The 1,119,052-nt window shown below is 41.5% G+C and overlaps 2 protein-coding genes, 1 long non-coding RNA gene and 1 pseudogene across 3 annotated transcripts; 2 read left to right on the forward strand and 2 right to left on the reverse strand.

Annotated features, from left to right (window-relative positions):
• Positions 1 to 24,634: 24,634 nt before the first annotated feature.
• Positions 24,635 to 185,123, reverse strand: LOC126295031 (uncharacterized). Its single transcript, XM_049987281.1, has 3 exons — positions 184,646 to 185,123; positions 122,208 to 122,325; positions 24,635 to 24,728 (listed from the first exon to the last, which is right to left on the reverse strand). Exons 1-3 carry the CDS (start codon positions 185,121 to 185,123, stop codon positions 24,635 to 24,637), a joined length of 690 nt encoding a protein of 229 aa, XP_049843238.1.
• On the forward strand, positions 124,654 to 124,771 carry LOC126295532 (5S ribosomal RNA; annotated as a pseudogene).
• Positions 185,124 to 251,571: 66,448 nt separating the features above from the next.
• LOC126295427 (uncharacterized) lies at positions 251,572 to 265,611 on the forward strand. The gene is made up of 4 exons (XR_007552489.1): positions 251,572 to 251,650; positions 251,741 to 251,916; positions 256,294 to 256,363; positions 264,827 to 265,611. It is a non-coding gene; the product is annotated as an uncharacterized LOC126295427 (long non-coding RNA).
• An 80,926-nt stretch (positions 265,612 to 346,537) lies between these two features.
• Positions 346,538 to 953,479, reverse strand: LOC126295032 (plasma membrane calcium-transporting ATPase 2-like). Its single transcript, XM_049987282.1, has 21 exons — positions 953,403 to 953,479; positions 917,627 to 917,795; positions 901,660 to 901,848; positions 871,439 to 871,674; positions 834,061 to 834,196; positions 798,381 to 798,560; positions 769,500 to 769,588; positions 735,622 to 735,841; positions 706,113 to 706,315; positions 651,650 to 651,756; positions 651,445 to 651,580; positions 621,180 to 621,421; positions 583,350 to 583,614; positions 510,454 to 510,633; positions 491,030 to 491,224; positions 471,897 to 472,103; positions 436,831 to 437,029; positions 413,093 to 413,295; positions 380,784 to 380,935; positions 352,093 to 352,207; positions 346,538 to 346,672 (listed from the first exon to the last, which is right to left on the reverse strand). Exons 1-21 carry the CDS (start codon positions 953,409 to 953,411, stop codon positions 346,538 to 346,540), a joined length of 3,567 nt encoding a protein of 1,188 aa, XP_049843239.1. The 5' UTR covers positions 953,412 to 953,479.
• Positions 953,480 to 1,119,052: the final 165,573 nt, after the last annotated feature.

The following is a 1,119,052-nucleotide window of genomic DNA, read 5'->3' on the forward strand; positions in this document are numbered from 1 at the left end:
TGGTTTCGATCTAAATGAAAGCTGGAAGCATGAATGGTCAACAAAAACATTGGGAACAAGAGCCCATCACCTCGATCCCACAGAGAAGCCAAAAGGTTTCGACCTACCGAGGAACCTCTGGAGCCGCCTCAACAGGTTAAGGACTGGACACGCTTGCTGCAGCTACTTCAACTACAAATTGGGGTGGATCAGTTCACCAATGTGTGAATGTAATCAGGAATATCAGACAATTGAACACTTAGTCCAACGCTGTCCACTTCATTCATACCGTGGAATTCCCTACGACTTGTTCACCCTCACATCCAGCTTAATTAATTGGTTGAAAAACACAGACTTTAAGGTTTCATTTTGTCTTATATCATATGTATACTGTATAAAATCACTTGTCTTATATCAACTCTATATTCTATAAAAGAAACATTGTTGTTGTTGTTGTTGTTGTGGTCTTCAGTCCTGAGACTGGTTTGATGCAGCTCTCCATGCTCCTCTATCCTGTGCAAGCTTCTTCATCTCCCAGTACCTACTGCAACCTACATCCTTCTGAATCTGCTTAGTGTATTCATCTCTCGGTCTCCCTCTACGATTTTTACCCTCCACGCTGCCATCCAGTGCTAAATTGGTGATCCCTTGATGCCTCAGAACATGTCCTACCAACCGATCCCTTCTTCTAGTGAAGTTGTGCCACAAACTCCTCTTCTCCCCAATCCTATTCAGTACCACCTCATTAGTTATGTTATCTACCCATCTAATCTTCAGCATTCTTTTGTAGCACCACATTTCGAAAGCTTCTGTTCTCTTCTTGTCCAAACTATTTATCGTCCATGTTTCACTTTCTTACATGGCTACATTCCACACAAACACTTTCAGAAACGAATTCCTGACACTTAAATCTATGCTCGATGTTAACAAATTTCTCTTCTTCAGAAGCGGTTTCGATCCGATTTCCAGTCTACATTTCATATCTTCTCTACTTCGACCATCATCGGTTATTTTGCTCCCCAAATAACAAAACTCCTTTACTACTTTAAGTGTCTCACTTCCGAATCCAATTCCCTCAGCATCACCCAACCTAATTCGACTACATTCCATTATTCTCGCTCAATATATAGATTGAATAACACCGGGGAGAGGCTACAACCCTGTCTCACTCCCTTCCCAACCACTGCTTCCCTTTCATGACCCTCGACTCTTGTAACTGCCATCTGGTTTCTGTACAAATTGTAAATAGCCTTTCGCTCCCGGTATTCTACCCCTGCCACCTTTAGAATTTGAAGGAGAGTATTCCAGTCAACATTGTCAAAAGCTTTCTCTAAGTCTACAAATGCTATAAACGTACGTTTGCCTTTTCTCAATCTTTCTTCTAAGATAAGTCGTAAGGTCAGTATTGCCTCACGTGTTCCAACATTTCTACGGAATCCAAACTGATCCTCCCCGAGGTCTGCATCTACCAGTTCTTCCATTCGTCTGTAAAGAATTTGTGTTAGTATTTTGCAGCTGCGGCTCATTAAACTGATAGTTCGGTAATTTTCACATCTGTCAACACCTGCTTTATTCGGGATTTGAATTATTATATTTCAGGTCTTTCAGTGCCCTGTTAAACTCTTCACGCAGTATCGTATATCCTATTTCGTCTTCATCTACATTCTCTTCCATTTCCGTAATATTGTCCTCAAGTGCATCGCCCTTGTATAGACCCTCTATATACTCCTTCCACCTTTCTGCTTTCCCTTCTTTGCTTATAACTTGGGTTCCATCTGAGCTCTTGATATTCATACAAGTGGTTGTCTTTTCTTCGAAGGTCTCTTTAATTTTCCTGTAGGCAGTATCTATCTTACTCCTAGTGAGATAAGCCTCTACATCCATACATTTGTCTTCTAGCCATCCCTATTTAGCCATTTTACACTTCGTCTCGGTCTTATTTTTGAAACGTTTGTATTCCTTTTTGCCTGCTTCATTTACTGCATTTTTATATTTTCTCCTTTCATCAATTAAATTCAATATTTCTTCTGTTACCCAAGGATTTCTACTAGCCTTCGTCTTTTTACCTTACGATTAAATAAACACCATTTAAGGCTAGTTGACCAAACCGCTCATGATCATTCAATTTCTCTATAAAAAAATATGGCAGTAATTCTTGCAGTCATTACGGCCATGCAGTGCACTCTGTATGGATCAGAGCATGCCTCTGAAATATTTTAGCATGTTGCTGATGACGCAGTTGCAGCGCCAAGACGAGGTAACTTGTCCGTAGCGTACAGCAGCATTGCAGAACAGATCTTAGGAGTTGTCAGAGAATATTTTAAAACTCGCAGGCAGATACTTGGGAACTGATTTCTTTATGATTTGTAGGAAGAATAATTAATTTCTGTTTCTTCCTCTTCTCAATCAGAATACTATTATTACTATAGTCGGAAATATTTCCGTATTTCTTTCAGCAAACCCACAGCAATAATTACAAATATACACGAGAATGTGATTTTCACTCGGCAGCGGAGTGTCCGCTGGTATTAAACTTCCCGCAGATTAAAACTGTGTGCCGGACCGAGGCTCGAACTCGGGACCTCTGCCTATCGCGGGCAAGTGCTCTACCAACTGAGCTACCCAAGCACGACTCACGCCCCGTCCTCACAGCTTTACTTCTGCCAGTAGCTCGTCCCCTACCTTCCAAACTTAATAGGAGTTCTCCTGCGAAATTTGCATAACTAGCGCTCCTGAAAGAAAGGATTTTGCTGTAGCTAAGCCACGTCTACATCTACATTTATCCTCCGCAAGCCACCCAACGGTGTGTGGCAGAGGGCACTTTACGTGCCACTGTCATCACCTCCCTTTCCTGTTCCCCTCGCGTATGGTTCGCGGGAAGAACGACTGCCGGAAAGCCTCCGTGCGCGCTCGAATCTCTCTAATTTTACATTCGTGACCTCCTCGGGAGGTATAAGTAGGGGGAAGCAATGTATTCGATAGCTCATCCAGAAACGCACCCTCTCTAAACCTGGACAGCGAGCTACACCGCGACGCAGAGCGCCTCTCTTGCAGAGTCCGCCACTTGAGTTTGCTAAACATCTCCGTAACGCTATCACGGTTACCAAATAACCCTGTGACGAAACGCGCCGCTCTTCTTTGGATCTTCTCTGTCTCCTCCGTCAACCCGATCTGGTACGGATCCCACACTGACGAGCAATACTCAAGTATAGGTCGAACGAGTGTTTTGTAAGCCACCTTTGTTGATGGACTACATTATCTAAGGACTCTCCCAATGAATCTGAACCTGGTACCCGCCTTACCAACAACTAACTTCATATGATCATTCTACTTCAAATCGTTCCGCACGCATACTCCCAGATATTTAACAGAAATAACTGCTACCAGTGTCTGTTCCGCTATCATATAATCATACAATAAAGGATCCTTCTTTCTATGTATTCGCAATACATTACATTTGTCTATGTTAAGGGTCAGTTGCCACTCCCTGCACCAAGTGCCTATCCGCTGCACATCTTCCTGCATTTCGCTACAATTTTCTAATGCTGCAACTTCTCTGTATACTACAGCATCATCGGCGAAAAGCCGCATGGAACTTCCGACACTATCTACTAGATCATTTATATATATTGTGAAAAGCAATGGTCCCATAACATTCCCCTGTGGCACGCCAGAGGTTACTTTAACGTCTGTAGACGTCTCTCCATTGAGAACAACATGCAGTGTTCTGTTTGCTAAAAACTCTTCAATCCAGCCACACAGCTGGTCTGATATTCCATAGGCTCTTACTTTGTTTATCAGGCGATAGTGTGGAACTGTATCGAACGCCTTCCGGAAGTCAAGGAAAATGGCATCTGCCTGTGAGCCTGTATCTAATATTTTCTGGGTCTCATGAACAAATAAAGCGAGTTGGGTCTCACACGATCGCTGTTTCCGGAATCCACGTTGACTCATACATAGTAGATTCTGGGTTTCCAAAAACGACATGATACGCGAGCAAAAAACATGTTCTAAAATTCTCATCAGATCGACGTCAGAGATATAGGTCTATAGTTTTGCACATCTGCTCGACGACCCTTCTTGAAGACTGGGACTCCCTGTGCTCTTTTCCAATCATTTGGAACCTTCCGTTCCTCTAGAGACTTGCGGTACACGGCTGTTAGAAGGGGGACAAGTTCTTTCGCGTACTCTGTGTAGAATCGAAATGGTATCCCGTCAGGTCCAGTGGACTTTCCTCTGTTTCAGTTGCTTTTCTATTCCTTGGACATTTATTTAGATGTCAGCCATTTTTTCGTGAGGCTTTAGAGAAGAAACTGCAGTGCTGTGTTCGTTTGTGAAACAGCTTTGGAAAAAGGTGTTTAGTCTTTCAGCTTTACGCGTGTCATACTCTGTTTCAATGCCATTATCATCGCAGAGTGTCTCGATATGCTGTTTCGATCTACTTAACGTAATATCCTTTCTTTCAGGAGTGCTAGGTGTTAAGGTTCGCTGAAGAGCTTCTGGCAGAAGTAAAGCTGTGAGGACGGGGCGTGAGTCGCGCTTGGGTAGCTCAGATGGTGGAGCACTTGCCCGCGTATGGCAAAGGTCCCGAGTTCGAGTCTCGGTCCGGCGCACAGTTATAACCTGCCAGGACGTTTCAAATACACACGTGTTTAAAAATCGAGAGGACGATCGACACACCAGTGGCGTGTTGACCGCACAATATTCCGAACCAGAGTAGGGCAGCACAGTATCATTGCACACTTTCAAATGGCTCTGAGCACTATGGACTTGACTTCTGAGGTCATCAGTCCCCTAAAACTTAGAACTACTTAAACCTAACTAACCTAAGGACATCACACACATCCATGCCGGAGGCAGGATTCGAAGCTGCGACCGTAGCAGCAGCGCGGTTCCTGGCGGAAGCGCCTAGAACCGCTCGGCCACAGCGGCCGGCATTGCTCACTTTTCTGACAAGGGAACCTCCTCATCGCACCCCTCTCAGATTTACGTATAAGCTAGAACAGTGGATAGGCCTTGTAAAGCTGAACGCAGATCAATCGAGATAACAGGAAGAAGTTGTGTGGAACTATGAAAAAAAATAAGCAAAATATAAAAACTGAAGTAGTCCATGTGCAAGATAGGCAACATCAAGGATAGCGTGAGCTCAGAAGCGCCGTGGTCCCGTGGTTAGAGCGAGAAGCTGCGGAACAAGAGGTCCTTGGTTCAAGTCATCCCTCGAGTGAAAATTTTTATTTTCAGACAATTGTTATCTGTCCATCCGTCCGTCCGATGCGATCACTTTTTTTTATAGTGATAATCACATCCACAAGAAAACCTAAATCGGGCAAGGTAGAAGAATCTTTTTACCCATTCGCCAAGTGTACAAGTTAGGTGGGTAGACAACATATTCCTGTCATGTGACGCACATGCCGTCACCAGTGCCGTATAGCGTATATCAGAAGTGTTTTCCTGTGGAGGAATCGGTTGACCTATGACCTTGCGATCAAATGTTTTCGGTTCCCATTGGAGAGGCACGTCCTTTCGTCTACTGATCACACGGTTTTGCGGTGCGGTAGTAAAGCACAGACACGAAACTCATTACAGTGAATAAAGACGTCAATGAACGAACGGACAGATCATAACTTTGCGAAAATAAAGAAAGTAAACTTTTCACTCGAGGAAAGACATGAAGCAAGGACCTCTCGTTCCGCAGCTGCTCACGCTAACCACGGGACCACGGCGCTCCTGAGCTCACATTATCCTTGATGTTGCTTATATTCCGCCATGGACTACTCAGTTTGTATATTTTGCTTATTTTTTTCATAGTTCCACACTATTTTTTCCTGTTTTCTCGATTGATCTGTGTCCAGTTTTTCAAGGCCTATCCACTGTGGCAACTTATAACTGAATCTAAGGGGGGTGCGATAGGGAGGTTTCCTTGTAAGCAGCGTGGGTAGAACTTCAGTGACTGAGATTCATTGGAAGAATCCTAAGGAAATGCTGTCCGAAAGCAAAGGAGGTAGGTTACAGTACGCTTGTTCGCCCACTGCTCGAATACTGCTCAGCAGTGTGGGATCCGTACCAGAACGGGTTGATAGAAGAGATAGAGAAGATCCAACGGAGAGCAGCGCCCTTCGTTACAGGATCATTTAGTAATCGCGAAAGCGTTACGGAGATGATAGATAAACTCCAGTGGAAGACTCTGCAGGAGAAACGCTCAGTAGCTCGGTAAGGGCTTTCTTTAAAGTTTCGAGGACATACGTTTACCGAGGAGTCAAGCAGTATATTGCTCCCACCTACGTATATCTCGCGAAGAGACCATGAGGATAAAATCAGAGAGATTAGAGCCCACACAGAAGCATACCGACAATCCTTCTTTCCACGAACAATACGAGACTGGAATAGAAGGGAGAACCGATAGAGGTACTCAGGGTACCCTCCGCCACACACCATCAGGTGGCTTGCGGAGTGTGGATGTACATGTAGATGTAGAGGTTGCACGACATTATTGTACTGTAGTATTGACCATATAGGAACCGCTGAAGGCGGGAGTTGGATGATGTGGTGTTAAGGCAACGCACCCCATGCGGCTAGACAAAGGCAGACGTTTTCTTTTCTTTTTTTTTTGTCTCCGACTCCCGGTGAGAAAAATATCCCGCACTCTCGTCAAGACAGCCACGTCTTTCGCGGTACTCGGGTAACTTGAAATGGGCACTTTGCAAAAAACGTGCAATTACGGGCAGAAAGCTCGCCGAGCAGTAAAACTTGGCTGCAGCCATTTAGTCGTGGGACAGCCATTAAACGGACACGTATGCAGCGCCGCTCTTTCAAGGTCAAGAGTTGCGGAGTTAACTCGCGTCGGCAAAGGGGCGGTGGGAACGGAAGGGGGAGAGTAAATGTGGGAGACAGGAGTAGCGCGCGGAAACCAAAGGGACCGCAGCCAAAGCGCGCGAAGGAAGAACAGAGAAGCGCGGTGCCGGCCAAACTAAACGTGCGTTTCCACGCGCCGTATGCTATGGCAGTGTGTGGTCGGCTGTAGTGTTACTGGCGACACGTTGCTGCAATACGTGGCAATATTGGGGTGTGACTGGGCAATATTGCTGATTGGAAATGCTGTTGCAGGTAGTTGCCGAGGTGTTGTCCTTCTCGTCAAGTACGGGTGGAGGATGCTTCGCTTGGCCGAGACAAATGCTTCCCTGTCCGTCACTGTCAGTATTATAGCCTTGCTTCCGCTGCAGTTCAAAGTCACGTAATCTGAGCGGTGAAACAATTTAATTGCCCTTGAGTTCCGAAGTTGGCGCGAGAACGTAGAGGCACTGGATTTCTATGTTGTCCACTAGATCGTAGAAGCGGGTAAACGAGGCAACCATGAATTCTTGTCCAGCATACTTCTTACAGGTTCCGCAACTATAGTATTGGATTTCAGTAAAGCTGCACTTTTCTTTTAGTTTTAAAAACTAGTAACCGTCTCGGCCGCCACTAGAATCTACGTAATATCGAAGAACAAGGTAGAAAGAAATTAGTCAAATAGAGACGAAAGTAACAGTACGAATTCTGTTGTACCGGGTGGTTACAATTAGACATTCCCTATTTAACACGTTATAAAAAATGGTTCCAATGGCTCTGAGCACTATGGGACTTAACTGCTGACGTCATCAGTCCCCTAGAACTTAGAACTACTTAAACCTAACTAACCTAAGGACATGAACACACATCCATGTCCGAGGCAGGATTCGAACCTGCGACCGTAGCCGTCGCGCGGTTCCAGACTGTAGCGCCTAGAACCGGTCGGCCACTCCGGCCGGCTACTAACAGGTTATAACAGGGAAACTAGTTACTGGATGAGTACCAAACTAGGTAGCATTAATGTCCACAGTTTGGGGTGCATGATTTGCACGCGTGAGAACGCCACCGTCCAATTCCAACTATGGACACCAGGTGTCACGACCAGTCATCATAACTGTGATATTTCTGGCCTAGTCAGCCATCATATTAGGCTCCAAGAAGCTGTTCCCAGAGGAGTGGAGATGTGGTGTGGAGTGTCTATGACATATGTTAGATTCGGTACCATTCCCGTGAGAAAGCATAATGCTACTGCTCCATGACTGGCTGCTGTGTTCGGAGGAAGGGTGCCAAAACTTTGAAGTACAGTAGCTGTCATTTTTTGTTGAACTACTCATTGGAATGACTTCACTTTTTAATATAAATATCTCTCAACAGCTCACTTTCAATGAGTCATTTTAGAATTTTTAAAAACAATTAAAATCAAAAACAAAAGACTGACGAAATTGCAGACGAAGCACTTCGAAAGCGTTCGGGTGACGCCTTTTCTGGTACGGGGCGCGAAGTGTTTCGGACTGTTAGTCACTCTGGATTAGGCAGTCGAGAAGAACAGACGTGTCTGTCGTAGGACGTGTTTCCAGTTTTTATTTTAATTATCCGTTCGTCACTCCGGATTAGGCAGTCGAGATGTACAGTCGTGTTGTCTGTGGCAGGATGTGTTCGCCAGTATTCAGTAATAAAAGGTTCGTTCCGGTAGTCATGAGGTACAGACACGTGCCACAAATAGAGTAAAGATACATTGCCGTAAACGTCGTGTTTGACCATTTACTTTGCTCTACCAGAAGGTGTCGTATTAAGATCGTGTAGTCCTCTCGTGTGGCTGCATTAAAATACGCCAGTGGCATCCCAAAGAAATGACATTATTTCAGAACAGAGATACAGAAGCTACGACCTGCGTGATGTTTTCCTCGCTGGGGACATCATCTTGAAGACAGCAGGTTAGCGAACTGTAACAGCACAGTGGGAACAAACAGGCGCCCCGCGGGTACTGCATGCACAGAACAAATGTGCTCTCAGCGACACGTCACCTGCACTAATGCAGAGCAGGTAAAGAAGGATGATCGTTATTAACACCAACACTCAATTCATTAAAACTTCCTGGCAGATTAGAACTGTGTGCCAGACCGAGACTCGAACTCGGGACCTTTGCCTTTCGCGGGCAAGTGCTCTACCATCTGAGCTACCCAAGCACGACTCACGCCCGATACTCACAGCTTTACTTCTGCCAGTATCTCGTCTCCTACCTTCCAAACTTTACAGAAGCTCTCCTGCGAACCTTGCAGAACTAGCACTCCTGAAAGAAAGGATATAGCGGAGACATGGCTTAGCCACAGCCTGGGGGATGTTTCATTCTGGACTCAGTTCATTCTTCCTTCCTTGCCGTTAGCATTAATGTCCACAGTTTGGGGTGTATGATTTCCACGCGTCACGGAGTCACCGTCCAGTTGCAACTATGACCAGCAGGTGTCACGATCAGTCATCCTAACTCACAGTCTCGGTGCACTTTTTGACTTGTGAACATGAGCTTGGACAGAAGGAGCAGGACATTATTCGTGAAGCTCTGTTATCGAAACAACAGTGATGCTGCAGCTGCACTTGGAGAATATCGCCGGCCGAAAGGATTACGGAAGGGTGCTCTTTCTCCACCTGCTGTGTGGAGCATGATGAAGAAGTTCGAATCAACTGGAGAACTTGGCGTCGGTCCGGGAAGAGGCCGACGAGCGTTCTCACCTTGGATGTTGATGAAATCGCTGCCGCTATGGCAGACAGCCATGTTGATGACAGGAGGAAGTACAAAGATGTTCCGAGAAAATCAGGAATACAGAAATACAACTCGCTGAGGAATGAAATAAATAGGAAGTGCAGGGAAGCTAAGACGAAATGGCTGCAGGAAAACTGTGAAGGCATCGAAAAAGATATGACTGTCGGAAGGACAGACTCAGCATACAGGAAAGTCAAAACAACCTTTGGTGACATTAAAAGCAACGGTGGTAACATTAAGAGTGCAACGGGAATTCCACTGTTAAATGCAGAGGAGAGAGCAGGTAGGTGGAAAGAATACATTGAAAGCCTCTATGAGGGTGAAGATTTGTCTGATGTGATAGAAGAACAAACAGGAGTCGATTTAGAAGAGATTGGGTACCCAGTATTAGAATCGGAATTTGAAAGAGCTTTGGACGACATATGGTCAAATAAGGCAGAAGGGATAGATAACATTCCACCAGAATTTCTAAAATCATTAAGGGAAGTGGCAACAAAACGACTATTCACGTTGGTGTGTAGAATATATAAGTTGGCGACATACCATCTGACTTTCGGAAAAGCATCATCCACACAATTCCGAAGACGGCAAGAGTTGACAAGTGTGAGAATTATCGCACAATCAGCTTAACAGCTCATGCATCAAAGCTGCTTACAAGAATAATATACAGAAGAATGGAAAAGAAAATTGAGAATGCGCTAGGTGACGATCAGTTTGGCTTTAGGAAAAGTAAAGACACGAGAGAGGCAGTTCTGACGTTACGGCTAATAATGCAAGCAAGGCTGAAGAAAAATCAAGACACGATCATAGGATTTGTCGACCTGGAAAAAGCGTTCGACAATATAAAATGGTGCAGGCTGTTCGAGATTCTGAAAAAGTAGGGGTAAGCTATAGGGAGAGACGGGTCATATACAATATGTACAACAACCAAGAGGGAATAATAAGAGTGGACGATCAAGAACGAAGTGCTCGTATTAAGAAGGGAGTAACACAAGGCTGTAGCCTTTCGCCCCTACTCTTCAATCTGTACATCGAGGAAGCAATGATGGAAATAAAAGAAAGGTTCAGGAGTGGAATTAAAATACAAGGTGAAAGGATATCAATGATACGATTCGCTGATGACATTGCTATCCTGAGTGAAAGTGAAGAAGAATTAAATGATCTGCTGAACGGAATGAACACTCTAATGAGTACACAGTATGGTTTGAGAGTAAATCGGGGAAAGGCGAAGGTAATGAGAAATAGTAGAAATGAGAAGAGCGAGAAACTTAACATCAGGATTGATGTTCACGAAGTCAATGAAGTTAAGGAATTCTGCTACCTAGGCAGTAAAATAACCAATGGCGGACGGAGCAAGGAGGACATCAAAAGCAGACTCGCTATGGCTACAAAAGGCATTTCTGGCCAAGAGAAGTCTACTAATATCAAATACCGGTCTTAATTTGAGGAAGAAATTTCTGAGGATGTTCGTCTGGAGTACAGCATTGTATGGTAGTGAAACATGGACTGTAGGAATACCGGAACAGAAGAGAATCGAAGCATTGGAGATGTGGTGCTATAGACGAATGTTGAAAATTAGGTGGACTGATAAGGTAAGGAATGAGGAGGTGCTACGCAGAATCGGAGAGGAAAGGAACATGTGGAAAACACTGATAAGGAGAAGGGACAGGATGATAGGACATCTGCTAAGACATGAGGGGATGACTTCCACGGTACTAGAGGGAGCTGCAGAGGGCAAAAACTGTAGAGGAAGACAGAGATTGGAATACGCCAAGCAAATAATTGAGGACGTAGGTTGCAAGTGCTACTCTGAGATGAAGAGGTTAGCACAGGAAAGGAATTCGTGGCGGGCCGCATCAAACCAGTCAGTAGACTGGTGACAAAAAATAATAAAAAATAATATAAAATAAAATAAAAAATAAAAATTGGCGGACAACACTGCGCGCAGCTCCCTAGCCTCAAGCAGTGAGCGTCCTGTGTCACGGCAGTTGAACATCCCGTGGTCCACTGTACGGAAGGCCCTTAGAACTATTCTCAAATGCTATCCGTACGAGATCCGTGCCGTACAGCAGCTTGGAGCACAGGACCCACACCGACGTGTTGACTGCGCTCCCCACCTTCTCGCAAGGATTGAAGTTGAACGCGGCTGGCGCTGGATCATCCTACGGACAGACGAAGCTCATTTGTCTCTCACGGGTGAGCTGACCACACAGTTGCTGAGTGTGCGGATCTTCACCTTCAGTCACTGTGCACAAAGTTGCTCTGTACGGTGGACGAGTCACCGTATGGTGTGGCTTTACGAATGCATCATTGGCCCATTCTTCCTTGAACAGCCTGGCGTTCAATGAGCAAAGACGCGCAGTGCGACTGGACACTATTACCGCGATATGCTTCGCCACCATGCCATACCTGCCCTGTAGCCAGTCATTTCCAAATGCTTGTCCGGCAAGATCACCTTACCTCACTCCAGTTGATTTTTGGTTGTGGGAGTGTCTGAAGGAGAGGGTTTACCAGGGAAACATTCACCCATCACCCATGTGCTGACCTGGAGCGCAATATATCAAGAGACGTAGCCCGCATACCTACGGACATGCTTCGTTTGCTGTGCAGAATACAATCCTGCGCTTTGAGGCTCTTCTGAACACTGATAAGCGCCACATTGAGACCATTTTGTCGCAGTAATGGTACCGGTACATAATGGTATGATGCACCGTAGCAGCACAATAAATCTGTTTCACTTGAATTTTCCTTCCCCCTGTCCTTGACATTAACGCTACCAAGTCTGGTAGCTGTGGCTCCACTGCTTCCGATGTGATCTACATCTACATCTACATGACTACTCTGCAATTCACATTTAAGTGCTTGGCAGAGGGTTCATCGAACCACAATCATACTATCTCTCTACTATTCCACTCCCGAACAGCGAGCGGGAAAAACGAACACCGAAACCTTTCTGTTCGAGCTCTGATTTCTCTTATTTTATTTTGATGATCATTCCTACCTATGTAGGTTGGGCTCAACAAAATATTTTCGCATTCGGAAGAGAAAGTTGGTGACTGAAATTTCGTAAAAAGGTCTCGCCGCGACGAAAAACGTCTATGCTGTAATGACTTCCATCCCAACTCGCGTATCATATCTGCCACACTCTCTCCCCTATAAAGTGATAATACAAAACGAGCTGCCCTTTTTTGCACCCTTTCGATGTCCTCCGTCAATCCCACCTGGTAAGGATCCCACACCGCGCAGCAATATTCTAACAGAGGACGAACGAGTGTAGTGTAAGCTGTCTCTTTAGTGGACTTGTTGCATCTTCTAAGTGTCCTGCCAATGAAACGCAACCTTTGGCTCGCCTTCCCGACAATATTATCTATGTGGTCCTTCCAACTGAAGTTGTTCGTAATTTTAACACCCAGGTACTTAGTTGAATTGACAGCCTTGAGAATTGTACTATTTATCGAGTAATCGAATTCCAACGGATTTCTTTTGGAACTCATGTGGATCATCTCACACTTTTCGTTATTTAGCGTCAACTGCCACCTGACACACCATACAGCAATGTTTTCTAAATCGCTTTGCAGCTGATACTGGTCTTCGGATGACCTTACTAGACGGTAAATTACAGCATCATCTGCGAACAGCCTAAGAGAACTGCTCAGATTGTCACCCAGGTCATTTATATAGATCAGGAACAGTAGAGGTCCCAGGACGCTTCCCTGGGGAACACCTGATATCACTTCAGTTTTACTGATAGAGAGGTGGAAACGTGAAGGGACACCTACAGCACAAAAGCGTATAGGCAGGTCTCGTCTGACTGACAGAGACCGCCGACAGTTGAAGAGGGTCGTAATGTGTAACAGGCAGACATCTATCCAGACCGTCACACAGGAATTCCAAACTGCAACAGGATCCACTGCTACAGTTGGGCGGGAGGTGAGAAAGCTTGGATTTCACGATCGAGGGGCTGCTCATAAGCCACACATCACGCCAGTAAATGCCAACGACCCCTCGCTCGGTGTAAGGAGCGTAAAAAATGGACGATTCAACAGTGGGAAAACGCTGTGTGGAGTGAAGAATCACGGTACAGAATGTGGCGGTCCGATGGCAGGGTGTGGGTATGGAGAATGCCCGGTGAACGTCACCTGCCAGCGTGTGTAGTGCCGACAGTAAAATTCGGAGGCGGTGGTGTTATGGTGTGGTCGTGTTTTTTGTGGAGGGGGCTTGCACCACTTGTTGTTTTGCGTGGCGCTATCACAGCACAGGCCTACATTGATGTTGTAAGGACCTTCTTGGTTCCCACTGCTGAAGAGCAATACGAGGATGGCGATTACATCTTTCAACAAGATCGATCACGTGTTCATAATGCACGGTCTGTGGCGGAGTTGTTACAGGACAGTAAGATCCCCGTAATGGACTGGCCTGTACAGAGTCCTGACCTGAATCCTACAGAACACCTTTGGAATGTTTTGGAACGCCGACTTGGTGCAAGGCCTCACCGACCGACATCGATACCTCTCCTCAGTGCAGCACTCCGTGAAGAATGGGCTGCCATTCCCCAAGAAAGCTTCGAGCACCTCACTGTACGTATGCCTGCGATAGTGGAAGCTGTAATCAAGGCTAAGGGCAGGCCAACAATATATTCAATTCAAGCGCCACCAACTTGTAAGTCATTTTCAGCTAGGTGTAAGGATACTTTTGATCACATAGTGTAGTATAGGTGTTGGGTCAAGGATAAAGGACGGCTGCTGCAAAAAATTGGCAGAGGAAGTTGTGCCAGGGAACGGCTGGCCACTTTAACCGCCGGGCGTTCTACCCGCTCCATCGGCGACGATGAGACGATTGTCATGGACTGCGCGCCTGGTCCCGGCGGAGGTTCGAGTCCTGCCTCGGGCATGGGTGTGTGTGTTTGTCCTTAGGATAATTTAGGTTACGTAGTGTGTAAGCTTAGGCACTGATGACCTTAGCAGTTAAGTCCCACAAGATTTCACACACATTTGAACATATATATATATATATATATATATATTAAGGATAGTCTCGCACTCCTGGTTAACGTAATAACTTGGCGAGCACAGAGCAAGTCGCACTGACGTCACACAACCTCTAATAATCAGCTGCAGGGACAGTCAAGCATCCTGTGTATCGTTGAAGAAACAATCCCCGATAATCGACTGTTACGATTTCCCATATTTCTGTCACTTAGCATACTTGCCTCATTTTATAAGGCCTGACATGGTCGCTAAGATCAGAAATACAGTTACAAAGCGGAACACGTCACATGTTCGTTTCTCTAAAGTGGGAGGCGCATACTGGTAAACAATGGTGATACGCGATTTGCCACAGTATGGGAACTGCATAAAGTAGCAGCCTCTGCCACACACGCACACACACATCCGCCCACACACCTACGCAAACGCACGCACAAAATGAATGTTAATAATACTTCGAAATTGGCGCGCTACCCTCTAAACAAACACACAACGGGACAAGTAAGGATAACACAGCCGCACTAAGACATTGGACGACGACGGAAACATAGCGTGTTTCGTGACGAAATAAATGAAAGTCTGTGTGTGTGTGTGTAACCATCGAAACTTGTGTTTACAAAGACAAGCTGGAGAAGAGCGATGGAGAATGGAAAAACAATAGTATGTGGGAAGACTGGAAAGAGTTTTGTTGTTTGGGGGTGACGGGCTGTAAAAATGTATGGTAAGTATGAATCTAACGGCACGAAGTAACTTCCAGAATGAAACTTTCACTCTACAGCGGAGTGTGCGCTGATATGCAACTCGCTGCCACATCAAAACGAAGCGCAGAATTTATTCTAGGATGGACAGAGATTTTTAAATTTCAAAAAATAAAAAAAACTTAAAAGAAAAACGTGTAAAATGGAAACACAAATAAAGTAGCGTATACTCAAATTACTACTAAGATTAGTTATAAATAAAAACATAAAAATATTAAACCGATTCATATAAATGTAACACATAGTAACGCACCGATACATCTTTTAGTAAAATACACTATGTGATCAAAAGTATCCGGACACCTCGCTGAAAAGGACTTACAAGTTCGCAGCGCTGGAATTCAGTATAATGTTTGCCCACCCTTAGCCTTGATGACACCTTCCACTGTCGCAGACGTACCTTCAATCAGGTGATGGAAGGTTTCTTGGGGAATGGCAGCCCATTCTTCACGGAGTGCTGCACTGAGGAGAGGTATCGATGTCGGTCGGTGAGGCCTTGCACCAAGTCGGCGTTCCAAAACATCCCAAAGGTGTTCTGTAGGATTCAGGTCAGGACTCTGTACAGGCCATTCCATTACGGGGATCTTACTGTCCTGTAACAACTCCGCCACAGACCGTGCATTGTGAACACGTGATCGATCTTGTTGAAAGATGTAATCGCCATCCCCGTATTGCTCTTCAGCAGTGGCAAGCAAGAAGGTCCTTACAACATCAATGTAGGCCTGTGCTGTGATAGCGCCACGCAAAACAACAAGTGGTGCAAGCCCCCTCCACAAAAAACACGACCACACCATAACACCACCGCCTCCGAATTTTACTGTCGGCACTACACACGCTGGCAGATGACGTTCACCGGGCACTCGCCATACCCACACCCTGCCATCGGACCGCCACATTCTGTACCGTGATTCACTCCACACAACGTTTTCCCACTGTTCAATCGTCCGTTTTTTACGCTCCTTACACCGAGCGAGGGGTCGTTTGGCATTTACTGGCGTGATGTGTGGCTTATGAGCAGCCGTTCGATCGTGAAATCCAACTTAATTCTCCCCTCCCACCTAACTGTCGTGATGCAGTTTGGAATTCCTGTGTGACGGCCTGGATAGATGTCTGCCTATTACACATTACGACCCTCTTCAAATGTCGGCGGTCTCTGTCAGTCAACAGACGAGGTCGGCCTGTATGTTTTGTGTTGTTCGTGTCCCTTCACGTTTCCACTTCACTATCACATCGCCAACAGTGGACCTAGGGATGTTAAGGAGTGTGGAAAACTGGCGTACAGACGTATGACACAAGTGACACACTGTCACCTGACGATTTTCGCTTCCGTGAGTTCCGCTGAGCGCCCCATTCTGCTCTCTCACGATGTCTAATGACTACTCAGATCGCTGATATCGAGTGCCTGGCAGTAGGTGTCTAAAGTAGTTTTTAAATTGTTTTAACGTAGTCATGCTTCTTTCGCAAGACGCTGTGGTTGCTGTAATTTCAAGACGCTACGGCAGTAATCTCACAGTCAGAGAAAACGCTTTTTAACGTATTGTTCATAATGGATTTAAGGAGATCCTGAGGCAGTAGACCTTTATTGTTACTGCTGTAAATAAACGTAAGTTCTTGTTTCAGTTTTCTACTGACAAAGAAAGTATTTTTCCAACTTCACGTATCGCAAATTGTTTGGCCTACTACAATCCGACAACTTTTTCTCATTTACAGGTTCTGCAAAATCTGTTTCATGAAAAGTTCTGGAATCTAGTTTCCATTTTTACTGCTATTGTGTGAATTATTTCGAATGCTAATCTTCTCAATTTCTGAACACTTGCTTCTGTTTCGTTAAAATTATTTTCAGATACTCCTGCTGAATTTATACGGCGCTTAGCTTCCACTATGCATTTCAGAATAATTGCGTCACATCATAGTCTTTCACCAGTCTTAACGCAGCTTTTAGTTTCCAACTTACAGCGCCTTATGTCCACAGTTTCACTATGTAAGACGTCAACAAGATCCTTGTATGCTGTAAAATCGAAATACAGTAGGAAAAAAAAAGTCTGATCAGCCAATATGCTCTTAATATTTAGCCCCATGGCTTGATGTATAGAATTATCATCCCACTCTTCATTGTTTTATCACATCATTAAATGCTGCTCTCAGGTCTGTATAGACAAGAATAATGGTTGGAACAATGCGCGATTGATAATTGCACCTTGTTTCAAAAAGAGTTGGTAGTTTAAATGCCCCTTCCCTCAGAAGATCATTTATTTTACTGGAACAGCTAAAGAGTGTGTGAAATCCTGACAGATTTTCCACAAAAATTTTTACTTGTTTCATCTGCTACGAGCATAGAGCACTAGGTTGAACTGGTGTGTGTGGCAGTGGGTAAACACACCACGAGGATACATTTATTCCGTAATAGGATGGACACCATAACTTGTCCCTTCCTTTGCACTGCAGCAGTCATATCTCTCAGATAATAATTTGTTTTTATCAATATTCCAACTGATTAGCACTTGCAACAAAACAGTGGCGACGCCATGTGCACTTCAGTGTTTGGATACGTCATACAATCTTACACGTCTCTCCTGTATTTATTCTGATTCGTTATTTGCAAAACGAAAAATTACCCCCATTTGACTTCTAGTTGTGGCATCCATTGTCGTGTCGGCTTATGATGATATAAAAGGTCTATGTTTAACCTCACTTGAAATTTATTCTGTAACAAACTTCGGTAATAGAAGCTATTAATTTACAGGGTGTTTCAAAAATAACCGGTATATTTGAAACGGCCATACGAGCAGCGATAGAAATACACCGTTTGTTGCAATATGCTTGGGACAACAGTACATTTTCAGGCGGACAAACTTTCGAAATTACAGTAGTTACAATTGTCAACAACAGATGGCGCTGCGGTCTGGGAAACTCTATAGTACGATATTTTCCACATATCCACCATGCGTAGCAATAACATGGCGTAATCTCTGAATGAAATTACTCGAAACCTTTGACAGCGTGTCTGGCGGAATGGCTCCACATGCAGATAAGATGTACTGCTTCAGCTGTTCAATTGTTTCTGGATTCTGGCGGTACACCTGGTCTTTCAAGTGTACCCACAGAAAGAAGTCACAGGGGTTCATGTCTGGCGAATAGGGAGGCCAATCCACGCCGCCTCCTGTATGTTTCGGATAGCCCAAAGCAATCACACCATCATCGAAATATTCATTCAGGAAATTAAAGACATCGGCCGTGCGATGTGGCCGGGCACCATCTTGCATAAACCACGAGGTGTTTGCAGTGTCGTCTAAGGCAGTTTGTACCGCCACAAATTCACGAAGAATGTCCAGATAGCGTGATGCAGTAATCGTTTCGGATCTGAAAAATGGGCCAATGATTCCTTTGGAAGAAATGGCGGCGCAGACCAGTACCTTTTGAGGATGCAGGGACGATGGGACTGCAACATGGGGCTTTTCGGTTCCCCATATGCGCCAGTTCTGTTTATTGACGAAGCCGTCCAGGTAAGAATAAGCTTCGTCAGTAAACCAAATGCTGCCCACATGCATATCGCCGTCATCAATCCTGTGCACTATATCGTTAGCGAATGTCTCTCGTGCAGCAATGGTAGCGGCGCTGAGGGGTTGCCGCGTTTGAATTTTGTACGGTTAGAGGTGTAAACTCTGGCGCATGAGACGATACGTGGACGTTGGCGTCGTTTGGACCGCAGCTGCAACACGGCGAACGGAAACCCGAGGCCGCTGTTGGATCACCTGCTGCACTAGCTGCACGTTGCCCTCTGTGGTTGCCATACGTTCATCTGTCACGTTCCCAGTCCGTTGAAATTTTTCAAACAGATCCTTTATTGTATCGCTTTTCGGTCCTTTGATTACATTAAACCTCCATTGAAAACTTCGTCTTGTTGCAACAACACTGTGTTCAACACCAGAAAAATTCTCTGTTCTAAGGAATAAACGATGTTGCCCACAGCACACTTGCACGTTGTGAACAGCACACGCTTACAGCAGAAAGGCGACGTACAGAATGGCGCACCCACAGACTGCGTTGTCTTCTATATCTTTCGCATCACTTGCAGCGCCATCTGTTGTTGAAAATTGTAACTACTGTAATTTCGAAAGTTTGTCCGCCTGAAAATGTACTGTTGTCCCAAGCATATTGCAACAAACGGTGTATTTCTGTCGCTGCTCGTTTAGTTTTTATTGCCGTTTCAAATATGCCGGTCATTTTTGAAACACCCTGTAAATTGCATGACAGAGGGAGTGCCTTTAAACACTGCATCGGATGCCAGATGATGTTTCATGTATGGTTCTTCTTCTTCTTCCAAAAATCCAAAGTTCTAAATAATTTCCTTTATTTAAGAAGAGCTTACTCAAGCCTTGCTAAAACGCAGATAGTCGAATACAGTTTCTTCATTATACTTCTGTTCCGACCAACCTTCTCGCTATGTTTCAAAGCTTCCAGGTGTGTTGCTTCTGAAAGAGCATGGTCAATTCTTCCTGTGCCTATATGATTCTGTTTAACAGCTGCTGTGGTATGTGAAATGGAACACCAATTTTTTTTTTTTTTTTTAGCTTTCGAAAGGAAATTTGGAGGACTTTCTTCGCCTGCTCTTCACTTACGCCGTCCAAATAATACACAGGAAAGCAAAAGACTTTGTACTTTTCAACGGTGTGAATCACGGTTTTGAATTGCACCATTGCGTTTGGAAACGTCTTACAAATTTTCCGGCTTTCGTTCTGTCACCAGCACTTTACCTTCCAAAGAAAGACGACATAAGACTGCAGGTTTTGTAATTAAAAATTCGAGTGGATCTTGTGATGATATAAACGCGTCCATGGCAATTTGAGGTACTCAGCAGTATTATGAGTTACGAGATAATGATTTAAATATTAGACAACGTACAGTTTTCCTTTCTACAACACAATGACAAGACAAATTGACCATGGCACCTTCACGTGGCAGGGCACACCGAAATATGCTTCAGTAATCAGTTTACCACTACCACTGCTTACTACATTTTAACTACAAAATTCATCTTCCAGGTTTCACCATAAGTATGTCCATTACTAATGATACGAAAACCTAGACACGGGAACACGAACAATGAAAATTACTTAGGCTACTTTCTCTCAAGTTGTAACATCATCCAGTGAAGTATTCACACTTATTTTCTATGAATTATGAATGTCTTCTTGTACTCTGTGTTTTAAATAAACACTGAAATTCAGTGTTAATGGTTTCTCATTCAGCCCGGCTCGGTGCCAGACGTTGCGAAGCAGCGCTGCCTGTTTGGGGACTCCTGACTGAATTGCCTTTCCGCTTAGGCGCGTACTTTGTTAATTATTGCTATTCTGATCAGATGAAGCGCCATCTGTCGGACATTTGTTGAACGTTTGTATTTGTTTGGTTCTAATAAAACCCCATGCCTTTCCAAGCATGTGTGTCAATTTGTACCTCTCTATCTACATTATTGCGTGATTTATTCAGTTTTCAAATTTATACTGACCTTTTGATCACCTGGTATATTTACTGCACATTTTGTTCATAATACACTCAACACAGTGAAGAGGAGTCCTTTTCAGTTGAACGAAGAATTCTTTTTCCCAAACTGAACGACACACTTGTAGACTTCTGTTCCCGCGTGTCCTGCTTTGAATATCTAATTTTCTAGAATGAGATTTTCACTCTGCAGCGGAGTGTGCGCTGATATGAAACTTCCTGGCAGATTAAAACTGTGTGCCCGACCGAGACTCGAACTCGGGACCTTTGCCTTTCGCGGGCAAGTGCTCTACCAACTGAGCTACCCAAGCACGACTCACGCCCCGTCCTCACAGCTTTACTTCTGCCAGTACCTCGTCTCCTACCTTCCAAACTTTACAGAAGCTCTCCTGCGAACCTTACAGAAGTAGCACTCCTGAAAGAAAGGATGCTCAGATGGTAGAGCATTTGCCCGCGAAAGGCAAAGGTCCCGAGTTCGAGTCTCGGTCGGGCACACAGTTTTAATCTGCCAGGAAGTTTCATCTAATTTTCTGATCGTGGGTTTTGCCACAGGCCTATCCATTTTGAACACACTACTTCCACAAAGAAATGAGTTCTAAAACGTAAAATATACGATGGCCTACGACAGAGTGTTGAACCTGTTCCCGAAACGAACGAAACAATGTTTTTGTTGCATGGAGAGTAGAGGTACACCATGTTCACAAAAGGCTGCATTCCAGCAACCACCGCGTCTTGCGGAAGAAGCATGACAAGATCAAAACGCCTTAACAAGCCGCACATGGTCACGCACAGCTCGTGCGACACACACACGTTTTTACATATAGGTGGCAACAGCCTTGCCGCAGTGCATACACCGGTTACCGTGAGATCACCGAAGTTAAGCGCTGTCGGGTGTGGCCGGCACTTGGATGGGTGACCATCCACCTGCCATGCGCTGTTGCCATTTTCCGGGGAGCACTGAGCCTCGTGATGCCAATTGAGGAGCTACTCGACCGAATAGTAGCGGCTCCGGTCAAAGACAACCATCAAAACGACCGGGAGAGCGGTGTGCTGACCACACGCTCCTATCCGCATCCTCCACTGAGGATGACACGGCGGTCGGATGGTCCCGGTGGGCCAATCGTGGCCTGAAGACGGAGTGCTTACATACAGGTATCAATTTATGCCTAAGCAAGGCTCCAATCGGAAATGACAGTTTCATGTTGAGTGTGCTTTTTTGCTCCCATTCTGTATCATAGACAATTCCAAATTGAAAAGGGCCGATAATAAAACTTATATTTTGGCAATAAAAAAAAAACGACGATCATTTCGCAATGGCTGCAACTCAAGGTTCTGTGTCGGCCCGCACAGCTTGGCAGCGATCGACGCGAAACATTAACTGGCCGAAGTCGACCAATGAGCCAGAACTAGCCAGGTTTTGCTGATCTCTTTGTTAAGGGGGGTAGGACGTCAAACGGCCCGTCTTGGAGCAGGAGAGGATTCACAGGACACTTTTACAAGTAAACTCATAAAACTTTGTCAGCATCACCAGGAAGGATTTAGGAATCACACTCACAGCAGTGGAAGTTCGAAAACATAACAAAATAATTTTCTTTTGTTACGTGCGAAATTTCATTATTTTTTTTCACTTACTAATGGCTGCATTTGTTACTGTAGGTACACTTTTCTTCATAAGTTAGAGAGATTCTTCGATCAATTTTGCACAGCACACATACCATACTTACAGGTGTATGCAGCTCTAGAAATCATTTACTTTATGAAAAAAATAAATGAGCTGTTATATTTAAAACTTCATGTTTAATTACCTCAATTTTTACGACAGTTTTTACTATAGATGTCGAAAATTCTGGAGTTTTATACACCTGTAAGTATGGTATGTGTGCTGTGCAAAATTGATCGAAGAATCTCTCTAACTTATGAAGCAAAGTGTACCTACAGTAACAAATGCAGCCATTAGTAAGTGAAAAAAAATAATGAAATTTCGCACGTAACAAAAGAAAATTATTTTGTTATGTTTTCGAACTTCCACTGCTGTGACTGTGAATCCTAAATCCTTCCTGGTGATGCTGAAAAAGTTTTATGAGTTTACTTGTAAAAGTGTCCTGTGAATCCTCTCCTGCTCCAAGACGGCCTGTTTGACTTCCTACCCCCCCCCCCCCTTTCCCCCTTATTAGACGGCACACAGCACACTTCTGCTTCTGACGTCACATCCCTCTGACCCTGAGAGTTTCAAGTCGCATCCCATGCGCACCCTAGCATGCAGAACGTGATCTGCGTCGTAAAATTTGGTACTCGAAGGTTAAAAGCTATGTTACTGTGCCTCATGTTCAAAATCGGTACATTTGTCATGCGGTTATATGGTTGCACCGTACCCGGAACAAAACGGGGAAATTCCGTATCGTTCCGACTACAACCGTACGTTTGGCAACCCAAAGTGTACCGTAGTAACACAGTCTAACATAACAGTCGCGACACTCACTGCTGCAAAAGTATTTGCCGTTTGACAGATGGAGCGACACTAGCGCTCCAAGCGGCAGGTGAGGTGAACGTCGGACGCGTCGTAAGCATAATGTTTGTTTGCATCCATTTCCTACGTAATTTCCGAATTATTCGAGTTATTTTCTTGCCTCCAAGAGTTTGTGTAGCATCAGAAGGCATAAATGATTCTAAAATACGCCTAAGTATGGACAAATACCATGAATAGAGTGGCAAGCTACACAACACATTCGTGAAGAAACACTTGTGAAATGGGACAGAATTGCAGCTTACCACGTTGATATCAAAAGAATATAAACACGCAGATTCACACATAAGAAGCACAGACATGTACCTCTACATGCAAAAGCGTTCTGTAGGCCTACTGTGTGTGTCACTGTCACCTGTTGCCACAAGTACATCCTTCTTCTCTATATTATTCTAAGTGGGACAAGCAACTGCCAAATAGTGGGAGACATATGCTGAAAACATTATAATGAGCTGATTGCATTACATTTCACGAAAAACCAAATATTTGAATAATTTTCAAACAATCTGTCTGTAGGCACTTTCCCTGTCCCGTGATAGTTTCGCTTCTGCGAATTCTGACACTTCACACACTTTTGTAAGACACGAACAGCTGCACTTAACCACTTCATCGCGAAAGCAGGTTTGTGTCATCGCCAAAGCAGGTTTGTGTTGACGATTCACACGAATCTGGCACTGATACATGGAGAGTCGAACTGGCTGCTTCTGTGTCATAGGACTGTTTTACAGCTTTAGATTGACTATCGAATGTTTGTGGCAGTTTCCTCTTCATCGTCAGTTGAGGGGGCTTATTTGGAATGTCAAACAGTGTGGGTACTACATTCCAAACGAGTTTGTTATTGTCTGCGTTTATGAACTGGTTTTGTCGAAATGTAGCGAACACCTAATATTATTATACAGGTAAACTGGGTCTTTCTTCATAAGGTCTTCTCGTCTGGTATTAACTAGCCATTTTCTGCTCCTAAAACGAAACATACATCATTTATACACATATAGTTTGCAAGTGAATCCTGACAATACAGTTTAGTAACATGATGGTATATACCTCACAGGATGTTTAGGAAACCTAAAAAAAGATAGCTGTGGTGTCTTCTTCCTGTTGTTGCTGCAATTTGTTGCGCTACAAACGCTCCCGGTGGTAAAAACCATTGTATAAATCAAAATAAACAATCACTATTTACTTTCACGATCGCGCCGAACTCACAGTTCAACCTACCGGCCGCTTGGGGCGCTGCTGGGAACAAAATAGAGGCGAAGTGTCGTGGCTGCTAATGTTAGACTGTGCTAGTAAGTGGAAGAGAGCGTTACCTGTAAGCGACGGTGTTGTTCGCGGCGGCACCGCATGATGGCGGCGCGGCGCCACCTCCGCCTCGGCTGCCCCGCGCTGCTGACAGGATTCTGCAAAAAGAAAGAAAAAAGAATAACTCACACAATAACTTCAAGGTTTCTTTCCCTAGTGACGCTGCAGCAACTGTGTCGGGAGCTTAACGAGACATAAGTGTGGTTACCGCGACGGTAAAAAAAGAAACGTTCGTATGCCATTGTTGGGCTTCTAACAACCCGACCACAACAAAGGTCAGCATTTTAATAACGATTGTGATGTTGCTTACGCTGCTAAATACTGCATTTTCGGGCAAACAACAGGCATATTATGTGGCAGGTGTCGTTAGAGGACAGTTAATAGTCATTTCAGGTAATAATGAAAAAAACTAGGCACTCATCTTTTTTTGTTTCCCACGCGGTCTCGTCGTAAAATCATGGCTCAATCGTTGAAAATCTAGGTGGTTATGATTCCAAGCCAAGACGCCTAAGTTTTATTCTGCTATATTCAAAAGTTTTGTAGATGCGCTTCACAAACCATTCTTGGAGATTACACTTTTACTGGACAATGGTGATGTAAAAAAATAACCAGCACTCAGAATTTAAGTTACACTTCCTTTTAATTGCAATATCACGTAAACACAAAACATCACTTCACAATACAAAACATACTTGAAAACATCTTCCTCACAGTCACTGTTAAAGTTCACATTTTATAAGCTGACGACAATATTCGTCTTTCCAACATGACGTCCACGATTTGACTTTTTCAAGGTCTGACTCTAACAACTCAACAACTAACTATAACCAAAAAATCACAGTTACAAGTACGTCTATAGTGACAAAAGATAGAACACACATAAGAATAATATCATTGCAATATAAACATATCGATGTATCGGAAATGAATGTTGTCTCAGAAACATGTTACGTAGTTAATAGAAATACAGTAGAATATTACTGGTATCGAGAGGTTCAGGTGAGGTACCATAATGGTTACGCAATTCAAGTACCATTACAGGCTGAATGTCTCATTCGGGTATGGCTGTCAAGTGCAAGTCTTATTTCATTCGGCGCAACATTGGGCGATTTGCGGCCGATGTTAAAGATGATGTCAACACAATACGCAGTCCACAAGTGGAGAAAATCTCCGATGCGGTCGGGAAATCGAACCCGGGTCCAGTGCATGCAAAGCGAGCACGTTACCAACCAGCTAAGCGGGCTGACACCATAGCCGTGCGAACTCATGATAAATATACAGGCTGTTACAAAAAGGTACGGCCAAACTTTCAGGAAACATTCCTCACACACAAAGAAAGAAAATATGTTATGTGGACATGCGTCCGGCAACACTTACTTTCCACGTTAGAGCTCATTTTATTACTTCTCTTCAAATCACATTAATCTTGGAATGGAAACACACAGCAACAGAACGTACCAGCGTGACTTCAAACACTTTGCTACAGGAAATGTTCAAAATGTCCTCCGTTAGCGAGGATACGTGCATCCACCCTCCGTCGCACGGAATCCCTGATACGCTGATGCAGCCCTGGAGAACGGCGTATTGTATCACAGCCGTCCACAATACGAGCACGAAGAGTCTCTACATTTGGTACTGGGGTTGCGTAGACGAGAGCTTCCAGATGCCCCCATAAATGAAAGTCGAGAGGGTTGAGGTGAGGAGAGCGTGGAGGCCACGGAATTGGTCCGCCTCTACCAATCCGTCGGTCACCGAATCTGTTGTTGAGAAGCGTACCAACACTTGGACTGAAATGTGCAGGAGCTCCATGGTGCATGAACCACATGTTGTGTCGTACTTGTATAGGCACATGCTCTAGCAGCACAGGTAGAGTATCCCGTATGAAATCGTGATAACGTGCTCCATTGAGCGTAGGTGGAAAAACGTGGGGCCCAACTGATACATCACCGACAATACCTGCCCAAACGTTCACAGAAAATCTGTGTTGATGACGTGATTGCACAATTGCGTGCGGATTCTCGTCAGCCCACACATGTCGATTGTGAAAATTTAGAATTTGATCACGTTGGAATGAAGCCTCACCCGTAAAGAGAACATTTGCACTGAAATGAGGATTGACACATTGTCGGATGAACCATTCGCAGAAGTGTACCCGTGGAGGCCAATCAGCTGCTGATAGTGCCTGCACACGCTGTACACGGTACGGAAACAACTGGTTCTCCCGTAGCACTCTCCATACAGTGACGTGGCCAACGTTACCTCGTACAGCAGCAACTTCTCTGACGCTGACATTAGGGTTATCGTCAACTGCACGAAGAATTGCCTCGTCCATTGCAGGTGTCCTCGTCGTTCTAGGTCTTCCCCAGTCGCGAGTCACAGGCTGGAATGTTCCGTGCTCCCTAAGACGCCGATCAATTGCTTCGAACGTCTTCCTGTCGGGACACCTCCGTTCTGGAAATCTGTCTCGATACAAACGTACCGCGCCACGGCTATTGCCCCGTGCTAATCCGTACATCAAAGAGGCATCTGCCAACTCCGCATTTGTAAACATTGCACTGACCGCAAAACCACGTTCGCGATGAACACTAACCTGTTGATGCTACGTACTGATGTGCTCGATGCTAGTACTGTAGAGCAATGAGTCGCCTGTCAACACAAGCACCGAAGTCAACATTACCTTCCTTCAATTGGGCCAACTGGCGGTGAGTCGAGGAAGTACAGTACATACTGACGAAACTAAAATGAGCTCTGACATGGAAAGTAAGCGTTTCCGGACACATGTCCACATAACGTCTTTTCTTTGTTTGCGTGTGAGGAACGTTTCCTGAAAGTTTAGCCGTACCTTTTTGTAACACCCTGTATAACAGTTGCAGACTTCGCCGACGGTGCCTGTCCATCGCAGCTGGGGAGAAGTCTGACAAAGTTGGTCTGCCAAATATACAGACTTATTCTGAATGATGGACCCATTTTCAAAACTTCGTATTTATTGAAGTACAAATCCAAGATGAACAACCTTTGTATTAATGAAAAGAGGAACTTTCAATTTTTTTTCATATTGTTTGATATTATTTTAATAATTTGTAATCAATTAGTTTTTAATAATTAGAAATGTGATAAATGTTGTACATGTTCAATGTGGGCACCCTTGGCTGCATGGTAAACATCGACACAGTAGCCAAACTCGTCCCACACATGCGAAAGCGTGTCTCCTGTTAGTAAGTCCATCCGGAGGTCGTTCTGAGTGATTCGCAGGGATGGGGCGTAAACAGCTTCCTTCACGTAACCCCGTAAGAAATAGCCGCAGAGTGTGGGATCAGGAGACCTCGGTGGCCACAACTGCAGAGCCGGGTCCTCCAGTCCACTGCGACCAATCCAGTGCTGAGGCAGGGAGTCGTTCAAAAAGCCTCTTACTCGAACGTGGCTACACTGAGTCACAGCTCCAGAGATTGCGCCAAAGAGTGTTATTCCGCCACCTCCTCTGGCAGTTGTAGTTCAGAAGTTGCCGTAGACTGTAGTAGTTGAGAGGTTGCCGTGGGCAGTGCTTGTTGAGAGCATGTCGTGTGCAGTTGTTCTGTTAGGCGAGACAGCAGATGCTGTCAATATACACTCCTGGAAATTGAAAAAAGAACACCGTGAATTCATTGTCCCAGGAAGGGGAAACTTTATTGACATATTCCTGGGGTCAGATACATCACATGATCACACTGACAGAACCACAGGCACATAGACACAGGCAACAGAGCATGCACAATGTCGGCACTAGTACAGTGTATATCCACGTCTCGCAGCAATGCAGGCTGCTATTCTCCCATGGAGACGATCGTAGAGATGCTGGATGTAGCCCTGTGGAACGGCTTGCCATGCCATTTCCACCTGGCGCCTCAGTTGGACCAGCGTTCGTGCTGGACGTGCAGACCGCGTGAGACGACGCTTCATCCAGTCCCAAACTTGCTCAATGGGGGACAGATCCGGAGATCTTGCTGGCCAGGGTAGTTGACTTACACCTTCTAGAGCACGTTGGGTGGCACGGGATACATGCGGACGTGCATTGTCCTGTTGGAACAGCAAGTTCCCTTGCCGGTCTAGGAATGGTAGAACGATGGATTCGATGACGGTTTGGATGTACCGTGCACTATTCAGTGTCCCCTCGACGATCACCAGAGGTGTACGGCCAGTGTAGGAGATCGCTCCCCACACCACGATGCCGGGAGTTGGCCCTGTGTGCCTCGGTCGTATGCAGTCCTGATTGTGGCGCTCACCTGCACGTCGCCAAACACGCATACGACCATCATTGGCACCGAGGCAGAAGCGACTCTCATCGCTGAAGACGACACGTCTCCATTCGTCCCTCCATTCACGCCTGTCGCGACACCACTGGAGGCGGGCTGCACGATGTTGGGGCGTGAGCGGAAGACGGCCTAACGGTGTGTGGGACCGTAGCCCAGCTTCATGGAGACGGTTGCGAATGGTCCTCGCCGATACCCCAGGAGCAACAGTGTCCCTAATTTGCTGGGAAGTGGCGGTGCGGTCCCCTACGGCACTGCGTAGGATCCTACGGTCTCGGCGTGCGTCCGTGCGTCGCTGCGGTCCGGTCCCAGGTCGACGGGCACGTGCACCTTCCGCCGACCACTGGCGACAACATCGATGTACTGTGGAGACCTCACGCCCCACGTGTTGAGCAATTCGGCGGTACGTCCACCCGGCCTCCCGCATGCCCACTATACGCCCTCGCTCAAAGTCCGTCAACTGCACATACGGTTCACGTCCACGCTGTCGCGGCATGCTAGCAGTGTTAAAGACTGCGATGGAGCTCCGTATGCCACGGCAAACTGGCTGACACTGACGGCGGCGGTGCACAAATGCTGCGCAGCTAGCGCCATTCGACGGCCAACACCGCGGTTCCTGGTGTGTCCGCTGTGCCGTGCGTGTGATCATTGCTTGTACAGCCCTCTCGCAGTGTCCGGAGCAAGTATGGTGGGTCTGACACACCGGTGTCAATGTGTTCTTTTTTCCATTTCCAGGAGTGTATATGAAGGTAACAGAAAATTTTTCATTTCAGATTCCCTAAATAACAATGCCTCTTGGTCACAGGTTCAGTCAACAAAGCATCTGGCTTGTGTTCAAGTATTAGTGTGTAATTCTGGTTTCTATGTGCAATCATACTATTTCTGCTTTCTTTTAATTACTTCATTGTAAATGGCGTTTAAAGCATCTTGTCGTATTGAGGAAGAACCCTGCCAGATGTGTACATTGATTCACATTTCCACACACAGAACAGTTACACTTGTGCTTTGTTGTTTCTTAGCTTTTATAGTTGCTGGGGACTTTATTAATTAATTGTGTTAACGGAAATTTCCTTTCATTCTTTGTTGTTATTCTATGCAGTCAGACTGCGTGCTAATACCACTCAGGGCCAACCGGTTACGAGACTTCGTAACCAGACATACAGCTACTAAAACTAAAAATACTTACATTTTATTTAATTAAGCCCCTGTCCAATACATCACGGTGCCAACGGGGCGAAGCTCCATCCTGTTGGAATATGAAGTCCTGGGAGTGTTCCATAACTGGAGGGGACAGCCACCGTTCCAACATGTCCATGTACGTGATTGCCGTTACACTTCTTTCCGCATAGAAAAAATCGTACGTTCACCATTCTACGGGATGTGACACAGAAGACGTTGATCTTTGGTGAGTCTCTTTCGTGTTACTATGGTCAATGCGGATTTTCCAAACCTTGTATATGGTCTTGTGTCTGTTGGCTGTTCCATTAAGGTGGAACGTCACTTCGTTGCTAAAGATTTCACGCTGTAGAAATGCGTCACCCTCCATCTTCGCTAGCACATAACCACAAAAATGCGAGACGGTTCTCTTTTTCATTGGGGTTGAGAGCCTGCATAGGGTGTAATCGGCAGGGCTTGTACAGCAAACGCCGACTCATATCTCTCCATACCGTTGGTTGGGGTATCCCGAGTTCTCTAGCAAGACTCAAGTTTCACACGGAATTTGCAGTCTCCCCTCCACAACGGCCACAGGCCGGTCACGTGATTCCACCTCCACAAGGACAGGAGGCGGGGCGTGACTGCCAGCGCTCCTGGTTTCACCTGAGTGTACTATTGCCTTTCCCGCCAGAAAACAAACACACTCTCGCGTGCTTTGTGTCTGTAAGCAAAACCAGCAAAGTGCACTACAGCCAGATTGCACAGATTCTTTTCAGGTTTTTACTACAAGTTGTTTAAAAACGTACAGCCCAGAAGATTAAGTGACTTAAAAAAAGTTTGCACTCTTTTTCCGTTTTGTTTCTCAAAGTAAATATTTTTCTTATTAACTTTCGTGTGTAGAGAACATGAGTTTCTACTGTGATGTTTTTATTGGTCAAAATAAAATGTCTGTGACCAAATTGCCGAAGGAGTCGGCTTTAATTTCGTGTACGGCAATTAAAAAGATTAAGTTCGTGAAATTTCCACTTTAACGTGCTGTAACGAGCTGGCTATTTCTTTGTAAATAAACATTTAGCAGATGCAAACAGTTCATTGTTCGTTTCGTTTCTTTATTAAAGTTGCTCTCTGCTGGTGTTCTTGTTAGATATTATTCCGCACACTTCAAGCTCTATGTTCATAATATATCCGTGTCTTAGGCTGATATAACATTTAATGCATAGTTTGGCAATACATGGGATATGACTTTTCAGAGTTTTACAGTCGGCTGAAGAATGAGTTTGCAACATTTTGTCCAGTAGCTGCTCAAATAGGATACAATAATTATTGAACTGTCAGTATTTTCTAGACAGTCGTCCTCAGAAAACTGCTGAATGCTTTTAAAGCTTTGTACAATAACCACATATATTTGCTGCCATCACAAACTCTGTTGCCATTATTATGAATTACCTTATCTACCTACTGCATATCCGACATATGTGTGTGTTATTAGCTTCGGAAACTTGTTCTTTTGAATAACATTGCCCAGAAGGTATGTTTCTAGTACACACTTTTATTTATCTAAATACATTGAAAATGACTTGTAAGCAACATGTTCAAAAGTTGTAGACTTTGACAAGTTTAATTTCAGTTATTAAAGCCCAGGTAAAATAATGACGAAGGCAAATATCATCTGTTTGCAGTAGGTGCGCTGGCAGTCACGGCCCGCCTCCTGTTCGCGTGGAGGTGGAATCACGTGACCGGCCTGTGGCCGTTGTGGAGGGGAGACTGCAAATTCCGTGTGAAACTTGAGTCTTGCGGGTTCTCGACTGCCTCTGTTGGTAGACTAACTGGGTCTGCGCACAAAACTTTCTAGAATCCGTCGGACATTATCCTCGGACACACGCGGCCGACATGTGCTTTTCCCTATGTGCACACTGCCAGTCTCTTCAAATTGCTTAAACCAACGGCTACTGCTTATGTGAGTTGCTGGTTGAATATCGAATTTGGCACGGAATGCACGCTGCACTGCAACTTGAGACTCACTTTTTGCGAACTCACAAAACCTTGTGCTCCACAGTCGCCATCTCGCTCACAACTGACAGTGGAACGGAATGACGGCCCTGCGGCCGCACAAAAACTCGCTTCATTTGTATAAAGCTTGTTCATTTCGCATTTGTACTTCAATACATACGAATTTTTGAAAGTTGGTCCATCATTTAGAGTAACCCTGAATTTGACGTAGTGTAACATTCACCCATTGTCAAATGTTATCTTTGCCCGCATCTCGCGGTGGAGCGGTAGCGTTCTCGCTTCCCACGCCCGGGTTCGATTCCCGACGGGGTCAGGGGTTTTCTCTGCCTCGTGATCGCTGGGTGTTGTGTGTGATGTCCTTAGGTTACTTAGGTTTAAGTAGTTCGAAGTTCTAGGGGCCTGATGACCATAGATGTTAAGTCCCATAGTGCTCAGAGCCATTTGAACCACTTTTGTTATCTTTAGTCAAATTAGTCTGATCAAATCTAGCGCATCGACTTAGATTTGGTGCAAGAAAGCCATCTCCTTGGATTTATAGCGAGGAGAGATCTCGCCTCCGTGCTTTGATCAGAGTCTAAGACGACGAGTCAGAATAGTGCCACAGTTTTTCTGCAACGTCGCTGGCGTGTATAAAGTAAACACACGGCAAAACGATTCCAAAAGCAAGGAATGTCGTCGTATTTCGGAGATTGTTGTGAAGCCATAAATCTAGAAACGCCTTGTGTAGTGTGCCATGAAATACACTGCTGATCATTAAAATTGCTACACCAAGAAGAAATGCAGATGGACAAAATATACTAGAACTGACATGTCATTACATTTTCATTCCTGAGAAATCAGTACCCAGAACAACCACCTCTGGCCGTAATAACGGCCATCATACGCCTGGGCATTGAGTCAAACAGAGCTCGGATGGCGTGTACAGGTACAGCTGCCCATGCAGCTTCAACACGATACCACAGTTCATCAAGAGTAGTGACTGGCGTATTGTGACGAGCCATTTGCTCGGCCACCATTGACCAGACGTTTTCAGTTGGTGACAGATCTGGAGAATGTGCTGGCCAGGGCAGCAGTCGAACATTTTCTGTATCCAGAAAGGACCATACACAACCTGCAAAATGCGGTGGTGCATTATCCTGCTGAAATGTAGGGTTTCGCAACGATCGAATGAAGGATAGAGCCACGGGTCGTAATACACCTGAAATGTAACGTCCACTGTTCAAAGTGCCGTCAATGGGAACAACAGGTGACCGACACGTATAACCGATGGCACCCCGTACCATCACGCCGGGTGATACGCCAGTATGGCGATAACGAATACACGCTTACAATGTGCGTTCACCGCGAATGTCGCCAAGCACGGATACGACCATCACGATGCTGTAAACAGAACCTGGATTCATCCGAAAAAAAAAAGAGTTTTGCCATTCGTGTACCCAGGTTCGTCGTCGAGTACACCATCGCAGGCGCTGCTGTCTGTGATGCAGCGTCAAGGGTAACCGCAGCCACGGTCTCCGAGCTGATAGTCCGTGCTGCTGCAGACGTCGTCGAACTGTTCGTGCAGATGGTTGTTGTCTTGCAAACGTCCCCATCTGTTGACTCAGGGATCGAGACGTGGCTGCACAATCCGTTACAGCCGTGCGGATAAGATGCCTGTCATCTCGCCTGCTAGTGATACGAGGCCGTTGGGATCCAGCACGGCGTTCCGTATTACCCTCCTGAACCCACCGATTCCATATTCTGCTAACAGTCATCGGATCTTGACCGACACGAGCAGCAATGTCGCGATAGGATAAACCGCAATCGTGATAGGCTACAATCCGACCTTTATCAAAGTCGCAAACCTGACAGTACACATTTCTCCTTCTTACGCGAGGCATCACATCAACGTTTCAGCTGGCCACGCCGGTCAACTGCTGTTTATGTATGAGAAATCGGTTGGAAACTTTCCTCATGTCAGCACGTTGTATGTGTCGCCACCGGCGCCAACCTTGTGTGAATGCTCTGAAAAGCTAATCATTTGCATATCACAGCATCATCTTCCTGTCGGTTAAATTTCGGGCCTGTTGCACGTCATCTTCGTGGTGTAGCAATTTTAATGGCCAGTAGTGTATAATACTGTTCCTTTTTGAGACAGAGACATGGAAGTCCGCCGTCTTTTCTTCACATTGAAATAGATTAATCTGCACTGACACATTTGTATTTGAAGTCAGAAACAGGAAAGATGTGCAGCAACTACATTATCACCACTGATATTGATTTGTTAACTGAAAAGTGATTACAGAAGTGTTGTTTGTCAAGGGCAGAAAATTAGCACTACACCAGCATAGACGATCCAGCAGTGGTTGCTTAAACTGAACAGGAATTGAGTTTTTGTGCTAAATGTAATGGAACTTAAGATGTGCATATAAACAATAAAGGGTCACCAAAATGGTTCAAATGATTGTAACCACTATGGGACATGACATCTGAGGTCATCAGTCCCCTAGAGTTAGAATTACTGAAACCTAACTAACCTAACGGCGGCACACAGCAAAGGATTCGAACCTGGGACCGTAGCAGCAGCGCGGTTCCGGACTAAAGCGCCTAGAACCGCTCGGCCACAGCGGCCGGCTAAAGCGTCACAGGCAGAAATGATGGGGTAACGAATGTTGCAGCCGGGAAAGAGGAACTCGTTAGGTACACGTACATGGCAGAAGTGAGGGCAAGGCCGAAAGCCTTTTACAGGAATAAACAGCAGTTTTGTGAGAATAAACAGCAGCTGATGTCGAAGAACATAAAAGTCGTGTCTAGTGCTGCATTCATTACATGGAATTTTACTCTTTTATAGGAATAAACAACAGTTTTGTAGAAATAAACAGCAGCTGATGTCGAAGAACATAACAATAGTGTCTAGTTCTGCATGCATTAAATGGAATTTTAGTATACGCAACTGCAGAGCATACTAACAAATTTTCGTGGGCCATTACGAAGAAGAAAATAAAAAACTTTGTCTGAACAGGCCTCGGAAGGCCCAACGGTACCGACCGGCAGCCGTGTCATCCTCAACCTGCAGGCGTCACCAGATGCGGATGTGGAGGTGCATGTGGTCAGCACACCGCTATCCCGGCCGTTTTGTCGGTTTATGAGACCGAAGCCGCAACTTCTCAGTCAAGTAGCTCCCCAGTTTACCTCAGCGCTCGGCAGACCGGATGGTCACCCACCCAAGTGCTGGCCCGGCCCGACAGCGCTTAACTTTCGTGATCTGACGGGACCCGGTGTTGCCACAGCGGCAAGGCCGTAGGTTGTTCTAAAGTAACTGTCCCGAAATATTTGGTAACGGTGTAATCGTCAAGGGCGGCCACGTCTGAGGTATTGGCCAAAGAAATAAGATGAATATTTGATCAAATATTTTGTCGTGGAGGAAATTTGATACTGTAGTACTGGCCTTAACGAGTTTCTGTGGACTCTGGTCCCTTGCACTAGCAAGGGGAGGCGATGAAGTTGGGATAACGGATTTACTTCAGACTTTGTACACTTCTGGTAGGCCATTGAAACAACACGTGTTGCAAGTAGTTTGGTGCACTAATACGGCAGTTTCGAGGAAGTGGCAAGAGAAGTTTTTTGCGTCTCTTGTGTGGCTTATGTGCCTGTGCGAAAGTGCAGATCGTAAGCAGTGCTTGTGATCACGGAGAGAGAGAGAGAGAGAGAGAGAGAGAGAGAGAGAGAGAGAGAGAGAGAGAGAGAGAGAGAGAGACTGAATAGAGCAAAGACGAACTTTAACAAGTGTTATGGGACGTCCTCCCCCAACAAATGCAAGGAGTAATAACGAAACATACAGGATGTACATAAAGTCCGGGAAAATTTTCAATTATTTATTGCACAAGAACCAAAACAAAAATGGTTCAAATGGTTCTGAGCACTTTGGGACTTAACATCTAAGGTCATCAGTCCCCTAGAACTTAGATCTACTTAAACGTAACTAACCTAAGGACATCACAGACATCCATGCCCGAGGCAGGATTCGCACCTGCGACCGTAGGGGTCGCGTGGTTCCAAACTGAAGCGCCTAGAACCGCTCGGCCACCAAGGCCCGCGGGAACCAAAACCAAACATTGTATAGATATCACACAGTTCTCGTTTTGAAGAGAAACCCTGAAAGTCTTCCTTCATGTATAACCCCCCCCCCCCCCTCCCTCACAGCGTAGTTTGGTAATTTGCCGATAGTCGGCGCTAGTCGCAAACATGGGGACTTCAGGTGGAGAGCACGTTTTCTGTGTGTTGGAGTTCATGAAATGTCCTCCCCGATCACCAGATCTCACTCCGTGTGACTTTTTTCTGTGGGGACACATTAAAGATCTGGTGTATGTACCACGGCCTCTGCCAAGTGATGTAGCAGAGAGTCCGGGAGAGAATACAGGAAGCGAGCAACTGCTGCAGTCGGCGATGCCGTGCTGGGACGGGTGAGGCAAGAAATCGATTACCGTACTGACGTCTGCTGGCTCACTCATGGTTGGCATATCGAATGTTTGGGAAAAAAAGCATTTTCGGAGATTCTCTTCAAAACGCAGTGCAATGTTTAGTATTTGTGCAATAAATAATTGAAAGTGTTCCAGGACTTTATGTACGCCCTGTACGTTAAAGGAAAAAAAAAAAGTGCTTAGCGTTCGCGCTTGTCCGCCGACTATAGCACCACGGTCAAACTCACTCACATCTTGATGACCTGCCATTGTAGCAGCAGTAGCCGACGTAACAACTGCGCCAGACACTTGTCTGAAAAAAGTAGGGGTAAGCTATAGGGAGAGACGGGTCATATGCAATATGTACAACAACCAAGAGGGAATAATAAGAGTGGACGATCAAGAACGAAGTGCCCGTATTAAGAAGGATGTAAGACAAGGCTGTAGACTTTCGCCCCTACTCTTCAATCTGTACATCGAGGAAGCAATGATGGAAATGAAAGAAAGGTTCAGGAGTGGAATTCAAATGCAAGGTGAAAGGATATCAATCATACGATTCGCTGATGACATTGCTATCCTGAGTGAAAGTGAAGAAGAATTAAATGATCTGCTGAACGGAATGAACAGTCTAATGAGTACACAGTACGGTTTGAGAGTAAATCGGAGAAAGACGAAGGTAATGAGAAGTAGTAGAAATGAGAAGAGTGAGAAACTTAACATCAGGATTGATGGTCACGAAGTGAATGAAGTTAAGGAATTCTGCTACCTAGGCAGTAAAATAACCAATGACGGACGGAGCAAGGAGGACATCAAAAGCAGACTCGCTATGGCAAAAAAGGCAGTTCTGGCCAAGAGAAGTCTACTAGTATCAAATACCGGCCTTAATTTGAGGAAGAAATTTCTGAGGATGTACGTCTGGAGTACAGCATTGTATGGTAGTGAAAGATGGACTGTGGGAAAACCGGAACAGAAGAGAATCGAAGCATTTGAGATGTGGTGCTATAGATGAATGTTGAAAATTAGGTGGACTGATAAGGTAAGGAATGAGGAGGTTCTACGCAGAATCGGAGAGGAAAGGAATATGTGGAAAACACTGATAAGAAGAAGGGACAGGATGATAGTACATCTGCTTAGACATGAGGGAATGACTTCCATGGTAATAGAGGGAGCTGTAGAGGGCAAAAACTGTAGAGGAAGACAGAGATTGGAATACGTCAAGCAAATAATTGAGGACGTAGGTTGCAAGTGCTACTCTGAGATGAAGAGGTTAGCACAGGAGAGTAAGTCGTGGCGGGCCGCATCAAACCAGTCAGTAGACTGATGACCTAAAAAAAAAATAGTTCTAGGGGACTGATGACGTCAGAAGTTAAGTCCCATAGTGCTGAGAGCCATTTGAACCTTGATTACGTAAGGCTCTGATAAGGGACTTTAACTCCAAGCGGTGAAGTGTGCATTTTCTCTTACGACCATTTGACGAGTGCGCCGTGAATATCAGGAATCCGGTGAAACATCAAATCTCCGACATCGCTGGAGCCAAAATAAGATCCTGCAAGACTGCCATAACGATAACTGAAGAGAACCGTTCAAAGTGACAGAAGTGCAACCCTTCCGCATATTGCTGCAGATTTCAGTGCTGGGTCATAAACATGTGTCAGCCATGTGCGAGCCATTCAACGGAACGTGATCGATATGGGCTTTCGGAGCCGAAGGCCCACTTGTATGGCCCCAATGACTGCACGACACAAACATTTATGCCTCGCCTGGGTCCGTCAACACTGATATTGGACTTCTGATGACTCGAAACATGTTTCCTGGTCGGACGAGTCTCGAGCGGATGGACGTGTAGGCTATGGAGACCGCCTCATGAATCCACGGACCCTGCATGTCAGCAGAGGACTGTTCAAGCTCGTGTAGGCTCTGTAATGCTTTGGGGCGTGTACAGTTGGAGTGATGAGTAAACCTCTGATACGTTTAGATACGATTGTCACAGGTGGCACATACGTCAGCATCCTGTCTGATTACCTGCATCCATTCGTGACGATTGTGTATTGCGACTTGGGAAATTCCAGTAGGACAATGCGACACTCCCTCACGTCAAAAACTGCCACAGAGTGGCTCCAGGAAACAATTCCGCTGGCCAGCGAACTGCCCACAGATGAACATATTGAGCACTGCAACGTGCTGTTCAGAAGAGATGTCAATCCCCTCGTACTCTTTATGGACAGGCCTAGAGGATTCATGGTCTCAAGCCCCTGCAGCACTACCTAAGACATCAGTCGAGTAGATGGCACGTCGTGATACGGCACTTCTGCGTGTTCGCGGGGGCCCTACGCGATATTAGGCAGGTGTACCAGTTACTTTGGCTCTCCAGTATAGTTTACTTTTAAGCAGTACAAAATCGCGTGAATAACTGCGAAATCCAGAGTCGAGTTTCTGGCCACCTGGGCGGCCATTTCAGAGCAGCTCCGACACCAGCCGTATGCCACGAGAGAGTCGGAATCCCGTTTGGTGGCACAGGCTGCACACGGCAAAGTAAACCACGCGCGGCTGCCGACGCGGGGTTCGAACTGGGACCGGTGGCCCAGTTCCCGCGCCTCGCCCTGCTGAAGGCTCGCGCCCGCTTTGCCGACGTCAGGCAGCGCCGACCCCAGCGGGCGACGAACTCCACAGCAAGGAGAGCGGCACCTGTCGGGCGGTACACACACAGCAAGAGAGGGGCTGGGTAGCGATGCCAGCGCAGCGGGCCCGGTCCAAGTGAGAGGCGGAGAGAGCTTCTGACGGCGCCCTGGGACTTTCGTACGATCCAACAGGGGGAGGTCCCTAGCGGCGGGATCGACTTTTCGAAACTGAGAAAGGTTCTATCTATACGGTGACGTGGATTATGATCCCACTATCACACGTGAGGCAATACTGACCTTACGACTTATCTTAGAAGAAAGATTAAGAAAAGGCAAACCTACGTTTCTAGCATTTGTAGACTTAGAGAAAGCTTTTGACAATGTTGACTGGAATACTCTTTTTCAAATTCTAAAGGTGGCAGGGGTAAAATACAGGGAGCGAAAGGCTATTTACAATTTGTACAGAAACCAGATGGCAGTAATAAGAGTCGAGGGGCATGAAAGGGAAGCAGTGGTTGGGAAAGGAGTGAGACAGGGTTGTAGCCTCTCCCCGATGTTATTCAATCTGTATATTGAGCAAGCAGTAAAGGAAACAAAAGAAAAATTTGGAGTAGGTATTAAAATTCATGGAGACGAAGTAAAAACTTTGAGGTTCGCCGATGACATTGTAATTCTGTCAGAGACGGCAAAGGACTTGGAAGAGCAGTTGAACGGAATGGACAGTGTCTTGAAAGGAGGATATAAGATGAACATTAACAAAAGCAAAACGAGGATAATGGAATGTAGTCAAATTAAATCGGGTGATGCTGAGGGAATTAGATTAGGAAATGAGACACTTAAAGTAGTAAAGGAGTTTTGCTATTTAGGAAGTAAAATAACTGATGATGGTCGAAGTAGAGAGGATATAAAATGTAGACTGGCAATGGCAAGGAAAGCGTTTCTGAAGAAGAGAAATTTGTTAACATCGAATATAGATTTATGTATCAGGAAGTCGTTTCTGAAAGTATTTGTTTGGAGTGTAGCCATGTATGGAAGTGAAACATGGACGATAACTAGTTTGTACAAGAATAGAAGCTTTCGAAATGTGGTGCTACAGAAGAATACTGAAGATAAGGTGGATAGATCACGTAACTAATGAGGAGGTATTGAGTAGGATTGGGGAGAAGAGAAGTTTGTGGCACAACTTGACTAGAAGAAGGGATCGGTTGGTAGGACATGTTTTGAGGCATCAAGGGATCACAAATTTAGCATTGGAGGGCAGCGTGGAGGGTAAAAATCGTAGAGGGAGACCGAGAGATGAGTACACCAAGCAGATTCAGAAGGATGTGGGTTGCAGTAGGTACTGGGAGATGAAGCAGCTTGCACAGGATAGAGTAGCATGGAGAGCTGCATCAAACCAGTCTCAGGACTGAAGACAACAACAACAACATCACACGCTGCAGGTGGTCCGCCGGCCGCGGTGGTCTCGCGGTTCTAGGCGCGCAGTCGGGAACCGTGCGACTGCTACGGTCGCAGGTTCGAATCCTGCCTCGGGCATGGATGTGTGTGATGTCCTTAGGTTAGTTAGGTTTAAGTAGTTCTACGTTCTAGGCGACTGATGACCACAGCAGTTGAGACCCATAGTGCTCAGAGCCATTTGAACCATTTGAACTCAGGTGGTCCCTACATCTACATCCACATCTACATGATTACTCTGCAATTCACATTTAACTGCTTGGCAGAGGGTTCATCGAACCACAATCATACTATCTCTCTAGCATTCCACTCCCGAACAGCGCGCGGGAAGAACGAACACCTAAACCTTTCTGTTCGAGCTCTGATTTCTCTTGTTTTATTTTGATCATCATCCCTACCTATGTAGGTTGGGCTCGACAAAATATTTTCGCATTCGGAAGAGAAAGTTGGTGACTGAAATTTCGCAAATAGAGCTCGCCGAGACGAAAAACGTCTTTGCTTTAATGACTTCCATCCCAATTCGCGTATCATATCTGCCACACACTCTCCCCTATTACGTGATAATACAAAACGAGCTGCCCTTTTTTGCACCCTTTCGATGTCCTTCGTCAATCCCATCCGGTAAGGATCCCACACCGCGCAGCAATATTCTAAAAGAGACGAACGAGTGTAGTGTAAGCTGTCCCTTTGGTGAACTTGTTGCATCTTCTAAGTATCCTGCCAATGAAACGGAACCTTTGGCTCGCCTTCCCCTAGTTTGCGAATAATTGGGGAAAAAACGGAAATTCGGAATTTTCTATCATACTCAGTACCGGTAAAAAAAGTTGCGTTCTATAGTCTAGCTGCGTGGCATGATGCATAGGATAAGAGCTTCACATACAGCTGGTTGTGGGTTCGTATCTCGACAGGTATCTTTCTTTATTTTTATATCTTTATCGAAACTACTTCAATGATTATTTTTATTCAGTTAGTTCATGTAAATGTAATTTTTTGTTTCTATTCCTTTGACACATCATTTAATCGTGCATTAACTTTTTCATTTGTTTCGTTTTTCTTTCATTTAATTCTTTTTGTAGTAGCAATTTTTGTGAATATGAATATAACTGTTTCAATCTATTACAATCATCATATATCTGAGAATTCCGATCTATCAGCTGAAAACCAAAAGGCGAAATAATTTATTTATTATTTGCGCAATAGTGTGAAAATTTGTTTTCGCTACAAGATGTTCATTTTTTTCCATGGCAATCGTCACACAAACATTTAAAACGTAACCTACATACCTATTGCAAGAGGAACAAAATGACGCAGAAGAAAACTTAAATGAAAGACGGTTTTATGAGTAAAACGGAATTCAAGGGAAATGAGAAATAGACATAATAAACGCAATAACAAGAAATTAAATCGAAATTAATACATAAAAGTAATTAAAAACACATGAACTTAGGTCCATCGGTCACCGAATGTGTTGTTGAGAAGAGTACGAACACTTCCACTGAAATGTGCAGGAGCTCCATCGTGCATGAGCCACATGTTGTGTCGTACTTGTAAAGGCACATGTTCTAGCAGAACAGGTAGAGTATCCCGTATGAAATCGTGATAACGTGTTCCATTGAGCGTAGGTGGAAGAACGTGGGGCCCAATCAAGGCCTCACCGACAATGCCTGCCCAAACGTTCACAGAAAATCTGTGTCGATGACGTGATTGCACAATTGCGTGCAGATTCTCGTCAGCCCACACATGTCGATTGTGAAAATTTACAATTTGGTCATGTTGGAATGAAGCCTCGCCCGTAAAGAGAACATTTGCACTGGAATGAGGATTGACACATTGTCGGATGAACCATTCGCAGAAGTGTACCCGTGGAGGCCAATCAGCTGCTGATAGTGCCTGCACACGCTGTACACGGTACGGAAACAACTGGTTCTCCCGTAGCACTCTCCATACAGTGACGTGGTCAACGTTACCTTGTACAGCAGCAACTTGTCTGACGCTGACATTAGGGTTATCGTCAACTGCACGAAGAATTGCCTCGTCCATTGCAGGTGTCCTCGTCGTTCTAGGTCTTCCCCAGTCGCGAGTCATAGGCTGGAATGTTCCGTGCTCCCTAAGACGCCGATCAATTGCTTCGAACGTCATCCTGTCGGGACACCTTCGTTCTGGAAATCTGTCTCGATACAAACGTACCGCGCCACGGCTATTGCCCCGTGCTAATCGATACATCAAATGGGCATCTGTCAACCCGTATTTGTAAACATTGCACTGACTGCAAAACCACGTTCGTGATGAACACTAACCTGTCGATGCTACGTACTGATGTGCTCGATGCTAGTACTGTAGAGCAATGAGTCGCATGTCAACACAAGCACCGAAGTCAACATTACCTTCCTTCAATTGGGCCAACTGGCGGTGAGTCGAGGAAGTACAGTACATACTGACGAAACTAAAATGAGCTCTGACATGGAAAGTAAGCGTTTCCGGACACATGTCCACATAGCATATTTTCTTTGTTTGTGCGTGATGAATGTTTGCTGAAAGTTTGGCCGTACCTTTTTGTAACACCCTGTGTTGGCGTTGCCGACCGCAGCGCAGTATTCTGCCTGTTTACATATCTTTTACTTGAATATACATGCCCATACCAGTTTGTTTGGCGCTTCAGTGTATTTACTCCATTTGCCAAAAAAAGTTACAGGACACGTTATTTTTTGTTTGCAGTATTAAGAAGGAAGAATTGTTGTTTTTGTGTTACCTGGTATGTGTGCGTTTTTGGAATGACATCGGCCATGTTTCCGCACAGAGTCGCTAGGTGGTATGACTGTGCTTTGCGCCTCACTGTTCGGGTTCGTGGCGCATTACAGACGGTGACACAGTGGAAGCTGATTGTGAGCAAGGAGTGAGCATTAAGGTCTGCGTAAAGCTCGGGAAAACCTGGAGTGAAACGTGGAGAACGACTAAGCAAGTTCATACATGCGATGTGCTTTCGAGAAGTAACGTTTTGGAGGGACATAAAACGTCTCGTGGAGGCAGAAATTCAGTGCAAGATGATCCAGGAGCTTGTCGCCCGTGTACAGCACACAGCGACTCAGACGTGGAGCGCGTGAGGCAGCTATTGTAAGATGGCCGGCACGTAACTGTGCGTGCCGTATCAGAAGAACCTGACGCGAATCGTGACGTGTGTCTTAAGATTTTAGGCGAAGATTTAGGGAAATAAGAAGTTAATGCAAAACACGTTCCTCACACACTAACAGACTGTGAGGCAGCGGGTTAATAAGAATAAATAGGAAATATTGATCGCCGTCTTCTACGAGCTCCTGAAATCTGTAGGTTTGCTTATAAGTAAATCTTCTGCTATCAGTGACGATTTCCTTTATTTGCTTTTCACACGACACGTTTCGCGATATGCTTCCCATATTCACGTGCGTCTTTTGTGTGTAGTGTGCCTTCCTACGTGGTGGTGTCGATGTGTGAGTGTCTGCTTCATTTCGTTGACTTTATTGGAATATGCAGGGTGGTCCATTGTTCGTGACCGGGCCAAATATCGCACGAAATGAGCGACAAACGAAAAAACTACAAACAACCGAATTCGTCTAGCTTGAAGGGGGAAACCAGATGGCGGTATGGTTGACCCGCTAGATGTCGCTGCCATAGGTCAAACGGATATCAATAAGTTTTTTAAAAAATAGGAACCCTCATTTTTTATTACATATTCGTGTAGTAGGTGCAGAAATACTTGTAACTGTTGATTTTGACATACATTTGCAGACTCTGATCAATTTTTGGCTTTTAGCTTTATTATTTAGCGCCACTTGTTTTTTTTACTCAAAACGATGGATTTAGGAAAAGACGTTCATCTGATGACTCTCAGACTTGAGCATTTCAGCATTAATATACTGAAGTATAGTTCAAAAAAGTTTCCGTAATTTTTAATTTCGTTCTTAAATTATGTCGCAATACTTGTAAGATACGCACAGACGCATTATGAAGACGTGGCGGTAGTAACAGTGAACTGGGTTAAGTCCCGGCACATTCGCTCGCCTCAGTATCTCTCACAGTGATACAGCGCTCGTTTCGTCACGAGACGAACAGAAAGCGGAAAGACGAGAAATTTCTGACGAACTACTAGATAGAGCCAGACGTGAACGCAGATTTCCGTCCATAATGACTGCTTGGGATGAAAGTTGGTGGTAACAGTCGCTCACACGCAGCGTCAAAGTGCCGAAAGGCGGGAAGTCGTGGATCACCAGCCTCGAGAAATGTCAAACGACAACGTTCGACAACAAACACAGCGGTGATCGCATTCTCTGATAGTAAAGGATTAGCCCACCACGAGTAAGTTGCTCCAGCTCAAACTGTGAACGTTTGCGACAAGGTATTCCACGCCGCCGCCCTCATTGGTGACATTCTCAGAGCTGTTTCTTACTGCACGGCAACGCGAGACCCCGTACTGCTTTATCTGTTACCGAGTATTCTCTCGTTGCCATCCCACACCCGCCGTATTCGCCAGACCTTGGCATTTTTTCTGGTTACCGCGACTGGAAAGGTAAACAGGAAGCAAAGCTTCGGTCAAGACATCCAGCAGTCTGTGACTAATGAGATTACAAGGGTCGCAATTGAAAATTTCCCTGCTTGCCTCCAAGACCTCCACAAACGTTCCCAACTACGTGTTCACAGCCAAGGGGACTACCTAGGTAGCAGCTAACATTATTACTTTGCAAGTGCAATTTTTCATTTTTTTTTAAATCCTGACAAAATACACGGTGACTGAACTGTGTAAAACAAAATCGTCATAACATGTGAACGGTTTGCGTTAGGACGTTCAAAGTGTTCAAATGTGTGTGAAATCTTTTGGGACTTAACTGCTAAGGTCATCAGTTCCTAAGCTTACACACTACTTAACCTAAATTATCCTAAGGACAAACACACACACCCATGCCCGAGGGAGGACTCGAACCTCCGCCGGGACCAGCCGCACAGTCCATGACTGCAGCATCCTAGACCACTCGGCTAATCCCGCGCGGCTAGGACGTTGAAATTGGCCGCGGGGCATGATGCGAATTAGTATGCGGTGTATGGTTTACTTTAGCCAGTTTCATTTGGATGGGTTCGTCAGTAAGGAAAACTGCCTCGCTTGCGCGACTGAGAATCTGCATTTCGCGATCGAGAAGTCTCTTCACCCTCAATGGGTCACGATACGCTGTGCACTGTCCAGCCACGGAATAATCGGTGCGACATTCCTCGATGGCACAGTGACTACCGAACGGTACGTGAAGGCTCTGGAAGATGATTCCATCCCCATTATCCAAAGTGACCCAGATTTGGACAACGTGCGGTTCACGCAAGACCGAGTTGGACCCTATCGAAGCAGGAGAGTGTTTGCTGTCCTGGAGCAGCACTTTGGCGACCGCTTTCTGGCTCTGGGGTACCAGAGGACACTAACATGGACCTCAATTGGCCGCCATATTCTCCGGAACAGAACACAGCTTTTTGTGCAGCTATGTTAAAGGCAAGACGGACAGCAATAACCTCAAAACCATCGCTGGGCTGAAGACACATCCAGGAGGTGTTCGACATAAAAAAAAATGGCTCTGAGCACTATGGGACTCAACTGTTGTGGTCATCAGTCCCCTAGAACTTAGAACTACCTAAACCTAACTAACCTAAGGACATCACACACATCCATGCCCGAGGCAGGATTCGAACCTGCGACCGTAGCAGTCGCACGGTTCCGGACTGCGCGCCTAGAACTGCTCAGCCACTCTGGCCGGCCCGTTCGACATCATCGATGTTGTGTCACTTCAGCGGGTCATGCAGAATTTCGCTATTCTCCTATGCCACATCATCGCCAACGACGGCAGGCATATCGAACACGCCATGACCTAAATCATCATATCTGTTGTCAAGTGTACATCTTGAATAAAGTGTGTGCGCGCCGCAGTTTGTAACCAATTTACCTTATTTTTCATACAGTTCAGTAACTGTCAGCCCGTATGTAGCTCCCATTTTTGACATTAAAAACATCAGCTCCGGACGTACTTGAAAAGAGCCCGATGTAACGGCCGTAATCGATCGTGGACGAACTTGAGTCTTTTAGTAGCAACTATAGCGGGGTCTCAATAACTGAAGGGACTAAAGATGGTGATGCCACACCACTACCACTTGTTTTGGCAACATGAAACGTAGCGCATTGTTGTTCAGTTCGGGCAAGTGATCCCCTCTGTATGGTTCTGTGTCTCTTCGGTGCAGAGCAGAGAGACGAGAGTACCACAGAGAGGAGATACCGCGATCAGAGTGAAGCAAACTGGACAGGCCTACGCCACATTTTCGGTTGTCAAAACAAAGGAGCGTGGTACGTGACAGCGCGTAAGAACAACGTTAATTAAGAATATCACCTGTGGGTATGGCGCACTAACAAGTGTCTTGACACTTTCACTAGCTCTCGGTTGAATACTGTAAGCCGAGATGGCTACTAGAGGAGCATCTACGACTCTGAAAATTTAGCTTAGGGTGCACCCTTTCTACAAAAAGCTTTCCAACATTAACAACCATTTCAGAGGCGAACTTTCAACAGAAGGAGTGCGGTTAATGTCGGTTGTGTGTATTATCAATTTCACAATTACAGCAAAAGCTTTGTTGCACTGAGCTAGGAGACGGCACTCCACGCACCAGATGTTCACGGTGTACCAGAGAGAATCATCCGATTTCGCACGTGTATATTTCTGAAACATAGTTTTTTGTCTTGTTTTTTGTAGCCTCTCCCCGATGTTATTCAATCTGTATATTGAGCAAGCAGTAAAGGAAACAAAAGAAAAATTCGGAGTAGGTATTAAAATCCAGGGAGAAGAAATAAAAACTTTGAGGTTCGCCGATGACATTGTAATCCTGTCAGAGACAGCAAAGGACTTGGAAGAGCAGTTGAACGGAATGGACAGTGTCTTGAAACGAGGATATAAGATGAACATCAACAAAAGCAAAAAGAGAATAATGGAATGTAGTCAAATTAAGTCGGGTGATGCTGAGGGAATTAGATTAGGAAATGAGACACTTAAAGTAGTAAAGGAGTTTTGCTATTTGGGGAGCAAAATAACTGATGATGGTCGAACTAGAGAGGATATAAAATGTAGACTGGCAATGGCAAGGAAAGCGTTTCTGAAGAAGAGGAATTTGTTAACATCGAGTATAGATTTAAGTGTCAGGAAGTCGTTTGTGAAAGTATTTGTACGGAGCGTAGCCATGTTTGGAAGTGAAACATGGATGATAAACAGTTTGGACAAGAAGAGAATAGAAGCTTTCGAAATATGGTGCTACAGAAGAATGCTGAAGATTAGATGGGTAAATCACATAACTAATGAGGAAGTATTGAGTAGGATTGGGGAGAAGAGGAGTTTGTGGCACAACTTGACCAGAAGAAGGGTCCGGTTGGTAGGGCATGGCCTTAGGCATCAACGGATAACCAATTTAGTTTCCCGTTCATCAATGTTGTTGTTGTTGTGGTCTTCAGTCCTGAGACTGGTTTGATGCAGCTCTCCATGCTACTCTATCCTGTGCAAGCTTCTTCATCTCGCAGTACCTACTGCAGCCTACATCCTTCTGAATCTGCTTAATGTATTCATCTCTCGGTCTCACTCTACGATTTTTACCCTCCACGCTGCCCTCCAATACTAAATTGGTGATCCCTTGATGCCTCAGAACATGTCCTACCAACTGATCCTCCCTCCTAGTCAAGTTGTGCCAGAAACTTCTCTTCTCTCCAATTCCATCCAATACCTCCTCATTAGTTATGTGATCTACCCATCTAATCTTGAGCGTTCTTCTGTATCACCACATTTCGAAAGCTTTATTCTCTTCTTGTCCAGACTATTTATCGTCCGCCTTTCACTTCCATACATGGCTACACTCCATACAAATACTTTGAGAAACGACTTCCTGACACTTAAATCAATACTCGATGTTAACTAATTTCTCTTCTTCAGAAACGCTTTCCTTGCCATTGCCAGTCTACATTTTATATCCTCTCTACTTCGACCATCATCAGTTATTTTACTCTCTAAATAGCAAAACTCCTTTACTACTTTGAGCGTCTCATTTCCTAATGTAATTCCCTCAGCATCACCCGATTTAATTCGACTACATTGCATTATCTTCGTTTTACTTTTGTTGATGTTCATCTGATATCCTACTTTCAAGACACTATCCATTCCGTTCAACTGCTCTTCCAAGTCCTTTGCTGTCTCTGACTTAATTACAATGTCATTGGCTAACATCAATGTTTTTATTTTTTCTCCATGGATTTTAATACCTACTCCGATTTTTTTCTTTTGTTTCCTTTACTGCTTGCTCTATATACAGATTGAGTAACATCCAAGAGAGGCTACAACCCTGTCTCACTCCCTTCCAAACCACTGCTTCCCTTTCATGTCCCTCGACTCGTATAACTGCCATCTGGTTTCTGTACAAATTGTAAATAGCCTTTTGCTCCCTTTACTTTACCACTGCCACCTTCAGAATTTGAAAGAGAGTATTTCCAGTCAACATTGTCAAAAGCTTTCTCTAAATCTACAAATGCTAGAAACGTAGGTTTGCCCTTCCTTAATCTAGCTTCTAAGATAAGTCGTAGGGTCAGTATTGCCTTACGTGTTCCAACATTTCTACGGAGTCGAAACTGATCTTCCCTGAGGTCGGCTTCTATCAGTTTTTCCATTCGTCTGTATACAATTCGCGTTAGTGTTTTGCAGATGTGACTTATTAAAATGATTGTTCGGTAATTTTCACATCTGTCAACACCTGCTTTCTTTGGAACTGGAATTATTATATTGTTATTGAAGTCTGAGGGCATTTCGACTGCCTCATACATCTTGCTCGGGAGATGGTAGAGTTTTGTCTCCTAAGGCTGTCAGTAGTTCTAATGCAATGTTGTCTAGTCCCGGGGCCTTGTTTCGACTTGTTTTCCCGTGAAACTGCAGAAAACATATTAAATTTTGGAGAGTCGCTCTGATGTTGTACAGCTTTATGTGGTTGCTCCGTACGCCATATTCTCACATTATGAAGTTTCACCTTTCCGTATAAGTGGAATGTTGCGTCGTCAGTAAACACTAAGAACGAAATTACAGAACTGCACACGTTGATGTTTGTCACCTTAACGAAGAGCTTGCACTAGCTGAATTTCGTACAGTTTCGTGTGTAAACGTCTACGCAACACACGCCCTACGGACATTGGGGCCATGTTGAGCTGTCGGGCTGCGCGGCGAACGGATTTCTGCGGACTCCTTGTGAAACTACGGCGGAAGCGTTCGACGTCTGTCTCTGACACTCTGGGACGGCCCAGCGATTTGCCTTTACACAAACAACCTGTTTCTCGGAACTGTTGCTACCATCATATAATGCTCTCTGCTGTAGCAGGATCCACACCAAAGCTAGTACGAAAGTCACGCTCCACAGTCATTACCGACTCGCTCTGCGCAAAACGTAGAACACGAAAAGCCGTCTGTTGTCGCGACACCATTGTTACTAGAACCGGAGTGGGTGCACACTGCGACACTTGCAACGTGCTCTTCTGAAGAGATCTCCACCCCCTCGTAGAGTTAGGGATTTGTGGGCAGCCCTGCAGGACTGAAGTCGGTAATTCCCTTCAGACACTAGCCGAGTCCACGTCACGTCGTGCTGCGGCGCTTATGGCTGCTCGTGTGGGCCTCCGCTGTATGCTGCCTTTCTCCCGCAGTTCTGTACATCTCCTTCCTGCTTTCTAGCTGAACCTGTGTTGAGTTTCTGATGGGCTATCCACTGGGCCCTGTTACCATTACATGTGAGGGCTCTGCGATGGGCAGTTTCACTTGTTACAACAACTTGGACGAAACGAGCTGTATTACACAGGGAAATAAATAAATCACTGCTCACGAAACGAACCGCAGTTAGAGAACACGATGTCTACAAGTACACTCCTGGAAATTGAAATAAGAACACCGTGAATCCATTGTCCCAGGAAGGGGAAACTTTATTGACACATTCCTGGGGTCAGATACATCACATGATCACACTGACAGAACCACAGGCACATAGACACAGGCAACAGAGCATGCACAATGTCGGCACTAGCACAGTGTATATCCACCTTTCGCAGCAATGCAGGCTGCTATTCTCCCATGGAGACGATCGTAGAGATGCTGGATGTAGTCCTGTGGAACGGCTTGCCATGCCATTTCCACCTGGCGCCTCAGTTGGACCAGCGTTCGTGCTGGACGTGCAGACCGCGTGAGACGAAGCTTCATCCAGTCCCAAACATGCTCAATGGGGGACAGATCCGGAGATCCTGCTGGCCAGGGTAGTTGACTTACACCTTCTAGAGCACGTCGGGTGGCACGGGATACATGCGGACGTGCATTGTCCTGCTGGAACAGCAAGTTCCCTTGCCGGTCTAGGAATGGTAGAACGATGGGTTCGATGACGGTTTGGATGTACCGTGCACTATTCAGTGTCCCCTCGACGATCACCAGAGGTGTACGGCCAGTGTAGGAGATCGCTCCCCACACCATGATGCCGGGTGTTGGCCCTGTGTGCCTCGGTCGTATGCAGTCCTGATTGTGGCGCTCACCTGCACGGCGCCAAACACGCATACGACCATCATTGGCACCAAGGCAGAAGCGACTCTCATCGCTGAAGACGACACGTCTCCATTCGTCCCTCCATTCACGCCTGTCGCGACACCACTGGAGGCGGGCTGCACGATGTTGGCGCGTGAGCGGAAGACGGCCTAACGGTGTGCGGGACCGTAGCCCACCTTCATGGAGACGGTTGCGAATGGTCCTCGCCGATACCCCAGGAGCAACAGTGTCCCTAATTTGCTGGGAAGTGGCGGTGCGGTCCCCTACGGCACTGCGTAGGATCCTACGGTCTCGGCGTGCATCCGTGCGTCGCTGCGGCCCGGTCCCAGGTCGACGGGCACGTGCACTTTCCGCCGACCACTGGCGACAACATCGATGTACTGTGGAGACCTCACGCCCCACGTGTTGAGCAATTCGGCGGTACGTCCACCCGGCCTCCCGCATGCCCACTATACGCCCTCGCTCAAAGTCCGTCAACTGCACATACGGTTCACGTCCACGCTGTCGCGGCATGCTACCAGTGTTAAAGACTGCGATGGAGCTCCGTATGCCACGGCAAACTGGCTGACACTGACGGCGGCGGTGCACAAATGCTGCGCAGCTAGCGCCATTCGACGGCCAACACCGCGGTTCCTGGTGTGTCCGCTGTGCCGTGCGTGTGATCATTGCTTGTACAGCCCTCTCGCAGTGTCCGGAGCAAGTATGGCGGGTCTGACACACCGGTGTCAATGTGTTCTTTTTTCCATTTCCAGGAGTGTATTTACACCAGTCTTGAATCATTCCTCCAGGCATTTGCGAACACTTATACTCTGGGCACATGACAGGCGCGATTCCGAAAAGAAATTCAACAACTGCGCAGCTGACAAAAGCGTAGACGAAGTCTCTAAGCTTCAGTCTGGAACCGCGCCACTGCTACGGTCGCAGGTCGAATCTTGCCTCGGGCATGGATCTGTGTGATGTCCTTAGGTTAGTTAGGTTTAAGTAGTTCTAAGTTCTAGGGGACTGATGACCTGAGATGTTAAGTCCCATAGTGCTCAGAGCCATTTGAACCATTTTTGAACTTTCTAACTTGCAAAACGACCTTCGCGGTTCAATTGGCTTTGAGCACTATGGGACTCAACTTCTGACGTCATCAGTCCCCTACACTTAGCACTACTTAAACCTAACTAACCAAAAGACATCACATACATCCATGCCCGAGGCAGGATTCGAACCTGCGACCGTAGACTGTATACCAATTAGCTTCCTTTTGGGGTATGCTGATGTATTAGCGCCATACTGGACAATCATATACAACCGTTCGCTCGACGAAAGATCAGTACCCAAAGGCCGGAAAGTTGCACAGATCACACCAATATTCAACAAAGGTAGCAGGAGTAACCCACTAAATTACAGGCCCATATCGTTAACGTCGATATCCAACAAGAGTTTACAACATGTATTGTCTTCGAACATTAGGAATTACCTCGAAGAAAACGGTCTATTGACACACAGTCAACATGGGTTTAGAGAACATAGTTCTTGTTAAACACAACTAGCTCTTTATTCGCATAAAGTGCTGAGTGGTATTGACGAGGGATTTTAGATCGATGCCGGCCGTTGTGGCCGAGCGATCGCTACAGTCGCAGGTTCGAATCCTGCCTCGGTCATGTAAGGGTCTGATGTCCTTAGGTACTGAGGTTTAAGTAGTTCTAAGTTCTAGGCGACTCATGACCTCAGATGTTAAGTCCCATAGTGCTGAGAGCCATTTTTCAGATCGATTCAGTGTTTGTGGATTTCCAAAAGGCTTTTGACACTGTACCACACAAGCGGCTCGTAGTGGAATTGCGTGCTTGTGGAATATTGTCTCCGTAATGTGACTGGATCTGTGACTTCCTGTCAGAGGTCACAGTTCGTTGTAATTGACGGAAAGTCATCGAGTAAAACAGAAGTGATTGGAGACAATCTGAGCAGCGGTCTTCGGTTCTTTGCAAATGACGCTGTCGTTTATCGACTAATAAAGTCATCAGAAGAACAAAACAAACTGCGAAACGATTTAGAAATATCTGAATGGTGCGAAAAGTGGTAGTTGACCATAAATAACGAAAAGTGTGAGGTCATCCACATGGGTGCTAAAAGGAACTCATTAAACTTCGGTTACACGATACATCAGTCTAATCTAAAAGTTGTGAATTCAACTAAATACCCAGGTATTACAACTACGAACATGTTAAATTGGAAGGAACACATAGAAAATGGTGTGCAGAAGGCTAACCACAAGCTGCGTTTCATTGGCAGGACACTTAGAAAATGTAACAGACCTACTAAGTAGACTGCCTACACTACGCTTGTCCGTCCTCTTTTAGAATACTGCTGCACGGTGTGGGATCCTTAACAGGTCGGACTGAAGGAGTACATCGAAAAAGTTCAAACAAAGGCAGCACGTTTTGTGGTATCGCGAAATATGGGAGAGCGGGTCACAGAAATGATACCGGATTTGGGCTGGAAATCATTAAAATAAATGCGTTTTTCGTTGCGACAGAATCTTCTCGCGAAATTACGATCACCAACTTTCTCCTCCGAATGCGAAAATATTTTTTTGATACCGACTCAGATAGGAAGGAAGGATCACCAAGATAAAATAAGGGAAATCAGAGCTCGTACTGAAAGATGCAGGTGTTTATTCTTTCCGCGCGCTATACGAGATTGGAATAACAGAGAATTGCGAAGATGGTTCGATTAACCCTCTGCCAGGCACTTAAATGTGATTCTTCCAGTGCGGATGTGGCACAACAGCAAATCAGTGCTTAACAGTATTGGTTAAAAACATTCTTCGTTGCAATATTTTTTGGTCTCGCGATTCTAGGCGCGCAGTCCGGAACCTTGCGACCGCTACGGTCGCAGGTTCGAATCCTGCCTCGAGCATGGATGTGTGTGACGTCCTTAGGTTAGTTAGGTTTAAGTAGTTGTAAGTTCTAGGGGACTGATGACCACAGCAGTTGAGTCCCATAGTGCTCAGAGCCATTTGAACCATTTTTTTTGCAATATTTTTTATTTATTTTTCAACGAAGCGTTTCGCCTCATTTAGGGATCTTCAGGTTATCTACATAGAAAACAGAGAACAAATCCATATATTTAAGAATCGCGATCGCGTTGTGCAGACTTGGATAACCTATAAGCATGTATAAACAGATCACCTATTGAAAATATAAACAGATCAACTACTGAAAAGCAAATACGTTAATTTGGCTACACTGACTAAAGGATTCTTAAGAAATACGAATTTAAGGTATTTACTCTTTCAGTAGGTGATCTGTTTATATTTTCAATAGGTGATCTGTTTATACATGCTTATAGGTTATCCTAGTCTGCATAACGCGATCGCGATTTTTAAATAGATGTTTTTGTTCTCTGTTTTCTATGTAGATAACCTGAAGATGCGTAAATAAGGCGAAACGCGTCGTTGAACAATAAAAAAAAGTAAATTTGGAAGCAAGAGTGTTGCTAACCAATACTTAAATGTGATTTTGCAGAGTGTACATGTAGATGTAGCGGTCGCAGAGCTCGGGACTGAAGCGCCTAGAACCGCTCGGACACAGCGGCCGGCTAACCTTCCCGAACATGGCATCTAGCAGTAGTGTGTGGCTCTAGTGATGGGGAGCTCGTGAATGAGTCGTTCAAATGAACGCTTCACTGCAGTGGAGTGCGAACTAACCACTCAATTTCAATGAACTGGCACTTCAAACTCTTCACAGACAGCACACTCCACACTTGTCTCTACTTCACTCACTCTCTTCCCCTCTACCACTACATCGGCGCTACGTCATTCATCCTCCCTTCACTTTAGCCCTCCCTCAACTGCCTGTCGACGAATCGCGCCGTGTTTGTGGGGAACGATAGGTTTAGCAGGTGTTGGGGCGGTGAGGGGCGAGGGGAAGACAGCGTCAGTTGCTTCCTGCAGTGCTGCCATCATTACCCTTGGCTATTTGTGCAGTTCAGTTCGCGTCTACCGGTAGCGTACCGTTGGCAGCGCTTGCGGACAAATGAATATCACAGATACAAACGGGGTAGCATTCATTCCACGCTAGGTGAGGAGAGCGCTACGTCATAGTGACGTGGTTAGCGTCATCGTGACGTAAATAACCTAAATCGACTTCATGGATACGTATATCGATCTTTGCAGTTGTACCGATAACGTCGAAGGTAAATGCAAATACGATGTGTACAATCGAAGTGACAAGAGTTGTGTGATATGCTTATGCGAGTTGAGTGAATGTCTGAACGAAGGAACCATAACGAAAGTATAAAAATCGTGTGTGCAGAAACGTGTGTGTTTCATGAACATAACGAATGTCTGAAGGAAAGAACCATAACGTAAAAAAAAAAAAAACTTTTTTTTTTAATCCGATGAATCGCGCATAAATCGTGTGGACAGAAACGTGAAATAATTAATTATTAAGCCGCAATCCAAAGAAACTTTATTGTGTTTCACGAACACAACGAATATCTGAATGAAGGAATCTAAACCATAACGAAAGTTAAGAAAAGTGTCTAGTCATCTTTTTGAAATCCGATTAATCGTGCGTAAATGAGGTGGATAAGAAACGTGAAATGGGGAGAAGTTAAAATGTTTCGTATTTTTTATAAAAGCCAGTGAATTGTATACAATTCATGTGAGCAGAAACGTTGTTCAGAAGGACGTTGACGCAAGCAACACCGGACAAGAGGACAATGAAACCACACAAACAAACAGTTGATGTATGCAGCATACACACAACAGTCGATCGGACAACTCGTGAAACTCATGATGACGTGTGCCTACGTCACTATGACGTAGGGCTCTCCTCACCTAGCGTGGAATGAATGCTACCCATAGAAACGAAGAGGCTGGCTGTGTGAGCACGCACAGCCAACATGGAAATAGAAGGTTCGTTAATAACACTGAAACAAGGATTTTACCTGAAATCGTACCAATGACTACAGGTGACAGTTTACGTTTTGAATCTGGAGGGTTATTATTCTCAAAAAGAAAAGAAAATCTACACGAAAACTTCTGAATAATTACTTAAGGTAGGTATATAGACTTTGTGACAGTGGTAAACATACTCCTATTTCGGATTAAATTTTAAAAGGAACATAAAATTGGACTGCATTTCGTTCGTAGCCCTAGCTTTCAGTCCATGGATGCAACAAATAATGTTTAATTTGGCAGATAAAGAGTTTTTTGGGCGCTTCATGAGAAAATTTCGAGCAATATTAAATGTAATAGCTTCTTCATATGTGCCAGGCTTCTCTGTTTATCTTTCCTTTGTCCCTTTCGACCGTGCTCCATTTAAGTTAGACGCTGTAAGAGCCTACAACGCTGCGTGCACGTCACTGCCATCTGTTGGTAAAATTATGAAGTATTACGAAGCTTTGTTGCACGAGCGAGGCGAAGCGAGCGCTGCCGCGGCTGAACGGCGAACTGGGCAACTTCGCCAGGCGTCCGTACTTCACGAGTGAACTACTCCACTGGAAAGCTTCACGGCAAAGAGGGAAATGAATGAAGTAGTTGACGGGAATGAACGAGTTCGACCCATCTCTATGTGGCACAGCCGCGGGCGCCGAGCAACGTATTACACGCCTCTCCGTGCACTGGCTGTCCCGTCGGCAGAGACGGAGGTATCGACCGCCGTCGGCAGGGCGGCTTCACGTGCCAGCGACACGTGCGCCAGCCACGTGCGGGCACGTCCGCCAAGGGGGGAGGGGTGGGGCAGAGTCTGGCGGGCAGCCTCCAGCACAGCTGCTCTTAAATCCTAACTTACACGGATAACAATGTCTCAGAACGTGTTGCAAATATGAAGAGGAAAAAAAATTTTTCCTCCCCCAGCCGTGCACGAACCCGTACTTTTGTATGGGATTCCCACGGACTAACCACTTAGCCACGCCAGACAACAGAAACGTAAAGCTCAATTCTTGGAGAGCAGCGTAGGCTGACTTCGTTGACAAACGGTGCTGCGTAAAGTCATAAATGCGTGATAGTTTCGAAGGTTTCCGATATCAGGCTTCACATTATTGCTTTCCATTGTTACTTGAAACCTTATGACCACACGTTTCGATAATTACTAAGTAACCCATTGTGGGAAAAAGTACACAAAGGCAATAGTAACGTCCGTTCACACTCACGTAACATACGTCAGCAGAGCCGATGTCTTCATATTTAGTGATCTTTAAACTCTTATTTGCATTAAAATAACACGCGTATTGAGAGAATATTGACAGAAAACGTTTTTTTTTTTTTGATGAACCAAACGTAACCATATTTGTAACAAAGGTAAATAGCTACAATTGAAAGAAAAACAGCCCTCGGTCACTATTTTTAACAAATTAGCCTGGTTTAAACACTGCTAGGAGTGTCTTCTTCACAATATAAAACAAAGAATGGTCTATACTCTATATCATGGTCACAGAATAATGACTAAAACCGTATGATAGGGTATGAAGTACGGAATCATCGTAAAAGACTGGCAGTACTTCGGCAATCTGCACAAGGAGACCCGAAGTCAGATATCGAGTAACGGCTTTATACCGCTGAAAAAATTGTTGTTACGTGGCTGTAGGTGTTCGTTAAGGTTGAGGCTCTCATTTCGAGCAAAATGCTTGAAAATCTCTAATTCTTCTAGAAAAAAAAAGGAGGGGGGGGGAAGTCTATTATACTTTCCAACTGCATGCTTCCTCTGGTGATTTTTTAGTAACAGAATCAGTAAATCTAAAGCTAAAACCGCTAAGTACGTTTAAAGTAACAAATTATAGGTGTATATGAACCACAGATCACCGATCCACAGCGCCACACCGAAATCGAAAACCTCTCGGTACAATTGTCTTAAAATCGGTGGGAGAACCGTTCGGTAACGGATGTCAGAAGCTTACTGAATAGGATATTTCGGTAAAGAACCGAAAATGACGTCACTACCGAGACTAACCTGCTACACCGATCGGCACGAACGATAGAGAATAGGGTCCCTGTTCTAGCGCCACGCAAAAGAACAAGGGGTGCAAGCCCGCTCCATCTGAAACGCGACCACACCGTAACACCACCGCCTTTGCGTTTTACTGTTGGCAGCACTGCACACGCCGCCTGCAGTTCTCGCGGCGCCGGCCGGTCCTTAACGTTGCGGCGGCAGGCAATCTCCCGACTTGCCGGCGGGTCCGGAGCCGTAGCTGGAGTCTGGAGCCTCCAGGCTGGCGCGGCGGCCACTGGAGCAGCGCGCTCCCCGCCGCTGCGACCGGAACGCGGGCCCCTCGCCTCGCCCATCACGCTGTCTCTGCAGGCGACTGCCCTTCCCGTCTCGTTTGCCTGCCCTGGCGAGATCCGGGCTCTCACGAGGAGGCCACACGGAAGCCTTTTACACCGAACGGCCGAAGAAGCTGCTACACCTGCCTAATATCGTGTAGAGTCGCGGCGTGCGCGCGGAAGGGCTGCTACACGACGTGGCAGGTACGCCACTAATGTCTGGGGTGGTGCTGGAGCCAACTGACACCATGAACCCTCCAGAGCTATCTGTAACAGTACGAGCGCGTGGAAATCTCTTAACAGCACATTGCAAGGCATCTCGGGTATGCTCGATAATGTTCATGTCTGGGAAATTTGGTGGCCAGCCAAAGTATTTAAACACGGAAGAGTGTTCCCGCAGACACTCTGTAGCATTGGGGTGTCGCATTGTCCTGTTGGAATTGCCCGAGTACATCGGAATGCACAATGGAGACGAATGGGTGCAAGTGATCAGACAGGACGCTTACGTACACTAAGTGGTCAAAAGTATCCGGACACCTGCCTGACAAAGACTTAAAAGTTCGTGCCGCCCTCCATCGGTAATGCTGGCATTCAGTGTGGTGTTGGCCCACCCTTAGCTTTCATGACAGCTTCCACTACGTTGAAGATTAACGTCACTATGAAGTTGGAACATCAGGGCGTGATTTCTTTCGAGATCGTAATTAAACCCTTATGACCATTCTTCTATGTCTCCGTGCTACAATACGTCATCCGCTTCGTCTTTCCGCTCAACATATCACTACAAGCTGCTCAGTTCCGGCCACAAACGCCCTAGTGACACAGAGGGAGAAGCGATGGTAATTTCTGAGAACATTTCCATGGAGAAAAACATCGGTTTGCCTGAAATACTTTAAAAAATTGATTAAAAATAGCAGCCGAGGTTCGTGGAGACACAACACCTGCTCCGTTGACAGCCAACACCTACCATCATCGTAATAATTGATGCTTAGGTGTCTTATTCTACCCGAAACATTCTTTCTTTTTTCTTCATCAGTCTTCTGAGAGGTTTGATGCGGTCCGCCACGAATTCCTTTCCTGTGCTAACCTCTCCATCTCAGAGTAGCACTTGCAACCTAAGTCCTCAATTATTTGCTTGACGTATTCCAATCTACGTCTTCCTCTACAGTTTTTGCCCTCTACAGCTCCCTCTAGTACCATAAAAGTCATTCCCTCATGTCTTAAAATATGTCGTATCATTCTGTCCCCTCTTTTTGTCAGTGTTTTCCACATATTCCTTTGCTCTCCAATTCTGCGCATAACCTCCTCATCCCTTACCTTATCAGTTCACCTAATTTTCAACGTTCGTCTGTAGCACCACATCTCAAATGCTCCAATTTTCTTATGTTCCGGTTTTCCCACTCTCCATCTGCCGCTACCATGCAATGGTGTACTCCAAACGTACTTTCTTTTTCTTCCTCAAACTGAGACCTAACTTTGATACTAGTAGACTTCTCTTGGCCAAGAATGCCCTTTTTGCCAGTGCTTTTGATCACCTCCTTGCTCCGTCTGCCACTGATGATTTCCCTACCTAGGTAGCAGAATTCCTTAACTTCATCTATTTCTTGACAATCAATCCTGATGTTAAGTTTCTCGCTGTTCTAATTTCTGATACTTCTCATAACTTTCATCTATCTTCGATTTATTCTCAATCCATATTATGTACATATTAGACTGTTCATTCCATTTAGCAGATCATGTAATTCTGCATGACTTTCACTGAGAATAGCAATGTGATTACAGAATGTTATCACTGACATGCTTTCATCTTGAACTTTAATTCCACTTTTGAACTTTTCTATTGTATCCGCCATTGCTTCTTCGATGTACACAGAGTGTTGCAAAAAGGTAAGTCCCAAACTTTCAGGAAACATTCCTCACACACAAAGAAAGAAAATATGTTATGTAGAGATGTGTCCGGAAACGCTTACTTTCCATGGTAGAGCTCATTTTATTACTTCTCTTCAAATCACGTTAATCGTGGAATGGAAACACACAGCAATAGAACGTACCGACTTCAAACACTTTGTTACAGGAAATGTTCAAAATGTCCTCCGTTAGCGAGGATACGTGCATCCACCCTCCGTCGCACGAATCCTTGCTACGCTGATGCATCACAGCCGTCCAAAATACGAGCACGAAGAGTCTCTACATTTGGTACCGGGGTTGCGTAGACGAGAGCTTTCAAAAGCCCCCATAAATGAAAGTCAAGAGGGTTGAGGTCAGGAGAGCGTGGAGGCCACAGAATTGGTCCGCCTCTACCAATTCGTCGGTCACCGAATCTGTTGTTGAGAAGCGTACGAACACTTCGACTGAAATGTGCAGGAGCTCCATCGTGCATGAACTACATGTTGTGTCGTACTCGTAAAGGCACATGTTCTAGCAGCACAGGTACAGTATCCCGTATGAAATTATGATAACGTGCTCCATTGAGCGTAGGTGGAAGAACGTGGAGCCCAATCAAGACATCACCGACAACGCCTGCCCAAACGTTCACAGATAATCTGTGTTGATGACATGATTGCACAATTGCGTGCGGATTCTCGTCACCCCACACATGTCGATTGTGAAAATTTACAATTTGATCGCGTTGGAATGAAGCCTCATCCGTAAAGAGAACATTTGCACTGAAATGAGGATTGACGCATTGTCGGATGAACCATTCGCAGAAGTGTACTCGTGGAGGCCAATCAGCTGCTGATAGTGCCAGCACACGCTGTACACGGTACGGAAACAACTGGTTCTCCCGTAGCACTCTCCATACAGTGACGTGGTCAACGTTACCTTGTACAGCAGCAACTTCTCCGACGCTGACATTAGGGTTACCGTCAACTGCACGAAGAATTGCCTCGTCCATTGCAGGTGTCCTCGTCGTTCTAGGTCTTCCCCAGTCGCGAGTCGTAGGCTGGAATGTTCCGTGCTCCATAAGACGCCGATCAATTGCTTCGATGTCTTCCTGTCGGGACACCTTCGTTATGGAAATCTGTCTCGATACAAACGTACCGCGCCACGGCCATTGCCCCGTGCTAATCCGTACATCAAATGGCCATCTGCCAACTCCGCATTTGTAAACATTGCACTGACTGCAAAACCAAGTTCGTGATGAACACTGACCTGTTGATGCTACGTACTGATGTGCTTGATGCTAGCTCTGTAGAGCAATGAGTCGCATGCCAACACAAGCACCGAAGTCAACATTACCTTCCTTCAATTGGGCCAACAGGCGGTGAGTCGAGGAAGTACAGTACATACTGACGAAACTAAAATGAGCTCTAAAATGGAAATTAAGCGTTTCCGGACACGTGTCCACATAACATCTTTTCTTTGTTTGTGTGTGAGGAATGTTTCCTCAAAGTTTGGCCGTACCTTTTTGTAACACCCTGTATATTTAACAGTAGGATCGCAAGACATCCCTATCTTATTACCTTTCAAATCCGAGCACTTCGTTCTTCCTCTTCCACTGTTTTCGTTCCGTTTTTATCTCGTACGTATTGTGTATTATCCGTCTTTCCTAATACCTTACCGCTATTTTCCTCAGAATTTCGACACCTTGCACCATTTTACGATGTCGAACGCTTTCTCGAGGTCGACAAATCCTATGAACCTGTCTCGATTTCTCTTCAGTCCTGCTTCTATTGTCAACGTCAGAGCTGCCTCTCTGGTGCCTTTACGTTTCCTAAAGTTAAGCTGATCGTCATCTAACACATCTTCTGTGCATTATTCTTATCAGCAACTTGCTGTTAAGCCGATTGTACGATAATTGTTGCACTTGTCAGTTCTTGCAATCTGCCGAATGTGCACACGATGTTTCTCCGAAATTCAGATGGTGTAGACCTATTGCCAGACTCATCCATTCTATACACCAACGAGAAAAGGCCTTTTTTTTGCCTCTCCCCCTCCCTATTGTTTTTAGAAATTCTGGTGGCATCTTATCTTTCCCTACTGCCTTTCTCGATCTTAAGTCGTCCACTTCTGATTCTTGTACTAGATCCTCTATCTCTTCTACATCTCTTCTTTCATCACATCATCACACAATCTTCCCCCCTGATCGAGGCCTTTTGCATCTGTCTGCTCTCTCCTCAGGCAACGATTGCCAATAAGTACACTCCTGGAAACAGAAATAAGAACACCGTGAATTCATTGTCCCAGGAAGGGGAAACTTTATTGACACATTCCTGGGGTCAGATACATCACATGATCACACTGACAGAACCACAGGTACATAGACACAGGCAACAGAGCATGCACAATGTCGGCACTAGTACAGTGTATATCCACCTTTCGCAGCAATGCAGGCTGCTATTCTCCCATGGAGACGATCGTAGAGATGCTGGATGTAGTCCTGTGGAACGGCTTGCCATGCCATTTCCACCTGGCGCCTCAGTTGGACCAGCGTTCGTGCTGGACGTGCAGACCGCGTGAGACGACGCTTCATCCAGTCCCAAACATGCTCAATGGGGGACAGATCCGGAGATCTTGCTGGCCAGGGTAGTTGACTTACACCTTCTAGAGCACGTTGGGTGGCACGGGATACATGCGGACGTGCATTGTCCTGTTGGAACAGCAACTTCCCTTGCCGGTCTAGGAATGGTAGAACGATGGGTTCGATGACGGTTTGGATGTACCGTGCACTATTCAGTGTCCCCTCGACGATCACCAGAGGTGTACGGCCAGTGTAGGAGATCGCTCCCCACACCATGATGCCGGGTGTTGGCCCTGTGTGCCTCGGTCGTATGCAGTCCTGATTGTGGCGCTCAGCTGCACGGCGCCAAACACGCATACGACCATCATTGGCACCAAGGCAGAAGCGACTCTCATCGCTGAAGACGACACGTCTCCATTCGTCCCTCCATTCACGCCTGTCGCGACACCACTGGAGGCGGGCTGCACGATGTTGGGTCGTGAGCGGAAGACGGCCTAACGGTGTGCGGGACCGTAGCCCAGCTTCATGGAGACGGTTGCGAATGGTCCTCGCCGACACCCCAGGAGCAACAGTGTCCCTAATTTGCTGGGAAGTGGCGGTGCGGTCCCCTACGGCACTGTGTAGGATCCTACGGTCTCTGCGTGCATCCGTGCGTCGCTGCGGTCCGGTCCCAGGTCGACGGGCACGTGCGCCTTCCGCCGACCACTGGCGACAACATCGATGTACTGTGGAGACCTCACGCCCCACGTGTTGAGCAATTCGGCGGTACGTCCACCCGGCCTCCCGCATGCCCACTATACGCCCTCGCTCAAAGTCCGTCAACGGCACATACGGTTCACGTCCACGCTGTCGCGGCATGCTGCCAGTGTTAAAGACTGCGATGGAGCTCCGTATGCCACGGCAAACTGGCTGACACTGACGGCGGCGGTGCACAAATGCTGCGCAGCTAGCGCCATTCGACGGCCAACACCGCGGTTCCTGGTGTGTCCGCTGTGCCGTGCGTGTGATCATTGCTTGTACAGCCCTCTCGCAGTGTCTGGAGCAAGTATGGCGGGTCTGACACACCGGTGTCAATGTGTTCTTTTTTCCATTTCCAGAAGTGTATTTTATTGTGGTCTGAACTGTTTTAATCCATTCTTAAAGAAGGAACAATATTTTCCGGTGGAGCAGTTATTTAGGTCCTTCCTGACGTCGTGTGAGGCAAGGTGTGCTCCCCTAGTTTCGACAGGGCCGCCGGAGTGATATCGCACGCGCTGACCTCTGCCGGCCGAGTTGGGAACTGCGGCGTGTCGGGCTCTCCCGTTGTAACAAGCGGCGCAGCCCACTGCAGTAATTGGCGGTCGGCGCCCTGCAACCACCTGTGGAGCCCGGAGTCAGCCACTCGGAGCTCATTAGGAGAACGAGGCGCGCATGCGCCGACGTGGCGCGCATGCGCAGACGGTCCGCGCATGCGCAGACTACACCCGTTGCTCCACAGCTGGCTTCCTGGCGTTAGCGCAACGCGGAACGAGGGTTTTTTTCTTTTTCACACTGCAAGTGCGTCTCGCAAGTCAGCGCGCACTGCCGAGAAATGGGATCGTGCAGCAATTGTGATCGGCAGTTCTCAGATTTTTTCCGCGTTCTTGCATTAACGTACATCTTTTTGACACCCACACTGATTACGACCGTTCTTACATCTCTGTACATTATTTTTCCTGTTAATTGGACACAAAACACCTGTTTATTTAGTAGAACCGTGTAATATAATTACTGAAAGTCGTGTCCTTCGGCAGCTAGATCCTTTAGTCAGTTTTCGAGTTGACTCAGAGGTAGAGCCAGTTTCCGAGATCATTTAACAGATGTGAAGCGCTGTTCAGAAAGGCCAGGCTGCATGGACCAGTGGGGTAAAATATCCCACCGACGCCCATCCAGAGTTAGCGTCTCTCGGTTTGCAAAATGTTTTGTGGTGTTGCCTTGAAGCAGAATGAGTTCCGGACATTTTGTCTTTTATGCGATATTGCAGTGTCTGTGTTGTTCTGGTTACAATGCGTACACATCCAGAAGAACAGCCGTTACGAAACGGATCAAATGTATTCGTAATTGCGAAAGTGGATAAGCGTGACCTGTAGCACGGAAGGACAGCAATGATAATTTGTGCCGGGCCGTGACTCTAACCCGAATTTCCTCCTTATAACTAGCGGTAAAATTCATTGTGGTCATTCTCTTCTACGTCTTATCACGGTAGAAGTGTAATACGTATGTGTGTGTTTGTGGCCACTTTATCACGGGATAATTATATATTTTTATGTTTATAATTATATGTTTTATGATTTCGGTTGGGGTGGCTAGCATGAGACTTTTAATTAACTTATACCGCGATAACACTCGTTGGGACATGGGGTGCCCCGAAGTACGTACGATATAATACAGGGTGATTCAAAAAGAATACCACAACTTTAGGAATTTAAAACTCTGCAACGACAAAAGGCAGAGCTAAGCACTATCTGTCGGCGAATTAAGGGAGCTATAAAGTTGCATTTAGTTGTACATTTGTCCGCTTGAGGCGCTGTTGACTAGGCGTCAGCGTCAGTTGATGCTAAGATGGCGACCGCTCAACAGAAAGCTTTTTGTGTTATTGAGTACGGCAGAAGTGAATCGACGACAGTTGTTCAGCGTGCATTTCGAACGAAGTATGGTGTTAAAGCTCCTGATAGGTGGTGTATCAAACGTTGGTATTAACAGTTTACAGAGAATGGGTGTTTGTGCAAAGGGAAAAGTTGTGGACGGCCGAGAACGAGTGATGAAAATGTAGCCCTGATCTTACCCCATGCGATTTTTTCTTATATGGTGTTTCGGCCACCTCTCCCAGCCACCATTGATGATTTGAAACGAGAAATAAGAGCAGCTATCCAAACTGTTACGCCTGATATGCTACAGAGAGTGCGGAACGAGTTGGAGTATCGGGTTGATATTGCTCGAGTGTCTGGAGGGGGCCATATTGAACATCTCTGAACTTGTTTTTGAGTGAAAAAAAAAACCTTTTTAAATACTCTTTGTAATGATGTACAACAGAAGGTTATATCATGTTTCTTTCATTAAATACATATTTTTAAAGTTGTGGTATTCTTTTTGAATCACCCTGTATTTTTGAAACACAGCGCGCGTCTCACCGCCTTCTAGTAAATAGTTTGCGTGAGGAAAGAAAATACGCGAATTCTTCCGCAAGCTGTAATTGTTAATATGCGTCTCAGGGGCTGTTGGTTATTTATGTACCAAACGACATAAAGATTCACGGACTGCAATGATTTTCAATATTTCTTGTTCATTATTTGCAAGGCAAAACTGGAGAGGATCTCATCTGCCGTTGGGCGGCCAAAACGAAACATACTGAACTCATTCAGTGCCGTGAATTTTTGGTAAATCAAATCTATCACTACTGTCTTTAACCTTGAAATTAATGAGTGATCGAAACAGAAGTCTCTCGCATTTACATTTAATATTATGACATCAAATTTTAATTAAATAATGCAGTCAGCGTAATGGCCGACTAAATCGTGCTGGCGGAGAAGAGATCACTGCACTACGAAGTTCTGCAAAAATTTTTGTTAATTATAATTAATGGTTGCGATCACCAGAGGTGACATCTAAGTCAATCATACACACTTTATAATAACAATTTCTATTATATTTTGTAAGTACATGTAAAACGTTAATTATCAGACATAACTACAATGGCGGCCTACCTCTACACAAAACAAAACAGGAGAGCTTTCTACATCTACAACCACATCTACATGGATACGCTGCAAATCACATTTAAGTGCCTGGCAGAGGGTTCATCGAACCACCTTCACAAGTCTCCATTATTCCAATCTCGTACAGCGCGCGGAAAGAATGAACACCTATATCTCTCCCTATAAGCTCTGATTCCCTTATTTTATGACGGTTATCATTCCTCCCTATGTAGGTCGGTGTCAACAGAATATTTTCGCATTCGGAGGAGAACGTTGGTGATTGGAATTTCGTGAGAAGATCCCGTCGCAACGAAAAACGCCTTTCTTTTAATTACGTCCAGCCCAAACCCTGTATGATTTCTGTGACACTCTCTCCCGTATTTCGCGATAGCACAAAACGTGCTGCCTTTCTTTGAACTTCTTCGATGTACTCCTTCAGTCCGAACTGGTAAGGATCCCAAACCGTGCAGCAGTATTCTGAAAGTGGACGGACAAGCGTAGTGTAGGCAGTGTCCTTAGTAGGTCTGTTACATTTTCTAAGTGTCCTGCCGATAAAGCGCAGTCTTTGTTTAGCCTTCCCCAAACTTCCCGACATTTTCCATGTGATCCTTCCAATTTAAGTTGTTCGTAATTGTAATACCTAGCTATTTAGTTGAATTTACGGCTTTTAGATTAGACTGATGTATCGTGTAACCGAAGTTTAACGAGTTCCTTTCAGCACTCGTGTGGATGACCTCACACTTTTCGTTATTTATGGTCAACGCCACTTTTCGCACCATTCAAATATTTTTTACTAAATCGTTTGGCAGTTTGTTTTGATCTTCTGATGACTTTATTAGTCGATAACGGCAGCGTCATCTGCAAAAAAGTGAAGACGGCTGCTCAGATTGCCTCCGACATCGTTTATATAGCTAAGGAACAGCAAAGGGCCTGTGACACTACCTTGGGGAACGCCAGAAATCACTTCTGTCTTGCTCGATGACTTTCCGTCAATTACAACTAACTGTTTATCAAAACTAGACGTGATTGTCTTATTTGGGAGTTCCGCTATCGTTCATTAAATAAAATACGGCGTTTTAATCTTCGATCGCTATTCTGTATTTTCAATCAATTGCCGGTTTTGGGCTAGCTGCCCATCTTCAGATCATATGTTGTAGTTACAGAGTAACTTGTCCGTACAGAACACACGGTTCACTGTCATAAGTAGCCCAAAACCGGTAATTGATTGAAAATTCAGAATAGCGATCGAAGACTGAAACGCCATATTTTACAACGAACTGTAACCTCTCTGACAGGAAATGGCAAATCCAGTCACATAACTGAGACGATATTCCATAAGCAGGCAATTTCACTAAGAGCCGCTTGTGTGGTACAGTGTCAAAAGCCTTCCGGAAATCCAGAAATACGGAATCGATCTGAAATCCCTTGTCAATAGCACTCAGCACTTCATGCGAATAAAAAGCTAGTTGTGTTATCACAACAACGATGTTTTCTAAACCCATGTTGACTGTGTGCCAACAGACCGTTTTCTTCGAGGTAATTCATAATGTTCGAACACAATATACGTTCTAAAATCCTGCTACATATCGACGCTACCGGTATGGGTCTGTAATTTCGTGGATTACTCCTGCTACCTTTCTTGAATATTGGTGTGACCTGTGCAACTTTCCAGTCTTTGGGTACGCATCTTTCGTCGAGCGAACGGTTGTGTATGAATGTTAAGTATGGAGCTAATGTATCAGTATACTCCGAAAGGAACCTAATTGGTGTACAGTCTGGACCAGAAGACTTGCTTTTATTAAGTGATTTGAGTTGCTTCATTTGTCCGAGGATATTTACTTCGACGCAGATTTTAGTAAAGCAATAGTCTCTGGTCACGTTCGTTTTCATTACGCAGATAAAAAGAACGTTCTTTTACTTTTATATCACATCGGTGTTTGTGATTTTTTGGTGGTATTATTTAACTTTTTAAGCCTTTCTTATACATCACGCACACATGTAAGGTGTCAGGCAAATCCAACAGCTTTCATGAAAACCCTGACATAAGCAAATCCAGTAGTATGTCACATAGCTCGGAATAAATCGTGACATTAAATTAACCAAAGTAATACGAGTAACGAGTGAGCAAATGGAATACCACAGACTAACACAAGAATGCCTAAATGCGTGTCGTACCTTCCCACCGTGAGGCAGACGCAGTTCCGAGGGGAGAAACGAGGACAGAAGCCGAGAGCAGAACCGTGTTAAGCTAGATAAGGGAGGGGCTGCGCACCCACGCCGCGAGCCTACCTGTACAACTATACAACCCGCACGTTTTAGTGAGAGGCTTTTTCGCGTCTCAGGTAGGTCAAGGACAACCCCCAGCCCATGTTAAAAGCTAGAGCCCTCCAGAAAAGCAGTATAGATCTTACGATAACACAAAAAGGGCCACTAGCGTGAGACTTTTTCGCGTGTCTGTTACATTAGGATCACTCCCCAGCCCTTGTTAAAAGATAGAGCCCTCCAGAAGAGCATTATAGATCTTACGATAACGCTAAAAGGACCACACCAGCTGCAGGTTTTAGCGTGAGACTTTTTAGCGTCTCTGTTACGTTGCAAACTTTAAAAACATTGCCTCACCACGAAAAGTATAACGTTTCTCATTGGATAGACAGAATTTTTGTAGGCGGAGCTTAAGGTTAACATTGAGACCGTGATTGGTCAGATGAAAACATAGCCAGATAGTTTTCTTTAAACTAACTTCGGTAAATTGTAGCAAGGAGAAGTTAGGACAGAGTTAGTTCCGAGACGGCGGGCTGGATGGCTGGTGCGCCGGCCGCTGCCGCCCTGACGCTGCCTAAACACCGACAAGGTAATGAACGCACGCGATGCCGCATAACAGCGCATAAGGCTTCACTCAGAACTGCAGAAGTCTCATCTGTTACACTCCCTTTTTGCGTAATACTAGTGTCAATCGTAAATTAAAGCTCATGGTGTTCACATTTGCCACTTGAAGAACAGGACTGAAACGCGATGATTTTTCTTTTATATAGTTATTGAGAAGCCACATCAGCCACTGTAATTTACGACAAGTTAGATAAGTTATTAAAGATAATTGACGGTCACTGTAGACCATTTTGATAGTTTTCTCTTTTGTGAAACTTAAATTAAACCTACATTATAGATGTGATATGGCATAGGTCATCCTTCGAACGATTGTAGAACTTGGAAACCCATTTAGGGAATATTCGTTCACATTTTTGTTGAACGCAGTTGGTTTTTACTATCCTGTATTAAAACATTTCCTTTTATCAATAGTGCAATTTATAAACGATGTTTTGTGAGTAGAATAAAATTTCCAGTGGTAAACGTAACTGCTTTTTCGACGTTATTTTACCAGCTAACTAAAAATAGGAAAGCCTTGAACCCCTTCCACTAAATTTAGTTAGTATTAAGATTCTTTTAGAGGCAGTGCAGTGGAGCTGACGCTGAGATCATTTAGTATTTGGTTATATCATCGCTAGTCTCACTGAACTCTTCTGAATTCTACACGTCATGTGTGGTCTGGCGTCTCCTTACCAGCAACAGGTCCCAGGTTCAAACTAGTCAATTCCCCAAAAAAGACGCTCAGAGCGTCGTTGCGCCAAAGTGGTAGGGAGACACGATATAGAACAATCAGACACCACCATGAATGTTTAGACACATATGCACTCGTGAACTTTGCCTTTCTCCAAATCTCCATTTACGTGACGTACCGTCACACTCTGACGGTAGCCATTCGCAATTGCAAACTCGTTTGATGTATTTGCATTTTTTAAGTGATCGACACGGATGAAGTAATTGTGCTTCGTACTTCGAGCATGAAGGATTTGATCCGGTTGAAAGCAGCCCGTGGCTACGGCGCATCGAACAGGACCAATTGTGTCTCCCACCTCCGAATCGCTGTCTCGGAAACGTCGAAGCCAATCTGTGCGAGTTGTTGCCCGCGGAGCGTGTTCTCCGAACGCTTCCTCTAGAAAGCAGATTCACTGAGGTCAGGCGATGTTAGCGGAGAAGTAACGCTTTCGCAGACGGTACAAAAGCCGACGTGTTGAACGCGCTAAATCCATACATTCTTTCTACTCCACTCGAAAGTTACACACAGATCCGAAAGCCCACTGTTTCTAATGTTAGCCAGGTATTACGTCGCTGTGCGCTACGCTGCACTTGTACGAGAGTCACTCCGAAAGAAATGCACACTTTTTTTTTTAAACCCATCTTTTATTCTACACGTCTGAAACTTTTACACTGTGTAGAGACGTCCTTTAGGAACAATATTTTCATTTCTCCGCATAATTTCCATCCCTCTCAACGGCCTTACGCCATCTTGGAACCAGCGCCTGTATAGCCGCACAGTAAAATTCTGGACCGACCTGTTGGAGCCACTGTTTGGCAGCGTGCACGAGGGAGTCATCGTCTTCAAACCTTGTTCCGCCAAGAGAGTCTTTCAGTTTCCCAAAGAGATGATAGTCACATGGAGCCAGGTCAGGACCTTAAGGCGGGTGTTTCAGTGTTGTCCATCCGAGTTTTGTGATCGCTTCCACGGTTTTTTGACTGACACGTGGCCGTGCTTTGTCGCGCAACAGCAAAACATCCTGCTTTTGCCGGTGTGGTCGAACACGACTCAGTCGAGCTGGAAGTTTCTTCAGTGTCGTCACATATGCATCAGAATTTATCGTAGTTCCACTTGGCACGATGTCCACAAGCAAGAGTTCTTCGGAATCGAAAAACACCGCAGCCGTAACTTTTCCAGCACAATGTGTGGTTTTGAATTTTTTTTCTTGGGTGGAATTGCATGATTCCACTCCATTGATTGCCTCTTCGTCTCTGGTGAAAAATGACGGAGCCATGTTTCATCACCTGTCACAATTCTTCCAAAAAATTCATCTCTACCATTCTCGTACTGATCCAAAAGTTTGCTGCATACCGTTGTTCTTGTTTCTTTGTGAGCCACTGCCAACATCCTGGGAACCCACCTGGCACAAACCTTTAACGCCAACACTTCCAGTATTCTGCAAACACTTCCTTCCCCTATCCCAACGTAGCGTTACAATTCGTTCCCTGTGATGCGTCTGTCAGCAGTCACCACTTCGTTACCTCCCTGCACGTTGTCTGGAGTGTGTGCAGTACGAGGCCTGCCGCTGCGAGGGCAATCCTCAATATTGCCGTGCCCGCTTTCGTCACGTAACCTGCTCGCCCACCGACCAACTGTACTGCGATCGTCAGCTGCATCTCCGTACACCTTTTTCAACTTCTTGTGGATGTTCCCCACTGTCTCGTTTTGACAGCACAGGAATTCTATGACAGCGCGTTGCTTCTGACGAACCTCAAGTGTAGCAGCCATCTTGAAGACGTGCTGTGACGGCGCCACTCACGGTAACAGGTTGAACTAAGTTTGAAAACAAGCGGGAAGGATGTATCTACACACTGTAAAACTTTCACACATTCAGAATGAAAAGTGTATTTTTACAAAAAATAGTGTGCATTGATTTTGGAGTGACGTTCGTAGAACTACTGCTCTTGATATACATATCTACTTGTAGATCTACTGCTGCCGTCAACAGCGAAAATTAATTCCGGCTGCCAGTGTCTCTCTACCTCACGGTGTGTGGCGGAAGGTACTTCTGATCCCCGCCTCCAGTGCGAAGAACGAATACCGCCAGACCTTTGTGTTGGCTCTAATTTTTCGAATTTTCTCCTTATGGTAAGGTGGCCGTCCATCCCGTTTTTTTTTTTTTTTGTGTGTCTGTCCCGAATTTTTTCAAAGGTAATTCGGGACACCTGTTTGTCCCGAAATTAACAATCATGACCCATGACCCAGTTTGTTGCGAATTATTAGTTTTAGTTTCGGTGGGAAATTGTTTGACAGGAGGGTACGACAAATTGTGGAAACCGTTATGAAACTGTTTCTACTGTGCAAACACTTGTTGGCCGCAGCTCGAACAGGTAATGGACAGCCAGAGACCACGGCAACTGGGAAAAAGTTGGACTCGAACGCATTCTCGCGGGCGAAACGGTTCTAACCGTAACTCGAACAGAAGGAGGAAGAAATATGCATATTTTCTAATAGCTATGGGAGAGGCAGAGGAGATTTTAGGGCAAACATGCAGGCGAAATACAAAGTAATTCGAACAGACGAACAGCAATATACGCTCTCGCTGACTGCCGTCGCCAACGCAGTGTAAGCTGGTCTCTAGGATACTACAATTTGTCTCCTGTGTGCGCCATATTGTATCAGATTGCATTTCGTATTACATCGTGTTATGGTATATTAAGTTTGATAAGTTTAGTTGCTTTTCCTCGCCAATGACAACAGCAATACGTCTGCGCGAGAATGAGTTCAAAGAAGCGCAAGCGCTCCTTCAATGAAACAATTGCAGAAAGAATTTCCATTCTTCAGTGACATTAGTTCTTCGGACTCAAAAGGAAGAGTGAGGTGCAACACGTGTGCTTCTGGTTTCTCACTAAGTCACAGTGTACGTGGCGATATACAACTACATTTAAAAAGTGAGAAACATAATAGAGCAGTGTGTGCAGCAGCGTCTAGTGCAACATTAAAGTCATTTTTTACATGAGAGAAACTTTCTGGTTAGGAGGAGAGGTTAGTTGCAACTGAGGGCTTTCTTGGGTATCATACAATTCAGCACAATCATAGTTTCAGATCTATGGACTGTACATCGAAGCTTCTTCAAGCGACATTAGAGCCCAAATTTGCTTGTGCACGTACAAAAACAGAGGCGATAATTGCGAATGTGTTAGCTCCTCATGCATTAGATATGCACAGTTCGCTGTAGAAACCATGAAAGCAATGTTAGTAAGTAGAATAAATTCTGATGAAACTTGTGTCGAGTTTATTCATATGTTGTTGAAAAACACAGACTTGATAAAGAAAATTCACAGCACTGATAAATACAGTTGCCCTGATTCTCTTTGTAACAAATTTAATTCATATTTTGTACTTACTACATTTAATTGAAACCTTCTTCTCATATAGTAAATAAATAAATGTAGTTATTTGCAAAATTTTTAATGTGTCTCGGATTTGGGCCTAGGAAATGTGTTAATGTCCCCAATTTGAGTCTAGAAAATATGGTCACCTTATTTGTGGTCATATCGGAAGACACGTATGGGTGGAAGTCGCATGTTGTCAGAGTGTTGCCGGGAAGTTCTCTCTGGAAATGTCAGCAGTACCCTCGTCCGCAATGCACAGAAAATGGCTGCCAGTGGAGTTTGTCGAATCTGTAAAGCTCTCCGGCCGACTACACAATCTAGCGACGAAACGCTCCGCTCTTCGTGGGATTATCTGTTTCGAGACAGAAGGGGTACCAGCAGAGGCTTGCAACACCACGTAACAATAAGTCCTTGGAGAATGCCGTGTTCCTGTGAATACTCCATACGTGCGCAGAACCAGGTGTACCGGTATGAAATGAGCGTTGAGATACAAATGTGTCGATAGCGAACATCTGTTGTGAACGAGCCTTAATTTCTTTTTTGTTTCGTTTGTATGACATCTGTCAAAGATATTTAGTATACATCAAGTCATGGAACACACAACATCATATGCTTTCATCGTGTTAACAATGCCGAACTTTGTACCAGAAACTGATGATGTGCGGAAAGCATTAATTTTTTGTTTTCATTCGAAAAAAAGTGCTGCAGAGTCGCATCGAATGCTTGTCGAGGCATACGGTGATCATTCTCTATCAGAAGCAAAAGATGCTTTCAACGGTTCAGAAATAATGATTTTGATGTGACAAATGAAGAACGTGGAAGACTGCAAAAAAAGTTCGAAGACGCCGAATTGCAAGCAATATCGGATGAAGCAGAAGCAAATGGCAGCAATGCTGAATGTTGCACAAGAAACAATTTATGACCTGAAACTTGAAACTTCCTGGCAGATTGTGTGCCGGATCGACATTCGAACTGGGGACCTTTGCCTTTCGCGGGCAAGTGCTCTACCGACTGAGCTATCCAAGCACGACTCACGCCCCGTCCTCACAGCTTCACTTCCGCCAGTACCCCGTCTCCTACCTTCCAAAGAGCACTTGCCCGCGAAAGGCAAACGTCCCGAGTTCGAATCTCGCTCCGGCACACAGTTTTAGTCTGCCAGGAAGTTTCATATCAGCGCACATTCCGCTGTAGAGTGAAAATTTCATTCTAGAGTTTCTGACCGTTCCAAAGCTATGGGAAAGATCCAAAAGTGTGGAAAATGGGTGCCATACGAATTGAATGAAAGACAGATGCAAACCCGAAAAAAAAAATTTTGTTCGAAGACATGAAAGAAAATCAATTTTGAATCGAATTGTTAGTGGCGATGAAAAATGGATTTATTTTAAGAATCCTAAACGGGAAAAATCGTGGTTTAATCCGGGACAACCGTCAACGTCGACTGCAAAACTAGGTCGATTCGGCAAGAGACAATGCTGCGTGTTTGGCGGTATCAGAAAGGTGTGGTGTATCGTGAGCTTCCAAAACCCGGTGAAACTGTGAGTACTAATCGCTACAGACAACAAATGATCAATTTGAACTATGCATTGATCGAGAAAGGATGGACCAGAAGACACGGCAAAGTAATTTTTTTCACCACAATGCACCTGCACGCGAAGCAAAACTGGTTCAGGATGCAATCAAAACACTTGGCTGGTAGCTGCTAACCGACCCGCCGTATTCACCAGACCTGGCCCCTTCCGAGTACCATTTGTTTTCATCAATGGGACACTTCGATTCCTACGAAGAAGTCGAAAATTGGGTGTCTGATTGGTTTGCTTCAAAAGACGAACATTTCTATTGGCGTGGTGTCCACAAATGGCCAGAAAGGTGGTCAAAATGTATAGAAAGCAATGGTCAGTACTTTGAATGAAATGTTTTTACTTTTCAATTCAAAATTACTGTTTCATTTTCACAAAAAGAACGCTCATTTCATACCGGTACATCTGGTATACTCCGTTCATCGTATGAATAAACCTGATGCAAATAAACACAAACGGGAGAACTGGACAGCAGCCGTAGTAGACGTACACTGGTGTTACAATTTTGGAAGTACGTTGCAGTTATGTAATAGATGTACTATTACTAAGTTATGTTAAAAGGATATTTAAGATACTCAGATGTATTAAGAGCCATCAACGTTCTTCTTAAATCACGCTTTAGCTACGTAGTTCCTATCGAAAAAATCTTCTACACTCACAATCTCTCTGCTGTTGTGTCCCAATTGTCGCGCAGTGTGAGAATGGCACAGGCTGCTTCCCAGTCCGTAGTGTAACACGCGTGTGGAACACGGTTAGAGAAATAGGCTGTTCTTCTCGTTTCTCATAAATTTACAGAAAAAAAGTCGGGTTTGAAATTTTGTCAGGGACTTCTGAGGTCATCAGTCCGCTAGAACGTAGAACTACTTAAACCTAACTAACCTAAGGACGTCACAGACATCCATGCCCGAGGCAGGATTCGAACGTGCGACCGTAGCAGTCGCGCAGTTCCAGACTGTAGCGCCTAGAACCGCTCGGCCACTCCGGCCGGTAGGAGCTCTGTTTCATACAGTTGAGGTACATATGGACGGCGAACATACACATTGTGTTCAATAGTATCTGGACACGTGGCTGAAAATGACTTACAAGTTCGTGGCGCCCTCCATCGGTAATGCTGGAATTCAGTATGGTGTTGGCCCACCCTTAGCCTTGATGACAGCTTCCACTCTCTCAATCATACCTTCAGTCAGGTGCTGGAAGGTTTCTTGGGAAATGCCAGCCCATTCTTCACGGAGTGCTGCACTGAGGAGAGGTATCGATGTCGGTCAGTGAGGGCTGGCACGAAGTCTGTGTTCCAAAACATCCCAAAGGTATTCTGTAGGATTCATGTCAGGACTGTGCAGGCTAGCCCATTAAGGGATGTTATTGTACTGTAACGACTGAGTCACAGGCCGTGTATTATGGCAGGTGCTGTCGATCGTGTTCAAAGATGCAGTTGCCATCCCCGAATTGCGTCTTCAACAGTGTGAAGCAAGAAGGTTCTCTGAAACATCAATGTACGCCTGTGCTGTGATAGTGCCACGGAAAACAGGCAGTGCAAGCCCTCTCCATGAAAAACACGACCACACCATTACACCACCGCCTCCGAATTTTACTGTCGGCACTACACACGCTGGCAGATGACGCTCACCTGGCATTCACCAAACCCACACCCTGCCATCGGATCGCCACATTGTGTACCGTGATTCGTCACTCCACACAACGTTTCTCCACTGTTCAATCGTCCAATGTCTACGCTCCTTCACCGAGCGAGGCGGCGTTTGGCATTTACCGGTGTCATGTGTGGCTTATGAGCTGCCGCTCCACCGGGAAATCCACATTTGATCTCCTCCCGGCTGACTGCCATAGTACCTTTAGTGGATCCTGATGCAGTTTGGAATACCTGTGTGATAGATGTCTGCCTATTACACATAACGAGCCTCTTCAACCGTCAGCGGTCTCTGTCAGTCAACAGACGAGGTCGGACTGTACGCTTTTGTGCTGTACGTGTCCCTTCACGTTTCCACTTCACTATCACATCGGAAACAATGGACCTAGGCCGGCTGCTGTGGCCGAGCGGTTCTGGGCGCTGCAGTCTGGAACTGCGCCACCACTGCAGTCGCAGGTTCGAATCCTGCCTCGGGCATGAATGTGTGTGAAGTCCTTAGGTTAGTTAGGTTTAAGTAGTTGTAACAAGGTAACCTCCCCATTGCACCCCCCCTCAGATTTAGTTATAAGTTGGCACAGTGGATAGGCCTTGAAAAACTGAACACAGATCAATCGAGAAAACAGGAAGAAGTTGTGTGGAACTATGAAAAAAATAAGCAAAATATAGAAACTGAGTAGTCCTTGCACAACATGGGCAACATCAAGGATAGCGTGAGCTCAGGAGCGCCGTGGTCCCGTGGTTAGCGTGAGCAGCTGCTGAGCGAGAGGTCCTTGGTTCAAGTCTTTCCTCGAACGAAAAGTTTACTTTCTATATTTTCGCAAAGTTATAATGTGTCATTCGTTCATTGACGTCTCTGTTCAGTGTAGTGAGTTTAGTGTCTGCGTTTTGCGACCGCAGCGCGAAACCGTGCGTTTAGTGCACGAGAGGACGTGCCTGTCCAATGGGAACCGAAAACATTTGATCGCAAGTTCATAGGTCAACCGATTCATCCACAGGAAAACACGTCTGATATATTCCATACGACACTGGTGACGGCATGTGCGTCACATGACAGGAATATGTTGTCGACCCATCTAACTTTTACATTTGGCGAATGGGTAAAAAGATTCTTCTACCTCGCCCGCTTTAGTTTTTGTTGTGGATGTGGTAATCACTATAAAAAAAAGTGACGAAAATGTAAGAGTTTGTCACATAAACTGCAACAAATGAATGCAACAGTTTCACAGTCGCACAGTTTTGCCTGTGCTCTGTCAAAACAAATGTTTTGTTTCGATGTTTGTTTACGTGTAGCGTCCCTATAGTACGGCGGACGGACGGAGAGATAATAATTGTCTGAAAATAAAAAGTTAAACTTTTCACTGCAGGGAAGACTTGAACCAAGGACCTCTCGTTCCGCAGCTGCTCACGCTAACCACCGAACCACGGCGCTCCTGAGCTCAGATTATCCTTGATGTTGCCTATTTTGCTTATGGACTACTCAGTTTGTATAGTTTGCTTATTTTTTTCATAGTTCCACACAACTACTTCTTGTTTTCTCGATTGATCTGTGTTCAGTTTTTCAAGGCCTATCCACAACATAACTAAATCTGAGGGGGGTGCGATGAGGAGGTTCCCTTGTAAGTTCTATGGGACTGATGAGCTCAAACGTTGTCTCATTAAGTAGTTCTAAGTTCTAGGGTACTGATGACCTCAGATGGGCCGTAGTGCTTAGAGCCATTTGAACCATTTGAAGTGGACGTAGCGATGTTTAGGGGTGTGGAAATCTCGCGTACAGACGTATGACACAAGTCACTCCCACGTTCGAAGCCCGTGAGTTCCACGGAGCGCCCCATTCTGCTCTGTCACGATGTCTGAAGACTGTTCAGGTCGCTGGTATGGAGTACTTGGCAGTAGGTGGCAGCACAGTGCACTAATATGAAAAACGTATGTTTTCGGGGGCGTCCGCATACTTTTGATCACACAGTGTATGTGATTCAGATCTGCAGAAAATTTGATAAAGGTCGGACGCCTGTAATGTTTTGGAGTCTCGATCAGTGTACACTTGGGTGTGTGTGTGTGGGGGGGGGGGGGGGGGAGGGGAGGAGGGGAGGGGGAGAGTAAGAGTCGTATCAGCGCCCGGTGTGGCACTGCGCGACAACCGTATAGGAGAAGATGCCAGCCTAGAAGAAGCGACCTTGCGGGCGGTAAAGAAAAAGCGCGAATGGGTCCGCATCGTACGTCAGCACGGCGAAGAGAGGGGGACGGGAGGGGATAGAAAGTGACTGTGGAGGGGTGTCAGGAAGAGGGGGGGGGGGGGGTACCGAGCAGCTAGGCTGACCGCCAAGGTCGGTCACAGACGGCTGCAGCACTGTGTGTGCTGCATACTGCCGCACTTCTCGGTAACACTCACTTCGCCACGACTCGGGACAGGCGAGGCCAGAGCAGCGCGGAATGACAGCAACTGGCGGGCGAACTGCACGGCTCGGGCCCGTTAATGTCTATTTACTGCTGCCGTGGTCTCCCGTCTTGCAGGCAGCTCTGCGCCATAACCCTTCCTATGCGACCCTCACCTCTACACCTACATCTATACTCCGCAAGCCACCCAACGGTGTGTGGCGGAGGGCACTTTACGTGCCACTGTCATTACCTCCCTTTCCTGTTCCAGTCGCGTACGGTTCGCGGGAAGAACGACTGTCTGAAAGCCTCCGTGCGCGCTCCAATCTCTCTAATTTTACATTCGTGATCTCCTCGGGAGGTATAAGTAGGGGGAAGCAATATATTCGATACCTCATCCAGAAACGCACCCTCTCGAAACCTGGACAGCGAGCTACACCGCGATGCAGAGCGCCTCTCTTGCAGACTCTGCCACTCGAGTTTGCTAAACGTCTCCGTAACGCTATCACAGTTACCAAATAACCCTGGGACGAAACACGCCGCTCTTCTTTGGACCTTCTCTATCTCCTCCGTCAACCCGACCTGGTACGAATCCCACACTGATCAGCAACACTCGAGTATAGGTCGAACGAGTGTTTTGTAAGCCACCTCCTTTGTTGATGGACTACATTTTCTAAGGACTCTCCCAATGAATCTCAACCTGGTACCCGCGTTACCAACAATTAATTTTTTATGATCATTCCACTTCAAATCGTTCCGCACGCATACTCCCAGATGTTTTACAGAAGTAACTGCTACCAGTGTTTGTTCCGCTATCATATAATCATACAATGAAAGATCCTTCTTTCTATGTATTCGCAATACATTACATTTGTCTATGTTAAGGGTCAGTTGCCACTCCTTGCACCAAGTGCCTATCCGCTGCACATCTTCCTGCATTTCGCTACAATTTTGTAATGCTACAACTTCTCTCTATACTACAGCATCATCCACGAAAAGCCGCATGGAACTTCCGACACTATCTACTAGGTCCTTTATACATATTGTGAAAAGCAGTGGTCCCATAACACTCCCCTGTGGCATACCAGAGGTTACTTTAACATATGTAGACGTCTCTCCATTGATAACAACATGCTGTGTTCTGTTTGCTAAAAATTCTTCAATCCAGCCACACAGCTGGTCTGATATTCCGTAGGCTCTTACTTTGTTTATCAGGCGACAGTGCGGAACTGTATCGAACGCCTTCCGGAAGTCAAGGAAAATGGCATCTACCTGTCAGCCTGTATCTAATATTTTCTGGGTCTCACTAACAAATAAAGCGAGTTGGGTCTCTCACGATCGCTGTTTCCGGAATCCGTGTAGATTCCTAGAGAGTAGATTCTGGGTTTCCAAAAACGACATGATACTCGAGCAAAAAACATGTTCTAAAATTCTACAACAGATCGACGTCAGAGATATAGGTCTATAGTTTTGCGGATCTGCTCGACGACCCTTCTTGAAGACTGGGACTACCTGCGCTCTTTTCCAATGATTTGGAACCTTCCGTTCCTCTAGAGACTTGCGGTACACGGCTGTTAGAAGGGGGGCAAGTTCTTCTGTGTACTCTGTGTAGAATCGACTCCCCTGCCAATATCTATGAGGAGCACGTGAGCAGGGGACTGTCCAAGCAGGTGGAGGCTGTGTAACGGTGTGAGGCGTTTGCAGATGGAGTGGTATGGCACCCCTGATACGTCTAGATACGACTCACGCAGGTGAGAGGTAAGTAAGTGTCCTATCTGATCAGGTGCATCCATTGGTGTCCACTGTGCATTCCGGCGGGCTTGGGCAATTCCAGCAGGACAATGCGACACCCCACACATCCAGAAGTGCTACAGAGTCTCTTCTGAGGTTAAACACACCCTCTCGAGAATATCTGGGACGCCTTGCGACGTGCTGTTCGGAAGATATCTGCACGCCGTCGCACTCTTACGAGTTTACGGGCACCGCTGCAGGACCCACGGTGTCAGCTCCACCCAACACTACTTCAGACATTAGTAGAGTCCACTGCACGTCGCGCTGCGCCACTTCTGCGTGTTGGCGGGGCCCCTACACGATACCAGGCGGGTGTACCAGTTTGACTCTTCAATTTAGTCGTCAGCTTTCCGACTGGTTCGCGTCACGTTTTTCTTTCCATCCAGTGTAAGTAAGGCAGTTGTCTCGTGATGTTTCTGACGCCACTACGGCGACTTGCGAGTGAATGAGGATAGAATGCTGATGAAAGACACACGACACCCAGTCGTCTCGAACCAGAGAAAAATCCCTGAACCCGCCGGGAATCGAACCCGGGACCCCGTGCCCGGGAAACGAGAACGCCACCGCAAGACCACGAGTCGCGGACAGTTCAGTTGTGATGTTCAACATCCAAGTACGTGGCAGGATATTCGAGAGAAGCAAGTCAAGTTGACGCGGGCTCTGAAAGCGTACCTTAACAGCTGCGAGCGATTCTTCATCTTCGACACTGTGAAACAAATCTCTTCTATTACAATCTCATTGCTTTCTATATTTTGGGGAATGGTAGTAGGGAAGAAAGTGAGGAAAAAATGTCCAATAAACGTGTGCTCTGAAATGCATACCTTAAAAGTTACGAGCGCTTGTTCGTCAGAAGAGCTGTGTTTCAAAGTAGCGAAGGTGATCGACTGCTCATAGCTGTTAAAAAGGGAGAGGAGGGGATGTATTTTAGAGCACGTATTGACTGGAGTTTTTTTCCTTCCTTTGTTCCATACTACCACTTAGCAAAAGATGGGAAGCAAAGAGCTTGCAGTAGAAGAGATTCGTTTCGTAGTATCGAAGATCAAGAATTGCCTGTAGGTTTTGCGTCCCGGAGCCCACGCTTACGTCACTTTTTCGTTTCAAACGATCGTTCCTGTCATATCCCTGACTATTGACCAACACTTCTGAAACAACCTGTATGTATGAAACTTTTTTTTTTTGCTGACAATAAGTAAGGCCGGTATTACACTATCAAATTTCTTTGTCAAAGAGTTGATCAAAGATGTGATCAAACATTCCGTCAAATATATTTGACAAAGATCTTTGACGTAGCGCTGGATGGGGTATTACACTGTCGTCATATTTCTCGTCAAAGTTCAAGATGGCTGACAACAACAACTTGTTATTAACCGCAGCAGTTGAACGGACCGCAATTTCATTGTGTGCACATGTGTGTGTTGACAGTCTTAAATTCTTGGGATTACAACTTGGTAATAAATTCAGTTGGGAGGAGCACACCACAGAGCTGCAGAAACGCCTTACCAAATCTGTATTTGCAATTCGAGTGTTAGGAGACATAGGCGACATAAAAATGGTAAAGCTAGCATACTTTGCCTACTTTCATTCCATAATGTCATATGGTATAATATTTTGGGGTAAACATTCAAGTCAAACAAAAGTTTTCACAGTCCAAAATCGTGTAATAAGTATTATTTGTGGAGTAAATTCACCGAAGTCCTGCAGGAACCTCTTCAAAGAACCGGGTATACTAACTACTGCCTCTCAGTACATTTATTCCTCAATGAAATTTGTCCTAAATAATATATCTCTTTTTCCAACAAACAACTCAGTTCATACATACAATACCAGAAACAAAACTGATCTGCACAGAGACTTAAAAGCACTTACTTTAGTTCAGAAAGGGGTCCACTACTCAGGAACACTCATCTTCAATAATTTGCCAGCAAACATAAAAAAATTTAGTTACAGATAGAGATCAGTTTAAAAGGAGCCTGAAAGAGTTACTAGTGGCCAACTCCTTGTACTCCATTGACGAAATTTTTATTAGAAACAAATGATGTGTTGTATTTATTGATACTATTAGTATTGTTATTTCAGCTTAAAAAAACTGACATGTTCCACATCCACGAGGATCTCCTCAGCACGGATCTATGGAAGAAAAAGCTAATCTAATCTGGGTGAAGCCGTGGGTTTTACGACGACACGATAAAAGCATTCAACAAAACTTGTTACGTGAGCTTACAGTGCATGACGTCAAGTCTTACATGAATTACTTAAGAATGGATGAGCATACATTTCTGTATGTGCTCAGTGAAGCGTATCGTGATATCGCAAAGCACAATATTCACTTAAGAGCTGCTACATCTGCAAAAGACAGGCTCACTGTAACTCTCCGATTCCTTGCTACAGGAGAGGTTAGGTTAGGTTAGGTTATGTTAGGTTAGGTCAGGTCAGGTCACCAATCTTCATAATGTATTTTTGTATTCAGGGTGCCTCACGTTGTAAACCGCCTCATCAGCTTCATACATCTCTATTAATTTTGTAGTTGTCGGCACACACCAATTGTATTTCCCGGCCATGTTTATAAACACACTACAACGACAGAACGCCGCAGCGGCGCTAGCGCTCCAGGTGGTAACATGTCACATTGCAGTGAACAGAAGACAAGCGACTTCTTTGATCAAATCTACAGCGAGGCCCTACATTTGATCAAATGTTGCACGACGTTTGACAAAGTTTCCCATTACACCATCAAATATCTTTGACAAAGATTTTTGAAAAATATATTGGACAAAAAATATATTTTTCAAACATCTTTGTCAAAGATATTTGATGGTGTAATAGGGAACTTCCCAATGGTACTGCGCGAAGAGTTTGACAGAGCACTGAAAGACCTGAGTCGAAACAAGGCCCCCGGAGTAGACAACATTCCATTGGAACTACTGACGGCCTTGGGAGAGCCAGTCATCACAAAACTCTACCAGCTGGTGAGCAAGATGTACGATCCAAACGACATACCCTCAGAGTTCAAGAAGAATATAATAATTCCAATCCCAAAGAAAGCAGGTGTTGACAGATGTGAAAATTACCGGACTATCAGTTTCATGAGCCACTGCTGCAAAATACTAACGCGAATTCTTTACAGACGAATGGAAAAACTGGTAGAAGCCGACTTCAGCGAAGATCAGTTTGGATTCCGTAGAAATGTTGGAACACGTGAGGCAATACTGACTCTATGACTTATCTTAGAAGAAAGATTAAGGAAAGGCAAACCTACGTTTCTAACATTTGTAGACTTAGAGAAAGCTTTTGACAATGTTGACTGGAATACTCTCTTTCAAATTCTGTAGGTGGCAGGGGTAAAATACAGGGAGCGATTGGCTATATACAATTTGTACAGAAACCAGATGACAGTTATAAGTGTCGAGGGACATCAAAATGAAGCAGGGGTTGGGAAGGGAGTGAGACATGGTTGTAGCCTCTCCCCAATGGTATTCAATCTGTATATTGAGCAAGCAGTGAAGTAAGCAAAAGAAAAATTCGGAGTAGGTATTGAAATCCATGGAGAAGAAATTAAAACTTTGAGGTTCGCCGAAGACATTGTAATTCTGTCAGAGACAGCAAAGGACTTGAAAGAGCAGTTGAACGAAATGGACAGTGTCTTGAAAGGAGGCTATAAGATGAACATCAACAAAAGCAAAACGAGAATCATGGAATGTAGTCGAATTAAGACTGGTGATGCTGAGGGAATTAGATTAGGAAATGGGACACTTAAAGTAGTAAAGGAGTTTTGCTATTTGGGGAGCAAAATAACTGATGATGGTCGGAGAAGAGAGGATATAAAATGTAGACTGGCAGTGGCAAGGAAAGCGTTTCTGAAGAAGAGAAATTTGTTAACATCAAGCTTAGATTTAAGTGTCAGGAAGTCGTTTCTGAAAGTATTTGTATGGAGTGTAGCCATGTATGGAAGTGAAACGTGGACGATAAATAGTTTGGACAAGAAGAGAATAGAAGCTTTCGAAATGTGGTGCTACAGAAGAATGCAGAAGATTAGATGGGTAGATCACATAACTAATGAGGAGGTATTGAATAGGATTGGTGAGACGAGAAGTTTGTGGCACAACTTGACTAGAAGAAGGGACCGGTTGATAGGACATATGTTGAGGCATCAAGGGATTACCAATTTGGTTCAAATGGCTCTGAGCACTATGGGACTTAACATCTGAGGTCATCAGTCCCCTAGAACTTAGAACTACTTAAACGTAACTAATCTAAGAACATCACACCCATCCATGCCCGAGGCAGGATTCGAACCTGCGACCGTAGCGGTTACGCGGATCCAGACTGAAGCGCCTAGAACCTCTCGGCCACACTGGCCGGCAGCAATTTGGTATTGGAGGGCAGTTTGGTGGGTAAAAATCGTAGAGGGAGTCCAAGAGATGAATACGCTAAGCAGATTCAGAAGGATGTAGGTTTGCAGTAGGTACTGGGAGACGAAGAAGCTTGCACAGGATAGAGTAGCATGGAGAGCTGCATCAAACCAGTCTCAGGACTGAAGACGACAACAGCAACAACATATTGGACAAAGAAATTTGATAGTGTAATACCGGCCGGTGCATACGCAGAAGCAGTCGGGCGTGACGCACGAACGTGTTGACGCTGCCTGGAGAGTGCGTGCGTGCGTGCGTGCGTGCGGTGCGTGGTGTGTGTAGCCGCTCCGTCAGCAGCCGTGGGCCACAATGGGCCGTTTTGTCACGAGGCGAGCACAGCGGCCGCCAGATGCTTGTCAAAGCAGGCAGGCGCAGCGAGCTGCCACAGACAGCGCGACCGCCCGCGTTCGTTAGCGTAGGGTGAATATCTCTGCGCACAACAGACTTTGCGTTGTCAACACACCAGAGATGGGCAAACTGAAACACGTAACTGTTTCGAAACAAATGAAACTGTACAATGCAATGTTTCGAAACAGTGAAACAGTTTGTGTTTTGTAATCTAATCAACCTACACATTTTATCATCTTTAACGTCTACTGTATAAGTATGTACATATAAACAAAAATGAGGTGCGAGAGCAGTGTATTGACAGTTACGTATTTCCTGAAACAAATGCGCTGCTTTCGTGTCGTGTGACTTTCATACTTTTCAATTGGCTGAGGACAGCCATAGCTGAAGACAGAAGAGCCAGCACGAACGGACCTGGAGGTGGGAGCGAACTGCAGAAACAATGGATATGCTACTGGGATTCCCGCATTCCGTTAGTACGGGTAATATACCCATCCTGCTAATTTCCATGCACGCAAAGGGAATCATTGTGGATAATAGCCACAGTGACTATAGACTCAGAAATAACGCCAAATAATTCGAATAAATAACAAAATGTAACAGAAAAAAATTGTGTCTTTCAAGGTGTTTCGAACAGTTACTATAAATTCACCATGCTCCCACCGCCCTTCCCGTTCACCATTGCACTATTTTTTTTTTTTTGTCTCATTTTGTTCGCTTTCGTTCGTTGCATCTGCTCGGGGCGGACGTCGTGACATCCGTTTCAACTTCATTGTTGATCGATTAACTCAGTTCCTTTTTGATCACAGAGGGGAACTAACCCTCTAACCGAACACGCTGAGCTACCGTGCCGGTTGCTATAAGTGATATGTCAAACAGGTTGCTTCCAATTATACCTACATCAAATTTATGTATATGTCTAATAACTGTCACTCTACGCCTTTTTTATTATTCAAAATGTTTTAGGCTTACTTGCGTTTCTTAATATGATTACTGTACACGAACAGAGAAGCGTATGCCATAAAAAAAGTGTAATTTAACTTAATGATTTTCACATATTTATTATTTTGAATGTGAATAGTATGCGTTGTTTTTTATTGTTTGGTTAGTGTTTATAAAGCAGATGTTACGCCATTTCGGAATAGGACAGTCAGCTAGAAACGAAGCTTTATTTTCGGATACCTTAAAGTTTATGCTGTTGCCTGTCACTCTTGAGTTTTTCATGAAGTGGTATGTTTGTGTTTCAGCACCTGTGCCGATCCCGAATCTCGTCCGACACGGAGCGGAATGAAACATCACTGTTTCGATACAATTAGTCCGTTCCAAGCACAATTGGACTGAAACCGCCTTACTTTGAAACAACGATACTGTTCCTGTGTTTGGCTCGAGATCGAATCTGGTCCGGTTATCCGGGACAGGGGCGGGATGAAACACCACTGTTTCGAAACAGTGAACCACAGCCGTTCCGAAACACTGAAACAATTCCACGTATCGATACACTGTATCGAAACATAGAAACAGTGGCCGTCTACAACATACATTGCCGGCCTGGTCACGTGTTCTCGGGACGTCGTGTGTTTGTCCGCGTAGCCCTGTATATTTCGAATGTCACTACATCCCTAGTACAGACGGATTCTTTTCGTACCTGTCGTGGATTATTTACGTATGTTGCGCAGACATTTTAACAATATCCATTTGATACCGGGAATAAACCAGCTACGTAAGTTATATTACATTCTGCTTCTTTGCGATAGGTGTCACAGTTCAGATGCACTCGGTTTTCGGTTGTTTTCGGTATGATACAGCACTTTATAGTATTACATAGCCTGACGTACATTTTTGCAGTGATAATCTTCCAAAACGACTTGACAGTACGCTAGTACTTTTGCAAGTGTCCGAAAAACACCGCATTTGCCACTCATTTTCGATTATATCCCTGCTAATTCGTCCTTTTTTCCGCTATTTCTGCGTATTTATTTTCTCCTTTTTGCGACCCAAAGCACAATTTTTCTTACTGGTGACACTTTGAAGTATTTATTTAACGCATTTGACGTACTTTCTCCCAGTTTATTAAATAAATAGCAGACTGAGTAAGAAGGGGGGGAAAAGGCGACCGGAGAATAAATGTACTGTAAAGCAAATACAGTTCATCCTGTAACAGTCAACCCATGTAACACCATTAACGGAAGTCGAAAGAGACACAAATGGAATAGTTTGCGGACATGTTTAGTAATATTTTACGCTTCTTAATCAAATGGTGAAGAAAATAAATTGAAGGTAAAGTACACCAAAGAAGATGAATGTGTACTTTGATTAGCTACCTTCAGCCACACACGTCCAAATTTTTCTCTGTTTAAACATTTCTCTTCAAAGTGTTTTGAACATACTTCGCCGGCCGCGGTGGTCTCGCGGTTCTAGGCGCGTAGTCCGGAACCGTGCGACTGCTACGGTCGCAGGTTCGAATCCTGCCTCGGGCATGGATGTGTGTGATGTCCTTAGGTTAGTTAGGTTTAAGTACTTTTAAGTTCTAGGGGACTGATGACCACAGCAGTTGAGTCCCATAGTTCTCAGAGCCATTTTTTGAACATACTTCGGAATATTTTGTGGGGACAAAATTACTCCTCCTTATGTTCTGGAGCCACATCTTTACTCGTTGTACATCCTTAGGGAAACTAAAATATAAATCACACATAATCATTCTCCATGTTCTAGACACACTTAACATGGTCTCCTACGGTAACTTTATAGTAAACAAAAAGATTTGGACACGCATATTATACGAAGACAATTACACACTCCCAGTCTATTGAATTTATCTGTCTTCCGTCTTTCAAATCTGTCTACATAATCGACAAATCACTGATAAATGCATGGAGGATAGTATTTGCTGGAACAACTAACCATTCCTTTTCCTGTTCCAATAGCAAATTCACGAGAGAAAGCGATTGTTTGTAAGCTTTTGTACAAGCCGTAATATCTATTATATAGTCATAAAATCGTAGAAAAATAGGTCTACACAATCAAGCCTTAATTGTAACACGTCGCGAAATTTTTAAACATATACAGTGTCTCTTACTAATATGCTAACTATAATTACAGCTACATGGTATGTACCCATGAAAAGAAACTATCCTTCCCTTCACATGTTTTTCTTTGCATCAAGCAACAACAGTAATTCACCATCGCTGTTACACTATCAACAAACGCTGAAAACACAACAAAAACTCAATCCGTCTGATATATTAGTTAGTTTTGATGTGGTGGCTTTATCTACAAAGGTTCCCCTTCCAGAATCTCTACAACTTATTGAAAGTTTTGAGAAAGAGATTTCAGCTTTATTTAAACATGTTCTGTCCTCCACATATTTCTTACTTAACAAGGAATTATTTGAACAGACGGGCTGAGTCGCCGTGGGTAGTCCCTTACCCCCTCTGGTGGCCAGTTTATTTATGGATGACTTCGAGGAGAAGGCGTTTGAATGTGCTGACTTGAAACCCACGGTATTCTGGAGGAATGTTGATGACACCTTTGTAGTTTGGCCCCATGGTGAAGACAACTTGCAAGACATCTGAACTCCCTCCACGACCAAATAAAGTTCACAATGGAAACTGAAAAGGAGGGATGCCTTCCATTCTTGGATGTTTTGGTTCGGCGCAGAGAGGATGGCACTTTGGGACATGAAGTGCATAGGAAGCCGACGCACACCGATCTGTATTTACGTGCAAATAGCTGCCACCGTCCTGCCCAGACAATGAGTGTTCTCCGAACTTTGACCCACAGTCTGACGAAAGCAGTCTGCAAGATGAACTTTCCCACTTACAAAGAGTGTCTGAAGACAATGGGTACTCTCCACAACAAATACAGAGGGCACTGAAAATGAAACCGAAAGAGGCCACAAAGAAAGCAGAACAAGATGAAGAAACCTTTAAATCGATGGCCTTCCTGCTATATGTGGGTAGCCTCTCATCACAAATAGGACGCATTCTCGGCAGACACAAAGTGATTTTTCGTCTTCCACCCAAGACAGCTGCACTCGTGGGCTCCGTCAAAGATGATTGGTGCTCCGAAAATCTGGAGTTTACAGAATTCGATGTGAATGTGGCCTTTCTTACATCGGGCAAACAACTCGTACTGTCCAAGAAAGATGTACAGAACACCGGAGGTACACACGACTTTTACAACCTAGCAAGTGGGCAGTGGCAGAGCACTGAATTGATAATGGTCACGGTATGTTGTATGACAACGTCGAAATTTTGTCCTTTTGGGTCTTGATAGTGAAGGAGCCGATTGAAATTCGCTTGACGACGAATTTAATTAAAAGAGATAGTGTAATGTTGTTGCTTTAATTTGTCATGAAAGCGGTGCTGATAGACAATAATAGCGGGTTAAAAGCTGTGGGCTGTCTGGGGAAGTTAACCTTGCATTACTGAGCAACTGTTTCACCAGGTGTCCAGTCTAGCTTACCAAATTCCCAACCAGACTAACATTAATTATAATCTTTTAATAGCCATACGACAACCGGTGATATACATAAATAAAAGAGAACTTAAATAAAAAGAAATAAATCAGTTTATATCTGGAAATTTATTTTAACATTGATCATTGAAATTTCAGCATATTAAACTTGATTCGTAACTAAACTGGTGCCTTATTTAGGATTGTGAAAATGTGAGATGGTAATCTTACGGAACACATCAAATATGGGCCCAAGATTGGGAGACTGCATACAACACTGCATTCATAAAATAACACACGAAGAACGTTGAAACATATGCAAGAGGAAATTAACCACAACCAACTGATTCAATTTTCACCCAATGAAGTAACGTTCGTAGCGCAATCCTGTCCGTCATGTAATTACCACACACTGGTATACTAAATTCATACTACCTCTCTGTGAAATCTTCCCGAAAAGAATAGCTGAGGGCTACTTTGATGATTACACCGCAAGCTTCACGTGGTCAACTTGGTTTACACAAAGAGTGTAAATCCACAATAATTTTGATAATTAAAATATATTAGATCAAAAAGCAATTTACAAAAGAAAAACCTCGAACTGGTTACTATCGTCTTACTATTAACCTGATGGGTCAAACAATTGTATAAGCGCGTGGTACTGGTCTCACAAAGTACAGCCCACGTGGGTTGAGCATAAAGAAAAGTTGCTATGTCGAAAAATATTGTCAAGACGAGACGTTATAATCTCACGCACATTCGCTTTTAAGATTGATAATCTCAGAGTTACTGATCAACACGTGGTTCCACTTTACTCACAAAGTAGTGAGAACGCAACTACTGGAAGATACTCTGAACTTCACACTCGAAATACACTGCGTTGCAATTTAAGATAACATTAGATATTTTAGAGCTAAACCTGAAATAAAGGTGATTAAATTTTCAGTTAGGCTGAACTTAAGAAATCCATTGTCCTAGAGACTTAGCATCCACGCGCTTAGCCGGAGATCTTAGCACTTCAGACGCTCGCCGCGGACAGACTCACATGGGCTCCTACCAAGGGTGCTTCACAAATACAAACGGAAGTGACCAGAGAGGCAGCTCCCTATACCAACATGACAAGGGACGGGACCATACTAAGGATGTTGTTGTTGTTGTTGTTGTTGTTGTTGTTGTTGTTTTCAGTCCTGAGACTGGTTTGATGCAGCTATCCATGCTACTCTATCCTCTGCAAGCTTCTTCATCTCCCAGTACCTACTGCAACCTACATCCTTCTGAATCTGCTTAGTGTATTCATCTCTTGGTCTCCCTCTACGATTTTTACCCTCCACGCTACCCTCCAATACTAAATTGGTGATCCCTTGATGCCTCAGAACACATCCTACCAACCGGTCCCTTCTTCTTGTCAAGTTGTGCCACAAACTTCTCTTCTCCCCAATTCTATTCAATGCCTCATCATTAGTTACGTGATCTACCCATCTAATCTTCAGCATTCTTCTGTAGCACCTCATTTCGAAAGCTTCTATTCTCTTCTTGTCTAAACTATTTATCGTCCACGTTTAACTTCCATACATGTCTACACTCCATACAAATATTTTCAGAAATGCCTTCCTTACACTTAAATCTATATTCGATCTTCATCTCCCAGTACCTACTGCAACCTACATCCTTCTGAATCTGCTTAGTGTATTCATCTCTTTGTCTCCCTCTACGATTTTTACCCTCCACGCTGCCCTCCAATGCTAACTTTGTGATCCCTTGATGCCTCAGAACATGTCCTACCAACCGGTCCCTTCTTCTTGTCAAGGTGTGCCACAAACTTCTCTTCTCCCCAATTCTATTCAATGCCTCATCATTAGTTATGTGATCTACCCAACCAATCTTTAGCATTCTTCTGTAGCACCTCATTTCGAAAGCTTCTATTTTCTTCTTGTCCAAACTATTTATCGTCCACGTTTCACTTCCATACATGTCTACACTCCATACAAATACTTTCAGAAATACCTTCCTGACACTTAAATCTATACTCGACGTTAACAAATTTCTCTTCTTCAGAAACGCTTTCCTTGCCATTGCCAGTCTACATTTTATATCCTCTCTACTTCGACTCCCCCCCATGAACCATGGACCTAGCCGTTGGTGGGGAGGCTTGCGTGCCTCAGTGATACAGATAGCCGTACCGTAGGTTCAACCACAACGGAGGGGTATCTGTTGAGAGGCTAGACAAACGTGTGGTTCCTGAAGAGGGGCAGCAGCCTTTTCAGTAGTTGCAGGGGCAACAGTCTGGATGATTCACTGATCTGGCCTTGTAACATTAACCAAAACGGCGTTGCTGTGCTGGTACTGCGAACGGCTGAAAGCAAGGGGAAACTACAGCCGTAATTTTTCCCGAGGACATGCAGCTTTACTGTATGATTAAATGATGATGGCGTCCTCTTGGGTAAAATATTCCGGAGGTAAAATAGTCCCCCATTCGGGGACTACTCAGGAGGATGTCGTTATCAGGAGAAAGAAAACTGGCGTTCTACGGATCGGAGCGTGGAATGTCAGATCCCTTAATCGGGCAGGTAGGTTAGAAAATTTAAAAAGGGAAATGGATAGGTTAAAGTTAGATATAGTGGGAATTAGTGAAGTTCGGTGGCAGGAGGAACAAGACTTCTGGTCAGGTGATTACAGGGTTATAAACACAAAATCAAATAGGGGTAATGCAGGAGTAGGTTTAATAATGAATAGGAAAATAGGAATGCGGGTAAGCTGCTACAAACAGCATAGTGAACGCATTATTGTGGCCAAGATAGATACGAAGCCCACACCTACTACAGTAGTACAAGTTTATATGCCAACTAGCTCTGCAGATGATGAAGAAATTGAAGAAATGTACGATGAAATAAAAGAAATTATTCAGATAGTGAAGGGAGACGAAAATTTAATAGTAATGGGTGACTGGAATTCGAGTGTAGGAAAAGGGAGAGAAGGAAACATAATAGGTGAATATGGATTGGGGCTAAGAAATGAAAGAGGAAGCCGCCTAGTAGAATTTTGCACAAAGCACAACTTAATCATAGCTAACACTTGGTTTAAGAATCATGAAAGAAGGTTGTATACGTGGAAGAACCCTGGAGATACTAAAAGGTATCAAATAGATTATATAATGGTAAGACAGAGATTTAGGAACCAGGTTTTAAGTTGTAAGACATTTCCAGGGGCAGATGTGGACTCTGACCACAATCTATTGGTTATGACCTGTAGATTAAAACTGAAGAAACTGCAAAAAGGTGGGAAATTAAGGAGATGGGACCTGGATAAACTGAAAGAACCAGATGTTGTACAGAGTTTCAGGGAGAGGGCTGCTAGAAATCCTTGGGTAACAGAAGAAATATTGAATTTAATTGATGAAAGGAGAAAATATAAAAATGCAGTGCAAAATGGCTAAACAGGGATGGCTAGAGGACAAATGTAAGGATGTAGAAGCTTATCTCACTAGGGGTAAGATAGATACTGCCTACAGGAAAATTAAAGAGACCTTTGGAGAGAAGAGAACCACGTGTATGAATATCAAGAGCTCAGATGGCAACCCAGTTCTAAGCAAAGAAGGGAAGGCAGAAAGGTGGAAGGAGTATATAGAAGGTTTATACAAGGGTGATGTACTTGAGGACAATATTATGGAAATGGAAGAGGATGTAGATGAAGACGAAATGGGAGATACGACACTGCGTGAAGAGTTTGACAGAGCACTGAAAGACCTGAGTCGAAACAAGGCCCCCGGAGTAGACAACATTCCATTAGAACTACTGACGGCCTTGGGAGAGCCAGTCATGACAAAACTCTACCAGCTGGTGAGCAAGATGTATGAGACAGGCGAAATACCCTCAGACTTCAAGAAGAATATAATAATTCCAATCCCAAAGAAAGCAGGTGCTGACAGATGTGAAAATTACCGAACTATCAGTTTAATAAGTCACAGCTGCAAAATACTAACGCGAATTCTTTACAGACGAATGGAAAAACTGGTAGATGCGGAACTCGGGGAGGATCAGTTTGGATTCCGTCGAAATGTTGGAACACGTGAGGCAATACTGACCTTACGACTTATCTTAGAAGAAAGATTAAGGAAAGGCAAACCTACGTTTCTAGCATTTGTAGACTTAGAGAAAGCTTTTGACAATGTTGACTCTCTTTTTCAAATTCTGAAGGTGGCAGAGGTAAAATACAGGGAGCGAAAGGCTTTATACAATTTGTACAGAAACCAGATGGCAGTCATAAAAGTCGAGGGGCATGAAAGGGAAGCAGTGGTTGGGAAAGGAGTGAGACAGGGTTGTAGCCTCTCCCCGATGTTATTCAATCTGTATATTGAGCAAGCAGTAAAGGAAACAAAAGAAAAATTTGGAGTAGGTATTAAAATTCATGGAGACGAAGTAAAAACTGAGGTTCGCCGATGACATTGTAATTCTGTCAGAGACGGCAAAGGACTTGGAAGAGCAGTTGAACGGAATGGACAGTGTCTTGAAAGGATGATATAAGATGAACATCAACAAAAGCAAAACGAGGATAATGGAATGTAGTCAAATTAAATCGGGTGATGCTGAGGGAATTAGATTAGGAAATGAGACACTTCAAGTAGTAAAGGAGTTTTGCTATTTAGGAAGTAAAATAACTGATGATGGTCGAAGTAGAGAGGATATAAAATGTAGAGTAGCAATGGCAAGGAAAGCGTTTCTGAAGAAGAGAAATTTGTTAACATCGAATATAGATTTATGTATCAGGAAGTCGTTTCTGAAAGTATTTGTTTGGAGTGTAGCCATGTATGGAAGTGAAACATGGACAATAACTAGTTTGGACAAGAAGAGAACAGAAGCTTTCGAAATGTGGTGCTTCAGAAGAATACTCAAGATAAGGTGGATAGATCACGTAACTAATGAGGAGGTATTGAATAGGATTGGGGAGAAGAGAAGTTTGTGGCACAACTTGACTAGAAGAAGGGATCGGTTGGTAGGACATGTTTTGAGGCATCAAGGGATTACAAATTTAGCATTGGAGGGCAGCGTGGAGGGTAAAAATCGTAGAGGGAGACCGAGAGATAAGTACACTAAGCAGATTCAGAAGGATGTAGGTTGCAGTAGGTACTGGGAGATGAAGCAGCTTGCACAGGATAGAGTAGCATGGAGAGCTGCATCAAACCAGTCTCAGGACTGTAGACAACAACAACAACATACTTCGACTCATTTACTTCTTTAAGTGTCTCATTTCCTAATCTAATTCCCTCAGCATCGCCCGACTTAATTCGACTGCATTCCATTATCCTCGTTTTGCTTTTGTTGATGTTCATCTTATATCCTCCCTTCAATACACTGTCCATTCCGTTCAACTGCTCTTCCAAGTCCTTTGCTGTCTCTGACAGAATTACAACGTCATCGGCGAACCTCAAAGTTTCTATCTCTTCTCCGCGGATTTTAATACCTACTCCGATTTCTTTTCCTTTATTGCTTGCTCATATACAGGCTAGCCGTGAATAAAACCGCTCGTGTCGAGAAACAGGCTTATACCTTCACTCGTGCCTCTCCGTCCGTGTGTGGCAAAGCCAGGCGCCCGGCGAGGCACGCACAGGTGTGAACGCACTTTTACGCAACGCATGGCGTAGAGGGGGACACGTATGCATGTGGTTACGCAGCAGTGGCGTGGCGTAGCGGGTAGCGGTAGCTTGTTGAGGTCGGTGGGCCACGCATACCTGCCCCCGTATTATCCTGCTGCAGGTCGAAAGTTCAGCAGCCCCCCCCCCCCCCGCCCCCCTCTTGCCTCTCGCCCATCGGTGTTTCCCCCTCCCCCCCCCTCCGGCCCCTCTTATAATTTTTTCCCGTTCTCCGCTCAGCGCCTCGTCTTCTTTTTGCCCCACACGTCGCATCTTCTGCTGCCTGCCTTGACCGGCTCCACTGCTACCTGCTTCGTGAGCCACGGCCCGTCCATAAAAAAATAAAATAAAATAAAATAAAAAAAGCAACTGACTGACTCCACCTAAAGAGGTCACCGTGGCTGGTTTTTCCACGTCTCTCAGCTGCTCCAGCTAGTAGACAATTAAGCAGCTGGACAGTTACGATTGTTTCTTTTTATCTACGTGGATCACTCAATAATTAAAGATACAAATTGGTCTGGGGAAGAAACTGTTCGTAGGGTAAGTTTGGTACTTTCGTGGCTTTAACTTAGCATTACTGGCATGAGACCTAATCATCTTGGTATTGAAGCTCTTTTTTTTTCCGTGTTTGCTTTAACAATATATATGTTTTTGGATAGGGTCCGCCTTTAGCAAAACATAGTTTTGTTTTATAACCCAAACATGTTTCACTGCAGTTGCAGCATCCTCAGTGGGCTTTTATTTTCCATCTGTTAAAGATAAAGAACGTTCTTTGTTGTTTTGTATACATGTAGCTATTAGTTTTCAAAAAATGTAATTATAGATATTTGAAGGAACACATAAATAATGAAAATCCATACCTTTTTACCACATGGTGTGGTTTTTCTGACGTCTACTTTAAGGTATAAGTGGTTGCAGATGACAAACTGTCGGTCACTGTAGAAACACAAGACGTCAGAAAAACCACACCATGTGGTAAAAAGGTATGGATTTTCATTATTTATGTGTTTCTTCAAATATCTATAATTACATTTTTTTTTAAACTAATAGCTACATGTATACAAAACAACAAAGAACGTTCTTTATCTTTAACACATGGAAAATAAAAGCCCACTGAGGATGCTGCAACTGCAGTGAAACATGTTTGGGTTATAAAACAAAACTGTGTTTTGCTAAAGACATAAGACCTGATCAGCTGATGTATCTATAGTTTTGTTTATAACCTCAAAATTACATTTCAAGATGGCGAGTCCGCTTGAAACGCGCAGATCAGTTGAACAAACTTCTGTTATTCGTTTCTTACTTGCTGAAGGCGAGAAACCAGTGAATATACGCTGGAGAATGTGTAAAGTTTATGGTGATGGACGTAGGAACCGTGGAAGCTTTTACACGTGGGTAGAGCAGTTTAAAAATGGTCGCGACTTACCTCAAAAGATATTGCTCGCAGTAGGCAACGAAACGTCGGGAAGGACAAGAAGTTTTATATATGGACCACGGCAATTAAGCCCGGAAGTTTTTATTAGTGAAGACGCCGGCCGTGGAAGCTTACAGGTTATGAAATGCTTTTTGCTCCAGACCAGATTTCCTCTTAAAGTATTGAGTGACCCTTGTACTTAACAAGGCAACATTAGGCCATCAGGTCCTGTCTTTCATCTGAACAGGCAGTCTGCTCATTTTATATCACAAATACACTGACTGTGTAGCCACATTAAAGCGAACGCCTGCCAAAAGCCTGAAAAGCCAGCTTTTGCAGTGTGGAGCGCTTCGAGACGTACAGGAAGAGAGTCACTGATGTCCTGGAAGGTACAGATAGGGATGTGGAGCCGTGCAGACTCCAGCTGCGCTAGGTTTCTCGGTCGAGAATCCGTGGAACGAAAAGCCGGCTGGAGACGGCCCCTCAGATTCTCGATCGGGTTTAAATGCGGGGAGTTTGGTGGTGTGGGACACTGCGTACACTGCGAGGTGTGGGACACGTTGCGTAGCTTTCCAGTTTAAGTTCATTTCCACAGATTGTCATTTAGCAATCGCGCGATGATGCAATTTCAAAACGAATCGGTACCATACGGGTGATGAGTCTAGCTGTGCATGTGAATATTCACTAAAAGAGAATTCCAAGTAAATAAAAACTTCATAAAAATAATTAAAAGCATATACAAGCCACTGCACGTCGGCTTGTATCGAAAGCATAGGCCAGGGGTCTATCCCCCATGTGCAATGGCATCTGTTCTTCGAGCCACAGTGTTTGCCGACAAACTTATGTTTTTAAATAAATTAACTTTTTCTGGACACATTTCTTCTGCTGTTGCGATAATGCAGTTCTTAATTAATTCACCGTCGGTAAATGGCTTACACTGTTCCGCTACTAAATGAGCCACACGAAAGCTAGCACGAGTTGCTACACGGTGTTCAGCATTTACTTTCTTAAACAGCGACTGCTGGCGTTTCAGAGGCTCGAACATTTCTAATCGTTCGCATCCTGTAAACTTTAGAGTTATTCTGAGAGTGCTTTGTCTCATAATGGCGTTTTATACTGTATTCCTTGCAGGCTAATATCGCTTCATTGCAAATAATACACATAGGTTTGTTGCTTGACTCCACCACGAAATACTGACATTCCAACTGCTCTTTAAAAATTCTACATTCACTGTCAACCTTTCGTTTCTTTTCCATATTCGTACAGAACTTCACAAAAGATTGTAACCTGAAAATAAAATCGTGTTATTTAATACTAATAAAACTGAACAAAATGCAATGAATTTATTTTTAAGGTACTTTAATTACTAAATCAAATACTCACAATTACACTGTAGTTCCACTAAAAATGTAGTGAAAAAATACTCACGTCGTGCTGTAGGTAATTCGATTTTCAGGTTTTTCCTTGTCTCTTCGAATTCAAACTGTGAATTGTCCCACACTTCCACTTCTACATCTACATCCATACTCCGCAAGCCACCTGACGGTTTGTGGCGGAGGGCACCTTGAGTACCTCTATCGGTTCTCCCTTGTATTCCAGTCTCGTATTGTACGTGGAAAGAAGGACTGTCGGTATGCTTCTGTGTGGGCTCTAATCTCTCTCATTTTATCCTCATGGTCTCTTCGCGAGATATACGTACGAGGGAGAAATATACTGCTTGACTCCTCGATGAAGGTATGTTCTCGAAACTTTATCAAAGCCCGTACCGAGCTACTGAGCGTCTCTCCTGCAGAGCCTTCCACTGGAGTTTATCTATCATCCCCGTAACGCTTTCGCGATTTCTAAATGATCCTGTAACGAAGCGCGCTGCTCTCCGTTGGATCTTCTCTATCTCTTCTATCAACCCTATCTGGTACGGATCCCACACTGCTGAGCAGTATTCGAGAAGTGGGCGAACAAGCGTACTGTAACCTACTTCCTTTGTTTTCGGATTGCATTTCCTTAGGATTCTTCCAATGAATCTGTCTGACTTCTGCTTTACCGACGATCAACTTTACATGATCATTCCATTTTAAATCACTCCTAATGCGTACTCCCAGATAATTTATAGAACTAACTGCTTCCAGTTGCTGACCTGCTATTTTGTAGCTAAATGATAAGGGATCTGTCTTTCTATGTATTCGCATCACTTTACACTTGTCTACATTGATATTCAATTGCCATTCCCTGCACCATGCGTCAATTCGCTTCAGATCCCCCGGCATTTCAGTACAATCTCGATACACCACAGCATCATCTGCAAAAAGCCTCAGTGAACTTCCGATGTCATCTCACCTACTAGCACAGTGCATATAACACTAAGAAACTCGTGAGACACTCGCAACATAGACATAACCACGCAACAAAACTACCAAATATGTGCTCTGGCTCTGCTACTCGCTACAAGACTGCATATCTAAACTTATTGCCGGCCGGTGTGGCAAAGCGGTTCTAGGCACTACAGTCTGGAACTGCGCGACCGCTACGGTTGCAGGTTCGAATCCTGCTTCGGGCATGGATGTGTGAGATGTCCTTAGGTTAGTTAGGCTTACGTAGTTCTAAGTTCTAGAGGACTGATGACCTCAGCAGTTAAGTCCTATAGTGCTCAGAGCCATTTGAACGATTTGAACTGAACTTATTGTTGCGCCGGTTGAAATAACAATGCGTTGACATACTCTACCACTGTTGTGTCTTGCAGTAATAGTGTTGCTAACAATGATTTTGAGATTTCGTTAACTTTGCAGGACGCTTTGTCGGTGAAATTCGCCAGAATAAAATACGCCGGAATTTCGGTCAGGTACGTCCTGCAATCAAAATTATGCAATTAAATAATAATCTTAGTTCTTTTCAGCGCTAGCTATTCCCACAACCTTAGATTTTTGCGATTTCATCTTTCCTTTAGCCTTACATTACAGTGATCATGGAGTGCTTGGGTGCTTTAATCCCACGAGTTAGATCTTGGCCTTTATGACTTCGTGAAGGGGTGTATGTGGCCCACGGACTAAAAAGTTTGGAGACCGCTGGCATAGGCGAACATTAGTTTTTGTCTGTTGTTGGCTAACCACCTCAACATGAATTTCAATTAGGAAAGTATGGGAGCTGCAGATCTTGTAGCGTACGACCCAAGGAAGCGGAAGGAAAAGGATGAAAGGTAGAAAATAGGAAAACATAGACAGAGTAAGAGAAAAAGGAAAAAATGAGAGAGATAGAAAGAAGTACGAGGGCTGTTCAGTAAACAATGATCATAATTTTGTTTTTGACAACCTCCCTTTACTCATCCTCATATTTTTGATGGTCCTTCTCAAAGTAGTCTGCCATGAATGTCCCAGCGTTTCTGCCAGTCTTCAAACACATGCTGGCAACCATTTTTTGTGACCTCCTCCAAAATCGCCTCCGCAGACTTCACCACTGCTTCTAATGACTGATAATGCCTCCCAGGAAGGCGTATCTTCATGTTAGGGAATAGGAAAAAGGTCACACGGGGCTAACTCAGGACTATAGGGAAGGTGGGGGATGCACTTCACGTTGATTTTTGCTACATGTTCAGCAGCCGCGCGGGATTAGCCGAGCGGTCTGAGGCGCTGCAGTCATGGGCTGTGCGGCTGGTCCCGGCGGAGGTTCGAGTCCTCCCCCAGGCATGGGTGTGTGTGTTTGTCCTTACGATAATTTAGATTAAGTAGTGTGTAAGCTTAGGGACTGATGACGTTAGCAGTTAAGTCCCATAAGATTTGGCAGACCCACATTTTCAGCAACAACATTGGCAACAAGGGGCTGCTTCACGGAAGTGTGGTCCTTAGCGCCTGATATGGACTTGCAATGTTTTCAGTACATCCCTGTAGTACTGTCCAGTTACTGGTGTGTGTGCAGGTACAACATGCTGATAAACCACTCTATGAATATCAAAGAATGAGGTGACCATAACTTTCCCAGCAGAAGCAATCACTTTTGCTTTTTTTTGGGGGCATGGTGATGGAGGACATTTCCACACTGAGGAGCCTTCCTGTTTGTTCTCAGGATCAAAATGACGTAGCCAAGTTTCGAAAGAAACTCCGGATCTCCCTATAACATCAACTTTAAGTGCATGCAGACCTGCACGCGAATGTCGGTTTGTTCGGGATTCGAGTCTTGGAACCCAATGCGCAGAAACAAATGTCGTGTGTAATTTTTCTGTCACCGACATTTGGGTGGCACCTAGTGGAATGTTCAGTATTTCAAAAAGAGATCTTAAGGTAAATCGTCGACACTCTCTCACAATCACAGCAGCAGTGTTGATCTTTTCTTCCGTTAGAGCAGTGACTGGAGCACCGGGTCCATCTTCCTTTGAAAGTGATTGTCTCCCCTCCTTAAATATTTTAAATCACCTTCGAGCTGTGCAGTAGGGAAGAAGGCCTCCTGTAACATTGTATAGGCCTCAGCTGAAGATTTGTCGAGACGAAAGGAGAATTTCAAAACCGCATACTGTTCGTCGCGCCTTACCTCCACTGCAGCGTAGGAGATACTGAACAAGTCTGACCTCGCCTGCCTCTCACAGGCGGGAGTCAGGAGTCCCAACAATGAAACTGCTATGGCGTGTTTGTTGCACATTGAACTGAGAGAATATCATAAGATTAAATTTTAGCGCGAGAAATTGTGACCATAAACAATTCTTTATTGAACAGCCCATGTAGAAGGAAACACAGACAAAGAAATGAGGTAGAAATAAATAGAGAATGCGCAAGAAGAATAGAAAGGGAGAGAAGGGTAGAGGAAGAAAGGAAAATGAGGAAGAAAAAGAGTAGAAAGTGAACAGGAGAAAACGGAGCACAGAGAAAACATTAAGAGAGAGAAAGGAAAGAAAATAGAGGAAGAGGTAGAGCATGAGAAGAAAACAGAAAAGAGAGGAGAAGAATATACGACAGAAGAAGAAAAGAAGAGAGTGAATATGGTAATTAAATAGGCGAAGTTCACAGAATTGGGGTACATACCAGAGGCAGTGACACAGTTTTAGTTATAGTCTTGAAAACAATAAAATGACTCAATGAATTTTTTGTTTTTCTGTAGTCGAGGTAAAATTGGAGTTCCCAAGCCACAGTGCCGTGCCAAGCCGCTAGTTACTTACGTAATTTAATAGGTTTGTTTATAAATAAATATATCTTCTGCTACCAGTCACGATTTTTCTTTATTTTACTTTTTGCACGACGTGTTTCGAGAAATAATTCCCAATTTCCAGTGCGTTTTTTGTGTGTATTAAGTAGTTTCTTTTGATGCTGTCAGTGTGTGTGTGTGTGTGTGTCTGATTCATTTCGTTGACTTTTACTGTAATACATAAGAAATTCTTTTTATGAAGCTAGTGGCGAAATTTAGAAGAATTTGTACTTAGTTTTCTAATGATCCATTTTTGCAGAGTCTCACACACACTAAACGTCACACGCAACTTCTACGCCTTAGACATGGAAAATATCTCATATAAACAAACCAGTTACAACGATCTTCTTACAGGTAGTCCACTCACATAACATTGTAGGTCCTCCACAGATTATGATATGCTTTTGTACAGAGGTTATTTACCTTAACAATTTGGCTCATAAATTACTTATATTCATTTTACAATTGTGCTTTTTTCTATGTTTTACTACTTTGATGTAAAATATATTATCGAAACATCTGAAGAAATTCAACGATTCACTTTCAAGTTTTTCATTTAATAATTTATCTTCATATTTTCTGTGATGGAAATATATCTCCAGTTCTTGAAGCTAATCCATTTTATGTCCTTTATGTAGTCGGTGGAGTACTTTAACATTTTGCTGTATTTTTCCAAATGAGTGTCCTGTATTATGAATGTGTGTTGCTATTGCTGATGTAATTCTGTCAGAGACAGCAAAGCACTTGGAAGAGCAGCTGAACGGAATGGATAGTGTCTTGAAAGGAGGATATAAGATGAACATCAACATAAGCAAAACGAGGATAATGGAATGCAGTCGAATTAAGTCGGGTGATACTGAGGGAATTAGATTAGGAAATGAGACACTTAAAGTAGTAAAGGAGTTTTGCTATTTGGGGAGCAAAATAACTGATGATGGTCGAAGTAGAGAGGATATAAAATGTAGACTGGCAATGGCAAGGAAAGTGTTTCTGAAGAAGAGAAATTTGTTAACATCGGGTATAGATTCAAGTGTCAGGAAGTCGTTTCTGAAAGTATTTTTATGGAGTGTAGCCATGTACGGAAGCGAAACATGGACGATAAACAGTTTGGACAAGAAGAGAATAGAAGCTTTCGAAATGTGGTGCTACAGAAGAATGCTGAAGATTAGATGAGTAGATCACATAACTAATGAGGAGGTATTGAATAGGATTGGGGAGAAGAGAAGTTTGTGGCACAACTTGACAAGAAGAAGGGATCGGTTGGTAGGACATGTTCTGAGGCATCGAGGGATCACCAATTTAGTAATGGAGGGCACCGTGGAGGGTAAAAATCGTGGAGACCAAGAGATGAATACACTAAGCAGATTCAGACGGATGTAAGCTGCAGTAGTTACTGAGAGATGAAGAAACTTGCACAGGATAGAGTAGCATGGAGAGCTGCATCAAACCAGTGTCAGGACTGAAGACCACAACAACAACATTGCTGATGTAGTGTGTTCTTGTGTGTGTATGCTCTGTATACCTGGTGTTAAAATTTCGGCCTGTTTGTAGAACTTTGAGCATTCCTGGAATGTTAGCTGGTATATTCCAGAGTCTGAATATGGATCATGATTACACTTTATATTATGTTTTTCGATGAGAAAATTAAAACTTCGCGACTAATCCGGAATGAGATTTTTACTCTGCAGCGGAGTGTGCGCTGATATGAAACTTCCTGGCAGACTAAAACTGTGTGCCCGACCGAGACTCGAACTCGGGACCTTTGCCTTTGGCGGGCAAGTGCACTACCAACTGAGCTACCGAAGCACGACTCACGCCCGGTACTCACAGCTTTACTTCTGCCAGTAGCTTGTCTCCTACCTTCCAAACTTTGCAGAAGCTCTCCCGCGAAACTTGCAGAAATACCACTCCTGAAAGAAAGGTAGAGCACTGGTACGCGAAAGGCAAAGGTCCCGAGTTCGAGTCTCGGTCGCGCACACAGTTTTAATCTGCCAGGTTCAAATGGTTCAAGTCCCATAGTGCTCAGAACCATTTGAACCATTTGAACCTGGCAGATTAAAACTGGTCATCAGTCCCCTAGAACTACTTAAACCTAACTAACCTAAGGACATCACACAACACCCAGCCATCACGAGGCAGAGAAAATCCCTAGTCTGCCAGGAAGCTTCACGACTAATATTTGTAAACAGCTAACATGGAGATACGTCGTGTCGGACAGCCCGACAGCTGTTTACGATCCGCGAGCAGAGACAGCCGGCTGCAGCGAGAGCGACTGAGGACGCCTACACCTCGGCACGGGACGTGAAGCGGGGGCAAATGAAAGCTGGCTGGAACGCCCGCGCAGCTATCCGTGTGGCGTGCGAGGAGAGCGGCTTTCTTAAAAGCGGTGCGCGTCTGCGTTGCGCAACAGTTGCGTCTGCCTCTGTTCGCAAGGTCGCCAGCTTAGCGCCATGGACGCGTGAGTCGGGCGGCCAGCAAAGACCGACTTGGAATTCCTCAAAGGCGTGGACACCTAGAGGCTGAAGAAGCACAGAAAAAAACAAGTACTGATGAACGGGTGGTAATGAAGTTCAGATGCAATACAGGTGCACTCGGTGTCCCACATACAGATGCTACTATTATCTATTCTTTTTTAGTTACTTCGTTGTTACATGAGTGTCGGGCTGTTGGCGTATTGGTTTTATGTGGGCATTCTGAACTACACTACTGGGCATTAAAATTGCTACACCAAGAAGAAATGCAGATGATAAACGGGTATTCATTGGACTATTATACTACAACTGACATGCGCTTACATTTTCACGCAATTTGGGTGCATAGATCCTGAGAAATCAGAACAACCATCTCTGGCCACAGTAACAGCCTTGATACGCCTGGGCATTGAGTCTAACAGAGCTCAGATGGCGTATACAGGTACAGCTACCCATGCAGCTTCAACACGATAGCACACTTCATCAAAAGTAGTGACTGGCGTATTGTGACGAGCCAGTTGCTCGGCCATCATTGACCAGACGTTTTCAATTGGTGAGAGATCTGGAGAATGAACTGGCCACGGCAGAAGTCCAACATTTTCTGTATCCAGAAAGGCCCGTACAGGACCTGCAACATGCGGTCGTGCATTATCCTGCTGAAATGCAAGGTTTCGCAGGGATCAAAATGGTTCAAATGGCTCTGAGCACTATGCGACTTAACATCTGTGGCCATCAGTCGCCTAGAACTTAGAACTAATTAAACCTAACTAACCTAAGGACATCACACACATCCATGCCCGAGGCAGGATTCGAACCTGCGACCGTAGCAGTCGCACGGTTCCGGACTGCGCGCCTAGAACCGCGAGACCACCGCGGCCGGCGCAGGGATAAAATGAAGGGTAGAGCAACGGGTCGTAACACATCTGAAATGTAACGTCCCCTGTTCAAAGTGCCGTCAATATGAACAACAGGTGACCGAGACATGTAACCGATGGCACCCAATACCATCACACAGGGTGATAATCCAGTATGGCGATGACGAATACACGCTTCCAATGTGCGTTCACCGCGATGTCGCCAAACACGGATGCGACCATCGTGATGCTATAAACAGAACCTGGATTCATCCGAAAAAATGACGTTTTTCCATGCGTGCACACAGGTTCGTCGGCGAGTGCACCATCGCAGGCGCATCTGTCTGTGATGCAGCGTCAAGGGTAACCACAGCCACGGTCTCCGAGCTGATAGTCCGTGGTGCTGCAAACTGTTCAAGCAGATGGTTGTTTTTTTGGAAACGTCCCCATCTGTTGACTCAGGGATCGAGACGTGGCTACACGATCCGTTACAGTCATGTGGATAAGATGCCTGTCATCTCGACTGCTAGTGATACGAGGTCGTTGGGATCCAGCACGGCGTTTCGTATTACCCTCATGAACCCACCGATTCCATATTCTGCTAACAGTCATTGGATCTCGAACAACGCGAGCAGCAACGTCGCGATACGATAAACCGCAATCGCGATAGGCTACAACCTCCCTTTATCAAAGTCTGAAACGTGATGGTACGCATTTCTCCTCCTCACACGAGGCATCGCAACAACGTTTCACCAGGCAACGCCGGTTACCGATTGTTTATGAGAAATCGGTTGTAAACTTTCCTCGTGTCAGCAAGTTGTAGGTGTCGCCAGCGGCGCCAACGTTGTGTGAATGCTCTGAAAAGCTAATCATCTTCTTCCTGTGGATTAAATTTCGTGTATGTAGCACGTCATCTTCGTGTTGTTCCAATTTTAATGGCCAGTAGTGTATACCGATTATAGAGCTTACCGAAGATATAATTAGAAGTAAAGAGGGTGAAACTTTTGTTAGTTTCTTAATGAACGGCGAAACAATTTAGAGATTACACAAGTAGTTCTTGGTACACATGCCCCTAGCCACTATCCATTAAATCATAGTGAACTGATAATGTAGGCTAAATCAGTCTCTACCGCAGAGCATAATGCGACCTTAGGTGGTCTGGATGAATTTTTTCTGCGATTTAGGGAGGGGAAGAGGTCGGGTGTGGGTGTTCAAAGGGGGGAGGGGGGCGGGGGGGAGGTTCAAATGGCTCTGAGCACTATGGGACTCAACTGCTGAGGTCATAATTCTCCTAGAACTTAGAACTACTTAAACCTAAGTAACCTAGGGACAACACACACATCCATGCCCGAGGCAGGATTCGAACCTGCGACCGTAGCAGTCGCACGGTTTCAGACTGTAGCGCCAGAACCGCTCTGCCAGCAGCGGTCGGCGGGGTGGTGGGTGGGTGTGTGGGGGGGGGGGGGGGGGAAGCGAGCGTTGCATTCACGGCGTTACCCTCTGTCCTGTGAAAAAAATAGTAAAATATTTGTACTGAAAAAGTTTTCTAATCTGACACATCTTGCATTATTGCTACCTCTCCCCCCCCCCCCCCCCCCAAAAGAAGTATATATAGGCGAAGAAAAGTAATTAAAAAAACAATGAGTATACATTTCATACTCATTGTTTTTCGAATTACTTTTCTGTTACGTATATATACTTTTTCTGGTGGGGGGAGGAGGGGGAAATATTTCGATGAAGGGAGACCAGAGATTTTCGAAAGTCGAATTAAAAGAAGTTGGTCACTGGAGCTAAATAGAACTTGATATCAGAACGAACTTCTAGGTAGTACGAATGCCTGTTAGAGTCTTCACATGATTACTGGTTGTGCATCAGAAGCTGAAAACTGAAAATGTAACGGCGAACTGTTTTGTTACATTATTTTAGTTTCATCAACAAAAAATCGTGTAAAGTCTAAATTGTGACCCCTTCGCTTTGAGCCACACGGAGTAGCATGTCGAAAACAGAGATTCAGCGAATGGGCTCCTCTTGTTTTCATTTTAAAATATACTCCATTCCTGTACTGCTACATAAAGAAAGGTGGTTGTTAGACGTTGCTACTCGAAAAGGTGTTGACCGAATTACTTGAAATTTTTACACGATACTCTACAAACCGTTCAGGTAGACATAAGCGGTATATTCTTAACATATAGGGGAAACAGTGTTAGCGAAAATCGTGCAATACTCATCCAATCTTGGGGGATTTTGCGTTTTTTGTTAATTTTGACGTGCTTTTTTCACTGCTTCTTCGACAGCGATCTGATCCGTCTTGTGTACCACGAGGGATTATACATCAGGTATAGCGCAAAAGCAGGGTGGTTTACGTTCAGAATTATGGTTGGTTTGTTGTAAGCACGATTATGTGGCAGTGAATCAGGGAGGTCCACGTAATGGAGACGCCGCGTGGGGCGACGGCAGCTGGGGCCAGGCCGGGCGGCGCCGTTACCTCTCCTGCTCTTCTGCGGCGCCCCCCCCCCCCCCCCCTCCCCCCAGCTAGCAGGCCGCGGGGCCGGGGTCAAAGCCCGCTGCTGCTGCAGCAGACGGAGAGGAGCCCCGTACGAGAGGCGACGGCGCGCCGCCACCGTTATGCCCTCTCCAGCTGTCTGTACCGTGATGCGGGCATAGCAGCTCCACCCCGGCGACGTCTCGTATGCAAGACATACAACCATCGAGAGCCGAAGAAACACCTGTCCAACACCGTGCAGGACCCCCGCGACCACGCAGAAGTGCCGCAACACGGCGCGGCGTGGACTCGACTCGTGTCCGAAGCAGTGCTGGAGGGAATTCGTTCTTATAATCCGTCTTGGTTACAAAAAATCTTTATTCACATGACCGGTTTCGGTTCCTCCAGAACCATCTTCAGATCTGCAATTTCGGTTACAGGACTAACCCGTCCACACTCAGACGGCTCTACAGAAACCGAAACCGGTCATGTGAATAAACATTTTTGCAATCAAGGCGGGTTATACCTGCTGTACCGACACGAAATGAGCGTTTTTACGTGAAAATGAAACCCTAATTCAGAATTGAAAAGTAAAAACATTTCATTCACAGTACTGACCATTGCTTTCTATACATTTTGACCACCTTTCTGGCAATTTGTGGACACCACGACAATAGAAATGTTCGTCTTTTGAAGGAAACCAATCAGACACCCAATTTTCGACTTCTTCGTAGGAATCGAAGTGTCCCATTGACGGAAACAAATGGTAGCCGGAAGGGGCCAGGTCTGGTGAATACGGCGGGTGGGGTATCAGCTGCCAGCCGAGTGTTTTGATTGCATCCTCAACCAGTTTTGCTTTGTGTGCAGGTGCATTGTCGTGTAAAAAAATTACTTTGCCGTGTCTTCTGGCCTATTCTCGTCTTTTTTTCGATCAATGCATAGTTCAAATTGATCATTTGTTGTCTGTAGCGATTAGTATTCACAGTTTCACCAGGTTTTAGAAGCTCACGATACACCACACCTTTCTGATCCCACCAAACACAGAACATTGTCTTCTTGCCGAATCGACCTAGTTTTGCAGTCGACGTTGACGGTTGTCCCGGATTAACCCACGATTTTTCCCGTTTAGGATTCCTAAAATAAATCCATTTTTCATCGCCACTAACAATTCGATACAAAAATGATTTTCTATCACGTCTTTGAAGCAAAATTTGACAAATGGTTTTTCGGTTTTCCATCTGTCTTTCATTCAACTCGCATAGCACCCATTTTCCACATTTTTGGATCTTTCCCATAGCATTCAAACGGTCAGAAATTGTATGTTGTGCAACATTTCGCCGGCCGGTGTGGCCGTGCGGTTCTAGGCGCTTCAGTTTGCAACCGCTTGAGTGCTACGGTCGCAGGTTCGAATCCTTCCTCGGGCATGGATGTGTGTGATGTCCTTAGGTTAGTTAGGTTCAAGTAGTTCTAAGTTCTAGGGGACTGATGACCTCAGATATTGTCCCATAGTGCTCAGAGCCATTTGAACCATTTTGCAACACTTACCATTGCTGCCATTTGCTTCTGGCTCAAAGTATCATCTTTATCGAATATTGCTTGCAATTCAGCGTCTTCGAACTTTTTTGGTGGTCTTCCACGTTCTTCATTTCTTACATCAAATTCATTATTTCTGAACCGTTGAAAGCATCTTTTGCACGTTGCTTCTGATAGACCATGATCACCATATGCCTCGACAAGCATTCGATGCGACTCTGCAGCACTTTTTTTTCGAATGAAAACAAAAAATTAATGCTTTCCGCACACCATCACTTTCTGGTACAAAATTCGGCATTGTTAACACGATGAAAACATATGATGTTTGTTCCATGACTTGATGTATAGTAAATATCTTTGACAGATGTCATACCAACGAAACAAAAAAGAAATTAAGGCTCGTTCACAACAAATGTTCCCTATCGACACATTTGTATCTTAACGCTCATTTCATACCGCTACACCAGGTAAGTAACAGTGTATAAAAAGTGAATGCGATATCCCTGCAGGCATTATGCCTGTTTTTGCAAAGGAGGAAACTGACACCATGAACCCTCCAGAGCTGTCCATAAATCCGTAAGGAGTATGAGGGGGTGGAGATATCTTCTGAACAGCGCGTTGCAAGGCATCCCAGATATAGTCAACAATGTGCATGTCTGGGGAGTTTGGTGGCCGCCGGAAGTATTTAAATTCAGAACAGTGTTCCTGGAGCTACCCTGTAGTAATTCTGCATGGGATGTTGCATTGTCCTGCTGGAATTGCCCCAGTCCGTAGGATTGCACCGTGGACAGGAATGGCTTTAGGTAACCACACAGGACACTTACGTATGTGCCACCTGCCAGATTCGTATCTAGACGCATCAGGGGTCCCATATCACTACAACTGGACACGCCCCTTCAGAGCGTCCACCAGCTTGAACAGTCCCCTGCTGACATGCAGGGTCCATGGATTCATGAGGCTGTCTCCATACCCGTACTCGTCCATCCGCTAGACTCAATTTGAAACGAGACACGCCCGAGCAGGCAACATGTGTCCAGCCATCAACAGTCCAATGTCGGTGTTGACGGCCCGAGGCGAGGCGTAAAGCTTTGTGTCGTGCAGTTATTGAGGGTACACGAGTGCGCCTTGGACTCCTAAAGCCCGTATTGATGATGTTTCGTTGAATGGTTCGCACGCTGACGCTTCTTGATGTCCCAGCATTGATATCTCCAGCAACTTGCGGAAGAGTTGCACATCTGCCACGTTGACCGATTCTCTTCAGTTGTCGTTGGACCCGTTCTTGCAGGATCTTTTCGATGACGGACAACTGATGTTTTACCGGATTCCTGATATTCACGGTACACTCGTTAAATGGTCGTAAGCCAAAATCCACACTTCATCGCTACCTCTGAGATGCTGTGTCACATCGCTCGTGCGCCGACTAACACCACGTTCAACCTCACTTAAATCTTGATAACCCGCCATTGTAGCAGCAGTAACCGATCTAAGAACTGCCCCAGACTCTTGTTGTCTTCTATACTTATTTCTTCTCCTTCTTCCATTTTACGCCATAGTCCTGCAGTGATCGCAGGGTCGGCTTGCTTACAACAGATTTGTCAAGGTTAGTTTTAGTGCCTTTCCTGCCACCACCCCACACCCCCTGCGATGGAATCAGTGTACCCCAGCTGTCTGCGCCTAGTATAAATCGTGTTTTCAAATGTCTGCGATGCGTGTAATTGAGGAGGAACGTGGGGACCTGCCCGGCATTCACCTAGCGGGATGTGGGAAACCGCCTAAACACCACATCGAGGCTCGCTGGCACACCGGCCCTGCCTGCCCAGCGCGCCTGCCCGAGTCCAGGAAGCAGCGCATTAGCGCTCTCGGCTGCCCTGGCGGGCTCTTCTTGTCTTATATACATGTTGCCGTATTCTGTCTGTTTGCATATCCCTGTATTTGAATACGGTTGCCTATACCAGTTTCTTTGGCACTTAAAAGTATTACAGGCGTTGTAGCGCAATGGTTAGCCACTGAGCATGCTGTTTGGAAGGTTAAGCGTTCCGTTTTTGACGTCAGATCTCGAATTATTTTCAATTTTTAAATATGTGTTTAGCGGATTTGATTATTTTTGCTCAACTGATTGACTGAAACGCGATTTTTTTATAATTTCTAACCTCTTGTCACATCATTTTAATCAAACTATTTAATCATATTTTCGTCTATGTTACTGCATAATCTCTATTCCCCATCTTTCGCATTTATTTATAATCCCTTCTGTAACTCATGAGCTTTGTTTTATTGTCCATTGCGCTACAGCAATTTATATTTTAAATGTCTGTATGACGATAACGCTCCAAAATATATATGTATATCTTGTACGTAACAAAGAATACATCTTTGATGACAATGCACAATCAATATAGACATACTATTTCGATTTTTTAACCGGTACATCGGCATTTTCTAACGGTGAAATATTGGGATCGATAATCAAAGAATTAAAATCACACGGACAAAAATTTCAATTGAAAATATAATTTTAGGAGGAAAACGTAAGAGCAAATGAAAAAGTTTGATTAAAGTGGTGCACTGAAAGATCTTAAACGTAAAAAAATTTATGTCAAGAAGTTAACTGAATGAAAATAATTATCAAAGTTATTTTCATAACTGATTAAAAATAAAATGTTTTCAGAAGCATCTGACAAGATTCGAAGGCATAACATCTTCCACATCATGTTTGCATACTAAACACTTGTCGGCCGCGGTGGCCCGTGCGGTTCTAGGCGCTTCAGTCCGGAATCGCGCGACTGCTACAGGTTCGAATCCTGCCTCGGGCATGGATGTGTGTGATGTCCTTAGTTTAGTTAGGTTTAAGTAGTTCTAAGTTCTAGGGGACTGATGACCACAGCAGTTGAGTCCCATAGTGCTCAGAGCCATTTTGAACCATTTTGAACGTCCGACAAAGCGGTAAAGTGGCGATTTTTCCGTACGATAATTTCACGAGTGTACCGCGAGTGTCAGGAATCCGGCAAGACATCAATTAATCGACATCGCTGCGGCCGGAAAAAGATCCTGGAAGAACGGGACCAACAGCGACTGAAGAGAATCGTTCAACGCCACAGAAGTGCAACCCTTCGCAGATTGCTGGAGATTTCAATGTTGGACCATAGACAAATGTTAGCGTGTGAACCATTCAAGGAAACATTATCGATATGGGGTGGTGGTGGTAAGTTCTTATGGGACCAAACTGCTAAGGTCATCGGTGCCGAGGCTTATTACACACTATGTACTCTAACTTGAAATAACTGACGCCAAGTACAGCAACCTCACACCCATGCCCGAGGGAGCAGTCGAATCTCGGACAGGGGGACCGCGCGAACCGTGGCAAGGCGCCCAAGACCGCGCGGCCGGCGATTTGGACTTTCGGAGCCGAAGGCCCACTCATGTACCCTTGATGACTGCGCGACACAGAGCTTTATGTCTAGCCTGCGCCTATCAACACCGACATTGCGCTGTTCATGACTGGAAACGTCTGGTCGCACATTTCGAATTGTATTGAGTGGATGGACGTGTATACGAGTGTGGAGACAACCACACAAATCCATGGAACCCGCATGTAAATGTCGTGTGAATAGAGCCGTGCGTCGAGTAGACCGTTCGCCGGGTGCAAGTCTTTCGATTTGACGCCAGTTCGGGGAGTTGCGCGTCGATTGGGATGAAACGATGATGATTAGTACAAGACCCCGTCTCTGAGCGGAGAAGCTTTCCGACCCAGCCGGGAATCGAACGCGGGCCCTTAGGATTGAATTTCTCTCGGACTGACCACTCAGCTACCAGGGACGGACATGTCAGCAGGGGACTGTTCAAGCAAGTGGAAGTCCTGTGATGGCGTGGGGTGTGTGCAGGTGGGGTGATATGCGACCCCTGATACGACTCTGACAGGTGACAAAGCATCCTGTCTGACCACCTGCATCCATTCGTGTCCATTGTGCATTCAGACGGACTTGGGCAATTCCAGCAGGACAACGCTACACTCCACAAACGTCCAGAATTGCTGCAGAGTGGATCCTGCAACACTCTTCTTAGTTTAAACACCTACGCTGGCCCCAAACTCGCAGACTTGAGCATTATTGAGCGTATGTGGTGTGCCTTGTAACGTGCTGTTCAGGAGAGATCTCCACCCTCTCGTACTCTCACGGATTTATGGACAGCCCTGCTGGATTCATGGTGTCACTTCCCTCCTGCATTACTTCAGACATCGAGTCCGGTGCGTCGTGTTGCGGCAGCTCGTTCTCGCTTCCCGCGCCCGGGTTCCCGGGTTCGATCCCCGGCGGGGTTAGCGATTTTCTCTGCGTCGTGATGACTGGGTGTTGCGTGATGTCCTTAGGTTAGGTAGGTTTAAGTAGTTCTATGTTCTAGGGGACTGATGACCATAGATGTTGAGTCCCATAGTGCTCAGAGCCATTTGAACCATTTTTTTGAACCGTGGTCGCGGGGGTCTTACACGATGTTAGAGGCAGGTGTACCAGTTTCTTTGGATCTTCAGTGCATCTTAACGGCTGTAGAAGAAATTGTAGATATTACTTACCGAGCGAGCCATGTAAGGCATCACTTTGTATTTCGAATTCTTTTGGTCAGCTTTGCAGTTGTGATGTTGGGGGGAGGTGGGGAGGGGGGAGGTGCGGGATGAGTTGGCTGTGGTGTGAAGATTGGGTAATGATATAGGAAGCTGTTGCCGCCGTCGGTATTTGGACAGGGCGAAGCCGGCTGAGTCAGCAGCTACCGCGGCCTTGGTGGACCTTGTTCTGCGCAGACTGCGCTACGCGGCTAGGAAATAAAGACAGCCCTGCCGGCATTCCTGGGCTACGTGCCAGGGTCGCTCGTACTGCCACTGTGTGTGTGTGTGTGGGCGTGGGCGCTGTGACATAACTCTCACGAATTCGCCGCTCTCAACAGGCTAAAAGCCTCCTCCACATGACCCATGGCTGCTTCCGCAGCACAGACCAGCTTAGCGGTTGCACTGAAGAGCACCTAGCCGGCCGCTGTGGCCGAGCGATTCTAGGCGCTTCAGTCTGGAACCGCGCGACCTCTACGGTCGCAGGTTCGAATACTGCCTCGGGCATGAATGTGTCTGATCTTACTTAGGTTTAAGTATACTACTGGCCGTTAAAATTGCTACACCACGAAGATGACGTGCTACAGGCGCGAAATTTAACCTACAGGAAGAAGATGCTGTGATATCCAAATGATTAGCTTTTCAGAGCATTCACACAAGGTTGGCGCCGGTGGCGACACCTGCAACCATTTCCCATACACAGTCCGCATCTCGTGGTCGTGCGGTAGCGTTCTCGCTTCCCGTGCCAGGGTTCGATTCCCGGCGGGGTCAGGGATTTTCTCTGCCTCGTGATGACTGGGTGTTGTGTGCAGTCCTTAGGTTAGGTTTAAGTAGTTCTAAGTTCTAGGGCACTGATGGCCATAGATGTTAAGTCCCATAGTGCTCAGAGCCATTTTGAACCCATAATGCTCAGAGCCATTTTCTCGTACACAAACAGCAGTTGACCGGCGTTGCCTGGTGAAACGTTGTTGTGATGCCTCGTGTAAGGAGGAGAAATGCGTACCATCACGTTTCAGACTTTGATAAAGTTTCTTTGCAGCCTATCACGACTGCGGTATATCGTATCGCGACATTGCTGCTCGCGTTGTTCGAGATCCAATGACTGTTAGCAGAATATGGAATCTGTGGGTTCAGGAGGGTAATACGGAACGCCGTGCTGGATCCCAACGGCCTCGTATCACTAGCAGTCGAGATGACAGGCATCTTGTCCGCACGGCTGAAACGGATCGTGCAGCCACGTCTCGATCCCTGAGTCAACAGATGGGGACGTTTGCAAGACAACAACCATCTGCACGAACAGTTCGACGACGTTTGCAGCAGCACGGACTATCAGCTCGGAGACCGTGGCTGTGGTTACCCTTGACGCTGCATCACAGACAGGAGCGCCTGCTATGGTGTACTCGACGACGAATCTGGGTGCACGAATGGCATAACGTCACTTTTTCGGATGAATCCAGGTTCTGTTTACAGCATCACGATGGTCGTATCCGTGTTTGGCGACATCGCAGTGAACGCACATTGGAAGCGTGTATTCGTCATCACCATACTGGCGTGTCACCCGGCGTCATGGCATGGGGTGCCATTGGTTACACGTCTCGGTCACCTCTTGTTCGCGTTGACGGCACTTTGAACGGTGGACGTTACATTTCAGATGTGTGACGACCCGTGGCTCTATCCTTCATTCGATCCCTACGAAACCCTACATTTCAGCAGGATAATGCATGACCGCACGTTGCAGGTGCTGCATGGGCCTTTCTGGATACAGAAAATGTTCGACTGCTGTCCTGGCCAGCACGTTCTCCAGATCTCTCACCAATTGAAAACGTCTGGTCGATGGTGGCCGAGCAACTGGCTCGTCACAATACGCCAGTCACTACTCTTGATGAACTGTGGTATCGTGTTGAAGCTGCATGGGCAGCTGTACCTGTACATGCCATCGAAGCTTTGTTTGGCTCAATGCCCAGTCGTATCAAGGCCGTTATTACGGCCAGAGGTGGTTTTTCTGGGTACTGATTTCTGAGGATTTGTGCACCCAGAATGCGTGAAAATGTAATCACACGTCAGTCCTAGTATAATATACCTGTCTAATGAATACACGTTTATCATCTACATGTCTTCTTGGTGTAGCAAGGCAAGGAGGGCGGCCCCGTAATGTGGGTGGAGGGGGGGGGGCTTATACGCCACTGTCATTACGACACACAGTTCAGCAAATACGACATCATAAACACTCAGATACGTGAGGAACAGCGTTTGCTTAAAACCAAGCGAAAATTACCCATAACATACTAATCCAGCTCTAAATACTGAGAAGAAGGAACTTGCCCCCCTTCTTGCAGCGGTGTACCGTAGGTCTCTAGAAGAGCGTAGCTTTCCAAAGGAATGGAAAAGGGCACAGGTCATACACGCGTCGAACAGATGTGCAGAACTATAGACCTATATCTCTAACGTCAATCAGTTGCAGAATTTTGGAACACGTATTATGTTAGAGTATAATGACTTTTCTGGAGACTAGAAATATACTCTGTAGGAATCAGCATGGGTTTCGAAAAAGACGGTCGTGTGAAACCCAGCTCGTGCTATTCGTCCACGAGACTCAGAGGGCCATAGACACGAGTTCACAGGTAGATGCCGTGTTTCTTGACTTCCGCAAGGCGTATGACACAGTTCCCCACAGTCGTTTAATGAAGAAAGTAAGAGCATACGGACTATCAGACACAATTGTGTGATTGGACTGAGGAGTTCCTAGATAACAGAACGCAGCATGTCATTCTCAATGGAGAGAAGTCTTCCGAAGTAAGAGTGATTTCAGGTGTGCCGCAGGGGAGTGTGCTAGGACCGTTGCTATTCACAATATACATAAATGACCTGGTGGATAACATCGGAAGTTCACTGAGGCTTTTTGCAGATAATGCTGTAATATATCGAGAGGTCGTAACAACGGAAAATTTTGCTGAAATGCAGGAGGATCTGCAGCGAATTGACGCATGGTGCAGGGAAATTGAATCTCAATGTAGACAAGTGTAATGTGCTGCGAATACAGACAAAGAAAGATCCTTCATCATTTAGCTACAATATAGCAGGTCAGGAACTGGAAGCAGTTAATTCCATAAATTATCTGGGAGTAGGCATTGGGAGTCATTTAAAATTGAAAGACCATATAAAATTAATCGTCGGTAAATCAGATGCCAGACAGAGATTCATTGGAAGAATCCTAAGGAAATGCAATCCCGAAACGAAGTAGGTCACAGTATGCTTGTTCGCCCACTGCTTGAATACTGCTCAGCAGTATGGGATCCGTACCAGATAGGGTTGATAGAAGAGAGAGAGAACATCCTATGGAGAGCAGCGCGCTTCGTTACAGGATCATTTAGCAAATGCGAAAGCGTTACAGAGACGATACATAAACTCCAGTGGAATACTCTGCAAGAGAGACGCTCAGTAGCTCGGTACGGGCTTTTGTTGAAGTTTCGAGAACATACCTTCACCAAGGAGTCAAGCAGTACAATGCTACCTCCTACGTATATCTCGCGAAGAGACCGTGAGAATAAAATCAGATTAGAGCCCACACAGAGGCATACCGACAATCCTTCTTTCCACGAACAATACGAGACTGGAATAGAAGGGAGAACCGCTAGAGGTACTCAAGGTACCTTCCGCTAAACACCGTCAGGTGGCTTGCGGAGTATGGATGTAGATGGCCGGTCTCAGCCACCGAGCGGTTCTAGGCGCTACAGTCCGGACCGCGGGACCGCTACGGTCTCGGGTTCGAATCCTGCCTCGGGCATGGAAGTGTGTGATGTATTTAGGTTAGTTAGGTTTAAGTAGTTCTACGTTGTAGGAGACTGGTGACCTCAAAGATGTTAAGTCCCATGCTGCTTAGAACCATTTGAACCATCATGTAGGCTCTATATAGACTGAAGCAGCGAGTGAAAATTTTGTAGCAAGGTCGGTAATCGAACCCGGGTCTGCCGCTGGGTATTAGAGGTACCGGTGTGTACAGCAATCTGTACCACCACCTCTGAAGGTCTCGCTGCACGGTGGTACAGCATGCAGTGTGTGGTTTTCGTGAGCAATAAAAAGAGCGGAAGTGAAGTTTATGTTTATCTCTGTGCCAATGTTCTGTACAGGTTCCGCAACTCTCAGAACAGAGGAGATGCAAAACTTTTTGTGTGTGTCTATATTAAAGTGTTTGTGGGTAAATTTGACTCTACCTGTAAAACAGCCCACTGCCAGTGACTGGTTCTGCTTCTGACACGAAAGTTGTGCGCTGTAGTGGTTGTGTGATAGTGGCTGTTGGGGCACATGTATTTAAAGTGGTCCCCATCATATCTTCGTCGTCAGCAAGACACCTTCTGTCTCTATCCTATCAATGTTTTTTTTAAAGGGGATAAAATTCTATATTGTTTTTTCCCCCTACAAATATTCAGGCATATCAACGAATATTCTACAGTATACTAGAATTTCTGTAATGTTGTAAAACACAACTTGAAAACTGCACATATATTGGTCCAGATTCCGGCAAAAATCCTCTTAAGCGATGATTTATGCAACAAAATAATGACACAGGAACAACTATCGAAAAAGTGTATCCATTTATGGAGAAGGACTGAATAAACAAATAATTGTGTGTGAAATGAACAATTATAGCAACAAAAATCGATGTGGTACAACAAACAAATCAACGAATACAGAATACAGCACAAGGGAAAAAAATACACTCCTGGAAATTGAAATAAGAACACCTTGAATTCATTGTCCCAGGAAGGGGAAACTTTATTGACACATTCCTGGGGTCAGATACATCACATGATCACACTGACAGAACCACAGGCACAGACACAGGTAACAGAGCATGAACAATGTCGGCACTAGTACAGTGTATATCCACCTTTCGCAGCAATGCAGGCTGCTATTCTCCCATGGAGACGATCGTAGAGACGCTGGATGTAGTCCGGCTTGCCATGCCATTTCCACCTGGCGCCTCAGTTGGACCAGCGTTCGTGCTGGACGTGCAGACCGCGTGAGACGACGATTCATCCAGTCCCAAACATGCTCAATGGGGGACAGATCCGGAGATCTTGCTGGCCAGGGTAGTTGACTTACACCTTCTAGAGCACGTTGGGTGGCACGGGATACATGCGGACGTGCATTGTCCTGTTGGAACAGCAAGTTCCCTTGCCGGTCTAGGAATGGTAAACAATGGGTTCGATGACGGTTTGGATGTACCGTGCACATTCAGTGTCCCCTCGACGATCAACAGAGGTGTACGGCCAGTGTAGGAGATCGCTCCCCACACCATGATGCCGGGTGTTGGCCCTGTGTGCCTCGGTCGTATGCAGTCCTGATTGTGGCGCTCACCTGCACGGCGCCAAACACGCATACGACCATCATTGGCACCAAGGCAGAAGCGACTCTCATCGCTGAAGACGACACGTCTCCATTCAACCCTCCATTCACGCCTGTCGCGACACCACTGGAAGCGGGCTGCACGATGTTGGGGCGTGAGCGGAAGACGGCCTAACGGTGTGCGGGACCGTAGCCCAGCTTCATGGAGACGGTTGCGAATGGTCCTCGCCGATACCCCAGGAGCAACAGTGTCCCTAATTTGCTGGGAAGTGGCGGTGCGGTCCCCTACGGCACTGCGTAGGATCCTACGGTCTCGGCGTGCATCCGTGCGTCGCTGCGGTCGGGTCCCAGGTCGACGGGCACGTGCACCTTCCGCCGACCACTGGCGACAACATCGATCTACTGTGGAGACCTCACGCCCCACGTGTTGAGCAATTCGGCGGTACGTCCACCCGGCCTCCCGCATGCCCACTATACGCCCTCGCTCAAAGTCCGTCAACTGCACATACGGTTCACGTCCACGCTGTCGCGGCATGCTACCAGTGTTAAAGACTGCGATGGAGCTCCGTATGCCACGGCAAACTGGCTGACACTGACGGCGGCGGTGCACAAATGGTGCGCAGCTAGCGCCATTCGACGGCCAACACCGCGGTTCCTGGTGTGTCCGCTGTGCCGTGCGTGTGATCATTGCTTGTACAGCCCTCTCGCAGTGTCCGGAGCAAGTATGGTGGGTCTGACACACCGGTGTCAATGTGTGTTCTTTTTTCCATTTCCAGGAGTGTATTTAAATCCACTGGTAGAGTGGTGAATCGTGAGAAAAGAGTAAATTTGTCACAGAATTCGTAAATTCACTCTGTGTTCTGGGTATGCCCTCACGAAAAAGCTTGTAAGAAACTCACAGGAGTGGAAATATTAAAGGAAAAGTTACGTCATACGACAAAGGCCACTCGTTTAAACCAACTTACCGTTCAGCTTAAAATGGCGAAAAAAGAAGTGTATTGGTAAGAAGTGTATAGGGGCAAGACAAGGCTGAAACCTGTCTCCACTGTTGTTCATATTATTTATGGATCATATGTTGAAAACAATAGACTGGCTGGGTGAGATTAAGATATGCGAACACAAAATAAGCAGTCTCGCATATGCGGATGACTCAGTTGTGATGGGCGATTTGATTGAAAGTTTGCAAAGAAATATTTCAGAGCTAGATCAGAAATGTAACGACTATGGTATGAAGATTAGCATCTCCAAAACGAAAGTAATGTCGGTGGGAAAGAAATATAAACGGATTGAGTGCCAAATAGGAGGAACAAAGTTAGAACAGGTGCACGGTTTCAAGTACTTAGGATGCATATTCTCACAGGATGGCAACATAGTGAAAGAACTGGAAGCGAGGTGTAGCAAAGCTAATGCAGTGTGCGATCTACTCTCTTCTGTAAGAAGGAAGTCAGTACCAAGACTAAGTTATCTGTGCACCGTTCAATCTTTCGACCAACTTTGTTGTATGGGAGCGAAAGCTGGGTGGATTCAGGTTACCTTATCAACAAGGTTGAGGTTACGGATATGAAAGTAGCTAGGATGATTGCAGGTACTAGTAGATGGGAACAATGGCAGGAGGGTGTCCACAATGAGGAAATCAAAGAAAAACTGGGAATGAAGTCCATAGATGTAGCAGTCAGGGCGAACAGGCTTAGATGGTGGGGTCGTGTTACACGCATGAGAGAAGCAAGGTTACCCAAGAGACTCATGGGTTCAGCAGTAGAGGGTAGGAGGAGTCGGGGCAGACCAAGGAGAAGGTACCTGGATTCGGTTAAGAATGATTTTGAAGTAATAGGCTTAACATCAGAAGAGGCACCAATGTTAGCATTGAATAGGAGAACATGGAGGAATTTTATAAGAGGGCTATGCTCCAGACTGAATGCTGAAAGGCATAATCAGTCTTAAATGAAGATGATGATGATTGGTATTTATGTTGGCTTTAATTTGAGGAAAAAATTTAGGAGAACGTACGTCAGGAGCACAGTATTGTATTGAGCTGTAACATGCACTGTGGAAAAATCAGGATGTTGAAAATTAGATGGAATGATCAGAAATAATATTCTCCACAGAATCAGCGAGAAGAAGAATACGTAGGAAACACTGACAGGAATAAGGGTACAGGGTGATAGGGCACCTGTCAGGGAGCAGTAGATGTAACCTGTAGGGAAAGACAGGTTGGTATATATAAATATAAAAAAAGAAATTCAGGATGTGTGTAAGTGCTACTGTACAGAGAAGGACACTGTGTTGGCTATGATTTTGGGGCTATTGAGAAAAAAGTGGGCAACATACCTGTGACATCAGATTGCAGGCGATGTGAAGACCCATCGATGAGGAACAACTGTCATGTTAGAAATTGGGCTACGTAATGAAGTAACCATATTGTAACGAACAGTGAAGCCATGTGCGAGAACACACAGCAGTCCTATACACGGCTCAGACTTAGTCTGCCACTAGAGTGACTCCGTTCAGCTGCGCTGTGCGAGTGTTGGCAGGCCTGCAGGGTACTTACCCTTTGCCGCTGCCGGACAGCGGGGATCCCCCGGCGGGCGCCCAGCTGGAGGAGCGCCTGCGCTTCAGGCACAGGATGTTCAGGGCCAACATGGCGGCAGGCAAGCTCTCAGCAGCGCCTGCACAAAAACAGTAAAACAACTGAGCGAACACTCTCAACCACGGCTTGTAGAATGCACTGTATGGACATTGTGAAAATATGCTGCGAGCGATGACATCAATGCTTACCTTCTCGTGGCACTGCGGCACAAAAACATGTTTAACACGTACACAGTTGCAAATACAGGGTGCGTCAAAAAAATGTATACACTCTTTGAACTATCATAGACAATTTATTTCCCGTTCTACAAGGTTAAATATCTGTGAGAAAGTAATGTTATGTTTCTTCAACAGGTGGCAGCAGTGGCAAGGAAGTAACTGCAACATGGCGGACGTGCGTTTGAGCTTTGAAGCGCGGAAGCAGACAATTAAGTGGTACTGGACGTTTGAGAATGTAGCTGCGGTTCGAAGACAGTGGAGAAGTGAGTATGGTACAGAACCAACTTCAAGGTTAACAATTACACGTCTACGAGGCAAATTCGAAATTCGTGGAACAGCGTGTGATGTGCATAAGGGTCGATCAGAGCAGCCTCGTACAGCTACAAGTGACGATTCCACAACTGCGATCTCGAAACTGTTTCAGCGTTCGCCTCAAAAATCTTCAAGGCAAGCGGCACGAGAGAGTAATGAAAGTGCTAGTAGTGTGATACGCATTCTGAAGAAATGCAAGTTTCTTGTCTACATCCCGAGGCTGGTGCAACAGCTAAGTGACGATGATCCAGATCGAAGGTTAGAATTTTGTGAATGGGTTCAGGAGATGGTGAGAGGTGAACTGGGATTTATGGGTAGCGTAATTTGGTCGGGTGAAGCCCAATTCAAACTCAATGGAACTGTCAATAGACACAATTGTATGTACTGGACTGAAGATAATCCTCACATTACAGTTGAAAAGGCTGTGAATTCGCCTGGTGTAAATGTGTGGTGTGGTTTGTCTGCAAGGGAACTCATTGGGCCTTTCCGCTTTGAAGGTACTGTTACTGGAGAAACGTACCTAACAGTGCTTGCTGACTACATATTCCCTGCCATTCGTGCATTATACAATAGTGAGGAGTCATAGGGACGTACGAGCATACCTGGGTCACAATGTGCCAGGCCAGCGGGTTGGATGCAGGGAACCGACCGAGTTTCCTGCACGCTCTCCAGACCTCACGCCGCTGGATTTCTTCTTATGGGGCACAGTGAAAGATGAGGTGCACAAACGTAAACCACGTAACCTGGACACACTTTGGAATGAGATTCACGCAGTGAGCGCTCACATTGGACACTTTGGTACGATGTGCGGAATCAGTGGTGACTCGTACTCAAATGTATTGATGCTGAAAGCCACCAGTTTGAGCATTAATCACATTTGCAAAGTATATTTATTTTTTTTCAATTGGACTTTAAGCTGTCCATTTCCAGAAATTTAACATTGTAGAGCGGGAAATAAATTTTGTATGGCGCTTCAAAGTGTGTATACATTTTTTTGATGCACCGCGTACATTCGTTTTTGCATGTTACTGTGTGTTATTATTGTTAGTTAATATAAATTTATTTATTCGTTAAATAAAGAAATAAATTTGCCTTTATTTAAAAGTTTTTCTCTCTATAAAATTTTGCTTCACAAGTTACTCGGAATCCGTCCAGGGATCGCACAGATAGTACTACGAACCTATGGGGATGGCCAAGTGGCATACAGCTAATTTTATTTTCTTCTTCTTCGGCTACTTACTTTATCCCACATTGAGCATGGGGTCAGCAGGATTAAGGACTGATTCAGCACGGTTAATTTTAATGGGTGGCCAAATGGGTTTCCTGTCACCACCTCGTACCCCAACCCCCCCCCCCCCCCCCCCCCCCGAGATGGAATGAGTGTACCCCAACTGTCTGCTTCTAGTGGAAATCATGGAATAATGCGAATTTGTTGCAAACGTTTGTGCATCGTGTAAGTGAGGTGGGACGTGGGGACCAGCCCGATATTCACCTATTGGGATGTGGAAAACGGCCTAAAAACCACATCCAGACAGGCCAGCACTCCGGCCCTCATCGTTAATCCGCCGGGCGCATTCGATGCGGGGCCAGTGCGCCAACCTGAGTCCAGGAAGGAACCTGGCGGTATAGAGCTGATTTTATCTATGGGCTAATATGAAGAGTTTTGATTGAGTTCAGACAACGGCGTTAGGAAACTGACAACCATCACTTTCATAAACAGTCTTCCAGGAGGGATGGTTCAAATTCAAGGAAATGAAAACAGGGGCTCTGAAATGCACGCCTGAAGACCTGAGCACTTCTTGGATACTATGTTACATAGTATCTGTTCTACTGAAAGCTCTTTGCTTTCCGGGTTTTGAAAGGTGTTAATATGGAGCGGCAACGGCCTCGCCGCAGTGGATACACCGGTTCGCGTCAGATCACCGAAGTAAAGCGCTGTCGGGCGTGGCCGGCGCTTGGATGGGTGACCATCCGGGCAGCCATGCGCTGTTGCCATTTTCCGGGGAGCACTCAGCCTCGTGATGCCAATTAAGGAGCTACTCGACAGAACAGTAGCGGCTCCGGTCAAAGAAAACCATCTTAACAACCGGGAGTGCGGTGTGCTGAATTCACACGCCCCTCCTATCCGCATCCTCTGCTAAGAACGACACGGCGGTCGGATGGGCCACTTGTGGCCTCACGACGGAATGATTTTTAATACGGACCAAAACAAGAAAAGATTGTATAGTAAACATGTCCTCTAAAATGCATAACATAAGAGTTATGACTACTTGTCCAGTAAAAGAGATATGTATCACAGTAGTAAAAATGTCCACCCCCCGTAGCTGAGTGGCAGTTGCGTTTCAGCGGCGCTCGCAGGTGGCCGCTGTTAACTTTTGCGCTGCACTTCCGTGTTTACATCGCAGTGCTTGTGCTGTCCGCCCGTTAATCTCCTGTTCCTTTTAATCTGATCGCTCTTTCTGATCTCGCTGCTGTTACTTGGAATTTCGGTTGTTTAACGGAAATTGCTTCGCTGGATGAACCATGGCTACAAACCTCAGGAAGAGTACTCTGGTATTTGCTTTTGGCAAGGAATCCCGTCCTGTTCAGCCGACATCCCTGGAAATAAATGACTGGATTACACAGGTAATTGGTCTAAATTCTGAAACCGTTCATACCTGGCAACTGGATCAGGGAAAATACTGTGTTTTTTGTCAAGTTACATCTACATGACTACTCTGCAATTCACATTTAAGTGCTTGGCAGAGGGTTCATCGAACCACAATCATACTATCTCTCTACTATTCCACTCCCGAACAGCGAGCGGGAAAAACGAACACCTAAACCTTTCTGTTCGAGCTCTGATTTCTCTTGTTTTATTTTGATGATCATTCCTACCTATGTAGGTTGAGCTCAACAAAATATTTTCGCATTCGGAAGAGAAAGTTGGTGACTGAAATTTCGTAAAAAGGTCTCGCCGCAACGAAAAACGTCTATGCTGTAATGACTTCCATCCCAATTCGCGTATCATATCTGCCACACTCTCTCCCCTGTTACGTGATAATACAAAACGAGCTGCCCTTTTTTGCACCCTTTCGATGTCCTCCGTCTATCCCACCTGGTAAGGATCCCACACCGCGCAGCAATATTCTAACAGAGGACGAACGAGTGTAGTGTAAGCTGTCTCTTTCGTGGACTTGTTGCGTCTTCTAAGTGTCCTGACAATGAAACGCAACCTTTGGCTCGCCTTCCCGACAATATTATCTATGTGGTCCTTCCAACTCAAGTTGTTCGTAATTTTAACACCCAGGTACTTAGTTGAATTGACAGCCTTGAGAATTGTACTATTTATCGAGTAATCGAATTCCAACGGATTTCTTTTGGAAGTCATGTGGATCATCTCACACTTTTCGTTATTTAGCGTCAACTGCCACCTGACACACCATACAGCAATCTTTTCTAAATCGCTTTGCAGCTGATACTGGTCTTCGGATGACCTTACGAGACGGTAAATTACAGCATCATCTGCGAACAGTCTAAGAGAACTGCTCAGATTGTCACCCAGGTCATTTATATAGATCAGGAACAGCAGAGGTCCCAGGACGCTTCCCTGGGGAACACCTGATATCACTTCAGTTTTACTGTTAATCAGTGCTGAGACTGTTGATAAAGTGTTACGAAAGTGGGGCTATGAAGTAGATTTTGTGCACAGAAATGGTTATAAAAGTAAGGTTTCCATCTATAGAGCGGACATTCATTACAAAACCGTTCGTGTCTTGAATCTTCCCATTGAAATTGAAAGTGATAAGATTAAGGAAGCTCTTTCAAACTACGGAGACGTTCAATCAATTGCAAATGAAAGATGGTTGCCTCGCTTTAAACTGCAGCGTTTTAACGGGGACCGCTGTGTAGAGATGGACGTTAAGACGAATATTCCATCTCACGTTAACTGTTTGTGGGTATAAGGCACAAATTGTTTATACAGGTCAGGAAGCTACATGTCACGTATGTAACGAAACCGGCCACTTCAGACAGGAATGTCCGCAGCCAGCTGTTGTTCTTTAAAGTAATTTGATACAGCGTCAGAAGCTTACCTTAAATGATCTGTTACCAAAGAATAGCCCGGAACAACTGGTTGAGGATGTTAACGCAGCGGGCCAAGCTGATGTCTCCCTTCACGATAACATTCAATTTCCGCCGTTAGCAACAAAAGGTAACCCTGTTGCCACTACCCGTGAAACTGAAACGCAACCGAAAAAAAGACCTCTGGAGATAACTGATAGTTGTTCAGAGGACGAGCTGTCTTGTCTCACTCCCTCACTTCGCAAGCAAAAACAGTCCGATGAGAAGGCAGAGGAACCTGAAGGCAAAATGCGAATGGAAACTAATGAACAGAAAGATAATACACATACAGTACCAGATAATGAAGGGGGTGTAAGCAGCATTAATTTGCAAGAAACAACTGGAAAGATCAGAATCTGTCTGTTAATAAACAAATTCAGGGAAAGGTTGCAAAGCTGCAGTCTCCATTTGTTTCCCTCGATCAGAAAGTGAGTGAAATTAATAAAGAACGAGGAAGTGGTGGCCAAACTGAAATCACCGAAATTGCGAAAGCGTCTGCTGCTGCTCCAGATAAGCCGCGAAGTAAAATACCGACGCAACCAAATGAGAATGTAGCTCGTAACCAAGGGAAGCGAAAATCCGGTAGGGGCGATCCAAGCCCAAAGAATGTTCAGTCCGAAACGGTCGTACACGAATCACTGGAGGTAAAATCAGACAGTTTACCAGGAAATAAGTCTGTTTGCGGTACAAGAGAAACCACCAGAAGAAGAAAAAAAAACTGGACAGTAACTAATAAACTCAGTGTTATTCCATGTTCAGCCTTCCGAGAAAACTGTTACAGCTTAACTGAACCCTGAACTACAGTAAACTAAATTAGTTCATCAAAACAATTACACAGTGACAGCACAATGACGCAATCTTATTCTGTCACCACTATAAACATAAATAAAATCACGACCGGTTTGAAATTATCGGCCCTTAAGGAATTTTTGTACGAATCCGCGGCTGATATTGCCCTGTTACAAGAAGTTCTAATTTCGGATTTGGTAATTCCCGGTTTTGTCAGTTACATAAATGTGCCTCCCGAAACAAGTGTTGGAACAGCTATTTTGGTGAGGGAATGGATTACCGTAAACGGATATCTATGATGTGACTATCATCAACTTGTACGCCCCTTCAGGAAGTTGTCATCGAGGTGACAGGGCACGTTTCTTCAATGATGACTTGATATACTTGTTAAGGAAATCGCCAAGACAGTTATTACTTGGAGGTGGTTTTAATTGTGTTTTAAATCGAAAAGATCAGATACCTAATTTTAATTTCTCAAGTGAACTAAAACAATTAGTTACTGGTTTAGAATTAAAGGATATATGGGAAATCAAATATCCCTCCACTGTTGAGAGTTCACTTATGTCACGGCAACATCACGTAGCAGGATTGATAGACTATATATTTCTAAAAATTTTGTAACTTCCGTGACAAAAGTAGAAACCACTCCTACGTACTTTTCAGACCATTCACGTGTCTTAGCTTGCATAAATCTAACAAGACAGCCGGTTCGCCGATTCAAGAATCAGTGGAATTTGAACACTTCCTTGTTAGTAAATCATGATTTAGAAGATCTGATTAAAGAAACATGGGCAATATGCCTGCGAGACCGTAGTAGATATGCCACTGCTATTGACTGGTGGGTTAAAATGGCAAAGCCAAAGTTGAGGAAAGTTCTTATTCAATACAGTGCCCAGAGCGCAAGGGAAATGAAATGCACTATAGAGTATTACTATTCCGTTTTGAGAGATCTATATGATCAGGTCTCAGCAGGTTCCTCACTTCGGATAGCAGACATCAAAAAAGTCAAAGCCAAGTTACTTAACATCAAGAGAAGTCAAATGGAAGGGTTGAAAATAAAATCGAAAATTTGAACACTTCCTTGTTAGTAAATCATGATTTAGAAGATCTGATTAAAGAAACATGGGCAATATGCCTGCGAGACCGTAGTAGATATGCCACTGCTATTGACTGGTGGGTTAAAATGGCAAAGCCAAAGTTGAGCAAAGTTCTTATTCAATACAGTGCCCAGAGCGCAAGGGAAATGAAATGCACTATAGAGTATTACTATTCCGCTTTGAGAGATCTATATGATCAAGTCTCAGCAGGTTCCTCACTTCGGATAGCAGACATCAAAAAAGTCAAAGCAAAGTTACTTAACATCAAGAGAAGTCAAATGGAAGGGTTGAAAATAAAATCGAAGGCAAATTCGGTGTCAGCGGATGAAACTACTCACCTATATCATTTATTGAAGCATATGAAAAACGGGAGAAGGACTTTTATTCAAGAAATTCGAACAAAACACGGTACGATTCTCAGAACCCAGCAGGATATCATGGACGAGATTTATCGCTATTATTGCGAGCTATATTCTGTACATCAAAGTAGTGATGTTTCCTTGGAAGAATTCCTTGACATCCTAGCCCCACAGCTGACAGGAGATGACAACGAAAGTGTTCTCGAGGTTGTCAGTGAAGAAGATGTGTATGAGACTCTGTGTGCCTCATCACCAAAAAAATCCCCAGGACCGGATGGTCTGCCAGCAGCGTTTTACACCCGTTACTGGCCAATAGTAGGTGCGGAAATCAAGGACATTGTAAATGAGGTTATTCAGGGTAAAATGATTCCGGCTTAGTTTAAGGAGGGTAAAATTCTTCTGGTGCCAAAAAATAATGGAAACAAAGATTTAAATAATTTTCGTCCAATTATACTGCTGAATTCTGATTATAAATTAATAGCTAGAATAATAAACAAGAGAATTTCATGCCTTACAGGTAAAATTATTAAAATTATTAGCCAACATCAGAAAGTGTGGCCGGCCGCGGTGGTCTAGTGGTTCTAGGCGCGCAGTCCGGAACCGTGCGACTGCTACGGTCGCAGGTTCGAATCCTGCCTCGGAGATGGATGTGTGTGATGTCCTTAGGTTAGTTAGGTTTAAGTAGTTCTAAGTTCTAGGGGACTGATGACCACAGCTGTTAAGTCCCATAGTGCTCAGAGCTATTTGAACCATTTTTGAATACCTTCTACAGACATTGCAGAAAATAGGTTTCAACGATAGGGTTATACAGTTGATTAAGAACATAGCAACTGGAATAAATGCTAGAATAGCAGTGAATTGTCAACAATCCAGACCGATGCAAATACAACGAGGTGTTCCTCAAGGAAGTCCTCTGTCCATCTCGCTTTTCGCAATTTCGCTGGAACCTTTCCTCCGACATGTCCATGCTACACTAAAAGGCTTAACATTATCAGGAAATAAAACGGTTATAAGACCCTGTGCTGACGATATAGGGGTCGTTATAAGGAATAATGACGAGGTAACCACTCTAGCAACAGTGATTGATTCGTACTGTAGAGCATCTGGAGCCAATGCAAACGGAAAAAAAGTAAGACGTTAAATCTCAGAAGTTTTGATAATATCAGCGTCGAGTGGGTAAAATTAGTCCGGCAACATAAAACACTTGGCATCAGCCTGACAGCATGCCCTATGAAAATGACGGCTTTAAATAGGAAAGTTGCAGCAGATAAAGTGCAAGGAGCCATTGTAGAGAATTTAACTCGATATATGAACCAAGTTCAAAGAACACAGCGTATCAACTCATGTATACTTGCTAAGGCTTATTATACTGCCCAGCTGTTTCCAATACCGAGAATGATAGCGAAGAGAATACTGTCCAAAACCACAAACTTTTTGTGGAGAGGTGAAGTGTTCAGAGTACCTGCTAAAGTAGCCACTTTACACCCTAAAAATGGTGGACTAGGATTAGCAGATATAACGGATAATACCTCTGCTCTTTTTATCAAACGGCAAATTAATTTAATAAGAGACTCGCGAGAAAGCATAACCAGCCAACTTTTCGAGATCATTAAACCTCCAAGCCTGCTTCCCCCGATTGACGTGCAGAATATCAACAGTCGGTTACAGCACGTGAGGATTTTCTATGTTCAGTTTAGTTATGTCATTGTCGAACTCAGGCAGTCACGACACTTAACATCGAGAGCCATAATGTGGGAACGAAAGAAAAGCGAAGGAAGAAACAAAATGGAACGACAGTTTCCAAACATTGAGTGGTCTGAGATTTGGAAAAACATTAGTTCTAATGTGCTCACGTCTAATATAAAAACTTCATGGTACAAGACAGTTAACAACATAGTTAGCACCAATGAAAGGCTGCACGCAATCGCACTCTGTGAAAAAAACTTATGTCAACAATGCCATCTAGTTGACACAGTAATTCATAGATATACTTGCAGTGGTCACATGAATAGTTGGAAGTGGATCCGGGAGCAGATAGCTCTGCTTACAAGAACATCCCCTGAGTATATATCGCTGTCATTGATACACAGGCCTGAAGCACGCTATTTCCCAGAAGCAAAAAATAACGCTGTGTACTGGTTGCTGGGAAATTTTGTTAACTACGTCCTTAACAAATTAGGATCCGATAGCATCATAGAGTTCAAGGTACACGTGAGGTGTGAGTTTCACAAAATTAGAAGCTATTCGAATCACAAGAAAAAATTCGGTAATAAACTAAAAATTGTATTTGAAAGAATGGGCATTGGTTAATATAAAAAAAAGACTGTGTTGACAGTGATGTATTGTCGTTACCTTAAGGATACTATTTAAGACATTACAGTATATTTATGATGTGTGCTTTTTCTACTTCAGAGTGTAGTTTTTTGAAATTTATAGGCTAATGTACGGAACTTATGTGACATTGAGATCGTGTGTCTAATAGTGCCAAACACAAAACATTAAAGGTGCATAAATTGGCTTATACTAGAAATTTGGATACAGACAGTTTTTATAGAAATGTCCTTATCGATTGGTTAAAACCATAAGATTCTATCTGATAAATGTAATATTCAATGGCCGGCACATTGCCCTGTTCATTTTTGCAGTGAAAGACTGATTATATAGATCTGATCACTTCAGATACTTAACTTCAATTAATGTCCAGAGTGTGTACTTGGAAGGATAGTCAACTTTCTTATATCTGCTTTCCGCCAATCTCAAGTATTTATGTTTAATTTAGTACTTTCTGGTGATTTAGTCAGTAACACAATCTTCTGTTGTCTTTCCTTAACGTCAGCGCAAACGAAATGATCAAACCGTTTTGTTCAAATAACTTCATGTAGGTATAACTTAGTATGCATTTGGAATGTGTAACATTTTTTTTTATAAAACCTTTATTAAAAAACAAAGTGGTCAGCGCTACAGAACGTCAGTCCTAAGGGCCCGGGTTCGATTCCCTGTTGGGTCGGAAATTTTCTCCGCTCAGGGGCTGGGTGTTGTGTTGTCCTAATCATCATCATTTCATCCCCATCGACGCGCAATTCTCCGAAGTGGCGTCAAATCGAAAGACTTGCACCCGGCAGGAGGCCCTAGTCACACGACATTTATTTATTTACAGTAGTGAAGAACAAGTCCTCATAGGTGTAAAGGTGTGCACTATACAGCCAACGTTTACTGCACTTCGTTTTCTTGTTTTGGTCTGTACTACCTCCTCCCAAGATATGGAAAATGTGGAAAACGAAGAGTTTGCAGTAGAAGTGATTTGTTTCACAGTATCAAAAATAACGGAGCTCTTAAGATACCCATTTTAGCCCTCTATTTACCAGACATTTTAGCTTTGAATGGTCATTCCGGACACATCCCTGAATGTTGGCCATTCGCCCTGGGACGCCTTTGTAACCTAAAAGATTTAGGCCATATATGCAGCAAAAGTTATCGGGAGGCACAGATGTTATCTGTGCCACATTTTTGGCATTTACAGTGATGTCCTAATAATGTCTATTACCAAGGAGTAAAATGCAGGCAAAAAGGAATACAGACGTCTCAAAAATGAGATGGACAGGAAGTGGAAAATGGCTAAGCAGGGATGGCTAGAGGATAAATGTAAGGATGTAAAAGCTTATCTCACTAGGGGTAAGATGGATACTGCCTACCGGAAAATTAAAGAGACCTTTGGAGATAAGAGAACCACTTGTATGAACATGAAGAGCTCAGACGGAAATACAGTTCTAAACAAAGAAGCTAAAGCAGAAAGGTGGAAGGAGTATATAGAGGGTCTATACAAGGGCAACGTACATTAGGACAATATTATGGAAATGGATGTAGATGAAGATGAAATGGGAGATACGATACTGCGTGAAGTGAAAGACCTGAGTCGAAACAGGGTCCCGGGAGTAGACAACATTCCATTAGAACTACTGACGGCCTTGGGAGAACCAATCCTGACAAAACTATACCATTTGGTGAACAGATGTATGAGACAGGCGAAATACCCTCAGATTTCGAGAAGAATGTAATAATTCCAATGCCAAGGAAAGCAGGTGTTGACGTGAAAATTACAGAACTATCAGTTTAATAAGCCACAGCTTTAAAATACTAACGCGAATTCTTTACAGTGGAATGGAAAAACTGGTAGAAGCCAACCTCGGGGAAGATCAGTTTGGATTCCGTATTTGAGTAAGCAGTAAAGGAAACAAAAGAAAAATGCAGAGTAGATATTAAAATCCATGGAGAAGAAATAAAAATTGTGAGGTTTGCCAATGACAATGTAATTCTGTCAGAGACAGCAAAGGACTTGGAAGAGCAGTTGAATGCAATGGACAGTGTCTTGAAAGGAGGGTATAAGATGAACATCAACAAAAGCAAAACGAGGATAATGGAATGTAGTTGAGTTAACTCGGGTTATGCTGAGGGAATTAGATTAGGAAATGGGACACTTGTAGTAAAGGAGTTTTGCTATTTGGGGAGCAAAATAACTGATGATGGTCGAAGTAGAGAGGATATAAAATGTAGACTGGCAAATGGCAAGAAAAGCGTTTCTGAAGAAGAGAAATTTGTTAACATCGAGAATAGATTTAAGTGTCAGGAAGTCGTTTCTGAAAGTATGTGTATGGAGTGTAGCCATGTATGGAAGCGAAACATGGACGATGAACAGTTGGGACAAGAAGAGAATAGAAGCTTTCGAAATGTGGTGCTACAGAAGAATGCTGATGATTAGATGGGTAGGTCACATAACTAATGAGGAGGTATTGAATAGAATTGGGGAGAAGAGGAGTTTGTGGCACAACTTGACTAGAAAATGGGATCGGTTGATAGGACATGTTCTGGGGCATGAAGGGATCACCAATTTAGCACTGGAGGGCAGCGTCAAGGGTACAAATCGTAGAGGGAGACCAAGAGACGAATACACTAAGCAGATTCAGAAGGATTTAAGCTGCAGTAGGTACTGGGGGATGAAGAAGCTTGCACAGGGTAGAGTAGCCACATCAAACAAGTCTCAGGACTGAAGAAAACAACAACAACAACAGTTATGTCTCGTGCGAATGACACGAGCAGCGAACCACTGTGCCTCCTGGTGGACGCAGTACGCTGCCAGTTCAGTGTCAGCTGCAGAACTTGCCAGCTGCTCAACTGCTGTGGTGATACTTCACAGTCCGCCGGACTCCAACGAAGTCAGTGCAGCCTGCAGCTACCTCCCAGCTGCCTGATCCAGTGCAAGTCTGGCACAAGTTACATTTTCTGTACGACCCTTTGTGGATTCTCCTTCACACCCTACATACTCTATTACCAAAAATTTGTCTCATCAGCTTAATATGTGCCATGTCCTGTTCAGAAAGCCACACTGGCTTTCAATCGCACGCCGGAAGAGGTAGCTAGTGGCCTTAAGACTGTCTTCCGTGCCACAAAACTTCATTATGTGATGAGTTTTGCCATTCATCACTAGACAGGAGTGGCATAATTTTCACATCAGTGGAGAGTTCTAATTGGTCATAGTTCAGCCGATTTGCACAAAATATCTACAACACAACCCTTCCCTGTAAATCTGTCTATACACGCACATCAAAAAAAGTTTTGAATCACCCCGGTTCCCTGAACTCCTGAAGACAGACGTTGACTGTGGATGTTGTATCACAGACACAGTGCCTCTGACTCTTCAGAGAGGTCACTAAACCTGCAAAAGATGTAAGCAACCACGCATGAGCAGTGCTTATTAGACAGAGGGGATCTCACAGCCGATCAGTTGTCATTCCACAGCTCCTGTTGTCTACAGTTCCACCTAGCCTAGACGGTCAGTACCGCGGTTCGATCGCGTCCGCATTGTTTCTTTTTGCTAGGAAGGGCTCTCAACAAGAGCAGGCGTCTCGGAGTGAATCACAGCGAAGTTGCTCTGCTAGGGAGGAGATACAGAGAGACAGGAACTGTCGATGACATGCCTCGCTCAGGCCGCCCAAGGGCTACTACTGCAGTGGATGACCGCTACCTACGGATTATGGCTCGGAGGAACCCTGACAGCAACGCCACCATGTCGAATAATGCTTTTCGTGGAGCCACAGGACGTCGTGTTACGATTCAAACTCTGTGCATAGGCTGCATGATACGCAACTTCACTCCCGACGACCATGGCGAGATCCATCTTTGCAAGCACGACACCATCCAGCGCGGTACAGATGGGCCCAACAACATTCCAAATGGACCACTCAGGACTGGGATCACGTTCTCTTCACCGACGAGTGTCGGATATGCGTTCAACCACACAATCGCCGGAGACGAGTCTGGAGGCAACCAGGTCAGGCTGAACGCCTTAGGCACACTTTACAGCGAGTGCAGCAAGGTGGAGGTTCCCTGCTGTTTTGGGGTGGCATTATGTGGGGCCGACGTACACCGCTGGTGGTCACAGAAGGCGCCGTAAAGGCTCTACGATACGTGACTACCATCCTCCTACCGATAGTGCAACCATATCGGCAGCATATCGTCAAGGCATTCGTCTTCATGGACGGAAATTCACGCCCCCATCGTGTACATCTTGTGAAGACTTCCTTCAGAATAACGTCATCGCTCGACTACAGCGGCCAGCATGTTCTGCAGACATGAACCCTATCGAACATGCCTGGGACAGATTGAAAGGGGCTGGATGACGTGACCCACCAAAAACTCTGGGGGATCTACACCGAATCGCCGTGGTGAAGTGGGACCAACAGTGCCTTGATGAACTTGTGGGTAGTATGCCACGACGAATACAGGCATGCCTCAATGCAAGAGGACGTCCTACTGGGTATTAGACATACCAGTGTGTACAGCAATGTGGACCACCACCTATGAAAGTCTCGCTGTATGGTGGTACAACATGGAATGTGTGGTTTTCACGAGCAATAAAAAGGGCTGAAGTGGTGTTTATGTTGATCTCTATTCCTATTTTCCGGAACTTTCAACACCGAGGCAATACAAAACTTTTTTTTAATGTATGTATTAGTATAAACCATACCAAAGTCTCTACAGTAGCTCGTAAGATTAGCCCAAACATAACGACAGAGATAATGGGACGCAATTATAATCTACTTATGGATAGATAGAAGACAGAACGAATATGTGCAGACCTTCCCACATCTTCAGATGAAGAATTAGTACACTTTCCTATCATAACCACTTGCGGTTGACAATCAGCAAAAGAACTCTCAACCACTTTTTGAACATGTTTTATTTTATGTAACTCAGCAGTGTACCGACACCAGCCAGTAAATCTTTATTCCTTTGCTTAAGCGCTTTTGTTACTTTTTCCATGACTTTTGTTGGAACAAACGTGCAACGTCACGTTTACAGCGGTGTTTGTTTTTGTAGTTAACGTTTTCGTCCGTTTGTTGCTCCTTCATTAGTTGATAATGTGTTCACTTCTAATCTCTTCTATTTCTTTGTGGGAACCCCGTCTCTGGCCCAAATTATTCTCTCATAATTAGAATCATCCATATCCATATCCGAATACTGGAAAGTGGAAGATTGGAACAGCATCAATATCTAGCTTTCGTATGGTGAGGTAGATTCAAGAGTTAATTTTTCAGAACCATGCCCAATATCATGCAGGGCTCCTGACAGCACGCGGAAGTGCCGCAACACGACATGGCATGGAGTCGACTAATGTCTGAAGTAGAGCCGGAGGGAACTGACACCGTGAATCCTGCACGGCTGTCCACAAATCTGTAAGAGTATGAGGGTGTGGAGATCTCCTCGAAACAGCACGTTGAAAGGTATCCCAGATATGGTCCATAATGCTCATATCTGGGGAGTTTGGTGCCAAGAGGAAGTGACTGAACTGAGAAGAGTTTTCCTCGAGTCACTCTGTAGCAATTCTGGACGTGTCGCATTGTCCTGCTGGAATTGCCCAAGTCAGTCCGAATGCACAATGGAAAAGAATCGATGCAGGTGATCAGACAGGATGCTTACGATCTGCACGTATCAGGGGTCCCATATCATTCCAACTGCACACACCCCACGCCACTACAGAGCTTCCACCAGCATGACGCGCAGGGACCATGGATTTGTGAGGTTGTCTCCATACCCGTAGATGACCATCCGCTCAATACAATTTGAAACGAGACTCATCACACCAGGCATCGTGTTTCCAAACATAAACAGTCGAATGTAGGTGTTGACGCACCCAGGCGAGGCGTAAAGCTTTGTGATGTGCAGTCACCACGGGTACACGACTGGGCCTTTGGCTCCGAAAGCCCATATCGATGATGTTCCGTTCAATGTTACGCCACACTGAACTTGTTAATGGCCCAGCATTGTAATCTGCAGCAAATTTGCGGAAGGGTTGCACTTCTGTCACGTTGAACGATTCTCTTCAGTCTCCGTTCGTCTCGTTCATTCACGGTGTACTCGTGAAATGGTCGTACGGGAAAATACCCACTTTGTCATTAACCTCGGATGTGCTGTGTCCCATCGCTCGTGTGCGGACTGTAACATTACTTTCAAATTCACTTAAATCTTGATAACCTGCCACTGTAGCAGCAGTAAACAACTGCGCCAGACTGGATGGTCCATTGATAGTGACGGGGCCAAATATCTCTCGAAGTAAGTGTCAAACGAAAAAACTACAAAGAACGAAACTTGTCTAAGGGTAAACCAGATGGCGGTATGGTTGGCCCGCTAGCTGGCGCTGCCGTAGGTCAAACGGATATCGACTGCGTCTTTTTAAACAGGAAACCCCATTTTTTATTACATATTCGTGTAGTAGGTAAAGAAATATGAATGTTTTAGTTGGCCCACTTTATTCGCTTTGTGACAGATGGCGCTGTAATAGTCACAAACATATGGTTCACAATTTTAGACGAACAGTTGGTAACAGGTAGATTTTTTAAATTAAAATACAGAACGAAGATACGTTTGAACATTTTATTTCGGTTGTTCCAAAGTGATAGGTGTACCTTTGTGAACATATCATTTCTGAGAACTCATGCTCTTACAGCGTGATTACCTGTAAATACCACATTAATTCAATAAATGTTCAGAATGATGTCCATCAACCTCAGTGCATTTGGCAATACGTGTAACGACATTCCTCTCAACAGCGAGTAGTACGCCTTCCGTAATGTTCGCACATGCATTGACAATGCGCTGGCGCATGTTGTCAGGCGTTGTCGGTGGATCACGATAGCAAATATCCTTCAAATTTCCCCACAGAATGAAATCGGTGGACGTCAGATCCGGTGAACGTGCGGGCCACGGTATGGTGCTTCGATGATTAATTCACCTGTCACGAAATATGCTGTTCAATACAGCTTCAACGGCACGCGAGCTATGTGCCGGACATCCATCATGTTGGAAGTACATGGCCCTTCTGTCATGCAGTGAAACATCTTGTAGTAACATCGGTAGAACATTACGCAGAAATCAGCATACAGTGCACCATTTAGATTGCCATCGATAAAATGGGGTCAAATTGTCCTTCCTCCCATAATGGCGCTCCATACATTAACCCGCCAAGGTCGTTGACGTTTCACTTGTCGCAGCGATCGTGGATTTTCCGTTGTCCAATAGCGCATATTATGCCGGTTTACGTTACCGCAATTGGTGAATGACGGTTCTTCGCTAAACAGAACCCGTACAAAAAATCTGTTATCGTCCCGTAATTTCTCTTCTGCCCAGTGGCAGAACTGTACACGACGTTCAAAGTCGTCGCCATGCAATTCCTGGTGTATAGAAATATGGTACGGGTGCAATCGATGTTGAGATTCCCTATTCTCCCGCAATTTGTCTGCTTCTGATGTCCGGATTAGCCGCGACAGCAGCTAAAACACCTACTTGGGCATCATCATTTGTTGCAGGTCGTGGATAACGTTTCACATGTGGCTGAACACTTGCTGTTTCCTTCAATAACGTAACTATCCGGCGAACGGTCCGGACACTTGGATGATGTCGTCCAGGATACCGAGCAGCATACATAGCACACGGCCGTTGGGCATTTTGATCAGAATAGCCACACATCGAGACGATACCAACCTTTTCCGCAATTGGTAAACGGCCCATTTTAACACGGGTAATGTATCACGAAGCAAATACCGTCCGAACTGGCGGAATGTTACGTGACACCACGTACTCATACGTTTGTGACTATTACTGCGCCATCTGCCACGAAGCGAAAAAAGTGGTCCAACTAAAACATTCATATTTCTTTACATACTACACGAATATGTAATGAAAATGGGAGTTCCTATTTAACGCAGTCGATATCCGTTTGACGTATGGCAGCGCCATCTAGAGGGCCAACCATAGCGCCACCTGGTTCCCCCCTTCAAGCTAGACAAGTTTCGTTCTTTGTAGTTTTTCCGTTTGACACTTATTTCGTGAGATATTTGGCCCGGTCACGATCAACGGACCATCCTGTAGTGGCGTTGTCGACGGCAGCGCCATATTCTGCCTGTTTACATCTCTCTGCATTTGAATACGCAGGCCTATACCAGTTTCTTTGGCGCGTCAGTGTATGACGCAGTTCCTACATCCAACCAGTTCCGATGCAGCAGTGATAAGTAATGCTTTCACTCTCGGTACTCTTCGTAACGCCACAATTCCCTGTAGTGCGGGATTAGCCGAGCGGTCTGAGGCGCTGCAGTCATGGGCTGTGTGGCTGGTCCCGGCGGAGGTTCGAGTCCTCCCTCGGGCATGGGTGTGTGTGTGTTTGTCCTTAGGATAATTTAGGTTAAGTAGTGTGTAAGCTTAGGGACTGATGACCTTACCTGTTAAGTCCCATAAGATTTCACACACATTTGAACGTTTTGAAAACAATTCCCTTATTTAGATCCCCGTATTAGATCTTTCAGTTTGTGCGCAACACTTTTTCGTCAACCTGCTCATGTGTTTTGAATTGCCAGTGGCGCAAAAAAAAAAAAAAAAAAAAAAAAAATAGTGTTTTCAGATGTGTGATCGAGCAGCAACCGAAACGCTTCTGTTTTTTCCCAGTGAGAGACAGCGTACGAGCCCACAGGGTGCAGGTCAGCAGAGCGTGTGTGAGGGAGAGCGGTTCTCGCGGGGTTTATTGAAGGCTCTGGCAGGCTCCAGAGGCCAGGCCGGCGCTGTCCAGCGGCCGTGTGTGTGTGAGTGCGCACTGGAGAAACCACTTTCACCGGCTGGCCTCGCCTGCAGCCTCCAGACCTCGCTCCAGCACGCGCCGCCTTCGATGCGGCGCCGCTGCAGCTTAGAGACCGACACTGCTATGCTATCGGCGCAATAAAGCTGTGTCTGAACGAAAGTGTGGCCATCCTTTTCCCCTGCGTCTGCCGCCTTCTGCTAGGTTCAGGATTGGCTGACAGCGCGCCACGTGACATTAGGAGCCGTTGTCGGCGCGAGCGCTACGTCTGAAGCGTAGGAAGTGTTGTGCATTTTAGCAGTTTTAAGTAGGGTAATGCCTCGGTGCTGCGCCATTGGCTGTTCGTTTCGAGACGAAAAGGGAGGAAAACTGTACAGCAGGGCTTCCCAACCTTTTCAGCTGGCGGACCCCTTCTTCAGTCGAAAATCCATGGCGGACCGCAAGTCAGTCAAGAGCACAGTAACATTAAATTTCAGAGCGCATCCCATGGTAAAGTCTTTGGTTTAGAGATGAATGAAAACAACTTGAAATTAACGATCCAATTTGAATTCCCACTGTATTCAGACACTTACTAGTGGATTTACACCCTTTGTTCAACACAGTATAGGCTGATTAAAATTACTTGGTAATTGACGTTTCACGTGTCGGAGCTCCCTTCTTCCAAGAGCAGTCAACGTGACGTCCGTTCGCAGTTGAAAGCTGCCGCTTGTGGTCTGTTCATTTCCACTGTATGGCTACTGCTGTGTAAGGAGAATGGATATTTCTTAACAGTCGTGTGTGTGTGTGTGTGTGGTTTTTCGTGAAATCCGAAGAATAACGTTCAAATGTATTTAAACTCTATGGAACTTAACTGCTGAGGTCATCAGACCGCGACCGCATCTCGTGGTCGAGCGGTAGCGTTCTCGCTTCCCGCGCCCGGGTTCGATTCCCGCCGGCGTCAGGGATTTTCTCTGCCTCGTGATGACTGGGTGTTGTGTGGTGTCCTTCGGTTTGTTAGGTTTAAGTAGCTCTAAGTTCTAGGGGACTGATGACCATAGATGTTAAGTCCCATAATACTCACAAGGGAACCTCCCCATCGCTCCCCCCTCAGATTTAGTTGTAAGTTGGAACAGAGGATAGGCCTTGAAAAACTGAACACAGATCAATCGAGAAAACAGGAAGAAGTTGTGTGGAACTATGAAAAAAATAAGCAAAATATACAAACTGAGTAGTCTACGGAAGATAAGCAACATAAAGGATAGTGTGGGGTCAGGGGTGGCGTGGTCCCGTGGTTAGCGTGAGCAGCTGCAGAACAGAAGGTCCTGGGTTCGAGTCTTCCCTCCAGTGAAAAGTTATGTCTTTTATTTTCAGACACTCTGTATATTGAGCAAGCAGTGAAGAAAACAAAAGAAAAATTCGGAGTAGGTATTAAAATCCATGGAGAAGAAATAAATACTTTGAGGTTCGCCAATGACATTGTAATTCTGTCAGAGACAGCAAAGGACCTGGAAGAACAGTTGAACGCAATGCACAGTGTATTGAAGGGAGGATATAAGATGGACATCAACAAAAGCAAAACAAGGATAATGGAATGTAGTCGAATTAAGTCGGGTGATGCTGAGGGAATTAGATTAGGAAATGAGACACTTAAAGTAGTAAAGGAGTTTTGATATTTGGGGAGCAAAATAACTGATGATGGTCGAAGTAGAGAGGATATAAATGTAGACTGGCAACGGGAAGGAAAGTGTTTCTGAAGAAGAGAAATTTATTAACATCGAGTATAAATTTAAGTGTCAGGAAGTCATTTCTGAAAGTATTTGTATGGAGTGTAGCCATGTATGGAAGTGAAACATGGACGATAAATGGTTTGGACAAGAAGAGAATAGAAGCTTTTGAAATGTGGTGCTACAGAAGAATGCTGAAGATTAGATGGGTAGATCACATAAGTAATGAGGAGGTATTGAATAGGATTGGGGAGAAGAGGAGTTTGTGGCACAAGTTGACCAGAAGAAGGGATCGTTTGGTAGGACATGTTCTGAGGCATCAAGGGATCACCAGTTTAGTATTGGAAGGCAGTGTGGAGGGTAAAAATCGTAGAGGGAGACCAAGAGATGAATACACCAAGCAGATTCAGAAGGATGTAGGCTGCAGTAGGTACTGGGAGATGAAGAAGCTTGCACAGGATAGAGTAGCTTGGAGAGCTGCATCAAACCAGTCTCAGGACTGAAGACCACAACAACAACATTATCTGACAAACTCTTATGTTTTCATCACTTTTTTGGCAGTGATTATCACATCCACAAGAAAACCTAAATCGGGCAAGGTAGAAGAATCTTTTTACCCATTCGTCAAGAGTACAATTTAGGTGGGCCAAAAACATATTCCTGTCATGTGACGCAGATGGCATCACCAGTGTCGTATAGAATATATCAGACGTGTTTTCCTGTGGAGGAATCGGTTGATTTATGACCTTGCGATCAAATGTTTTCGGTTCCCATTGGAGAGGCACGTCCTCTCGTCCACTAATGGCACGGTTTCGCGGTGCGCGAAACACAGACACTAAACTTACTACAGTGAACAGAGACGTCAATGAACTAACGGATAGACAATAACTTTGCGAAAAAAAAAAGGAAGTAAACTTTTCACTCGAGGGAAGACTTGAACCAAGGACCTCTCGCTCAGCAGGTGCTCACGCTGGCCACGGGACCACGGCGCTTCTGAACTTACACTCTCCTTGATGTTGCCTATGTTGCTCATGGACTACTCAGTTTGTATATTTTGCTTATTTTTTTCATAGTTCCACACAACTGCTTCCTGTTTTCTCGATTGATCTGTGTTCCGTTTTTCAAGGCCTATCCACTGTGCCATCTTAGAATTAAATCAGAGGGGGGGGGGGGGGGGGGGGGGGAGCACACACACACACACACACACACACACACACACACATCCCCGAGGGAGGACTCGAACCTCCGGCGGGAACGGCCGCTCAATCGACGATGACATAGCGCCTCAGACTGCGCTACCAATCAGCGAGGCTGTGAAGAAAAGAGGCAGACCCATGGTTCGGGATACACCCACATCACGAAAGAAAAGAGGCCAAGGAATTACCTTTAAGGGACTATTGTGACATCTGTTGTGCAATGTGTGGTGTGTGGGAATGCATTCACCCTGTTTCCAAAACCGGATTTCGTAAGCCGATGTCCCACTTCCGCTTCCGGTTCCTCAGGTAAACACTTCAAAATCGATTGTGGAGATCTGCTTCTATAATGCCGTTTTCCAGCTCCACAATCGATTTTCGTGCCAGTGTAAACAGCTCGGAAAGTCTAGTTGTTTTTACGTCTTTGCGTATCTACCGAAAGGCAGTCGTCAGAGAGGCAGCATTATCCGGCACTAAACTGTGTATGCATTCTCACTTCGGAACCGCAAAGTCTGCTTCGGAATACGACCTGAAATAAAAGCACACGTTTTTCACACGAAAAAAAAATAGTAATGAATTTGGTTTTCACATTTTTATTCAGTAACTTTACTCATTATTTTACACGATTTGGTGAAAGGTGGACACGGACCCCCTAGGAAGAGCCGGCGGGCCACACGTTGGGAAGCCCTGGGGCACAGAACTCCTTACGAAGGGAGGGAGGCAACAAGAAGGAGAATACTGACTTGGCAGAAAATCCTAAGAAGTTTTGGTCCTATGTCAAAGCGGCAGGTGGATCAAAACAAAATGTCCACACACTCTGTGACCAAAATGGTACTGAAACAGAGGATGACAGACTAAAGGCCGAAACACTAAATGTCTTTTCCCAAAGCTGTTTCACAGAGGAAGACTGCACTGTAGTTGCCTCTCTAGATTTTCGAACACATGATAACATTTTAGATATCGAAATAGACGACAGAGGGCTAGAGAATGAATTAAAATCGCTCGAAAGGCCCCTGGACCTGATGGGATACCAGTTCAATTTTACACAGAGTACGCGAAGGAACTTGCCCCCATTCTTCCAAGGTCTCTAGAAGAGCGTAAGGTTCCAAGGGAATGGAAAAGGGCACAGGTCATCCCCGTTTTCAAGAAGGGACGTCGAACAGATGTGCAGAACTATAGACCTATATCTCTGACGTCGATCAGTTGTAGAATTTTGGAACACGTATTATGTTCGAGTATAATGTCCTTTCTGGAGACTAGAAATCTACTCTGTAGGAATCAGCATGGGTTTCGAAAGAGACGGTCGTGTGAAACCCAGCTCGCGCTATTCGTCCACGAGACTCAAAGGGCCATAGACACGGGTTCTCAGGTAGATGCCGTGTTTCTTGACTTCCGCAAGGCGTTCGATACAGTTCGTCACAGACGTTTAATGAACAAAGTAAGAGCATATGGACTATCAGACACAATTGTGTGATTGGACTGAGGAGTTCCTAGATAACAGAACGCAGCATGTCATTCTCAATGGAGAGAAGTCTTCCGAAGTAAGAGTGATTTCAGGTGTGCCGCAGGGGAGTGTCATAGGACCGTTGCTATTCACAATATACATAAATGACCTGGTGGATGACATCGGAAGTTCAGTGAGGCTTTTTGCGGATGATGCTGTGGTATATCGAGAGGATGCAACAATGGAAAATTGTACTCAAATGCAGGAGGATCTGCAGCGAATTGACGCACGGTGCAGGGAATGGCAATTGAATCTCAATGTAGACAAGTGTAATGTGATGCGAATACATAGAAAGATAGGTCCCTTATCATTTAGCTACAAAATAGCAGGTCAGCAACTGGAAGCAGTTAATTCCATAAATTATCTGGGAGTACGCATTAGGAGTGATTTAAAATGGAATGATCATATAAAGTTGATCGTCGGTAAAGCAGATGCCAGACTGAGATTGACTGGATGAATCCTAAGGAAATGCAATCCGACAACAAAGGAAATAGGTTACAGTACACTTGTTCGCCCACTGCTCGAATACTGCTCAGCAGTGTGGGATCCGTACCAGATAGGGTCGATAGAAGAGATAGAGAAGATCCAACGGAGAGCAGCGCGCTTCGTTACAGGATCATTTAGTAATCGCGAAAGCGTTACGTAGATGATAGATAAACTCCAGTGGAAGACTCTGCAGGAGAGACGCTCAGTAGCCCGGTACGGGCTTTTGTTGAAGTTTCGAGAACATACCTTCACCGAAGAGTCAAGCAGTATATTGCTCCCTCCTACGTATAACTCGCGAAGAGACCATGAGGATAAAATCAGACAGATTAGAGCCCACACAGAAGCATACCGACAATCCTTCTTTCCACGTACAAGACGAGACTGGAATAGAAGGGAGAACCGATAGAGGTACACAGGGTACCCTCCGCCACACACCGTGAGGTGGCTTGCGGAGTATGGATGTAGATGTAGATGTAGAATATTGGTCGCAATGGGAAAGCTTGCAGGAACTCGACTTAAACCATTCAGTTAATTTTATTCATCTCTGACCTTTTGTCGTTGTCTCCGTTTTACATTTCTGTTAGTTTCCAACCCATTCGTAAAAAAAAAGGGAGAGTTTAATGGTAACTTAATTACAAAACAGAAGTCTTAGAGATAAAAATACCACTGTTAGCACATAAAAAGAAAATCAGAAAGTGTTACCGTACAAAGTTATCATGACTCGAAAAAAAACAATAATTTCACACCATTGACTGTACAGTATGGTTGTAAGTTATATTTACGATTACCACAATAATGAATTGTGCTTTGTTCCACACGGTGTAACCTACAATTTTTTTTTTCACTCTGCAAGTACCGAACCGACGACCTTCCATTCAGCAACCATTAATATTACCAGGACACCAGTTCTACCGTCGCAACACTGCCTCTAATTTACAACGTAACAATAGTAACACAGCTGTTACTGTTTCCTACAGCCTACTTCTAATAGTAGGCGCAGTTTTAGTTTTATTCTAAGACATTTTAAAAACATTGATTTCTGTTCTACTTTCGTTCATGTCATAGAACAATTTGCAGATAGAATTAATCATTCTGCTAATGTCATATAACAGTTTGCAGACAGAATTTTATGCGAAAGATCTGACAAAAATATAAAGCATGCGTAATCATATAGGCACGCTTATCCGTTTTATTTGCTAAGGTACCACGCATATATACACTCCTGGAAATGGAAAAAAGAACACATTGACACCGGTGTGTCAGACCCATCATACTTGCTCCGGACACTGCGAGAGGGCTGTACAGGCAATGATCACACGCACGGCACAGCGGACACACCAGGAACCGCGGTGTTGGCCGTCGAATGGCGCTAGCTGCGCAGCATTCGTGCACCGCCGCCGTCAGTGTCAGCCAGTTTGCCGTGGCATACGGAGCTCCATCGCAGTCTTTAACACTGGTAGCATGCCGCGACAGCGTGGACGTGAACCGTATGTGCAGTTGACGGACTTTGAGCGAGGGCGTATAGTGGGCATGCGGGAGGCCGGGTGGACGTACCGCCGAATTGCTCAACACGTGGGGCGTGAGGTCTCCACAGTACATCGATGTTGTCGCCAGTGGTCGGCGGAAGGTGCACGTGCCCGTCGACCTGGGACCGGACCGCAGCGACGCACGGATGCACGCCAAGACCGTAGGATCCTACGCAGTGCCGTAGGGGACCGCACCGCCACTTCCCAGCAAATTAGGGACACTGTTGCTCCTGGGGTCGCTTCTGCCTTGGTGCCAATGATGGTCGTATGCGTGTTTGGCGCCGTGCAGGTGAGCGCCACAATCAGGACTGCATACGACCGAGGCACACGCGGTCTGCACGTCCAGCACGAACGCTGGTCCAACTGAGGCGCCAGGTGGAAATGGCATGGCAAGCCGTTCCACAGGACTACATCCAGCATCTCTAAGATCGTCTCCATGGGAGAATAGCAGCCTGCATTGCTGCGAAAGGTGGATATACACTGTACTAGTGCCGACATTGTGCATGCTCTGTTTCCTGTGTCTATGTGCCTGTGGTTCTGTCAGTGTGACCATGTGATGTATCTGACCCCAGGAATGTGTCAATAAAGTTTCCCCTTCCTGGGACAATGAATTCACGGTGTTCTTATTTCAATTTCCAGGAGTGTATTTGAATCCAATGATTTGTTTCGTATAACAAAAGAGAAATTCTGCGAATTTTCGAATTAGCGAGTAGGAGGAACAAGAAGTAAGTCTATATAGAGCTTTAAATTAGCGATGGAGTTTTCCTTGCACTTGCGATCTAATATTGGTCCCCCCTTTGTCTTGCTGACTACTGGATAGGGCAAGCTATTTACGAAAACAGGTGTTCGAACTCGATAGCGCAACAAGAACTGCCAGATCTGCTTTCACTATTAATAAAAGTCCGCAGGGAAAAAAGTGTATTTCATGCTCGCCACAACAACTCCTTTTAGACTTATTTATCTTACATTTATTTTCGAGATTATTTTCTTGCTAAATGTCCGACATGTTCCGTTTGAAGCCACTGATTAGTTTTACTAGTGCATTTCATTAATATACACGGCTACATATGCTGGCGAAGTCAATGTGTACTAAGTGATCAAAAGTATCCGGACGCCCGCAAAAACATACGGTTTTCATATAAGGTGCCTTGTGCTACCACCTACTGCCAGGTACTCTATGTCAGTGACCTCACTAGTCATTGGACATCGTGAGAGAGCAGAATGTGGCGCTCCGTGGAACTCACGGACTTCGAACGTGGTCAGGTGATTGGGTGTCACTTGTGTCATACGTCTTTACGCGAGATTTCCACACTCCTAAACATCCCTCGGTCCACTGTTTCGGATGTGATAGCAATGTGGAAACGTGAAGGGACACGTACAGCACAAAAGCGTACAGGCCGGCCTCGTCTGTTGACTGACAGAGACCGCCGCCGTTTGAAGACGGTCGTAATGTGTAATAGGCAGACATTTATCCAGACCGTCACACAGGAATTCCAAACTGCATCAGGATCCGCTGCAGGTAATATGACAGTTAGGTGGGAGGTCAGAAAACTTGGATTTTATGCTCGAGCGGCTGCTCATAAGCCACACATCATCCCGGTAAGAGCCAAAAGAATCCTCGCTCGGTCAGTGAGCGTAAACATTGTGGCGATCCCATGGTAGGGTATGGGTATGGCGAATGCCCGGTGAACGTCATCTGCCAGCGTGTGTAGTGCCAACAGTAAAATTCGGTGGTGGTGGTGTTATGGTGTGGTCGTGTTTTTCATGGAGCAGGCTTGCACCCACTCTTGTCTTGCGTGGCACTATCACAGCACAGGCCTGCACTAATGTTTTAAGCACTTTCTCGCTTCGCATTGTTGAATATCAATTAGGAGACAGCGACTGCACGTTTCAACAGAGTGACCACGTGTACATAATGCACGGCCAGTGTTGGAGTGGTTGCACGACAATAACAACCCTGTAATGGACTGGCCTGCACAGAGTCCTGACGTGAATCCTACAGAACACCTTTGTGGTGTTTTGGAACCCCGACTTCGTGCCAGGCCTCACCGACTGACGTCGACACCTCTCCTCAGTTCCGCACTCCGTGGAGAATGGGCTGCCATTCCCCCCAGAAACCTTCCAGCAGCTGACTGAACGTATGCCTGCGAGAGTGGAAGCTGTCATCAAGGCTAAGGGTGCACCAACCCCATACAAAATTCCATCATTGGCGATGGGAAGCGCCACGAACTTCTCGTTTTCAGTCTGGTGTCCGGATACTTTCGATCACATAAGTGTGTGTGATATGGTGTGGGGAGTAGTTGCAGAGTGCAGCCAGACCAGCAGTTGGCGCGCCTAGGCAAAGTTTTGAGCACTCCTCAATTGATAGAAAACCCTCATCAATTGATAAAAAAAAAATCATCGTGAAAGTTGTTCTATCCAATTTCTGCCAGAAACACATCAAATGCAGAGTAAACATGCAGATGTAGATCGGTCTGTGATTCTTAAGAGATCGGGTTAATAGATCGTTGCGAGACTCTTACGAGTTTGGGTCAGTAGAAGACGAACAAAAGATCCAAAGAGGGAGTGCCCGTTTCGTCAGGGCACCTTTTAGTCGGTGCGAGAATGTTACGCAGCTGCTCAGCATACTCTAGTAACACGTGCTGTAAGAGATGCGCTTTCCAGCAGGGAGAGAGCAACTGCTGAAATTTCAAGACAGACGGTCCAACAAGAGTCGAACAACTTCTTAGTATCCCCCCCCCCCCCCACTTCCGTGTCCCTCGCGTTAAGACCACGACGAAGAAATTCGAGAAAATAAAGCTAACGCACAGCACTTGGCCGCGAAAGGTAAAGGTCCCGAGTTCGAGTCTCGGTCCGGCACACAGTTTTAATTCGCCAGGAAGTTTCATATCAGCGCACACTCCGCTGCAGAGTGAAAATCTCATTTTGGAAACATCCACCAGACTGTGGCTAAGCTAAGCCATGTCTCCGCAATATCCTTTCTTTCAGAAGTGCTAGTTCTGCAAGGTTCGCAGGAGAGCTTCTGTAAAGTTCGGAAGGTAGGATACTGGCAGAAGTAAAGCTGTGAGGACGGGTCGTGAGTCCTGCTTGGGCAGCTCAATCGGTAGAGCACTTGGCCGCGAATGGCAAAGGTCCCGAGTTCGTGTCTCGATCCGGCACACAGTTTTAATTCGCCAGGAAGTTTCATATCAGCGCACACTCCGCTGCAGAGTGAAAATCTCATTCTAGAAACATCCCCCAGGCTGTGGCTAAGCCATGTCTCCGCAATATCCTTTCTTTCAGAAGTGCTAGTTCTGCAAGGTTCGCAGGAGAGCTTCTGTAAAGTTCGGAAGGTAGGAGACGAGGTACTGGAAGAAGTAAAGCTGTGAGGACGGGGCGTGAGTCGTGCTTGGGTAGCTGAGATGGTAGAGCACTCGCCCGCGAAAGGCAAAGATCCCGGCTTCGAGTCTCGATCCGGCACACAGTTTTAATTCGCCCGGAAGTTTCATATCAGCGCACACTCCGCTGCAGAGTGAAAATCTCATTCTGGTAGAGAGGGAAATTTACGGGTAGCTCAGTATGCTCTTCCGTACACAAAAATTTAGCTAGAATACGTGACGAGAAAGAAGAGGTACTTTAGAAACAAGTGCAATCGTTACGGAGCTATAGTAGTCTTGTACTTCAACGCTCCGGTCGCCATCTGCGGACAAATTTACGATGTGCCATAGTATGCGTAGCGAGCGGTAAACACGATCGTGAAGAGCAGTTTTTCTCGCCTGGGCAGTCACATAGGCTGGAACAGGTGGCCAGCTACCGGTGACCTTGGGCCGTCGTCAAGGTCACCCATGCACTCACGCCCTTGCTGTACTCTGTCCAACATAAGAACAGGCCTGATGTAAACATTACGCCGTGTACTCTTCCGCGTTTGCTTCAGTCTCATTGGATTTAATTTGACGTGGAGCGGAATCCAAGCTGTCTCCCGTAAAGTCAAGCACGATCATAAGGATACGTTTCATGCTGTGTTACACGCACAAAGGCTGAGCGATGATGTGCTAGACAACAGCTTTAGCGGCCCATCTAACTTGGATAGCACTGGCGAACCAGCGGCGCAACTAACCTGCAATGATGTGAGCAGTTCAGACGTACAAAGGGACGAGCACAGAAACAATACAGCTTCTAACGTCATTTAATTTTTAAAGAAACTCCAGCACTACCGCGCGCTTCTGAGGTGACCGGACGGAAAGTATAAAATGCACTCTTTCTCACCTGGCATGGTATTCTATCTACGAACAAGAGTGATGAAAACTCAAAACTTACACACAGGGTAATTTTTCTCAGCGAGCTACGTGCGATGCAAAAGCATACTGCAGGGATTTCACCGTACTGCTGAATTCTGAAGCTACTGGAGGTGTTAATTACAGTCAGTCCTCTGGTAATCTCTTAGCTCCTACCTTATCCGAATCCAAGATATATATTTCAGTTCTGGAAGTGTCATCTGCTACGCTGATAACGAGTCGATCGACAAATAATCCACGAAGCCAACCAGGCGCCTCATTTTCTCCGACCTTTGTCAAAGTGCAACTTCAGTTGGCCAGCCCCGAGAATGAACCTCTAAGGTTCGAAACTAGTCGCCTAATGTACCGGGTGATCAAGAAGTCAGTATAAATTTGAAAACTTAATAAACCACGGAATAATGTAGATAGAGAGGTACAAATTGACACACATGCTTGAAATGACGTGGGGTTTTATTAGAACAAAAGAAAAACAATGTTCACAAAATGTCTGATAGATGGCGTTGGACAGCAACACTGCTACCGTGACGGGTGAGAGGTACGCAAATATGTTACAGAATCGCACCATCCCCAGCCTGGCTGATAAACACCTGCTGGAACGTACGATGTTTATGCAGGATGGCGGTCCACCCCATATTGCTAGACACGCGAAAGGTCTCTTGCGCGCGTCGTTTGGTGATGATCGTGTGCTCAGCCGCCACTTTCGTCATGCTTGGCCTCCCAGGTCCCCAGACCTCAGTCCGTGCGATTATTGGCTTTGGGGTTACCTGAAGTCGCAAGTGTGTCGTGATCGACCGACATCTCTAGGGATGCCGAAAGACAGCATCCGACGCCAATGCCTCACCGTAACTTCGGACATGCTTTACAGTGTTGTTCACAACATTATTCCTCGACTACATCTATTGTTCAGGAATGATGGTGGACATATTCAGCATTTCCTGTAAAGAACATCATCTTTGTTTTGTCTTTCTTTGTTATGCTGATTATTGCTATTCGGATCAGATGAAGCGCCATCTGTCGGCCATTTGTTGAATGTTTGTATTTTTCTGCTTCTAATAAAACCCCATGTCATTTCAAGCATGCGTGTCAATTTGTACCTCTCTATCTACATTATTCCGTGATTTATTCAGTTTTCAAATTTATACTGACTTTTTCATCACCCGGTATAATCCGTGAGCGTTCGGCAGTGACGTGTGAAAACTGGAAATTTGTGGTAGGGTCTAATGCGACCAAACTGCTGAGGTCATCGGTCCCTAAGCTTACACACTCCTTAATCTAATTCAAACCAACTTACGCTAAGGACGACACACATGCAAATGCCCGAGGGAGGACTCGAACCTCCGACAGAGACGTGTGACAAACCTGTATGCTTTAGTTCCAGTATGTATGGCAACTTAATGGTCTTGCAATTTCTCAGGCCAAATCCTTGGCTCCAGATCAGTACTATTGGGTTCACAATGTAATAGTACAGTGGCAAACGTAAAAATGCAGCACTTTTATGGCGTGCTCGATGATGTGAAAGTGATTGTTTTTCATGTTTCTACGACAGTTATTCTGGTTTTGCGTGAGACCACGTCTGTGGTATAAGTGAATGGAGGAATAGACGCAGTCCAAATAAGCAATGTTTGGTTTTCCATTGTTGTCCCAACAATTAAATCGTTATGTTTTCATAATCTAAGCAACCTATCGTAGCAATCTTTCATAACTATCGATAATCAAGAATTTATATTTGAAATGAAAACAGGAATTTCGCGTGCAGTATGTAACTGGACAGAAGAATTGCATTATTCATTACAAAATGATGATGAATTTTACAATAATACAGCGTTATTACTCAGGGAACATACACGTTGAAAGCACCAATGATGGCTGTTAATCAGTCGAAGTCGATATGCAAAATTGAATAAAGAAAACATGATCTTGCGATTGGTTGGTGCTTACTTCGTAATTTTACAATAACCACATGTAGGCATTTGAAATTGAACGAAAAAAGATAACTTAGGTTTTTTAATATAATTTTGTTCGTTACGGCTCGTTTCATTTGTTCGGGACCGACATGACATTACATTAATTCAAGTTCTTCGTTGATCGGTTAACTCAATTTTTTTTTTATTACGCACAGAGTTATCGGCCTCCTACATTACCGATTACGCTACACATCCGATGGATATAAATATATTGTCTGTATTCAATACAGTCCTCGGAAAACTACAGAGCCGATATTTTTCTGTCAATTTATGAAAAATATTGAGAACAACCTATTTCTCGGCACTTTCTATCCGTGTCCCACGCGCGCTTTTCACTACGGAGCAAGAAGCGGCGACAGTCATTTTCAAATTGCGTATTAACAGCGCGGCAGTCAGAACGCGACAGTACAGGAAATGTGACTGTACACGATTTTTGAAATAAAAACTGCGTAGCTAAAGCTTGATTGAGAAACACGTTGTCAGCTGTTAATACAGAGTCCGCCAGAAAAATGTATACACTCTTTGTGGGGTTCTATGGAGATATCGACATTGTTGTTCTATTTGAGTTACGATTGTGTTGTAGTATGATCTTTGGATCAACAGATGTCAGTACTTTCAGCTCGGTATTGAGAAAACAAGACGGCTGGAGCACGCTTGACATTCGAGCAACGCAAATGTATTGTGAAGTGTTAGAAGTTTGATGATGCCGCACAAGTGCAACGTCAGTGGAGGCGGGAGTCTGAAACACAGCCGCCAACCCGCCTAACAATTAGACACATCATTGGCAAGTTTGAATTGCACGGGAACGATTTGTGATACACAGAAAGGAAGATCAGGAAGACAACGTACAGCTACAAGCGCTGCTTCCGTCAGCTCTCGTATTGGAAACGTTCGTTGATTATCCACAGAAGTCTGCTACGCAATGTGCACATGACGTGGGGGGCAACAGTACAAGTGTACGAAGGATTCTGAAAGCCGCAAAGTGGAAAGTTTACATTCCACAATTCCTGCACGCGATTGAGGCCGAACCTGATCGCCGGTTGCAATTTTGCGATTGGTATCAGCAAAGAAAGATTAAGGAATGGCAAACCTACGTTTCTGTCATATGTAGACTTAGATAAAGCTTTTGACAATGCTCACTGGAAAAATCTCTTTCAAATTCTAAAGGTATCAGGGGTAAAATACAGGGAGCGAAAGGCCATTTACAATTTTTAAAGAAACCAGATGGCAGTCATAAGAGTCGAGGGACATGAAAGGGAAGCAGTGGTTGGGAAGGGAGTGAGAGAGGGTTGTAGCCTCTCCCCGATGTTATTCAACCTGTATATTGAGGAAGCAGTGAAGGAAACAAAAGAAAAATTCGGAGTAGGTATTAAAATCTGTGGAGAAGAAATAAAAACTTTGAGGTTTGGCAATGACATTTTAATTCTGTCAGAGACAGCAAAGGACTTGGAAGAGCAGTTGGACGGAAAGGTGGATATAAGATGAACATCAACAAAAGCAAAACGTGGATAATGGAATGTAGTCGATTTAAGTCGGGTGATGCTGAGGGAATTAGATTAGGAAATGAGACGCTTAAAGTAGTAAAGGAGTTTTGATATTTGGGGAGCAAGATAACTGATGATGCTGCATGTAAAGAGGATATAAAATGTATACTGCCAATGGCAAGGAAAGCGTTTCTGAAGAAGAGAAATTTGTTAACATCGAGTATAGATTTAAGTGTCAGGAAGTCGTTTCTGAAAGTATTTGTATGGAGTGTAGCCATGTACGGAAGTGAAACATGGACGATAAATAGTTTGGACAAGAAGAGAATAGAAGATTTCGAAATGTGGTGCTACAGAAGAATGCTGAAGATTAGATGGGTAGATCACATAACTAATGAGGAGGTATTGAATAGGATTGGGGAGAAGTTTGCGGCACTTCTTGACCAGAAGGAGGGATCGGTTGGTTGGACATGTTCTGAGGCATTGAGGGATCACAAATTTAGCACTGGAGGGCAGCGTGGAGGGTAAGAATCGTAGAGGGAGACCGTTAGATGAATACACTGACCAGATTCAGAAGGATGTAGGTTGCAGTAGGTACTGGGAGGTGAAGAAGCTTGCACAGGATAGAGTAGCATGGAGAGCTGCATCAAACCAGTCTCAGGACTGAAGACAGCAAAAACAACAACAACAAGTGGTAAGTGATGACGAACAATTTGCGACGACTGTAGTGTGGAGTGACGAGGCACAATGTAAAGATAATGGTACCGTGAATCGGCATAACAGTGTGTACTTGGGACCGGAAAATCCGCTTTTTTATGTGGATAAAGCGCTCAGTGTACCAGGGGTTCATGTGTGGTGTGGACTATGATTTAGGGGCTTAGTAAGACTTTTTCTTTGATGCCACTGTCACTGGAGAATCGTACCAGGAAACGTTAAGCACATCAATTTTTCCAGGTACGTGCACTTTAAGGAGGTGATGCAGAGGTCTTCTACCAACAGGGCGGGCCGCCACCACAGTACCAACCAGCTGTACGAGCTTTCACGGATGACAATTTTCTGGGGGAGCGGATTGGACAAAGGGGTCCCATTGAGTTCCTTCCACGGTCGCCAGATCTAACACCTAAGGACTTTTACTTGAGGGGAACTGTGAAAGCTAACGTCTACCAACGTAAGCCACACATGCTGGAGGAACTTCGCCAGGAGATTACAGCGACAAGTGCAGCGATCTACACTGTAACACTGACTGACGCAGCTGCGGCGACAGCTCGTCGTTCTGTTGTGTGTGTAGCCGCCAACCGTGAACATCTTAAACATTTAAAGTAACCATGTGCTAAACTGAAGGTTGTACAAGATGTGGATCAATTATTAAATGTAAAGTAAACACATGAGTGTTACTTTTGGTTGCTTAAAGTGTATGTACATTTTCCTGGAGGAGTCTGTTCTCCGTTCCGAGAGTTCTGGAACCTGAGAGAAGCATTTCATCGACAGTTCCAGTCTCTCTGTATGTCCTTCATGTCTGAACAACATTGTTTTGGTTCACTCAGAGACGCCTGGACACTTCCCTTGCCGGCCGGAGTGGCCGAGCGGTTCTAGGCGCTACAATCTGGAACCGCGCGACCGCTACAGGTGCAGGTTCGAATCCTGCCTCGGGCATGGATGTGTGTGATGTCCATAGGTTAGCTAGGTTTAAGTTCTAGGGGACTGATGACCTCAGATGTTAAGTCCCGTAGTGGTCAGAGCCATTTGAACCGAAAGCGTCCTTCTTACAAGGTGGCGCGACACTGCTCCTAGAAAACAGGGTTCTATTCTAGAACAAAGACAATGGATAATTTATTTAAAATTTAACTTACATTTTTGCAACTTGGGAATACACTAATCGAAAAAAGGATTGCATCAGCCCAGTTCCCAGAACTGCTGAAGACAGACTTTGGCTGTGGATGTTCTGTCACAGACACAGTCCCTTTGACGGTTCAGAGATGTCGCTAAACCCACCCAAAGATGTAAACAAGCACCCGTGAGCAGCGCCTATTAGACGGAGGGAGTCCGACAGCCGATCATTTCCAGTCATTCCACCAGGAAGGAGGTACACGGCTCATGTTGCCTGTAGTTCAACCATACGCAGACGGTCAATAATGCGGTTCGATCGCGTCCGCATTGTTACTTTGTGCCAGGAAGGTCTCTCAACAAGGGAAGTGTCCAGGTGTCTCGGAGTGAACCAAAGTGATGTTGTTCGGACATGGAGGAGGGACAGAGAGACAGGAACTGTCGATGACATGCCTCGCTCAGGCCACCCAAGCGCTACTACGGCAGTGGATGACCGCTACCTACGGATTATGGCTCGGAGGAACCCTGACAGCAACGCCACCATGTCGAATAACGCTTTTCGTGCAGCCACAGGACGTCGTGTTACGATTCAAACTCTGTGCATAGGGTCCCTGACACGTAACTTCACTCCCGACGACCTTGGCGAGATCCATCTTTACAAGCACGACACCATGCAGCGCGGTAGAGATGGTCCCAACGACATGCCGAATGGACTCAGGTTTGTCATCACGTTCTCTTCACCGACGAGTGTCGCATATGCTTTCAACCACACAATCGCCGGACACGAGTCTGGAGGCAACCAGGTCAGGCTGAACGCCTTAGGCACACTGTCCAGCGAGTGCAGCAAGGTGGAGGTTCCCTGCTGTTTTGGGGTGGCATTATGTGGGGCCGACGTACGCCGCTGGTGGTCACAGAAGGCACCGTAACGGCTGTACGATACGTGAACGCCATCCTCCGACCGATAGTGCTACCATATCGGCAGCATATTGGCGAGGGATTCGTCTTCACGGACGACAATCCGCGGTCCCATCGTCCACATCTTGTGAATGACTTCCTTCAGGATAACGACATCGCTCGACTACAGTGGCCAGCTTGTTCTCCAGACATGAACCCAATCGAAATTGACTGTGATAGACTGAAAAGGGCTGTTTATGGACGACGTGACCCACCAACCACTCTCAGGGATCTACGCCGAATCGCTGTTGATGTGTGGGACAATCTGCACCAACATTGGCTTGATGAACTTGTGGATAGTATGCCACGACGAATACAGGTATGCATCAATGCAAGAGGACGTGCTACTGGGTATTAGAGGTACCGCTGTGTACAGCAATCTGGACAACCACCTCTGAAGGTCTCGCTGTATGGTGGTACAACATGCAATGTGTGGTTTTCATGAGCAATGAAAAGGGCGGAAATCAGGTTTATATTGATCTCAATTCCAATTTTCTGTACTGTTTCCGGAACTCTCGGAACTGGGGTGATGCAAAACTTTTGTCTTGTGTGCACCTATATAGAGGGCGTCTCGTTTTTATCTATTCTGGCCGATATCTCTGGAGAGGCACAATTCTGCTAAAAATGTCTGTAGAAATATTTGTAGGGTTTGAAGCGGGTTAGGGAGTGGTTGCCTCGAAATGACCTTGAACCCGGTTAACTACGTCAAACCAAGTCAAGTTGATTTTTGCAAATGGTAACCCCTATTTTTTTAATTCCACATTGTTCTTCGCGGGAAAATGCGAATTGTTTGTAGGGCACATTTTGTTTCGAAAAAAACAATGGTTTTTCGCCAGGGAGAACTTCATTGCAAGTTTCCCAGGTTACCAGTATCTCGGGAACGAAGCGAGACAGGGAAAAAATTTCAGTGAAAATCTTGTATGGTTTCTGAACTCTGTCCACTGGTGAAATATTCGTGAACTTGAAATGGCCTTGAAATTCTTCAGTAGGCATTAACCGGAAAGTAAATACCGTCGGCATTAGCAGAACCCACTGGCGACCACTTGGAGGGTGCCGAATCAGAAAACAGCATTGAGCTTGTGCCGGCACAGGCAGAGAAGATGGGATTCCAATTTGGTTTTACAGAGAGTACTCTACTGCATTGGCTCCTTACTTAGCCTGTATTTATCGCGAATTTCTTGCTCAACGTAAAGTCCCGAGCGACTGGAAAAAAGCGCAGGTGGTGCCTGTATATAAGAAGGGTGGAAGGACGGATCCTCAAAATTACAGACCAATATCCTTAACATCGGTTTGTTGCAGGATTCTCGAACATATTCTCAGTTCGAATATAATGAATTTCCTTGAGACAGAGAAGTTGCTGTCCATGCATCAGCACGGCTTTAGAAACCATCGCTCCTACGAAACGCAACTCGGCCTTTTTTCACATGATATATTGCGAACCGTGTATGAAGGGTATCAGACAGAGGCCATATTCCTTGACTTCCGGAAAGCGTTTGACTCGGTACCCCACTGCAGAGTCCTAACTAAGGTACGAGCATATGTGATTGGTTCCCAAATATGCGAGTGGCTCGAAGATTTTTTATGTAATGGAACCCAGTACGTTGTCCTCGATGGGAGTGTTCATCGGAGGTGAGGGTATCGTCTGGAGTGCCTCAAGGAAGCGTGGTAGGTCCGCTGTTGTTTCCTATCTACATAAATGATCTTTTGGATAGGGTGGATAGCAATGTGCGGCTGTTTGCTGATTCTGTGGTGTACGGGAAGGTGTCGTCGTTGAATGACTGTAGGAGGATACAAGATGACTTGGACAGGATTTGTATTGGCGTGAAGAATTGCAGCTAGCTCTAAATATAGACAAATGTAAATTAATGCAGATGAATAGGAAAAAGAATCCCGTAATGTTTGAATACTCCATTAGTAGTGTAGCGCTTGACACAGTCACGTCGATTAAATATTTGGGCGTAACATTGCAGAGCGATATCAAGTGGGACGAGCATGTAATGGCAGTTGTGGGGAAGACAGATAGTCGTCTTCGGTTCATTGGTAGAATTTTGGGAAGATGTGGTTCATCTGTAAAGGAGACCGCTTATAAAACACTAATACGACCTATTCTTGAGTACTGCTCGAGCGTTTGGGATCCCTGTCAGGTCGGACTGAGGGAGGACATAGAAGCAATTCAGAGGCGGGCTGCTAGATTTCTTACTGGTAGGTTTGAGTGTTATGGAAATGCTTCAGGAACTCGGGTGGGAGTCTCTGGAGGAAAGGAGGCGTTCTTTTCGTGGATTGCTACTGAGGAAATTTAGTGAACCAGCATTTGGGGCTGACTGCAGTACAATTCTACTGCGCCAACTTACATTTCGCGGAAGGACCACAAAGATAAGATGATGATAGGGCTCGTACAGAGGCATATAGGCAGTCATTTTTCCCTCGTTCTGTTTGGGAGTGGAACAGGGAGAGAAGATGCTAGTTGTGGGTCGAGGTACCCTCCACCACGCACCGTATAGTGAATTGCGGAGTACGTACGTAGATGTAGAAGAGAAGGGTGGAACTTTGAGGCTAACTAAGAATGGTCATATGAAATCATCACTAGGGCTGAGAGAAATTTTACCTTTGGAGACTGAAATTTTCTCGGCTGTGCTCACTAAGAATGATTCTTGAATGGCGTGACTCGTAAATTTTTCTGTTATGGCCTTAGAAAAAATGTGTGTTAAGTGATTTGGAAAAATTCGACCTCTTCGAACTGAGGTGAAATTCGCATCGCGGGACTCTGAACAAGTTGAGCAGCCTAAGGAGCATCTGAGATGCTAGATTTCCAGTGAGAACCATGTTAATCAGCCCTCAGGGCTACCGATGTGATAAGTCCTCTGGGCAACCCTCCACGTGGCGCTCATTGGGTTCCGCTAATGCCGACGGTATTCGCTTTCAGGTTAATCGCTACTGCAGAATACATGGCCATTTCAAGCTCACGAAAATTTCACCAGTTGATGGCGTTCAGAAACCATTTCACAGAAATTTTTTTCCCGACCTCGCTTCGTTCTCGAGATGCTGGTAACCTGGGGAAGTTACAATGGCGACAAACCATAGGCTTTCCGAAAAAAATGTTGCCTACAAGCAATGCGTATTTTGTCGCGTCGAATACGAATATGAAATAAAAAATAGCGGTTACGCTTTGGAAAAACGAACTTAACCATTGTGTGACCTCGAAAACCGGGTTCAAGGTCATTTCGAGGTAAACACTCCGTGACCGCCTTCAAACCTTACAACTTCTACATCTACATCCATACTCCGCAAGCCACCTGACGGTGTGTGGCGGAGGGTACCCTGAGTACCTCTACTAGAGTCTTTTTCTGCAGAACTGTGCCGCTCCAGAGACATCGGCTGGTATAGATTAAAATGGGACACCCTGCATAATACTACACTACTGGCCATTAAAATTGCTACACCAAGAAAGAATGCAGATGATAAACGGGTTTTCATTGGACAAATATATTATACTAGACCTGATATGTGATTACATTTTCACGCACTTTGGGTGCATAGATCCAGAGAAATCAGTACCCAGAACCACCACCTCTGGCCGTAAGAATAGCATTGATACGCCTAGGTATTGAGTCAGACAGAGATCGGATGGCGTGTACAGCTACAGCTGCCCATGCAGCTTCAACACGATACCACAGTTCATCGAGAGTAGTGACTGGCATATTGTGACGAGCCAGTTGCTCGGCCACCATCGACCAGACGTTTTCAGTTGATGAATGTGCTTTCTGTATCCAAAAAGGTCCATACAGGACCTGCAACATGCGGTCGTGCATTATCCTGCTGAAATGTAGGGTTTCGCAAGGAGCCAATGAAGGGTAGAGCCACGGGTCGTAACTCATCTGAAATGTAACGTCCACTGTTCAAAGTGCCATCAATGCAAGCAATAGGTGACCGAGACGTGTAACCAATGGCACCCCATACCATCACGCCGGGTGGCGATGACGAATACACGCTTCCAATGTGCGTTCACCGCGATGTCGCCAAACACGGATGCGACCAACACGATGCTGTAAACAGAACCTGGATTCGTGCGATAAAATGACGTTTTGCCATCCGTCATCGTCGAGTACACCATCGCAGGTGCTCCTGTCTGTGCTGCACCGTCAAGAGTAACCGCAGCCACGGTCTCCGAGCTGATGCAAACGTCGTTGAACTGTTCGTGCAGATGGTTGTTGTCTTGCAAACGTCCCGATCTGTTGACTCATGGATCGAGACGTGGCTGCACGATCCGTTACAGTGGTGAGAATAAGATGCCAGTCATCTCGACAGCTAGTGATACGAGGCCGTAGGGATCCAGCACGGCGTTCCGTATTACCCTCCTGAACCCACCGATTCCATATTCTGCTAGCAGTCATTGGATTTCAACCTACGCGAGCAGCAATGTCGCGATACGATAAACCGCAATCGCGATAGGCTTCAATCCGACCTTTATCAAAGTAGGAAACGTGATGGTACGCATTTCTCCTCCTTACACGAGGCATCACAACAGCGTTGCACCAGGCAACGCCGGTCAACTGCTGTTTGTGTATGAGAAATCGGTCGGAAACTTTCCTCATGTCAGCACGTTGTAGGTGTCGCCACCGGCGCCAACCTTGTGTGAATGCTCTGAAAAGCTGATCATTTGCATATCACAGCATCTTTTTGCTGTCGGTTAAATTTCGCGTGTGTAGCACGTCATCTTCGTGTTGTAGCAATTTTAATGGCTAGTAGTGTAGTATGCACTCCATTGTTTGTTTATTTATTTTTTAATCATTATTGTGCTCATTGAACATTTACCCACTATTTACCCGTTGATTTAGTGATATTTCCGTAGTATCTGTGTTTCTTGTAGTTCGAGATAGCCTAAGCCCCAGTTAGTTCGACTGTATAACGACTTCGCAGCGAAACGTCTCAGTGCAGCAGAAACAACTTTGGCAAAATGTGTGCCTTCCGCACATGTCCTGCATACAACCCCTGTCCCTCCGCATGCGATTTTATTTTTGAAGCCGTTAAGAAAGACATTAGTGGCCACCGATTTGCATAGGGCAAAGCGATACACACCTGTATAACAATCATGGATTGTATCCGACGGCAAACAGTTTTGCACTAGGGCCCTTGTGTTAAGAGCAAAGGCGATTACTTTCGAAATAATAAACAGTTTACTTACTTTCGTTCTCCCTGTTTCGTTTCTATTTGATCGTCACTTTACACACACACTATGTGATCAACATTTTCCGGACGCCCGCAAAAACGTACGGTTTTCATATTAGGTGCACTATGCTACCACCTGCTGCCAGGTACTCTATATGTCAGTGACCTCAGTAGTCACTAGACATTGTGAGAGCAGAATGGGGCGCTGCGCGGAAATCACGGACTTCGAACGTCATCAGGTGATTTGGTGTCACTTGTGTCATACGTCTGTACGCGGGATTTCCACACTCCTAAACATCCCTAGGGCCACTGTTTCCGACGTTATAGTAAAGTGGAAACGTAAAGGGGCACATAGGGAAACGTGAAGGGACACATACAGCACAAAAGCGTACAGGCCGACCTCGTCTGTTGACTGAGAGACTGCCGACAGTTGAAGAAAGTCGTGATGTATAATAGGGAAACCATCACACAGGAATTCGAAACTGCATCAGGATCCACTGCGAGTATTATGACAGTTTGGCGGGAGGTCAGAAAACTTGGATCTCATGGGCGACCGGCTGCTCATAATCTGCACATCATGCCGGTAAATGGCAAACGACGCCTCGCTTGGTGTGAGGAGCGTAAACATTGGACGATTGAACATTGGGAAAGCGTTGTGTGGAGCGACGAATCACGGTACAGAATGTGGCGATTCTATGGCAGGGTGTGGGTATGGCGAATGCCCGGTGAACGTCATCTGCCAGCGTGTGTAGTGCCAACAGTAAAATTCGGAGGCAGTGGTGTTATGGTGCGGTGGTGTTTTTCATGGAGGGGGCTTGCACTATCACAGCACAGGCCTACATTGATGTTTTAAGCACCTTCTTGCTTCCCACTGTTGAAGAGCAATTCGGGGATGGCGATTGCATCTTTCAACACGATCGAGCACTTGTTCATAATGTACAGCCTGTGGCGTTGTGGTTACACGACAATAACATCCCTGTAATGGACTGACCTGCACAGAGTCCTGACCTGAATCCTGTAGAACACCTTTGGAATGTTTTGGAACACTGACTTCGTGCCAGCCCTCACCGACCGACATCGATACCTCTCCTCAGTGCAGCACTCCGTGAAGAATGGGCTGCCATTCCCCAAGAAACCTTCCAGCACCTGACTGAACGTATGCCTGCGAAAGTGGAAGCTGTCATCAAGGCTAAGGGTGGGCAAACATTATACTGAATTCCATCTTTACCGACGGAGGGTGCCTTGAAATTGTAATCATTTTCAGCCAAGTGTCCGGATACTTTTGATCAAATAGTGTAGCAACGTTTCGTGAAATATTTCAGATTCCCTTCAAATCACTAGTGTTGTTTTCTCAATTACTATGACTACTTTAAAGCAAATAAACCTTCTATTTGTATAATTAGACCTCACGCTGGTCAAGTTCATACAGCATTACTCTATTTCCCACTTTTTACTCGGCTGTCGAAATTCAGACGAAAATTCATTGTCTAATTTGTAGGAATTCTTGCTCCCGCTCCACTTAAACACTTTGGACAAAAAGCATCGATACTTTTTTTTTTAACGTCCATCCGAACTGTATTTAACGTCCATCCGTACTGCGCAGTCAACAACCCAGACAAGAGCTGATTTTAGTGTCCGTCGCGAAGCCGGCCGGTGTGGCCGAGCGGTTCTAGGCGCTTCAGTCTCGAACCGCGAGACCGCTACGGTCGCAGGTTCGAATCCTGCCTCGGGCACGGATGTGTGTGCTGTCCTTAAGTTAGTTAGGTTTAAGTAGTTCTAAGTTCTAGGGGACTGATGACCACAGCAGTTGAGTCCCATAGTGCTGTCCGTCGCGAAACACGTTATACAACGCCACGCTGGTAAGAAGTTAACTTGGCGAGGTCGCAGGTGGATATCCTTCGCAAGAGCGGCGCAGACCCGTTCTAAATTTAGCTAATTGCTGGTCGTTATTCAATATCTCTTACGTAAACCGACCAGTTCACAGTCACATTATGCTTGCAGAAAGATTAATTACCACCACCTGCGTAAGAATTCGTCACACGAAGTATAAGAATCTCTGACCGGACAACTTTGGAAAGCGAAGTTGACAGTTCCCTGTCAGACGATAAGCGCAGCGTAATATATATATATATATATGAAACGTCCTCTTTGAACAATTATACACGACTGTGCTTAAACTGACACACAATAGTTTTTAGCGCAACGCAATCTGACTTTCAATAATCCCTACAAGAGAATAGCCCTGACTAACATTAACCTATATGTTTCACAAATCACTTACCTCACAAAAATCTTCGTTACTCGAACTACTGCAATACAGCGAGCGCCACTACTGCCAGCTAAATAAAAGATTCAAACTACGGAAGGCACTAACTACTGATAGGCACAGTTAGCAAATGAAAGAGAACAAACGATGTATTTACCTTAATAGTCATAATATATATATCAGTTCGTGACACCAATTCTTACAAATTTCATAACTCCGCCATCTCTCTCCCCACATCCACCTCTGCTGGCGGCTCACCTCCAACTGCGCAACGCTACGCGCTGTTAGCATCCAGCTGCCGCTGCCCGACACTACAATGGCAGACAACAATGCAAACCAGCCACAGACTGCACACGGCACAGCCAGTGATTTTCATACAGAGCGCTACGTGGCGGCGGCGTTACCAATAAGAAAACTTAAGACAGCCTACTTACAACGTAACACCCCCATTATTCCGGGGGCGATTGCACGTATTCGGCGAATCATAGCCGACTATGGGGCACATACCTTGGTACATGCACAATAATCACAACGTTTATATTGACCGAGATGAGGCAAGTACATGTTTTTGAAATGGGGCGCTATACTTTTTTTTACCATCATTCGAACGCTCTGGAGAAGACACGTATAGTGATGTAACGCATGTTGCCATTGTGATTCAAACTTCGCTTAAAAGACGCTGGGAAATATTGTACGATTGAAGGTCGAGACGGTCGCAAGTGGCTGGAGACGGTAAACACGCCTCGCTCGCCCCGCAGGCCGAGTTGCCGTGCTCTATGCAGCACGCTACGTAGGTAAAGCCTCATCCGCTGTCTTTTAAGCTAAGTTTGAATCACAGTAGCAACATGCGGTTACATCACTATACGTGTCTTCTCCGGAGCGTTCAAATGATGGTAAAAAAAAGTATAGCGTCCCATTTAAAAAACGTGTACTTGCCCCTATATCTCGGTCAATATAAACGTTGTGATTATTGTGTATGTACCAACATATGTGCACCATAGTCGGCTATGATTCGCCGAAAATCGCATGACGATACGTGCAATCGCCCCCGGAATAAATGGGGTGTTCCGTCTTACGCGAATCACCTCTGTCCTTGATAATGGCGTCAATTCGACGAGGAAGGTATTCTACAAGCCTGGACCGACTACGTAGCAATTCTGGACGTGTGGGGTGTCGCATTGTCCTGCTGGAATTGCCCAAGTCCGTCAACATGCACAATGGACACGAATGGAGCCAGGTGATCAAACAGGATGTTCACGTACGTCTCCCCTGTCAGAGTCGTACGTGGACGTCTGAGCAGTCCCATATCACTCCAACAGAACACGTCCCACACCATTACAGAGCCTCCACCAGCTTGAACAGTCCCCTGCTGACAAGCGGGTGCACGGATTCATGCAGTTGTCTCCATACGTCCATCCACTCGATACAATTTGAAACGAGACTCGCCCGAGCAGCCAACATGTGTCCAGTCATCAACAGTCCAGTGTCGGCGTTGACGGGCCCAGGCGAGGCGTAAAGCTTTGTGTCGTGCAGTGGACAAGGGTACACGAGTGAGCCTTCGGCTCCGAAAGCCCATATCGATGATGTTTGGTTGAATGGATCGCACGCTGACACTTTTTGATGGCGCAGCACTGAAATCTGCAGCAATTTGGGGAACAGTTGTACTTCTGTCACGTTGAGCGATTCTCTTCAGTTGTCGTCGGTACCGCTCTTGCAGGATCCTTTTCCAGCCGCAGCGATGTCGGAAATTTGATGTTTTACCAGATTCATTATGTTCACGGTACAGTCGTGAAATAGTTGTACGGGATCGCCACCTCCTCTGTGCTCCGTCCAATCGGTCGTTTGCCGACCGTAATACCAAATTCACTTAAATCCTGATAACCTGCCATTGTAGCAGCAGAAATCACTTAACAACTGCGCCAGACACTTGTTGCGACGTACTCTCTTCGTTTATATACCTTTGTTTTTGATTGCGCAGGCCTACAGCAGTTTCTTTGGCGCTTCGGTGCCGAAGTGGAGCGGTGAAATTCTTTACGTGTCGGAAAAAGTGAACGTCAACGGCTGACAAAGAGCGATGGACGTCGATGGTGAAGATCATCCGACACGCTGGAAAAAAAAAAAAAAATAAAAAAATCGAATGACGTGAAGCCTCGAGCAAGAATCGGACACGCACCCTGCACTCTGGGAATCCGATGCCTTCACCGCGCGGTCGCCGATCACGCTGTAGCTGGCGACTTAAATGGCTGGTACGCTAAACCACAGTGCATGAGAAAACGAAACCGGTAATAACTCGAACATCATTAACTTCGCACGCCATAATATGTTAATACACTACTGGCCATCTCGAAGATGACGTGCTACGGATGCGAAATTTAACCGACAGGAAAAAGATGCTGCGATATGCAAATGATTAGCTTTCCAGAGCATTCACACAAGGTTGGCGCCGGTGGTGACACCTACAACGTGCTGACACGAGGAAAGTTTCCAACCGATTTCTCATACACAAACAGCAGTTGACCGGCGTTCCCTGGTGAAACGTTGTTGTCGTGCCTCGTGTAAGGAGGAGAAATGCGTACCATCACGTTTCAGACTTTGATAAAGGTCGGATTTTAGCCTATCGCGATTGCGGTGTATCGTATCGCGACATTTCTGCTCGCGTTGGTCGACATCCAATGACTGTTAGGAGAATAGGGAATCGGTGGGTTCAGGAGGGTAAGAAACGCAGATGATAAACGGCTATTCATTGGACAGATAAATTATACTAGAACTGACATGTGATTACATTTTCACGCAATTTCGGTGCATAAATCCTGAGAAATGAGTATCCAGAACAACCACCTCTGGCAGTAACAACGGCCTTGATACGCCTGGGCATTGAGTCGAACAGAGCTCGGATGGCGTGTACAGGTACAGCTGCCCATGCAGCTTCAACACGATACCACAGTTCATCAAGAGTAGTGACTGGCGTATTGTGACGAGCCAGTTGCTAGGCCACCATTGACCAGACGTTTTCAGTTGGTGACAGATCTGGAGAATGTTTTGTCAGGGTAGCAGTCGAACATTTTCTGTATCCAGAAAGGCAACTTGCGGTCGTGCATTATCCTGCTGAAATGTAGGGTTTCGCAGGGATCGAATGAAGGGTAGAGCCACGGGTCGTAACACATCCGAAATGTAACGTCCACTGTTCAAAGTGCCGTCAATGCGAACAAGAGTTGACCGAGACGTGTAGGCAATGGCACCCCATACCATCACACCAGGTGATACGGCAGTATGGCGATGATGAATACACGCTTCCAATGTGCGTTCATCGCAATGTCGCCAAACACGGGTGCGGCCATCTTGATGTTGTAAACAGAACCTGGATTCATCCGCAAAAATGACGTTTTGCCTTTCGTGTACCCAGGTTCGTCGTCGAATACACCATCACAGGCGCTCCTGTCTGTGATGCAGCGTCAAGGGTAACCGCAGCCGTGGTCTCCAAGCTGATAGTCCGTGGTGCGGTAAACGTCCTCGAATTGTTTTTGCAGATGGTTGTTGTCTTGCAAACGTCTCCATCTGTTGACTCATGGATCGAGACGTGGCTGCACGATCCGTTACAGCCGTGCGGATAAGATGCCTGTCATCTCGACTGCTAGTGATACGAGGCCGTTGGGATCCAGCACGGCGTTCCGTATTACCCTCCTGAACCCACCGATTCCATATTCTGCTAACAGTCATTGGATCTCAACCAACGCGAGCAGCAATGTGGTGATACGATAAACGGGAATCGTGATAGGCTACGATCCGACCTTTATCAAAGTCGGAAACGTGATGGTACGTGTTTCTACTCCTTAGACGAGGCATCACAACAACGTTTCACCAGGCAACGCCGGTCAACTGCTGTTTGTGTACGAGAAATCGGTTGGAAACTTTGCTGTCAGCACGTTGTAGGTGTCGCCACCGGTGCCAACCTTGTGTGAAAGCTCTGAAAATCTAATCATTTGCATATCACGGCATCTTCTTCCTGTCGATTGAATTTCGGGTCTGTAGCACGTCATGTTCGTGCTGTGGCCAGTAGTGTAATAAACGCGAAACGCGTAAAGCACGAAACACGCGTTTCATTCAGTTGTAGTTAGACGTATCCAAAGAGATAATGATCAACATAATATTACGCGCAACTGAGAACGACGGGACAGAAAAGCTTGGCGCTAACCAATTCGCGGAGGTCGATATATTTTCGCTCGCAGCAGCTGTTCGTGTGGCCTAAAGCACAGCGCGCCACCCGGCGGGGCTGGACTCGCAGGTGTATCGAATTTGCCTGCAGGATCGAAGACCGCGGGCTGCTACTCCGGCCATTCTGAAAACGCTTTTTTAGACGGTTTGCGGCGCTCGTTTAGGCAGATCCCAAAATTTCGCGTCCGCGAGCAATACACGGGGGCAGTTACTATACGATAAAATACATAACATAGTTTAGACGTCTCGCAAACTTGTGTCACACATCAGGTCCGTCCGCTGGGGCCACGTAAACGATCAAACAATTTGTCAAACTACCAGTACTTTGTGAAATTACGAGCGTCTTTCAATAACTAACAGGACAAAATAGTCTTGGGAAAAAAAACTGTTAGTAGGGCAAGTTTGGTCCTTCATGGCTTTAAGTTGTCATCCCTGGGACGAGCCCTGATCACCTGATGTATCGACAATGTTTTGTTTACAACCCCAAAAATACATTTCAAGATGGCGAGTCGGCTTGAAACGTCCACATGAGTTGAACAACTTTCTGCTATTCGTTTTTTACTTGCTGAAGGTGAGAAACCAGTGAATATACAGGGTGTTACAAAAAGGTACGGCCAAACTTTCAGGAAACATTGCTCGTACACGAAGAAAGAAAATATGTTATGTGGACATGTGTCCGGAAACGCTTACTTTCCATGTTAGAGCTCATTTTATTACTTCTCTTCAAATCACATTAATCGTGGAATGGAAACACACAGCAACAGAACGTACCAGCGTGACTTCAAACACTTTGTTACGGGAAATGTTCAAAATGTCCTCCGTTAGCGAGGATACGTGCATCCACCCTCCGTCGCACGGAATCCCTGATGCAGCCCTGGAGAATGGCGTATTGTATCACAGCCGTCCACAATACGAGCACGAAGAGTCTCTACATTTGGTACTGGGGTTGCGTAGACGAGAGCTTCCAGATGCCCCCATAAATGAAAGTCGAGAGGGTTGAGGTCAGGAGAGCGTTGAGGCCACGGAATTGGTCCACCTCTACCTATCCATCGGTCACCGAATCTGTTGTTGAGAAGCGTACCAACACTTGGACTGAAATGTGCAGGAGCTCCATCGTGCATGAACCACATGTTGTGTCGTACTTGTAAAGGCACATGTTCTAGCAGCACAGGTAGAGTATCCCGTATGAAATTATGATAACGTGCTCCATTGAGCGTAGGTGGAAGAACATGCTACGTACTGATGTGCTTGATGCAAGTACTGTAGAGCAATGAGTCGCATGCCAACGCAAGCACCGAAGTCAACATTACCTTCCTTCAATTGGGCCAACTGGCGGTGAATCGAGGAAGTACAGTACATACTGACGAAACTAAAATGAGCTCTAACATGGAAATTAAGCGTTTCCGGACACATGTCCACATAACATCTTTTCTTTGTGTGTGAGGAATGTTTCCTGAAAGTTTGGCCGTACCTTTTTGTAAGACCCTGTAGATCCCTCTGTCTGTAGGGCAGCTTCCTTCCACGCTTACTGATTGCGATAGAAACAGTTTATCGGCATGGGAGCAGCAAGAAAGGAACGATGTAAAGAGAATGAGAAAGTACGCTAATCATTTCTTTTTGATCACTGCATTTGTTCCTACGTTAATTACTACAACTGCATGCCGAAAAGACAATAAGGAAAGAAGAAATGGGTATGTGGATGTTCGAAAAGAAGAACGACATGCTCCATATTAATTTAGTCTCTAAAATGCGATATCCCTTGCGGCGAAACGTTAGTTAATAAAGTGTAGCAGGACAATGTTCAAAACATGCGTTCACTAGGTAGAGATACGAACATCTATGATTGACATGTCATCTAAAGTCGACGTACAGTTTGAAAATGTTAGAAATAAGGAAATGAAGTAATACAGAATCATACGCTTGTAACGTACGTTGTTGTTCTACACTGTTCAGCTCTGGTATTTACAGGGTCACAGAGAAAGCATCCTAGGTTTTGGAGGGAAAAGCCGTAATTGTAATGGTCTGCACTAAAACAGAAACAAGAAGCACAACTTAAGGAAAAATAACGTAATGTGTGTTCCAGCTCACAAGCGACACTGAAGCAGAGAGTTCCTGTGACTTAGTATGGGCAGAGGTTATATTCGACAACCGGAATACATTAATAGCTGGCTCCTTTTACCGATCCACGGTCTCAGATGAAACAGTTGCTGAACAATTCAAAGAAAACTCGAGTCTCATCACAAACAGGTACCCTACTCATATGATTATAGTTGGCAGTGAGTTCAATTTACCTTCCGTATGTTGACGAAAATACATTTTCAGACCCAATTGTAGATAGAAATCAACTTCCGTAATTGCTCTAAATTTATTTTGAATAATTAGTTCACGAGGCCATTCAAACTGTAAATGGTTACGAAAACACACTTGACCTCTTAGCCACAAATAATCCTGAGCAGAACGACGCATACAGGGATAACCAACTTTCGGTTTTTTATTCCTATTAATTCCTGCAATATACGTAGAAATCGAACAAAGATGGAAAAAATTTTGACTCACACAGGTTCAAGATTCGTGGAACCAAAATTTTAAATTAAATAGGAAAATGAAGGAAAACGTTGTCCGTTCACTGTTCGCTAGAAATGTGCTGGGTGGTTGAACACTACAAAAAAAGGCAACAGTATTCTCGTATTGATTCTAATTTTTTGAAACTCTGCTCAAAAAACATGTTGTAATCGGGGATCATACCGCTGTTTAGACATTACGGAAAGTCAGGGCTAAAGGGTGAAAACTGAGGTTGAAGCGCTTTGTTTTCCTGTTTATTTGTCCGCTTCCAAGGGCTACAAACGGATAAGGGCGCAATATGCAGACACAGGCCCCAGATAAGCTACATCCTATTTTTAATGTAAGCCATGAATTAATTGTTGAGTTTTTAATTTATTACTGTTACCATAATTTCCTTCCTCGTTTATTACGTCATAGAAATGGGAGACAAGTCGTAGGTATTTTGACAACCCACCAATATTGTTTGACTGTTGACGTGCATAACTTCCTGAAAGTTGGGGCTCCGTAATCGTCCATCTACGTTATGAAAATATAGTCATAATAAACCTGAAGAGCCGGGCGCGGTGGTCTCGTGGTTCTAGGCGCGCAGTCCGGAACGTGCGACTGCTCCGGTCGCAGGTTCGAATCCTGCCTCGGGCATGGATGTGTGTGATGTCCTTAGGTTAGTTAGGTTTACGTAGTTCTAAGTTCTGGGGGACTGATGACCACGGCTGTTAAGTCCCATATTGCTCAGAGCCATTTTTTTAAACCTGAAGATGTGTCTACAGTTAGGTGAAGCCGGTGTTGCGAATATAGTGCCTCCATACTGCTAAGCGGCTCTGCAAACACCTCATAATTGTTGACTTTTAATTATTATATTTTTTAATGATTCGATTAATGCGTGTTGAGTGTTGCTGTTGTTGTTAACGGACATGTGTCTGTTTTTCAGAATTTATTTCAAGTTCTGTCAAGTGTCTGTAAAGATAACATTTCTCTCTGCACCTCGTAAATCAGTAACATTTCTCCTGTTGTTCCAGTAACTGAGAAAAAGGTGTACAGTAGTGGCCAGGTTGTTTTTGAGACAGACGTTTCTCATTCGCACGCATTTGGCGTCTTTTTAATGGCACGTCTCCGCGCACAGAGCTGAAAGAGGTTACAATCAACGCTGTGACGAAGCTGTCGGCCGATGTTACCAGGCGACCTCTAGCGATCGCGTCTGATGCTCGTTGACGGTGCCAGTCTCAACGAGCAGTGCGTATACATGACACGTGGTACGTACGAATCACATGTTTCGCCGAGCATTTTGAGCGAAAGCGACCTTCTGTTGTTTATCTCGTCGTATGCTCAGTTTCCACATATAATCAAAGCACTACATGTACGAGGGGCGTTTGAAACGTCTGTGCAAAAATAAAAACTACTTACCTGTTTGGGGCAAACATTTTTTTTTTATTTTTCGACATAGTCTCCGTTCGGACTTGTATACATCGTCCAACGCTGTTCTAATTTCTTGATCCCTTTCGAATGATAACAATTGTCCAAGTCTGCAAAATAGCTTTCAGCTGCTGAAATCACCTCCTCGTTTGTCCCGCCAGTCATTTCTTCAAATTGGGGGACACACAGAAGTCCGAGGGAGCCAAGTCTGGAGAATAGAGGGGATGTGAAACGAGCTGGAATCGTATTTCCAAGAATTTTGGGACCGCAACTGCTGAGGTGTGTGCTGGTGCATTGTCGTGATGGAAAAGGACTTTGCGCTCCAGTCGCCGGCGTTTTTCTTGCAGCTCGGTTTTGAAACGGTCTAATAACGATGAATAATACGCACCTGTAATAGTTTTACCCTTTTCCACATAGTCGATGAGGATTATCCCTTGCAAAGCCAAAAAGACAGTCACCATAACCTTTCCGGCCGAAGGAATGGTCTTCGCCTTTTTTGGTGCAGATTCGCCCTTGGTAACCCATTGTTTAGATTGTTGTTTGGTCTCAGGAGTAAAGTTATGTATCCATGTTTCATCCACAGTGACGGAACGACGCTTAGAGTCCTGCAGATTCTTCCTGCAAACCATCCTTGCAACACTTCACACGATTCCGTTTTTGGTCAAGCCTGAGCAATCGCGGAATCCGTCTTGTGGATAGCTTTGTTATGTCCAAATGTTTGTGCAATACTTTATTTACCCGTTCATTCGAGATGCCCACAGCACTAGCAGTCTCACACACCTTAACTCTTCTGTCATCCACCACCATGTCATGGATTTTATCAATGATTTCTGGAGTCGTGACCTCCACTGGGCGTCCAGAACGATCAGCCCACATGGCCACTACCAAAAATTTTGAAACCACTTATTAACTATTCGAAGGTGCAGAGCCACCGCAATGTTTATCAAGCTTCTCTTTAGTCTCCTGAGGCGTTTTGCCTTTCATAAAGTAGTGTTTAATGACCACACGAAATTCCTTTTCGTCCATTTTTTGACAATCACTGGACTTCCTTGATTCACACGAATGCCAAACACAAAGAAATAGACCACTATGGCTGAAACTTTGTGTGCGTTCTTTCCAAAGATGCTAATAATCAAACAAGACCTCGATACGTGTCGGTGTGCCATCTCTCGGACTTTTCAAACGCCCCTCATACAAGCACGAAAGATGATATGCCATTACCGAAATGATAAGAAACATTGCAACTTTTCAATGTATGTATTACTGATGAAGTTGAAGGGGAAAAGTCAGTAGTGTACGCACTACGTATAAGTGGCAGTGTAACAAAATAATATTGTCTTTTAGTAGTTTATTTATTGCTTCACATGTTCCCACAGTGATGTCGGTCAGTGTTCGAAAGCTGCTCCAATTGCCAGACATCTCGAAGTTATAGATAATCGTCCAGAAAATAGAATAAATTGTGCCGTGATTTTGTCACCTTTTTGTATAGGGGTGCCACGTAATTCTCACAAGTAATTAAAAGTTCCTCCCCCCATGAACCATGGACCTTGCCATTGGTGGGGAGGCTTACGTGCCTCAGCGATACAGATGGCCGTACCGTAGGTGCAACCACAACGGAGGGGTATCTGTTGAGAGGCCAGACAAACGTGTGGTTCCTGAAGAGGGGCAGCAGCCTTTTCAGTAGTTGCAGGGGCAACAATCTGGATGATTGACTGATCTGGCCTTGCAACATTAACCAAAACAGCCTTCCTGTTTTGGTACTGCGAGCGGCTGACAGCAAGGGGAAACTACGGCCGTAATTTTTCCCGAGGGCATGCAGCTTTACTGTATGATTAAATGATGATGGCGTCCTCTTGGGTAAAATATTCCGGAGGTAAAATAGTCCCCCATTCGGAACTCAGTCGGGGACTACTCAGGAGGATGTCGTTATCAGGAGAAAGAAAACTGGCGTTCTACGGATCGGAGCGTGGAATGTCTGATCCCTTAATCGGGCAGGTAGGTTAGAAAATTTAAAAAGGGAAATGGATAGGTTAAAGTTAGATATAGTGGGAATTAGTGAAGTTCGGTGGCAGGAGGAACAAGACTTCTGGTCAGGTGACTACAGGGTTATAAATACAAAATCAAATAGGGGTAATGCAGGAGTAGGTTTAATAATGAATAAAAAAATAGGAGTGCCGGTAAGCTACTACAAACAGCATAGTGAACGCATTATTGTGGCCAAGATAGATACGAAGCCCACACCTACTACAGTAGTACAAGTTTATATGCCAACTAGCACTGCAGATGACGAAGAAATTGAAGAAATGTATGATGAAATAAAAGAAATTATTCAGACAGTGAAGGGAGATGAAAATTTAATAGTCATGGGTGACTGGAATTCGGTAGTAGGAGAAGGGAGAGAAGGAAACATAGTAGGTGAATATGGATTGGGGTAAGAAATGAAAGAGGAAGCCGTCTGGTAGAATTTTGCACAGAGCATAACTTAATCGTAGCTAACACTTGGTTCAAGAATCATAAAAGAAGATTGTATACATGGAAGAATACTGGACATACTAAAAGGTATCAGATAGATATAATGGTAAGACAGATTTAGGAACCAGGTTTTAAATTGTAAGACATTTCCAGGGGCAGATGTGGACTCTGACCACAATCTATTGGTTATGACCTGTAGATTAAAACTGAAGAAACTGCAAAAAGGTGGGAAGTTAAGGAGATGGGACATGGATAAACTGAAAGGACCAGACGTTGTACAGGGTTTCAGGGAGAGCAAAAGGGAACAATTGACAGGAATGGGGGAAAGAAATACAGTAGAAGAAGAATCGGTAGCTTTGAGCGATGAAGTAGTGAAGGCAGCAAAGGATCAAGTAGGTAAAAGGACGAGGGCTAGTAGAAATCCTTGGGTAACAGAAGAAATATTGAATTTAATTGATGAAAGGAGAAAATATAAAAATGCAGTAAATGAAGCAGGCAAAAAGCAATACAAAACGTCTCAAACATGAGATCGACAGGAAGTGCAAAATGGCTAAGCAGGGATGGCTAGAGGATAAATGTAAGGATGTAGAGGCTTAGCTCACTAGCGGTAAGATGGATACTGCCTACAGGAAAATTAAAGAGACCTTTGGAGATAAGAGAACCACTTGTATGAATATGAAGAGCTCATATGGAAACCCAGTTCTAAGCAAAGAAGGGAAGGCAGAAAGGTGGAAGGAGTATATAGAAGGTTTATACAAGGGCGATGTACTTGAGGACAATATTGTGGAAATGGAAGAGGATGTAGATGAAGATGAAATGGGAGATACGATACTGCGTGAAGAGTTTGACAGAGCACTGAAAGACCTGAGTCGAAACAAGGCCCCCGGAGTAGACAACATTCCGTTGGAACTACTGACGGCCTTGGGAGAGCCAGTCCTGACAAAACTATACCATCTGGTGAGCAAGATGTATGAAACAGGCGAAATACCGTCAGACTTCAGGAAAAATATAATAATTCCAATCCCAATGGAAGCAGGTGTCGACAGATGTGAAAATTACTGAACTATCACTTTAATAAGTCACGGCTGCAAAATACTAATGCGAATTCTTTACAGACGAATGGAAAAACTGGTAGAAGCCGACCTCGGGGAAGATCAGTTTGGATGACCTGGTGGATGACATCGGAAGTTCAGAGAGGCTTTTTGTAGATGATGCTGTGGTGTATCGAGAGGTTGCAACAATGGAAAACTGTACTGAAATGCAGGAGGATCTGCAGCGAATTGACGCATGGTGCAGGGAATGCCAATTGAATATCAATGTAGACAAGTGTAATGTGCTGCGAATACATAGAAAGATAGGTCCCTTATCATTTAGCTACAAAATAGCAGGTCAGCAACTGGAAGCAGTTAATTCCATAAATTATCTGGGAGTACGCATTAGGAGTGATTTGAAATGGAATGATCATATAAAGTTGATCGTCGGTAAAGCAGATGCCAGACAGATTCATTGGAAGAATCCTAAGGAAATGCAATCCGACGACAAAGGAAGTAGGTTACAGTACGCTTGTTCGCCCACTGCTAGAATACTGCTCAGCAGTGTGGGATCCGTACCAGATAGGGTTGGTGGAAGAGATAGAGAAGATCCAACGGAGAGCAGCGCGCTTCGTTGCAGGATCATTTAGTAATCGCGAAAGCGTTACGGAGATGATAGATAAACTCCGGTGGAAGACTCTGCAGGAGAGACGCTCAGTAGCCCGGTACGGGCTTTTGTTAAAGTTTCGAGAACATACCTTCACCAAAGAGTCAAGCAGTATATTGCTCCCTCCTACGTTTATCTCGCGAAGAGACCGTGAGAATAAAATCAGAGAGATGAGAGCCCACACAGAAGCATACCGACAATCTTTCTCTCCACCAACAATACGAGACTGGAATAGAAGGGAGAACCGATAGAGGTAGTCTGGGTACCCTCCGCCACACACCGTCAGGTGGCTTGCGGAGTATGGATGTAGATGTAGATGTGTAGATTCCGTAGAAATACTGGAACGCGTGGGGCAATACTGACCTTACAACTAATCTTAGAAGAAAGAATAAGGAAAGGCAAATCTACATTTCTAGCATTTGTAGACTTAGAGAAAGCTTTTGACAATGTTGACTGGAATTCTCTCTTTCAAATTCTAAAGGTGTCAGGGGTAAAATACAGGGAGCGAAAGGCTATTTACAATTTGTACAGAAACCAGATGGCAGTTATAAGAGTCGAGGGGCATGAAAGGGAAGCAGCGGTTGGAAAGGGAGTGAGACAGGGTTATAGCCTCTCCCCGATGTTATTCAATATGTATATTGAGCAAGTAGTAAAGGAAACAAACGAAACATTCGGAGTAGGTATTAAAATCCATGGAGAAGAAATAAAAATCTTGAGGTTCGCCGATGACATTGTAATTATGTCAGAGACAGCAAGGGACTTGGAAGAGCAGTTGAACGGAATGGACAGTGTCTTGAAAGGAGGGTATAAGATGAACATAAACAAAAGCAAAACGAGGATAATGGAATGTAGTCGGATTAAGTCGGGTGTTGCTGAGGGAATTAGATTAGGAAATGAGACTCTTAAAGTAGTAAACGAGTTTTGCTATTTGGGGAGCAAAATAACTGATGATGGCTGAATTAGAGAGGATATAAAATGTAGATTGGCAATGGCAAGGAAAGCGTTTCTGAAGAAGAGAAATTTGTTTACATCGAGTTTAGATTTAAGTGTGAGGAAGTCGTTTGTGAAAGTATTTGTATGGAGTGTAGCCATGTATGGAAGTGAAACATGGACGATAAGTAGTTTGGACAAGAAGAGAATAGAAGCTTTAGAAATGTGGTGCTACAGAAGAATGCTGAAGATTTTATGGATAGATCACATAACTAATGGGGAGGTATTGAATAGAATTGGGGAGAAGAGGAGTTTGTGGCACAACTTGACAAGAAGAAGGGACCGGTTGGTAGGGCATGTTCTGAGGCATCAAGGGATCACCAATTTAGTATTGGAGGGCAGCGTGGAGGGTAAAAATCGTAGAGGGAGACCAAGAGACGAATACATCAAGCAGATTCAGAAGGATGTAGGTTGCAGTAGGTACTGGGAGATGAAGCAGCTTGCACAGGATAGAGTAGCATGGAGAGCTGCATTAAACCAGTCTCAGGACTGATGACCACAACAACAATTAAAAGTTTGGCTCTCGGTTCGCAGAAAGTAGAGATGAACATCAGGTGGCCGGCCGTTGTAGCTGATTGGTTCTAGGCGCTTCAGTCCGCAACCGCGCTGCTGCTACGGTCGCAGTTTCGAATCCTGCCTCGGGCATGGATGTGTGCGATGTGCTTAGTTTAGTTAGGTTTAAGTAGTTCTAAGTTCTAGGGGACTGATGACCTCAGATGTTAAGTCCCGTAGTGCTTAGAGCCATTTGAACGATTTTTGAACATCAGGTTCTGGGAGTAAATACGAGACGTACTGGGAAAGGTAAGGTCCGATTAGGCGTAAAATGGAAACCACTGTGAAAATCCGATGGAGCTTTGCACAGATGTGTTGCACAGTGTCTTTAGTGTGTCTGTCGACAGTTTCACGTCGCTCTTTTCAGCTCTGAGAGCAAAGTGATCACGCAGAAGTGCCTGAAACAACAGTATGTGAATCTGGTGAGAGATTCCGCCAGAGGCTATGCAGCACACATGAAATGAATTTCACGCTTTTAATAATTTCCACAGCATAATTCTGTTTCGAAATCTGGCAGAAAACCCAAAGAGATTCTGGTCACACATAAAGGACACCAGTGGCAAGACGTAATCAATACCTTCACTGCGGGGTAACAACGGTGAAGGCACCGATGACGGTGCCACTAAAGCAGGGTTGTTAAACACGGTTTTCCGAAACTCCTTCACCAGAGAAGACCAAGTAAATATTCCTGAATTCCAATCAGGAACAACTGCCAAGATGAGAAACACAGAAGTAGATATCCTCTGTGTAGCAAAGCAGCTTAAATCACTTAATAGAAGCACGTCCAGATTCTGTACCATTCAGGTTCCTCTCAGAGTATGCTGATACAATAACTCCCTATTTAGCAATTATATGCAACCACTTGCTCACAGAAAGATCCGTATCTGAAGACTGCAAAATTGCTCAAGTCACACCAATACCCCTTTCAGACCCTCTGGCTACAATTGAGCACATTAACTTTTGCCGTATTTTAGCTGCAACAGAAGTATTTTTCCCAGTGGAAATAAGAGGTACACATTTGTGAATGCTGAACACTGATGTGTTCTTCGCTATATTGCACTTTATAAATGAACATAGTTATTGTTATTTTGCATGCTAGTTATTGAATGATCATTGTACTATTTACGACAAAAGAGAATATTTCTTAATTAGTTATTTTAATGCATAAAATGAAGCCCAGTCTACAAAGTAAGTTTTGAAAACGGGTGCATATTTTTGTACAAACGTTGCATCTAAAATCATTAAAACATCACCTAACAGGATTACCACATAAAGAAAATTTTTCCCTCTTTCAGAAAAACATTAGGTCTGAATGGGATAACTAAAAAGGGAAGTAGGAGTAATCCGTTGAATTACAGGCCCACATCACTAACGTCGATTTGCAGTAGGGTTTTGGAGCATAGACTGCATTCGTACGTTATGAAGTACTTCGAAGAAAATATCGTTGTTGTAAAACACAACTAGATCTTTATACTCATGAGTTAATGAATGCTATCGACAGGGGATGTCAAATTGATTCCATATTTTTAGATTTCGAGAAGGCGTTCGACACCGTTCCTCACAAGCGCCTTCTAATCAAACTGCGTGCCTAGGAAATATCGCGTCAGTTTTGCGACTGCATTAGTGATTTCCTGTCAGAAAGGTCACAGTTCGTAGTAATAGACGGAAAATCGTCAAGTAAAACAGAAGTAATATCCAGCGTTCCCCAAGGAAGTGCTATAAGCCCTCTATTGTTCCTGATCTATATTAACGACATAGGATACAATGTGAGAAGCCGCCTTAGATTGTATGCAGATGAAGCTGCCATTTACCTTCTTGTAAAGTCATCAGATGACCAAAACGAATTGCGAAATGATTTAGATGAGATATCTGTATGGTCCGAAAAGTGGCAATTGACCCTGAATAAGGAAAAGTGCGAACTTATTCACATTAATACAAAAAGAAATGAGCTAAATTTCGATTACGCGAAAGTCACACAAATCTGAAGGCTGTGAATTCCACTAAATACTTTGGGATTACAATTACAAATAACCTAAATTGGAACGATCACATAGATAATATTGTGGGTAGAGCAAACCAAAGACTGCGATTCACTGGCAGAACACTTAGAAGGTGCAACAGGTCTACTAAAGAGACTGCTTACACCACGCTTGTCCGACCTATTCTGGAGTACTGCTGTGCAGTGTGGGATCCGCATCAGGTGGGACTGACAGGTGACATCGAAAAAGTACAAAGAAGGGCAGCTCGTTTTGTATTATCGCGAAATAGGGGAGATAAGGCCACAGACATGATACGTGAATTGGAGGCGCTTTACGTTGCGACGGGATCTTCTCAAGAAATTTCAATCGCCAGTTTCTCCTCCGCTTGCGAAAACATTCTGTTGGCACCCACCTACATAGCGAGAAATGATCACGATAAAATAATATGAATCAGGGCTCGTACAGAAAAAAATGAAGTGCTCATTTTTCCGCGTGCCGTTCGAAAGTGGAACGGTAGAGACACAGCCTGAAGGCGGTTCATTGAACCCTCTGCCAGGCACTTTGTCGTGAATAGCAGAGTAATCACGTAGATATCGATTTTCTTCCTTCAAGACAATTTTCAGCCGCATTCCTGAGGGGCAATGAACACGCTCCTGCAGCAATTTCGTTGGGAAGTGTTTGATCGCCGAGAATACATCCCTTAATTGGCTCCCTCCGGTGTTCGCTTCGGCTCACATGAGCCGCCGGCTACGGAGACAACGTTTTGGCAGAAACAACGAAAGGCAGACCGGCGTAGAGAATTGGCGGAGAGCACAGGCGGCAGCTTTCTGTAACGAGTGTGCTGGAAAGTTTGTACAACGCCACGACAAACGGCGACTATTTTACAGAGGTAGATGTAAGGTGTGGCTAACTGTAGCGAGTAAATTTTATTTGATTTTCACTGTGGCTTTCATTTCGCGGTAGATCGGACCTTACTTTTCGCATTCGCCTCGTATTTCCTTAAGCAAATTTGCTACATCTACATCGATACTCTTCAAATCACATTTAAATGCCTGGCAGAGGGTTTATCGAACCACCTTCACGATTCTGTATTACTCCAATCTCGTATAGCGCGCGGAAAGAATGAACACCCATATCTTTCCGTACGAGCCCAGATTTCCCCATATTTTATCGTGGTGATCGTTCCTCACTATATATGTCTCTGTCAAGAAAATAATTTCGCATTCGCAGGAGAAATTTGGTGATTGGAATTTCGTGAGAAGATTCCGTCGCAACGAAAAACGCTTTCCTTTAGCGATTTCCAGCCCAAATCCTGTATCATTACTGTGACACTCTCTCCCATATTTCGCGGTATCACAAAACGTGCTGCCTTTCTTTGAACTTTTTCGATTTCTTTGTCAGTGCTACCTGGTAAGGATCCCACACCGCGCAGCAGCATTCTAAAAGCGGACGGACAAGCGTAGTGTAGGCAGTCTCCTTAGTGGGTCTGTTACATTTTCTAAATGTCATGCCAGTAAAACGCAGCCTTTGGTTAGCCTTCTGCACAACATTTTCTGTGTTCCTTCCAATTTAAATTGTTCGTAATTGTAATACCTAGGTATTTAGTTGAATTTACAACTTTTAGATTAGACTGACTTATGGTGTAACCGAAATTTAACGAGTTCCTTTTAGCACTCATGTGGATAACCTCACACTTTTCGTTATTCAGGGTCACCTGCCACTTTTCGCACCATTCAGATATTTTTTCTAAATCGTTTTGCAGTCTGTTTTGATCTTTGTGATGACTTTATTAGTCGATAAACGACAGCGTCATCTGCAAACAACCGAAGACGGCTGCTCAAATTGTCTGCCAAATCATTTTATAGATAATTAACCACAAAGGGCCTATAACACTACCTTGGGGAACGCCAGAAATCACTTCTGTTTTACTCGACGACTTTCCATCAATTACTACTAACTGTGACCTCTCTGACAGGAAATCACAAATCCAGTCACATAACTGAGACGATATTCCATAAGCACGCAATTCCACTACGAACCGCTTGTGCGGTACAGTGTCAAAAGCCTTCCGGAAATCCAGAAATACGGAATCGATCTGAAATCCCTTGTCAATAGCACTCAGGACTTCATGTGAATAAAGAGCTAGTTGTGTTTCACAAGAACGCTGTTTTCTAAACCCATGTTGACTGTGTGCCAACAGACCGTTTTCTTCGAGGTAATTCATAATGTTCGAACACAATATACGTTCTAAAATCCTGCTACATATCGACGTTAACGATATGGGTCTGTAATTTTGTGGATTACTCCTGCTACGTTTCTTGAATATTGGTGTGACCTGTGCAACTTTCCAGTCTTTGGGTACGCATCTTTCGTCGAGCGAACGGTTGAGTATGAATGTTAAGTATGGAGCTAATGCATCAGCACATTCGGAAAGGAACCTAATTGGTGTACAGTCTGGACCAGAAGACTTGCTTTTATGCATATATTTATCTCTCAGACTGAACCATTCGCTGGACCAATCCGTTATTTGCCTTTCCTTCGTTACAGTGCTAAAATCAAATCTATCTGCATCGGCAGCCACTGTCAAAATTCCTTTGCGACACGATACGCACAACTCCTTGAGATCTGAGGTTGAGATTCCCAAACTCGGTTGGTGCGTCTGCGCGCTTGTTTGGCAATCTCGTTTATAGCAAACAGCGAATTTGACAAGCATGGGTTTAGAAAACATCGTTCCTGTGAAACACAACTAGCTCTTTATTCACATGAAGTGCTGAGTGCTATTGACAAGGGATTTCAGATCGATTCCGTATTTCTGGATTTCCGGAAGCCTTTTGACACTGTACCACACAAGCGGTTCGTAGTGGAATTGCGTGCTTATGGAATATCGTCTCAGTTATGTGACTGGATTCGTGATTTCGTGTCAGAGAGGTCACAGTTCGTTCTACTTGACAGGATGTCATCGAGTAAAACAGAAGTGATTTCAAGCGCTCCCCAAGGTAGTGTTACAGGCCCTTTGCTGTTCCTTATCTATATAAACGATGTGGGAGACAATCTGAGCAGCCGTCTTCGGTTGTTTTTACAGACGACGCTCTCGTTTATCGACTAATAAAGTCATCAGAAGATCAAAACAAACTGCAAAACGATTTAGTAAAAAATATCTGAATGGTGCGAAAAGTGGCAGTTGACCTTAAATAACGAAAAGTGTGAAGCCATCCACACGAGTGCTAAAAGGAACTCATTAAACTTCGGTTACACGATACATCAGTCTAATCTAAAAGTTGTAAATTCAACTAAATACCTACGTATTACAATTACGAACATGTTAAATTGGAAGGAACACACAAAAAATGTTGTGCAGAAGGCTAACCAAAGGCTGCGTTTTATTGGGAGGACACTTAGAAACTTTAACAGACCTACTAAGGAGACTGCCTACACTACGCTTGTCCGTCCTCTTTCAGAATGCTGCTGCGCGGTGTGGGATCCTTACCAGGTAGGACTAACGGAGTACATCGAAAAGGTCAAAGAAAGGCAGCACGTTTTGTATTATCGCGCGAAATATGGGCGAGAGTGTCACAGAAATGATACAGGATTTGGGCTGGAAATCGCTAAAGGAAAGCGTTTTTCGTTGCGACGGAATCTTCTCACGAAATTCCAATCACCAAATTTCTCCTGCGAATGCGAAATTATTTTCTTGACAGAGACATATATAGTGAGGAACGATCACCACGATAAAATATGGGGAAATCTGGGCTCGTACGGAAAGATATGGGTGTTCATTCTTTCCGCGCGCTATACGAGATTGGAGTAATACAGAATCGTGAAGGTGGTTCGATAAACCCTCTGCCAGGCATTTAAATGTGATTTGCAGAGTTTCCATGTAGATGTAGCAAATTTGCTTAAGGAAATGTGATTTGCAAGGAATCCATGTAGATGTAGATCGGTTACATACGTGTTTCGGTTACCTCGACGAGTGTTGCGTATGGAATGCCATCCGGGCACAAAATTAAACAATAACAGAGCCTGCCAAACCCCCAGAAATTCGGAACCCGTACTAGGCAGGGCAGACGCGGTCTAGGAGAGAATAAGAGAGAATCAGAAATTGTAGCACTAAGCGTATTCTGTCAAGCTTGGCGCTGGTTGCCGAATGGTGGTCGAGTGCAGAGCATTGTTGTTTGGCGGAGTGCTCACCTGCTGTTTGTCCACGGAGTCTAAAGACGCTGAAATTCTTCACTCCTCGTTTGTGTCCGCCTTCGGTATGCGTGAATTTCCGAAGCACACTTTCTTCATTGTCGGTCCACTGGCCATCTTCACGAGGTTCAACACTTGCTAGGCTCTCGAGGTGGACAGCTACATTCCGGACCACGTACAATATGGTGACTGCCCTGACATGAGAATCACCATAAAGTGTCGGATGGGATGTACGGATTTGGCTGGACCTATTCCGACTGCCTTTCTGCGTCTTCGCGATGACGCCTAGCGCTCGGCAGACGGGATGCGACACTTCCGTGAGGCACGAACCGAAACCGCCGTCGTGAGGGTTGAAGGTGTACTGGGCTGTTGTGTCCGAGGTGCAGACGTCCACCTCTACCCAACTTGGCGCTTGCAGCGCTCTACTGCGGTGGACAGCGTAACCACGTGGGCCGTGCGAGATCACGCAGTTTGCCATCTCGCCTGAGAGAGGCGCTGCGCTGGCTTGATGCCTCATTCACCCCGTTTACACGGGGTTACCAGCGCCGTATTTCGTAAACCGATTTCCCAAAATTCTTCTGGGTGTTCACGCAAACACTTCAAAATCGATTCTAGCTTCCAGTTGCCGATTTTCCAATTCCGCGATCGGTTTTCGCTGCCGTGTAAACGCAACTCGTTTTTAAACGTGCTTGAGCTGTCAGGTTTCGTCTTGTTAAACACTTTCGGCCAATATGGAGTGGCGTTTTGCGCAGTGAAGGGTAAGCAGAAATATTTAGCCTGAAGCTCGCCTAATTGATGAGAAACAACTATTGTGCTGACTAAATCGGAAACTGTAACACTTATTTTCCAGACGCCAAATTTGACTAGCTAGCAAATCTGCTTCAGATTTTAACGTGTAAACACGACAGCGAAAAACGGTTTCCGAAAAATCGGTTTCGTCTTTCGTAATATGCGTCGCATGAAAACTTAGAGATTGTCAGATACGGGGGTCTCCAAAATACGACGAGGGGAAGGGATTTAATTTGGTCTGCGTTCGAGAGACGGGCTTTTTATAGCTAGCGCTCGATTCTTCTCTGTTGCTTAAGACTAACACTAACTAGCAAGTTGAAAACTGGAAGACATATCAACCGCAACAAAAGTAACATTCGAATAGCTAAACGTATGTCATAGGCCGCCATAGCCAAGGATACGCTAAATTAATTTATGGATTACTTTGATTCATCTTAAGGGCGAGCAGAATAGCTGCACAGAGTCTTTAAATTTTCTATTAGGAAGATAAACGTCTTTGCCACGATTGCTAATATTACCCTTTATTTTCGATAATCGGTTTCGATAGTCGATGTTATCATTTTCAGATCTCGATGGTAACGACTATCGAAACTAGATACTGGGAACATAGTGCAAATATCTCTGGAGGGAGCATTCAAATGCGCAGAACAGACTTTATGTTGTCAACATACATTGCCTCCCTGGTCACGTGTTCTCGGGACGTCGTGTGTTTGTCCGCATAGCCCTGTATATTTAGAATGTCACTACATCCCTACTATAGACGCATTCTTTTCGTACGTGTCGTGGATTATTTACGTATGTTGCGCAGACATTTTAACAATATCCATTTGATACCGGGAATAAACCAGCGACGTAACTTCTAAGGGCAAGTTATATTACATTCTGCTTCTTTGCGATAGGTGCACTCGGTTTTTGGTAGTTTTCGGTATGATACGGCACTTTATAGTATTACATAGCCTGACGTACATTTTTGCAGTGATAATCTTCCAAAACGACTTGACAGTACGCTAGTACTTTTGCAAGCGTCCGAAAAACACCAAATTTGCCACACATTAGCGATTATATCCCTGCTAATTCGCCCTTTTTTCTGCTATTTCTGCGAATTCATTTTCTTGTTTTTGCGACCTAAAGCACAATTTTTCTTACTGGTGACACTTTGAAGTATTTATTTCACGCATTTTACGTACTTGCTCCCAATAAATAGTAGACTGAGTAAGAAGGGGGGAAAAAGGCGAACAGAGAATAAATGTACTGTAAAGCAAATACAGTTGGTCACGTAACAGTCAACCCATATAACACCATTAAGGGAAGTGGAAAGTACCACAAATGAAAGACTTTGGGAACAAGTTTACTAATATTTTACGCTCCTCTTGACGTTTTGCACTATAGTCATCACAGGTTGTCAAGGTTTCTGAGTTAAAAGGTGAAACAGACACCCCAGAGTACAAACCTATGCCAAATGATGCAGAAGGAAACGCATTTCTCAGCGAAAGAAAGTAGCAAATATGATAACCACAAGTTATATATATGAACCTGAGATATTTCGTTTTACAGGTGGTTTTTTCGTGTGGGTACTTTTGGTAGTAGGTGCTGTGGAAAATTAAAAATAGTTGATATACCACCTACTTTCAGTCACACACGTCCAGATTTTTCTGTGTCTAAACATTCCTCTTCACAGCGTTTTGAACATACTTCAAAATATTTTGTGGGAACAAAATTACTCCTTATTTTCTGCAGCCACATCATTACTCGCTGTTCATCCTTCGGGAAACTAAAATATAAATCACACATAATCATTCTCCATGTTCTAGACACACTTAACATGGTCTCCTACGGTAACTTTATAGTAAACAAAAAGGTTTGGACACACATATTATACGAAGACAATTACAGACTCCCACTCTATTGAATTTATCTGTCTCCCGTCTTTCAAATCTATCTACATAATCGACAAGTCACTGATAAATGCATGTAGTATAGTATTTGCTGAAACAACTAACCATTCCCTTTCCTGTTCCACTAGCAAATTTACGAGAGGAAGCGATTGTTTGTAAGCTTTTGTACAAGCCGTAATATCTACTATATAGTCATGAAATCGTAGAAAAATAGATCTACAGAATCAAGCTCTAATTATAATGCGTCTCGAAATTTTTAAACATATGCAGTGTCTCTTACTAATATGGTGACTATAGTTAGAGCTACATGGTATGTACCCATGAAAAGTTACTATCCCTCCTTTCGCATATTTTTCTTTGCTTCCGTAGCAACAACAGTAATTCACCATCGCTGTCACACTATCAACAAACAGTGAAAACACAACAAAAACACTTGATATTGTAAACTTCAAACAAAGCACACACCCATAGCGAAGTGCCGAAGAAATGTGACAATCCTGGTTCAATGCTGACAACATGCGCAGAACGCAATGCTCACTCCAGAGAAATTTTGGAACAAAGATTATTATTAGCGATGTTGGCAAGGAAATTTACCTTCTCCAGTGTGTTATCACAGATTGCCCTTGCTTCTCAAAATGATTACATTTAAATTTTAGATCATTTTTCCATGTTAGCATAAACAAAAATGCTCTGCATTTGAAATAATGGTATTAAATGCTGTTTGCAAACATCGAAGAATAATTAAGAACAGCAATTACTTCGTTAGAGATAACACACACCGGTCTGTTATCATGCTCTATATCAGGAACTTGGAAGAGCAGTTGAGCGGAATGGACAGTGTCTTGAAAGGAGGATGTAAGATAAACACCAACAAAAGCAAAAAGAGGATAATGGAATATAGTCGAACTAGATCGGGCGATGCTGAGAAAATTAGATTAGGAAATGAGAGTAGCAGATGAATTTTGCAATTTGGGGAGGGAAATAACTGATGATGGTCGAAGTACAGAGGATATAAAATGTAGACTGGCAATGGCGATGAAAGCGTTTCTAAAGAAGAGAAATTTGTTAACGTCGAGTATAGATTAAAGTGTCAGGAAGTCTTTTCTGAAAGTATTTGTATGGAGTGTAGCCATGTATGGAAGTGAAACATGGACGATAAACAGTCTAGACAGGAAGAGAATAGAAGCTTTCGAAATGTGGTGCTACAGAAGAATGCTGAAGATTAGATGGGTAGATCGCATAACTAATGAGGAAGTGTTGAATAGGATTGGGGAGAAGAGAAGTTTGTGGCACAACTTGACCAGAAGAAGGGATCGGTTGGTAGGACATGTTCTGAGGCATCAAGGGATCACCAATTTAGTATTGGAGGGCAGCGTGGAGGGTAAAAATCGTAGAGGCAGACCAAGAGATGAATACACTGAGCAGATTCAGAAGGATGTAGGTTGCAGTAGGTACTGGGAGATGAAGAAGCTTGCACAGGATAGAGTGGCATGGAGAGCTGCATCAAACCAGTCTCTGGACTAAAGACCAGAATAACGGCAACAATGTGAAGATATGTGTAAGTGAAATGGTCATCGACGGAATGTGCTTTAAGATAAATAAAATTGGAAAGATACCCAACGTAAAATAAATGGCGTTGTGTCTGCTATTGAGCAGTCAAAACCACTTCGGGCTTTGAGACTTCAGTTCTGCGGGCGCCATCGAGGATTTGCCCTGGCACTGGCTTGAAGGCGTGTGTCCACTGCAGCACAACTCCCCAAAAATAACTTCTGCAAGAACTAGCGGTGTGTTGACATCGGAATAAAACCTTAAGTAGTTTTACTTCTGTGAGCCGCTTGGGTGAGCTAATTTTACGAACTTGCTGCAGGTGCTTGCAGGATTGTGTACACTGCAGTTGCGTCGTGAGATAGCCTGGTGGAAGTTTACTGTGCTGTCGTTAAAGAACAGAGGAAACGTTGTTACGCAAACAAAATCTAAGAGGAAAGAAATGTTTGGCTGGAGAAACTTTTTTTCCTCTATTGAGTTTCGACTCGCCTCGAAGGGGGCGGGCTGGCAGCAGTTTAGTACACCGCTCTTCAGCCTACAGACTTTTACGCTGAAGTTCTGACACGTCTCACAGCTCGTGTGACCCGAGTTCGACCGGAGTTGGCAAAAGGGGGCAGGTGGATCCTTCATCACGACAATGCGCCCGCTCACACGTCGGCCGTTGGGCTCGAGTTTTTGGCCGGAACCTCAATCACCGTGACAGACCACCCGCCTTATTCACCCGATTCAGTCCCGCGTGACTTCCTCGTGTTCCCGAAATGCAAAATGGTGCTTCGGGAGCGGCACTTGGCAGATGTGGAAGCCATGAAGGCGGAAACGACACGGCAACTGAACATCACAACTGAAGACTTTCGGCAATCTTATCAACAGTGGAAATGGCGTTGGCAGAAGTGTATCGCGTCTCTGGGCGAGTACTTTGAAGTCTCACCATACTGTAATACCTGAATAATTGTAAAATAAAGTTATTATTCTAGTTTTATACCTACTTTCCGGACAAACCTCGTATATATCAGTTTATGATATCCAGACTTACAAATTTACTGTCTCTGATGGACACACGTCCAGATCATCCGCTTTCAAAACTCCGCCATCTCTCTCGCCACATCCACCACTGCTGGCGGCTCACCTCCAACTGCGCAACGCTACGCGCTGTTCACATCGAACTGCCCAACACTACAATAGCGAATATTCCAACAATGCCACCCAGCCACATATATGTCAGTTTCACACACATCCTCCACAGGATAAACAGAACACCTCTTAAACCGGGGATGTACACCCAGGAACTAAACATAATCAAACAAATTGCTGTTGAAAACGACTGCAAAACAGACATCGTAAACAAACTCAACAACAAGGTAAAACGGAAACATGCAGCACACACAGACAACACATCAGACCACACCATTTCAGAAAAACCAGATAGGTGGTACACACTAACATACAATAACAAAATATCACATAAAATAGGAAACATCTTAAAAAAGCAAAGGATCCCAATAGCATTCAGAACGAACAATACAGTTCAGAAAAGACTAAGACCACTGAGGAAAACCTCAGACAAATTCAGCAACGCTGGAATATATCAACTCACTTGCAACTCTTGTCAGGTCCACTACATAAGACAAACAAGCAGAAATTTCCGAACGAGGTACGTAGAGCACATGAGAGCTCTAAGAAGTGACAGCACACATGCCGCTTTTGCAGAACATCTAATGAACAAAAACCATAACCCCACTAATATCGAAAACGATCTACGCATTCTGAGAAACAGCAACAGTCTATACCGGCAACTAACGATAGAAGAAAATTGCCACATACAAAAGGCTGTAGTCGAAGGGAAAAATGTAATAAATGAAAACACAACACTATGCAACCACACACTTTTTACCGTTCTGACAGAACTGACCAAGGACACAGAACAGAAAGCTCACACAGGCAATCAAGCTGCGTAGCTATGGGGTATCGTCTCAGTTGTGCGACTGGATTCGTGATTTCCTGTCAGGAAGGTCGCAGTTCGTAGTAATAGACGGCAAATCATTGAGTAAAACTGAAGTGATATCAGGTGTTCCCCAGGGAAGCGTCCTGGGACCTCTACTGTTCCTGATCTATATAAATGACCTGGGTGACAATCTGAGCAGTTCTCTTAGACTGTTCGCAGATGATGCTGTAATTTACCGTCTAGTAAGGTCATCCGAAGACCAGTATCAGCTGCAAAGCGATTTAGAAAAGATTGCTGTATGGTGTGTCAGGTGGCAGTTGACGCTAAATAACGAAAAGTGTGAGATGATCCACATGAGTTCCAAAAGAAATCCGTTGGAATTCGATTACTCGATAAACAGTACAATTCTCGAGGCTGTCAATTCAACTAAGTACCTGGGTGTTAAAATTACGAACAACTTCAGTTGGAAGGACCACATAGATAATATTGTCGCGAAGGCGAGCCAAAGGTTGCGTTTCATTGGCAGGACACTTAGAAGATGCAAGTCCACTAAAGAGACAGCTTACACTACACTCGTTCGTCCTCTGTTAGAATATTGCTGCGCGGTGTGGGATCCTTACCAGGTGGGATTGACGGAGGACATCGAAAGGGTGCAAAAAAGGGCAGCTCGTTTTGTATTATCACGTTATAGGGGAGAGAGTGTGGCAGATATGATACACGAGTTGGGATCGAAGTCATTACAGCATAGACGTTTTTCGTCGCGGCGAGACCTTTTTACGAAGTTTCAGTCACCAACTTTCTCTTCCGAATGCGAAAATATTTTGTTGAGCCCAACCTACATAGGTAGGAATGATCATCAAAATAAAATAAGAAAAATCAGAGCTCCAACAGAAAAGTTTAGGTGTTCGTTTTTCCCGCTCGCTGTTCGGGAGTGGAATGGTAGAGAGATAGTATGATTGTGGTTCGATGAACCCTCTGCCAAGCACTTAAATGTGAATTGCAGAGTAGTCATGTAGATGTAGATGAAAAGAGCCACTTCGCGACCACGCACGGAGACATAAATAATGAACAGAACTGATCGTAATTCGCGTTACAGGTTTTCATAGCCTTTGTCGGCACTCGCGATATAGTCCAGTCAAACTGTCAGAAAAAAAGCATGTACCTTGCAAAAGGCGGGGCAGAATTTTTTTTTAACTCGTTCATATTGTTGGAAAGGTTAGAAAACCAAGTTTTGCAAACAAATTTTCGCTTGGGAAAACTTTCTGCAGCCAAAAAACCTGGAAAATTTCGGCCTTTTTTCAGTTTTTCCAAAATATCTCAGTTTCATTTGCTCCTATCGCTTTAACGTCTAATTTCTGTTTTAAAGAACACAAAAGTCCCTACAAATTTGATTCTTACCATTTTTCTACTCTCAGTATCTAAGGCGCTACAGCGCGTCAAAAAAATACCAATTTTTCAAATTTCGAGCAAAGTGGCAAAGTACCTAATTTTTGACCACTGTTATTTAAGTTTCTATTTGTGTCGTATAAACATATTACTCATCATGTTATTCATTGGAATTTGCTGCAGGGCCAGGACAAACAGCATCATATTCAGTAACTACGAACACATTCACGTCGGATTGCGTGAAGTTTATTTGTGTTGCAATATGTAATACGATTGCATGCAGGTGCCGTACATTTTCTACAGCTGATTGACGTTAATGATCGGTTATAAGAAAATAGCCCAAAGCTATGTTTCTTACCTGCAACGTCATTTTGGATCTCCGTTTGCTGTTGTATTTGATGGGTATCTAGGTGAGGGAGACAAATGCAGCACAAAGAGTGCGGAGAGGATTCGTAGGTCCAAAAAACATTCTTGGGTTGACTTTGTGGTTCAATCAGAGATGGTAAACCAAGTCCCTCAGGACAAGTCCTTGCACAACGAACGAAACAAGATGTGTTTGATCACACTTCTTAAAAAGGAATTTCTGGAGTGTAGCGTTGAAGTGCACCAGGCACAAGAAGAATGATTGTAACATCTGCCATTTCAAGAACCAAAGATTTTGGAAGTGTTGTCATTGTAGGAGAAGATGTTGACCTGCTTGTGCTCTTGACCGGTTTGGGGCAACGCACTGAGGACTTATTTTTCTTAAAGCCAGGAAGAGGAAATGCAGAAGACAAGTGGTTTTCCACTGCACCTTACAAGTTTGACAGTGAATGTATGCTGTTCACTCACGCCTTTAGCGGATGTGATACAACATCCGCTTTTTTTTTTGGTCATGGAAAATTAAGTGCTGCAATATTGTTGCGAAAAATGAACACCTAACCTCAGCGCTTTGCACGCTCAATAAACCACATGCTACCCGTGAAGAAATAATAACAGCAGGAGAACAGGCTCCTATCGCATTGTATAGTGGAGGTGTCAGCAGGTCCCACACACTAGACCATTTGCCGTACCAGCTATTCGCCAAGTCGGCCAGAAAAAGCAAACTGAATCTTGCACGGTTGCCACCTACACACGATGTTGCACAACATCATTCGTTGCGGACTTACCAACAAGTCGAAAGTTGGATGGGAAACTGGGAACCTCCTGAGAAACGGCCCAATACCCGTTATAACGAGCCAAGCTCCGGCGCCTGAAGCACTTCTCCACGTTGTTTCATGCCCATGCGAGCTGAACCGTGGCGGAACGTGCTGCTGCAGAAAAGCGGGTTTGGAATGTTCTTCAATTTGCAAGAAATGTACTGAAGTTAACTGTGAAAACGTGCCAAAATTTTTGTATGAAGACAGTGAAGAAGATGTTATGCAGGATGTTGAGGAAACCGCTGGCGAAACCAACTAACTTGCTGCGGCTGACTCGCTGTTTAAAGAAGACGTCAATCTGGGATCAACTCCATGTACAGACCCTGAATCCTAACTCAAGGTATTTCTGGTGACACTGGGGAACCTGGTCCATCGAAACTTTGGAAGTGATGCTCATATCGGTCTCAAGGGCGCTAAAGTGCGATATTACGAGTTTTACACACCCAGAACTGTCAACATTTTTTAGTAACTGACAATGCATTTTGATTGTAATAAAGCTACTTATTTTTAATGTCAACTGTGTGGCCTTTATACACAAGAATAACTACCTACCTAATTAGGTTGCCTATTGCAGGTAATAATAGTTCAGTTTCGTGAGACATTTTATTTTGTGAGCGTGTGTGTTTGGATGTGTGTGTGTGTGTGTGTGTCTTAATGATATATTTTTATATTTATAGTTTTACAAACACCAGGGCTGAGTTGGCCCATAGTGAACTTCAGGTAGTGATGTAAGAGTCACAATAGTTGGGTACCCAGCAATCCTCATGTTGCACACAGAGAAATTGAATACCTAAAAGTGAGGTGGTAAATTCCAACATATAACATCATGTATAATGTATTTATACTACACAAACAGAAACTGAAAAAATAGTGTTAAAAAATAAGGTATCTTGCCACTATGCTCAAAATTTGAAAAATTGGTATCTTTTTGACGCGCTGTAGCGCCTTAGATACTGGGAGTATAAAAAAAATGGCAAGAATCAAATCTGTAGAGAATTTTGTGCGCTTTAAAAAAGAAAATAGACGTTAAAGCGATAGGAGCAAATGAAACTGAGACATTTTGGAAAAGCTGAAAAAAGGCCGAAATTTTCCAAGTTTTTTGACTGCAGAAAGTTTTCCCAAGCGAAATTTTGTTGGCAAAACTCCGTTTTCTAATCTTTCCAACCATATGAACGAGTTGAAAAAATAAACTCTTCTACTCCACCTTATGCTATTTGACTGGACTAATGCGCCTCTCGCGACACACGCGGAACAGCAAGATGGGGTAATACTCTGGATCAGAAACAAAGTGCGAAAGTTTTGTTTTTCTGTGTAAAAAGCAACCGCACACCATCCAACGAACGTGAGTACACGAATAGCTAAGCAACAGCTAAATACACACCAAAATAACTGGTTTGCACAAACACTACCACAACCCCAAGTATATAATGCCACCATACGGAGTTCACCTTTGAGTATTTGTTTACTAACAGCAGCTCACATGGCTGCAGATGACATGATTTCCGCTAAGTAAAAGGACGGCAACAGAAAAAAGAGCTCAGAAAATATATCACAAACAGCGCCAATAATAGCTTAGAACTTGTAGCATACAATAAATAAGGTAGTATGAAAGTATCAATATAAAACTATATTTCAAAAGACGATTTCTAAAAATGTAACAATGATTTACAGTGTTTGTACAACCTTATCATTTTCTGCATGTTTTAGATTAAGAGAAACCCACTGATGATGGTGATATTTGTCGCCGAAACTACTTTGGGATAATAAAGAAATAAACAAATAACACGGCGTTTGCATCAAGGCGGACTCAGTTTTTGATATTACTGTTTTTATGAATTTTGATCTTAAGTTTCTCTCTGTTGTCATTTCTACTACTCGTCATTGCTTTCGTCTCTCTTCGATTTACTCTCAGTCCATACTCTAAACTCATTAGACTGTTAATTCCATTCAGGAGATCATGTAATTCTTCTTCACTTTATCTCAGGATGACAGGTAATCAGCGAATCGCGTCTTTGATATCCTTCGTCTGGAATTTTAACCGCACTCCTGAATCTTTTTTTTTTTTTTTTTTATTTCCATCAATGCTTCTTCCCCCCCATGAACCATGGACCTTGCCGTTGGTGGGGAGGCTTGCGTGCCTCAGCGATACAGATGGCCGTACCGTAGGTGCAACCACAACTGAGGGGTATCTGTTGAGAGGCCAGACAAACGTGTGGTTCCTGAAGAGGGGCAGCAGCCTTTTCAGTAGTTGCAGGGGCAACAGTCTGGATGACTGACAGATCTGGCCTTGTAACAATAACCAAACCGGCCTTGCTGTGCTGGTCCTGCGAACGGCTGAAAGCAAGGGGAAACCACGGCCGTAATTTTTCCCGAGGGCATGCAGCTTTACATGAAAGGGAAGCAGTGGTTGGGAAGGGAGTGAGACAGGGTTGTAGCCTCTCCCGGATGTTATTCAATCTGTATATTGACCAAGCAATAAAGGAAACAAAAAAAAAAAAAAAATTCGGAGACAGCAAAGGAGTTGGAAGAGCAGTTGAACGGAATGGATAGTGTCTTGAAGGGAGGATATAAGATGAACATCAACAAAAGCAAAACGAGGATAGTGGAATGTAGTGGATTAAGTCGGATGATGCTGAGGGAATTAGATTAGGAAATGAGACACTTAAAGTAGTAAAGGAGTTTTACTATTTGGGGAACAAAATAACTTATGATGGTCGAAGTATAGAGGATATAAAATGTACACCGGCAATGGCAAGGAAAGCGTTTCTGAAGAAGAGAAATTTGTTAACATCGAGTATAGATTTAAGTGTCATTAAGTCGTTTCTGAAAGTATTTGTATGGAGTGTAGCCATGTATGAAAGTGACACATGGCCGATAAATATATTGGACAAGAAGAGAATAGAAGCTTTTGAAATGTGCTGCTACCGAAGAATGTTGAAGATTAGATGCGTAGATCACATAACTAATTAGGAGGTGTTGAATAGGATTGGGGAGAAGAGAAGTTTGTGGCACAACTTGACTAGAAGAAGGGATCGATTGGTAGGACATGTTCTGAGGCATCAAGGGATCACAAATTTAGTATTGGAGGGCACCGTGGAGGGTAAAAATTGTAGAGGGAGACCGAGAGATGAATGCACCAAGCAGATTCATAAGGATGTAGGTTGCAGTAGTTACTGGGAGATGAAGAAGCTTGCACAGGATAGAGTAGCATGGAGAGCTGCATCAAATCACACTCTGGACTGAAGACCACAACAACAACAACAACAACAACATTGCTTCTTCGCCGTTCAGATTGAACAGTAGTGTGATGAAGGGTGTAAATTATATGTCAATTCCACTTGACTCAAACGCCTTCATTTCAACACTGGTGTAGCCCTTGCCAAGCTATTTCCTATGGTCTGCGCCAGTAAGCTCATGAACGTGTGGTAAAATTTTGTGCAGCACCTTTTCTTTCCGAAGAGAGATTGAAATACAGTGCATTGTGAGGTCTCACACCAAATACTGGGTGATCAAAAAGTCAGTGTAAATTTGGAAACTGAATAAATCACGGAATAACGTAGATAAAGGGGTGCAAATTGACACGCATGCTTGAAATGACATGGGGTTTTATTAGAACCAAAAAAATACAAATGTTCAATAAATGTCCGACAGATGGCGCTTCATCTGATCAGAATAGCAATAATCAACATAACAAAGTAAGACAAAGCAAAGATGATGTTCTTTACAGGAAACTTTCAATAAGTCCACCATCATTCATCAACAATAGCAGTAGTCGGGGAATAATGTTGTGAACAGCACTGTAAAGCATGGTCGAAGTTACGGTGAGGCATCGGCGTCGGATGTTGTCTTTCGGCATCCCTAGAGATGTCGGTCGATCACGAAACACTTGCGACTTCAGGTAACCACAAAACCAATAATCGCACGGACTGAGGTCTGGGGACCTGGGAGGCCAAGCATGACGAAAGTGGCGGCTGAGCACACGATCATCACCAAACGACGCGCGCAAGAGATCTTTCACGCGTCTAGCAGTATGGGGTGGAGCGCCAACCTGCATCGTACGTTCCAGCAGGTGTTTATCAGCCAGGCTGGGGATGGCGCGATTCTGTGACATATCGGCGTACCTCTCACTCGTCACGGTAGCAGTTACAAAACCAGAATCACGAATTTCCTCGAAGAAAAAAAACCCGATAACGGTAGATGTGGTAAATACAACCCATACCGTGACTTTCTCGTTGTGCAATGGTGTTTCCACGACAGTTCTAGGATTTTCGGTAGCCCAAATTCAGCAGTTGTGGGCGTTGACAGACCCTCGGAGCGTGAAATGAGCTTCGTCGGTGCACAACACGTTACTCATCTTCCACCATATTTTGAAACGGCCACACCGCAAATGCCCTACGCTTCACTAAATCGCCAGGTAACAGTTCACGATGCCGATGGATTTTGTACGGATAGCATCGGAGGGTACGCTTAAGTGACAACCAAACAGTAGTGTATGGAATGCCGGAGCGACGTGCGACTGCACGAGCGCTAAACAACCCGTGGCTTCGAACTTCGAAATCATTCTCGCCACAGCTGCATTTGTCAGCGGACCTTAACCCGTTCGAATCCCCTTCCTATGGCGATAGGATCGTAACGCTGAAGTAGCACATTCCCCATTCTGATAATACAGCTTCACTAAAGCCGCTTTTTCAGGTAACGTCAACATGCTGCGACTGCTGGCGCATCTGATTCTCTCTCTCATTACAGATCCTTTTATACGCGATTGTCATGCGCAGTCACTGACGTTTTGCTGTGCAGCGCCATCTGTCGCAGTTTTTTTTTTTGGTTCTAGTATAACCCCATGTCATTCCAAGCATGTGTCAATTTTTTACCTCTCTATCTACATTATTCCGTAGTTTATTAAGTTTTCAAATGTATGCTGACTTTTTGATCACCCGGTACTTTTAAGTGAATAGAAGGGGGAGCAGGGGGTGGGGGAGGTGGTGGCAATGTGCAGTGGCCACTCAAAGAGAATTCTGTTTTCGTCAAACCCAATGAAACGACTCTGGGAAGCGCTTGTCGAATTCGGTACAACTTATTCACTTCGCTACCTGATTTCAGCTCAGTTCCTGAACTTTTCCAGAAAGACTGAGCACTCAGATAAGGCCTATTGAGTATTATATGTCTGTTTCAATGTGAGGTTTCGGTTTTGTTTCGTGGGAAACGCTGAGATGGTCACCGTCTGCTGAGGGCGGACGATGTTGCTTCTCGTTCGAAGGAGAGCACAGGATGACCAACTTAGGTTTCCAGTACCTGAACAGAGAGGCTTACCCATCTTAGCCGAAGGCTGTTTTTGTGTGTGAGGTTGGTGACGGAGGGCTACCCCTCTGGTAGCTTCCGCTGCACGGGGAGCTAGGTATAATGAAGTGAGAGAAAGCGGCTCTCTTCCGTGAACGCTTGTTGAGTACGGATCGTAGCTCTTAAGGGGGGTTTCAGGTGATAGGAAGCAGGTGGAGTTAGGACTTCGTTATGTTTAACTGCTGAAATAAGAACTTCACCTTAACTCAACCGTGTAAAGCGAGTTATTTTTTAAATGATCTTTAATCTTATATTTTGTGGAAATTGCTTTTGTCTTTGTGTGTCGATTTTGCGCCACGTGTTTGGTAATCAATGGCGCTTCTAGTTCACCACGGCACCGCAGTAGGCTTTATTTTAAACACTTTGCTTATTTAATGAGCTATATTTTCTGCAAGAATGTCTGTTGTTTCGTGCGCTGTCTACAAAGCTGCACAACAGCTTGAGTCGGAATGCATCACGTGCTCTAGTTTGGCCTTTTGCAAGCAGCAGACACAGTTAGTATGTTGAATGATTATCGCAAAACCTCGTGCATTGGTTAAACCTCTGTCCAGTAGAGTGCGCGCGTAGAATCGTAATGCGAATCTCACTGAGATATTTTTATGGTATTAATGCAAAGGGGATGATACTATCATTGTCTCCCACCCCCGTTTTCTGTGTTTCTTCTTGCGGTAGTTAAATTGTGCTGTGTTACATTCTCACGTAATTCTTACTTAAATATTTCTAGTCAGGCAGCAGTTATGTGTAGTTAGGATGTGCAACAAAATACTTAGATACAATAAATAATCTACATCAAAAATAAATTCTCTGGTGTTGGTCTTACCCACTTACTTCGATTTCCAATCCTGAATTAATCACGCTGCTCCATGTAGTGCTATTTATCTGCCTATGTAAAGAAATTTTCACACTTGTAATTAAATTATTGAAGTAGTTAAACTAATAATTTTCCAGTTCCTTTTTCCAAAATGGTTAGGAAGGGCTTTGGCTGGTGGCGACCCTGAACTTCTGAATTTTTTCATCATTTGTGTGAGAGAAGCAGCTAGAAATGCGAGATAACGCATATGTCTCGATGAGAAACGTCGTAAAGATAGTAACACGTTAGAACAAACCATGGTTATTGATAGAATCTTACCACTTACACATTTTGAATCCACGTATTGCTAGGTCTCACGCCCACATCTACACATCTACGTGGATATTCCGCAAATGAACACTCAGATACCTGGCAGAGGGTTCATCGAACCACCTCACAATAACTCTCGGTTACTCCACTCTCGAATAGCGCGTGGAAAAACGAGCACCTATGTCTTTCCGTGCGAGTTCTGGTTTCCCTTTCTTTCGTTATGATGATCGTTTCTCCCTAAGTAAGTTGGCGCCAACAAAACATTTTCGCATGTGGAGGATTACGTTGGTCATCGAAATTTGGTGAGAAGTTTCTGCCGAAAAACGCTTTTGTTTTAATGATGTGTGTATCATGTCAGTGACACTCTCTCCCCTGTTTCGCGATAATACAAAACGTTCTGCTCTTCATCGAACTTTCTCGATGTTCTGCGTTAATCCTGTCTGGTAAGGATCCCCGTAGTAGTGTAGGCAGTCTCTTGGAGATCTGTTAAATTTACTGTGTGTTCTAGCAATAAAATGCAGTTTTTGGTTTGTCTTCCCCACAACATTTTCTATGTTTTCTTTCCAATATAACCCTTCACTCACGAGCTGTGGTCTCTCAGATAGCGCGAAAATTTTCGAACTCGCTCCCTAAGGCCAGTTGTGGTCGTGTTTCTATACTCCCCGTACCCTCCATAAACTGCCAAGCCTACGATGTTTTGTTGTCGGTTGCGTTACCGCCTTCTGTGTTTATTGTTGACACGTGTTACTGACAGGCGTTGGAGTCTCCTGGACCGCGGCTTGTGATCTTCGTACCTGTTTTCTTCAGGGTGCCTATTCTGTATCTTTCCGCCATTGTGCCGATCGTCTTGGTACTCAATAACACCGAATGGTCCAGTACCCGAATTAGAGTCACAGTGCTATTCAGTATGCATTTCAGTATCGATTAAATTGTAGGACATTTCCAGGGGCAGATGTGGACTCTGACCACAATCTATTGGTTATGACCTGTAGGTTAAAACTGAAGAAACTGCAAAAAGGTGGGAACTTAAGGACATGAGATCTGGATAAGCTGAAAGAACCAGAGGTTGTACAGAGTTTCAAGGAGAGCATAAGGGAACAATTGACAGCAATGGGGGAAAGAAATACAGTAGAAGAAGAATGGGTAGCACTGAGGGATGAAGTAGTGAAGGCAGCAGAGGACAAAGTAGGTAAAAAGATGAGGGCTGCTAGAAATCCTTGGGTAACAGAAGAAATATTGAATTTAATTGATGAAAGGAGAAAATATAAAAATACAGTAAATGAAGCAGGCAAAAAGGAATACAAACGTCTCAAAAATGAGATCGACAGGAAGTGCAAAATGGCTAAGCAGGGATGGCTAGAAGACAAATGTAAGGATGTAGAAGCTTATCTCACTAGGGGTAAGATAGATACTGCCTACAGGAAAATTAAAGAGACCTTTGGAGAGGAGAGAACCACGTGTATGAATATCAAGAGCTCAGATGGCAGCCCATTTCTAAGCAAAGAAGGGAAGGCAGAAAGGTGGAAGGAGTATATAGAAGGTTTATACAAGGGCGATGTGCTTGAGGACAATATTATGGAAATGGAAGAGGATGTAATGAAGACGAAATGGGAGATACGATACTGCGTGAAGAGTTTGACAGAGCACTGAAAGACGTGAGTCGAAACAAGGCCCCAGAGTAGACAATATTCCAGTAGAACTACTGACGGCCTTGGGAGAGCCAGTCCTGACAAAACTCTACCAGCTGGTGAGCAAGATGTATGAGACAGGCGAAATACCCTCAGACTTCAAGAAGAATATAATAATTCCAATCCCAAAGAAAGCAGGTGCTGACAGATGTGAAAATTACCGAACTATCAGTTTAATAAGTCACAGCTGCAAAATACTAACGCGAATTCTTTACAGACGACTGGAAAAACTGGTAGATGCGGACCTCGGGGAAGATCAGTTTGGATTCGGTAGAAATATTGGAACACGTGAGGCAATACTGACCCTACGACTTATTTTAGAAGAAAGATTAAGGAAAGGCAAACCTACGTTCCTAACATTTGTAGACTTAGAGAAAGCTTTTGACAATGTTGACTGGAATTCTCTCTTTCAAATTCTGAAGGTGGCAGGGGTAAAATACTGGGAACGAAAGGCTATTTACAATTTGTATAGAAACCAGATGGCAGTTATTAGAGTCGAGGGGCATGTAAGGGAAGCAGTGGTTGGGAAAGGAGTGAGACAGGGTTGTAGCCTCGACCCGATGTTATTCAATCTGTATATTCAGCAAGCACTAAAGGAAACAAAAGAAAAATTTGGAGTAGGTATTAAAATTCGTGGAGGAGAAGTAAAAACTTTGAGGTTCGCCGATGACATTGTAATTCTGTCAGAGACGGCAAAGGACTTGGAAGAGCAGTTGAACGGAATGGACAGTGTCTTGAGAAGAGGATATAAGATGAACATCAACAAAAGCAAAACGAGGATAATGGAATGTAGTCAAATTAAATCGGGTGATGCTGAGGGAATTAGATTAGGAAATGAGACACTTAAAGTAGTAAGGGAGTTTTGCTATTTAGGAAGTAAAATAACTGATGATGGTCGAAGTAGAGAGGATATAAAATATAGACTGGCAATGGCAAAGAAAGCGTTTCTGAAGGAGAGAAATTTGTTAACATCGAATATAGATTTATGTATCAGGAAGTCGTTTCTGAAAGTATTTGTTTGGAGTGTAGCCTTGTATGGAAGTGAAACATGGACGATAAATAGTTTGGACAAGAAGAGAATAGAAGCTTTCGAAATGTGGTGCTACAGAAGAATGCTGAAGATTAGATGGGTAGATCACGTAATTGAACAGGATTAGGGAGAAGAGAAATTTGTGGCACAACTTGACTAGAAGAAGGGAGCGGTTGGTAGGAGATGTTCTGAGGCATCAAGGGATCACAAATTTAGCATTGGAGGGCAGTGTGGAGGGTAAAAATCGTAGAGGGAGACCAAGAGATGAATACACTAAGCACATTCAGAAGGATGTAGGTTGCAGTAGGTAATGGGAGATGAAGCGGCTTGCACAGGATAGAGTAGCATGGAGAGCCGCATCAGACCAGTCTCAGGACTGAAGACCACAACAACAACAACCGTTCGGGTCTAGGCAACCACAGCGCTGTTGTCGGTTCGCGTCGCGCCAAGCCAATCAAAAGCAAGCGGCCGCGGATCCGCGCATGCGCAATGCGACGCCACGAACACAAATCGACTAGTGGACAACACAGGCGCGCTGTTCTTCCGAGTACCGAAAACTGCGTTTACGTCGCCATAACGCATGAAGCCGCATTCCATCGAGCTGACGTGCCCGCCCTCATCGCTCGTTCCTCCTCCTTAACAGTATCAGGCGCAGTATATCCATTTCCATGATTCTCAGCTGAAATGCATAGGAATTTTTCACAGCTTCTCTGACCGCGTGTTTCCATGTACGCATAATAACGATAGCGTATTTGATAGTATTCTGCAGATTGTCGTAAATGCCATGTTATGTCATCTTATTCTCATTCACAGTGCCATCGTGTTTTGGATTTTACGTTTCGGAAAATAAGCTAGGAATAGTGTGTAGTACCGCAATGTACTAATACATCTATAAAAAAATCAACCGAAAAATTGATTCTGAGAGTTTCAGAGAGTAAGAAGATAAACAGAATGTGGTTATAGCTCGCTCCTAGAGATCCAAATGATTAAGCAGCCCACTTCCCTATATGATACGTCAAAGATTTCGGTCTTAAAAACAAAATGAAAAAAAAACAACACATTTTCGAGAGCTCCTGCAGTTCGTTGAAGTTTATAACATGCGTCTCGTGAATGAAAATTTTTCGTATATCGTGCTACAGTCTAAAAATATTACGGCAGAGATCTTTCATCTCTGTCTACTGTTGTCGAGGATTTGATCGCAGATAAACAGTTGTGACAACCAAGATTATGAAGATGACTGCTCCTGGTTACATTCCCAGTAACTGATGTTGTGCTCTTAGCTTCCTGTCTAACCGCATACTCGGAAATCGCCACATATTCGGAAAAATGGTGAATTATTTCTGACAATAAAAGAAAAATACAAACGTCACTGTCGGTTGTTTCACTCACACCAATTTCATCTCCAGCAATTCATGTACAAACCCGTGTCCTTTGGTATCTCATTTCTGCGCGCTAAGCACTTGGCCGCGCCAAACAAGACATGCAACCCTGAATTCTTGTAGTATTGTGTAGAGGAGCGTAGGCTGACTTTGTTGCCAAATCGTGCTGCGTAAGTTATAAATGCGTGATAGTTTGGAAGGTTTCCAATGTAAGGCTTCACATAATGGTTTTCCATTGTTACTTGAAAGTTTCCATAATTACTAATTAACCCACTGTGGGAAAAAGTACACAAAGGCAATACTAATGTCAGTTCAAACTCATGTAATATGCGTCAGCAGAGCCGATGCCTTGATATTTAATGATCTTTAAACTCTTATTTGCAGAAAAATAACACGTATTTTGACAGAATATTGACCGAAAACGTTTTTTTTATGTAATCATTCACAGTAACAACCTAACCTAATTATACAGGGTGATTCAAAAAGAATACCACAACTTTAGGAATTTAAAACTCTGCAACGACAAAAGGCAGAGCTAAGCACTATCTGTCGGCGAATTAAGGGAGCTGTAAAGTTTCATTTAGTTGTACATTTGTCCGCTTGAGGCGCTGTTAACTAGGCGTCAGCGTCAGTTGGTGCTAAGATGGCGACCGCTCAACAGAAAGCTTTTTGTGTTATTGAGTACGGCAGAAGTGAACCGACGACAGTTGTTCAGCGTGCATTTCGAACGAAGTATGGTGTTAAACCTCCTGATAGGTGGTGTGTTAAACGTTGGTATAATCGAATGCCAACGGATTTCTTTTGGAACTCATGTGGATCATCTCACACTTTTCATTATTTAGCGTCAACTGCCACCTGACACACCATACAGCAATCTTTTCTAAATCGCTTTGCAACTGATACTGGTCTTCAGATGACTTTGTTCTGAATAATTTCGTAGGAGACAGCACAACCATAATTCCAAAGTCATTCACATAACCAACTACACCATTATCAATTTCGGGATATTTCTCTGTTTGAGGCGTACAAAAAGATTTGTAGTTTGCCTTTGCAGCTATGAGCTCACTTTTTTGTCTCCGCCAATACCGCACAGTATTAGAATCAAAGGAGAAATGTCTTACTGCAGTTGCTACTCCGTTTATACCGGAGTAAGAGAAAACATTTAATTTATATTTAGCCGTGTAGTTTGAATATTTCGACATTATGACCACTCCTAACAAACGGACCTAGCAATACGTCTGAACTTCGCTCTTCAAATTTACGTTATGTTGTGATAACGGAACGTAAAAGAAACGGGAATAACATGGAAATAGAAAGAGCAGATGGTACTCGAGGGGAAGAACCATAGGACTGTTTTGAACAGATGGCAAGAATATATTGAATGTCTGTATAAGGCGGATGAAATACAAACCGAAATTAAGGTTGAACAGGAGCAATACGTGCCGGAAGATGGAAAGGGATTCACCATCTTGGAAGCACGAGTAGAAAAAGCGCTGAAGGGGATGAAGAATAGGAAGGCATGTGGAATTGAAGATTTGCCAGCAGAACTGTTGAAGAGACTGGTAAACAAGGGCAGAAAAGAAAAAGTCTACCTCTGCAGTGAGATATATGACGAAGGGGAATGGCTTGAGGACTTCCTTGCAACAATTATGGTACCAATAGAGAAGAAGAGAAACACTAAAAACTGTAAGGAGCATAGGACCATCAGTCTAATTTCTCATGCAGCTAAAGTCTTGCTGAGAGTGTTGAATAGAAGGCTATATGGCAAAGTGGAGAGAGAGATTGGAGAGTAGCAGTTCGGATTTAGAAGAGGGAAAGGAACAAGAGGTGCTATTGGACTGTTAAGAACTATAGGGGAAAGATATATTGAAAAAGGTAGAGAAATGTTTGTTGTTTTATGGATTCAGAAAAGGCTTTTGACACAGTTTAGTGGAACAAACTGGTGGTTATTTTGAAGAGCTAAGGAGTAGATTGTAAAGGGAGAAGAATGATACAGAATCTATATTTACACCAGAAAGTAAGGATAAGGATTGTAAATGAAATGTCAGAAGGAAGCAGCATTGGACGAGGTGTTAGATAAGGTTGTTGCCTTTCCCCAATGTTGTTTAACGCATACCTTGAAGAGATTATTACGAAAGGCTTAGATGGGAAAAGAGGAATATGTTTTGGTGGAAAGAGAATAGAATGTATAATATTTGCTGATGACATGGTATTAGTGGCAGAAAGTGGGCGGACAGTGAATAACATGCTGAAAGACCTGAATGAAACTTGTGTGGAATAGGGGATGCAAATAAAGGAAGAGTATCGTCAAAAGTACAATACGAAGACTGTTCAATATTAAAATAGGACAAGCTACCATTAGCGAAGTGCATTTAAATATCTCGGCAGCACAATACCTGAAGACCTGAGATGTCACCAGGAAGTGAAAACTCGCATTGCCATAGCAAAGGGGGTATTCAACAGAAAGAGGAGAGAGTTATGCGGCAAATTAGATAAAGGTCTAAGGAAAGGGCAAATGTTTTGTTTGGAGTGTGGCACTATGTGCGGCAGACACATGGACGCTGAGACGAGAGGATGAAAAAAGGCTAGAAGCAATTGAGATGCGGATGTGGAGGAGAATGGAGAGAATAAGCTGGATGAAAAGAGTAAGTAATGAAAGAGTTTGGGAAAGGATTGGTGAGAGAAGATGTCTGCTGAAGGTTATAAGAGAAAAGAAAAATAACTGGTTGGGACATTCATCGAGAAGGTAGTGCTTGCTGGCAGCTGCTTTGGAAGGACTGGTTTGTGGGAGAAGACTGAGAGGAAGGAGGAGATACAAAATGATGGACGACATAAAGGGAAGAGGAAATTATGGGGACCTGAAGAGGATGGCAGAAGACCATGCGAAAAGCTGCCTTTTGGCAGAACATTAATGGTGGTGACAACGGAATTATTTGTGTCAGGGCAGCAGTCGAACATTTTCCGTATCCAGAAAGGCCCGTACAGGACCTGCAACATGCGGTCGTGCATTATCCTGCTGAAATGCAGGGTGTTGCAGGGATCGAATGAAGGCTAGAGCCGAGGGTCGTAACACATCTGAAATCTAACGTCCACTGTTCAAAGTGCCGTAAATGCAAACAAGAGTTGACCAAGACGTGTAACCAATGGCACCCCATACACCCACGCCGGGTGATAACGCCAGTATGGAGATGACGAATACACGCTTCCAATGTGCGTTCACCACGATATCGCCAAACACGGATGCCACCATCACAATGCTGTAAACAAAACCTGGATTCAACCGAAAAAATGACTTTTCGGCATTCTTGCACCCAGGTTCCTCGTCGAGTACACCATCGCAGGCGCTCCTGTCTGTGATGCAGCGTCAAGGGTAACTGCAGCCACGGTCTCCGAGCTGATAGTCCGTGCTGCTGCAAACGTCGTCGAACTGTTCGTGCAGATGGTTGTTGCCTTGCAAACGTCCCAATCTGTTGACTCAGGGATCGAGACGTGGATGCACGATCCGTTACAGCCATACGGATAAGATGCCTGCCATCTCGACTGCTAGTGATACGAGGCCGATACGATAAACCGCAATCGCGATAGGCTTCAATCCGACCTTTACCAAAGTCGGAAAAGTGATGCTACGCATTTCTCCTCCTTACACGAGGCATCACAACAACGTTTCACCAGGCAACGCCGGGAAGCTGCTGTTTGTGTATGAGAAATCAGTTGGAAACTTTTCTCGTGTCAGCACGTTGTATGTGTCGCCAGCGGCGCCAACTTTGTGTGAATGCTCTGAAAAGCTAATCATTTGCTTATCACAGCGTCTTCTTCCTGTCGGTTAAATGCCCCGTCTGTAGCACGTCATCTTCGTGGTGTAGCAATCTTAATGGCCAATAGTGTATTTTTGCGTTTCACAGTGGTTTTCATTTCGCGACCAATTGGAACTCACTTTCCGATTAACACTCCTATATTAGAATTAACTAGCGCTGTTCAGGGCAAAAAAGTGTGCCACGGCCGTTTCTTCTGTCTTGGTCCCTTTATCAGACTTTCGCCTATCGATCTCTCAATTTACTAGGAGCCTATATAAATTTATTAATTAATGGTTGCAACATGAGATATGATCACAAATGTTTACTAATTGTTTTGAATGTCACTAATTGCATTGCAATTGCATTTATTTTGTTGCATACCAGCTTGGGCGCCCAGCTTCGCTCAGGGAGTTGATACGAGATTGTGTGGTGATTGCAATAAAAGGATAAACTTCGAAGTATAGGCTGATATTTTCATCGCTGGCTTGAGTCTTATCATATTGTGTCGCAATTCTTGATTCTTCAATCCGTTCATTTCGTTGTTCTTTGGTTTCTCTGCTTCTCACGCTGCTCAATTTTCGCAGTTTTGCTTCATGACTGCCAAGATCTCCTCCTCTTTTAGGTTTGGTAAAATATACATCAAATCAATTTTTTTTTATTAAATACAGTAAGTACAGTTTTTAAGTAGGATTTTTAGTTTTTGATGTTGGTTCAAAAACTGGTTCAAATGGCTCTCAGCACTATGGGACTTAACATCCATGGTCATCAGTGCCCTAGAAGTTAGAACTACTTAAACCTAACTAACGTAAGGATATCAGACAACACCCAGTCATCACGAAGCAGAGAAAATCCCTGACCCCGTCGGGAATCGAACCCGGGAACCCGGGCGTGGAAAGCGAGAACGCTACCGCACGACCTCGAGATGCGGGCTTGATGTTTATAACGCCACGTAGCGCTCAGTGGGAAAATCACTGGCTGAGCTGTGTGCAGTCTGCGATGGTTGGACTCATTGCCGGAGTATTCACTTGGCAGAGCAGTTGGAGGTGAGCTGCCAGCAGTGGTGGATGTGGGGAGAGAGATGGCGGAGTTTTGAGAGGTTACTATAAGCAGGCGATCCGGAAGTGTGTCCGATAGAAACAGGAAATTTGTAAAGATGGATGTCATGAATTGATATATATATATATATATATATATATATATATATATATATATATATATATATATATATATAGGGTGATTCAAAAAGAATACCACAACTTTAGGAATTTAAAACTCTGCAACGACAAAAGGCAGAGCTAAGCACTATCTGTCGGCGAATTAAGGGAGCTATAAAGTTTCATTTAGTTGTACATTTGTCCGCTTGAGGCGCTGTTGACTAGGCGTCAGCGTCAGTTGATGCTAAGATGGCGACCGCTCAACAGAAAGCTTTTTGTGTTATTGAGTACGGCAGAAGTGAACCGACGACAGTTGTTCAGCGTGCATTTCGAAGTATGGTGTTAAACCTCTTGATAGGTGGTGTATTAAACGTTGGTATCAACAGTTTTCAGAGAATGGGTGTTTGTGCAAAGGGAAAAGTTCTGGACGGCCGAGAACGAGTGATGAAAATGTAGCACGCATCCAGCAAGCATTTGTTCACAGCCCAGGAAAATCGACTCGCAGAGCTAGCAGAGAGCTGCAAATTCCACAATCAACTGTATAGAGAGTCCTACGAAAAAGGTTAGTTACGAAACCTTATCGTCTGAAATTGCTTCAAGCACTGTCTGCAGCTGATAAGATTAAACGAATCGATTTCTGTGATTTTATCCTTGCTCAAATGGAAACAGATGAATCTTTCGTTTCAAAGATTGTGTTTAGTGATGAAGCAACTTTCCACACTAACGGGAAAGTCAACCGTCACAATGTCTGTATATGGGGCACTGAGAATCCGCGGGAAACAACTCAGTATGGACGTGACTCGCCTAAGGTGAACGTTTTCTGTGCCATTTCAGCCAATAAAGTTTTTGGTCCCTTTTTCTTCGAAGGTGCTACTGTAACTGGACCACAGTATCTGGAGATGTTAGAGAATTGGCTGTTCTCTCAGCTCGAACAAGAAGCACAACAATTCATATTTCAGCAGGATGGAGCGCCACCACATTGGCACTTATCTGTCCGTAACTACATGAACATCAACTACCTGTGACAGAGCACTTCATCACTGGCCTCCAAGAAGCCCTGATCTTACCCCCTGCGATTTTTTCTTATGGGGGTATGTTAAGGATATGGTGTTTCGGCCACCTCTCCCAGCCACCATTGATGATTTGAAACGAGAAATAACAGCAGCTATCCAAACTGTTATGCCTGATATGCTACAGAGAGTGTGGAACGAGTTGGAGTATCGGGTTGACATTGCACGAGTGTCTGGAGGGGGCCATATTGGACATCTCTGAACTTGTTTTGAGTGAAAAAAAACCTTTTTAAATACTCTTTGTAATTATGTATAACAGAAGGTTATATTATGTTTCTTTCATTATATACACTCCTGGAAATGGAAAAAAGAACACATTGACACCGGTGTGTCAGACCCACCATACTTGCTCCGGACACTGCGAGAGGGCTGTACAAGCAATGATCACACGCACGGCACAGCGGACACACCAGGAACCGCGGTGTTGGCCGTCGAATGGCGCTAGCTGCGCAGCATGTGTGCACCGCCGCCGTCAGTGTCAGCCAGTTTGCCGTGGCATACGGAGCTCCGTCGCAGTCTTTAACACTGGTAGCATGCCGCGACAGCGTGGACGTGAACCGTATGTGCAGTTGACGGACTTTGAGCGAGGGCGTATAGTGGGCATGCGGGAGGCCGGGTGGACGTACCGCCGAATTGCTCAACACGTGGGGCGTGAGGTCTCCACAGTACATCGATGTTGTCGCCAGTGGTCGGCGGAAGGTGCACGTGCCAGTCGACCTGGGACCGGACGGCAGCGACGCACGGATGCACGCCAAGACCGTAGGATCCTACGCAGAGCCGTAGGGGACCGCACCGCCACTTCCCAGCAAATTAGGGACACTGTTGTTCCTGGGGTATCGGCGAGGACCATTCGCAACCGTCTCCATGAATCTGGGCTACGGTCCCGCACACCGTTAGGCCGTCTTCCGCTCACGCCCCAACGTCGTGCAGCCCGCCTCCAGTGGTGTCGCGACAGGCGTGAATGGAGGGACGAATGGAGATGTGTCGTCTTCAGCGATGAGAGTCGCTTCTGCCTTCGTGCCAATGATGGTCGTATGCGTGTTTGGCGCCGTGCAGGTGAGCGCCACAATCAGGACTGCATACGACCGAGGCACACAGGTCCAACACCCGGCATCGTGGTGTGGGGAGCGATCTCCTACACTGGCTGTACACCTCTGGTGATCGTCGAGGGAACACTGGATAGTGCACGGTACATCCAAACCATCATCGAACCCATCGTTCTACCATTCCTAGACCGGCAAGGGAACTTGCTGTTCCAACAGGACAATGCACGTCCGCATGTATCCCGTGCCACCCGACGTGCTCTAGAAGGTGTAAGGCAACTACCCTGGCCAGCAAGATCTCCGGATCTGTCCCCCATTGAGCATGTTTGGGACTGGATGAAGCGTCGTCTCAAGCGGTCTGCACGTCCAGCACGAACGCTGGTCCAACTGAGGCGCCAGGTGGAAATGGCACGGCAAGCCGTTCCACAGGACTACATCCAGCATCTCTACGATCGTCTCCATGGGAGAATAGCAGCCTGCATTGCTGCGAAAGGTGGATATACACTGTACTAGTGCCGACATTGTGCATGCTCTGTTGCCTGTGTCTATGTGCCTGTGGTTCTGTCAGTGTGATCATGTGATGTATCTGACCCCAGGAATGTGTCAATAAAGTTTCCCCTTCCTGGGACAATGAATTCACGGTGTTCTTATTTTAATTTCCAGGAGTGTATATATATATATATGACTCTACTGATTTTTTCTTGTAGTTTGTGTAATTAGTGTAGTTCTTCTTTATTGCTAGCGTGTAATTGTAGAGAGAATCTCCTTTGTAGTTGTAGTTTTTCTTTGTTGTACTGTGAAACAATTGTGGTATGTATGTAGATTTGCACCAAATATTTCGCAACTGTGCTTGCAGTTAATTAGATATTATTTTCAGTGCTATGTTAATGTGTTTTCTTATTTTACTCTTCAAATTGTGCTTTTCTTTGTTATCGTGTGAAATATTGTGACAATAATGGCGTGTGAAAAACGTAGTACCAAGCTCCAAAGTAAACTGAGAAATAACAGTGAAGACCAAAGTAGTGTGTTTACGCCACCGTGTAATGGTTCAAATGGCTCTGACCACTATGGGACTTAACTGCTGAGGTCATCTGTCCCCTAGAACTGAGAACTACTTGAACCTAACTAACCTAAGGACAACACACACATCCATGCCCGCGGCAGGATTCGAACCTGCGACCGTAGCTGTTGCGCGGTTCCAGACTGTAGCGCCTAGAACCGCTCTGCCACCCCGGCCGGCACCCTGTAATGAATTAACTAATGTTCATCATAGTAATTTGGTAACTGTGCGTAGGGCAATGGGCCAGGCTATAAATAATCGTGAAGACAGCGCAACAGCTAGCGAACTGGGTAGTATTGTCGATCTATCTGTCGGCAACAGCTCGCCCCAGAACCCGAAATGACAGGACACAGTCTTGAAAATACCGTACATTCAGGTTATGCGCCATTACCCGATTCTCAGTCAAGTCAAGACACATTTTCTGCTTTTCAAAATGCGAATGTTGCGGGTGCAAATGCACTGCCTAAAAGTGCAGAGGAACAAGTTTCAGACACCGGTGCATTGTTATTACACTTAATGCCACAAATGGGACAACAGCTTCAAAAGTTAGACTCAATGGAACAAAATCAGGAACGAACTCAGCAACAGTTACAAAAGTTAAACACAATCGAGGAAATGCTTGAACAAACTCGTGAAGATTTAACTGTTGAGTTACTTAAAATCAAACAGGAATGTCAAAATGTAATAGCGTAAAAACACAAACTTGTGAGCATTTTCAACCCGTTTTTTGACTCAGTTGCATCTACCGATTTGCTTATTTTGTTTACTATCTAGTTTCTAGCTGCACTGCAGCATTGGTTAAAATAAAATTTAATAACAATTTTATGAACTACTTTATTTAAGAAAGGGAGCACAAATAGACCTTTCCCTTTACAAGAATCGCGTACATAATTTTTTCAACGATTTGGTAACTTGTTTGGTAGAGTAAGTTATTGCGATGCATCACTCTAGTGTTAAAATTTGACATAGGTATTAGACATTTCCTATCTTTACTGTAGTATTTTTTATGCTTAAGCTTTGTCATGTTTAGGTATTTGCTGCTGCTGTTTGCCACCCATACTGCTACTGAATTCCACTTTGTATTACCCTGTTAAGCCAGTTTTACTACTGATTTATTTTTCTTGTCGATGTGCATTGTCTCATATTAGTTGTAATGTTGCATTTGCTTTGCTAATTTAGATATACTGCTGCTTGCTTTGGCAATTTGGATTTTTTTTTGTCATTGCTGTTTGTGTTAATTGTTTTGTGCTGCTCCATTGCCTCGTCCCTTAGTTTATGCATCAGGGCTCAGCAGATTTAAGTTAGCTTGAGATGGGGTAGGCTATATAAGAGGATGAGTTGTGATGAATTGGAAGAAATGCATTGAGAAGGTATAAGAAAAAGGTTTGGCCAAAATTAGTGTGTACAATGAAGAATAATTATTTTGAAAGAGGATATGAACAAAAAAGTTGTGTTCAGGAACTACAGGTTTCGGTAGGATTTTCTTGGAAATAAATGATGAGGTAAGATAATGGAAAATAAATAATGAGGTAAGAAATATGTGAACATATAAATACAGAAAGCATGCTTCGATAGGATTTTTTTAAAATGTGGGAACAAATGCTGAAATAAGAGGAAAGGTCAATGGAATGAAGATTTGGGTTGGACTGCAGTACCAAATGTTATACTGAAAACAAACCCCATCCTTTCCTTTTCTGTTATTCCACTATTTGTTTGTGTACCCTTGTGTATTTATGTTCTTCCTGTCTTTAAGTGTTTAGCTGATAAGAGTTATGCTGTAGAATCTGTCTAATACTAAGCTACATTCACTATGACGAGGAATACTGTTCTCAAATATAATTTGCATTAATGATATGTTATTTACTTTGTAAAGATGTTTAGACATTATTTATTCTGTTCTGTTTTAATGCTCGTGTGTGAAGTTAACATTTCGAAAACTATTCTCATTATTTTATTTATTTACTTATGTCATAATTCCTATAACACTGGTGTATATCTTTATTTCTATTCTTTAGTAAAGCCTGTATTACTACAAATGTTATCAGTATTATTATGTTCTTTAATGGTGTTTTTTGTATGGATTATTGAAAGTCATACCCCCCATGAACCATGGACCTTGCCGTTGGTGGGGAGGCTTGCGTGCCTCAGCGATACAGATGGCCGTACCGTAGGTGCAACCACAATGGAGGGGTATCTGTTGAGAGGCCAGACAAACGTGTGGTTCCTGAAGAGGGGCAGCAGCCTTTTCAGTAGTTGCAGGGGCAACAGTCTGGATGATTGACTGATCTGGCCTTGCAACATTAACCAAAACGGCCTTGCTGTGCTGGTACTGCGAGCGGCTGAAAGCAAGGGGAAACTACAGCCGTAATTTTTCCCGAGGACATGCAGCTTTACTGTATGATTAAATGATGATGGCATCCTCTTGGGTAAAATATTCCGGAGGTAAAATAGTCCCCCATTCGGATCTCCGGGCGGGGACTACTCAGGAGGATGTCGTTATCAGGAGAAAGAAAACTGGCGTTCTACGGATCGGAGCGTGGAATGTCAGATCCCTTAATCGGGCAGGTAGGTTAGAAAATTTAAAAAGGGAAATGGATAGGTTAAAGTTAGATATAGTGGGAATTAGTGAAGTTCGGTGGCAGGAGGAACAAGACTTATGGTCAGGTGACTACAGGGTTATAAACACAAAATCAAATAGGGGTAATGCAGGAGTAGGTTTAATTATGAATAGGAAAATAGGAATGCGGGTAAGCTACTACAAACAGCATAGTGAACGCATTATTGTGGCCAAGATAGATACGAAGCCCACACCTACTACAGTAGTACAAGTTTATATGCCAACTAGCTCTGCAGATGATGAAGAAATTGAAGAAATGTACGATGAAATAAAAGAAATTATTCAGATAGTGAAGGGAGACGAAAATTTAATAGTAATGGGTGACTGGAATTCGAGTGTAGGAAAAGGGAGAGAAGGAAACATAGTAGGTGAATATGGATTGGGGCTAAGAAATGAAAGAGGAAGCCGCCTAGTAGAATTTTGCACAGAGCACAACTTAATCATAGCTAACACTTGGTTTAAGAATCATGAAAGAAGGTTGTATACGTGGAAGAACCCTGGAGATACTAAAAGGTATCAGATAGATTATATAATGGTAAGACAGAGATTTAGGAACCAGGTTTTAAGTTGTAAGACATTTCCAGGGGCAGATGTGGACTCTGACCACAATCTATTGGTTATGACCTGTAGATTAAAACTGAAGAAACTGCAAAAATGTGAGAAATTAAAGAGATGGGACCTGGATAAACTGAAAGAACCAGAGGTTGTACAGAGTTTCAGAGAGAGCATAAGGGAACAATTGACAGGAATAGGGGAAAGAAATACAGTAGAAGAAGAATGGGTAGCTCTGAGGGATGTAGTAGTGAAGGCAGCAGAGGATAAAGTAGGTACAAAGACGAGGGCTGCTAGAAATCCTTGGGTAACAGAAGAAATATTGAATTTAATTGATGAAAGGAGAAAATATAAAAATGCAGTAAATGAAGCAGGCAAAAAGGAATACAAACGTCTCAAAAATGAGATCGACAGGAAGTGCAAAATGGCTAAACAGGGATGGCTAGAGGACAAATGTAAGGATGTAGAAGCTTATCTCACTAGGGGTAAGATAGATACTGCCTACAGGAAAATTAAAGAGACCTTTGGAGAGAAGAGAACCACGTGTATGAATATCAAGAGCTCAGATGGCAGCCCAGTTCTAAGCAAAGAAGGGAAGGCAGAAAGGTGGAAGGAGTATATAGAAGGTTTATACAAGGGCGATGTACTTGAGGACAATATTATGGAAATAGAAGAGGATGTAGATGAAGACGAAATGGGAGATACAATACTGCGTGAAGAGTTTGACAGAGCACTGAAAGACCTGAGTCGAAACAAGGCCCCCGGAGTAGACAACATTCCATTAGAACTACTGACGGCCTTGGGAGAGCCAGTCATGACAAAACTCTACCAGCTGGTGAGCAAGATGTTTGAGACAGGCGAAATACCCTCAGACTTCAAGAAGAATATAATAATTCCAATCCCAAAGAAAGCAGGTGCTGACAGATGTGAAAATTACCGAACTATCAGTTTAATAAGCCACGGCTGCAAAATACTAACGCGAATTCTTTACAGACGAATGGAAAAACTGGTAGATGCAGACCTCGGGGAGGATCAGTTTGGATTCCGTCGAAATGTTGGAACACGTGAGGCAATACTGACCTTACGACTTATCTTAGAAGAAAGATTAAGAAAAGGCAAACCTACGTTTCTAGCATTTGTAGACTTAGAGAAAGCTTTTGACAATGTTGACTGGAATACTCTTTTTCAAATTCTAAAGGTGGCAGGGGTAAAATACAGGGAGCGAAAGGCTATTTACAATTTGTACAGAAACCAGATGGCAGTTATTAGAGTCGAGGGGCATGAAAGGGAAGCAGTGGTTGGGAAAGGAGTGAGACAGGGTTGTAGCCTCTCCCCAATGTTATTCAATCTGTATATTGAGCAAGCAGTAAAGGAAACAAAAGAAAAATTTGGAGTAGGTATTAAAATTCATGGAGACGAAGTAAAAACTTTGAGGTTCGCCGATGACATTGTAATTCTGTCAGAGACGGCAAAGGACTTGGAAGAGCAGTTGAACGGAATGGACAGTGTCTTGAAAGGAGGATATAAGATGAACATTAACAAAAGCAAAACGAGGATAATGGAATGTAGTCAAATTAAATCGGGTGATGCTGAGGGAATTAGATTAGGAAATGAGACACTTAAAGTAGTAAAGGAGTTTTGCTATTTAGGAAGTAAAATAACTGATGATGGTCGAAGTAGAGAGGATATAAAATGTAGACTGGCAATGGCAAGGAAAGCGTTTCTGAAGAAGAGAAATTTGTTAACATCAAATATAGATTTATGTATCAGGAAGTCGTTTCTGAAAGTATTTGTTTGGAGTGTAGCCATGTATGGAAGTGAAACATGGACGATAACTAGTTTGGACAAGAAGAGAATAGAAGCTTTCGAAATGTGGTGCTACAGAAGAATACTGAAGATAAGGTGGATAGATCACGTAACTAATGAGGAGGTATTGAATAGGATTGGGGAGAAGAGAAGTTTGTGGCACAACTTGACTAGAAGAAGGGATCGGTTGGTAGGACATGTTTTGAGGCATCAAGGGATCACAAATTTAGCATTGGAGGGCAGCGTGGAGGGTAAAAATCGTAGAGGGAGACCGAGAGATCAGTACACTAAGCAGATTCAGAAGGATGTAGGTTGCAGTAGGTACTGGGAGATGAAGCAGCTTGCACAGGATAGAGTAGCATGGAGAGCTGCATCAAACCAGTCTCAGGACTGAAGACAACAACAACAACAAAAAAAATATTGAGTGTCAGTTTAGTGATGATCAGAATAATTGAAGAGAGAACTGTCTGAGTAGGTTCAGTTTCACTCAACTGCCTCTGTATCAAATAACGTAGAAGTTTACCAGTACAGTAAATCATAATTTTCCAGAGGTGACGTTTCAACCTGACACCTTTCAGTTTCAATTCATATTCTCTCAGTGTATCACTCTGACAACGCACACTTCACTAATTGTTTTATTCACTCACCACACTAATTTTTCAGTTCCTCCCTTCGTTACTACAACTGGTCTTGCTTTATATACTCCAACCAATGGGTAGCCACACCAGTGGCAATTTCCACAACATAGCGCAGAGGCTTCGAATGGTGCACAATGTTCCAGAATATTCCATAACATTCAACAGTGTTCTGGAGTGTTCCACAACGATCTGGGATGTTCCTGACCTTTCTGGAATCTTCCCAAAACTTCCAGACTATTCCCGAACATTCCAGAACTTTCCCGGATCATTGCGGAACAATTCGGGACATTGTGGAATGCTTTCGAATACTCTAGAATATTCTGGAATGTCCTCGAATATTCTCGAATGTTCTGGAAATTTTTAGATAGCGAAATTTCCCAGCCCTTATATCTTCAGAAGCACGCCCTGCAAGTAGAAACTGGAACCCTCTTCACAGATGGAGGATAGAAGGCTGTCACACCATATAACTCCCTTGATTGTAACGGGATTTGTTTCTGAAAACAGCACACACATTCTACACTAACGTTTATAATATATATTGATTACTAGCTACGAACACTTACCACACTCGAAGATGGACGTTTCTAAAACGCACATTCAGTTTACCTGCTTAGCTGTGTGGTAACGGGCGTGCCTCCCATGCAGTGGGCCCTGGTTAGATTCCCGATTGGGTTGGAGATTTTCGCCGCCCGTGGGCTGGGTGTTGTGTTGTCCTCATCATCATTTTGCCCTCATCACCGGTGCGTAAGTCGCTGAATGTGGCGTCGGATGAAATAAGACTTGCACTCGGTGGCTGAACTTCCCCAAATGTGGCCTCCCGGCCGACGATGCCAGACGATTATTTCATTTCACTTCATTCTACGAATCCGTGTTACCTGTGTTTGACATTTATGCCATAGCAGCTAATCGATGCTGCCTGCGTATGCTTTTGAGTCGGCAGCACTGGAAGACAAACAGTAAAATTTTCGCATTCTCAGTACTCTCAACACGCAGTGTCCGCATTGCATATCACTCTACCCCTGACATAAGTGGAAACTTCTCTTAGCTCATGGTCGAACTGACCGACGCCAGTTAAAGTTAAGCTAATTTCTAAATATATGAGGGGGACCCAAAAGTAACCATAATCGTAATGCTGCACATCGTGTACTTGTAGTAGCAGGTTGCGCCGCCAGAGGGTTGCAGTAGCAGCTGTGCTGAGTCATTCTGCCACGCAGCGTCACCCAACAGTGAGACGTGTGCTTTCTTTGGCAGTTCTTCGAGTGTCCGTACAGTGCAGGCGTGATACGAGGAAATCGCTAGTTCTTACGAACAATGTGCGGCAGTGAAGTTTTGTTTCTAGCTCGGCAAGAACGCAGCAGAAGCTGTTGCAATGTTCCAGACAGCCTACAAAGACCATGCTCTTAGTAAAACGCAAGTGTACGAATGATTTAGTCCGTTTAAAAAGGGAGAAATGGTGGTTGAAGATCACTCCCGTTCCGTCGACCTTCAGCTGCTCAAAGTGAAGACAACATAGACAAAATACGTGCTCTGATCAGTGGGGATCGATGGAGGACAATCGACCAACTCGAGAACTCGTCCGTGTTGTCCTGGAGCTCAATTCAGCGCATCCTGACCACCGATTTGGGGATGCGAAGAGTGGCAGCAAAATTCGTGCCAAAGCTTCTTACCCAAGATCAAAGGGATCGTCGTGTTCAAGCCTGTCTCGAAATGAAGGACGCATTCAAAGATAATCCATATTTTTTCAACAAAATGATTACAGGTGATGAGTCAAGGTGCTGTGGGTACGATCCAGAAAGTAAACGATGGAAGTCATCTGGCTCACCTCGACCAAAAAAAAGCTCAACAAGTGAAATCGAACGTGAAAACGATGTTGATCTGTTTTTTGGACATCAAAGGGATTGTATGCTCTGAATGTTTCCCTGACAACCAGACAGTAAACCAACAATTCTATTTGGAGGTTATGAAACATCTTCGCAGAGTTTGTCGCGGAAACGTCCGGCTCTGTGGGAATCTGGCGTGTGGTTCCTGCATCGCGACAACGCTCCCACACGCACACGGCTCTCAGCGTTCGCCAGTTTTTGGCCTCAACGGAGATTACTGCCTTGACCCACGCGCCCTGTTCACCAGATTTAGCACCCTCGGACTTCTTCCTATTCCCGAGGATGAAAAGAAACTTGAGAGGGAAGCGTTTTGCGGATGTGTAAGACGTAAAACGCAATGTCATGAAGGTGCTAGCAGGTATCAAAGAGGACGAATTTAAAAGGTGCTTCGAACACTGGAATGAAGGTTTGGACAAGTGTATAAATGCTAATGGAGAGTACTTCGAAGGAGATTAAGGTTGTATTTGAAAACAATTAAGTATATGCTTCCTAGAAAGAAATTACAGTTATTTTTGGGTCCCCCGTGTAACTGTACCTGTAAGTATTTTTGTTTGTTACTGTCCAAGAAAAATGCACTCTTAAGAAGCTGTTAACGGTTGTTGACGTTTCTGGATTCGGTTGGTGGTTACTGGCAACATTGCCCTCTCTCCATCTCCACGCCCTCCACCTTCTCTTCCTAACACTTCCAGCGCCTACCCCTCCTGGATGATGAGCTTTGCCTTGATCTCCTCCCCTCCTACCAACTATAATCCCACCTTCCCCTCCTCCTCCGCACAGCTCCCCTCCTCTTCCCTTTCCCTGAGCAGTTTTCCTCCCTGCTACGCCCCCCTCCCTTCACCGTGACCCCCTTCTGTGTCCATGCACTCCCTCCTGCATTGCCTTACCTCTTCATACCCCACCCCACCCGTCTCCTTCATCTTGGTGCGCTCCCACCCCCTTTATTTCTTTTTCTTACACCCCTTCCAGCCCCCCCCCCCCATTGCACCTTCCTGTACCCTCTTTTTCCCTCCTCTCCGGCCTCGTGTCCCTCAGATGGTCCCAACCTGCAAGTGCTCCATCACTTACAGTGCTTTTTTAAGTGTCCCTCACTGTGTGTGTTTTTTGGACGTATTTATTTTTATACTGTGGCCGACCTTTAACTAGTGTGTGTGACTTCAGTGTCTTTGAAGCGCCCCATACATTGTCGACTGTATTTTAACTGTGCCCCAACGAACGTCCCTGTGTTAGTGTATATTTCAACTTCCATTATCTCCATTTTCTGTGTTTTATACATCCCCCTATTTTTCTCCTTTACGTTGTTTTAAATGTCTTCCGTTATATACTTCATGTCTTTTGGCTGAAGAGCAGTACCTATGCTGCTGCCACCCCACCCGAGATGGGGAACTGCAGTAGAACAAAGAAAGAAAGAAAAAAAAGCGTCCCCCAGACAGTAGAAGACAGACACTAGCGGAGAGGCCTAGAAGAGCAGTGGCATTAATGACAGCAGTGACTTACGACTGAGTGTGGATAACTTGCATGGACATCGTATTTATCAAAGGACTTTGCTTATTTGCATGTCGCCATTTGCTTGCGACCCAAAGTTGTTGTCGTTGTGTGGTCTTCAGTCCAGAGACTGGTTTGACGCAGCTCTCCATGCTACTCTATCCTGTGCAAGCTTCTTCATTTCCCAGTATTTACTGCAACCTACATCCTTCTGAATTTGCTTAATGTATTCATCTCTTGGTCTCCCTCTACGATTTTTACCCTCCACACTGCCTTCCAATACTAAACTGGTGATCCCTTGATGCCTCAGAACATGTCCTACCAACCGATCCCTTCTTCTGGTCAAGTTGTGCCACAAACTCCTCTTCTCCCCAATTCTATTCAATACCTCCTCATTAGTTATGTGATCTACCCATCTAATCTTCAGCATTCTTCTGTAGCACCACATTTCGAAACCTTCTATTCTCTTGTTGTCCAAACTAGTTATCGTCCATGTTTCACTTCCATACATGGCTACACTCCATACAAATACTTTCAGAAACGACTTCCTGACACTTAAATCTATACTCGATGTTAACAAATTTCTCTTCAGAACTGCTTTCCTTGCCATTGCCAGTCTACATTTTATATCCTCTCTACTTCGACTATCATCAGTTACTTTGCTCTGCAAATAGCAAAACTCCTTTACTACTTTAAGTGTCTCATTTCCTAATCTAATACCCTCAGCATCACTTAATTCGACTATCTTCCATTACCCTCCTTTTGCTTTTGTTGATGTTCATCTTTTATCCTCCTTTCAAGACACTGTCCATTCTTTTCAACTGCTCTTCCAAGTCCTTTGCTGTCCCTGACAGAATTACAGTGTCATCGACGAACCTCAAAGTTTTTATCTAACCCAAAGTTAAGTATTGTCAATACACTTCCTTGTAATAAAAACCGTTAGTGGCAGTTGCTTGAACTGTTGTATAGCCTTCCGAGAAAGCAGCATCCTTTAGGCACCCTATAAGAGACAAGTGGGCAGGGTTCTACAAAAAGGTGTTTGATTTCGTCACATATCGGATTTGTCCAGAACACTTCATTCTGACTTCACTGTTTTTTCATTTCTGCTAACACGAGCACCCTGGCAGTTGTGGTGTCAAAACTGCGTCGTGAAGTTAAATGTTGCAGTTTCTATTGGTAGCGCCGATCGCCGATTACTTCAGCATTTCCCCTCAAACGTCTCCGCCCACCGCAAAGACCAATCCTGTCATTTAGATTTTTGTTAATAATGTTCATCAATTGTTTTTGAAGAATGCCGATTTGAAGTAACAACACATCAAATCACTCAAAATTGTTTTTTACCGCCGCTGGTGTGCCGTTTCTTCGCATCGGAGTCTTGTTGTTCCATTCACACCACCAACCCCTCCCTCCCTCCCGCCTCCCATCAAGATGGCGACTAGCTCAACAATACATACATATACATCCTCCTTCTTTCACGGCTAATCGGCAAGCACTCAATCATTCTTTTCCTAAGAGAAAACATAGATAGCAGAGAAGCTATTCCATGGGGTAAATGGACGCTCCAAGGAATAATTGGGCTTGAAACTACAGGGTGTTTCAAAAATGACCGGTATATTTGAAACGGCAATAAAAACTAAACTAGCAGCGATAGAAATACACCGTTTGTTGCAACATGCTTGGGACAACAGTACATTTTCAGGCGGACAAACTTTCGAAATTACAGTAGTTACAATTTTCAACAACAGATGGCGCTGCAAGTGATGTGAAAGATATAGAAGACAACGCAGTCTGTGGGTGCGCCATTCTGTACGTCGTCTTTCTGCTGTAAGCGTGTGCTGTTCACAACACGCAAGTGTGCTGTGGACAACATGGTTTATTCCTTAGAACAGAGGATTTTTCTGGTGTTGGAGTTCCACCGCCTAGAACACAGTGTTGTTGCAACAAGACCAAGTTTTCAACGGAGGTTTAATGTAACCAAAGGACCGTAAAGCGATAGAATAAAGGATCTGTTTGAAAAATTTCAACGGACTGGGAACGTGACGGATGAACGTGCTGGAAAGGTAGGGCAACCGCGTACGGCAACCACAGAGGGCAACGCGCAGCTAGGGCAGCAGGTGATCCGACAGCGGCCTCGGGTTTCCGTTCGCCGTGTTGCAGCTGTGGTCCAAATGACGCCAACGTCCACGTATCGTCTCATGCGCCAGAGTTTACACCTCTATCCATACAAAATTCAAACGCGGCAACCCCTCAGCGCTGCTACCATTGCTGCACGAGAGACATTCGCTAACGATATAGTGCATAGGATTGATGACGGCGATATGCATGTGGGCAGCATTTGGTTTACTGACGAAGCTTATTTTTACCTGGACGGCTTCGTCAATAAACAGAACTGGCGCATATGGGGAACCGAAAAGCCCCATGTTGCAGTCCCATCGTCCCTGCATCCTCAAAAAGTACTGGTCTGGGCCGCCATTTCTTCCAAAGGAATCATTGGCCCATTTTTCAGATCCGAAACGATTACTGCATCACGCTATCTGGACATTCTTCGTGAATTTGTGGCGGTACAAACTGCCTTAGACGACACTGCGAACACATCGTGGTTTATGCAAGATGGTGCCCTGCCACATCGCACGGCCGACGTCTTTAATTTCCTGAATGAATATTTCGGTGATCGTCTGATTGCTTTGGGCTATCCGACACATACAGGAGGCGGCGTGGATTGGCCTCCCTATTCGCCAGACATGAACCCCTGTGACTTCTTTCTGTGGGGACACTTGAAAGACCAGGTGTACCGCCAGAATCCAGAAACAATTGAACAGCTGAAGCAGTACATCTCATCTGCATGTGAAGCCATTCCGCCAGACACGTTGTCAAATGTTTCGGGTAATTTCATTCAGAGACTACGCCATATTATTGCTACGCATGGTGGATATGTGGCAAATATCGTACTATAGAGTTTCCCAGACCGCAGCGCCATCTGTTGTTGACAATTGTAACTACTGTAATTTCGAAAGTTTGCCTGAAAATGTACTGTTGTCCCAAGCATATTGCAACAAACGGTGTATTTCTATCGCTGCTCGTTTAATTTGTATTGCCGTTTCAAATATACCGGTCATTTTTGAAACACCCTGTACTTTGCATTGATAATCATCGTATATTACAGTTTAGGAATCGGTAAGATAAGAAGAGATATTTCGAAATATGTACCGAGTTATATAATTTATAAAATTTCTGAAAATATCGCGGAGAGACCGCTGCAAGAGACATTACAACTCCTTCACACAGTGAAAGTAAAATTTTGTTAAAAAACTAAAAATCCGCCTCGATTGCGAAAAAAGCACCTAGTATTACGGGTTAACACAGGAGCTCTGGGTCTCAAAGGAATAAAGAGCATATTCCTACTAGAAGCTGTGACGCAACAATATCGAGTTACTTCATGCCGAGGTTAAGGACTTATAACTAGATGTTTTCGAAGAAATGCAGATCTTTAATCATCTGCAACATGTTAAAGACAACACCCTCAGTGACCAACTCCTACTAAGAGATAGAATTTTTTTCGAAGATGTCGCGCCTTTACTTTCTTCTTCACACTTGTAAATCTGATGATTTCGCGCGCTGATTGGCGCGGTTGGTCAATCTGTTCCTCTTCTTTCTCTTTATCCTCATTTTCCTTTTACGATGACGGTGATTTTAGCCCGTTGAACACCTCACGTCTTATCCCTGTATCTTTATTACCACGACGTCTTTAGATTACGTCCCCTCAGCCCCCCCAGGCTAACTACTGGCTTTACGCATAGTTTTCAAGAGTTCCTCCTGTTGTCATAGGTAGCTTCATATGCAGGGTGTTACAAAAAGGTAAGGCCAAACTTTCAGGAAACATTCCTCGCACACAAAGAAAGAAAATATGTTATGTGGACATTTGTCCAGAAACGCTTACTTTCCATGTTAGAGCTCATTTTATTACTTCTCTTAAAATCACATTAATCATGGAATGGAAACACACAGCAACAGAAAGAACCACCGTGACTTCAAACAATTTGTTACAGGAAATGTTCAAAATGTCCTCCGTTAGCGAGGATACGTGCATCCACCCTCCGTCGCACGGAATCCCTGATGCGCTGATGCAGCCCTGGAGAACAGCGTATTGTATCACAGCAGTCTACAATACGAGCACGAAGAGTCTCTACATTTGGTACCGGGGTTGTGTAGACGAGAGCTTTCAAATGCCCCCATAAATGAAAGTCAAGAGGGTTGAGGTCAGGAGAGCGTGGAGTCCTATCGAATTGGTCCGCCTCTACCAATCCATCTGCCACCGAATCTGTTGTTGAGAAGCGTACGAACACTTCGACTGAAATGTGCAGGAGCTCCATCGTGCATGAACCACATGTTGTGTCGTACTGGTAAAGGCACATGTTCCAGCAGCACAGGTAGAGTATCCCGTATGAAATCGTGATAACGTGCTCCATTGAGCGTAGGTGGAAGAACATGGAGCCCAATCAAGACATCACCAACAATGCCTGCCCAAACGTTCACAGAAAATCTGTGTTGATGACGTGATTGCACAATTGCGTGCGGATTCTCGTCAGCCCACACATGTCGATTGTGAAAATTTACAATTTGATCACGTTGGAATGAAGCCTCATCCGTAAAGAGAACATTTGCTCTGAAATGAGGATTGACACATTGTCGGGTGAACCATTCGCAGAAGTGTACCCGTGGAGGCCAATCAGCTGCTGATAGTGCCTGCACACGCTGAACACGGTACGGAAACAACTGGTTCTCCCGTAGCACTCTCCATACAGTGACGTGGTCAGCGTTACCTTGTACAGCAGCAACTTCTCTGACGCTGACAGTAGGGTTATCGTCAACTGCACGAAGAATTGCCTCGTCCATTGCAGGTGTCCTCGTCGTTCTTGGTCTTCCCCAGTCGCGAGTCATAGGCTGGAATGTTCCGTGCTTCCTAAGACGCCGATCAATTGCTTCGAACTTCGTGTCGGGACACCTTCGTTCTGGAAATCTCTCTCGATACAAACGTATCGCGCGACGGCCATTGCCCCGTGCTAATCCGTACATCAAATAGGCATCTGGCAACTCCGCATTTGTAAACATTGCACTGACTGCAAAACCACGTTCGCGACGAACACTGACCTGTTGATGCTACGTACTGATCTGATCGATGCTAGTACTGTAGAGCAATGAGTCGCATGTCAACACAAGCACCGAAGTCAACATTACCTTCCTTCAATTGGGCCACCTGGCGGTGAATCGAGGAAGTACAGTGCATAGTGACGAAACTAAAATGAGCTCTAACATGGAAATTAAGCGTTTCTGGACACATGTCGACGTAAAATGTTTTCTTTATTTGTGTGTGAGGAATGTTTCTCGCAAGTTTGGCCGTACCTGTTTGTAACACCCTGTATACGTTTCTTTACTAGCATAAGCAACCGTGGCCGGCCGCGGTGGTCTCGCGGTTCTAGGCGCGCAGTCCGGAACCGTGCGACCGCTACGGTCGCAGGTTCGAATCCTGCCTCGGGGATGGATGTGTGTGATGTCCTTAGGTTAGTTAGGTTTAAGTAGTTCTAAGTTCTAGGGGACTGATGACCACAGCAGTTGAGTCCCATAGTACTCAGAGCCATCTGAACCATTTTTTTTTTTTTTAAGCAACCGTGTGCGGTTATTTTTAGGTTTCATCTCCTATTTAGCTCGTCTCTTGTTCTATCCATTTTATTTTTTGAAATACGTTGATCCACGGTTGGGGATATATGGGCTACTTAGCGCCGCCCCAGGTATAAACTTCCTCTTATGCGCATTCAAGTCACTTCCCTTGTCTTGCGCGTGTGCATAGATAGCGGGTCTGGCTTGTAAGTGAGCGACGGTTTGTAGCTGCAGTTCATGGCAACACCGACTCGAAGGAAGGCGTCGGCGCTTGTTGGTGACGCCACGTCAGCTGGGCACGGCGAGCGCCACGTCTGTGGCAGGCAGAAACGCCTGGCCGTGCTCATCACTATAAATCTCTTATTTTTGGACAAAATACTTGGTATTGGTTTGGATTCTGCAGTTTTATTTAGATGAAACATTCTCTTACTAAAGCTACAAATGAAGATCATAGTTCTGTATTACTGAATCCTTTCGAAACAAACGTAGATCAATGTGAAAAGACGATTTGCCCCATTGCAAGCTTCGGAAATTTTACATTACTTGATCCATTTTCTCTTCGAAACTTATCCCCCCCCCCTCCCCTACAATGAACTCGTTTCTTTTATTCATTTTCGTTTGACATCGTCACTGGAAATGTGAACTAATTTACATGTGTAAACGTCCAGTTGTTGCCAGTCATTAGATTACAGTCGTTTTCAACGAAAGGAATTCTAAACAGGTAACAAAATAGCTTCATACATCGAAACTACTGCTGAGCTTAAACTTTTTAAAACATGCACATTAGAAAAGATAAAAAAAATTATTTGAAAAAACAAGTATCTCTCTTTTGCCTCTTCTCCTGTCCCCCACCCCCTCCCCAAACGTGTACAATCGCAAGATATTTCATTAACATTCAGTGCTCCTCGCCCAATAGTCAACCAAGATACCTAAAGAAGAGCACCAATATGGTCACAGTTTCCTGTAGAAACAACCCAGTACAAAGGTAACTTCCTCAGATTTACAAATAAGGTAAAGAAGCACGAGTTCTGTTGCTACCGGACCATGAAGTTGTTTCTGTATGTCAGTCCTTAAAACAGGTGGAAATTTAAGTTCAGGAGTACACTATTTGTTAAGAAGTGTTGAAACGTCCTCTTTGAACAATTATAAATGACTGTGCTTAAACTGACACAATGATATTTTAGCGCAACGCAATCTTCCAATAATCCATATAAAAGAATGGCCCTTACTAACGTTAACCTACACCTTTCACAAATCACTTACCTCACCAAAATCTTGTTTACTCGAACTACTGCAATACAGCGAGCGCCACTACTGCCAGCTAACTGAAAGGTTCAAACTACTGAAGGCACTAACTACTGATAGGCACAGCTAGCAAATGAAAGATTTTGATACAGAACAAACAATGTATTTACCTTAATATTGTTCAAAAGTCACAATGTATATAGCAGTTCATGACATACAGTCTTACAAATTTCAAGACTCCGCCATCTCTCTCCCCACGTCCACCACTGCTGGTGGCTCACCTCAAACTGCGCAACGCTACGCGCTGTTAACAGCCAGCTGCCCAACACTACAACGGCAGACAACAATGCAAACCAGCCACAGACTGCACACAGCACAGCCAGTGATTTTCATACAGAGCACTACGTGGCGTTATCAATATAAAAACCTAAACAGCCTACGTAAAGTGTAACGAATTGCACAGTTAATTGATTGCAGAAATCTCTCAGAACAATGTGTGTTGGTCAACTACCGCCAATAGTTCGACATTTTCCTGTGTCAGAGAGGGAGACACCACCATTATGAGTATGCCTGCCACAGACCTGGCGCTCGCCGTGCCTAGCTGACGTGACATCACCAACAAGCGGCGAGGCCTTCCTTTGAGTCGGTGTTGCATCGAGTCGCCTCAGTACGCCGGGCAAAAGGAGGCTCTGAGCACGATGGGACTTAACATCTGAGGCCATCAGTCCTCTTAAACCTAACTAACCTAAGGACATCACACACATCCATGGCCGAGGCAGGATTCGAACCTGCGACCGTAGTGGTCGTGCGGTTCCAGACTGAAGCACCTAGAACCGCTCGGCCACACCGGCCGACAGCAAAAGCAGGTGCGATGCGATGTTAGGAGACATCTTGTGACGTTTTTCACCTCATTGTATTTAACAGTAGCGAAGACGAACAAATGCTCGTACCTCTTAAAGTGTGCATTTTAGAGTCTATGCTTACTGGACATTTTTTTCTTCATTTGGTTCGTAATACCATCTCACAAACCATGGAATTTTTTAACAACCTGAAACTTCCTGGCAGATTAAAACTGTGTGCCGGACCGAGACTCGAACTCGGGACCTTTGCCTTTCGCAGGCAAGTGCTCTACCAACTGAGCTACCCAAGCACGACTCACGCCCCGTCCTCACAGCCTTACTGCTGCCAGTACCTCGTCTCCTACCTTCCAAAGTTAACAGAAGCTCTTCTGCGAACCTAGCACTCCTGAAAGAAAGGAGAGCTTCTGTAAAGTTTGGAAGGTAGGAGACGAGGTACTGGCTGAAGTAAAGCTGTGAGTACCGGGCGTGAGTCGTGCTTCGGTAGCTCAGATGGTTGCCAGCACGGTAGCTCAGCGTGTTCGGTCAGAGGGTTATGCGCCCTCTGTAATAAAAAAAAAACTGAGTCAATCGATCAACAACGAACATAAATGTATGTCTTACGACGTCCGCCCCGAGCAGATGCAACGAACACATGCGAACAAAATGAGATTAAAAAAAAAAAAATGATGGTAGAACACTTGCCCACGAAAGGCAAAGGTCCCGAGTTCGAGTCTCGGTCGGGCACACAGTTTTAATCTGCCAGGAAGTTTTACAGCCACAATAGTTTAGTTAGAGTCGTAAGATTAGCAGTTAAGCTTTACCAGGTAGCCATTGCTATGCGTCAGGCGCTCCGTCCGTATTTATACGGGTACCCTTCCTTTTTCACGTGCTTCGTCTGGTTTGAATCGATTGCTATATTTTGCTTTGAACTGATAAGTGCCGTTCTCTTTGTTACAGGTGTTTACGTGTCACTCTAAGCTGAAACTGCATTATTTTAATTTGTCGTGCATTTTTTGTCGCATTCTGATAATGAGTGTTTACTGCCTGTCACCGCTCGCGGCATGGCTTGCTTTTGTGCGCGCTGCCGCCGCTTACAGTAATAATAATAATAATAAAAGAGTAATCGTCTCATTAGCAAAACAATGACAAGAGGCTGCGATTTGTTGCTACTTACACTGCTGCTCTCTTTGATAATGATCAACAAGAACCAAATAATAGACTGCGTGTGATAGGAGATGTTCTGCACGAGAATTTAGCAAAAGTTTTTCTCCGTTTGAAAATTTTTGCAGACGTCTCTTTAGTACATTACATTTTGCACAGAAATCAGTGTCATCTTAGATTTAAAAATCTAGTCCATTGCCGTGCTTCATTTCTGACTGTGTCACTATTAGGCATAAGAATAATACAAATATAAACATGACATGATATGTCTATTCTTCCACGTTTGCTGTTGTCTCACTCTAGTTTCGTAGTTTATTAGGCAGACAGGATTTAAATGAGATAGCAGCAAACACAAAAGAATACATGGCATTATGTTTACATTTGTATTATTCTTATTGTGAAGAGAATACTGCATGTCATTCACAATTAATAAAAGTTCCTATTAGCAACCATCTCTTCTCACAGGTAGGAAAAAAATTACAACGTAGAGTTGGCCATATTGGCAAACATCCCAAACAGTCTTGGCAGTCGAATTTCCGTACCAGATTTTTCGTGATGACTTCAAATGCAGTGTGTGTTGTTGTCTTCAGTCCGTGCACTGGTTTGATGCACCTCTCCACGCTTCTCTGTCCTGTGCAATGCAGAATAGCAACACTTATAAAATAAGAATGAAAATAAGTTAGAAATTTTACACTGAAATTTTAAACAAAATTTTATTAGGTTTGTAATACATCTTGTTTGTTGATGTTGTTTTCTTCAGTCCTGAGACTGGTTTGATGCAGCTCTCCATGCTACTCTATCCTGTGCAAGCTGCTTCATCTCCCAGTACCTACTGCGACCTACATCCTTCTGAATCTGCTTAGTGTACTCATTTCTCGGTCTCCCTCTACGATTTTTACCCTCCACGTTGCCCTCCAATGCTAAATTTGTGATCCCTTGATGCCTCAAAACATGTCCTACCAACCGATCCCTTCTTCTAGTCAAGTTGTGCCACAAACTTCTCTTCTCCCCAATCCTATTCAATACCTCCTCATTCGTTACGTGATCTATCCACCTTATCTTCAGTATTCTTCTGCAGCACCACATTTCGAAAACTTCTATTCTCTTCTTGTCCAAACTAGTTATCGTCCATGTTTCACTTTCATACATGGCTACACTCCATACAAATACTTTCAGAAACGACTTCCTGACATTTAAATCTATAGTCGATGTTAACAAATTTCTCTTCTTCAGAAACGCTATCCTTGCCATTGCCAGTCTACATTTTATATCCTCTCTACTTCGACCATCATCAGTTATTTTACTTCCTAAATAGCAAAACTCCTTTGATACTTTAAGTGTCTCATTTCCTAATCTGATTCCCTCAGCATCACCCGATTTAATTTGACTACATTCCATTATCCTCGTTTTGCTTTTGTTGGTGTTCATCTTATATCCTCCTTTCAAGACACTGTCCATTCCGTTCAACTGCTCTTCCAAGTCCTTTGCCGTCTCTGACAGAATTACAATGTCATCGGCGAACCTCAAAGTTTTTACTTCTTCTCCATGAATTTTAATACCTACTACACATTTTTCTTTTGTTTCCTTTACTGCTTGCTCAATATACAGATTGAATAACATCGGGGAGAGGCTACAACACTGTCTCACTCCTTTCCCAACCACTGCTTCCCTTTCATGCCCCTCGACTCTTATTACTGCCATCTGGTTTCTGTACAAATTGTAAATAGCCTTTCGCTCCCTGTATTTTACCCCTGCCACCTTTAGAATTTGAAAGAGAGTATTTCAGTCAACATTGTCAAAAGCTTTCTCTAAGTCTACAAATGCTAGAAACGTAGGTTTGCCTTTTCTTAATCTTTCTTCTAAGATAAGTCGTAAGGTCAGTATTGCCTCACGTGTTCCAACATTTCTACGGAATCCTCCCCGAGGTCCGCATCTACCAGTTTTTCCATTCGTCTGTAAACAATTTGCGTTAGTATTTTGCAGCTGTGACTTACTAAACTGATAGTTCGGTAATTTTCACATCAGTCAACACCTGCTTTCTTTGGGATTGGAATTATTATATTCTTCTTGAAGTCTGAGGGTATTTCGCCTGTCTCATACATCTTGCTCACCAGCTGGTAGAGTTTTGTCATGACTGCCTCTCCCAAGGCCGTCAGTAATTCTAATGGAATGTTGTCTACTCTGGGGTCCTTGTTTCGACTCAGGTCTTTCAGTGCTCTGTCAAACTCTTCACGCAGTATCGTATGTCCCATTTCATCTTCATCTACATCCTCTTCCATTTCCACAATATTGTCCTCAAGTACATCGCCCTTGTATAAACCTTCTATATACTCCTTCCACCTTTCTGCCTTCCCTTCTTTGCTTACAACTGGGTTGCCATCTGAGCTCTTGATATTCATACACGTGGTTCTCTTCTCTCCAAAGGTCTCTTTAATTTTCCTGTAGACAGTATCTATCTTACCCCTAGTGAGATAAGCTTCTACATCCTTACATTTGTCCTCTAGCCATCCCTGCTTAGCCATTTTGCACTTCCTGTAGATCTCATTTTTGAGACGTTTGCATTCCTTTTTGCCTGCTACATCTTATACGAAATATTTAAGCCGGCCGGGGTGGGCGAGCGGTTCTAGGCGCTACAGTCTGGAACCACGCGACCGCTACGGTCGCAGGTTGAAATCCTGCCTCGGGCATGGATGTGTGTGATACTTGCGCCTTTTACACGCCCTGTTGGTGTCAGTTGTCTGTCGCTTTTCGAAAGCCAATCATTGTACACGCGGTTAAGCTTGTCCTCAAATGGTTTATTCAAGCAGACGTCAGGTGGTTGCTGAATTGATGTCATCCCGCCTGGAATTACAGCCAAGTTCGTTTTGCTTCGCTCTCATTTTCGTTTACTGCAGGTGTTGTATGGCCTGCGTACGCATCTAATACCAACAGACTGCATAAACCAAGCATTGCGCCAGGACGATGATTCCACACACGCCTAATCCATTCTAGCACCATGTCCTCCGAAAACCACCCAGTTTCGTTTGCTCGTAGAATTACAGTTTTTGGAAACACTTCCGATTTCGGTAAATTCTTTCGCTTGAAAACTATGAATGTCCATCTGCTGTGCAAGCAAGCATGACAGACACCTGCTGTTTTTCACCCCCTGATGTAAGAACACTTATGTCTTTCTTTCCTTTGGTGTCAACCGTATAATTTGACGGCATGTCAAAATCCAGCTGCGACTAGCCTTAAAATTTTCGATTTTTTTGCTCTCTAGCAATTTCATGTGCCTTAATTTTTAAAATTTCGATGTTCACAGGCAGGAAATTCTGACGCTATTCCTTAACAAATTCATTTAAAATCACTTCCGGTGCCTGACTTCGGCCACACTTTGGCCCACTAAAAGCTTTCCTGCTACTTGAACAGTCAAATAATTTGTGTCCCTGCAGTCGTTATCGCCTGACATTGCTCTCATCAATTCCATATCGCAGACCTGCAGCACAATTAGAACTTTGATCTGCAAAAGAAATCACTCCCCTCTTGAATTTGGCACTATACGCTTCCTTATGGGCCACTAACACCAACTAGCAGTTCACAAAATTCCACGAAGAAATAGATGCCGCTATGGGAAATCTTCATGAGCCCCAGCGAATCAACTGCAACAATCCTAAAGCCTTGTGCATTGTTGGTATTTTTATGTAAAGAAATTTATTTTGTTGCTACAAACATTTGAAAGGCTGCTACATTCGGAGATGAACAATACAGAATTTCTATTTACTTCGTTGGACAATGTATGAAATCGCAGTGGTCGAAATTCGCGGCGGAGAGAAAGCTCGTCTTCTACCTCTTTTTAAATTTATTTACTGACGCAGAGGTTTTGGCAACAGTATTTATCTTTGTGCCTGCAAAGGAAGCCTGTGTAGCGCTACATATATTCGATAGCAGAAGTTACTTGTGGCGGCACCTACCAACATTTTTCAGACCTTCCGCTTTCTTTATACTCGATTCTAGGCCGCAGGGTTTTGGATTACAAAAACCGGAGAAAAGTGCGGCTTAGATTTTTGAGTAAATACTGTACCTCAAGCAAAGCCCTAGATACACAGTTCCAAAACCCGATGACACAAATTTCACTTGACCTATATGGCAGCAAAATAGGATTCCCACAGTACCAAAAACCAACACACCCAAATTCTAAAATCGATTATCCACACTTTCACTTACTTCATCGAAAGGGAAGCCCACAGTACAACAAACCAAACCATGCTCACATGACTAATATTAGAAATTTATTCTAACCAGTGATGGTACATCAATAACCATGATACCTACCAATAACAATCCAACACAATTACCAAACACTAACAAGGAAATCCCCAAAATTCAAGAAAACGTGCATTATCACCAATTTCAATATACAGAAACAACCTCGTCCATTGCAAGAAGCAATTGCCTACTCATAAATATATCTGTACCTTATTCACAGCAGAACAAAAAAGAAAAATAATATTAAATCTCTGACCATAAGAAACACACATCACTAATATTTCCAAACTCAAAAATGTATCAGCCACAATATGTAAATTCAAAGTAGCTCACCAGCAAAGCAGCACAAATTCTTCCAATAGCAACCTGACACATTCAGATTATACTAAACAACTCACTAACAAACATCCAGCACAAGAGAATGCCACCAAATACAACAACACACCATGTACAAACAAAAACTGACTCAAAAACATCAAGCCTCACCATGACATCACACACCACATCACAGTTACATCACAGGTCAAAGCATCAACACCTGATCCAGTTTGAATAACCTCACGTTAGCCTCAGGTTGTAAATAGTAATTAGACAATGATTGCCAAATGACAAGAAAACATGACTAAATTATCTAGAATGAAGCTTAATTACTGTTGGAACATTTGTTCAGTGTGTGCTTCTTTTTGGTACAACCCAAAGTCAGTACTGCCTGCTTTGCGCTTATAAATCTTTCTCACTGTACTGTCCCACAAACAGGACAGAAAGCATAATTTTATTCAATCTGTCCTTCAACATTTTCTTTTTAAGCGCAGCGAAGATCTAATAATTGTCCATTTACTCCCTGATGGTACTTATAACTAATAACAAAGAGCGGCTTTGGTACACACTGATTTGATTTACTAATTTTCTTAATGTGAATCTTGACATTCGTTCAAACCCTTACTCGCTACGGCAGCATCAGTTTTGCAAATACAAATTTGCCACGGTATCTCCAGTTTTGCTGGATGTCTTCTTCTGTTTTTAGCGAGTTTTATAGCCTACTTTAGTGACTGAAAATAAAGTTAAGAACTCCATTACTTAATAACTCAAAATGTTTACACGAAAGTTAACTTTGAAGAAGCCTTCCAACAGTCATTTTGCGTTCCGATATTCGTCTCTTAGAAATCAGAATAGCCTGGCCAGACAGAATCCAGCCTGCAGCTGCGACGGCCGGCCGCAGCGACTGTTGAAGCGTCAACTGTTACAGTGTGGAAAGGGCCGAACCCCATTATTGAGCTTGAATGCGTAGCGCGATTGTCTTGGCGTTAGACGATTTGGAATCTTTCCGCGGGACACGTTATCTTTGTGCGAATTCATTTTTTTAATTGCAGAAATGAGTAGCTCGCACTAACGATACTAAATGGCACCAAGAAGAGATGTTGGGTGCACGTCATTAATAGCAAGAGCGAAAGCTTAGGAGAATACCATCGTCTGTGTACTGATCTAGAGGCTGACGAAGATAGGTTCTTCAAATATTTTCGTATGTCGTGAGGATGTTTCGTCTGATAAGAGGTAGCACCGAGAAGTGCACAACGAACTGGAGAAAGGCAGTTAATACAATTCACAGACTAGCCAATTGTTTGACGTAAGTTTTACCGTTTGTGGCCTCTTTGTGCTTCAAATAGAAGTCATATAAATTATTCCATTTCAGTTTTGCTGTATCATATGAAAGGTTCGGCGGAAGAAAGTGTTATCCCGCAACGTCGTTACGAGTTGTGGCGAAATAAATAAAAAAAATTAAATTTATTGGGTTTTTGAAAAGAGGAAAAATTACGGACATGGAACTGTAACTTTAGAATTTTTGAAAAGCTTCTTAAAGGACTGTATTGACCGTACTGAATGCGGACAAATTCAGTGCTGTGTGAAAATTGCCTGTAATATAATTTACCATTTCGATTAATTACATCTTTGAATTCTACGTCTCTGTTGATTTAATCAGAGTTCTCACCTTAGACGTAGAATTAGTCCTTCTGCCACAATATTAATTCATTAGTTGCCATCGATGTTCTTCTCTTTGTTGACCGTGTGTATCTTCCTAAGTCGGCATCGGTTCACTTCACGAAGACGGTGGAAACCAAGGAAATACAATGCTACGTCGCTTTAAATAATTTTTGTAACACTTCGATACTTCTCACTATTATTTATCGACAAGGCAATGAGACTTGCTCTGCTCGTCGCACAAACCATAATTACTAACAATATGGCTGCCTTTCCGCACACTCCAAAATTACGTCCGTCCTCCACAAGGCAACAATCGAAAGTGTCCCTTAGCTCCTTCTTGGAGTATGAAACAAAAGAGAATCCAACGTGAACATTACAAAGACTATAATCTACATGCCTCTCAATTTAATCCTTGGCGCAGCCTTTAAGGTATTGTATGTCTCTGCGTCGGAATGTGTCATTACAGAGTGGAGTAATAAGTTTATCTGCAGTGTTTACGAATACAGCAAACGATAGTAACATCTAGTTCCTTATGTCCCGCTAGAGAGAATTTTCTGCTTAATAGATTGTTTAGTTTCATTGTATTCATAACATTGCCATTGAATTTAAACAAACATATCTTTGGTCGGTAATTTATCCATTCGTTCTGTCGGCATAACAGATTTTAATCTTTTCCAGGTACTTGACTACAGGCGACAGTCACCAGAGCATAGCTTTTTTTTCGGTTAGGACGTTTCAACAGTCGCAGATATTGTGAAACAAGTGTGCCAGTCAATATGGACTGTTCTACAGCCCAAGAATATACCTACTACAAAAAATATATGAAAGAAATCTGAAGAAGGATTTCTAGAACTCTGGGGGTTTCCGGAATGCCTAGGAAGCATAGACGGAAAGCCTAGTCAGATTAAAATGCCCGAAGGATAGTGGATCCCAATTCTTCTGTTACAAACATTTCTTTTAGCTAGTTCTCCTGGAGATCGTTGATCCATACTACGGAGTTTACAGCAGTTGATAATCGAAGTTATGGACGTCACAGTGACAGCACTATTTCTGAGAATTCAGCTTTCTATCAAGAGTATATCGAGGGCAAAAGTATTCTACCTCCAAATCAGGATCGCGTGTATCACACAAAAAGTTGTATTCTCTCACCTCCTCTATAAGCCTTTCTGTGTGCATGCACTACGAGCTGCAAGACAAAAACCGCCTCACGCCGCTGCTTCCAGTGCGACTGCAGAGCAGTTGAATGCGCCAACAGAGGCAGGCAGCCTCTCCGGCTTGCGGCGAATCTGTAATGTGTGACAACCCGGCGGCCGCCGGAGAGGCAGGCCGCACTCTGTGACTGCCGCCATGAGCGATTCAACAGTGAGGCCTGCCCGCTGCGGTTCAAGGCCACAGGCCAGGCCTTAAGTTGCTACAACAGGACAGAGTTACTACAGAAATACCAGACAGCGCCAGACAACGGGTTGTACTGCGCATGCGCAGCTACGATGACGTAGGCAACCCGTGCCTCCTCTGCTCTTAACGCTTTTGTGGTGGACTTTCGTGCGTGCTGCGGCATCACGTGACCATGTGCAGCCCTGCTGCATGTTGTTGAGAGGACATACACAGCTGTACTTAGAGCAATTGTTTTATCATATTTCACCCAGATAAAAGATGCAAATAAGGAAGCAGTTCTTGGCAAAATATCATTTCAAAGTTAGACTCAACAGCTCGAAGTACCACAACAGTTTGCTATGGGGTGACTTTGACACTTTTTTTTTTTCAATTCGTGCTCTGCAATATTATTATGTAGCATTTCCAACAGGTTTACATTTACGCAGGACTGCAAAAAAGCTAGTGGGATGGAATACAAATTCCTTGCAAACAAAAAAAGTTTCTTTTCTAGCTTACACCGGTATAAAGGACAATAAATTTCATGATTATTTCAAAATGTGTAAAAAATTAACAACGTTGTCTGTGAGGCAAAGAAACTGTACAACTGACAGTTTATATTCTACTAAAAGAATCAATATGAAGCCATATGGGGGTGTTAAAACGATAAAACACGGTATGCTGCCAGTCTACATTTTAGCATAGAATGGCATTCTCTAAATTTAAGACGTAAACACAAATGAAGAAATAACTTCAGGACTAGAGGAAGTACTAGGCAAGTGCCTTGTGATCGAAAAACCCTTTCACAGAAGGCAGGTTTGTTAAATTCTGCTACAGCTGTCATTATATTTGAAACAAAGTATTCAGTTCAAAACTACTGACCCAATTTGCCTACTTAGCTTCAAGTAAATGTTTGCGTATGTACGTACATATATAGCGTTAAGAGATCTTAAGCCGCGTACACTCCTAGCACCAAAAGTCGCGGAACACGTGTCTCGAGACAGGTCTCAGGCTAGGCGCAAATTGAGACGAGTATAGCGTGTGTGGCGCGACGCACCGCAGCGCGCGTTTTTGTAACTCCACAGGTCAAATGGGGCCGCGTAAACTGCGACGCGACGCGACTGGGACGCGACTCGCGCCTGCGCCAGGTCGCCCGGCGCTGTGGTTGCGGCACAGTTTCTCGCCTCGCTAGCACGGTGGCAAATTTGAGGAGGGGAGCGGAAAAGTAGCCCGGCCATATTCTCACATCGGAGCGGCGCATATCAGCAGTGGTGGTATTGCCAATACGATAAATTTTGCCTTACTGTGTACTGAATTTTATTGCCTTTGGGTAGTGTTTTGTTTTTCGCCATTTAAACGCTCCAGCTTTCTTCGTTAGCACAACATACTTTTCTGTTATTTATATCTGCACAGGATAGAGTTGCATGGAGAGCTGCATCAAACCAGTCTCAGGACTGGAGACCACAACAACAACATAGTTTTGTTTTGTTTTTCTTCTGTCAAAAAAATATGTATACTTCAGTAAGTGATGAGCCATTGGCCGCTGGAATTATACGATATGCCTCCGCTATGTTTTCAGATCGCAAGAAGGGACAGAGGGTAGTGAATAAGGAAGCAAGGAATACAGGGTGATTCAAAAAGAATACCACAACTTTAGGAATTTAAAACTCTGCAACAACAAAAGGCAGTGCTAAGCACTATCTGTCGGCGAATTAAGGGAGCTATAAAGTTTCATTTAGTTGTACATTTGTTCGCTTGAGGCGCTGTTGACTAGGCGTCAGCGTCAGTTGATGCTACGATGGCGACCGCTCAACAGAAAGCTTTTTGTGTTATTGAGTACGGCACAAGTGAATCGACGACAGTTGTTCAGCATGCATTTTGAACGAAGTATGGTGTTAAACCTCCTGATAGGTGGTGTATTAAACGTTGGTATAAACAGTTTACAGAGAATGGGGGTTTGTGCAAAGGGAAAAGTTCTGGACGGTCGAGAACGAATGATGAAAATGTAGCCCTGATCTTACCCCCTGCGATTTTTTCTTATGGGGGTATGTTAGGGATATGGTGTTTCGGCCACCTCTCCCAGCCACCACTGATGATTTGAAAACAGAAATAACAGCAGCTATCCAAACTGTTACGCCTGATATGCTACAGAGAGTGTGGAACGAGTTGGAGTATCGGGTTTATATTGCTCGAGTGCCTGGAGGGGGCCATATTGAACATCTCTGAACTTGTTTTTGAGTGAAAAAAAACCTTTTTAAATACTCTTTGTAATGATGTATAACAGAAGGTTATAATATGTTTCTTTCATTAAATACACATTTTTAAAGTTGTGGTATTCTTTTTGAATAACCCTGTATTATAAAATCATGTGATTAAGAATCAAGGCAGGAAAGTAAAACAATGGTATCTTCTTGCTGCCTAGTAAGCTAGCGTATCTGTACGATCTGTTGCAAAAATTTAGAAAGGGATAATCTCCACAGGTGTGATCCCTTTGTGCTTGTGGTAAAAAGCGTCCAAGATCTGAAGTATAGAAGTTTCACTGTGATTACTCTGATATGGATGTAATAATGTAATACGACACACTGTACTACATGCATGGGAACATTATATTTCCGCTGCAAGCTAGAAACAGTCGAAAAGCAGTCACCAATAACAATTTTTAATTGGTTGCCCTTGATGAGAAAAAGCATTTCAATTGTTGCATGGACATTATCACCATTAATAAACTAATTATACAACAACAGGCTACACAAATGAAGAAAATAGTCGGTGTTATTACGAAAGTAGGGATATCCTAAAAGAGTGTTATGATTAGATATATACACTCCTGGAAATGGAAAAAAGAACACATTGACACCGGTGTGTCAGACCCACCATACTTGCTCCGGACACTGCGAGAGGGCTGTACAAGCAATGATCACACGCAAAGCACAGCGGACACACCAGGAACCGCGGTGTTGGCAGTCGAATGGCGCTAGCTGCGCAGCATTTGTGCACCGCCACCGTCAGTGTCAGCCAGTTTGCCGTGGCATACGGAGCTCCATCGCAGTCTTTAACACTGGTAGCATGCCGCGACAGCGTGGACGTGAACCGTATCTGCAGTTGACGGACTTTGAGCGAGGGCGTATAGTGGGCATGCGGGAGGCCGGGTGGACGTACCGCCGAATTGCTCAACACGTGGGGCGTGAGGTCTCCACAGTACATCGATGTTGTCGCCAGTGGTCGGCGGAAGGTGCACGTGCCCGTCGACCTGGGACCGGACCGCAGCGACGCACGGATGCACGCCGAGACCGTAGGATCCTACGCAGTGCCGTAGGGGACCGCACCGCCACTTCCCAGCAAATTAGGGACACTGTTGCTCCTGGGGTATCGGCGAGGACCATTCGCAACCGTCTCCATGAAGCTGGGCTACGGTCCCGCACACCGTTAGGCCGTCTTCCGCTCACGCCCCAACATCGTGCAGCCCGCCTCCAGTGGTGTTGCGACAGGCGTGAATGGAGGGACGAATGGAGACGTGTCGTCTTCAGCGATGAGAGTCGCTTCTGCCTTGGTGCCAATGATGGTCGTATGCGTGTTTGGCGCCGTGCAGGTGAGCGCCACAATCAGGACTGCATACGACCGAGGCACACAGGGCCAACACCCGGCATCATGGTGTGGGGAGCGATCTCCTACACTGGCCGTACACCTCTGGTGATCGTCGAGGGGACACTGAATAGTGCACGGTACATCCAAACCGTCATCGAACCCATCGTTCTACCATTCCTAGACCGGCAAGGGAACTTGCTGTTCCAACAGGACAATGCACGTCCACATGTATCCCGTGCCACCCAACGTGCTCTAGAAGGTGTAAGTCAACTACCCTGGCCAGCAAGATCTCCGGATCTGTCCTCCATTGAGCATGTTTGGGACTGGATGAAGCGTCGTCTCACGCGGTCTGCACGTCCAGCACGAACGCTGGTCCAACTGAGGCGCCAGGTGGAAATGGCATGGCAAGCCGTTCCACAGGGCTACATCCAGCATCTCTACGATCGTCTCCATGGGAGAATAGCAGCCTGCATTGCTGGGAAAGGTGGATATACACTGTACTAGTGCCGACATTGTGCATGCTCTGTTGCCTGTGTCTATGTGCCTGTGGTTCTGTCAGTGTGATCATGTGATGTATCTGACCCCAGGAATGTGTCAATAAAGTTTCCCCTTCCTGGGACAATGAATTCACGGTGTTCTTATTTCAATTTCCAGGTGTGTATATTAATTTGTTGAAATGTGCTGCTGACAAAGGCAGATTTACCTTCACGACAACATTTTTCGAACTCCAACTCACAAGGCACACATGGCTAGCTTGTGCATTCCTGTCGCGCGCACTATCCTTCGCTGCTGACAATACACTGACCATTGTGTTGTGCGACAGATCAATTGTTTATTTTTCTCAATAACAACTATTTTATTCGCGATCACGCATTGTCAGTTTGGCAAGCCCTAGGGCCGGCCGCGGTGGCCGAGCGGTTCTAGGCGCTACAGTCCGGAACCGCGCGACTGCTACGGTCGCAGGTTCGAACCTGCGTCGGGCATGGCAGTGTGTGACGTCCTTAAGTTAGTTAGGTTTAAGTAGTTCTAAGTTCTAGGGGACTGATGACCTCAGAATTTAAGTGCCATAGTGCTCAGTGCCATTTGAACCAAGCCCTAGGTGAGAAAACAGTATCTGGCATGTGCCTATCATTCCGCCTGAAGGAACGCTCGTTATTATTTTAATACTGCTCAGATCAACAGAAGGAATAAAATCCGTTGGTAAATTTCCATTCTAGTCGTTCAGTGTTAAAAATACCATGGGTTACGTGGATTCCACCAAAATTCCAACAGAATTGCCAGTCTGTTTTTGTGTGAGTTGTTGACCTTTTCTCATTCGAAGAAGCATCACCATTTTTGAGTATAGGCCACATTTCTCTTGGTGACTGGTTTAATTGTACTGCCTTTGTCACAGTGTAATTTGCCAAACTCATCTCACAGCAGCTACTGAGACAGAATTCCGAAACGGAGTGCCTCATTAAACAAGTAATTGGCAATCACAGAGCTCAATAGCTTACGAAAAACCTTATAGTGTCGGTTTGTAGTAACATAAAAGAAGAAATTTCATGTTTATTTTCATACTAGGAAGCTCTTGTTTCGCTAGCTGTCGATAACTCTTCAAAAATTAGTCACTGGAGTGAAATAAATAAAAAGGGAAGTATAAGTACTGATATATAGCCACAGAAAAGGAAGTTCGGTGTGTTTAAGACTTGGCAAAACACTCTCCTCCTAATGTGCTGTCGTTCGCCAAATTTTCGTTTCGATGTCTCAAGCGGTTTAGGCGATACGAGGGATGTTGCATTTCATTCTTGCGGGCTTCAGATCGGAAGTGAGCAAGCTACATGGGATCCATTTTCTCGAGATCGGAAGCAGATGGAGACCTCCTCCCAAATCTAAACAAAAAGTCAGAATGTTAGCTAAAATTCATACGCAGCAACATGTGGTGTAATACACACCAAACGCAAAATCATGTTGTTGTTGTTGTTGCCTTCAGTCCTGAGACTGGTTTGATGCAGCTCTGCATGCTACTCTATCCTGTGCAAGCTTCTTCATCTCTCAATACCTACTGCAACCTACATATTTTTGAATCTGCTTATTCTATTCATCTCTTGGTCTCCTCTACGATTTTTACCCTCCACGTTGCCCTCCAGTACTAAATTAATGATCCCTTGATGCCTCAGAACATGTCCTACCAACCGATCCCTTCTTCTGGTCAAGATGTGCCACAAACTTCTCTTCTCCCCAATCCGATTCAATACTCTCATTAGTTATGTGATCAACCCATCTAATCTTCGGCATTCTTCTGTAGCACCACATTTCTAAAGCTTCTATTCTCTTCTTGTCCAAACTATTTATCGTCCATGATTCACTTCCATACATGGCTACACTCCATACAAATACTCTCAGAAATGACTTCACGACACTTAAATCTATACTCAATGTTAACAAATTTCTCTTCTTCAGAAACGTTTTCCTTCCCGTTGCAGTCTACATTTTATATCCTCTCTACTTCGACCATCATCAGTTATTTTGCTCCCCAAATAGCAAAATTCCTTTACTATTTTAAGTGTCTCATTTCCTAATCTACTTCCCCCAGCATCACCCGATTTAATTCGACTACATTCCACGTTTTGCTTTTGTTGATGTTCATCTTATATTCTCCTTTCAAGACACTATCCATTCCGTTCAACTGCTCTTCCAAGTCCTTTGCTGTCTCTGACAGAATTACAATGTCATCGGCGAACCTCAAAGTTTTTATTTCTTCTCCATGGATTCTAATACCTATTCTGATTTTTTCTTTTGTTTTCTTTACTGCTTGCTCAATATACAGATTGAATAACATCGGGGATAGGCTACAACCCTGTCTCACTCCCTTCCTAACCACTGCTTCCCTTTCATGCCCCTCGACTCTTATGACTGCCATGTGGTTTCTGTACAAATTGTAAATAGCCTTTCGCTCCCTGTATTTTACCCCTGCCACCTTCAGAATTTGAAAGAGAGTATTCCAGTCAACATTGTCAAAAGCTTTCTCTAAGTCTACAAATGCTAGAAACGTAGGTTTGCCCTTCCTTAATCTAGCTTCTAAGATAAGTCGTAGGATCAGTGTTGCCTCACGTGTTCCAACATTTCTACGGAATCCAAACTGATCTTCCCCAAGGCCAATTCTACTAATTTTTCCATTCGTCTGTAAAGAATTCGCGTTAGTATTTTGCAGCTGTACATTATTAAACTGATAGTTCGGTATTTTTCACATCCGTCAACACCTGCTTTCTTAGGGATTGGAATTATTATATTCTTCTTGAAGTCTGAGGGTATTTCGCCTGTTTCATACATCTTGCTCACCAGATGGTACAGTTTTGTCAGGACTGGCTCTCCCAAGGCCGTCAGTAGTTCCAATGGAATGTTGTCTACTCCGGGGGCCTTGTTTCGACTCAGGTCTTTCAGTGCTCTGTCAAACTCTTCACACAGTATCGTATCTCCCATTTCGTTTTCATCTATATTCTCTTCCATTTCCATAATATTGTCCTCACTTACGTAGCCCTTGTATAGACCCTCTGTATACTCCTTCCACCTTTCTGCTTTCCCTTCTTTGCTTAGAACTGGGTTGCGATCTGAGCTCTTGATGTTCATACAAGTGGTTCTCTTATCTCCAAAGGTCTCTTTAATTTTCCTGTAGGCAGTATCTTCTTATTTTTGAGATGTATGTATTCCTTTCTGCCTGCTTCATTTACTGCATTTTTATATTTTCTCCTTTCATCAATTAAATTCAATATTTCTTCTGTTACCCAAGGATTTCTAGCAGCCCTCGTCTTTTTACCTACTTGATCCTCAGCTGCCTTCACTACTTCATCCCTCAAAGCTACCCATTCTTCTTCTACCGTATTTCTTTCCCCCATTCCTGTCAATTGCTCCCTTATGTTCTCCCTGAAACTCTGTACAACCTCTGGTTCTTTTAGTTTATCCAGGTCCCATCTCCTTAAATTCCCACCTTTTTGCAGTTTCTTCAGTTTTAGTCTACAGGTCATAGCCAATAGATTGTGGTCAGAGTCCACATCTGCCCCTGGAAATGTCTTACAATTTAAAACCTGGTTCCTAAATCTCTGTCTTACCATTATATAATCTGTCTGAAACCTGTCATTATCTCCAGGCTTCTTCCATGTATACAGCCTTCTTTTATGATTCTTGAACCAAGTGTTAGCTATGATTAAGTTGTGCTCTGTGCAAAATTCTACCAGGCAGCTTCCTCTTTCATTTCTTTGTCCCAGTCCATATTCACCTACTACGATTTCCTTCTCTCCGTTTTCCTACTACCGAATTCCAGTCACCCATGACTATTATATTTTCGTCCCCCTTCACTATCTGAATAATTTCTTTTATTTGATCATACATATCTTCAATTTCTTCGTCATCTGCAGAGCTAGTTGGCATATAAACTTGTACTACTGTAGTAGGTGTGGGCTTCGTGTCTATCTTGGCCACAATAACGCGTTCACTATGCTGTTTGTAGTAGCTTACCCGCATTCCTTTTTTCCTATTCATTATTAAACCTACTCCTGCATTACCCCTATTTGATTTTGTATTTATAACCCTGTATTCACCTGACCAAAAGTCTTGTTCCTCCTGCCACCGAACTTCACTAATTCCCACTGTATCTAACTTTAACCTTTCCATTTCCCTTTTTAAATTTTCTAATCTACTTGCCCGATTAAGGGATCTGACACTCCATGCTCCGATCCGTAGAACGCCAGTTTTCTTCCTCCTGATAACGACATCCTCTTGAGTAGTCCCCGCCCGGAGATCCGAATGGGGGACTATTTTACCACCGGAATATTTTACCCAAGAGGACGCCATCATCATTTAATCATACAGTAAAGCTGCATGCCCTCGGGAAAAATTACGGCCGTAGTTTCCCCTTGCTGTCAGCCGCTCGCAGTACCAAAACAGGAAGGCTGTTTTGGTTAATGTTACAAGACCAGATCAGTGAATCATCCAGACTGTTGCCCTTCCAACTACTGAAAAGGCTGCTGCCCCTCTCCAGGAACCACACGTTTGTCTGGCCTCTCAACAGATACCCCTCCGTTGTGGTTGCACCTACGGTACGGCCATGTGTATCGCTGAGGCACGCAAGCCTCCCCACCAATGGCAAGGTCCATTGTTCATGGGGGGAGGCGCAAAATCGTAGCGACCCCTAATTTTCGTTGCAAACTTTTTGAGTTTTGCGTAGTGTCTTACTAAAATGTGTACATCATTAGCGAGGTGATGGGCACGAAGCTGACATATAACGCCACAAGTATGGCAAAAATAATATATTTTCAGTGAATAGTTTCTGTAAAATCGTTTGCGCGCGCTTCGGTTCTAGCAGAGCGTCGCCAGTCGACGCGTGAGATGTACGGTGTACGCGTCGCAATATGCGCTACACCCACGCAGCACGTGCGTGTCGCGCTGTGTCGTGTCACGTCACACGTGCTGTACGCCTAGCCTCACACGTGCTATACCAGTCTCAATTTGCGCCTAGCCTCAGTGTTGTTCCGAGACATTTCCCCGTGTTGCGAGGTTTTCGCTATACAAAAGTCTCGAGTCTCAGGTTCCCCGTCAAAACGGGGAACATGATGTAATGTCGCGCGACATTTCGCAGTCTGTACGTGTACTTTGACGAGCGTGTGTCATTTTGTACCTGGCTTCATTGGAGGCAACAATGAAAATTTTCAAGCTTGCTCTTGTCTTTGGGATGTGGCATGTGGGGAATATAAAACAGATTTGGCTCTGACCACTATGAGACTTAACATATGAGGTCATCAGTCCCTTAGAACTACTTAAACCCAACTAACCTGAGGACATCACACAAATCCATGCCCGAGGCAGGATTCGAACCTGCGACCGTAGCGGTCACGCGGTTCCAGACTGAAGCGCCTAGAACCGCTCGGCCACACCGGCCGGCTAAAACAGAAATATGAGGACGGATGCTATGGAATGTCTATCTATAAACTACCAGATTTCACACCATGAAATGGAGAAAAAATTCCACAATTTAAAATCACAGTTTAGGCTCCAACACAAAAGGTTATCCGAGTAAAAAGTGCAATTGGTTTGGATACATACCATTAATTCTATCAAACTCCCGTCAATGTCTTCTAAATCAAACGATCCTGGAGGAGTATAAAACTTCCTTGATTCAGAATTTCTTCTTAGGAAGTTGTGCAGATAAATACGTGTCGTAACCACAGATTCTACTTTATCGGGATCCAGTGCAATAGGTTTCAGGAGCAGTCTGGATTTGGAACTTAAAATGCCAAATATGTTTTCAATAATGCGTCGAGCTCTACAGAACCTGTACTTGAAAATCCTTTCTGCTGATGTTGAACACAATCGCTGGCCTGGATAAGGTTTCATCACATGGGTGAATAATGCAAACGCATCATCTGCTACAGATACATAAGAAACAGGGGTAGATTTGCCTGGCAATGCTTTATCTGGGGGGATATTTAGTTTCTTCTGCACCATTTTATTGTACAGATATGTAAATATTGAGAGACCACCATCAGATATTCGGCCCTGACATCCCACATCAGCATATACACTCCTGGAAATGGAAAAAGGAACACATTGACACCGGTGTGTGAGATCCACCATACTTGCTCCGGACACTGCGAGAGGGCTGTACAAGCAATGATCACACGCAAAGCACAGCGGACACACCAGGAACCGCGGTGTTGGCAGTCGAATGGCGCTAGCTGCGCAGCATTTGTGCACCGCCACCGTCAGTGTCAGCCAGTTTGCCGTGGCATACGGAGCTCCATCGCAGTCTTTAACACTGGTAGCATGCCGCGACAGCGTGGACGTGAACCGTATCTGCAGTTGACGGACTTTGAGCGAGGGCGTATAGTGGGCATGCGGGAGGCCGGGTGGACGTACCGCCGAATTGCTCAACACGTGGGGCGTGAGGTCTCCACAGTACATCGATGTTGTCGCCAGTGGTCGGCGGAAGGTGCACGTGCCCGTCGACCTGGGACCGGACCGCAGCGACGCACGGATGCACGCCGAGACCGTAGGATCCTACGCAGTGCCGTAGGGGACCGCACCGCCACTTCCCAGCAAATTAGGGACACTGTTGCTCCTGGGCTATCGGCGAGGACCATTCGCAACCGTCTCCATGAAGCTGGGCTACGGTCCCGCACACCGTTAGGCCGTCTTCCGCTCACGCCCCAACATCGTGCAGCCCGCCTCCAGTGGTGTCGCGACAGGCGTGAATGGAGGGACGAATGGAGACGTGTCGTCTTCAGCGATGAGAGTCGCTTCTGCCTCGGTGCCAATGATGGTCGTATGCGTGTTTGGCGCCGTGCAGGTGAGCGCCACAATCAGGACTGCATACGACCAAGGCACACAGGGCCAACACCCGGCATCATGGTGTGGGGAGCGATCTCCTACACTGGCCGTACACCTCTGGTGATCGTCGAGGGGACACTGAATAGTGCACGGTACATCCAAACCGTCATCGAACCCATCGTTCTACCATTCCTAGACCGGCAAGGGAACTTGCTGTTCCAACAGGACAATGCACGTCCGCATGTATCCCGGGCCACCCAAAGTGCTCTAGAAGGTGTAAGTCAACTACCCTGGCCAGCAGGATCTCCGGATCTGTCCCCCATTGAGCATGTTTGGGACTGGATGAAGCGTCGTCTCACGCGGTCTGCACGTCCAGCACGAACGCTGGTCCAACTGAGGCGCCAGGTGGAAATGGCATGGCAAGCCGTTCCACAGGACTACATCCAGCATCTCTACGATCGTCTCCATGGGAGAATAGCAGCCTGCATTGCTGCGAAAAGTGAATATACACTGTACTAGTGCCGACATTGTGCATGCTCTGTTGCCTGTGTCTATGTGCCTGTGGTTCTGTCAGTGTGATCATGTGATGTATCTGACCCCAGGAATGTGTCAATAAAGTTTCCCCTTCCTGGGACAATGAATTCACGGTGTTCTTATTTCAATTTCCAGGAGTGTACAAAGTTATAATTGGCATCACCAGCTCCAAGAAGCACAATACTAAAGTTTCCTTTATAATTGAAATACATGCTGCAACTGTTTCCTGGGACCACTATCTGTATGTGTTTGCCGTCTTTACTACCTACACACTGAGGAAAGTTCCATCCCGTTGCGAATTGCTCTGCTATTGCTGTCCATTCGGAGTTAGATATTGGCATCTGAAATGTTAAGCAAAATACAATAAAGCAATTAAAGCAATAAATACAAGTAACAGCTGTTAAACAAAATAAGTTCAATGAAAAGGTTGATTTTTCCCTAGGAGGATAACGACAACGGAACAGAAGACGAGCGATATGATGAACTACAGTCCACTCTACCAAAAGAAGAATTCAGAAGGCCACCGATACCCAAAAGGAGGAAGAATGCAGATCACAATGTTGATATTGCAAGGGATACAGTAAGCTGCATGAAATCTTTAACAGAGCCGAGATGAATTTGCGGTTTACGGAGAGCATGTTGCTAATAAATTAAGGAACTGCGGTAGAAGTCGCATCGAAATTTCCTTAGCCCAGCGTGAAATTGATGACATATTCTTAAAATTGGAAATGGGAATGTACACGATAGGATATTCACCCCAGGTCAGTTCAAACCATTTAAGCCCACTTCAAACAATTCCACCACCATTCCCTTCTTCACCATCAACATCCCATAGCACAGACGACCAAAACTCATACTCTTCAGTCTGTTCCTTTACACCCTCAACATATTCGCAAGATCTGGAACCTCCTTCTCAAAATGAAGGGACCAGAGAAGATCAAACCATAGAGGTTTTTCTTTTTTTGAAAATTTCAAATCATTGTAATTTTAAAAAATGACAAAATTTTATATCTGTAATTAATTCATTCTTAAAATTAAAAATGTAATAAATAAAAATTGAGTTACTTGTTACCCTTACAAACCCTTTCAGCGAAGTAATTATGGCTTCACAGACTTCTGAAACTATACTTGAAATTGATTGTTTTGACACTCGAAAAGTGTACATCATGCTGGAAATTGACTCGCCGCTAGCAAGGAACCGGAGTGTGATAGCTAGCCTGACTGAGGCTGCAATGGTTTCCCTAAATGTAGTGTTTTCTTTAAAAATCTTTTCTCCAACCATTTGCAGAAGGGTTTCGAAATCGGTAGGTCTCATTCTGACAAAATTTCTGAAGCCAATGCCATCGTCTAGCTTCAGTTTATCAAGAAGATTCAAAGCTGTAGTAACTCCACCAGTACCGTTTAGGTTTACGCTTTTTGCTTCTTAACAACATTAAATTATTTAAACAGAGACGAACAGCACAAACAGCTATTTCTTGTGACATCGCGTTCTGATTTCTGTATCGCAACTGGCTTCGTGCATGTGGACGCGTGACATTGTTTAGCGACAGTCTCGAGACATTGTATCACGACTCCCCATGCAAAGGCCCGCGACTTTGCTGCTAGGTGTGTACGCGGCTTTACAGTGTCATAAAAGGAACAAGACATCAGAGTCTACTCCAGCAGCATCGGAATTTCGTAAACCACACTAAAATGCTTCATTCCGCTCTAATTACACATTTCTATGTCCAGATGCACTCGGAAGTACCCGATATTCAGCTTTACTATGTGGTTTTTGTGATACCTGTTTTCTTGGAGGTACAGTACTGTATTCTCATGTTTGGTTCTTTATTATCGTATGAAGTCATTCGTCCCAGAAACTGAAAATTTGCTCTTGAAACTGAACGAAACTGAGAGTAGACAGTTGTGCGGAATGGAACACTTCGTTTCAAATAAACTAACTGCCTCAGTGGAAAAAATTAATAGAGCAAATTTCTCTACAAAACTGACAGAAATAGCTTCATTAAGACATTAATGGTTGATTGCCAATAACGTGGAAATAGTATAAAATCAGAAAATTAAAACCACGAACTTATTTTGGTCTTTCGTGGTTATGAGAATGTATATTAATTCACTTGATGGCTCCCGGCCACAGAAATCTGTTTTCAGAATGGGATTGCCCGCGAAAGGCAAAGGTCCCGAGTCTCGGTCGAGTACACAGTTTTGATCTGCAAGGAAGTTTCAGAAATCTGTTTCGTTTTCATTTGACGTGGGAGCTGTAAAAGAAGAGACAAGCAGCATCACAAAACACACGGGTCACGTGTAGGACTCCCCCACTATAACTCACCTTGCTCTGCGGCCTGCGCATGCGCGAAACTGGCAGCTTGGACGCGCTGGAAAATTTTTTCCGGTTAGCATCTGGATACTTGCTGCTACTGCTCGTACAGCGAACAGCCACGCTTCAAGTACCCAGAAGCGGGAGGAAGGCACTGCTCATACGCGAATTCAGCTCTGCGCATGCGCACGAGCCCGCTGACAGCTGCTCATACGAACAAACACAGAACTTACGTTTCGTCCTCAAAGATAATACTCACATCGCCTTCAACTTGGATGTGGGATCTTCTGTGAACTACGTCACTTCCAGTATTTCGCACAGTGCTACTGATTTCGCACTTTTGCTGTCGCTGGTGGTCATGGCCGTTGCTTTCTATCGTCACAGATTTTGTAATTGTAGTAATTGTATATTTCTAAGAATATTACTTAATATACTGTTGGTTACGTAATACTATTTTCCTTTCATTTGTGTGTCCGCAGTTGTTCATATTATTTCAAAACCGTCTTGCCAAATATTACGAAGTTTAATCTTTTCCTTTTGGCAAGTTACCCGCCCTGTTCTTTCTTCCACGTTGATTATCATTTATCTGCGAGTGTAGTTGGCTGTTACGGGGAATTGCTGACTGCGTTTGTGGAAATTCGTACATTAACCCCAGGTAATAAATAAACCACTAAAGATATCAAACGTGAACGAAGGAAAGACGAACATTTATTTTGGAACTAAAGTAATACCGAATTTTGATATTATTATAGTTGTTACTGTGTGAAACAGTTTGCCATATGTTCTCATGGTGGCACGGTACCTGTTAAGTAGCACTATTGTGTAGATTTAACCTTATTTCCTAGTATATTAGACAGGGATTATGTTCTACGTTGAACTGGCTGTTGTATCACCGTTGGCGTTTGATTATTCGGATTAGCGTGTGAATTTGTGTAATGTTCCATGTTATTTTGCTCACAGGTTAAACACGTTATTTTCAGTAAGTTTTCGAATTATGAAGTGGGGGTAATTAATCGATAGACATCTATTTTCGAGTACGTTATGTATCTATACTGTTCTTAAATTGAGAGGGACACCAAGTCGGCATGAACATGTAACCTCACGTTGTGTTTTTGTCGGTTTAACGGTTGGTTTGGGGAGTAAATGGACCATACTATGGGGTCACCAGTTCTCAAATTCTCGGTCTGCCAGATAAAATCGCTGCATGTATGTCTCCAGAATTTATAAGAGACGGTTGATATTGTCATGTGTGGTATTATTGGGGTAGTTTGATGTATGTGATCTCGAGACAAAGCAAAAGGGAATGTTGAAAATGCTTCGTGATTGACGAGATATGACGCTTCTTGAAGTTCGTACATGTACTATAAATGGTTATACTGACTTGCATACCCCTCGTTATGTAATAATTTATGCGAAGGAAAAACCAAAAACAAGAAAACGGCTGCTTTTAACTTACGTATAACTCCTGCAGGTCGTTGTGTGAGCAGTTTATCGTAATGTCAATGCTTTTGGTAAGTGCATACAGTTAAATCACCTCGCGGATTTATGTTGGTATGAAAGAAAATTCTGTAGGATTTATTCATTCCGTTGCGTTTTTGTGGGGTGTAAGTATTGGTTTGAGTATTCATGTAGATCGGCCTTTCTGTATGAGTTAACGTTTTTTAAATTGTGCGCTAACTTCTGTTTATAGTAATGTGCGAGTTTAATGTATAAGAATGGTGGCACACCTTTCTGCAAAGATGTAAAAAGCTGTTATTTTGCTAGGAAGAGTTGCAAAATGTAAATTTCAAAGGAATGACACATCAACACAACATTCATCATGAGGACGGTTACCCATTTAACAAAAAGGATGTTCCATATAAAGTAGGGCACACTTAATATTATTGAAAGTTTAATATTTGGTACTTCTTATACACTATTTGAAAAGGCTGGACCCTTTCCCTGTATGGCGACAATGTTACTCATGATTGCTTTCTCTCCATAATTTGTAGCCATTTTTATATGGCCACACGTTTCCATGTGATGGCAGTGTGAATTATTGGAGCTTTTGGACTTTGATTTCAATTAATTGGCAAGTAAGAATTATATTAGTTACATACCCTAATGTAGTGCATAAACAGCAGGTAAATTACAGGTTAGGATAAATAACATGATACAACAGCATTAACTTTCATGTAACATGAGTCACTTTATTGCAATTAAGTTTCTGTATTAAGAGGAATGTCAGACCTAACTTAATCTTGTTCAGTAATTTACTTATTTGTGTGAAGTATGAATAATATCACTTGTAAAAAAAAAATTTCCCGGTTTGAACCAATATTTTTAAAACATAAGATTAAATGTGTAACTTATGTCACGTAATCTGAGTGTTATATTTTTTTAGTCGGTGTATACGACCCGGGAGATCCGGGAAAAACCCGCGAATTTTGTCATCCGGGAGAAAATCGGGATAAACCCGGGAATTTTTCGGAATTCCGGGAATTTTTCATTTATTTAGTTTTCAGTTAAATTTTTGTGATTTTGACGGGTAAGGACCTATACTCCAATAAAGGATATTACTCTATCCCGCTTCTGCAGTATAATACTGCAGCAACAAAACATGAACGGGAGGAAAAAAAAAATAAAACTTAAGTTGCAAAAGAAATACGTCATATACAACAAGAAAACAGAGTGCTCATACAAGCAGTTTGCCAACTGCAAAGTGTGTCAAAGGCTTTGGGAAGACTGTGCAATGCTTGCCAGCAACAAATTGTCTCCGGTGAGCGTGACGTCACAACTGTTTACTTTAGATTCGTTTGACGAGTTGCGGGCCGGCCCTTGTGCGTGCGCAGTTGAGTCACGTATGAGAAGTACCTTTTCCCGCTTCTCGCTAGAGACGTGTGGTTGGGCGCCACTATCCAATATTGCCCCGGTTCGGAAATATCTGAGATCCGGGGCCGATTCACAGAGCAGTCTTGAGTTCTAGTGGGGAGTCTCCACGTGACCCGTGTTTACGTTTAGTGATTTTGGCGTTTCCTCTTCATTTCTTGCTCTCACATTAAACGTAAACAAAACGGATATCTATGGCCGTGAGCTACCAAATGAATTAAAATACGTTCGCATAATTGCGGAAGGCTAAAATATGTTTAGTTTCAGGTTTTATCTCCACACCTTTCTGACAGGCATTAATCGCCTTGCAGAACAATGAAGTTATTTTTGTCGGTTCGCTGAAGAAATTTGGCTTTTATTAACCTTTCCCGGTGGGGCAGTCAATTTATTTGAAACGAAGTGTTTAATTCCATACCATGGGCTAGTTTAAACAGTTCACTGCATTTCAAAAGTGCATGTTTTCATCTTCTAGCAAGTATGGCATTATGCCATAAAAAAAGAACCAAACATGAGAATACAGTACCGGTACTCAAGAAAATTTACGTCCAAGTCTGGACATACAAATGTGCATTTTAAGCAGAATTACGCATTGTAGTATGGTTCACGAAATTCCGATGTTCGTGGAGTATCCTCTGATGTCTTGTTTCTTTTGTGACACAGTGTAAGATCTTTTTGTTTTACACCTACGAACATAAGGACTTCCCCTGCATCATCGTAGCTGCGCAAGTGCGGTGACAACTGTTTCTGGCGCGCTCTGGCAACTACCGAAAAGAACCTATTTCTAACAGGTCACGAGAAAGTATTTCGAATGGTTGTTTGGAAAGCGTTACTTTAAAAGTAAATTTCCTTCTATGCAAGATGAATTATGTGCGAGAATGTACGATGAATTTCTTAAATCACAGAGCGTCTCACTCTCATTTCAAAATCAAGTCTTTGAGGACATACATTTAGAAAAATTTCGAGCTCAGATGATCAGACATTTCTGTCTTTATTCAAAAATGTACTGGTGTATTTGTGTGTTGTACCTTAAAGTGTAACGTGCAAAAAAATCAACATTATATGTGAAAGCTTAGCTTCTCTTGCAGCTTATTAATCTCAGAGACCAATATTGTATGTGTAAGCTTTTCTTTTCTTGTAGTAACGCTGTGTATGTTAATTTAAACCATTACCTTTTGCTATTTGTGTGTACGAGCTACTTAACACTGATATTGCTATTGGCTGACTGCATCACGTATCCTACGCTAGAAGATCCGCTGTCATCTGCTGACGAGATCACGTGACGAGCTATGACTACAACAGTGCATTGCAACCTTGATTTCAATGCTTCAGAAAGTAGCGCACGTCCTGAGGCTCAGGCGTGAACCCCATGCTGGCCGTAATCGCGATGTTCCGAAACGAATAATACGGTCTGCTGCCATCCTCTTGATAAGTATGCAGGTGTGATTACACATGTCAATCACATCGCGATTACGGGCAGCATGGGGTTCCCGCCTGAGCCTCAGGACATGCGCTCGCAGCGCATGTCGGGTGTTTCAAACGTCAACTTCGCGTCTCAATATCTCGGGATGTAATGGAAATATTGCGATGCAATCAACACCATTGTGTATATGCTTTGTCATGCGATGGGCTGCTGGAGAAAAAATATTGGAGGTCCATTAAAAAAAAAAAAACATAAGTTTGTGTTAAAAAACACATTTGCTCTTGTTTTAGAATGTTTCTAAATACGTACATTCATGGGGCCCCAGCCCTACATTGATACCGGTGAAAGTCGTTTTCCAATAGCTGTTGTTGTTAGAGATATTTTGGGTGGACAAGATAGCTGGGACACCCTGTATAATGTATCAGTTACTTTGATAGATGCAAAAAACACACACATAATTATCACCGTAGGGTAGTATACCATAATTCAGTGCTCCAAAAGGACTAAAAACAGTCAAAATTAGTTTCCATTGTATGTGATTTGGAGACTACATTGAGACTCTTCATAATCTGGGAATTTTGAATCATTTCGTCTCATTGTACTCTGTTTCATAGTGAATGTCAGATTTATTGCGTACATGGTGGCTCATTTACATGTCCCCTTAATAAATTGAAAATATTGCCACTGAACTGAATCTCAAAGTAATAGTGGAAATTGTTTATATCTGATTGCTTATTTTTTCAGCATTGGTTCGCAAGGCAACTATCTGGGCAAAAAGGAAACAGACGAGGCAACTACTGATCCAGGCTCCATGGTAAGAGGCCGCCTTGTATTTCTGTGGGCAGAATGCTTTGTGAATAAGCATAGTCATGTTGCTGGAAGCATGGATAATTGTCTAATAAAAGAAATCAAGTAATCTGTAAATGTTGATTAGAACATTTCATAATACTGCATCAATGTTTTGAGTTAAACACCACATAAAGATGAAAAGTTTAAATTTAATGTTTATCAAATGTGCAGAAATCTTGCTGTGCCACTCAGTTATTTAATGTATTGCAGCACTTTAAATGTCACCTTTTATGTACAACGAAAGAATAAAGATGACATTCAAGTGAATGTTAGCAGTGTCGTTAAATTTAAAAATGGAACAGATGCCGGTAGCACATTGATTTATCAGTGATTTAAAATAGTTATTTTGAAAATGTGTTGGAGACATGTACTGTGTTTCCTGGTCTGAGAAGTTAGTTTCGTAGTAATATTTATGCTAACAGCTCGCAGATATACTTAAGATTTTCATGAAAAACTATTTTTTCGTATGTTCTGCCATTTTATGCTATGTGTTTGAACTATGTAGGTGAATTGGAGATAGGGATACTGGCTTTTGTATTTTTGGGGGGGGGGGGGGGGGGCGTGTTGTTGCTCTTGTGGCCCAGGGTTGAGCTGTATAGGTTAACTGTAGATTAGAATATTGTGATAATTTTGTGTGATTTGTTTGAAATTTGTCAGGTGTTTTTTCCAGTGTGTTGCACCTGGAATGGTGTTCTTTTTGTTAAATTTTTAGTTCGGTCCCAGCCAGAACCCACCTTTTACAGCAGTTGTTCCACTAATTTTATTGGGTTTAGTCACTGTGTCAGTTTATGTGTACTTGTATTTTTGTGGTTGTTATAATTGATGTTTTGGTCGTCATGATGGATGTGCTCGAAATGAGGTTTCCCGCAAGGTGTGACATTGGTCAAAGAAGACAGAGGTGGCATCCCAGCGTGTGGTAATCCACAGTTCCCTTTGAATATGTAAACAAAATTTCAGTAGGACTTAGAGCACTAAAGTTGCACTTCAAATGTCATTAAGACGTACACACATCAAAAGTTTTGCATCACCCTGGTTCTCAGAACTCCTGAGGATAGATGTTGACTGTGTATATTGTATCACAGGCACTGTCCCTTTGACTGTTCAGAGATGTCACTAAAGTGCCCAATGCATGATCAGTGCCTATTAGACTGATAGGGTCCGACAGCTGATCAGTTCCAGTCATTCCACCAGGAAGGAGGTACACGGCTCGCATTGTCTGTAGTTCAACCGTGCCTAGACCGTCAATACCACAGTTCCATCATGTCTGCATTGTTACTTTGTGCCAGGAAGAGCTCTCAACAAGGGGAGTGTCCAGGCGTCTCGGAGTAAACCAAAGCGATGTTGCTCGTGCATGGAGGAGGTAGAGAGAGACATGCCTCGCTCAGCCTGCCCAAGAGCTACTACTGCAATGGATGACCTTTACCTATGGATTATGACTGAAAATTTTATGGCTTTCAAGAGTTATTTAGATACATAATCATTGAAAGCCACCTATGTGGCCAAACTTAATAAAACTTTAGTTGGTTTGTACTTTGTGTAGTTAACAGATGGCACACTCCATTCGTCGAATATTCTCTTGTTCCAATCACTCCTCTATCAGTGCTTTTCAGGTGGTCATGTATTATCATCCATAAAAGTGAAGTCAGGGACATGTGCCCTGAAAAGATGAACGTGAGATTAGCAAAGTGTCGTAATAACATTGACGGGTGACTGTACCGTGTTCAGAGTTGTAGGTCAATATGGCCATGCAACATTATGCTCCTCCACATCGTAACATTTGGACCACTAGAACGATTGTTTTTCGATGTTCCTGGGTTTATTGTATGTTCCCCCACCTCTTCTTGCCATATGAGGGTACATTCAGCATTAACAAACTAGATCATTTGGGTGGTCCAAGTGTTATGGTGCAGGGAGGCATAATATTGCATGGTATATGGTACACTCAAAGTTTTATGCGACACTGTACTTCTTCCTTATGAGTGTCTTTTCAAGGGTGCATTCAGCTCTGATGTAATTTCTGTTAATGATGCTGCATGACAGCCTCAAACAGTACAGGTGGAGGAAATCCTGGAACCAGAGGATATGAAGCGAATGCACTGGTCTGCCGACTCCCCTGACCTGACTTCAATCTCATTGACCAGGTGGGGGGTGCATTAGGAAGATGTATTCCAGCTCGTCTGCAGGCATCAACTATCATCCAGCAGGTGTCGAGGGCACTGGTGGGTAATTTGAACACCCTACCACAAGACATCATTACTGACTTTGTGATCTATTTATTTCATTGCGTATTACTTTCAGCTGCCTTCTGTAGTATATTGTAGCTGTTCTTTCTATGTATGGTTAAAGTTTCATTGAGCTGTGATAATTGGCAGTGACATAATATGTCAGATAGTTAAGTCCCAAGTTATGCACTTAAGTGTATTTACACAGCAGCAACTGAGAACATGACATATTATTTCAGAAGTGTCAATATGCTGAAAATTAGTGATGAATTAATATATTATCCACTTCTGTGTAAAAAGTCATGCGGTGTTGAAGCATTTAGATAATTATATTTTTTGAATGGCTTGTACTGTTGATTACATGTTGACTTGTCACATTCCTGTTGTATGGATTCTTCTTGTCGATTGACACTACGTGTAAGCTGTACACTTGTACCTGTAAGCTGTACACTTGTACCTGTAAGCTGTACACTTGTACCTGTAAGCTGTACACTTGTACCTGTAAGCTGTACACTTGTACCTGTAAGCTGTACATTTTGCCACCTCATCTCTTGTATGATCATTGTTGTTATCTAGATTCTTGATATTCTGGCACTTCTTCATAAGGATTTATATACAGTGTTATTTTCCTGCTTTCTTGTATTCTGTATTTTACTTTTGAGCTGACCAATCCACTTCTGCCAATAAGCCCCTAAATATTTAAGTAATTTTTCTTCTCTAAAAAACTATTATTGATGTGTGCTTCAGATCCACTCTCACTATGCACTATCAGCTATTCAGTTTTTGTTGGATTCATCTATAGTCCCCATATGTCATATTACTGATAAAGATGTCACAAGATAGATCACTTTCATCTTGCCATTTGCAGGTACATGTGTGGCACATGTAGGCCCACGAGCTATTGCAGTATCTCCTCCAATGGGCTGCATTCCCTTCCCCATATCCACTCCTTCCCATTTTAACTCCTACCCCTCTGGCGTCCCCCCAACCCTTCCCCTTTCCCGTGCCCATTTTTGTCCCTTGGCATATCCATTTACGATGACATGGATACTCCTGAGCTCTTGCTATTTCTTTACAATCTTGTCTCATGTTTCCACACACTACCTTTTTTTCCAGCTTTTTGTGGTTTTCGTGGTGTTTGATCTCCTTTTCTAAATTGTTTCCTTAGTGTGAGGCACTGGGGAAAGACTCCCTGCCTTCCGTCCCCAACACGGGTTCCTCTCTTCCCCCTCCTTCCCCACGTCCCTCCCTGCTGTAGCCCCCACTCCTCACCCCTTGCTAGGTCACGAACATGGTATCCATCCCTGTCGTGGGGCTGTTACATCCCCCATAGGGATCACACTTCTGCTGCCTGAGCTGTCACTGCCTTGTGTGTGTCTATGAGTGGCTGATTACCTGTTTGGGGCACTGGAACTCCTAACAACTACTGCTGTGCCACTTGATGCGGCTGGGTGACACCCATGGAGTGAGTCCCAGATCAGAATGGGTGGTACCAGGGCAGATGCTCTGCACGTGAAGCATACTAAGTGCCGAGCTTCTGGCTGCTCTGCTGTGGACTTCTCTTCTGATAGGAATGATTCTCTCTTTGCTCTGTTTTGCTTCCTCTGCCTTCCCCTCCTAGGCCACTGGCTTGGGTTGAAACCCTTTCCACATTCTTGGTTTATTCCAGGACAGGAGGAGAGACCTTTCCACTACCAAATAGCCCCCTCCCCCTTTTTTTTGGGGGGGGGGGGGGACACCATGAAGATAAGTTTGAAGTTGACTCCCTTTAGTGAGATGCGACTTGGTTTCCTCCTGATAAAATCGTCTTCTGACAGTCAGTCACATTCTCTTTCCACTTCTAGGCACATAAGAGACATCACACTGAGCGTTACTCCTTACCAGTCCTTAAATACGAACCAGGGCATTATTTTCCACAGGGATTTCCTCCTTCAATCTGATAGTAGCCCACAATTAATATGGCACGGTGGTTTTAGTTTCGTCCAGTGAGTCCGAGGAGGTCCTAAGAACAATAGTGTTGACACTTCGTGATAGTACGTTTGTGGACACTGATAGCTCTCACACTTACTGGGGTGTTGGATGTGTCTTCTTTACTGGCACACACGTTTTTTCGGTATCGTCTTCCAGAACACTGCTCAGTATTTACAGCAGAACTCTTTGCTCTGTATTAGGTGATGCAGTACATCCGGCAACACAGGCTGTTCACTTGTCACCTGCTCCAACTTTCTCAGTGCATTTCAAAGCATCTGTGTGTTCACCGTCCACCCCTTAGTGCTGCAGGTCCAGGAAAGCTGTCACTTGCTTACTCTTGATGGATCCACTGTGACGTTTATGTAGGTTCTTGGTCACATTGGTCTGACTGGAATTGAGGCCGCTGACACTGCTGCCAAGGCTGCAGTACTCGTACCTCGGCCCGCTAGTTCTTCCATTTCTTCTGATCGTCTGCGTTGCCGTCTGTCTGGAGGTGGTGAACCGATCCTCCCTTCATGTGAATAGCTGTGGGGAATTACAGCCTCTCCCAACAGCTTGGACGACCTACTCTCAGCCATCTCGCTAGATTGTGTATTGGGCAATGTCTTCTTAGCCATCACCATTTGTTAACTGGTGCTACTCCTCCACTTTGTGTTCATTGCCCTCAACCTTTTACAGTTTGCCATTTCCTGACGCGATGCCCCTTTTTTAACCACTTACATTCTTATTTATGTTTGCTGTCTGAGTTACTGGTCATTTTAGCGAATGATGCATGGGCTGTCGACCGTGTTTTACTTTTTATCCACTGTAGCAATATGATACAGGACATTTAATCTTCAGTTCAGGGCCTCTGTTTCTCTGTGGCATATTTTATACACCTTTCTCCACAACCCTGTTTTTAGCTGTCTTTCCTTCTGTCGGTTGGGGTTTACGTGTAGTCGTTTTTAACTCCTTTCTTTGTCTTTGTGTTTTTTGGTTCTGACATGGGTGTGTAATACCTAGTTGGTTTTGCACCCTAAAACAAAGCATAGTTGATGGACATCCACAACAAGATTTGTTATTTTTACCAAGTAGAAAACAAAATTTCACAGCAGCACATTGTTCACTTAGACTTGAGATGATAAAAAAAACAAGACAAGAAAATGCAGCACTAGCAAAAACAATCACTGCAGATGAGCAGAACAAGTCAGATCTACAACAGACAGCACTGAACTGGAAATGAGTTGTGCTGTACATGCCTAGTGGCAGAAATGCATACTATGCAGGCTTGGCCCACGGCAGTGTTTAAATACCCACTCGTATACATTGATGCAAGAACGAGTAAAATACTTTTTGTGCTGCGTGATTGATTCAACTGAAGTTGGCTATATATGTTTCAGAAGTGACTATAATGGCAGAGGCAAAGACTGAAGAAGGAAGGTCACAAGTGGCCTGCATGCACTGTGGGAATCGTCAGATGGTGCAGACGTAACTCTGGTGGTCAGTGGCTTCTAGCTGCCAGGACACAGTCAGGTCCTGGGAGCAAGAAGTGCTTTCTCTGTTACTGTGTTGCATTTCTCACTTTTCATTTCGCAACGGCAAAGACAGGGCTCCCAGCTGACACGTTGCAAATTGATGTGCGGCAAACAGCAGCTGTACAGAGGTAACAAATATATGAGAAACTCCCTCGCAGCAAGTATCAACAATTCCTTTACTTACTATATCCTGCATCATAGTTCAGGGACATTGTCGACTGAATAGTCCAAAATTACAGCAAGTACACTGTTACTGTGTTGGTGTTAACTGAAAACTCTGAAGTAAAGTGATTAGTTTCTTTGTTGTTTGTTCACTCGAAATATAAACTAGGACTATACCAGATACAACTTCCTGATAATGAAGCAAAATACATGTAGCAATAAAAGCTCACTACACATTTTTTAAGCACAGTATTCATGTATGAAACACTACATTACACTGTTCAGTACACATCTAAGAACCGTGTGTAAAAAAATTGTCAGTTCTCAACTAGGTATTTATAATAGCACACTTTTGTGATTATTAAAAACTTCATGGTTTTAATGGATTACAGCTAAATGGTAATTTCATATAAAAGGAAAACTAAATATTATAGTCTGTTGGACTGGGTTTTAGAGCTAATAAATCTATATACAAAACTTTGTCTTCTGTTTTGCTATATAAAAGGCAACACATTGTTGTCTTACGTTTATCCGCAAGTTTGTTTCTACAAATTTCTATATAGGTGCCACTTACAAATTGTTGAACAAAGTGTAAAATTTAACCCATCGCCCTTGAAATACAGGGCATGAAAAACAGGAAGAAAACTGATTGTACTTGGAAAACATCGGGCTTCAATATCTTGGGGAGTGATTTTGGAAACATGACATGGTTTAAGGATGAGTGATATCCCTAAATCGTATATCATTGAACTAATGACTTCTGAAATGTATAATTTTGAAAGAAACTAATTACTTTTTGGAATTAGAAAAAACAGTTTACAAAACTGCTTAGATAGCTCTGAACATTCATTTTTGACTTCTTGATGTTTCATAATGTAGAACTTCGAAACAAATTACTTTAATGGAATTGGCAAAAAGCGTGCTACAAAACTGGATAGATGGTTTGTCCTGAATATTTAATTCTGACAGACAGATTTTGCATAGTGGCAATGTGTCTGCGCACACAGTTTCTGATTTTCTCATTCCCATGATTTGAAATAGAGCGAAAATTTCTGTTTAAGATAAAAATTTGATCTAAAGTGAATAGTGGGACAACACAAAACCATCCATCAACAAGTCATCTGTAATTTTTGTGGAAGAACTATGGCATCTTCCTTTTAATATTTGTTTCTACCAAATAGAAAAGTTAAATCTCACAGAACTTTATAGGAAGCTGATACTTGTTAGCATGAACTGAATAAGGACTAATGAAAATATCTGTGGGTGCAATGATTATTTACTTTTTATGAATATGTAGGGACAGTCATATTATCAGTTGTTATCAATTTACATCTGATATGTATTCGAACAGGAGACAAATACACACACAGTGAATTTGGCACTATCAAAAAGAAAAATTGAATTGCAAAGATCCTCAAACGAAAGTTAAGTAAGCATTGTTGATGTTCCTACAGCCGCCTGGTCACTTGATTTGGCCCCACAAACCTAAGTTTTCACAAACTGAAATCTGAAGAGGGCATGCTGAAAAATTATGGCTCCAGATTTTATATGACAACTCTTAAAGCTATTTAAATAAAACACATTATTAACATTCTGCATATTCATTCTTCTAGTAAACACATTTGCAGCCTTCTGCTGCTGCCGGACACAGAATTGTAGCATGCGAGTGCTGCGACATCTAAACAATCCAGACACCTGGGATTCACGGTCATCAATCATCTTCAGTACAGATTTCCATCTGTTTCTGAAACTTGGACACCTTCGAAGACTTCTCTTTAATAGTGATGAAGCAGTGCAAGTGGAAGTGAAGGCTGTGGCTCTGTCGACAAAGTCCAAATTCCAGTGACAATATCAACACTCATTGGGGAAGTGTGTTTGTTTCCATGGTGACTGTGTTAAGAAATAAATATGTAGGCATGAAGAGTAAAGACATATAATGTTAATATCCATTGTTTTATTTAAGAAGCTTTGCAAGTTTTCATGTAAAAAAAAAAAAAAAAAATCGGAGGCATTACTTTCCAGCACACCCTCGTACATCCGCATATATACTCTGCTAAGGACAAATCAATGGGTGGTGATGAGTATCTCTGTCCTGTTGCCATGTCCCTCCTTTGTCTTCCAACAACTTAGGTTTCATTGGAAGGACAACTTTTGCTATGCCTAGACATCATATCTGACTTCATATTTTGCTCTATCTTTTGTGTTGGCTCTACTTCAGAATCTTTACTTAAGTTGCCCTTAGTCTAAATTAGAGAATCACAGGAAGATTGTAGTGAGCAGTCGCCTTAATAATTTCGGCGATCCGTGCATGCTTTATGGCCAGACTCGGACATCAATATGTAGTCATGCATTCGTCACTAACGTGTACTGATAAACTTCCTGTTAATTCCTGTTCAAGGGAGAATGTTAATTCAAAGTTGATAGCACACTCTGCAGTATCGTAAATTACAGAAATGTTTCAATTGTGTGTCAGATGTGTATGCATTGATGGAAGAATGGTCAAATGACTTCCTATGCTGTATGATAGATGCCACAGTTGTTGCATTATGTATGTTTCAGGAGTGATTGTAATTGGAGTCGAAGGCTGAGGGAGGCGGCTTCATAAACGATTGCGTGCACTGCTAAAATCTTCAGCTGGTGCAGACAAGACTGGTTGTTGTCTGCCTGGAGCTGCCAGCACACAGCCAGATCTAGTCAGTGATGAGCCCAGTGTTTGTCGCCATGTTGCGTTTCTTGCATGTCATTTCGTAACATGGCGGCAAACACTGGGCTTCTTACTGACATGTTGCAAATCACCATGCGAGAAGTGTGCATCTACTAGATGGAGGTAAGAGACATGTGAGAAGTTCTCTTACAATAAGTGTGAAAGTTTCTTTCCTTACCATTCCCTGCATCATGCTTGGGTGACATTGTGAACTTAAAAAAGTCCTAAAGACAGTACTTGGAGTAGATAGGGATTTGGTGTTAATGGAAAATGCTGAAGTAAAATAATTACAGCTTCTTGGCAGGTTATTCTTGATTACTCTGTCACAGTATTCGTACATGCAACACAAAGTTACACTCTTCAGTAGTAGTTCACCAGTACATCTAATTAGTACCTATACATCTAAGAAACCTGTCAGGACTATAGAAGCAGTTCTTAACTGTTTTCATTTTTACAACTGCACCCTTTGGTGATAATTAAAAAGTTCATGTGTTTCAGTAGTTATAGTTAAATGGTAATGTGAAAGATAATTTAAGAAACTAAATAGTTTAGTCAGTCACACTATTTTTTAGGGCTAATAAATCTTTGTAGAAAATGATTGTATTGTTTTTTGGGTCTAATAAATCTTTGTACAAAATGATTCTTGCGTTTTTCTGCAAAAAAAAGAAACCACCTTTTAATGTCGTAAGTTCATCCCCAAGTGTATGTTGCAGAATTTGCATACAACTGTAATTTATATATTAGTAAACAAAGGGTAGAATGTAGAGTATTTTCCTTAGAGTACAAAGCATGAGAATAAAAAATTGGTACTCGGGACACTTCATGCTACAATACTATGAAGAGAGATTTCAGAAACATAGCACCGTATAAGAATTGGCGATGTCCAGAAATCATTTAATTAATAACTTCTGAAATCAGTTTCAGGAGAAACTAATCACTTCCTCGCAATTGGCAAAAAGTATGCTAGAAAATTGTATGGATGGTTAGTTCTGAAAATTTAATTTTGACCTCTACATTTTGTGTAGTTTCCGGCATAATAAATCACAATGATCATCTGCTCAACCTAATAAGGTTTATGCAAAAATACAGTAAATGCATCACACATTATGTGAGTGAGAAGATTGTGATCGTAAAGGTGTCTAAGATATTGTAACCAATTAAGAAGTTGACAAATGCGTTTTTAGATGCATATATGAAAAATGAAACAGGAAAACAGGTTGAAGGTTCTTTACACTGCACATTTCAGATGTTGTGTTTCAAATATACACTCAGCACCAAAGCTGGTAAATGTGGTGGCAGAGTTGCTGGCTACTGCCAACAAGTATGGCCTGCCACTGCTTAAAAAGACATGCGAGGAGAAGACGGTGCAGGACGTGAGCGCAGAGAGTGCTGCTGGCTCTGCAGCCCTGGCCGTGCTGCACCACTGCCCAGGACTGAGAGGTAGGGGTGTTGGCATGTGGTTCATAGTAGGCCAGTGACGACTGGGCACAAATGTCTGCGGTGGACATCTACAAGCAGCTGGCAATGGAACTGCCAAGCTCACAATCCACACTGGCATTAGGGAACAGTTTGGGGTAACACTGTGTGTGTGTGTGTGTGTGTGTGTGTGTGTGTGTGTGTGTGTGTGTGTGTGTGTGTGTGTCGCATTGCAGGCATGTGATACGATGAGTGTGTGTGTGTGTGTGTGTGTGTGTGTGTGTGTGTGTGTCTCGCATTGCAGGCATGTGATACGATGAGTGTGTGTGTGTGTGTGTCTCGCATTGCAGGCATGTGATACGATGAGTGTGTGTGTGTGTGTGTGTCTCGCATTGCAGGCATGTGATACGATGAGTGTGTGTGTGTGTGTGTGTGTGTGTGTGTGTGTGTGTGTGTCTCGCATTGCAGGCATGTGATACGATGAGAAAAATATGTAAGTGGAGCAGGTAGAAACACGATCATTTTAGGGGTGATATGGGCTGCAAACGGGGGAAATCTGCTGGTATTTAAACTCTCACAAACAGCACCTTGTTTGGTGTGGCACCTAAGAACAGATGTCTGGAAAATGGTGAACCCGGTCAGCTTATCACATTACTGTTACGAGAATATACACAAAGTGGTTAAAGAATGGTGAAGTGATGAGGTACTGAACATCCATCTCTCATCAGAGAATGTGGAGACTGGATGCTTGTTGCTATGTAAAGCAGGACAGGTGGCAGCCAATGGCATATATGACGACAGACTACAATTGTGATGCAGGTAAAATTGTTTTCTAGCACACCATTCAGTTCACACTTTTGAACATGGGACTTCACAGCAAACTCTAAGCATTCTCTTGTCGATTTTGTCAACTAAGATTTCCAGAATGAGATTTTCACTCTGCAGCGGAGTGTGCGCTGATATGAAACTTCCTGGCAGATTAAAACTGTGCGCCCGACCGGGACTCGAACTCGGGACCTTTGCCTTTCGCGGGCAAGTGCTCTACCATCTGAGCTACCAAAGCACGACTCACGCCCGCGAAAGGCAAAGGTCCCGAGTTCGAGTCTCGGTCGGGCACACAGTTTCAATCTGCCAGGAAGTAACTAAGATTTCGGTAGGCACTGTCTCGTGTAAATAGGATTTTGGATTTGTGGGAACATGTTGCCTGGCCAGATGAATGGCGTTTCTTTTTATCCCAGGTCAGTGTTCCTGTCCATATACACCATCTGCTTCACGGAGGTACATTTATGGGTTTGAGAATATTCACCTGGCCGTCCTTGGGGCCTGTGGCACTGATCAGTGGCACCATGACAACTGTGGACGAGTGGGCATCTTTATCCCTTCATGCTCAATGTCTTTCATAATAGTGATGAAATATTCCAGCAGGAAAACTACCCATATGCCAAGGCCAGAATCCTGATATAGTGGAATGTTAATGAATACACGTTCTCTTGGCCACCAAAATTTGAATAACCAGAACTTGGTGGAAAATATGTGGGATATATTGGATGCCAGGTTCACACCCCCAAATCACTGACCCATACTATATGGGAATCATGTGACCTGTGCATAAACATGATACCTCTGGTGACCTGCCAAGGATTTTCATAGTTTATGCTTCACTAAGCTGCTGCTGGACTGTTTCCACTCTGTTAAGCAGAGGCTAACAATGTTTTGGCTACCTGTCTCCCCCCACAGTGGCCTTGGCCCTACTGCACACCACACCCTGACTCAGGACGTATATATCGCAGTGATTAGAAGGAATCTGATCAGCAATACAAGGGACGTGTTTGTGAAGGTATTAATATCAAAAAGAACAAATTGCATTGCTAAAATCCTGAAAGCGAATGTGTTAAAAGTAAGCATTCTGAACCTGGTACCTATTACTGGTGTTGCCCTGTTGTTGAGATGTTGATTTCCCACATGTTCACTTGATGTGACTCTACATACCCCAATTTTCACAAGCTAATACCTACATACATACATGCTCAGTGGAGGAGGTACCTCTGTCCCGGTATCTATGCCCCTCCTTTGTTTTCCAATGACAAATGGTGCATGGGAAAGTCAGCTTTTGTGTGCCACTTACGTTTGCTTAGGACAGGCATACCAGGTATTTTAGGTTTTACAGATTTTTCTCTTTTTAATTTTTCTGTATGCATCCTCTGAATAACACCAAGGAGCTTACAATGTTATGTGGTGTATCATTTATATATGCCATAATCAGTTGCAGGACTGGGATATAATCTGAGTTATGTACTAGTTTTTCACCTGACGTTTTTGTCCCTTTAAGGATTATATGTGGTAGGAACTTCTGAATCCTGTCACAGCTCTGATATTTCATAAGCAACAGTGTGAAACTGTAACGAATCTCTTCCAGGAGCTAAGGAAAACATGAGTTACACTGTTGTCCTCTGCCCTATGGATTGTGTGGTCTGACAGAGCAAGCTGAGTTCACAAGATAACTGCTTGTGGAATCTGTGCACAAAGCTGTTTCTTCTGTTATCCCTGCAAGTCATTTTACTGTGTTTTGTTTGATTTTCATTGACCTTTCACATGTGATACTGACTCCTTCAGATATGCCTGATTTTCGTACAGGGTCCCGTGTGATGGGCAATAAGTTAGTACATAGTCTTAGTACATTGTCATTACGTAATGTAACTTTTCCTGCCCTGCTATTGATTCTACATAATTCCTGAAGTAATTCAAAGAATTGACATTTACTCAGTATTTTAAATTATGTTAATCAGAATTCTTGCTTTACATTTCATCAAACACTATATCTACATCTCTTCTGCACATTAGAGTGGACAGTTCTTTAGCACACAGTGTCTGAACAGTGAGCAGTGCCGACTCCGTGCGTTCAGTGTATGTAGTGTAACATGTTCATTGAAGTGTCACTTCACAGCAATCAGCGACTGGACAGTACATGAGTGTCTTTCATTTAAACCTGTACTTTGAAAAATGCCCTAAATACATTTTTAGGACATTATCTGGCTTTAACTCTGATTGTGTAGTCCATTAATTTTTTGCAGTCTTATTTATAAACAACAAAAAATACATAGTGTACTCAGCTAAGTCAGGATGATTGGGACCTGAGAAGTTTGCACATGACTAAATGTGCCAACACAGTTCTCACAACTCCTGGAAATTTAGTTGAGACTTTTCAAATGCTTCCCAAGAGCCCATAATAGCACTGATTCTGAATAAACATTAAAACCTCTAGAGATGCAAAGGCTGGAATAGTATTGAGGTACGCTGTTGCAGCTGTGATCACATTTATAATTTTTCATCTATTCATACCATTCTCACCTTGTTAAAAATGCAATTACAGATAATTTTATGTTTTTAAGAGGCATCTTATGACAACCTATTTAATATTGTAATTACAATTTGTTAATACAGAATTCTTTTACAAATTTGACAGCTCTGATACAAATATGTAATCTGTTTTCGTGTGATTACTATATTAATTTTCCTTTAAGTTTCTTATGTAGTATTGTCAATGATTTAACGTCAGCTATAATATGAAATTAGTTTTGCGTTTTATATTAATGTTAAGATATTTGACAAATATAAAATTTACTTTGGATAAACAATAAACTGCCCCACACATTTGTATTTTTATCAATCTTATTAGTTTGAGTGGTTATGATTGATTAAAAAGTGAGGCATAATCCTCACTTTCCTAACCAGAGGTGTCAATTGTCTACTGAGAATTAGGCATTAGTGCCAAAATTGTCTAATGACAAACTACACCTTCAAAAAATGGGACTGTCAGGTTATTTATTACACATTCTGATTGAGTGGTGTATTATAAGCTTTCTAAGGCAGTTACATTTTCCACTAAGTGTTGGCCCAAATGGGGGTTTGGAGGGATTCATAGAAATCATGCACCCCCCCCCCCCCCCCCCCCCGAACATTTCACTAAAGGCTTTTATATTTTGACGTGTATCAATTTCTAGATACCTTGACTAACTTTCAGAGAATATAGTAGTGAGAAAAGCCTCAAAAATGGCAAATATTCTATAGATTGCTAGCTAAGTTCACGCGTGACACTTCCCAGCTGCTTGCCTGTGGGCTGGCAGGTGGAGGCACTACTCACAGGGTGACAGCACCTGCTGACAGTAACAAACCTGACAAGGTTGCTGAGCCTACAGTCGGCACTGGTAGACCACAGCAAGCTGAGTCTGGCAAGACAGCAATGGAAAGACCCTTCCACTAAGGAAAAAAATGTCAAACACTGACTCGAAATGCAGGCAAAAACACGAGAGTGCAGATCTCGCTTTGGTAACATTTTATTTGATGTTCTCAGACATCCAGCCACATGAAAAGGTTAATATTCCTTGCCAAAGTATTCATCGGCCACTATTGAGCAGCACTACTGCTGTGTGTAGGCACATGTTGACTCGACATTCAGTGTGTGTGCTTCAACCTAGAGATCACTACATCCCATGCTACACTCAGCTATAGGTTGCAGTCTCTGTTTAGGACCTTGGCAGTGATTTTTATGTTGCTGGTTTCTTTAATTACACCCTTTCTAAAGTTGTTAGTGCAAACCATGACAGAGATTTTGTCAAATTTGAGCTGATGGCCATTTCCCAGGACATGCTCAATTAAAGCGAATTCGTTGCAGTAGCGCAGTCAATAGAAACTTTCATTGTTGCACTGTATGCATTGTTTGTCCAACATGAGATTTTCCCAGGTCGCAACATTTTTTAGACCCCAGGTATTCTGATATCTTACAAATTTGCTGGTTTTTGGCTTAGATCTGAAGGTAATTTGATTTTATGTCTCTTCAGCAGGGGGCTTTGTCCTTCCTTCTCCTCCTCCTCATCATCATCACCAATCATCATCATCATCATCATCATCAATGCTCTTGTGATTTTTACTTCAAATAACTTTGTTTCTCTGATTGCTGTAGCTGTTGTTCCTGAACTCTCATAAATAGCTTCGTTCATGCATTGATATGGCTGTGGTTTTGTAACAAATGTCATCACAGAGACTCAGAAAGAGAAGTTTGGCTGGCTTTAGCAGCAGCAATGGCACAACTTCCCATCTTTGCCTTGGGGCTTCCCTTTTTGTGAAGTAATTAGTGACATTGGAAAAACAGTCCACAAATGACCCAGTGTTATGGTGGATGAAATAGATTGTGCAAAAACCTGTATATTCACAAAGCCACCAGCACAAAGTGTGGCCAGAGCTAAGCACAATGGCATCTGCACACTAAACTATGAGTGCATTTTCATTTTTGCTGCTGACAGACCACTGCGGAGGATATTACAGAATGTGCGACTACAATACAGAGGTATGGACAGTGCTGGACCAAGTTATTTACTGGAAGCTCCTATATGACTCAGTGTCAAGAATTGTAAAGACGACAGCTTCTTAAGTACTTATTGCTGGAAGAAACTATGGTCTAGAATCTTCTCCCTGAGGTTCAAGATGACCTCATGTTTGTGCTGTGCCAAGATCCACAAGGATGGGACACTCTTATTCCTCAACATATCTATGATTTGTTTGTTGACATAAACATCCCTAAAACGTTTGCCTGGAGTCGCGAACAGAAACTAAGCAAAATTTAGTTAAAAGATTAATTGAAACAGGGACAGGAAATGTTGAGCTGAAGAAATTTCTCATGCTGAGGCACCATCTTTTGTATCTCCATGTCAAAACAGTTTGCCACAAGGGATTGGACCCACTGTGACAACCACCTCTGCCTCTGTCAGTCTTAAAATGCTGACTCTGACCAGACAGGAATATCTTGAGGCTCCAAAACAGGTGGAAATCACTGGGAGTGAGTTGTAGGCTGTAGAACTGTGATCGAACATATGCCATCTAGATGTCGGCAGGAACTCTGTTCTTTGGCCTGTGTGGGTGAGTGTGATGCCAATGCATTGACTGCTGGTTTCTGGGGTATTCTATGCAACTCACATTTAATTGCCTGAGATGATGCAGTCTAGAAAGATCCAGTCCAGAAACTACTCACCATCATGGTTTAGATGTGTAAGTCAAAGTTGCCTGTACATGTTTTGGTTTATGTTCTAGAGCCTGCACCCATGTGGTGCACAACACCTGGAATAACAGATACTTCGTGGCAATTTCGTGCAACAAGGAACAGCACATTTATGTAAACTGACTGCTGAGTTCTGTGATGGTGAAGGAATGATTCTCCATAATCTCTTTCCATATAATCTACACTAGATTGCTGCACCCTACACCATGAGTATTTTGGCAATTTATTGAAAAGTATCTGCTCGATGATGAACAATCTGCTTGCTTATGAAATTAGGCCCATCAGCCAGGCACATCTGATGAGGAGTTTGTTAGTGCTATGTTCTATGCATTCAAAAACTTCATTGTGAATCACAATAAACAAGTTGTGGGAGAAAGAATGCAAGCCTCCATTTTCAACTGCTGCTCCGAAGCTGCTGCAAGGCTTTGGAAAGTTGCGTTAGTGCGAGCACCATGCCACACCATTATTCTGTCACACAAACACAGTCATTTTATGCAACAGAAGGGTATGGATTACTGTGGGGCATTACATGAAGGGTGGGCTTCATACATAGCATCTCCTTGCTCCACATGTGGGGCCACTGTGCACATCATATTAGGAACCGAGCCAATTTTTTCAGTGGAATTAATCATCATCAGGTTAGTAAGGGTTACATAATAGTCAATAGAGATGTTGGGGTGCTGTTAAAGTGCCTATGAAAGACGCCTTGGTCCTAGTAAACCTGTGATTTGAAACTATCTATATATTTAGCCACACTCTTAAGATGTCTTATTTTCTGTACAACAGCCAATATTACTATCAGATGGATGATGATATGGTAAGTCCAGCTGTTGCAAACCTGCTGTATGACAATACTGTCCCAATAAAGCCCAGTAGTTTTAGACACTGTGACATGTTTGTCATTTCACCCCATGGATATGAAAAACTGTATTCTTGCAACATCTCAACAGCATTGTCAGTAACATAAAGTTCACTGCGGAAGTAGCAGGGTTGCCAAAAGTTCTGGAAAAAAATCTCGTTTCGATCTCAGTAGATGAAATGGTTTGTTTACTGATATGTCGTGCATCATCGCTGGCTGGGTGCACCTCAGTATATGTGCTGCTTCCCTACTCCCTCATTTTTACTGCTCCTTCCCTTTCTACCACTCCCCTCAGCATGCAGTCAGTGCTGTCACCACTTCAGGCCACTAGCCTAGTAGCTGCTGACTACAGGCAGGGAGGCATGATGAGTGCTTTGTTTGGATGTGATTCTCAGAGACTGTTGACACAGTGGCTGGAGACATGTGCACGAGTCGATTTGAGTGATTGTGCGAAAGTGTGTCTGCACTCTGGTTTTCTGACAAAGGCTAAATTTGTGGCTAAAAATTTAGTTGCGAGTGTGTGATTGTCTTCCCTATGTGACTGTCTGTGGCTCATCGATCATCTTTACGGTGAGTTGCTACTTATCCTCATTAGTATTGATTCTCAGAGTATTCGTGCAAGTTATCTGTTGCATGGATTGGTCACTGCGGTATTGTTTGCACAACATGGTGTCTCTTGACACTTGAATACTTGGCCACGAGTGGACTTCCTTGATGGGCCAAAACTGCAGGTCATTTCTGTAGGCATCTCAAATGGGTTGGGTCTGCCGATCTGAAGCACATTGTTTCCCACTAATGTGCAGCCCCTGTCCATCTAATTTAGTCTCACCAGTCTGCCTGCAGGTCCGGCCTGTTTGTGTGTGGTGTAATGCGGCAGATTTTTGTGATTTATCCATCGACTAGGACTGCGGTGCACCTCCGCAGGCCAGAGGGCTGTGGACGACAGACTTAGGAATTGCGACTCTCTCACTGCAAGTACATTGTGTGTGCAATGTTTGATAGAAATTTCATTTATTCTAGTATATTTTGTCACTTCCAATGTGGTTTAGATATTAGAAAGTATGGGTGATCAGAAGAAGAAAATTGTGGCAGTTTCTACACTATGTGCTCATGTATTTCTTGAAAGAAAAGAAAATCACACAGTACCTATAAAACTATAGCAAACATTGTAGAACCATCATTTCGTTGGTGGTCACCTGTAGTGTTGGTTTACACAACTCTTCCCTACCAGTTAATACATAAATTTCTCGACTGAAGAGGACTGAAACTGCCCCCAACTCATACATGGAATGGGAAGCATAAGCAGTAGGGCATCTCCCTCCATTTTGCTTCTGCTGCTACCCCAGAGTTGAAAGCATCAGTTTGTACAATAAATTGGAGGTTAAAATTTGACAGCCAGCACTGGGTTTCCATCCACTTCAGTTCCACACCCTTCTGACGTAAGGCACTTAATGGAGCTGCTAGCTGGATATACTTCCAAATAAAATTTTATCATACCAGCAAACCAGGCTATCCCTGCTTGGTTTTTGGAGGTTGGAACCTATGTATTGCCGAGTTCATGAGTGGTCCACATGGACTGCACCAGTAGGAACTAGGTGCCCCAAGAAAGAAAATTCGGGACACACAAGGTTGACCTTCGAGGGCTTTGCCATTAAACCCGCTTCACCCACTACCTGATGGAGGTGCTCCAAATGCTCGGAAAAGGTTTTACTGTATACCACAACATCATTGAAATAACTGTAGACGAACTGGAATTTAAGGTTACCCACAACAGAATCTAGCAACATAGTTAGCATGGCTGCTCTGGTAGGGACCAAAAGGTCTCAAGTTAAATTCGTACAAGTTCCACTCTGTAGTGAACACAGTTGCTGCTTTGGATTCCTCTGCCAGTGGTATCTGGTAATATTCTTCATATAGATCAAGTACTGCATGCCAGTGAACCATGTGAAGCAGTGGTGGTCAGGAAGGTCAGGTTCAAGAACTATCTTAAGATGCAATGCACAATAATCCACCGCCAGACAGAACCCCCCACCATATTTGCCTTTTTGACTAAGTATAGGGCGAAGTCAAAGGATAAATCACTCTGTCTGTTAACATTTTATCAACTTCTGTCTTATGCTCTCATCTGTTGGTTAATGCTCGAGGGAAATCACTAGGTAGTTGTAACACCTGTTGTGCCTCTTCATAAATGACTCAGACTGACTATATTCTGAAAACAGAATAAGCACCTAGATTATGAGTATGATTGCAGAACAAAATCTTTAAAGAGGTGTGAAACTCCCTGTATGTAGTCTAAACACTAACCGAATTTTTCCTATAAAATTGCATCCTGATGAGGCTGGTACACAACCCCTTCACCACAGTGGGGGTTGGGGGAGGGGAGAATTCAGCATTTTTGTTTAAAACCTTTTTAAATTTTAAAATTATTAATACAAATGCAAATTGATAGTATAATTTATAATGATAATGAATTAAAATGATTTTAACACGGGAATCGTTATTTCCTTTGAAAGACTGGTAAACAGAACCATTAAAACTTACAAGGTAGCTAACAGAATTTGGGTGCTGTTCCATGACTTAAGTTTTCTCAAATTTGCCTAATAAGCAGGTTTAGAATTTTGTTGAGGAAAAAAAAAAGAAACGAACAGCAGGAAACTTTATAAACAGCAAAAGATAAAATTACCAAATACGACAGGCAGAAAAAACAAGAAGTGGTGCCTGTGATGTGTGATCATCAACACCATGTCCTAAGACCTGTCGAGTCTCCCAACTGGCCGATCAACCAAAAAAACATTCACAAGAAATACGCAGACATGAGCCAAGGCTGTCACGAGGGACCAGTTTATAACTGATTTCTATAACATGCACCAAAGCTCTTGAAGACAAGCTTGAAAATACATATTACAATACCCCCCTTTTTAATGTAATTAAAAAAGAGGGTGCTTTGAGAGATGTGCTACTTTTAACAAGTTCAAAAATGAAACATCAATATGTGGAGCAAATAGCCAAACATGCTTAAAAAAGCTCACAGAATGTAAACTAGTTGTGAGCATAACATATAAAACCCAATCAACTGCTGAACAACATAAAACAAACGTGTGGCAATAGAAGCAGAAAGCAAAAACAAATTACATTTGAGAGGGAGGCTGAGCATAGCAAGTCTAAACAGGCATATACCCATGAAAGGTGCACTAGATAAGTAATGTGATTACATGTCAAAACAAAGAAGTGATGCACCACAACAGGGTAAACAGAAGACTTCATTTTCCAAATAAACAAGCACCAACAGTGATATCTGGAAAATAGAAGTTGCCACAGGCCACACATCTTCTGGTCGTGGCACATCCCCGATGCAGGAAAGTCCTTTGTATGTTTATGCTGTTTCTCCTTACTTGCCCAGCAAGCTCCAAACAGTGCCCAGTGCCTCGTAGCCACAAAAGACCAGCAACGGCCTCTTTCAACACCGACCACCAGAAATCTCTCTCTGTACTCTCCATGGAAACCAGGGAGACCCTCACATCTCAACACCACAGGTATACTCGCAAGTTGGGCACGAGGTACCGACCTTGCAACACAATTCAGAAGAATCTTAAAATCTACTCGTAGTGTAGTTCTCCTGGAAAACCTGTAGCTATTCTTCTTGCTGCATTGCTGTCGCGAAGACATCTTTGCAGCTTGTTCTGCAGTCAACGGCCAATGCCTGGTGAGACAGGGCAAATGATTGGTTGGATGGACAAGGGTACACAGTACCATATCACAAAATCTACACATGCAAATCCTTTGGCTGGAGAAAGACTGCCCTGGTATATGAGTGATAAAAACATTGTCAAGTGTCTTTGACTGATGCCGAAGTTGATGTCTTGAGAGTGTGGACAACACTGATCTGGGCTGCATCAACAGGTGGTGCACAGCATATTACTAATGCTGTTGATGGCATAATTATGTGTAGATGCAAAAGATATTGGGTGGGGGAGTCACCACTCCATCTGGCTGCAAGACAGGAACGTGTATATGCAGCAGAGGCACTGCTGTGATGACACAGGGAAGACACCTGAAGATGCAGCAAGCAGATGCAAGACCACTATTGAGCACTAATAAATATGATCGATATCTTTTTTTTTTTTCCTTGATTCCACGAAAAACCGCTCATAAATTTTTATACCTTCCTGCTTCAGTTACTGCTTTCAAGCAGGTGTTACTTAAATTGTCATAAATACTTACATGTCGATATGTTGCATATAGTTAAAAGCATGATAAATTCATGTCACCTTTTTTCCAAATCAACGAACATCAGTTATTTTGTAGTACCATGTGAATTCAATGTGGTACATCTTTAGGAGCCTATGTTAAAGTAATTGGAAGTCCAGTTGGTGCAAATGTGAATCATTAAGCAAAATTTACTGCACTATCCTGATATACATTTACTGTGAACTCATTCGCCAATAAACATGCTGCCTCCAAATGCGTAATCCACAGTGTAATTTAATTTGATGAATAAAAGCTTTAGTTACTTAAAAGTACTTTTACACCAAAAACTGCTGCACCTTTTATATCAAAGCCATTTCTTAGTGAAACATGAAAACTAGCTAAAACTTGGCCTCATCATAGGGTAATTTTCAGATTCCACTATCAAATGGCTTCAGTACAAAAGGAGGAACAGGTCGTTGAATATATCTGTCAGTTCAGTACACAGCTGGAGAGGAGCAGCACTCTCCATATGTGGAGCAGTGATGGGATGGCGAGGCGCGGCAACTCGAGCACACCGAGAATTTCTCGAGCCTCTAGTTCTCAAGCAATTCTCGAGAAGCTCACGAGAAATGGCTTGGCGGCATGTGCCGCTGCGCGCCAGTTGGCTGCGACAACACACGCCGAGCCGCTGTTGTTTTATGAATTGAATGCTGCCGCTAGACAAACACGCTCGCTGTGCTCGTAACTAGTATGTCTCAGGTTTCATTCGAGTAAAGTTGTTATTCAAATCAATATGGGCACTCGAAAATGAACGTCATGGTGATGGTAATACTTTACGGAGGATGGAGACAATGTTACTTGCAACATTTGTCGAAAAAATCTCCGTAATGTATCAAAAAATACAACAGGCATGATTAGCCATCTTAAACTGCACAATTTATCGAGCAATAAAACAGCGCCATCATGGATACAGAGGCTTTTTCTTCCAATAGTGCGACGCAGACAAAATATTCAGGTATGTATGTTAGAAAAGCAGGATTCCGTGCAAAAGTTCATATAGTATCCGAAGCGGTTCGCCACGCTTAAAAAACATTGATTTTTTAATCATAGTCCGATAACATACAACATACCCCAAAATGAAGCCTATACTATCCTAGCTTTTGCACAATAGAATATGTAATTTTATTGCACTAGTTGTCGAGCATAATGTATCCCCTCGCAGGAGCACTGATCTAAATCTTACGTTTCTCTTCATAGAGGGAAGTAAACGGCAACAACAGCTAGATGAAGCACTAGTGGCCATGATAACAGACGATTTTCAACCGCTTTCACTCGTCGAGAACACTGGCTTTCGACGTTTTGTTTCACTGTTGGACCCACAATACTCGATAACAAATCGAAAAAAGTTGCGCCTCATGATTGAGGACGATTACCATTAACAGAAAGAGGCTGTAAACTTGGCCGTGGAGGACTCTTCTTGTGTTTCTTTAACGACCGATATTTGAACCTCACCCAATAGTGAGGCATATATTGCTGTAACTGGTCATTTCATAAACATTAATTGGTGCTTGAAAGCTTTAGCTCTCGAGATATTCTGTTTCCCGGAAAAGCATACAGCGCTAAATATTAGTGAGGCTTTAGATAACGTGATTTCAAAATGGGACATTGAAAAGAAAGTAGTAAGCATCACAACTGACAACGCCAGTAACATGACGGCAGTCGTACAACTTATTCACAGTGGCAACATAGATATGCAACATGTGCCTTGTTTAGCACACACCAACAGTTTAGTTGTGAAAAGTTCTTTGAGCAGCAACAGTGAACCCTACATAATGCGGGAAGGCCAGAAAAATTGTTAGCTATTTTAAAACAAGTTGCAATGCTAATGAAAAACTCCATGAGATCCAGGATCTAATGAAAAAACCTGTTCATAAATTGATTCAGGAAACTGAAACCCGCTGGAACAGTATGTTTTATATGCTACAGCGTCTAATGGAGGAAAAGAAATGCATTGCAGCCTGTTTATCAGCTTTGTGGTGAATTTTGAGCGACTGTTTGTGTTCTAGAGCCATTTGAAGTGGTAACAAGTGAAATCTCAACTTAAAACTATACTTCTCTTTCAAAAGCTACTCCAAAAATCAGGCAGCTAATCATAACTGTATGCAATGGGAAGTGGGCTACCACGACAGCGCAAGAGCTACAGCAACATCTGCACAACTCACTTACGGCCCAGCTAGGATGAATAGAAACAAACAAAGTACATGCCGTTGCCACAGTTCTCGACCCAAGATTCAAAACGTTACCATTTACGAATCCCATTCATTCAAAACATGCCGTTGCAAGCCTAATTGCTGAGTGCATAAACGTGGTAGAGACCGTACTCATTCGGCTGCTAACGACTCTAGCCACGAGTACCATTTCGTACAAAACGCCAGTAGTTCACTATGGGCTTCTTTCGATGAAGAGGTTTCCAATAAAAATCTAATGAAAAGCGGTTGTGATAGCATAGACCTGGAGGTACAACGATATTTGGAAGAACCGTATCTACAACGCACGGATAATCCTTTACACTAGAATGAGATTTTCACTCTGCAGCGGAGTGTGCGCTGATATGAAACTTCCTGGCAGATTAAAACTGTGTGCCCGACCGAGACTCGAACTCGGGACCTTTGCCTTTCGCGGGCACACAGTTTTAATCTGCCAGAAGTTTCATATCAGCGCACACTCCGCTGCAGAGTGAAAATCTCATTCTGGACACATCCCCCAGGCTGTGGCTAAGCCATGTCTCCGCAGTATCCTTTCTTTCAGGAGTGCTAGTTCTGCAGGTTCGCAGAAGAGCTTCTGTAAAGTTTGGAAGGTAGGAGACGGATACTGGCAGAAGTAAAGCTGTGAGTACCGGACGTAAGTCGCGCTTCGGTAACTCAGTTGGTAGAGCACTTGCCCGCGAAAGGCAAAGGTCCTGAGTTCGAGTCTCGGTCGGGCACACAGTTTTAATCAGCCAGGTAGTTTCATATCAGCACACACTCTGCTGCAGAGTGAAAATCTCATTCTGGAAACATCCCCCAGGCTGTGGCTAAGCCATGTCTCTGCAGTATCCTTTCTTCAGGAGTGCTAGTTCTGCAGGTTTGCAGAAGAGCTTCTGTAAAGTTTGGAAGGTAGGAGACGGATACTGGCAGAAGTAAAGCTGTGAGTACCGGACGTGAGTCGTGCTTCGGTAGCTCAGTTGGTAGAGCACTTGCCCGCGAAAGGCAAAGGTCCTGAGTTCGAGTCTCGGTCGGGCACACAGTTTTAATCTGCCAGGAAGTTTCAATCCTTTACACTACTGGAAAAAAAAATGAAAACAGTTACCCAGTTGTAGCTGTCGTGGCAAAAAAATATATTGCAATATGTGCAACTTCTGTTCCCAGTGAAAGAATATTTTCGAAAACAGGACTACTTATAAACAAACAAAGAAGCAGACTAAAAGGCCAGTTGGTTAATAAAATCATATCTCTAAACAAAAATCGACGGCAGTGTAGCAATGGGATGTAAAAATGCCTTCTGCTGAACAACTTTTGTTTCCTTTCTTTCTTCAGTAAGTAAACGCATGTACGCAGTCTCTGTATATAAAATGCTATAGCACTTCTCTTTTACGTTTAAGCATGCATGCATACATGTAGAATGTGCAAGGTAATTTCTTTTGTAAGAATAAAGCTTTTTTTTTATGCGAAGTCTGTAATTTATTTTGTATGAATAAAGCTTCTGTTTTATGCGAATTCTGTGCTTTCTTTTAAACAACAATTCTATGATTTTTGTCTTATGAGACATATACTAATACTTCAGTACACATTAATAACGCTAGTACAGTGATATCAATCAAAGAATTTCAAAGTTTTCCGAGCACGTACGTATGACGAGTACGACCGCTGCGGCTCAGTGCTTCGTGTACTGAAGGTTTGTGCAATTTCTCAGAGAGTGTAGCATTGTCAACTTCTCGAGCGTACTCGAGAAATTCTCGAGAAATTGCCTTTGCGTCGCGCGTTTCTCGAGCGCGATCATAGCCCATCCCTAATGTGGAGGAAGTAGTAACTAATTTTGTTGAAAACATTTACTATGCACATTTGGCCAGTTTGTCTGTTGGCGTTGGTCCTGCAATTTGGCTCTGTTGCATTCTGTCACACTGATGTATTTGAGCAGTTGGTAGTAGGAAATTTTGCTGTGCCGTCTTTTAGACAGCCTTTTTATGTGTACACTCCTGAGTTGGAATTTTGCATTTGCAATTGGGAGGTGGTGTGTGGAATGGCATATTAGTGAATTTATATTCTTGGTTGCTCTGTGTTAGTGACTGTGTCACGCTGCTGCTATTGTTCCGTGTTTTTCTGCAACATATGGGTAATGAATAAGAGTGGTAATAAATCATGTTTTGTGAGGTGGGTTAAGACAGCACAGGGGGTGTGCATTGAGCACTGGAGGGAGGGAGGCTACTGTGTACAGATATAGTCATAGGGTGGGAATGTCTATGGAATGAGCATTCAGATGCAGATGCTCACCTAAAAGTTTTATTGCTGATTTACGTACATAGGACTCCAAACATCAGTTGACTCGGTATGGTGTAAGGCTTTTCTGCAAGAGTGCTGCAAGTTTTGAATGTCATCATATCATTAGCACAGACAGGTCCCTCTCCAAAGCACACACATTTCATTTGAATTTTAACAAACTGATATTGATATCTGGTATAAACTTGGATTAATGCTTTGAAGAGGAAAATGCAAGGGTGTTTCAGTTTTGTTTGGCAAGTACCACAGTTTAGAATGTCTCTACTTTTTGTGCTGTAGGGAAAGAAGGGACTACCACCTCTGTCAGTGATGACTGTGCAAAGATTTATGTAGATTCAGTGGATGGACTGACAGCACACTCCAACACTACAAAATGTATCCGGCACTTGTCTCAACATGTGACCATATGTTCACATAAATTGAGCCTGTGACATGAACTCTTTGTAACATTGAATCTGTATTTTTCAGCATACAAAGTGCCACTTCTTAGCATGGTAACCATAACTAGACATTTGGAGTACTACTTATCAAAAGTAAAATTTGCACCTGTAAGAACAACAATTGCTGACCACTTGAAATTCCCTGTCTTGTTAGAGAAAATTACATTAAAAATCTTCCAGTTAAGTGACATTGGAAGATATAAATAACTGAAAAGATTTGTGTATTTAGTAATGTCAAGAAAGCACAATCCAACAGTGATGTATTTGCCATTTTTAGATCTTTTCTGAATATCTCCTGTAAGAAATTTTCATCATATCATATTTTTTTTTATAGATTACTGTTTCTATTCCCCATCACTTTATATATAATCTCGATAATGATTAACAAAAGACCAACATAGAGGTCAAATTATTTTGTCATTGAACAATGCGGTTGCTCTCCTACTGAAGATGGCACACTTCTGTTTCAGTAGAGACATGAAAATAATACATTTCAAATGTTTCTACTGAATAAAATACAGTTACTGAAATTAAATTGGTAATTATTCAGTAAGTAGGCTATATCTCAAACTTAAATTATGCTTCCACACAACGAAATGATGGAGGAGAGTAAATCCCCACAAGACAAGTGAAGAATTATAGCATTTTCTTGTTAAAAATCAAGAATCGTGTTAACAGTGTCGGGAAATCTCTGGTCAGTGAACATTTATAAGTATTTCATGTGTGAGAAGTGTAAATCTTATTCATTTCATGAATTAAAAAGTAATATCATAGTGCTGATAGTAATGAATAATTGTGTAAAAACAGGATAAGTGCATTATTTAAATTTGCTGGCATCTAGCTGAGCACGCTATGCCTATTCCCCAGATAGTTCCACACTATGGCCCATTGCATATGCTCAAGAACAGTGAAAATTGTGTTTTCAGGCAAATATGGCAGCTTTAATTACAACTTTTTCAGACCGGTGAAAATTGTCATAATAGCAGAATTTTTCCTTTTTGAAATAAAAAAAAATCTTGAGATACCACTCCCAAACTTCTGTCACAATCAATCTCATAACTTGAGTTTATGCCCTGTAGAGTCTACATATCTTAAACACTACTGATTAACACCTATTGAAAAATCTCTTTTGATGTGGAGGTCATCCTGAGTAAGTGGGTGCAGCCTCTCAGCTTCATCAAAATGAATTCACACACCATCCAAAATCAACTGGATGTTTGTGGTATCTATTTTACCTGTAACATTCCTGCTGTTAACCGAATTCAGACATATAAACAAATGCCACCACCTGTACATAATGTTTCACTGTTAATGAAATTCGATGGGGACAAATTGTGTGTGACAGCAAATGGCCTGAACGACTAACACAATGAATTGTTGCTGGAATTTATAAAGCTTACTATAGTTGATCCACTGTCACAGAAAGTACTATTTAAGTATACAAAAATCGTGACTTTTGTGGAACTAAACTGTATTTGTATTTTTTGCTTTAAGACTGTCAGAGGTCCAGACAAAACTAGTATTTTTTGGGTGTGTATAATGTGAGAGATGATTTCTGAGGATGAACACTGGTAAAACAGCATGTGGTGAGGCACTCATACTATGAACATATAAGACTATGATAATATATTCACTTTACTATAGTAGAACACTCTGGAAGCGAAGTAAAACAGGTGGGGCAAGACTAAGGATTGCCAAAATAAAAATTTCCTGAGGTAGGTATTTGTTGAGAAGTTGAATTAAATTTGCATTACACAAATTAAATTTGCAGTATATTCTCTGATGTGTAGTACCAATTATTAACAAGGGCTAAGTATTTAGATTTAGCCTCAAAACATTTTGTGGTCTAGTTTTATTTTGGCCACCATATGTCTTCTGAAATTTTAAGCCATAGTACTTTACCAACATTTTACTATTCACTTGTCATGGTCAGACAGTTTGGATGGTCGTTCCTCCTCCCTCCCTCCCTCTCCACATCCCTCTCTTTCTCCCACCATCTCTCCCCCCTCTCTCTCCTCCCCCTCCCTCCCCTCCCCCTCCCTTCTCCCCCCTCCATCTCCCTCGCCCCCTCCCTTCTCTCTCTCTCTCTCTCTCTCTCTTTTTCTCCCCCCTCCATCTCCCTCTCCCCCTCCCCTTTCCCTCTCCTCCTATCCCCTCTCCCCTCCCCTCTCCCCCTCTCCCGCTCTCTGCCCTCTCCCCCCTCTCCCCTCCCCCTCCCCCCTCCCCTCTCTGTCATTGTATTTCAATAACACAGTACTTTCGTTCAATATGAGGAGGTGTCATATCACTCTATAATGTGCAGTTGCCAAATCATAAAAAAACACGACATTCATTTCTTATGTTTTGATGCATCTAGGAAAATGTTTCACACAGAATCCTGTGACCTGCATTGGACAGCAGAAACTATGAACATGTTCCACAGCACTGTGCAATAAGGAAAACGTTGCTTAAAGTCGAACTCCGCCGCAACCTACAATACCCAACATCTGACCTTTCTGTCTTCACTTGAGAGAGTCGCGGAAGGTGATAGGTTCATGTATATCTGGGTGGGGGAGACACTTCCCGTTGAGCCAGCCAATTTTCCTACCCAGTCTACACAAGTGAAGAGGGCAAGTATGCTCATCATTAGGGGCTCCAACATTAGGTTGGTAATGGAGTCCATCAGGAAAATAGCAGGCAAGTTGGGAAAGAAAGTCTGAATGTACTCGGTATGTTTGTCAGGGAGGGGTCTCATTAGAGATGTGGAGGAGACCCTGCTGGCAGCTGTTGAGTGCACTGGATGCAACCTGCTGCAAAAAGTGCCACATGGGGATGAATGACACTTGTTGCTTGTGTTCTGAGGCCATTCTCAGTTGGATGGATGATAGAGTGAAGACAGCTAGCATCACACGTGTGATGCAGGCTAAGTTGACTGTTTGTAGCATCATACCGAGAGTTGATTGCAGTCCTCTGGTTTGCAGCAGAGTGGAAGGTCTAAACCAAATGCTCAGATGATTCTGTAATGGTTTCAGATGCAAATTTCTTAGCCCCCTCTTGCATTACACACAGGAAGTGGCTATTTGGGTAATAAAGTTCACGTGTCTTGCACATGTTTTTTTTTTTTTTTTTTTTTTTTTTTTTTTTTTTTTTTTTTTAAAGTTAAAGGACCCCACCCCACTGGAATCTGAGTTGAACTGACTGCCGAAATAGAAGATATGAGTACATTAGCCACACTATTCTCAAAGAATACTCATCCCCACAGATCTGAAATAGAAAAGATTAATATAAGTAAACCACAGGGTCATCCATGGTGACATCCCAGAATTAGTATCGCTTTTTGAAGGTTATAATGCCTGGATAGTATTACAAACAGAAAGCTGGTTGAAACTGTAAGTGAATAGCAACGAAATCTTAGTCAGACTGGAGTATTTATCACAAGGGAAGGTTAGTCAACAATGGTAAACAAAAAAAACTGTACATGCAAATACAAATTTCAACAAAAAAACTGCATCGCATTATGTTCTGTAGCCAATGTAGTGGAGGTGGAAAGTAATGACCATGTTAATTCAGCAGGCTGGAAAGATACATATAAACAATTCAGATGACTAATATCTGGCTGGAACAAGAGTTCCTGAATTGTGAATTGCTTAATATAGTGAAAATACTTTTACACATTTTTATATTTGATACCACATAGATGCCAAAGAAATCACACCCTTTCTGGGTCCACACTGCACTTTTACATGTTTAGAGCATCCAAAAATTCATTATCTGCTATTTTAACACTTCTTCTTCTTCTTTCTCATTCAAAAGGTAAACTAAATGTCTTTCATGAGAAAATTTTTATTCTGGACATGAAAGAGATACACAAAGTTGCTAATGCACTGGTACACTTAACTTATCCACAGTTATCTAAGTGTCTGTTCCACTGGTAAGCCAACTGGTACAAAAGAAATTGGGAGCCCAAGTGCAGGAACCACTTCATTTCAGCCGCCAGAATGCCACCACCGGTCGTGAAGTGGTGACTGACCTCGGGCTTCTTAAATAATCTGAAAAGAAGAAAATACCACAATGTGAGGCCCAGACTGTGTGGAGGATGTTCCAACACAGTCCTCCAGAAATGGCAGATCAGATCACCTGTATCCGAGGCGTATGTCATTGGGTGTTGTGGAATGCCACAATACCTTTTAAAGGGAGTTTTGGCCATTTTCTCTGAACTGACTTCTGCAATCAATCCATTGTGACACAATAAGTGACAACATTCTCCTTTCCTGCTTAGCAGATGAAAGCAGCCAACAGCACATCCCGCATGTCCTATCAGACTATGGCTGTAAATTGTAACTTTGTTTGTGGATATCACATTTTGAAGTAGTTACGGCAGAGAAGGGGTAGAGGACAGGAACAGGGGAGATGACACGTATCCTTGTGACATTCTTAGGTAATAGATGTCATGTGATGCACTCTCATTTCACACTATGTGGTGATACAGAGCAGGAATGGAACATCCCCACTAGACACTGCATCAAATGCTGGAGAAATAGCCCCATTCACCTGGCTTTATTCCTGTCTGAGAGTTGCTGCAGTAACCAATTAAAACAAGACTTCTACTAGTGTATTGCGCTGTGCACAATAGACACTAGACTGCCAATGGAGAAGTTGAGTTCATGGATGATCTGCCTCACATGAATGCCAGGGTTGACTCAAATCAACCTTCAACAGGGCACACATCATCTGAGGTGGATGTGGTTGGCTGCCCTGCCCTGACCTATGCTCACTTTAGTGCCAGTAATCTTGTAATATATCTATGAACAAGGTGCTAAGCATGTTTGTGAGTAAACAACACTACTTGGGACTTGTGAGCTGATACTGCTAGACCATTTTTTATCAGCCATCTGCCAAGTACAGTATGTTTGTTTTAACGAGCCAACTAAATATCTTGAAAACAACTCCTCATTGTCTGTGCTCAACTGGCCACCTCCTAACCACCCCTCCTGCGGGGATGGGGTAGGGGTCAACTTCGTATCTTCAAATAGAAACCCGCTCACTTTTACTGTATATTCAGATTTTATGCTAAAAAATACATATGGTTTACTCAGTTATTTTTCACTTGTGGTTGATGGTGCTGTAATTGACAAACATCAAGTGTATCTGTTTTTGTAATTAAGAAATGAGACATTTGTTTCTACATTTCATTTATGAAGTAAATCTAAACCTTTGTGTTCTAATGGCTGATAGTTATGTTCGAAGCTTATTTGAGTGTTGCAAATGTGATTGTACAGTAAAACATGATTAGCCATTTCAATATCTGGCTAGAAGCTATGGTTAGCATGATCCAGGAAAAATGATGCTGATGTCATAGTTTTCTGTTCCCATCGGGATGCTCGATATTGTTGTGTCCCCTTGTATCTCACGACTGGTGTTCTCGATTTTGATGAGTCCCCTTGCCTATCACCATCGGTATGCTCGGTTTCGGTGAATATCCGTGGCACGTGCACCTGTCACTGTCACTTCATTGAGATTTTATCTTAGTGCAATGGTTGTACTTTATATTCCACCAGTAACAACATAGCAGCCAGCACAAGAGTTACAGTTGTTGGATAGAAACACACACCAAAATCAGTCACATCAATGGCAGGATTCAAGGGTGGCTACTGAAATCAGCCATTTCTGTGATTTGAGGCTTCACCACAATCAACCCCTTAGAGTACAGAAAATTGCATTACCAGACAAGTAGCTTAATTGCCAAAAATGTCAATGTCTAGCCATATTATCTGTACTGTACAATCAAATTTGCAATATTAAAATAAATTCTGGACATAAATATCAATTGGTAGAACATAAAGGTTTACATTTACATCATAAATGAAATGTAAAATCAAATGCATTGTTTCTTAATTCCACAAACAGGTACACTTGATATTTGTTGATTACAGCATCACCTAACACAAATCAGGAAGAATGGTATGAGTGAACTGCATTTATTTTTTGATGTAGAATTGAATATGCAATAAAAATGGAGGGACCTCATGTGAAGCAGTTATGATTAAGAGGTGGCCAGTTGTACCACACACATATGTCCCCCTTACTAATATTAACTTATCTCGTAGAACAGTTTTTTGATATGATGTGTCTTTTTGAGATATTTAGTTGTCTCAAGTTAAAACAAATACCCTTTATAATGATGAGACATAGTCTATGGCCACAGTCACGGAGAAGTGTAGCCATGGGAGGAATATGTATTGAAGGAATATGTATTGTTTGCTTATTGTAAAAGTTTGACTGTTGCTCTTGGAGGAGCTTTAACATCAGGAGTGCACAATATTAGGCTGAGTAGAGCTCTCAGTATGTCTGCCTATTCAGAGGGAATTCCTACTGTGGGATCTGGTCAAGCACCTTCTCCTCTCCACACTTGGTGGCCTGCAATTTAATCCTGCATACTTCTCTGAATCAAACCAATATCTCTTTATTTCTGTATGTGATTCATTTTATTATAAATTTACCACAGTGTAAATATCACTAGGAAATGCCTAATTCTGGAGAGGGCGACCAAGCTAGAGGGGAAGCAGAAATTGTATTGTGAAGTTTTTCTGAGCTGTGGTTGGAAGCAGTTGTGTTTATAAGCACTCAGACTGCTTGAAAATTTCATTCTGCTGTACAAAGGACAGCAGTTATTTTTCAGGAAAACTTTTACATGAAGGATCATTGGGACCACTGTACAGGCATCTTCCAGAAAGCCCTACAAGCCAAACAAACTTCTTACACCACACTGATGAGCTAAAACATTATGACTATCTGCTTAATAGTCTGCTGAAATGCTGTGTAGCAATGATTTTGCATGGCATATATTTGACAAGTCATTAGTGGATGCCTGGAAGTGTGTGGCACCAGAGGTCTACATACAGGTCTTGCAATTCACATGAATTATGGGCCAGTCATTTGTAGGTGTGGAGCTTGCGACTGGATGCTTTTGAGACGTGTTACATTGAGTTCAAAGGACGTCAATTTGGTCACCGCGACATCAATGTGAGTTCACTAACATGCTCCTCAAACCACATTACCATTATTATTGCCTTTTGAAATGGACAGTTATTCTGCTAGAAAACTTCATCAACACTGGGGGAGACAAATCAGGTGCAGATGGTTTGAAATAATGTTCATGTGGCCCACAGCTTTGATGGTGCCTTCAATTTCTACCACAGGCCTCATGGAAAGCCAGGTGGATTCCTTCATAATATAATACTACCCCAACAGCCTGCATCAATGGTGTGATCTATGTTTCAAGCAGCCATTTTCCTGGATGACAGTGTATCCAAAGATGAATATTGGCCTGCTGTAATAAGAAATGCAAGTCATCTGACAAGGTGACCCGTTTTCAGTTACCCATGGTCCAGTCTCAATGATCCCAAGGCCACTGTATCATAACTGACGATGTCATTGGGTCAGCATGGCAACAAGTAGGGCTGTCTGCTATGCAGCCCTGTTTTCAACAACGTGCACCTAACAGTATGCTCTGAAACATTTGTGCATGTCTTAGCAATGTACTCTGTCATCAGATCTGCCACAGATCACTGGCTGTCTGCTTTACGGAGTGAGCAAACTTCTGCTCTGTGATGAGACAAGGTGTCCAACACTTCGTCACCTACTTGTGGCTTTACTGTCCTGGACCACTTTCCAGTTTCTTGAAGATTACTTTGTTTGGGATAAACTTATGGAGAAAGAGATGAGACTGTTGATACACACCAGAATCTTCACCCACAAAACACTTGGCAAATCTGCAACTGCATTCAAAATATTCACACAAAAATGAGGTGGAATGAACCATTGAAAGCAAATATAAAGAAATACACAGAATTTCCTGAGCAAATTAAAGAAATACAAAATATGATCTTAGTCTAGACGACTCTTAAAATTTACCTTCTAAAGAAGTGCTATTGTAGAGTAATTGAATTGGTTGTTACTTATGCCAGTAATCAAGTACTTTGTGAATTTTTCATGTTTTATTATTAGTAAAAATACATTTTTTGTATTGTGGGGTCTAACATCAAGTGCCTGTTCAATTAACAACATACACCATTAGTTGGTGAATGACGCAATTGGCCACAAATACATATTAAATGATTTATTTTAGTTCCATAACTGGTTTCAGGCAACTGTGCCTATCTTCAGATGGCTGATTTTTTTCCTTATAAAGATGTTTGGCAATTGGAGTGCAATTTGAAGAAACAAAGGAAGGAACTGATGCTTCAACTTTCCAAAATATAAAATGTAGATTTCTCTTCCTCAAGCTCATTGTATAGCGTGTGATATTCCTCTTCTGTACCACATAACAACATTTCTTCAGATCCATGCACTTTTTTGTGTTGTTTTGCACTTCTGTCTCTTTCCTCTAATATATACAAGCTATTCCTGCAAGCTGCAAACCATTTCAATCCAATAAATGCCATTTTTGTACAAATGCGGACTCCTGCATTGACACATACAGGGTGTACGTAAAGTCTGGGAACACTTCAAATTATTTATCACACAAAAACTAAACATTGCACAGATATCATACATATTTGCAATTTGAAGAGAAACTTTGACATTATTTTTTTGCAAACATTCAACATGCAAACCATTAGTGACCTGGGAGACGTCAATATGGTAATCGAATTCTTGCCGTACCTGTCTCAGCATGGCATTGTCGACTGTGGCAGTCACTCCCCGTATTCTCTCCCCACAGAAAAGAGTCACACAGAGTGAGATCTGGTGATCAGGGAGGCCATTTCATGAAACAGCTCGCTCCACACCTGAACTCGCCTTGTTTGTGACTATCGGCAAACTTCCAGACTACGCTTTGGCAGTATACATGGTGGTGGTGGGAGGGGGGAAGAAAAAAAAAAAACCTTTCACGGTTTCTCTTCAAAATGACACGTGATATCTGTACAGTGTTTGGTTCTTGTGCAATAAATATTTGAAAGTTTCCCAGACTTTGTGTACACCCTGTATAAGCAACTGCATTGTGTATGAGCACTTCATGCGTAAAAACAGTTGAAAACCATCTTGTGAAGATCACAATTCCTGTGAAAAGAACAGCTGAGGATAGCAGTACAAGGTGAGATCATGTTACCTGAATTGATTTGACGTGCCATAATGTGATGGAATGCACCTTGACGGACAACTTGAATTGGCCTTCAAATGCATGCCTTCGAAATTAATAGAAAACCATACACTACAGATGTAATTATACATAATTTTTCACGCCGCCCTACACAGCACAAAATGGCTTATTTCAGAGCAATGTTAAACCATATAAATAAAATTCCCCTCAGTTCATTTGCCAAGAGAGAGATCAATATTATCAAAACTGTCTCTGAAGGACAGTAGTTCAAATATCTTTCTACACCAATAACACTGTGCAACATAACATTATACTTGGCTTCAAAACCACCAGCCTATACCTAGAAAAATTAGAAATGTACAACATTGTGTGTGACAATTATTCAAGCTTTTGTCTTGGATAAAATGGCAAAAGCTTCAGTACTTCATGAACAAATGTATGCCTTTAGGCTACAAAAACTTAGATAAATCTATAATAGCCCCTCACATGAGTCAGTATGGACACCCCATTTCTTATATTAATGACAACTCACAAATACTGCTTACCATTAACAAAGGCAAGAAAATGGACCTTTTCAAGGAACTATAAATGTATATTCACACCCTCAGCTTACCTCAATACATTCTAAATGACCAGCTGGAGCTAGCCAATAAACATGTTCTAAATAATTTCATTGGACTGTTCACTGAAACCAAACACAAACTGCATCCCTAACAGCACACCACTGCAGTTTAAGATACCAATATATAAACTATCATGATGAACAAATGTGTTGCTCTCATCCCACTCTTTACCTCTTTAACTTTGTATTTCCCGCAACTAACTTATAAACTGTAACGATAATCAAATATGTGTGTTTACATTTAATGTGTGTTCATGTATGTCTACTTTATAAAGTGCAAACAGTCAGTTTTAAAGTATTTCATCAATAACTTCCACATACAGTTTAAAAAAGCCTACTAAAACCAATTTGTCCTGTGTTTTTTAATAATGAGTTTACTCTCAGAGTTCAAACATTTTTCTGTTATTAACAAGTTACGTTTTGCACATCCCATGCATCATCTTTGTTCTGCTTACATTCTCGGTCAATATTTAATGAATGATAACTTTGTATCTTAATCTTTACACTGTAAACAATAATATCAAATGTATAGCTCATTCATTTTAAGAATACTATGAAGTGTGCCACAGTAATTTATTTACAATATGTGTGTTGTTTGGAATTTAATAACATATACATTGAGCTAGAAAACAACATGGACCACAACAAAACAAATTGCCATCTACTAGAACTTACATGTGTGAACACAACTACCTTATGAAAAGGAAAGTTGCTACACACCATATAGTGGAGACATTGAGTCGCAGATAGGCACAATAAAAAGATCGTCACAAATATAGCTTTCAGCCAGTATGGAATTCATCAAAATTAGACGACAGACCAAATACAACTCACACAAATGGAACTCACACACACATGGCTGCAGTCTCAGGCAACTGAGGCCACACTCTGTTGCCTGCTGTCTAATTCTGACAAAGGCCTTACTGACCGAAAGCTATGTTTGTGACAGTCTTTCTACTGTGCCTATCTGCGACTCAGCATCTCCGCTATATGGTGAGTAGCAACCTTCCATTTCGTAATATTGTTACATTCCATCCTGGATTTTTCATTGTTTGATAAACACAACTACTTTGCATCACATACAGAAATGCAAGCACTTTAGAGCATTTTTATTATTGAAACAGCTTATGAAGTGGTGATAAATATTCAAATATTCTTGTGCTGTGTGGGGCAGATGACACGCTGTTTGTCAAAACATCCGAAGATGGGCATGGTAGTCCAAAACCAGTTATTGCACTTAAGTAAAACATTTAAAAATATTTGTGGCTGGTTGTGTCATTCACCAACTATCATTAATGACAGCAGAGTCCACACGATCCAACATGGATAAAATAACAGCACAAAAGTTGTTAACTGTTGTGAAAATACTTATGTGTTACATCTCTTTACCCTAGAGGTGGAGATTCTTGGCCTTTCTTCAGCTTTCAGTGTTGTCTTTTTGGTCAATGAATAAATTTAATTATAAGCTTTGTGTAACACATTTATTTACTTCACACTTCCAAACTTAAACAGAACATAGGTCTGACACATTTGGTACAATTAACGAGGATTGACGTCAGTCTTGCCAACTTAAAATCTGTTACTCGCAAGTGCGCTTTAAGACTGTCAGAGGTCCAGACAAAACTAGTATTTTTTGGGTGTGTATAATGTGAGAGATGATTTCTGAGGATGAACACTGGTAAAACAGCATGTGGTGAGGCACTCATACTATGAACATATAAGACTATGATAATATATTCACTTTACTATAGTAGAACACTCTGGAAGCGAAGTAAAACAGGTGGGGCAAGACTAAGGATTGCCAAAATAAAAATTTCCTGAGGTAGGTATTTGTTGAGAAGTTGAATTAAATTTGCATTACACAAATTAAATTTGCAGTATATTCTCTGATGTGTAGTACCAATTATTAACAAGGGCTAAGTATTTAGATTTAGCCTCAAAACATTTTGTGGTCTAGTTTTATTTTGGCCACCATATGTCTTCTGAAATTTTAAGCCATAGTACTTTACCAACATTTTACTATTCACTTGTCATGGTCAGACAGTTTGGATGGTCGTTCCTCCTCCCTCCCTCCCTCTCCACATCCCTCTCTTTCTCCCACCATCTCTCCCCCCTCTCTCTCCTCCCCCTCCCTCCCCTCCCCCTCCCTTCTCCCCCCTCCATCTCCCTCGCCCCCTCCCTTCTCTCTCTCTCTCTCTCTCTCTCTTTTTCTCCCCCCTCCATCTCCCTCTCCCCCTCCCCTTTCCCTCTCCTCCTATCCCCTCTCCCCTCCCCTCTCCCCCTCTCCCGCTCTCTGCCCTCTCCCCCCTCTCCCCTCCCCCTCCCCCCTCCCCTCTCTGTCATTGTATTTCAATAACACAGTACTTTCGTTCAATATGAGGAGGTGTCATATCACTCTATAATGTGCAGTTGCCAAATCATAAAAAAACACGACATTCATTTCTTATGTTTTGATGCATCTAGGAAAATGTTTCACACAGAATCCTGTGACCTGCATTGGACAGCAGAAACTATGAACATGTTCCACAGCACTGTGCAATAAGGAAAACGTTGCTTAAAGTCGAACTCCGCCGCAACCTACAATACCCAACATCTGACCTTTCTGTCTTCACTTGAGAGAGTCGCGGAAGGTGATAGGTTCATGTATATCTGGGTGGGGGAGACACTTCCCGTTGAGCCAGCCAATTTTCCTACCCAGTCTACACAAGTGAAGAGGGCAAGTATGCTCATCATTAGGGGCTCCAACATTAGGTTGGTAATGGAGTCCATCAGGAAAATAGCAGGCAAGTTGGGAAAGAAAGTCTGAATGTACTCGGTATGTTTGTCAGGGAGGGGTCTCATTAGAGATGTGGAGGAGACCCTGCTGGCAGCTGTTGAGTGCACTGGATGCAACCTGCTGCAAAAAGTGCCACATGGGGATGAATGACACTTGTTGCTTGTGTTCTGAGGCCATTCTCAGTTGGATGGATGATAGAGTGAAGACAGCTAGCATCACACGTGTGATGCAGGCTAAGTTGACTGTTTGTAGCATCATACCGAGAGTTGATTGCAGTCCTCTGGTTTGCAGCAGAGTGGAAGGTCTAAACCAAATGCTCAGATGATTCTGTAATGGTTTCAGATGCAAATTTCTTAGCCCCCTCTTGCATTACACACAGGAAGTGGCTATTTGGGTAATAAAGTTCACGTGTCTTGCACATGTTTTTTTTTTTTTTTTTTTTTTTTTTTTTTTTTTTTTTTTTTTTTTTAAAGTTAAAGGACCCCACCCCACTGGAATCTGAGTTGAACTGACTGCCGAAATAGAAGATATGAGTACATTAGCCACACTATTCTCAAAGAATACTCATCCCCACAGATCTGAAATAGAAAAGATTAATATAAGTAAACCACAGGGTCATCCATGGTGACATCCCAGAATTAGTATCGCTTTTTGAAGGTTATAATGCCTGGATAGTATTACAAACAGAAAGCTGGTTGAAACTGTAAGTGAATAGCAACGAAATCTTAGTCAGACTGGAGTATTTATCACAAGGGAAGGTTAGTCAACAATGGTAAACAAAAAAAACTGTACATGCAAATACAAATTTCAACAAAAAAACTGCATCGCATTATGTTCTGTAGCCAATGTAGTGGAGGTGGAAAGTAATGACCATGTTAATTCAGCAGGCTGGAAAGATACATATAAACAATTCAGATGACTAATATCTGGCTGGAACAAGAGTTCCTGAATTGTGAATTGCTTAATATAGTGAAAATACTTTTACACATTTTTATATTTGATACCACATAGATGCCAAAGAAATCACACCCTTTCTGGGTCCACACTGCACTTTTACATGTTTAGAGCATCCAAAAATTCATTATCTGCTATTTTAACACTTCTTCTTCTTCTTTCTCATTCAAAAGGTAAACTAAATGTCTTTCATGAGAAAATTTTTATTCTGGACATGAAAGAGATACACAAAGTTGCTAATGCACTGGTACACTTAACTTATCCACAGTTATCTAAGTGTCTGTTCCACTGGTAAGCCAACTGGTACAAAAGAAATTGGGAGCCCAAGTGCAGGAACCACTTCATTTCAGCCGCCAGAATGCCACCACCGGTCGTGAAGTGGTGACTGACCTCGGGCTTCTTAAATAATCTGAAAAGAAGAAAATACCACAATGTGAGGCCCAGACTGTGTGGAGGATGTTCCAACACAGTCCTCCAGAAATGGCAGATCAGATCACCTGTATCCGAGGCGTATGTCATTGGGTGTTGTGGAATGCCACAATACCTTTTAAAGGGAGTTTTGGCCATTTTCTCTGAACTGACTTCTGCAATCAATCCATTGTGACACAATAAGTGACAACATTCTCCTTTCCTGCTTAGCAGATGAAAGCAGCCAACAGCACATCCCGCATGTCCTATCAGACTATGGCTGTAAATTGTAACTTTGTTTGTGGATATCACATTTTGAAGTAGTTACGGCAGAGAAGGGGTAGAGGACAGGAACAGGGGAGATGACACGTATCCTTGTGACATTCTTAGGTAATAGATGTCATGTGATGCACTCTCATTTCACACTATGTGGTGATACAGAGCAGGAATGGAACATCCCCACTAGACACTGCATCAAATGCTGGAGAAATAGCCCCATTCACCTGGCTTTATTCCTGTCTGAGAGTTGCTGCAGTAACCAATTAAAACAAGACTTCTACTAGTGTATTGCGCTGTGCACAATAGACACTAGACTGCCAATGGAGAAGTTGAGTTCATGGATGATCTGCCTCACATGAATGCCAGGGTTGACTCAAATCAACCTTCAACAGGGCACACATCATCTGAGGTGGATGTGGTTGGCTGCCCTGCCCTGACCTATGCTCACTTTAGTGCCAGTAATCTTGTAATATATCTATGAACAAGGTGCTAAGCATGTTTGTGAGTAAACAACACTACTTGGGACTTGTGAGCTGATACTGCTAGACCATTTTTTATCAGCCATCTGCCAAGTACAGTATGTTTGTTTTAACGAGCCAACTAAATATCTTGAAAACAACTCCTCATTGTCTGTGCTCAACTGGCCACCTCCTAACCACCCCTCCTGCGGGGATGGGGTAGGGGTCAACTTCGTATCTTCAAATAGAAACCCGCTCACTTTTACTGTATATTCAGATTTTATGCTAAAAAATACATATGGTTTACTCAGTTATTTTTCACTTGTGGTTGATGGTGCTGTAATTGACAAACATCAAGTGTATCTGTTTTTGTAATTAAGAAATGAGACATTTGTTTCTACATTTCATTTATGAAGTAAATCTAAACCTTTGTGTTCTAATGGCTGATAGTTATGTTCGAAGCTTATTTGAGTGTTGCAAATGTGATTGTACAGTAAAACATGATTAGCCATTTCAATATCTGGCTAGAAGCTATGGTTAGCATGATCCAGGAAAAATGATGCTGATGTCATAGTTTTCTGTTCCCATCGGGATGCTCGATATTGTTGTGTCCCCTTGTATCTCACGACTGGTGTTCTCGATTTTGATGAGTCCCCTTGCCTATCACCATCGGTATGCTCGGTTTCGGTGAATATCCGTGGCACGTGCACCTGTCACTGTCACTTCATTGAGATTTTATCTTAGTGCAATGGTTGTACTTTATATTCCACCAGTAACAACATAGCAGCCAGCACAAGAGTTACAGTTGTTGGATAGAAACACACACCAAAATCAGTCACATCAATGGCAGGATTCAAGGGTGGCTACTGAAATCAGCCATTTCTGTGATTTGAGGCTTCACCACAATCAACCCCTTAGAGTACAGAAAATTGCATTACCAGACAAGTAGCTTAATTGCCAAAAATGTCAATGTCTAGCCATATTATCTGTACTGTACAATCAAATTTGCAATATTAAAATAAATTCTGGACATAAATATCAATTGGTAGAACATAAAGGTTTACATTTACATCATAAATGAAATGTAAAATCAAATGCATTGTTTCTTAATTCCACAAACAGGTACACTTGATATTTGTTGATTACAGCATCACCTAACACAAATCAGGAAGAATGGTATGAGTGAACTGCATTTATTTTTTGATGTAGAATTGAATATGCAATAAAAATGGAGGGACCTCATGTGAAGCAGTTATGATTAAGAGGTGGCCAGTTGTACCACACACATATGTCCCCCTTACTAATATTAACTTATCTCGTAGAACAGTTTTTTGATATGATGTGTCTTTTTGAGATATTTAGTTGTCTCAAGTTAAAACAAATACCCTTTATAATGATGAGACATAGTCTATGGCCACAGTCACGGAGAAGTGTAGCCATGGGAGGAATATGTATTGAAGGAATATGTATTGTTTGCTTATTGTAAAAGTTTGACTGTTGCTCTTGGAGGAGCTTTAACATCAGGAGTGCACAATATTAGGCTGAGTAGAGCTCTCAGTATGTCTGCCTATTCAGAGGGAATTCCTACTGTGGGATCTGGTCAAGCACCTTCTCCTCTCCACACTTGGTGGCCTGCAATTTAATCCTGCATACTTCTCTGAATCAAACCAATATCTCTTTATTTCTGTATGTGATTCATTTTATTATAAATTTACCACAGTGTAAATATCACTAGGAAATGCCTAATTCTGGAGAGGGCGACCAAGCTAGAGGGGAAGCAGAAATTGTATTGTGAAGTTTTTCTGAGCTGTGGTTGGAAGCAGTTGTGTTTATAAGCACTCAGACTGCTTGAAAATTTCATTCTGCTGTACAAAGGACAGCAGTTATTTTTCAGGAAAACTTTTACATGAAGGATCATTGGGACCACTGTACAGGCATCTTCCAGAAAGCCCTACAAGCCAAACAAACTTCTTACACCACACTGATGAGCTAAAACATTATGACTATCTGCTTAATAGTCTGCTGAAATGCTGTGTAGCAATGATTTTGCATGGCATATATTTGACAAGTCATTAGTGGATGCCTGGAAGTGTGTGGCACCAGAGGTCTACATACAGGTCTTGCAATTCACATGAATTATGGGCCAGTCATTTGTAGGTGTGGAGCTTGCGACTGGATGCTTTTGAGACGTGTTACATTGAGTTCAAAGGACGTCAATTTGGTCACCGCGACATCAATGTGAGTTCACTAACATGCTCCTCAAACCACATTACCATTATTATTGCCTTTTGAAATGGACAGTTATTCTGCTAGAAAACTTCATCAACACTGGGGGAGACAAATCAGGTGCAGATGGTTTGAAATAATGTTCATGTGGCCCACAGCTTTGATGGTGCCTTCAATTTCTACCACAGGCCTCATGGAAAGCCAGGTGGATTCCTTCATAATATAATACTACCCCAACAGCCTGCATCAATGGTGTGATCTATGTTTCAAGCAGCCATTTTCCTGGATGACAGTGTATCCAAAGATGAATATTGGCCTGCTGTAATAAGAAATGCAAGTCATCTGACAAGGTGACCCGTTTTCAGTTACCCATGGTCCAGTCTCAATGATCCCAAGGCCACTGTATCATAACTGACGATGTCATTGGGTCAGCATGGCAACAAGTAGGGCTGTCTGCTATGCAGCCCTGTTTTCAACAACGTGCACCTAACAGTATGCTCTGAAACATTTGTGCATGTCTTAGCAATGTACTCTGTCATCAGATCTGCCACAGATCACTGGCTGTCTGCTTTACGGAGTGAGCAAACTTCTGCTCTGTGATGAGACAAGGTGTCCAACACTTCGTCACCTACTTGTGGCTTTACTGTCCTGGACCACTTTCCAGTTTCTTGAAGATTACTTTGTTTGGGATAAACTTATGGAGAAAGAGATGAGACTGTTGATACACACCAGAATCTTCACCCACAAAACACTTGGCAAATCTGCAACTGCATTCAAAATATTCACACAAAAATGAGGTGGAATGAACCATTGAAAGCAAATATAAAGAAATACACAGAATTTCCTGAGCAAATTAAAGAAATACAAAATATGATCTTAGTCTAGACGACTCTTAAAATTTACCTTCTAAAGAAGTGCTATTGTAGAGTAATTGAATTGGTTGTTACTTATGCCAGTAATCAAGTACTTTGTGAATTTTTCATGTTTTATTATTAGTAAAAATACATTTTTTGTATTGTGGGGTCTAACATCAAGTGCCTGTTCAATTAACAACATACACCATTAGTTGGTGAATGACGCAATTGGCCACAAATACATATTAAATGATTTATTTTAGTTCCATAACTGGTTTCAGGCAACTGTGCCTATCTTCAGATGGCTGATTTTTTTCCTTATAAAGATGTTTGGCAATTGGAGTGCAATTTGAAGAAACAAAGGAAGGAACTGATGCTTCAACTTTCCAAAATATAAAATGTAGATTTCTCTTCCTCAAGCTCATTGTATAGCGTGTGATATTCCTCTTCTGTACCACATAACAACATTTCTTCAGATCCATGCACTTTTTTGTGTTGTTTTGCACTTCTGTCTCTTTCCTCTAATATATACAAGCTATTCCTGCAAGCTGCAAACCATTTCAATCCAATAAATGCCATTTTTGTACAAATGCGGACTCCTGCATTGACACATACAGGGTGTACGTAAAGTCTGGGAACACTTCAAATTATTTATCACACAAAAACTAAACATTGCACAGATATCATACATATTTGCAATTTGAAGAGAAACTTTGACATTATTTTTTTGCAAACATTCAACATGCAAACCATTAGTGACCTGGGAGACGTCAATATGGTAATCGAATTCTTGCCGTACCTGTCTCAGCATGGCATTGTCGACTGTGGCAGTCACTCCCCGTATTCTCTCCCCACAGAAAAGAGTCACACAGAGTGAGATCTGGTGATCAGGGAGGCCATTTCATGAAACAGCTCGCTCCACACCTGAACTCGCCTTGTTTGTGACTATCGGCAAACTTCCAGACTACGCTTTGGCAGTATACATGGTGGTGGTGGGAGGGGGGAAGAAAAAAAAAAAACCTTTCACGGTTTCTCTTCAAAATGACACGTGATATCTGTACAGTGTTTGGTTCTTGTGCAATAAATATTTGAAAGTTTCCCAGACTTTGTGTACACCCTGTATAAGCAACTGCATTGTGTATGAGCACTTCATGCGTAAAAACAGTTGAAAACCATCTTGTGAAGATCACAATTCCTGTGAAAAGAACAGCTGAGGATAGCAGTACAAGGTGAGATCATGTTACCTGAATTGATTTGACGTGCCATAATGTGATGGAATGCACCTTGACGGACAACTTGAATTGGCCTTCAAATGCATGCCTTCGAAATTAATAGAAAACCATACACTACAGATGTAATTATACATAATTTTTCACGCCGCCCTACACAGCACAAAATGGCTTATTTCAGAGCAATGTTAAACCATATAAATAAAATTCCCCTCAGTTCATTTGCCAAGAGAGAGATCAATATTATCAAAACTGTCTCTGAAGGACAGTAGTTCAAATATCTTTCTACACCAATAACACTGTGCAACATAACATTATACTTGGCTTCAAAACCACCAGCCTATACCTAGAAAAATTAGAAATGTACAACATTGTGTGTGACAATTATTCAAGCTTTTGTCTTGGATAAAATGGCAAAAGCTTCAGTACTTCATGAACAAATGTATGCCTTTAGGCTACAAAAACTTAGATAAATCTATAATAGCCCCTCACATGAGTCAGTATGGACACCCCATTTCTTATATTAATGACAACTCACAAATACTGCTTACCATTAACAAAGGCAAGAAAATGGACCTTTTCAAGGAACTATAAATGTATATTCACACCCTCAGCTTACCTCAATACATTCTAAATGACCAGCTGGAGCTAGCCAATAAACATGTTCTAAATAATTTCATTGGACTGTTCACTGAAACCAAACACAAACTGCATCCCTAACAGCACACCACTGCAGTTTAAGATACCAATATATAAACTATCATGATGAACAAATGTGTTGCTCTCATCCCACTCTTTACCTCTTTAACTTTGTATTTCCCGCAACTAACTTATAAACTGTAACGATAATCAAATATGTGTGTTTACATTTAATGTGTGTTCATGTATGTCTACTTTATAAAGTGCAAACAGTCAGTTTTAAAGTATTTCATCAATAACTTCCACATACAGTTTAAAAAAGCCTACTAAAACCAATTTGTCCTGTGTTTTTTAATAATGAGTTTACTCTCAGAGTTCAAACATTTTTCTGTTATTAACAAGTTACGTTTTGCACATCCCATGCATCATCTTTGTTCTGCTTACATTCTCGGTCAATATTTAATGAATGATAACTTTGTATCTTAATCTTTACACTGTAAACAATAATATCAAATGTATAGCTCATTCATTTTAAGAATACTATGAAGTGTGCCACAGTAATTTATTTACAATATGTGTGTTGTTTGGAATTTAATAACATATACATTGAGCTAGAAAACAACATGGACCACAACAAAACAAATTGCCATCTACTAGAACTTACATGTGTGAACACAACTACCTTATGAAAAGGAAAGTTGCTACACACCATATAGTGGAGACATTGAGTCGCAGATAGGCACAATAAAAAGATCGTCACAAATATAGCTTTCAGCCAGTATGGAATTCATCAAAATTAGACGACAGACCAAATACAACTCACACAAATGGAACTCACACACACATGGCTGCAGTCTCAGGCAACTGAGGCCACACTCTGTTGCCTGCTGTCTAATTCTGACAAAGGCCTTACTGACCGAAAGCTATGTTTGTGACAGTCTTTCTACTGTGCCTATCTGCGACTCAGCATCTCCGCTATATGGTGAGTAGCAACCTTCCATTTCGTAATATTGTTACATTCCATCCTGGATTTTTCATTGTTTGATAAACACAACTACTTTGCATCACATACAGAAATGCAAGCACTTTAGAGCATTTTTATTATTGAAACAGCTTATGAAGTGGTGATAAATATTCAAATATTCTTGTGCTGTGTGGGGCAGATGACACGCTGTTTGTCAAAACATCCGAAGATGGGCATGGTAGTCCAAAACCAGTTATTGCACTTAAGTAAAACATTTAAAAATATTTGTGGCTGGTTGTGTCATTCACCAACTATCATTAATGACAGCAGAGTCCACACGATCCAACATGGATAAAATAACAGCACAAAAGTTGTTAACTGTTGTGAAAATACTTATGTGTTACATCTCTTTACCCTAGAGGTGGAGATTCTTGGCCTTTCTTCAGCTTTCAGTGTTGTCTTTTTGGTCAATGAATAAATTTAATTATAAGCTTTGTGTAACACATTTATTTACTTCACACTTCCAAACTTAAACAGAACATAGGTCTGACACATTTGGTACAATTAACGAGGATTGACGTCAGTCTTGCCAACTTAAAATCTGTTACTCGCAAGTGCGCGCGCGAGCGCGCACACACACACACACACACACACACACACACACACACACACACACACACAATGCAGTGTATGAACCACACGAGATCTTAATTATTATGTTTACGTCATTGTTAATTTGTCACAAATGCCTTTAGAAAAAGATCGTATTACATCATAATGTCCAATCGATCAGGAATAAAATTCCTATGCTGGAAGTCTCAAATAAATCACAATGTAATATATATTATTGAACATTGGCTGTGTAAAGAAGAAATTCAGTGTGCGTCTATTCCAAGGTACTCACTAACAAGTCACTATTGTAGAGGCAATACACCGCATACCTTGGTACTGCCATCTTTGTTAAAAACCAGATAAAATCCTGTGAGGTACATCTAAATAAATATCTTGCACTATCAGTAGATAAGGACTTCAAGCTTTCTATGATTAAGCTACCTGAACTAAACTATATTATTATAAATGTATATAGAGCACAAGGTAGTAATATACCCATCTTCATGGCCAAATTAGAAGTTCTACTGAATAGTGTCCACTTATTAAATATGAAAATAATACTTTGGGGTGATTTTAACATTGAGGTTTCAAAAAACAGTAATTCTACACATGCTTTTATAAACTCAAGGAAAATTTTTAATATGATCCCCATAATACACTCTCCAACAAGATCAAATGAGCACACAGATTCAGTAATTGACCAACTCTTCATGACTGATACTAGCTTCATATTCACTGGTGGAGTAATGAAAATGGGTTACAGTGACCATTCTGCTGTCCTACTGAGCATTGATATGTGGAAAAAAAGTAAAATCAGACATACAAAAGTAATTCAAAGAAGAACTTTTCTGAGAACAATATTAGGATTTTTAATTTCCTATTAGTCAAGGAAATTGGAAAAATATTTAAGTGCAAACTGCTGTTGATATTATGTTCTAAATATTTAATAACACCTTCCTTTATTAATGCAGCATTGCTTCTTGGAACAAAAATTTCAAGCAATAAAAATCCAAAGTTAGACAAAGTTTCTAGTGAGAGGAACAGATGCAAAAAATACAAAGTCACCCAAGATTTTTCTGACAATTCTAAGACCTACAAAAAAATCTATATTACAGGTATTAGACAGGCAAAACTTTTATGGGATGACAGTTTCATAAGCACCTCATCAAACAAAATGAAAGCCATGGGGGAAGTTATAAAAGAGAAACTTGTAGTTCAACATCTAAAAAAGAGAATATTTCTGTATCACTTAAAGATTCTAAAAGATTCTAAGGTCACACATCCACACACAGTTGTGAACAATGTCAATGAATATTTCACTTCACTAGCCGAAGATCTCAACTGCAAGGTACCATCTACAAGTTCCACCAATATGTCAAACACCACTAACACTTCAATGTTTGTTTATGAAACAAACCCCAATGAAACTAAGAACATAATATAATCGTTGAGCAATAAAACATCTAGTGGGTATGATGAAGTACCTGACTTCATATTAAAAGGGTGTGCTACCCTCATAGTAAAGCCATTATCAACCATCTTCTACCACCCATTAAAAATTTGTATCATCCAGATGCTCTCAAAATATCTAAAGCATCACCATTATTAAAGAAAGGTTCCCCTGATTTAGAATCCAATTACTAACCTTTGTGCATATTCAGCATCTTTTCAAAAACCACTGAATAACTTTTTTATGACAGACATATAAATTTCACAAATAATCAGACACCTTTCAGCATTCAACAATATGGCTTTAAAAAATCTGTGTCCACCCAAACAATAACTTTTGAGCTGTTGGACCACACCAGGAAAAAACAAAAATGTGAACAATCGTCCTGCCAACTCACAGATAAGTCACAGTAACATCTTATTTCTAAACTCACAAGTAAAACAGAAATATGTGAACTTGGCTCTTTTTCATCAAAATGTGCAGTCACTAACTAGAAATATAAGTGAAATCCAAATCCTCTTAGAAAGCTAATTAAAAACTGCCTCATTATTTTGTCTCTCAGAACATTGGCTTGATGAGGACAAGTTACATATTGTGTCCCTTCCTAACTTTGTGCTAGGTTTTATTTCTATAGGAAAATTCTTAAACATGGTGGCAAAAAAAAAGGTTCAAATGGCTCTGAGCACTATAGGACTTAACATCTGTGGTCATCAGTCCCCGAGAGCTACTTAAACCTCACTAATCTAAGGATATCACACACATCGATGCCCGAGGCAGGATTCGAACCTGCGACCAAAGCGGTCATGCGGTTCCAGACTGATGCGCCTAGACCTGCACGGCCACACCGGCCGGCAAACATGGTGACAGTTTCCAGAATGAGATTTTCACTCTGCAGCGGAGTGTGCGCTGATATGAAACTTCCTGACAGATTAAAACTGTGTGCCCGACCGAGACTCGAACTCGGAACCTTTGCCTTTCGCGGGCAAGTGCTCTACCAACTGAGCTACCGAAGCACGACTCACGTCCGGTACTCACAGCTTTACTTCTGCCAGTATCCGTCTCCTACCTTCCAAACTTTACAGAAGCTCTTCTGCGAACCTTGCAGAACTAGCACTCCTGAAAGAAAGGTAGGAGACGGATACTGGCAGAAGTAAAGCTGTGAGTACCGGACGTGAGTCGTGCTTCGGTAGCTCAGTTGGTAGAGCACTTGCCCGCGAAAGGCAAAGGTCCCGAGTTCGAGTCTCGGTCGGGCACACAGTTTTAATCTGTCAGGAAGTTTCATATCAGCGCACACTCCGCTGTAGAGTGAAAATCTCATTCTGGAAACATCCCCCAGGCTGTGGCTAAGCCATGTCTCCGCAATATCCTTTCTTTCAGGAGTGCTAGTTCTGCAAGGTTCGCAGAAGAGCTTGTGTAAAGTTTGGAAGGTAGGAGACGGATACTGGCAGAAGTAAAGCTGTGAGTACCGGACGTGAGTCGTGCTTCGGTAGCTCAGTTGGTAGAGCACTTGCCCGCGAAAGGCAAAGGTCCCGAGTTCGAGTCTCGGTCGGGCACACAGTTTTAATCTGTCAGGAAGTTTCATATCAGCGCACACTCCGCTGCAGAGTGAAAATCTCATTCTGGAAACATCCCCCAGGCTGTGGCTAAGCCATGTCTCCGCAATATCCTTTCTTTCAGGAGTGCTAGTTCTGCAAGGTTCGCAGAAGAGCTTCTGTAAAGTTTGGAAGGTAGGAGACGGATACTGGCAGAAGTAAAGCTGTGAGTACCGGACGTGAGTCGTGCTTCGGTAGCTCAGTTGGTAGAGCACTTGCCTGCGAAAGGCAAAGGTCCCGAGTTCGAGTCTCGGTCGGGCACACAGTTTTAATCTGTCAGGAAGTTTCATATCAGCGCACACTCCGCTGCAGAGTGAAAATCTCATTCTGGAAACATCCCCCAGGCTGTGGCTAAGCCATGTCTCCGCAATATCCTTTCTTTCAGGAGTGCTAGTTCTGCAAGGTTCGCAGAAGAGCTTGTGTAAAGTTTGGAAGGTAGGAGACGGATACTGGCAGAAGTAAAGCTGTGAGTACCGGACGTGAGTCGTGCTTCGGTAGCTCAGTTGGTAGAGCACTTGCCCGCGAAAGGCAAAGGTCCCGAGTTCGAGTCTCGGTCGGGCACACAGTTTTAATCTGTCAGGAAGTTTCATATCAGCGCACACTCCGCTGCAGAGTGAAAATCTCATTCTGGAAACATCCCCCAGGCTGTGGCTAAGCCATGTCTCCGCAATATCCTTTCTTTCAGGAGTGCTAGTTCTGCAAGGTTTGCAGAAGAGCTTGTGTAAAGTTTGGAAGGTAGGAGACGGATACTGGCAGAAGTAAAGCTGTGAGTACCGGACGTGAGTCGTGCTTCGGTAGCTCAGTTGGTAGAGCACTTGCCCGCGAAAGGCAAAGGTCCCGAGTTCGAGTCTTGGTCGGGCACACAGTTTTAATCTGTCAGGAAGTTTCATATCAGCGCACACTCCGCTGCAGAGTGAAAATCTCATTCTGGAAACATCCCCCAGGCTGTGGCTAAGCCATGTCTCCGCAATATCCTTTCTTTCAGGAGTGCTAGTTCTGCAAGGTTCGCGGAAGAGCTTCTGTAAAGTTTGGAAGGTAGGAGACGGATACTGGCAGAAGTAAAGCTGTGAGTACCGGACGTGAGTCGTGCTTCGGTAGCTCAGTTGGTAGAGCACTTGCCTGCGAAAGGCAAAGGTCCCGAGTTCGAGTCTCGGTCGGGCACACAGTTTTAATCTGTCAGGAAGTTTCATATCAGCGCACACTCCGCTGCAGAGTGAAAATCTCATTCTGGAAACATCCCCCAGGCTGTGGCTAAGCCATGTCTCCGCAATATCCTTTCTTTCAGGAGTGCTAGTTCTGCAAGGTTCGCAGAAGAGCTTCTGTAAAGTTTGGAAGGTAGGAGACGGATACTGGCAGAAGTAAAGCTGTGAGTACCGGACGTGAGTCGTGCTTCGGTAGCTCAGTTGGTAGAGCACTTGCCCGCGAAAGGCAAAGGTCCCGAGTTCGAGTCTCGGTCGGGCACACAGTTTTAATCTGTCAGGAAGTTTCATATCAGCGCACACTCCGCTGCAGAGTGAAAATCTCATTCTGGAAACATCCCCCAGGCTGTGGCTAAGCCATGTCTCCGCAATATCCTTTCTTTCAGGAGTGCTAGTTCTGCAAGGTTTGCAGAAGAGCTTGTGTAAAGTTTGGAAGGTAGGAGACGGATACTGGCAGAAGTAAAGCTGTGAGTACCGGACGTGAGTCGTGCTTCGGTAGCTCAGTTGGTAGAGCACTTGCCCGCGAAAGGCAAAGGTCCCGAGTTCGAGTCTCGATCGGGCACACAGTTTTAATCTGTCAGGAAGTTTCATATCAGCGCACACTCCGCTGCAGAGTGAAAATCTCATTCTGGAAACATCCCCCAGGCTGTGGCTAAGCCATGTCTCCGCAATATCCTTTCTTTCAGGAGTGCTAGTTCTGCAAGGTTCGCAGAAGAGCTTCTGTAAAGTTTGGAAGGTAGGAGACAGATACTGGCAGAAGTAAAGCTGTGAGTACCGGACGTGAGTCGTGCTTCGGTAGCTCAGTTGGTAGAGCACTTGCCTGCGAAAGGCAAAGGTCCCGAGTTCGAGTCTCGGTCGGGCACACAGTTTTAATCTGTCAGGAACTTTCATATCAGCGCACACTCCGCTGCAGAGTGAAAATCTCATTCTGGAAACATCCCCCAGGCTGTGGCTAAGCCATGTCTCCGCAATATCCTTTCTTTCAGGAGTGCTAGTTCTGCAAGGTTCGCAGAAGAGCTTCTGTAAAGTTTGGAAGGTAGGAGACGGATACTGGCAGAAGTAAAGCTGTGAGTACCGGACGTGAGTCGTGCTTCGGTAGCTCAGTTGGTAGAGCACTTGCCCGCGAAAGGCAAAGGTCCCGAGTTCGAGTCTCGGTCGGGCACACAGTTTTAATCTGTCAGGAAGTTTCATATCAGCGCACACTCCGCTGCAGAGTGAAAATCTCATTCTGGAAACATCCCCCAGGCTGTGGCTAAGCCATGTCTCCGCAATATCCTTTCTTTCAGGAGTGCTAGTTCTGCAAGGTTCGCAGAAGAGCTTGTGTAAAGTTTGGAAGGTAGGAGACGGATACTGGCAGAAGTAAAGCTGTGAGTACCGGACGTGAGTCGTGCTTCGGTAGCTCAGTTGGTAGAGCACTTGCCCGCGAAAGGCAAAGGTCCCGAGTTCGAGTCTCGGTCGGGCACACAGTTTTAATCTGTCAGGAAGTTTCATATCAGCGCACACTCCGCTGCAGAGTGAAAATCTCATTCTGGAAACATCCCCCAGGCTGTGGCTAAGCCATGTCTCCGCAATATCCTTTCTTTCAGGAGTGCTAGTTCTGCAAGGTTCGCAGAAGAGCTTCTGTAAAGTTTGGAAGGTAGGAGACGGATACTGGCAGAAGTAAAGCTGTGAGTACCGGACGTGAGTCGTGCTTCGGTAGCTCAGTTGGTAGAGCACTTGCCCGCGAAAGGCAAAGGTCCCGAGTTCGAGTCTCGGTCGGGCACACAGTTTTAATCTGTCGGGAAGTTTCATATCAGCGCACACTCCGCTGCAGAGTGAAAATCTCATTCTGGAAACATCCCCCAGGCTGTGGCTAAGCCATGTCTCCGCAATATCCTTTCTTTCAGGAGTGCTAGTTCTGCAAGGTTCGCAGAAGAGCTTCTGTAAAGTTTGGAAGGTAGGAGACGGATACTGGCAGAAGTAAAGCTGTGAGTACCGGACGTGAGTCGTGCTTCGGTAGCTCAGTTGGTAGAGCACTTGCCCGCGAAAGGCAAAGGTCCCGAGTTCGAGTCTCGGTCGGGCACACAGTTTTAATCTGTCAGGAAGTTTCATGGTGACAGTTGTATAATCGTAAGAAATAATTTAAACTTTGTAAATATAAAATTTCCTGTTGAAAATTATTTATTCTCAAGTCAGAAACATAAAAAATTGTGGTTTGTCCTTGTCCACAACCACAGGACCTGTCGTCTGTTAGGAAGCCCCATCTGTTCAGGTTGTCTCTGGATCATCAGACTCCTGATCATATGTTTAAAGATTTCCACACCAGCTAGCTTTCACAGGATCCAGATGGTATTTCTTCAGCTTCTGGCAGCCATCTGTGCAGGTGAGATGTCGACTTCTTCCATAACTCCACCCTTGCCTTCTCTGGTGAAACAGTGAGCTTCTCAGATGTACTCAGGAAGCTCTTTCACGAGCTCCGCCTTTTCTGTGATGGATTATGTCCGTGCAGTGGATGGGCGCTGTCCTGTTCTGCTTCCAGTCTCTCCTTGTTGGCAGCCACTGCTCTGTGTACCCATGGTGGCACTGTTCCCACCAGGTAGTAGAGTTTGTTGAGAGCAGTGTCTACTTGTCTGGTATGAGATGACCTGCACTAAACTGGGGAAGCATATTCGGCAGTAGAAAAGCACAGTGCCATTGCAGAAGAGAGAACAGATTGTGGATGTGAGCCCCACTGTGTCTCGCTAGTTTGCGAATTAGATTGTTTCGAGTGGAGATTTTCATTTTTGTTTTCTTGAAGTGTGTTTTGAATGTCAGAGTTCTATTGAGAGTGAGTCCCAAGTATTTATGGGCGTGATGATGCTGTAATTGCATGCCTGACCATTCGATATGTAGTTCACAGTTAGCTTCCTTGCTCCTTAGCTGAAAGGCACACACTTGTGTCTTCAAAGGGTTTGGTCTGAGTTTATTCCAACTGCAGTAACTTGGACAGTGTTCCAAGTGCAGTTGTCAGGTTTCTTTCCACTATTTCAAAGCATGAGCTCTGTGTCGCAAGGGATGGGGTCATCAGCATATAAGAATCTCCTCATGACCGGAGTCATTCGTCTCGGTGTTTGGTATAAATGTTGAAGAGATGTGGAGCTAAGACGTGTCCGTGAGGTAGAGCATTTTTCTGCACTCTCCAGCGACTGCGTTGTCCTTGAAATTCAACAAAAAATCTGTGGTTTAGGAGGAGGGTGTTGATTAGTCTAACTAGGTGGGCGTTCTTGATCATATTGTATAATTTTCCATGGAGTAACCAACGATGCACAGTATCATATGCTGCTGTGAGATCCATGAAGACCACACCCGTTACTTGTCAGATCTGAAAGCCATCCTCTATAAACTGCGTGCGATTCAAAAGTTGCCCTCGACAGCTTCTGTTTGGTCGAAATTCTGCTTGTTTGGATATGAGAAGAGGGTCTATTACTGGCAGGATTCTATTCAGAATCATATGTTTGAACAGTTTATGAAAGTGGCTCAAAAGGCTGACTGGTCTGAAATTCTTGGGATGATTTGCTTCCTTTTCAGCTTTCAGAAGAGCTATCACCCTCCGTTTTTGCCAAATCTTTGGTATTTGGCACTGGTTCATGAAGTTGTTGAAAACCTGCAGGATCCATTTTCTTGTTGCTGGGCCAAAATTCTTAATTTGCTCCACACGGATGTCATATAAACTGGTGCTTTACCAGTTTCGCTCTCCTTAGTCGCCTTGTTTAATTCAGATATCTAGAAAGGGAGAGTCACATCCCTCATTTGTTCTTGGGCCTCTTGGCAGTTCGAAATAATGAAGGAAAAAGATGTAGAGCTATCAGGAGTTGAGATAGTGGACACTGAACTAGCCATTATTTGTTCACACAGAGCTTCAACTGGTGACAGCTGCAATAAGCACAGAGCTGCATATAAACTCTATGGTTCTTCCTTTCACACCTCCTAAAACATCTATGGATTGCCAGACAGGTACTTGTCGGCACTATTTGTCCGCCACATCTACTTTCTTCCTGTGACTGATTTTAAAGCCATACACACAAACATGTGATGCGCAGTGGGCAGGATTCTACCATCCCACACTTATATCGAGAATATCGTGTGTTCGAGATCGTAGAAGGCTGAGCGGTTCTAGAATTTACACAGAAATTCTTGAATCACTACATATCCGTAACCCCCCCCCCCCCCCCCCCCCCCCCCTCAGATAGAACATGTGATATTTCATACATAATCATTATGCAAATAATATCACTCATAACATAATAACATTTCATATCTTAACAGTATACATTTATTACATATGTTTATATACATATCTTTCCTTTGAATAACAATTCTCTGTTCCCTTTTGAACAATCTTTCGCTTATTGTTTCTCTACTCTTTTTTTCATTTTACTTTGTTAGTAAGACATGAGCATTCACTCATGGTTTTAGTCAGCTTTACTAATATTTAGGAATTTTGAGTACTCTTTTTCTTTTCTTTGTTTGACAATTGTAAACTTCATGTGTTTATGACACATGAGTAATCTATTTTCTATTCTTATCTTTTGTACTACCTTTTTCCTAGTACGTACTATTTTCATTATTTGTAGGTTGGAGGAACTCTGGACGAAATGAAAGTGTTGTTGTGTGGCACTCATTTATTTCCACAAAACATAATAATGCTAGTCATTCATAGAATTCACAATTCCTAGGATAATCCTTATAAAATTTGTGACTTTTGTCACTATACTGTCCCTTTCTTCTAGTATCAGCACCTATTCCTTGCTTGTGGGTTGACCTTATGAGAGAACTTACTCTTTCCATTCTGGTAGGTACACCCCATACGAAACATCCTTATTTTTTATGCCACAGATCACCCTATCTCCACGTAGGTACGCGTGCCCTTTATATTTAGTGAATGCCGGGTATGTCCCCATTATCCTTTCTGAGTAGGCCTCACGGTTCATTACCGTAGTATACATTTCTATGTATACCATAATTAAGTATCTTCTGGTAATGATATAAATCTATCTTACTTCGCGTTCATTGTTTAATATATCATTTACTCCCTAGAGTCCACCTCTACTTATCAAATTCTATATTTTCAATAGATACTATGTCTACATATACTATTTACATACCACTATCCTTCAATTTATCAGAGTATTTATTACACTGATGTTTCTTAATGATCAACATGACTAATTCCTCTCCTACTTTCATTTTCTTTCTTTGCTCATGCCTCTTTCTTATTTATTCATAACTCATTACTACTTTATGGTTGTTCATTATGTAGTATTTTCGTTCCATAAACTTTTATGCTTTTGTCCTTCTTTGCACTTGAGTTCATTCTGCCTATTCTAATCTCTGTTTAGAACTGTCACTGTTCTTTGTTTATGTGTACCTCTTCCTACGTACATTCAATGCAGAACAGTCATAGCTTTCTATATATGTATGTATATTTCCATGTGTACGCACATTTTCCCCTACAACACCTGGCGGTTCTCATATCATGACGAGCTTTGTCTTATGTAATTTAATGTTTGTTTAGAAGTGTATAATTGTGTCTATGTGGATGTGTGTTCATGTAGTTTGAATTTGGCCTTCTTTTCTAAAGATAAAATTTAGGTTTCTAGTAAACACAGAAATAAGGAAAGACTCCAGTGAAAGAAGTTTGTGAATATTATAGGGGGGGGGGGGGGGGGGGGGGAAATAGACAGGTCCTCAAATGAGAAGTAAGAAAAGAAAAAAATAGATGTGGATGCTATGATCAAAGAAGAGAAAGAAGATAGCCCCAAAGACAGGAAACCCTTCCAAACCGTCTTTCCTGGGATCCCTACCTCTCAGGTACTTGAGTGGGATGCTGGAGTAGGTCTGGTGTTAAATAGTCCCCTACAGAACGGACTTGTCCCACTTTCACCCTCTGAGATCCCCAAAGGAAATCCTAGCAAACCTATGGAAATGGCAAATGATGAAAAATCAGGCACACTTGTTTATGAGGGTTGTTTGAAAGGTGTGATGTGTTTTTTGTGTTAGTTATGATTTATCTGTTCTTGTAAATCATGCTTTTAGCTACAATACCTACCCCTTTCAAAATTTATACAAACCCTTCCATCTATATCACATCTCATAAAAGGTATAAAATACTCTAACAAAATAGAAATTCTATACACTACGGCATAACAGTTGTTCAGCTAGTCACATCATATTATATTTTCCACAAATATAATACTCTATTCAGTTTATTTCATCTAGATATCACTGTTTCTGTGATTCTCTTAAGTTCTCTATTTTATAGTCGTATCCAGTTTTCTAAGCAACAGTATTACAGGATAGTTCTAGGAATTCGGTACAGGAAAACTATTTTGGAAGAAACACCAAAGACAACTCGGGATCCGATGGTCGTTACTCTGCCCGTTAACTCAGAATGTTAATGACCCGGGGGGATATATGTTAACGACCCTGGGGGATATACAATTTTACATCCTTTACATTGTATTTCCCCTTCTCTAATCCAGTTATGGGACCTACTGAAAATAACATCTTTGTATGGATCACCGTTTGTACCCGGGACAGCCCCTCATATTTTTGGAAAAACATATGTCTCTTTCTTCAGAGTCGAGCTGTGAAGATGTTGTTTTATAAGAACCAGGTCATTGACTTGGTACTGAGGTTATGTTATGCTTACTTACCCTTTGTAGCATCTTTTCAATTAAATTCTTAGAAACTATTTCCTGATTTACTTCATAATTGAGACTAGGTTATTTAGGCCAATTAAAATTCTTAATTTGAGGTTCTCCTTTAAAAGGTTTGCCTATAACTTCTAAAGATGTCAACCCAGTTGATAAATGGGGTAATTCATTTAGGATAAGTTCAAAGTCCTTAATTTTTGTTGCCCATGAAGTATGTTTTTCATGGCAGTAAGTACGACATAATTTTCCAATTTCCTTCATTATTCATTTATGTGGGTTTGATGACGGGTTATAATTGAATATTAACACCTGTTGAATACTTTCTCATGTTAGGAATTCTCTAAATTCGTTACTTACAAATTGTGGTCTGTTATCTGTAAGCAATCATTTTGGTTTACCTAGTTCTAGAAAGTATTGTTGTAAACAGTGTATAACCATCTGCATATCTGATCTTTTAATGGGATATAGTTTAACATATTTTGACCAGCATTCTATGACAACCAAAATAGATGATACTCTTCCCTGTCCTTGTGGAATTGATTCAAAAAAAATCCACTGCTGTGAGGTCACGTAATTACTTAGGAATAATAGGATACATTTTGTATTTCACGTACATACAATTTTCTTTTAGTTTCTGGCAAGTTTCACAGGTTCTAAACAAAGATGCTATTTTATGATCTAGTTTCTTGAAATAATAAAACTTATTCATGTGGGATGCTCATTTTTTGATTCCAAAGTGTCCATATCTTGTGTGAACATACCACACAAGTTCGTCTTCCATTATCTTTGGAATACATAAGCACCAACACTGTGATGTTACGCTGTCTCTCCAAAACAAGTTATGTTCTATAATTTTCCATTTTCCTGATTGATTAGGAGGTAATGTGTTCTGGATACACACAGAAAATACTTCTGTGAAATAAGGATCATGATGGATATTCCCTGTTGTTCTTTGAGCCATTTCTTTTACAATGATGTTCTGATATTCCACTGACATAAAAGTAATGGTGAAAATAACACCGGGTCCTCCTGTACATTTCAATTCTTCCTCTCCTTTGGGTAGCCTCAATAAAGCATCAGTTGCAATATTTTTTGAACCTTTTACGTATTGTATCTTAATATTGTATTCCTTTTGGAAAAGCATCCATCACATCAACCCACTGTGTAGTAATTGACTACTCTTCAGAAAGGATAAAGCTTGATGATCTGTATAAATATGGATTTCTTATCCCCATAGTAGTGTTTGAAACTTTTGAATACTCCACACAATCACCAATAGTTCCTATTCAGTAGCTGTGTAACTTAGTTCATGCTTATTTAGGCTATGGCTATCAAAAGCTATGGTTCTGTGTTCTACATTATTTGGATCCCATTCTCCTTGGAAAAGTTCGGCAGCAACAGCGTAATCAGATGCATCAGTTGAAAATTTAAACAGTTCATCCATAACTGGATGATGTAATATGGGTGACTCAATAAGCACTCTTTTAACTTTTCAAATGCATCATTTGCACCTTGATCCCAAGTCTACGGTACTCCCTTTCTTAATAAACTTAAAATTCTCAAGTCATTTAATTCTTGCCCTCATACGTACCATCGATAGTATCGGGCCATACCTATAAATCCTTTTAATTGTCTTACATTTCTGGGGTGCGGACTTTATTTGGTAGCTTTTATGCATTCAGGGTTCGGTCTAATTCCCTTTACCCCTATAATATGACCTAAGAACTTAAGTTCTTGGGATGTGAAAAACAATTTAGACAGCTTCATCGCAATACCTTTTTCTTTAAATTTTTTCAGTGTCTTGCACAAAGTTAGACAATGATCCTCGTAAGTAGCTGATATTATTAAGATATTGTCTACGTATATTATCAAATCCTTCAATACATCTCTTGCTATTGCTTCATCTAACACACATATAAATACGGACACAGAGATAATAAGTCCGAATGGCAATACATTGAAATGATAAGATTTTCCATCAAACAAAAAGGCTGTTTACTGTTTGGATTCTGGATGTATTTTTATCTGCTAATATCCCACGGTCAAGTCCATTGTACTAAAGAATCTTGTCTTTTCAAACTTGGATAACAATTCGTCGACATTAATTGGTTGATGTCTCTCCACTTCTATATGTCGATTTAATGTACGAGCATCTAAGACTAATCGTACCCCACCTGTAGCTTTCTTCACCACAACCAGAGGGTTATTCATTACACTGGAACTTTGTTCTATAATATTATTATAAATCATTTTGTTAATTTCATCCCGAACTGCTTCCTTCAAACTCACTGGTATTGGATACAGTCTGCAAATGATTGAAGTGCCATCTTTGATTTTGAACTTACAGGTATAGTAGCTGATGGAAAGCACCACTTCATACTCCATTAAAATTTTATACAAATCTCATCTCTGTTGATTGTTTAATATTAGGGATTCATTAACTTTCTCTTGTATATCAGTTTGATGTGTTACTTGATCCATATTATCGATTTTTGGTGATAATTGTGCTGTAACTGTTAATCGTGACCACTGACATTCAGTTGTTTGTTCCTCAATGTAGATGTTTGTTACAAATGTTGTTCAGCGTCTACTGTCCCCTCTACCACAACAAAGAAGATGTTCATTAAAGTTTAAGGTGACTTTAAACTCTAAAAACCCAATCTAAACCAAACAGTACATCTCTGTTAATATTCTCTAGTATCAATAGCGTTTGATGAAATAATGTATGTCCAATACTACAGTTCACTTGAGTTGCGTGAATTTTCAAGTTTACTTTTTGTTCCTGTTATCCCGATTGTGTATACTCCAGTAACCTTGGAAGTTTCCATTGTCCCTGCTATTATAGGTTGTGGGTTATTAGAAGCTAAGCTTGGTTCTTCAAGCATCAACCATTCCTTTGTGGGTATTTTGTGTGTAAAAACATGTTTATATGGAATAAGGCCTTCTACTGTATCTCCACGACCTGGGCCCCGGCCCTGGATCCAGATTGAACAACATTTTCCTTGTTACTATTAATTATGGGTTGGTTACTGAAATGACCCCCCCATGAACCATGGACCTTGCTGTTGTTGGGGAGGCTTGCATGCCTCAGCGGTACAAATGGCCGTACTGTAGGTGCAACCACAGCGGAGGGGTATCTGTTGAGAGGCCAGACAAACGTGTGGTTCCTGAAGAGGGGCAGCAGCCTTTTCAGTAGTTGCGGGGGCAACAGTCTGGATGATTGACTGATCTGGCCCTGTAACACTAACCAAAACGGTTTGCTGTGCTGTTACTGCGAACAGCTGAAAGCAAGGGGAAACTACAGCTGTAATTATTCCCGAGGGCATGCAGCTTTACTGTATGGTTAAATGATGATGGCATCATCTTGGGTAAAATATTCCGGAGGTAAAATAGTCCCCCATTCGGATCTCCGGGCGGGGACTATTCAGGAGGACGTCGTTATCAGGAGAACGAAAACTGGCATTCTACAGATCGGAGTGTGAAATGTCAGATTCCTTAATGGGGCACGTAGGTTTGAAAATTTAAAAAGGGAAAAGGAATGGTTAAAGTTGGATATAGTGGGAATTAGTGAAGTTCAGTGGCAGGAGGAACAAGACATTTGGTCAGGTGAATACAGGGTTATAAATACAAAATCAAATAGGGGTAACGCTGGAGTAGGTTTAATAATGAATAAAAAAATAGGAGTGTGGGTAAGCTACTACAAACAGCATAGTGAATGCATTATTGTGGCCAAGATAGACACAAAGCCCATGCCTACTCCAGTAGTACAAGTTTATATGCCAAATAGCTCTGCAGATGATGAAGAAATTGATGAAATGTATGATGAGATAAAAGAAATTATTCAGCTAGTGTAGGGAGATGAAAATTTAATAGTCATGGGTGACTGGAATTTGAGAGTAGGAAAAGGGAGAGAAGGAAGCATAGTAGGTGAATATGGATTGGGGCTAAGAAATGAAAGAGGAAGCCGCTTGGTAGAATTTTGCACAGAGCATAGCTAACACTTGGTTCAAGAATCATGAAAGAAGGTTGTATATGTGGAGGAATCCTGGAGATACAAGAAGGTATTAGATAGATTATATAATGGCAAGACAGAGATTTAGGAACCAGGTTTTAAATTGTAAGACATTTCTAGGGGCAGATGTAGACTCTGACCACAATCTATTGGTTATAAATTGTAGATTAAAACTGAAGAAACTGCAAAAAGGTGGGAATTTAAGGAGATTGGGCCTGGATAAACTGACTAAACCAGAGGTTGTAGAGAGTTTCAGGGAGAGCACAAGGGAACGACTGAAAGGAATGGGGGAATGAAGTACAGTAGAAGAAGAATGGGTAGCTCTGAGGGATGAAGTAGTGAAGGCAGCAGAGGATCAAGTAGGTAAAAAGACTAGGGCTAGTAGAAATCCTTGGGTAACAGAAGAAATATTGAATTTAACTGATGAAAGGAAATAAGATAAACATGCAGTAAATGAAGCAGGCAAAAAGGAATACAAATGTCTCAAAAATGAGATCAACAGGAAGTGCAAAATGGCTAAGAAGGGATGGCTACAGGATAAATGTAAGGATGTAGAGGCTTATCTCATGAGGGGTAAGATAGATACTACCTACAGGAAAATTAAAGAGACCTTTGGAGAAAAGAGAACCACTTGTATGAATATCAAGAGCTCAGATGGAAACCCAGTTCTAAGCAAAGAAGGGAAAGCAGAAAGGTGGAAGGAGTATTTACATGGTCTATACAGGGGCGATGTTCTTGAGGACAATATTATGGAAATGGAAGAGAATGTAGTTGAAGATGAAATGGGAGATATGATACTACGTGAAGAGTTTGACAGAGCACTGAAAGACCTGAATCTAAACAAGGCCTCGGGTGTAGACAACATTCCATTAGAACTACTGATGGCCTTGGGAGAGCCAGTCCTGACAAAACTCCACCATATGGTGAGCAAGATGTATGAGACAGGCGAAATACCCTCATACTTCAAGAAGAATATAATAATTCCAATCCCAAAGAAAGCAGGTGTGAAAATTACTGAACTATTAGTATAATAAGTCACAGCTGCAAAATACTAACACAAATTCTTTACAGACGAATGGAAAAACTGGTAGTAGCCGACCTCAGGGGAGATCAGTTTGGATTCCATAGAAATATTGGAACACGTGAGGCAACAATACTGATCCTACGGCTTATCTTAGAAGCTAGATTAAGGAAAGGCAAACCTACGTTTATAGCATTTGTAGACTTAGAGAAAGCTTTTGACAATGTTGACTGGAATACTCTCTTTCAAATGCTAAAGGTGGCAGGGGTAAAATACGGGGAGCGAAAGGCTATTTACAATTTGTACAGAAACCAGATGGCAGTTATAAGAGTCGAGGGGCACAAAAGGGAAGCAGTGGTTGGGAAGGGATTGAGACAGGGTTGTAGCCTCTCCCTGATGTTATTCAATCTGTATACTGAGCAAGCAGTAAAGGAAACAAAAGAAAAATTTGGAGTAGGTATTAAAACCCAAGGAGAAGAAATAAAAACTTAGAGGTTCACTGACGACATTGTAATTCTATCAGAGACAGCAAAGGACTTGGAAGAGCAGTTGAACAGAATGGACAGTGTCTTGAAAGCAGGATATGAGATGAACATCAACAAAAACAAAACAAGGATAATGGAATGTAGTCAAATTAAGACTGGTGATGCTGAGGGAATTAGATTAGGAATTGAGTAAAGGAGTTTTGTTGTTTGGGGAGCAAAATAACTGATGATGGTCGAAGAAGAGAAGATATAAAATGTAGACTGGCAATGGCAAGGAAAGCATTTCTGAAGAAGAGAAATTTGTTAACATCGAGTATAGATTTAAGTGTCAGGAAGTCGTTTCTGAAAGTATTTGTATGGCGTGTAGCCATGTATGGAAGTGAAACATGGACAATCAATAGTTTGGACAAGAAGAGAATAGAAGCTTTAAAAATGTGGTGCTACAGAAGAATGCAGAAGATTAGATGGGTAGATCACATAACTAATGATGAAGTATCGAATAGAATTGGGGGGAAGAGGAGTTTGTGGCAAAACTTGACAAGAAGAAGGGATCGGTTGGTAGGACATGTTCTGAGGCTTCAAGGGATCACAAATTTAGCATTGGAGGGCAGCGTGGAGGGTAAAAATCATAGGGGGAGACCAAGAGATGAATACACTAAGCAGATTCAGAAGGATATACGTTGCAGTAAGTACTGGGAGATGAAGAAGCTTCCACAGGATCGGGTAGCATGGAGAGCTGCATAAAACCAGTCTCAGGACTGAAGACCACAACAACAACAACAACAACAACAATACTGAAACTAGATTCTACATTCCTATTCTGTGTTTTATGGTTACTCGCTATAAATTCTTGAGAATACCAGATCTAAATTTGAAGGAGGCTGCTTCTTTTGATAATTGTCATTTTAACTTTTCTTACTGTACTGGCGTACTTTTGCTAAGTTTGCCTCAAGCTTTTTTAAAATTATTTCTGTTTCATTTATTGTTCGAACTTTAACTTCGGTGTAAAGTTTCGTTGTGGTCTTCATTTATTGCATCAAGTGCATCAACAAAAGACAACAACTCTTCTATTATTTTCCAACCACTACACATGATGTCTATTCTCGCATAGATTGGCAAACGTCTAATTAAAATATGTAGTAATTCTTCTCCTTCCATTGGCTTATCTAAATACTTTGCTTGTGTTAAATGTCAATCAAAATATTTCATTATAGTATCCCAAGTATTATCATAATATTTTGGGTCCCATAGATCTGATATTAACTTTTCTTGGCAGACCAATACTTCTCTTTAAATTTCTTATGAAAGTCTCCCCAAGACAAAAAATTCTCAATATTTACTATTCCCCAGTCTGACGCTTCCCTAGAATGTACCCCCAAAGCAAATTTGATCTTCTTGGAATTTTCCCAATTTTTTGGTATAGTTTGGTTAAATCTTTTGAAATGTGTAGGATGTACATCTCTGTCCAGCTTAAATTTAGGAAATTGTCTAGATAACCCTGAATTAGCTCCCCATAGCAAATCAGTCCCTGCTTCACTGGTTAATACAACATTAAGTGAAGTTACTCTTTTTTTATTTTATCTTTGATAAGCTTTAATTATCTCCACAGGTCATCCATACCCTCCCTGGTATTACTGCGTTCAGAAGAAGGAATAGGCGATACATTGCCAGATGTTATTCTCTCGGTAACCTTTCGATTTATAATTTCTCCATGTTGTTCCTCCAAACTAATTACATTTATATCAGATTTAGCTATTTTCCCTTTGAAATTTCTTTCCGCATTATCTACCCGTGTATTGACACCTGTAATTCGCGATTGAATGACTGGCATTAATTGATTCTGCTTATCTACATTCTCTTTCAAATTATTCAACCCCTGCCTTACATCATTATACTTAACATTGTACATGTTTTAAAAAGATCCTAACTTTTCAGTAAGTTCAGATTCTACATTATTACATTTGTTCTCAATGTTAAGTTCTAAACTTTTTGATAAATGTTGAAAAGTGTTACTCTGTTTCTGACTAAGGCCAGTAAACATATAATTTATATGAGTGGTCAAAGAATTTGTCAACTTGTTCTTTAAATCTAATTTTAAGTCTCTACTTTATTACTTATTGCATCAAACTCAGTCTTTGAAGCACCCATGCATAGATTACTAAATTCTTTGCTTTGAGAGTCGACTTTGGCATTTAACGAACCTAAATTTGTTGTTTGAATATTTAGAGTTTCCTTCTGAGCATTTAAAGCTTCACACTGGGTATTTAACTGAGAATTTACTAAGTCTAGCTCTTTACTTAGAGTCGCACTCTGAGCATTTAATTGTGAATCTAATGAGTTTAACTTAAGACTCTGAGCTTCGATTAAATTTATCAACTCAGCCCAGTCAGGCACTTCTTTGCTAATTTTCATGGCCACAGCTGGGTCTTGAGTTCCCCCAACCTGTTGTATTCCATACTTTTAGATGCCTTAGCTCTTGCAAGTATTTAAAACTAACTTTAAATATGATAATTACACAGTAAAAGTTCACTCAACAGTATCTTCTACAACTCTGTACTAAAGTAATCAAGTTTTGTTTCACGCTCACCCGGTGTAGAATTCGTATTGCATAGGTGAGCCAATGTGGAGGCAGGTCAGCACCGGTGAACAGCAGCTGGTGCCGACGACGTCGGATGTCTGTTGGTTTCCGTGTCTGCATCCCCGCGATGTGTGTGAGAGCTGTATACTCCCCACACTGGATCTTCTTAGCTGAAGCATTCTTCTTCTTAGACAAATATGTCAAAATCTTCTTTGCTGTTTTTATCGTTGTGAATTTTTTATTTCTTCACTTTACTTTTCATCAACTAATCAACTAGCGATGTATTTGACCTCCTTCTACATGAATATGCAAATCCCTGCAAGTCTCTCGTACAGTCAGACTTTAGAAACAATTGAGCTACAGCGGAGACAGTTGGCTTGAATATCATGACCTTTCTTAACATGAATCATAAAATGAGTCTTGCCTCTAACAAGGTTGCTTCAAGAGTCTACAAGAGTACCCTTTTCAACTGTTCTTGTTTTAATAACAATAGTCAATGACCCAATAGGCAGAGAGCTGCATATGAACTCCATGGTTCTTCCTTACACACTCACTAAAATACCTATGGATCGCTCAACAGGTACTCGTTGGTGCCGTATGTCCACCGCATTTCCTTCTTCGTGTGACTGATTTTAAACCTGCATACACAAACATGTAATGCACAGTAGATAGGATTCTTCCATCCCACACTCATATCCAGAATATTGTGTGTTTGAGGCGATAGAAGGCTGAGTGGTTCTAAAATTTACACAGAAATTCTCGAATCACTATAAACTGTTCTCTGTCAGAAGAGGTGTTACAGAAAAATTGAAGAGAGCAAAAGTAAAACCTCTGTTCAAGAAAGGGATAAAAACAGAAGTATCAAACTACAGACCTACTTCGCTACTATCTGGTTTTTCCAAAATAACTGAAGAACTCTATTATAAAGGACTAATCAATTTCTTAGAGAAAAATAATTACTTTTCAAATACACAACATGGATTCCGAAAATCTAAATATACAAACACTGCTATTTTTCCATACCTAAATGAACCATTAAATGCAATAGACAGAAAAGAGCATTTTTCAGCCATATTTCTAGACCTCTCTAAAGTATTTGATGTCATCAATCACAACATCTTGCTTAAGAAACTTGAATCTGTATGTATTAGGCACCCAGCCTATGAATGGATTAAATCATACCTCCAAAATAGAGAGCAAGTAATTGAGCTTGCCATCCAAGATGAGAACAAGATAAAGTCTACTGCTCCGAAAAGCAGAGCATTAAGTATGGCGTACCACAAGGCTTCATTCTAGGACCAATCAATAGATGACAACATTACACAAAGTTCGCAGATGACATCAATGTGATAGTAAAAGGAAGGATCAGAAAAGAATTACTGGATGAGATTAAAAAGCGTACTACCCACATTACAGACTGGTTTTCTGGAAACAATTTACTAATAAACACAGAAAAAACAGTTACAATGCACTTACAGACAGTGCAAAACAAATGCACTCTAACATCAGACAAAGAGTTGTCTATCAGAACCTTTGAAAATGTAAGCTCTAGAAAATTTCTTGGAATGTAGATCCAAGATCTTGGATGGATCCATCATGTAAAATACATTACAAATAAATTGAATACCACTCATTATGCTATCAAAATTCTTACTGGTTGCACATCAAAAGAGACACTAAGGTTGGTGAGCACCATACTAGTATAAATTACTCTTGTAGTAACTCTTACTTCTTTTGTCTGGACTACTTTAGCAAATTACTTCTGAATTAATTGTTGGAGAGCTTAATTTCTATTTACTTCTTTAGTTGTAACTAAAGTAGTAACACCTTTTCACTGAAGAAGTAAGCCATTTCTGCACACTACTGTAATTTTAGAAGCTAGGAACGATTATTAAATAGAATTATTAAAATTGGAAAATCTAAATTCTATTTTACTAATTAATGATAAGATCTGTGTATCTTTAAAAAAATTACTCGTTGAATACAATGGAGAAGCTCTTACACAAAGATCACAAGAGCAGCTTAAAGTAATTTGGAAGGACATGAAAGCAAAAGCAAAGAAAATCAAACTGGTGGTGGAGTATGTGAGATGAAGATCGATGATATAAGCCAAATGTTCATTCATATGATCCCACAAGTTTTCAAAGGGATAGCTGGAGTTACGACAATGACACATATGAAGATAATGTGATACTTTCAAGCAACTTCGATGATGATAACTGCTCTGAAGATAGTAATGAAACTGCTGAAGGTGGAACTTCATCCCATAGCCATGAACCTCAGCCTGCATTCTCTGGTTGGAGATTATCAGAAGATGTGTCCAGCAAAAGAGGGAGAGAAAATGTGGTTGAAGTGAAGAACTGAGAAATGTTGAAGAAAGCAGATGAGCTTCATCCTTTAAAATGCATTTAGTATGAGAGGAATACAATTCAAAAATATTATTAATAGAAAGACAAAGAGAAATTATGGAAGAAGAGCATAACCTTAAAATAGAAGTTACGAATAAGTTCAAGAACATAATGTAGCAAACTTCAGGTTCCAGTTCTTCAGCCAATGTGCTCGAGAAATTTGGGCTTTTGTGAATGAATAAGAAAATAGTCACATTTATAAAACATCTTTTATTTCCTTGATATTTTTTATTGGTACTAATTGTTGTTGAAACCACATTCTAATATTTATCTGAATTTGCAATATTATGAAAGAAATATTTTTTTTAGAAATAATCAAAACACTGTATGAGTTTGTGTACTCAATTAAGAAAAAAATAAGAATGCCAATCCCCCAGAGAGAGAGAGAGAGAGAGAGAGAGAGAGAGAGAGAGAGAGAGAGAGGGGGGGGGGCCATAAAATTACACACAAATAAAATGAGTCACTTTTCACTGCAGTAGTGACAATCCTGTGGCTTATTTATTCATTTAATCATTTAAATGCTTTGGACGTGTTAATGCATGTGTGTGTCTACTTGTAGACACGTACAGAGTACCAGGAAGGAGGACTGGTGGCATGCGTAAACACGTTTAGAGCATATAGGGACAGGTACAAAGGCACGTGTGTTAACTCGTCCAGAACAGTTAAAGGGTTAAGAACAAAAAGTCTTCACACAACTTCTAATTTTACTAGAAAACTAGATACAATTTTAATTACAGTAATTAACTATAATAGACCTTCTGACAGCTTGGCCTGCAGCATCTGCTTCTGGCTGATAGGCATATTGTTCAATGTCATTCACCTCCACAGCATTAGGGTGAAACGCATCTGTAACTTCTATTTCAAAGTTGTGTAGAGCTGCAGCAGCCACAATAATATTTTAACACATGTTTGGTTTAAATCACATTGTTTTAGTGAGAATTCGGAAATGTTTCTTCCAAACACCAAATGCTTGCTCTATTACACATTTGGTAGCAATATGGGCTCTCTTGTAGCACCATTCGGCTACTGTGTGGATCTAGAACACAGGTGTCATACGATGTTTGGAGGGAGCATATCCACAGTCTCCAACAAGCAACCAGTCATATTATCCATTTTCAAATTCTGCCACACCTCTACTATTGCTCAAAATTCTTGCATTATGTGTAGGGCCTGATCAATGGCTTACCACATTCAAAATCTTCATACTGGCATCACAGGTGATTTCTGTGTAGTTCTGCTTGTTCTCCAGAAGGACAAAGTATGGGTTGTTGTTGTTGTTGCTGTTGTTGTTGTTGTCTTCAGTCCTGAGACTGGTTTGATGCAGCTCTCCATGCTACTCTATCCTGTGCAAGCTTCTTCATCTCCCAGTACCTACTGCAACTAACATCCTTCTGAATCTGCTTAGTGTATTCATTTCTTGGTCTCCCTCTACGATTTTTACCCTCCACGCTGCCCTCCAATACTAAATTGGTGATCCCTTGATGCCTCAGAACATGTCCTACCACCGGTCCCTTCTTCTGGTCAAGTTGTGCCAAAAACTCCTCTTCTCCCCAATTCTATTCAATATCTCCTCATTAGTTATGCGATCTACCCATCTAATCTTCGGCATTCTTCTGTAGCATCACATTTTTAAAGCTTCTATTCTCTTCTTGTCCGAACTATTTATTGTTCATGTTTCACTTCCATTTCTTCAGAAATGCTTTCCTTGCCATTGCCAGTCTACATTTTATATCTTCTCTACTTCGACCATCATCAGTTATTTTGCTCCCCAAATAACAAAACTCCTTTACTCAATTCCTAATCTAATTCCCTCAACATCACCAGACTTAATTTGACTACATTCCATTATCCTTGTTTTGCTTTTGTTGATGTTCATCTCATATCCTCCTTTCAAGACACTGTCCATTCTGTTCAACTGCTCTTCCAAGTGCTTTGCTGTCTCTGACAGAATTACAATGTCATCAGCGAACCTCAACGTTTTTATTTCTTCTCCATGGACTTTAATACCTACTAATTTTTCTTTTGTTTCCTTAACTATGAGTACGTGTACACAATCCATGGCACCCATGACATTTGGGAATCCACAAATTTGACAGAATTCCCTTTTGTTCTTTGGTATATTTTCTTGGCTCTGTGGTATGGACACATGCAGTAGCTTTAACACATTTTAGCTGTTTATTACACTGTTAAAAGCTCTTCCAGCAGTAGTATGATGGCTATTAATGAGATCCCCTGCTAAGATGTGATAAGTACCTGTGCGAAAGATTTGGAGTCCACAAAGAAGTTGCAGCCTAGGGGCCAAAGCATTATTCCTGTCAGAATTATGGTGCAGTAACGGCTCCAGCGTACCAAGCAGCAACTTAAAAGAGTCCTTGTGAAACCCTAACTGCTCTTTGAAATCACTGTTGCTATACATCACAAATGGGTCTCTTCTCTCCATCACTGCCCTCATTCTTGGGATGTTCACCTCTTCCTCCATCTCCATATATTCTTCGTGGTTCAGATAATCCATAGAATTTGACACTTAAAACACAGAGTTCAAAGATCGCACTGTGCTCTCTAATTTTACTCCTACTACTACCTAGAAGTAAATTTTGTCCTTATTTCTTCTTTAAGTTACTAACATAGTAGTGTACTCTTCAATGGTGCTCTCCACCACTGATGGAGTAAATAAATTTACTGTGGAAGTAAATGAAAAATTTACTCCTGGAGTACTTACTCCTTTAGTTCAGTACTATAGACTGAAAGTTGCTGATTTCCTTCTCTCTTAGTAGCTTACTACTTTAGTTTCACTTACTCCTGGCTGCCAGCAAAAGTTGTTTTATATGCCATAAGAGAATTGTAAGAGCCATAGAAAATGCTGCAAGCTCTTATTTAAGCAAATTTACATCCTTTCACTACCATGTTTGTATGTCTAACAAATAATAATATTTGTTAGGAAAATCTTTCCACTACCTTGTCTATGTATCTTACAAGTAATAATACTTGTTAGGAAAATCTTGGAAAATGGCAACAGTCTTTTATCGAATAACCAGAGTAACCATCTCTAGAGCACAAGGAGAAGCAGGATATACATATTCAACATGCATACACAACACTAAAACAGAATGGACCACTGCAAACAGGAAACAGACTGTACAATAAGCTACATAATAACGTTAAGACACTTCATAATTTAAAACTGCTGTCCTTAAATATTTATTACGAAAGTGTTGTTATAGTATAGATGAATATCTGGAAACATAAAAATTTGTTCTGTCCGTGTTCTGTACTTTGTATGTAAACCCGAACACCTTAATGCAGAAGTGTGTCACCTTTACTGTTTTACTTTAGTAATGGATTTTTAAATGTATATGGTACTTCTGAATTTCCATGTTATTTGCTTATATATTTCTTTCCCTTAATAATGTGAACTTATTTAGAAATAGTGTGCAATTCTGAATTTTTCACAAGTTATCCACCTATACTCTTTCCTGTTTCTTGGCATTACACATGTATTATATGAATATTTGTACATTATAAGATCACTGTCACAATCATTTTAACCATGTATCATCATCTCATCTCCATTTTTGACTTGCCCTATATGGTCATGTGATTCTCTGCACACAATGTCTGATCTACACAATAAATAAAATTACAATCACAATTACATTAAAATCAGTCAAACAACATAATATAACTACAGGTATCTTATTACATCTCTCTAAAGCTATTGCTGTGCTAGATCATAAAATACTGTTTGGTAAAGAGGAACAATAGGTGTGGCATGTAGCTGGCAATGATTTTACTTACAGAACCACAGACAGAAGGTATTAGTTCAATACAGTATTAATGTACAGCACAGAATCAATAATATGGTTTTCCTCTCTGATGAAAGATCAATAAAATATGGTGTTCCTCAGGGCTCTGTGAACTCACGAGAATATCCTGTTTCCTGATGATACAAGCATAGTGTTGACTGGATCAGTCCTGAAGACCTTCACTCAATGTATGGTATCTCTATGTAAAGACTTTCTGAGTGGTTTAACAAAAATTGGCTAACAGTTAATTGGAAAAAAATGTATGCATCAACTTCCATTTAATTCCCTCATCCTGCTAAAAACTAACCAAGTAAATTTAAATAATGATATAATTGAACATGTAAATACAACAAAATTTTTGGATCTGTAAGTTGAACAGAATTTCAAATGGTTACACATATGAACAACTTATGAAAGAAACTCTCATCTTTGTACTATGGACTAAGAATAGTGAAATCTACTACAAGTAAATCCACAGTAATGCAAGTGTACCATGCACAGTTCTACACCTTCCTCCAATATGGAATGATCAACTCACAGAACAAACATTTAAACTACCAATAAAAGGGCACTGAGGATAACTTATGGTCTCAATAAGATGGAGCCCTGCAAATGTCACTTCATAAAACTTCATGTTCTAAATATCCCATACCTGTGCATACAATATACAATCTTATTCACCAGGTAATATCTCATAAGAACCAGAAAATTAACCCAAAACGAGGATATACACACACATATTATACCAGATGACAATCCAATATTCATAAAATCTTTTCAAGGACTACATCATACCAAAAAACTATAATTCACCTTGTTGTCATATTACACAATAGGATTCCAGAGTAAATGAAACTTGCTCTAGATCCAGTACTGAAAAACAAGTGAAAGACTGTTTAACAAAGCATTACTTTTATTCATTGTAGGAATTCCTAAAAATGAAAAATTAAAAAAGTGGTAATTAAATATTAACAACTAAATGTCAGCTGTGTTGTCAAATATGGAACTTCTGCTTCCTTTGGTAAATACTGTGATTTAGTGTAGAACATTTGGAGGCAAAATAGTAACCTATAACTCTAAAGTATGCAAGTATGTTTCAGTTAGACTTCTCAAATTGTTTTTGGTACTTTTTATGTATGTACACTTTTTATTAGTTGTAAATGTTACTGTCTGTGTATTCTCAATGGTTAATTTCATGTTTCATTTATTTTTAAATGTTATTCTCCTTCCACTGTATTTCCAGTGGTAATTTTCATTATTTCTGTATTTCAGTGAATATTTCTGTAAATTCTTCAGCTGCAGTCAATTTGCCTACATATTTCTTAGTTGCTCATATTCGCTGTTTGGATACCCCGTGTGTTACTATATTCATCAATGAACAAATTTTCGAGTAACAGTACATTACCTACATATTTCTTAGTTGCTCATATTCATTTGCTTGTACACTCTTGTGTGTTACTACAAACATCAATGAGCAATTTTTCTGTTTCCATTCCCAATGTGTAATTTTTTTTTAGAGAGAACCATGTTCTGAAACAGCATATTTCTTAATGAAAAATGACTTGTCTTGTATCATGTGTGCTTTCTGTACAATATGTGATCCACAGGATAAATAAAACATATAAATACAAATAGGCTGAAGTCCAATTCATTGTGTCATTTAGTAACTCATAATATGAAAGGGAGTGCCTCACAGAGTGGCAGTCCTTTTTGCCTAAAAATCACATGTATGTGGTGAACCTAACCCCACCAAAAATATTTTGGAGTTCGTTGAGCAAAATTTCAGAGTTTGTTAAGTACATGCAGGACCTGCTGTCTGGTGGCTCATTGCAGAGTAAGAAAGTAATCATGAAGTACCCAATTTCTTACGCTGATGACCTTTGCTTTTGTGAAAATACCTTCACAACAGTAAAGTATCCTGTAATATGCAACAACCAAAACAATCACACAAAAGAAAAAATAGTGCAACAACTCTCAGACAGGTGCAAAAGTAGCGTCATGTGGTTGCCCTTGCAGTGCAGTGCAGTCATGCTGTTCTCCTGTACCCTCCACTCTTCATCAACAAACCCACCCATACTGCTGTGTATCACTTTTAACACACACCTAACACTGCCAAAAAAATACAAGACAGAATGAAACAGTAAGCTTGAGGGCAAATACTAAAGTGGGCATTACTGTTGCCAACAGCAAATACAGTTCATGCAAACATACTTGGATACCAAAAACAAGTTGTGCAATACAGTTCATGGAAACATACTCGAATGCCAAAAACAAGTTCTCCAATAGTCCCTACTCAGTCGATTGTCAGTGTTGGATGATTTGAGATTATGTCAGGTGATGTGCTTGGCTAGTAAATTCTCTGGGAAAAACACTGGAAATTGAAGATACCACCTGTACAAAGTGAGTTAAATGGCAAACTTCTTCATAGTCAAACCCATGAAGTGTAAAGTCCACCAGTTTGTGAAGAAAGAAGCTGTGCTTGGTGCTCCATTGAAACAAACGTCCACAGTACAATGAGTAGTTGAAACAAATATTGTACCACTTACTTCTGTCTGGTGAATCAAGAGAGAACTAGAAAGGGTACAGACAGGTGGTGAAACCTCAACATTTTCAAACCCTCATAAGGGGTGGCCTGGAAGATCATGGAAGGCCAGTTTAGATCATTTTAATCAGCAAATGATTCACTGTGTGGAGAATAATTTCTACTTTACAGATAAAAGAACACCCACTTTGGACAAAATCTACAACGAATTACAGGGTTTGAAACATTCAGAAGAAAGTATTCTAGGATTCAGGTGGAAGTAGACAGCAAATAATAGAAAACTATCGGGAACAAAGTAGTATAAACATGTAATTAATTCCTTACTTAAAAAGTATCCAAGAGAACAGACACAAATGTCAACAAACTATCTATATGGATGAGAAGTATTTTCACGTGTTTCACATAGCATTGTAAGAGTGGACTGATAATTCACTCCAGGATCTGTTAAAACCTGTTTAGTAAGGAAGTAGAATTATCAACATCCATGCTGGTAGGGAGGACAGTTTTGTACCAAATACCTACAGAAGGTGTAAATCTGGCCAGAAAACAGCGGGTTATCACAACAACATAGATTTCTCAAATTATGAAAAGTGGTTCAAGGAGCTTTTTGTGGATGATGTTGTAGTATACAGAGAAGTTGCAGCATTAGAAAATTGCAGCGAAATGCAGGAAGATCTGCAACCGATAGGCACTTGGTGCAGGGAGTGACAACTGACCCTTAACATAGACAAATGTAATGTATTGCGAATACATAGAAAGAAGGATCTTTTAATGTTTGATTATATGATAGCGGAACAAACACTGGTAGCAATTACTTCTGTAAAATATATGGGAGTTGTGTATGGAACGATTTGAAGAGGAGTGATCATTTAAAATTAATTGTTGGTAAGGTGGGTACCAGGTTGAGATTCATTGGGAGAGTCCTTAGAAAATGTAGTCCATCAACAAAGGAGGTGGCTTACAAAACACTCGTTCGACCTATACTTGAGTATTGCTCATCAGTGTGGGATACATACCAGGTCGGGTTGACAGAGTAGATAGAGAAGATCCAAAGAAGAGTGGCGCATTTTGTCACAGGGTTATTTGGTAAGCGTGATAGCATTACAGAGATGTTTAGCAAACTTGAGTGGCAGACTCTGCAAGATAGGCACTCTGCATCACGGTGTAGCTTGCTGTCCAGGTTTTGAGAGGGTGCATTTCTGGATGAGGTATCAAATATCAAATATATTGTGTCCTGGGGAGATCACGAATGTAACATTAGAGAGATATGAGCATGCACGGAGGTTTTCCGGCAGTCCTTCTTCCTGCGAACCACACACGACTGGAACAGGAAAGGGAGGAAATGACAGTGGCACGTAAAGTACCCTCCGCCACACACCATTGGGTGGCTTGCAGAGTATAAATGTAGATGTAGATGTGGATACTGTATTATGACATCCTCCACCCTGCATTGAGTCCTATAGTGCTGATTTGGGCAAGTGTCAAGATAAGAGTTTCTGAACTTAATGTGACATTCCGAATGGACATGTTATTAAAACCTACAGATAAACAAATCATTTCCATAACAAAAAGAAAACTGGAAGAAATGTTGTGAGCACATAAAGAAAAGTGAAGAGTAGTACATTTCAAGTGAAGGTTTACTGGACCAAGTGCTGTAGATGATCATAAATGTGGAAAGTGGTTCAGACTTGAATAGCAGTAGAGTGCTGGAAGCAATACTTATTCCACAAGCAAAGATGAAAGTAAATCAACAAATCAACCAACACTGCCAGTGGAGGTGAAACAGACATGGCTACAGAAAATAAAGAGGTAGGGTGTGGAGCATTGTTCTTATGTATGGAAATACAATGAATGATACTGAAAGTGCACACGGAGCTAGTACCTCGTCTTACGAATCATGAGAGCCAATACAAAGACTTTGCTGCTGCAAATCATGTGCCGTGAAGAGCAACAGGGAGATCATCAAATTCTGTGTGATGCTGCTGTTTCTGTTACAAAAACCATCCGTCAACATGAATCGCATTATAGTATTCCGAGGAAGGTTGGGATTCTGGCCGATAGTTATGGACGAGAGATTGCTTCTCGTATAAAGGAAGTTGCTGAAACTGTGAAGGTAACAGGGTTCATCAAACCTGGAGCATCTCTCTCTCTGAAATATGTACGTATATACAGCCAGAGGAAATCGGTAAGTTATCATCTGAGGATTTCATTGTACTACTCGGTAGCCCTAATGACGTGTCCCATAATGAAACATCAGTAGCCTGCCAAGAACTAAAGAGGTGCTTGTGTTATCTAGGACACACAAATGTAATATATGTAAACATTTCACATAGGTATGACTTACATCAGTCGTTTTGTGTGAACAGAGAGATCAAATTTGCAGATGAACAGCTTTCAAACGTATGTAAACAGTTTAGAAATGTAAACATTCTAGATGTAAGTGGTGTTTATCGAAGATTCCGTACTTCACATGGGCTTCATTTGAACAGTCGTGGGACAAGGTTCTTAGCACAAAAACTAATTGAAAGAAACACAGGCAATAGTTTTACTACAAATTCAACAGTAATGACAAAATGTGTTACATCGTCAACCACAGAAAAGAAAAAATAGTGATTTTTTCCCACAGCAACACATTTGCAGTAATATTCAACACTCCAATAAGACCTTTTTTGGCTAAAGAACAGAAGATTGCACAGTGTAAATGTTGTACCTTTTGATAATTTAACTCGTGAGTTAACTAACACTAAGGAACCAGTTACAAATACAATTGATATGCTATATTGCTTAAAAATATTTCTTCAAAATATAAGAAGTCTTTTGAATAAAAAAGAAGAGCTGCTGCTTTCTCTGCAAGAAACAGCTGACACAGACAGAATTGTTCCTGATGCGCTCTGCTTAACTGAACATCACTTGGAAGCTACAGAAATGAATCAGCTACATTTAAATAGTTACAAAATTGGTTCTTCCCACTCTTGGAGCAACTTAAGGCAAGGTGGAGTGGCAATTTACACACACAATACTGTTAGGTCAGAAGTTATAGATGTATCTAAATACTGTGTTGAAGATCACTTTGAATGTTGTGCAGTCAAATTAGAGCTTGAAACACTGTTCCTGGTCATAGTAACAGTTTACAGGGCACCTATGGGAAACATTCAAAAATTTCTCTCTCAGCTAGAAACAGTTCTTACTAAACTTTATAGAAACAATACAAACAATAGTAATGTCATCATAAGTGGTGATTTTAACATAAACTTAGTCACAAAAAATAACAGATCAGAAACTATTAGAATCGCTCCCCATGATCTCATTCTTAACAAGTGTATATGGACACAGCAAGACCCTGATTAATAATCCGTTCCTAGATCCCACAAATTACAATGAAGTGATGACATGGGCAGTAACAAATGGTCTGTCTGATCATGATGGTGAATTGACAACCTTAAAACTTGCCAGCAGAAAAACAGCACATGGTCATTATAGCAGAGTTAAACATGTTAGAGCAATAAATGCTGAATCTACTTGCTTATTCAGAAATAGTTTATGCCATGAACAATGGAAGGAAGTATACCAGGCTGATACAGTGAATGAGAAGTTCAACTCCTTCCTGAACTTATTCCTTAAACATTTTGAAGCTTCTTTCCTCCAATGACAGATTAAAATCAAACCAACCTGTAGTAAAGGAAAGAATGTCTAACTAATAGCATAAAAATATCATGTAACAAAAAGAGAGATCTGTATGTACAACAGAGGGCTAGAACAGACCCAGCAGTAAAGTTACATTACAAAAAATACTGTAAAATTCTAACAAGTGTAATCAAGAGGGCCAAACAGTTGCATTATGCACAAAAAATTAGTAACTCAAACAATAAAATACAAACCATATGGCACATCATAAACAGTAAGACAAATAGGAATGTAAAACCTGACAATAGTAACCACAAAGTTGCAGCCCCAGACTTCAACAATTTTTTTCTCAATATAGCTGAAAAAACAGTGAACCACAATAACCAGTCTCACACAGCACCTGTTGAACTACTTAACCACATGCAAACAACAGCTAAAGTAGCACTTCATTTCAGAAGTACAACTCCTAAAGAAATTGAAAAAACCATAAAATTACTCAAAAACTCAGATTCCTGTGGAAACAATGGTATATGAAGTAGGATTTTAAAATCATGTGCAGACTTAATCAATTATATATTGTGCTATTTGTGCAACCAATCTATGGAAATTGGTGTGTTCCCAGATAGATTAAAACATGCAGTAGTGTGCCAATCCACAAAAGTTAGCTAGGTATGAAATATCCAACTATTGGCCCATCTCTCTGCTGCCAGTGTTCTCAAAGGTATTTGAAAGAATAGTGTATGATAGGATTTGTAGTCACACTAAACAAAATGGCTTACTGGATCCTACAGAGTTTGGCTTTCGTAAGAGCTCCTCCACAAAGAGAGCTATATTTAGCCTAATAAATGAAATTTTAGGTGAATTAAATTACAAAAATTATCCAGTGGCGATATTCTGTGACCTTGCCAAGGCATTTGATTGTGTAGGTAACAACGTACTCTTAAAAAAAGCTTCTACATTATGGCATTAAAGACAAATCTTTGACTTGAATAGAATCATACTTACAGAACAGGAAGCAAAGGGTTGTCTTAAGGGGGAGTGGTACAGAATTAAAATCAGACTGGGGAAATATAAAGTGTGGAGTCGTGCAGGGCTTGATTTTTGGGGCACTAATTTTCCTGATCGACAATAATGATGTACCAATCACAATTAATAACAGAACAAAAGAAGTAATGTTTGCCAACGATACAAGTATCCTCGTACAAGGACCCAATTCCACATTGCAGGATACAGCCATGACAGTTTCTAATCAAGTACACAAATGGTTCACTGTGAATAGCATAACCTTAAATCTTTCAAAAACCAATGTGATACAGTTTCTGACAAAAAATTAAAAAGAATGAAGTTCCTGAAATACATGTTAACAGTCACAAAATTAATGTAACCACACATTCAAAATTCCTAGGTATCCAGATAGATAGTCACCTAAGATGGAAAGAACAAATTGATCAGCTGGCCAAGAAACTTAGCTCATCGTGCTTTGCAGTAAGAGCTCTCCATCAGTTAATGGACAGAGAAATAATGTTGTTGTCATAGTTTGCATATTTTCATTCTGTTCTCTCCTATGGCATAATCTTCTGGGGAAATGCTGCAGGTGTTGAAAAAGTCTTCAGAATACAAAAACAAGCAGTGAGACTAATATGTGGGGACCCTAATGGGGCGCCTTGCAGAGGTCTCTTCAAATCTTTCAGGATAGTTACCATCACAAGTCAGTATACAGGGTGTTACAAAAAGGTACGGCCAAATTTTCAAGAAACATTCCTCACACACAAAGAAAGAAAATATGTTATGTGGACATGTGTCCGGAAATGCCTACTTTCCATGTTAGAGCTCATTTTATTACTTCTCTTCAAATCACATTAATCATAGAATGGAAACACACAGCAACAGAACGCACCGGCATTACTTCAAACACTTTGTTACAGGAAATGTTCAAAACGTCCTCCGTTAGCGAGGATACGTGCATCCACCCGCTGTCGAACGGAATCCCTGGTGCACTGATGCAGCCCTGGAGAATGGCGTATTGTATCACAGCCGTCCACAATATGAGCACCAAGAGTCTCTACATTTGGTACCGTGGTTGTGTAGACAAGAGGTTTCAAATGCCGCCATAAATGAAAGTCAAGAGGGTTGAGGTCAGGAGAGCTTGGAGGCCATGGAATTGGTCGGTCTCTACCAATCCATCGGTCGCCAAATCTGTTGTTGAGAAGCGTACGAACACTTCGACTGATATGTGCAGGAGCTCCATCGTGCATGAACCACATGTTGTGTCGTACTTCTAAAGGCACATGTTCTAGCAGCATAGGTTATCCTGTATGAAATCATGGCAGTGAATTGAGAAAGTGCAGTACATACTGACGAAACTAAAATGAGCTCTAACATGGAAATTAAGTGTTTCCGGACACATGTCCACATAACATCTTTTCTTTATTTGTGTGTGAGGAATGTTTCCTGAAAGTTTGGCCATACCTTTTTGTAACACCCTGTATATACTCACTGATGTTATTTGCAGCCAACAACAGGGAACTGTTTCAGAAAGATTGTGACATCCACAACCAGGACATAAGACAGGTGAAAAATTTTCAACAAGGCTCTGCAACTCTCACTAAAGTACATAGAGGAGTTACTGAGTCAGGTATAAAGTCCTTCAATAAGCTCCCTATCAATATAAAAAAGGAAATAAATAATGTACAGGTTTTCAAAAGGAGACTAAAATTATTCCTCAACAAACAAACTTTCAATAAAATGAATGAGTACTTAGAGTTATAAGGTATAAGCGTGGGGGAATCTGCCTAAGAAAAGCACTTCCTCAGAGATAAAGTGTGATTCTATTACTTGTAGTTTAACTGAACTTGTGGTGATAAAATGTCATTTTATCTATGTCATTATGAGACAATGTGAACTCTCATGTTTCCCACACTCTTGAGCATTCACTTAAACCTCTTCTTAATGAGTGCAGTTAAAATTTGTTTTCAACCTGAACCATGACCATGAAGCAAATTTACCTGCTTATATATGTCAGTAGCATAAAAATATGCACTATCACTTATTTTACTATTTTAAACAGTCACTTAAACTGTTTTTGGCATAATGCGGGCTTTAATGTTGCATGAAAGTAATTGTTCTTGGTAAATAAACAAATGTCTGTGTAATGTGATGTATAAATGTTCATGTACTACTGCACTGTATCAATTGACTTGTCCTACATTAATTCTACACTGGTTGTACAATATGTAATCAACAGGACCAAATAAATAAATAATGAAATAAAATAAATAAATAATGTTAAATGATGAACTGTATTAATTGTAATGTGGAATTGTGTCTGTAATTACTTGAAAGATGTGAACATCTTCTTAACAGTGAAGCTACGATTCACGTCCAAACTGTACATTCCCCAAGGCTATGCTTGTACAACAAATAAACATTCATTCTCCTTTGTATGCTAACACTGCCCCTCACCCCTTTTCTCATCTACTATGCTGCAATGTTCTTCCCCTCCATTGCATGTCCTCTCCTGCACATGTGAGCATCCCATGTTTGCATGATCAGTACCGTGAGTGAATGCACAAGTTTGTTTTCAAACAAGACACATAGCACTCATAGTCAGCATCTGCAGTGCTGTGAATGTATTTTCAGTGCAATATAGGCAGACATATAAAAGGGGTAAGAATTCAAACGAAATGCAATTACTCTGTAAGACAATGGAGACCATGGGTCATGGGTCATGGGTCCCTTATACCCAACTAAACAGAAAATATCCCTTACAACAACTGATATCTTGCTGGTGGCATTTGAGTTTACTTTGTGTCAGATACTGATGGCTCTGAGTTGATAAGACAATGGGGGGGGGGGGGGGGAGGCCATGATGTTGTCAAAATAAAATGTCTTTGCAGTGTGTCTAAAAATAAACTGATATATATTAAAAACAAAGATTCCAAGACTTACCAAGCGGGAAAGCGATGGTAGACAGGCACAATAAATAAAACACACACACAGAATTTCTAGCTTTCGCAACCAATGGTTGCTTCTTCAGGAAAGAGGGAAGGAGAGGGAAAGACAAAAGGATGTGTGTTTTAAGGGAGAGGGTAAGGAGTCATTCCAATCCCGGGAACGGAAAGACTTACCTTAGGGAAAAAAAGGACAGGTGTACACTCGCACACACACACACATATCCATCTGCACATACACAGACACAAGCAGACATTTGTAAAGGCACAGAGTTCGGGCAGAGATGTGAGTCGAGGCGGAAGCACAGAGGCAAAGAAGTTGTTGAAAGACAGGTGAGGTATGAGCGGCGGCAACTTGAAATTAGCGGATGTTGAGGCCTGGCGGATATCGAGAAGAGAGGATATACTGAAGGACAAGTTCCCATCTCCGGAGTTCGGATAGGTTGGTGTTGGTGGGAAGTATCCAGATAACCCGGACGGTGTAACACTGTGCCAAGATGTGCTGGCCGTGCACCGAGGCATGTTTAGCCACAGGGTGATCCTCATTACTAACAAACACTGTGTGCCTGTGTCCATTCATGCGAATGGACAGTTTGTTGCCGGTCATTCCCACATAGAAAGCGTCACAGTGTAGGCAGGTCAGTTGGTAAATGACGTGGGTGCTTTCACACGTGGCTCTGCCTTTGATCGTGTACACCTTCCGGATTACAGGACTGGAGTAGGTGGTGGTGGGAGGGTGCATAGGACAGGTTTTACCCCGGGGGCGGTTACAAGGGTAGGAGCCAGAGGGTAGGGAAGGTGCTTTGGGGATTTCATAGGGATGAACCAAGAGGTTACGAAGGTTAGGTGGACTGCAGAAAGACACTCTTGGTGGAGTGGGGAGGATTTCGTGAAGGATGGATCTCATTTCAGGGCAGGATTTTAGGAAGTCGTATCCCTGCTGGAGAGCCACATTCAGAGTCTGATCCAGTCCCGGGAAGTATCCTGTCACTAGTGGGGCACTTTTAGGGTTCTTCTGCGAGAGGTTCTGGGTTTGAGGGGATGAGGAAGTGGCTCTGGTTATTTGCTTCTGTACCAGGTAGGGAGGGTTGTTGCGGGATGCGAAAGCTGTTTTCAGGTTGTTGGTGTAATGGTTCTGGGATTCAGGACTGGAGCAGATTCGTTTGCCACGAAGGCCTAGGCTGTAGGGAAGGGACCGTTTGATATGGAATGGGTGGCAGCTGTCATAATGGAGGTACTGTTGCTTGTTGGTGGGTTTGATGTGGACGGATGTGTGAAGCTGGCCATTGGACGGATGGAGGTCAACGTCAAGGAAAGTGGCATGGGATTTGGAGTAGGACCAGGTGAATCTGATGGAACCAAAGGAGTTGAGGTTGGAGAGGAAATTCAGGAGTTGTTCTTCACTGTGAGTCCAGATCATGAAGATGTCATCAATAAATCTGTACCAAACTTTGGGTTGGCAGGCTTGGGTAACCAGGAAGACTTCCTCTAAGCGACCCATAAATATGTTGGCATATGAGGGGGCCATCGTGGTACCCATGGCTGTTCCCTTTAATTGTTGGTATGTCTGGCCTTCAAAAGTGAAGAAGTTGTGGGTCAGGATGAAGCTGGCTAAGGTGACGAGGAAAGAGGTTTTAGTTAGGGAGGCAGGTGATCGGCGTGAAAGGAAGTGCTCCATTGCAGCGAGGCCCTGGACGTGCAGGATATTTGTATATAGGGAAGTAGCATCAATGGTTACAAGGATGGTTTCCGGGAGTAACAGACTGGGTAAGGATTCCAGGCATTCGAGAAAGTGGTTGGTGTCTTTGATGAAGGATGGGAGACTGCATGTAATGGGTTGAAGGTGTTGATCTACGTAGGCAGAGATATGTTCTGTGGGGGCTTGGTAACCAGCTACAATGTGGCGGCCGGGATGTTTGGGTTTGTGAATTTTAGGAAGTAGGTAGAAGGTAGGAGTGCGAGGTGTCGGTGGGGTCAGGAGTTTGATGGAGTCAGGTGAAAGGTTTTGTAGGGGGCCTAAGGTTCTGAGGATTCCTTGAAGCTCCGCTTGGACATCAGGAATGGGATTACCTTGGCAAACTTTGTATGAAGAGTTGTCTGAAAGCTGACGCAGTCCCTCAGCCACATACTCCCGACGATCAAGTACCACGGTCGTGGAACCCTTGTCAGCCGGAAGAATGACGATGGATCGGTCAGCTTTCAGATCACGGATAGCCTGGGCTTCGGCTGTGGTGATGTTGGGAGTAGGATTAAGGTTTTTCAAGAAAGATTGAGAGGCAAGGTTGGAAGTGAGAAATTCCTGGAAGGTATGGAGAGGGTTATTTTGAGGAAGAGGAGGTGGGTCCCACTGTGATGGAGGACGGAACTGTTCCAGGCAGGGTTCAATTTGGATAGTGTCTTGGGGAGTTGGATCATTAGGAGTGGGATGAGGATTATTTTTCTTCGTGGCAAAGTGATATTTCCAGCAGAGACTACGAGTGTAGGTCAGTAAATCTTTGACAAAGGCAGTTTGGTTGAACCTGGGAGTGGGGCTGAAGGTGAGGCCTTTGGATAGGACAGAGGTTTCGGAATGGGAGAGAGGTTTGGAGGAAAGGTTAACCACTGAATTGGGGTGTTGTGGTTCCAGATTGTGTTGACTAGAATTTTGAGGTGTTGGGGGGAGTGGAGCTGGAAGTGGGAGATTGAGTAGATGGGAAAGACTGGGTCTGTGTGCAATGAGAGGAGGTTGAGGTTTGTTGGAAAGTTTGTGGAGGGTGAGTGAGTTGCCTTTCCGGAGGTGGGAAACCAGGAGATTGGATAGTTTTTTCAGGTGGAGGGTGGCATGCTGTTCTAATTTGCGGTTGGCCTGTAGGAGGATGCTATAAACAGCCGGTGTGGATGTGGGAGAGGAAAGATTGAGGACTTTGATTTGGGATAGGAGTTGACGGGTGTGTTCATTGGCCGAGTCGATGTATAGGTGAAGGATTAGGCGGGTGAGGGCTATGGATTGTGCAGTTTGGAACTAGTATAAGGACTGATGGAAAGAAGGATTGCAGCCAGAGATGGGAACTTTAAGTGTGAGGCCTTTGGGGGTAATGCCAAATGTCAGACAAGCCTGAGTAAATAAAATATGGGAGCGTAATCTGGCTAGGGTGAAGGCATGTTTGCGGAGGGAATGTAAATAAAATTTAATGGGGTCGTTGTAGGGATGTTTTGAGGTAGACATGGTATTAGAAGGTGGTAAGGGTAATATGAGGTTAAAGTGAAAATAAATATAAATACATATAGGGAGAGATAAAGGTGTGAAAAAAGTCGAAAAAGTGTTGGTTTGAGATGAGCTTGCGCTGAACTTTGGTGGGTGAACAACAATGGGTGCAAAGGTTTGGTAGTTGTGTTGTCTCCAAAACATGTTAAAGGGTGGGGAATTTCAGGAAAATGTCGAAAAAAATTTCGAAAAATTTTTTTTGAATAAAATCTCGATAAAAATTTCGAAAAAATGCGTGTAATTGTATTCAAAGGACTGGTTCTGTACTGGCAGGTTATGAAAATGAGGCTAACAATTGCTTGATGAAGAAATAATAACGTTTAAACCTGTGGGAAGCTGCTAAAAAATGATCGGTTATGTGGGAAAAATGGGAATGGAAATAAAACGAAAGTTGTTGGAAATAGCTGAGATGGTTGTTTAATGGGTGAAAGGAACTGAAGCTGTGAAATAGTATTCACGACTTTACACGAAATGTTTGTAAACTTGGAACAGTGGATTTTATAGCAGCAGTAATGCTGAAAGCATTAAAAATTTTTAGGCTATGGTTTGGAAGTAAATTACGTATTATCGAGTATAATTAGGCAGCATAAAATGTATGGTAGATTACAGAGAAAGGGAAGATGAATACAAAGTGAAACTACTTGTACAAACAAAAAGAGAAAGTAAGATGATAGAAAAGATTTTGAAATGCAACAGAGACAATAACAAACGTAATTGTTGGGTTCAAATTAATGATGTAAATAAAATAGAAAGAAACTTCCACATGGGAAAAATATATTAAAAACAAAGATTCCAAAACTTACCAAGCGGGAAAGCACCGGTAGACAGGCACAATAAATAAAACACACAAACACACACACAGAATTTCTAGCTTTCGCAACCGACGGTTGCTTCTTCAGGTAAGAGGGAAGGAGAGGGAATTAAAACCCTCATCCTTTCGTCTTTCCCTCTCTTTCCCTCTTTCCTGTAGAAGCAACCGTCGATTGCAAAAGCTAGAAATTCTGTGTGTGTGTTTGTGTGTTTTATTTATTGTGCCTGTCTACCGTTGCTTTCCGACTTGGTAAGTCTTGGAATCTTTGTTTTTAAATAAAATAGAAAGAAACTTCCACATGGGAAAAATATATTAAAAACAAAATTCCAAGACTTACCAAGTGGGAAAGTGGCGGTAGACAGGCACAATAAAATAATACACAAACACACACACACAAAATTTCTAGCTTTCGTAACCAACGGTTGCTTCTTCAGCAAAGAGGGAAGGAGAGGGAAAGACTAAAGGATGTGGGTTTTAAGGGAGAGGGTAAGGAGTCATTCCAATCCCGGGAGCAGAAAGACTTACCTTACGGGGAAAAAAGGATAGGCATATACTCACACACTCACACACACACACACACACACACATATCCATCCATACATATACAGACACAAGCTGACATATTTAAAGGCAAAGAGTTTGGGCAGAGATGTCAGTCGAGGCGGAAGTGCGGAGGCAAAGATGATGTTGAATGACAGGTGAGGTATGAGTGCCAGCAACTTGAAATTAGCGGAGGTTGAGGCCTGGTGGATAACGAGAAGAGAGAATATATTGAAGAGCAAGTTCCCATCTCCAGAGTTCGGATAGGTTGGTGTTGGTGGGAAGTATCCAGCAGGGATACGACTTCCTCAAATCCTGCCCTGAAATGAGATCCATCCTTCATGAAATCCTCCCCACTCCACCAAGAGTGTCTTTTTGCCATCCACCTAACCTTCGTAACCTCTTAGTTCATCCCTATGAAATTCCCAAACCACCTTCCCTACTCTCTGGCTCCTACCCTTGTAACCGCCCCCGGTGTAAAACCTGTCTTATGCACCCTCCCACCACCACCTACTCCAGTCCTGTAACCCGGAATGTGTACACGATCAAAGGCAGAGCCATGTGTGAAAGCACCCACGTGATTTACCAACTGACCTGCCTACACTGTGAAACTTTCTATGTGGGAATGACCAGCAACAAACTGTCCATTCCAATGAATGGACGCAGGCAGACAGTGTTTGTTGGTAATGAGGATCACCCTGTGGCTAAACATGCCTTGGTGCACGGCCAGCACATCTTGGCACAGTGTTACACCGTCCGGGTTATCTGGATACTTCCCACCAACACCAACCTATCTGAACTCTGGAGATGGGAACTTGCCCTTCAATATATTCTCTCTTCTCGTTATCCACCAGGCCTCAATATCCGCTAATTTCAAGTTGCCGCCACTCATACCTCACCTGTCTTTCAACATCATCTTTGCCTCCGCACTTCCGCCTCGACTGACATCTCTGCCCTTACTCTTTGCCTTTAAATATGTCTGCTTGTGTCTGTGTATGTGCGGATGGATATGTGTGTGTGTGTGTGTGTGCGCGCGCAAGTGTACATCTGTCCTTTTTTTCCCCTAAGGGAAGTCTTTCCGCTCCCGGGATTGGAATGACTCCTTACCCACTTCCTTAAAACCTACATCCTTTCGTCTTTCCCTCTCCTTCCTGAAGAAGCAACCATCGGTTGCGAAAGCTAGCAATTCTGTGTGTGTGTTTGTGTGTTTTGTTCATGTGCCTGTCTGCCGGCACTTTCCCGCTTGGTAAGTCTTGGAATCTTTGTTTTTAATATATTTTTCCCATGTGGAAGTTTCTTTCTATTTTATATATATATTCCAAGACTTACCAAGCGGGAAAGCGCCGGCAGACAGGCACATGAACAAAACACACAACACACACTGAATTACTTGCTTTCGCAACCGATGGTTGCTTCTTCAGGAAGGAGAGGGAAAGACGAAAGGATGTGGGTTTTAAGGGAGAGGGTAAGGACTCATTCCAATCCTGGGAGCGGAAAGACTTCCCTTAGGGGAAAAAAAAAGGACAGGTGTACACTCGCACACACACACACACACACACACACACACACACATATATATATATATATATATATATATATATATATATATATATATATATATATATATATATATATATATATATATACCAAGCGGGAAAGTGCCGGTAGACAGGCACTATTTCTGATGTATATAAGATATATATAAGATAGTTCTGATTGTCAATAACTGGCAGCAACATTAGGCACAACTTACTTTTTTAAAACAAGAGAGAGAGAGAGAGAGAGAGAGAGAGAGAGAGAGAGAGAGAGAGAGAGAGAGGTTGACAACTAACAACATAAATATATGTAAAAATGATCTATTTGAAATGAAGCAAAATATACCAAACAATCTTATATTGCAGCTGAAAGGATGGGTATTGTTAAATCAGAAACAAGTTTTGGTAAGTGAAAATTTAGGATAAAAAGCCAAACAGCTTTATTCAGAAGCAAATGACCACACATCAATCTAACTGATAAGAGCACTTGATGTCTTGTTATCGTGGCCTTCAGTAGTTTGAAGACGGATTTGATGTAGCTCTTCACACTATTCTATCATGTGCAAGCCTCAATAGTTCTGTATAACTACTACAACCTACATCCATTTAAACCTGCTTACCTGCACTCACACCTCAGCCTCCTCCTGTAATTTTTACCCCCCCTACCCCGCTCCCCTCCTTTCGCCCCATTACCAACCTGACAATTCTGTACTGACTCAGGATGTATCCTTCAGATTAATCCCTTCTTTTAGTCATTAAGCAAATTTATGCTTTTTCTGCAATGCTTTTCTTGCTATTGCTAGTCTGTATCTTATATGCTATCTACTTTGGCCATCATCCATTATTTTGGTGTCCAAATAGCGAAACTCATCCACCATTTTTAGTGTCTCATTTCTAATCTAATTCCCTCAATGTTACCTGATTTAATTGGACTACTTTCTGATTTATGGGATTTATAAGAAGCTTTCATGGCAGGAGAAAGAAATGTACTCATATATTTTGCATCATACTACATATAGGACTTCAGTTTAACATATTTTCTCTTTAATTATATAAAAGTTGTACATTTATGCATATTAACTATATAAAAATATATGCTGTCACACATTTGTTTCTGAGTACAAAATACATTGTGTTTGAAGCTGCTAACTCAAACACCGAACCTTCATCAGTCAAACGCTAACAGCTGTCTCAACTTCCACTACCATCACAGAAAATAAACATCTATGTAGCACACTGTTCACTGTCACTGAGTGCCTGATCTGTGATAAATGAAGCTGAGTCTGTCATTAGTGAAATCCAAATGTCATCCATTTGCAGAGTCAGAGAAGCAGACAACTATGGTCTCCATAGGGAAAGACTCATACGAGATGCACAAATCATCGTGACAGGACAACAGCACCTGCAGTGGAACTGTGAGGTCACGTCCCACAGAGCACCACTAGCCACGCTGCTGTTGCCCCACATGCCAACAATTGGCTGGTTGCTCGTGCCCCATTCTGCCGCCCCTATGTGGGCACCGAGAAACTGGCGGACAGTCGCCTCGAGTACGTCGCGTGCTTCTGCAGGGCCTCGATTATTGCGGGGTCTTCCAGGTTCACACGCTTCTCCACTCCTTCGCGGAAAGCGTTCACCACTCTGATCTGCAAATGTGGGGGGAAATGCACCAATTACAGCAATGTTGAGGTTTTACATATACTTCTAGATCTAAATTCTGTAAACCATTTTGAGGTTTATAGCAAAGCATAAATTTTATATCAACGTTACTTGCTGCTCCATTAATGAATTGAGCAGGAGTAGAATACTTGCTCATCCGTGTCTGTGCGAACTGTTATCTGCCGATCTCTTCTGGACAATGGAGAATATTTGTAGTTTCTGCCATGGAAGAGAATTACTTAAGTTTTCCAAAATGTTTCTTTTGATATGTATCATGTCTTTCTCTAAGTCCCAGAAAGTTACAAGTGTTAAACACTTCTATGAGAAGCTATCGTCAGTCAGACAAGCAAATGAACATTTGTGTTGCTCACTTTGTGTAACTACGCTGACAAAACTTTGGACACTGTTCAGGGATATTTTTAAAGTGTTTTCATACAAGGGACCTGTGACCTCAAGAGAAATTGGATCTCAGTTGATTCCTTACAGCCATTTATCTCTCTGTCTGAATTGCATTGAAAATATCTGAATAATAGTGCAACTCTTGACAGAATATCCTGTGTGTCTTGTCTAGAACAAACCTGATCCTTTAATTCACTGTTGCCCACAGCATTGCCCACTTTGCACTAGAGCCTCAAGTCTGCTTGGTTCTGTTTAGGGTTTCTTTTTCCAGCTGTGTTACTTGTTGTGATGCATAGTAGTATGGATAGATTTACTGATGAAGAGTTGGCCACTATGTACTTCCTGTAGGGGCTCTCTGAATGTTATGTGTAATGCTCTAAGAGGTAAAAAAAATTATTTAATTTGGTATTGATCTTTACAATAGTTGTTGCAGTGCACTACTGGTCAATTCATTTTGCCATTTTTGTAACACGGATTTCAGCTATATCCATGGAAATCACTTTTTGAAGAAGCAGTTGTGTAATTCATCCTCGTGATCTGTCACATCCCAACCAATAATGCTATAAATAAATTTTTTTATCACACAGGGAAATTGAAATGTTATAATTCAACTTAATAACTCAGTGTTATGGACTAAAATGGACTAAATTAATTTTTAGGAAAAATAAAAATTACAAGATCCACTTGCAGGGTGTAGGACTTATCAACAGCTTGTAACCATCACAAAACTGTTGTGAAGGAGAACAAAGGATATGTGAAATAAAATATTGTACTTCCCTCTCACTAAATTAACTTTATAATACATGCCACAGTGCACCACTGTCGCACGAAGGGATACAGCAAAAAATCATATATACTTACAAACAGCAGTGTTGTGCTGCACTGTCCCCACAGCAACAGCACCCACGTCACAGTACATCCATTTGTGAATAGGCACCTACAAGAAACTGGATCCTTCGATGTTAAAATGATTGAATATTACAGGCTTTCTCACTGTTGTAAAGGTATTTGCACAGATACGATGGAAATTGGGGTAAAAATGTGAGTAAATCATAGTTACATTATCACTCTTTAATGAGTCACTGGGGACCACAAGTCCCTTGTTCCAGGATGCTCAGAAAATATCCTTGAACAACCTCCAAAATATTACTGGTTGAGATCTGGTACTTCATGTCACGGACAGTATGTTTCGGTATGGATGTGATACACTTGGCAAGGATCTGCATCCGCCATTTCTGTTTTCAAAAATTACAATAAATAGGCAAGATGGGCACAGAACCTAGGTCTGAAACTAAACCCCAAGAAATCCCAGGTCACACTTATATCTCATCCAAAGTTAATCAGCCGGTACTTTCGCGAAACGGTCCCTAAAATACTCCTCAATGGTACCCAACTACCATACCAAAAAACAGTAAAAGACCTTGGAATAATCTTGGATGAACACCTAAACTGGGAAGAACAAACAGTCACAGCTTGCCGGAAATCGCTCTGCTCCCTACATGCAATTCAAAAATTTAGAAAAATATTTCCAACCCATGTTAAACAAAAATTAGTCCAAACACTAGTCTTGCCTAATCTTTACTACTGCGATGTAGTTCAACACGGCACGAATAGTGAAAATTCTAGATGCCTCGAGCTAGTGATGAATGCTTGCGTCAGATACGTGTGCAATATTCGGTTGTATGATCATATCAGTCCTTCATACTCCCAGCTAGGTTGGATACGCCCACATAAGGCACGCGATCTCCACACGATGTGCTTACTTCATCGATTTCTTAGCCACTGGTGCCCTCAATACTTATCTTCTCACATTAAACATCTATCATCATTCCACAATCGCAATACCAGATCGGATACGTCTATCATCTTGGCTGTACCTTTACATAACACAAAATCTTTCTCCGTGTCATTCTCCATCTCAGCCATACGACTATGGAACGCACTCCCCTGTGATCTGCGTCTTATCCAGAACTACTCAACATTCAAGAGGGAACTCAAAACTTACATATTAGGGACGGTATAGCCACCATTGTTGTGCCCCTAACATCTCTTTCTTTCTTCTCTCCATCACAGCTTCGAATTTTACCATTCTTTTTCTCTTCCTCAAACCTATCTACCTCTTATATATCTCTTTCACCCCATTCTATCGTCTTATGTCTCTGCTCGATGAGAATAACTCACAAGCTGCAAGAATATAACGAGAAAATTCCCAACTAACTGACATTCACAAAAGAAATGTATGTTTACTTTCATATACTTAGTCACTATTATTATTATTATTATTATTACTATTATCATTATTATTATCATTATTATCGTTGATTGTTATAATTATTTTTATTGTTATAACTATCATTGTACTACTGTTATAATCTCAATTTTTTTTCGTTTGACATCAATACTGCATAATACGTTAAATGTTCTTAATGTTATTTAGTAACTGTAACTCGTTCAATCTGAGTATGCCTGGTTAGGTGTAAGAGAGGGCCTGAAGGCCCTAATCTTGCCAGGTAAAATAAATGCATAAATAAATAAGAGTAATGTTGCTCTCATGAGCACAGAATAGAGTCAGCTCTGGCTACATACCTAGCCACGCCCTACCCCTCGTAGCCCCTCACCAATATCTCTCCTGTTCTCGCTACTACCCGACCCCTCCCTCTCTTGCCCTGTTAGATACATTTCATATATCTCACTTGTGGGTCATAAGACACATATTCCATTCACCATTTCTATTATTTACACGGATAGTCACATAAGACACTGTTATTTCCAGAATGGTTCAAGATATTGAAACACTTTTAACAGCAGTTTATTCACATATGATTAATTTTTCAGATTTGAAATGTTATAGCTGTGAAAAAAAAATCCTGTATGCAAACACAATGTCCACATATTTAATATAAGACAGTAAGCACTCATCCTTATTACTACAAGGTTGTTCTAACACATTTTGCGGTTTCATCCTGTTTGAAGTACCTAGAGAAACTGGGCAGCAGACAAGCCAATACAGGTCAGATCAGTCTCTTACCACACTACATAAACAGCTGCTCTCCACCACAGGGAAAATTATGCCCCATCAGTGGCATATATTATGTATGTGAAATTTTACCTGAATGAAGCTATGAATTGTTACTACAATTCTAAGTTGTCAAATAACTCTGAAACAATACACAAATTATTTAATTACATGTGTACAGTAAAATAAAATGCAAGATTACTAATGTGAATGTCCAAGCAGAACTTATTAAATGCCTCTCACATTGATTCCAATAAAATATTTTCAACAGAAAAAGTTTTATATGACCTTCCTAAGGAGACCCTGACGGAATTATGCAACAAAAATTACCTTTTTGGTTTCTCATGTGACCATGTCAAAGCTGCCAATTGTGTGTACAACAAAATTGCACTTGGGTTGCCATGCTCTTCAGTGCAAAGACTGATTTGCTGTAGCTCTTCACTTCAGGCTATCCAGTGTACAAAAGCCTCTTCATAGCTGCACAGCTGCTGCATGCTACACTGAAATGAACTTGCTTGCAGTATTCATCCCTCGATCTTACTTAACAATTCTCCTCCTCCCCCCCCCCCCCCCCTCCCCCCGAAACCCCCAAAACACACTAGTATTAAATTCACTCTTGTTGCCTCAGGATGTACCCTGTAAACTATCCCTTCTTTCAGATGAATAATGGCACAAACTTCTTTCTCATGAATTCCATTTAGTACCTCTTCATTAGTTATTTCATCTATGGATGTAATACTCATCAGTGTCCTGTAGCACCACATTTTAAAAGCTTCTGTTCTCTTCTTGCCTGCACTGTTCGTCATCTACGTTTCACTTTTGTACATGGCTACCCTCCAGATAAACGCCTTAAAAAAATATTTCTAACACTTAAATGTATATTCGATGTAAATGAATTTTTATTTTTCAGAAATGATTTTCTTGCTATAGCCAGTGTGCATTTTACATCTTATCTACTTCCATCACTGTCCGTTATTTTGCAGCTCATATAACAAAACTCATTGATTATATATAGTGTCTCATTTTCTAATGCCATCCTTTCATTATTTATTGACTTAATTTGAGTACATTCCATTATTGATTTTCATCTTATATTTTCTTTTCAAGGCACTATTCATTCCATTCCACTCAAGTTCCAAGTATGTTGCTGTCTCTGAGAGAATTACAATGTCATAAAAAGTTTATGCCTGAAATTTAATTCCCTTTCAAAATGTCACCTTGGTTTCCTTTATTGCTGGTTAGATGCACAGATTGAAGAACATGGCACACATGCCACAGGTAAGGAATGTTTGAGTTTAAAGAGAAGAAAGAGTGCAGCAAGATGAAGGGCTGCTGTACTGGCAAATAGAATGTGCAACAAATAACCAACAAGAGATACTGTTATTTATACTGCAAAGATTGCAAAAAATCAAAGACAACAGGTGGGTCACTCGTCATCCAGGGGCCGGAGTGAGCTGCCCTTCATTTTAAACCTTCCCCAACCTCCTAGAAGAAGGAGCTAATAGTTTCAAGAGCTAAGATATTTTTGTACACTTTCACGGGTGCCTATTGGCAACACTAAATATTTAGGTGAGAAACATACATTATGAGCTATAATAGTTAGCTAGTACTTAACTTCAACAGGTTAAATATTTAGTACTGCTGATAGACACAAACAAATTTACGAGACAGGAGGTGGAATAGTGTTCAGCATCCTTTTGACATTGTGGTTCTTAGTATAGAGCACGAATTCTGATTGTTTTATGGTTGCAGAAGGCAATAGACCGTGCCCTTTCAAAGGAACCATCCTGGAATTTGGCTGAAGTGAATTAAGGAAATCACAAGAAACCTGGATGGCCAGATGTGGATTTGATCTGTCATCCTCCCAAATGCGAGTCCCATTTGTTAACCATTGTGCCACTTCATTTGGTTTGAGGGAGAGACTCGTTCACCAGTACTTGGAGTTACGAGATGAAATAATAGCTTCTTCAAAAATTGCAACAGAAAACTTACCTGAGTGCGTATTCTCGAAATCCCTCGAAGCCACAAAACCCGACTCCGAGGAAGCATCGGTTCACTCGGGCTTGGAAGGACCTTATGGTGAGCTTCATGCCTGTCACGAACCCGCCTGCAAATTTGGTTTATTATTTTCATCAACTGCAGTGCTTTTTGTACTCCAAATATTTCATGCCTTAGAAGTCTGGTTCTGGATGCATTACCAGAGCATAGTAAATTTTCCTCACAACCTTAAATACTACAAATAACTATTTTAACTGATAACAGAGAATGGGTGTTACTCTGAGATTCATAACAGACAGCAGGGATCATAATACCTGGACCTTAGAAGCAAAACTAAACTCAAGTGTAATGGTTTTTTTTCATGATAGAAACATACTATTTAATGGCCCAAACTTAATGGCACATTAAAGTTGGTAGATGAACAGGCCTATTGCAGCAGAGAGCTTAGGTCTTTTTCTCATCAAGACTCACATTACAGAATTTTGAATAGTTAAAAATTACTTACGGGAACAGGATATAGAGATAAATGGAAAAATTACAGTAAAAATTTCTTGTTGTCTACCTGGGTGACAAATTGAAATAGTCTGGACAGAACTATATTATTAAATGGCTGAAGCCATCACACGGTTCCAGCAGCTGCTTACCTACCTAACAATTACCTGATTAAACAAAAATTTGATTTTAGGTACTTCATGTAACTACTGACTGAATTTAAAACTTTAAAATACTGTCATAATCTAATCATTATGATGAATAATCTTACATTAAAGATCTAAACCAACAACTCAAGCATTAAAGTTAGAAACTGTGTTTATGTCTTGAGACAGTATAGCTCACAACATGAACATTACTCAAAATGTATTCATCCAGTATTTGAGAATGAAAGCACTTAGGGGCTTCTGAGAACTTTACATGCAATTTCAAACTTTTTGAAACTTTTCTCCCTGCACAAGGAAATGAAAGAATAAAAATTTACCACTTACTATATTTTTAGAATGAGATTTTCACTCTTTAGCGGAGTGTGTGCATATATGAAATTTTCTGGCAGATTAAAACTGTGTGCCGGACCAACACTCGAACTCAGGACCTTTGCCTTTCACAGGCAAGTGCTCTACCATCTGAGCTACCCAAGCATGACTCACGCCCCATCCTCACAGCCTTACTTCTGCCAGTACCTCGTCTCTTACCTTCCAAACTTTATAGAAGCTTTCCTGCGAAACTTGCAGAACTGGCACTCCTCAAAGAAAGGATATTGCGAAGACATGGCTTAGCCACAGCCTGGGGGATGTTTCCAGAATGAGATTTTCACTCTGCAGCATAGTATGCGCTGAACTTGCAGAACTGGCACTCCTCAAAGAAAGGATATTGCGAAGACATGGCTTAGCCACAGCCTGGGGGATGTTTCCAGAATGAGATTTTCACTCTTCAGCATAGTATGCGCTGATATGAAACTTCCTGGCAGATTAAAACTGTGTGCCCGACCGAGACTCGAACTCGAGTGGCTGTGGCTAAACCATGTCTCCGCAATATCCTTTCTTTCAGGAGTGCTAGTTCTGCAAGTTTCGCAGGAATGCTTCTGTAAAGTTTGGGAGGTAGGAGACGAGGTACTGGCAGAAGTAAAGCTGTGAGGACAGGGCGTGAGTCATGCTTGAGTAGCTCAGTTGGTAGAGCACTTGCCCGCGAAAGGCAAAGGTCTCGAGTTCGAGTCTCAGTCGGACACAGTTTTAATCTGCCAGAAAGTTACTACATTTTTGCTGTTCGGGCAGTAAAACTTCGTCAGGCATGTTTAATTTATTACTTATTTACAAACTTTAACTGCAACACATTTTTCAGACAGTATTCACATACATGGTGTAACAAAAAGGTATGGCTACACTTTCAGGAACATTTCTTACCCACAGAGGAATAGCATGCATTATATAGTCTTTGTAAATGGTACAGTCCTTTCTAATTGCGTATTTTTTAAACAACTCTTAAAAGAGTAGAGAACTAAAAAAAAATATAACTTGCACATGAATCATTTTGCATAGAGATTTGTGTTTGGTTTGAACTTTTTGTTAGATACAATGTCAGTGAAAAAATGCAGGGTGAGGTGTGTGGACCCATAAAAAAGACATGAGAAAGTGGTACTTAAGAATAGTGAAAAACACTTCACAAAAGGATTTGGACATGCCCACTGTGGGCATCCATTGCAAGATGACACACTTAATATTGCTCTGGAATATTACCTATGTGATAACAAAGACCTGTGGTACAGAGCCGAGTGGAGGGTCTGAATCAGAGGCTGGGACGGTTCTGCGACCGGGTGGGCTGCGGATTCCTCAACTTGCATCATAGAATGGTGGGGTTTCAGGTTCCGCTGGATAGGTCAGGAGTCCACTACAAACAGCAGGCGGCTACATGGGTAGCAGGGGTTGTGTGGCAGTTTTTTTTAGGTTAGATGGCCTCAGGCAAGTATAGAAAGGGCAACAGCCTCAAAGGGTGCGGGGCAAAGTCACGACATGTGGGGACCAAGCAGCAATCAGTATTATAATTGTAAACTCTTGAAGTTGCGTTGGTAAAGTACCGGAACTTCAAGTGCTGATAGAAAGCACCGAAACTGAAATCGTTATAGGTATGGAAAGCTGGCTGAAGCCAGAGATAAATTCTGCCGAAATTTTTACAAAGGCACAGACAGTGTTTAGAAAGGATAGATTGCATGCAACCAGTGGTGGCGTGTTTGTTGCTGTTAGTAGTAGTTTATCCTGTAGTGAAGTAGAAGTGGATAGTTCCTGTGAATTACTATGGGTGGAGGTTACACTCAACAACCGAGCTAGGTTAATAATTAGTTCTTTTCACCGACCTCCTGACTCAGCAGCATTAGTGACAGAACAACTGAGAGAAAATCTGGAATACATTTCACATAAATTTTCTCAGCATGTTATAGTCTTAGGTGGAGATTTCAATTTTCCAGATATAGACTGGGAGACTCAGATGATTAGGACGGGTGGTAGGGGCAGAGCATCGAGAGACATTATACTGAGTGCACTGTCCGAAAATTACCTCGAGCAATTAAACAGAGAACTGACTCGTGGAGATAACATCTTGGACCTACTGATAACAAACAGACACAAACTTTTCGACTCTGTAAGCGCAGAACAGGGAATCAGTGATCATAAGGCCATTGCAGCATCCCTGAATATGGAAGTAAATAGGAATATAAAAAAAGGGAGGAAGGTTTATCTATTTAGCAAGAGTAATATAAGGCAGATTTCGGACTATCTAACAGATCAAAATGAAAATTTTATTTTGACACTGACAATGTTGAGTGTTTATGGAAAAAGTTCAAGGCAATCTTAAAATGCGTTTTAGACAGGTATGTGCCGAGTAAAACTGTGAGGGACGGGAAAAATCCAATGTGGTTCAACAACAAGGTTAGGAAACTACTGCGAAAGTAAAGAGACCTTCACTGCAAGTTTAAACGCAGCCAAAATCTCTCAGACAAACAGAAGCTAAATGATGTCAAAGTTAGCATAAGGAAGGCTATGTGTGAAGTGTTCAGTGAATTCGAAAGTAAAATCCTATGTACCAACTAAATCAGTAAGTGGCTTGAAACAGCATATCCAGACACTCTGGGATGATGATGGCATTGAAACAGAGGATGACACACGTAAAGCTGAAATACCAAACACCTTTTTCCAAAGCTGTTTATCAGAGGAAGACCGCACTGCAAGTCCTTCTCTAAATAATCACACAAATGAAAAAATGGCTGACATTGAAATAGGTGTCCAAGGAATAGAAAAGCAACTGAAATCACTCAAGAGAAGAAGGTCCACTGGACCTGACGGGATACCAATTCAATTCTACACAGAGTACGCGAAAGAACTTGCCACCTTCTAACAGCCGTGTACCGCAAGTCACTAGGGGAACGGAAGGTTCCAAATGATTGGAAAAGAGCGCAGGTAGTCCCAGTCTTCAAGAAGGGTCATTGAGCAGATGCACAAAACTATAGACCTATATCTCCGACATCGATCTGTTGTAGAATTTCAGAACATGTTTTTTGCTCGTGTATCATCATTTCTGGAAACCCAGAATCTACTCTCTAGGAATCAACATGGATTCCAGAAACAGTGATTGTGAGAGACCCAACTCACTTTATTTGTTCATGAGACCCAGAAAATATTAGATACTGGCTACCAGGTAGATGCCATTTTCCTTGACTTCTGGAAGGCGTTCGATACAGTTCCGCACTGTCGCCTGATAAACAAAGTAAGAGCATACGGAATATCAGACCAGGTATGTGGCTGAATTGAGGAGTTTTTAGCAAACAGAACACAGGATGTTGTTCTCAATGGAGAGACGTCTACAGACGTTAAAGTAATCTCTGGAGTGCCACAGGGGGGTGTTATGGGATCATTGATTTCACAATATATATAAATGACCTAGAAGATAGTGTTGGAAGTTCCATGCGGCACGGATGATGCTGTAGTATACAGAGAAGTTGCAGCATTAGAAAATTGTAGCAAAATGCACGAAGATCTGCAGCGGATAGGCACTTGGTGCAGGGAGTGGCAACTGACCCTTACCATAGACAAATGTAATGTATTGCGAATACATAGAAGGAAGGATCCCTTACTCTATGATTATATGATAGCGGAACAAACACTGGTAGCATTTACTTCTGTAAAATATCTGGGAGTATGCATACTGAACGGTTTGAAGTGGAATGATCATATGAAATTAATTGTTGGTAAGGCGGGTACCAGGTCATTGGGAGAGTTCTTAGGAAATGTTGTCCATCAACGAAGGAGTTGGCTTACAAAACACTGATTCGACCTATACTTGACTACTGCTCATTAGTGTCGGATCTGTACCATGTCGGGTTGACAGAGGAGACAGAGATGCATCAGGCCGCAGGGTTATTTGGTAAGCGTGATAGCGTTACGGAGATGTTTAGCCCCGAGTGGCAGACTCTGAAAGAGAGGTGCTCTGCATTGCGGTGTAGCTTGCTGTCCAGGTTTCGAGAGGGTGTGTTTCTGGATGAAGTATTGAATATATTGCTTTCCCCTACTTATACCTCTCAAGGAGATCACAAATATAAAATTAGAGAGATTGGAGTGCGAATGGAGGCTTTCTGGCAGTCGTTCTTCCTGCGAACCATACGTGACTGGAACAGGAAAGGGAGGTCATGACAGTGGTATGTAAAGTGCCCTCCGCCACACACCGATGGGTGGCTTGTGGAGTATAAATGTAGATGAAGATGTACGTCGTACCATAAGGAAGTACACAGAGATGGATCTGATGCTTTTGTGTATATGTCAAGAGCTGCAAGATGAAATCTTTCAGGATACTGACAATGATGCAACCTGTGCATTGTGGGAAGGAGGACAGTTGGTGAATAAGACAGTAGAGCTAGGGAAGCTTGTTACCAAGGTTAGTCGTTGGGTCATGAAATGTGTTCATCATCATATCTACAGAATTCAGAGACAGGCCACAGCAGAAGTAAAATCAGCCACATCGCAGAACATTGATGCATTCATTCTTCATTTTGCCTTTGGTAAGAACTGATCTGTTGCTTTTCAGAACAATGTTCAAAGCAACCACTGGCATTCATCACAAACATCAATATTCACATATATTGAAACTTCATTTCTTATGTGAATGACATTCAGTGGTGGGTGGGACAAATAATTGGCATCTCTCACAAGCTGCAAGATGTAATTGTGTCCTTTACGACACATCATGGTCAAGCAAATTGTTTTGAATGACCAGTATCAATAGATCAGTGCACAGTTTTCATTTCCCAGGTACTGGTCTATTGGATCATCCTAGCCCATGTGCAGACTCAGCTCATCTACGCAAGTTCAATGAGAAGCAATGAAAAAACAGTGAAGTCTTTTCAACATTGCAGGGTTGACTTTTACAGTGTAGGCAATTTTAATTTGTGGAATGTCATACAGAAGTAAAATCATGGTAGAAAACAATAAAAATTACTGAGTAATATCAAAAAAAGAAAAATGTACACTCCTGGAAACTGAAATAAGAACACCGTGAATGCATTGTCCCAGGAAGGGGAAACTTTATTGACACATTCCTGGGGTCAGATACATCACATTATCACACTGACGGAACCACAGGCACATAGACACAGGCAACAGAGCATGAACAATGTCGGCACTAGTACAGTGTATATCCACCTTTCGCAGCAACGCAGGCTGCTATTCTCCCATGGAGACGATCGTAGAGATGCTGGATGTAGTCCTGTGGAATGGCTTGACATGCCATTTCCACCTGGCGCCTCAGTTGGACCAGCGTTCGTGCTGGACGTGCAGACCGCATGAGACGACGCTTCATCCAGTCCCAAACATGCTCAATGGGGGACAGATCCGGAGATCTTGCTGGCCAGGGTAGTTGACTTACACCTTCTAGAGCACGTTGGGTGGCACGGGATACATGCGGATGTGCATTGTCCTGTTGGAACAGCAAGTTCCCTTGCCGGTCTAGGAATGGTAGAACGATGGGTTCGATGACGGTTTGGATGTACCGTGCACTATTCAGTGTCCCCTCGACGATCACCAGAGGTGTACGGCCTGTGTAGGAGATCGCTCCCCACACCATGATGCCGGGTGTTGGCCCTGTGTGCCTCGCTCGTATGCAGTCCTGATTGTGGCACTCACCTGCACGGCGCCAAACACGCATACGACCATCATTGGCACCAAGGCAGAAGCGACTCTCATCGCTGAAGACGACACGTCTCCATTCGTCCCTCCATTCACGCCTGTCGCGACACCACTGGAGGCGGGCTGCACGATGTTGGGGCGTGAGCGGAAGACGGCCTAACGGTGTGCGGGACCGTAGCCCAGCTTCATGGAGATGGTTGCGAATGGTCCTCGCCGATACCCCAGGAGCAACAGTGTCCCTAATTTGCTGGGAAGTGGCGGTGCGGTCCCCTACGGCACTGCGTAAGATCCTACGGTCTTGGCGTGCATCCGTGCGTCGCTGCGGTCCGGTCCCAGGTTGACGGGCACGTGCACCTTCCGCCGACCACTGGCGACAACATCAATGTACTGTGGAGACCTCACGCCCCACGTGTTGAGCAATTCGGCGGTACGTCCACCCGGCCTCCCGCATGCCCACTATACGCCCTCGCTCAAAGTCCGTCAACTGCACATACGGTTCACGTCCACGCTGTCGCGGCATGCTACCAGTGTTAAAGACTGCGATGGAGCTCCGTATGCCACGGCAAACTGGCTGACACTGACAGCGGCGGTGCACAAATGCTGCGCAGCTAGCGCCATTTGACGGCCAACACCACGGTTCCTGGTGTGTCCGCTGTGCCGTGCATGTGATCATTGCTTGTACAGCCCTCTCGCAGTGTCCGGAGCAAGTATGGTGGGTCTGACACACCGGTGTCAATGTGTTCTTTTTTTTGCATTTCCAGGAGTGTATTATACAAAGCTTATTATCTTTTTTTTTATGCTTGAACAAAATGGACAATTGTTTTCCCACTCACTTATAAGGTTGTAAAATAGTTATTTTGACTAAGATATACTTTGACTAAGATATACCAGTTTTGCATTACATTTACTCAACATCAGCTCAATTTCAATTTTTAAGTGTCCAAGTATTTTTTGACCTTGAGAGTAGCTACGTCTAATACAAAATTTCTCAAATTTTGCATTGCATCTGTATCTTCCATAAATACAATGATCAAATCACATACTACGCACTTTTTAGAATATTCAGGATGGGGGTTTAGAGAAAATAATTTACAAAGAATAATAAAAAAAATCTGATTCTCTCATCTTTATGTAGAAATATTTTGATGGTTTAAGAATTTCTGGCACTAATCTCATAACTGACAATTAGCAGTCTTTCCACTTCATCATTGTTCAAGACAGTTAACATCCTGTGATTATTCATGTTTTCAAAACATAATTTTGAAGTTTGCTAAAGTTACAAATTTTGATAGTTTATTTGTGTGTTGTTAATCGTGTATGAAAGTAATGTGAATAAGGTTTTTATTAAAAATAAATTCAGATCTCTATCACATATAGTGTTTTATTACAATTTTTTAGTTTTCCCTTTTGTTACATTTTGACAAATATTCTCATTTAAAGAAATTTATAATTTTTTAACAAATTATCAGAAAATCAAAATAGTTTAGTTTTTGAGAGGTGTCTTGAGGAACTTCAACACATATTTTATTCAGAAAACTTTGAAGTAATGTGACACATTATCTATTGACCTGTATGATTTGAGATGAACTCTCCCGTCCATCCTCTTTTCCACAGCTCACATACCATATCTCTTGCAATAGGCCTTGGAAATCTTCAAGATTGTTCTTACACTATTCAGCAAGAACCAATTAATAGTTGATGGGTAACATTTTGTAACATAAACCTATTGACTTCTAAAGGGCTGAATGGCATGTCAACAAACTAGTTTTTCGTTATTATCTCTTTCAGAAATTTTACTGAACTGTGGGAGTCAGCTTCTGGACAATTATCATATCTTGTTTGATTCTATCTTTCACCACACTAGGCCAATAACCAGTCAAGAGAGTGCCCTTGAACTCCTCATATGATGTGCAATGTTGCTGGTGACATTTTCGTCATTGATTTGCAGTGTGATTCATTATCATCGTCCTTATAGACTTGGAATTTTCACATGTAGAGGAAGTGCTTATGGTCAAAAGATTCCCCTCATTATCTTTGCTTAGACAAGAGTAGTGACTTATTTCCCTGGTTTCCACTACTGGTGTCCAACACCTCCCTTCTAGCCAATCCTAACTGTCTGTTCAATTACCTCATGGCTGCTGGACCAAGGCCGATTTTCAAGTTCCTCTGATACTTGAATCACTGTCTCCTCTACCCCATTCATTGGACCTCTGCTGGCCCCAACATGGTTCTGTTGCTCCTCATATCACTGCTCTACATGGCCAACCAGTTACTGCATTACTGGAATTTGCTGCAGTTGAGTACAAATTTTGAGCAGACGAACCTACTGCCTGTTCAACATCTGTCTCATCTCTTCCTGAGTAGTCTTTTTTTCGTTATTCAGTTAGCTTATCCAATGGGTCTTTTTTCATTCTGGTCACTCAATTTTTTCATGAGGCCAAGAAATAGATCTAAATTACGTTAACAGAATCTTCCGTCGGTTCTTGGTAGTACAACATTATAATAAATGGAAAACACCAGTTTGCTTTTGTTCTACAATATTAATATATAATGTATAATAATACATTTTATATATACATAAAAGTACAAATGTCAGTAGATGGCCTTGTAAGCTGAAAACCGATTAACAAAAAAAAGTAATATTTAGAACAGAAGCAAACTGGTCTAAATTATCTTTATTCCCAAAGGGCCCTGCGAATAATGACTAGGTTGGCTCGATTGAGCATTTTTTGGCAGTATGGGTTTTCCATTCATGCTGATGTTACCACTGCTTTTGGAGATACCCATCTGAATCAAGACCACCCTCTTGCTTGCTCACATTGATGCTTCCTACAAGGAAAATATCCTGTTCTTTGGCTACCTATCCTAATCAGTCCACAGCCTAATGACACAACAGTGGCTACAACAACAAGAACAGGACATGTGATTTACTATAGAGATATAAGTAAATTAAGGCATCTTAGCTACTCGATCTTTGCGATCACCGGTAAAACCAATATTATCAGCACTAGATATCCATCAACTAGACGTAATGAATTAAAATACAATGATATATGAGACATGCCAGACCACCAATTAATGGTCACATTTCAAGTTTTAATTCGTAGTCTCACCACCAGTGTTTGTTTGACATGTGACTCATTACATCACTTGTGCTGATATGCGACTAACTTCACTGCTTTAAATAAAATAGAAAGAAACTTCCACATGGGAAAAATATATTAAAAACAAAGATTCCAAGACTTACCAAGCGGGAAAGCGCCGGCAGACAGGCACATGAACAAAAAAAAAAAAAAAAAAAAAAAAAACACACACACACACACACACACACACACACACACACACACACACACACACACATATCCATCCACACATACACAGACACAAGCAGACATATTACTGCTTACATTGACAAGTGACCATCATGATCTGCTCTACAAGTATCAAGCATATAGCATCAACTTTTCAGTGTTCATCATGGATTATGTTTCTGGTACAGTGCAATGGAAGTGTGCTCAAATGCGGAGTTGGAAGATGCCTATTTGCTCTAAGGATTAGCAGTTGATAATGGTCGTGTCACTCAACATTTCTATTAGGAGAGATTTTCAGAATGATGGTGCCCATCTGGAGGACATTTGTAGCAACTGACTGTCATCTTAGGGTGCATGGTACATATAAATCTATGACTTGTGAGTGTAGGATGCCTAAAAGGTGATGGCATCTGAACTGGACGAGGAACTTCCTTGTGCAGCTGATGATAATCGTAGTGTTAGTATAAGACAGTTTGTTGCCACAAGTAATGTTGACCACATGGCTGACTGTAGAGTGTTTCATACTGTACTGATATGTTCTTTTCCTGTGTTTTTCCCATGATTAATCTGTTGAAGAGTTGTAGAAACTGAGCTCTAACACAGAAATAAAGTGTTCCTGGACCCATGCCCATGTAACACATTTTCTTTCTCGATGTGGGAATAATGCTTTCTGAAAGTTTGCCCATAAATTTTTGTTACACACTGTATATCAGTGAATGCATTTGCAAAGCTATTCACCATACAACACATAGTTCAGGAATATGACATTTTATAATGTGGGAAAGCATAGGTGCTATCTTATTACGCTATCTACTACTCAGCCTTCTTGTATCACAAGAAGTAAAATATTCAACCATAAAAATCTCTGACTATCGTTAAGAAGCTACTTGATAATAAATTAACTTCAAACACAAACTGAAATCATATTTGCTTGTCAACTTCTTCTACCTCACTGAAGAATTTTTTGAACATGCAATAGTAATATGCAGGGTGGTCTATCTGAAGTTTCAGATGAGGTTATCTTGAAAACTATACATCAGGTAAAAATAGTGGGTAAGACAAGTTCGTAAGCTCAAAGGGGCACATCAAATAATACTACACCTGACCTCCAGTCCCCAACCCCTTGGGTGGGTTGGGCAACCTTAAAATCTTAAATGGAAAAACTCAATTTTATTGCAGATTTGGATTCTCCACAAAAAAGTAATCAAGTTTTGTCTGAAACATTTTTTTAAACCGTTGACAGGTGGCACTGAAATCAAGAAAGAAGTAAAATTGGGGAAAAACTCTGATTTATTTAGAATTATCCGAGAATAATGCATCAAATCGATACAAAATGTGCACCAATTCTTTCTTTATGCCAATTTAAGGTATTTTTGTACGAAATGTACTGTATCCTACTTTTAGCATTACCCAGGAACAACGACATGGACATAGTAGAATGATACCCCCATGGGGTGCTTCATTAGTGTGAATCCCCCTGCCTCTCACAATTTTAGGTGCTTAATTAATGAAATTAGCCACGAAGAAATTGTTCAAAATTATCCCCACTTGCTTAAATGCATAAAGTCAATCATTTATGAAAGTTGTTCACAGTTTTGAGCAGCACATCCATTGGTATGGCTGCACATGTTGCTCCATATCATTTCTGGTTGTGGGCTGTCTTCCATAAACAATACTTTCTAAATAACCCACAAGAAAAAATCGGGAGATGTTAGGTCTGGTGAACGTGGAGGCCACTGAAGTGGTCTGCCGCATCCTATCCACCGACCAGAGCACCATAAATTTAAAATGTTCCGCACATTTTTAGCATAATGGGGAGCTGCTGTGTCCTGTTGGAATGACATTCATTGCCTAGTTTGTAAATCAACATCTTCCATTAGTTCCAACAAATCATCACGGAGAAGTTGTAAATAAGATTCCCCAGTAACATTGGGTCAAAAAAATACAGTGCTATTAAGTAACCATTTAAAATTCCACACCAGACCATTAACGACCATATGTGTTGATTGTCAATGGGTCTGTGCCAGTGTGGATAATGGCAATCATGATGATTTAATTTGCCATTGTTTTTGAATGTGGCTTCATTGGTGAACATAATGTATCTAAAAACTCATTGTCACCTCTTATCATATCCAAGGCCCACTGGCAGAAATGCACACATATTTGCATATCTTTTGACATTAATGCTTGTGTCAGTATGATATGATACACATGATATTTATGTGCCTTCTAAAACCTCAAAACAGTTGATTTCGCTGTTACAGTTTGTCTCTGAATCTCACAACTACTAATTTTGGGATCCAGTTGAACACAGGTGAGAACAGTAAGGGTACGAGCGTCAGTATCATTGTATTTGTGATGACAAGGTGGATGGTGCATGTATCCATTCTGAGCTCATTGAGTGCAAATTCGAGTAATGTTTTCGCTTGGATGTCATCTGTTTGGGAAACGAACATACAATTGCACAGCTGCACCGTAATTGTTATGGCATTCACCTAAAATTAACATCAGGAGGATAGTGAGCCATGTTTTGCTAAAGAATAATTTACTTACGTGAGTTGATGTTTATGGTTCACAATCTGAAAGTAAAGTGAGGTCTGATCACATTGTACTGACCTTTATACTGAACCATAATTTGCAGTTTGGCCACGGTAGCACCACTGTCAGGTGAGTAATTCCACCTCCCTCCATCAAAAACTGTGGCGAGTAGGATACAATTTGTGTGTGTGTGTGGGGGGGGGGGGGGGGGGGGGAGGCGGGGGGGAGGGGGGGGGGAAAGCTTAATTTGGCATAATGAAAGAACTGGTGCACATTTTTTATCAATTTGACATGTTCTTCTAGGATCATTCTAAATAAATCGGAGGTCTTCCCCAGTTTTAATTTTTCTCAATTTCAGTGCCACCTGTCAATGGTTTAAAAAAATGTTTCAGACAAAACTTGATTACTTTTTTAATGAGAATCAGAATCTACAATAAAAAATGGGCTTTTCCACTTAAGATTTTAAAGTTGCCCCCTGCCCCACCCATGGGGGTGGGGGCTGGAGGTCATGTGTAGTATCATTTGATGTCTGCCTTTGAGCTTATGAATTTGTCTTGCCCACTATTTTTACCCGAAGTATAGTTTTTGAGATAATCTCATCTAAAACTGCAGATGGACCACCCTGTATGTATAAGAGAGTGAAAAAGAGACAGATATGAGAGAGAGAGAGAGAGAGAGAGAGAGAGAGAGAGAGAGAGAGAGGGAGAGTTTTAACTGAAAACCAGGATTAAAGTCAAATTGCCATGTACATAGTGGTGAGCATGTAGCCTTACTGTTCACTGAGAAAATACAAAGGTATTTTGGAAAGTAAAGATACACCTTACACCAGAGGAACAGAAGAGTTTTGGCAAGCAAGTTGGCAACCCTCGTGTTAACCTTGAACCTCTAGCTTTCTCCTTGTGGTCGTTCGGCAGTTGAACGTTGGTTCTGTTTGAAGTAGGTCGTGTTTAAAATGGCTGCGCCGATTCAGAATCCCGTGAAATGCGAAGTGCACTCCGTCATACGTTTTCTTTACGCAAAAGGTCAGTGAGCAGCAGATATTCACAATGAAACTACTTACCCCACTCAATTATTGTTCCAAGTCATTTGCCATCTCAGGCAGAATTACAACGTCATTGGCAAACCTCAAAGTTTTTATTTCATCTCCCTGAATCTTAAACTTCCTGTTCTAAAGTTCTCCTTGGTTCCCTTTACTAGTCACTCAATGTCCAGATTGAATAATGTTGGAGATATACCACATCCATATCTCATTCCCTTTGTCTCAACCACTGCTTCCCAACTTTTACAACCACAATCTGGTGTCTGTGCAAGTTGTAAATAATCTTCTGGGCCCTATATTTTATTCCTGTTACCTTCAGAATATCAAACAGTGCAATCCAGTCAAGGTTACCAAAATATTTATCTAAACCTGAAAACACTATAAATGTGCATTTGTCTTTCCTTAATCTATCTTCTAAGGTAAGTCATACAGTCAGCACTGCCTTGCCTTGCATTTCACTAGAACTCAAATGGATCTCTCTTGACTTCAGCTTTTATCAAATTTTCCATTCTTCTGTAAATAAATCCCATCAATATTTTGGAATGATTAAACTGATACCTTAGTAATATTCACACCTGGCAGATCCCATCCTCTTTGTACCTGAAATAATTACATTATTCTTGAATTCTATTGGTATTTTGTCTGTCACATGAATTTTGCACATCAGATGAAATGATTTTGACTTGAGTGTCTCTCCTAAGGACGTCAATCATACTTAAGGAATGTATCATACCTCCCATCTCATCACCACCTACTTCATCTTCCCTTTCTATAACATAGCATTCAAGTTAAATTCCCTTGTGTAGACCCTCTACAATGTACATAAACATGTCAGCTTCAACTTCTTTGCTAGTATTAGCTTGATATTAATACAGCCACTGCTCTTTTTCTCAAATGTCTCTCTAATTTTGCTGTAAGTGACATCTATATTTCTTCTAGTTATGCATGCTTCTACATCCTCGCATTTCTCATTTGGCCATTGTTGCTTAGGCAATTTGCATTTCCTGTCAATCTCATTTCTTGAGATGTCTGTATTCCCTCCCATTCATCTGCTTCATTTAATGAATTTTTATATTTTCTTCTTTCATTGGTTAAATTCAATATGCCAAGCATTACCCAAGGATTACTACCAGGTTTTACCTTTCTACCTATTTGAAACTCTGCTGCTTTCACATCATCACCTCTCAAAGCCACCTATTTGTTTTATGTTGTATTCTTTTCTGTTGTTCCAGTAAATCATTGCCTAATGCTCCCTCTATAACTGTCAACAACCTCTAGATCTTTCAATTTATCTGGGTCCCATCCCGTCAATTTCTGTTTTAATCTGCAGTTCACAACTAATAAGTTAACGTTACGGTCTACATCAGCCCCTGTTTTGAAATCTATATCTCACTACTGTATAATCAATCTGCAGCCTTCAAGCATCTCAAAGTCTCCTCCAAATATACAACATTTTTACACAATTCTAACAAAAGTGTTAGTACTGATTAAATTATGCTGTGTGCAGAATTCTGCAAGATGGCTCCCTCTTTGATCCTTTTACCCAGTCCCTGTTCCCCCAATATTTTATTGTATCTTCCTGTCCATACTATCAAATTATAGTTACACATCATAATTAAATTTTTGTATCCCTCAACTATCTGAATAATTTCTTTTATTTTATGATATGAAGGGACTTCAAAATGTAAATTACACATCATTATGGAAGGCCAAGGAACTTTTTTGAATAATGCACTATGCTTCAAAGTGATACAGATACATGACACTATTTCTCAACATACTTACAAAGTCTTTGTAAACAACAGCCAGAATATTCTAATCATTGTTTTTCAATGACAGAAATCTGCTCTGTGGTCATGGAGCTATTTGAGAACTGCTGTGAGAAAGTACTAATAATTGAAAAATCTCCCCCCTCCTTTCCCCCACCCCCAAGATGTCCTTTTCCAGTAGCCTGGACATTGTTGTCTGTGGTCTACATCGATGACCTTCCTTTCCAATCTGTAGCACCTGTTGGTACTATTTCAAAATGGCTCGACATGATGATATAGTTTTGGTTCATATGCCACTACAACTTATGGTGAATCTGTGTCCGATTTGGATGTTTTACTCACAATAATCGTACTGTCCCACATACTTTGAATTTGGAGTAGATTTCCAGTTGCTATGCCATTTCAGTCTCACACTGTGGCACACCTATTACTGTACTGAAGTGGAACTGTGCCTGCAGGAAACCAAGAATGTCTACTCTCTTCTGACAATGACTCTTGTTGTGCAATGGCCTTAGTGGGGGCTGACATTTGTAACTTATTTTTTGATGTCAATACGTACATTATTTAAAGCTCTTCACGATATGCAGAAACTCCAAGATGGCATGTGGCAACGCTAGCAGTGGAGGGTACAAAAAGCGTGTTGGGGGATGCGGAAAACAGTGCAGCTGTTGTCATAATGTGCAAACGGTGTGATTTATGAGATGACCAAAAGTCCACAAAAATTTACTGCCGAGACAAGGGTGGGAGCATTTCTGAAATGAATTTGTAAACAGATTGTATGGCGCCACAGTTAAAGTATCCCATCCACGGCAAAATGTTGCTATTCAAACCGGTGCCAAGGAAACTGCGGTGCACAGAGGCCTCTAGATAACACGTATGAAGGATGGCTGTGGAGATGTGTACGGGCAAATAGATGTGGAACTGATGAACCGAAGGCTGCCAACAGTGCCTCCTCAATGACTGTTCGACGAACATTGTTGCATATGGGCCTCTGCATCCATTGCCCGGTTCACGCACCCGTGCTGACTTCTGTTCGTCAACAATAAAGGCAGTAATTCGTACGCCAGCACTGCAACTGGATGTCAATTGAGTGGTGACAGTTGGCCTTTTCAGTTCAATCACGTTTTATGCTCTATGTACGGTGTGAAATGTCTGAAAGGAAAGACCCTGAAACAATTGTTAGAAGAGTCCAGGCCAGACAACGGAATGTTACGGTCTGGGAAACATTTCTGTGCCAAGCCCTGGGTACCTCATCTTTCTGGAAGGCACAAGTTTGCATCTATCCTTGTGGACCAAGTCCTCTCCTACATACAGTTTGTTTTTCCTCGACACAATAGCATCTGCCAGCAGGACAGTACAATGTGTCACACATCTCGTGTGTGTGTGTGTGTGTGTGTGTGTGTGTGTGTGTGTGTGTGTGTGTGTGTGTGTGTGTGCGAGAGAGAGAGAGAGAGAGAGAGAGGGAGAGAGTCTGAAGAGCATCAGGATGAGTTTATTGTATTCCCCTGGCCAACAAATGCTCAGATTTAAGCCCAACTGAGAATCTGTGGGACCACCTCGATCGGGCTGTACGTGCCACACATCTTCAGCCGAGAAACCTGACACAGCTGGCCATGGCACTAGAATCTGCTTGGCTCCACATCACTGTCAGTACCTTCCGTAAGGACCTAAAATCTCTTCCTCCACATTTTGTTTGTGGTGGTCCATACTGCAATAGATAGTTATTCAGGCTTTCGACAGGTGGTCGTATTCATATGACTGGACACTTTAGGTGGCATATAGGCTCACACTGCTGGAGTGGGTGTTGGTTTTGTGTCTGTCCTGGCAATGATAATGCATTCACTATGGTGTGTCATTTTCATCATCATCATTCATCCCCATTATGATCGGAGGAAGGCAATGGCAAACCACCTCCACTAGGACCTTGCTTAGTACGGCGGTCCGGGTCTCCCACATTGTTCCCCTATGCTCTGTCACGGAGTATGGACATCATCATCATCATCATCATCATCATCATCATCATCATGGTGTTCAAAGTAGCTTACCTGCATTCCCATATTTCGTCTACTTCTGGAATTACTCCTAATTGATTCTGTATTGATAACCTGGTACTTACCTGACCAGGAGCTTTGTTCCTCTTATAGCCACACTTCATTAACTCCCATTATGTCTAACATCAACCTATCCACTTCCCTTTTTTAATTCTCTAGCCTACACAGCCAATTATGGGATGTAACATTCCACACTGCTGCCATTAGAATTTCAGGTTGTATTTCCTCATGATAACATCCTCCCGAGTAGTCCCTGTCTGGAGATCCAAACGGAGGATGACTGTTTTACCTTAAGAATATTTTACTCGAGAGGATGTCATCATAATTTATTCATACAGTAGAACTGCATGCCTTCAGGAAGTCTGCAGTTTCCCCTTTTCTCCTTACCTTTAGTCATTCGCAATACCAGCATAGCATGTCTGTTAATGTTAAAAAGGCCAGATCAGTCAATAATTCAGACAGTTGCTACTGTAATTACCATAAAAGCTGCTGCTTCTCATCATGGACCATAGTTCAAATGGCTCTGAGCACTATGGGACTTAACAGCTGAGGTCATCAGTCCCCTATAACTTAGAACTACTTAAACCTAACTAACCTAAGGACATCACACACATCCATGCCCGAGGCAGGATTCGAACCTGCGACCGTATGTGTCATGCGGTTCCAGACTGTAGCACCTAGAACTGCTCGGCCACTCCGGCCGTCGGACCATAGATTAGTCTGGCCTCTCCACAGATACCCCTCTGCTGTGGTTGCATCTACAGCACGGCTATCTGTATTGTTCAGGAAAACGAGCACCCAATCTCGGCACGATCCGTGGCTCATTTACGGGGTATGCAATAGGGGGGTAGTAGTGGCAGGGTGGTGGATACTGTCTGCATGGAGTAAATTGCTTGTGTCATTCATTTCTCATCATTTATGCCTTGTTTCAAATTACTTAGGCAACTCTCCCCACTTTGATATTTATTTATTTATTGACTAACTAGGTACCTGGTGTTGCTCTGGTACACATTTTTTTCAATTCCTTTACTTCATCTCCTTCTTCCCTTCCTCTCTCTGTCAATCTCCTCCTCTCCACTCTCTCTGTCCGTCTCCTTCAGCCATTTCTCAGTCCATCTCCTCCTTCCCTCATATCTCCTCAAATATTTGTCACAAAATAATACAATACTGTAGGTAAACTCAGCAGCATATGTGGATACTGTCTGTGAAATGTATTGTGAATAGAGCTAGTAACAAAGAAGCAATAAACATGAATATCAAGATGTTATGCCTGATGTGACAATTTTACTACACGGACAGCGAAAATATATTAACTGATACACTTTTTCCCTTTCATCATTTGGGGCAGAGGGGAGGGGGGGGTTGTCATCAACAAGATAAAGTTTGGTAAAGGTTTGAAATTATATTTAAAGTTTGTTGTGCCTCACTAAGTTCTCTCATTTCCAAACACTGAAAAGAGTGCATAGTAGGTACACATTAGCCAACATGTACATTATGCTACAAATAGCATGGAAGTATAGAATAAACACACTGAAGATTGTATAAGCATTGTATTCAATACTTTGAATCATATAATGTAGCACATCTAAAACAAGAAAGCATTTTCACATGTATGATCAAGTTCAAAAGTCAAACAGTAAACAGCTTCTTCCAAAAGTAAATATTTTTCCCTAAATCATGCAAATTTCTTCAAATAAATAAGTATCTTGTACCACACACTTTCTAACGTAGCCTATGTTCTTCCTCATGGTTCAAGTTAATCTCCTTGCCAAATTTCACTGAAAGTGGTTCAGCGGGTTAGTAATAATAAACTTAAATGCATATATGATACAGGAAATTTTCATGAATGTTTATGACATTATGTATTCTGATCTATACATTGTAAATAGCTATGATTTTGTAGGTACATTCAGTTGTATATGTGAACACTGTCTGCGAAATGTGTTATGAATACAGTTAGTAGTAAAGAAGTAATGAATTAAAACATTGTGTCTGATGCAAAAATGAAGTGTGAAAATATAGTAAGTGATAATCTTTTTTCTGTAATCATTATGTGTGGGGCATCAGCAATGAAAAGTTTCATAAGGGTTTGAAACTATGTGTAAAGTTTGTTGCAAGTCACTAAGTACTCTTGTTCAAAAATACTGGACGAATAAAATTTTGGTATGTGCACATTGTGGTCTACACTTCTTTTATAGCTCCATACCCACTCCTTTGACAGATAGTTGGTTCTTACCCCCACAGCTATTCTTTCCGGACAATAAGTGATACATATACCATATTTGATTGAAATCAGTCCAGTGATTTTGGACGAGATGTGGAATATACATACATACATTTTTATGTATGATTATCTTTTTTCCCACAATTTGATTTTTATGAAGTACAGCCTGTACACCACTACTAGCTATGCTGAAGATATCAGTTTAAATCATATAAACTCTGTCTAGTAGTTTTGGAGATTAACATGTTCAGACAGACCAGAAAGTTTCAGTAAAACTTGAAATTATGATGTTTTTCTCTCCATAATCCAATTTGATGAACTAAAGCTTATCCTGTGCCCCAGACTATACTCTGCAAAAACCCTATGAAAATTCATCTAGTAGGTTTGCACACAGACACTACAGTTTTACACATTTATTATTAGTACAGATAATCCACTGATCATCTACTGTTTATAAACGGTCTTGGAGATTTATTATCTCATCTAAAATTAAAAAACAAAGAACTAGTGGTTGCTGGTGATTTTAATATAGATGTCCTGTAAAACACTGTCAGTAAACAGTTACTGAAATCAGTTACATTGTCATTCAATTTAATTTCTACTGTAAAATTCCCAAGTAGGGTATACAAATGTTCTAAGACTGCCATTGATAATATATTTATAGACAATTCTAGGCAACTAAGCCACATTACAAAACCAGTAGTAAATGGGCTATCTGACCATGACATGCAACACCTAATATTAAAGATTGAACATTGTCAGGGTAAAACATCTATCAGAACGGAGTACAGAAAGCCAATAAAACAGTAAAAAATGAGAAATTTAGGAGATTGATCAAAGAAATTAATTAGATGGATGTTTACAGCATCCAAGACATGAATGGAAAATACCAAACATCCATTAATAAAGTTAGCACCTTATTTGAAAATTGTTTTCCCCTGAAGGTAACTCAAATTAAGCAGAAGTCTAATAAGAAACCATGGATCACACAAGGGATAAAGATATCATGTGAGACAAAAAGGAAACACTATCTGATACATAGGGACACCTTTGATACTAGCATTATAGCTCATTACAAAAATTACTGCAAAATATTGAAGGTTATCCAGAAATCTAAACACCTGCATTATGAGAAGAAGATAAATACATCCAGCAATAAAATAAAAACAATATGGGATATAGTTAAGTCAGAGACAAGTAGGACCAAAAATGAGGAGGAACAAATAGCTCTAAAAATAAATGAAACCTTGCTAACAAATACATCTTGTGTTGCAAACCATTTAAACAAGTATTTTGTCTTTTTTTTACTGATAACATGGGGTTGTCAGGTTCAGTAAATAATACAATGGAATATCTGAGACCAGTGCACACAAGCAATCTCAGTAAAATGGAATTGACACTTACTTCACCCAAAGAAATAGGATCCATCATAAAGTCCTTGAAATCCAAGCATTCTAGAGGTTATGATCACATATCAACAAAGTTAATAAAAGAGTGTCCATGTGAGCTTAGTCATATCTTAAGTTATTTGTGTAACAATCACTTGTCACAGGAACATTCCTGGACTGGCTTAAATATGCTGAAGTTATACCTATACACAAGAAACGGGACAAAGAAATGCTGTCAAATTACTGACCAATCTCACTTTTGCCAGCTTTTCCAAAAATCTTTGAAAAGGTTATGTTCAAGTTCCTACTTAAGCACCTTAGTGAAAATAACATACTGTCAAAGCCAGAGTTTGGGTTTCTTAAGGGTACTGATGCTGAGAAAGCTATTTACACTTAAAGCGAAAATGTCCTTAATTCATTGGACAACAAATTAGAGGCAACTGGCATATTCTGTGATCTGTCAAAGGTGTTTGACTGTGTGAATCACAGCATTCTTTTAAGTAAATTAAAATATTGTGGCATCACTGGTAGTGCTGCAAAGTGGTTTGTCATATCTTACAAATAGAAAACAAAGGGTGTCATTACATAACACTTCAGCAGTAGGCAATCAGACATCATCTGACTGGGAGGAAATTACATGTGGTGGTCCCCAAAGTTCCATACTAGGTCCACTACTGTTTCTCGTGTCTATTAATGACCTGTCATCTGTTACATTAGCAGATGCCAAGTTTGTCTTATTTGCAGATGATACAAACATTGCAATAAATAGTAAATCAAATATAAATTTAGAAAGGGCAGCTAATCAAATTTTTACTGACATTAATAAGTGGTTCATAGCCAATTCACTGTCATTTAAACTTTGAAAAGACCCACTATATGTACTTCAGAACTTCCAAGAGATTTCCTTCTGGTGGGTAGATAAATACGACGACATGGAAATAGGAGAAGTTGAGAGTGTAAAATTCTTGGGATTACAACTTGATAATAAATTTCATTGGGAGCAATATACTAACGGACTGCTAAAGCACCTAAACAAGTCAACAAGTCTGTGTTTGCAATGCAAATGATGTCAGACATAAGAGATATAAATATAAGAAAAACAGGCATATTTTGCTTATTTTCACTCCATTATGTCAAATGGTATCTTTTTTGGGGTAACTCCACAAACAGAGAAAAAATTTTTAGAGTAAAGAAGTGTATAATAAGTGTAATGAGTAGTGTAAATCCAAGATCATCATGTTGTTGTGGTCTTCAGTCCTGAGACTGGTTTGATGCAGCTCTCCATGTTACTCTATCCTGTGCAAGCTTCTTCATCTCCCAGTACTTGCTGCAACCTACATCCTTCTGAATCTGCTTAGTGTATTCATCTCTTGGTCTCCCTCTATGATTTTTACCCTCCACGCTGCCCTCCAATGCTAAATTTGTGATCCCTTGATGCCTCAAAACATGTCCTACCAACCGGTCCCTTCTTTTTGTCAAGTTGTGCCACAAACTCCTCTTCTCCCCAATTCTATTCAATACCTCCTCATTAGTTATGTGATCTACCCATCTAATCTTCAGCATTCTTCTGTAGCACCACATTTCGAAAGCTTCTATTCTCTTCTTGTCCAAACTAGTTATTGTCCACGTTTCACTTCCATACATGGCTACACTCCATACAAATACTTTCAGAAACGAGTTCCTGACCATTAAATCTATACTCGATGTTAACAAATTTCTCTTCTTCAGAAACGCTTTCCTTGCCATTGCCAGTCTACATTTTATATCCTCTCTACTTCGACCATCATCAGTTATTTTACTCCCTAAATAGCAAAACTCCTTTGCTACTTTAAGTGTCTCATTTCCTAATCTAATTCCCTCAGCATCACCCGATTTAATTTGACTACATTCCATTATCCTCGTTTTGCTTTTGTTGATGTTCATCTTATATCCTCCTTTTAAGACACTGTCCATTCCGTTCAACTGCTCTTCCAAGTCCTTTGCTGTCTCTGACAGAATTACAATGTCATCGGCGAACCTCAAAGTTTTTATTTCTTCTCCGTGAATTTTAATACCTACTCCAAATCATATCAAAACCTATTCAAGGAATTGGGCATATTAACCACTGCTTTATTCCTTAATGAAGCTTGTTGTAAATAATATATCTCTTTTTCCAACTAACTGCTTAGTACACAGTATCAAAACTAGGAATAAGAACAATATACATAAAGATTTAAAATAACTTACTCTTGCCCAGAAAGGAGTCCAGTATTCAGCAATGCATATTTTCAATGAGTTACCAGCATCCATTAAGAATTTAGTTTCAGACAAGGCACAACTTAAACATAATTTAAAAGAATTTTTGGTGGCCAACTCCTATTCCATCCATGAGTTTCTCAACAAGTGCAGTAAACCATTCTAATGAAAATTTAATATACTTTAATTTTTAACAATACTTGGTTGTAACAGCCAAGTAACTACATACTGTGTGAATGATGGATGTATGGACAGTAGATGTAAGTCTTAATTTTGTAAATAGTGGAAGTTTAATTTTAAATCTTGTACATAATCTGACTGTTCTTAACTGAGGATCACTGAAATGAGTAATTGACTTTAATTTTTGACAATACTTGGTTGTAATAGCTAAGAAACTAGCAAATGTCTGAATGATGGATTTAATGAGAGCAGATGTAAGTATTAAACCTGTAAATATTAGAAGCTTAAATTTAATTCATGTACATAATTTTACTGTTTATTGACTGAGGATCATTAAAATTAATGAAACTCAAGTTTTTCTAATTTCTTTTTTGTAATATGTTTATCTGACATGTTCCACACCCAGGAGGGTGTGTCTATGGAATGAATAATTAATCTAATCTAATCTCATGATGTTTGATTTGATAACTGTACTTATGTAGAAACTTTATACTAAAAATTATGTGTTGATATATGGTACCATACTGTTACAAAATTCTTCTACCTCTTAAACACATCTATTCTTCAATAGGTTTTGTACATGGCTCTCAAAGTGATTGTATGGTAGGTCTGTCAGTACCAGGTGTTGTTTATTATAGTTTTACAATAGAATATTTAAAACCATTTTGACACTTACTTAACTTGCTATGTCCTGAATCTACATTATTTTATTTTGTGTTTTATAATTGTGAAAAGCACTTCTGAAAATTAGAATCTCTGCCAGCTGTTTTCATTAAGAAGAGACAGACTTCAATATAGAGGGAAAGTTTGCTAGTATTTTCAGTTCTTTAAACTGTGGCCAACATGAATTTCTGATTCTAATGACTGTATTTGACCTTACTACTTTTTTGCCATATAAGCACTATTTTAATTCCAGAAAAGTTGCCCCATCAGATATATCTGTAGTATGTTAATTGATAGAAATCACAGTATAAAGGCAGAAGATGTTCCTTACTAACAAAGTTTTAATCGACATGGTAGGTACATCACTCTTGTTAGTCTAATGCACAAGTGCTCTGTGAGTGCTTCCCACTTCAGTTGTGGGTTCAAATGTACTACTCCTAGTAGTGTGATGGGTTCATGCTAACTCAGTTTTTCAGTCTGTTTCTTGACAAAAAGACCTAAAATTTCAGTTTTTCTTTTATTTAATACTAGCACAGAAACTTGGCATTGCCCAGGTATTTATTTACAGCTGTGTATACCACACAGTGTCTGAACTGTGTGTCGCACAATGACATAATTTTGTAGGTACATTCAGCAGGATATGTGAATTCCTGCACAATATGTTGGAAATGGAGTTAAAGTTTGCGTCATGTAAGAAGGTGGCCCAAGTTTCAGCCATTTTGCACATCTGCCTCCACTAGCCACTGGTAGCCAGTAATATTCATTATCTGTCCGAGTGGCTAGCAGAGAGTTACATCTTAACAGCATAATCTTGCTTCTACATGCTGCACTGTTGCCATACTTTGTGACAACTGAATTACTCATTCAACTATCAGTTGTTTTTGTTTCCTTTTTCTTTCTTGTAGCAGTATAGCTGTGAATGTGCAAACTTTAGCGCAATTAAAAAAAAGTCAGGTGATGGCAATAAATGTGAAGTGCTTCACAAGCAGACGAGGGTGATTATTTACTGCATTTATAACTTTGTCAAATGTGAATCTGAAAGTATGTCTCCTACTGTTGACATTCAAATACACAAGAATGGACTCCAAAATCATATGGTGTCAAAAAAAGAACTGTAAACAGAATTATACACAAAAGTATCACAGCTGTAGGAGTTTTAGAAAAAGTTGGTTTCATGTCACCTGAAAAGCACTGAAATTGCAAGGAGCATGCCAAACCAATGGATGGTTTAGCAATGATGCTGTTAAGGGGTCCATGTGAATGATGACTGCCCAACATCACAAAAATGTGTTACAGTTATGTAGGAGAAAATAGGCTTCAATGGTAAGCACTTCAGCAGTGTAAAGATTTTTAAAAGCCGTTGGTTCCAGATATCTTAAGAAGAGTTGTTAGTTCAAAGAAGTAACATAGGTACTGCATTAACTACATCCTATATAAAGATCCATGATACAAGAGAAGGAGGTAAACTTGTATTTACGTGTAAGAAAAACAGCAGCAACTACCATTCAGAAATCAATGCTGTCAGTTTCGTGACATGATTCACAATTCTTGTCATACCTAGCTTTAAAGTCAGTTATTACCAGTTATAATTCAACTGTTGCAGAGAAAGCACCAAGTAGAAACACCAGAAAAGTGCGGATATTTTTCCCTGGCTTAAAAGTCAAAATATTAAGTGTGGTATAACCCAGATTTGTGCTGATCTCCTGTAGCTTGTTAATTTATACAAGTCACTTAATGGAATGTAAAAACTTGACTTCCTTGCACGTGAATGGGATCACACAGTTTTACATTTACTCACATGTCACCGTCATTGTAGCCCTATGGAATTAATATGGGCAAAGGATAAGGCTACGTGGGAGGAGAAAAAAACATTCAAGGTAACATTCGCTGAATTGCTTGTGCATGAGGCAATAGATGACATCCCACCTGTAGCATGGATACAGTCTCTGCAGCATGCTGAAAAGCTTCAGAAAGAATAATGTGACAGGGAAGTGATAATGGATATAAGCCTTGAACCTATCATCGTAAATTTACGATCAGATTGTTCGAAGACAGATTCAAATAGAAGTGACAGGGATATTGCAATGTAGACCTTCTAATAAACTAATAATATTTCTTAGTTTTAGACTCGCGATGTAAAAAATGTGTTTGTCAACATATCAATTGTGTACATAATAATGAGAACTTCCTAGCCTTTTTGATTAGGACTTTGTATTCTTTGAATTATGTAGACTATAATCTTTAGAATATTGCCCAAGGAGAAGTTAAGCTTCTCCACCATGTTGTATGCTCTAATAACACGTGAGAATGCAGCTGGATAAATTCATCAAAAGTCTGATATTTTCACATATAAACCCCTGTCAGTTTCAAGGCATGAACTGGATAAGGCCCTAAAATGACAGTAACTGTTACTTGTCGAGATATCAGTTGTTTTCGATGTTATTGGTAATCATTCCCTGGAGTCATTCACAGATTATGGTTAATTGTTTGCTTGTTCAATAGATTATAAATGCGGTCTCTTTCTGTAATGTCGAACAAGTTAGTTTACACTCATAATGCCCATTAACTGCGAAAAATATGACAACTTACAGACCATTTTTATCATAGTCTTTTTATTAATCCTTTCTACTAATAATTCTTTTTTATGTCCAGTGATCACACCTAACTACAGCCAAACACATCAACACACACACACACACACACACACACACACACACACACACACACACACACACACCTTGTACACATTTTTAAAGATTCTATTGAGTAGAAGCAGTTGTCAAGCAGATACAATGATTTTGGTTTGTGCTTGAAGTTAATTTTGATGTGTATTAAATTTTTACTTATAATTCATTTCAAATCACAATAAAAGATAATTATTGTACGCAGTTTCAATGCTCTTATCATCAGACAATTGTCATGTTGACAAAAATTGTAATCATGTCTTCACAAAGTTGTGTCAGCTATTCTCACCTCCCTGTGTCATGTATAGTAAATCTGTGGAGCAGTGGATGCAATGTCATCAAGATGTTAATTAATATTTCTCTCATGACAACTGATTGAAATTGGTTTTAATATTTACTATTCCCCTCATAGATATGAACGTATAATTTGATGTACGGTAGGCAAATGAGCCTGACTGTTGTCTGCAGCAGCCCAGTTCAGTAATGTGGAGTCTGTTTGTCCAATCTCTGCTGCTGCGCATGTACAGTTCTCATCCCCTCGCTGCTCTGCCTCTATGAACGGAAGTGCCGTCTTACGTGACGTGAGCTATGGTAGCAATGAAGTAATAAATTTATACGTCATGCAAGATTTGGCAGTTTTTGACGCATCTCGTTGTTTATGATGCCATGCCCTCTAAACTGTGTTGTAAAATCATATAATGTTGCAGTTACATTCACGGATATAGGTGCATTCTGCCTGAAACAAGTCGTGAATACAGTGAGTTGTAAAGAAGTAATAAATTATAATGTAATGCCTAATGAAATACTTTTACTGCTTTACAAATACACTAAGTACACTTTTCACACTTTATTTTTCATTTATATTCACTCACTGTATCATTTTGACTGCTCACATTTCACTTTTTGTTTTCATACACCCACTGCATTACTTTTTCAGTTCCTCCCCTCATCACTGATAAGAAAGTGACATTTCAACCCATGAAGGGTCTTGCTTTATATATCCCTACCAATGGGAGGTAGACCCACCACTGGCGAATTCCAGAACACAGCTAAAAGGATTCAAATAGTCCACAATGTTCCACAACATTTTAGAGTATTCTGGAATGTTCTACAATGATCTGGAATGTTCCCAAACATTCTGGAATCTTCCCAAACATTGCACATATTCCAGAATATCCTGGATCATTGTGGAACATTCAGGAATGTTGTGGAATGCTTTTGAATGTTCTCGAATACCCTCTGATGTTTTGGAATGTTCTAGAAATTTCTAGAGGGTGAAACTTCCCTGTCCTTATATCTTCAAACGCACGCCCTTGCGGTAAAAGTGAGAACCTTCATCGTGGCTGGGGGACAGAGGGCTACCATAATATGTAAGTTCCCTGAACATGCTGGGACTCATTTCTATGTTTTAGTGGCATGTATATTGTATGCACATTTTTATAATATATACTGATTAGTTTTGTTTGTAGCCACTGTGCAGGCTTATCAACTACTGGCAGTGCTTTCATTTTCACCTTGTCTATACCATACAGGTGTACTAAATGACAGCTCAAACAGAACTATCATCTTCACCTCCACAAAATCCTCAATAACAGACTCTGATGTTTCTGATGTTTGTGGTCTCCTAACTTAGCTTATTTTTGCTGTACTCCAAGTGATAACATTTTTTTGTTTGAAGGTTTGTTTATGAAATGCACAGCTGTGAGATAGGTTTCCTGTTTGTTTTTATGAGCTTAGGAGTTCGTGGAAGGGGCATATAGCAGTTGCTAATCAGTTTCTTAGCTGTTGATTGTGAAACTTCCTATATCAGTTTCTTACAACCTGCAGCATAATTCAATAAAACAACAAAAGTAGGAAATATACAAACTGTGATACCAGTCTTCCTCACTTACTGTCACATTTCCTCTGTGATGAGTACACAAAGGAGAAGTCCGGTTTACTTACAGTAGTGTCGTTGCTGTTATCCTTGTAGGTATTGGGTTTATCAGTGCTCTCCATACTAATGCCCCAATGCCAAAGAACAAACACCACATCCACTGGTCGAGTGACAGAGGGACTGTCGAAAATGCTACCGAGCCATAATGGACAATCGCAACCTGAAGACAGACAACATGGACTTTTCAGCCAGATCTATCTTTGTAACAATTGAGTAATCTGTGAAAGCTTTTCAATTTTCCTTCATTTTCTTGCTAATAAAAATTCAAGTGACAATGAGCTCACTTGTTACTTTTTTTAAATTAAATCAGGATATCTAGCAGTTTCAAAATTTTCTCACTACCTCTTTTGCCATATAATTACCATTGTCCGGTGTGACACAAATATTTTAAAAAAAATGTTCTAACCAAAGCTAAACATAATAACTCAATATACATGAGGGTGGATAATGACAAGCACAATTATGACCAATATAAATACATTTTATTGCACAATATGAAAACTGAAAGTGATATTCATTTGCACAGCCTTAAAATATGGTAGTGGAAGAGACAGGTTAGAGGGGGGTGAAGGGAGTCAGGTATAACATCGAGTGATAAGCAGTACACAATATATGATTAGAATTTTATGTTATGTGGCAATTAGGAATTTTAAAACATTTCCTCAATAACTACGAAAGTTATCATTGGCTTACAAAACTAGGTGTAGCTGTATCACAAAATGTGATACATTTATAAGAAATCTCTGTGTTTGGGTTTGAATATTTTGACAACTTCTCTTCACGTTTTCAACACGTGTCAAGGTCAATGTTTGCAATCTAATAAAACTGTGATCAGGCATAATGTGTGGTGCTTTAGCATTTGTTACCCAGTGCTGTCAATGAACAAAACAGCTTGACAGAAATTTAGGGCCAACCAGCAGGCTAAATAAAACTGAAACAAATTATATAAGCATCAATCAAAAAGTTTACATATGAGGTCATTGCTGCAGTTTATAAGCAACGCACCACAACTTTGATGTGGGTATACAGGGTGAAAAGTATTTAAACCGACAAACTCTGGGAGGTTGTAAGGGACATCAGAACAAATATTTTTCCTAATGACATTTTTTCCTATGAGGAGTATTTAAACCAGTACAGGAAGATTTCACTGGTGGCAAATTAATTAAACCAACAAACTCTTTCCCATTTTTTTTTTTTTTTGACCAAGAGACAACATATTAACACAACCAAATTTCAGTTACAGTATATTTTCAAAAAAACCTCCATCTACATGTAAACAAAGGTTACACTGTCAGATCATGTCCTGTCTGACATGGGCAAAAACCCCAGGAGTATCCTGAACTGTTCCTGCTGCTGGTACTATCTGGGCAACCAGATCCTCTTCTGATGCAACAGGAGTCGTGTAAACAATGTTTCACATCTCTACCCACACTAAAAAGTCCAGAGAGAACATATCTGAGGATTGAGCAGGTCATGATACAGAACCACCTCTGCCAATCCACATTTCTGGGAACTGTCGGTCAAGGAATCGACACACATGATGACTGAAATGTGCCCGTGCCCTGTCATGTTGGAACCACATGTGTTGTAGGGAGCAGGACGTCCTCCAGCAATTCTGGCAACACTCTGGCGAGAAAATTATAATAGTACCTGCCATTTAATGGCCTAGGTAGCAGGTACAGCCCAATTAAACACTCCCCAACAACACTGACCCACACATTAATGAAGAACTGCACTTGATGAGCGCTAGTAACTGTGCAATGTGGGTTATCCTCACTCCAAACATGCGAATTATGCATGTTGAAGACTCTGTCATGCCCGAACGTTGCTTCATCGGTAAACAACAGAGAGGATGGAAATGTAGGATGCATTTCACACTGTTCCATGTACCACAGTGAAAACTGTGCTCTGGGTGAACAATCAACTGGTTATAGGTTGTGGACATGCTGTAAGTGAAATGGACATAACAACTGCTCTCGAAGGACTGTTCTTACATTTGTCTGATTCATCCCCATGTTATGTGGAATTGCACGAGTGCTGATTGAAGAATCCCGCTCCACATGCTGCAAAACAGCTCCCTCAGATTCCAGCGTTCTTACCGCACGACGGCGTCCCTGTCCAGGTAATCTTCTAAATGACCCGGTCTCACGCAGACGTTGGTACACAGCAGCAAAGGTCGTATGATGCGGGATACGACGATTAGGCTATTGTTTCTAGAATGAAATTTTCACTCTAGAGTGGAGTGTGCACTGATATGAAACTTCCTGACAGATTAAAACTGTGTGCCGGACCGAGACTCAAACTCGAGACCTTTGCCTTCGCGGGCAAGTGCTCTACCAACTGAGCTACCCAAGCACAACACACGCCCCGTCCTCACAGTTTTAATTCCACCAGTACCTCATCTGCCTACCTTCCAAACTTCATAGAAGCTCTCCTGCGAACCTTGCAGAACTAGCACTCCTGGAAGAAAGGATATTGCGGAGACATAGCTTAGACACAGCCTGGGGAATGTTTCTAGAATGAAATTTTCACTCTACAGTGGAGTGTGCGCTGATATGAAACTTCGCAGGAGAGCTTTGGTGAAGTTTGGAAGGTAGGCAGATGAGGTACTGGTGGAATTAAAGCTGTGAGGATGGGGCGTGAGTCGTGCTTGGGTAGCGCAGTCGGTAGAGCACTTGCCCGTGAAAGGCAAAGGTCCCGAGTTCGAGTCTTGGTCTGGCACACAGTTTTAATCTGCCAGGAAGTTTCATATTTGGATATTGTTGTTGATTAACCTGCTGTACAGCTCATCTGTTGTGGTGCGTTACATAGTATGCACCAGCTATATCAGTGTACTCACTCCAGGTGTATTGCTCCATTAGGAAACAGAGATGATGCACTGCTACACTGGTTGACAGCAGTTGCTTACAACTGAAGATCATAATATGCCCTCTAACAACTGAAGAGTGTAATACGGCCTCCACCAGTTTAAATAATCCTCATAGGAGAAAATGACATTCGGGAAAAATATTTGTTTTGATGTCCCCTACAACTGCCCAGAGTTTGTTGGTTTAATTACTTTTCACCCTGTATAAGCACTGACATGTAGGCAAGAAATCAGTATGGCAATTGTGTCTTTCTGACATGTATGCAGTAAATGCAAAAATGTGAACTGTGGCGATGTTATTACCAAATGTGTTTAAGCAGCAACAGTGCACTATTATTCTTTTGTTGCTTGTCGAAGCACATTCAGGCAGACATACACTGGAGAATGGAAAATGTGTATGGGGCAGCACATTTGTTGAAAACCACCACTGTGGAATGGTGTGCCACGTTCTGTGCTCGTCGCAGTTCGACAGAGGATGCTGGTCGATCTTGGAGAGATTAGGAGTTATGCCAACTGAAGTGCGAGGCGCTCGGGCACCTGCCCTGCAGTCTTGATCTCTCCCTATGTTATTTACATGCCTTCAGTTCCTTTAAAAATGCCTTGAAGGATCAGTGATTCATGTTAAACAATGATGTGCAGCAGGCAATTATGGAATCCTTCTCACAACAGGACACAATGTTTTACCAAATGGGTATCTTCAAACCGAAGCATAAATGGGAAGATTGTCTCAATGCTCATGGCAATTATGCTGAATCACATACTGATTCTGCTTCTGGATTGCAAAGCTTTCAAACTAAAACTTATGGTCACCCCTTATAAACAAGGGATTATCTACTAGTGGGGAGAGAGCAACAATATAGTTTCTCATTTTATTCAGCCAAATTTTGTGCTAGTAAAATAAAGCTTCTGTTTCAGTTACCTGAATTGTTTGACACTATAATTTCAGTTCCCTTATAAATCACACTGTCTTAGAAGTCCGGTGCCTCCATGAGGCAAGTATCTAGATTAATAAAAATATTAAATTTACCACACATGTTAAGGAGAACAACTGTCTCCCATTTCTGGAAGTGCCCATGCAAAATAAACCTGATGACACTCTGGCACATGGAAGGTACAGGAAATCTGCCCCCACAGACCTGTATCTTCCAGTGACTAGCTACCACCACTGATGATGGTGACAGTCCTATCTAACAACACTGGTGCACATAACGAAGATCATATGTGATGACAGCTACTTACTGATGGATATGGACTGCCTTAAAACACTTTTGCTTTCAACAGCTACGAAAATACGGAAATTAAGAAGGCACTGGGGGCACACAAATGCAATGACAGGAAGAAAGAAGCAGAAAACAATTAAAAAGAGAACACCAGTTTGCTTTTCTGATATATGTTAGTGCAACTTTTGTTGTCTATCATATCCGATGCAAATATGGAAAACAATACATTGAACAAATGCACCAACATGTCTCCCTATGTCACACTGAAGATATATGTAACGAAAGTCACAGACAGATAAATAAATCTACATGGATAGTGCACAGTTTAATGGAAAAGTGCATGTTTAGTTTTAAAAAAAGGTGTCTGTAATCTGCGTGTCAAATGATTTATAGGACATCATTATTAATGAAGCAATGAAAATAAAAGTGATGATGAATCTTGTTAATTGAGGTAAGGGTTTTACCCTCAGAGTAGCTTTATAACTGACCTCTGAAGCAATAGGATGGGAGATGTCGTCTTCTTCGCATAATACAGCAGCGGACACGAGTTGCCAGAGCCATTGCTAATCTGTTGTAGAGTGGCCACTGTGAGATTTAAATGCCCATGGCTCTAAACTATATAAGGAGAAAGACTGTGATGCACTGGACTCTACCATTCGTCCCTCCAACACCACTTGAATCTCCTGGTTGAGTAGCATAATACATGGAAACGTCACCTAAATCCAAGCCACCACCTCCGGTCACACCACTCAGCGCTTCTAGCATCCAGATTCCCACCTCTCCACATGCAATGAACCCATCCCCCTGACTAACGTAAGAGAGCATTTAGGCCCCCAATACAAAGCCCAATACAGATGAAAACTACTGAAGTCATTAACAGGTGGCACTTGACGTCTACATCCTTCCTCCATTATCCTCACCTACAAATCCCTTGTCTGCCCCTATGCAAACCTTTTTCTGTTCTTGGAGCATCTCCAGATCCAACACATTAACTGCAAAAACTACTGCCAGCACTCAATATCCTATACACTTATCATCAATCCATGAACATTACTGTGCCACTGCATGTACACAACATATGCACATTCATGCCTTATCCATCATCTCCTTCCAGAACTTCAAATGACTACCGTTACCCAATGATAAAATCCATCCCAAGATGTAACCCTCTTTCCAACCCAAGTCACTACATCCCATCTCACACCATCCTTCCACCTTCCTCCCTCCCCTTCTTCTGACTGTAATGTGGCAGAATGCAATACATTACAACACATTGATGAGGCATCAACTGAAATCTGATGCCTCTGCACATCACTATGTCTGCATATAACATCTAACCTCCATGTTTTGTACTTGCATCACTGATATAAAGCAGACACTTTGGGATGTAATTAGTCAACCTACTATGTGGTTTCAACAAATTTACATCAATACTGTTTCTGTAGTTGCCATGTAATGCAAAAACAAAAAACAAAAAAAAAAAGAAAAAAAATATACAGTTAGTGATATATTTCAAATACTAGTGCAAAAAGTAGTATATGAATCAAATAAAATGTAACACAATTGCACCAAAGACATGCTATGAACATAAAAATTTACATAACACTGAAGTAATTAGTATTTTTAAGTTAAGCACTATTTGGGCATGGGGGTTTTATATTTATGTGGTATGTGGTTTATTCATCTCATTACTTACAATTATCAAATCATTTGATTTAATGTACAGGAGATATGTCAAGGCTTACAAAAGAAATTTTTTTCACTTTTTTAAGAGAAATACAAAAGTTTAAATTATATTTTACATTTCTAAGTTACATGCACATAAAATAATAAATGTAATACAATCCCTGGGTTCAGATTGTGAAGCTGTCCTCAATGAATTCATCGACAGAATAATAACACTTTTCCACTAGAAGAGTAAAGAGCAATCTTTTCAGTGAACCCATCTCCATTTTAAATATATTATTGCCTTTTATTTTATTGAAAATTTTAACCCCATATAGTCTGGCGTTTGGGCATAAAATTTTAAACGATGTGTTATGTAAGATAGTCAGTGTAATTCTGTTACACTATTATTATATACAAAGTTCACATAAAAACAAATCTATATTAACTAACAAGCTATCCAGAATTGTAAAAGCTCAGTTGTAATTTGTCAGCATTTAGTATAAAACAATGTGTGGATTCAATTCTAATTACTGTAAAATTATAAAAGAAGTGTGCTGGTGGCCATAAGTGCTTCATTGTTGAAACAGATTTTGTGGTGTCAATACTGTGTCATGTGATGCTGGAAATACGTATTAAATGTTTTAAAGTAACATTCTGCATTTTGAGTATATCATTTCATAGTTAATATGTCACAAATTGCCTGACAATCCAAGAAAAAGAACAGCAGTTAATATTTCCAATAGAGGAACTTTAAAAGTTACTGAGTTACACTAACCATTGTCCGTTGACCAATACCAAGTTAGGTAGTGAAGTGCACCAATTCAACCTGCTAATATTTCAGTTTGGTTGGAGGAGCTGTGATCTGCTGAAAATGTAAGGTCAGATGTGCTAAACAAATTCTAAATTTCAGGTATGCATTATGGGTAAAAAAGTAATCTGAACAAAATTATAAAAATGTAAGACACTACCAACATTACTGGATGAGAATGCAACCACATGGATGGATTAGTAATGTGACAAATCAAATGACTGGAATCAATTGTGTGGAACATTGTCATTGTGGACATTATTACAACAATTTATTTAAACACTCAGGAAGATTTTAGGTGAAAAACATGACTAACCAAGTAGTGATTGTGATAAAATTATGGCTGAAACCAGTAAAGACTCGAGTAGCAGAATTGAGGCATCAAAAAGTGAACTAAGGAAAGACTTGGGCGATAGACCTGACATTGCTAATAATATATTTATAGAAGTAAGAAATAAATTTTAAATTTAAATAATGGCATTAACACCTTAGAATTTAGGAAAAGAACTCACTGTTGAGCCACTATGAAAACAATCAGATGTACAGGGTAGTTTAGTCAAAAATAATATTGTAGAGGTAGAACCATATAAGATAAATGAAGCTGAAAATATCTTTACTGTAGAAGATAAAATACTGTCAGTAGGAAATAACACTGTAATTCCCAATGTATTAGGATTGGCAGCAGTGGATGCTGTAAGTCAAAAAATTGTTACACATGCCAGAAATGATACTGAAAATTATACTAATGTTGTACCAATAGTTTAGGCAAATATCAACAAAAATTGAGGAAAAAAAAGCAAGTAATTAAATAAAATTTGAACTGAGTGCAAATGTATGTGTGAAATGTATTAATAACAAAGATGCTGAAGGATTTGTAAATTTAACATCTGTAGAACAAATCGTTGCTTCAAACTTTGGCGGCACTCAAAATTTTTATTTGCTATAAGACTGAAAGAGCTGATAGTGATACTTTGGAAATATAAAAGTGTAGCAGGTTTGTGGAGTGCAAGACTGAATAGTGGTCATGTAGGGTACATTTATTATCAGATACATTTTAAGTCGAAAGTATCTTCAAAGTCACTTTCATATTTTTCAATGTGCAAGTCAACATATGTGCTTTCAAAGAAATTCCTGTTAGAAGTAGGAGCAAATTATTTTGAAAATCGTTATGATTTATGTGCATCAAAGCTTCAAAGCCCTTGGGGCATACTATGGGACTGACGATCACAGGGCTCCAAGCTAAGAGGATTTTTCCAAAATTTTTCATTTCATCACTACATTCATTTTCTGGTTAATCTGTAAATCCTCCCAGTTATTTTCTAGTATCATACTATGCTACTTCATTAGATGCTATATGCACATACAGTAAGAATTTTCAAATGAAGTTTCACAGCAGTATTAATAAAAATTTTGTCTATTATTTGTATAAAAGGTTACAAGTTTTTTTTATATTTTTGAAAATAAATTTGTTTCTAACAACAATATGATTGTACTTAAGGTACTTTATTCTACTAAGAGAAAAAAAATACATTTATGTTTAACTAGTGCAGAATTGACTCATATTTTGAGAAGATATGTTTTTGGCTGTTTTTCAGGAACAATATTTTTGCATTTGATGAGATTAAATATACTTTGGATTTCTGTGCTGTTTGGTTTTATGGAAATTGAACAGACATAAATCTAGTAGCTATTTGGGGAATTATTGTGCCGTTTTTGTAACTGGAACAATGTTAAGTCAGACTTGCTAATTCGCTGTTGTCATTTCCAAGATTTGTAGTTAACATTTGAATACAACTATAATAATGGAGGCATCCATGAGGATTTTATTATGAGAAGAGAATAATAAGCTGATATATCAAACTTTAATAAATTTTCTCTATTACCTTGCATTGGACAGTGGAAGACGCTTAGAGTTTTTCAACCCACACATAATATTGAAAACTGTAATAGATGAGAACTTTCATCATATATAATTAATTTTATAAGTAAACTGTATTAATGTTGGGGGTTGAAAATATTGAGCATGTGTTGAAAGTCGATACATGTTGCTCAGAATATTTTGTAATGTGGAAACATTAGGTTGAGAAATTATGTTGGATTATGGCAGTTAACTGAATGTTAGGAGACACTAAGATAGGTCTACGTATTCTGTGATGGTGAAATGTAGGTATATTCTTCAAGTTTTGGTGAGATATTGATGAAGTACAGGTTGTACTCTAGTAATTTGGAGATGATGATTTTGATGAAGTTGCTATGTGTTGGGGAACTTCATTCTGCGCTGTTGTGTGAGATTTCAGGTTTGTCATATAGTATGTGTTTGTACCTGGAAATGAGATGAAGGTTTGTAAACAGTTTACTGTCAGACCGATGGCAATTTGAAGATATACAGTGATTACATCTGAAGGGTTTGTGATAGTAAATGTCTTGAGATAATGAAAATAGTAAAACAGACAGTTGTGGAAAGTGTTTGGAAAAAAGTAATGTTGCTCACTGATATGTTACACCATATGAGACTAACTCTAGACTACTTAAGGCAATAATGCTCATCGAGGAGTTGGGGGACTTACTGAAACTGAGATGAAACCGGGAAACTGTTTTTAACGTCAAAAATTTGTGTTCGGTAGTGGAGGTTGTTGTGGCTGATCATATACTAAGTGTTTTGTTGTTATGAAATAGTTTTGTGAAAAGGTACACAGCTGAATGGAACATTACTGTCTAGAAGCACATTCTTTCATGGGAATTTGAAGGAATGTAAATTAGTTACAAAAATATTTTTCAAATGTTACTAAGAAAATATCTTGTGAAAATAGGTTTTGCCATTTTCTTGAATTGTTACAATTTCAGTTTTCCATTTATAAGGCACACATGAACATGAATGTTTATATATTCTAGTGTTGTGGAGTAATGAAACATGTATTTGTTAACATTAAAACTTGGCACGTAGTACTCGACGTTCAATGTTTTTTCATTCATTCTATGTAAGTATGAATTGATCAACATTTTAACTTGGTGGAAACAACTTACATTACTTGACTATTGTTACGTAAGCTACATGGTTTTAAAAGAATAGGTTCTGTGTCCAAGGTTTTGCCATGTACTTTTACATGCTTGTAATATCATATGCAAATGCTAGTCAGAATTTCAAGTAACGTGCTCAGATGGTCCATATTTATGGAAATTCACTTTAATGCAATAGAACAATTGAATTTAGAGGAAAGTATGTATATAATTCTTCTACTGTTATATGAGATGCTTAGTTATGTTACAATAAGCAAAACTTTGCTACTTCTAATACACACATTACATGAGAACACTTAAGTATACTCTGTCGAGTGAAAGATGGAGGTGACTGTGCCAGGAAGGAACAGCATTTAGGTAAATTCTGCATTCAATTGTAATACATATGACTATGACAGTAGTCAATATTTTATTCTATTAACTCACTACATACAAAATACTCATCCACCACAGCATATAACAGAAATCACAACACCACAGTAATTACCGAAGAACATAAAAACATAAGTCATATTGTCCAGGGCAAACAAATTTAGTTTTTATATCACATCTATTCAAGAATCAATGACTGCACTTGTTCCATACTGACTGTCCATCATCTTAGTCCATAACATCAGTCTCCCCCCCCCCCCCCCCCCCCCTTCCCTCCAACCATTTTGGGAGAGCTGTAGCTTGGCAATTCATGTGTGTAGCATATTGACTCACATGGTCTGTCAGACCCTCAGCTGTATTGGACTTGAAAACCTGGGGCCCCCCCAGACAATGGGGTGTCGATAACATACTTGACTGCAAGACCATGTAAACACAATTGGCTTTTTGGTCTGTTCAGGGAGATGAATGTTTCTATCCTTGTCTGACAAGTCATGAGGGAGATATAACAATTAGACTCTTTCATTGTGTGGTCATCCAGGCATCTTTCGGAGTATGCTGGCTTCAGGTGGTCAACTGACACTGTCGTGATTACCATTTTTTTCATCTAAAAATGTTTTGCCACCTCTGTCAGTGACCTTAAAGGGTCCCATATGTGGAGAAGAAAGAGGTGATCTAGCAGCAGCATCTCTTATCCATACAAACTCACATTAGAAAATTTGTTTGTCTCTGTGTCATGAAGGATTGCCACATCTGAGGAGTTGCATGTGAGTTTGCATAGTGTGTAAAATGGGGCATTTTTCCTAACATATAGACTGGAAAGGGGAGAGCACAAGAAACATTTTCCTGGTACTTTCAGTTGCTCTCCACAGACTAATTAAGCAGAGGAACAGCCTAAGCCTTCTTTAATTACTCTGTGGAGGCCTAGAAGTACTAATGATATTGCTATCATCCAAAATTCTGCATGGCCGGCCAAGGCAACCTTCAGGGTGCAGTGCATACATTGTACCATTCCATTACTGGCAGGGTGGTAGATTGTAGTTTGCATCTGCATAATCTCAAGAGCTCCTCGAACACTTGACATTCAAACTGTCTACCCCTGTTAGCAGTGATAATTTGAGGAATGCCAAACCTGGAGAACCAACTAGAGATCAACACATGGGCAACAGACACTGCAGAAATATCTGTTACAGGGACAGCCTCAGGCCACCTAATAAATTGAAGTGAGAGGAGGACATGCAATATCCATGTGTATGAGAGGGGGTCAAAAATTTCTAGTCTAAAAAATAAAGAATGACAGAAATTTCATAATACCAATTTATATTTCAATATAATACCCTTGTACAATTATACACTTGGGGGCACACTTAAGATAACTTCTGTAAACCATTCAAATAAAAGGTCTTCCATTTTGAGTCCAACAAAGCATTCACAGCAGCAATCACTGCATCATCATTGTCAAATCGTCATCATTTGAGGTCTCTTTTTAGGTTTGGAAAAAGAAAAAAGTCTGATGGAGACAAATCAGGTAAATACAGCAAATGATAAAACAATTCAAGCTCACAGTCACGCAAAGTTTCCAGTGTTCGAAGGCTTTTTGTGCCGATGCACTGTTCTGATGCAGAAGATATCCGCGAGCCAAATTTTTGTGCCATTTTTTCTTTATCTCTTCTCTCAAATAGTGCAAGAGGCGCAATAGTATGACGCATTGATAGTTACTCCCTTTTGCAAGTAGCCCACCATAATTATTACCCCTTCAGCATCCCAGAAGATTGGTGCCATCACCTTACCAGCTGATTTTTGAGTCTAAACTTTTTTTGGGTAGGGGATGAAGGAAGCTTTCATTGTTGTGACTTGTTTTGTCTCAGGATCAAAGTGGTGCACCCACATTCCACCAAAGTCACATACATTGCAAGAAAGCCGTCTCCATCCGCTTCAAACCGGCGAACAATTTCTTTACAACACTTTTTTCACAACACTGCACACACTCCCATCTCTGATCTGCATTCATGTCTTTCGGGACCCACTGAGATGAAACTTTCCGCATTCCCAAAATATATATCCACAACACTGTCATGAACATGCCCAAGGGAGATTCCAAATGTGATTTAAATGTGCTGCAGCATTGTTCAACAATCCTGGAAAATCGTATCTTGAATTGCAGTCACTGTTTTGTCAGTGGCAACGGTGACAGGCTTTCTGCTCCTCGGCACATCTTCCCACGTGTTCTTCCATGTTTGAAGTTGGACACCCAGTTTTTCACTGCTGCACAAGATGGAGCACTGTCCTTACATGTATTCTGCACATCCTCTGCAATTTCCTTGGGTGTCATTCCCTTCAAATGAAGATATTTAATCACAGCACAGTTCTTGATTCTCTCGATTTTCGCAATTTTGCATAAACTACGGTATACAACGCAACCCAGTGGGAAAACTAATGAAGATGGAGCCGTAAAATTTGACTTGCATACCCACAAAGAGTCACCAAAAAGTTGTTGTTGTTGTTTGTGGAAGACATTACAGTAACTATTTCGGGCTAGAAAATTTTTGACCACCCCTCGTAAATGTGAGAATCTCCCTGAAGGTGACAGTGATGGGAAGTCATTCACCAGAGTAAAGTTATGGCAAGAGATGTTACAACTTTGACATCTAATGCTACTTTGAGCCCATCGAGGTAATTTTTCTGTATTTGTGACCAAACAACTGTGTTTGATATTAACTTAGCAGTAGCTCTTATCCCCAGCTGTGTGCTATGTTGTGAAAGATGTTGAACTCTGCGCATTACCACTTTGTTAGGGTAAATGGGCATAAATTGTTTCCTGAAGTGTCACACCAAATCTGTTGTCTTGTGGTGTGCAGTGGCAGGTGCTCAAGGCACAGGCCTGTCATTGCAGGAACGGCCCAGCACTGCTGAAGGACACTCTCCATATCTTGTTCTGCTGCTACGTCAGCCCAGTTAATCATGGGAAATGCCACACAGTAGCGAGACAAGCAGTCAGCCATGACATTATCCTGTCCCGCAATGTGTTGCACGTCTGTGGACTACTCTTTTACTCGAATCTAAGCCGCACTTTTTTTCGGTTTTTGTAATCTAAAAAACCACCTGCATAATTGAGTGCAAAGTAAGTGGAAGTTCTGAAAAATGTTGGTAGGTGCCGCCACAACTAACTTCTGCCATCGATTATATGTAGCGCTACACAGGCTTGCTTTGTAGGCACAAAGATAAATATTGCCGCCAAAACCTCTGCGTCAGTAAATAAATTAAAAAAAAAGGTGGAAGACGAGCTTTTTTCTCCGCCCCGAGTTTCGACCACTGCATTTTCATACATTATCCAACGAAGTAAATACAAATTCCGTATTGTTCATCTTCAAATGTAGCAGCATTTCAATGTACTATGAAAATCCGACTGGCAAGAGTGTTTGAGGGTTTTGTCAATATGGCCAACTCTACATTCTGAATTTTTTCCTACCTGTGAGAAGAGATGGTTATAGGAACTTTTATGCATTGTGAATCACATGCAGTATTCTCTTAACCATAAGAATAATACGAATATAAACATTTTGCCATGTATTCTTTTGTGTTTGCTGCTATCTCATTTAAATCCTGTCTGCCTAATAAACTACGAAACTAGAGTTTGACAACAGCATACACGGAAGAATATACATATCATGTCATGTTTATATTCGTATTATTCTTACGGCTAATAGTGATACAGTCAGAAATGAAGCACAGCAATTGACTAGATTTTTAAATCTAAGATGACTCTAATTTCTGTGCAGAATGTAATGTTATGCAATGTACTAAAGAGGCGTCTGCAAAGATTTTAAAAACGGGGAGAAATTTTCGCTAATCTCTCGTTCAGAACATTTTCTTATCATACGCAGTCTATTATTTGGTTCTTGTTGATCATTATCAAAGAAAGCACCAGTGTAAGTAACAACAAATAGCAGTCTCTTCCCATTGCTTCGCTAATGAGACAATTCCTCTCTTCTCTCTCTCTCTTTTCCATTGTAAGCGGCGGTAGCGCGCACAAAAGCAAGCCATGCCATGAGCGGCGACAGCCCGTAAACACTCATTATCAGAATGCGACAAACGATGGATGGCACAGTACAGTAATGCATTTTCAGATTAGAGTGACATAAACACCTATAACAAAGAGAATGGCACTTATGAGATCAAAGAAAAATGAGCAAGCAATTCAAACCAGACGAAGCACGTGAAATAGGAAGGGTACCCGTATAAATACGGACGGAGCGCCTGGCGCATAGCAATGGCTACCTGGTAAAGCTTAACTGCTAAGCTTACGACTCTAACCAAACTACTGTAGCTGTATCCTCATTCATTCGACCTAAATTGTGTCTCATATTAAAATGGACCAACTTTGTTTCGATTCGGAGGTGCGGCCTAAAACTTTTTTCTCCTCTTGAATTTCGAGTCTCAAATTTCAGGTGCGGCTTATATTCGAGAAAATTTTTTCCCCTTAATTGTGAGTCTCATTTTTCAGGTGCGGCTTAGATTCGAGTGCGGCTTAGATTCGAGTAAATACGGTAGTTACACAATCTACTCGTATTGGGCAATGAACTCTGCTTGGCGAATTTGACGTGGTGAGTTGAGGTCAGTAACATGTTGGAATATGGAAGTCAGAGGTTCATGATCTGTGAAAATTGTAAATACTTGTCCCTCTACTATCCATTTCATAATGATTGACCCCTGACTTTGGGCTCGTATTCTGGTAGCATTGCATTACAAACTTCGATATGTTACACCTTGCCGGAATTGTGGAAATGTCTACTTTCATTTAGTGTATGAATGATACATCTCAGTTGAAATGGGGGTGACGTATTGCGGTGGCCTGGTGTAATGTTAAGCTCTCTCTATACAGCTTAAGTGTTTTCATGGACTTACTTGTTGAAGAATGCTGGTTCTGCTTTCTTGCAGCGCCGATGTCTTCTCCTAACACTAGACGCTTCTCCGAAGATTTCACTGCTAGGAAGGGGAAATTTTCACTCTCTCGCTCTCTCTCTTCTTATTTAAAAAATATGCTACTCTTGGAATACCATTCAATGCACCAGAACATATTTATTTCCACTTTGTACAAAAAGAACTAAACTTTATGACATAAGCCCACACATTACCGGGCACCCAGAATCAGTTAATTACACATTTTTGAACACAATTAATACATAAGCTTTTATCGTGGATGACTATCCATGTCCAGTCCACGTACTCTCGACAGCAGTTCAACGTCTAATAAACAGTCACGATTTCGAGTCTCTCCATTTGTTTTTTAACAATACAATGCTACATTACTCTTTGCAGCCGGCCACAGAGCTTCCGAGCCATATTTGCTTATTCTTGGCAGGTCGCGCTGAACACTTGCCAGAGCCGACAAATTATCTCCCTTCCAGTTTTGCCTGCACCAACAATAAATGGGTGCAGTATCTCATGCTCATCCTTACGCCCTGCCTTAAAATAATGCGTGTTCAAAATGGCTGGAACGCAAGTGTCTCCAGACTTTCGTAAAATTCTGGGGGCACTACAATACATGGTAATATTTAAGAGAAATCATGCTTTTTCTAGCTTTTTCCAGGGAGTGTCACATTTAAGGATGGCTAAAAATCAGACTGTAATTAGGAGAAAAAATTCCTTTCAACAGTTTAAAGATAATCTTGTTCTATTTACAGACAGATTTTCGGTATTTTCTGATTACTCATTTCATTGCGATAATGCCAGATGCAAGATGCTGTGATTGAGCTTACTGTTGTAGCTATTGTGACGGTGAAGGCACTGTTGTTAAGCTTGAATTTTGTTGGTTACATTATATGTCTTTGCTAATAAATACTCCTTGTGTTTGTTACTTAAGTGTTCATAAAGCAATTGTCTTAGTAGGTGCAATATATGCGACTCTGTGAGTTGTCAAACCAGCACTGTTGTAATGTATCGAAAGCACCAATTTGTTGGTAAAGAAAGACAACTGTAGTTGCATTCCAGTATGGCACTGGTGCATTCAGTTTTTGTTGAGAGTGGAAGGGAATAATATGGGAAACTGAAAATAAATGGTCAACATGCAAGCAGCTCACATTAAATGTACAGTTGTATAGCACATTTCAATAGGAAATGGAAAAGCCAATTAGCTCAAATGAATTTTGCAGTAAAGAATGATGACTGAAATCTAATCTACCTTAACCACTTTTGCTTTTGGCTAAGGTCTTGCTGCTGCTACTGCAGCTGTCTACTTGGATCAACAACTGTTCTAGTCATATGCCAGGACAGTGGGCTCTTTGCAAATACCTGATTTCAAGTTTGTGTACATGAGTCACTGAATTCCTCCAGGTATTGCTGTACCTTGAAGTGCGGTCATGTGTATACCAGTAGGCCAGCTATGGTAAATTCCTCATATGATGTGGCATTAGATAAAAGCTCTACATTGCTGGTTTCCACCCATTCAGTAATAGAATTCTTTCTCTATTTTGTAGATAGAATTTGCAATACTCTATTTATCACTGTGTTGTAATATGGAGCCCGATCTGAAACAATCAGAGATCAGTTTGTGATTTTTTTGGAATGCTTCTAAACCACTTTTTTTAGAGTCTGGCATTTATTTAAAAATGATCATCTGCACCTTCTTTTTGCCCAATAAACCACAAACCTACATTTTGCACGAACCCACTTGTTTCCCAATGTGGCACATTATAATTTTTTCTAGAACTGGATTGGTGTTTGAAATCCTACTTTCCAGCCATTCTACTCTTGATCATTTCCTCTGTGATATTCACATGCATTTTATGATACATAAGCCATTTTTTCATTCCGGTCAACTAAATGTTCTGGAATGATTTGCACCACACCAACCCTCATCAATGTAATAAGTAGTCCATCCACTGAAGCACCAGTGTCTTATTTCCTGAAAGACCTCATCTATTTTTTCTGCTACTTGGTTATTTTCAATCAGCATATGGATGTTTTTTTATTTTATTTTTTATCTGGAAGGTAATTTTCGAATAGCATGCCAAAGGGTTGTTTCGCTCCTATCAGGAAAATCTTCCACCTTAGTCTTCAGCTTTTACAATACGGCTGCCACTGTTGGAAACTGCTTTACCACTAAGAAGTTGTGGATTTTTCTTCTTTTGGCTCTGTATTCTCTTGAAATTTGCTTCACTGTACTTTCACTAATACCGAGACATTCAAAAGTTCTCTTTAACTAAAAACTAAACTCCATCCAAACACTCATACAAGACATGAGGTTTCCCTATATTCTCTTGAAATTTGCTTAACTGTGCTTTCACTAATACCGAGACATTCAAAAGTTCTCTTTAACTAAAAACTAAACTCCATCCAAACACTCATACAAGACATGAGGTTTCCCTATATTCTCTTGAAATTTGCTTCACTGTGCTTTCACTAATACCGAGACATTCAAAAGTTCTCTTTAACTAAAAACTAAACTCCATCCAAACACTCATACAAGACATGAGGTTTCCCTATATTCTCTTGAAATTTGCTTCACTGTACTTTCACTAATACCGAGACATTCAAAAGTTCTCTTTAACTAAAAACTAAACTCCATCCAAACACTCATACAAGACATGAGGTTTCCCTATATTCTCTTGAAATTTGCTTCACTGTGCTTTCACTAATACCGAGACATTCAAAAGTTCTCTTTAACTAAAAACTAAACTCCATCCAAACACTCATACAAGACATGAGGTTTCCCTATATTCTCTTGAAATTTGCCTCACTGTGCTTTCACTAATACCGAGACATTCAAAAGTTCTCTTTAACTAAAAACTAAACTCCATCCAAACACTCATACAAGACATGAGGTTTCCCTATATTCTCTTGAAATTTGCTTCACTGTACTTTCACTAATACTGAGACATTCAAAAGTTCTCTTTAACTAAAAACTAAACTCCATCCAAACACTCATACAAGACATGAGGTTTCCCTATATTCTCTTGAAATTTGCTTCACTGTGCTTTCACTAATACCGAGACATTCAAAAGTTTTCTTTAACTAAAAACTAAACTCCATCCAAACATTCATACAAGACATGAGGTTTCCCTATATTCTCTTGAAATTTGCTTCACTGTACTTTCACTAATACCGAGACATTCAAAAGTTCTCTTTAACTAAAAACTAAACTCCATCCAAACACTCATACAAGACATGAGGTTTCCCTATATTCTCTTGAAATTTGCTTCACTGTGCTTTCACTAATACCGAGACATTCAAAAGTTCTCTTTAACTAAAAACTAAACTCCATCCAAACACTCATACAAGACATGAGGTTTCCCTATATTCTCTTGAAATTTGCTTCACTGTGCTTTCACTAATACCGAGACATTCAAAAGTTCTCTTTAACTAAAAACTAAACTCCATCCAAACACTCATACAAGACATGAGGTTTCCCTATATTCTCTTGAAATTTGCTTCACTGTACTTTCACTAATACCGAGACATTCAAAAGTTCTCTTTAACTAAAAACTAAACTCCATCCAAACACTCATACAAGACATGAGGTTTCCCTATATTCTCTTGAAATTTGCTTCACTGTGCTTTCACTAATACCGAGACATTCAAAAGTTCTCTTTAACTAAAAACTAAACTCCATCCAAACACTCATACAAGACATGAGGTTTCCCTATATTCTCTTGAAATTTGCTTCACTGTGCTTTCACTAATACCGAGACATTCAAAAGTTCTCTTTAACTAAAAACTAAACTCCATCCAAACAGGCCTCAGATGGCCCAATAGCACTGACTGACCACCGTGTCATCCTCTGCTGACAGGCGTCACTGGATACGGATATGGAGGGTCATGTGGTCAGCACAATGCTCTCTCTACTGTTTGTCAGTTTTCATGACCAGAGCAACTACTTCTCAATCAAGTAGCTCCTCAATTTGCCTCACAAGGATTGAGTGCACTCTGTTTGCCAACAGCATTCAGAAGACTGCACAGTCACCCACCCAAGTGCTGGCCCAGCCCGACAGCACTTAACTTAGGTGATCTGACAAGAACCGGTATTACCACTGAGACAATGCCGTTGGCTAGAACTTCTCTTTGTTGGCTATGATATAGAATTGCTCACAGCTCATTCTTTTTGGCCTCACCTCAAAGTAAGCATGTGCACTGATCACCATAGAATTTTCACAGCTCCTTAAATGATGCATGGGTTCGCAAAAGTGCAAGGCAACTAATTATGTTATGAGCACTGCCTCACACAAACACACAACAACAAATGGAAGCACAATTGTTTCGTATCTGATGGGAATCAACGCTGTAAACACTGCAACAATGAAAAATAAAGTGGAAATACTGTTCAGAGGCCTGCCAACATAGTACATGCGAGCATGCAGTACATAGAAATGCAAAAGCAAATAAATTAAAGATGTGATATTAGCACTTTATGTAGATTTATGTGCATAAAAAATGTAACAGCTGTGAAAGGCAACAACAGAGCTTGCATATATGCTTCTCATCTTGTTAATATGTATCATCATTAGGTGAATTGCAGCAATCTACACCCACCATTATTAGGAAAAAACTATTGCTTGGAAAGCAATGACAATTTGTCTGGAAGTTGAGTATGATCGTATTTTTAAAATAGAGAAAGGAAATTATTCTCCTAATTGTGGTTTGACTTCTATGACTTCCCAAATTTGACATTTACTAAAAAAAGGTAAAAAAAGCACTTTTCCTCTTAAATATTACCATGCATGCCGCCCCTTTTCAACTAAAATATAATATTCATATTCCAGATAAAAGTAGACATTTCCACAATTATGGTAAGGTATAACACATCAATGTTCATCATGCCATGCGATCAGAATATTAGCTCAAAGTCAAGGATCAATCATTTTGAAATGGATAGTCATGGATGGTCAGAAATGTTGGACAGGTAGATATATTGCCAGAAGTTCACTGTCGAATGTGCTCCATTGCTCCTGCTATACCGACGGGTTTTTAGGGAAAAAAAGTGAGGTGTTGCTGTTTTGTTGTGACATATTGTTGTAGCACATCGCCCAGTGCCATCCGACATGCGACAACCCACAAAGCAATTGGCGCATTCTGAACAGGATGTGCCGCAATGTAGCATTTGCCAATGAATTTTTTAGGTCGCTATATGCTGATGTAGCTTCAGGAGTCCACGGAACCTTCCTGCTACCAGATATGTTTTTGCAAGAGACAGTTTGTTAAGCAGCCCCCGCAGCTCTGCCAAATGTGGCAAGTGGCATTTGCAATAATTTAACATCCCTAGGACATGTTTAAGGCCTTTAAATGTAGGAGGAGGGGGCATGTTAACAATATCTGTCACTTTTTCGGGAAGTGGTGAGATACCATGGTATGGTATGGTGTAGCCAAGAAACTCTGCATCTTCTTTTGCAAAGAACACATTTGTCCTTGTTAATCATACCATAATCGTAATCTAGTCTTTTGAACAAAGTAAACAGATGCCTTAATGTGATCCTGTTTGATTTCTGAGAGCCCTAATATATAGCAGAACACAAGTGTAAGGCCATTTGGGACCAAATGCATGAAACACTGCCAAGTTTGTGCAGTGTTCTGCAGACCAAAAGTCACAGTTTTGTACTAAAAAAGTTGGGATGTAGTCACAGATGCCTTTTTTTGTCTTTCAGAGTCAGAGGTATTTGTGAGAATACCTTAGCATAGTCAACAACAGTGAAATAGCAAGCACCGTCTATATTACCTTTAAAATCAACTATGTGAGGCACGAGGTGCTGGTCAAGAATAGTGCAGGCATTTAAATCCCCACAGTCTACACAGATTCTCCATGATCCATTTTTCTTCTTTACCATCTGCAATGGGGCTGCCCACAAACTGTTTGATCTTGATGTGGCTCCACCAGTGATCATGTTATCAAATTCCTTTTTTTCTGCAGATAATACATCACAAGGCAATTACAGAGGACTGAAAGCTACCGGCTGACCTGGTGTTGTCCTCATAAAATGTCGAGTGGAATGACTTCTGTTCCTCTTAGCCAGCACTGAATCTGTCAGCACAGGAAACTCATGCAGTAGCTGTTGGCCAAGATCATTGCTCGACACAAATGTGGCCTTGGAGAAGGAAGAGAGGGGAGAGGCTCGGCCACCCTCTGGCAACACTGCAGCGCAGTGCAGACGACGCAGTTGTTCACGTGTGCTGTCCAACTCTTTTTGCGATATGGAAATTTTCCTTTGTAGTTTAGCATATTCATTTTGTAATTCAGAAACAGCTGTCCTTCCACAGAATGCAGTCCTCGTATTTTAAAAATTTGTGCTTCAAGTACCTTGCAGGTCTCTCTCAACTCCAAATGCTTCCGGTTGTTTTGTGCAAATAGGTGTCCAGTGTCTTCTCTTGTAATGCACTTATGTGCGCTCTGCATCGTACAGTAGTGACCACAGTTTTTGTATAATTGATGAGGAAGAGGGGGCTAGCTGAGAAATCTTCACACGACCGATAGGGGTGGAGTCGCACAGTACGCGCTCCGATGCTGTAGTGAGTTTGAGAGAGAGAGGTCTTTGCACTATGCATCGAAGCACTAAATATGGCACAACTGAAAAATGTCAGAGAAAATTAGCTCCTAAAATTGGCCCAGTCTCTTCAGCGATACAAATGTCCATGTATGGTGGAAGTTGTGATCTGATTATAGAGTTAGTGTTTTCTTCCTATATGTTCAGATTGCATAACTTTTGGCAGCTGTGAGAAAAGAAATATCTTCAAATTTTGCCAGAATCATTCAGCATGCTTGGATAAACACTGATTACTAAACCAGTGTCAACTGGGGAAAGTGGACCAGACTTTCTCTCTTTGATAAATAAAGTGGAATATGTAGCAGCTAAAACCACTGCATTCTTTCTGTCTTTTAGGCACTGTGAAAAATCCTGACAAGTGTGCGAGCCTACAGGCACCAGTCACCCTTTTTGGGTGTGTGCTGGGGCTTGCGCACTGTCTCACTGCATTGGCAAAACACCTCTGGTACCAAAACCAGTTTCCACGTTGCCGGTTGTTCTCACTTCAAACCCCATCATTGTTGATATGCCCTTTTAGCCTAGAATTTAGTCTGGCTACTTCATTCAACTGCCCCATACGTGGCTCTGCTCACGGGTCTTGTGTCTATGCTGCTGCAAAACATGTGTTGGGCCTCCCTGTTGAAGCTGTGGTTACAATGTGCAGCCATAACCTCATTCACAGTGATACAGGTTGTATTATCCCCCCGCAATTGTGACAGCATCCACTTTGCATGGAAATTCATCAAAGGAGAGATCTGTAAAAGCACAAAGAATGGGTCTCATGTTTCGTGGCAGCCTTCAAAGCCAGAAAATTTTTAGAGACTATTCTGATAGCAGTTCATTACCTGCCACTGCATGTAACAAATGAAGCACTTGGGATGGGGAGTTGCTGACACATTTTACACTCAATAAGTTTTTGTAACCTTGATTCTGGTGGTAGCACAAAATGCTGGAGTAGGTTTTTTTTTAAACACAGCATAAGATTGTCGACATAAACAATCACCTGACTGGTCGATCACAGTTAACTCCATCTGTGAGATAATCACTGTAAACTGTTACGTATCAGATACGAGTCCATGTAACCGTAAAATGATCTCTACAAGTGTTAAGTATTACCCAAAACTGCACCCTGGTAGGCCGGAAAGGTGCAATGCTTCTGTTGTAATTCTTGTTGTCATTAATTGAGCCTGTGCTGACACTCAGAGCAGATGTTTGCAGCTTACTGTTGCTGGTAGATGGCGGACTGCAGCACTCTGTCTTCATTGCCGTTGTGTTGGAATCCACTGTGTTGTGCGCACAGTTGAACATGTTATGTACTGTTCAGTACAAGTTCATCACTTTAGGGGAATTCTGCATCCACTTCTAATACACACAACTATAATAATAGACAACACTTTATTGTATTTACTCTCAATACATAGAATACTCACCCATACACCCAATAGAAATTTCAACAACATAGTGATTACCAAAGAACATAAAAACATAGGTCACATTGTCCAATGCAAAGATAAATTTAGTTTCTATATCACAGTTATTCATGAATCAATGATTGAACTCACTCCATATCGATTGTTCACTTTACTCCGTCATGCGAAAAACTAATATAACAAAAAAAAAAAAAAAAGTCAGTTTTCGAAAATATAATAATGTAATTGGATAGATAAAAAGTCTACTCACCATACAGCAGCAGAACACACACATAAAAGAAGGTTATTACTTGGCAAGCTTACAGAGCCAGTGGTCCCTTCTTCAGCCAGAAGGTTTTTTTTATGTGTGTTGAAACTTGGTGAGTAGAATTTTTATCTATCTAATTGCATTAAACTTCAAACTAAGCTTGACCTATCATCAGAACACATAGTAAAATAAGAAAAACCGCTTGTCACTGCTAAAACAACATGACCTTTAATAATTATTAAGCAGTAATGTGACTGATTAAAGAAAATACTGCTCACAACTATACTACCAGTTTCATGGTTTACAGCTGCAACATAAATTTTTTAGAAATTAAATATAATTATAAACTGTATTGCAAATTTGTGATATTATAGAAAGATTATTTGAAGACTTCTACTCACTAAATTTATTAAATTAATCCTTCATAGCTGAGATCAACATTCTTAGTAATAATGTTAACATTCTGGGAACAGAGTCAATTTATTTTTAAGTGTAAGTAGGACTCGTGCATTGAGGGTGTTTACAAATTTTGCCAGTTATCAACATTGATACTGGCATGATATCAGTCCTGGGAATTACTAGATATTTAAGATTGTTTGAATTTTAATTTTAAATCTGAAGTTCGATAAAAATGACAAAAGAAATTTTTTTTCATGTGACATAATTGCAAATTTAAAATTTTCTGATTTTTCCCCTTACTTGTACTGTGAAACCTTGCTCCCTGCCACACACATTTCATGTTTCTAGTTCACCTGGCAATACACAACAGGTTTGGATGAGCAAGTTTCTGAGTATCAAAATATGTGACATAAATGGACATATCTTTTGATTGCATTGACTTAGAAGCTTACATTTATTACACTGTCATGTGATTATAGACCTTACAATGTGTCACAAATTTCAACTGATGATGTCAAATTAAACATCGTTCAGCCATCAATTTTCAACCTCATTTCATGAGGCAACCAGTTTTGGTGCTTTATTATGCCATCTTGAGACCTCTGACCGATGTGTAGGAACAATCAAACTCGCTTGTGATCAAAGCAGGGGCAGTAATACTGGTATCATTAGATATCTACTTACTACAGTGACCACTTCAAACATCACGGACTGATTGATGACGTAATAAAGTGCAGAAACTGGCTGCCTAATAAAATAAGATTGAAAATTGATGGCTGCACAGTGTTTAATTGGATATCATCAATCGAACAGCTAAGTCCCATGACCATCGCTATAAAGATGGACACACAGAGATTAAATTTCAATTTGTTACGTCCACCCAATCCTGAGAAAAATGGTTTTTGACAGACAGGCAACAAAATGATCCTATAAGGACTCCATTGTTACAGGATGAGGTATGGAGCTCTAAAAGTAGACAAGAAAGAAAAATTGAGAAAGTGGTCCATGTAATAACATCTAATAATGTTACCAGGTAGATCAAACCAATAAACTGGACATTCATTGCATGTGCAAGTATCTATAGGAAAAAGTAACAGTGTAGAAGGCTAAAACCATTTTTGAAGATAAAACTCATAGTGTAATTGGTGGTGGAAAGGATGAAACACGTTAGGTACAAAGTAGAATAAACAAGGTGCAAAGCATTCTTATCCATCTCAAACCACACATGGAAAGTGCAAGTTACAAAAGTAAGCCCAGCCTTCACCAGACACCAGGAAACACTAACTGCCAAGGTAAATAATGACTATCACGTGGATGCTGTGTCACAATGCACATGTGACTGAGAGTACTGGGTTGCTCTTTTACATTAAAAATATAATACTGAATACTCTTTCTTGTTAGTTAATTGTACAAAAATCACAGTTTGTCAGAATATTATGATGCTTTAAGTGCAGCTGACTGTTCAATGTATTCTACACATTATGTTATTTGTATCTACAAGTTTCCACTTCTTGCAATAGATTCAAAGCATGGCCTCTTTCTTTTCTATGGAGGATTACAATATTTGCAGCTAGATTTGTGATACCATGCCCATCTTCTCATAAGTGCAAGGTTAATGCAGATTTCAAATTTGTTCAATTAAGATGTTCCTGGAACCTCTTACTGATGGACCTGTGAGCTTTTCCTGTGTATTTTTTGAAGAAATCGCTGCATGTAGTACAGTAAACACCTGTCACATTATACTTGTTACAGGAAGCACTTTCTTTATGTCTACTATTTCCACTCAGGTTAGAAGAAATGAAATACACAGGAACAATGTTTAGGATATGTTTATACGTTTATTTATTAGCCTTTCAGCATATTTACCACACAATTGGATTTGCCAAAATACATTTTACATATTTCATAAAAGCATAGTTGTTACTAATTTTTACATTATACATTATGTATACATATACATACATCTTTTTAGTAGTTAGTAATTTGTACATTTCACTCACAACATCATTTTACATGTACATAAATACATAAACTTCTTACTAATCAGACAATTTCAGCAATAATCATTATACAGTTTACATTCAAGAATTAAATATATGGTTTTATACATTTGGTTAATGATAGTTACTTTATTTCATTGCTTATACATTCCTTCCATATTACTTCCAAGATCGTCTTCAATTGAGTAGTATGCTTTATTTTTGAGCCATGTGTCTAATGCCTCCTTAAATTTAAAGAGAGTTAAAGTTTCAACAGGTTGTGGCAGTTTCTTATATAACTTCAGACTTAGGTGTTTGTGACTGTTGTGTGTCAGTGACAGCCTAGAATATGGTATATCAAGCATGCAGTTGTTTCAAGAGCTGTGGAAATGTAAATTCATTCTCTGTGTACCATACAACAGGCAATTTTCTCTAAGATGGAACCTAAATATGGTAGTTGTACTAAAAAATACTGCTTCATTAGTCTGATCAGTTCACTGAAGTATTATATCATCCCACTTAGATCTCACAATGGAGACAACAATTTCCTTTTCTAATATACCCTTACTAATTGCGTTAATAAAATCTACTTCATATCCATTTTGATTACTGCGACTCAGCATCTCTGATATATGGTGAGTGACAACTTTCCATCTCATAATATTGTTACATTCCATCCTTGATTTTTCCTTTGTTTGATTAGCAGGGTATTATGTATTATATGAGTGCACATTCTTCGCTTTAGGCATCTTCTGAAAGGGAACTTCATGTATATGATTCAGCACAGTACAAAAGCACAGTACAAAATGCAACACATTTGTGCTTAAGTTGGTGGCATAAATATTTATGAATAATCAGGCCTGCTGTCACAGTTTTTTTTTTTTTTTTTTGTAAATCTCAAAACAGATTTTTTTTTAATTTTTTAAAGTCAGTGAGACGCTGAAAAATCACAAAGTGCCATCCTCTGTATGTTGTAAAGTGAACTGTATTTTTTTTTATACAGACTGTTTAAATCCAATGGAAACTGATCACATTCTATGATGCTGCCACCATATAACTGAACACACTGTCCACATATTTATTCTGCAGAAGTGGTCTATCTGCAAGTTGAGGAAATTTTGTCATAAAGTCTCATTCGAAATAGGCCATAGAAATATTAGTCAATCAATAGGTGAGTGATGAACCCATAGCTAAACCTTCCTCTTGCAAATAAAATTCATTTCCAAATCTAAAATAATTGAAAGTTATTATGATCTTTAACATGGCCAACAAATTACAAATCTGCATTAATCTCACACCTGTGGGAAGACAGACATAGTACCACAAATCTTGCCAAAAATCTTGTGATTCTTCATAGAAAAGAAGAAGTCCAGAAGAAGTGGAAGTTTCTATATACAAAGAAAGATAGTATACAGAACACGTGTCAGTTGTACTTAAAGCATTAAAATATTATGACAAACTTTGATTGCTTGTATGGTTAACTATATACAAGAAAGAATGTTCATTATTATATTTTTAATGTCAGGGAGTAACCCAGTGTTCTTAGTCATGTGTACACTGCGACTGAGTGTCCACATGACAGTTATTACTTAATGCAGCAGTCAAGTGTTTCCAGGTGGCCAATGAAGACAGGGCCTACTTTTGCAAATTGCATTTTTTGTGCCTGGTTTGAGACTGTTAAGAATGTAATGTGCCAGGTTTATTCTACTGTGTTGGACTATCTCCACCATTAACTACATTAGGGGATATATCTTTGAAATTGATTTTAGCTTTCAGCACAGTTCCTTTTTCTGATACATATCTGCACATGCCCGCCCCCCCCCCCCCTCCCTCCCCCATGAACCATGGACCTTGCCGTTGGGGGGGGAGGCTTGCGTGTCTCAGCGATACAGATAGCCGTACCATAGGTACAACCACAACGGAAGGGTATCTGTTGAGAGGCCAGACAAACGTGTGGTTCCTGAAAAGGGACAGCAGCCTTTTCAGTAGTTGCAAGGGCAACAGTCTGGATGATTGACTGATCTGGCCTTGTAACAATAACCAAAACGGCCTTGCTGTGCGAGTACTGCGAACGGCTGAAAGCAAGGGGAAACTACGGCCGTAATTTTTCCTGAGGGCATGCAGCTTTACTGTATGATTAAATGATGATGGCGTTTTCTTGGGTAAAATATTCCGGAGGTAAAATAGTCACCCATTCGGATCTCCGGGTGGGGGACTTCACAAGAGGACGTCGTTATCAGGAGAAAGAAAACTGGCGTTCTACGGATCGGAACGTGGAATGTCAGATCCCTTAATCGGGCAGGTAGATTAGAAAATTTAAAAAGGGAAATGGATAGGTTAAAGTTAGATATAGTGGGAATTAGTGAAGTTCGGTGCCAGGAGGAACAAGATTTCTAGTCAGGTGACTACAGGGTTATAAACACAAAATCAAATAGTGGTAACGCAGGAGTAGGTTTAATAATGAATAGGAAAATAGGAATGCATAGTGAACGCATTATTGTGACCAAGATAGATAGGAAGCCCACACCTACTACAGTAGTACAAGTTTATATGCCAACTAGCTCTGCAGATGATGAAGAAATTGAAGAAATGTATGATGAAATAAAAGAAATTATTCAGATAGTGAAGAGAGATGAAAATTTAATAGTCATGGGTGACCGGAATTCGAGTGTAGGAAAAGGGAGAGAAGGAAACATAGTACGTGGATATGGATTGGGGCTGAGAAATGAAAGAGGAAGCCACCTGGTAGAATTTTGCACAGAGCACTACTTAATCATAGCTAACACTTGGTTTAAGAATCATGAAAGAAGGTTTTATACATAGAAGAATCCTGGAGATACTAAAAGGTATCAGATAGATTATATAATGGTAAGACAGAGAATTAGGAACCAGGTTTTAAATTGTAAGACATTTCCAGGGGCACATGTGGAGTCTGACCACAATCTATTGGTTATGACCTGTAGGTTAAAACTGAAGAAACTGCAAAAAGGAGGGAATTTAAGGAGATGGGACCTGGATAAACTGAAAGAACCAGAGGTTGTACAGAGTTTCAGGGAGAGTATAAGGGAGCAATTGACAGGAATGGGGGAAAGAAGTACACTAGAAGAAGAATGGGTAGCTCTGAGGGATGAAGTAGTGGAGGCAGCAGAGGATCAAGTAGGTAAAAAGACGAGGGCTAGTAGAAATCCTTGGGTAATAGAAGAAATATTGAATTTAATTGATGAAAGGAGAAAATATAAAAATGCAATAAATGAAGCAGGCAAAAAGGAATACAAGCGTCTCAAAAATGAGACTGACAGGAAGTGCAAAATGGCTAAGCAGGGATGGCTAGAGGACAAATGTAAGGATGTAGAGGCTTATCTCACTAGGGGTAAGATAGATACTGCCTACAGGAAAATTAAAGATACCTTTCGAGATAAGAGAACCACTCGTATGAACATCAAGAGCTCAGATGGAAACCCAGTTCTAAGCAAAGAAGGGAAAGCAGAAAGGTGGAAGGAGTATATAGAAGGTCTAATACAAGGGCGATGTACTTGAGGACAATATCACGGAAATGGATGAGGGTGTAGATGAAGATGAAATGGGAGATACGATGCTGCGTGAAGAGTTTGACAGAGCACTGAAAGATCTGAGCCAAAACAAGGCCCTGGGAGTAGACAACATTCCATTGAAACTACTGACAGCCTTGGGAGAGCCAGTCCTGACAAAACTCTACCATGTGGTGAGCAAGATGTATGAAACAGGCGAAATACCCTCAGACTTCAAGAAGAATATAATAATTCCAATCCCAAAGAAAGCAGGTGTTGACAGATGTGAAAATTACCGAACAATCAGTTTAATAAGCCACAGCTGCAAAATACTAACATGAATTCTTTACAGACAAATGGAAAAACTAGTAGAAGCTGGCCTCGGAGAAGATCAGTTTGGATTCCGTAGAAATACTGGAACACATGAGGCAATAATGACCTTACGACTTATCTTAGAAGAAAGATTAAGGAAAGGCAAACTTACATTTCTAGCATTTGTAGACTTAGAGAAAGCTTTTGACAATGTTGAATGGAATACTCTCTTTCAAATTCTAAGGGTGGCAAGGGTAAAATACAGGGAGCAAAAGGCTATATACAATTTGTACAGAAACCAGATGGCAGTTATAAGAGTCAAGGGACATGAAAGGGAAGCAGTGGTTCGGAAGGGAGTGAGACAGGGTTGTAGTCTCTCCCCCGATGTTATTCAATCTGTATATTGAGTAAGCAGTGAAGGAAACAAAAGAAAAATTTGGAGTAGGTATTAAAATCCATGGAGAAGAAATAAAAACCTTGAGGTTCGCCGATGACATTGTAATTCTGTCAGAGACAGCAAAGGACTTGGAAGAGCAGCTGAATGGAATGGACAGTGTCTTGAAAGGAGGGTATAAGATGAACATCAACAAAAGAAAAACAAGGATCATGGAATGTAGTCGAATTAAGTTGGGTGGTGCTGAGGGAATTAGATTAGGAAATGAGACACTTAAAGTAGTAAAGGAGTTTTGCTATTTGGGGAGCAAAGTAACTGATGATGGTCTAAGTAGAGAGGATATAAAATGTAGACTGGCAATGGCAAGGGAAGTGTTCCTGAAGAAGAGAAATTTGTTAACAATGAGTATAGATTTAAATGTCAGGAAGTCTTTTCTGAAAGTATTTGTATGGAGTGTAGCCATGTATGGAAGTGAAACATGGACGATAAATAGTTTGGACAAGAAGTGAATAGAAGCTTTCAAAATGTGGTGCTACAGAAGAATGCTGAAGATTAGATGGGTAGATCATATAACTAATGAGGAAGTATTGAATAGGATTGGGGAGAAGAGAAGTTTGAGGCACAACTTGACCAGAAGAAGGGATCGGTTGGTAGGACATGTTCTGAGTATCGAGAGATCACCAATTTAGTATTGGAGGGCAGTGTGGAGGGTAAAAATCGTAGAGGGAGACCAAGAGATGAATACACTAAGCAGATTCAGAAGGATGCTGAAGACCACAACAACAACAACACCATCTGCACATGCAATGAATGGCCATCATATTGGTTTGATCTAACTGGTAACATTATTTGATGGTATTACATGGATTGCCTTCCTAGCTAACTTTTGTTTTTAAAAACTGACAACATTCTCAGAATGGCAGTACCTTGACTAAGAATACTGGCTTCACCTTTGACAGATTAATGTAATAATTTTTATGAGTCTAAGTATTCATATGTTATTTCTATAACAGCACAAATTTGCAATACAGTTTATAATTACATTTCAGTTCTGAAATATGTAGTTTGCACCTGATGATACAACTGCAAGTCATGAAAACAATTCTGAGATCAATTAAAACCATGTTTTACCAGCTTTCAGTGGTGTTTACATTTATCATGTCCTTCAGCAGCTGCCGAATCCCTGCTTATAAAATAGTTTGTGACTAATGTGATTACTATTTGCAATTAGCTAGCCTTTGCAGTTGAGTAGCTGACCATAGCTTAGAAGAGGATAAGACAATGATTTATACTGTCATGTCATTTGTACTATAACATGAGGAAACCTGTAGGGTATGATACTAAAGATTAATTTTAATCAATGTACTGTATAGTAGATGAAGAAATGGAAACTAACAGATATTACTTAATAGAGTTTTTGCAAGATTGTAACAGAGATTGATGTTCTACTCATGCTATCACATTGCTTATGAATACAATGTAAATTGATAAAATTTTAATAAACATACATCACAAATATTGTGAGACTGGGAAGTGCTGTTGATGTACAGTTTTCACAGAATGGATTGGTAATGAAGGGCTCTTATTGTTAGCTAATAAACAGATTATAATAATACTTAGAAAGTGCATTTTTTTGTGAAAACACACGCTCAACAATGCCTAATGACATTAACAAACTAAAAATTGGGTAAAATTAAAATTTCAATTTAAATTTTTTTTTCAGGATTCTAGCAAGGGAAAGAACCACAGACAACATTTTCAGTGGAGTACATTTAAAACTTACACACCAACCATTAATGATCAACTGACACCAAGTGAAGCATTGAAGTGTGCCAATTCAAGGACTTTTAGTTGTTAATGAAATTCCATAATGCTCCACAGTCATATTCAGCAGCCTATCTCCATCATGAACATGGTCATGTACATGCCCCATGGCATCACCGTTACACCATAACAGTACTATTACCATGAGTAATTGCATTTTAATTGTTATAAAAAATCATTTAAAAAGTTTTAAAAGTCATAAAATTTGTCTGTCAAAGTGTATTTCAAAACACATAATTTATTTTCAACTGCTTTTCAGATACTCTAAAACTTCTATTAAATACATAAATTCTTTGGCTGAAGAGTGGATTTATCTGCTGCCAGCTTGCACCTTCGTGAGGAGGTGAAATTGGAGCAGCAGTATTCTTAAACATAATGCTATGAATAAAGTAATATCCACTGTTCACAAGATTTGACATAACAACTTTATTGCTATTAAATTTCTGAGATGTTTCAGTTTCTGGTGGTGCACAGTCTGTTCGACTTTCAGTGTGGTTGGTGCACAAACAGTGAGCAATGAAAATTGTGCCCAACAACTTGACTGCACCACATAAACTTTGAAATTATATACAAACAAAATACATTCAAATTCCCATGAGTTTTCTTAGGCTTTATTATGCACGGTTGTAATTCGGAGTGACTTATATAAGTATTCTTTTACGACTCTCTATTTATACAAACACTCAACTCCTTTTGTGAATCAGGAATGATGGCTAGTTAACAGAGAAACCAAAATCACAACTTACTTGAGCTATGAATGTTGAAATCCAGATGCCACAGAAAATTTTATTTTGAAGCATTCCAGAAAATACATTCATCTGACCGTGGATTTTTCGGGAATTTATTTCATTGAACAGAGCCATCATTACAAATGTATTGAATATTACTGTAAAATGCTCAGTGGGCTCATGACTCCCTGTGCCTGATGGGATATCCAACAGCTTATCTCCTGTAACGTACAGATAAAACTTGAAACAGCAAGACAGTGGAGTGAACAATTAGCAGTCACCATTAGCAACAATGCTTCACTGAACCAATGAACATTGCTGCAATTGTCAGGCCCACAGAAACATGTGATGTATGGAACACATAAGTGCAACATAAATTCATTTCAACAGAATCACGCGCAAGTGTCTACGTGAATAGCTGTAACTGGTTTTGATTAAATACCGGCAGTATTTCCCACAAAATGCAAGAGGTCACAGAAAACAAGTAGAATGTAATTTATAATTTATGTTACTTGAGTCACTTTGCAATGGAGTGATTTAACGACATATTACAATGTGATAAGTGTCATACTCATCAGATCTTGTGGGACTCTCACAGTCAAAAGGCTGCATTTTGACAATGACATGTACTCACGTCAGATAGTTTTATATTCTGACAGAATGTAACTTTGCAGTGTTACCTGAAAATGGCCATAAGGCCAAAATTGCAATTGTAACAATAAATATTTTATACAGTCAATGGCGACTATGATGTCTTTTAAGAAAGATTTATTCAGAGACTTAGCAATATCAGGCTAAATAGTATGGATGTGCTCATTAGTTTTGACATGGTATCATTGTACACCAAGGTACCTTTAAAAGACTCTTTATCTCTTATCACCCAACATTTTGATAAGAATATCACAGCCTTATTTGAACATGTGCTGTTGTAATCTTATTTTCTGTTTAATGGCAAATTTTATGAGCAGGTTTATGGGGTTGCTATGGGGAGCTCCCTTTCCCCTCTGGTAGCTAATTCATTTATGGAAGACTTTGAGGACAAGGCACTGGATACTGCAAGTTTTAAACCAACGGTCTTCTGAAGGTATGTGGATGACACATTTGTAGTATGGCCACATGGGATGTACAAATTACATCAATTTCTTAAGCAATTGAATTCTGTCCATGCTAGTATCAAATTTACTATGGAAATACAAAATGATAGCTGACTCCCCTTTTTGGATTTTGTCATTCACAGTAAAGTTGATGGCACATTAGAACATGCTGTATATCGTAAACCAACACATACAAATCTATATCTACATGCCAGTAGCTGCCATCATCCTTCACAGTCTATAGGTTTCCTTAAGGCCTTAGTGCACAGGGCGCACTGTATATCCGATAGAGATAATTTGCAAGAACAGCTCACATACCCCGAGAGCATTTTTAAAGTGAATGGATTTTCTCCACAACAAATTCGCAGAGCATTCAATGTAAAGCCCAGGATGCACTTATGTGATGGGGAATAAGATAGTAATTCCTTCAGATCAAGTGTGTTTCTGACCTATGTTGGTGCTCTTTCTTCAAAGATACGCCATATTCTTGAGAAACACTGAGTTAAGCTGATCTTCCTGCCTCCTAAGAAGACTGGAGCTTTATTCAGCTCTGCTTCGTTCAGCGGGTGGGTATCAGGTTCCTTGTGAAAATTGTGAGAAGCCATACATGGATCAAACAACACACACTGTTCATGAGAGATGTGTGAAACATTGAAGATATACATGCTTATCACAACCAGACAAGTCAGCTGTGGTTGAACATTGTACTGACACAGATTATTCCATGAATTTCAGTGATATGAAGATCTTGACATCCACCTCTTCCATTTAGGATTCTTTATTCAAGAAAGCTATAGGGATTAGATTAGCTAATAATTTAATAAATAGAGATAATGATTTTAATTTGGACAAAGCTTGGAATCCAAAAACTCTTGGAGTAATTAAACTACAGAGAAGTTGTCATGGTAACACGATGCTGAACATACATCAATAACCGAATCGAATGTGTGTACACGTTTGCCACAGGTGGTGCGTGAGTGAGATATGTCTTTGCTGCCGACCAGCATCTGTGACCCACATGCGCATTGCTGCCACAGTGGAGCATATAAGCCTGCGCTCGACACCTGGTTGTCAGTCTTGCGACTCACTCTGAGGATGGCCAGATGATACACAGCCGAAATATCAGTGGAAGAAATTTTATTTGCACAGCTGTATGCCTGAAATTTAATGGTCTTTAGAATATTGTTGTTATTGCAGAGTAAAGTTGTAGTAAGGATGCCTCTGATGCGATTGAATGTATTTTTGTATAAAGTGTACAACTTTGCTTCCGCCATCTGCTGATAGGTGATGATAACAGTAATAAAAAGAAACAAATTGCAGATGTCTGGCAGTTAACTTGGACCTCAGTCAACATAACCTCATTGAAACATTAGCTAATTTGTGGTTGCATCATAAAGTTGTTTTTGATTGGAAATGTCAGTTTACGTGCCTGATTCTCGTCATTTGCGGGGAGGTGTTACTGTTTTGTTTCAATATGAATAAAATAGCAGCTGAGTGTCACTGAATGCTCTCAAGTACATAAGGTATGGATGCTATTAGTGAAAGAACATGTTGTGAGTGATTTCAACGCTTCAAGAACAGTGATTTTAACGTCATAGACCGGCATAGTGATGAAGAGAGAAAGTTTTCGAAGATGCAGAATTGGAGACACTGCTGAATGAAAACTCACGTCAAACTCTAGAAGAATTGGCACAAGTAGTGAGAGTGACAAAGCAAGCCACTTCAAAACATCTCAAGGCTTGGGTCCCGTGTGAGCTGAAACCAAGAGACGTTGAACGGAGTTTGTGTGTCTGTGAACAGTTACTTCAGAGGCAAAAATGGAAGGGATTTCTGCATTGCATTGTGACCGGGGATGAAAAATGAGTTCATTATGATAACACTAAATGCAAAATCATGGGGACATTCTGGCCATGCTTCCACGTCGACGGCCAAAACGAATATTCACGGCTCCAAGATCGTGCATTTGGTGGGACCAGCATGGTGTCATGTACTATGAGGTGTTAAAACGAAGTGAAACAATCACAGGTGCTCATTATCAATCACAATTAATGTGTTTGAGCAGAGCATTAAAAGACAAATGGCCGCAATACAGTGAGAGGCATGATAAAGTGATTTTGCAGCATGACAACGCTCGACCCCACGTTGCAAAATATGACAAAATGTACTTGGAAACATTGCAATGGGAAGTTCTACCCCACCCACCATATTCTCCAGACATTGCTCCCTCAGACTATCACCTGTTTAGATCAACGGAGCATGGCCTGGCTGACCAACACTTCTGATCTCATGATGAAGTCACAAATTGGATCGATTCATGGACTGCTTCAAAAGACGAACAATTTTTTTGATGCAGGATTCATACACTGCCCAAGAGATGGGAAAAAGTAGTGGCCAGCGATGGAAAATACTTTGAATGATACATGTGTAACCAATTTGTTTCATTAAAGCCTCAAGTGTTGGGGGAAAAACGGTGGAAGCAAAGTTGTACATCTTGTATTTTGGACGAACAGTTTAATTTCAGCTTTGTGAATGTGAAAATTCCATTGTTTGAAAATTCAAAAGACAGTGTGATATAATAAAATGTGAGACATGAAATTATTGTGAAAACAAAAATTCTGTTAAGACATTCTTCAAAATTATTTAGATCAATTGAACCATGAGAACCTAATATGTGAGAATTTCAGCTTCAGGTATCAGACCCCTAGACATGAAGAACTGGAACCAACTGTACAAAAAAAGATAAGTAAAAAGTTTATTGTAAATCTTACTCCTCTCAAATGTTCTGAAAAGACTCCCCCATTGTGGACAGTAGCAACAATAAAATGGAGGGATAGATTACAAGTGTGGGCATTGTCTGAGAATAATTGACTCATAATAAAGTTTATTGCAGAAAAGAAAGTGATTTATTTTGCTTACAATTTATGTATGAATAAATTTCCAGTCACATCAAGCAAAAAAGAAAAATAAAGATGACTGCCCAACAAAGCAAGCCATACCAACAGTGATGATGTACTACCAATAATGACAGATCGGACTGAATGAAAGAGGACTTTACATCTGCAATCACGGACATCGAAAAGGAAGGATAAGTACAAACTATCTGTGAAGTTAATTTGTTTGTGGATGTGTGTGCTTGTAAACAAAATGAATAGTGATGAAGGTAGGAGTGCGGTAGAAATGAAAGCTGTAGGATCCAGTCAGGACATGTCTGAACCAAGTGAAGTTGTAGTTAGTAAAGCTACAGTAAGAGAATGATATTTTGCAGTTAATTTTGGCAAAAATAGAGGAAATGAACACAGATAACAATAGCAAGTTGGACAGGGTACAAAATCAGATGGATCAATTTAGTAATCAAGTTTCAGAGCTAAAAAATGGGTTGTCAGAGAGGTGAAGAATGTGAATGAAAAACTGATGTTTCAGAAAATAACATTTTTGTTTTGGAAAATGAGTTTGTAACTGAGTCAGTGAAACAAAGAATATTTATGATGTCAGAGTTGAACTGAAGGGCATAGCATAATAAATGGAACAAAATATTGCCAGTTTAAATCAAAAAGTTTTTAATGTAAAAAACAATAAGCAAACTAAAGTAACTGCTATAGATAAAAAAAAAATCTGCAGTTCAGGAAATTTGTCTGAACCAAAGTCTTTAAGCAAACAATGGTATTGCATGGTCCAACAGTCCTATCAAAAGTTTTCCATCAGACAATTTACATTCTGTGGATTTTCTACACCATAGCATAGTTAGTTTTGTATCAGGCAAGAATGACAGTCAAAAAATTAAATTTCTTGAAATATGTCTTGGAGGTGAAGCTGTGTCATGGGTAGATTTAAATTTAAGTCAGTAGGAAACATATCAGAATTTTTTAAGTTTTTAAAAGTGAATTTTTGAATGGTCCTAATTATAAGAACAGGGACAGCACTTTGAAAGAATTTTGTAAGAACCAACTTAAAAAATAGCACACCTTCACAAACCATTTGACAAAATGACCTTGATTGATGCACGTAAAAGGAGATTACCAGAAAAATTGCATTGGGATTTAGTACATGGATTTGACTATTGCATTGAGCAATTTTTATGATATGTTGACAGGCTGGATATGGCAGTAATAAGAAGTATGTACCATAATAATCGGAATGATAGAAATCACAATGGGAGGTAATTACAGAAACAGAGATAATGGTAACTTCTATCAGGATCAAAGTGTCAATAGAGAGAAATTTTGAAGATCAGCAGGGTAGGAATAATGGGGATAACCATGGGAATTTTAATAGAAGCAACAATCTTAGAAGTAACTACTTGGGAAAACGGCAGTTTGCATCAATAAAGGTCCACAGTTTTGGGGTGAGGAAACATGAAAACCACAGGATCTCCCAAGTTACACGTGCAATTAGACGATAATAATAGTGTTAATGATATGGCACATGTAACTGAAATTGAAGAGAAGGAATATCAGATTCCTCATTTATATTTTGATGTGGTATGTACTAAGGATTTCTTGTCTTGGTCAAAATACAGTGTTATTGATGTGTGTAAATCGGGTGATGACTGTGAGGAGGATTACCGGGTTGGTTGCACCAATAATCACACCCATTTAGCAATAGTTCATTTGTTAACCTTAACATACAAGGATCACCAAGAACTGAACTGAACATGGCAGAACAGCCAAAGATAAGCTTAGAGTCCAAAGATGAATGCATATCGATGTTGGTGTCGATTTCATCGCCACCACAACTGTATTGGATCTGAACTAGGTGGTATTTTTGATGTAGATATGAATGAGAGCTGTGAGGGAGCTGAGGTTGGTAAGTCTGAAATGGGTGGGTTATTGCAAGTGAATGTAGGTGAGGTAAGTGACTTTGATGGAGATGAGACTTGTATTATTAGTAATGTTGTTGATGAAGTAATTTTTGAGGAATATGATGATGAGTATCAAGTATTTGCGGAGTTTAAGAATAATAAAGTTTGAGAGTTATTTGTGAATGATGTTGACAATACAGGTAATGTAAGTGAAGTATGTGATGCTGTAAGTGAGAGTCATGGAATACCAGTCCAGTCAAAGCAGAGTAATGATCCAAACAGTAAAAGTGAGGTATCTGTGAGCCTGGAGAATAAAGGTGAATACTTTTTGAAGTTCATTTGGGACCAGATTATAAATAAATGTTAGCTGTGGTTAGTCAGAATTTGTATCCCAATTGGTGGAATGAAGTGAAAGAGGGTCTAAGCAGGAAGCATAATTTTGACTGTAATGTGTTCTGTGTTTCCTCTGTAACAAATGATGTTAGTTGTATCATGAAATCTATTCAATGTGTTAAAATCTTTACCTGATAACATGAGTAACAAAGGAATGCTATGGTACTAGTAAAGCTGATAAAACCTTGTCAAGACATTGTGGAGGTAGCATTTGATGAAACTGAAAGTGATCTTTTGCATCAAATGTCTGACAGCAGAGAAGATGATTCAGATTTTTGGTGTCCTTACATTCAAATTATGATTGATCAGTGGCAAGGTAACTGTTTGATTGATACAGATAGTACATTTTGTGATACATCTGAACAATTCAGAGACCATATCAAGTATAGTAATAATTTTGTGGAAATGTCCATTATATGTGTAAACATAAGTGGAGCTACTGCTAAGCAAAACAAACTGGTAAAATCTCAAATACTTAACTTTTAGTATAGAGGACAAGACATTTGCTCATGGATGCATAATGATCCCTAGTCTGGAAGGAAATATACACTATATTTGCAGGTTCATAAAACTATAGAATTCTGTTTTGTTTGTCAGGAATGTAGTATGTAAGATGATGTGATTTCTGAAATTCTGTCTCATCTATTAACTGAATTTAAATCTATTTCACACATAACTTGCACGTTCATACATCTATAGAATTCTGTTTTGTTTGTCAGGAATGTAATATGTAAGATAATGTGATTTCTAAAGTTCTGTCTTATCTATTAACTGAGTTTAAATCTATGCCACACTATACATACACGTTCATACGTCTATAGAATTCTGTTTTGTTTGTCAGGAATGTAGTATGTAAGACGATGTGATATCTAAAATTCTGTCTCATCTATTAACTGAATTTAAATCTATTTCACACTATACTTGCACGTTCATACATCTATAGAATTCTGTTTTGTTTGTCAGGAATGTAGTATGTAAGATGATGTGATTTCTAAAGTTCTGTCTTATCTATTGACTGAGTTTAAATCTATGCCACACAATACTTGCACATTAATACAACTATAGAATTCTGTTTTGTTTGTCAGGAATGTAGTATGTAAGATGATGTGATTTCTAAAATTCTGTCTCATCTATTAACTGAATTTAAATCTATTTCACACTATACTTGCACGTTCATAGATCTATAGAATTCTGTTTTGTTTGTCAGGAATGTAGTATGAAAGATAATGTGATTTCTAAAGTTCTGTCTTATCTATTAACTGAGTTTAAATCTATGCCACACTATACATACACGTTCATACATCTATAGAATTCTGTTTTGTTTGTCAGGAATGTAGTATGTAAGATGATGTGATTTCTAAAGTTCTGTCTTATCTATTGACTGGGTTTAAATCTATGCCACACTATACTTGCAGGTTCATAGAACTCTATAATTTTGTTTTGTAGCAGATTTGTGCTTTACAATCTGATACATATATGCCATAAGACTAAATGAACAGATCCTTTAACAATTTTGAAATGGAACAATGCCATTAAATATCTAGTACTAAATTTTCTTATCTTAGAATACTACTTGTGTCAAATACTATCATTATTCCAATGTACTCTGCAGAGAATAATTAAATTTCTCATGAAATATTTGGGTAAAGTCATGGGTGTTGTGGAAAATGGAATGAAGACTCATTTCATTCATATGTACTATAAAAATTAAGAATAGTATCTTAGTATATCCATGTATATCACCTTATCAGTTAATTCTTTCATTTTATTTAGCTCTGTTTATTAAAGTTTTATATGCAAACACTTTTTAATCCATTTTTATGTAAAACCTGTATACTTGTTTTTTAAATATAAATAGGCAGAGCATATGCCGTGTGATGTAAGGCATTGGACAGCATACAAAACAATGTTTCAGGATTTGATGTGAAAGCTAGACAGGAAGTTACCTATCTGTTGGAGCATGTGATGAGAAATCTAGGGAGGAAACTGAAAGATTCCTGTATGACTGCACCCTTGCTGGTCCAGTCGACTTACCAGAAATCTTAGGTGCTGGGTAATGTACTCAAGCATCTGCCAACTACATCAAAGTTGTGACTGAAATTTGTAAATTGTTAGCCACAAAATCATCCCATGAAGAACTCATGGAACTATTTGTTTAGAAAGTTGTCACCACCATGAAGCATGTTGTAAATAATTATCAGCATATGATAAAATTAAGCATTATTGTGTTAGTAGTCATACATTTCAATGAAATTTCTTATCTCATCACTCAGTATGAATTTTTTTATCAATTGTAAATGAATCTCCAAGGCTTCTATGTATGTCGTTAGTTTGTATGAACAGTTAGCAAATAGTGTGGATGACATTTACGAGTACAGACAGTATAATAAGATTTATGCATTTCACACACTGATTTTAGTCCTAAAGCTACTTGATTATGTCATCATTCAAAGCTATTTATAACTCTGATTACCCATATATATATCTTGAGTACTTCATTATTGTATCTCACTGGAACTTGAATTTTGGGCAAACTCACACTTAACCGTGTTTTGGGTACCACTGTCCATTGTAACTGTGTGTGTGTACTCAAGGACAGTGTGCAGCTACTGATTGAGGCTAGATGCTTTCTATAATTACTCATTACATGTGACTGCATTTAATGATGTATGATTATGGACTTTACTCATTTTGCTGTGTCAAAACATTTCTGCTGGTGTGTACCCAGTGTGGATTGGAGTCATGGGTCGGTCCCCACATTGCAAGCTTACGCCCTTACATTTCTTCATGATTTTCTCCTTTCATGAGTCAACACATCCTTACATACTCTGGTTTATGTAGCTGATTGATTTTGTGCTTTGTAAGTTTTTAGAGTCGGCACACTCACCGTACACTTAAGCTCTGAATTTTCTTTTTCTTTGAATGATTTTGAAGGTGTGACTTTATACATGTAAACTTGCAATTTTTAAATCTACTAATTTATGTTGACTCTGCACTTATTTCTATAGTTTAGTGTTTTAATGTTGTAGCTTTGACCTTTTATCATTGGTCTTGCAACAGTATATTTCACAGATCTGAAAATTTGAATGCCATGTGCTCATATATGTATAGATTATGAATTATGTAGATGTAGTAGACAATTATTCTATGTTTTCCATAATATGTTATATATAATATACTTCTAGACATCTGTATTTTATCTTTTGGCATCATTTTGTACACCATCTGGCAAACCTTATAGTTGGTCACAAAATATTGTAAACACATTGTTTCCATATTTTGTGATGGGGATATTGTAAAGGGGCATCCTCCTCTAGCATTACTGTTACTCAACAGTAGTAGTCGATACTAGAAACATTTTTCGAATTTTGGTCAGATGAATATTATCTCACATGTTTTTATGAAAATTTTCATATAATTTTTATAATTTTATACACAATATGTTATATTTCAAGGTAAAATTTATGAAAAGTAGTTACTCTGTTTTCATTGTTACAATCAATATGAACCAGCTCTGAATGTTCAGGTTTTCTTTCCCAAACAAAAAATTTAGCACACTTAAAATTTCTGTTATTAATTATGCAATTGTGTACTGTTTATTATGTTTATTTCTGGATTCATTTATAAAATAATAATCTAAACTAATAGAAATTCATTTGTAAACAAAAACTGTACACCCTTTGGAATACTGTTATTACCACAGAGTGAAGTAGTAGTAAGCATGACTCTCCTCTGATTTGATTGGCTGTATTTTTGTATTTTGGACAAACAATGTAATTTCAGCTTTGTTAATGTGAAAATTAAAAAGACAGTGCCATAAAGTAAAATGCGAGACAATAAATTACCGTGAAAACAAAAATTCTGTAAAGGTATTCTTCAAACTATTTAGACCAATTGAACCATGAGAATCTAAATGTGAGAACTTCAGCTTCAAGAATCAGACCCCTAGACACAAAGAAATCCCCTCAAACCTTCTGAAAAGATCCAACCATTGTGGGCAGTAGCAGCAATAAGGAAGGGAGGGGTCATCCTATATTCGCAGATTAAACTATTGCTAATGAGGTTAACATTTTTACATTGTTTAATAGAGTAAGTAGGGGTCCTCTTTCATCTACAGAGGAATCTTTGGTCATTGAGGTCAGGTGCAGATATATTTTAAAAAATTCACACCTACAACAGTCTATTGCTGTCCTTAAAATTTGACAGTTTTGTGAAACACAGATGGAAATAGCACTAAATTCTATCATCTTAGAAACCCTTGTTCTATTTGGACAAGTTTTCAATAGAAGTTCTCATTCATTTACAGATACTTTTTACAAATATCAATTCTGCTTTTAAAGTAAAGACAGCTTTCAGAAGTGGAAATGTTATCCTTCAGAAATATTGCTTGATTCTGAAGTCAGATTAATAATTTATTTGATTATGAGAGATTGTAGTGATTTACTAAGTGGGTTGCAAATAAGAAATTCAGTCGCTATTCATGTATTAGAATACTGGGTAAAAGCATTACCAGCTTTGAATCAGTTTCAGAACTTGATGGCAACATTCAGACAAAGCAAGAAGAAAATAAATCCAGAATGAAGTGTCTGACAAATGAAATCATTCATATTAAACTGACAGTAATTGTGCAAATAGATTACAGTGGCAAGATCCATTGTGGAGTGTCAAGAGACATCAGTAGATCATGGAATGAGCAGAAGTTTGAGAACCGTACTGAATCATGATTGTGATCTTTCCTTTACTGGCTGCTGTTGTTATATATGACCTGCACCCTACAAGGTACTGCAGTCTGTGTTTCACATTTGCTCAAGGACAGCAATAAGAAAGGTTTGGAGAGGGAACAGTGATACCATCTTAGCCGGGAGCTACATGAGTGTGTGGAGGAGGAGCAGTGAGCGGACAGCAAATTAGGCCATGTTGCAGCTACTGCAATGATTGTTGCCAGACTATGGTTTCTTCATCCAAGAAAAGACAAAAAGTCACAGGGCACCACATCAGGCAATTGGGGAGGGTGGCTGGGGCACCTGAGGCAAAATTTGTTAGCAGAAAGAAGCAGCAGCATCTGTTACTGTGCTGTGCCAAATGAGTTGGATCACTGCTATGGACCAAAATCGCCATGTTGGACAGCTTTCCGTGACTCTTCATTTCAAAAGCCTCCCGTAACCCTGTCAGACAATTTCAATAGTATTGTAATGATTTGGCCTATTCTGGGCTGCTGTGCATCAGGAGGGATGAGAGAAATGGTGAGGGAGAGGGCAGATTTACACAAGGGTGTACAGTTAAACAGTGGTACTACTTTCAGGTGGGGCAGCTATGATGATGCCAAGCAGCCCAATGGCAGGCAAAGCTTTATGTGCCACCTGTGGTTAAGAATGTGTATGGCCCAGCCAGGTCAGTCAGAGTCTTGCCAATTACGCACCCCTGGGCTTACTCACGTCCTCATATTGTGCACTCGGTGCAGCAGCTGACACCAGGTGTCCCCCCCCCCCCCCCCCCCCCCCCCCCTTACCTCCAGGGATCAACCGGGACGATGGTGTCTAGATGGTTATGAGGCTGTGAGGGTGTGCTCCCTCCAGCCGGATCATAGACAGCTAGCAGTCTTTTGGCTGAAGTCCTTCAGAGGACTGATGCTGGCTGCACAATAGCTCCCTGTATCAGTCAAGTTTATCAAGTCCTGCAGCTGCTATGTCACAAGTAGGCACACCTTGCTGGAACTCTATGAGTCAGTCAGCAGCCAGGCAGTTAGCTGATCTACATCATAGTTTGTCTGAAACTCAAAAGCCTGTCATTCTCCCCAGTACGAGATGCAGACAGAACGACAGCATGAATCAACACTTTGAGCCCCTAAGCTCAGTTGTTTATACCCTTGTAGCTATGCTTCCCATGAAGTTGTCTGGAGGGTGACAAGTAGAAGTCCTGTCAACTATGGCTACCTCACTCGCAGAGAGCTCATGTTGAAAGGCCCAGTTAAAATTGCAACATTTGAGTTTCTCATTAGCACACAAAGTGTCCAAGTTAGCAAATATTACTTCACTCTTGGTCACACTGTGTGTATGACTGCTGACTGGTGTTGCAAACCCCCATCTGTGTGGACTGTTTTATCACAGTGCCAGCAGTACCGTCCAGTGGCATACTTGATTAGCACAATGGCCAGGCTGACCTCTACTGCTTGTCTGCAGAAGGTATCAAACTTAAAAAATTCACAGTTCATGTAATGAACTTTTCTGGGGTGCAGTAGTATCCTCCTGTGATAGTTCTTCCCTTGCAGTGATATCTGTTACCACCAAACAGTGGTAGTTCCAAAAATTATCTTGCTCAACATGGTGAGTCTTTCCCTTTTTTTGATGGTGGTTAAAGCATATCTTTTCAGTGGTCACTTTGCTTCTCTGTCTTGGTATCACTGTGATATGTACAGCACTCACCCATGCCAATTAGGCTGGATTTGCCTGATAAAGTTGCAAAATTCTGTGGCTTGGTTCTAAAAGGGCCACTGTCAAGAATCTTAGTTTTAAGCTTCTGAATATTTTCTGTCATTTTCTGACAACTATTAACATTATATTTGAGGTTATTTGTTACTATCATTATAGTAAATCAACTTAACTAAAGCTTATTTTTAAATAATAAATTTGGAGAATTTTCAACTTCAAAATTAAAAGGACTTAAGAGGAAATTGGTCCTTTTTAACACCATGAACTCTACACAATTGTTAAGGCTTTTGCGGCCGCTTGTAGACAAACTGCCTATTGGCTTCTGTCTCGGGTTCTTCAGCTGATGTTCATCTAATGATTTTATTGACATTTCACCAGCACAAGTGGCTGGCATTGTCAAAGCCTCACCCTACATTGCCAGTGGCGAACTGGAGAAGCTCGCGGCTGCAGACTTTATGTACCTGGCACGCCAACGTTCGAGGGCTTATCAGTGGTCATTTCCAGTGCGGTTCTCATTTAGCTACCTGCGATGGTCATTCACTGCAGTATGGGAAGCCAGGATCCATTTACCTTGAGGCTTTCCTCTTTCTTGTTGAAACTGTTCACGTGTTTTTGTATTTCTACAGCTTCTCTGAACAAGCGCGTGTGATAGTGCTTCTCTACAGCCAGAACTTCCGTGTCGACGAAATTTTATTACGTGGTCGGTCTCATTCAGTGTGTGCTCTGCCATGGCTGATTTCTCCACCTGCCCCAACCTGCAATGTTGCTTACGTTCTTTGATCCTGGTGTTAATTGATCATCCAGTCATTCCGACAAAGACTTTTCAACATGTACATGGTATATGGTATATTTCTGACATTGCAAGTGGGTCAATTTTTTACTTTGCCAATCTAAGACACTCTTTGATCTTCCTTTTCGGTTTGAAAATTGTCTTTATGCCATGTTTGCACAATATATGGCTGAAACTGTGCGTCACTCTGGGAATGTATGGCAGAAAGGCTGTACCCGACATTTCTTTTCCTGATTCCTTACTTTGCTGAGTGTTTGGCTCTGTTACACTTCTAATATAATTTGTGGAGTATCCATTGCTCCCCAGAACTCTTTCCAGATGCTGCACTTCTCATCTGAGGTGCTGCGACTCACATATTCATCCTGCTCATGTTACGAGCGTATTAATCATGCCTCTTTTCTGGCTCGGGTGGTGGTTTCATGATTTGTGCAGGTATCAGTCCCTGTGTGTCGGTTATCAATACATGCTGTGTCCCAGGTTTCTGCTGTCCCTTGTAACCAACACATCTAGAAATGGCAGTTTCTTGTACTTTTCTACTTCCATGGTAAATTTTATGTTGGCATGGAGGCTGTTCAAGTGTCTTAGGAAGTCACTGATATGTTCTTCACCATGACTCCACACCATGAACGTATCATCGATGTATCTGTACCACACTTTAGGTTTGCAAGTCACCAAGTCTAATGCCTGTGCTTCGAATTGTTCCATGAAGAAGTTGGCCAGCACTGGACTAAGAGGACTACCCATGGCGATGCCTTCTTGCTGTTTGTAGAAATTGCCATTCCACGTGAAACAGCTTGTGGTGAGACATGCACGAAGGAGCTTTTTGATGTCTTGTGGGAAAATGGAGCCAATGTGCCCCAGAGTCTCACTGAGTGACACTTTCGTAAACACCAAAACAACATCAAAGCTGACCAGGATTTCGTTTGGTGCAAGTTTCAGTTTCTTCAGCTTCTCAGTGAAATGTCCTGAGTCCTTTATGTATGTGTTGATCTTGCCCACATGTGGCTGGAGCAGAGAGGCCAAGTGTTTTGCTAGTTTATACATCGGTGAGCCAGGAGTGCTAACAATCGGTCTCAGTGGATTACCAACGATCCATAAGAACAACGTTCCACTGAGACCGATTGTTAGAGCTCCTGGCTCACAGATGTATAAACTAGCAAAACACTTGGCCTCTCTGCTCCAGCCACAAGTGGGCAAGACCGACACATACATAAAGGACTCAGGACATTTCACTGAGAAGCTGAAGAAACTAAAACTTGCACCAAATGACATCCTGGTCAGCTTTGATGTTGTTTCGTTGTTTACGAAAGTGATGCTCTGGAGCACATTTGTTCCATTTTCCCGCAAGATATAAAAAAGCTCTTCCATGCATGCCTCACCACAAGCTATTTCACATGGAATTGTGATTTCTATGAACAGCTGGAAGGCGTCGCCATGGGTAGTCCTCATACTCCAGTGCTGGCCAACTTCTTCATGGAACAATTCGAAGCACAGGCACTGGACTTGGCGACTTGCAAACCTAAGGTGTGGCACAGATACGTCAATGATACTTTCATGGTGCAGAGCCATGGTGAAGAACAGCTCGGTGACATCCTAAGATACTTGAACAGCCTCCATGCCAACATAAAATTTAATCATGGAAGTAGAAAAGGACAAGAAACTGTCATTTCTCGATGTGCTGGTCACAAGGGATGGAAAAAACCTAGAGCACAGAGTGTATCAAAAGCCGACACACATGGACTGATACCTGCACAAATTATCAAACCATCACCTGAGCCAGAAAAGTGGCATGATTAATATGCTTGTAACACGAGCAGGACAAATATGTGCGCCATAGCACCTCAGACGAGAAATGCAACACCTGGAAAGAGTTCTGAGGAGCAATGGGTACTCCACAAATTATATTAGAAGTGTAACAGAGCCAAACACTCAGCAAAGTATGGAATCAGAAAGAGAAATGTCGGATACAGCCTTTCTGCCATACATTCCCAGAGTGAGGGACAGAATTGGCCATATATTGTGCAAACATGACGTAAAGACAATTTTCAAACCGACAAGGAAGATCAAAGAGTGTCTTAGATTGGCAAAGGAGAAAAGGGACCCACTTGCAATGTTGGGAATATACCGTATACCGTGCACATGTGGAAAAGTCGATGTCAGAATGACTGGGTGATCAATTAATACCAGGATCAAAGAGCATAAGCGACATAGCAGGTTGGGGCAGGTGGAGAAAACAGCCGTGGCAGAGCACGTACTGAGTGAGACCTACCACGTAATCAAATTCACTGACACAGAAGTTCTGGCTGTAGAGAAGCACTATCACATACCCTTGTTCAGAGAAGCTGTAGAAATACAAAAACATGTGAACAGTTTCAACAAGAAAGAGGAAAGCCTTAAGGTAAATGGATCCTGGCTTTCTGTACTGCAGCGAACGACCATTGCAGGTAGCAAGATGAGAATCACACCAGAAATGACTGCGGAGAAGACCTCGGACGTTGACGCGCCAGGTACATATAGTATGCGGCAGCGAGCTCGGCTCCAGTTCACCACCAGCAATGGAGGGTGAAGCTTTGACAATGCCAGCCACTCGTGCTGGTGAAATGTCAGTAACATCACTAGATGAACGTCAGCCAAGGAACCTGAGACAGATGCCAATAGGCAGTTTGTCACCATGAACTTTCTTAAATTATTTGACATTGGCATTTTGGACATCAGGGTCAGAGACATTGAATAACCAGAAACAGGTAATTTTAAAATAAATGTTACATTGTACTCCTTAATTTAATAACTTTATTCATTCCTCAAGAATTTAATAACTGATAGCAATTGTTACATTTTCCGAAAATCACATTTAATCACCATAAATCATGAAAACACTGTTTGGTCTTGTAATCAGGGGAGAAACTGTTTATTCACATTTCTTAATATCTGACAAATAATTTGCATACACTATGGTTGATATTGTAAAAGGGGAGAGAAAAATATATCACTTGTTTCCGTCATCATCACCATCCCCATCCTCCCCTTAGTAAGATATCTGTTTATCTCTTTCCTCTGACTGCATTGGCTCTCAGGTGATTGATGAACTGCATGTAGAATGGACAACTGCTTACACTGATGTATGGAAGGAGATCCCTTACATTTATGTATGGAAGGAGATCCCTTAAGTCCTTTAATTTCTTTTCTGAAATGCTTATGATAGCATCACAAATAGGTGCCAGTTTTGGCATAGACAAATGTCAAGTTTTCTTTTTGTTCAGTTCTATCATCTTGAATGGTTCTTCTGAGGCATAACTGTGTTTGTAGGAGACAATTACTGGCATACCTGAGTGATACTTCATCCATTTTATCTTATTCAAAACAATATGATTCCCATCTGTGTTAATTTTCTTGTGTTGATAATGACTTCTCATTAAGTCTTTAAAGTCATAGAAGGCCTTTTGTTCCAGCTCTATTGCAGTTACGGGTGGCTTTTGGGGAACCGTGCGTATTAATTTGGCCTGATCTCTTGGCAGTTCTACTTCAACAGTTGTTGTTTTCTTTGTCTTCTCAGTGGCTGCGTGAACTGAGTCAGCTTGCAAGTGAGTATGTCCAGCTTCAAGAAAGTTGTTGTTGATTCCCAAATGTCTTCCCTGAATAAGGGATTCTTCTAATACTTTCAGAAACATGATGGCAGTAAAGATTTTTCTGTTTTGTCTCGTACATGAATCGCTCTACAAGTGTACCTCAAAAATTTTGTTGGCAAGTTTCTTCAAATAATCATATAGACAAGAAGCCATTTCTTGGCCACCTCTTCCTGCCACTGTTTCATTCCAAATGTAACATACTGGAGAACATTCTTTATGTCTCTTTAGATAAATGGTCAAGTTGAAGGTCCAAAGTTGTCTTTTGTAAAATGTCACAACACAGCATAGAAAAGGAGTGGGTAGACATTTCTGCAAATCATAGGTCAGGGTTACTACATAGGAATTCTACTCATCTTTCTTTTTATCATTGTCTTTCTGATTGTAAGCAGCCTGGACTAAATCCAAATGTTGCTGTCATTCCATTTCAACCTTACAATAATCAACATCATCAGTAAAATTCATGAGTAAAATTATGTATTGGTCATATTTTGCGCAAGTGTCAGTCTTCAGGTTGTGGAAGCTAAGGTTGAAACAGGTCACAAAACTCTTTGCTAACATGCTTCACTTCTTGGCTTCATATCTTTGGTTTGGCAAAATTCTTGATAGAGCCGGTACATTACTGAAATACTAAAGTCTGGGGTTAAACATTTTTTATAAGAATGTGGTCGAAAATAATGGCTTTCATAGGAAGGAAACATGTTAATGTGCTCCTTTATTAAATCAATGTTGTCAAATGGAACTTTCGGATGATTAGAAAGTTTACCACGTCCATCTTCAGAACACACTCCTTCTTCAGAACCCCGTTTCTTCTCCACAATTATTCTTATCTTCTTTCGTGTTCAAGAAAATGTACTAAGGAACATATTCTGATGTACTTCTATCTCAGTCCACAAAGAAGGACTGTAAAGAAAGTACTTCCTGGAATATTTTCGCCTGCTTGCAGTTCCTTCAGGTTTGTTCCTTAAATGCTTCACATGTTTCTTTTATTCAGACACATGATTAGCTATGAACTGATTTTGAGCTTCTGGGGACAATTTTCAATATTCTATGAACATTTTCTCTCTTTTATCATCATTTACTTTCCCTCCGCAATTTTTCCTGCACTTGCATCATGATTTCAGAACTTTAGCAGGTATAACGTTTCCTTTTGACATCACATATTCCTTTCCTCCAGTTTTAAATTCTTTCCCCTGACTGTTCTCCCCTAATTTTTTGTTTCACTTTCTTTTTCTGGATGAATCCTGTGGATCACATTTCTTCCTCCCCCTTCCACTGAACTTTGTTGTTTCATTGCCCGGCTGCTGTTGAATTAGATCAATTTCTTCAATCCTTTAAGATCTTTTAACTGTCTTTCGTACAGCTATATTGCCTCTGTCATTTCTTTCATCACTACTTTGGCCACCACTTGGAACATATTCATCAGAATCTTCAAATACATCTTCATCAGAACTTGATATCACATCGGCCAAGAATGATTAACATACATTTCCTTCTGTACTAGTACTGTCTGCAGCTCATGGTCTTGCGGTAGCGTTCTCTCTTGCTGTGCACGGGGTCCCGGGTTCGATTCCTGGCACCGTCAGGGAATTTCTCTGCCTCGTGATGACTGGATGTTGTGTGTCTCTCATCATCATTTCATAATCATTGACTCGCAAGTCGCTGAAGTGGCATCAACTAAAAAGGACTTTCCCCACATGGGGCCTCCTGGTCAACAATGCCATATTTGTACTAGTACTGGGATGACCTTAAATAAAATAAAAATGAAATAAATTTAATAGGTGATTGATAATGTTTTAGATTGCCATTAAGTAGAGATACCAGTTGATTTATGGTCATGTGTTGGAAAAATTAGGGATAAATGCTCCTGATACCAGTTTATTGTAGTAAACTTATCTTCAAGGCAAAGTGACAACTTCAGTGGTGATATTTCAGGTGCAGTTTGTTCCTCAAACTCTTCTTTATCGCCTCACTGAAACATAATGTTTGTGCTTACCAGGATTGTCTAGACTCCTCACTAATAATGGGTAGGGGAATTGTTAAAGGAACAACTCTTATTATTGTGTATTCCCACCAGATTTTAGTCCAATGTCACAGCATTGTTTCATTTCTTTAAATCATCTGTCAGCAAAAAAAGGCCAATGTTGACAGAGGCCCTTCTTACAACAAATGTAAAATAAGAGGGAGGGCCAATGCCAAGATTTGCCCTTTTATGCTGATTGAAAACTTGTTAAAACACTTTGGGTCTTACATCTTAAAACTCCAGTATCTCTCATCTGATGTGGCTTGTTTTAACATTATGAAGAGCATATGAAACTATAAGGCATACACCAGTTTTGACAAATATTGACATTGGCCCTTTTAGAATCAAGCCACAGAATTTTCACTGCCACTTATGTCTGACATGTGCTTCATATGGATACAAGCAGTCACTGAATGCAGAGGGTGGTATTCTTTGTCAAACTCAAAATGCTGTGCCACATGTTGAAAACTGATCTGTATGACTGATTTTCACTTTTTTCACTATTGTCTAGATTGTGTTATGCTAGATCTCGCACTATTCTCATTTTCTTACAGGGAGATAGTCTGTCACTTTGTTCTTTGTCATTCAGACACATTTGGCTCAGGAGGAAATGTCTGCAACACCAAACCACTGATGGTGTATTGCGGGTGTACACTTCTATTCACCCAGCACAGATCGTTGCAGTGCTGTTCCCATTCAGACTCAGAAAACTAATTTTCTGCATGATATTCCTGTCGGTGGGATGCACCAGCACACTTATGCAGAGAAATTCAGTTTGTTCGGATAGTTCATTCTGTTTCTGCTTAATGTTCAGTGGCAGCTTACTGTCAAAATGAAATACTGGTGTTAGCCATTTTGTAAATACAGCACGGGTTCACGTGGCAGAAGTGACTCCAACCACAATATTTCAACAAACAGTGTAAAATCTGTGGGTGACAACAGTGCAGTCAGTGTTATTACTTTGCTGAAACTGCAACAGCTCACAACCTTCAGTATGACCCTTATGCTAAAAAGAATAGCTGAAGCCAAAGAAAGGAATCTATGGAAGAATTTTACCGATGGAGACAGTTCTGTTTGCAACAATATATGTTTTCAGGAAAATTACTTGTTAATTCATTAATTACTTATATTAGGAAATGTCCTTTTATCAAAACTTGGACTCTTTCCACACATTCAACTACTCCTCAATAAAATAGTACTAATAATTTTTGTCTTTTTATTGTTAAACAGCTAGTATTAAAACAACGTTACTTCAATGGCTACTGTATCTATCTCCCTTTTAATTTTCCTGTCTTCTATGTTATATTTAAAATGGAGTAGGTCAGTATTTTAGCAATTTGTAATTTTCTGTAATATGCACATCTGTAAATAAGTATTGTGCACAAAACCACCGTGGGTCCACACCAAGTACTCAAAATGTGAACATCAATGTCACAATATGTTATTAGTCAGTCAGTGCTTAGTAATTATAGTGTAAAGTTACTGTGTTCATTATCTGTGTTACCACTTGAAAAAATCTGTTAAGGTTATGTTACCAAAATGCTGGCTGTGGTATATTAACTGTTACAATTACCACATACAAGCTGTCCATTGGAGAATTAAAGCAATAAATGCAAGTGAGAGGAGTATAATGTTGTGTTATTTATATCTTTATTTACCTTGAACAAACCTATTAGTTAGCTGAAGGAGATGCATGACGACAAACACCCACGAGGTTTAGGATACAAAGTAACAGATCAGTAGCTTTATAATGTCTGTTACTGTACCTCGGAATAAGATAACTTGGCACGAGAATGGGCAATATAAGGGCAGATGGTAGTGAAGGATAAAGAGTAAGATGTGAAAGGTCCATTGCAGAAGATGTTGTGTATGCCAGTTACAATGAGATGAGGAGATTAGTACAAGAATAGTAAAAGATAGAACAAATTGGACACTTTGATACCAACAACTAACTTTGACTGACAATGTCATTGTGAACTCAAAGGAGCAAAACAAACACAAAATAAAAATGGCAACTGGACATCATAATCACACGCATCGGAATAAAAATATAATGATCAATTATACACTCCTGGAAATGGAAAAAAGAACACATTGACACCGGTGTACAGAACCACCATACTTGCTCCGGACACTGCGAGAGGGCTGTACAAGCAATGATCACACGCACGGCACAGCGGACACACCAGGAACCGCGGTGTTGGCCATCGAATGGCGCTAACTGCGCAGCATTTGTGCACCGCCGCCGTCAGTATCAGCCAGTTTGCCATGGCATACGGAGCTCCATCGCAGTCTTTAACACTGGTAGCATGCTGCGACAGCGTGGACGTGAACCGTATGTGCAGTTGACGGACTTTGAGCGAGGGCGTATAGTGAGCATGCGGGAGGCCCGGTGGACGTACCGCCGAATTGCTCAACACGTGGGGCGTGAGGTCTCCACAGTACATCGATGTTGTCGCCAGTGGTCGGCGGAAGGTGCACGTGCCCGTCGACATGGGACCGGACCGCAGCGACGCACGGATGCACGCCAAGACCGTAGGATCCTACGCGGTGTCGTAGGGGACCGCACCGCCACTTCCCAGCAAATTAGGGACACTGTTGCTCCTGGGGTATCGGCGAGGACAATTCGCAACCGTCTCCATGAAGCTGGGCTACGGTCCCGCACACCGTTAGGCCGTCTTCCGCTCACGCCCCAACATTGTGCAGCCCGCCTCCAGTGGTGTCGCGACAGGCGTGAATGGAGGGACAAATGGAGTCGCTTCTGCCTTGGTGCCAATGATGGTCGTATGCGTGTTTGGCGCCGTGCAGGTGAGCGCCACAATCAGGACTGCATACGACCGAGGCACACAGGGCCAACACCCGGCATCATGGTGTGGGGAGCGATCTCCTACACTGGCCGTACACCTCTGGTGATCGTCGAGGGGACACTGAATAGTGCATGGTACAACCAAACCATCATCGAACCCATCGTTCTACCATTCCTAGACCGGCATGGCAACTTGCTGTTTCAAAAGGACAATGCACGTCCACATGTATCTCGTGCCACCCAACGTGCTCTAGAAGGTGTAAGTCAACTACCCTGGTCAGCAAGATCTCCGGATCTGTCCCCCATTGAGCATGTTTGGGACTGGATGAAGCGTCGTCTCACGTGTTCTGCACGTCCAGCACGAACGTTGGTCCAACTGAGGCGCCAGGTGGAAATGACATGGCAAGCCGTTCCACAGGACTACATCCAGCATCTCTACGATCGTCTCCATGGGAGAATAGCAGCCTGCATTGCTGCGAAAGGGGGATATACACTGTACTAGTGCCGACACTGTGCATGCTCTGTTGCCTGTGTCTATGTGCCTGTGGTTCTGTCAGTGTGATCATGTGATGTATCTGACCCCAGGAATGTGACAATAAAGTTTCCCCTTCCTGGGACAATGAATTCACGGTGTTCTTATTTCAATTTCCAGGAGTGTATAATGTTACAAATTCTATATAATTAATATTGAACCTAACATGACAATTGTGGAAACTTGGAGGTTTTTAATGGGGACAAACTAAAATCCAAAATAACAATCACAAAATCCTGAAAACAATCAAATCAAAAAAAGCAGATGAACATGATACAATGAAGTATCAAATATTTAATATAAATAAATATCACTTAGACCTATGTAGCTCAAACAAAAACCCCAATCAAAACTGAAAGCCAAAATTTTGGTAACTAATTACACTTGATATGACTTAGATGTGAGTTGGTACACACCGAGGTGGCCCATATGGTGATGATTTACTTCACTCTTTTGCTCTGGACTGCGTTCTCCACCCCCAACTAAACTAATTCTGGTATACCTTGGTACATTATTTTCTGTTATTAATATTGATTTCCTTACACTTAAAATTAAAGGATTCAGTTTCCATTTGCAGTTGATCTTCTACAAATATACATGTTTTGTAATTGTTAAAACTCAAGTTTTTCTTATTTCAGTGATATTAATATTATTACTGACTAAGTAATATTGACTTTATTACATTACAAATTTGCTCACATTTGAGAAAAGTGTTGAAAGGATGATCTATTCATAAGAAATTCCAAGTTCACATTCATTGTATTTACTGTTTACATTCATTACTAGGACAACCAAAGATAATATTTAGAATCTGATTAGGAATGTAAGATTATCACCTTATGTTTAATACATTAAACTTGTATATTTAATAATGTGTTTTTTGCCATCACAATTCACAATACCTTCAACAAACAGTATAACCCGACATGAAACAAAGTGACACTCTGCATGTGTACGATGTCACTTACCACAAAACCACTATATCACAACTCAGTGTCGACGGGCAGTATCGAAAGCTTAAGTTGAGATAAAAGATGCAGTTAAGTGTTAAACCGGTCAAAAGACTGAAAATTCAGAATGAAAGAAACTACAGGAAATACTTTCAGATTACTAATCTACTTTTTGTACTATGAGACTCTACTAAAAAACTACTCAAGGAGTACTTTTACAAACAGTGCAACTTACAAAACACTTAAGATACGAAATTTGACATCTGGTACAGTCACTAGAGCAGTACCGAGTGCATCAAGAGCCAGATGGATTGCTTACCTACAAAAAGGAGTGCAAGAGTTACTGAAAGCTGGTACAACACTTGGGATTCAATCTGTTTCATCATACGTCGGGAAATGAGAGGCTTTGTGCGCCCGTAAGGCTTCCTTTTGAGGAGTTCCACATTGGGAATATCTGTGGCGAGTGCCAGTGACGCTAATGTGTCCATGATCAGATTGACCCACAGCATCTGCACGGCCTGAAACGAGTTGACAGTCTGGCTTCAGAGGCACTACAGAAACATTCAAAATGTTCAGGCTGCTGCATGCTGCATACAGGACAGAGAGGGGACTGTACTGGAACACATAAATTTGGTCAGCTGAGCATTTCATGTAAATCTGAAATGCTCTTACTACCGAGTGACTTTGCTAAATGACAGATCTTGTGTACATTGATTGTACGCCTTTTAATTTTATAAAACTTGATCTTATCTTGAACCATTTAATGAAGTATACTATCTGAGCAAAGGTTTCCAGACACCTATTATTGGAAATGCTGTTACTACCGAGTGACTTTGCTAAATGACAGATCTTGTGTAAATTGATTGTAACGCCTTTAATTCCATAAAACTTAATCTTATCTTAAACCATTTCATGATGTATACTATCTGAGTAAAGGTTTCCAGACACCTATTAGTGGACACTGAAATGTGATGTGTTCCATCATTTACTTTTATAACACTTTGAACTCTGCTGGGGACACTTTGAATGAGATATCTAAATTTCTGTGGGGGAATGGCAGCCCATTTGTCATCAAGAGCTGAAACCATAGAAAGGAGGGATGTTGGACACTGGGGCTGGAGTGAAATCGTTTTCTTATTCATCCCAAAGGTGTTCCATTGGGTCAGATCAGGACTCAAGGCAGGCATAACATTGATGCTGCTTTACGATAGGGTGCACTGTCATGCTGATAAAATCAATAATCATTTTTGAACTATTCCTCTGCTGTATGCAATACATAAAATCTGCAAAATGAGTTCATAATCAACCACCTTTTGTATTATCTTAAATGCAATAAGGGGACTAAACACTAACAAAGAAAAACACTCCTATACTGAAACACCACCTCCTCTGTATTTTACTGCTGGCACTACCCACGATGACAGGTAATATTCTCCAGGCATCTGCCAATCCCAAACCTTCCCGTTGGACTGTCATTGTCAGATCTGGTCATACGTAAAGGCTGTTAGTGGCACCAAAGTTAGCGTCTAGCCCCTAGCAAATGAAATGGGAACTGAAATTGAGGATAGCAAAGCAAAACCTGAAATGCTTAACTCCATTTTCAAATGTTCTTTTACAATGGAAAACCCATGATAATTGCCCAATTTAATCCTCGTACCACTGAAGATATGAATGAAATAAGTGTTAGTGTCAGTGGTGTTGAGAAACAGCTGAAATCGTTAAAACAGAACAGAGCTCCAGGCCCAGATAGAATCCCTGTCAGATTCCATACTGATTTTTCAGCTGAGTTAGCCCCTCTTCTCACTATAATCTATCATAGATCCCACGAACAGAAAAACCATGCCCAGTTCTTGGAAAAAGGCACAGGTCACACCCATCTACAAGAGGGGTAGTGGAAGTGATTTACAAAACTACCACCCTGAATCTTTGACATCGATTTGTTGTAGAATCTTAGAACATATTCTGAGCTCAAATATAATGATGTATCTTGAAAAGAATGACCTCTTCAATGCCAACCATCACAGTTTTCAAAAATGTCCATCACATGAAACCCGACTTGCACTTTTTCCGGATAGTATACTGAAAGCTTTGAATTGAAGGTAGATGCAGTGTTTCTCAATTTCTGAAAAGCATTTGACTCACTAGTGCACCTTCACTTACTGCCAAAAGTATGATCATATGGGGTGCAAAGAGAAATTTATGACTGTATCGAGGACTTTTTGGTAGGGAAAACACAGTATATTATCTCGGTTGGAAAGTCATCATCAGATGTAGAAGCAACATCGGGTGTGCTCCAGGAAAGTATGTTGGGGCTCTTGCTTTCCATGTCAACCAACACAGTTTTAGAAAACATTGACTGTGTGAAACCCAATTTGCACTTTTCTCAGATTACAAACTGAAAGCCCTGGATCAAGGCAACCAGGTAGATGCAGTGTTCCTTGATTTCTGAAAAGCATTTAACTCAGTATCACACCTATGATTGTAGCCAAAAGTACGATCACGTGGGGCATCATGTGAAATTTGTGACTGGATTGAGGACTTTTTGGTAGGGAGGACACAGCATGTTACCTTGGATGGAGAGTAATTGTTAAATGTAGAAGTAACTTCATGTGTGCCCTAGGGAAGTGCGTTGGGACCCTTGCTTTTCATGCAGTACATTAATGACCTTGCAGACAATATTAATAGTAACATCTGGCTGTTTGCAGATGATACAGTTACATATAATGAAACACTGTGTGAGAGAAGCTGCATAAATATTTAGTCACACCTCGATAAGATTTCAACATGGTGCAGAGATTGGCAACTTGCTTTAAATTTTCAGAAATGTAAAACTGTGCACTTCACAAAACTAAAAAAAACGTCACTTTGTACAGATACGAAATGGAATGACCACATTGGTTCAGTTGTGGATAAAGCAGGTGTTAGACATTGGTTTATTGGTAGAATGAAGGGAAATCAGTGTACAAAAGAGATTTCTTACAAATCACTCGTGCAACACATCCTAGAATACTGTTCATGCATGTGGGATGCATACCACATAGGACTAACAGGGGATATTGAATGTATACAGAGAAGGGCAACCCAAATAGTCACAGGTTTGTTTAATCCGTGGGAGAGTGTTACAGAGATATCGAATGAACTGAAACGGTAGACTCTTGAAGACAGATGTTAATTATCTTGAGAAAGTCTATTAATCTATTAACAAAGTTTCAAGAACTGGATTTAAATGATTACTCTAGGTATATATCACAACCTCCTATGTATCGCTCACACAGGGATCATGAGGATAAGATTAGAATAATAACCGCATGCACAGAGGCATTTAAACAATCATTCTTCCCACGTTCCATATGTGACTGGAACATGTACAATGGGTACCCTCTGCCATGCACCTCACAGTGGTTTGCGCTGTATAAATGCAGAGGTAGATGTAGATTGCCAACACGGTATAGAATGATTTGTCGCACCTCACAGTGGTTTGCGCTGTATAGATGTAGAGGTAGATGTAGATTGCCAACGCGGTATAGAATGATTTGTCACTCCAAATCCCTTATTTCCTGTCATCCACTAGTGAGGGTACAGTGTTCTCACATAGCAATGTATTTGCTGTATGAAGTCCATTGAGCGTGTTGTAGCCATAGCTATGCATATCAGTTAATCTTTGCTTGTTGACAATACACTGGACACCAGTTATTGTTGTGGTGCAAGTTAGCTGTAGTTGGACTCTTGGACAGGATGGAGTGAGCCACGCTTGGATAGTGCATTTGTTGGTACTGCTCAATAGCTGTCTTCAATTCTTTTCTAGCTTGTCCATACTGTGATCAGTCACTGCTCAAGTTTTAGTGTGCAAGTGATCAGTGGAAAATTGTGGCATGTAGATAGAAATGCTGAATGCTATCAAATGTGTTTATGTTTACTGAGTGCTTGAATAACTTATAATTCATGACCCCTTAACAACTGATGTTCTGACTTGAAACAGTCATCATAGTAGCCCTGGAGGAATTATTTAATGAGATTGGCTGTACAGCAAGTTTGATGGAAAAGCAAGGAGCGACTGCAACCTAATATAGTGTGCCTCAATGAATACCAACAGGGTTGTTATATATGGAGACTGATGACAAGGATGTCGCATCTTGCAACAATCTTTGGATGCAGAGCCTGATTGCCAGTATCTACGTATGGTGACTGAATTAGACATTTTTTGCAGCACCTCAACTTCCAAGCAACGTTGTACAGGAAAAGAATGATAGATTGAGAATAATCTCATAATTTTGATACAGCATTTACCATGGAAAGCATGGAAGCAGGTAGTGCTGTGAACGTTTGATGATTTTGATGAGTTATTACAAGTTGTTGAGCATTTAGAGGAAATAGATAATGAAGGGACACTGACAGGATCAGAGCAAAATTTGACTCATTGTGATCGTCAGTTTCAACAAAATCATGCACCACTGCAAGATAATTAAGACATCAATTGTGGGACCAACAATGTGACAATCAATAATGATACAATGACAAGTGAGGAGATGTAAATTTGAGAAATTACTAAATTACTAGCATAATAATTACCAAATTCGAAACTATGAGTGGAGAGAAAATGATTTTGGTAGGTATAACCAGCAGACAGTAGATGATGGAAGAGTTCGAGATCATTCGCCACTCAGAGATACGGATGACAGACATGAAGACCACATGTTATCTCCATTAAACTAGAAGCAGTTATGGATAAGACACACTCCACAATGTCTGAACAGTCTAATGGGTCAAACAGGAGAATACAAATGATTTAACGTGAAACTGAAGATATCAGTGCTAAAGTACTGAGAGACGATACACACGATGTAGACGACGTGTTGAATCCAGTGATTGAACTTCATTTAAGTGGTCGGAAAAATTACAGGAATTTTAGATTCTGTTAGTGATACTACAGCAATCTCTAAAAGTTTGTATGAACAGCTTCATGAAATGGAAATGGTACCGGTCTTCCCTGTCAATAGTGTGCATATCATTACAGGAACTGGGCAAAGAAGTCATGCTGTTACTGGACAGACATCCATTAAACGCAAGATTTTAGACAGACATTTCAAAGTGGCTGTACTGATTCTTGATTCTTTGAGTGTGGATTGGATTTTTGGCAACAATTGGCTGGCAGAAATAAGATACAAGATTAATTATGAAAGAGGATGTTGAAGTATTTGTGATGGGGATGATGAAATGGAGGTTAATTTTACCAGTTTAGTAGAAGAAAAGGAGAACATGTCCACAGGATTATGAATTAAAGTGACTCAGAAGAAAACAGATGATTGAATTGAAGTTCCAGTATGTATGAGAGATAATGTGGCCAGAAAAAGGCAAAAAGAAGTTCAAGATGTCATATCAGAAATTCAGGAGAAAGTAGATGACTCAGGTAACTGCCTCACTTCTTATTGAGAAGAATCACTTGAAGTTTTACATGTGTATGCCAAAGTACTTTCAAGAAAAACCAGCACTTATGAAGGGATGTAAATATCATATTAAAGTGCAGCCACACAAACCATTTAAAATAAAATCGTATTTGATACCAACAGCTAGAAGAGAGGCTGTAGGAGAGGGGATTAAATGCATGGTGAACAATGACATAATTGAGAGATCAGATAGTGAACATCATAATTCGATACATCCAATCATTAAGAAAGATGGGGCCATCAAGCTTGGGCTGGATGCTCAAGCTATGAACTGTTAGTAAGATATTAATATCAGTAAATTTATGAACAGTTTGATTTTTTGCAAGTGCTATGAGGTGACATCTCGTGGCATGGTTTTCAAACTTAATTTGTTTTAGGAATTATTACAATGTGAATGTACTTCAAGTTCACCATTGCACTATTTTGAACTGTACTGTGTGCATTTCATGAATACATTTACTTTTTGTTGCAGCGTGATCTGTTAAAGTGAAGTGATCCTACCACATTTTCTTTCTGTGTTTACATAGTACTGTAACCTGGCGACACTACATTACCACCACATCAGAGGATGCAAGCTGCTGGCTCAAGGAAAGTAGCCAATGTCACAACATATGACATCCAACAGTTTCAAAATTTTCCACTGAGCAGTGCACAGTGACATCCAGCCATGCTACTCTACTGGCCATTGAAATTTCTACACCAAGAAGAAATGCAGATGATAAACAGGTACTCATTGGACAAATATATTATACTAGAACTGACATGTGATTACATTTTCACGCAATTTGGGTGTATAGATCCTGAGAAATCAGTAGCCAGAACAACCATGTCTGGCCGTAATAAAGGCCTTGATACGCCTGGGCATTGAGTCAAACAGGGCTTGGATGGCGTGTACAGATACAGCTGCCCATGCAGCTTCAACACGATACCACAGTTCATCAAGAGTAGTGACTCGCGTATTGTGACAAGCCAGTTGCTCGCCCACCATTGACCAGATGTTTTCAATTGGTGAGAGATCTGGAGAATGTGCTGGCCAGGGCAGCAGTCGAACGTTTTCTGTATCCAGAAAGGCCCATACAGGACCTGCAACATGCGGTCGTGCATTATCCTGCTGAAATGTAGAGTTTCGCAGCGATCGAATGAAGGGTAGAGCCAGGAGTCATAACACATCTGAAATGTAAAGTCCGCTGTTCAAAGTGTCATCAATGGGAACAAGGGGTGATCGAGACGTGTAACCAATGGCACCCCATACCATCACACCAGGTGATACGCCAGTATGACGATGACGAATACACGCTTCCAATGTGTGTTCACTGCGATGTCACCAAACACGGATGCAGCCATCATGATGCTGTACACAGAACCTGGATTCATCTGAAAAAATGATGTTTTGCCATTCATGCACCCAGGTTCATTGTCAAGTACATCATTGCAGGTGCTCCTGACTGTGATGCAGCATCAAGGGTAACCGCAGCCACGGTCTTCGCTGATAGTCCGTACTGCTGAAAATGTCGTCGAACTGTTTGTGCAGATAGTTGTTGTCTTGCAAATGTACCCACCTGTTAACTCAGGGATCAAGACGTGGCTGCATGATCCGTTACAGCCGTGCAGATAAGATGCCTGTCATCTCGACTGCTAATGATACGAGGCCGTTGAAATCCAGCACAGTGTTCCGTATTACCCTCCAGAGCCCACCAATTCCATATTCTGCTAACAGTCATTGGGTCTCGACTAACGCAAGCAGCAATGTTGTGATACGATAAACTGCATTCGCGATAGGCTACAATCCGACCATTATCCAAGTCGGAAACATGATGATATGCATTTCTCCTCCTTACATGAGGCATCACAACAATGTTTCACCAGGCAATGCAGGTCAACTGCTGTTTGTGTATGAGAAATCGGTTGGAAACTTTCCTCATGTCAGCACGTTGTAGGTGTCACCACCAGTGCCACTCTTGTATAAATGCTCTGAAAAGCATCTTCTTCCTGTCAGTTAAATTTCACGTCTGTAGCACGTCATCTCCGTGGTGTAGCAATTTTAATGGCCAGTAATGTACATTACCGCCACTGCAGTGAGTGGTGCTTTTGTTGTGCTCCTATTTCCTCCACTCCACTAGAGTATCTCTGTGTGCAGTCGCCCTACCCTGCAGGCCATGGACAATGGTGTGTTTATCAGCAAATCCATGTGATGTGGAGTGGCAACACCATTGTGAATCTTTACTTTATAGGTCTGTGTTGGTCACACTTTTTTTTAATTACACTTCGCTATTACCGGTTTCCGCTTTTGCCATCTTTGGACCTGTTACAAACAAAAACTGGTTGTAACCAACTAAATTCAGTTTGTTGACACTAGTTCTATAAAAGACCTGGTGTTACATAAAAAAAAGTATTTATACAATTAACAGCGATGTATACTAGCTATACATGCCGTAAAATATTATGATGCAGGTGTCAACGTCAAATTATACATGTAGGTACAAAGTAAGTGCTGGTGGTGATCAGGATGCGCCTGATATTTATACAAATAACTGATGCCAGCAGAGGCAGTATAGCTAGGGTACATGAGTAGCCGTAACACAAATGTAATGAATAAATGCAGTATGCATAGTCATTAATTAAAATTGCTTCATATGGCAAAATGAGTGTCGGACAATAAAAGATGTACTGACATACAATATGCGGAATTATATTCATACTTAAAATCCACATAAAAATTGCAAACAGTAATAATGTGTAACTCCTAGTCTGGCAAAGTAAAACCTACAATTGTGTGAAAGCCAGTATAAAAAGTTTAAGAATAAATTCTTGTATAAAACGAGATCTTCTGGCAGACAAAGGAATTAAACTGGAACCATAGGTGTAAGGTAATTAATGAAACAGTGATTATTAATTGAAAAGTTGACAGTCGATAATACATTCAGAGTGGGATCTCAGAGGCACTGCCTTGTGGATTTTCTGTATGACGCTCTCGTTATCTTGTGGTGGAACTTGCGAAGGAAGTCTCAGTCTCCTCGTCACTAGCAGCACGCCAAGCTGCTGGGGCGCTCAGTGCTTCTAAAACTACTAGGTTTTGTGAATACATTAAAATAAGCTTTCAGGTTAAACTCTTTCAGTTCATTCAGCAGCTCCAGTAATTGTTTTCTGTGTACATAAATCTCCATTTCCTTGAGTTGGTTCAGTAATTGTCACTTCACCACCCTATGCAACACTTTCATATTATCATCTACATTTCCTGCTGAACATTTGTCTCTGTCCAAATGTGAAGCAAAAGTACACTTATTTTGGTTATACCTATCCCTCTAACCTCCCCATGAACTTGCCATTGGTGGGGAGGCTTGTGTGCCTCAACAACACAAATAGCCGTACGTATCGTAGTGGCCAAGACAGACATGAAGCCCACACCTACTACAGTACTACAAGTTCATATGCCAACTAGCTCTACAGATGATGAAGAAATTGAAGAAATGTATGATGAGATAAAAGAAATTATTCAGGTAGTGAAGGGAGACGAAAATTTAATAGTCATGGGTGACTGGAATTCGAGAGTTGGAAAAGGGAGAGAAGGAAACATTGTAGGTGAATGTGGATTGGGGGTAAGAAATGAAGGAAGAAGCTGCCTGGTATAATTTTGCACAGAGCATAACTTAATCATAGCTAACACTTGGTTCAAGAATCATAAAAGAAGGTTGTATACATTGAAGAATCCTGGAGACACTAAAAGCTATCAGATAGATTATATACATCTTCATCTACATCTACATGACTACTCTGCAATTCACATTTAAGTGCTTGGCAGAGGGTTCATCGAACCACAATCATACTATCTCTCTACTATTCCACTCCCGAACAGCGAGCGGGAAAAACGAACACCTAAACCTTTCTGTTCGAGCTCTGATTTCTCTTATTTTATTTTGATGATCATTCCTACCTATGTAGGTTGGGCTCAACAAAATATTTTCGCATTCGGAAGAGAAAGTTGGTGACTGAAATTTCGTAAAAAGGTCTCGCCGCGCCAAAAAACGTCTATGCTATAATGACTTCCATCCCAACTCGTGTATCATATCTGCCACACTCTCTCCCCTATAACGCGATAATACAAAACGAGCTGCCCTTTTTTGCACCCTTTCGATGTCCTCCGTCAATCCCACCTGGTAAGGATCCCACACCGCACAGCAATATTCTAACAGAGGACGAACGAGTGTAGTGTAAGCTGTCTCTTTAGTGGACTTATTGCATCTTCTAAGTGTCCTGCCAATGAAACGCAACCTTTGGCTCGCCTTCCCGACAATATTATCTATGTGGTCCTTCCAACTGAAGTTGTTCGTAATTTTAACACCCAGGTACTTAGTTGAATTGACAGCCTTGAGAACTGTACTATTTATCGAGTAATCGAATTCCAACGGATTTCTTTTGGAACTCATGTGGATCATCTCACACTTTTCGTTATTTAGAGTCAACTGCCACCTGCCACACCATACAGCAATCTTTTCTAAATCGCTTTGCAGCTGATACTGGTCTTCGGATGACCTTACTAGACGGTAAATTACAGCATCATCTGCGAACAGTCTAAGAGAACTGCTCAGATTGTCACCCAGGTCATTTATATAGATCAGGAACAGTAGAGGTCCCAGGACGATCCCTGGGGAACACCTGATATCACTTCAGTTTTACTCGATGATTTGCCGTCTATTACTACAAATTGCGACCCTCCCGACAGGAAATCACGAATCCAGTCGCACAACTGAGACGATACCCATAGCTCCGCAGCTTGATTAGAAGTCGCTTGTGAGGAACGGTGTCAAAAGCTTTCCGGAAATCTAGAAATACGGAATCAACTTGAGATCCCCTGTCGATAGCGGCCATTACTTCGTGCGAATAAAGAGCTAGCTGCGTTGCACAAGAGCGATGTTTTCTGAAGCCATGCTGATTACGTGTCAATAGATCGTTCCCTTCGAGGTGATTCATAATGTTTGAATACAGTATATGCTCCAAAACCCTACTGCAAACCGACGTCAATGATATAGGTCTGTAGTTAAATGGATTACTCCTACTACCCTTTTTGAACACTGGTGCAACCTGCGCAATTTTCCAATCTGTAGGTACAGATCTATCGGTGAGCGAGCGGTTGTATATGAGTGCTAAGTAGGGAGCTATAGTATCAGCGTAATCTGAAAGGAACCTAATCGGTATACAATCTGGACCTGAAGACTTGCCCGTATCAAGCGATTTGAGTTGCTTCGCAACCCCTAAGGTATCTACTTCTAAGAAACTCATGCTAGCAGATGTTCGTGTTTCAAATTCTGGAATATTCCATTCGTCTTCCCTGGTGAAGGAATTTCGGAAAACTGCGTTCAATAACTCCGCTTTAGCGGCACAGTCGTCGATAACAGTACCATCGGCACTGCGCAGCGAAGGTATTGACTGCGTCTTGCCGCTTGTGTACTTTACATACGACCAGAATTTCTTCGGATTTTCTACCAAATTTCGAGACAATGTTTCGTTGTGGAACCTATTGAAGGCATCTCGCATCGAAGTACGTGCCAAATTTTGCGCGTCTGTAAATTTTAGCCCATCTTCAGGATTTCGCGTTCTTCTGAACTTCGCATGCTTTTTCCGTTGCCTCTGCAACAGCGTTCGGACCTTTTTTGTGTACCACGGGGGATCCGTTCCATCTCTTACCAATTTATGAGGTATGAATATCTCAATTGCTGTTGCTACTATATCTTTGAATTTAAGCCACATCTCGTCTACATTCGCATAGTCAGTTCGAAAGGAATGGAAATTGTCTTTTAGGAAGGCTTCTAGTGGCACTTTATCCGCTTTTTTAAATAAAATTATTTTGCGTTTGTTTCTGATGGATTTGGAAGAAATGGTATTGAGCCTAGCTACAATGACCTTGTGATCACTAATCCCTGTATCAGTCATGATGCTCTCTATCAGCTCTGGATTGTTTGTGGCCAAGAGGTCAAGTGTGTTTTTGCAACCATTTACAATTCATGTGGGTTCGTGGACTAACTGCTCGAAATAATTTTCGGAGAAAGCATTTAGGACAATCTCGGAAGACGTTCTCTGCCTACCACCGGTTTTGAACAAGTATTTTTGCCAACATACCGAGGGTAGGTTGAAGTCCCCTCCAACTATAACCGTATGAGTGGGGTATTTATTTGTTACGAGACTCAAACTTTCTCTGAACTGTTCCGCAACTGTATCATCGGAGTCTGGGGGTCGGTAGCAGGAGCCAATTATTAACTTAATTCGGCTGTTAAGTATAACCTCCACCCACACCAATTCACATGGAGTGTCTACTTCGACTTCACTACAAGATAAACCACTACTGACAGACACAAACACTCCACCACCAATTCTGCCTAATCTATCTTTCCTGAACACCGTCTGAGACTTCGTAAAAATTTCTGCAGAACTTATTTCAGGCTTTAGCCAGCTTTCTGTACCTATAACGATATCAGCTTCTGTGCTTTCTATTAGCGCTTGAAGCTCAGGGACTTTTCCAGCGCAACTACAACAATTTACAACTATAATTCCGACTGTTCCTTGATCCAAGCACGTCCTGTAATTGCCAAGCACCCTTTGACATTGCAGCCCATCCCGCACTTTCCCGAGGCCTTCTAACCTAAAAAACCGCCCAGTCCACACCACACAGCCTCCGCTACCCGTGTAGCCGCCAGCTGAGTGTAGTGAACTCCTGACCTATTCAGCGGAACCCGAAACCCCACCACCCTATGGCGCAAGTCAAGGAATCTGCAGCCAATACGGTCGCAAAACCGTCTGAGCCTCTGATTCAGACCCTCCACCCGGCTCTGCACCAAAGGTCCGCAGTCGGTTCTGTCAACGATGCTGCAGATGGTGAGCTCTGCCTTCATCTCGTAAGCAAGATCGGCAGCCTTCACCAAATCAGATAGCCGCTGGAATCCAGAGAGAATTTCCTCAGATGGAAAGCGACACACGTCATTAGTGCCGACATGTGCCACCACCTGCAGCTGGCTGCACCCTGTGCTCTTCATGGCATCCGGAAGGACCCTTTCCACATCAGGAATAACTCCTCCCGGAATGCACACGGAGTGCACACTGGATTTTTTCCCCTCCTTAGCCGCCGTATCCCTAAGGGGCCCCATTACGCGCCTAACATTGGAGCTCCCAACTACCAGTAAGCCGACCCTCTGCAATTGCCCGGACCTTGAAGGCTGAGAATGATCCTCTGAAACAGGGCAGGCACCTGCATCTGGCTCAGCCAGAGACAGTGCCTGAAACCGGTTTGACAGACGTACCGGGGAGGCTTTCTGATCAGCCTCCGGGGACGCCTTTCGCTGCCTGCCACGCCTTGGAACGACCTCACAATCAACCACAGGCGAGGGCTCAGCCCCACTGCGGGCAGCAACTGGGGCAACCACAGCGGCAGACCGATCTGGGGACAGACGGGACGAGGTTGACATCCCCGTGATACCCGAGTCCGGCTCCCCACAGTGGTGCCCATTGGCAACAGCCTCAAGCTGCGCGACCGAAGTCAGCGCCGATTGCAGCTGTGAGCGAAGGGATGCCAAGTCAGCCCTCATCCGAACACAGCAATCGCAGTCCCTGTCCATTCTAATCGATGTTTAACAACAGTTACCGAAACACGAGTCCGTGCCTAGATAACGCAAGCGGAACACGCAAAGAATGTATCAACTAACCTGTACAAATGCCTAACGACTGCGCTACAATCTGCTGAATTTACGATTACAGTAACTAAAACTCGAAATTGCACCTCCTATACGAAACTCACACGCAATTGAAATAAGAATCTACGAAGTAAACACTAAAGCGCGATGCTACAACTGTCAAATACTATAATACGATCGAAATATATGAATTAAACAATGCAAGTACCCAAAAACACGCAAAGAAATTAATTAAACTATCTAACAAATAAGTAAGCTAGGGTTATACGACTTGCTGCTGCAGCTGCTTATCCAACGGCGGCAGGGAGCACACTAATGGTAAGACAGAGAATTAGGAACCAGGTTTTAAATTGTAAGACATTTCCAGGGGCAGATGTGGACTCTGACCACAATCTATTGGTTATAAACTGTAGATTAAAATTGAAGAAACTGCAAAAAGGAGTGATTTTAAGGAGATGGGACCTGGATAAACTGAAAGAACCAGAGGTTGTACAGAGTTTCAGGGAGAGCATAAGGGAACAATTGACAGGAATGGGGGAAAGAAATACAGTAGAAGAAGAATGGGTAGCTTTGAGGAATGAAATAGTGAAGGCAGCAAAGGATCAAGTAGGTAAAAAGACCAGGGCTAGTAGAAATCCTTGGGTAACAGAAGAGATACTGAATTTAATTGATGAAAGGAGAAAATACAAAAATGCAGCAAGTAAACCAGGCAAAAACGAATACAAACTTCTCAAAAATGAGATCAACAGGAAGTGCAAAATGGCTAAGCAGGGATGGCTAGAGGACAAATGTAAGGATGTAGAGGGATATCTCACTAGGGGTAAGATAGATACTGCCTACAGGAAAATTACAGAGACCTTTGGAGAAAAGAGAACCACTTGCAAGAATATCAAAAGCTCAGATGGAAACCCAGTTCTAAGCAAAGAAGGGAAGGCAGAAAGGTGGAAGGAGTATATAGAGGGTCTATACAGGGGCGATGTTCACGAGGACAATATCATGGATGTTCACAAGGTCAATATCATGTGGAAATGGAAGAGGATGCAGATGAAGAGGAAATGGGAGATATGATACTGCGTGAAGAGTTTGACAGAGCACTGTAAGACCTAAGTCGAAAGAAGGCCCTGGGAGTAAACAACATTCCATTAGAACTACTGACAGCCTTGGGAGAGCCGGTCCTGACAAAACTCTACCATCTGGTGAGCAAGCTGTATGAGACAGGTGAAATTCCCTCAGACTTCAAGAAGAATATAATAATTCCAATCCCAAAGAAGCAAGTGTTGACAGATGTGAAAATTACCAAACTATCAGTTTAATAAGTCACAGTTGGAAAATACTAATGTGAATTCTTTACAGACGAATGGAAAAACTGGTAGAAGCCGACCTCTGAGATATCAGTTTGGATTCTGTAGAAATGTTGGAAGACGTGAGGCAATACTGACCCTACAAGTTATCTTAGAAGAAAGATTAAGGAATACTCTCTTTCAAATTCTGAAGGTGGCAGGAGTAAAATACAGAGAGCGATTTACAATTTGTACAGAAACCAGATGGCAGTTATAAGAGTCGAGGGACATGAAAGGGAAGCAGTGGTTGGGAAGGGAGTGAGACAGGGTTGTAGCCTCTCCCTGATGCTATTCAATCTGTATGTTGAACAAGCAGTAAAGGAAACAAAAGAAAAGTTTGAAGTAGGAATTAAAATCCATGGAGAAGAAATAAAAACTTTGAGGTTCACCAATGACATTGTAATTCTGTCAGAGACAGTGAAGGTCTTGTAAGAGCAGTTGAATGGAGTGGACAGTGTCTTGAAAGGAGGGTATAAGACGAACATCAACAAAAGCAAACCAAGGATAATGGAATGTAGTCAAATTAAGTCGGGTTATGCTGAGGGAATTAGATTAGGAAATGAGACACTTGTAGTAAAGGAGTTTTGCTATTTGTGGAGCAAAATATCTGATGATGGTCGAAGTAGAGAGGATATAAAATGTAGACTGGTAATGGCAAGGAAAGTGTTTCTGAAGAAGAGAAGTTTGTTAACATCAAATATTGATTTAAGTGTTAGGAAGTCGTTTCTGAAAGTATTTGTATGGAGTGTAGCCATGTATGGAAGTGAAATGTGGACGATAAATAGTTTGAACAAGAAGAGAATAGAAGCTTTCAAAATGTGGTGCTACAGAAGAATGCTGAAGATTAGATGGGTAGATCACTTAACTAATGAGGAGGTATTGAATAGAATTGGGGAGAAGAGGAATTTGTGACATAACTTGACTAGAAGAAGGGATCGGTTGGTATGACATGTTTTGAGGCATCAAGGGCTCACCAATTTAGTACTGGAGGGCAGCGTGGAGGGTAAAAATCGTAGAGGGAGACCAGGAGATGAATACACTAAACAGATTCAGAAGGATGTAGGTTGTGGTAGGTACTGGGAGATGAAGAACTTTGCACAGGATAGAGTAGCATGGAGAGCTGCATCAAACCAGTCTCAGGACTGAAGACCACAGCAACAACAACATGTCCCTCTAAAACGCATCGTGAAATTCCTTCCTGTCTCGCCAATATAAAACTTGTCACAATCTTGGCAGATAATTTAAAGACACCAGACTCTAAATATTTGTTACCCTTGTTGCCAACTTTGTGATGTAGCCTAGAACCAATTGTACTTTTCATTTGAAATCCAATTTTCACCTTTCATATTTCTGAAAGCCTGTGCAATTGTGTCAGAAAATGCACCATTGTATGACATAGCAACAAACTCCTTGCCCTCTGGTTCTATTGTCTCCTTATTGTCATGTATTCTCATCTTTATTTTATTATAAAGATTCATAATATCACAGTCCTTATACCCCTTGGCCTCAGCTATTTGTCTAATCACATTTAATTCTTCTATTTTGTTGTTGGGGGTGAGTGGTAGTTTTAGTATCCTGTTGATCATGGCTCTGAAGTATGCCCATTTATGCTTCTTAGGGTGGCAGGATTTCACATTTATAGTTATGCCAGTAGCTGCCGTCCTCCTAAACATGCTAATCTTATGCCTTCCATACCTTTTAGTTAACCTAAGATTCAAAAACTTATACTTCCTTCTTCTTCCTACAGTTCCACTGTGAACTCAATTTTTTCGTGCATCCCATCCATCTTCCTGCTATCTCATGTATTTCACTTTTGTCAGCTTTGTACAGTAGTATGGTGTCATCTACATAACACCCGTAATTCAAAATTTTTTTACAGACATCAGAATTTTGTTCAATAAAACTGATCTTCTACCTCATTTACAAATATCTCAACTAAAGTACCTGACAAACTGTTGCCCATTGCAAGTTATTCTTCAATAAAAAATCTTATTATTTAACTTAAAATAATTAAATGACCACACAAGTTCTAAAATTTCCAAGATTTCCACTATTTCCCACTGACCAAGCTCCTTGTACGTTAGCAAGTTCTTTATTGTAATCTCCTGAGTATCACTAACTGGGACATTGGTATAGAAGTTAACAATGTCAAAAGAAGGCACTGTAGCTCCAGTTGGGATTGGTATATCCTTAACACAATCTGCAAGATTGTGACAAGTTTTAATCAGTAAGATGGGAAGGAATTACAAGAACTGTTTTAGAGAGCATACATATAATCAAAATAAGAGTGCTTTTGGTACACATTCAGACAGAGAAAAATGTTCAGCAGGAAACACAGAGAGTAATATGAAAGTGTTGCATAGGGCACTAAAGGGGTAGTTACTCAAGGAAATGGAGGTTTGTGTACACAGAACACAACAACTGGAATTGCTGTTCAATCAGCAGAATGAGTTTAACTTAAATGATTATTTTGACATATTCAGAAACCTACTAGTTTGAGCACCATCATATGCCCCAGCAGCTCGTTAATGCAGTTGTGCACACTGGCCATCACTGACAAGGAGACTGGGCCTTCCTCCTCAAGTTCAACCACAAGAAAACAAGCACATCATACAGAAAACCATGAGGTGGTGCCATTGAGGTCCCAGTCTGGATGTTTTATCGACTTTATAATTAATAACACTGTTTTATAACAACCTGAAACTTATGGTTATGGTTTAATCACTTTGTCATGCTGGAAGATCTCTTTTTATAGATGTGATTTTATTCTCAAATATTTTATACTGGATTTTAAACAACTGTATGTTTTACTTTGCCAGACTAGGAGTTTCACATTACTACTGTTTGCAATTTTTATGTGTATTTTATGTATGACTATAATTCCACGTATTGTATGTCAGTATATGTTTTATTGTCAAATGCTCATTTAGCCATGTGAAGTAATTTTAACTAATCACTAGGCATACTGCATTTTAACCATTACATTTGTGATACTGGCTACTCATGTACCCCACCTATACTGCCCTCTGCTGGCCTCAGTTATTTGTATAAATACTAGACACATCCTGATCATCACCAGCGCTTACTATGTACCTACATGTATCATTTGATGCTGATACCTGCATCATAATGTTTTATGGTATGTATGGCTGGTATATGTAGCACCAGTTCTTTTATAGGATTGGTGTCAGCAAATTGAAATTAGTTGGTTACACCCAGTTTTTGTTTGTAATAGCTCTGAAGATGGCAGTAGCTGAAACTGGTAATAGGGAAGTATAATAAAAATGTGTGCTCAAGATGGACTGTAAAATAATATGAAACAACATATACATGGGCTCATTTTCAGACTTGATGTCTTCAATTGCTACTGTTGTGAATCCCATGTGAAGTATATGTTGTGCTGGTTATGTATTTGTCAAAAAAGCAGAATAACTGTTAGTGTAGTGATTAAATGAGATACAATAGTGCAAAGAAAAACTATTTTTGGATGTTGCAAAGATGTACTGTATTTATGTATCCATGCATTCCTTTTAAGCACTGCACACCACTGAAATAACATTTGTCCCCTTCTGCCTCTTCTTTTCTTTTTGAATCCATTAATTACTAACAATAGTGGATGTCAGTTTGATTACTTATTTATCTGTATGGATGATTACTTCTCTTTGGTGGTTAGCGCACTGGACTCACATTCGGGAGGACAACGGTTCAACCCCACGTCCGGTCATCCTGATTTAGGTTATCCGTGATTTCCCTAAATCTCTCCTGGCAAATTCCGAGATGGTTCCTTTGAAAGGGCACGGTCGACATCCTTCCCTAATCCCTTGCTGTTGGGTCTCTTCCCCCAAACAACCCAACCCAACTTCTCTTTGGTTCTGATGACATCAAGGGTTAGATTTTATTAATGATTATTACTGTCCAGTTTATCAGAGCTTTATTCATTGATTTTATGAAATTGATTACTTCACTGACTAATTAAAAATTGTGAGACCTGAGTATCTCTTGGCGTATACAACTTTCAAATAACTTCTGGGAATTCAGCCAGGTAACACTCAGTGATCGCCATATTTCGGCGGGAGAACACCCCGCCATTTTCAAGGCAAACTGGAATGGACAGGCGGTGTACATGCAAATTTAATACCTCAGTTCTTGGACTGAAGCAGGAAAGATAACACACACACACACTGTTATCTTTCCTGCTTCAGTCCAAGAACCGAAGTATTAAATTTGCATGTACGTCACCTGTCCGTTGCAGTTTGCCTTGAAAATGGCGGGGTGTTCTCCCGCCGAAATATTGGCGGGCACTGAAAGTGTTACCTGGCAGAATCCCCGGAAGTTATTTGAAAGTTGTGTATGCCAGGAGAAACTCACGTCTCACATTGTTTACCTCTACAGGGAGGAAATGTATCGGTGTTTACGTAAGTTGGGTAAACTTCGTAGCTGTCGAGTTAGACTGCAATGTGCTTTGTCGTTTTTATTGAGGCGTAGTGATGAAAATCATGTCCCAACATTTGCTAAGGTTGTGCACCATATTAATTCTCCTGCCACCAATTGTATCAAGCAATGTACTGGCTTGGCTCTTGTTCGCAAAAGGATTCGTTTTACTCGTTGACATTTGGATTCTGTTTCCAAAGAATTGTATCATTTTCATTTAATGGTTGCATGTGAAGTGTCTGATTTTGCTTGGGATTGGTTGGACAGTGCCTCATGGACCCAAGCTGATTGGTAATACAACTCCGTCATTGCCCGGCATTTGGCAAAGTTTGAACGTTTTCATCGTTCGGAGTCGGATGTTATATCTTGACGTTCTGTGATAAATCTCAGAGAGAAATCTTTTGACAACGCAACCTTATCCGTGCTAGGGAAGGGTTTAAATTTTGCAACCACTCTGAAGAATTTGCCGGAAGTTGATTTTATTAGTTCAATTGAACAGGTAGTTTGCAAACTACCTCCTGACGCAGCAGAGAAGGTTAGGAGGGAGGCATGCCGTGTTTTGACTAGGGCTCGTCCACCTAAGAGTAATGTAACAGAAGCAGAGAGGGCTGCTTTACACTCTCTCAAAGTTGATCCTTGTATTGTTATTTTACCTGCTGACAAGGGCAATGCCACCATTGTTTGAAATAAACATGATTATGTAGAAAAGATGCAACGTTTTTATCTGATTCAGCGTATCACAGAATCGATGCTGACCCCACAAAAAGTGTTGAGAGAAAGACCAACAGCCTCCTGAAGAAAAGTGGTTTGTCACAGAACACTATCAAGGGTCTTAACACCTATAGTGCCATTCGCCCTAGGTTACATGGCCTTCCGAAGGTTCACAAGGAAGGGGTTCCTTTCCGTCCTACAGTGAGTAACATCGGCGCTCCGACATATCGTGTATCCAAGCATTTTGCTTCTCTGTTGAGTCCACAAGTAGGTCGGTGTGAACATCATATCAGGAACTCAGCTGATTTTTACATCATTTGGAGGGACTGAGGTTGAATGACTCTGATATTTTAGTGAGTTTCGATGTTGTCTCTCTCTTTACTCATGTTCCTCTGTCTGATTCGTTGCGGTTAATTGAGGCCAGGTTTGGTGCTGAATTAACTAATATCTTTCAGCATGTGTTGACATCCACTTACTTTTTATTTAATGACCAGTATTACGAGCACACAAATGGAGTTGCGATGGGTAGTCCGTTGTCTCCTGTGATCACAAATTTGTTTATGGAAGACTTTGTGGAACGTGCATTGGAGTCGGCGTCTTTGAAACCCACCTGTTTCTTTAGATACGTTGATGATACCTTCGTTGTTTGGCCTCATGGTAGGGAGAATCAATGTCTTTCTAGAACATCTGAACTCGATCCACCCAAACATTTGTTTTACGATGGAGATGGAAGAGGATGGTTGCCTTCCCTTTCTTGATGTGTTGGTTAGGAGGAAGGATGATGGATCATTGGGACATGCAGTCTACAAGAAATGTACTCACACCGACTTGTACTTACAGCCTAATAGTTGTCACCATCCGGCTCAGCATGAAGACAACCTCGTTAACAGGGATGGAGGTTTCTGTTTAAACTCTGTTTGGAATCCGGCTCTCACCCTTTTCAAAAAACAGAGGGACAGAGTTAATGCTACCTCACCTGCGAATTCATAGTTTCACTATAGATAGCTCTGACTTTGGTCATCTTTGGTGGCACTAGTGTTCAGTGTTTGTATGTTATCTTTCCTGCTTCAGTCCAAGAACTGAGGTATTAAATTTGCATGTACGCCACCTGTCCATTGCAGTTTGCCTTGAAAATGGCGGGGTGTTCTCCCGCGGAAATATTGGCGGTCACTGAAAGGGTTACATGGCTGAATTCCCGAAAGTTATTTGAAAGGGAATTAAAAAATTGATTACTTCATTAGCTACTTTAATGACGAACCTCAAAATTGATGCATTCAGTTAGGAATTAAAGAAAGAAAAATGTTAATTTGCAAAACAATGGCAGTATATTATCCATTACAGAAACTGAACATTTATGACTTAATGCTTTTATCTTTCTTTACAGATCCTTCATGGACAAAAAGTGGATTGTTTTAATGATGTTAATGTTGTGATGTAGTAACACTCTTTGAATATCAGTAGCTTCAATATTTCTTTAATTAAGGTTACATTTTATTCCGTTCTGCTCTTTCCTGTTCAGGGGCTCTTCTTACACGGTCAACTTCACACTGAAACTTAATGTTGCCATAAATCTCCAGGCAAAATTAATTTTTGAGATCCAGGGATTTATGGGGCTACAGAGTCCACATATGGCACTGTACCTACATCTACATCTATACTCTGCAAAACACCATGAGGTGCATGACAGAGGGTACACCCCATTGCATTGGTTATTAGAATTTCTTCCTGTTCTGCTCACATATTGAGTGCGAGAAGAATGATTGTATGAAAGCCTTTGTGTATGCAGTAAATATTCTTATCTTATCCTCATTATCCCTATGTGAGCAATACATAGGAGGTTGTACTATACTCCTAGAATAATCATCTAATGGCGGTTCTTGTGACTTTGATAATAGACTTTCTCGGGATAGTTTATGTCTAGGCCTATCTTCAAGTGTCTTCCAGTTCAGTTCCTTCAGTATCTCTGTGACTCTCTCCCACAGATTAAACAAACTTGTGACCCTTCGTGCTGCCTTTCTCTGTATACATTCAATATCCCCTGTTAGTCATATGTGGTATGGATCCCACACACTTGAGCAATATTCTAGAACTGGTCATACAAATGATTTATAAGCAATCTCCTTTGTAGACTGAATGCACTTCCCCAGTATTCTACCAATAAACCCAAGACTACCACCTGCTTTATCCACAACTGAACCAATGTGATTATTCCATTTCATACGCCTACACAGTGTTCCACCAGGTATTTGTATGAGTTGGCCTATTCCACCAGCAACTCATTGATATTACAGTCATAGCATACTATGTTGTTTCATTCTGTGAAGGGAACAATTTTACATTTCTGAACATTTAGAGCAAGTTGCCAATCTCTGCACCATGTCGAAATCTTATGAAGATCTGACTGAACTCCTACAAAGATCTGACTGAGTATTTATGCAGCTTCTTTCAGGTAGCTTTTTGTTACAGGTGACTGCATCATCTGCAAAAAGCCTGATTTTACTATTAATATTGTCTACAAGGTCATTAATACACAGCATGAAAAGAAAGGGTTTCAACACACTTCCCTGGGGCACACCCGAAATTACTTCTACATGTGATGGTGACTCTCCATTCAAGACAACATGCTGTGTCCTCCCTCCCAAAAAGTCCTCAATACAATCACAAGTTTCACTTGATACCCAATATGATCACACTTTTGACAATAAGCACAGATGTGGTGCATAGCAAATGCATTTTGGAAATCAAGAAATATTGTATCTACCTGGCTGCCATGATCCAAAGCTTTCAATATTTTATGTGAGAAATGTGTAAATTGGGTTTCATGTGATCGCTGTTTTCAGAATCTGTGCTGGTTGACATTGAGAACCTGAGCCTTTTTCCAAAAACTGGGCACGGTCTTTTGTTTGAGTAATCTATGATAGACTACAGTTAAAAAAGGGGCTAGCTCAGCAGCAAAGTCAGTATAGAATCTGACAGGGATTTCATTGGGGCCTGGAGATTTGTTTAATTTTAACCTCAGCTGTTTCTCAACACCACTTATTTCATTCATCTTTTCAGTGGCACAAGGATTAAGTTGGAGTATTTCTCCTGAGTTTTCTTTTGTAAAGGAAATTTGAAAATGGAGTTAAGCATTTTGTCTTTTGCTTTGTTACACTCAGTTTCAGTGTCTTATTTGCTAGAGACTGGACACTAACTTTGGTACCAATAACAAACAGCCCTTACATACTACCAGAATTTCTTTGGGTACTAGAATTTCTTTGGGTTCTGTGAAAGATCATTTGACAATATTCTGCTACCATAGTCTTCAAAGGCATTATGCATTACTCTCTTGACAGCCAAACACATTTCATACAGCATCTCTCTATCTATAGTCCTACATTTTGTTTTACACCTATTTTGCAGGAATCTCTGTTCCTTTAGGAGTTTCTTTACAGTGACTGTATACCATGGGGGTTCCCTCCCATAATGAACTGCTCCACTTGGTACATATCTATCCACTGATTGGTCAACTATTCTTTTCAACTTGAGCCAGAGTTCCTCTACATACTCCTGACCTGTGCTGAAAGTTTAAAGTTCCTCATTGAGGTATGACATTACTGACTTTTTTTATCTAGTTTGCTGAATATGTAGGTCTTTCTTCATGTTTCAGTTATTCTTTGTGGTTTGGTAATAATTTTTGCAACAGCTGAGTCACAGTCACTGATACCAGTTTCGATGTGGACATCCTCAAAGAGGTCAGGTCTTTTTGTTGCCATTTGGTTCGATATATTTCCATAATGAGTGGGATTCATAACTGTCTGTTCTAGCTAGTTTTCAGAGACAGCATTTAGCAAAGTTTCACAGGATGTTTTATCATATCAACCACTAACACACCTGTAATTTTCCCAATTAATTGTTGGACGATTAAAGTCTCCACCGATGATTACAGTATGATTGTGGAACTAACATAAAAGTGAACTGAGGTTTTCTCTAAGGCTTTTGCTTACACCAGGTGGGAAATAGAAGGGTCCAACTATCATTTTACGCCCATCCCTGACACTGAGACTTGCCCAAACAATCTTACAAGAAGCTTCAGTTTCTATGTCAGGGGATTTCAGTTTCTTGTATACTGCAACAAATACACCACCTCCATCTCCGATTTGCCTATCATTACAATATAAACTTAAATTTTTCCCAAAAATCTCATTGCTATAAATTTCAGGTTTCAACCAGCTTTCTGTACCTAGTATTAGTATTATGTGGGCTTCACTGTTTTTCATGAGCATGTTGAACTCTGGCACTTCGTTGTGAATGTTTTGACACCTTACCATTAGGATTTTAATACTCTCACCTGAGGGAGGAATTTCTTTTGATCTTACACTGGTACTCCTGGGCTTGTTTTCTGGATTGGATGGAAAGCTGTCTAATCTAAGAAACCTTTGTGTGTGCCCTACACACAGTAAGCTACTTGAGTAGCTCTGATGTGTAGTGTACACCTGGCCTATTTAAAAGGGCCCTATTGTTCTAAACCCTAAGGAACAAGTCCAGGAAGGCACAGTCTAGCTTGTCACAGAACCTTCGAAGTCTCTGGTTCAGTCCTTCCATTTGAATCAGAACCAAAGGGCCACTATCAGTTTTGGGCACACTGCTGCAAATGGTGAACTTAACTGAAACTCCACATGCAAGGCTGGTCTTCTCAACTTTCTGTGCCAGCCACTGAAATGACCCAAGGTTGAGCTCAGAGGCCAGACGACAGGCATCATTTCTTCCAATGTGCACCAAAATCTGCAGTGGTTTCGCCCTGTTCCCTCAATGGCTGTTGGAATAGCCTCTTCAACAGGTTCAATGAGGCCCCCAGGCATCTGTATGCCTGTGTGCATCTGGTGCCCTTTTCTGTCCCTTGATGCCATTTCCCTGAAGGGTGTGATCATTCGTTGCATTTGCCTTCACCAAAACAGGTGAAGTGAGTCACACTGGCTCAGTTTCAGTTTCAGTTGTTGGTTAGGGGGATTAGTGCAACACCCTGAGCCCTCCCTGATCCCCATTCAACTTGTACAGGATGCCTAGATCTAACATTGACATGTAACCCACAATCAAGTAGACAAGTAATGACAGATCCTGTACTTTCTGCAAAGGAGACAGGATCCACGGGAGAACGTAGTAGGCCTACTTGAGATACCTCTACTATAGGTACACAACTCTTTGAACCTCTTCCAGCACACTGCTTCACAGCAGCTGCCAATAATTCGACAGTAGTCGAGGAAATTTCCAGCTGTTTAGAAACATCAAGGAACTCATCCCATGTTTGACAACGGCATTCAGAGTGGAGCTGATTTTGGCTAGTGCAATATAATGCAGTGAACAAATAACTTTAAGCCCGCTGATTACTTTTTAATCTGTTGAGCTAAAAAGTTGCCAATTTCCTGTAATAATTGAAGCAAATACACAAATCTAGATTTCTATAAACACAACACAAAAATTGTTGCAAGAATGACTAGTTTCCTAAAACGTTTTGTAGTTAATCATAGTTGTTAGCAAACTCAAAAACAGAGATAATTTACGATAAATGCAGGTAATATACAGGGCGACCTCTCTTTAATGGAAATCTAGATGTAACACAATACGTTATTCAGGAAATCTGCTACAGTAAATAAACCACTAATGCCAATTTGCTACAAATTGATCGTAGATTATGCAAAGGACAATGGTAGCTTCCAAAATTGTCACAAAGTTACGTTTATTTATGTTAACATACAATGAAATTCAAGGGTGATGTAATCTTTCGCTGAGCTGTGAGCCAAAATTGCTATTTGCTACGAAATAAATTACGTATCCAAAACACTCATGCCAGTAACTTACGAAAACAGTTTTGTAGTGGCCAAAAATTCTCAAACTAACCTGTTTCTCACATAATTGTAAAATGAAATTTTAGAACGATTGTTCTGAACAAGAATACACCTACTGTCCTCAAAAAATTTTAAAAGAGCACAATTTAGTTTAGGCCAAAACTGACTATAACAGTTTCAGTTTTTCGCTGCACTTGCGAACCTTCGAAATTTCCCAATAAAAATGGCAAATTACGCAGAAGCAATGTGGGCATTAAAATATGCGAATCTAGTACTTTAAATGGGCACTCTATCTTGTACATGCAGTCTCACACACAGGAAAATCCCAAAGTCGGCTTTTATATATAAATAAATGTGCATATTGCACGGATTTTTCACTTAGCTGATTCTGTGCACACTTACACACTGGCATGTCAATGAAAAATACTGCAGCATAAGCTCATCTCAATCAAAAATCACTGAAATGTGCAGCACCAACAGACCACGTCTTCTACCTGTTATTTTATTGAGATTATTTTAGCCATGGTTATCAGTATTTTGCTTTTTGACAATCTGCTGGAGACCAGTTATTGTTGTGGCGCGAGTCAGCAGCAGTTGGCTCTCAGAGAGGGTAAGTTTCAGTGCGGAAGCAACTTGCAGAAAATTGTGCCATATAAATTGAAATGCTGAATGTTATCAAAAACGTTAACATTTACTGAGAGTCTGAATAAATTATAATTCATGACCCATTAATAATTGATGTTCTCTCTTGAAACAGTCATCATAGTATCCCTGAGATTAGCTGTACAGAAAGTTTGTTGGAAAAGTAGGGAGAGACTGCGGGTGCAGCCTAATATGGTGTGCCTGGCACCAGAAGTGTCACTTGTCACTGACTACACACACGTGTGGCTTATGAGGAGTTTCTCGACAACTGTACCACATCCTTTTTATACTCCCTATGCACATTCATTGTATTATCTGGACTGCTGGTAGCACTTTTGGAACTTACAAATGACCCCTTCTGCTGATTTCTCGGAATTCCTTACAATCGCCCTCCAGAACGATTGATGGTCCATATCCGTCAGTACACAATGTCTGACTGGTCTCAGTTTAACTGTGCTTGTTCCTTCATGTTTCTATTTCACAATCACAACACCAACAGTCAACTTGTTCAGCTTTAGAAGGGCTGCATTGTCACTGATGGATTTGTTATGGAGGTGACATCCAATGACTAGTCCACATTCGAAGTCAGTGAGCTCTCCCGATCAACCCATTCTGATGATAATGCTTTTCTACTGGCAACACAATGCCCTCCACATCCTGTGATGACTAGTGGTCAAATCTACATTACGTAGTGTTGTCCAGATTCTTTTTATCAGATAGTGTACACAATAAAATGCCTTTGGCGGAGGATAGAAAAACATCAGCTGGTGATATTTTGTTATTCGACTATTTTAATAAATTACCTCCAGCTTGATTGTCTAAAACAAACTAAAAATGATTTTGAAATATGAAAATGTGTGTAGTCTGCCACCCATTAAGGTCACTTATCTGTAAAAAAAAACACCATTTGCAGACAACCAGTGTTTGAAGGTTAATGAATTTACACACTACAAGAGCATAGTTTGTTGGATGAACAATGCCACATGACACAACAATTATGACCAGCAGATGAACAAGAGTCATAAATGAGATTTTATTGAGCAAAAAGCTAAACATTTGCTAGAAACAAAATATAGGTTTTTCATACACTAATTAAAATCAAAAGTCTGGTATGGCTGACAGAATGCAACCCAAACAAAAGCAGATGACACTAAACAAATACAAATGATTATTAAGTTCATAGTTGATTTTCATGAATTCCACATCTGACTTCAGTGGACTTCTAATATCCCTTGACAACAGCACATAGAGCTTTCCTGTGATGTTTGTGAAGGCAGCACAACTCGTAACCTGAATGATCAATTCATTTCTTGTGTTTAACAATTTGTCTCTCATGTTTACATTTTGCTTGTAGACTTTGGCTTTGAACAGTCAACAAAAATCTAAAGGAATAAGGTTTGGGATTCTGGTGGCCAAGTATCTGTATTTGTATTTATTGGTCCTGTTGTCTACCAAGTAGCTTATGCATAAGACATTGGACAAGTCAAGTTATAAATAAACAGCTGAAAGTAATTTCTAGTCATATGTATTTAAGGTTACAATACTGCACTTTATACTTAGTATTTATATAACACACTTCATAAATTTAAATATTCTTCAATGGAGTAAATGCGGCGATGCTGTAAATATGACATTAGAGATTTTTCAAAAGTATTGACCTCAGTAATAGCTTTTATGTTTTCAAGAAATTTGTTATAAAACTTCCATGTGAAAAGTACCTTTTTGGCACAGGACTGTGCTGATTTGAGTTATATGTAAGTTTCTATTTTGTCTGGTAAACTGATCATGTATATTACATTTTTTTGCCATCTACAGTCCTTATCTATTACATTTATTTTAAAGAATAAAAGAGTTTCCATAATGTATACACATGGTAATGGAGGAAAATCGTATTTCTTAAACAGAGGTTTCCAAGAGTCTCAAGTCTTGAACCCAAACAAGATTCTAATGGCGATTTTTTGTAGTTCAAAAGTGCTATTAGCTATTTTAGAGTTTTCCCAGAAGGTGACCCAATATCTAAGACAAGAATGAAAGTAGGCATGATATGCATTCACTACTGTTTTCTCACTAGAGCATGATTTTAGTGAGCGAAGAAGGTAAAATGTTTTGCTCAGTTCTGCATTGAGATGTTCAATATGTTTATTCCATGTGATGTTGCTCTGCAGCAGAAGTCCTAAGAATTTGGTTTCAGTGCTGTTACTAACTGGTTCGTCACTGATAAGAGACTGATGGGATAAACATGTCCTTCTTAGGAGCATTCTGGAATTACAGTGCAATGGTTCTTTTACTGTTTATTACAAGCTGATTATTCTGTATCCAGCTGCTAAGTTGTTTCGTGACTGCGTTTACTGTCTGCTGTAACTGTTCATTGCTGTCTCCTTTTAGTAGAATCATGGTGTTATCTGCAAATATGACTGTTTTATGTGCATCAACATTTAAGTTTAGAACATTTATGTACAGAAGGAACAGAAGGGGCCCTTGGGGTACACTACATTTAATTTGTTTATAGTCAGATAAGTGTTTGGCTTCAGTTTTTGGTTCAATATTTGTATGCTTGATGCACACTGTCTGCTTACAATTAGTCAGGAAGGACAATCCTTGAATGCCATATCTTTCAAGCTTTGATAGCAGAATTTAATAATCTACCACGTCAAAAGTTTTTGACAAGTCAATAAATACTCCTATTGATTCCTATTTTTTATCCATCAGGTTTAGGATGGAATTGATGCACTCATAAATAGCAGTTGTTATTGACCTCTAATTTCTGAATCCATGTTGTTCATTACATAGGATGCTGTTTTTATTTATAAATTTTGTAAGCTTGTCATACATAACTTTTTCTAATACTTTAGAGATGCACGAGGGAATTGTGATGGGTCTGTAATTATTTACATTATCTTTATCACCTTTTCTTATATACCGGAATAACTTTTGATGTTTCCAATGCGCCAGGGAAAGTGCCTGCCTGAAGTGGGCAGTCACATAAGTGTGTGAGTATTTCAATTAGGTTTGATGCACTCTTCTTTAATATTGTTGCAGGTATACCATGTATGACTGCAGAGTTGGAATTTTTTTGGTCCTTTTATTGCTTTAGCTACTTCATCTTGAGAAGCAGAACTGATGTACATTGATCCTCTGCATGCACTTATTTTATATTCATTTTCCTGGGTGCTTTTAAAGTTTGGGTGGAATGTATTATCAGCAACACATGTGAAAAAGTTGTTAAATGTGTTGGCTATTTCTAAGGGGATTGTTATTTTTTTTTAATTTTTATGTGATAGTGTTATATTTTTGCAAGATTGTCTTTTCTTCTCCAGAGTCTTTTTTATAACACTCCGCACAGCCATTGATTTATTAGCTGAATTACAAATGTATTCATCATTATGCATTATTTTTGCTGCTTTTATTACTTATCTTAATATTTTGGAGTACTTTTGTTTGCATGCGCTTACTTCAGGTGAGGAATTTTTTGAATTACATATTTCATGAAATAGTCTTCTTCTGGGCAATTTTAGATTTACATGACATGTCACCCAATGACTAGGATGTGCTGTGGCCCTGTCATAATGGAAGAGCAGAGCTATAGTAGTAGACAAAGGAATGTCATCCAGTAATTCTGAAATCTCATTTCCAAGAAAGTCTAGATAACAGGGGCTTGTACCACAATGTAGTAACACAATAGTGCCAATCAGCTTATCATTTATCGTATCAAACCATACAATGGCATGCTAAAAAGTAATGCCTCTGAATTTTTTATGTGAAACCTTTTTTTAAAGAATAGGAATGTTATTAGTTGATACTATCACTGTAGAATGTTTTACTTTGTTGGTGGAAACACAACCTCACCTCTGCTTGCACAACTGCTTTGCTATCAAAACAAAGTTCTTGAAGGAGCTCGTTACATTCTGGAATCAGATGAAAGTCAAATGGGGTCAAGTTGGTACTGTATGGTGGATGTTTAATGATGTGATCTGAGACCTCAGATTGTTGCAGATGTTGCAGGTTGTGTGTGTGGTCAGTCATTGTTATGCTAAAGGGAAGAGTGCCTCACGTGTGGATGAAGTCCTTCAATTTGAAACTTGATTACAGTATGCTGTTTCTCACATGCACAGGCACAGTTATATAACACACCACCACGTTACATACTTCAATTCAGTGCCCTCTAGTAGCCGAGGGCTGCAAATATGTAGGCATGAAGGATAAAGATGAATGTTAATAACATTTGTTTTATGCAAAAAGTTTTGAGTTTTTACATAAAAAGTTTGGACGCATTACTGTACAGTATGTTCTAGTACATTTACAGATAAGCTGAAGGTGGAATATATAAGAATCAAATCAAGAATTAATCCTTAACCTTTGCGTAACACATTCTGTATCTGTTAAGGTTACATTCTAACAGTTGTACATTGGTAAACTAGAAAAATTGGACATGTGTAATATGGAATGTTTAGTCTATACTATCACTGCTGCAGGCAGTGACTCAGATAATGAGAAGACTATTTACTCTGTCCCACAACTGGCAGTATCACATACGTGCAGAAGGCAGCAACCACAAACTGACAGGCTGGAGATATGCCCTCTTTCACCATGCCACAGCATGTGGTGGGATCCTGTGATCTCTAGACTGGAATATAGGTACCTGCAGAGTGACAGTAAGCCAGTATTGTATTTAGTCTACACCTTTACAACATTCATGCTTGTTATACTCGCATTGAAAATGTATACTGTGAGCTTGGACTACATTTCATGTTTGACTCTGGCCAGATTTTTTGTAGGAGTATGGCACACTCGGGCTTTGAAACAACACATCAAAACAATACATAAAACTGTATATATTTTGTATTATGAATGCTATTAGAATTCTGTAACTGAATGACCTTTTGTATGTACGGCAAGAGAAGGAAAACTTAATATACACCAGTAACTGAAATAAAATTCAACAAAAGTTGTCTGAATTTTTGTAATTTGTTCATCACTTGTTTTTATATGTTTTTATACACTCTTTTTTTCTTATTATTATTCTTCAGCTAGTCTACTATCTCCTGCCTTGCCCTTTGCTTACATAAGCATCTGTAATTCTTAGTTAATAATAACTGTATTAATTGGAAATGGTGTACATATGTTTATGATAAGAATTTAATGGAGAGAAATATTCCACTTGGGAAAAATATATCTAAAAACACAGATTCTGTAACTTACCAAACGAAATCATTGGTATATTGATAGAGACAATAACAAACACAAACATACACACAAATTTCAAGCTTTTGCAACCCATGGTTGCTTCATCAGGAAAGAGGGAAAGAGAGGGAAAGATGAAAGGATGTGGGTTTTAAGGAGAGGGTAAGGAGTCATTCCAATCCTGGAAGCAGAAAGACTTACCTTGGGGGGAAAATGGGTCAGGAATACACACACACACACACACACACACACACACACACACACACACACACACACACACACATCCATCAGGCAAAGATGTTATTGAATGACAGGTGAGGTATGAGTGGCGGCAACTTGAAATTAGCAGAGGTTGAGGCCTGGTGGGTAATGGGAAGAGAGGATATACTGAAGGGCAAGTTCAATATATCCTCTCTTCCCGTTACCCACCAGGCCTCAACCTCCGCTAATTTCAAGTTGCCGCCGCTCATACCTTACCTGTCATTCAACAACATCTTTGCCTCTGCACTTCCGCCTCGACTGACGTATGTCTGCTTGTGCCTGTATGTGTGTGTGTGTGTGTGTGTGTGTGTGTGTGTGTGTGTGTGCGTGTGTGCGTGCATGTGTGCGTGTGTGTATACCTGGCCCTTTTTCCTCCGAAGGTAAGTCTTTCCACTCCTGGGATTGGAATGACTCCTTACCCTCTCCCTTAAAACCCACATCCATTCGTCTTTCCCTCTCCTTCCTTCTTTCCTGATGAAGCAACCGTGGGTTGCGAAAGCTTGAAATTTGTGTGTGTGTTTGTCTTTGTTATTGTCTCTATCAACGTACCAACGCTTTTGTTTGGTAAGTTACAGAATCTGTGTTTTTAGATATGTGTTTATGTTAATTGTGATAATCACCATTTTCGCAACTGATGAACCAGAGTTACAGTTTCCGTAAGTACTTGCAACGTTTTCTGGAATAACACCTTGCCAATTAACAGTTATCAACCATTTTCTACATCTCATGCAGACTGCTGCTAATTTTAGCAAAGTTTTTCAGAGCCTGCAGTTATTATTTCACTACAAAGTCCATTGTCCGAGCACGAAAAAAACTGGCGTGCCTGTAAATATTAACACTCGTGTAGTCACAAATTAGAAATTGCGAGCCTGTTATCCCAACAGTGGAATATGAGACTAGATATCTTTATTCTCAAATAATTTCCTTTACCAGTGTAACTCTTCTTCTTTGTCAGAGAGGGAACATTATAACTTCATTCACAGACTTAGCATTTCACAGTGTTTAGTCTTTGTGTATTCAAATAAAGGTAATGGAATTGCTGAGTCACAGAAAGGCACAGCAAAAAGATTTTCACACTTGAAGCTTTTAGCCAATGGCCTTTCTCAACAATAGACACACATACGTACACACACACTCATGCAAATGCAACTCACACACACATTCCATCATGGATTTTCCATTGTTTGATTAAAGGTAATGGAAGCCCCATTCTAATAGCCATCTCCTAAAATATTTACTATTCCTCCTGAAAAACTCTGTACACTATTTGATCAAAAGTATCTGGACACATATTATTGGACATTAATATGGGGTGTATCCACACTTTGTTTTTATAATGGCTTTGACTCTGCTGGGGACACTTTGTGGGGCATCTGAATGTCTGCTGAGTCATGGCAGCCCATTATTTCTCAAGAGCTGAAACCCGAGAAGGCAGTGGTGTGAATGTTGGGGTCTGGATTGAAGTCACTGTTATAATCAGATTGGGACTCTGGGCAGGTCATTCCATTTCAGGAAAGTTGTTGTCCACAAACCACTGCCCCATAGATTCTGCTTTATTACAGGGTGCACTGTCGAGCTGATGAAGACAGTCATCATCTCCAAATTGTTCCTTTACTATATGCAGTACACTATATCATAAAATTTGTTCATATATTTAATATTTAGCATTTTCTTAAGCATAATAACAGGACCACACCCTAACCACAAAAACTACCCCCAAACCTTAACACCACCACTTCTATACATCACTGTTAACACTACACATGACGGCAGGTAACATTCTCTAGTCATCTCTCAAACCCAAACCCTCCCATCAGATTGCCACAGGGTGTAGCACAATTCATCACAATTAATTGTTTCCATCAGTTACTGTCTTGTGGCACTCCTCTTCACTCCATCTCAAGCATAGCTTAGCACTGATTACAGAAATGTGTGGATTATGAGAAGTTGCTTGACCACGGTACTCCACTGTTTTAACTACCTACACACAGTCATTGTGCTAGACAAACTGTTGGTAGCACTTTGGAGCTCACAAATGATTCTTTCTACAGATTTCATGTGATTTTCTGTGATAACACTCAATAATCTTTGACAGTCCCTATCTGCCTGTACATGAGGTCCATCTGATTTTGATTCAGCTGTGGTTGTTCCTTCACGTTTGCATTTCACAATGACATCATCAACAGTGACGTGGGAAGCTTCAAAGTGTTGATATATCCCTGGTGAATTTGATACTCGTGTGACAGCCAGTGATGTCCACATTTGAAGTCACTGAACTATCCTCACCAACGTAGTCTGCTGTTACCGCTTCTCGACTGACATTACTGACTGATGTCACAAGGTCTAGTGGTCAGTACCACACTACATAGGATTAACTAAACAAACACTGTTTTTGGCCTTGTTTCACAATTTTATTATTAATGTTATTGCACAACATAAAATTTGAGTTATAAGCCCATTTTTAATTACATTACTGATTCCCAAAGATGATAATGCACAGATAAACATGATGACAAGGCAAAGACTTAATCTCAACTTCTTAAGGTATTGATGCATAGCGTAATGTACAATTACGTAAATGACAATTCTTTAACAAATTACATACATTCTTATACATTCAGCAAATAAACTACAATGACTAGACTAAAGTTATGCCTCAGCCAAGAGCTTTTTAACTATGATGGACTGTGGCCCAAAGCTTAGCTTCTATCCAGGGGTTGTGATCTCATGAAAAGAGGTGAATAATTTAATTGGGTTTGCTCATTCAATAATAGGTGTGGGGATACACACATCCATCTTTTAATTTCTAAAATTTCTAATTGGTCAAGTTTGGCTCCCTTTTTGTCTGTGTGTAGGATTTGTACATCTATTGTGTATTTGTGGTTATTGTTCAGGCAATGTTCTGCAAAGGCTGGAATCAGGCCTCTCCAATCTCCAGCTTCTGTGGTGTTCTTTAAGCCTGGTACAGATTGACCTCCTTGTCTGTCCAATGTAGCAAGACTGACACTCACTGCATGTGATTTTATAAACCTCACTTTTTGTGATAGCTGCTTGTTTGTCTTTTGCATTCAACAAGAAACTACATATTGTCTGAGGGACATAGAATCATGTTTTAGAAATTAAAAGACAGATGTGTGTATCCCCACACCTATTATTAAATAAGGAAACCCAAATAAAATATTCACCTCTTTAGATGAGATCACAATACCAGGATAGAAGCAAAACTTTGGGCCCCAGTCCATCGTAGTTAAAAAGCTCTTGGATGAGGCATAACTTCAGTCTGGTCATTGTAGTGTAACTGCTGAATGTGTAATAATTTGTGTAATGTGTTAAAGGTGGGTCATTGACATAATTGTACATTAAGCTATGGATCAACACCTTAAGAAGTTGAAATTATAACTTTGCCTTGTCATCATGTTTATCTTTGCATTATCACCCTTGGGAGTCGGTAATGACTTGAAAATGGGCTTATAACCTGAAACCTAGGTTGTGCAATAACATGAATAATAAAACTGTGAAACAAGGCAAAAACCGTATTTGTTTAGTTAGTATACAATGTTTCATCAAGAACCCACAGTTGATTCAAATAAAATGATTACATAGGATTGTTCAGATACTTTTGTTCAGATAAAGTATGTTAAAACATGCATTATTTACAGAGTTATATTTTGCAAAATAGAAGTTTCCATGTTGTCATACTATCCTCCCTTTGTAAGTTTTACCTGTCTAGTAACAGTTATTTTATAACATGAAGTGGCTCTGCATTCAAACAGTTTTATATTAACTGTCTCAGGCTGCCAAAGCCTATGCAGTTACAGTTTGAAGATTCAGTATCTGAAAGCTGTAAAAGACTTGCGTGTGATGTTTTCACCTTGAGAGGACTTGCTTGAATGACGCAGGCACCAGTGAAGGCCAGAACGACAGCGACAATGTTTATAGTGAGCTGGAACTGCAGGAACTTGGCGATGCTGTCGTAAACATTCCGCCCCCACATTACAGCCTTCACAATGCTTCTGAAGTTGTCATCTGTCAGAATGATATCAGAGGCTTCCTTGGCAACATCTGTTCCTGCAATCCCCTGTATAGAAGAAAATTAACAAAATTTATTAAAATTAGAAAATGGTTGAAAAAGATAATATTTTGACCAGCAGATTATAGCCAAATTCTAAACAGAAACCAAAGAGGAGCCAGCATCACATCACATGATAGAGATTAACTCTAGATCCATGCAGAGATTACAGACACACAGCTAAACACTTTAAAGAAACACATGAATGTGCTCACACTGTGGAGAGCATGGGGCACAAAAATGTGGGTTGTAAGAAGTTTGTTCTTCTTGTAGTGTACATTCCTTGTAAGAAGAGAGGTAAGCTCTGCCACACACCAAGAAAAGACTGAGAGGCCTACTGGGAACTGTTTCATAGGGACTATGTAACAGTGAGACAGATAATATATTTCTTATTGGGCATATACCATATAAAGTCAAAAATATGAACCAAAAGTTAAACTGATAGGTTACTAGATGTAAAAAGAGATTCACCATAGGAACAGAAAGTAGGTCAAGAAAACAAAGGGACTGGATAAGGTATGTGACATAGAGGAAGAAAGTTAATTATATAACAATCAGTTTGATGAAAAAGTGCACTAGAAGAAAGAAAAAAATAACCAAAAAATAACTCCACCTAATGGTTAAAACTAATTGAGAAAAACCCCATGGAAGATGAGTATGGTATGGCATTAAGAAACTGACGCAGTTCAGAAACAAAATATGCCGGAAACAGAATGTTTACTTATCCTGAAGGGCTTGTTTAGGGGTGTAAGCTGTCAGACACAACTGGCAAGAAGATATAAGAGCTGAAGACAATTGTGACTTAACATGTAAATCCAATGAAAGCTGTAACCAGGATCAAATTACAACAATACAACATAGTACCATGCAAAGCACAACAGGGGATGGGGACTTGGATATGAATGGTAAGCTGCTAAAGTGAATATATTAGGATTGCAACTAGAGAAAATTAAAGGTTTTCTACAGATACTACCCAGTCCAAACTCAGACTATATGATGTTTAGAAACAAGGTATTTTAAAAAAGTGTCACATATTCCTACAGGAAGTGCTCTCAGTTAAAACTAGTAGCAATATTGCTATAATTACATGTGTGGAAAGCAATACCTGTTGAAATATGCTTTTGTTTAGGACTAATTGTGATGAATAATGTGTAGCATTTTATTTGCACACAATGCTGGATTCACAAGAGAGAGCCTAGTAAATTACCACAATACAAACGTGAGCAGATACAAATCCTCAAGCAATCTTTGAAGATCACTTCATCATCAGTGTATGGGTATGAGTTGTCAGTGACAGATGCATAGGTCCATACACTTTACCAAACTGGTTAACAGGTGCTCTGTACCAGTGATTTCTGAGTAATGGATTACCAGTGCTATTGGCGAACATTACTCTTGCAGGAAGACAATGATTTGCGCACGATGGGGCACCACCCCATTTTCTACAGGTTGTATGACAGTACCTCACCACGATGTTACACAGGTGATGGATTGATCATGAAAGCCTTTTAGAATGGCCTCTCATTCAATGGAACTGGATCCATCAGATTTCTGGTTATGGGGACATTTAAAGGCATTGATGTAACTCTGCCAAAGCCGGTCCCAAGCCCAGTTGAAAAAGGAGGAGGGGGAGGAGTAACACCTCGTTAAAAAACTTTGGTTCACCTGGCACATGTGATAGTACCTTGTGAGGGTCCCTTGCCAGGGAAACGGTGAAGACCTCAATGGCAGTGAAGGCGGTGATGAAGATCATCAGAATGGCAGAACTGTCGGAAGAGGTAGGCTTTTGTATAAAAGCACCAGACTGTAGCATCTGTTCCCACAGTGGGTGGCTACAAAAGGTGTCTGTCCCACATGTTAGTGGTGGCCTCACTTATAATTCTAAGCTAAATGCTTGAATTTTTATCATAGAACGGTTCAACTACCTTTCCCCAAACCAAACGTTAACCTAAGACATGATGGTAAATTTCAAGAAGAAAACTACGCGAGGAAGTAACCAATCTTCCATCGCTATTCATGGCAGTGCAACTAGACCTTTGGATTCTGGAGAGCCTAGAACATCATGTAAGGAAGAGTCGGAGCTTCCTAGTACTTCTTCAAAGATAAGACCCAAGAAAAGACACCTATTGGGGACTCTGAACATCAACACACTTATGAAAGTTGGAAAACTAAAACACCTAACAGACACTCTCAATCAACACAACATATTTATATTAGCATTGAATGCAAGATGGCGGCATATATACAAACTGTGGTAAATTGCTCCATAAATTTACATCTACAACTAGATCTACATCCATACTCTGCAAGCCACCTGATGGTGTGTGGTGGAGGGTACCTTGAGTACCTCTATCAGTTCTCCCTTCTATTCCAGTCTCGTATTGTTCATGGAAAGAAGGATTGTCGGAATGCCTCTGTGTGGGCTCTGATCTCTCTGGTTTTATCCTCGAGGTCTCTTCACGAGATATACGTAGGAGGGAGCAATATACTGCTTGACTCCTTGGTGAAGGTATGTTCTCGAAACTTCAACAAAAGCCCAGACAGAGCTACTGAGCATCTCTCTTGCAGAGTCTTACACTGGAGTTTATCTATCATCTCCGTAACTCTTTTGCGATTACTAAATGATCCTGTAAAGAATTGCGCTGCTCTCCATTGGATCTTCTCTATCTCTTATATCAACCCTATCTGGTACAGATCCCACACTGGTGAGCAATATTCAAGCAGTGGGCAAACAAGTGTTCTGTAACATACTTCCTTTGTTTTCGGATTGCATTTCCTTAGGATTCTTCCAATGAATCTCAGTCTGGCATCTGCTTTACCGACTATCAACTTTTGAGTTATTATCATCAGTAATGTGTTGTTCAAGTGATATTATAGTGGAAAAAGGTATTAGAGCACGCTCACTAACAAGTTGTTTTGGGAAATTAAACTCTGATAAAATCTCATGCGATTATTTTCAACTGTGTAACAGTCTCCAGGCAGCAATGGAAATGTGCAGTACTGGAACTGAACTAAATGTGTTACATTAGCTTTATTGTGATATAAATGCAGCTAGAAAATATGAAGAATTTCTGGAAAATCTAAAGCAAATATTGAGGAATCCTCTTGAAAACAAAAACTGGGAATCAGAAAGTGCTTACAGCAGACCTAGGTCTAAAAAACTACAGAACAATTCACCATTCTAGACGGTGTAAAAGCAAATAAGGAGGACTTTAATAATACTGATTGCCATTTAACAGACGCTGCTGACATACAAAAATAAAGAAATAGCATTGCCCCAAAAGGCAGTAATGGCAGAAATACATATCTTAGGAAATCCAAGTTAGTTGTTTACTCAGACTGTCATGGTTGCCATTTCACAAAACTCTTGCAAAACAAACACAATCTTAGAGCTACCAGCTGTGTAAAACCTGGGGGCCCTATGAACGAAGTTATGAGGAACATACAGCGTGATAACACTACACAAGAATATTACTGCTTGAGCCCCTATGGTTTTATTAAGTTCTGATAGGTGGCAGCAATATATATAGCCTTCAAAATGTCATCTCTAATGGAGATGTTCCCAAACAACAAAGAGCTATCATTGAGCTTATTTTGGTGGGGAACCAAACTCACACGCACTTGCAGGATGTCTATGGAGACGTGGCAGTGGGGGAAAAAAAAAAAAAAACAGTGAGTCATTGGATGAGGTGTCTTTCGTCATCACTATAAGGTCGCACAAACCTGTCCGATCTCCCATGTACCAGCTGGCCACAGCTGTGACTAGCGCAATGTGTAGACATTCTTATTTGAGGTGATCAACATAAATGCAAATGAACTACTCCTTCTCCATCACAATGCAAGGTCCCACACAAATCTGTGCACCCAAGAGAAACGCACAAAACTTCATTGGGCTGTCCATTATACACCCTGATGGCCAGATACTGCACCTTCTGACTTCAATATGTTTGGCCCAATGAAGGACACACACTGTGGGAAGTAGTATGTTGATGACCTCATTGATGCAGCAAGATAGTGGCTCTCATGTTGACCAATAGAGTGATACCATGTGGGTATGCAGGCCCTTCCAGTAACATGGCATAAGGCCATTGCACTGAATGGAGCTTATGTTAAAAAACAGGGTTTTGTAGCCAAAACAGTGGGGAATAATATGGTGTATAGGAATCCTGAATAAAACCAACCCACTTTAAGGAAAAAAGTGTTGCATTACTTGCTACTGCCCCTTGAAGTATTATATACAAAAAATATTAAAAACATTTGTAGCATTTAACCACCTAAACATTTGTTAGAGTATTGTGTAAAAATTTCAACTAAAATGGTGAAATACTTATTGACATTTTTGCTAACAATCTTTTGCACTTATATATATTATATATATTAAAAATATGTACCCAATGTTGGTCAAGCGTAAGTCCATATTAATGTTTATTAAAGTAGTGTGTAAAAATTTGAAGTAAATTGGTGAACAACTTTTCAAGATTTTTTTCCAACAACCTTTCTCATTTTTATACATACCATACATATTTAAAAAGTGTAGCCTATGTTCATCCACACATTTATTAAAGTATTGTATAAAAATCTGAAATAAATCAATCTAGAAATTGTACTTCCAAAATTTTCCTAGCATATTTCTTCTATTAATAATTTTCGGGTATGCAGCCCTTTGTCCCCTGTGGTGGCTAATCTTTTATAGAGGACTTTGAAGAGAAAGCACTTGAGTCTACTGTTTTAAAGCCCATGGTTTTCTGGCATTATGTAGATGATACTTTTGTTGTATGGCATAATCACAAACAAGAACTGGCAAAATTCCTGTCACTTAAACACGTTACTTGAAAACATCAAGTTATGGGGCTTTACCCTGTCTGGATGTGCTAGTATGCCATGAGAATCATGTGTCATTGTGACATACTGTGCACAGAAAATCCACTCACACAGATCTATATCTCCAGGTATCTAGCTGCCATGAAATCCCACAAACTGCCGGTGTTCTTAGTACCTTATGCCTCTAGGCACACGTAATATCAGACAATGAAAACCTCCACAAACTAGAACACTCGGAGAAGGTTTCTAAAGAGAATGGCTACACTTCACGCCAAGTAAGAAAGGCCATGCACAGCTATAATAACAAGAAGCAACGCACTGAGGACAATGACGTAAACTAAAATCAACTGTATTCCTTTCAAATGCTGGGAATGTGTCTCCTAAAATAGGCAGATTGCTGAGGAAAAATAAAATCAAGGTTATCTTCCATCCCCCGGTGAAGAGTTTGCCCTCGTTGGCTCTATTAAAGACAACTTACAACTGAAAAAAGTGGGCATTTATGAAATTGCCTGTGAGTGTGGTGCTGCATATAAAAGCAAGATAACAGAAACTGTCCAAGAGTGTTGCATAGAACAAAAAAGATACACCCATCTTTGGTAGCTACTAAAATCACCAGTAGCAGGACACTGGGACACTCAATGGAACACAATAGAACAAAAATTTTATCTCCAGTTTCCAGTTTTTGGGATTCAGTAATCAAAGAATCAGTGGAAATACATCTTGCTGATAATCTTATAAATGTGGCAACAGCTGTCAACTAGATAAAAATTGGAATCCTATAATTAAAATAACTCAGACACCATTGAATTGGTGGAATCTGTCGATACTCAGTGATTAAGTCAACTCTCACTTCCATCACCGAGGATGGCACACACAACTTGGCTGTCCTGAGCATGTCATCACCTGACGCACATGTTGAAAGATTCCAGCACATTTCTTACGTGCAAGATTTTGCAAAAATACTGTGAATGCACCTGGGATCTCCAGTAGATGTCTACTCACCTGAAGATGGTTGGACGTCTTGAGGGTGAAATATCATGGAGGAATGTCAATGGGCTCCAGCTACACATGCGAAAGTTGTTGGAGGTTCTAGTAGTTCTTGAGATTTTTAGTAACAACCTTAAACTACAACTTGTCTTCATTTATAAGTACAGATTTAATGTATATCATTTAATACCACATGTATTTTGAAAAATTTGCAGACTATGTCATCTGAAGGTTTATTAGAGTATCGTGTAAAAACCTGAAATAAAGTGGTGAGAAACTTTTAGAGACTTTTGGTAACAATCTTGAACTATGACTTGTATTTATATGGTAATTTAGATTAGGGACAGAGAATTACATGACATACTAAATACAGTATCTGAAAAGGTGCACAACAAAAACTGGAACTGTATTTAGCAAAGCAAGATGCACCCACAAGAAGACACCAGGCCAGCCAGTGAAAGCGATACAGAATCAAGAAACACCTACAATAGGAAGAAGAGCATCAATAGTACTTGTGAATGACCTAGATACCATCCAAAAAGAATGACGAAAATTAAATACCTAATATCAGATAAATTGCTTGTAAGTTTAAACATTCTGTTCATACTATATGAATGATAGGTAATACAGAGCAAATTGCATCTAAAAATATCACTGCGAGTAATTCAGATTGGTTCATTATACATATTTTAGCACACATCTACCAATATTATAACAACAAAAACTATCCGTTTTTGACAATATAATGTAATTGGATAGATAAAAAATCTACACATCAAGTGGCGGCAGAACACGCACATAAAAAAATGTTATAATTATGCAAGCTTTCAGAGCCAGTGGCTCCTTCTTCCAGCAGAAGGATTGAAGGGGAAGGAAGAGACATGAAGGAAAAGGACTGGAGAGATTTAGGAAAATGGATAGATTTTGGAAAAGTCACCCAAAACCAGATGTCAGGGAAAACTTACCAGACTGGATGAGCAGGAAAGACTGAGTGTAGGGGGCTGCATCAGAAAAGACTTGAGAACCTGAGAGCTTAAAGGTGGAAGGCAGGGTAATATGCAAGACAGAGATTACTGCTTAAATGTTGTGCACAGATTAATAAGAGTGAAAAGCTAAGTGCATTTTATGTAACAGAGGTGGGAAGGGGTGGCATAAAATAGACAGGTAAGAAAATAAAAGATGTAGAAAAAAACTAAATGAGAGTGAAGAAAGGAGTAGTTGCTGCAAATAAATGCTGAGACGAAAGTAATTAATGTACATTAAGGTGAGGTGAGTGGTGAGAACTGAGGACATGTTGTAGCACAAGTTCACACCTGTGGAGTTCTGAGAAACATGGGTCTGGAGGAAGAATACAGATGGTGCGTGAGGTGAAACAGGCACCAAGATCATGATTGTCATGTTGTAGAGCAGGATATTATGTGTTGCCAGTATACACCCTTTGCCTATGCCCGTTCATCCTAACTGATAATTTGTGGTAGTCATGCCAATGAGAAATGCCAAACAGTGTTCACATACCAGCTGTTATGTAAACACTGTTTAGCTTTTCACATCGGGATGACTACCACCAAATTATCAGTCATTATTATGACTGCTATTCAATGCAGCAGTCATGACCTTGGTGTCTGTTTCACCACACACTTCATCTGGATTCTTCCCCCAGACAGCAGTTTCTCACAACTCTGCAGGTGGGAACTAGCGCTACAATATGCCCTCAGTTTTCGACACCTGCCTGGCCTCAATTTATGCTAATTTCTTCTGCCTCAGCATTTCTTCACAGTAACTACTCCTTTCTTCACTCTATTTTAGTTTTGTACATCTTTCATTTTCTTACCTATCGATTTTTTGTCATTCCCCTCCCACCTCTTTTATGTACAATGCAATTAGCTTTTCACTCTTATTAACTCATGCACAATGTTTTAAGAGTAATCTCTGTCTTGCATATTACCCTGTATTTCACCTTTAAGCTCTTAGGTTTCCAAATCCTGTCCATTGGAGTCCCCAACACTCAGTCTTTCCTTCTCAACCCACATGGTAAGTCTCCCCTGACATATGGTTCAAGGTGACTATTACAGAATCTACTCCTCTTCCTAGACCTCTCCAGTCCTTTTCCTTCACCTCTCTTCCTTCCCTTCTGGCTCTGAAAGTTTGCATAGTTATAACCTTTTTTACGTGCACGTTCTGCCACTGCTTGGTAAGTACATTTCTTTTTATTTTTTTTATCTAAACAACCAATACTAGGAACATAATCCACAGGAACACATTTCTGAAGTCAAGTTCCCATCACCTGGCTGTTTTCAGTTAATTGAATATAAAATGCACTTCAAAAGCACACTAGGTCAAAGTAAGAAACATATAAAATTATTTGAACAAGAAGTTCATGTCTTACTTTAAAAATGGCAACACCAGATTCCGTGCTCGACTTACTCATGTTACCACTTGTTCGCCAAGGCCTTGCTTCCATAAGGTGGTATATACGGGCCACATCAGCTGCCTCTCCTTGCACCAATACTTCGTAAACATATGTACTAGCAGAATGCCCTCAGTCATCAGCTGTTCCATAACATTGCAAAGAGGTTACACGGGGTATGGAGAGACACCATATTAATGATTAAATGTGACAAATCATTCACATTTATCAAACTAATGCCAGCCTTAAAAAAGACAGAACAAACCATCGAAGATGATATTACCATTCTTGCCAATTTGTACGGGATAATTCCAAATGAAAGAAGAGATTTCAATTGTTTTTTACTGTCAAATTATGAAAGACAGAAGCACACTGCCAATGCCAGTGCACAGGGGAAGGTACAAAGTTTTACGTTCACATAGACGCTATATCATACATTCAACACAAGTACCAGTGTTGCTTGAGAAACATTGAAATGGTAATCTATTTCATTCCACACATGAATCAAGAGATCACCATTTGTTTAATCAGCAGATTCAAAAATTCACTTTCTTAGCTCATGGAGAGTAGCAGCCATATGTGGGACAGAGACTGTCATTCCTGTACCCCATAGAAAAATATCACAAGGTGAGGGCTTGGTGACCTGGGAGACCAAAAGCAATGAGGGAGATAATGTCATCCACCTCTTCCAATCCAATGTTGTGGAGTAAAGCTGTTAAGATAACACTGTACCTTGAGGTAAAAGTGAGAGAGGGCACCATTGTGCATAAAAATGAAATCAGTGGGATCTTCATAAAGTTGAGGACAGAACCAATCTTGCAGCATGTCCAGGTATGATATTCCTGTCAATTTCCTCCACAAAAAAAAGACTCTTGCATAAACTTTGTGAACAGAAATGGTACAAAACACATGACAGTGCCACAATTTCATGACCTCCAAAATCTTACCTAATGGTGGTTTACATTACCTGATAGATGAAATGTCGATTCATCTGAAAAGATGAGTCATTCAGAAAAAGTATTGACTGCTGTTTCCTGGAAAACAAAATCCCTAATCTCTGTTACAGTAGCCATGACATAAATGCTACAGCAACTGCAACTTTTAAGGCTTCATCTTGTGGACTTCCAAGGCTCCATGTGGATGTATTTCAAATACACTCAACATTTTCATCAGCTGCACCTGATTGGCCTCTGCTCTTCCCTTTGCAAATGAAACCAGCTTGCAAGAATTTTGTATGCCAATTATTAATCTGCTTGTGCAGAGGTGGCTTCTTGGTAAATGAATGGTGGAATGCATGTTGCACTTGAACAATGGATTGACTTCATGCAAATTCCCACACACAAAATAATTTCTCTTGTGGTCGAGTCGTCATTTTGGTATAAAACAACAGCAAAGCTGCGTCAAAACTTTGAACCTTTCTCTACCCAGTGAGATACACAACGTGTTTCTGTTTTTTATAGTTTGTCCACAGTAAAAACTTAAGTCTGTTCTTTGTTTTTGAATCACCTGTTTTATGTTAAGTACATTATCAAGCTTACCCTAATGGACTGCTATTTCAAGTTCCACAAGCAGGTCGATTTTCTTAACTTTCTTATCTACATGGATCATCTCTAAGTTCACTTCTATGCATTTCAGGAGGTGAGTAGCCTGATGCATATATTTGGCAACTACCAATCTGCTTCAGCTGCCCAGCCTAAAAGAGTCTGCATGCTCCCTAAATCTTTTCTAAAATTTCTACCTGTTTGTCCTATATATTTCACTTCACACTATGAGTATTGTCAAGGAGATGTTAAACCCAGTCTTCCTTCCACTGTATTTTATAAACACATGCCTGTTCCAGTTTATTTATCCTGTTGCCAACTTCTTGTTGTACACTATATCTCATTAAGGTTTTTGCTGCAAACGCTAAATTAACGTTGTACGGCTGAAGAATATTTGCCAGTTTCTGTGAAATTTTTGCAAAATATTGTGAAGTGATGGTCTTCTTATCCCTTGCTATTTCCTCTCTCTGTTTCTTCTTGTCCCTATGGACAATATGATTCCATCTTTACATCATACCCATTATTTACTGCTATCTGTTTAGTGATGTTTACTTCATTTAACTCATCTGCTAGACTCTGGAACATTACTGGCTATATTCACTAAGCTTTTAAGCATCTATTCTTTATAAAATTGTGAGTGGCAAGACTGGTTGGAAACCACATCTGTTGCCTTCCTCAATGATTTCTTAGATATTTCTTAAGATTGGCTCTTGTACAAAAAATGTGAACAATTTGGCACAGATAACTATTAGTATGGTGTCTCTCCACGCCCTCTGTAACATCTTTGAAGTGTTATGGAATGGCTGATGGCTCAGTGCACTCTGTCAGTACATATACAGGGTAACAGTTATTGAACTAAATGAAAAAAGAAATATAAATTAGTTACAAACTACAGCATGCACACACCTCATTCACTATGTAAACATCACCACAGTTATTCAAATTTAGGTTATGACATGTCCAATACGTCTGCCGTCATTGGCAATGGTGCGGCATAGACGAGTAGTGAAATTCTGCATGACCCACAAAGTGTTGGAACGTCAATGCTATCAATGACCTTCTGAATGGCTGTTTTCAGCTAAGCAATAGTTTTGGGGTTGTTGCTGTACAACTTGCCTTTAATATAGCCCCACAAAAAGGGTCACACGTGTTCAGATTTGGAGAATATGGTGGCCAATTGAGGTCCATGCCAGGGGCCTCTGGGTACTCCAGAGCCAGAATGCAGTCCCCAAAGTGCTCCTCCAATACATTAAACACTCTCCTGCTTCAATGGGATCGAGTTCCATCTTGCATGAACCACATCTTGTCAAATCAGGGTCACTTAGTATAAGGGGCTTAAATCGTCTTCCAAAACCTTCACGTACCATTTGGTGGTTACCATGCCATCAAGGAATATTGCACCAGTTATTGTGACTGGTCATTGCACACCTCAAAGTTACGTGTTGAAGGTGAAGAGACTTCTCAGTCATGAAATGCAGATTCTCAGTCTCCCAAATGCACCAGTTTAGCTTATTGAGAACCCATCCAAATGAAAGTGGGCTTTGTTACTAAGCCAAACCATATGTGTATACAAATTCCCATCATGCCCTGAGGCCAACTGTGCAATTTGAATATTCTAATGCAAACTGTTCTGAAGTTATGATGGTTTTATTTCATATAGATTAATAAATGACACCCTGTGTTTACGAACTAGTGGTGCATGGAGAGGCAGCTGATTGGACCAGCATTTACCGCCTTGCAGAAGCAATGCCTTGGAGGATGTGTGGTAACCTGGATAAGTGGAGCAGCTAATCAGGTGTTGCCATTTTTAAAGTAAGACAAGGACTTGTCCTACAAATATTTTGACCTTGAATGCTGTTGAAGTGCATTTTATGCAGCATTATCATAGACAGTCAGACAGCTTGTCTCCCGAAATGCACCACTGTGGATTATGTTCCTAATATTACTGGGCATATGCTAAAATATTTATTAACACTTACCTTAATAGCCACTACCTCTAGTCCTTAAGATGGACAATACTGGAATTCAAACTGGTACATAACTCATAAGGTGGCACAGTATTCGCAATGCATAGAGATACAAATAAATGGAGAATCCACTGTGGGCCCTCCTGGTCACTGCTTCCTATGTGTTTAAGATGTAAATGGGAACAAAGAATTAGGACATGTTCTGGAAACAGAATGTGAGAGTTGTTGGTAAGGGAGAGTCCCTGTGAAAGCTGATACAAAGACATGATGCTCCATATAATGTGTGAGACAACCATTGTGATATACACAGTGTTAAAGAAAAGTGTTCCATGTTTTCTGAGGTAGTAGTATGAACCAAAATAAGACCAAAATGGCCAGTAAACATGAGCCCTAAAATGTATATATTAAGAGCTACGAAGTACAAAGATATATGTTTTTCACAGAAGTGAAAACATGCAAGAACTCATAGCTCTTAAGGTATTCATATTAGGGCCCAAATTTTGTGGCATACTTGTTTTTAAATATCCCGTATTTCATACCACTACAATTAACTATAAAGAAGTGATTACTATTTAGAAAAATATTTCTTTTTTTATATATTTGGTACAGAATGAGAGGTTTGCAGAGACAAACAAATGTGTCAACAGTGTACTTATTTATCTTTATAATGCACGATAACACAGGATAAAATAAAGGAAAGGCAACCAATCACCTGCAGCTGACTGGTATGTTGCTCATAGAAACACACAGCAGAAAACAGCATTCACACTAACATTTGAGCTCTTGATCTGTCTCTAGCAGACATAGACATATTCACACATTCAAATACCCATACACACACAGGTTTGGTGAGACTGACCACATGTTTATGTACATTTGATTGTCCATGTGTTTAAATGTGTGCATGTTTGTTAGAGACAGAGCAAGACCTCAAAAGCTTTTAAGACTACTGTTTTTGCTGCATGTTTCTATGTGTGACATACCAATCAGTTACAGGTGAGTGGTTGGCTTTCCTTTATTTTACTTATCATTGCATCCAGGAATTTCTGTTGCTATACAGGATTTAGTTTAATTTTTGTCTCAACTGCTCATGCAAAAAAATAAATTGTATCTGTGTATTTTGCTGTATTAAGGGACCAGTGATTATAAGGCTGTTAAAACATCACTGAACATGAGTGTAAATAGGAAGATTGGAGGATACTTATGATTAGCAAGAGTGACAAGTTTACCTGAGCAGTCATTACAAAAAATTTCATTTCCAGCACCAATGACGTTGAGCATCAGTAGAGCAAGTTCAACAGTAATTTAAAATATGCTATAGACAGGTATGTACCGAGAAAATTTGTGAGGTACCGGAAACAACCATCACTGTTCAACAGCTGTGTCAGAAAGCTGCTATGCAAGCAAAGAGAGCTTCATTGCAAATTTCAACATAGCCAAAGCCTCACAGTCAAACAAATACTGAACAAAGCCAAAATTAGTGTAAGGAGAGCTGTGCATGAAGTATTTGACAAACTCGAAAGTAAAATTCTCTCTACCAACTTGACAGAAAATCCTAAGAATCAATCAGTAAATGAATCAAAGCCATATGTCCAGACACCCTGTAATAATAGTGGCATCAAAATACAGGATGACAGAGAGAAAGCTGAAATATTAGAAATATTTTTCCAAAACGGTTTCACTGAGAAAGATTGCACTTAGTTACTCCTTTCGATCATTAGATTAATGTCAGAATAACATGTATCAAAATATGTGACCATGAGATAGAAAAGCAATTGAAATTCTACAACAGAGGAGAGACCACCGGAAGTGATGGGATACCAATATGATTCTATATAGAGTATGTGAAAGAACTTCCTGCAACAGTGTACCATAGAGCACTGGAGGAGCAAAGCACTCCTAATGATTGGAGGAAAGCACAGATTGTTCTCATTTTCGAGAAGAATTGTCGAGTAGATGCACAAAATTGTCTGATACCAGTGTCTAGAAAAATTTTGCAACACATTTTACACTCACGTAATATGATGTTTATGGAGATCGACAATCTCCTGTATAGGAGAAAACAACAATTGTGTAGAAACCAGCTCACTCTCATCATCTATGAGGCACAGAAAGCAGGCAGATACAACACTCCAGCTTGATACTGTATTCCTTGCCTTCCAAAAGGCTTCCTATGCAGTTTGGCACAGTTGTATAATGAACTGATTAGGAGTGCACAGAATACCAGACCAGATGTGTGACTGAGCTGAAGGGTTTCTAGCAAACAGAATGCAGCAAGTCCTTCTCAACAGAGAGGAGTCATCAGATGTAAAAGTAACTTCCTACATACTCCAAAGGGAGTGTTACAGGACCATTGCATCACTACATACATAACATGATTATGCTAGGATACTGAAGTGAAATTTAGGGAGACCTGCAGAGGATCGATGCTTGGTGCAGGGACAGTCAACTGGCTCTCAGCATAAACAAATTTAACATATAGTGCTTAAATAAGCAGGAAGAAACATTAATTTATGAGTAAATGATTTCAGAACAATCATTGGAAACAGTCACATCCATAAAATATATGTGAGAATGTGCACTGAATGATTTAAAGTGGAACAACCACACAAAAGTAATTACAGGTAAGGCAGGTGCCAGACCGAGATACACTGGAAGAATCCTCAGGAAATGTAGTCTATGAACAAAGGAAATAGCTTACAATGAGCTTGTCGGATCACTATTAGAATATCCGTACCAGACAGGACTGACAGAGGAAAGAGAGAAAATTCGAAAGGGAGCAGAGCTCATTTCATTGCAGGTTCATCTAGTACACAAGAAACCATCACGGAGAAGCTGAGACAGTTGTGTGAAAGGTGTTTGCATCACAGTGTGGTCTACTGTTGAAGTTCTTAGAGTGTACATTCCTAGAAGAGTCAAGCAATATACTGCTTCCCCCTGTGTATATCTTGCAAGAGGATAATAAAGATAAAATTAGGGAGATTTGAGCTCACAGAGAGGCTTACCAGCAATTGTCATTAGAGAGACAAATTCATGAATAGAACAGGAAAATGAGGAGGTGACAGTTGTCACAAAGTACCCTTCAAAACACAATGTATGGTGGCTTGCAGAGTATAGATGTAGATATAGACATAGATGCATCAACACAGTTCAGCAGATATACCTGCCAGTGTTTGTTACTAATAACAGCTCAGTGATATGTCACAGTATGTGCCACAGAAAATTCAGGGTTGCCACAAGTTCTGGAAATCAGGAAATCTCAAATGTATCAGGGAAATTTGAAAAAAAAAAACAATAGAAAAATCTCATTTTTGTTTCAGTAGTGTGAAATTGTTTGTTAACTGAGATGTCACGCTTTGTCGCTGGCAGGGAGCAGATGAGCACACGTGCCGGTTCCCTGCTCTCTCATTCTTACTGCTTCTCCCCTTCCCACCACTCCCCTAAGCTTGCAGTCAGTGCTGCCACTAGTGCTGATGAGAGGCAGGGAGTGTGAGGAGTGGTTTGTTTGGATCTGATTCTCAGAGTTTGTTGATGCAGCAGCTGGAGACAATGGTCATATGTGCACAAGTTGTGTCTGAGTGATTGTGTGAATCCCTGTGCACTCTCATTTTCTGACAAAGGCTATGGCCAAAAACTTAATTATGGTGAGTTGCTACTTATCTTCATTAGTATTGATTCTCAGAGTATTTGCACAAGTTAACTGTTGTGTGGGTGATCACTGTAGTCTCTTTTCATCAACAATGCGTCTGTGACACAGGAATAGCTGGCCATACGAGTGGACTTCCGTGACAGGCCGAAACTGCGGGCCATTTCTGTGGGTGTCTCTAACGGAACGGGCCTGCTACTGATCTGAAGCCCAGACTTTCCCATTAATGTGCAGGCCCTGTCTGTCGGATCTGATCTCACCGATTGGACTGCAGGCTGGGTCTATCTGTGTGTGGCGTAATGTGGCAGACTTTCATTGTTTACCTATGGATAGATACTGCCTACATGAAAATTAGAGAGACCTTTGGAGAAAAGAGAACCACCTATATGAACATCAAGAGCTCAGATGGAAAACCAGTCCTAAGCAAAGACGGGAAAGCAGAAAGGTGGAAGGAGTATATAGAGGGTTTATACAAGGGAGATGTACTTGAGGGCAATATTACGGAAATTGAAGAGGACGTAAATGAAGATGAAATCAGAGATGTGATACTGCGTGAAGAATTTGACAGAAGACCTAAGTCGAAATGTTGCTCCAGGAGTACACAACATTCCATTAGAACTACTGACGGCCTTGGGAGAGCCAGTCCTGACAAAACTCTACCATCTGGTGAGCAAGTTGTATGAGACAGACAAAACTCCCTCAGACTTCAGGAAGAATATAATAATTCCAATCCCAAAGAAAGCACGTGTTGACAGATGTGAAAATTATCAAACTATCACTTTAATAAGTAACAGCTGCAAAATACTAATGCGAATTCTTTACAGACGAATGGAAAAACTTGTGGAAGCTGACCTCGGGGTGAATCAGTTTGGATTCCATAGAAATATTGGAATATGTGAGGCAATACTAACGCTAGGGCTTATCTTAGAAGATAGATTAAGGAAAGGCAAACCTATGTTTCTAGCTTTTGTAGACTTAGAGAAAGCTTTTGACAATATTGGCTGGAATATTCTCTTTCAAATTCTGAAGGTCACAGGGGTAAAATGCATGGAGGGAAAGGCTATTTACAATTTGTACAGAAACCAGATGGCAGTTACCAGAGCGACATGAAAGGGAGGCAGTGGTTGGGAATGGAGTGAGACAGGGTTGTAGCCTACACCCGCTGTTATTCAATCTGTATAAGTTATTCAATCTGTGTAAGTCAGGTGATGTTGAGGGAATCAGATTAGGAAATGAGACACTAAAAGTAGTAGATTAGTTTTGCTACTTGGGGAGCAAAATAACTGATGATGGTCAAAGTAGAGACGATATAAAATATAGACTGGCAATGGCAAGGAAATCATTTCTGATGAAGGGAAATTTCTTAACTTTTCTGAAAGTATTTGTATGGAATGTATCCATGTATGGAAGTGAAATATGGATGATAAACAGTTTAGACAAGAAGATAACAGAAGCTTTTGAAATGTGGTGCTAGGGAAGAATGCTGAAGGTCAGATGGGTAGATGACATAACTAATGAAGAGGTACTGAATAGAATTGGGGAGAAGAGAAATTTGTGGCACAACAAATTACAGTATCATTCATCCAAATGACTTTAGTGAGAAAGCTGCATTAACTTATTTCGTCTTTTAGAGATACTCCTTACTGAAACTGTTAATGTGTTACAATAAGTTTTGAGAAACATTTCCTATATGACAACTTTAATCTTGTTTATCTGCCAATCTTCAGTGTTATAAACATTATATGAGGGTTGGAATTTTAATAGTGGCAACTATTTATTTACAGCTCGTACAAAATAGATACATGTTTCAAAGTTTTACTGACCTTCAAACTAGTCACCTGCATTGTGTACAACCAGTTGCCAGTGATGTGGAAATCGTAGGACACTCTTAGCAGTGCCAGTTGTGTTGACAGTTTGAGTGGCATGGTCTATTGTCCAACAAATTTGTAGAAGTTCTGAAGTGAATGCCGTGAAGTGTTTCCATCAATTTAGAAATCGAGTTGAACTTACGAGGGCTAAGTCAGGGGAATGCAGTAGGTGATATAGCACTTGGCAGCTCCATAAATCAAACAAATCAGTAACAGCTTGCACTGTACATGCTTGAGCATTGTCCTTCAAAATTATGGTTAGGTCCTGCAGAAAGTGTCATCACTTCGGTCTCCAAGCTGGTTGTAGGTTGTGTTCAAAAAATGAACAGCATAGAGACAGAAGCGGTGACACTTTCTGCAGGACCTGACCATCATTTTGCAGGACAATGCTCAAGCATGTACAGTGCAAGCTGTAACTGATTTGTTTGACTTACGGGACTGCTAAGTGCTTTACCAGCTACTGCACTCCCCTGACTTAAGTCCTCATGAGTTCAACTCAATTTCTAAACTTAAGGAAACAATTCATGGCATTCACTTCAGAATTGCTACAAATTTGTCAGACAATAGACTGTGCCGCTTGAACTGTCCACACAACTGGCAATGCTAAGAGTATTGTACGACTTCCACATCTCTGGCAATGCATTATACATAATACTGGTGACTACTTTGAAGGTCAGTAAAACTATAAAACATGTATCTGTTTTGTACGAGCTGTAAATAAATAGTTGCCACTATTAAATTTCCAACCCCCGTATTAATGATTTTTGGGTTAAAACCATCTGTAGGCAACTGATTAAAGGCAATATTCTTTTTCTTTGTTCAATTGCATGTAGCTGGTAATAACTTAAAAACCATTACTATAATATTTCCTAAATGACATTATATGTTGTGCCTCCTTTGGTCAGACTTGTATTTTTTTAGGCAATTGAATCTACCATGATGTGCTCCTGGTACATCTGTCAAACAAATATGAGCTTTGTGCTTCCATATATTTCCATTAGATGTCCCAATTGAATGCTGAAGTTTATCAGACTTGACAAATAAATCTGTGTGCACAACTTACCACAAAAAATGAAAATCTCATTCATTTCTAAAATTCCCTAAGTATTTTGAATCTAAGATGGAAGATAAAGGGTTTAACATCCTGAGTGATGAGGTGATTAGAGCTGGAACAAAAGCTTAGATTGAAGATGATAGGGAAGGAAATATGTCTTGGCCCTTCTCAAGGAACCATCCCATAATTTGCCTTAAAAACTTGGGGAAACTTTGCTGAAACTGAGTTTGGAAGCCTGCACAATGACTTGAATCCCAGTTTTTCAGAAATAAGTCTGGTGAGTTAGCACTCCTCTGTTCCAGCCAGCACATTGGCCAGAACGTGTCTAGTGCTATAACCTCTTGAGAGCTAGTGCAGAAAATATAACTTGGATGTACAATAGTGATTGATTTATTTACATGGATGCAATTTTAACAAAGTATAGCATAAGTATATGCAACAGTAAAATAAAAATAAATGAAAAAGATGAGACAGAGAGAGAATTCAGGGCCAAAGACATTTGCAACAAGGCATAAACAAACAAACAAAGTAATCAAATATATTTATTTGGAATTATACAATAATTATTAAATAAAATAAATGTTTTCTTGCACCAACAGACTACACTTAATGCAAAACAGCAAACAATATCCACCTGCACCTACCATAGCAAACCCAACATCAGCAATCTTCAGAGCTGGACCATCATTGGTTCCATCTCCGGTGACAGCAACTATTTCCCTGTTTGGAGATAGCTTGCTCTCAATCATACCTTTAACCAGTGTGTATTTGTCTTTTGGTGAAGACCGTGCTAGTACCCTGAGATTGGGCCACACGAGGTCCAGCAGGTGTTGGCTGACCTAACACAGGGACACAAATTCTCACAGTAAGTTGGTAAACATTATTCAGAATGCTTTTAATAGATTTTGGCACAAAGTTTACTACTAAAACGAATAGCTTACAATCCTAAGACAAAAAGCACAAGGTGCCAATTTCTGTGTAACATATTGTGCAAATGGGGAAGAAATATAGAAAATTTTCAGAATGAGTATTATAGTAAAATTTTTGCAACAGACTAAAACAAAATTTGGTAATTAGATTCAACACCAGCACTTGCATTTTGCAGAGAATGCTGTTTTTAGTTACACACAATATTCACGGCTCATCCAAAAAGTTCTGAGACTGATTTTATTCTGGCATGCAAGAAATGTCAGTACGGTAACTATGATGGCAGCTTAAACTAACAACTGTAAGTAACAGATGAGCATTCAACTAATCGCTTGTGATCAGGTAGCATTACACAGTCAATCTGTAGGCAAAGTATGAAATCCCTTTGTGTCACAAATTGCAGTGGAGAAATATCTCTAAGTCGTGTCCAAGACATTCTCAAGTATACATGAAATGTATTCATAGCTGCAAATATGGACAACCATCAGCTTTATAATGGAATGATGACAACGAAAATTTTTCACAGACCGAGACTTGAACCCAGATTTCCCACTTATCACGAGTGGTCGCCATAATATTAGCCTATGCAAGCATGCTTCATGGCCAGACCAAAACTACCTTATGTCATCAACCATGTGTGTAAAACATACATTCACACATCCATTGTGTATATTCCAGTACAGGGAAGACATGCACTTCCAAAAGGAATGTTGCATCATACTTCTGAATAATGAAGGCATTGCAATATTGTATGTATTGCCTGACACTGGGCAAGCAATTTTCAGTTAAAATGCCTTTTCTGCACAGGAATGTTCATAATTGATGTATGAGTTCAGGTTGTAGACATATGGTTGACGACATATGAAATTTTCAGTCTGGCCATGAACTGTGCTAGGGTAACCTAAAGGTAAGCAGGAAATCCGGGTTCGAGTCCTAGTCTGGCACAAAGTTTCATTGTCGTCCTCTCATTATATAGCTGGCGGTTGTCCACATTTGCAACTGCAAATATATTTCATGTACTTCATAAGGGCTGTGCCCATTCCTTCAGACATGCATGAATTATACTTCTGAACAACACTTGCCACTATAATATCATATTTTCAAGAAGAGAGAAGTGTATGCAAAGTTTGTCTCACACACTTCAGCTCCCAGAAAATTTGGTCATACATGGACACCTGTTTTGACTTGACTGAAATGCAAATTCTTTTGTTTGAAAAATCATCTGGATGATGAGACTTGGTGTTATCACTACGAACCAACTGCAAAATGACAAAGTGCGGATACTGACATGAAGGGTAAATACTTTGACAACATAACTGATATTTGAGCCAGTGTGATGTGTGAGTTGAACAATGTCCCAAAAGGACCTTTCTGACAGTTACATATGGTTGTATGAATGTTCTGTGCATAGTACTCAAGTGGGAGGAGGCTATGTGGAACACCTGAAACATTAAAACTACCATCTTAACTTTTCTCTGTTTTTTTATTAATCCAGTCTTGAAACTTTTTGGACTGACAGGGTATATAAAGGAAATCATCATCTTCACTTCCAAGTATTAGGCTTTTTCCATTTTGCCTGTTACAGTACCTATCACTTCCTTTGTCTTCCTTGACTTATTTTACAAACTGACATAAATCTTATTACCTGAAGAGACAATATTTCTCCATTCATTTTTTTGAGATGTCTGTTCCAGTTTGTCCTATTTTCTAGGACTTTACTGAGTATATTAAATATATATATATATATATAATATATATAATTTCAAAATCTGTCAGCTCTTGTTCATCCCTTTAATGCTCTTGAAATCTCACCTCTATTTCTTGTATGCAACTTTCTTGACATCTATTTATAACCCATGATTCACTTCTCTAAACAAGCTTCAGAACTGTAATTGTCTTACACAATTTAATCTTGTTTCCTTTCTCAGTTTACTTTTTAAAGACCTGTTTATTATTCCATATATTTCTTCTTTATATCTTCAGTATATATGTAGTTATATGTTATATGTGGGGTCGCAACCAAAATAGTTATAATGTTTGACTTCCTCTACGACTGTATCATTAATCACAATTTTTGTCCATAGAAGATATTTTCATTTAAAAGTCACTGAAATCATCTCTTCTGAAATTGTCAAGTGGTAGTCTTCACAAATTACTTAACAAATGTATTCCCCTTCATAGGTCGTCTTCATTCTTCGCCAGCAGAGTAGTTCCTCTGCTTGTAAAAGGAAATTCAAGTGGGACTTTCTGTCAGTCTTACTACACCTGCTAAGGAAAAAAAATAAAATAAATGTGGCTTACTCTAGGGCAAACATAAGTGAAAGAGCTCCATTGAACAAGAATTTGACTACACAACTGCTGAACAATCGCTGGAAGCAGCAACATTTAGTAAATATCAGGAATATGCATACAAAGCCACTAATTGTCGACGAAACAAATGCTTGACTTTAATTCACAGAGAAGAAGAATCCTCAGACAGGGTAGTCAATGATTCACTGGAAGAAGAATCCTCACACAAGGTAGTCAACCATCCACCCTGTTTTGAATGATACTTGAGTATAGTTGCTCAATGAGTAACCTTTATCAGGTAATACTGGTACGGGGAATATGCTGGTGGCTAGTAAATTTGTAGTACCATGAAGACAGCATGCAAAGATGACAGATTGGGATAAAATGTATTACATGCAGGGAAATGAAAAGGATACCCCCATTTTAGGCCACTCACACAAAGTAAATAGGGCTGATGACATCTACATTCTAAAAATGGTTCAAATGGCTCTAAGAACTATGGGACTTAAAATCTGAGGTCATCAGTCCCCTAAACTTAGAATTACTGAAACCTAACTAACCTAAGGACATCACACACATCATGCCCGAGGCAGGATTTGAACCTGCAACCATAGCAGCAGTGCAGTTCTGGACTTAAGCGCCTACAGCCGCTGGGTCACAGTGGCCGGCTCTACATTCTACACATAAGGAAAGATTGCAGAGCAAGTATCTCATTCAGAAACCATATTTGAATACTGTTGGTTTGTGAGAAGATTGTGCTATCAGAAATCTATGGTAGCAGGATTGTGATCCACTGTTTTGTGACATTGCTGCTTGCGTTGCTAGGAACCTGATGACTGTCATGCGAATGTGGAACTGATAGGTCACGGGGAATCATATTTGACACCATCCATGATCTCAGCTGCCTCATGTAAGTAACACCTGAGTGGACAGATATACTGCTTACTCAGACGTGTAGAACCTTACAGCCATGCCTTCAGCCTCTTTCCAAGCCTCAATTTTTTTCCCATAATCTATCATTCAGCATCTCTTCCCATTTTAGTCCTGTTTGATTCATATCATCCTTCACCTGGTCTCTCTATCTCCTTTGTGGTCTTCGAGTGGTTTTCATCCACTCTAAATTCCTTCTGAACAGGCCTTGGAAGGCCCAATGGTGCGACCGACCGTCATGTCATCCTCAGCCCATAGGCATCACTGGATGCAGATATGGAGGGGCATGTGATTAGCACACTGCTCTTCTGGCCATATGCCAGTTTATGAGACCAGGTCTTCACTCAGATTCTGTTCTTTCTAGGTCTATTCTTGGAAGTCTTTCAGGTCCCATTCTTTGAATTTTACAAACCAGTTAAGCCTATTTATCTCCACAGTTTCTTTTAGGGACTCAATCTGATGCATGTTTTGTATGGTTTCATTCCTTAGCCTGTCCCTTCTCATGTTACACGAGATCCCTCATAGAAATGACACCTGTGTTGCTTGTATTGTGCTCAGATCTTTCTTTGTCCAAGTGCAACATTCTGATCCATAGGTCAAAACTGGCAGAAAATATGACTTGTATATCATGAACTTTGCTTCGGCAGGAATTTTCCAATTTCTAATTATGCCCAACATACACTGACAAAATTTTGAACAATTTTCTCTTCCCTCCAAAATTTTATCCTTGATTTTTCCATTCTTGGAAAACCTTGATATATGGGTGTATGTACTTCTTTAATAATTTTTCCATTGCAACTCACATCCTGACAGCCACATCTCATAACTCTTATATGCAGCAAAACAACTATCAGCACAGACAGTGCGATGACATATGGAGTTCTACAGGCTGTCGGTCAGTGACCATCGGCATGGCTTTCCTTGAGGTAGCAGCAGAAAGAGGCACTCACTAGTGGTGAACCATCTTTTTAGCTATTTTTCAGTTCTGTGCATAGCATTACAATATTGTGGTAGACATATCTGTGCATCAAGGGTCCAAAGAGAATGAATGTTGCCATATTGCATTCTTCACCATAACACTGGCCCAGCACCTGGCATAACAATATGGGTTACACTAGGAACAAAACATGATCACTTCTGGTTCACATAGTCAACATTTGGACAGCACTCCTTAAGCCACATCCATACAAGATGCACTGCACCAGCAGTACCACACACAGACACATGGTGAAGACCTGTGCAGAATGGCACAGACTGGGCAGAACTGCACAGAATGGAGCACAGTATTGGTAGGTGTACAGCAATATTCCAGTGTCCATGCGTGTGCACCAGTACAGATGGTAAACTGGAAATGCCGTCCAGATGGAGCACTCAAGAATGAACTGTTTCCTTTCTAGAATGAAATTTTCACTCCATAGTGGAGTGTGCGCCTATATGAAACTTCCTGGCAGATTAAAACTGTGTGCCAGACAGAGACTCGAACTCGTGACATTTGCCTTTCGCGGGCAAGTACTCTACCAACTGAGCTACTCAAGCATGATTTGTGCCTCATCCTCACAGCTTTAATTCCGCTAGTACCTCGTCTCCTACCTTCCAAAGTTCACAGAAGCTCTCCTCGGTAGAGAGTGGCCCGCAAAAGGCAAAGGTCCCGAGTTCGAATCTCAGTCCGGCACACAGTTTTAATCTGCTGGGATGTTTCCTTTTATGTACCAATAAGACATGGAACTCGGTTTGTTGTTGCTGAAACTCTTTCCTCAGTTTTGCACAGCTTGGCAAAGCACATGTTAAGGCCTGTGGCTGTGCCTTCTCTGTGAAGTCTGTGTGGAATTACATTTTAATAAGAAAACACAAAACTACACATTACCCATGCCCTCCTCTGCTGCCCTGAGTGGCACATTCTCCAGATTCCCCATCCACTGAAAACATCTGGTCATGAATTGCTGAGAGAATGCCATGTCACCACTCAGTAGCCACTGCAATTGACAAACTCTTGCACAGAGTTGAAGCTACACAGAATGAAATACCCATATCTATACCCATGGCTCTTAAGACAGATTGTGGTGCCAGATGCACCTTTGTCATTGGCAACAAACATTTTAGATACCTGCTTCTATAACAGTGCCTGATTCTTGCTGCAGAGCTTTCTGACATTTATCAGGCCACACAATACATCCCACAACACAGGCATCTCAATTGTGTATTATGTTCTGATTCACTTTGGTTCCTCCAGAGCCTATGTGTGCTATACACATACCACTCCTTAGTATAATGAAAAGAAGAATGTCTTCATTTCCTCACTGATGATGGAGACAATATGATGTTTGTGTGGGTCCCTGGTCACATCTAAGTGTCGGGGAATGAAGTTACCAATGCTGTTGCTAAGGCTGCAGTCTGACTGCCAAGGTCTTTTAACTATTCTGTCCCTTCAAATAATCTCTGCATTGCTATATGTAGGCCGGCTGGTGTGGCCAAGCGGTTCTAGGTGCTTCAGTCTGGAACTGCGTGACCACTACGGTCGCAGGTTCAAATCCTGCCTTGGGCATGGATGTGTGTGATGTCCTTAGGTTAGTTAGGGGACTGATGACCTCAGATGGTAAGTCCCATAGTACTCAGACCCATTTTGCAACATGTAGGAACACTGTGTCACACTTGCATGAATGCTGGTCTTTTCTATATGAGAACAGACTCCAGGAAATTAAACACTTCCCAGTGGCTCAAATGTATTCCTCTTGTCCCTCTTGCCACGAGGAGATACTTTTAGGTAGGCTGCATACTGCGAACTGTCATTTCAGTCACTATCATTTGTTAGCTGGACACCCCACACCACTCCTTGTTTTATGAAGCCAACCGTTGACAGTGCTCCATTTTCTGACGCACTGCTGATTTTATAACTGTTTATGTTTTGATGTATATTTTCCATCTGAATTATCAGATGTTTCAGCAGATACAGCAGAAGCTGCTGTAGATCATATTTTAGTTTTTGTTTGTGATAGTAATACAGCAAAGGAAATTTAATTTTCAACCATTTGAGCAATTTCCTCAAAGTGGAAATGATCATTTGTAGTCATCCTTGTACTCCAGTCTATTAGGCTCTGAGTATTATCAACTTCAAATTAATTCAGTAATTGATCAATTTAGGAAATGACATGGACACTTATGACCTCAGCTGTTTTGCACTCTAAAGCAGTAACAAGCAAGCAAGCAAGCAAGCAAACAAACAAACAAACAAACAAACAAATTCCATGCCCAGCTGGGTTAGAGTTGTTGCTGCTGCCAGGGTTGGCAGCTGTGTGTACTAAAAATCACATCCTCTGTGCCCTCCAATGACTTGCGCATTTAATCATGCAGTCTTCATAATATCAATACTAAGAGAAAGAAAATTGCTGGTCACCATATAGTTGAGATGCTAGTCACAGATAAGCACAGCAAAAAGACTCTCACAATTACAGCTTTCAGCCACTAAGGCCTTCGTCAACAACACACACACACACACACACACACAAACACACACACACACACACACACACACACACCCACAAATGCAACTCACACACACAATTGCAGTCTGAGGCAACTGTTGCGAGCAGCAGCACCAGCGCATGATGGGACTGGCGACTGGGTGGGGTAAGGAGGAGGCTGGGGCAGGGAGGGAGAGGAATAGTATGGCGGGGGTGGTGGACAATGAAGTGCTGCAGTTTAGACGGAGGGCAGGGGAGAGTAGGGTGGGAGGATGGGGGGGGGGGGGGGGGACAGTGAAGTAGCAGAAAAGGAGAGAAATAAAATGAGAGAAATACAAATACTGGGTGTGGTGGTGGAATGATGGCTCTGTCGTGCTGGAATGGGAACAGGGAAGGGGTTGGATCGATGAGGACAGTGACTAATGAAGGTTGAAGCCAGGAGGGTTACAGGAACATGGAATGTATTGCAGGGAAAGTTCGCATGTGGGCAATTCAGAAAAGGTGGTGTTGGTGGGAAGGATCCATATGGCACAGGCTGTGAAGCAGCCACTCAAATGAAAGATATCATGTTTGGCAGCATGTTCAGCAATAGAGTGTAACCACATGACTGGTTTCACAGGTAACCCTGCCTGTGATGGGATAGGTGATGTTGGTGACTGGACTGAAGTAGGTGGTTGTGGGAGGATGTATTGGACAGGTCTTGCATCATGGTCTATTACAGGGGTATGTGCCATGAGGTACGAGATTGGGAGCAGGGGTTGTGTAAGGATGGATAAGTATATTGTGTAGGTTTGGTGGACAGCAGAATACCACTGTGGTATGGGTGGGAAGGAAGCGTGCAGGACATTTCTCATGTTTGGGCATGACGAGATGTAATCAAAACCCTGGCAGAGAATGTAATAAAGTTGCTCCAGTTCTGGGTGGTACTGAGTTATGAGGGGAATGCTCCTCTGTGGCCGGATGGTGGGACATTGGGAGGTGGTGGGAGACTAAAAAGAAAAGGCACGGGACATTTGTTTTTGTACAAACTTGGGAGGATATGGCACAGCTTGTGCCATATGGATCCTTCCCACCAACACCAGCTTTTCTTAATTGCACAGGTGGAAACTCTCCCTGAAACACATCCCACATTCCCATAACCCTCCTGGCCTCAACCTTCGTTAGTCACTGACCTCGCCCATTCAGCCCCTGCTGTGACTCAAACAAAAGGTGGTGTGCTTTGACAGACAGAAAAAGGGGACACCACTGGAGAGAGGTGTGGGCAGTCATAGCTTCGCAAGTGCCTCACAAAGTAGTCATCCATTTGATCAGTGTCAGCAGTACTTGTGAAGTGCTCTGGGCAAGCCAGGGAGCATAGGCGTTTGGGGGTCATTGACAGCTATTGTTGTCTGAACCTGCCCAATTGGAGAATTTATGCGGTTAGACATTTCAAAATGTTTGAAGGTGATTTTCCTGTGCTTACATTGCTTTATTTGAACATATTTTCTGGTCTCTATATATGAAAGTGTGTTGCCGTGAGGTTGTTTTAAATGTAGCTTGCTGTTTGCTCCTGAAGTCTTTGTTCATATTCATGATTTATTGCATGGGTTGCTGTTACAATTCTTTAAATTCAGAGTGGTGCTGGGTAGTAAATTACGTTACCTGTGCCAGGGTTGATTTGTTTCACTGAGATTATTATCTTGAAAATCTGTGATCATTGTGACTATTTGCTGTTTTACCTTCTTTCCGTACTGGCATTTAATCTATTCAAGGCAGCAACGTGTACTGAGCAGAGGTAATATTTGACACCCTTGTTTTTCCACCAGATACTTTCTAGAGAATTTTGGTGTTGCCTCTGCAACAGATAACCAATGACTGTAAGACAGATTTATAACTGAATATTTTGTGAACTGGTTTAATGGAAAATACAAATGTTGGTTTGATCCACATATTTCAAGACTTAGATTTCCTTGAGTTGTTCACTTGATCTGACTGCAGCCCCCGTCATGTCTGTAATTTATATCTTGTACACTCAGTCAAAATTGTGTCACTGCACTTAGGGGTTCACTGCAGTGTCCTGAGCTTAGCTGCATTAATTTGATTTTGTGTGCATGATGTTGGCATCTCAGTAATTTAATATTTGATAATGTATGCTCTGTACTCCAGGCGTCTGCACTAAATTTAACTGCTTGAGGATCTAGCACTGCTATACACAGGTGTGAGCATTGGAGCCTGGTTAAGGCTTGTGATCCTTCTTTTGCACACTTGCAGTCTAGCAGTACACTGTATGTCCCTCCACTGACTGTCGAGTAGTCATTCTACTTAGGCATTAAGTGAGTCTACTATTGTGGGTGATGATGTTATCAGAGGCAACTCCATGCACAGAATTCACATGCAAGATAAGCTGTATATGTTTTGTACTACCTCTCAGCAGCTTTGACACAATTTTGGAGTGTTTGTTTCAATAGCTTGTCCTCTCTAAGTGGTCACTAAATTCCATGTTAAATAAAAGGGTTATAAATTTTTATACCTTCAGATTGGATATTGAGACTGGTATATTTTTTACTGTTTCATTTGTTAAATTCTAAAAGAAAGCAGGTTCATATGTTAATGCCTTCCTAAAAATATTGGTTGGCATGAAGAATTTTGCCCATGGTATTCACTAAGAGAATGGAGGTCTCTTTCTCCTGTTGATAGTATTATATGTCTGTTGCTCAAAATTATTCTAATAAATGGGGATTTTGATCCCTCATTTGCACGGATTGAGTTCTTGCCCTCTATTGCCACCATCTTGTCCCTTCCATGGGGGAATTATTAGTAGCATGACTGTGCCCCTTGCAGCTTAGAATTATTGTTCTTCATTTGGCTGTTTGTTACTTGCTAAAATTGTCATTTGAAATAAAGTGTTACTTACTGATCTCTTGGTTTCTAAGGGGTTACTGTTAAGGACAGCAAAACAAATTTTTATGTTCCTTTAAAATAAATTATTGCATTTTCTATATGAAAGCTTTATATTGTTGAATTGTTGTTTTGAAATTTTAAACTTTGTCTGGGTTTAAAGAATCTTTACATTTTCATATAAAGTTTTTTGCTTGTTTTAATTCTGAAACCTTTTATGAATCAATAATTTTGGGTGCAATAAATGATGAACGATGACGAAAACCCTGGGGTCCACTCCTTCCACTGAAACCTTTTTTGGCAATTTTGGGGCGCCAAAGTTTCCCCATTACAAGCACATCAGACTTTTTCATTGTGACTATACCTAGTACGATATGAAATGAAACCTGCAGCCAGAGGGTAAGAACTGAGGCATAGACAACACGAAGTTTTAGGAAAGGGAGATCATGTGCAAATAATATGTTTAAACAACTCACAGAAAACAGTGCTAAATACATGAAAAAGCAGTACTCAGAATTCAATAGAAAAAAGTGAAAAAGAATCAAGGGCTGTATTGTGAGCAAACACTATCTTATCTATCGCTGACACCACTGTCCCGCAATTTGCGCAGGTTTGGTATGGTTACAATCGGATGTGGCAAGGTTAGTTTGAAGGGGGTGGCCGGATGCCCTTGCTGCCACCACCCCATACAGCCCAGGAAGGAATCAGTGTACCCCAGCTGTCTGTGTCTAGTGTAAATTATGAAATAGTGCAAACGTCTTTCAAATGGCAGTGAATCGTGTAGATGAGGCAGGACGTGGGAACCAGCCCAGTATTCACCTAGCAGGATGTGGAAATCCTAAAAACTACATCCAGGCTGGCCGGCATACTGGCCCTTGTCAGTAATCCGCCAGGCGGATTCAACTCGGGGCTGGCGCACCTACGCGAGTCCAGGGAGCAGTGCATTAGCGCTCTCGGCTAACCTGGTAGGTATTGGGAGCAACACTGTAGCTATCAAAAAAGCTTATATGGGTAGCATTAAGATATTCACAAGGATTTCAGATCATTTTTTTATGAAAAAGATCCTCAGACAAGGCTGTCATCTCTCTGATATTATTCACAATATATACCAGGTGGCTGTAATTGAAGTGCAGCTACTCACGAAGGTCCAGTGTGGGCTGTAATCATTGTATGGCACCGAAACTCAGTAGATATGCTAATGCATTAGTAATTTAAGATGGAAAAATTTAGTTATAATTTTGGCCACAAGGTGCAAATTTGGCACTGTAAAGCACCTTGTCGATGTATCTGGCACTCATGTTGAACAAATTACATAAATGGTAGTAATAACAAAATCAACATTATGCCTTACTCACTTGTTTGATATTTCCTGCCCACATCCCATCCTTAATCCATTACATGCAGAAACATTTCTACACATATTTCTCACATTCACTGCATTTCCTGTTATCTTACCAACAAACTAACGTCTGCCACTGGCTTTACCTATGTCTGAGATTCTGTGTTCATTCAACTTCATATTGTTACATATGAGGTGTGCCTGGAAACTAAATATCATTTCATTCATTCTAGTGGGCAGGCTACTCTTGTCAATGATGGTTTGTTGAGAAAGTGAATGAGATAATTTGTGAAAATAGACAGTTCACAATAAGAATGCTTTGTGGGTTTCCAGAAATTTCAAAAACTGTTTTGTATGAAATTGTCACAAATCACTGAAATTTTTAAAAATTGTTTTTCTGTCAGTTTCCAAAAATGCTTATGGACATCCCAAAAAAAGCAATTTGGGAGTACTGTGACATTTCTTAGCCAATAAAGTGATAAGGGAGATGAATTCTTAAACAGAATTGTGACTGATGATGAAACCCTGATTTGTCATGTCACTCCAGAATCAAAACAACAGCCAGTGGAGTGGAGGCACTCACAATACTCCAAAAAACAAAAATTCAATACAACATTTTCAACACCAAAAATCATATGTACTGTGGTCTGGGACAGACAGGGCATTCTGATTGTTCAGTTGCTTCCCAGAGATGAAACCACCAATGTGGTATGATACTGTGACATGTTGAGAAAACTTCAGCAGGCAATTCAGAACAAAAGACGTAGAATGCTCAGTCAAGGCATGACAATATTCTGCTGGTGTCACTCGAAATCTGATTCAGTAGTTTGGTTTGGAGCAGTTCAATCATGTGCCATACACCCCTTATCTCACTCCTTCTGACAACCACTTCTTATTGAACTTGAAGTGTGATTTTGAAGCAACAATGATGATGCAGAAAACAATGTACAGCTGTGGCTGACTTCAGTGGTGGCTTCTTTCTATGAAGAGGCCATAGAGAAGTCAGTTTCCTACTATGACAAATGTTTCAACAATGGTGGTAACTATGTAGAAAAATAGTTTAAGAAATGTTCTTTTTTGTGACAATAAATTTTTGTTTAAAAAAGTGTTTTTATGAATTTTTCAAAACAGTAGGTTACCTTCTGGAAATGTCTCGTAACATACTTGTAAGACTTGACTGATTTCACTGACGTTGTAGTCACAGTATACTATATGTCTGTCTTTTGTGAAGAGCACAATGAGCTGTGTGTGGCTCATGTTCCCACTGTCATGTACCTTACACCCAGTTTTTAATGTACTTCCACATTACTACACTAATTTTAATTACTACTGACACTGAGTTGCTGCTTTGCCTGACTGAGAACGGAACTAGCAGTGCATATCAATATACCCCCTCTTGTTGTATCTTTGCTTGACTGCTATTACTTCCCGGTTGTCTGTCGTAAGGGAGTTCGGGTTGCGAGTTCGGGCTGCCAGTCAGTTGGAATGTGTCTGGAGCGCAGTCCGGACCTGCCAGTCGCGGAGTTGCAATGCAGCACCGGTGCAGTCGGGTTGGAGCAGCAGTGAGGTCTGCGTCGACATGGCTTGTCTGACCATTGCCGCCACACATCACTTGAGCTGGGCCATGGTTTTGGTGGACCGTCGGTCGGTCGTCCTACCAGATGATGCGTGTTGGCTCACCGATCATTCATGAGTCAGCTCTGTGTGTGTGTGTGTGTGTGTGTGTGTGTGTGTGTGTGTGTGTGTGTGTGTGCATTGACTCCCAATTTGTCTTTGTGTGTGCTTAGTTATTGTTGGGTATGGTTCAGGTCTTCATGCAAGTGTTTGTCAGGTTCTGTGTGTAGTTGGCGTTATTTCCTGACGACTATCTTAGATGCTGTTGGCATTTTCAGGGGAGACAGTCGGTTGCTGCAGACCAGGGAAGTTATTTCTGAGCGATGCAGTCGGCTGGGTCCACTGGCGGTCCCTGCACAGTGTTGTAGCGTGTATGGAGCTGTCCAATTGCTACAGCTTTCATGGTTCACTGGCCCACGATGCCAAAGGTGAGTAGTGGTTTCAACTACCCAAGCCACGTCCATTCATGTTGTAGTGGTTCATATCGGTTTTTTGCTGTTGAGGAGGTTTCCCAGTGATTGAGCAACACCGAGTGTTTCCATTACTGAAATTTAGCCACCATGCAGTGCAATTACCTATATTGCTTGACTACTATTCGAGTGCACCAGTGGAATTTTCTGCCTTGTGGCTTTTAGTGTTCCGGTTACCTGCCCTGGCCACTAATGTAATTTCAGGCAGCATCCTTTACTCACCTGTTCTCGCTGTCCAACATGGTGTGTAATTTTGACAGCTAATACATACATCATTGTGGATTATTATATTAAAAACAAAGATTCCAAGACTTATCAAGCGGGAAAGCGCCAGTAGATAGGCACAATAAATAAAACACACAAACACACACACAGAATTTCTAGCTTTCGCAACCAACGGTTGCTTCTTCAGGAAAGAGGGAAGGGGAAGGAAAGACGAAAAGATGTGAGTTTTAAGGGAGAGGGTAAGGAGTCATTCCAATCCCGGGAGTGGAAAGACTTACCTTAGGGGGAAAAAGGACAGGTGTACACTCACACACACACACATATCCATCCGCACATACACAGACACAAGCAGACATTTGTAAAGGCAAAGAGTTCGGGCAGAGATGTCAGTCAAGGCGGAAGTACAGAGGCAAAGAAGTTGTTGAAAGACAGGTGACGTATGAACAGCGGCAACTTGAAATTAGCGGAGGTTGAGGCCTGGCGGATATCGAGACGAGAGGATAGACTGAAGGGCGAGTTCCCATCTCCGGAGTTCGGATAGGTTGGTGCTGGTGGGAAGTATCCAGATAACCCGAACGGTATAACACTGTGCCAAGATGTGCTGGCCGTGCACCAAGGCATGTTTAGCCACAGGGTGATCCTCATTACCAACAAACACTGTCTGCCTGTGTCCATTCATGCGAATGGACAGTTAGTTGCTGGTCATTCCCACATAGAAAGCGTCACAGTGTAGGTAGGTCAGTTGGTAAATCACGTGGGTGCTTTCACACGTGGCTCTTCCTTTGATCGTGTACACCTTCCGGGTTACAGGACTGGAGTAGGTGGTAGTTGGAGGGTGCATAGGACAGATTTTACACCGGGGGCAGTTACAAGGGTAGGAGCCAGAGGGTAGGGAACGTGGTTTGGGGATTTCATAGGGATGAACCAAGAGGTTATGAAGGTTAGGTGGATGGCAGAAAGACACTCTTGGTGGAGTGGGGAGGATTTCATGAAGGATGGATCTCATTTCAGGGCAGGATTTTAGGAGGGATCTCCAGCAGGGATACGACTTCCTAAAATCCTGCCCCGAAATGAGATCCATCCTTCATGAAATCCTCCCCACTCCACCAAGACTGTCTTTCTGCTGTCCACCTAACCTTCGTAACCTCTTGGTTCATCCCTATGAAATCCCCAAACCACGTTCCCTACCCTCTGGCTCCTACCCTTGTAACTGCCCCCGGTGTAAAACCTGTCCTATGCACCCTCCCACCACCACCTACTCCAGTCCTGTAACCCGGAAGGTGTACACGATCAAAGGAAGAGCCATGTGTGAAAGCACCCACGTGATTTACCAACTGACATGCCTACACTGTGACGCTTTCTATGTGGGAATGACCAGCAACAAACTGTCCATTCGCATGAATGGACACAGGCAGACAGTGTTTGTTGGTAATGAGGATCACCCTGTAGCTAAACATGCCTTGGTGCACGGCCAGCACATCTTGGCACAGTGTTACACCGTCCGGGTTATCTGGATACTTCCCACCAGCACCAACCTATCCGAACTCCGGAGATGGGAACTCGCCCTTCAGTATATCCTCTTTTCTCGATATCCGCCATGCCTCAACCTCCGCTAATTTCAAGTTGCCGCCGCTCATACCTCACCTGTCTTTCAACAACTTCTCTGCCTCTGTACTTCCGCCTTGACTGACATCTCTGCCTGAAATCTTTGCCTTTACAAAAGTCTGCTTGTGTCTGTGTATGTGAGGATGGATATGTGTGTGTGTGCAAGTGTACACCTGTCCTTTTTTCCCCCTAAGTTAAGTCTTTCCGCTCCCGGAATTGGAATGACTCCTTACCCTCTCCCTTAAAACCCACATCCTTTTGTCTTTCCTTCTCCTTCCCTCTTTCCTGAAGAAGCAACCGTTGGTTGCGAAAGCTAGAAATTCTGTGTGTGTGTTTGTGTGTTTTATTTATTGTGCCTATCTACTGGCACTTTCCCGCTTGGTAAGTCTTGGAATCTTTGTTTTTAATATATTTTTCCCATGTGGAAGTTTCTTTCTATTTTATTTACATCATTGTGGATTATCATGTTCATAACCTTTTGTGTTTGAGTTCTCATGTACTGATTGATGGCAAGCAAGTTGTTGTGTCAGTCAGTCTGTGGCTGTCCCCTCGTTGGGTTCTGGCGGATCAAGTATAGTTGGGCTCACCACCTATCTCACCTAAGTGAATGAGGACAGACAGACCTCCCTGGAGGCTTCTAATGCCGTTGTTTTTATTGTCTTTACTACCAGTGTTTTATTATCTGTTTTCAGCTGCTTAAAATTTAAGGCTTATGGTTATATTTTTTTAAGAATTTTGGAAAATTAATTACGAACTTTCAGCCTTCCAACTTATTCTTAAAATTACCTTTTAAGCTTAAACATTATGGCCTTCTGCCTTTAAAGGATTATGGTAATATATTTTAAAATTTTGAAACCCAATCAACCTGGTTAAGGGATCTAACATTCCATACACCAACCCATAGAATGACATATTTGTTTCCCCAGATGACATTTTCCGGAGTAGTCCACACATGAAAATGTGAACGCAGGGGTATTCCCCCCCCCCCCCCCCCCCCCCCCCGAATATATTACCAAGGAACAGTCGGAATTATAGTTGTAAATTGTTGTAGTTGCGCTGGAAAAGTCCCTGAGCTTCAAGCGCTAATAGAAAGCACAGAAGCTGATATCGTTATAGGTACAGAAAGCTGGCTAAAGCCTGAAATAAGTTCTGCAGAAATTTTTACGAAGTCTCAGACGGTGTTCAGGAAAGATAGATTAGGCAGAATTGGTGGTGGAGTGTTGGTGTCTGTCAGTAGTGGTTTATCTTGTAGTGAAGTCGAAGTAGATACTCTGTGCGAATTGGTGTGGGTGGAGGTTATACTTAACAGCCGAATTAAGTTAATAATTGGCTCCTTCTACCGACCCCCAGACTCCGAAGATACAGTTGCGGAACAGTTCAGAGAAAGTTTGAGTCTCGTAACAAATAAATACCCCACTCATACGGTTATAGTTGGTGGGGACTTCAACCTACCCTCGGTATGTTGGCAAAAATACTTGTTCAAAACTGGTGGTAGGCACAAAACGTCTTCCGAGATTGTCCTAAATGCATTCTCCGAAAATTATTTAGAGCAGTTAGTCCACGAACCCACGCGAATTGTAAATGGTTGCGAAAACACACTTGACCTCTTGGCCACAAACAATCCAGAGCTGATAGAGAACATCATGACTGATACAGGGATTAGTGATCACAAGGTCATTGTAGCTAGGCTCAATACCATTTCTTCCAAATCCATCAGAAACAAACGCAAAATAATTTTATTTAAAAAAGCGGATAAAGTACCACTAGAAGCCTTCCTAAAAGACAATTTCCATTCCTTCCGAACTGACTATGCGAATGTAGACGAGATGTGGCTCAAATTCAAAGATATAGTAGCAACAGCAATTGAGATATTCATACCTCATAAATTGGTAAGAGATGGAACGGATCCCCCGTGGTACACAAAAAAGGTCCGAACGCTGTTGCAGAGGCAACGGAAAAAGCATGCGAAGTTCAGAAGAACGCGTAATCCTGAAGATGGGCTAAAATTTACAGACGCGCGAAATTTGGCACGTACTTCGATGCGAGATGCCTTTAATAGGTTCCACAACGAAACATTGTCTCGAAATTTGGTAGAAAATCCGAAGAAATTCTGGTCGTATGTAAAGTACACAAGCGGCAAGACGCAGTCAATACCTTCGCTGCGCAGTGCCGATGGTATTGTTATCGACGACTGCGCCGCTAAAGCGGAGTTATTGAACGCAGTTTTCCGAAATTCCTTCACCAGGGAAGACGAATGGAATATTCCAGAATTTGAAACACGAACATCTGCTAGCATGAGTTTCTTAGAAGTAGATACCTTAGGGGTTGCGAAGCAACTCAAATCGCTTGATACGGGCAAGTCTTCAGGTCCAGATTGTATACCGATTAGGTTCCTTTCAGATTACGCTGATACTATAGCTCCCTACTTAGCACTCATATACAACCGCTCGCTCACCGATAGATCTGTACCTACAGATTGGAAAATTGCGCAGGTCGCACCAGTGTTCAAGAAGGGTAGTAGGAGTAATCCATTTAACTACAGACCTATATCATTGACGTCGGTTTGCAGTAGGGTTTTGGAGCATATACTGTATTCAAACATTATGAATCACCTCGAAGGGAACGATCTATTGACACGTAATCAGCATGGCTTCAGAAAACATCGCTCTTGTGCAACGCAGCTAGCTCTTTATTCGCACGAAGTAATGGCCGCTATCGACAGGGGATCTCAAGTTGATTCCGTATTTCTAGATTTCCGGAAAGCTTTTGACACCGTTCCTCACAAGCGACTTCTAATCAAGCTGCGGAGCTATGGGGTATCGTCTCAGTTGTGCGACTGGATTCGTGATTTCCTGTCAGGAAGGTCACAGTTCGTAGTAATAGACGGCAAATCATCGAGTAAAACTGAAGTGATATCAGGTGTTCCCCAGGGAAGCGTCCTGGGACCTCTACTGTTCCTGATCTATATAAATGACCTGGGTGACAATCTGAGCAGTTCTCTTAGGTTGTTCGCAGATGATGCTGTAATTTACCGTCTAGTAAGGTCATCCGAAGACCAGTATCAGCTGCAAAGCGATTTAGAAAAGATTGCTGTATGGTGTGTCAGGTGGCAGTTGACGCTAAATAACGAAAAGTGTGAGATGATCCACATGAGTTCCAAAAGAAATCCGTTGGAATTCGATTACTCGATAAATAGTACAATTCTCAAGGCTGTCAATTCAACTAAGTACCTGGGTGTTAAAATTACAAACAACTTCAGTTGGAAGGACCACATAGATAATATTGTCGGGAAGGCGAGCCAAAGGTTGCGTTTCATTGGCAGGACACTTAGAAGATGCAACAAGTCCACTAAAGAGACAGCTTACACTACACTCGTTCGTCCTCTGTTAGAATATTGCTGCGCGGTGTGGGATCCTTACCAGGTGGGATTGACGGAGGACATCGAGAGGGTGCAAAGAAGGGCAGCTCGTTTTGTATTATCGCGTTATAGGGGAGAGAGTGTAGCAGATATGATACACGAGTTGGGATGGAAGTCATTACAGCATAGACGTTTTTCGTCGCGGCGAGACCTTTTTACGAAATTTCAGTCACCAACTTTCTCTTCCGAATGCGAAAATATTTTGTTGAGCCCAACCTACATAGGTAGGAATGATCATCAAAATAAAATAAGAGAAATCAGAGCTCGAACAGAAAGGTTTAGGTGTTCGTTTTTCCCGCTCGCTGTTCGGGAGTGGAATAGTAGATAGTATGATTGTGGTTCGATGAACCCTCTGCCAAGCACTTAAATGTGAATTGCAGAGTAGTCATGTAGATGTAGAGCATGTGGTCATCATTAAGCCATACAGTAGAGCTGCATACCCTCAGGAAAAATGACTGCATTTTCCCCTTGTTTTCAGCTGTTTGCAGTACCAGCATAAAAAGGTCATGTTGGCTAATGTTATGCAACCAAGTACATCAACCATCCTGACAGTTGCCCCTGTAGGCTGTCACTCCTCTTCAGAAACTACAGATTTTTCATGCCCTCTCCACAGATACCTCTTCACTGTGGTCACATCTACAGTACATCTGTGGCTGTATTGCTGAGACATCCAAGCCACTGCATCGTAGTGAGGCCCACAGTTATGAACATTTATTTCTCAAAAATGTAATGGCTAATTTAATCAGGTGTTTGATACTTTAAATGCTCTACAAACAAAAGATAGAAAATCTCAGCTGATGATATACTAACATCTAAAAATTTTATTATATGTCCATTGAATGTATAAATGCTAGTTTACCTTTCATAAGTTGAGAGCTGTGATTGTCTTAGTAGCAATCTTTATACAAGTACTTACTTTTCCATCGCTGTCCCTTATTCGCCTGTCAAATTCATTCCCTTCCATGACGAGATATGTACTGTCAGGATGAATGATGCCACACTTCATTGCTATGGCTCTCGCAGTGTGTATATTGTCACCTGTTATCATACGGACTGTGATCCCTGCCTGTTGACATTGCTGTATGGCTTCTGGAACCTTAAAAAAATTAACATTAGTTATACTGGTCAATGGTGTTGTTGAAGGAGGAGTAGAAGAAAAGAGAGGGTGGGGTAGGGTTTAGATTGTGTGATTAACACACTAGGCAGAACTATGGACCTTAGTCATCAATTGCTGATATACATGTAAGCAATCAATTGCTGATATACATGTAGCACAGGAGGGCTTACTGCTACACACACAAGAAAAGATGTACACCTTTGGTCTTCTGTTTTCCACACCAGGAAAATAATTCCTTGATCGGGAGAGTTAATTCATAAGGAGGGACAAAAAATTAAGATAAGTATAGAACAGGGAGTGAACGAGACAACATCATACACACTTAAATATACAATTATAATTTATGGAATTCACACCCTCAGTTCTCTCTCTCTCTCTCTCTCTCTCTCTCTCTCTCTCTCTCTCTCTCTCTATCACTCCCCCCTTTCCACTTTCACCACTGCTCAAACAACACCATTCTCTCTCTAAACTAAGTAAAATTATACTGCCAAAAGTGTATTTAGACATGTGCAATATGTTAATGTTGTACAACTACATTCACAGTTCATTCTGTTGCAGCAGTTTGAATATTAAAGAAAAGTATGTATATGGGTTATGAAGGCAGTAAGGTGAGCTAAGTAAAATAAGCTTGTAGTGTTACACATTACTGCTGGTAGCATGCAGACTTTACTGCCTGAGCAACAACAGGTAGAAGTTCAGATTTTAATAATGTAGTGTATTTACACTGATGTACTGTTCTGGGTTTCATGTGCAATTAATGAGAATTATGAAGATATTCATTTGAAGCAAATTTACTCACAGCTGTGCAACATGATCTTTTACCATGCACCAAGTGACTTCAAGAAAAGGTCAATTGCTTCACCATGATATCCTATGTCATTTATTGTAAGCAGTGAAAATCAAATAATATCTGATCATCACAAACCAATTCTGTAATGTAATGTAAAGAGAAAGTCAGAGTTTGTCTATCAGTCAAATGATACAGATCAGTCTTTGTGTGGTATTAAAGCTGGTGTAAGCTATTGATTGTAATGGAAGTTAAGTTGTGATGCAGTACAGTTTATTCAGAGAAAAGGATTAGTTCCAAAGTATATTGTTTTCACAGATGACATTTATTTATGTGACAAAACTGTTCCAAAGGTGAAGTCAAACCTAGAGAAATTTACATAAAAGTGAATGAATTTTATATTTTACAAGATGGTAATTCAAAGAGATCGTATTTACAACTTTTCATAGAAATATGTGACACCTGTTTTGACTAAGGTGATATGAAATAATTTTTCTAAGAGAAATTCATCCTGGGAACTTAAAGATCATAGTTTACCTCTCCTATTGTGATTTCCTGTGGCTCATACTCTCAAAGACAGAAAGCGATGGTAATTCAGTAAAAATATTAAATAAATGAAGAATGAAGGGGACCACTAGCCATTAAGTAGAAGCACATATGTCCCTCATGCAATGTTGCTGCACAAGAGTGTGTGTGTGTGTGTGTGTGTGTGTGTGTGTGTGTGTGTGTGTGTTTACTCAAGGTCATTGAGCGATTTACCTGAAAGCTAACAAAGTTTTTATTCCTTTTTTCGTCTGCCTGTTTGTGACTCGACACTTCTACTATTCAGTGAGAAGTCTCCTTTATGCCTAAATTATTTATGTTCTACCAGAATTTTCCTTACCACATTTGTAAATGAAGAATAGTAACACAGTCAACAAAGATGCCAAACTCAGTAAAATGAAGGTGACATAAGTGGTAGAAAACAAACAAGTACTTGATTAACACTGAAATGAAACATTAGCAGATATAAAAAGAATTCTCACATTAGGAATAAAGGTTACATAGAAGGGATTGAGCAAAGGAGGTATCAGAATATCAGAAGCAGAGAGGAAAAGAAGTTTTCTAAATATGAGCCATCTTGGTGTCAAATACTGATACAGAACCGAGGAACTAATCCCTGAAAGTGAACACGGAGTACAATATTGTATGGAAGAGAAATGTGGACCATGGAAAACATTGAGAAGTAACAACTCGGAGCATTTTGCAATATTACTCTACAGAAAATACCCTCAGGTTTCAGGAAGAATGTAACAATTCTGATTCCAAAGAAGGCAGGTTCTGATAGGTGTGAACACTACCAAACAATCAGTTTAATGAGGCACGGTTGCAAAATATTTGACATGAATTACTCACAGAAGAATGAATGAACTTCTAGAAGTTGATCATTGGGACAATCAGTTTGGGTTCCAGAGAAAAGTAGGAACACACACGGCAATACTGATCCTACAACTTATTCTTGAAGGTAGGTTGAAGAAAGGCAACCTATGCTTATTGCATTTGTAGATTTAGAGAAAGATTTTAACAATGTTGACAGGACTACACTCTTTGAAATTCTGAAGGCAGAACATACGGAGAGCAAAAGGTTATTTCCGACCATAGTTGTAATAGTTGAGGACTATGAAAAAGAAATAGTAGTTGAGAAGGGAGTGAGACTGGGTTGTAGCCTATCACCAATGTTATTCAATCTATACACTGAGCAATCAGTAACAGGAACAAACAAGAAAATTGGAATGGGAATTTCACGTCACGGAGAGGAAATAAAAAGTTACAGTTAAGTATATTAACCACTACCTCGCAATATCTCCTCTCACTCATGGCTTTCACACTTCTCAGTTCCTCTGAATATGAAACAAACGAGGTATACTATTATTATAACACAAGACAGAAAAATGATATGCACTGTGAATGGAAAAATCTCTCTGGTACAAAAAGGATTAAAGTACACAAGTACAAAAATTTGTAATGCACTCGGGAGTAATATAAAGTGTCTAAAAGAAAATAAAACGCTATTAAAAAAAAAGCTAAAGGAATTTCTAGTGGAAAAATGTTTTTACTCTTTAGATGAATTCTTCAGCAGAGATAAATAATTTGAGTAGTAATTCAGATTATTTCTTTTGGCATTGTATCTGCATTGTTTTCTTATCACTATTGTATTGTTCATTATCTCTACTACACTATTGTATAGTACCAGTTTTGAATCATTCAGCTACCATGTGTAATGTACCAGTATGTATTGTATGATATCTATATTGTATCAGCTTTGACTCATTCCACATCCATGCGTAATCACACCATACTGGATCTATGGAATATGTATCTCAAATAAATAAATAAATGTCAATGACACTGTACTTCTGTCAGTGACAGGAAAGGCTTTGGAAGAAACATTAAATGGAACAGATAGTCCCTTGAAACAGATTATAAGATGAACATCAACAACAGTAAAACAATGGTAATGGAGTGTATATGAAGTATTAGGGTGGTGCATAACTTCAGAGAATTTTTTTTTGCATGTTAGTATTCCAGCTGCTATGTGTTTATTTATCAATTACTATTCTTATTTATAGTTCACTGTTGCTATTTGAGTTTACATTTTATCATTTGGAAATATTGAATGGAGATGTGGATGCTGGAAAATTGAGTGCCAAATGGAAAAGATCTGAACATTTTAAAAGCATTCTTCTGTTGGAGTTCAAAGGAGGGGTGACAGCAATAACTCTATTGCTGTCACCCCTCCTTTGAACTCCCAGAAGCATCTGCGCCATGTACAGGGATAATACCACTGGACAGACCATGGCAACAAAATGTTTTTCTCATTTTAAGCAGGCCTGTTCTGACACTAGTAGCTCCTCACTTTCAAGAAGACCTTCATGGCTTGAAGATCACTGAAATGCATTAATCCACAATAATCCATGAAAGTGTACTCAAGAACTGGTAGATGTGATGAATATGATCATTCCACCATTGTGCAACATTTATATGCTGTGGGGAAGATTCAAAAATTGGATGTAAGTTTTATGCATGCTCTAAACCAAAATCACAAAAATCAGCAGGTGGCCATAAGTGCACTCTGCTTGCTTATCATCAATTTGCTCATGAACAATAGCAATCATTTCTCTCCTGTATCACTACTAGTGATGAGGAATGGTGCCTTTATCCTAACATAAGGAAAAGAAAGAAATGGTTGAGCCCAAAATAAAGCAGATACTCCAAAAACAAAGACCTGTGAACATCCATGTTATGCATCTGGTGGAGCAGCGACAGTGTCGTGTACTACGAGTTACTGCCCTGAGGTGTAACCATCTCTGATGACATTTGTTGTCAACAACTGAGACACCTTGCTGGTGCAATCCAAGAACTACTATCATGAAGACTGCCTGCATTCTGCTACACTGGCAAAAAACACTGTACAGGAGTTGGTCAGACAGTGTGAAGTGATGGTGCTACTACACGATGTTCTGCCATACTGACAAAAAAACACTGTACAGGAGTTGGGCTGGGAAGTCATTCTGCAGTCACCTTACTCACCTTGCATCCTCAGAATGTCACCTTTTCCACTCTCTTCCAAACAACGTTCAAGGTACTTCCTTTCCAGATGAAAATGTGCTCCAAACAAGACTTGGTGAGTTCTTTGCCTCACAACCACATGATTTTCACAGTCACAAAATCGTAAAGTTACCCCAGCATTGGCAGACTGTCATAAATAGTGAAGGATAATATAAGACTCATGACTAAAGTTGCTGTTATGTACGCCGGCCGCTGGTGGCCGAGTGGTTCTGACGCTACAGTCTGGAACCGCGCGACCGCTACGGTCGCAGGTTCGAATCCTGCCTCGGGCATGGATGTGTGTGTTGTCCTTAGGTTAGTTAGGTTTAAGTAGTTCTAAGTTCTAGGGGACTTATGACCTCAGCAGTTAAGTCCCATAGTGATCAGAGCCATTTGAACCATTTTTCTGTTATGTGCATCTGTTGTGTTTATTAAACTTATGGAAAAATGCTATGAAATTATGCATCAACATAATAATTCAGGTAATGCAAAGGGAATTAGACTGGGAAATGAGAAACTAATAGTAGTGAATGACGTTTGCTATTTGGGCAGTAAAGTAACTGGTGGCAGCTGAAGAATAGACGATATAACATACAGACTGGCAACAGCAATAGAAGCATAGCTGAAAAAGAGGAATTTGTTAACAAATAATATGAACTTAAGGATTTTGAAGTCTTTTCTGAAAGTATCTGTCTGGAGTGTAGCCTTGCATGGAGGTGAAGCATGGATCATCCATTAAGCAGTTAAGACAAGAAGAGAACAGAAGTGTTTGAAATAAGGTGCTATGAAAGAATGTTGGAGTGAGATAGGTAGATCGAATAACTTTTGAGGTGGTACCAAATCAAATCAGGGAAAAAAGGATTCTATGGCACAAGCTGATTTAAAGAGAAAACTGGCTGATAAGGCATATCCAGAAGTATCCAGGAATCCTCAATTTCTTAGTGGAAGGATGTGTGGACAGGCAAAAATTCTGGAGAGAGACTAAGGCTTGAATACAGTAAACAGATTTTAACGGATGTAAGTTATGGTATTTATGTAGATACAAAGCAGCTTGCACAGCTAGAGTAGCATGGAAAACAATGATGGTGTGGTGTACTACAAATTGCTCCCCTCAAGTGTATCTATCATTGCTGACATTTGTTGTCAACAACTGAGACATCTCGCAGATGCAGTCTAAGAATAATGACCATGAAGGATATATGAACTGATGGTGCTACTCCACGATAACCAGCGTTCAGAACAACAACAAAAAGAACACAGAAAATGACGAAGTACTATAAAAAAAGGAGACAAAGGTTAAATTCTGCATCAGTCTATGACAGAAAATATGATAATACACACAACAAAGTTTATGTTATTCACAGATAGGTGGTACACTAGTATTTCCTCCATGAGGTTCACCAGTGACTATAGTGACAGGAGGGGCTTCAAACCAATGGCTTAAGAAAATAAATTTGCCAAAGAGTGAGAATTGCAGATTCTGTACAGTTGAATAAATGCTAGGTAAGAGAGAGAATAAGAAATAAATATAAGCATAGGCTTCGGTGGCCATTGTCATGCTCAATAAAATTTTTCTGGGTTTGTGACCACATTGTCAATATATATAAAACTACCAATGTTTCGATCCCTGTAGCAAGCAACGTTCATCAGTCTGTTTTGTTTTCTGCTGAACGAGAAAACTATGTTTCTTATATATACCTGCAAGACCTGGCTGTTGTCTAATTCTGATAGGCTGTTAAGGATGAAGGGGAGGGATGTTAGAAGTCTTTATTGGCGTTTTCATTATTTCTTTTCATTGTTGGAAACCCAACATTTTGATTGGTGTTTGCATCACTGCATGTGATTGGTGGAAATTAGCGAATGGAAAACTAGGGGGCAGCTGTGATGTGGCATTGTTTCCCTGCTGTTTAGGATCAAAATGGTTCAAATGGTTCTGAGCACTATGCGACTTAACTTCTGAGGTCATCAGTCGCCTAGAACTTAGAACTAATTAAACCTAACTAACCTAAGGACAACACACACATCCATGCCCGAGGCAGGATTTGAACCTGTGACCGTAGCAGTCGCTCGGTTCCATACTGTAGTGAGTAGAACCACACGGCCACTCTGGCCGGCCGCTGTTTAGGATCATCTGAGGTGTGCCAGTACTCTATGTGGTTGCTGCAGTCTAACGCATGCCTGTATGTGTTTCTTCACATGAGCTATCATCCCGTAGCACTGTTATTATTGGCAGCGAAGATGTTGGAAGTCAGTACCTCTCCTTTCTGTTCATGTTGGATGGTCACTTAGCTATTTCTATTGCCTCTCTAATCTTCCTTCTGAAAGTTGGTTCAAATGGCTCTAAGCACTATGGGACTTATCATCTGAGGTCATCAGTCCCTTCTGAAAGTAAGAGGCTGTTTCGCCAGTATACAAGCTTCACTAAAATCAATCTGTTCACTGCACTCATCCTGGTGATCTGTCACTGCTGACATGGTGTGCTGTCTTAGTCGGATATATCTTTCATGTTCAGATATCCTGTCTTGCCTGCATACACTAATCCACATTCACATCTGATTTTGTAGAATCCAGCACCATGTAATTTGCCAACTGTATCTTTTGTTGTGCGAAAACATCTTCTATCCTGTTGTTGCTTCAAAAAAATCAGCTTGATGTCTGCTCGACAGAGAATTTTGCCCACCTGTTCAGTAACTCCTTGATCATATGATAATAGAGTAAGGTTTTGTGCTTCCTTTGGCTATATTCTATTGCCTTCGTTTTTTCTATTACTTTCATTCCATAACCATTAACACAAAAAATAGACTTGAGGGTTTGTAGTTCACCCTTTAGATGTTCCTCACTACTGATCCTGTGAGCCCTCTTGGTTAAAGTGTGCTGCTGGTTGAGGTGTTGGAGGAAACTTTCCCTCCATGCGACCAGATAATAAAAGTATCGTAAATATATTGGAGCCAACATTCTGGGCATAATGGTGCGGACTGGAGTGCTTGTTCTTCAAATGCTTCCATAAAGATGTTTGCTGCAATAGGTGAGAGAGGGGAGCCCATAGTTACACCTTCTGTCTGTTCATAAGACTCCCCTTTCCACCTGAAATAGGTGGTCATTAAACAATGGCGCATTAGGTCACAGATATGAGGCGCCATGCATTCCTCTAAGATGTTCATGGTGTCTTGTAGTGGAAAATTTGTGAATAAAGACTTCATGCTAAAGGTAACCATCAGGTCTGTGGCTGAGATACACTTTTCTTCTAAAGGTTCCACAAAATTGATGGAGTTCTTAACATACAAATTTGTGTGGTCCACCAAATGTCAGAGCTTTGGAGCCAGTTCCTTCACTAGGCTGTACGCTGGTGAATTAATGGTACTCACAATCGGTTGTAAAGGAAAAGCCTTTTAATGGACCTTCGGTACACCATATATTCTTGGTGCCAGTGGAACTGGTGGGATGAGTTTTCCGACCATGTCGAAGAAATTCATTCTAGTTTGCTTTAGCAGTGCTTGCAGTGATTTGATTATCTTGGCCATTGGATATCCCTTAAGTTTCTTAAAAATGGGTTCACTCAGAAGATCCTCCATTCGTTTGTTATAATTGTCCATGTTCAACACAACGGTCGCATTTCCCTTGTCTGCTTGTGCTATTACTAAATGAGAGCCCGCATCTTGTGGTCGTGCGGTAGCGTTCTCGCTTCCCACGCCCGGGTTCCCGGGTTCGATTCCCGGCAGGGTCAGGGATTTTCTCTGCCTCGTGATGACTGGGTGTTGTGTGATGTCCTTAGGTTAGTTAGGTTTAAGTAGTTCTAAGTTCTAGGGGACTGATGACCATAGATGTTAAGTCCCATAGTGCTCAGAGCCATTTGAACCATTTTTTGAACTAAACGAGAGCTGTTCTTCAGTTCCATAAACAAGGTGAAGAATATCTGTTACAAGCCAGCAGAGCTTTGTTACAGGAAAGGATCTGCCATGTTTGAGTAAGTATTGACACAAACAACTGGAAAGTTTGTCAACTGCACCTTTTCTTTGCTGGAAATCTGGACATGGATGACTGGGAGTAGGTTGACATGTTAATCTTTCAACAAGCTACAAGGTCAGGCGATAGTACCGCCATCAATCAGATGAGGAAGTTCGGCAAATGGGAGCAGAAAACCACTGAGAAAGGACTGATGCTGGACACTCAATAGATGATGGTTAGCCTTTCCAGCCACATCTTAAGCAATTCAGCCACATAAATTCTGGCTAAAGGGATGACTTTTTGCAGTCACACCAAAACGAGTCCCAAAAGAAGACAGTATTGAATCTGTTGAAGCTTTGATTTATCATCTATCACGAGCTGAGGCAGACAGGATTAGACAAGAAAATGTATAGGTCCTGACTCAAGCAAGGCCTCTGAAATGAAATATCACCAAGGAGGAACGTCATGCTATTGCAGAACTGAAGAATAGCTCTCATTTAGTAATAACATGAGCAGACAAGGGAAATGCAATCGTTGTGTTAGACATGGAGGATTATAACAAAAGAATGGAGGAACTTCTGAATGAACTCATTTACTTAAGAGAGATCTGATGGGTAAGATAATCAATTGACGCAAGCGTTGCTTAAGCAAACTAGAATGGATTTCAACAGAGCCAGAAGACTCATCCCACGTGTTCCACAGGCACCAAGAATATATGGTGTACCGAAGGTCCATAAAGAGGCCTTTCCTTTGTGAGTAACATTAATTCATTGATGTACAGTATAGCAAAGGAACTGGCTCCAAAGCTCCTACATTTGGTGAATCAAACAAATTCATACATTAAGTACTCCACTCATTTTGTGGAACCTTCAGAAGTAAAGTGTATCTCGGCCACAGACCTGATGGTTAGCTTTGGTGTGAAGTCTTTATTCATGAATGTACCAGTACAAGACACCATGAACATCTTAGAGGAATGCATGGCACCTGGTATCTGTTATCTAGTGCACCACTGTTTAAGGACCACTTATTTCAGGTGGAAAGGGGAATTTTATGAACAGACAGATGGCGTAGCTATGGGCTCCCCTCTCTCGCCTATTGCAGCAGACATCTTTATGGAAGCATTTGAGGAAACAGTGCTCCAGTCCACACCATTATGACCAGAATGTTGGCTTCGATATGCTGATGATACTTTCGTTATCTGGTCACACGGAGAGGACGAGTTACAAAGTTTCCATTGATACCTCAACCAGCCGCACAGCAGAATCCAATTCTCTACGGAGAAGGAAAAGAATGGGATGCTACCTTTCCTTGATGTGGAAGTTTACAGAAAACCTGATGGTAAACTGGGCCATAGATTATGTAGAAAGCCAACCAGTACTGACAGGTACTTGCATGCCTCCTCCCATCATCACCCTATGCAGAAGAAATCTGCCCTGCACACTTTAACCAAGAGGGCTCACAGGATCACTGATAAGGAACATCTAAAGGGTGAACTACAAAACCTCAAGTCCATTTTTGTGCCACGGTTATGGAATGAATGTAATAGATAAAACTATGGCAACAAGAATGAAGGCAATAGGGGATAGCATAAGAAAGTACAAAACATCGCTCTATTACCATATGTTCAAGGTGTCACTGAACAGGTGGGCAAAATTCTCCACTGAGCAGGCATCAAGCTGGTTTTGTGAAGCAGCAACAGAATAAAAGATGGTCTTCGCACAACAAAAAATAAAGAGAAACTAAATGCTGCTAGAGTCTAAAAAATCGGGTTCAAATGTGGATTAGTGCATGTAGACGAGACAGGGCTACTATTCAGCACACGGATATCTGAACACGAAATATATATCCGACTAAGACAGCACACCAAGTCAGCAGTGGCAGATCACCAGGATGAGTGCAACAAACAGATTGATTTTGGTGAAGCATGCATACTGGTGAAACAGCCTCTTACTTTCAGAAGGAAGATTAGAGAGGCAATAGAAATATCCAAGCGACTGGCCAACGTGAACAGAGAGGATAGGTACCAACTTCCAACATCTTGGCTGCCTGCAATAACAGCACTAGAGGACGATAGCTGAAGTGAAGCAACACATACAGGCATGCGTGAGACAGTAGCAGCCGTAGGTACATAGATTACTGACGCACCTTGGCTTGTGCTTGAAAGCAGGAAAACAACGCCACATCACAGCTGCTGCGTAGTTTTCCATTTGCCAATTTCGACCTATCACAAGCAGTAATGCAAACACCAATCAAAACCTTGGGTTCCAACGAATGAAAAGAAATAATAAAAACACCAACAAAGGCTTCTAATATCCCTCCCCTTCATCCTTAACAGTCTATCAGAATTAGACAACAGCCATGTCTGCACGTATATAAGATACAAAGTTTTCTCATTCAGCAGTAAACAAAACACACTGAAGAAGGTTGCTTGCAGAAGAACCGAAACGCCCGTAGTTTATATGTATTGACAATATGGTCACAAACCCAGAAAAATTTTATTGAATGTGATAAAAAATAAGTTAATGCCAAAGTCGTACTAGAAGAACAGACAAATTAGGAAAACATCTACTACATTTTCCACAGTTATATAAATGGTACAGGAAGCAGATTCTAAATCTACACTTATAGTTTGTAAACCACTGTAAAGTTTATGGCAGAGAGTGAGTCCTACTGTATCAGTTATTAGTGATTTTTGTTGTTCCACGCATCTATGGAGCACACATAGCAAGACTGTTCAAAGTCTATATGAATGCTGTCATTAGTGTAATATTGTGTTCAATATCCTCGTGGGAGTGATTCAAATGGAGATGTAATATATTCCTATGTGAAAAACTCTTAAAGTTGGTTCTAAAACCATTATAAGTTGGTTTTCACAAGATAGTCTGCATCTATCCTCAAATTTCTGACAGTTCAGTTATTTCAGCAAATTCAAGACACTCTCCCATGGGTCAAAGAAACCTGTGATCATTCATGCTGCCTTCTTTGTACCCATTCAAGATACCTGTTAACTCTATTTGGTACAGATGCCACACACTTATTATTTTGTTTTAGAATGGGTCACATTAATATTTTGTGCGCAGTATCCTTCGTACAGTCATGGATTTCCTTAGTATTCTACCAATGAACAGCCATCTGCCACGTCCTTTACTTTTGACTGAGCCTGTATGATTTTTCCATTTCATATCCCTATCAACTGACCCCCTCCCCCCCATGAACCATGGACCTTGCCGTTGGTGGGGAGTCTTGTGAACCTCAGTGATACAGATAGATGTACCATAGGCGCAACTACAGTTGAAAGGTATTTGTTGAAAGGCCAGACAAACTTGTGGTTCCTGAGGAGGGGGCAGCAGCCCTTTCAGTAGTTGTAGGGGCAACAGCTTGGATGACTGACTAAACTGGCCTTGTAACATTAACCAAAATGGCCTGGCTGTGCTATTACTATGAATGGCTGAAAGCAAGGGGAAACTACAGCCATAATTTTTCCCAAGGGCATGCAGCTTTAGTGTATGGTTACACAACATTCCATTAGCATTACTGATAGCCTTGGGAGAGCCAGCCATGACAAAACTCTACCATTGGGTGAGCAAAGTGTATGTGACAGCCAAAGTAGCCTCAGATTTCAAGAAGGATATAATAATTCCAATAACAAAGAAAGCAGGTGTTGACAGGTGTGGAAATTACCAAACTATCAATTTAATAAGTCATGGCTGCAAAATACTAACATGAATTCTTTACAGACAAATGGAAAAACTGTTACAAGACAACCTCAGGGAAGATGAGTGTGGATTCTGTAGAAATGTGGCACATGCAAGGCAATACTGACCCTATGACTTATCTTAGAAGAAAGATTAAGGAAAGGCAAACCAATGTTTCTAGCATTTGTAGACTTAGAGAAAGCTTTTGACAATGTTGACTGGGATACTCTCTTTCAAATTCTGAGGGTGCCAGGGATAAAATACAGGGAGTGAAAAGCTATTTACAATTTGTACAGAAATTAGATGGCAGTTATAAGAGTCGAGAGGAATCAAAGGATAGCAATGGTTGGGAAGGGAGTGAGACAGGATTGTAGACTATCCCCAATGTTATTCAATCTGTATATTGAGCAAGCAGTAAAGGAAACAAAAGAAAAATTTTGAGTGAGAAGTAAAATCTAGGGAAAGGAATAAAAGCTTTGAGGTTTGCCGATGACGTTGTAATTCTGTCAAAGACAAAAAGGGGCCTGGAGGAGCAGTTGAATGGAATGGACAGTGTCTTGAAGGGAGGATGTAAGATGAACATCAACAAAAACAAAACGAGCATAATGGAATGTAGTAACATTAAATCAGGTAATGCTGAGGGAATTAGATTAGCAAATGAGAAACTTCAGGTAGTAGATGAGATTTGCTGTTTGGAGAGCAAAATAACAGATGATGGTCTAAGTAGAGAGAATATAAAATGTAGACTGGCAATGGCAAGGAAAGCATTTCTGAAGGAGAGAAACTTCTTAACATTGAGCATAGACTTTAGTGTCAGGAAGTCTTTTCTGAAAGTACTTGTTCGGAGTGTAGCCATGTATGGAGTGAAACATGGACAATAAATAGTTTAGACAAAAAGAGAATGGAAGCTTTTGAAATGTGGTGCTACAGAAGAATGCTGAAGATTAGATGGGTAGATCATGTAACTAATGAGGTGGTACTGAATAGGATTGGCACAACTTGACTTGAAGAAGGGATCAGCTAGTAGGACATGTTTTGAGGCATCAATGGATCACCTGTTTAGCATTGGAGGAAGCGTGGAGGGTAAAAACTGTAGAGAGAGATCAAGGGATGAATACACTAAGCAGATTCAGAAGGATGTAGGTAACAGTAGTTACTCGCAGACGAAGAAGCTTGCACAGGATAGAGCAGCATGAAGAGCTGCATCAAACCAGTCTCTGGACTGAAGTCTACAACAAAAACAACGACAACCCTATAAACTCTTTCAAAAAGGTACCTGTTGGCACAGTTAAAAGTAGTCCACCTTCTCTTTGAATGCAAATGCAATATGTCAACTTCTGAAATAAAGTAAACAGCTACAACAATGGACAGCTTCATGCAATAATCACCTGTTAGCATTTTTTCTGTCAGCATTTCAGTTTATTTCATCACTGAAGTTAGATGGTTCTCTTTGCAGTCTGCAAAATGAGTTTCCTGATGAAGAAAGAATTGAAATTGTGGAAGTATATATGAAAGCAGGTTCGATTATGAAAACTAGTGAAATTTTTGGGGTCAAGTATCTAGACAGAAGACAATCAGCAAAGACAGAAATACAGAGTCTGTACGAAAATTGGTGCACCTACAGATCTCTTTCAAATGTAAAATGACAAAGAATTCCTTCGCTTCACAGACCAGAAGTTACTGCAGATATTCCCTGAAGTATTATTCAGAGCCCAAAGAAGTCAACATGTAAATTGGCCCAAGAAGTGTATGTAAGTAGGAGTTGTCAGCGGATATTGAAAAGTCTTAATTTGAAGCCATATCATGTGATTGTTGTGCAACAATTATGGGAGGATGATAGAAACATGTAGATTATTGCACATGGTTTGTTAGAAAATTTCTATTATGTCATGAGTAATGAAGCATGGTTTCATCTGCTTCATTCTGGGGTTGTGAATTCACAGAACACGAGGTATGGGACAATGGAGAACCCAATCTGTGTGTGTCATTCCATGATGAAAAAGCCCACATTTGGTGCAGTGTAACAGCAATGCTCATCATTGGACTGACATTTTTGACACTACCCTCAAGACGGTTGCATTTTAGATACATTTTGTGCTCACATGACTGAATATGAAAGAGAATACTGTTTCTTGAAGCAAGATGGGGACAACATGCCACATATCTAAAGTATTCCTGGAGCAAGTCCATGATATTTTCACTGTATCTAACATGATTTTTTCTTGTGAGGACACTTGAACAGGAAGGTCTATAAAACAAACCCACACATAATACAGGACCTGAAAGACAACATCAGCCATGAAGTTTCCCCAATTGATAGCTGAACTATATGCCAGATGTATCTGAATATGCTTAGAAATTAATGATGATGTAAATAAAATAGAAAGAAACTTCCACATGGGAAAAATATATTAAAAACAAAGATTCCAAGACTTACCAAGCGGGAAAGCGCCGGCAGACAGGCACATGAACAAAACACACAAACACACACACAGAATTATGAGCTTTCGCAACTGGCAGTTGCTTCGTCAGGAAAGAGGGAAGGAGAGGGAAAAATGAAAGGATGTGGGTTTTAAGGGAGAGGGTAAGGAGTCATTCCAATCCAGGGAGCGGAAAGACTTCCCTTAGGGGAAAAAAAGGGACAGGTGTACACTCGCACACACACACCCACACACATATCCATCCGCACATACACAGCACCTGCTGTGCCTGTCTGCCGGCGCTTTCCCGCTTGGTAAGTCTTGGAATCTTTGTTTTTAATGAATATGCTTAGACATACACAGCTGTATACTGATGTTGCAAAGACTCACTTTCAATATCTTCTATAAATTTATTTTTCACTGTATTTTTAATTGTAAATAAATGGTAAGTCCATTTCAGGTCCTCATTTCTGTAATTTCATTGCATCCCTTTATACTTACATGGGTTAATTTCTGCACTACCCTGTATTTGTATTAGTTGACCATTTCCAGTTGTGACTCATTGATATTATAGTCATAGGACACTAAGTGCACAATTTTATATTCCTGAAAATTTAAAGCAAGTTTCTAACCTTTTGCACCGCTTTCAGATCTTATCTAGATTGGACTAAATATTTGTACTGTGTCTTTCAGTAGTGCCTGGCTATAGATAACTGCACCATCAGTGAAAAGTCTGAGGTAACTATTAATATTGTTTGCTAGGCCATTAATATACATCAGGTACAGAAATAGTCCCCACACACTTCCCTGGTGCACATCAGAAGTTACTTCTACATTTGATGATGATTTTCCATCCAAGACAACTTGCTGTGTCCTTTCTATCAAATAATTCTCACTCCAGTCACAAATTTTGCTTGATACCCCATGTGATTCAATATGTACACTGAACAAGCAGTAAAGGAAACCAAATAAAATTTTGAAGATGGAATTAAAGTTGAGGGAGAAGAAATAAAAAACACTAAGGTTTGTTAATGACATTTTAATTATGTCAGAGACAGCAAAGGACTTGGAAGAGCAGTTGAATGGAGTGAACAGAGTCTTGGAAGGAGGATATAAGATGAACATCAACAAAAGCATAACAAAGACAATGGAATGTAGTCGAATTAAAGTGGGTGATGCTGAGAGAATTAGATAACAAAATGAGTATGTGAAAGTAATATATGATTTTTGCTATTTGAACAGGAAAATAAATGATGATGGCTGAAGTAAAGAAGATATAAAATGTAGACTGGCAATGGCAAGAAAAGAATTTCTGAAGAAGACAAATTTGTTAACACTGAATACAGATTTAAGTGTTAGAAAATTTGTTCTGAAGGTATTTATCTGAGCTATAGCCATCTGTGGAAGTGAAACATGGATGATAAACAGTTTAGACAGAAAGAGAGTAGAAGTTTTCAACATGTGGTGTTACAAAATAATGTTGAAGATAGATCACATAAACTATGAAGTCTGTTCAAAAAATTCTGGAACTTTATCCACAAAATATTTTTACGCTTACCTTTTGCTTCTTGTGCATGGTCTCCTTCAAAATACTCCCTTCCACAATTGACAGACAGTTCCCAATGCCATTTACACTTCTGGAAGGAGACTTTGCACGACTCTTGCTCGATCGTGTGAAGCACCATCTGTGAATTTGCTTCTGTCTTGTCTACTGTTGCAAATCTTCATCCTTTGAATGGGGTTTTCAACTATTGGAATAAAAAAAACTGCAGTGGCAAGGTCTGAAAATTACAGAGGATGAGGCAGCACAGTGATTTTGTTTTTTGTGGGATAGTCATGCACCAATAGGGATGAATATGTCTCACCCCATTTCAGGGTGTTTCCTTCTCACATTTTCTCGCAGGTGTTACAATACATTCTGATAGTACCATCAATTAACACTTTATTCCTGTGACATGAATTCATGATGAACTAATCCTTCAGGGTCAAAGAAGACTATCAGCATGGCTCTGACATTTGACCTGACCTGTCGTGCTTCTTTTGGTCTTGAAGAAGTTTTCCCAACACATTGTGAAGTTTGAAACTTGGTCTCAACATCACAACCATAGACCCACATCTCATCACCAGTTACAATTTTTATAATGAACGTCACGAGCGTTTCATACTTATTTGCACAATGTAAAAGCTCTTCACACATTGCAAGGTGAAGGTCTGTGTGGTCTTGACCCATAAGCCATGGGACGAAGTTGGTTGGAGCATGATGCTTTCCAAAATGCTGTGCCAGTATTTCATGACATGATCCAACTGAAATGTTACATTCTTCCACAAACTCTCAGACAGTCAGTCTTCAATTGGAATGCACAGTTTTGTTGATGTTTCTGACATGATCATCAAGGTATATGCCAAAGGGTGTCCTGAATGAGGGTCATCTTTAACTTCCGTCTGGCCATTTTTAAACTGTGTGAACAATTTGTAACACAAAAGACAGCATAAGCACACATCACCATAGGCTTCCTGCATCATTTGGTAATGTAAAAGCTCTTCACACATTGCAAGGTGAAGGTCTGTGTGGTCTTGACCCATAAGCCATGGGATGAAGTTGGTTGGAGCATGATGCTTTCCAAAATGCTGTGGCAGGATTTCATGAAACGATCCAACTGAAATGTTACATTCTTCCACAAACTCTCAGACAGTCAGTCTTCAATTGGAATGCACAGTTTTGTTGATGTTTCTGACATGATCATCAAGGTATATGCCAAAGGGTGTCCTGAATGAGGGTCATCTGTAACTTCCGTCTGGCCATTTTTAAACTGTGTGAACAATTTGTAACACAAAAGACAGCATAAGCACACATCACCATAGGCTTCCTGCATCATTTGGTAATGTAAAAGCTCTTCACACATTGCAAGGTGAAGGTCTGTGTGGTCTTGACCCATAAGCCATGGGATGAAGTTGGTTGGAGCATGATGCTTTCCAAAATGCTGTGGCAGGATTTCATGAAACGATCCAACTGAAATGTTACATTCTTCCACAAACTCTCAGACAGTCAGTCTTCAATTGGAATGCGCAGTTTTGTTGATGTTTCTGACATGATCATCAAGGTAGATGCCAAAGGGTGTCCTGAATGAGGGTCATCTTTAACTTCCATCTGGCCATTTTTAAACTGTGTGAACAATTTGTAACACAAAAGACAGCATAAGCACACATCACCATAGGCTTCCTGCATCATTTGGTAATGTAAAAGCTCTTCACACATTGCAAGGTGAAGGTCTGTGTGGTCTTGACCCATAAGCCATGGGATGAAGTTGGTTGGAGCATGATGCTTTCCAAAATGCTGTGGCAGGATTTCATGAAACGATCCAACTGAAATGTTACATTCTTCCACAAACTCTCAGACAGTCAGTCTTCAATTGGAATGCGCAGTTTTGTTGATGTTTCTGACATGATCATCAAGGTAGATGCCAAAGGGTGTCCTGAATGAGGGTCATCTTTAACTTCCATCTGGCCATTTTTAAACTGTGTGAACAATTTGTAACACAAAAGACAGCATAAGCACACATCACCATAGGCTTCCTGCATCATTTGGTAATGTAAAAGCTCTTCACACATTGCAAGGTGAAGGTCTGTGTGGTCTTGACCCATAAGCCATGGGATGAAGTTGGTTGGAGCATGATGCTTTCCAAAATGCTGTGGCAGGATTTCATGAAACGATCCAACTGAAATGTTACATTCTTCCACAAACTCTCAGACAGTCAGTCTTCAATTGGAATGCGCAGTTTTGTTGATGTTTCTGACATGATCATCAAGGTAGATGCCAAAGGGTGTCCTGAATGAGGGTCATCTTTAACTTCCATCTGGCCATTTTTAAACTGTGTGAACAATTTGTAACACAAAAGACAGCATAAGCACACATCACCATAGGCTTCCTGCATCATTTGGTGTGGCTCTGTAAAGGTTTTCGTATGTTTCATGGAAAATTTAATGCAGATGTATTGCTCCTGTAACCCTACCATTTGGAAATTTACAAACTGTGTTACACAAAGTTCTGTTCAGTACAGCACTGAAGAATAACTAACAGACAAACAATGGACCTGGCAGTTACACATTAAACACAGGTGTGCACAGGGATGCCAATGCACTGGTATGAAATTATGAATGTTCTGGAGTTTTTTGAACAGACCTCATATGAGGCGGCACAACCTTACCAAAAGAAGGAACCGGTTGAGAGAACACATTCTGAGACATCAAGGGAACGCCTATTTAGTACTGGAGGGAATTGTGGGGTGGGAGATTAAAAATAATGGAGGGAGACCAAGAGATGAATACAGTAAGCAGATTCAGAAGGATGTAGGGTGCAGTAGTTATTTGGAGGTAAAAATGCTCACACATTATAGAGTAGTATAGAGAACTACAACAACCAGTCTTCCAACTGAAGACCACAACAAGAAAAACAATCCTATACAATTGTACCTTCTGATAGTAGGCATACACATGATACTAAGTCACAAATCAAGGAATACTCCATCTAACTGACTGCCTTGATCCAAATCTTTCTGTATGTCAATTGTGAGTTGGGTTTCACGACTCTGATGGCTGGCAAGGAGGTTGTCATTCTGCTCAAGGTATCTAATTATGTCTGAGTCCAGGATATGTTCTAAGATTCTACAACAGATGGATGTGAAGGATACTGGATGGTAGTTTTGTGTATCACTTCTGCTACCTTGCTTGTAGACAGACGTGGCATATGCTTTCTTCCACTCACTGGGCACCCCAACAATCCTCTAATGGTCTTCAGATGACTGGAGAGACAGTGTGGTACTGGGGTACAAGACTCACACGTCTCTCACAGTTGACTCACGTATTGTGTGCAGCCGATCTTCTTCTTGGGTCACACAGCTGCATCGATCTTCACAAATTCTTCTTTTCCGAAGACTATAACTGGTTAAGAGAATTTCAAAATAGACTTCTTTTCTACTTTTGAAATGATTCTGTACTCTCAGGATACTTTGGTTCGACTCTGTTATATTTTCATCTCCACAATAAAACAATTTCACAAGTTTCACACAAACATTCAACTCTCCCAAGTCAACCCCATCTTGGACCATTAGAAGCTAACAAATACAATTATAATATGTTTGGTTTAATAACAACTATAAAACCAGTTCTTGCTTCTCCCAAGTCCAACACCTAAAAAGTCAAATGTAAAAGTATTTTTGTTCAATAAATAAATCATTTGTTCACAACAATACAGTGTAAGGTAACAGGGGATAATATGGAACTCTTTCAAGTAATTTAAAATTTAAAGCACAGCAGCAGAGATAATATGCTGGGCAAAACAGACCAGAAAATACTTGTTTTGGGTTTTGAAGGGCATTGTAGTTCTGTTGCATAGTGTTTCAATTTTCTTTTAATTGCAACGAATTATATAAGTGTGGTGATAATTTGTAAAATTATATAATGTATTTAGATTTAAGTATTTAAATGTTATAACATGCTGTAAACGAATTGTGGCCATGTTTAGGGATTATTTGGACTACTGTGGTGTCATGTAACCCGACTCAGGACTGTGGATATGAGCGGGAAAATCAGGGTCTTTTGTCATTGGCCGTTGTGGTGCCAAGTTGGGAGCAGCAAAGTGGCGCGAGTGGAAGCATGGACGCCAGTGTATGTGAAGGAACAAAGTGAACGTGTGTGGGTGTGAGACAAACAGTGTACGAATTGCACCGATTCTTATTTGTGAACTTAAAAATGCATGGCCGCAATGTTTAAGTGTTTCTTTTGAATAAATAAGTTTCAATCTGAACATGTATAATTCAATTCACTGCTCTTCAAAAGCCAGCCAATATATGACTCAATAAAATGCAACCATTTACTACCAACCCCCTTTGCAGACAAGCCACGTGCAAAATAGGTAGTAAACGAGCCCGACATCAGTTGCAATTGGGGGCTCATCCAGGATAGGACTTTCTTCCATATTCCATAGTATTTCGGAATCGGATGTCCGTCTGATGTTAGGCTTTTGAACAGTCAGTGTGGGGGCTCTGAGCTAAATCGGTACATTAGCATTACCGGTGTGTTTGTGCTGGACAAGATACGCGCTGCCCCATGGTTATACCGATATAAGGCCACCACGATTGTGAAGCAGTCAATTGCACAGTCTGTTGAGTCGAACACGTATTGCCACAGGTAAAACCGCCGTGTCCACGTGTTGCCGCGGTTAAAACAGTCGTCCGTGCCGTGACCACGAGTTGCCGCAAGAAAAAACCGTCGTCCGTGCCATGTCCGTGTGTTGGTACGGGTAAAGCAGTCGAAGCTGTACCCACGTACTGCCGACGATCAATGCAGTTGTCCGTGCCACTGACCAACACGACTACATGCTGCCAGGGGCCCACGCAACGTGTTCTCGCTCCTGATCGAGTTTGCTGCATGTCCATTTGCTGCGTGTCCACGCCGCTGATTATGATTCATTGCATAGCTGTGCTGTGGAGCTCACTGCAGACATTGTGTCACAAGAGGATTTAAAAGATAAGTACAGCCAGCAGTTACATTGCAGAATTGTGCCCTTTCATTAGCCATGGCCGATGAGACATGTGAATCTCAAAGTGAAGGCGAATCAATCGATGTTAGGTGTAACTGTAGTAGCCCTAGTATGCCAAAAGAAATAGGCTGGATACCAGGAAGCGACCCGAGTACATTTTTTGTAAAACTTACTAGTAAATTGGGAGAAATAGACTCGAAAATAGGGAATATAAACACTGCAATATATGGAGAAATGGATTCGAAAATAGGGGATATGGAATTAAGGCTTAGTGATAAGATAAAGACAGTGAGTGAAAAATTTGATCAGCTAGATCTCAGATTCACTCAAATTACAGATAAAGTCGAAAACACAGTTAAAATTGTTGAGGGAATTATTGAGAGAGTTGATGAGGTTGAAAGGGGACTAGTAGCCAAGGTGGACACTGTGCAAAGTAATCTTGTGGGGCAGATTCAAGTACAGGAACAGAAGTGCACATTATTTCAAAAACAAACAGAGGTAGACATTGTATCCATTAAGATAGGAGTGCTGCATTGCCATAAGGGAATTACTGACAATAAGAAGGAATTAGAAGGGGAAATAAATGTCTTGAGGGAAATAGTTAATACTGTGGCAGCAGGGAATGGAAATTTATTGTTGGGATATCCTCTGGGGCATGGATTTCAGTCAAAACCTTTCAGTGGGGCGAATAAATACCATGCAGTTGACTTTCTAGCTGCGTGTAAGGATAACTTTGTGACAGGGATGAGTGAGCAGGCAAAAATTAAATATGTTAAGAGATAGTTGTAAGGGGGTAATTTTAAAACCTTTGAAAACCTGTTCTTGAACAAATACTGGGGCCAGGCATAACAATTAAGATTGCAAAACAATTTTTTGAATGGAGCCAGTAACAAGAGTGGCAAGGAAAGTATGAGAGAGTTCTGTGTTAGAGAACTGAATAAATTAAATCATTTGGATAGGCCACTGGGTGTATTAACAGAAATATCTACACTAAAGAGAAGATTACCAGAGCATTTGCAATGGGATTTGATTCACAGTGCAACAGATTCAGTGGAAGAACTTCTGAATTTTGTCGGTAATATGGACAGGGCATTGTGTTACAGACCTAAATACATGGAACATAGGGAGAGTGGAAGGTATCATGAAAGGGGAAATGGTATCAATTATGAATACAGTAATAATCATAACGGGTGGAGAGAAGATAGAAGTGATCAGAATAATCTGGATAGAGATTGGAGAAACAGGCCACAAAGGTATAACAGAAATTTTGGGGAGAGAAGAGACACTTTTAATCAGATGAGGAGTGATAGAGAAGGTATGAGAATAGGAATGCCAGATGCAAATGGACAGGGTAGGCAATCAAAAAACTAATTGATGCCTCACTTAAGGTCCGCAGGGGAGGCTCGTAATTATGTGAACAGGGCCAGACAAGGATATGATGGGATGAGTAATAAAGTCAGCAAGGAAAATAGGGAAATTGGGATATGTCATACGGATGCTGTCTTAGGAAATGAAAATCTATGGGCAGGTTTTAACAATTATAGGAATACAGATAAAAGGTATAAGAGGAAAAAAGGGAACAAGGCTAATATCAGCAATGAACAGTGTGAGTTTAACATTGATCACATGCTTAAAAGGGAAGAGAAATATCAAGCGGAGGAGGACAATATTGGTTTTCAGGCAGCAAAATTCATTGAATGATCAGAGACAGAGGTAGGTTCATCAAAAGGGGGAACAGAAGTGGATATGGAATTAAGGGGCAATGTTAACAGTAACAATGGGTGTGATGAATGGGTGGAGATGTCTATTAGAAATAGTATGGAGAATTGTGAAAAAGGTGAGGAGAGGGGAATTAAAAGGAGGTGAGACAATTACTCATTTACAAAGGATAGAAGAGGTAGCTGATGAAATGTGCACTGAACAGCAGATACATGACAAAGTAAATGAAATGGGACATTTAAATGAGGAACAAAAGGTGCAGCTTACAGATTTATTGTGTAAACATAAGCATGTGTTCTCTGACAGACCTGGAAAAGTCACAGATTTCAATTATGTTTTGAGGGTATTGCCACATGAAGTGATAAGGGCCAAACCTTATCCTACAGCAATAGCTAATAGAGAGGCTGAAAGGGCAAGGATACAGATGATGTTGAAGTGGGGCATTCTGGAAATGGGGAGGAGTGAGTATTGTAATCCAATAGTAGTGGTGAAAAAGAGGGATGGTTCTATAAAAATAGTATTGGATGCAAGAAAGCTAAATAAAATAATAGTCAAAGAAAATGATCAGCCGGAGAACATAGATGAGCTGTTGCAAAAATTTTATAATGTTAAAATTCTGTCAAGTGTTGATTTGACTTCAGGGTTCTGGCAGGTGCAATTGGCTGAAGAGAGCAGAAAGTACACTGCTTTCTTATTTGAGGGCAGGACTTATATGTTTACAGTTGTGCCATTTGGTTTATCAATATCTGTAGCAGTTTTTGTGAGGGCTTTAAGTCATTTGTTGGGTGATGAACTAATGAGAAAATTGGCAGTGTATGTAGATATTTTGATTACAAGTAGCAATTGGCGAGAGCACTGTCAGCTGTTGGAGGATGTATTCAAGGTTATATCTAAAGGGGGGATGACCCTTAAGTTAAGTAAGTGTGATTTTTTTCAAGCAACGTTACTATTTCTTGGTCATCAGTTAACTCCTGATAGCATTCTGCCCAATAAAGAGAAAATCAAGACTATTGTTGACTGCAAGGTGCCAACGAACAGGAAACAACTGAAATCATTTATAGGACTATGTTCATTTTACAGGAAGTACATAAGTTATTATAGCCTGAATTCGCCTAACTTAAGTAGACTATTAAAGAAAAGTGTAAGCTGGTGCTGGACATCTGAGTGTGACAGGGAATTTAAAGCCATCAAGAATAGCTTAAAAAATTTGTTCTATCCAAATTTGTCTTTGCCTTTCTGTATTGGGGGCAGACAGCTCAGATTATGGGATAGGGGCAGTGCTATTTCAGGAGAGGGTAGTAGATAGGAAGACCGAGCAAAGGGCAATCGCTTTTGCAAGCAGAATGCTGTCTAAACATGAATTAATGTATGGTATCTCAGAGAAGGAACTTTTAGCCATAGTTTTTGGATTTCAGAAGTTCAGAGTATATGTGGAAGGAAAGTGATTGTTTACACAGACCATAAGGATCTGAGCTATTTGCAAGAATGTAAGCTGTTAAATAATAGACTCATGAGATGGGCCACGTTTCTGCAGCAGTTTAACTAAGAGATAAGATATGTTAAAGGCACAGACAACAATATGGCTGATGCCTTATCAAGGTTACCTTTCATTGGAAAAGAACATGAAGGGTATGGAGATGGAAAGAACTACAGATATTGTATGTGAAAGGAGTGGGTGGAGACAAGGAAATCAGATCCATCTGTAATGGCATGAAGAGACTTCAGAATGGGGACCAAACCTTGAAGTTTATCAAAACAAACGTTCGAAGTAAAGAACATGAAAAAATAGCTAAATATTATAGAATTTATAAGGGTATTTTATGTAGACGAAGAAATTTGGACAAAGAGGAGTGGAAGGTATGTTTTCCAGATGAGCATGTGGAAAAATTAATCAATTACATCCACCTTAGCCATGGGAATTATGGGGCTCAGAAATGTTTGGAAATACTGCAGGACTATGTTAGTTTTAACAACATGGCCAGGAGAGTAAAGAGACAGTTGGGTTCTTGTGACAAATGTCAAAAAGTGAAGTACAGTACTATTGCCGTACAAGGAGAGATGCAGAATATTGTTCCTAAAAGAAATGGTGAACTGCTGGCTATTGATTTATTTGGGAGGCTGCCAACAGGTCGAGGGGGTGTAAAGTATGTTCTTTTAGCTGTTGATGTATTCTCAAAGTTTGTAAGGCTGTATCCACTGAAAAAGGCCACTAGCCAGAATATAATTAACAAGCTAGAGAAAGATTACTTTGGTTGGTTTGTGGGATTAAAGGGACTAGACTGCGGCGGTCATCGGTCCCAAGATTACTTTGTGAATGTTATAAAATCAGAGAATGTTCTGTCTGATAATGGAGCACAATTTGTATCTAGTGTGTGGGGGAAGTTTATGCAAAGATCTGGGATAAAGCATATAAGGATTTCAGTGTATCACCCTGTGGGAAACCCGGCTGAGAGGTATATGAGAGAGCTGCGTAGGCTATGTAGGACATATTGCAGTAAAAAGCAGAATACATAACTGTGTTTGAGGATCTTATGAAGACAGTGAAGAGTTGTGACAGGATTCTTGCCCTATGAGCTCATGAAAGATATCAAGCCAGACAATCTAATAGCAGAACACATAGATTTTCCTCCATCTCAAGGCTTGACAAGTCAAGAGAAGATGCAGATGGCCAGACAGCAAATGTTAAAGAAAGGGCATGAGAGACAGAAGAGGCAAGGAGAAAGGTATAAGACAACAAAGTTCAAGGAGGGAGATAAGGTGCTGGTGAAGAACAAAAAAAAATCCAGTGACATTGATGGCGAAATCAAAAAGTTATTTGGTTTATACCATGAACCCTTTGAGATAATGGGTTGTCCACACCCTAATCCATATAGGTTGGTATATCCAGTGTCCAAAAAGCCATTTGGACTGAGAAATGTAACGGAGTTGAAAAAATATGTGGTGAAAGAATAAAGGGTAAGGAAGTGAGAGTCTCATGTATACTATTGACTAGTTAAAAAAAAAAGGTGGTATGACTATATTATGCAGCTATAAAAAGAAATGTATTGGGGGCTATGTATAGGTGTATTTTATAATTGGAGTATTATTTGTGTTACTGTGTATGTTGTGATGCCACTGTTGGTGGTCAACAAACTTCATTACTGTATGTATTTGCAATAAGGGAATCTGTTGTCCAATGGCTTTGCACAACTGGTGTGGGTGTAATAGAAGCCTTGTTGAAAGTCATACAGGAACTGAAACTTACTGTATATGTATGGTCTCTATTTCTGTATAAATGTGTAGAGAGTATAGGAGGGAGGAAATCTGCAAATAGCTTGTTTAAAAAAATAGTTGAGATTTTATTAAAATTTCTAATGTGTCTGTGGCACCTGGTGTCGATACTGGTGTGTGGGGGTAGAATTGTGGCTGGGACAGTCATGTAGGGCAATCACTAAATATGCAAATTGTAGAGGCAAACGGGAAATAATTAACTTGCTTATTATAAAATGTCTCCATGAAGTGAGGGAAAGAACACTAATGGCTAAGTGGATGCTTGTAAAAGTATATGACCTTGGTGAGTTTGTTTGCTATTTATGATTGAATCTAGTTAGCCATGGAAATGGCATAAAAGAATGGGTTTCAAGATATTGCCAAATATTATGTGAAAATTTATATAGGAATTCATTGAAAAAAAAAAATTGAGCGTATTTATGTACAGTGATATAGCTGTATGGATGCTTAAAAAATTATAGGAATCTGCATCTGGGAATAAATTCTCTTGGTGTGGGAGGTAGAAGTGTCAGAGCTCCTGATCTGGGAAAATTTGAAGGGTGAAATAGAATATATTTAATTATGCCATGTTTGTGTTTGATTTGTGTGCATGTTTGTCATTTGTACAAACCTCAATAAGAACTGATCAGTGAACACAGGATGCTCTAGGGAGGGTTTGGATAGCCTGAGTCCTGGGAAATGTGTGTCTGCATGTCTAGGCAAGATTTATGAGGATTTGATTAAATTTTGATAGGATGGCTTGGCTAACGAGAGGAAGCACAGTGCTGCTGGCTGACAAGTCTGGAAAGACTGTATTCCAACGCATAAACCTGTGAACACAAGGATCTGGTTACAACAAGTTTGTGCAACTTACAGAAACCACTGTGTAAAAAGTGGAAGTGTTAATGTGCAGTGAGTGTGCAACTTACATATAGACTAACATGAGCATTTATATAATATAAGTTTCTATGCGTTTTGCCTGCCCAATTAGACTCAATAGGAGACTATCTAATTGTATATTTGAGTTGGATACATTGTTGGATTACGTTTGTATGTTTTCTGATGACAGTACTTACACTGATTAACTCACCACTATAACACTGTTCTACATGTTTTGGTGCCATTATAGTTATAATTAAAATGTTTAATATATAAAGTAATATGGGTTGACTCCATTTGGTGCTACTTCATGTTGCCATTACTAAGGTAATGTCAACATGAAGTGGGGGTATGTAAGGTAACAGGGGATAATATGGAACCCTTTCAAGTAATTTAAAATTTAAAGCACAGCAGCAGAGATAATATGCTGGGCAAAATAGACCGGAAAATACTTGTTTTGTGTTTTGATGGGCATTGTAGTTCTGTTGCATAGTGTTTCAGTTTTTTTTAATTGCAACGAATTATATAAGTGTGGTGATAATTCATAAAATTATATAATGTATTTAGATTGAAGTATTTAAATATTATAAAATGCTGTAAATGAATTGTGGCCATGTTTAGGGATTATTTTGACTAGTGTGGTGTCATGTAATCCGACTCAGGACTGTGGATATGAGTGTAAAAATCAGGGTCTTTTGTTGTTGGCCGTTGTGGTGGCAAGTTGGGAGCGGCAAAGTGGCGCGAGTGGAAGCATGGACGCCAGTGTATGCGAAGGAACAAAGTGAAAGTGTGTGGGTGTAAGACAAACAGTGTACGAATTGCACGAATTCTTGTTTGTGAACTTAAAAATGCATAGCTGCAATGCTAAAGTGTTTCTTTTGAATAAATAAGTTTCAATCTGAACGTGTATAGTTCAATTCACTGCTCTTCAAAAGCCAGCCAATATCTGACTCAATAATAGGGGCGCAAATGCAACTGTTTACTATCAACCCCCTTTGCAGATGAGCCACGTGAAAAATAGGTAGTAAACGAGCCCGAGATCAGTTGCAACAGTCATTACACCATCAAGGAATAGAACGAATTTGTTCTTTGTTGGGGACATACAACGTCTGAAGCTCGCACTGCAAACACTTGTCCATGCCGATCGACCATCACTATTGCCGTATTCTCCCAATACATGTCCATCCAGCACACACAGAAGCCGGTGGTGAGGTAAGACACATTTCCACTCTCTCACCCTCGTACTTAAACTAGCAGGTGTTCGAGATGATGGAAAGCCAAATATCTCTAGAACTTACACCGTAATTCTTGAGGCTCTACAACCCTCCCAAAGGGGTCTACAGTACATTATAGTTAAAAGAGTAGCTAATTCAGCGCCATATTAAGTACAGGATGTGATAATGATTTTGTTGGGCACTGTTTAGTTTTAACGATTTTGGCAGTGTCTCAATGCCACTTAAATTATTATCTATTTTACTCATCTATTCAGTGTTATGAGGATTAAATTTGGGCAATACTCCTGGGTTTTGCTTTGTAGGTTTGCTTTGCGAATGGATTTAAGCATTTCTGTTTTTGATTTGCTATCCACAATTTCAGTTCATTCTCAGATGTGCCTGGACACTAACTTTGTTGCTGCTAATATTACTTACATATGGCCAGAATTTCTTATGGTTTTGTGAATGATCTTTTAACAGTATTCTGTTACAGTAATTATTGAAGGCTTCATGCACTGCTCTCTTCACAGCTGAACATATTTCATTTAGCTTCACTCTACCTACAGCCCTATGCTTTTCTTACACTTATTATGCAGTAATTTCTACTTCTTTAGAACATTATTTATAGTGAAAACATACTACGGAAAGTCCCTCCCAGCATGAACTGGGTACATGTCTATCTAGTGTATAGTAAACTGTTCTTTTAACCATGAGCCATAGCTCCTATATACACGCCTGCCCTGGGCTAAAAGTTTCATGTTCCTCATTCAGATATGACACTACTGATTTTCATCTAGGTTACTTAACATGTAAATCTTTCTACTTGTTTTAGTTGCCCTTTGTACATAGGCAATCATTGTTGCTTCAACTGCATCATGATCACTGATACCAGTTTTGATGCGGAGATCCTCAGAGAGATCAGGTCTATTTGCTCCCATTAAATCTAATATATTTCCATCATAAGTAGGTTTCTGAACTACATGTCCTAGACAGTTTTCAGAGAAGGTATTTAGTAAAGTTCAACAGTATGCCACATCCACCACTAACAAAACTGTAATTTTCCCAACTGATTGTTGGATGATTAAAGTCTCCACCAACACTTACAATATGATTCCGGGAACTTATGCACTACAAAACTGTTTTCTCAAAAATTTTCATACATCAGGAGGCGAGTCTGGTGGTTAATAGGAGAACCCAGTTATAATGCTATGGCCACTCCTACTACTACAGGCGATGTTTGGTGGAAGACCTATGTAAAGATGGCAAGATTGGCACAAGACAGGAAAAGATAAAGGACAGCATCAAACCAGTCAAAAGACAGGATCTAACAAAAAGAGAAGAGTGTTTAGCTAGGAAAGTATTATTGGTGGAGGCATGATAACAAAAAGAGAAGAGTATTTAGCTAGGAAAGTGTTATTGGTGGAGGTATGATTCCTTGAATGCTTCTGCTGAAAGTTTAAAACAGATATCATGCTGAAGTGATAAAAAACAATCAACGTAACATGTCGCAATTAATAACAGTAATAATAATAATAATAATAATAATAATAATAATAATAATAATACAAGTATGTACCACAAAATGTACTGGGGAATGATGAATACAAATTATACTGGAACAGAACCATTATAACAGATAAAACACCACCACATAACAAACCTGACATCATACTCACCAATAAAAAGAAGAAACTAACACAACTAATCGAAAAATCCATACTGAATACAGCAAATATACAGAAGAAAACAGGAGAAAAAAATTGAAAAATACATCCAACTGGCTGAGGAAGTCAAAGGCATGTGGCAGCAGGATAAAGTTGACATTGTACCAATTATACTATCAACTACAGGAGTCATAGCACACAATATCCACCAGTACATCAATGCAATACAGCTACATCCAAACATATATATATACAACTACAGAAATCTGTAATTATTGATATATGTTCAATTACCCGAAAGTTCCTAAATGCAATGTAACATATACCATACAGTTAAAAGGAAGTCACACTTGATCAAGGTCTGTGTCACTTTCCATTTTTAACCGGACGTAATGTCTGAGAAAGGAAAGAAATAATAATAATGTAAGGAACAGATAGATTGCAACTTACCATAATGATGCCACATTAAGTTACAGACAGGCACAATTAAAAGGCAATTACATATTAATTTTTGGCCACAGCTTTAATCAGAAAAAGAAAGAGAAACACACACCATTCATTCGCACAAGCAAGCACACCGCATAGACCCTTGACAGCCACCTTGGGAGTTGTCTACTGCTGAAGAAGAAAAGATAGCAAACTGTTTGAAAGTAATGGACAAAAATGGGTTTTGCTTATCTTACCAAGTAGTTTTGCATCTTTTTCAACAAACAAAAATACATGCTTTGTAAACAAGAGATCTGTTGTGAGCTGATTTAATAGCTTTAGAATTAGACATTGCTTGTCACTCAAGGAATCAGTAGTGATTGAACATGTAAAATATGATCAAATCAATCTGTGTTAGAGAACAGCTTCTTCACAGTTGTAGTACAACCTTTAAGGGAACTTAGTCTTTGAGCAAAAAACCAGAGAGGATTTTCAGTTGTGATGAAACCTCATTTTGCCATAACTCATTATAAACCAAAATTGCTGGGGTCATCAGTGAAAAAGTGAGCACAAAGTGAGGACATCTGGGTGTGAAAATATTGCAGTGCTGTTCTGTTGCAGAACAAAGGTTAATCCTACTGCATGTATTTGAAGGAAAATATATGTAGGAGAATTGGGCTGATCATGTTGTTGCACTACAAATTGCAGTTTCAGCAAGTTCACAGCATGGATGGAAACAACATTATTCTTCAATTGTTTTCATGATATGTTTTTACAGAATACAGGTGAACAAAGACCAGTACTGTTAATCTGTGATGGTGATATTATTCATATTTGAACTCAGTTGATTAGATTAGCCCAGCAGAGTCAACTCACCATATGAAGCTATCTCCCCATACTACATTACAGCCACAGGATGTGGTAGCTTTTAAATACCTCAAGACCAAGTAGGGCAGTGAATTGTGTAAATGGCAAAGAGTATGCAAAAAATCTCTAAACAGAAATTTGTGTCTCTATTAACTAGACTGCCCCAGAAGCACCCAGAAGATATATTGTCAGTGGCTTTAACACTACCGCAATTTATAACTGATAAGTACAGGGTGTCAGCAAAGGATCAATCGCAACCTGAGAATTCACAACAAGTGATCTGGAAGAGTGTAAACTACCCTCTCCTTCCAGATCCCATCTATTGTCCACATTAAAGTTGTTTATGAAGATTTGAGAGGACCTAATATTACAGTAAACTTTCAAGTTTACTTAGCTTGTCATGCTCAGACGGCTCCAGTTCTTCTTGTCTAGGGGTCCGATTCTTGAAGCTGAAAATCTCTTCATTTTAGGTCCTCATGGTTGTATTTAACTAAATAAATTTGAAGATTGTAGTTGCAGAATTATTGGTTTTACATAAATATATTTTCTCACATTTTAGTGTATCATACCATACTTTGATTTTTCACATTGACAAAGCCGAAATTACACTGTTTGCACAAAAATACAAAAATATGCATAATCACATCAGAGGCATGCTTATGACTCCCACACTTTGTGAAAATAACAATATTCCAAAGGATTTACAATTGTTCTTAACAAATGAATTTCTACTATTTTCTGTTACATTATTTTTTCAACAATCATATTGACCAACTAGGATCACATTAACAACTTCAGTTCCTCTTCTTCCTTTGTTGTTGTTTCCTATTTTTCCAGTATTCCCTCATTTTCTTCCCATGAAGTCTCTTCCTTTCTTCTGTCCATGTTGTTCCTGATTTTTTATTTCTTCTGCTGTGAAAGCCTTCCAAATTTTGTATTTTATTTTTAAAATTGTTTCTTTCTGCTATTTCTGGTTCTTTGATGTTGTTTCTTTCTAGATCTTTCCTTACTTCTGTAATCCATGCTATTGCTGATTTCTTCTTCCAGAAATACAGGTATTTGGTTTGTCTATTTCCATCCATTCGATAGAGGTTTCCGAAAAAGGTTAATCTTCATTCATCCATTACTTCATTACTTCAGATACTTTCTCTATATTTTTGTAGATCTCCTCATTACTTCTTATTTTCCAACCATCTGCAGTTTTTATTGCACCCATTATTCTTCTAATAATCCTTCTTTCCAGTACTTCCAGCCTGTCCATCTTACAGTTCATCATTAGATGTTCAGATCCGTATAAACATTCTGGTTATAGCACTGTGGTGTAGTGTTTTAGTTTTGTTTTTCTAGATATACATTTCTTTTTGTAAACATTTTTGGTTAAACCATATGCTCTTTCCATTTTGTTAATTCTTACATCTATTGCAGACTTTTGTAGTCTATTCTGTTGCATAGTCTCTCTGCGATATTTAAATTTATTTACTCACTCTATTTTACCTATTTATGTTTCTATGAAATTTGGCACATTTTTTATATTTGTCATGAATTTTGTTTTTTTCAGCTGAAATTTTGAGACCATTTCTGTTAGCTATTTTTTGCTATTTCTGTGACATTATTAATTTCAATTATTATTTCATAAATGAATCCAGAAATAAAGATAGTAAACAGTACAGGATTGCATAATTAAAAATAGAAATTTTAAGTGTGCCAATAATTTGTAATTCCAAATGTTTAAAAAAAATTATTTTAACTGTACATTTAGAATTAGTAGTTATCGATTATAAAATCAAAACTAAAATATTTTATAAAGTAATTCCTTTTCATGAATTTTAGCTTTAAGTATATCATACTGTGTATAAAATATGAAAGTTTTCAGAAAAATAACTGTGATAATACTGACATTTCCAAAATTCAAAAAATAATACTGGTATTGGCAAAACTGTTGAGGAAAAGTAATGCTAGAGGAGGATGTCCCATTACAAGAGATACAACAAAAAAATGCCTAAACCATAATGCTGTGCCACCAGAGGTACCTGGGACACCAAAAACACAAAATATTACCATGCTTAATACAGCGTAGGAAAACTGTTGGCTTTTGAAACAGCTTCCAGTCACCTCAGAATTCATAAACATGGGTCCTAAATGGTTTTTGAGGGAACACCATTCTTCCTGCAAAATAGTGACAACTTCAGGTAATGATGATGGACGTAGGTAGCAGTCAAACACCCTTCTCTCCAAAAAGGCTGAATATTGAGATCTGGTGACTGTGGTGGACAGGGGAGGTGTGACAGTTCATCCTTATGGTCACAAAACCTGTCCTGGATGATGCATGCTGTGTAAAAAGGGGCCCTGTCATCTTGGAAAACAGCATCACCATTAGGGAATAAACTCTGCACAATGAGATGGATTTCATAATCCAAAATGACCACATAATCCTTGGCAGTAATGAAATCTCACAGAATATCCATGGGCTGATCAAATACTATGATGTGCAGTGCTGAACAACTGCGATGTTTTAATCTTGGGATGTAAACCCAGCCAGAAGTTGCAAACAATGAGAAACAAGACTTATTCAACCAAATAACATTTTTACAATGCCCCAAAGTCCTGGTTTTATGGCTTTGGCACCGCACTTTCTTGTTGAGGGTATTTCATTCCTGAGGAGTAGTTTTGGATTTCCTGCTCTGCCTGCAATTCTCAGCCTACAGAGCTCCTTTTATGTTGTTTGGGTACTGTCAGAGTCCAGAAGCAAGACATTTAGTTCTGCAGAGTGTGTTGCAGCTGTTACCCTCTCTTACTTTTCGTCACAACCCTCTTCAATGACCATCTGTCACAATCAGTCAAAACACATTTTCATCCACATTTTGACTTTGCAGAACATGTTTACCCACATTCCCTGTGTTGTTGTTGTTGTTGTTGTTGATGATGATGTTGTTGTTGTTATGGTCTTCAGTCCAGAGACTGGTTTCAGGCAGCTCTCCATGCTACCCTATACTGTGCAAGGTGCTTCATCTCTAAGTAACTACTGCAACCTATATCCTTCTGAATCTGCTTAGTGTATTCATCTCTTGCTCTCCCTCTGTGATTTTTACCCTCCACACTTCCCTCCAATACTAAATTGGTGATCCCATGATGCCTCAGAACATGTCCTACCAACCGATCCCTTCTAGTCAAGTTGTGCCACAAATTCCTCTTCTTCCCAATTATGTTCAGTACCTCCTCATTAGTTATGGGATCTACCCATCTAATATTCAGCATTCTTCTGTAGCACCACATTTCAAAATTTTCAATTCTCTTCATGTCTAAACTATTTATCGTCCATATTTCATTTGCATACATGACTACACTCCATATAAATACTTTCAGAAACGACTTCCTGGCACTTAAATCTATATTCGATGTTTCTTCTTCAGAAATGGTTTCCTTGCCATTGCCAGTCTACATTTGATTTCTTCTCTACTTCGAACATCATCAATTATCTTGATCCCCAAATAGCAAAACCCATCTACTACTTTAAATGTCTTATTTGCTAATCTAATTCCCTCAGCATCACCTGATTTAATGTGACTACATTCCATTATTCCCATTTTGCTTTTGTTGATGTTCACCTTATATCCTCCAATCCTTTGTTTCCTTCACTGCTTGCTCAATATACAGACTGAATAACATCGGGAACAAGCTACAACCCTGTCTCACTCCCTTCCCAATCACTGCTTCCCTCTCATGCCCCTCGAATCTTATAACTGCCTTCTGGTTTCTGTACAAACTGTAAATAGCCTTTTGATCCCTGTATTTGGCAACTGCCACCCTCAAAATTTGAAAGAGAGTATTCCAGTCAACATTGTCAAAAGCTTTCTCTGAGTCAACAAATGACAGAAAAGTAGGTTTGCCTTTCCCTAATCTATCTTATAAAATGAGTCGTAGGGTCACTATTGCCTCGTATGTTCCAACATTTTGACAGAATCCAAACTGATCTTCCCTGAGTTTGACTTGAACCAGTTTTTTCATTTGTCTGTACAGAATTTGTGTACATATTTTGCAGTCGTGACTTATTAAACAGATAGTTTGGTAATTTTCACACCTGTCAACACCTGCTTCCTTTAGGATTGGAATTATTATATCCTCCTTGAAGTCTGGGGGTATTTCACCTGCCTCACACATTTTGCTCACCAGATGGTAGGGTTTTGTCATGGTTGGCTCTCCCAAAGCTATCAGTAGTTCTAATGGAATGTTTTCTACTCCCGGGGCCTTGTTTTGACTTAGGTCTTTTAGTACCCTGTCAAATTCTTCACACAATATCATATCTCCCATTTCATCTTCATCTACATCCTCTTCCATTTCCATAATATTACCCTCAAGTACATCGCCCTTGTATAGACACCCTATATACTCCTTCCACTTTTCTGCTTTCCCTTCTTTTATTAGAACTAGTTTTCCATTTGAGATCATGATATTCATACAGGTAGTTCTGTTTTCTCTAAAGGTCTTTTTAATTTTTCTGTAGGCTGTATATATCTTACCCCTAGTGATATATTTGTCCTCTAGCCATCCCTGCTAAACCATTTTGCACTTCCTGTCAATCTCATTTTGGAGACTTTTGTATTCCTTTGCACCTGCTTCATTTACTGCATTTTTATATTTTCTCCTTTCATCAATTAAATTCAATATCTCCTCTGTTACTCAAGGATTTCTACTAGCCCTTGTCTTTCTACCTACTTGGTCCTCTGTTGCCACCACTATTTAATTCTCAAAGCTACCCATTCTTCTTCTGCTGTATTTCTTCCACTGTTCTTGTCAATTGTTTCTTAACACTGTCTCTGAAATTCTCTACAACCTCTGGTACTTTCAGTTTATCCATGTCCCATCTCCAATGCCAACTTTTTGCAGTTTCATAACTTTTAATCTACAGTTCATAACCAATAAATTGTGGTCAAAGTCCACATCTGCCCCTGTATATGTTTCACAATTTAAAACCCGTTCCTATATGTCTGTCTTACCATTATATACTCTATCTGAAATCTTCCAGTGTCTCCAGGTCTCTTTAATGTATACAACCTTCTTTCATGATTGTTAAATGAAGTGTTAGCTATGATTAAGTTATGCTCTGAGCAAAATTCTACCAGGTGGCTTCCTCTTTTATTCCTTACCCCCAGTCCATATTTACCTACTACTTTTCCTTCTCTTGCTTTTCCTACTATCGAATTCCAATCCCCCATGACTATTACATTTTCATCTCTCTTAACTACCTGAATAATTTCTTTAATTGCATCACACATTTCTTCAGTCTCTTCATCTGTGGAGCGAGTTTGTTTATAAACTTGTACTACTGTGGTGGGTGGGGGCTTTGTGTCTATCTTGGCTACGATAATTCATTCACTATGCTTTTCACAGTAGCTTATCCATTCTCCTATTTTTTTATTCTAACCTACTCCTGCATTACCCCTATTTGATTCTGTATTTATAACCCTATAGTCACATGAGCAGAAATCTTGTTCCTCCTGCCACCAAACTTCACTAATTCCCACTATATCTAACTTTAACCTATCCATTTCTCTTTTTAAATTTTCTAATTTACTTGCCTGATTAAGGGACCTGACACTCCACACTCCGATCTGAAGAAAGGCATTTTTCTTTCTCCAGTTTTCTGTCTCCTGATAATGACACCCTCTGGAGTAGTCCCCAAGTAGATTCGAATGGGGGACTATTTTACTTCTGTAATACACTCCTGGAAATTGAAAAAAGAACACCGTGAATTCATTGTCCCAGGAAGGGGAAACTTTATTGACACATTCCTGGGGTCAGACACATCACATGATCACACTGACAGAACCATAGGCACATAGACACAGGCAACAGAGCATGCACAATGTCGGCACTAGTACAGTGTATATCCACCTTTCGCAGCAATGCAGGCTGCTATTCTCCCATGGAGACGATCGTAGAGATGCTGGATGTAGTCCTGTGGAACGGCTTGCCATGCCATTTCCACCTGGCGCCTCAGTTGGACCAGCGTTCGTGCTGGACGTGCAGACCGCGTGAGACGACGCTTCATCCAGTCCCAAACATGCTCAATGGGGGACAGATCCGGAGATCTTGCTGGCCAGGGTAGTTGACTTACACCTTCTAGAGCACGTTGGGTGGCACGGGATACATGCGGACGTGCATTGTCCTGTTGGAACAGCAAGTTCCCTTGCCGGTCTAGGAATGGTAGAACGATGGGTTCGATGACGGTTTGGATGTACCGTGCACTATTCAGTGTCCCCTCGACGATCACCAGAGCTGTACGGCCAGTGTAGGAGATCGCTCCCCACACCATGATGCCGGGTGTTGGCCCTGTGTGCCTCGGTCGTATGCAATCCTGACTGTGGCGCTCACCTGCACGGCGCCAAACACGCATACGACCATCATTGGCACCAAGGCAGAAGCGACTCTCATCGCTGAAGACGACATTTCTCCATTCGTCCCTCCATTCACGCCTGTTGCGACACCACTGGAGGCGGGCTGCAGGATGTTGGGGCGTGAGCGGAAGACGGTCTAACGGTGTGCGGGACCGTAGCCCAGCTTCATGGAGACGGTTGCGAATGGTCCTCGCCGATACCCCAGGAGCAACAGTGTCCCTAATTTGCTGGGAAGTGGCGGTGCGGTCCCTTAAGGCACTGCGTAGGATCCTACGGTTTTGGCGTGCGTCGCTGCGGTCCGGTCCCAGGTCGACGGGCACGTGCACCTTCCACCGACCACTGGCGACAACATTGATGTACTGTGGAGACCTCACGCCCCACGTGTTGAGCAATTCGGCGGCACGTCCACCCGGCCTCCCGCATGCCCACTATACGCCCTCGCTCAAAGTCCGTCAACTGCACATACGGTTCACGTCCACGCTGTCGCAGCATGCTACCAGTGTTAAAGACTGCGATGGAGCTCCGTATGCCACGGCAAACTGGCTGACACTGACGGCGGCGGTGCACAAATGCTGCGCAGCTAGCGCCATTCGACGGCCAGCACCGCGGTTCCTGGTGTGTCCGCTGTGCCGTGCGTGTGATCATTGCTTGTACAGCCCTCTCGCAGTGTCCGGAGCAAGTATGGTGGGTCTGAGACACCGGTGTCAATGTGTTCTTTTTTCCATTTCCAGGAGTGTATTTTACACAAGAGGACGCCATCATCATTTAACATAGAGTATAGTTGCCTGCCCGTGGGAAAAATTATGGCTGTAGCTTCCCCTTGCTTTCAGCCATTCGTAGTACCAACACAGCAAGGCCGTTTTGGTTATTGTTACAAGGCCAGATCAGTCAATCATCCAGACTCTTGCCTCCACAATTACTGAACAGGCTGCTGCCCCTCTTAAGGAACCACACGTTTGTCTGGCCTCTCAACAGATATGCCTCCATTGTGGTTGCACCTACGGTACGGCTATCTGTACTACTGAGGCATGCAAGCCTCCCCACCAATGGCGAGTTCCAGGGTTCATGGGGGAGAACATTCCCTGTACGCAATATAAACCTTATATATGGTGCGTGTTGAAACACCAAACACTTCTGCTACCTCAGTTATGAAAGGATCCGCCATATAATAATTTTACACATTCAAATTCACTTAGCTCCAACATAATGCACTCACATATACACAGAGAACTGTTGTGACCATGAGTCTTTTGCGATATGTCCTGATCCTGGTGAAATACAGCAGTACGTCCTGCAGGCTTGGCTAGCGTTTGTTTTTATGTTCAAGCGTGAAGTTCTCATGGTGTTTAGACATTTTTGTCAATCATCCATAGCTACCGTGCCAAAAGAATCAGAGTCTTGCTCAGCAGACTTAGAATATATGGAAATGGCTTCTAACCCAAAAGACCCAGCACCACTGGAAGATGTTGCTATCCCTGCTGACCCAGTGCCACAAGAAGTAATCCCTTGCTTAAATGGTGCAGTGACACCAGAAGTAACTGTTCCCTCAGATGAGGTTCTGAAGCAAGCAGGGCAAGCCAATGCACGCACACACACACACACACACACACACACACACACACACACACACACACACACACACACGCGCGCACACACAGCTGAAAGTTACTCCAAACAACCAGTACATACATAGGAGTATGTCAAAAACGTTTTGAAGAACTGCGATTAGACATGCTTAAGAAAGAAAAAGGACACGGAACAGCTCACAAAAAGCATAAAAGACTTATGAATTATTGTGAGAGTATTGTATAAAAGGAATATCTGTTACAAAAAGAAAGAGGAGAAAAACAAAATCAGGAGGAAGCGTACAGAAGGGAACTCGAACGGGTTGCAAGAGAAATGAAGAAAGAATTTTCAAAGGTAAACATTCCTAAGCCCAATGGTAGCAGCAAAATTAAACAGAAGAAACTTAACAACACTGGTGGTGAGACAAGTGAAGGAAGTTATCACTTTTCTGTGCATGACAGTGACAATGATTACTCATGTATCAGTTATGGTGAAGAAATAGATGAACAGGGGAGCATTCGGGCTAACAGAGGGCACTGATTATGTGCAGCACTATGTTTTCTTTCATTTGTGGCTCCTTTAGCGATTTGTTTTATGGTTGTTTAATATTACTCGGTACACTATCAATGATGTTTAATATTTATGTCATTACCTAGAATATTGGCACTAGCGCACATGTCAACCACTGTTTTTTAACTCTTCTTCTTTTTAACAATATTACATTCATTGTGTTGTTCTTTTTATTGCTTTTTGTTACTGTAATGCCTTTTATACATTATAAGCTTATTACAGACTTCAACTTTTGTAGCCCCCCTTTATTTTCATTGTTTCAATTAATTATTGAAAACTAGTGTGTGCTGACATTAGTGACATCTGGTGAACTTACAACACAAAAATCTTGTGGCTACTGTATGGAGGCTAGCTTTAAACAGTAGTATTACAGACAACATGACTCCTGCATGTGTTATTATTTATATGTATTTGACAATGCTGGTGTTGATTCCACATTTAACATTTGACGATGCCACATGGCTGCAGTAGATTAGGACTTTGTTTTTATGAAACAGGTATGCCTCTTCATATTTAAAGTGCACAAATGTAAATTTTGTCAGTACTACTTTGCATTATGGTCTATGTATTGTTCCTAAGCTGTATACAGTTTGTGAGTGTATTTATGTTTTTCCCATCTTTGCTGCCCATCTGATGATGGCCATTAAAGACCGAAACCTGTAATCTGTTAACAAAAAGTTTGTGACCATAGATGTAAATTATTACATATATGGGTCACTGTTTTTTCGCGATGATGTTGCAGCTTGTGAAGCTGCTTTGAGTGTCTTACTGAATACTTACTAACATTTCGTCAACTACACAAATAGTATTATACTTAAATATTAGCACCTGTAATTGGATTTTACTTTGCTTATTACTTAATAAAGTTGTTTTATTCAAAAATCTGAATCAATTTCACACTCAGCCACTATGTAGAAGTTCTCATATGTTGCCAGTAATTTGACAACAGTGCTGTTGAAATGATGAGGTTTACGTGTTTGCCAATGGATCGAATTACTTCAGTTCAAAGAACAATAGTTTGTATCAAACTAAGTTCATTACAGTCCAGTTGCCACAATTTCTAGGCGTACCTGAGCCCATTACGCTTTTTTTCTTTCCTTCTTTTCCCCTAAGTTTTAACTATACAGAAATTTAAATTCCACTATAATATATTTCCAGGCTGCATCTTGTATTATAAATGAATATTGTGCATATTAATGTCACATATTAGTGCTTGTAAGGCTAGTACAAAGCTGGAAACTAAGCACTCATGTTGTAAAATCAAGGCCCATATATCCCAACTAAATTTAATGTGTACACGCAGGGCATGTGGCCTATAGTTGAAAAACTGTCATGAGGATCTCTCCATTGGCAAAAAATCCTGAGTTAGGCTCTCAGTCAGATCTTTGGGAGGGGACAGCTGATGGGGAGGAGATCATGAGAGAAAGGCCGAAAAACCAACAAAGTGATAACATTTTACAAGCCTGGGAGAAGAATATAGTAAGTCTGAAAGTGTTGGGAAGCTAGAAAAATCTGAAAAGGGAAATGCAAAGGAAAAAATACCACCCTTATCTCAGATCACTACTGGTCATTCTCAACCACTTGTGGACTGGAACTGCACCAGGTCAACTAACAGGACCTGCACTCTTCACCCATTTGACTGGTTGATGTGATGCAGTGTTCTCACAATGAGTGCTGCCACAGGCTTCTGAGGCTGGCCTCTCATCATCCCCAAGAGGGCATGATTTTGACTCAGTTGTGAACTGCCCCACTCAGATATTAATGTCTGTGAGCACCTCAACAAAGGGTACCCCACCATTTCATTGTAAAGGGAAGAGCCATCGAGCACCCAGTTAGATAACTGCATCTCACTTCTGTGGATTTTCTCCTATGGAGTAATGTGAGGCTGACACTGTGTGGGTCCCTGGAAGGGACTGCAGAGGAACTGGTAAGCAGGGGCCTCACTGTCTGCCCCAGCCAGCAGGGGTATCTGGGAGAGTGTGTCAACATATTATGTGCCGTTGTGTTGTGTGCATCGACGCTACAGATATCAGTGTGAACGCAACCACTACGGTCGCAGGTTCGAATTCTGCCTCGGGCATGGATGTGTGTGATGTCCTTAGGTTAGTTAGGTTTAAGTAGTTATAAGTTCTAGGGGACTGATGACCTTAGAAGTTAAGTCCCATAGTGCTCAGAACCATTTGAACCATTTTATCAGTGTGAATAACTGTTAATGAAATGTAAGAGTGCTAGCCAGCTTATAAAGTAGTATGCGAAAAAAGAATTACTGTACTACCTGATAAATGTAAATTTCCCAATTCTACAGCATGTCTTTTGGGGTCTCTTACACAGTACAACAATACACTTGTACAGTTTTCAATAGATGACAGAGACTTTTATTTAAAAATTTGGGGATTTGCTCAACTTTGTGGTTAGATGTTTTAACTGGCAAACTTAAAAATGTCTAATAAAAATATATAAGTGTGAGGAACTTTGTGGTTAAGTTGCAGACAGGTACAATTGAAAGACACTTATACATAGCTTTCGGCCAGAGCCTTCATCAGTAAAAGAGAGACACATATCAATCACACATACAAGCAAGCACATCTCACGCGCACACTCCCACCAACTTCATCATCTCTGACCTGCCAGCAGTTGTATGTGCGTGAAGTGTGCTTACTTGTGTGTGTGTGTGTGTGTGTGTGTGTGTGTGTGTGTGAATGGTCTGTGTCTGTCTTTTACTGATGAAGGTTGTGGCCAAAAGCTATATGAAAGGGCCTTTTAATTGTGCCTGTCTGCAACTTGTCTTCTTTATGGTTCGTAACAATCTGTTTTTTCCTGTATTACTGATATTCCTACCTGGAGTTTCCATTGTTTGATTCCAGCCCAGTATGTTGGAGGTTGGTGGTTGTGTGTGTGTGTGCGTGCGTGTGTGTGTGTGTGTGTGTGTGTGAACGGTGCAATGGTGCATGTCTCTCTTTTACTGATGAAGGCTGTGGGTGAAAGTCATTTGTAAGTGTCTCTTATTATTGTGGCGGTCTGCAACTTCATGTGTCTTCTTTAAAGTAAGTAGCAGTCTGTCTTTTCCTACATTGTTGATGTTCTTACCTGGCGTTTCCATTGTCTGATTTGAACTTTGTGGTCCAAGCCACGTAAATTATAAATTTTTTTGTAAACTCTCACTTTCATATGAAAATGGAATTAAAACACTGTTAAATCACTGCCTTCATGTGGGTGAGTGTTTGAGCCTTTGTAAAGTGTGAAAAATACTGTACTGACCACAAAGAAAGTCAAAGAAGAGAAAATACCTATTTATGATAGTAAAAACAAATGTTCCATAAAACATTACGGTTGTAAAAAAAGAAAAAAGAGAGAGAGAGAGAGAGAAAGAGAGAAGAGAGAGAGAGAGAGAGAGAGAGAGAGAGAGAGAGAGAGAGAATTTATTGATTGAAGTCTGTGATGAAATTATCAGCATGTAATTATATAAATTGTAATTGATATTGCAACAAAGAAATTAAAGATAGTTATTTTTAGAAACTATAAATACAGTACATTAGTAGCAGATTCTGCATGGCCCTTTTACTGTAGTGGTTCTATTGTCACTCTGCACTGGTGTGATGGAAACTCTATAATTTTTTTGCCCTGCTTGTCAAAATACATATTGTATAGATAAATGTCTCCTTACACTTCTTAAATCAGTACAGAACTACTACATCTCATAACAAAAGGTAAGTAGTTTAGTCTTATCTGTAACTTATCTACTTGCCTCATTGGCACATACTGATACAATGTGTTTTTTGCTCCAAATCACAAGTAATAAAATACAAAAAATTCAATTTGTTTTTCAAATATTTATTTTATTTAAATTTTGTACTTTTCTTACATTATAACTGACTGATGATTATGAATGCTTACAGGTTCACAGATATATGTAAAATTGTTGTTTACTTCCAACACAAAGATTTGAGTGTGCCCATAGGTAGGCTGATGCAGTTCACTGATGCAGGGTATGCACTGTAGAATACACAAAGCACTGACTACTAAACAATGTTGTTTCCTTGTGTAGTGCTTGTTTCTGCAAGAGTATTGTTACACAAGTGAGCACATTCGAAAATGAAAGTGCCATGAAACAAGTTATTATTCCAAATTGGGATCCCCCTGCCCTAGTGCCAACCAGACTAGTATGACTCAAAAGAGATAAGCTCTACAAGGACCCACTCTCTCCCTTACAGGTATGAGTGAAGTTGATGGAAGGGGGAAAAACAAGTTGCAAGAACAAATGGTGTGTGGGTTGGGGCCACCATCAGATCATCGGTGGGCTGCATAAGCTGGCAGGCCATGGTCTGTGCATCCCTGCTGTAAAGTTTAAGTTGTTTGTGTCAATAAAAACTAAATATTTATTTTCAATCATTACTCCTGATCTCAGTTTAGGGTCATCTACCAAAAAGCTTTTACAGATGCCTTGTTATTGGGTTAACAACTTTAAATATGGCTGCAGAAGCATAGAAGTTGAACTCTGTCACCATTGAGTAAATAACAGTGTGATACAGAAAACATTGTAAAATTTCATAAAGTGTTAATGGGAGACTGCAGAACAAGTGAGTACTACATAGCTGATATTATAGGCAATTGAAATGCCCTCTCTCCATGAATACCTAAACATGAATAATAAAATCTGTGCATTGTGATTTCCAACTTTTGACAGAAAGGCATGTAGAGGAACTTTCTGACACAGGTAAATCTGGAGGACTACCGTGCAGTTGTGCAATCCTTCGTAGAAGGTATATCATGACTGATAGCCTATTTTATTATAAATACAGTTGTGGACCACTAACATTTGTGGCTCATGACTGGATTTATTATAAATAAATAATACCCAGATCACTGGAGAACCTTACTGCAACTATGTTGCAATTCATGAATAATTGATAGTAACAACTGACGTGGGTGAAAGTATACCCAACTAAAAGTGTTCCATCAGACACCCGCTGTATGCTAATTGAAAAAGTGTGGCTGTGAGCTGCCACTAACATCAGTATTAACTATTATCCTAGTTAGAACTGTTGTATTTAGAATATAAACTTTTCGATTAAGTTGCCATATAATTTGGCCCAAATTCTACCCACAGTTCGGGAATGTGGTACATGCATAATGGAGTACAGGCACATATTGCTGCTTGTGTAAGACAACACATGATATTCCAATTTGTTCCAAGGTGGACAGGTTAAGCAGGGCCCACCCTTATCTTGGTGTCCAAGATCACTTGACTTCAAAACATCTGAATTTTCTGCCTCAGGTCTTTTCAAAAGTGAAGCATACAGCACTCTCACTTATACAGTTAACAAGGGTTCAAGATGGCGCCGAGTAAAGGTGGTGAAAAAGATCGTCTCTCAGTTTCGTTACTATGTGATCGCTCCATTTGTAATATGTGCTCCAGAAAGGTAGTGAAAGGTATCCTATGCACAGAATGCAAGTGTTGGTATCACAATAAGTGCGTGAAAATAAACCTTAAACTCATAAACGATGGAGACCAGTGGCAATGCCGAACGTGTGTTGAGAGTCTAGCAGAAAATAAATTAAAGGGCTCCCTAACACTACAGGAAAAGGAATTCAATACAGTGAAAGAAGAACTTGCTGCATTATGTTGTAAGCATGAAGAACTCCTGAAGAATCACAAAATAGTGACGGGAAAATTATCTTCTGAGTGCTTAGAAGTAAGCAATCTCGAAGTTATTTTGGTGGCACAGAAGAAGGAAATTAGTGTACTGAAACAAGATCTGGCCGCAACACATTCGGAATACGAAGACCACATGGACAAATGCGTACAAGTAGAGAAGAAACTGCCCGAAAGTGAAAGTGATGGCCGCAAAGACAGTGTATTGTGTTCGTGTTATCCACTTATGGCTAGGAATCCCAGTAATAACAAGCATGTTACTGTAAACCAGGACCATGATTCTAGTGCTGCAAATAAGAATTCCAGGAAAAATATGTGTACCACCCAAACGGTAAAGTGCAACCATGTCTATTGTCATCTAAAACTAATATTCAACCAAAAGTGTCGCAACCACCGCCCACAAGCCCAAAGTTACTTATTAGTACTTCCCAAAACTAAGCGGAAGTAAACACAAAATCTGATGAAAAACAAAAATCGTATGGCCAAAAGCTCAAGGCTGTTATCTTAGGTGACAGCCAAGGATGCAATTTATCTAAACTTTTAAATGAAAACGCTCAGATTGAATGTTTAGGCTACGTTTACCCTCAAGCCAATGCAAATTTCGTACTCAAAAACGTTAACCAAAACACCCCCAAATCTTGCACCTCTGGCATTGTGGTAATTGCAACAGGAACAAACGACGTTGCTTGCAACAATAGCCAACATCTAATAAAAACTTTAAAAGCCAAATTACCGTGCATTGTATCGAAGAAAGTGTTTTTAGTGGATGTGCCTTTCAGACATGATCTTCCAAACGGGTCATGTGTAAACACAGAAGTAACCAGCGTAAATTCGCAGATCAACAAACTGTGCTCAAAATTCGCAAATATTACGATAATTAAAGCAAGCGAATTTCACAGAAAGTTTTATACACGAAACGAGTTTCACCTAAACAATCTTGGGAGGAGAGAAATCACAAATTTAATATTAGAGACTGTAATGAAAGAAAAAGCACTAAGTGGGCCCATAATACCACTCAGTTATAGAGAACCAAACATCAGTGAGGAAAACATTGTACCCAAAGACAAATACAGTGTAAAACATACTGAAAATGCAAATGAGTGTAGCATGTTTAATTGCAAAAACTTTTTATGGCCAAACCACCTATCCCATTGTGTGGAACTGACATCATCATCAACTGAAACAGCATCATCATCTGAAATAGCAGTGCCTTCAGTACGAGAACTGGCAGCTGAACCACACACAGCGGAAGCAGCAGCTCGTCCTACACGAAACAGAAATGTAACTCAGCGTTTTTTATGTTGTGTGACACGAGAGAAAAACAGTCAAAATCATGTGAAACATCTCTCTCGTGTATTAAACATGGGACTACAGCGCCACAAGCAGAACTAACTAGTCTACTGAGAAAAAATACCACAAACAAATATACAAATGTAAAGTGGAGCAAGTCTCAAACTTTGTCTGTATTTCATCAAAATATAAGAGGTCTGAAAAATAAAATAGACCAACTGCTAATTCACCTAAGTGATGAAGAGTGTGGAAGTGAACCTGATATATTGTGTTTCTCTGAACATCATATCACAGATGGAATCAACATGTTACAGATTGAAAACTTTTGTTTAACTGCCCACTATTGTAGATCTAGTATGGGAAAGGGTGGTGTCGCAATATTTATTAGGAATAATGTAGTGTATAAATCTCTAGATTTAAGCAAATATTGTGTGGAACAGCACTTTGAGGTGTGTGGTATTAAGATAACAACAGACAGTGCAACAGTTATTGTTCTGTCAATTTACAGGACTCCTGCTGGATATCTGAACGTTTTTATGGGAAATATTGAATCACTCTTGTCCTGCCTCTCTAGAAAAACTAAATCACTCATTGTAATGGGTGACTTTAATGTGGACTTTTTAACAGAAAACAGGAATGGAACAGATCTTGAACACCTGATGTGCTCTTTCAATTTAGTGTCAGTGGTAAACAGTCCAACTAGAGTAACAGACAGTATACATTAATAGATAATATATTTATAGATAAGGATGCATATAATAATTTAAGAGTAAAAAATGTTACAAATGGCCTATCTGATCATGATGGACAGTTCCTCACCATAAACCAAATAAATGTACAAAGGAGAGTAAATTTCATTTGGAAAAACATTAGGATTACAAACACACACAAGATGGAAAACTTTAAACATAAACTACAGTACATGGACTGGTCTCCTGTGTATGCTGCTATTGATGTAAACTCCAAATTTAATATATTTATCAACGAGATTACAAGTATTTTTGAAGAAACATTTCCTAAAAAGTTAATTAGAGAAAATCTGTATAAATCAGATCACAGGCCTTGGATTACTAAGGGCATCAAAATTTCCTGTAGAACAAAAAGGAAGCTTTATGCAGGAGCCAAGTCATCAGATGATTAACATAAGATTAAGCATTACAAATTGTACAGTGAAATTCTTAACAAAACCATACATGAATCAAAGAACATGTTCTTAAAGGCAGAAATTGATAACTCAAACAATAAAGTAAAAACTATTTGGAATTTTGTAAAGAAGGAAACGGGGAAAAGTGCAGTTCACAGTGAAAATATTCAAATAAAAAATCAGGATCATATTGTTAGTGATCCAAAAACAGTTGCTGATATGTTCAACAAACATTTTTTTAACAGTAACAGAACAAATTGGATCGCAAGGCTCCATAAATCAAGCCGTTAGTTTTCTGCAAGCCAACGTACCTGGCACAGTACCACAAATCAAAATAACAACAGTCACTATTCCAGAAATTGGAATAATAATTAGATCCCTGAAAAGTAAAAACTCCACTGGAGTTGACAACATATCTAGCAAATTATTAAAATACTGCTGTGGCCACTTAAGTAGAATCCTTTGCCATATTTTTGATGCGTCACTTAAGCAAAGAATAGTGGCCGAAATACTTAAGTATGCAGTTGTGAAACCTCTGTATAAAAAGGGAGATAAGGCAGATACTGCTAACTATCGGCCAATCTCACTACTGACGAGTTTTTCTAAGGTTTTAGAGAAACTAATGCATGGCGGGATTGTTAATCACCTCATTGAATATAAGATCATCAGGAAAAGTCAGTTTGGGTTATCAACAGAAGATGCAATATTTGCATTTGCTGCCAATGTTTTGGAGTCCATCAACAAAAAGATGAAGATAGTTGGAATATTTTGTGACCTCTCAAAAGCGTTTGACTGTGTCAGTCACCAAATACTTTTGCATAAAGCTTCATATCTAGGCATAAGTGGGGCAGCAGGGAAGTGACTCCACTCTTATCTTTCAAACAGAAAGCAGAAAGTTGTACTGGATAGTCAAGAAGGTGCATCAGCATCATCGGAATGGGGAACAATCACCTGTGGAGTGCCTCAAGGCTCCATTCTGGGCCCCCTACTTTTTATTATTTTTAGTAATGATCTTCCTCTATGTACAGATTTTTGTAAATTCACCATCTTTGCTGATGACACTACGCTACTGGTTGATAACTCAGTGGATGAACTTGAGGTGACAGCTAATAAGGTTTTTAGTGATATTGTGAACTGGTTTAATGTAAATGGTCTTTCTATTAATCACAGTAAAACAAACTATGTCCAGTTTCAGACAGTCTCTAAAGAAGATTAACAAGAACAAAAACTAGGTGACATGCAGATAGCTAAGGTTGATAGTACCAAGTACCTTGGCTTACATATAGATAGCAAACTAAACTGGTCAAACCACATCTTGGATCTCTGCAAAAGGCTGAATTCGGCAACTTATGCTTTACGTATTATCTGCCCTTACAGAAATACGGAAACCAGTAAATCAGCTTATTATGGTTATTTTCATGCCATTATGGCATATGGAATCATATTCTGGGGAAATCAGCCACTTGCTAGGAAAGTGCTATCTGCACAGAAAAGAGCCATAAGAATCATGAATGGAGCCCACTCTAGAGCCACATGCAGAAATCTTTTTAAAGAACTTCAAATCTTCACATCCATTGCACAATATATATTCTCCTTGATGTGTTTCATAAGGAAAAAAAAGCCCCTCTTCAAACCTCATAGTGTTTATCATAATCATGGTACTAGAAGAAAAGATGATATCCACTATGAGCATGCAAACCTGAGTAAGGTACAGAAGGGGGTCCACTTCAGTGGTTGTAAGATTTTTAATGCCCTCCCTTCACAAATTAAGTGTTTAGTAGATGATGAGTTCTCGTTTAAGAAAAGCTTAAGGCAGTTCCTATTGCAAGGGTCATTTTATACTATAGAAGAGTTCCTGAACCACGATGAATAGTACCCTAGTACCTGTACGGATAAGTCTCAGATACATTTCCCACTCTTCATTTGTGATCCTGTATATCTATTACTTGTTAACATCTTAAGTTTTCAGTAGTATATTTTCTGTATGTACGTGTATAGAGTCTGTAATACTTAACTTTGTAACATTTATTTTTTTGTGATTTTAATTTGTAATGTTAATCTAAGCCATATAATTTTAATATGAATAATAGCAATACTTACAAAATACCATAAAAAGTTTGTAAAACTGACACGTTCCATATCCTGTGATGTATTCACAACATGGATCACCGGAACACGAAATAAATAAATAAATAAATAAATAAAAATAAGAAGTGGAAAAGCAAAGTGTACAGTCTTCTCAAAATTTACCAAATTATCTAGGGCATTTAGAAGAATTTGTAATGCACTGCATAAATTGTTATATTATTATACGCACTTGGGTGATGGACTATCTCATGAAAATTGGTAACACAGAAGAAGGACATACACAGTTATGGTACCAGAGGACAGTCAAATATCCACCATATATTTATCAGAACATCATTGTATTAGAAAACTGGAATACACTGTGCTGTCACACTACACAACACACCAGAAGAAATAAAATTTGCTCCAAAGCCAGTATTCAAGAACAAGGTAAAAGCATTACTGTTGTTGTTGTTGTGGTCTTCAGTCCTGAGACTGGTTTGATGCAGCTCTCCATGCTACTCTATCCTGTGCAAGCTTATTCATCTCCCAGTACCTACTGCAACCTACATCCTTCTGAATCTGCTTAATGTATTCATTTCTTGGTCTCCCTCTACGATTTTTACCCTCCATGCTGCCCTCCAATGCAAAATTTGTGATCCCTTGATGCCTCAGAACATGTCCCACCAACCGATCCCGTCTTCTGGTCAAGTTGTGCCACAAACTTCTCTTCTCCCCAATCCTATTCAATACTTCCTCATTAGTTACGTGATCCACCCATCTAATCTTCAGCACTCTTCTGTAGCACCACATTTTGAAAGCTTCTATTCTCTTCTTGTCCAAACTATTTATCGTCCATGTTTCACTTCCATACATGGCTACACTCCATACAAATACTTTCAGAAACGACTTCCTGACACTTAAATCTGTGCTCGATATTAACAAATTTCTCTTCTTCAGAAACACTTTCCTTGCCATTGCCAGTCTACATTTTATATCCTCTCTAATTTGACCATCATCAGTTATTTTGCTCCTCAAATAGCAAAACTCCTTTACTACTTTAAGTGTCTCATTTCCTAATCTAATTCCCTCAGCATCACTCGACTTAATACGACTACATTCCATTATCCTCGTTTTGCTTTTGTTGATGTTCATCTTATACCCTCCTTACAAGACACTGTCCATTCCGTTCAACTGCTCTTCCAAGTCCTTTGCTGTCTCTGACAGAATTACGATGTCATCGGCGAACCTCAAAGTTTTTATTTCTTCTCCATGGATTTTAATACCGACTCCGAATTTTTCTTTGGTTTCCTTTACTGCTTGCTCAATATACAGATTGAATAACATCGGGGAGAGGCTACAACCCTGTCTCACTCCCTTCCCAACCACTGCTTCCCTTTCATGTCCCTCGACTCTTATAACTGCCATCTGGTTTCTGTACAAATTGTAAATAGCCTTTCGCTCCCTGTATTTTACCCCTGCCACCTTTAGAATTTGAAAGAGAGTATTCCAGTCAACATTGTCAAAAGCTTTCTCTAAGTCTACAAATGCTAGAAACGTAGGTTTGCCCTTCCTTAATCTAGCCTCTAAGATAAGTCGTAGGGTCAGTATTGCCTCACTTGTTCCAACATTTCTATGGAATCTAAACTGATCTTCCCCGAGGTCAGCTTCTACTAGTTTTTCCATTCGTCTGTAAAGAATTTGAGCTAGTATTTTCCAGCTGTGGCTTATTAAACTGAGTGTTCGGTAATTTTCACATCTGTCAACACCTGTTTTCTTTGGGGTTGGAATTATTATATTCTTCTTGAAGTCTGAGGGAATTTCGTCTGTCTCATACATCTTGCTCACCAGATGGTAGAGTTTTGTCAGGACTGGCTCTCCCAAGGCTGTCAGTAGTTCCAATGGAATGTTGTCTACTCCTGGGGCCTTGTTTAGACTCAGGTCTTTCAGTGCTCTGTCAAACTCTTCACACAGAATCGTATCTCCCATTTCATCTTCACCTACATCCTCGTCCATTTCCATAATATTGTCCTCAAGTACATCGCCCTTGTATAGACCCTCTATATATTCCTTCCACCTTTCTGCTTTCCATTCTTTGCTTAGAACTGGGTTTCCATCTGAGCTCTTGATGTTCATACTTATCTCTGAAGGTCTCTTTAATTTTCCTGTAGGCAGTATCTATCTTACCCCTAGTGAGATAAACCTCTACATCCTTACAGTTGTCCTCTAGCCATCCCTGCTCAGCCATTTTGCACTTCCTGTCGATCTCATTTTTGAGACGTTTGTATTCCTTTTTGCCTGCTTCATTTACTGCATTTTTATATTTTCTCCTTTCATGAATTAAACTCAATATTTCTGTTACCCAAGGATTTCTACTAGCCCTCGTCTTTTTACCTACTTGATCCTCTGCTGCCTTCACTACTTCATCCCTCAAAGCTACCCATTCTTCTTCTACTGTATTTCTTTCCCCCATTCCTGTCAATTGTTCCCTTATGCTCTCCCTAAAATTCTGTACAACCTCTGGTTCTTTCAGTTTATTCAGGTCCCATCTCCTTAAATTCCCACCTTTTTGCAGTTTCTTCAGTTTTAATCTACAGGTCATAACCAATAGATTGTGGTCAGAGTCCACATCTGCCCCTGGAAATGTCTTACAATTTAAAACCTGGTTCCTAAATCCCTGTCTTACCATTATATAACCTATCTGAAACCTGTCAGTATCTCCACGGTCCTTCCATGTATACAAACTTCTTTCATGATTCTTAAACCAAGTGTTAGCTATGATTAAGTTGTGCTCTGTGCAAATTCTACCAGGTGGATTCCTCTTTCATTTCTTTTCCCCAATCCATATTCACCTACTACGTTTCCTTCTCTGCCTTTTTCTATTACTGAATTCCAGGCACCCATGACTATTGAATTATCATCACCCTTCACTATCTGAATAATTTCTTTTATTTCATCATACATTTCTTCAATATCTTCGTCATCTGCAGAGCTAGTTGGCATATAAACTTGTACTACTTTAGTAGGTGTGGGCTTTGTATCTATCTTGGCCACAATAATGCGTTCACTATGCTGTTTGTAGTAGCTTACCCGCATTCCTATTTTTTAATTCATTATTAAACCTACTCCTGCATTACCCCTATTTGATTTTGTGTTTATAACCCTGTAGTCACCTGACCAGAAGTCTTGTTCCTCCTGCCACCGAAATTCACTGATTCCCATGATATCTGACTTTAACCTATCCATTTCCCTTTTTAAATTTTCTAACCTACCTGCCCGATTGAGTGACCTGACATTCCACACTCCGATCCGTAGAACGCCAGTTTTCTTTCTCCTGATAACAACATCCTCTTGAGTAGTCCCCGCCCGGAGATCCGAATGGGGGACTATTTTACCTCCGGAATATTTTACCCAAGAGGATGCCATCATCATTTAATCATACAGTAAAGCTGCATGCACTCGGGAAAAATTACGGCTGTAGTTTCCCCTAGCTTTCAGCCGTTCGCAGTACCAGCACAGCAAGGCCGTTTTGGCATTACTAATAAAAGCAAACTATTTACGTGTACATAAATCTCTAAACATGCAAAAAGTAATTTTTCTTCAAATGTATTACAATCAATTATATACAGGGTGTTTCAAAAATGACCGGTATATTTGAAATGGCAATACAAACTAAACGAGCAGCGATAGAAATACACCGTTTGTTGCAATATGCTTAGGACAACAGTACTTTTTCAGGCATATAAGTTTCGAAATTACAGTAGTTACAATTGTCAACAACAGATGGCGCTGCGGTCTGGGAAACTCTATAGTATGATATTTTCCACATATCCACCATGCGTAGCAATAATATGGCGTAGTCTCTGAATGAAATTACCCGAAATCTTTGACAACGTGTCTGGCGGAATAGCTTCACATGCTGAGGAGATGTACTGCTTCAGCTGTTTAATTGTTTCTGGATTCTGGCGGTACACCTGGTCTTTCAAGTGTCCGCACAGAAAGAAGTCACAGGGGTTCATGTCTGGCGAATAGGGTGGCCAATCCACGCTGCCTCCTGTATGTTTCGGATAGCCCAAAGCAATCACATGATCATCGAAATATTCATTCAGGAAATTAAAGACGTCGGACGTGCAATGTGGCCGGGCACCATCTTGCATAAACCACAAGGTGTTCGCAGTGTCGTCTAAGGCAGTTTGTACTACCACAAATTCACGAAGAATGTCCAGATAGCGTGATGCAGTAATCGTTTCGGATCTGAAAAATGGGCCAATGATTCCTTTGGAAGAAATGGCGGCCCAGACCAGTACTTTTTGAGGATGCAGGGGCGATGGGACTGCAACATGGGGCTTTTTGGTTCCCCATATGCGCCAGTTCTGTTTATTGATGAAGCCGTCCGGGTAAAAATAAGCTTCGTCAGTAAACCAAATGCTGCCCACATGCATATCGCCGTCATCAATCCTGTGCACTATATCGTTAGCGAATGTCTCTCGTGCAGCAATGGTAGCGGCGCTGAGGGGTTGCCGCGTTTGAATTTTGTATGGATAGAGGTGTAAACTCTGGCGCATGAGACGATACGTGGACGTTGGCGTCATGTGGACCGCAGCTGCAACACGGCGAACGGAAACCCGAGGCCGCTGTTGGATCACCTGCTGCACTAGCTGCGCGTTGCCCTCTGTGTTTGCCGTACGCGGTCGCCCTACCTTTCCAGCACGTTCATCCGTCACGTTCCCAGTCCGTTGAAATTTTTCAAACAGATCCTTTATTGTATCGCTTTTCGGTCCTTTGGTTACATTAAACCTCCGTTGAAAACTACATCTTGTTGCAACAACACTGTGTTCTAGGTGGTGGAATTCCAACACCAGAAAAATCCTCTGTTCTAAGGAATAAACCATGTTGTCCACAGCACACTTGCGCGTTGTGAACAGGACACGCTTACAGCAGCAAGACGACGTACGGAATGGCGCACCCACAGACTGCGTTGTCTTCTATATCTTTCACATCACTTGCAGCCCCATCTGTTGTTGAAAATTTTAACTACTGTAATTTCGAAAGTTTGTCCGGATGAAAATGTACTGTTGTCCCAAGCATATTGCAACAAACGGTGTATTTCTGTCGCTGCTCGTTTAGTTTTTATTGCCGTTTCATATATACTGGTCATTTTTTAAACACCCTGTATCCATAATCTACAAAAGTTTATTTATTTTCCATTTTTGTTTATACTGTATGTTATTTTATTTTCACTTGTCTAATAGATATTGTAAAACCTGTACTGTATGCTTACGCTAGACTAAGAAATATACAGTAAAATGTGCAAATACAATATAGTATTGTAAAGGTAGGCCACACATGAAATTTGGGCCCAGTCAAATGAGGATTTAATAAAAAAAATTAAATTTTTAATACATATGTACAAACGAGGACACTGCATCGTAGTGAAGCCAGTAGCAGCTTATCAACCATATACTCACAATTATCTCACAAACAGCTTGTATGTGAATTCACATTTACTTAAATGTTTGTGCTTCTATTACTTTTTTAAACTTTTTTATTATTTTATTTTATTATTGCTTTTGTATTGACCAACTGGGATCACATAACAACTTCAATTTCTCTTCTTTCCTTGCTTTTTCTATTTTTCCAGCACTCCTTCATCTTCTCCCCATGTTGTCTTTTCTGTCCAAGTTGTTCCCAATTTCTTATTAGTTCTGCATTGAAAGATTTCCAGATTTAATGTTTTATTCTTGAAAGGATTTCTGTCTGCATTTCTTACTCTTTGATACTGGATATTTCTAAATATATTTGCTTATTTCTGCATGTCTATTTCTTCTGCCATAAATACATAAATATTTGTTTCTTGAGCCTGTCAATAGCTTATAGTTCAGTGTTATGCATTCACATCCATATAAACATTTTGGTCATACCACTGTGGTATAGAGTTTTAGTTTTGTTTTTCTATATATGCATTTCTTGTTGTAAACATTCTTTCTTAAGCCATATGCTCTCTCCATTTTGTTATCTCCTACATCTACTGCAATTTTTCTAGTCCATTCTGTTGAATAGTTTCTCCAAGATAGTCAAATCTATTTACTACATTTTACCTATTTGTGTTTCTATGAACTTTGGTGCATTTTTGTATGTTTGTCATGGATTTTTTTAGATGAAGTTTTGAGACCACTTCTATTTTCTATTTCATCCATAAGAGTTATTTGAATAACTTCATCTATTGGATTTTCTGAAAATATTGCAAAATCATCTCCAAAAGCCAGGCAGTTTACCTTAATTCCACTTGTTTTCCTTCCTAGACTTATTGGCTCAATTTTGTGATTCTTTGGCTCCTAATTCCAGATCCTTACATTTTTTCCCTAAAGCAGTTAAACAGTAAAAGTAAAAAACCACCCCTTATCTAACACCAGTTTTAATTTGAAATGGCTAAGATACTTCTTCCATAAATTTAACTTCAGAATTTCAGTACACTTTACTCAAGTCAGTTTTCACTGTGATACTGATTTTTATAAAAAGGGCAAGACAGATTGTAATAATTGTTGGCAGACAGGTAGATGGCACCACACATACAAAATGATTACACTTCCAGTTTGTACTTTACATAAATGACCTTCCTCACAGCCTACCAGACACAAAAACCCTTTTGTTTGCTGATGACACCTCTGTACTCATATCTGCGCCCGAACAAATTCTCCAAACTAATATAGATAGGACCACAGATCAAATAAGTCGATGGCTTCAAAGTAACAGGGTACTTATTAATGCAAAAAAGACAATTGGAATAACTTTCCACACTGCCCAAAACAGAAATCCATTACTACCAACTATATCACTGGAAAAAAATAATGTTAAACTTGAAAATGAAATAAAATTTTTGGGGGTCACTATTACTGATACGCTCGCATGGAAAAGCACAGGGACATTACCAGCACAAAAATTAGTAAAGTATGCTTCATGATTAGATCAATAAGGAACGTGACTAACACATGTACCCTAACCACAATGTACCATCCACTCTTTCACTCTGTACTTAACTACGGAATCATCTTCTGGGGCCAAAATTCTGAATCAATTAAGATATTCAAACTGAAAAAAAAGTCAGAACAATAATGTTCAAAAAACAATGAGACACTTGTAAAACATTATTTAAGAAACTAAATATTTTGTCTCTCCCATGCCAATACATACTAGAATTATTATTCTTTACCAAAAAAAGTATCAACAAAATTAGCAAAAATATGGACTACCACAATTATGACACAAGATCAAAAACCTCTCTAAGAATACTTCCCCACTCAACAAAACTGTACAGTGATGGTGTCAAGTGCATGGGAATAAAATTATATAACCATCTTCCAACTTTTATACAAGAAATCCATGAAATAAATAAATTCAAACAGATGGTGAAATCTCTTTTAATAAAAGACTGCTTTTACACCATCCAGAAATATTTGGAATCAAAATTGTCTTAGTGGATGATAATGTATCAAAGCTGAATGTTATTAAGCCAATTTTGTCACATCATGTAACAATTCTCTGTAAAGCTGGAACTTTAAGTAACATAATTTGTAGGTAATGTAAAATAATCAATCTTCTGTGTTCTTGTTTACTGATTTAGACTCCTGTAGACTGTATATTTGTATTGACTTATCCCATATCAGTTGTACACACCGTTGTACTGATTTAATCCACGGGGCAAATAAATAAATAAAATAAATAAACCAACATTTATTGTGCTACACAGCCCCAAGACTTGTGTTAGTACAGTATCAGGCCACTGTGGTTGTGTATATAAGCATCCAGATTTCACATCATGGAGCTGTACAGATCTTTGATGCAGTCCTGTGATACTATATTGTATGCCATTCCACTTGCACCTGAGTGTGCAATTCCTGCAGAATGGGGGGAGGAGGTGGAGTCCTGATGGCACACTGCATGACACCCAGAACATTTTCGATTAGATAGAGATTGGGAAATGCTGCTGATCATGGACAAGTAACCACATATGTGAGACACACTCAGCATGTGCCAGTGGCATGTGGGCAAGTGTTATCCTGCTGAAACAGGGTATGGGCAGAGGTGAGCACAAATGGCACAGCCACTGGTTACAGGACGTCCTTATTTATTCTGCGACTGATGAGGAGCCTGTTATGAACAGGCACCATGGGATATCACTCCCCACACCATCCCACCAGACTGGCAGGATACATGATGGGTGACCACAAATTGCTCTTCGTAGAGCTGTCCAGTGTGCCTCCAGATGCAGGGCTGCTGGCCACTGCCTCCAAAGCAGAAGCGGGACTTACCTAAAGACGACCTGCTGCTAGTCTGCAAGGCCCCATGTCCATCATTGCTGACAATAGGAAACCTGGGTGTGATCATTTCTGTGAGGTTGTAAGAAGCATGTCCCTTAATGGTTGCTGTGTGATGAGTCCTGCATCATGCAACCACCTCCCAATGATACTAGCAGTTACGGGATAGTGTGTAGAAAGTAGGACAAACTAATGAATGACACCTACCATTGTCATTGGACCTGATCATGCTTCATTTATCTACATCTACATGGATACTCTGCAAATCACCTTAATTGCCTGGCAGAGGGGTCACCAAACCACCTTCACAATAGTTCTCTATTATTCCACTCTTGAACAGCGCATCTAAATAACAAACACCTACATATTTCCGTGCAAGTTTGATCATTTCTCCCTATGTAGATTGGCATCAACTAAATATTTTTGCATTTGGAGGAGAAAGTTGGTGATTGAGATTTCATGAGAAGATTCTGCTGCAACAAAAAACACCTTTGTCTTAATGGCATCCACCCAAAACCCTTTACCATGCCAGTGACACTCTCTCCCATATTTTGCAACAATACAAAACATGCTGCTCTTCTTTCAACTTTTTCAATGTACTTCATTAATCCTATTTGGTAAGGACCCCAGACCGTGCAACAGCACTCGAAAAGAGGATGTACATGCATAGTGCAGGCAGTCTCTTTAGTAAATCTGTTGCACCTTCTAAGCGTTCTGCCAATAAAACACAGTAACATTTTCTTTGTGTTCGTAATTGTAATTCCTAGGTATTTAGTTGAATTTACAACCTTCAGATTAGACTGATTTATCGTGTAACCGAAGCTAACAGAATCCTTTTAGCACTCGTGTGGATGATTTCACACTTTTCATTATTTATTGTCAATTGTCTTTTTCTGCACCATACAGATATCATGTCTAAATAATTTTGCAATTTATTTTGATCTTCTGATGGCTTTATTACATGATAAATGACAGCATCATCTGCAAACAACCTGCTAAGATTGCCTTCTAAATTGTTTATATAGATCAAAAACAGCAGAGGGCCTATAACACTACCCTGGGCAACACGAGAAGTCACTTCTATTTTACTTGATGTCTTTCTGTCAGTTACTACAAACTGTGAAATCTCTGACAGTAAATCATGAATCCAGCCACACAACTCAGACAATATTCCACAAGCCTGCAATTTGAAACAAGTCACTTGTGAGATACAGTGTCAAAAGCCTTCTCGAAACCTAGAAATACTGAATCAGTTTGAAATCCCTTGTCAATAGCACACAACACTCCATGAGAGTCGAGAGCTAGTTGTGTTTCACAAGAACAATGCTTTCTAAATCCATGTTGACTCAGTGTCAATAGATCATTCTCTTCGAGGTAATTCATAATGTTTGAACACAATATATGTTCCAAAATCCTGCTGCATATTGACGTTAATGATGTGGGCCTGTAATTTAGTGGATTACTCTTACTACTTTTCTTGAATATTGCTGTGACCTGTGCAAATTTCCAGTCTTTGGGTATGGATCTTTCATTGTGTCAGTTGTATATGATTGTTAGGTATAGAGCTATTGTATCAGCAAACTCTGAAAGGTATATAATTGGACTGGAGTGATTTCAGCTGCTTCACTACTCCAAGGATATTTACTTCTAAGTGACTTACGTTGGCAGCTGTTGTTGATTTGATTTCTCGAATATTTGCTTCATCTTCTATGGTGAACGAATTTCAGAAGGCTGTGTTTAGTAACTCTACTTTGGCAGCACTGTCATCAATAGTACTTCCATTGCTATTGTGCAGAGAAGGCATTGATTGTGTCTTGCTGCTAGAATACTTTACATAAAACCAGAATCTCTTTGGATTTTATACCAGGTTTCAAGACAAAGTTTTGTTGTGGAAACTATTGTAAGCATCTCACATTGACGTCCATGCGAAATTTCAAACTTCTGTAAAAGATCAGCAATCTTGGAGACCTTGCATTCATTTAAACTTGGCATGTTCTTTTTATTGTTTCTGCAACAATGTTATGACCTGTTTTGTGTACCAAGGGGGATCAGCTCTATCATTTGGTACAAATCTCTCAGTTGCTGTTGATACTATTTCCTTGAATTCAAGTCACATCTGGTCTACACCATGTTGTTAATTTGGAAGGAGTGGAGATAGTCTCTGAGGAAGGCATCAAATAAATTTTATCTGGTTTTTTTGAATAGGTATATTTTTCATTTATTTTTTGAGCATTTGGGGGTTACAACATGTAGTCTTACCAATCCTTGTAGATGCTTTGATGCTCATTATTAGCTCAGGGTTATTTGTTGCTAAGAGGTCAAGTATGTTTTCACAGCCATTTACTATTCACATGGGGTCATGAACTAACTACTTGAGATAATTTTCAGAGAATGGAATTAGCACAATTTCAGATGATGCTTTATGCATACCTCCGGGTACAAACACATATTTTCCCAACATATCAAGGATAAATTAAAGTTACCAACAACAATAATTGTATGATGTTCAAGTTTTCCTTGAACCATTCAGGAATTGTGTCATCTGAGTTGAGAGGTCAGTAAAAGGATCCAATTACTATTTTATTCCAGTTGTCAAGAATGGCTTTTGCTCATACTATCTCACAGGAACTATCTACTTCAATTTTGCTACAAGATAAACTACTTCTAACAGCAACAAACACACCACTGCCAACTATGTTTAGCCTATCCTTTCTGAACATCATTAGGTACTTCACAAAAATTTCAGCTAAAGTTATCTCCAGCTTCAGCCAGCTGTTAGTGCCTGTAACTATTTGAGCATCAGTGCTTTCTATTAGCACTTGGAGCTCTAGTACTTTTACAACACAGCTACAACAATTTACAGCAGTTATATTGATTGTTCCTGGACCTATATTCTTCCTGTATTCAACCTGCATCCTTTGTGTGTTTCCCTGAGACTCTCTAATCTAAAAGCTACCTAGTCCATGCCACACAGCCCCTGCTACTCATGTAGCCACATCCTGTATACAGGGGAATCCTGACCTGTTCAGTGGAACCTGAAAAAAGTCTAGGAATCTGTAGCCTACATACTCATAGAGCCGTTTGAACCTCTGATTCAGATAATCCACTCAGCTCTGTACCATAGATCCGCAGTCAGTTCTGTTGACTATGCTGCAAATGGTGGGCTCTGCTTTCATCTTGGAATTCATTAGTTCCCCCCCCCCCCCCCCCCTTGTGGTATGTGTCAAATGCTGAAATCCTGTATGTTGTTCATGTGTAGCTTCTTGTATCCATTGCCACCAACAATGGGCAATGGTTGCATCCACACAATCAATGTGGCATGCAGTATGATGATAGGACCATCTCACATCCCATAGTCCCACAATGTAGCCATTCCTAAACTCATACATACTGTCAAGCATTTTGCCTGGGCACAGAGCATTTGCAGGTGATGTTCAAATGATGCTGCCCACTGCTGTACATGTTGTCTCAAAAGAAAGTTTATATATGAAAAGTGCAACAAATTGGAGATGAGTGGGGGTATGTTCATTGCTTGCTTGGCCTTTAGGAATTCAGTCAATATAGTCATCTCCTTTAATTGGTATGAGTGTCCAGCAAATATGCTATGATATGAGGATATCAATAGCTACAACAAACAAACAGTGGTGCATGCATACTATGCACACTTCCAACCACTGTTTCACTATGAACTCATTTTCTGAGGAACTGCTGCTCACAGAAGAAATGTATATAGAGTGCAAAACAGAGTACTCAGGATAAGTTGTGGCCTTAAAATGGAATACAGTAAACCTTCTTGGGAGTTTTCTGCACATTCTGTGTGTGAGAATTATACAAAAAAAGTGATTCAGTGACTGCAGCATGGATGAAATTTTGAAGTGGTTGTGGATTGCATAATGTAAATGATGCTACAAATGTTCCCCTTACATGGAAATGTATCGCAATATTTGAAGAGGTTGGTTCAACACTGGCCAAACTGAAATATGGGTGACCAAGGTCATCAAGAATGGAGAATCCATGGAGGGAGTAAATCAGTCTGTTCATGATGATCCTAACCTCTCAGTTTATATGTGTGCAAGTTCTTTAAATATGCATAGACCATCACTGCACTGAATTCTGCTAAAAGACCTTAAACTGCACCCTTTCAAAATCCAGTTGGTGCAAGAATTAAAGCCACAAGAATTAAAGCCTCAGGATACCAGATATAGGCTGCTTTTTGTTAATGATGTAACTGAGTGCCCTTCATTTAACAACATATTGTTTTCTGATGAGGTTCATTTTCACCCAAATGGCCATGTCAATACGCAAAACTGCTGCTAATGGAGTGCAGTTATTCCTAACAGAAGCACAAGGTACTCCTTCATTCACCAAAAGTTACTGTATGGGCTCTGATGTCAGCTCAAAGAGTAATTGACCCATACTTTCTCACTGATAAGAGAAGTTACAATGAATTCAGAGCATTATGTGATGATGTTAAATAATATTTGGTGCCAGAATTGCAAAACTTTCCTGGCTATAACCAAAAAACATAGTTTCAGTAAGACAAAGCCACAGCACATGTTTGATATGTCTACACTGCAAGTTCATGATATTTTTCCAGGAAAATTGATCTCCAGAAAGGGTGACATAAATTGGCTGCCACACAGGCCATATTTGAGCTCCATGGATATTTTATTATGGGGAGATGTCAAATTTAAAGTGTATGTCAATAACCTGGCTTCTCTGGAGCAGTTGAAAGAAAATATCCATATTGAAGAGGAAAGCATTCTAGTGTCTACATTCCAAGCCATCATGCAAAATTTTGTTCATCATTTAAATGTGCATTGTAGGCATTCAGCATTGTATTTAAATGACATAACATTACATGACCAAGGCCTTCAGAGACAGGCACTATGCCCCAGACTTAGTTCAGAAACAGATCTCCCGTGCCATTTCCCCTCACAACCTCTATCCTCCCACTATCCCCGAAAATCAGCCACAAAGGAGTGTCCCCTTTGTCACCCACTACCATCCCAGACTGGAAAAACTGAACCAAATCCTTCACCAGGGCACTGATAATCTTTCATTGTGGCCTGAAATGAGGGACATCCTGCCCGAGATACTTCCCACCCCTCCTAAAATTGCATTCTGTCGCCCACCCAATCAACACAACATGTTTGTCCACCCCTGTGTCATTCCCAATCCCAACCCCTTGCCACAAGGATTATAGCACTTCCTATTCCAGTCCTGTCACAGGTTTGTCCTACATCATCAGGAGCTGCCCGAACAGTGAAAGCAGCCACGTCATTTACTAGCTCTGCTGCAACCATTGTACAGCTTTTGATATTGGTCCACCATAACGAATAGCAACTGCCAAACTGTGGCCGAAAGCAAAGTAGACCACCCTGTGGTAAAACATGCAGCTGAACACAACACATTTGATATCAATGGCTGCTTCACTACCCGAGCCATCTGGATCATTCCCTTCACCACCAGATTTTCTGAATTGCACAGATGGCAGATGTCCTTATAACACATTCTTCGCTCCATCCAACAGTTTATATCCCTCTGTCTTATCATCTCCTACCCACTCTTATCTCCCACCCTGTTTATCTGCAGCCCTCTGCCAACACATCTGCCTGTCTTTCCTATTCCTCTCCTTTTTTGGTCCTTTTCTCCTGACCTCCCTGCCACACAACCGACTGATGCTACACCTGTTGCCAGTCTAGTCCCTGCACACTACACCAGACACCCTTATCCTTACACCCTTACCCTTACCTCCTTACGTTTACTCCCTTACCTTTAACCTTACAGATTGCTGCTTGCATACCACATGATGTTGCATTCCAGCCCAAGATGCTGGAGTTGGTGGTCTTGTGTGCTTGCCTTTGTGTGTGTGTGTGTGTGTGTGTGTGTGTGTGTGTGTGTGTGTGTGTGTGTGTGTGTGTGCGTGTGTGTGTGTGTGTGTGTCTTTACTGATGAATGCTGTGGCTGAAAGCTATATGGAAGTGTCTTTTAATTGCATCTGTCTGCAACTTGACATGTTTTCTTTACAGTAAGTAGCAATCTATCTTTTTCTATGTTGTTGATATTCTTACATGGAGCTTCTATTGTTTGGTTTTATTTTTAAGAAGTAAATTCCTAAACTCTACATTTCAATAATAAATAATATTATGTCGACAGACTTCAATATCTATTTTATTTTGACACATTAAATGTAAATTTTCTTTTGAGATCCAATTAGTTCAAATGGCTCTGAACACTATGTGACTTAACTTCTGAGGTCATCAGTCACCTATAACTTAGAACTAATTAAACCCAACTAGCCTAGGGACATCACACACATCCATGCCCGAGGCAGCATTCGAAGCTGCAACTGTAGCGGTCGCTCCGTTCCAGACTGTAGCGCCTAGAACCGCACGGTCACTTCGGCCGACTGTTGAGATCCCTAGTACTTGCTGGCAGGACCATATTGGCCCTTCTAGATAAACTTATGAGCATGGCATCATGGCCCCACTCATTCTCCTGAAGTGTGCTGGTAAAGGCACTCGAATTTAGAATTTCCACAACGCATTCTGATGGATTACTCAGACACATCCACACCCATAACCCGTTTTTAATGAACTACATTAACAGTTCGTTTTAATCTGAAGTTGTTTAAAACTGACAAAGAATGCCACTCTACTACATTTCTCAAACACAAAAAGTTGTTAATAAGTGAAGCCTTTGCTCATTACTAATTGGACAGATTTCCACCAATCTCATAAAAACAGCTGATTTTCGCTACAATAATCATTTCAAAGTTACTAACAATGGCATACAATTTGGCAAAATGTACTATGTTCACATTTCATGTGCATGTGCACACAAATATATGAACCATGTGCACATATTCTGAATTTGGTTTAACATAAACTTATACTTCCATACTCAATCACTGACACAAAGATGTTGATAAAGGCAGCATTTGAATGATTGTCATCATACTGGTGTTAATGAAGTAGCATAAATGCAATTAATAAAAACAACAGTTACAGTCTATGCAGAACAAGACCAGTTAATTTTTGTTCTTCTTGTTGTTGTGGTCTATTCTGTGCAAGTTTCTTCATCTCCCAGTACCTACTGCAACCTATATCCTTCTGAATCTGCTTAGTGTATTCATCCCTTGGTCTCCCTCTACAATTTTCACCCTCCACGCTGTCCTCCAATACTAAATTGGTGATCCCTTGATGCCTCAGAACATGTCCTACCAACAGATCCCTTCTTCTAGTCAAGTTGTGCCACAAATTTCTCCACAATTCTACTCAGTACCTCCTCATTAGTTGTCTGATCCACCAACCTAATATTCAGCATTCTTCTGTAGTACCACATTTTGGAAGCTTCTATTAGTTGAATGTAGTCAATTACAGTCATTGGAAAAGGAATGGACAAGGTACAAGGACACAGTACTAGAAGTGGCTAAAGAATGTCTTGGAACAGTAGTGTGTAAAAGTAGGATGAAGCAAACAGCTTGGTGGAATGACACAGTCAAGGAATCCTGTAAAAGGAAAAAGAATGTGTATCAAAAATGGCTACACACTAGAACTCAGGTAGACTGAGAAAGTTATGCTGAAGAAAGAAACAAAGCCAAACAGATAATTGCTGCATCCAAGAAGAAATCTTGGGAAGACTTTGGAAACAGGTTGGAGACTATGGGTCAAGCTGCTGGAAAACCATTCTGGAGTGTAATTAGCAGTCTTCGAAAGGGATGTAAGAAGGAAATGACAAGTATTTTGGTCAGGTCAGGAAAACTGTTGGTAAATCCTGTGAATGCCTTGGGCAGATGGAGGGAATATTTTGAAGAGTTGCTCAATGTAGGTGAAAATACGATTAGTAATGTTTCAGATTTCGAGGCAGTATGGGATAGGAATGATGATGGAAATAGGATCACATTTGAGGAAGTGGAGAAAATGGTCAATAGATTGCAATAAAATAAAGCAGCTAGGGTGGATGAAATTAAGTCAGAACTCATCAAATACAGTGGAATGTCAGGTCTTAAATGGCTACACAGGATAATTGAAATGGCCTGGGAGTCCATTCATGTTCCATCAGACTGGAAAAAAGCAGTAATCACACCAATCTTTAAACATGGAAACAGAAAAGATTGTAACAACTACAGAGGTATCTCTTTAATCAGCGTTGTGGGTAAAATCTTCTCAGGTATTGTTGAAAGGAAAGTGCGAGTATTAGTTGAGGACCAATTGGATGAAAATCAGTGTGGGTTTAGGCCTCTTAGAGGTTGGCAGGACCAGCTCATTAGCTTACGGAAAATAATGGAGAAGTGTTATGAGTGGAACAGGGAATTGTATCTATGCTTTATAGATCTAGAAAAGGCATATGACCGGTTTCCTAGGAGGAAGTTATTGTCTGTTCTACGAGATTATGGAATAGGAGGCAAACTTTTGCAAGCAATGAAAGGTCTTTACATGGATATTCAGGCAGCAGTTAGAGTTGACGGTAAATTGAGTTCATGGTTCAGAGTAGTTTCAAGGCTGCAACCTGTCTCCACTGTTGTTAATTTTATTTATGGATCATATGTTGAAAACAATAGACTGGCTGGGTGAGATTAAGATATGTGAACACAAAATAAGCAGTCTTGCATATGCGGATGACTTAGTTGTGATGGCAGATTCGATTGAAAGTTTGCTAAGTAATATTTCAGAGCTAGATCAGAAATGTAAGGACTATGGTAAGAAGATTAGCATCTCCAAAACGAAAGTAATGTCAGTGGGTAGAAATACAAACGGATTGAGTGCCAAATAGGAGGAACAAAGTTAGAACAGGTGGATGATTTCAAGTACTTAGGATGCATATTCTCACAGGATGGCAACATAGTGAAAGAACTGGAAGCAAGGTGTAGCAAAGCCAATGCAGTGAGCAGTCAGCTACGATCTACTCTCTTCTGCAAGAAGGAAGTCAGTACCGAGACTAAGTTATCTGTGCACCGTTCAATCTTTTGGCCAACTTTATTGTATGGGAGCGAAAGCTGGGTGGATTCAGGTTACCTTATCAACAAGGTTGAGGTTACGGATATGAAAGTAGCTAGGATGATTGCAGGTACTAGTACATGGGAACAACGGCAGGAGGGTGTCCACAACGAGGAAATCAAAGAAAAACTGGGAATGAACTCTATAGATGTAGCACTCAGGGCGAACAGGCTTAGATGGTGGGGTCATGTTAGACGCATGGGAGAAGCAAGGTTACCCAAGAGACTCATGGGTTCAGCAGTAAAGGGTAGGAGGAGTCAAGGCAGACCAAGGAGAAGGTACCTGGATTCGGTTAAGAATGATTTTGAAGTAATAGGCTTAACATCAGAAGAGGCACCAATGTTAGCACTGAATAGGGGATCATGGAGGAATTTTATAAGGGGGCTATGCTTGAGACTGAACGCTGAAAGGCATAATCAGTCTTAAATGATGATGATGATGATATTCTCTTCTTGCCCAAACTATTTATCGTCCATGTTTCACTTTCATACATGGCTACACTCCATACAAATACTTCCAGAAATGACTTTCTGACACTTAAATCTATACTCAATGTTAACGGTTAATTACCATGTGAAATTATCACAATCTGCAAACTTCTTGACAAGCGAAATAGAATGTGGACAACACATCTACAATTACAAGCAATCCTCTGCTTAGTGTGCAGAAGGTCTTACTAAGATCTCCTTGGAAAGGCACCACCCTCTGCCACACACACATGTGCCCCTAATCCTCCAACCAACTCCATAAATTAGCTGCAGTTGAGCTTCCTGTTCCAAACCCAACATCACTCCAGTCATACTGGAACAATTGAACCATATCCTCTGGTGGTCTGAAAAGATCTTTATCAGACGTTGAGAATGGGAGTTCAACTTTTCAAAAGCCTCATGTTTTTCAATGTAATCCTCTGTAATAGTAATATACGTCATCCATCAGTGTTGCAGTGGCATTAGTACAGCTCTGTACAGTTCCTGTGGAGGTGTAGCACGAAACATGTCTACATCACAAAACACTTCTCGGCTGGTTGAAAAATGCTGGCTGAGAAGGGCTAGTGTGAATTTTGGGAGGAGATGGAAGTCTGAGAGAGGAAAATCTGGGTAACAGTGTGGAATTTCCTACATTGCACAGCAAACATTGCTCAACTTTCTTGTGACAAAGACACTTTTACTGACAGCTGAAGTACCTTGATGAAAGACAAATTTTTTCCTTCTACAGACCAGGTTGCCTTTCTTGAACTTTTGCATCCATATCCATTATGTTAGAATAATATCTCGTAGTCATTGCTTAACTATTTTAAGGCAGCCAACTAACAGAAATCCTTTCAAATTTCAAAATGCAACATTGTGATCTTTACCACTCTATTGTGTTGTTATGAATCCAATACTGACATAGAAAATCAGTTTTGTTTCTATGACAATGTGGCAGATAGACACAAAAAAAGAAAAAAAAAAAGATTTTCACACTTAAAGCTTTTGTCAACAAAACACACACAAACACACACACACACACACACACACACACACTTATGCAAGCGCAACTCTCACACATGAATTGTGCTTTAGTGAGTCTGTGTGTGCGTAAGTGTGTCTGTTGACCAGAAGCCATAAGTGTGAAAATCTTTTTATTGTGCCCATATGTGTGTGACTCAGCATCTCCATTATATGGTGAGTAGCTACTTTCCTTATCATAATATTGTTACATTCCATCCTGGATTTTCCATTGTTTAAAAGTGTGGCAAACATTGTTCAGAAATTGTGTAAATATGTTTCTAATCCATTACATGCAGGTGTGGCACCCATCTTGAACAAAGCATTTGACTTAATGCAAAATGTAGCCAGTACAATGTAGCCAGTACACTGTTTTGAAACCCATACAATCTTGGCAACATTACCCACCTTGGTGTGACTGCCTTCTGAGATCACATTGTGCACTTTTACTACAGTTTCTGGTATGGCTGAACATCTCAGATGTACTTCATTTGGATCATCTTGAACCCTTTTATGACACTGTTTAAATTCAACAGCTTTTTCATTCTGATAGAAACTGAAGAGGAGGAGTCACTGTACCATTTATGAAACTCAAATGAATTCTGGTTAGTGTTAAACATTCTTTTAGAAAAAACTTTATTACTACACAATACTCAATTTTCTACATTTTGAAGAAATTATGGACCATTCCTTATCCAGACAGCTGCCTACAGTTGACCACTGAATGGAATGACTTGCATTTGCACAGAGTGTGTGTTTGAAGTTGTATCAATTCCTGGGGGAAAATTACGAACTTAGTGCTGTGATCTGTTATTGAGGGTGACAACTTTTCATACTACTCCTGATCCTTTCAATGTATCCTGAAATGAGTAACGTTTTCACCACAATACTTCCCACCCCTCCATAACTGGTATTCTGCTGCACACCCAATCGATTCAATATTCTAGTCCATCCTTATGCCACATCTGCTCTTGACCCTCTAACATGTGGGTTATACTGTCAAAGGTACAGATGCCGACTTGCCAAACACACCAACCCAGGACATACACTGTCTGAAAAGAAGAATCCAGACATCTCTGTGTAAGGCATGACTGATTACCAGATGTCCTGAGAGGCAGACTTACCAGAGTAAAAAATGTAAAAGGAGATAGGGAGTATTATGTTATTGCTAGAGATGGAGTATCAGCAGAATTGGTCAGTCAGAAAAGCTCAGTGGCTTCGAAAATGGACTAGTCACTGGATGTCACCTGAGTAATAAATTCATGAGACACATTTCAACCCTTCTAAAGCAGTTCAGGTTGACTGTTCGTGATTGATTGTGAAGTGTAAATTCAAAGGTACTGTCAGCACATCTCCGGTTTTAGTAGTGTAAAAGATCAGGTAATTACGATATGAAATTATCACAATCTGCAAACTTGTTGAGAAGCTAAATAGCATGTGGAGAACACATCTAAAATCACAAGCAAGATCTCCTTGGAAAGGCACCACCCTCTGCCACATACACACATGTCCCTAATCCTCCAACCACCTCCATAAATTAGGTGCAGTTGAGCTCCCTGCATAGTGGAACAATTTAACCATATCCTTTGTCAGAGGGTGGTGGTCTGAAAAGATCTTGATCAGACATTGAGAATGGGAATCTAACTTTTCAACATTTTTAGTAGTGCAACACTACTAAACTCGGAGATGTACTGACAGTACCTTCAAATTTGCACTTCACTATCAATCACTAACAGTCAACCTGAACTGCTTTCGATGGGTTGAAATGTGTCTCATAAATTTGTTACACAGATGTCATCCAGTGACTAGTCTATTTTCGAAGTCACTGAGCTCTTCTGACTGATCAATTCTGCTGATACTCCTTCTCCAGAAATAACATAACACTACCTATCTCCTTTTACACTTTTTTTGCTCTGTTAAGTCTGTCTCTGAGGACATCTGTTATGCCTCGCACAGAGATGTCTGCATCCTTCTGATCAGGCAGTGTATGTGCTGGGTTGGTGCATTTGGCAAGTCTTGCATCTGGATTTTTGACTGTATGACCCATGTGTTAGAGGGTCAAGAGCAGATGTGGTTTCATACTAAATCCAGAGACATACTAGTCTGTCAGCGACCATCAAGTACTGTGAAAGATGATTGTAAACTGTCACACAAAATATGTGGATGGAATAAATTGAGTTCCAAAGTGCTATGTGCAGTCCAGATAGTACAATAACTGAGCACAGGGAGTTAAGGTTGGTTGATTGGTTGGTTGATTTGGGTTTGTTTGTTTCTGGGGGTTGAAGGGACCAGACTTCAAAGGCCATCAGTCCCAGGTTGATTTGAAGAAGGGGACCAAACAATGAGGTCATCGGTCTCACTGGGTAGGGAAGGACAGGGAAGGAAGTCAGCTGTGCCCTTTCAAAGGAACCATCCAAGCATTCGCATGAAGTGATTTAGGGTAATCATGAAAAACCTAAATCAGGATGGCCAGATGTGGATTTGAACTGTCGTTCTTCCGAATCCGAGTCAGGTGTGCTAACTACTGCCCCACCTTGCTCGGTGGGGAGTTAAGAAGAATATGGTACAGTGTTTGAGAGGCTCCTCATAGGCCACAATTCTGAAGTCATTGTTAACAAATGCTAGAGGTGGTATGCAGACCAACACCACTGGACAGTGGGTCACCAGGAACGAGTGATTCAATGTGACGAATCATGCTGTACCCTGTGGCAATCAGGTGAGAGGGCTTTGGTTTTGCAATTGCCTGGAGATTATTATCTGCTATTGTGTATAGTGCCAACATTGAAGTACAGAGCAGGTGCTGTTATGGTGCAGGGGCATTTTGAGTGTTTAGGATGTAGCTTCTTGATTGTGCTTAATGCTAAATGCAGAAGGATATGAGTGCATTTGAAATCATTGTGTACAGTGTACAGAAGAGGAACTGACATAAAGCAGCATCTCTGAGGCAGTGGTGTCTGGATAATAACACTCAAACTTGGTGGATTACATTTTGTATGATTCAGAACATTGACATCACTATACTGTCTGTGTTTGGCTCTTGAGGAATAATGGGCTGTCATTCCTCCACAGACATTCACACCTCATTGAAAATGTCACCATCAGAGATGAAACCATCATAAAAGTGACAGGTGGACATATTCCATATTAATATCCACCAATAGGTGTCTGGGTACTATTGATCAGATAGTTTTCTACTTCACTACTGTTAAAGGCTTATCCTATCCTATGAGAGCCAAGGCCAAGTGTGAAGGCAGCCTCATCATATAACAGCTCTGCTGTAACACCTGCAAAGCATTTTATGATGGCAAGACCACCAATCAGGCATTCACCAGAACAAATGACCACTAACAAACTCTGGCTGAGAGTAAGCTCAATGACCAATGGAAAAAAAAGAGATGAGCATGATGTGGCTGATTCTAGTGGCAGCCTCACAATCTTTGCCATGTAGATCCTTCGCACCTTGACACCAGCATCTCTGAGTAACACTGAAAGCAGTTGTCCTCACAATGCATCACTCTGCTCTGTTCAGTATGAGCTAACACCCCTTTCCCACATCCACCTTCCCCCCCCCCCCCCCCCCCCCCATCCTCCTGCCCCCCACCTGTAATCCACACTCTTACCCTCCTCCCTCCTTTTGCCACTTTTTCTGTTCCATCCTCTCTCGTAGTTCACTCCTCCAGATCACAGTGTACCACACACAGCTTTAGAGTAATCTGAAAGGTGCCACATTCCTATCCCCAAACTTCACTGCCTTTCCTTCCCAACTGTTAGCTTTTTTTCCCTCCAATCCTGCTTCTCTCCTTTTCCCTTTGCAGATACTTGCTCCTCTCATCCACAACATCAAGCAAAAGCCCTCACCCAGTCAGGTTGCTTTAATCAGACAATGTTGTTGGCTAGGGCAATGTAGTAGTGTGCATGTATATGTATGTGTTTTGTGAGTTAGCCTTCAATGACGACATTGTCTTCAAGACCAGAAATGTTTTCACTCTTGTTTATACACCAACAGAACGATGCCTAGTTCAATGGTGAGTAGTTATTTTACTGCTTACACTATTTGAATATGTTCTACTGAACAAAAACTGCAAAGAAAACTTGTAATGATACAAAGTAATGTGATACTAGCTACATACACCGAACCTTATATTCCTTTCAATGATAACAAAAGACACCTTTACAATTATGATTATTTCATTTTCTTCTGTACAACTCACTTACCTCAGCTCTAACAGGATCCTGAATGCCGACAATACAAAGACACGTCAAATCACTGACAATATAGTCCTCGTCATCCCAATTTGGCTCACTGTCTATATACACATCATTCTTTGCAGCACTCGTCCGCACAAAGTCCTTGTATGCTAGAGCTATTGTACGCAGGCCATCACGTGCCATTGGTTCGATAATGAGTCGAATCACATTTTGTTGCATTTCATGCGTAAAGACATCCAGTTTACCATTGCGGCCATAAATAAAGGAACATCTGCAAAATACCAGATACACATTTCTTACAAAAAGTGAAATGTAACAGTGTCAAATGTGAATGCCCACTGCCTTGTATATATCAGTAATTACAAAAATTATGAACAATGAAGCATTTTTACATTTATGATTGGAATTAGTGAAACAGTTACTGGTAAAATGCTAGAACCAACAGTGGACAGGGAAGTAACATGAGCACCTTCATATTGGCCCTGCAGACTGATTGAGACAATAGATTTTGGGTGTGCAGCCTCAGAAACTCCATGCCTTCCACTGATATTCATGCCATGCACCATATAACCTTCTTCAAGCAAGCCAATTGACTAAAACCCATTTAGATGACATAATGCTGCCTGCAGCTGTCATTTTTTTCTTTATTAATTGTAAAATTAAGGGATTTCATCCTGAGACCACTATTAAGCATACTATTAAATGGAAACACCATACATTCACTGTATTACCTGCCAGTCAAAAGTTAAACATAGGAACAATTCAGATCTTAAAATTTGCTGGGATTAATAAAATGTTACTTTACAAAAATTTGTTGATGTCACACTATGCCATAAAATTGTTTGCATGCGTATATGTTTAAATGGCATCCACTGTGCTTGTAGTGCAGGAGTTAGAGTTGTCATGAAATCAGCATTACTAGCAATGTTAATGCAGATTCATGTCACTGTTTTAAAACTACATGTACTTTACATACTATCACATTCAACACACACATTATGACCACATAATTTTTAATGTGGGCCTCAGATTACAGAAAGGCTGTTACAGAGCTCTTATGCTTAAGTATACACAAATAAGCAGAGACAATGTACTTGACGTACACAGATGTTTCACACAGGTGTGATAAATATTCTGTGTATCAAGTTCTTTCATGTAGATTTAAAAGAGTGGTAAAAATATGGAAACTCTATGTAGGAATATCAGCAATGTTGGAAAAAATAGATTTTTACTTACTGTAAAGAAGACACGTCAAGTTACAAACAGGCACAATAAAATGACACTTATGTAAAATTTATGACCACAGCCTTCATCAGCAAAAGAGAAACACACACCATTCATACACACAAGCAAGAAAACATCAAGTGCACATGACCACCAACTAAGGCAGCTCAGGTCAGAATGCAACTTTCATGTGAGATGCAAGCAGCATCTAGAGGGGGCAGGGAAGGGGAAGGGATATTAGTGTATGGGTGCGGGAGAGAGATGAACGCTGTCTGGCAGAGTGTGCAGGGACTAGAATGCCAACAGGCGCAGTGTCGGGAGGTTGTGGAGCAGGGAGGTAGGGTAAAAAGTAGTGAAAAAGGAATGCAACTACTTCAACTTTGAAGGAAAGTTATACAATCAAATTCACAGCACAGCCATGAGCACCTGCATAGCACCCTCCTATGCCAACCCTTTTTATAGGCCCTCTAAAAGAGACCTTCCTAGCCTCCTAAAACGCCAAACCCCTAGTCTGGTACAGGTTCATTGATGATATCTTCATAATCTAGACTCAGGACCAAGACATCGCCATCTACTTCACCTGGCCCTCCTCAACAAAGTACGCCACCTGCCTGGACGTTGACCTCCTCCTCTCTTACGGCACCATGCACACCTCTGTCCACATTAAACCCACCAACCACCAACAGTAACCTGCATATTGACAGCTGTCATCTCCTCCAAGCCAAAAAATCTCTCCCACATAGCCTGGCCTGGACACTTGCATCTGCAGTCACAAGAACTACCTGTCTCAGTAAGCTGACGAACTCACCAAGCACTTCACAGACAGGCACTGTTCCCAGACCTAGTCCGCATGCAGATCTCCTGTGCCATTTCCGCTCACACCTCCAATCCTCACACCACCCGCAAGAACTAGCCACAAAGGAATGCCCTCTTTGTCACCCAATACCACGCTATACTGGAACAATTAAATCGCATCCTTCCCCAGGGCTTTGATTACCCATCATCATGCCACAAAATGAGCGACATCCAGCCCGAGATTGTTCTCAGCTGTCCTAAAGTAGTGTTCTGTTGCCCACCCTACCTCCACAACATCTACTCCACTCAAAATTACAACCCTTTGCCCCTGTGGAAGACCCAGGTGCAAGACCTGCCCAATCCACCCACCCAGCACTTCCCATTACAGTCCTGTCACAGGATGGACAGCATTCATCTCTCTACCCCCCCCCCTCCCCCCCAACCTCTCCAGCTATATGCTACTATCCCTTCCCCTTCCCCTTTCCTTCCTCTTCCCCTTCCCTGCCCTTTCCAGATTGCTGCCTCGTCATGTGACAGTTGCATTCTGGCCCATGCTGCTGGAGTTGGTGGTCATGTTTGCCTGAGGTGTGCTTCCTTCTGTGAATGAATGATCTGTGTTTCTCTTTCGCTGACAATGGCTGTGGCTTTATGGAAATGACTTGTAACTGAGCCTGCCTGTAACTCAACTTCTTTACGGTAAGTAGGAATTTATCTTTTCCCACATTGTTAAAAGAATGATAAGAGAGATTAAATTAAAAAAGATATTCTGTGACAAGATATAGCATGTCCATGGTACATGAAGTTGTCACTAGGGTGGCAGGCATACAGGATGTCTGAGTCAGACATATAGTAATATAAAATGTAATAACTCTTGTGAAGAAATTGAAATATTTATTGATGGTATCTTTCTATAAATATTTCTGATACACCTCTATGTACAACATTAGTGGCACAAAAAAGATCTAACTATATGTCACTTCTCTCCAAATGTTTTGGTGCATTGCAGATGTAACATTTGCGACAGTTACAAAAACATGATGGTGTAGATCTGGTAGACTAAGAACTGATGTCTGGAACCCTTGATTGCTGAGAAATACCCACAGTAAAAAATTGATTGGTGTAATGTCTGGGCTTCTAGAGGGCAGAGCAATTGATGGCATGGTGGACTGACATTGAAAATAAACTCCCAGTTTCCTTAAGTCAGTTGTCCCATTTGCTGATCATTACATAAGTCACAGTCCATACTCACACTGAAAATGATGTTTTACTAGTCACACAGACCTTAGCTACACGAGAGGCAGCACACAGAACATCTTCTACTGAGGAGCCCACATGGCTACAAATGTACGTTTATGTGAACAAAGCACTTATGCGAATGCCCGTGCAGTACCAACTGCCATATGGAAACACGGAAAACATTTCGAGTTATGATACTTGTAGAAGCAAACTGCCAATAAATGTATAAGTTATGTCTCGAGTTATTACATTTTATATTATTATATTTTTAACCCAAACACCCAGTATGATGCAACAACACAGGAGGCCATGCAGCCATATAATTACAAGGTGTGATGGTTTCATTTTATTATGTAGAAGGAAGAGCATCATTTATTGCATTTTAGTTTACTCGACTCATCAATTACAGACCTTGTGGAATCGCACAACAAATAAAGAAAAAATGACAACTGCATGTGGTGTTATATCATTTAAATAATGCATCACATCTGCTGGACCACATTTTAGTGAAAGTCACAACTAAAGCCCATTTAAAACTGAGGACTGCACTGCACATCTCTGGTTCAATAGTGTTAGAGGCTGTGCACTCAGGTGATTCTGTCATTAGGATCAGTCGATGTCAGCTCTCTTGGGAGGTGGCCAAAAGTACACAGCCCAAAAACTGTTGGAAGCAATGCAGCCGCAGGCCTTAGGAAAAGCATAAAGCATATGGTACAGAGCTACTGTTTGCAAAACAGGAAAAGGAGGGAAGGGTGGTGGGGGTTACTGTAATATGACTGTGTCCTCTGAATGCATCAGACAATTGCATGTATGACAGTGTTATGGCAGGTTGTGCTTCTTGTAATGTAACTACCAATGACAAGTAATACTGTAGAACACAACATGTGGAACTAATTTACAACCCCACATATGCTTATACTGGGCGGTTACAATTAAAGTGCAGGTTACTCACAGAGGTCCACTGTGTGCTATAATTATTGTATGGCAGCAAGATTTGGTAGATATCCTAATTCTTTAATACAGAACTGATTTACACTGTAAAAAATTAGTTACAATTTTGACCACTATGTGCAAATCTTCCTCAGATTAGCCTTCACATACAAACAGAAAAACCCAGTGGGCCACTTGCCCATAGTTCAGCCAGTTTGCATAAAATATCTGTAAATTATAAACATAAACTTTACCTGTGACTTAGTCTCTGTTAGTAAAAACTGCATCAGAATCCATGCAGCTGTTCCTTAGATAGCTGCAAAGCATGGATTAAGGGCAACAGGCAGATTCCATATTCCTGGATTTCTGTTGGTTGGTTGATTGGTTTGAGGGAGGGGAACAAACAGCAAGGTCATCATTCCCATCAGATTAAGGAAGGATGGGGAAGGAAGTCAGCTGTGTTCTTTCAAAGGAACCATCCCACCATTTGCCTGAACCAATTTTGGGAAATAATGGAAAACCTAAATCAGGATGACTGGATGTGAGTTTGAAATATCCTCCTCCTGAATGTGAGTCCATTATGCTAACCACTACACCACCTCGCTTGGTAGATTTCTGTTAATGAAGAAAGTGGAATAGGTTCCCAGATATGTGAGACTTCTCAATTAACAGAACCCAGTACATTATCCTCAACAGTGAGTGTTCATCAGAGATAAGGGTGTTGTCAGAGGTGCCCGTGGGAGGTGTGACCAGACTGCCATTATTCTCTATACACATAACTGATCTGGCAGGCTCAGTGGGCAGCTGTTTGCTGATGATGCTGTGGTGTACACTGAGCTGTCGAAGTTGAGTGACCAGAGTATGATGGTACAAGATGATGGTACAAGATGATCTGGACAAAATTTCTAGTCTGTGTGATGAATGGCAACTAGTGCTAAATGTAGAAAAGTTAATCCAGATGTGTTGGAAAGACAATCCCATAATATTCGAATACAGCATTAGTAGTATATTGCTTGACAGCCATGTCGATTAAATATTGAGACGTAGCATTGCAAAGCAATATGAAATGGAAAAAGCATGTGAGGATTATAGTAGGGAAGGCAAATGGTCAAGTGTGGCTTATTGGGAGAATTTTAGGAAATTGTGGCTCACTGTACAGGAGAATGCTTATAGCACACTAGTTCGGCCAATACTTGAGTACTGCTCAAGTGTTTCGGATTCTTAGCATGTTAGATTAAAGAAAGACATCAAAACAGTTCAGATGTGGGCTGCTAGATTTGCCACTAGTAGGTTCGACCAACACACAAGTATTGCGGAGGTACTTTGACATCTCAAATGGGGATCCTTGGAGGGAAGGTGATGTTCTTTTCAAGGAATACTATTGAGAAAATTTAGAGAACCAGCTTTTCAAGCTAACTGCAAAAGGATTCTATTGCTGCCAACATACATTTCACATTGGAACCACAAAGTTAAGACAAGAGAAATTAGGGCTTGTATGGAGGAATATAGACAGTTGCTTTTCCCCTGCCCCATTTGTGAGTGGAACAGCAAAGGAAATGACTGGTAGTAGTGTAACAAACCATCTGCCACACACTGGACAATGGCTTGGAGAGTAAGTATGTAGAAGTAGATGTAGATTAGCCTTCACATACACACAGAAAAAGCATGGCAAAAGACTTTAAATTTAGTGATATGTTAGATATATCATCAATCTAATCATAATTAAAGTCACAATATTGAATGAAAATGTGTATATAGTAAAAAAGTTATAAATTTTATTACAGCTGTCACCGCATAGTCTCAGTACTGCTCTGTCTCTTGCTCACTTTGGTGCTGACATTTTTACACAGTCAAGCCACTTCCTCCCTGAAATGTTTTGACTATTGTGTGGTTCAGATACTTTTTGCCCATTACAATTCATAGAAAACATTACCAGACTGTGTCATTTTATTTTTGCTTTACAGACTGAAGACCAATTGATCAATCACAAATATCAGGTAAATAGTTGGGTCTTTGTTTCCAATTTTACTGCTTCGAACAGAAATATGTGATGAAATTATTAATGTATCTGCTACAAAAATTATCTCATTAGAACAAAATTTATCTTCTAAAGTAATTAATTTTATGTTATGTGCTGGAGTAGTAATTTGATAGGACCTAATCTACACCTATCAATCACTGTGAAACATGTGGCAGATTGTTCATTTTATTGTATAGTATATTATGGTATTTTCCCATTGCATTTGAGGATGGAGCATAGGAAGACTCACCACCTGTATGCCTCAGTGTGAGATGTCATTTCCATAATTCTATCAGAGCAAAGTCTTCAAGATAGATACAAAGACTGCTAAAGAATAAGCACAGTTTTTGTCTTGAAACACTGTTCTCGTAGTTTTATAAGCAGGTTCTCATGAGATGTACACACACTTGTTCTCATAGTTTTATAAGCAGGTTCTCATGAGATGTACACACACTTTTTTAAGTGTCTTCTTGTTCAGATTTATCAACATTCATGTCACACTCTCTCCCCAGTTGAAGAAGCCTGTGACCATTTAGGCTGCCCATCTTTGTATAAACTTAACATCCACATTAGTCCAACATCTTATGGATCCCACGCACTTGAGTATTATTTGAGCACAGTCCACACAAGAAGTTGACATGATCAAATTTGTAGGACTAAATGTGGACAAGAACTTACACTGGAATATGCATATTGGCTTCTTATGAAATAAATTAAGCAGTTGCAAATACTAGCTAATTTTGCTTACATGGGTACACAAAAAACAGCATATCATAATTATTTTGAGTCTGTCTTTAGATATGGTATAATTTTCTGGGAAGTTCAAATCTCAGATACTTAAACTGCAGAAGAAAATGATCAGATACATGTGTACAGTGCAGCAAAAAAATCTTGTTGCCCATTATTTCAGGAACTGCAAATCCTAAGTGTTTCATCCATGTAAATTTAAGAAATTATAATCTTCCAACACAGCAGACAATAATTATTTGAGCAGAATCATTTTAACCACATGTATAACACAAGAAATAAAAAGAATTTTATGCTACCAACACACAAATTGAAATTATATGCATAGACTTCACAGGATATGGGGATGATGATATGTAACAAGTTAATGGATAAAAACAGATAGAATTGCTACAATCCAGTAGAAAAATTCATAGAAGATGAACTGATCATTTGAGCAAGGGATCATTAAGTATTAGATTATTTTTATACTGTATGCATGTATAACAATATCATATTATTATTATTATTATTATCATCACTATTACAAAGATGTCACTATTACAAAGATGTTTGTTAACATCAGCTGTTCTATGTTTATGGTGATATTTTTCCACAATTTTGATGTTTCTCCCATGCTTAAATCAAATGATTCAGTTTATGTATGTCATGAGACTCATAAACCACAATTCACTATTGTATACAATCTTCTTTGTAAACAAAAACAGTTTATCAGCAACATACCAATGATCTACATTCCTTGCAAGTGAGCCTATTTGGTTATTTCACATCGCAGCTTCACACCCTATTATTCTCACACACTTACATCGCATGTTTAGTTGTGGCTGGTAGTCCTGCAGTCACAGGGTACCATTCCCTTACATTTGCAAAAACCGCTAGCTGTATTGCTCTGTATTAAAAATGATTGCAACCAACCAATGTTTTGTCAAGATGCAACAAGGTATTACTGATATTTCCGTAGATAGAATTCTCTTGTAGGTAACTGCATCAGGTACAAAAATCCTGAAATTACAGCTAATAATATAAAGTCCGTAATGTGCCACATGGGCTTGATGGTCCTTTCACACTCTCCTGGGCCATACAAGGTATTACATCCATGTCTGTAGAGGACTGTCCATCAAGGATAACATGCTGCATCCTGCAAATCAGGAATTTTTTATCTGTCTGAAGTATAGAAACATATATTGATGGTAGGAAATCTGACAGAAGCTTTTGTGCCACAAGCAATGACTCGTGGCTCCAGGGAATACTTTTTGTATGCAAAGAGGCACATATGTTATGCATGCCAGGCCAGCTCATCAAGCTGTGTTGTCTCTGTGTACTTAACAGAGATGAAATATTATGTATATCTTTACAAATCAGTAAGTACTTTTTAGTAATCCAATTATTATTAAACTCTGTATAGTCTTTTGCACTGATAATACAGGGTGACTCAAATAAATGGTAAAAACAGAAAAAATAAATATTGTTAAAATGCAATTTAAGACTGCAGTGAGTGAAGTTACTTTTTGAAGATGACGTTTTGTAGATGAGCTTCATTTTGTATGAAATTCCTGTAGTCTCTTACATAAATTGTGCTTGGTTTGAAGTAACATTTCAACAGGGTTTTTAACAAATGTTTCTTGGAGCTTAGCCTTTGATTCTTCTGTTGTAGCAGGATAACTACAGTAAACTTTGTTTTTATGGTGACCCCACAAGACTTGATACATAGTTGCATGCTGACTCATTGGGGAATCTGGGAGGCAATGGAATATCACAGTTTCTCAAAATTACACTGTTGCCAAAAAATAAGAATACAGCAGCCATAGAATGTGCTATTTGTGACAATCTGTCTTGCTGAAACTACCCATTGTTAATAATTTGTGGAAGTGTCTGTAGTTTTTATGTAACAAAGATTTCAGGCATGGAGGTATACCAGTACAATTGATTCTAATTGGAAGACCATTCTCGTCCTAAAAAGGAACCTATTATCTGTATGATGACACAGTACACCAAGCAGTAACTCTGTTGCTGTGTAATGATTGTTGGTGTAGCTGAGTAGGATCTTTTGTGCCCAGTAACAAAACTTTGTTGAAATAACTTAGCAGAATGGAGCCAGGTGGTAATGTCAACTACTGTCTGTATTTGAACAGTTGACCACCCTGCCATTTTTGAGTCAAAACTGTAGCAATGGAATTTACAAACTTGGTCTGAAGAGCAATTGTGGATAGCCCCCCTCCCCCCCCCCCCCCCCCCGCTCTCTCTCTCTCTCTCTCTCTCTCTCTGTAAATACGAGGGCCACCACACAACCACAGAACCAATGCCAGAAGTTGTCAATAGTAAATCAGAGGTGAGGTAGCACTGACTGTGTCCCTCTGTTTTTTGACAAGAGAGAGGGTAGGATTGCGCATGGAATGTAAGCAAAAATCTCCACTCCTATTTACACGGTCAGTCAGGAGGAAAGTTGATAGTATGTTGGGATAAGCTGTTTATAGGAAGCCTACTCACACTGACTCATGTCTACAAACTGGTAGTTGTCACCACATACAGCTCAGTGTGAAGGGGTACTTCATACCTTGATTCACAGGGCCTATGACATTTCAGACCATGAGAATTTGTCAGTGGAGTTAACCATCCAGATTTCTGGGGTATTCAGATATGACAGTGGCCCAATGTCGGACTGCACAGGAATGTGAATTCGTACTTATTGTCGAGGTTCGCACCATCACATACGCATCTCACATCCAAGAATAACTAATGGATTCCCTGCAACATTGTATGTCATCCTGTGCCATCGGTTGGAGACTTACAGCAACTGGACTCAGGATTTATTGTTACAAGAGTAGACTGCTGTTAACACAACAACACAAATATCTACTTTGGAGTGGTGCTGTGATTGGGAACCATAGACTGCTGATGAATGGCATTACATTGTGTTGAGCATTGAATCATGCTTCTGCACTCCCTGGATGGCCTCTGGGCTTGTATGGCAGTGACCTCGGGACAGATCCAATTCTGCGAATGTTTCGGAGATGCATAGGAATGTTACTCCTTGTGTCATATATGGAGATCCATTAGGTATCAGTTCAGATCACAGCTGATAGTGACTGGGGATATCTGAGGATGCAACACCAATTTCCAGACATTCTCCATCCTCAAGTGTTACTATTCAGGCAACAGCACTGTGGTGTCATTTCTCAATAGGACAGTGCTCATCTACAAGTGGAGGAGGAGGAGATTAGTGTTTAACATCCTGTCGACAATGAGGTCATTAGAGACGGAGCGCAGGTCATACCCATTTTTAAGAAAGGCCGCAGGACAGATCCACACAATTGTAGACCTATATTGTTGATGTCAATCTGTTGTAGAACTATGGAACATGTCTTAAGGGAAATGTACATCTACCCTATAAAAATCAATACAGATTTCGCAAACAGAGATCCTGCGAAACTCAGCTTGCTCTGTTCCTCTGTCAGACCCACAGTGCAGTGGACAACGGTGATCAGGTTGATGCCATGTTCCTCGATTTCAGTAAGGGATTTGACACCATCACACACTACTGTTTAATGAAAAGAATATGAGCTTACAGAGTATCAGAGCAGCCTTGTGATTGGATTTGAGTCTTTCTTGCAGATAGAACTCAACACGTTGCTCTTAATGGAACAAAATCAACAGATGTAAAGGTAATATCCGGAGTACCACAGGGAAGTGTGATAGGACCATTGCTGTTTACAATACACTAGTAAGAATTTGCAGAATGACCTGCAGAGAATTGATGGATGGTACAGGCTCTGGCAGTTGACCTTGAACGTAAATAAATGTAACATATTGCGCATACATAGGAAAAGAAATCCATTACTGTACAGCTACACCATTGATGACAAACAGCTGGAGACAGCATCTGCCACAAAATATCTACACGTAACTTTCCAGGGTGACCTTAAACGGAATGTCCACATACAACAGATACTGCAAAAAAGAGATACCAGTCTCAAATACATCGGAAAAATCTCAAGAAAATGTAACTCATCCACAAAAGAAATGGCTTATAAGACACTTGTATGCCTGATTTTTGAGTATTGTTCATCTATCTGGGATCCCTATCAGGTAAGACTGATAGAGGAGATAGAGAAGATCCAGAGAAGAGCGGTGCATTTTGTCATGTGATCATTTAGCTAGTGAGAGAGTATTACAGAGATGCTAAACAAACTCCATTGGCAGACATTACAAGAGAGGCATTGTGCATCACAGAGAGATTTATTATTGAAATTTTGGGACAGCACCTTTCAGGAGGAGTCAGACAACATATTGCTACCCCCTCATACATCTCGCATATTGACCACAAGGAGAACGTTAGAGCCAATACAGAAGCTTCCCAACAATCATTCTTCCCATGCATTATTTCCAAGTAGAACAGGATCAGAAAGTGGTGCCGAAAGTACCCTCTGCCACACACCATTAGGTGACTTGCAGAGTATGATGTACACTACTGGCCATTAAAATTGTTACACCAACGAAGATGACAGGTGCGAAATTTAACAGACAGGAAGAAGATGCTGTGATATGCAAATGATTAAGTTTTCAGAGCATTCACACAAGGTTGGCGCCAGTGGCGACACCTACGACGTGCTGACATGAGGAAAGTTTCCAACCGATTTCTCATACACAAACAGCAGTTGACTGGTGTTGCCTGGTGAAACGTTGCTGTGATGCCTCGTGTAAGGAGGAGAAATGCGTACCATCATGTTTCCAACTTTGATAAAGGTCGGACTGTAGCATATCACGCTTGGGGTTTATCTTATCGTGACATCTGGTCAAGATCCAATGACCATTAGCAGAATATGGAATCAGTGGGTTTAGGAGGGTAATATGGAACAATGTGCTGGATCCCAATGACCTCGTATCACTAGCAGTTAAGATGACAGGCATCTTATCTGCATGGCTGTAACGGATCGTGCAGCCACGTCTCAATCCCTGAGTCAACAGATGGGGACGTTTGCATGACAAGAACCATCTGCATGAACAGTTCGACAACGTTTGCAGCAGTATGGACTAACAGCTTGGAGACCATGGCTGCGGTTACCCTTGATGCTGCATCACATACAGGAGTGCCTGCGATGGTGTACTCAGCGACGAACCTGGGTGCACAAATGGCAAAACGTCATTTTTTCTTATGAATCCAGGTTCTGTTTACAGCATCATGATGGTCACATCTGTTTGGTGACATTGTGGTGAACGCACATTGGAAGCGTGTATTCGTCATTACCATACTGGCGTATCACCTGGCGTGATGGTATTGGGTGCCATTGGTTACACGTCTCAGGTCACCTCTTGTCCACATTGACGGCACAATGGACATTACATTTCAGATGTGTTACGACCCGTGGGTCTACCCTTCATTCGATCCCCGTGAAACTGTACATTTCAGCAGGATAATGCATGACTGCATGTTGCAGGTCCTGTACAGGCCTTTCTGGATACAGAAAATGTTCGACTACTGCCCTGGCCAACACATTCTCCAGATCTCTCACCAATTGAAAATATCTGGTCAATGGTGGCCAAGCAACTGGCTTGTCACAATACACCTGTACCTACTCTTGATGAACTGTGGTATCGTGTTGAAGCTGTATGAGCAGCTGTACCTGTACACGCCATCCAAGCTCTGTCTGACTCAATGCCCAGGCATATCAAGGCCGTTATTATAGCCAGAGGTGGTTGTTCTGGGTGCTGATTTCTCAGGATCTATGCACCCAAATTGTATGAAAATGTAATCACATGTCAGTTCTAGTATAATATATTTGTCTAATGAATACCTGTTTGTTGTTGTTGATGGTTAGTGTTTAACGTCCTGTTGACAACGAGGTTATTAAAGACGGAGCGCAAGCTCGGGTTAGGGAAGGATTGGGAAGGAAATCGGTTGTGCCCTTTCAAAGGAACCATCCCGGCATTTGCCTGAAACGATTTAGGGAAATGACGGAAAACCTAAATCAGGACGGCAAGAGACACGATTGAACTGTCGTCCTCCCGAATGCGAGTCCAGTGTGCTAACCACTGCGCCACCTGTTTGTAGTTGTAGTAGTAGTAGTAGTAGTTGTTGTTGTTGTGGTCTTCAGTCCTGAGACTGGTTTGATGCAGCTCTCCATGCTACTCTATCCTGTGCAAGCTTCTTCATCTCCCAGTACCTACTGCAGCATACATCCTTCTGAATCTGCTTAGTGTATTCATCTCTTGGTCTTTCTCTACGATTTTTACCCTCCACACTGCCCTCCAATACTAAATTGGTGATCTCTCGATGTCTCAGAACATGTCCTATCAACCTATCCCTTCTTCTAGTCAAGTTGTGCCACAAGTTTCTCTTCTCCCCAATTCTATTCAATACCTCCTCATTAGTTATGTGATCTACCCATCTAATCTCAGCATTCTTCTGTAGCACCACATTTCGAAAGCTTCTATTCTCTTCTTGTCCAAACTATTTATCGTCCACGTTTCACTTCCATACATTGCTGCACTCCATACAAGTACTTTCAGAAATGACTTCCTGACACTTAAATCTATACTCGATGTTAAGAAATTTTTCTTCTTCAGAAATGCTTTCCTTGCCATTGCCAGTCTACATTATATATCCTTTCTACTTCAACCATCATCAGTTATTTTGCTCCCCAAATAGCAAAACTCCTTTACTACTTTAAGTGTCTGATTTCCTAATCTAATTCCCTCAGCATCACCTGACTTAATTCGACTACATTCCATTATTCTCGTTTTGCTTTTGTTGATGTTAATCTTATATCCTCCTTTCAAGACACTGTCCATTCCGTTTAACTGCTCTTCCAAGTCCTTTGCTGTCTCTGACAGAATTACAATGTCATCGGCGAACCTCAAAGTTTTTATTTCTTCTCCATGGATTTTAATACCTACTCTGCATTTTTCTTTAGTTTCCTTTATTGCTTGCTCAATATACAGATTGATTATCATCAGGGATAGGCTACAACCCTGTCTCACTCCCTTCCCAACCACTGCTTCCCTTTCATGCCCCTCGACTCTTATAACTGCCATCAGGTTTCTGTACAAATTGCAAATAGCCTTTCGCTCCTTGTATTTTACCCCTGCTACCTTCAGAATTTGAAAGAGAGTATTCCAATCAACATTGTCAAAAGCTTTCTCTAAGTCTACAAAAGCTTGTAATGTAGGTTTGCCTTTCCTTAATCTTTCTTCTAAGATATGTCGTAGCATCAGTATTGCCTCACGTGTTCCAACATTTCTATGGAATCCGAACTGATCTTTCCTGAGGTCGGCTTCTATCAGTTTTTCCATTCGTCTGTAAAGAATTCGTGTTAGTATTTTGCAGCTGTGGCTTATTAAACTGATAGTTCGGTAATTTTCGCATCTGTCAACACCTGCTTTGTTTGGGATTGGAATTATTATATTCTTCTTGAAGTCTGAGGGTATTTCGCCTGTCTCATACATTTTGCTCACCAGATGGTAGAGTTTTGTCAGGACTGGCTCTCCCAAGGCTGTCAGTAGTTTCAATGGAATGTTGTCTACTCCCAGGGCCTTGTTTCGACTCAGGTCTTTCAGTGCTCTGTCAAACTCTTCACGCAGCATCGTATCTCCCATTTCATCTTCATCTAAACCTTCTTCCATTTACATGATATTGTCCTCAAGTACATCGCCCTTGTATAGACCCTCTATATACTCCTTCCACCTTTCTGCTTTCCCTTCTTTGGTTATAACTGGGTTTCCATCTGAGCTCTTGATATTCATGCAAGTGGTTCTCTTTTCTCCAAAAGTCTCTTTCATTTTTCTGTAAGTAGTATCTATTTTACCCCTAGTGAGATAAGCCTCTACATCCTTACATTTGTCCTCTAGCCATCCCTGCTTAGCCATTTTGCACTCCCTGTTGATATCATTTTTGAGACGTTTGTATTCCTTTTTGCCTGCTTCATTTACTGCATTTTTATATTTTCTCCTTTCATCAGCTACATTCAATATTTCTTCTGTTACCGAAGGGTTTCTACTAGTCCTCGTCTTTTTACCTATTTGATCCTCTGCTGCCTTCACTATTTCATCCCTCAAAGGTACCCATTCTTCTTCTACTGTATTTCTTTCCCCCATTCCTGTCAATTGTTCCCTTATGCTCTCCCTGAAACTCTGTACAACCTCTGGTTCTTTCAGTTTACCCAGGTCCCATGTCCTTAAATTCCCACCTTTTTGCAGTTTCTTCAGTTTTAGTCTACAGGTCATAGCCAATAGATTGTGGTCAGAGTCCACATCTGCCCCTGGAAATGTCTTACAATTTAAAACCTGATTTCTAAATCTCTGTGTTAACATTATATAATCTATCTGATACCTTTTAGTATCTCCAGGGTTCTTCCATGTATACAACCTTCTTTCATGATTCTTGAACCAAGTGTTAGCTATGATTAAGTTATGCTCTGTGCAAAATTCTACCAGACGGCTTTTTGATTTCTTCCCCCCCAATCCATATTCACCTACTATGTTTCCTTCTCTCCCTTTTCCTACTGACGAATTCCAGTCACCCATGACTATTAAATTTTCGTCTCCCTTCACTACCTGAATAATTTCTTTTATCTCATCATATATTTCATCAATTTCTTTGTCATCTGCAGAGCTAGTTGGCATATAAACTTAAACTAGTGTAGTAGGCATGGGCTTTGTGTCTATCTTGGCCATAATAATGTGTTCACTATGCTGTTTGTAGCAGCTCACCTGCACTCCTATTTTCTTATTCATTATTAAACGTACACCTGCATTACTTACCCTATTTGCTTTTGTATTTATAACCCTGTGTTCACCTGACCAAAAGTCTTGTTCCTCCTGCCATCGAACTTCACTAATTCCCACTATTTCTAACTTTAACCTATCCATTTCCCTTTTTAAATTTTCTAACCTACCTGCCCGATTAAGGGATTTGACATTCCACGCTCCGATCCGTAGAACGCCAGTTTTATTTCTCTTGATAACGCCGTCCTCTTGAGTAGTCTCCGCCCGGAGATCCGAATGGGGGACTATTTTACCTCCGGAATATTTTACCCAAGAGGACGCCATCATCATTTAACCATACAGTAAAGCTGCATGCCCTCGGGAAATATTACAGCTGTAGTTTCCCCTAGCTTTCAGCCGTCGCAGTACCAGAACAGCAAGGCCGTTTTGGTTATTGTTACAAGGCCAGATCAGTCAATCATCCAGACTCTTGCCTCCACAACTACTGAAAAGGCTGCTGCCCCTCTTCAGGAACCACACATTTGTCTGGCCTCTCAACAGATACCCCTCCATTGTGGTTGCTCCTACAGTACGGCTATCTGTATCGTTGAGGCACGCAAGCCTCCCTACCAACGGCAAGGTTCATGGTTCATGGGGGGGTTATCATCTGCATTTCTTCTTGGTGTAGCAATTTTAATGGCCAGTAGTGTAGATGTGGATGCATGACACCTGTCTCAACCAAATAAGGGTATACATCTGAGTCAGAGGGGTGTATAAATGTCTTAATGATAACTATATGAAGCTGGTATCCGTACAGATATCATTGGTGATCTTGCAGCTCTAGAAGAATGAAATTATAATGAAATCTAGACATTTAGCTGCTTACAAGCATTGATAAATATCAACGAGGACAGTTGAAAATGTGTTTTCTGACCAGGACTTGAACCCAAGACCTCCTGCTTACAAGGCAGACACACTATCCGACTGAGCCACTGAGGACACAGAGGATAGTGTGACTGCAGAGACTTATCTCTGGCATGTTCCCTGTGAGACCCACACTTTCCAACTTTCTGTCCTCTCACTACATTTTTAGTGCCCCTGCTCACCATACTCATTACTCTTGCCAGTCAATCTACTGATTCCCATAAGAGTTTGGGCAATTTGAGCGCATCCACACTAAGACGGCCATTGGCCGATAAGCCTTATCTATATGAAGATGGTATCTGTTTTTCTACAAATGTTGTGTGTGGACAGTAAGTTGGAAATGTGGGTCTCACAGGGAGCTTGCCAGAGATAAGTCCCTGCAGTTGCACTATCATCTGTGTCCTCGGTGGCTCAGTCGGACAGAGCATCTGCAATGTAAGGAGGAGGTCCCAGGTTTGAATCCCGGTCGGAGCACATATTTTTCAACTGCCCCCATTGATATTTATCAACGCCTGTAAGCAACTAAATGTCTAGATTTCATTATAATTTCATTAATGATAACTGGCTTCATACTGCCACATTCTTTGTAAATTTGACTCTATTTTGTGATCACTAAGACAATATCATATACCCTCTCATCCTGTGAAGTTTTATTTCATTTCCTCCTCTTGTTCTGAGTACTCCACTTTTTTTTGTAAGGTAGTGCTTTCAAATTCATCATCAAATTATGTGCTAGGATAGTGGTACAAATAGGCATGAGTGACACTGGACTGTGGATCATCTCTCCGACCTTTTCCAGAGATGAGTGTGACCTGTGCTATTTTCCACTTATAAGAGTTAATTCAAAAGCTGATTATGTATAGAAATTGACACAGTCTCATCAGGGACTGAGGTTTTGGGGGGGGGGGGGGGGAGGGGGAGAGGGAGGGAAGGAGGGAGGGAGGGAGGGAAGCAGGGAGGGAGGGAGGGAGGCAGGGAGGGAGGGTGGGAGGGAGGGAGTGAGGGAAGGAGGTGATGGTAGTGATGGTGAGGGGGGCAAGGTGGAGGGGACAAAAACCATTTCCATTTAGTTATGGTTTCTTAGGCAGACTGGAGCACATGCACTATCTGATCAAAAGTATCTGCACAACTATTAGTGGAAATTAATATGGGGTGCATCCACACTTTGCCTCAAATGCTACTGGGAAACTTTCAACAAGTTGTCTGAATGTATGTGGAGGAATGGCAGCCCATTCTTCCTCAAGAGGTGAAACCATTGTTGACTGTGATCCTGGATGCTGGAGTCTGGGCTAAAGTCAATGTTATAACCTTTCTAAAGGTGCTCTCCTCGGTTAAAGTATGGACTATGGACAAGCCAGTCCATTTCAGTAATATTATAATCCACAAACCTTATACTTTATGACAGGGTGCACTGTCACGCTCATAAAAACAATCATTGTCTCCAGACTGTTCCTCTAATGTTTTCAGTACACAACACTGTAAAATAAGTTCATGTCCTTCCATACTTAGCATTTTATTGTGCACAATGAGGGTATGCCCTAACCACTACTAACCACTAGAAACTCCACCATATCATCTCTTCCACAGATCACTGCTGGCACTCCAAATGGTGGCTACATTCTCCAAGCATTTGCCAAACCCAAACCCTTCCATCAGACTGCCACAGGGTACAGTGAGGTTTGTCACTCTGAATCACTAATTTCCAGTCTCCACTGTCCAGTGGCATTGCTCTTCATGTCATCCTCAAGCATTGCTTACTGTTGATTACAGAAATGTGTGGTTTATGAGGAGCTGCTTGAGTAGTGTAACACGTTCTTGTCAGCTCCCTAATTACAGTCATTGTGCTAGCTGGACTGCTGGAACTCAGAAGTGATTCCTTCCACTGAATTCATGTGATTTTTTTTTACAACCTCCATCTGCAATGTTTGATGGTCTCTGTCCTTCAATACACCTCTGTCTTAGTATAGTGATTGTTTCTTTGTCTTTCCACTTCACGTTCCCATCACCAATAGTCTACTTGCACAGGCTTAGAGGGGGTGGAAGGTCCCTGATGGATTTCTTATGCAGATGACATATAATGAGCAGTCCACATTTGAAGTCATTGAGCCCTCTTCACTGGCCCATTCTGCTGTTACTGACAACATAATACTCACCAGCTCCTTTTAGATTAGCTTGTCCAACTCTCATGACATCCAATGGTCAATTTTGCATTACATTCAAGTGTGGGGATACTTCTGTTCACATAGTGTACACAAAGTACCTGCCTGATAATGTCTGTTGTCTTATTCTGTTTGAAGATTCTGAAAAAGTGGTGAGCCAGTGTGTAGCAATTACTCTCCTTCGAGGTGTAGAGGCCATCTCAGTATCACTCTGTAAAAAACAGTGCCTTTCAGGAGTGCAGAAAATGGAAACTATTGTAATTCTGTTAGAGTCAAATAAATATCTGTTATGTTTTGTTTAGTCTGAGTTGTGTGAGCACTGTGAGAATATAAACAACCACTGTAAGACAGACAGTACATTTACGATGTCACAAAAATTAATTACAATATGTGTGGAGAAAAAAAGGAGTCCTCACAGTTAATAGTTGTACATTAGATCATAAACTGAACAGGAATACAGACTTGGATGTACCACCTGAAATGATGTGCAGGACTGCAGTTGTGGCAGTTTACAGATTTGATAACATAGTTAAATTTTGGGTTCCCAACTTATTTTTGGAGGTGAAAATAATTTTGAAACACAGATATAGAAGCAAAAGATTCAAAAGAAGAAGGTTGAGGGTGGTGGCATGTGCTAATGACCGATGATTGCTGGTAAGTATTCAAAGGGGTAGTGAGGGTAATATTAGCAAATGTACTACAGTGGGGGGTGGGGTGGGGGGGGGGGGGGGGGGTGAATGAAACTAGTCTCTGAACAGATGACGAAAACAGCAACACTACCAACAGTAGTTACTCTCAGGTATTTGTGCACTATCCTTATATATAAAAGTCTCGCGTCACAGTGTTAGTTGCCATACTCCTCCGAAACGGCTAGATCGATTCTGATGAAATTTTACATGTATATTTGGTAGGTTGGAGAATCAGTCGTAATCTATTTTTTATACCCCTAAGTGATAAGGGTGGTCCACCCCAAAAACTTTTTTCTTATGTTTTGGACAGAACTTTTATTTTTATTTTTTAATGATGTGGCATTAAAAAATACACACAATCCTAAATTTTCAGCATTCTACCACCAATCCCTATTTTTAATAGCAATTTTAGTAATTTAATAATTTTCAACCCCAGTCAATAACTGATCAGTTATCACTTGATCAACGGCTTGATCGATTGTGATGAAATTTTACATTTATTTTTATTTTTTTATGATGTGGCATTACAAAATACATGCAACCCTAAATTTTCACCCTTCTACCACCAACCCCTATTTTTAATAGGGATTTCAGTAACTGAATAATTTTCAACCCCGGTTGATAACTGATCAATTATCACGTGATCAGTTATCCCCACCAGGTGTCTACAGGTGACAGTCTTTCACTATTTGATACATAGGGAAGAAAACATAACAAAAGCAACAAGTCAAATATTCCTCTTTGAATCAACGTAACTAGACCGAGAAGTTTAACTAGGTAGCATGCGTCATTCGCCAAACTGACATTTAGGCCTAGTGCACACACATCAATTTTTATTGTAAGGAACTATATCATACGATCAAATTCTTTTAGTGGAACAAATGAGTTCCTATGCTCTCCTTTGTTCCTCTAAAAGAATTTAATCGTACAATATTTTTATGTATGATAAAAATTGATGCGTGTGTGCTCAGCCTTATTCATAATGCTGGTGAACACATTTTGACACGAAATTGCCTCTATGTTTGTATGCCCTTGCATGAGCCGTGTATTGGCTGCAATTGTTAAATCCATGCGATCTATCATAGAAACACTAGAACTAATAGTAGCCAATACTGCCAGACTTAACTCTAAGTCTTTTCTCAATCCCTACACAGTTTTTGGGCATTATTATTGTTCGTGTCATGAGCTCCCACCAACAACGGCTATTGTGTTACACGTATACATTGTTCTTATAGACTAGAGATAATTTATATGGCAAAACAACATTTTCCGGGTCCGCTGTAACATATAAAGATTTCCAGAGGCGGAACGAAGTTCACCGTTATAGCTACTAATTATCTAAATTTCTCTAAATTCCATCAAGAAGAAGAGCCGGCAAAGATGTGATACACGTGAAGGTCTTAAGGTCCCAAGATCATAACAAATGCAAGCAAATCACAGATACTTAGTCTCTACCCTTTATTAAAAGGAAACTATCACTACTGCTATTCCTGCATATGTCACCTAAGTATAATGAAGTGTATTACAAAGAAAGATGGTATTCTGGATGGAACTAGTGTCACCAATGCTTTTGTTTGTCTGCTATTGCTACTTTAATGTTTACTTCATTACAACAATATTTTTAAACCAAATTGTTAATCACATCTTTAAATACATTCCTACTTGTCATGCAGCCTTACAACTCCATGTAGCTAACAGGAGTTTTCAGTCTCTGAATGCTACATATGCAGATAATTTGTATAGAGGTTGGCTAATGAGGTATGTTTATAATTTCATTTTGAATTGGTAGGGATTCACAATTTCTTGCTTTATGTTGGATGAAAGCTTGTTGAACACTTTCCTACAAGTGCACTTAATTCCAATTCCAGTTGTAGACAAGAGGACACGAAAATTATTTTGTGTCTGGTATTATGACTGTATAGAGCACAAATCCTGCCAACCTGCATTGTTCTATCAGCAACTGAACCTACTAATCATTAAATCTAGGGGGAAGTGAGTGTATGAATCCGAAGATCCTCTGCCAGACATTTAGTTATTTACCTATCACAAAATTATTACTGCTCACTTCCACTGAATGAACTGTTTATTTATTTTAGGTGCTCTGCCACATAAAACATCTCCAAAAGACGACAAGGAGTGAAAATCTCCAAAGAAGGCCACCTCACTAGAATTTTGACCAACACAATGAGAGATGCTTCTAAGGGCAGAACACATTTAGGTGAGCCTCCTATTAGCTCATCCATGTGTTGATGCCATTTTAACTTGTTATCCAACAGGATGCCAAAGAATTTTACACACTGTGTGTTGTATCTGCAGTAGCCGGATATTGGTGCTCATGTGGTTAATACAGAAATGGAGGGAGTCAGTGACTGAAAGCACTACCACTTCTAAACTTCAACAAGGAGATATTCAAATTCCGTGTGATGCTGCTGTTCCTGTTCCGAAAACCTTTAAACAAATCTCCCAAGAAGAGGTTAGCATCCTGTACACAGAACCAAGCAATCAATGTAGTCTGGTAGACTGCATAAAAAGTCAATGGCAGGCTGTTCCTGTCACAAAACACGGTAGAGACTGTGTAAACTTCCCACCCTTGGAAAACAGATTTAGTGTCCTTGAGCATCTTGATGCTACAGGAAAAAACATTAAAGTAGACTCACAAGTCAAGGTGCTTAACACAAGAAAGCTTAATGAAAGTGAAGTGAGATGTAGCACGTTCTTCATCGGCAGAAGCTATGGAACTGGGAGTTTTTCTAGCTGGATGAAATAATGTAGTGAGAAATGAAGGAAAAGACTTCTTGTTATCATTAAAGAAGAAACTGCAGGAACAAAATACAAAAATCCTCATCTTTTGAGTACCATGTCGGCATGATCTTCCATCCTGGTCTTCTGTGAATGTTGAAGTGAGAAGAGTAAATGAAGAAATGAATAAAATTTGTAAATACTTTTAAAATGTCTGTTTTGTAAACATAACTAACTTAGGTACAAGATTCCACCTGCTCATGGTCTCCATCTGAATCAACTTGGAAAGAAGTATGTGAGTAATGAAATCATAAATGTAGCCAATGAGTTGGGCATAGCAAAAATAGATAGCTCTCAGTCAATACCACTTAGATTTAGGGAAAACTCTTTTTTAGAGGTAACAAAGAAGGGCTGAGACTAACAGGTTTGTCCAGATTCACACTGGATGACTAGATTAAAGATAAGAATAATATAATAAATGTCAGTAACACTAGAGAGAAATATATCAGTAATGACAATTGCCCCCACAAAAAAAATTACTCACCAACTTTGTCTCTCAAGATAGTGGTGGGTATGAAGATGTTTAACAAACTGCCACTAGAATGGGTAGAAGCTCCATTTGATTTATTTAAAGACAAATTATTCAGTTGGTTAGCTGCAAATCCTTGCTAGTCACTTCAGGAATTTTATGACTGTAAAATATCATAGTGGTACCGGTTTGGAGAGTTGAGCATAATTTCTTTAACTAAGTAATTTATGATGCAATGCTTTTCATATTATTTGATTTTAAATATTGTATTATATGGAAAACCAATAATGACATATTGATCTTCAACCCATGTATATATGCTGTATAGCTTGTATTTATGTAACTTGACTTTGTCAATTGCTGTAATAGCTAAACGACAATAAAATTTCATTCAATTCAATTCAATTCCACCTTGGTCAGGATCTGTAGTTGTAGAGTACTTCAGACAGAACTTGCAGAATATCATTAGTAATTTTCCTGATGATGCCATTGTAATATGGGGTGACTTCAACTTGCCAGGTATATATTGAGAGTATTCTTCTAATGCACTATTCATGAATGGAAGAGGGTGCAAGGGATCAGAAAGTGGTACCAAAAGTACCCTGCCCACACACCATTAAGTGGCTTGCAGAGAATGATGTAGATAGAAGATAGAAGTCCATCTTCTCTGGTGTGGATTCAGCCACTGTGACACCTGGTAACAGACCCACCCACCCCCCTCACACTGTGGGTGGAAGCAACTTGGATGGTGCCATGGTGATCAGAAAGAAGATACAGGTGATGACCCAAATCCATTGACTACAGGTAGAGAAAGGGATGGTGGTCAGTGGTGTCGATTGTGACACCACAGGATGTGTGGACAGTGGAGGGTTCTTCTGATTCATGGGGAAGCAGAAGGCAGTGCTGCAGCACCTGTGAGAAGTCACTGGCAGTCACCAGTGGCACTAGCCTTGGGGCCTTGAGGTTACTGGAAGGTGGAGAGGGAGAAGGAGCAGGCAGTGATGTGTGTTCCATCTGCACTTGAGGCTGGAGCTGTTTGCAATGGCAGCACTCAACCCCTTCCATGCTTAGACAGATGTAACTTGATGCCTGCGGGTCCCTATTAAAGTTGCCAGCATCTGAGCTGCAGGACTCCCTCAGAAATTGGCCCACGCGGTCACTCCAGATGTAATGCTGGGACAGCTGAGAGCAGGGTACTGGTGGGGGTGGCGTCAGAAGATGAAGTAGTACTATTGTTGCCACCAGTGGAGCAGCTCGGCAGTGCTACGACCATCCATTGGTGTGGTGCAGTAGGTGCTCAAAACTGTGTGCGGGCTGTGGTAGTGTCAGAGAAGTTAATAATCTTCTTAATTTATTGCTCAAAGGTCTGAACTAGATGTTCTGTTTCACCACTCAGGAAAGATGGAATGGAGGCCTGAAAATATGTTTTATGCCACTGGCCACAAAGAACTCTTCAAAAGTAGACACCTTGAACCTGGGGGTGGGGGGGGGGGGTGGGGGGGGGGGGGGTGGTGGGGGGTGGGAGGGGGGGCATTACCAGAAATCAAAGTGTGAGGTAACACTTCAGTGATGAAAATCTGGGCCAAGGCAGTGAGAGTGGCATCGATCATGATGAACGCAATGTATATTACATATGAGCAACCATGTTGATTACAAAAATAGGCCACAAAAGGAAGATGGATGTAGTTACAGGGATGGAGAAGTGTAGGCCAAGGGAAAAGTGACTTTGGGTGCAACCGTAGACCATTCACTCAATGCCACTATTGATACCTGGCCAATATGTATGTCATTGAGCCAAAGCCTTCATGTGTGATGTTCCCTATGTCCCTGGTGCAACAGGCACAGGACTCACCACTGCAATTTGGCAAGAATCACCACCTGATGTATCTCTGTCACAGTATCCAAGAGAAGAATGTCATCGACAACTACAGAGCATGTGAGGAATTAGTTTCCAGGATTTAAAATCCCGGTGGGTGAGATAGGTCATCTGGCCACATGGTGGGGCCACAGAATGTACAGTTATAATGGGGAAACCATCGAATGTATGTTGTTGTGCAGTATCAATGTGGAAGCAGAGGAGCTCCTGTGAATCAAAATCAGGGTTTGGTTCAGTGGGTAGAGGCAACAAGTCATTGGCATTTGTTCTGCCTAAACTGAATGGTATAATTATAAGCACTGAGGAACAGTGCCCAATGATGTAAGCACTGAGCAATTCACTCCAGGTTGTTTGAATGAGGCCCACATAAGGTGACCAAAGGTTTGCAATCCGTAACGAGAACAAACTTTGCCCCAGAAAGGTAGACATGAAATATTTTAATGGCAAACACAATCATCAATGCCTTCTTTTCAATCTCTGAGTAGTTGCTTTCTGCAGGGGTCAATGTCTTGGATGCATAAGGAACTGGATACTTGGACCCCCATCCCCATTCCTGTGTCCCAGAACCACACCAATGGCATAGGCAGATACATCAGCCACCTCAACCAATGGATGTCCCGGAGAAAAAGGCATGAGACAAAGGGTGGATTGCAGCACGGTTTTTAATTTGTTAAAAGCTTAGTCACAGACAGGCATCCAGTTGCAGGGCACTCCTTTCTTATGTAGATGATTGAGAGGTTGTGAAACATCAGCTACCTGGAGGAGGACTTGGAGTAATAATTGACTTTGCCCAAAGACATCTGCAGTTTGCATAGGTTCTTTGGGTGGGGAAGAGAATCCTTGGGTGACATTTCAATCAATCGGACTGATTCCATCTTTGGTGTGCCAATGCCCCAAATACTCTGTTTCTGGTTGAAAAAATCAACTCTCCTCCAAATGATATTGCAGACCTGCATCCTGCAGGGTGGTAAGGAGAGTGCATTTTGCAAATGCTCCTAACAGGAGGTTCTCATAACAGTTAGATCATCCAGATAATTCACACAAGATAAAATGTGTGTGTGTGTGTGTGTGTGTGTGTGTGTGTGTGTGTGTGTGTGTGAGAGAGAGAGAGAGAGAGAGAGAGAGAGAGAGAGAGAGAGAGAGAGACTTACACATTACTTAAACTAACTTATGCTAAGAATAACACGCACAGCTGTGCCTTAGGGAGGACTCAAACCTCTGGCGAGAGGGGCCGTGCAATCTGTGACATGGCACCTCAAACTGCATGGCTACTCCATGTGGCAATCTGGAATGCACAGTCAGTTGTTGAAGATACCTTTAGAAAACTGCTGGGGCTGAGGCAGTGCCAAATGGGAGTCACTTGCACTAATATAATCTAAAGGGCATTCTGAGATTTCTCATCTAGAGGCAAATGAAGGTAAGTATCAACAAGGACCATCTTTATGTGGTATTCCCCACCCACACTCGTATGCTTCGTTGCTGATGCTATCTTCACCAGTCTCTCTGTCAATGCTATTTCCCGGACCACCCACTATAACCTTGGCATCCTCCTTCGTGAAATCTTTGCATAAAGAACCTACATCCTTTGTTACCTGACCCAGATCTGCACTAGGCTTGAAAAAGTTTGTGACCTGTTACTCTGGACCTAGATTTTCCTGCGGTAGTTGGCCAACACCTCTACCATGGGAGCTACCTAACAACAGAACTTTCTTTCTCTTTACAAATTTCCCTACCTTTTTCAAGTCCTTGAAAGCTTGTTGTGCCATTTCTACAGCTTCAGTTACATGAGGCTCATCTGATTCTGACTGAGGCAACAGGTCAAATCTATTTTCAAGATTTATGACAAAGCTGTCTGATGCTCTCCTTTGCCTGTTCCCTTTATAATCATAAAGGAGACAAATGAAGCTTACATGGTAACAATGATGAAGTTATTGGTATTTGCTGAAAATATGATGGCATGTGGAATCAACAGCAAGAATGGACAGGAGCACATTAGACATCTCAAATGAAAAAAGTGAGAAATATGAAATGAATTGCAGTGTGGAGAAAAGCAAGATTACGGCAGTAACCAGAATAGACAGAGAAGGGACACATTAATAGTTTAGGACACAATATTGAAATTGTGGATAACTTCAAACATCTAGGAAGTGTGATGAAGGAGAATGCGACACCGGAGTCAGGAATTAGCAGAAGAATACAATAGAGCAACACGTTTTACTGGTGTGTGGGTGAATTCATCTAGGGAAGGGAGGTGCCAATGAATTTTAACAAAGTGCTGTGCAAGATGTACTTTATACTCATGCTGATGTATGCACTGGAGAACTGTACAATAAGAAGAAGAGAGGAGATAGTAGAGTCCAAAGAGAAATGACATTCCTAAGAAGTATGTTAGTGAAAAAGACGAGAGAAGACTGAGTGAGAAACGAAGGTGTTAGGAATAAAACTGGAGTATCAATGAGAGAATTGAGAACAACAGGTTAAAATGGTCTGGAGAGAATAATAATAATAATAATAATAATAATAATAATAATAAAAAAAAAAAAAAAAAAAAAAAAAAAAAAAAAAAAAAACGAGAGAGAGAGAAGCTGGAGGCCAAGTTTGAGTGACAGAGGAAGACCCAGAGCAAGATGGACTGACTCAATAAAAGTTTAAGAAGAAGGAATCTGGACTGAAACAAAACAGTTACAGAAGAAGTTGGCAGAAAGTGGAGTCATCATGATACTGGAAGTGGAATTTAGGTACACAGTCAAAAAAGTGGTCCCAAATAGGTCTTGTATGATATCCGTTTGAACAATGTGTGTGAACAGGGACAGCAAAACACAAAGAAGAACCAGGACTGCAGCAGTAACTGGCAGCGGCAGAAGGGCAACACAGCACGGGCTGGCACACAAAATTTGTTGATATGGCAAGTGCTAGAAGGGATACACTGATGAGCCAAAACATAGTGACCACTGCCCACCATGCCACCATGATAACGAATACCATCAGTGGTGTGACATGTTTGGAAAAGTGTATAGGTAGAGTAGAGATGAATGACAAAGCATTTCAGTGATGATATAGGTTGCAAATGGGGAAGCAGCTTTTATGAAAGGAAGACTGTTATGAAGCACAATGTGGGAATGCACACCTCAGAAACAGAAAAGTTTATAGACTATTTGAGCATCTACAGAAAGTGGTTGAAGGATGTTGAAATAACAAGTAAGTGATAAGGTGTTGAACGTCCATGCCTCGTTACGGTATGCAGAGGCTGTTGAATATGGGGTACCAGAGCAGATGATCCCTACATGTTACCACATTGACACAATGACATTTCCACTTGCAACTACAGTGGGTACAGGATCGCTAAGATTGGATGTGGATCAATGAAAAGATATCAACTAGGCAGATGAATCACTTTTCTTGTGACACAACATCAATGGTCACGTCCTGATATACTGTTATCCAGGCAAATGTCTGCTCAAAATATGTACCACACCATGGACACAGACAGTATGGGCAGTATTATGTGTCAATGGGAAATTTACCCAAGCTTCCACAAGACCAGTGGTACCAATCGAAGGCACTGTGTCAGCTGTGTACTATGTGAACATTGAAGTGAACCACCTGCAGTATTTAATGCCCAATGTCTTCTCTGAGAGTGAGGGCATCTTCCAGCAGAATAACTGTCTGCTTCACAAGGCAAGAATCATCCTACAGTTAATATCTCAGTCGCAACATTCACCTCATTTGACTCAAACAAAACACACCCTGGATGATTTTGAGTGCCAGCTCTGCACCCACAAATCACCTGTGCATAATTTATGAGAATCACTTGACTTGTATGCAGACATCTGGTGCCACACACTTCCTAAAACCAACCAATGACTTGTTGAATCTGTGCCATGCAAAACTGCTGCTGTGCTGTCTTCCAAATGTGGGCCACCGTGCTATTAAGTGGGTAGTCATGAAGTTTTGGCTGATGAGTGTGCTATTAAACTGAGTATCACATCATACCATACTAATTGAGACTGCTCTAGAGAATAGCTGCATATATAAGCAATATGACAAATGATTTTGTTTCTAATGAGTAATAAATAAAATAAACCTACATTTTCCACAGACAATGTGTGTCATATGAAATATATGAGCAGTACTGGTTTGGGCTGACTCATTCTACACATTCCATAAACAAAACAGCTGAGAACTCTTAGGTAAGGCACATGGCATGAAACAATTGATTAGTCACCTTGATGGGATCTGTCTTCATAAAGCCTCACTATTTGTAGCTGTGTTTGCTTTAAGAGTAAATCTGTTTAATCTGCTATGGGCAAAATAATTCCTTGTTTTGCTCTCTCTTTGATCACACATGTCTCATTATTTTACTTAACAGGGTATTCATGTGTTTAAGACAACGTTGTCTATTGCAGTACAGCTGATTTTTCAATTCAGTCTGCCATCTACAGTTACATGGTTGCTGCTGCTGTCGGCTGAGGTTTCAGCCTTAGCAGAACTCTGTAGCCTGTATTCACAACATGCACAATTTCACCATTGAACAAATAGAAAACTAACAGTGCATGTTGCAAACACAGTTTATTCAGAATGAGATTTTCAATCTGCAGCGGGGTGTGCTGATATGAAACTTCCTGGCAGATTAAAACTGTGTACCCGACCGAGACGCGAACTCGGGACCTTTGCCTTTCGAGGGCAAGTGCTCCACCATCTGAGCTACTGAAGCACGACTCATGCCCACTGACACATAATACTGCTCACACTGTCTGTGTTCATGGTGTGGTACATATTTTGAGCAGACATTTGTATGGATAATGCCCAGTAGTTTGGAAGGTAGGAGATGAGATACTGGCAGAAGTAAAGCTGTGAGTACCGGGCTTGAGTTGTGCTTCGGTAGCTCAGATGGTGGAGCAGTTGCCCGCGAAAGGCAAAGGTCCCGAGTTCGAGTCTCGGTCGGGCACACAGTTTTAATCTGCCAGGAAGTTTCACAGTTTATTCAGTTTTGTCAATGTGAAAACCACCAGCACCACCACCACCACCAATAACAACAAAACTTTATATCACAAACTGAACTAAATATTGGCTACATTGCAGATGAAGGCAGTAAAATAATTTTTCTTCCTAGCAGATTCTTCATTTAAAACTGGACTGACAATCAAAGGCACCAGTTCAACTGTGAGAATAAACTTTTAATTTTTACAGTGAAATAGGCAACAACGAGCCTGGGAAAAAATTTGTCAGCACTTATTCTTCATATAAAACCAAAATATCTGACATTTTGTGGTAAAATATGCACAGAAAGCTGTTAGAATTTTCGTTTTATTACTCTTCAACTAAATTCAACCTAAGGTTTTACCTTGATTGGATCCATAATTCTCCCAATCCAATGTGATGTCACCTGATATCAGAATGGAAACAAACATGAAGATTACAATGTAAGTACTTACACTGAAGCACAAGCCCAATCTGACAATGACCAGTGACACACAGTATTGGATTGATGAGTTGACGGACCAAACATGTTTGTTTTCAGTCTGGGACATGAGCATGACAGCACATAATGGTGGCAAAAATTGATTTTTTGATTGATTGAATTGTACATAGTTACTTATCAACAGTTCACTTACTAATAACAACAATACTACCTTGAAAATATTATTAACATTGTCAGTTGTGTTACCTCCCACTTGAATCACTGCAGCAGTTTTGATGTTTGATGGACCAAGAGTGGCGTTGCAATGCTCAATTTTCCCTGCTGCTTTTCTTTAATTGTCTCGTGCAACCAGTGCGACATTTGGCAATATGAAGCACAGTTGAGACTGTTGTGCCCTTTGACATTAATTCCACATGCACCACGACCTCCATGTCAAAGACCTCTGTCACTGTCACCTTTCCTTGTGGAGGCTGGGCCTTGGCCTTCTTTCACAGCGGTGATGTGATGTGCACCCATTCCATTGATTTTCTCTTTGTTTTGGGGGTGATATGATGGACCTACAATTCATCCCCTGTGATAATTTGCTGCAGAAACTCGTTAACCTCCACAGAATACCATTCTAAAATTGTCAGTGATGATTGGAAATGTCTCTTGTGAACATTGGTGAGCAAACATGGGACCTATCTGGCACACAGTTTATGATATCCAAGGTATTGGTCAACAGTAAACACAATACTGCCACATGAAGTGTTCAGCACGCTGTCAATTTTCTGCAGTGTTACGCACTGATCCTTTCTAATTATCTCATCCACACAGTCAACATTTGCAACGGTTGTGGGACTTGTTGTTGTTGTTGTGGTCTTCAGTCCTGAGACTGGTTTGATGCAGCTCTCCATGCTAATCTATCCTGTGCAAGCTTCTTCATCTCCCAGTACCTACTGCAATCTACATCCTTCTCAATCTGCTTAGTGTATTCATCTCTTGGTCTCCCTCTATGATTTTTATTCTCCACGCTGCCGTCTAATACTAAATTGGTGATCCCTTGATGCCTCAGAACATGTCCTACCAACCGATCCCTTCTTCTGGTCAAGCTGTGCCACGAGCTCCTCTTCTCCCCAATTCCATTCAGTACCTCCACATTAGTTATGTGATTTGCCCATCTAATATTCAGCATTCTTCTGTAGCACCACATTTTGAAAGCTTCTATTCTCTTCTTGTCCAAACTATTTATCGTCCATGTTTCACTTCCATACATAGCTACACTCCATACAAATACTTTCAGAAATGACTTCTTGACACTTAAATCTAAACTCGATGTTAACAAATTTCTCTTCTTCAGAAACACTTTCCTTGCCATTGCCAGTCTACATTTTATATCCTCTCTACTTTGACCATCATCAGTTATTTTGCTCCCCAAATAGCAAAACTCCTTTACTACTTTAAGTGTCTCATTTCCTAATCTAATTCCCTCAGCATCACCCGACTTAATTCGACTACATTTCATTATCCTTGTTTTGCTTTTGTTGATGTTCATCTTATATCCTCCTTTCAAGACACTGTCCATTCCATTCAACTGCTCTTCCAAATCCTTTGCTGTCTCTGACAGAATTACAATGTCATCGGCGAACCTCAATGTTTTTATTTCTTCTCCATGGATTTTAATACCTTCTCTGAATTTTTCTTTTGTTTCCTTTACTGCTTGCTCAATATACAGATTGAATAACATCGGGGAGAGGCTACAACCCTGTCTCACTCCCTTCCCAACCACTGCTTCCCTTTCATGTCCCTCGACTCTTATAACTGCCATCTGGTTTCTGTACAAATTGTAAATAGCCTTCCGCTCCCTGTATTTTACCCCTGCCACCTTTAGAATTTGAAAGAGAGTATTCCAGTCAACGTTGTCAAAAGCTTTCTCTAAGTCTACAAATGCTAGAAATGTAGGTTTGCCTTTCCTTCATCTTTCTTCTAAGATAAGTCGTAAGGTCAGTATTGCCTCACGTGTTCCAGTATTTCTATGGAATCCAAACTGATCTTCCCCTGAGGTCGGCTTCTACTAGTTTTTCCATTTGTCTGTAAAGAATTCGTCTTAGTATTTTGCAGCTGTGGCTTATTAAACTAATTGTTCGGTAATTTTCACATCTGTCAACACCTGCTTTCTTTGGGATTGGAATTATTATATTCTTCTTGAAGTCTGAGGGTATTTCGCCTGTTTCATACATCTTGTTCACCAGATGGTAGAGTTTTGTCAGGACTGGCTCTCCCAAGACCGTCCAATGGAATGTTGTCTATTCCGGGGGCCTTTTTTCGACTCATGATGGACCTACAATTCATCCCCTGTGGGCCTGTCTTTGTGATATTCATCAGTCAGATCTGTGTGTCTTGTGTCAGGTTACTTAAACCACTTTAAAATACCTTGCCAAGAGATTGCATGGTCATCACATACAGTAGTTATTTCATGATAAATGTCCATGTGATTGATCTATTTAGTCAACAGAAATCTGATAACTGTGTGTACCTTCAATTTGTAGCGAACATCCAGTTGACATGCCATTGAGCTTAGCACACTCTGCACACACAATGTGATAGGATATCTCACCACCCATCCCATCAGATGTGTCAGCAGTTACTGTCATGTTCTGCACACTGGCCATGATCACGACACAGAATGTGCTCTCACGGTGAGCTAATGTAACTTACTTTTCGATTCACCCTTGTATATGGTAACAGAAGCAAAATGTGCTGCTGAAGGGGGCCCATCAACAAGGCATTTGTGAGGCACCTGTGAATGTGTGGTAATGAACCACCCCTGACATCAGTACAAAATGTTGACCTAGATAGTAAAGGTATATTTGAAACTTAAACTGTTCTATCAAGTCTCCATCTAGTTGAGGTCCATTTCCACACAACTCAGTGACTACAATATTTGCAAAAATTAGTAATATGTGTATTCATGTACTCCTAAATGAGATGAATCCATTGTGGTACATGGATTTTATAAAAACTTACTATTTGCCTTTTGAATCTTACGAACAAAACTGTGAAATATTTATAAACTTGACATCTATGAAAAACAAGTTTTGCCAAATGTGAACACCTACTGTTTGTGATGAACATCTGTTGTTAGTGACTGACAAAGTAACTCATTACTTCCAATCAGGAGTCATAGGTACATGACACCTGATAGGCTATTTAAAACCATTAAAAAGGAATTGATAACTTGATACTGTAACCTTACCATTACACTGTCATGAGGTTCACGGCCATTACAATACATGTATGGTTCTGGGCAAGGACTGGCATGTGTATGGTTTCAAGACTACTAATAACAGATTAATAAAAGAGGAACTACGATTCAAAGTGTCTGAAGCCAGAGCTCATTTTTGTAATATATATATATATATATATATATATATAAAATAGAAAGAAACTTCCACATGGGAAAAATATATTAAAAACAAAGATTCCAAGACTTACCAAGAAGGAAAGCGCCGGTAGATAGGCACAATAAATAAAACACACAAACACACACACAGAATTTCTAGATTTCGCAACCGATGGTTGCTTCTTCAGAAAACAGGGAAGGAGAGGGAAAGACGAAAGGATGTGGGTTTTAAGGGAGAGGGTAAGGAGTCATTCCAATCCCGGGAGCGGAAAGACTTCCCTTAGGGGAAAAAAAGGACAGGTGTACACTCGCACACACACACACACACACACACACACACACACACACATATCCATCCGCACATACCTGTGTATGTGCGGATGGATATGTGTGTGTGTGTGTGTGTGTGTGTGTGTGTGTGTGTGTGCGAGTGTACACCTGTCCTTTTTTTCCCCTAAGGGAAGTCTTTCCGCTCCCGGGATTGGAATGACTCCTTACCCTCTCCCTTAAAACCCACATCCTTTCTGTGTGTGTGTTTTATTTATTGTGCCTGTCTACTGGCGCTTTCCCGCTTGGTATATATAATAGAAAGAAACTTCCACATGGGAAAAAATATATTAAAAACAAAGATTCCAAGACTTACCAAGCGGGAAAGCGCCGGCAGACAGGCACAATGAACAAAACAGACAAACACACACACAGAATTACTAGCTTTCGCAACCGATGGTTGCTTCTTCAGGAAGGAGAGGGAAAGACAAAAGGATGTGGGTTTTAAGGGAGAGGGTAAGGAGTCACTCCAGTTCCGGGAGCGGAAAGAGTTCCCTTAGGGGGAAAAAAGGATAGGTGTACACTCGCACACACACACATATCCATCCGCACATACACAGACACAAGCTGACATATTTAAAGGCAAAGAGTAAGGGCAGAGATGTCAGTCGAGGTGGAAGTACAGAGGCAAAGAAGTTGTTGAAAGACAGGTGAGGTATGAGCGCCGGCAACTTGAAATTAGCGGAGGTTGAGGCCTGGCGGATATCGAGAAGAGAGGATATACTGAAGGGCGAGTTCACATCTCAGGAGTTCGGATAGGTTGGTGTTGGTGGGAAGTATCCAGATAACTTGTACGGTGTAACACTGTGCCAAGATGTGCTGGCCGTGCACCAAGGCATGTTTAGCCACAGGGTGATCCTCATTACCAACAAACACTGTCTGCCTGTGTCCAGTCATGCGAATGGACAGTTTGTTGCTGGTCTTTCCCACATAGAAAGCGTCACAGTGCAGGCAGGTCAGTTGGTAAATTATGTGGGTGCTTTCACACGTGGCTCTCCCTTTGATCGTGTACACCTTCCGGGTTACAGGACTGGAGTAGGTGGTGGTGGGAGGGTGCATAGGACACGTTTTACACCAGGGGCGGTTGCAAGGGTAGGAGCCAGAGGGTAGGGAATACACACACAGAATTACTAGCTTTCGCAACCGATGGTTGCTACTTCAGGAAAGAGGGAAGGAGAGGGAAAGACGAAAGGATGTGGGTTTTAAGGGCGAGGGTAAGGAGTCATTCCAATCCCGGGAGCGGAAAGACTTCCTTTAGGGAGAAAAAAGGACAGGTGTACACTCGCACACACACACATATCCATCCGCACATACACAGACACAAGCACACACACACACACACACACACATATATATATATATATATATATATATATATATATATATATATATATATTAAAAACAAAGATTCCATGACTTACCAAGTGGGAAAGTGCCGATAGATAGGCAAAAAAAATAAAATAAAAATAAAAAAACCACACACACAAAATTTCGAGCTTTCGCAACAGGCAGTTGCTTCATCAGGAAAGAGGAAAAGAGAGGGAAAGATGAAAGGGTGTGGGTTTTAAGGGAGAAGGTAAGGAGTCATTCCAATCCCGGGAGCGGAAATACTTGTCTTAGGGGGGGAAAAAGGATAGGTATACACTCGCACACACACACATATCCATCCACACATATACAGACACAAGCAGACATATTTAATGGCAAAGAGATTGGGCCAAAAAAGCTGACAGATATGTTTTTCCACTATTGTGCTATGTATCTAGAGTTTATTTGTGAAATATAACTTTGTAAGACCTCAGCAGTGTATACTGCTCAAGTAATTCAATGAAATGTATTTCCTCAAAATTTTGTTTTTTGTAGATGTTGACATTTGTGGAAACTGTCCTCTATTGGGATCAAATTTCACCCGTGGCATACTTAACACAACATTGGGAGTACGGTAGACACACAAGGCACACTGTCACATTTTGTTGCTGATTTAAGATGACCCTAATGGGTCAATACGGTCCAAGGGGTAATGTCAAACAAAGCTTGTACTTTGGCCTCCAAAGTCATCTAACCTCCTTCCATTGGATTTTTCTGTATAAGCTGATCTCAAAAGGGAAGTGTACAGCAATCCTGTTGGTACGGCTGTAAAACTGGAGCAGCAAATTGTACAGAGGTGTCAATACTTACAAGATGATCTGGTATGTTCTAAAGATTTCATAACTCAGCACAGAGACAAGTGCAGTTTTGCTTTCAGATATGAGAATATCACACGGAACACATCTTTTAACAAGCATGAGTGAACAGTAATTTCTGTAAAGTAGTGCCCTGAAGTAGTGTTGTTATTTCTCGTTAAGGTAGACCCCACGTGAAATTTGCATGAAATTAGATGGGGATTTTTCTCCTCAATCCTACTCTGCAATGGTAGGAACATATTTTATGATAACTCACACTGATGAAGCATACAGTTTGGAAAGGTGAAATAATAACCAACACTAGACCAAAGTGTAGGCAAGTCATCTAAAGCATATATTGGGTATCTCAAAAGCAAGCTCTTTGCAGATGTGCAATGAATCAAGAGGGAATGGGGGTTCATTCATTGTTTGCTTGGCCTTTAGAAATTCAGTGGATATGGAGCATTTCTCGGGAGTGGACTGTGCATTCTATGTGCAAAAATGTACAGAATCGGTGATTCGGTAGCTGTAGCAAGGAGGAAATTTTGCAGTGATTGTGGATTGCATAATGTAAAAGATGCTACAAGTGTTCCCCTTATCCAGAAATGGATCAAAACCTTTGAGGAGACTGGTTAAACCCTAACCAAAATCCAGATTACTGAGGTCATCAAGAATGGGCAACTCTGTGGAGAGTGTAAACTGGTCTGTTTGCAACGATCCCAAACTCTCCATCCATAAGTGTGCATGCTCTCTAAATGTGCAAAGATCATCACTACACCGAATTCTGCAGAAAGACCTTAAACTGCACCCTTAAAAAATCCAAGCGGTGCAAAAATCAAAGTCTCAGAATGCCAGACATAGGCTGCAGTTTGTTAGTGATATAATTGAGCACCCTTCATTTAACAAAATTTTCACCTGAATGGTCACATTACTAAGAAAAATGACCAATACTTGAGTGTAACAAATCCACAGCGGAAGCATTAAAAACCCCATCACTCAACAAAAGTTACAATGGCAACTTTCGCTTGGAAAATCAATAATTTAAAGAAAATATAGATTGCTACTTGCTGTAAAGATAACACATTAAATTGCATACAGGCAGAATTAAAATACACTTACACATAAGCTTTCAGGTATAGCCTTTGTTGGAAAAAGTAAGAGAAATGTACATCATTCATTCATACAAGCAAGCACACTTCACGCACACATGAACATCAACTCAGGCAGCTCAGACCAGAATCCAATAGTCAAATGGAATGGGAGCAGCAATCGGGAAGGGTTGGGTAAGAGGATGGCCAAGCTTTTCTGAACTATGCATATGGGAGTTATCCTTATAACACATTCTCACCTCTGAAATTATGCCATCTGCGACCAATGGTAACATATTGTTCCCAAATCCTCTACCCAACAGTTTCCATGCCCTCTGTACTATCACCTCCTCTTTATTCCACCTCCCACCCTCTTTGTGTGGCATCCTCTGCCAGTGCACCTGCCACCTTTCCCCACTCCACTCCTCCTTTTCCGTTCTGTTTTCCCCACCTCCCTGCCCCTCCGTCTCTTGACACTGAGCCTGCTGGAAATCTAGTCCCTCCTGCACAGTCCGCTAGATGCCGCATTTAATAACTTTTATCAGGGGAACAACACCTGTTGATGTCGGGTCACATAATCAGTCCATATCAGATACATACATGAAATACAGGTCCAATGAAAGTGTAGTGATCTTCTTGCAGAACTTTTAAAATAATTTTATGGTGAACACCAAACAACTAAAATTTTGAAAAGTAATCCACGGTTACTTATCGATGTGTGAATTGTTGGCCCTCACATACAGCACAACACTGTCATGTTTCAAACTTGATGATGTCATGCAATACGTGGGAATCACATACTCAGACAGTAATACTTAATACATGCTACCTGTCGGACAATTTTAAGGAGATGTTATGAAAATAATAGCTTACTGCAAAGCACTCACTTATTGAGCATGACTTCTGCAGCACCTTTCGAGAAGAGTCTGTAGCCACCGCCTGCAATCGGTATGACCGTACTCATGGACTTGCGTATGGAGTTAAACGTGTACACCTTGGTGAAACTTTCTTCTGGCATGTCAGCTCTTACGGCCTCATAGTCTTTTCCCATGCTCAGCACAAATCCCAGAAGTGCACACTCTGTCTTGTTACCAAATTGTTTTGGGAGACCTCCACGGCTATCTGCTGGCTAAAAATGGGTGGACACTCCCATGACAAACTGTACACAACAAAAAATGGCAACAGCATAAGAATGCAAACTTCAATGCATTACTAAATAAAACAAATAAAATTATCACAGTTCTTTCACAACACACTTAAAATGATTTGACTATTATGTTTCACTTCATATGATCAAACATGAGTGTCATTCACACAGTAAAGAAACAAAATGCAAGAAAGCTGGAATAAAATTCTACAGGTTAACTGAATGCACATTGTTAAATAATTGACCAGAAATTGAAACATTTGTCATTTTACTGCACAAGTCTACTCATATGATCGTACTACTTATCTCATGTACAGTTTTTCAACTGTCTAGCAACAAGGTCACTACAACAGAACATACACTTTTAGCCTGTATTTCACAACATTTATTTCATTGAACCTAGGTGTGAGATCAAAGTCCATGTTCTAGGGTTACCTTTTGATAGTTGCTATTTGTGTCTTCTGGTGTACACACACACACACACACACACACACACACACACACACACACACACACACACAAAAACAAAAAACAAAGATTCTGCAACTACCAAAGAATTCAAGTGGTGACTCAGAACGCATCAAGAGCTTACAATATTCAACAATGATTGGTGGTATGAAGTGTTAATGGCATAATGTCCAACTGCATTACACGTAAAAGACGTATTTTTTCACATTATATTAGCAATGTGTTATATAGGTTACAGGTTAAATACAGAGTTTTTCCCTACACATAATTGAAAGTAGGTTAACTTTTACTATCAGATAGTGAGTCAAAGTCTTAATCAGTATTCAGGTACAGAGTTTTTGGTACCAATTATATAATAGAGGGGTGAGGATCAATCAGGTTTTCTTTTAACCCAGAAATGTTAGCCACAGTGGTACAGATGAACAAGTGGTCACCTATGTAGTATCAAACACACATAATCAGCTAATCAGCAATACAGCATCATGGATGTGGTGATTTTTGATAATGTATCACAACACCCACAAAAAGATGCCTGCTTCAATTCTGTCCCACACAAAATGGTACCAATTTAAAGAATGCTTTGAAGATAAGAAATTATGATTAATTTGAACAGGCACAGAGTGGTGTATAGTGCAAAAGTATGATGGTCTCAGAGATTATGACCAAATTGAAATGAGATTTATAATGTGACACTGAGAGCACACAGAGAGAACTGAAGATTAAAAAGTTACGTATAGTACTCATAATAGAAAGATGTGCCACAACAGTGGAGGAAAACAGAATAATTCAAAAGACCAGGACATAGTGGGGGAAGTTAAATTATTTGGTGTATATAAGATGAAAATATTTGCTAAAAATGGAGAAAACAGGGTTCACTACTGAAGGAAAAGGATAAATGTAAAAGAATTAGTGTTTACTTCTTCTTTCAAAATCTAGTGCAGTAAGAATAATAAGTAGATCTCATGGCTCAGTGCCCAAACATAAGCCCAAAAAAAATGCCACACAAGCAGCACACAAGGTGGGATGCGAGGGACACGCAACAGGGATCTCTGGAAAATTGCAGCAGAATGAATGACTAGAGCAAGCCAGCTACAAATGATGGATGGTCTCTTTACATCTACAATAAATTAGAAATCTCTCTATATGCTGAAAGAGGCCTGATGGTGGACAATAGAGATTACATTTTATTGTCTTTCATGGTAATTTAACCATACAGGTTCATTCTTGCAGAGCCAGTAACAGCAAACAGCCACTTTTTTTAATGCTATTTATTTATATAAATAGTGCTGTTACTGGTTTGAAACTGATAGATTAATTATCTGACAGGGTGTTCACGTTAAGATATATTTTTGCTGTAGTTTACATTAGTTTTCACTTTTTGTTCCCTCATACGATGAAAATTTGTTGTGGTGGTGGTACCCTACAATCAAAACATGATGAGAGAAACTGTCTATTTGACTGTAATTGTGCCTCATAATGATTTCAAATGATGTAAACATATCATTTAAGTAAGTAATTAAAACATTTTCACTTTAATAATTTGTTTACTTTATTAGAAATCATTATGAGGAACAATTACAGTTAAACAAACAGTTTCTCACATCATTGTTTTGGTTGTAGGGCACCACCAGCCCAACAAATTTTCATAATATTGGAGAATAAAAAGTGAAAACTAATGTGAATTGCAGCAAAAACATTTTTTAACATGAACAAGCTATCTGATGATGAACTTGCTGGTTCAAAAGAAGTAATGGTGCTATTCGGGCAAATAAATAGCATTACAAAAAGTGGCTGAGTGCTGTTACCTTCACTACAAGAATCAACCAGTATTTTATACACAGCCACTGGCTCAAAATGTCAGCTTTCAGCAAAATAGCAATTTAACCATATATTTTTATGTTATGACTACTATAAGTACTTTTCAGTGAAAACTTAGCTTGACTGTTATTAGCGAGCATTCTACCCGTTCAACTGTATAAGTAGATTTCTTGCAAATTCTGTACATTAAGGTCAATAAGACTTGGTTTTTTCCCTCTCAATGAAGCAAACTTGAAAACAGGTGCTTGGAAGTTAAAACCAGCATACATACACATCACTCAAGGATTAAGCTTAGACCCATTCTGACTGGCTCCCTAGACCCATTCTGACTGGCTCCCTAGACCCATTCTGACTGGCTCCCTGCTGCCTACAAGGCAGTTTGTGGAGTGATCTACATTTGCAGGACATGTGACTGGTATGTCACATATGAATCCTGATGGTGCTGCTGCTTACTTATTTGAACAACTCCTCACTTGGCCTCCTGAGGCTGGGTAGACTCCATTCCAGACCACTTTACGTCACAAAAAAATCAAAATACTGGGAACTGAACCTGAGTCCTTCTGTAAAAAAGGCAATGATGCTAACCATTTGGCTACAAAGGTGACCTACCCAAAGTTAGTCATTTAACAAATGACTACTGCATACCACTTTGTTCAGTTGTTCTGGCAACATACAGAAGTAATCAGGAAGCAAAATCTGTGAGGTTGAGCAGTAGCAATTGACATGACTTTTCCAATGCTTTCCAGTTTCCATTATTTCAAGCACCAAAATTATTCATTCTCTGGGTCTCAAGTGCAGTATTTTGACACCTGTGCAATTATACGTGATCTGTTTCTAAATCATACTATGCAGAGGTGGAGCCGTTTTCTTGAATTTCGAGCACCCTTATGATGTTTCTACATTCGATATATAGCTACATACCTTTTTCGTAAACAGTAAAAGCCACACTCTTGGCAAGTAACTTATACTTTCAAAAAAGTAGGATAGGTTTCTACTTACCATAAAGAAGACATGTACATTGAAAAGACACTTACATACAGATTTCAGTTGCAGCCTTCCTTCATCAGTAAACACACACACACACACACACACACACACACACACACACACACACACACACACACACACAATTTACACACACAAGCAAGCACACCTCATGCACACACAACCGCCAACTTCAGGTTCTTGGGCTGTAATGCAACCTCACGTGGGATGCAAGCAGCAGTTCGGAGGGGGCAGGGAAGCGAAAGGGATGGTATATGGGTGGGAAGAGAGATGAACACTGTCTGGTGGAGTTATGTCAGAACGTTGTGGGGCAGGGAGGTGGAGTGGTGCTTGCATCCCATGTAATATTGCATTCTGGCCCAAGAGGCTGGAGTTGGCAGTCATGTGTGCATGACGTGTGTTTGGTTTTGTGTGTGTGTGTGTGAATGGTGTGTGAATGTATCTCTCATACTGATGAAGGCTGCGGCTGAAATCTATATGGAGGGGCTTTTAACGGTGTCTATCTGCAACTTGATGTGTCTTCTTTATGGTAAGTAGCAATCTGGCTTCTCCTACACTGTTGATATTTCCACCTGGAGTTGCCATTGTTTGATTTTAAGTTATAAATTCCATTTTTATTCAAGGGTCACTGCAAGTCTTTGTAGCTGCATCAAAGGAAAATTCATTTGGAGAAACCAATAAATTATGAGAGAGTATAACCATCCAATGTTTACCTCGGAGAGGCAAAATGTGTAGCCTTGCTGACAGATGCATGTAATAGTAAAAGTGACATATTTCCTAGCTTTCAGAACTAATAGTTTATTCATCTTGAAGGTGAAAGACATCATTTTGGGCAGTTTTCTAAGGAATGGCAGGTCCGAAAGACTCCAAGACGAGAGGAACGCACCCAAAGTGTGGATGAAGGGAGATGAAGATGAAGTGGAAGGTGTTGCAGAGAGTAGGGCAGAGATAGTACACTGCTGATCACTGTGCCAGTTTCAGTCCAGATACGGTACAGACAGAGTGAGAAATAAAGAAAAATTAGGGAAAAGAGAGATTAATAGTGCTACTAAGAATTTCGTCTGTCATAATAAGCTGCCAGACAAAAGAAAATTTAAGCAGTCAGCAGACACAGGTTGGACATCACAGTAACTTCATACATGTATGTAAATGACTAGAGCTGCAATTGTCTGTTACACATAGAACATTCATCCAGAGTGCACCAAATTTGTTTATCTTTAGTTTGGTTGCAAAGCCAGCGGAGTATATCAGTGAACACCCATTTCTTTACAGAATCGAACATCCACATATGAAACAGCTTCAAATATCTGATTATTTTCAAATGGTTTAATGTGTTACATACTTGACGTTAAGTGCGCAAGCGAAATAAAAGGTTTGAAATTATGTTTGAAATTTGTTGGAAATCTCCAAGTGTTCTCATTATGAAACACTGGGTAATTTGCACTCTATTTTAAGCAAAAGCTAGATTCTCATGCATCGCAATGTTTATGACACCAAATCTCCAGAACTGTGTGTCAGACAATGATATTATTTTGCAAGCACATTCAGTATTGTATGTAGATACCTGATTAGGGGTTGGTAGTAAAGAAGTGATTAGGGTTGGTAGTAAAGAAGTAATAAATTAAAATGTCATGTCTGATGCTGAGGATTCACTGCACGAACAGGGAAAATGTAGCAAGTGACATACTTTTTTCCATTCATCATTCTGTGAGGGTGTCAGCAAAGAAAGTTTTATAATGGTTTGAAATTATAATTTGTTGGAAGTTGCTAAGCACTCTTTTGTTCAAATACGGGATGAACAAAGTTTGGTATTTGTGCACTGTCAGTTATGTTGCCTCAAGGTAAACACAGTTCCTAACTGTAATACCTGTCTTATCATGTTAAACTTTTAACATAAGATTATACCTCTAAATGAGCACTGAATGAGGTTCTCGGTTGAGAAAGTGTTATCAGCATCTGACAGAGTTTCAAAGGTGCCTCAGTGTGGGTTTGCATTTGGCTAGCTAGTCAAATTGTGCAATATCCACATTTGTGAGGCATTCAGATGTGACACTGGCCAGATGTTGGACTCTATGTAAATATGTGTGTGAGTATATATCTATCCTTTTTTCCCCCTAAGGTAAGTCTTTCTGCTCCCGGGATTGGAATCACACCTTACCCTCTCCCTTAAAACCCACATCCTTTCATCTTTCCTTTTCCTTCCCTCTTTCCTGACGAAGCAGCTGCTGGTTGCGAAAGCTCGTAATTTTGTATGTGTGTTTGTGTATTATTTTATTGTGCCTGTCTACCGGCGCTTTCCCACTCGGTAAGTCTTGGAATCTTTGTTTTTAATATATTTTTCCCATGTGGAAGTTTCTTTCTATTTTATTTACAAAGAATGTGGAAATGTTGACAGGCATGAGATAGTAGAAGTTTATGTGTATACAAAAAGATCAATGTGCGAACCATACCTTGCCACGAGCCCGAGAAAAATTCTGGTCATTTGAAAAATCTCTAATTGGGTAAAAGGCTTCTATCTAATAACTCATTGATCAATCAGATATGGCAATGGAAGACAACAAAATGAAGTTGAAGTTTTAAGTTTCACATTTAAAAAATCATTCATGGAAGAGGACTGAATGTACATACTGTCGTTTCACTATTACACAGACCTCCTTACCACAAACATAGAAATATGCATATCTGGGATTGAGATGCAACTACAAGAGCTGAAAAAATTAGTTGTCAGGTTTGGGTGAATTTCAAATTCAGTTTTACAGTGAGTACTCTATAGCACTGGCCCCTTTTTTAGCTTGGATTTAGCATAAACCTCTCATCCAGCACTAAGTCCCAAGTGACTGGAAGAAGTACAGGCGACTGTAATATACAAGAGAGGTAAAAGAATGGATGCTCAAAATTATAGACCAATATTATTAACATATTTCAATGCATAATTGTTGAACATGTTGTAAGTTTAAATACAATAAATTTCCTTGGTACAGACAAGCTTCTGTTGAAAAATCAGAATGGATTTTGAAAGTACTGCATGTGCAAATCTCAGCTTGTCCTTTTCTCACACAATTTCTCCTATAAATCACAGATGAAGAGAAACAAGCAGATTCCTTATTTCTAGATTTATACAAAATGTTTGACATGGTGCCCCAATGCAGACTGTTAACAAAGGGCTGAGCATACAGAGCTGCTGTTCATCTCTGCATACAAAAACAATCTGATGGATAGTGTAGGCAACAGCCTGCAACTCTTTACTGACAACACAGTAGAGTACTGGAAATTGTCACCACTGAGTGACTGTAGGAGGATACAGAATGACTTGGATGAAACATCTGTTTGGTGTGGTGAATGTCTTCTTACTCTACATGTAGAAAAATGTAAGTTAATGCTGATGAGTAGGAGAAACAATCCTGTAATGTTTGATTACAGTATTAGTGCTGTGCTCTTTACATAGCCACATGGGCAGCAGTGGGGAAGGAAAATGATTGACTTAGGTTTATTGGCATAATTTAAAAAAATGTATACTTATCTAGTTAGTTAGTTACTTACTTTCATGTTCCATGGATAATTTTATACAATAAATCATCATGAGTCATTTTACATTCATATTTAAAATTAATATATACATCTATTTGTACTCTAAACATCACCATATAATAATTATTTTTTCCTCTCCGAAATGAAAACAAGATATACAGCTTGTGTTAGCAATTTCTACCCACCACCTTTTACATATTACAAAAATAGAAATTATTCTATGGAATAGAAGGAGTTGTCAAGGAGAAATGTTTTCAGGTTATTTTCAAATTTTACCTTGCTGTCTGTTAGACATTATATATCACTGGGTAAGTGGTCAAAATATTTTGTTGCAGTATTGTGCACTCCTATCTGTGCTACAGACAACCTTAATATTGAGTAATGAATGTCATTTATTCTTCTAGTATTGTAATTATATACCTCATTCTTCTTTTTGAACTGTAGTGGATTATTTACAATAGGCTTCATGAGGGAATAAATATACTGTGAAGCAGTGGTCAGAATGTGCAACTCCTTAAACAGATGTCTACAAGATGCTCATGGATGAGCACCACATATTATTCTAACAGCACATTTTTGGTCAATGAAGACCTTCTTTCTTAAAGATGAGCTACCCAAGAACATTATTCCATATGACATTACTGAATGAAAATAAGCAAAATATGTCAACTTACTGATTTCTCTCACACCAAAATTTGCTATGATTCTAAGTGCAAAAATGACTGAACTATGTTGTTTTAGGAGTTCCAAAATGAGTTTTTTTTTTTTCAATTTAAATTCTCATCAATATGGACACCTTAGAATTTTGAAGTTTCCACTCTATGTATTATTTCAGCAGCATGTGTTACACTTATCAGTGGTGCAGTACCCCTAGAGGAGCAGAACTGAATATGATGTGTCTTTGTAAAATTTAGGGTGAGATCATCCACAGAAAACCAGTCAATGATACTTCTGGGAACTCTGTTCACCGTATTTGTATGTATACTGGGAGTGATTACAATACTGGTGTCATCTGCAAAAAGCACTAATTCTGTTTTCTGTCCGTTAGACAGTAGATCATTTACATATATGAGAAGCAGTAGTGGCCCAAAGTTTGAGCCTTGGGGAGCCCCATATGTGATTTCTTCCCAGTCAGAATTATGTCCCTGGATTCTGTTGGTTGAGTTACTACTAAGTACAACTTTCTGCATTCTTTTGGGTAGATCCAATGGTTTGATCCATTGGTTGGCTATAACATCAATCACATAAAAGTTCAATTTATCTAGGAGTATACTATGATTCACACAAAAAAATGTCTTGGTTAGGTCACAGAAAATAATTAATTGTGCTATTTTGTTATTTAATACGTGTAATATCTGGTGTGTGAACATGTAAATAGCATTCTCAGTACAGCAGCTCTCCTGAAACCTAAACAATGATATGCTGAGGATATTATTGTTTCCAAGGTGTGATACTATTCTAAAATACTTACACCTTTCAAAAATTTTGGAAAAATGATTTCAGCAGTGAACCAGGTCAGTAGTTACTGATGTCTCTCCCATCACCTTTCCTAAAGAGGGCTTTAACAACAGCATATTTTAGTCTCTCTGGAAAAATGCCTTGAGTTAGTGATGCATTATACACTCATGGAAATGGAAAAAAGAACACATTGACACCGGTGTGTCAGACCCACCATACTTGCTCCGGACACTGCGAGAGGGGTGTACAAGCAATGATCACACGCACGGCACAGCGGACACACCACGAACCGCTAGCTGCGCAGCATTTGTGCACCGCCGCCGTCAGTGTCAGCCAGTTTGCAGTGGCATACGGAGCTCCATCGCAGTCTTTAACACTGGTAGCATGCCGCGACAACGTGGATGTGAACCGTATGTGCAGTTGACGGACTTTGAGCGAGGGCGTATAGTGGGCATGCGCGAGGCCGGGTGGACGTACCGCCAAATTGCTCAACACGTGGGGCGTGAGGTCTCCACAGTACATCGATGTTGTCGCCAGTGGTCGGAGGAAGGTGCACGTGCCCATCGACCTGGGACCGGACCGCAGCGACGCACGGATGCATGCCAAGACCGTAGGATCCTACACAGTTCCGTAGGGGACGGCACTGTCACTTCTCAGCAAATTAGGGACACTGTTGCTCCTGGGGAATTGGCGAGGACCATTCGCAACCGTCTCCATGATGCTGGGCTACGGTCCCGCACACCGTTAGGCCGTCTTCCGCTCACACCCCAACATTGTGCAGCCCGCCTCCAGTGGTGTCGCGACAGGCATGAATGGAGGGACGAATGGAGACATGTCGTCTTCAGCGATGAGAGTCGCTTCTGCCTTGGTGCCAATGATGGTCGTATGCGTGTTTGGCGCCGTGCAGGTGAGCGCCACAATCAGGACTGCATACGACCGAGGCACACAGGGCCAACACCCGGCATCATGGTGTGGGGAGCGATCTCCTACACTGGCCGTACACCTCTGGTGATCGTCGAGGGGACACTGAATAGTGCACGGTACATCCAAACCGTCATCGAACCCATCGTTCTACCATTCCTAGACCGGCAAGGGAACTTGCTGTTCCAACAGGACAATGCACATCCGCATGTATCCCGTGCCACCCAACGTGCTCTAGAAGGTGTAAGTCAACTACCCTGGCCAGCAAGATCTCCGGATCTGTCCCCCATTGAGCATGTTTGGGACTGGATGAAGCGTCGTCTCACGCGGTCTGCACGTCCAGCACGAACGCTGGTCCAACTGAGGCGCCAGGTGGAAATGGCATGGCAAGCCGTTCCACAGGACTACATCCAGCATCTCTACGATCGTCTCCATGGGAGAATAGCAGCCTGCATTGTTGCAAAAGGTGGATATACACTGTACTAGTGCCGACATTGTGCATGCTCTGTTGCCTGTGTCTATGTGCCTGTGGTTCTGTCAGTGTGATCATGTGATGTATCTGACCCCAGGAATATGTCAATAAAGTTTCCCCTTCCTGGGACAATGAATTCACAGTATTCTTATTTCAATTTCCAGGAGTGTATATTTCAGATAATACCAGAATTATATGGGAGCAAATCTTTAAAGCTCTATTGAAACACTGTCAAAACCAGGAGAGCTTTTATTCTTGAGAAAATGTATGACCCCCTTAACTTCAGAAGCAGAAGTTGGTGGTACATTCATATGATGTAATTTTATGACAGTTGCTTCTTCAACATATTGCTGTGATGTTTCTCTTGAACTGTTGGTCCTTAGGCTTTCTGCTATATATAAGAATTGATTATCAAACGTATTTGCACCTGTGACTTGTCATTTATAACCCTTCCATTTGATTCAATAATAATGTTATCCTTTTCTGTGGTTGGCTGTCCTGCCTCTTGTTAACTATTGCCTCTTGGTCAGAATCAAGAGTGGACAAAGGGACTGATAGCACATGATGTGTTACAAAATGACCTTCAGCATGTTTCTTAGGGAACTTGAGGCTTTGAAGTAGTAAGAACTGCTGGTGCTATGAATATATTGATGACACATCAATTAAGATACTAGCTAGTGTAAAAATTCGATGTTTGGCTCTTCGAAATAATGTCAGTTATACTGTTAAAAGAAAAACTGTGACAGTTGTAAGTACAAAATAACAAAGCTCAAAAAATGTGTGTCTAGTCTAAAATTTATTATCAGTTTGTTGAAGATGCACTCCAGCACATCCTTTCATCCCGCCATCCCCCTGGACTGAACCTACGTTAAACAACCTCACTCCCATTTACTTTTCAGTCTTCTCCTCTTTCCCTTTCCTCTTTAGCCATTCATGCATCTATTCATCCTACATCTTTATACTATACACCTCTTTACTTCTGTATGCATCCTCTTTGTTTGAAGCTGGCACAGTACCTACAGTAGAATATCTTTGGCTTCCCTCTGACATACTTGCTACCTTCCTTGTTTTCCTTTCCCTGTTGCTTCATAATCTGGGTTGTGAGTAACTAAATCCACTTTCCCTTCTTCCCTTTCTTTCCCCTCTCTCCTCCCTGATGAAGGAACATTTATTCCGAAAGCTAGGAACTTAAATTTTCGGTTGTTTTTTGTGTTTCTATTGTATAAAATTAACAGGTTAAGTGAACTGAAGAAGTCCATTGCACATAATAATGCAGAATGACTAATGAAGAATCTCAGCCTGAACTGAGGTACAGCATAACATTTTTTTTCTGCACAAAATTCCACTGGTACATGTAACTCAAAGTAAAAAGCCATGTTATAATGACATCATAGAGTTTTTACTTGTTTCTCTGGTTCCATGGGTCCAACAGTTTAAATTTTACTTGACCATGAATCAAGCAGTTATGTTGTGGTAGCAGCACCATCCAACACACGAAGGGCTGAACTACGGCACTGCCGACACAGGCAGGGGCAGCTGTACCATTACACCGAATTTCGGCAATGGTGCATGACACACCTGACCGCACGGGGACAAAAGCAGGTGGACAGTGCGAGCTAGTCAACGCGACGCGACACACGTCTCGCAGTTCTCCCGCCGTGGACCATGTGCATTAAGTCAACATGACTCCGCTGTAAATGCGTACGCGCGGTCGTAAACGCAGTCACCGTTAAAGTGTCTTTCGTTTCTTCGCGGACATTACGGCGCCTCCGGTCGCACTAGGAGCAGAACATTCTGTGACGCGGCCTTTTGTCTTGCTCGGTCCACGAGGTCGTGCCACGGCTCATCACTGGAGTGTATGCCCTCCAGGATCGGTGATCGAGCCGTGCCACCAGTGCAACGCACCTGTATGGACGGACATTAGCGATGAATGTTATTTGTCATTTATTGTAACGGTAGGAAAAATAAATGTGTCCTGTCCCGAAACCGCTTTATTCGTTTTTTGCCACCAAGCCTCTCCCTTGAGCACAGTGCGTGGGCGCAGTGATAAAGCCGGTTCACTGCACATGAGTGACTGTAAGCGGAGATACCACAGGCTCCCACTTCAATGTATACAATTGACAGAATGTTAATTGAAAACACAAATAAATGAAATACAAATATCAGTAAACATAATTCATGAAAGTCTTACAGATACAATCTTAAAAATAAAATTTATAGGTGAGGTACCCTGACCTTCCAGATAAATACAGACTTTTCAATTGTCTCTTTTAAAAACTGTGACTCTGGCATGAAAAATTTAAGGAAGCAAAAAATTATTATCTGTACTTGGTAGAAAGAATAAAGATGTTGCAATGAATTCTCTAGCACCTGCAGATGATTTTACTAAATTTTCAGAAAGCCTGAAAAATGCAGCTGTTGTGGTTGGCAGGAGAGCCAACCGTGTTTTTCTAAAGGAGGCCGAAACGCATGCGTCTCAGCTCACGCAGGCTGGCGTGAGGTCTGGAACATGACAAGGGAATTAGAATTGGGAAAAACGGACGTGGCTGGTGGAATACTTAACTTTAATCCATTAATGGAGAACGTCGCTCTTTATGGTACATGATTCACAATATCAATAGTACGGATATTGGCGCCTTGCTAGGCCGTAGCAAATGATGTAGCTGAAGGCTATGCTAACTATCGTCTTGGCAAATGAGAGTGTAGAAGTCAGTGAACCATTGCTAGCAAAGTCGGTTGTACAACTGGGCTGAGTGCTAGGAAGTCTTTCTAGAGCTGCCGTGTGGCGGCGCTCAGTCTGCAATCATTGATAGTGGCGACACGCGGGTCTGACGTATACTACCGGACCGCGGCCGATTTAAAGGCTACCACCTAGCAAGTGTGGTGTCTGGCGGTAACACCACAGCAGCAATACATTTTCTTGGAAGAAACAACAACAGATTCAGAAATTAAAACAATTTAAACCATTTTGGGCAAATAAGACATTAGGAAAGATTCTAAATTTTACAAAAGATTTAGCAATACTTTTTATAAATGTAGGCTTTATCAGAAAAATGACATGCAGAACTAAATTGTAAACATGGCCTCAAGATTGTACACCAGAATGTACAGTCATTAACGAACAAAGTTGATGAAATAAATATACTTCTTAGCAGTGAATGGATGACTGCCAGCCTCCATCAGCACAACACTGTGAGATGCTACACAGGTTAGGTATGATGATTTTCCAAGAATCTAAGACGATTTGTCATTTGTGGCAGTATGGACAAAATTCTTCACTAGTGACAAAACTAGCCTGCAGTGTGGGCTTCCTCCTCCACTATGGGCAGTCACACAGCTTGATAGTTTATTCAATCTGGCTGTGGATACTGTTAGAATGGGCACTCCATTGCCATGTATCTGCAGCTCGTGTTCTAGTGGCTAGCACTTCTGCCTCTGGATCACAGGGCCCCAGGCTCAATTCCCAGCCAGGTTGGAGATTTTCTCCACCTGTGGACTCAGTGTTTGTGTTGTCCTCATCATCTTATCATTATTTGGGAAGTCCGAGACTGGAATGGATAGATTTGGACCTCGTATGGGCACTGATGACCACGATGTTGAGAGCCCGACAAACCAATATCATCATCATTACCACTGGCATCTCCTGCTAAATATTAGGTGTGTGTGGTTATTTGCTTTCTTAATGAGGAGAAGGTCCACCTACTGAAATTCATTGTCATCTAATGGTCATTTATGGTGATGTCAATAATTGACATAATGGTAGCATTTTCCTGACTTTTAAAATGGAACTTTGATTCTAATTGATGCTTGATAACCAGTGAGCTTGACACTAAATACTGAACAATGTTTCTTCTCAATTTCAACCTTCAACATTTATCTTATGCTGCCTTGCAAACATTGAATGCAAAATGTACCCCAATTATCGAGATGAATTTGCCTTTTTCTGTTTTTGCAAGTGTGGTACTGCTTTTCCTGTCTTAACTAGTTCCAACAGATCCATATTCAAAGCAATTGCTTGATCCATGCCTGCAAGTAGGATCAAGTCTGATGCTTCTGACACCACATGGTTGCATTGCCCTCACTGGATGTCATTTTTTTGTGAAGTGGTGGGGGGTAAGGCACTACAAGCTGTGCAGGGTCTTACGGGAGTACAAGTCAACTCACAAAAATATTGTGTTACCATGAGAAAAATGTCACTGGTCCCCAAAAAATTTCTTTGGTTAATATTTAGTGGAATTGTAAAAACGTTATGTACTGGATCAAACCGAATCAATTACTTCTAAAAACAGTTGCATTGCCAACATGTTTTCAGATGGTTGCAGCACAGAAACGGTAGGTTTCCAGATGGGTTCCAATTCAAAATATCATCTACTCACTCCACTTCACAAGTCCTATGAATTTGAAATGGAAATTTCTGAACACTCTATAAACTCCCACTACTACTTACTCCAATCCTGTCATTGACGTCTCCTACCATATCAAAGGCAGGGCCACAGGACCCCAAGTGGAAGCAGGCACTTGCTACAAACTCATATGCAACCACTGTGCTACATGACTATACGCTCTGTCCACATGAATGGCCACTGCCAAACCGTGAGCAAGTGACAGGTGGACCACTCAGTTGCTGAGCATGCTGCACAATATGATGTGGTTCAAAGCCTGTACCATTTGGATTCTTACAATCAACAAGAGATTTCCTTAACTGCACAGGCCGGAATTCTCCCTACAACATATAATTCATTCCCAAAACCCCTCTGACCTCATTCTTCATCAGCTGCTGTCCTCCACCTCCCTATCCCCTTCCCCTCTGTCCCACAAATGCATGCACCATCTTTCCTCCCACCCCACCCCAGCCCACAGCAGAGCCTCCCCTATGCTGCATATAGCTGCCCTATCCCTGCTGTTCCTCCACCTCCCCACACCACTTCCAGACCCACATTATCTACCCCAGCTAGATCTCTGCTCATGCCCAATCACAGCTGTAATGGGGCATTAGAGCCCAGAGATGACTGTGATGTGTGGGTATGAGTTGTGCTTGTGTGGCTGTGTATGTGCTTTCTATTTCTGATGAAGACATTGTCTGAAAGCTAACAATTTTTTGCATTCTTTTTCATTGCACCTATCTGTGGACCAACCCCTTCTCTATGTGGTGGCTAGAAATCTACCCTTTCTGTATTATTGTTATTCCTTCCTGATGTTCTAGTGTTTGAAAACATGTAATGCATACTTTTAATTTTAGAATCAAATTGTAAGTGTATAGCACACACTCAAAATTGTAACTATTTATTACAGGGATCCAAATTGTTATAAAAATTTAACTGACTTACATTTGCAAGTAGTAAAATCAACAGGAAAAAATATTTTTTGTTCTGCATCTTGTGTACAATATATGCCTTGAAAAAGAGATTTCTAATGACATACTAAATAAATAAGTACCTGAGGGAAACAATTCAACGAAACAGTTTACAAAAATATGTAAGAGGAAAGTATACACACAATGGAAAAGTACAATTAAGAATAGCCATATTAAAAATGGTTTTTAAACATTAAGTAGAGCACCATAACACAGTGGTGTTGTCAACACATCCTTAGTACTGAATTATAAGTCTGGAAAATTAGAAGTACTATAATAAAAACATTAAGTCCTCTAAAAGCTTCAATATTTTTTTAAAATTAAGAAGCATCAATGAAATTTATCAGAGCAAAGAAAGATATCTATCAGAAACCAAGCTAAAGAAGAGGTTGCTATTCTTTGGAAGCATTTATAGCCTGGATGACAACAGGCTAACCAAAATGATCTTCAAACATCTTTAGGGAAGAAAAGTCAACAACCACATAGAATCAGGTCAAGAAAGGCTTGAAAGAAACAAGGGAAAAAGAAGCAATAGAAGCAGAAGTGTTCAGGAGGATTTTTTAAAAAATGGAATGCTTTTCAGGGGAAAAAGCAGAAGAAAACCAGCACAAAATGGTCTGAAGATAGGAAAAGAGAAACACAGTGAAACCTGTTATAACGTCAAGTTTAACACATATATTTCAGAACGACACAACACATATAAGTCACAGAGTAAGTTGACAAGCAAGACATGTGTACACGTTAGCATTCGAATGAGTACTGAGTCCCAGTCTAGCGGCCGCTGCTCGGCTGGCCGCTTAGGTGGCGCAGCTGCTGCATGGCTGGCAGACAGTGCCGCACGTAGAGGACGTGCATAATTGTGCGGCAGTGCTTTGAATGATCGTGAGTCACAACACTTTTCACCCCTTTGAAATTGTTCCACTGGTCCTGATGGAGGTGTCCTGGAGATGGCTAACGTTGATAGGCATTGTTTGACTCGCCATAAAGTCTCGAGGAGGAGGCTTCCCGTACGAATGGAAGTGTCCCCGATGGTAACGGGTAGAGATGACAGGAGACATAGGGGTTGAATCTTCTGTGGCCCCATGCACCAATCTGCCGTTGTGGCAAGTCCAGTTTCTATGACAGGAGACATGGGCGATGTGTCGGTGGCGAGTATGTTTGCTCTGACAGAGGATGGTCATCCGGTTCCTGCATGGGAACGTCCGTTCTTGTGCTGGCATTGCGATGACAGTGAGAGGGCTGTGTTGTGAGTATTGAGAGATGCCAAGATCCTGAGCATCAGGTAGAGCCGAAGGTGGTGTAGCGGTATTCGGAACAGGCGTTGCCGGCACACGAGGCCGAAGCTGGTCCGAATGACTCACTGCAACACCCGTGTCCGTCTGGATTTCATACAGGCGTCTGCCACAGTGTTGTAAGATGCGGCCCGGGCTCCATTTTGGCCGCCTGCCATATCCCCGTACCCAGACAAGGTCGTCGTCGGTGGTGAACTGGCCAAGTGAAGGCACCCGTGGCTGAGAGGTGGAAGGCTGCAGAAGATGAAGTAGCGTGCGAGGCTGTCGGCCATGTAAGAGCTCAGCCGGGCTGTGGTCGCCCACGGGGGTGAAACGGTAAGATGCCAGAAACTGGAGAAGCGCATCATCAGCAGCAGAAGAAGTCAGAAGTTTCCACATCTGAGCCTTAAATGTGCGGACCAGTTATTGAGCCTCAGCGTTTGATTGTGGATGGAACGGCGGGGCCGTGACATGCATAACGCCATGATGAGCACAAAAATCCACAAATTTGGAAGAGGCAAATTGTGAACAATTATCAGTAACAAGAATAGAGGGGAGGCCTTCCAAAGAAAAAATGCAGGTGGGAGCACTGGTGGTTGCCACGGTGGTAGGCGACGTGCAACAGACAATGAAAGGAAAGTTAGAGTAGGCGTCAATTACGAGGAGCCAATAAGTACCTAAAAAGGGTCCCACAAAGTCAGCATGAATGCCCTCGCAGGGCTTCTCATTCGAAGGCCACGGTAACAAAGATGACTTCGGAGCAGCGGCCTGTGATGCACAAGGGCCGCAGGCAGCGACCATGTGTGCTATTTCAGAGTCGATGCCAGGCCAGTACACATGATGGCCAGAGATTTTGTGCGAGACACACCCCAGTGCCCTTGGTGAAGGAGGCGCAAGACCGAAGCACGCAAAGACGCAGGTACCACAACACGCGGCGAAGCATTGTCAGTGGAAAGAAGGATAACACCATCCCTAGCCATGAGATGGTAGTGCGAAGCGTAGTAGTTCCGCAACAGATCAGAAGTCTTAGCGGATGGGTGATCTGGCCAACCCTTCTGAATACAGTGTAAAACCCGGGAGAGGGTAGTGTCAGAAGCATTGTCAGTGGAAAGAAGGATAACACCATCCCTAGCCATGAGATGGTAGTGCAAAGCGTAGTAGTTCCGCAACAGATCAGAAGTCTTAGCGGATGGGTGATCTGGCCAACCCTTCTGAATACAGTGTAAAACCCGGGAGAGGGTAGGGTCAGAACCCGTAGCAGCCGTCAGCCTGTCCCCAGTGATGAGGAACCCGTCAAAACCCGCTGACCGGCAACATCCAGGTGGAAACACAAAAGTTTGCGAAAGTTTGTCCCTATCAAATACCAGATCAGGACCCATGGGAAAGCGAAAGAGAGCATCAGCATTTGCATGTTGAGCCGTTGGCCGGAAATGAATCTCATAATTGAAACAAGACAAGCAAACAGCCCAATGCAGGAGGCGGTGTGCAGCCATGTCGGGAAGTGACGTTGATGGATGAAACAAGGAAACAAGTGGTTTGTGATCCGTAGCAAGATGAAATTTTGAGCCATAGAGAAAAACACCAAACTTATGAAGAGCATAAACAATGGCCAAAGCTTCTTTTTCAATTTGAGAATACTTTTGTTCGGCATCCGTGAGTGTTTTGGAGGCATAAGCAATGGGTTGTTCCGAACCGTCAGAAAAACGGTGCGCAACGACTGCACCGACCCCGTATTGAGAGGCGTCTGTGGCAAGAACAAGATGTTGGCCAGGTTGATAAGTAGCCAGGCATGGGGCCTGTTCCAGCATAGTCTTCAGTTCCTGGAAAGCCGCATCGGATGACACGGACCAGTGAAAAAGCACGTTTTTATGTAACAGGCGATGCAACGGCTGAGTCACCGAAGCCGCAGACGGTAAAAACTTTTGATAGTATGCTATTTTTCCCCAAGAAGGCCTGCTGTTCCTTAACAGATGTAGGGCGAGGAAGGATATCGATCGCAGTGACAGTTTGCTGAAGCGAACGAATACCATCCCGAGAGAGTTGAAACCCCAAGTATGTGATAGATGCCTGAAAAAATTGTGATTTCTGAGGATTACACTTAAGACCGGCAGTCTGTAAGACATGAAAAAGTGCGTGGAGATTTTGAAGATGTTCTTCAGTGGTGGAGCCAGTGACAACAATGTTGTCCATGTAATTGATACACCCAGGAACAGGGAGCAATAATTGTTCCAAGAATCGCTGAAAGAGAGCAGGGGCGCTAGCAACCCTCAATGGCAAGCGTTGGTATTGATAGAGGCTGAAAGGCGTGTTAAGGACCAGAAACTGCCAGGAAGCAGCTTCGAGAGGAAGTTGGTGATAAGCTTCTGACAGGTCAATTTTAGAAAAATACTGGCCTCCAGCAAGTTTGGTGAACAGTTCTTCAGGACAGAGCATAGGGTAAGTGTTGATGAGGCATTGAGCATTTACATTGGCTTTGAAATCGCCACAGAGACGAATATCACCATTTGGCTTAGCAACGACAACAACAGGAGAGGACCACTCACTGGAAGTGTCAGGAAGCAAGACCCTGAAGTAGTGACACGATCCAACTCCCATTTTACCCAATCACAAAGGGCCACAGGAATGGGCCGAGCCCGAAAAAACTTACGCCAAGAAGTGGGTTTGAGCGTGATATGAGCTTCAAAGTCATTTGCACAGCCTAACCCAGGAGAAAAAAGGGACGAAAATGTCATCGACAAGGAATCCAGTTGAGCATAAGGAATAGCATCAGAGACAGAGTCATCTATGGAGAACCCAAAAACGTGAAAGGCATTGAAACCAAAAAGATTCTCGGCATTACTCTGGTCCACCACAAATATGGGGACAGTGCAAATGATGGATTTGTAAGATACCTCAGCATTAAACTGTCCCAAGAGAGAAATCTTCTGTTCATTGTAGGTCCGTAATTAACGAGTGATAGGTGACAGGAGTGGAGACCCCAATTGAAGATATGTCTGAGAATTAATTATAGTGGCAGCAGAACCGGTATCCACCTGCATGCGAACATCTCGACCAAGGATTTGGCCAGTGAGGAATATCTTCCCTGAAAGGGAAGAAGTGCAATCGACAGACAACACAGAATCAGCATCATGTTCATGGACATCATGTATGCGGTCGGATTTGCAAACAGAAGACACATGACTTTCTTTTTGCAATTGTGACACACAGCACAACGTTGGGAACAATCCTCGCGTGAATGTTTCATAAAACACCGTGGGCATGAAGGAAGTTCCAGGGGTTTTGCTGCAGTTTCTTAGTGGGTTGTTTACGGTTAGGCTGAGGCAGCGAGTGGGAGCACACTGCGGCCACGTAGGCCGGTGGGGACACCCCACACGCGTCATCAGCAGTGCACAGAGGTTGTATTTCCCTGACATCACCCCACGCCTCTATTTGCGCCCCAGCGGTGCAAGAAATTTCAAAAGACTGTGCAATGGAGAGAACTTCATCTAGAGTCGGATTTGCCAACTGAAGGGCACGTTGCCGAACTTCTTTGTCGGGCGCCGACCGGATAATAGCATACCGTACCACGGAATCAGCATAGAATTCTTTGTGAACGTCAGTAACAAATTGACACTTTTGACTGAGGCTGTGAAGTTCAGCAGCCCAAACACGACAGGATTGATGTGGCTGTTTTTGACAATGATAAAAGGCAACACGAGAGGCTACCACATGCATTTGCTTTTGAAAATAGACAGACAGAAGTGAGCACATTTCAGCAAAGGACAAATACGCAGGATCCTTCAAAGGAGCCAATTGCGACAACAACTGATACATTTTGGGTGAAATCCAGGAAAGGAACAGAGACTTACATGGTTGTTCATCTGTGACATGAAATGCCAAGAAGTGCTGTTGAAGGCGTTTTTCATAATCAGACCAGTCTTCCGCCGTCTCGTCGTAAGGAGGAAAAGGAGGTATAGCCAACGGCGAGAAACGCCGCTGTTAGAAGCATTTGCTGTTCAAGGAGATTTTGCAATAGTTACTCGACAGTAGCCATGGAAACCTTTGGGTCAATGGTGAAAAGGAAAAATCCCATCCTCATCGCCAATTGTTATAACGTCAAGTTTAACACATATATTTCAGAATGACACAACACATATAAGTCACAGAGTAAGTTGACAAGGAAGACATGTATACACGTTAGCATTCGAATGAGCGCTGAGTCCCAGTCTAGTGGCTGCTGCTCGGCTGGCCGCTTAGGCGGCGCAGCTGCTGCACGGCTGGCAGACAGCGCCGCACGTAGAGGATACGTGTAATTGCGCGGCTTTGAATGATTGGCGAGTCACAACAAAACCAAAACAGAAGAGATAATTAAATATGATAAATTGCATTTAGAATGTGGTCCCCAGAAGGCACTAATGTGTAAAGAAGAAAAATATCTGCAATTGTTTGATTGTCCAGTACTTACTGTAAGGAGGTGAAATTACCTAATGTACATGAGTATAACACCAAACTCCTTCAGAAAATTTTATTTGATGCAAAGTATCTGCCTTAAAAGGTAAACAGCACTCCCAAACATATGCCAATTAATTATTGTCTACATTCTGATAACATAACGAGAAATAAAATAAACAAAAAGTAATGATTTACATCAATTACTATCTTCAGTCCCATTTTACATCTGCTGTCTAAGCTAGTTGTCTATGGTATCATTATTTTTAATAATAACAATAATAATCATCATCATTATCTGGGACAATAGTTTCATCTAACCAGTGCAAGGCAAGGAAAGGGAAATGTGTTTCAATATATGAGCAGGAATAAAATTTATATTCTTGGTTGTTATTAATGTTTGGCTCTTTCTTCTGAATGTTGTGATTTCTGAGATAGAGGTTAGGATTGAACCTAAGAGTAAAGCTTAAATTGCTGAAAATGAAACAGGCATCAAAAAAATTTATACTTTTTATTGTCAGAAATATATGACTGTCTGTCCCTAATATGTTAGGATATATGTTAGGATTTCCAAGAGTATAGTTGTGGTGGGACCTAAGAACACAGATAACCCCCCCCCCCCCCAATATGTAGTAGATTTCGCACCTGCAGGGGCTGGAAAACAATATAGAAACACCAAAAGAAATGTACACTTGAGGATAAATGCAGATGCTAGCTGAGCATGTAGGTAGGACTACTGTATTCACTTCAAATGTGGCCTGTGCAATATTTTCACAACATAGCAAGTGGCAATTGTGGTCAGAACAGGTTCTGTGTAGTTGTGAGTGGATTATGTCAGAGCTAACAGAATTCAAATGTGAGCAAATTGTTGGTGCTAGTATGGTGGGTTCTTTCATAACCAAAGTGTTTGGTGCTTCAAGATGCATCATATCAAATATTTATACTGCATACAGGGAGCAGGAAAACATCATCTGCTGGTCATAATGTGCCCGAAATTATGTGTTGAGTGATCTTGACAGACAGTCATTGAAGAGAATTGTAATGAAAAATAAGAGAACAGCAGCTGCAAAATGTCACCACAGAACTGAGCGTCACATCCACGAATTCTGTCAATACCAATAAATGTGAAGGGATCTCTATAAGATTGGAATTGCTGTGTCAGCTGGAATTCCAAAACAACATATCTGTAATGCAAACACCTGTAACAGGATAATGTCGTGCCATAAAATGTGGACTATAGAGCAATGGAAGAAAGTCATTTGGTCAGAACAGTCTTGTTTCACACTATTTCCAACTTCTGGCTGAGCTTACATCTGGCATAAGTCATCCCAAGCGTATGCTGCAGATATATCACTACCAAGACTGAAAGACTGCAGGGGTTCCATGATGATTTGAGCAGCCATATCATGGTATTCCATGGGCCCCACGGTTACTCTGAAAGGTCTAATTACTGGCAAAGATTATGTGACCATATTGGCTGATTATGTCTGTCCCATGGTAGAATATTTGTTCCTCAATCGTGATGCTGTGTTCTACAATGACAGGGTTCCTGTTTACACAGCTTGCATAATCCAGAATTGGTTTGTGAGCACAAGAATGAATTGTTGCAACTCCCCTGACCACTGTAGTCACAGAATCTTGATGTGACACTGTGGTCTGCTTTGAAGAGGGGTTGTGATTGTTATCCAGCTCCATCATTGTTACCTGAACTTACCACTATTTTGCACAATGGTTGATATAAGAGACCCTTGAAAACTATATGGTGCCAATATTTGTCTGTTCCAACAAGACTGGAAGCTGCTTTGAAAATCAATGGTTTTCCTGTGCAATATTAGGCATTGTAATGTGTTGTGTTTTTGTCCACCAGCTATATACTGATGGGGAAATGTGACAATATTCCTTTGTCTCTTGCTTTCAAACATGTTGTTTGCCTGCTGCTTTATCATTGGATGTAGACCAGTGGCTGACATGTATTCTTTCATGCCCATCATTCCACAGCAGCAATCATTGACATCGGTGTGCGAAACTCCAAAGTATGCCAAAGGCCCCTATCTAGAATTTTAACACCTCCTGCAGTAATGTACATTATTGTTGAGTATTTATCAAATTTTAAAGTCAGTTCAATTCCAAATACAAATGGATTCAAGTTAACTGCAGTGTAAATGTGATAGATGTTCACAAAAAAAGCCACTGGTACGTAGTGTATATTTCCATGGTTGGGAGCACAATGAAATTTGCTTCACATTGCCCACTCCCTTCCCTACATTTGCGCATTTGTGCTTCTTCTCAGTCACACTGGTGTTACTGTGGTTCCCCTCCAACCTTTCCAAATTCTTCAAAAGAAATATGTGAGTGATCTCAATTGTCAAAGCTTCATCTGTAAATGTATATTAATCTAATATACACATAAGAAACTCTGACCTTACCAGCAATAGTATAATATGTGAAAGTAAGGTGACACTGTATTTTTAAAGTGACAAAATTGGGAAAAATCTAATCTTATAATTAGATAAATACAACATGGAATAAATTTCTTTTATTTCCATCTGTCTTCACAGAATGTTTTTGGTCCTTTGACTACCTGTTTCTGTCAGTGAAGACCATCTTCAGATCTGCAGAAAAACTTCACAAAATCTAACGGGAGTAGTGGGCAATCTATATCTTAAAACAAAAAAATATGCCACAAAGATGAGTATTATTTTCATACATGCAGAAAACATGTGCTTAAAATATGAGGAGACATAACTGTTTTAAAACATGTCCTAGTGTAATGAAACCACTGTGGCATCCTTAAAAATACACACAAAACTTAAAATATGATGTACACTACACCACAGAGACTGCATCTTCATGCTGTTAACAGCATGAATGTTGATAACAAATTGAGCTATAATAGCCACAAAAATTGTTTGTGATATAAGCTTGTTAGAGGGTTTGATTACTTACTTTAGTCATTTGTTTCATCCATGTGGTTTTCCCATAGTTATTTCATCACTCTTACATTATTTTGTTAGCTCTGTAAGCTTGTTCTTTTGTATGTTATTAATTTTATCTAAAATAACCATGAAAGTGTCTCTTATATATTTTTTATTGGATTTTGTCATCATCATTATCATCATTAGCTGTGACTTTATTTCAAATACGCATAACTACTTCCTGCATGAAGCAACCATTTCAACTCAGCTTATGGGTATGTTTCTGATTATTGAACAGACCTATTCTGACATAAAACATGTGCCCAGATAAATCACACTGAATGGTTACAGGAGGGCAAGATCGTAACTGGTGAAGCTTTCTTGCTTGTCACTTTGCCTCTTCATATCAATGGTGTTCTCCTTCGACCAAGCTGCTGGCAGTGGATGTAGTGTTCCTCCATAGCAAATGATCCATAGCACATTCTTTCGATGTCTGAATTTTTACACAGGTCTTCTTCATGATATGTTTCAGCTGGTCCTTAAATTGCTTAAGAGGGGTTTACTAAGGCATACTGCCAGAGCAGAATTTGCCATAAATTATTTGTCAGGGATGCCTGGCATCAATCATGCAGTGAACATGTCCTAACCTTTCATTTGATGAGTAATAATGGTTGCCTCAATGCCGTTTCAGTGCTGTTTAGATTGAGAACCACAGTGTTGGTCACACAGTTGTCCCATTTAATGTTTAAGATGCATCTCTTTTTTTGCTGATAGAACCACTTGAGTTTTTCGATGTCACAACTACAGAGTTTACATTTCACAACCATAAAGGAGTGGAGAAGTGACGACAGCTCTGTACACCATGAGTTTGATATGCAACTTTAAGTCTTTATTCATGATGAGTCTGTGCACTAACTGTCTTAAGGCTGCAAGGGCAGCCCAATTATTATAACATCATCCTGTTTGCAGGTATACCATTTAGACACGATGATTCCAAGTTGGACAATACAAATGTCCGAAAGGAGTTCTCAATCCAACTGAGAAATTGTTCTGAGGTGCTTAGCAGAGGAATCGAAGAGAATGACACTGAGGGTCAATGGGATACAATGGAAATGACGTATGCATAGACTGCTGAAGGAATTCTTGGAACAAAAGACCACAGCAGACAAGATTGGATCTCTGACCACACTTGGGATGCAATACAGCAGATGAGGAAGGCAAAACTCCAGCTAAATTGCTCACAGACAATGGAAGTAAAAGAATAAATCCAACAGGAAGTCTACATATTAAATAGGATGGTAAAGAGGAGTTTCAGAAAAGATAAGAAACCTCCATCCACAAACTTGTAACTAAGTCGGGGGCAGCAGCTAGCAGAGGCAATAACAAGAACTATATAACATTACAATGAAACTGTCAAATAAGAAATTTGAGGGTGATATACCAATCAAGGACAAGCAAGGAAAACAACGACAAATCAAGAAGATCAAGTGCATAGGTGGAAACAACATTTTGAGAATGTTCTGAACCATGAAGCTACAGATGACACTGTTACTCAACTGAATGTGGGTGGGGAGGAACTCCCACAAGATATGTCAATTAACTTAGAACCGCCATCCAAAGAGGAAATCACTAAAGCAGTCCAACAAATAAAGAATGGCAAAGCTCTGGGCCTGGACAACATCAGTCCAGAGGTACTTAAAGTAGATCCCTCTATATCAGCAGAAATTTTATACCCACTCCTGACAGCCATATGTATGAATTAAAAAGTACCAAATGATTGGAACAGAGGCTTACTCATCAAGCTCCCCAAGGAAGGAGATCTATCAGTTTACGATAATTGAAGAAGGAACACCCTGCTGTCAATCCTAAGTAAGATCCTCATGTGAATAATTCTAAATAGGATAAAAGCAAATGTAGACCAGAAATTAAGAAGAAAATGAGCAGAATTTAGGAAAGGTCACTTGCATTGACCAGATAAACACCATGAGAATAAGAGTTGAGCTTTCATATGAATACCAATCACCACTTTACGTGCTGTTTGTAGACTTTGAAAAGGCCTTTGACAGTATAATCAGAACAAAAATATGGAGCTCACTGCAAACTTTTGTAATTCCCAAGAAAATAATTGCTCCTGTCAAGTGATGTATCAAAACTACATGTGCCAGGTTCAACATCAAGGTCTGCTTTCAGATCCAATAGCAGTGAAAACAGGATTAAAGCAATGCTGCATGCTCTCACCAATATTATTTAACATAGTATTGAATATTTTAATGGCTCAAGCGATGGATAAAGTGAGAGGAATAAAATAGAGCAATGGCTCACACCTAGAAGACCTTGATTTTGCAGATGGCCTTTTCCCTCTGTCCCACAGCCGCAATGACATGAAAGCAAAAATAGAGGATCTGAAATCTGTGGCAAAAGAAAGTCAGTTTGAAAATTAATGCCCAAAGAGCAAAAGACGTCTGGGTAAATGATAACAACATCACAGAGCTTAAACTTGGGAGCCAGGTAATTGATAGGGTGGATAAGTTTTGCTACCTTGGAAGTATGACTACGCCATATGGTGGTGCAACAGAGGACATTAACAGCTGCATCAACAAAACCAAGGAAGCTTTTACAGCTCTCTGCTCTATCTGGGGTTGAAGGAAATAATATTGAGGACCAAATTGCAGATATTTGAAAGTAACATAAAATCTGTGCTTCTATATGGATGTGAAACATGGACAGTGACAAAGCAGCAAATCCATAAGCTGCAGACATTCAACAACAGATGTCTGAGGAACAAATGTCATCTCTAATGAAACACTCTGGTGAAGAAACAGCCAGAAGCCAATTGAGTTGCAAATATGAAGCAGGAAGTGGAGATGGTTAGGACATGCACTTAGCAGACCAAATAAACATATTGAGAAGGAAGCACTTTATTGGATCACGCAGGAATGATGGAGATGAGGCAGGCCTTAAATGTTGTGGAGACGATCAGCTGAAGTGCAAAGTCAACAGCAAGGAACAGGATGGGAAGAAATGAAAATACTACCAGAAGACAGAACAAAATGGCAATCCTTTGTTGCAGCTCTATACCCCATATAAGAAGTTAAAGGAATTAGTAACAAATAAATAATAAATTCCAAGATATGACAAGTGGCCAACCTGCTTCAGTATTGAAGTGGAAGGCCAACAGCACAGAATAGAATGGGAAGAAATGAAAATACCTCAGAAGACAGAACAAGATGACAATCCTTAGTTGAAGCTGTATGCTCCACATAAGGAGTTAAAGGAATTAATAATAAATAAATAATAAATTCTAAGATATGATAATTGGCCAACTTGGTCCAGTATTGTGTCTAAGAAGGAAATATTGAACTCAGGAACAGTTAATTTTGGGGTAAGTTGTGCGAGTAGCTCTGCAGGTGTTAGAGCAGGAGATGCTTTGTCATTGGCACCTGGGCAATTTTTTTTAACAAAGTTTTGTCAGACTGAAAACACCTCCTTGAAGATCACATAAAATTGATGAATATGTCAAAGCTTGCAGTAGTGACATCTGATGACCTTACTACACAAACAGATTTTGTGGCTACTATACCTCAACTTGTTATTAACACTAACATTGTCAACAAGGTGACTTCAGGCACTGTGGCCGCGTTTACATTGTATTTTAAATATATAAGACAATGCTAAGCTGATTTTGTCTGTATTCTTTAACAATGCCCCTATGATTTCAAGATATTAGGACATGTTTTAAAACATGTTTAAAATGTATGTTTTCCACATGTATGAAAATAAAACTTCTTGTTACAGCACATTCTATTGTTTTAAGATTTAGAATGTCCACTAGTTCTATTTCATTTATCAATGTTTTACTGTAGATTGGAAGATGGTTGTCACTCTTTGAAACTAGCAGCCTAAGGGCCAAAAAGTTTTGTGATCACATACAGAAATAAAATAAATCTATTCTACACTTTCTGGATCACTACTTCAAATGCGACTATATCGCAGGTTGTGAATATACACTCCTGGAAATGGAAAAAAGAACACATTGACACCGGTGTGTCAGACCCACCACACTTGCTCTGGATACTGCGAGAGGGCTGTACAAGCAATGATCACACGCACGGCACAGCGGACACACCAGGAACCGCGGTGTTGGCCGTCAAATGGCTCTAGCTGCGCAGCATTTGTGCACCACCGCCGTCAGTGTCAGCCAGTTTGCCATGGCATATGGAGCTCCATCGCAGTCTTTAACACTGGTAGCATACAGCGACAGCGTGGACGTGAACCGTATGTGCAGTTGACGGACTTTGAGCGAGGGCGTATAGTGGGCATGCGGGAGGCCGGGTGGACGTACCGCCGAATTGCTCAACACGTGGGGTGTGAGATCTCCACAGTACATCGATGTTGTCGCCAGTGGTCGGCGGAAGGAGCACATGCCCGTCGACCTGGGACCGGACCGCAGCGACGCACGGATGCACGCCAAGGCCGTAGGATCCTACGCAGTGCCGAAGGGGACCGCACCACCACTTCCCAGGACACTATTGCTCCTGGGGTATCGGCGAGGACCATTCACAACCGTCTCCATGAAGCTGGGCTACGGTCCCGCACACCGTTAGGCCGTCTTCCGCTCACGCCCCAACATCGTGCAGCCCGCCTCCAGTGGTGTCACGACAGGCGTGAATGGAGGGACGAATGGAGACGTGTCGTCTTCAGCGATGAGAGTCGCTTCTGCCTTGGTGCCAATAATGGTCGTATGCGTGTTTGGCGCCGTGAAGGTGAGCGCCACACTCAGGACTGCATATGACCGAGGCACACAGGGCCAACACCCGGCATCATGGTGTGGGGAGCGATCTCCTACACTGGCCGTACACCTCTGGTGATCGTCGAGGGGACACTGAATAGTGCACGGTACATCCAAACCGTCATCGAACCCATCGTTCTACCATTCCTAGACCGGCAAGGGAACTTGCTGTTCCAACAGGACAATGCACGTCCGCATGTATCCCGTGCCACCCAACGTGCTCTAGAAGGTGTAAGTCAACTACCCTGGCCAGCAAGATCTCCGGATCTGTCCCCCATTGAGCATGTTTGGGACTGGATGAAGCGTCGTCTCACGCGGTCTGCACGTCCAGCACAAACGCTGGTCCAACTGAGGCGGCAGGTGGAAATGGCATGGCAAGCCGTTCCACAGGACTACATCCAGCATCTCTACGACCGTCTCCATAGGAGAATAGCAGCCTGCATTGCTGCGAAAGGTGGATATACACTGTACTAGTGCCGACATTGTGCATGCTCTGTTGCCTGTGTCTATGTGCCTGTGGTTCTGTCAGTGTGATCATGTGATGTATCTGACCCCAGGAATGTGTCAATAAAGTTTCCCCTTCCTGGGACAATGAATTCACGGTGTTCTTATTTCAATTTCCAGGAGTGTACAAGACTCAAGTACAATTTCGTGCATAAAATGGAAATAACAACTCAGAAGCACAGCCAGAAGCATACCATTACATTCCAGGAGGAGAGCAACCCATCTGTTCTAAGGACAAGGCCAGATTCTTATTCTCCCACTCTTACAGTATTTCTAATTTAGTACTGGCCATTCATTCATTTACCATTTTGAGTTTGGCTGAAATATTATAGGAAATGTGACTTGTAAAATAATGTATACTTTTCTGTACTATTATTAACACTGTTATTCAAATGCTCATTTTTGTTCTAATTTTCACTGAGTGAATGCTGCAGCTACCTTTGAGGAAGAGCCTGTTATTAAGCACAAATCCTACAAGGGCATATATGGACTGGTTTGGTCAAGATTACTGAACAGAGGCATGCACACAGTTTACAAACTGAGACCACATATCATTTTGACCATCCTTTTCTTTTCTAACGAAAAATAGCTGTTGTTGGTGTATAGATTGCCAGAAAATCTAATAGAATGTGAAAGAAAAAAATAAAATAAAATAAAATAAATAATAAAAAAATTGGGAGTAAGAAATCAAAGTAAAAAGTCTATCATTTAAGACAACATTTTGCTGCTTCTCGTTTACCAACTCAAAACTAGACAACCTGATGAGCTGCTTTTGTAATTCACAAATTCATCACTCACGAAACATCGCTGCTGTTGTTAAACTGTCCTTCGAAACACCATATGCTTTAGATATAAAAGTGCTGTGTAAAAATTATTGTTCAGCATAAAATTGCTCCAGTGAGCAAAGTTGTTAACAGAACAAAGTCTACACACATACAAGACAGGATAATGACCATACGCATGATAGTACAATTGCCTTCCTAAATGCCAATTTAGATTCAAAGCTTCTTCACAGGAGTTGCAGCACCATGACATCTAAAGAGATGTAACTGATTTGAATATTTATGGATCTTACCAGCACACTCGATGTGTAGGCAGTGTTAACTGCTACAGCTTCAACAATCAGACTGCCAACAGGCGCTGGAATATCTGAGTATGGTGGCACCTTTGTTCTAAGTATTGAACATGCAAATGACTGCACCACAGTCATCCTGAAAGTAAACTTTTATTAGATTCTACTCTGATGCAATCTACAAGCACAGAATGAAATAACTGTTTACCTGTTGGTGGTGAGAGTTCCAGTTTTGTCAGAGCAAATTGCAGTTGCATTTCCCATTGTTTCACATGCATCTAGATGCCTCACTAAGTTGTTGTCATACATCATTTTCTGAAAATTTGTAGCACAATGACTCCAACAACAAATCACAACTAGTGACAATCTATTCAAATCAATAATTATGGAAATTATATTTAGATTACTTTATATTCATTAGCAGACAAGGAGCTTTGTTGGGAACAGTCACTGCTCTTCCTCTTGTACTATTCAGCTGCTGTTATTACCTAATACTTCAGAGATTTAAAATGTAACTAATATACCTATGAAAATCATGTATTTGTCAACATATAATTTATACTGATGAGAGCTCAAATTAACTACCAAAAAACTTTCCAGTTATAATCTGAAAGATCGTAAGATGACACAGACAGCAGACTGAAATTGTGTGTTTCATTTTGGAAGAAGATGAATGAGACTGCCACATATCTGCTGAATGTGCTTTTTCCTAAAAAGCTGATTTGACCGTCCTTGGAGAGGTCAGCAGGCAGAATCATGGATAATTTTCATGGGGAAGGATTATGAGAACAGTGTCACTAAAGAGAGTTACAGCAGGGTGTACTGTGTAGAATGATAGTATCAACTACATTGCAAATTGTCCCATGGATTACTGTGCATGATACCAATATGTTCCAAAAATTCACTATTTTTGGGGGTCATCTCTCACATTCTATGATCATGGAGATACGGGTTAAGTGTTTTGGATTACCTTTGGCTTAGTGACCATTTATGCACCTATCAGAAAAATGGGTATACTGTAGGTATCTTACAGTACAGTGTCAAAATTTAAAAATTACACACTTCCCTCAGCCCAGGCAAATTGACCAAATCACCTGGCTCTTTGGCATTGTGTGTGGTCTAGGGTGGACCTTAGGAGGCTTACAGAAATACCATTTGTTAATGGGTGATCCCTGAGAAAACCCCAAACAACATGATTTTTGGGTACATACGTACAAATGGGGGCATTACAACTTCTATTATTTCTATTCATTGCATATCATCATAATTTTTACCAATGTTCTACAGATGATATTCTCAAGCACCTTTGAAACTTTTTTCATATTTACTGAGATCCAGAGTTATCATACTCCTGTAGAAAACCACAAAAACCAGTTTGTAGTCATTTTGACACCATGGGCCACAATTGTTTCAATAACTAACCACAGAAAATGGCTCAAATATTAATTATGCATTCATCTAGAAACACCATTTCACAGTTTTCAAAAATCTGTATCACTTAACAGGATCCACTGGGAAAAACAAGATTTTTGCTTACAAAAAGCATTAGTTGTGCAGAAGGCCACTTCTGTACCTTCTATTCATGCCAAATCATCCAAATTTACATTATATCTTCTTAACATGATGTTCCCAGGGAGCCTCAAAACTTTTATTTTGATACTATTATCAGTTACCAAGATCCAGATGTTCAGAGTTACTGTACTTATGCACATAAAATATGCACATAATATACAGTCTGAGGTGTAAATGTAATTTTAAGTGATGTAGTTAACACATACCAAGGGTTCTAGGGTCATCACAAGGACTCTGTGGTCGCCAAACTATGTTTTTAATCAGCAGTTTTTCACCAATAAAACTTTATGATGCAATATTTGTATGATCAGCACTTGACACCTATATAAATATGCCCAAAGTGGTACATCAGGGGGTCTGACTATTTTTTCCCCTATACCAATGCAACCTCACCTATAATGTTAAGGTTCACTGGCCTGGGAGGCGACCAGATCCCCAAAGGCTACGTATGGTCTCCACTCATCTGTATTTTTCATTTCCACAGTCTTCTCACTCTTGTGCATATTTATATAGGTGTGAAGTGCCCGTCATACGGAGATTGCATCATAAAGTTTTATTGTTGAAGAACTGCTGATTAAATACATAGTATGGCAACGTCAGAGTCCTTCTACTTCCACCCATCTCTCTTTCTCTTTTGCTCCTACTGTCACTCACTGCCCATCAATATTTTCTCTTTCTTGTGCGCACACTCCTTTCTTGTCCACTGCCATTTTTTCTTCCCCATCATCACTGTCTCCTCCCACTCCTTCTCTCCCAGTGCCATTGTCTTCTCTCTCTTCCACTGTCACTATGAATAAGTTCACATACAAAAATAAAATTGTTGAGAAAAGCAGAATGAGGTTTTTTGGCTGCTGGTTGTCCAGTTTCCCATATGAATCTTTTTAAGATGAGCATATTTGCCTTTTTGTGCTCCAGCAGGAGCATTTTCCACTGGTTCCCTCCTTTCCCTTGGTACAGCAGGGTGTGCTGCTTATATAAAATGAATTCTACAGATCAGTACAGTTTTTGCAGTTTATTTATATACTTCAGTATGTCAATACACTTTAACAAATATAAACAACAGATAAGTGTGCATAAGATAAGATTAACACAAAATTGTGTGTCCTACATTTTTTCTGGATACATATTTTTTGGTAGTCATTTAAAGTTCTTTTAAGGCATAGTAATATCCTTTTTAGCCCATTTTTTGTCACTGATGTACCACTTTGGGCATATTTATATAGGTGTGAAGCGCCAATCATACAAAGATTGCATTATAAAGTTTTATTGGTGAAAAACTGCTGATTAAGAACATAGTTTGGCGACCTCAGAGTCCTTGTGATGACCCTAGAACCCTTGGCATATGTTAACTACATCAGTTAAAACTACATTCACACCTCAGACAGTATGTTACGTGCATATTTACGTGCGTAAATACAGTAACTCTGAACATCTGGATCTTGGTAACTGATAATGATATCAAAATAAAAGTTTTGTGGCTCCCTGAGAACATCATGGAATCAGTACTGACTGACATGTGGTGTTGAGAACTTACATGACAAAGGCCGTCCATGTTCAATGGATGCAAAGGATGGTCGATACCTGTAACTATGGGATTAGAAAACCAGAACTGAATTTGGTGTGTGATGAGGCTAAAGGACATCATGTATCACATCAGACTTATAGGAGATGATTACACGATGCAAATATCCATTCCTAAGGACCACAGTGAACATCACGTCATTTACCACAATATCAAGAACTCAGTTAGATGGGCAAGAAATCATGCAAAAAGGAAGACTCCGGATTGGATTATTGTGTTGTTTATGGAAAGAATTCAGACCTTTTCATACCCTGATAATCACAGGCATTGTGTATGGAGACAACCTGGTAATGTTGATTGTCTTGTACACCATGTCCCACATGTGAAACAAGGTGGTGATGGAGTAATATTTTGGGGTGGCATTACATGGGGTGACTGTGCCCCTCTCAGGGTTATAGAGGGCAAACTCACTGTTCTGTGGTACAGTACTGAGAATTCTACAATCAACAGAGGGATCACATCATCAAAATTTTCGTGACATTTTCATCTTGGTGGATCACAACTCTCAGGCACATTATGCTGTTCTCATGAACATGTTCCTTCAGCATGCTTGGATCACCATAAGGAATTGGTCTGCCTGGCCTCCAGACATAAACCCTATCAAACATGTCTGGAATTGTTGAGATGAGTTGGTGGGCATTGACAAAAAATGTGTACTCTGCTCTAGTTACAAAGTCGCCATGAAGGGAGGGACAATTTGGATTAAGGCTGGCTTGATGATTTCATCGTTGATATGCTATGATGGATTCAAGCTTACATCTGAGTGCAGGAACATCAAACTACATACTGATGTTGCCTATGAAAGCTGTGACCCCACCTCCTACAGGAAACAGACAATTTTGTCATTACACAAATGTATGTATGTTTGATCTGGTGATCTGGATACACAGCAGATGAATATATGAGGGCTATTCGGACAGTAAGTTCCAATCAATCATGAAATGGAAACCACTGTGAAAATCAAAAATGTTTTATTTGCATTAGTTAGCTGAAGCTTGCAGTTATTTTTCTATATAGTTGCCACTCCGAGTTAGACAGTTGTAGTAGTGTTGTACCAAGTTCTCAATACCCTCATCATAGAAGGCTTGTGCTTTCCACCAATTTTCAATGCTCGTCTACAGCTTGTTGTCTATGTCAAAATGGTGTCTTCATAACTAGTGGTTCATGTGAGCACGGATGAAACTCAGGATGAGCCAATTACAGGCTATGTCTATCTTCATGTGTCTACCAGTTCAGGCTTTTCAGCATTTCAGTGATGCCATCCCACATGTAAAACAAACGTGAGAAAATTTATGTTGCCTTTCCTTGTGACTGTTCTTGGTACTCTGTTAGTTCCATCTGATAACAGGTATCACACATCAGAGCAATCCTCTAAGATGTAGTGTATTGTAAGCAATCTCCTTTCAAGACAGTCTGCGTAGGTTCCAATGAAGCAGTTTGCCACTCACTATGACCTATGACTGGGTCTATGTGATCATTTCATTTCGTATCCCTACAAATCTTTTCCCCCAACTATTTGTATGCGTTGACTATTCAGTTGTGACTCGCTGATATTTTAGTCCCTGGATACTATGTTTCTGCATTTTGTGCACTGCACTATTTTACATTTTTGACTGTGAGAACTTTAAGCAAGTTGTCAATAATTGCACTTTTTTGGAGGCTCTTGAAATTCTGACTGAATGCTTTTGTAGCATTTTGAATGCTTTTGTAGCTTTTTCAGGCAGTACTCCATTATAAGCGACTGCCTCATTTACAAAAAGTCTGGTTACTATTGAGTGCAAGGTCATTAACACAACATGAGCAGATTAGGTTCCAAATCGCTTCCCTGAACCATTCGTGAAGTTACAGTACATCTGTCAATGGCTCTCCATTTGAGCTAACTGCCAATTTAATCTCCACTAAGAAATCCTCAATCTGGCCACAAATTTTGTTTAATGTCCCATATCACAATCATTAGAATTACACTGAGTGAGAAGCTTTTGGTAACTCAAGTAATAAAGAACCACCTAATTGCGTAAATCCATGGCTTTCACACTGTCATGCAAGAAGAGAGTAACTTACAACCTATGTATCTGAAATTTGTGCAGGTTGGATATTACATATTTCTGAGTCATACACATGTATCACTAACTTGAATAAAACCACCAAGGCAAAAATCAGCTGTGTGTGTAAAATTTATAGATTTTTGTCTAATAATTAAGTGAAATAATGTAATATGATACCACTTAATGACTTTTTTCCAGTCGCATCTTCAGTTGTTTCATCTGATTGGATGCTTCTAAGTATTCTCATTTTGGATGTTTGATTTTGATGAGAGATCACTTTCTTGTAGTGGCTTAGGCAATTTTGTTGGTTCATTGAGGATACAGAAAGTTATACATCATGCCAACACTTACATAGTGTGCAAGTTGTGTTCTATCTATGATAAAAACTGTTCTCATAACCTTGATGCATTTTATATGATTTCTAAGTAATTTTGTGTTCTTCCCAATTGCTTGCAGCTTGATTTCCAAAGTACAGGCTGTAGTTTCATTCTTACATCTCATCCCTCACATACATCTCTTTCTTTTATCATCATATTAGAAGACCACAGCACTACATTCCTTCTTCCTTCTTTTCACTGTTCCAAATACTTCACTCTCTATAGCAAATATGGGAGGAAAGTTCTGGCAGAATGTAAATATTTCACACACACACACACACACACAAACACACACACATACACCTGTGCACTTACACTGTGACAGCTGAGCCTATAGTAGTCTGCCACTCGGCACAAGATAGTTGCACAAGTATATATATACAGGGTGGTCCATTGATCGTGACCAGGCCAAATATCTCACGAAATAAGCATCAAATGGAAAAACTACAAAGAGCGAAATTCGTCTAGCTTGAAAGGGAAAACCAGATGGCGCTATGGTTGGCCTGCTAGATGGTGCTGCCATAGGTCAAACAGATATCAATTGCATTTTTCTAAATAGGAGCCCCCATTTTTTATTAAATTTTAATGTAGTACATAAAGAAATATGAAAGTTTTAGTTAGACCACTTTTTTTGCCTTGTGATAGATGGCGCTGTAATAGTTACAAACGTAAAAATACATGGTATCACGTAACATTCCACCAGTGTGGACGGTATTTGCTTTGTGATACATTACCCATGATAAAATGGACCGTTTACCAATTGCGGAAAAGGTCGATATCACGTTGATGTATGGCTATTGTAACCAAAATGCCCAACGGCATACTGGATGACATCATCCAAGTGTCTGGACCATTCGCTCGATAGTTATGTTATTTAAGAAAACAGGAAGTGTTCAGCCACATTTGAAATGCCAACCACGACCTGCAACAAATGATGATGCCCAAATAGGTGTTTTAGCTGCTCTTGCAGCTAATCTGCACATCAGTAGCAGGCAAATTGCATGAGGATCGGGAATCTCAAAAACGTCGGTGTTGAGAATGCTACATCAACATCGATTGCACCTGTACCATATTTCCATGCACCAGGAATTACATGGTGGTGACTTTCAACATCATATACAGTTCTGCCACAGGGCACAAGAGAAATTATGAGACGATGACAGATTTTTTCGCATACGTTCTATTTAGTGATGAAGCATCATTCACCAACAGCGGTAAGGTAAACTGGCATAATGTGCACTATTGGGCAACAGAAAATCGACGATGGCTGCGACAAGTGGAACATCAGTGATCTTAGCGGGTTAATGTATGGTGCGGCACTATGGGAGGAAGGATAATTGCCCCCCATTTTATCAATGGCAATCTAAATGGTGCAGTGTATGCTGATTTCGTATGTAATTGTTCTACCTATGTTACTACAAGATGTTTCACTGCATGACAGAATGGCGATGTACTTCCAACATGATGGATGTCTGGGACGTAGCTCGCGTGCTGTTGAAGTGGTATTGAGTAGCATATTTCATGACAGGTGGATTGGTCATGGTCTGCATATTCACCAGATCTGATGTCCCAGAATTTCTTTCTGTGGGGAAAGTTGAACGATATTTGCTATAGTGATCCACCTACAACGCCTGACAATATGTGTAAGCGCATATCAATGCATGTGCGAACATTACGGAAGGCAAACTACTTGCTGTTGAGAAGAATTTTGTAACATGTATTGCCAAATGCAATGAGGTTGCTGGACATCATTTTGAGCATTTATTGCATTAATGTGGTATTTACAGATAATCATGCTGTAACAGCATGGATTCTCAGAAATGATAATTTCACAAAGGTACATGTATCACATCAGAACAACAGAAATAAAATGTTCAAACGTACCTATGTTCAGTATTTTAATGTAAAACACCTAATTGTTACCAACTGTTCATCTAAAATTGTGAGCCATATGTTTGTGACTATTACAGCGACATCTATCACAAAGTGTAAAAAGTGGTCCAACTAAAAGATTCATATTTCTTTACGTACTACAAGAATATGTACTAAAAATTGGGCTTCCTGTTTAAAAAAATGCAACTGATATCCGTTTGATCTATGGCAGCGCCATCTAGCGGGCCAACCATAGCGCCATCTGGTTTCCCCCTTCAAGCTAGACAAGTTTCGTTCTTTGTAGTTTTTTTGTTTGACGCTTATTTTGTGAGATATTTGGCCTGGTCATGATCAATGGACCACCCTGTATATATAAATATATAACAAAGATGCTGTGACTTATCAAGTGGGAAAGCGCTGGTAGATAGGCACAATAAAACACACACACACACACACACACACACACACACACACACACACACACACACACACACACACACGCAAATTTCCACCTTTCGCAACGCAAGGTTGCTTCATCAGGAAAAAGGGAAGGAGAGGGAAAGACGAAAGGCTGTGGGTTTTAAGGGAGAGGGTAAGGAGTCATTCCGCCAGCGGAAAGACTTACCTTCGAGGGAAAAAAAGGACAGGTATACACTTGCACACACACACACACACACACACACACACATATCCATCTGAACACATACAGACCCAGGCAGACATATGCAAATGCAAAGAGGTTCAGCAGAGATGTCAGTCGAGACGAAAGTACAGAGGCAAAGACGTTGTTCAATGACGGGTGATGTACAAGGGGCAGCAACTTGAAATTAGCAGAGGTTGGGGCCTGGTGGGTAACAAGAAGAGAGAATATATTGAAGGGCAAGTTCCCATCTCCGGAGTTCTGATAGGTTGGTGTCAGTGGGAAGTATCCAGATAACACTGATGGTGTAACACTGTGCCAAGGTGCACTGGCTGTGCACTGAGGCATGTTAACCACAGGGTGATCCTCATTACCAACAAACACTGTCTGCCTGTGTCCGTTCATGCGAATGGACAGTTTGTTGCTGGTCATTCCCACATAGAAAGCGTCACAGTGTAGGCAGGTCAGTTGGTAAATCACGTGGGTGCTTTCATACATGGCTCTGCCTTTGATCATGTACAGCTTCCGGGTTACAGGACTGGAGTAGCTGGTGGTGGGAGGGTACATGGGACAGGTTTTACACCAGGGAAAGTTACATGGGTAGGAGCCAGAGGACAGGGAAGGTGGTTTGGGGACTTCATAGGGATGAACCAGGAGGTTATGAAGGTTAGGTGGATGGCAGAAAGACACTCTTAGTGGAGTGGGGAGGATTTAATGAAGGATAGAGCTTATTGCAGGGCAGGATTTGAGGAAGTCGTATCCCTGCTGGAGAGCGACATTCAGAGTCTGATCCAGTCCTGGAAAGTATCCTGTCACAAGTGGGGCACTTTTGGGGTTCTTCTGTGAGAGGTTCTGGGTTTGAGGGGATGAGGAAGTGGCTCTGGTTATTTGCTTCGGTACCAGGTCGGGAGGGTAGTTGCGGGATGCGAAAACTGTTTTGAGGTTGTTAGTGTAATGGTTAAGAGATTCAGGGCTGGAGCAAATTCGTTTGCCATGAACACCTAAGCTGTAGGGAAGGGACCGTTTGATATGGAATGGATGGCAGCTGTCCTAATGGAGGTACTGTTGCTTGTTGGTGGGTTTGATGTGGACGGATTTGTGAAGCTGGCCATTGGACGGATGGAGGTCAACATCGAGGAAAGTGGCATGGGATTTGGAGTAGGACCAGGTGTATCTGATGGAACCAAAGCAGTTGAGGTTGGAGAGGAAATTCTGGAGTTGCTCTTCACTGTAAGTCCAGATCATGAAGGTGTCATCAATAAATCTGTACCAAACTTTGGATTGGCAGGCTTTGGGAAACAAGAAGGCTTCCTCTAAATGACCCATAAATAGGTCGGCATACTACGGGGCCATCCTGATACCCATGGCTGTTCCCTTTAATTGTTGGTATGTCTAGCCTTCAAAAGTGAAGAAGTTGTGGATTAGGATGAAGCTAGCTAAGGTAATGAGAAAAGTGGTTTTAGGTTGGGTAGCAGGTGATCGGCGTGAAAGGAAATGCTCCATTGCAGCAAGGCCCTGGACGTGCAGGATATTTGTGTATAGGGAAGTGGCATCAATGGTTACAAGGATGGTTTCCGGGGGAAACAGACTGGGTAAGGATTCCAGGCATTCGAGAAAATGGTTGGTGTATTTGATGAAGGATGGGAGACTGCATGTAATGGGTTGAAGGTGTTGATCTACGTAGGCAGATATATGTTTTGTGGGGGCTTGGTATCCAGCTACCAGCTACAATGGGGCGGTCAGGATGTTTGGGTTTGTGAATTTTAGGAAGTAGGTAGAAGGTAGGGGTGCGGGGTGTTGGTGGGGTCAGGGGGTTGATTGAGTCAGGTGAAAGGTTTTGTAGGGGGCCTAAGGTTCTGAGGATACGTTGAAGCTCCACCTGGACATCAGGAATGGGATTACCTTGGCAAACTTTGTATGTAGTGTTGTCTGAAAGCTGATGCAGTCCCTCAGCCACATACTCCCGACAATCAAGTACCACAGCCGTGGAACTCTTGTCAGCCAGAAGAACGACGATGGATTGGTCAACCTTCAGATCACGAATAGCCTGGGCTTCAGCTGTGGTGATGTTGGAAGTAGGATTAAGGTTTTTCAAGAAAGATTGAGAGGCAAGGCTGGAAGTGATAAATTGCTGTAAGGTTTGGAGAGGGTGATTTTGAGGAAGAGGCGGAGGGTCCCGCTGTGATGTAGGATGGAACTGTTCCAGGCAGGATTCAATTTAGATAGTGTCTTGGGGAGTTGGATCATTAGGAGTAGGAGTATTTTTCTTCATGGCAAAGTGATATTTCCAGCAGATACTATGAGTGAAGGACAGTAAATCTTTGACGAGGGCTGTTTGGTTGAATCTGGGAGTAGGGCTGAAGGTGAGGTCTTTGGATAGGACGGAGGTTTCGGATTGGGAGAGAGGCTGAGGGACTGTGTCAGCTTTCCTCCAAACCTGTTTTTTCCTATGTTGATAGATGCCACAGACGTGTCATAAATGTTGGACAATATGTTTATATATTTTGTTTCCACTCCTTGCTCGGCCAGTGCTCCAATGACTGAAATGTGGCTGACAGAATCAATGGCTTTTTCGAAGTCAATGAATGTTATGCATAGTGGCATTTCATATGCACTGGCTCGACTAATTACCTCACGCATAGTGTTTATATGGTCATTTGTACTGAAACCACTGTGGAATCCAGCTTGTTCTATGGGCTGTGCATTTCATATGCACTGGCTCGACTAATTACCTCACGCATTGTGTTTATATGGTCATTTGTACTGAAACGACTGTGGAATCCAGCTTGTTCTATGGGCTGTGCATTCTCCACTACCATTTTAATGTGACTTATCAGGAGTTTACTGAACACTTAATATATAACAGAAAGTAAATTAATAGAGTGGTAGTTCTTCAGCTTGTAAATACTTCCCTTCTTATGTAGTAAGATTATGTTTGCTTTCTTCCAGCAGGTTGTGATCCTGCTATTCTGTATACATGAAGTAAAGACTTTATCCTAATGGTTGGTTGGTTTGTGGGATTGAAGGGACCAGACTGCTACGGTCATCAGTCCCTTTTTCCAAAACTTCAAACACCCACACAGAATAAAAATGAACAATGGATATGACAACAGACGACACAGGACAAGAAAGACACAGACAGAAACCAGACAAAAGGAATTAAAGTCACACAGTGTGTGACAGTGGTTGGCCGACCATAGAGACAAAAAAAGGAAAAGCCAAACACCTAGAAACACACTAAAAAAATAACCCAGTCTAAAATTTTAGGCCAAAGGCCAGACGCAAAACAAAAAAAAATGACAAAAAGCCCCTGCCCAAATAAAACGCAAAACTAAGCCTGCCATGGCAGTGTCATCTGTTAATAGAGCAGGGAGTGTATCAGGCAGGGCAAATGTCTGCCTGAGCACAGCTAAAAGGGGACCACCATCAAAACGAATCCGCAGCAACATAGAGGTGGATCCTCACGGCACAATAAGTGGTTGTGCGTCATCCCAGTGTGCCCAATGCGCAGCCGGCAGAGGACAACAGACTCCTTGCGAGAGACCTGTAAGGAGGAGTGCCACGCACTGGTAGCCTCCTTGATGGCCCGAAGTTTGTTTTGTGAAGGCAGGGCGCACCATTCTTCACCCCAGGTGTTAAGTACATTCTGCCACAAAACTGCCCTGAGGTCACTCTCCGAAAGCCCAATTGATAAGGCTTGGTCACCGACAGCCTATTTGGCCAGCATGTCAACATGTTCATTGCCCAGGAAGCCCGCTGCAGTCAGCCGGCAATGAGTCTTTGTTCGTAATGGTCCCCTAGAGTGAGAGCATAACCAACACGACCAGCAACCACCAAACCTTCAGTGTAGACAACGCCAGAGCCCTGTTATGTGGCAAGGATGGAAAGAAAGCGGCGGCAGAAAGCCTTAGGAAGGACCGAGTCCTTCGAGTCCTGTGCCAATTTGAGCCGAAGGCATGGGCGGGGCACACACCATGGGGGTGTATGCAGAGAGGCCCGGAAAAGAGGTGGAAGAGGGCAAACCCCGAGCCCAGACGGAAGCTCTCTGATGCAAACTGCGATCATACAACCAGACCGGGGCTGACGTTCTGGGAGATGGACGACAGACTGAGGGAACAGGAGGTGATAGTTGGGATGCCCAGGCAAGCTACAAACATGTGTAGCATAAGCGGCCAGTAAACGTTGGTGCCGTAACCGCAGTGGAGAGCACCTGCCTCCACAAGTATGCTGTACACAGGGCTGGTCCGGAAAGCTCCAGAGGCAAGTCGGATTCCGCTGTTAAGGATGGGTTCCAGCACCCACAATGCAGAAGGGGATGCCGAACCATAAGCCAGGCTACCATAATCCAGACAGGACTGAATTAACACCTGATAGAGCCATAAGAGGGTAGACCGATAGGCTCCCAGCTCGTGTGGCTCAAGCAATGCAGAGGATTAAGATACTGCCAACACATGTGTTTAAGCTGCCGAATATGAGGGAGCTAAGTTAACCGGGCATCAAAACCCACACCCAAAAACCGATATGTCTTCACCACAGCAAGAGGTTTGCTGTCAAGATAAAGTCATGGCTCAGGGCGAACAGTGCGTCACTGGCAGAAATGCATAACACAGGCCATGGCAGCCGAAAACTGAAAACCATGTGGTACAGCCCAAGACTGCGGCTTGCAGATAGCACCCTGCAGCTGACACTCAGCAGCTGCAATGCCAATGGAGCTATAGTAGAGGCAGAAGCCATCAGCATACAAGGAAGCTGAGACAGACATTCCCACCGCCGCAGCAAGCCCATTAATTGCAAATAAAAACCATGAAGCATAGAGAGGATGTGATGTCACCATGTCATATCATAGGCCTTCCGCATGTCATAAAAGACAGCGACAAGGTGCTGATGGCATACAAAGGCTGTACGTATGGCAGACTCCAGGCTCACCAGATTATTGGCGGCAGAGCGGCCCTTATGAAACCCACCCTGCGACGGAGCCAGAAGGCCCCGAGACTCTAGTACCCAAATCAACGGCCGGCTCACCATGCATTCGAGCAACTTGCAAAGAATATTGGTGAGGCTATGGGGCAGTAGCTGTCCACCTCCAATGGGTTCTTGCCAGTTTTCAAAATGGCGATTACGATGCTTTCCCGCCATTGTGACGGGAACTCACCTTCGACACAGATATGGTTTTAATGGTCTAGGAGGTGTCGCTGGCAGTCCATCGAGAGGTGTCTGATCATCTGACAGTGGATGGGATCTGGCCTGGGAGCCGTATCAAGGCAAGCAGCTAGGTCACTTTGGAATTCCCACTCACTGAACGGAACATTGTAGGATTCGAGGTGGCGTGTGTGAAACAAAAGGCGCTGACGTTCCAACCGCTCTTTCGGGGATTGGAAGGCCAGTGGGCAATTTGCAGAAGCAGAACTCAGAGCAAAACGCTCTGCTAAGTGGTTTGCAATTATGTCAGAGTCAGTACAAACTGCTCCATTCAGTGAGATCGCAGGGACGCTGACAGGGGTCCGATAGCCACAGAGGTGCCTAATCTTGGCCCAAACATGCGATGGAGAGATATGGAGGCCAATAGTGGAGACATACCTTTCCCAGCACTCCTGCTTGTGTTGGCGAATGATGCGGCGGACCCACGCACAGAGTCATTTAAAGGCGATGAGGTGTTCTAATGAGGGACACTGGAGCACCCGCTGGTGATCTTTAATCACCTCAGCAATCTCAGGCGACCACCAAGGCACAGTTCTCCGCCGAGGGGACACAGGAGAACAGGGAGTGGCACATTCTATGGCAGTGACGATGCTGGTGGTGACCGAGTGAACCACATTATCAAGGGCATCATTGGAAAGAGGCTCAATAGCGGCAATGGAGGAGAGCAAGTCCCAGTCAGCCCTATTCGTAGCCCATCTGCAAGAGCGCCCAGAAGAGTGACGCTGCGGCAGTGACAGAAAGATTGGAAAGTGGTCACTACCGCACAAGTCATAATGCATACTCCATTGAACAGACGGTAAGAGGCTAGGGCTGCAGATCGAAAGGTCGATGGCTGAGTACATGCCACGCGCCACACTGAAATGTGTGAAGGCACCATCATTTAAAAGGAAGAGGTCGAGCTGTGCCAATACATGCTCAATGGTACTGCCTTGACCTGTTGCCACGGTTCCACCCCACACAGGGTTATGGCCGTTGAAGTTGCCCTGTAACAGAGAAGGTGGCGGCAATTGGGCAATCAGCGCAGCCAGGATATGCTGCGGGACATCACCATCCAGTGGAAGATACAGACTGCACACAGTAACAGCCTGTGGCATCCACACCCGAACAGGGACAGCCTCTAAAGGTGTTTGTAGAGGGACAGACTCGCTATGAAGGGAGCGAAGGACATAGATGCAGACGCCACCAGAGACCTTTTCATAAGCTGCCCAGTTCCTATAATAACCCCAATAGCCACAGAGGGCAGGGGTGCGCATTGCAGGAAACTAAGTTTCTTGAAGAGCAATGGAGACGAAAGGGTAAAGGATGAGAAGTTGTTGGAGCTCAGCAAGATGGTGGAAGAAACCGCTGTAGTTCCACTAGAGGACGACATTGTCCATGGCTGAGAAAGGCGTGAAGTGACTGGGGAGGCAGATTACACCGCTGGGTCACTTGCTGCCACCGATTGAGTACCCGTGCGAGTGACATCCATTGTGTCCGAAGGTCTGGTGAGATCTAGGTCCTCAGCAGATGCCAGAAGTGGGGATCGGCGTCCCCGGTGGTTGAGGGGGTGCTGCTCCCGAGGTAGGTGGTGTGGGAGCAACAGGGAGGGAAGTGCCCCCCATCATAAAGGGGCAGGTGTGGTCCTTCAACTCTGAGAGCTGACTGTACGTGGTCCAGCTGAGGTAACTGTAGCAAGAGTAACAGTGGCAGCATAGGATGACGTCAAGCACACAGGATGAAGCCATTCAAATTTCTGCTTGGCCTCAGTGTAGGTCAGTTGGTCCAGGGTCTTGTATTCCATTATTTTCCTTTCCTTCTGTAGAATCTTATAGTCCTGAGAGCAAGTGGGATGGTGCTCTCTGCAGTTGACACAGATGGGAGGCAGGGCATATGGAGTATCAGGATGGGATGGATGACCAAAATCGCGACATATGAGGCTGGAAGCACAGTGGGAAGACATATGGCCGGACTTCCAGCACTTGAAGCATTGCATCAGGGGAGGGATATATGGTTTTACATCACAGCGGTAGACTATCACCTTGACCTTCTCAGGTAATGTGTCACCCTCGAAGGCCAAGATGAAGGCACCGGTGGCAACTTGATGATTCCTCGGACCCTGGTGGACGCGCCGGACAAAATGGACACCTCGTCGCTCTAAGTTGGCATGCAGCTCATCATCGGACTGTAAAAGAAGATCCCTGTGGAAAATAATGCCCTAGACTATATTTAAGGTTTTATGGGGCGTGATAGTAACTGAAACATCCTCCAGCTTCTTACAAGCAAGCAAGGCTTGTGACTGGGCAGAGTATGCTGTTTTCATCAAGACTGACCTGGACCGCATTTTGGACAAGCCCTCCACCTCCCCAAACTTGTCCTACAAATGCTCTACAAAGAACTGAGGCTTCACAGATACAAAGAATTCCCCATCAGCTATGGTACAGACAAGATACCGGGGAGAATATGTATCGCTGTCATTCATAGCCTTATGTTCCTCCTATGGTATGGCCAGGGAAGGGAACATTTTGGGGTCATACATGTTAGGTTTGAAGTGAGCCCTTGAATGCTTAGAGACTGCTGGTGGTTGGCCACCAGCAAGAGATGATGTGCCACGTTTCATTGCGTGTCATCCACCCTGATGCCAGCTACTCCAACCAAGGTCACTCCCCACGGGCACCACCCAGCCACAACAAAGGCCACCTGGCAGGATGGCCATTGACGGGAGTCCTGATGTCCCAGGGGGATGCACATCTACTCCTTGGCATACGTGGGGAGTTAATGGCGCAGGCATCAGTACAGCGATCCCTGTGTTGTCAGTGGGCTACAACCAACAGGGTAAATGGCAGCCTCACCACAACAGACTGGCTACCGTGCTGGATATTAAGTGCAAGGAAGTCCATGGTTGTCATCTCCACAAAAAGCAACACTGCACAGGGCATAGTGGAAATTGCATCCAGGAATGTATCCTCACCCAAGAAATGGAGAATGAGTGGGACAGCAATGCAACGACGATAAAGCTTGCTACAGGTCTCAATGCACGATGGACAAAATGCACCATGTAAGGTGCTCTTCCCCAATTGGCTCCCTCTTCAGAAGAATTTGGAAAGATGGAGGTCAAACACGAGAGGGGACCATCACTTAAGGCCAAAACTTTTGAGACTCATTTTCTTCACCTCTTACGACAGGCAGGAATACCGGAGACCTATTCTTACCCCCTAACCCACAGGGGGGCTTTATCCTGATGTTTTTCTGTTTCCTCCCTTGTAAGCTTCAGTATGTCAATTGTCAGACCATCATGACCCCCTGCTTAGCCATTCTGCATCTCGTTTATAGCTTTTCGTATTTGTTTGGGGAGGATTTTGGGGACTTCATCATCATCTGCATAAGGTTTTCCTAGTGGTTCATGTGTTCTTTCATATAATTTACTATAGAAATTTTTTACATGCTTTAGAATTCCTTCCTTTTCCATAATGCGCCCATTACCACCATAAGACCTTCATATGCTAAAAGATTTCTTAACAGACATTTACCAAATGATAAGGTCTTTCAAATAACACACATCATCTTGTGAAGACATGCTCTTTTGTGGAAAGGTCTTTCATCGTAAAAGATTAAATAGTGTTAGGACATTAGATTTAGGACATTGAGTACTTTATCATATTGAGGACAATAATAGTGGAAGTAACAGAGAAATTGCTGAAACAGAATCTGATTCACATGACAGTGCAAAAAATGTTATGAGAGCAGCTCATTTATCCATAGCATCCTCAGGAAAAACAAGGTCTTATTGTCTGTCCACCATGCATACTATTCACTGATGAAGCAAAATTTATGGCAAATGAAGAGCAGACTTTTCACAACACTTATGTATTAGCAGAAGAGAACCCTTTTGCAGTTTTGGAAATGAGACATCCACAACAATTTAGCATTAATGTGTGGCCTGGCATAATTGGGGAAAAATTAATTGAACATTTCATTTTCCATAGAATACTGACCGTAGTGCCATACACAGAATTTTTAGTGGACCAGTTAATTAAATTTTTTGCTGGGAGTTGTTCCACAACACTTACATCAGACCACATGGTTTGCACAAGATAGGGAAACATCACATTTTGCTCTGCAAACAAGAACAGTTTCAAATAAGTGTTTCTCACATAAATGGATAGTATATTGGCCTGCTTAATCACCTTATCTCAGTTCATTGGATTTTTATTTTTGAGGGAATTTAACCCTCAAGTGGAAACACCGATTTTCATAACATGATCAGGCATGGGGCATACTTCGCACACATGTAAATAATAGCTGTCTTTATGTTAACAAAGTAAATGTGTATGAGAAAAATCTCAGTTTAATCTTAGTTTGACCAAATAATGACAAAATGAACTTATATTATTTGAACTAAATCACTGCTTAATAAAACAACAATACAATAAACTTTCATTGTATCATTCTGCTGCTGCTTACAAATGTTATCCCACAGTAATGACCTCCCTCAGAGCAATAAATAGTGCAGTTGCATCAGCTCCCAGCCAAACAGTTATTTTATTTCTAATTATCTCATAAACAACTGCCTTATTGTGGAATTGTCCTGCTAGCTCGGAATCTGGGGCACTTTCTTGCACAGAACATAAAATTTTGTTCACTAGGAAACATAACAACACTATTTACCTGATACAGAAAAGCAGGAATAGGTATGGGCTCACAGTTGTAAAACAACAGTGGAACCATACAAGAAAATGTCATTTGTGGCTGGTGCACTTTTATGCCTAGACATGCCTGCTCAAGGGTTAAAGGACATACTGTATTCATAATCTACTGCAAATGTTCAGATTCTTTGCTAGCATGTTCAAAAAGGATTTCAGGAGATACAGCAGAGCTGTGTAATATGGGAACAAGTTAGACAATCCACAATATAGCATTTAGAACTTCGTGTCACAGATAATGGTAGACATTTTGAGCATTTCATTTAGCCACCATAAGACAACACTTGAAAAGAAAAAAAAATACCTGCACACTAATTTTCTTTACTTATGCATTCTTTTCAATATTTCTTTACAGTGCTTCAATATAGTCTACTTGCTTCTCTAGGACTGAATCTGAACATTTCAGAAGCTCTATTATTCCATCCAGGACACGTCTGTTCATCTGTCAAAAGACTTGGGCAACGGTGGTAGAAATCTCTTACAGAGCAAGATGACAACATGGACACACAGGTTTTTTTTTTAACTTTGGCAACAAGTCAAAGTCTGGTGAAGTCACATTCGGGCTGTAGGGAGGATGCATCAATACTTCCCATCCATATCTGTGCATATTGCCGATATGTGGGTGAGAATTGTCATGGCAAATGAGTGGTCCAGCCTCAAGCAACTGAGGTCATGTGTTGTACATTTTTCTGCACAGGTTTTGATATGATGATAATACACTGCTGTGACATTTGTTCCATATGGGATTCTATCTGAGGATCATAAGCCAAAATCATCAGTTGCTTGAACTTTCATTGAGTGCATCAAATTTTATTTTGGACATCGATAAACTGAAGCTCTCCACCCATTGGACTGTGACTTCAATTGCAGCTCAAAGTCTCTGATCCATGTTTAGACAACAGCAACAATTCATCACAAGAATCCTTGACTTTCATGGTGAAATCATAGTTTAAGCAAGGTTGCAATGTTTAGGCATTTCTGAATCTCTTCAGCAGTCAAACAGTTTGGGAACCATCTCGCAAAATTTTTTCTCTTCTTCAAATCATTTGTCAGAATACAGGGGAATTCCTGTGACTTAAGAGAATTCCTCACAAGTCGCACTGTGATCTTTTTCAAGAGCAACTGCCACAAGTTTCACACTTTGTTCATCTGTTGACATTTTTGGCCTTCTGCATCTTGGATTCCCATCTATGCTCATATCACTGAAAATGGTTAACCAAATCTGAAACCATACTATGGTTCACTGTAAGGCCAACACAAACTTCACTTAGTGCACTGCAGATTTCTGTCGAGTTTTTACCTTGTGAAGTTTTGATCTCAATGTAGAACCTCTGATCTTCAACAGCCACAGTAGCTGAGATTCCTGCACTTCTTGCCAATTTTATGTCTACCTCTTGCTAATTTTATGTCAGAGCACACAGCAAGAAAAACAGAAACAAACGCTTCTTCCTCAAGCTCCTGACTATACCTAAAGTAATTTGCATTGTTGTTGCATCAAACAATCCACAACAATGTCAGCCTGTGAATTACGTATGAAATGTCCCTCATAGTTAACATCCTGTACTTCCTTCCTACCTTTCTTACTTCTTCTTTCTTTCTGTTTAGTGTAGCCTCTAACACTCTAACAGACGTACACTGATGACCACTAAAACTGCAACACCACAAAGAGAGCAGGCAACAAATTTTGAATTGGCACAGTGCACCATGTAGAGATGACAAAAAATATGATGCACATATTGTTCCACACTAAGACCAATGTATAACGACAGTGGTGCATTGTCAGAAGTGGGTACATATTGCATGTTTCCTGCAGACACAGTTATGCTGTAGTGTGAATAACATGAGCATCACAGTGTGTGAGAGAAATGGTACAGCAACTGGAAATGTACTCCAGAGTTGAAGTATGTGGGGGAAGTGTAGTTCTTGTGGATAAAACAGCTACATTCCACAAAGATTTACCATGAAATTTTTTAGTTATATAGATCACACGTAATGTCGCATCCATCCACAGTGGAATGCTGCCAATAGTTTGAATGAGGCTGCACAGACATTCATTCTACTGAACAGGAAAGAAGTCCATCAACATTGCGGATTTCATAGGGATGAACCAAGAGGTTACGAAGGTTAGGTGGGCGGCGGAAAGACACTCTTGGTGGAGTGGGGAGGATTTAATGAAGGATGGATCTCATTTCAGGGATTTTAGGAAGTCGTATCCTGCTCCAAAATGAGATCCATCCTTCATCAAATCCTCCCCACTCCACCAAGAGTGCCTTTCCGCCGCCCGTAACCTCTTGGTTCATCCCTATGAAATCCCCAAACCACCTTCCCTACCCTCTGGCTCCTACCCTTGCAACTGCCCCCGGTGTAAAACCTGTCCTATGCACCCTCCCACCACCACCTACTCCAGTCCTGTAACCCGGAAGGTGTACACGATCAAAGGCAGAGCCACGTGTGAAAGCACCCACGTGATTTACCAACTGACCTGCCTACACTGTGACACTTTCTATGTGGGAATGACCAGCAACAAACTGTCCATTCGCATGAATGGACACAGGCAGACAGTGTTTGTTGGTAATGAGGATCACCCTGTGGCTAAACATGCCTTGGTGCACGGCCAGCACATCTTGGCGCAGTGTTACACCGTCCGAGTTATCTGGATACTTCCTACCAACACCAACGTATCCGAACTCCGGAGATGGGAACTTGCCCTTCAATATATCCTCTCTTCTCGTTATCCACCAGGCCTCAATCTCCGCTAATTTCAAGTTGCCGCCACTCATACCTCACCTGTCACCTGTCTTTCAACAACATCCTTGCCTCCACACTTCTGCCTTGACTTACATCTCTGCCCTTACTCTTTGCCTTTAAATATGTCTGCTTGTGTCTGTGTATGTATGGATGGATATGTGTGTGTGTGTGTGTGTGTGTGTGTGTGTGTGTGTGTGTGTGTGTATGTGCGCGAGTATATACCTACCCTTTTTCCCCCTAAGGTAAGTCTTTCCGCTCCCGGGATTGGAATGACTCCTTACCCTCTCCGTTAAAACCCACAGCCTTTCATCTTTCCTTTTCCTTCCCTCTTTCCTGACGAAGCAGCCGCCGGTTGCGAAAGCTCGAAATTCTGTGTGTGTGTTTGTGTGTTTTATTCATTGTGCCTATCTACCGGTGCTTTCCCGCTTGGTAAGTCTTGGAATCTTTGTTTTTAATATATTTTTCCCATGTGGAAGTTTCTTTCGTGACACTTTGAAGTGTAGAATATCATTCAGGGCACACTGTTATCCATAAAAATTCCATCATTGTTTGCAACATCTAGCCAAACATAACCATTTCCAGTCAATGATCACATCATTGTGGAGCCACCACCAGCTCGCACAGTGCCTTGTTGACAACCTAGATCCATGGCTTTGTGTGCTTTATGCCACACTTTAACCCTATCATCATCCATTATCGAATGAAATTAGGAGTCATCTGATCTGGTCATGGTTTTCAAGCATCTAGGATCCAGCCGATATGGTCACAAACTCAGGAGAGGAGCTACAGGCAATGTCGTGTTGTTAGCCAGTCTGTTCCCATAGCCCATTAATACCAAACACTGCTGCACTGACCTAACAAATACATTCATTGTGTATCCCACATTGGTTTCTGCAGTTATTTCACACAGAGTTGTTTGTCTGTTAGCACTGACAACTCTACACAAATGCTGCTGCTCTCAGTTGTTAACTGAAGACCATCGGCCACTGCTTTGTCCATGGTGAGAGGCAATGCCTCAAATGTGGTATTCTTGGCACACTACTAACTCTACAGATCACAGAATATTGAATTCCCTAATGATTTATGAAGTAGAATATCTCATACATCTAGCTCCAATACTGTTCTGTATTCATTCAGAGTCCATTAATTTCAGTTGCGTGGCCATAATCACATTGGAAACTGTTCCACGTGAATCACCTGAGCACAAATGACAGCTCTACCAATGCACTGCCTTTTTATACCTCGCGTATGTAATACTACTGCCATATGTACATGTGCACATTGCTATCCGACTTTTGTTACCTCAGTGCACGAGAAGTGATTATGTAGCAGGTTTCTTATTAAGAAATGATACCTCAAGGTAGGTAGGCTGGTTGGTTGGTCAGTCATGCATCATGCAAGAAGGAGAAATCTCTACCAGCACAAGGAATTTGACAGTGGCAGGACTGTAGTTTGTTGTTCTACATTATAGCTGGTCATAATGGTTTGGATCCCATGACTGTCATGTGAATGAGGAACTGACAGGTTCAGGATGGCCATACTAACCACCACACAACATACTGGCACCCAAGAGTGACTGGCAGCCATGAGGACCAACCCACTGTTCTGGTGGGAATGCAGGGCCATACAACTGCGTCCTGTCTTTGAGTCAAGAAATGGGTTTGCAAGATGAGTACCCACGTAGGAGTGCATCAAATTCTGGAGCACCACAGAGCATCAGCACGTTGACTATTTTTGCTGTTTCACTTGACACAGCAGCAAAACAGAGGCACACCAACAATAATGCACCGAACTATGAGGTAAGATCACAAATGAACTTCCACCTTTTACCTACTTTGCTACATAGTCACCAATGTTCTCATCACATTACTCCCATCATGGTACCTGTTTCAGTAAGCCCTGTTCATAGAAGCCCTTTTTGTTAGAGTATAGCTGTCTCACAACAACATCTGTACCAAAGTGTTGGCTGGCCAGGAATTTCTTCAGGGGACCAAACAAATGAAAGTTCAATGGTGTATGGTTCAGACTGTGTGGTGGATGCTGGAGCACCTCCATCCCAAATTTGGTGATTTTCTCATAAACAGGAGCAGCAACACGGGGAGGTTGAGCATCGTCATGAAGAGGTCTCACATGGTCAGCATTAATGTTGTGGCATTTGTCATGAAGCAAATGATGCACCTTAACAAAGTTTTAATATAGGCTACAGCATTCACATTGGTCCCATGTTTAGCAAAGTCCACCAATAACACACTACGCATATCCCAGAACACTGTCACAAGCACTTTCATAGCAGATAGAGCAACTTCAACTTTTTTTTTTCCATGCTGGAGAACCACATTTCCGCTCCATAGAGGCCTACTCAGTTTCATGGCTGTAGTCATATGCCCATTACTCTCCACCAGTGGTGACTCTTTTCAGAAAGTCATTCCCTTCTGTGGCGTCATGTGTTAAGTGATCCAAGCTTGTCATCATTCACTGTCTCTTGTGGTTGTCTGTCAGGCGCTTAGACACCCAGCAAGCACTAACTTTACGAAAATTCATGTCATTAACGACATTGTGCACTGCATCATAGGAGATGTTGAACTGCTGTGATAATATTCACAGTTGCACATGGTGGATGTTCAAAATTGCTGCCTCAGTGGCTCTGACATTCTGTGAGGCTGCAGCTTTTACCAGTTGCTTGGAGTGAGGCGAATCACTGAGGTTCACACAGCCCTCTTGGCAGAATGCACACCTCCTGGAGACATTGCTATGGTCCGTACAATCATCCCCGTACACCTATGCATGGCTCTGTGAATTCCACGCAGTTTATGCCCATTGGCCCACAAATATCCAACTCTATTTCACTGCTCTTCAGGAACTGATGACAGTAACATATGCACTGTGTTTGTTTCATAGTTCAGGCTTCTCTCATTAGAGGTGCACAAACTTCAAACTATATTATTGTGACATTTCAACATTCCACCTGCAGTCTAAGGGGCACAAAAAAATGATTGTATGTTGCATTCTGACCCTCCCTCATACAACACTGGACACAGGAGTGGCATCATTTCATCTTTTCAGGTAAGTCCTGGGGCTCCGCACAGCTTCACAATAGACATATCTGTGAGTGGAGCACTCACGAGTACAAATGTTGCTATACTGCATTCATCATTGTCATATGGACGCAGCACACTAGGCGTTGTGGCATGAGGTGCCACTGGGTATACAGTACATATTCTATGGTTCACACAGGTGGTGATTTGGACAGCAACAATTACATTTCCAATAAGTTAAGTTCAGGCCTGCACACCTTTGAAATCTCTACACTGTTACCTTTTGACAAGATAATTGAAGACTATATGTTGCTGTGCTGTCCTCACCTAACATGATAGAGAGGGTTTTTGACTGTTTGCCTGGTCAACATGTTCTCTAGATGCATCATCCACTGAAAACATCTGATCATGAGTTTCGAAGAGAATGGCACGCCACCATCCACCAGGCATTAAGATTAATCAATTTAGGCCTAGAGTTGCAGCAGCATAGAGTGATGTACCCATATCTGCCATCCAAATTCAGTTTGACTCAATGCTCAGCTGGGTTAGAGATGTTGCTGCTAGAGATGCAGCTCTGTGTACCAAAATTTGCATCTTATATACCACCAAATAACTTACAAATTTAATCATATATTTTTCCTACTATACTGTAAACACACAACAAGTAAAATTTTATTGTTTTCTATTCTTTCTGGTGATGCAGTTTTAATGGTCAGCAGTGTAATTTGGGGAAACAAAAGATAATACCAACCACGATTGCTGATCATTCCTTCATAAATTTAATCTTCATCATTCCTGAATAGCAGATAGGTGCATGAAATACTGTGCCATGCCATTTTTGTGTTGACAGCAGTATTTTTGCACACTGATGGGGAGGGAAAATATATAGAGGATTTGTTGTCAGAAGTTGCAGCATTTGCAGCAGTACCAATTTCTGTAAGGCACAACAAAAATCTTAATGATGAGCATCAAATCAGCTTCACTGAAGTGTGTAACAGTAAAGGGTTTGGGCTGAATTAAATTCAGAAATTTTCTCATAAACATATAAGGTATGATATTTTCTTTACCTTTGTCATCTATTAATGAGTGAGCATCTGTACAGCTGATTTCAGTACAATCTTAAAAATAATTTGATTGAACAAGAGTTGCCAAAAAAGTTGTTATCTATATGAAGATGATATCCTATATGTCCAGATATAGGCTTTGTATTTTATTATTTGTTTGAGGTTGTCCTCAGGTGGTGAATGAAATTCAACAGCAGACATCCCTATTTCACATTAGGTGGTGTAAAAAGCTACCGACACTATACAGAGTGTGGAGGTGGACCTCAGAGTACTACATTCCATCAATGTATGCAATAAAAGTGACAACAAAATCAAATCTGAATCCATGTAAAACAAGTCAGGCTGAACCATATATTCCTATGGAGGAATGTGAAACCATCCCACTTTTTTGGACCACACCTGACATCAATGTAATTTTTCCCCTTTATTGGATTCTATTTTGTGGATAGCACATCTTTGACATTTTGCAAAAACTGACATAATGTCTCTGGAGAACAAATCTGTAATCACTGGTTTTTATACAGGTTTATTATCTCTTGTGATTGCATTTACTTTTTTTTATGGCCAGTTTTGGTTCCACACAAACCATCCTCAGATCTGTAGATAACAGTAAAATAACTAATTAGCAAATGCTCTACACAAAACACAAAATGTTATGTACCATGCAAACATCTACATCAAAAGCACCAGAACATATCTGAATGTATAAGTTATAAGAGTAACCTGACCTACTACCAGCAAATGTACAAGCTATGTCACAGAATGAAATAGTGTTTTGGTAGAACCCACATTAGGGCTACTGCTGCCAGCTGACATCTGGTACATTTGTCACATTTCAATAAAATATATGCATGCATACTGAATTTATAATAATTTGTGTTTGTTTGGTGACAATACTGTTGTTGAAGGTAGTTAATTAAAATTAAAATTTTTGTTTGTCAACACTAAAAGGCATTATAAAAACATTACGACATTCAGTAAATCCTCATTTTTACAATAACACATTTTATGTATTCCTGCATTTTACTTTCATTTTTGTTGCTTCCAACAGGAGCCTAATTTTCTCAATACAATGCTTTCCCATCATTAATGGTTCTGTTACAACTTTTCCCTCATTTTTAAGATTTCTTTGACATTATCATGATATTTAACATTGATTTCCATACAAATTTCTGCAAAAAGTACATTGCATTGCTGCTTGAAGTCAACCTTGGAAAAAGGCAGAAAATGCAGACTATACACAAAGTATTGGCAGAAGTAGAGCTGTGAGGATGGGGCATGAGTCGTGCTTTGGTAGCTCACTTGGTAGAGCACTTGCCCGCGAAAGGCAAAGGTCCCGAGTTCAAGTCTCGGTCTGGCACACAGTTTTAATCTGCCAGGTAGTTTCATATCAGTGCACACTCCGCTGCAGAGTGAAAATTTCACTCTGGATACATCCCCCAGGCTGTGGCTAAGCCATGTCTCTGCAATATCCTTTCTTTCAGGAGTGCTAGTTCTGCATGGTTCGCAGGAGAGCTTCTGCAAGGTTTGGAAGGTAGGAGACGAGTTACTGGCAGAAGTAGAGCTGTGAGGACGGGGCGTGGGTCATGCTTGGGTAGCTCATCTGGTAGAGCACTTGCCCACAAAAGGTAAAGGTCCTGAGTTCAAGTCTCGATCCGGCACACAGTTTTAATCTGCCAGGGAGTTTCACACAAAGTTATTGCTCATCTAATGTGGCATTATGGAAAAAAGCAAGATTTTCAATGTCAGCATGTTGAGACACAGCTGCCTGTATTATAGGTTCACAGTGTTTGGAAAGGTAAGAAAGTATGCTTAGTACTGCCTTACTGATAATCATGATCTGAAGATGGCGACTCTAGTAGCAAGCTTCCTTTGGCTCATTGTGCTGCATTACAACAACTGTAATTTAATTTTACAGTCATTTGTACAAATAAGCACTACTTTTGAAGACTGTCACCTCTACAATGGGCTTTTACAGATCATTGTTAGCTCTGTGTGACACACGCAATCTGTACTCAGTGCACAGTCTTAGGTTGGTATGACCTGATTTCAGGTGTAAACATTCCTCCTCAAGATGCTCATGACAATTTCCACCCTCTTTCTAACCCAGGATGCCCCTGAACCAAGTGACCTCTTTGTCAGCAATGAGCTGTAGATTTCGTGCCTATTCTCCTCTGTTTACCTATACTGCCAGTATTATATCTCACATTAGAACGTCGTTTCACAAAAGACTTTCTCTTTAGCGTTTTATTTACACCACTGGACATGATCAGGATGAAGAAGGAAATGCTTATCTGTGAATATTAGCACTCACTCAGCCAGTGCCTTCATGATATTCACAGTCCACAGCTCATGGTCTAGGAGCTAGTGTTGCTGCTTCTGGATCATGGGGTCCCATGTTTGATTCCTGGCTGGGTTGGGGATTTTCTCTGCCTGGGGACTGGGTGTTAGTGTTACCCTCATCATTTCATTATCATCATCATACATGACAGTGGTTAGATTGGACTGAGGAAAAAAAATTGGACTGTGTAAAAATTGGAACTTTGTAAGGGCGCTGATGACTGAGCAGTAGAGTGCCCCACAAACCAAACATCATCATCATGATATTCACAAAGACAGTGGCTGAGTGTTGATGCATGCAAACATGTGCACAAGTTTCTCTATACATTCTGAATACATCCAATGGTGTAAATAAGACAGAGAAGCAAAAGTCTTTCATGAAACGACATTAAAAAGATATTCATGTTGTAATGTAAGACTTACTACTGATAATCATTAGAAAATTATGGTAAGTAAAACATGTAATACAATACTGGTTAAAACACTTAAGTTGGCAGTGTTAAAAAAAAAAAAAAGAGGCACCAAATCTACAGTTTGCTGTGTTTTCTATGGTTTCTAGTACTTTACACTTTCCTGCCTTTTATTTAATTTTTATTCAGTGCATTTAAAGTTCATAAAGGAGCTTTTATTGTATTTGTAATTTATAAGACGGATGGTGTACATATCTATGGCACTGTTGTAAGGCTTCTTTTCATCATGGCTCACTTCCTCCTGCAGGCACTATTTCCGTTTTGTGGTGTGAGCTGATCAGGATCTTCTGACAGCTCTCATGGGGAGAGGGCAGCGGAGGACGGCTGCTTCACCAATGTAAAGTACATCACATACATTCCAACTGTTCACTGACTACTTTCCCTCAATTTTAATGCCTATATTAACAGTTATGACAAATATTTTATGACATTTTTATAATTTCTCTAACCTTGATAAATCACAAATGTTAATTTTATTTAATTATCTCCAAGAACAGTATTCTCACAAAACAAACAACAATTGCAATTAATTCATTATGGGTCTACACATTTTATTCAAATGTGATAAAGGCTCCAGATGCCAACTGGCAGCACTAGTCTTACGGGCTGCATTAATAACGTGGATTCCACCAAAGCACTATTTTGTTATATGACGTGGCATGTAACTTTGTTGATAGTTGCATGATTTATTCTTGTAAATGATATGTTGAGACAAAACAAGTTGAGAACACAATCTTGGGTGCTACACTTTTCTTCCTCTCAAAATTTTCTATTTGTTTGTCTAAACTATGATGATGATAATACAGTAGTATACCTAGTACCCAGTGAGTGCATAGTAATTTCAGATTCATAAATAAGCTTAGTCCCATTATAATTCATTACATACTAGTTGCTAATATAGTTGCATGATACAAATAGTTAACTCAGAAACTTTGTCAACTATTAATGATTGCAAATTGAAAAGTTCATACAATATGACCTTAAACATTTAGTGGGTGGTAGCAAACATATTTTGGCATGTTAATGCCTATCACTTGAAAGTACATATCTACAACTTTTCCATAAGGTATCTAAAATTGGTTGAAATTAATTATGTTCTGAATTAATTAACATTAAGCTCTTGACCATTGCTAACTTGAATTATAAATTATGTCTAAATTACTGTTACATTCTGTACTTTGGTATCATAATTTATTAGCCCTTTTTTATGTTGCAATTGATGTGAGTAAAGTGAGCAACACCTATTTAACTTGGCATGAGCAACATTGCATAGTCCAATAACTAACATTCTAGATTATTCACATATACCGTGTACAGTTCATTTTCTTCACTTGTGGGTTCAATTTATGACTTCTGTGACAGTAATTACTAACTAATTCTGAGTGATATTTTACTAGAAGAACACTGTGATTATTGACTCCTGAGAACAATGACTTTTTAGCAGGGCAGTGTTGACAGACTTAAGGATTATTTTTGTTCACTATCTTAATTGTTTCAAGTTCCATAAATGTGTGTGAGGACAGTGTTATGGTGAAATGACACATTAAATTTTTGCCACATGTGAATCATTTTGAACTACTGGTCTGTGTTATGTGATTATTGCACTGGGACAATTTAACAGTCTGTGAACAAGTGTAGTAGGTAACAATCAGATTTCCTTTAATTGGAATATATATGAGATCCAAAACTGGAAAAATTAATTAATAGTTTACACCAACAGTGTAATTAGAGTGTTTTAAAACACTTTACCTCTGGTATTCACCACAATATTGCTATAGGCTAATAGTAAAACTAACATCTTTCAGCTAGTTTTGGAGCCAACACAGCTGCCAAGTAGAACAGAAGGGGCTTATACATAAGGAGGCAGGTATGTCCCACATTCTGTGGCATTTGATATTGATGTTGGCATGGTACAGTAACATGTTATATTTTGTAGAGTACTTAGTACTTGCCAGTCAGTCATTTTACTGTTGTCTACAGATCTGAGGAAGGTTCATATTGAACCAAAACCAGGGTTTGTGTGTGTGTGTGTGTGTGTGTGTGTGTGTGTGTGTGTGTGTGTGTGTGTGTGTGTAAAAATGCAAATAAGACAGATAACAAACGTGTTTTTACAAACATATACCACTGTTACACAAAAAGGGGGGGGGGGGGGGGGGGAGGAGAGAGAGAGAGAGAGAGAGAGAGAGAGAGAGAGAGAGAGAGAGAAGATGAAGCTGTGGCCCACCAGTGAGCCAGCACCTACCGTCATATATTTTTGATTTTCAAATGCTAAAACACATAAGATCGAAGAACTCTCTCTCTGTTAATGAACAAAAGTAGATGTACATTATTTTATAGCATAATTGGCGGTAGCCATTTTGGTTGTGAGAATAGGTAAAAAGTCTGTATTTTTGAGGTGTGTAGAAGGAAGAATATAGTTTTATTTCACCAGTGAAAAATTGAGTCATTATTCCAAATAGTACTGCAATATATAAAAACCAAAGAAGTCTACTCATGTACTTCAGAGTTATTACAAAGATCCGATTATGAAAGTAGTGATGGACATGGTCAAGATTTTTTAGGAGGATACGGCAATCAGACATGGTATTATTAATTGGTAAGCATAAACCTACAGCAAGATAAATACTATTTTGCTTTGAAACTAACATGAAAAGATTCTTTAACTATTTACAGACACAGCTCAGCTTACTGCGATTGTCTGCCAAGCTGAAAAATTAATCTCATTATTTCCATCCATCTAAAAACTTTATTTATTATTTTTTATCTTACAGTCCCCCCCATGAACCATGGACCTTGCTGCTGGTGGGGAGGCTTGCGTGCCTCAGCGATACAGATGGCCGTACCGTAGGTGCAACCACAACGGAGGGGTATCTGTTGAGAGGCCAGCCAAACGTGTGGTTCCTGAAGAGGGGCAGCAGCCTTTTCAGTAGTTGCAGGGGCAACAGTCTGGATGATTGACTGATCTGGCCTGGTAACACTAACCAAAAACGGCCTTGCTGTGCTGGTACTGCGAACAGCTGAAAGCAAGGGGAAAGTACAGCCGTAATTTTTCCCGAGGGCATGCAGCTTTACTGTATGGTCAAACGATGATGGTGTGCTCTTGGGTAAAATATTCTGGAGGTAAAATAGTCCCCCATTCGGATCTCCAGGCGGGGACTACTTGAGAGGATGTCGTTATCAGGACAAAGAAAACTGGTGCTCTAAAGATTGGAGTGTGGAATGTCAGATCTCTTAATTGGGCAGGTAAGTTAGAAAATTTAAAAAGGGAAATGGATCGGTTAAAGTTAGATATAGTGAGAATTAGTGAAGTTCAGTGGCAGCAGAAACAAGACTTTTCATCAGGTGAATACAAGGTTATAAATACAAAATCAAATAGGGGTAATGTAGGAGTAGGTTTAATAATGAATAAAAAAATAAGAGTGCGGGTTAAGCTACTACAAACAGAATAGTGAACGCATTATTATGGCCAAGATAGACATGAGGCCCAAACCTACTACAGTAGTACTAGTTTATATGCTAACTAGCTCTGCAGATGATGAAGAAATTGATGAAATGTATGATGAGATAAAATAAATTATTCAGATAGTGAAGGGAGATGAAAATTTAATAGTCATGGGTGACTGGAATTTGATAGTCGGAGAAGGGAGAGAAGGAAATGTAGTAGATGAATAAGGATTGGGGATAAGAAATGAAAGAGGAAGCTGCTTGGTAGAATTTTGCACAGAGCATAACTTAATCATAGCTAACACTTGGTTCAAAAATCAGGAAAGAAGGATGTATACATGGAAGAAGCCTGAAGATACGATAAAGTATCAGACAGATTATATAATGGTAAGACAGAGATTTAGGAACCACGTCTTAAATTGTAAGACATTTCCAGGGGCAGATATGGACTCTGACCACAATTTAATGGTTATGAAATGCAGATTAAAACTGAATAAACTGCAAAAAGGTGGGAATCCACGGAGATGGGACCTGGATAAAATGACTAAACCAGAGGTTGTAGAGAGTTTCAGAGAGAGCATTAAGGAACGACTGACAAGAATGGGAGCAAGAAATACAGTAGAAGATGAATGGGTAGCTTTGAGAGATGAAATAGTGAAGGCAGCAGAGGATCAAGTAGGTGAAAAGATGAGGGATAGTATAAATCCTTGGGTAACAGAAGAAATATTGAATTTAATTGATGAAAGGAGAAAATATAAAAATGCAGTAAATGAAGCAGGCAAAAAGGAATACAAACGTCTCAAATATGAGATTGATAGAAAGTGCAAAATGGCTAAGCAGGGATGGCTTGAGGACAAATGTAAGGATGTAGAGGCTTATCTCACTGGCGATAATATAGATACTGCCTACAGGAAAATGAGAGATCTTTGGAGAAAAGGGAATCACTTGTCTGAATATCAAGAGCCAGATGGAAACCCAGTTCTAAGCAAAGAAGGGAAAGCATAAAGGTGGAAGGAGTAGAGGGTCTATACAGAGGCGATGTACTTGAGGACAATATTATGTAAATGGAAGAGAATGTAGATGAAGATGAAATGGGAGATACGATACTGCGTGAAGAGTTTGACGTGAGTCGAAACAAGGCCCTGGGAGTAGACAACATTCCATTAGAACTACTGACAGCCTTGGGAGAGTCAGTCCTGACATAACTCTACCATCTGGTGAGTAAGATGTATAAGACAGGCGAAATATCCTCAGACTTAAAGAAAAATATAATAATTCCAATCCCAAAGAAAGCAGGTGTTGACAGATGTGAAAATTACCGAACTATCAGTTTAATAAGCCACAGCTGCAAAATACTAACACGAATTCTTTATAGACAAATGAAAAAAGTGGTAGAAGCTGACCTCGGGGAAGATCAGTTTGGATTCTGTAGAAATACTGGAACACGTGAGGCAATACTGACCCTAAGACTTATCTTAGAAGATAGATTAAGAAAAGGCAAACCTATGTTTCTAGCATTTGTAGACTTAGAAAATGCTTTTTATAATGTTGACTGGAATACTCTCTTTCAAATTTTGAAGGTTTCAGGGATCAAATACAGGGAGAAAAAGTCTATTTAGAATTTGTACAGAAACTAGGTGGCAAGTATAAGAGTCGAGAGACATGAAAGAGGAGCAGTGGTTGGGAAGGGAGTGAGAAAGGGGTGTAGCCTCTCCCTGATGCTATTAAATCTGTATATTGAGTAAGCAATAAAGAAAACAAAAGAAAAATTTGGAGTAAGTATTAAAATCCATGGAGAAGAAATAAAAACTTCGAGGTTGGGCGATGACATTGTAATTCTGACAGAGACAGCAAAGGACTTGGAACAGCAGTTGAATGGCACGAACAGTGTCTTGAAAGGAGGATATAAGATGAACATCAACAAAAGCAAAACGAGGATAATGGAATGCAGTCAAATTAGGTTGGGTGATGCTGAGGGGATTAGATTAGGGAATGAGACACTTAAAGTAGTAAAGGAGTTTTGCTATTTGGGGAGCAAAATAACTGATGATGGTCGAAGTAGAGAGGATATAAAATGTAGACTGGCAATGGCAAGGAAAGTGTTTCTGAAGAAGAAAAATTTGTTAACATTGAGTATAGATTTAAGTGTCAGGAAGTTGTTTCTGAAAATATTAGTATGGAGCGTAGCCATGTATGGAAGTGAAACATGGACAGTAAATAGTTTGGACATGAAGAGAATAGAAGCTTTCAAAATGAGGTGCTACAGAAGAATGCTGAAGATTAGGTGGGTAGATCACATAACTAATGAGCAGATATTGAATAGGATTGGGGAGAAGAGGAGTTTGTGGCACAACTTGACTAGAAGTAGGGATCAGTTGGTAGGTCATGTTCTGAGGCATCAAGAGATCACCAATTTAGTATTGGAGAGAAGCATGGGGGGTAAAAATCGTAGAGGCAGACCAGGAGATGAACACACTAAGCAGATTCAAAAGGATGTAGGTCTCAGGACTGAAGATCACAACAACAACAACATATTACATTATAAAGTGACAACAAGTGACAGGTACAATAAGTAGTGGGCAAAACACTGAGTAGTAGTATCGTTAAGACAATGGATATACATGTATGTTAATAAGATTTTTATGTTCCATGTACTCTGATAACATGACGGAGACAATAATGTAATACTGGAAAAATACTAACTAAAAAAAATCATTTAGAAGGAAGGAAAGAACAATTCCAAGAGTGGATAACTAAAATTACAACAGAGGAAAGTACCAATTACAAGACACCAATAAGGTAGGACCACACAATGCATGTAGAAAATGAGTTCCTAGTAGACCTATTAGAAAATCCAAGCACCCATTTCCTAAAATCCAGAACCTAAAGCTTCAGGGGCTAATGAAATTGCAATCAAGTAGAGAGAATGACATTGCTTTACCAGTAAGAAATGCATATTGAGTGTACAACAATTGAGATTACACTTACATATAGATGTACGTGAATTTGTCGTGTGAGAAATAGCGTGGAAGTAAAATCCAAATGGAGAAAATATTAATTCTGGTAACTGCAGAGGCGTAAAGATTTTCCCAAGCAGTGATTATTTGGATGCTGGGCGGGACATGCCATTGTTGCATTTGATGCCTGTGAATACGGAACATTTCATTACAAGCAATACGTTTATTATAGTAGACAAAATTAATGACACCTCAAGGCAAAGGAATATTTTAAATGGAAGTAGTACATGTAGTATAGATGCAGATGTTTACAGGCACAGGCCCAAAGTAACTAGAAAAGATATGCAAGCCTTATTTCGATCATTAACAGAAGCAATACAAACAGACATGAACACAATGAAAACAGACATGAATTCCAGAATGTCGAGTTCAGAGACCAATTTGAGCATAGTAAAGGAAGAAGAAATTTTAAAATGTATAGAACATAATATCAAACAGGTAGAACAAAGATTAATGGATGAAATAGTTAGCAAGCAAAGTCCGGTAATATCGTCACTGGGGATGGAAAGCGGAGCTATAAACAGCCATCCACTGGTTAGAGAAATCAGTGGCATGGACTACAATGCCGAACCCATGCTGCACGAGTGCATGCCAGTGCATGATGCGAGCAATAGGCAAAACTTTTATGAGATGGATATGTCATCACCACATGTAAATGCTGTTCCATCCTGCTGGCCAGCATTGTTAATGGACGAGAGGTTCCTTATTTTCAAGTGAAACAAAGTGAATACACTTAGAAGATTCAAGAGGTCTAATTCATGAGGATGGGCAAGCCATGCCTAGTTATCGTAATGGTAATGGACACAACCCAAATGGGAGGAACAACTATGGTAACAGCAATGGCTTTGGAAACTATAATGGTCATGTGTGTATGAATGAACAGCATCCTTATGCACCGCCACACCACAACAGAAATCTGTACAAGATATAGAAACGAAATTGGCAGTGAACTAACAGTTGTTTCTTTCAAAGTTGATACAGCTCCATTCTCTTCTTAACCACTGCATTTTGTTTTTTTCCCAAAATGTCTTATTTAAAAAATTATTTATAACCAAAGTTCTTATGTTCCAGAACATTCATTCAAATCTTAAATAATGATTACAGTAAAACTGCATTTATACAGTTCTCGCCTCTATATTTTCTGCAGTGACATCAAGTATTGAAAGTGGTGCAAGAAGTATCGGCCACCGCAGAGATACTAAATAAGAAAGCGGTATCACGAAACACATGTAAGATGCTAGGGAGAAGCCTTGCCTCCCACAGTTCCTATCATGGCTTTGCCCAGACCCCAGGGAGGCAGTTCTGTTTGAGGTCAGATAATGCCCACTTCCAGGAAGTACCCGTCACAGTAACACCATTGTGCTGCTTGCTCACCATGACCCAGCCCCTGTCAGCCATCAGAGAGTGAGGAGACTTCCATCTCCTGTGAACTATGGCTACGTGCCAACACTATCAGAACTGTGTCAACAAGTGTCTACCAACTTGTGTTTTCTGGTGACTGCAGTGAAGCCACAGCGCAGTCATTATGAACTTGTAACAATTTACCACTCAGTGACTGTAGCACATTTAGTGTGTCCTAAACTGCAACTCCACATGTTCAGTTTCACAACTACAGCTGAGCCTGGAGAACAAAGATAAGTTTTGTTGTAAGTAATAAAGTGTTACTTCTTCAGAGTGTTCTAATTAACTGCATTATTATTAGGCACTTCAGTGTTCAAGAAATCAGACTAACTCTGCCTGAATAGGCTGTGAAGGCTCAATGGTACCAAACAAGTGTTGTTTTATTGAGTGTTCATGATGCATCTTCTAGATATGTCTTTAATGCAGGCCGTATAATTGCAGGGACAAAGGATTGAACAATTATTACAAGCACTGAAAGGAACTGTGGCAGCACCATGAACGCCACCCCACGCTGTTCAATTGTAAACAACTCAACAAACAGTTCAAGTGCCTATATTTGGAGAATTTCTGGGGCAAGGTGAAGACTGAGCTGTTAATGTTGTGCAGTTGAAGGCGCATTTGAATGCCAACAGCAAAACAAGTAACCAGTGTAATTACTATTTTCTCTCCACTGTAGGCTCAGATGTACTCCGGTTGGTAGTAAAACTGTTTCAAGATCACCAGCCTCATGAGGTCCCCTACAATGAATTAGTTGAAAACCTGTCAAATCATTTTAAATTGTATAAAAAAGGGCATGTAGCAGCTGCTTGATATAAGTTATTTGGATGAAAGCAGCAGACATAACAGTCCTGCAAAACAGTGATTAACAGAGGTTTGTGGTCTTACTAGACAATTTCACTTTCAGTGTTCATGCCGGTTATGGTACAGTTACATTATGATGAGAGATGTGATTACTCAGAATGTGTCTGACTTCCTCATTTGTGTTGCCATAACAAGCTCAGAACAGTACTGTCAATTACTGAGTCACAAGACACTGTTCTACATCTACATCTACATCCATACTCCGCAAGCCACCTGACGGTGTGTGGCGGAGGGTACCCTGAGTACCTCTATCGGTTCTCCCTTCTATTCCAGTCTCGTATTGTACGTGGAAAGAAGGATTGTCGGTATGCTTCTGTGTGGGCTCTAATCTCTCTGATTTTATCCTCATGGTCTCTTCGCGAGATATACGTAGGAGGAAGCAATATACTGCTTGACTCTTCGGTGAAGGTATGTTCTCGAAACTTTAACAAAAGCCCGTACCGAGCTACTGAGCGTCGCTCCTGCAGAGTCTTCCACTGGAGTTTATCTATCATCTCCGTAATGCTTTCGCAATTACTAAATGATCCTGTAACGAAGTGCGCTGCTCTCCGTTGGATCTTCTCTATCTCTTCTATCAACCCTACCTGGTGCGGATCCCACACTGCTGAGCAGTATTCAAGCATTGGGCGGACAAGTGTACTGTAACCTACTTCCTTTGTTGTCGGATTGCATTTCCTTAGGATTCTTCCAATGAATCTCTGTCTGGCATCTGCTTTACTGACGATCAACTTTATATGATCATTCCATTTTAAATCACTCCTAATGAGTACTCCCAGATAATTTATGGAATTAACTGCTTCCAGTTGCTGACCTGCTATTTTGTAGCTAAGTGATAAGGGACCTATCTTTCTATGTATTCGCATCACATTACACTTGTCTACATTGAGATTCAATTGCCATTCCGTGCACCATGCGTCAATTCGCTGCAGATCCTCCTGCATTTCAGTACAATTTTCCATTGTTGCAACCTCTCGATACACCACAGCATCATCTGCAAAAAGCCTCAGTGAACTTCCGATGTCATCCACCAGGTCATTTATGTATATTGTGAATAGCAATGGTCCTATGACACTCCCCTGCGGCACACCTGAAATCACTCTTACTTCGGAAGACTTCTCTCCATTGAGAATGACATGCTGCGTTCTGTTATCTAGGAACTCCTCAATCCAATCACACAATTGATCTGATAGTCCGTATGCTCTTACTTTGTTCATTAAACGACTGTGGGGAACTGTGTCAAACGCCTTGCGGAAGTCAAGAAACACGGCATCTACCTGTGAACCCGTGTCTAAGGCCCTCTGAGTCTCGTGGACGAATAGTGCGAGCTGGGTTTCACACGACCGTCTTTTTCGAAACCCATGCTGATTCCTACAGAGTAGATTTCTAGTCTCCAGAAAAGACATTATACTCGAACATAATACGTGTTCCAAAATTCTACAACTGATCGACGTTAGAGATATAGGTCTATAGTTCTGCACATCTGTTCGACGTCCCTTCTTGAAAACGGGGATGACCTGTGCCCTTTTCCAATCCTCTTCTAGAGACCTACGGTACATCGCTGCAAGAAGGGGGCCAAGTTCCTTTGCGTACTCTGTGTAAAATCGAACTGGTATTCCATCAGGACCAGCGGCCTTTCCTCTTGAGACAAAACTTTTGTGTTGAGCCGTCAGGTACTCTGTAATCTGCTTTTTGTCACTTTTGCTAAACAGAAAAATCTTCCTACCTTTTTTAATATTTCTATTTACGGCTGAAATCATCGATGCAGTAACCGCTTTATGATCGCTGATTCCCTGTTCTGCATTAACTGTTTCAAATAGTTCGGGTCTGTTTGTCACCAGAAGGTCTAATATGTTATCGCCACGAGTCAGTTTTCTGTTTAACTGCTCAAGGTAGTTTTCAGATAAAGCACTTAAAAATATTTCACTGGATTCTTTGTCCCTGCCACCCGTTATGAATGTTTGAGTCTCCCAGTCTATATCCGGCAAATTAAAATCTCCACCCAGAACTATAACATGGTGGGGAAATCTACTCGAAATATTTTCCAAATTATTCTTCAGGTGCTGAGCCACAACAGCTGCTGAGCCCGGGGGCCTATAGAGACATCCAATTACCATGTCTGAGCCTGCTTTAACCGTGACCTTCACCCAAATCATTTCACAATTCGAATCTCCGTCAATTTCCTTCGATACTATTGCACTTCTTATCGCTATAAACACGCCTCCCCCTTCACTGTCCAGCCTATCTCTGCGGTATACATTCCAATCAGAGTTTAGGATTTCATTACTGTTTACGTCTGGTTTCAGCCAACTTTCTGTTCCTAGTACTATATGGGCGTTGTGACCGTTTATTAATGAGAGCAGTTCTGGGACCTTTCTATGGAGGCTCCTGCAGTTTACTATTAGCACATTGATATTGTTATTCCTTGTTGCATTTTGCCTACTCCTGCCTTGCCGCGTCTCAGGAGGCGTCTTGTCGGGCCTAGGGAGGGAATTCTCTAACCTAAAAAAACCCCATGTGCACTCCACACGTACTCCGTTACCCTCGTAGCCGCTTCCGGCGTGTAGTGCACGCCTGACCTATTCAAGGGGACCCTACATTTCTCCACCCGATAGCGGAGGTCGAGAAATTTGCACCCCAGCTCTCCGCAGAATCGTCTGAGCCTCTGGTTTAAGCCTTCCACTCGGCTCCAAACCAGAGGACCGCGATCGGTTCTGGGAACGATACTACAAATAGTTAGCTCTGATTCCGCCCCGCGAGCGAGGCTTTCCGCCTTCACCAACTCCGCCAACCGCCTGTACGAACTGAGGATGACCTCTGAACCCAGACGGCAGGAGTCATTGGTGCTGACATGAGCAACAATTTGCAGTCGGGTGCACCCAGTGCTCTCTATCACCGCCGGTAGGGCCTCCTCCACATCTCGGATGACACCCCCCAGCAAGCAGACAGAGTGAACACTGGCCTTCTTCCCCGACCTTTCCGCTATTTCCCTAAAGGGCTCCATCACCCGCCTAAGGTTGGAGCTCCCAATAACTAATAAACCCGTCCCCCCGTGTGCCTGCTCGGACCTTGCTGTGTAACCGAGCATGATTTATGATTTTCAAGCACCTACAATATCTTTTATCAAGAGTAACACAGTTCAGCAGCTACCCCCCCCCCCCCCACCCCCCACCCCCACCCCCCCACCCCCTCCCTCCTCATCACCTCTTGCCCTGCTGAGGTTGCCGTCAGGCTGCAGCACAGCCTGCAGTCACAAATGTCTTGCCCATGATGCTTTCAACATATGATAATGCCAAAAAAGCAAGTGTTTTGGATGAGGCAAACAAGACCACATACAGTTGCTAAACATTGTATACAGGGTGGTTCATTGATCATGACCGTGCCAAATAGACACGAAATAAGTGTCAAACGAAAAAACTACAAAGAACAAAATTTGTCTAGCTTGAAGGGGGAAACCAGATGGTGCTATGGTTGGCCTGCTAGATTGCACTGCCATAGGTCAAACGGATATGAACTGTGTTTTTTTTAAATGGGAACCCTGATTTTTTGTTACATATTCATGTAGAATGTAAGGAAATATGAATGTTTTAGTTGGACCACTTTTTTTTTTTTTGCTTTGTGGTAGATGGCGCTGTAATATGCACAAACTTCAGACGAACAGCTGGTAACAGGTAGGTTTTTAAAATTAAAATACAGAACGTAGGTCTCTTTGAACATTTTATATCAGTTGTTCCAATATGATACATGTACCTTTGTGAAATTATATTTTTTGAGAATGCATGCTGTTTCAGCATGATTACCTTTAAATACTATATTAAAGCAATAAATGCTCAAAATGATGTCCGTCAACCTCAATGCATTTGGCAATAAGTGTAACAACATTCCTCTTCACAGCGAGTAGTTCACCTTCTTTAATGTTCTCACATGCATTGACAATGCACTGACGCATTTTGTCAGGCATCGTCGGTGGATCATGATAGCAAATATCTTTCAACTTTCCCCAATGAAATAAATCTGGGAACATCAGATCTGGTGAACGTGTGGGCCACGGTATGATGCTTCGACGATCAATCCACCTGTCATGATATGTGCTATTCAATACCGCTTCAACCGCACGTGAGCTATGTGCCAAAGCATGCATGAGTAATGAGTGGGTGGGCAAATGTCTATAAGGTACAATATATATATGTAGAATTGTGAATTGTTGGGAATGTGAGTCTCACGGGAAACGTGCAAGGGGATAAGTCCTTGCAGTCACGCTATTCATCTGTGTCCTCGGTGGCTCAGATGGATAGAGCGTCTGCCATGTAAGCAGGAGATCCCGGGTTTGAGTCCCAGTCACGGCACACATTTTCAGCTGTCCACATCGAGGTGCATCAACAACACCTGTCGGCAGCTGAGGTTGTCAGTTAGTCATCATTCACCCTGTATGTGGCTGGTAACACTGACCGGGGAACCAAACACAGGATGCACATCAGTGGCCATAGCTGCATAGGCAGACGATGTGACAGACAGGCCACTGGAGACAATGTGTAGGCCCTCCAGGATGTTTGGCTGGGTGACCGGGCATGACTTTATGCTGGCTGTGTTAAACACTGCCAGCACGACTGTCAACATTTATGGGCATCTCCCTCTGTGGAGAAGACTGTGCTGCCGGAGATGGCATCTACAACTGTGGTGATGGCTGTTGCATATTCTGTGAACATAAAGGGGGTAACAGAAATCCTCAGATGAATTGGCCAAAGCTGGTTCCGATTCTGCCTGTGCAACCCTGTCGGACTGTGGATGATGTAGGTGGAGCAGGACAACACCTCAGACACCACACCCTGTTCCCATCTGTGACCCTTGCCAAATACATGAAAGAATAGTGGTTTCTGTGGCCAAAACTGTGAAGTCGAAGGACGGAAGTAAGGTCTCTGTGATGGACATAGCAAATTGAGCAGAGTCCTGTGGCATCAGACATACAGGAGCTGTGCTGGGAACTTTCCATCTTTGAGCGGGGAGCGATATGGCAACAGCGAAACTTTTTAATCTTGGTCCCAAGTGTGGGCTGTTAACAAGTTCTCCATTTGTGATTTGGAGGTCCTTGCAAAGTGTTCAGCTTCTCCGTTTGACTGCAGATGCTGAGTACCATTGTCTGCACAAAGGTATTCAAATTCCCAAGACATGAACTGTCGCCCATTATCTGACACTATCAACTCAGGTAAGCTTTCAGTTCAGGAGATCGACATAAGAACTGATACTGTGCTTAGTGTTGTGGTAGACTTCATTGAAATGACAGCAAACATCAGCAGATTACTGGCCACCCTGTCTGCCAGATCATTTATGTATATAGAAAATAACAATGGTCTCATCACATTTCCTGATGTCACCCTGTCTCCAATAAACATTTGCTGTCAAGGACAACATACTGGTTTCTACTACTTCAGAACTCTTCGAGCCAGTGACATATCTGGTAGTCTATTCCATATGCATGTACCTCTGTTAACAGTCTGCGATGGGGTCTGTGTCAGCTGCTTTTTGGAAATCTAGAAATGTGGAATCTTGCCTGTTGCTCTTCATTCATATTTCACAGTGTATCATTTGGGAAAAGGGCAATCTGGGTTTTGCATGAGCAATGCTTTCTAGAGCTGTGCTGATTTGTGGACATAAGCTTTTTTGGTCTCTAGGAAATTTATTATGTTCAAACTCAGAGTATCCTCTAGAATTCTGCATAGGAACTGATGGTTGAGGGTATTGATCTGTAATTTTGTTGGTCCATTCTTTTAACCTTCTTATATCCAGGAGTCACCTGTGCTTTTTTGCAGTCACTTGGGACTTTATGCTGGGCAAGAGACTCATGATAAATGTGAGCTAAATAAGGAGCCAATGTTGTAGAACTGAATTGGGATTCCATGACGACCTGGCAACTTACTTGCTTTCAATTCTTTCTCTACATCATCCATGCATATTTATATGTCCTTTATATGGGAGTCTGTGCAATGGTTAAAGGATGATACGTTTTTACAATTCTCCTGTGAGAACAGTTTCTTAAACATGAAAATTAAAATTTCGGCTTTGCTCTTCCTATCTTATACTGCCTCATGAGCCTGATCAGCAAGTGTCTAGATAGAATCCTTAGACCCACTAAGTGATTTTATGAAGGAGCAGAATTTTTGTTGGGTTTTCCACCAGATCTTTGGCCAAGAAATGATGGTGGTAGCTGCTGTATGCTTCGTGGATAGATGTTTTCACAGACACATGAATGTCTACTGATCTTTGCCTGTCATCATTTGCGTGTCCTGGTGTGAACTGCAAATGCAACAATTGCCCAGAATTTTCTGAATCTCATTATCAAACCACAGTGTATCTTTTCCATCCTTAAGCCACTTACTAGGCACATACTTGTCCAGAGCACAATTTAAAGCCTGTTTATACTTTGCCCATAATTCCTCTACAGCCATCATTCTGAAACTATATTATTGCATTTCATTGTCTAAGTGAGATGCTAACAACAATAGGGTCAGTGGACCATTGCACAGCAGACATTATATACACCTCATTAAAATCGCTGCTTGACATGGAATGTGAAATCTGCTTAACATCATCTATACTGTATACAGGATGGTCCATTGATAGTGACCGGTCAGAAGTGTTAAGCCACATGTGAAACATCAACCATGACCTGCAACAAATGATGGTGCGCAAGTAGGTGTTTTAGCTGCTGTCACAGTTAATCCGCACATCAGTAGCAGACAAATTGCGCAAGAATCAGGAATCTCAAAAACGTCGGTGTTGAGAATGCTACATCAACATCGATTGCAAGCTTACCATATTTCTATGCACCAAGAATTGCATGGCGACAACTTTGAACATCGTGCACATTTCTGCCTCTGGGCACAAGAGAAATTACAGGACAATGAAAGATTTTTTGGACGCATTCTATTTGGCGACAAAGCATCATCCACCAACAGCGGTAACGTAAACGAGCATAATATGCACTATTGGGAAACGGAAAATCCACAATGGCTGTGACAAGTGGAACATCAGCAACCTTGGTGGGTTAATGTATGGTGTAGCATTATGGGAGGAAGGATAACTGGCCCTCATTTTATCAATGGCAATCTAAATAGTGCAATGCATGCTGATTTCCTATGTAATGTTCTCCCGATGTTACTACAAGATGTTTCACTGCATGACAGAATGGTGATGTACAACATGATGGATTCCCGTAAGAGTATATCAACAACACCTGTCGGCAGCTGAGGTTGTTGGTTAGTCATCATTTATTCCAGGGAAAAGTTGCACGGTCATCAACAGGAGCTATTCTTTCAATAACAAGTTACTGTGAGAAAGAACCTTCCACATGGGAAAAATATATTAAAAACAAAGATTCCAAGACTTACCAAGCGGGAAAGTGCCGGTAGACAGGTACAATGAACAAAACACACAAACACACACACAGAATTACTAGCTTTCGCAACCGATGGTTGCTTCTTCAGGAAAGAGGGAAGGAGAGGGAAAGACGAAAGGATGTGGGTTTTAAGGGAGAGGGTAAGGAGTCATTCCAATCCCGGGAGTGGAAAGACTTACCTTAGGGGGAAAAAGAACAGGTGTACACTCGCACACACACACATATCCATCCGCACATACACAGACACAAGCAGACATATTTAAAGGCAAAGAGTAAGGGCAGAGATGTCAGTCGAGGCGGAAGTACAGAGGCAAAGAAGTTGTTGAAAGACAGGTGAGGTATGAGCGGCGGCAACTTGAAATTAGCGGAGGTTGAGGCCTGGCGGATATCGAGAAGAGAGGATATACTGAAGGGCGAGTTCCCATCTCCGGAGTTCGGATAGGTTGGTGTTGGTGGGAAGTATCCAGATAACTTGGACGGTGTAACACTGTGCCAAGATGTGCTGGCCGTGCACCAAGGCATGTTTAGCCACAGGGTGATCCTCATTACCAACAAACACTGTCTGCCTGTGTCCATTCATGCTAATGGACAGTGTGTTGCTGGTCATTCCCACATAGAAAGCGTTACAGTGCAGGCAGGTCAGTTGGTAAATCACGTGGGTGCTTTCACACGTGGCTCTCCCTTTGATCGTGTACGCCTTCCGGGTTACAGGACTGCAGTAGGTGGTGGTGGGAGGGTGCATAGGACAGGTTTTACACCGGGGGCGGTTGCAAGGGTAGGAGCCAGAGGGTAGGGAAGGTGGTTTGGGGATTTCACAGGGATGAACCAAGAGGTTACGAAGGTTAGGTGGACGGTGGAAAGACACTCTTGGTGGAGTGGGGAGGATTTCATGAAGGATGGATCTCATTTCGGGGCAGGATTTTAGGAAGTCGTATCCCTGCTGGAGAGCCACATTCAGAGTCTCATCCATTCCCGGGAAGTATCCTGTCACAAGTGGGGCACTTTTGGGGTTCTTCTGTGAGAGGTTCTGGGTTTGAGGGGATGAGGAAGTGGCTCTGGTTATCTGGTTCTGTACCAGGTTGGGAGGGTAGTTGCGGGATGCGAAAGCTGTTTTCAGGTTGTTGGTGTAATGGTCGAGGGATTCAGGACTGGAGCGGATTCATTTGCCACGAAGGCCTAGGCTGTAGGGAAGGGACCGTTTTATATGGAATGGGTAGCCGCTGTCATAATGGAGGTACTGTTGCTTGTTGGTGGGTTTGATGTGGATGGATGTGTGAAGCTGGCCATTGGACGGATGGAGGTCAACGTCAAGGAAAGTGGCATGGAATTTGGAGTAGGACCAGGTGAATCTGATGGAACCAAAGGATTTGAGGTTGGAGAGGAAATTCTGGAGTTGTTCTTCACTGTGAGTCCATATCATGAAGATGTCATCAATAAATCTGTACCAAACTTCGGGTTGGCAGGCTTGGGTAACCAAGAAGGCTTCCTCTAAGCGACCCATAAATAGGTTGGCATACGACGGGGCCATCCTGGTACCCATGGCTGTTCCCTTTAATTGTTGGTATGACTGGCCTTCAAAAGTGAAGAAGCTGTGGGTCAGGATGAAGCTGGCTAAGGTGACGAGAAAAGAGGTTTTAGGTAGGGTGGCAGGTGATCGGCGTGAAACCATCCTTGTAACCATTGATGCCACTTCTCTATACACAAACATCCCGCATATCCAGGGCCTCGCTGCAATGGAGTACTTCCTTTCACGCCGATCACCTGCCACCCTACCTAAAACCTCTTTCCTCGTCACCTTAGCCAGCTTCATCCTGACCCACAACTTCTTCACTTTTGAAGGCCAGACATACCAACAATTAAAGGGAACAGCCATGGGTATCAGGATGGCCCCCTCGTATGCCAACCTATTTATGGGTCGCTTAGAGGAAGCCTTCTTGGTTACCCAAGCCTGCCAACCCGAAGTTTGGTACAGATTTATTGATGACATCTTCATGATCTGGACTCACAGTGAAGAACAACTCCAGAATTTCCTCTCCAACCTCAACTCCTTTGGTTCCATCAGATTCACCTGGTCCTACTCCAAATCCCATGCCACTTTCCTTGACGTTGACCTCCATCCGTCCAATGGCCAGCTTCACACATCCGTCCACATCAAACCCACCAACAAGCAACAGTACCTCCATTATGACAGCTGCCACCCATTCCATATCAAACGGTCCCTTCCCTACAGCCTAGGCGTTCGTGGCAAATGAATCTGCTCCAGTCCTGAATCCCTCGACCATTACACCAACAACCTGAAAACAGATTTCGCATCCCGCAACTACCCTCCCGACCTGGTACAGAAGCAGATAACCAGAGCCACTTCTTTATCCCCTCAAACCCAGAACCTCTCACAGAAGAACCCCAAAAGTGCCCCACTTGTGACAGGATACTTCCCGAGACTGGATGAGACTCTGAATGTGGCTCTCCAACAGGGATACGACTTCCTAAAATCCTGCCCTGAAATGAGATCCATCCTTCATGAAATCCTCCCCACTCCACCAAGAGTGTATTTCCACCGTCCACCTAACCTTTGTAACCTCTTGGTTCATCCCTGTGAAATCCCCAAACCACCTTCCCTACCCTCTGGCTCCTACCCTTGCAACCGCCCCCGGTGTAAAACCTGTCCTATGCACTCTCCCACCACCACCTACTCCAGTCCTGTAACCCGGAAGGCGTACACGATCAAAGGGAGAGCCACGTGTGATAGCACCCACGTGATTTACCAACTGACCTGCCTACACTGTGACGCTTTCTATGTGGGAATGACCAGCAACACACTGTCCATTAGCATGAATGAACACAGGCAGACAGTGTTTGTTGGTAATGAGGATCACCCTGTGGCTAAACATGCCTTGGTGCACGGTCAGCACATCTTGGCACAGTGTTACACCGTCCAAGTTATCTGGATACTTCCCACCAACACCAACCTATCCGAACTCCGGAGATGGGAACTTGCCCTTCAATATATCCTCTCTTCTCATTATCCACCAGGCCTCAATCTCCGCTAATTTCCAGTTGCTGCCACTCATACCTCACCTGTCATTAAACATCATCTTTGCCTCCACACTTCTGGCCTGACTTACATCTCTGCCCATACTCTTTGCCTTTAAATATGTCTGCTTGTGCCTGTGTATGTATGGATGGATATGCGTGTGTGTGTGTGTGTGTGTGTGTGTGTGTGTGTGTGTGTGTGTGTGTGTGTGTGTGTGTGCGCGCGCGCGCGCGCGCGAGTATATACCTATCCTTTTTCCCCCCTAAGGTAAGTCTTTCCGCTCCCGGGATTGGAATGACTCCTTACCCTCTCCCTTAAAACCCATATCCTTTGATCTTTCCTTTTCCTTCCCTCTTTCCTGACGAAGCAGCCGCCGGTTGCGAAAGCTCGAAATTCTGTGTGTGTGTTTGTGTTTTTTATTCATTGTGCCTATCTACTGATGCTTTCCCACTTGGTAAGTCTTGGAATCTTTTTGTTGCAAAAGCTTGAATTTTGTGTGTATATTTGTGTTTATTTGTTTGTGTGTCTATCGACCTGCCAGCGCTTTTGTTTGGGAAGTCACATCATCTTTGTTTTTAGATATATTTTTCCCACGTAGAATGTTCCCTCTATTATATATTAGTTAAAGGCTACCCAGCCATTGCCCTTCGTCTGTGCTAATGCGCACAGGTTGCCCAAACTCTTATGGGAATCGCCAAAGCATGCGCGAGTAATGAGTGGGTGGGCAAATGTCTATAAGGTACAATACATATATGTAGAATTGTGAACAGTTGGGAATGTGAGTCTCACGGGAAACGTGCAAGGTATAAGTCCCTGCAGTTGCGCTATTCATCTGTGTCCTCAGTGGCTCAGACGGATAGAGCGTCTGCCATGTAAGCAGGAGATCCCGGGTTTGAGTCCCGGTCGGGCCACGCATTTTCAGCTGTCCACATTGAGGTATATCAACAACACCTGTCGGCAGCTGAGGTTGTCAGTTAGTCATCATTTATTCCAGGGAAAAGCTGCACGGTCATCTACAGTAACTGTTCTTCCGAGAACAAGTTACTGTCTTCATATACATATAAATACAGGGTGGATACAACAATGTTGGTGGATTCTTGGTGCAGACTGACAATTTAGCACCTACTGCCACAGTTTCACAGGTGCTCTGCCCTGCCCCCCATCTCCGCATCTGACTCTGGGGTTGATGTTTGCGAGGAGAGGCATGTGGAATCATCAAGTATCAAGAGTGGGACAAAAAATATTGACCACTGCCGAGATAATGCACAGCAAAGTGGTATCAAGATGTGCCAATGAGATGCTAGAAAGAAGTCATGCCTCTCGCAGTTCCAAAGTACAATTGCTGTGACTAAGCCCTGAAATAGCATCGCCAGAGGCCAGGAGAGCAGTTCTGTTTGAGGTCAAATCCTGCATACATCCAGGAAGTGCCTGTTGGAGTAACATCATTGTGCTACCTGCTCGCCATGACTTAGCCATTGTCAACCATAGTGGTGTGGAGAGACTTCCATCATCCTGCATACCAATGCTATCAGAAATGTGTCGACAAGTGTCTACGAACCAGTGTTTTCTAGCGACTGTAGAGAAGCCACAGTATGGACATTCTGAACCTGTAACAATTTCCCACTCAGAAATTGTGGTTCATTTAATATGTTCTGAACTGCAAGTCCATGTGTGCAGTTTCATAGCTACAGCCGAGACTGGCAAATAAAGATAAATTTTACTTAGTCATAGTGTTCTAACTAACTGTATTATTACTAGCCACCTCAGGGCCCAAGACGTTGGTCACACATATTGTGCACTTTTTCATTTTGTAAGTAAAATTATTGACTATATAATAAATTATTGACTATATAATAACAGATCAGGAATTCAGGAAGGCTGTGAGGGACACACGTGTATTCAGGGGATTCTTTGATGACACTGATCATTATTTAATCTGCAGTGAAATTGGGATTGTGAGGCCAAAAGTTCAGGAGGTCAGGTCTATATGTAGGAGGACAAGAGTGGAGAAACTTCAGGATAAGGAAATCAGGCACAAGTACATAACAGCGATCTCAGAAAGGTACCAGTTAGTTGGTACATAACAGCGATCTCAGAAAGGTACCAGTTAGTTGAATGTAGTCAATTACAGTCATTGGAAAAGGAATGAACAAGGTACAGGGACACAGTACTAGAAGTGGCTAAAGAATGTCTGGGAACAGTAGTGTGTAAAAGTAGAATGAAGCAAACAGCTTGGTGGAATGACACAGTCAAGGCAGCATGTAAAAGGAAAAAGAAGGCGTATCAAAAATGGCTACATACTAGAACTCAGGTAGACAGAGAAAGTTATCTTGAAGAAAGAAACAAAGCCAAACAGATAATTGCAGCATCCAAGAAGAAATCTTGGGAAGACTTTGGAAACAGGTTGGAGATTTGGGTCAAGCTGCTGGAAAACCATTTTGGAGTGTAATTAGCAGTCCTCAAAAGGGGGGTAAGAATGAAATGAAAAGTATTTTGGACAGGTCAGGAAAACTGCTGGTGAATCCTGTGAATGCCTTGGGCACATGGAGGGTATATTTTGAAGAGTTGCTCAATGTAGGTGAAAATATGATCAGCAATGTTTCAGATTTCGATGTAGAATGGGATAGGAATGATGATGGAAATAGGATCACATTTGAGGAAGTTGAGAAAATGGTTAATAGATTGCAGTGCATTAAAGCTGCTGGGTGGATGAAATTAAGTCAGAACTCATCAAATACACTGGATCGTCAGGTCTTAAATGGCTACACAGGATAATTGAAATGGCCTGGGAGTCGGGACAGGTTCCATCAGACTGGACAAAAGCAGCAATCACACCAATCTTTAAACATGGAAACAGAAAAGATTGTAACAACTACAGAGGTATCTCTTTAATCAGGGTTGTGGGTAAAATCTCCTCAGGTATTGTTGAAAGAATTGGATGAAAATCAGTGTGGGTTTAGGCCTCTCAGAGGTTGTCAGGCACAGATCTTTAGATTACGGCAAATTATGGAGAAGTGTTACGAGTGGAACAGGGAATTGTATCTATGCTTTATAGATCTAGAAAAGGCATATGACCCAGTTCCTAGGAGAAAGTTATTGTCTGTTCTACGAGATTATGGAATAGGAGGCAAACTTTTGCAAGCAATTAAAGTCCTTTACATGGATAGTCAGGCAGCAGTTAGAGTTGACGGTAAATTGGGTTCATGGTTCAGAGTAGTTTCAGGGGTAAGACAAGGCTGCAACCTGTCGCCACTGTTGTTCATATTATTTATGGACCATATGTTGAAAACAATAGACTGGCTGGGTGAAATCAAGATATGTGAACACAAAATAAGCAGTCTGGCATATGCGAATGACTTAGTTGTGATGGCAGATTCGATTGAAAGTTTGCTAAGTAATATTTCAGAGGTAGATCAGAAATGTAAGGACTATGGTATGAAGATTATCATCTCCAAAATGAAAGTAATGTCAGTGGGAAAGAAATATTAACGGATTGAGGAGCAAAGTTAGAACAGGTGGACGGTTTAAAGTACTTAGGATGCATATCCTCACAGGACGGCAACGTAGTGAAAGAACTGGAAGCGAGGTGTAGCAAAGCTAATGCAGTGAGCACTCAGCTACGATCTACTCTCTTCTGCAAGAAGGAAGTCAGTACCAAGACTAAGTTATCTGTGCACCGTTCAATCTTTCGACCAACTTTGTTGAACGGGAGCGAAAGCTGGGTGGATTCAGGTTACCTTATCAACAAGGTTGAGGTTATGGATATTAAAGTAGCTAGGATGATTGCAGGTACTAGTAGATGGGAACAATGGCGGGAGGGTGTCCACAATGAGGAAATCAAAGAAAAACTGGGAATGTATAGATATAGCAGTCAGGATGAACAGGCTTAGATGGTGGGGTCATGTTACACATGGGAGAAGCAAGGTTACCCAAGAGACTCATGGGTTCAGCAGTAGAGGGTAGGAGGAGTCGGGGCAGACCAAGGAGAAGGTACCTGGATTCGGTTAAGAATGATTTTGAAGTAATAGGTTTAACATCAGAAGAGGCACCAATGTTAGCACTAAATAGGGGATCATGGAGGAATTTTATAAGGAGGCTATGCTCCAGACTGAACGCTGAAAGGCATAATCAGTCTTAAATGATGATGATGAAGCAAAATTACCTTACTTCCGCCATTTCTGTTTACACGCTTTCCTGTTTTTATGCTATTATTTTTATTCCCCAACAATTATTTTTGTCATACACACACAATATAAAGATCAAGAAATTATCACAAAATGTTTTATATGGGCCAGTGACTGTCAGTTTTCTGTGTACATGTAAACTGCGGGCCGTAGTCACAGTACACATGGTGAGACTGTTGTTTGTGACATTGTGGCAGTTGATTTCAGAGATAAGGAGGGGGAACATGTACCATGGAGCAACAATCACAACACAGCAGTGGTACGCAATGTTGACAGTCATATGAGCAGGTGCAGGGTACATTGACTGAAACTAGATTCTGATGAACCAGAAGACAATGACTGGGCCCAAATTTCAAATGGCATTTATTTTGATGATTGTGTTGATTGTAATGCAGAGACTGCCATGTGTTTTGTGCAAAATGATGATGAAATAATTAAAGAAATTGTGCCACTATTAGCTGAGGAAAAAGAAAAGCGGTTCTTAGCAATCCGAAGAATGAGATAGTGAATCTGATGACTCTCTCAGCCTGTCAGAAGCACTCCATTTGGAGTACCACAAGATTAGATGAAATAGAGAAACACTGATGACAAGATGTGCACAATAACTCAGTAACTGCATATGAACACTTGATCACAAAAAAAGGAGAACCCTACTGTAAAGTGTATGTATATCCTGTTTACATGTATTTTATGTTAGTACTTATATTAATATAAATAATATATTAATAATTAATACACTAATATTAATATTATGAAGTTTCAATCTAATGTTAATCTCATTTGTTCATTTATTTTACCATGTCCCTTCAAAAATCTACAAAAGTGGTTCTACTGTATTTGCAAAATTCAGAACAATAAATTTGTAGCCCACATTGTTCTGATTCCAAAAACTCCCACTTCTATCAGAAGAATTTGTTATTTTATTAATTACTCAACCCGGAAAATTTTCTTTTTTATCAACTTTTGACAGGCACTGGAAATCCCTGCAAAGGTAGAAACCTATAATTTTGTGTTGCAGGTCATAGTTAAACCAAGTTGTTCTTTTGCTTACTGTAATTCTTGGTCTCAGGTTTTGCTCTCTTGCATGTTATTAATTACTGTGCAACATCAAATTTTGATTTTTATTCTTATGTTCGTTTTTTGTGCAGGACAATGTTCGAGGCAATCCCACATTAGTTATCAAACAGTACATAGCATGTTGTAAGTTCTAGTTTAGCCATTGACATATTAAAACCTCTGTGCTGTCATCAGTGAGTCTGCAATTAGTGGTTGAAATGTATACTTCCTTGCAGGACAGTTGTGGTTTTGGAGCAATATGAAGTTGGTCTGCAGGTGTCAAACATTACATCAATAACATGTATTGATGAATCAGTGTGTGGGAGAGGTATCATGTATCATATTCACATACCTTTGATGTAATCTGCCGGCAATGAAATGTGAAACTGTTAGTTAATGAGTGTTGCTTATATGATCTGGTTTAAATATTTTGGCTCCAGACTATTAAAAACTCATCATCATAGAAATAAAATTAGGTTGTAATAAATATGAATGAACTGAAAACTATGTGCTGCAGTAAAGTGCATAGTCTTTAATAAATGTCAATTAAACCAAACAGGGGAGTCATTTAAGAGAACAGATTATGAGTCAACTGAAGTTAAATTGCCACATCAGGTAAGTTACATGTGTCTGTACTCACACACATATAATAAAGGTTAATTGACATTCAGAAATAAAGAAAGTGTTTTAAGTGATGTGTGATAGAAGAACAATAAACCACTAAATTAATACCAACATGTTGAAGAATGAAGCTGCAGTAATTGCAGAAATAAATTAAGCAACTAATAGTCTTATTTTGATGTGTATTACAAGGTAGTTGTTTTTGAAAATCCAGAAATGAGAAGAGACTTACTGAAAATCAAATACTTATCATTTTTATTTCAACTCCAATCCTCACAGAATTTTGCCTTTCAAATGTAACATTTAAATTATGAGGTACGAGGATCATTCCAAAACTAATATTTCCATTTATTTTTATGAAAACTACAATAATGTAGTCACATAGCACATCAGCCACATAACCACACAATCACAACCATTTGCCACACACATTTGCTAATGGTGAACAAGGGCCTGCATGCTGCACTTATAAAAATGTGACACAGTTGAAGTTAACCACTGCCTTACAGCTTTGATGGGAGCATCTGAGTCTGAAACATGTTGGCTACATAATCTGGCTTTCACAGACCCAAACAGATACTTGAAGTTAACCCCTGCCTTACAGCTTTGATGAGAGCATCTGATTCTGAAACACGTTGGCCACATAATCTGCCTTTCACAGACCCAGACATATAGATATGTTAGAACAGCCCTGCAAAATCTGGCAACAAAATGGAACATAACACAACTGTTGGGGGGGGGGGGGGGGGTCTAGCATTATTGTGTGACAAGGGGATGTTTACCTCCATTTCTGGTATGAATCTGGAAATTCAATTTTCAGCCTAATTAGTATTGTCTCATAGTGCTCTCATTTGACAATTTCTCAAGGCTTTGAGACATCCAAAAGACCTACACCTCACCTCTTCCAGGAGACTGCGCACAGCATTTTGCCTGTAGATGACTGTCTCGAACTATATTGTCATACAATTCCACATATCAGCACTTTTGGACTTTCACTTGGATCTGGGCTAGCCGTAGTGTCACTGTATTCCATCTCTTGTTCAGAAAATTGTCATTTTAATATTGGGTTAATCCAACAGTCCTGAAAAATATCCATTCAATAATTTTTTGCCCTTGTAAGCATCTGCAGGACTCATCTTGCACACATATTATGATAACTGAGGTCGCATAGCCTCTCATCTGAACGTTATGTCTGACATTCAGCAGTGCACATGATTCCTCTGCCTTAATCTACCAGTCATCACAGACAAGTCAACTGAGATACCGTTCATTATGAGGGATGACATATTAGCAGGGTTGACTGGGGTGGCTTAGACACTTATCAATTGTTTTCTGAAATGATCTGTCCAAACATATGAAATAAAATAGATTAGAGAAACGTCTGGCACATCCTTGAATGATGCTCAAAATCATGGGCAGCAAATGAAGGCTGATTGAGAATGTGCATTCTCTATTCTATTTCAAGAATTCTCTCTGTTGAATAATTTCTGGTACTCAAAATGTGTTGCAAACTATTTACATTTTCATGTAGATATGATAGAAATATGTAAAAGTCACACAACAGCAGACTGTATGATAGAAATATGTCAAGGTCACACAACAGCAGACTGTATGGCTTACATAATCCACCAAACAAACATCCTGTAGTATTCTTTACTATTCTAAGTTAAAAACTGGATCTCATGTGTGTCAGTTTGATAGTCCATCTGAACATTTCCCACTGGCAATGAGAATTCAGCCAAAAATCCATTGTGTAATTTTCCCTCCAATCACCCAATTAATTTTTTCTTAAATATCCTGTTACTTTAGGAAATTAATTTTCAAAACTAGACCTCATTTTGGTCAATCTGATAGCCAATTTCTACATTAACGAACTCTTCCTCTGGCTATGAAAATTCCAACAAAATCCATTGCACAATTTATAAAGGGACTCATTTTAGCTCCACTCAAATATTTGATCAAAAAATAGGATGTACTAGTTTCAGAATGACCCTCGTGCTTGATTTGCACACCAGAAGAGAATGTGGGGCTGTTTCATACCTTAACTGAATAGGCCAGAGCCAGAGTTACAGCCAGTGGCAGACCTTCAGGCACAGCGACTACCAGCACTGTAACGCCAATGATGAAGTGTCGCACAAATTCGTTGGCATGTGAAGGCTTCCACTGCTCTTTTTCGATGACGTACGTTCTGATACAGTACTGCATGACTAGTATAATTACTATCATTGCAGAAACAAATGAGCCTGAAATTTAAAATCATAATCATTTGATACCAAATGAGCAACATGAGAGGACAAATATGAAGCATACAGTAAACAAAGGTCAGAGGCCCAATTCCTAACAGTGTACTGGGTGTTCAAAAAGTGACAAACCTTACTGAAACATGTTCCCCTTTTGTCACAGATATGATCCTCACTCAACTGAAGAAGATATGCATTACAGATTACATCCACTGTGATCCAGTGCACTGGTTGGTCCTGTTATAATAAGACTTGGAATGTGTCCCCAGAAAAATATGGTAAGCACACACCAAACTAGCTTGCTGTCATACACAACCATTCCTGGAGTACACATTATACAGCGTGAAAAGTAATTAAACCAACAAACTCTGGGAGATTGTCAGGGACATCAAAACAAATATTTTTCTCTATGTAATTTTCTCCTACATGGATTATTTAAATCAGTGGAGGCCGTATTACGCTCTTCAGTTGTTAGAGGCCATATTACGCTCTTCAGTTGTAGACAACTGCTATCCACCAGTGTAGTAGTGCACTGTCTCTGTTTAGTAATGGAGTGATACACCTGGAGTGAGTACACTGATATGGTTGGTGCATACTACGTAGCGCACCACAACGGATGAGCTGGACAGTGGGTTTATCAACAGTATCCTAATCACCGTATCCCGCATCATACTGTACAAACCTATGCTGCTGTGTACCAACGTCTGAGTGAGACTGGGTCATTTAGCAGATTACCTGGACAGAGACGCCATCACACGGTAAGAATGTTGCAATTTGAGGAAGCTGTCTTGCAGCATGTGGAGTGGAATCCTTCAATCAGCACTCGTGCAATTGCACGTAACATGGGGACAAATTAGACGAATGTAAGAAAAGTCCTTCGAGAGCAATTGTTATGTCCATTTCACTTACAGCATGTCCACAACCTGGAACCATTTGATTATCCACCCAGAGCACAGTTTTCGCAGTGGTGCCTGGAACAGTGTGAAATATATCCTACATTTCCATCCTCTATGTTGTTTAAAGAAGAAGCAACATTTGGGCATGATGGGGTCTTCAACATGCACAATTCACATGTTTGGAGTGAAGATGAACCACATGCCACAGTTACTAGCACTCATCTTCGTTAATGTGTGGTCGGTGTTGTTGGGGGCTGTTTAATTGGGCAGTATCTGCTACCTAGGCCATTAAATAGCAGGCACTATTACAATTTTTCTCACCAGAACATTGCCAGAATTGCTGAAAGACATCCTGCTCCCTACAAGACAACACGTGTGGTTCCAGCATGACGGGGTGCTGGCATGTTTCAGTCGTTGTGTGTGTCGATTCCTGGACTGACGGTTCCGGGAAACATGGATTGGCAGACGTGGTCCTCTACCGTGGCCTGCTCAGGCCCCAGATTTGTGTCCTCTGGACTTTTTTGCTTTGGGATAGATGCACAACCATGATTACGCAACTCCTGTTGCATCAGAAGAGTATCTGGTTGCCCGGATAGTAGCAGCAGCAGGAACAATTCAGGATACTTCTGGGGTTTTTGCCCATGTCAGATGGGACATGATCCGACGGTGTAACCTTTGTTTACATGTCAATGGAGGTATTTTTGGATATCTGCTGTAATTGAAATTGGGTAGTGTTAATGTGTTGTCTCTTGTTCACAAAAAAATGGAAAAGTGTTTGTTGGTTTAATTAATTTGCCGCCAGAGGAATCTTCCTCTACTGGTTTAAATACTCACCATAGGAAAAAATGACACTAGGGAAAAATATTTGTTTTGATGCCCCCTAAAACCTCCCAGAGTTTGTTGATTTAAATACTTTTCACCCTGTATTGCAGATGCTACCAAAATCTTTCAACTGAAAGCACCAATGGTACTTGCTTGACTTGCTAACTACACATCCTCTGACTTGTGCAAAGTTTGTACAATTCCTTCCTTCCAGTCTGATCACCACTGGCACACCCACACCACATGGTGCAATGTATTGTGTCCATACAGAATTTTTACTGAACTATATGATTTAAGTTTTCAATGATGGTGTAAGATCAGTGTCCAGTGGGAAACTCAGCCATGCAAGTACTAAAGATGTCAAAAAAGTTCAAGATAGTTGCAAAAGTAAAATGAAAAATGTTAGTATATTTCATCAAAATATTGGGGGATTGAACAATAAAATTGATGAGCTTCTGCTTTGTTTAGAAGATATAGAAACTGAGAATGTAATAGATGTACTATGCCTGTCTGAGCATCACATTGTCACTGATATGCAAAAGGTTAGCATCAATGGGTACAAATTAGCTGCACATGTAAGTAGAGATAATATGATGAGAGGAGGTGTTGCCATATATGTCAAAAGCTTCCACAGTGCAAAAAATTTAGAAACTAAAAAATTTTGTGTAGAGCAACATATGGAAGCATGTGCCACTGAACTTAAACTAAAGGATGGCACTTTCATAATTGTAACAGTGTATAGGTCCCCCTCAGGGAATTTCCAGCTATTTCTGGAAAACTTGGATGCTTTGTTGTGCTATCTGTCAGACAGGGGGAAGCAAATTATCATTTGTGGGGATTTCAATGTTGATTCCCTGAAAGAGTGTAATAGGAAGAATGACCTTTTAGTATTACTCAGTTCTTTCAATTTGAGCTCCGTCATTGATTTTCCTACTCGGATAACAAAGAACAGCAGTACATTGATAGATAACTTTTTTATAGACCAAGATAAGTTTAAGGACATAAATGCTTATCCTGTTGAGAATGGTCTTTCAGATCATAGTGCACAGCTTGTTACAGTACATGACATAGCTCCATGCAGTATAATAAATCAGACTTTCAAAGCAGTGCGTTCAATTAACAATATAAATATTGCAAACTTTAGGGAAAGCCTACAGCAGCTAGACTGGGATGAAGTGTATAAGGAACCCGATGCAAACTTGAAATATAACTTATTTCACAATACATTTTTAAGGGTATTTGAAAATTGTTTTCCCAAGAAAATAGTTAAACATAATTCCAAGAAAACATATAAAAAACCTTGGCTAACTAAAGGAATAAGAATATCTTGCAACCGCAAAAGAGAACTGTATCTAACAGCAAGATGGAGTACTGCCCCCGAAATTGTTCAATATTATAAAAACTATTGTGCGGTACTAAGAAAAGTTATTAAAAAGTCCAGAAGCATGTGTATCATGTCTGAGATCAGTAACTCTGATAATAAAATTAAAGCAATTTGGAATATTATTGAAAGGGAAACAGGGCAACCAAGAGCACAGGAAGACTTTAGTGCAATAAAATTGAATGACAAGTGCACTAACAAACAATCAGAAATTGAAAATATTTTGAATAATCATTTTTTAAATGTTGTGGAGAAAATAGGATCTAGATCTTCACTAGAAGAGGCAAGGCTATTAATAGAAGAGGCCATACCTGCACAGTTTGAAACAGCTGTAATTCCACCAACCTCTCCCTCTGAAATCAGTAAAATAATAAACTCACTGAAAAGTAAAAGCTCTTACGGAATTGATGGCATTTCCAGCAAAGTACTTAAAGCTTGTTCCCCACAGATAAGTAGAATTCTCAGCCACGTATGTAATAGCTCTTTGGAGCAGGGTGTTTTCCCTGATAGACTGAAATATGCCATTGTAAAACCATTGCATAAAAAGGGGGATATGTCGGATGTCAACAACTACCGCCCAATCTCTCCTCTGACAGCTCTATCAAAAATTTTTGAGAAAGTAATGTATTCAAGAGTAGCCTCCCATATTTGTAAAAATAAAGTACTAACAAAATGTCAGTTTGGTTTTCAGAAAGGCTTTTCAACAGAAAATGCTATATATGCTTTCACTGATCAAATATTAAATGCTCTGAATAACCGGACATCACCCATTGGTATTTTTTGTGATCTCTCAAAGGCCTTTGATTGTGTAAATCATGGAATTCTTTTAGATAAGCTAAATCATTATGGTTTGAGTGGGGCAGTGCACAAATGGTTTAATTCATACTTAACTGGAAGAATGCAGAAAGTTGAAATAAGTGGTTCGTGTAATGTTAAAACAGCTGATTCCTCAAACTGGGGTGCTATCAAGCACGGGGTCCCACAGGGTTCGGTCTTAGGTCCTTTACTGTTCTTGATATACATTAATGACTTACCATTCCACATTGATGAAGATGCAAAGTTAGTTCTTTTTGCTGATGATACAAGTATAGTAATAACATCCAAAAACCAAGAACTAAGTGATGTAATTGTAAATGATGTTTTTCACAAAATTATTAAGTGGTTCTCAGCAAACGGACTCTCTTTAAATTTTGATAAAACACAGTATATACAGTTCCGTACAGTAAATGGCAAAACTCCAGTAATAAATATAGAATTTGAACAGAAGTCTGTAGCTAAGGTAGAATTTTCAAAATTTTTAGGTGTGTCCATTGATGAGAGGTTAAACTGGAAGCAACACATTGATGGTCTGCTGAAACGTCTGAGTTCAGCTACGTATGCTATTAGGGTTATTGCAAATTTTGGTGATAAGAATCTCAGTAAATTAGCTTACTATGCCTACTTTCATTCACTGCTTTCGTATGGCATCATATTCTGGGGTAATTCATCGTTGAGTAGAAAAGTATTCATTGCACAAAAACGTGTAATCAGAATAATTGCTGGAGCCCACCCACGGTCATCCTGCAGACATCTATTTAAGGATCTAGGGATCCTCACAGTAACCTCACAGTATATATATTCCCTTATGAAATTTGTTGATAATAATCCAACCCAATTCAAAAGTAATAGCAGTGTGCATACCTATAACACCAGGAGAAAGGATGATCTTCACTATGCAGGGTTAAATCTGACTTTGGCACAGAAAGGGGTAAATTATGCTGCCACAAAAGTCTTTGGGCACCTACCAAACAGCATCAAAAGCCTGACAGATAGCCAACTAACATTTAAAAATAAATTAAAAGAATTTCTAGATGACAACTCCTTCTACTCATTGGCTGAATTTTTAGATATAAAGTAAGTAAGTAAAAAAAAAAAAAAAAAAAAAAAAAAAAAAAAAAAAAAAAAAAAAAAAAAAAAACTTAATCATTAGTGTCATGCAATATTTTGTGTAATGTAATTTCTTGTACAGACATCTTTTATTAACCTGACACGTTCCACATCATTACGAAGTGTCGTATTCATGATCTATGGAACAAGTATTAATCTAATCTAATCTAATCTAATCTTACTTCAGTTAAAACTTCCAGTCTGAGAGGCCTCATTCAATAGAGGGTTTGATGGGCTCTGTATTAGTAGAGCCATTCTGTTAAATTATTATAGTGTTTGTGAATTGTTATGGCTGCTCTATATAAGTACACATTCCAATGCTTTCTCTTCACTAAAATGCTCATCATGCAGGATTTTTTTATATGTATAAATACATAAAATTTAGTAAGATGAGCGTTTTAGAGAAGAAAATGTATTGTCATGTGCACAGCATAGAGTGGCCACAGAGAATAGCACAAATACTTTAATAATTTTCACAGAAAAGAAGGTGTTAAATTAAATAAAATGTGGATGCTGACTTTCACATCAGAAGAATGATGATCGGTTATTTTAACTAAGCACGATGGCAACAGCCAGAGACAATCACACAGTCTCCATCACCTGACAAACGGTGGTGCCTCTATGCAGCTCTACATGTGCTGGAGCGCTGAGAGCAGTTGTTGTTTTACCTTTGAAGACGTCTCCTGCAGCCTGAGACAAGACTTCAGAAAACAGCTTCACTTATCAAGCACTGGCTAGCAACTAATAAGTTTTAACTGAAGAATTCTTACTGTCTACAAGATGTTATTTGAAGACTGTGGAAAAAACTGTATCTCTCTGTCTGGGTTTTATGTCATCTCTAATATAAACAGGCAAGATTCTCATGGATTGGTTGTGACTTGATCGGGAACAGTTACACCTTGAGAGATGTGTGAATGCACCAAATTCACTCATTGGGTGTTAGAGATATCTCTGCACACCCAAAATGATGATGTTATGTGTGCAACATCACTTAGAAAAACATAATCATATTCTTTCACAGCACTGTGAATTGTACACACTAAGTAAATAATTGGCAACACTTTTGAAACTACCCTGCTTCAGCACATAATCTGGGCAAGACAATGCTAAGGCTAGAAAAAAAATTCCAAACACAGAAAGAAGTTCAGTGACATGTTGCTGCAATTTCTCAACAACTCTTACAATGCACATTTAAGAACATGTAACATCATATAGAATTATAGGAGTTACAATTTTTGAAACTCAGTCAGTTTCCCATAAGGTTGTGTTTCCTTTGCAACATCCTGTACTATGAATTTATAAATCTATGTACAGCACCCACAACAATTCATTATGAAAGTTTACAGCACAAGAAAGTGAGAGATTTTCACACAAAGGCAACTACAGGAGGTTACAAAGAGAGAGGACAGTTTGACAGTAGTTACCCCCAGGATGTGTGACTCTTAGTGCTGCTGCAGGAAACATTATATGTAGAAAGACAATACTCCAAGCTTTCCGAAATATATGTTCCTTGTTCAGGAAGGAAAGAGGTATATGTTAGAAGAGCTTGATAAGAAAAATGTGTGTGTGTGTGTGTGTGTGTGTGTGTGTGTGTGTGTGTGTGTGTGTGTGTGTGTGTGTGTGAAGGGGGGTAAGGGAGAATGGTGGGGGTGGAGACTCCAATTCCTTTTTCCTCATTGAAGAAAGTACAGGAACACTGTTTGCTATTATGTGTTTCTTTCAGCAGTTGTTAGAATTGTGCTTCTTGCAGTTAAGTAGCCTGTCACTTTGAAATTTTAGCAATTTTTTAAAATAAATTTTCCATTTTTCAACTATTTGGTCGGTGAAAAAAATCTGGTAACCTCACTTGTGTAGCTCCTTAATGTTGTGGCTAAGTGGTTAAATGTCAAACTGCAAATCAAAGATGTGGAGTTCATTCTTCAGTTGGCCACGACATTTTTTTCCCACCATTTACCTCTTCTTTTGCCTCTTTCAGTTATTTTATCAAGTCAAAACTGTCAAGTCAGTATGGAGTCCATGTTAAATTGTAGGTCCCTTATGATTGACTGAGTAACTTAGTTTAAAGGTTGAGGAAGGTATGGGCACTCACCTCCAAGATGACTATGCCTAGTGAAGTGCTGCAATGTTCAAATCAACCTTTGGGCTAACAAAAGCTCTCACAAACAGCTGTGATCAAGTACTGTCTGCAGCTCCATTAAGATATGAAAATTTAGAGGCCTGTACGAAAAATGCTGGCTAGAGATCAGTTTTGACCTTAGTTCACAAAATGTACCTGGTTCACAAATCCACTCCACTTGAATTCTAATGAATAGCTGAGGTTCAGAGTTTAGCTAAATTAGCATATAACACACTGGGAAACAATGCTAAATCAACTAACAACACAATTATTGCACTTTGACCATATATATTAACTGCACATTGTAGAAATTTTTTGTTGTAAATGAGGAGGGAGAAAAAACTGGACAAATGTTATCTGATCTCTTGAAGAAACTTCTCCACAGCCAAAAAAACATTGATATAGGCAGATATGTGTAAAGTAAATGAAACGATATAATATGATCCATAGCATGTAAAGCTCTATAACACTGTATGCTGCCACCACAGTGCTCCATTATCTTGGAAATGGCAAGCAGCATTTTCAGATGATATGATTTTGAAGCTTAGTTTTATGATAATTATCTTTATAACCAATATGACACTACTGTGAAAAGGACAAACTGCTGCATATCCACACAGAGGAGACGTTGAGTCACACACAGCCACAACAAAAAAAGTGCTACACATTCGAGCTTGCGGCCAAACACATGACCACTGTCTCTGGCCACTGAGGCTGCACTGTGAGCATCTGCACCTGGTGGGAGAAGCAATCTGTGTTTTGTGGTTATGGTAAGTAGGAGGCTGGGATGAGTAGGGTACAGTGTTGCATGTGGAAGAATGCATGGATGTGGATGGGATATGGTAAGGCTGCTAGGTAAAGTCAGGAGGTTTAAGGAGAGGGGATTGGCATGGAAACAAAGTGAAATGCAGTAGGGGAAAAAGACTAATGAGTGTTTTGGTGGAATAGAAAGCTGTGTAGTGCTGGAGTGGCAGTAGGGAGTGAACACATGAATGAAAGACAGAGATTAGAGAAGGCTGAGACCAGGGGGCTACGTGAATTCAGGATATCTACATCATAATCTGCAAGCCACCAAATGGTGTGTGGCGGATGGTACTGTCAGTACCACTATCTGATCCCTCCAACCTTATTCCTCTCGCGAATAGTGCATGGGAAGATTGTCGGTAAGCCTCTGTATTGGCTCCAATTTCTCAAATTTTCTTCTCATAGTCAAAACATGAGATGTATTGGGAGGGGGGAATGGTAATATGTTGTCTGACTCTTCCTGAAAAGTGCTGTACTGAAATTTTAATAGTAAATCTCTCTGTGATGCACACTGGTCCTCTTGTAACATCTGCCAGTGGAGTTTGTTTAGCATCTGTGTAACGTTCTATCGCCAGCTAAATGATCCCATGGTGAAGTGCGCTGCTCTTTGTTGGATCTTCTCTATCTCTTATATCATTCCTCCCTGATAAGGATCCTAGGTAGATGAACAATACTGTGTGCTTTTCCCACTATCTGTTTTATATGGTCTTCCCACTTAAGGTCGCTCTGCATAGTTACACCTATATATTGTAAGTCAGACGCTGTCTACACCTGTTTGTCGTTAGTAGCGTAGCTGTACAGTAGTGAATTTCTTTTCCTATGTATGTGCAATACATTACATTTATTTACATTCAGGGTCAACTGCCAGAGTCCACACCATTCATCAATTCTGTGCAGGTAGTTCTGCAAATTCTTATTATCTTCTGGCGTTGCTACTTTGGTATAAACAACAGCATCATCTGCGAATAGCCTTAAAGAGCATCCGACACTTTCTATCAGTGAATCCAATCACAGGCCTGCTCCAATACTCCGTAAGCTCTTTTTTTTCCTTTTTTTTTCATTAAACAGGAGTGTGGGATGATGTCAAATGCCTTACTGAAATCAAGGAAGATGGCATCGATCTGAGAGCCTTGTCCACTGCACTGTTGATCTCATGGAGGAACAGAGTGAGCTGAGTTTTGCAGGATCTCTGTTTGTGGAATCCATGTTGACTTTTATAGAGGAGATGTTCATTTTCCAAGAACGTCATACTTCTTGAGCATGAAACATGTTCCATAATTTTACAACAGACTGACATCAATGATATAGGTCTATAATTGTGAGCATCTGTCTTACAGCCTTTCTTAAAAACAGGAATGACCTGTGCCCTTTTCCAGTCGTTAGGTACCTTTCATTGCTCAAGTGATGTACAACAAATTACTGCTATAAGGGGAGCAAGTTCTTTTGATAAATCTTTATACAATCTTATAGGTATCTCATCTGTTCCTGAAGCCTTTTTGCTACTAAGCGATTTTACCTGCTTTTCAGTTCCGCAATTGACTATCTCAATACCTGCCATTTCGATGTAAGTATGACACTTGAAAGGAGGGACAGTGTTACCATCTTTCACAGTGAAACAACTTTGAAAGATTGAATTCAGAATTTCAGCCTACTGTCTGTTATCTTTTGTTTTGGTGTCAGTGTGGTTGCTGAGAGAATGATTAAGTGATTTTGACTGACTTACTGATTTTACATATGACCAAAATCTCTTAGGGTTTTTTATTCAAGTCAGCTGACAATGTCTTACTTTCAAAATCATTGAACACTTCTCTGAGATAAAGTGCTCTTTGTTTACATAGTGCTTCTCTAACACAGCCATTAAAACATGGTGGATCATTCCCATCCCCTAAAACCTTACTTGGAACATACTTGTCTAGGGAATATTGAACGATGCCTTTGAATTTTTTCCATTTCTCCACATCTTCATCCTCATCACCGAATATTTGATGCTGACAGCTGAGATCTTAAATTTGTATCCAGTCATCCTTGCTGAGCAAATATATCTTCCTACTTTCTTAATATTCCTTGTAGGACCCATCATCATAGATGCTGTCACAGCCTTACGATCACTAATACCTTCCTCTACGTTAACTGATTTGATAAGTTCAGGTCTGTTTGTTGCCAGGAGGTCTAAGACATTACTCTCGTAAGTTGGTTCTCTAACTATCAGTTCAAGGTTATTTTTGGACAAGACATCCAGAACAATGCCACAGGATTTCCTGTCTCTGGTACCAGTTTTGACGGCATAACTCTCCCCATCTATACCTGGCAAGTTGAAGTCACTCCCTATCACAACATCATGATCAAGAAAATTACTAATGATACTCTGCAAGTTATGTCTGAAGTGCTCTAAAACTACAGATCCTGACCCAGGTGGTCTATAAAAGTATTCAATAACCATTTTTGACCATTCTTTGGTACTCAGTTTCACCCAGGTTTATTCTCATTTGGAATCTGTGATAACCTCGCTAGATTTTATTGAATTTTTACTACAATAAACATGCTGCCACCATTGGCAACTTACCTATCCCTATGATAAATATCCAGCCTGATCTTAGGCTTTCATTGTCACTGACGTCTGGCTTCAACCAGCTTTCTGTTCCTAATACTATCTGTGCAGTATAACCTTCAGTAAGCAATACTAATTCTGGGATCTTTCCTTGGATGCTCCTGCAGTTTACTAAAATCATATTAATCTTTTCTAATACATAGGATACACTGCAGTTAAAAAAAGCTGATATAGGTGGGAAGAGTCCAGAGGTGCGGACTGTGAAGCAGTCACTGAAGTGGAGCACATTGTGTTGGGCAGCATTTTCAGAAACTGGGTGGTCCAGCTGTCTCTTGATCACAGTTTGTCAGTGACCATTATTGTGGACAGACAGCTTGTTGGTTATATACTAAGATGGTATCTGTTCTTTGATGTATGTCAATGCCTGTAAGCAGCTAAGGGTGTTCATTTCATTGTAATTTAGCTTGTTGGTTGTCGTGCACACATGGAAAGCAGCACAGTGATTGCAACTTAAGTTTGTAGACCACATGACTGGTTTCACAGGTATCTCTGCCTGTGATGGGATAGGTAGAGCTTGTGACTGAGCTGGAATATTTGGTAGTGGGAGGATGTATGGGATAGATCTTGCATCTAGGTCTACTGCAGGGAAATGAGCCATGAGGTTAGGGGTTGGAAGTATGGGTGAAGTAAGGATGGATGAGGATATTGTGTAGGTTTGGTGGACTGTGGGAGGTGTGGAAAGGACAGTAGGTAGGACATTTCTCATTCCACAGTACAACAAGGGGTGGCTGAAAACCTGGTGGAGAAAGTGATTCAGTTGCTCCAGTTCTGAGTGTTCCATTGTGACAGGACAGTAAGAATGTGGAAGGTAGTAGGTGACTGGGGAGACAAGGCATAGTAGATACAAGACTGGGAGGCAAAGTTTGGGCTGTGCAGGCCTCAGCAAAACCCTTGGTATATTTGGAAATTGACTGCTCGTCACTGGATTGGATGGTCATGTGTAGCTAGACTGTGTGGAAGGGACTTCTTAGTATGGAAGAGGTGGCAGCTGTCAAAGTGGAGGGACTGCTGGTGGTTGGTAGATTTGATGTACCCAGCATGTAACCACAGTGCCACCAACACACAACTTAACACTTGTATTAGCAAATAATGATAACTTACTTGACTTACATATACGCACTTATTATTTCTGTCTGTTGGTGCACAAGCATTTGTAGCAGTTAAATCAAATATTCAGTAGCTAAAAATTTAATGGCAAATTGTTTAACTGCTGTTATTGAAGCATAGAGCCATTTTTGTAAGATACATTCAGTCATTATTTGCTGCTGTTGAACTCTGTATACTTTGCTGTTCACTACAAATAGCTGAAATTAACCTTTCTTACTCTGCTGTAAAGCGTCTGTGTAACATAAGTAACAATTTCTGTATTATTTACTTCACTGTCACTTGTACCTGCATCAAACAGGTCCGTTCTTTTGTAGTGTGTCTACATTGTGAACTGACAACTGCAATCAAATGCAACTCGATTCATGAAATTTTATTAGTCAAAATAAAAGCTAGTTAACAGCAAAATAATCTGAGATTAATGTTTACAGAATGAAAATTTCACAGTTCAGCTCAACCGGGGTTCATTTTTTATGTTAAACTAAGATGAACTGTTTTACACACTTAGCCTTTACAGTATTAAATTTCCTGATTCTAGAAATGGGTTGATTTTATCTGTTGTTGTTGTTGTGGTCTTCAGTCCTGAGACTGGTTTGATGCAGCTCTCCATGCTACTCTATCCTGTGCAAGCCTCTTCATCTCCCAGTACCTACTGCAACCTACATCCTTCTGAATCTGCTTAGTGTATTCATCTCTTGGTCTCCCTCTATGAATTTTACCCTCCACGCTGCCCTCCAATACTAAATTGGTAATCCCTTGATGCCTCAGAACATGTCCTACCAACCGATTCCTTCTTCTCGTCAAGTTGTGACACAAACTTCTCCCCAATCCTATTCAATACCTCCTTATTAGGTATGTGATCTACCCATCTAATCTTCAGCATTCTTCTGTAGCACCACATTTTGAAAGCTTCTATTCTCTTCATGTCCAAACTATTTATTGTCCATGTTTCACTTCCATACATGGCTACACTCCATACTAATATTTTCAGAAACAACTTCCTGACACTTAAATCAATACTGGATGTTAACAAATTTCTCTTCTTCAGAAATGCTTTCCTTGCCATTGCCAGTCTACATTTTATATCCTCTCTACTTGGACCATCATCAGTTATTTTGCTCCCCAAATAGCAAAACTCCTTTACTACTTTAAGTGTCTCATTTCCTAATCTAATTCCCTCAGCATCACCCAACTTAATTTGACTGCATTCCATTATCCTCGTTTTGCTTTTGTTGATGTTCATTTTATACCCTCCTTTCAAGACACTGTCCATTCCATTCAACTGCTCTTCCAAGTCCTTTGCTGTCTCTGTCAGAATTACAATGTCATCGGTGAACCTCAAAGTTTTTATTTCTTCTCCCTGGATTTTAATACCTACTCCGAATTTTTCTTTTGTTTCCTTTACTGCTTGCTCAATATACAGATCGAATAACATCGGGGAGAGGCTACAACCCTGTCTTACTCTCTTCCCAACAACTGCTTCCCTTTCATGCCCCTCGACTCTTATAACTGCCATCTGGTTTCTGTACAAATTTTATCTATTATGTGATAATTTTAAAGTCCTTTTAATTTAAGGATTTCAATGTTTAAAAAGCTGCACAGTTAATACTTCTTAAACTGCATGCCAATAAAGGACATGCTTGGTTAACATTTTAAGAAGTACATCAATTACTAATAGGTACAAGGGCTATAGGCAAATTATACTGTGTTATTAACTCAATTATCTTAGGATATAGACACAATGACTGGTCAGTATTTATCATCAGAAGGCAAGTACTGTCAATAAAATTCTACGTCATTTAGACAAATTTAAAAGTTTACTGACTAATGTGCATTCACTGTACAGTTCTTTACATTGACACGACCACCACCAAACTGGTTGAAAGCACAAATGGGACAACCAGTAGCCAGTTTCAGAGCAGGTTCAACACTAGCTCGTTCCAGCTCAAGTGCACCAACAGGCAATGGTGGGCAGGGGTGGCAGCAAACAGCTGACATGTTAACAGTAAGGTAGTGTACCTGACCTTACTGCCATGACCTCACACTTGTGGTTCATGCATGCAGAGAATGTGTGCCATGGGGCTACATAGTGGGCACCCTATACTAGCTGTGCCTGCCCGCAAGGGAGTTGATGGACACTCCCCAGTGCCCAAGGTCAGCACCAGAGCAGTCTACTGTACATAGACCTGACTGCCTGCTACTGCTGCTACACCACTTGGGCTATCTGGATCCTCCGAGCTCACTCTATTTTGCCTCAACTCAGCAGACATGAACTTGCTCTTTGACACATACTCACATCCTGCCATCCTCCTGGACTCGTCTTCCATTAACAACTGCTCTTTTCCTCCACCAGTACATTTTTTATTTACTTGATTATTTAATGTATTTCACTTTTACTTACCTATCTTCATCATTCTGTACCTCTCTCTGTCATTGGTGTTTCCCATCTTCTTATCTTCTTCCTACCTAGTTACCTGTTGCACTGTTCATTCCACTGCAGTATTCTGCCTTTACTTTTCTCCTCATGTGTCTATCTTCTGTTGACAAATTGACTGGCACTGTGATGTAATCTTTCACCATCTACTCTCTGTGATGCTTCCACCTTCATCTTTGTCTCCACTTCTCCTCTCTACAAGTGGGTATTGCATCCCAGAGTCTGACTGAGCAACCCTTCTTTACTAACCTTCTGCAAGCTTCCCTCTGCATCTACATCTCCATATGTACTCTGCAAGCCAATACATAGTGCATGGTGGAGGTTATCTTGTACCACTGCCATTCATTTTCTTTCCCCTTCCACTCACAAATGAGACAGAGGGAAAAACCACTATCCATGTGTTTCTGTTTGAGTCAAAATTTCGATTATGTTGTGCACTGTCCTCGCACAAGTTGTAAGCTGGCGGCAGGGGACTCATTCTGCAGTCAGTCACAGGTGCCAGTTCTTAAACTTTCTCAATAGTGTTTCACAATGTACCAGCATGAGCCAAAGGTGAGAGCTTGCTCCTGAAAGTGTACTATTAATCACAAACCACTGGCTCACTGTTACTCCACACCGTCCAAGGAGCCACGGCATCCCTATGCAGTTGATGACTGACCAAGTTATCATAAGCTGGAACACTTTGGCATACATTGTACACAATATCTGTGGCAGCCACTTGAGAATCTTCCTCTGGCAAATATAAATACTGGCCATTCATCCAATGAATCGGCAAGTCAATGAGTTGGTGTTTGCAGTAGTATCGGCTCCTGCCGTGTGGCCACCGTCGCCCAGCTGTCATATTGATTGCACTGCCTGGGGTCCAGCCCTAGCACTGATAGGCTCAGGGCCTAACTGAAATCCTTAACTGAAATCCTTCCAATCAATGAGATATCCCCCATGCCAGATGCCACTAGGCAGATACAGAACCAGATGATGATGATGATGATGATGTTTGGTTTGTGGGGCATTCAACTGTGTGGTCATCAGCATCCGTACAAAGTCCCAGTTGTTACATAGTCAAATTATTACAAAGTCCAATCGAGCCACTGTCATGAATGATGATGATAATGATGAAATGGTGAGGACAACACACACAACCAGCCCCTGGGCAGAGAAAATTCCCAACACGGCGGGGAATCGAACCCGGGACCCCGTGATCCACAGGCAGCAACACTAGCCACTAGACCACGAGCTGCAGACAGTTGCAGGACCAGGCTTCATATTCTGATGCCTTTGTTGCCACGGGCCATAGCCATCAGCCAGTCAGCCTCTCCTACAGCTGAGCCACCTCATTCCAAAGCTGAAGCAGGACAAATGGCTGCCTAGGAATGGAAACATCACTGGGTCACCTCTTTGTTGTGCTGAGCTAGGTGTAGCAACTGCAGGCTATCTCTCCTCTGCCCATTGTACAGTGTGATCTGTGGATTTGAAGTCCCCAACCCTACCTCACATAGGTATGAGTCTACTGTTATAAACCACCAGGAAATAAATAAATGTTTCCAGTATCCTCAAGCTGCTTACCTCCTGTAGTGAACATCCACACCCCTACAGTGAAAATGTCATCTTCCATCCAAGGTTTCTCATTTGAGTTCAAGGAGTATTTATGTAAAGCTTGTATGTTGATCAAACCTAATGGTAACAAATCTGGCAGCACACCTCTGAACTGCTTCTGACCATTTCATATCATTTCATTATGTTATGCCCAGATATTTAATCAGCATGACAGTGTCAAGCAGCACATTGCCTATGCTGCTCTTTCCTCTCTGAAAAATAAACTAAAAGTTCCAAAAGCTAGGATAGGGTTTTGTAATTCTATATGCTTCTTTTCCAAGTATTTAGTATTCTTCCTGCAGGTGATAACTAATAGACAACAATTCCATTTACCGTAATTTTATAATTTTTACACATTAATATGTTATATATCTACAGAGTCACATACTGTATGTAATTGGTGAGTGCTGTTTTGGACAGTAAATAGCATCCACCAACCAGCAAGCTGTAGTTCATTAACCCTTTGACTGTTCTGTGTCAGACTACACAAACAACTTTCCTCGTTTTCATACATAAGTTTTTGCACATTATGTATGTCTTCTTCTTTTCCCACTGATCTCATAAGTGAGCTGACATAGGGAGTTTTGTAGGGCATTCTTTATGTTTGCCACCACCACTTTTCTTTCACTCTGTGTGAATGATTTTGAATATTTCTTTGATTACATTCAAGTACAAGTTTTTGATAGTCAATTTTTGTCACATATTTGCAAAATAATAATAATCTTTTGAATGTCATCATATCCAAAATATGGATAAATAATTTCTTGACCCACTTTAGAAGACTTAGGTGTACCTTACACTGTTTAGATGAGCATGATGCTTTGAGTGACTTATCACAATGATTTGTTGTAATCAATTACCATACTCAGTTTCAATTACAGGGCACCAGTCTTCCAATCTCTCTAAATGCATTTCAGATTTGTGAAATGATGATAACACCCAAATACCTTTCTTGTCCTGCAGTTTCAGAGTGATAATTTTTCCCGATTTTGACAAGTGGAATGTTATTTCTCCTCCATTAAAGCCATTTCTTTGTGAATTCGCCTCATTGTACCATATGTGCTTGTTGCTCTGTCACAGAGCAAACAGAACAGGGGATGGGGGGTGGGGGGTGGGGACTCATATACTTATTACTGACAAACAAAATACGTCATTTATCCAAATATGGCTGGATTAATGGGACAGTTGTACTTTTAGGTACTCTTGCCCTAGCTTATCAATGTCTGTGTCTGCAACAACAAAAATGACAAAATCTAGTATATAATTTATCTTACATCACAACTAATAATAATTTCAATAATGAATCTACTTCTCCTTGCTGGGATATACTTCCCTGATAGCACTGAAACATCAATGATTTGTGTATGCAGGGTTTTTGATAGGGCAGAGAGTTTCCTTGAAAGCTTTTCAAAAATGTTGTACAATTTGTCCAGTTCTGAACATATAACCCCTGTATAGACACAAGATGTTGTCATGAGTGGAGCAGTCCCATCAACAGAAGACATTGATCCCCTGAAGTGTACTTTGGTAAAAAATGGTGCTTCCGACAAATGACCAGTTGATCAACAATCACCAAGGATGTCTCAGCTTTAACCTTTTCACTCTAGCCATTAGAAATGAAGGTGCAATGTAAATATACATTCGAGAGAGATTTGTGTCATGACACTTGTTTGTTCTGGATTTTGTCTTTGCTTCATGGTCTAACTGATATACATAGTAATTATTTGTTCTCATTGATTCTCATATTAACAAAAAGTCTGAAGAAACACAGCCAGACATTACTCACTTTTACCTGGGCTCTCTGGTCCAAAGAATATCTATCAAAGGGATTCTTCTTTGGATTTATATTTGCATGTTTGTATTTCATTTGTTTTTTGCCAGTTGGCTTTGTTGCTTCTACACGCAAGGCTGCAGACAGCAGTAAATGTCTTCTCAAAGTTGTTGGCTCTGAAGTATTTATTACATGGCATGAAGACTGAAAATCAGCTTGTATGGGTTGCAAATCATTCACAAAAGAATCTTCTTCTTCTGAAATATGTCTGCTGCTGAATATTCTTCTGAATTGCTTTCCATCATATCTATTTTAGTGTGATAAGTTTTTTAACAACCATCCACTAATACATCCTCCACTCTATAAATGACAATGAACATCAAAGCTTGTTTATTATTTATGAAAACTTTTACCATGAACAGTGACCTTAACAACAACATATAATGTTAAACACTCACATGTAAATGTGATGTAAGAGGACTGAAACTACATTGTGTTGATAGTCTTAGCACATTCGCACATTTGCAGGTAATTTTATGAAACACTTCACTACCAGGTTCTGACATGCTCTGGTTCATTTTTCTACTCTTCGCAGTGAATAAGAAAGAATATAATTTTTCTAAACAGAACATTTGTATGTTCAGGTAGATGGAAACATAAAAAAATTAACTCACCAGCACTATATTTAATATCACTTACTGATAGCCCTATTCCAAGATGTTGATTTTTTTTTCTCAGAACAAACTGTTCAAAAATGTCTTGCACCATCATCATGATTAAATAATCAGGGTTTTCTATTTTAATAATTAAGAAAAGGGGGAAAACATCTTTCTCAATACTCTTCCAGCAACTGAAAACCAGTGCACACTTGCGTAATGGAGGCAAATGTAAGTCACAGACATATATGCTGTATTACTGTAGCATGCCACTACAGCTGTCAAAGTAAAATGGCACAGCACATTGACAAATAGGAGTGTTGTGCTATAATTCATTGTCTGCATTTGAAGCTGAACAATGCTGCAATGCATTGGTGGAAATGTACAGTAAGATGTGCCACACCATATTACATAGTGGTTATATGGTACATATGTTTTCAGAATGATCAAACAGGTGTGAATGAGGAATGCGAAGAATGAAGTGAACTACCACTTCTCTCCAAAAATACAGGAAACACAGGAGAGGTGGGGGCCCTGGTGCTCAAACAACAACATATCAGAATTGAGGCGATGGTGGAGAAAGTGAAAGTTGGTCACGGATGTTTTCAACATCTTGCACGACATTTTGAAGAAAAAAAAGGTCACTGCCCCTTGGTATTTGTAACAGCTCACACCCATTCAAAAAGCCACAAAACTGAGACAGCAGTAGAAATGTTGGAGCTTCTGTACCCACTTAACCCCCACAGATGAGTACTGGGTGTATAATTCTGACCCTGAGTCAAAGGCAGTGGAAACCTGTGGGTTCACTGCCACTTGAAAGAGCTAAAGAAATGACTATCATTGGACAAGGTGATGCAAAGTGTGACTGCTGCAGTGCAGTAGTAACACTTTATGCTCGTAAGGGTGCAAACTGTCACAGGAGCAGACTACCAAAATCTCTAGTGATGTTATGAGCCACTTTCGACATGAAAAATCGCAGGGAGGTATTCAGGAGGGAAGGGGGGCGGGGGGGGGGGGGGGGTTCTGACTTCCTCCTCCTATGTCCATGAGGAAACCGTTGCATGTAAGACATTTCCATATTAGCAAGGGGATTTTCAAGCAAGAATGTCTCCTGGACAGCCAAAATGCCAATTTATACAACTACAGTGTCTGCCAAGTCATTAATCAATGAGAAAACTGCATGCACAGTAGGATGAATTTTCTGAGAAGGACTACCACCATCATGGAAGTTCAGGGTCACAAACTCGATTTTTTTAGAAGTGACATTTAAAACTTCATGACTACTCCTGATAAAGTTACATTCCTAGTGAGGTATGCTGGGTACCCAGTTGCAAAGGGTACAATGTGATATGTACATGCTATTCAGTCATGCAAGCCTCTTACAATTCTTTTGATCTCAGGCCATAACTGCACCAACACTTTATGCAACAAGCATTGTTACCGTACAAAATTTCTGGCCAAATCAGTGTAGACCAGAGACATCACTCACACTTTCAATTGTATTGTGAGACACAAAACATACAAGACTGCCCAGTAGTGGTCACCTGAGGTCAACAACATCAGCAAATGAATGATATCTAAGATAACAGCTCATAGATACCCATAGGAGAATGCAACAGAATTGTATGCCAGAGACCAGAAATTAGCTCTATAATACTCACTTTAAACACACCAGCAGGTCCTATGAAGACACCTCCAAACTCATTGTCTCCATAAACTCCAACCTGACTCACCAGTCTCCACCACTGGCCTTCTAACCGAAAACTCATCGCTAAAGTCTATAGTCCATGCAAGGAATCTACCCTTATAGAGAGAGTGAGGTCACAAGTTCACAATATGGCGATGACAACCAAAGATTCTTTCTTTCAATGTGGATGCACACCATGCCCAACCTCTTAAGGAGATCAGGAACTGCAAGTACAGTGTTCATAAGCATGTTACACTACATCAGCAGTGCCTGTGTGTGTGTGAGTAAGTCATAACCACAAGTTGCTATGACTGAAATAACACACAAATAACAACCTTTTTAGTCACAGGGATATAACAGTGGTGTTGCTGTCTGCCCATTCTTGTTTGACAGAGCACAATATTTTCCTCATTGTGGAAGTGGAATTAACAGGAATACAACCACTGTGCAAACTTTTTCATCTGAAGTATGAACTATAGCAATGTACTTTTCCCAAACACCATTCCTCCTCTTATGGAGCACACTTGTAATTGTTTGCATTACATCACTTAATTTTCATCATGCAAAGTCTCACTAAAACACGACTTGTTAGTCCACGGTCTCACAAAAAACAAGTCCATCTGATCCCAAAAAATGGTCATTTTTGCTTTTTGAGTGCTACTTTACAACAGCTACATCACACACTCAACTTCTGAACTATGTCATGACTAGCCTTACACTCCCACACACTTCAGGAAAAGAGAACATGTCATCAAGTTGGAAGCAGCTGTAGCACCACTGTTCTCAGACTCGTCACACTCATGGGCAGTGGGGAGGAGGCAGCCAGTATAGCACTGACATAAAAGTTGCACTTGACTTTTAATGTATGCAGCCCTCAACTCATACTTGTTCCAATCTCTACTGTGTGCTGCCTTGTTGGAGGCACTGGGAGGGTGTTTCAATCCAGACAGTACAAGACAGTCTCCACACAATCAACTTGCCTTTAGACATACCTTTTGAACAACAGTACAAATAAGCCTAACTCAATCACCATGGTGCATGAAGGAAGTGGGCATGGGAATACCTGGAGTGGAACCTGGATCAATGGTGCCAGTTTCTCTTCAGTGATGAGTGCAAGATTTGTAAAATGCCTGACAATAACTGTAGATGAGTGTGCAGGTAGCCAGGTAGCAATGCACATCTCCAGAATGCAATCTCATATGTTTAGCAAGGAGGTAGGTCAGTCATATTTTTGTCTTTCTTTGATTTATTCTTATGAGATATTCAATGCTCAGTGGACTGGTGATTTCACTGAACTTACACTGTAATTCTTTCTTGATTTTCACTGAGAATAGCAATGTCATCAGCAAATCATATTCCCTATTGAGTTCAAGCTCTTTACTTTGCCTTGTTACCTTTAGGATAGCATGGATGATATTTTTCAAAAATCTGATGATATGTCTCCAGGCTTGCACGTCATACCAATTGGAACAGTCACCTGGCTGACACTCCTTATATTGACTTCAGAAACTCTGAAGGAATATTATCTTTTAGTTCTGCCTTTTTTGATCACAAGTCTTCAAAAGCTCTATTACACTCTTACTCTAATACTGGATCCCCTAAGTCTTACAAATCAACTACCATTTCTGCCTCAGTCATGCCAGAAGACAAGTCCTTCCAGTCATAGAGGACTTCAAATGTACTCTTTCCATCTATCCATTCTCTCCTCTGTGCATAACAGTGAAATTCCCATTGCAATCTTAATGTTGACATCCCTGCATCTGACTGCACTGAAGGTGTACTGTAGAGGAGTGATACCTCTCACTACTGCTGAGTGTAATTTGAGGGCTGTACTGCAGCATGATTTTCCATGTTTTCCAGCTATAAAGTCAACATTTTGGCTATGAGTTCATCTTTCTACAAGATAATGCACAAAGACATCACACTGATCTTGTGAACACTTTTCTCTATGAGGTAAGTATCACAGACTTAAAATTAAAGTTCTTTCATTCTTATAGCACCAGTGTGGCAAAAACTCCTTTTATAAATTCTGTTCACTTTGAGTAGGCACACAGAGCAACATATATGGGTTTGTGAGAAATGTTTGCATTCACACAGTACACTTAGTGACATAATTCCTTAAAATAAAAATTTAAAAAAATTGTATGACTTACAACTATATGAGTAGGAAAGTTTGCTAGTACATTACCCATTATCAAAACCATGTTTCATAAACAAATTTTGTAATAAGAGCAACATTAGTTTGTGGCCAGTAAGATGTGTAGGAGTGGTGAATACATTAGAAGACCATGTAGTAAAGTTTGGCCATGGTGTGCAGTGTTTGCATAAAGGAAGTCATTACCTCAATTTAGAACCATTTTCCCTAATGCATGTGGGATCCAGTCCGCTCCCTCAACCACATGTGAGGGACAAAATGCTAATGGGAAACTGAGAGCCTATGTAAAAATGTAAAATAAATGTTGGTCTTCACACATGGTGTCATGGCTTTATGAGGTAACACATATAGTAGAAAGATTGGTTCTTCGAGTACTAATAACCACAATTTTTATATAGCCACATCACTTGTGCATTAATATGATGATAAGAATTATTACAACATTGATTTGACTGGATCTATGCAGACACTAATTTTTAAATTTATGAAGATATGTAATTCTCAAACTAACTATTTATTTAAATATGAAAAAAATTTAAAAATCTTTTATGAGCCAGTGCCAGAAAATTTGTGCATGTACAAATTAATAATGTGCATATCTGTATTACTATTATTACAAATTTTATGCTGTTTTCTTATTGTAGATGGACAAGAGTGGCTTTATTTTCATTCTTCAGTATTTTTGTTGTTGTGGGTTTATTACTGTACTTTAAAATCATTTGTACAGCATCTCCATTGTGTGGTATCCTGGCCTGGCAATAGATAAATCTTAAAAACAATGATTATCAATTCACTTTCCCATACATTTTAATATTTATTTTATGTGTCATTAAGGACTTTTTCTCTCTCCATTCTACAGAGCGTAATGCATCTGCTTTGAGAAGCTATTGTGGTAACCTCCTGTGGTTAGTCTGATACACTAACAGTCATGTTTTTTGTAACAGAACTACTCTGTCTCATTAAAAGTATCTGGACACCTCTGGACACCTATAAGTGTGTATTAATATGGGATGTGTCCTCCCTTCACCTTTATGATGGCTTCAACTCAGCTGGGGACACTTTCAATGAGGTGTGTAAATGTTGTGGACAAACAGGAGCCCACCGTTTCTCAAGAACGGAAACTGGAGAAGGTAGTAATGTTGGGTACTGGAGTCTGGAGTGGAGTGAACATTCTACCTTATCCCAAAGGTGTTCCATTGGGTTCGAGCTGGGGCTCTGGACAGGTCAGACCACAAACCATTTCCTCACAGATGCTGCTCTACAACAGGGTGCACTGTCAAGCCGATACAATCACCACTTTCAAATTGTCCCTCTACTGAACACAGTACATAATGCTGTAAAATGTGTTTACACCCCTCAGCATTTATGATTTTCTTAAGAACAATAAGGGAATCATGCCTTAGCCACAGAAAACATTGCAATACTGTAACACAACTTCCTCTGTACCTCATTGTCGGCACTACAGTTGGCGACAGGGAATGATCTCTGGGCACTTGCCGAACCCAAACCGTTCCACTGGATTGCCAGAGGGCATAGCATCATTCCTCACTCCAAATAATTTGTTTCCAGTCATCCACCATCCAGTGGCATCACATCTTACACCGCCTAAAGCACTGCTATGCACTGACTACAGAAATGTGTGGCTCCTGTGGATCTGCTTGACCACTGCTCCCCATTCTCCCCACAGTCAGTGGGCTAGCTGGACTGCTGGTAGCAATCTGGAACTCACAAGTCATTCCTTCCACTGATTTTGTGTAGTTTTTAAAAACCACCCTCTACAATGCTTGACAGTCACTGTCTGTCAGAAGGTGAGATATGCGCGTTCTCGAATAAGCTGCGGTTGTTCCTTCGCATTTCAATTTCACAATAATTCCACGAGCAATCGGTTTGGGTAGCTTTAGAACAGCTGTAATGTCCCTGATGGGTTTGTTACTCAGGTGACATCTGATGAGTAGTCTGCATTCCAAGTCATTGAGCTTTCCTGACTGGTCCATTCTGCTGTTACTACCTCTTTACTGACAACACAGTATTCCCCAACTTATTTTCTATTGGCATGTCCATCTCACACGATCAATTCCATATTACTTTTCATCAGATAGTGTGTGTACATTAAAGTCTCCAGAATAAAACTTTTACTCTGCTGCAGAGTGTCCACTGATTTGAAGCCTCTGACATATTAAAAGTGTGTGCCAGACCATAACACAAACCCAGAATCTTACTTTTCACCAGCAATCCTCTTACCAATGCAAATATCCCAGCAAGACTATGACCCACCCTCATAGCTCTACTTCTACCAGTGCCTCTTTCCTACTTTCCAAATTTCATGATTCTCCTAGAGACATTGTCAGACTAGCACTACCAAGAAATACCTCAGTCACAACTTACAGATGTGCCAAGATGTTTTGTTATAGCACACACTTCACTGCAGAATGAAAAATTCATTCTGGAAATATTCACCCAAACGTCACTTCTGCACAATATACTTTGTTGCAGGAGTGCTAGTCCTGTTGGGCACACATGAGAACTTCTGTGAAGAGTGGGAGGTAGGAGATAGTTACTGGCAGATATAAAGATGTGAGGGCAGATAGTGAGCTATGCCTAGATACCTAGGATGTTAAGGGGATTGCTGGCGAAAGGTAAGGTTCCAGGTTCGAGTCTCGCAAGGAGAGGTCCCCAGTGGTGGGACACACTTTTGAAACAATCTATATAGTGATATAGCTTATGGTCCAAGGAGCTATACCTTGTAGTCATTCACCTACATGGGCCATCGTTTCTGAGTAATTGAAAAAAATAAAAAGAATAAAATTCAGAATTTCACATAATACTCTATACTTTATAGCTTTAAATACAGCATTAGTTTACAGGCTTGTTGCATAGCTTAATGGTTAATGTAATGACTTCATATTCAAGAGAATGTGGGTTTGAATCTGACCAGGTACATAAGAAATGTTTTATTTTTAAATTCTTATTGGAATTATTTGTATAATTATTTTATTTAATTAATTGGTTTGATTGTAATTTTTTTCTATTCCTTCATCACATCATATTAATCATCATATGAAGTACATCATTTGCTCTAATTTTTCTTGCTATAAGTCTTTTGTACTTGGAATCCTTGTCATGCGATTCTGATTAATGTTATGTATTTAAATACATTTTATCACACCATATTTTTGTCCATGTTATTCCATTCATTATTCCTATTTCTCCTTTCACTTGAATTTCATTTTACTTATGATCCCTGATTTCTTTTAAATCATCATCCACATTATTTTGTCACTAAATGTCTGTATGACAGTTATCATCCAACAAAACACACATTCTCGACACCGTTGCACCATCAAAACAAATATATTATTTCATCATTTTTTTTTAACTGACAGATCAGCATTTTCAACAGTTCCGACATTATGATAGATAAATAAAAATAATTAAATTCACATGCACAAAGATTCCAAGTGGTAAAGAATGATAGGAAGAAACAATAAGAGGAACTGAAGAAGTTAATACACTGAGTAAAATGATGTGACAAAGGAATACAAGTAAGTATATTACATGTAAATTAACTAACGAAAATAGTGGTCAAAGTCATTTCAATAAAAATTTAAAAATAGAAGAAAAGTTTCAATGATCCTGACAATATCAGAACCCACATCCTTTTGCATGTGAGGTCAGTACCTTCACCACTGCGCTATGTGACCACTCTGTAAATTTACGCTATTTTTTAAGTATCACGCAAGGGTGAGTGGCTGCAGCACATGATTCCTTGCACCTTACCCTACATCACTGTCCAGACTGCATCAAAAAGTCAATCCCACTATTGGGACCTCTCCTTGTCAGCTTGCCACAGTTTTAATCCACCATGAAAGAACATTAAAGTATTTGGTGTGCTACAATTAGCTGACATAAAACCAACTGAGCATGCTTGGGATTAGTTGAACTCACAGTGTACCACAGAAGGGACTGTCCTCACACACTGGATGACCACTGGAGAGTAGCTGATAAAGACTACACAGACCATGGGGAAACCAAACATGCTGCTGTACAGAGGATGGTCAAACGTGGTACTGAAAGTACAAATATGGACAGGGAAAAATGTGATGTAGCTGTAAAAGATCTTGGACTATCAGACCATCTCTGTCAAATAACAAAAGTAAAATCAGGCATTGAATAATTCCCTAAACTACAAGCCTACAAATGACATCTATCAGAAATCAAAATAAAAGATTTTTCAAAAGAGCTAGAAAATCAAAATCTGGGATGATGTGTATAAGGAAACCAATGTGAATATGAAATTATCTAAATTCTCCACGTTGTTGAAACTGAATTTTGAAAAGGCATTTCCAAAAGTATGCATGTCTGTATCAACATCCCACAAAAACAGGTGGATAACAGCAGTTATTAAGAAGTCCTCCCAAACACTTAAACACCTCAGTTCCATGAAAAAGTTTTGCAATGATCCATAATTCTTAAATTAAGATTTGCAGTGATCCAGCATTCTTAAATTTCTATCATAGATACAAAAAGATCTATAGGAAGATGCTGATTGCTGCAAAAAGTCATTTAATGACAAAATAGTATATAATGCAGAGAATAAAAGCAAAACAGTCTTGGATGTTCTAAAAAAGGAAATGGGGAGAGGCAAACAAATGCAGAATAACATACTGCTAAGGGAGAGGGATAAGGTAATAAATGATGCACAACACTTAGAAAACTATGTAAACAAGCATTTTTCAAGTACTGCAGAGAAGTTACAGCAAAAATTCCCCAAAACAAATATAACACCTGTAAATAACGTTGCACTAAATACAATGATGTTACTTCCAACCACAGAGAATGAAGTCAATAAAAAACTGTTCCAAAACTAAAAAATAAAAAGTCAGTAGGCTTAGATGAAGTACCAATGTTTGTACTGAAACAATGCATAGGGATTATACAAGGCCCCTTAACAAATACAATAAATGAATCCTTCACATCATCAGGGATATTTCCAGAGCAGTTAAAACAGGCAAGAGTTGTACCTTTGCTTAAGAAAGATAATGCAGAAGACTGAAATTTCCAGCCCATTTCCCTGTTGTCAGGATTCTCAAAAATAATAGAAGCAATTGTGAAAGACAGATTAATGAATTACCTGAATAAATACAATCTTTTAAGCAAATCACAGTTTGGTTTCTGAAGTGGCAAAAATACTGAGACAGCCATAGTAGAATACACAAAAGTTGTACCTGATGCTCTTGATAAAGATGAGTGTGCCACAGGCATATTTTTGGATCTTTCTAAGATGTTTGATACAGTCGACCACAGGAGTCTATTAAATAAATTAGAAGCATTAGAAATAAGAAGGGTAGCTAATGACTGGTTTCAGTCATACCTAACGGATAGGCAGACTTCAAATAGATCTAAACATTTAATAAAACACTTATCAGATTCAAAATACATTATTATAGGGGTTCTGCAAGGTAGCATATTAGGACCAATACTGTTCCTGATATACATCAATGACTTTCCGAGTACTGATAGTCATGGTGAAAAATTCTCTTCGCTGATGACAGCACTATTTATAGTCACTGAGAAAACAAGAGAGCTCCTTGCTGAGAAAGCAAATGTAACTCTCAAGGAAATTTATGACTGGTCAATAAGCAATAAAGTGACACTGAACATAAAGAAACTAATGCCATGAATTTCAGTTTGAAGAGGAAAAATGATAATGTTAAATTAAATGTAGATGGCACCTCTATAGACTGTGTAACACATTCAAAATTTCAAGGAATGAATATTGATTCTCAGCTGAAGTGGTGTGAACACTCAAAGGCACTTGCAAACAGAATGTTATGCTCTTAGAATCCTATCATCAGTGTGTAACATGCAGTGTCTTTTAGTTACATATTATTCATATGTACACTCAATTCTTATCTATGGCATTCTTTTTTGGGGAACCAATGCACAAAATATGAACACAATTTTCACACCCCAGGAAAGAGCTATAAGAATAATAATCAAAACTAATAGTCAAGCTCATTGTAAAGATCTGTTCAAAACACTGGGGATTTTAACTGCTCCATTTGAATACATTTACCAGTCAGTTGTACACATAAAAAATAACATTGGTAATTACTGCACAAACAACTCTGTCCATGACAATGCAACAAGAGATAGACTCAACTTACATTTAACAAGAAAAAATAAACATAAAACTCAAAACAGCATTTTTTACCATGGAATAAAACTGCACAATAAATTACAAAAAGAGATTAAATACACTGAAAAAAATACACTTATTTAAAAAGGCAGCTAAAAAGTACCTGTTATGCAATACATTTTATACATTGAAGGATTACTTAAATAAAACAAGGTAGGGATTTGAAAAAAAATTATACAAATAATAATAATAATAATAATAATAATAATGATTATAAAACATCCAGCATTCCACATAACACCTCCGATTTTTTTTTTTGCTTCTTTTTTTCGTTTCTAGAAATACTTACCACCAAGCTATGGATAACACAGTACTAACACCTCTTCCTCTTTCTGAGCTCAACATCTCACTCATTATGGAGGGATTCTGACTCAGTTTTTTAGGATAGCAAATGGAAAGTTACAGTACAGAAAATGGGAAAATGGCCCAGAGATCGCCAGTGTTTAGTTACAGTACAGAAAATGGCCCAGAGATTGCCAGTGTGTGTGTGTGTGTGTGTGTGTGTGTGTGTGTGTGTGTGTTTGGGGGCGGGAAGAGGGGGGGGGGGGGGGGGCGAATGAAGTGTTACGAAACAATGTGTGTGCAATGACTGATAGTGAGATATGACTGAACAATGTGGCATTACATTATTTAATAAGTTTTTTTGTAAAAAATAGTATACCAGGAGTAAATCTAATGATTGTCTCTAACTAGAAGTTTGTAAATATATGTTTATGCGAATTACCTTATTCTAAATTGATCTAAACTTGTAAATACTATTCTGTTGTAAATTTCACAGTTTAGTTACCTTTCCCTGCTGCCTTCAAATCTAAGCCCATATGTATTCACAGATGTGCAGACGTGTGCACTCCCCCCCCCCCCCCCCCCCTCCTAGTTTATGAGGAATATCCCTCTTACATCGTAGATCCAGGATGGAAGATCACACGATCTTCTGTCGAAGGACCTAGTGTACAGGTAATTTCCTCCCGTGATGTGCACTACTTAGTATCACTATCTGACAGTTCCAAAATGTGGCTTCACTGTACTCTGAATTCTAATTTTCTGATTGAAAGAAACTTTGCAGCCACAGTAGGTAAATTTATAGGCTCAGTCAATTTTCTGCATATCTAAGTTCATTTGCTTGTCATTAAGAGAGCAGATTTACGATAAAGTCTCACCTGCATATCCTATCTGTACAGCAAGTCTTGTCAGTTTGGCCTGCAGTACAGACTTATGTTTCTTTGATGTCAATGGACGTCCTTCTTCTTGAGAGCCCGTGTAACCTCGGAACCTGCCCATTGTTGAAACTGATGCTGATGGAACGTCTTTACCGGCTTCTGCATATGGAGAAACAAAATAACAATTTTGGTCACTTTTTATAAGAAACATAATTACAAGCTAATAATTTTAGAAAACAGTATTATTATTTTGAAAACAGTCTTGATCACAAAAAATATTTATTAAAATGGTAAATGGCTTCAATCAATTATGATCACCTTCACACCATTCTCTGAAATACGGTACCAGTAACATTACAACCTAGAGGTACACAGAAATAATGTAAATTAAAAATTAAGACCATTAAAATCAAAGAAAATTAATGAAAAGATTTATATCCTAGGGTAGTGAGCAGACATAGTGGGCAGAGTGCAAAATATATGTGCAAAGACACAAATGTTGACAGCAGAATAGTGTGAACACACAATAGTTACACAGGAGGAACCCTGCCCAATGCATGCCGCATGAAATCATTAGAAGCCAGTGAGAAGAAGTGTAAGATAAAAATGTATCAAAAATATTAGAAGTGTAAATCTGAGTATCAAAACATAGAAATAACACATTTAATTACATCAGCATTAACTACTATGAGCAACTGTTAATCCGTAAACTGATGATAAAAAGTAGGTACAGAATCCAATAATAACCAGCTATGGGATCAGAAGCTGCCCTCTGTGTCCAGTATGTTAAAGTACAAAACAAACTGTAGGAACACTGTCACAGTAAAGATGATTAAAATTGATGCCACTGGTTGTCACAGAGATAGCATAATGGGCATTGACATAGTATGTCCCTGGGAAGCACATGATGAACCAAAGATGTAATGGCAAAATGACAACAGGCAGACACTGTTAGTCACTATAGAGATGGCATTTCAGTGAAGCACTTATGTGTTGAAAAACAGACACAATCAGTTGCCATAGAGGTGTATACATTCAATGAGCCACCAGGAATCGATGAACAAAAGAGTCACACATCCAGCACGGATCTGTGGTAATCCAGATGTCACGTATTCTAATGGTGACAAGAAGACACCGCTGGGCATAACGGAGATGATAATGTCAGTAAACAATACTAAGTATGCAGATTGAAAAGTAATTGGCCTAGAACTTGAAAACTGAAAATATATACAATGGCCAGAATGACCACTAAAGGAAATAAGTATAATTTAAGGCAGCATATACACTATATGGATCATGTAGCCCAAGCATATAATGAGATTGAAAACAATATTATATTTTTAGTAAACTGTTTTTAATGTCATTTTATTTATTCATGCTTTCAGCAGACAACTGTGTCTCTACAATAAAATTAAAAAAAAAAAAAAGTTCAAATGGCTCTGAGCACTATGGGACTTAACATCTGAGGTCATCAGTCCCCTAGAACTTAGAACTACTTAAACCTAACTAACCTAAGGACATCACACACATCCATGCCTGAGGCATGATTCGAACCTGCGACCATAGCGGTCATGCGGTTCCAGACTGTAACGCCTAGAACCACTCGGCCACCCCGTCCGGTGCATCTCTACACATACAGTTCGTGCTCCACATGCTGCCTCCACCATCAGAATTCGAACCAGCATACCCCTGGGCTGAGCGCCACCACACGTGTGCGTTTGTACCGTGAACCATGGATCCTGGTTAATATTCAGTTATGTATGTGAAATTTCAAACAAAATTGAAAGATAGCCCTTTTGATGAATCATGTTTACTTCATTATGTCGTAAGTATTATTAAGCAATTTCAAGAATGGCTACAGAACAGAATAGTAGTACTATTCTTTCAGGATCTATAGGGTTTGAGAAATACATTTTATTTGTGAACAGACCAGACTGTTCCACATTTCAAATTTTTGACTCCTATGTCACAAGAAACAACTACAGTGTGTAGTCTGGATCATTCCAGTTCTTTTATTATTATTTCTAAGAGCTCACTATTTATTGTGACATTGAAGCCCATAACACTGATTAGACTAAGCTGTTCACCCTTAATATTTCCAGAACTATTTAAGACATTGTAATTCCATTTTCACTCAGACAAACTATGAGGTGGTCCTCACTAAACAGTGTATGTGTCTGTTTGAAACTGTATGAATTACACTTTTCCTCTTTCAGATGGAACGGCAGTAATTTCTTCTTCTAGTATTATAGTTCTAAAAGAGATGAATTCAACATAAATTTTCTCTTCAAAATGCAGTTACTAGCTTTAGATAATTATAATGTTTGAGTCATTCCAGGTCAAGTGGACCATGGGTTCCTAATTGACCAAATTGAAAGGAACTTTGTGGGAAAGTTCTCTCATGTCTTGGATAAGTATATATGAGGGTGTGCTGAAAAGTAATGTCTCCATATTTTTTTATGTGAAAACTCTTAAAGCTTTTTAAATAACACAAATGTCATTAACATTCTAAATCTTTATTCTTTATGTCTACTATTTGCAGCTGTCTGTCGCTAGAGGCCTCCGAGTTGCACTGTGTAACCGGATGCCGAGTAACGTAACTATGTCAGTGTGTGAGAAACAGTGTGCTGTAATAGAGTATGAGATTCAAAGAGTTTGTCCACACATAAAGTACCCTCTACGTCATTATGACAATGCCAGACTACACACAAGCACTGTGACATCGGCAACAATCAAACACCTTGAGTTCACTGTCATCGATCATCCTCCATATAGTCTTGATGTTGTCCCATCCAACTTTAATCTATTTACAAAACTTAAAGAAAACCTTTGATGGCTTCACTTTAATAGTGATGAAGTGGTGCAAGCAGAGGTGAGATTGTGCCTCTATTTACAAACTCAAACATCCTCCAGTGATGGTATCAACAAATCAGCCTCTTGAGAGAAATGTGTTCATCACCAGAGTGACTATGTTGAGAAATATATGTGCATACATGAGGAAAAAAAGATGTGGAATGTTAACAAAGTTTGTTTTATTTGACAATTTTCAAGTTTTCATATAAAAAAAATTGCTGGCCTTATTTTTCAGCACACACTGAATCAAATGTTCAGCACAATATCTCCTTTGACTCCACTTTGACAGCCTTTGATAGGTAGGAGTCCCAAGCATGGCAAAGTGCCAACTTTGGATATCTTTTTATGAAAGGTACTCTTACTTATAAGCCCCTGCTTTTGTATAATTCTACAACTTTTTGTGATGAACAAGAATATATTACTGATTAAATTTTTAAGTATGGTACCCCTGGTGACAGTGGTACTTTTTTAAAAATGCCATAAAATTCATTGTAAAACTTGGAAAGCATATCTTTAACCAACCATAAACCATAATTATATGGACAGATTCAGCTGAGACTTGGTGAATAACACACTAACATGCTGACTTCTTGTGTATTTGTACAATAGCCTGTGTCCTCCTCTATCAAAACACCATACTGGCTAAAAGTAAGTCACATATTTTATCCAAATTACATCCTTGAAAGGTTAGGGTGCAGCTTATATCTGCTACATTGTCTTTTTGCAAACAAAAACTGTAGAAAAATCACATGGAACACTACAAATAGCACCCATAGCTAAATCTGGTGACAAGGCATTTCATTACACAACAATGCAAACTTTTACCAGAGTTATATTGATGCTAACATTGTATAGGTCTACCAGTACTGCTTTGATAGCTTATAATGCTGTTTCAGTTGGATACCAGTAAGATAGCCTGATTTATGATGATATGAATGACCATTTGGAGTGAAAAGCATCATCAAGCCAAGGAGCTGAGCTGTTTCAGAAGAAACTGTGCCACGTATCTGGAACTTGAAGCTAAGATTCTTTCCTATGTGCAATATAAGAGAAAATGTGGGACATTTATATCAAATGAGAAACTATTCAACTAAAGGCCTCAGAAATTGCAAAAGTCTTACACATGTGACAACTAGAATTTTGTGTGTGTATTGCTAGGTGTTCTTGATTTATATGGAGAAATAGTGTTGCTCTCCAACTAAATATTACATTAGCATAGAGAATGTCAGCAGATTTTAGGGAGAAGCTGGTCAGCTTCCAGCATTATGTCATCCTGCTGCTAAAGTGCCATTCCTACCTTTTTCATCAGACTGGCAATGATGAAAAGATGTCAGTATCTTCTGACATGCCAAGCACTATGACAGCAGATGTGAAAGGGGAAAATAGTATCTCATTAAGAGGAACTGAGAATGAAAAAAAAAAAAAAAAATAGAATAACTGTGATGTTAGCTATTACAGCTGAAGGGGGAAAGTTATCACCTTATGTCATTCTGAACAGGAAACCAAAGCCAAAAGAAAACTTTCCTATGGGCTTAGTGACACAGCGCCAAGAAAAGGGTGGATGACAGCACAACTGATGTTTGATTGGTTGTGTACTGTTTGGAACTGCAGACCTGTAGCACTGCTTGATAAGAGAGCTGTGCTAGTTTGGGATGCTTTTAAAGGTAAATCTAACTGCTGAAGTGAAAGCTAAACTTGCAGCACAAAAGACAGATCTTGTTGTGGAGGAATTGCTCCAAAACTACAGGTATTAGAATTAGATGTGGTCATAAACAAACCATTCAATGACAACCTTTGAAAAAATGTGTTCAGATTGGCTTCTGGAAGAAGACCACATCCTCACACTGTCTGGTAGGACTAAGAAGCCACCAGTCACCCTTTTTTGTAAGTGGATTCTTCCTTTATAGTTCTCAATGTCATCAGAGTCCATCATCAAATTATTCAAGAAATGCTACATAGCAAATGTTCTGGATGCCAGTAAGGGTGATGTATTGTGGAAAGAGAACGAACAAAATGATATGAGTGTTAGTGATGAAGTGAATACCGATCATGATAGAGATAATTAAGACAAAATACTGGGCGATCAAAAAGTCAGTATAAATTTGGAAACTGTATAAATCATGGAATAATGTAGATAGAGAGGTACAAATTGACACACATGCTTGGAATGACATGGGATTTTATTAGAACCAAAAAAATACAAAAATTCAAAAAATGTCCGACAGATGGCGCTTCATCTGATCAGAATTACAATAATTAGCATAACAAAGTAAGACAGAGCAAAGATGATGGTTCTTTACAGGGAAAGCTCAATATGTCCGCCATTATTCCATGTTGTGAACAGCACTGTAAAGCATGTCCAGAGTTATGGTGAGGCATTGGTGTCGGATGTTGTCTTTCAGCATCCCTAGAGATGTCAGTCAATCACGATACACTTGCGACTTCAGGTAACCCCAAAGCCAATAATCGCACAGAGTGAGGTCTGGGGACCTGGGAGGCCAAGCATGACGAAAGTGGCAGCTGAGCACACGATGATCACCAAACAACATGCACAAGAGATCTTTCATGGGTCTTACAATATGGGGTGGAATGCCATCCTGCATAAATATTGTACGTTCCAGCAGGTGTTTATCAGGCAGGCTAGGGATGATGCGATTCTGTAACATATCGCCATACTTCTCACCCATCACGGTAGCAGTTACAAAACCAGAATCACACATTTCCTCGAAGAAAAAAGGCCCAATAACGGTAGATGTAGTAAATCCAACCCATACCGTGACGTTCTCGTTGCGCAATGGAGTTTCCACCAGAGTTCTAGGATTTTCGGTAGCCTAAATCCTGCAGTTGTGGGCGTTGACAGACCATCGGAGTGTGAAACGAGCTTCGTCAGTCCACAACATGCTACTCAACCAATCTTTTGAAACTCCCACACCGCAGATGCCCTCCACTTCACTAAATCGCCAGGTAACAGTTCATGATGCCGATGGGTTTTGTACAGATAACATTGGAGGGTACACCTAAACAACCTGTGGCTTTGAACTTCGAAATCATTCTCGCCACAGCTGCATTGTTCAACGGACCTTTACCCATTTGAATCCCCTTCCTATGGTGATAGGATCGTAACGCTGAACTAGCACATTCCCCATTCTGATAATACAGCTTCACTACATCTACATCTACATCTACATCTACATCTACATCCGTACTCCGCAAGCCACCTGACGGTGTGTGGCGGAGGGTACCCTGAGTACCTCTATCGGTTCTCCCTTCTATTCCAGTCTCGTATTGTACGTGGAAAGAAGGATTGTCGGTATGCTTCTGTGTGGGCTCTTATCTCTCTGATTTTATCCTCATGGTCTCTTCGCGAGATATACGTAGGAGGGAGCAATATACTGCTTGACTCTTCGGTGAAGGTATGTTCTCGAAACTTCAACAAAAGCCCGTACCGAGCTACTGAGCGTCTCTCCTGCAGAGTCTTCCACTGGAGTTTATCTATCATCTCCGTAACGCTTTCGCAATTACTAAATGATCCTGTAACGAAGCGCGCTGCTCTCCGTTGGATCTTCTCTATCTCTTCTATCAACCCTACCTGGTGCGGATCCCACACTGCTGAGCAGTATTCAAGCATTGGGCGAACAAGCGTACTGTAACCTACTTCCTTTGTTGTCGGATTGCATTTCCTTAGGATTCTTCCAATGAATCTCAGTCTGGCATCTGCTTTACCGACGATCAACTTTATATGATCATTCCATTTTAAATCACTCCTAATGCGTACTCCCAGATAATTTATGGAATTAACTGCTTCCAGTTGCTGACCTGCTATTTTGTAGCTAAATGATAAGGGACCTATCTTTCTATGTATTCGCATCACATTACACTTCTCTACATTGAGATTCAATTGCCATTCCGTGCACCATGCGTCAATTCGCTGCAGATCCTCCTGCATTTCAGTACAATTTTCCATTGTTGCAACCTCTCGATACACCACAGCATCATCTGCAAAAAGCCTCAGTGAACTTCCGATGTCATCCACCAGGTCAATTATGTATATTGTGAATAGCAACGGTCCTATGACACTCCCCTGCGGCACACCTGAAATCACTCTTACTTCGGAAGACTTCTCTCCATTGAGAATGACATGCTGCGTTCTGTTATCTAAGAACTCCTCTATCCAATCACACAATTGATCTGATAGTCCGTATGCTCTTACTTTGTTCATTAAACGACTGTGGGGAACTGTGTCAAACGCCTTGCGGAAGTCAAGAAACACGGCATCTACCTGTGAACCCGTGTCTAAGGCCCTCTGAGTCTCGTGGACGAATAGCGCGAGCTGGGTTTCACACGACCGTCTTTTTCGAAACCCATGCTGATTCCTACAGAGTAGATTTCTAGTCTCCAGAAAAGACATTATACTCAAACATAATACGTGTTCCAAAATTCTACAACTGATCGACGTTAGAGATATAGGTCTATAGTTCTGCACATCTGTTCGACGTCCCTTCTTGAGAACGGGGATGACCTGTGCCCTTTTCCAATCCTTTGGAACGCTTCGCTCTTCTAGAGACCTACGGTACACCGCTGCAAGAAGGGGGGCAAGTTCCTTCGCGTACTCTGTGTAAAATCGAACTGGTATCCCATCAGGACCAGCGGCCTTTCCTCTTTTGAGCGATTTTAATTGTTTCTCTATCCCTCTGTCGTCTACTTCGATATCTACCATTTTGTCAACTGTGCGACAATCTAGAGAAGGAAGCACAGTGCAGTCTTCCTCTGTGAAACAGCTTTGGAAGAAGACATTTAGTAATTCGGTCTTTAGTCTGTCATCCTCTGTTTCAGTACCATTTTGGTCACAGAGTGTCTGGACATTTTGTTTTGATCCACCTACCGCTTTGACATAGGACCAAAATTTCTTAGGATTTTCTGCCAAGTCAGTACATAGAACGTTACTTTCGAATTCATTGAAAGCCTCTCGCATAGCCCTCCTCACACTACATTTCGCTTCGCGTAATTTTTGTTTGTCTGCAAGGCTTTGGCTATGTTTATGTTTGCTGTGAAGTTCCCTTTGCTTCCGCAGCAGTTTTCTAACTCGGTTGTTGTACCACGGTGGCTCTTTTCCATCTCTTACGATCTTGCTTGGCACATACTCATCTAACGCATATTGTACCATGGTTTTGAACTTTGTCCACTGATCCTCAACACTATCTGCACTTGAGATAAAACTTTTGTGTTGAGCCGTCAGGTACTCTGTAATCTGCTTTTTGTCACTTTTGCTAAACAGAAAAATCTTCCTACCTTTTTTAATATTTCTATTTACGGCTGAAATCATCGACGCAGTAACCGCTTTATGATCGCTGATTCCCTGTTCTGCATTAACTGATTCAAATAGTTCGGGTCTGTTTGTCACCAGAAGGTCTAATATATTATCGCCACGAGTCGGTTTTCTGTTTAACTGCTCAAGGTAGTTTTCAGATAAAGCACTTAAAAATATTTCACTGGATTCTTTGTCCCTGCCACCCGTTATGAACGTTTGAGTCTCCCAGTCTATATCCGGCAAATTAAAATCTCCACCCAGAACTATAACATGGTGGGGAAATCTACTCGAAATATTTTCCAAATTATTCTTCAGGTGCTGAGCCACAACAGCTGCTGAGCCCGGGGGCCTATAGAGACATCCAATTACCATGTCTGAGCCTGCTTTAACCGTGACCTTCACCCAAATCATTTCACAATTCGAATCTCCGTCAATTTCCTTCGATACTATTGCACTTCTTATCGCTATAAACACGCCTCCCCCTTCACTGTCCAGCCTATCTCTGCGGTATACATTCCAATCAGAGTTTAGGATTTCATTACTGTTTACGTCTGGTTTCAGCCAACTTTCTGTTCCTAGTACTATATGGGCGTTGTGACCGTTTATTAATGAGAGCAGTTCTGGGACCTTTCTATAGACGCTTCTGCAGTTTACTATTAGCACATTAATATTGTTATTCCTTGTTGCATTTTGCCTACTCCTGCCTTGCCGCGTCTCAGGAGGCGTCTTGTCGGGCCTAGGGAGGGAATTCTCTAACCTAAAAAAACCCCATGTGCACTCCACACGTACTCCGCTACCCTCGTAGCCGCTTCCGGCGTGTAGTGCACGCCTGACCTATTCAGGGGGACCCTACATTTCTCCACCCGATAGCGGAGGTCGAGAAATTTGCACCCCAGCTCTCCGCAGAATCGTCTGAGCCTCTGGTTTAAGCCTTCCACTCGGCTCCAAACCAGAGGACCGCGATCGGTTCTCGGAACGATACTACAAATAGTTAGCTCTGATTCCACCCCGCGAGCGAGGCTTTCCACCTTCACCAACTCCGCCAACCGCCTGTACGAACTGAGGATGACCTCTGAACCCAGACGGCAAGAGTTATTGGTGCCGACATGAGCAACAATTTGCAGTCGGGTGCACCCAGTGCTCTCTATCGCCGCCGGTAGGGCCTCCTCCACATCTCGGATGAGACCCCCCGGCAAGCAGACAGAGTGAACACTGGCCTTCTTCCCCGACCTTTCCGCTATTTCCCTAAGGGGCTCCATCACCCGCCTAACGTTGGAGCTCCCAATAACTAATAAACCCCTCCCCCCGTGTGCCTGCTCGGACCTTGCTGAAGGAGCAGCCACATGTCCACTCACAGGCAGAGCGGGCGATGCCACACGGCCAGCCTCCACATTGACCCTCCGCCTCGTGCGCCGCGAACGCCGCTGAACCCGCCACTCCCCTTGGGGAGAGGGTGGCCCAACCGCGCCCGGTACCCGCGAAGATGTCTCGACAGCAGGGACAGTGGGTGAAGCATCTAACACCTGGGGTGCACCATGCGACGCACCAGACTCCCCACTGCCGCTACACTCCGAGGCAGCAGCCTGAAGACGGCTGACCGCGGCCATCAACACGCTCAGCTGTTCGCGAAGAGTGGCCAGCTCCTCCTGCGTCCGTACACAGCAGCCACACATCCTAGCCATCCTAAGAAATCAATTTACTATAGAGTGTTAATCAGCTTTTAACTAGACTGCTAATTCACTAAAGGCGGTTGATTATTGACTAAACTGTGATTGCTAACCACTTCTTGTAGAAACAAGGAAAATAGCACTACCTGTCTCTGGCCGGTATTGAAAACAAACACTAGCACTACGAGCACTATGGCTGACTAAAGGGACTCTCTGACTGTATTCAAAACTAACACGAAACCTATGGAACACTTAATAGCACTACTATTAAAGCTTCCTAAAAGCAAAAAACGCAGAAGAAGAAGTGACAAGTAAGAAAAATACAGATAATACTTAAATTAAGGTAGCTCGCTGCACAGCAGACGTGAAGCAGACGGCGGTTAGGGCGACACTAAAAGTGTCTTTTCAGGTAACAGCAACATGCTGCGACCGCTGACGCATCTGATTCTCTCTCTCATTACAGCTCCTTTTATACATGATTGTCACGCACAGTCACTGACGTTTTGCTGTCCAGCGCCATCTGTCGGACATTTTGTGAACTTTTTTCGGTTCTAATAAAACCCCATGTCATTCTAAGCACGTGTGTCAATTTTTACCTCTCTATCTACATTATTCCAAGGTTTATTAAGTTTTCAAATTTATACTGCCTTTTTGATCACCCGGTATGTTGCCAATGTCTTGTATCAAATGTTTACAGAACATACCTACACCTTACACATAAATTCAAATACATTTTTGGTAATTTTCTCCTTGTAATCAGTGTGCAGCTTATTTTTTCACAAAATCTTTTTTATTTTTGATTTATTCTTTGAAATTTATGTGGCATCTTATTTTTGAGTAATACTGTATACGCATTTGCAAATTTGATGCAAACATTTTGGGTGCCAAATTTTGGGTAATTTTGCAGTAGCATATCTCAGTTGTATGATCTTTAATATTTTTCACATTGTTATATCTAGAAAGAGTGTTTTTTAAGCTTCAGAAGCTATACAGTTTAATTTTTGACTCATTACTGCTTATTGTCAAGAAACATCACTCATAGTTACTTGTTTTCATACACACTGTATACGTTCAAGCATAACAATGAGTAAACAGTATGTCAAATCAATAAAAACTGCTTTTATGTCAGTGAAAATACAAATGTAATTATGTGCAAATCAACTTCCAAGCAATAAGCAGCACTAAACCAAATGGAAATCCATGCCTACTTTAAATAAAATTACCTCAAAAGCTTTTGTAGATTCATAAGTCAATAAATTTTATACAATATTATTTAATAATAATAATAATAAACTGGAAAGACCACATAAAAATGACTGTAGGAAAAGCAGAAGTGAAGCTGAGATTTATTGGAAGGACAGAAAGGAAATGTAATCCGTCCATGAAAGGAATTCCTTAAAAAAACAGTTGTGACACTAACTGTGGGGGTACTACTCATCAGTCTAGGACCCTTACCAGCTTTGATTAAGGTGGGGGGGACGGACAGAGGGAGGAGGGAGGGAGGGAAAGAGAGAGAGGAGAAGCAGAAGAAGAAGAAGAACTGATGAAGAGTGACATGTTCCTTTATGGAATCATTTAGTAAGCCAAGAGCACTTCCACACGAGACTTATGAAATGACACGAAAATCATAGAAAATGAAGCTCATACACAGGTTGACCTACAGTCATTCTTTTCACTAACCTTTCACAAATGGAACATGGAAGGAGGAAAACAAGTGTGACAGTGCCCTCCAGCACAAACCATAAGGTTGCTTCCAAAGTATGGATGCAGAAGTAGGCAAGGTTATTTCCAACCAATGAATATTATTTCAATATGTATTTTTATTGCAGAGGTTGGTTATAACTAAACTTTTGAGCCAGTCTAGATGGAAAGTTCTTTACTGCATGGGTACCCATCTTTTTAGGTATGATTTACAGACTGTGCACTGCAGGAGTTATGTTGTTAGAAGTGTTAGTGTCATGACTTGCCATTAGGTGTTGCTAGTGGTACAGCGCTGTAGGTTTGAAACAAAAGAATTAATGTGCATTACTGTTGCAGTCAGCCAACATGGGTCAGGACAAAGTTTTCCTGTATAGCTGCTTTATCAAAACACCTGCAATAATGCTGCTGATCCTCATGTGTATTGACACTTTAAAGGAATACAAAGAGGTCCTCTTTCCACACCAGGGTTGAGAAAATTCCTCTTTCTGCACTGGATTTGAAGAACATGATTCAGAAGTTCAAATTAATTAGTGATTTAGGAGCTTCTCCTGGGAGAGGCCAATGGCCAACTGCACCACAAACTGTTGCAGTTACTGTTGACACAGCTGAGAATGCTGGATGCAGTGTGCCATCTTCAAGCAGTACTAGAGTTGTATCACAGCAGCTGAATATTGTATGATTCACCATTTCTGAACCAATGTGAACAATAGTGAAATGATATTTCTAGTCCAGTTTCAGACTGTCATGGATGCAGATGATCATTGCATTGAGAAACATTTGAATCCTGGGATGTAAACATAGTATGAAATTAACAAATGTTACTCTCTCTTGTGGAAATTAAAACATGTTTCTTTCAATGGTTTATTCATCATTTCTCTTCTGCATGTCCTTTCAAATGTTTTGTCAAAGTTTCATTGTCCTATGATCACTTATTTTTCATGGGAACCCTCTTAAGTAGAGAAAGTTTAATTTTAATCACCCTGTAAATGTATTTCTGAACTGTCTGCCAAATAGTATGGAAACAAATGAACCTGTCAAACTGTTTTGTAACATGTATGTCTTTAAATAAGGAGATAATATTTATTTGCTGTTTGTATTTTGTGATAGTCTTGTTTCTGTTTAAATTAAACAATGGAAAATCCAGGATGGAATAATGACGGTTATATGAAAAGCATACAATGCTACTCACCATACAGTGGAAATAGTGAGTTCAGACAGACACAACAAAACAACAGCTAAACAATAAGCTTTTGTCCAAAAGACCTTCTGGAGAAGTCAAAAAACACATTCAATCACACACAACTCACACACATGACCACTGTCTCTGTGAACCAAGGGCAGACTGCAAGCTACTGAGCATGATGGGAGAAGCATTCTGTATGGTGGCAGTAAAGAGGAGGCTGAGGAGGGGTGGGGGGAAAGATAGCAGAGCAGGGGTTGGGGGATAGTAAAATGCTGCTTATTGGAGCATAGAGGGATGTGGTGGGGAGAAGACAGAGAAACTAGGTGCAGTGAGAAGGTTAAACAGATGGCAAGTTGAGGGAGAGGGGGGGCTGAACAGGAGAGAAGTAGAAAAACTGTGGGTGCACTGTTGGAATGGAAGGCTGTGTAGTGCTGGAGTGGGAACCAGGAAGAGGATAAATTGGTGAAGGACAGTGACTAATGAAGGTTGAGGCAAGGGAGTTATGGGAATGTAGGTTATATTGTACAGAAAGTTCTCATTTGTGCAATTCAGAAAAGTTGGTGTTGTTAGGAAAGAGTCAGATGGTGGAAGCTGTGAAGCAGTCAATGAAGTGAAGAACACTGTGTTGGGCAGTGTGGTCAGTAACTGAATGGTCCAACTGTTTCTTGGCCACAGTTTGTCAGTGGCCATTCATGTAGACAGACAGATAGGATGTATGAGATCGGTCTTACATCTAGGTCTCTTACAGGGAGAGGAGAAGGAATGTGGGTGGGGAGGGGGTTGGCAGGACAAGGTACAAGTTCATGTGGCACAGGAAGGTACGGAAAATACCAAGCACAAATACACGGCAGTGATATGTATGTCTAGGATTGATGATATCAGCAGAATGTTAGATGTGTATCCCTACTCCTGCTTTGGACTACCACTATCTATCACCTTTACAAAAGCCTCCAGACCTCCCCCACATCACCTCATGGCAGACAGGTCCTGCCTTGCACATATGCTATATTTACCATACCCTTAAAAATTCCCTCCTATCACCATATAGAATCTGGATTGTAAACAGACCTGAAACACAGTCTTGAACATTTCCTCCAAAAGTTTTAATTACACAGAAGTATAAGTCCTTTTCAAAGGCCTTACCTTTGCCCCACTCCGTAATTCATTCATGCTGACTTGTTAAAGACCTTCTTTCCTTCTCCTGGTCCCTACAGTGGAAAATTTTTTTGCCACCAACCCTACTTATCTAACTCAGCCCAAAACCAATGTTGAGCCCCACCTGATTCAGTTCATTCCTCCACCAAATTGTGATCCCTCCCAACTGCCCCCAAATCATCCCCTGTTAAGTTTCCAGAAGATATTAACTTTGAACCTTGCCTCACTATCAATCTCCAAACCATTCAACATGGAAGCTAATCTTTCATCAGCTCAAAGAGCCGCAACCTTACATTCCTATTTACTGACAAAGACTCCACTAATGACGTTTGGAACCACAAGGATTACTTGGCTGAAGAACTCCACCAGCTGTTAAATGCATGCACTTACAAACCTTGCCACTGTGACCCAATTCCAGAAACCCAATGAGATCTCCAATCTCTTTTCAGTCCTTAGGCCCATCCCAGAGCCTCCAGTCAGAATTTATTTCTCTCCTCACCCCTACCATTCCCCACACTCCCCTTCTACATGCTTCATAAGGCCCACAAACCCAACCACCCAGGTTCCACATTGTGGCCAGTTACAGTAATCCCGCTGATAGAATATCTGCTCTAATAGAACACTTTCAGCTTCTTACCCACAAACTACCCTCCAAAGTAAAAGACACCAACTAATTCCTGTTCCTTTAGCACACAGTGTCCTGCTCATTACTATTGATGACACTTCCCTTCACACTAACATTCCTAATGTCAATGGTCTTTCCACTATTGAACACTATGTTTCCCAACAGATTCTAAACTTACAGCCTCCTTCCTAGTCTCCATGAACAACTATATCCCCACCTGTGAAACAGCAATGGGAACCCAGATGGCACCATCCTACGCCAACCTATGCATGGACCATCTACAGGTATATTTCGTAACCCCCAGAACTCCAAACTCCTTACCAGGTTCAGATTCACTGGCAAAATCTTCGTGATCAGGATCGAGGGTGAGGACACCCTATCAATACTCCTCCCGAATTTCAGCACCTTCTCCCCCATTCATTTCATTTGGTCCTCCTCAACCTAACAAACCACCTTCCTCAATGTTGATCTTCAGCTCAAAGATGGCTACATCAGTATCTCTGTCCATATCAAAGCTACAAACCACAAGCAATACCTCTACTTCAACAACTGCCACCCATTCCATACCACGACATACCTTCTATATAGCCTAGCCACCCATGACCATCATATCTGTGGTGCCGAGCAACCCCTCTTGAAATAAACCAAGGGTCTTACTGAGGCTTTCACAGACCAAAATTAGCCTCTCAACCTTGTACAGAAACTGATCTGACATTGCCTTATCTCTCCAGTCATCCACCACGTCCCAATGTTTGACTGTCAGGCCACAAAGAAGTATTCCCTTCATGAGTCAGTACCACTCAAGACTAAAGCAACTGAATCACATTCTCTGCAAGGGTTTAGACTACCTCTCCCCATGTCCTGAAATGAGGAATGTTCTGCTTACTATTCTTCACAGCCATCCCACAGTGGTATTCCACCACCCAGCAAACCTACACAATATCCTCATCCACCCCTAATCCACTCCTAACCCCTTGCCTTGTGGCTTGTATCCCTGTAATAGACAAAGATGCAAGCACTATCCTATACATCATCCAGTATGGACACAAGCATCAGCCATCCCATCAAAGGCAGTGTTACCTGTGAAACCAGTCACGTGATCTACAAGCTAAGCTGCAAACATTGTGCTGCATTCTACACGGGGATGACAACCAACAAGCTGTTTGTCCAGATGAATAGTCACTGACAAACTGTGGCCGAAAAACAGCTTGACATGCTGCCCAACATGCTTCACTTCAGTGACTGCTTCACAGCCTGTACCATCTGGATCCTTCCTACCAACACCAGCTTTACTAAACTGTGCAGGCAGGAATTCTCCCTGCAATATATCCAACATTCCCATAACTCTCTTGGCCTCAATCTTTGCAGATAGGCACAATGAAAAGACTGTTAGATTGAGCTTTTAGCCTCCTTCAGAGGCGTGCACGCGCACACACACACACACACACACACACACACACACACACACACACACACACACACACGTGGGGAGGTGGGGAAAGGGGGTGGGATCCCATGGTGTAGGTGACGGTGAAGGAGGCAGTGCTGCCTGGCAGAGCACACGGCAACTAGGTGGGGGGGGGGGGGGGAGGGGGGGGGGCAGCTAAGGAGAGAACCAAAGAAGGGGGAAAGATCAGTGGGTGCATTGGTAAGCAGCACAAAACAAGAATGAGGGGATACGGATTGGGAGATGTGTTATGACAGAGGGATCAGAAAGTGTTGGGTGGGGGATTTGTGGACCATAGGTTACTGCAGGTTGTAGCCAGTATCATTTCGGGAATGGACAACATGTTCTAAGTATAGCTAAAATCTGCACAGTACAGAAAAGTTGGTAGGGTAGAGGATCCAGTTGGCCTCAGTTGTGAAGGTGCCATTAAAATAAAGTATGTTATGCCCAGCTGTATGTTGTGCCACAGGATAGTCCACTTTGCTCTTGGGCATAGTTTGGTGGTGGCCCTCCATCCTGATGGACAGCTGGTTGGTAGTCATACTAATGTAAAACGCTGTGCAATCATACACTTGTGATTAATTTTTGCAGGGCTGCCAAATGGTGATAAAAGTGATAAAATTTAGAAGAAAAGTAACTAAAAGTAAATCACTTTATTTAAGGAAGTGTTGGTATGTTGATAGACACACAAATAAACACAAACACACACACACACACACACACACACACACACACACACACACACACACACACAACATTCAAGCTTTCGCAATCCACAGTTGCTTCAGCAGGAAAGAGAGGGGAAGATGAAAGGATGTGGGTTTTAAGGGAGAGAGTAAGGAATCATTCCAAACCCGGGAGCGAAAAGACTTACCTTAGGGGGAAAAAAAGGACAGGTATACACTCGCGCGCACACACACACTCACACACACTCACAAACACACACACAACACACACACACACACACACACATACACACACACACATACACACACACACATATCCACCCGCACGTATACAGACACCTCATGTGATGTGCATGTCGTGTCGCGCAACACGCTACCTGTACCGCTCGCAGTAGCCGTGCGCCGCGTGCGGAACCACGCGTGCCTCTCAAAACTAATGGAAAAGTTGTGTGGTACGGTCTGTATATGTGTGGATGGATGTGTGTGTGTGTGTGTGTGTGTGTGCGCAAGTGTATACCTGTCCTTTTTTCCCCCTAAGGTAAGTCTTTACACTCCCGGGATTGGAATGAATCCTTACCCTCTCCCTTAAAATCCACATCCTTTCGTCTTTACCTCTCCTTCCCTCTTTCCTGATGAAGCAACTGCGGGTTGCAAAAGCTTGAATTCTGTGTGCGTGTTTGTGTTTATTTGCGTGTCTATCAACATACCAACGCTTTCGTTTGGTAAGTTACATCATCTTTGTTTTATTCACTTCATTTAAGATATGACAACATGTATTTCAGAAATAATATTATTGACTTAAAGTGAAAAATATGCTCAACCAAAAGGCCAGTTAAGATCATAATTAACTGTTTACAAATAACAAAAATATCATTTCCTTAACTATTATTCTGACATCTATCCAAAGTGACATGCTTCATACTTATTTTATGGTATCTTTTTCCTGCCGAATAAGGGCAATATAAGATTTTTAATGTACTGCTTGGATATAGATAGTAAAAGCATTACTTTAGATCTGATTTAGCCACTATTTACTTACAGCTACGTAAGATGTGTACAGTTTACAAATTTTCTATATTTACTAATAAACAATTTACCTCATAAATCATGTATTAAAAGTAAAACAAGGGTAAAAAAGCATACAATTGCATAGATAATAAAAACTGATATCACTAAAGCACTTTTTCTTTTTTCAGCTTCTTGAATAGAGTGTGTCATTATCTTCTCTCCGATTCTGAATTTCTTTCTGGACCTGAAGAGAGACCCGTCAACATGGCCTCGGAAGGTCTTGCTTCTTAAAAGTCTTTCATTACATTCAAATGTCAACTTACTTGCTGCCCAAAATTTTTCCTGTTACTGCTGTCTTTTTTTATTTAAGTATTTTTTCACATGATGAAACCTCCACTGTTTTTGTTGACATTCTCATTCCTAAGCTGTTCTTTTTTGCACTTCATATTTTTGTTTTTCATTTTCTTCCTTCTTTCTACCTTCTGGGTAGTTATGATATTTCTTGCGAGAACATTGCACCAAAGAAAGCAGCACTTTCGTCATAGGTACTTTTTCTGGTTTGTTGTCACACAATTACGCTATATATTCTACTGTCAATACTGCACTGACAGTATTTTTCTGAGAGTGATGCCCAGTCCTCTGTAAGATATCTTCCAGATGGAGAATAATCCCTTTCAACATCAGCATTACTATGAGATAGAGGTACAACTGCTTTCAGTCCTTTACTTGTCTGGGAATATTTTGTTTCTATTTTCATACAATTTCGCACTAAGCAACTGGTTCCAATAACTGTTGACTGAGTCTGCGTTACACTGGTTTCCAACTGGAGAAGCTACCATTCATCCACTAAGTTATTGCAATCAGTGTCCAGTGGTAATGCTTTCCTGATGTGTACAATAACACTCACACTTTCTGCTGATATTCTGTTATGTTAATGAAGGTAAAGTAATCACAATTCGACACAGCTAGGAGGCACTGGTCGACTGCACAAGGGTGTTGACGGTTAGTCACTGAAAACCATGAAAGACAACAGAACAACAAGGTAACATGAAGGAATGACAATTCTGGAGTGTAAATCAAATCAAAAGGCTAGCTGTAGCAGTATCTGGAGTCAAGTAAGGCTGTATACAAGGAATGAGACTAAAGTGCACTCAGAACATGACTGAGGTCCTAGCCCCTATGCTGCAAGCTTTGCAGCGTGGACTTGGGTGCTGGCAGACTAGCCTGTGGGGCGTTGTCAGTGCCTAGTGCTGAAGCGGCAACAGCAGCACTCACAAATATTAGGAGTGCTGCTTAGTAGCTGTTATCTAGCTCCAAGAATTCTGGCAACGTTTCAAACTAATCAAGCTGGGAACCAGATCCCTATCCCCCCCTCTCCCTCAAAATGGGCACTTAAGATCTGAAGCACCCTGGACAATGTTTCAGAAGGTGAACTGATGGCATGGTTGGTGTCCTGGTGGAGGAGCCTAACGTTTAGGAGGAGGAACGATGGATGTCACAATACACTGGGGAATGGTGGTTGGGAGATGACTGTTAGGATGGATGCTGCTGTGAGGTCTCACCCTCCAAATCCACATCCACAGAAACCACCAATGGTGCCCTGGAATGCATATTCTACCTGTGTGGTTGAGGGGTCTACAATGGCACCAATGGTAATGTAGTCAGTACGTAGTGACAGAGTTGATTGGTGTGACGATGCTCCAAACCCCACAATGTATCCACCATCATAAGCCACCATAGCCAGCATCCATTGGAACATGCCCAAACAGCTGAAAGGGGATGGGTGGTTCCATCCAGAGTGTCAGATACAAGGTTAAGAGAGCTGTGGTGGCAGGAGGTGGAGGAGAGTATGTGGCTGTTGCCCATGGAGGAGCTCCAGTGCTCTGCACTCATGGACAGGGATGGTCCTGTAGGTACTCAGGAACACAGTGAGTGCTGCTTCAGTGGTGGATGTGCCCATTTCTTTCAACATTTATTTAAATCTACACACCATATGCACTGCTTTGCCACTGAGGGATGGGTGGAAAGGTGGGCTAAACAGGAGTTTAATGCCACTGGTATTACAGAACTGTTCAGAGGCTGTTGCCATGAGTTGGGGCCCATTTTTGGACAATAGGTTGTGGGGAAGGCCTTCAGAGAGTAAGTGGTAGTTGTAATGGTGCACACCGGGGTAGTTTGAATAAGCATCCACAACAATGAGCCACATAGAGCTCAGAAAGGAACCAGCAAAGACCAGATGAATATGGTGTGAGGAGCAAGAAGGAGTGGGTTGGGAGGGGAAAAACTGAGGAGAAGCAGACAGATGTTGGGCACATGCAGAACAGCTGCACACCTTGGCCTCCACACTTTTGTTCAATCCTGGCCAGTAGGCATGTTGTCTGACAAGGGCTTCATCCGTGGCATACCTCAATGACCATGATCAAGGAGTTCCAAGATATGAGGGCATATGATAGTTGGGATGACAACACGGTGGGTATCTGCCTCCACATCCAGCAGAAGAATGTCACAGAAAAGAGACAAGCAATGAGAATGGCAAGCCCCAGGTCCAGAGTTCTGGATCAGCAGATTTGGAAAAATAAATGGGCCACCCACGTGGCAAATAGTGCATGACAGACCATAAGATAGGGTCATGTTGCATGTCTGTGACAATGGGAAACTCATCCAAGCTTAGTTGACATTCAATGTCAGTGTGGAAACAGGAGAGCCTGCTGGTCAAATGCTGGGTCTCATCCTGAGAGTGGACAAAAGAGTGCATCTGTGTTTGTGTGTTGTGTGGTAGGCTGTACTTAATGGTGTAAGTGCAGGAACTAAGAAAAAGAGCACAACACTGGAGTCTTTGAGCTGTCCACTCTGGAATCCAAGAGTGTGCCCCAAAGAGTACTACCAACAGTTTGTGGTCAGTGATGAACATAAACTTTGTCCCAAAGAGATACACATGGTATTTCTTATTGGCAAAGATGATTCCTAAAGCCTCTTTTACGATCTGTGAGTAGTTTCTTTGAGCTGACATCAGTGTTTTTGACACATAGGCTATGGGTTGCTCAGTACTATCAATGTTACGGCGCATCAGCACTGCTCCAATGCCATAGGGGGAAGTGTCAGCAGCCAAAACAAGGAAACATAATGGAGAAAAGAGCTTAAGGGAGGGTGCCAGCATAACACGTGCTTCAGCTGAGTGAAAGCATGGTCCCAGGCAGCCAATCACAGAAACTGAATGCCCTTATTTGGCAAATGGTTGACTGGGTGCATAATGTGTTCTGCTTGTGGCAGGAACTTAGAATAATGAGTCAACAGCGGAAATGTTGTGATCAGTGGGCTCAATCCCATCTCAGTTCAGCAAGTGTCCAAGGTAGTCCACTTGCTCTTGAACAAACTGGTATTTGTGTAGGCATCAATTAAACACTGCATTACATAAGGTCAGTTGGTTGGTTTAAAGGCGGCAGAAGGGACCAAACTATTAGGTCATCAGACCCTTGTTCCTAGTAAAACAAGGCCACAAGTGTGAGAATAAAACGGACGAGACATATGACACAAAACGGCAAGAAAGGAAAAGCCACAAGAATGAAGGGAAGGCAATGAACAGTAAAAGGAGCAAAAGAGGAAAGAAAACAACAGAGAGATGCTAGATACAGAAGAGAGTAAAACATGAAAGCAGATTACAGTGGCTGGCCAACCACGAGAACAAAAAGGGAAAGCCATCCACTCTGCAACACATTAAAACCTCCACCCTAAATGCACTAGGGTGGAGACAACAGAGGAACAAAGGACATGTGCTAAAACCTACATAGAAGTGTAAAACCCTCTCTCATGGATAAAATGTAAAACTAAAGCTGCTGTGGAGGCATTGTCGCCCAACACTGAAGGCAGGGTGCTGTGAAAGTTAAAAGTCTGCTGCAGAGCGGCTAAAAGTGGGCAGTCCAGAAAGAGGTGGATGACTGTAATTTTGGAGCCACAGTGACACTGAGATGGGTCCTTGCAATGCTACGTATGGCTAATGCGGAGCTGGCACAGGACAACTGATTCCCAACGAGAGGCCTGTATGGAAGACTTCCACACATTCATAGCCTCCTTAATGACACACAGTTTGTTGTGTGTGCTGTTGTGCCATTCCATCTCCCAAAGAAGGAAAACCCTGTGGTGTAAGACAGAGCACAGGTCAGCTTCAGAGATGCCTATCTCCTGAAGCGGTTTCTGTGTTGCCTGTTTGGCCAGCCTGTTGGCACGTTTGTTGCTGGGGATTCCGACGTGTCCTGGGGTCCACACAAACATCATGGAACAGCAGCACTGTTCCAGGGCATAGATGGACTCTTGAATGTTTGCTACCAGAGGGTGCCAAGGGTAGTGCTGTTTGATAGCTTGTAGGCTGCTCTGTACACAGGAGAAATGACTCGCCAGGGCATGAGCGGATGTACTCAAGAGCATGAGATATGGCCACCAGCTCTGCAGTGAAAACACTGCAGCCAACATGCAAGGAGTGCTGCTCAATATGTCCTCCATGAACATATGCAAAGCATACGTGACCATCCGATATAAAATTTAGACTGGCAATGGCAAGGAAAGCGTTCCTGAAGAAGAGAAATTTGTTAACATCGAGTATAGATTTAAGTGTCAGCAAGTCGTTTCTGAAAGTATTTGTATGGAGTGTAGCCATGTATGGAAGTGAAACATGGACAATAAATAGTTTGGACAAGAAGGGAATAGAAGCTTTCGAAATGTGTTGCTACAGAAGAATGTTGAAGATTAGGTGGGTAGATCACGTAACTAATGAGGTATTGAATAGGATTGGGGAGAAGAGAAGTTTGTGGCACAACTTGACTAGACGAAGGGATTGGTTGGTAGGACATGTTCTGAGGCATTAAGGGATAACCAATTGACTATTGGAAGGCAGCGTGGAGGGTAAAAATCGTAGAGGGAGACCAAGAGATGAATACACTCAGCAGATTCAGAAGGATGTAGGTTGCAGTAAGTACTGGGAGATGAAGGAGCCTGCACAGGATAGATTAGCATGGAGAGCTGCATCAAACCAATCTCAGGACTGAAGACCACAACAACAACAACAACAACAACAACAACAACACGTGACCATCAGCCATTGAGCCGTTGGTGTAAACCACTTCAGAGCCCCGGAACACGTCAAGAATGGAGAGGAAGTGACAGCAGAGAGCAATGGGGTTAACAGAGTCCTTAGGGCCATGCAAAAGGTGCAGACAAAGCTGTGGCCGAGGCATACACCATGGAGGCATATGTGAACAGACCACAAGTATAGGTGGTAAAGGGAAGAACTCCAGTTCGGAGAGACGGGACCGCACGCAAACCACAATCGTTAGCCCCAATGGGGGCCGCCGATGCAGGAGATGGACTGCTGCGGGCGGGAAAAGGAGACGGTAATTCAGATGCTCAGGGGATCTATGAACGTGTGCTGCTGTGTAACTGGCAGGCAGTTGCACATGTCTGATCTGCAATGGAGGGACACAAGCCTCCACCAGTACGCTGCTCACTGGACTCGTCCTAAAAGCTGCTGCCGCTAATCGAACCCCACAGTGGTGCACAGAATCAAGTAAATGCAATGCTGAAGGTACTGCAAACTGTAAACCACACTCCCATAGTCAGTTCAGGATTAGAAAAGGGCTCTGTAGAACTGCAGCACTGTACAGAGATCTGCACCCCAATTGGTGTTGCTCAGGTAATGGAGGACATTGAGGTGCTGCCAGCGCTTCTGCTTAAGCTGATGAAGATGAGGGAGCCAAGTCAATCAAGAGTCAAAAACCAGTCCTAGGAATTGATATGTCTCCACTACAGTGAGTGGATCATCATTAAGGTAAAGTGCGGGTTCCAGATGAATGGTATGATGCCGAAAGAAGTGCATGACACACGACTTTGCGGCTGAAAACTGGAAGCTGTGGGCTACAGCCAATGACTGTCCCTTGTGGATGGCTTCCTGGAGGCACCGCTCAGCAACAACAGTACTGAAGCAGCAGTAAGAAATGCAGAAGTCATCTGCATACAGAGAAAGTGAGACGGAGTGCCCGACAGCTGCTGGTAGACCGTTAATGGCCACTAAAAGTAGAGAGACACTCAATACAGAGCCCTGCGGGACTCCATTCTCCCAGATATGGATGGAACTATGGGAATCACCAAATTGGACACAGAAAGTACGAAGCAAGTTTTGGATAAAAATCAGGAGTAATCCCCAGAGACCCCACTAATACAATGTGGCAAGGATATGATGTCGCCAAGTCGTGTCATATGCTTTACGTAAGTCAAAAAAGATGGCAACCAGGCGTTGCCATCTGGAAAAGGCTATTCAGATGGCAGACTTGATGGATGCAAGATTATCAGTGGTAGAGCGACCCTGGCAGAAGCTGCCCTGACATAGAGCCACCAAGCCACGTGACTCCAGGACCCAACCCAACCGCCGACATATCATACATTCCAGCAGCTTACAAAGAATGTTGGTGAGGCTGACAGACCAATAGCTATCCACATCAAAAGGGTTTTTACCAGGTTTGAGCACTGGAACAATGGTGCTCTCCTGCAATTTGATGGAAAGATGCCATTGCACAGCGAGGAGATGTCGCTTGTAGTCAGATGAGAGATGTTTAATCATCTGGCTGTGGATGTGATCAAGCCCAGGAGCTATGTCGGGGAAATGTGCAAGGGCACTGAGGAGCTCCCGCTGTGTAAATGGGGTGTTATAGGATTCACTGCAGTGTGTAGTGAATGAGAGGACATTCCCTTCCAGCTGCCATTTTAGTGTGAGAAAGGCTTGGGGTAATACTCCGATGCAGAGGCTCGAACAAAGTGCAATCGCGTTTGCGTCGGTGCATAACTCGCCATTTACAGTAACACAGGGGACAGCTGTTGGGGCCTGGTACCCAAAAAGATATTTGATCTTTGCCCAGACTTGTGAAGGTGACGTGTGGTACCCAATGGTGGAGATGTATCTCTCCCAACAGTCCTTCTTCCATTGCTTGATAAGGTAGGCCACTCGAAGGCTATGAGGTGGTCCAGGAAAGAGTGCTGCTGTAGAGCTCACAGATCCTCCTTAATTGCTTCAGCGACTTCCGGCGACCACCAAGGGACTGTCTTATGCCTCAAGCACCCTAAAGACTGAGGGATTGCGTTTTCTGCTGCAGAAACAATTGTCCTAATCACCTGCTAAAACATCACATCGATGTTACCATGCGGGGGAGACCCAATGGTGACAGCGGAGGTGAAAGTTCCCCAGACTGTCTTGTTCAAAGCCCATCTGGGCAGGCATCCATGTGCCTGATGCTGGGACAGTGACAGGAAGACGGGGAAGTGGTCATTACCACAGAGGTCGTTATGTGCTCTCCAGTGGATAGATGGGAGAAGTTCTGGACTGGAAATTGATAAATAAATGGCCGAGTAACTACCATGAGCCACACTGAAATGTGTGGCAGCCCCAGTATTTAAAAGGCAAAGGTCAAATTGCGACAGTAGAGTTTTGAAATCTCTGCCTTGGCCGGCAAGCATGGTACCACTCCACATAGGGTTATGGGCATTAAAATCTCCCAGAAGTAGGAAAGGTTTAGGGAGTTGATCAATCAGTGCAGCTAATACATTCAAGGGTACTGCACCATCCGGAGGAAAGTATACATTGCAGACAGTTATTTCCTGCATCATCCTTATTCTGACAGCCATATCTTCAAGAGGGATTTGAAGGGGCACATGTTCACTACAGACCAAGTATAGGACATAAACGCAAACTCCACCTGACACTCGATTATAGCACTACGGTTCCTGTAATATCCCTTATAGCCATGGAGGGCAGGGGTCCGCATTGCTGGGAACCAGGATTCCTGGAAGGCAATGCAGATAGCAGGTGTTAAGCATAACAGTTGCGGTAACTCAGCCAGGCGGTGGAAAAAACCGACGCAATTCCACTGGATGATGCCATCGTGAGACTGGGAAGGCATGGAACATTCATTGAAGCAGTTTACGCCTCAGAGTCACCTGCTGCCACTGATTTATTGCCTGAGCAATCTATATCCATTGTGTCTGAGGGTCTGGCAAGATCTAGATCCTCAGCAGATGCCAATATCTCCACCCCATCCTCAGTTGCAGAGCTTGTAGGTAGCAGTGGTGCAGGTGCCACCACAATTTCCTTACGGGTTTTCTTTTTGGATTTCTCTCACTGCTCCTTGGGTTTCCCTGGCAGGGAGGACTTCACTGGCTCAGTCTCCGGGACTGAGGATGAGCATGAAGCCCTACATCCAGCTGCTTTTGGGTTCTTCAGTCACTGTCAGGTCTCGTCTTTCTCACTAGAAGAAAAGTGGGAAGGGAGTGACCCAAGGGACTCCTTCCTAGTGAGAGAAGCCAAAGAAGCCACTTCTCTGGCTTAGGAGTGGGGATGGACATCCCCAATAGTTAAGGGGGGGGGGGGTGAAATGCCCCCCACCATCAAGGGGGCAAGTGTAGTCTTCAGGCTCTGAGACGTGACCTAGGTTGGAGTAGCTGATGGTGCCAAAACTGTTGTAGTGACAGCATAAGATGAGGTCATACACACAGGATGCAGGCGTTCAAATGTTCTCTTAGCCTTAGTGTAGGTCAGTCTGTCCAGGGCCTTGTACTCCATGATTTTCCTTTGTTTCTGGAGAATCCTGCAGTCAGGCGAGCAAGGTGCTCTCTGCAGTTGACACAGATGGGAGGCGGGGCACATGGAGTATTGGGATGTGATGGGCGTCCGCAATCTCGGCATGTGACACTGGAAGTACAGCAGGAAGACATATGGCCAAACTTCCAGCACTTAAAGCACCGCATCGGGGGAGGGACATAGGGCTTTACATCACACCGATAGACCATCACCCTGACCTTCTTGGGAAATGTATCACCCTCAAATGCCAGATGAAGGCACCAGTGGCAACCTGATTATCCTTCGGGCCCCAGTGGACACATCCTACAAAATGTACCTTAAATTGGCGCGCAACTCATCCTTGGACTGCAAAAGAAGGTCTCTGTGAAATATGTTACCTTGGACCATATTTAAGCTCTTATGTGGCGTGATGGTTGCAGAAACATCACCCAGCTTGTCACAAGTGAGTAACTTCCTTGACTGGGCAGAGGATTCTGTTTTGATCAAGACTGATCCAGATCTCATTTTGGACAAGCCCTCCACCTCCCCGAACTTGTCCTCTAAACGCTCAACAAAAAACTGAGGCTTCATCATCATGAACAATTCCCCATCAGCTCTCGAACATACAAGGTACTGGGGCAAATAAGATACATTGCCATCCTTTGCCTGATGTTCCTCTCATGGTGTGGGCAGGGAGGGGAACGATTTGGGGTTATACTTCAGTGTGTTGAATTGAGTTTGTGATCGCTTAGAGACTGTTGGTGTTTCACCACCAGCAAGAGATGATGGACTATGCTTCATCGTGTGTCATCTGCCCTGATGCAACCCACACCGACCAGGAGCCCTCCCCACAGGCGCCACCCAGCTGCAGCAAAGGCTACCTGGTAGGATGGCCATTGCCGGGAGTCTTGATGCCCAAGTGGGATGAGCGTCTACCCCTTGGCGTACATGGGGAGTTAATGGTGCAGGCATCAGCAGAGTGATCCCTGTGTGGTCAGGGGGCTGCAATCAACAGGGTACATAGCGGCCCCACCACAACAGACTGGCTACAGTGTTGGATAACAGGCGCAAAGAAGCCCATGGTCATCATCAATCCAGAAATCGACACTGCATATTTCATGGTGGAAAATGCACCCAGGAAGGTGTTCCCACCCAAGAGATGGAGAATGGGTAGGACTGCAATGCGATGATGAGAATGTGGGCTAAAGATCTCAATGCACAATGGACACAATGCACCTTGTAAGGTGCCCTTCCCCAATTGGCTCACTCTTTGGGAAAATTTTGAAGAATGGAGGTCAAATACTACAGGGGACCATCACATAAAGGCTGAAACATGTGAAACTCCTTTTAGTCACCTCATACGAAGGCAGAACTACGTTGGGCCTATTCTAACCCCTGGACCGCACAGGGGGTCACACAAGGTAATAAAGAGTATGCAGAGGTTGCACAGATGGTCTTAACAGATAGCACCAATAACTGTTAAGTTGTCCAGGTAATTGTTACAAGTGAGAATGGAAGTGGTTAACTTTCTGGGGATTTCTGGAAGATTGGCAGAGCAGAAGATATCCCAAAAGGAAAACTTTTGTATCTGTACAAGCCAAAGTGTGTGTTGATGACCATAATATGTTGCAATACCTCATCAGTAAATAAGTGTTGGCGAGGTCTATCTTAGAAAAATATTCACCGCTAATAAGTTTTGTGAGGAGATGCTCTGGACCTGTCTGTTTATCCCAAATCCCTAAAAGAACTAGTTCTGACATGTTTAATGACCCCAGCTTTGTGAAGATGTTTGAGCTTAATCGCCATCTGCATGAAGATGGAAAGCAGACGTACCCAACAGAAATGGGGCACTTCATCTGGACGTAGAGAAGTATGCACCCTAAAATCAGTGGCACTCCCTAGAACAGGTTTGAACAGACACACAAAAGTGGTACAAAGGTTGACAGGTTCTTGGAAGGGAAATGTGTTCCAGACAATCTGAACTTCATCTGTGATGGAAAACTCAAAAAGCAAGAAGACATCCAGGCCAAAAATGTTGCCGGCCAAGTGACAACAAACAGAGTTATGAACCATGTAACCTTCTTGTATGCTGCCATAGATATGAACTGATTTCTCATGAGAATTGAACTGTCACCATACCCAACCGACTTGCAGCAGGGTGAGACCAAGCTGGGTAACCAAGATGAGCATGTGTTGGGAGGTTCAACAGGGAAACCATCACTCTTGTCAGGGAAACCATCGCTCCTGTGTCTACTTGTCCTGTTGCACAATCACGAATCAATAAACAACTTGGTAGCAGGTTTGTCCTGGGAAACAATGGTCTGGAGTTCATTCACCATCCCTTTATGCAAGGTTGGAGTGGAGTTTGACTGTCTTGATGCTTGATGGCAGACAGTTTGGAGATGCCCATCCTTTCAACGATGAGTGCAGAGTGCACAGCAGTCTGGACAGTCTGCATGTCAGTTCAGTCAAGACAAGATGGGAGATCCTACAACTTACACTAACATGGTGTGACTGGCTTCTCAGAGGCCACTGACACATCTGAAACTGACTAATCATGATGTCACAGTTTGGAAAGTAATGAGAATTTTGACCCCTTGGTGGCAGTTGAACTGCTGCCACCTAAGGACGAGCTGTAAGGTGTTCATTTTCTGACTGCACTATCTCAAAATAAGGATTGTCCAGCTTGAGTTGCTGTGCATACTTTTGGATTGGGGACCAACTGGACCACCATAATTCGAATCAAGGAATCTGTTTATGAGGTTCTGCAAGACAGGTTTGCACAAGTAAAATATCAATGTTGACTTAGTTCCCATAATCCCATCATCCATAAGTGATATGACTGACCTAGCTATTTGTGGTATTAATGGAACTTAAGGTGCAACATGACCAGATGGAATTGTTGTGAATAATAGTTTGACAGCAATGAACTCATTTTCTTGAATGTGAATGCAACCAGATTGGAGAGGAGAGCCAACTTCTTTAGTAACAAAACTGTCGCTGGGGAAGCTCGAGAAAGGAAGAGTGTCTGTTGGAAAGCATCATCAGAAATATTAGGAGCACCACCTAATGGCTGTTGTCTAGGTCCATGTGCTTGGGCAAGCTTTTGAACTCATCAGACTGGGATACAGAAAATGACAATACAAATAATGCACTCTTTTTACCGTTCCAGGTTGGCTTAAAGAAGAATGTATTTACATGCCTCAGTAAAATACTACTTAATGTGTGTCACTAACTGAAGGAGCTACTGTACAGATACCTGCTGAAGAGCTGCTGTACAGTCATCATCATAAGACATGACATGTATAGGTATTAAACTGGATTCTTGTAAAATGTCTACCGACAGGCTACAAGTCTTCAGTACTAATGGTTTATAAATTATTCCTAGCAACACCTGAACAAGTCTCCTTATTTCACTGAGAACAAAATGTATCAATGGCTTCTTTATTTGGAATGTTCTGGTGAAATGGGTAAAACTGAGCACTGGACTAAACATATGCCAGTTCAGTTTTCCTCAGGGGTTTCTTCAGAAGCTGAACAACATGTCTGTACCCACTGTCAGAATCTGTAGCATAATTATTGTGTGGAATAAAATACAAGAACTCTTTTTTGACACCATCCCACTGCTGAAACATTCTCTTTATAGCTGGATGGATACAGTCCTTTTAAGAAAGAGTTATGGAGGACGTGAATATTGCAAAAGCTGACAGTAAGTTTTTTCTTTCTCGCAAGACAAACTTGTTCACTAAATAGACTCATTACTTTTTTATTAACATTTGGGCCATGACTCCTTAGCATACATACTTGAGGCAAAGTAAGGTTTGCTGAATATAATGTACTTGTAAGTTTACCAGTAATGTCCTCAAATATTGCTTTAATAATGAAAGATGTCTGTCAATGAAGGCTCGCAATTTTATTCTGAGCTGCTGACCAATAATGAACAATTTCTAACACCTTTGCACCAGTACAGTTTGTTGTTTCATCAAGTCACTGTGAATAACATGCATTATATTTATTAAAGTAAGGTTCTTGGGTTTAATTTAGAATGTATTGTTATGTAGTTCCACTCAAAGCCGCTCCAGGAAATACAGTCTCAAAAAGACTATTAATGCCTTGACACGAATCAGCTGAATAATTGGAACAAGCACTAAAATATGCAATTAATTGCAGAGAAGCATCAAAATTGTAATATTATTTTCCTTTATTACTTGATGACTACTTACAAGCTTAATCTCATTATCAAATCATCCTAAAAACCACAGAACTAATTAGTAAGCACTTACCACAGTATGAAGCTAACTAATGATACTTGGTATATGCCAATGAACTACGCGATAACAAACATTATGACAGCCACATTAAGTTCGTTGTAGTTAAACATGCCAATAGTATAAAGCAGCACAGGACTGAACTTCATTCACCTAACTGAGACAATATTAGGAAGACTAAAAGGGGGCACTTATCAGAACTGCACTGTCTAGGGAGCAGCTTTACTTTACATTTTTTGTTTTTTTTTTTTTCATTTTTTTATAATGCGGTTGCCCACAAATGCAGTAACAAGCACTACAAAATACATATTTCAAATACAAGCAAAAATCGTTATACAAAGTATATAAGTTACAATTTGTAAAGGAAGCAAAAAGACATCTATATGTCATAATGTCAGAGTCATTCTCAATAAATTGATGAAACAAATTTTGGACACTCTGATGAAGATAGTAATACAAAACCATATTTTCAGAATACTAACAAACAGAGTCATAGACAAACTTAAAAGGCAATGTAGTACAACATGGCAAAACAGGGCAGTCCAACATGAATAAAACCACATAGTCAGGTATGAAACCATTACATTAAAAGTCAGACATAAAATTGTGGTAAAACCATACTGTCAAGGATAAACCATTACATTAAATCTGACATAAAAGCAACTTTGAACAACATGGTAAGATAAGAAACCTGAACATTAATAAAAGCACACAGTCAGATATAAAACAATTACATAGAATCAGACATAAAATAGATGTATATGTCCTTTAAAATCATAATAAAGTCCTATACTAACAAACAAACAAATATTCATACATGTTGCAAATTATTGTACATAAAATGTAAGACTTTTTACAAAGTGGAACTGCATTCTTTTACACCTTACCTCTTAAGAAATGAGTACAGAGTAGAAATCAATTTTAAAACATTAATGTAACAGCATATTTCTAACAGAACTTTAAAATAGTGCTTCACCCTTAAAGCACAGCTTCATGGATACAAAAACTGTCAATGTCAAATGTTGTAAAAACAAAATTCTCTACAATATTAACCATGAATCTAAAGTACACCACTCTTACATTAGTTATCAAGCTTCAAAATAAACTGATAATTTTTTCTTGTGGTAAACCTAGTAATAGGCTGGTAAATTAAGACAACCAGCTGAATTAATGGAGAACAGGAATGGATACATTTCATAATAAGGAACACTTTAAAGATTAGTTCTGTCAAGTACAACAATAATCTGAGCTGTCATAAGATATCCAATACCAGCATGAATGGAAATTGAGGGGGAGGAGCGATGGAAAGCAGCTCCAAATTCAAAGCCGATGTTATGAATGAACTGATAGCTACATAAATAAGTGAAAGTCAGCAATGCATTGGCTCACAGGAGAACAGAGTACAACACATATAATTGCCAGTAATCCTGGAACAATGAAAACAATCGTCTTTTATAGATGATTTGTTGACAATACTTCTCATTGTCAAAAGTGTCCTAGATGACACTGACACTATTTTCAATATGTAATATAGGACATTAAATACATTCTTGAAACAGAAAAAAGTTAAGGTTCCTTGATGTTCTGATAATGAGGCATGATTATTGTTTAAGTTTCTCTGTTTTTTGGAAGTAAAAACAATCTGTATCATCAGACTAGATTCCAACCACCCAAACATAAAACTGCATTTCTTCGATCAATGATTACACAGCTTACTAGGCTGCCTCTTGGTAATGAAAATCAAAGCTTCAGTTGTCGTTCAAATGTGTAACAAAATTAAATGTGGTCGGACACCAAAGTTGTCAGAGATGATTTAGGGAAAAGCCCTACTATTTCTCTGATCATGAGTCATCTATCCCACATCATTAGGATCCTTATATGATCAATAACAATCCCATTTGTGGATGTTGATGTCCTAACTAAACATGCTTCACTCTTCACTGATAAGTCGTCATCTCTGAGTACTTACTTGTACCATTCCTTTGTGTGGTACTCATTGCTTCGACCACAACCACTTGTCAAATCTTGCAGATTGTTTCAGCTTGAGAATTACTAAGCTTAAAACAAAATTTCATGAATGTTGTCCCCCTTTTTCTGTCATTTTGCTCACAACACAAAATCTGATGACTATCACTTACATGTGTTCACTTGTCAATGGCTAGCTAACTGGTTATTTCTGCAATCATGTTCATGCAAAGTACATATGCCTACAAAGAAGTGTGCACCAACCCTGATACCACTGTTGGTTTCAAAAATAAGAAAAAAGTTGGATACTTTTTGAACAGCCCTTGTATTCATGTTGGATTTTCCTATCTTGCTTGTCATACTGAATTGTTTTTAAGTCAGCCTGTGATTCTATTTGTAGGTGTTCTGAAAAACTGTTTTCGTATTACTAGCTTCATCAAGGCATCCAAAATTTGTTTCATCACTTTGCTCAATATGGTGCTGGCATGACGACATATATACACCCTTTTGCTTCTGCTACAATCTGTAGCTTAAATATCTTCTTGTAAATATTTTTGCTTGTATTTGAGATATGTATTTTGTAATGCTTGTTATTACATGTGTGGCCAGCCACTTTATACAAAACTGAAAAAAATACGAAAAATAAAGCTGCTCAGTAGATAGTGCACTTCCAATAAGCGCCCACTGTCCTTGTCTTCCTAATTCCTTTCCACACTTTGATGTATGTTGGGTCAACGAAGTTCAGTTGTGTACTGCTTTATATAAAAGGTGTATTTATCTACAATGAACATTCATTCATACGGCTGTCGTAATGTTTGTTATTGATTAGTTTATGTGTAAATCAATTACCATTGATTATCTTCATACTGTGCCAGTTTTGTAATGTACAAAGTGCTTTCTAATTAGTTTCTGTTTTGTGAGACAATTTGATAATGAGCTTAAGTTTGTAAGCAGTTGTCAAGTAATAAAGGAAATTAGTATTGCAACTTTGATGCTTCTCTCCAGTTTATTAAAAAATTTAGTTAACCAGAATAGTTGCTGATGACGTGCCTTACAGAATTCTGGAAATTAATAGGAACAAGCAAAATACCCTTATTGTTTCAGTAATACGGGCACGGCCTTTGCTGTCGGAAGAGAGAGTGATGAACTGCCACTGTGACAGAAGGTACTGAACTGCATGATGCAGGCATAAGACGAAGCTGTTACGGTGCCATCTTTGTACAAAATAACTGTTAATGAACTGATGTCACCGCATGATCATTCAGAGCCTGAAAACTTTCTTTTCTCCACATTTATGAAAGTATCACAAACAAACACAAAGCACTTCATGATCATGTGTTTTTCACGCACTCAGACATTTTGTCTCCTGTTCCAACCTCCTTGGAAAACCAATCACTCTTCATATAGCTTCACTCATTGTCCTTGAAATGTTGCATAGATGCAGAAGGTTGTTGCAGAAGAAGCTACAACAACTGGGAAGTCTGACGTCACATTTTTATGTGATCCTGGAATGCGTAAATATTTTCACTTGTGAGGCATCAAATTTGTGCAAATGCTTTTTATGCAATTTGTTTTTATTTACTCTATCTCTTGCTCTGCTACCAACTATCCAAATCACACACACACACACACACACACACACACACACACACACACACACACACACACACACACAAAAATGTGAGTAAATGTGACTTAAGTGACTTGTTCAGAATGTTGCTTTTTGGTATAATCACGATAATGATTGAAGAATCCTGTGATAAACTCTAATTGTTCCAATTGCAAACCGTTGTTCATTTCCTGCAACCAGAAGGGAACAGTGCAGCAGAAATTCATCAAAGAATGAATTGAATGGATGGTGAAAACTAAGTGATGGCATTGTTTGTGAACAGTGTACAAAATTGTAATATGGTTTAACTGATTTCATGATGAATGAGTCAAGGACGCAATGAGATATTTTCAATTGCCTGTCATACAGTCCAGACCCAGTGCCAAGTATCTTCCATCTTTTTCCTGAACTGAAGAAGTCGCTTGAATGACAGTATGTCAAGCTGTTGAGAAGCTTCAAGGCAACATCAAGATTAATTTCAATTCACTGAGTGCCACATTTTATGGATAGGGCATTTTGGTAATAAAATAGGTTTTCTGAGTACTTGAATTTTATTGATGGCATATCAGAGGTTAAAGAGGGGAAAAAATTCCAGCAGCCATATTTTAAGCAAAGAGGTGTGCCACATGTAGCCTCTGAGATATGTGCGACATTTAGAAGTTGTGTATCACTTTTAGAGTGATGAACAATTGTCAAGATTAGATAAGATTAGATTAGATTAATACTTGTTCCATAGATCATGAATGCGACACTTCGTAATGATGTGGAATGTGTCAGGTTAATGAAAGATGTCTGTACAAGATATTACATTACACAAAATATTGCATGACACTAATTCTTAAGTTAGTTTTTCCCCCTCCCTTAATTTATATCTAAAAATTCAGCCAATGAGTAGAAGGAGTTGTCGTCTAGAAATTTTTTAAATTTATTTTTAAATGTTGGTTGACTATCTGTCAGGCTTTTGATGCTGTTTGGTAGGTGACCAAAGACTTTTGTGGCAGCATAATTAACCCCCTTCTGCGCCAAAGTCAGATTTAACCCTGCATAGTGAAGATCATCCTTTCTCCTGGTGTTATAGCTATGCACACTGCTATTACTTTTGAACTGGGCTGGATTATTAACAACAAATTTCATAAGTGAATATATATACTGTGAGGTTACTGTGAGGATCCCTAGATCCTTAAATAGATGTCTGCAAGATGACCGTGGGTGGGCTCCAGCAATTATTCTGATTACACGTTTTTGAGCAATGAATACTTTTCTACTCAATGATGAATTACTCCAGAATATGATACCATATGAAAGCAGTGAATGAAAGTAGGCATAGTAAGCTAATTTACTGAGATTCTTATCACCAAAATTTGCAATAACCCTGATAGCATACGTAGCCGAACTCAGACGTTTCAGCAGACCATCAATGTGTTGCTTCCAGTTTAACCTCTCATCAATGGACACACCTAAAAATTTTGGAAATTCTACCTTAGCTACAGACTTCTGTTCAAAGTCTATATTTATTACTGGAGTTGTGCCATTTACTGTACGGAACTGTATATACTGTGTTTTATCAAAATTTAAAGAGAGTCCGTTTGCTGAGAACCACTTAATAATTTTGTGAAAAACATCATTTACAATTACGTCACTTAGTTATTGGTTTTTGGATGTTATTACTATACATGTATCATCAGCAAAAAGAACTAACTTTGCATCTTCATCAATATGGAATGGTAAGTCATTAATGTATATCAAGAACAGTAAAGGACCTAAGACCGAACCCTGTGGGACCCCGTGCTTGATAGCCCCCCAGTTTGAGGAATCAGCTGTTGTATAAACATTACATGAACCACTTATTTCAACTTTCTGCATTCTTCCAGTTAAGTATGAATTAAACCATTTGTGCACTGCCCCCCTCAAACCATAATGATTTAGCTTATCTAAAAGAATTCCATGATTTACACAGTCAAAGGCCTTTGACAGATCACAAAAAATACCAATAGGTGATGTCCGGTTATTCAGAGCATTTAATATTTGATCAGTAAAAGCGTATATAGCATTTTCTGTTGAAAAGCCTTTCTGAAAACCAAACTGACATTTTGTTAGTACTTTATTTTTACATATATGGGAGGCTACTCTTGAATACATTACTTTCTCAAAAATTTTTGATAGAGCTGTCAGAAGAGAGATTGGGCGATAGTTGTTGACATCCGACGTATCCCTCTTTTTATGAAATGGTTTTACTATGGCATATTTCAGTCTATCGGGGAAAACACCCTGCTCCAAAGAGGTATTACATACGTGGCTGAGAATCCTACTTATCTGTGGGGAACAAGCTTTAAGTATCTTGCTGGAAATGCCATCAATTCCGTAAGAGCTTTTACTTTTCAGTGAGTTTATTATTTTACTGATTTCAGAGGGAGAGGTTCGTGGAAATACAGTTGTTTCAAACTGCACAGGTATGGCCTCTTCTATTAGAAGCCTTGCCTCTTCTAGTGAAGATCTAGATCCTACTTTCTCCACAACATTTAAAAAATGATTATTGAAAATATTTCCAATTTCAGATTGTTTGTTAGTACACTTGTCATTCAGTTTTATGGCACTAAAGTCTTCCTGTGCTCTTGGTTGCCCTGTTTCCCTTTCAATAATATTCCAAATTGCTTTAATTTTATTATCAGAGTTACTGATCTCAGACATCATACACATGCTTCTGGATTTTTTAATAACTTTTCTTAGTACTGCACAATAGTTTTTATAATACTGAACAATTTCGGGGTCAGTACTCCCTCTAGCTGTTAGATACAGTTCTCTTTTAAGGTTGCAAGATATTCTTATTCCTTTAGTTAGCCAAGGTTTTTTATATGTTTTCTTGGAATTATGTTTCACTGTTTTCTTGGGAAAACAATTTTCAAATACCCTTAAAAATGAATCGTGAAATAAGTTATATTTCAAGTTTGCATCAGGTTCCATATACACTTCATCCCAGTCTAGCTCCTTTAGTCTTTCCCTAAAGTTTGCAGTATTCATATTGTTAATTGAACGCACTGCTTTGAAATTCTGATTTGATATACTGCATGGAGCTATGCCATGTACTGTAACTAGCTGTGCACCATGATCTGAAAGACCATTCTCAACAGGATAAGCATTTATGTCCTTAAACTTATCTTTGTCTATAAAAAAGTTATCTATCAATGTCCTGCTGTTCTTTGTTATCCGAGTAGGAAAATCAATGACGGAGCTCAAATTGAGAGAACTGAGTAATACTACAAGGTCATTCTTCCTATCACACTCTTTCAGGGAATCAACATTGAAATCCCCACAAATGATAATTTGCTTCCCCCTGTCTGACAGATAGCACAACAAAGCATCCAAGTTTTCTAGAAATAGCTGGAAATTCCCTGAGGGGGGCCTATACACTGTTACAATTATGAAAGTGCCATCATTTAGCTTTAGTTCAGTGGCACATGCTTCCATATGTTGCTCTACACAAAATTTTTTAGTTTCTAAATGTTTTAGTCTGTTATAGTCTGTGCCAATTATGGTAAGAACTGTAAAGCTCACATTTACCAATTCCCAGCTAGTCAAAGGTGTGCACATGAAGCTGATATCCACGTCTGTGATTATGAGGGCTAATCTGTAGCAAGCATATTGGGATATGTAGCTACTTCCTTTTTAGGCATTTATTGACATAAGTAGGCTGATGACTGAACACAGTATTTTAATTTGTGTTTCAATACAAGTTTTATTAATGAGAATGCCTAAATTTTTATTCACTTTGTGGGTATGTTGTCAGTATTTTTTTAAGGCAGTTTATTGTGGGAAACACACAGTGGGTTGGAAAATGAGGACTACCATAACAACCAGAACAATTAGTGTACCTGAACTGCCACCTGTACCTCTCCAAAGCAGCACCAGTCACCAGATTCTGAGTGGCAAGTCATTAATTACTGATTGCATTGCGGTCAGTGGTGAGTTTTGTTAGAAGTCTGTGACCAAAATTCATAAGCAGAATTGGGGAGATCCTTGTGTGGACAAGTGCCAACAATTCACTACATGGCTACTGCAAAATGGAGAATGACAAAGTGCAGAAGTTATTAAACAAGAGAAAACTAAAGTTTCATAAGGGAATATTTTAACAGAGAAACTAAAAATAGCTTTGCTAATTTCAGTTACTACAGATTGCTGATTCTAAAAAAAAAAAAAGTTCAGTTTTATCTAGTTAGGTTTGTAGCAATTTAGCTCAAAGCTAGTAGCATACACTATGAGTCACTTGGGGAATGATAGGGGAGTTGTGCCTGTAATTGTATGTGACGCATTTGATCTGAAATATATTCCATTGTCTTAAAAATGTTTGTGTAATTGCTGTTTATGTGTGATAATCTTCAAGAAGAGGAAGTTGTCTATTGTTACTAACTAGCCACAGTTTTTGCTGCTCAGAGAGAACTAATTGCTTTAAAGGTTGCACTAGTGGCAAATGAGCTTCTTAATAATTCCATGCACTAATGTGTTCTCTGGATATTACATCACTCCTCCTCCTGGTTGTGACATAACACAGTCCTCTTTGTTATGTGGCTGTGACCTAGCATTTTCTTTATTATTCTTCCATTCATATTTCTTTTGGTATTGAACAGACATACATTATATCTCGACTGCAGGGTCATTTTCACTTGTCACAAAATAAATGAGAATTTTTAGAGCTTACTCTTGTTCTGGTAACAGTCAGATATGAGCATACACAGGCAAGAAGTACTGACCCATTTTGTACCTGTTTTTTCTCACCTACATCTACATCTACATGACTACTCTGCAATTCACATTTAAGTGCTTGGCAGAGGGTTCATCGAACCACAATCATACTATCTCTCTACTATTCCACTCCCTAACAGTGCACGGGAAAAACGAACATCTAAACCTTTCTGTTTGAGCTCTGATTTCTCTTATTTTATTTTGATGATCATTCCTACCTATGTAGGTTGGGCTCAACAAAATATTTTCGCATTCGGAAGAGAAAGTTGGCGAGTGAAATTTCGTAAAAAGATCTCGCCGCGACGAAAAACGTCTTTGCTGTAATGATTTCCATCCCAATTCACGTATCATATCTGCCACACTCTCTCCCCTATTACATGATAATACAAAACGAGCTGCCCTTTTTTGCACCCTTTTGATGTCCTCCGTCAATCCCACCTGGTAAGGATTCCACACCGCGCAGCAATATTCTAACAGAGGACGAACGAGTGTAGTGTAAGCTGTCTCTTTAGTGGACTTGTTGCATCTTCTAAGTGTCCTGCCAATAAAACGGAACCTTTGGCTCACCTTCCCCACAATATTATCTATGTGGTCTTTCCAACTGAAGTTGTTCGTAATTTTTTACACCCAGGTACTTAGTTGAGTTGACAGCCTTGAGAATTGTACTATTTATCGAGTAATTGAATTCGAACGGATTTCTTTTGGAACTCATGTGGATCACCTCACACTTTTCGTTATTTAGCGTCAACTGCCACCTGCCACACCATACAGCAATCTTTTCTAAATCGCTTTGCAACTGATACTGGTCTTCGGATGACCTTACTAGACGGTAAATTACAGCATCATATGCGAACAACCTAAGAGAACTGCTCAGATTGTCACCCAGGTCATTTATATAGATCAGGAACAGCAGAGGTCCCAAGAAGCTTCCCTGGAGAACACCTGATATCACTTCTGTTTTACGCGATGATTTGCCGTCTATTACTACGAACTGCGACCTTCCTGACAGGAAATCACGAATCAAGTCGCACAACTGAGACGATACCCCATAGGCCCACAGCTTGATTAGAAGCCACTTGTGAGGAACGGTGTCAAAAGCTTTCCGGAAATCTAGAAATGGGAATCAACTTGAGATCCCCTGTCGATAGCGGCCATTACTTCGTGCGAATAAAGAGCTAGCTGCATTGCGCAAGAGCGATGTTTTCTGAAGCCATGCTGATTACGTATCAATAGATCGTTCCCTGCGAGGTGATTCATAATGTTTGAATACAGTATATGCTGCAAAACCCTACTGCAAACCGACGTCAATGATATAGGTCTGTAGTTAGATGGATTACTCCTACTACCCTTCTTAAACACTGGTGCGCACTGCGCAATTTTCCAATCTGTAGGTACAAATCTATCAGTGAGCGAGCGGTTGTATATGAGTGTTACGTAGGGAGCTATTGTATCAGCGTAATCTGAAAGGAACCTAATCAGTATACAATCTGGACCTGAAGACTTGCCCGTATCAAGCGATTTGAGTTGCTTCGCAACCCCTAAGGTATCTACTTCTAAGAAACTCATGCTACCAATGTTCGTGTTTCAAATTCTGGAATATTCCATTCGTCTTCCCTGGTGAAGGAATTTCGGAAAACTGCGTTCAATAACTCCACTTTAGCACCACAGTCGTTGCTAACAGTACCATCGGCACTGCGCAGTGAAGGTATTGACTGCGTCTTGCCGCTTGTGTACTTTACATACGACCAGAATTTCATCGGATTTTCTACCAAATTTCGAGACAATGTTTCATTGTGGAACCTATTAAAGGCATCTCGCATCGAAGTCTGTGCCAATTTTCGCACGTCTGTTAATTTTAGGCAATCTTCGTGATTTCACGTTCTTCTGAACTTCGCATGCTTTTTCCGTTGCCTCTGCAACATCGTTCGGATCTGTTTTGTGTACCACGGGGGATCCGTTCCATCTCTTACCAATTTATGAGGTATGAATCTCTAAATTGCTGTTGCTACTATATCTTTGAATTTGAGCCACATCTCGTCTACATTTGCATAGTCAGTTAGGAAGGAACGGAGATTGTCTTTTAGGAAGGCTTCTAGTGACACTTTATCCGCTTTTTAAATAAAATTATTTTGTGTTTGTTTCTGATGGATTTGAAAGAAACAGTATTGAGCCTAGCTACAACGACCTTGTGATCACTAATCCCTGTATCAGTCATGATGCTCTCTATCAGCTCTGGATTGACTGGCTAAGAGGTCAAGTGTGTTTTCGCAACCATTTACAATTCGCGTGGGTTCGTATACTAACTACTCGAAATAATTTTCGGAGAAAGCATTTAGGACAATCTCGGAAGATGTTTTCTGCCTACCACCAGTTTTGAACAACATATCGAGGGAAGGTTGAAGTCCCCACCAACTATAACCGTATGAGTGGGGTATTTATTTGCTACGAGACTCAAACTTTCTCTGAACTGTTCCGCAATTGTATCATCGGAGTCTGGGGGTCGGTAGAAGGAGCCAATTATTAACTTAGTTCGGCTGTTAAGTATAACCTCCACCCATACCAATTCACATGGAGCATCTACTTCGACTTCACTACAAGATAAACCACTACTGACAGACACAAACACTCCACCACCAGTTTTGCCTAATCTATCTTTCCTGAACACTGTCTGAGACTTCGTAAAAATTTCTGCAGAACTTATTTCAGGCTTTAGCCAGCTTTCTGTACCTATAATGATATCAGCTTCTGTGCTTTCTATTAGTGCTTGAAGCTCAGGGACTTTTCGAGCACAACTACAACAATTTACAACTATAATTCCGACTGTTCCTTGATCCAAGCACGTCCTGTATTTGCCATGCACCCTTTGACATTGCAGCCCACCCCGTACTTTCCCGAGGCCTTCTAACCTAAAAAAACCGCCCAGTCCATGCCACACAGCCTCCGCTACCCGTGTAGCCGCCAGCTGAGTGTAGTGAACTCCAGACCTATTCAGCGGAACCCAAAACCCCACCACCCTAAGGCGCAAGTCAAGGAATCTGCAGCTAACACGGTCGCAAAACCATCTGAGCCTCTGATACAGACCATCCACCCGGCTCTGCACCAAAGGTCCGCAGTCGGTTCTGTCGACGATGCTGCAGATGGTGAGCTTTGCCTTCATCTCGTAAGCAAGACCGGCAGCCTTCACCAAATCAGATAGCCGCTGGAATCCAGAGAGAATTTCCTCAGATCCAAAGCAACACACATCATTAGTGCCGACATGTGCCACCACCTGCAGCTGGCTGCACCCTGCGATCTTCAGGGCATCCGGAAGGACCCTTTCCACATCAGGAATGACTCCTCCCGGAATGCACACGGAGTGGACACTGGATTTCTTCCCCTCCTTAGCCCCAACACGCGCCTAACATTGGAGCTCTTAACTACCAATAAGCCCACCCTCTGCGATTGCCCAGACCTTGAAGGCTGAGAATGATCCTCTGAAACAGGGCACACAGCTGCATCTGGCTCAGCCAGAGACAGTGCCTGAAACCTGTTTGTCAGACGCACCGGGGAGGCTTTCTGATCAGCCTCCGGGGATGTCTTTCACTGCCTGCCACACCTTGGAACGACCTCCCAATCAGCCACAGGCGAGGGTTCAGCCCCACTGCGCGCAGCAACCGGAGCAAGCACAGCGGCAGTCCGATCTGGTGACAGACGGGACGAGGTTGACATCCCCGTGATACCCAAGTCCAGCTCCCCACAGTGGTGCCCATTGGCAACAGCCTCAAGCTGCGTGACCGAAGTCAGCGCCGCTTGCAGCTGTGAGCGAAGGGATGCCAACTCAGCCCTCATCCGAACACAGCAATCGCAGTCCCTGTCCATTCAAATCGATGTTTGACAACAGTTACTGAAACACGAGTCTGTGTCTAGACAACGCAAGCGAAACACGCAAAGAATGTATCAACTAACCTGTGCAAATGCCTAACGACTGCGGTACAATCTGCCTGAATTTATGATTACAGTAACTAAAACTCGAAATTACACCTCCTATACGAAACTCACACGCAATTTAAGTAAGAATCCACCAAGTAAACACTTAAGTGCGATGCTACAACTCTCAAATACTACAATACGCCCGAAATATATGAATTAAACATTGCAAGTACCCAAAAACATGCAAAGAAATTAAGAATTAAACTATGTTACAAATAAGTAAGCTAGGGGTATACGACTTGCTGCTGGCAGCTCCTTATCCAACAGTGGCAGGGAACACACTGGCTGTGACCAACCGACACTGGCCGTTCAAAACAAAAATAGAAGACAGACGACTACGCAAACTTATACTATTCAGGTACTAAGGCGCGATGCTACAACTCACAAATACTATAATATGCCCAAAATATATTAATTAAACAATGCAAGTACCCAAAAACATGCAAAGAAATTAAGAATTAAACTATGTAACAAATAAGTAAGCTAGGGGTATATGACTTGCTGCTGCAGCTGCTTATCCAACGGCGGCGGGGAACACACTCTATACATATTGCGAGTTCATTGCCTATAGCTCAACCCTAAACAATATAAGATGATAGCATGTAGGATTTCACGGCCGGTGTCTTCAGTAATTAAAACTTCTGGGTTAAGAGGTGGTGGTCCAATAGTAGAAATACTTCTCCCTGATGTTTCGTTGCCCGCAGCTGGTAATGAAACATGCGTGTTTCTACTATTGGACCATGGCCTCTTAGCCTGGAAGTTTTAATTACTGAATATAAAATGAGGTCTCCAAATGAGTACTAAAAAAGTTCCACTAACTTTTTACTACATGAACAAATTGCACAAATTTAAAGATTATTGATTTGATGGAATACCTAAGGATTACAATCGCAGATAACTTAAACTGGAACTATCACATACACACTGAACTGCCAAAGAAACTGGTGTAGGTATGCATATTCAAAGATAGATATATATAAGCAGGCAGAATAAGGTGCTGGGGTTGGCAATGCCTATATAAGACAATAAGGGTCTGGTGCAGTTTTAAGATTGGTTACTGCTGCTACAATGGCAGGTTATCATCACTAATGTGAGTTGGGATGTGGTGTTACAGTTGGAGCATGAGTAACGGAATACAGGATCTCTGAGGTAGTGATGACATGGTGATTTTCCTGTGCAGCCATTTCACAAGTGTAATGTGAATAGCAGGAATCCAGTAAAAACATCAAACCTCTGACATGTTGTGGCCAGAAAAAAATCCTGCAAGAACAGGACCAACAACGACTGAAGAGAATCGTTCAACGTGACAGAAGTGCAACCCTTCTGCAAATTGCTGCAGATTTCAATGCTGGGACATTAACAAGTGTCACCATGCAAACCATTCAATGAAACTTCATCAATATGGGCCTTTGGAGCATAAGGCCCAATCATGTACCCTTGATGGCTGCATGACACAGAGCTTTATGCATCTCCTGGGCCCATAAACACTGACATTGGACTGTTGATGACTGGCAACATGTTGTCTGGTCGGACGAGTCTAGTTTTAAATTGTATCAAGCAGACAGACTTCTACGCGTATGGAGAGAACCTCATGAATCCATGGATTCTGCTTGTCTGCAGGGGACTGTTCAAGCTGGTGGAAACTTCATAATGGTGTGGGGTGTGTGCAGTTGGAGTGATATGTGACCACTATATGTCTAGATATGACTGACAGGTGACACATACATAAGTTACCTGTCTGATCACCTGCATCCATTATGTCCATTGTGCATTCCAACGAAATTCGGCAATTCTAGCAGGACAATGCAACACCGCACATGTCCAGAATTGCTACAGAGTGGCTCCAGGAACACTCTTTTCCGAATTTAAATACTTCCACTGGTCACCAAATTTCCCGTACAAGAACGTTATTGAGCATATCTGGGATGGCTTGCAATTTGCTGTTCAGAAGAGATCTCCAACTCCTTGTACTCTTATGTATTTATGGACACCCCTGCAGGATTCTTGGTGTGAATTCCCTCCAGCACTACTTCAGACATTAGTCAAGTCCATGCCACGTGTTGTAGCAGTTCTGCGTGCTCGCCGGGGCTCTATGCGATATTAGGCCAGTGTACCAGTTTCTTTGGCTCTTCAGTGTAAAATGTGATGGGGAAGGTGAACTAAAGACCACGTTTTATTGACAGAATACTTAACAAATGCATCAAATCTACTAAAGGGAGTGCTTACATTATGTTTCTTTGTCCTCTTCTAAAGTACTGCTGCATGGTAGGGAATCATTTGCAGACAGGACTGACAGAGGACGATAACCCTATTCAAAGAGGAGCACCTGGTTTTGTATTATCATAAAATATGGGAGAGAGCATCACCAATATGATAAGCAAGTTAAGGTTGAAATTACTGAAACAAAGGCGTTTTTTGTCGTGGCAAGATGTTGTTGCAAAATGTCAGTCACCAATTTTCTCCTCCAAATTCAAAAATATCTTCAAAATATCTACGGGTGTACTGCCAGTCAACAGTGTCCAACGGGCACAATATTTCGGCGATCATACATGTCACCATCATCAGGTGAACTGACGGACTGAGCTCCTGTGAACGTGCCGGCACAGAGATCCGTATGCTATGGCTGCTCAGAGGGAACTGGGTTTGGTTGTGGTGGCGGCTGATTTAAATACCCTCTGCCCGTGACGTGATACCTCCGCTGTCTGCACCACGGTCGTGTGGTGGAACAGATTGCGATGGTTCTCCGTGCCGGCACGTTCACAGGAGCTCAGTCTGTCAGTTCACCTGATGATGGCGACATGTATGATCGCCAAAGATATTTTGATTATCAAATACGCCAGGAGAAACTCAATAATCACAAAAATATCTTGTTGACTCCTATCTACAGAGGGAGAAATGACCACAACTAAGAGAGAGAGAGAGAGAGAGAGAGAGAGAGAGAGAGAGAGAGAGAGAGAGAGAGCAAAATGTGGGGTCAAATGGAAATATTTAGTTGTCCGTTTTTCCCATTCTCAAGTGAAATGGTCATGAAATGTGGGTCTGTACACCCTCTGCCAAACACACAACTGTGTATTGTAGAATAATCATGTAGATGTAAATGAATGATTAACCAAGCACAAACATAATTTTGAAACTGTGCTGGCAGTAATTCTTTCCATCCATTTAAAATCTTATCTGCCCATTTAATTTTTAACATTTTTCCATGGCACCATATTTCATTTAAAATGCTTTCTTTTACTACTCTGGACTTTCAGTGGTCTAACTTTTCAGTTTCACTGAGAGATACTCAAAAACCTACTGGATAATGTGGTTGAGCTTCTCAATGCCAGGGTGATACTGGGTGATTAAAGACGTGCCAGACAGTGGCCATTGTCAGAGGTGCAGATGGCATGGGAGACTGTTTACGGATGAGCAGCGTACGATTTTGTCTGCTATTAATGGCTCTGGTACAGTTATAGTTAGATTTTGATAACTCATCCTTGCTGTTGCAGATGCTAAGTCCACAGATAGTTTGGCTGTAAGGAAGAGATTTTTGTCAATCTATTAGGATACGTGCACCTTTCTACTTTCGCAATGATCCATTAAGTTCCAGGTGTGCACTCTCTGGAACTAAATTCCTTCAACAGATATTTCAATCACATTCCTTTCAGTCATCTTCTGAGAGAAAAACTGAAGCTACAGCACTCTCAAGACATAGTAAGATGAAATATCTACAATTGCTATAGTGTTTATCCTTAAATAATTTTTTTTCCCTACTGTATGCATACACCATATATACACAAAATTGACAAATTCTTATTCAGGCACTATTCCACTAAACTTCATTAGTCTTAGGATAATTTACAATCTGATGACAACAGTATAAATAGTTTATGTAGAAACATTTTATTTAAAGAAATAGCCATAGTTTACAGTACCTTGGATCCCTGTGCATCTCAAAATTCAACCTCACTAAAATTATTTGTTTTAATGTTGACATACATTATTTGAAAACCATCAGTCTCCTCTTTCAAAGATATATTTCATTTTTTCCCAAAAGATAGATATTTCACAAGTTATTTGCATACAAAGTTTTTGTATTCTAGGTTGTGCCAATTTCAAAATGTAATACTTTCCACAAAAAACTCTTACAATTTTGTAACCCCAATTTTTATGTTTCCAAAACTGTATACTTACTTTTATTAAATTAATGTGTCACATAAAAAATATTCAATTCATTAAACTGTGACTTTCTAAAAAATTCTTGGTAGACTTTGGAAATCCCAGTGCACAGGAAAACTTCCATATCATAAAACAGTACTCACAATTTTATACTTAATTACGATAGTTTCCCTACCTATTTTATTTTTGTATGTTTTTTCCTGTCTTTTACATTAATAACTAAAATGTAATGGCTTAGTATTTTGCTATTTGGTCATTTTTGTGCTACACAGCTATATACAGACGTTGTGGGAAAAAGTTCGAGTTAGAGGGGGACAAGCTTTCAAACAGTTCATAAACTAAATTGTTCATCTTATTCCATCCGCAGTTAAAATTCAGCACATACAGTCCAAAGTCATGATTGAACAGTCAGGATGCATATTTATTACGTTAGCCTTTGTCACTAGTGAATTTGTGAGAGCTCTCATAATTCCATATAACTTACCAATCTGAATCACAAAACTGAACTTAATGCACTACAATCATGCTTATCATCAAATCTGAATCTAGTGTTAATAAATCTGAAGAGAATGATAAGTAAATAGCATAGTTGTGTACATTTATTCAGCAACTGTTTATAACATCAAATAATCATAGGAGGCAGATGAAAGGAAAAAGGATCATCCAGGAGACTTTTGTGACATAGAACAGTTCTGTAATACTTCAGCTCATGTTGAGCATAGTGCTTGAGTGTGTCATAGCATGAGTTTGTCAGCTCACTTGGATGATGGCAGTACATCATACGGCCAAATTATCTGGTCAGGAAATTAAGTTTCAGTAGTTGCATGCCTGAAATGTAATGTTCACTTCTGATATATTCCTCACCTTCGACATCATGTGACGTGTTCAGAATCAAAGTTGTCTAACTTCTTGTATGAAAATGACTTAACACCATATATGAACATATGACCATGTTTTTTGTTAGGTGCAAATGTGATCCAAACCCTAGCTCCATTTTAGTTCACCAGTTACTTGCCTTGCTGAGTGAAATTAGAAAATGTTGATGTCAAGAGGTCTAAGTCAAGCTTTGTTCGGAAAACCGGTCTCAACAATCACGCCAATAGAAAAGCATTATCTGGTGAAGAATTATTGTACAAAGAGTTACGTTTACACATCAGCAGTGAAATCAACTCAGAAGGTAAGTTAACCTAAGCAATAGATTACTAAAGGAGTTTAGAGTGCAATAAATTTTTAAATTATTTTTCTATGTTTGCAAAGTAACTTACTTTCTTATTATTGTCTGAAAAATATTTACTTATTATGCTAATGCTGTCTTGCTTTACTGCAGTTTGCATACACATTTTGACCTATTAACAAAAACACCTTGAATCTAGTGTTTTTGCCATTGGCAAAACTGCAGATTGGTCTAATTGTTCACTTTTTTACATTTTTTCATAAGATGATCACTTTTATGCTAAATGGAAAAATATGGATGTGACTAGTGACTGCTACATCTTTCACCCAAGGCCTATACACATTAGAATACAAAACACATCAATACTATCAGAATGGCCAATCAAGTAGGTCCAAAATCAATAATGCGTCATAGTTTGAATTTTTAATGAACTAAAAATTAGGCCTAGTCATTATTTCCTAAATTATTATCACAGCAGAAGGCTTATTCATTAAACAAGACACACCTCTTTTCAGAAGAAAATGAGGGACACACAAATCATTCAAAATCTGCAGAACACCAAGACAATAGTAAGCCAGTTGATGCTCCACAGACCACCGATGCCTGACACAGAAGAAACTATCTCCAATACTCCACAAAAACCAGAAGTGGAAGAAAATTCAAGTGAGATTAGAAAGATGTCAATCAACAAAACATGCTTGTGCAAAATATTTAAGGAATTCAGGTGAGACCTACAAAAAGTAGAATGGAGAAATAGTAGAAGGCACAAAGTTCATAAATAAAAATTGCTAGTACTGACTGAAGTGTTTTCATAATCTATCAGGAGAGGACGGACAATCCATCTTTCTGAAAACTCACCTGGAATACTCAAAATTAAATAATCGGGTTCATAACCATGCAACAAGGAACAGGGATGATTTTCACAGAGACACCTAAAGAAGCACTCTACCAAAAAGGTGTAAGCTACCAGCCCAAAATACTTTTAAGTGCATCACCTTCTACAATAAAGAAAGTTAAAGAATTTTGTAAATTCAAGGTAGATCTTAAACAATTTTTACTACACATAGCTTTTATAGCATTGAAGAATATCTGAATATGGAAAAGTAATTTATTTATATATACTGACATAAAATATTTGTCTTTATTATCCAAGTTTTTGAAACAAATTAAATGTGAGAAACTATATTGTAATTGACTGCATCCATACAATGTATATTGTTAAAGGATGAATAAAGAGATTGAATTGAATAATTTTATAAAATGTCAGATTATAGCAAACAAAATGCTCACTTGAGTGGATTAATTCACCAGTATAATGTATCAGTAGGAAGGCCTTGTGGCAGTAGTAAAATAGAGGAACAACCATCAAACGAGTACCACTTACAAAGGGGTGGAAGAATACTACATGTATGTAAGAATACTAAATGTATGTAAACTTTTTTTCCTGGACACATTTGTTGTATCAAGTGGTGGACTTGGTAGAATATTTAAAAAGTGAATAGTGGTCATTGCTATTGGAAGATCAAAGGGGAAAGTACCTTAGTTAAGAAAAAGTCTCTCATCAAAGTAAACAAGTTATTATCAATCATATTAACAGTTTTCCAGCTTTTCAAATTCACTACGTACATAATGATAATGCTAAACAAAATTCCACAGTCCAGATTTGAAATATCAGAAAAATGTATGAACTTTATGTTGAAAGTTGTTAAAAATTATATATTAGACCTGAAAAAGAACAATAATACAGGCAGACCTTTAAAGCAAATTTAAATCTTCATTTTCATGTTATCTGAAAAGACACTTGTAAAATTAGTGGCAAGTACAAACAGGTTGTACTTGTTGAAACATGAAAGTGTTATGGAGATGTTTCAGGAACTCAAAGGGGAATCCCTGGAGGGAAGGAAAAGTTCTTTACAAGAAATACTACTGAGAAAATTTAAAAAACAGCATTTGAAGCTGACTGCAGAAAGATCCTACTGCCGTCAACATACATTTTGCATAAGGACCACAAAAACAGGACACGAGAAATTAGGACTCATACAGAGGCAAATAGATAGTTGTTTTTCCCTCCCTCTATCTGCAAGTGGAAAAGGAAAGGAAACGACTAATGGTGATACAGGGTACCCACTGCCAAACACCATATGGTGGCTTGTGGAGGATGTACGTAGATGCAGATGCAGATGTAGAAAGCAATGTACAACAAAGCTGGAATCAGAAACTGAACACAACATTCACTTAGACAAAGCTGGAAAACATGGAGTTACTTTAAAAGCTGGCACAGAATGAGCATAAAATTACATTTATCAGATTTCAGGAATCAGTATTGACCTTCAGTAAGCATTACCATTTCTGAAAATTTTACTTTCAGGTGCTTTCTATCATTGTAACATGCACTGCTACAATTTAGATGTGAATGCGTCGTCACTGACCAAGCCATTATGTGGTTGGAATGAATGTATGGCATAAAAAGGTTCTTAGGAAATTTCTTCTCGCATTCTCAAGCACGTTACATCGCATTCAGCTACTCAGAAACACACTGTAGTATACAGTGATACTTTTATAGAGCAAAATGGAATATAAAAGTTGCCATATATTTACTAAAACTAGTACAAGACAGCCATTGTATGGACGATGTGGACCAAAGTTTGTTGATTCTGTTCATTCATATTTGCCCAATGATTTCATTTTGGTCTAATCAGATTGTCTCCTATAGGTAAGCCTATCTTTTAATATAAAACAGTGTGTGGCTATATCAGGCTCACCACAAATAGTAGTCTGAGGGAGCTAAGTCTGGAGAATAGGGGGATGTGAAATGAGTTGGAATCCTATTTCCAATAATTTTGTGACCACAACTGCTGAGATGTGTGCTGGTGCATTGTCGAGATGGAAAAGGACTTTTTTTTGCGGTCCAATAGCCAGTGTTTTTCTTGCACCTCAATTTTTGAACGGTCCAATAATGATGAATAATATGCACCTGTAATAGTTTTACCCTTTTCCAGATAGTCGATGACAATTACCCCTTGCGTATCCCAAAAGACATTCGCCATAATCTTTCCAGCCGAAGGAATGGTCTTTGCCTTTTTTGGCACAGATTCTCCCTTGTTTAGATTGTTGTTTGATCTCAGGAGTATAGCAATGTATCCATGATTCATCCACAGTGACGAAACAACACTTAAAGCCATGCCGATTCTCCCTGAACAGCTGCAAACCACCCTTGCAATACTTCACACGATTCTGTTTTTGGTCAAGCATGAGCATTTGTGGAACACATCTTGCAGATAGCTTTCTCATGTCCAAATGTTTATGCAAAATATTATGTACCCATTCATTTGATATTCTCACAGCACTAGCAATCTCACACACCTTAACTCTTCTGTCATCTATCACCATATCATGGATTTTGTCAATGATTTCTGGAGTCATAACCTCCACAGGGTGTCCAGAACGTTCAGCATCATTTGTACCCTTATGGCCACTCTGAAAATTTTGAAACCACTTTTAAACAGTTCTGATCAGAGGTGCAGAATCACCGTAATGTTATCAAGCTTCTCTGTAGTCTCTTGAGGCATTTTGCTTTTCATAGAGTAATGTTTATTCACCACACGAAATTGTTTTTCACCATTTTTCGACAATCACTCAACTTCCTTGATTCACACGAATGCCAAACACAAAGAAATAAACCAATATGGCTGAAACTTGGTGTGCGTTCTTTCCAAAGGTGCTACTAACTAAACATGACCTTGATACACACCAGTGGTGCAATCTCTCGGACTTTGCACTGACTTTTCAAATGCCCCTCGTATGTATAACTGTATATTCATTCAGAAGTCAAGTATGATAACACATATATAAAGTTGTGTGTTAGCTAAATCTGTTCCTGTTATTTGTGTGATAAGAAAATGTATTTGTGCACTAAACAATAATTTGTAAAAATTTGACCCATTCTATATCCAGTGTTATATGCTCATAAGGATCTACAGAACTTGAAATACATAAATAAAAAGTTTTGAAGTTAGCAGCAATTCTGTCACTCATGATCAAGTCATAGGCAATACTTGCATAGGAATCATCTGATGCCCACTAAGTGGAAAAGAAATAAGCCGTTACAGGTTCATCAGTGAAAGCCACGTGGATGAAACTGCATAATTATAACAAGAGGTGACCTTAAGGAGAGATACAAAGAAACAGGTGCAGTTTTTAACGGAGTTTATGACAAACAGGCCAGCCTGATCCAACAAAGAGAAACACATGATTGCTAATGCAGGTGGACAAAATACATCTGAAACTGCACTTCTACCTTCTGTGAACCTGTTAAGGAGGAGCTAAAAATTAAAAAACGTCTCACACTAGAACACGAGGAAGAGGAAATTTATTTCAGCAACAGTGTCAAATAAGACAATGGAATAGAAGAGAGAAAAATTGGATTACAAAAGACAGATTACCAAAGAAAAAATGTTGCAAGAGAAAGAAAAACATTTATATTTATATCGTCATGCTTAACTAAAATATTAGATAAGCATGACAATGAACTGCTTCATGTTTTTTTACATATGTATACCTGAACAATAAAAAGTATCTCCACTCAACCAGAATTAATTGAGAATGTAGATTTTTGATGTAGCTTCTAATAAGGAAGAAATAATATTGAGAGAAAGCTTGAAACTGAGGCATGAAACACAACCTAACAGTAATTATCTGTGGACAGTGCAATCACATTCATTTATAGATGGACCCAGCAAAGCAGAGAAATAGGCACCTTCTTTTGCCATGTATGTTGTATTACAATATCCTACATTGAAACAGTACTAACATTCCAGCTTTTAAGCTTAAATACTACTCACAATGAAATTTGGTTATGAGAAAAAATTAAAATTATTCACAGAGATTAAATTTACATGATTTGTATTTGCAGTTTAATTGATTTTAAGTGCCTATCTATATTACCAAAAGGATAATCCAGTTCATGGTTTATTGATCTGTTGCAGGAGGCCTGTCTAATGGCTTCCACGGGCGACAAAAATCTGATTATGTTATTGATTAATTAAAAATTACTATTAATCATTCATTAATTATTTACATTATTAGTTACGCTTCATGTACTTATTGGCTGAATTTAAAAATCTAAAATGCTGTCAAAATTAACTCACCAAGAGATATAATCTTATTTAAAAGGTTTAATACAATCAAGGATTACAGTTAGAAACTGTGTACATGTCTCAAGGTACTACAAAATGTGATGCGCAAATTACTTATTATACATCCAGCATTTAAGAAAGAGAGCTATTAGCATCTTCCAACTAACATTACACATAATTTCAAACCTTTATGAAAGTAATGCAGGAGTAGGTGTAATAATGAATAAAAAAATTGGAATGCGGGTAAGCTACTACAAACAGCACAGTGGACACATTACTATGGCAAAGATAGACACGAAGCCCACACCTACTACAGTGGTACAAGTTTATATGCCAACTAGCTCTGCAGATGACAAAAAAATTGAAGAAATGTATGACGAAATAAAAGAAATCATTCAGATAGTGAAGGGAGATGAAAATTTAATAGTCATGGGTGAGTGGAATTCGGTAGTACGATAAGGGAGAGAAGGAAATGTAGTAGGTGAATATCGATTGGGGCTAAGAAACGAAAGAGGAAACCGCCTGGTAGAATTTTGCACAGAGCACAACTTAATTTCCAGGGGCAGATGTGGACTCTGACCACAATCTATTGGTTATGAACTGTAGATTAAAACTGAAGAAACTGCAACAAGGTGGGAATTTAAGGAGATGGGGCCTGGATAAACTGACTAAATCAGAGGTTGCACAGAGTTTCAGGGAGAGCTTAAGGGAACAACTGACAAGAATGGGGGAAAGAAATACAGTAGAAGAAGAATGGGTAGCTTTGAGGGATGAAGTAGTGAAGGCAGCAGAGGATCAAGTAGGTACAAAGACGAGGGCTAGTAGAAATCCTTGGGTAACAGAAGAAATATTGAATTTAATTGATGAAAGGAGAAAATATAAAAATGCAGTAAATGAGGCAGGCAAAAAGGAATACAAACGTCTCAAAAATGAGATCGACAGGAGGTGCAAAATGGCTAAGCAGAGATGGCTAGAGGATAAATGTAAGGATGTAGAGGCTTATCTCACTAGGGGTAAGATAGATACTGCCTACAGGAAAGTTAAAGAGACCTTTGGAGAAAAGAGAACCACTTGCATGAACATCAAGAGCTCAGATGGAAACCCAGTTCTAAGCAAAGAAGGGAAAACAGAAAGGTGGAAGGAGTATATAGAGGGTCTATACAAGGGCGATGTACTTGAGGACAATATTATGGAAATGGAGGAGGATGTAGATGAAGATAAAATGGGTGATATGATACTGTGTGAATCGTTTGACAGAGCACTGAAAGACCTGAGTCGAAACAAGGCCCCGGGAGTAGACAACATTCCATTAGAACTACTGACAGCCTTGGGAGAGCCAGTCCTGACAAAACTCTACCATCTGGTGAGCAAAATGTATGAGACAGGTGAAATACCCTCAGACTTCAAGAAGAATATAATTATTCCAAGCCCAAAGAAAGCAGGTGTTGACAGATGTGAAAATTACTAAACTATCAGTTTAATAAGTCACGGCTGCAAAATACTAACGCGGATTCTTTACAGACGAATGGAAAAACTAGTAGAAGCTGACCTAGGGGAAGATCAGTTTGGATTCCGCACAAATATCGGAACACGTGAGGCAATACTGACCCTACGACTTATCTTAGAAGCTAGATTAAGAAAAGGCAAACCTACATTTCTAGCATTTGTAGACTTAGAGAAAGCTTTTGACAATGTTGATTGGAATACTCTCTTTCAAATTCTGATGGTAGCAGGGGTAAAATATAGGGAGCGAAAGGCTATTTACAATTTGAATAGAAACCAAATGGCAGTTATAAGAGCTGAGGGCCAAGAAAGTGAAGCAGTGGTTGGGAAGGGAATGAGACAGGGTTGTAGCCTCTCCGCGATGTTATTGAATCTGCATATTGAGGAAGCAGTGAAGGAAACAAAAGAAAAATTCGGGGTAGGTATTAAAATCCATGGAGAAGAAATAAAAACTTTGAGGTTCGCTGATGACATTGTAATTCTGTCAGAGACAGCAAAGGACTTCGAAGGGCAGTTGACCGGAATGGATAGTGTCTCGAAAGGAGGGTATAAGATGAACGTCAACAAAAGCAAAACGAGGATAATGGAATGTAGTCGAATTAAGTCAGGTGATACTGAGGGTATTAGATTAGGAAATGAGACACTTAAAGTAGTAAAGGAGTTTTGCTATTTGGGGGGCAAAATAACTGATGATGGTCGAAGTAGAGAGGATATAAAATGTAGACTGGCAATGGCAAGGAAAGCGTTTCTGAAGAAGAGAAATTTGTTAACATCCAGTATAGATTTAAATGTCAGGAATTCGTTTTTGAAAGTATTTGTATGAAGTGTAGCCATGTATGGAAGTGAAACATGGATGATAAATAGTGTAGACAAGAAGAGAATAGAAGCTTTCGAAATGTGATGCTACAGAAGAATGCTCAAGATTAGATGGGTACATCACATAACTAATGAGGTGTTAGGTGGTTGGTTGTTTTGGGAAGGAGACCAGACAGCGTGGTCATCGGTCTCATCGGATTAGGGAAGGATGGGGAAGGAATTCGGCCGTGCCCTTTCAGAGCAATCATCCCGGCATTTGCCTGGAGTAATTTAGGGCAATCACGAAAAACCTAAATCAGATTGGCCGGACGCGAGATTGAACCGTCATCCTCCCGAATGCGAGTCCAGTGTCTAACCACTGCGCCACCTCGCTCGGTGAGAAGGTGTTGAATAGGATTGGGGAGAAGAGAAGTTTGTGGCACAACTTGACTAGAAGAAGGGATTGGTTGGTAGTACATGTTCTGAGGCATCAAGGGATCACCAATTTAGTATTGGAGGGTGGCATGGAGGGTAAAAATCATAGAGGGGGACCAAGAGATGAATACACCGAGCAGATTCGGAAGGATGTAGGTTGCAGTACGTACTGGGAGATGAAGAAGCTTGCACAGGATAGAGCAGCATGGAGAGCTGCATCAAACTAGTCTCAGGACTGAAGACCACAGCAACAACAACAACAACAACAACAACAACAACATGCAAGTTTCTCCAACTGAAAATGTTCATGAACTTAAAATTCACCACCAGGCATGTTGTTTTAATTGAGTGATTCTTTACCATTAACTCTACTTACAACAGGTTTTGCAGACAATATACACACATACTACTGAATGTACCTGCAAAATTATCTCTCTGTGCAACCTATAGTACACGAGATACGACATTAAACATTGACATTGATGAAAAAATATCTTTTGCTTAAAATGAAGCACAAATTATGTAGGCATTATTCATCCACTGTTTCATACTGAAAGCAATTAGCATTTTACAACAAAATTTTAAACATAATTTCAGCTCTTTCCTAAAAATGTTCTTGATTTGATGGATAGTGCCAAATACTTAACAGATTAACACATTTATAAGGTATTCAGATGTTTGAAGCTGTTTTATACATGGCATTTGATCCTTTAAAGGACTTTGGAGTTTACTGATTAATGTACACGTTCCAGTCACATTAATCTGACCACTGCCTATGTTCGAAGTCAACATACAATAATCACTCACAGATAACATTATATGGGGGGGGGGGGGGGGGGAGGGGGTTGCAGGAAACAATGCAGTTGTCAGAAGGCCATGAGCATTGGTTTCCAGTCAAGGGAGGAGGTATTACTGAAATCACTAAAAAAAAAAATTAGAAATAAAATAAAAATCTGTTCATGTGCCTTTGTACGTAAAGTATACTGTGTTTTGCAAAATGGCACTATCGAAAACTGGGACTGAGACAACTGTGGTGCACTACAGGCCATACAGAACAGATGTGGACAATGACTGTGGAGACACTTATGGGCAAATGGACATACATGTGTTAATTAACTGACTTCTCAGATGAACCAATGGACTATCGACACTGTCTCCTCAACAAACATTCGGTGAACGCTACTGCGTACGGGCCTCCACAGCAGGCATGTGGTTCATGCACCCGTGCAGACTGCTGTCATCACTTATGAAGGCTACAATTTGCATGTCATTACCACGACTGGACGACAGGTGGCCTTTTCAGGTGGGTCACATTGTATTCCCCATGGACAGATGGCTGTTGGTTCATCTGGAGGGTCCAGCACAGAAGAGGGAGTATTATGGTCTACAGAATGTTTTAGTGACATTCCCTGGGTCATTTCACCATTCTGGAAGGCACAATGGATCAATAGAAGCATGCCTCTATCCTTGGGGTCATCTCCACCCCTACAGTTTGCTTCATCTTGCCACAATGGCATGTACCAGTAGGACAATGCAATATGTCACACAGCTCATTATGTACATGCGTGGTTCGAAGAGCACGAGGATAAGTTTAATGTACTCCCCTGGTCACCATGATACCCTGATTTGAACCCAGTCAAAAATGTGTGTGACCACCTCAATCAGGCTGTTTGCACCACAGATCCTCAACTGAGAAACCGAGTGCAGCACGGCTCCAATTCCTGCCGGTACCTTCTGGATCCTTACTGACTCTGTTCCTGGATGTCTCACAGTGATCTACACTGCAAAAGGTGGTTATTCAGGAATTTGTCAAGTTGGCACATTAATGCGACTGAACAGTGTACATCATACTATTAAATTGAGACATTAAATGTCCTTGAAAAGTAAGTTATATTACTTCACAGCCACTACATGATAAAAATAAATCTTCACTTGTCAGTTAAAATATATTCAACTGATAGTTAACACTATAGTTCCACAAAACTGTAACTTGCACAAATATGCTAATATTTTTGAATAAATAAATAAATAAATAAAAATAAAACCAAGTTGTTGCAACATATCTTCTCACTATAATACATTATGTAAAGATATGTAAATACTGATATAACTCTAAATGCACTTAAATAAAACTTCTGTTAACTATCTGTGGACAATGCAATCAACTTCCTTTATACACTCCTGGAAATGGAAAAAAGAACACATTGACACCGGTGTGTCAGACCCACCATACTTGCTCCGGACACTGCGAGAGGGCTGTACAAGCAATGATCACACGCACGGCACAGCGGACACACCAGGAACCGCGGTGTTGGCCGTCGAATGGCGCTAGCTGCGCAGCATTTGTGCACCGCCGTCGTCAGTGTCAGCCAGTTTGCCGTGGCATACGGAGCTCCATCGCAGTCTTTAACACTGGTAGCATGCCGCGACAGTGTGGACGTGAACCGTATGTGCAGTTGACGGACTTTGAGCGAGGGCGTATAGTGGGCATGCGGGAGGCCGGGTGGACGTACCGCCGAATTGCTCAACACGTGGGGCGTGAGGTCTCCACAGTACATCGATGTTGTCGCCAGTGATCGGCGGAAGGTGCACGTGCCCGTCGACCTGGGACCGGACCGCAACGACGCACGGATGCACGCCAAGACTGTAGGATCCTACGCAGTGCCGTAGGGGGCCGCACCGCCACTTCCCAGCAAATTAGGGACACTGTTGCTCCTGGGGTATCGGCGAGGACCATTCGTAACCGTCTCCATGAAGCTGGGCTACGGTCCCGCACACCGTTAGGCCGTCTTCCGCTCACGACCCAACATCGTGCAGCCCGCCTCCAGTGGTGTCGCGACAGGCGTGAATGGAGGGACGAATGGAGATGTGTCGTCTTCAGCGATGAGAGTCGCTTCTGCCTTGGTGCCAATGATGGTCGTATGCGTGTTTGGCGCCGTGTAGGTGAGCGCCACAATCAGGACTGCATACGACCGAGGCACACAGGGCCAACACCCGGCATCATGGTGTGGGGAGCGATCTCCTACACTGGCCGTACACCTCTGGTGATCGTCGAGGGGACACTGAATAGTGCACGGTACATCCAAACCGTCATCGAACTCATCATTCTACCATTCCTAGACCGGCAAGGGAACTTGCTGTTCCAACAGGACAATGCACGTCCGCATGTATCCCGTGCCACCCAACATGCTCTAGAAGGTGTAAGTCAACTACCCTGGCCAGCAAGATCTCCGGATCTGTCCCCCATTGAGCATGTTTGGGACTGGATGAAGCGTCGTCTCACGCGGTCTGCACTTCCAGCACAAACGCTGGTCCAACTGAGGCGCCAGGTGGAAATGGCATGGCAAGCCATTCCACAGGACTACATCCAGCATCTCTACGATCGTCTCCATGGGAGAATAGCAGCCTGCATTGCTGCGAAAGGTGGATATACACTGTACTAGTGCCGACATTGTTCATGCTTTGTTGCCTGTGTCTATATGCCTGTGGTTCTGTCAGTGTGATCATGTGATGTATCTGACCCCAGGAATGTGTCAATAAAGTTTCCCCTTCCTGGGACAATGAATTCACGGTGTTCTTATTTCAATTTCCAGGAGTGTAGATGGTTCCAATATAGAAGTGAAGCAACCACCTGCTTTTCTCTTGTAGGCTGTACTACTTAATGTTAATATCATTGTTCTGCAACTATGAAATTGCTACCCACAGTGCCCAAGCCATTAATTTAGACAACCTGAGCAGCAATTGAAAATCCAGATTTTCCTAAGTGTAACAAAACAATACCCAGAAATAATTTTCATGCAGACCTTTCCTCCTCTCTGGAGTTCCCCACTAGAGTGCAGACGTCTCCAACAAGGTGCTACCAAAGGAAGATGTTAATTTCTCAAGATCTAAAGGAAATGTAGTAACAAAACTCATTAGCAACAGCTATAAATTTTCTAAGTATACAGATTCAAAGACGGAATATTTCCATTTGCTGAAATGACACATTGCATTGTTCATTGCAAACAGGCCCCTATTCTAACAGCCTGTAACTGCATGCAACAATCTGATAAAAAGCATGCTATTGCATGGAAACTGTTACTGGCTGCACAACACAATAAATAATAACAAAAAATATTTATATGTACACATGTGGGATCACTCTTCAGGCATGGCATAATTTTTTGGGGCAGCTCACCTGCCACAACAAGGTTCTTTATTGTCCAAAAAGTAATTTCAAGGTAGGTAACTACTAGAAGCTCCTGCAAGCGACCATTTAAGAACTTGGAAATGCTCCACCAACTTTTACACATCCGGGAAATTACGTATTTCATTACAATAATTAACACTCTAGACAAATTAGTGTATGACACTGAAACAGTTCGCAAACAGACGATTCAAAGAAACTGCTACATCTGCCTAATATTGTGTAGGGACCCCACGATAAGGCAAAAGTGCCGCAGTACAAGATGGAATGGACTGGAACAGTGTTTTAAGTAATGCTGGTGGAAATTGACACCATGAATCCTGCAGGGCTGTACATAAATCTGTAAGAGTTCGAGGGGGTGGAGATCTCTTCTGAACAGCATGTTGCAAGGCATCCCAGATATGCTCAATAATGTTCGTGTCTGGGGAGTTTGTTGGCCAGAGGAAGTGTTTAAATGCAGAAGAGTGTTCCTGGAGCCACTCTGTAGCAATCCTGGACATGTGAGGCACCACATTGTCCTGCTGGAATTGTCAAAGTCCGTCAGACTGCACAGTGGACATGAATGGATGCAGGTGATCAGACAGAATGCTTAGGTATGTGTCACCTGTCGCAGTCAAATCTAGATGCATCAGGAGTCCCATATCACTCCAACTGCACATGCCCCACACCACTAAAGAGCCTGCACCAGTTTGAATAGTTTCCTCCTAATACACAGGGTCCATGAATTCATCAGGTTGTCTCCATATCCATAGACATCCATCAGCTCGATACAATTTGAAACTAGACTTGTCCGACCAGGCAATATGTTTCCAGACATCAACAGTCCAATGTCAGTATTGAAGCGCCTCAGTCAGGCGTAATGCTTTGTGTTGTGCAGTCATCAAGGGTACACGAGTGGGCCTTCAGCTCTGAAATCCCATACTGATGATGTTTCTTTGAACAGTTCACAGGCTGAAACTTGTTGATGGCCCAGCTGGAGGGAATTGGCACCATGAATCCTGCAGGGATTGAAATCTGCAGCAGTTTGTAAAAGAGTTGCACTTCTGTCACACTGAATGATTCTCTTGAGTCGTCGTTGGTCTCGTTCTTGCAGGATCTTCTTCCAGCCACAGCGATGTCAGAGATTTGACGTTTTACCAGATTCCTGATATTCGTGGTACACTTGTGAAATGGTCATATGGCAAAATCCCCACTTCATTGCTACCTTGGAGATGCTGTGTCACATTGCTCATGTGCCAGTTACAACACCACATTCAAACTCACTCACATCTTGGTAACCTGCCACTGTAGCAGTAGTAACCAATCTACCAACTGCACCAGACACTTGTTGCTGACTGCAGCCCCATATTCTGCCTGTTTACACATCTCTGTATTTTAATACACATGTCTATACTAGTTTCTTTGGCGCTTCAGTGTAGAATACACCCCAGAAAACGAAGCTGCATAGTGAATATGCAAAAACAAAAGTTAGGCGAGATGGGACTCTACTAGGGGCGGAAAAAAGACTTTACAAGAAGTTACTACAACACATTAAGAAACAAAAAGATTTAAGGAATTTTAAACTGGCATGGTGATAAATGTATACAATCCCAAACTATACAGAATCTATAATCTGCTAGAGTTCCTCCTGAATACTTTGGTCAGTAATGTAATCAGTATTAGTGTATGTCATACAGATTTATACATATCTTCTAATTTTTAAACTTGAAGTTTTATACAAAGAAGTTGCAAACTATGGTCATGAAGATGCTGCATAAACTATAAACCTCATTTTCCTTGTTTAATTAATATAATAAGATTAATTGTTGTTGATTCATAAGAAGAGTATTATGACTTAGTATAATTTGTTTCTTTTGTACAAAGGAGAGATAATGATGTAAACTATGATCAACACAATGCTGTAGGAATTGTAAAAATGTTTTTTTTCTTTTAACTAGAATAACTATTTTAAGTTCTTAAGATGAGCAAAAATATAGTTACCTGTATGTATACATTTTCTTACAATTTGTTATGTATGTAAACTTATGTACATTTTAGTACATATAGACTTTACAATCAGCACATTAACTCATGTTGTCTCATCTCATAATGACTGACTTACCCAATCGATTTGTATCTACATATAAAAATGATGAAACAGGCCAATAAAACAATCAATCATTTATCACAGGTTAGGAAGTAGAAGCATGTTTAATAGTAACATGTTTCCTACTAACTTTATTATGTTAAAGACAGCTTACAGCTGCATATTGATAGTTTACTGGTAGTACTGTTTACAGAATTAGTTTCTGGCCGCTGCCTCCTCTGTTAACGTACACTTTGACTCGTTCAACATTACTGACAGTAATCAACAGAAGTGAAATGAATGAAAGAGGCTTCATTGTCAAGGCAAAATAGTGAGGGGTCAAAGAGTATGTACTTGCAAACATTGTAACATCATTAGAAGTCACAGAATTGAGTGGGTACACCTTGAGTATTACAGCCTAAGTCATATTGTTGTAGAATCTTCAAAATATGTTCCTGGAAACTGTAATTCAGAATGAGCAAGGGCAACAGTAAAAAATATAACTAGGAGGAAAATGAACAAAGTCACCTTCTGATTTTTTACTTTCCTCCCCCTCCACTTCTTCCTCCTCCTTCTTCTTCTTCTTGTTCTTTCCCTGCACGTCTTCATCTGCGGCAGCTCCCAGTAATTTGACAATTATTCCAGCCTGAGAATTCACTCCAACAGCAGTTACCAACATCCTACCACTGCCTTCCATCACATGAGTTCCTGTAAACATTTGACAACTTCGCAATCTGAAAATAAATGTACACAGCTGCCCTAAAACAAACTTTAAAAATGAAACTTAAAGGAATAGCAAAAGCTATTTAGTTTTTGCAATAAAAGTTGCAGCTTTCAAAACCAGGAAAGAATTGAGGTGATTATTAGTTTGATTTTTTAACCCCTGTTTGTTTTACAAAATATGCAGCTAGAAGTTTACCACATATGGGACACAAGTTGTTAAGCATTTTTTCACAGACACATAGAATACACAATATTTCACAAGTGATCCTAACAACACATCACAGAAACTGCCAACAAACACAGTTCTTCATTATTGTGGAAGAAGAGTGGGTGAAGTGGAGGATAAATAAAGGAGAGTATAAGTGAAGTCCCTCCAAGTCTAATTTCACACTAGCTCTCATAACATAAATAATTTAAAAGTAAATTGATATGCCTCTACTTCCTGACAGACAGACCATGGGTTGGTCCAGAAACTCTCCATGGAAATAGACTATTTTCTGACATGGTTACAATCTCTTGAAAAGTCCAAGATGATTCAAGTTGCCATATTTCCTGATGCAAGTATGGTCCTTATTCTAGTGAGAAATTGATGTTTCAACTTCCTTGACCTTTTACATAGCAAGCCAGATCTAAGAAAAGAAGGGAAAGGTGGAAGGTGCAAAGAATAGGTAAAAGGGCTATAGGGGGGAAATGAACTTTGAGACAATGCAATGGAAAGGGAAGAGGAAGTAGGTGAAGATGAGATGGAATCTGTGACACTGTGAAAAGCACTTAATACTATACAAAGGACCAAAGGCGAAACAAAATTTAGGAGTAGATGACAGCCCCTCAGAATTACTGAGATCCTTGGGGGAGCAAGCCATGATAAAATTATTCCTCTTGGTATATCTAATATATGGGACAGGAGAAATACCCTTATACCCAAAGAAGAATGTAATAATTCCGGTTTCAAATAAGGCAGATGTATTACTGATACTCTAGTTTAGTGTCATTTCACATTAATTCACTCTTGGCATGTCATCCATCACCTAAGATTTGGATAAAATTTAGCTTATTTGTTCTACCTATAAATGTAAGCAAGCACGTCAAATTTTAGCACTTTATCTCTCTCAGTTTCCATTTTATGGGACTTCAAAGTTTAGAAGTTTTGTCATTTTTATCGTTGTAATGGCACAAAATGATACCTGCCAACACTTTGAAAATAAATGGCTAATTTTGTATTTACCACCCAGTCTCTGTGAAATAAGCATAGACAAGATTACGAAATCTATCTAGGAAATGGGCAATGAATCCAGCCCCCACATTCATTGACAAGGTTCTGCTACAGGAAGAAACAGAAACTGAGCTAACAGAATGGAACAGTATGTTCAACAATTTTGGACTGAAGACAAGACACCAAGACCATAGAAATTACCATCAGTAGGGAAGGAACAATCTTGAACTTTCATTTGGAATTGATGAAATCAGAACCAGTTTGCCATTTCAAATACCTAACAAGCACAACTGCCAGACAATTGTACTGCCCCCAGAATTTTACGAAAGTCTGGAGACCCTTGTGTTCCAGCCATTTTGAACATGCGTTACTTTAAAGCAGGGCATAAGGATGAGCATGGGATACTGCACCCATTTATTGTTTGTGCAGGCAAAACTGGAAAGGAGATAATTCGTCAGTGCTCGCAAGTGTTCAGTGTGGCCTGGAAGCTCCATGGCTGGCTGCAAAGAGTAATGTAACATTGTATTGTTAAAAAACAAATGGAGAGACTCGAAATAGTGACTGTTTATTAGACGTTGAACTGCTGTTGAGAGTACGTGGACTGGACGTGGATAGTCAGCCACGATAAAAGCTTATGTATTAATTGTGTTCAAAAAGGTGTAATTAACTGATTCTGGGTGCCTGGTAATGTGTGGGCTTTCGTCACAAAGTTTAGTTGTGGAAATAAGCGAGTGTACTTTTAATGATAACTAGATTAAAGGCAAACCAAAACACAATGGAAAAAGAACATCAAAGTGGAAATAAGTAAGTTCTGGTGCATTGAACGATATTCCAATATTTTTAAATAAGAAGAGAAAGAGCAAGAGAGTGAAAATTTCCCCTTCCTAGCAGTGAAATCTTCGGAGAAGTGTCCGGTGCTAGCAGAAGACATCAGCGCTGCAAGAAAGCAGAACCAGCATTCTTCAACAAGTAAGTCCACGAAAATGCTCAAGCTGTATAGAGAGAGCTTAACATTACACCAGGCCACTGCAAGAACGTGGTGACCATAAGAAAAGACCTGAGAAAGAATGGGAAATATTAAAGAAGAAGCTATTAACAAAAACAGTTGTGAGTTGCCATAGCAAGTGATAACAGCGAGGCTGAAGAGCGATTCCACGATACCTATCCAGAAATATAGTATTGATAAATGGTGAAATGATTAAGGGAATCAAGAAAATCACACAACACTGCAGTTAGTTTCAAATCACTCACGCTGCTGTCTACAAACACTGACGCCACCGCACACCAATGCCGATACCGCCGTACACCAAGGCCAATATCGCATCACACCAACGCCTACGCCGCTGTCCAAAAAACCCAATGCCACCATCCACAAAAACTGATGCCGCTGTCTACCTACGCTGACACTGCTGTACACCAACGCCGACGTCCACAAAAACAGACGCCGCTGTCTACTTGCGCCGACGCCGCCATCCACCAATGCCAACACAGCCATCCTCAAAAGCTGACGCTGTGGTCCACCTACGCCGACACCGCCGTCCATCAATGCTGACACCGCCGTACAGCGGGTTCCGACGTCGCCTTCCACCGATGCCGGGTGAGCTACTACTGACCTATGATTGATTGTGAAGTGTGGGGGGTTGTGGAAATACGCAAGTGTACTTTTAATGATAACTAGATTAAAGGCAAAACAAAACACAATGGAAAAAGAACATCAATCTGTAGAGTCTGTTGGGGCTATGGGAATCGAAAAACGGGGGCCAGATTTAGGTGAATTAATGAGATTTATCAAAGTGCAGTTTAAATCACAGAACACAAAGCAGGACGAACTGAACACTTAGATTTGCAAAACACAAAACTAGAGGCTCAAGTTAATATCCTAAGTAATCAAATGCAAGAATGGAAATAAGAATTGTCCGATTACCTGAGTGAACAGAGAAATATTTTATTTAAGGATTTAGAACAAAGAAATAAAGCTAATCTAAAAGGGTTAGTTCAAAAATTAGAATATGATGTTGACTGTAAATGTAATAATTTGGAAACACAGTTTAACAAAAAATACAACTCTTTGAACAATGTATGTAATGTTACATTTGATGTGGTCGAACAAGAATTAATTACGCTAAAAGCCAATGTCCAGAAACAAAATAAGTTGCTCCCCCTAGTACAGGCACAAATTTCAGGGGTCAAATCATGGGTGGAAACTGTAAAACAGAACTTCAAAGAAAAGTTAATGACTGCAGAGCTTATAAATTTGAATGGCTTAGAAGAACAAGTAGAAGAATTAAAAGGATGAAAGGTTGAAGAGAAACTAAGTGTTGATATCTCTTTGTCTAGAGTAACTTCCATGTTAGATAACACCAAGAAAAACTTAAAAACTTTGAGGAAAGAATTCAAGCTTATGCAGGAGAAACTAGAGAAAGGCAGTTTCCCAAAATATTATATTAAATGACATGATAATTAATTTGCAATGGGGATCACATTCAGGCTTGTCAAGACAGTTTCCTAAATTCAAACCAGACGGGGAGGTACACCCCACCCATTTCTTAAAACGGGTAGATAAATACAATGCAACCACAACTGACCCAGAATACCACATAGATGACTTAGTATTAGTAAAACACCACCTTCGAGGTTCAGCAGTGAAAAAAAGAAACACACAATTTTTTCTGAAATACATAGGACCTTATCGTATTCAATCAATAGTACACCATAAAACCCTATATTTAGTAGATCCTGTGATGGGAGAGGAAAACCTGATGTATAATGTTAAGGATATAAAACGATATGCACAAAACCCCCAGGGACGTTGACGTTCTGTGTCACTGGGCGGAGTGACGTCCGCCGGTCCCCGAGTTGGGTTCGATGTTACTTCCACATTAGTTTTCCTACACTAACTCCCTTCAAATCTTTGACTATACTGTAATCTATTTGTAGCCCTTAATCTATCCTATCATATTAGTATTAAAAGAGACCAATTATGACTACACAATTATGACTAATTTAAGGAGTCATAATAAACAGTAACATCTAAGCATGAGATAAAACTAACAGGGTAACATTCTAACAGGAGAAATAATATGGTGGTACTGTTTAGGAAGAATGATACCTAGATGACATAAACTGAACATGTGTATAAAATATAGAGTGAAGTGACTAACTGAATAACTATTTGATTATAGTGTATATAATTTCTATTTTTACAGAATGTTTTATATTTTTTGTAAAGTGTGATGTGATTGGGGAGGGTTTATATCTAATTTTGGAAGAGGTGGGTAGCATAGGCACACCATGCCCTTCATACAACCCATGCAAACAAGTGTGACTGGTTCTTCATCATTTTCCATTCCATGGGAGTTACTAAGATCTTTTCTTCAGGAAATTCAAAATGACGTTGAGAATGTCCGTTCTGCAGGAGACGCCGAACATCATACCTCCTCCGGCTTCTCACTTAAGTACCAGCGAAGTGGGGATCTTGGGGAAGGGGGGTGGGAAGGGTTTCCTGTCTTTCGGACTGTCTTCTTTCTTTCTTGATCTTAGCAACCAATTCTTTTATCTCCTTTCTTACTTCTCTTAAAAGAACCAATCCATCTTTCCCTCTGTCTACATTCATATACTTCTATCGCTGAAGTCTTTCTCTTTTCCATCATTTCTATAAATCTCCAACTAAGAACCTTAGTGGGCCGAAGAATCAGGACACACGATCACACTTCCACACTCAAACAATTAAATACAAAGAAGTAGATAAGTAATACACAGGGAGATGTAACAACTGTCACAGATATGGGAGGAAGAAGTGCTCAGAAAGGGCTCGAGCACATGTGCTAAGTAATGATGGTTGCACATGTCAAGTGAAATGGTATAGTAAGCTTAAGCTAAAGGAACAAGGGGGGGGGGGGGGGTGACAAAGTGTATATCCACCTGTGTTCATAGCTATAGTAGTACAAAGTAATATGAATGGAGATAAAAAGAAATAGATATTAAGCCACGAGGTACCGAGTCAAATAAGTTTCTGATGAATAATAGGACTGTGCAGACCGAATAGCCCAAAGAAAAGAAATAAAGTTACAATCATGGACAAAACATATTTAGTTATTAAGGCTATATAAGTGAGCTGTAAGCAATAAACAAGTGAAGAATTTAAGCAGGGAGTCTGAAGGACTCAGGAGGAGGAAAGGAGAGGTAGATAGAAATTTTACCAGATAATTTTAAATGAAATAGTGTGCAGAGGAGTACGAAAGAGGCAAGACTATGAATCATTGTTAGAGAAGATAGGGAGGGCGCATCCGATATAGATGAAATGAGAGAAAGATATGCAGGTCGGCAGACCCAGAGGAGGCTGACCTATAGTGTGCAGGCATGGGCACCAAAAAGGTGATTGACCTGTACCATAGTTTAGTATAAATAGAAGGGGCGTACCTACCAAAGGATGAGGTAGAAGATGTTTTCATGGTATCAACCATTACGTAGATGGGAACCCAAACGGAAAGGGTGGTATAGTGAGCTGAGATTGTAGTGGAAAGTTTCTCCTGCTAAATTCTAAAATTTTTAAATAGAAAAGATGCGTCCTGCATGAGGAGATAGAAAAAGAGAGAAAACCTCGAGTACAACTAATTTTTTTCAGACCCGGGAAAAATGTGGTTATCATTGCAACAGCTTCTTTAAAAAAAAAAAAGTAAAGACTCTACTCAGAATAACGGCTGATCTGTGAAACTGGCTAAGGGGAGGGACTTATTTTGACTCAATCCTGGAAGCAAGAGTAGATGAATCTATTAGAAATAGCTAATACTTGTACTATTAGTTTATCATATTATTATGTCTATGGAAGATATTACCAACAGCTTAATGAAATACCGGAGATGGAAGAGAGTTTTTGTGCCTAATGTTTTTATGTAGTACAAAGTAACAAGATAAGTGTTGAGAAAAAAAAAAATTAAAATATATGTTGTGTGCAAAATAACCAGTGTTGGAGCTAAGGGGAGAGGTATGTAGTGCCCCCAGAATTTTACAAAAGTCTGGAGACACTTGTGTTCTAGCCGTTTTGAACACATGTTATTTTAAAGCAGGGCATAAGGATGAGCATGAGATACTGCACCCATTTATTGTCGGTGCAGGCAAAACTGGAAGTGAGATAATTCGTCGGCACTGGCAAGTGTTCAGCGCGATCTGCCAAGAATAAGCAAATACAGCCGGAAAGCTCCGAGGCCGGCTGCAAAGAGTAATGTAGCACTGTATTGTTAAAAAACACATGAAGAGACTCAAAGTAGTGACTGTTTATTAGATGTTGAACTGCTGTTGAGAGTACATGGACTGGACATGTATAGTCAGCCACGATAAAAGCTTATGTATTAATTGTGTTCTAAAAGGTGTAATTAAATGATTCTGGGTGTCCGGTAATGTGTGGGCTTACGTCATAAAGTTCAGTTGCTTTTTGTACAAAGTGGAAATAAATATGTTCTGGTGCATTGAATGATATTCCAAGAGTAGCGTATTTTTTTAAATACAATGAGAGAGAGCAAGAGAGTGAAAATTTCCCCTTCCTAGCAGTGAAATCTTGGGAGAATTGTCCGGTGCTAGCAGAAGACATCGGCACTGCAAGAAAGCAGAACCAGCATTCTTCAACAAGTAAGTCCATGAAAATTCTTAAGCTGTATAAAGAGAGCTCAATATTACACCGGGCCACTGCAAAATACTGTACTGTTGTGATCTTCAGTCTGAAGAAAAGTTTGATGTAGCTCTCCACGCAATTCTGTCCTGTGTGAGCCTCTTCCTCTCTGCTAACTATTGCAAACCTACAGCCTTCTGAATCTGCTAACTGTATTCATCTGTAGGTACCTCTCTAGGATTTTTATCCCCCACACTTCCCTCTAACCCCTTGATGTCCCAGAACTTGTTCTTTTGGTAACATTGTGCCATGAACTTCTTGTCTTCCCCAATTCTATTCAGTACATCCTCATTACTTACATGATCTAACCATATAATCTTCAACATTCTTCTGTAGAATCACATTTCAGAAGCTTCTATTTTGATTAAACTGTTTATCATCCATGTTTCACTTCCATACACAGCTATTCTTCAGATACAGAGCGACAATTATTGAACTATGTGAAATAAAATAATCATAACTCCTGACCAGTTTTGCGTTAGGACATTCAGACTGTACAGTTGGGCCTGAGGCATGATGGGAATTAGTATGTGAATATGATTTGGTTTCGTGACTAAGCTGACTTTCATTTGGATGGGTTTGTCAATAAGAAAAGTGGTGCATTTGGGAGACTGAGAATCCACATTTCATGATCAAGATGTCTCTTCACCCTCAACGGATAACTATCTAGTGTGCTATGTCCAGTCACGGGATAATCGGTGCAACATTCCTTGATGGCACGGTGTGACTGCAGAACGGTACGTGATGATTTTGGAAGATAATTTCTTCCCCACTGTCCAAAGTGACCCTGATTTTGGCCACATGGTCTGAGGCATTTTGTCATGGTCCGTGCAGCTTCCCCTGTCGGAGGTTTGTGTCCTCCTTTGTGTGTGTGTGTGTGTGTGTGTGTGTGTGTGTGTGTGTGTGTGTGATCCTTGGCGTAAGTTAGTTTAAGTTATATTAAATAGTGTGCAAGCTTAGGGATCGACGACCTTAGCAGTTTGGTCCCATAAGACCTTACCACAAATTTCCAATTACCTGATTTTGGCAAGATATGGTTCATGCAAGATGTGGTTTATGCAAGATGGAGCTCAACCCCATCACAGCAAGAGAGTGTTTGATGTCCAGGAGGAGCACTTTGGGGACCGCATTCTGGCTCTGGGGCACCCAGAGACCATTGGCATGGGCCTTGATTGGCCGCCATATTCTCTGGATCTGAACACACGTGACTCCTTTTTTGGGGCTATATTAAAGACAAGGTGCACAGCAATAACCCCCAAAACCATTGCTGAGCTGAAGATGTAATCAACAGCATCAACGTTCTGACACTTCAGTGGGTCACATAGAATTTTGCTATTTGTCTGTGCCACATCATTGCCAGTGATGGCAGGCATATTGAACATGTCATAACCTAAATCTGAATATCTGTAGGGATGTTTATATGTGGAATGCAGTGTGTGCACACTGTTCTTTTCCATATAGTTCAATAATTGTCACCCTGTAAATACTTTTGGAGAAGTATTTCTAACACTTTAATTGGTACTCAATGATAACAAATTTCTTTTTTACACAACTGCTTTTCTTCCCATTGCCAGCCTACATTTTGTATCCTCTCTACTTTGGCCATCATCAGTTATTTTGGTGCCCAAATAGCAGAACTCATCTACTACTTTAAGTGTCTCATTTCCTAATCTAATTTCCTTAGCATCATCTGATTTAATTCACCTATGTTCCTTTATTCTTGCCTTCTTTTGCTGATGTTCATCTTATATCCTCCTTTCAAGACACTGTTCATTCCATTCAACTGCTCTTCCAAGTCCTTTGCTGTCTCTGACAAAATTACAATGTCATCACCAAACTTTTTTTTTTTTTTTTTTTTGCTGCTTCTTCAATGTACAGATTGAATAACATTGGGGATAGGCTACAACTCTGTTTCACTCCCTTCTCAACCACCCACTGCTTTCCCTTTAAGCCCCTGGACTATAATTACTGTCATCTTGTTCCTGTACAAGATTTTTAATAGACTTTTGTTCCCTGTATTTTACTGCTGCTACCTTCAAATTTCAAAGAGAGTATTACATTCAATACTATGAAGCAGGAAATACTTAGCAGGGCACAGAAGGCAACCAGTTTTTAGAATCAAGTCAAAAACCTTCTATGGGACCACAAAAGGCAAAAATTACCCATACTACACATACTTTGAGCCAATTCTTGCTTGCGGTTTATAGATATAAGCCTTACAGGAAAAAGACTTCAGCAGCATTCAAGTGGCAAAAATATGATTCATAAGAATTATAAACCTAAGTACTGGAAAGGATAGATAAAAAAGGTGTTGAATGAGAATTTACCCATACTGAAATCACTGTCACTAGTATAATCAAAACAGAGTGCAGCAGTATGGGCACATTACTAGAATGTACAGTAATTATTTTAAAATACACATCCAAGACAAAAGAAAAATGTAGAAAGCCATGAAAATGCTGGACAGATACAATGAAGTCAGATGTGGTGGAGAGAGGATTCCAATAGCAAGATGTCCAGAAAAAGAAGATCTATGAAAACAGGAGATGGTGAGCACTTGTACCAAACACCCATAAAACAGGAGTTGGAAAATAATAATAATAATAATAATAATAATAATAATTATTATTATTATTATTATTATTATTATTATTATTATTATTATGATACTGAGCAGTATGAAGATTGTACAAAAAAATATTTCATATCTCTAAGTAAAACCATCAAGATAGGAAAAAAATGTATACATATATGTTTTATTCTATTTTGACAGCAATTTGTTTCACAATTACTCAAATACCATATAAAGAAAAAGGGATAATCAGTAAACAATTGTTTTTAAAATAATTCTCTCAAAGTATGGGCTCTCTCTTGGGAAAATAAAAATTAATGGTGTTTGTTCTGTCATTATTCTTTTTGTAATAACAGTTTTTATTTTTTACTTTTTCCTTGAGAGCCTAAACGAAACTATGTAAATTTCTAGGACCCTGTAAAAACATGCTTTTATCCTCGCTGAAATTTTTGATTAAACTTATAAAAGAAACATACATTATTAATAATATTTTTTAAAAGTTGAAGTTAATTCACTTCTTTAAATAAGTTTACTCACAGTAGATGTAATTTATAACAGTTACATTTTTCTGAGTAGAGTGTCTACACTTCTCTGAAAATTGAATGCTTTAGGACACTCAGCAACAGTACATAATTTATGAATAGAAAATTACCCACTCATTTGGGCCAATGGAATGACAGCAAAGTTCCTACAAGATGCAGAATTTGTACGGTAACATCATGTTCTGTTGTATTTAGTTCAATGATTATCCCACACTATCACAGAATGGAATATTTACAAGCTCCATATCTTGATAGACTATGGACCTGTTGCTTAATAAAATAACATGAACAATTTACACCAATGTACAAAGTAAAAATAAATTCAGTTGCTTGCTACCCCTGCATCACTGTGTTAATCTCAGAAAAATTAGAAATACTTTCAAGTTTTTGAATACCTATTTTGTCAACTGCACAATTGTTTTAAATAAAAGGGTTTATCAGCAAAAAACAACTGTTGAAGAGAGGACAGAAATTGAAACCTGAAGTAACTGATTTATTAACAAATTTTTACCAATTTATAATATGCCTAGTGTTTTCTCAGACATACAAGATGTTGGAAACAGAGGGTAAAACAGTGTGAAAGAAAGCAGTTGGTTTTATGCATTTTACATGAAATTTATTCATACTTTTAGATCTTTGGTAATAACGTTTTCCCTGGTGTGTGTGTGTGTGTGTGTGTTTACATTTTTATAATATTTCCCATTTTATTACTTATACGCATCTGTGAAGAACTTTTGGAGATTTGAGATCTTAAAGAAACGAACATCTACATTTGCACTTAAGAAGAAGCTGTAAATGCTCCTTATTTTAAATCCCTAAAGGTTTTTGGCTGAATGCTTTGAAATTCTGATACAACATCCCAATGGAATATATGCGTTTTTATACACCCAATTTTTAAAAACTTGTAATATATAATGTTTACAAATTTGACAATAGGGAAACTTTGTCACAAAAAATAAAATAAAATAAATAAAAGATCAAGAATTTACACACACACACTCACACACACACCACTTTCTGGAAGTAGAAGTATCCACAACCTTTAGTGGTTAGATTTTTTAGGGAATCTGAAGCAAGGAGGGTCATTAGTGATGTGGAACCCACCTTGACATGTCATTTAAAGGCTAAATTAGCAGCCTCTGTGACTGAAAAAAGTTTGATCCCATCAAAATATGTAGCTTGTAAATATTTTAATCTGTGGTACTCCAAGATAATCACTGAACTAAATACCACAGTACATGATGTTACTGTACAATGTATGCATGTTTTAGGACCTTTGCTATTGTTTCATAGGCTCAAATGAAGGGATATTTGTGCATTCTTCATATTATTGCTGTTGCTTGAAACATTAAGGAGAAGAACTGAACTATTTTAAGAGGAATGTACCTGCTCTATTCAAGGGATATTATAAATTTTCAACTGCACATAGAACTGTTTTAAAAAGTGAATTAATATCAGCTCTTTTTTCATATTAAAAAACTGTTCTTTAAGGCTATTTCTTTTGTAAGTTTAATCAGTTAAAATTTTAGTTAGGACAAAAGTAGATTATTCAGGATGATGGAAATTTCCGTGTTTTATTTTAGGCTCCCCACAAACCAAAATAACAAAAGAACTTTGTGACTATTAATTGTATTATCCCATGTTACAGCTCATGCTTTGAGCATCATTTTGCAAAATAAATTATGGATCATCCCTTTTCTTTCATGTGTTACAGATGTAATGGTAAACCATGTTTCCTGTGAAATAAAATACAAACATGAGATATGAGGTACTGGCAGGTGGTTGTAAAGCTGTTAGGATGGGTGGAGAGTCATACTCCTGTTAGTGGAACATGTGTCTGTGAAATACAAGGTTCCCAGTTCAAATCCCAGTCTGACACACAGTTTTAATATGCCATTAAGTTTCAAAACACAAACGTGAAAGTACACTCCTGGAAATGGAAAAAAGATCACATTGATACCGGTGTGTCAGACCCACCATACTTGCTCCGGACACTGCGAGAGGGCTGTACAAGCAATGATCACACGCACGGCACAGCGGACACACCAGGAACCGCAGTGTTGGCCGTCGAATGATGATAGCTGCGCAGCATTTGTGCACTGCCGCCGTCAGTGTCAGCCAGTTTGCCGCGGCATACGGAGCTCCATCGCAGTCTTTAACACTGGTAGCATGCCGCGACAGTGTGGACGTGAACCGTATGTGCAGTTGACGGACTTTGAGCGAGGGCGTATAGTGGGCATGTGGGAGGCCGGGTGGACGTACCGCCGAATTGCTCAACACGTGGGGCATGAGGTCTCCACAGTACATCGATGTTGTCGCCAGTGATCGGCGGAAGGTGCACATGCCCGTCGACCTGGAACCGGACCGCAGCGGCGCACGGATGCACGCCAAGACCGTAGGATCCTACGCAGTGCCATAGGGGACCGCACCGCCACTTCCCAGCAAATTAGGGACACTGTTGCTCCTGGGGTATCGGCGAGGACCATTCGCAACTGTCTCCATGAAGCTGGGCTATGGTCACGCACACCGTTAGGCCGTCTTCCGCTCACGCCCCAACATCGTGCAGCCCACCTCCAGTGGTGTCGCGACAGGCATGATGGACGGACGAATGGAGACGTGTCGTCTTCAGCGATGAGAGTCGCTTCTGCCTTGGTGTCAATGATGGTCGTATGCGTGTTTGGCGCCGTGCAGGTGAGCGCCACAATCAGGACTGCATACGACCGAGGCACACAGGGCCAACACCCGGCATCATGGTGTGGGGGGGACACTGAATAGTGCCCGGTACATCCAAACCGTCATCGAACCCATCGTTCTACCATTCCTAGACCGGCAAGGGAACTTGCTGCTCCAACAGGACAATGCACGTCCGCATGTATCCCGTGCCACCCAACATGCTCTAGAAGGTGTAAGTCAATTACCCTGGCCAGCAAGATCTCCGGATCTGTCCCCCATTGAGCATGTTTGGGACTGGATGAAGCGTCGTCTCACGTGGTCTGCACTTCCAGCACGAACGCTGGTCCAACTGAGGCGCCAGGTGGAAATGGCATGGCAAGCCGTTCCACAGGACTAAATCCAGCATCTCTACGATCGTCTCCATGGGAGGATAGCAGCCTGCATTGCTGCGAAAGGTGGATATACACTGTACTAGTGCCGACATTGTGCATGCTCTGTTGCCTGTGTCTATGTGCCTGTGGTTCTGTCAGTGTGATCATGTGATGTATCTGACCCCAGGAATGTGTCAATAAAGTTTCCCCTTCCTGGGACAATGAATTCACGGTGTTCTTATTTCAATTTCCAGGAGTGTATTATTTTATCCCTGTCTTGATGGTGCTTAAAGGTATGTGATTTTTTTTGTACAATCCTTGTACTACAGAATATATACAAGAACAAAGTATCATACAGACTGGATGAACCACCAGTTGAGACACCCCCTTTCATTCCTGTCATGTCCCGGTGAGTGCCGACAACACTGTAGCTCAAAACAAGTAAGTACCAACAGGCCCCTATATAGACTTTTACCATCTCCTTGCAGAAATGAATACTATAGTTGAATATTTGACCAATTTAAAAGTAATTTCAACTCTGACTACAAATGGATTCAAGCAAACTTCAGTTTAAATGAGGCGGATGTTGCTAAAAAGCCAAAATACACGGTATACATTACCATGGTTGGTGACACATCATAATATGTTGCCCGCTCACTAATCCCCTCCTCACAGTCATCTAGTTCTCAGGCAAGCTGGTATCACTGCTCCCCATCCATCCATTCCATAGTGCTGTGCTTTAACAACCCTCAAATCAAAACCGATTATGGATAGGCACATAAACACTTCAAAATCGACTGTGGAAATCCACTTCTGGTTGCTGGTTTTTCAATTATGCAATAGGTTTTAGCTCCCATGTAAAAGGGACGGGTTTTTAAACATGCTTAAGCTATCAGATTTCGTCTTGTTTATAAAAATGTTTCACTAACATGGACGGAGTGGATTTTATTTCACAGTGAGGGATAAGCAGAAATATCAGAAGCTGTTTATGCCTCAACTAGTTGCAGAGAAATAGCGATTGCACTGACTAAATCATAAACTGGAACAGGTGTTTTCCAGGCATCATATTTAACTGGGCTAGTAAACAGCTTCAAACTTTTAACATGTAAACAATAGTGTATAGCAGTAGAAAATGTGATATCTTCTCTCCAATAATTTGGGCTGAATAGGATTAGTGCGGTAATCTCCCACTGTGCAGCACTGCAATTGTTTTGCGGACTGTGCTCAGTGTTGTCTATAAACATTATATCATGTGCTTCATTGCTGAATTGCGGGTATTTTGAGTTATATGTGTGCAATTCTGGAGCAGTACAGGTTATTAGTGGTGCTTGATTATAAATTGAACCAAAATACATGGTTGCCAAGTGAGTATTTCATTTGAAATTAATAGTTGGGTCTGCAGAGACTGTACCCAAACTAATTTTTTGCTACATGAAATGTTGCTTTTATTTCAAAATGAAGGAACTTACATCCACAAAAGTACCTAAATCAGAACAGAAACTTTCCAAGTGTCCAGCAGTTAAGAGGTGAGAAAATACATAGAAATTTTATTTTAGCATGTTGTAATTTTTAATCATGGCCTAGTTCTGCTCTATGGACTGGTAGACCTATGAGAATTTTCTTCTTTTCAGCTGTAGGCACACTCCATTATGGTCACTTTTTGGCAAGCAGCATTTATTTTGAGACTACTCTTGTTGTGCCTTGTGAGATATAGGTGCATTCTTGGTTGAGTACCAGCCAAGAAAATCTAAATCCTGACTGAAAGGCTTGAAGTAATAGTTGAAGAAACAACATTGGGAGAGGATTAAAGATTGTCAGTATTCTACAGTACAGAATAGAATAGAAGTTTATTGCCTCGTAACATACAATTTCAAGCCACTGACTTAAAGTACTGGAGGTTCATCAAAACACAAAAACTAGCTTACAATTTTCCTTATAATCTCAATGATATAATACACAGTATAATAATTAATTAATTAATTAAACAATAAATAATTTCTCTTAGAAAGTAATGAACTTTTAAAAATTAACAATCCTAACTACGTGCTCTCTTCTGCTCAGATTTTCTGGTTATCATTTATGAAATCATCTACTAAATAGTAACATTTCTGCACTAGTTTCTTGTATATGGTTTTTAGCAGTGTTTCTAAATTTATGCTGAGCAATTCTCATCCTTTCACTTTATTATAAATTTTCATACCCATACAATGTGGAGTTTGAGCATAAAATTTTAAACAGTCAGTGGACAGCATAAAATTATTTTGATTTCTGTTGTTGTAATAATGTTGAAAATAATTTGCTACAAATAAATCAGGGTTAATGTATATGAAGGTAATCAGCTTATATATGTATAATGAAGGAACACTTAATGGATGAGGGTGATTTGAAAAGTTCTCAGAATCACCAGGATAGGCGCTAGTGAAACGAGTTGTTCACATGATATTCATTGGAGTGTTGCCTGTAAACACGAGCAACATTAGTGCTTTTGGAAGACAGCTGTGGTGGTGACATGGCTCTGTTGTTGTTGCCGCATAGTGATTTGCAAAGATGGAAAAACACTGAGATTCATGCAGTGATTAAGTACTTCGCAAACAAAGGTATCAAAGCACAGGACACTCAAGCTGATTTCTATAACACACTGGGGGACTCTCCTCTTTCATATTCAACTGTTGCCAAATGGACAAATGAATTTGAATTTGGTCAGGAGAGCTTAGATGATGATCCGTGCAGTGGTCAGGCAAGATGTGTCACTACTCTAGAAATCATTACTAAAGTGCACAAAATTATCATGGAGGATCACCAATTGAAAGTGCATGAAATTGTTCATGCTTGCCAGGTGTCATCTGAAAGAGTATATCACATTTCAGATGAAGAATTAGAAATGAAAAAATTATCTGCAAAATGAGTGCTGCAACTCTTGTCGCTGGATCAATAACGCATGAGAATGGACATACCGGAAAAATGTGTGGCCCGTTTTAGTAGAAACGGATAAGATTTTTTGCATCAGTTTGTGACCACAAATGAAACTTGGGTGCACTACTATACCCCAGAGACAAACAACAGTCAGAGCAAACATGCTGATTTTCCGCCACCGAAGAAAGCAAAGACAATTCCTTCATTTATATAACGGCTCTAATCAAAACGGTATTATGTTTTTGTTTGACAGCATATGTGCAGGAAGCAGCGTGCTTTGAAAAATGCATCGAAGTTCTACAATCCCTTGAAAATACGTTTAACAACTGTTTCCAGGTAATGTGCCGGTATATGACATACAGCTAAATAAAGGAGATTGTGTTACATATGCAAGTGTAACATTACATTAAAACCAATAGTACACATTACATGTTTATTAAAATCTATTGCATCTTACATTACTTTCATTTATTAACACTGGCTTTGTTATTGTTTCAGGAAATTACCTACCTCCAGCCAATTCTCGATGATTTTGTGAAACCTTTTTCGATGGATATTGAAAGTGCGCCTTCAGATTTACATTTCGAACTAATTGATTTGCAAACCAATGTTCACCAAAAGGATGTGTTTTACAATACAAAATGTTTGCTCCAATTCTAAGAGAATTTGCCGAAGGAAGAATTTCCCAAGTTACACAGAGAAACAGCGAAGATTATTTCTATGTTTGGTTCCACTTGTGTATGTAAAACATTTTTTTCTCTTTTGTCTTGTACAAAAACTAGATTGCGTGCGAGTATTTCTAATTGTAATTTAAAAAATTCTCTCAGAATTGCTGTCAGCCAATCTCTTGTTCCAGATCTTAGTAGCACAATTGCAAATAAAGTAAAGAGCATATATTGTGTTGAAACCAAATTTAAAATTGTTACCATTACAGTTATTACATAAATCTCTTGTACCGGTACACCAAACTAAGCTCTCCACCTAGTGTACATTAGTATTTGGCAATGACGAAGACAACAGGGTAAAAGATTTGAAACAGGTCGAGACAGGCGGCGCGAGCGACACAAGCTAAGGAAGTGAGAGGCAGACGAGTAGTGGGGGGGCTGCACCATCGTCAACATAGCGCAGCTGTCTTATGCACTCTGCACTGTGCGATTCACCGGTGCATGCACCATGTGCGGCCCTGTTCTATTGTTTTTGGTAACTCCATAAACAGAGCATAATGATCAGAAAGTCCTAAATCTAAAAAAAATATTTGCCTCATTATAAGTATAACTGGTTAAAATATTATGTCTAAAAACAAAGATGATGTGACTTACCAAACAAAAGTGCTGGCAGGTTTACAGACACACAAACAAACACAAACATACACACAAAATTCAAGCTTTCACAACCAATGATTGCTTCATCAGGAAAGAGGGAAGGAGAGGGAAAGACGAAAGGATGAGGGTTTTAAGGGAGAGGGTAAGGAGTCATTCCAATCCCGCGAGCGGAAAGACTTACCTTAGGGCGAAAAAAGGGCAGGTATACACTCGTGCACACACACAGACACAAGCAGACATTTGTAAAGGCAAAGAGTTTGGGCAGAGATGTCTGTTGAGGCGGAAGTACAGAGGCAAAGATGTTGTTGAATGACAGGTGAGGAATGAGCGGCAGCAACTTGAAATTAACGGTGGCTGAGGCCTGGTGGGTAACGAGAGGAGAGGATATATTGAAGGGCAACTTCCCATCTCCAGAGTTCTGACAGGTTGGTGTTAGTGGGAAGTATCCAGATAACCCGGTTGGTGTAACACTGTGGCATGATGTGCTGGCCATGCACCAAAGGATGAAGGATGGGAGACTGCATGTAACGGGTTGAAGGTGTTGATCAATGTAGGCAGAGATACATTCTGTGGGGCTTAATCCTACTCCCAACATCACCACTGCTGAAGCCCAGGCTATCTGTAATCTGAAGGCTGACCGATCCATCGCCATTCTTCCGGCGGACAAGGGTTCCACGACTGTGGTACTTGATCGTCGGGAGTATGTGGCTGAGGGACTGCGTCAGCTTTCAGACAACATACAACATTACATACAAAGTTTGCCAAGGTAATCCCATTCCTGATGTCCAGGCTTAGATTCAAGGAATCCTCAGAACCTTAGGCCCCCTACAAAACCTTTCACCTGACTCCATCAACCTCCTAAGCCCACCGACACCCCACACCCCTACCTTCTACCTTCTTCCTAAAATTCACAAACCCAATCATCCCGGCCGCTCCATTGTAGCTGGTTAACAAGCCCCAACAGAACGTATCTCTGCCTACGTTGATCAACACCTTCAACCCATTGCATGCAGTCTCCCATCCTTCATCAAAGACACCAACCACTTTCTCAAACGCCTGGAATCCTTACCCAATCTGTTACCCCTGGAAACCATATTTGTAACCATTAATGCCACTTCCTTATACACAAATATTCTGCACGTCCAGGGCTTCGCTGCGATGGAGCACTTCCTTTCAAGCTCATCACCTGCCACCCTACCTAAAACCTCTTTCCGCATTACCTTAGCCAGCTTCATCCTGACCCACAACTTCTTCACTTTCGAAGGCCAGACATACCAACAATTAAAGGGAACAGCCATGGGTACCAGGATGGCCCCCTCGTACGCCAACCTATTTATGGGTCGCTTAGAGGAAGCCTTCTTGGTCACCCAGGCCTGCCAACCCAAAGTTTGGTACAGATTTATTGATGACATCTACATGATCTGGACTCACAGTGAAGAAGAACTCCAGAATTTCCTCTCCAACCTCAACTCCTTTGGTTCCATCAGATTCACCTGATCCTACTCCAAATCCCATGCCACTTTCCTTGACATTGACCTCCATCTGTTCAAAGGCCAGCTTCACATGTTTGTCCACATCAAACCCACCAACAAGCAACAGTACCTTCATTATGACAGCTGCCACCCATTCCTCATCAAACGGTCCCTTCCCTACAGCCTAGGTCTTTGTGGCAAACGAATCTGCTCCAGTCAGGAATCACTGAACCATTACACCAACAACCTGAAAACAGCTTTCGCATCCTGCAACTGCCCTCCCAAACTGGTACAGAAGCAAATAACCAGAGCCACTTCCTCATCCCCTCAAACCCAGAACCTCCCACAGAAGAACCCCAAAAGTGCTCCACTTGTGACAGGATACTTTCTGGGACTGGATCAGACTCTGAATGTGGCTCTCCAGCAGGGATACGACTTCCTCAAATCCTGCCCTGAAATGAGATCCATCCTTCACGAAATCCTCCCCACTCCACCAAGAGTGTCTTTGCACCCCCCACCTAACCTTCATAACCTCTTAGTTCATCCCTATGAAATCCCCAAAACACTTTCCCTACCCTCTGGCTCATACCCTTGTAACCACCCCCGGTGTAAAACCTGTCATATGCACCCTCCCACCACCACCTACCCCAGTCCTGTAACCCGGAAGGTGTATACGATGAGAGGCAGAGCCACGTGTGAAAGCACCCATGTGATTTACCAACTGACCTGCCTACACTGTGAAGCTTTCTATGTGGGAATGACCAGCAACAAACTGTCCATTCACATGAATGGACACAGGCAGACAGTGTTTGTTGGTAATGAAGAGCACCCTGTGGCTAAACATGACTTGGTGCATGGCCAGCACATCTCGGCACAGTGGTACACCATCCGGGTTATCTGGGTACTTCCCACTAACACCAACCTGTCAGAACTCTGGAGATGGGAACTTGCCCTTCAGTATATCCTCTCTTCTCGTTACCCGCCAGCCCTCAACCTCCATTAATTTCAAGTTGCTGCCGCTCATTCCTCACCTGTCATTCATCATCATCTTTGCCTCTGTACTTCCGCCTCGACGGACATCTCTGCCCAAACTCTTTGCCTTTACAAATGTCTGCTTGTGTCTGTGTATGTGCGGATGGATATGTGTGTGTGCACGCGAGTGTATACCTGTCCTTTTTTCCCCTTAAGGTAAGTCTTTCCGCTCCCAGGATTGGAATGACTCCTTACCCTCTCCCTTAAAACCCACATCCTTTTGTCTTTCCCTCTCCTTCCCTCTTTCCTGATGAAGCAACCATTGGTTGCGAAAGCTTGAATTTTGTGTGTATGTTTGTGTTTGTTTGTGTCTCTATCAACCTTCCAGCACTTTCGTTTGGTAAGTCACATCATCTTTGTTTTTAGATATATTTCTCCCATGTGGAATGTTTTCCTCTATTATATTCATATGGTTAAAGTATTTCTACACATGTTGCAAACTTTTCGATTACTGGAGTAAAATCAGTGAAATTCGCGCTGAAACCTGATATTTGGATTATATCAATGAATTTTGTTGAGTTCTTGGCTTTACAGTATAGATACATGTAGAAATCAGCAGTGATTGTGACTCTTTTCTTGGTTTCTTTTCGAAGTTTTTGCAATAGACACTGGAATTTCGACAAAAAATTAGAATATTTTGCCCTAACTCCACACAGCAGCCTTCAGACATACATTTTTCATCAAGGGAATGAAAATCGAATTTTGCTCTATACTCTACTGATCTTTCCACACGTATGCACAATACTCCTCGTGTTAATTACTCCTACAAAATCAGCTGGCAGCATAAAAATGATCAAGGTTACTTAAGATTTTGATACTATTCTTTGTAAGCCAGTGTTCATCCAAGCATACAACCTTGATAGTTGGTATTTCTGACAAAATAAATTGCAAGTTGTTAAGTTTTGTTTCTCTGCCATTTTTATAGTTTGAACTTAAACCATTTATGTTCAACTGCATTATGAACGTATTGTTACTTTTCTGAAAATTTGTAATGGCATCTGTTTCAAAATGCTGTTTGCGTATTTTCATTTCAACTTCATTATCAATTTTTACATCCCCATCTCTGTATACTAGTTTCCCTTATTAAGTATGATCTTACAAATATCATTATAGGGTCATACCACATCAAAGGGACCAATATTGAAACATGTAGCCACTCGACCCTCTCCAAATCTAATGAAATTTGGTGGGAAGGTTCTCTATGGTCTTTGATGGGTATATACCAAATCTCAGTCCAATATCTTCAGTGATTGAATTAATAGGGGCTTTTAAAGAGAGGCTACTCATCTTCACATCACATATGAAGGTGCAAATGTGCCAAGTTTGCTAGGCTTTTTTAAAGGTTCTAGAAAACATTTGGTCATTTGCTTTAATATACACACAGAACTTTTTATGCCAAATCACACCATGGGAAAAATTAGGAATTTAGCCATATCTAAATATAGATAAATGCTTCTAAAGTGGATAAAAAAAAATTCGTCACACTATTCTGAGAGCCAAGGTTTGACTGACCACTGCTACTTTTCATATGAACCAATCACACCAAAACTTCATAGGGTTATTCCTACCTACGATGTCTATATGTCGATCAAATTTAATTAACATTTTATGTCTAGATGAAAAGATATGCATCTGCAAAGTTGGCCAAAAGTTTCTAATGCAAATCTTAGGTTTATTTTTTTTTATTTTTTTTTTTGGGGGGGGGGGGGGGGGGGGCACAATATCTTATTTGTGTCTTGTTCAATCCTTTTTTCCTTGCCACAACTGAAAAGAGCTTAATTTCTGGATCTTACATCTGTGAATAAGAATACCTATCAAAAGTCGAGAAAATGGATTATCAATAACTACAAAATATTAATACGATTTGAAGTTCTAAGTCAAAAAATGTGTAGTTGTAGTGTCTTTTATGATAGTATAAGATTTGCCTGTCGTTTATGGAATGTAACTATGCTAATGAGAAGTGCTTTTACATTATTTTGCACTGTAGAATATAAATATAATAAAACTTCAGAAAACACTCGTAAGATTATAAGATCTAGATCATAATAGAACACTATGTTGCTTTAGAATGTTTTAACCCTACAATGCATGGTGATACATATATGCATTGCCACTCAGTTTAAATCAGCATTATGAAGCAGCAATAATTTTTAAGGCTCTATCCAAACAGTGGTGGTACATTGCTGAATCAACACTTTCAATTGTTGCTTTCAATATTGCCAGTTTCCGTAATGTCAGTCTTCTGTGTGGTGTAATCTTTGGTGTTGACACTGTAGAATGTTAGTGTTGAGTACTGAGTGTTTGAATAATCAATAACCATTATTGTAGCTGAAGGTAAGCACTAAAACAATATGTTTTGATAGATAATTTGTATATTTTATGCACAAACAAGTGCGAATCTGCTACGCTTCAAACCAGGATATTCATGAGCTTTAAAAGTTGCTTGTTATGGGCTAATAAACTATTGCATAAAATGAACCAAGAGACCCTTGCACCCTGTTACTTTGGTGGATCAGACAGAGTTGATTGTCATAAGCCCTTACCTCTCTATTCTGGAAACGCCAACTACAATCAGTTAAGGAAATGTTACCAGTGGACAAGGACCTTCTAAGACATAGGTCTGGGCTTGATTTTACTGAAGGTGCCCAAATTTGGGCATACCATAATGCCTTGTTGATGACAAAATTTCAATTCCTGCAGAAGACTTGCCGCAACCTGTTTGGTAAAGAAAAACATGTAGTGAAGAAGGCTTTAACATTGGTAACCATTGCAATGTCTGACAGGTTGTAGTTACTGACTAATAAAGCTTTTGAACCTGGTTGGAAAATTTGTACCAAATGTAGACATCAAGTGGCTCAAAAAGAATCATCCCACCATGAGACTAACCACTAAAGCTTCAGCAGATCAACAAAAGGCATTCAATGGGAAACATAAAGCGCAAAGTTCTGAAAGCCCAAAGCAGCATTAATAAGGTAATTGCCACTGTTGCTCAGGTGAGCCAAGTAGATGCTGCTCACAAGCAAACGGAAGAACGCCAAAACTGTAAAGACATGGACATCTTAATTGAAGAACTTAAGATCAAGCTTCAGACTTCAGGCAATTGCAGTACAGTTCAAATTCTGACCCTGGCCCCAAATAGCTCGACTATTGAAAAAAGTCTAAAGAATTTGCTGTTTCAACTGAAATGGTAACGAAGGCTAGGAAACTAAAGATAGAAGATGGGATTTTGGCAACACCTCCAAACTGAAAAGGGAAAAGCTGTGTTGAAGTAAAACAAAATGTCCTCACCTTTCTAAAGATGAGTTTACTCATTTATGTCCTCGGGGGGGGGGGGGGGGGGGGGGGGGGGGGGGGGGAAAGGATTGTGTTGCAGTTAGAACACCTGGGGAAAAGAGCCATAAGCATAAATGCCTGCTCCTTTGTCTACATCTACATCTACATTTATACTCCGCAAGACACCCAACATTGTGTGGCAGAGGGCAATTTATGTGCCACTGTCATTACCTCACTTTTCTGTTCCAGCCGCGTATGGTTCGCGGGGAGAACGACTGTCTGAAAGCCTCAGTGCGCGCTCGAATCTCTCTAATTTTCCATTCGTGATCTCCTCAGGAGGTATAAGTAGGGGGAAGCAATATGTTCGATACCTCATCCAGAAATGCACCTTCTCGAAACCTGGACAGCAACCTACGCCGCGATGCAGAGCGCCTCTCTTGCAGAGTCTGCCACTTGAGTTTGCTAAACATCTCCGTAACGCTATCACGGTTACCAAATAACCATGTGATGAAACGCGCCGCTCTTCTTTGGATCTTCTCTACCTCCTCTGTCAACCCGACCTGGTACAGGTCCCACACTGATGAGCAATACTCAAGTATAGGTCGAACGAGTGTTTTGTAAGCCACCTCCTTTGTTGATGGACTACATTTTCTAAGGACTCTACCAATGAACCTCTACCTGGTACCCGCCTTACCAACAATTAATTTTATATGATCATTCCACTTCAAATCGTTCTGCACACATACTCCCAGATATTTTACAGAAATAACTGCTACCAGTGTTTGTTCCGCTATCATATAATCGTACAATAAAGGATCCTTCTTTCTATGTATTCGCAATACATTACATTTGTCTATGTTAAGGGTTAGTTGCCACTCCCTGCACCAAGTGCCTATCTGCTGCAGATCTTCCTGCATTTTGCTACAATTTTCTAATGCTGCAACTTCTCTGTATACTACAGCATCATCCACGAAAAGCCTCATAGAACTTCCGACACTATCTACTAGGTCATTTATATATACTGTGAAAAGCAATGGTCCCATAACACTCCCCTGTGGCATGCCAGAGGTTACTTTAACATCTGTAGACGTCTCTCCATTGATAACAACATGCTGTGTTGTGTTTGCTAAAAACTCTTCTATCCAGCCACACAGCTCGTCTGATATTCCATAGGCTCTTACTGTGTTTATCAGGCGACAGTGTGAAACTGTATTGAACGCCTTCCAGAATTCAAGGAAAATAGCATCTACCTGGGAGCCTGTATCTAATATTTTCTGGGTCTCATGAACAAATAAAGTGAGTTGGGTCTCACACGATCGCTGTTTCCGGAATCCATGTTGATTCCTACAGAGTAGATTCTGGGTTTCCAAAAACGACATGATACTCGAGCAAAAAACATGTTCTAAAATTCTACAACAGATCGACGTCAAGAGATATAATAGGTCTATAGTTTTGCGCACCTGCTCGATGACCCTTCTTGAAGACTGGGACTACCTTTTCCAATCATTTGGGACCTTCCGTTCCTCTAGAGACATGCAGTACACGGCTGTTAGAAGGGGGCAAGTTCTTTCACGTACTCAGTGTAGAATCGAATTGGTATCCCATCAGTTCCAGTGGACTTTCCTGTGTTGAGTGATTCCAGTTGCTTTTCTATTCCTTGGACACCTATTTCGATGTCAGCCATTTTTTCGTTTGTGCGAGGATTTAGAGAAGGAACTGCAGTGCAGTCTTCCTCTGTGAAACAGCTTTGGAAAAAGGTGTTTAGTATTTCAGCTTTACGTGCGTCATCCTCTGTTTCAATGCCATCATCATCCCAGAGTGTCTGGATATGCTGTTTCGAGCCACTTACTGATTTAACGCAAGACCAGAACTTCCTAGGATTTTCTGTCTAGTCGGTACATAGAATTTTACTTTCAAATTCACTTAACGCTTCACGCATAGCTCTCCTTATGCTAACTTTGACATCGTTTAGCTTCTGTTTGTCTGAGAGGTTTTGGCTGCGTTTAAACTTGGAGTGAAGCTCTCTTTGCTTTCGCAGTAGTTTCCTAACTTTGTTGTTGAACCACGGTGGGTTTTTTCCGTCCCTCACAGTTTTACTCGGCACGTACCTGTCTAAAACACATTTTACGATTGACATTGTCAGTGTCGGAACCGAAATTTTCGTTTTGATCTGTTAGGTAGTCTGAAATCTGGCTTCTATTACTCTTCCTAAACAGATAAACATTCCTCCCTTTTTTTAAATGCCTATTAACTTCCATATTCAGGGATGCTGCAACTGCCTTATGATCACTGATTCCCTGTTCTGCACTTACCAAGTCAAAAAGTTTGTGTCTGTTTGTTATCAGTAGGTCCAAGATGTTATCCCCATGAGTCGGTTCTCTGTATAATTGCTCGAGGTAATTTTCAGATAGTGCACTCAGTATAATGTCACTTGATGCTCTGTCCCTACCACCCATTCTGAACATCTGAGTGACCCAGTCTATATCTGGTAAATTGAAATCTCCATCTAAGACTATAACATGCTGAGAAAATTTATGTGAAATGTGTTCCAAATTTTCTCTCAGTTGTTCTGCCACTAATGCTGCTGACTCGGGAGGTTGGTAAAAGGAGCCAACTATTAACCTAGCTTGGTTGTTGAGTGTAACCTCCACCTATAATAATTCACAGGAACTATCCACTTCTACTTCACCACAGGATAAACTACTACTAACAGTGACAAACACACCACCACCGGTTGCATGCAATCTATCCTTTCTAAACACCATCTGTGCCTTTGTAAAAATTTCGGCAGAATTTATCTCTGGTTTCAGCCAGCCAGCTTCAGTGCTTTCTATCAGCGCTTGAAGTTCCGGTACTTTACCAACGCAGCTTCAACAGTTTACAATTATAATACCGATTGCTGCTTGGTCCCGCATGTCCTGACTTTGCCCCACACCCTTTGAGGCTGCCGCCCTTTCTGTACTTGCAACCGGCCATCTAACCTAAAAAACCGCCCAGTCCATGCCACTTAACCCCTGCTACCCATGTAGCCACTTGCTGCGTGTAGTGGACTCCTGACCTATCCAGCGGAACCCGAAACCCCACCACCCTATGGTGCAAGTCGAGGAATCTGCAGCCCACACGGTCGCAGAACCGTCTCAGCCTCTGATTCAGACCCTCCACTCGGCTCTGTACCAAAGGTCCGCAGTCATTCATGTCGACAATGCTGCAGATGGTGAGCTCTGCTTTCATCCTGCTAGCGAGACTGGCAGTCTTCACCAAATCAGATAGCTGCCGAAAGCCAGAGAGGATTTCCTCCGATCCATAGCGACACACATCATTGGTGCCGACATGAGTGACCACCTGCAGATGGGTGCACCCTGTACCCTTCATGGCATCCGGAAGGACTCTTTCCACATCTGGAATGACTCCCCCCGGTATGCACACGGAGTGTACATTGGTTTTCTTCCCCTCTCTTGCTGCCATATCCCTAAGGGGCCCCATTATACACCTGACGTTGGAGCTCCCAACTACCAGTAAGCCCACCCTCTGCGAATGCCCAGATCTTGCAGACTGAGGGGCAACCTCTGGAACAGGACAAGCAGCCATGTCCGGCCGAAAATCAGCCTGAGACAGAGCCTGAAACCGGTTCATCAGACAAACTGGAGAGGCCTTTTGTTCAGCCCTTCGGGATGTCTTTTGCCCCCTGCCACACCTCAAGACAATCTCCCACTCTACCACAGGTGAGGGATCAGCCTCAATGTGGGCAATATCCCGGGCACCCACAGTCGTAGCCCGATCGGGGGATGCGTGGGATGAGCTGGCCATCCCCGACAAACCCCCATCCGGACCCCCACTGTGATGCCCATTGGCAACAGCCTCAAGCTGTGTGACCGAAGCCAACACTGCCTGAAGCTGGGAGCGAAGGGATGCCAACTCAGCCTGCATCCGAACACAGCAGTTGCAGTCCCTGTCCATGCTAAAAACTGTTGTGCAAAGAACGTCTAAACTAATCTACAGAGAGCACAAACAGTTTGGCACTAAATTTAAACGGTTATTAAAATACAAGATTGCCTAGTAAATGCAGTAATGCTGCTACTTGCGCACTGCTGACACACTGCTCAGCGGCGGAAGGAGACTACGCGTTTTTACACTATTCAGGTACTAAAACGCGATTCTACAACTCTCAAATACTATAATAAGCCCAAAATTTATGAATTAAACAATGCAAATACCAAAAACATGCAAAGAAATTAAGAATTAAACTATGTAACAAATAAGTGAGCTAAGAGTATATGACATGCTGCTGCAGCTGCTTATCCAATGACGGCAGGGAGCACAAATTGAAAGAAATGTTCACTGCTTATTGTAAGTAATCTGGAAATCAACTGAGGTTCTCTAAATTTTGTGAGCTCAGGCTGAACTGGTGCACTGCAGTTGGTGCTTCTGGATCACATTGAGCATGTGTATTTGCAATTTATCAAAAAGTCAAATTAATGTTGACTTCAGCAACATCCATCCAAGATGACTACAGGAATTTGATGTGAAAAAAAACTGTATGCAGTTTGGAATCAAAGGACTGTATGTGGTTGTGAGGAATGTCCAACTAGAGGCTTTAGTTAAAGCTGCTTTTAAAGACGATGACTCTGAAGAAACAATGGAATACAAACAATGGTCCATATTGAGAAAGACACATTAGAGACATGTCAAAGAACTATTGAAGATTTCATGGAGGCACTGATTTTGAAAATTACCGGTTTAAGATGCCATAGCTTTGAGTAAAAACACCAAAGTTTATACCTAGCATTTGCATGATCAGAAACTGTCTCCGTCATGATACCATTGCTGTTCATGACTTTCAGATAAAGTTAATAGCATATTTAAAGACAAAGATTGAAAACATTAAGAACATTTATTACGTTAGTGATGGTTCAGCTGCTCAGTATAAGAATTTCAAAAATTTCATCAATTTATGTCTGGACAAAAAGGATTTCGGCATCACAGCTAAATGGAATTTTTTCAGAATGAGCCACAGTAAATCGCCTTGTGATGACATTGGGGGAACAGCAGAAAGACTAGCAGCCTGTGCTAGTCTGCAGAGCCCCTTAGGTAACTAAATATTGACTCCATATGATCTGTTCAAATTCAGTGGTGATAGTGTTCCAGGCATAAAGTTTTTTTGTGTACCAAAAGAAGAGGTTGAAAAAAAAAACAGCCTGATCAAGAAACAAAGCTGCCATGGGACATACAATATCTGGAGCAAGAGAAAATTGTCAATTTAAGCAAATTAACTGTAATTTGTTCAGAGCAAGCAGAGTTTCCAGTGACGTTACAGCATTCAAGTTTATGCCTTTGAAGCAGATGAAGAAATTCCAGTAATCACAATTGCAAGTTTACAATCAGGACAATATATTGCATCTATGTATGACTATTTTTGGTAGGTTGGAAGCTTGTGTGAAGTTTCACATGATCAACAACATGTCCTCATCAGCTTTATGCATCCACATGGTTCTGCTCCACTGGCCGACTGCTAAAGACACCTACTAGATTCCTGAGCAACAAATTTTCATGATTTTAGAAGCACCACCACAATCATTATCATCATCACCACCACCACCACCACCACCACCACCACCACCACCACCACCACCATCACCAGGAAGACAATACAGTTATCCACAATCTGTCCTTGACAAAATTAGAACTGTTTAACCAAAAATGAAACTGACTCTTTTAGTGTTTTTGTTTTGAAAATTTGCTGTGTTGTGTATTATATTTGTTTTATGGTACGTGTTAAATTAATGTTTGAAACTGATTTATGTACTTTAATAAAAAAAGTTAATTATGGGACTTCATGAGCTAAACATTTCATTTTTCCATCTTCTCGAAGTGCTAAAATAATAACTTTTGAAACATTCTTACTCATCAATATGCAAGATTCATAAATTAAACAATATAAATTTGAAAGCTTAAGGCATGCTCTTTCCAGCTGTGGCAAGAAAAATAGGATTGTGCGAGACACATTTGAGATATTGCCCCCCAAAAATACCCTAAAATTTGCATGTAGAAAAGTATATTAAAGCAAAAGACCAAATGTTTTCTACAACTTCTGAAAAAGCCAAGCAAACTTGAGACATTTGCACCTTCATATGTGATGTGAAGATGAGTAGCCTGTATTTAAAAGCCCCTAAAAATTCAATCACTGAAGGTATTGGACTGAGATGTGGTATATACCCATCAAAGATCATAGAGAACCTTCACACCTAATTACATTAGATTTGGAGATGGTTGAGTGGGTACCCCTGTTTCCTTTGATGTGGGAAGACTTTATACATATTGCTGAATCTTGTTGATCCTAGCCTGTTTAGATGCAGCCCATCTTGTATGTTGCATTTATCGGTGATAAATTTATTCAAATCCACAAAAACTACATCAAGTCTGTAGCACTGTCCCCCCCCCCCCCCCCCACATGATGGTTTATTTGTTTATATATTTATCACTTATCGATCTTATGTACAGGATATTATTAATAATTAACTTTGATGATGCATACACGTTTTTTAACAACCGGATCAGATTTCATGCTTCATTTACAATCTCTTCTTCACTGCTGTTTTGCAGCAAGTTCGTCCCAGCATGAATGAATACACCTTTATAGTTTTCATTGCAATGTACCACTGGGAATTAATTTTGATTCATTGTCAGCATGTACATAATACAGGATTGAAAACTTTTCACAACAAATGACTTATATTATTATAGCTTCAGTTTATTCACAGCATTACTAAAAGTGAGTTATTAATGTATTATGTTTCACGAACATTATCTCATTGGTCAACTGTAAAAATTTGAAGTGATGTGGTAAGAATAAATATTAGTGTTGCAGTATAACAATCAATGATTCCTTTTTTTCTTTTTTGCTACTTTAATACATTGACAATCCAGACATTAATTACTCTGAGCAAAGTCGTGCAGTGTATGCACTGCCCACTACTGTGTTCTCCTATTTCCATGTCCGAACAGTTCAAAAATGTGATCATCAGAATTGATTCTGGGCTTAAATAGTGTAGTTTAAGTATGTTCCCACAGCATATATGAGAATCATGACTACATAACATGTAAAGTAGAGGTACAAATGTGAAAGCGTAATTCGACTGCATGGGCGAGTAGCACTTAAGGCAGAGCTAGCGCCACCAAGTGGCAAAATGGGTGTACTCTACTAGTGATCACACTTTTTACTTTCCATACACAATGTGTAAAGGCGACAGGAAAGTTGTTTCTGGTAAGTATTTGTATGGAGTGTAGCCATGTATGGAAGTGAAACATGGATGATGAATAGTTTAGACAAGAGAATAGAAGCTTTCGAAATATGGTGCTACAGAAGAATGTTGAAGATTAGGTGGGTAGATCACGTAACTAATGAGGAGGTATTGAATAGGACTGGGGAGAAGAGAAGTTTGTGGCACAACTTGACTAGGAGAAGGGACCGATTAGTAGGACATGTTCTGAGGCATCAAGGGATCACAAATTTAGCATTAGAGGGCAGCATGGAGGGTAAAAATAGTAGAAGGACACCAAGAGATGAATACACTAAGCAGTTTCAGAAGGATGTAGGTTGCAGTAAGTACTGGGAGATGAAGAAGCTTGCACAGGATAGAGTAGCATGTAAAGCTGCATCAAACCAGTCTCAGGACTGAAGAGCACAACAGAAACAACAACATGCAAGTGCATGCGATTTGTTTACTGAAGAAGGAAAGCCAACTATTTTAAGTAATTTGGAAGGTTTATCGGGAAAAATAAGTAAGATGTTCATCTCTGTGGGCTGACATCTCCTCCGGTTGTTTCTCATCGAAGACCCCACACAGATGAACATTCCCAGAAAACCTTTACAATGAAGTATAAGGTAAGTAAAATGATAGTGTTTTTTTAATATTTATGTCCCTGTTCAGACATGGTTTTCTGTTTCAGAATTTCTGAACTCTTATATAAAATACCCATAATAATTCCTCTCTCTCCCCCTTATTGCCCCCCTCTTTCTCTCTCTCTTGTATTTGTATGCTTAGCCACACTTTTTTTCTGTAAAATTAATCATTATTAGGCATATAATACTATATATTATATTTGGTAACCATTGCAACAACTAGTCATCATCTATGCCACATGACATTGTGCAGTCTTCATGGCTGGGTAAGTTCTGGGTAAATGATACTTGTGTCTGAGTGTGCTCGAGATTTCCCAACAAGCTGAAACACTCAAAGCATTAGTGTGACTCAATCAATCACGACATGTGACTTGCCTGGTGCTACTGCAAGTAGGGTTGCTATGCTCCCCAATGTATCAGGACCGTCACCATATCTAGACCACCTTGTCCCGACAAGACTCAATTTTGTCGCGATTTTGTAATTTTTCTACATCTACATCCATACTCCGCAAGCCACCTGACGGTGTGTGGCGGAGGGTACCCTGAGTACCTCTATCAGTTCTCCCTTCTATTCCAGTCTCGTATTGTTCCTGGAAAGGAGGATTGTCGCTATGCCTCTGTGTGGGCTCTAAACTCTCTGATTTTATCCTCACGGTCTCTTCGCGAGATATACATAGGAGGGAGCAATATACCCCTTGACTCCTCAGTGAAGGTATCTTCTCGAAACTTTAACAAAAGCCCGTACCGAGCTACTGAGTGTCTCTCCTGCAGAGTCTTCCACTGGAGTTTATCTATCATCTCTGTAATGCTTTCGCGATTACTAAATGATCTTGTAACATAGTGCGCTGCTATCCGTTGGATCTTCTCTATCTCTTCTATCAACCCTATCTGGTACGGATCCCACACTGTTGAACAGTATTCAAGCAGTGGACGAACAAGCGTACTGTAACCTACTTCCTTTGTTTTCGGATTGCATTTCCTTAGGATTCTTCCATTGAATCTCAGTCTGGCATCTGCTTTACCGACGATCAAATTTATATGATCATTCCATTTTAAATCACTCCTAATGCGTACTCCCAGATAATTTATGGAATTAACTGCTTCCACTTGCTGACCTGCTATTTTGTAGCTAAATGATAAGGGATCTATCTATGTATTCGCAGCACATTACACTTGTCTACATTGAGATTCAATTGCCATTCCCTGCACCATACGTCAATTCGCTGCAGATCCTCCTGCATTTCAGTACAATTTTTCATTGTTGCAACCTCTCGATACACCACAGCATCATCTGCAAAAAGCCTCAGTGAACTTCCGATGTCATCCACCAAGTCATTTATGTATATTGTGAATAGCAACGGTCCTATGACACTCCCCTGCGGCACACCTGAAATCACTCTTACTTTGGAAGATTTTTGCTCACACTTACAGTTCTGAAAGATCTATTCTACAGATCTGTGATATGTTGACAAGGTTGTCTCACATATGGCATTGCATTTTACATATCCTGTATCAACAATGCAAGTAACTTCTACATCTAGCACCATCATTTGAGAAAATACCAAACTTCTCCAGTAGTACTGAGCTGGAACTATTTAAGCAGTGCCACATGGAAGAATTGGGCAATTCCCATTTGAATAACAATCTGAGGAGATTATTCTTTCTAAAATAATATGAACAGTGAGTGCAGGTTAGTGACATTTGAAGTGTTCAGTGTAAGTATATATGGCGTGAAGCATATAGTGACATGCACTTTGATGACTAAAGTGTTATTGTTGATTATTTACAGTCTAATAAACTTATCATAGTTTACAAAATGCTTAAGGATGGAAAGAGAAAGTGTCACTATTTGGATGATTATACAAAAGAAAGGATGGTCAGGAAGAGTTGTGTAAGATTTCTAGCTGTTTCATCTCAGTGACTCACGGCGGTAAAGCAGATGTGACACATCACATTTCTATGAAGAATAGTACATATAGAGTTGGGGTAGCATCAACATCAAAGCCTATTTATACATTATTGATTAAAGAAGATACCAAAGAAGAATTGCTCATTGCTACTGCAGAACTAACAGCAGCTTATAAGGTTGTCAAGCATCATCAATCCTTCAGTTCTCCTGACTGTGCCTTAAAACTGTTTACAGACACCAATAACTTACATGGAATAATATTCATGTAATTAACACACACTGAGATATTAAATATTTTAAAATTTGTGATATATAAAACTCAATAAAATTCAATTTCAGTGCTAGGTTAAAAATTCAGTATTCCCTGATTTTTCCAGGGAAGATGTATTTCCAGGTTTTCCAGAAGCATCACCACCCTGCAAAAGGAGATAAATAGATGTAGGTTGCAGCACTTGTGTAGTGATTTGTACTGTACTGACAAACAGGGGACTTGCATCAAACTAGTCCTAGGACTGAAGACTTCAACACAGTAAGTAAGGGTAAAGTAGTTCTAAACATGTGCCAACATTGTATTAGTTTCCCATTCTTAGGGTAAAAACCATTTTTTCAGTAAAAAAGATGCTCACAGTCTTAACAATTTTTGCTCACATTTACATTTCTGAAAGATCTATTTTACGGAGCTGTGATATTACGGAGCTCTGAAATAGGAACTGATAAGGAGAGGTCCTCGGCAGTGGGACTGACTTTTTGAAACCATCTATATGGTGATATTGATTGAGTTCCCAAGTTTCACGCCCTGCAGCCATACAGCCTCATGGGCTCTTGCTTGCAGTAATTAACAACATAAATTTGGAATTTTGTGTAATGATCAATAGCATTAAAAAGTAGTGTCAAACTGACTGGTTGTCTGGTGTAATGTATAGGGTAAGGTCTTCACATGGAGAAGGTCATGGGTTCAAATCTAGTAAGGTACTTTCTTTGTTTACTTGATTTTAATTAATTTTACACATTAATTTTGATATCATTTCCTTTGTTTCTTTCCACGTTGCTCTATCCACAGTGCATTCATTATTTCTATTCATCATTCTGCTTTGATTTCATTTTACTTATAATCACTTCCTTCATTTAAATCTTCATCTGCATTATTTTGTCTGTAGTGCAGTAGGTGTTTAAGCTGTTTTAAATGTTTTTGTAATGATTACCATCCAAAAAATGTTCATCTCATAAATAAAAACACATTTTTTTACACTTCGTAAAGTTAATAAAAACAGATTATTTTACCTTTTGTTTTTTAATCGAGAGTGGCATTTTCAAATATTTAAACACTATAATAGAAAAATTCACATCCACATAAATTATGAGTGTAAAAAGAATGATATAAAGAAAAAATTCATATGATGATTAAAACAATGTGACAAGGGATAGAAATAAAAAATTACAATCAAAGCAATCAACTGTATACAAACAATGATCAAAGTCATTTTGATAAAAATTTTAGAATTAATGAAAATTTCAATACCTGACTAAATTTGTATCCACGATCTTCTGCACATGAAGGCTTTGCCCTATACATTAAACTACTCGATCAGTCTGTGAAACAATACTTTTTTAATGTTACTGAGAGTCACATAAAATTACAGTTTTCCTTTTTTTCTCTTTGATTAATCACAAATGAGAGCCCACCAGTGTGAATGGCTGCAGACTGTGATACTTGGGATCTTAACCAACATCACCATATAGAGGTTTCAAAGCATCAATCCCACTGCTGGGGACCTCTGTTTGTGAGTAGCACAATGGCACAGCAATAGCAGTGATGAAACATCATGCGGGCAGAGAGGCAGGGAGTTGGGAAAGGAAGACATGATTGACAAGTTTTTACTAATACAGCACACCTTTGATGTGGCCTTTACTTTAATTCCAAAGCACTGTAAAATACAGCAGGTATCATAATGTCAGGAATGTGGAGAGAAACAGAAGGCTGCTCTGTGAACATGTCTTTAAAGACATAGTGGGCTGTACAGTATTACTATTGTGGCATACTCTCAATTTGTCTCTAACACTTCAGGCAGATACAACAAGTTGTGAAAGATTGTTTAATCCTTTTTGGACACACCTTCCTCACGTGACTTGTCTTTTCTTGCTCATATGCTGGTTCATGCCGTCTCTCTGCTACTCCACACACTGGCTCTTTTTAGCAGCTGCTACAACTCTGGCTGCTCTTTCATGTTTTTCTTCCACTATTAGCACAGATCATTTAACCGAATAGTGCACTACAACCAATTTGGGGCTGTGTTACCAAATGGCCACATTAAATTCCAATTAAAAAAAAAGAAAAAACACTGTTTGTAATGCAGAAAAACAATAGAGGTCACATGGAGAACCTGATGAGCAGTATTCAACTGGTCTGACTTCACATACATACTGCAAAAAGGAAAATTACAAATGTCTGCTGAAACATTACAGAAATTGCTATGGTGCCTACTAGGAAAGATGTTCAAAATACATAAAATTCAAATTCTGACTACTCACTTTTCCATCTGAGACCCTTCTACAATGTGTTGTTTTCACATAGAACCTAGAAATGCAGTTCATTTCTCCCCTGCTACAAAAATATTAAGTAAATTGTACCTGATAACAGAATAGGCTTGACCAGCACTTCCTTCCTAACGAGCTCCGATTCACCAGTCAGAGAAGACTCATCCACTTTCAAGTCATTGCTCTGTATCAGAATACCATCTGCTGGAAGGAGATCACCATACTTAACCTGGAACATTAACACTTTTACATTGCTTTATAGTAAATAAAAAAGGAAGGAAGATTATAAAACAGAAATACTGTAAAGAGCAAAAGCAAATAAAAAATAGACTACATCAAAATTAATTTCAATGGCAAAGAATAGCTAGATCATAGATGTCTGTCCTTATTAATAGAGTTATATTGTGTTATATCACCATCTGCTTTGACCCGTGAAGTAGTTTCGCTGTGCCATGATGTGTTGCATGCCATTGCGTTGCGTTGCGTGCGTTCTGAAGTGGAAGTGAAATGTTGTAGTACAGGGCATTGTGTATGTGGTGATGATGTGCTTGTGAGGTATTTTAATATGTCATTTAGTGAGCCCCAGTTGTCATGATGTGGAGTGTACAAAATTGCATGGTGGCACAATGGAATATACTGTGCAGGACACTGTCATATATGAAAATCATACAAAACAGAATATGTTGTGTAATTTAAACTGTATTCTTATGTGCCTGTATAAGCACTGAATAAGTGCATCTATGTTTTTAATTAAAATTATTGGAGAAGATAGATGGATCATTGTTTATTAATATAGTGTCAGTGCAATTCTATTACTAAAAAAAAACACCTACCTTATTCCATGATTTAATGAAAAAAACTTTGATCCACTTACAATGTTTCTTTTTAATTTTCTCATGGCTTGTCCTAACCAACTCATAATTCATCATTTTCCCTTCCAATAATTCAATGTGCATACAGTTACCAACTGCAACATGTAAACAAAGAGCTGCCGACACTGTGATAGCACTTTTACTCTATGGTTGAGCTATAAATGTGAACTGAAGATTGGGATAATGGCTTTTGCAATGGGGAAGGGTAGGGGTTATTGGTATCCTGGTCTAGAGTTGAGCTATAAAGGTTGGGATCCCTGATCTTATGGTGTGTTTTGGACGGCTTTGTTGGGTTTTATTTTTTGGCAGTTTCATCAAATGTTTGGATTTTTCTGCATTGCATCTTGAATGGTGATGTTTTTGTTATTGAAATTTAATTGATCACTGCCGAAAACCCCTCTTTTCTCAGAGTTGTATTGCTAATTTCACTGGGTTCAGTCAAGAGTACTGGTTTGCATGCCCCCCCTTTTTTTTTTGCATGTGTTGCACTCAATGTTTTGGTCACCACATTGGATACACTCAAAATAGGACTTTTGGCATGGTGACAATGTGATTGGTCAAAGCAGACGGGTGGTAGCCCAGTCTCTAGTAATACCCTGCATGACATCACTATTTCCATCAACTGGGTAGACAGCTGCGTTTTTAAGGTATCTAGTCAAGGAAATTGTAAAGGTGTGGAAAAATTTTATTGTCAATGTACGACAGAATATTTATCTCAATTCATGCCCTGGCCACAATGGAACAGATTTACCTTCAGTGATTATGGCTAAATACACTTCAACAAAAATGTAAATTATAAAAAATATTGTTTGATGAAGTTGCATTAAACTGTATTTGTCAATGAGAGACTTAGCACTGCTTCGACCAAACAAGGCTTCCAATACTGAGTTTGATAGTTGTAGTGGAAGTTTAATGTGATATCTATAGACGAATGTCTGCGATTCAAGGTTCTTTCACAGCAGACAACAAAGTGGCAGATGGCCTTTACTTAGTGATGAAGAGCTTGGCGTTTGGGTAGAGTTATCAGTGCTGACAGACAAGCAGCAATGGGTGAAATAACTGCAGAAATCAACGTCGGACATACAGCGAACATACCCTTTATGACAGTGCAGCAGAATTTGGTGTTAATGGGCTATGGCAGCAGATGGCCAATGCGAGTGCCTTTGCTAACAGCCCAAAAGTGCTTGCAACATCTCTCCTGTGGTCATGACCATGTCGGTTGGACCTTAGGTGACTGGAAAACCATGGCCTGGTCAGGTGAGTCCCAGTTACAGTTGAAAAGAGCTGATGGCGGGATTAGTGTGGTGCACACCCCATGAAGCCATGGGCCCCAGTTGTCAACAAGGCACTGTGCAAGCTAGTGGTGGCTCCATAATGGTGTGGGCTGGAATAGTTCAACTAAATAGATCATTGACTCGAAATGGTTATGTTCAGTTACCTGGAGAACATCTGCCCCCATTCATAGACTTTATGTTCCCGAGAAACAATGTAATTGTTGTGGATGACAATGTGCCATGTCACATGGCCACAGTTACTTGTGATTGGTTTGAAGAACACACTAGACAATTTGAGCGAATGATTTGGCCACCCAGGACACCCACATCACCTGACGTGAATCACATCGAACATTTGTGGGACATAACCTATAGGTCAGTTTGTGCACAAAATCCTGCACCAGGAATACTTTTGCAATTATGAACAGCTATAGAGGCAGTAAGGCCCAATATATCTGCAGGGGACTGCAGGCAATATGTTGAGTCCATGCCATGTCGAGTTGTTGCACTACATTGGGCAAAAGGAGGTCTCATGCGATATTAGGAGGTATCCCATGACTTTGAATTATACTGCAACAAATGTATCTATAATAATCAGGGATTGAAAAGCTTTTTGGTGAGGTTGGTTTCACTTTTGGTGCAGTCACCTTTTTAGTTTTGGCTGGAAAAACAATACACTTTCACTTGAAAGAAAAACACAACTTGGGTCAAGGATCAATTTCCTATTTCCAAAACGCTTTTTTTTCTTCCAAACAATTTTTTTTTATTTTACAAAACAGTTATTAATTTGTTGCTTGCTGACATTTTCACAAGAAATTGTCAAGTTCTGTGTCATTTTCTGGTAAATAACAATGTCTTTTTATGAATAATGTACGCCACTTTCTGCCTAGTTCTCCATTAGTAATTGCATTTTGTCTTTTCACCGTACTTATTATCTGCTGTACACATTGCACTGCAAAGTAAACAGCAAAAGACCCAAATCATGTAACTTTGCACCTTTCCACATACTAATCAAGAATGAAGAAGTTAGAGGAACTCGTGTTCCAACCAGCAAGGATACAATAAGTACGCAGCATGATTTACACATTTTAACATGTGAAACGTAATAACGTTCTCGGCAGCCTGTCTGAGGGCCGCAATTACCTGCACAGATATTGACTATGATATTGAATGTGTCTGGTGGCCCTGCTGAAGGCATAGTTCAGGGGATTTTTTTAACTGTCGAAGTGCATTAGCATGCATGTTCCTGTGCCTGTGTCGACAATGATCACAATAATGACACATGTACAGAAAAATTTCTGGTAAAGCAATTGTACAGTTGACAAAATCCACCACTTAATAGATTAAAAAACCTATAATAAAAGAGATATACCCAAAAATTTTTGTTCCTTAAATAATGTGTTTACTTGATTATGTGGTATTTTAACATTTATTCAGTTAGGAATAATGATATACAATATCTAATACATCACAGTAGAAGCTACAGGAAAGGTATTGTTGAAGGAGTTGGTGGTGTACTCAAGAAAATGCAGCTTTGAATGGGAAACACCAGGTTACAAATGCAGTGCCTTTTATGACTTTGAAAAGAAGAAGAAAATAAATATCAACTGTGGCAATATTATGAAAGGAAAGTTGCTACTTACCATATAGTGGAGATGCTGAGTTGCAGATACGCACAACAAAGAGAGTGTCACAGTATAAGCTCTTGGCCAACAAGTCAAACTTCATCTGCCAAAGGCTGCAGTCATGAGTGTGTGAGTTTCCTTTGCATGCGCGAGTGCGAGCATATGTGTATATGTGTGTGTGTGTGTGTGTGTGTGTGTGTGTGTGTGTGTGTGTGTGCGTGTGTTTGTTTTGTCTGTTTCCAGCAAAGACCTTATTGGCTGAAAGCTTATATTGTGACAGTTTTTTTGTTGTGCCCATCTGCGACTCAGCATCTCCATTATATGGTGAGTAGCAACATTCCTTTTCATAGTATTGATATGTTCCATTATGGATTTTCCATTGTTTAATATCAATTGTGGTGACGTTTTGTTATTAAATTGCAACCAAAGAGTCAATTAAGGACACACAGAAAAAGTGCTAACAGTACACATTCATGAAAAAGAAATCGCCTTCTTTAGTAACAACATAAAGGACAAAACATAAAGGACAACAAATTTATACTTTAAGCTGTTAATACTGCATGTGTACCAAGGTCTCATATTTCTCAAATTCTCAACAAATGTTTTCATTACCGGGATTGGATGTAAAACAATTTTAATGTTAAAATAACTTATAAGAATATAAAAGTTAGGAATACATATTGGAATATTGAGTCAACTTATCAAGCACAAAAAATTTGAGTATCCTGCTGTGTATATTTTCATAGAATTTTTTCACTGTTTTCATAGACGGTTTTTATGTATCTTGTTTGAACATTTAACTCTGATATTTATTTTTACTTATTTACATAATAATAAATTTAGTATATAATTTTATAATAGTATATGATTTTATTTACTAAAATTATGGTTAGACCTATATCAGACTGAATTGTGACACTGGAAAAACATTTTCATGTGCATCAGTCATTGATACTAATATGTGCATCATTGACAGCTGACTCAAAGATTTAAAGGATGCTAAATTACTCGATGGTACTTACGATATGAAAATATGTGTTGAGTGAGGGAACAATACAGTAAGCAATGTTCAATTCTCTGAACATAAAGTACACAAGTGTTAAGTCACACGAGATACATGATCATCGATGAAAATCTGATGTTTCATTCAAATTCTTGTTCAAATATCTGAAACAGTAATATATTTTCCATGTATTCATACAATGTGGGACCACATTCCAACTGATCCCTGAGTGTCCACTTTCCATGTTCTTGGTATCTATTCATGGCCATAAACATAAAGTTCCATGATGGATCCCTCCCCCCACCACTTTTCACAGTTTTTATGCAACAAATTAAAATACTCACCAGATATTTGACTATAATGTAATACCATTTAGATTTTCTAAATTGACACAGCAGTTTTAGTTCTTATGATGAAAGGTGCATTAAATACAGTGCAAATGTAAACATTATGCTACACTACAGTTCACTCTGCTACAACCATCTTTATTGGCATTCATGTTCATTGGACAACTCTCAACCAAATTGCTACATTGTATCCTACCCTAGAGCTCATGCTATGCAACAGATCAGCCTGTCACCACAACCAAGGTTTCAGAGGAAAACATGGGTTGGGGAGGTCCGATCCCACAGACTAGGCAAAAGGTAGTCTTTTTTTTTTCAGACTCCTTCATATGATATAAATGGTCTCAATTAACTGATCTTTCACTTGGAGACGTGTATTTTGTTTGTTCAATTGGGCTGTTGTAACCACCAGCATAGTAAAGTAATACATGTATTTTGCATCTTTAAGTTGTTCACCAACAGCGTCAAACATTATTTCATGACTACAGATGGCACTCAGAACTGCCGAGCCTTGGTTGGAACAATGGCGTACTAAAGTAAACATCAACAAATGTGAAGCAGTTCTGTTCACACACAGACCAAAACTACCGTGCAAACATCAACACTATAGACAGATAACACTACGTACACGCCCAATATGTTTCCGCGAGGAAGCCACATATCTCAGTGTCTGACTGGACTGGAACTTACATGGGAGGACTATATCAAATACATTGCCAACAGAGCCCACGTGAGGCTCAAACAACTCTACCCAATGCTCAACAGGGAAAGTACACTGAATAGGAGGGTGTCAAGGTCCATATACGTGACACTGATTAGACCTCTGATGACGTATGCAGCTTCCATCTGGGGAAATGCAGCTCCTACACGTCTGTGCCGCCTGCAGATCATACAGAACAAAGTGCTATGCATCATTAGCAACACACACACACACACACACACACACACACACACACACACACACACACACACACCATGGATCTTCACAATGAATACCACCTTGAAACCTTCAAGGAAGTATTAAAAAAACACGCCACATGACTATACAGGAACTCGATACACTCGAACAATCCTTTCATCCTTGCTCTGGGAGACTATGATCTCAACCATAGGTTGAAGCATAAGCGGCCAAAGACAGTACTAGCTAGGTCCTAACTATCTATGGCAAGCTAACATACACCAACATGCGACAAATGAAGGCAAGCCCCTGCATATCAGCAACATAGACTGGATATGCTAGCTGCTATAAAAGCCAACCAACAGGCCACATCATGGAAACAGACGAGCTTGCCCACAGATGCACAAATAAATTGCCAACATTAACCTATACTGTGCATCTGATATCTGACCTATCGGACACAAAACGATTATGAACCTAACTCTTACATGTATGCTGGCACTGACTGAGAGATCAACACCGGCACTCAGTGGCAGCTGCCTAGTAATAACACCTCACAATGTCAAAGGTATTGACATGCATGATACCCACTACTAACAAAGCCTGCCCCTGCATGACCTGTTGCAGAGAGCAAGACACCCCCTAGTGCTCTTACAACCCAACCTAACTATTGGAGAGGTGTTTTTCTCTTGGCTCTTGCCTTGGCAACTTTTTCCTCTGCCCTTAAAACCGCTACTGTTCGTTTGACTTTCAACCCAATCTATCTCCAGATGAGTGTGTATTAATGGTTAACCATAACCAGATGTACGCAAAAATCACAGTACCCACATCCTGCAACACCTCAATTTAGTGAAGACTAACCCTTATGCAGAGATTTCAGCAGCCTTTTTGAGTTGGCCATCATGTTGGTGTGGGCGTGGAGGGGCTCCACCTCTTAAAAAAGCAATAAGTTTTCCCTTTTCTGTCATGTATGGTTGTATTTCAACTTTGAGAGCAAAGTCTCACTTTAATATCTTGTCCACCTGATGGTGGAATAATACATAATGTCATCCATCTTTGAATCAATTGTACATAAAAACGTTAAATTTCCAGTGTCAAAACCCACGAGTACAAATGAATTTTGCTACATTAGTGGTACTGTCTATATTTCTAGATTTAGTATACAAGTTTTCTTGGCAGATTAAGCAATGGCACTGTTTTACAAAATTATTTCCCATCTGATTCTGTTTGGAGTAATTTAAGCAATTCTTCTCACTTTCTTGTGAATGAGCTATGTCAGTTGCTACTGCTGACAATTTGTAAGTTTTAAATCAAACCTGCTTATGTTTTCAATAACACCTTCCATTAATTCATTATCTTTCGTGGTGCTTTTAAGAGGGACTAGAACACCCAATTATTCCGTTTGATTCCCCTAATGAAAATTAATAACTGCATAGTACTTCACGCATCACAACTCTCATCGAAATGCCAGAAAAAATTAAAACACTGTGACTTACCATTTTAGACCATTGTCAACAATTCATCAGTATGGTGAGCTATAGTCTGTTGTGATAAGCTTCATTTAGTAAACTGTGCTTTTTTATCAAACATCAGCAATGCTTTCATTGCCGTCTTCAACAAACTTGCCATCTTAAAAGGGTTTTACTTTTTTTGTAATATTTTCCACAATGATATAACTTGCTTTGACAAGTGGTGTCGGACTGTGAGAACATTTTCTTCACAAGCAACTGCTGCTTAGAAAGATTAGTTCTATGTTTGAACACTTCATTTTCAAGCAAATGGACTTAAATCTTATCATATTATGAAACATGTTTTATGTCATAATGTCACTTGATATTACGATCCTTGTACATTAAAACTGTAACATTGCTAATTAAATACACCATTGTTCTTTTTTCTCCAGGTAAGAAAAACTGATTTGTCCAGCCGACTTTTGGAAACTTTTTTCTTACACACACACACACACACACACACACACACACACACACACACACACACACACACACTCCCTCCTCCATTTCTCTCTCCCTCTCCCTTTCATTACAAAAGGGATGACTCTACGATTCTTTGATACCTCAACATCTGAACATCTAATTTTCAGCACTCTTTAGTAGCACCACATTTCAAGAGCTTTTATTTTCTTCTTGTCTGAACTGTTTATCATCCACGTTTCATTTCCCTGCAAAGCTACACTCCATACAAATACCTTAAGAAAAACTTACTAATGTTTAATATTTATATTCAATGTTGTTGTTGTTGTTGTTGTTGTTGTTGTTGTTGTCTTCAGTCCTAAGACTGGTTTGATGTAGCCCTCCAATGTCACTCTATCCTAAGCAAACTGCTTCATCTCCCAGTACATACTGCAGCCTACATCCTTCTGAACGTGCTTAGTGTATTCATCTCTTGGTCTCCCTCTATGATTTTTACCCTCCAGAACATGTCCTACCAACTGATCCCTTCTTCTAGTCAAGTTGTGCCACAAACTCCTCTTCTCCCCAATCCTATTCAATATCTGCTCATTAGTTATGTGATCTACCCATCTAATCTTCAGCATTCTTCTGTAGCACCACATTTAGAATGCTTCTATTCTCTTCATGTCCAAACTATTTATCATCCATGTTTCACTTCCATACATGGCTACACTCCATACAAATACTTTCAGAAAAGACTTCCTGACACTTAAATCTATACTCGATGTTAACAAACCTTTCTTCTTCAGAAACGCTTTCCTTGCCATTGCCAGTCTACATTTTATATCCTCTCTACTTTGACCATCATCAGTTATTTTGCTCCCCAAATAACAAAACTCGTTTACTACTTTAAGCATCTCATTTCCTAATCTAATTCCCTTAGCATCACCCAACTTAATTCGACTACATTCCATTATCTTCGTTTTGCCTTTGTTGATGTTCATCTTATAACCTCCTTTCAAGACACTGTCCATTCCATTCAACTGCTCTTCCAAGTCCTTTGCTGTCTCTGACAGAATTACAATGTCATCAGCGAACCTCAAAGTATTTATTTCTTCTTCATGGATTTTAATACCTACTCTGAATTTTTCTTTTGTTTCCTTTATTGCTTGCTCAATATACAGATTGTATAACTTCAGGGACATGCTACATCCCTGTCTCACTTCCTTCCTAACAACTGCTTCCCATTCATGTCCCTCGACTCTTATAATTGTCATCTGGTTTCTGTACAAATTGTAAATAGCCTTTCACTCCCTGTACTTTATCCTTGCAACCTTCACAATTTGAAAGAGAGTATTGCAGTCAACATTGTAAAAAGCTTTCTGTAAGTCTACAAATGCTAGAAACATAGGTTTGCCTTTTCTTAATTTAACTTCTAAGATAAGCTGTATGGTCAGTATTGCCTCACGTGTTCCAATATTTCTACAAAATCCAAACTTATCTTCCCCAAGGTCGGCTTCTACCAGCTTTTCCATTTGTCTGTAAAGAACTCGCATTAGTATTTTGCAGCCATGACTTATTAAACTGATAGTTCATTAATTTTCACACCTGTCACCACCTGCTTTCCTTGGGATTGGAATAAATTATATTCTTCTTGAGGTCTGAGGGAATTTCACCTGTCTCGTACATTTTGCTCACCAGATGGTAGAGTTTTGTCAGGTCTGGCTGTCCCAAGGCTGTGATTAGTTCTAAAGGAATGTTGTCTACTCCGGGGCCTTGTTTCGACTCAGGTCTTTCAGTGCTCTGTCAAACTCTTCACGCAGTATCGTATCTCCCATTTCATCTTCATCTACATCTTCTTCCATTTCCATAATATTGTCCTCAATTACCTCACTCTTGTATAGACCCTCTAAATACTCCTTCCACCTTTCTGCTTTCCCTTCTTTGCTTAGAACTGGGTTTCCATCTGAGCTCTTGATGTTCATACAAGTGGTTCTCTTATCTCCAAAGGTCTCTTTAATTTTCCTGTAGGCAGTATCTATCTTACCCCTAGTGAGATAAGCCTCTACATCCTTACATTTGTCCTCTAGCCATTCCTGCTTACCCATTTTGCACTTCCTGTCGGTCTCATTTTTGCCTGCTTCATTGACTGCATTTTTATATTTTCTCCTTTCATCAATTAAATTCCATATTTCTTCTGTCACTTAAGGATTTCTACTAGCCCTCATCTTTTTACCTACTTGATCCTCTGCTGCCTTCACTACTTCATCCCTCAGAGCCACCCATACCTCTTTTACTGTATTTCTTTCCCCCATTCTTGTCAATTGTTCCCTTATGCTCTCCCTGAAACTCTGTAAAACCTCTGGTTTAGTTAGTTTATCCAGGTCCCATCTCAATACATTTCCAAGCTTTTTGCAGGTTCTTCAGTTTTAATCTACAGTTCATAACCAATAGATTGTGATCAGAGTCCACACCTGCCCCTGGAAATGTCTTACAATTTAAAACCTGGTTCCTAAATCTCTGTCTTACCATGATATAATCTATCTGAAACCTGTCAGTATCTCCAGGCTTCTTCCATGTATACATCCTTCTTTTATGATTCTTGAACCAAGTGTTAGCTATGATTAAGTTATGCTCTGTGCAAAACAGATGGCTTCCTCTTTCATTTCTTAGCCCCAATCCATATTCACCTACTATGTTTCCTTCCCTCCCTTTTCCTATTATTGAATTCCAGTCACCCATGACTATTCAATTTTCATCTCCCTTCACTATCTGAATAATTTCTCTTATCGTATCATACATTTCTTCAATTTCTTCGTCATCTGCAGAGCTAGATGGCATATAAACTTGTACTACTGTAGTAGGTGTGGACTTCGTGTCTATCTTGGCCACAATAATATGTTCATTATGCTGTTTGTTGAAGCTTCCCACACTCCTATTTTTTTATTCATTATTAAACCTACTCCTGCATTACCCCTATTTGATTTTGCATTTATAACGCTGTATTCACCTGACCAAAAATCTTGTTCCTCCTGCCACCAAACTTTGCTAATTCCCACTATATATAACGTTAACCTATCCATTTCCCTTTTTATATTTTCTAACCTACCTGCCTGTTTAAGGGATCTGACATTCCACTCTCTGATCCATACAATACCAGTTTTCTTTCTCCTGATAACGACGTACTCTTGAGTAGTCCCCTCCCAGAGATTCAAATGTGGGACTATTTTACCTCTGGAATATTTTACCCAAGAGGACGCCATCATCATTTAACCATACAGTAAAGCTGCATGTCCTCAGGAAAACTTACGGCTATGGTTTCCCCTTGCTTTCAGCCGTTCGTAGTACCAGCACAACAAGGCCGTTTTGGTTAGTGCTACAAGGCCAGATCGGTCAATCATCCAGACTGTTGCCCCTGCAACTACTGAAAAGGCTGCTGCCCCTCTTCAGGAACCACACATTTGTCTGGCCTCTGTACAGTTAACCCACCATTCTGGTTCCACCTACGGTACAGCTGTCTGTATGGCTGAGGCACGCAAGCCTCCCCACCAACGGCGAGGTCTATGTTTCATCAAATTTATCTTTTTCAGAAATGCCTTTCTTGGTATTTGCCACTGACAGTTATTTTTTCTGTTGTAGTAGTAAAACTCTTTGAAAACTTTTTATGTCTCATTTCCTAATCTAATTTTACAGCATCATTTGATTTAATTTGACTTTACTCTGTAAGTCTTGTTTTATTTTTGTTAATATCCATCTTATAACTTCATTTCAAGAAAACACTATCCACTCCATTCAACTGTTCCTACAAATGCTTTGCTATCTCTTTCAGAATTACAGTGTCACTAGGAAACCTCAAAATTTTTATCTTTGTTGAACTTTAATTTCATTTCCAAATTTCCGCTTGGTTTCCTTCACAGATTGCTAGATATAAACTGAATAACAACTGGGATAGGCTACGAGCCAGTTTACTCCCTTCTCCACAACTGCTTCCTTTTCATTTCAACCTACTCTTTTAACTGCAGTCTGGTTTGTGTAAAAGTTGTAGGTAACTACTATAATGATGTAGGCTGGAGCAAGGAATTAAAATTTGCACCAGGACTGTGATTTGAACCTGGGTCTTCTACTTACTAGGCAGATTTGCTAGTGATTGTGCCACAATGGCACTCTAGGGTAGTCTGTGCAGCTGTGGTAGCCACAGTGTCAGTGTGGAGTAAATGCTAGTGCATCTGCCTAGTATGCATGAGAATGAGCTCCAAATGCTGGTGATGGTATAAATTTTAATAACTTGCTTCAGCCTACTACATTATTGTAGATAAAAGTGAGACTCAATGTATCTCTGGGACACCAGCTGTGTATAACTGTAGCTAACTTTCCACTCCCTATGTTTTCCTGCTGCTGCCTTCATATTTTCAAAGAGTACATTTCAGTCAACACTGTCAAAAAGCTTTCTCCAAATCTACAAATGCTATAAACACAGATTTACGTTTCTTCAATCTATCTTTTAAGATAGTCATAGAATCAGTATGGCCTAAATGCTCCTACATTTTTCTAGATCTGAAATTTATCTTCCCCAATCTGTATTTTGCAACCAAGATTTATTAAACTGATGGTTCAGTAATATTCACATCTGTCTCCCTTCTTTGGAACAGGAATTAATACATTCTTTCTGAAGTCTGAGACTATTTTGCCTGTCTGATCGAGCACGTACACAAGGTGAAATAGTTTTAACAAGGTTGGATACCCAAGGATCTCAATAATTTTGAGGACATGTCCTCTACTCCGGGGGAATTGTTTCAGTTTAGGTCTTTCACTGCTCTGTCAAATTATTCTTGTAATATCATAGCTCCAATTTCATTTTCATCTACTTCATCTTCTCTTTCTAATAAGTTCTATTCAAGTTTGCTTCCATTATATAGATGCTCTGTGTGTTACTTCCACTTTTGCTCTTTCTCTTCTTTGCATACTACTGGCTTGTCATCTGAGCTCAAAATATGCATGCAAGTGTTTCTTTTCTTTTCTAACTTTTTTCGTCCAAATACCTCGGTAATTTTGCTATACCGTTTCATCTATCTTTATACTTCTACATACATATCCACAAGCCATGATACAGTAAATGATGGAGGGTATCCTGTACCACAGTTCATCATTATCTTTCCTTTTCCACTCACAAATAAAATGAGAGAAAAATGACTATCTCTATGCCTGCTGGGTGGAAACCAGCTGCTAGTTTGACTCCAGAAGTAAAGAGAGTGGTCTTGAAGCAGGAATGGGGAGAACCTGAAATAGGATAATGAAATATTGTACAGGGGAAGGCATGAAAGCTGATGTAGAACAGTATATTCGCCAAAGCAAAAGATGTTGAAAGAACAAAATTACTCAGAATAAAATGAAAATGTCAATGGAAATAATGGGAACCCCTGGGCATTTCTTTGAAAGATGTGACCTTTCAAGGCACATTGGGAAAACTTCTAGTTGCAAAACCCATTGAGAAACACTATGCAAAAATGGTAGCAAGAGCACTAGTGGAAAAGATTACATTAAAGTTTGACATATCATCAATACGACTGAGTGATATGGGTAAATGGGTAATAACTTTACCAGTGAATCAATGAAAACTGCTACGTATAGAAAAAATTCAAATCACGTGCTATCAACTGCAGAGTAATGGAGCATTAGAAAGAGCAGAGAGAATCTTAACAATAACACTCAGACATTATATACACCCAGCACAGACTGACTAGTATACCTGGACCCCACGTGCAGTTTTGTATTTAACACGACACCGCATAGTGCAACTGGGAAAACACATCACGAGTTGTTCTTCGGAAGTGTGTGCGAGATATACTGGGAGTTTTACAAAAGAACCCTGCAGATGTAATTTACAATTATGATGATTATGTGCTCAAGTTAAAAGAGCAAATGCGAACTGTCCACTAGTGTGCATGAACTTTTAATGCTCAGACTAAAATGAAGAATGAGGAATATTATGACAGAACCCAACACCCAAAAGAGTTCCAACCAGGAAATAAAGTTTTGTGTACAAAAGTATATACAGGGGAAGATCAAAGAAATTAGATAGTCAATGCAAAGCCCATATATTTTAAAACAAATTAAAGGACAAAACGTGGTCATACATTTAAGAGGGAATAAATGTCTGACAGTATGTGTCATTGCCTGAAAGAGTTCTTTTAGTTACCGGGTGGCAGTGACACATCTGGTACCAGAATTATTATACTAGCATTCAGGATTACTTTGGTCCAGACAGTGGCACATCATCTAGATCTACAACTTATGAAATTCCAGTCATCTCTAGGATTATAATATGACACTATGGGGTAAGTCAGTCTTTACAGTTAACATGGAGATCATAAGTTATACAACTTTGTAGAATTAAAAAATCAATTTGAAAAAAACTGAAGTATTAGCTGCCATAGGTGAAGAATTCTGCCAGAGAAGACTTTAGAGTGTGAAAGTGCAAAACAGGTATTACAACGGCACACTGGTAAAACAGAGAAATCTCTAAGTCTAATTGGACAATTAACTCACAATGAATGAAGAATAACAAAACATTGTCTACTGAATTTTCTGGGGAAAATCAATAAGATACTATCTCAATCCTATATGAAGGTGATGCATCTTATTTTAAGGCAAAAATTGATGTGTTACATGGAGAACAAAAGCAGCTGTTAAGGTTAACCAGAGAGTAAGGTGCAACAGTAAAAGCTGTGTAAACTACTTTGAACCAACAATATGTTCCATAGTGAGAAACAAACAGGTCATTACACATACGATGAAAAGGCTTAGTCAGCGTACCATACAGTCTGAGACAGCCATTATATTGATAACCATTAATGAGCAGCTAATTCAGCTGACTTTTCTCTTTAATGAACTTGAATGTGAATATGATTTGCTAATTATAGCAATTGTAAGTACACAGAAAGGTATTTTGGAACAGCACTTAATTAATCCTGTGCAAGAAGTGAAATATTTATATAGGTGATAAAAGATTATGTTAAAGATAAGAGTTCCAAATAGCAATTACAGGAGACAATTGTTACCAACTGCTTAAAGTAATCAATCTTGGTGTGTTCATAACTGGAAATATCTTTTACTCCTCTTTTAGATAGCAGCATGTTTGATATGTACAAAATTTGACCACTTCCTGTTGAAGTAATTAATGAAAAGAGTTATTTACATATATATCCCCAGATAAAGAAATACTGTTAATAGATGATGCTAAAAGACAATATGTAAAGCAGAGTAACAATAAATTATTATGTAAAAAGGTAGACCAAAGCCTTAAAGCATGTTAACGTACGTCTGGTCTATTGTCGACAAATGATCATGAGGTGTGAAGCAAGAATGATAGAAAGTGTTACAAGGGTCTCCAAAGATTGTATTCAAAAGTATGTACTATTAAATCAAAGTGTTTGGACACAAATAAGGGATAACGAATGGTTATTTGTCAAAAGATAAGGGCCTTACAGTGTTATGAAATGATAATGAACTTATTGAGGTAGTTATTCACCAAATAGGTAAACTGAAATTTTTGGGTAGCCGTAATGGATATGGAGCACAAATACTGACACAGTCAAAGCATACTATTAGAACAAACATAACAAATAATGATACAGATCTGGACTTGAATCCGAGTATAGAGTGTTAAACAAGAAAAATGAGTATGACAGAATTTACATTGTATTTCCATGTTGAGGATATAATTGGACAGTTAGATGATTTAAGTGCAGCGGGCCATAAATTGGATGAGCTTGAGAACAAAATTTTGTATCAGCAAATAACTACTTTCAGTGGGTTTTTGTTAAGTAGTCTACCTATTTGGAAATACGTGTGGTCAAGTATAGTGATTATAATTGTAATTCTGTGTATTTGTTGACAATGTAAATGTTGTGGAGAGCGTTTTTGCTTCATGTTTTGAACCATGCGTGATGACAGTTACAAGAAGATATGTGTGAGAAATAGGACAGCAAACCAGTGGTAACGAAATGGTCAGATAACAGCTCTCTTGAAGAGATTTAGGATAAAATGAAGAAATTTTGAGAGAATGCGTATTAGATATGAAGCTAGAAACAGGTTAATTTGGTGTATGAACGAAGCCCTTGTAACAACAAGATATTTGGAATATGTAGAGAGAAGACAGCTCTTAATGCCAGTGTCAAGAAAAGATAACAGGTAAACAGAAGAGTTGAAATGGTAAGAGAACAAAGGAGTACAGTTCTGTCATAATTCTGTCGAGCGTGTAGCAAAAAACACATTGTTTGTGTGCCCTTGAAAAGAAAGAAGAGATCGTAACGTGTTTATGATAACAGTTGCTGTGCTCAAATATGTATATTGTGTCTTGTGTGTTTATGATAAAATGGTAATGTATTTTGCCCTAGATAAGTGAAAGGTTATTATGGGTTTTTGAGAAAGAAGTTGCTCAGCACAAAAGTATGCATGGCAAAGAAAGTGTATAATTTAAGATACACAGTTAATATTGCTTTGTGTAGAATATAAGTGCTGCAACAGGTGTGTATTTTGAAGTGAGGAAATTATTCTGTGTAGCTGATTTAGAGAAAGATATATGATTAATAGCACATATAGGTTTCAAGGTTGCTAAATGGTTGAAAGAGTGAAAATGTTTAGTAAAATATATATGTGTAAATACAGAAAACGTTTTAATTTTAAGAAAATAATGTATGACAGAAAATGTAGATAAAGTAACCAGTTCAAGAGGCACATATTAACACAACTGACAGAAAATTTTTATAACACCGTCAGTGTGTTAGTGCCTCGTATGATTTGAGGGTTGTTACCTATCCTACTTTGTTGTTGAGTCTCAGCCATTTATTCAAGTTTCTCATCCTTTTCTCACCAAGTTTCATTATCTGCAAATATTTCAACTTGTATTCTCACACACCTTGTCTACAACCTGGACGAGCCACTTCACAACTGGAGATAATGTCAACTCCCATCCGGATTCACTCGCAGGACATTACACTTCTTTATTAGGAAGCTATAGGGACACCTAGATGAAATCTGGTACTAATGGAATGTCTGGAAGACAAGAACCAATCCATAAAAATCTGTAGCAGTAATGTTCACCAGAAAATTAACCCCTATTTTTCCAGTCATCAGTTTTGTGACTGGTTTGTTGTGGCCCACTCCACTCCTGTGCAAACCTCTTCATTTCAGAGTGGCACTTTCAACCTATATCCTCAATTATTTGTTGTATATATTACAATCTCTGTCTTCCTCTACAGTTTTTGCCCACTACAGCTCCCTATAGTACTATGAAGCCATTCCATGATGTCTTATCATCCTGTCCCTTCCCCATGTCAGTGTTTTCCACACATCCTTTCTTCTACAATTCTGCACGTAACTTCCTCATTCCTCACCAGGTCACTCCATCTAATTTTCAACATTTGGTTGTGTCACCACATATCTACTGCTTTGATTCTCTTCTGTTACAGTTTTTCTTCCTACCTACCTACTTCTCATGACTTTCATCTTTCTTCAATTTACTCTCAGTCCATATTTGATACTCATGAGAATGTTTATTCCATTCAGCAGATCATGTAATTCTTCTTCACTTTCACTCAGGATAACACTGTCATCAGCAAATTGTATCATTAATGTCCTTTCACCTCAAATTTCAGTTCCACTCCTGAACCTTTCTTTTATTTCCATCATTGCTTCTCCAATATACAGATTGAAGAGTAGGGGCAAAAGACTACTTCCCTGTCTTACATCCTTCTTCATCCAAGCACTTTATTCCTGGCTGTCCTCTTTTATTATTACCTCTTGGTTCTTGTACATATTGTATATTACCTGTCTTTCTCTATACCTTAACCCTATTTCTCGCAGAACTTCGAACAACTTGCACCATTTTACATTGTTGAACGCTTTTTACAGGTCGCTCAACAAATCCTATGAACATGTTCTGATTTTTCTTTAGTCTTGCTTCCAGTATCAACCACAGTGTCAGAATTGCCTCTCTGGTGCCTTTACCTTTCCTGAAGCCAAACTCATCGTCATTTAACACATCCTCAACTTTTTTTTCCATTCTTATGTATATTATTCTCATCAGAAAATTGGACACATGAGCTGTTAAGTTGATTGGGCGACAACTGTCACACTTGTCTGCTCTTGCAGTCTTCGGAATTGTGTGGATGACATTTTTCTGAAAGTCAGATGGAATGTCGCCAGACTTAAACATTCTACACACCCACGCGAATGGTCATTTTGTTGCCACTTCCCCCAATGATTTTAGAAATTCTGATGGAACATTATCTATCCTTTCTGCCTTATTTTATCTTAGATTCTTCAAAGCTCTCTCAAAATATGATTCTAATACTGGATCCCCACTCTCTTATAAACTGATTCCTTTTTCTTCCTCTATCACATCAGACAAATCTTCTCCATCATAGAGGCCTTCAATGTACTCTTTCCACCTATCTGCTCTCTGCTCTGCATTTAACAGTGGAATACCCATTACACTCTTAATGTTACCATCATTGCTTTTAATTTCACCGGACGGTTATTTAGACTTTCCTGTATGCTGAATTAGTCCTACTCATAATCATTTCTTTTTCAATGTCTTCACATTTCTCCATGCAGCCATGTCATCTTAACTTCCCTGCACTTCTATTCACTTCATTTCTCAGTGACTTGTACTTCTGTATTCCTGAATTTCCCCAGACATTTTTGTACTTCTCTCTTCCATTGATCAACTGAAGGATTTCTTCTGCTACCCATGGTTTCTTCACAGTTACCTTCTTTGTACCTATGTTTTTCTTTCCAACTTCTGTGATTGCCTTTTTTAGAAATGTTTATTCCTCTTCAACTGTACTATCTACTGAGCAATTCCTTATTGCTGTATCTGTAGCCTTACAGAACTTAAAGCATATCTTGTCATTACTTAGCACTTCCATATTCCACTTCTTTGCAAATTGATTCTCCCTGAGTAGTCTCTTGAAACTTCAGCACACTCTTCATCACTACTACATTGTGATCTCAGTCTTTATCTGCTCCTTGATATGTCTTACAATCCAGTATCTCATTTCGGCATCTCTGTCTGACCATGATGTAATCTAACTGAAATCTTCCCGTATCACCTGGCCTTTTCTAAGCATATCTCCTCCTCTTGTAATTCTCGAACAGAGTATTTGCTATTATTAGCTGACATTTATTACAGAACTCAATTAGCCTTCCTCCTCTCTCATTCCTTGTGCCAAGCCCATATTCTACTGTAATATATTCTACTGTAATATTTTCTTCTACTTCTTCTCCTACAGTCCTCCATAACTATTAGATTTTCATCTCCCTTTACATACTGTTATTACTCTTTCAATATCCTTATATACTCTCTCTATCTCTTCATCTTCAGCTTGCGACAACAGCATGCACACATGAACTATCACGGTTTGCTGTTGATTCTGATAAGAACAACACTATGACTGAACTGTTCACAGTAACACACTCTCTGCTCTACCTTCCTACTCATAATGAATCCCACTCCTGCTATACCATTTTCTGCTGCTATTGATATTACCCTATATTCATCTGACCATAAATTCTTGTCTTCTTTCCATTTCACTACACTGACCCCTACTTTATCTAGATTGAGCCTTTGTTGCATTTCACTTTTCAGATTTTCTAGCTTCCCTCAATCTTCAAGCTTCTGACATTCCCACATTCTATGCCCTGTATCCTTTCGTTGGTTATTCAATCTTTTTCTCGTGGTCACCCCCCCACCCCCACCTTGGCATTCCCCTCCAGAAGATCCGAATGGGTGACTGTTCCGGAATTTTGACAATGGAGAGATCATCATTATACTTTCTCAATTACAGGGAACATGTCCTGTGAATACACAATGTGTGTCTGTAATGCAACGGTATCCATTGCCTTCTGCATCCTTGTGCCATTGATCATTTCTGATTTTTCTGCCTTTACGGGCAGTTTCCCTCCCCAAGGACAAGAGAGTGCCCTGAACCTCTGTCCAACCCTTCACCCTATTTGGTAAGGGCGTTGACAGAATGAGGATGACTTCTTATGCCAGAAGTCTTTGGCTGCCAATACTGATTAGTAATCAAAATTTAAGTGGGGGTGGGTTTCAAACCTGGAACCAAGAATGTTTCGATTACCAGTCTAAGACACTACGCCTAGACTGTGGGACTCCCAATGAACCTATTTCTGAAACTGGCTGAAATCTTGCATGGAGTTACTCAGTGATCTATCCCAGCCTTCAACTGGACAAATGCTTTGATGTTTATTTTTAGTCATTAGTCTTCTGACTTGTGTGATGTGGCCCACCATGAATTATTCTTCTGTGCCAATCTTTTAACCTCAGAGTAGCACTTCCAACTTACTTTCTCAATTATTTGTTGGATGTACTCCAGCCTCTCTCTTCCTCCACAATTTTTACCCTCTACAGCTCCCTCTAGAGCCATGGAAGTTATTGAGTGACATCTTCACCTCGTCCCTTCTTACTATCTGTGTTTTCCATATATTCCTATCCCTGACAGTTCTCTAGGGACCCATCTCATTCCTCACCTTGTCATTCCATTTAATTTTCAACTTTCTTCTGTACCACAACTCAGATGCTTCCAAGTCTTTTCTTTTCAGGTTTGTCCGCAGTCCATGTTACACTGCCATACAATGCTGTGCTCCTAAAATACAGTTCCAAACTATCTTCCTCTAATTAAGGCCTATGTCCATTTGTCATGTGTTATTTTGCTGCCCAGGTAGTAAGTAGGATTTGTTAACTTCATCTACTTCATGATCACAAATCCTTATGTCGAGTTTCTCACTGTTCTCATTTCTGCTACTTCTCATTACTTTCAGTTTTTTTCTTCTCCCCTGTTTACTGTCAATCCACATTTTGTACTCAGTCCATTCAGCAGATCCTGTAATTCTTCTTCGCTTTCACTGAAGATGGCAGTCTCATCAGTGAATCTTATCATTGATATCCTTTTATCTTCAATTCCAATTCTGCTCTTGAATCTTTGTTTCATTTCAGTCATTCATTCTTCAATACACAGATTGAACAGTAGAGGGGAAAAGTGTGCATTCTAGTCTTACACCATTTTCAATTAAAGCACTTCGTTTTTGGTCTTCCACTCTTTTTGTTCCCTGTTGTCTCTTATACATATTGGATATTACACAACCACAACACCAGTACTGCCTGTCAGGTGCCTTTACTTTTCCTAAAATCAAACTGATCATCATCTAATACATCCTCTATTTTCTTTCCCGTTATTCTGTATATTATTCTTGTCAGTATCTTAGATGCACAATCTGTTAAGCTGATTGTGCCATAATTCTCTCACTTTTTGGCTCTTGCAATCTTCAGAATTGTGTGGATGATTTTCTAAAGTCTATTACACCAATGTGAATAGTCACTTTGTCACCACTACCTCCAACGATTTTAGAAATTCTGATGGAATGTTATCTATGCCTCTGCAGGGGGGGGCTGACAACAGAAATAAAGCTGTCATCTGTCCAAAGATGCTATATGGGTCTGAAGCATGGTGCATGGCAGCACAATCTGTAAAGAAACCTGAGGCATTAAAGAACACGACCTTCTGCACAGTTGCAGACGCATACTGCTACATGTCTAACACACACATTAAGGACCTCTCTGGCAAAGCATCAACCTTTACATACATCACAAGAAAGTCACAAAATCTTTATGAGAAAGATTCCACTTTGGCCTGCTATGTTCTTCATTGGTTGGGTTCATAATATCCTGGTACTTCAGATAAACAATCTATATGCACACTAAGCAGACAATTTAGGACAAGACAAACTGCAGAGAAACATCCATATATACAAACAATTATGCAGATAAACCAAAAATATCATTCTTCAGCCATCATTCCATCATGCAAGAAGTCGGAGAAGCAAAGTCCAGTGGGGCTTCTAAAGGAGAAAAAGAGAGGGGCTACAAGGCCTGTACACAATGGCACAATGGGATGGAAAGATACCCTAATATATGCTACAGTGAGGGTACAGAATATTTGCTGAATTAAATTTGGGATTTTTCCTGTAACTTTTAGAAGTGCGAAGTTTTCTGTACCCCCACTGTCTACAAATGAACAAATGTGTTATTCATTAATTTTATGTTAAAGGTTATGCTGTTTAAATAATACTTGAATGTTCCATTTCTGTACTTAAGTTGTTATGTATTAGTGAAAATATTTCTTTTGTGTGGAATTATTTGTTTGAGGCAGTCCTTGGTCAGTGTGCAGTTGTTAGAATTCATCGGCAGGTGCCCTTACATTACAGCAAGTGTGCAATGGTGCTACCGATACTGCACAGAGTGCCGAAGGGGGGGGGGGGGGGGGGGCTGGAGTCTTCGAATAGCAAATGGTACGAATCACCAATGAAGCCACAACACATGAATATCTTTATCAGTTGTGTGAACTCTCTTGTAAAAATTATGTTACTTTTTCATTAGTGTCAATTAAGTCTCCACACAAAACTGGTGTCTGTAAATGAACCCATAATAAATGTTGATGGTTATATGAAACAATTTAAAATCATTTTATTTCAAAAGGATCAACACAAGAAGACTGATTATTAAGTAATTTTTTTAAAGCAGAAACCAATAAGAATTTTCACTTGTTTTGTCACGAGGGACCCTCTCAGTATAATGGGAAATAATGCCACCATGGTTTGCAGAGTATAGATGTTTTCAATGGTCATGGGGACCAGTCCAGCTGCACAGTTAGACTGCTCGCTATACATTTTCTGAACTGTCCATAACAATGCCCCTATAAAGAACCACATTCAAGTTACAAAAGTAAAATACAATTATATTTGATTTCAATGGGAGGCTTATGTTGGCCATTTCAATGACAGCACAGGTCAAAGCAGATGGATGGTATTGGTACATTCCATGTTTCAAACTCTCTAATCCTTATACTATCAACAAAAGAACAAGCACATCACATTGTCCTGAGGACCAAATAGATAATGCAGACAGATTATGAATGAGATAATGAAACAAATTGCATGAACCACTTAGTGTGGCTTCTGGTAGCAGTTTACTAATCTCAATCATGACAATAAAGGCATTAAAGAAAGCTTTCAAAAACTTACTGGGGTGCTGTTAGTTTTGCTGATACATAATCTTCTTGCCTGTCATGTGTTTTGGTTTTGAATTGCCCACTATCCCAGTGACATCTAATAGAAGTGATGGTAGTGTGATACAATAATGAGTCAAAACATTATGAACAATGGCCACTGTGAGATTCGATTCTGCCTGGTGGCACTGCAGGCACATGACACAGCAAGGGATGTGCACTGCATGAAAAAAAGTGAAGCATCCAGAAGAGGAGGAGGAAACAAAATGAAACTTCTTCACAGATTGAGAAGGTACGTGGTATTGCTTCAGTGATTACAAAATCAAGTCAAATTTACAGGAAGCCTGGTGATACCTGCCCTATTATCAGTATGATATTGCAGCCCCCCTGGCAAGGAGGCATATGCTCATTAGGTTTGGGAAGGGTGTAATAAAGCCACTTTACCCTCTCCTGAGGCAAGCTCGCCCACAACTGTTCTAACTACATGTAATATATTCACAGCTGTGAATACAAACAACCATCAGCTCTATAAAGGAATGACGACAACAAAAATTTGTGCCTCACTGGGACTCGAACTGGGATTTCCTGCTTTACACGAGTGGTTACCTTAACTACTTTGGCTATCTGTGCACAACTCACGGACAGACCCGAACATCCGCACATCGTCATCCCTGCATCACAACCTCTAATTGTACAAACATTATGCAATTCTTGTACAGTGGAGGATATTTTAACTGAAGTCAGTGCCTGGTATTGGCAGATAAATATTTCATTACGGCTTTAGTCACTGCAGTGCCTGTTCCTTCGGACACGCATGCACATCTTGAGGAACATAGTGTCGTTCTTCTTCAGAAGACAGGCACTAATATTGTACTGTCATAACTGAACCTCGATATCCTGGACACTAGGCACTGGGATGGAGATGACTTCTGAATTTGTCCCACACGTCCTATTGAGGATGGATCTGGGGATCTTGTTGGCTACAACAGTATCTCAACGTTGTGCAGGCAGTTCATAGAGACACAGACACATGTGCCACATGTGGATGACTATTGTCCTGTTGAAAAATGGCACTGCGACAGTGTCATATGAGAGGGAACACATGAGGACACAGAATGAGACCTGCCATTGTGCCATCGGAGTTCCCTGTAGAATATCTTGAGGTCTAGGTTACACTGAAAGGTTGCAGTTTGATTGCAGGTTGATTAAGGCAACCATGTTAAATCTTGAGAATTACTGTAATTTTTGTCTGGGTGTACACTTTACACTTATTGTGTTTCGATGGGAGGTTTATGTCAGCCACTTCGATGACAGCACAGGTCAAAGTCAAATGACCTGAAGTCACATCTGGCTTCTGCTAGTCTCCATCCTATGATGTGGCATGAGACAGAATGTTGTGTGAAGGTGATTACTTGTTCTCAAATGACAGGTGCAGATGTGGAGGTGTTATGGTGTGCTCAGTGCACAATATAGCAATCCTCCTTTGTGCTCATCTGTCATGGTTGACCAGAACCTTGGTGACAATTATGCCTGACCATACGTTCGCACAAAATCCAGCATCTGAATGAATCAAAAATGTCAATACTGCATTATTCGACCAGCCAGCCAAACACAGACTTGCAATGAGGCCCTTTTCAAGGTTTGTCAGGTGCCGATAACACTACCTGTCACGAGCACACAGCAACTCTGCATCATTTCGCAGTGATCACTCTACATCTGACACTTTTCAACTTGCCCAATGTGGTAACAACAAAAAACATGAACAAAACTAATTCATTATGGTAGCTGTTCTACCTTCACAGATAATTGCAATTTTAATTATTTACATATCTGCCCATGGTGGGTACACGTATGAAGTTATGTCAACACTTGCCTATGCCTTCCGGGTGCTTCCATTTTTTATCAGGTACTGTATAAAAGAAGAGCTCAGTTGAACGACGAATCATTCTAGCAGTGGTACAGGTTGCAAACAGGGAAATACTCTGAGATAAGCAACTTTGACAAAAGACAGATTGTTAACCTGGTGCCTCGGAATGAGCATATCAGAATGGTAAAGCTGGTCAGATGTTCCCATGCTACTGCTGTGTGCATCCTTAGTAAGTAGTTGAAGGATAGTGAAACCATGAGTGGCAAACAAGGTATTTGACGTCCATGCTTATCACGGAATGTGAAAGTTGGAGGCTTAACCACTCTGTCAAGAAAGAGTGGTGGTGATCTGTGGCCGTTCTGATGACTAAATAAAATGTCTGTGCAGACCCAAATGTTTCAGATCACATTATTCAATGTGGTGCTTCACAGTAGACAACCTCTAACAGCTCCTGTGTTGAAGCAACAACACTGTCATTTACAATTGTAGTGGGCACAGGATCATCAAGACTGCATTGTGGATCAATGAAAACATGTTGCCTTGTCAGATGAACCATATTTCTTGTTACACCAGGGTATAAGTCCATATCCAGGTACACCATCATCCAGGTGAATGGCTGCTCGAAACATGTACGTGTCACCGTTGCGGTCTGGTGGGGGCAATATTATGCTATGGGAGACTTTGCATGTGACTCGTGGTAGCATCATGACATCTGCAGACTATGTGAACATTATTACAGAGTACCTGGATCCCTCCATGCTTGACGTGTTCCCTGATGTTACACACACATTCCACCAGGCTATCAATGTCACAAGGCCAGAATTGTCATAAAGTGGTCTCAGCAACATGACAGTAAACTCGTGCTGATGTCTTGCTCCCAAAATTCACCTGATGTCACCCAATGGTAACCATCTGGAATGCATTAATGTGTGCACTCGCACTACACTGTGAAATGTAATAACCAATGCCAAGTAATATTTGTAACTTATCTGTTCAGTTTCTGCATGGTCTTTTGGTTTTGTATACACAGAGGTTATAATTAAACTTTTGCTAGTTGAGAGGGCTCCCATGAAAAAATCTATTGATGCCAGAACAATGAAACTTTATGGAAACATTTGTAATGACATGGAAGAGAAATGATGAATAAACCATTGTTTGAAACCAATTTTGATTTCCACATGAGAGGGCAGCAATTTGTTAATTTCATACCATGTTTACGTCCAGAGATGTGTAAAATAGTTCATTAAAAGTATTTAAATTCAAAATACAACCTGTTAGTGAGCATTTTACATGTCAGTAGTTAGTGAACATGTTACATGCCATTTATTTTACTGATTTTGGCACCAATAAATGTTCAAATATTTCATCTTTCATGTTCCACTTATGTGGCCTCATTATTAGTACATCAAAGGAAAATAGTCCTTCAACAGGATTAGAACTTGTTAAACAAGTTATTATTTAAGGATTCTTTTTTTTCACGTCTATATCTGTGCAAGGAATCCAAACTATTGTCATTATCTTTCAAATATTTTTGTGTTTCTAAATTATTGTAGTGCAGCCACTACTAAAGAATCAGAGTCCTCAACAATTGTATAATAAGATCCAATCTTTTTTTTTATCAGAATGTTGCAAGTTCTTCCCATCTTCTTCTTCTTGTTTCATCTTCCACACTTCTGAGGTAAACAGTCTAAACATCTTCTCTGCTTGCCTTAAGTGTCCAATTGAATTTAAAAAAAAGGATAATATATGGGTGCTAACATGCCATCTTTCGCTTTTGGTTCCTCTCATTTATAAAATCTCTCTAATCGCCTATTAAGACTTTCTTTAATAACTTCTAGCAGCAAATCATAGAATGTCAGTTTATCCTTTGCAAACTTTTTACATTCTTTGAATTCTCATTACTTCTGGTAGAAGATATTCCTTCATTCAGAGTATCTTCGACTGCAAATAGATCTGGAGCAAAATTATAGTATGAATTCCATCATGTTGGACATGGGAAAGCAGGGATTTTTCCAGTTGATTTTAGAAATGTTTCAAGAGCTTTAGGAGAGCTTGAACACAGATTCCAAAGTGCTTGAGATTTTGACATGGCTGCATCTTAAACTTTTTTATATGAATGACTGAGATCTAGCCTTATCCATATCTTTCGAAGCTAATATTAAATGTAATGTGTGTGTCATTGCTCCCCCTTTCATTCAATTCCTTTGGCATTATCAGTTGATTTCAGTATATCTTACATCAAACAAACAACAATGGTAAACATATAATGTGTACTACCTTTTCTAATATTTAGAGTCAAGGTCATATTCACAAGACAGGTATACCTTCAGCACTTATTGTGCAGCTGTAACTACTGTGGAACTACTTTTGTTTAAATAAATGACTCATTCAATGAAGGTAAACACAAAGTATGAAATATTTTAAAAATCAAGAGAAGCATTATGCATGTTACAAATATGAAATATCTATATGTTAAGTATTTCAAATAAAACAGAAAATACTTTTTGAAGTAGCCAACAATGCCTTTGTCAAAACACACACACACACACACACACACACACACACACACACACACACACGCGACCACAGTCTCTGGCAGCGGAAGCCAGACAAGAGCAGCAGTGCATGATGGGAGTGGCATCCAGGTGGGGATGAGGAGGAGGCTGGGGAGGAGAAGCGGAGAGACAGCAGGTTAGAGGTGGGCGATGGTGAAGTGCTTCTGGAGAGCATACAGGAATAAGGTGGAGAGAGGACAGGACAGGACAGGACAGGACAGGACAGGCAGGTGGAGTCGGGAGGTTAGATGGGGGGTGGGGGAGACAGGTGTGGGGTGGGGAGGTAGAGAGCGTATTTCACTGAAAAGGAGAGAAGTAAACAGACTGGGTACATAGGTGGAATATTGGGCTATGTAGTGCTGGAATGGGAACAGGGAAGGGGTTAGATAATAAAGGACAATGGCTAATAAAGGTTAAGGTCAGGAGGGTTACAGGGACATAGGATAGGTTGCAGTGAGAGTTCCCACCTGCACAATTCAAAAAAGCCGATGTTAATGGTAAGGATCCAGATGGCACAGGCTGAGGAGCAGTCATTGAGATAAAGTACGCCACGTTGAGTGGAGGGCTCAGAAACAGGGTGATCCAGTTGTTTCTTGGCCACGGTTTGTCAGTAGCCATTCATGTGGACAGACAGCTCATTGGTTGTCATGCCCATGTAGAATGCAGCATAATGGTTGCAGCTTCGGTTGTAGATCACATTACTGGTTTCACTGGTAGCCCTGCCTTTGACAGGACAGATGGTGTTTGTGACCGGACTGGAGGTGGAGGGAGGATGTATGGGACAGGTCTTGCATCTAAGATCTAGGTCTATTACAGTAAATGAGCCACGAGGCAAGGGGTTCAGAGCAGGGTTCGTGTAGTAATGGACAAGGATATTGTGTAGGTTTGGTGGGTGGAAGAATACCACTGTGATATCCCAACCATCTCCTTAGGCCCACCCAGTTGCCTCTCCCATCATGCACTGCTGCTCATAGTCTGGCTTCAGCTGCCAGAGATTGTGGTCATCTGTGTGTGAGTTTTGTGTGACAGTCTTTTTGTTGTGCCTATCTGTGAATCAGCATCTCTGCTATATGGTGACTAGCAACTAACCTTTTCATAATTTTGTTACATTCCATACAAGATTTTTCATTGTTTGTTAAAAATAGATATTCTGCATTCTGTTTTTTTTTTCCATTTCAAACACATGTATCTTGCATAAGTCACATCTCTGTTTATGTTCCAGGTTTCAATGTGATGACATTCTGCATTCACAACAGCCTAGAACTGCACTAGAGATATTATTTCATGTTTGTTTGCAGCACTTTTTGAACAGCAAACTATGGAGTGTTCAGCTGTAGTGTCACAGATTGAGCACTGCTTGAAGATCACACACAGTGTCCAGCTTTCTCAGCAATGGCAACAGTAACTCTTCAACAATTTGTGGCACAATTGGCTGTTGGCCTCTTGTAGGACCAATTCCCAAACTAACAGCTAATTTGAACTTCTGAACCGTGTTCTTCCACCCTGGTGCAGAAAGAAGACCTCTTCACATTCCTTTAATGCACACTGATACTTGCAAATAGCAACAGGGCTGTTGCTATTTCTATCATTTTGATAAAACAGCTTTGAACTAAAGACCTGCTCACCTTGTCCAGATCCATGTTGACTGACTGCAACTATAATAGACACTGATGCTTGGTTTTTACCACTATAGTGCCATACCAGCACTGACACCTCATGGCAAGTCCTGGCACTAACACTTAACAACACAAATCCTGCACTGTCTGAACATCATTCCTATAAAGCTGAGCACCTGTACAGTAAGTAGTTCTCCATATACACTGACTCAAGTAGCAAAAGTTTAATTGTAAGTACCCTGTAGATAATATCCATTTTATTATTTTTTGGAGAACTTTCATCCACTTAAAACTAGAATACAGTAACTGGCTAATAATTCTCATCCAAAAATGATTTTTTTTTTTTTTTTTGAAAGATTTTATGATGCCTTCAGCTGCCATTCTCTTGATTTTATGTATGATTGTAAAATTTTGGCCTTAGGCCATTTTCAAGTATCTAGAATGAAAGCATTATACATTGGATACATTAGTGACACGTGATTTTGATGTAGGAACAAGTCATACCTGTAGATATACCAGGTGCATTATAACTTACTTTATGGATGATTTTTAGTAGTAAATTACATCTTGTATGTCATTGCACTACAACTCCATGTTATAATCATAAAATAAATCCAAGATTTTTTATGCTATTTTAAGAGCACAGTACTTTTGAGCAGTTGTTGCAAAGATCTTATATATAATGCCCGTGTTTTAAAGTTCTTAACACTAAGAAGATAATAATTGCTTCACAGAAATTTGTTACTTTACCAGAATATGTTTTGTTTTCAATTACATTTAATTATTGCTCATCATTGGTGATTGTATGCAATTTCTTTAAAATAACCTATAAATAGTTGTTCTTTTATTGTGGGAGCATGTCATTTTTGAATAGTTGTTATAAACATCTTATATATGAAATCCATCGCAGTACTCTAATGAAACAGCACTGAAAACCACTAGAGTCAAGTAAAAAGTGCTTTATGGTTGCATCATGTTTCTCATTAGAGTCATATGTATTAATGAGTGTACCGGTGATTTTACACTTTATGGCTCTGTAATGCAAAAGACAGATTGTTACCCTGGTGCCTTAGAATGAGATAGTAGAACATTGTCTAGGAATTTCCCAGGTCTTTTTGCTCATTTAAATCCCTGTCTGACTGATCTATCAGATGAAAATCAAACAATGGAAAATCCAGGATTGAATGTAACAATACCAGAGAAGGACAGTTGCTACTCACCATATAGCAGAGATGCTGAGTCGCGACAGGGACAACAAAAAGATTCACACAATTATAGCTTTCGGCCATTAAGGCCTTTGTCAGCAGTAGACACACACGCACGCACGCACGCACGTACACACACACACACACACACACACACACACACACACACACACACACACACACACACACACAACTTGCACATACGTCTGCAGTCTCAGAGAACTGAAACCACACTGTGAGCAGCAGCAACAGTGCATGATGGTAGTGGCGACTGGGTGGAAGTAAGGAGGAGGCTGGGGCAGGGAGGGGGAGGGGTAGTATTTATTTATTTATTTATTTATTTATTTCATGTGCCGTAGATCCCGTATTGTGAGCACGCCACATGAGATGTGGAATGAGTCAAACATACAAAACAACAAACATACAAAAAGATACAAAACAGTCATCATTAAATATATATAAAATGTCCTACATAACTGCATATAGTAAATACAAAGTTTAGACGAAAAACAGATATTGTACATATAACAGCAGATTTCTTTGAGTGTTAGTACAAAGTTTCATGTTTTTATTTGGAGAAAAATTGCAAGCACATTTCTTTGTTAACAAGATGGATAATTCTATCTAAATGCTATTTCCCTTTTTGCATCATAAAACTCTTCTAATGTATAAACAGACATATTTAACAAATATTCCTTTAGTTTTGCTTTAAAAAGAGATTCATCTTCTCTTAAACATTTTATCTGGGCAGGGAGATGGTTAAAATTTTTTGTTCCTGACCATTTGACATCTCTCTGAACAACTGTCAGGTTCTTAAGTTCACAGTGAGGATTTTATTTCCCTCTTGTATTATATTTGTAATAGTTCTTATTTGATGGAAATTGTGCAGGGTTCTTAATTACAAAACATATCAGCGAATATATGTACTGGGATACAGTGATCATTATTTGCAGCTTTTTGAAAAGGTTACGGCATGATGTCCTAGAGGGTACTCTGCACATAATTCCAATAGCCCTTTTCTGGACCACAAAAATTTTCTTTGCCAAAGCTAAATTTCCCCAGAAGATAATTCCGTAACACATAACGGAGTGAAAATACCTATAGTATGCGGACTTCACAGTGGTTAAATCTCCAATGGAAGACATCATTCTGATAGCATACATAGCCGAGCTCAATTTTCTTAGGGTCTGTTGTATTTGGAAGGACCAGTTCATTGCGCTATCAATATGTACTCCAAGAAATTTAGACACACCCATTCTTTCTATTGGTTGATTTCCACATGTTACATTTATTTCTCTCACTTTTTTTGTTTTTGTATGGAACTGGATAAAATTTGTCTTACTTGCGGTTAGAGACAGACCATAAACACTGAACCAGTTAATCACTTCAGAGAGTATGTTGTTAACTGAGTCCTTGAAATTAACATCTGATTTTCCACTCATGAAGATGGTGGTATCATCAGCAAAAAGAGTAAATTTGCAAGGCAGGCTTGCACACAATGGTAAATCATTTATAAACATAAAAAACAACAGTGGCCCCAGAGTTGAGCCTTGAGGGACACCACAACTAATAGAAGTCCATTCAGACTGAGCGGAAGTATCCCTTGACTCATTTGAGCTGTTTAAAATTACTTTCTGTTTTCTTTCCTGAGGATAAGATTGCAGCCAGTTACCTGCGACACCCATTATTCCAAGTAGTTTGGCTTTCTGCATGAGAATGTGGTGATCTACACAATCAAATGCCTTTGGTAAGTCACAGGAAACACCAATTCCTATCATTTTTTGATTTAGACATTCAATTACTTCATTTGTAAGTGCATACACTGCATCCTCAGTTGAACAGCCCCTTTGAAAGCCAAACTGGCATTAATTTTTCTAGAATTTTAGAGAAGGCTGTTAACAATGAAATAGGGCGGTAGTTAGTGGGCTCAGCTCTATCACCCTTCTTGTGTAGGGGCTTCACAACGACATACATGAGTCTTTTAGGAAAAATGCCTTGTTGAAAAGAAGCATCAGAAATATGGCACAGAATAGAGTTCTTACACTTTAAAGACCAGACGACTGTTTGAATTTCCTCTACAGCGATAGAATTAATGTACATTTCTGGTATTATGTTGGGGTATGCATCCTGACATAAAGTTATAGCTTCCTCAACAGAGGGCCTACAGTCCATTTGTTGGGTTACTGACAGGAAATGTTTGTTAAAAATTTTAGCCACACTTTTTTGATTTTCTATTAAGTTACCCCCATGCCTGATTTTTAGGTCATCTGTGTCGTTTATTTTTGTCTTTGTCTCACTTTTTATAATGTTCCAAATTGTTTTCATTTTATTATTACATTTATCTATTTTCTCCTTATAGAAAAGGGCTTTTGACTTCTGTATTATTTTCTTTAACATTTTGCAGTACAATCTATAATGATTCCATTTTTGTGTATCATTAGTTGTGGGAGTGGCACACAGTGAAGTGTTGCAGTTTACACGGAAAGCAGAAGATAAGGTGCAAAGGGGGGAGAGGGTAAGTAGCAGAAAGGAGAGAAATAAAAAGAAATTTAAAGACTGGGTGTGGTGATGAAATGACAGCTGTGTAGTGCTGTAATGGGAACGGGAAAGGGGGGGGGGGGGGTGACTGACGAAGGTCGAGGCCAGGAGGGTTACGGGAACACAGGATGTTTTGCAGGGAAAGTTTCCACCTGCGCAATTCAGAAAAGCTGGTGTTGGTGGGAAGGATCCATATGGCTCAGGCTGTGAAGCAGTCATTGAGATGAGGGATATCATGTTTGGCGACGTGTTCAGCAACAGAGTGGTCCACTCTTTTTTGGCCACAGTTTGTAGGTGGCCGTTCATGGAGACAGACAGCTTGTGGGTTGTCATGCTTACATAGAATGCAGCACAGTGGTTGCAGCTTAGCTCGTAAATCACATGACTGAATTCACAGGTAGCCCTGCCTTTGATGGCATAGGTGATGTTAGTGACTAGACTAGAGTAGGTGGTGGTAGGAGGATGTATGGGACAGGTCTTGCATCTAGGTCTATTGCAGGGGTATGAGCAATGAGGAAAGGGATTGGGAGCAGGGACTGCGTAATGGTGGACGAGTATTTTGTGTAGGTTTGGTGGACGGTGGAATACCACAGTAAGAGGGGTGGGAAGGATAGTGGGCAGGATATTTCTCATTTCAGGGCCTGATGAGGGGTAATCTAAACCCTGGTGGAGAACGTAGTTTAGTTTCTCCAGTCCCAGATGGTTCTGAGCTATGAGGGGAATGCTCCTCTGTGGCCAGACTGTGGGACTTCTGGAGGTGGTGGGAGACTCTCCTGGCCTTGGCCTTCGTTAGTCACTGTCTTCACCCATCCAGCCCCCTCCCTGTTCCCATTACAGCACTACACAGATGTCTTTTCACAGCCACACCCAGTCTTTTGTTTTCTTTTTATTTCTATCCTTTCCGCTACTTACCCCCTCTCCTCTCTGCACCTTCTCTCCTGCCCTCCGTCTAAACTGCAACTCTTCACTGTCCACCACTCCCACCATACTATTCTTCCCTCTCCTCACTCCAGCCTCCTACTTACCCCCACCCAGTCGCCAATCCCAACATGCACTGGTGCTGCTGCTCGCAGCGTGGGTTCAGGTCTCTGAGACTGCAGATGCGTGTGCAAGTTGTGTTTGCGTGAGTGTGTGCGTGCGTGTGTGTATGTGTGTGTCTACTACTGATAAAGGCCTTAATGGGCAAAAGCTATAAATGTGTGAATTTTCTTGTTGTGCCTATTGTGACTCAGCATCTCTGCTTCTGATCTTATAGATGCAAATTTCAATTTCTTTTATTACATCCATGATTTTTCCTTTCTGTAACTCATGTAATATTTGAAGTGATCTATCTATATTAGATATTTTGTGGTTGGTATCTTTGAAGTGTGCAGCAAATCTGGATGTATTATTGTTGCTTATTGTAATGTGTTCTTTAAATTGTGTACTAACTTTTCTTCTTGTCTGTCCAATATAAAATTTTGGGCATTCTTCACAGTTACTTTTGTAGATTCCTGATTGCAGTTCTGATTTATGTGGTATGTTCTCAATAATCGTTGTAGATCATTAGTGGTTCTGTTATTTGTGTATAATTTTGTTTTCTAGAAACATTGAGTAATTTTGTGGGAAATAATAGCTAGGTATGAAGGGCTTATTTCAATAGAGGTACAAGTCCATTACCTTCACTTTTCTGTCTATGATGCTTCTGAAATTAATGGTTGAAACAAACAGAAAGAAAGGTTCATCTGTAGCAAGAAGCCATATGCTCAAATATTTCTGGTATCTCAACTGCACATTTTTCAGCGCACATTTAACTTTCGGACCCTGTATCTCAGAATGAACAAAAATGGACTTGTACCACTATTGAAATAAGCCCTTCATGTGGCCATACAAGAACTTTATTTTTCTGAAATTCGTTTTTGTCTCTGGTTAAAGTTATTTCATCTATGGGATTGGCATGTGTTTGGTTTTCTTTTTGTATAATGTGACTACCAAGTTCTTGAGATAACCATTGTCTATAGTTACATTTCAGAGAAGATCTAGTTCTCTGTCAATTTTTGCTCTTTTAGTGGAGAGTTGGCACAGAGTGCCCTATCTTTGACTCTGACCTCTTTGAACTGTTCTTGTTCTACGTCTCTTGGCATGCAACTTGTGTACTGCCATGTTTTGTTCCTCTTGCTTTGTGTCTAATAAATGCATTTACAATATTTAAAGTGTGTTATTACCAACCTGCAATACATGATGACCACAGTGCTGACCCTGACAACGTTATTTTCTGCTTTTCTTCATCATTAACAGACTTTGTGTGCTAGCCCACATTGTTTCGGAACAATGTATCAACCAATGTCATGCGGTGCTAGTGCCAAGCATCCTGTTAACTGTGCTTGTGACCATGAGTGGTCAAGTGCACCTAATGTGTGTTTGGTTGAAAGTGAACAATTATTTATGCCCAGCCACCTAACCTTAACTGTCCCAACATAACCACCGTCAAGTGTGACCAGCTCAACAACGGCCACAGCACGGACCGTGTACGTTGCCTAGTGACACCGTGGATGATCACCCAGTTAAGGATGTTGTGGTTTACACCTCAGCTATGCAGTCTCCTTCGGTTTGGTTTGATGTGCTGACAAAGTTCCATAACTGTGATTCAAACATTGCTATGCACAAGGTTGCACAGTCTTACATGCCTAGTGTTGCAGCATTCCTCCACGCCCCTCCTCCCGCATGCCATCTCAATGACGCCAATCGCCTAGACCGTGCCAGTTTCCGTGACCATTGCTCTATGGTTACACCATGACCACCTTCGGTCCGCTTTTGCAACTGCACCAATGATTCTGCCCGGTTACCACGTCAGCCCCTCCCCCGTGGCTGTACCGCAACTGCCTTCCACCCGCTGTTGCAATGGCTCCGGCCATGACACCCACACAGTGTTCATTCTCAGGCCTACAGTTGGGACACACCGTGCCACCTTTTGCACCGGCGTACTCCACACCGTGTTCTACATGTTCAGCACGACTTCACTCTCTGCCTCCTTGGCAAGGCTTTCCATAAAAGCATCTCTGCTCAAGCGTATTACTACACAGCTCTCTGGTTTGTCAGACATGCACACACAAATCGACGAACTTCGCACCCAGAACGATGTGTTACATGAATGCATTGCCTCTGTCTCTGCTGAACTGTCACACACACGGCATATGATATGTTGCCTATCCGCAGAACTGCATCAAGGCGAACCAACTCGAACATCTACTGCGTCTTCTCACCAAATTGCTCCTGCGCTGAGCATTCCTCTGCCTGTTGCAGTTTTTGCATCGCCGACACTGAATCTCCAGGACAAACCTGCTCATGCTACACTGGATTTCTCACACTGTGCAGCTACTGAACCCCGCCTTTCTTCATCGACTACAGCCAACCGCTGCCTAAGCTGCCCAGATCTGGCAAGGTCAGTGAACTGATGTTTCATCTGGCCCCCTCTCTTGTCAACCTCCCTTCGCGAGTATCGGCTATCAGTAATGGCACACGTCATGGGATTTGCACCACAGATGGCCCACCTGTACACTATAAGACCAGGTGCCTTAACGCTTCAAAACTTCTGCATGCTGTGGAAATCATTTATTCCTACATCAAAATCATAAGTGTCACTAATGTATCCAATGAATAATGCTTCCATTCTAGATACTTGAAAATGGCCTAAGGCTGAAATTGTACAATCGTACACAAAATAAAGAGAATCGCAGCTGAAGGCATCATGAAAACTTGCACTAAATTCATTGCAGCTGTAGACCCTGTCACACTGAAAATGATAATTTTGTAAGTAACTATACTGTATTTACTTTAAAATTAAGATGGAACTAAAATCTCAAAATTGGGAGGGAATTTTTGAAGCTCTTGGTAAGTGGTGAAATTTTTAAATTAGAAGTAATGAAACAGGGACATGGAAATTCTTGCAATTTAATCAGAAAAAGGAAATGTTATTGAACATCATGATTCTAATTATTTTAATTAAAATGTCAATCAATATGTCACGAAGAATCTGTTTTGAAATTATATATATCTCCTTAACACAACTGCAATTGAACTCACAACAACAACTGAAAAGTTACAAAATTTATCATCGTTGAAACCATGTGACCCACTTTGGTTCAGTATGGCATAATAAAACTCTGTATGTCTCACTATGTTTTAGTTCAGGCTCAGTGTGGGTTATGGTGTTTACTTTGTTACACAAGCAAAACATCTCTTGCTTAAAATGTTTTTAATTAATTGTGTGGGTTGGATATTTTCCACCTGATGTGATACATGAGCAGTTGTAACCACGATGTGTCATTTTATTTCTGCTTTACAGACTGAGACCAATTGATTTATCATAGAAAATAGGTAAGTACTTCAGTCACTGTTTTTAACATTGTTGCTTCCAGTGATAACATCTCGATATTACTAGCATATTTGCTACAGGAATCAAATGGTTGATAACATTTATTTACTAAAGTACTTAATTCTTTATATCATGTGATGTTGTTGTAATTTGTTAGTAGGAACAGCAGTTTATTCTCAATGCTTGTTAGCACAGATTTAATTGAGAAAAGCTTTCTAAAAACTTCAGTAACCCCCAAAAAAAAAAGATAATTCATACTCGTGAAACAGCAGTTGATATAAACATTCATAGAAATCTTAAATTGTTAAACAAGTGGTAACTTACCTGGCATATGTCACCCACAACAATATCACGTACAGGAATCAGGTGGATGTTACCAGCTCTTAGCACAGTGTATCTGTGTTCAATTTCAATCTTCTTTTGCAGGCTGCGAAACTGCTTTTCCTTTGTATAATCATTGACTGCTGTCACAAGTACAACCACTGTCACAGACAGAAGGATGGCCAAGCCCTCTATCCATCCATGAGACTCATCCTTATCGATTGCGACACCAGCTTCCTCTGCAAAGGTGAATAACTCGATTACTGCAGTAATTCCACTCCACATGGCACTTGACTTAGTAGTATACGATACTAGCTCTTACCCGTGGCTGTGGTCACATCAGTAGTTTCATTACAATGTGTGTTCATGAGTAAGTTAGCTATTAATTTATAATATATCTGGTTATATAGTGGTGTAGATATGGCTCATATTTGAACGCACCACCAATAAAAGCCTCCCATATTCTACATCTATAGGCATGATGTCTCTCTGTTTGTCATACAGCATTTAAATGTTGCCCCTGCCGAGAGTCTTTAAGCACTTCAGAAGCTGTTTAAGAGATGTAATGTTCACCATCTAAAATACAATAGGCTTACGATTGTTCTGTGTCTCTCTATCTCTTAATGCCACACGACATTCTGCATCCAGCAGATGAGTCTGTTCCAATATTTGTTGGGTCTGAGTAACTATTGCAATCCGAGTTCTCTTAGAACTATGCACTAAATTAGACTTCTATTTGTGAGGCATAACAAGGCATGAGTCAGGGAGAGGGGTGTGTCTCATGGTTTGGAAGGAGGCATTCAGTTTGCCAACTAGGAATGGGGGAAGGAGACTGAGCAGGTATGCGGGCTAGGCATATAATGCACAATTATCATCAACCAGTGGAGAGTGGGCACACGCTGCACGTCATGTTAATTTGGAGGGGTGACAGGATGGAGGAAGGGGAAACAGTTCAGTGGCGGCTACAGGGACAGTGAGTTACTGGAGGCTATGGACAGGATGATTACAGGAGTGCAGGATGTGTTGTAAGGGTGACTGATTATCTCTCATCCTGCCGTAAAATGAGGGAGCTGCAACCCAAAATCCTTCCCACTCCTCCTAAAGTGGTGTTCTGTAGCCCAGCCAATCTCCATAACATCTCTATGTCATTCCCACTCCCGCCACTTGCCACAGGGATTGTATGTCTGCCACCCCTCCCATCCACATTCCTAGCCTGCAAACTAGCTGCCTTCCTATGAGCCACAAGGCACCCACCCCCAAAACCTCCCCCTGACTCCCGCTTCCCTCTCCCTCTACCTGCCACACCTGATACTACTCCCACCACAACTTGTCAGTTGTCAGCCTACCAAAATACAGCACTCACACTGTCAGTCCAGTTGGCACTATATAGTGCCGTGTGTGTGTGTGTGTGTGTGTGTTTAATCTAGGTTGTAAATGGATAACACCAAAAGCTAGCAAGTTTTCTTTCTTTTTCCGTGTACCTGTTGACAACCCGACGCTTCTGCCTGTCGATGATTGGTCTCCTTTAATGCATAAGTATTCTACAATTAACATATTCACACAGTAGGACAATAATTTACTCCATAGTGATAAATTGGCTTGCTATCTGACATGCAATTTAGTAAAACACTTATTGCTAGGACAGGGTTATTGTTTACATTATTATTCATGGTTATTTATGCATAAGTTTTGTAGTGCCCTTGCCCCCTCCCCTCACTCCTTCATATTTCATAATTTATGTACACTATGATGTATGTACACAACATTCATGGAGGCTTATTATTAACTAACACAATTTCTATGAATTCATGTGTCAGCTTTAGTTTTTATAAAAGAGAAAAGTGCATTACATGTGCCAAAGTGCGTTAAATATGGTATGAACATGGACATCTGTCTGTGGCATCACAGCTACTCTTAAAGAATTTTCCCCCATATCAAGGGGAATAATTATTAAATGATAGCACTAGTAAGCTTAAGTAGAATAATATTTAATTTTATTCTGACAAGCATTTATTTAATGAAGTGATGGATGAACCTTGGAATAATTACCGAGATAATTGTATTGAAGTACTGTATACAGACATGTAATAATAGTGTGAAGAGATCTCTTGTTCTTGCTCCTGGTTTCTGTCCACCCTTGCTCTCTCTCTCTCTCTCTCTCTCTCTCTCTCTCTCTCTCTCTCTCTCTCTCTCTCTCTCTCTCTCTCTTCATTATCTTACTTATGTTACTACCATTCTCATTATTAGCAATATGAGATTGTCATTATGCTGCATCAATACATATAAGCTTCGTAGAACCTGTTTCACATTAAAACATCTAAAAAATGTTTTCTGCGTATAGACTAAGTTATTTAAGCATCTGTTCAGTTAAAAGTGTAGTAAACAAATACCAGTAACAGAAAGGGAAATATTTAAATATGGAAAGTTTTTGTTTGATTCACGATCTTTTTATGTGCCACATTGTGCATGATTATCATTTAACTGTCACACTCATTAGAACCCGCAATCATATTTATTTTCTGATGTCTGATAACCTTTCTGAATAATGTTTTCTGAAGGGAGAATATTATCTCTGCTTGTGGGCGCACAAATAAAACTCCCAAATGTATTGTTCTCCAAACAAACTGTGGGCCACAGCTAATTTCAGAGATCTATCCAACACAGTGATAACAGCAGTATTTATTCCTGTCCCTCATGCAAATTAATCACAATAAATCAAAAGGACCTATTTTCCAGTTCTTCTTATAGTGTTGCTGACAAATATTGGATTTTCAATAAATCATTAACGTAACCTTAAGTTTGCGTATTATTGGAGTTCATACTTAACTCGAGTATTAGTTCAAATTGGAGATGGTAACAAAATCTTTGTGCTCTGTTGTTGGAAAGCCAAAAGTGGATGAATGTGGCCCTTCTTTATAGGAAATTTAGCTGAAGTGAATTTTATCAGAAATTCCCAAACTGCATTGTGCACCACAAGATGGCAGGGTTCTGGGAAGTCTAGGGGATCATGTTGAATCTGGTTTTTTTACTTTGTTAACAGAATAAATACTATTGGTAGCTTCTGTAGGGAGAATAAGTGTCAATTTCAAATTTAATAACATAATTTTAATTAATGGAAATGGGAACAGCAGGAATAATTCAGACACATCTAGAAGAAGCAGATACGAATGATCTGAAATTAAATGCCAATTAGCAGGAAATTCCAGACTGAGCGATAAAAAGCACAAGTTCTATTATGAGTAATGTAGAACTACCAGTAGAATTTGAAGAGAAAGTGGTATTACCGTGCCCATCATTAGGTCCATCTGCAGAATTATACAAAGGATTAGCATCATTATTAAAACAAAATTTCGTCCATCTGATGAACAAACAAAAGGTACAAATGAATGAAAATTTTGTCTACCGTGCAAAAGAACAGACAACAAAACTGAATCAAAATTCTGAGCGTTTTGCAAATGAAAAAATGGGACAAATCAGTACACATATTCAACAGCAAAAGGAAGGAAGTTTTGAATGTTTTACCAATGAACGAAGAGTACAAGACAGTAATGGGATTCAACAGCAAACGACTAACAATTTCAAGCGTTTATCAAATGAACTGTCTACTCATCTTGTTAGCTTAAAAATAAAACTTAGAAACAGTTATGACTGAATTAGCAGATCTAAAAATTGCATGTAGAGGTTTACCAGTAGTGGTAACACAATTAAATCATATGTCAAGGTATTAAAAGACACTCAGTCTGAATTACAAAGTACCCTGCAGTAGCTTTCTAATCAGAGCAGTCAGACAAATAATTTCATTAGCTGGCTGCATGAAAATGACAAATCACTGAGTGCCTAACTGCTCAAAGTAACAAAATTAAATTAACTTGGTTACATGAAAAAGAACTATCAGCTGTCGAACAGAATGTGAGTACAGGTGTTGTAGACAATCACAGCGAGGGTGGCACAGGGATAAAAACTGAATTACGTAAACTTAAGTCTGTGCTTACTCATGAACTATTGCAATGGAAGGGAAGTGTAGTAGTAGCTCAAGCAAGCAAGCTGCAGCAGGAATTATGCAACGCACATTATAGTAGGGGGGGGGGGGGGGGGGCAAGATTATGGCTGGAGTAGACAGTGTTAACAACAAATATTACTTTGTTGCAACCCAGGACACTATACTGTGATGAAAGTAAGAATGTTAGTCAGTATGTAAACCACTCCCAATGTGAGATGGAGGTGGCGTATGTTTTGTCCTCAGTTCTGCTTCAAGAAAGTCTTTTAAAGCACTGGCAGTTCCAAGCTTTTGTACTCAAAAAGAAACATCCAGACACTGTTGTGTTTGTGGAAAGCTTTCATGGTGTGCTACTTTAAGTATGGACTGACACACAAAAAATACAGTTTTTTAGAAGCATGCATATATAGGGTGATGGAGCCCTTTGAGAATCTGATATCATAAATCAATGCAATTCTTATGAACAATTTGAAAGAGATTTTCTAGCTAAATACCAGTTTCCCTGTATTTAGGGACACTTGGGAAAAGAAGAATAGAATAGAATAGAATACAATCTTTATTGTCACATGACATGTTATATACAATCATTCGATTGAAACATTGGTGACTCGTCAATGAATAATTCTATGCCTACCTAAGTATACCTACAACAACTACAACAAGATACATTAAAATAATGCATTGTGGATGCTCCCACAAGCACATAACAACATAAAAAGATAATTACATGTTAGAGTTCTTCCTTTTTCTTAACATTTCCACAGTGGTTTGAAATCATTCTTTTAAAGTATTTATCATGTTTGTTTCTGGAGTTTATAAATATAGACATACTCCAAAGACCACATACTTTCTTAATAGTAGTATATATGTTTACATCTAGATATTTAGATACATAGTTTATAAGTATGGACACATATAAAAAGAACATATACCTCCATTAAAAGGGAACATAAGCATACACATCGAACATAATGTAGAACAAACAGGAAAACCAAGCACATGAATATCTCCTACTTGCCTTCCTTGTTTATAAAATCATCCACACTGTAGTAGCATTTGCTTTTTAAGTACTTTTTAGTGTTTGCATAAGTGGATTCTAGCTTGCAGTCCTTCAACTTTGAACAGATTTTATTGCCAAGCTTCAAAGCCATATAATATGGCATATTTTCAAATAATGTTAACCTGTGGCAAGGTAACATGTAATCTTGTTTGTGCCTTGTTTCATAAGAATGTGAAAATGAGTTTCCCTCAAAAAGATGTGGGTTTTTTAAACCAAAGAGAAGTGTTTCGTATATAAACATGGAAGGAACTGTCAGTAAGTCAAGGCTTGCAAATAAGGGTTTGCATGATTGTCTATTGTTTGTTCCAGTCATAGCTCTGATGATTTTTTTCTGTAGCTTGAACACTCTGAGGAGGCTTCCTTTTTCAACTCCCCAAAAAAATTATACCATATCTTACAACTGATATAAAATATGCATGATACACAATTTTCCTAACACTTAAGTCAATTACTTTGTTCAGAACCCTCATTGCGTAAACAAAACTATTTAACCGTTTCAGTAAGCAATCTACATGATTAGTCCATGTCAAGTTTTTATTTATGGTCACTCCCAGAAATTTGACAGAATCTGCAGTTATCAGTTCTCTGCCTTCATAACTTAACTTTGTTACATATTCAACAGTTTTTTTGGTCCTGAATTGTACAATTTGTGTTTTTGTTAAGTTTAGTTTCATAGCATTATTATTTATCCAGCTTTCTAGTTCTTGAAGAGTCTGTTTTGTTTTCTGTGCTAATTCTTCAGTGTTTTTGCAGCAGACTACTGCTGTTGAGTCATCTGCAAACAGAATCGTATCTGAAGTTACCTTACCTGGCATGTCATTTATATAATATAGAAATAGTAACGGGCCTAGTATGGACCCCTGGGGGACTCCTGCTTGTATTTCCTTCCAACTAGAGCAAGCTTTCTTACCCTTATCTTGTATAACTACTCTCAGTTTCCTATTTTTGGGATACGACTGGAACCAATTTAAAGATTTTTCATGGAAGCCATAAGAAGCTAATTTGAGGAGCAGCTGCTTATGGTTTACCATATCAAATGCCTTACTCAGGTCACAGAAGATACCGGATACACTCTCCTTGTTATCGAGGCATTTGCTTATTTTAGTGATTAGTTCATTAATAGCATGCACAGTTCTTCGGCCCTTCCTGAATCCATACTGATTATTAAGAATAATGTTATGTTCTTTGTTATATTTCTCTAGTTGGTTACAAACTACTCGCTCAAATATTTTAGAAATAATTGGTAATATTGATACTGGGCGAAAATTTCCTATCTCCTCTTGTCTGCCCTTTTTGTGAAAAGGTCGAACTTCCGCATACTTCAGCCTATCCGGAAAGCAGCCCTCATCAAACGATTGATTTATTATGTGACAGAGTTGGGGTGCAATATTATCACATCCCGCCTTTATTATTTTTGTTGGGACTTCATCCCAGCCCACAGATTTGAGATTTTTTTAGGAATTTTATAATGTTAGCCACCTCGTAGCAGGATACCTTAGTGAATTTAAATTCTACTGATCTGTGCTGCATTATATTGGGACTTACATGTGGAGGAGGGAGTTTGTCAATTTTGTTAGAATTTATGAAATACCTGTTGAATTCTTCACAAATATGTCTGGAGTTTGTAATCATTTCCCCATCTATTTCTAATTTATGACTAAAACTTCTTGTTTTTTCTGCACCTATTTCACTCCTGACAATTTGCCATACAGCTTTTGATTTATTTGTGGCATCTGATATGTACTTACTGTTCGCCATTTGTTTTGCCTGTTTAACTACTCTACCAAATATTCTTTTGTATTTGTTTACATAGCTGACAAACTCTGCATCACGGCTGTTCTTTGCTTGCATGTGCAGTTTCCTCTTTCTAATACTAGATATCCTGATGCCTTCAGTTATCCATGAGTTATTTTTACAGTTTTTGTCACGTGATGTTATGAAGGGGAAGCATTCATTGAAAACACTCATGAATTCTGATCCAAAAGCATTGTAGTTTGTATTTACTGAGTTCTGCTTGCTGAAAGACCAGGATGTTTCATTTAGCCTTGATACAAATGTATTCACATTGTGTTGGCTAAAGTTCCTGACTCGTTTCACTGTTACAGTTTTTTCTAAATTTGGCAATGAGAGAAAAGTATAAAACCCACAATGTTAAAACAGTAAACAGGGACTTTACATAGGTACTTCGAGAAATATATAAACAAAATCAACTATTGGGTTGATGCAGTATCAAGCAAAAATGTAATGCACATACTGAAAGGGAAACTGCCTCTGCATTTAAAGGAAAATGCTATTACATTATTCAAATAGGACTAACCTGGGATACTAGATGTATACAGAGAAGGCCAGCTCGAATAGTCACAGGTTTGTTTGATCTATGGGAGAGAGTCACAGAGACACTGAAGAAACTGAACTGATAGACTCTTGAAGAAACTATCCCAAGCAGGTCTATTACCAAAGTTTCAAGAATCGGCTTTAATTGACGACTCTAGGAATATGCTGCAATCCCCTATGTATTACTCACACAGGGATCATAATGATGCAACTAGAACAATTACTGCCTGCACAGAGGCATCCAAACAATCATTCTTCCCTAGCTCCATATGTAAACGGAATGGGAAGAGACCCTAATAACTGGCACAATGGGACATACTCTCTGCCATGCACTTCATGGTGGTTTGCAGAGTATAGATCTAGATGTACATGCAAGAGACACAGGTATTGAGCAATTCATGACTGTGCTTAATTCGATTGTATGATTGATTTGCTTCATGAAGAGAAAAAAACCTATAACCATGAAAATGTTAGCCATTCAGGCAGGGGAAATCATCAACAGTGCAGTAACCATAATAGTAACCATATTGGCAATAAAAATGGTAATTATATATTATTCCCACAACAAAATTTAAAGCATAGTCAAGCCAATCAGGGTGTCAATATGTCACCATTAATAAAAAAAAGAAAATATGATGAAAGATAGAACCATAGTTATAGGAACAAAAACAACAACAGTAAATCAGGAGAGACTTGGCAACTCACAAAGTAATTAACAACAAAGTTCCATGTCCCAGAATGTTAGTCAGCATTATCCCAGTCTAGGACAAGGAAGAAGCAGTAACACCGTTCCGAACAGAAGGCCAGAAAACCAACCAGTATGATGAATAGAAGTGAGTGAAAACAACCAACCGACAACAAGTAACTCGTAAAACTAAAGTCGTGGCCTCATATAGTGGTCCGCAGTTGCATATGTGTCAATACAGGTGAACAACTCAATTTAATCAGGTACAGTAATGGGCAAGATACAAGTAACGAGTTATTTTATGATCCTAGCCCACATAATGAATGGTATGACACAGTAGTGCAGGCTGCTTTTCCTGTTACAGAATAAAAAGTGTGTACAATTGTAATTACTGATACAAGTGCATTTGCAAATGTCTTTTCCCTTGGCCTGCACAAGCAAATATGTGAGAAGGGCACACATCCAACATTAGCATTTCAAAACTGTAGAGTGACAGGCACTACTGGTGCCAAATCAAATCGATACAGGCAATGGACCATTTCAAAACACATTCTTGGTCATTAATAATTTGTCAGCCAGTTGCATTTTAAGAATTGGGTTCCTGCAAGAGGAACTTGTAAAAACTGTCCTGTCTGTAGGCAAATGTTTTATGAGGGTTGATGGTAGGATACTGGTTGAGGACTTAATCAAAATGAAAACAAAACATGGTAAATTTTGTCAGAGGGTAAAGTTCAAGTTTGCAGGTACTAACCATATAATATGGAGCTTCCTGCAGATACCAATGACACTAAATGTAGAATCAGTTTTTACAGTCATCAGGATTTGGAATCAACATTACAAGGCAAGACCCTACACTGATTATTTAAGTGAAGACCAAAGAAGTAAAGTCAATAGCTTATTATATCAAATTTAGAAATTTTCACTGAAAACCAGGTGCAATCAAGAGTTGCGTATATCACATGCATGTTAAACCACAGAAAACACATTATCATTCCATCTACTCAATTCCCTGGACCAAAAGAGAGGCAACATGCAAAGAAAGCAGAAAGAAGGTTGATTGGGGTATTATAGAAACATCTCTTTCACCGTACAGCAGTCCACTATTACCTGTAACTAAGGCAGGAGCTTGCATACACCTGCGCTGTGTGCAATAGACATAAATAGCATTACAACATTTTTATGAAAAGGGCAGTTGCTACTCACCATATAATGGAGGTGCTGAGTCACAGATAGGCACAACAAAAAGACTGTCACAAAATAAGCTTTCAGATAACAACGCCTTTGCAAACGCAAATCACAGACACATAACCACAGTCTCTGGTAGCTGAAGCCAGACTATGAGTAGCAGCAGCAGTGCACGATGGGAGAGGCAACTGCGTGGGGGTAAGGAGGAGGGTGGGGTGGGGCGTGGAAGGGATAGCAGGGTAGGAGTAGGGGATGGTGAAGTTCTGTTGGGGAGTGTGCAGGGACAAGGTGGAGAGACGGTAGGGCAGTTAGGTGCAGACAGAAGGTCAGACTGAGGGCAGGGTAGACAAGGGCAGGAGAGAGGGGAGGGGGGGGGGGGGGGATGGCAGAAAAGCAGTGAAGTAAAAAGACTGGGTGGAATAGAAAGCTGTGTAGTGCTGGATTGGGAACAGGAAAAGGGCTAGATGGTTGAGGATAATGACTAATGAAGGCCAGGAGGGTTACAGTAATGTAGGATATATTGCAGGGATACTTCCCACAAGCGCAACTCAGAAAATATGGTACTGGCGGGGAGGATCCATATGGCACAGGCTGTGAAACAGCCATTGAAATGACTGACATTGCATTAGGCAGCATGCTCAGCAACACGGTGGTCTAGTTGTTCCTTAGCCACAGTTTGTTGGTGGCCGTTCATGCAGACAAACAGCTTGTTGGTTGTCATCCCCACATATAACGCAGCACAGTGGTTGCAGCTTAGCTTGTAGATCACATAACTGGTTTCAATGGTAGCCCTGCCTTTGATGGGATAGGTGATGTTTGTGACACAACTGGAGTAGGTGGTGGTGGTGGAAACATGTATGGGACAGGTGTTACATCTAGGTCTATTACAGGGATATGAGAAATGAAATACGGGTTTGGGAGCAGGAGTTGTGTAGGGATAGATGAGTATTTGTGAAGGTTCAGTGGGCAGCAGAATACCACTGTGGGAGAGGTGGGAAAGATAGTGGGCAGGAAAGTTCTTATTTCAGGGCATGACAACAGGTAGTCAAATGTGTGAAAAATAATCAAAGGATGCCAAATCTGAAAACATTTACCATCTGCTGAACTCAAATAAAATGTGTACATAAGTACCAAATATGTTAAGAAATCATTATTAGTAGCTTTAAGTAACTGATGACAGTATATATTGGTTACTAGGAAATCAACTTTTGTGCATTTGCATGTGGATAGTGTGCATTCAATTTTGGCATGACTGAATGCCTTTGGAAATTGATTTGATTCTTATAATGCTAGTTACCTTTTCTTTTGCAGTTCACAGTATTCCAATGTACAAAGATTTTACAGAGGTCTTGAACAGCGGTTTCCTTAAATTAATAAATTTTACTGGCAGAAACACACTTTGAATGTGATATACCTACGTAAAGCACAGCCACATAACTCAATAAAATAAGGCCAAGAACAATTTTGCACTGAAAACTGAGAAAACTAGTCATGAACCAAATTGTACATAATGTAAATATGTTAACAACAATTCTGACCTTCAAGTAAATGAGTTATTTACCAAAAAGAAATATGATAAAGTGAACAGCTACACACAGCACATGACGGAAGCTATTCTAGACTTTGTTTAAAGAAAATAGTTTTGAACCTGTAATGGTATAACTGAAGGTTTTTATGTGGTATATGGTTGGAAATGCAATGTCAAAGGCAACAGACCTTGAACTGACCATACAAAGTAAGGTTTTACATTTACCTCAATGGATGTTTTGAATCAGGTGGGCAGGTGCAGCAACATGTGAACTAACTCTTTAAGTGAAATGAAAGCTGATGTGCTGGACTCAAAAGTTACATTAAAAGTTTACATTCACAAGTGAACATTGTAATTGCAGCTAACTGTTGTGTCCAGAGTGAAAGCATGGGTCAACAACAATGCTGCTGCTGCTGCTGATGATACTGATGGTGGTATGGTTTGTGTGGCACTCAACTGCACAGTACAAAATCCCAACCTTTGCTAAGTCCAATCTCACCACTTTCATCAATGGTGATGAAATGACGAGGACAACACAAACACCCAGTCATCTTAAGGCAGGTGAAAAAATAACAATGCTCTGCACTAGACCAGTTACATGATCGTGCAACATTTACAGGAAGTGGGAATGTCATGTATGATATTCTCTAAAATGGACACTCAACAAGTGCATGAAGTAAGATTATATCTGCAAGTAAAAGAAAGGGGGAGGGGGAGGGGAGAAGTGGGAGGGGGGAAGGGCAGAGGCAGATGGAGAGGCACAGTGAGATGTACAACATGTAGAACAATACCACTAAAACACAAAAATGGAGAAACCAAAATAAAGTTAAAAACTTTCGCCATGAAAAAAAAAAAAATAACAACATGAACAATGCATCCTTGTAAAAGTTTTTATACAAATGAAACATTATTTCAGCTGATGCTTCATGGTATGCTACTTGAACTCCAATGCAAAATGATTATGTTCCATGTATCCATATTTAATGAGATGCCCGACTTCTGGAAGAACACAACCTTGCTTATCCATTACGGATATTTTAGAACTGTGACTGGATATTGAATGTAAATAAGTTATACACAACTGCAACCAGTCACTTTTTGAATAATAATGCTTTATTCCATAAACCGGTTTTCAAACCTTCAGATGGTTTCGGGAGGATCTGGGAAGTTACATCATTACTGGTAGTAGCATAATGCTGTGTGCTGGTTCTATGGCAGAAAGATGGGTCACACTTTAATGTATCACCATGACTATAGCTTATCTGTCGATATGGACGTAAATTTAGTTTTTACTTACTGTGACAGTATAGGCGGCTTTTTTCGGATCTGTCTGCCTCCATTTTGATGTCCAGAACACTTTCACAGAAAGACATGGCATAACCTACTTTGTACAGAGATGTAATTTGTTGTTCTTTATATATGTTGAAGTCGATATAAGGGCAAGTATTTTAATGGCGATAACATGAGAGAAAGAGATATAATAAATTTCAGGTGATCTGATTTCTTATTTCTACTTGCATATTACAGTGTAAACTAATATAGCTCCTGTGAAAGCATTATGCTACTACCAGTAATTATATAACTTCCCAGATCCTCCCAAAACCATCTGAAGATGAACCTGAAAAGGTTTGAAAACCGGTTTATGGAATAAAGCATTATTATTCAAAAAGTGACTGGTTGCAGTTGTGTATAACTTATTTACAGAACACAACCTGTCCATCCTGCATCCACTCGACCACCTTCGATATCTTAGCCTACCCAAACATGTACCTGTCCACATCCACAGATCTTGGCATTGATCTGCCTCCCTGCTCACCTTGACAGTTTGACAGAAGTGTTCTACATTTAATGTCATCAAAACTGTTTCTAAATGTGTAACAACTTGTAATGATAACTGAAAAACTGGACAAACACTATATTTTTTATTTGTAATAAACAAAGACATTACTAACTACATCATCATCATTTGAGACTGATTATGCCTTTCAGCGTTCGGTCTGGAGCATAGCCCCCTTATAAAATTCCTCCACGATCCCCTATTCAGTGCTAACATTGGTGCCTCTTCTGATGTTAAACCTATTACTTCAAAATCATTCTTAACCGAATCTAGGTACCTTCTCCTTGGTCTGCCCAGACTCCTCCTACCCTCTACTGCTGAACCCATGAGCCTCTTGGGTAACCTTGCTTCTCCCATGCATCTAACGTGACCCCACCATCTAACCCTGTTCGCCCTGACTGGTACATCTATAGTGTTCATTCCCAGTTTTCCTTTGATTTCCTCATTGTGGACACCCTCCTGCCATTGTTCCCATCTACTAGTACCTGCAATCATCCTAGCTACTTTCATATCCGTAACCTCAATTTTGTTGATAAGGTAACCTGAATCCACCCAGTTTTCACTCCCATACAACAAAGTTGGTCGAAAGATTGAATGGTGCACAGATAACTTAGTCTTGGCACTGACTTCCTTCTTGCAGAAGAGAGTAGATCGTAGCTGAGCGCTCACTGCATTAGCTACACCTCGCTTCCAGTTCTTTCACTATGTTGCCATCCTGTGAGAATATGCATCCTAAGTACTTGAAACTGTCCACCTGTTCTAACTTTGTTCCTCCTATTTGGCACTCAATCCGTTTATATTTATTTCCCACTGACATTACTTTCGTTTTGGAGATGATAATCTTCATACCATAGTCCTTACATTTCTGATCTAGCTCTGAAATATTACTTTGCAAACTTTTAATTGAATCTGCCATTACAACTAAGTCATCCGCATATGCAAGACTACTTATTTTGTGTTCACATATCTTGATCTCGCCCAGCCAGTCAATTGTTTTCAACATATGATCCATAAATAATATGAACAATAGTGGCGACAGGTTGCAGCCTTGTCTTACCCCTGAAACTACTCTGAACCATGAACTCAATTTACCGTCAACTCTAACTGCTGCCTGACTATCCATGTAAAGACCTTTAATTGCTTGCAAAAGTTTGCCTCCTATTCCATAATCTCGTAGAAGAGACAATAACTTCCTCCTAGGAACCCATTCATATGCCTTTTCAAGATCCATAAAGCATAGGTAGAATTCCCTGTTCCACTCATAACACTTCTCCATTATTTGCCGTAAGCTAGAGATCTGGTCCTGACAACCTCTAAGAGGCCTAAACCCACACTGATTTTCATCCAATTGGTCCTCAACTAATACTCGCACTTTCCTTTCATCAATACCTGGGAAGATTTTACCCACAACGCTGATTAAAGAGATACCTCTGTAGTTGTTACAATCTTTTCTGTTTCCATGTTTAAAGATTGGTGTGATTACTGCTTTTTTCCAGTCTGATGGAACCTGTCCCGACTCCCAGACCATTGCAATTATACTGTGTAGCCATTTAAGACCTGACATTCCACTGTATTTGATGAGTTCCGACTTTATTTCATCCACCCCAGCTGCTTTATTGCACTGCAATCTATTGACCATTTCCTCCATTTCCTCAAATGTGATCCTATTTCTGTCATCATTCCTATCCCATTCTACCCCGAAATCTCAAACATTACTGATCGTATTTTCACCTACATTGAGCAACTCTTCAAAATATTCCCTCCATCTGCCCAAGACATTCACAGGATTCACCAGCAGTTTTTCTGACCTGTCCAAAATACTTGTCATTTCCTTCTTACCTCCCTTTCGAAGACGGCTAATTAAACTCCAGAATGGTTTTCCAGCAGCTTGACCCAAATCTCCAACCTGTTTCAAAGTCTTCCCAAGATTTCTTCTTGGATGCTGTAATTATCTGTTTCGCTTTGTTTCTTTCTTGAACATAACTTTCTCTGTCTACTTGAGTTCTAGTATGTAGCCATTTTTGATACGCCTTCTTTTTCCTTTTACAGGCTGCCTTGACTGTGTCATTCCACCAAGCTGTTTGCTTCTTCCTGTTTTTACACACTACTGTTCCCAGACATTCTTTAGCCACTTCTAGTACTGTGTCCCTGTACCTTGTCCATTCCTTTTCCAATGACTGTAATTGACTACATTCAACTAACTGGTACCATTCTGACATCGCTGTTATGTACTTGTGCCTGATTTCCTTATCCTGAAGTTCCTCCATTCTTATCCTCCTACATATGGACCTGACCACCTGCGCTTTTGGCCTCACAATCCCAATTTCACTGCAGATTAAATAATGATCAGTGTCATCAAAGAATCCCCTGAATACACGTGTGTCCCTCACAGCCTTCCTGAATTCCTGACCTGTTATTATATAGTCAATCACAGATCTGGTTCCCCTGCCTTCCCAAGTATACCGGTGAATGTTCTTATGTTTAAAAAAGGAATTTGTGATTACTAAGCCCATACTGGCACAGAAATCCAAGAGTTGTTTCCCGTTCCTGTAGGCCTCCATATCCTCTCCAAATTTACCCATAACTTTTTCATACCCTTCTGTTTGATTTCCAATCCTGGCGTTAAAATCACCCATGAGCAGAACACTGTCCTTGTCCTTTACTCTAACAGCTACATCACTGATTGCCTCATAAAAACTATTCATCTTATCTTGATCTGTCCCTTCACAATGCGAATATACTGACACAATCCTAACTTTCTTGCTAGACACTGTCAAATCTATCCACATCAGTCGTTCGTTTACATACCTTATTGCAACTACACTGGGTTCCATTTCTTTCCTGATGTAAAGCCCTACACCCCATTGTGCTATTCCTGCTTTGACTCCTGACAGGTAGACCTAGTATTCTCCCACTTCCTCTTCTTTCTCACCCCTTACCCGAATGTCACTAACAGCTAAAATGTCCAGCCCCATCTTACTTGCAGCCTGTGCCAGCTCTACCTTCTTTCCAGAGTAGCCCCCATTGATATTAATAGCTCCCCATCTCATTACCATTTGTTTGCCAAGTCACATCTTCGGAGTCCCTGTTTTGTCAGTTAGAGGTGGGATTCCGTCACCTCCAAAGGTCCGAGGCATTTTGCTCTGATTGTTGCCAGCATCATATTTAAAGTACCAGGGAAGCAGGTTGCTAGCCTTACTTGCCCCGAGTCCCACTGGGTATTACCCCTAACGGTTGAGGGACTAACCGGTGGATTAGGTAGTCTTTGACGTATGAGCACAAAGGTGACCACGACTCAGAATATGTCCGACATGCCCTGCCTTATTACAAAGTAACTGGTATCCCGACTGTCGGGACCACTTACTTGGCCACTCATACGTTGCCCGTGGTTCATTAACTAGGACATGACTACAGGAACCCACACCATTAACCACTATTAACTACTTAAAGGAAAAAATATACAAGTATCTGTATAATGTGAACTATTAACTAACTATCATGCATGAAAATTTAGCAAAATAATTTGATAGCCTAGTCATATTTGAATATAATGACAGTTTTTGCATGTAAATATTATTTCTAAACCTAAATGCACAAAAAAGCCTAATAAAAAACCACAATACTGTTTTCATATAATGTACAATGCTTTAACATACATGTGAAAATAAGTGACTGAGGATGATTACCAGGAGCCAAAGATATTGCTTAGAGTCCAAAGATGAATGCATACTGATGTTGATGTCGATTTCATCGGCGCCACGTAGCCTCCCCCCCCCCCCCCCCCACTATACGGTGTACACTTGAGAGGCCGAGAGGGGGGGGGGGGGGCGACTATGGCGTCGGCAGGGGTGGTCTGCGGGAGCCGGACAAAGGCCAGCTCAACAGCATCATTGGGGAGCTGTGTGGGTAGATGTCACAAAGGAAGACTCGGCCACCAAAACTGGTAGTCATTGAAGTGAGTCGGGCGTCGAACTGGGCGTGTTGGCCGTGCGGCGACAGGTAAGTCGGCGGTTTGCGGGTGGAACGGAGCGACAACGATGATGTCTCCAGTGAGAGTGGTGAACACACGAAGCATGTCCAGGTCGGGAGGGGAACACATTTCACCAGGTAGCAGGGAATGGCAGAAGTTGTGTTGTGAGCACTGGATGAAGAGAAACACACGACGAACAGTGTATAATCATGTAGTATTATTGAGATGTAGTGGATTATGTCCGGGGGGACAGGCACAAACACCTCGAGTGAGGGCACATTCAAGACGGGAGGGGGGGGGGAGCGTGAGAAACCTCGACAGGGCGAGGCAGACGATGGTGGAGAGGTTGAAGGGAAAGGCAAAGGGCCCAGCGGCGATGGTATCATCATAGGTAAGCTCGATGTGGGGAGCATATATGGTCTCTCGATGGAGTGCGTGAGAACGGAGTAGAGGGTGAGGTCGGAGAAGAGCTCAACGATTGGAGTTGGAAGTCACTCGATCGAGTGTGCAAGTCTGACGTGGAGGGAGTGGTCGGAGCATCGTGAGCCACGACAGTGAGTGGCATGGTCGTGGCCTGAAAGGGGGGGGGGGGGGGGTAGAAGGAGACTTGACATGAGCAGGCTTAAAGCTGTTGAGAGAGACTGTAACAGCTGAATCTTTCATCTGGATGTCATAGGTGTTGGCTGAGTGCCGGAGAACTCGGTATGGCCCGGTATATGGTTGGAGGGGAGCACGGACAGTGTCGTGTTGGAGCATGACGTACTCGCAATTGTCCAGAGATTTCAGAACATGAACCTTAAGGAAGGAATGGCTGGTAGGTGGAGCGATATGGAGGTTAATGAAGTGGCATCTGATGCAGTCAATGAAGGAAGGTAAGTCAGACTGAGGGAGAGAGAGGGCTCACAAGTTTGCCAGGGAGAACAATGTTCTGGCCGTATATGAACTCGGCTATTGTGCCTTTGAGGTCTTCCTTATAGATCGCACGAGTGTCGAGTAGCGCAAGGGGAACGGCCTCCGTCCATAGAGAGTCGTGGCATTCAAGAGCCGGCTTGAAAGTGCAGTGCCAGCGCTCAACTAGCCCGTTACTTTGCGGGTGATATGTTGTGGTACTGATGCGCCGGATGCCTCAAATGTTACAAATCCTGTTGAACAGGGGCAACTCAAATTGTCTGCCCTGGTCAGTCATGATGATAGCTGGACATCCAAAACGCAATACCCATGACTCGACGAAAGCTCGAGCAACAATTTCTGCCGTAATATTGGAGAGGGGGACAGCCTCGACCCAGCGAGTTGTTCAGTCGATAGACGAGAGAACATAATGAAAGCCATTAGAGCGGGAGAGAGGGCTGACAATGTCAATGTGAATACGATGGAAACGCTCAGGAGGGATTGAAAAGGCACCGAGGGGGAAGGGGAGGGTTGAAGTGTGCTTGTGTACTTTGCAGCATTGGCACATGATGCAGGAGCATGCCCATTGCTGGCAGTCCTTGTTGACATTTCTCCACACAAAACACTCCGCTACGAGGCGGGCAGACACACGAACACCGGGGTGGACTAAATTATGCAATTCGTAGAAGACAGCTCGACAGAGTGTGGTTGGGATGAGGGGGCGTAACATGCCTGTACTTTCATCGCATCAGATCCCACCAGAAATGCCCTGCAAGGTGGTGCGGATGAAATGTAGTGAAGAAGTAGAGTCTGAAATCAGGTTGTGTGTTTCCTCGTCAACGGGTTGGAGGTTGGGCAGTTCAGAGAGGTCTAACAGTGAATGGACGGCGTTGACTCATGAAAGGAAATCAGCAACTATATTTTCAGCACCCTTTATGTGTCTGACATTGGTGGTGAAATGAGATATGAAGTCTATGTATCTGAAGCGGTGAGGAGGCGGGTCAGCTGGCGGGTTTGTAATGACCACAGCCAGTGGTTTGTGGTCCATTAAAACATAGAAAGGGCGTCCATCAACATCAGTCTTAAAATGCTTAATCGCTTCGTAGACTGCGAGCAACTCCCTGTCAAATGTGGAATATTTCCATTGTGCATTGGTGAGATTGTACGAGAAGAACTGTAGAGCAAAAGTTTGGCCATCGATTGTCTGGCTAAGGACAGCGCCGATGGCAGTATCGCTCACATCTGTGGTGATGAAAAGCTGTGCATTGGGATGAGGATGCGCGATGGTGCAGGCCTCGGCAAGAAGATTTTTGAGGGCAGTGAAAGAGTCAGTCATAGCAGGTTGGGGAAGGAGACCAGACAGCGTGGTCATCGGTCTCATCGGATTAGGGAAGGATGGGGAAGGAAGTCGGCCATGCCCTTTCAGAGGAACCATCCTGGCATTTGCCTGCAGTGATTTAGGGAAATCACGGAAACCTTAAATCAGGATGGCGAGACGTGGGATTGAACCATCATCCTCCAGAATACGAGTCCAGTGTAGTCATAGCAGGGGTCCATGGAATGGGCCGAAATCCAGAAGTATTGGTGCCTGCCAAGGCATCCGTCAGTGGAGCCTGAGTCTCTACAGCCCGAGGTAGAAGTGGGCGATAATTATTAACCGTCCCCAGAAAGTGTCGGAGCTCTTTGAATTGCAAAGGTCTGGGTAGGTTCAGTATTGTTTGTACTTCCTCATGGGGCGGTGAAATGCCATCGGCATAGACCTGAAAACCAAGAAAAGTGACAGCGGGTTGATGTAGCTGCAATTTGTCCTGGTTGATATCGATGCCTGCTGCCGCAAGAGTGTTCATAGCAGTTTGCACATGTAGGATGTTGTCCTCGATGGAGGAGCTGAACACAAAACTGTCATCAAGATATGCAAAGCAGAATTTTATGTCAAATAGCACTTCGTTGATGAAGTGTTGTCAGTTCTGGGTTGTGTTTTTCAGACCGAAGGGCATGAATCGAAACTGAAATAATCCAGTCGGGGTGGCGATTGCTGTCTTCTCGATGTCTTCAGGTGCCATGGGGATCTAGTGGTAGGCCCGTTTGCGATCAATGACAGAAAATGTAGTCGCACCTGCGAGGGAACTGGTAAAGTCAGCTATGTTGGGTACGGGGTAGGTGTCCATTAATTGTTCGTGTGTTTAGTCGACGGTAGTCTCCACACATGTGCCAGGACCCGTCTTTCTTGGTTGTCATACGTATGGGCAAACACCAGCTGCTGGCAGAGGGTTCAATGACGCCTGATTTTTAAGGTCGGTGAGGCGCTTGGGAAAAAGTCAACGTGGTTTACTGGAGATCGGGGGACCTGGCGTGAGGTGAAGCTTGTGAACCATGCCATTGGTGACGACAGAAATGTTGCCAGTGGCACGAGAGGTGGTTTGTTTACAATGTGTGGCGGGCGGGGCAGGCAAGGCGTGGTCGTGGTGTTCGGAGCCACTCGGCGGATCCGGCAGCAGCCGAGGCGGCGAAGTGTACCAGGAGTAAATGCGACAAGATGGCCACCAGCCCAAAGCAGTGGCACCATGGTCGAGTGAGGTCGGTAGAGCTCGTGAGCCGTTAGCGGGTCTATTGACCGAGGGCGCGGTCCGTGGTAGCGCGGCCACGGATGAAACGCTTGGTGCTAGTGCACTCTTTGTGTTGTCAGTGGCGGTCGCACGGCGGCACACAGGAGCTGAAGTTGCATAGTTTGAGGTTCTGTCTGTGAGGGGCAGGGTAGGAGCCATCAGATCGGGAACATGTGACACTCAGTCACACATGTGCACCTGCGTCCAGCCGAGTGTCAAACACTGCCGTGTTAGGAGGGTGTGGCCCTGCGGAACTGTCAGTACACATTATGGCAGTCTTGATAGCACAGTTGCAAGGGGTAGTGGGAGATAAACACACAGAGGCTTGATTGCTGGGATTGCAAACAGATTCGGCACACTTACTGACCTTGATTTGTCCTTGCTGTAGTGTCTGTAATTCCTTTGCTGCATCGGAGAACTGGAGCTGTGTTTCGTGGAGCCGGAGGGAGAGCTCGAAGTTTTCTTGTGTAGGCGAGTGACGCGTTCAAGCTTGAAGAAGCACTTGTGCATGGTTTCTTGTAATGTCATCGACAGAGATGAGCATGTGCGGATGAGATGAGCCTGGACCGATGTGTCACAGGGGTGGGGTGTTGCTCGATGGAGCACAGGGAAGTGAGTCTTGGACGGATGATGAGACACGGTGGTTCGCACTAAATCCGATGAAAGTTTGTGGTGTCGCAAGAAGTCAATGCCTAGTATAGGTTCGTCAACTTTGCACACTAAAAAATCCACTCGAGTTTGCACTTTGTGGAGAGTGAGACGACATGAGAAATTGAACCCGAGCATTGTAGTTTAGTTGAATTAATGGCTTGCAGTGAAGTATGATGAGGGTGGATATTTGATGACGCTAAGGACGTAGGCAGCAGCGAAACATCGGCGCCTGCATCCATCAGGAAAAGGTATCCCGACAAAATGTCTATAACGTAAAGTTGTCCGCAATTATCTGGCCGTTCCTGGACAGAATGGAGCACTGGAGGGTGCCTGTCATGTTGTGCACAGGACACGCCACCCAGACCTACCTGTGATTGGCATTTGGGAAGTAGAAGGGTGGTCTGCAGTTCCGTGCTGCCTCACCAAACCAGTGTGGAAGTAACAGCATGGGTAGTGCAGTTCCATTTCCTGCAGAAAGTTCATTGCCAGTGGCAGTGGCCAAGGTTCGGCGGCCGCAGCAGGTTCAGTTTCAGGAAGAGGCATGACTGTGGCTGGAGCCGGTGACATTCCAGTTGCTTGTTTACTGCTTCCCTGAACAAGCAGAATGGTCAGCACAGTACGGCCCCTGCCGCATCCAGACGCAGGGCAATGAGCCTGAACCTGAGACTTGTCAGGTAGGCAGTGGCTGGCGAAATAGAGCAGTGATGCATCATGTATCTTGTCAAAAATTGTCATTCTTTGCTCAACAGGTTCAGGAGACCTATGAGCCAGAGCAAAGTGGATGTGAGGAGATAATTTACCTGACCAGATGGCAAGGAGAGCTGTGTCAGAGAGCAGATCAGCGCTGACCCAGGCACGTAGCCGTCTCCAGAGCTGGGAAGGTCTGTTGTTGGGTAGTTGCTTGACGCGGAGCACTAGCCGTATTGCTGCCTCAGTTGAGCGTGCAAGCCGATGAAGAACTGTCTTTTTGGCTAGAGTGTACCAGGTAGATGAGTCCAGGGCGTCAACCAGGTCAGCAATCAAGTCCTCCTGGTCGTGCAGGTGGGCAATGAGGCACAGAAACCTGGTTTGCTTGTCAAGTTTGTAATTGTTGAACACTTTGTCCACAATTTTAAACCAGGTTGTTGCTCTGTCGGGATTGAACGGCGGCAGAATCAGTAAGCATTGTAGAATGTTCGGAAGAACAGGTTGAGTTGAGTTTGTCAGGGCACTGCCTGAATAGAGCTGTTGTTGCTGTAGTATTCCAGGAGTGTGTGCCTCCAGGGACTGTGGCAACGACGGCTGTTCAGGTGGCAGCGTGAAGGTGACACGTTGTAGTTGAGCATGATCTTTAGCGACGCGGAAGGCCAACGTGGGTGAGACACCGTAATGTGTCGATTGCAGTTGCGGAAGCTCAACGCGTTGCAGGTGTGTTCGGATTGACGCGGTGCGGCAGACCGATGCGGATGAGGCACTGAGATGTGCCGAGAATGGTAGCGGAAGCTCAACTAGAGCCGGTGCAGGGGCAACAGGTGAGAAATGTTCAATGTTTGAGAATGCGTGTTAGTCCGCGGAAAGCTCAACGTATGATCATAGCTGGGGCCATCTGTGTTGCAGGAAGGCTGCGGAGGTGTGGGCTGTCCAGAAGCACAGTATGGGAAATGATGTTGAACGTGGGATGGAATGTGTGAATGTTCACTGTTCATAGTCACTCCACCCAAACCGGTGTGCAGATAAGGTGAATGTCGTGGCACAAAACACTGAGACGTAGCAGTGGGATGGAGGTGGAGGTCAGGCACAGATAACAAGTTATTGTTCCAGTTGCAGGCTGAGGTATGGAAGTAGGAAGGCACATGCTGATGCTGAATCGAGGCAGGCGCAGGTGTGGTCGGATGTTGAGAAGGTAGACCTGTGAACGAAGCACTTCCGGCCACATGGCAAGTATCCGTGTGGTACTGCAGGGATTGCGGCGTGGCAAATTGTTGTCGTGGTGGTAGTCGGTTGTCTGACGAAGCATTTGAAGAATTCGGCATTGGTCCCACACTGCACGGAGATCTGTAAGAGGTAACTGTACAGTCGATGAGGGAGGCCACATGTGGCGGGAACAAAGGCGTATGATAGCCAGAGTCATGCGCACTCCTAACCTCGATTAATACTGCCATCTTGAAAACATCTAGCGAAATCGGCAGAATCATCGAGTGAGAGGCATCGTGTTGCAGTCCTGGTGTGTGTACATTGCCCGATGCATGTCGATCACAAAATCTGGCATTAGGCGCTGGGCCAAAGTCATTGTTCAAATGCTGTGTCGATGTAATACACGCAAAAATAACCGACACAGAGGTCATGGACACAGTAAAATGGCGAAAACGGAAGACATTACAACTCGGAGTTACCAGTGAGGATGACTACCGGGTTGGTTGCACCAATAATCACACCCATTTAGCAATAGTTCATTTATTAACCTTAACACATACAAGGATCACAAATAACATGGCGGAACAGCCGAAGATAATGCTTAGAGTCCAAAGATGAATGCATATCAATGTTGGTGTCGATCTCATCGGCGCCACATGACGAATGTAAGACAAAGGCTGAGGTTTGTCTGTCTATCCCTGGTTTTTCCACCCTATCCAGTGGGCCATGCCTGAATAGATGGACGAACAAAATCATTCAAGGTTCAAGTTCTAACACAAAACAGTGGAAACAGTTTCAACAATAACAAAGGTCAACATTTTAAGAAACGGATAAAGTTCAATTAGCTGCAAGCAATCTATTAACTTATTACAGTAATGTAATAAAAGGAGAAAAAACCTGTATCCAACTGTCATGATGCATATGGACAATAATGTATCTTCTAATGAAAGACTCCTAACAGCTATCTACCTAGTTACAATTCAAGTTTAATGACTTTTTGCTCAATGTTGATATCAGATGTAGGTGTGCATACAGTGCTTAATATTCAAGTGAGCTTTTGTGGTGTGACAGCCACTCTTGATGAATTTTCCCCCATATCAAGAGAAATAATTATTAAACAAGTCTAGTATGCATACATGAAAAAATATTCAATTTTAGTGTGACAAGTATATATGTACTGCCATGATGCAGGAGCCTTGTAACTATTATCGAGCTAAAAATACATGAAGATAATAATGTACAATACTACATAAAGACACGTACTAGTCTGAAAAGATCTCTTGCTCTTGGGCTCTGGTTGCTCTTGCTCTTGTACTCTTGCTATCTGACTCTCTCTTGTTATTGTACCAACAATATTGTATCTGTTATCATTACCAATATGACACAGACACTGTGTTGTATCAATTCATATTAAGTGTCATAAAAGCTGTTTCAGTTTAAAATATCTAAAAAATATTTTCTGTGTACAGACTCGTTGAAAAGTATAGTAAAAGCATACCGGTGAAAGAAAGTGAAGTACTTTTTGTTTGGCTCATGACCTTTTCATATGCTATTTTGTGCGAGATTATCATTTAATTGTCAACATTCATTAAAACTTGCAATCATATTTATTTTCCACAGTCCAATAATCTTCTTGGATAAAATTATCCATTTGGGTTCTGCCAAATGAATTGTTCTCCAGGCAAACTATGGGTCATAGCTTATTTCAGAAATCTAGCCATAGTGATAATTATTTCTGTCTGTCATGCAAATAAATTACGATGAATCAAAATGAAATAATTCCATTGTTAGCCCCCGGTTCTTCTTATAACATTGCCACCAAAGACAGGATTTTCAATAAATCATTTGCGTAACTCCAAGTTGGCCTATTATTAGAGTCCATAAATGAACTCCGGTTTTATTTCAAATTAGAGGCGGTAACATTATAATGTTATATTATGTAACATCTGTTTCCAAAATGTTTATTTTACATTCCCATTCACTGCCTTCACCAACTCACAACCGAATAGTCATCTTCCAACTTGACCTAGACCTCAGGCTACACTACAAATCAGTCTGACAGCACAAGCAGGATTTCCAAGGGGGGGAGGGAGAGGGGTGTCCCACTATTGCGCTGTAGCCCATTTGTAGGTTACTACTCCAATGTGAGCCTGAAACTGGTCAATGCATCAACACTGTCATATGCTATTCTGCCAGTAATTATTCCCTCCTGTATGGTGCAAAGCTGCACATCAGTTATCAAGATAATGTCGCTCTTGGAATAATATCCTTAACCTACTCCCATGGGTAAAGTCCACAAATTCAAAGTAAGTTGACTATACACAAAGAGAGAATGAAATCCTTCCCATCCAAATAACATTGTAGGGCACTTAACAAGCTACCAGAAGGCTTAAAACTAAGAAACAGTTTCTTTAGCACAATTGAGGACAATGGAACCGAAGTCCAACAAGTGTAGATGCAGACAACTTCAAAATACGTTCAAAAGATGGAACTACCAAAAGAACTAATCCCATCTCAGAGGCTGAGAAGCCTTAGCAGGCCACACACCAATGAATGTACCTTGTAGGCTTTGCCACTAAAGGCAAAAAATAAATAAGTAGCCCATCTCATGTAAAACTGGATAGTGTTGTTTTATGTATCCCGAAAATTGCATTTATTTTAGGATAATGATTCAAATCACTGCACTCTACATATAATGACTGAGAAGTTGTCAGTTTCACTCCATTTCTTAGTGAAAGGTGTTGTGTCTCCAAGTCAATGCAATCCTCCATATCTGGTCCAAAAACTGAAAAATGAATTTATTTTTTCAGAAGAAAATCTGTTTTCCTACTCGTCACCTGACTTCATTGGCTACTTCATCACTGCTCTCTGAATACAGCTGTCATTGCCTGCTTCTGGGCTCGACTAAGCATGCTGACTTGCTCTGTTTTGTTTATATTTGCTTACTTTATTTCTGCACTTGACGCAAGTCTTAGCCTGTCACATTTCTGTAACTTTTTTTTACAAATAAAGAAATAAATCAAGTTCATTACAGTACTGTAGTGCCATCTAGAATCAACCTGGGGTCTAGATTCACACACTATATACACTTTCCAAATTCATGTGTTTATGCTGACACGGTTAGCTACCAGCCACCACTGCTGGACTCTAGCTGATTGATAAGATCTCCCGTTTGATCCCATACGATGATGTGGAGCATACTGTGTGCCCTTGATGATTTGTAGCTCATTGCTGTAAACAGCAGATATAGCAAAAATAAATAAAAATTTAAAAAAATTAGAAAATAAAAAATATAGTGTCAAACTTTTATCAATTTAGCCCATTTAAGCTGTATTGAAATACGAAGTAATCATGTTTCTACAAACATGATTTTCATCTTAACAAAATGTAACAATAAAAATATTTTTCATGTTACTGAAACTTGTCACAAGTTGAAATGGCTAGCACAAAGTCAACAAGGCATCAGAAAAGGCAGCACAACTGCACTCGCTATGGTGAGATTTTGTTCTGCCATAAAAACCACTGCTGTCTTGTTTCACATTCTATACTTTCATTGTCAGTTTTGTCAGTAATGCAACAGGTGATATAAATATCTTTTAAATCTCCAGGTTTTGCTATAAGCAATTGATGATACAAAGTCAAATGTGTTATCAATCAGCAATGCTGCAACATAGTATGGAATTGCATAAACCCCCTTCGGAGACTATATATGACGTATGGGGAGAACATGGAAAGGAAAGTGTGCTTACATCTTCGTCTATACTCTGCAAACCACTTGCAGTGCATGGCATAGGGTACATCCCATTGTATTATTATTATTATTATTATTAGGGGTTCTTCCTGTTCCATTCACATATGGACCATGGGAATAATGACTGTTTGAACACCTTTGTGCATGCAGTAATTATTCTAATCTTATCCTCATGATCCCTAGAGCGATATGTAAGGGGGTTGTACTATATTCCTAGAATAATCATTTAAAGCTGGTTCTTGAAACTTTTGTTAATAGACTTTCTCAGGATGCTTCACATATGTCTTCAAGAGTCTGCCAGTTCTTCAGTATCTCTGTGACACTCTCCCACAAATTTAACAAACCTGTGACCATTTGTGCCGCCTTTCTCTGTGGTACCTGGTACGAGTCCCACACACCTGAGCAATACTGTAGAACTGGTTGCCCAAGTGATTTTTAAGCAATCTCTTTTGTACACTGATTGCACTTTATCAGTATTCTACCAATAAACTGATGTAACCACCTGCTTTACCCACGACTGAATCTATGGGATTCCATTTCATATCCCTAAGAATTGTTACATCCACATGCTTATATGAGTTGGCTGATTCCAACAGTGATTCATTCATATTATAGTTCATTGGATACTGCATTTTTTTCATTTTATGACATGCAAAATCTCACAGTTTCAACGTTTACGTTGAAACTGTGAAATTTTGCAAGTTGCCAATCTCTTCACCACACTTAAATCTTATCAAGATCTGAATGAATATTTATGCACCTTCTCTCAGATACTACTTCATTATAGATAACTGCATCATCTGCAAAAAAAATTACTATTAATATTGTCTCCAAGGTCATTAATATACAACATGAACAAAAAGGATCCCAACACACTTCCCAGGGGCACACCTGAAGTTACTTATACATCTGACAATGACTCTCCATCCAAGATAACATGCTGTGTCCTCCCTACCAAAAAGTCTTCAATTCAGTTACAAATTTCACTTGATACCCCATATGGTCATACTTTTGAACATAGGCGTGGGTGCAGAACTTAGTCAAATGCCTTTTGGAAATCAAGAAACATTGCATCTACCTGATCCAAAACTTTCAGCATGTCATGTGAAAAAAGTGCGAGTTGGGTTTCAGATGATTTTGGACGGTAGTTTTGTGGAACACTTCTACTGCCTTTCTCGTAGAAGGGTGTGACCTGTGCCTTTTTCCAAGAACTGGGCACAGTTGGTTTTTTTTTCTTTAAGGGATCTATGATAGATTATAATTACAAAAGGGGCTAACTCAGCCGCAAATTCAGTAGAGAATCTGACAGGTATTCCATCAGGGCCTGGAGCTTTGTTCAACAATTTCAGCTGTTTAATGTCAAAGAAGAAAAAAATCATTGCAGAGCATGTGATTACTGTTCCAGAATGGGTAAATTCCATGTTCGTGTATTAGCAAAACATTGTGTGTGTTCCATAAAATTTTGGGTGTGCAGCCGCATATATTCAGTTTCTTCTTCTAATATTTTGGCTGAATCCTGTCCAGCCATCTTCAGAGTGAGCCGAGGTGACTAACACTTGCTCCAACACTTGCTCCATCCTTTTAAACTTGAGGACGGAACCACTGTGGATGCAGTCAAAGATACACAAGGTGTCAGAGACATTGATAGGCAGCAAAGAGGTGTAACATATGCATGGAAATTAAATCTCTGGCTGCACAGTCGATCCACACGGTGATATTGATGTGTCAAGGAGAGCTGTACTGTTGATGTTAAGACGTCTTTGTGATTTAATTACAGAAATTGCCAGATTCCATGATTTGTCCAAGCTGAAGCTGCTATCTCTATTAATTAAATTCATCACCAACAGAATTTCAATTGCTTCTTTCACTACTGAGTCCCAGAACGATGAAGTCCAGTACAAAATTTCGACATTGTCATACACCGTAGAGTGCCCAGTGTCAATACAGTGCTCTGCTTATTAGGTTGTAAGAGATGTGTGTACTTGTGGTGCTCTGTGCATCTCCCCTGGACTGTACATGTCATCTGTCCAATGTATGAACTGCCGCACACACAGGGTATCTTATAAATATCCATGCATATGTTACACCTCTTTGCTGCCTATCAATGTCTCTGGCACCTTGTGTATCTTTGGCTGCATCCGCAGTGGTTTGGTCCTCGAGTTTAAAAGGACGTAGCAAATGCTGGAGTGTTAGTCACCTTGGCTCACTCTGAAGATGGCTGGATGGCATTCAGCTGAAATATTATAAGAAGAAACTGAATTTACGTGGCAGCATGCCCAAACTTTTATGGAACAGTCTTTATGCCGCGAAGACATGCAGATGCATGTTGTGTGTGTGTGTTTATGTAATTTTGTGTCTGGGAATTGATTAAATATTTTCTATGAAAATCTATGAAACTGTATAATTATGCTCTTCACAAAATCTATGAAAGTCCACATTTTTATCCTAAAATTCCTTTAAAAAATAAATAAATAAATATAAATAAATAACAAAATAATCCAATGGGGATACTGATACCAACTTGTATGTGTGTGAATGTTCATTTTTGTGTACTTTTATATTGGCAGTCAGCTTAACACTGAGTACTTGGTTGAGTTGACTGGTACTTACTTAAAATATGTCATCTTCAATGACTGTGAATGTTAATAAAAAGAAAACAACAGGAAACAATCCCTTAGTTGTGAGCTAAAATATACTATTTTCAGTGAAAATGCAGATCACAGTTTGTGAAATAGCATCAAAAATAACGAAAAAAATGTTGTTGAGTCTTGATGGGCTGACCGCAAGTAAAAATTTTCCAACAACAGATGGCAAAAGGCAAAATGAGCTGGACAGATACCATTCCTAAATGAATCAGTTCTACACTGACTTCTTCCACTTCATTCTGGCATATACATCTTCCTCTATATGGCCACAAATAATACACTCACTGACAGTGGAAGTTAAGTGCCTAAAAAGAGAGAAGGAAGTGAAATGAAAGGTTATGTTGTGCAATTTCAGGGATTGAAAAATCACGTTGGAATCAGCAGCAGAAGCACACTGCCCAATCATCGGGTGGTAGAATGTTGTGCATATCATCCAACTCCCTCTCTCCCCATCCAACCCCCTACCACAAGCCCCCTTTCCACCTTACACACTGCTGAGGTTCAGGTGGGAAAGGCATCACACACCTCTAACATTCTCTTCTGAGTTCAGTCACCCAAACTGTTGTAACTGGCAATCGACATCCCAGATATTTGCACTGGAATAGAGTTAGCATGCAAACTGATCCCACATGTATTGAATTGGAGACACTGTGGGGGACCTCGGCAATTGAGGGAGTATCTCGATGACATGCTGGCAGTTCATATCAACGTGTGCCATTATTTGATTGAAAAATGGTCCCAGGATAATGTTTCACAGGAGTTAATACATGTGCATACGGGATGTCTGTGACCTGGTTTTTATTTTTTGTGCTGAGTTTGATGATTTACTTCTTAGCTATAGGTAGCATCTTGAAAACAACCTCTGCATTAGACACTGGTTATCAACAAATTTGAGTGTGAATGCAACTACAACAGAAAGAAAAGCAGTGGAAAAGGAGAATGGTTACACAGTTGTAGAGGCTATATCTAATAACATCCACTGCTCACAGCTCAATTATGCACCAAAACAACACACTGTCAGGATGCCGACTGAGTATGGTCTCCTTCTACACCATGTGACATGAAATATTGTTGTTAGTACGCAATGCCAGAAATCTTCATATTGTCAACTGTCAGTGACTGGATGGAACTCAAAGCTTGTTTACATTCCTTAATTATTTAATAACAGAATTATTATTAAAATATGGTACTTACGTCTTTCCTTATAAGGATAAAATGAAAGACCCAATGACACCAAAGCAGCAATTTCTAAAACAATGAGGGTGACATCTTGGAGAGCTTCCCATATGAGGTGAAGAAATGTTTTTGGCGGTTTCGGCGGTACCATATTGGAACCAAATACCTTCCTTCTGTTCTCCAAATCTGCTCGTATCCCACTGAGACCTGTAACAGTGGATAGTTACACAACCACAGTGATCAAGTAAAACTTTTGGGAAATGTCTCTTTTTTTCCAAATAAGATAATATGTATACTTTAGCAACAGGAAAATACCAGGTGTGGAAACTATGCTAAGACTTTTAACTCCTCACATGTATACTGAGTGAACCAAAACAAAAATGACAAAAAATTTCTGGAGTTTGTTCAGGGATATATTCCAAGTATTTTGGCATAATGGATATGTTGACTCTGGTGGCTCACTAATCATTACACAGTAAGAATTTAATTACTACTTATTTTGTTTCTTTCCCAGCTGCCTTTTTTTTTTCAAAGTACCTACGAGAAAGTGAAAAACCTGTACAAAGTTACTATGAATGATTAATCCAGTTTCAAAGCTCTTTACTTTCCAAAATATCACAAGTGGAAATACAAATATGATTGGTGCATGAACAGAATCATAAACTCACAAAGTCTGCATTTTGTGCTCAGCAAAAGTTCTATGAATACTCCTCTGGACACATGACACATGTCCAAGTTTCTTCCATACCTTATGCAGCAACATCCTGTCAACGATCATTACAGTATCATTGATGCATACTCTGAGCTGTTCCAGTGTTCTTGGCTGTGGGGGCACATAAACATTGTCCTTAATGGACTCCCAAAGAAAAAGTCATATGGCATTAGGTCAAGAGACCTGGAGGGCCAAGGGAACAGAGCCCCATCATCTTTACCACTATGCCCAATCCAGCAATGCAGGAGTTTCATGTTTAGATAGTGATGGACATTGATGCTCCAATAAGGGGGTTTTGTTGGAAGTGAAGTTCTCAGAATCTGCAGTCAGTTGTGAAAATAACCACAACTGCTACATATCAAGGGCAGAGGTATGTGAAACAGACTTATCATAGGAGAAAAATGACAATACAGCTTTGTCTGTGACAATGCACATAGAACAATAACCTTCCGCATATCTTGTTCATGCATCACAATCTCATAATGATTTTCAGTGCCACACATTTTCAAATTGTGATGGTTAAACTTTCCTTATGATGCAAAATTGAAGGCACCAGGCACAACCTTACAGTTTTAATTGTTCCACAAACTGCAGATGATACAGTTTGAAATTTTCTGCCGTATTTCACATACATGACTTGCACAGACTGTTGATTTTTTTGGATTGCATACAAAACCTTTGGTTCACTCTCTCCAAGGTTGCATCTGGAACACCAGTTGAGTAGCACTTTTCTATTTACAGAGATAACCAGTGACCTTAAATTGTCAATACTAATGCACAATACTTCATTTACATGGTGGTTCTTTTTCAAAATTCCTTTTGAATGCATGCTGCCCTATCATAACAGGAAAAATCTCACATATTCCAACACACAAAAACTCTCTTTTTTTTGTCAAGGTATTCCACCCTTAACAACAACTGATGGGTAGAAAGGAAACTCTGAGAGTTTATGGTTCCATTCATGCTTCAATAATATTTGTACATGTAATACAGAACCTTGGAGACAAATGAATCATTTGTAGTATCTCTGTATTATGAGACTGCAACTGTACAAAACAAAATGCACAGTAATGCAATAACCCTCAGATGACGCAAAAGTAGTGAAATGCAGGAACGGCACACCAAAGAATGCCCATGCTGCTCTTTAACTACATTCAGTGAAGCCATACATGACACATGTATTGGTCAACTAAAAATGCTTCAGCACAAATAGTAAAATAGGCATTACTTTTGGCAACAACAAATACCCTGATAAGAAGTGGGGTGTGTATTTTTCCTTCTTTTCCTGCTGCTGTTTATTTTGTAAGATTGTGGTGGGTCTTATATCAGCACTAGAAGGAAGTTGCATCCCTGGCCGATACAACAGGGAAATATTTTGCAGACCCCAATACACCGCCACATGAAAGTAGACCTTTATCCTCTCTTCTCAGAGTAGATTTTTAGTGGTCTGGATCCTTCTGTGCCACCTACCTGTCGATTCAAATGTGGTGAAGATTCCTAGAATGCTTCTGCACATTCTCTCTAATGCATTGCTAAATAAATAGTCACACTTCTCACAAACAGGGGTATATTTCACCCATATTTCCACTATTACTTTTTACAACACAACTAACAACTGCTACGGTACTACCACTCTCTTGAGTACATTCGAATGTCCATACAGGTACACTGTAGGACCTGAGAGAAAAACACAGATAAACAACTACCGCTCTTCAATTGTTCATTATGCCTTTTTGGTGTGTCACTTACTCCATGGCTCTCTGATTCAGGTACTTGCTGCACCATGGCACAAATGATTTCCGGACTGCCAGTGGTTGTAATACCATCTTCACTGGTCCCCTTCTCATGGGCTCCACCACTGCTCCACATTCGCTGCATACAAGAAAGGAAAACACACAGTTTCCCTTCCTTATTCAACTTACTCATGAGCATCTCTTGCTGATGGCTTTCCAATGGTGTGTTGGGATGTTTACAAATATCCCAAAACACCACATATCCCACCACTCAAAAAAAGAAATTTCATGCTAGTTACATATACATTTTTACTAACAATTCTATTGCTATTATCCTACTCTTAATTCTTTAAGCTGCCTTTGCATAATCTCTCCAACATAACTTTTTATAATTGTTAATGATCACTCGTGACTATGTTCACTTTATTGCTTAAGTATTTTGTTCCTGTTTGGCAGGATTCATTCATTTCCTTCATACTTGTAATATTATTTCTCATATCTTGTTACTTTCTTTAATAGTATGACTATCTTTTCTAGATCAGTCGAAGTATCTGAGGGATGTACACAGTATTACAAATACATTACTTGTCATTAATGTTATTCTTAAGTTCCTTTTATTTGTGGTCCTCTTGACCTCATAACCAATTAACCACTTTCATTTTTGATTTTAGACAATTTTACTATCTACCTACTGGATACTTGTGAGAGATTTATTTTGATACACTTAGACATCATAATATTATTCCTCTTTAAATAGGTAATGCAATATTAACCTTCTTTAAATAGTTTGCTCATCTTTCATCATTATACTGATTATAAACTTTCTGAGTTTCATTATATTGACATCTTTTTAGAGAACTTAACTTCTTTAATATCCCACCTTCGAAGAGTATGGACTTGTATTCCAAACCCTTTGTGTGCAATTACGTTGAGGTGTAAACTGTCTCCACCACTGCACTCAAATCCTGTCACCTCTGTACTATAAATCTTTGGGAAAAACCTCTTGTTATTTATAACTAATTTTAAGAATAATCTATGGATCATCCTTTAAACAAACCTCACCTCACTTCCACCAAAGACCACTTCTGTCTCAATGCTGTAAAATATTTCTATTTCATTCAGTGTGGTAGTGCCCCATATTTATTCCTCTCCTACTATGGTACAGGACAGTCCCTTCCTTGGTGCCTCTGCCCGAACAGTATAGGTTGGCCTTTCTTAGGTCCACCTATCTGCCTTTTACTCATCATTCCTAGAGCACACTCCACATTTCAGATATATTTATATCTTCCATTACTTTTCCTTCTACTTTCTCCCATATTACTTTGAGGTTCCCTTTTGACTTACGTGTCTGTCCTCTTTAGCTTACTACCTTCTTCATATCTTAACTCAGCTGTTGAAGACACTACATATCTAAGTATTCTTAATTGCACTCTATTCTTTCTTTTATTCTCTCTTTTCTTAAAACCCAAGCTCCAGCTAGATTACCAATCCAAAACACTACTGTTTCTACTGCCCTCTTCTATTAATCAATTTTCTGTACCTGTAGAATATCTTTCTATTTGTCATCCTATTTTTATAGTCACGTCAAATATTATTTGGTTCTTGGTTGCTTGTCCTCCCTCCCATCCTAATTTATGAAAATTGTATTTCTTTAGTTTGTCAGCATTGTATAAACATTTCTCCTGACCAGTATGTGGGTAAATTAAATAGTATGCTTTCTGGTGTGGACTATCCATGATCAAATGGTCCTGCATCTTTCGGAAAAAATTTCTGTGTTTCCTTTTTAAGATTGGAACTATGATGTACTTGACAGTAATATGTTCTAAATAATATCTCTTTATTATAGTTACCTAGATTGCACATAAGGGAACCACTCTGAAAGTCTATCACAACTACATATTTCATCAACCAACCTACTCCTCGTAATACTTTCATAATTATTTTAGGGACTATTAACACGGTTTGTTCAAATACCAATTGATCTATTCCTAAGCTAATCCTTGTTTACCATCTCCAAATCCCATGCCACTTTCCTAGACGTTGACCTCCATCTGTCCAATGGCCAGCTTCACACATCCGTCCACATCAAACCCACCAACAAGCAACAGTACCTCCATTATGACAGCTGCCACCCATTCCATATCAAATGGTCCCTTCCCTACAGCCTTGGCCTTCGTGGCAAACGAATCTGCTCCAGTCCTGAATCCCTCGACCATTACACCAACAACCTGAAAACAGCTTTCGCATGCCGCAACTACCCTCCCAACCTAGTACAGAAGCAGATAACCAGAGCCACTTCCTCATCCCCTCAAACCCAGAACCCCTCACAGAAGAACCCCAAAAGTGCCCCCCTTGTGACAGAATACTTCCCGGGACTGGATCAGACCTTGAATGTGGCTCTCCAGCAGGGATACGACTTCCTAAAATCCTGCCCCGAAATGAGATCCATCCATCATGAAATCCTCCCCACTCCACCAAGAGTGTCTTTCCGCCATCCACCTAACCTTCGTAACCTCTTGGTTCATCCCTATGAAATCCCCAAACCACCTTCCCTACCCTCTGGCTCCTACCCTTGCAACCGCCCCCGGTGTAAAACCTGTCCTATGCACCCTCCCACCACCACCTACTCCAGTCCTGTAACGCGGAAGGTGTACACGATCAAAGGGAGAGCCACGTGTGAAAGCACCCACGTGATTTACCAACTGACCTGCCTGCACTGTAACGCTTTCTATGTGGGAATGGCCAGCAACAAACTGTCCATTCGCATGAATGGACAGAGGCAGACAGTGTTTGTTGGTAATGAGGATCACCCTGTGCCTAAACATGCCTTGATGCACGGCCAGCACATCTTGGCACAGTGTTACACCGTCTGAGTTATCTGGATACTTCCCACCAACACCAACCTATCCGAACTCCGGAGATGGGAACTCGCCCTTCAGTATATCCTCTCTTCTCGATATCCGCCAGGCCTCAACCTCCGCTCATACCTCACCTGTCTTTCAACAACTTCTTTGCCTCTGTACTTCCGCCTCGACTGACATCTCTGCCCTTACTCTTTGCCTTTAAATATGTCTGCTTGTGTCTGTGTATGTGCAGATGAATGTGTGTGTGTGTGTGTGTGTGTGTGTGTGTGTGTGTGTGTGTGTGTGTGTGTGTGTGTGTGTGAGCGCGCGCGCGCGAGTGTACACCTGTCCTTTTTTTCCCCTAAGGGAAGTCTTTCCACTCCCGGGATTGGGATGACACCTTACCCTCTCCCTTAAAACCCACATCCTTTCGTCTTTCCCTCTCCTTCCTGAAGAAGCAACCATCGGTTGCGAAAGCTAGTAATTCTGTGTGTGTGTTTTGTTCATTGCGCCTGTCTGCCGGCGCTTTTTCGCTTGGTAAGTCTTGGAATCTTTGTTTTTAATATATTTTTCCCATGTGGAAGTTTCTTTCTATTTTATTTACATCATCATTAATTTGAACCCAACAATTACGTTTGTTATTGTCTCTGTTGCATTTCGAAATCTTCTCTATCGTCTTACTTTCTCTTTTCGTTTGTACAAGTAGTTTCACTTTGTATTCATCTTCCCTTTTTCCGTAATCTACCATACATTTTATCCTGCCTAATTATACTCAACAATACGTAATTTGCTTCCAAACCATAACTTAAAATTTTCAACACTTTCAACATAACCGCTGCTATAAAATCCACTGTTCCAAGTTTACAAACATTTCGTGTAAACTCGTGAATACTATTTCACAGCTTCAGTTCCTTTCACCCATTACACAACCATCTCAGTTATTTCCAACAACTTTCGTTTTATTTCCATTCCCGTTTTTCCCACATAACCGATCATTTTTTAGCAGCTTCCCACAGGTTTACACGTTATTATTTCTTCATCAAACAATTGTTAGCCTCATTCTCATAACCTGCCAGTACACAACCAGTCCTTTGAATACATTTACACACACATTTTTTCGAGATTTTATTCGAAAAATTTTTTCGAATTTTATTTTTTCGGAATTTATTTTTTCGAAACTTATTTCGAAAAAATTTTTTCAAAAAATTTTTTTTCGAAATTTTCTTGAATTTCCCCACCCTTTAACGTGATCTGGATACAACATAACTACCCAACCTTTGCACCCATTGTTGGTCACCAACCTAAGTTCAGCACAGGATCAACATAGCTCATCTCAAACCAACACTTTTTCGAATTTTTTCACACCTTTATCTCTCCCTATATAAATTTCTATTTACTTTCACTTTAACCTCATATTACCCTTTCCACCTTCTAATACCATGTCAACCTCACAACATCCCTACAACGACCCCATTAAATTTTATTTACATTCCCTCCGCAAACATGCCTTCACCCTAGCCAGATTACGCTCCCATATTTTATTTACTCAGGCTTGTCTGACATTTGGCATTACTCCCAAAGGCCTCACACTTAAAGTTCCCATCTCTGGCTGCAATCCTTCTTTCCATCAGTCCTTATACCAGTTCCTGACAGCACAATACATAGCCCTCACCCGCCTAATCCTTCACCTATACATCGACTCGGCCAATGAACACACCCGTCAACTCCTATCCCAAATCAAAGTTCTCAATCTTTCCTCTCCCACATCCACACCGGCTGTACATAGCATCCTCCTACTGGCCAACCGCAAATTAGAACAACATGCCACCCTCCACCTCAAAAAACTATCCAATCTCCTGGTTTCCCACCTCCGGAAAGGCAACTCACTCACCCTCCACAACCTTTCCAACAAACCTCAACCTCCTCTCATTGCACACAGACCCAGTCTCTCCCATCTACTCATCTCCCACTTCCAGCTCCACTCCCCCCAACACCTCAGAATTCTAGTCAACACAATCTGGAACCACAACACCCCAATTCAGTGGTTCACCTTTCCTCCAAACCTCTCTCCCATTCCGAAACCTCTGTCCTATCCAAAGGCCTCACCTTCAGCCCCACTCCCAGGTTCAACCAAACTGCCCTTGTCAAAGATTTACTGTACTACACTCTTAGTCTCTGCTGGAAATATCACTTTGCCAAGAAGAAAAATAATTCTGATCCCACTCCTAATGATCCAACTCCCCAAGACACTATCCAAATTGAACCCTGCCTGCAACAGTTCCGTCCTCCATCACAGCGGGACCCACCTCCTATTCCTCAAAATAACCCTCTCCAAACCTTCCAGGAATTTCTCACTTCCAGCCTTGCCTCTCAATCTTTCTTGAAAAACCTTAATCCTACTCCCAACATCACCACAGCCAAAGCCCAGGCTATCCGTGATCTGAAATCTGACTGATCCATCATCATTCTTCCAGCTGACAAGGGTTCCACGACCGTGGTACTTGATCATCGGGGGTATGTGGCTGAGGGACTGCGTCAGCTTTCAGACAACTCTACATACAAAGTTTGCCAAGGTAATCGCATTCCTGATGTCCAGGTGAAGCTTCAAGGATTCCTCAGAACCTTAGGCCCCCTACAAAACCTTTCACCTGACTCCATCAAACTCCTGACCCCACCGACACCTCGCACTCCTATCTTCTACCTACTTCCTAAAATTCACAAACCCAAATATCCTGGCCGCCCCATTGTAGCTGGTTACCAAGCCCCCACAGAACGTATCTCTGCCTACGTAGATCAACACCTTCAACCCATTACATGCAGTCTCCCATCCTTCTTCAAAGACACCAACCACTTTCTCGAACGCCTGGAATCCGTACCCAGTCTATTACCCCCGGAAACCATCCTTGTAACCATTGATGCCACTTCCTTATACACGAATATCCCGCACGTCCAGGGCCTCGCTGCAATGGAGCACTTCCTTTCACGCCGATCACCTGCCACCCAACCTAAAACCTCCTTGCTTGTCCCCTTAGCCAGCTTCATCCTGGCCCACAACTTCTTCACTTTCTGAAGGCCAGACATACCAACAATTAAAGGGAACAGCCATGGGTACCAGGATGGCCCCCTCGTATGCCAACCTATTTATGGGTCGCTTAGAGGAAGCCTTCTTGGTTATCCAAGCCTGCCAACCCAAAGTTTGGTACAGATTTATTGATGACATCTTCATGATGTGGACTCACAGTGAAGAACAACTCCAGAATTTCCTCTCCAACCTCAACTCCTTTGGTTCCATCAGATTCACCTGGTCCTACTCCAAATCCCATACCACTTTCCTAGACGTTGACCTCCATCTGTCCAATGACCAGCTTCACACATCCGTCCACATCAAACCAATCCAACAAGCAACAGTACCTCCATTATGACAGCTGCCACCCATTCCATATCAAACAGTCCCTTCCCTACAGCCTAGGCCTTCGTGGCAAACGAATCTGCTCCAGTCCTGAATCCCTCGACCATTACACCAACAACCTGTAAACAGCTTTCGCATCCCGCAACTACCGTCCCAACCTGGTGCAGAAGCAGATAACCAGAGCCACTTCCTCATCCCCTCAAACCCAGAACCTCTCACAGAAGAACCCCAAAAGTGCCCCACTTGTGACAGAATACTTCCCGGGACTGGATCAGACCTTGAATGTGGCTCTCCAGCAGGGATACGACTTCCTAAAATCCTGCCCCGAAATGAGATCCATCCTTCATGAAATCCTCCCCACTCCACCAAGAGTGTCTTTCCGCCGTCCACCTAACCTTCGTAACCTCTTGGTTCATCCCTATGAAGTCCCCAAACCACCTTCCCTACCCTCTGGCTCCTACCCTTGCAACCGCCCCCGGTGTAAAACCTGTCCTATGCACCCTCCCACCACCACCTACTCCAGTCCTGTAACCCGGAAGGTGTACACGATCAAAGGGAGAGCCACGTGTGAAAGCACCCACGTGATTTACCAACTGACCTGCCTGCACTGTAACGCTTTCTATGTGGAAATGACCAGCAACACACTGTCCATTAGCATGAATGGACACAGGCAGACAGTGTTTGTTGGTAATGAGGATCACCCTGTGGCTAAACATGCCTTGGTGCACGGCCAGCATATCTTGGCATCTTGGCACAGTGTTACACCGTCTGAGTTATCTGGATACTTCCCACCAACACCAACCTATCCGAACTCTGGAGATGGGAACTCGCCCTTCAGTATATCCTCTCTTCTCGATATCCACCAGGCCTCAATCTCCACTAATTCCAAGTTGCCGCCACTCATACCTCACCTGTCATTCATCATCATCTTTGCCTCCACACTTCCGCTTCGACTTACATCTCTGCCCATACTCTTTGCCTTTAAATATGTCAGCTTGTGTCTGTGTATGTATGGATGGATATGTGTGTGTGTGTGTTTGTGTGTGCGCGCGAGTATATACCTATCCTTTTTTCTCCCTAAGGTACGTCTTTCCGCTCCCGGGATTGGAATGACTCCTTACCCTCTCCCTTAAAACCCACATCCTTTCATCTTTCCTTTTCCTTCCCTCTTTCCTGACGAAGCAGCCGCCGGTTGTGAAAGCTCGAAATTCTGTGTGCGTGTTTGTGTGTTTTATTTATTGTGCCTATCTACCGGCACTTTCCCGCTTGGTAAGTCTTGCAATCTTTGTTTTTAATATATATCACTCCTGGAAATTGAAATAAGAACACCGTGAATTCATTGTCCAAGGAAGGGGAAACTTTATTGACACATTCCTGGGGTCAGATACATCACATGATAACAATGACAGAACCACAGGCACATAGACACAGGCAACAGAGCATGCACAATGTCGGCACTAGTACAGTGTATATCCACCTTTCGCAGCAATGCAGGCTGCTATTCTCCCATGGAGACGATCGTACAGATGCTGGATGTAGTCCTGTGGAACCGCTTGCCATGCCATTTCCACCTGGCGCCTCAGTTGGACCAGCGTTCGTGCTGGACGTGCAGACCGCGTGAAACGACGCTTCATCCAGTCCCAAACATGCTCAATGGGGGACAGATCCAGAGATCTTGCTGGCCAGGGTAGTTGACTTACACCTTCTAGAGCACGTTGGGTGGCACGGGATACATGCGGACGTGCATTGTCCTGTTGGTACAGCAAGTTCCCTTGCCGGTCTAGGAATGGTAGAACGATGGGTTCGATGACGGTTTGGATGTACCGTGCACTATTCAGTGTCCCCTCGACGATCACCAGAGGTGTACGGCCAGTGTAGGAGATCGCTCCCCACACGATGATGCCGGGTGTTGGCCCTGTGTGCCTCGGTAGTATGCAGTCCTGATTGTGGCGCTCACCTGCACGGCGCCAAACACGCATACGACCATCATTGGCACCAAGGCAAAAGAGACTCTCATCACTGAAGACAACACGTCTCCATTCGTCCCTCCATTCACACCTGTCGCAACACCACTGGAAGCGGGCTGCACGATGGTGGGGCGTAAGCGGAAGACGGCCTAACGGTGTGCGGGACTGTAGCCCAGCTTCATGGAGACGGTTGCGAATGGTCCTCGCCGATACCCCAGGAGCAACAGTGTCCCTAATTTGCTGGGAAGTGGCGGTGCGGACCCCTACGGCACTGCTTAGGACCCTACGGTCTTGGTGTGCATCCGTGCGTCGCTGCGGTCCGGTCCCAGGTTGACGGGCACGTGCACTTTCCGCCAACCACTGGCGACAACATCGATGTACTGTGTAGAACTCACGCCCCACATGTTGAGCAATTCGGCGGTACGTCCACCCGGCCTCCCGCATGCCCACTATACGCCCTCGCTCAAAGTCCGTCAACTGCACATACGGTTCACATCCATGCTGTCGCTACATGCTACCAGTGTTAAAGACTGCAATGGAGCTCCGTATGCCACGGAAAACTGGCTGACACTGACGGCGGCGGTGCACAAATGCTGCGCAGCTAGCACCATTCGACGGCCAACACCGCGGTTCCTGGTGTGTCTGCTGTGCCGTGCGTGTGATCATTGCTTGTACAGCCCTCTCGCACTGTCCGGGGCAAGTATGGTGGGTCTGACACACTGGTGTCAATGTGTTCTTTTTTCCATTTCCAGGAGTGTGTGTATATATATATTAAAAACAGATTCCAAGACTTAAAAAGCGGGAAAGCGCCGGCAGACAGACACAATGAACAAAACACACAAACACACACACACAGAATTACTAGCTTTCGCAACCGATGGTTGCTTCTTCAGGAAGGAGAGGGAAAGATGAAAGGATGTGGGTTGTAAGGGAGAGGGTAAGGAGTCATTCCAATCCCGGGAGCGGAAAGACTTCCCTTAGGGGAAAAAAAGGGCAGGTGTACACTCGCGCGCGCGCACACGCGCGCGCACACACACACACACACACACACACACACAAACACACACACACACACACACACACAGACACATATATATCCATCCATACATACACAGACACAAGCAGACATATTTAAAGGCAAAGAGTAAGGGCAGAGATGTCAGTCGAGGCGGAAGTACAGAGGCAAAGAAGTTGTTGAAAGACAGGTGAGGTATGAGCGGCGGCAACTTGAAATTAGCGGAGGTTGAGGCCCGGCCGATATCGAGAAGAGAGGATATACTGAAGGGCGAGTTCCCATCTCCGGAGTTCAGATAGGTTGGTATTGGTGGGAAGTATCCAGATAACTCAGACGGTGGAACACTGTGCCAAGATGTGCTGGCCGTGCATCAAGGCATGTTTAGCCACAGGGTGATCCTCATTACCAACAAACACTGTCTGCCTGTGTCCATTCATGCTAATGGACAGTGTGTTGCTGGTCATTTCCACATAGAAAGCGTTACAGTGCAGGCAGGTCAGTTGGTAAATCACGTGGGTGCTTTCACACGTGGCTCTCCCTTTGATCGTGTACACCTTCCTTGTTACAGGACTGGTGTAGGTGGTTGTGGGAGGGTGCATGGGACAGGTTTTACACCGGGGGCGGTTGCAAGGGTAGGAGCCAGAGGGTAGGGAAGGTGGTTTGGGGACTTCATAGGGATGAACCAAGAGGTTACAAAGGTTAGGTGGACGGCGGAAAGACACTCTTGGTGGAGTGGGGAGGATTTCATGAAGGATGGATCTCATTTCGGGGCAGGATTTTAGGAAGTCGTATCCCTGCTGGAGAGCCACATTCAAGGTCTGATCCAGTCCCGGGAAGTATTCTGTCACAAGTGGGGCACTTTTGGGGTTCTTCTGTGAGAGGTTCTGGGTTTGAGGGGATGAGGAAGTGGCTCTGGTTATCTGCTTCTGTACCAGGTTGGGACGGTAGTTGCGGGATGCGAAAGCTGTTTACAGGTTGTTGGTGTAATGATCGAGGGATTCAGGACTGGAGCAGATTCGTTTGCCACGAAGGCCTAGGCTGTAGGGAAGGGACCGTTTGATATGGAATGGGTGGCAGCTGTCATAATGGAGGTGCTGTTGCTTGTTGGTGGGTTTGATGTGGACAGATGTGTGAAGCTGGCCATTGGACAGATGGAGGACAATGTCTAGGAAAGTGGTATGGGATTTGGAGTAGGACCAGGTGAATCTGATGGAACCAAAGGAGTTGAGGTTGGAGAGGAAATTCTGGAGTTGTTCTTCACTGTGTCTCCAGATCATGAAGATGTCATCAATAAATCTGTACCAAACTTTGGGTTGGCAGGCTTGGATAACCAAGAAGGCTTCCTCTAAGCGACCCATAAATAGGTTGGCATACGAGGGGGCCATCCTGGTACCCATGGCTGTTCCCTTTAATTGTTGGTATGTCTGGCCTTCAAAAGTGAAGAAGTTGTGGGTCAGGATGAAGCGGGCTAAGGTGATGAGGAAAAAGGTTTTAGGTAGGGTGGCAGGTGATCGGCGTGAAAGGAAGTGCTCCATTGCAGCGAGGCCCTGGACGTGCGGGATATTCGTGTATAGGGAAGTGGCATCAATGGTTACAAGGATGGTTTCCGGGGGTAACAGACTGGGTACGGATTCCAGGCGTTCGAGAAAGTGGTTGGTGTCTTTGATAAACGATGGGAGACTGCATGTAATGGGTTGAAGGTGTTGATCTACGTAGGCAGAGATACGTTCTGTGGGGGCTTGGTAACCAGCTACAATGGGGCGGCCAGGATGTTTGGGTTTGTGAATTTTAGGAAGTAGGTAGAAGGTAGGAGTGCGAGGTGTCGGTGGGGTCAGGAGTTTGATGGAGTCAGGTGAAAGGTTTTGTAGGGGGCCTAAGGTTCTGAGGATATGTTGAAGCTCCGCCTGGACATCAGGAATGGGATTACCTTGGCAAACTTTGTATGTAGAGTTGTCTGAAAGCTGATGCAGTCCCTCAGCCACATACTCCCGACGATCAAGTACCACGGTCGTGGAACCCTTGTCAGCCGGAAGAATGATGATGGATCGGTCAGCTTTCAGATCACGGATAGCCTGGGCTTCGGCTGTGGTGATGTTGGGAGTAGGATTAAGGTTTTTCAAGAAAGATTGAGAGGCAAGGCTGGAAGTGAGAAATTCCTGGAAGGTTTGGAGAAGGTGATTTTGAGGAAGAGGAATTGGGTCCCACTGTGATGGAGGACGGAACTGTTGCAGGCAGGGTTCAATTTGGATAGTGTCCTGGGGAGTTGGATCATTAGGCGTGGGATCAGGATTATTTTTCTTCGTGGCAAAGTGATATTTCCAGCAGAGACTACGAGTGTAGGACAGTAAATCTTTGACAAGGGCAGTTTGGTTGAACCTGGGAAAACAAAGATTCCAAGACTTACCAAGCGGGAAAGCGCCCGCAGACAGGCACATGAACAAAACACACAAACACACACACAGAATTACGAGCTTTCGCAACTGGCAGTTGCTTCGTCAGGAAAGAGGGAAGGAGAGGGAAAAATGAAAGGATGTGGGTTTTAAGGGAGAGGGTAAGGAGTCATTCCAATCCCGGGAGCGGAAAGACTTCCCTTAGGGGAAAAAAAGGACAGGTGTACACTCGCACACACACACGCACACACACACACACACACACACACACACACACACACACACACACACACACACACACACACACACACACACACATCCATCCGCACATACACAGACACGAAGCAACTGCCAGTTGCGAAAGCTCGTAATTCTGTGTGTGTGTTTGTGTGTTTTGTTCATGTGCCTGTCTGCCGGCGCTTTCCCGCTTGGTGAGTCTTGGAATCTTTGTTTTTAATATATTTTTCCCATGTGGAAGTTTCTTTCTAACACTTCATCATTCAAAGCTTAAATACACCAACTTCATGACTGAGATCCTGAGCCCAATTCCTAAAACTCTTCAGTGACCTTTTATCTCCATCTGTGAAGGACGTCTTCATAGATAAAGCACACAAATGCATAGAAAGCTTGAGGGGCTGTCAATATATGCAATATATGGAGGCATATAGAGGAGTACCACAGTTAATTGGGTGAGAGTAAATGCACAGAACTGGCTCCAACCGAAGACCATTCCCCATTGGAAGTTAACAATTGCTAGAACTTTTCTGTGTATGTAAAATCAATCTCTGTATTTATTTGATGTGACTCCCTATTCCTTTCTGTTATAATTATTATGGTTTTTATATAAATTCCACTTGCCCCTCTATAGAGCACACATGATAATACATCACCGAGCGAGGTGGCGCAGTGGTTAGCACACTGGACTTGCATTTGGGAGGACGACGGTTCAATGCCGTCTCCGGCCATCCTGATTTAGGTTTTCCGTGATTTCCCTAAATCGCTTCAGGCAATTGCCGGGATGGTTCCTTTGAAAGGGCACGGCCGATTTCCTTCCCCATCCTTGCCTCACCCGAGCTTGCGCTCCATCTCTAATGACCTCGCTGTCGGCAGGAAGTTAAACACTAATCTCCTCCTCCTCCTCCTCCATAATACATCATCATGGTTCTAGTCTTGCAAAAGTTTATTCCCCAGGCTCTACACTGTAAAGCATGTTGCAAATGAACTAATCGTTTAAAAATCACATTCAGTTCACACACAGAACAAATTTTCTGACAAATTTCAATGTGTCTGAGATCTTTTACCACTAAAAACCATATTACAGAACAGATTTCACATTTTGGATGATTTTCAGTTACAAAGCTCATTCTGAATGGCTACTGTAGGTGAACAGTGTGTGCTGTGGCTTTCCCTCGGACACTGCTCATATATCATTAATTATAAGTGAAAAGCAGAATATTATGGGCATTCAACAGCATTAATGTATTTCATTGACTGGTTTTTAGTTCTCAGGGCCATCACCATAATCAAACTGACAATTATCGTCAAAGAGGATAGAATATTGATGAATAACATTGAAAATTGAAACCATTAAACAGTAATTAAATATAAGGGCAGTGTAGAAAAACAAACCAGAAAAGCATTACCACTAAACCTTGGGAAAGAAAGGTGTGTGCCGATGGGGGTGGGGGAGAGGGGGCAGAGGTAGGGGGAGGGAGGCGGAGAAGGGGTTCCGAAGATGAAGTGAAAGGGATGACAACAATAGTAGGAGTGATTTAAACTCAAAAGAGAAGATATGCATTTCGTGGAGTACAATAACTGCAAAACTAGTGTTACCATGTTGACAGCTGACACTAGACCTGAGATGACGTGACTGGAGCATGGAACACTGCTCATGCAGCCAGGCAGCATGGCTTTACCTCTAGTGGGGGATGTTCGCAGCAGCCTGCACAGCCCTCCAATTCCTCCAAACTTCTCAATTTCAGCGACGGCCGCGTACCCTTGCAGCTCCGAAAGGTGTTGCAGCTCCTGGATTGTGATTCCATACCGTGGGCGCTGCTCCTCACTTATAGACATATCCACTTTCGTCTGGAACACAATCAACAAATGTTAATTCACATGGTGCATATACTAAAATGTAGTGTGCCTCTAGTTAATGTAACCAAGATTTTTGCATTGACTTCACAAATACAGAAATTTCCATCAGCAATCTATTATTATTATTTCTTTCCTTACTCAGACTTTATGTATGGTTAAAAATGGAAAGTGAAATGCAGGACCTTGATCAAACATGACTTCCTTTTAACTGTGCGGTATATGTTACATTGCATTTAGGATCTTTCGGGTAATTGAACATGTATCAATAATTACAGATTTCTGTAGTTGTATATATACATTTGGATGTAGCTGTATTGCGTTTATGTACTGTATGATATTGTGTGGAATAACTCCTGTAGTTGATAGTATAATTGGTATAATGTCAACTTTATCCTGATGCCACATGTCCTTGACTTCCTCAGCCAGTTGGACGTATTTGTCAATTTTTTCTCCTGTTATCCTCTGTATATTTGTTGTATTGGGTATGGATAATTCAATTAGTTGTGTTAATTTCTTCTTTTTATTGGTGAGTATGATATCAGGTTTGTTATGTGGTGGTGTTTTATCTGTTATAATGGTTCTGTTCCAGTATAATTTGTATTCATCATTCTCCAGTACATTTTGTGGAGCATACTTGTATGTGGGAACGTGTTGTTTTATTAGTTTAAGTTGTATGGCACGTTGTTAATGTATTATTTTTGCACACTGTCATGTCTTCTGGTGTATTCTGTATTTGCTAGTATTGTACATCCACTTGTGATGTGATCTACTGTTTCTATTTGTTTTTTGCAAAGTCTGCATTTATCTGTTGTGGTATTGGGATCTTTAATAATATGCTTGCTGTAATATCTGGTGTTTATTGTTTGGTCCTGTATTGCAATCATGCATCCTTCCATTTTACTGTATATATTGCCTTTTCTTAGTCATGTGTTTGATGTGTCTTGATCGATGTGTGGCTGTGTTAGATGATACGGGTGCTTGCCATGTAGTGTTTTCTTTTTCCAATTTACTTTCTTCATATCTGTTGATGTTATGTGATCTAAATGATTATAGAAGTGGTTATGAAATTGCAATGGTGTAGCCGATGTATTTATATGAGTGATTGCTTTGTGTATTTTGCTAGTTTTTGCTCATTCTATAAAGAATTTTCTTAAATTGTTTACCTGTCCATAATGTAGGTTTTTATGTCGATAAATCTCCTTTCTCCCTTTCTGCTTAATGTGAATCTTTCCATTGCTGAATGTATGTGATGTATTCTATATTTATGGCATTGTGATCGTGTAAGTGTATTGAGTGCTTCTAGGTCTGTGTTACTCCAATTCACTACTCCAAATGAGTAAGTCAATATTGGTATAGCATAAGTATTTATAGCTTTTGCCTTGTTTCTGGCTGTCTATTCTGTTTTCAGTATTTTTGTTAGTCTTTGTCTATATTTTTTTAGTTGTTCTTTAATATTTGTATTATCTATTCCTATTTTTTGTCTGTATCCTAGATATTTATAGCCATCTGTTTTTTCCACCGCTTCTATGCAGTCGCTGTGGTTATCTGATATGTAATAATCTTGTTTAGAGTGTTTTCCCTTGACTATGCTATTTTTCTTACATTTGTCTGTTCCAAAAAGCCATATTTATATCATTGCTGAATACTTCTGTTATTTTTAGTAATTGGTTGAGTTGTTGCTGCCAGGAGTTCCAGATAATCCATGTATAGCAAATGTGTGATTTTGTATTGGTATGTTCCAGTAATATTACATCCATAATTTGTATTATTTAGTATGTTGGATAGTGGGTTCAGAACAAGGCAGAACCAGAAAGGACTCAATGAGTCTCCTTGGTATATTCCACGCTTAAACTATATTGGTTGTGATGTGATATTATTTGAATTTGTTTGGATATTAAGTGTGTTTTTCCAATTTTTCACTACTATGTTTAGGAACTGTATCAATTTAGGATCTACTTTGTATATTTCCAATATTTGTAGTAACTATGAGTGGGGTACACTATCAAAAGCTTTTCGGTAATCAATGTATGCGTAGTGTAGCGACCTTTGTTTAGTTTTAGCTTGATATGTCACCTCTGCATCTATTATCAGTTGCCGTTTACATCCTCATGCGTCCTTTGCAGCAGCCTTTATGTTCTTCATTTATAATTTTGTTCTGTGTTGTATGTGTCATTAATTTCTGTGTAATGACTGAAGTTAATATTTTGCATATTGTTGGTAGGCATGTTATGGGGCGATATTTTGCTGGGTTTGCTGTGTCTGCTTGATCTTTAGATTTCAGGTAAGTTATTCCCTGTGTAAGTGTATCACGGACTGTATATGGGTCTGCAATGTAACTGTTAAATAATGTATATCTAAAAACAAAGATTCTGTAACTTACCAAACGAAAGCGTTGGTACGTCACACACACACACACACACACACACACACACACACACACACACACACACACACATTGATCCGCACATATACAGACACAAGCAGACATATGTAAAAGCCAAATTTAGTTAGATGTGAATGTGTTGAGGTGAACTTCTTTAGCCAGAAATTTACTATTTTATCTTTTCCAGGCTCTTTCCACTTGTGCGTAGAATTAATTGCTCGGGTGACTTCATGTCGCAAAAGTATCACTTCAGGCATTTGTGGTATCATCTTGTATGTGTCTGCTTCTGCTTCTATCCACCATGCATGTCTGTTATGTTGTACCGGGTTTGACCATATGTTTCCCCAGAAGTGTTCCATGTATGTTATGTTTGGTGGATTGTCTATTTTAATGTGTGTGTTATCCATTGTCTGGTAAAATTTCTTTTGGTTTGTGTTGAATGTTTGGTTTTGTTTCCTTCTATTTTCACTTTTTTTGTATCTTCTAAGTCACATTTGTAACCATAAATAGTTTGTATTGACAGGTTTTTGACATCTGTGAGAAGTATTTGTACATCTTCAACTAATTTGTATTTCTTTTTTCCTAATATTCTTAACACATAACACTAGGTGAATCAGATAACACTTAATACTTTCTATTTCATGAACGATTCAAGATACTGAAATGAAGTTTTCAGCAAATGACATTAAGCAGAGGACCACATAATTTTGTTGTAAATTTCATCCTTTCTAACTCTTTTTGAATCAAGTATAGTTTTTTTTAATTGAATTTTTTAATGGCATTTGAAAGACTTGGTCAGGGTCAGACAAGTACAGGCATGTAAAGCTTACTGATGTTGACATTGAAACTTTCCCACAAAAATATACAAGGAGTGAGCTAAAATCGAAAGGCAAGGCAACTGGAATCTGTTACCGCTGTGAAAACACTGTCAAGTGGGACTCACATTACAGGATCTGTCATATTGAGTCTTTCGACTATGTGCATGTTTGGAAAACTGTTCACTTTAACACAAGTACATACACAACTTTAGAAACAGTTTTTGGAAGCCCCTTCTGATACACCATGTGTTAGAATATATGTTCATTCACATCAAGAACAATAATGGCTTGTTTACCTCTTTTATTACCATGATTAGCTCTATGACTAGATCAATATTGATCATAACTGGTTGTTAGTGTGCTTTACTTTTTTGCAGTTTTATTTGCAATGGCTGCTTGTGACTGACAATGCATATAAAAACTCTTTTTCATAGCCCTGAAGACCTTTTTATAGACTGCATACATGAAAAAAAATGTGGCAATGACTGAAACATCACTGTTTGTTGTACAGATATCATGTTACTCTACGAGCTCTATCTTTCCCTAGATTCCCAAGTGTTCCGAAATCCAACAGAAGGAGACCATCTTACTTAATGTCTATGGGTAACAAGGACGTATAGTAATTTCTCCACTGGGTGCAATTCACCAACAGCCTAAAAGGTGCTTACAGGACCGATTAGAGAGGTTTGTGAAGCTTTATATACTTCAAAGCAATCAGGATCTCTCATAGTTCAGCACTGCAGGCCAAAATGTACTACTACTACTACTACTACTACTACTACTACTAGCAGAGAGAAAAGCAGCCTGTGTAAAAGGAAATCCAGTGAAATTACAGAAACAAACAGCTGAAACAGATTTACCATTTATTTAAAATTAAAAATACAGAAAAAATACATTTACAGAAGATGCTGAAATTGACCCTCTGCGACATCAATACACATCTAAGTGTATTTAGATACATCTGGCATAAAGTTCAGATGCCAATGGCAGCAACTTCACAGTTGATGATGTTTTTTTCATTTCCTGTATTGGGTGTGGATTTGTTTTATAGACTTTGTTCTTCAAGTGTCCCCAAAGGAAAAAAGGGCATGTTGTTAGATCCAGCAAATGGTGGTGACCACAAATGTTTTCGACATTTCATCATGGACTTGTTTCCAGGATACCTTAGACATGTGGCATGTGGCCCATCTTGCTGAAAGAAGCCGTATTGTCTTTCATATTCAGTGAGTTGAGCACAAAATGTATCAGAAATTTCTGTATACGGACCCACGTTAGGGGTAGCGTCAAAAAATATCAGTGCAATGACATGTGTTCCTGTTACACAACAACAAATGCTGATTTTTTTCATCAGGGAATGGTTGTTGAGACACAATGTTATGGTTCTCTGTTGCCCAGTTCCTGGTGTTCTGTGAATTCATATGGCCAGAAAGATGAAACCATGCTTCATCACTCATGATGTAATGGAAAGGGTTTAACAAATGATAGTTTATGTCATTCAAAAGTCATATGTAGTAATCTATGCGTAGTGACTGTCATCCTCCCATAATCGCTACACAGCTGTCATGCAGTATGGCTTCAAATTAAGACTTTTCCATATCCGCTGGCAACTCCTCCTACTTACATGTGCCTATTGGGCCAATTTACATGTAGACTTCTTTGGGCTCGGAATAATTCTTCAGGGAATGTCTGCAATAACTTCTGGTGAGCGATCTAAAGGAATTTTTTGTTGTTTTACATTTTGCACAGATCCATAGGTGCACCAATATTTATACAGACTCTGTATTGCTCTCTTTGCTGGCAGTCCTCTATCCAGATATTTGACCCCAAAAATTTTGCGTGTTTCCTTCATCAAATGTGTTTTCATTTACGCTTCCACAATTTCAATCTTTCGTCTATGAAGGAAGTCATTTTGCTATTGCAAAGATATCTGTCTAACTTCACTGACAAAATAAACTAAAAAAATGCTGACAATTTATTATTGCATTAAATTGTCCATTGTTGTAGCTGTTTACTCTATTTCAGAAGTCAAAATATTGCATTCCCATTCAAAGGGGAAGTAGTCTAGTTTTAACTGCACCACTCTGTAGGTGGTCGTGGCGGTGGTGGTACCAGCATCTGTCATTATTCCTCAAGTATTCTTCTTCTTCTTCTTGTTCTCTTCATGTTGAGTCTGAAGATTAATGTGTTTGTATGATTGTTTTGTTTTAGAGCGCAAACACAACTAGGGTTGTAAGTGCCCATGTCAAAACTAGAGAACACAAAGACAGAGAGGAGTTACGAAACAACTACTCGTCAACCCCAATCAACATAAGAGAAGACAGCTAAAAATGTGGATGTGGAGAAAGGTCTATAAAATACACCAAAGAGAAACAGAGGTCTAGAACTAAAAATTAAATGGCCTTTGCCACATTGCTATGACGGATAAAAAATAAAATGCGGTTGACAGCCCATGCATCATTCGCTAAAACTACCAATAACTCAGATGGCAAACCTAAGTGGGAATATGAACGGTTAAAAAATGGGCATTCTATCAGGAAATGGCAGACAGTCAAAAGTTGGGCACAATGTGCACAAAACTGGTGGGGCTGCACCACTTAACAAATGGCTACGGCTAAAAAGGCAGTGCCAAATACATAACCCAGTTAAAAAAATCCTCCTCATGTTGGGAGGGCTGAGAGGAGGTTGTTCAAGCTGCTGGGAGGGGCTTAATAACCTGGAGCTTATTCCCATGAAGGAAGGACCAGTGGCAATGCCAAAGTGATACCACCTCTTGACATACGGCAACACAGAGATCATCAGAGGGAATGTAAAAATTAGGGGCTGAGGTACGAGGACTGCAGCCTTGGCAGCAACGTCAGCATTCTCGTTTCCTGGCAGACTGACATGACCGGGAACCCACATTAACATCATAGTAGCTCCATAAGGAGTGAGCAAGTGACAGGTTTCCTGGACCAGTTGCACTAAGGGATGGGCAGTGTACATGGCGCATAGAAAGTTCCGTGTGACAGTCGTGAAATTGAAGGCGATAGAGCGAGGCTGGAGTAGTGTCCTAAGGAAGTGAATGAAGGCCAAGATAAACACGGGCAGCAGCATGAAGCGACAGTGGGGAAGGGTTCATGCCCACTGGGGACAAGAGCCAAAAGTGAACTCCAGGAGGTAACAGAGAAGAGGGATGTGCCACATACTGGCAATCAAAGGGTCATTGAAGATGGAGGCAGAATGGGTGGCCATGCATGGCAGACAAACGGCATACCTGCTGAGGCGACAGTCACGGCGGTAGGACAGTGGTAGTTCAGCAGCTTCAGTGTACAATCTCCAACCGGGCTAGCGTAAAAAAAAGGGTGCCAGTGGCCAAACTGATGCCACAATAGTGGATAAAATTGAGATGGTGTAATAGGGACAGATGTGCAGATGCATAAATACAGCACCTATAGTCTAGTTTCAAATGGACAAGAGACTGGTACAAATGGAGGAGGGTGGTTCAATCTACTCCCCAGGAAGTACCACTGAGGAAACGTAGGACATTGAGGGAATGCGTACAGTGGGTTTCCATGTAAGATATGTGGGAGGATCAAGAAAGTTTCCTATCAAGCAAGAGCTCCAGAAATTTTGTAGTTTCATTAAACAGAGGAGTAACAGGACCAAGATGTAAAGATAGTGGGAGAAACCAATTGCGCCGCCAGACATTCATATAAACAGTTTTGTAAGTGGTAAAACGAAAGCCATTGTTGATATTCCATGAGTAAAGACAATCAAAACATCACTGAAGACGCTGCTCAATGAGACACGTCAATGGAGAACTGCAACAGATGGCAAAATCTGTCAACAAAAAGGGAGCCGGAGGTGCACGGCATCAGACAGGCCATTATAGCATTAATGGTGATAGCAAAGAGGATGATGCTCAGGATGGAACCCTGAGGCACACCGTTTTCCTGGATAAAGGTGTCAGGCAAGGTAGAACCCACACGCACCTTGAAAACTTGGTCTTTTAAAAAATCCTCAAGAAACGGGGCAGGCTGCCTGCGGAAGGCCCACGTGTAGAGTGTACGGAGCATACCAGTCCCCCATAAGGTGTCATAGTCTTTCTCCAAATTGAAAGAAGTGGCCACAGTCTGGGATTTCTGCCAAAAAGCATTCATGACATGGATGGACAAAGTGACAAGATGGTAAACTGCAGAACAGCGTGCTCAAAATCCACACTGTGCATTGGTTAGTCAATTGAGAGACTCAAGCCACCATACCAGCCAGGCATGAATCATATGTTTCATGACATTGCACATACAGCTGGTGACAGAGATGGGGTGGTAGCTAGAAGGAAGGTATGTGCATGACGGTGGCTTCATGCCAAAGTCCAGGAAATGTGCCCCCTGCCCAGATGTGGTTGTACGTGTTAGGCAGAAATTGCTTGCCCACAAGAGAAAGGTACTGCAACAGCTGAAATGTGGACAGTGTCTGGCCATGGGGCAGAGGACCGGTATGAATTGCGAGCATGATCCAGCTCCCTCATAGTAAAGGTGGCATTGTAGGACTCACAATTCTGAGAAGAGAAGGGTGTCACCCGAGCCGCCTCTGCTCGTTTCCAATGGTGGAGGGCATGGTGATAGTAGGAAGAGTTCAAAATTTCCCAAAATGGTGGCCCAATGTGTTGGAGATAACAACAGGGTCCACACCCACAATGACATCGTCTGCTACTGTCAGCCCGGAAATTGGGGAATGGATCTGGGTTGCAGAGAGCCGTCGAAGACTGGCCCTCATAACAGAGACGGGGGGGGGGGGGGGGCTGTTGAAAGAACTAGTGAATGAAATCTAGCTAGCTTTTTTGGTATCCTGAAGAACGCAATGTAGGACAGCAGTCAAAAACATAGAGAGCACTTTTCCGCATGTGAATTACATCATGACATGCTTCAGTCCACCAAGGGACTGGGACATGGTGTGGTAAAGAGCAAGTGCGAGGAATGGAACATTCTGCAGTGGTAAGATATTCCACCTAGTCAGCACAACTGGGGAAATCTTGGTTGTCGAAGATCGCCAGGGAGGAGTAAAGCCGCCAGTCAGCCTTAGCAAGCTGCCATTTGGGTGTGTAGCCAGGTGGTGTAGGAGTCAGCTAACAGATAGCACACGGGGAATGGTAACTCGAGTAGATATCAGAAAGAACAGACCACTCGCGACAATGGGCAAGCTGGGCAGTGCACAAGGATGGGCCCAAATGTGAATACATGTACAAGAAGTCAGAAAGGAACATGGGTGCTCCTTTGTTAAGACGGAAGAGGTTAAGCTGATTAAGAATGTCAGCCAGGATGGCACCTCTCTGACAGGTTGTGGCAGACTCCCTAAGTGGATGGCATGCGTTAAACTCACCGAGCAGTAGACATGGGTGAAGCAGCTGCCCAATAAGCTGGAGGAAGTCTGCCCCAGTGACATCGAATGTCGGAAGGATATAAATGGTACAAAGGGAAAAGCTCAAGTGAGGAAGGTAAAGGCGAATTGCAACAGCTTGAAGATGGGTAGTCACGGTAGTCTGGCCCGGTGACATCAAATGACGAATTGCAACAGCTTGAAGATGGGTAGTCAGGGGCATGGGCTGATTATGGACATTATCCCGTATAAACAGTGTGACTCCCCCATGAGACAGAATTCTGACCTTGTGGGGAAGATTACAATGGTCCAGGAAGCAATCTAAAGCTGAAAGTGATTGTGAGACACAATTTTGTTTCCTGGTTGCAAAATACACGTGGACACTACAATTCTAAAAGCAACTGTAAATCCTCTTTGTTGCGTCGAAGGCAGCAAAAGTTCCATTGAAGGAGAGTCATGCTGAGGAAAAAATGAATGGGTGTCACCTAGGTAGTTGCCAAGAGACAGCCTGTGAAAACTTGCTGCTACAGGGCGTAGAGGCAGGAGGATCCTGCTCCATGAGGTCCACAAAAGTGTCGGCTTTCTTGTGGTGTCGCCTGTGGAATCAAATGCAGAAAAACGGTTGGTGATGCACCGCACCTGCAACATGGAGGCTGGCCGGGTGAAGGTATCACCTAGCGACACCATCAAAGAGGATCTTTGATTCGGCAAAGGCAGCAACTGTTTGCCTTTGTTGGACTTATTTGAGCTTTTCTGGTTAAAGAGAAAGACTCAGATGTTGGATGGCTGGAGGGACGTAGGAAGTCTTCACGGAAGTATTCCTTTGTCCTTTCCAGCCTGCCGGTTGTGTAGTAGATGACTTTGCCCCGTGATGTGAGGGTTTGATGGCCTGTTGCACAGCTGGATGAGGGGACAGCAAGGCTACCATGAGTCTAGGCGATTTCACAGTCTCAGAGCTGAATTTGAGATCAAATGTCTGCATTGCCACGTGCTTCATGGAGCGAGATGTAGCAAGAACAGTACTGTAAGTGCCAGAAGGTAGAACACAGGGTTTGCGACTACCTAATTAACTTGCGAGCAAACAGGGTAAGGAACTTTTTGTTTTACCTGGATCTCCTAGACAGCCTGCTCATCGAGATACTTGGGACAATTTTGAGAGAAGGCAGCGTGGTCACCATTGCAGCTAATACAATGGAGACCCTGCCCCCGTGCAAATCCCTACCACAGGCTACACATTTGCCAGCTGCCATCAAGACACTCAAGTGTGGTTGAAACGATGACACCGGTAGCAGCGCATCAGGTTTGGATGTACAGTCAGAATGTGATAACTTCAAAGCCTGTTTTGATCTTGGATGGAAGCATCACTATATGAAAGATGAGAAAAAGAGTTCATGTGAGCACTAAGCAGGCATCTACCGTTTCCATCGCCCGACGGATGGCAATGACACCTCGATCAGAGAGGTGTGTGTGGATTTCAGCCTCGGTGAGATCGTCGAGCAGCCTAGTGTAAATAACACCATGGGAAGAGTTCAGAGTTCTATGGGCCTTGACATGAACAGAATGGCCATGGAGAAGTGAAGTGGCAAGCAGCTTTTGTGCTTGAGAATCAGTAGTAGTCTCCAAAAGCAAAGTGCCATTCCATAAACGAGAGCAGCATTTCACAAGGCTGGCAATTGCATCAACACCTTTTTCAATAATATACGGATTTACTGTCATGAAGGACTGACCCATCTTCAGTATGTGAAACCACAAGGAGCTGTAATTCAGCTGGAAGTTTTTTGGAATTGTTAGCCTCATTCTGTTTATGTTTTGTAGATATTAACTGTGAAGATCATTGGCTCCTTGTGAGAAAATCCCCCACAATTGCCAGCGTCGCAGATGGCACACTCCTTCCAATTGGGGGTTCTGTTCACAAGAGGGCACACCCACATTAGGTGATCGCTCACACTTCAGGTCACATCTCCCGAACACCTGACAGAGGGGCCAATCAGCAAATTAGGAACGTAGCAGCTCAGGCAGTCACAACTGCTTGAGCCTGGCCTGTTCCATGGGGTATGCGCAAACCATACCTGTCGACCAGGGGCTGGGCATTACATGCTACCTAGTCACCTGTTGCGTCAGATGTGGGCTGGCTTTCAGGTGCACACAGGGAGGAAGAAGAAGAAAGAGGAGCCTCAAATGCTGAAGTGGAGGAAGGACAGGAGAAGGTGAATGAAGAAAGAAAAGGGAAGAAAAAACAGTGATGATACTGTTCTTATATCAGCTACAGACAATGCGGAACATTCCCCCCCCCCCCCCCCCCCCCCACCCGCCACACAAAAAACAGACATATTCCCCAAAGGAGTGGAAAAGAATAGGAAGAGGATAGCCCTGCAGCATGGAAGGGAAAAGATGCTGCAAAGGCTGCGGCCACATGGTAGACAAGACACGAACCCACCAAAGAGTGGCAGAGCCCCCTCGGAGAGGGGGGGGGGGGGATGATGATCTCTTGCCGCTCTCCACATTAGCTTCATCTCTGCGTAACTACTGCACAATACATCCATTTGAATCTTCTCTCTGGATTCAAACTTTGGTTGACCTCTACGAGTTTTTCCCTCAACACTTCCCTCTATAACTAAATTATTGATTCATTTGTGACTAAGGATATGTTCTACCATGCTATTTCTTCTTTTTGGTCAAGATGTACTATAAAGAATTTTTTCTCCGCAATTCAATTCAGCAACTATCTGTTAATCATCTAACCTATCCGTCAAATATCATGCATGCTTCTGTTAACACCATATCACTAACAGTTCCATTCTTTTGCCTGCAGTGTTTATCATTTGTTTCACTTCTGTAAAAGTCTACACTTCTCACAAATACCTTAAGAGTCACTGAAACTTAAATTTATGCTAGCTGTAAACATATTTCTCTTCTGCCAGAAATTCTTTTCTTGTTGTCAGTCTAAAATATAGACTTATCTTTATTTCTTCATTGGGTCCATTACACTGTTTGTCAAACAGTAAAACTTATCTGCTTCTTTCAGCCTCTCACGCTCCCCCCACCCAATCCAATTCTCTTGGCATCAGTTGAATCCATTAGGCTACACTCTAATGAGGTTAAAGATGAAAACAAGGGATTCTAACAAGATAACCCTATTTTTACTGTTACATATGTTGACATTATAGCCTCTTTACAGCAAGTGTCAAATATTTTATTTCTTCATTCTGAACTTTAACTACAGTTCTAAATTTCTCCCTGATGGCCTTTAATTTCTGCTCAATGTGCATACTAAACAACAAATGGGATAAATTCCAATCCTGTGCCATTCTATTCTCAGTTACTGCATTCCTTCCATGTCCTTGGACCTTTAACACTGCAGTCTGGTTTCCATGAAAGCTGTAGATAACTGCTTGCATCCTGTTTTAATTTCAGAATAAGATTATTTTACTTTCCTGGAAACTGTCTTAAGTGATTAATTATGTCATTTTATGCTCCTGACATGCTTGTTTCCCCTCCCAAATTTCAGTAGTCTTTCATAAAAAATGAAATTCAAGTAGTTTGAAATCCCACTAAGACACTCCATTTAAGTCAAGTTATGTCACATGCTAGCTCGCTGCTCCAACTATAGAAATCCTAATTCACAATGATGTCCTGTTTTGGAATTTACCTTTTAGAAAATGGGTTATATTTGTGTGTAGTACCATATTGTAAAAATACATTCATAAAACCTCCTGAAAACTTCGTTTCAGGTGTTTTGGGGACTAAGCTGCATAAAATGTGCTTGCACTACACTGGCAAATTGCCACCATGTCAACTCACAAATTCACTAACTTTACTAAAAATGTGTGGCACTGTGAAATTAATGTTAACTTGCCTCTGAGATAGGCTCTCCCACTGTTACAATGAAGAATTGTGTCATTCAATGAAATTAAACAATTACTGAAAATTGTCGTTATACCCAACTATACTTCAATTATTGGTAGTTCAGTTGTTAGAGCAGTAGTCCACCAAATTTTATGACAATGTCCATAGAACATTTGTTCGAATCTAATCCAAAAGAACATTTTTAACTTATCTGTAAAATAACTCAACAGTACTCTCATATGAAAACCAAATCACAAATTTTACGAAATTTCACCACGCTGTTTACATGTGCTTACATTTTCATTTGCTGTATGCACGTCACATTCAGAAAGATTTTCTAGTTACAGTGAACATACACTTTTTCTTGATTAGAAACAATGTTATTATCTTTGTACTGTCCAGCTAGGATCCTTATTGTTTAAACTTCTGCAGTTTCATCATCTTACATAAAGATGAAGTAAGTCTGCTTCAGACATTAATGTTAGGTTACACTCTCTAAGAGCTCTTTTGTTTGTGTCACCTGAATGTTGTACATGCTTTATATCTCTGTATAATCTCATCGTCCTACACCTCATTGTCCTGTGGGAATTTGGTCATACCTCCACTATTAGAATGCTTTCTTAAAAGAAAAATGATGTGTCTTTTCGCAAAGTAAATGCATTTATCCTCCGTTGTCCATTTTTCAGACTAGCACTAATGTGAAGCTATACAGGGTGTTTGGGGAGGAAAGGTCCATAACAGTAATAGTATAAGTAATTCTGAGCAAAAAATTTTATATGAACATAGATCCACAAATGCGTTATTAGGGAGATACGGGTATTGAAAGAAACTGTAATTCTGCAAAAGTTGATGTGCACAACATGAACGTATACACAATACATCTGTGCCATAACATGCTTTGTTTGGGAACAATGCACAGGTACATTCCATGTTTACACTATGCAATCTGCCACGGATTATGGTCGTGTGACGTATGTAGTACAATTACTCGTCGTTTGCACAGTTGTGCCGTGTACCGGTGACGGATCGGTTAGCAGTGTACTGTATGGTGTTAACTGAGTTCGTACAAGTGTTACTAGCAATGCCACACGTCTACAATAATGAGGAATATGCAGATATGGCGTATGTTTATGGCTTCTGTGAAAGTAATGCAACTGTTGCAAGAGCAGAATACAACAGGAGCTTTCTGACTCGATTACCTGATTGCAGGGTGTTTACCAAAGTGTTTATCACTTTGCGAACAACAGGCTCTCCTCCAAGTAGACATTTTTCGTCTGAGCATGCATGTCAAACTGTGCAAGAACAGGAAGAAATTATCACAAGTGTGAGCGAAGTCCCAGTACGAGTATACAAAGAATGTCTCTTCATATGAATGTCCCACCGACACATGTATGGGAAACATTACATGCAGAAAACCTGTATCTGTCACTGGGCAATTGAGAATAGTCATTTGCTTCCATACATACCATTCACTGACGACATGGAATAAACAACACACGCAATAATCATCAATGGTCAGGGGAAAATACACACCCTTCAGTGGATAGCAATTTCTAAGTTCTTTTTAGCATAAATGTTTGGTGCAGCATGATCAGTAACCTTTTGATAGGTCCATAAGCGATTGACAGGCAAGAGAGAACTGCATTTTTTGGAAAATTCATTTGTGGAACTATTAGCCAATTGAACTGGAACTACTATCAACATGATGGTGCCCCTCCATATGTTACCTTAAGTGTGAAGGATCATCTTAACTGCACCTACAGTAATCGCTGGATTGGCCATGGCGGTGCTATTAACTGGCCTCTAAGATCAACTGATCTTACACCTTTAGATTTCTGATTATGGGGTTGGATGAAATCAGAGGTGCACAAGTGAAGGCAAATACACGACATTAACTGCTTCGTCACATCATGGATCCTGGTGAATTGATTGGGAACCAACCACAGGTAATAGAAAAAGCAATGCAACACGTTATTGCTAGAGCGCAAAACTGCATTGGCGTTCATGGTGGGATATTCGAATCTGTTCTGTGAACTGTACGACATCTGTACGATAAGTGTTGATGCTGTTTGTAAAAGATGTGGTACGTCTTTTTCAGCTGAATAATGTAACAGGCATCTTGTAATGCATTATGCACTAAATGCAAAGTAAATAAACATTATGTAAAAACTGTACTTCTCTGTAACATTGTCTTCATGAAAATCACGTTACGGTCCAGTTATATTGCATATACATTCACACCAATTTTGCAGAATTAAAAGTTCCTTTCAATACTCATACCTCCTTAACGAAGCATTTGCAGACCTATGCTCATACAACATTTTTTGTTCAGAATTACTACCACTGTGTGAAATATTGACATTTCCTCTCCAAACACCCTATATATAATACATCCCACAATCAAAACAACTGCTACGTCAGATCCTGCTAACGCTGTTTTCGTATTTTGTGTAACAATTTTTTAAAAAAGTGACCCTTACAGGATTTGAACATGTGACATCTTTCTCTGCAGTGGGATGCACTATTCATTTCGCCATCAGACACCGGCTATGGTAAGTATCACTGCTGAATGTCTCCTACAATGAAAAGCAGCACCAAATTGTGCCGAGAATAATTTTATTATGCTTTGGGTCGTAGCTAATGAGTAACAGTTGACAATATACGTACCCGTTTGCAAAAGTTCTATAATTCCTTAGTTTCGAGCCAGTTTAATGATGCTGCAGGGAGCAGGGAAAAGAATGTTGAACATACTGATGTTCTAAATAGGTGGAGCATAAACGCATCACCCTTCACAAGGCTTCCACTATCAGCGTTCACAAAATTCCTTTCTATAGTTTAACTGCATTTTCCATCACTAAATATCTAAACTGTTTGCAGAAAAACCTCATAACATCAGCTAACACTCCTTAACACAAATACAGCTTTGTCTTATTCCTAGCCTGTGACGTCACCATAGCATCAGCTAATAACAGAGTGTTTTCGATCACATGGCCAGATCTTGATATTTGATGATTTTTAAGCTTTAATTACATAAAAATAACACATATTTTGTGAGAATATTGACCATGAATGCTATTTCTAGGTAATAATCAAACAGAATAACAATTCAAACCACATTTTTAACATAGGAAAACAGCCTATTCCAAACACTGCACCTGAATCAAGACTGGCAATGGTTGCCCCACTGTTGCCAATTGCTGTGCTTTCACTGCAAACACATTTGCCTTAGCTGCCTAACTTGTTGACCCATTACCTTCCACATAACTTCACACATAATCAAAGGTTACATCCACCACTCCTTTGCAGTACCTACCACACCTTCATCAAAGTTACTGTTGGTACCACCTTTACAAACCAACATTACCCATTCATATTGAGTTGCTGACATCGAACAACATAACTGCCATGTCATGACATATTTAAACCTACCACATCATACTTTACACAGATGAAATATGTCCCCACCTAAAACTACTTCCACTTCAACATGGCAGCACCATATGCTGACCTGTTCACTAGCTAATATGAATCTTTATAGGCACCCTAAATGCCGCATACTTCTTCACTGTCTAGATCCATGACAACATTCTGCCACTATTCTTCCAAGACCTTTGCAGCTTTCACTGGTCACAGCTTAGCGAGTTACTACTGTGGATGTCAATCTCTACCTCTTCGAAGGATCCATGTATCTATCTCAGCCCCTATAGAGTCAACAAAGCAAAAACAATAGCTTCCAAGTCTGACAGCTGACTACCACTCACACCAAAAGTATCTCTTACAGTCTGGCTAGTTTGGTGATGTGTAGCCTCTCTATCCCAACATGCTCAAGGCCTTACCAGGCAGGCATTCTCCCCCAAACCTCTTTCCCCACCCCAAAATGAGTCCACAAGCAGATGGCCCACAGCATCATCTACAAGATCCTGTCAGTGCTTTGTTAAGTCCAGTTAGAAAAATTGCTGCCAGACAACTCATGCAGTTACCAAACATTGTTTCTAATTCATTGGCTCCCAGATGAAAGAAGGGCCAAACAGATATGGATGTAGGTTTCAGTATTTATATAAAGATGAAGCCTCACATAGGACAGATGAATGGAGAGCAGTGTCAAACCAATCTTCAGATTGAAGGTGACAACACCATCACTGAAAACACTATTACAGAATTGTAGGGGAGGAATACACAAGCATTAAGCTGCAGTTCAAATTATGCGTAGCACAAAAATCTTACAAAGAACTAATAGACACTACATTAAAACAAACTGAATGTACATACATTGTGACAAATAAATGTGTACAATTTACAGTATGAATGACAATTGTTTTGTTACACACAATGAAAGGATAATAAACTGTAATATAAAGAATTGGTGGACATCACATTACAGAAAGAGCACAAGTGATTCTTAAATATTGATTTTACAACAATGACAGAACACATCATGTGTTACCAGCTAGATGTAAATAAATTATCTGATTACCTCGATTCAAGAACCACAAGAAGTAGCAATGCTCATTGTAAACCTGTTGCAACTCTTCCTGTACGCAGATTGTTCTACGACAAATATCAGTGTAGCTACTTAGGCATTAAGCTATCAATATGATAATGGATAAACAGTCAGTATCTGCTGTAAGTAGGAGTGGCAGCAATTTCTAAAAATAATGGCTTTTCTGTTAGTTTCACTATAATAAACTTAACAGCTTATAGCTGTTTGGCTTTTTCTTACATACCTGATGCTGCTTCTACATGGTATAATGGAATCCAATAAATAAAATGATGTATGGGAACTAAGATCAGGGTGTGAGGCAGCAAACTGAGTGAGGGGAAGCTTAAGAGTAAACATGTATCATATCTTTATAACTTTGGAGCAGTAGGGATCGGGTTTGATTGATTGTACACAGTACCTGATGTTGGCTGTGATCCAAGACATTATGTGTGATGTTATACTTTTACACTTATCGTAGCGATGGGCGAGCTTGGAAGTTCCTTCGTCATAAAATTCGGCCGCCTGTGCCTTCAACCAAGTGGTTGCCTCTTCTTTTGGGACAGAAAAGGTGAGAGTTTTGTGGATTTCCTGGAAAGAGGCACTACAACAAACTCTCAAAGGTATTGCCAAACTCTGCACAACCTTCGAAGAGCAATACAAAACAAGTGCAGGGGAAAGTTGGGCTTAAAGATCTTGCTGATTCACGACAACGCCCGGGCCCACACGGCAAAATGCCACTCGTGAAGTTCTCGAATCTTTTAAGTGGGAGTTGTTTTCTCATCCGCCGTACAGTCCTGACCTGGCACCGAGCAACTTCCACTTATTCCCAGTAATGAAGAAGTGGTTGGCTATGCAGCATTTTGAAGACCACACACAGCTTCAAGAAGAGGTAAGCACGTGGTTGAAGGCGCAGGCAGCTGAATTTTATGACGAAGGAATTTCGAAGCTCATCCATCGCTATGATAAGTGCCTTAATTTAAATGTTAACTATGTAGAAAAGTAGTATTTAAGTGTGGCTTTCATCAGTACATAATAAAAAAAATTCCAATACATTATTTATTTTTAATTCCAAAACGTAATTTACTTTGTGGATAGCCCTCGTACGTCCTATTCTGATTATGTCACAGCTCAAAGCACACACATGGTCTCACTCTGTTCAATATGGCGTGGGCCAAGAAGGACTTTACAACCTTTGGAATGATATATAAATTTATTGAGATAACATAGTATCAGTAGAGGAGTCATTTTGTGCCAAACAACCTCAAGTTTCACATAAAGGTGTTGAGCATCATTTTGGTTTGATGCGACTCCCATTTCCGATGTGACAAATATCCCACACTCGTTGCAACAAATCAGACAACATGTGCAGTGGCAGCATAGATTCGATTTTTCAGGTGAGCTAAATTGTTTTGTAGGGGAGCAACACACATACGGTCTTTCATGACACTCCAGAAAAAGTAATCCAGTGGTATGAAGTCTGGGGAGAGAGGTAGACGTGCAATTGGCCCTTCACAGCAAATCCGCTGACCTGGGAAGCAATTATCAAAGTAACCTACAGAGTATTTCCTAAACAATCTTGTGTGAAATGCATCTCGTCAAGTGCCCGTCATGTTGATTTTTGTGGACTGTGGGCAAAGCTCTCCCTAACCTGTTCGACGTGATCATCAACAAGCAGGAGTCCTGGTGATTTATCATATCACTGAGTAACCCATCTCAACAAAGTTCTTGTGCCAAGAGTAAATTGTAGGCCTGCTTGGAGGTTCTTTAGTGTATAATATGCTGTGAAATTTACAATGAACAGTTGCAGAGTCTATTTCATGACACACACACACACACACACACACACACACACACACACACACACACACACACACACACACACACACACACACACATTCCACATTCCACATTAGTGAAAGTAGCCATTATAACTGTGCACTACACTGGCATTCCTGATGCAAAATGTCAAACTTGAGCTTGTTTGCTAAAAAATGACATCTACCGATTCTGTAAGTTATTTCAATAAACTGCTATAGCATTCCAATTAAGTCCATTTTGACTTATTCTTTATTTCTATGGACTGTGTACCAAATAAGTGTTTCCAAGAGTTCTCCCTTTATAAGATAGTTGTACGAGTTTACTTAGGTGGTAAGACTTTTCCCCAGCAACTGGAGAGCCGCTCTGTAGCTTCCAGCTAACTTATATGTAACATCAACCTAGATGTTACTGACCCGACTACCAAACCAGTAGGGTTTATTATACTTCATCCAAATACTGTAGTATTTTATATTTCACTGATAACCAAAACTGTTTTTCTTCTTTGCTGAACAGTACAAAAGCAATGTGTCTATTCCATACAATTACTTAAGCCATTCATTCAAAGACCTCACTGCTTTGCTTAAATTGAGTGACACCTTTCCTAACTACTACAGTATGGCATTTCTCCGCCAACCATGGATGGTTTAATAGAGGAGGGATAAAACTGTAGTAAGATCTTACATTTATTTTTATTCAATATATTACAATCAACAGAGGTGGGTTCCCAGCCACTGCAAGATGTGATAAATTCAGCTGAGGGTGACTGGATATTTTGTATTCATACTGGGATATTTATGGAAGAATTCACCATGGAATAGAGTGCCAAATCAGATTAGTGAACAAGAAGACATTATTGCATACAATATTATACATTGTCTAGATATGTTTTTAACTGTGACTGATTTTGGAGCATACAGGATCTGGACTTAGGAGGCCGAGAGGGACAGCTACTTACATTATTAATATTATGGTGGATGATGATGATGTAGTAGTAGTAGTAGTAGTAGTAGTAGTAGTAGTAGTATTGAGATTTCTCAAATGTTTCCGAGTACACATGCTACTATAGTAAACATCCACTATATGTTCAGCTTTCTTCAAACTGCTAGTGAATTGCAACATTTTTCTCTGGCAAGACGCATATATACTTTGAGTTTTTCCGTTTTTTTTTCTCTCGTCCTCTTCCTACTGGTGGGGGAATTGAGTTGGGACAGTAGTACAGCTGTCTTCAAATGCCCTTCCACTTGATGCGCTCCTGGCCTGTTTACTGTCAGTACTGAGATTCAGAATGTTTGAACGGGGTACACCATCTACATTTGCAAACCCATATTTCTCACCCGTACTCAAAGATTTCTGAAAATTTTTAGCAAACTAAGTCTAAGGCCTATGTTACCCCGTCAAGGGCATCATGTTTTTTGTAATAAAATTAGTTTTAAGAAATTAATTTATAAAATCATTGATCTAGCTCCAAATCAGAATTAAAGTATTGGGAGAGAGTAACACAAACAAGTCTATTGTTTACAATAGACCATTATACTTTTTTTTACCCTGTAAAATACGCCTAAGAGGCAGTTCCTATTCTCTCTACACAGAATTCTTGGTTGTAACAGTTCTAAAATGTCTATTTTTACATAAACTATTACCTCTGAAGATAACAGCTTGGCACTATGTAGGACTTATTTTCTTAATAAGGATCATTAAGTTCATAATACCAAATCTTTAAATATTCTGTTTATTTGGATAGAAAAATGCAGTTCCTTGCTTTATGCAGTTTGGAGGTACAGGGACATCAGAAGTCACAAAGTGGTTTCCGTAGTTTGAAATGTATGCACAGCTGGAATCCTCTGATTTCATTTAACACTGTCTCATACCAAAACTGTGTTTTTGTTAGTGTAATTAAGTTTTTGATATTGTCAGTTCTTTATCCCGATGTTGCAAGGGTGTTCATACACAGGGGCAAGGGGGTTGGGGTGTAGCCTTTCCCCCTAGCCCAAAGGAAGAAAGTATAGTATACTAAAGTCAGGTGTTTTTCTTTCAATATAATAATTTGAAAGTTGTATTACGCAGGTTTTTAACAGGGACATTTTTCATGGTTACCTGAAAGTTCCCATTTGACTTCAAGATATTAAAAATACTCCGTACCCTCAGGTCTACATCCCCTCTACGAAATACTGTGTGGATACCCTTGAACGTGGATACCTGTCCTTAGGTGATGGTGATGTCATTTTATCTTGGGTAATTTTCTTACACAATATCTTGAGGTGGTTTACAGCTGCAAAGAGAGCTAAATTAAATATTTATTTATTTTAAGCTCATTTAAAGATAGGTATTCCTTTCAAATCCTAACTCATACTTTATTCCACAGCAGCTGTAAAATTATCACAATTTGTTTGGAATATTATTGGGAGCAGTACATTTCATTTTTAGGAGGTGATAATACACAACTGGGAGATTACATACATACAAAGTCCACACAGCAAATGTTTGAAGTGCCCTCCGCCAGCATCGATGCACAACTGCTCGTTTCATCACGTTCAGTGATGCTCCGGGAAGTGTATCCTCACCAATGTTGGTTCCTCAGTCGTCTATGGTCTATTCTTTCACACTCTGCTATTAAGGTATCCCCACAAGATGAAACTGGGGGGAGGGGGGTTAGGTTACAATATCGTGGTGGGGTGGGGGTATGGATCTTTTGAAGTTACTCAGTCACCAAAGACGCTGGGTACAAACTGCACAGAAGCAATAGATGTGTGATATATTGCTCTAACTTGTTGGAAATAACTTCTGGTGAGTTAAGATGTCATCCAGCTGCTTTACAAATACATTAGAGATTACCATATGAACTGTAAGTGTATGGTTGTATCGAAGAACATAGGTCCTAGAATCCAGGAAGCCGAAACCCACACTCCAACCTTGTCATCATGCAGTGGTGTTTTGTGGATGATACTGAAGTTTACACCAGCCCAGTATCTGCTGTTTAGTGTATTGCTGTAACCTGACAGATGGAACCGTGCCTCACCTGTAAACCAAGTTATGGAGAGAATATCTGGATAGTGAATAAGAAATCCCTTAAACTGTTGATAGTAATGCGTTCTTTTCTCATGACCTCCTTGTAATAATTGCATCATGTACACTCTGTATGGTCACAACGCTGATTTCTTCACAGCTTTAACATACGCCATATGAAATGCTTGCCTCCTGGCTCAATCAATGTAACAATTTTCTTGGAGTTCTCCAATTGTCTTCAAACATTATCAATAACCTCTCTACTCAGTGATGGTCCATGTTTACCATCCAGTGTTTAGTACTTCAGCTGTCTCCGGCTTCCTTAAAGTGTGTACTTCATTTTTCTGCCAGCTAAAGACTGAACAAATCACTAATTTACTGGTTACTTTCATGCAGCTCAAACTGCACACACACCTTCATAAACCATGGCCAATGAGAGTACAAATGAACTAACACAAGCTGATCAAGCATGGCATATTGAACAAAGGACCTTATGCATAGGAACAACAATCAATTTGCCAACAAAGGACAGTTTTTTTGATTCCCCCAGTTACTTGGATCATTAAAATGACTTGTGTTTCTAAGAGTTTTCGGGTAGAAATTATGACCCCAGTTTACATGGATTATCTTGTGTGTGTCTCAGTCTGACAGAGGCTGTGGAAGGGAAAGTTTGGCACACAAGGAGGAGCACACGTGGAAGGAGACATGTTTGCAAAGAGAAGAGGCACAAGGGAATGGGGGTTGTCGTATACATTTGTGGTCGTGGTGCAATGTACAGTGAGTGGGGATGAACGTAAGTACACATGGATGTGAATAGAGTATTGATGGAAACGGTGTGGGGGAGGGGCAGTCATGAGCGTAGAATGATGTGTTACATGCAGGATCCATTTTCATCTGCACCCTCTGATAAGTCCAAAAAATATATTTGTTATTTTAAGAAAATCTTTCATGTACAGGTAGTACACATTTGTATAGTTATTTTTGTAAATAACCACATAGATGACATTTGTCTTGACCATGTACCTACTTTCTTACCTTCCTGTGAAATATCTCCTGGAGTTCTTAGACTGAGAAAGCCACAGTGTTTTTTCAAGATGCTAATGACAATCATCACTATGGCCACAAATTGTGAATGATTATGATGGCTACATGGATATGTTGAAAATTTATGACAAATCACATGCTGTTCCATCAAGCGAAACTCTTCAGAGATAAAGCTGAAAAGGTTGTTGGGGATCACCCTTCTTACAGACTAGAATTGCTTCTATGTTACTTTCACAGTTTTCCAGACACTGAGGGTATGTATGTGTGTGTGTGTGTGTGTGTGTGTGTGTGTGTGTGTGTGTGTGTGGGCGCGCGCACGCACGCACGCACGCACAAAAGAGTATATACCTGTCCCTTTTTTCCCCCTAATTTAAGTCTTTCCGCTCCCAGGATTGGAATGACTCCTTACCCTCTTCCTTAAAACCCACATCCTTTCGTTTTCCCTCTCCTTCCGTCTTTCCTGATGAAGCAACCTTGGGCTGCTAAAGCTTGAAATTAGTGTGTGTGTTTTTATTGTTTTTATTATCTCTCAACATACCAACACTTTCATTTGGTAAGTTACAGCTTCTTTATATATAAAATATAATAGAGGGAAACATTCCACGTGGGAAAAATATATCTAAAAACAAAGATGATGTAACTTACTAAACGAAAGCGTTGGCATCTTTGTTTTAGCTACTATGAAAACAGTGCATGACAGTCAGAAGAGAGAAATCTTTGGGACAAAAAAAAGCATTCACCATTTACTTTCTTATGGAAGTATTACCAGATTTATGTTTTTCACTGCGTAAGACTCCATTTTTGTTAGATATTTTGTATTAACAAAGGAATTATACTACATAGCTTAGGTGTGTTTTAAGAAACTTGTCACCATGTACCTGGATGCCGCGTAATGTCTGCAGCCTGCTGTAAGTACTGGTTGCCTCTCACAACCACTTTACTCCACTCCACAAAGTGCACACAAACTAAGCAATGTCAAGACTTGGTATGGCATCTTTGTAACTTCTTTTTGTCAACATGCTACTAAGTTGACTAACAGTACTTATCTGTCAGTTCTGTACCATCATCAACCATTTAAAGCTCTATTAGACATACAGACTAAATCATAAAAGGTGTGTGGGTCCACACAGCACTAATCGTGTATCCGCAAACACCACACACAACAGCACTAATCGGTCACTGTTGGAACTTTGTTCATTTGTTATGTTGCTACTTTTGTCAAGATACACTGTTGAACAGAATATTAAACTTACAATAATTCTGGCATTTCACCATTTGTTTGCAGCTATTTTATTTCCTCCTATCCCAAGCAGTACCAAATTATTTTTGCCCTTTTAACTGTTCTTTAACTTTCTTGAGAGTATTTTTGTTTTTACCAGATGTGTTTCACTTTATTGAGACAAAACATCACCTATGGTCTGTACTTTGCATTTTGATTTGCTTTGAGGTAAAAAATCAGTTTGTCAACATGTTGGTTTGTATTTACAGTGATTTTTGGTTTATTTCTCATTTACATTGTGAAATGCCATCTGCTAGCACATTGTTGTTGTTTTTCTTCTTTAGACGCTGATAGTTGTGGCCTAATTTTTTATTGTTCTGCAGCACTATGTATTTCTTATGTTTTTTGCACCACACGTTTTTGCACATCGTTTTCTGTTTGGTGTAATACTTCTAAGTATGTGTTGTGGTTTGTGTTTTGTAGTGCTGCCAATGTAATCCTGACACTAGTTTGCCTTTACCTGCAATCTTTTTTTTTTTTGTGTGTGTGTGTGTGTGTGTGTGTGTGTGTGTGTGTGTGTGTGTGTGTGTGTGTAATTCTATTTAAATATGTTGATGATTATTTATATACTATGTAAGAGTAGGAGAGAAATAGTGATGAAGTATTTTTTTGGTGTTGGTGGGAGAAACCATGATGAATGGACATAAGTTTCTAGTAGTGTGAAGGAGTGTGAGTTGGAGAAGAAAGTGGGGAGCAAGAAGTGAAATAAAATTGATTGGGAGGGGTGTGTGGGGTGGGGGGAAGGCGTGAGGGATGAAAAAGGCTCTTCTTTTTCATGCAATTCCTTCAGTTGTTTTATGTAGAGAGTGGTTTCCAATGTTTATTTGGTCATTGAGCAACTGTTTTTGTCTTAATGATTTGTGTACATGGAAATTTTCGAGGAAAGAGTGGAGGTGTCTGTCTTTACTGATTCTTATGATATTCATATGTTTTTCAATATTCCTTGGTCTATGGTGTTCTTGTTTTAGATGTTTTGCATGTGTTGAATTGTTTGTTTCATATTTAAATGCTCTGGCGTGTTCTTTACATCTTGTGTGGAATGTCCTTCCCATCATTCCAATGTATAACTTTTCACAATCTTTGCAACTGTGTTGATAGATACCAGAGAGATGTGCTTTTGTATTGAATTTTTTGTTTTGTAAGCATTGTTTATGCCTTGTTCTTTTTGAATGTATCACCTACTTTATGTGTGAATTTGTTGTGGCAGGTCATTGTATGCCATTTTTTGTAGAAGTGCAGATTGTATGTATTGGTGGGGTTTGGTTACCTTTTTCATTATCTGTCTTTATTTTTCTATTTAATTTGTCTACCAATGTCTCCTTGTGTCCATTTTTAATGCTATTTGTTTTATAATGGCTAGCTCTTTTTGGTAATGTCATCGGTCCCTTGTTCCTAATAAAACAATGCCACAAGTGTGAGAATAAAATAGACAAGACATACAACACAAAACAGCAAGAAATGAAAGACCACAAGAATGCCAGATAGGTAACAAATACTCAAAGGAACAAAAGAAGACAAGAGAACAATAGAGAGATGCAAGAAACAGAAGAGTAAAACAAGGAAGGAGAGTGCAGTGGCTGTCCAACCATGAAAATAAAAAGGAAAAGCCAGCCACCCTGCAACACATTAAAATCTCCACCCTAAAAGCACTAGGATGGAGGATACAGAAGGCCAAAGGACATGCTAAAACTAAGATCGAATAATAAAACCCACCCTCATGGATGAAACGTAAAACTAAATCAGCTGATGAGGTATTGTTTGCTAAAATCAATGATAATGAGTCCGACAAACGAAGATGAAGTCACAGGGCAGCCAAAGGAGGACAGAGCAGAAGAATACGGGCCACTGTCAACTAGGCACCTCACCGACACTGAGGTGGGTCTTCACAGAGCAGGAGGCAGCCGTGGGCCACCCAGGCATAGCCAATGCGGAGCCGGCAGAGAACCACAGAGTCCCTGTGAGTGGCCCTCATTGAGGGCTTCCACACATTCGTGGTCCCCTTAATGGCTCGCAGTTTGTTGTGCATACTGAGATTTTGCCATTTCGTCTCCCAAAGCTGAAAAACCTTGCAGTGTAATAAACGAATGCAGGTCAGTTGCAGGAATGCCGATATCCAGAAGTGGTTTCTGTGTAGCTTGTTTGGCCAGCCTGTCAGCAAGCTTATTTCCTGGGACTCCGGCATGACCAGGGGTCCAGGTGAACACCACTGAATGACTGGACCGTTCAAGGACATAGATGGACTCTTGGATGGACACTACCAAAGGATGACAAGGGTAGCAATGGTCGATAATTTTCAGGCTGCTCAAGGAGTCAGTACATAAAAGAAAAGACTCCCCAGGGCATGAACAGAGATACTGAAGTGCACAAGAAATGGCCAACAGCTCTGCAGTGAATACACTGCAGCCAGCGGGTAAATAATGCTGGTCAATATGGCCACCGTGAATATAGGTGAAGCCAACGCGACCATCAGCCATCAAGAAATCGGTGTAAATCACTTCAGAGTAACGGAACATGTCAAGAATTGAGAGGAAATGACAGCAGAGAGCCACAGGTTTAACGGAGTCCTTAGGGCAACGCGAAACGTCCAGACGAAGCTGCAGCTGGGACGTACACCGTAGAGGCATACATGAACGGCTGCAAGTAGAGGTGGTAAAGGGAAGGACTCCAGTTCGAAGAGAAGGGCCCGCACGTGAACCGCAATCGTCAGCCCTACCTGGGCCGCAGATGCGGGAGATGGACTGCTGTGGGCGGGAAGGGGAGACGGTAATTCGGATGCTCAGGAGAACTACAAATGTGAGCAGTTATGCACGTCTGATCTGTAATGGAGGAACCCCAGCCTCCACCAGCACGCTATCACCAGACTCATCCTAAAAGCTCCTGTCGCTAGTCGAACCCTGAAGTGGTGATCAGGGTCAAGTAAACGCAATGCTGAAGGTGCTGCCGAACCATAAACCGCACTCCAATAGTCAATTCTGTAGAGCTGCAGCAGCATACAGTGATCTGCACCCCAATTGGTGTTGCTCAGGCAACAGAGGGCATTGAGGTGCTGCCAGCACTTCTGCTTAAGTTGACGAAGATGAAGGAGTCAAGTCAACTGAGCATTGAAAACCAGTCCTAGAAATTGATATGTCTCCACTAGAGTGAGTTTATCATCATTAAGGTAAAGTGCGGGTTCTCGATGAATGGTACGACGCCGACTTTGCGGCTGAAAACTGGAAACTATGGGCTACAGCCCATGACTATGCCTTCTGGGTGGCTCCCAGGAGGCACTGCTCAGCAACAGCAGCACTGGAGCAGCAGTACGAAATGCAGAACTTGTCTGCATACAGAGAAGGTGAGCTGGAGGGCTCGACAGCTGCTGCTAGACCGTTAATGGCCACTAAAAATAGAGACACACTCAATTAAGAGCCCTGCGGGACTCCATTCTCCTTGGTATGGATGGAACAATGAGAGGCACCAACTTGGACACAGAAAGTACGGAGCGACAGGAAGTTTTGGATAAAAATCGGGAGCAGAGTGGCAAGGATACGACATTGCGAGGTCGAGTCGTATGCTTGAGATAAGTCAAAAAAGATGGCAGCCATGTGTTGCCGTCTGGAGAAGGCTGTTTGGATGGCACTTTAGTGGAGACATATCAATTTCTAGGACTGGTTTTCAATGCTCAATTGACTTGCCATATGTTCCAGCAGCTTACAAAGAATGTTGGTGAGGCTGATAGGCCAATAGCTATCCACATCAAGCGAGTTTTTATCAGGTTTGAGCACCAGAATGACTGTGTTCTCATGCCATTATGATGGAAAGACACCATCTCACCAGATCCGGTTGAAGACGACGAGGAGATGTCCTTGTAGTCAGATGACGGATGTTTAATCATCTGGCTGTGGATCCAATCAGGCCTACGAGCTGTGCCGGGCAATGTGCAAGGGCACTGAGGAGCTCCAACTCTGTAAATGGGGCGTTATAGGATTCACTGTGGCATTTAGTGAATGAGAGGACGTTCTCTTCCAGTTGCTGTTTGAGAGTGTGAAAGGCTGGGGGGTAATTCTCTGACGCAAAGGCTCAAGCAAAGAGCTCAGCTAAGTGCTTGGCAATTGCATTTGTGTCAATAGGTAACACGACATTTATGGTAACACTTGTAGGGGTCTGGTACCCGAAAAGACATTTGATCTTTGCCCAGACTTGGGAAGATGACAAACGGCACCCAATGGTCGAGACGTATCTCCACCAACACTCCTGCTTCTGTCATCTGATAAGTTGGTGAACGCGGGCACAGAGCTGTTTAAAGGCTATTAGGTGCTCCAGGTAAGGGTGTCACTCTTAGAGCTCACCAACACTAATTTCTTCAGCGACGTCCAGCGACCACCAAAGTCCTGCCTTACACCTTGGGCACCCTAAAGAGTGAAGGATCGCATTTTCTGCTGCATAAACAATTGCTGTAGTCACATGCTCAAACATCACATCGACATTACCATGTGGAGAGATTAAACAGTGACAACACAGGTGAAAGTTTCCCAGTCCGCCTTGTTTAAAGTCCATCTGGGCAGACATCTATGGGCTTGATGCTGGGGCAATGACAAGATGATGGGGAAGGGGTCATTACCCCACAGGTCATCATGTGTACTGGATAGATGGGAGAAGTCCTGGGCTGCAAAATTGATAAACCAGTGGCCCAGTAACTACAGTGAGCCACACTGAAATGTGTAGCGGCCCCAGTATTTAAGAGGCAGAGGTCTGAGACAGTAAAGTTTCAACACCTCTACCTCTGCCTGTCAGCACAGTGCCACCCAACAAGGGGTTATGGGTGTTAAAATCTCCCAAAAGTAGGAAAGGTTTAGGGAGTTGATCAATCAGTGCAGCTAATACATTCAGGTGTACTGCACCATCTGGACGAAGGTAGACATTGCAGACAGTTATTTCCTGTGTCATCCTTGTTCTGACAGCTGCAGCTCCAAAGGGGTGTTTGAATAAGCACAGTTTCACTACAGACTGAGTTTAGGACATAAATGCGAACTCCACACTGACCGACACACTATTACAGTTGCTACACTTACTGAAATATATCTTATAGCCGTGGAGGGCAGGGTTCCGCATTGCTGGGATCCAGGTTTCCTGGAAGGCAATGCAGAAAGGAGGTGTAAAGCTAAACAGCTGCCGTAGCTCAGCCGAGTGGTGGAAAAAACTGCCACAATTCCACTGGAGGATGATGACAGCGTGAGACACTGACGGCATTGAACATTCAATGAAGCAGTTTAAGCCTCCGAGTCACCTGCTGCCAACGACTTATTGCCTGAGCAGTCTATATCCAATGTGTCTGAGGGTCTGACGAGACTAGGTCCTCAGCGGACACCAGAATCTCTACCCCATCCTCACAGCTTGTAGATAGCGGTGGTGTGGGTGCCACCACAATTTCCTTGGTCTTAGGGTTCTTCTTTTTGTACTTCTCTCACTGCTCCTTGGGTTTCCCTGGCTAGGAGGACTTTACTGGCTCAGTCTCCGGGACTGAGAATGAGCGTGAAGCCCTACAACCAGCTGCTTTTGGGTTCTTTAGCCACTGGTGGGTGTTGTCTTTCCCACTAGAAGAAACCTGGGAAGAGAGTGATCCAAAGGACCCCTTCCTAGTAAGTGAAGGTGAAGGTGAGGACTTACGCTTCTCCAGCTTAGAAGTGGGGATGGGCAGATTGACATCCTCGATGGTTGGGGGGGGAATGGGGGTGTTGCTCCAGAAGTAGGTGGTGCAGGAGGAAAATGCCCCCACTACCAAGGGGGCAGGTGTAGTCTTCCGGCTCAGAGAGGTTACTGGGGTTGGCGGTTGTAGCTCTGGCGTAAGACGATGTCATACATACAGGATGCATGTGTTCAAATTTTCTCTTAGCCTCAGTGTAGGGCAGTCAATCCAGGGTCTTGTACTCCATGATCCACGATTTTCCTTCCTTTCTGGAAAATCCTGCAGTCTGGCAAGCAAGGCGAATGATGCTCTCCGCAGCTGACACAGATGGGTGGTGGGCCACGTGAGTATTGGGACGCGATGGGCAATTAGAATCTCAACATGTGACACTGGAAGTGCAGCTGGGAGACATATGGCTGAACTTCCTGCACTTAAAGCACTGCATCGGGGGGAGGGAGATAGCACTTTACATCACAGTGGTAGACTATCGCCTTGACCTTCTTGGGCAATGTACCACCCTTGAAGGCCAGGATGAAGGCACCAGTAGCAACCTGATTACCCCTCGTACCCCAGTGGACACGCTGGACGAAATTTACACCTTGCTCCTCTAAATTGACAGACTGCAAAAGAAGGTACCTGTGAAATATGATATCCTGGACCATATTTAAGCTCTTATGGGGTGTGATGGTTACAGAAACATCCCCCAGCTTGTCACAAGTCAGTAACTCCCGTGACTTGACAGAGGATGCTGTTTTGATCAAGACTGGCCCAGATCTCATTTTGGACAATCCTTCCACCTCCCTAAACTTGTCATTCAAATGCTCAACCAAAAACTGAGGCTTCATCGCCATGAAAGATCCCCGATCTTTCCATCCTCAGCCCGATGTTCCTCCCATGGTGTGGCCAGGGAGGGGAATGATTTGGGGTCGTATTTCTGTGCATTGAATTGAGCTCGTGAACACTTAAAGAGACTGCTGGTGATTCACCACCAGCAAGAGATGATGGGACTACGCTTCATTGCGTGTCATCTGCCCTGATCACCCACTCTGACCAGGGATTCTCCCCACGGGTGCCACCCAGCCACAGCAACGGCCACCTGGCTGGATAGCCACTGCTGGGAGTCCTGATGTCCCAGGGGGATGTGCACTACCCCTTGGCATATATGGGGAGTTAACGGCACAGGCATCAGCAGAGCAATCCCTGTGTAGTCAGGCGGCTACAACCAAGAGGGTACGTGGCAACCCCATCACAACGGACTGGCTACCATGCTGGATATCAGGTGCAAAGAATTCCAGTCACCGTCAACTCAAGAAGCGATACTGCATAGGGCTTTGTGGAAAATGCATCCAGGAAGGTTTTCTCGCCCAAGAGATGGAGAATGAACGGGACAAATTCGACAGTGATAAAGTGGGCTAAAGATATCAAAGCATGATGCACTATGTAAGGCGTTCTTCCCCAATTGGCCCGCTCTTCGGGAAAATTTTGAAGAATGGAGGTCAAATTCTACAGGGAACTATCACAAAGGCCGAAATATGTGAGACTCCTTTTAGCTGCCTCTTACAACATGCAGGAACACCGTGGGCCTAATCTAACCCCCGGATCTGCAGGGGGGGGGGGGGGGGGTCTTGTTCTTTTATATTCAAAAAACAAGGCATAAATGTTGCTTGCAAAAAAACACAATTCAATTAAAAACACATATCTCTGGTATCTATCAACACAGTTGCAAAGGTTGTGGAATGGTATACATTGAAATGACTGGCATGACATTCCACACAAGATGTAAAGAACACATCAGAGCATTTAAATATGGTACAAACCATTCAACATATGCAGATCATGTAAAACAAGAACACCATAGACCAAGGAATATTGAAAAACATATGAATATCATAATAATCAGTAGAGACAGACCCCTCCACTCATTCCTGGAAAATTTTCACACGCACAAATCATTAACACAAAAACAGTTGCTCAGTAACCAAATAAATACTGGAAATCAGGCTCTACATAAAATAACTGAAAGAAATTACATGAAAAAGAAACGAGCCTTTTTCACCCCTCACCCCTTTCCACCCACCCACCCCTTACAATCAATTTCATTTAACTTCTTGCTCCTCACCTCCTCCAACTCACACTCCTTCACACTACTACAAACTTATGTCCTCTCATGGTTTCTCCCTCCCACAAAACATTCTATCACTATTCCTTACCTAGTCTTACACAGTACACAAATACACAGCAACATAATTCGATACAATTACACAAATAAAATAACATGGCAAGGTTATATTGGCAACACTACAAAACACAAACCACAACACATACTCAGAAGTACTAAAAACAGAAAACAGTGTTGTGCAAAAAATAAGAAATGCACAGTGCTGCAAAACAACTAAAAATTAGACAACAACTACCAGTGTCTAAAGAACAAAAGCATCAACAATGTGCTAGCAGACAGCATTTCCTGATATAAGTGAGAAATCAAGCGAAAATCATCATAAATAAAAATCAGCATATTGTTAATTAACTGCAAAACAAATCAAAATGTGGGTGACAATTACAGATAACTAATGGTGCTTTACCAGAATAACGTGAAATGCGCCTAATTAAAAAAAAAAAATTGTAGTTTCAACAAAAGAACAAAATACCCTCAAGAATTCTAAAGCTACTATGGACAACATGACCCCACAAATGTTCTGTAACTGTTTAGTAGTTCTAGGCTTCAGCAATGGTAATGATCATTTACTTATTGAGCTTAAGGAACAGTTGAAAGATATGTTTTGTAACATAAGAGAACTCAGCAGACTCTTGTATGAACGCAGCCGTCTACTCTCACAACCCCTGACCCCCCCCCCCCCCCCCCCCTCGGTCGACATCATACCACATGAAGTGTTATGTAGTTTCCTGCACAAACTTACAATTAGATTACAAAGAATGTGGTTTCTGTAACTTTCAAAATGTAAATGTAGTAGCCTTTGTCAAGAAGATTAATGAAGCACAATCAGAATACTTCATGTCACACAATTAGGCCTACCTAAGAGTGAGCAACATTATGAAACATTATCTCAGTTAAGTTCCATAGATACTTTATTCTACAACAGATTCGTAATTTCAAATTACTTTCAAGTGTTTATACACACACCATATGAAACAGTAATACAATGACCTAATATTATGTTAACTGGTCAAAAAATAAATAATCAGATAGGAAAAAACCATTCAACACCTGAAGAAGCAATATATTGTAGAACATTAATTTGTAATACAGCATTGAATGCTACAACCACCATAAGTGAAGGAAGGGCTGGAATCACAATACCCACAATTGCAGAAAAAGTTATTGGCTAATATAATACTATATTGAAAGACAAATACTTATTCGATAGAGCCGCAAACCTTTTTCTTTTGTAAATTATAGGTGTAATCATTCAGACACTTTGGAACAGTACACTGGAACTAAGCAACATGGTCAAACAGATTCTATGATATACTTTAAAAATTGTGGCCCTGACACTGACAATACAGTTTCAAGAATAATGTCTGTTAGAATTTAAACAAGTTAACATTAGCAAGGGAACATATATATCTTTCTATTCAACATCACACGAAACATTCTACACAGCAGATAACATAAATTTTATCAGAATAACTAAATGTAATGATTTCAAAGTACCATAACCTTTCAAAATAGTTATGGATCTTTGCTGTTCAATAAATTACTTTTACTGCAAAAGATCATAAGACTTATAAATAAGCAAAACCATCTTAGAAACTGAAGCATATTCTTACAAGACAAAATCTTAAAGTATCACTAAACAGGGGAGAAACAACAACATTGGAGTTAAAGACATAGTGCTACCAGCAATAAATAAGTCATAAAAAAACTGATACATTCTTCTCATTTTGTTTTATCAAATATAATTTTATGCTTATGAACACAGGCTTGTTAGCAACTGCCATCACCTACTACTGAAAAATGTTAACTACGCAGTGTCAAACTTTTCATTATGAGTACTCCAGTCTCTCATCCATTTTCAATCTGCATTTCTGACCAAAAACAATACGGTAGCCAGTCTAACATTCTCCTAAACTGATATCAGCTCTATAATGTGTAAGAGGAGCATGGCAGGGTACACACCTGTGACGGGAAGGTGAACAAAGGAATGGAAAAACTAGATAAGGGCAGCTGTAAACAGTACCAAGTTCAGATTGACAAGACATTCTAAATCTTTTATTTTTATTTGTTTTCTACAAAAGAATAACATTAACACAAGCTAAACTACACAATAACCGTGGAATTTACAATTAATTTGATTAGTCCATCTGCTGTGGGTACTGATGCTCTACATTCATTATTTCACAGGAACTTGTCCATTAGTCAACCATTATGCTGACATTGAGTGTTATATGCATGTGGTTATATATAGCTCCACAATGATTTAGTTTACATGGTATAAGTGAGTACTTATAATTGATCACTATTCATGTGTTACTCCATGGCAACTGTCCCACCTTACAAATCACATACTATTAATATGAAAGACCACATGTTTATATCTATTAGAAACCCTGATATTTATATCAAACTGCATAGAACGTTCTGTAGCCAGCTCAACAAATTTTTCTCCAGAAAATGTCAAAGTAGAGACAACACCCATTTTATGTCATGTCTGTTCTACAATAGAAATTACTCTTAGGTAACATTCTCTTCTTCTAATCACAGAATATCCATCTTCACAAACCATAGCAACCGTTTCAAATTTAACAACAAACCGGTTTATAGCTCAATACTCATTATGTTATCCATACAAGTATAACCTATAAGATCAATCTTCATAATGTTGCAAGCTATGCTAATCTCAGCTGCATACCACTGAACTTGTAATGCATGATTTATTGACTCATTTAATGATTTTTTTTTTTTTTTTTTTTTTTACGAAAATGAATATTAATCCAGTAAAAGCCTCTTTATCTTTGCTGTGGTAACATAGAGCGTAGCCCAACGTCTACGTCAGGTTGAATGGAAATAATCTAGTTGTGATTTTAAGAATCCACCGAATTTGAACGCCAAATAATGGCTGTGGTAACAGATTGACCCACGGCGATGCGTACAGTTTACGTTCGCGTCCTATGTAAACGTACCTTTGACGTTTATCGCGCTTATCCTAAGAACTACAACTGCAATGTAAATTATGAATACGTAGTGTATACAGGTAATGGGCAAGTTTCCGACTAGTATTTGGATTAATCTATCACGTACGAAATACGAAAAATGCGCCGATATCCATTACGTAACGTTTAATCAAAGAAAGAAATGACTGTCACAACAAAGACACAAATCTCCTTAATAAAATGGTGTGAACGCATTATGAAAAAGGCATTCTATTGGGGAGAAGATTCGTCTCTTGACAGGCTTGCCAACCGCTTTAAATGTATACGGAAAAACTTTTCTTGCTGCTAAACTGAAAGAATTGGATACAACGTAATAGGCTTGCTCACGAGCAGTAATGACATGGCACATTTATAAGAAATGCCAACTTTGAAATAAAAAATAAGAGCACATACTGGACACATTGTCTAATGCAATCACACCGTACAATAAAATTTAAAAGTGCCACCGGCTTTTCTTATCGTGTTGCTTTTGCCCAGAAACTTAAGATAATCTACATACAACGACAAAGTTCCGACATTCTTTGAAAGAACCAGAAAATTATAGCTACCAATTCATCAGCAAGTACTATGTCAGCAAATTAAGTTATCTACGATTCAACGCATATATTCTCACTTACTATCCGCCATATTCAGTCTTCGTAATGCATTAGCGAACTTTTTTCAGAAATCTTGAATGCGCTTCGAAAATTTACCCCTTGACTTCTTTACCGAAAACAATGCATTTACAATACGTACAATATGCATCTTCGAAGTACATTATTATTTCTAGGAAAGTACTTGCACAACAGAAAACCTCATCATTTCAAAAGCTGAAGACCAACTGTTCGATCATTAGTCATTACGCTTCCTTTTGTCTTTGGAACCCAAAGAAAATAATACTCTGAAATTAAACATAGTTCTATATTTCTTTTTGACAAAGAGGTGGTGATAATTTTAAGAAACCTGCTCTTCACAGCAAAAATCTCATTTCATAAAATAAAATCAATATAGTAATTTTTAGAATTATTTATGACTTGATATTAGTCATTGCCGCAGATCACCATCAGTGAACACTGCTGGATACGGAGGCATATCGCTGAAGACGGTAATTGGGAAAAACGTGTGGACGAAATTGAAAATCCTTAGAGGGCTTTATCTGGAGTGTATCTTAAATGACGACACATTTAATTTGCTCTCGTTAGCTCAGTTTCTGTAAATTTATCATCAGAACGAACTACTTTCATGATCCAAATTCTCCATTACCAAATTAAGTTAAGGAATAATATTTTCATTTCATCTCGGACTGCAGCGTTGGAAGTTAAGCGACCGATATATATACTGTCCACAGTAACCTGTTTGCTTCTTGTTTTCGGTTTCACGAAGTGTTTGTGTAATAATACTACCAGTGTTTTGTAGTCTTTGGCCTCTGCACCTATATTCTGCGAAGCATTAAGTGTATGACAGAGGGTACTTCTCACTGTTATATGTATTCGCGACTCTTCTTGTCCCATTTACAGATGCAGCATGAGAATGTTATTGCTGAGTCACTGTGTGTCACAAAGGAAGATCAGTGTTTCACAATGTAGTGGAAATGTTAATTTTATACAAGGAATTTCACATGGAGGATTAAAGGATTAATGTCCTGTTGTTGACGACTTTATTTGAGATTGTGAACAAGCGTGGATTACGGTAGCATAGGGAGAAACGTCATACTATGGTTTCCTGGGGAATAATCCTGGCATTTGCGTCAAATTATTTAAGTAAACAGCGGAAAAGCTAAATCTTGATAGCTAGACAAGTCCTCTTAAATGCAAGTCGAATATCTTGTTACTGGAGCACCTTGCCTGATAGTCTCTGTATAAAGGGTGGTCCATTGATGGTGACTGGGCCAAATACCTCACGAAATAAGCATCAAACTTAAAAACTATAAAGAACGCAACTCGTCTAGCTTGAAGCGGGAAACCAGATGGCGATATGGTTGGCCCGCTAGATGGCACTGCCATAGGTCAAATGGATATCAACTGCGTTTTTTTTTTTTTTTAAATAGGACCCGCATTTTTTATTACACATTCGTGTAGTACGTAAAGAAATATGAATGTTTTAGTTGGGCCACTTTTTTCGTTTTGTTGCGCTGTAAGAGTCACAAACGTATAAGACGTGGTATCACGTAACATTTCGCCAGTGCGGACGGTATTTGCTTCGTGATAGATTACCTGTGATGAAATGGACTGTTTACCAATTGCGGGGTTCCGGCGGAGGTTCAAGTCCTCCCTCGGGCATGGGTTTGTGAGTTTGTCCTTAGGGTAATTTAGGTTAAGTAGTGTGTAAGCTTAGGGAGTGATGACCTTAGCAGTTACGTTAATAAGATTTCACACATATTTGATCATTTTGAACCAATTGCGGAAATGGTCGATATCGTGTTGATGATGGCTGTTGTGATCAAAATGCCCAACGAGCATGTGCTATATATGCTGCTCGGTATCCTGGACGACATCATCCAAGTGTCCGGACCGTTCGCTGGATACTTGCGTTATTTAAGGCAACAGGAAGTGTTCACCCACATGTGAAACGTCAACCACGACGTGCAACAAATGATGAAATTGCGCGAGAATCGGGAATCTCAAAAACGTCGGCGTTGAAAATGCTACATCAACATCAGTAGCACCCGTACCATATTTCTATGCACCAGGAATTGCATGGCGACGACTTTGAGCGTCGTGTACAGTTCTGCCACTGGGCGCAAGAAAAACTACAGGATTATGACAGGTTTTTTGCATGCGTTCTGTTTAGTGACGAAGCGTCATTCACCAACAGCGGTAACGTAAACCGACGTAATATGCACTATTGGGCAAGGGAAAATCCACGATGGCTCCGACAACTGGAACATCAGCGGCCTTGGCGGGTTAATGTATAGTATTATGGGAGGAAGGATAATTGGCCCCCATTTTATCGATGGCAATCTAAATGGTGCAAATGTATGCTGATTTCCTACGTAATGTTCTACCGATGTTACGGCAAGATGTTTCACTGCATGACAGAATGTTGATGTACTTCCAACATGATGGATGTCCGGCATATAACTCGCGTGTGGTTGAAGTGGTATTGAATAGCATATTCTGTGACAGGTGGATTGGCCTGCACGTTCACCGGATCTGACGTCCCCGGATTTCTTTCTGTGGGGAAAGTTGAAGGATACTTGCTGTTGTGATCCACTGACAACGCCTGACAACATGCATCAGCGCATTGTCAATGCATGTGCGAACATTACGGAAGGCGAACTACTCACTGTTGAGAGGAATGTCCTTACACGTATTTCCAAATGCACTGAGGTTGATGTACATTATTTTGAGCATTTATTGCATTAATATGGTATTTACAGGTAATCACTCTGTAACAGCATGCGTTATCAGAAATGTTAAGTTGACAGAGGTACATGTATCACATTGGAACAACCGAAATAAAATGTTGAAACGTACCTACATTCTGCATTTTAATTTTAAAAAAACCTAACTGTTACCAACTGTTCATCTAAAATTGTTAGCTATATGTTTGTGACTATTACAGCGCCATCTATCACAAAGTGAAAAAAGTGGTCCACCTAAAACATTCATATTTCCTTACGTACTACACAAATATGTAATTATAAGTGAGGGTTCCTATTTAAAAAACACAGTTGATATCCGTTTGACCTATGGCAGCGCTATCTAGTGGGCCAACCATAGCGCCATCTGGTGACCCCCTTCAAGCTATACAAGTTTCGTTCTTTGTAGTTTTTTCGTTTGACGCTTATTTCGTGAGATATTAAGCCCAGTCATGATGAGTCAATCACCTTGTATATAAGGCAGTGCCTGACTGACTAACGCACTCACTGACTCATCATCGCCCAGCCCATACCACTAAAGACAGAAACTTGAAATTTGCAGTGGTGTTGATTTTATAGTGTTGGAGTCGTTTAAGAACGGATTCTTCGATATCCCACCCCTAAAGGAATAAAAAAGGAGATGAATGATTGTTTAAAAAATGTCGTTATTAAGGGAATTTTGAAGCCAGACCTACAAAAATTGGTATTTGATTTCTCAGTCAGAAATAAAGAAACTCATGTTTCAGCATTTTTCTAAATTTAACCAATGTGAGGATGAAATAGTGGGTGATTTTTTTATGAAACTAAATCATTATTGAAGAACTACTAAAATATTTTTAAAGCTGCTTGTGTGGAACCTGGTATTTCACTTCTCACTTAGAAATAAAAAAAATACATGTTTCAGTGTTTTTGGAAATTCAGTCCCTCCCTCCTCCTCTCTCCAGTCCAAACCGCTAAGGATAGAAACTTGAATTTTGGACAGAGTGTGTATCTTATACTGTAGGCAACATTTAAGAAGGGATTTTTCGAAATTCCACTTCTAAGGGGGTGAAATCTCTATATACAAAGGCACTGTCCTCACTGACTCATTCACTCACCAACTCATCATCACCCAGCCCAAACCACTAAGAGTAGAAATTTGAAAGCTGCAGAGGGTGTTGATCTTATACTTTAGTCATCTTTAAGAACGGATTTTCCTATATTCCACCTGTAAGGGGGTGAAATAGGGACGAAAAGCTGTCTGAAAATATGTCACCATTAAGACAATTTTGAAGCTAGATACGCGAAAATTGGCATTTGGTTTCTCAGTCAGAAAAAAAACTAACATATTTCAACATTTTCCGAAATTTGAGCCCTGTGGGAGGAGGACGGGGGAGAAGTGGGTGAAATTTATTAAAGAGCAGATAAAGTGTTTTTAAAGCTATATCTCTGAAACACAGTATTTAACTTCTTGGTTAGAAATGAAAGAAAAATATCTTTTTTTTTTATTTTTGGAAATACAGTACCTAAGGGTGTGATATAGGGTCAGACAGATCTATTGTCTCATCATTGCCCAGCCTAAACCAACAAGAACAGAAACTTTAAAGTTGCTATGGCTGTTGATGTTATACTTTAGTTGTCGTTTAAGAACAGAGACTTCGATATTCCACCCCTAAAGGGGTGAAACAGGGGATGAAAACCTTTGAAAATATGTCGCTGATAAGTCAATTTTAAAGCTAGACACACCAAAATGGGTATTTGGTTTCTTGGTCAGAGATAAGGAAACACATATTCCAGTATTTACCGAGATTTAACCACAGTGTGTGTGTAGGAGGGGGGGGGGAGAGAGGAAGGATAGGGGGGAAATAGTGAGTGAAAGTTTTAGTGAAACTAAATTATTATTAAAGAACCACTAAAGTATTTTTAAAGCTACAACCAAGAAACATGGTATTTGCCCACTCAGTCAAGAACAGAAAAAATGCATCTTTCAGTGTTTCTGGAAGTTCAGTCCCGAAGGATGTGAAATAGGACCAGACTGATTCACTGTCTCATAATCACCTGGCCCAAACCACTAAGGATAGAAACTCGAATTTTGGAAAGGGCGAGGATCTTATATTATAGGCATAGTTTAAGGAGGGTTTGCTCAAAGTGCCACTGCTGAAGGAGTGGAAAATGGGATAAAGCTTTTTGAAAATGATGATGATGATTATGAAGTCCCACACTGCTTGACAGCAGTCTTACAGGCTTTGTGCTCAGTTTCTTATCTTCGCACATATTCTTCACACTGTTCTTGTAGATCTAATTTCAAAATAAGTGTATATGTAGACACATCTGAACGACAAGAAAGGTTAGGAGAACGACTTACAGTGTAGTCTGGCTGAGCTCACTACGTGTCTACGACAGTGTAGCGTTGTTATGGGCTAACGATGTGCAGCATGCAGGAGGCTCCATAACATAGACATAAAGAAGTGGCATCCGTTAGTTCGAATCCCATGGCTCACACCCATATACAGGAATTGGTGTCAGGGAGAGAACGAAAATTGAGGAAACTGTTCTGAAGAGACCAACGCAGTGTGGTTCAAAACAACTGTATGGTGTTTATTTCTGAAATTTCTCTAACGGATAGAAAGGGCACTTGGGAGGCCATTAACAAACTGATAGGCTTATGGTCAAAGACAAGGATGAGTGATCCAGACAAAAGCTAGCTGCCAAAAGCGAGTCAGATCAGCCCCCACGTGACCATTCACAACTCTCTGTTTGGTTGCTGGAGGGTTTTCTAGAAGAATTCCCATGTCAGTAATGCTTCAACTAAGCATCGCTTCGTCAGCATCCTCAGTGTCAGAATGATATGCATATGAACCAAGCATGGGCTCATGAAGATACCCAGTGATATTTGGCACCAAACCAGCAGCCCCTGGCTAAGCATGTCCCTGCAGTGAAACACATTTTGTCTGAATAAAGAACGAAACTTCGAAAAATTAATATTTTTATTAAAATAAATTCTTTCCCACTCAATTCATTTGTCACACTAAGTACACTACAAAATCAATATGAACTTCCAGTGATCACAGCTTAAGTTTGTCATGAACATGTGCGCACATAATGTGAAGTAAGCAAACTTTGACACGATGACATTAGAAAAAGAGATGGTAGAAAGACTCCTGCACCCACAGCCATCAGACCATCCATGATGTGACTCCTTTATGTAAAGATTCTGGCTTATGAATGCTGGATAGACGCTCATCCAGAAGACCGTACCAGCCACAAATCAATGTTAAAATGCAATATGATGGGCTGTGTAAATGCCTTGTAAGTGAGTCAACTGTTGGCGCCATCACTTGGGTAAGCTCAACACCATGGGAAAAGTATTCTATGTATCATATAGACAGTATGAAATTCCAATGCTTTCTCATCACATGTATTATCCCACTCCAATACAGAACAGAGCCCCAGGGACGTAGCAGATGGCAGAAGCAAGTGCAAAAACACGATAATATAAATCTGAATGCTGAATAATGGCACTTCTTATCCTGTATAGGAAGTGTGGGTTTATCCACTAGGATGTAATAATCTGAAAACAGGGTATGCAATTATTATACATGCCATAATGCCTTAATTTAGTTTGTTTGTCAAGGGCTTTCTTCAGTTTCTCTCAAGACGTTAAGCATTAGACCTTTAGGCTGTATATGTATGGCTTCTTTCCTAATGTCCTGTAAGCTTTGATTGTTAAATACTAAATACAGAGAGAGGGCTGAAAAGATTATTCACTGCAGTGTGTTCCATATATATGATATGGAAGCTTCTTCCCATTTGGCCTACATGTTTGCAATTGCACTGTAGGCACTCAATCTGATAAACATCTATATTACCATAGATTGAACTGCTCAGTCTTCATGTATAAACTGTTCCTTAAACGAGGATTTTTTTCGGAATCGAATATAGTTACAGCCAGAAGCAAGCTATTGAGCATCTGCAGATACTGAACGCACCATAAGGGGCAGTACTAGCGTACTTTGTTATGGGAAGTCTGTATTTCAACATCCCAGCTCATGAAGTTCTTGATATCATAGATAATAATCTCCAGTCTTGAGTAATCTCAAGTACAGCTGAAAGGGTGTGCTGATAAATATTGCCTCAGAATTATTTATTGGAAAACTCTTAAAGCTTTTTAAGTAAAACTAACTTTGTTAACACTCTACATCTTTATCATTAATGTCTACATATTTATTTTTGCACCTAGTCACCCTGGTGATAAACACATATCTCTAACAAGAGACCAACATGTTGATGTCATCAGTGCAGAATGTTATGCTTCGTTTACAGATACGTGGAACCACTTCTGCTTCAACGCCTTCACCACTAACAAACTGACGCCCTCGAAGGCGTGTTTTTAGTTTTGGAAACAGATGGAAATCGTATGGGGCTAAGTTGGTACTATGTGGAGGATGACTAATGATAGTGATCATGGCACGTCGGATTGTTCCAGATACCACAGCACTTGTGTGTGGTCTGGTATTGTCATACAGACGGAGAGGGTGCACAATGCATCGGCAAACTCTTGAAACTCATGCTATTTGTCTCCTGAGGGATTCTCATGGACTGACTTAGTTATATTACACATTTTCGTGTTACACATTGCAATTAGAAACCCCCTAGTAACAGAGGGTTTCAACTTACGTGAGGAAAGCAGGAAGTGGACCGAGTACTGTGCATGACATGTAAAATTTCATCTGATACTGAGAACAGAATAAGAAATTTGGAGGCATTACTTTTCAAGGCACCCACATGCATTACTGTACTTATGAAACTATAACCAGCAGGCCTGAAGTTTAATTATTCCTAACTTGGAGACATGTTTACAGTAGTAAGTTAGTACACTGTGTGCACTAGGCATGTTTTTAATACACAACCTTTTTTTTACAAATTTTATAAAATGTCTTTTATGAATTTTGTAAAAAACATCTGCCAGTTAACAATATGCCCAGCGCACTCAACATAGCCACTTACTGGTATATATAAAAATCAAAGCCTATTCTGAGTGCACTAGAATTGAAATAAAATTAAGCTCAAGATAATGAGCTTTTTATTTTTTTATTCTGATTGTCACTGTTGGACTGTGATTTGGATGCTGTCATCCACTCATCTTCTGTCAGCAGATGCTCTCATTTTCATCCAGATGGGCTTGAGTGGTGGATGGCAATAGCAAATACCAATAGTATAGGCCAGTTGAACCAATCCTATAGCTGTTCAACTATGTAAGGAAAAAATGTTCCCAAATCATATATATCGTTGGAATTTGAGGCACGAAGATGACTTCAGAACAAAGGTGAGACATCTATTAGTGGTTTTCTGAACCAGCTCCATCTACTAAAGCCATCCAGGAAACTAATTTGATAGTACAGTGCAACTTCATACTACGCTAGACAGCGATAAGAACTTCGATCAGCTGCGAGGCACATTAGAGGCATGATCTATGCAATATCTCCCACCAGCTGACCTGCTGAATAGATCGATTTTTTCCATTCTTCAGTCAAATACTAAACGATTTTCAAAATTAAAAATAACCTAACATAATCTACATGGGAAGGACTATCCACAAAACTAATAATGACTAAAATTCGATATCATTAGATATGCAATTTTCAGTATAAAAGTTTTCAGAAGTTATTCTGTGTTGAGAATTTCATGTCGAATTTTTCTTACATCACGAGTATATACAGAAATGTCTTTTGGTACCTTATCATTAAAGGTACCCACCAATTTCGTCGTTGTGTTTCGACTTGTAACGATATCTTTTCTGTGTGTCATGTTCTTCATATAAACAGAATAATTTTTTATGATATTATACGGATTTACACCAACATTTCCTTTCAATTGAGAAACTCGTTTCATATCGAGAAAAGTGTCATGAGCTTTCAAATATTTCTAATATAGATTACTCAGCATTACGTGATCATATTGAGATGAATCAGTTATCTGGATAATTTTTCGATTAGGTTGATAAAACAACAAAAATAAATTAGACATATCAGAGTATAGTTGGAACAATTCATGGGCTATAGCTCGAAATTTATCTTCCCACTTAATCCTTCTACCTAGTCTGTGTAGTTCATAGAAAGAAATTGGAATTTTTAGGATTCTTCAGACTATTTTCTCGTTGTTCAGGCTCATAATTTGTTTCATATTTAGCAACAGGTACACAAATTTCCTGAGATTCTATTAGACTGTTACCTTCTTTTGGAAGTGTCTCTTTTATTTCTACTTCAGCATCATTGTAGTCAGTCCAACCGAGAAGAGAAAGTTCAGCAGTGGAACTCCAAGTAAAAATTACAGTAAGATCCCTTCCCAAAAAAATTCTTTAACTAACCACCAAGCATATTCAGTGGACAAAGCACTTCATTTTTCTTACACTTTACTTTACCATTATAAAGTGTATGTCTTTCTATACTTATTTTATTATTAAGAGATGAAGTCAAATTCAATAAAACAGATGATGAAATAAAAGGATGCTCTGTTCTAGACATCACATTATTTCCTTTCTTTACGGTTATAAAATCAATTTGCTTTGCCACATAATTATCAATTATTTTTTATGTTTGTCATCTTAAGTTGGGTAACCTTTACCGGCAGCTTCAGTAATACTGAAACCTAAGTACAACTGTGTATGAATAAGCTTTTTGAATATTTAGATTATTTTTGATTTATCATTCACAGGGAATTTTGTTTGTTATTTGTTAAAGATAAAAAATTATTTTGCCATTTATAAAATAGCTATCACAGTAGCATTATTGAAGTCAATCAATTTGTCATTTTTATTAGTTACAATAATTTCTAATTCCTGTGTGCACTCAAAAATTGGAATATATGTAGGGTAATGTGGTTTTTGAATTACAGGTCAACTAAATTCAGCATCAGGCATGAATGAAGCAATAATATAAGTTTCTTGGTGAAAATGATCACTATGATTCACAGAACAATCCATCAGCTAGATTAAAATTTATGTTGATTAACTCAAATGGAATAAATTTAAGAACACCATTATCAACAACTTTTCATCAGCTTCCATAATCGGTTACTAAATCCAAACACATTTCCGATACTATCATTGATATCCACATATAATTTAACATCAATTCTCTTTAAAATTTCATCTGCTTTAATATGAATATTTGGCCTTTTGGAATGAATAAATTTTCCGAAGCTTTCAAGCTACATTTGCCAACCAGAATTTCTATCGTTTCCCCCTCACAAAATAAATTATTACTTTTTGTGTTATATTTGGAGTTAAAGATGTATAAAATCCAACTAGTGCAACACTGCTATGACTTTCTTTTATATGTACAATGAATCTTTTTCTAAGAGCTGATGATTTTCCAAAATGGTTCGAATGGCTCGGAGCACCATGGGACTTAACATCTGAGGTCATCAGTCCCCTAGATCTTAGAACTACTCAAACCTAACTAACCTAAGGACATCACACACATCCATGCCTAGGGCAGGATTCGAACCTGTGACCATCCCTGTCACACTGTTACGGACTGAAACACCTAGAACCACTCAGCAACCTCTGCGGGTGATTTTCCACTCAACTGAAATAGGTGACTTGTTTAATAGTAATAAAAATTCATTTAGTTAAATGAAAACAGATTGGAAACGGAAAGTAAGAATTCGAGAGAAGAAATCAAAAAAATAAAATAGTAAGCTTCAACCTAATTCTATTTGATGTGCTATAATAGGTCCAAGGGGTTGCGGAAACATAACATTAATGATTAACAGTTAGATTCTAGCTCCAGCACGGTTAAACTGAAGTAAGATAAATCACTTGAACGTTTATTCAAGATGTTTAGATGAACCAAAGTATCAAGAATTTATAAAAGTATGTTAACAGGTTGAAGATAAAAATAATGAGAAAATTACTACGTTTATTGAAAACAATGATAAAATTGTACTACTTGATAGATGCCAAATTAATTCCCATGTGGTATAGGGTAATTTCATGTTAGAAGATTAAAATGTGGTTAGATAATACTTTATTAGAGGAAGTCAATAACGAACAGATTGTTTCCATTTAGCTCAGACATATTTAAAATATGTTGGACTAGGTGATATATATTTAAACCATATGACCATGAACTTGTTGGTGATGAATCCCTATATTTTTAAATATGTACATAGCTTGAAGTTTCGCGAGTCAGCTGACAATATTGTTACACACAATGTGGTTGGTCCTCTTTAATTCACAAAACTTCCTGATGATCGTACAACAGACGCAAATTTGTTATTAATCTCTGAGGATGAGAAAAAACGTTACTGCTGGATCAGAAGCGTGTCCCACTTTATCTCCTCAGAAACGTCTAAACGTGTGGGTAAATGACATTTTTGTCCTAAATGCTGGATTTCCGTCTTTGATCACAAAATTGTGAAGTCCTTAGACTACCAGTTTTGGTCTGTGATGACCATCTTTAATTCTGTGAAAAAACATGCGAAAAATGCAACTGCAAGTAGTGGACTCTACATCTCAAAACAATAAAATAGGCCATAACGAAAAGCAATACTGCCATACATGTCGAAAACGTGCACATAAAATATGACCAAGTGGACCTATTTAAAACACATCATAATGCAAGGAAGCCACAGTGGCATCGTCGAAAGATAAACACAAAACCAGCTCAGCATCATTGCGCATATCCAAAATATCGTACATACAGGGTCACAGTGTTGGTAGAGTACACTTGTTAACAGCACTACTGTTCACAACGAACTATCCACAGCAACCACAAAATGTTTGTGTCACAACCTCATTAGATGTCACTATTGTAGGCCTACCCATAATTGTCAGTTATATAACTGTACAATATGCAATAAAAGAAGAATACAGTAGGTAAAAGTCTTTAGTTGGCTTAAGAGATATATAAACTATTACACAGATAAAATACAAGTTGGTCTGCGCTTATGGCGATTTTATATAAATATATACTGGCATACATAAGAACACTAAGGTAGGAAGTGATATAAAAATGATTAAATAAATAGCAGAAAAAGCCAAATGGGTGAAACAACAGACCGTTGCAAGTAATCATGGCCCTCTGTCGGTGTGGTCGCTAGATTGAAGGTAAGACGAGAAGCGGCCAGAGGAACTAAACCACCAGAGGGCCTCTCATGACACGACATTCCAAGAAGAGAATAATAAAACTCCTCATCAGTCAATTAATAAGATTATCTAGTTAAAGAAATGTGTTATACAAACACAGAAGGGGCCTTTAAACACGAGGGCGACATGCTTAAACATGTAATGTACTCTATACTGGGTAAAGAAAAAGGTAATATGTACATCAGAGAAGTTCAGTGATTATAATAGGGCACTGTTAAATAAAGCAACATAGGAATTGGGTACAAAATCGCTGTGCCCATTGAGCACCCTTGCTGGCTCTCGTTTCTTCGTTTTATTAATTTTAAGCCCTTCTAACAAGTTGAAAAGATGGCCTTTTTACACTCTGTGGAGAATATACATACTATTCTCAATACTCCCTATCGGCTGACCAGTTTCTGGTCACTGTAATTACAAAGCAGTTTTGTAACATTGCCGTGAATGCTCTGTAAACCCCTCATTGAAAGAGTGACTGAATTGGCAGATATAATTTTTATCACAGTTATGGTACTACAATCAATCCTGCTTACTCCAAAGCCATCAAATTTGTAATATTCACTTTTCAATTTCTGTTTCGCTTGAAGTTTTTGAGGTGTTGCCAATTTGAAAGCAACATCTAAGATTAGATTTCGTGAAACGTTTCTCTATTTGCTGGGACATACATTTTACTGGACTGGGTTTCATTATTTCATTATTAGTTTTATTTTCTGGGTGAGTATGTGTTTGTCTGCTGTTTATTTTTTGTTTCTTCAGCCCATTAGAAGAGTGTACGGCATCATTTACAGAAAACCATTAGTTATTGCAATTTAGTTAAACTTCTGAATTCTTTATGTATTTGACTTTTGGCGAAAGGTCGGCAAAAGAGTCAGTGAATCACTGAGGTGAAGTAGGCATTTTTATATCATGGAGGATGACATGAACTGGTATTGATGATACTATATGTGTTGTTTCTTGAAAATCAAAAATTCGTGTTTGTTGTCAACTTTCTTAACAAAAAGGTCAAGGTAGTTAATGAAGTGTATGTTGCCTACTGATTGGGAAAATGCGTTAACCTCACCCAGGTCATTCTCTATTGGCAATAAAATCTCATCAACATACTGTTTATAATAAATGCTTTTTTCTTTTAGCTGTAGAACCTTGGCAAAATTGTAAATTCCAAATTGCTCGCAAAATTATCTGCTTAAGTACTAACTAGATGTCACCTATCCTACGGCCATACTTTTGATAATATAATTTATCAATGAAGATAAAAATATTGTAAGTTAAAATAAAAAATTCAATTATTTCTGTGCTTTTTGCAGTACTGGTTCTAGTTATGGGTTAGCAGATTATGTCTAATAATTTCAGTTGTTTCTTTTATCATACCATTACTGTAGAGATCTTTACATCCAACAGTTTATAATAATTGTTAACCTCACAGTCTCAACTTCACACACATGCCATACTGTTGCTTGTCTGCCTCTGGAGCGCCCTTTCCCCAGTGGTCCATGCCATTATGGATTTGTGTGCAGCGTGTGCTGTAGTCGGTGGTGTGGAGCATTTACAGCCCCAAATCCATGGTTTTAACCATCCACCACCATTGTTACTGCAGAGGAACAGTGTACTTTTAGATTTGGAGCAGTATAGGAGAGATTGCACTCCTGCTTAAGTTCTCAACGCGGTATTTTCTGACATTATAATGAGTACCACAATTATGAAGCTGTCTTTATGGATGGGTCTAAACAGGGGGAATCCGTTGGTTGCTTTGTTGTTTTTCCAGGTCGTTGCCTCTAGACTTTACTGTGCTGGCGTGAGCTGTCGCCAGCACACAGGTTAGCAAATGTAACGTGCGAAGATCGATAGTAGGCGCTGGACCAAGCACACCTATCACGAGAGGGGCCACAGACACACTGACAAGCAACACGCTGCCAAAGCCCTCTCGACAACAATTATTTAGGCCGCTGCTGCTGACTTGGCGTATGTCATTCATTCGCACAGAAGTCTCAATTCACGTAACAGGCAATGACAGTACATGGCGACCAGATTAGTGAATATAACGGAACTACCAGTGAGACTCAAGTTTTTAATAGCAAGAGTACCGATATTGTCTGCAGGACGACTATTACTGATGAGCTTGTACCTCAGAACATTGACTCTATTCCGGTTAAGTAAGTGTTTCCACTCGTGTATATAAATAACCGTATTAATTCACGTGTGTGTTTGAGTTGTAGAAAAAGTATACCAGTCATCTATAAAAACATCCTCACCCTTGGTTCCTTGCGGTATACGACTCTACATTTACTATCTTCGACGTGAAATCGTATACGTTCTAGATATGACATTCTTCAAATGCTAAATTCCTTTTGTGTTCCGATTCTCTGAGCGCCCTTAACTCTCTACAACGCTTTTACCGAACAAATAAAGTAATCCAGAATCTTCACGGTAGGAACACGAATCTATCTTTAATTCCGTGATTGTTTTCATTACCTCATGTCTCTGCTCCCAGCTCAACCAAGGGTTATCTTGAATACTCTTTCTATGTATTCCAATCGGATCAGCCTCTCCATTCTCTGAGCCCATTTCTGGCTGATGTCTGTACACTGGAAGGCATCCAACGTGTCCCTTGATACTCAATGAGACGTGATCAACTTATCTCGTGACTTTGTCGCATGGAGACACCTGCAGTCTACATGTGTATCTACATACATACTCCACAATCCACCATACGGTGCGTGGCAGATGTTACCTCGTACCACAACTACCATCTTCTCTCCCTGTTCCACTTCCAAACAGAACAAGGGAAAAATGACTGCCTATATGCCACTGTTCGAGCCCTAATCTCTCTTATCTTATCTTTGTGGTCTTTCCGCGAAATATAAGTTGTCGACAGCAAAATTGTACTAGAGTCAGCCTCAAATGCTGGTTCTCTAAATTTCCTCAGTAGCGATTTACGAAAAGAACGCCTCATTTCGCCCAGAGCCTCCCACCCGAGTTCCTGAGGCATTTTCGTAACACTCGCGTGATGAAAAAAACCTACCAGTAACAAATCTGATGGGATTCGAATTCGGTTTTACAGAGAGTACTCGACTGCATTGGCTCCTTACATAGCTTGCATTTACCGCGAATCTCTTGCCCAACGTAGAGTCCCGAGCGACTGGAAAAAAGCGCAGGTGACGCCGGTATATAAGAAGGGTAGAAGGACGGATCCTCAAAATTACAGACCAATATCCTTAACATCGGTTTGTTGCAGGATTCTCGAACATATTCTCAGTTCGAATATAATGAATTACCTTGAGCCAGAGAAGTTGATGTCCATCATCAGCACAGCTTTAGAAAGCATCGCTCCTGCGAAACGCAGCTCGCCCTTTTTTCACATGATATCTTGCGAACCACGGATGAAGGGTATGAGATGGATACCATATTCCTTGACTTCCGGAAAGCGTTTGACTCGGTGCCCCACTGCAGACTCCTAACTAAGATATGAGCATATGTGATTGGTTCCCAAATATGCGAGTGGCTCGAAGATTTTTTATGTAATGGAACCCAGTACGTTGTCCTCGATGGTGAGTGTTCATCGGAGGTGAGGGTATCATCTGGAGCGCCCCAGGTAAGTGTGGTCGGTGCGCTGTTGTTTTCTGTCTACATAAATGATCTTTTGGGTAGGGTGGATAGCAATGTGCGGCTGTTTGCTGATGATGCTGTGGTGTACGGGAAGGTGTCGTCGTTGAGTGACTGTAGGAAGATACAAGATGACGTGGACAGTATTTGTGATTGGTGTAAAGAATGGCAGCTAACTCTAAATATAGATAAATGTAAATTAATGCAAATGAATAGGAAAAAGAATCTCATAATGTTTGAATACTCCATTAGTGGTGTAGCACTTGACACAGTCACGTCGATTAAATATTTTGGCGTAACATTGCAGAGCAATATGAAGTGGGACAAGCATGTAATGGCAGTTGTGGGGAAGGCGGATAGTCATCTTTGGTTCATTGGTAGAATTTTGGGCAGATGTGATTCATCTGTAAAGGAGGCCGCTTATAAAACAGTAATACGACTTATTCTTGAGTACTACTCGAGCGTTTCGGATCCCTGTCAGGTCGGATTGAGGGATGACATAAAACCAATTCAGAGGGGGCCTACTATTTTGTTACTGATAGGTTTTTTTCATCACGCAACTGTTACGGAAATGCTTCAGGAACTTGTGCGGGATTCTCTGGGGGAAAGGAGGCGTTCTTTTCGTGTATCGCTACTGAGGAAATTTAGAGAACCAGCATTTGAGACTGACTGCAGTGCAATTTTACTGCCGGCAACTTATATTTCGCGGAAAGACCACAAAGATAAGAGAGATTAGGGCTCGTACAGAGGCATATAGGCATTCATTTTTCCCTCGTTCTGTTTGGGAGTGGAACAGGGAGAGAAGGTGCTAGTTGTGGTACGAGGTACCCTCCGCCACCCACCGTATGGTGGACTGCGGAGTATGTATGTAGATGTAGATGTAATAGATCGCCTCTTAGCTAGCGTCACGCACCTACCAAAATTTCCTCGTCCTCCTTACGTTTTACTAAATTAGTTGTTTCATTAGCCCACTGCATCTGATGCGACCGGGTTTTCGAGAAAAGTGGCTTCGGTTTTAGGTGCAAAATGGTTCAAATGGCTCTGAGCATTATGGGACTTAACGTCTGAGGTCAACAGTCCCCTAGAACGTAGAAGTACTTAAACCTAACTAATCTAAGGACAACACACACATCCATTCCCGAGGCAGGACTCGAACCTGGGACCGTAGCGGTCGCGCGGTTCCAGACTGAAGGGCCTAGAACCGCTCGACCACTGCGGCCGTCACGGTTTTAGGGTTCCAATCCATAATCACCGCTTTATTCGAGAGTAGGTCATTACTGATTACAAAATAGAGTGACAACACACAAGTGACAACAGCTTTCACCTGGAAGGCAGTTCTTCCGTCGCTTAGCGACACCACGACCCGTGTTTCTATCTCCTTCCTTTTCGCCTTGAAAATGGGGGTAACTGGTATTTCTTTTATGGGTACCGCAGCTAATTTACTAGCACTTTCCGCCGATCTTGTAAGTAGGCTGTTTAGGTTTTTTTATTGGTAACGCCGCCGCCACGTAGCGCTCTGTATAAAAATCACTGGCTGTGCCGTGTGCAGTCTGTGGCTGGTTTGCATTGTTGTCTGCCATTGTAGTGTTGGGCAGCGGCAGCTGGATGCTAACAGCGCGTAGAGGTGAGCCGCCAGCAGTGGTGGACGTGGGGAGAGAGATGGCGGAGTTTTGAAATTTGTAAGAATTGGTGTCATGAACTGATATATATATTATGACTATTAAGGTAAATAGATTGTTTGTACTCTATTAAAATCTTTCATACGCTAACTATGCCTATCAATAGTTAGTGCCTTCAGTAGTTTGAATCTTTTATTTAGCTAGCAGTAGTGGTGCTCGCTGTATTGCAGTAGTTCGAGTAATGAAGATTTTTGCGAGGTAAGTGATTTGTGAAACATATAGATTAATGTTAGTCAGGGCCATTCTCTTGTAGGGATTACTGAAAGTCAGATTGCGCAAAAAAAAATATTGTGTGTCAGTTTAAGCACAGTCGTGTATAATTTTTCTAAGGGGACGTTACATATGGCGACCCTGCCGGGATTCGAACCTGGAATCTTCTGATGGGGGTACACGCTTACTTTGTGTACCATGTGTATGGCAAGCACAAGGAGCCCTAGCCAATATGGTATTTGCTTATACAACTTACACATTGGTACCATATTTCTCTAACACATTAATTACGCAGCTATATGATCATTTAACTGGGAGAGACAAACATTCATTTTACTACATCAGTGACAGATGTTTACGTAATTACACAGTTGGATAACTTCACACTTACGAAATTGTATTTTGTCTGTACTTTGTGAACTGTTTATATTTTTTTGGAACCATTGTGATAATATGAGAGCTTTGTATGTCGTATTTGGTATGGGATTATGATTTTTAAAGTACGTTTGAGGCAGATGGCACTTTTGACATGAGCAGAGAATTTTTTTAGGTTTTGAAATTATTGAAGAAAGCTATGACATTTTTGAGATTTGACTGAGGTGTTATGATGTTATTATTACGACGACGATGTGAATTATGCTGCTGAGGTATGTTTAAGCTGATGCTATATCAGTTATTTGGTTATGCTACGTATCTGTTATGACGAAATATTGAAGAAGTGTCGACGAATATGTATATGTGTAATAAAGCAAGGAATAATTAGTAGTGGTTAGGGACTCTGGTTTGTGAAAAAGGATGTTGGAAACCGAGAATCGTACTTTAAGAGTTATGAAATGTGTGTATATGTGTGAATATATCACTATGCTGGCGAAAATTTTTGCGACACTATTATATTTAAAGGATTTTGTTTCTACAGATTTGTAACGCAAATTTTTGACCAGTGAAATACTTTATATGAGACTGCTACTGTAGCGGAAACTGCTGTCGTAAATATTTCGGTAAGAAAGTTAAGTAACCACCTTCACATAATGCGTCATGGGCATTTCGGTAAGAAAGTTAAGTGACCACCTTCACATAATGCGTCGTGGGCACCCAGCTGCGCGACAGACGCCTGGAGAAAAGCCATTAGTGTGTGCCTTTCTGAGGCACAGGTGGAGAAGAAAAAAAAAAGAGGCCATTATCCTCGCTATTGACATTGCTTTGTAGAAAGCATCGTAAATACGACACCCTCAAACTTGAAAACATGATTACACTGTAGAGTTCTTAATTAATGATATTTACGGAAATGAAATGATGAGAAACATTTCATGTCTATTGTCTTACTAGTTGGAAGATTGTTTACTGCATTATGAAGTGTCTTATGGCTAGCGAATGACGTTTGACGTCTTGCTTTGCCTATTTTGTTTAATATCCAGTTTCTAGGTGCACTGCAGCATTGGTTAAAATAAAATTTTATAGATGTACTAATATAAATATTTTCTGTCTACAGATCCAGTATATAATAATAATGTGATATACCTCCAAATAAATGAGGGAGCACAAAAAGACATTTACCTTCACTGGAACTGCATACATAATTTTCTTTTCAAGTACTTGGTAATTTACTTCATAAAATTAGTTTTGTGGTGCACCATTTTAATTATATAGACATTAAGATGTGAATATACATTTCCCTTATCTGCATTGTTGTCTTTAGTGTACTATTTTCTCTGTTTGTGGGTTTGTCATGTTTAGGTATAAGTTATTACATTTATTGCTGCTTGCTTTGCAAATTTTTCTTGTTTGCTGCACAGTGCCTTATATTAATTATAATATTGCAATTGCTTCGCCAATTTCTATTTTTTTGTCATTGCTGTTTGTATTAATTGTTTTGTGCTGCTGCATTGCCTCGTCCCTTAATTAAGCATCTGAGCTCAGTAGATTTAAGTTAGCTTAAGAGGGGGTAGCCTATATAAGAGAATGAGTTGTGATGAATTTGAAGAAATGCACTGAAAGGTTATACGAGAAAAGTACAGAAATAATGAAGAACAAAGGGAGATCTCCGAGAAGTAAAGAAAGTTTTGTTTGCAAAGTACTGCAGTAAAACAAACCCTGTCCTTTCCTTTTGTGGTATCCCACTATGTGTTTGTGTACCCTTGTGTATTTGTTTTCTCCCTGTCTCTGTGTGCTGTTTCACGGAATTTTTTCTCTTCTAATACTAAGCTACATTCACTATGATGAGGAATACTGTTACCCTCAAATATAATTTGCGTTAATAACATGTTATTTACTTCGTAAAGATGTTTACACATTATTTATTCTGTTTTGTTCTAATGCTCATGTGTGAGGTTGATGTTTCAAAAGTTATTCTGATTTTTTATGTATGTACTTATGTCGTAATTTTTGTAACACTGATGTATTTGCTATTTCGATTCTTTCGTAAAGCCTGTACTACTGCAAATGTGATCTGTATTGTTATGTTCTTTAAAGATGTATTTTGTACCTTTGTTATTGTATTCTTATGTTATAAAATTGTAATTGACACCAGTTCATCAAATTAAGTAACTTGTAAGTTACATTTCACTGCACACGTTTCTGTTGGTCATAGTATATGGACAATATGTGAGAAGTAGGGACTGATAGTGTTTGCACGTGTGTTAATAATTCAGTAAGGGACTGGATAACAGCATTGCTGGTTCTAAGGACATTTCAAACAAATTCTTTGTGAGTGGACAAGTGGTGGTTTATGGACTTGCTATATTCTCTGCAAGACTCTTCAATGATGATTGTGCACCTGCACGGTTGCAACAGATGGCTGCTGCCGTCTCTACCAGGACTACAGTGGGTGTGCACCTTTGATGACCCACCAATACCGCTATTTCTACAAGGACTACAGTGGGTCTACACCTTTGATGACTCACCAATACCATTATTTCTACAAGGACTGCAGTGGGTCTGCACTTCTGGTGGCCCACCAATACTGTAATCTCTACCAGGAGTACAAGGGATCTACTCTGTGATGACCTACCTACCAATATTCTTCAAAACTTCGACTGACTCTGCTGTGGGTTTGCGCTGTTGTGGCCCATTACCTGTCTGCATGTCAAGAGTCAGCACTGTCTTTCCGTTGGAAGGACAACACTACTTCTTCAAGACTGCATGGAAATCCACTACTTCCATGTGCATTTTCTTTTACTACTCAGACTTTGAGAAAAACACTGCAATTTTACTTTGATGAATGATCAGGACTGTCTTTATGGACTGTGAGAAAATTTTAGCTTTTGACCAACATTGTATCGATGAGTGTGTGCATTTCATTTCTTTGTCATTGTAATTATGAAAAAAATTTTCAAATCTGTATTGGCCACTGCCCAAAACAATTTGTAAATTTTTTTGTGGGGAGCATGAGGTCTATGTAAGTAGGCTGTTTAGGTTTTTTTATTGGTAACGCCGCCGCCACGTAGCGCTCTGTATAAAAATCACTGGCTGTGCCGTGTGCAGTCTGTGGCTGGTTTGCATTGTTATCTGCCATTGTAGTGTTGGGCAGCGGCAGCTGGATGCTAACAGCGCGTAGCGTTGCGCAGTTGGAGGTGAGCCGCCAGCAGTGGTGGACGTGGGGAGAGAGATGGCGGAGTTTTGAAATTTGTAAGAATTGGTGTCATGAACTGATATATATATTATGACTATTAAGGTAAATACATTGTTTGTACTCTATTAAAATCTTTCATTCGCTAACTATGCCTATCAGTAGTTAGTGCCTTCAGTAGTTTGAATCTTTTATTTAGCTAGCAGTAGTGGTGCTCGCTGTATTGCAGTAGTTCGAGTAACGAAGATTTTTGTGAGGTAAGTGATTTGTGAAACATATAGATTAATGTTAGTCAGGGCCATTCTCTTGTAGGGATTACTGAAAGTCAGATTGCGTTGCGCAAAAAAAATATTGTGTGTCAGTTTAAGCACAGTCGTGTATAATTTTTCTAAGGGGACGTTACAATCTGGGTAAAAACACGTCAAAAATGCTGCCATTTCCGGCCCAAAATCCAGGCGTGCTCCCATCTTAATTGTTCTCAGTGTTATACCAATAAGGCAGCTTTTCCCGGCACTCTGGGTGACCATAGAAGCCTTCAGTGTCCTCTAGCGCTTGTGATTTAAGTTACGGTACACTGTGTATGTGATGTCCCTACTCTACTGAGGCGTTCTCCTGCAACATCTCATTGTCTTTGGCCATTCTCGTGTGCGACCTCACGTACCTCTGCCTGAGGTGCGGCCAGTGATAGGAGACGTCCATTACTCTCACGGCTTCTCTCATTATCCGACACTTGCACGCAATTCACGTGACGCATGTGGACTGGTAACTCGTTCCTGTCCTACTCTGCCTGGTGTGGACTGTTGTTGTTGTTGTGGTCTTCAGTCCTGAGACTGGTTTGATGCAGCTCTCCATGCTACTCTATCCTGTGCAAGCTTCTTCATCTCCCAGTACCCACTGCAACCTACATCCTTCTGAATCTGCTTAGTGTAGTCATCTCTTGGTCTCCGTCTACGATTTTTGCCCTCCACGCTGCCCTCCAATGCTAAATTTGTGATCCCTTGATGCCTCAGAACATGTCCTACCAACCGGTCCCTCCTTCTTGTCAAGCTGTGCCACAAACTCCTCTTCTCCCCGATTCTATTCAATACCTCCTCATTAGTTATGTGATCTACCCATCTAATCCTCAGCATTCTTCTGTAACACCACATTTCGAAAGCTTCTATTCTCTTCTTGCCTAAGCTATTTATCGTCCATGTTTCACTTCCATACATGGCTACACTCCATACAAATACTTACTGACACTTAAATCTATACTCGATGTTAATAAATTTCTCCTCTTCAGAAACGCTTTCCTTGCCATTTCCAGTCTACATTTTATATCCTCTCTACTTCGACCATTATCAGTTATTTTGCTCCCCTAATAGTAAAACTCCTTTACTACTTTAACTGTCTAATTTCCCAATTTAATTCCTTCAGCATCACCCGACTTAATTCGACTACATTCCATTATACTCGTTTTACTTTTGTTGATGTTCATCTTATATCCTCCTTTCAAGACACTGCTCTTACAAGTCCTTTGCTGTCTCTGACAGAATTACAATGTGAGGTGTGGACTGGGGATGAGAAAAACCCACGAGTTAAAGCCTATACCGGGATTTTAGCTTTGAATAACCGGTGCTTGTTTGGTCTCGATTACAGCAGATTTTTAAAATTTTGTTACTAATAATCGAGTAAAAGAATCTAAATATCGATACTAAAATAGCAGCAATGCTATAATTGTTCCGTTTTTAACTTAATCTTTTTTAAAAACAGGAACAATTATTATTGATAAAATTTTCATTGGTTTGAAATATTACGTTGTTGTAAAAACTGGTAAAAGTGATCATTGCTATTTTAATAACAATACTGCCAGAAACGAGCAGTGAACACATCGCGTAAGAATTGGTACAGCATTGCTGACACCATAATGTCCCTGTTGTTGTCTGCCGTGGCTTGAAGACTGCGTGTATGTGCAGTGTGCAAGACCGGCCGCCGCCCAGTTATACAGCAGCTTCTCACTGTCGCCACTGGACACGCGTTGTATTGCACAATGGCACCGACCCTAGTCTGGACATATTTTTAGGAAGTGGTGTGGCAATGAAGCGCAGTGATTGATTTGCTTTAAAAGATCTCTGTGGAGAAGTGAAAGAGGAAGGAAATTATGGTAAACACAATAAATTAAAAACTTAAGAATTCATTCGCAGCATACATTAGAAGCTAGCAGATTTGTTGCCTGTGTCTACGTAATATTTCTTTACGTGCTTGTAGCCCTTCGAAACGACCAAATTAACACGAAAACAGCGTCCTTCAGTCTCAGTTTTCTCCCTTTTGCATGGCTATCCGTAATACTTAAATCATGATGTGCTTACAATACGATTTTTGAGCAGAATTACAAAAAAAATTGAGTCAGTAGGAGAACGCTGGTCATTTTCTGCAGTATTCAAACACTACATGTACGTATACATACATACTCGGCAATCCACCATACGATGCGTGGCGGAAAGTGCCTCGTACCACAGCTAGCATCTTCTCTCCCTGTTCCACTCCCAAACACAACGAGGGAAAATGACTGCCTATATGCCTCTGTACGAGCCCTAATCTCTCTTATCTCATCTTTGTGGTCTTTCCGCGAAATATAAGTTGCCGGCAGTAAAATTGTACTGCAGTCAGCCTCAAATGCTGGTTTTCTAAATTTCATCAGTAGCGACTCACGAAAAGAACGCCTCCTTTCCTCCAGAGACTCCCCCCCCCCCCCCCCCCCCCCCCACGAGTTCCTGAAGCATTTCCGTAAAACTCGCGTGATGATCAAACCTACCAGTAACAAATATAGCAGCCCGCCTCTGAACTGCTTCTATGTCCTCCCTCAATCCGACCTGATAGGGATCCCAAACGCTCGAGCAGTACTCAAGAATAGGTCGTATTAGTGTTTTATAAGCGGTCTCCTTTACAGATGAACCACATGTTCCCAAAATTCTACCAATGAACCGAAGACGACCATCCGCCTTCCCCACAGCTGCCATTACATGCTAGTCCCACTTCATATCGCTCTGCAATGTTACGCCCAAATATTTAATCGACGTGACTGTGTCAAGCGCTACACTACTAATGGAGTATTCAAACATTACAGGATTCTTTTTCCTATTCATCTGAGTCAATTTACATTTATCTATATTTAGAGTTAGCTCCCATTCTTTACACCAATCACAAATCCTGTCCAAGTCATCTTCTATCCTCCTACAGTCACTCAACGACGACACCTTCCCGTCCACCACAGCATCATCAGCAAACAGCCGCACATTGCTATCCACCCTATCCAAAAGATCATTTATGTAGATAGAAAACAACAGCGGACCACCACACTGATTCGTCTAATTAATTTAATGTTTTGATACTATGTACCTTCAAACTCAGAGTGTCAAAATTTTCAACCTTTGTTAGATTTCTGCGTTCCTTACTGTGAATAACAGGAATAAAAAAGCGATAATCAGTTATTTCAGAAACAGGTTATTTTTAATGGTCTTAAACTGCCGTGAGGGAAAACCAGTGTAACCGAAAACCGGCTGTTTCAGTCATAAGCACCATCGGTAGTGTGGACCTTGGCATCTATCTTGCTTTCACCTGTTCCCTCCTTCGTCGTTCATTGTCCCACTTCTGCGTGTCACTGCACTGCACAAACACTTGTGGTGACCTGTTTTCTTTACTCATTGCGCTACCGTGCGCTGTCCTTTGTCTTTCCCGTTCTTCAGCGGCGTCTGAAGGCCTTAACAAATCGATAGTGCCCCGGTGAGGGAATGTTGTACATGAGCAGGAAAACGTGGGGGCATTTCGCTGCTCATCTGTCATTTTGTCGTCCATTATCCCTCCAGAAAGACAACAGTAAACGATGCGTGCTGCCATGGATTGGCGTGAGTGTGGCGCATATTGTCCCCGATACACCCTCATTTTTGCTCTTATTTCTGTAACACCTACAGCGCCTCTCGGTGTTGAAAAGCCAAAAAATAGGTCCCAAATTAGCTTCCATGTCCTTAAAATATCAATTCACAACATGACCCAAGTCCCTGCACAAGTAGTAATTACGAAAAATAAATAAAAAAACAAATAGAGGGAAATATCTAGTATAGGGAGCAAAAGAAAAGAAAAGGAAAATTTAACTATAAATTTTAGAAACATGGGAAGGGGGAAAAACAGTAGAAAATATTAAAATATTAGTTATTCCAATACGTAAGAAAATCAATATTATAGTCATAGAACGTAGATCTGGGACACCAAAGTTAGTGTTTATTGTTAAGGCTTTCGTGGCCACTTGTTGACAAACTGCCTATTGGCTTCTGTCTCGGGTTCTTCGGCCGACGTTCATCTAATGATTTTTCTGACGTTTCATTAGTGTTTATTAATGTATAAATAGCCATACGTTGTAATTACGATGCTCCAGTCTCTGTTCTAGTTCGGAAGTTATTTAGGACGTACAGCTTTAGAGAACAACAATTGGGACTTTATTAAACGGGGATCAAGAACAGATCGTGACGAGATTGTTTTTGAGGATTGTAAAATTCAAGACTTTAATTTGGACATTTATCAGATTAGATAAACGGGAAGGTGAATAGTAATCTCTTTGGCTTTAATGTCAATTCGTGTGAATATTTAAACGTTTTACTGAATTGAGAATTTTAACCGGATTCGGACTTTGAATTGTGACAGTGGGAAACTTTAACTTTACGCGACTAGCGATCACAGTTAATGACAGCTGCCGGATATTAAATAGAAATAACTTATTTGCCGAAAGCGACAGGATATTATCTAACATCTCTGATGCTAGCGGGGATCCTACTTAGACATCTCATTAAAGAACTTCTTTGAATGAGATCGTATGAGTGAACCTATTTATTAATAATACTTGTCAATAAACTGACGTTGTTAATTTGAAACATAATACAAGTCTTGAACATTAATTTAACATAGATTAATAAACGTTCTAGTTACGTGATCTATGCCAAGAAGAAACTAGCCATTCGTAACTAAAACAATTTAACGAAAGGTTAAAATATCGTCGTCTGTAAACATTGGTAGTAAAGCTACTAAAGATTTTTTTCTTCTCGGAGTTGGGAAGACTATACCTGTAGCGACACTGGGAAGACTATACCTGTAGCGACCCACGTTTAACATTGGGTTTTAAAAGTAATCAAACTGATACTTAGCCAGGACAATATTAAATAAAAGTAAAACCCTTCAATGACAGTCAATGTGTAAAAAATAAAATCAAACTTTCACCTATTAGACGAAAAAGCGAAAAAAGAAAAAGGGCTGCTACACTGAATCGCCAGATCCCAGTATGTTCCGCCACAGGCAGCCTGCTCCTCGTGGGGCACCTGCCGTGCAATGAGTCCAGCATTACATTGCACTACTTGTCTCACACACAGATAAGCGCCTAAATTCTTTAGGTAAGCCTTCGGGAGGGTACTTCGAATTCGACAGAATTTACACAGTGGTATTTCAACCCCGTGTGTCGAAAATGCGGCCTTCCAATTCGATAGGGCGACCTTAGTTACAGGGACGTTCCCTTGTATTGCACATATGTCTTGCTCGAGGACTGCCTCTATAGTTTCTGTTTCCTTTCACGATTTCCGTTCTTATCCGTACGCGCGGAGATGTCAGTCGTCTTCGTGTTTATTCTCGTTTAAGCGTTGTCAACCATCGTTTCACAAGTTTGTCCCACCTCGTTATGGTTGTTGGTGACTTCTATACGTATCTTTTTGGTTTCGGTTGCCAATTCAGGGATGATTCCGTCGGTCTTTGGATTGCAAAGTCTTTGCTCGGCTTCAAGCCTTTCAAATTATATTTGATTCTCTTCTCTAATGGTGATTAACTGAGACGTGCGGTTTTCTAATACACTCCTGGAAATGGAAAAAAGAACACATTGACACCGGTGTGTCAGACCCACCATACTTGCTCCGGACACTGCGAGAGGGCTGTACAAGCAATGATCACACGCACGGCACAGCGGACACACCAGGAACCGCGGTGTTGGCCGTCGAATGGCGCTAGCTGCGCAGCATTTGTGCACCGGCGCCGTCAGTGTCAGCCAGTTTGCCGTGGCATACGGATCTCCATCGCAGTCTTTAACACTGGTAGCATGCGGCGACAGCGTGGACGTGAACCGTATGTGCAGTTGACGGACTTTGAGCGAGGGCGTATAGTGGGCATGCGGGAGGCCGGGTGGACGTACCGCCGAATTGCTCAACACGTGGGGCGTGAGGTCTCCACAGTACATCGATGTTGTCGCCAGTGGTCGGCGGAAGGTGCACGTGCCCGTCGACCTGGGACGGGGCCGCAGCGACGCACGGATGCACGCCAAGACCGTAGGATCCTACGCAATGCCGTACGGGACCGCACCGCCACTTCCCAGCAAATTAGGGACACTGTTGCTCCTGGGGTATCGGCGAGGACCATTCGCAACCGTCTCCATGAAGCTGGGCTACGGTCCCGCACACCGTTAGGCCGTCTTCCGCTCACGCCCCAACATCGTGCAGCCCGCCTCCAGTGGTGTCGAGACAGGCGTGATTGGAGGAACGAATGGAGACGTGTCGTCTTCAGCGATGACAGTCGCTTCTGCCTCGGTGCCAATGATGGTCGTATGCGTGTTTGGCGCCGTGCAGGTGAGCGCCACAATCAGGACTGCATACGACCGAGGCACACAGGGCCAACACCTGGCATCATGGTGTGGGGAGCGATCTCCTACACTGGCCGTACACCTCTGGTCATCGTCGAGGGGACACTGAATAGTACACGGTACATCCAAACCGTCATCGAACCCATCGTTCTACCATTCCTAGACCGGCAAGGGAACTTGCTGTTCCAACGGGACAATGCACGTCCGCATGTATCCCGTGCCACCCAACGTGCTCTAGAAGGTGTAAGTCAACTACCCTGGCCAGCAAGATCTCCAGATCTGTCCCCCATTGAGCATGTTTGGGACTGGATGAAGCGTCATCTCACGCGGTCTGCACGTCCAGCACGAACGCTGGTCCAACTGAGGCGCCAGGTGCAAATGACATGGCAAGCAGTTCCACAGGACTACATCCAGCATCTCTACGATCGTCTCCATGGGAGAATAGCAGCCTGCATTGCTGCGAAAGGTGGATAGAGACTGTACTAGTGCCGAAATTGTGCATGCTCTGTTGCCTGTGTCTATCTGCCTGTGGTTCTGTCAGTGTGATCATGTGATGTATCTGACCGTAGGAATGTGCCAATAAAGTTTCTCCTTCCTGGGACAATGAATTCACGGTGTTCTTATTTCAATTTCCAGGAGTGTATCACGAGGATTCGATCAAGTGGAGTGTGACTGCGTATCTCCCCTGCAGTGTTTCCTGGCTCACTCTCAAACTGTCCTCAGATGGCCTGTCGGTTTCTGGTGGACGCTGAATGTGTGTACCTCTCACAGAAGGGCCTGGCATTTCCTCATTCACACCCGAACTCTCCTCCATTTTCTTGTCAGTTTCCGCATCTATCAAGCTGCCAGACCGCAGATGCACAGAAGAAAATGGTTCAGATGGCTCTGAGGACTATCGGACTTAACATGATATGATGCCAACGCCAGTAGGCGGCCTCGGTGGCCGTGTAGTTCTAGGCGCTTGTCTGGAACCGCGCGATTGCTACAGTCGCAAGTTCGAATCCTGCCTCGGGCATGGATGTGTGTGATGTCCTTAGGTTAGTTAGGTTTAAGTAGTTCTAAGTTCTAGGGGACTGATGACCTCAGATGTAAAGTCCCAAAGTGCTCTCAGCCATTTGAACCCCACGCCAGTATCATCGAATAGAACATGAAAACGCAGAAACGAATATTCACAACAACAAACTACACATTACAAAATTGTTTAACAAAATATCTAGGAGGCTGTGGGAAACGAAACTAAATACACTGGCTACCGCTACGTCTACTTTGTACTGGATATTTGCAACACAATCAGCAAACACAAACATACTATCCATCTGCCTCATATCATACACAAAGAGAGCATATTCTAACAAAGAAATGGGAACTGTTCCTGCGTCGTATCTGAAAATTTAGAAGTTCTCATACTATCGGAATAGTGAGACTGAAATCAGATCGAAACCCCATGCTGGCTGGCAAAAATGCAGTAAGTTCAGAACTCTTTATGATATTAACGAGATCGCCCCATATTGGGAGCCAATAATTGAGTGACATCAATAATCGAATGACATCAAACACAAAAGCTTATTGAGCCATGGTAAAAAAAATTGCTGTTTTGAAGAGCGCGCCGCAGCGCGTTGTGTGAAGCAGTCGCCCTCCGTTCCTGGCGGTGGCGCCGCTGTGGTAATCGCAGTTTTGGAGTCTCCCTCTGGTGAGAAAGTGGAAAAGTTGCCTGTTCACGTGCATTTAAAGAGCGCTATGAGCTCCGCAGGGCCCCACCTTCTCCTTTTCCTTGAACACATCCGCACACTCTATATTGTCCGCCGCCTTGATCCCCCTCACCCCCTGGTTTCTCCCATCCTCTCAACCCCCAACCAGTTGCCGCGCCTTTACCGTTGTGTCGCACCCTCTCTCCATCTCAACACCCTCCATCTCCTTTCCCAACACAACTTTCACCGTCTACCCCTCCCGGATGATGAGCTTCACCCTGACATCTACCCTTCCTACCAACTCTAACCCCTTCTACCTGCCTCCTCCTCTGGGCTCCCTTTCCTCCCCCTCCCTCCTCCTGAGCGACTTCCCCCTCCTACTCCGCCTCCATCTCTTGTGCCTCCTTCCAGTGTCTCTACACTCCCTCCTGCCCTGTCTTCCCTCTTCCTCTCCCGCCCCACGTGTCTCCTGCCTCTACGTGAACCCACTGATGCCCCTCCTCTCTTCATACCGCCACTTCCCCAGCTCCCCCTTGCTCTCCCCTCCTTTTCCATACTCTGTGACCTTTTCCCTTGGCAGGTCCCACCTGGCAGTTTTATTGTTCGTCGTGTGTGCTCCAAGTGGGTTTTAAGTGTGTTGTTCCAGAGTGTTTTTACTCCTGTGGCCGACTTTTAACCTGTGCCTGCGCATTCAGTGTCTTCTCTGTGTTTTAAGAATCGCCAAATGTGTTTTTTAACTTTCTGGTGACTTCTTTTAACTGTCCCCCATGAACGTTTCCATGTCAGTGTGTATTTTACCTCCATTTTCTCCCCTTACTGTTTTATGTTCCCCTTTTTATCTCCTTATGTATCTATCATTTTATTCTTGTTTTAGTTGTAGTGTCACTCGGCTGAAGAGCGGCGGATTGTGCCGCTGACAGCCCTCCCCTGCCCATATGGGGCAGGGGAATGAAATCACAAAAAGGAAAAAAAGACAAAAAACTCCATAGGGAGCAGTGAGTCAGTCTGTCTGAGGAGTGTCAGTCTGTCGGTCTCGGTGAGTCTGTTTAGTTGGTCAGCCGGATCAGTGTGGGGCAGTCAGTGCCTGTCTGTCTGTTGTCCAGAGTGCTACTATGAGTTTGGCCGCCAGTCTTCTCGAGTTCTTCAGGGCAATGGTCATTGGCGGTCGGATCAACGAGTCAGTCGGTCGCGCACTGGGACACAGGATGACTTGTCCGCCTTGAGCGTCGCCACGTCAGTCCAGTGGGCCGCGTCGTATAGCGAGGGGTAGTGGCTTCGACACGAGAGCAACAGGAGTCAACCCACGACGTCAGTCTGGAAGGGTCGAGCTGCGACGCCGTGAGACGGGAGATCGGCGCGCCTTCCTGCGTCCGTTGAAGCGGCTGGCAGCGGACGGTGTGGGGGAGCGTTTTGGAGGTGCTGCGCCAGGTCTTCGCCAGAAATCGCAGTTATTAGAAGTTAAGTGGTCCGTGATATGTTGTTTCAGTTACTTCTTAAATTCTACTCGTTTTCTTGGTCAGTCTCTCGTCCCCAGCTTGCTCGATTTTGTTAGGCAGTTAGTGTCTGTCTCTCTGTCAGTCTGCCATATGTTAATAGCTGCCTCTGTCATGTTCGTCGGATTCGGTGTTAACGAATTTATAAAATAAAGGTAAAGGCCGAATTCCTGAAATATGTTTTTGCCTATCATCTTGCGAGGCGGTATATGTCTAATGTAGAGCATGTTGTACATTTTATGTAAGTCTGAACTTCATGGGTTTTATTTAAATAGTCATTTTTATAAAGTTGCCACCGTTCCACCGTAAGGGTCCTTTTAAAAACAAATTGCACTTTCGGTGGCAAATGGTTTTCTTTTTTTAGTGTGAGTGTTTGTACCATTTCCATCCCTCTTACGGGATGTATAGTTAATGTGTTTGTGTGAGTTGTTAAAATTTTTAATTTAAAGTAATCTGGTGTGTTGTAGATTTGCACCAGTGTAGTCTTTCAGAGGTTGTTGTGAGCGATCGTGTCTACGGCAGTGTTGCAAGGGAGTGGCAAGCTTCTCATCCCGAAGGGTCCTTCAAAAAAAAAAAAAATTGTGATTCTGCCTCTGAAGACCTGTAATTTGATGTTTCGAGATGTTTCGAGGGTGCTTTTGTGCTTATAATTTTAAATCTGTTTTGAAAAAGCTTTTAGGAATAAATTCACATTTGTTGAAAGTAATTTTCCATCTCTTACATCCTGCCAACTACTTCCACAATTACCTAGTGCGATTAAATGTGTCAATGTTCTTGATCAATCGCCAGTAATAAAGTAAATTCCTTAAGAAAAGATTCTGAAAGTCTAAATTTACGGTTCACTTATGAGCTTACTTGACTGATAAGTGAATGGAATAGACTGTTTAGATGAATGAAACATGAAATGACTGCGCTTATTTCAGCAAATTTTACACGCAAAAGAAAACAAAAACATTACAAATGCAAGGACGGGTTTGAATGGACGTGTGAACGCGACAGGTATTAAGGGAAGAACGCAGGAATGTATCCCCATTACTCGCGGTTACTCGTCGCGTGCCGGCATCTGTGGCGGAGCGGTTCTAGGCCCTTCAGTCCAGATCCGCGCTGGTGCTACGGTCGCACGTTCGAATGCTGCCTGGGGCACGGATGTGTATGATGTCCTTAGGTTAGTTAGGTTTAAGGGGGGTAGGACGTGAAACCGGCCGACGTGGAGCAGGAGAGCCGCCATAGGACATTTTAATTTACACTGTCTATACTTTTACAAAAAAATTCATAAGACTTTATTAGCATGACCAGGAAGGATTCAGGATTCACACTCATAGCAGAGGAAGTTAAAAACATAACAAAACTTTTTTTTTACTTGTGAAATTTGATAATTTTTTTCACTTGGTATTGGCTTAATTTGTTGCTGTAGGTACACTTTTCTTTATAAGTAAGAGGGATTCTTCGATGAATTTTGCACAGCATACAACCCATACTTGTAGGTGTATGAAGCTCTAGAATTTCCCAAATCTGTTGAAAACTGTAGTAAAAATTAAGATAATTAACTATAAAATTAGAGTTTTCTCTAAACTCGAAGTTTAAAACGTAACAGCCCATTCATTTTTCTACAGATTTTAATAAATTCTAGAGTTTCATACACCTGTAAGTGTGGTTTGTAAGCTGTGCAAAATTCGTCGAAGAATCTCTCTTACTTATGAAGAAAAGTGTACCTATAGCAACAAATGCAGTCAATAGTAAGTGAAAAAAATGATGAAATTTCACAAGCAAAAAAATATTATTTTTTCTTGTTTTTGTACTTCCACTGCTATGAGTGTAAATCCTGAATCCTTCTTGGTGATGCTGACAAAGTTTTTGTAAAAGTATAGACAGTGCAAATTAAAATGCCCTGTGGTGCCTCTCCTTCTCGAAGTCGGCCAGTTTGACGTCCTACCCCCCTTAATAAAGAATAAAATTAATACTAGACAGAGTCAGGAAGAGAATAAATATATTCTATGTATGCCTAAAATGGCTAGATGAAAAAAGAATAACAAAGAGAGTTTGTACATTTTTTAACAGAAACCAAAAAACATCAACATGGTGACTACTCAAACCTGGGGGAAAAAAAATATCCTCGAGAATTCCAGGTACTGGGAGGAGAGCATATCATAAGAAGCTCCTGGGAAATTAATGGTAAGTGGGAGAGGGTGACACAGGGCAATTTCTTCACATCTATAATCTCTCTTTATTATTTTTATAATTAACACACTTTGAAATATTAAGTATTTTACAATTTGTGATTTATAAAGCGCAATAAAATTAAATACCAATGTTAGGTTAATAACCCAGAACTCCCTGAGATATTACAAAATTCTTGAATATCCTTGAGATTTCCCTGATTTTTCCAGGTAAAATCTAATTCGCTGAGTAGCTCTAAGTCTAGGGGACTGATGTCCTCAGATGTTAAGTCCCATAGTGCTCAGAGCCATTAGAGTTTTGTACTCGTCGTGTGGAGCTGTCGGGGCGGCGCGTAGCCTCGGAGCTGTGCGCCGCGGGTCGGCCGCTGTCGTAGGCGCAGCGCGGCCTCAGCAAATGTCTGCTCTCTGCGGGCTGCGTGGCCGGAGCTGCGACGTCGCGGCGTCGGAAGACGGACTTTGGCGGTGGATGGAAGAGGCGCCGTGTCCTCTCGCCACCGCGCTGTCGCTCCGACTGCCTTCCTCACTCCTCACCAACAACTCCTCGAAATTTTCCTCCTCTAGACACTGGCGGATTAAATTTGCAGTGCCGCCCAATGGCCGATCGCCGCTTCACGAGCGCTCCTCCCAGTGCAGGGTAGACATTTTCTATACTACTGGCCATTAAAATTGCTACCCCACGAAGATGACGTGCTACAGACGCGAAATTTAACCGACACGAAGAAGGTGCTGTGATATGCAAATGATTAGCTTTTCAGAGCATTCACACAAGGTTGGCGCCGGTGGCGACACCTATAACGTGCCGACATGAGGAAAGTTACCAACCGATTTCTAATACACAAACAGCAGTTGACCGGCGTTGCCTGGTGAAACGTTGTTGTGTAAGGAGGAGAAATGCGTAGCAACACGTTTCCGACTTTGATAAAGGTCGGATTGTAGCCTATCGCGATTGCGGTTTATCGTATCGCGACATTGCTGCGTCGGTCGAGATCCAATGACTGTCAGCAGAATATGGAATCGGTGGGTTCAGGAGGGTAATACGGAACGCCGTGCTGGATCCCAACGGCCTCGTATCACTAGCAGTCGAGATGACAGGCATCTTATCCGTATGGCTGCAACGGATCGTGCAGCCACGTGTCGATCCCTGAGTCAACAGATGGGAACGTTTGCAAGACAACAACCATCTGCACGAACAGTTCGACGACGTTTGCAGCAGCAGATGTGTTACGATTCTTGGCTCTACCCTTCATTCGATCCCTGCGAAACCCCACATTTCAGCAGGATAATGCACGACAGCATGTTGCAGAACCTGTATGGGCCTTTCTGGACACAGAAAATGTTCGACTGCTGTCCTGGCCAGCACATTCTCCAGGTCTCTCACCAACTGAAAAGGTCTGGTCAATGGTGGCCGAGCAACTGGCTCGTCACAATACGCCAGTCACTACTCTTGATGAACTGTGGTATCGTGTTGAAGTTGCATGTGCAGCTGTACCTGTACACGCCATCCGAGCTCTGATTGACTCAATGCCCAGGCATATCAAGGCCGTTAGTATGGCCAGAGGTGGCTGTTCTGGGTACTGGTTTCTCAGGATCTATGCACCCAAACTGCGTGAAAATGTAATCACATGTCAGTTCTAGTAAAATATATTTGTCCAATGAATACCCGTTTATCATCTGCACTTCTTCTTGGTGCAGCAATTTTAATGGCCAGTAGTGTACTTTACGTGAGTTGGTGTGTGGCTCGGGAATTGGTGTTTCTCTCACGATTTCACAGTCAGTGCTGTTCCCAGCATTGGTTGCTGCATTCCTAGGGTGTTGTGAAAGCAGCCACACAACAGGTCTGCGGTCTTGACAAGCATTAGTATTTGCAGGGATTTGTGTATCAGGCAAAAAGGAATACAAAAATGAGATCGACAGGAAGTGGAAAATGGCTAAGCAGGGATGGCTAGAGGACAAATGTAAGGTTGTAGAGGTCCATATCACTAGCGGTAAGGTGGATACTGTCTAGAGGAAAATTAAAGAGACATTTGGAGAAAAGAGAACCACTTGTATGAATATCAAGAACTGAGATGGAAACCCAGTTCCAGGCAAAGAAGGCAAAGCAGAAAGGTGGAAGGAGTATATAGTGTGTCTGTACAAGGGCGATGTACTGGAGGACAATATTATAGGAGTGGAAGGGGAAGTAGATGAAGATGAAATGGGAGACAAGTTACTGCTTTAAGAGTTCGACAGAGCACTGAAAAACCTGAGTCGAAACAAGACGTCGGGAGTAGACAATATTCCGTTATAACTACTGAGATCCTTGGGAGAGCCAGCCCTGACAAAACTCTACCATCTGGTGAGCAAGATGTATGAGACCGGCCAAATACCGTCAGACTTAAAGAATAATATAATAATTTCAATCCCAAAGAAAGCAAGTATTGACAGATGTGAAACTTACCGAACTATCAGTTTAATACGTCACAGCTGAAAAATAATAACGCGAATTCTTTACAGGCGAATGGAAAAACTGGTAGAAGACGAACTCAGGGAAGATCAGTTTGGATTCAGTAGAAATACTGGAACACGTGAGGCAATACTGCCTCTACAACTTATCTTAGAACAAAGATTAAGGAAGGGCAAACCTACGTTTCTAGCATTTGTAGACTTAGAGAAAGCTTTTGGTAATGTTTACTGGAATGCCGTCTTTCAAATTCTAAAGGTGACAGGGGTAAAATTACAGGAATCGAAAGGCTATTTACAATTTGTACAGAAAGCAGATGGCAGCTATAAGAGTCGAGGGGCATGTAAGGGAAGCAGTCGTTGGGAAGAGAGTGAGACAGGGTTGTAGACTCTCCCCTATGTTATTCAATCTGTATATTGAGCAAGCAGTAAAGGACACAAGTCGGAGTAGGTATTAAAAACCATGGAGAAGAAGTAAAAATTTTGAGGTTCGCTGATGATGACATTGTAATTCTGTCAGAGGCAGCAAAGGACTTGGAAGAACAGTTGAACGGAATGGACAGTGTCTTGAAAGGAGGATATAAGATGAATATCAACAAAAGCAAAACGAAGATAATGGAATGTAGTCGAATTAAGTTGGGTGATGCTGAGGGAATTAGATTAGGAAATGGGACACTTAAAGTAGTGAAGACGTTTTGCTATTTGGGGAGAAAAATAACTGATGATGGTCGAAGTAGAGAGGATATAAAATGTAGACTGGAAATGGCAAGGAAAGCATTTCTGAAGAACAGAAATTTGTTAACATCGAGTACATATGTAAGTGTCAGGAAGTCGTTTCTGAAAGTATTTGTATGGAGTGTAGCCATGTATGAAAGTGAAAGATGGACGATAAATGGTTTGGACAAGAAGAGAATAGAAGCTTTTGAAATGTGGTGCTACAGAAGAATGCTGAAGATTAGATGGGTAGATCAACTAACTAATGAGGAGGTATTGAACAGAATTGGGGAGAAGAGAAGTTCGTGGCACAACTTGACAAGAAGAAGGAACCGGTTGGTAGGACATGTTCTGAGGCATCAAAGGATCACAAATTTAGCATTGGAGGGCAGGGCGGAGGGAAAAGATGGTAGAGGAAGAACAAGAAGTAAATATACTAAGCAGATTCAGAAGGATGTAGTTTGCAGTAGGTACTGGTAGATGAAGAAGCTTGCACAGGATAGAGTAGCATGGAGAGCTGCATGAAACCAGTCTCAGGACTGAAGACCACAACAACAACAACATTTGTGTGTATGTAGGTGGGTGTCTGTCTCCACATAACGCGAAACAAAATATTTTAGTGTGACACATACGTTGCCAATATGATGGAAGGAATATAAACAAACAGTCGCAACACTCAAGCGTAGTGTTGTCCCTTGGTGTGTCTTACCTATTTAATATGCTTTTAGGGATTAGCATCTCAGTCGGTAAAAACAGAAGGCTTACAGGATCACTGTGTTGTCCGACTGTCTGTCCAACTGCTAAAAACCTTCTTCTCAGAAAAGAGTAGATGCATCAAATCGAAATCTATGTCACATAGTAAGGTCTTACCTGTATAAAAAATTGAAGCTTTCAAGTCAATGCGATCAAAAGACACAGCCATTTATGTCACCTAATTTGATACTCTAAACTCGCTCATCAAAATCTTTAGGGTACTTCCTATTCTCCTAGAATCATGAAATTCGGCAAGAAGCAAGGTTTCACAGTACAGTTAAAGGAAAGAAGTCCTAAAATTCTCAATTATATCACAATTTTTTATCAGTCGTTGTCCAACAGTCCGTATATATATCCGTCTGTTAAGACTCCTTTCCATGAGTATAGGGTAGATGTGTGAGTTTCGCGTGGATCTCGAACCCACACGAATTCTGAAAAATTCTGAAGCTTATTATTGGTGAGAAAAACGGATATAAAAACTGAAGGTGAAGCTGTCAAAAGGGCGCAACGGTAAAGAAATGGTGTGTTTGTAATCTCAGCTACAGATATTTGAAATATGTAATAGCAATACAGCAGGCTAGGAGTACAGCCTAGTGTTGTATTTAATGAACATCCGAAAATTAAATAATTTCTTTATATACAACGTGAGTTATTTTTCCCGTAGGAGAGACTATCAACAAATTATCAGAGCTAGCGATTTATGTGCCGATATATGACCTCATTCCTATTAATGTTTTCCGAAATGCTTTGATTTATAGTAACCGCTTGCTCATTTTTGGGCGTCAGTACTGCTCCTACACAAAGCCAATAATTCTCGTGACGTTATGTCTCCATAAACGAAACGAATAAGTTCATCCACCATAGGAAAAATTAGAAAAAGGCTCCCTGAAAGAGTCGCTAACACATTCTATTAGGGCAATAAACCGCCGCCGATTTTTAATAAAACGTTCGAGAACCCTTGCGCATGGGGATTGCCACTCAACTGAGCCCTAATGTACCACGTCACTCAGTTTCTGTACCCATGGCCAGAGTACTGGGAGTCTGAAACATGCGCTCACCTCATCCGCTTAGTTGCTCAACGGGTAGAGTCTTGCGGAAATCGCCAAAAAATAAAACACTGACGTCTGACATCAGGCGATCGTTTCGCTAGATGTCTTGAAGAGTGCGACTGGCTGCTTCCATGGCTTAGCTGTTTTCCGTAATGCCCTTGTCCCACACGATTTCTCCAGTACACAGGGATCTTCGCATTGTCGTTATTTAATGACACTGCACACACAGGGGTTTAATTTGTATCTAGGTGCGTATATATCGGTATTGTAGCGTGCGCAGTTCTCCCTACAAAGACTAAGGCAGCAGCTGTATCAGAAGAACTAACAGGGTCATTCAATCTCAAATCAACCTTGATATCTCAGATTTGCATGAATTTTTTCTCAGGTAATTTACGCACTAACACTGAACTTTGGTTTTTGAGTTTCAAGGGTTTCAAAATAAAAAACCTCTGTTTTTGATCAATTGATGAGTGTTTTAAAATGCTGTAGCTCAAAAACTATACAACCTATAGAGCTCAAATTTGCACCATTGTTTTCCTCTAAAAATTCCCTTCAGTTTGATATGTAACACGACTATGCTACCTAAATCTGAAAATTTTAAATTATCCCAAAAAAACATTTTTTGAAATTTCCAAAACACGTACCCTCGTAATTTTTATAAAAATTATATGTGTTTTCCAGTCTAACTGACTACATGCATGCAAAATTTGAGGATGGGATCTCAATGGGTTCTTGTATAAAATAATATTTTAGTACCGCAAAACACACTAGTGAGGTGAAAAGCAGACTATTTCTAGGCTATGAATACTAAGGTAGGCCTATGTAATTCTAACAAACTTAAATTATTATGTTAGCCTTTTTATGCAACATTACCCTCTTATTGTTTGTTAATTCATTAAATAATATGTTAATGCGAGAATAAAATATATATAAAAATAATAACTTAAGAATCTTACAATTTTATACGACATTCACTTTTTATTTAAGAAAAACGTGAGATTTTCATATAGGGTCAAGGCTCTAGTTTTGGCCACTACCCCACTTATGGCCATCTTGATGTAACAGGTGCAATTTTAAGCAATTTTAAAAGTACTGATGACTTTATGGATGAGTTTTTGGGCATTCTAATGAAGGTAAAAAATCATTCATTTATAGCCAGTCAGCAGAAAGAATACTACAGCCAAATCAAGGACAATTTAACTGAAGGCCATGTAGTAGTCAACTGTGATTTTCGTAGTACAAGATGAAATACAATCATTCCACTGGACTACCACCTGAGCTACACTGCATCCTTTCACCATATATTATAAATGGAAGGGAAAACTGAAACATCTGCAGTATGTCTTCATATCAGATTGCCTGAAACATAATACAGTCGCTTTCTATGTATTCCAGAAAAAACTGCTAGATATCATAAAGCAAACCTTGCCTTTTTCACTTAAAAATATTTCTTACTTTTCTGATAGCAGTGCTGCACAATATAAGAATAAGAAAAACTTCCTTAATTTGTGTTTGCATAAAACTGATTTTGAAGTTGAGGCACAGTGGGAGTTTTATGCAACATCCCATGGCAAGAGTGTATGCGATGGCCTTGGCGGAACTGTTAAGCAGCTAGCTGCTGAAACCAGCTTACAAAGGCAATATGACCAACAAATTTTAACACCCAAAGCACTTTATGTATTTGCCATGGAAAACATAAAAAACATTGACTTTCAATTTTGCACAACAGAGGACCATGAACTGACCAACGAATACTTACTTCCTCGGTTTAGTGAACCAAAAGCGATTGTGGGAACACGAAAGTTTCACTCATATAAGCCCTGCACAGAGAGTCAAATTACTGTCAACCCTTATCATTTCAGTCTGGATGAGTCTCTTAAATATGTGACAACACTGAACCAAATAATACGGTCAGATATGGAAAATATTGCTGCTAGTTTTGTGACAGTAGCATATGATGACTCTTGGTGGTTAGGATGCATTGAAGAAAAATACAATAACATGTACCGAATAAATTTTGTACACCTAAAGGGTCAAGCCCAGTCTTTTACTATCCACAAATAAGAGATATATTAGATGTCCGAGGAAATACTGTTTTACAAACAGCGAATCCAACAACAGCTACAGAAAGAACCTACACTTTAAGTGCTAAAGAAATGAAGTTGTCTTCTCTTACTTTCAAAAAATATCTTAAAAGTTCATAAAAGAAGCACATTTGAATTATGTTACACCTACCATCACTAAACAGTAAGCTGTATAAATACCATGTGTATTAAATTTGTAAATACCAATTAGTATTATAAGTACAGTTATATTCATGCAAATATCAACAAGTTAATCTTTTTCCCAAGTGAAATTACTAATATCCCAATTTCTAATATAAGGAGCTTGTTGTAAATGATTACAAATAACACTGGAAAACCAAGAAAAAGATAATCTCTGCCATTTCTAACTAAGGATGGAGGTGAGTGGCTTTATTCAAAATTTTAACTTGTAGCGCGTATATTACCAATTAAAATGTGTTCACTTCCTTCTGATGCATAGTTAAAAGAATCATGAATATTAAATTGAAACAACACTACATCATTTAATGAATTAACATACAATAAGAGGGTAATGTTGCATAAAAAGGCTAACAAAATAATTTAAGTTTGTTAGAATTACATAGGACTACCTTGGTATTCATAGCCTAGAAATACTGTTTTTCACCTCACTAGTGTGTTTTGCATTAGTAAAATAGTATTTTATACAAGAACCCATTGAGATCCCATCTTGAAATTTTGCATTCATGTAGTCAGTTAGACTGGACAACACATATAATTTTTATAAAAAAAATCCGATGGTACGTATTTAAGAAATTAAAAAAAAATGTTTTTTTTTGGAATAGTTTAAAATTTTCAGATTTAGGTAGCATAGTCATGTAGCATATAAAATTGAAAGGAATTTTTAGAGGAAAACAATGGTGCAAGTTTGAGCTCTCTAGGTTCTATAGTTTTTGAGTCACAGCATTTTAAAACAATCGTCGATTGATCAAAAACAGAGGTTTTTTATTTTTAAACCATTGAAATTCAAAAACCAAAGGTCAAAAAATTTGAAATTTCGAATTTAAACTAGTGTTAGTACATTACCTGAAAAAAATTCATCCAAACCTGAGAGGTCATGGTTCAAATCATGTAGTACAGTTGGTTGATTTGACATGGAATGACCCAGCAGTTAATGCTAACTTCCCTTTCCTTCTGAATTCAGCCGGTGGTAAATGACTCAAATAGGTTTTGCCTGTACCACCAGGGGCGTCATTGTTGATTAATACTTTGTCATATGGCGACTTAAGCTCATCGGGAAGGGTCCCAATATTATAATTCACGACCTCAGCTGCAACATACTCTCTAGTATCTTGTGGACCATCAGCGGTTTCCCACAGATCTGGAAGACCGTAATGCAGAGGTGGCCAAGATTTTGGCTTGTGGGGCATGGCACGGCCTGAGCGCCAAAGCGCTGAGGCTCGTCACACATTTCCCCCACAATCACGCCACGCTGTCTGAGGGCGAGGAGGAGGAAGAGGGGAAAACAGCAAAAGAGACAGATTTAAACGGCAGTCCAGTCGCACTGCATGTGACTTGGTTTTATATTTCATGTAGCCAACAGCAAATATCACAAACAAAACAAGTTTTTAGTATTAATTAATTATCTTTGGCACACTGAAGACATAATGTAATTTTTATGTGACATACACATAGACTCAGACAAGCGATTTCAGTCTTTCTCGGCGTATTCCACTGATGAATTCTTCTCGGGTTATCAGTCGATTGGTGGCGTCGTCTTGTCACAACGTTTCAATCAATTTTGTATCCATCATCTTGTGGCCAAGCATTGGGATGCTGTGTTCTGTATATCTATATAGCTGCTTGGCCATCGTCTGCTACTGTACGCCGGCCAATCACGTTCCTCTGGAAGGGGGTACCATGTCGTGGTGGTGGTTGTGGGGGGGGGGGGGGGTGGCGCGGACCGGCGTCGAGACCCAGTGGCTATTCAATTGGCTATTGGCGCATTGGCGCGAACCTCCTCAACGCCCCCCCCCTCCTCCCTCCATCTTCACCTAAATGGAACCCAACTCCCTTGGCGCAGAACCGCCAAATACCTTGGCATAACCTGGGACTCGTCTTTTGTGGAAACCCCACATAGACGAGGTTCACAGGAAGGTCTGTGCCAGAATGTCCATCCTATACCTACTCCTGAACTCAACCAGCTCCCTTTCCTGCCCAGTTGGAGTAAATATGTACCAGGCTCTGATCCAGCCAGTAATAGAATATGCATGCCCCGTCTGGGGATACCCTGCAAAGGAGCATTTGGCCAAACTCCAGAGGCTGCAAAACCGCTCCCTCAGAAGGGCACTGCGCCTACCCCTTGGATTCCCCACTGATGATCTGTACGCCACTGCCGAAATCCCACTTCTGAAAGAAAGATTTCAAGATCTGGAGAGGGCTTTCTACGAGAGCTCTGCAGATCTGGAAATAACCTCACCCAGTCCTTAGGTCGGTTTGACATGACAAGCACAAACGCCCTATGACGATATTTGGCGACTAAGACGAAGAGAACATCCCTATATCCAAATCCTAATCGTCCTCCCGCCACGAAAATAATAATCATCTCGCCATCCTCAGGCAAGTACCAGACACATACAGAACACTCATCACATTGCACAGACTCCAGAAATCACAGATAAATTCACACACACAAATACACAGAGGAGTAAAAGCCGCAAGGCTACAAACTCCCCCACACACTTCCACAAACAGGGGAAAGTATTAGACGAGAGCAGCAGCAGCAGTATCCCAACATTTCGCTAGACGATGGTGGGTACGAAACTCATTGAAACGTTGCGAGAAGACGACGCCACCACTCGACTGGTAACCCGAGAAGAATTCATCACAAGACTCAGACCGTTTCACAAAGTATGGCAATTTGCATATAACTGTGACTTATTTACTCTCATGATCAGTAAAGGTCCCTCACACAAAGACGATGTATGGAACAATGAATCCAGTCTGTCGATCGTTGTAATTTTTTGCCCTTCCGTTGTCATCTAAATGTTTAAACTCTCCCTGCATGGTATTGTAATTTCATGCCGTAGCAGATAAGGAGTACCCGTCACTTATGTAAACTGAGAATTCTCATCCATCCCTCCTGTCATTCCCATTTATTTTAATTGAGTGTGACGACAGATAGCTATACTGCCTCTTTTTGCGCAAACAGCCACTGGACCTGTGAACGTCGTTCATGCCACGAACAAATAGCAAAAGGTAAATAGCGCTACTACCACACGTCCGAGAGCTGTGACGACCAAAAACTGCCGCACCGCGGTGCCAAGTGAAGTGTCTCGCTGTTCCGACTACTTCCGACAAGGACCGAACAAAGCCGAGTGACAGGCCGGGTCTCGGCGTGTCTGCGGGCCACACCACCACCACCTAGCGACAAGACCGCGGCGCGAAATTCACAGCAGGTCGTGACGTCACCCCAAGCGGGCCACCATGTTGTGTTTCGAAGCGTTTGTTTATCTACACGTTTGATGGATCGAGTGCTATATTCGTGCTTAAAACTAGCGATTACAGTGTTTACGTGTAGTGAAGCTACTGTGAACATGGTTTACAAATGTTGTGTCCCAAGGTGTCGTGGGAATTACGGAACTGGGCCAAAAGTAATGTTGTTTTCCTTTCCGAAAAATGCGAATCTGCGTTGGAAATGGCTTTCAGCGATTCTTCGGGACAATTTCCAACCCACTGAGCACACGAAGGTATGTAAAAACTATACCCTTTATACGATTATAATTTTTTCTGGTGGAATATCTTGCATTTTGGATACATTTGACTAAAATTGTGAGCAAAAGTTCGCAGTAAATAGGCCTAGTATTCGTTATCAAGTGGCTTTATTTTGATTTTGAAAACGAGATATAAATTTGTGGCTCGTGTTACTTTTTATTCGTGTTTAAATTTCTCTGCAGTTCGTGTTTTGTTACGCATTACCGATACATTTTATTCTCTATTTGTGAGTGGGTGTTGTTTTTCACTCTCGCATTAATTAGCATGAGTGCTAAAGAATGTTGAAACTGCTGTTTTCATGTTTAAAAAGCGATCTCTCTGCATGAAGCATATCTGTGTTATTTTTCGATGTGTCAAACAATGGAACAAATTAATGTAGAAATAGGTTAAATTTATTATTGACGTATTTAGCTTGACACATTGTCTCATTCCAACTGCTGCAAATGTCTGCTGAAGGTTTGTAGATTTTCACTGTTGACTAATGCTCAAAATCTGCCATATTTTTACAGGAAAGAGAATTTACATTACAATAACAACGCATAATTGTTTTTGTTTCTGAGAACAGGTGAGTTAAAAGTGATTGTTTGTTTGAGGAATATACTCAGCTTTCCTGAGGGAGCTCTATAAACAGTTACACAATATTTATTTAGGATACTGCAGAGGAATTTAATATTATACACTATATTAGTGCAGAATTTTTCAAATGTGTGTAAATAATAGGCGTCTAGTCCAGAAAGAATATGCTTTATCACAGTGCATTTTTCGTAAATGTACCTTGTTTTATCATGTATATCGCAATATTATTTACATCCCGCACTCGTACGTTTTCACTGGTTATTGATAAGTCTTAAGCAATGACATTACCGGTAAAAAAGAATTGTAAACTATCGCTTCTGCTATATCGCGATTGATAAAGTTACGTATTTTAACTATTCGGCAAAGTACTCTCCTCTTTGCGTGGTATCATTTGCCAAGATCTAGTTTCGTTATCTCCAGCGGTTTACGAGATATGACAGGCGTTATGAATATTTCATTCCCGTGCGTTGCGATCGGAAGTGAAGTTGCTGCAGATGCTCAATTTTTTCGAGATTGGGAGCATATATTGATCCAAAGTTTTACGAAAATTTCAAAACCTCAACTGTATTTCATACTCAGCAATAGAATGTATAATATGCATCAAACACAAATTCATAGCGACCCCTATTTTTGATGACAACGTTCTCAAATTTGATGCTCATCTGTGAAATACCACAATAGTTATGACCATTATCGAAATGATTGGCACTTCATCATGAAGCTGCCATATAAAGCTAAAAGTATTTCAGAAATTATTTTTTACGGAATAGGTTCTGTAAAACCGTTTGACAAAGATTTGCAGGCCGTGCGTCTCGATTCTTTAAGCGCAGCGCCAAGCCAACCCTGGCCCGCTTTACGTGAAGTCACAAGAGCGCGCCGCGACCTTGTCTTTAGGTGGTGGTGGTCACACACGCCATACGCGTGAAGTCTGGCACGCCGTGGCCGGTCCTGCAGCAACCAGTCAGAGGTTTGCCGCCAATGGCAAAAGTAATATCTTGAAGCGAGTAAAGCCAATGATTGACAACACTCTTATCAGATTCTGCTGCGGCATATCCATAAGTGGGCCTAGCCATAGAAGGAAAATCTTGTAATATAAGTCTGTCGGTAAACTGAAGAGCGAGCGAGCGTGTCCCCACTCTGCCAACCCAGCTACGTCACGAGGCGCTTCTACAGGCTGTCCCACAATATAGCGCCGGTCCTGCCGCGGCGCGCGCTTTAGATCTGTGGCGAAGCCGTGTACAGATAAGTCTCAGCTGCGTTTATTTTTAGACAAATGTATTAAGACTATCAGGAATACAAAAGACGATAGCTTCTTCCGAAACACAATATTATAGAGTAAATAATATTAACAAAGGACCAGAAGTCAGAATTCTACTACAAACATAGAACCGAATGCCTCTTCATGTCAATGTGTGTTCCTCCATTGCTATTTGTAAGACGAATCCCATATAGTGCAGTCAATCTGTAGAATTTAAGGTTTGTTCCTACTTCGTGTCTCTACTTAATGTTACAAGTTCCCTTTGAAGGGTTGCATTGAAACTTAACAATTCTTGCAATACAAAGTGTGTTTAAAAAGTAACCAGCAATTTATAATTTCGTGTGTTGTATTACTTTTTTTGCCTGTCTTCATAGACAAGTCTGAAAAGTGGGTAATTACTCTGTTATCAGTTGTCAAAAAGGTTTATGTGTTAGGGTAGGAGCAACGATTATTTGTTTTCTATAAAAATAGAGTAGAGAATCTGTATTAAATTTTGTTATAAGAATGGAATAAAGAGTATCAAATTTTTAGAAATGTTAAATATTGCTTTCAGTGAGTCTGAGTAAACCAAGGGCATAAACATTTCAAAACACACCTTAAAAGCCAGCAGTTTTACAAGAATAGATGAGATTCAAAAGTCATAGTTAAGAGATCTATAAATTACCCCAAGGAAACAGTTCCTACAATGTTTTGGCAATTGGAAAAAGCACTGGGTATAGTTTGTAGTGGAGAATATTTTGAAAAGGATAACATTGCTGTATAACTTTGTTTGTTAAAGTTCTTACCACAAATAAAAAGTAATATGTGAACGATTATCGCATGTCAAGGTTTTTACATGGAAGTCCATAACGATAACACAGCTCAGTGGCAGATTCGGAATTACTTTAGTCGATATCCAATCTGAAAAATTTTCGTAGTTCATTTGCTCATGGTAGTCTGCTGTTGCACATCCCTGTTTATAAATCAACTGTGCGTTGGATAATAACCCGTGTTTTGATCCAATATTGACCTGTATAATCCTAGTGCTTCCGCTAACATTGTCCATAATGCCATCTTCGCCAGGGCCCTGCCCACATTTTCTGTAAGTAATGTTGTTGTCCATCAATGTTTCATTGATATAAAAGAATTTTCTGCCTAGCTCCCTTAATTTTCTCACTTGGATCAGGTACTTACATCTCCAGGCAATTATATCCGTTCTCTCTACCAGAATCTTTCGTTTACTTACAGATCTTTTCTAGGTAAATCCTATTTCACGTAGTGTCTTATGTAAAACATCTTTCTGTCAAGAAAAATCAATTTTTTGTTTCATGGTAGTAATCAATTTACGTAATGTCGGCACTAGTTTTTGGTTCACGTAAAAGTCCTCCATCGTTTGTCGTGTGACCGACTTTGTGAAACTGTCTGTAACGATGGGTTTCCTCCCGAAATTATTGGTTTTCTTTCGTGGCGATTCCAGTAAACCATGCGGCTTATTTTCGCGTTCCTTCCTCATGTATCCTACTGTGGCGAGGCTGACGTTTACATAAATTGCAGCCCTTTGATTGGGACTGGTAAAACTAGCAAACAGTTCTTTTGGTGTCGCCTGCTCAACACACGCTGTTATATCGTTAGAGACGACTGAACGCTCGTTCCTCTGCTGATACCTCCTCTTCCTATTCTGCACATTTTCTTGCAATGCAGGGCGATTATCCATGACTTCCGGATACCTAAGTATATCAGTGAGTATACAAAGTTAGCTGACTGATACTGGAAACTACGATCCCCGGTCAGAAACAACATATATCTCTGCACGCCGATCTACGTCGCTGGACAGGTAGCGGGTAACGGATTTTGGGTGCCCCTGTAGGCCATTGACAGCGTTCTTCCCGCAAAGGGCACTTCCCCCACCAAAAGCGCTGCTCGGTCTCGAGTTTACAGACTATAGATGTCGCTGATATTTTTCCCACAACTGCGCAGGATGGGAACCTCCGCAGAACACCACCATAACTGTAAACAAATGACGCAGTCGACTGTGACTTTCACCGATTACGTCGTCTACGAGCGTTTCGTCTCAGTTTCGCTCGTCATTTAGCAGACAACTCGCACTTTAAGCTGCGTGAAATGATGAGTGCTCAACGCCTCATAAATGCGACCGATGTGATTCCACAGACTATCTGCAGTGAAAGGAGCAAGTAACATCATTCGCTGTTAGCTGGATGGACAGTTTACACTCTACGTAATGTGTGTGGTCCTGGTTAACGCCCAGAAACCCTCCCACTGGTTGACCACGTCGAGGTCTATTAAAAACGGCTCTTTGTGTGTCATAAGTGTAGCAGGATGGCACATCGTTGTACAGAAGAGTTCAAACGAAACTATCTTCCTGATGGAGATTGAAATAACCTAAGATTCTGGTGCGGTGAGCATTTTCTAAATCCTAGTGCACATTTTCAGATTTTTAAATAGACCCCCTTATCGTTTACTAAATGAACATCTAAGTCCATAGGTGTACGGAGTCGTTTGTGAGTAGGGAAACCCAGTATCTGTCACAATTCTTTCGAGGTACTTGACTGATATATGGTCACCTCCTCACGGTCAGCACTATGAAAACCAAATGGCGCATGGACGCTTGCCTTATTCACTTACCTGCAAATGTATTTGATGGACATTAAGGTCGGGTGGTGTTCGACATGCAGGTGAGCTGCAAATGCACGTGAGAATACTGCTGAGTTTGGTGCTACCTAGAGAGCGTGTATACAGAGAGAGTGGCCATAGGTCAAGTTGCCCGTGATTGGTTGATTATCTCGGGCGCCATTTTTCTGCCAAACGTCTCTCGCGCTTCCTATGTTCGCCGTGCTTTTGAATTGAAGTTCAGAGGACTTTTGGAAACGATTAAAAGGTATTTCAATTATGGAGAGACTTGTTATGCGTTGTGCATGCATGTTCGATTTAGTTGTATATATTTTTTAGTACGTAATTAGCGGTTGCGATCTTAAATACGAGTTGAAATAATAAAGCGTTTTGAGATGAAGTCGGTAGGCCTATATGTTTGAAGTAAACACGTTAGTAATTGCACAGTATTGTTTTTGACATTTGTAATTCTTTCTGCACACGTTCGTAAACGATGCCAGGTCGTGCTGCATTCGGTTGTTCCAATAGAGGCGAAGGAGGATTTCGCATGTTAGCATTTCCACGCAATGAAGAAAGACGAAAGCAGTGGGCAGTCGCAGTGAAATGAAATGTCTTGTGATGAGGGCCTCCCATTAGGTAGACCGTGCAGGTATTTCGAGTTGACGCCACTTTGGCGACCTGCGCGTCCATGTGGATGAATTGATGATGATTAGGACAACACAACACCCAGTCCCTTAGCGGAGAAAATCTCCGGCCCAGCCGAGGATCGAACCCGGGACCTTAGGATTGACATGGTGTCACGCTGACCACTTTTTTTAAAATCTCATTTTGTTCGTTTTCGTTCGTTGCATTTGCTCTGGCCAGACGTCGAAAGACACCTGTTTCATTTCTTTGTTGATCCATTAACTCAGATATTTTTTTTTGTTACAGAGGGCAGCTAACCCTCTGACCGCACACGCTGAGCTACCGTGCCGGCTAACCAGTCAGCTACCGGGGCCGGACGGCAGTCGCAGTCAACAGGGCTGACATAAATCAAACAAGAGCCTTGTGGAAACCAACCAAGTACTCTCATCTATGCGAGGTAAGTCGTTTTTGCTTTTTACTACATACAAAACAAGTTTGAAGACGTGACAAGAAGTACTAACACGTCTCACACTTTTTGCATGTCACAAGTAAACAACTGCTTACGACTTTCACTCATCTGACGTAATACAGGTATGTTAAATCTTTAGCGTTATGCACTTCCGATACAAAACAAATGCTATACACTATATTTTGTTTTATTTACATTACTTTCATTGCAATATGCCTAGTAAACGAATTTTAAAGGAGATAAATGCAAGTAACGAATAATTTTTACAGCCACTGTATCAAATTTTCCTGTGCTGTACGTAGTAGGCTGCTATGAGTGTATTATAGCTGTAAAGAAAGGCATTTAACGAATGATTTCGCCATATTGTCTTGTGCTCTTGATTCGGTGAGTGTGTACTCCATTACTCCACTATTGGCCATTCGAAAGCCCCGCCCGCAGTTTGGCAGAAAAATGGCCGCCGTAGCGTCCGGTTGGCCACTCTCTCCCTATACAGGCTCTCTAGTACTACCCACCAATTGTCTGCTGTCTGCAACACACTCACCGCACATATTGACTTCAGCATTGAAGCCTCCATCTTGAGGCGCCCGGCGGCGATGCGATGGATACCAGTTTTCACCAGCAACGTTTTCACCAGTGTGTTTCGTTTGCCAAGATTTTCGGAAACCTTTTCGTGCAAGTAGTACTTAATGGACCATGTATCTTGTTGGTTTTGACAATCCTTTGCACAGTGGGGCTTGTGTCAGGATTTGGTATATACGCGCTAATGGCTCGAGTAATGTCGTTGGGCCTAATCTTCTCTTTGGTGCATAAGATGTTTTGTGAATGAGGCAACGCCACCTTTGTCACTTCCTCGAATACATATAGCACCAGACTGCTTCAAATACGTTTTAGCTAATAAGAAGGTCTATCAGGCATTTCTGTTTGAAATGAAATACTCCAGAAATTAAGTACTGCCTATCGTAGGACGCCTGGCTGACAAGCAAGTTGTTCTCTATTTTGAGCCTTTTTGTACTGGTGGTCATAGCAATAAGCACCGCCTTAACACAGCAAAAACACAGCAAACAACATCCTGAATACGCTCTGCCATATACCTGGGACAACCAGTAAATGTGCAAAGGAGAATCACCATCCTGTCCAAGTCAGAATCATGCTGTAAGGCATCTCCAAGGCCGATGTAATTTCCTGAACGTAATTGCCCCTGATGAGTGCGAACGAATACTAACTGTTCTGTTTCAATTTTTGCATATACGTCTATAAAAATTGGATAAAAAGGCCTCGAAATCGGCGTGAGTAGATGTGCTCGTTCTCATGTAGCTACATTAAAAGAAACCTGTAGAAATGCACTGAAGAAGTTTTTTGGTAAACCTCGGAGCACCCATACAAGAATCAACATTGTTAAGTTCATTGAGGCCTTTTGCGGATGATGCTGTGGTATATCGAGAGGTTGTTACAATGGAAAATTGTACTGAAATGCAGGAGGATCTGCAACGAATTGACGCATGCTGCAGAGAATGGCAATTGAATCTCAATGTAGACAAGTGTAATGTGCTGTGAATACATAGAAAGAAAGATCCTTTATCATTTAGCTACACTACAGCAGGTCAGCAAGTGGAAGCAGTTAATTCCATAAATTATCTGGGAGTAGGCATTACGAGTGATTTAAAATGGAATGATCATATAAAGTTGATCGTCGGTAAAGCAGATGCCAGACTGAGATTCATTGCAAGAATCCTGAGGAAATGCAATCCGAAAACAAGGGAAGTAGGTTACAGTACACTTGTTCGCCCACTGCTTGAATATTGCTCACCAGTGTCGGATCCGTACCAGATAGGGTTTATAGAAGAGATACAGAAGATCCAACGGAGAGCAGTGCGCTTCGTTATAGGATCATTTAGTAATCGTGATAGGCGTTACGAAGATGATAGATAGCCAGCTGTTGTGGCTGAGCGGTTCTAGGCACTTAAGTCTGGAACTGTGCTGCTGCTACGGTCACAAGTTCGAATCCTGCCTCGGGCATGGGTGTGCGTGATGTCCTTAGTTAGGTTTAAGTAGTTCTAGAGGACTGATGACCTCAGAGCCATTTGAACCATTTGATGACAGATAAACTCCAGTGGAAGACTTAGCAGGAGAGATGATCAGTAGCTCGGTGCGGGCTTTTGTTGAAGTTTCGAGAACATACCTTCACCGAGGAGTCAAGCAGTGTATTGCTCCCTCCTAAGTATATCTCACAAAGAGACCACGAGGAAAAAATCAGAGAGATTCGAGCCCACACAGATGCATATCTACAATCTTTCTTTCCACAAACAATACGAGACTGGATTAGAAGGGAAAACCGATAGAGGTACTCAAAGTACCCTTCGCCACACACCGTCAGGTGGCTTGCGGAGTATGGATGTAGATGTAAATGAACAGCAAAACTGTAGTCGTCTTCAGAGCGACAAAACACTGAATAACGATGTGTTTCATTGAGACTCTGAAGGCGATCATCCTGAGTACGTAATGCAATGTCTCCGCTATCAGATTCTTGGTCGACTGACAGAACAGTCTCTTCATTTGGAGTTGGTGATTTATGGCGACCCGGGTAAGATCCTCTTGGTCTTCTTTCAGCTGTTAAGTATGAACTTGTAATTATCGTGCTTGTCATTTTAGACAGATAGAAGTACCGCTTTAAAGCTATTGACTCGCGGGTTCACACGGTGTAGCATATTTTGCAGGCTTCTTACTAAACCTGAACTTAAATTATCAATATGTTGTTGCCTAACATTTTGCTTGGTCTTGGTAATTAGTTACAAAGTAAGCCTGTGAATACCCTAGAACATCTTTCGGTAACTAAGAGCCAATAAAGTCATACACTTGGCCCCATACCTTGAAAATACGGATAAATGCCCTTTCAGTTTTCCGAATCGCTCCAAAAAGAAGTCATTTAGAAAGCGCTGTTGTAGACTCTTAAGGGGGACGATGAAATTGATAAAAATAGCAATTTTCGATTTATTTTTTATTTGTTATTACACTGGTGAGCAATATTCAAGCAGTGGGCGAACAAGTGTACTGTAACCTACTTCCCTTGTTGTTATTACAAACCATGAACAATAAGTTCCCAAAGTTGTAATGTTGAAATCGCATCCTAAGTGCCTAAAAATTAATTAAAAGTGTAACGCAGCCTCCCAGCCACGCACACGGTTTGAAGCAGCACTTTAATGGCAGATCAGTGAACAACGATTCTGTGTATTACTTTCAACCGAACGTGTGTGGGATATATATAGAAGGCCGTGATTCATACTCTTTTGGTTTATAGATCATCTTTGACCGATCCTGCACTTCTCAAGAAGAGTGTTCACGGTAAAACCCAAAATCCAAATGAGTCTCTAAATTCACCCATATGGAAACGATGCCCTAAAACCACATTTACATCTGCTACAGTGGTGATAATTACAACTTATGACACAGTTATTCTACACTCCTGAAAATTGAAAAAAGAACACATTGACACCGGTGTGTCAGACCCACCATACTTGCTCCGGACACTGCGAGAGGGCTGTACAAGCAATGATCACACGCACGGCACAGCGGACACACCAGGAACCGTGGTGTTGGCCGTTGAATGGCGCTAGCTGCGCAGCATTTGTGCACCGCCGCTGTCAGTGTCAGCCAGTTTGCCGTGGCATACGGAGCTCCATCGCGACAGCGTGGACGTGAACCGTATGTGCAGTTGACGGACTTTGAGCGAGGGCGTATTGTGGGCATGCGGGAAGCCGGGTGGACGTACCGCCGAATTGCTCAACACGTGGGGCGTGAGGTCTCCACAGTACATCGATGTTGTCGCCAGTGGTCGGCGGAAGGTGCACGTGCCCGTCGACCTGGGACCGGAGCGCAGCGACGCACGGATGCACGCCAAGACCGTAGGATCCTACGCAGTGCCGTAGGGGACCGCACCGCCACTTCCCAGCAAATTAGGGACACTGTTGCTCCTGGGGTATCGGCGAGGACCATTCGCAACCGTCTCCATGAAGCTGGGCTACGGTCCCGCACACCGTTAGGCCGTCTTCCGCTCACGCCCCAACATCGTGCAGCCCGCCTCCAGTGGTGTCGCGACAGGCGTGAATGGAGGGACGAATGGAGACGTGTCATCTTCAGCGATGAGAGTCGCTTCTGCCTTGGTGCCAATGATGGTCGTATGCATGTTTCGCCCCGTGCAGGTGAGCGCCACAATCAGGACTGTATACGACCGAGGCACACAGGGCCAACACCCAGCATCATGGTGTGGGGAGCAATCTCCTACACTGGCCGTACACCTCTGGTGATCGTCGAGGGGACACTGAATAGTGCACGGTACATCCAAACCGTCATCGAACCCATCGTTCTACCATTCCTAGACCGGCAAGGGAACTTGCTGTTCCAACAGGACAATGCACGTCCGCATGTATCCTGTGCCACCCAACGTGCTCTAGAAGGTGTCAACTACCCTGGCCAGCAAGATCTCCGGATCTGTCCCCCATTGAGCATGTTTGGGACTGGATGAAACGTCGTCTCACGCGGTCTGCACGTCCAGCACGAACGCTGGTCCAACTGAGGCGCCAGGTGGAAATGGCATGGCAAGCCGTTCCATAGGACTACATCCAGCATCTCTACGATCGTCTCCATTGGAGAATAGCAGCCTGCATTGCTGCGAAAGGTGGATATACACTGTACTAGTGCCGACATTGTGCATACTCTGTTGCCTGTGTCTATGTGCCTGTGGTTCTGTCAGTGTGATCATGTGATGTATCTGACCCCAGGAAGGTGTCAATAAAGTTTCCCCTTCCTGGGACAATGAATTCACGGTGTTCTTATTTCAATTTCCAGGAGTGTATTTAATGATGGGAACGTTAGGAAGATTAAGGTATTGGAAAGAATGGGCTTCAAGGTAGGAAATTTTATTCAAGACATCCTGAGAAAAATAGATTTACAGTGTGTCTCTTCAACTGCAAGTCAGTTGAAGACCTGGTAAAGGAAAGAAGACAGACAACAAGAAACCAGAACAGAAGCCTTGAAGGGAAAGACGACCCAGAGTAGAAATGTGGTGCCTTCTGAAGAAGTGACACAAGGAAAAAATTTAGGTTGAACTTTAAATTGCGTTTCCTGAAAAGATTTTTTTAAAAGTTTATGTACATTTTCCTCAGATTCTATGAATACTAGGATTATGAAATTTTGTACACATATTTCTGTAAACTTAATAAATATTGTCGCAAGAGCAAATTTTGAAATTCTGGTTGCAAGCTGAGATATGGGGAAATATGCTTGGAATTTTGTATGAGTTTAAAATTGTGCTTGTGGAATTATAATTAAAAAATTATGAAAATTCTCCTATATGACCTATTCCAAAAACCTCATGAGAGAAGCTTACAACACATAAAAAGATGAAACAGAAAAATTTTTGTAGAAATTTCTTGAATCCTTTCTGAGAAAAAAGGGCATACTTTATTTGTTGAAAATAAAACTTCAAATTTCATTTAAAAAATAATGTTGAATATACATAAGCAAAAGATTTTGTATGTGAAACTGTTATATTTAGGCAAAGCGTGGTACAAAATTTCATTGCCATATCTCCAAAACTGTGGATTTGGTGCATTTTTGAAATAGCTTTCTAGGCGAACTTTACCAGATAAACAACACATCCCCTTGGGTTCTCCCTGCCACTTCAAAGCATGGCAATGAGTACATATTTCATTCTTTGAGCCAAATTGATAATAATCGACATATTTTATTAATGATGGGAGTCAAATCCACGTTCTTCTTTCTCTGGCCACGGCAGCTCCTCTGGATCGTATACCATTGACTCGTCATCATCAGTGTCTGACAGAAGGAACTGCAGCCAGTCTTGCTCTAACTACAACATTGGGTCTCTCTGCCGCGTTTCCTGTAAAGAACTCCTTTCTTGTTCCAAGTGATGGACGGTTGCTCCTATTTGTCATGGTAGCAGCTCCGAGCTGCAGACAAAGGAAGGTCGCGCAGCTCATCTGTCTCCAATAACCGCGAAATTACATGACAGCTACGGTCAGCAGATAAATGTTCTTTCTTTCCTGGTTCGTTTCAAGTGAAAGTGAGATTTCGTGATGGATGCGCTCATAGGCCAAACGCAGTCCCTGTTCGCAGGTCGTCTCTACAAATTGGGAAATCTAATGGCGCCTACGATCACAGGGTAACCGAACCTCGCATTCTCCCTGAGTTTCCGCACTTCGTGCTGCAGGTGGCGAGATCGGCCTGCACTCAAGCGACGTTCACGTTCTGCGTTACTCTCTACAGACGGCGACGTAGCGTTACGGCGTCTGTTAACACCGAGAGGTGATTCACGTTCACAAGACGTCTCTCGAGGTGGAGACGATGAACTTCTAGAACTCTGCGATGATAAACGCTCTTCACGCTGCTGTTCACTTTCTGGTAATGTTCTCAATCGTACTCGTTTGGCTGGAGCAGAAGCAGATGAAAGGTTGGACTGTTTATGGGAGGGCAGTTTTACTACTCGAGAAACTTATAAATGATAACAGTTACATCAACTGAAGAATGAAATCAAGAACGAAAGATATCAAACGAACAAAGGCAAGACTCAAGTTTCACATGGAATTTGCAGTTCCCCTCCACAACGGCCACAGGCAGGTCACGTGATTCCACCTCCATGGTTTCCCCTCCACAGCGGCCAAAGCTTTAAAACCATTCAGCAGTTTGCTGAGGACGTATGTACCGAAAATAGTTCAATAATTATTGTATCCTATTTGAGCAGCAAATGGACAAAATGTTGGAAACTCATTCTACAGCTGACTGTAAAACTCTGAAAAACCATATCCCATGTATTGCCAAACTATGTAGCCTGAGACACGGATATGTTATGAACATAATCCTTGAAGTATGCGGAATAAAATCTCAAAAGAACACCAGCAGACAGCAACTTAAATAAAGAAGCAAAACGAACAATGCAATGTTTTCATCTGCTAAATGTTTATGTACAACGAAATAGCCAACTCGTTACAGCACGTTAAAGTGGTAATTTCACGAACTTAAGCCTTTTTAATTGCCGTACACGAAAATTAAAGCCGACTCCTTCGGCAATTTTCTCACAGACATTTTATTCTGAGAAATAAAAACATCACAGTAGAAACTCATGCTCGCTACACACGAAAGTTAATAAGAAAAATATTTATTTTGAGAAACAAGACGGAAAAAGAGTGCAAACTTTTGTTAAATCACTTAATCTTCTAGGCTCTTTTTGGGCAGTACGTTTTTAAACAACTCATAGTAAAAACCTGAAAAGAATCTGTGCAATCTGTCTGTAGTGCACTTTGCTGGTTTTGCTTACAGACACAAAGCAGGTGAGAGTGTGTTTGTTTTCTGGCGGGAAAGGCAACATAGTACACTCAGGTAAAACCAGGAGCGCTGGCAGTCACTCCCCGCTCCTGTCCGTGTGGAATCACGTGACCAGCCTGTGGCCTTTGTGGAGGGGAGACTGCAAATTCCGTGTGAAACTTGAGTCTTGCACGAACAAAGACACTCGCACGAAATCACAACAACTATATCACTTCATTTATATTGAGAAGATACGATGGAAATCTGTGAAGAAATTCTGGAGTAACCATTATCACAGTTCCAGTTATTCTTTGATAAGGCCGGTATTACACTATGAAATTTCTTTGTCCAATATCTTTGTCAAAGATATTTGATGGTGTAATAGGGAGCTTTGTCAAATGTCGTCCAATATTTGATCAAATCTAGGGCCTCGCTGTAGATTTGATCAAAGAAGTCGCTTGTCTTCTGTTCACTGCAATGTGACATGTTACCACATGGAGCGCTAGCATCGCTGCACTCTGTCGTCTGTAGTGTTTTTATAAACATTGCAGATCTATACAATTGGTGTGTGTCGACAACTACAAAATTAATAGAGATGTATGAAGCTGATGAGGCGCTTTACAACGTGAGGCATGCTGGATACAAAAATAGATTACAAAGGTTGGTGACCTGACCTGACCTGACCTAACCTACCCTAACCTAACCTAACCTAACCTAACCTACCCTAACCTAACCTTCTTCTGTGGCAAGGAATCGGAGTGTTACGGTGAGCCTGCCTTCTGCAGATGCTGCAGTTCTTAAGTGAATATTGTGCTTTGTGATATGAGGATACACTTGATTGAGGACATATTGAAACGTATGCTCATCCATTCTTAAGTAATTGATGTACGACTTGACATCTTCCACTATAAGCTCACGTAACAAGTTATGTTCAATGCTTTTATAGTGTCGTAAAACCCACTACTTTACCAAGGTTTGTTTCCTTTTTTCCCCCCCGCTTCTCTTCCGCATATGCATATAGTGCAATTGTGGTACATCCAACTGCTGTGGTTACTAACAAGTTGTTGTTGTCAGCCATCTTGAACTTCGATGAAAAATTGGATGACAGTGTAATACCCCTTCTAGCGCTACATCAAAGATCATTGTCAAATATATTTGACAGAATATTTGATCACATCTTTGATCAAATCTTTGACAAAGAAATCTGATAGTGTAATACCAGCCTAACCATTATTGTTAATGGTTATTAATAACTGCCAAGTTATTTTTCGCTAGTGAATACCGAATACTCTGAGGAGCTACAGTTAAATAACGACATAATTGGAATCCATCAGTTTAGTTATCAGTATAACTGTGAATAGTGTGAAATGGCAGGAATGTTGTATGAATCGTATCATAACCTTAGCTTATTAACTGCGGGTACATTTTAGTTGATGTTAGAACGATTATTAGTGTTTCATATTATATGTTTGTAGGTTATTGGTCGCTATTAGAAATATTGTCTTCGCAGCTGCAACAGAAAGTACGTGGAACTTCGCCACAGCGCTGTTTAAGTAAAATGTTAACAACATGCGTTTTTAAGTATGCAGTAACATGTAAACTGAGTACTGTAAGTAAAATTCGAAGCTTAATTTCTTGAACTTCTCACGTAATAGAATAAAGTGTACAGCCTTGCAATACAACCAAATATATACGTAATGTGACAGATTCGTTTACTCCAGTGGTGTACAAGATAGTCCTGTTGGGGAAAGTGTTAGTACGCTAATCCAACTTTTATGTGAGATCTGGAAACTGCTCGATTTCTCCAGCTATAGCATGTTTATAACATATGAAGATATGCAGATCGAAAAGGTTGACAGTGTTACATTACTGGGACCACAACTCGATAATAAATTCAGTTGGGAAGGGCATGCCACATTTTTTCACTCTATTATTTCAGAAGGGAGCATTTTCTGTGGTAACTCGTCAAACGTAGCAAAAATTTTTCGCATGTAAAAGTGTGTAATAAAAATCGTTTGTGGTATAAATTCAAGATCATCATGTAAGAACCTGTTCAAGGAACTTTGTATTCTAACCACTGCTTCCTAGTATATTTATTCCTTAATGAAATTTGTTACAAGTATTGCCAACCAATAGCTCAACACAATAGCCCGGCCGGCCGAAGTGGCTGAGCGGTTCTAGGCGCTACAGTCTGGAACCGCGCAATCGCTACGATCGCAGGTTCGAATCCCGCCTTGGGCATAGATGTGTGTGTTGTCCTTAGGTTAGTTAGGTTTAAGTAGTTCTAAGTTCTAGTACTATAAATAGTACTATAAATAGGAACAGCAATCTACATAAAGACCTAAAATCACTTACATTGGTCCAAAAGGGGTCCAATATTCAGGAACATGCATTTTCAATAAACTGCGGAAATCAGCAACCATTAAAAACTTGGTTTCAGATAAAGCATGGTTTACAGTGTGTTTGAAAGAGTTTTTGATGCAGAAGTTTCTGATTCCACCCGTCATCAATATGCCGGAAATGGCTATTTTAAGTGTGTCTATGACACCACTACATACTCATGACAACAAACACGTAGATACATATAAATAATACAATAACATCTCCCACCAAAAATACAATCAAACCAACGGGATAACTGCAGGAAGCTGGGGGGTTTTAGGGTGAGGACAAGCTAGTATAAAAAAACACACCATGATCCCAAAACACAAAATGAAGAACAAAAAAAAAATACAGCATTGTGCTACAATAACAAAAATTTGCAGGAATCGGACACTTCCCTTGAACACTATAGGTCAATCATAGGTGACCATACCAAAATGCGAATACCGACGACTAAAAGTACGAAAATTGGAATCGGACATTTCCCTTGACCTACATAGGTCAACCACAGGTGGCGATACCAAAACATGAACACGTATTACTACGAAAATGGAAATTGGTCATTTCCGGTGACCTATATAGGTCCACCACAACTACTGATGCCAAAAAACCGACACCTACAACTGTGAAAAATAAAAGCACAATCCCAAACGTCCACAAATCAATCATCCCTACATAAATTAAATCACATTCAATACTCCATAAATACACAAAACATCACAGCTAGAAAGAAAATTAATTACCACCAGCAAATTCTGGCACTGCAAACTAGATCGGCCAGCCCCCATTCCCCGCCTCCCCCCCGCCCCTCCCCCCACACACACAAAAACCAACTCATAAACACCGTGCCGTAATGACATTCACACACCAAAACAGCTTTACGTCAAAGCAGACGGGGCGGAATCGGACGCTTCCATTGACCCCTCCTTCTACTCTGCAGATGAATATCGTAACAGAGACTGATAGACCAGCTTAGGTAAAAATTCTGCAATATTTCTGTTTTGACAGCACTTGGTTGCAACAGTCAAGATCGGGTATTCTGTGTATGATAAATTTATTAAAAGTGTGTAACTGTGTTTTATTCTGACAGTGTATCAATTCTGTAATTAGCAGTTACTGTAATATATTCACATATTTTGACAATCTACTGACAAATGATGAGGATAATAATTATTATATTCAACTGTGTTATGTTATACTTTCTGACATGTTATTCGTCATTTGCGATGGCCAGCGGCTATTTCCGAAGAAGTAGTTAAATATCTGTTCGCTCCAGTAACTATCGTCTCTGAAATATCACCGGGATCTAAGACTGGGGTCACTGTGTCAGGAACACAGACACACAGTTATTCCGTTACCAACTTCCAGATTACCTGTAATGGTAGCCCGATAACTGCCAGAGAGCGAGAACTGCCAGCCAATAACAATAAATACCGATCTCTGACAGTTATTTCTATAGTTACTCGAATTCCTTATGGTACCTCTCTTTATACTACCCGTCCAAGCTAAATTGGCATATGAGGCAGTGGCTTAAGTGCACGACCGTACTTGTTAATGCCTGTACTGCAGCTCCTATCAGCAACCGCTCCGACATTAACTTTATTTAATTGTTTGTGCTAAAAGTAACGAAGGCGCACAATATAGTACACAGTTCTTATCAACAAATGGCGCGCAGTCTCACAGTTATTCCCATGGCATATAGACGCCTTCCAAATAGTCTACCCTCTCCTTCGTTCCTGGCCAGATCTGCGATGAGTTGACGGGAAAGCGTAGTACGATCTTCGGTCAACAGATGGCGCGAGGCACTGTTGACATTAGACGGTTACTGAAATAACTGCCTGCATCAGAGGAACTGTTATCGCAGTAACCGTTACTTCTCGGTAACCGGTTATTTCTATCAGTTACGTTATTTTTTGCCACCTCTAGTACAGAGTTGTGAGGCGCAATATTGGCATTCATTTCAAGCCTATATGTATATATGCCGTTTCTGAGCACCAGCAAATTGAGAATAAGTGAAAAACCGGTTGTTGTGTGATTCGTTCCAATAAAATAATGAGAAACATCATATTCATGACAAAAGAATTATTGTAACTTGCCTATTCTGAGGCAGATTTGAAGGCAGCGACACACTGAAGATCCACCCAAAACGCATTGTTCTTGGTACAATTTGTTATAATTTAAATTGGTAACACATAATTATATACGATTAACGTTTTTATCAAATGGGTAAAACAAGATGATTACTGTCACATGGTGTGTTGTAGGTATAGCGTAATGAGTAGCGTCTCTGCGCAATAATAAGTTTTTATTGGGGCGGTGGTTACGTCTCAACACTCCCAATTTTTTTCGCCTAACATTCGCTTTTTTTATTAGGTTCTGATACTTTATTATTAGTTTAATATAAGTATATGCTATAATATTTGATGTTATGTAAATATAAGTTCACCTTTTCTGAGGGGTGACTTTGTTCGATTGCCTTAATCTGCAAGACAGCTAGCGCTACTTGTATAAAGATATTTTGCTCCTTTTTCTTTTACGCTTCGTAATTCACATGTTACAAAGTTTCTGCTACGGAGTACGAACAGTGATCAAGCAAGAGTGACCTTGGGGTTTTACTAAAATGTGCGAATGATGAAATAATGTTTGTCTTATGAAGAGAAGTATTCAAAATTTGTACCGTTCTGTTTGTAACGGAACTTTTGTAAGCCTGTGTCCGCACTGATTGGACATAGTACTTTCCTTTTCGTGGACGATGGAGGAAATGTGCGTTTTAATAGAGCTAACGTGGGAATGTTACGCGCGTCCCTTGAGTAAATAGTGTGATTTACGAACTAGAAACATCCCTCAACTTCTGCTGGAGAGCGTTGCGATCACGTACACCACGTTTGGGCCCACGTACCGTGTGCACAAGTCGCATCGTTCCTGAGCGTTCAGCAGCACGTTGAACTTGGCACGCTCCACGTTAACGTTCGGCAGCACGGTCCGTGTGCCGACGGCTTTAGCCACAGCCTGGAGGCTGTCGTGCTTGGGTAGCTCAGTTTATGAGCGCTTTGGTCCCGTGGTTAGCGTCAGCAGCTGCGGAATGAGAGGTCCTTGGTTCAAGTCTTCCCTCGAGTGAAAAATTTACGCCAGCACGGTAGCTCAGCGTGTTCGGTCAGAGGGTTGGCTGCCCTCTGTAATAAAAAAAAAACTGAGTTAATGGTTCAACGACGAACTTAAAAAAGCGGATGTCTTACGACGTCCGCCCCGAGCATATGCAACGAACAAAAACGAACAAAATGAGATTAAAAAATAAAGAATAGTTGGTAGAGCAGTTGCCCACGGAAGGCAAAGGTCACGAGTTCGAGTCTCGGTCCGGCACACAGTGTTAACTTGCCAGGAAGTTTCATATCAGCACATACTCCGTTACACACAGGGTATCTCTCCTAAGAGTTGTCAACCACTATTTCTCTGGTGTTTCGGCAGAAATTTGCAATTTCGTGTTTTCGCAATATAGCCAGACTCAGGCGATCTTTTGTGGGATGTCCAGTGTGACTAAAAAGCGTCGATTTGTCTCATGCTACAAATAAATTTATATTTAAAGAGGAATTTTACCAGTTCATTCGATATCTACATCTATATCTACATACATACTCCGCAATCCACCATACAGTGCGTGGCGGAGGGTACCTCGTACCACAACTAGCATCTTCTCCCCCTGTTCCACTCCCAAACAGAACGAGGGAAAAGTGACTGCCTATATGGCTCTGTACGAACCCTAATCTCTCTTATCTTTGTCGTCTTTCCGCGAAATATAAGTTGGCGGCAGTAAAATTGTACTGCAGTCAGCCTCAAATGCAGGTTCTCTAAACTTCCTCAGTAGCGATTCACGAAAATAACGCCTCCTTTCCTCCAGAGACTCCTACCCGAGTTCTTGAAGAATTTCTGTAACACTCGCGTGATGATCAAACCTACCAGTAACAAATCTAGCAGCCCGCCTCTTAATTGCTTCTATGTCCTCCCTCAATCCCACCTGACAGGGATCCGAAACGCTCGAGCAGTACTCAAGAGTAGGTCGTATTAGTGTTTTATAAGCGGTCTCCATTACAGGTGAACCACATCATCTCAAAATTCTATCAATGAACCGAAGACGACTATCAGCCTTCCCCACAACTGCCATTTCATGCTTGTCCCACTTCATATCGCTCTGCAATGTTACGCCCGTTTATTGAATCGATGTGACTGTGTCAAGTGCTACACCACTAATGGGGTAGTCAAACATTACGAGATTCTTTTTCCTATTCATTTGCATTAATTTACATTTATCTATATTTAGAGTTAGCTGCCATTCTTTACACGAGTCACAAATCCTATCCAAGTCATCCTGTATCCTCCTACAGTCACTCAACGACGACACCTTCCCGTACACCACAGCATCATCAGCAAACAGCCGCACATTGCTATCCACCCTATCCAAAAGGTCGTTTATGTAGATAGAAAACAACAGCGGACGTACCACACTTCCCTGGGGCACTCCAGATGATACTCTCACCTCCGATGAACACTCACCAAGTACTGGGTTCTATTACTTAAGAAGTCTTCGAGCCACTCACATGTTTGGGAACCAATCCCATATGCTCGTACCTTAGTTAGGAGTATGCAGTGGGGCATCGAGTCAAACGCTTTCCGGAAGTGAAGGAATATGGCATCCGTCTGATACCCTCCATCCATGGTTCGCAAGATATCATCTGAAAAAAGGGCGAGTTGCGTTTCGCAGGAGCGATGCTTTCTAAAGCCGTGCTGATGCATGGACAGCAACTTCTCTGTCTCAAGGAAATTCATTATATTCGAACTGAGAATGTGTTCGGGAATCCTGCAACAAACCGATGTTAAGGATATTGGTCTGTAATTTTTTGGATCCGTCCTTCTACCCTTCTTATATACAGGCGTCACCTGCGCTTTTTTCCAGTCGCTCGGGACTTTACGTTGGGCAAGAGACTAGCGATAAATGGAAGCTAAGTAAGGAGCCAATGCAGTAGAGTACTGTCTGTAAAACCGAATTAGAATCCCATCAGGACCTGGCGATTTATTTATTTTCTACCCATTCAGCTGCTTCACAACCCCCAGGGATGTCTATCACTATGTCCTCCATACGGGAATCTGTACGAGACTCAAACGGCGGTATGTTTGTACTGCCCTCCTGCGTCACAGATTTCTCAAATGCTAAATTTAAAACTTGTCTGACCGTTGCATGATACCTCATGAACATCTTTATCTTTCGTCGTGGAGTCGTTTATTTCTCTACGAGGGTCGTCACGAATACGTTTATCGAACTCCGTTCTGCCATTGTCTTTGCACTTTCGTTTTTGAAGAAAATTTTTATAAACCGTTACATAATGTTAAGACAGGAGCATTTATATGGGCGTACTGATGATGAATCTAGTGACGGCGACGGAACTGCACAAAACAGAAAGCATGCAAAACGTTAAATTATAGCCGACAGTAGAGGAAAATTCAATATCTAAACTTTTGTATCATGGAGTCGACAGGAAGCGCAAAAGATACCAATCATATGGAAATACCCAGAGATTCGTGCCATGAAAGCATCTGTTTCAAATAATTTAAGGGGATATGCAGGATTATTAGAACTATTTTCTATTATCATTGACAACAAATTTTGGGAAATTTGTGCTACAGATACAAATTTCTTGCAACGGATGATTACAGTTGACGAATGGAAGAACGGAAAGTGGATGACATATGGGACCCTGTTGCTTTAGACGAAATGAAAATCTACTATGCACTGTGGACTCAAGTCACAAAACCACGCTTTCAAATGTACTTCTTTAAAGAGACCAGTAACAGAAACGTCAACACTTAAAAGATACTGCTTTTTGAGAAATTTAAACACACTTCGAGATCCCTACATTTTTGCAATAATCAAACTGCTGACAGTATTGACCCACTTTGAGATAAGACCCGTCGTGAACCTCTGGAATGAGAAATTTAAAAAAAATTACACACTGGATGAAAATATCAGAATAGATGCATGCTTAAAGAAATACAATAGTGGCCAGGGCAAAAGTAAATAGTGCATCAGAGAATGTTGTCATGGACTTGTCTAAATCCATACTGAATGAGGGATATACATAGATTCTTGACAACTGGCACTCCACCTCCACCCACCCACCTCTTTTTATAATTACGCCATGAGAACACAGATGTAGTCAGGATGGTACGCAGCAATAGGAAAATACACCAAAAATATTCAAAAACAAATTTTGTAGAAGGGAGAATGTTTGTGGAGAACTTGTAACAATTGGTTGGCTCCGAGATGGGCTTACTAAGAAGAATCAGTATATGGTACGAGAACTTCGGTGAGAAGTAAAAAGACCAATTTTTGCCAGTTGCTCTGCACATTAGTTATCCCTGTAGCCGCATACACGCCAAGCGACATAGTCGCCGTGGACGAATTGGGGATCAAATTTTAGGATTATTCCGCGACCGTCACGAAACAAAAGTAGCAAGTGTCAGGTTCCTCATCGAAATGGGGAACATACGACAACGTCACGTGACTTACTACGTTCTGTACGTTTTCCGAGTCAGTTTCTACTTGTCTGCCATTAAGTCACCACTGAACTAGCTGAACAGTTTAGGACCGTCGCATGTCTTTCGGAAGTGACATCCCATGACTACAAAAACAGGAAACTGGAGCATGCTATGGAACATTTGGCCAAAAACTACGAAATGTCACAACACGCCATGGAGAAAAATTTACACTTTAAGGTGAGATCAGACCCCAAATTTAATAAAAAGAATGATTTTTTTACTGTGTAAATGTTTGGATTTTCCTTAACAATTTGCTGCATAATACTTGTAAAAAATCCATGTAAATGTATTTTTAATATATTTTTAACCTTTATTTGTCACATCAAACTCTCTGCACTGATCTCAACATCTTTTCATATTTGCATGCAAATCTTCGAAACCACATGCTCTATAAGGATGTGGCTTCTTTATGTTCTCTTCTAACATGTTTACAACAGATTGGCTGCACTGATTATTAAATATTATTTGCTCATATTCTTGTTAATCTTTGAAAACTAAACAAATATTTCTGTATTTGGTAGATTTCCGTGTTTATAGTGAACTTCATATGTTGTTGCTCTCATTTAAAATGACTAAACCAAAAGGCATTTTCAGTAGACGCTGGAACAAAGGAAACAGAAAATGCCAGATGTGTATAGTAGTGAAATAGTGCAAAATAACAGTTTCAGTGGTGAGAAGACTGTTGGCATCCCTCCCATTGCATAAAAAAAACTGAAATCTCACTGCATCGGAGATACATTACCTACCACGAAGGCAGATCTGAATATTTGAAAACCAGGGTTGAAAGAGATGGGAGCATGTAAGTTATGTAGTAGAGATATAGTGCTTTCTGAAGACGTGAGTGCCACAAATGGACTGATCAGTAAACTTAAAATTATATGCACAAAATTGTGTTGTTGATAGACTGTTTCTGACTTGTATCAAATGCTCAAATGATAAATTATATGAAGCCAATATGAGATTATTTTATGAACTGAGGTGTATTGGGATAGTTAGTAGTGGTGGTAGAGATCTTTGTGCTCTCCTGAGTCCACCAAACCCACTCACACAACATGAGAAGTATACCGAAATTATTGGCTACTGCAGAGACTCTGTCGCAACAGAATTTAAGAAAAATGCAGCTGTATAAGTAGTAAATGAGAATGGTAGTATAACAGACATTAGTGTAGCATCTGATAGGTCATGGAAAGAAAGGGTCACACTTCCCAAAATGGATTTACTGCTGCGAAAAGTGTTGATACTGGTAAGGTGTTGTACTTTGAAGTTCTCACTAAATATTGCCAATGGTGCAGCATAGTGGGTGATAATTAAGAGAAAAAGAGCGCCCGTAGGCCCTCATGTAGAAAGAACTATAAAGGCACAAGTGATGGTATGGAGGTAAGCAGCAGCTATGTATACTTTTCATTGCTGAAAATCAGGGCAAGAAGTTCGATATACGAAATATCTGGGACATGCAGACTGTAAATCCTTCAACACTGTTTTAAAAAGCAAACCCTATGATGAACTTACTACAAAATTTGAATAAGTAGGCCATGTAAACGAAAGGATGGGAGCCCACATTTGTCAGCCAAAAAGCAACTTGGGGACATCAAATTATCAGATGGAAGAAGTATAAAATATTCTTGAAGGTTTACTGATAAAGTAAGTGTCGAATTTCAGGAATACTATAGCAAAGTCATTTAGAGAAAACGCCCATGATTTGGAATGAATGAATAGAGCAGTGTGGACAACATACTTTCACAGAGCATCCACGGATACTAACTCTGTACATGACTTGTGCTCCCCTGCACCAGATACATGGTGCAAGAACAGAAAATCAGAGGCAGCAGGCAAAGTAGATGAATTCCAACATAAAAATGGAGAAGCTGTAATGGAGTGTTAAGACTATATACTTGGCAAATCCTGACTTGCTAATAAAATGCCTCCATGTTAAGCAACAGAATGTTAACGAGGCATTTAACGATATTGTGTGTACTCGGATTCCAAAAAAAAATTGTCTTTGTAGACACAAAAAGATTAAGATTAGATGTTTGTGAAGCATTTATCAATTTTGATGATATGAATTCTGGAAGAATAAAAGTTCTGGAACAGCTGGGAGTAAATATAATCCACAGAGCAGCAGGAACATTGGAAGCCGAGGGATGATTAAGAGGTGGAAGGCTGAAATTTCTGCTCAGCAAATAAATGACCAATCAGAGAAGAAAGAAGAGAAGGAGGAAGATTTTAAGTGGTGAAGAAGGATCAGATTATGAAGCAGGCCACTTTTCTTTTTTTGGAATGAAAGAAGTGTTTTAATAGACTTACTCCTTCACTGCTTCAACCTGAATCTTCGCAAAACTGTAAATTATCTGACAAAAGTCCCACTTTCCAGGAACCAATAAACATTAAAACATAAAAATTGTAGAAATTATTCATAAGATGTAGGTGATTATATGAACCTACAATCAATCTTTTGAGAGTTGTGTAACTGATAACATATTGTAAAAAACACAATCATTTTTCCAATTAACAGGCATATATTTAAAAAACGTTGTACCTCAATTTCGACTGTATGTTCCTTCTCCATTGTAGATCAGTGAACTAAATACATCCAGATGTTCAATTGGTAAAAATTTAGTGGCGATATCTTCAATTGTTTCAGAAATAATGAATTTAATATGTGAGAAATTTGCATTAAAACCGTAGTTCAGGAGGGAACACAAGAAGCTGTGCAAGGTGAAAATTTCGAAAAGTCAAATTGGTTTGGTTTCCACCCATTTAAATAATTACCACAAGGGCAACTTGGCCTACAGACGGCAATCAAGATCAATACAGTAAGAACATTTTATTTTATTTCACAGTATAGACATAATATACAATTGGCTTTCACATCTACTATAATCCGAAATACTAATTATATATTTATACAAATGTAACTATTACTTCTAATTGTGACTGAAATGTTTCTGCAGCTATACAAATTCAGCAAATTGACATTTCCTCATCTGAAAATTCGTACCACATTTTAAAATGCGTCCTTTTGTACTGTCATTGTTGTTGTGTGTCTGATCTTTGCTGATTGATCCTAGTTATAACCTGCTTCTTTTCACATTTTCCAATGACTCGTGTGGAACTACACTCTTGCTCATAAATTAAGGATAACACTGATACATGGTGAAACAACGCTCTGGTGGGCGATTTGCGGGTTTAAATCACCTCGGGGTATGACGATGCGGTGCATTTGACCTGCGGTCGTCGCACGGTGGCGCTGGCAGCAGTCCACATACGCAGAGGTGTGTTATTTCATGTCAGAGTACAGTGTCGCGAGTAACTGAGCAGACGTTTTCAGACGCGCTAATTGAGTGTTGAAAATGGCTCAAAGAATACATGTAGATGACATTATGAGGGGTAGAATTCTAGGGCAACTGGAGGCTGGTCAAACATAGCAGGACGTAGCGCGGACCATCCGTGTGCCACAAAGTGTGATCTCAAGATTATGGCAACGATTCCAGCACACAGCAAACGTGTGCAGGTGCTACAGTAGGGGACGCCCACAGTGCACAACAGACGACCACGGGGTACTGCATCTACATCTACATACATACTCCGCAATCCACCATACGGTGGTGGCGGAGGGTACCTCGTACCACAACTAGCATCTTCTCTCCCTGTTCCACTCCCAAACAGAACGAGGGAGAATAGTGTGCCTATATGCCTCTGCACGAGCCCTAATCTCTCATATCTTATCTTTGTGGTCTTCCCGCGAAATATAAGTAGGTGGCAGTAAAATTTTACTGCAGTCAGCCTCAAATGCTGGTTCTCTAAATTTCCTCAGTAGCGATTCACGAAAAGATTGCCTCCTTTCCTCCAGAGACTCCCACCAGGGTTCCTGAAGCATTTCCGTAACACTCGCGTGATGATCAAACCTACCAGTAACAAATCCAGCAGCCTGCTCCTGCATTACCTCTATGTCCTCCCTCAATCCGACCTGATAGCGATCCCAAACGCTCGAGCAGTACTCAAGAATAAATCGTATTAGTGTTTTATAAGCGGTCTCCATTACAGGTGAACCACATCATCTCAAAATTCTATCAATGAACCGAAGACGACTATCAGCCTTCCCCACAACTGCCATTTCATGCTTGTCCCACTTCATATCGCTCTGCAATGTTACGCCCAAATATTTAATCGATGTGACTGTGTCAAGTGCTACGCTACTAATGGAGTATTCAAACATTACGGGATTCATTTTCCTACTCGTTTGCATTAATTTACATTTATCTATATTTAGAGTTAGCTGCCATTCCTTACACCAATCACAAATCCTGTCCAAGTCATCTTGTATCGTCCTACAGTCACTCAACGACGACATCTTCCGGTACAGCACAGCATCATCAGCAAACAGCCGCACATTGCTATCCACCCTATCCAAAAGATCATTTATGTAGATAGAAAGCAACAGTGGACCTACCGCACTTTCCTGGGGCACTCCAGATGATACCCTCACCTCCGATGAACACTCACCATCGAGGACGACGTACTGGGTTCTATTACTTAAGAAGTCTTCGAGCCACTCAAATATTTGGGAACCAATCCCATATGCTCGTACCTTAGTTAGGAGTCTGCAGTGGGGCACCGAGTCAAACGCTTTCCGGAAGTGAAGGAATATGGCATCCGTCTGATACCCTTCATCCATGGTTCGCAAGATATCAACTGAAAAAAGGGCGAGTTGCGTTTCGCAGGAGCGATGCTTTCTAAAACCGTGCTATTGCATGGACAGCAACTTCTCTTTCTCAAGGAATTTCATTATATTCGAACTGAGAATATGTTCGAGAATCCTGCAACAAACCGATGTTATTGATATTGGTCCGTAATTTTGAGGTTCCGTCCTTCTACCCTTCTTGTATACAAGCGTCACCTGCGCTTTTTTCCAGTCGCTCGGGACTTTACGTTGGGCAAGAGATTCGTGATAAATGCAAGCTAAGTAAGGAGCCAATGCAGTAGAGTACTGTCCGTAAAACCGAATTGGAATCCCATCAGGACCTGGCGATTTATTTATTTTCCACCCATTCAGCTGCTTCACAACCCCAGCGATGTCTATCACTAAATCCTCCATACGGAAATCTGTAGGAGACTCAAACGGCGGTATGTTTGTACGATTCTCCTGCGTGAAAGATTACTCAAACGCTAAATTTAAAATTTCAGGTTTCGTTTTGCTGTCTTCCGCTGCCAGGCCAGACTGGTCAGTGAGTGACTGGATGGAAGCCTTACCGATTTTACGTAAGACCAGAATTTCCTTGGGTTTTCAGCAAGATCTTTTGCTAAGGTATGACGGTGGTAGAGGTTGTATGCTTCGCGCATCGCTCTTTTTACAGCAGCAAGAATCTCTACTAACTTTTGCCTCTCCTCATTCTCCCGATCTTTCTTGTACCGCGAGTGCAACTGTCTTTGCTTCCTGATCATTCTCCGAACTGCGCTGTTAAACCACGGTGGGTCTTTTCCGTCCGTAACCCACTATTATGGCACATACTTCTCCAATGCGTGACTTACAATGTGTTTAAAATTTGTCCATAATTCTTCCACGTCCATCGTACCGGAAGTAAATGAAATTGATTCATTTACTAAGTGGGATGCTAACAGCTGCTTATCTGCTCTTTCTAGTAAGAATACTCTCCTAGCATTCTTGACAGACTTTTTAACTTTCGTAACCATATTCGTTATGACAGCATCATGATCACTAATCCCTGTCTCAACACTGACACCATCAATGAAGTCTGGTCTGTTCGTGGCTACCAGATCTAAAATATTTCCATTACGCGTTGGCTGTCGATTTAGCTGCTCAAGACAGTTTTCGGATAATGTGTTCAAAAGTAATTCACACGACGGCTTGTCTGTACCACCTGTAATGAATCCATAGACATCCCAGTCTATACTAGGTAGGTTGAAGTCGCCTCCAACTAATATGGCATGGTCCGGGTACTTTTGCGATGCAGAGTGTATACTCGCTGTGAATGATTCTAGAACTGTCACGGTGGAACCTGGTGGCTGGTAATAGCACCCAACAATTAACTTTCTTTCTCGTAGCCCTTTTAAACGTGTTCAGATAACTTCACAATCACACACTACTTGGACCTCAGTAGATACAATATTTTTGTCAACTGCAATGAAGACACCACCTCCAACGGTGTCTAATCCGTCTTTCCGATACAGTTTCAAACCCTCACTAAATATTTCAGAACTTCCTATCTCAGGGTTCAGCCAGGTCTCAGTCCCGAGAATAATTTGCGCGCCACACGCTTCCTGTAGGGCAGTAAATTCAGTAACTTTATTCCGAACACACTGAAAATTTACTGCTAATATCTTGATAGCTGAAGTGTCTTTACACTGAGCATGTCCTGATTTCCCTGCCTGCACGTCGACTGGTGAGTGTTCATCAGGACACCTCGCACTACTGCCTAGCCTAAAAAAAAAACCATGTGCACGCTACAAGTACTCTGCTACCCGAGTAGCTGCTTCCTTTGTGTAGTGCACCCTTGACCTATCTAGGAGCGTCCTACAATTCCTCACCCGATAGCGCAAGTCTAGAAATCTGCAGCGAAGACTGTCGCAGAGTCGACGAGGCCTCTGGGTGAGACCCTCCACTCGGCTCCAAACCAAAGGACCCTGGTTCACTCTGGGAACGATGCTGCAAATAGAGAACTCTGCTTGCAACCCACATGCGAGGCCAGTGGTCTTCACCAAATCCGCCAGCCGCCTGTATGAACTGAGGATCGCCTCAGAACCCAAGCGACAGGCATCATTGGTGCAGGTAGCCTTGTTAGGGACGTTACCACAGCCACCAGAACAGTTGTCTCAAGGCACACACAGTCTACAGACGACTGAAGAGACATAGTTTATTCGCCCAGAGACCTGCAAGGAGCATTCCACTGGTCAGGAGAACCCATAAAGCCTGGTGTCAAGAACACAGTACATGGTCATTGGGAGAGTGGTCCAGGTTACATTCACAGACCAGTCCTGGTATAGTATGGACTGTGAATCTCGCTGGGTTTTCATCTGCTGTGAACCAGGAACCAGATAACAACCCCTTAATGTCCTTGAAAGGGACCTGTATGGAGGTCGTGGTTTGATGGTGTGGGTGGGAGTATGATTGGTGCATGTACACCCCTGCATGTCTTTGACAGAGGAATTGCAACAGGTCAGGTGTATCAGGGCGTCATTTTGCACCAGTACGTCTGCCTTTTCAGGGGTGCAGTGGGTTCTACCTTCCTCCAGATGGATGATAGCGCACGGCCCCACCGAGCTGCCATTGTGGAGGAGCACCTTAAAACAGAAGATATCAGGCGAATGACCTGCCTGTTCTCCAGACCTAAACCCCATCGAGCACAGCTGGTATGCTCTTGGTCGGCGTATCACTGCACGTCTTCATACCCCTACGACACTTCAGGAGCTCCGACAGGCACTGGTGCAAAAATGGGAGGCTATACCTCAGCAGCTGCACGACCACGTCATCCAGAGTATTCCAAAATACACAACAACACACACACACACACACACACACACACACACACACACACACACACACACACACACACACACACACACGCGCGCGCGCGCGTTACACACTGCAATTCGTAGCGCTCTAGAAGCAGAGGGTTGTATATTGCGTCAGCAAAGGGGTCGTCAGAGTAATATGTATAACTGGTAATGCTACAATGATATTAAGAACGGAATAAAAATTTTGCAGGCACTACTTCCCAGTACACCCTTGTAATAAATAGATACCTTTGACCATTTCCTCCAAAGTTGCGGCATGGTTCACTTGGCTTTCACAGCATCCATTTGTAAGTCATAATATGGAATGCATATTAACTGATCAGCCAGAATATTATAACCAATGATATCCAGTCCATATAAACCTTTCCAACCAGTAGCAGCGTCCTCTGGTGAGGAATAGCTGCTAGTTAGACACACACACATTGCATTTACAATCTGTGTATATGTTATCCATGTGCAGTATGGGTAAAGTGCCCAACGTATCTGAGTTTGACCTAGGGCAGATTGTGATTGCATGGACGCTCAGTACGAGTATTTCAGAAACTGTATGACTTGAGTGTTTGAGGAGTGCTGTGGTAATTGTCTTCAAAACATGGCGAAACCAAGGTGAAACCACATCCAGACATTGTGGGGCAGCCACCCCTCATGATCGATGTTGGACATCGATGGTTGGCAGACTGGTGAAATATGACAGGTGGCAAACTTTGGCAGAACTAACATCAGACTTCAATGCTAGGTGGAGTACAAGTGTGTTTGAACAGAATGCACCAAACCCTCGCAACTATGGGTCTCTGCTGACAATGACCCATGCTTTTGCCAGTGTTTGTTAAAACAGTTAACTTTGATTCCAGTTCAGCAACAGAGAGGCAACCCATATTGAGTAAACCTGTAGTGTGCAAAAGGTGCACACTATGATGAAGTTTCTACAATATTTATTGCCAAGATTACCTTACTTGTGCCCATATTTGTATTCTCAACAGTCACTTTCAACAGTTGTACAAACACTAAAACTATCCATTTTCTGCTCTGTAATATAGATTTGTAAACATATCTCTAAATCTGTCATGTGTGATTTATGTGAGAAGTCATAAAATCAACTGGTAAAGAAACTACATGGAGACTGTCTCCAATGATCTCAAACTGAAGTATGTTCATCGCTAATTGCTAGTCCAAAGTCCATGCTACTAACATCAATTCCGTTCAAGTCCTCTTGCATTTCATTCCAATTGCTGCAACTAAAAACACAAAGTGGAATAGTGATCGATATACTGTTGAAACCAATGAAATAATGTCTAGAAATTTAACAGAAATACGAGATGCACGATATGAAAGCAATGTTTTGACATATAATGACATACATTAGTTTTCTTTGGATTTTAATGCACCATTGTCAACTACTTCACTTAGTACTTTAGTTCTAGCCCAGCTGAGAATATCTGAATACCTCTAATCACAATGCAACTTCTTTGCAAGTTGAGCTTTGACTCCTCACGCAAATTATACATTGCTGAGTTCGTGAAATGCTTACAGACGTTCATTACTGGATTGTTTGAGTCCTAGAATGTCTGAAATAGAAGGAGATGACTGGCTCATAGAAGTAAGTATGCAGTACAATGTGGATAAATTTAAATATCCTTATGGCTTGGAAAACTGTCTTTGTAATGAGGGCTAATGCGCTAACCAATCCAACATGTTTTAATATTTATACACAAATTATATTTGTTTATGGAATTGATTTTCATTGTTAATTGTACTTGTAACATTACAATTTGTCTCCATTGTGTTCCAAGAAATATTGCACACCATTGTTATTATCCTTCATACAGCTAACCTACTAATAAAATCATACATTGTATGAAAGTAAGAATACAAACAGTAGAGAAGTCACTGTGTATTGATCTTAGTTGCATACTCACAACCTTCAAAAATATCAGACTTAAGTACAGATACTGTTCTTAGTATCTGTGTTAGGCTGTAGAAGAACACTGTGCGAGCATAGTTTGTTTTTTTACCACATTGTTGTTGCTATAACAACTGCAAACAGCTATCAATTTGCACACAATTACAGAATCCTCCTATAACATCATTTTAAACAATGAAATATGTAATTTATATGATTTCCTTCTCTTCTGGAGTTACATCATTACTTCAAGTAAAGAATTATTGGATTATAAAATTAAATAAGCAACAATTAATAGGTTATGATTCTCTCTGTCATCATAACCAGCTTAGAAAGCAAGCTGTTTTCATTGTTCTAATGCATTTAAACGTTCTAAGTGCTTTTAATAGATAGCCACAAGGAATCTATGCTACATATAAATTCTCATTATATTAGATTAGGGTTTGTAAATTTTGTTATTTAAGTAGTGCTGAGAGTACAAAGAACAACTGCCTGATATAGCTTAGGTGATGGCTGTTCTTTTACTTCTCCAGTACTTGTAATAGAAATTATATTTGTGAGTGATTGGCAGAAAAAGCCACTGAAAGTAATAAAGTTTTGCTTTATGTCTCTTTCAAATACTGTTGAATTCCAAGGTAAGGAGGATTATGTTTGAAATCTATGATGAACAACTCATTGTCTCAGAGGTATGGCAATAAGAAACATTTGTCTTTCATTCAGTGATTGTAACAAAATCAAGAAGATAGGTTTATTAGATACTTCGTACATTAGAGATGGACTACTGACAGAAATACGTAATAACTGAGAAAGGTATGACATATGGCTTTCCTGATGGAGCTAGTATGGGATTCATGTGAAATGATGCATTTCTTATCAATATTCTCGAAATCTGCACTTGGAATATGAATACCAATTACTATTTACTAATAATACAAAAGCAGAAAGTCCATAATGGACTTTATTTTATCTATAGACTCTCTTACGCTGTAATGGAAGAACTGTTAATTATATACATTTAAATTTTGTGGCATATAATTTACTAATTTAGACAGCATTTTAAATATGTAGGGAGATATGCTACTTCACAAGTCTTATTACAATGAGTCAGTGAAATAAATCTATGAAGTAGTCATGTTAATCTACATTCATAATTAACAATTGGTCTGGAAATTATTTCACCATTACATAAGCAGGAAAAGAAAATGGGTACCAAATATTGAAAATAAACAGAGTAATAGGAGCGTTCCATGGTTATAATACTTACAGTGGATGCTATGTAGCTTCAAAGACACAATTGTATCCAAACGCTCCTAATTCCAAATGTTTCGAGTGTATTATGGCAATAGCAGAAAATCCAAATCCTAATAGTGAAGAAGAATAACGACATTATATGCATGCTATCAATGATGTACCTTACTTTTATGAAAATTTCAAATTCCCCAGAAGCTTACAGATTACTAAAAAAATACAGCATAATCTCATTATAAAAGCTCATCCTCCATTTGAAACTAGTTCCATTTCCTTACGATTTTCCCAAATGCTTTCATTTGCTGCACAGGCTGTTCTAGTTTATGAGAGTTATTTCATATAATTTGTTTGTGATGATGGATGCACAATATTCACATGTATCTTTATGGTAACTGGATCTATGGTGGTAGTACAAGAAAATTAACTTCACCGTAGCTTTCCCACCATTGACTTAGAATGTTTTATGTTGATTCTATTCCATAAATTCATCTACTTAGTGAAGTCATCGTTAGAGACCGTACATTTGGAGATGAAACTGAAATAAATGTAGTTGTCACTGTTTATCCCCACTTATAGATGTAGCTGTGTGTTGTGATTTTCATCAGATGAGATGTACACACAGTTTTAAACATGTCTACGATTTGTGGTTGACAACAAAGCTAGTTGTACTGGAAATTCAACACAAGTGAATAACATATTCTTTTTCTCTCATTCATGATTAAATTTGGAAGAGGCGTTTCTGTCAGATTTAAAAAGCTCAGCCTGTGGAATAAGTGAAAGTTTGTGAAGGACTGCAATCAGCCTTGTACTTAACCAAGCTTTTGCTTAGTATAACTTAATAAGACGGTACTGATTCTTTTTTAAAAAAAAATGATTAGTGCAGCATCTGCATTATATCTATGCACATTTTTTGAGTAGAACTGCTATTATTACTTACAAGGGTATTCCAGTATCCAGCTAATTTTTTTACATGAAGTATCACACTTTTTCTCAGTTAATATATTCCTTCCTATAATGATTGAACGCAAAAAGTTCATAATTCTCGTTTTATAGGTTCCTAGTGAGCCACACATACCGTGGAGGCCCCACCAGCTTTTCATCTTCGAAGAGAAGGTGAGTAACCTGAATAATGTTTGTATGAAATGCGCAAATGATGAGTGTCAACCGCTTTGCAACAGACACATGAACTAAACACTAAGTGTCAAAGTATGGTACTCTTGATCATAGATATGTGCTCCCTCTCTTCACTCGCAGCGTCCAGTGTTGGCAGTGACATTCCGATAAACAAAGTCATGAAGCACTTTATGTTTGAACAATATAGCTGATATACCACTGCAATGAATAGTTGGATGAATGTTCCTACACATAGATATGTGTTAATCTCCATTAAATGCCCATAAAAAGTAGTATCAGTCCGCACTTAATAGCGATCCAGTTAAAACATGTGTTATCTTCTAACATGTCGTACCTGTTTCATGTAGCTTTTAATGCCCTACCTGTGTCGTAATTATAGTGTACAAGTTGAAGTTAAAGTTACAAAATTGCAGTCCTAGATCCAAACTGTTGCTGTAATCTTCTTAAGTAATTGAAATAATACTGTTTCGAAGGAATATTTTCGTTTGACAGATCACATGATCTCTTAGGTTAATTTGTTTGATTCTTCGAATGCAGTAAAGTGCTTCATCAAAGTTGTTCATTGTCAGTGCAGCAGTAACTTAAGTAGTTCCTTTCTTAGCAACTGTGCCATACTTAATGATGTTTGTGTCAACTTTACTTGTAATTTGGTTTACGTAGATATTCTGTAACCTACTGCAAAGTAGGAAAAATACCTGAGTAGATTTTTATGTGATTTGGCGGAATACATGGTGAGATAATGCACAGTGCTGCTACCTCCAGAAGCAAAACAGCTCAAATCGGCTGGACATGGAGTCGAAAGCAGTTTGGATGAGAAATACATGCAAATCCACATTACAAGCTATGCGAAACACATGTGATTGTGCTATGTTTGCTATAGCTCCTCATAACACCACGGCAGATACTGGATTTGCACAGCGATGACAAAAGCGATAAGGTTTCAGTATACATCAATCACCGGGCATACCACAGTGTCTGTGAACGCCAGTCTGCTGCCGTGTCTAGAAAAGCCACAGCAGTGGCTACCATGATGACATTTTGAGTGCTTCAGATGTTGTCACACTGTCTGTGTTGTAGATACTGTATTTCTTCTTCTTATATGAGGCATAATAGAATTTTCTCACAAACAACCAACATTAAAATGTGACTTATGAGTGAAAACCCGCTGCACAGTCTTCTTTTACGTATATAATGTAGATGGTGTGACTTCTATTTATTTTGTGTGGTTGAGCTGAAATGCTAATCAGTTGCAGATCATACTATATAACACAAATCAAGCCGACATCCCAATAAAATGTCTCTTGTATGCTACCTTCATGGTGAAGCAATTTTAATAGCCAGAAGGGTGAGACACAAGTTCATTTTCACCATTTAACACAATGCTTCACTTCAAGCCTCACCAACCCTATATACTATGTACCAGAATTTTGTCTCTCACTTTGCTGACAGTCTGCTCCTTCCAACTCCTTCCTTACCTACATGTAACCCCACCTCCAGAATCTACGCTAGCCACATCCCCTACTGCCATGACATTCGTAACTGTCTCACATGTGGTTGTCATCTTACATCTCTGCTAACTATACTAATACATAGATAAATTATTATTTCTGTGCCCTAAAATGTGCGCTGACATGAAATTTACTTGTAGAATAAAACTGTGTGCAACACTGGATCAATTCTACATCTACATCTACATGACTACTCTGCAATTCACATTTAAGTGCTTGGCAGAGGGTTCATCGAACCACAATCATACTATCTCTCTACTATTCCACTCCCGAACAGCGAGCGGGAAAAACGAACACCTAAACCTTTCTGTTCGAGCTCTGATTTCTCTTATTTTATTCTGATGATCATTCCTACCTATGTAGGTTGGGCTCAACAAAATATTTTCGCATTCGGAAGAGAAAGTTGGTGACTGAAATTTCGTAAAAAGGTCTCGCCACGACGAAAAACGTCTATGCTGTAATGACTTCCATCCCAACTCGTGTATCATATCTGCCACACTCTCTCCTCTATAACGCGATAATACAAAACGAGCTGCCCTTTTTTGCACCCTTTCGATGTCCTCCGTCAATCCCACCTGGTAAGGATCCCACACCGCGCAGCAATATTCTAACAGAGGACGCACGAGTGTAGTGTAAGCTGTCTCTTTAGTGGACTTGTTGCATCTTCTAAGTGTCCTGCCAATGAAACGCAACCTTTGGCTCGCCTTCCCGACAATATTATCTATGTGGTCCTTCCAACTGAAGTTGTTCGTAATTTTAACACCCAGGTACTTAGATGAATTGACAGCCTTGAGACTTTTACTATTTATCGAGTAATTGAATTCCAACGGATTTCTTTTGGAACTCATGTGGATCACCTCACACTTTTCGTTATTTAGCGTCAACTGCCACCTGCCACACCATACAGCAATCTTTTCTAAATCGCTTTGCAGCTGATACTGGTCTTCAGATGACCTTACTAGACGGTAAATTAGAGCATCATCTGCGAACAGTCTAAGAGAACTGCTCAGATTGTCACCCAGGTCATTTATATAGATCAGGAACAGTAGAGGTCCCAGGACGCTTCCCTGGGGAACACCTGATATCACTTCAGTTTTACTCGATGATTTGCCGTCTATTACTACGAACTGCGACCTTCCTGACAGGAAACTCGAATCCAGTCGCACAACTGAGACGATACCCCATAGCTTCGCAGCTTGATTAGAAGTCGCTTGTGAGGAACGGTGTCAAAAGCTTTCCGGAAATCTAGAAATACAGAATCAACTTGAGATCCCCTGTCGATAGCGGCCATTACTTCGTGCGAATAAAGAGCTAGCTGCGTTGCACAAGAGCGATGTTTTCTGAAGCCATGCTGATTACGTGTCAATACATCGTCCCCTCCGAGGTGATTCATAATGTTTGAATACAGTATATGCTCCAAAAGCCTACTGCAAACCGACGTCAATGATATAGGTCTGTAGTTAAATGGATTACTCCTACTACCTTTCTTAAACACTGGTGCGACCTGCGCAATTTTCCAATCTGTAGGTACAGATCTATCGGTGAGCGAGCGGTTGTATGTGACTGCTAAGTAGGGAGCTATAGTATCAGCGTAATCTGAAAGGAACCTAATCGGTATACAATCTGGACCTGAAGACTTGCCCGTATCAAGCGATTTGAGTTGCTTCGCAACCCCTAAGGTATCTACTTCTAAGAAACTCATGGTAGCAGATGTTCGTGTTTCAAATTCTGGAATATTCCATTCGTCTTCCCTGGTGAAGGAATTTCGGAAAACTGCGTTCAATAACTCCGCTTTAGCGGCACAGTCGTCGATAACAGTACCATCGGCACTGCGCAGCGAAGGTATTGACTGCGTCTTGCCGCTTGTGTACTTTACATACGACCAGAATTTCTTCGGATTTTGTACCAAATTTCGAGACAATGTTTCGTTGTGGAACCTATTAAAGGCATCTCGCATCGAAGTACGTGCCAAATTTCGCGCGTCTGTAAATTTTAGCCCATCTTCGGGATTTCGCGTTCTTCTGAACTTCGCATGCTTTTTCCGTTGCCTCTGCAACAGCGTTCGGACCTTTTTGTGTACCACGGGGGATCCGTTCCATCTCTTACCAATTTATGAGGTATGAATATCTCAATTGCTGTTGCTACTATATCTTTGAATTTGAGCCACATGTCGTTTACATTCGCATAGTCAGTTCGGAAGGAATGGAAATTGTCTTTTAGGATGGCTTCTAGTGGCACTTTATCCGCTTTTTTAAATAAAATTATTTTGCGTTTGTTTCTGATGGATTTGGAAGAAATGGTATTGAGCCTAGCTACAATGACCTTGTGATCACTAATCCCTGTATCAGTCAGCTCTGGATTGTTTGTGGCCAAGAGATCAAGTGTGTTTTCGCAATCATTTACAATTCGCGTGGGTTCGTGGACTAACTGCTCGAAATAATTTTCGGAGAATGCATTTAGGACAATCTTGGTAGACGTTTTCTGCCTAGCACCGGTTTTGAACAAGTATTTTTGCCAACATACCGAGGGTAGGTTGAAGTCCCCACCAACTATAACCGTATGAGTGGGGTATTTATTTGTTACGAGACTCAAACTTTCTCTGAACTGTTCCGCAACTGTATCATCGGAGTCTGGGGGTCGGTAGAAGGAGCCAATTATTAACTTCATTCGGCTGTTAAGTATAACCTCCACCCACACCAATTCGCACAGAGGATCTACTTCGACTTCACTACAAGATAAACCACTACTGACAGACACAAACACTCCACCACCAATTCTGCCTAATCTATCTTTCCTGAACACCGTCTGAGACTTCGTAAAAATTTCTGCAGAACTTATTTCAGGCTTTAGCCAGCTTTCTGTACCTATAACGATATCAGCTTCTGTGCTTTCTATTAGCGCTTGAAGCTCAGGGACTTTTCCAGCGCAACTACAACCATTTACAACTATAATTCCGACCGTTCCTTGATCCAAGCACGTCCTGTAATTGCCAAGCACCCTTTGACATTGCAGCCCATCCCGCACTTTCCCGAGGCCTTCTAACCTAAGAAACCGCCCAGTCCACGCCACACAGCCTCCGCTACCCGTGTAGCCGCCAGCTGAGTGTAGTGAACTCCTGACCTATTCAGCGGAACCCGAAACCCCACTACCCTATGGCGCAAGTCTAGGAATCTGCAGCCAATACGGACGCAAAACCGTCTGAGCCTCTGATTAAGACCCTCCACCCGGCTCTGCACCAAAGGTCCGCAGTCGGTTCTGTCAACGATGCTGCAGATGGTGAGCTCTGCCTTCATCTCGTAAGCAAGACCGGCAGCCTTCACCAAATCAGATAGCCGCTGGAATCCAGAGAGAATTTCCTCAGATCCAAAGCGACACACGTCATTAGTGCCGACATGTGCCACCACCTGCAGCTGGCTGCACCCTGTGCTCTTCATGGCATCCGGAAGGACCCTTTCCACATCAGGAATGACTCCTCCCGGAATGCACACGGAGTGCACACTGGATTTCTTCCCCTCCTTAGCCGCCGTATCCCTAAGGGGCCCCATTACGCACCTAACATTGGAGCTCCCAACTACCAGTAAGCCCACCCTCTGCGATTGCCCGGACCTTGAAGGCTGAGAATGATCCTCTGAAACAGCACACGCAGCTGCATCTGGCTCAGCCAGAGACAGTGCCTGAAACCGGTTTGTCAGACGCACCGGGGAGGCTTTCTGATCAGCCTCCAGGCACGCCTTTCGCTGCCTGCCACGCCTTGGAACGACCTCCCAATCAACCACAGGCGAGGGCTCAGCCCTACTGCGGGCAGCAACCGGGGCAACCACAGCGGCAGACCGATCTGGGGACAGACGGGACGAGGTTGACATCCCTGTGATACCCAAGTCCGGCTCCCCACAGTGGTGCCAATGGCAACAGCCTCAAGCTGCGCGACCGAAGTCAGCGCCGATTGCAGCTGTGAGCGAAGGGATGCCAAGTCAGCCCTCATCCGAACACAGCAATCGCAGTCCCTGTCCATTCTAATCGATGTTTAACAACAGTTACCGAAACACGAGTCCGTGCCTAGATAACGCAAGCGGAACACGCAAAGAATGTATCAACTAACCTGTACAAATGCCTAACGACTGCGCTACAATCTGCTGAATTTACGATTACAGTAACTAAAACTCGAAATTGCACCTCCTATACGAAACTCACACGCAATTTAAATAAGAATCTACGAAGTAAACACTAAAGCGCGATGCTACAACTGTCAAATAATATTAATACGCCCGAAATATATGAATTAAACAATGCAAGTACCCAAAAACACGCAAAGAAATTAATTAAACTATCTAACAAATAAGTAAGCTAGGGTTATACGACTTGCTGCTGCAGCTGCTTATCCAACGGCGGCAGGGAGCATTGCATTTCTTGGGCAAGTGATCTATCAGTAACTGAGGTACCCTAGCATGACTTGCAAGCAGACCTCACAGATTCACTTCCACCGATTCCTTATCTCCTCCCTTCCAGATTTCACAGAAGTTCTCGTTAGAAACATGCAGATATGAAGATTACGACTTTCGTAAATACGTTCCCTACCAACTGGGCTGCCCAATCATGACTCACGACACAACCCCACAGTTTTACCTCAAACAGTTCGTCATCTCCTCACTCCCAAACATCATAGAAGTTCTCCTGAAAAACATTCAGATATGAAAGTTCCTGACAGATTAAAACTGTTTGCTGGATAGGGGACCGAACCCAAGACCTTTGCCTTTCGTAGACTGTTGCTTTTGCAACTGAGTTACCCAAGAACAACTCACAATCTGTCCTCTCCGCATTATTTCCTTCAGTTTCTCATCTTCTGTCTTGCAACCGTCACAGACGTTCTGAAACACTTGTAAGTATGAAATTCTCTGCCAGATAAAAATTCTGTCAGGACAGGAGTCGAGACCATAACCTTCATCTTTTGCAGTTAACTGCTCTACCAGCTGAGCTACCCAGGCACTACTTAAAATGGTCCTCCAGCTTTACATCCTTGAGTTCCTCATTTCCTCTACTTCCAAACTTCGCACATGTACATCTGCGAGACTAGCACCCAAACTACTGTGCTGAGTGACAATTTCACTTTGGAAAAGACTCGAAGGTTGTAGCTAAGCTACGTCTCCATAGTATCTTTTCTTCAGGAGTGCTGGTCCTGCACGTTTCCCAGGAGAGCCTCTGTGAAGTCTGGAAGGTAAAAGTTGAAGTATAGGGTGAATTACAGCTTTGTGCACTGGTCAAAATTCGTTACTCTTTCAGTACAGTAGTTGCATGCCAAAGGCAAAAGTCCCAGGTTCTAGTTCTCGTCCAGCACACAGTTTTACTCTGAACGAATGCCTCATCACAGAACTTAGCACGAAAATGAAGATAATGGATGTTTATGGAAATTATTTAAGAGAATTTCATGAATGAAGGTTAAGATCTTCATCTTCGTGGCTCTAGAAATTTGTTCTCAGTTTCCCTCGAGAATTCTTTGTTATTTTAGTACGAAATAATGGAACCTCTGTTTTGGGATTCCAAGGCTTGAAAAACTATTTGGGTCACGTTACAGAGAATTTTTAGGGCCAGTTTCTGAAAATGTTGGCTAGATAACGCTCTTTAAAATTCTGAAAGTCGTAGGGATAAACTGCAAGTTGCGAAGGTTATCTGCATATTGCATAGGAACCAGACTGTAGTTGTAAGAGTGGAAGAACACAAAGGAAAAAACAGTGGTCCAAAAGGGAGCAAGACAAGTATGGAGTCTGTAGGAATTATTACTTCATGTGTGAAGTGAACAACATTAAACGAAACCGAGAAGAAATTTAAGTTGATGAAGACGAAATGAATATTTTGAGGTTTGTTGATGCCACTGTTATTCCATCAGAGACGTAAAATGTTTTGAACGAACAACTGAGTGGATGGATAGTCTCGCAAAGAGGTTATGAGATGAATACCAGCAAAAGTAATATAAGGGTAATTGAATGTAATTGCTTTGAATCAGGAGATGCCGAGGGAACTAGATTAGTAAATGAGGCATTAAAAGTAGTAGGGGAGGTTTTCTATTTAGTCATCAAAACAACTGATACCGGTTGATGTTAACAGAATGTAAAATGCAGGTAGGCAGTAGAAAATAAAAAGCTTATGGGATACAGATTTTGATAATATTATCAGCTGAAGTATTAGGAATTTTTTTCTAAAAGGATCCATCTGCAGTGTAAAGCGTGGATGGTGAGCAGCTGAAAATAGAAGAGAATAGAAGCTTTATAAATGTGGGGAAGGAGGAGAATGTCGAAGATCAGTTTGGTAGATGAAGTAACTAATGACAGGTTTCGAAGCAAATTGACGAAGAAAATAATATTTACAGCCTAACTTGGCTAAAGTAGGAGATGAGTAGATAGGCTGTAATAGTTGTATAGAGATAAAGAGGCTTGACTGAACACCAGGACCATTGCATCAAACCAATCCATGAACTGAAATCTACGAAAATAACGTTCTAATTATCTTTATTTTTCACATTAAAGTATATATAATTAGTGAGGGAGGAAGAATTTTGAAATATTTTGGGAAAGACGAAATCTAATTAACTGCTGTTAGAAATGGAGAGTTTTGATCTGCAAACCTACAAAAATTACATGTATGTAAGGGTTTGTTTGTTTGTTTCTGAACAAGTACAGTTATTTAGAACACCAATTTCCATTATGTCCCTTTAAAAATCTTTTACTATCACTAGCTTCACTTCAGAAGTTGCGTGTCATACACCCCAAAGAGAAGAAGTATTGAGTAAAACTATTTTTTTATGTCCATCCATCTTATGAAGACAGATTACATTATGAGTGGGTAAAGACTGCAATAGGTCAGCAACATATAGATCTTACTAATTTTCAAGTCAGTAAAGCTGTTGACTACACTACATATTCATTCATTTCTGTGAATATGGCCTACTTGTTTTGCCAGACTTTGCACTTTTCTCTTGCAGGTCACGATGCCTGAAGTGCCCGAAATGACAGCTGACCCATTGTCCACCACAGAAGAAATGGTAGGTAATGCACAACTAGTTCATCACATTATATGGTTTACTTGCTTTTCTGTAACTACAAAGCTTCCATTTAATACTGGTGAAGATAGAGAAGTCAGTTTGCGTCTATCTTAATTAACAAAGGACTCAACAAGAAGCATGATTTATAAACATTAAACTGCACACTCAGAGAGCCTTTAAAGATACGTTGATGTTATATCACAATAAAGATTGATGTTGGTCGTAAGCAATATTTTCCACTATATTAAAATATTTTCACTCTAGAACATTAAATGCAGACTACCTTGAAGAAACATCTGGTGGAAACTATATTGACACAGTAAGGAAAAAATCGAGTGGAAATCAGATAGAATATTTTTGAAAGGAGCAAAGGAAATTCAGTAGGCTACATACCAATATACGCCTTAACAACTGCAAAAATTAATTTTCAAAGTCAATCAAATATCAGTGGCACATTTACACTCGATAATAACGTTGCGCTCTCAGTGTTGATAGTCACCTACTTCTCGATCATCGACTGTAGTCTATATCTTTTAATTTTGTTAGTAATCTTTTAAAGGATACTTCGTGTTCTGTGCTGGTGTTTCACCAATTCTGTACATCTAGCATAATCTTCAAAAATACAAAGGAGAGCACCTCGGACCTGTACAGACCAAATACTGTCAAGCCAGATGCCTAAATCTCTGGCTGAGCTATCTTCACGACATACAAGTAAGCAATAGGTCTGATTATCATCCTCTTTAAATTAATTTTGTGAGGATACGTTAAAGTCATTTTCTGTATATTGTTAAGTCAAATTTATTTAAACCACTATAAATTAAATAAATCTGCCAGTGAAATACAGTCACTTCAACATTTTGTCTTTTGCCGTAACCTCTTTTTTTAATAAGGTAAATTTACCCATCTCAGATATCAGAGCAGTAGCAGATAATCAGAGACGAGTATATCGTCTCTCAAGTTCCGATTCACAAGCCATTTTTAAGATGTTATAAATTTAGTATAGCGCTTTCAACAGTTATATTTCTTTAAGAAACTTAACATATTACATGAATTTCATAAAATCTGCCGAAAGCGAAACCAGTAATGTATCACAGGGACAATTGTCGTCGTCCCCCCATAAATGATTTCTGATTATAAATGTTCCTTCATGAAGGTCATATCGTATTATTGCACCTTACACAGTGTAAACTATTCATATACTGATCATTGCAGTAATATATAGTGCATCAATTTTATACAAAAGGAAAACAGGAGGACAGTTAAAAATATAGAGATGTGTGAAAAGCAGATAGGGAGGTCTCACTGAAAGCACTGTACAAATATTGACCTGAAATGATTTCGGATGGCGAGACAGACTCTTAACCTCCATCTTTTCGAATCTGAAATCAGTGGCTTAAGAAATGCACTACCTACGTATCTTACATCTAGAGACCAATTGTCCATTATGCATACAAAATTGGAACAAATCAGTTTGATAATGTGAAACGTGATTATAAATTGCTCACTGTGTCTATCAGCACCTATCACTGAACATACAAAATACGCACTCACCGACAGCTTCAAAACCATGACCATGCTTGCTCTTCTTGTTGCTCTTCAATGTATTTCTGTGTGCCTTACTGAAAAACTAACTCAGCGCAACGTATGATGAGTGAGATACTGAGTTCAAGAAGGCGACAAGGTAATATTATTGTGTATTATTATGCCTTACAGCTCTTCGGTGTAGATTATTCTTTAAAAAGCATTACCTTGTTGTTGTATATTATAATGAGACAGGTGTGACATCACTGTCTCCTGTTTTATTGAACCCTGCTTTGAGTTGTATAATTAATATTTCAGTTACAATAAGCATTATTTGAGGCATACATTTTTTATTTCTTTCTTGTATAAATGTATGCTGCTGTGTAAAATATTTGTTGGCCTTATGACTCTGAAGTTAGCAGTGTCTGTTGCTGTAATAACTTTTAATGGTGGGAAGATTCTGGAGAAGTTAGGGGCAAGATTTGGGCAGAACAGAGTTAAAGGACTGAGGCAACTGAATGAGCGTTGTATACATGAAGCAGAGTTAGCTGCTCAGAAAATGGCAAAGGAAGCAAGAAAGAAGAGGAGGAGGCAAGTACTGGGCTGTTGTGACACTGAAGAAGACACAGGCTGTGGGCTATGGCAATTCTAGTGCATAAAGTATGCAAAAATGTAAGTTTGTATAAGAATTTGTAATAAAAAAAATGTTTTAAATCTAATATCTCTAAACTACATTTTTTGCATGCCAAGTGTGAGAATCAACACATAAGGATCTAGAATAACTCAAATACCCTGAGTTGTTTTGTTTTCATGCTCATTTATTTACAAAATTCTGTAAAAAAGTTTAGTGTTTTTTTAAAAAAAGGTAACATACCCCACAGTATAATTTTAGTAATAATTCTAGTTCGTTCTATCTGGAATGGTGCATTCAATAGTTATGGAAAATTGTAAGTTAGTGTCTCAAAAAGTTTCCAAGATAATAGCTCACAAAATTCGATAATTTACCATTGGTGGCATACGACATACAATGACCCTTTAAGGACAATCATGGATTGTACTTTACAATGAGTGCAGCTGCTAGTTTTTGTTATTATTCTGATGACTCTTTTCTACAGTCTGAAGACTGTGTCTATGTTTTGACCACCTGATACTCAAACAATACTCCTTGAGATAGCAAGCGTTTCTTTATTTTACAATACCAATGGTTGTCCATTCTTTCCTCCTATCATGCTGTTGAAATGGATAGCTTTTCAAACTCCTCCTTAACGCCTAATTTGGATAATATCTAGAATTTAATTGTTTTTACATGTACATTATTTTTACATACATTATTTGACCTGGTTTTGGTTTGCTCCCCTGAAAAAGGATGTATCTCAGATTCACAGGAGATAGCGTTTGAGGACCGAGATGGGCCAAATAATGTGTAGAATTTAATTGTTTTTACATGTACATTATTTTCTACACACATTATTTGACCTGTTTTTGGTTTGCTCCCCTGAAAAAGGATGTATCCCAGATTCAGAGGAAATAGCGTTTTAGGACCGAGATTTGTGAATTTCTTCAAACCTGTGTTTAGCTTTTTTACGTGACAGTAAGGATGTGGGAGGGCAAGATATTTTATGTGTAAGTTACATGTTTGTTTTTCATGCTGATATCCAGAAATACATGCTCTAGGTTTGAGGGTTGTAGCTTTTGTCTAAATCATTGAACTGTTTGAGGGATTTTAAGGCGTGAGAACCTGTTGTCTTGATTAATGCTGAAGAAGCGTTAGTATTCCTACGCAAAACAACCGGGATTAGAGACTGCAAAACCCAGTATCACATTCCTATTAGTCTGCTAGATACTAATCAAGCAACAAGAAGAAGATTACACTAAATGGACAATAGGGGAATTGAATCTGTGAAAAACTCAGACATAATTAATTTGTGTTCCTCTGTCCAAGAATTACTTTTAGTGTACAGAAAGGCATAACCACTACTCCTAATCTTTATATATACATCTACATACATACTATGCAAGCCACCTTACGGTGCGAGCGCGGAGGGTAAGTTCTACGAGTAACAGTAATTTATCTTCCTGCTCCGCTCAGAAATAGAGCGAGGGAAATAAAGACTCCCTATATAGTTCCATGGAAGGCCTAATTTCTCTTTTCTTATCTTCATGTTCCACATAGGAAATGTACGTCAGTTGCAGTAAAATTGTTGTGTAGTCAGGTTTAAACGCCGGTTCTCTAAATTTCCTCAACAGTGTTCTTCGAAAAGAACCTTACTAGCCTTCTGGGATTCCCACTGTGCTTCCAGAAGCATCTCTGTAATACCTGCATGCTGATCGAACCTACTAATAACAAATATAAGTCTGTGTAATACCTGTATCCAGATCGAACTTACTAATAACAAATCTAGATCTTTGTGATGCCTGTATCCGGGTCGAACCTATTAATAACAAACCTTGCAGCCCCCCTGTTGATTGATTCCATGTCTTCCATCACTCTGACCTGTTGGGGAACCCAAACGCTTGAGCAGTACCTAAGAATGGGTCTCACTGATGATCCATACACTGTCCTTACCTCCTCTGTACCTCTCTGTGATTTTCGTATAAGAAAATGGAATACCATAGACAACTTAAGTAAATTATAGTTGCTACACATTCACAATTACATCAATACAGTTTTTGATTTAGTCTTCCTTGTTTATCTGCAAATAAGTACTTATTACAAAAAGGAAAAAGTAATATTGCAAAGAATTTTTCAAAAATTGAAATTTTTGGTCAGGATAAACGTATTTGCAAGGGGTGGTGAACTTCTCTATATGAACCACCTGGGGAAAGGACCTGTACATTCAGAACGTTATACTTTGACTGAGGGTATGAATCAAGTTGGTATGTGTGTGTCTGTGTGTGTTTGAGGGAGAGAGAGAGTAAGGGGTAGAATTGTCAATGTTGTGAATGTTAGGATCACTTTTATAGTGTTCTCCTGTTTCTTTTAAGTCTGTAATTAAAATCGCTGAGGTGACATCGTTTATTCATGTGTTGTTAAAATGTAATGTAAATCATATTCGTTTATCGTCCAGCACTGCATAATTCATATTATAGTGTCACTAGCGCTTAAACATTGCGTACTTGCAATTCATTAAGATAACATTTATCATATTTTAAAGAGTTAATTAAATGCAGCCAATCTCAGGAAAATTAATGCAATGGCAATTTAGTTAAATAACTGCTCGTTAAACAGTGTATTACCTGAAAAGCCTGGTTGACTTGAATCAGACAATGAGAATGGCAATCACTTCCTATTGCATGTTACTTCTACTTAATATAGAAATTACTGGCTGACAACATGTTTTACAATTTTTCACTTTACTGATTTGCCTTTGCAGGGCATTCAGAAAATATTCATTTAAATTGATATAGGAGGTAAAGAAAAACAAAACAAATGTATTTCAATAAGGAACACATGGCATCTGAAGTCAACTTGTAAAGTTAGGGAATATTTTGTTACTGCTGCTGATTTAACCTGTTGTATCAGTATAACTGACTTGAAATGTATACTAACATTCAAAACTGCTCTCTGCACAGATGGTTGCCTGTGAGGTCTGCTTGGAAAGACATCGATTCATTCGCAAGCGTGTCCGTCTCGTGACCACAACTGTGACTTCCTTATAAAAACAACGATTCACTCACAATGATTACCGCTTTGTGACAACAACCGCGAACATGGTGGGGTTTGCCTATGCTGAAATGGCTAACATGTGTCTCATGTAAGGGGCTGTGAATGGAAATGGACGAGCTGGAGTGAGGCAGTACTGACAGTGCTTTCCCAACCAATGGGTTCCACAACACCTATATTCAGACGTCTGCATCGCCTGCGACGTGAAGCAGGCACTTCCCGTGCAAACATGCATAATACCGGCCAGAATCTAACAGTGCAAATTCCCGAAATAGAAGACGAGATACTGTGACATGTTGAAGACACCGCATCTGGAATAACACTACATATTGCACATATCCTTGGCGTCAAACATAGCGTTCCGTGGAAAGCGTTACATGACCAGTAGCTTTATCCTTTCCATCTTCAGCATGTGGGAATACCAGCACCTAAAGTATTGCCCTAACATGTGCAGTTGGCTCAATGGCTTTTACAAGAGAGTGCCCTATACTCCTTATTTGCAGGTGAGGTACTGTACACCGGCGAGGTTCTGTCTAATCATAAAGACTGTTTTAGTAAACACAGTTCACATGTTTGGGTGCATACGAATGCACCAAGTAATCGACCTGATGCTCATCAACAGTGATCTGGTGTTAATGTGTGCGCCTGCTTTCTGTGTCATACACTGACTGGACCATACATTCTTCCACTGTGACTCAGTGGGCAGAGACGTCGCATCTTTCTGGAACATGTGTTGTCAGAACCGCTGGAGGACGTGTTCTCAATGTTGGACTAAGAATGTACTTCTAGCACGACGGGCTGGCAGCTCACGTCAGCACCACATGAGAATCAGCTGAGAACCATCTGTGGGAATTGATGGATTGGTCGGGGTGCCCTGTCGCCTAGACCCACAGGCCACATGACCTCACATGTCTGGATTTGTTCCTCTGGGAGCTCACCAAGCACTTAGTGTATGCATCTGTTGTGGAAATAGAAGAAGACCTCGTTGCTAGAATGCTGATGCTCCGGACACCATTATGGACATGTCAGGAACCTTTGAATGGGCATGACAGTCAACGGTCTGGAAGTGTACTGCGTGCATGCAGGCCAATAGTCACCCATTTTAGTGGTCCTTGTGAGTGTCACTACTGTAATTAGGGAACATAATCATCTTCTGTGTCTACCACTCACTTCAAGATTGTAATTTCGCCAACATATCGAGCGTAGATTTAAATCGCCACCAATTACAATTGCGTAAATGGGGTACCCATTATTAATAACAGTTCAACCTTCTTTGAACGTCTTAGCAATGGTATCAACTGACTGGGGAGGCCAGTAAAAGGAACCATTTATTAATGTAGTCCGGTTTCCAAGTATAATCTCTACCCAGACTAACTCACAAGAAGCATCTGAAAGATAAATTACTTCTAAGAGTAACGAGCGCTCGACCATTAACTGTATTTCATCTATTCTTCCTCAGTATCGTTTCAGCTGAACTCATCTCTTGCTTTAGCCAGCCATCAGTGGACAGAACGTTTTGTGCTTGAGTGCTTTCTGTAAACTCCCTGGAGCTCCGACTCATCAACAAGACAGATGTGACAATTTACTACCATAACACCTATGGCACCTAGCTCAATCGTTGTCCTTTATTTGGCCTGCATGAAGAACCACCAGTTCTCGAGAGCAGTGACCGAGCACCACTGCTACTGAACTGTGGCAGCAGTAAGCACAGGCCAGGACGTTGCAGTGACTGCCGGAGAACTGCTTATTCTTTTTTATTTTACTTGTCCTCTTAAACACAATCGATCAAACAAATTTCGCACTAGACTAATTTGGAGGCGCTCTGTTGAATGTGCATGTAAAACTGCGCTTTAATAACCATTTTGTTATTTGCATGACAGACATGGTGAGCATGCTACAGATACAGAAAACGAAATTTCAAATGTCTGCCGAAACACCAGAGAGGAAGGACGTAACGACTCTTGGGAGAGACACACTAAATATACAGGGTGGTACATTTATCGTGACTGGGCCAAATATCTCACGAAATAAGCGTCAAACGAAGAAACTACAAAGAACGAGACTTGTCTTACCTGAACGGGGAAACCAGATGGCGCTATGGTTGGCCCTCTAGCTGGCGGAGCCATAGGTCAAACTGATATCAACTGCGTTTTTTTATAAATAGGAATCCCCATTTTTTATTACATATTCGTGTAGTAATTAAAGAAATGTGAATGTTTTAGTTGGACCACATTTTCCACTTTGTGATAGATGGCGCTGTAATAGTGACAAACTTATGGCTCACATTTCTAAACGAACAGTTGGTAACAAGTAGGTTTTTTTAAATTAAAATACAGAAGGTAGGTATGTTTGCACATTTTATTTCGGTTCTTCCAATGTGATACATGTAGCTTTGTGGACTTATCATTTCTGAGAACGCATGCAGTTACAGCGTGATTACCTGTAAATACCACATTAATGCAATAAATGCTCAAAACGATGTCCGTCAACCTCAATGCATTTTTCAATACGTGTAACGACATTCCTCTCAACAGCCAGTAGTTCGCCTTCCGTAATGTTCGCACATGCATTGACAATACGCTGACGCATGTTGTCAGGCGTTGTCGGTGGATCACGATAGCAAATATCCTTCAACTTTCCCCACAGAAAGAAATCTGGGGACGTCATATCCGGTGAACGTGCGGGCCACGGTATGGTGCTTCGACGACCAATCCACCTGTCATGAAATATGCTATTCAATACCGCTTCAACCGCACGCGAGCTATGTGCCGGACATCCGTCATTTTGGAAGTGCCATTCTGTCCTGCAGTGAAACATCTTGTAGTAACATCGGTAGGACATTACGTAGGAAATCAGCATACGTTGCACCATTTAGATTGCCATCGATAAAATGGGGGCCAATTATCCTTCCTCCCATAATGCCGCTCCATACATTAACCCGGCAAGCCCGCCGATGTTCCACTTGTCGCAGCCATCGTGGATTTTCCGTTGCCCAATAGTGCATATTATGCCGATTAACGTTGCCGCTGTTGGTGAATGACTCTTCGCCGCTAAATAGAAAGCGTGCAAAAAAATCTGTCATCGTCCCGTAATTTCTCTTGTGCCCAGTGTCAGAACTGTACACGACGTTCAAAGTAATCGCCAGGCAATTACTGGAGAATAGAAATATGGTATCGGTGCAATCGATGTTGATGTAGCATTCTCAACACCGACGTTTTTGAGATTCCCGATTCTCGCGCAATTTGTATGCTACTGATGTGCGGATTAGTCGCGACAGCAGCTAAAACACCTACTAGGGCATCATCATTTGTTGCAGGTCGTAGTTGACGTTTCACATGTGGCTGAACACTTCCTGTTCCTTTAAATAACGTAACTATCCGGACACTTTGATGAAGTCGTCCAGGATACCGAGCAGCATGCATAGCACACGCCCGTTGGGTATTTTGATCACAATAGCCATACATCAACATGATATCGACCTTTTCCGCAATTGGTAAACGGTCCATTTTGACAAGCGTAATGTATCACGAAGCAAATACCGTCAACACTGGCGGAATGTTACGTGATACCACGTACTTATACGTTTGTGACTATTACAGCGCCATCTGTAACAAAGTGAAAAAAGTGGTTCAACTAAAACATTCATATTTCTTTACGTACTACACGAATATGAAATAAAAAAATCGGGGTACCTATTTTAAAAAAACGCAGTTGATATCTGTTTCACCTATGGCAGCGCCATCTAGCGGCCCAACTATAGCGCCATCTGGTTTCCCCTTCAAGTAAGACAAGTCTCGTTCTTTGTAGTTTTTTCGTTTGACGCTTATTTCGTGAGATATTTGGCCCAGTCACGATAAATGTACCACCCTGTATATTTAGTGTGTCTCTCCCAAGAGTCGTTACGTGCTTCCTCTCTGGTGTTTCGGCAGACATTTGAAATTTCGTTTTCTGTATCTGTAGCATGCTCACCATGTCTGTCATGCAAATAACAAAATGGTTATTAAAGCGCAATTTTACATGCACATTCAACAGATCGCCTCCAAATTAGTCTAGCGCGAAATTTGTTTGATCGACTGTGTTTAAGAGGACAAGTAAAATAAAAAAGAATAAGCAGTTCTCCGGCAGTCACTGTAACGTCCTGGCCTGCGCTTACTGCTGCCACAGTTCAGTAGCAGTGGTGCTCGGTCACTGCTCCCGAGTACTGGTGGTTCTTCATGTTTCATTGTTACTGTTAACACATATCAGTAAAACGAGTATTGCACTAGACTAATCTGGGAGCGCACTATAGAGTTGGCCCCTTAAATTCTGATTTAAAACTAATTTTGTTTGATACTGGATACTGAATATTGTAACAAAAGTGTATCGCACAAATTACAGACCACATTCCTCCCAAGTGGACGAAGAGATTATGTTATACGAATGTAGACCTGGAAACACTCTGTTTTCATGTTACTACTCATTTTCTCCGTCCTATCAATCACGAAACATACAGAAACAGCACACATCAACATGTCACATGCACCTCTTTCTCGCAGAAGATGTTCGATATGCCCTTTGTGGGCACTGATACATGCATCAACCCTCAGTCGTAGTGAATATTGGATGTACTGATGTATTCCTGGTGTATTGCACATGGTTTTGCACCTTTCCATGATACATGCAGGGAACTGAATATCTTGCACTGGGGTTCTGTACACAAGAGCTTTAAAAAGCACCCACAAAAAATATCCAGTTTGTTCTGTTCCAGAGAGCATGGAGACGAGGCAATTGTTCCAACTCTACCTATCCGTCTGTCAACGAATGTGTTACTTAAAAGCCGACAGATATTAACACTAAAATGCTGATGTGCTTCATTATGCATGAAGTACATATTCTGTAACACTGCTAAAGACACATCATCTAACAGATCAGCTAGAACAATCTCTTCGAAATTATACGTTTGTTCATTGAGCGAGGGGGAGAAAGGGTAGCCCTACCAAACAGCCATAAATACCAGCCCAAACATTGACAGAAATCTTTGTTGACGAATTACTTCAACAGTAGCGTGAGGATTGACATCTGCCCATACATGCTAATTGTGAAAATCAGAATCTGATTTTCTTGAAACTACCCTTCATCTGTGAATAACACCATTGCACTAAAAATTATGCCTGACCTATCTTGAATAAACCATTCGCAGATGTGGTCACCATTCATTGTTGCAACTACTTCTCTTGTACTGAAACTAGGATCGTCGTCAACAGCGTGAAGAATTGCAGCCTCTGGTTGCGGTTTCTTCCTTCAAGGCAGTGATATTAAGGCTTAAGTGCCCCACATTCCCTAAGACGACGAGGAATGGCTTTGAAAGTTTTTCTGACAGAGCACATATGTGCTTCAGATCTCCACTGATACAAAAGTTGAGTGCGAGCATCATTGTTGGCAGCTTATCTCTCAAATGGGTACTGCCATCTCTGCATTTGTGTTCACTGCCATTGCCCTAGCCATGTCAGTGATCAACTCTATGTAGTCACCTATGTGCTTGCAAGAGTCACGCTCATTCCTGGAACAGTTGATGTGGGACTAAAGTATGTTACATAGGTACACAGATTTGTAAAACAAAATACTGATAGTGCACAGTATATACAACTGAGAACGAGTTTGACAAGTTCCAGTTTTGACTGACGTCATAAACAATGATGGCGTTGATGATGTGTACTATTGAAGTAAATCTGTCAAGAATATTTCAAGATTTTTTAAAAAGTGTTTTCCCTTGTATATTAGATGTATAGTAATATATTACACATAATAAAAATTTATAGCTTCTGTCCATCTAAATGTTCACCAGAGTATAGTGTAAAAATATAAAGTAAATAGCTGAAGAAATTTTCGAGATTTTTGGTAAAGACGTTTCGACCTCGATATATTACTATGTGTTTATATATTACTCATATTAAAAGCTGGTGTATAAAAATATGTGCATGTGTAAATCCAACATTGCATCAAAATTCCAAGTCAATTGACCAACTACTTTTAGAGCTTTGCAAACACTAACATATTGAGGCTGAATTTTTATATATAAGAATTTTATGTTAAAAAACATTTACATTTACTTGTGTTTCGATATCATCATCAAATACCAGATAATTTACTGCACTGCACTGGTTCTTCCTTACCAGCTTTAGCCTTGACATCTGATATATTCCTGACATTCAATAATAAGACAGCGATTTAGTCACTTGGGGCATTGTTGTTCTAAGGTAAAACCGCAGGCAAAAATTGACATATATCTAAAGCAATGGCATGGAAATCTCTTAATACCACGCCACATACTATAGCCACAATAGGTGAGAGAAACAGACTGGCAGTCATACCTTTACCTCGTTATCAGAAGGATAGTACATTCTTGCACAAGAAGTAATAAGCCACAAATACTAACCTTTTAAAGTAAATTAATGGGAGAGAGCTCAACTGAATGATTAGAAAGAAATATGTAGATGCTATAAGTTCCTAGACAAACATAAGACGCCTCTAAGTAGGGCAACAAATATAACTCTCTAAAAATGGACTTTCATCTTACTTTCATATACCTTTTTAAGATCTCAAGTTTTCATATCGAGAACCACTATAATTTCTCAATTTCTAGAAAAATTTGTCTAATTAAATTGTCGCTTTAGCATTAATATTTTCTTTCTATTGCAGATTAAGCAAAAGGGATTGGGAAAAAATTGTATTCCATGAAAATGGATGCAATTATCAGTGGCTCCCTAGGCGAATGAAAACGATATTTTTGGTTTACATTCTCAAACAATTGCCCACAAAAAGGGTGATATGCCACTGCCATTAATAAGGAAAAAGAAGTACTTCCAACATTTGCGGAATCAACAGGTCGGATCCTATCTCAGATGTGGTTAAATGTAAACAAATATATACATGTAATGAATGTGGTACAGTATTTTTCCTGAAATCTATTATCAGTCGTCATTCAAGAACACATGCAGATTCATGACTATATCCATGTGTGGAATGTGGAACGAAATTCAGAAAAGCAAGTGTTCTGAGAAACCATGAACTAAGACGCAGAAATAAACGACCCCAAGCTGCTCTGAGGTGGTAAGTCATTTAGGAAGAAAATTGAGTTGACAATTTATTTACAAAATCACACTGGAGAACGACCATATAGCTGTGATCAATGTGGAAAATCATTTATTTATGAACACTGCCTGTTAATTAATTTAAGACTTCATACCAGTGATCATCAGTTTAGATGTGATAAGTGTGGAAAAATCTTTAGAAACAGATCATACGTAAAAGCTCATTTAACAATCCATTCAAGTGAACGCCCATATGTATGTTATCAATGTGGGAAATGCTTCCAACAGAAAAGGTATTTGAACATTCATTCCATAATCCACACATCTATGCGCCCATACAAGTGTGATCATTGTGAAAAAATCATTTAAATACGCAAGGAACATGAACATACATTCAAAAATTCAGAGGGATGTATGCCGATACAGATGTGATAATTGTGGAAAATCATTTAGATATGACAGCTGCATGAGAACTCATTCAAGAATTCACAAAGGTAAACGCTCAAGTCATATATACAAAAAGGCACCACGACAACTCATTTAAACATTCATATGAGTGAAAGAGCATTCAGGTGCCATATTTGTGGGAAACTGTTTAGAACCAATCGTGACACGAAGATACACTCAAGGATTCACACAGGAGAGCTTCCATAGAAGTGTGACAAGAGTGAAAAAGATTTGGGAGAAGAGCTAGGATCGTTTTCCAGTGCCCAGCATGGCCGTACTGGTGCAGTGTGGAAAAAGCTTTAAGTACAGAAGTATTATGATATGTCACTCAAAAATTCACAAAGGCGACAGACTGTTCAGATGTAATGACTGTGGAAAAACCTTTTCACTGAAAGCTGATACAGAAAATCATACACAAATCCAATTCTACCTGAATAATGATAAACAAGTGAAATGAAGGTTAAGGTTAAATTTAATAAGATGTGAACTGTTGCTTAGGAAGGTTACAAGCTTTTTCACCTACGTGCGTTGCCTATCACCTGCAGGTGACCTTATCTAAAAGAAGTTTCATTTGGTACACTGCTTGTACGTTAACTCCCACCACAATTACAGATGAATACAGATTACCACACTGCTCCATTAAAAACTATAGTTTTCAAGATTTGTATAATTAGTTTCATCATAGTGAAGTTACTGCGTTCACATAGCTGGCAATGGAAATAATATTCATTCCTGAATATTTCTCATTCTTGGTACAGGATTTAAATGCTCTGATGCCTTGATAATCTTTGCTGTGGTGGATTTGTTGGTAACAGAATCTATTCAATGATAAAATCGAGTGTTCAGTGGCATTATCTGAAATCGTATTTTCAGAAAAATATTTACTTTACGATTAATTGTTTCATACAATACGCATTTATTTAGAATTATTAGCACATCAATCTAAGATTAAAGTCTGGTTCTTTTGAATGTAGAACATAAATCATATATTAATCTCTCTACACATTTTTAATAATTATGTTATTCTTATGATACTTGTTATATTACTGCTACAAACATTAACTAAAACGGGTAAATGTATTTTTGAACCCTACTTGAATTGTTCACTTCTCATTTTGGTATAAATTTTAGAACATGAAGAAGGTGACACGACTCTGTAGTCACATAGATAGTTTGATGTGATTTTATGCTCAAATTAGTTAATATTATATTCCATAGTGTTCTCTCCATTACTGAAACACTTTCATTGTCATATGTAATCGTGTATGAATACTAAAATGAGATTGTCTTTTAAAAAGAATATTCCGTTTAAATGCTGTTTTCATAGCATTATGATGCAATATGTAATGTCACTTAAATCATTCACTGCTTGCAACATTTCACATGTGTTAATTACTCTACACTTCAAACTGACGCAGATGAATGACACTATATTTTCACATAGTCACCAGGTCTCTGTCAACAACAGTTTGGGATATGCCAGCAGTTGTGAAATTCCCGATGAGACAGGTCCTCTGCTTGGGTATGGAGACATTCAAGGGCCATTATAAAATCTATTGCCCTTTAGATGTTGTCATGTGTGGACTATGTCGACAACCTTCCTTTCTGATCTGCATCACACACATCTGTGTGGGAACAATCAAGATGTTGTTCCATCATCTTTCAGACGTGCACTTGGGACAGCGACAATTCTTATTGCGATATTTCGACTGGAAACCTCCCAGCCATCTTCAAGGCGAGTCGTAGACTGAGTTCATAGCGTTTGCGCGTGCCTATTTATACGGAGAGTCACGTGATACAAAGCTGCTGAGGATTGAAAGCGCATGCGTCAAAGATATCAAAGTCGCCACTACTGCGACAGTCATAGATAAGATGTATATAGCAAAGATAAACATAGAAGCGCAGAGTGCAAACAAAATTGTGCTGCTGCGAATCCACCGTGATTGTAAATAAATAATTCATCTTTAAAAGTGGTAACATCTATCGGAAGTGAAAATGCAAAAATTCTTTCCGAACGAAGGTGTGAAATCTACAGCCTTTCTCCCATATGTGGGTGATGTTTCTTCTAAAATCGCTAGAATCTTGAAGAAACATAAAGTGGATGTGATATTCCGCCCACCAGCTAAGACTGCAGCCTTGTTGGGATCCGTTAAGGATGATCTGCTCTTGCGGAAGGCGAGAGTTTATGAAATCCCTTGTGAGTATGGCAAACGTTACATAGGGCAAACCACACGCACTGTGCAGGAACAATGCATCGAACATCAGCGGTACACACGTCTTCTTCAGTCCAACAAATCAGCAGTTGCCGAACATTGCATTTCTACTGGCCATGCCATCGATTATAAAGATGTTAAGATTTTAACTACTGCTTCATCTTTCTGGGACTAAGTTGTTAAGGAAGCTGTAGAAATACAACTAGCTGACAACGTGCTAAACCGTGACGAAGGATTTCATCTTGACAATGCTTGGAAACCGCTTATTTCACACCTACGTTCGGAAAGAATTTTTGTATTTTCACTTCCGACAGATGTTACCACTTTTAAAGATTAATTATTTATTTACAAGCACAGTGGATTCGTAGCAGCACTATTTTGTTTGCACTATGCGCTTATCTGTTTATCTTTGCTATATACATCTTATCTATGACTGTCACAGTAGTGGCGACTTTGATATCTTTGACGCATGCGCTTTCAATCCTCAGCAGCTTTGTATCATGTGACTCTCCGTATAAGTAGGCACGCGCAAACGCTATGAACCAACATTCGAGGGTTGGATTCCCTCACTTCCTCGTCGAGGACTCGCAGTGCCTGGGCTACTCTCAGGGTGTATCTTCGACGTGGAAGAGCCCCAACCGTGCATGTCTCTTTGTTGCCCGTCTGTACGCCGTCACTGCTGCCCGCCGCCGCCGCCGCCGCCACCTGGTCGCCGCCGCCTGGTCGCCGTCTCACGGTGCTACCAGCTTCTTCTACCGCCGTCTCACGGTGCTAGCCGCTTCTTCTGCCGCTGTCTCACGGTGCTCGCCGCTTCTGCTTCTGCCGCCGCCGCTACCGCGGCGCCTGCAGTCATGGACGCCCCAACTACCACCATCGTCTACACCTCCCCTTCACCTGCCCTCACTGTAACGTCATGTAGAGCTTCCTCTGGGATTAACCCGTCTCATCCACCTACCCTACTCACCATCTCCTCCCCATCTACCTCCTCTCCATAGCTGTATCCCTCTGTTCTCATCAAGTCTCCCTCTCCCTCCTTCCATATTAATCTCCTCCGGCGCCTTCTCTCCGTCACTTTTGGGCCCCACGAATCCCTCAACAACTTCCTTAGAACCTCCTCTCGTCAGCCCCAACCGCCCCGACGTCCGCCAACCTTCACAACCGTCATCACAAAACTCAGCTCTGTGGTCACGTAGGCTGAGGTGTTGGCGGAACTGAATGCCCACCCCGCCCTGGAAGTCCGCTCCACCCGCCGTATTTACAACTCCTCTGGCCCTATTTTCCTCATGCATATCTTTATGGAGTCCGCCTCCTCCATCGACCACCTCCTCACACAGGGAGCCCTGATTTTCAACCACCGCCATCCTGTTGACAAGTCCCGTTCCCCTCCTCAATCCTACCGTTGCCAGCGCTGCCTTCTGTACAACGACCACCTCACCCAAAACTGCAAGAATCCACCCACCTGCCCCCATTGTACAGCCTCCCACTTCCTTAAACAGTGTCCCAACCTCGCCTCGCCCCCATCCTGCAACATCTCCAATGAACCTCACCCCACCTATTCCTCCAAATGCGAAGCCAAGCCCCCTCCTACCAACCCTGAACTCACTGTCCCTGTTCACCCCATTGACCCATCCACCCTAACAATTCCCTTCACCCTCCCCCTACAGCAGAAGACATCATCCAGTTCCTCACCATCATGCTGCAGAACATCCACCCCTTACAGCGCCCCCACACACTCCAGCAGATTTCCCTTGCTGCCTGCTCTGTTTTCCACTTAAACACCTACGCCACGTACTCCCACAACCAGGCCCACTTCACCTTCGCCCACTTTGACACCCTCGTTTAAGCCCTTCTCTCCCCTTCCCGCACCCTTCCTACCTCTACCCTCCTGGCGCGTCAACAGTATTGTCTCCTCTATCTCAACATTCGCTCCCTCCCTGCAAATACCTCTTCATGCATGCCCTCTCCCAGCACCAGGTTGACTCCTTCATCCTTAATGAAACCTTCCTCCAACCGAACCATGTTGTCCGCACCTCCCCTTATCTCCTTCACCGCACTGACAATCCCCTTCCCCTAGCCTGAGGCAGGGTCGCTATAGGCCACCTCCAGCATCTCCCTGTCTGGCCACAAACCCTCCTCAATGACCCGACTGAACACCTTCTCCTCAGCCTATTTTTTTCCCTCCCTCTCTGTCACCTGTGCCACTATCTATATCCGCCCCACAGCTCCTCTCCCCTTTGACTTCATTTCCCATGTTGACCGTACCTTCTCCACCTATGTGATCGCCGCTGACCTCAACATCCACTGCCGTGACCCTGCCACCCTTCGGCGGTGGCATCAGTTCCTTGGCACCCTCTATGGTGACCTTGTTCCTCTCCCACAGCACACCCGTCCTGAAAGTAACTCCACCGCCGATGTTATCCTTGCTTCTCCCAGCCTCCTTGGTCGCATTGCCGTTGATGGCTTCGATCCTGTAGGTAGTGACCATCTTCCTGTCCTTCTCACCATCTCCTCTACCCGTCCCGCCACTGCAGACACCCGCCCAGCTGCCCCTCCAAAGTCTGTCCATGACTACCACTGTGCCAAATGGGATGCCTACCGGGAATCCATTGCCTTACAGGTCGACAGCCACCCTTTCTCCTTTCACCACCCTGATTTCATTACCCATGCCTCTTCCTTCCTTCAGAAGACCATCACTGACGCTGTGGAGGCTCATGCCCCTACCAAACTCATCCACCCTCACCGCCCTACGCTGCCTCCACAGGCCGTCCATCTTCTGCGTGAATCCCGCAGGCTCTACTGCTCCTTCCTCCGCACTCGTGACCGGGATACTCTCACCCGACACCGGCAATTACAGTGACATATCCGGAACCTCCTTATGGCAAAGAAACCTCAGTAAGGCTAACCAATTAGCCTCCCACCTATCTGAGGTCTTCTCCATTCCTGATGATCCCCATTTTGATTACTCCCTCTTCCCCACCGTCCTTGACCACACTGACACCTTTGTCCCCCCCCCCCCCCGCTCGCCCCTAGCTTCCAGTACTTGGATCGGTTGCCCCCTCAGACATCAACAGTCCCATCAACTCACAAGACGTCACACTTGTCCTCTGCTCCAAACGCAACACCGCCCCTGGTCATGATGGTGTCACCTACTGTCACCTCAAGGAACCCCCTTCATCCTTCCTGTCTGTCCTTGCTACCTTGTACAATGTCCTCCTCTCCACTGGATTTTACCCTGACTTGTGGAAGACTTCCCGTGTCCTGCTGTTCCCTAAACCTAACAAACCCCCCTCTGATACCTCTTCCTATCATCCAATCTGCCTCACCTCCGTGTTCAGTAAGTTCTTCGAAGCCATCCTCTCTCGCTGTATTCACCGCCACCTTAACCAGCAATGCCTCCTTCCTCTTACCAAATGTGGCTTCCGGCCTTCCTTCTCCACCGACGACCAGCTCCTTAACCTTTGCTATCTTTGTTTCCCTTGATCTCCAGAACGCCTATGACTGTGTATGGCATCCCGGGCTGCTCTTCAAACTTCAGACCTATGCTCTCCCCATCAACTTCGTCCATCTCGATGCTTCCTTTCTCTTCCATTGTCCTTCCTACGTGACTATCCACAATTCCAACTCCCGTACTTTCAACCCTTCTGCTGGCGTGCCCCAAGGTTCTATCCTTTCCCCTCTCCTCTATCTCCTGTACACTGCTGATATGCCCAAACCTCCCCCTCCTGTTCATCTTCTCCAGTTCGCTGATGACACCGCCTTCCTGGCCCTTTATCCTACCCTTCAACGGTCCCAACGTACCCTCCAAACCCACCCACGTCGTTTGCTACTTCTGCCACACATTTGTTGTTTCTAGTGGTTACCCAGTCAAAGATCTGTTTGGTCAATCTGTGTGATGGCATTCTGTATAGGTGTCCATAGAATTGTAGATTGCGTTTTCTAATTTTTTCTGTGATTATCTCTGTATGTTTGTATAGTTCCTCTGAAGGTTTCTTGATCCCTGTTTCATTGTTGTTACTTGCGTCAAATATTTTCCTAAGTGTTTTCCGTTCTACTTTTTCTAGTTGTATGATTCGTGTATGCCCCACGATCAGTGTGGTCTTTGCTGCATACAGTTCTTCGGGAGCACCACTGTGTCGTAGTGGCGTAATTTGGCTTCTTTTTAGACAGACTTCTTGTAGTAATGATTCCACACTACTTTGCATGCCCTGTGCAGTTCAGTTCTTCTTTCTTCGTTTGAGTCTCTGTTATGCCCGCTCATTTTTAATGCTTCACCGAGGTATCTGAAGTTTGCCGTTTTGTGTTCAGAGATGATTTTTTTGTGCTCATAAACTGTCTTTTCGTAAGAGATCTATAGTCCAGTTTTGGAAGCGATTTTGTGTAGTTTTTCAATAGCTTCTTTTGTTTCGTTTATACCTTTCCTGACAATCGCCAAATAGTCAGCAAAAGCCAGGCCTTTAATCTGTAGCCTTCCTAAGGTTATCTACATCTATATCTACATCCATACTCCGCAAGCCACCTGGCAGTGTGTGGCGGAGGGTACTTTGAGTACCTCTATTGGTTATCCCTTCTATTCCAGTCTCGTATTGTTCGTGGAAAGAAGGATTGTCGGTATGCTTCTGTGTGGGCTCTAATCTCTCTGATTTTATCCTCATGGTCTCTTCGCGAGATATACGTAGGAGGGAGCAATATACTGCTTGACTCTTCGGTGAAGGTATGTTCTCGAAACTTTAACAAAAGCCCGTGCCGAGCTACTGAGCGTCTCTCCTGCAGAGTCTTCCACTGGAGTTTATCTATGATCTCCGTAACGCTTTCGCTATTACTAAATGATCCTGTAATGAATTGCGCTGCTCTCCATTGGATCTTCTCTATCTCTTATATCAACCCTATCTGGTACGGATACCACACAGGTAAGCAGTCACCTTTTTTGTGTACGGGATGTATCAAGGCAGTTTTCCAGTCGTCAGGAATTTTTATGGTCCCCCCAGATGTCTTCCAAGATCCTGTGGAAGTCTTTGGTGAGATCTGGGTTTTGTAACTTCCAGATTTCCGTGATAATGCCGTCTTCTCCTGGTGCTCTATGTTTCTTGAGTTACTTGATTATTTCTTTAACTTCTTCTAGAGTTGGAGGTTCACTACCTGGATTGTACGTGCTCGTTTGTATTACCAGTTCTTCCATAGGGGGTTCGTGTCGAGGAGTTTTTGGAAGTACTTTAGCAGAATGTCACAATCGTTTTTGGTTTTGGTTTCTAGGGTTCCTTCTGCTCTTCTGAACCACTAGTTGGGTGGTTGATATCTAGTCACATTTTCTCTGAACGTTCCGTAGAATTTTCTTGTATTGTTTGTCGTGAAGTCCAACTCGATCTCCGTCAGTCACTGTTTATCATACAGTCGTTTGTCACTGCGAATGATATTCCTTGATTGTGTCTGTGTTTTCAGGAAGTTCATCCAGTACTCTGGGGATTTATGGCTACAAAATTTTTTCCCTGCACTGATTTGTTGGTCAGTAGCTTGGTCACATGTGTGGTTCCACCAATGGTGTTTCCTTGTGTGTGGTGTTTGTGCTAGTTTCCTGGCCTCTCGGATTCTTCCTGAATGTTGTGTCCAGTCTGTCGTCTTCACCATTTTACTTTCGTATACTATTTGTGACTGGTTCAAAGTAAGGTATTCTGGATCCGGTCTAACACACACACACACTATATATATATATATATAATGGTCTCTTACCTAACTGTGCCACCTGAAATATCTCTAGAACAACAATAGATATTCAACCCCGGTTTTCACCAGCCACCAGCATGAATGTACGGCAGCGTCTTAGGAAACCAAATACACTCCTGGAAATTGAAATAAGAACACCGTGAATTCATTGTCCCAGGAAGGGGAAACTTTATTCACACATTCCTGGGGTCAGATACATCACATGATCACACTGACAGAACCACAGGCAGATAGACACAGGCAACAGAGCATGCACAATGTCGGCACTAGTACAGTGTATATCCACGTTTCGCAGCAATGAAGGCTGCTATTCTCCCATGGAGACGATCGTAGAGATGCTGGATGTAGTCCTGTGGAACGGCTTGCCATGCCATTTCCACCTGGCGCCTCAGTTGGACCAGCGTTCGTGCTGGACGTGCAGACCGCGTGAGACGACGCTTCATCCGGTCCCAAACATGCCAATGGGGGACAGATCCGGAGATCTTGCTGGCCAGGGTAGTTGACTTACACCTTCCAGAGCACGTTGGGTGGCACGGGATACATGTGGACGTGCATTGTCCTGTTGGAGCAGCAAGTTCCCTTGCCGGTCTAGGAATGGTAGAACGATGGGTTTGATGACGGTTTGGATGTACCGTGCACTATTCAGTGTCCCCTCGACGATCACCAGAGGTGTACGGCCAGTGTAGGAGATCGCTCCCCACACCATGATGCCGGGTGTTGGCCCTGTGTGCCTCGGTCGTATGCAGTCCTGATTGTGGCGCTCACCTGCACGGCGCCAAACACGCATACGACCATCATTGGCACCAAGGCAGAAGTGACTCTCATCGCTGAAGATGACACGTCTCCATTCGTCCCTCCATTCACGCCTGTCGCGACACCACTGGAGGCGGGCTGCACGATGTTGGGGAGTGAGCGGAAGACGGCCTAACGGTGTGCGGGACCGTAGCCCCGCTTCATGGAGACGGTTGCGAATGGTCCTCGCCGATACCCCAGGAGCAACAGTGTCCCTAATTTGCTGGGAAGTGGCGGTGCGGTCCCCTACGGCACTGCGTAGGATCCTACGGTCTTGGCGTGCATCCGTGCGTCGCTGCGGTCCGGTCCCAGGTCGACGGGCACGTGCACCTTCCGCCGACCACTGGCGACAACATCGATGTACTGTGGAGACCTCACGCCCCACGTGTTGAGCAATTCGGCAGTACGTCCACCCGGCCTCCCGCATGCCCACTATACGCCCTCGCTCAAAGTCCGTCAACTGCACATACGGTTCACATCCACACTGTCGCGGCATGCTACCAGTGTTAAAGACTGCGATGGAGCTCCGTATGCCACGGCAAACTGGCTGACACTGACGGCGGCGGTGCACAAATGCTGCGCATCTAGCGCCATTCGACGGCCAACACCGCGGTTCCTGGTGTGTCCGCTGTGCCGTGCGTGTGATCATTGCTTGTACAGCCCTCTCACAGTGTCCGGAGCATGTATGGTGGGTCTGACACACCGGTGTCAATGCATTCTTTTTTCCATTTCCAGGAGTGTACTATGCGAAAGTTTAAAACGTAAACAAATACTATTTTCAACATTAACTCGTTTTTTTTTAAATGGACATCCCCTATTTCGTATGAAATCAATATCATGAAAAATCACAAATATAATGTTGGTGGTAGCATCGCAATCCGTCAATTATATCCCAAGAAATTGCAAAGCGAAGATGATGCTTGAAATAAATAAAGGGCACGACTAGCACACATCCTGAGACTCAAGTGTGCACCTCGCGCTGCCTGTGTCTGGGGCTCACACCATGGGAAGGTATGCACAATCCACAAAAATAAACGAGTAACACGTCCAACGCAAAGTTACGTTTTTCAGTTTGTAAATGTATGTTTATTCTTGCGAAATGACAACTAGAGCTACAATTACAGATAACACACTTGAATTCACTTCGCTAAACACGTTTACTAGCGCCCTGTAGCCCACAGACATTGTATTCTTGTGCATTACATCTAGCATAGAAAATAGACCCATATCTTGACCAATGAAACTGTCACGTCAATATATGTCCAAAGTGCCCCCGTTTGCATCAATACACGTTTGCAGAAGGTCAACGAAAAAGTGTTGCACAGATAGTAGAATTTCTACAGACATTGCTGCACCCTTTACTGTCATCGGGGAGTTCTTGATACACTCTGTCTCTCACTGCGCCCCAGAGAAAGAAGTCTAATGGCGTCAAGTTAAGTAAAGAACTGGCCATCGCACAGTACCTCCCCACCTCATCCACCTATCTGAAAATGTCGCATCTAGAACGTCTCTGGCAACTTTTGCATTGTGTGTGGGACATACATCATGTTGGAACCACATTGACAGACGAGTTTCCAATCCTAGATCCTCCATGAGGAGCGCTGGTGTGTGTCGAGGAAATGATGCATATCGCTGTACGTTCAACGTTCCATGCTGAAAATAGGGACCTATAATACAGATAACAATGATACCACACCAAACACTGACACTCCACTGCCGTTGATGAGCAACTTTGCGAATCCAGTGGGGATTTTACACAGACCAGTACTGTGGCTTATTCCTACATCTCGTGCCATTTCTTGTACATCCACCTGAGGATTGTGTGCTACAGGAGCCATAACAGCAATATCGTTTCCATTGCCAGTCACTGCCGTTGTACGTCGACGTTATCTGGGAGACCAGCTTCCTGTTTCAGTGAGTGTCTTGCAGATGTTACATGTGGTTCGACGTGACAGGCACCGCCGATCTGCGTAGCGTTCAGCATGCAGTGTCACAGCTGCGGTTGCATTTCTGTGACATTCGCCATAAATTAAAATTCATTACTGAAGACTGGCATATCGACTAGATGGCGCCAAATGTAACAAGCCACAAAAAAGGCTTTAATGTGGCAACGTATGTAAATTACGTTACAGTATGGGAGCAGTTCAGCAGGCCAAATTAGGAGACACTTGTAATCCGAAGGTAGACCATTCCGTGGTGATATTCGCATGTTTATGGCAGGATACAGGCGCCAGTGAGAGCACAGTACTACATGTGACGCATTACGTCAGAAACTGTGAGACATTTGCTAGCCTTTACAAGCCACATATCTCAGAACTTACGAGGTTTAGAAACGTGAAACCACTAATTATACATCTAGTTGTCATTCGCGACAATAAACATTATGCGCAGAACATTCACCATTCTGATACCATATTATTTGGCACATTGTAAGAGGTGGACTGGTTCGAGTGACGTACAGCTCAAGGCTGAACCATTCCACTTTAGGTGTCCAATCAGTGAAATATGGGCCAACGATGTCTTGTCATAAAATACCACACCATACTGTAACATTCCACTGACGTAGTACATCATTCTCATCATGCTTACCGTCAGCATGAGGTGCACGCTTGAGTCTCAGGACGTGCGCTAGCTGTGCACTTCATTTATTTCAAGCGTCAACTTCGCTTTGCTATTTTTCGGGATGTAATTGACGTATTGTGATGCCACCAACACCATTATTTTTGCGATTTTTCATGTTATTGATTGCATAATAGGGGGTGTACATTTAAAAATACACAAGTTTGTGATTAAAATGGTATTTATTTACGTGTTAAAATTTCGCTTAGTATTTGATTTCCGAAGACCATGCTGGTGAAAACCGTTTTTGAATGTCTATTGTCGTTCCAGAGATATTTGAGGTGGCGAAGTTAGGTGAGACACCCTGTATATATACAGGGTGTTACAAAAAGGTACGGCCAAACTTTCAGGAAACATTCCTCAAACACAAATAAAGAAAATATGTTACGTGGACATGTGTCCGGAAATGCTTACTTTCCATGTTAGAGCTCATTTTATTACTTCTCTTCAAATCACAGTAATCATGGAATGGAAACACACAGCAACAGAACATACCAGCATGACTTCAAACACTTTGTTACAGGAAATGTTCAAAATGTCCTCCATTAGCGAGGATACGTGCATCCACCCTCTGTTGCATGGAATCCCTGATGCGCTGATGCAGCCCTGGAGAATGGCGTATTGTATCACAGCCCTCCACAATACGAGCACGAAGAGTCTCTACATTTGGTACCGGGGTTGCGTAGACAAGAGCTTTCAAATGTCCCCATAAATGAAAGTCAAGAGGGTTGAGGTCAGGAGAGCGTGGAGGCCATGGAATTGGTCCGCCTCTACCAATCCGTTGGTCACCGAACCTGTTGTTGAGAAGCGTATGAACACTTCGACTGAAATGTGCAGGAGCTCCATCGTGCATGAACCACATGTTGTGTCGCACCTGTAAAGGCACATGTTCTAGCAGCACTGCCCATATGAAATCATGGCGGTGAATGGAGGAAGTACAGTACATACTGACGAAACTAAAATGAGCTCTAACATGGAAATTAAGCGTTTTCGGACACATGTCCACACAACATCTTTTCTTTATTTGTGTGTGAGGAATGTTTCCTGAAAGTTTGGCGGTACCTTTTTGTAACACCCTATATATATCCACTGCATCATTATTCATAGCTGGAAAAAATGCATGACCCAAAACATTACCATTTCCAACAAGGTCCTTTGGACAATAGTGAACATATATTTTGTTACTACACAGACATCGTTTACTTGTAACTAAAATATCAATATTGTACTGATGTTGACAAAACTGAACATCAATAAATGAAATGCAGCCTTTGTTACTTGTAATTCCTTTTCAGCTGCAGCTTTATAATACCATTTTTATTTTACTTAATTAATTTATACATTCTAGTTCTACCGTCAGTATTTATACCTTTTACACCACATCTACGATTATTCCTAAAATTTAAAGTTTCTTCACTTAAATCATCATTTATTTAAAGACGATGTGTATCATGAAATGTCATTAATGCTTCTCTAAATACATCATTCACTTGTGTAAATTTTGTATGATCTTGAATATGTAAATATCCAAAATCATTCAAATATTTTTTACCTTCATTCGAATTATGGACAGCTACAGTTTCCAGAAACAATAGCAGAAGTAGCTTCATTCTATAGACTTTAAACATTACAAAAATTTTATTTATAAAAATAAAAATCTAACAATAGTTATTTTTATTATCAAGAGAACGAACTGAAGATTTAGAAATTCATAAAGAAGTACTATGTGTGTGTGTGAAGAAAAGAGGAAAAGAAATTCAAAACTTAAGAAGATGAGAGTTAGTGTTTGTTGAAGAAATAAATGTATTGCAACCACGTGTCATTGTACCAACTGAAAATACTGATTTCATAAATATGTTTCTCATTCTATGATAATTTTAAAATTAATTTTCATAAAATTACTGTGTGATTACATGCAAAAGGAGAAAACCTGCAACATGATTAAATGTACTTGCAGACACACATCCAAATTGTGAAGCAATAGTAAGAAAAGAATATAATCCAAACTCAATGAACTTTTACAATAAAATGAAAGAGGAACTGAATGAGAATATTAATTTTTTCAGAAATTATTTTTCATTAATTGGAGGATACACTGAGCAACGACAGTTACAATATGTAAGAATCTTTATTTATCCACTTATTATGTGAATTGTTAAATACTAACCATTTAACCTGTACTTTATCTTCTTTCTTAAAACTTTCCCAACTAGATAAACATCTGAATTTTTTTCTTCTGTAGTTCATACTTGTAAAAATATCAGTTTACTTTTTCACCAGCCAAAGCATTTAATTTATATGTGGCTGGATTAGAATGAATAACATCTTCAATTTCACAAAGTTCTGTTCACCAACCAGCTGTACAACATTCTTTAAAAATTCCTTTAAGTGGATCCTCCTGCTTAGCTGGGTGGTAATGTGCTCTCCTCCCATACAAATGGGTATGGATTCAATTCCCGCCCAGGGCTGAGATTTTCCCTTCTCAGGGACTAGATGTTGTGTTTTCCTCATCACAATTTCATCCTCATCACCGAAGCACAAGTTGCCCAATGTTGTGTCAACTGAAATAAGACTTGCACTTGGCAGCCGAACTTCCCTGGATGGGACCTCCTGGCCAATGATGCCATTTCCATTTTTTTCCTATAAGTGTACCCATTACAACTTTATTGCCAACTTTATATTTGGGTTTAGCTTTAGATACAATGACAGATGACTTATAATTTTGGTTATTAACTTGTATTGGCTTCATTTTTAATGTTGAATGTTTTGTATTATTGTTGTCATCAACCAAATTTTCAACTAGTTCTTCAATTTATAATTAATTTCCTTGTAAGTGAAATTGTTCTACATCTTTCCTTTAAGCATTCTATTAAATCTTTCTATTACAGACATTTTAATTCACTAAAAGTTGGCTAATGATTAATATTGTATTTTTCAAAAGTTTTACAAAGTCTTTATTACACAATTTCTTGCTACAATCTGTTTGTAACTTTCTAGGACATTTCTCTCTACACACTTTTTTCAAAAGCATCAGCAACATTTTTACTAGTTTTATCTGTAACTGTAATAGCCCTAGGCTAATTTGAAAATGTCAAAAAACGTTTATATCCTTCAGTTATTTTTGAAATTTTTTCAATTTAGTGTAATCGATTTCTACTATATTAGCTTGAAATAATAAGTCATCTATACCAAAAGAACCATATGTCTCCTTTTAAATTTTTTCTCATTAGTTTATGTAATTCATTAATAATTTCAGATCCTGGTGATCCACCCATGCCTTCACTTACAAATTTTTTAAAGAAATATACTCTTTGGTTTTATATACTGTGCAAAGACGTACAATTGTATGTCTTAAGTTTTTGTCATTACTCTGTGAGGATTACGTGTTTCACTAAATTTTCTGTACTTTAAGCACCAGATTTGGTTATCCATTTACATAAATAAAGTGTTTGTAGATTATAAATTATTTCACCTAATGTAATTAACTTTACATCTACTGGTACAGTTGCAATTATATCTTTTATCATTACAGTTAGAAAATTGCTGATTAATTACTATTATTTACTTCATTAGATAATCAGCTACATTTACTGTAGCAATCATCAAATATCACATCGTTGTTTATATTCTTACCAAGACAGTAGTACTTTAAAGAATGAAATCATATTCGAAATCGGAGATTTCTTGTTCATCCCCAGTCATAAAAGTAAATTCAATTACTTGTTTATTATCTGATGTATTTTGTAGTATGTTGACTAATATATTTTTATTGAACCTATCTAAAGCAAATGTAAGAGCTATCACATGTTTTCACCTTTTTGTCGAGATATGTTACAGTGGTATGAATCTCCATAACTTTTTATTAAGACGTTCTGTAGCGACATAATTACTGCATTGTGTTAAAATACATGAGTGATGAGCCTTGCTAACAACATTGGCTAGTTCATTTTCTAAGTATTATTTAGTAATTGCACTATAAAAAATATGCAGGATCTTTTTAAGTTTACTAATCTTCTACCTTCAAAATCAATATAACTTTTAGTAGATTTATAGACTTTCGTTAATTATCTCTGAAACTGTTGAATTAAGTTATCTATTATTCATTAAGTATTTTTTCTATTTTTCATTCCTAAGATTCGAGTTACTCAGATTTTACATTGATTTTTGAGTTTATGTTTTTCAGTACTCTACATGTTTAGCTTATTTCCAAAAATGTCTACTAATATCAAAATTTCGTTAAACTTATAATTATCTGACATCAATTTTATAATAACTATACGCATATGGCCACAAATTACTTAATTAAAAGTATGTATTCGTTGTTTATTATCGTACAACTCACTTGAGCTAAGATAATTAAGCACTTCTCTAGAATATTTCATCCAAATGAACAAAAAAAAATTTTTTTAACAGGTCCATTGTGAGCCAGCATGATATGACATATGTAATTCAACTATTCTAGCTTCATATTTTCTAAGATTATTACATAATTCATCAATCATAAAACACCATAAAAGTATTAGATTTTTAATTGTTTATTAAGTTTTTCTGTATCAGAATTACTTAATACGTCAAGATTCATATGAATTATTTTTTGTCTTCTTTTATTCTTCCCCATTGCTAAATTATGTCTTTTAGGTTCTTTTAATTCTGCATCACATTTCTCCATGTCCATAATTTGCTTTTGCAATACCAGCTGCCCACCTGCTAGTGAATCAATAATTGATAGATATGGTAATACTGCTAAAATAAAGGAAGAAATCCTCCTTCACGTTTTGTTACTCTTAAACGTCTTTCCTTTTTGTTGCATGTCCAATAATTTTTCACAATTCCCAATGTTATGAGTGAAATACCATTAGTTTTTACCTCTCTTTGTCTTTCGTGTATGAGCTAAAAATTATCAATACTAATTAATTTGTAACTATTGAGCTTAATTTTAAGCGATTTTGGTTTGTTTAAGTTGGTAAAGTAAAAGAACGGTGATGTTATTCATTAATATAATTTATTATGAAGATTAACAACTTTTACAGTAACCAACCATTATCATTCAGGCAGTCTAAACGCTGCTACAACTGGCATCATATTTAAAACCATACCCACTTTTCTCTTCCCAAACATTATTCTTCTAACTGGTGCAATGGCTAATTTTTCTGCAGTTGTTGCATCAGAAGCATGCATTCTCCATTTCAGAGCTGGTTAAAATTCTTTATCTGCTTTGTGTCTTTTTTATAAATCTTTATTATCTCTAGATGCAGTATTATCTGGTTTGCAAGCTATGGTAGATTAATTCTCTGATCTCCTCTAGCTAGTCTGTCAACTGATTTGGTCACTGTATCAAAAAATAGCAGCCAGGTAGGTGCATTTCAAAAGGTAATCAATTAATTACTGTGTTAACTAAAAGATTTCCATATTTTTCATTTTTCCAAAACGTGTGTGGCAAGTTTTTCAAAAATCTAATCTAATATAGAATTCCTTTTGGACTGTTGACAATAAAAACACTAAATTTGTTAGTTAACATTTGTGTTACTTCTACTTTTTCATTATCATAATTTTTATTTCCAGCTAATTCTTCTCCATAAATAACTGCTAAGCTATCGAATAAATCTCTAACAATGTACATTTAAATATTGGTTATTCTGCATATTCCTTTACTAAACCTTTATTTTACTAAACCTTCATCTAGTTTCTCATCTTCACTCGAGTTTAAATTTACTTCTGTTCTGGGAAAAGCTTCTGGTTCTGAATAGTCTGCATTTGATTGGAATCGGATTCAAGTACAATTTGTTTTATCGATCTATTGTGTTTAATATCCCTAGTTGATTTTATTTTATTGAGATTCTTTTCAGAATACAATGTATTTGAGTTGTATAACATATCGCTATAATTTGACAAATCATCACCATCAAATTTTTCACCAAATTCTATAATAGTCTGTTCCTTAGTCAACAGATCGATTAATCCATCTGTATCTTCATTTTCCTTTCCATTAGTCATTAACTTATCTCCCTCAAATTTTGCTGGTTTATTGCAAATGTATTTAAGCATACCAACAGATTTCAATCCATTAACTTTATCTTCATTATGATTAAATTACTTTAATATTCTCTCACTTATAAATTTTTTTAAATTTCACCTTCAATTTGAGCTATTTTTATCTATCTTAAAGCTCTTCTCAATATTTTGTCAATAAATACTTATTAGGATGATCATCATACCATTCATACTATGCACTTACTTTAGAGTTTCATATTCTTCTAAATGTGTATGATGATATGGAACCTTTTGCTTCTCAACCTCAATATTGTCTTCAATAACTTTAAGCACATTATCACCTAATCCTTTAAGTCCTTCTTTAACTATTTCAATTCCATCAATACCAGTTTTCATATTGTTGTTGTTTGTTGTCGGTTGGTTTTGTGAAAACTTGAACACTTCTTTCAATTCATCAATTTTTTCTGCTTCATTTAGATTTTGACAAGCTCTGGGTCATTCTTAGAAAACATTTACTAATGATAAAAAAGTTTACTGAAATTATTTTCATGTATGGATTCATAAAAATTGATGAGATAATTCAGTCTGCTTTTACAGCAACCACAGCAACTCGGTCCACATTTAGCTTCTTTACTAGTCCATGAACAATTAGTATAATGTTGACCAATTTTTTTCTAATTTTTCTTCTATAACCAAGAGCTTCATTAAATTCATATAAATGTTAAAGTAAAATACCATCACCATAGCCAAACAGATATACAATATTATATTTAAAGTACTCATTAAAGTTGGATGAAAAATATAGGTTAGGAAAACTTATATACAATATCTATATTTCCTTTCATTATGTTCCCCAGCACACATCATTCATAACAAAAGATACAAAATGTTCGAAGTTATCATTCAAACATTTACAACAATTTTTTAAATTATCAAATTTTAAATCACCACCAACAAACTCATGGTAGGTATGGTTTAAATATGTATCACCTTGTCCAACATATTTTAAAAAATTATTGTTACCTAATACTGACTGTGGTGACATTTTTGAATATGTCTGAGCTAAATGGAAAAAATGTATTCGTTTATGACTTCCTCTAATAAAATATTCTCTAACTACATTTTAATCTTCAAGAATGAAATTACCCAATACGACATATGAATTAACTTGGCATCTATCAAGTGGTACAATTTCATCATTGTTTTCAATAAACATAATAATCTTCTCGTTATTTTTATCTTCAACCTGCTTACATATTCTTATAAATTCTTAATACTTTGGTTCATCTAAAGTTCTTGAATAAACATACAAGTGATTTATCTTATTTCAGTTTAACCATGCTGGAGCTAGAATATAACTGTTAATCATTAATGTTATTTTTCCACAACCCCTTGGACCTATTATAGCACATCAAACAGAATTACGTTAAAGCTTACTATTTTATTTTTTGATTTCTTCTCTGGACTTTTTATTTTGGGTTTCCAATCTGTTTTCATTTAACTAAATGAATTTTTATTACTATTAAATAAGTCACCTATTTCAGTTGAGTGAAAAACCACCGGCTGAGGTTGCCGAAGATTCAAGGTGCTTCAGTCCGGAATTGTGCAATTGCTATGGTCACAGGTTCGAATCCTGCCATGGGCATGGATTTGTGTGATGTCCTTAGGTTAGTTAGGTTTAAGTAGTTCTAAGTTCTAGGGGACTGATGACCTCAGATGTTAAGCCCCATGGTGCTCAGAGCTATTTGAACCATTTCGGAAAATCATCTGCTCTTGATAAAAGATTCACTGTACCTATAAAAGAAAGTCATAGCTGTGTTGCACTAGTTGGATTTATACAACATTTTTAACTCCAAATATAACACATAAAGTAATAATTTATATTGTGAGGGGGAAACAATAGAAATTCTGGTTGGCCAATGTAGCTTGAAAGCTCGGGGAAATTTATTCATTTCAGAAGGCCAAATATTCAAATTAAAGCAGATGAAATTTTAAAGAGAATTATTATTGAGAGTGCTGTTAAATTATATATAGATATTACTTATAGTATTGGAAATGTGCTTGGATTTAGCAACCGATTAAGGAAGCTAATGAAAAGCTGTTTCTAACGATGTTCGTAAATTTATTCCATTTGAGTTAATCAACATAAATTTTAATCTAGCTGATGGATTGTTTGTGAATCATACTGATCATTTTCACCAAGAAACTTATATTATTGCTTCATTCAAGCCTAATGCCGACTTAAGTGGACGTCTAATTCAAGAACCACATTATATTATATATATTCCAATTTTTGAGTGCACACAGGAATTATAAATAATTGTAACTAATAAAAATGACATACTAATTGACTTCACTAGTGGTACTATGATAGCTATTCTAGAAAGGGCATAATAAATTTTTATCTTTAACAAATAACAAACAAAATTCACTGTGAATGGTAAATCATTAAATAATCTAAATATTCAAAACAAGGTTAGATAAATTATTATACATATAAGAGATTCATGGATTTAGCCAAATCATACACAGATGTACCTAGGTTTCAGTGTTATTGAAGCTGCTGGTATGGGTTACCCAACTTAAGATGACAAACATAAAAAATTAATTGATAATTATGTGGCAAAGCTATTTGATTTTATAGCCATAAAGAAAGGAAATAATGTGATGTCTAGAACAGAGCATCCTTTTATTGAATGATCAGTTTTACTGAATTTGACTTCATCTCTTAATAACAAAATAGGTATGGAAGGATATACACTTAATAATGGTAAATGTAACGCCCCAACAACCACCTTAAAGTCAATTAAGAAAGAACATGAAGTCGGGAAAGTTATCTTGGCAATTACGACATCTTTGTTAATGAGCTAACATGAAAGAGTTTTGTCAACGACTACATTGTACACCAATGAGCATATTTGTTAGCGAAAGAGAAAGAAGAAACATCGTGTTTCAGCAATGGACATATATCCATGTGACAAATGTGAAATTAATATCTCAAATGTTAAGTCCAAAGTAATGTCATCAGAGATACCTTTTATGGAAAAGAGAGTTGTAGGCGCAACGAAGAAATTCAAAGCACCTACAATGCTCTTCCACAGAAGAAGTCTTTTGCTAGAACTCATCCAGTGCAGACGTACAAGAGCAATTCTGATCTGAATTATTGAGACTGTGAATCGTGACGAGATTGTTTTCGAGTGTAGAAGTGTTCGTTGCATGACGGGATTGACAGCTTAAGAAATTGATTTTATGAACTGAGACAGGAACAGATAGACTAATTAAACTGTGCACTATGAGTTATTTGAAATCTAATAACGGAATTAGTGAACATTGGACTTGACTTTAGATTAGTTGGACCTTAAGGAGAAGTGATCATTCTATGAAAGAATACACGCAATTAGTCTTGAGTAGGACCCAAGTACACGACATCATGATGATGAAACAATTACTCTAAAGTGTTGAGTTGTGGAAATTGCCAAGAAACTATAACTCAATCGGACAGACTTAACTAAAGTATTTCGTGTGCTTGTGGAGAGGGAGTTATAAGTATTTAGTGACAAAATAACAATAAACTGTTCGTTACCAGTTAAATACCCAGTATGGACTACATAATTAAATAGTTTGATAAATGACTAAATCGACGACTATTCATGAAAGACTATAAAATATTTCCTCGCAATCAGTGGTGTGTGCTATGCGAACGAGAGGAGAATTAATAACTTCTGCAAATCCGGGCAATTAACAAAACAATATTAGTAAGAAGAAGCATCAATTATATGAGTTCGCATAAGTGGAAACGCTGCAGACTTGTAATTGAGATATGACTACGCGAGGAACGCCTTTTCGCAAGTTTTTTCATGTTTTTTCTCCCGTTAATCTACGGGGACTGACGTTATACCGCATCGTGTGTCTACTCTGCCGCCAGAGCTGCGGCAGTAGCAGCTCTACGGACGGCGTCGACTACATCAGCACGTGGCTGGAGTCTGGGGGCACGCGCCACATAAAGTAAAGTGTAAGAAAAATGAAGTGCTTCATCCACTGAATATGCTTGGTGGTTTCCTAAGGGACTATAAAGAATTTTTTTGGGAAGGGATCTTACTGTAATTTTTATGTGGAGTTCCACTGCTGAGCTTTCTCCTCTCAGTTGCAATGATGCTGAAGTAGAAATAAAAGAGACACTTCCAAAAGAAGGTATATTTAACGATATATATGATTTGGAAGCATTTTAGTTCAACAGTTATAGAATTGGTTCAGCTGGCCTGTACTATCGGCATTTGTTATCGCCATCCACCACTGAAGCCCAGCTGGATGAAAATGAGAACATCTGTGTACCTGTTGCTAAATATGAAACAAATTATGAGCTTGAACAACGAAAAAATAGTCTGAAGAATCCTAAAAGTTCCAGTTTCTTTCTATGAACTACTCAGACTAGGTAGAAGGATTAAGTGGGAAGATATATTTCGAACTGTATCTCACGAATCAGTACAACTATAATCTTACATATCAAATTTATTTTTGTTGTTTTATCAACCTAATCGAAAAATTATCCAGGTAACTGATTCATCTCAGTATGATCACGTAATGCTGAGTAATCTATATTAGAAATATTTGAAAGCTCATGACACTTTTCTCGATATGAAACGAGTTTCTCAATTGAAAGGAAATGTTGGTGTAAATCCGTATAATATCATAAAAAATTATTATGTTTATATGAAGAACATGACACACAGAAAAGATATAGTTGCAAGTCGAAACACAACGACGAAATTGGTGGGTACCTTTAATGATAAGGTACCAAAAGACATTTCTGTATATACTCGTGATGTAAGAAAAATTCGACATGAAATTCTCAACACAGAATAACTTCTGAAAACTTTTATACTGAAAATTGCAAATCTAATGATATCGAATTTTAGTCATTATTATTTTTCTGGATAGCCCTTTCCATGTAGATTATGTTAGGTTTTGTTTAAGTTTGAAAATCGGTTAGTATTTGACTGAGGAATTGACAAAAATCGATCTATTCAGCAGGTCAGCTGGTGGGAGATATTGCACAGCTCATGCCTCTAATGTGCCTCGCAGCTGATCGAAGTTCTTATCGCTATCTGGCGTAGTATGAAGTTGCACTGCGCTATCAAATTAGTTTCCTGGGTGGCTTTAGTAGATGAAGCTGGTTCAGCAAACCACTAATAGATGTCTCATCTTTGTTTTGAAATCAACTTCGTTCCTCAAATTCTAACGATATATATGATTTGGGAACATTTTTTCCTTGCGTAGTTGAACACCTATAGGATTGGTTCATCTGGCCTATACTATTGGTATTTGCTATCGCCATCCACCACTCAAGCCCATCTGGATGAAAATGAGAACATCTGCTGACAGAAGATGGGTGGATGACAGCATCCAAATCACAGTCCAACAGTGGCGAACAGAATAAAAAAATAAAAAGCTCATTATCTTGAACTTAATTTTATTTCAATTCTAGTGCACTCAGAATAGGCTTGGATTTTTATATATACCAGTAAGTGGGTATGTTGAGAGCGCTGGGCATATTGTTGAAACAGATATTTTTTCCAAATTAAAAAAAAAATTTATAAAATTTGTAAAAAAAAGGTTGCGTATTAAAAACATGCCTAGTGCACACAGTGTACTAACTTACTACTGTAAACATGTCTCCAAGTTAGAAATAATTAAACTTCAGGTCTTCCAGTTATAGTTTCATTAGTTCAGTAATGCATGTGGGTGCCTTGAAAAGTAATGCCTCCAAATTTATTATTCTGTTCTCAGTATCAGATGAAATTTTACATGTCATGCATAGTACTCGGTCCACTTCCTACTTTCCTCACGCAAGTTGCAACCCTCTGTTACTAGGGGGTTTCTAATTGCAATGTGTAACTTGAAAATGAGTAATATAACTAAGTCAGTCCATGAGAATCCCTCAGGAGACAAATAGCATGAATTTCAAGAGTTTGCCCATGCACAGAACACCCTCTCTGTCTGCATGACAATACCAGACCACACACAAGCTCTGTGGCATCTGGAACAATCCGACACGAAATGATCACTATCATTAGTCGTCCTCCACACAGTACCGACTTAGCCCCATACAATTTTCATCTGTTTCCAAAACTAAAAACACGCCTTCGAGGGCGTCATTTTGTTAGTGGTGAAGGGGTGCAAGCAGAGGTGGGTCCATGTATCTGTCAACGAAGTATAACATTCCGCGCTGATGGCATCAACATATTGGTCTCTTGTGAGAGATATGTGTTTATCACCAGGTTGACTAGGTCCAGAAATAAATATGTAGACATGAATGATAAAGATGTAGAATGTTAACACAGTTTGTTTTACTTAAAAAGCTTTAAGAGTTTTCACATAAATAATTCTGAGGTAATATTTAACAGCACACCCTTTTAGCTATACTTGAGATTACTGAAGACTGGGGGTTATCTATGATGTCAAGAACTTCATGAGTTGGGGTGCTGAAGTACATACTTCCCATATCAAAGTACGCTAGTACCGCTCCTTTTGGTACGTTCAGTATCTGAAAATGCTCAATAACTTGCTTCTGGTCTGTAACTATATTCAATTCCGAAAAAAAATCCTCATTTAAGGATATCTTTCAGATACCTAGCCAACTGACATCCCAGACTCTCACTGGTGCTAATAACAGCTCTTGAAGGGGTTACTGTTTAGGCATCTTGAATATCCCCCTTAGGGTGGTGGCACTGATCAAATACCAACTGGATGTATTTAAGTACTTTTTTGATTTGCTTTGTGTATCTGCCAATAAGACCACATTTAACCAATCTTATATCATTACCCACAATAATAGCTTTCACTTTCTGTTTATACTCAATTTCAGACAGCACAATAGTGGTTATTTACCTATCTGCCCGAATGCAGAGGGCCCCACTGCCATCCAACTTCTTGTTTATAATTTTAACTACGTTTTGGTTATCGTTAGTGTAATAACAAAAAATATTGTGGACTAACGTATTATGGACCAATCTTGTGTAAGATACATAGGTGACTGAAACCCTTAAATGTCATTCCTTCATGTTTTATCCCCAAGAACATTGGAAAACAGTTCATACACGAAGACTGAGCAGTTCAGCCTATGGTAATATAGGTATTTACCATATTGATTGCCTACAGTGCAATTGCAAATATGTAGGCCAAATGGGAAGAAGCTTCCATATCATATATATGGAGCACACTGCAGTGAATAATCTTTTCAGCCCTATCTCCGTATTTAGCATTTAACAATCAAAGCTTACAGGACATTAGGAAAGAAGCCATACATATACAGCCTAAAGGTCTAATGCTTAACGTCTTGAGAGAAACTGAAGAAAGCCCTTGACAAGCAAACTAAATTAAGGCATTATGGCATGTATAATAATTGCATACCCTGTTTTTAGACTATTGCATCCCAGTGGATAAACCCACACTTCCTATACAGGATAAGAAGTGCCATTATTCAGCATTCTGATTTATATTACCATATTTTTACACTTGCTTCTGCCATCTGTTGCGTCCCTGGGGCTCTGCACTGTATTGGTGTGGGATAATACACATGATGAGAGAGCATTGGAATTTTATACTGTGTCTATAATACATAGTCAGAATGCTTTTCCCATAGTGTTGAGATTACCCACGCGATGGCGCCAACAGTTGACTCACTTACAAGGCATTGCAGCCCATCATATTGCATTTTAACATTTGTTTGTGGCTAGTATCGTTTTCTGGATGAGCGTCTATCCAGCATTCATAAGCCAGAATCTTTACATAAAGGGGACCCATCATGGATAGTCTGATGGCTGTGGGTGCAGGATATTTTGTACCAACTCTTTTTCTAATGTCAGCGTGTCAAAGTTTGGTTACTTCACATTATGTGGGTACATGTTCACGACAAACTTAAGCTGTGACCACTGGAAGTTCGTATTGATTTTATAGTGTACTTAGTGGACAGATGAATTGAGTGGGAAAGAATATATTTGTTAAAAATAAAAATTTTCGGAGTTTCGTTCTTTATGCAGCCCAAATGTGTTTCACTGCAGAGACTGCTTAGCCAGGGGCTGCTGGTTTGGTGCCAAATATCACTGGATATCTTCACGAGCCCATGCTTGGTTCACATGCATATCATTCTGACGCTGAGGATGTTGATGAGGCGGTGCTTAGTTGAAGCATTACTGACATAGGAACTCTTCTAGAAAACCCTCCAGCAACCAAACAGAGAGTTGTGAATGGTCACGTGAGGGCTGACCTGACTCGCTTTTGGCAGCTAGCTTTTGTCTGGATCGCTCATTCTTGTCTTTGACCATAAGCCTATCAGTTTGTTAATGGCCTCCCAAGTGCCCTTTCTATCCATCAGAGGTAAATTTCAGAAATACCATACAGTTATTTTGAACCACAGTGCATTGGTCTCTTCACAACAGTTCCCTCAATTTTCGTTCACTCCCTGACACCCACATCCTAAAATTACCTTGCCATCACCAATTCCTGTATATGGGTGTGAGCCATGGGATTCGAACTAACGGATGCCACTTCTTTATGTCTATGTTATGGAGCCTCCTGCATGCTTCACATCGTTAGCCCATAACAACGCTACACTGTCGTAGACACGTGGTGAGCTCAGCCAGACTACACTGTAAGTCGTTCTGCTAACCTTTCTTGTCGTTCAGATGTGTCTACATATTCCGCCCAAAAGTGAGAACTTGTGTCTGCCTCCACTCCCCAACGTTCCGGCCACTGACGGCACCTTTCCCATGTGGACACATTCTGTAGGCCGCGCTGCCGCCACATCAATGTGGATGCTAGACCCGCCCGACCCACCGTTGCCAACGTTACCCCTTCATTCAACGAGTGTTCCTCGAACACCGTGGGTCGATGCACGTCTCCAAGAGTCCTGGTCATCGTCCCTGCCGTCGACGTGTCGTTATCGACGTCGATGTCGCCGTAGTCATCGTAACCACTGGTGCACACCTCCCTGGCGAAAACTTAAATTAAGTCCCACTAGACACGCATACTTACGCTCTATCGCTGCTTCGCTGTTTCTCTGCGAGGGTATTTTGTCACCTTTTTTGTCAAAGTTACGTGGTTTTTAAGTAACTGTTCTTTCGTATTTTATAACCAGCCCCTATACTCATTCTGGAGCGATTCGAGAGCAAGAGTGACCGAAGTAGCCGCTGCTGGGAATGACAGGTGAAGAAGATAATACACTTATCTTGAGATTAGATCTACAGGAACAGTGTGAAGAATACGTGCGAAGGCAAGAAATTGAGCACAAAGCCTGTAAGACTGCTGTAAGTTTTTTGGGATACCTTACAGCTAGTTCTGCAGCATCTGAAGCAACCACTGCAAGCAGCTTCCCTGCAGCCTCCTTTATACCTACTTTTGCAGGAAATATGAACGGAAATGTTACCACTTTCTTACAGCATGTTAGCGATATGTGGCATGCTTACAGTTGGCCACACAGAATTCTGCTAAGAAGGGAGGTTAAAGCTGTTAGGTGACAAATGTATGTATGTCGAATATGTTGATGCATTACAAGATGCAGTAATATTTCAAGCAATTAAATTAAATTAAATTTATTGCAGCGAATTTTAGATCTGTTATCGGAAAAGTCAAAACAGGTTGTTAACCATACTGACATACAGTGTATCATTTATTCATGTAGTAATAAATCTTGTTAACAGCAATCATACATAATATTAATGCAGAATTAAAATATAACATTTGAAAACTAAGAAGGAATTTATAAAATAAGTGAAATTACTTCAAGTTCCAAGTGTGTAACTTTCATCTTACATTCCCAGGTATGTTACTGGCAGCCTTGGAAGAACCCTATGTTTGCCATCTACTGCCAACTACACCTACTTCTAACCTATTGTTGCTACACTATTCTACATCACCCACACTGGTATGTACATGCTTTGGCAATTCTCAAGTCAACACATATTAGTGTAGCTGATCATACCAATGTATTTTTTTTTCTTTCTTATACATATTTGAGGTTTCTCTTAATTAAATGTATATTTGACTATAATTATGTATGACTGAGGAATAGATTCTTGTGACCTGCTGTATTATTTTGATACTCAGAGCGTGTACTTGATATTACAGACTGAAAGTTAAGCACTTGCCTTTTAGATATGGTGGGTTTTGGGGTTTGATGGGGGCTAAACATCGAGGTCATCAGTTCCCAGTTCCAAACAGACATACTTGTAAAAGGCCTATACAGTAAAAGCGTAACCTCTGCACCCAGAGGGAGGGAACACCAAGGGGTACAGAGCTAAAATGAACAACGCAGTAACACAAAATAGAGGACACTTAAAAGGGCAGAGCAAATAGTCGACTAGAGTAAAACAAAGTACAGTGGTTGATGATCAGGTAAAAGGTCAACCCCTCAACTACAAAAGAAAAACCTCCAGCTGGAAAGCGTTGATAGAGGTACCAACACAACTTGTTACCACAATAGACACTAATTTGGTATCCACGTCACAATTAAAAGTCGCTGGTATAGCCTGAGAAATCATGGGAGAGCACCCACACTAGAGCGAGTGATAAAACCCAGCTGCACGGATAAAACGTAAAACTGAGTTAGCTATTGAGGCATCGTCACCTAGAATTAAAGGAAGTGCAGCTGGTAAATTAAAGGGCTGCCACAAGGGGGCTAAAAGGGGGCAGTTCGTCAGAAGATGGTACCACGGTCAGCCCTGCATCACAGTGACACTTGGGCGGGTTCTCACGACGAAGTAGATAGCTGTGGGTCGACCACATTTGTTCAATTTGGAGACAGCAGAGAACAAGTGAGTCCCTACGCATGCCCCTCAAGGATGAGTTCCATACGGCTGTGGATGACTTGAGCATGTGGAGCTTATTTGGCGTGTTAGACAGACCTTCCAGAGCTCCAGACATCGTGGACCTTGTGATGTAGGGCTGACCGGAGGTCTCTGTGCATGAGACCAAGCTCCAGGGGTGGCGAAATGGTGGCCTGCTTGGCCAACCGATCTACACGTTCGTTTCCTGGAATGCCGATGTGGCCTGGGCTCCACACAAACGTCACTGAACGACAATACTCGGCGAGAGCAAAAACAGCATCTTGAATACCACGCACCAAAAGGTCCCGAGAAAAACACTGGTTGAGTGCTTGCAATCCACTGCATATGACAAATGACTCCCCAGGGCAAGAGGAAAGGTGAGTGAGTGCACTTTAAAGAGCAACCAGCTCCGCAGTGAAAACACTGCTCCCACAAGGCAAGGAATGCTGTTCAATGTAGTCGCCATGGATGAAAGCAAACCCAGTGCATCCATCGACCACAGAACCATCGGTGTAGCCTACATTTGCATCGCGAAACGAGGCAAGAAGAGCCAGGAATTGTTGACAAACACTGGCAGGTGGAACGGAGGACTTGGAACCACAGGACAAATCCAAGCAACGCCGCAAGAGAGGGAGGGACCAAGGAGGGGTAGAAGAAGATGGAGGAAGGAGGAAGGGGAAAGGACTCAAGTGATGAGAAAAGAGAACGAACACGGACTGCGATCGGAAGACCCGACCTAGGCCGCAGTCATGGGGAGGGGAGTGCAGAAGATGGAAAAAGAAGCCTGTGTTTTGGGTGGTCGGGCAAGGCATGGATGCGGGTGATGTATGACGCAAGCAGCTGTAGTCAGCAGAATCGTAAGGGAGGGATTCCAGCTTCTACAACAAGGCTAGTCACCAGACTAGTGCAGAAGACACCTGTCGCCAGTCTGACACCACAATGGAGAATCGGGTCGAGGATCTGCAATGCTGAAGGTGCCGCTGAGTCCTACACCACACTCCCATAGTCGAGACAGGACTGGACTAAGGCCTTATAGAGCTGTCGGAGGGTTGTTCGTGTAGCCCCCCAAACGGTGTGACTGAGGCAGTGAATGATGTTGAGGTGCCGCCATCACCGTTGTTTAAGCTCACAAAGATGAGGTGTCCAGGTGAGCTGAGCATCAAACAGCACGCCAAGGAGGCGATGCTTCTCCTCATTATGAAGGAGTTCATTGGCAAGGTAGAGCTCTTGATGGAGGTGGACTGTGCGACGACGACAGAAATGCATCACTCGGGTCTTGGAGGCTGAGAACTGAAAACCATGGTTGGATGCCCAAAAATGTGCCATACAGCAGCTGTTCAGGGACACTGATGCTTGGGGAACTGTAATAAAGAAAAAAGTCATTGGAATATAGAGAGGAACAGACCGATGAGCCCACCACAGCCACAAGACCATTAATCGCCACCAAAAAACACTGAGAACCAAGCCCTGTGAGACACTGTTCTCCTGCAGGAGAATGGTGTCGTTGCAGGGCTTGCCAGCGGTCCCGCATAGCTTCTACAATCTCTGGTGTCCACCAAGGGACTGACTTACTCATTAGGGTACTTGAAGAGCAGGGGACAGTTGCCTCAGCAGCAGAAACAATGGCCATAGTGACCTCGTCCACTGCCAAATCAGTGTCACCAGGAAGCAGAGCAATGGCCGTAATAGCAGTGTGTAGGCTGCCCAGTCAGCTCCATGAAGAGACCATCATGGCAGCTGGTCAGGGGGTAGGGATTTAAGAAGAGAAACCAGGATAGGAAAGTGGGCGCTACCACAGAGGTTGTCGTGAACCCTCCAACTGAGGTATGGAAGAAGACCTGGGTTACTAAGAGAGAGGTCAATGGCCGAGTATGTGCCATGAGTCAAGCTAAAATATGTGGAAGCACCAGTGTTAAGGAGGCAAATGTCCTGCTGTGCCAAGAGAGCCAACGTTCCTACCCTGGCCTAAGATCTGGGCCCTATCCCATGAAGGTTGGTGGGCATTAAAGTCCCCAAAAGGAGAAATAGCGGGGGAGCTGGGCAAACAAGGCAGCTAGGTCGGCAAGAGGGACAACCTCTTCTAGGGGAAGGTAGAGGGAACAGATGGTAAGCTCAATTCCTGCCCGAATTCTAACAGCCACAAACCTCTTGAGCGGTGTGAAGTGGCATTGGGACACTAGGAACAGTGGCAAGAACATAAACGTAGACACTGCCAGACGCCCTGTCGTATTCTACACGGTTCTTATAGTAAACCTGGTAGCCACAGAGGGAGGGGGTCCGCCGAACAGGAAACCAGGTTTCCTGTAGTGCCAGACAAGTGGCAGGGAAGCAGCACAAAGGCTGTTTCAACTCTTCAAGGTGCTGGAAAAAACCACAGCAAGTCCATTGAAGGATAATGGTATCCGACTGTGATGACATGAAAGAACCTGGGAGGGGGGAGGGGGGGTAAGGTTACGCCTTAGAAGCGCTTGCTGCCACCGATTGCGTTGTAGCCTGATCAGCTCCATAGGAGCTGTGGGTCGAGCAACATTAGTTCCTGGGGGGCACTAGATGGTCCATATCATCTTCAGGTGCAGTGGTGAACTCCTTTTCTGTCTCTATGGCCTTCTCCTTTTGCTTTTTCTTCTTTGTGGTAGGGTCCCGTTTGTCCTTCAGTTTATCAGGCTGGGTTGGCTTTCCCGACCCAGTCTCATGAACCGAGGAAGACCTGGAAGCCCTATGGCCCTCAGATGGTGGCTTTTTCAGACACTGGCTGACATCTGGAGGGGCAGTAACCGTCGAAGGGAGGTCACCAAGCGATCCCTTCCGCGCCAGAGGAGCCAGAGGAGGTGGGCACTTCTCCGGCGCAGAGATGGGGACTGAAGTCCCCAAAGAAGGAGGGGTTGTTGATAACAGGGGAGCAACAGAAGAGGGTGTTGCCCCAACTACCTGGGGGCCAGGAATAGACGGCCGGGCTGGAGGGCCCACAAAAAGCGTCGTACAAAGTGGACACTGTGGCGTTCCAGATTTGCACGAAGCTCGTTGTCAGACTGCAACAACAGGTCACGATGGAAAATAAGTCCTTGAACCATATTGAGGTTCTTATGAGGCATAATGAAGACTGCAACATCAATTAAATGCCCGTGACTGTGCTGGGGATGCTGTCTGTATGAAGACTGCTCCAGATCTCATTTTAAACAGGCCCTCAACTTCTCCGAACTTGTCCTCTAAACTTTCCACAAAAAACTGAGGCTTTGTGGTCAGAAATGAGTCCCCATCTGTTCGGCTGCAAACCAGAAATCGAGAGAATACGTCTCATGAGGTAATTTAGGCCGCCGTTCCCCCCGTGGTGTGGACAGGGAAGGGAATGATTGGGGGTCATACTGTAAAGCATGGAACTTTCCTTTCTTAGAGACTTGTGCTTGTGCACTATTCGTATTTCGTTTCATGGTGGTCCCACGAGCAGCTAGCGGAAGGAATGACAGAGCCCCGCTTGACTGGGTAGGCTTAATACAACTGGGGGGTGGCAGGTTCCCCAGAGGTCGCCCACTAGCAACTGTTCTACCTCAACAGCCATGTGTCTCCTGAGCGCACAGCACACCTTGAGATTGAGGTTTTTTTTTATAGAGGTTTATATCGTCCTCCCAAACCAGGCAGTTAAGCCAAGATCCCTGAGCTCTGTACCATACAATGTTCCACTGTTGTGCCTTACAGTGGTCGTTGAAGCACGCTCAGAGCTTACGGTACTGAGGACTGTAGGCGCTTCCCAGTCCCCAGCTCAGGGACCCTGGGGTCGCCAAGCCTGTACTCAGAAACTAAATGCTGAGCCCCTTGGGGCTTTTAGATATCTGATGTGCTACAGTCACTTACGGTTGTTTGCAGATTGCAGTGTAATTCACCTCTGCCTGAAAAAGGAGGCATCTGACACGTAAATCTTCTCTCCTTTGATGCCAGTTTGCCAGAAACTTGTGTATTTTCTGGAAGCTTGTGTCACAAGTACAAAATCTGTGAAACATTAGGAGCAGAACAACAAGCGGTTAGGAGCTATAGGTCCCACAAAGTATCAGTAAAGCATTGGAAACATGACACCAAAAGTCGCTAAAATGCCCCTTTTCAAGAACTTACATGAATCAATACACCGTAAGAACTTGGATATCTCCATATAAAAGAGGGAACAATTCACCGAAAAGAAACAATATACAATGGGATGTAAAATCTGTGTGACTTGGTACTGGCTTCAAACAGAATCTATTACAAAAGACAATCAATGTGCAATTCTTCAAATAAACATTTAGACAAGCAGAAACACTGCTCACAATTGGCACATTTTACAAAAGCAATGGTTTCATACTTTGCAAACTCATCGTTTATCAATGAATAGCAGCAGCAATCCATTGATGCAATATACATTCCTGGTTTGTCATTCAGGTATTCACCCTTACAAAAAGAATACTTAATGAAGTTCTTGAAATGAGGAGTGTTGAACTGACAGGGAAAAAGCCTGCAGCGCCAGAAAACTATAACGAAGCCAAATGTGCTCCTATGTCTCGATAATGATTGTGTCTGTTACGTAACAAACATAAGATTTTTAGAAAAATAAATATCCAGAGTCTGGATATTTTCTGTACATCTTTCAGGTAACAGTTATTTTTGTACAACTTCACCATCAGGTACTTTGCAAGTAGACACAAGATCTTCGTTAGAAGATCTTCTTGAAAACCTTAACTAATAATTCAGTTCACGTATCAACACCCAAGTAAATGATTTACGTCATATGGGAATGAACCTCGCTGTATATTACACTACAGCTAAGGTACAACTGTCATGATCTGTAGAACTATAAAATGTACAGATATCTCCATCCATAAATTGCACCAGTTGCAAGGTTGAGTATTGCCACCTTCCCTTTGACAGTCGCCTCAGCGGCTGCTTATGAATGTGTTTGGCAAACATAGGACATCCAGATTATTAGCAATGATAATGAAACAGAATTTGTCATATAGCTCGAGTTGCAACTGCACAATCCACTAATTAGTACATTGTCCTACCTTATTGCTTTGCACTAGTGTCGCAAATTGTGAAACTAGAGCATTGTCTTGCTCTCAAACAGCGAAATGTGGTAGCTTTCCTCTGTTATGACCATGCGCTTGTGCCTCAAACTTATTGGGTTTCTCTAAATATGGGCTTTTATTCAACATTTCTTATTATGATGTATCATATCCACCATTAGGTTATCAGCTCATTTAGCTTACAAGCATAATCGCTTTTAACCTTTTCTGTACACTGCCACATAAGTCGAAGGCTCGCCTTCTGTAAACCATTGATGAATTATCAGCTTGGGGACATGGCAAGTGACCCCTGACCACTCCACAGCACACATCACTGAATGGAATAAGCTAGAATACCTGCTATCCCCTGTGTCTTATCTCTTCCAGTAACTGTAGCTGTCCTCAGAATCATTATATGACTCATATTTAATCGAGGAAACTGTAAACTATTCAGATCACCAAATAGAGCTATGTTTGAGCAGCAGCTGTTGGGATTATCATACTTACAGGCAATTTGAAATCTGGTGCAATTCAGTCATGGCCCTACCTAATGACCATTAGCAGATGAGATGCTAATATATATCAGTTTGTTTTTGTTGTATAATTTTGCCTTTCTGTGTATTTTGTAATATTAAAGAGCATTATGTTCTACTTGGTTAAGGACCAAACCAGTGACTTACGATTTATCTATCAATATTAGTCTCACTGAGAAGTATTATGAATCAAGATTTAATAAAACAATTATAGTGTTACTGTTATCTTCGTGAGAACTATTTATTAAGGATATTTAATGAGTTTGTAATGTATCTTTCAATTATTTTGACATTAACTTTTATACCAAAAACTACATTGTTTATCAAGAAAAAGATGAATGTTAGCAATATTATTGAGAAACCTTCTATGTATCGAAATACCCCACCAGCATTTGCGGACACATCCCTCTGATGGAGTGTTAGACCTCCACAATTTGTAACAATCTTTGGTGTCCCAATGCTGTCATTCCTGACCACAATACTCCATCACTGTGTTCAGGCATCACCATTGCATCAGCCTCACCACTGCTCAGCTGACACATTTTGGCACCCCTCTTGCTGTCCCTGCTGCCTCAATACACAGTCTGTCACTGCACCACCACACCACTGTATCATTTCAGTTGGCCACTTTTTTCCTACAAGAACCAAAATCGGCTAATTCGAAATCTAAATTACTGGGCTATTTTTAATAATGCCAAAATTCTTTCAACCTTTGTATCACTGTCCACTGTTTTACTATGTTCAGCAATTTTTCTGTTACTGCTATTAGAACAAAGCATCCCTTAGCAAATGCCAGTTATCCGAAGGAGTATTTTCAATCATTCACCAAATATGTTTGTAATTTTCAGTCAGTAACCTGCTGCTACAGAGGGGGAATTAAGTGTGTGTGGTGGACTGACTGACTGACTGACAAAGTGAAAAGCTTTATTTTACTCAGAATTCTAATTTTTAAAAGGTTCACTCTTTATATAACTGTACTGGGTTTCACTGTAGCGCCATGGCTAGACAGGGCTGGTTCTGCACCATTTACTGTTGTATATTGTTAGCAGCCCATGCCTAGTTCACATGCATACCATTCCCACAGTGAAAATGTTAAGATGCAACACTTCACAGAAACAATTGAATTAAATTCATGTAACTAGTAAACATATTCTGAGCTTTCCCAAGTGTTGTTCTTGTGTATTCCAATACATGGAATCAAACTTACTGTAGTGCTAAATACTGAATAAATAATAAAGTTATCAACCTTATATCTGAATCATGGACAGAGCTTTGCGAAACCTAAAAATAATTTCACAAAAAATATAGCTATTGTGCATTGGTGTGAAAGGGAAACCAAGCATGACGAACTTGTTAGACAACACACTTTACCAACTGACTCATTTGTGTGACTATGCACTGATGAGCAGGAAGTTTATGAACACTGTCCACCAGGAGAGTGAATGCCATATGTTGCAGGCACATGTCACAGTAAGGAGAGTATGAGTAAATAAGCAGATTAGAGAGCAACACGGAATTATTCTAGTAGTTATATGAGTTACAAACATGTAAATATAATGACCTAAGTGACTTTCACAAAGATCAAACTGTTCTGGGGTGGTTGTATGCTACCCCTGTGAACATCTGCAAAAGCTTGCTGAAAGCACATAAATCCACAACCTGATGAAAAGGTGTAGAACATCAACATCTCATCACAAAACATGGAGATCAGTGGCTTGCTTCCTCTGTCAAGGTGGAAAGGTGGCAATATGTAGCATATATAATGACAAAAAACAATGGTGGTGTAGGCACACACATTTTGCAACACACCATGCAGAGCACATTGTTGAACATGAGGTTCCACAACATATGGCCAGTGTGCGTTTGAATAAAAAAATTTAAATCACAATTGCAGTGGGCAAGGGATCATTAACACTGGAATGTAGGTCAAGGTAAATGTCACCTGCCAGGATGAGTGACATTTCCTGTTACACAGAAAACAGTCACATCCAGATATGCTATTACATGGCAGCACTTAAGAGTAATTCACTTGGCCCCCATGGGATACGTGTTAGTAATCAAATGCATCATAACAGCTGTAGAGTAGATGACTGTTATTGCAACTCCCTATTTTCCATCATGGAAGATGTGCACTCAGATGAATATGCAATTCAAAATTTTCGATGTTATTTATTCCAAAGGTGGACCAACAAGCTATTAGGCAAGTGATCATAATATTTTATCTTACAAGCATTTATATGTCATTATAAAATATTTATTAATGGAGAATTAGTATTTAAATAACATAGTTGGCACATACTATTAATTGCATACAATGCACATCTCTTGACAAAGCATACCTGAATAACATAATTGCCATAATCATTTCTGGTTGGCTGGTTTGGGGAGTAAAGGGACCAAGGTATCGGGTCATCAATCCCAATAATCTCCAGTTTAGCTTACTAGACTGAATGTGCTGTGAATATATTTTGCTGTCACTGAACTTATAATGCAGAGCTGCATGTGTCATATAATAACTATTTTTCAATTAACAAGCATATGCATCACAATTTCTTTGGGTTACAGTGAATACTCCGTGGTGCTTATAATTACTGACATAGCTTAAGGATTTATCCAATAGGAAAAACAGGAGCATAAATGACACTTCTGTCTACAGTTTGGTAATGCATATTCATCACATTTCATGTTAAGGATTTTTATATTGTCACACTATCTGTGACCCCTGTATAGTAGACATTGTTGCATAATTTTCAGTTCTAGCACATTTTAATGTTATTTTACATGCATCACAAATTTAATGTGTGTCTGCAATATCCTTTATTCTATAGGCATTCAGGGCACCAACCAGAGAAAAATTGAGCTTGAGGTTATACTTCATTGTGGCTTCTTTCTAATGTGAAGTAATGCATGTCTCTTGAGCTTTCCCAACTCAGCAAAAGATTTGCCACAAGTATTACATTTGTGAGGTTTCTGTCGTGCGTGAATGAATGAATGTTTCTGGAGATAACTTGAAACAGCAAAAAATTTGCCACAAATATTACACCTGTAAGATTTCTTTCCAGTGTGAATTAATGCGTGTCTCTTGAGACAAATTGACCAAACAAAAGATTTGCCACAAATATTACATTTCTGAGGTCTCTTCCCAGTGTGTATGAATGTATGTTGCTTAAGATAATCAGACCTAGCAAAAAACTTGCCACAAATATCGCATTTGTATCGTTTCTGTCCAGTGTGAATTAATGAATGTCTCTTGACCTTACCCAACTCAGAAAACGATTTGCCACATTACATTTGTAATGTTTCTTTCCAGTGTGAATTAGTGAATGTTTCTGGTGATAATGTGAAGTAGCAAAAAATTTGCCACAAATATAACATTCATGTGGTCACTCCCCAGTGTGTAACAAAGTTTGTCGCTTGAGAAGACATGACTTAGCAAATGATTTGCCACAAATTGTACATTCATGGGGTCTTTCCCCAGTGTGTAACAAAATGTGTCGCTTGAGGTAACCTGACCTAGCAAAAGAAATGCCGCAAATATCACATTTGTAAAGCTTCTCTGCTGTGTGAATTAATTTTTGATTGTTGAGATTACCTCGCGCAGCAAACGATTTGCCAGAAATATTGCATTCATGGGGTCTGTTTGCGGCAAGTAGTAAAGCGTGGGTACCAGTTGAAGATGAAGTTCTATGACCACTCGGTTTCACCGAATCAAGTGTCATGCGGGCGTTAAATGTGTCATTTAAGAACGTTTTTGTAGCCTTCAAAGATTCCTTATGTGAAGATTGCTCATTGTGATCTGTGGGAGAATCTTCTGGTTCACTACCTAAGTGGACACTGTTTGAGTGTTCACCACTACAGCCACTCTCATGATTGCCAGCAGTTAGTAATCGACAATTCTCACCCATTCTCAAACGTTTTTTCAAGTTAACATTACTCTGAAATACCTCACCACACTATTTGCAAACATACATAGGAGGTTGCATGCCATCAATGTGCATGAACACATGCATTCTGAGTCTGTATTTTGAAGGAAAGCTCTGTAGGCAGAAATTACAACTAAATACATTGAATTCCTTTTCCCTAAAACTACATACATATATGGTGCTAAGCAAGCTATCATCGTCCATAGTTAATTCTTGTGTATGAGCACCACACGTGTGCTGTCTTCTATGTGCCTCTCTCCAACTCATTCTTGACCAGTCCATGATGAACAGTTTCTTCAAACGAAATGCCACAGCTCCCACCAGTACTTTGAATCAATCTGAGGAGTGAGGAGAAGAATGTTAAATATTGATGTGTAAAAGGCACATAAACTATATATTTCAGCGTCTAGACATCCAGCACTATAGACCACAAGTAACAGACATAGTTGCATACAAAATTACATATTCAGTAAATGTTAGGGATTTAAAATTATAATATTCTACCAGAAAGAAAGAACTTATGAATTAAAGGTGGTTTAAAAACAAAATAACAAGAGGAAATTCAATAATAATCAAGCTGAGTCACTGATGTTTTAATTTGGAATTTTCACATAAGAATTAAAAGATTTAACTTTCAATTGTTACAATTCTTTTAGTGTGCCTCCTCCATTGTAATAGCTCTGCATGTACCTTTGTTTTGGAAACACCTTTGGAAAGAAATTGGTACAACCACCAACCATTAATTTATTTCTACAAATAAAACAGAATTTTTGCCGTTTGACTCCTAGTGGGTCAAGAAGTAGTGCAATCTCCATTATTTTTACTGGGTATGAGGTGTGTTTTTTTAAGGAAGTACCGTTTTGAAATTAAAAAAGATGTGCTAAGATATTTCAATAATTTTATTTTTACATGAAAGCCTGTACCTTAATTACGCACTGACGTCGTTACAGTCTGATTCTTCATTGTTTACCTTGTGTACTAAGTGTTTGAAATGCCTCTGATAATCGTGAGTGCACAAAACCAAACGTTTAGACAGTGTATTGATTTTCCTTGAGCAGTACCACAACGACGGTGATGATTTCTTCTGGCAAATTGTTATGGGTGATGAAACATAGGTGTCCTACATCACACCAGAATCAAAGCAACAGTCCATGGAAGTTGAGCAAGGGCATCGTTTTGCTGCAAGACAATGCCCATCCGCATGTGGCGAATCAAACCAAAGATCTCATCACATCTTTTCGACGGGAAACTCTAGATCATCCTATGTACAGCCTCGATCTTATGCGCAGTGACCACCATTGTTCCTGCACTTGAAGAAACACCTAAGTGATCAGCATCTTCAAGACGATGATTAAGTCAAAACAGTGGTTAACAAGTCTTACAGATAGCTACTTTGGAACATATGTACATCTTAGAATTAAATTTTTCCTGAGATAATCGAGTCTTTTCATTATCTACTTGGCAATAATGACAGTCTAAGAGAAAATAAACAAAAAATATAATTTTATGTTTGTGTTGGGGAGGGCACTAAACTTGGGTAGTTCATGCAGCAATGTTAACCATACTGCTGTGGTGGTGTAACGGTTAGAATTTCTGGCTAGCAAGTAAGAATACCCAAGTTCGAGTCTGGGCTGCAGCACAGAAATAACTTGTGAGGCCAAGTATGCTCCAGTGTTTTTCCATGTATTCTGATTGTAGCTTCTGACTTCCTGCAATATCTTGGATATATATAGTTTTGTTTGGCATGGTATATAGCAAATTTCGAGTGTTTTTGAAAAATTAACTGGTATCTTACGATTTTTAACTTATTTGGCATCGTTGTGTTTAGCGGATTCCAGAAGTTAACAAATAATCACTAAATATTGTCTTAAATTTTTGGATTGTTTTCATTCAACTAGTTACAAACTGTATTTTCTTACACATGGAAACGAAGCAACTGAATACTAAAAAGGAACATGGGAAAAAATGCAAATAAGGTTCCAAATAAGTACTTCCCTACGCTTCTTACAATTCCAGAAATAAAACTTTTAATTATCACTGTTACACTGTGCCATTCTTTCTTAATCAACCAAAAATAAGAAACAGAATTTCTGAAAAACCTGAGGGATAAGTGAATTTTGATCTTAATTACCAATTTTTAGAGGTCAGAAAGTAGACAAGTAATTACTGGGTCCTGGTGTCTGTAATACACTTAATCTTTACCCCACAGTTCAGCAGCTTTTTTGGGAGGTACACCCATAAACTAATCATACAGTGATCATGGAAATGCACAACCATTTTATCAACACATGTAGTACAGCCTGGAGAGTAACATTGTTGATGGTTTACAGTACATCTGTCAAAAAAGTTTGACACTTAGGCAGTTGGCTTTATTTCATTCCTTTCTATCCTTTTTTCTTTCTTTCCTTCTCTCGATTCGCAAACTAAGGAGCTGCAGTTTTGAACAAAAACAGTTTCTTACAGTACTGTGAAAAATATTACATCTAATTCCACCTCAGAATGGATCATCAATGTGTTTGATACTAGATTTGGAGACTGCTGTGAATACTAGAATCCTCTAAAAGCTTTTATATCAGAAACATCAATATCATGCTCAAAAGATCTATTCTTTTAAACATGTTTTTATATCATTAAAATTTTGTTTGATCATTGTTAAATCTCATCTAAAATGTATTTAGCCAAAAGTACACCTGTTTACTTGTTGAACTTCTGGAGTCCTACCCAATACTTTACCACTAATTCACAGGCCAGGAATTCACAGGAGCAACGTTATACTGTCTTCTACCAACATTGGTTGGTAGCTATCCATTTCTCCATTTCAAAGAGTTTCTCTGACCATAAAACCTGGAATCATGGTGATATGACTATGTTTTCTGTTGTCATCGTCGTCATTATCATCCAGTTTGGGTTCTGAATTTGTATCACCACCAGTTTCTATCACGTAATCTTGATGAATATGACTGTAATCTAGAACATCAGCAATCACTTATGCTGCTCTTATGTTGCTGACAGTTGGACACATAGGTGTCCCATCCTTGGCCACATGGACGGGACAGCTTAAATGAATTTCTCAAACACCTCTACTCGCTGCACCCCAACATACAGTTCATGATGGAGGTGGAGCAGGATGGTGCCCTACCGTTTCTTGATGTCACCGGAAACCTGATGGCAAGCTGGGACACAGTGTGTACACAAAACCTACACACACTGATTTGTACCTAAATGCCTTCAGTTTCAACCACAACTCCCAGAATGAAGGCATTTTGCGCACACTTGTTCACAAGGCACGATCGATCCGCGATAAGGAGAGCCTTCCAGCAGAACTGCAGCACCTCGAGACAACATTTCGGAAAAATGGTACAACCAAAAGCTCTTGTCTGCGCCAACAGAACAAGAAGAAACAGAAGAACACAAATCATTGGCGTGCATTCTGTTTGTTGGAAACACCTCAAGAGAAATCTGTAGAATCCTGGGGAAACACAATGTGAAATATGTATTACGACCACCTGCAAGAACCTTGACTCTACTGGGTTCAGTGAAAGATGACCTAGGCCTTCGAAAACCAAATTTCCTGTCAGTGCGGAGAATCACACATTGGGGAGACTGTCCGCACTGTAGAAGAGGTGTGCCGTGAACACAAGCGCCATACCAGACTATGCCAGGCCCCCACATCAGCCGTGGCTGACCATTGTTTAGAGAGTGGCCATACTATGGACTATGATAAAACGAAAATACTCTGCCAATCCTCCTATTTCTGGGACTGTGTTACTAAAGACGCCATCGAAATCCGACTACAGGACGATCTAATTAATAAAGACAGTGGCCTTGAACTTAGTCAGGCTTGGAACCCTGCACTCCACCTGGAGAGAAAGAGGACCACCCCTGACGGTGGCAGCAGGGAGACTGCAGCCCCTAGTGCAGACCCAGGCGCCGCTTCCCCCACCATCTTCAGTAGCCACCGCGCCAGACTTTCAATGCTATTTAATAAATGAAGAAAGACTTCTGTGGTTGCATAAGTCAGCTCTTTCTGTGACAGTCAGATTTAGCTCAGACTAGCGAATATCATGCTTTCCCCTAGTGTTGTAAAAGGCACTTGGCTATTATTTTTGAATTGGGATCCATTATTGACAACCAATTTCGTAAGTGGATATACGTAGTTTGACGGTACTGTGAATATCCATAGTTCCTTTAAAAAACGTCTACGAGGTAATCTTAGGTGGGCTCAAACTATTATTCTCACGACTCAGTGTTGCGCAATGAATACATTCTCCCTTAATGATGAATTACCCCGAAATATGAAGCCACATTAAAGCAAACAATAGGCATAGTTGGCTAATTTACTGATAGATTTATCACCAACATCTGCAATAACCCAAATAGCAATAGTAGCTGAACTGAAACGTTTCATCAGATCATCAATGAGTTTCTTCCAGTTCAATTCCTCATCAATGCACACACACCCAAAAATTTTGAATATCCTGCCTTACAAACAGTCTTTTGTTCAAAGTCTATATTGATCAATGGTGTTATGCCATTTACCGTACAGAATTTTATATGCTGTGTTTTCTCGAAATTTACTGAGTCCATTTACAGAGAACCATATAATAGTCGCCTGAGAGACATTTATAATTTCCTGAGAAAACTGTTTATTCAGTGCATTATTACTACACTAGCATCATCAGCAAAAAGAACTACTTTGTATCTTCATGAATTTAAAGTGGGTAGTCATTAATATATTTGAAGAACAATGAATGACCCAAGAATGAAGCCTATAGGACACCTCTTCAGTTAGAAGATGGCTGATTTTTACAGGCTACTGTACTGTTAATTTCAACTTTCGGTATTCTTTTAGTTAAATATTAACGAAGCCATTTGTGCACCGTCCTACTCATGTCACAATACTGGAGTGCATGTAAGTTATTTCATGATTCACACAGTCAAAAGCCTTTGAGAGGTCACAAGAAATCCCAGTGGGTGATGTTCATTTAATGCCTGATCAGTGAGCGCCTTTTCTGTTGAAGAGCCTTTCTGAAAATCGCTCTGTCTTTTGTTAATACTTAATTTTTGCAAATATGTGAAATTACTATTTAATGCGTTACTTTCTCCAGAATTTTGCAAAATGCTGTCAGAAAAGGATGCTGAGCACCAGTCATTAGCATCAGACCTATCCCCATTTTTACACAATGGTTTAAAAATAACATTCCAGTATATCTGGAAAAATGCCCTGTTTCAGTGAGCTACTACATATGAATGGGAATGCTAATTATCTGCCAGAAACAGCTTTTAGTACTTTGTTGGAAATGTTATCAATTCCATGCGAGCTTTTACTTTTGAGTGAATTTATTACCATATCAATTACAGTAGGAAAGGTGGATTGAATTTCTACTTTATCAAATTGCATAGGTATAGGCTCTTCCATATAGAGCCTGGATCCTATTTTCTCTACAACACTTAAAAGTAATTAAAAAATATTGTTACCTTCTGACTTTTGTTAACAATTTTTTCATTGAGCCTGATAGAAATACACGCTTCCTGTGGTCTCACTGTTCATGTTTCTCTTAAAAATAATCTTTTGCTATCACAGTTAATCGCAGACATAATGCACATCCTTCTGGACTATTTAATAACTTTTCTTAATAGAATGAAACGGGTTTTGTAATGCTTGACTTTTTCTGCATCATTACTCCTAGCTATAAGATGAGCTGAAAAACCAAACAAACTGGTACACTTCCCTATCATCGTGTAGATTCCCTGCAAGCATTCAGAAGTGCTCCAAAACGACGTGGCGTGGCCTGAACTAATATCTGATGTAGTGCTGGAAGAACTGACAGCACGAATCCTGTAGGGCTGTCCATAAATCCATAAGATTACAAGGGGGTGGAGATTCCTTTTCAACAGTACGTTCGAAGGAATCCCATATGTTCTCAATAATGTTCATGTCTGAGGAGTTTGGTGGTCAGAGAATGTGTTTTAAGTCACCTCACCCTGTGGCAATTCTTCACATGTGGGATGACACATTGCCCAGCTGGAATTGCTCAAGTCCGTCTAAATGCACAATGGACATGGTGAATGGATGCATGTGATCAGACAGGAAGCTTACATGTTACCTGTCAGTTTTATCTCGAATCTCAGTTGTCCCATATGACAAACTATGCACACCCCACGCCATTACAGAGCCTACACCAGCTTCAGCAGTCCCCTGCTGAGACGCAGAGTCCATGAATTCATGAGGTTGTCGCCACACCCATACATATCCATCTACTTGATACAATTTGAAACAAGATTTGTCCGACCAGGGAACACGTTTACTGTCATCAGGAGTACAATGTTGGTGTTGACATGTCCCGGCGAGGCTTAAAGCTTTGTGTCATGCAGTCATAATGGGGGCACAATTGGGTCATATTGATGATGTTTCGATGATTGGTTCACACACTGACATTTGTTGATGGCCCACCTCTGAAATCTACAGACATTTGTTGAAGGGTTACACTTCTGTCATGTTGAACGAATCTATTCAGTCGTGGTTCGTGCCGTCCTTGCAGGATCTTTTCCCAGCCACAGCAATGTTGGAGATTTGATGTTTACCTGATTCCTGATATGGTCTTACAGGAAAATCCCCACTTCATCGCTACCTCAGAGATGCTGTGTCCCATCGTTTGCGCAACAACTACAGCGCTACATTTAAATTCACTTAAATCTTGATAATTTGCCATTCCAACAGCAGTAACCAATCTAACAACCGTCCTAGACACTTGTCTTACGAGCGTAAGTCTATTATTATCACCAAAGTAGTTGTAAAATTTTATTGTAATCAAATAGGAAACTTAGAAGAACATTTTTTGACTGTCTCCTTGCATTTCAACACACTTGGTCCAGCGTTGTACAAGCTTCCTGATGCCCTCATAAAACAAGGTTCTCAGTTGAACTGCGAGCCAAAAATGCACTGCTTCTTTCACTGTTTCATTAGAGGCAAATCTAAGGCCCCTTAATACATGGGTCGAGTGGACCAATTAAGTGATAAAGGGGCCAAATCAGGACTATATGGAGGACGATCCAGTACTTCAAATTTTAGTTTCTGCAATGTTTCAGCAGTGTGGGCAGCAGTATGTGAATGGGTAGTGTCGTGCAACAACACAAGACCTATTGACAGCAATCCTCGGTACTTCCTTCGAATTGCAGGCTTTAGCCTGGCAGTAAGCATCTCACTGTAACAAACTGTTTACTGTTGTTCCCCTTTCCCCATAATGCTCCAGTACTGGATCTTGTGCATCCCAAAAAACCGTAAGCATCCGTTTTCCTGCGGATGGATGGGTCTTGAACTTTTTCTTGCATGGCGAATTTCGATGTTTACATTCCATACTCTGCCACTTACTCTCCGTCTCGTAATGATGAATCCATGTTTCGTCATCAGTAATGATCCTGTCTAAGAAATTGTCCCCTTTGTCCCCTTTGTTACCATAGCGATACAAATGTTTTTTGCATGTCCAAGCATATTCGTTTATGCAACTTTGTGAGTTGTTTAGGGACTCATCTTGCACAAACTTTATGAAACCCAAGTCTATTCTGGATGACTTCGTAAGAAGAACTCTGACTACTTTGCAGACGATGTGCCACTTCATCAATAATTAATCGTCTAAGAAAATAATCTCACGTGAACGCTCAATGGTTTTTTTTTTTCATTTGTGGCGGTAAACGGTTGTCCACTTCCTTCATCACGATTAACACTTGTGCCACCATTTCGGAATTTTTCAATCCATTCGTAGACACTCCATTGAGGCTGTTCCCGTACTGTATCTTAAGTCTTCGATGAATTTCAGCTCCTGATACGCCTCCCAACCACAAGAAACTGATCACTGAACGTTGCTCTTCTCTGGTTCAAATAGACAGCGGAGTAGCCATGATTAACAGCATGGCAGCAATAATGAAACTAACCTAGAAGCTTAAAATGTTTAACTATATAACAACAAATAATCAATGTATGCGTCATCAATGGCAGTACTACCAAAATAAATAATAATATAACTACACTGCAGATAATAATTGACTTGTAATTTCTTAGACTTTCCCGGCGATTTGATGACATCTCGTGGAAATCGGGTTTTCTGCCGGATATCAGCGTCTTCCAAACACGATATTTCGACGTCATTACTTGACGTCTTCATCAGGAGTTCCCTGAGTCTCAGGGAACACCTGATGAAGACGTCAAGTAATGACGTCGAAATATCGTGTTTGGAAGACGCTGATATCCGGCAGTCTCAGGGAACACCTGATGAAGACGTCAAGTAATGACGTCGAAATATCGTCTTTGGAAGATGCTGATATCCGGCAGAAAACCCGATTTCCACGAGATGTCAATAATTGACTTACGTACATAGGAGCTGCCGACTGCTGCAAGTTGTTCTGCCTGCTTAAATATCTCTGTATTTGAATATGCATGCATATACAGTTTCTTTGGCTCTTCAGTGTTCATTCCCCTTTTCTGTTTACAATGTATTTTTATCCCTTTAGTAAGCCACAGCAGTATAGATGATTTCTAACAATTATGTTTCTGTTTTCTTAGGGAAAACATTTTCACATATATTCATAAAGGTATCATGAAACAGGTTCAATTTTAAATTAACATCAGCTTCCCCATACACCTCATCCCACTCCGTTGCAAGCTTCCCTAACATTTGCAATTGTTAAATCGTCAATTCAATGTACTGTTTTGGAGGACTGTTTTGTGTAACTGTGTGGAGCTATACTGTAAATAGCTGGGCATCGTTACCAGAAAGACCATTCTTAACAGGAAAAGTTTTTATTTGATTAAATTTATCTTGGGTCTATAACAAAACTACCAGCGTACTGCTTTCCTATACTACACGATTTGATGTCCAATTGAAAGAACCACATAACACTTTAAATTCGTTCTTTCTATTGGACTCTTTCTGAAAATCTCCACTGAAATCCCACAAGCGATAATTTGCTTCCCCCTGTCTGACAGACATCACAACAAATTATCCAAGTTTTTCAGAAATAACTGAAAATTGCCCAAAGGGGACCTATACACCGTTAGAATTACAAAAGTACCATAATTTAGTTTACATTCACTGTCATGTGCTTTTTATGTTTCTCCACACAAAGGTTTTTAGTATATAAATTTTCACACCATGATAAATTTCAACATATATGGCAACTCCTCCGCTCTCCACCAAGTCTCTCCTTACATGTGCTGAAAGCTCATATCCACCTACATATATACCTTTTCACATCTATGACGATATGATGTTCACACAGGCATAGTACATGTATCTCACCCTCAGTTTCCTAATAGTTGAACAAACAAGAATCTCATGTACTTTGCTTTTTAATTCCCTGATATTATGATGCAAGAGAAAAACATAATTTTTTGCTGTACTTTTATGAGGATTTTGTGATACACTAACATTCTTCACCGTACTTTTATGAGACACTTGTGAATCTTAACATCTGTCATACCCGCATGCCAGAGCTCATTAAGCTTAGTATCATTCAACGCTGAATCATTGGACACCGTTCTTAGCCTGGAGAGGATGTACTCCCACGAGTTCCTTTGACCCCCTCAAAGATTTTGCTACCACCCAACCTATTTACCCTTTCCTCTCCTACTGAGATGCAAGCCATGCCTTGTGAAGTCCCACCTATCAATATTATCAACATGAACAAAACCCATGGCCGACAAAGTAGGCATCCAGATCAGCTGATCTAACTACATAGTGACACTCCTGGCAAAGCTCTTCAATTGGGACAAACCTGACTGCATGAAAGCACCCACTAAGCCCACATTTCTATTGTTCACTGGAGATGCTGCTTTTTCCAGGTCGCACTCAACACTGTGGCCCTGATCCCTATCAATGTTGTTTCCTGCTTCACATATGACCATACTCTGTAAAACCCTTGCACAAGATCCTACACCCTCTTTCACTTGACTAAGACACACATTGGGCTTGAAAAAACTTGTAATATATGACATGTGACAGGAAACAAGAGTGCTTGCTTGCACAAAATTTGTGCTTCTGTACATCAAGGAGCAACAAGTGTTGCCTGCAGAATGTCAGCTTTCACACTCTTCGCTTCCCCTCCATTTTTTGGGGTAACAATGAGAAGCCTTTAGCCTATTGTGGCTTGGACTGTGGCTCTAAGCTTGCTCTTTCGACACTGTGTCATTTCCACCAAAGGTGCCTTGAAAGCAGCATCATAAGAAGCAATGACTAACACTCAGACACTGCTCATTGACAAGGTCATGTGGTAATGCTGTGCTTAATTCATGCTGCTGTTGGCATGGCTTCACAGCTTTTTTGATACATTCACTTGTGCACGCAGGATGGAAGTATGTGTTTGCAAAGAGAGCAGGGATTTTCTTTGGTTATTACTACTATTTTTTTTCCAAGTTAAGATGACTGGGTTTCAAGACACAGTGCCAGCAGAGGGTGTTATATACAAGGTTAACGAATTTCATTATCACCTTAAAAACAATGACAAAAGAGAGAAAAACTTATCAGCACTGCAGACATCAAAAGCAAAGGCATCTGGTGTTTGACTACGAACTGTACCAAGAATATTTGCCCAAGCCTGGTCAAAGGAAACATGTGTCCAAGAAACCAAGTAACAAGCTTCATGGGAAAATATTAGTGGATGAAGAACTAACTAATTTCCATAATTTCCATAAAGTCGTCGTTTGTTGTCCTATACCGGAATTATATGACCATGGGAAGAATCCTACAACGCGAAAGATAGACGATGCTATAAATTGCAAGATTGCTTTCACAGGGGGCCACCAATTCAGAAGAAGAATTCTAAAATCTTTCGGATGGACATGCGGAAAATGAACTGATGAAAGATGCAGTCTGTTGGAGAATGTGATACTTTAGTATCCTGTTATACTTCTCCGAGAAAAATTCATGGCGTCAGGAAAGGGTATCATTGTTGCCCTATTGTTTATTTTGGTAAGATCTGGCTCAATAAATATCATGCCATAAACTACATTTGACATGATTCAAAGGGTAATGGTGAGTTGAAAGTACTAATTGGCAAAGGAAACGCACTTACTATCTGTCTTGCAGGATGATCTGTAGATGGCTCTACCAAAAGTTATTATTTATGTCCTGTAAATCCAATGATAATCATGAAGAAATCAACAGTGATGTACTTAAACACTTTTTATTACCTGTACTGTCTTTTCAAATAGAGTTGTGTGATCATCATGGATAATGCCAGTTTTCATTCAAGCATAATGGAGAAAGTTCCCAGTTCAAGAAAAGGGAGAGTGAAATTCCACAGTAGCAGGAAGAGGAAAGTAACTCAATTTAATGGTGCTATAGCAAAGTGGAGATATTGGATAAAGTCAGGTGTCATTGACATCTTTATAAACAATAGAAAGAAACTGATATCTCAGGAGCAGAAATAGATGATGTGATTGTGAGACTGTCCCTTACCACTGCCAACACAACCCGAAATAGAACATGTACGCCCTAGTGAAATGGAAGGACGTTTCCAGAAGTTGCACAGTTCAGAATTTATTGGAGGAAGCAACTGATGTAATGAAACACTGGATTAACTGTGTAAAATTTATAAATGTGGGGCACAACAGCCACGAGGCATACACTGCCTGTGCTGGTTTGTTTGTTGGTGTTATTTGTGAGGAGCATAACATCCACCTTTTCTGGTTTCTATTGAGATCAAGACTAACTGATTTGATATTCAGGTAACCAAAACTGAAATGTCTTAAACTTAAATAGATGAGCAGTAATAAAGTATTTAGCTGTATTATATCTTCTAAAACACTGAAGAATACATTAGTACTGAGAGGTTGCATTTCACAATTTCTTAGCATTTTCTAGGTGCAAGGTTTTGGAGCTATAATAAATAGTTTGAAGTAAGTCATAATCTGAGTCTATTATCCTTACTGTAATGTGCTTCTTGCCAGTTTGGGAATTACAGTTTTCAATTGAGTGTCATGTAATATGGTGGACACCATGGTCTGATTGTAAAGTTTGCTGCAATCGGCTCGACAGGTGGGCCAAAGTCTTTAACGTATGGCGACTATGCTGTGCAGCAAGAACATGGTTTAGGGAAGTGAAGAAAAAGTAGACAGGGTGCCATTTACACTTATCCCTCTAGTCACCATTTTCACTGCTCGTAATACAGTTAGTCTACTATTGATAAAAAAACACAAATATTTAATTTGACATTTAGTTTCTGCAACATGATATCTGGATGAAGTCATTTCTAGCGATGATGGGATTTATGTGACTTCTATGAATACTTTGAACTGGCCTTGAAAGGCCTAACATTACCAACCAACTGCCACATCACCTTCAGGCAATAGGTCTAGCTGGATGCGGTTATGGTGTCACATGTAGCACTCTCTGAGCTGTAGCCAGTTTTCATGCTCAAAACCACCCCTCTACGTCAAGTTCCTCCTCAATTGGACTCAAAAGTGATGAAGCACACCACTTGCCAATAGCACTTGGCAGAACCGGATTATCATCCATTGAACTACTAGCCAAACCCAACAGGTGTTAACACGGGCATGGCAGAATTCTGAGATTACAGAAAGAAGATTCCACATGGAGAAATGACAATTATGTACATAACAGGTTTGCAACAAATGTCATAATTATCACTACTTGACAACCAAAAGATATATCTTTGTTTTTTGCTGGCCCCTTTTCCCATTGTTTGGGCTAAGCACCCATGTTTATGGGCATCTCTGCCTTATATAGTAACTTCAGTGACCCATCATGGTATTAATACACCGTGCTGGTCGCTTTTTATACTAGTATAGACTTTGGTGAACAAATGATAAAATATGTCAAAAGTTCTTCATTGCACAAATGTTTTCAAGGCCTCTAGTAGTACAATGTTATCCACCAATCACCAAAATTACAACTGACACCAAGCAGTATGCAAGACTCCTGCTGTGGCTCAGGGAGAGGGGGGAGAGGAGGAAACTGGTGGGGGGACGAAGACTGGGTAAGCGCGGGCGAGCGGCGGCGTGGGGATTCGGGCGGGCGAGAGGGGCGTGTGGAATCGGGCGGGTGTGCGGAATCGAGAGTGCGGAATCGGGCGGGCGTGCGGAATCGGGCTGGCGTGCGGAATCAGGCAGGCGTGCGGAATCGAGAGGGGGGATCGGCGGGCGAGAGGGTCGTGTGGAATCGGGCGGGCGTGCGGAATCGAGCGTGCAGAATCGGGCGGGCGTGCGGAATCGGGCGGGCGTGCGGAATCGGGCAGGCGTACGGAATCGAGAGGGGGGATCGGCGGGCGAGAGGGGCGTGTGGAATCGGGCGGGCGTGCGGAATCGAGCGTGCGGAATCGGGCGGGCGTGCGGAATCGGGCGGGCGTGCGGAAACGGGCAGGCGTGCGGAATCGGGCGGGCGTGCGGAGTCGGGCAGGTGTGCGGAATCGAGAGGGGGGGGATCGGGCGGGCGAGAGGGGCGTGTGGAATCGGGCGGGCGTGCGGAATCGAGCGTGCGGAAACGGGCGGGCGTGCGGAATCGGGCGGGCGTGCGTAATCGGAAGGCGTGAGGAATCGGAAGGCGTGAGGAATCGGGCGGGCGGAATAGGGCAGGCGTGGGGAATCGAGAGGGGGGGATCGGGCGGGCGAGAGGGGCGTGTGGAATCGGGCGAACGTGCGGAATAAGGCGGGCGTGCGGAATCGGGCAGGCGTGCGGAATCGAGAGGGGGGATCGGGCGGGCGAGAGGGGCGTGTGGAATCGGGCGGGCTTGCGAAATCGAGCATGCGGAATCGGGCGGGCGTGCAGAATCGGGCGGGCGTGCGGAATCGGGCAGGCGTGCGGAATCGAGAGGGGGGATCGGCGGGCGAGAGGGGCGTAAGGAATCAGGCGGGCGTGCGGAATCGAGCGAGCGGAATCGGGCAGGCGTGCGGAATCGAGCGGGGCGAGCGGGTGGGCGAGAGGAGCGTGTGGAATCGGGCGGGCGTGCGGAATCGAGCGTGCGGAATCGGGCGGGCGTGCGGAATCAGGCGGGCGTGCGGAATCGAGAGGGGGGATCGGGAGGGCGAGAGGGGCGTTTGGAATCGGGCGGGCGAGCGGAATCGAGCGTGCGGAATCGGCCGGGCGTGCGGAATCGGGCGGGCGTGCGTAATCGGAAGGCGTGAGGAATCGGAAGGCGTGAGGAATCGGGCGGGCGGAATCGGGCAGGCGTGCGGAATCGAGAGGGGGGATCGGCGGGCGAGAGGGGCGTAAGGAATCGGGCGGGCGTGCGGAATCGAGCGTGCGGAATCGGGCGGGCGTGCGGAATCGGGCGGGCGTGCGGAATCGGGCAGGCGTGCGGAATCGTGAGGGGGGATCGGGCGGGCGAGAGGGGCGTGTGGAATCGGGCGGGCGTGCGGAATCGAGCGTGCGGAATCGGGCGGGCGTGCGGAATCGGGCGGACGTGCGGAATCGGGCAGGCGTGCGGAATCGAGAGGGGGGATCGGCGGGCGAGAGGGGCGTGTGGAATCGGGCGGGCGTGCGGAATCGAGCGTGCGGAATCGGGCGGGCGTGCGGAATCGGGCGGGCGTGCTGAATCGGGCAGACGTGCGGAATCGAGAGGGGGGATCGGGCGGGCGAGAGGGACGTGTGGAATCGGGCGGGCGTGCGGAATCGAGCGTGCGGACTCGGGCGGGCGTGCGGAATCGGGCGGGCGTGTGGAATCGGGCAGCCGTGCGGAATCGGGCGGGCGTGCGGAATCGGGCAGGCGTGCGGAATCGAGAGGGGGGATCGGGCGGCGAGAGGAGCGTGTGGAATCGGGCGGGCGTGCGGAATAGAGCGTGCGGAATCGGGCGGGCGTGCGGAATCAGGCGGGCGTGCGGAATCGAGAGGGGGGATCGGGAGGGCGAGAGGGGCGTTTGGAATCGGGCGGGCGAGCGGAATCGAGCGTGCGGAATCGGGCGGGCGTGCGTAATCGGAAGGCGTGAGGAATCGGAAGGCGTGAGGAATCGGGCGGGCGGAATCGGGCAGGCGTGCGGAATCGAGAGGGGGGGATCGGGCGGGCGAGAGGGGCGTGTGGAATCGGGCGGGCGTGCGGAATCGAGCCTGCGGACTCGGGCGGGCGTGCGGAATCAGGCGGGCGTGCGGAATCGGGCAGCCGTGCGGAATCGGGCAGCCATGCGGAATCGGGCGGGCATGCGGACTCGGGCAGGCGTGCGGAATCGAGAGGGGGGGATCGGGCGGGCGAGAGGGGCATGTGGAATAATGCGGGCGAGCGAAATCGAGCGTGCGGAATCGGGCGGGCGTGCGGAATCGGGCGGGCGTGCGGAATCGGGAGGGCGTGCGGAATCAGAAGGGGTGAGGAATCGGAAGGCGAGAATAATCGGGCGGGCGGAATCGGGCTGGCGTGCGGAATCGAGAGGGGGGATCGGTCGGGCGAGAGGGGCGTGTGGAATCGGGCGGGCGTGCGGAATCGAGCGTGCGGAATCGGGCAAGCGTGCGGAATCGGGCGGGCGTGCGGAATCGAGAGGGGGGATCGGGCTGGCGAGAGGGGCGTGTGGAATTATGCGGGCGAGCGAAATCGAGCGTGCGGAATCGGGCGGGCGTGCGGAATCGGGCGGGCGTGCGGAATCAGGAGGGCGTGCGGAATCAGAAGGGGTGAGGAATCGGAAGGCGAGAATAATCGGGCGGGCGGAATCGGGCAGGCGTGCGGAATCGAGAGGGGGGATCGGTCGGGTGAGAGGGGCGTGTGGAATCGGGCGGGCGAGCGGAATCGAGCGTGCGGAATCGGGGGGCGTGCGGATCGGGCGGGCGTGCGGAATGGGAAGGCGTGAGGAATCGGTACGCGTGAGGAATCGTGAGGGCGGAATCGTTCAGGCGTGCGGAATCGAGAGGGGGGATCGGGCGGGCGAGAGGGGCGTGTGGAACCGGGCGGGCGTGCTGAATCGAGCGTGCGGAATCGGGCGGGCGTGCGGAAACGGGCGGGCGTGCGGAATCGGGAGGGGGGATCGGGCTCGCGAGAGGGGCGTGTGGAATCGGGCGGGCGTGCGGAATCGAGCGTGCGGAATCGGGCGGGCGTGCGGAATCGGGCGGGCGTGCGGAATCGGGCAGGCATCCGGAATCGCGCGGGCGTGCGGAATCGGGCGAGCGTGCGGAATCGGGCGGGCGTGTGGAATCGGGCTGGCATGCGGAATCGGGTGGGCGTGCGGAAACGGGCAGGCGTGCGGAATCGGGCGGGCGTGCGGAATCGGGCGGGCGTGCGGAATCGAGCGTGCGGAATCGGGCGGGCGTGCGGAATCGGGCGGGCGTGCGGAATCGGGCGGGCGTGCGGAATCGGGCAGGCGTGCGGAATCGGGTGGGCGTGCGGAATCGGGCAGGCGTGCGGAATCGAGAGGGGGGATCGGGCGGGCGAGAGGGGCGTGTGGAATCGGGCGGGCGTGCGGAATCGAGCGTGCGGAATCGGGCGGGCGTGCGGAATCAGGCGGGCGTGCGGAATCGAGAGGGGGGATCGGGAGGGCGAGAGGGGCGAGGGGAATCGGGCGGGCGTGCGGAATCGAGCGTGAGGAATCGGGCGGGCGTGCGGAAACGGGCGGGCGTGCGGAATCGAGAGGGGGGATCGGGAGGGCGAGAGGGGCGTTTGGAATCGGGCGGGCGAGCGGAATCGAGCGTGCGGAATCGGCCGGGCGTGCGGAATCGGGCGGGCGTGCGTAATCGGAAGGCGTGAGGAATCGGAAGGCGTGGGGAATCGGGCGGGCGGAATCGGGCAGGCGTGCGGAATCGAGAGGGGGGATCGGCGGGCGAGAGGGGCGTAAGGAATCGGGCGGGCGTGCGGAATCGAGCGTGCGGAATCGGGCGGGCGTGCGGAATCGGGCGGGCGTGCGGAATCGGGCAGGCGTGCGGAATCGAGAGGGGGGATCGGGCGGGCGAGAGGGGCGTGTGGAATCGGGCGGGCGTGCGGAATCGAGCGTGCGGAATCGGGCGGGCGTGCGGAATCGGGCGGACGTGCGGAATCGGGCAGGCGTGCGGAATCGAGAGGGGGGATCGGCGGGCGAGAGGGGCGTGTGGAATCGGGCGGGCGTGCGGAATCGAGCGTGCGGAATCGGGCGGGCGTGCGGAATCGGGTGGGCGTGCTGAATCGGGCAGACGTGCGGAATCGAGAGGGGGGATCGGGCGGGCGAGAGGGACGTGTGGAATCGGGCGGGCGTGCGGAATCGAGCGTGCGGACTCGGGCGGGCGTGCGGAATCGGGCGGGCGTGCGGAATCGGGCAGCCGTGCGGAATCGGGCGGGCGTGCGGAATCGGGCAGGCGTGTGGAATCGAGAGGGGGGATCGGGCGGCGAGAGGAGCGTGTGGAATCGGGCGGGCGTGCGGAATAAAGCGTGCGGAATCGGGCGGGCGTGCGGAATCAGGCGGGCGTGCGGATTCGAGAGGGGGGATCGGGAGGGCGAGAGGGGCGTTTGGAATCGGGCGGGCGAGCGGAATCGAGCGTGCGGAATCGGGCGGGCGTGCGGAATCGGGCGGGCGTGCGTAATCGGAAGGCGTGAGGAATCGGAAGGCGTGAGGAATCGGGCGGGCGGAATCGGGCAGGCGTGCGGAATCGAGAGGGGGGGATCGGGCGGGCGAGAGGGGCGTGTGGAATCGGGCGGGCGTGCGGAATCGAGCCTGCGGACTCGGGCGGGCGTGCGGAATCAGGCGGGCGTGCGGAATCGGGCAGCCGTGCGGAATCGGGCAGCCATGCGGAATCGGGCGGGCATGCGGACTCGGGCAGGCGTGCGGAATCGAGAGGGGGGGATCGGGCGGGCGAGAGGGGCATGTGGAATTATGCGGGCGAGCGAAATCGAGCGTGCGGAATCGGGCGGGCGTGCGGAATCGGGCGGGCGTGCGGAATCGGGAGGGCGTGCGGAATCAGAAGGGGTGAGGAATCGGAAGGCGAGAATAATCGGGCGGGCGGAATCGGGCTGGCGTGCGGAATCGAGAGGGGGGATCGGTCGGGCGAGAGGGGCGTGTGGAATCGGGCGGGCGTGCGGAATCGAGCGTGCGGAATCGGGCAAGCGTGCGGAATCGGGCGGGCGTGCGGAATCGAGAGGGGGGATCGGGCTGGCGAGAGGGGCGTGTGGAATTATGCGGGCGAGCGAAATCGAGCGTGCGGAATCGGGCGGGCGTGCGGAATCGGGCGGGCGTGCGGAATCAGGAGGGCGTGCGGAATCAGAAGGGGTGAGGAATCGGAAGGCGAGAATAATCGGGCGGGCGGAATAGGGCAGGCGTGCGGAATCGAGAGGGGGGATCGGTCGGGCGAGAGGGGCGTGTGGAATCGGGCGGGCGAGCGGAATCGAGCGTGCGGAATCGGGGGGCGTGCGGATCGGGCGGGCGTGCGGAATGGGAAGGCGTGAGGAATCGGTACGCGTGAGGAATCGGGAGGGCGGAATCGTTCAGGCGTGCGGAATCGAGAGGGGGATCGGGCGGGCGAGAGGGGCGTGTGGAACCGGGCGGGCGTGCGGAATCGAGCGTGCGGAATCGGGCGGGCGTGCGGAAACGGGCGGGCTTGCGGAATCGGGAGGGGGGATCGGGCTCGCGAGAGGGGCGTGTGGAATCGGGCGGGCGTGCGGAATCGAGCGTGCGGAATCGGGCGGGCGTGCGGAATCGGGCGGGCGTGCGGAATCGGGCAGGCATCCGGAATCGCGCGGGCGTGCGGAATCGGGCGAGCGTGCGGAATCGGGCGGGCGTGTGGAATCGGGCAGGCATGCGGAATCGGGTGGGCGTGCGGAAACGGGCAGGCGTGCGGAATCGGGCGGGCGTGCGGAATCGGGCGGGCGTGCGGAATCGGGCAGGCGTGCGGAATCGGGTGGGCGTGCGGAATCGGGCAGGCGTGCGGAATCGAGAGGGGGGATCGGGCGGGCGAGAGGGGCGTGTGGAATCGGGCGGGCGTGCGGAATCGAGCGTGCGGAATCGGGCGGGCGTGCGGAATCAGGCGGGCGTGCGGAATCGAGAGGGGGGATCGGGAGGGCGAGAGGGGCGAGGGGAATCGGGCGGGCGTGCGGAATCGAGCGTGAGGAATCGGGCGGGCGTGCGGAAACGGGCGGGCGTGCGGAATCGGAAGTCGTGAGGAATCGGCAGGCGTGAGGAATTGGGCGGGCGTGTGGAATCGGGCAGGCGTGTGGAATCGGGCGGGCGTGCGTAATCGGGCAGGCGTGCGGAATCGAGAGGGGGGATCGGGCGGGCGAGAGGGGCGTGTGGAATCGGGCGGGCGTGCGGAATCGAGCGTGCGGAATCGGGCGGGCGTGCGGAATCAGGCGGGCGTGCGGAATCGAGAGGGGGGATCGGGAGGGCGAGAGGGGCGAGGGGAATCGGGCGGGCGTGCGGAATCGAGCGTGTGGAATCGGGCGGGCGTGCGGAATCAGGCGGGCGTGCGGAATCGAGAGGGGGGATCGGAGGGCGAGAGGGGCGAGGGGAATCGGGCGGGCGTGCGGAATCGAGCGTGAGGAATCGGGCGGGCGTGCGGAAACGGGCGGGCGTGCGGAATCGGAAGTCGTGAGGAATCGGCAGGCGTGAGGAATTGGGCGGGCGTGTGGAATCGGGCAGGCGTGTGGAATCGGGCGGGCGTGCGGAATCGAGAGGGGAGATCGGGCGGGCGAGAGGGGCGGGTGGAATCGGGCGGGCGTGCGGAATCGAGCGTGTGGAATCTGGCGGGCGTCCGGAATTGGGTGGGCGTGCGGAATCGGGCAGGCGTGCGGAATCGAGAGGAGGGATCGGCGGGCGAGAGGGGCGTGTGGAATCGGGCGGGTGTGCGGAAACGAGCGTGCGGAATCGGGCGGGCGTGTGGAATCGGACGGGCGTGCTGAATCGGGCAGACGTGCGGAATCGAGAGGGGGGATTGGGCGAGCGAGAGGGTCGTGTGGAATCGGGCGGCCTGCGAATCGAGCGTGCGGAATCGGGCGGGCGTGCGGAATCGGGCGGGCGTACGGAATCGGGCAGGCGTGTGGAATCGGGCGGGCGTGCGTAATCGGGCAGGCGTGCGGAATCGAGAGGGGGGATCGGGCGGGCGAGAGGGGCGTGTGGACTCGGGCGAGCGTGCGGAATCGGGCGGGCGTGCGGAATCGGGCGGGCGTGCGGAATCGGGCAGGCGTGCGGAATCGGGCAGGCGTGCGGAATTGAGAGGGGGGATCGGGCGAGCGAGAGGGTCGTGTGGAATCGGGCGGCCTGCGAATCGAGCGTGCGGAATCGGGCGGGCGTGCGGAATCGGGCGGGCGTGCAGAATCGAGAGGGGGATCGAGCGGGCGAGAGGGTCGTGTGGAATCGGGCGGGCGTGCGGAATCGAGCGTGCGGAATCGGGCGGGCGTGCGGAATCGGGCGGGCGTGCGGAATCGTGAGGGGAATCGAGCGGGCGAGAGGGTCGTGTGGAATCGGGCGGGCGTGCGGAATCGAGCGTGCGGAATCGGGCGGGCGTGCGGAATCGGAAGGCGTGAGGAATCGGAAGACGTGAGGAATCGGAAGGCGTGATTAATCGGGCGGGCGGAATCGGGCAGGCGTGCGGAATCGAGAGGGGGAATCGGGCGGGCGGGAGGGGCGTGTGGAATCGGGCGGGCATGCGCAATCGAGCGTGCGGAATCGGGCGGGCTTATGGAATCGTGCGGGCGTGCGGAATCGGAAGGCGTGAGGAATCGGAAGGCGTGAGGAATCGGGCGGGCGGAATCGGGCAGGCGTGCGGAATCGAGAGGGGGGATCGGGCGGGTGAGAGGGGCGTGTGGAATCGGGCGGGCGAGCGGAATCGGGCGGGCGTGCGGAATCGGGCAGGCGTGCGGAATTGAGAGGGGGGATCGGGCGGGCGAGAGGGGCGTGTGGAATCGGGCGGGCGTGCGGAATCGAGCGTGCGGAATCGAGCGGGCGTGCGGAATTGGGTGGGCGTTCGTAATCGGGCAGGCGTGCGGAATCGAGAGGAGGGATCGGCGGGCGAGAGGGGCGTGTGGAATCGGGCGGGTGTGCGGAAACGAGCGTGTGGAATCGGGCGGGCGTGCGGAATCGAGCGTGCGGAATCGGGCAAGCGTGCGGAATCGGGCGGGCGTGCGGAATCGAGAGGGGGGATCGGGCTGGCGAGAGGGGCGTGTGGAATTATGCGGGCGAGCGAAATCGAGCGTGCGGAATCGGGCGGGCGTGCGGAATCGGGCGGGCGTGCGGAATCAGGAGGGCGTGCGGAATCAGAAGGGGTGAGGAATCGGAAGGCGAGAATAATCGGGCGGGCGGAATCGGGCAGGCGTGCGGAATCGAGAGGGGGGATCGGTCGGGCGAGAGGGGCGTGTGGAATCGGGCGGGCGAGCGGAATCGAGCGTGCGGAATCGGGGGGCGTGCGGATCGGGCGGGCGTGCGGAATGGGAAGGCGTGAGGAATCGGTACGCGTGAGGAATCGGGAGGGCGGAATCGTTCAGGCGTGCGGAATCGAGAGGGGGATCGGGCGGGCGAGAGGGGCGTGTGGAACCGGGCGGGCGTGCGGAATCGAGCGTGCGGAATCGGGCGGGCGTGCGGAAACGGGCGGGCTTGCGGAATCGGGAGGGGGGATCGGGCTCGCGAGAGGGGCGTGTGGAATCGGGCGGGCGTGCGGAATCGAGCGTGCGGAATCGGGCGGGCGTGCGGAATCGGGCGGGCGTGCGGAATCGGGCAGGCATCCGGAATCGCGCGGGCGTGCGGAATCGGGCGAGCGTGCGGAATCGGGCGGGCGTGTGGAATCGGGCAGGCATGCGGAATCGGGTGGGCGTGCGGAAACGGGCAGGCGTGCGGAATCGGGCGGGCGTGCGGAATCGGGCGGGCGTGCGGAATCGGGCAGGCGTGCGGAATCGGGTGGGCGTGCGGAATCGGGCAGGCGTGCGGAATCGAGAGGGGGGATCGGGCGGGCGAGAGGGGCGTGTGGAATCGGGCGGGCGTGCGGAATCGAGCGTGCGGAATCGGGCGGGCGTGCGGAATCAGGCGGGCGTGCGGAATCGAGAGGGGGGATCGGGAGGGCGAGAGGGGCGAGGGGAATCGGGCGGGCGTGCGGAATCGAGCGTGAGGAATCGGGCGGGCGTGCGGAAACGGGCGGGCGTGCGGAATCGGAAGTCGTGAGGAATCGGCAGGCGTGAGGAATTGGGCGGGCGTGTGGAATCGGGCAGGCGTGTGGAATCGGGCGGGCGTGCGTAATCGGGCAGGCGTGCGGAATCGAGAGGGGGGATCGGGCGGGCGAGAGGGGCGTGTGGAATCGGGCGGGCGTGCGGAATCGAGCGTGCGGAATCGGGCGGGCGTGCGGAATCAGGCGGGCGTGCGGAATCGAGAGGGGGGATCGGGAGGGCGAGAGGGGCGAGGGGAATCGGGCGGGCGTGCGGAATCGAGCGTGTGGAATCGGGCGGGCGTGCGGAATCAGGCGGGCGTGCGGAATCGAGAGGGGGGATCGGAGGGCGAGAGGGGCGAGGGGAATCGGGCGGGCGTGCGGAATCGAGCGTGAGGAATCGGGCGGGCGTGCGGAAACGGGCGGGCGTGCGGAATCGGAAGTCGTGAGGAATCGGCAGGCGTGAGGAATTGGGCGGGCGTGTGGAATCGGGCAGGCGTGTGGAATCGGGCGGGCGTGCGTAATCGGGCAGGCGTGCGGAATCGAGAGGGGAGATCGGGCGGGCGAGAGGGGCGGGTGGAATCGGGCGGGCGTGCGGAATCGAGCGTGTGGAATCTGGCGGGCGTCCGGAATTGGGTGGGCGTGCGGAATCGGGCAGGCGTGCGGAATCGAGAGGAGGGATCGGCGGGCGAGAGGGGCGTGTGGAATCGGGCGGGTGTGCGGAAACGAGCGTGCGGAATCGGGCGGGCGTGTGGAATCGGACGGGCGTGCTGAATCGGGCAGACGTGCGGAATCGAGAGGGGGGATTGGGCGAGCGAGAGGGTCGTGTGGAATCGGGCGGCCTGCGAATCGAGCGTGCGGAATCGGGCGGGCGTGCGGAATCGGGCGGGCGTACGGAATCGGGCAGGCATGTGGAATCGGGCGGGCGTGCGTAATCGGGCAGGCGTGCGGAATCGAGAGGGGGGATCGGGCGGGCGAGAGGGGCGTGTGGACTCGGGCGAGCGTGCGGAATCGGGCGGGCGTGCGGAATCGGGCGGGCGTGCGGAATCGGGCAGGCGTGCGGAATCGGGCAGGCGTGCGGAATTGAGAGGGGGGATCGGGCGAGCGAGAGGGTCGTGTGGAATCGGGCGGCCTGCGAATCGAGCGTGCGGAATCGGGCGGGCGTGCGGAATCGGGCGGGCGTGCAGAATCGAGAGGGGGATCGAGCGGGCGAGAGGGTCGTGTGGAATCGGGCGGGCGTGCGGAATCGAGCGTGCGGAATCGGGCGGGCGTGCGGAATCGGGCGGGCGTGCGGAATCGTGAGGGGAATCGAGCGGGCGAGAGGGTCGTGTGGAATCGGGCGGGCGTGCGGAATCGAGCGTGCGGAATCGGGCGGGCGTGCGGAATCGGAAGGCGTGAGGAATCGGAAGACGTGAGGAATCGGAAGGCGTGATTAATCGGGCGGGCGGAATCGGGCAGGCGTGCGGAATCGAGAGGGGGAATCGGGCGGGCGGGAGGGGCGTGTGGAATCGGGCGGGCATGCGCAATCGAGCGTGCGGAATCGGGCGGGCTTATGGAATCGTGCGGGCGTGCGGAATCGGAAGGCGTGAGGAATCGGAAGGCGTGAGGAATCGGGCGGGCGGAATCGGGCAGGCGTGCGGAATCGAGAGGGGGGATCGGGCGGGTGAGAGGGGCGTGTGGAATCGGGCGGGCGAGCGGAATCGGGCGGGCGTGCGGAATCGGGCAGGCGTGCGGAATTGAGAGGGGGGATCGGGCGGGCGAGAGGGGCGTGTGGAATCGGGCGGGCGTGCGGAATCGAGCGTGCGGAATCGAGCGGGCGTGCGGAATTGGGTGGGCGTTCGTAATCGGGCAGGCGTGCGGAATCGAGAGGAGGGATCGGCGGGCGAGAGGGGCGTGTGGAATCGGGCGGGTGTGCGGAAACGAGCGTGCGGAATCGGGCGGGCGTGCGGAATCGGACGGGCGTCCTGAATCGGGCAGACGTGCGGAATCGAGAGGGGGGATCGGGCGGGCGAGAGGGGCGTGTGGACTCGGGCGAGCGTGCGGAATCGGGCGGGCGTGCGGAATCGGGCGGGCCTGCGGAATCGGGCAGGCTAGCGGAATCGAGAGGGGGGATCGAGCGGGCGAGAGGGGCGTGTGGAATCGGGCGGGCGTGCGGAATCGAGCGTGCGGAATCGGGCGGGCTTATGGAATCGTGCGGGCGTGCGGAATCGGAAGGCGTGAGGAATCGGAAGGCGTGAGGAATCGGGCGGGCGGAATCGGGCAGGCGTGCGGAATCGAGAGGGGGGATCGGGCGGGTGAGAGGGGCGTGTGGAATCGGGCGGGCGAGCGGAATCGGGCGGGCGTGCGGAATCGGGCAGGCGTGCGGAATTGAGAGGGGGGATCGGGCGGGCGAGAGGGGCGTGTGGAATCGGGCGGGCGTGCGGAATCGAGCGTGCGGAATCGAGCGGGCGTGCGGAATTGGGTGGGCGTTCGTAATCGGGCAGGCGTGCGGAATCGAGAGGAGGGATCGGCGGGCGAGAGGGGCGTGTGGAATCGGGCGGGTGTGCGGAAACGAGCGTGCGGAATCGGGCGGGCGTGCGGAATCGGACGGGCGTCCTGAATCGGGCAGACGTGCGGAATCGAGAGGGGGGATCGGGCGGGCGAGAGGGGCGTGTGGACTCGGGCGAGCGTGCGGAATCGGGCGGGCGTGCGGAATCGGGCGGGCGTGCGGAATCGGGCAGGCGTGCGGAATCGGGCAGGCGTGCGGTATTGAGAGGGGGGATCGGGCGAGCGAGAGGGTCGTGTGGAATCGGGCGGCCTGCGAATCGAGCGTGCGGAATCGGGTGGGCGTGCGGAATCGGGCGGGCGTGCAGAATCGAGAGGGGGATCGAGCGGGCGAGAGGGTCGTGTGGAATCGGGCGGGCGTGCGGAATCGAGCGTGCGGAATCGGGCGGGCGTGCGGAATCGGGCGGGCGTGCGGAATCGTGAGGGGGATCGAGCGGGCGAAAGGGTCGTGTGGAATCGGGCGGGCGTGCGGAATCGAGCGTGCGGAATCGGGCGGGCGTGCGGAATCGGAAGGCGTGAGGAATCGGAAGGCGTGAGGAATCGGAAGGCGTGATTAATCGGGCGGGCGGAATCGGGCAGGCGTGCGGAATCGAGAGGGGGGATCGGGCGGGCGAGAGGGGCGTGTGGACTCGGGCGAGCGTGCGGAATCGGGCGGGCGTGCGGAATCGGGCGGGCGTGCGGAATCGGGCGGGCCTGCGGAATCGGGCAGGCTAGCGGAATCGAGAGGGGGGATCGAGCGGGCGAGAGGGGCGTGTGGAATCGGGCGGGCGTGCGGAATCGAGCGTGCGGAATCGGGCGGGCTTATGGAATCGTGCGGGTGTGCGGAATCGGAAGGCGTGAGGAATCGGAAGGCGTGAGGAATCGGGCGGGCGGAATCGGGCAGGCGTGCGGAATCGAGAGGGGGGATCGGGCGGGTGAGAGGGGCGTGTGGAATCGGGCGGGCGAGCGTAATCGATTGTGCGGAATCAGGCGGGCGTGCGGAATCGGAAGGCGTGAGGAATCGGAAGGCGTGAGGAATCGGGCGGGTGGAATCGGGCAGGCGTGCGGAATGGGGCAGGCGTGCGGAATCGAGAGGGGGGATCGGGCGGGCGAGAGGGGCGTGTGGAATCAGGCGGGCGTGCGGAATCCAGCGTGCGGAATCGGGCGGGCGTGTGGAATCGGGAGGGCCTGCGGAATCGGGCAGGCGTGCGGAATCGAGAGGGGGGATCGAGCGGGCGAGAGGGGCGTGTGGAATCGGGCGAGCGTGCGGAATCGAGCGTGCGGAATCGGGCGGGCGTGCGGAATCGGGCGGGCTTGCGGAATCGGAAGGCGTGAGGAATCGGAAGGCGTGAGGAAGGAAGGCGTGAGGAATCCGGCGGGCGGAATTGGACAGGCGTGCGGAATCGAGAGGGGGGATCGGACGGGCGAGAGGGGCGTGTGGAATCGAGCGGGCGTGCGGAATCGAGAGGGGGGATCGGACGGGCGAGTGGGGCGTGTGGAATCGGGCGGGCGAGCGGAATCGACCGTGCGGAATCGGACGGGCGTGCGGAATCGGGCGGGCGTGCGGAATCGGTATGCGTGAGGAATCGGAAGGCGTGAGGAATCGGGCGGGCGGAATCGGGCAGGCGTGCGGAATCGAGAGGGGGGATCCGGCGGGCGAGAGGGGCGTGTGGAATCGGGCGAACGTGCGGAATTGGGCGGGCGTGCGGAATCGGGCGGGCGTGCGGAATCGAGAGGGGGGATCGGGCGGGCGAGAGGGGCGTGTGGAATCGGGCGTGCGTGCGAATCGAGCGTGCGGATTCGGACGGGCGTGCGGAATCGGGCGGGCGTGCGGAATCGGAAGGCGTGAGGAATCGGAAGGCGTGAGGAATCGGAAGGCGTGAGGAATCGGGCAGGCGTGCGGAATCGAGAGGGGGGATCGGGCGGGCGAGAGGGGAGTGCGGAATCGGGCGGGCCTGCGGAATCGAGCGTGCGGAATCGGGCGGGCGTGCGGAATCGGGGGGGGCCTGCGGAATCGGGCACGCGTGCGAAATCGAGAGGAGGGATCGAGCGGGCGAGAGGGGCGTGTAGAATCGGGCGGGCGTGCGGAATCGAGCGTGCGGAATCGGGCGGGCGTGCGGAATCGGGCGGGCGTGCGGAATCGAGAGGGTGTATCGGGCGGGCGAGAGGGGCGTGTGGAATCGGGCGCGCGAGCGGAATCGAGAGGGGGGATCGGACGGGCGAGTGGGGCGTGTGGAATCGGGCGGGCGAGCGGAATCGACCGTGCGGAATCGGACGGGCGTGCGGAATCGGGCGGGCGTGCGGAATCGGTATGCGTGAGGAATCGGAAGGCGTGAGGAATCGGGCGGGCGGAATCGGGCAGGCATGCGGAATCGAGAGGGGGGATCGGGCGGGTGAGAGGGGCGTGTGAAATCGGGCGGGCGAGCGGAATCGATTGTGCGGAATCGGGCGGGCGTGCGGAATCGGGCGGGCGTGCGGAATCGGAAGGCGTGATGAATCGGAAGGCGTGAGGAAGGAAGGCGTGAGGAATCCGGCGGGCGGAATTGGACAGGCGTGCGGAATCGAGAGGGGGGATCGGACGGGCGAGAGGGGCGTGTGGAATCGAGCGGGCGTGCGGAATCGAGAGGGGGGATCGGACGGGCGAGTGGGGCGTGTGGAATCGGGCGGGCGAGCGGAATCGACCGTGCGGAATCGGACGGGCGTGCGGAATCGGGCGGGCGTGCGGAATCGGTATGCGTGAGGAATCGGAAGGCGTGAGGAATCGGGCGGGCGGAATCGGGCAGGCATGCGGAATCGAGAGGGGGGATCGGGCGGGTGAGAGGGGCGTGTGTAATCGGGCGGGCGAGCGGAATCGATTGTGCGGAATCGGGCGGGCGTGCGGAATCGGGCGGGCGTGCGGAATCGGAAGGCGTGATGAATCGGAAGGCGTGAGGAATCGGGCGGGTGGAATCGGGCAGCCGTGCGGAATCGGGCAGGCGTGCGGAATCGAGAGGGGGGATCGGGCGGGCGAGAGGGGCGTGTGGAATCAGGCGGGCGTGCGGAATCGAGCGTGCGGAATCGGGCGGGCGTGCGGAATCGGAAGGCGTGAGGAATCGGAAGGCGTGAAGAATCGGAAGGCGTGAGGAATCGAGAGGGGGGATCGGGCAGGCGAGAGGGGCGTGTGGAATCAGGCGGGCGTGCGGAATCGAGCGTGCGGAATCTGGCGGGCGTGCGGAATCGGGCGGGCCTGCGGAATCGGGCAGGCGTGCGGAATCGAGAGGGGGGATCGAGCGGGCGAGAGGGGCGTGTGGAATCGGGCGGGCGTGCGGAATCGAGCGTGCGGAATCGGGCGGGCGTGCGGAATCGGAAGGCGTGAGGAATCGGAAGGCGTGAGGAATCGGAAGGCGTGAGGAATCCGGCGGGCGGAATTGGACAGGCGTGCGGAATCGAGAGGGGGGATCGGGCGGGCGAGAAGGGCGTGTGGAATCGAGCGGGCGTGCGGAATCGAGCGTGCGGAATCGGGCGGGTGTGCGGAATCGGGCGGGCGTGCGGAATCGGAAGGCGTGAAGAATCGGAAGGCGTGAGGAATCGGGTGGGCGGAATCGGGCAGGCGTGCGGAATCGAGAGGGGGGATCGGACGGGCGAGAGGGGCGTGTGGAATCGGGCGGGCGAGCGGAATCGAGCGTGCGGAATCGGGCGGGCATGCGGAATCGGGCGGGCGTGCGGAATCGGTAGGCGTGAGGTATCGGAAGGCGTGAGGAATCGGGCGGGCGGAATCGGGCAGGCGTGCGGAATCGAGAGGGCGGATCGGGCGGGCGAGAGGGGCGTGTGGAATCGGGCGAACGTGCGGAATCGGGCGGGCGTGCATAATCGGGCAGGCGTGCGGAATCGAGAGGGGGGATCGGGCGAGCGAGAGGGGCGTGTGGAATCGGGCGGGCTTGCGGAATCGAGCGTGCGGAATCGGGCGGGCGTTCAGAATCGGGCGGCCGTGCGGAATCGGGCAGGCGTGCGGAATCGGGCGGGCGTGCGGAATCGAGCGTGCGGAATCGGGCGGGCGTGCGGAATCGGGCGGGCGTGCGGAATCGAGAGGGGGGATGGGGCGGGCGAGAGGGGCGTGTGGAATCGGGCGTGCGTGCGAATCGAGCGTGCGGATTCGGACGGGCGTGCGGAATCGGGCGGGCGTGCAGAATCGGAAGGCGTGAGGAATCGGAAGGCGTGAGGAATCGGAAGGCGTGAGGAATCGGGCGGGCGGAATCGGGCAGGCGTGCGGAATCGAGAGGGGGAATCGGGCGGGCGAGAGGGGCGTGTGGAATCGGGCGGGCGTGCGGAATCGAGCATGCGGAATTGGGCGGGCGTGCGGAATCGGGCTGGCCTGCGGAATCTGGCAGGCGTGCGGAATCGAGAGGGGGGATCGAGCGGGCGAGAGGGACGTGTGGAATCGGGCGGGCGTGCCTAACCCTGCGTGCTTAATCGGGCGGGCGTGCGGAATCGGGCGGGCGTGCGGAATCGGAAGGCGTGATGAATCGGAAGGCGTGAGGAATCGGAAGGCGTGAGGAATCGGGTGGGCGAAATCGGGCAGGCGTGCGGAATCGGGCAGGCGTGCGGAATCGAGAGGGGGGATCGGGCGTGCGAGAGGGGCGTGTGGAATCGGGCGGGAGTGCGGAATCGAGCGTGCGGAATCGGGCGGGCGTGCGGAATCGGGGGGGCCTGCAGAATCGGGCACGCGTGCGGAATCGAGAGGAGGGATCGAGCGGGCGAGAGGGTCGTGTAGAATCGGGCGGGCGTGCGGAATCGAGCGTGCGGAATCGGGCGGGCGTGCGGAATCGGGCGGGCGTGCGGAATCGAGAGGGGGTATCGGGCGGGCGAGAGGGGCGTGTGGAGTCGGGCGCGCGAGCGGAATCGAGCGTGCGGAATCGGGCGGGCGTGCGGAATCGGGCAGGCGTGCGTAATCGGAAGGCGTGAGGAATCGGAAGGCGTGAGGAATCGGGCGGGCGTGCGGAATCGAGCGTGCGGAATCGGGCGGGCGTGCGGAATCGGGTGGGCGAGCGTTGGC

This window comes from Schistocerca gregaria, chromosome 11 (genome assembly GCF_023897955.1).
Source record: "Schistocerca gregaria isolate iqSchGreg1 chromosome 11, iqSchGreg1.2, whole genome shotgun sequence".
Classification (NCBI taxonomy): Eukaryota; Metazoa; Arthropoda; class Insecta; order Orthoptera; family Acrididae; genus Schistocerca; species Schistocerca gregaria.

Coding starts and splice junctions, on each gene's coding strand:
- LOC126295031 (XM_049987281.1), bottom strand. CDS start 185,123: ATGGCAAACTGCGTGATCTCGCACGGCCCACGTGGTTACGCTGTCCAC. Junction 122,326..184,645: donor ACTCCGTGGACAAACAGCAG/GTGAGCACTCCG, acceptor GTTTTTGTGCAG/GCGCTGCTGAGAGCTTGCCT. Junction 24,729..122,207: donor CTGTCCGGCAGCGGCAAAGG/GTAAGTACCCTG, acceptor TTCTTTTTGCAG/AATCCTGTCAGCAGCGCGGG.
- LOC126295032 (XM_049987282.1), bottom strand. Junction 583,615..621,179: donor GCAGAAGTCATGCTCAATAA/GTGAGTGCTTTG, acceptor GGTATTTTGCAG/ATGTTCCTTTATTTATGGCC. Junction 413,296..436,830: donor TCTTGCACTCCTTTTTGTAG/GTAAGCAATCCA, acceptor TGTACGTTACAG/GAGATAAGCTGTTGGATATC.